Source organism: Zootoca vivipara, chromosome 11 (assembly GCF_965207765.1).
Source record: "Zootoca vivipara chromosome 11, rZooViv2.hap1.1, whole genome shotgun sequence".
Taxonomy (NCBI): Eukaryota; Metazoa; Chordata; class Lepidosauria; order Squamata; family Lacertidae; genus Zootoca; species Zootoca vivipara.
The window spans coordinates 47,629,410-48,687,644 of NC_142594.1; the positions used below are offsets into that span (position 1 = coordinate 47,629,410).

Below are 1,058,235 nucleotides of genomic sequence, written 5' to 3' on the forward strand. Positions count from 1 at the left end.
GGTGCTGCTTGCCAGGGCTTCTCGCCGCCTGCCTTCCCCGGGCCAAGGGGAAGGCAGGCGGCAACAGCCCCCGCACCATTGCGCTTTGGCTCCGGGGGATGGAGGGCGAGCGCAGCGGGGGGGGAGCAGGAGAAAGTGCGTGGCGGCTGCTGCGCTGAGGGGGCTGATCCAGGCCGGCCGGAGGGCGAGCGCCGCACGCTTTCTCCTGCTCGCCCCATGCGCTGCGCTCACCCTTGGGGCGGCCCGGGATTGGCTGCCTCAGCGTCACCGCCACCAAGGCGAGTGGGAGAAAGCCCATAGTAACGCATTAAGTTTCAATGCATTCCCATGGGAAACCGCAATTCGCAAGATGATTTTTTTGTAAAACGAATTGACCCGTGGAACGAATTAAATTCGCCTTGTGAGGTACCACTATATATAATGGTTCCATAAATTGGTTTTATATGTACAATGGTTTTAAATTTTTATTTATGCAACTGTTCTATATAAGTTTTTATTGTAAATGGCTTTGGGATGCCTCATGGGAAGCGATTCATAAATGAAAATAAATAAGATGTTTAGTATTATTTGTGTCTCTTTTCCCTCTGTAACAAGGCCAACTGGCTTAAAGTATGAGAAAGCCAAAGAGTGGAGGATACCATGTGTTAATGCACAATGGCTCTGTGATATATTACTTGGAAATTTTGAAGCACTGCGGCAAATACAGCACAATCGATACACAGTATTCAATCTTCAAGAACCACTTGCTCCTAATCAACATTTGGTTTTAAACCTTCTTGGTAAGAAGAGTTTCCAGACATACAGCATAGCAAATGTTAGTCTTCTGCAGTAAAGAAATAAATGAATAAATAAATAAAACTTGTTGCTCAGACTTACGAACTTTGCATGGCTTGGGACATGTCAGTATGGCTGTTGCTTGGGTTTCTGATTTACTGTTCTAAGCAAGCAAGGTTTACTCAAAAGGAAGCCCCATAGGAAATGACATTCATTCCTTTTAAAGTCTTTTAGGATTGCACCGCTAGAACATTTGTGCAAAACTGGAAGCAACACATCCCACTTTGAGGGGATGTTCCATGCACACTGTCAGACTGTGTGTGTAATTAGTGTGGTGGAGTGTGAAGAAAATATATGTCCTCATGTCAAAACTTGTTCTTTCCTGTTCACTGTTCCCAGAGGCTTGGAGAGTTCCACTAAAAGTATCATCAGAACTTCTAATGGTATGTGGACTTGGTAATAATTTATTTACTTTAACTGCTATTTCAGTGGGAACATCATAAATCTGTTTGGAGAAAGGAATATAAATCCTTAAAAGATTCATTTGTTTAAGATACACTTATGCTGTCCTTTGTTTAAAATTGATTCCAGGGCAGTTAACATAAGAGTAAAGAATCCAATTTTAAAAATAAATATGATTTGCTATTTAAATGTTCTTTGAACATGTTTGGATTTTTGCAGAAGTGTATTAGCAATACAAGTTTGACAAGAGTGACAAGTGAAAACTTCAGAAGTTCTTATGGCTGCATTGGGGTGGTGGGAGTACATACATTTGGGGCTGTGGCTTTTCTCATGCTAAACTATATGTGACGTTGACACCAGGCCGTATCTTGAACAACCTTCAGTTTTGATACTGCTTTCTGTTGACAATTTCTATTATAATTATTTGATGACTGGTGAAGCATATAAGGTTGTGTAGTGTGCACACACAAAAACTAATTAAAATATTATCTGAACCCTCCCCCAAAATAGACCTTTTAAACTGCATCTAGGGTTCTATGCTGAGGCATTAAGTGTGCTAAATCTGCTTTTATTTTAATTACTATGGCTAAAAAGATTTTGCTGTGAAATAGTAAATAATTATTAGAGGGAAAGTGTGTGTGTGTGTGTGTGTGTGTGTGCTTATATATTTCTATATTATTTGTTGTAGGGTTTGAGATTACCATTAAAACCAAAGCAAAATGAATCAGTAATTCAACCGTCAAGCAAGCGGCCAAGGTGAGAGAGTGGCCATTCTCCAATGTGTCACATTCTTAGTCTATTAAATAACATTATTAAAACTACTGCTAAAACTTCTGGAAATCTCCGTCTGGAGTGGCAAACTGCAATCCTAAGGGACAAATGCAGCCTTTTGGGCCCCCCTGTCTCAGGACTCTCTCAGCGCTTCTCAAACTTGTGTTCCCAGCTGTTGTTGGACTACAACATAGTTTGAGAAATACTGACTAGTCTATATTGCCTTCCTAGTTCTCCACCTTGCTTTGCACCTTCCTTGTGTTCTTTTGCCTGGGTGGAATGCACTCTTAAACTATGATGAGGTCTTTTGCTTACATTGATGGAAGATCAAGAAATTTGTACTGTATGTGTGTAGAAACCTTTGGGCTGGACCTTTGTGTGTACTTTGCAAAGGTAAGAGTTGTACCTGTGGCTCCACCCACTTTTGCCTCTGGCCCATTCAACACGAGCATGTTGATCTCTGAAGGTGAGAGAATGCCCTTCGTGGCCTGAAAAAGGTTCCCTGGCCCCACTATATTATGGTATCATTCTGCTGATGATTATTTAGAGAGACACTTGTGCTGTGGGAAGTGAACAGTTTGGAGGGAGGAGGGAGGGTGCAAACTAAGTCAAAGTATAAAAATTCCTTCCAGCACCGTAGAGACCAACTAAGTTTGTTATTGTTATGAGCTTTTGTGTGCATTCACACTTCTTCAGATACACTGAAACAGAAGTCACCAGACCCTTATATATAGACAAAGTATGTAAGAAAACATGAACCTTGAAATAATGCCATACATAGGCACTTAAGAGATAAAATATTCTACAAAAGATTGCTGCACCAGCTAAATCCAAACAAAAGTTGTATATGGTGTGTTTCTACACACTTCATGGACCTTCTCTACATTTAGATATTAATTAGGAAAACAGTATATCAAAATTGTGTTGAATTTTAAATCCAAAAATACTCTGTTTTGTATTAACAGTATTTTGTATTTGTAGAATTGAAGACTTGCCAACTCCTACTAAAAACGTGACACCAGAATTGACACCAGTAGTGCTCTTCACGGGATTTGAGCCTTCCCAGGTGCATCAGTACATCAAGGTGACTTTCCTCAGTCTTAACAGAACAAACACTTTTGTAACATTTTTCTCTACTGAAAGCCCTGCAAAATATTATAAAATGTTTGTCTTGTGATTCTATACCTCTGGTGGCCCATTCATGCAAGCAAGTTATCAGTTGCTGCAACAAAACATACATGTATGAAACTCTCTTAGATCTACTATATAGTCTTGTAGAGAAACCTAAATCATCATAAGAGCCTGCAGGATCAGACCAAAGGCCTATCTTGGGGGTTGCTAGTGAGGGGTACATGTGTCTAGAGACCTCTTCTGGCACCCACAGGGTTTCCTCCCCTCACCCCCTCATTCTGAAATTAGGCTTGAACGTAGTGTTCTGTTGTAACTCATAGAACAGGTTGTGGTGTGTGTTTAGTCTTGGTGTTTGTATGGTGCCCATGGCAATTTATTTAGTTTGCAAATCTATCAAGAGGCCCCCCAAATTTGACAATTCTTTAGCCTATCTGATCTAGTATTCTGTTCTTTGGTCTAATTTAACAGGACTCTTCTTTGGCTTCTGGTTGCTAGACTATATGGTATATCTGGGGGTAGTTTCGCACAATTACGTTTGCTGCTAATGTAATAGCATAAAAGACATCAGAGGTGTGGCATCACAGACATAGGCTTTATCACCTTACAGCAGCCTTTCTCAACCTGGGGTCCCCAGATGTTCTTGAACTACAGCTGCCACCATCCCTGACCAGTGGCCATGCTGGCTAGGTATGATGGGAGTTGTAGTCTGACAATACACAAGGTTGAGAAAGGCTGCCTTACATTCTTTTTCAGTGGAGCTGGTTCATGTGCTTGGTTACTGGTCATCAAATGTACATTAATTATGTGTATGCTTGTGTGAACTAGGCTTAGTTTATCTTGCTTTTAGTTTGATTGAACTATTATGATGTGGCTGGAGGCTATAACCCTTTTTGATTACAATTTTCAGAAACTCTACATTCTTGGAGGTGAAGTAGCAGAATCTGCCCAGAAATGCACTCACTTAATAGCGAGTAAAGTGACACGTACTGTAAAATTCCTTACAGCTATTTCAGTTGTAAAGCATATAGTAACCCCAGAATGGTTGGAAGAGTGTTTCAAGGGCCAGAAGTTTATAGGTAAGTAATTCTTAAAGTTTGTCAGTATAAGTGATATAAAGTCTCTCCTTTAAAACACAAAAATGAAGCATGCGCAAAATAGTGCCCTTCTTGCTGTTAAGCAGGGGAACAACACTGAAACAATCAAATAATTTTTTTTGAAATAGAAGTTTCCCCTGTGACCAGGGGAGTGAGCCAAATAAGAGGGTTAATGCCCTCCTAGTTCTGTGTATTTTACTTGTAGGTACAGTTTACAATAAGCAGTGCTTATTATTTTACAAAAAAATATTATTGTTAATTTATTACGCCACCCATCTGACTGGGTTGCCCCATCCACTCTGGGCAGCTCCCAATATCCATCTTTATGGCTATGCATGTAGAACTTTAACATCTCTCGTTGCATTTTTTATGAGTGATTTCTTTTTCTACATTTTCAGTGGTTTTAAAAGTAGTTCCCCTTCACTCAGCAATTTTCAAGTGTTAAATTTTTAAATATAAAATCAAAGCAAGTACTTAACTCCAGCTTCTTATATTGAGTTGTGCTGCTTAATTTAAGGGACCCAAGCAATTCTTAAAATTAAGCTATTGATTTTTAAAAGAAGACAATCACTAGCTGCCCCATTGGCATCTTCCTTATTGATGAAACTTATGGTGGGGCAACTGAATCTAAATGCCCAAACTAAAGTAGTAGTATCTGATATGATAGTCTATAAATTCATAAATTATTTTTTTCTGATAACAGATTATTTTCTCAGGAGTAGATGCTTGCATCTTTTTGTATTATGAATAGTGACAGTTACATATTTTTTCTCTATTTTAGAAGAGCAAAACTACATACTCAGGGATGCAGAAGCTGAAGTTCTTTTCTGTTTCAGCTTAGAAGAATCTCTAAAGAAAGCACAGGAGACACCGCTCTTCAAGGTACATAGTTTTTTAAAAGTGAACCAAGTGTTTAAACATGAGTGTTATCATCGTGTGGCGCTGTGGGTTAAACCACAGAGCCTAGGGCTTGCTGATCAGAAGGTCGGCGGTTCGAATCCCTGCAATGGGGTGAGCTCCCCTTGCTCAGTCCCAGCTCCTGCCCGCCTAGCAGTTCGAAAGCACATCAAAATGCAAGTTGATAAATAGGGACCGCTCCGGCGGGAAGGTAAACTGCGTTTCCGTGCGGTGCTGTGGTTCGCCAGAAGCAGCTTTGTCATGCTGGCCACATGACCCAGAAGCTGTCTGCGGACAAACGCTGGCTCCCTCAGCCTATAGAGCGAGATGAACGCTGCAACCCCAGAGTTGGACATGACTGGACCTGATGGTCAGGGGCCCCTTTACCTTCACCTATGCTAGTATTTCCAACTACTTTTAGCTTTTATTTTGAAATATAAGTAATTCAGTATAACTAAATATTGTAGACTGGATTCCACTGAGGCATCACACCAAAAGCTTGGTTGTGTCTTCCAGACAAAATCATAATTTAGAATCATGCATGTGCTTTCATTTCCCATCTGCTTTGTAAGTTGGCTTATAGCAGTGTCTGCAAACAGAATGATCACTTTTAACTGCCACCATGATTTGCAAATGCAATTCAAATCATGACATGGGAATATGGTTTGCTAGCCAATTACAAACTGGTTTATCAGTGCAAAAGTCAGCATAATTCTTCCTTCACCATAATTTGGCAGGTTTTCTGAATTGACTGTCTTTGAGAAGTACTTCGCCTGTAAATGACTTGTTATATTATTATTTATTTAGAGCCTTAGTACCCCTCTATTCAGCCAAAAAGTCTCCCAGAGTAGCTTACATACAATGAATTAAAACAAGACAGTCCCTGCCTGGAGGCTTACAGTCTAAAAAATGATAGTCAAGGGAAAAGGCACAGGGAGGGAAGAAGAAGAAAAACAAACAAACTCTGGGATCAGTTCTTAAACAGTTGTGGAGCTAGTTCTTGGATTTGTAGAAGCAAGAGTAAAACTTTATGTAATTTATAAAACTCCCAGCACATGTGGTATCTACACCAGCATCCTTTGTTATATTTGTCACTTCAGCTAGTTCCTCACTGTCCTGGAACGTAACAATTTTTTTTTATTATTGGCTTTGGTAGGGGAAGAAATGGGAGCTTATCCATGTCGCCTCCATCCCTTTCTGTAGTTCCCAAGGACATTGTTCTCTCCTGTTATCTATCTTTCCTCTTTATGTGATTCTTTGCAATCTGGTTTTGACTCTGTGTCCTTTTGGAACTGACTTAATCTTTGATATTGGCAACCATCCGCATCTCTTTTCTTCTTTTAGTTTTCTCAAATCTCCAAAACCTTTGGTTTTATTCCTGCTTCTCAGTCCTTTTCAAGATCACTATTTCTTGCTACATAGTTGTTGGTTATTTTTCTCCTCTAGTTCAGAATCTTGACAGTTCTTTTAGCTTTTTCTATTTTCCTATGTCCAGGTGATTATCAAGCCTCTTGTATTCAGCTAATAAATCTATAATTTTGTAATTATGGTCTAAAGCTCAGCTCTTTGTTACCCAGTGAAACATCATTTTGAGAATGGCAACTAAGGTTTGACATTCATAATTTAAAAGTAATATTTCAAATTATGAAATTGCCAAAACATCATACCATCATGCATTAACTCTTTGCAGATAATGGAGAGTATTTATGCCTGACCATTTTAATGCTTTTCCTTCTGTAATTTAAAAACATTCCATTTAATGAATGACTGTCCTTGTAGAACAGAAATAATCTGTCAACCATGTTGTTTTATACTGCAGTTTGTGCAGGGAACCTAGAGACAGGCTGATTCTCTTCCTTTGTTAAAAATTATAACTGAAAGATCCACTGAAACTTGGTTGTTATTCTGTTTATTGATGCCTCTTTTTACATTACTGATGACATAGCTATGTACTTTCTATTTTAAGCAAACATTTGGAAGCAGATGGTAAAGTAAGAACTTGCTATAGGTTCCTCTGTAAACATAGTCTGATTTATTCATAATTCAAATGTGCTTTTCTTATATAGACAATACCAAAATTTAATTCCATTATATTATCTCCCCTATATTAATTATTGCAACATTCTTGTCCCCTCACCCACCCACTTCTGCTTCTAAGTGTTCTTCTACTTGAGTACAGTGTATAAAAACTATGGGGTGGGGCTGCCTTGAGATTTTGTAGAAATAGCAAGTCAGAACCTTCTTCCTCCCTTGTAGAAGAAATTAGCAAGGTATCCATGGCGAACATCAGCTTAAGGGGGAAAAATGATAACATTAGAGAAGAGGCAGGACAGGGTGAGAAGTTAATATACCACAAAATGGAATGCTAATTGACAGGAAGTGAACAGCCCACACTGGTACCTGCTCAGTGACATAGTGGTCAGTGTCACAGATGCAGACATACAGATAGATGTGTTTTGTGTTTCATAAATGTTTTGATTTTAGGGAAAGTACTTCTATATTACACCTGGAATTTGCCCTAGCCTTTCCACTATGAAATCTATTGTGGAATGTGCAGGAGGAAAGGTATTGACCAAACAACCTTCTTTCCGAAAGCTCATGGAACACAAGCAAAACAAAGTGAGTGTGATCTTGATTGATTTTCTAACATCTTTCTGCTTAGAAAATGTGTCCATTTGAGCTGACTCAATTTCACTATTTTTAATACAGAGCTTATCAGAGATTATTCTGATTTCTTGCGAAAATGATCTTCACTTATGTCGAGAATATTTTGCCAGAGGCATAGGTATGTGTTCTTTATACTTGTAACAATGTTTAACAATGCAACATGGCACCAACACTTTAAGGAAAGAAATGTATCACAATCTAATAGTTTCGTTATACAGTGGTACCTCGACATCTGAATGACTCGACTTCCGAAGTCGGCAAACCCAGAAGTCTTTGACAACCAAAGACTTCGACTTACGAAGAGCGCCGTGGAACGGACCGTCTTCGTAAGTCGAGGTACCACTGTAGTTGAAATATATATCAAATCCTGGATGTATGGGCTTGTGGGAGATTTTATACACAATGGGCTTTTGCATAGTTTTAGGAAAAAAACACCTTTTGCTAGGGGTGGGTATCAGGTTCAGATAAATCCCAATGCAAAATGTTGGAGGTGAAACAGGATTTGTCAAACAGAATCAGCAGGAATCAAAATCAAGACCCCTGAAAGTTTCATTCCATTGTGATTCATTATTTGAATCGGTGCTGTTAAATCTAGTGCTCTGTTTTGTCCCCATTAACTATAATAGAGAATCTAAAAAGGGGCTATATTTCCCCCCCTTTTCACTTGCTGATGAAATTTGCAGGGAAAGGAAACCTACCAGAGAGTATTAAGACTGTGAACTTCAAGGAAGATCCATTCAGGGTTCTTTGTGCACAGGACTTTTAAATTTTATTTTATTTTTTAGAAGCAGGCGCCCCAAGGGTTGGAGCCTGAGGGGTCTTCAGCCTCACCCCCATTTTTCAAGGAGGGGGGCTGGGCTCCCCCCAAATCCTGTAGCCCACTCTGCCTCCTCCCTGCCGCTGTCACACTGTGGTGAGGAGGCTGAGCACGGCTGTCCCTGCCCCCTCCACGGCCTGCGGCAGGATGTTGGGGGGTGAGGAGCAGTTCGAAATCTGGCTGTGCCTGCTCCTTCCGCGGCCCCTGCCAGTGGCAGGAGGTGGGAGGCAAGGAGCAGACCGAAATCGGGCTGTTCCCGCCACCTCCACGGTCTCCGCCAGCTTCTCTGCCTGCACATGCGGGAGGCAGCCGCAGGGCGATTGGCAAGAAAGAAGCCCTTTCTTGCTGCTCGTCCCTCCCGCTTGCAAGAGCAGGCAGAGGAGCTGTCATTGGGAGAGGCACAGCGCAGCTCCTCTCCCTGCCTGTGCGAGAGGCGGCGGGACCAGCAGGTCTCCTCTCTCTCTCCCCCCCCCCCCAAAATGAGTGCGTCTTATGGAGCGAAAAATGCAGTACTCAAAGGGATTGAAATCCAAACCTCTCTGTCAGAATAAAAGATACCCCGTTCACCTGCAAGCTTCCCATTGAGCTTAGTTTCACTTCTGAGAAAATAAAAGTGGTGTCTGTGTGACATAACAGTTAACTTAATGGAATGACTGGGACCACAGTGATATTTGGAAGGCTGGCAACTTGCTGCTCCACCTCAGCCTGCCTTGTTAACAACACAGTCCAACTCAACATGAAAGACAACCTTGAATCACCTCAAATCACATTGTTATTCAGGCTGCACACAGAACCAATGTACACCTGTGGTGTATTTATAGCTTTACATTGAAGATGTCAAACTTGGCACTAGCTCAGCTTAGGAGTGGCCACTTCCATGACTTGTCCAGCTCACCGGCTGCAAATGTGCCCCACTCTGACACAGCTTGCACAGGTCTGTTTCTGGCACCCAACTGCCAAGTATCCCTTGTGCACACTGCCTCTTAATCAGAATGTCAGTCTCCTTGAACATTAATGTTTTAAGAACACACACAAAGCCAGCTTCATGGTTACCTTGAATAAGCGCTGCCTCCGTCTTTCTTAGTTTCAATTGGCAGCTCCTCAATCCAAGTCCTTTCAGTCAAAACATAAACATTAAAAGATCAGTAGCTGCAATTAATTTACTATGGATGTATTGATTAAGTTTTATGTTTCCCCTCCCCTGTATTTGCAGATGTTCACAATGCAGAGTTTGTTTTGACCGGCGTTCTTACTCAGACACTGGATTATGAATCATATCCTTCATATGCTATATAAAATATGATTGTGTTTTCTGTAGTCTATCCTCCCTTAGAGGGAGCAGCTGACAGAGTTCACATAGAAACTCTATATATGGTTAATAAACTAATTCAGGTAAGCTGGTATCACCTTTTACCACGGCATATTTTATTCCCTCTTTGCTCTCACAGGCTCATTTAAGTACAGGTTAATAGTTTTCACCTGTGTTTGCAAATATATTTACAGTGGAACCTCATGTTATGGACAGGATCCGTTCCGGAGGCCTGTCCATAACACGGAACTGACGCAAGCCGAAGTGATACGTCTGCGCACGCATGTGGCGTGATTTAGTGCACGCACGAGCGGCGAAACCCAGAAGTAACCTGTTTCAGTACTTCCTGGTTGCCACGGGACGCAACTTGAAGTATGACTACTGGTTTTTACAGGAAGTTAGAATTGTTTGCTAGGATTCCCTGAAATTAAGGACACATGCTTTTAATATTTTGTTGTGACTGTCCCTTTAATAATGTCTTAATTTATTCTAAAATATGTTGTCTCTTAAAAAAAAGGAATTAACATTTGGATTAAATGTTAAAACACATATATTCTAATCAAAGTATAGCCTGAAAAAATACACATCACAGTGTTCTGTTGTTGAGTGCATATTTACCTAAGAAAGTTGTAAAACCATGTTGATGCGTTAGTCTTAACAGATTCTCTCTCCCCTTATGCTATCATTTTCTTGTAGAAAAAAAATGATTATGGCAATCTGGACATTTCAGCATAGCTTTTTCCTTAACCCAAATATACATATAAATTCACTTGACTGGAAGTAAAAATGCCTTATTGCTGTAGACTCCTTGAATCCTTCCTTCCTTCCAGCTTTTTCAGCCTGTGGATCAGTTGGCACTTCTGGAGTTCTTGTCCCCTTCTTCCCTTGTTTTGCTGAAGGCCAATGAGCAGTTTGAGGCAAGAGAGCAAACGTTAATTGCATCTGTTTAAGATGTGCAGCATTTTATTATTAAAACATAATTAACTATGTTCTTTGTATTATACTAGAGAGAGCTTACTTTTTATATCACAAATTAGTTTTCCTATTTTTTTTAGTTTTCACAACTGTTGGTACTTAACCACACAAAATTGGAATGTAAAGAGAAAGGGCTTGTGGTATGTAAATTATGGAAATAAAATATTTTGTATTTTATTTTATTAAGCTCTGTTTCTTTTATATTACTAATATCCTGGTTTTTGTATAAACATGCTTTTAAATGATGTTTCTTTAAGATTTTGTAGTGGCTCCTTTTCTTTTAAATATTGTGTAATTATGGCACTATGGTAAGAGTAAATTACTCTAAATCATTCTTTCACATGCTGTAAGATAATCTTCCCTTTATTTTACAAGGTATGTTTTAATATTAAAAACCAAGTATTTTAAGCAGAATTTATTGTTAATATTTTGTGTATTTCTACTGAAGTTAGCTTGAACTCATATCTGCTTTGACAATTTTTCTTGAAATACTTTTTAATGAAATAAATATGCAAAAAATGAATTCACAGAACTAAACTCACTCCAAGTGAATTACATTTGCAAAATTATATTGTACTTAATGGAACTAATTATAAATGTTATTTAAAAACTAGCATCAAACTACTGTTTCAGCAAGAACAATGTCTGGTAAGGTGCAGCCAGTTCCAAAGATTCTTTTAAAAAGTGCAACTCCTTCCAGGGATTATCTATGGATCCAATAGCAAATTTCCATTCAGTAATTTTGAGCATTTCAATAATTTGGGTTTGGCAGTTACTGCAGAATTCTTTAATTTATATAGTTTGAAATAGCATTTGTCTTACCTGACAGCATGCCATGTTTTGTGCATTTGTTTCTGAAAATGAAGGGCCATATATGACAAAAAAAAGAACACATGATTCATGTGGAGCAGCTGCAGGTACAAATTCTGGTGGTTTAATGTTTAAACATGGCAGGTGGACACTGAACACTACTGACAGACTTGCAATGCACTTTGAAGACACTGCACTAAATGTTAGCGGAAGTTAGTTGATCTTTTCTCACACACTACATTTTTGCAAGGTACGGAAAATACATACTTTAGCCAACATCTCTTTGTCCGTAACTGCTTTTTAAAGAAACCTCTTCACTGCTGAAACTTGGCAACTAGATCAATGTACCTTTTTTAGACGTCATTGGCACCATAACTTTTGAAGGTGTTTGTACTTGTGTGCTCACACTGGAAAATAGCACAGCCAGAACAGAAAGTACAACAGGTCCACCATCAAGGCATTGGAAATGATTTATAGGAAAAGCATATGGAAATACCTGCTGTCCTTAAAATGAACATGCTTTTCATGTGGCTTTCAGTGATGGTTGCCTCTTCTGCAGCATCTGTGTGTCATATTTCTTGCCTGTAAAACATTTTCCACATTTATGTTCTGTATAATTGCTACACTGAATAGTTTATGTATGTTTATTCTTATAAAAGAGTTTTGGAACACAGCATAAAACCATGTCATTTTTCAGATTCATAAAACATGTGAACCCATTCAGTGCTAAACATCTGGTAGGAACCCACCCTTCTCTCTCTGTTTAAGAAATAGTAAAATGACCACTGTAAAATGGTCATCAGGTAGGTGAAATGTATACAGAACGCAGGCCTTTAAATTTCAGAAATCGGGGTGGGGAAGCAGGGAGTCAAAATGTTCACCACTTGGATTTCCTAAACATGTTGCTGTAACCTCTGTTTCTAGGGGAGGCCCGATGCACTGGACTTGCTTTGTCACACAATTCAGTAAGAGCCACTTAGAACCTAAGAGCCTTTATCTCTTCCCCATCTTTAATCTAATCCACATGGCCCTGTGCCTCGAAGCTACCAGCATGAGTCTGACCAAACTGTGGGAGGCAGTGGAAGACAGGAGTGCCTGGTGTGCTCTGGTCCATGGGGTCATGAAGAGTCGGACACAATTAAACGACTAAACAACTACAATGAGAAAATGTGAACCACAGTTGAATGACCAAATTAACATAATAGAGAACTAATAATGTATTGCCAATTGCTTTGCTTGCACAAATAAAGGTTCCTTATCAGAACTTAAGAAGATCCTGCTGGATCAGGCCAATGGCCCATCTAGTCCAGCATCCTGCTGTCACAGTGGCCAACCAGATGCCTGTAGAAAACCCACAAACACTGCCTGAGCTCAAGAACATTCTCCCTTCCCTTGGTTTTCAGCAGTTGGTATTCAGAAGATTTACTGCCTCCAGCTGTTGGAGGTAGAGCAGAGTCAGTGGCTAGTAACCACCAATAGCTATGAATTTGTCTAATCTTTTAAAGCTGTGCAGTCCTTAATCTCAGGGCTGTGGGTTCAAGCCCCATGTTGAGTGAAAGATTCCTGCACAGCAGAGGGTTGGACAAGAACACTGGATGATCCTCGTGGTCCCTTCTAATTCTATTTATTAAGTTTGACTATGTGCTCCATGAATAAGTACTTCCTTTTATCTGTCCTTGGTTTTGCATCTAGTAGATCTTAAGCACGAAAGCAGCCTTCCATGAGGAAACCCATGAAACATATTTTCCTTTTTAAAGAGCAAATTACATATAAAATTACCTGATACTTGCATTGCCACCATAATAATTTGCATGCTATTTTGCCCAGAGCCTGCTCACAAAATGCTTCAGGGAGGCTAACTTTGCCCTTGCAGCCAGGTTTTCTTAAGAATGTAGATTAAAAATGCATAATTAGTTGCTCATGAAATCCACTTGAATTAATTGATGTAGGTAAAAGTGTGATATTTAATAAATTGCAAATGGATTTAGGCTCTCTATTTCAGTGGTAGAGCTCATCCTCCGCATACAGGTCTCTGCTTCAGTTCCCAACTTCTCCAGGTTAGAGAGAGAATGGCTGCAGTAGTTTTAGTTAATACAACTGGACTTCCAATTCTCACCATTCCCAGCCAGCATGGCCAGTGGTCAGGTGCTAGGTGAGTTTTGGCCCAATATCTGAAGGGCCAAACGTTCCCAACCTCTGGCCAAGGCATTACAGAGCTAGATGTACAAATGGTCTGACTCTGTATGCATAAAACCTTACATAGAAAAGAGCAACAGAAATATGAACAGTCTTTCAAGTTGTGGCTGTTAAGATGGCTTCAGTTTTGAACAGAGTAGCCTAACAGCGTTGATAGGCGCACAAAGTCAGCACCACCAGCCTTCACCACCTGATGTGGCTTAACTGTGACATGCAAAACAGTTCACAAGGGACAAAAATGCAGGAAACAGAGACTATGCACTTAATACTGCTCAATCAACACCATGCCGGGTTTGCTGGTGCAACTATTTCCTTTCAGCAGGAGAGTAAACAGTTCAAAGAAAAGCAACAAATGATCAGTCTTTCCCACTCAGAATGCCAGTTCTCTATATTTTCCAATTTCTCCAAGTGCCCTTATTATGCAGCTAAGAAGAGCAGCAGACACACACAAAGGAGAGGAATCAGCAGACTTGACACCAAGGTTTGCGGAAGGACAAAGTAGTCTTTAAAGGAGCGGGGACTCCAAGAGGGGACCTGAAAACAGCTCAACGAGAACTGAGCCTAGTTTGCATTCTGTGCATGCTGAGCAATGCTGCCGAGGGAAGGGGGGGGGAAGCGATGTGAGCTTTCTAGAGAACCAGATGAAATGCAAGACTTGCCTGGGGGGGTGGGGGGGCTACTAAATAATAAATACAGTAAATAAATAAATAAATAATATTATTATTTCCCCTGCCACTCTGGGCGGCTTCCAACAAACATTAAAATACATCAAATATCACAGATTAAAAACTTCCCTAAACAGGGCTGCCTTTAGGTATTTTCTAAATGTAAGGTAGTTGTTTATCTCTCTGACCTCTGATGGGAGGATGTTCCACAGGGTGGGTGCCACTACTGAGAAGGCCCTCTGCCTGGTTCCCTGTAGCTTTGCTTCTCGCAGTGATGGAACCGCCAGAAGGCCCTCGGCACTGGACCTCAGTGTCCGGGCAGAGCGATGGGGTGGAGACGCTCCTTCAGGTATACTGGACCGAGGCCGTTTAGGGCTTCAAAGGTCAGCACCAACACTTTGAATTGTGCTCGGAAACGTACTGGGAGCCAATGTAGGTCTTTCAAGACCAGTGTTATGTGGTCTTGGCGCCCGCTCCCAGTCACCAGTCTAGCTGCTGCATTCTGGATTAGTTGTAGTTTCCGGGTCACCTTCAAAGGTGGCCAGCCCCACATAGAGCGCATTGCAGTAATCCAAGCGAGAGATAACCAGAGCATGCACCACTCTGGTGAGGCAGTCCGCAGGCAGGTAGGGTCTCAGCCTGCATACCAGATGGAGCTGATAGACAGCTGCCCTGGACACAGAATTGACCTGCGCCTCCATGGACAGCTGTGAGTCCAAAATGACTCCCAGGCCGCGCACCTGGTCTTTCAGGGGCACAGTTACCCCATTTAGGACAAGGGAGTCCTCCACACCTGCCCGCCTCCTGTCCCCCACAAACAGTACTTCTGTCTTGTCAAGATTCAATCTCAATCTGTTAGCCGCCATCCATCCTCCAACCGCCTCCAGGCACTCACACAGGACATTCACTGCCTTCACTGGTTCTGATTTAAAAGAGAGAGAGAGCTGTGTATCATCTGCATACTGATGAACACCCAGCCCAAACCCCCTGATGATCTCTCCCAGCGGCCGCATGTAGATGTTAAAAAGTGAGTGCCCAGGGGTCTGAACACTCATCCCCCACCACCACTTTCTGAACACGGCCCAGGAGGAAGGAGCGGAACCACTGCATGACAGTGCCCCCAGCTCCCAAGCCCTCTAGACGGTCCAGAAGGATGTTATGGTCGATGGTGTCAAAAGCCGCTGAGAGATCCAGCAGAACTAGGAAACAGCTCTCACCTTTGTCCCTAGCCCGTCGGAGATCATCAACCAGTGCGACCAAGGCAGTTTAATTGGAACCAAATGGTACGGAACAAAATAAAAAAATTCCTTCCAGGAGCACCTTAGAGACCAACTAAGTTTGTCATTGGTATGAGCTTTTGTGTGCATGCACACTTCTTCAGATACGGGTTGACAGACTATTTTCTGCAGGTTCCAAGTAGTCTAGGAGGAGATGAATACCTGAATGACAGTTGCAAATGCCAAATCTGAGGTGCAAAGTTTTCTTATTGCTAGGTGGAATTGATGAAAAGGTCTCCAAGCTATTGCAGAAAACACTGGGTAGCTCGGTTAAAGTGTGCTGCTGATAACGCCAGGTTCACAGGTTCAATCAGCTACATGTCTTATTCCTGCATTGCAGGGTGTAACGGACTGGGCTGGCTTGCGACAGAAACCCCAGAGTGGAAAGTGTTAAACCCAACCTCCTTGTTGAGTGACGCATTCCATTCCTGAGGGGCGGGACTGCCACGAGTTTAAAAGGAATGGGGAGCAGTTATTTCGGTTGATAGAGTTGAGAAGAGTTTGGGAGCGGGAGCGTGTGGGTAGTAGTAGGAGATATTAGAGTGTTTTTGTAGAAGTTTATTAGAACTATATTATTCAGCCAATGTTATCTGTAACAAAGAACATGATCTAAGAACTTATACGCATGAAACCATTATGCATTTTACATGTCCTCTAGTTTAATAAAGCTTTCTTAAATGTTACTTTAAAAACGGATGTGCCTTGTTATTCCAGTGAAGTATCCTAACTCAAAAGGGTGGTGACTGTAGGGAGGAGGTTAGACTAAACCTGAGGAGCAGGAAAATAGTTTAAAACCTCAAGGTCAAGCCCAGGGAAGACAAGTGCCAGGAAGAAGGTGCCACAAAGTAGCAACAGGTAAAAAGGGAATCCTGACTGTGAGCACAAGGTGGTTCCTGATACACTTGCTGGGAGTTAAAAGGGATACTGAGCCACGTTATTGGGAGAACTGGACCTGCACTTCGATTACTAGCAGACCCCAATCCTAAACAGGCAGTTTATTTGGGAGGAAGAAGGATCAGTGGGTTCTTTGTGAAATAACCAATTTCCTTCAACACTCTGCTAGCGGTAAAAAGGGAGGCACATCGCATTGGTGGGATCCGCACATATTAGGTGGGATCATCTCAAGTTTAGTGACAACGCCGGGATTGCCGTATTAATTTTTTTACAACGCCCTGGGTTCGTCGCATTTAATTGGTGGCAGCGGTGGGACGATCGTCGCACAGGGGGATAGACTAGATGGTTCTCAGGGTCCCCTTCTAACTATGATTCTATGAAACTTGCCCATGATAGAGGAAAGTGTACTAAAGCTTGTGAAACAGTGGCCAGAATGCGCATCCATCTGCATCTCTCTTTTGCCTCAGGATCACAGGAGCAGCCATCTATTTTGGTCCCAGGTGAGCTTGTTGTTGATGATGATGATATTATGCTCATCTGACTGGGTTGCCCCAGCCACTTTGGGCAGCTCCCAACAAATTAAAACATCAAATCAAAATAAAATCTGCCTACAATACTTGCAATGAGTAACAAAAACACACAAATTTGTCCTTTGCTGCCATCTTGTGTTGGGCTATTGAATAACTCCCAATTATTTGAAGTTATTCATCAACCTAGGTGGAATCTACACACGTGTTTAAAACTTTTGCTTGTTGTGAAAATGGTTTAATTCAAATCGCTTTGAAAAATGCATTGAATTTGCTATAGCTCCAAGTCGCCAGCTAGTACCACAATTGTATATTGCACTTTACGACACGTTCAAAACGTTTTATTTGCAGCTGTATAGCCGAGTCTCTAGTTTGAATATTTCCTAACTTCACTGACTGTTTTATATTAATATTTGATTTTGACATTAGAGATGACAGTGTACTTTTTGTTATAGAGAAATGGCTCATAATTTCATATACAATTAAAGGGTAAATATTTTAGACCTTTTAGATAACATTTAGTGAACTCTGACTTTTTTTGATATCTGATCTTCATTGGTATTTTGCTTTGGTTTTTGATAGTTTGCATAAGCAGGGTAAATATTATGGTGTCATCCATCACAAAGCAATAAGTACTGGACATCATAGCATGTCAAGTACCAAACATATGAAGTACAGTGGTACCTCTACTTACAAATAACTCTACTTACAATTTTTTCTACTTACAAATGGAGCTCCGTTCGCCATCTTGGATGCGGTTTAGCTAGGATTTTTTCTACTTATGAATTTTTAGATAGGGTTGCTTCAACTTACAAATTTTTTCTCCCAATGCATTCCTATGGGATTCGACTTACAAATTTTTTCGACTTACAAATGTGTGTTCGGAACGCATTAAATTCGTAAGTAGAGGTACCACTGTAATATTCAGAATTTAGTACTATTTGATCACTGTTGCATCATAATACTTTCTGTATTGACAATATTTGAGAGACTGAACACAGTATTGTTCAGTAGGCAATGATACTGAAAGCTAGCATTCAATAGTGTCTAGCGACTTACCAACAACATGAATTGTTGTTGTTGAAGTAAAATATCATGTTCAAATTTCCAGTGCAATACAATAACTATCTATTAGTTGTGGCCATAAAACTTGAGAAAATAGACTTGCCATTTAAGATAAGAACAGAAATGATTAAAGCATATTGAAATATCGCTTAATTTCCGCTTACTCAAATTTCAAATTTAACAGTTTCCAACAGGTATCTGGTTGGCCACTGTGAAATTCAGAATTTCACAAAATTTGAAATTTTGTCACATTTCAAAATTTTGCAATTTATTTTATTTTATTGGTTCCAGGTGTAGTTTGTTTATTCCCTGACACAAATATGAAATGTACCAAAAAAGAGGTACAATGATTACTATCACATCTCAAACACCTCCTTGTTTTAAGTATGGCTGATGTATCACTGTTTTTCAAAGAAATGTTCTTCATTGCTAGGGCTGTTTAAAAATATCAAAGTCCTTCTGTGTTATAATTGCTGTGCCAGACGCAGTCTTGCGGTGGTTTTACTATTTTCCTGTTTCTTTCTGTGGTCCTGCATTAACATTGACCGTTTTGTCAGGCTCACACCAGTAAAACCACCGCAACCTTAACACCAGATTTCTTAGAGAGTCGTCTTTTAAAATTCCTCTTGTCATTCCATATTTTTGTCATTCAGTCAACAGCTTTGTGCAACGCTAGTGGCTTAAGCTGGCTGCTTCCCAAGAAATCAAGACAGAGGACATTGATAAAACAAAACACACCCCCATGCCCTACTTCTTAAAACCATTCATATGACAGGGAGGGTTTTGATTGGAAAATTTGATTCCATTAATAATAATAAAAAGAAACTGGCCAAGTTTAACTTGTTTGCCAACTTTAAAGAGAAACTCCAAACTATATATACCTTTCTCTTCAGATATTTGCCATCCAAATATTTTTTGGGGGTGGGAGTTTATATTGAATGATAACTCAATATCTTAGAAATATAATTATTCCTAGGATATTTCCAAATAAAAGTCTGTGTGAAGCCAGGACGATTCTTTCACTGTTTTTCAAAGGCACCCTCCTCCCAGGATGAGAAGTCACCTCCTGCACAGTAGGGAAATATAAAGCACCATTTCATTTGCCGAAAGGTCATGTATCAGGGTATGCATAGCCATCCTTTCTAAGCTAGTCATTGATGACCTCCCACCAAGGGGTGAAGGAGCTCTCCTTGCACTTTTGCATTTGATCTAGGATTTAGGGGTGTGTGATCAGGGTGCATGCACTGGGGCGCTGAGCCAAGAGGGCACCGTATTAAAGCCTGGTAAGTGAGACACCAGGCTTGGGGAACGAGGCATGGGGGTCTGACAGGGTCCTAGAGTCCTCCCGCCTCCTTCCCAAAACCTAAGGAGGATCTACACTCATGTTTTAACGCTAAAAAGAGTGGAGGAGTAGTAGTTTGGATTTGATATCCCGTTTTATCAGTACCCTAAGGAGTCTCAAAGCGGCTAACATTCTCCTTTCTGTTCCTCCCCCACAACAAACACTCTGTGAGGTGAGTGAGGCTGAGAGACTTCAAAGAAGTGTGACTAGCCCAAGGTCAGCCAGCAGCTGCATGTGGAGGAGCGGTGAAGCGAACCCGGCCCGGTTCACCAGATTACGAGTCTACCGCTCTTAACCACTACACCACACTTTCTGATAACCATATAGCCATGTGACGTTAATTTTTTAATGTTAATAGTTATTAAAGTGTGATGCCAGAGGGCGCTGCAGAGCATCACACACACCCCTTCCAAAAACCAGGTAGACCTTGTGGAAAGGGACTTTTTCTGTCTCGATGTTCCGGAATGGTATTTTTAATATTGTTCTAATAAAAGGTCGAGTGTAGATTCAGCCCTCATTAGCACTTTTCCATCTTTGGGAAGGAGGAAGGAGGGCTCCAGGACCTTGCCAGAGCCTCACACCTTTTTACCAAAGCTAGGTACCTCCTTCTCTGCCCTTTTGAAGTGTGTGGGGGAAAGGGGGTTTATTGGGCTATTTTTGTTTGTTTTTATTTTTTATGTGTGTTATAATCGCCTGAAGACTTGTGGGTGTAGGGCAGTATACTAACTAGCTAGCTAAATAATTTGGAAAAGGGCTGGGGAGGGCACCACATTTTGGCTTCACACAGGATGCCATGGTATCCAAGTCCGCCCCTGATTGCCCACTAGGTTAATATCAATTTACCATTTTGTGCACTTTCTCTTTGATTTTCTTTGCTACTTCGGGAGAACTTCAAACAGAGCTTGTTCCCCTTTGGTGTGGGGTGAGTTACAGCAGAAGAGTTTTTGGAACTAAATCTTAAATGTATTTGGGAAAGAGGATTTATTGTTTTTTTTTAAAAAATGATCATGGCCCACATTTTCCGCCAGGGGGAGTGATGCCTGCATTCAGAGAGACACAATAAAACATCAAAACTGGGACTGCAGCAACACTCGGTGAATTGATAGCATTACAAATTGCTCCTCGGTTTAAGAAGCTTCCAGTTTGCCTTTGCAGTTGTTTTTTTTTTTTACAAGGCACATCTTGCATCTAAAATGGAGCTGAAGAGAGACCCTGTGTGTACAAGACTGAAGGAATAAAGCTTTGTGATGGGACTGAAAGCCTCCTTATCTCAGCTGGAGTTGGCACTAGTCATTATATCCATAAAAGTCACCCTTGAGCACCCGACGTCTTGATGAAGTGCTCTCTGCCCGCCCTGCTGGAGCTGACACAGAGCTTGGAAGCTGCAGGGCCACAGAGAGCGGAAGCAAAGGTGGCCATGTGCAAACAGTGGCAAACATGCAGACAGAGCCCCAGTTATTTTTTAATTAGGATTGTAGCGATGTCATCATTAGAAGCCAGACTGTCAGATGTTCAGGAGAAGCAACAATGCCTTTCTGTGTAGGCCAGGGGAAGCAGAGAGGAGGAATGAGCGTCCTAGGTAGTATGGTGTAGTGGTTAAAGTGCAGGCCTTAGAGCAGGGAGATCTGGGTATAAATCCTTGATCAGCCACAATACACACTCTCTCAGTCTAACTCACTTTGAAAAGCTACTTTGAGCTCCTTGGACACAGGATGAGATAAAAACGCAAATAACAATTAAGTCTCTGACCTGGCATATTTCCCCCCTTTAGTATGCAAAGGTTGTGCAAAAGTGGATCTTGATTAGCTGTACTAAACTAATTACAGGTAGGTAGCCGTGTTGGTCTGACGTAGTCGAAACAAAAAATAAAAAACATTCCTTCCAGTAGCACCTCAGATATCTGAAGAAGTGTGCATGCACACGAAAGCTCATACCTATGACAAACTTAGTTGGTCTCTAAGGTGCTACTGGAAGGAATTTTTTTTAATGTTTTGTTTGTACTAAACTAAGTGATACTCCATCCTTTCCTAGGAAGCTGCCTTGTTCCAGGTCAGACCATTTGTCCATCCTGCCCAGAACTGCCTACTCTTGACGTAGCAGAGAGGCCTCTCCCACCATCACCTGCTACCCGAGCCATACAATTTTATTTCACAGAATTGTAGAGTGATCCCCAGGGTCATCTAGTCCAACCTCCTGCAATTATATCCCACTTCTCCTCCAAGGAACTCAAAGTGACATGCATGATTCTTCCCTTCCCAGTTGTTGTTGTTGTTGTTGTTGTTGTTGTTGTTGTTGTTGTTGTTGTTGTTGTTGTTGTTATCATCATCATCACTGGAAGGACAGATCCTGAAGCTGAGGCTCCAATACTTTGGCCACCTCATGAGAAGAGAAGACTCCCTGGAAAAGACCCTGATGTTGGGAAAGATGGAGGGCTCAAGGAGAAGGGGACGACAGAGGACGAAGGGCACTAGGAGAAGGGGACGACAGAGGACGAGATGGCTGGACAGTGTTCTCAAAGCTACGAACATGAGTTTGACCAAACTGCAGGAGGCAGTGGAAGACAGGAGTGCCTGGCGTGCTATGGTCCATGGGGTCACAAAGAGTCGGACACGACTAAACAACAACAACATTATTATTATGTACAGTGGTACCTCGAGTTACAAATGCCTCACATTACAAATGCTTCAGGTTACAAACTCCACTAACCTGGAAGAGTTACCTCGAGAACTTTGCCCCAGGATGAGAATGGAAATCGTGTGCCAGTGGGGCAGCGGCAGCAAGAGGCCCCATTAGCGAAAGCACGCCTCTAGTTAAGAACAGTTTCAGGTTAAGAATGGACCTCCGGAACAAATTAAGTTCATAACTAAATTTACTGTACCACTGTATTGCTATTAGTATTAACTGAATTTATATACCTGCAGGTCTCAGGGCGGTTCACAAAGTAACAACCCTGTGAGGTAGGTTAGGCTGAATGACTGTGGCTTTCCCAAGGTCACCCACTGAGCAGCATGGCTGAGCAAGGATTTGAGCCCTGGTCTGAGGTCCTGGGGTCCTGCTGGCCTGAAGGATCTCCTGCTCTGACCCAGCTGGGCTGGTTTTCTATAAAGCCGAATGTCCCTTTGCTTGCAGTACCTGGGAAGAGAGTCTTCCCTTTTCCACCTGCCTCGATTGTTGTGTTAACTGTCATGCTGTGTTAATGAGCTCGTTTGTTACATATTTTAATTATGGGTGTTTTAATGTAGGTGTTCTCCTCTGTATATTAATTAAAGGTCTATGAGAACCTCAGAAACTGGATATGAACAGAAAATGAAAACCATACGAGTTTTTTGTTTTCAAGTTTGGTAGAAAAAGAGTCTGGACAACTTTTTGAGAGTTTGTGGGATTTCTGTCCATGCAGTCTTCTTTCCAAGAAGAGTGGCACAGTTCCAGGGGCCGATTCTTGTATGTTGCCAGCACAGACTCAGGTTGTGATGACTACCTGCACAGTGGAGTTCTCTTTGCTTCACAATCTGACCCCTTCCATCATGCTCTTCCATGTCCAGCTATAGGTGATGCTTGTAAGTGGTGGGGGGTATATCATTTACTCCTCACTGCGGGACTTCGTTTCAGACAGTTGCTTATGCGACTTCACCAGCTGGAGACACAGAGCTGTGGTTTCTTTGGTCAGTCCCTTCGGTGCAGAAAATTTAGAGGCCACCTCAACCCCCCCCCCCGTGGTTAGAAACCTAACCACACTTCTAGCCTTGTGGTTTAGGGTCTTCTCTGGAGTAGGTCTAATATAATTCTGCCATGACTTTCTCTGCTCAAATGCCGTGAAACACGACTCTTGGTCTTCGATCACCGGTGCAACATCCGCGTGTCAGAGATAATTCAAGCAACTGTGGATCTGCATTGCTGCTTAGATAATATATGCAAGTGGGCAATTTCGTTAGCTAGCTGTGAGTGCACTGGATAATTTCATTACCTTGATATGTGTGGTTACTTCTTCATTTCATTCATGTGGTAATTGTTGCCTTGGATAGTTTCCTTCGCAGTTTTATCATTGACGTTGGTTCCAGTTATTCTGAAGGAATGTTCCCCTCCCTCCTGCAACTTTTTATGATGTGATGCATTTTACTTCCTACCGTCTTCTGAATAAAATTAGTGCCATTCAGCTGTTTAGCTGAATCCATTTTCTGGACCTGAATCACTGTGCAGACCACAAAGTGTCAAGTGGCCATAACACTTTTGCTAGATATACAGACTTTGATTCACAGCCAAGATAATCAAAGTATTTGTAGACACAAGCAGATGCAACTAATTTTGGACTAGCCAACGGTTTATGTGTCTGGACTAATAGGCCAGCTCATGTTGGCATCTAGATTGATCCCTCTAATATTTTCTAAATATAAATAAACTGCAAATTCTTTCATTCTAAACTCTCACCTGTTACGTTTCTGCTAATTCCTCCTTCTCTAGGCACAATTTGCCCTGTGGTGTACCTTGACTCTTAGCTAAAGACCGAAGCACATATTCCTCCAATATGCGTGTTAGCACAGCGAAATATGGATAAGAAAACAAATGGCAACCCAGCCATTGCCAGCCACTTGAAAGTCCCACACTGCTCCCAGATGACTGCAAATCTGCAAAATGTTATTTTGCGGTGGCAGGCTCAAGAAACTTGTGCCTGTTCTACCCAATCAGATTGCTACTGCATGCCTTTTGAGGAGCAATGATGAATTGGCCCAATGCACAATTCGCCTTTGCCCAGTTTAGTTGCTAAGAAATGAAATGGAACAAAGCAGTCCTTAAAAGAAAGTGCTTTGTTGGCTTTACTGCAGGCATAGACAAACTCAGTCTTCCAGATGTTTTGGGACTACAACTCCCATCATCCCTAGCTAACAGGACCAATGGTCAGGGATGATGGGAATTGTAGTCTCAAAACATCTGGAGGGCCGAGTTTGCCTATGCCTGCTTTACTGCAATGTGACTATTCTTTCTTTGGTGTTAAAGCATGTTGCCTTACGGTGATTGAGTTCATCTCTAAGAAAAAGAGACAGTGGCAATTTACGGCACAAGAAGAAAAAGTGTTATGGGAAATGGAGGGTGGATTTTTTGAAGGCAAAAAGGACAGGGGCTCATCATTGCTATGCTTAAGCAATCCCCCCTTTTGGACCCAAGGACCTCAGACCAGGTTGACTCTTAGTGTCATAGACTATTTTAGGTAGTCTATGATTAGTCTATACCAAGGGGGGCTTAGATTTTTGACTCAGGGTTGGTTTTTTTAATATTCTACAGTAATTGGTATGAGAGCTGGACCATAAAGAAGGCTGATCACCGAAGAATTGATGTTTTTGAATTATGGTGCTGGAGGAGACTCTTGAGAGTCCCATGGACTGCAAGAAGATCACATCTATCCATTCTGGAGGATATCAGCCCTGAGTGCTCACTGGAAGGACAAATCCTGAAGCTGAGGCTCCAATACTTTGGCCACCTCATGAGAAGAGAAGAATCCCCAGAAAAGACCCTGATGCTGGGAAAGATGGAGGGCACAAGGAGAAGGGGATGGCAGAGGACGAGATGGTTGGACAGTGTTCTCGAAGCTACCAAAATGAGTCTGACCAAACTGCGGGAGGCAGTGGAAGACAGGAGTGCTTGGTGTGCTCTGGTCCATGGGGTCACGAAGAGCCAGACATGATTAAATGACTAAACAACACCACCACCACCACAGTAATTGGTAATTACAGAATTCTTAAATATTATTAGCATATTCTATAGTGATGGGCTTACCTAACTACCCCCTATTTTCCTAGAGCCTAGTGGTCCCCTTAAGTGTCCCACACTGGTCTCTTCCTGGATCCCTATAGGCTTAACAGCCCAGAAATGCTCTCTTGCCTCAGATTCTACTTGCAGCCAAGCCAGTTTCTTCCTTCCTTCACTGACTTTTTTTTCTATCTGCAAGGTTCTCTGAAACTGAAACGCATGGATTTTGTTTGTCTGTGGGACAATGGCCTTTGTGAAACATGGGAAACGCCAAGGTTCTCTGTCTTGTCCCTTTGACTCCTTCTGCTTCTCTTCCCTTTCGCTCTTAGTTTTCTTGGTGACTTCCCCCTCATCGCTCCTGTGTCCTGATTTTTATGGCCACTATCAGCATGTGAGCAATGCTCCTCAACTGTGGCCACCCTGCCACCTCCTGTATTTTATTTGGAGCGAGCTGGGAGATGAATGCCTAGAAGGCTGTGAGAACAGCAGCTCCAGCCTCCTCCTCCTCCTTGCATCCTACCTCCCAAGCTCCAGGAAAGAAAGCCCTTGATCCATGCAAAGCAAACTAAAGTTTTACTAGTGTAGGAGATGGGAATGGTTGCTGGACCACTAAATAGCTGCAGGCTGTGTGTTTCTGGAGTCGCTGGGTCCTCCAGTTCCTTACTGCACAAAATTTTAAAGGTGAATCAGAAACTGCCTTATATTTCAGGATTCCCTCACTTCCCACCCCCAATACTGAGGGTGTGTGGACAAACAGTTGATGCCCCATTCAGAAGCTGACAAACAACATATGGACTAAATACAGCTACCGGTAGTGAATGAAGCCATTGGAGGAAGAACTCAGTTTGCAAGAAAACCAAACCAGCTCATCCTTATTGAATCTCTGCAATTGTGCATGAAAATCATGGATGTGTAAATTCAGACCTATAAAAGTGCCCCGTTGTCATGTCTCCTGATCGCCTAGCAGGATATTAAGAGGCTCAGCGATGTGATGGTTGCCCTCAGCCACCCCTAGAAGCATCACTGGGCGAACAGGGGGCTGGTTGCTCAGAAATATTCCCAGACAAATCCCCCATGGCTGGCCTGAGCCGTATTGCATCATGAAGATAAGAATTAGCCTGAGGAGTCAATCATCTTGGCTAACCCGCTTGGGCATCTTGTGAAAGGGTAGTTAGGAATGCAGAGGAAGATTGAACAACTGGCTCAATTCGTTGTTATTCTAACCTGGTCTCCCCCTGACACATTTTAGTTCTGCACAACTGAAAACAGCCTCCTAAATGTCACAAACAGACATTATACTGCCAAGGGGAGGGGATTCCTTTTTAAAATGGTTATTCTTTCTTTCTCTCTTTGCAAGAAGGTGTCGCGGACCTGCAGTTTAAATCCTGCCAGGTCCCAGGAGCGGGAGCTGAAACCTTCCGGCAAGGTTGATTAAGTCCAGCAATAGAGACCCATCACCCCTGCAACGCAGTAGGGGTAAAATTAAATGAATGGCAGCTTGTCGTGGCCAGAACTCCAATATTAATAAGTGTCACGCTGCGCTCAATGCACCGGCCAATGCATAATTTATCTGGCTTCATAAATATCAAAACATGCCACAGCTGCTAGGACTTTCGGCGCAAACCCCACAAATATTGCTTTAATTATTCAGCGGCTCGGCTTTGCAGAAGCCAGTCAACCAACCACTTCAAAGGTAGAGTTTAATAAAGTATCACTTGCAAGAGACCATTCAGAATGGGACGACGGCACTGCCCTTAAGGGGTGCAGTGCAATGGGCTAAAAACCTTATCAGAGGGCAAAAATCCCACAGAAAGAGGCTCAGGGAGACCCACTCAATGGGCTAAGTAAAACATCTGATCAGTGCCTTCGCTAGGGACTGAGACGCACCAAAAAATAATAACAAAAATCACAAATAGGTCTATTTTCTCAGAAGGAAAATGACTAACATTATATAGATTTGCAGGAGACTGGTGGTATAAGAGGTATAAGAGGGAGGGAAGCCTTCATGATTTAAACATATGCAACACAGGTTAACTAAATACATGTATAAATCTAATATAGAACAAGTATTTACATACCCACCCAGCCAACTGAACAAAGTTGTTTACTTCTTAGACTGTCTGTAAACAATGCTCTCATTTGGAACTATAAACAGCCGCACTGTTGGAATCAGCTAAGTTTACAATTCTACTGTTATTATAGCTCACCTTTTCTTCAAGGCGCTCAAGGTGGCGTACATAGTTCTTCACTTCCCATTATTCTCTCCATCGTGCATCTACAATCCTCCCAAACTCTCCTTCCCTGTTAAGGTCATATGCATTTAAAGTACACTCGCATCGCTTAAAAAGCTATGATTTCCCCCAAAGAATCGTGGGACCCAGAATTCATTAAGGGTCTCCTAACAACTCGCAGCACCTGCAACAAACTCCAGTCCCCAGAGTTCTTTGGAGAGGGTTGAGCCATGACTTTTAAAACGGCATAAGAGTGCTTTAAATGTTTGATGTGGAAGTCATTACAAATCATTTAACCTCACCCATTCTCCTGATCTGTCCTTCACCTGAGTCTGTTCCATGGCTATACCTAGCACAGAGTCTGCAGGCCTCCAGATAATCCTGACCATTGGCCCTGCTGGCTGGGGCCGATGGGTTTTCTCGTCCAACAACACCTGGAAGGCCATGGGCTAGCAGGGCAGCTGTGTCTTCTAAGGTCTCTCACCCTGAATGGCAGCTGGAGGGAACTGACCAGAACACTGGCCAAACTGCAAGCTCCTAGGTGAATTTCCTTACAAGCTCATTCACCCTGAGCAAAGCCCCAGCGTGGTCTTCACTGAGTCTGAATGAGACACAGGTGTGTTTGGAAACAGGTGTGCCATATTGGTTCACTAATCAGAGAGCTCCCTGTAAACTGGCCTCTCCAAGGGAAACACAAGTTCACTACCTTGTTTTCCTATGCTGAGCTTAGCTGAAAGGCAAGAGGATGTCCTTTTTGATTAAGAAATTCCATTACTCCATATATATTCGATATTCAGGTCTAGAAGGCTTTTAGTTCCTGTTTGTGGCATGCGAAAGGTCCCAGGTTTAATCCTCAGTATCTTCAAGGCAGGGATGAAATGGTTCCTGATCTAAAACCCTGGAGAGCCTCTGGCAGTCAGTGTAGATTATACTGAGCTAGGAGGACCAATGCTGTGATATAATAATAATAATAATAATAATAATAATAATAATAATAATATAATATAATATGTCCCAGAAAAAGAAGAATGGCAACAAAATTATATAATTACTATAAAATGGCATCAAAGTATGAACAAATTAAAGGGATTAAATCAGAAGATTCAAATAATAATTGGAAACTCTTTTTAAATTATATAAAAGACAAAATTGAAAAACCAACTCTCATTTCAGATATTTAAAAGCTCTACAATTAACTAAAGATTTTGATAAATTATAGTTTTATTATATGTAAAGTATGAAATACAATAGAAAGTTATGGTATATATAATTATAAATGTTGGTAACCTAGAAAAACAGTATGTAGAGACTATGTATGGAATAATAAGGGGAAAACTCAGCAACGGCTGGGAAGTCGTTGGGGAAGGGAGGGAGGGCTCAGGGTGGGGATGGGAGGAGGGAGGATAGGGTTGATTCTACGAATAAGACATTTGTAACACAAAGTTATAGATGTACTTTATTTTATTGATTTTTTATTGAAGCTGTTAAATTGCTGTACAGTTTGAATGAATCAAATAAAGTTATTTTTTTTAAAAAAAACCATAATAATAATAATAATAATAATAATAATAATAATAATAATAATACCCCACCCACCTGACTGGGTTTCCCCAGTTTAAGGCAGCTCCCTATAGTCCTTCATTCCTTTGCCCAACATCATTTGAAATCCTAGGAAAAAAAATGTGTGGGTGTGTTCATGCCACGTCCCTGCTGCAGGAAGCAGGTAACGACAATATTCAGTGCCACACGTTTCCTGTACAACTGTGTGTCAGTTCAAATACCCAGAGCAGATTGCATTTCAATTGTGTGGCTGACAGATGCTACAATTGCAAGGAACAGGTTGGGCTGTTGGTGAACGCGCGTGCACGAGAGAGCAGGAATTGGAGCCCGAAGCAAGTGAATGATGCTCCTTGCATCTAGACAGACAAGAGGCAGGAACAGCTTGCTGTATCTCACATGAGTGTTTCATTGGGGAGGTGAGGGTGGGTGGAAACAAGCCAGGGCTGCGTTTCATTCCGTTGCCGTCTGCCCTTTCTGCAGCACACTGGCTTCTTCCATTCACACTACTCTTGAATGAACAAGAAACTTTGCTAACCCATTGAGGCCAACTGATCTTGACAGGGTGTTTAATGGCACACGCACACACGCACACACGCGCACACACGCGCACACACACACACACACACCATAGCTGTCAAGTTCTCCCTTTTATAAGGGAAATTCCCTTATGCTGAATAGGCTTCCTCGCGAGAAAAGGGAAAACTTGACAGCTATGAAACACACACACACACACAAGTGCTTTGATTGCACCAAACAGTGATATCCAGTCACTGTATCCAACACACACTAATTGCCAGAGAAGTTATTAAATGATAATACAATGGGTACAATTAATAATGTATTACTAATTAGAACTATTATAGCCAATTACTATTTTTGCATGGTTCAGTCTGAAGGGAATAGCTAGTTATTCAACAGACTGGAAAATCACAAATTTACAGATCTCACAAAGCTCTCTGATATTGAATCAGACCCCAGATTCATTTAGCCCCAATACTATTTACTCTGCTTTTCAAAACTCTTCATTACGGTACATATTTTTAGCTGCCAGGCAAAAATGTCTCTCTGTAACCAGGCCTTTGGCTGATTAAGCAACCGATAGTCTTTTAAATGTGTTTGTGGGAAGAGGGGTTATTGGTTTGCTTTTGCTTTTTTGTTATGTATTTTGTGTTCCAATTTTGTATTTTTATATTGTAAACCACCCTGTGATCTTCCGGTGAAGAGCAGTATACCAATTTAATAAACGATAGTAATAATAATATAATGCACTTTTGTACTTTATTTTCACTAATCTATGCTTCTATATGTACCACAGTCAGTGCATTTTTATATACTTTACTCGGCTTGGAGAACTGCGTTGCAGAATTGGGAGAAGTTTGAATTTTGCAGGGTAGCTGTATTTCAGTTGGCCTATTGTTTCTGAGAATGCATTTGGCCAAGTTTGCTGTTAAAAGCAAACTGAATCCCAATGGGATACTGGCTGGGGGTCCTGGGAGTTGTAGTCTAAAACAGCTGGAGGGCACCACGTTGACTATCCCTGGTGTAGAAGGTATGTGACGAAGTGAAAGCGGAAGATGGATCAAAGCACCTTGATGTCAATGGCACTCAGTGTGGGGAAAATGTGAGTGAGAGTTGGGGCCTGTAATGAAGCCCCCATCACCATAAGCAGCAAAGGAGGAGCGGGGAAGCATGGTGTAGTGGTTAAGAGCAGTGGACTGTAATATGGTGAACCGGGTTCACTTCCCCGCTCCTCCACATGGAGCTGCTGGGTGACCTTGGTCTAGTCACACTTCTCTGAAGTCTCTCAGCCTCACTCACCTCACAGAGTGTTTGTTGTGGGGGAGGAAGGGAAGTGGAGATTGTTAGCCGCTTTGAGACTCCTTAAGGGGAGTGAAAGGCAGGATATCAAGTCCAAACTCCTCCTCCTCCTCCTCCTTCCACTTTTGGCTTGCAGGGAAAATATTGAGGCGTATAGCACAGTGCAGATGGTCAAGGTTGGTTTCAGTGCCTTCTACGAACAGCCACGTATTATTGAACAAAAAGAGCACAGCAACCTGGTGGTAAAATAATGCTTTATTTTATGGATGAACAAACACTACTATGGCACACCTGGGCTTTCCCTCTACAAAAGGTTACGAACAGAGCAGTCAGTGAGCTCCTCTGTTCAAATTCAGTTCAGGCATACCAGCCACAAAAAGATTATTGAAACCTGGACATCTGTAGCATTCACGTGGTCTATTTGGAATTTGGCCGGAGGAAGCAGCATTATTCTGCAATCCCTGTTCATGTGAATTCTGATGAACGATAAATTATGAGAGAGAGAAAGGAAGGAAGGAAGGAAGGAAGGAAGGAAAGAGAAATGTCCTCACTCCCCACTGGAATTATCTCCCATGATGATCTAATTACTACCAACAGCCAACAGACTGAACCTAAAAGGAAACAGAGGAAAAACGAGGAACGCTGCGAAAGTGATCTGCATCGCACTGCTGTCTGGGATGGGCATTTTACCAACAGCCACAATGTAAAAATGTAGAAATTGGCATTGACATTCAAGCTGTCCAAACAATAATAATAATAATAATAATAATAATAATAATAAAGGATCACACAATTGCTATAGTTCGAATGAATACCTCTAAGGGGTCTTAATAAGCAAACAAGTGTTATTGCATGCATGCTGAACACAAGACGTAATAATACTGGATTGCAGCAGGGCCACAGGGAGGGAGACTCGACAAATCAAAGACTTACATTCCTGTTATATACAACAAAATGAACTATACAGTATTCATACTAGCTGTACATTTGGTCAGAATAATTTACATTAGCCAAAACAGACAAAGGAAGAAGAAAAGGTGTGAGGGGGTTCAAAATGGTTTGAAATATTTTTGTCTCTCCCAGGACTCTAGTGAGCAGGGTTGGGGGCGTGGGAATAGGAGGGATCTGTAGAGAGGAAGAGGGTTGTGTTTAGAAGCCAATGAGGAAAACAGAAATGCAAACTTGCAATCTCAAAACCTAGGTTTCATCATCACAAGAGATAAGACAAAAGAATAAAGGGAAAAAAAGAAGCACTTTTGTTAGCACTGATTAAAATGCATACGTTATTGTGATGGTAATATCTGCAGATTTAGGACGATTACACAGGTTGGAGCTGTGGAAGAGTTAGGAGAGAAGAAATTGCCGCACAACTGAGTAGGCAACCTATGCTTTGATCTAGCCAGGCAGCTGCAGGAAATCTTAGCCTCTAAACATTGTCAAGATCTGACCTTTTAGGTCAGGGGTTGGCAACTGGGGGTCGTTTAACTTGCCCCCGAGCCGCCCCCAAACCAAGCCGCCCACTCGGCAAGTCCCCACACACTGCACTAAACCAGCGTTGTGTGGGGGCTTGCTTTCGCGGTGCCGAAAATTGCATCTGCACAGACGCTGAAAATTGTGGGCCCACGCCCGATCCAGCCCACAAAGGGATCTCTGCTGGAGTGAACTGGCCCAGGCAAGGTAAACCTTGCTGACCCCTGCTCTAGGTCCCAAAGGGATGCCCCACATTTGCTCCGCCCATTCTCCACAACAATGAGGACCAGAAGCTTGCTGTTTTGCATGACAGCTGCAGTTATTGACCTTGCATTGGTAGGCCTTTAAACTATGTCGCGTGACAGCTGTCAGGCAAATTTCATTGCCCCCCCTGCCCCATTACGACTTCAGGTTGTTGGACAGATTACTTAAAAGCCTGTTTCATGTTAACAAGACCCATAAAGCTAAGTTGTAATCAGTGCATTAAAGAAATCTCCAGGACGTGCTCCTGCATGTTTTAGGAAGAAAGGGGACCCTACACCATGTAGTCTACTGTATTTAAGCAATTTCTCCCCTTACCCAGAATACATTGCGGAGCTAAAGGATTAGTACAAGGTCAAAGGAAAAGGAAGTGGCAGATAAATGCTATATACAGAAAGACCTATACAGTGCATGAACTTTAATTAAAAGTTAGTGTGACTACAGCAGGGCTTGCTACAAAGGAAACCTCTGCTCAGAGGAGCAGTTCTGTAGCAACGATCAATTCCCCGAAATGCAGAGGACAATGGGCAAACAACACATAAATTGGTACCTTGGAAAAATAATTGTGCTATAATCTTTATTCCATGGTTGGTAGTCTTATCTGAGACAATGAGGCGCTAACTAAGGGAACCCTAACACAGACGGATGGTGAGTTTTTCATTCCTACCGCTTGAATACTTCCAATGCAAAGGGGTTTGTTTAATAGTCATCTTGGGGGAATCTCCTTCTAAGTCCAGTTTCCTGATTTGAGCATCTTACTCCAGAAGTCACTTTGTGGCAAGAGAAGAGAAGATTCTTTCTTTTCTTTTCCTCATTTTGAACAGCAGTTTCTGCTGAGTTCCTCATGCTTAAATGTTCTCCCGTTCAGGAAAGCGTCATGATCTAGTACAACAAGCAGGCGGGCTGCTTCTCCTTTTCAGTTTTTGTTAAATACATGCTCATGTAATGCTTCTTTCTCCGGGGGGGAAACAGAGAGATTCAGTTGCATATTATTATTATTATTATTTATTATAAACTGCCTTGTGCTCATGAGCACAAGCCTGAAGGGTTAATCCTCATCCTCTTCCTCTTTCGTTGAAACTACGGGGGGTTTGTCCTGGGGTATGAAACACTCTGCGAAGAAATTGACCACAGACTTGTACAGGTGCTGCTCCAGGGCTGGGTTGTTGAAGTAATGACCTTCATCGGGGTATATCTGAAAAGAAAGGAAGGCCGCCATGAGCAGGTGGACAGGTAAAGATGCGCCACAGCTGGAGTTGAAATCCATCTTGAGAAACATCAAAGCTCATCCTCTCAAATCCAGAGCAGCCTTGCTATTCCCTGGGCTAAACGCAGAGGTGGTGAGGGAATATCTCTAGAGGCATTTGACCCTTAAATGATGTGAAGAAAGCGGCAATGATTCATTGGGCAAGAGATGTGGGACATAATATAGAAATGTCTTCATGGGAGAAGTTGTGGAAGAGTAACCTAAGATTTACTGCTTGTAACACTTTAAGAGAAAACTATATGAAGATTATTTATAGACCGCATTTAACACCAAAAAAGTTAGCCAAAATGTACACAACTAAGTCAAGTATGTGCTAGAAGTGTAAAAGCATAGAAGGAACTTTTTTTCCCCATATGTGGTGGTCTTGTAAAAAAAAAAAAAGCCAAGGGCTATTGGGAAATGATATATAATGTGATTAAAAAGATCTTCAAGTTGATGATTCCCAAGAAATCTGAAGCTTTTCTTTTAGGAATTATAGATAACGATGTACCCAAAGAGTTGGTTAACATTTTAATGTATATAACAACAGCAGCACAAATACTGCATGACCAAAGATGGAAAGGAGGAGAGGTTCCAACAAAGGAAGAATGGCTTTTGATAATTATGGAGTATGTGGAACTGGCAAGATGAACAGTGAATATTAGAGACCAAAATGATGAAAAATTCACTGAGAATGGAAGCCTTTTATTGAGTATCTAAAGAACTACTATAGTGAGATGAAAATGCAAGCAGGGTTTGAAATATGAGCAACAGCATTAATTATTAAGATAAATAGGTTAAAATTGATGTATTGAATAGTGTAAGTGAAATATGCAACATTCAATGGTAAATATGGAAACCATGGAAGGGGAGGACAAGAAGTCAATGCATAAAGTAATTTATAGCCTTATTTACAAAGAAGGAAAGAAAGAAAGAGAAAGAAAGAAAGAGAGAGAGAGAGAAAGAAAGAAAGAAAGAAAGAAAGAAAGATGAAATAATTGGCAACTGGACAGCCACCTCTTTGTCTCAGCTTCCTTTGGCCTAACTGAGCACCTGTAGCAGGAAGGCAAATAAAGTTTAGACGAGGACTTACCTTTGGGTCTGGCTAAAGGGAAACTGCTGGTGGGAGGGGCTGCTCCCAGTGGGAGAGTGTGTTTTCCCACCAGGCACAGGAGTGGGGCTGGCTGGTTAATGACCCTGTTTGCGACCATTCCTATGAGGGATAAAGGCCCTCTCCTGTGGGGCAAGCCCTGTTGTCTTTCTTCCAGGGATTCTGGGACTGGAAAAATACTCTATGTTGGGGCTCTATACCTGCTGATGCCACTGCTGCTTCCCATTTTTCTGGACCCAACAGTGGTCTTTTGGGGCTGGGGAAGTGGGAAGCAGAGGGGGGCATCAATGAGAGGACCACAGAGGTCTTTTTTAATACAGTGGTACCTCGGTTTACAAACACAATTGGTTCCGGAAGTCTGTACTTAACCTGAAGCGAACTTTCCCATTGAAAGTAATGGAAAGTGGATTAATCCGTTCCAGACGGGTCCGCGGAGTACTTAAACTGAAAGTACTGAAACCGAAGCGTACTTAAACCGAGGTATGACTGTACATTGAACGTTCACAAAAACCTCCACCCTTTTTGAGTCTTATTATGGGATGCTTGTGCACCCCTAACAGCTATCTCTTATGGCTTGCTCCTCCCCCTTTTGCTACTTCATTGGTATAGCTGTGGAGTTGTTTTGAGCTGTTTTGAGGCTTTAAAGCTGCATCCTTCAATAGGCAAACCACAGAACAGAACATGCCTATTGATCCTCCTCCTTATAGCAACCAGTTTCTATGGCATGTTTGCAATGTGGGGTTATCAATCTCCAGCAGCCACTAAGACCCATGATTGTGTGGTCAAAAAGTACACCCACTGCAATTTCATTATAAAGCACTGCACTGACTATGCAAAGTTGCCTGTGCAGATAATGTGTATTAATGAAAAGAACGTGAACACATAACAATACTTTACCTGCAAGCTGTAATTAGCCTTTGCCCTAATTAGGTGTGTGATGAGGTCAGCGGTGTGCTGGAAGTGGATTTTCTCTGTAAAATCAGATTAGGATCATTAAGTGCAAGAATAATTTAAAAAACTGAATAATAATAATAATAATAATAATAATAACAACAATTTTTTAAACATGCAAAATGTGCTGCTAACAGATTGTGTTCGCAGAAGCCTTACCATCAGCAGTTGCATGAATGATCAAAAACTTCTGATCTTTCATGGACATCGCTTTATGTGCCAGTTTAGTAGTCTGAGATTAAAACAGAGGTGAGGTTCAGCATTTTATGTCCTTGCACTAATAGTTCTTTAAGAACTTCACTGAGCATGAAAATTAACCAGTGGACTTAACAACAGAGGCAGCACCTGCTGGGCTTTGGAACTGTCTTCCTATTGACATGCGACAGGCATCCTCCCTCAGCTGTTTTAGACGCCTGCTAAAAACTGTTATTGTTTCTGCAAGCCTACCCAGACCTAGAATTTGGACTCATAAAGGCCCTCAGGAGAGGCAGCGCCACTCTCCAACCAAATTCACTTGGCACTATTTTAGTTTATGTTCTGTGACTGCTTGCATTTTAAGGAAAGGCAATGCAGATGTTTTATACTGCCCTAGTACCCTTTTAATTGTTTAATGGCTTCACCGTTTTTGAGATCCTGTATTATCCAACGCTAAAATTTTTGGAAGCCATCCAGCGATTTATTTATTTTGCTGCTTTGGAAAGCAAGATTTAACCCCCCTAAACGGATGAGCACACCTATGATAACACATGAAACACACACAGTCTCTGCCACCAGCGGATTCTCCTGTGATCCAAATTATGTGCCCGCAAGCAGCACCGAGAGGGCAGGGCTAAAAATCAAAGCTGTGTGTTTTTGCATTTGTGCTAAAAATAGAGGCTCCTTCTGCCAGCTCCGTTATCCATGCCATTACCTCATATGCTTTATTGTCAATCCCTTGTAATCCCAAGTATCTTTCTGAAAAGGCCGAAGCTGAAACAAACAAAGGGAAATCAGTGAGGCATTACCATGCTCAGACCAATATTTCAAACAGCAAAAAAATAAAACCAACTGTGCTTTGTTTCGCCTGGATTCTTCTATGAGGTGCTTGCAAGCTTTTTAATTTTGGAGGATTTTTTTTTCATCCAGGCAAATAAAGATTTTAAAACAAAGATACCATTCTATCCTTTTGGGCATGTCGCTGGCCAAAGCTCAAAGGAATTATCTGTCCCAGACACCATTCAGGTGCTGAGATTATAACTGGAGTTTGTCCCCACTGAGAAGACAGCCTTCTTAATTGTGGGCTCCTGATCAGGGAGGCTTGCCTGGACGACTTATTTATTTTTCTGAGGCCTTCAACTTTATTGCTGCTAACGGTAGTTTTATCTGCTGTCTTAATCCTTATACTGTTTTGCTGATGCCTACGCTTATGGATGCAAGCAACATCGAGAATATTTGTATGGAAGGGTGCCATCCAAACCCAATGCGGTGTAGCAGTTCAGGTGCCAGAATAGGACCTAGGAGACCCAGGTTCAAATCTCCCCGCCCTCAGCTATGAAGCTCACTTAGATTCTCAAAGCCCATGAGCACTTGCACAGTGCGATTGCTGAGCCAATGAACACATGTCCCTGCGTCTGTCAGTAAAGGTAAAGGTACCCCCGACCATTCGGTCCAGTTGCAGACAACTCTGGGGTTGTGGCACTCATCTTGCTCTATAGGCCGAGGAGCCGGCATTTGTCCGCAGACAGCTTCCGGGTCATGTGGCCAGCAGGACTAAGCTGCTACTGGCAAACCAGAGCAGCACACGGAAACACCATTTACCTTCCCGCTGTACCTATTTATCTACTTGCACTTTGACATGCTTTCCAACTGCTAGGTTGGCAGGAGCAGGGACTGAGCAATGGGAGCTCACCCTGCCATGGGGATTCGAACCGCCGACCTTCTGATCAGCAAGCCCTAGGCTCTGTTGTTTAGACCACAGCGCCACCCGCATCCCACATCTGTCAGTATTTACCATATAATCTGAAGTCTGTCAGTGGGGAAAGAGCAGCGCCACAGGAGAAGACGGGGTCCTTATTCTCTTCTCCAGAAAGGAGGATATAAGAGCTCAAATAGCCTCCATAATCCTGAGAGGAAAAGGGAAGAAACAAGAAGATGAGAGCTGGAATGTAAAAACAATCCTTCTCAGATGCCTGCATATTTATATTATATCCATATCACAATGCTGCCCATATTTTAATAGCTTGGGAAATGGAAATCCATCAGGGAGAAGCTTCCAAATAAGTGGGAGATGCAAATAAAAGGCTCTTCTGTGGTATGCTCTATGTATTAAGATATGCTGCTTATTCACGGGGGGCGGGGGACCTTAACCCTTCAGGTGCCATTGGACCACAATGCCTATCATCCCTAACCATTGGCCATGCTGGCTGGAGCAGATGAGAGTTGGGAGTCCAACAGCCTCTGGAGGGCCACAGTCATTTTTGTTGTTTGCTTGCTTGAAATTACATCTAGAGGTTTAATGTTTTAGGGATTTAAAGTTTTTTTTGTGTGTGTGCATTTTACTGACTATCAATGTGGCACCCCCTTTGAAATGTACACCAGCAAACCTCATGTAGGTTTGAATCAATTCCACTTACAATTGAACAGGCCTCGAGAGAGGGGGGGGGAAATGAATATTATCCAGGAATTAATGTGCAAAAATAAAGGTGAGAGGGCAAGGGAAAGCAAAGCCTTCACAACACAGTATTTTCTCCCAAATACTTGGCATCCTTCTCTTGCAAGGCAGGATTTACAAGAAAACACAGATTGATGACTTGATTAAAAACCCAAGGCTCTCTCCCTCTCAAGCAACGTGCCACTGTTAAAAAGACCACAATAATAAACCACAGGCATGCTCACTTAATCAAGATGCAGATCTAAACTCTTAAGCTGAAGGTGAAGGCTGAAAAGGCACTCACCTTTCCAAACACACCGACCCTCGACTTATCGATATATGTGTTTTGCAGCATTGTGCTGAAAAAAAGAAAGAAAGAAAAGCAGGACAATTAGATTATCTTAAAGTAAGAAGGTGCCTTGAATATTGCAGCCAGGATGCATTAACAGCAGCACAGGCAGAATTCCAAGTTGATATGCAGAAGCATCATCTGCCAAAAGGCAGAGGCTATGCTTGCTGTCCTGAGCAGACACCATGTTCTTTTGCAGCACCACCACATTTAAAAAACCAGAACAGTACAAATCATTGAAAAGCAACAACAGCAATTTCCAGGATGCAGTTACAAACAAAACAAATCCCCCAAAGGATTCTTTCATTCACCAGACAGCTTCCGTCTGGTCCTTTTCCTCGAAAACACCCAACCGCCTCTTCACGTCGTGGAGCAGCTTGGTCCCTTGGAAACCACTTCCACGCCCATCAAACTTCATCACAATGGCGCCATGCGAGCTGACCATAACGCTTTCCCAGTTCACCTCAAACTTTTCCGTCACGCTCTGTGTGCCTGGAGTCCCGTCGCTATAAAACAGAAACAAAGCAAGTGGTATTTCGTTATGATGCACAGTGACAACGAATGGTTTAGGGAAGCAACAGGAAAGGAAGGAACCACAGCTCAGGGTTTACATCAAGTGCTTTAAAAGCAGAAGGCTCCAGCTGCAACCTCTGGGGTCTCCAGTTCAAAGAGTCAAGGCAGCAGGCGATGGGAGAGACATCTGCTTGGGAGCCACTGCCAGTCAGAACAGATCAGCCTTTCTCAACCTGGGTCTCCCAGATGTTAGACTACCATTCCCATCATCCGTGAATGGCTAGGGCTGATGGGAGTGGTAGTCCAACAACATCTGGGAAACCAAGTCTGAGAAAGGCTGCAGCAGATCCACTTAGTACCCTCCATCAGCGCGGCCAGTGGTCCAGGATTTTGGAAGCTGCAGTCCAAACATCTGGAGGGTAACAGGCCGAGGAAGGCTGGAGTAGAAACTATGGAGGCAGATGGACAAATAGTCTGATGTAGGGGTGGGTGAATCTGTCAATTTCAGGCTCTCATTTTTTTCCAACCCTAAATTCATTTCTCCAAGTTTTTATATCAGCTTGCAATTATTCTTTTTAAAAAAGTCCTCATGAAAATTGACCAGCACCTTAGTGCATTTCCCCCTCCTAATATGCATGTCTATATGCAATTTTGTCAAATATGCACATTTTTGCAGTGCAATCTTCTCCCGTATAATGCATTTTCATATACTGCTTTCACTAATACTACATGGGCATTACCCCACAACATGCATTTTTGTACACAAAATGTTTCCACAAAATGCAGCTGGAGGGGCTGCATTTCAGAATTTGGAGAATTGTGAATTTTTGAAGGATGGTTGTGTTTCAGTTCTTGCTCTGTTTTGGAAAATGCAAATTGGGCAATATTCACCTTTGAACAGAACTTCTCCACTCCTGATGGTCTGACCTGCTTCCATTGCTCCTTCCTCAGTGCAAGTGAATGCAAAACCCCAATTTCTCACATTTCTGGCTAACAGCTGAAACAGTGGATTGCACATTCATAAAACCTGCATATGCTCCCCTTACCTGGAGCTCATGAATCTCCTTGTACAAGGCCAGCAGCATGTTTTTGTGGGCCAGCAGGCAACAAGGTGTCTCCTTTCACACATACTGTGAGCCTCCACCCTGCCTCCCCCACCCCCAAATACAAGTCCTGTCCAGGTTTCATTCTGCTGGGGAATGTGGGAGATTGTCCCAGAGGCCCCATAATGACAGCTGCACCTTGCATTTTATGCTGCTTTCAGACACCCCTACTATAGGAAATCGGTAGGAGACAGCAGCATTGGCTGGATAGCTCAGTTGGTTAGGGCATGGTGCTGATAATGCAGAGGTTGCAGTTTCAATCCCCACATGGGACAGCTGTGTATTCCTGCCTTGCAGGAGGTTTGACGAGATGATCCTCAGGGTCCTTTCCAACTCCATGATCTCCAGGCCAACTCTATGATCTTCCAACTCTATGATCTGCTTGGTCATGGGTCTCAATGGATACCTCAGCATGTTGCTGACTAGTCCTGGAACTACCACTCTGGCTGAGATGCAAAAGCCCCTCCTCCAGAGGTGACACACAAGCACAAGAAGTCGTGGGCTTCCTGTTGCCCTACTTGTTTAATGGCTGAAAGTAACGGAGCTTATTTTTTCTTTCTTTTTCAGGGTTGCAGCCAAACAGATAAGTTAACAGCAATGTGAAGTGTGATATATCACAATGCATTTTCCTTGCCAAGCCAAGACGTCAGATTTTCTTTTCTTTGGGCAACAGCACATTTAACTTCTCGTGGCAGCAGCCTATCCACTTCAGAATTCAAAAGGCGATGGTGGGTCTTTGGCAAAGCAGTGTGAACGCAGCAGCAATTTCATTTCATCTTGAAATAAATTATTTTCATATCACCTTTCGCCACGAGACAAAAAAGGTCGTCAACTAGGTGTGTGACTGCCACTTACAACAACTCCTCAAAATTAAAAAAATAAATAAATTCTATCTACATTAGGCCAGGCCTGCATGTTCTCACAGTGCACCAACTGCAACTTCCTCCCCCCCCCCAAAAAAAACCCTTGCAAAAAGCAAAAAAGTTTAGGCCCCACTTCTGAAAATGCCCAGGTTGTTAGCTTTGTAGACATGCTGGGGAATGTGCTGGGGAAAGAATTTGGTGGGAATGGTGCCACACTATAAGAGGAAGAACAGCAGTCTAGCCCCCAGTGGAAGAAGCACCCAGAACAGAATCTGAAAATGTATTAGGGGGCAGGAGGAGGCCCACTCTTGAAATTTCCTGGGCTCAGTCTAGCTAGGGCAGCAACAGCAAACCTGTTGCATTGTTGAATTACAACTCCCTTCACCATCCTTGACCACTCACCATGATGGCTAGGACTGATGGGAATTAATTAAGAGGGCTGCCAGTTCCCTGAGCCTAACTTAGGGCTTTAAAAGTTAAATTAGCACAATGAATTGAACTCAGAAGCTCAGTTGGTAGAGCATGAGACTCTTAATCTTAGGGTCATGGGTTTGAGCCCCACACTGGGGAAAAAGATTCCTGCATTGCAAAGGGTTGGGCCCTTCCAACTCTATAATTTTATGGTGCTATGTATCTCAAATGTATCTTCCACCAGGAAAATTCTGCAGGAAAGGATGCAGATGTTTGCTGGATTAGTTTGCTGGATTAGGCAGCACTTAGTGATACAGGAAAATCCTTTCCAGGTTGGTTGGATGCTATGAGTGGGTTTCTCTCCCCCCCCCCACCCAATCTTTCCTCATTTGCATTTATTCAACACACAGCCCAGCAGTGCATCCTCATTCTGAGGCAGTCTAATCAAGTGTCGTTAGCTTGATGAGTACCAATCTTCCTCAAGCACTTGTATAATGAAGCACATTTCCCCAGAGATAATTTTTGACGTGGGACGGCAGGCTTCATGACAGAGCTTTTGTCCTCCCTTCAAGCCCGCTTCGGGGTGACATTTTGGAACACACGGGCAATGTCATGCCCTCTTTTCGCTTGCAAAGGAAAAAATAATTGTTTGACTGTATTTATTTACTTTTCATCCTGCCAGCTCCACAATGGCTCAAGGTCACATTCCAGGAAGGATTATGTGAGACCAGCCAGGAAAGTATTCAGACTCTGACCAGGACCGTACATGCGGGAGAATTAGGCTGCCATAGAATGAAGTGTGTTACTCGTTTGTTGATGGCTAGCCCACTTTCGAAGGCTCCTTCACATTCGTAACAGCACCTCCCTACAAATGGAAAGCAAGGACTGAAAAAGGAGAATATGTTCTATCCCAGCCCGCAGCTGCTCTGGTTTTCTATCTGCTGGGGAGTTTTTTAACATTGGTGAGCATTTAATAATGTGACTCTTCACCCCAACTTTATATGCTGCATTTGCCTAAGTTCTGATGAATGGGAAGATCGTGCTTTCGTGCCACTGCTGTTTTTAATTAGCAAATATTTTTCAAGACCCAGCCAGCATGAGCAGACTCAGCCCTGCCAATGAGGCAGTTGCTTCAGGTGGTGAATTTGTTTTTAAGGCTGGGAGAGAGAGATACATCTCGTCTATCATAAATGAATGGGAGTTGAATAAGAGCAATGGCGTTTGGTTGGAAAATTCCCACTGGGTTGTGTTGTATATCTGCGGTGATGCTTTTTGGAGAATATATATATTTGGCTTAAATTAACCAGAAGATCCAGTAAACTTCTCTGTCTGCCACTGTCTGCCCTGACTCACATAGGGAGGGACCACAGTGCACTGGCAGGAAGGGGTGGAGGAGAAATTCTATCCAGTTTGCATTGAGAGGCAAACTGTCCAAATCCTCGCTTTCGGAAAGAAGCAAACTGAAAAGCAGCCACCCTTCAAAATCCCAACTTTTCTGAATTTTGCAAATGCAGTCTTCCAGCCAAGCAGCATGCAGAAAAATGCATCCACTAGGGCAAAGCATGCAGATATAAATGTATATTTTGTTGTTGTTGTTGTTGTTGTTGTTTAGTCGTGTCTGACTTTTCGTGACCCCATGGACCAGAGCACGCCAGGCACTCCTGTCTTCCACTGCCTCCCGCAGTTTGGTCAGACTCATGTTCGTAGCTTCGAGAACACTGTCCAACCATCTCGTCCTCTGTTGTCCCCTTCTCCTAGTGCCCTCCATCTTTCCCAATGTATATTTTAGGGGAAGCAATATTCCACAATGTATAGTGTTGGCCGAAATTGCTTGCAAAAATGTGAACATTTTCCACGCAGAAGGCCCCAGGTTCAGTTGCTGGCATCTCTAGCTAGAAGGATCAGCCAGCAGGCAATTGGGGGGCGGGGGGAAGAGAAGAGTCCTCCTCTTGCCTGGGAGGCTGGAGGGCTACTATTGGTCAGAGTAGACAATACTGGGCCAGATGGGGAAACTGTCTGGAAGGCAGGAAGATGGAGTGGTTGCCCTATGCTGAGTCAGGCCATTGGTGCACCCTGTGTCTGGCTGGCAGGGCAGAACACAGAGATGCCCACGGGAGGCGGAACAGGAGCCGATGGCAGGTAGAGTCAACTAACTCTTCTTTTTTCCTGCTTCCTGCTACATTCTATAAGGGCAACACTGAGATAAGGATGGGGAGGAAGCTGACAGGCAGTGCTACGCTCTGGACTGGCTGCAAGTAGGCAGATAGGAGCTCGTTGAAAACAGAGGTTGGTGCGCAGTGCCCCTTTCATCCTGGTGGGGCAGCCTGCAGTCTAGCTCAGCATTGCCTACAGCGACTGGAAGAGGCTCTCCAGGGATTCAGACAGGGGAACGTTCTCAGCTCCACCTGCGATTGAACCTGGGACCTGTTCTGCGTGCAGAACAGATGCTCTGCCCCTGAGCTATGGCCCCGATCCAGAATGCCAGTTTCCTGTTTGCTGCAACGGCACCGTGCTCCTCACCTGCTCTATTCTGTCCTCAGCTAGTCAGCTTTTGCCTGGCTTTGCCAAGCACCGCTCCACTCCCTAACCTTGTATGGCCAAAACCCCATGTTTCTTCTACTGATAAGCAAAGCGCAGCCTAGGCTGGGTTCCTGGATGTCCCCTGAAAACGACACAATTCATAATGTTACTCACACAACAAGAAGCAAGGGGTAGTGCATGTTTTCGGTGAAGACGGCCGGCTTTGAAATCTGCATCGGCAATTCTAGATAAGAGACACAACAAAGCACTTAAGTTTGAGGAGGTTGTCATTATGATGAATGATATTTTTCTTTTGCTGGTAACATGGCAGCGCTTCTCAGTGGGAACAAAACGGTGTTCCATAGACTAGCTTGGCAAATAACACCTTAACAGAATATCTACGCCTTCAAAGAGGAAACCTGCCCAGCATTATCGAAGAGGACAAGGAATCTGGAGCTAAGGTGCGGAGCGTCGCCTGGTCATTCACCAAACATGCAATTAGTGGCCACTGATATGTATTATTTCCCCCTGTAGGCATGTGGACAAGCTGCAGAACCACAAAGCAGTATTTTGGAAGCACTAGGGGAGGGAAAGAGAGATACTTCATGAAATAAAAATATCCCACGGCGAGGAGGAGAAAGCTGCTTTCCTCTTTTCCTGCTTTCAGGGTTTTTGAAGACAAAGGGTTCTTCTTGTGCATTTTAAACACCAGGGGTTTGATTGCAACTTGCCCTGGTAGAATAAAACGAAGCAGAAAAGACTTAATTGGATGAACTAAATTAAGAAGGAGCATTTGCAGGAACAGCACACTGGTTGAAGGAATGTGTCTTAGAAGAACAAATAATTGTGCTTCATGTTTTTTACCCCCTTGGGTGCATATTGGTGCAGGCATAAAGAGGCTGCTGCAGGAGATTCTTGCTGCCTTGGTTCATTTTCAAAATGCTAACTACAGTGCGCATGGACAACGGCCTGGCAATCAGTAGCCAGATTAGCCAATAGGTTTAAGCGGTTTGCTTTGCAATCTTCGCATGACACTCTTGCCTAATTAATTTATTCCATCAGACTTGCTAATAGATAGCTGATTTGTATCATTAGCCGCAGGACCGCCAACAACACGTGGCTTTAAATATATTTAAACCAAGGCAGAGATAATTCAGCATGTCAGACTGGTTTTGAACATACAGCTAGGTCCCGAGGAAACAGTTGTGCAATTACTGTCAGTATATATTTACGGCTCTGTCCATCAGCACAAGGCTCAAAGCAGATGATACATTTATATGTCCAACCACATTTAATGTGTCAAGTTTTTTTCTTTTAAATAAGGAGTTTGGGAGCCCTGTGCATTCTACTGCAGTTCCTGCAAAAACCACCCTTCAGCCATAAAGCATTATTCCTGGGCCAAATAGAAGCTTCAGGGGAGCCACCTTTGTCAAGTCCATGCTGGGAGGGCAGGTAAGGGTTAACCCCCTTCCTCCCCACAGAACATGCTCTTAAACCTGATAGAGCCTCCATGAGTTGATTTTTAATTTGGGGGGTTTAAATTAAAGAGCAGAGACAAAAATACCTAAGACATAAAGAAAAGAAAAACCTTACTGTAATCATGAATCTTGATTTCTGTGTATTCCACTTTGGGCATCTGTCTTTCTGCTACTGCCTTCTGCACCTTTTCATTTACCTCTAGGTCAAAGAGTTCTGGAAGAACAGGGAGAAAATAATAATCCAAGATGTCATACAATGCATTTGTTAATTCTATACTGATAAAGCGCAACCAATTTTTTTTTCATTATGCAAAACTGGAGGGCGGGAGTAGTGGAGAAACAGAAGCAGAGGATTTTCAAAATGGGCAATAACTAGTTGGAATATAAATAAAAAAATTCCTTCAGTAGCACCTTAAAGACCAACTAAGTTTTTATTTCGGTATGAGCTTTCGTGTGCATGCACACTTCGTCAGACGAAAGCTCATACCAAAATAAAAACTTAGTTGGTCTTTAAGGTGCTACTGAAGGAATTTTTTTATTTTGCTTCGACTCAGACCAACACGGCTACCTACCTGTAACTAGTTGGAATATGATGGCCATTGGGAAGCTGACAGCGTAGGTATGTTTTATGAGAGAAGTTCCTGGTATAGCTCAGTTGGCAGAACATGAGACCCCTAATCTCAAGGTTGTAGGTCTGAGCATAGACCTACAACCCCTGGATTTTAATCCATTTCCCGCTGTTATCCCGAATAGAAAAAAAATCCTGGAAATCCCCTGGATTTCCTACCTCCCAGGGAGGCTCCATTTCGGGGGCCACTCTGCCCATGCCTGGGCACCGGAAATCGGGCAGTGCCGGCACCGAAAGTTGCTTCTACGCATGTCCAGACATGCATAGAAGCGACTTCTGGTGCTGCGCTGCTGCAGATCCCGCATTTTTCAGCAGGAGACTTGGCAGCTATGGGTCTGAGCCCCACTGAATGATCCCTGCATTGTAGGGGGTTGGCCTAGATGATCCCTGTGGGCCCTTCTAGTATTCTGTGATTTTGTAATTTCAGAACTTTTTTTTAGCACAAAGCAAAAGTTTGCTGAGTCTGCAGAAGACTGTTCTCTTCTAATAACCCTTCTAAGAAGAGATTTTTTTAAAAAAAAAAACATCCCAGAGATACCTGTATTAGATCTGAAATAGTTTTTATACAGTACATGTAATCGTTTTAACTATTTTTACACATGTAATGGTTTTTATTGTTATTATGCAATTGTTTTATATCTGCTTTTATGGCATTGTGGAATTTCTTCAAGGTGCTTCATAGGAAGTGATCTATAAATGAAGAGAAATGAATGAATAACCACCATTCTGAAGCTCCAGCCCAACATTGCCCATTCAGAAAACCAGCCAACTTATACTGATCCGCTGTTCGACATTTACAGTACCATCTTAATTATGTTCAGGAACATTTCTCCTGCTACCATTGATCGATACTGGATGCTCCAGTTTTTAGCTGCCACTAACTGCAGGTTTTCATTGTGACTTTACTGTGTGGTGCTGTTTCTTTTTCAATTCCTTCAGTCGATCAATAGATAACTCAAGAGAGAGGGAGGGAGGGAGTCGTTAAATCCAGCCCTCCTCACCCCTTTCCTTAGCAGCTGATCAGCATTACTGATGCCTCCTCCTCCTAATGCATGGATTTACCCAGATCGGGGCATTGGCACATCTATACCTCTGACAGGGAATTGCACTCAGGAATCAACAAACACAGAATCCACGTGGTGCAAAGGAAAGGTCTACATTTGGCGTTCTTGAGAAGAAGCACCAGTGTTACCTATCCTCATATTAACCTCAAGCTAAATTCTACTTCGTTGGTAACTCTTTAAAAAAAATCATGTGCATATTTGCAAGGTATTGATGATGCATCCTAGAGATTGATGCACATATTTGACAGGGAAGCCAGTGATCTAACAGGCTGGGAATTTGGGGAGGAAAGATTTTCATTTGTGCATGAATTATGATAATCTATGCTTGGACCACCCTAAAAACGGGGGCGGGGGGACAGGGCTTCTTTCTCCCCTCCACCCAAGTGTATCGTTTTTGCAACTCCTAATCATATTCTGGGCTCAAGTGTTTGTCTCCAATGAATTAAAAAGGAGAAGAAGCATCACAAAAGCCTGCCAATTCCAATCAATGTGTGCCCCCCCTCCCCTCTGCTATTTCAGCAGGTGGGTTTAATGGTTCAATGAGTATTCAGACTTGTTCCTGAAAAGCCTGCTCTCATCTTTATTGAAATCATAACCCCAGCGAAAGCTCCAAAGCAGCAGACTATTAAGTTTGGTTAAATGTTAGGATCCTCATTTAATTATGGCTCGCACAATTAGCTTTATCAGCAGAAAGAGGCTGGCCACGCCGGGGCTCCAGAAAAGCCATTCTATTTGCTCACATAATTGCATCAAGAGGAAGGCGGGAGCTGAGCGGGAGAAACAAGGGGAGACTGACATATCTCCCAGAGAATTCTCAATTTATTTCCCTGCCTTGGGACCGCTGGGAACTCTTGTCTGCGCAGTACAAATAGCCGGCTCTTAATTAAATGTAAGCACACCATAATATTTGGTGGGATTTACAGTTATCTGATTGCTGCAGAATAGTCCCTTAATGTGGCCTCGTATTATGAAGTAAATAGAACTTTGCTAACAGGAGGCCATCACAATGGCTGTCTTTATTCAATATGGCAAGAGAGCACCGTATAAGAACCAGGCATATGATAATCAAATCCAAAACGAGGCAATTTGGCAAAGTTTGTGCTTGCCTATATTTATTTATATCACACTTATCTGGGAGTAAGGCTGCGTATGCAGCATACATTTAGAGCACATGACTTCCCCCAAAGAATCCTGGGAACTGTAGTTCGTTAAGGGTATTGGGAACTGTAGCCCTGTGAAGGGGGTAAACTACGATTCCCATTTTGCTTTGGGGGAAGCCATGTAGTTTAAATGGATTGTGTGTATGCAGCCCAAGTCCCAATGAACTTCAGAACAGACACGGCTAGGATTGCAATGGCTATAATGTTATTTTGCTTTTCCTTAGCCTTGGCTTCCTTTATCCCATCTCCAACTTCAGCTGCCTCATCTCTAGCCTTGCTTGAATGCATTTTCTCGAAGGTAGTTCTGTGCTGAACTTTTGAAAGGTTTTGGTTTTGCTGTGGAAGTCAGCCATCTGTGGTGAGTGAAAAATCCTTACTTTCTAATCTTTTGTACAATTGATTCTGCATCTGTTTGTAGACCTTATTCTCCTGATCTGGTGCTACTTGAGTGGGGCGGAAGAGGACATTTGTAATCTCCACTGTAATCTCCTAAACTCAGCACTTCCCAAACTTGTTGGACCACTTGGAAATGAGGATCATTATTATTTAATGCATCTATAAACCACCTTTCTCCCAAGTTGGGATTCAAGGCAGCTTTCAACATGTAAAAACAACATAATAAAACCTATTTACAAACAACACAATGAAATAAAAAGTAAAAAAACAAACAAACTAGTAATTAAAAAACACCAGAACACATTTAGAGCCAGCAATTAAAACACAGTTTGCCCAGTGATCAGCACCATTGGCAACTAACTTTCTGAATAGGAAGGTCTTAGCCTTCTGGTGAAGAAAGAGGGAGCCAATCTAACCTCCCTTGGGAAAGAATTCCAGAGTATGGGAGCAGCTGCAGAAAAGGCTCTGTTTGCTGGGGATATCAGCTGATCACTTAATAACTCCCCCCACTTAGTGCCACTATCATCATCAACAAAACCAGCCCTGTATTATGAAAATATTGGGCCCTTAGGTCAGGCTGCTGTCCTCTAGCCTGTCTTTCCCCTCTTCTTTCAACTGACATAATTGCTAGCCAGCACCCCAACTATTATTCCACACTTCTAATCTAAGCAACCTCTTTCCCCTCTTCTTCCAATCCAAACCCAAAACATGGTTAATTATATTGTCTTTCTGCAGGCCTTTGACCTCTGGTGGGAACCTTGCCTTTCTTTCCAATTTTTTCCCCTCTCCCCAATTACCGAAGTCTGAAATGCCTTCTCCTCCCATGTGATGATCACTTACTTTGTGCATCTGAAGTATTGTGGACTGTTACCACTGGAACTCTTGGACCTTGAAAACAGGGAGAAAGAAATGCATCAAATTAAAAAAAAAACAGGGAGAGAGAGAGAGAAGGATGCATCTAAAAATTATATTTAAGAGCCTGATTCCGAATCCCTTGGAGCCGGCCAAGGATTACATTTCATGGAAGGCTGATCTAAGCAGCAAATCACCCAGGGATAATTAGCAACCACCAAACAGAAAGACATGTAAGACAGACAGCCTTTCCCGATGGAGTGCTCAGTGTGTCTTCTCTAATTTGTCAATATTTTAATTAGCGCAAACACAATTAAAATCATTTGCTTTTTTAAGATGATTCCAACATTGTGCAATTTATGCCGCACAAAGCATTTCTATCTTTATGAACCCGACGGATGGGGTTCAAGGGAAATAAAAGCTTTAAAGATGCAAAAATTTCTGGATAGTTTACTGCTAACAACAGCAAGCTGTCATGGCCCCCTGGCTTCAGAAATCACTGCAGGACAGGATGTGGCAAGGTAGATTAATGCAATGTGCTGGAGGTGGAGAAGAGAAAGCAGAGACCACTGCTGTCAAAGAAAGCATGCAGACAGATCTAGACCATTTGATCAGTGGTTTAAGTAAACCTCATTGCATTTTGCTTAGGTATACAGTTTTCGTTCCCAGCTTCACCTCAATGGAAACCAGAACACAGTTGTGCACAGCACTGATTGGCTGGAAAGAAACCAGTGATGTCACTAACACACCCACACACCCACCTACCCCCGAAGCTGTCTTTCAAGAAATTGATTCTCAAAAAAGTTCAGAATGGAAAGAACTGCATTTTGCATTTTTAAATCACATGTGGTCCTTAAAAAAAGAAGAAGCAGTGAGCTGCCTGGAATGGAGGAAGGGCAAGACAGACTACCAAACCAGCAGTTATTCTGGTGACATGTCAGTCAAATGTGTTGCAATGAGCCTTAATGGCAGGAGGAAGGAAGAAAGAAAAAACAACAACGCAGGCTTGTTTGCATGTGCATCTGTCCCCACTCAGAGTGTGACAAATACTCAAGTGTCCCTGCTTTCCTTCTGTGAAACACTGGCGCATATGAATTAAATTATCCTGCCCACGCATTCAAAATACATGCAGGAAATGTAAATGATAAGCTCTTTGATGACTAAACACATTATGTGGAACGTGAAATATTCTGTTGGAAATCAGCTTTCGCAGTTTGCTCTCTTTCATTCTATTGAGAGGAGACAGGCCAGACAGAAAATATGAGAATTTTGGAAGCACACAGTCAATTGCAGCTCCTACTTTGCTTGTGCAGCAGCCCAGTGAAGTGACTCTTGTTCTAGACCAGTGTTTCCCAAACCTGGGTCTCCTGCTGTTTTCCAACTACAATTCCCATCATCCATGGCCATGGGTCCTGCTAGCTAGGGATGGTGGGAGTTGTAGTCCAAAAAAAACCAAGTTTGGAGAACCAAGTTTGGGAAATACTGTCCTAGACTGTTACATACCTGCACCAGCTTCAGTGGCAGGTGTTTGGCCAACACAATTGTTTTTGTTGCTGGGCAGCACAAGAATCTGATCCAAGAGTGAGTCGTAGTCTGTGCATTTCAGCAAGTGAGCAGTTTCTCCTCACCCATTCCAGTACATCACAAACTCTTACTCATACCTCCCCTTTTTTACACAACCTGGACTGGGAGCTCACGGCCTAGACTGACTCCAGCTGCAAAAGCTGAGGCTGCTGAACAGACTCTTAGGTATTGGGTTTTTTTGGGGGGGGGTGTTGAGTATTTTTGCTGCTGTTACTGATACACATTTCTTGTATCTTTATTTTTAGATCTTATTATGGTTTATGCGAAAATTGTTTCAGATTTGTTGTGTACATGTTGATGTATTTTGTATATTATTTATGACTACTGTATATTTATGACTAATGTATATTATTTATGACTACTTTTGGTATTGTGGTTACAGGTAGGTAGCAGTGTTGGTCTGCCGTAGTCGAAACAAAATTTAAAAGATTCCTTCCAGTAGCACCTTAGATATGTATCTGAAGAAGTGTTCATGCCAATGACAAACTTAGTTGGTCTCTAAGGTGCTACTGGAAGGAATTTTTTTTATTTTGTTTTGACTTTGGTATTGTGGACATCTCTTCATGTTGTAAGCATGACTTTAACTACAGAAAGATGGCATACAAATAAAATGATGATGATGATTCAACTGCAGAGGCAAACTTGGGTTTTGCCACTATGTTAACTCAAGAGCGAGTGGCAGCCAACCCCTGCCTAGTATATCAGAATATATACAAGTCTTCAAACACTTTACCTTTTAAGAAGTATACCTGAAGCCTCTGAAGTGTACATTGCAGTGTGTGAAGCACAATCCCCCAGGGCTCCATTAATAATGGTATAGAAGTACGAACTTTTGGGTGGTACACCTTTTTCAAACCCTTACAGCACTGTGGTAGAACCAGTTGGCCGCAGTCAATCTTTGAGGGCTCCAGAAGTCTTTCCTCCACATTGGAAGCCAGTAGCCTCTGGCGTGTCCAAGATAACTCTGACACCCAGCTACTAGGGGATGCAAAGAGAGCTGCACAACCAGCCTTTTCTGCGGCTACTACTGCCACATGGTAGGCACGATTATATGTTCTTAAGAGTTCAGTTGGCTTCAGAGTAAGACCTCTGCCACCTGAGCTCCAGTCCTCATCCAACCTCTTTCATAGTTTGGAACTCCTCAGAGTACTTGGACTTCAAAACTGCAGAGCTGATCCTCAGGAGCAATTGTGTCAGTCACCCATTTCATCTCTCCATCCCATAGTGAGACAAAGGCTTCAACAGAACCACAAGCTTTCTCCAGTGGATAATCCCCTAGAGCAGTGATGGCCAAACTCGGCCCTCCGGCTGTTTTGGGACTACAGTTCCCATCACCCCTGAGCACTGGTCCTGTTGGCTAGGGATGATGGGATTTGTAGTCCCCAAACAGCTGGAGGGCCGAGTTTGGCCATCACTGCCCTAGAGCATTCAGGAACATGCCAGATTCCATCAGTCTCCACTGGTGGGCCATCCAAATGGGGCCACCACCCTTACAAGAGGGAATTGCCATTGTCAGTCCAATGTTAACTGACTATGACAAGGAAGTGCATTGCACTCCCCCTCTCTTCAGTCCTCATGGCATTTGGGGCAATGATCCCATTGAGAGTGTGCCCTGCCTGGTGTGCTGGACCGATGAGATACCCATGGTTGTCATGGAGGCCATGAAATTTTGAGTTGGTCCAACAGCAGCCTCCATGTGGATAATGAGGTCCTCCAACAATACCCTACTTTATGCCACTGCACTGGGTGAAGTCTCTTTCTGGTACTTGCACAAGCATTCCCAGGGCAACAGTTCACAGTTTCTCCTTTGGCTCAGTTCCTCCCCCAGTCCAGGCTAGGTAATATACCTCTGTGTTAGGAATGCATGAATACTATGTATGTTGCTTCTGGGTGGAGCTCACGGATATATTGAAACCTGCAAACAATAGAAGATTTCCCCCCTCTTTGGTGGCTTATGATATCCTAAGCAACTCATTTCCTTCTCACTACCCCAGTTTAGTGTGAGCATGAAAACCAGCAACGATGATATTATCCCGGATATGTGATCAAAAGGCATGTAAAGCGACTGTTTGCCACGTCCAGGCACTGCAGTCACAGGAGGAGGAAGGCTTTGATTAATTTAAATGCATCACATGGAAGGCTATGATGATCCTGCAAAAACGGGCACACTTTATTAGCTATGAGCAACATTAAATTATATCATTGGTGAGACAGAGCCATGCTAACATACAACTAATGCCCGGACAATAAACACAGTGAACTGTAGCCAGGACCCAAAGCTTTGCACACAAACACAGCAGCTTTAATCTGACTCATTCAGCAGCAGTCTCATCCATCCACGAAAAGCCCCCTCCCCTCAGGGTGAGAGGACCCCAGAGCAACGTGCCATGCAATGAAAGGGCTGGCAGTGTTAGGGAAAAAAATGTTATCTCCCTTTGCCTATGTGGAAGACCCAGCCTAAGTCATCTAAAAGCCAACGAAAACAGTGCATCTGGGAGCATTAGGTTCAGGCTCTATTTTTGTCACAAATATCAATGGGGAAACACTGTTTTAAAACTGTGACACTCTCTAGATAGTTGCTTAATTAATAAACATTAATCAGCATGTCCAATCCCGCTAGCCAATTTAAAAAAGAAGTTAAAACATTTGCCAAGCGCCTTTGGAGAAACCCGTGGTTTTATTTACAAAGAGCGTCCAATGCTTTCCCCCTTTTTTTAAATCTTGTGGAAATCATGTCAGCGAACTAATCTGTATTCAGTGACAGCTACCAAAACACAGAAACTGTACACGGGAGATGAGTGGAACAAAACAAAACACAATGTTAAAGGAAAACCTGCCCTCTTTTGCTCAGCTGCAGTTATGTGCAGCCCATAATTTCAAACCACAAGTGAAACTCCCACTATGTAAACAATGAAAATTGAAATTGTCTCTGCCAGGCTCCAGCAGAGTATCTTTTAAGCAGCAATGAATGATTTAAAAGGGCAGCTGCAAGCGGGAAGAACTCAAAGGGCCTGGGTGCTGCGAGAGTGTGATAATTGGCAACGGCCATCGTGCCCCAGCGTACAGCTTCCAATATCTCTTTATTTGCTAAGCCATGCATTATGTATCGCTTAATGCACCCCAGTTCATACATGGATACCATATTATCATACTAATAAACAAAGGTGCCAGGAGCGTTTGGGAGCCACCGGCTGTAATTAAAAGATCTGTCCTGTCAGTGGCGTGTTCAGATTCAACACCAGAGAGAGATGTTTGTGGCATGTGCTGGCAATCACCGATATAAAAAAAAGTATCTTGAACTGCTTTCCTAAGCCTCCAAGGCATTTATGTCATTTTACATCCTGAGGCTTCTCCCCCTCTTTTTGAGTCCCCCCCCCACAATAGATTCTTGAGTGCTTGTCTTTAACATTCCTGCAGCGCTCACAAAAAGTTAAACAGGTCTCTTGAAATCAGAAAACAATAAACCTAATAAAGACTCCAGCTGGCACAGAGGGTGAAAGATGCAGCTCTTCTCCAAGCTCTAAATCTTGAGGGATGGGAACATCTGCACTTAGACTCTCAAGAATAATGAGTTCAGCCAAGGTCATTCATCAAGCTGGAAATAAACGCACACCCCTCCTGTTCTCAGTACGCGTGATGACACCTCCATTTCTTCAGCTTTGTTACTGAGGGCACTATAGGGATTTAGCTGCTATTATCATTGATTGCTTGAAAGGGGAATTGGACCATTTAGGGCAAATCTGTGCTACTGAATTAAACTGGTTTCGCTGTCGATTTCCTCTGCCCAGAGAACCTGGGGGCTATCTGGGAGGGAAAGGAACTAGGGATCTCTAACAGAGAATTATCAGCACCCTCTCCATCAACTATTCCTGCCAGGATTCTTTGGCAGAGGCCAGTGTGATTAGAGCTCAGGATTTGACCCGGGCTGAACCATCTTCAAATCTCCACTCAGCCACCAAGTTGGCGCCAAGGGTACTAGCCAGGCGGTCACTATTTTTGGGTGAGATTTGGGCCACATTCACACCATACACTAAAAGCACTCTTATACCACTTGAGCAGTCATGGGGAATCCTGGGAACTGAAGTTTAAGGGTGTTGGGAATTGTAGCTCTGGGTGAGGTCAGCATCCTTAACAAATTACAATTCCCAGGGTACTTTGGAAGAAGTCCCAACTGTCAAAGTGGTATAAGAGTGCTTTAAAAGTATGGTGTGGGTGTGACCTCGATCATAAACCAGGAAATCCAGGCAGCACAACTAAAGTTGCTTTGCAGCTGTTGCGCAACAAACCTGCTTCCCCATAAAATTAGATTATTATTTTTTTACAACACAGGCCTTGACCATTTTAGGCTGGTCCAATAGGTCCATGACCGCATGCATCGCTGCAATCCGGAAGGTGGTGAAGCAGGGCCTAATGGGCTCATGTGCACTTTGCCAACACAATCAGGGGTCAGGAATGTAACCCCCATGCAAAACAGCCATTGCCTGTATACAGAAAGTGATGTGGAAATGCACTGGAAAATGTGGGATAATGACTGATACGTCATCTAACCTCCCCACAAACAGATCAGAATTAATCTCAGTACATAGCCACCATCATCTAACCTCCTTATAAACCTTGTGCAAACAAAATAGGCCGAATGCTTAATAAACAAGCTGTCTGGAAGCAACCTAACTTGCCTCTCAGAGTAGTTATTACCATGTTATGTAATTCAGCTCTAGCTAGCTGGAGAACTCCGTGGTGAATTATTTGCCTCCAGATGAATTGCACAGCTCAGTGCTTGTGTGCTCTGCCATACCCCTTTCCTAAATATTTGCAAGTACAGTAAGGAGGCAAAACTGCTGCGCTGCAGAATCATCTGTTCTGGTCAATTACATAGAGGCACAATGGCCAACCTTCACTCTGTGTAAAAGTCACCGTTAAACTAGAAGCCGCCAATCGCTTTTCTCCATTTCCTTTTATTTATTTGTCTTTCACGCCAGTGAACAATTAAGGGTAATTTATGTTAAATTAATGGTGCTTCACACTACAATGAAGTATTTTATAACATACAAATGATTGGTCTGCTCAGAGGAAGCAGAAACGTAATGCCGACATCCGCACAAGTGACAATTTAAATTAATCACAGCCTACTTTAATAACTATGTTGTTAAAGGGTGACAGAACAGATGTTCTCTTAAGAAAAAAATTAAGTGCGGTAATAGTATCCTACATTTCATCTGCAGGAGCTGCGCTTGTGAAGCCTTGGGTTTGGGGCAGGAGACCTCCAATCTGCCCTGTGTTTTAAAGTACTGCTTTAATGAAAGGGAACAAATTACTTTTCCCTCTCAAAGAGTTAACATGAGCCATGCACAGCGGAGGCTCATGACATGACCATCACTCAGAATTAAGGGTACTAGTCCTCTGGAAAGAGGGACCAGCAAATAAATGCAAAAGATGGCTATGTACAAAAGACTGGTTTAGTCTGGCTGTGGTCTAAAACATCAGAAACTAATTTACACTTCCCGAGCCACAGGAAAAGTGGCAAAAGGTCACAACTTGCCCCCCAGCACTAATTACATTCCTGTGCTGGAGGGGTACACAAAGAAGGAGGTTGGGGGGGGGAGGACATCTTCATAATCAGCCTTCTGGAAGGAAATAATCTTGGCCAGAACAGTTAACACATTCAGTGACTTAATGTGTAAACAGCAAGCTACAATCCCTCCCAGGGAAGCATGTTAATGCACTGCTCAGTTCTCAACAGGATGGGCAGAGGGGGAATTCTGACACACAGAGGTTTCTGAGTTGCTTATCACTGCATCAACACACTGGCCTGCCGATACTTTATTTTATACTGGTACTTTGCAATTAGCTCTGGCTCATTTGCACTTTCCAACGTGCGGCTGTAGGTACAGACATGAACGATATTTACCAGTAACAAGACCATTGGGAAATGTCAGAAACTTATGACATTTACCAAAATCAGGTTAACATTTGGGTCTTTGAGAACTATATTCACCGTATCTGAAAAGCAATGCCTTTATTATAGCCGGTCCATATTAATAAAGCTAGATGCAAGACATGTGAGTTACACAGAACACTTCCTCAGGTAGGCTATTCAAGAACGTTTTAAAAAGGGGGAACATTAGGCGTATCTGCTCATAGCCAGGTGGTGTGAAGCCTTGCTTATGTCTCCCTGCAGCTAGATCCTGTAAAAAAAATTATTCTAAAGGGCCGGCACAGCTATCCAGTTTTGCTCTGCTTTGGAGAAAGCATGTAAATAACTGTGAACCAGCTCTTAATAACTTGCATGCCTCATGTTCCTGCTTTATTATTATTAAATATTATTCTTAAAGACACATGTACTATATCTATCAGGCATATCCAACAGGGTAAAAAGAGAATAAACGAACTCTGCAGGAAATACTTTAAAGAGCTTTAGATCTGTAGCTGCAGGGCAGAGTCTATAAATGCTAAGCTTGCGGCAAGATTTAATTCTAACAAGTTCAGTGGCGATATTTAATTCTAACAAGTTCGACAGTGACAGGGGTGAGAAACAAGGAATCAAAACAACACATTCACATTGCCTTGAGCAAACATCCAAGAGCTTTTAGCTCCCCTCCTTTACAGTGCCGCGCGTTGCAGAGACCCTGCCGCAACCTGAACGTTTACAACCCTAAACCATGCATGTTTAAACAGAAATAAGTCCCACTGAATTCAACAGGATATACTCTCAAGTAAAATTGTAACCTTTGCTCCAAGCCCTACAGCATCCGGCAAAGTGTCTCGATTTTGCTTTCTAAAATGGTGATAAACCCGAAAGCCTGTCCAAGCCAGGTTGTCTTGAAAGCGGGCAAATGATTATCGTGGCTTTCCTCGTTTCTTATGGCAGCAAATTCCAGAAGCTGAGAGCTCCACAAGCAGCTGTTCTACAATGGAAGGGTTGGCAGGGGCCTTGTTGCCATCTGGCTTAATGCTTGGTGGAGTTGCAGGGTGGGGAGAGGAAGGGGAGGAGAAATGGCTGCTTAGCCCAGATCTCATCACCAGTGTCTTACATCATATATCCTGGAAGCAGCTGGCTGCCTAGTCCAGCCTTCCTCAACCAGGTACCCTTCAGATACCCAGACTTTGGCTCCCATCAGGCCCAGCCAGCAAGGTCACCCAGTGGCAGGGACTGGCTGAATGACGAGAAATGGTGGGAAGCACCAGCTGGGGAACCCCCAAGGGACACCCCAGAGGAGGAAGGCTCAAGGCCAAGGGATTGGTGGTGGGGCACTGAGGAGATGTCAGAGGGAAAAGAGCGGGGTGGTGGTGGTTTTTGGATGCGGAAGAGGCAACGGGGTTTAGCGAGCAAGGAGAGTCTGTGACAGGGAGCAGCTCAGACTTAGAGGCTGAAGCAGAGAATACAGGGGGCCTGCCTCTCCTACTGTGACCAGCTTCCCTCCCCCCTTGTCTCCAAAGGCATGTGCAGAGCAGAACAGAGATTACAGGTACCCAGACACAGTTTGAGACTGCTTGGGAAACATCTGGCAGGAGAGGAGCCTTAGAGGGGGTTGAAGGCGGGGGCCGTCAGTCCTGGCAACTGCTCTATAAGGGCAGGACCTGTGGAGAGTGTTGTGTGCCATTTTCTTGAATACAGAATTTACTGCACCGAAAGACTCTGCTTCTTGTGTGCTGACCTGCATCTCGACACCCACCCTGGGATGGTGGGAGTTGTATTCCAGCCACACCTGGAGACCACCAGGTTGGGGGTATCTGGTGCAGTCAGCCATGCTTGGCTGCTTTTAAAGCCTTGTACAGCTGTAGAGTGATTCCTTATCGGCACTATTAATAAGGTGGCCTGTTTTGCCACACGGTTTTATAACAATATGAGAATCCTACCTTCGCAAGTCAGGATGAAATAGGCCATGTTGTGGCTGAAGGATGCACTGAAGTATGTGCAGTTGTTTATCAGGTCACAAGAGAGGCACTGCCTGTTGAAGTTCCCGTTAGTGCTGGCACTGAGAAAGAGGAGAAAACAACACGTGGGATTATTCAGCTGGCACTGCTTGGAACAGGCATGTGCATTTGTGATGGCAGGACCTTGGACAGAGTTGGGTATTCTCTCAACCATGTGCTTGGGGTTTGGAGCAGCCCTAGGCATGGTGTGATGGTCTGGTCCGCAGCAGCTTTGGTTTTTAGAACTGGGAAATTGCCATGGCTCAGTGGTAAGGAGAATTCCCTTCCCATGCAGAAGGTCCCAGGTTAAATCCTTGTAGCTCCAGGTAGACCTAGAAGAGACCCCTGCCTGAAACCCTGGTAAGCTGCTGCTGCTGCCAGCCAATGCAGGCAACACTGAGCAAGATGGCATAAGGCGGCTTCCTATGTTCCTATGAAAATAAATCATACCTGTATAAATGTCGTGTCCTTGGTAACTCTTCTGTGCTGAGGAAATAGCTAGAATAAAATAGACATAGATTATAACCAGATTTTTGAGAGCAGTATTTCACCTGGGTTGTCTGCATAGGCACAAACTATTCAGAAGAAAGGTGGAAAAGATATGCCCCATAGACTCTTTGCACCCTAGAAACATTATTCTGATGCCTTTAAGTTCTAATTCCAGCTCTTGTTTTGTTTAAAAGAAAGTCTCTATTCCTGTGGCTGCAAGCTTGAAATGGGAAAATGAACAGAAAAAAGAGGCAAAATTATAGGGGGGGAAACTTTCCTTTGTCCCCCCCTAAAGCTCATGATTTTCATGGTGTTGCCTGCTTGGCAGGGGGTTGGACTGGATGGCCCTTATGGTCTCTTCCAACTCTATGATTTTATGATTCTATGATTCTATGTCTACATGATTGGACCTGCCTGTCATGGAACTGCACAGCTTGGTGAAAACCTAGGTGCAAATTTGTTTTGCTAAAAAAAATGTCGTCCTGGCAGCAGTGCACCAATGGTCTCATGCGGATGTTTCACATTTGGAAAGAACTTTAAAAGAAAATGCAATATGTTCACCAAATGCAGCTGAACACACATTTGTCAAAATCGTTAGCTGAATGCAATTAAATATACAAAACTAGCCCAGCCTTCCAGTTGTCAGATGAAAATTTCTAAAGAACTTTTATTATTCAGCAGTTATACAAAGCAATAGAAAAAGAGCTGTCCATTGTACTGATTTTAATCGGATGTTCTATATATATATAAAGGCTGGATTAAAAGGCACTCAAATGCTTCAGAGATTCCATGTTTGCAATATGACAGCTCCCACCCCCAAGAAGCAGCATTGAATACTCTTTGAATACTCTGTTACATTGGGAAAACTAGAAATTCATATAAATTTTGTTTAGCACTAGTTTATCCAAAATGCTCCTTAAGCCACAGTCCTGAAGTTACTTACTCCACAGTAGTATGAATCATTTTAGTTGGTAAAACATTGGACAGGAGCATCCTCACAATAGTAGTCTGATTCTCATGCTTATACCCATTTCACAGAGGAGACTTTCATACTTACCAAAGTAATGCAAGCTTCTGTATTTAGAAGAAGAAGAGTTTGGATTTGATATCCCGCTTTATCACTACCCGAAGGAGTCTCAAAGTGGCTAACATTCTCCTTTCCCTTCCTCCCCCACAACAAACACTCTGTGAGGTGAGTGGGGCTGAGAGACTTCAGAGAAGTGTGACTAGCCCAAGGTCACCCAGCAGCTGCATGTGGAGGAGCGGAGACGCAAACCCAGTTCCCCAGATTACAAGTCTACCGCTCTTAACCACTACACCACACCACATATCACAGGTTTCAACCCAGAGCAATGCCCACTGGGTCACACATAAGCGCTCCACTAATCCAGTTACCCTTGCAGTGCTGTCACTGAACCTTCTAAGACATGGAAGCTGACTTGACATGGTTTGGTGATCCTTACATTTTATGGTGCCTTTCCTCATATCCCAAAATCCTGGTCACATCCCAGTCACCCGATGTGATTGACTGTAAATTATCGTTGCTGCTGTTGGGCTGCCGAGAAAGGAGGAAGAGATGAATTTCAAAACATATAGCAAGGTGTTCTAACGATGATCAAACATACATCTGCATTATCTTCTTCAGAGCAAGTTTTCCTGGTGTCCCTTTTCCTGATGCGTTTTTTAAAAGACACTCATGCATCTACTTATTGCCCTTCTGTCTCACTCTTTCTCAAAAGAGCTCAAGGTGGCCACAACCCTGTGAGGCAGGCTCTATTGAAAGACAGTGGCTGGGCCTGAGGTTACCAGTGAGTTTCAGTGGGAATTTGAGCCCTCTCTCCCTAGTTTAAGTCCAGCACTTTGGCTACAAATGGATGCTCACTTTTCAGGGTCACAGAAGTTGCATCTGAAAAACATACAGAAATCCTTTCTTCTAAGGGATCTAACCCACCCTGCACCCTAAGTTCTCAGTGCTCACACCCGAACGAGCCTCCTCTCCACTCTTTGGTAGTCGCCCATCAATCCCTCTTTCTTTGGTCTGCAAATTATGTTTTCCATTTAAGCCCCCTTTGTATCAGTGTCAGCAGATTCCACTGATAGCAAGCCAGCCACAGGATTTCTTGCAAAACACTCTTTGTGTATCAGCCCACTACAGTACTCAGAAGTTGATGTCTTCAACAGATGCACATTTTCTTGGAAATACTTTGCATGTGATATGTCTAGGTGTTGACTTGTTATATTGTCAAAACTACCAATGTAAATGTATTACAGGGGTGGGGATTCTGTGGTCTTCCAGATGTTGTTGGACTACAACTCCCATCATCCAGGACCACCAGCTATGCTGCCAGAGGCTGATGAGAGCTTGAATCTAACAACATCCAGAGAGCCAATATTCTTGGTATATTACTTTTCACCCACACCCAAAAAAGCGTTCAGCAGCAGCAGCGGAGCTTTGTCTCACCTGCGATGAAGACATGGCAATGTGGTAAAACTCGCCTCTCCCTCCCTGAGGGATGGCTCGGACAAAGAAGAACCTCCTGCCATCTCTGGAGAAGACGGGCTCTTCATTCTGCAAATACCAAGCAGTTGCAAATGAATGCACAGATAAATATTCATGAATCTTGAAATAAACCACTCAAGACAGCAACCATGCCAGTCCCATCCTTCTGCCAGGCTCCTTCAGCTACATGTGGATTCAAACCATGTATCTTTTAGGATTGCGGCTGAAATCCAGCTCAGTGAAAATTAGGCTGTCCTTGTGCAAAACACTGTGGACATAAGTTGTAGCTTATTTCCCTCACAGAGCTGCAATTCCCAGCATGGCCCAACAACCCATCCCTCTTCCGAGGGAACTCTGGAAACCGTAGCCCCATGAGGGAAACAGGGGTTTCCAAATAACCCTCAGCATCCTTAAGAAACTACAGTGTTTGTTACACCTGAGCACATCAGTCCCACTAAACTATACCTTACCATTCACAGGTCATACCATGGAGCCCCTGACAAGAGCAGTAGTAAGGTAGCAGAGAGCTCCTTCCAGGTTCTAGGGCTATATCTTGTAAACAACATACAACTGAGCTGGCTGATCCTTAGAATCTTGAAGCCCTGCAATTCCAAAGGCTTCTGCTGTTGCTGTTCAATGAGAAGCGGCTCTGTGACTCTGATCAAGAGAAATAACCCTCAGGAGATTTTGGGCATCGCAGCACTTTGATGTTCAAATATATTATCCCTTTGCACAGTTAAAACACAAAATCACAGGCGCATACAATGGCCTACAGAGAAACAGCTAGAAGGCACTAATCGTATAGATTTCTGTTAAAAGAGTTTACAGCTTAATACTTTGTTTCTGCCAAAGGCTACCAACTAAGCTGGAACAGCTGCTCCAGACTTTGCTATCTGTCTACATGCCTTCCCCTCGCAAAACGCTGCCATTCTGAATGACTCAATGTAAACACCAATCATAATTACTCTGAACCATGGCTTTTTGCTAACCATGGTTCAGAACCAAAAGCTGTTTGACTAAGGAAACTTCTGCCCTGTTAGCCCTACCATTTTCAGGCAGGGCAGTCTATCTTCCAGTTTGAACATCTCCCTACCAGTGCCCCACATGACTTAGTGGTCTGGGGACAAGAAAGAGTTGTGCCGCACCTTAAGGGAAAAAAACAACCTTTATTATGGCATAAGCTTCATGGACTAGAGTCTACTTTCTTCTGGGCCCCCCCATGCCTGCAGCAGCCCACTCTCAAGCAGGCCTCTGCTGAAGCGTAAGCTGGCAGTCAACACTTTTTCCTACCAACTCTTGCATCTCTGTTGCTGCATCTAACACAAGCGCACAGAGTTAGCATCCCTAGGCAAAGAGTAGCTTTATTATAAAAAGGTAGGTTCCTATGTCACTATGGATCTGTGTGTTTGCATCTCTCCATTTGCCCCTTTGTGGTTCTGCTCTGTTGCTTTTTCCTGTGTGTGGAACCTTTTATTAAGGAGATGGAAAGACCACTATTACCTGTCTGTGCAGCCAGGCTACGCTCTCATCTTCATGTTTCTGAAACAAAGCAACATAATTAAAATATTATACAGTACTGTAGTTTGCATCTATTATACTTTGCTCATCAGGGCAGAAAGCTATTTGACTCAATTCCAACAGTGGCTGAGCAAGCACAGAGGAGCCCACCTGAGTATGATTTATGAGCAGACAACGTGAAAGGCCTTTGCTCTTGATTAAACAAGTGAGTGTGTTTAAAGCATGGCAGTAATCTATGTGAATAACAGTGAGAGGATAATTATTCACATTGTTCGTAAGCAACCCAGGGTTTTGCTTGGTGGAGGAACACTGAAATCCGCCCCCTTCTACCACACACATGGGCCAAGCTATGCCCCAGGCCACATATGAACACCTGTTTGAGTGCTGATCCTGTGTGTCAAATTTCACCCTGTCCCAACTTTTGTGTGGGAGATGAATAATGATGAGTAACATGGCCTACATCAGGTGGAGCTTTTGCATGGAGGTCTAAGTTGGCTCCTATATTACATCACTGCATGGGGGAGGGGGTGGTCGTATGCCACCCCTACACAACCACCCGAAAGACCTAAGTCTTCAACTGGTGGGTCTGGACCTAATAGCAGGTTGCTGGCTGATCTAAGGTAGGCTGAAACAGGAGCACTACCACCATACAAATGCATAATGAAAAATTTAAGAAATGAGTTCCAAAATGCATGTTTGAATTGAAGCTGGGCCCCGAGTCTCAGTCTCAAAAGACTGAAGAGTACTGGCTGATGGGCACACTTTTAAAAAGGGGTCCAGGGGGAATCCTGGAAATTACAGGCCAGTTAGCTTCACATCTGTCCCTGGGAAACTAGGGATTTTCCTATTCCAATTCCAACTGCATGCATCTTTTCCTTTCAATGCACACAAAATGTACCCTGGGTCACACCTTTTCAGGCTTCAAAAAATTGGTACAGACTACAAACGCCAAACGAAAAGCTACGGGTGTTCAGCTGCCTGGCATCGAAACACTGATACTACTATTGAATGTTCAATTTGTTTTAAGCTGCCCTGAGAACTTTATGTTGCATGTGGACTATACATGCTGCAGGTAAATAAAAATGAATACCTTTGTGCAGACTCCAGTTGTTGCATCACAGAGAGTTAGGATAGAAACATTCTGTGCCCTGTTCAGCCAATTTACTGCAACTTTGGTACTGGTTGCCCACTTCACCATGGTTATATAGTACTCCCTAAAAACAAATGAAGGCATGTGAGTGCTACTCTTACATGTCCTTAGGAACACAATTTCCCTTCACTGTACAGACCCAAATATTTGTTTTTGGAATGTGGACTATTAATAAACTTGATGCAGAATGAGACTACAATATGTCATGATTGTAACAAGTCAAGGATTCATTTTTGTGTTCCTCTCTTTGAACTTCGTCTGAATCCCCATACTACCTACATCATAATCAGGCCCTTGCCTGCTTATTGCTTTTTTATGTTCTCGAGGCATGCAGCGTGCCACTTCTCCCCCTTGAGCTAAGAAAGGGGTAAATGACTTGATAATGAATGAGTGTCGCAGTTGTAAGACCGACAAATCATGCAACATTATCATATTCAAGTGGAATGCACAGGTCAAAGTCATCTTTAAATTATAACACAATGACTTTTCACAGTGTGTACAGTCCATAAAATTTTTATGAGTTCATTTGTTTGCCATAAAATATGTATAAAGGAGTTGTTGCTCTCGTTGGGATTAATGTGCTGCATCGCCGGAGAAATTGCTTGCATTCTGGAAAGGATTTGCTGTGCATACAGAGAAGGAAGGACTCTGAAGGATGAAGACGATCTGATTATCCAGCAAAATAAGAAGACAGAGCACAAGCTTTCTGCTGCAGGGCAGAACAAGTGAGTTGCTCATGCCCAACATTTGGAGTTTGGGGAATATAATGGTGCACTAGAAATTAAGTATCATAAACATGTTTTCTCTCCCTCTCTTTCACATGACAGCTTGGCACCAGCATATTCTCTAGGGCACTGGTTCCCAACTGGTGGTCTGCGCACCCAGGGGGGTCTGTGGCACCATTCACATAACAAAAACTATCACAGAGGTATCAACGTTTTCAAAAGCTTGGCTTTTGAATGAGCAAAACTTAGCTAATTGAGAACCACTGCTCTAGGAAAACAGCTTGTTTTCCTTTTGTTAATAAAACTAAAATAAGCAGAGAATGGAAAACTCATTTCAACAGCGTTAAGAACATAATATAAGAACATAAGGAGAACCTGCTGGTTCAGGCAAGTGGGCCATGTAGTTCAGTATCATGTTCTCACAGGAACCACCCAGATGTCTGTGGGAAACCTGTAAGCAGGGCCTGAGCACAACAGAACTCTCCTCTCTTGCAGTTCCACCAACTAAAAACATGCTGCTTCCAACTATGGAAGTGGCCACTGATAGCAAGCTTGCACAATTTAAGAATAAATGTGAAAGTAAGACCAATTGTTGTCTCCTACACCTTCTAGTAATCCAAAGCAGCTGGAATCAGGAGGTTTTCCAACATGGTGTGATGGCTATATTTATGTCTTTTCTTGAACTTGGTGGTGATTTTTTTTTTTAAATCGAAATAGAGAGAGGCATTCAGACAATCCAAAACTGGGTCACTAAACTAAGGGTTTGATGACGTCTGCTGAGAGCCAGGGATTCCAAATCTTGCATGAGGAATATGTTGGACCAGATCGTATGGTTTGTGTAATTAGGATGGTGATGATATATTACTTTCTGGTTCAATATGATTTATTTTCAGTTGGATTAATGGTTACAGTGGATGAGACCCAGATGGCAGAGGAGTGGTTCAGAACATAGGAGAGTCCTGCTGGATCAGACCAAAGGCTTATCTAGTCTAGCATTCTGTTATCATAGTTGTTGTTGTTGTTTAGTTGTTTAGTCGTGTCCGACTCTTCATGACCCCATAGTACCAGATGCCTATAGGAAGCCCATGAGCACAATTGTGTTTCCCAGTAATTGTTATTCAAAGGCTCATGCTCCCCAATAACTGGTTGCAAATTTCAGAATTATATATTGTTCTCAGCTCAAACTGAGATTAGAGCTCATTTCAGCATATATTCTGGACCATTCTGAGGACTATGCATTTTATAAATAGTTCTAAGTCATGTCTAAATAGTTAACCTTTGAATGCCTAGGTCATCTGAGCAGACTTTAAGGTGAGCTTTGAATGTGCTAAATTAAATCTGAGACCTATAATATACTCCACAGAGTACAGATAATTAACCTTAGCAATATACTGGACACAGTAAACAGCACAAGCTCATTGATTCAACTACCCTGGAGGGTATCCAAAGCTTTTAGTTAATCAGAGGTTTTGAAGAAGATAAGCATCGTTTCCATAAGGTTACACTGACATGAAATCCCACTGCTTTCAAAAGAATGCATTTTCAAGCTAAAACTATTTAGAATCACGGCGCAAAACATTTAATCTTAAATTTCACTGTTTTAAAGTTTTTGCTGTTTGCTGCCCTAGGCTCCTTTGGAAGGGGTGGATACAAATTTAATAAATGATAACAGTAATAAAAAATAAAGGTCAGATATGGAGGTCAGAATGGAGCAAGCATTTGACGTTATGGCACAGGTGACATTAGGTATGTTAACCACCCTGGAAACGGCAATTGGACAGACATATTTTACATTTGGGGTAAGTAGGTGTGTACAGCTATACTTGCTTAATTGTATTGTGGGTCAGTATGATCCAATTCATGTTCTACTCAAAAGAGTTCAGTAGGATTTATTTCCAAGCCAAGCATGCAAAGGATTCCAACCTTTAAAAGGTAAAGGTACCCCTGACCGGACAACTCTGGGGTTGCGGTGCTCATCTCGCTTTACTGGCTGAGGGAGCTGGCATTTGTCCGCAGACAGTTTTTCTGGGTCATGTGGCCAGCATGACTAAGCCACTTCTGGTGAAACCAGAGCAGCGCATGGAAACTCTGTTTACCTTCCCACCGGAGCGGTACCTATTTATCTACTTGCACTTTGACATGCTTTCGAACCTTAGCATGGCATTATTGTGGCATAGCCTTTCCAGTTCTGGTGTAATGAGCAAAGTGATAGACTTAGCAAGGAGTTGCTGGTTCAAATCATTGCTGAGCCATAAAGCTGGCTAGCCCGCTGCAGCCTAGTCTACCTCAACAGGGTTGTTGTGAGGATCAAATGGGAAAGCCTATTCTTTGCCGAAGAGCAGGATTCAAACTGAGTATCAAATAATATTTTTTTAACAGATGCATTAAGTAGACTTAAGCTGTTTTGTCTTTAATTTACAGCCACAGTACAATCCATAGGCATGGAGTGTTATCAGCTGGATTTTCATTTTAAAATAACCCTTCTGAGACCCCTGGACTGATCTGTGCCAACAAGCAGATGTTTTAATGGCCTCAGCAGGCTAGTAATTTCTTTTCAGTCTAGCAATTTTTGCAATGGTAGCTAGAGGGGCCATGAAAAATCTGCATAGCCCAAGCCTCTCTGTCATCAAAGCAGATAAGAGCTTGAGTCTTGAGCTCTTAAGACAAGGAGAGAGGAGGGGAATGACAGCGGAATTAGAAACAATAATAACGGACAAAGGAGGTTTAATCGAAGGAGTGGTAGGTAACAACTCAAGGCCTTTGCCACAAGTAGCTAGTACAGCACAAACCTCATTCTTGGATCATCAGGAGGAGTCATTTCCAAATCATGAGTGGGCCCATTCAAACCAATGACATGTAAGGAAATGCTCGGATTTTCTGTTCCAACCTAGAAGACAAAAGAAGATAGAATGATAAAAAAGTGTTTAATAAATGACTTATTCTGTTTATAAGTAAGAAGGTAAATGAGGATTTTGGTTCTGGATTTGGCAAACTTCAGAACCTGACTAAGGATTAGAAAAATAGAGAGAATGCAGATGTAGCTCAGAAATGTCACGCTACCTATAGCTCTGAAATTGTTCCCCGGTGATTATTATATTTTTAAAATACAAAGCCATTATGGTTGCTTCAGAAGGGAAAAATCCCCATGCAAAGTAGCCAGAGTGGAAAAAAAACAGCTGACAAATAAAAGGTGAAACAGCCCTCTCACCACCCCAGCCCCTCTACCCCTTCTGCTCAACTGAAAGCCACAGAATGGCTTTGCAGGGAAAACAATCTATGAACTATATATGGTCATGCAATTGGATCTCGAGGTGATTAGGACAGTGGTTAAAGATGCCTTGTATTTAATCACTAGGCAAGTAGTCATTGGTGAGCAGGAACAAGGGGCTGGTGAGAGCATGGAATCCCATGCAGGCAAGTGAGCAGGCATATAAAGAGGCATAGCTGCCAAGTCTCCCGTTTTCCCCGGGAAACCCCCGTTTTTACTTACCTTTCCCCGGTGGTCCCCCGTATCACTTCGTCTCCCATTTTTCTCCGTTATTTTCTCCTGCCGGCGGCCATTTTTTTTCTTTCTGATTTGCCCTTCTATGGGCACAAAAAATGGCTACCGGCGGCTTCAAAAGTTGCATCTACGCATGACCGGAAGTGCGTAGATGCGACTTCCGGTGTCGGCAGCGGCCATTTTGGTGCCCATAGATGGGCGGGGCGACACCAGAAGTTGCGTCAACGCACTTCCGGTCATGCGTAGAAGCTACTTTTGAAGCCGGCGGTGGCCATTTTGGGTGCCCATAGAAGGGCAAAGCGACACCGGAAGTTACGTCGATGCAACGTCCGGTGTCACACGGCTGCCGGTCCCGGATTCTGCAATCCGGGACTTGGACGGTAAGTCATGTGCCATAAATATGGGGTGTGGATATGAGCTCAACACAGAAATATAGTGCTTTAACCTTTCTCTGGCAGCTCTCAGCAGGCTAGTAATTTCTTTTCAGGCTAGTAATTTTTGAAACTTGTTTACTAGGATGAATTAAAGTATTCCATGTAAAGCTAATGGGCTTTTCTGGTTACGTTCCTACATGTTCTTGTATTTTAACCGGGTGGAAGTAAAAAGATACAGGTGTTAAGAGAGATCAAATCCATCTTACCTTTGGGTAATGATAGGTTTCCACTTTAGGGTAGAGGCTGCCTGTGAACATAGGTATTTCCATAATGGGGACTCTGGAGTCATTGATAGTTGCATAGGCTAATCTCGTGCCATCGGGGGACCACCAGTGTGCAATATGGGTCTTCAGGATCTCCTCTACGTAAATAAAAAAAGGAGGAAAGAAGACCATGAGATCCAAAAAATTTGTTAGCGTGGGAACTTAAGGGCGGAGAGCTCTATGTGCACCACATCACAGAGAGGAAAATTGTTTTGGAAGAGGTCCTTTCTAATGCTGTGATCCAATGGTCACTTATCTGACAGTAAGCCCCATTGAACATAGTAGAAGTAAATATTAGGGCTGTGCACTGGATCCAGATGTATCCTGGCTCAGTTTGGCCTGGGATTTGGTCAAATTGGGTTAAGGTTGCCCCAGATCATTCTGGGAAGGATTGGGTCCACCTGAAGGGAGGGGGAGCCTGGCAGTAAGAAGAAGGCACAGAAGGAGACTCATAGGAAGTCTGCATGCATCTCCTTCTTCCCCCTTCACAACCGCATGTTTAAACATTAATATTAGAGTTTAAAATCCCATGTGGTTGGCAGTGGGGAAAGGAGAGGCACAACTTCTCTCAGTCCCTAGATCAGATTGGGGGAGGGGGGCTCATGCAAAACCCTACTAAATAAGCAATTTTGATATAACCAGTCCTCCATCCTGGGATAATGCCTACATAGTGTTAGCTTCTATTCTGCAAGAAAAACATTGGGCACGGAATATATCATTGGCTCGTTTTCATTTTATTCTTTGACTTTCTCTTTTAATTCATTTGTTAAAGCTTTTTATAATCAGGCACGGCTCAGCAATTAAATGCCTGATAGGAATACAACGAGAGGGCTGGCAAGTCCTTGACACTTCAGCATTAATCAGGAATTACTTTATTCTGCAAACATCTTTCTCAGATCTCTCAAGCTTAATGAAGCACTTCAAGAGACGATCATGTGAGATCCCAATGCAGGCTTCTGGAGGACATTTTCACATGAGAATTTTACTGCTTAGATTTTTGTGGACACTGAAGCGTGGTGGATCTTTATGAAAAGGGGACGCCTCGCGTGAGCAATTTCAGACGAGTCATGCCACCTTGCAGAAATTACAAACATAAAAAGGACCTGCCAAAATAGCAATATTGTGGAAGCATCTTTGTGACTGTATATATGTATGATCAGGACCAAACCAATACATTTCAGCACCTTAGGCAAACCACAAAATGGCAGCCTCCCCCTCCCCACCAGGGAAGAAAGGGTGAGTGAAGATCTACATAAGGAACAAGGAGGGGACTAAAGAGCTACATCAGGATCTGTTGCCGCTGTGGATCCTGCCGCCCGAGGCAACTGCCTCACCTTGCCTCATGGGTGTGCTGGCTCTGTGTATGATGAACTTTGCAGGCAACAGCCTGCTTAATCAAATGCATAAAGCATGCTCAGAAAATTGTGAATGGGTGTGTGTGTCTGCAGTACAGTGCAATATAAATCAAGTCAACAAGACCATGGGAACAGCCACTTGCCCATTTTGCAGTATTCAGAATGACCACATAATTTTATACCAGGGAAGGACTGTAGCTCAATGGTGCAGCATCTGCTTTGCGTGCAGAAGGTCTCAGGTACAATCCCCAGCATCTCCAGGTGAGTCAGAACATTTGGTCCATTTACTCTAGTATTTTTCTGGTAGTGTGGGTGGAGGAGGACTAGACCCGTGACCTTATGAATTCAAAGCATCACCTCTACCATGGGCCTGTGGACTGTCCAAGACTGTGCAGCACAGACCTAGATGCTATGCTGGTTTCAGTGGGGGACCTGCATGCAGAACTAGAATGTGGCTTCTTTCTCTCTGCTCCATGGCAGACCCAGTGGTTTGCAATGGTCCAGTCTTGAAGTTACCAGAGCATGGAGTACAGTGGCTATGTCAGCTCTGTACCAAAGGAGCAGGAGCAGGAGAAGCAACTGGAACTAGAAATAGGCATATCTACTCACTACTGAACCTTTGGTGATAATGCTAAATCCAAGCTACAGACCTGCTCTTACCAAGGGAGCACAACTTTGTCCAGAGCAAGTTGCCTGCCAGCCTCTTAGACCCAAGAGCTCAGAGCACACAACAGCTCTGTCTTGTTCAAACTCATTTTATTCTGTCACTGTCTGCCTCCAAAAGTCCTACCTGCTTTGATGACTTACCAGCCTAATGGCACATTCTGAGCTCCGCTACCAATTTACAGACTGCCTATCCCTTTTGTTAGTATTTTCCAGCTATTTGTTTTCCTCGGAACACAGCACAAAAACTTTATGCAGAATGCCCTACTGTATAAAACAAACCTGCAGCACAAAGATAAACTCCAAGGCACTCACAACATTCAATGAATCAACGAAAAATGCATTTCAGCTAAGAAAAAGGTTGTGGATGGATCCTATCATTCAACCTGTAGGCTTGCCTTTACAAGGAGGACATACTTTTCCAGTAAAAAGAAGAGAAGCAATTAGCTTTTGAAACATCAAGGACATGCCTCTGAAGAACAGGGGCAATTGCAAAGTGACTGCAGAGAGTAAGAATAAGGAGACTGTTAAGTGCTCCACACTTTCAGGAAGTGGGGAAAGTTTAGGCTCATCCCTATAGTGTTTCATTTCCATTGTATGAAAGAAAGAGTACTGAAGATGGATGGTGCTTTTGTAATATCTGCTCTACCTACGAACATGTCAGCAGAGGGCAGTGCAAGAAATAAAAGGCAGGCGGGAAACCACAGGCCTGCATCAGGTTACAAAACAGCAGGGTGGACTCCTGCAGGCAGGCATCTCCCAGGCTGCTTCCAGTCCAGCTGATTCCAGCTTAAACCCTCTCAGCACTCTCTGCCTCTGTCAGTGTCCAAATTAAAAACTGGAACAACTAATAGCTGTCTATCACATTCACAAGGCTAGAGAGAAAGAGGCCAGGAGGCTGACGACAACGTTGCACCCAAAATCATTTAGTTACAGGTCCATTTATATTAATGGAGAAAGCCGAGCTCATAACATCGTACTTGAGTCCTGAAACGTTACATCTTTCCTGTTTGTGTCACTCTACTATAGGTCCTATACAAAAACAAACAAACAAACAAACAAAAACAGCCCAAAAGCAACGCTGCAGTGTCTGGGCGTGTCAGGCTATTGGCATATCACACTGGTCTACATTGATTTTGCATGTGATCATTCATATGTTATATGTTTATATCAAACCGATTTTTTTTTAAAAACAAGCAAACAGAAATGTTTTATATATTTAAAAATGCATTTTATCACAAATAGCATATTTAAAATATACATTTCAGCTTCATGCACACATTTATCCTAACAAAGAAATTCCGCAATGCATTTTGGCACATCTTTGAGTCAAATTCTGCATTCTAAAATCCGGAAGAAATCTGAAGGAGAATTACATTCTAATGAAGATATTATTCCAGGAAATGCGAATTCACTTAAAACTGGAGATAGAATGACATTATTCTCCAATCCTAGTCTGCATCGCTCTCTGTTCTGCCCTGTGTTTGTCTCATGCAACGCTGTTTCCATTTGGCTGCAACTTGTCTACTGCCCCAAAACTACATTATTTGTCCCATTGTTTGCTGCGGCAAAACAATGGAGCTTATGTAATTAATTACACAAATTACATTGCCATTACATTTCCCCTCCCCCATTCACTTCAGTGCAAATGGAAGAAAACGTAATCAATTATGTATCATTTGCAGACTGAAAGCAGCAGCAGCAGCAGCAGCAGCAACAACAACAACAACAGGAAATGCAAATATTGATTGTCTTGACTTCCATTTTGGACAGAGGACAAATAAGCAAACGCCAGCAATTTCTGCTCCTGTTTTCATTGGAATCCTCCAACATCCCTAGCTGAATAAGGTTTTGTTGTACTGCTACAGAACCAGGCAGGACTGCTTGAGAGGGACCACTGTCTCTAGTATCGGGTTGCTTGTCTTTGGTTGCCTAGCATCAAAATGCCTTAAGGCGAGCTCAGAGCTTGACCATTTCATTAAATCAGCAAGAATGCAAGGCAATAGAATCCATAGAGGCAGATCCCAAGGGTTAAACCACTTTGTGTTGAGTACAGGATGAAATTCCATTTTCTATTGACAAGTCCAGTTGATTTCAATTTGTTGCCATTACAACAAAATTAGCTTCCCTTCCACATCAACACTGCTATTGGAGCGTCTCTCATTACTATTGCTGCTACATGCCAACTAATCGAACAAAGTGTTGTTGCTGTTGTTTGCCTGGCTCTGTTATGTTGTGAGAGGAGTGAAACAGGGAAGGATCATTCCTCACCACTCAAGACTAAAAGTCAGGACAAAAACTCTGCAGATTCTACTGAAAATATCCTTATATACAAATGTAGCAACAAAATAAAGCAACTTCTGAAGACAATGAGAAGCTATTACAATAAACCAGCTTCTAAACAACATAATAATGTACAGTGGCACCTCGGGTTACAGGCGCTTCAGGTTACAGACTCCATTAACCCAGAATGAATATTGTACAATGGTACCTCGGGTTAAGAACTTTGCTTCAGGATGAGAACAGAAATTGTGTGGTGGCGGCAGCGGGAGGCCCCATTAGCTAAAGTGGTACCTCAGGTTAAGAACAGTTTCAGGTTAAGAACGGACCTCCGGAACCAATTAAGTTCTTAACCTGAGGTACCACTGTACAATTTTCATTGTAAGATGGAGGAAAATGACATAGCAGGCCATAAATAAATAAATAAATAAATAAATAAATAAATAAATAAATAAATGCAAATAAATAAATAGCCTGTTAGAAACAATACTATCAGTTGCCAAACATGTAGTAGCGCATCTTTAACGGCAAAGTAACTACTTCAGAGGGGAGCCAGAGTTCCAGGATTGTTCACATAACAACAACATCAATTTTATTATTTGTACCCTGTCCATCTGACTGGGCTGCCCCAATCACTCTGGGCAGCTTCCAACAGAAAACATAATAAAACATCAAACATTTAAAATTCCCCTACACAGGGCTGCCTTCAGATGTTTTCTAAAAGTTGTATAGTTGTTTTTCTGTTTGACATCTGGTGGGAGGGTGTTCCAGGGGAAGGGAGCCACCACCGAAAAGGCCCTCTGCCTGGTCCCTGTAACCTCATTTCTCGCAATGAGAGAACTGCTAGGCGGCCTTGGAGCTGGACCTCAGTGTCCAGGGGGAATGATGGGGGTGAAGACACTCCTTCAGGTATACAGGGCAGTTCAGGACATCTGTAACAGACTATATACGGCAACTGAGAACACTGTATTTGCAATAGGCTATGCCATTTTTTACAGTGAAGGTTGCTCCTAGAGTGAAAATGGGGCACTACTGCACCAAACTCAGTCTGCCCTCTGCCAGCCAGAACCAGCCTGCCTTACAACCAGACCTAGAGGTAGCAATGCCTATCAGTTTCCATCTCACCGTTGCCCCTTGCTCAGCAGTGAGGAAGATGAGGCTGGGCACAAAACTAGAATTATTTGGCTCTGTCTGTCCTTGCCTCTGGTGCTATTGTTGGTCTCCCTGCCTTCCATCCTACCAATCCCACCAGCCACTGCTGGTGTCTTACAATGTCTCTTGAAATGTTGTGATGTTTAGAAGCTAGTTCATCTTGATTTTTTTGCAACTGAAAGCATTGCTTGAGCAATCTCATCAATTAATTGGTTAAACTTTGAAGCCTTTGTGCTTATCAAGTCAAAATGGGTTGGGCAATAGCTTTTCTATGCCTCTGATTCTGAGACAGAATAGGAGGAGCCAGGATTGCCCTTATACTTGCATGCTGCAGAATAAGTAGCATGCTCTAAACTGGAGCAGGAGAGAACCAGAAGACAGATGGAACAGAAAATGACTCTAAGGTCTGGTAATGAAACAGCACAACTGTGACAAGGTTAGCTTGACATTTGCAGCCCACTCTTTCCTTCTGCTCGAGTAAATAAAGAGTTGTGCAGTCTATGATGCTATGTTTGTCATGTTTTCAATTCGGGGGGGGGGGCAGGACATAATGGCTTCTGCAAAAGGAAACCCTGAGCCACTGTCTTTCAAAACCATTAGCAAGGATGTGGACAATCTAATGGCTATTATGCATGGACTTCCAAAGAATGTTTGACCATTAGTCCCTCTCTAATCTTAATAGTTGCTGGAGAATACACCAGCACTCCATGGAGATTAGCAACTGGTTAAACATCAGGGAAGAAGTAAACATGGTTCTCATAATGGAGGGAAGTAAGCAGTGAGCCCCCTCCCCACCCAATGAATAATCTGGAGGTAATGCCTGCAGATGAGACCAAAATAATTAGGATGGCAAAAACCCAGATGGACTGCAGCCTGCTTGGAATTTATTTCCCCCAGCATCCTTAGTAATGTAGCATCATCCACAAACATGGACTCACCACTGCTGGAAAATTGTGGAAATGGGCAACGAAATGGCACTTGAGATTATTTTGGTCTGTCTGGCCACTGTTGTAGCCAGAAAAGCTGGACTTGATGGATCCTTGGACTGATATAGCTGGGCTCTTATCAAGCACTCCTATATTTTGCAAGCAAAAGAACTTGGGTTCAGTCCCTGGTACCTCAAGTTAAAAGGATATCCAGCAGCAGGCTAAGGAAAGACCTTGGAGAACCATGGTTACGAAAGGGGATTAGAGCAATTTGTGGAGGATTAGGCTATCAATGGCTGCTACTCATAGTAGCTACATATTACCAGCAGGATCATAGGCACCATGCCTCTGGATATCACTTCCTGGAGAACAGCAGCAGGATAATACTGCTGTGCTCATGTCCAGCCTGTGGGCTTGCCAAAGACATCAGGTTGGCCTAGAATGGCTGGACTAGATTGGCTTGATCCAGCAGGTCTCATCTTATGTTCACAGCCAAACATCTGGTCAAGCATAAGGCAACTTCAAAAGTTTGTTGAACAGCTGATATGCAATGCCATGGTGTGTCACTCAAGACTTGCAGATAAATCTGCAACCAGCACAAACGCTTGTAAGTATTTGCATACTTTGCATTGCTGATTTTTAAAACAATGCTTAATTTCCTCTGAGGGTACAAATATTTTTGTTGATGGCTTTTCTTTAACAGCCGACTATCTCACCACCAAGTGGTAGCAATCAGAAAACTTGAAATGAGAGAGCTTAATTGGATGGTGAAGTAAATGCCAAATGAGTTTTAAGGCTGCATGCTGGCAAAATAAAAAAAGACCATTCAGGGTTCTACACATTTGGACTGATGTAAAGTTTTCCATTTCCCTGGTTGCTCCTTTAGAACTGCAGGGTGGGATTGCTGTGTTTGGTAACATGGTTCAATTGAGAAATACATGCTCTATATAGGAACATAAAGAGCATGCTAATATATTTACTTATACATAAAGACAGCAGTGGCAAAGTATTGGAAGAGCGAGCATATTCCATCAAGAGAGGAATAGCAACTAAAACTCTGCGAGTACTTGGAACTCACAAAAATGACAGAATCAATAAGAAATAAGTCAGCAGATAATGTTAAAAAAGAGTGCTTCAGTAATTACTTGATGAAACAAGGTTCTACCTCTAAGATGTGGTTGTGTTTGGAATAATTCTGTTCATAGAGATACATCGCTCTCTCATACCAAGATGAGGAGAAAATATTAAATACAGGGGAGAAAATTAAATCAAAATGAACTGTTATGAGGTAGATGGAAGTCCACAACAATTAAAACATGCAAAGAGATTCAATATCCATATGGAAAGGTATCATATATGAGAAATATTACTATAGGGCTAAATCACATTGAATAGTACTGAATGGAAGAATCTTATATTGTTTTTGTCATTGTTTTTGTTTTGTCTTTTTTCTGTTTGTTTCTTTTTTCTCTTTTATATGTAGAGATGTGGTCTAAACCACAGAGCCTAGGGCTTGCTGATCAGAAGGTCGGTGGTTCGAATCCCCGCGACGGGGTGAGCTCCCATTGCTCAGTCCCTGCTCCTGCCTACCTAGCAGTTTGAAAGCATGTCAAAGTGCAAGTAGATAAATAGGTACCGCTCTGGCGGGAATGTAAACGGCATTTCCGTGACCTGCTCTGGTTCTCCAGAAGTGGCTTAGTCATGCTGGCCACATGAGCCAGAAGCTGTACGCTGGCTCCCACGGCCAGTAAACTGAGATGAGCGCCGCAACCCCAGAGTTGTCCACAACTGGACTTAACAGTCAGGGGTCCCTTTTCCTTCACCTTTAAGGTTATTAAGTCTGATATTATTTGATTTATGTAGTGGTTATTAATGCATGTGTCTGTTACCTATGTATTTATTTGTATATTTGAAATAAAAAATATTGCAAAAAAAGCTGTCAAGTGCTTTAAAAATGTGAAAGGTGAGAGAATCTGTGTGCCTGTTCGTAATGTACATCTGTACCGTAGGGGATGGCTGTAAGGTTTAGAGAAGGCAGTCATCTTCTGTTTCAACTTTTAAATCCCTTTTGAAAACTTTTCTATTCTGCCAGGCCTGTTCCAGCAATTAAGATTTTAACTTTTTTCTAATTTTTAACTGATTTTAACTTTTCAATGCCTGATTTTAACTTTTCAATGCCTGATTTTAACTTTTCAATGCCTGATTTTAACTTTTTAATATGTTCTTTACTATTTGGTTTTATGTTCTTTTGTTGTAAACCACTTTGCTATTTTTTTAATGAAATAGCGGTGTATGAATATTTTAATTTTTTTAAATAAATGATATGTGTGAAGCAATTATAAAAGTGCAATATGAATGCTCATTATAGTTACTGTATTGTTTTGTAACTCATGGCAACAGTTGTTTTTTTTTTTTTTTTTTTTTTTTTTTTTATTATAGAAAACTTTATTATATACAGTCAATACCATAAAATGAGTAATACATCTAATAGTTACATTGTTCTTATTCCGTTCTCACCCGATTATATCCCCTCAAATCCCTCCCCCCCCCTAACCCACCCGTTGACTTCACAACCGTTTCTAAACTCATCCCACTATTCCTTTTGGTTGTTCTGCATACCTTACTTTACGGTTTTGTGATGTTACATAATTTCATTTAAATTTTCTTTATATCCTTGTTTGCTAGCTTTATTTATTAAAGAGCCCTTTAAATATCCAAAAAAATTTGTGGAATTTCTAACTTTTTTTGCAAATAATTTAGAAATGGTTTCCAATTACTTTTGGATTCTTTGTTTTTTTTACTACTGATTTCATCGTGTTTTATCGCCAAATTATAATAGTTAAGAAGTTTTCCTTGCCATTCTTCTTTGCTGGGGGCGCTTGTGGTTTTCCAGTTTTTTGCAATTAGTATTCTCGCAGCGGCTACCGCATAGCTGACACAGCATCTATCACTGGGTTTGATATCATTGGGCATCATCCCCAAAAGGAATAGTTTCGGGCATTTCTTAAATGAGTACTTCAACATTTTCTTTAATTCCTTATAAATCGAATCCCAATAACAGTTGTTATTATTATCATCTCACTTTATAGATAAAGCCATGCAGTGTTTGCAAGAAACCCAGGATCTGAACCCAGATCCAAGTCTAAGATTATAATCCAGGGCCACCCTAGCAATCACTGCTGGTTTGCAACAGCCAAGGACCTGTGAATTATTCCAGGGGATTATATATTTGGAATCTCAGCTTTGAATTGGTTATGCACCACTTGTCTTCAACTTCCATGTCTTTTCTTCTTAATATCATTTGATGCGAGGCTTTCATTAACCTCCTTGCAGCAAGATCATGCTATCAGACTCCCCACTCCCCATCTGCCATTGAAAAGGATCAATAGTGTTCTCTTACAAAGAGAAGAAAAACAACCATGTTTCCCTTCAACCTGCACAGTTTCTAGTCTCACTGCAATTTTCTTCCAGCGTGAACTGCCACTCAGATTTGATGTAGTGTATGATATATTTATTACAGATAATCTTTGGGTTCTGTAATGGCTAGGTCATGCATTTCAACAGTGCTGAATGGCAGCTCACATGGAGAGGCAATAGACATTTATTAACTCTACATTTCAATACACGGGTGAATGCAGACCAGTAGTTTTTCTGCAATCTAGTTCTGACACCTACAGGAGTACAGTTCAGGATATTCTTGTTTCTTTTCTGCATTATTATTAATAATATTGAAACACCTGTATGTCATAAAATGGTATAAGCTTTTTTATTTTATTTAGCAAATATAACTAAAAGGGAGGGAAGGGGGGGAAGAGACAAAATCTTTGCTAGCTGATACTAACAATACAAATATTCTATCAACCCCAATTTAAAGGTATGGATAAATATATGCAGTCTCTATGTCCAAACAGGTATCTAAGCAAGGTTGACAATGATAGGCCATGCATTCAAACATACCAAAGGGCAATGGGATCTTCAGAGTAGTGGATAGAGTTGGTATTTATCCTTCCAGCCTCACAGTATGTCTCTCAACCACCATAAGGGCTCAAGGTACAAGCTTTTCTGCAGTTTCTCTGCACCAAAGAGGTAAGTAGTTTCTGTCTTCTTTGCCATTGTTCTGCACTCCAACAACAAGAGCCTTTTCACTTTAAGAAATAGACTGGGTCAAAGGGTTGTTTTCATGGCCCAATTCCTTCAATCAGAAGGTAAAACCTGGCTATTTCAGAACCCCAGCCAAGTGAGGCGTATAGGGTTGGCTCGTGGGGCTGAAGGCAAGAAACTGGCTGCTTGGGCTGCCACCTGACAGCACAAAAGAGGAGCCCAATGGGGTGGTTTCTTTTAGCCCAGATGACTTGCTCTGCCATGATGCCTTCAACTCTCTTAAAAATTCTGCCTGACACCAGCCCATATCCCATAGATTACTCCTAGCAAAGCGGGCCGTAGGTTAATTCCAGAAGGCACAGTGACAAAGTCTTTGTTTTGCGTGCAAAAGGCCCAAAGTTCAATCCCTGGCATCTCCAGACAGACTGTGCTGGGACTGTCCTCTTGCTTGAATCCCTGAGGAGCTGCTGCCGGTCAGTGCAGACAAAGCTGATCTGGATGGCCACAATGGTCTGACTCAGCATACAGCAGCTTCCTATCTTCCCACTGTGGAAATAACAAGAGGCTGGAAATCCAGAATGTGTTCAAGCTCACTGGTGCTCTGTTTATTTCACTGGGGCTTAAGCATATTTAGCAATTCACTGAATAGCCGCTGCAGCTGCTTACAAGCAACCTGTATCCCTTTCTACCCTAGGGAGAGGGCGCGCACATGCATATATACAAACCATTCTTTGCTGGTTTGCTATTATGTTAAAAAACAACTGCAGGAAAGGAATCAACTTGCTAGTTTCATTTTATTTTGGGGGGGGTCCCTTTGCAATAATATCCAAATCTGTTTGTTGTTGCAAAAATCTGTTTTCAAAATTCCTGTTTATGAAATGATTATGTGCAACGAAGCACATAAAACCTTGTTAAATCTTATTAAACCGAGAAAGCAAAGTTGCCTGGCTCAGATGTAATGGAAACCTGCAGGGACTCACACAGGAGGTTAGTTTGCTGAAGCTACACCTGTAGAGAAAGGGACCCTGATATTATTTGTTCACATTAGCGGTACTTTTCCAAGGGAATCTGCTTCCAGAGTGGTCAATCCCTCTTCCCAGAGTACTCTGGGAATTGTAGCTCTGTGAGAGGAGTAGGGGTCCCCGGCCCCAACAACTCTCAGCACCCTTAACAAACTATGTAGGGTTCCCAGGATTCTTGGGGGCAAACCAGAACAATTAAAGCTATTTAAGGTGTGGGTGTGAGTATTGCAGCAGGACTAATAGTAGCCAAATCAAAGTATGCTGTAAAAAAGTGATCTTGCACCTTTTTACTCCCCCTTTTAAATATCTTTCCCATCCTAATTAAAAACAAAAACAAAGCTCGTGTATAGAAAAAAAAATTGGAAAAAAGAGAGAACGGATAAACTCCTAACAGCTTCATTCCAACCCTCAAAAGAGTCCCAAAGCAAAAAAAAATCTAAGGCTGCTTCTGAAAGCTTCTTTAGTTTGGTATGTCCCCAGGGAAAGGAGTAATCTGTATGTTCATGGATGGAATAATCAAGAGCATTTCTCCATTGATCTTAGAGGTTGTGATTGCACAGAGGGGATGGCACTCAGGAAGAATGGCAGTCCTTTGGAAAGCCCAGAGTTAGCATTGCACAGTGGGTAGGAAACAGGGCTGCAATATGGTGTGGTGGTTAGAGTGTTGGACTAGGACATGGGAGACCAGGGTTCAAATCCTTGCTCAGCCATGATGCTTGCTGGGTGACCTTGGGCCAGCCACAGTTTTTCAGTCTAACCTACTTCACAGGGTTGTTGTGAGGATAAAATGGAGAGGCAGAACCACGTACGCCACCTTGACCTTGAACAAACCAGGGAATCCCTGCTTTGCGTCTTGCCTCTGCCATGAATGGACTAGTGGCTGTAAGGGGAAAATATTGACTGACAATAATGTTGGTATGATATGATATGATATGATATGATATGATCATATATCATATATGTCATATCATATCATATCAATAGGAGTATAGCATCTAGATCAAGGGATGTATTCTGCTCTGGTCAGACCTCACCTGGAGTACTGTGTCCAGTTCTGGGCACCACAGTTCAAGAAGGATATTAACAAGCTGGAACGTGTCCAGAAGAGGGCAACCAAAATGGTCAAAGGCCTGGAAACGATGCCTTATGAGGAACAGCTTAGGGAGCTGGGTATGTTTAGCCTGGAGAAGAGAAGGTTAAGGGGTGATATGATAGCCATATTCAAATATATGAAAGGATGTCATATGGAGGAGGGAGAAAGATTGTTTTCTGCTGCTCCAGAGAAGCAGACACGGAGCAATGGATTCAAACTACAAGAAAGAAGATTCCACCTAAACATTAGGAAGAACTTCCTGACAGTAAGAGCTGTTCGGCAGTGGAATTTGCTGCCAAGAAGTGTGGTGGAGTCTCCTTCTTTGGAGGTCTTTAAGCAGAGGCTTGACAGCCATATGTCAAGAATGCTTTGATGGTGTTTCCTGCTCTGCAGTGGGTTGGACTGGATGGCCCTTGTGGTCTCTTCCAATTCTACGATTCTACGATTCTATATATTACGTTAAAAGAGAGAGAAACATTTCATATGAAGTTGTCATACTGAGAGAGTCTACCCACCCAGGCTCAGTTGTATTGCTGCAAGGACAACAAATAATAATGTGCATGATGAAGCCTTTTGAACTCGTGAAAGCACTATGCAAATGCTAGGTATTATTACTAGATAAGTTGGGCTGAAAGTTGGGCTTATATCCAAATTCTAGCATGTTGAACAGTCCATGGAATAGCCAATTAGTGATGTGATAAGCGCTACTACCAGTATAATAGGCAGACGACAGGTCATAGGTGAACTTTTCATCAGCTAAGTTGAGAAGATCAGAGGCAGTGAACTTACATCTCAATTGTGCCACAGGTCTGGAGATAGAGACCTGTCACATGATGGAATGCTCTGATGCTACGTGCACTGAAAAGATATCTGCACAGGGAAAACCAGCATGTCAGGAAGAAGGCCAGGAGAAGCAGGGAATCTTCTGCTTGACATCTTGTTTCCTATGTGTAGGATTTTATTTCATTTTATTTTTGAGAGAGGGGAGCAGACAATCAAAATAATTGCCTGCAACCTGAAGTGATGTGGTCAATACTGGGGGGGGGGAGTGAAAACGAGGGTAGGGCTCCTGCACTTTTAATACGGTAATTGTAAAGAAGAGGGGGTTTCAGTGGGTGCCGTGGTTTAAAACTGGGCCACAAATACATCACCAACAACCACCAAAACCATGCCATAGCCACAATAAATTATTTTTCAAAACAGAGAAACCTGAAGTTAATCACAACAAAAATATCAGGAGAAATAATATAAAATGCTTTGGGTGATTAGGAGAACTCTATGGTTGTTGTTTTTCCTTATTCTGCTCAGCTTTTGAATGAAATAAAACTGAATGAAACTGTCAATACTATTTTTAGCTGTGGCTGTCATTACACTTTTTGATGTGCTTTTTACACCATAATTTTAAGTATCTTTTTTTTGTATCTCAGCATGTGGTGAGTTGCTTCGAAAGGAGTAATCCTAAAGAGGCATTCTATAAATAAAGAAGTAAAAATAGGTTAAAGAAATAACCTCCCCCCATAAAAACAAAAATAAAGCCTGTGTTTCTTGCTCACCTTGCTTCTCTCCAATGAATTGTTTAATTCAAGAGAAGAAATGGTTTGAAATTAAAATTAGATTTCCCAATCCCCCTGCCATCTCCTGCAAACAGGGCTGCCTCAAATACAGATCAGAAACAAACCTTGGAACTTGGCTTGCAGTGACAATGATTTTTAAATTAGAGCCATGTTATTTGGATTTACATTGTTCTCACATAATTAGAGAATATTATTCTCACCTGGAACCTTTTTGAAAGAAAAGCACGGTATGGAAATTATCTTACCACAAGATGGTGCTGTGATTTTTAGAATGATCTGGATAAAAGTAGGAAATAAGAGTTGTATATATTGTGGTTGATCATTTACTGACAGAAATTGCTCAAATTACCAGCAGAATTGTGTGGGATCTCCACCTTCCTTAATATCTGTTACAGACAACCAAATACATGAGTGTTGAACGTATGGGCATGTTTAGACTCACATAATTTGAGCAGCAAACCCAATGCAGAAATGAATTCACTGCACTAAGTTCAGGTATTCCTTCTCTCCTGGATTGGTTTGCAGTAGGGCAAGGAGGCCATACAACTGTGTCCCACCTTTCTTTCACCTAAACAAATTTTAAGCTCTCAAAGCAACTGAATAAACTATAAAAATAGTTATACAGTGGAATCTCGGTTTATGAACACCTCGGTTTACGAATTTTCGGTTTACGAACACCACGGACTTAATTCACTTTCCATTACTTTCAATGGGGAAGTTCGCTTCAGTTTATGAACGCTTCAGTTTATGAACAGACTTCCAGAACCAATTACACCCATGCTTCGGGTTAAGTACGCTTCAGGTTGAGTACTCTGCAGACCCGTCTGGAACGGATTAATCCACTTTCCATTCCTTTCAATGGGAAAGTTCGCTTCAGTTTATGAACGCTTCAGTTTAAGTACTCCGCGGACCATCTGGAACAGATTAATCCACCTTCCATTACTTTCAATGGGAAAGTTCACTTCAGTTTATGAACGCTTCAGTTTATGAACAGACTTCCGGAACCAATTGTGTTCATAAACCGAGGTACCACTGTACAGATACAAAGCCAGCAGGAGTGTGGGGGCTTTCTAGTTTATAGAACTGTATGTCACAAGCATGACTAAGATACAACTTGGCTTAGTGTTATGTTTGTATTTGGCTTGCTGGAAAGAAATCATGGGTGTGTCTTTGGTACAATGAACTCCTAACTTCAGGGAACAGGTTTGTTCCTCTGAGGCCATGGTGGCTGACTAGATAAACTGAGAGGCAGAGAGATTAGTGGACGAGGACTTCAGCAATGTGCTGCTCCTAGGATGATAGCTCCTAGGAAGGCTTCACACTGAGGAAAAGGGAAACGATCCCTTAGAAAGGACTCATTCCTTGGCGGATGAGCAGTTATCCTCTCATGCTGATGATTCTTCGACACGGGGTTGAGGGATCCTCGTAGTGGGTTATCCGATCATTAGGAACATAGAGAGCTGGGCTTGTATAAAAGGGACAGGCTGCCCTCGGATGGGGATGGATCTGTACTCTTAAAACTTAATAAACATATAAATAAACAAGGTGGCAGAGCAGCTTTTAAATTGAATGTGGGGGAAAGCCAACAGGAGCTGAAGAGGCTTCCATTCAGAACAATGTCCTCCCACCCAGGAGATGAAAAAGTAGCTGGGGGAGGCAGAGAATTAGGCAGTTTGAGTGTGAGAGCACACAATAGCAATTGAGGAAGTGTTCCATAGACACTTGAAGAGGGACTGATGTCACAGAGGCCAAGGAGCTGTGTATGAGAAGCCTGCAAGTGCAACAGCACTCTCCCAACTTCTGGTTTCCAGCAACTGGTAGACAGAGGCATATTGCCTGTGACAGTGGAGGATACAAATCAGGCATAGGCAAACTCGGCCCTCCAGATGTTTTGGGACTACAACACCCATCATCCCTGACCACTGGTCCTGTTAGCTAGGGATGATGGGAGTTGTAGTCTCAAAACATCTGGAGGGCCGAGTTTGCCTATGCCCAATACAGATCATAGCCATCATGGCTAGTACCCAATGATAGCCTGATCCTCCACTAATTTCTCCAGTTCTCATTTAAGGCCACCCAAGTCGGCAATCCTCACTGTATCTTGTGGGAGTAATTTCTATTGTAATTATGCACCGGCTCAATTCACATACAACACTTTGCCAAACCATTGCTTAGCATGAATGTGCAAACATGCAGGCTTCTGGAGAAGAGGTCTTTTTTACCAGTGTGCAGGATGATGGCAAAGGAAGCTCTTGTATATCTGTTCATTTTGATCATCCTATCAAATGGTAAAATGCCTGCATATTTTTTTCTTTTTATTAATTTCATTCAAGTTGAAGTCATGCAAAATTCTACAATGATTTGGGGATAGAGGAAGGAAACCCGCCAACATATATACAAAGGGCTGCCATATGTCTGGATTTCCCCGGACATTACTGGGATTTCAAAGGTGGAATTCTCGTCTGGGCGTGGGGGGGGGGGGATTTCCAAAAGGCAGCACTTTGTCTTGGATCTTAGGCAAATCAATCAAAAATTTGCTTTTTTGAGGGAGGGGGGTTTGTAAAAAGAAGCTCAACAACTTTGGAGTGTCCTGGTTTTTACTTTTTGAAATATGGCAACCCTCATATACACCACTCATTGTGTCAACACGTTACAGAACACAGAAAACCCAGGAGGGAGATTTGTCTCTAGGAGAAAGCAAACCCTAACTTTCTCTCCAAACAAACAAACAAAAATATTTTGCTTTGAAACCCAAAGGCAGTCTGTGGAGCTTGTAAAATGAGTTAAGACTAGATTGCTGATTGGTTTTGCTCATTGTATGCCCTCCCCCGCTTTCTTACAGGCTTCTAAATATGGTATCATTGAACTTATTTTGAAAGGGTGGGTGGAAAAAGAGGAAAAAGCTCTAGTCATACCACAAGGTGGCATGTAACATTCAGAAACCTGTGCTCAAGAATGATACAGCCTTCAGAACATAGCCCATGAAACCATGGTGATGGAGAGGAGAGCTCTGTCATTGCTACTCCAGAAGAAAATTCTCTCTGCAAAAAATAGGGTATGAGACTCCGGGGCATCTCAATTCATTTGCTGGACGGCATATTGAGCATTGGTTTCCAACCTGCATATAACATTTGTTCCAAAGTAGCTCAACAGGGAATAAACAGTTCCAGGGCTGTATCTAATGGTGCATACTCAAAATCACTTAATGCAGATTAGTTACCCTTTAATACTTTCCAATCACTTGGTCATACTCTCAGCAAAGGCAGGAAAAGGGTGAATTTGTGTCCACTTTTTCAGTGCATGCTTCTGGGCCGAGGAACCACTTAATTGCATTAGTGATTGTGAATATTGAATCTGGATGTAGGTACCTGTTTCAGATTGATTAATGCAGAGCACACAGATTACGTCCTGTGCAAGTGAAGTCAAACCGCAATGACAGGAACATTATTTATTATTATTATTAGTCATAATAAAAAGAGTGCCTCTGAGTGTGCACAAAATGTTTTCGCTCTCATCACTGAACAGCACCTATTCAGACAGAGGGAAGTTGGACAGAAGGCACAAATTGAGCTCTGCACCTCTCAATTTGGTAATGTAGCAATGCCACCTGCTTGCCCCAACTTATGCATGTAGACAAGCTCATATGTTCTCAAATGCCCCCTTAAACCTCTTGTTCTCATTATTGCTAATCACCATAGATTTGCCAGCATTTTCTAATGAGCAAAGCCCTCAATATTTCAAATGACAAGTGAAGGACTATTGAGCCTTTAAGAGTAGACTGTTCTGGCTTTCAGTAATATGAAACATCAGCTGCTATAAACTTAATGAAGGCTGTGTGTTCAATGACTACTGTTTTTCATGCAGTTGAATGGTGCTTAAAAACCCAGCAGGGACAGATTGTAGCTGCAATATTACTTAAAATTCTCCGAGCAAATGATGCATGCTTGCCACCATAGGGAATAATGGGAAGTGTCTGTTTGTTGCCTGCCTGACCTGCCATCATGACTCTTGAAAGGAATGAGCACTGAAGATGGTAGACTGAACCTTTGCAAATGCAGATTGACAGGACTGACTTCATTAGTGACACGGCCTGACTCTGCACCTGAGTCCCATTGATATCGATGGGATGTAAACGTCTAACATTTCTTGGATTATGCTAAGCAGGCGCTATGGCTGCTAGGGCAGGAGCAGAGGGATCTGTTTCTCTACTGGTATCTTGCTTTTAGTTCTATGTTGAAATGCCAAGGGCGGCGTTGGGGAATGCACTCAATGAATCTGGTGGCCAAATTTGGCTTGTGGGACGTGACTGCAATCCAAAGTACACAGTATATGCTGTTCTGATTCGAGTGTTGGACTGGGAATAGCTGAGTTTGAATCCCATCCGGGTCAGTTGCCATCTCTCACCTACATCTAATCGTAGGACTGTAGAGTTGGAAGAGACCCACAGGGCATAGCTGCCAAGTTTTCCCTTTTTTTAAGGGATTTTCCCTTATGCTGAATAGACTTCCTCGCGAGAAAAGGGAAAACTTGGCAGCTATGCCACAGGGTCATCTAGTCCAACCCCCTGCAATGCAGGAATCACAGGGTTGTTGTGAAGATGAAGGCAGAAGAAGGGCCACTGTGGAAAGTTACAGTGCGGCTTAAATTCGCGACCTTACAAAAATTGGCTTTTACAATATCACTGTTGAAACAGACATACGGTAAAACGGAACGGGTGTGAGTGCCTGTGGAATTTTAAGGGAGCGGCTTATATTTGGGTATTCTTCCCCCTCCCCGAATTAAATAAATAAGTACAGATTACAGGGTTCCATGGTGTAATGGTTAGCACTCTGGACTCTGAATCCAGCGATCCGAGTTCAAATCTCGGTGGAACCTGCGGATCTCCTAGTTTTTGGGACACAGGTGGCGCTGTGGGTTAAACCACAGAGCCTAGGGCTTGCTGATCAGAAGGTCAGTGGTTTGAATCCCTGCAACGGGGTGAGCTCCCGTTGCTCGGTCCCAGCTCCTGCCAACCTAGCAGTTCGAAAGCACGTCAAAGTGCAAATAGATAAATACCAGTAGGTACCGCTACTGCGGGAAGGTAAACGGCGTTTCCGTGTGCTGCTCTGGTTCGCCAGAAGCGGCTTAGTCATGCTGGCCACATGACCTGGAAGCTGTATGCCGGCTCCCTTGGCCAATAATGCGAGATGAGCGCCGCAACTCCAGAGTCGGTCACGACTGGACCTAACGGTCAGGGGTCCCTTTACCTTTACAGGACATTAGGTTTCATCAGATTTAAAAATGGTAGTGCTGGAGCTGGCTTAATCAAGAATTTAACCACTTCCTTTGGAGCATGCGGCACAGAAAGGAGTGGGGCATGAACTGGGCATCAGAAGATGCGCTCAGCTTTTGGGGGCGACAAAATTCTTCTTGGACTAAACCACTTCAGACTGTCAATGGGCAATTATATCACAGAATGCTTTTCCATATATAAACTCCCACCTGCATGCCAACATCTAGAATCTAGATGTCAGGGAGAAGGGGTCAGCCACAGCCTTCTCTCTGAAAAGCTCAGTTCCTATGCACGCTGTATGTGCTTTTCAGGGGTGCCTTTGAACCCCACCTTAAAGGTCTGCAGCTGAAGTGGTACCCACCAGAAAACAGTTTTGCCATCATCTAGCTGTTTGTGTTGATCAGGTCTCAATCAGATGTGGAGCTCTTTGATGTGTGTGTGTGTGCGTGTGTGCGTGCGCGCGCGCACACAAACACACCTACCTAGCATTTTAAAATTTACAATGGAAGCTGGCATTTGGAATGATTGAAATCAAAGGAAGCTTAGCTCTTTACTTCAGTGGGATGTGCATTAATCTCCAAAGACACAGGAAGGAAAAAAAGACCATCAAAAGTCTTGGCTGTCCCCAAATTTAAAATTGCACACTTTTTCCCAGGCTGCTGTATGAATACTTCATATAACAGTACACTAAATATACAGTAGATAGTAAAAAAAAAAGGTATCTCATCTGTTTCCTTTGCAGGAACTGCTAAAATACATAAAAGATGCTGCTTGAAACTAAAGCTATTTGACTTCACAAACCTGACAAAAGATAAGGCAACTAACAGGGCAGTGGGAGATTCTAAATATGCACTTTAATATTTCACATTAAGCAGGCTTGATTATTAGCATGGAGACCACATGCAATGTGGGACAAGCCCCCCGAATCTTTAAGAACAGATGTGCAGAAAAGCAAACTTCAGAAGGCACAAGCTTGTTTTGCAGAGGTGAGAAAACCACCAGGTGCTTGAATTCTGTGTGCTGACATTGCTGGACTACAACTCCCAGCATCCCTCACCATTGGCTGATAGGAGCTGGAATCAAAGGATGTTTGGAGGGTAACAAGTCCCCCAGCCATGGATGGGTGGGTTAAGAACACTGTTGCCCTTTGCATCTTGTCAACCCGATTACGAATTTCCTTGTATTATTTTCTAACAATTCAGGAAAAGAAGCGGCCTTATGTGGCCATAATTCTGCACAGTTCTGACACATTCAACCAGAACAGTGAGATTCTGGCCTCTTCCACCAGATGTCACTGCGAAGTTGCAATATCAAATAATGATAATGCGAAGCACAGAAACAGATAAGGATTAAGAGGTTACGGAAAAGCCATAGCTTTGCTACGGTAATCTCTCTTTGTTCCTTCCCTCTGGTTCCATACCCTAAGAGCAAAAATGACACAGTAATGATGCTTGAGACACAACCTGGTGCTAAGGGCTGCAAAGGACAAAGAAATGATTGCACACTGTTGGTACAAACACCTGTTTTGTGTAAGATATTTAAATAATAGATACTCAGGTGCTTATGCAGCCTCAAGCAGTGGGGCATTCTGTGCTGTCTGTTGGGCATCATTTCAGCATTTGAGCCTGCATTTTCATTCAGCCAAGCTATAACTGATGCTGCTACTGATTTTATGATATTTGCATTCCAATGCCACATCCTAAGTAAGTCACAAGGTCTCTTGAACTAGCTCTATTATTTTTAACTGAGCAACAGGTTACAAAGAGAATAATGAAAATTCATCTCTTTATGTTTTGGCTCTTGGGCAGGTTTCCATAGGCGAGTTCCTACCTCGATTTATCGGGAGGGCTTGTTAGCTTTCTGAAGTAAAGAGTTTTCAGCTGTTGGAACCCCTATGCTAAAGACTTATAATATTAAACATTGTTTATGGAAGCACACTAAAGGTACGGGCCTCAACACTGGAAACATCTCAGTCATTCACATTATTGGGTTTTTTTAGGTCGTCCAGTGAATGCAATTAATGGCTTTTGGGGCCCTTGTTTCCTTTGCATTGAAATGAACTCAAGTTACATACATTACTTAAATAGTTACTTTAAACAACAGACAGTCAGACGGGTAACATAGCATTTGGTAGAAACTGAACTGCAGCAGAATGGAAACAGCATGACTGTGAAGAACACATGCTGGAACGGAAATTGCTGCTTTCTTACATCCCCACTCAAAGAATTGGCACATCTATGAAAGTCACATCTTGCCAACAACTAGGTATGACTGGCTATTGGGAGATGGAAAGTTAGAGTAAAATTTGTGCTGACAACAGGATTTTTTTAGGCCAGGTACAAAATCTGTACCCACACTTTTTAAAAATAAGGACGCGCAAGGAACATTGCACAAAGATTACCTGGGTGGTTGATCATTAGACCCCCAACCTTTATTCCCTTTGCATCTGAGTGGGCCTAGGTTCTACTGCCAAATTCAGTGCAGAATGAGTTTTCTGTGCTTTTTATTCTTGAACAGAGTATTTTTTTGGGGGGGGGGACGACTTCCCATATTGCAGCCATGATCTCCCCCAGCTCTATCTGTTCTGCAGCTGATACTTCGTATTTCCACATGGGTACTTACACACTGGCAAAAAAGGAGGGGAATGCAATCACCAAGAAAAGAAAAAAAGGATGAAAGAGGATACAGATTTGTATAAAATTTACATGGATCTGGAACCCCTTGAATCTCACACTGCTCAGAGATTGGGGTGATGTGCAAAAATCTATAGCCACCCTCTGCACACCTTGCAGTCTGCATTACTACCACAAAACCTCTCTTGAAGGTCAGCAAACCTTTGTCTCTCTCCCTTGCACCAATACCAAGCTGGAGGCCTGAAGTATCTGCCAACCAGCTTGTGCTTCTAATTTAAATGATTTCTACAGTGCATTGCAAACAAACAAACATCTGGAGCTGACTCCGCAGGTGGTTATAGACCTTTGCTCTCTCCTCTTTGGAAGTTGCTTTGTTTTTGTGCTAAAAACTCAAAGGATGCTGCTGTGAAAACAGAAGTTAGATCAGACTGTACAGATGCAATACTAATGTTTATTTTAGCTTCAAAAACCAGGCTTAATCTATCCTTTCATGTTATGTCTCAGCTTGCAACCTTCCAGCTAAATTCACTAAGTAGATTATGCTACTACATCAGTGCTGATTGATTTGAATATATTTTTGTTCCTCCATACCATCAGGAGTCAACAGTTCAGCATAATACCTTGAAGAAAGTTTACCCAATGGCAGATTTACAAAAGCAAAAAAAGATTAGTCTGAATACCAACGAACTCCTGCATTTTAAACAGAAAAACTCCTTAAATCCGCTTCCGGATTTACGAAAGAAATGGGAGGTGGGTGGGTGGAAGGGAGATAGTCTGATTAATACCAGAACGTGTTTTCTTTACTGTGACAAAAGCACTCATGCTCCAAGAAAGATGAAAAACCAACTTCCGTCTGTTTGGGGTTTGCCATCTGTCTCAATGCCTTACTGTGTCACCAAGGTGGCACTGCTGGGACCATAATCTGCAAATTCTAATATGCATATGCAAAGCAACCTTACCCAGAAAAGAAACTGGGACCTTGCAAGCATATATTTACCACCTGCCCCTGCAAAAAAGGAAGGAGCTTGACTTTGCTTTTGAAGGGGGAAGCTTGAAAAATAATCTTTGCATACTACGTGGGAGAAAAGCATAAAGCGGATCACGAACCACGGCAAACAGCCAGGTTTGGCTGGTTGCAAGCACTTGGTCTGCTAGCATAAGGTGATGCAAACTCCAGGAACAACAAGAACACAAAGGGGACAGGAAGGGCACCTCTGATGGTGCTGTTACTGCTGTCTACTTCATCTCAGGATAGTCACTGATGATATGGCACTTGCAATGCTGGCACAGATGGGGAGAAGGTTGAACATATGTTCGCAACCCACCTCGCCACAGCCACTTGCTAAAGCGATAGCAGGGTAAAAGAGTAAAAACACAAGAGTGCAAATTCACAGGGACTGCCAGATCGAGAGGGCAAAAGTAAGCAAGGCCACAGCAGGCCCTGCAACCTCCCAACAATATGACCCCCAAAGGTGCACTCCTCCATTGTCTCCTGAGGCAGATGGATGATAAAAACAACTCAGCTAAATACAACCCATTATTCTACATAGTGCAACAGGACGAGAAACCTTTCCCCGAGGCAACCAGGTGATGAACTGTGACTTTTGGAGATGTGAGGAACGATTGAACTGTCCATGCACTGGAAGGTAGGGACCATTTTCTGGTTGCCTCGGCAACACAGTTGTGTCTTCCTTTCCTCTTGGCCCTATGTTTCCCCACCACTTTGTATGCTCTGAAAGATTGCCGAAAAGTGGCTTCTTTTGTGGTGGTGGTGGTGGGGGGGGGGAGTTTTTCTAAAAAGCCCCCTCGCCCTGTTGATTCAGCCCTAGGGAAGACCAGGGTGAAAAACCTTTACGACTAGATTACTCTAGATCAGGCATGTCCAACTGGTCAATTCCGATCTACTGGTTGATTGTGGGTCATAGAATCATAGAGTTGGAAGAGACCACAAGGGCCATCCAGTCCAACCCCCTGCCAAGCAGGAAACACCATCAAAGCATTCTTGACATATGGCTGTCAAGCCTTCGCTTAAAGACCTCCAAAGAAGGAGAGCCCACCACACTTCTTGGCAGCAAATTCCACTGCCAAACAGCTCTTTCTGTCAGGAAGTTCTTCCTAATGTTTAGGTGGAATCTTCTTTCTTGTAGTTTGAATCCATTGCTCCGTGTCTGCTTCTCTGGAGCAGCAGAAAACAATCTTTCTCCCTCCTCCATATGACATCCTTTCATATATTTGAACATGGCTATCATATCACCCCTTAACCTTCTCTTCTCCAGGCTAAACATACCCAGCTCCCTAAGCCGTTCCTCATAAGGCATCGTTTCCAAGCCTTTGACCATGGTCGTCCTTGGTCGTCCCTGGTCAATCGTATGAGTGGGAGTAGATCACAGTCTCTTGGGAGTTGGACATGTCTGCTCTAGATATACAAACCGGGCCTGAAGCTAGCTAGCTGGATGGATGGATGGATGGATAGACGGGGAACAATATAGCTGGAAGGGTGAAATGACCTTGTGTTTGGGTAATTCAAGGAGATTTGAAAGCCCTGTCTGCAGCGCTTGCTCTGCAGTTGCCTTTTCCCAAATTCAAGACCTCTGCTGATGCTGCAGTCATCATTTAATGAAAGCACACGTCCACATTCACTCTAAATGTCACAGGGGTTCCAAAAGGAAGAGAAGAGAGGTAGCCTGAAGACTTGAGTGATGCCTTGCTTTAATTAAACATGGATCACTTCTGAAAAGAAAAGGGACCTGTTTCTCCAACTTTCATTTAAGCAGCATTAAAAATGGGATGGTGACCTTTCCCACAGCTAACTTTTAGTGACATCCCCACTTCAGATCAGGATCTGCAAGCTGCATTGCAACCTTCCCCAACCTGGTGCTCTCCAGATATCATTGGCCCACAACTCCATTAATCTGTGATCGCTGCCCATGGCTGATGGGAGTTGCAGTCCAATGACATCTGAAGGCAAGTGGGTTAGGGAAGGAGACTGCATTGGAACTCAGTGCCATTTTGCTATCTCAGCAGATGAATGTGGCTTCGCTATGCCAATTCCTCATAAAGGACTGGCTTGAAAGTCAATGACAGTTAAAAGAACATTTTGAGCATTCCAGTAATGGAATAAAAATAGGTGTCAGCAACGCTGTCCTCTTAGCCTCTGCCCTCTAAGCTTGCTATCACTATAATTTCTCTCAATCAGCAGTTTTCCAGGGGCAGGATACAGTCTCAGAGGACACTTAGTTATCCAGCAAGTAAACTTTCTGACGCAGATAACTGTAGGGACAGGTTTGTAAAGCTAGCATGCTGCAGTGGGCAGGAACATGGAGCAAGGAATCCTTGCTTATTTGCGAAGCTCACTGCAGGATGCTGGGCCAATGATCCTATCTCAGGTTAACCTACCAAACAGTGATGCAGTGAGGATAAAGTGGAATAACCCCATGAGCACTTTAGAGTAAGGGTAGGGTATAAATCGGATATAACATAATATGTGTATTTGCCATCTTTCCCCCATCCTTTTCTCCTTTCATCCACTTACTCTCATTTTTTTTCAGGCTTTGAGGGGAATGATTGCATCATTCCAAATGAAGTACTGTGTTACTTCAAAGCCCATGAGAGAAAGAGCGGTGTCTGAGAGAGGCATGCATCTAAATAAAAAAGCAATTAGCTATTAAATAGTGGCTGCCAAAACTGTATTCCCAACTAACATCTTGCAGCACCTCATCAGTCACACTGGCCAACTGTAGTACCCAAAAGCTTACCAGGAAAAGGTCAGTTTATTATTATATTCTTCACACATTTTTCAATATAAATGTCAAAATCTATTCGACATCAAAGTAAGTGTCACTTAGCAGCACCCTTTGCCACTGGAGGTTTATGGACAAGATCCAAATACTCTAAGGAAGTACACCATGCGTACACAGTGCTAATCAGACAGAAGCGGCACAGAATATTCAGAATTGTAATGAGGGACCAGAGTGGAATGGCACTTCTAGACTGATGTGTCATGAAGCCCCTAAGGAGAATCCAAGGTTGTCCAGGAAGCTCTGCCTTTCATAGAAAACTACAGCTTTTGCTTGGGATCGTTTATTAAATACCCCCCACTCTCTCTGTGTGCATGTAGTCAACACACAGGCCCATTGGAAACACTCAAGGGCCAGCAGTGCTTTTAAAACTTCCCATCCTACCTTCATACAGCCAGTCGCTGAGTCCATTGAAAATAACCTTGTCTTTCCCAGTGGAGACCACGCGGATGGCTTGCTTCCCCACATGGGCACAGTAGTAGATGTTGTTCTCAAAGATAAATATCTACACAGAAACATAAGAGAGAACCAATAGGTTATTATGATCCAACAAATGAGACTCAACAGCAAAGAGCTCTGTGATCACTCATGGAAATAAGGGGAGCCACGTTTTGTGTTGCTAAGAGGAGGTCTCTCCCTGTCCCTGTCCGAGTTCCATAGTAGAGGAAGTTCTGCTTTGCAAGGCTTCCAACCGTCACTGGCTGCCCCACTGTGATGGAGAAGGCAGAGAAAATCTGCTCTCTGAGCAACTCTTTGAAGCAAAGTGTTATCCACATTTATAAAGCACTCTTTTCTAAATCAAAACTAGAGATGATGTTTGAGAAGGGGTTTTTGCTTAGTGGCAGAAAATGTACTTTCCATGCAGAAGTTCGAGATTCAATTCTGGCACCTCCGATTTAGCGGCAATGACAATCATTTAGTAAGCAATGGGAAACACTGGGGGAAAGGCAAAAGCTTGTGTGCTTTTCATGCAGAACTTTCCAGGATAAGTCCCCAGCATCTTCAATAGAATGGATCTCAGGCTGCAAAAAAACTCCACTTCACAAGCAGTGCTGGATTTATGTATAAGCTAAAGAAGCTATAGCTTAGGGCCATTCTCTTGGCCCCCCCCCCCCAAAAATGTAAAGACTACATAAAGTAACAGTGTTTTGTGTTGTGTAGGCTCCTATGATTTAAGTCATGGGTTCCACCTGCTAGCCTGCTCCCTGAAATATCACTGGTTTGCTCATTTCTATATACAGTGGTACCTTGGTTCTCAAACTTAATCCGTTCCAGAAGTCCATCCCAAAACCAAAGCGTTCCAAAACCAAGGCACGCTTTCCCATTGAAAGTAATTTGTTGTTGACAAAGGACAGCTGGACATATAAAGGGACCCATTATCTTCAGTAGCTTAGGGTCTCATCAAACCTAAATCTGGCCCTGTTCACAAGCATCTTGCAGGATCAGACCAAGGCCCACCTACAGAAGAATGAGGTCCAGCTCCGAGGGCCTTCTGGCGGTTCCCTCACTGCGAGAAGTGAGGTTACAGGGAACCAGGCAGAGGGCCTTCTCAGTGGTAGCGCCCATCCTGTGGAACACCCTCCCATCAGATGTCAAGGAAATAAACAACTACCTGATGTTTAGAAGACATCTGAAGGCAGCCCTGTTTAGGGAAGTTTTTAATGATTGATGTTTTAATGTATTTTTAATCTTTTGTTGGAAGCCGCCCAGAGTGGCTGGGGAAACCAAGCCAGATGGGAGGGATATAAATAATAAATAAATAAATAAATATTTAAAATATAACTTAAAATGGAAGCGATGATACGGCTTAGCATAACATCTGGACCAGTCCAACATCTTGCAGGCAACCCATAAGGGAAATAAAGCAGCAATCAAGATGCAATGGGAAGCCATAGCTGGAACATGTTTTAAAGCATTTAAACTTTTGATGTCTATCAATATGAATGGGTTTATATTCTTCAGGGTACCCATGACAAATACATTTCGAGATGTTTCATGAAATATGCTCCTAACATTTTAACTGCTTTGATCATTTTGACATCAAAAAGGGGACAGACGTATCCCAAAATAGCTTTAATTCTTGCAACTGGCCAATATATCGTATGAATTACAGGCAATATAACTTTTAAGAGGCATTTGGTTCTCATTATGTTATGCATGCTGAATAATAGTCCATTACTTCCTCTATTCCCCTCTAAAGAAAGATATGTTTTATGTGAAAACCCATGTCATCACCCAACACAGATGAGTCATTCAGATGCAGGCCTTGGCTGATTGAGGTCTAATCACAGATAATAAGAGGATCTCCCATGGCTGGGATAAAGTTTAAAGGGTACCACTGCTCTCTCCATCAAATGTTCAGGGTTGATGGAGTTGCAGACCAGAATGTTGCCAGCCCCCCCCCCCCCATGAGGGGGAGCCCTCCGGGCTGCAGCAGAGTTTCAGTAGGAAGCAGACTGTTCAGATATGTAGCTAGCATTCCAAATTTCTTTATTTCTTTACAGTAAATTAAAACAACAAAGCATAGCTAGTGTGAGCTGGGTGCTTCACACATGTCTCCTCTGTGTGAGAGCAGAGCAGAGCGGAAGTTACAGAAGTTTACTTCCGTTCTCGTACAGAACAGTACACAACAGTACAGGAATGTAAACATGGATATCATGTTACATGATGGGGAATGGGGAATGAAATTACTGGCACAGCATCACCTGGATGGACCAAGGTTAGCCATCCCCAACAGGTACCTCTATTGTGGTGGTCTCTAGTAGGTGCTAATAGACCAGGAAAATAGAAGGAGAGGGAAGTGTTACTGCACCTTCTCCAGAGCTGTGATCCCAGTCACTTTATCAGCTCCCCCCACCACTTGGCCTCCACTGAAAAACAGTGGTACCTCAGGTTACAAACACCTCGGGTTACATACACTTCAGGTTACAGACTCCGCTAACCCGGAAGTAGTACCTCGGGTTAAGAACTTTACCTCAGGATGAGAACAGAAGTCGTGTGGTGGCGGCGCAGGAGGCCCCATTAGCTAAAATGGTACCTCAGGTTAAGAACGGTTTCAGGTTAAGAACGGGCCTCCGAAACGAATTAAATTCGTAACCAGAGGTACCACTGTAAAAGCAAGCTAAAGGAGAGACTGCAGAAGAGGCAGTTGGAACTTATTTGCAATTCCTGAATCTTCAAGACGGACACAAATAAAGCCATACGTTTATGACAGAAATTATAGCCCTTGCTGTGACAAACAGCTTCAGGGAGTTACCAGACCCCTGTTGCCATGTGAGGAATTCAGTGTTAAGTCCCATTGAAATGAATGGACGTGACTAGCTCAAGGCTATTAATTTAAAAACTGAGTAAAAATTAGTTGACCAGAACCCAAAGTGTTGGAGTGTGTATCCATACACACATATCAGCAAAGAGATGTGTACCACTGTATCAATAATTTTTTAATCTCATACAGCAACTAGATATAGCACAATATAATTGTTGGAAGATCTGGAGAGTGGATGGCATATTCACAGACACATATTCAGTGTCAATGCCAAAGAATGGGCATGTGCATAAGCTCTAAATAGGCTCACGCCATGAAAGGACAAAGCCTGGCATAAGGATTTCCAGTTGGAGGACATCAGTTTTAATACAGTGGTACCTCGGTTTACGAACACCTCGGTTTACAAACTTTCGGTTTACGAACTATCCTAACCCGGAAGTTAGTAAACTGAGGTGCCGGAGGTCTACTGAGCGTCCGATGCCTTCGGGGAGGCCGGGCCTTCGCTCCGATGCCTCCTGGAGGCCCGCAGCGAAGGCCCGGCCTCCCCGAAGGCATCGGAGCAAAGGCCAAACCTCCCCAAAGGCATCGGAGCGTCGGATACCTTCGGGGAGGCTGGGCTTCGCTCCGATGCCTTTGCGGAGCCCGGGGAGCATTTCCGTGACTGGGCTGCAGTCACGAAAGTGCTCCCCGGCCTCCGCAAAGGCATCGGAGCGAAGCCCCAGCCTCCGGAAGGCATCGGAGCCGGGACTTCGCTCCGATGCCTTTGCGGAGGCCGGGGACCGCTTTCGCGGCTGCAGCCCAGTCGCGGAAACGCTCCCCGGCCTCCGCGAAGGCATCGGAGCAAAGCGGTTAATCCGTTCTAGGGGGTGTTTTTCCTCGTCTAGAACGGATTAATCAACTTCCCATTACTTTCAATGGGAAAGTTCACTTCGGTTTACGAACACTTCGGTTTATGAGCAGACTTCTGGAACCAATTGTGTTCGTAAACCGAGGTTCCACTGTACACAGCAACAGACAGGAGATTCACGTATGTGGGTATCTGCCCTAGATGAAAGGGAGTCATCAAAGTTTGCAGTTCTAATAACACTTACATAGGAGTAAAAGCCTAGCAAGAAAACAGTGCAAGGTACTCTATATATGTACTACACACATATACGCATATTTAAAATTAGATTATATCTGGAAAAGTAAAACAGAAGTCCAATTTCCCTATTATGGTGGCCATGTGCTATTCTTAAAAAAGAGATCTTCATGTCTGACTCTGCTTCCGGAAACTAGCAAATCAGGTTAGTGCAATTATTAGTTTCAAGTATTTCAAAACAAGCTCTGCAAGGTCACCAGAATTGTGAAATGCTCCATAATTTGTATCAGGCAAAGTGGGTGCAGCCTGTGTCTTGTTCTGCACCGTGTTTAGACAATCTTCCTTTTCAGGGTTTCCCTATAGATTTCACATATAAAAACCAATGCCATACAGTGGTACCCCCGGTTATGAACTTAATTCATTCTGGAGGTCCGTTTGTAACCCAAAACTGTTCTTAACGTGAGGTGCGCTTTCACTAATGGGGACCCCCACTGCTGCCGTGCTGCCAGCGCACAACTTCTGCTCTCTTTCCGGGGCAAAGTTCACAACAAGGAGCATCTACTTCCGGGTTAGCGGAGCTCATTACCCAAAGCATTCGTAAGGAGGACGGTACGTAACCCGAGGTTTCACTGTATTTGAAAGGACTAATGGCACATTTGCAGGCTTCCCATCACCAGAAACTCTCAAAGCATATATGAGTGGCAAATCAGGAAGAACGCTAAATGAGAAACCTCCAGTTGCAGATGGTCACTCAAATATACAGCCCTTTCTCACATCCCTTAAGTGGTACAGTCCCATCAGAGCTACTCCACAGACCTTTCTGAAGGTGTAACTTACACAGAATCTTGCCACTGGACCCATCTATGCCTGGACTGGAAAAAAGCAAGAAATATTTCCCAGCAACACAACCTGAGGCTGGAGACACCCCCCCCCCCGGCAATCCCAAAGCTGAAGGCAAGCAGAATGAAAATTCATCTCCTTTTCGCATCTGGTAAACAGGTGCTGCTACTTTGTATATTATTTACCCGAAACATCAGGGAGATATGTCCATTCCCCTGCCATGGAAAGGGTAGTCCTACTGAAACCACTTTGAATTCTTTAAAGAATTATTGCCTGCTCTCAGCTTCTTTACTGGAGATGGAAGGGTCTGAGATTGAAACCTTAATATCTGCAGAAGAAATGCTTTGGTCCAGTAGTTTTCAACCACTGTGCCGTGGCACCCTGGGGTGCCTTGAATGATGGTCAGGGGTGTCGTGGGCAACACTGGCCCCTGTCCCTCTTTCCTCCCCTCCCTCCTCTGATGCCCTTTCACGTCTTGGCCTCCCAAAGGCTTACCCAGCTGTTTGTTGCAGCAGCCCTGGTTACAAGCTCTCCAGGCGAATGGTGCCTCTGGGGCTGGCCAGCGGATGCTTCTCAGGCCCCTGTCTGACAGTGTTAGGAGGCACCTCTCTTTGGGGCAGGGAGGGGCAGCTCAGAGGCCAGGGGTGGCAGCAGTGGCTGCCCAGAGAACTTCCAAGGAGAGGAGGCTGAGGAGACACACCACAAGGGAGGGTGTTCAAAAAAGGGGGAGAGGCTGCCAGCTCTGCAGGCAAGGGGGTGACACAACCAGGCTCCTGGGCCCCACAGGGGTGCTGCAGAAAGAATGCAGTTGTGGTCAAGGGAGCGGTGGACTCAAAAAGGTTGAAAACCTCTGCTTTAGCCACTAAGCTATGGCTTCTTCCTATACTTATTAAGGCTGGCATCACTTCCTGAGGATGTGTCTGCTATTCCAACCAGTTCTAACAGCTTGCCTTAATTGAGCTTACGCTGTAATGTTGGTGAGTTATGGAAAAGGTGTTTGTTTGAGAGAGTAACTCATATCCTCTTTAAAACTAGAACGATCTCTTGCATATGATTTCAAGCTTATTCTGTGAAAATTGTAAGCCGCCAAACTCAACATATACAAAGGAGATGTGGCAGGAAGAATTTTATGCTGCTCTAATTCAAAAATTCCTCCTTTCAGAGTAGACACTGAAGAAAATATGTTTCATTCTTGTATTCTCCATCTACTTTTCAGACGTCATTGTAACACTGATTGTGAGGCCTCCTTTGCACGGCTCAGTCATTCGAGCATTATAAATACATCCTAGAGCACATTTATATTTTGAAAGCGGCCCCCTGCTCCTCTCCCCAGCAAATGTACACACACTCTCTCTTCAGAACTATAACTTGTGCTTTGCAACCAAACAGCTGCAATAATTTAGACACTTTTAAATAAATCTCCGCAGCTCGTTTCAGCTGCCTTGCAGAACTAAAAAGAGCCTTTCAATGCATCCGAATAGAATATTGGCTGGATACAATTTTGCATCCCAGGCTTCTAAAGTAGTCATTTTAAATGATAACTGCTTTGTTATATTACTTAAAGTATGTATCAGCAAATGTGTCCTTTATTATGAACCCTGAATTGTGCTTTTAAATTCTGCAGGATGGATTATCTTGTATTCTGTAACCTAATATCACTGATGCTTATGTAGGGCACCACTGTAAATTAGATCTCTTCATGTGAAATGAAACATGCTGCTTCATTGATAATATTTTATTACATTAACGGGACATTAGAATAAGGAGAGAAGATGGCTTCGTGGTTAGCATAAATAATGAAGCCCTGGGAGTCCTGCTAGGCAACCTCTGGTGGGATGACTCAACGAGTTCAAGCCAAGGTTTTGAAACTAGGGAGAGATGGAGAACCCATAACAGCATTGCTATGAGGTCTGGGTTCAGAATAATGGCTTGCTATCAAAGTCTCACCCTTTTGTTAAGCAAAACAGGATGGCCAGTTTCCTGTCCTTTTCTCACCAGGATGGGCAAGGTGAGAAATGGGCAGGAACTCTGAGGCAAAGACAGAAATTGCTCATCTCAAATCCCTTCCTACTAAGGAGGCATTAGCCAAGAACATTATTAAAACTCCAGATTTTCCAGTACTGTAGTTAGCTACCTCTTCTAGTTCCAACAGCATTTACCCCGAAGCTTCACTTTAAGGACAGGTTTACTTTCCTCTTTGTCCCTCTTTCCACTCCTAGTGTAGGGTTACCAGACATCCCCGTTTCCAGGGATTTGCAAATCTGTCCCCGGACAAATTCCGTCCCCGGAATCTCCCCGGATTTCATTAAATGTCCCTGGGAAACGTGGCAGCGGCAGCAGAGGCGGAGCAAGGCAAGTGCAGTGTGCTCTGGATGCCATCCTGATGAGGGTGACATTTGCCGTGCTGCATGTGCCGTTGCCTCCGTGCTCCCAGCTGGAGGAGGGAGGCAGGCAGGCAGGGGAGAGAACGAGCTGTGCGGGGCTTTGCCGGCACCGCTAGGAAAGCGGAGCTCACCCCCCTTCCCCCAGGCTCGGGGTACGATTGGGAGTTGCGGGGACGGCGGTTGCCGGTGCTCCAGGCTGATGATCCCACCAAGCAGGTCTACAAAAGCCAACTCAAGCTGAAATTGTTGTACTGGTGGAAGCAGTGCCATAACTACAGGTAGTGGGGGAGAGGGGCTAGGTGGTTTTCTTTGCCCCAGATGAAGCCCTAAAGTGAAGCTTCAGGGGTAAATGCTGTCCAGTTGGAACTAGAAGAGGTAGCCTTCTTTAATTATGGATAATAAAGCATGAAGAAAAGGGGGGGGGGTTCCCCAGATTAATTGAAAAAAATCAGGTAACCGTATACCTATTGTTGGTTTATGGCAAAATTGTCATGCTCACATTCTGTAGGCCTTTTAGAATAAGTTTGGGGATCTTTTACTCTTTAATCAAGGTGTGAATGTAGTGCAGGATTTGTTACCTGCTTAGATTGTAGCTTTGTGGTCTGAAGCAGCATTTATATATCATCAGTCTGATTTCATATAACAAACCAAGCTTTCTTTATTCCTTTGTGTGAGAGCTTCTTGCGGGCATAAGGTTAACACACATCCATAACAAGCAGACGTCATAATGCCAGCAAAATATCCTAAACCTCTCAGCAGTGTATATATGGACATACACAAGTGCTGGCGAGTCCAGGTAAAGGTAAAGGGACCCCTGACCATTAGGTCCAGTCGTGACCGACTCTGGGGTTGCGCGCTCATCTCGCATTATTGGCTGAGGGAGCCGGCGTATAGCTTCCAGGTCATGTGGCCAGCATGACATAGCCGTTTCTGGTGAACCAAAGCAGCACATGGAAACGCCGTTTACCTTCCCGCTGTAGCGGTTCCTATTTATCTACTTGCATTTTGACGTGCTTTCGAACTGCTAGGTTGGCAGGAGCTGGGACCAAGCAACAGGAGCTCACCTCGTCACAGGGATTCGAACCGCCGACCTTCTGATCAGCAAGCCCTAGGCTCAGTGGTTTAACCACAGCGCCACCTGGGTCCAGGTACACACTTGCAATGCTTTCTCTGCTTTCTTGGTGGTGCAATAGTGGATGCTGGGGAGGGGAATACGAGGATCAACACCCCAGTGTCTGGGTGAGACGCTGACAAAAGCTTCTCTTGGGGGAGAATAGCATGGGCATTTTCATCAGACCACAGTGTGGGAGAAGGAAGGTTTATGTGCCCTGATTCCCCCCTCCTCCTCTATCCCAATGCTGCTATTTAAAAGTGGGCATTTTAATTATATTCCTGAAACTAAGACTGTGTCTAGCTTGGCACTCAATCCATGCCGAGTGACAGCCAAGTTTCCTTAGCCTTGCCTTAGGACTTGCATGAATTCAGAGTGCACTCTGGAGTGCAAACAACACTCCCATTGTACGGGGAAGATGGCGATGATGGAAACACTACATTTGCAGCCGTGCTGAGCTTGGCTCGCTTCAGCTAGATTCAGAACTGGGTCAGCAATTATGAGCATCACTGGACAGTTCCAGGACTAAATTATGATTTATTTCTGTGAGTTCCAAATTGACCTGTAATGCTGCCGGCACCTTATTATGCTGCTGGAGCCTCAATATCCCTGATTCCTAGAGGTTTAGAAACAATCCTTTTGGGCTCACTTGCTTTGAGCTCAGGTTAGTGAGGTGGGCTGGGTTGGGAGGAAAAGGACACTTAAAACCACATCTGTTCTCCATTTGTAATTGCAAACTTTTCAAGTACATGATGTTATATTATTAACACATGCGAGCACCATGGCCTAGTAAATTCATAATCTGAACCAAGAAATGAGAACTTTGTAAGGACTTTTGTAAGAACTCGGTCGTTTAGTGTGGCAGGGTGTAAACTTTGGAACTCCCTGCCTATTGAGCTCAAGCAGGCAGTTTCACTTTACACTTTTTGGTGCCTGCTAAAAACATTCCTGTTCAGACAAGCCTACCTTAGGTGCTTAGAAAGCCGAGGCAATTTTATTCTTTTTTAGTATATTAACTTTTGTATGTTTTAAAGTAACATTTTATTTTTTTTTGATTTTACTGTCTTATCTTTTTGTAACCCACTTTGAAGTGGTTTTTTCTTACAATCAAGTGGTGCATAAATTTTATGAAACAAATAAATAAAAATAAATGAATTTTGGCAGTTAACAGTACAGCTGTCAGGAAGCTTGCCTGCCATTTCTGATCTTTTCACCAAAGAAAAGCTTCTGAGGAACCCCAGCATTCCCTAGAACAGGTGGGGGAGCCTGCGGCCTCTAGATGGTGCTAGACCTCAAATCTCAGCCCCAGTCAGCATGGCCAATAGTCAAGGATGATGGGAGTTGTAGTTCAGCATCTTCTGGAGAGCCATAGGCTGCCCACCCTAGCACAGAGTCTGAAAACTACCATTTTAGGTGTTGTGCAAAATTCCAGGCTCCTCACATCTTCCTCAAGCTAAAAGTAGCCATAATGAGATTCCTCCTTTACCCTGACAGACTGCCCTTTCCCAAATGCTTAATGGATTATTTCCCTTGAGGCTATCTATCCCTTTGATGTCTCCTCCAAATGAACAGATAGGTATGGCTATTAATGATTATGATATTCTCCATTCCTGGCTTCCTGCTCGCCTCCTACAAGTCACCTAAAATCAACCTAATGACACATGGCGGACTGCAGCTTAATTTTGACTCAGATGTCACCGCCAATGAAATGATATGAGAGAATCTAATTGTGGAAATTTAATGGTGTGGGCTCCGTGAAACCTGGCTCAAAAACAAACACACCTGCCAGGTTTACGTTCATGCACAAATCGAAAGAGCTGGCTGGATTGAGATCGGCAACCAAAGAGCCTTTCATGAGGCTCTTCCCCGCTTCCAAAAAGTGCCCTGCACAACTTCCTCAGACTCAATGAGACCCACAGGCCTGAGTTCAAGTCAGTGAAAAATATAATGAATGAGAAGTGTCAGAAGTGCGGCTGCCGCCTTGCAGTTCAGACGTAAGAGTCCGTGCCTCTAGCAGTTCAGTGGCAGAGCACATGCTTTGTGTGTAGATGGTGCCGCGAGCTATCACATAAATTTTCACTTTAAAGGACAGCAGCACCATGGAAGAGATCTCTGTCTCTGTCTTTGGAATGCTGATGCCCATAAAAATAGGCAGGGGTTGGATGTACCTGGGGGGAAGGCAGCTGCTGTGACTTGGTTGAGAACGCAGCTCTTTAGCCCTTAGCAGGTGTTCATTCAGCAACAATTAGGGATGACCAAATCTGTCATTGTTGGTAACTCTCAGTTTCTCATTCCTCTAATCTTAAATTCAGTTGTCTACATATCCACAGAAGTTTTCAATCGGTCTTTAAAATAAAAGTCCTCATGAAAATGCACAAACATTTTAGAGCATCCTAAACTTGGGTCTCCAGCTGTTTTTTTGGACTAAACTCCCTTCATCCCTAGGATGATGGGAACTGTAGTTCCAAAACTGCTGGAGACCCAAGTTTGGGAAACCCTGCTTTAGAACAAATTTCTCCAATGTATACATGTCTGTATGCAATTTTGCCCAATATACAGTTTTTGCATAGCAAAGTATCTCTTGATATAACACCCTTTTGTATATTGTTTTAAATAACATTATACATTGTACATTGTTATGCAAACTACACATTGCCTGGGTGGAGAAATATACCGCAAATTCTTAGAAGTGTGAATGTCAATTGTTGTCACACCCTCCTTCCGCGTTCTCCACATGGCTTGACTTGAGAGCTGCACTGCAAACTGAGTGCAAATTTCAAAGGATGTCTGTGTTTCAATTGGTGTATTGTTTTGAAAAAAAGATGAATTTGGTAGGTTCACTTTTATTTGCAAACTTAATTGAATCCCTACCATGCCTAATTAGGGATTTGTCTATGAGAATCATAGAATCATAGAGTTGAAAAAGACCACAAGGGCCATCCAGTCCAACCCCCTGCCAAGCAGGAAACACCATCAAAGCATTCCTGACAGATGGCTGTCAAGCCTTCGCTTAAAGACCTCCAAAGAAGGAGACTCCACCACACTCCTTGGCAGCAAATTCCACGGTCGAACAGCTCTTACTGTTAGGAATGTTTAGGTGGAATCTTCTTTCTTGTAGCTTGAATCCATTGCTCTGTGTCCGCTTCTCTGTAGCAGCAGCAAACACCCTCTTCTATATGACATCCTTTTATATATTTGAACATGGCTATCATATCACCCCTTAACCTTCTCTTCTCCAGGCTAAACATACCCAGCTCCCTAAGCTGTTCCTCAAAAGCCATCCTTTCCAGGCCTTTGACCATTTTGGTTGCCCTCCTCTGGACACGTTCCAGCTTGTCAGTATCCTTCTTGAACTGTGGTGCCCAGAACTGGACACAGTATTCCAGGTGAGGTCTGAAGCTCAGCTACAGGAAATAAACTTTCCTGGAAGTAGACTTGTTCACAACTACCAATGGTGCAATATGCGAGCATGATCACAGAATCACAGAAGAAGAGAAGAAGAAGAGTTTGGATTTGATATCCCACTTTATCACTACCCGAAGGAGTCTCAAAGCGGCTAACAATCTCCTTTTCCCTTCCTCCCCCACAACAAACACTCTGTGAGGTGAGTGGGGCTGAGAGACTTCAAAGAAGTGTGACTAGCCCAAGGTCACCCAGCAGCTGCATGTGGAGGAACGGGGACGCGAACCCAGTTCCCCAGATTATAAGTCTACCGCTCTTAACCACTACACCATGCTGGCTTCCAGAAGAGTTGGAAGGGACCCTGTGAGAGTTATCTAGTCCAACTTCCAGGAATCTCAAAAGGTGGTTCCCCATCCAATCCGAAACCATACCAGACCCTGCTTAGCTTTGCAAATGTGCTAGCAGTTTTATTGCTGCACCACTAGGATGGGTTCCTTGTGTGCAATATGGAGCCACAAGTGAGCATTGGCTGTGTTACAGGGTACATTCTCAAAAGGCCTGGACAATGAGTAATATCTCAGAATCTTCTAGAACACCCACTGTTTCCATGGCAGGCAAGGAAAGATTGAAAATTTTCACTGAACGCAAACTATTTGTATGTCAGTGCCTTAGGTAAACACTGGCAGCACCTGCTACTTTCACAGCAATCAGTTAGGACAGAAGGGGATACATGCAACATTGGTTGATGAGCTGTCTACATCCAAGATGTTTCATGCTATTGCCTGCCCTAAGCACCAAATTGAAAATTGAGGCTTATTCCTCCCCAAAGCAGGTACAGTACTGTGCCAAATAAAAGGAGAACACTCTCCCTACAGAGCTTATTGCAGCTTATAGCCTGTACAGTTGTTTCCATCTGAACTGCTGGTGGAGGAGGGACCCAGATAGGACTTACTGCATGCCCAACTAATGCACAAGACTGAAAACAGAAATGTACATAATTTAATCGCCCAGCCTCAACCGCAGATGCACTCTGTTCGTAGAAAGCAAAAACAAACCAACAAATTAAAGTACCGAATAATAGTAGTAAATCATTTTCTCCCTCCTAACTCCTTCAAGAGCTCCCGAAGGCAGTCTCTAGTTATTGCAGGAGTGCTTTATTTTATGCACAGCTGCGTCACGTGGCACGGTGTTAATCCAATGATCTTGAAGAGCAAAAGAAAACTGACAAGAGCGGTGGGGAAACTCAATGCACTAGACTGTCAGCATCATGGAGCACCCTCAAATGATCAGACTGAGCCATCAGCATTTCCTTCTCTCTCTCTCTCCCTTCCATCCCCGCCTCCTGTGCAAGACAGAGACTTCCCCACCCCATGGTTCTATCAGTGGTGAAACTGCTTGCTTGGTCTGAAGGAAGAGGGTCTGTTTCGAAATTTTTCAAGGCAGGTAACAAGATGAGGAAGCCATGCCACTCCACGAGAAAGCCCCTGAAATTCAGAGTTGTGCAATACCTACTTTGGGGACGGGATATAGCTTAATGGGAGAGCATGTGCTTCACATGCAGAAGGACCCAAATTCAGTTCCCGGCATCTCCAGGTACGGCTGGGAGAGAAGCCAGCCTGAAACCCTGGAGAGCCTCTGCCAGTCAGTGCAGACAATACTGAGCTAGGCGGAGGGATGGTCCTGCCTCAGTCTGAAGCAGGTTCCTTTTATTAGAACAAACCACAAATGGCACAAAATAGCGAGCAACAGTGAACTAAAAACCTTGCTCACTTTTCTGATATTTTGGTTGCCCCATATTAAGGTATTGTCCCGCTGTGGACTCTGGAATGCATAGAAATAGTATGTGCTTTAATTTGTTTACTGTAATGCAAAATACTGTATGTCATTTTCATTATCCCTGAACCTCTAGTTTCAGAGGCACTCTACCTCTGAATACTCGTTACTGGAGGACAAGCAACAGAGAAGGCTCTTGCCTTTGTGGGCTTATTTGTCGGGCTTCGCAGAAGCATTTGGCTGGCTGCTGCTGGGACTATGCAGACCTCTGATTTTATCTAGCAGAGCAATTTTTATATGCGTGCATTATTTTTCATCATGTAAATGCTCCTGCAGCCCAAAAGGTTTGTTTGCCCCACCCTGTTCTTGATAAACTTCACAAACAGCTCCATGACTCCCATTTTATAACTGGAGAAGCAGGGCCAGGTTTAGCCTAATCCACACCTCAGTGCTGCTTCTCATTTTACATGATGTACTGTGTGCAGATACCCAGCTACCTGCTTGACAGCTGCAGTTCACATTGGTGCAAATGAATTTGTAACGAAACAGCCACTTGCAAAAGGTTTCCTTACCAGCTGTTGGCCTTTGGGTCCCCATCCTGCATATTGAAGCTTTGTATTGCTAACTTCGGGAGGATACAAATTTTGAGGTTCCCTGTAGATAAAAAGAAAAGGGAGAAGTAATAATTTCAGTTGCATTGATATCTCGGATCAAATTTTACAAGAGCCAGTATCCAAAATATTACTTTACGGTTTATTTCCAAGGGGTTTTGTGTGCCCAAAGAGCCCTTTTGACCACTCCACTTTTAGCAGCGGACAACCCCTTACCTGCATTATCGCCACAAACTTACAAACACTTTTCCTTCTGGCTTCCATGATGCTGATTACAATGCAGCAAGGTATGTTGTGTTAGGAGTAGGGATGGGAGGGTGTGTAGGTTTTGGTTCTCTCGATTTCACACTATTCGAGTCATAGATTCATTTCTCCACATTTGTGCAGTAATTTGTGATATCCCCCTCCCCCCAAGAAAAATTCCCAGCATTTTAGTGTGAATTTGTTGTCTAACCCCCTGCAATGCAGGAATATGCAGCTATCCCATACGGGAATCAAACCTGCAACCCTGGTATTATCAACACCATGCTGCAACCATCTGAGCTATCCATGTGGCAGGCATAATGTTTTTGCATTGAAAGGTACTACACCTGGGCAAAATAAAAATAAAAATGAAAGGCACAAATACAGGATGGGTGACACCTGGCTTGAGAGCAGTACATGTGAAAAGGATCTAGGAGTCTTGGTAGACCACAAACTTGACATGAGTCAGCAGTGTGATGCAGCAGCTAAAAAAGCCAATGCTGCATCAATAGGAGTATAGCATCTAGATCAAGGGAAGTAATAGTACCACTGTATTCTGCTCTGGTCAGACCTCACCTGGAGTACTGTGTCCAGTTCTGGGCACCACAGTTCAAGAAGGATACTAACAAGCTGGAATGTGTCCAGAAGAGGGCAACCCAAATGGTCAAAGGCCTGGAAACGATGCCTTATGTGAAACGGCTTAGGGAGTTGGGTATGTTTAGCCTGGAGAAGAGAAGGTTAAGGGGTGATATGATAGCCATGTTCAAATATATGAAAGGATGTCATATAGAGGAGGGAGAAAGGTTGTTGTCTGCTGCTCCAGAGAAGCGGACACGGAGCAATGGATTCAAACTTCAAGAAAGAAGATTCCACCTAAACATTAGGAAGAACTTCCTGACAGTAAGAGCTGTTCGGCAGTGGAATTTGCTACCAAGGAGTGTGGTAGAGTCTCCTTCTTTGGAGGTCTTTAAGGAGAGGCTTGACAGGCATATGTCAAGAATGCTTTGATGGTGTTTCCTGCTTGGCAGGGGGTTGGACTGGATGGCCCTTGTGGTCTCTTCCAACTCTATGATTCTATGATTCTATTCTATGATTCTATGAAAGTGCAAACTATGCTGTTTCAAAAGGCTTGCAGATTATACGGATGGGACAGTGAAATTATATGCATGCCTATGAGAAGTGAGTCCCACTGCATTCAATGAGGTTTAGCCCCAGGTACGTGGGTACCAGTCTTAAATCTGCCATGGTTCGTCTGTCACATGCAGCAACAGCTTTGTGGTAGCACAGTCACTTGGGTGGCAGGTTGGGTGAGACGGAGGTGAAACCGTATGCCACTTTCTTCCTGTACACTTAGCCCATTTTCTCAATATGTCAACTCGGTTGAAAGGGATAAAACAGAGATAGTAAGTAATGCACCGTGACAGCCCACTCTGTAGCAACTGATGCTAACAATCTCAAGCCATGTGTTCACCCCCTAAACGGTGTTAATGCAGAACAAGCTGTGATTATAACTGTGCTTAGGAGAAGGGAAGGAACACACACACACACACACACCCCTCCACCCAAGGTTGCTATTTTTTTTGCTGCCAGCAACAGCCTAACACATAGAAATTCAGGCAAGCTTTTCCTACCAAGAAGGTGAAGCAATGGGGGTAATTTAAGGCACAAAAAAAGGGACAGTAAAATTATACCCTGCTTCTACTTCACTGTCCCTTTTTTAGAGGCTGCTCTCATTTGAATCAGTCACTTCATCCACAGAGGGGGAATTGAGGCTTTATTCCTGGAAAAGCTTTCATTACAACTGCACTAGATGCTCATATTGCCAGTTCTATTGCAGGCAAGCAGGAGGTTTCCCTGTAAGCAGCAAGAGACTGCACATGACACCAGTTTACCAATTAAATTAAAAACTATTTAAACAAATCTAAATGAAGATAGTGCTGTGGAGAAAGAATGAAATGGTTGTGTCGGAAAAAGCTGCCTTGTAGACATGAAAGAGAGTTAGACCCACTTCCCTTAGGTCAGTGTTTCCCAACCAGTGTGCCTCCAGATGTTTTGGGACTACAAATCCCATCATCCCTAGCTAGCAAGACCAGTGGTCAGGAATGATGGGAGTTGTAGTCCCAAAACATCTGGAGGCACACTGGTTGGGAAACACTGCCTTAGGTACCCACACAGACCTCATGAATTCACAAATTCCGAGCACAGACTTCCTTCTACATTTCCATGCTTTAGTCAGCATAAAGCTTGCGAATATGCAGCTCTCTATATATTTTCATTAAAATTGGCTAAGAAATATCTACCTAGCATTATGGGAGACACGCACATTTGTTCTGCTGCCGTTTAGAATCAGCTACCGTAGAAGGAATTGTTCGTCCTTTCTAACACATTTGAGAAAAGTATGTGTAGAAATACCACACATATTCTGCTGACTTTTGAAGCTGTGATCTTTTTATGGTTCTTTACCTTCAAAGCAGACTTGGACTGGACAGAGGACACCTTCAGACAGACGGCTGTCCTTTGACTGTCTTCCAAGAAAAGAGGACTGTAAAGTAGGACACATGGTAGTGACCCTAGTAGAGGGCAGAAAACAACAACCCGCCCCAAAATCTTCAACAGGCTTTCTGAACACGTGACCTTCTCTTGCCTAATGAAAATATTTGGGCAAGCATTTCCCCTCTTGCTCAGAAAATGTTACAAGGAACAATACCGTTACACCAGGGTCCCCAAACTAAGGCCCGGGGGCCGGATGCGGCCCAATCGCCTTCTAAATCCGGCCCGTGGACGGTCCGGGAATCAGCATGTTTTCACATGAGTAGAATGTGTCCTTTTATTTCAAATGCATCTCTGGATTATTTGTGGGGCCTGCCTGGTGTTTTTACATGAGTAGAATGTGTCCTTTTGTTTAAAATGCATCTCTGGGTTATTTGTGGGGCATAGAAATTTGTTCATATATTTTAAAAAATATAGTCCGCCCCCCCCCAAGGTCTGAGGGACAGTGGACCAGCCCCCTGCTGAAAAAGTTTGCTGATCCCTGCGTTACACCTTCTATCCCCCATTTGCTGCCATTTTTCCAAATCAACAGATTGTACACTTTACTTAAGGCTTGTAACTAAAGCTTCAGGGAACAAATGTAGCATCAAGAAGCCACAGTCCCAATTATAAGCAATCAGCCAGAACACATAACAGACAGACCTTGTCAGTTCCATTCACTGCATCATCTTTCAGAAGAGTGAGATTCTATTACTAGGAGAATCTGCAGTGCAAACCTGCTTTGATAACGGATATGGGTAACATAACACAGATGAATGAAGGCTCCCCTCTTTTGTAACTACCATATACAAGTTCTGCTGCTATTAAAAGCTTTGTTTTCCTTCCCTCCCTCTCCTCCCCGTCACTCTCTGTAATCTATTTTTAAAGATGAGAAATAATTCTAGTTATTGATCTACCTTCTGGTTAATTTTCTGATGCCTGTGGATGAAGCAAGTCCGCAAAACATTTCTGGCTTGCTTCCAAAATCTACAGTGACTTTGCAAACAACAATAGATGAGGGAGAAATATAATATTGCAGCATTCAGGTGAATAATACATTGCCAAGTGATGCCTGGCTCAGTATCACTGCAGGTAACAATGGTTTATTGGTCTCATTTTTTTAACCGGAGCGATTCCTTTTCAACTTATGATTAGACAAGCTGGAAAGGCTAGAGGCAGAAAAAGTTTTCAACAGAGTTGAAAGTTCATGGGAGAAGAACTATTGTTACTCTTGATGTACACAGCAATTCATTGTGCCTCTGTTCAACCTCAGTAAGGGAATCTTATTTTTTAAGCATTAGAAAAACCTGCAGAAACAATGTGACCAGGCTGACGTCAGGGTAAGCCTGTACAGCAATGAATATTTTGCTCTATTGTACCAATTTCAACACCTGAAAAATGGCTATTCTTTCTTAATGCATGGTTAGGGAACCTATAGCCATGCTGGCTGGGACTGATGGGAGTTGCAAAGTCCAGCTGCACCTGCAAAACCATAGGTTCCCTGTCCCTGGGCTAATGAGATACCATCTACAATGCTTTCTATCCTGCTTCTTCTTCTTTCATTCAATAAGGCTTGAGTCTAAGCCTTTAGCCATGAAGTAACTTAAGAGATCTGAGTTACTGTCAAGCCCCAGCTCCTTCCTCAGTGCAGCTTCCCCTTGTGCTGCTCTTTCAAAATATCTATTCATCTGAGAGGTGACTCAGAGGTTGAACTGAACCCAGTCAACAATCCTTGGCGAGATCAGGGCTTGCTCTAAGTCAGGGGTAGGCAACCTAAGGCCCAATCGCCTTCTCAATCCGGCTTGCGGACGGTCCGGGAATCAGCGTGTTTTTACATAAGTAGAATGTGTGCTTTTATTTAAAATGCATCTCTGGGTTATTTGAGGGGCATAGGAATTCGTTCGCCCCCACCCCCCCAATAAAAAATAGTCTGGCCCACCACATGGTCTGAGGGACGGTGGACCAGCCCATGGCTGAAAAAGGTTGCTGACCCCTGCCCTAAGTCATGGAAGTCATGAAATGTATTGTCATGTATTGTGGAGGAGTCTCTCCAACCTTGCTCTGCCCTCCAGCTGTTGTTGGGGTCTACAGCTCTCACCATTCCTGACCAGTTACAGGTAGGTAGCCGTGTTGATCTGAGTCGAAGCAAAATAAAAAAATTCCTTCAGTAGCACCTTAAAGACCAACTAAGTTTTTATTTTGGTATGAGCTTTCGTGTGCATGCACACTTCTTCTTCATTCCCATGGCTTCCGTAAGAGCTTTCGTATCTGAAGAAGTGTGCATGCACACGAAAGCTCATACCAAAATAAAAACTTAGTTGGTCTTTAAGGTGCTACATCCCTGACCACTTGGACATACTGGGTGGGGCTGATGAGAGCTGGAGTCCAACAGAATGTGGAGGCTACCACTTGCTGAACCTTCTGTCTCTTCTCTTGGTTCTGACCTTAGTATTAAGTACAGCATATTCTCTAAAAATTCATTTTAACTCAATAAACATTCTTCTATTGTTTCTCTGAGTCTTCCATTGTGCTCTGATTTGTAGAACATAGGCACATAAACAAGCATTTGGAAGGTGGTCTTGAAATGCCACTGTATCATGGAATGCAGATCCACGTTTCCAATGATCTCATTCATTTTCTCTCACGTTCCAGATCATTTATTATTTCCAGTATTTAACTACTCAGCCAGGGTTCAGTTAATTAATTTGCCTTCCATTCACTTCATTTCTGCCATGATATTTTGAGTATAATTACTCTTGTTACTGTGCAAAAGGTGTGAGCTTCACGTATAATCTTCACCCAGAAAATGTGCTGTCTTCTCTATGGAAGTCAGCATGCACGAAGATCAGCCAAGGGTTTATTTACCTTCTTTCTTAATTTTTGCAAATGATAACAGTTAACAGGGAAGGAGAGAGTTACAGTGTTCTGTTTGAGATAACAAGTTGTTTGAGTGGTTAAGTATACAGTATTGTTGTTTTGTTGTTGTTTGTTGTTTAGTCGTTTAGTCGTGTCCGACTCTTCATGACCCATGGACCATAGCACGCCGGTCACTCCTGTCTTGCACTGCCTCCTACAGTTTGGTCAAACTCATGTTGGTAGCTTCAAGAACACTGTCCAACCATCTCATCCTCTGTCGTCCCCTTCTCCTTGTGCCCTCAATCTTTCCCAACATCAGGGTCTTTAATGGTCCATAATGGTTGATAAGAGCTAATGGTTAGGAGATAGTTGGAAACGTCTCTGTGGTTGAATTAGGGTGATCATTGCTCCCTTCTCAAAACAAACAAACAAACAAAAACAAAACCAACCCTGCTGTGACTGGGGATCCCTCTGCTCATTCTGCTGAGTGGTGCCCTGGACCTCTGCCTCAAAATCCTGCCCTGACAGCAATCCTTGCAATGGACTGTCCAGGAAGACAGCATTGCTGACTGGCACCCTGTACAGGAGCACCCAACACTCTAATCTGCTGTTGCAGTCCTGAAGCACCACAAAGTCTTACACTTATTCGTTTGAGAGTAAGTCTCACTGGACACATTTATGCCTTACCTCTGAGCAAATATGCTTAGAATTGGGTTGCATCAGGTCTATGCACTGATTTGATGAATGGTTTATCAGTTGTGTGACGAGGACAGCAAAGTATATGGATGCATATGTAACATTTTGCAAAATCAAAATCAAAAGATGAACAAATATAACTGAAACCCCAAATCCCATATGTGAGTCAACCAGTTAATGAAATTCATTCAGTAGGGATTGGGTGTACATCAAGTTGGCATCCTGAACTCTAGCAGGCTGGTGCTCAGTTTTCTGCTCATTGGGATACTGCATGTGATATAATCACTGTTTGTAGTGCCTTAGGCAATATGGGTTGGTTCAGTTCCCCACCATCCTGCAAAAAAATATGTCAAATATGCCAAACTGGCTCACTGCTGTTCCATTAATTCCTTGTGCATCCAACTGCCCTTTATCAGAAGTTGGAAGGTATGGAACATGGAGTCTCTATCCTATGCACTTGGAGGAGTCCATTGTGCAAGTACCTCTGAAGCCTGATGTCATGAACTGGTTGGATGCAAAGGAATGGTGGGAGGAACCAGCTGGGGAACCACCAAGCGAAGAAGGCTCAGAGCCATGGGAATGAAGGTGAAGAAGCCACAAGAAGCCCTACTATCAACCTTGTGCTTGCCAGTTGTTGTTGGACTACAAATCTCATCATCCCTGACCACTGGCCATGCTGGCTAGACCTGATGGGCATTGTAGTCCAAAACATATGATGGGCCATAGCTGCCAAGTTATCCCTTTTTTACAGGGATTTTCCCTTATGCTGAATAGGCTTCCTCGTGAGAAAAGGGAAAACTTGGCAGCTATGATGATGGGCACCAGATTGGGGCAGGCTGTCCTAGTGTGAAACCACAGTCTTTCTCACCCTGTTAGAAGTCAAGGACCACTAAAGAAGTCTGGGCTCTTTTCATGGAAGTCTGGGCTCTTCTCATGGAAGGTGAGGCTTACTATAGAGATAGAGCTGCAACTCCTAGTTAAGGCTCAGTTTAAGGACTGTTGCTGAAACAACACCAAAGCTCTGCTCTTGAGGAGCCTCCAGCTTGAGCTCTGCACAGAGCTGTCCAGGGTACTACCAGAACGTCCTCTTGGTACTGTGCCAGGGTTATTGCTCAAAACAGAACAAGTGTAAAGCTAAATGGGGGTGGGGAAGAACAATGTACATCACCTTGATCTCCTTGGAGGAAGGGTAAGATATAAATGCCATTTTAGATCAATTTTCAAAAGAGCAGTGGTGAACTCTGTGCAAAGCAGAGGCAGTAATTTGCACTAAAGCCAAGGCTGACATCTTATGCACAATTACCTGGGAGTAAGCCACATTGGAGCTTACTTCTGAATAAGCATGCAATGAATTGAACTGCAAAACTTGATATATCCTCACATTGCTCAGCCCTGTTGAAGAAAATATCCCTCTCTCAGGGCTGCTTTGAACTCTAAAACATTGCAAGATGGCATAGAAATGCAAAAGTGGCTACCATTGCCAAGATTGGCTTCTTGGGTTTTTAAGCAGCCATATCAAGCTTTTAACCCATAGGAGTCTTGAACTAATCTGAAATATGCCAGGTGGGAGTTTGCAGGGAAACATTTCACATGAGCCTAGGACAGGTCAGGTGACACTCCTTGGCCTCTTTAAAACCTTCCAGTTCTGAGCCCTGAGGAGTCTTAAGCTTGCTGTATAAAGACAACTGCCTCTGCTTTGCAGTCTCTCCATTTAAACTGGGGATGAAATGAAATGTCCCAATATAATGGCCAAAAGAAGGAGGGCAGTATAGAAACAAATCAATGTTAGTAGCAGGCTGATGAGTGTTGAGAAAAAACATAAGCTTCCAGAAGGCACCAAGACACTTTGACAGAAAGAAAAGGCCTTGTTAAAAATAAAAAAAATAAATACATGATTTGTTTACTTCAACACTTGCAAATGAGGAAAGGAGAGAAATGACAGGATGAGAAACACTTCCTAGCACACACACAGAAGTACAAGGAGAAAGAAAAAACACAGGAAACTGTAGAGCTTACCTGAATGGATAATAAAAAAAAAACCCACACTCTGTGGCTCAGAGAATGAATGGCATTCTGAATTCTAACAGAGGGTTTCATAACTGGGAGAAAATCTCCCTGACAGGATGATATGCTCCCTGTATAACTTGAACTTTGATACAAAACGTGCAACTATTAGTATGCAAAAAAGGTAAAATTCCCTCTGTGTTTGTTTAGGCAAGACATGGGTTCCTAAGAATGTAAGGAGAGCCCTGCTGCCTCAGCCCAAAGGCCTATGTAACCCAGCATCCTGTTCTTGCAATGTCCAACCAGATGCCTACAGGAAACCCACAAGCAACACCTGAGGAGAGCAGTGCTCTTTCCTGGCTCCTTTTTGGACAGAGATGACTTGGCCGTGGTTCTAAAGCAGCTGCATTGACTGCCCATTTATTTCCAGGTCCAATTCAAGGTGCTCATGTTAGTGTTTAAAGCCCAAGTTGACTTAGGTCCCAAATATGTGAAAGATCTCCTCCTTCCCTACAGACCCTACCGGGTGTTAAGATCAGTACTTGGTAGTTCTTCCATCCCCAGAAAATTGGGGCGGGGTGGGATAACAGGAATGGGTGTTCCCTGTGGCAACCCTTAAGTTCCCTCCCCACGAGTTGTGTCTAGCTCAGGCTTTTTCAACCTCAGCCCTCCAGATGTTTTTGGCTTACAACTCCCATGATCCCCAGCTAGCAGGTACAGTAATCAGGGATGGTGGGAACTGTAGTCTCAAAACATCTGGAGGGCCAAGGTTGAGGAAGCCTGGTCTAGCTTCTTCATTATACTGCTTTCCATGAATGCTGAAGATGCACCTCTTAACGACAACAACAACTTGATGAAGATAATGAAATAAGCCAGTGTCAGTCACAGAACAGCTGCAGTGGAACAGTCTTCCAGAGGTAAAAGAGAATTTTAGACCACAGCAATGTTTTCATAATGCAAGTTCACTCAGGATCATAGAGGGTTTGTGGCCATTTTTGCTTCTTTCATGATGGTATTGATGCGTCGGTCAAGGTGTCCTCAAACAGTATGCTGCCTGGTGTCCTAAAGCATGTACAAGCTTGCTATGTAACTTGCAAGGCTCAGATCACAGCAGGAGCCAGTGTTTGTCCACTGGGGATACTATGCTGGCAGCCTTCTATTCCTTGAAAAATTCTGGAAGCAATTTAAAAATCTGGCAAGGGCTGGTGAACAATAGGGAGTTACAGTAATCCAGTCTGGATGACACAGAATCATTGATCAAGGCTGCAAGTTTTGCAGCGTGGACAACTTTGGCATCCCAAAAATGTTCCGTAGACAAGAGATAAGATTCCCTTTCCTATAAGAGATGGTGGCATCATATTCCTCATTTGGCTTCTCTAAATCAGCTTCTGACTCAGCTGCTATAAGCTATGCCTTATCCACCAAAGGGAAGGCAAGAAGCTGAAAGCACCCAAATGATAAAATGAACCATTTAGAAGGAAAGTGCTCTAAGAGGCATTAAATATTGTACAGATTTTGCAGGCCACTTGGTTTTCTGGGCTTCATAGCCACATGCAGAGAGGGATCACTGTTATCTCCAGCAGCATGCTCTAACATTCAATTGCTGCAGGAATAACTGGAAATCCATGGGTGGGTGGGTGGGTGGGTGGGGTTGCTTATTGAGTTTAGATGGGCTTTGTCAACAATGCCAGATTTGTGAGATACAGATGAATTTTGGCTACTACTGAGAGGAAGTGGCCTCTCTGACACTTTTGTGTTCTGTGGAACACAAAAGATATCCGGACCAAACTGGTATAAAAGGATTGTCTTGCAAAGAACTATTGCCAATAAATTTCTGCACAAACCTTAACTAGCATGGAGCTGGAGATTCCGAATCTAAGCTTTACTACTTCGAATTTAATCGTCCGGAAGCATAGCAGCAAATCAAACATTCAAAAGGCAGCAGAGAAAATGCATCGCTGGGTAACTCCAATAGGGTGCAGCCAGATGAACGTAAAAAAGATGTGTGGGTTTTTGTGCAAGACTGAAGATGGAGGTGGCTGAGTCGGCACCATATTCCTTGATCTGTCACTGTTTGTGCTCCAGTTTCTTTCTTTCTTTCTAGTACTGAAGATTGCGCCTCATTAAATAAATGATGGCTCTGCATAATTAGCCTGGAGTGCCTCTTCCTAATTATTCTTACCTTCCTTCTTCATTAACAAAGTAATTTAAAAAGGAAAGGAAAGATTGGGTTAAAACGGTGCATAGAAAGCTGCCTTCTACAGCTAGTAACATCTAGTAATAGTGTCTGCCTACACTGACCGGCAGCAGCTCTTCAGAGTTTCAGAAAAGGAGACTATCCCAGATGTACCTGGAGTTGAATAAAGCTGGAAGCTTTTGTATGTGAAGAACATAAGTGCATTATTTGTTTCTTTATTCACCTTCATGTTATTATTCTGTCATCCACATTTAGTTGTTGGCATCCGTCTGTCTCGGGAGACAATGGAGGAATGTGCCTTCAGGGGTGAAGTCCAAGCACTGGAGAGTTACAGTGCCTGCTGTGGCTGTAGAGACCAATATGGGAGAGACATGTTTTGTTGCAGCTGGGGCACATTTCGCAGTGCTCTGATAGAAATACATTGTCTGGAGGCCCCGTATAATCCTGTCCTTTCGGCTCTGCTGAAATATAATGGATTCAGCAATGAACGAATGCAAAGAAGTCTGATAGACTTTGTGTCTACTGTGGTCTTTCTGTGCACCTTTAATTCACCACATTATAAAGATCATTTGTTAAATATAAAACCATGGCAAAGGAAGCGAGAGTGCCTGACAACTTTCCTAAATCTTCCGGGCTCCATTTGCACTCTGGATACATCTGTAGCCACCTCTCTGGTTTGCCTCGCCTGCTTCTGTCATCCAGAGTTCTCTGCTTTGCATTCAATTCCTTATTGATTACTTTGGTGCTTTTATTCTGCATTGTGGAGTTGCGTTATTTTGTTAAACTGGCTGTTTTGCCCCATTTACAGTATTATTGAATGCTGTTGCCTCTCCATAAGACTACTGAAGTTGAGGGGTATTCATCACAGAAACCATTGGAGCCAACTTTGGGGTCCCTTTGGCCCCTCCAATAAAATATTTGAGGGGTCTGCCCCCAAAGTTGATGGGCATTGCTATTCAAATGGTATGGATGAGCCCCAGCACACAACTGATTATGTGGGGTGGGGCTTACCTGCCCCCTCAATATTTTATTTGGCATCCCTGACAAAAATGATGAATGCTGATTTGTTTGCAAGCAGGCTAGTTATCTTTTGCTCCAGAGAGCAAGACTAGAACCATTTGTAGGGAAGTACAAACTATTGATTGCATGGGAAGTGATGAGCTTTCTTCGGCAGGAGGTATTTAACTGGCACAATGGACAGGGGTTCGATTGAAGGGCCTCTAAGGTCCCTTTCAACTCTACGATTCTATAGCAACAATGATCATTCTTCTTCTTCTTCTTCTTCTTCTTCTTCTTCTTCTTCTTCTTCTTCTTCTTCTTCTTCTTCTTCTTCTTCTTCTTCCTGCTGTATTCACATGGCACAGCGTAACCACTCCACCAGAAAAGAATGTATTGGAAAGGAGGTGGGTTTTCATCCGGTTATGTGCCAGTCTGTTAATTGGCACTGAGTCACTTGGCCTTCAGGATGCTTGCAAGAGGCTGGATGGGAAATGGGGAAGTGATCAGGGCTTTCTACCCTCTTCAGTACCAATTTTATAATGCCAGCTGAAGAACACCATGATAACCTGCCACATTAAAAAGAAAATGAACCACAGGATTCTGCACAACACCATTATGACGGAGTAAAGCTGCATGCATTTTGTAATGCTCTCAGTGGAAAGACTGTTTGCATATGAAATAATGCATATTAAATAAAATAAAATAAATAAATAAATAAATAAATAAATAAATAATAATAAGGTATGCAGTCTGTCATGCAGTCAAACAGTGAGTTACACAAGGATTCTTGTCCTAAAATGTAGATTCTCATAACTCAGAAGCAGAGCACAGGGTAGCACAATTGGAACCTGGCTTTAAGAAGAACACCACATTAACCATTTTGTATGAATTACTTTGTAGAGCAGCAAGACAGGAGCCCAAGTTACAGAAATAAGAGAACCCACTAGATGGCAGCCTACTGCAGCATGAACTTGATCTACAATATTATGGACTGAAAGGGGGGAAAGCAAATGAGAAGATGGACACGGGCATCTGGAGGTTTTTTTTGTTTTTGGCTGTGCGAATAAGCCCTGAATTTGAACACCCACCGCTGAAAACAAGGACATTAATGGACTATCCCTTTGGAAAATAAGAATAATAAGAGGTGTTCTTCTGGATAATGGTGGCTCGAACCTTAAAGTTCCACTCAAATGGCTGGAAAGCTCTCAGAGATAATATAAATGATAGGGTTTGCAGATAGAGGCACAGCCAGCAAAAAGGCATCAGAGCTCTATGATGTGTGATAGGGAAGACAGTTAAAATCGTGTTTATGGAAGACAATCTTACTCGGCTACGAGTGATCGCCAAAGACGAAGAAGAGGAGTGGATATTTGGTTCTCTAGCAACATAAATAAACTGCATAATGGCTTAAATTAACATACCTTAACCATTTATCAAAATTAATTTTAATAAAATGAAACAAGCTAAACTGATTCTAGAAATGTGAAAGGCAGTTTGCAGCACACAGCATTTTCTTCAGATTTTTTAAAATCCCTATATCTTCAAGCGAGGGACTGTAGCTCAGTGGCAAAAGACATGATTTGAGTGCTGAAGCTTCCAGGCATCAACGATTTAAAAGATCAGTTTGGAAGTGATGGGAAAGACCTCTGCAAAAGTTTACAGAGCAGGGATAGCCAACACGGTGCCCTCCAGGTAGTGTTGGACTCCATCTCCCATCAGCACCAACCAGTATGGTCAATGGTTGAACAATGCAGGAGATGGAGTCCAAGAATGCCTGGACTTTAGACTGGCCAGCCCTGGCACAGAGACTCACTGCAACACTGAACTAGACAGACAGACAGTCTGACCTGGAATAAGGCAGTTTTCTATGGGTGATATTCAACATTAGTTACATGTAGAGTAGTTCCATTGGAACTAATAGGTTTAAGCCATTTCGACCCATTGGTATCAACACTGGCGGAGCAAGCCTAGATGGTACCTGGGGCAGAATTTTTTTTGTCCCCCCCCCCCCGGGACCAGGGGTGGTGCCCGTGTGACACCCCTGTATGGACTGTGCATGTGTGGCATCCCGTGCGTGCGCAGTGCATATGGGCTACCACACATGCACAGTCCATACAGGCTGCTGCTCGCATGCGGCGGCCGGCCTTACAGGGGCAGCCGCACGTGAATGGCTTGGGAGTCATGGTGGTGCGTGCGCCGAGTGTCACCCCCCTCCAGGGTGGCACCCTGGGCGGACACCCCCCTCCAGGGGCGGGCACCCTCCAGGGAGTGTCACCTCCCTCCAGGGTGGCACCCGGGGCAGACACCCCCCTCCAGGGCGGCACCCAACACACCCCCTTGCTACGCCCCTGGGTGTCAATAGGTCTACTGTGAGGATGACTTAGCAGGATGACATCCTATGTTCCTAAGCGCAAATTATAAACTAACAATGGTAGGTGAGATGAACCAACTCAAGCAACACAACTGGGAACATCTAAATATGAAGCAAGTTAAGCTCTGAATTGTTTTTTTATATATATATAAAAACCCCAGCTTCTTTCAACCTTCTTCCTCCCTCATTCCCACCACCACCGTGCAGGGAGGTTTGGAAGGAAACCTGCAACATATAGTTCTTGCAGCCTACGCCCGCAAGGTACATGAGCATATTTATTTATTATTTTAACATAATGGCCGTTGCTAACAACACAAACAGAAGAATGGGTTTATCACATGATTCTGCTGATTGTGTCAACCAGCCCTTGAGATGGACAGCAGAGTGAGAAGGGAATGGAGAGGCTGTAATGGCAGGTGAGGTTGAGTCAAATTGTGGCGAATGATGATGTTATTATTTGTACCCCGTCCACTCTGGGCAGGCTGAAAAAGCAGGTTTTCCTCTCAAGGAGAGCCTGGGTTGCAGGAGGGTTAACAAGACAGCTCCCGGGTTGTAGGCGGATCTGTTGGGTTGGCCACAAGAGTGATAGGGGGATTTGCAGTTGCTGGGGTAATTGGGATGTTGCAATTTGTTGATTGACAGCCATAGCCAGTTAATATTGGTGCATGCAGCTTTCGGTTTCACCTTGCTCCTTGCAACGGATCTCCCTCCCTCCCTCCCTATATTTAGGGGTTCTTCGTCCTTGACATTGCTATGCCTGTCATGGGGTCGCCTGTTTTGGAGCAGGGGCCTGGTAGGAATTTTGCCCACTTGGCTGATTGGCTGGTGCCTTGTGGTTTTTGCCTACTGTGTAGCAAATAGTCACAACTTGTAAGGTTGCAGTTAGGCATTGGTTCAACTTGGATGGTGGAGGGGTAAGGATTTGGTTGAGCCTGCCCCTCAAAATTGCTGCTGCTTATAGGGGTATTCCGTTAAAGGAATCCTGGGGCTCCACATGTTTGTCCGTATCCCCAGTGGGGGCCAGGGCCGCGCATGAGCCTTGGGAAGCATCCAAGGGAGAGAGGTGAAGGGCATGACTCCCAGCTCAGACCTCTCTCAGGGCGTGCTCACCTATTCTGACTCCCCTAGTACGCTAGCGGGAGTCTGATCTGTCCCAGGCGGGCGACAGAATGCAGGAACCAATGCCTAAGCAACCACTCACATTAATGTATTTAAATAAAGTTGTGGCCAAATTAATGCCCCAAACCTTGAACTTAAATTCCTGTGTGAAGTGTGAGGTTTCTTTTGGGATGCCTTGGTGCCTCAACACGCAATCCAGATTACCGTATATAGACTTCTAACCATATCAGCCTGCAGCAAAATAATTGTAAGGATCCACTGGAATGTGAAGGATCAAACTATGGCTTGGCAAAACCCTCTTCAAAGCAGCAGATGCAAACAACACAACTAGACATAATGTCGCTTCCAAACTTTCGTTTTGCTGTTTTGACTCTTAGCCGTTGAAAGAGCTATCCTAACCTTGCAGAAGTGAATATTTTTACCCTTCCCTATATTAAAAGGTCTCGGGGGCAGGTTACAATACCTCAAATAGCAACAACACTCCATTTTTAAAAATGAAAGGAAAGGAAAGGAAAATGCAAATTTAATATGAAACCCACCTACCAGTGGGTTAACTTTTCATAAATGTCTGGGCAGAAAGTCTTAGCTTTGTGCAAGAATGTAAAATAAAGTTGGCACCTAGCATATTTCCAGGGAAAGCATTCCATAATTTGGGTGTATTGCCTGAAGAACAGCAAAACTTTCCTGATCGATCAACTTCACTCCATCTACAGACCAACCCATGCTTACAAAACGTCTTTTGATGAAGAATACAATAGAAATCCAGGGAACACAGATCTGATCTAACAACAGATCAGTGAGTTGCAGTGTGCAGTGAACTACAGCTCTGATATAAAAAGCCCTCACAGCAGGGAAGAATAGGCTGCTGTTTGAAATGTTGAATCTAATTTACTGTATGTCAGTCACAAAGAATTAGATTTCTCCTTTTTAAAAAACAACAACAACAACTGCTACTACTGAAATCTCTCTCTCTCTCTCTCTCTCTCTCTCTCTCTCTCTCTCTCTCTCTCTCTCTCTCTCTCTCTCTCTCTCTCTCTGGACAAGGATTCCCATTTGCTGAACTTTGCAATCAGTAACCAACAAGTAATCATTGTGCCGCCATATAACAGGGAAACCAACAAGTAAGTCTTAACTGCACTGGTTATTTGCTTGTGGATCCTGACTTCTATTGGTGCTGACCTTTAAAGCCCTAAACAGCCTCAACCCAGTATACCTGAAGGAGTGTCTGCACCCCCATCGTTCAACCCGGACACTGAGGTCCAACGCCGAGGGCCTTCTGCAGTTCTCTCACTGTGAGAAGCGAAGTTACAGGGAACCAGGCAGAGGGTCTTCTCGGTAGTGGAGCCCTCCCTGTGGAACGTCCTCTCATTAGATGTCAAAGAAATTAACAACGTCTGAGGTTTAGAAGACATCTAAAGGGAGCCCTGTTTAGGGAAGTTTTTAATAACTGATGTTTTAATGTATTTTTAATCTTTTGTTGGAAGCCGCCCAGTATGTATGTATGTATGTATGTATGTATGTATGTATGTATGTATGAATATATTATTATTATTATTATTATTATTATTATTATTATTATTATTATTATTAGCTTTGAAGACCTAAACAGCTTGGAACCATATAGTTGGTAGAGCACCAATGTGCTAAAAATCTGCTAGGGAGGTTTTTCTACAAGTCAATGAGAGATAGAGAGTGCCTTCTCCGATATAGCGTCAAAACTGTGGATCACCTTACCCTTTGTTATCATAGGCTATTTTAGTTGTTTAGCCATTCCTGTTGTGATTTACTGCCTTTTAAAGATGCTCTGATTATATTTTATGGTGATAATGACTTTTTTTGTTGTATTTTGTATACCACCCTGATGTTTTAAATATTTATTTACAGTCATACCTCGGTTTAAGTACGCCTCAGTTTGAGTATTTTCAGTTTAAGTACTCCGCGGACCTGTCTGGAACGGATTAATCCACTTTCCATTACTTTCAATGGGAAAGTTCGCTTCAGGTTAAGTACGCTTCAGGTTAAGTACGGACTTCTGGAACCAATTACACTCATACCTCGGGTTAAGTACGCTTCAGGTTGTGTACTCCGCGGACCCGTCTGGAACGGATTAATCCATTACTTTCAATGGGAAAGTTTGCTTCAGGTTAAGTACGCTTCAGTTTAAGTACTCCAAGGACCGTCTGGAATGGATTAATCCACTTTCCATTACTTTCAATGGGAAAGTTCGCTTCAGGTTAAGTACGCTTCAGGTTAAGTACAGACTTCCAGAACCAATTGTGTTTGTAAACCGAGGTACCACTGTATATGCATTTATAGCTCATCCTTTGCTATGCTGTCTCAGGGCTGGTGATGTACGGCTAAAAACAAGTAAGCCAAGTAGTGCACAAGAACACTAATCCATCAATTAGGTCAAATCAACCACACAGCAAGTAAGACGCACGAGCAACAATGCAGAGGGATTGATGCTCTAAACCAGGCACCCCCAAACTTCAGCCCTCCAGATGTTTTGGACTACAATTCCCATCATCCCTGACCACTGGTCTCTGTTAGCTAGGGATCATGGGAGTTGTAGACCAAAATATCTGGAGGGCCGCAGTTTGGGGATGCCTGCTCTAAACCCATCCTTCAACCAAAAGCCCAATTCAAAAAGGTGCATCGTGGCCCACCAACAAAATGTTTGCAATGGTGGGGCCAACACAGAAAAGGTCCTTCCATGCCGCATTGCATGGTACCTTTTAGGTGTTTTGGGGGGAAAGCCAACAAAGGGTGGTTTAGAAATATTTTAATAAAGTAGATAATAAGTAAAACTAAAACTATAGTTTCAAGGTTGATGCTCACGCAAACAGAAGGATTGCATCAGATGCGCAAATGATTCAGTGTGTGTCCACGCTGCAAGCTAATTGTTCTAAATTCATACCATTTTGAAAGGCTTTTCTGGGATGTGATAAGCCTCTGGACATCTGTTTTCAGCAAGAAATCTCTTTCCACTAGCTGCACCCGCCCCAAATCATATTACTATGTGATCCTGTTGTTATAGCCCCTGTGCAAATCAAAAACAGGTCAGTAACCAATGCACGAGGTGGCATTTCACCTAATATGTTATTCTGTGGCAACACATCAGCTAGTGGAATTGTGTAGCTGCATCGTGAGACACACTCTTAGCAAAGCAGGCATGTGCAGAGAGGAAGTGCAGAAGATCAGGCCCAACAAACGACTGGACATTAAGTTCAAAAGGATATGAATCATTCTTTTACCAATTGAATGCTGCAACATGAGAATGACCCAGACCTTTGTTCCAAAACTTCAGAACAGCCAAAAGGAAGCGTTTCTTCAGAAAACACATAATTAATTTGTGGAATTTGCTTCCAAAAGATGTGATAATGGCCTTTAGCTTGGATAGCTTTGAAAGGGTAATAGACAAATTCACGGAGGATAAGGCTATTCACAACAGTTGGTCACGATGGCTATATGCAACCGCTGGAATTGGAGGCACTGAATACAGTTGCTGGGAATAACATCAGGAGAGAGTTATTGTGCCTGGGTCTTGCATGTGGGCTTCCAACAGGAGGGCAGGAGGTTGGAGTAGACCTTTGGTCTGATCCAGTAGGGTTCTCTCTCACTATTCTAAAATGAAGGATGAAGGAGGGGACGTGGGTGGAGCTGGCACCAGTGCAACACTTTGCTGCTCACTACTGAATCATGCTGTTCAACGTTAAGATTCACTGTGTTCCCTTTTCAAGTAAAGGCCCTTATTCCATTATAGGCTCTGCCAGTGTGGAATGGTTAAAGCACTGGGACACAAGCCCACACTGCTTAGGACAGTTTGCTTCCCAGCAGCTTTCCTAATCTGCAGAAACCCCAGGTAACACATCGTATCACTTACCCATCAGGCAGTTTTCGGAGGACATAAAAAGCTGTATACGAATGCTGATACGTCTGCAGAATGAAATTAAAGTGAGAGAGAAAAGGGGATTAGTAATGTGAAGTGTCAAGATTCTGTTATCCCTTCAGGTCTAGCATGAGGAAATACCTGGTATTTGTTTTGTGCTTAATTGCATTTGCAAAGGGGGGGGGAGGGGAGATATAAAAACCAATTTCGTTCTGTCATAGAGAGGGAGAGTCAATTAATTCACCTAGTGCGGCTGTGTATTCTTTCCACCTCACACCTTATTAGAACGTTTGGCAAGTCCCATCACTCCAGATGCTCTCTGTCATCGCTGTGGATACAGGGCCTTTGATTATGCTAGGGGCACATGCTCCCAGCAATAGCTAAATTTGGAACAAGCTTTAATGAGGACACCTTGGTCCACCAGAGGCAGGGTGCACAGCAATGACAGGCAAACAGTCCATCACTCTCTCCTATTCCACTGTAAATATGCCCAGGCATTACATCTGCTAGCACAGAAGAGAAAGCCACGGTGCCCTTTTCCAGCTGTGATGTGAGAGTTTATTGGCTTAAGCCTTGCTTCTGAACTGGAGACTTGATCTCACTGTTTATTATCAGGGCTACCAACTTGGCAGCAAGTCAAAAAAGCAAAAACCCTTGACCCCAGGAACTGAATTCTGGGAGTCCTGCAAGGATGAAATAAAAATGAAAGGAAGCTGGGAAGGGGGGGGAGTGTAAACCAGCAATGACAACCAAGTTGCTCATTCTTACTGAGTTATTGAGATGAAAGACAGGCCCTTCTAAGAGGCTTATTACTTTAAAAGACCATTTGCTCTGTTGCTGTTTCTGCTGTTTCTTTTGTTTTTTAAGTACGGTATCTCTCTCGCCCTTCCTCCCAAGGGAGCCCAGGCAGCAAAGAACAACAGAGTAAAAGCAATACAATTAAAAACTGAACAAAACATATCTAAACCATTTTAAAAAACAATTAAGAAAATCTACGAACATTAAGAACATCTACAAACATTTTTAGATTACCAACAACCAAATCTATTGTGGGTTTGATATTAGAGCATGTGTTACATTTTCAATATTGCTGTTCACTCAAAGAGCAAAAGGTTGTAATAGTCATGGTCATTTCCTCTCCCTGGGAATCTTAAGAACTGTAGTTTTGTTTAGAGGGGAATTCTCACCATCTTCCTTGATGGAAGCCATGGCTGTTAAAGGAAAGTCACACAGACATCAACTTCTTCCCCAGGCTCACCTGAAGATGTTGGGGATTGAACTTTTTGCATGCAAAGCAAATGTATCCATTGCTAAATGTCCTCTAATGGACATTGTTGCCCTGAGCAGACTTCCCACCCAGCTTCACTTCCTGGCTTGTAACTCTGGGCCATACATACAGTAATTAGGGCATATATCAGGGATTACCAACAGGGTGTCGTCTAGGCCACGGAATCATAGAATTGTAGAGTTGGAAGGGACTGTGAGAATCATCAGCTATCTCTGGCACATGATTGTAGCTGATAGAATTCTATATGTAACACATTGGGAACAAGAAAATATAGCAATGGTTTGAACAGGAATGTCTAAAATTTACAAATTTGTAAGATGGAAGGCAGAATTCAAAAATGTTTGATTTATATGGTTTCCTTCTCTACTTATTGATTTTATCACTTAAAGTTGAATATTTGTAACATTAGAAGACCTGTATCTCAATATATTGTGCTTAAACAGTTTGTAGTGAATGTAATAGTGTTGCTTCTGCAAGGTTTATAACAATTTAAAACCCAAGAGGGCAAAGCACAAAGATGCTTGGGGAACAATTTATAATAGACTTTGCCTGCCTCTGGCTCAAGGCTGAGAGTTCTGCAGTTAAAGGTTGCTTCTCCTCAAATGTCCCAGTAAAATAATTTCGGCCAAGGGTACTCTCTGCTCTGCTAGTCCCAGAGGACAGAGTCCCTATATTAACAAATATAGACCTAAATGCCTGTGGCCTCCCTCCCAATCCCTGAGCCAGGATGAAAAGCTAGTTTCATTTCACCTTCCTTCCCCTCCTCATTCCCCAGCCTGTCCTGAGAATGCACATTGAATTGGATTTGGAATAACAGGGAGCTAATTGCTTCCCTGTAAACGACTTCTCTGTAGGACATGCTAACGTACTTGCGGTGTGCACTAGTGAGAGCCTGTGGTAATGAAATACTCCTGCTTCTAATTGGCATGATGCATTTTCAATAGTCATTAACAACATTACTGAGCCATCTAAATTGTGGTGCTCAAAATGAGCCAGTTATATGTAGGCCTAACTGGGCAATCGAAACCAAATCTGTCCATATCTCCTCTTTCAAAGCCATCATTTAGAGAAGAACAAACCCTTCTGATGTATAAACAAAATTGTGATGTACAGTTATAATATTTCTCTTCGCATTTGTATCCTGTCCTTGACAAAGGACCTCAGGCAGCCTAATTGTATCCTCACGAAAACCTCTATGAAAAAGGGTTGGGTGATTGCATCTTGCCAAAAGCCACCCACAGGGTTTAATGGCTGAGGGATTTAAACCAGAGATGGGGAATAGGGTGATGACTTTTTCATTTTTTTCCCTCAAAAATTATTTCCTGTAGCACAAATGGATGAACTTTTTCCTATTAATGACTAAAATGAGGTATATTTCATTGAAATATTAAAAAAGGTTACGCACAAACCGTTTAAAATTTTTTGTATGCCGCTTTACCATTTCATAAAATTGTATTAACAATTTTATATATATTTCGTATCAACTTTGGACACAACACCACATTCTACAATGGGGAGTGTTCTTAGCAACATAGGGTATACAAATGTCACACCTGCGCAAGTTAAAAGCCCCTTTTTGGGACCTCAAAACTCAGGCAGCAGACCCTGCCGGACATGCTGGGAAAAGAACCTACAGGAGAGGTAGCAAAACATCATCCTCTAGTGGCGTCTATACTGTTACTTCCTTTCACCAGGGAATGTTCACCAGGGAATGTTCTGACCACAGAAAAAACGAATCAAGAAAAAAAAATCCCCCATTTGAGAATCACCATCCTCATGCTCAGACCCAAAGTGTGGACAAGTCTATGGTTGCCATTAAAGCGACGAAGTATTGAGACACCCATGGCAAGGCAGTCCTAGAATGATTGTTGAGATTCTCCAGAACCATAAACCTAGAGGTCCTTGGTAACATATCCAAGACCATCTCCGTCAGCTCAGGTAGGGGAACTTATTGGAAAGTGGGGTGGTCAAGATGCCCACAGAATCCACTGTCTGGTCAATGCATCCAACACCACGTACACTCACAGATAACCAGATCTTATCTTGACAGAGGCACTGGAAATGGAGACAGAGCTCTGCTACCCCCCCCCGGCCCTCAATTTTGTTTTGTGCTGCATCAAGAAACGGGGGCAAACTTGGGAAAACTCAGCTCCTCCAGATCATCTAACTCAGCTAACAGCGATAGAAACCAAGTCAGTCATTTAATGCAGGATGAAGTCCTGTATAAGATTTGTTTTTGTTTAATCTGGACTGATCTGGCATGTAACAGCAGTAACACCAGGACTGCGGGCAAATTGGCAGAGCAACTCTGGTCTCCTGTACTGGGACAAGGACTGGGAAATGACAGGGCACTTGGAGATATACACCTGCCCCCCCACCCCATTTCCCTTAGCTAAGGTTATCGTACCTCCACTGCCATACCCACTTCATCCCAAAACTACCTGAATCTGAACAAAAAAAACCTTACCCATATATTATCACAGTTGACCACCAACGTGCCGAATGTCCAGCCAGGTTGAAAAGGGGAAAGCAGTAAATAGATTCAACTAGGTAAAGCTAACAGATTGATCACAGTAGCAGCAGAATTGCAAAGTTGCAGCGGATGGTAAAATGCAATATATGGAATAGGAAAATAAATCAGTGCAGCAATAAGAGCGGAAGGCAAAGAGAATCCAAGAGCCTCTTAAATATAAAAATCTTCAGAGCAGCTCCCCCCAAAATAAAAAAATATCAAGGTATAAAGTGCTCAACACCAAAAGTAGACAGGGCACAAGCGCTGAACCCAGGGGCATAGGGAGAGGGGGTGATAAGGGCGCTCCGCCCCGGGCAACGCAACCCCAAGGGCGCCATCATGGCTGCCCCCCACCCGTGCTGGGCGCCCTGCCTCCGCAGGCGGTGGCCCCCGCCCCCAGAATGCATACCACGCCCCTACGGGCGGCGTGCCATGCCCCAGAACACGCGCCAGCCCCGCCCCTGCCTGCTCTCTGCCCCCGGTGCCGGAGCATGAAGCTCTGCCACTGGGTGAACCTGAGCGGACAAACATTTGGCAGGGGGCAGGAAAAATGACCACCAGGACTCACACGAGGGCTGCTGCTTGCTGGTTAATGGGATAATTTTTTTGCAATAAATAAAAATGCATGCTGGTTGCATAATAATGTGTCTTAAGTATTATGTAATGGTTCCTGATTTGTAGCAGTATCAATATTGATTTCAGATATGTTCATATTTGCGTCTCTCTCTCTCTCTCTCTCTCTCTCTCTCTCTCTCTCTCTCTCTCTCTCTCTCTCTCTCTCCTCTCCCCCCCTCTCTCTGATGTGTAGCTACTCATTATGGTTCAACCTCAAGGTATTTATCTACATGCCTGGTAGGTTCTGGCACCATTTATTATGAACATTTTTATAACACGTTTCATTTATAGGAAAATACACCGCTGGTTTCCAACATATTAAAATAATACAAAAGTAATTATAACCAATGAATATAGTAGAAGAGCAACAAAAGCAATTCCATTGGGCACTGGCACAATATAGCTCGCTAAGGGAAGTATAGGCCTATTGTAATTATTAATGCAAATATACCAACACATTATTTTTTGCTAGCAGTAATATTCATTCCAGTTCAATCAAAAGATTAAACATCTGACCATTTTAACAGCTCAGTTTCTGCAGGTAACTTTATTTAGCATTTCACTCCATCACCCTGCCTCTTTCCCTTGGAGATCCATGTTGCGGGTGGCCAGCCTCTGAGTAACACTGGTGTAGCCTTCTCAGGGAACCTGTTTCCTGCTACTATGGTGATAAGAACCCTACTTGGTTCCTCATTTGTTATGAACTTGATTGTTCAGTGTCTACTTTGGAACTCCCTGCCTATTGAGATCAAGCCATGGCGCCTTCGCTGTGCTCTTTTTGGCGCCTGCTAAAAACATTCTTTTTTTTTAAACAAGTCTACCCACACACTTAGACAGTTGAGGCAACTTTAATCTGTTCTGCTATTTTATCCTTTGAATGTTTTAATGCATGGTTGTGAATTTTTATTGATTTTCTTGTTTAATTTTTATGAACTGCTTTGAGGCTCCCCCCCTTTTACAATCAATTGGGGTATACATTTTATGGAATAAATAATAAATAAGTAGGTTTACTAGACAGCTGGTAGGGGCAGATGGCTGACAGCATGCAGACATCTCTGCTAAAACACCTGCACTTTCTACCCATATACTGCTGGGCAAGGTTCAAAACCCCGAGCAGCTTGAGACCAGGAAACACCTGAGCTTTTATATCCCAGCTTCATCACTGACATCACTTGCAAGAGTGCAGTTAATTATCCCCTGGGTTTCAGAAGCCTGACCAGCTTCAACTTAGAAGTCAGTTATCTAGTGTCTCTGGTAACATACTGTGGAGTACTCTCCAAGCACAGATTCTACTGCTAACCTTCAAGCATCTTTTGAATAACTTTTGTTTCAACAGCTTAAATCTTCTTAAGATTGCCAGTCATTTTAATATACATTTTTGGTATTTTTTAATGGTATCTTATGTTCTGCTGTATTTCTTCGTATAGTCTTGCACACAGCCTTGATATTTTTAACATGAGATGGTAGCATATAGATTTTTTTTAAAAAAAATATGAATACATTGGCTGGCGGGCAAATTAGACTTTGGCAGGGAAAAGTTTTTCCTCCACTTATTAGGCTACAAAAAGCATTTGTGACAGCCACCCAAGTATTGAAAGGGAATAGTCTTCCTTAAATATATATCCGGTCGTTCTGGCGCCAGACAGAACTGACTTTAAATGTAAGACATTATCTTAAATGACTTTCTTCACCTCACTTGTTTCCACCTGTCGCCTCAGAGATATTTCACAGGTTATGTTTTTTATGGGACACATATTTTAAAATGTTTTAAAACCATACCACAGGCACCAGAAAAAATAATAGCTCAGTTGCTTATAGCATAGTGCAGAAACCGCCAATGCTGCAGGTTCAATCAGATGATCAATCAGATGGCTCCAGGAAGCCCCCAACCACTCTAAATCTTGTAACCCCGCCCCCTGTGATTTGTATTCAGAAGCATGTTGCCTCTGATCCTGGTAGTAGAATATTGCCATTGTGACACGTCTGCCTTCATGGTAGGCAAGCAGGCAGAACATATGCATTATAGGTTGTGTCCCTCAATAGCCTTACCCTCCATGATTTTGACTAATCCTCTTTTAAAGAGGATCCCACTGTTGACTATCACCACACTTTGTGCTAGCAAAGCAAATTCCAGAGTTTAACTATGTACGTGCTGTGCGAAGAGGTCCTTTTGCCTGTCCCAAATCTTCCAACATTCAGTTTCCTTGGATGGCCTAAATAATAATAATAAAAATAATAATAATAATTACACACACACACACCGCCCATCTGTTGGGGTTCCCCAGCCACTCTGGGTTTTAGTATATTGAGAAAGGGAGAAAAGCTTCTCGCTTCCTTCATTTCATGTATAATTTTATACACATCTATCATGTCCACACTTACACATCAATTCCCCCCCCCCGACTAAAAACCTCTAGGCATTCTAACCGTTTCCCATCGGGTAGTTCCTCCAGCTTGCCTTTTTCTTCCTCTTTTCCCATTCTGCAATATCCTTTTTGAGATGCAGCAGCCAGAACAATGTATAACAAGTGTGCCCTAAGCTAAACCTGCTTTGGAACAAGTTTTTTTTTTAAAGGAATCACATATCTTTTAAAATTTTGCTTCTTTTCATACTTCATGGGGTCAGGTCGCAGATGCATGCTCATCACCCACACAAATCAGCTGAAGATTAATCAACACAGACAAAACTTCCCCTTCATCCAGGGTTCAAAGTAATGAAACACCTTTCAACAAAGATGGGTCACATATTCAGCTTGGGTCATACTTGCCATGCTCTCGCCTACAGAAGTGGAAGGAAGGAAGGAAGCAGCGGGATATCGGCAAGCATGAACAGAGCTCTGCAGTCATCCAACAGCATGTGGTTGTGCTCCCCATATGCACAGTTGGGGGACTTTAGGGTCCAGAGATCCCTTTCACGTCAAAGAGCCTATGCGCATACAGTTCTAGACATATAGAGCTTTGCTCACACCTAACATTGACCAAGCACAAGTGAAGCCAGCAGGTGAGGTCCCCCTTCACTTTCAGAGAAAATGTTTTGGAGTGAAGCGAGTTGAAGCATTGGCTAATCAAGTGATGAAGGGAGTTGCATGCTAGCCACACAAATTGTGGACTCCATCTTGCGGAAATGGCAGAGGTATGCCCTCTCTGTCTCAAAGGATCTCGTGACACTATTTGGAATAGCAGCTAGAGTGGCCGTGTGTCCTTTATTTGTCAGGAGGCTTGTCCTCTTTTGGACTGCGTCCTCTATCTGGAGGGCTGAGTCTGGTTTAAAGATGAATAACCCATCAGAAGGGAGCTTGCAGGGGCCTCGAAGTTGTCTCACCAGATCACTGTGTGACCAGTTGTCTGCCACACAATGATAGCTCAGTTGGTTAGAGCATGGTGCTGATAACGCCAAGGTTGCAGGTTCGATCCTCATAAAGAACAGCTGCATATTCCTGCTTTGCAGGGGGTTGGACCAAATGAGCCTCAGGGTCCCTTCCAACTCTACAATTCTGTGATTCATTTTCAGCACCTGGACAGCAGACTAAGGAGCAGAAATGTCACCTGACCTCAGTCTTCTGCACCATAGTAAAATGGATTGTATTTCTATTTAAAGTGGTTATTTCTAAACGTGTGTCTATACATATAAAGCCCTAGATGGCTTAAACCCCAAATATCCAAGAGACTGCCTTCTTCCCTACAGAACCTTTTGGCTGTTACGGGGGGGGGGGAGGGGGCTGGTAGTTCTGCTGCCCTAAGAGGTTCAGTAGTGGTGGCAGCCTTCTTAGTGGCAGCCCCTAAGCCACGGAACTCCTTCCCCACAGAGATGTGTCTGGAACCATCACTGCACAGCTTCCAACTGATGCTGAAGACACACCTCTTTGTCCTGGCTTTTGATACCGGAGCTTTGCATTTTTAGGATGCATCCTATTACTGGGACTGTTATGTGTTTTAACTTCTTTTAATACTGACTTTTAAATGGTTGTAACTTGCCCTGGGCCCTGCTGGTAAAGGGTGCAGTAATAAGTATCATCACCACCACTTTTCAAATGCAAATGTGCATAATCTTTTGTCTCCTTTTGTGGTGAAGGCTTTGCTTTTTGCTTTTTTCTGGCAACGCATAAGCAGCCACTCCAACACCATCCCTTGTAACGGGGTTTAGCTTGCACTTTTTAATGTTTGTAGAGGCGATTTGGAGTGCAGGTATTAAGCATCCCCAAGCCAACCCTTTGGAGGACTTTAATCCAATCTGCCAACTGGTGCCTATGTTCCCGAGCACAGAGCTGACATGCCAAGCAATTACAAAAGCTTTCTTTTTTCCTGCTCGGCCACCTGTCCCTCACAGCACCAAGTTAGCTCCACTGGAGTCAAACTATTGGCAGTGACAGAGTGACTAAAAGGTGAAGCGCTTTCTTTCTTTTATTACTCCTTTTCTTTTTCTTCGAATAAATTAGAGCAGCTGCAAAGAAAGTAACAACACCATAAGGGTCCTTAACAGAGTTTGCTGTGCCTGCTTGCTTCACAGCAGGTTAATTATGAAGGCTGCTTGATCTGGCCCACTTCAGGCGACTGAAGACACTTACTTGGGTCACAGGTGGGAGTGTTCAGGGGCCATACTGATCGGGGTGCCCAAACTTTTTTCAAAGAGGGCCAGATTTGATGAAGTGAACATGCATGAGAGCTACCCAAAGTTGTTGACTTTTTTTTAGGATTGACATTGTTGAGCTTTTTTTTTCCTTTCGATTTTACCCCAAAGTTATTGAGCTTTTTTTTTAGGATTGAAGTTTTTTGGGATTTTACCCCAGGAAATAAACTGCCACAGGGCCCAGATTAAACTGACTGGCAGGCTGGATTAGGCCCCCGAAATGGACTTTGGACATGCCTGATCTAGATTCTCCATGGTGGGTTATCCACACACGGCTGTGGCAAGTGTGCAAATCACAGTGGTCCACGTGCCTAGGAGACATTGTCTGATAAAACAAATAGGTTATATATAATGAAATGAAGAAAACGTTTAAATGGGCTATTCCTATAAATTCTGAAGGAAATCAGCCCATCAGCCCTGAGTGCTCACTGGAAGGACAGATCGTGAAGCTGAGGCTCCAATACTTTGGCCACCTCATGGGAAGAGAAGAATCCTTGGAAAAGACCCTGATGTTGGGAAAGATTGAGGGCACAAGGAGAAGGGGATGGCAGAGGACGAGATGGTTGGACAGTGTTCTCGAAGCTACGAACATGAGTTTAACCAAACTGCAGGAGGCAGTGGAAGACAGGAGTGCCTGGCGTGCTATGGTCCATGGGGTCACAAAGAGTCGGACACGACTAAGCGACTAAACAACAACAACATTCCTATAAAAGGCCAGAAGCTTTTCTTATAGGAATACAGCGGTACCTTGGGTTACAAACGCTTCAGGTTAAAACTCAGCTAACCCAGAAGTAGCACCCATGAATTTTGAGGAATGGCCAGAAGGTAGATCAGGAACTACTGCTAGATCTCTGAGTGATTTGCTGTAGAAAGGGTTTCCCCCACTCCCTGACAGTGCCAATATACTGAGAACTGAACAAAAATTTGCTCCAAAACTACCTGTTTTAAAACACAGAACAATAAAATAAGGTGATGTTGATGTATTGTTCCTCCCCTTTCAAAGGCAAGCAGCACCTTCAGTGAATAAAGGCATAGAATGCTCTACTCTCCTTTATATCTGGTCACTTAAACAAGGAACTGTAATTTAATCACAGGGTGTGGCATAGCTTAGCTGTAGTTCCTAAATCAATCCTTCCCCAGCCAATAATCGGGCTAGTTCTAATTACAGCAACAATTAATTCCTCCATGTTTTTCAGCAATATGCAGTCACATTGCATTAACCACAAAACAGATAACTTCTATTGTAGCAGCCCTAAACGTCTCAGTGCATTATGTGTGTTCCCACAGAAATCTTGAATTTCTTAAGTTATTTAATTGTACTTTCGCCAGCTAACAACACCATAATGGACTGCTAAATTAGAAACAAAGAACAAATAGCTTTACGGAAGATCCAGGCAATTCTTTATCTCTGTCACACCATTACAGCTTTAGCCATTCATAATAAAAGCAATTAAGTATTCTCTGTTTAATATCTCACTGTGTCACTCAGCAAAGCCACTTTCCCCTTCATTTAGTTTCTGGTGTTCCTTTTATTACCAATTACACAAACTGCAGTGGTTAATTTAGATTACCATAAGGCCTTGCACAGCACTATACAGTGCTTACAAGTTATTAAGATCTAGCCACTCAACAAGCCCAGGGATCTTTGTACATGGCACTGTTTGCCCAGACAGTTTAAAATTCAATCTGCAATCTATATATTATCCAGTTAGAAGTCTAAGCACAAAACCTGGCTCAAAACAAAACAAACCCTTCTTACTGTACACAAACATTGGAGAGTCCTTTGGCAAGAGGTGCTGCAGTCATACAACTTATCACAATTAGGTGGGCTGAGTGTGCCCACCAAGACACAGAAGTCTTAGTTCAGGAAACACTAAAACACTGTCTCCGGAGAATCCATCTTTGTAATAGAGAGTGCCAAAAATCTGGGAATGGCTCTGAATAGTGCAGGAATTGACTGTGCTCTTACTAGCTGCCAAGTCTCCACAAAAGACAATGTTGTTGGATTAAATTCTAAACACTTCACATTCCCATTACCTACTTGCCTGAATCGACAGCCAAAACAGGAGACTGGGGTAGAACATTACTTCTTTCAAACTTTCTTCTAGTGCACAATGATGGGTGCATGCGTCACCCTCATTACTGACTTTCAGGAGGAATTTAGAAACATTCTTTTTTGCCCAGACATTTGCTGGCTGAAACACAGTGTTCCTGGAAACCTTAAAATCCTTGCCTGAGAGAATGCGATTGTTTTAAGCAGTGCAGTTTTTGGAATGCTTCTAATGATATTGTTATTGAAGTTGTTTGCTGCTTGGGGCTCCTTTGGAAGGGAGGGAGGAATATAAATGGAAATGATGACGAGGGCAACAATGAAGCTAAGTTAGAGCAATATTTATCATTCCAAAAACCGACACCTGAAGGATAGGAATCTTCACCTTTCCTTCTTCAAAATATTCACTTCTTTAAGAAATAGGATTCTATTCAGATAGAAGGGGACTATGAGCATTAAATATGAATGCAGATGTGGGAGAAATGCAGTGAAAGAGTCCTAAGGCACCAAATAGTAATTGTTTTATTGCAGCATCTGCTTCGAGGGCATCAAGTGGCCTTATCAAGTGGGAAGACAATGAAAGTAATATGGGATAACGTGGTGGAGAGAAACAGGGAATATATTATGGAAGAGAATCAAGGGCAAAAATCCACTCCACCCCCAAGTCAGTTCCCCAAATAAAATAACCAGAGCTCTCACTCCTTAGTGCTTGGTTTTGTTTATTTGTTTATTTATTTATTATGGTCCAGTCATTCCATTGACCAATTAAATTAGCAAATGAGCAAATCAATACAGTAGTTGTGTGCAAGGGTGAGTATCATCTAAGAAAGGGCATTCCTTTTTTTAAAAAATGGGGCTTGCCACCTGCCATGCTCACAAACACCTCCATTAAAAAAAATTCTTTTAACCCTCTTGCAAAATTAAACAAAGCCTCTTTTAGTCAACCCAAATTTTAACTGATTCATCTATTAAATCACCTACAAAAATAACCACTAACACATAAAGAATATTTATAAGGATTATTTTTTAAAAAACTGCAAAAATTAAAATGATCAGGTAGAACTTAAATCGTTTTCAGGAACTGACAGGTGTAAAATCTCTGAGCATGAAAAGGATGCCCTTTAAAAAAACAAAAACAAAACTGTGAGTAGGCAACCATTTGAGATAAGGGGGAAAAGCTTCCACATCAAAGCAGGTGATTCCAGGTAGATTTTCACCACCTCATCTCTTCAGTTACCAATTAATTCCTGGCTGGTTCCTGCATGTCCAAAAGATTGGGACATTTTAAATGAAAGATAGTGAATGGAATATATATATATATATATCCATGCCTGTCTGTCAGAGCAGCCAAAGAGAAACTGACTTGAAGAATTATACTTGGGCTTCTATATCCCACTGAGATGATGAGGTGGCCCTCGATCAAAACCCTCATACCGGCAGTTTCATCTTTATAAACCCAGCATTTGTCTGTCTGTCACAAAAATATGGGAAAGAATGGCACTGCTTGATGCCAACCTACTTGAGAAGTTCTCCCCCAGGTTAGATTAAATAAAATTAAAATGTGTGTTGATTGCCCTTTTTAGCTATTCTAAAAGCAGACAACAAGCATGCATTATGCACTCATTAGAATAAACACACAGGTGCTCCCTAATGCACATTTTAATAGAATAAGATCAATGTGCATATACAGGCCTCCCCCTACTTGTGCACGATTGACTCTGCATTCGTGGCTGGTACCCAATGGGGCTGGAATGACAGAAGGCAAGCAGCCCAACAGCAGGTGGACCCGGAACCAAAAATAACCAGGTACAAGTCATTCTAATTTTCTCCCTGTGGAGTTCTACAAGGAAAACACTGAGACTAATGAGGGAGAAGCTGACAGACAAGGCCACGAGTCCCTTAGACTAGTAGCTGTAAGTAAGGCAGGAAGGGAGATAGTGGGGCTGACTCAGGGGAGACCAACATTGTTTATTATTTATTAAACTTACTGGCCGCTTGCTGGATGTGAGGGACAGGGACTACAGACAGCCCCCTCCCATCCTGAGAAGCAGTTCCTCCCCGAGTACCAGCTGCAGCGGAGAGGGAGAAGAGTCCAGCGGGGAAGCAGGGAGAAGAGGACATGGCTCTGGCAGGGTCGCAGAGCCCCTGCTCCGCTTGGGAGAGGAAGAAAGGGAGAGGGAAAAGGGGAGGAGGGAAAGCACGGAAAGAAGACCTTTCCCCCCTGTTCCGGAATTGCGCAGAAAGAAACGGGGGAGGAGATTTGGGATTCCCAGACTTCTATGTTGGAAGAAAACGCGGGAATCCCCATTCCAGGGTTCTGACCCAGACTGAGAACATGTATCCTATACAGCTCTAGCACTGAAAATAGTTTGCACACAATAAAAGCATGAAAAGGCAACGGTTTGGAGAGTCGTTACTCTAGAGTAGCCGCAACGTGCCCTCTGTGACACCACCCAAGCGACTTCCATTGAAAAAATATGCACAAATACACTAAGAACATAAAAGGAGCCTTCTGGATCAGGCTGGTGGCCCATCCAGTCCAGCATCCTGTTCTCACAGAGGCCAACCAGATGCCTATAGGAAAGCCACAATCAGGATTCAAACACAAGAGCCACTCTCCCCTCCTCTTGTTTCCAGCAACTGGTATTCAGAAGCACTTACTGCCTCCAATTGTGGAGGCAGAGCCTAGACATCTTGGCTAGTTGCCACTGGTAGCTCTCTCCTCCTCTGTATATCATAAAAGGTGTGTGTGTGTTTGTGTGTACTTATATAACACATCAATATTCCATATGGCACATTGGGAAAACAAAACCAAAACAACAGCCTCCCCCCATAACAGTGACGGAAAACATTAGCGGCATGCAAGCAACACACAAAACAACAGTCCCACCTACAAACTAGAAGATAAAACTATAAAACTCAACACAGACAACACCCTCACTAGCCCTAAAATAATTCGCAATTTGGTGAAGCTGCACCCTATTTGCCCTAACAGGAACACCTCTGCTGCTGTATCTGATGCACTGAGGCGCTGGTATAAGACACTTTGGGGAGGTTTTGCCCTGAAAGGTGGAATATACATTTTTGAAATAAATATAAATAAATAAAAAGATACCACCTCTGCTTTCTTTTTTCTTCTTCTTTTCTGGTCTCTGTGACTCAGAAGGCAACAACTGTCTACACCAAAGGCAGCCTATTCTAAGCTGCTCTCACCTAGTTTCCATTCCTTTCCTCTTACATGAATCTTTTAATATTATCTGAGACATTTTTTTAAAAAAATGAGATCTGAGGGAGAGGCTTTGCTTGCATATGCCAGCAGAGAACTAGGCTTATTAAAACTACTTTGGGGTGGCGGGAGGAATGGAAAAACCAACAGCTCCAAAACATTTATTTCAAAGATGCTGCCTACTTTCACTCAGAGGTGGGGTAATCTTTTTGGCTAATGCACACTGTTAAGAAAGATTGTAAAGGTGCTCATCTTGCACAGTGGATCCTGCACAGAAGGCTCTGTCGCAGTAGGAGCCCTCCAGCATTAAACGACATCACATTAGAAGTTTCCATTTACAACATCACCTGACTTAATGGGCAGATTAAGGTATCCTTAGCATTGCACAAGGGCATCGTGCACAAAACAGCTCCTATGAATGGATTTTTAGGACTTCGGAATTTGTATAAAAAATTTAAAAAGGAATTGTAGCAGTAGAAGGGGTGGGGGTAGATTTCTGTTTTAAATGAAAGAAGTGACAACAAGAAGAAGGGTTCTTAACTCTTCACACTCCTTCACTAAATTACCATATTTTTCCGTCTATAAGACGCCCCCATGTATAAGACACCCCCTATTTGGGGAGAATCTTGATTTAAGAAAATGGGGGGAGATGTATCTATGTATAAGACGCCCCCAAATTTTCAACATTATTTTTAAGGGGAAAAAACCCAGTCTTATACACGGAAAAATGTGGTACCTTTCTCAGCTGCTTTTGTCCAGCTGGTATGTATATCTATATCTATATCTATATCTATATCTATATCTATATCTATATCTATATCTATATCTATATCTATATCTATATCTATCTATCTATATTTATCTATATCTATCTCTCTATCTCTCTATCTATCTATCATCTATCTATCTATCATCTATCTAAATTCCCAGAGGGATTTAACAATCACTCCTTCTTCCTTGGGAACTCAGGGAATTGTATCTCTCTGAGGGGAATAGGGGATCTCCGTTCAACTCTCCGTATCCTTAACAAACTACAGCTCTCTGGATTTTTTGTGACTGCTTAAAGTAGTATGATACTGTTTTGAATGTATAGTGCCAATGGGACTACAATCTTAGTGACCAAATGGGTCTGTAGGGAGGAGAAGGCAATTTCTTAGGCATTCTGAGCTCAAGATGTTGAGGACTTCATACAATAGTAACAAAACCATAACCTTGGTATGGTAACCAGTGCAATGTAGTGGCTAGTATGGACTAAGGGCTTGGGAAACCAAGGCTTGGGAAACAAGTGGAGATTTGATATCCACTCAGCCATGAAGCTCACTCTGGGTGACTTTGAGACAGTCACAGTCTCTTAGCCTAACCTACCTTAGAGGGTTGTTGTAGGGATAAAAAAAGGAAATGGTGGCAGCTTGTATCCCTTGGAGGAAAGCTGGGATATAAATATAATAAAAAATAAATTAAATTAAAGAATATTGGCAGCCAATGCAGTTCTTTTATGCTCTGGTGGGATGATGCTCTACTTAGTACCCTTGTTACTAAATTCTGAATCATTGTACAATCCTGATAATTTAGAATTCCAGCTGGGTTTTTTTTTAATGCATGTTTAACATTGCTGGGAAACAAATACCTTGGGAACAGAAGTGTGGGGAAATGTGAATGTGGGAAGGGTTAAGCAGCCCCCCCCTTCTGCTACTTTCCTGTTCCAGCTAATACTCTGCTTTGCCACTTTTTAGATATTCAGCAGAGCTGCGTGTTTCTAGACCTGGAACTCCACTGAAGTCTCTTTTGCTCTGCAAGTAAGAGAAAACATTGTGCCGAATGCACTTGTGATAAGGTGAGAGAATATACTGGCCTTTTAGGTTATTCTACAGATCGATTCTATGCACGTTCGCTTAGAAGCAGATCACCCTGACTTCAAAGAGACTTATGCATGAGTAGGAATCCACAGCATTGCAGCTGTATTCTGTATTCTGGCTTTTCTACAAAATGTGCCAAAAAAGAAAAAGGATTTATAAGGATTTATTTGTCCAGAAGTTTACTCTGCTGATTGCTTGCTATTTTGGTGCTAATGTGAAATCTCCTCAAAAGAAGGATAGCCATATTCCAGTTGCAAAACATGTTTTATTTCACACGGGACAGGGTGGGGATAACAAAGCTTGCACCAAGTAACTTCAAACCTAAACAAATTATGCAACCCATATCAATTATACAAGCTGAGGACAATTTTTCACAAGCTATTTTGCTTTGGCTGTACTTAGAGATGAATAAAGGACTAAAGTCCTATCCCTGGCCCTCAGAATTTCACTTAGCCCTACTGCCAAATATTTTACCAGGCACTTTCAAGCATCTCTATGCCTAGGTGGTTTGTTTGTTTTTAATTTTAACCCCCCCCCATCTTGAATCTAAGTCGCTTATGTTGTTGGGGGAGGCAATGGGCAGAAGAATATTGTTATCTGGACCCAATTTGTATGTCCGAAATCTTCTGACATCTGAGGAACCGAATCCAGTAGTAATAAACATTAATAGTTCATCCTTAACTCTAGCACTGGGAACAGAAGGATTAGAATTAATGTGTTATTTCAGCTCTGAGAGACATTGACATTTATCTTCTGTTTAAATTTATAGAGTGATTTAGGAAGGAGGTTTAGAAGGCAAATTATAGAAAATTTCACAAAGGGGGAGACTGGAAATCGCTGCAGCAAAGACTTGTCTGTACAACTACAGGACCAGCAACCTCCCTGTCTACTGAAGTTTGGTTTATGCCCTTCGCATCTGCTAGATGGCAGTGTGAGCCACTTGGGAAAATACAGATTTCTTGGGACAAACATAAAAACCCCATTGCAGATTCACCTGCTTAATACCACCCATTTCTGCTATGTGTAGTTTATTCAACCAGATGTCCAGGTCCTGATGCACTTGGCTGGACTTCTAGCTTTCTTGGCTTGTTATGAGATTTCTTGGCATTGATGGCCTATAATGAGTTTAAAAAGTCAGACTCTATAGCAGCTGGGAGCTTACTGGAATCACATGAACTGTCCAGAGAGCAGGTGTCCTTGTTCCACAGAGCTTTGCCCCCTAGGGGCAGGGAAGACTGGAGGCAAAAATGGGAGGCGGAAGGCCGCACTGCTCTGCCATAGCTGCTGCCCGCCCCCCTTACCTGGATTGCTTCTTCGGCAGTGGTGGGGCAACTTCTTCTTGCATTTACACTGCCTGAGATCCGAAGTGGTGCAGCAGCAGAAAGAGGATTTGTACGCTGCCGCACCGGCTTAAATGTAGTCAAACCCCGCCCTCCAGCCGGCCCTATTGGCCAGCTGAGAGGCTTGGCGCGGCAGCAGGGATAGGCTAGACCAGGGGGCCAAAAACACGCCCCCCTGCTTAGCGCAGGAAGCGGCTCCCACTCGCAAAGTCTCCCCTCTTCAAGGAGGAGAGATGTTCTTGTATTTACATTGCCTGAGGTGGCTGCTTCATGCTACCAAATGGGTGGGCTCTGATAAAGACGTATTTCATCTTGTCTGTCCAAAACCTTCCAACATTCAGCTTCTCTGAATGATCCCAGGCTCCAGTATTTTGCAGCAAAAAATGTCTCTCTTCAAATCCTGAATAATTTCATGAGCAATTTTAAATCAAGTCCCTCCTTGCACACCTTTTTCCTAGCTCCAAACTGTAACTTTTCTTCATGGGGTGTGTGTGTGGATTCTTCCTCCCTTTTCAGTTGCCCCTTTCCATAGCTTTTCCAGAACTGCCGCAACCTTTTCATGATGAAGTTTTTCTGTAGTGAACTCCTTCTCTCAGAACTTTTCATTTGACCAATTGGGAGTACACTATAATCTTCCATTTCCGTATCTACATTCCAGTGATGCAAAGAGGAGAAAAGGTCCCTGAGGTAACAGTGTAATTATTAAAAGGTATTGCTTCCCCTTTTCTAAGCCCATTGACTATGAGCCAGGATTTCATTGCATTTTAAAACACTTATATTCGTGCTGTGTTATACTGTGGCTGGTGACAGTACTCAAGTCTCCTTCTCTATATTGGCAAATGCAATTTTTTATATCAAACTTCAAAAAAAAATCCTTCAATTGTTTAAAAAGAAGAGGAAATATCTGACCTTTTTGTGTGTGACATTGGAAGTTGTACAGAAACAAAAGTGAAAGAAGCCCGGGTCTATATGGAGATCCAACATCTGGGATCTCAAGACCCCTTCTCATGTGCCCCACTGATTCCACAACAGATATAAAGACAATTGTGGCCTTTGCAGCGCTGGCTGTTATGCTCATTCATGCAGATAAAATCAGCAGCACTACACTGGTCAAATGGAGGAACCATCAACTAACATTCATAATGTGTGCTAGTAAGTAATGACCATTACTTTACTCTAAACGGTGACTGCTTGCTGGGATATGTGCCAAATCATCCCATCAATGCCAACCAGCATGTCCAATGTCTGACAACATCTGAAGGGTCAAAGGTTGCCTCTCCCTGCATTGAGCATATCCCACTTAGAAAGAAGAATGCAGTGTCATTTTAGCTAATACCCCATCCCTCCTTTTCTCATAGCTTTTGCTAGCTATTCCCTCTTGCTCTCCATTTCACAGTATTCAATTTGTAAGATATAATTGAGCTGATATTTTTATTGTCTAAAAGTGGACCATTTGTGCAGGAATATCTGGGTAAAATGTAGACTGGAGCTATGGCCATCATGTCAAAGGAGGGAAATGCAGTTAATTATTTGCCTGTAACACAGTCTGTCTACTTACCGGTACAATTTCATAGGCAAAAAGTCCGTATTTTTTGTCTGGTGAAACTTCATATCGAATAGCTTTTATGGACACCTAAACAGAAAAACACACACAAATAAATTCATTTGAATGCACATGCATGAATTTGAAATCCAAGAACATGACCATGATACATTTGCTTGCTTCTTTTAAGAAGAATATGAGATAAAATTGCCTTTGTGTTTCATAATGGAACTTGGCATTATCACTGAATGCTCTGAAGGAAGGGCAGGACCCAAAAGCTAGGCTTGGCTCACATTTCTCATATGGCACACAGACCATTAAACAGTTAGAAATGGAAAGATCAAAATGCTACAGCTATCTGTCAAGCCAAGTCTAGAATCTGAGCTCCAGGTATGTTAAAAGATCTGTGTTTTGCATTTTCTGCTGCTGCCAAGGCCAAGATATTTAATAAGTGTACTACTTATTCAAGGTGGTACAAGAAGTAAACTAAAGCCATTTTATTGGTCTGAAAACCAGACAACTGTGAAATAAACCCGCCCATTAAATGTGGTACTTACAATTATTTTGTTGTCTATTAACACCGTTGAGTTGTTTGTTTCAACATTGTGCAGTATCACGGAGCCGTTCCGGTTTCTATAAATGAATTCTGTATCTAAAGACGAGAGGAGAGAACAGAACAACAGTGTGAAGGATGATTTGGGTAGAAACCAGGCTTAGGTAGAAGGTGATCCTGGAAGAAAGACCCTATAGAGCAAGAATGGGCAAATCTGTTTGGCTCTTCACATTTACATATCTTCTATTATTATTATTATTATTAATTATGCTCCTCCTCTTCCTTCTCCTGAAAATTCATCAGTGTTTTCTCCTAGTACACATTTTTGCATGCAGTTAAACTACAGAGCCTAGGGCTTGCTGGTCAGAAGGTCGGCGGTTTGAATCCCCACAGCGGGGGTGAGCTCCCGTTGCTCAGTCCCAGCTCCTGCCAACCTAGCAGTTTGAAAGCACGTCAAAGTGCAAGTAGATAAATAGGTACCGCTACAGCGGGAAGGTAAACGGCATTTCCGTGCACTGCTCTGGTTCGCCAGAAGGGGCTTTGTCATGCTGGCCACATGACCTGGAAGCTGTACACCAGCTCCTTTAGCCAGTAAAGCGAGATGAGCGCTGCAACCCCAGAGTTAGTCACGACTGGACCTAATGGTCAGGGGTCCCTTTACCTTTTTAATGTGGGTTTTATGTTATTTTCATCAAAACATGCATTTATATGAACACTTAATTCTATTATATGCATTTTTGTAGATATAACTTGGCCAAATTTTGCACTGCAAAATTCATAGAAGTGCTAAATTTGAAGGAGGGCTGTGTTACAGTTTGCCTATTGCTTTGGAAAGTGCAAACCAGGCAAGTCCACCTTTAAATGCGAACTGAATCCAATTTCTTGCCACTTCCCTGCTGGAGAACCTCTGTCAATAAGAACTGGCATGTTGTGCTTGATGTGCAAATAGTCTGGCCTTATATAGGCAGACTTCCTGGGTTCCTAATAGGCCCAGCCAGTGTTTGTCATGGATGTGAACTAACTTGGAACCTCTAGGTTCCTAGAATTTCGTGCAGCATTTGGGGCCTTGGCAGATGCACATAAGTCAGTGTTGAAAGAGTTTAATGAAAATGGCATGTATGAACTTCTATTGCCTTGAAATACACAACAATACTGTTTCCAGGCAATTTAACTCAAAGTAACTGGTACAGACTGAAAATATAGCACTGCAGCAAATGTAATAAATAACTGTCCACTTTTTTAAAAAAAAGTTTGCAAACTACTGCCTTATATACTAGTAATAGCTGAATTCCTATGATCAAAACCAGAGATTTTAAACATATTTCTTTCCGCTTCCACCCTGCCTGGATTTTAGTTGACCATTCTTTTGTTGGCAGTTAAAGTGCATTAGGATTTGTTTTCATAATCTCTAATGTAGATTCAGATTCCCAAGGGGAGCCTTAAAATGTTCTCTGAATTTGTCCCTCTTCAGCCAGCCCTGCTTGTGTAATAAAATGGCTTTGTGTGTTAAGAGGTAACTAAATCCATGTTACTGCAGATGAGTAACAAATCCCCAAGGGCCACAAATCTTTTTTGAATCTCAAGTGATTCTTTTGTGAATGCATGTAACACTATCTGCCATACTTTCCTGGTTAGAGATTCATGAAGTGGAGATATATTGCCGAAATTTTTATTGCATAGCTCCACATACAATATTTGACTTGTTACCTCTATATCTCAGGAGCTCAAAGTGACATACTGTAACACTGGACCATATGCTCAAGCTTGCATGTTATAAGGCTGGGATGGGGAAACTCTGCTTCTCCAGATGTTGCTGTCTGAGAACTGTAATTCCGTGAGACAGAACAGAACACCTCTCAAAGAGTTCTCAGGGCTTCACCAAGCTACAATGATCAGATTGTATTGTTTATTTTTTTTGTAAAATCCACAACAACCAAAGGGCCTTTAAACTTATACAGGTTTGTCGTACAAAAAGCACAACAAGAGAAGTCTGTGAGAGCACAAACTTAATATTTAGTAGTGTATAAAAGGAAATCATGTCAGAAACTGACCATCTGAAATGCAGCCCCCAATAGCAGAAAAACAAGCATGCTAGAGCAGGGATGGGCACCATCTGTGGCCCTCCAGATTGTTGGTGAAAATTCCTGGATACCAAGATGCAAGTTTAGGGGAAGAACACTTTGGTGACAGAATCCCAGCAGAGATTTAAAGTCACAGAATACGCAGCAAAGTGTAGACATATAGGCTGTTAGACTTTTAAAATATGCCCTTTAAAGTGACTTCCAAAATCCCCTCTTAAAAACTCTACAGAGGTCAGATTCACGTGCTTCAGAAAAGGTTGCACAGGAAGTAAATTTTAGCTTTCACAAACTGGTGAAAAGTTACTAAATTATTGCTTTAGGACCTCAAGAATGGCTGGTGAGAGCCATGCGGTCTGAGCTGTAGCGGTCTGAGCTGTAGCAACCAACTGGTCTGAGCTGTAGCAACCAACTGAAACTTCTTCAGATGCTGAGCTTCTCGGGAGGACAGGGGGAGAACAAAGACTTGATTACAACAACAACAACAACAACAACAACAACAACAACTTTATATCCCGCCCATCTGGCTGGGTTTCCCCAGCCACACTGGGCGGCTTCCAACAAAGATTAAAAATACATTAAAACATCAGTCATTAAAAACTTCCCTAAACAGTGAAGTTCCTAGTTCTTCCCAAAGTGAAGGGAAATGGACATTGCTAAGCCTGGCAGGACAGCTTACTCTATGGCATTAACCCCTTCATGTATTAATTGGACTTAGGCATGTTGATCATATGAGACTGGTTATCCCACCCAGATGTCCCATCACTTTGAGACAGCATAGCCAACGATCAAGGATGATGGGCATTGCAGTCCAACAGCACCTGGAGGTCCACATGTTCCCACTCTCTGTTCTAGAGCTACATGAGAAATCAAGCCACATGGTTATCCCCATGGCAATTGAGACAATGTGTTTATGCATGTTATACTCTGAACAATTAAACCATCTTTGAAGGATTTCACTTCTTTTTGGAAATTCGGACCCTACTGAAAAGAAGAGAAAAAAGAAAAAAGTGAACCATCATTGATCTGCTGGGGCTGTAGATCTTGCTGCTACAGTCAATATGCGCCATCAGCAAAGGGTCGAAATTTAATGAAGAGCAAATTGGCTTGCTTTAAAGAAGCAGAAATTGATCGGCTTTGTGACCCAAAGCAAAACACAATAAGGCTTCCATAGTCTCCAAGTCCTGTAATCATCGTCGTCCTAAGAATCAATGAGTAATAGGCCTCCTTTTGTGTTTTGAAATGTGTGATTCATATTATTGAAGCTGAATTCATTTTAATAGGGCGTCCCTCAATCAAAGACAGAAAATAACACAGCAATCTTGGTCTGTAATGAATTCTGTCCAGCAAGCTGATGAGAATTTCAGCCTGATTTATAGCTGTCATCAGAGCTGATAAAGGTCACCACTGAATTTCATTTTTTTTAAAAAAATGTTTCAAATTTTTATAGGGGGCTATTTTCAGCCAAAACAATGTTGAAAAGAACAACAATATCAGAATCAGCAAAATTAATATAACAAACATCATTTATACACCCAACAATACAAATAATTATGAAACTTGTAAAGAAAAAAATTAAAAATGACTTCCTATTAGTCTCACTGTACTTTGTCTATTGATTACCTTATACCGCACAGTTACATATTTCTTATATAGTTTCTTTATACATCCCTACGAACTTGTATTTATACAATACAAGGGTCAGTCTACCGGTAGTTCTGCCAAAAGATTTCCTTTTATACCATAATTTTTAAAGTATTCTTTAAAAATTCTTTAAATTTTTAAAGTATTCTTTAAAAATTCTCCATCCCTTATAGACTATTTGTTTTGTTTGTCCTCTTATCCTCCGCATCGCCTTTGCTAGCTGCAGGTATTCTACAATTAGGATTTGCCAATCTGCCGTATTAGGTATTGCTGTATTTTTCCAGTTCCTAGCTACTAAGATTCTGGCCGCCGTTGTCCCATACATGAACAGTGTTCTTTTCGATTTCCCTGTTTCTTTTGGCAATATGCTTAGTAGAAATATTTCTGGCCTTTTTTTAATGTAAATTTAAATAACTTTTAAAGTTCTTCATATATATTGTTCCAAAATACACAGATGTCTATACAATTCCACAACATATGCAAGTAAGACCCAATTTCTCTATTACATCTCCAACATATAGATGATCTATTTTTATACATTTTAGCAAGTTTTTCTGGGGTTTGGTGCCATCTGTACATCATCTTCATTGTGTTTTCCCTGACATTTTATGTCTACCACCATAATTTTTCTCATTGTTCCATGTAAATATTATAACCCAGGTCTTGTGCCCATCTCACCATTAACGCTTTCACTTGTTCTTCCTTTACCTCCCATTCTAATAGGAGATCATATACCCACGAGATATATCTTCCTTTACTTTGTATCAATTCTTTTTCAAATTTTGATGTTTCTTTTGCAAGACCTGCTTTCTTATCAATGATTAATCTTTGATGTATTTGAAAATATTGCAGCCAGTCTGTCAAGTGCCCTTTAATTTCTTCATATTTTTTCAGCGCGGGCTCCTCCTATTGTCCTTCTAATAATGATTGGTATGTGGCCCATTCCCCTTCCATATTCTTTTTCTTTATTGCCAGTGCTTCTGCAGGTGAGGGCCACAGGGGAATCTTGGGTTCGAATATTCCTTTGTACTTCATCCAGATCTTATATAATGATTTTCTTATTAAGTGATTCAAGAAGCCCCTGTGGACCTTTACCTTCTCATATATTAAATAGGCATGCCACCCACACTGATTATCATATCCCTCCAAGTCTAGTACATCAGAGTCCCTTAATGTTATCCAATCTTTAAGCCATAGTAGTCCTGCAGCTGCATGATATAACTCTAGGCCGGGGAGCATGAAGCCTCCTCTCTCTTTTATATCTATTAACAGTTGGTGTTTTATTCTCGGGTTTTTTCCTGTTCCATATGAATTTCGCTATGTCTTTCTTTCACTCTTGGAAGCATTTCATCCCCACCCCCCAATATAAAAACACAAAATGATTAATAATAATCAACAAACTGATAAATCCCTTCCCCCACCCCAGTCCTATACAGTAATAGTAAAAGTGTACATAAGAAATGTAGATCAATAAATCTGACAGCAGCTTGGGACCCTCTTTAGGGATGTTGCTATGGGGGCTGTCATGCTGAGCTCCTGCACGTCAAAAACTTGCATTACACAGCATTTGAATTAACTTTCCCAACTGTCTGGAAAGGCTCGTTCTCTGGCCACAGAGAAGCAGTCTGCTGACACATATCCCAAGGAAGTGTGGTCAACACATTGCCACAAGTCTACTCAGCCCCAGCATGAAGCTCATGTGCTGCTCTATGGAGCTTGATGATGGAAGTATCCCATGGCTGTTACACAAGAGCTCAGTTCTAGGAGACTGGGTTCAAAAATGAATTAACTACTGATCCCACAGTACTAAAACACAGTCAGGACCATAAAAAACCTGCAAGTGTTACTTATGATAAAGTATGATGGTACCTTGGGGCCTGTAGCATCTAAAATTAGGCTAGGGGCTGCATGTGACCCACGGGCCACCAATTGCCTGTCAGTGAGCTAAAACATGGCTGAGCTGCACAATACCCTATTGGCTAAACAATGCATGTATTTGGTCCATGCACAAATTGCATGGTGACGCAAGGAAGGGGCATAGCTCAATGGTAGAGCAATTCTGTTGCCTGCAGAAAGTCCTAGGTTCACTCCCTGGTGTTCCCCATTAGGGCTGGGAAATATCCCTTGTCTGAAACTGTGGAAAGTCAACAACACTGAGGTAGAGAGGCCAAGGGTGTGATTTAGTATACAGGAGCTTCCTGTGTTTGATTAAACCAGCGTTTTATGGCATCTCTCTTCAACATCTCCCAATATTTCCTATGAAATGAGAAATGGAAGCTAACGTTCAGGTGGCAAAAGGGACCCAAGGAAGAAAGATGCCAGATTGTCAGTGGCACATCCAAATCGTCACCCCATCACAGCCGTATGTTCCATGTGGCTCTTGCCTAGCAATTTGTATTCACAACATACCATTTTTTCACATAAAAGGCATTTGGCCGAAGTGTTGGAACAGGCTGCAATGGCTGAATGTGTAGCAGGTTTACAGATTAAGAACAAATAAGCAATTTGTCTGCAAGTTCTTGAAGTCCCATATGTAATATGAACGGTGAAGGAAATGGAGGCAATTCCAGTTAAGAGAGGCCTTTGTTGAGTGATAGAAGAGAAGCCCACGACAGGTGGATGAGAACTATCTGGTTTTATTTCCAAATTGCACCAGCAATTAATGCCAAGCAAAAGCCCTAAACTGAGCTAGCACAACTCCCACTGACAGACGCTGATGGAATGGCTTAGCAAGAGCAAGTGCTGGTAGAGACCCAAGAAAATGAGAGCCAAAAGCATCACAGTGGACAGAGAAAGACCAAACTCATGTTGGTACCCAAGGCAGAAAATGCAACTGATACCCCCATGGTGGGGAAAAAAATATAATAAGGAACTAAATAATGACAGTGACGATGGTGGTTTACAGAACACTATTGGTGTTCATGGCACTTGAAGAGGAGAAGTACGGTATAAGAGTTCAAGCCTCTGCCCGGAAGAGCTTACAATCTAAAATTCTTCACAGGGGAAGCAATAGAGCAGGAAGGAAAACAAATGGGAGGCAGGGGTAAACCAGGAAGCAGTGTGCAGTTGTTTTGGTTGCACATGCTTGGGCTTAGTTGCAGACTGAGCTACAGTAGGATATGCAAACTATGGAATTGTGCCAAAGGCTTCATGATCAAGGTGAGTTTTGAGGAGGGATTTGAAGGAAATAAGAGAGGTATGGAAGTGAGAGCTGGACCATAAAGAAGGCTGATCGCCGAAGAATTGATGCTTTTGAATTATGGTGCTGGAGGAGACTCTTGAGAGTCCCATGGACTGCAAGAAGATCAAACCTATGCATTCTTAAGGAAATCAGCCCTGAGTGCTCACTGGAAGGACAGATCGTGAAACTGAGGCTCCAATACTTTGGCCACCTCATGAGAAGAGAAGAATCCTTGGAAAAGACCCTGATGTTGGGAAAGATGGAGGGCACTAGGAGAAGGGGACGACAGAGGACAAGATGGTTGGACAGTGTTCTCGAAGCTACGAACATGAGTTTGACCAAACTGCGGGAGGCAGTGCAAGACAGGAGTGCCTGGCATGCTATGGTCCATGGGGTCACGAAGAGTCGGACACGACTAAACGACTAAACAACAACAACAAGAGAGGTAGCAACAGGGCATGGGTGCCAAGAATATGGGGGTAGCAAGGAAGGGAAGGTGGAGTGCTTTGAGAGAGCAGCCTGATGGTAGGGAAAGGTCTGGTAGCAAAAGGACAAAACTACAGCAGAGGAGGGAAATCCAAGACAGATGTACACAGAAAAGAATAGATGAATCAAAGGTGAGTATACACTTCAGTGTAGGAAGGTGGGATAGGAATTTCTGGGAGTAAGTAAGTAAGAGGGGAAAAGAAAGGACAAAGCAATACAGTCAAGTTTAGATAATCATGCTAGGTTCAGTTTGCATGCAAAGCGTTCCACCTCCTTATTTATAAAACTGATGATTTGATTCTGCCTTAGGCCATGTCTATACCAATGCTTTCTCCAGACAAACCTGCCCTGTGGCAAGGTAGCACACAGGGCAAAGGGCTCCCAAAACTGCCAAGGGGAAGCTGCACACAATAAATAATTCCTCTCCATTGTGGTTTCCATTCTCTTCCAGTGTCCAAGCATACTTTGGCTTCCCTCCACCAAACGTAGGATGGCAGCTTTCCCCAAAGGGATTGTGCTTCTGTCCATTCAAGAGCTTTGAGCACAGCAACAACCAAAGTTCCACAGGTGTAAGCTTCTCCCATTAAATGACATCTGCTACAGAACTCCCAAACAATCTCTCCCGCTCAGAAGATGATCACTATTCAGAGTCTTACTTCTCAATGCTAGTGCTGCTGAGGAATTAGCTGCAAAGAAAGACAGGAATGGATCCTGTAGCTTTAACAGTAAGCCACTATTCTAGTAAAATAAAGGGTAAACAGAGACTTGTCAGCAAGTTTGGAAAACTCAGCAGTGGCCAGAGGATTGGAGATCAGTCTACATCCCAATCCCAAAGAAGGGCAGTGCCAAAGAATGCTCCAACTACTGCACAATTGCACTCATTTCACACGCTAGCAAGGTTATGCTCAAAATTCTACAAGGCAGGCTTAGGCAGTACGTGGACCGAGAACTCCCAGAAGTGCAAGCTGGATTTCAAAGGGGCAGAGGAACCAGAGACCAAATTGCAAACATGCGCTGGATTATGGAGAAAGCTAGAGAGTTCCAGAAAAACATCTACTTCTGTTTCATTGACTATGCAAAAGCCTTTGATTGTGTCGACCACAGCAAACTATGGCAAGTTCTTAAAAGAATGGGAGTGCCTGATCACCTCATCTGTCTCCTGAGAAATCTATGTGGGACAAGAAGCTAGTTAGAACTGGATAAGGAATAACTGATTGGTTCAAAATTGGGAAAGGAGTATGACAAGGCTGTATATTGTCTCCCTGCTTATTTAACTTATATGCAGAATTCATCATGCAAAAGGCTGGACTGGATAAATCCCAAGCCGGAATTAAGATTGCCGGAAAAAATATCAACAACCTCAGATATGCAGATGACACAACCTTGATGGCAGAAAGTGAGGAGGAATTAAAAAACCTTTTAGTGAGAGTGAAAGAGGAGAGCGCAAAATATGGTCTGAAGCTCTACATCAAAAAAACAAAGATCATGGCCATTGGTCCCATCACCTCCTGGCAAGTAGAAGGGGAAGAAATGGAGGCAGTGAGAGATTTTACTTTCTTGGGCTCCATGATCACTGCAGATGGTGACAGCAGTCACGAAATTAAAAGACGCCTGCTTCTTGGGAGAAAAGCAATGACAAACCTAGACAGCATCTTAAAAAGCAGAGACATCACCTTGCCGGCAAAGGTCCGTATAGTTAAAGCTATGGTTTCCCCAGTAGTGATGTATGGAAGTGAGAGCTGGACCATAAAGAAAGCTGATCACCAAAGAATTGATGCTTTTGAATTATGGTGCTGGAGGAGACTCTTGAGAGTCCCATGGACTGCAAGAAGATCAAACCTATCCATTCTGAAGGAAATCAGCCCTGAGTGCTCACTGGAAGGACAGATCGTGAAGCTGAGGCTCCAATACTTTGGCCACCTCATGAGAAGAGAAGACTCCCTGGAAAAGACCCTGATCTTGGGAAAGATGGAGGGCACAAGGAGAAGGGGATGACAGAGGATGAGATGGATGGACAGTGTTCTCAAAGCTACGAACGTGAGTCTGACCAAACTGCGGGAGGCAGTGGAAGACAGGAGTGCCTGGCATGCTCTGGTCCATGGGGTCACGAAGAGTCGGACATGACTAAACGACTAAACAACAAAAACAAACAGAGACATGGGTGATGCTGTGGTTTAAACAACTGAGCCTTCTGGGCTTGCTGAATGGAAGGTTGGCAGTTCGAATCTGTGTGATGGGGTGAGCTCTAGTTGCTATGTCCCAGCTTCTGCCAACCTAGCAGTTCGAAAGCATACCAGTGCAAGTAGATAAATAGGTACAGCTACAGCGGGAAAGCAAATGGCGTTTCCATGCACTCCAGCACTCGTCACGGTCCTCCGTGCGTCAGTAGCGGTTTAATCATGCTGGCCACATGACAAAAAAAGCTGTCTGTGGACAAACACTGGCTCCCTAGGCCTGAGAAGCAGATGAGCATCACACGCCATACAGTTGCCTTTGCCTTTACCTCACCTTTACCTATTCAACAGGGTCCACTTGCTAAGTCATAATGCAGCAAAAGTAGGAAACACTCCCTTTCCTACAGCACATATTGCAGAAAGAGGAGTCTCATGCAAAATAGCAATCTAGCTAGGAAGGGAGCAGATTGCAATATATGTCAGGTGTGTGGCAATTTTATGGAGTTTCCTTTCTGGCATCAATGGGGTGTTGCTCGCATATAAAAAGCCCCTGGTCTTGTGTGTTGTGCCTGTACCTGGGGCTGGGCCTGGTGGGAGGGAGGCTTGTGCAGCCCAGACTACTGCAATGCAGAAATAAACTCCAGTTACTTACAGTTCCATTTTATTAGTATGAGGAAGCAGATTGTTAGAGGGAACAGCTTGCTTGTAACATTATGAACAGAGCCCTTAATTCCTGGAGACACGTGAAATCTTTTTTTATCTCACTGACATTATGGGCCATTGTCTTTTAGTGTTTCTTCTTTTCCCTTTGGTAGAGCTCCTCCTCCTCCTCCTCCTTCCTTTTTAATATGAATGGGGGTGGAGACCCCCTCTCAACAGTCGATTTGCTGTAATTTACCTAAACAATGAACATCTCATCACATTGGTACATTAAGCCAGCATAACATGGCTTAGTGTGCTTTATTATGCAAGAAGTAGCTTTAATCACTCTTCATTTTAATGGAGCGTGGACCCTTGCATTTAGTATGTTTTGTGCCAAGAACATTCAAGAGAAACACACATTTACTCCAAACAGGCCTTTCCAGAACCAAGCTCCTTCTCCCACAATGAAGAAATACAGGATGCAAATTCACCAGGACGGTAAGAAGACTGATTGCGCTTCAGAAACAACAACAATCCAGGATACAATTTGATAGTGGCTATAATATGCTAGGTCTGACTGCAATAGTGTCTTTACAACTAATTTTGTGAACAGATAGGGAGATTTCAAAGGCTATGGCCTCTTGAAATGTTACTAGAAAGCAGCTGGAGGCAGTGCACAAACCCTTGACAATATATATTGCTCTGCCTTACAGTGGTAGTCTTGGATTTGATATCCCGCTTTATCATTACCCGAAGGAATCTCAAACCGGTTAACATTCTCCTTTCCCTTCCTCTCCCACAACAAACACTCTGTGAGGAGAGTGGGGCTGAGAGACTTCAAAAAAGTGTGACTAGCCCAAGGTGACCCAGCAGCTGCATTTGGAGGAGCAGAGACGCGAACCCGAAAGTTCTTAACCCGAGGTACTATTTCTGGGTTAGCGGAGTCTGTAACCTGAAGCGTCTGTAACCTGAAGCATCTGTAACCCGAGGTACCACTGTAGTTTTAAATGGACACTTCCTTAGTGTAGCGAGTTATGCATTACCAAAAAGGAGAATTTATATTACCAAAGAAGAAGCCAGAAGAGGGCATGTGGTAATGCCATAAGTTTAAGGTGTGCTTGTTCCCTTTCCACAGGGTTTGCCTGGTAGGTACCTATCACTGGCTCATCAATGGATTTTTGGGGTTGGGAGGTTTCTTTGCAGTTCATACACTACTCTGGTTTGCTGCCGAGATTATTGCCCATAAACCTGCCTTGCAAGTGCAACCCCCCCCCCAGGTTCTTTTCTGTCCTTTCAACCTTCTCCCATTCTCTAGTAAGAAACTTCTAGTTCAATTTTCCCGGCCCCCTCATGCACCTGTGCATATCACCAGTTGATTACAGGTAGGTAGCCGTGTTGGTCTGATGTAGTCGAAACAAAATAAAAAAATTCCTTACAGTAGCACCTTAGAGACCAACTAAGTTTGTCATTGGTATGAGCTTTCGTGTGCATGCACACTTCTTGCATGCACATGAAAGCTCATACCAATGGCAAACTTAGTTGGTCTCTAAGGTGCTACTGTAAGGAATTTTTTTATTTTGTTTCACCAATTGATTGATTGATTGATTAAATGTTGCAACCCTAAAATCAGCCCTCTTATGATTCCGTATCTTGTTCCTTGTGTTCTTCAGAGCCAGCCAAAGAAGAATTAAGAAGCTATTAAGAGGAAGGTGGATTGGCTAATATCAAAGCTTTCAGGGAGCAAAGACAACAGCATCCTAGCCTAACATTTCTACCATCAGCTTGCTCCTCTCTATGTCACCTCCATTACATATTTGCCAGTTATTGACATCTCTCCTGTAACCTCTTCTTCATCTATTGTAGAATTTAAACTGCCTGTGGAAGGACCATGTTGCCTCTTTTCTGTACAGCACACTCTTGGAAGTTGTAGCTATAGAAAATGTTAAATGGCACTCTTGGGATGTCAATGTCATGCAGCTCATGACCCAGAATTTGCACACTTCTGACTTCTCTTCCACTCCCTACAAGGCTAAAGTAATAAAACAAAATAAATTGTAAAGGTTGGGATTCAATGTTGTGCTGTGATTAACATTCTTTCTGCACATTCCAGCTTCCCTCTCTTCACCCTGAGTGCTGTTCTGGGGGGCACAAAGAAGGAAGATGGAAGGGGGAAGCCTCGTTGTGCAAGCAGGAATCCTTGTTAGGTGAACTGTCTGTTTAGAATTAAACACACCATGCTATCTGTTTTCAAGTGTAATAATAGTTGATTTACAAGGTGTGTGGTTGTGATTGCTGTTTTGTAAAAAAATAAAATAAAAATTACACTTTGCACAGTTTCTTAAGAGCATGCACATATTGCTTATTACTTAAAGATAAATGTAAAAGGTAAAGGTAAAGCCTGCATTTGTCTGCAGACAGCTTCCAGGTCATGTGGCCAGCATGACTAAGCCGCTTCTGGTGAACCAGAGCAGTGCACAGAAACGCCGTTTACCTTCCTGCCAGAGCGGTACCTATTTATCTACTTGCACTTTGACGTGCTTTCGAACTGCTAGGTGGGCAGGAGCTGGGACCGAACAACGGGAGCTCACCCCGTCGCGGAATTCGAACTGCTGACCTTCTGATTGGCGAGCCCTAAGCTCAGTGGTTTAGTGCCACAGTGCCACCAAAGATAAATGTAGACAACTCCAATAACCAAAGCATGAGCTAGAGTTTTAGCTATGGGGATAGACTTTTTTTTCCAGTGGTGTGCAGGAAGAAGCAACATGACTTGACAACTGATTGAATGTGAGAAACAAGGAAGGAAGATGAGCTAAAATAATCCCTAAAGCCAAGGCTATCTGTCTGGTCAACAGAAGTCCCAAACCTTTTGGTACTATAGGGAATGCTGCACAGGCGAGGCTTCAACTGCTTGCCTCTCCCCACTCTTTTTAGAGCCTCCAGCTCCTCAGCTCCTCCTTTAAGATGAGAGAGAAATGCAAAAGCAAACAGGTGGACAGGCTCCCTCTCTTTCTCACAACAAGCAAGGGGTAGGGGTAGGGGGAGTTTCACAACACGTGAGAAAAGAGGTCTTGCGTCTCTCCGTAGGCAAGGTCTACCCGTTTCAATGAATGTGGGTGAGATGACAGCGAGCAAAAGGGACGGAGGAAGGGAGGGAAAAGGCGGCGGTGTATTCCTAGCGCCGTCACAGCCAGAGCCGGGGCTGCTTCTTCCTGGCGGCCACCTCCTCTCCCTGCCCGAATGATCATAAACGTGTCGCTCCTCTTGCTTGTCCACCAGGCAGCTACCCCCAGACGGGCAGCCATGCGGCTCTACTGGGGTTGGGGCACCGCCTCTGCTCAGTGTTTCACACTCACCCCCTTCTCTTCTCATCCAACCCTCAAGGAGTCTTTTTGAAGCAAGCAGGTGGGGAGGCGGAGGCGGGACTCAGGCGGCGCTGAGGCCAGAAAAGAAAAGCTCCGCTTCTCACAGACCGGCTCAGACGCAAAGGAAACAACCAAAAATCTTGCCTGGGTTGCGTGTAAGCAGTTCACACATGGGTGCAATGCGACTTGTGAATGGGGAGTTTCGAACACTGATTCTGACCAGCCCAACAGTGAGGCTGGAAGAAAAAATTGCACATGAGAGTGCTCAGTATCTCCCTCTTGTCATCACCCCAGATTACCTCCAAGGTCTACCTGATGCAGAGTGCCTGCTCTAGAGTAGCAGCGCAGCAGACGGATGAAAACACAACTAGCATAAAATCTGGGCAGTCAGCTGCAACAACACTGCAGTTAACTACCTGAATTCCATGCTGGAGCTGTTATTTATTCAGCTGCAGCACTGACTTGTTTACATGTCCAGTCAGTCATATGCTTTGATCACCTGCTTCTTAAGCAGTTGTTTACGGCCACATTTCATTGTTTAAACGCTGATACTTTCTTCCTCAGCTCTTAGATGAAGCTGTAAGAGCTTCCCTCCATGCTCATTTCCACCACAAAACTGATGGGAGATCAGTTTTATTCATTGACTCCACTTGGTTGTCTCAATTCCGCCCGGACGCAGTCCAAGCTCTGCAAGACATTACTGTAAAACGAGCCCTTTCAAATTAATTTGAATGCAATTATTGCAGGTGCTTAAAATGCATGCAGCTATCATAAAGTAGGAGTAATGGTATCATTAATAATGTTTATTCCTTATTTAGTGCCTAAACATTACTAGGTGGTTAAAAAAAATATTCCCTGCCTTATCTGCAGGTTTACAATCTGTAAAAGAAGCACAGAAGGGGAGGGAGAGAGGAAAGGGAAACAGCAGTAATAGGAGAGGAAAGGTCAAGTAGAACCAATCAAGGTTTCCTGCAGGGGAACAAAAGGTCAACAGGGACCACAGCTTCCAGGGAATGAATTTTGAGGGTTTTTCAGAGAATGAACTTCTTCCAGTGGAGTCAAAGAAGCTTGAGAAAGATGAGGGAGATAAGGATTGTTTGATGTTAGGGGGAAGAAAGGCATCAGAAGAGTATAGGAAACCAGATGAGGAATAAAGTAACTATTTTGCAAAAGAAGAATTTTCCAGATCAAGCTAATGGCCACCTGGTCCAGCATTCTGGTGACTAGGTTTTGCATACAATAACATTTCAGGTCAAATCTTGAGACTTCTGCTTGGGCAAGATATCCAAATAATGTCAAGGTAAGCAAGTCTTTTGATAAGACTCACAGGAAGCTTCCCTATCCATCTTTAAAATTCACAGCAGGAAAATGGAAGCAATTAGGTGCAGGTGAGACATACATGGTATATATATACACTATAGATCGCTGTTCTGTATAGTGTACTTTTGCTGGAGCTGACAGAAGTTAGTTTATTTCAAATGTGTGCACACCCACAAAGCAAGCTAGGGGGAAAAAGTGAGGCTTAAGAAGAAATAAAAACTTGATTCCCTTTGTTGAACTCCAAGACTCAGTGTGTGTTTCTATAGCAGACAGAAGATGTGTGTGAGCTACATCTTTCAAGTGTCTACATCAAACACTATTTCCACTCCTACTGTCATCCTTTATAAAAAGAGGCTCCCTTTGAAAACACAAAGCAATGGCAACGATTCCATCTTGTCTGACACAAGGAAATGATCGTATCAAATGTGATGCTGTTTCACCAAGGCTCCTACCCCATAATGATATTGTTGGGGTCTCTTCAGCAGGGTTGAAGAAGACCACACAAAGGTGAGGGACAGAGTTTGAAAAACACGACTTCGTGGCAAAAGGTTGAAAGATAAGCAAAACTTGTGCAACCCTGGGATGGCAGATCTAGAGAATGTAATGAATCTTTCCCTCCGACTCCAAAATAAACCATATACAGATCCCAACCTCACCAGTATTCTAAAAAGCGGTGGCTCATGCAAGTTGAGGAAGCTAGTGGGAAAGTCATGGAGGCCAACAGTAGGTGGAGACAGAGCCGTTGATAGGCAGAGCCAACTAATTCTGGTCCTCTTCCCTGCTGAGTTCTACAAAGGCAACAATGAGGCAGAGGAGGAAGCTTGGACTGGCTGTGAGAAAGCAGTGGCTGGCTGAGGGCATTGCTTTTATTATGTATTGTCCTGTCCTATTTGCTTTCAGGACAGTAGCTGTGGGTTTTACACAACAGCGTCGGCTAGCATGGTGATAGTGTTAGTGGATCTCTATGTACAAAAAACCAAAGTGCTGCACCAACAAGTACAAAATAACCCCTCTGCAGCGCCACAAATCCAACTCAGTGGTGTAACACTGGAAAATGTTGATCACTTCTTCTACCTTTCCACAAGAGCCAACATTGATGCCGAAATCCAGCATCGCCTGAGTTCCGCGAGTGCGGCTTTCTCCCGATTGAAGTGCAGAGTGTTCGAGGACCGGGACATTCACAGGGAAACAAAAATGCTTGTTTACAAAGCTATTGTGCTACCAACCTTACTACAGTGGTACCTCGACTTGCGAACGACTCAACAACCGAATATTTTGACTTACGAATGGGGCAAATGGCCGCGTGCTTACGAATTACTCGACATCCGAACAGAAACCGTGGTGGTTTTAGATAGGGGTTTTTTGACTTACGAATTTCTAGATGGGGTTGCTTCGACTTACGAATTTTTCCATTTCCAATGCATCCCTATGGAAAATAGCATCCCTATGGGAAATAGCGTTTCCAATGGCACTTTTCGACTTACGAATTTTTCGACCTATGAAGGTGCCTTCGGAACAGATTAAATTCGTAAGTCGAGGCACCACTGTATATGCTTGTGAAACATGGACCACTTACAAACACCATCTCCAACTGCTCGAAAGAGTCCATCAACGGTGTCTCCGAAAATTTTTACACATCACTTGGGAAGACAGGCGAACTAATACTGGAAGAAGCAAAGATCACCAGTGTTGAAGCAATGATTCTTCAACATCAACTTCGTTGGACTGGTCATGTTGTGCAGATGCCAGATGATCGTCTTCCAAAGCAACTACTCTATTCCGAACTTAAAAATGGAAAGCGTAATGCTGGTGGCCAACAAAAGAGGTTTAAAGACTGTCTCTTTAAAAATGTAGTATAAACACCGACAACTGGGAAACACTGGCCTGCGAGCACTCCAGTTGGAGAACAGCCTTTACCAAAGGTATGATACTCGATCTCAGGACACAAGGGAGAAACATGCTAAGAGGAAGGCATGCTTGGCAAGTCCACACCATGATCAACTCCTTCCGGGAAACCAATGTCCCCACTGTGGAAGGACGTGCGGATCCAGAATTGGCCTCCACAGTCGCTTACGGACTCATTGTTAAAACTGTGTTTATAGAAGACAATCTGACTTGGCTATGAGTGATCACCAAAGAAGAAGAAGACATATGGAGATTTACTTCTAAGACCAGAAGAACTGTAGATAGTAGTGTTTCGCTTTGTCTTGTGTTTAGAGACAATAAACACTTTGTTACTTGTGGGAGAGGAGTTTCCCCCTTAAATTCTATAAGACGTTGTTCTGCTGGGAGCAGGAAATCTCTGAAGACTCTGCTGGGGCTCCAAATACTCTGGTGATACATCACACTGGCTGAAGTATGGTGAGCTACCATCTGATTTCCAAATGTCACCAACACCCCATTCACTGTAATGGACCCGTCTCTACTAATTCATTTCTTTCTTTCTTTTTTACTTGATGATGCTATCACAGCTCAAGACAGGAGTGCCTGGCGTGCTATGGTCCATGGGGTCACGAAGAGTCGGACACGACTAAACGACTAAACAACAAAGCTATCACAGCTTAGGTGCCACTACAGGGAAAAGAAACAAGGACATGGTATCAAAAAGATGAAAGGGAAAGGAAGTCCTTTGTATGAAGCTGATTGCTATAAAGCTTAGAGCTGCTCTGTTTAATCTCAGGAGGAGCATGGCACCGGAAAAGAATCAATCTAAGGTTGTGTTCCATCACACTGTGAAGAAACACATGTAGCATCCTGCTGTTGCTGAAATAAACAAGGCTTCTGATGGACAGTGTATCTTTCATACAATTTTTAATGGAGGGACCATTTCAATCAGGATGCTATTTGGATAATGAGGAATAAATTGCATAAAGAGACTTGCGGGGAAGGTTTGAGGAGTGGGGAGTTAGTCTGGAGCTTCATTACTGTCTTATGTGACACGCAGGCACAGGTTATTTGTTTAATTTGTGAGTCACTTCCCAGGAGGAGTCTTAAAGCTATTTACAATGTGACAAGTAAAAAAGTTACATATATAAAAACAGATGAAGACGATGGCATGTAAAAGTGATTAGAAACAACCACAACAATAGATATATAAAAGGTTTAAAACCAATAGATATATAAAAGGTTGGGACTACATCATCCCTAGCTAGCAGGACCAGTGGTCAGAGATGATGGGAATTGTAGTCTCAAAACATCTGGAGGGCTGAGTTTGCCTATGCCTGGTTTAAAACAACAACAACATGTACATAAAATCAGCTGAGATTTAGGACAGATACCAACTGGAAATAAATATTTTAGAAAGAGGAACATATTTTGCAGGCGACAAAATGCCAACAAAATGCCGTTTTGAAATGCAACGGGAGGGAGTTCAAAAGGGCAGGTCCCACCGAACTAAAGGCCCGATTCCAACATTGTGCAGAATGGTTTTGCTGCTGGGTGCCTTCTCCTGCAGAATGCAGTAACTGGTTAAGTATGTAGCGGGTGAGGCAATGTTTTAGTTGCAAGCTGCATAGGAGTTTGTACACCAACACCAGTATCTTGAAGCTAACCCAGTAGGTTCAAGTACAACCCAAAGAACTTTCATATCACCCAACCTTAAGCCAAAACACAATGAATCTCCATGGTGTTAACTTGGGAAACCTCAGGCATGAACTGTTGTCAAACTCAACAGGCACTAAACAAGGAAGCCAGCTGAGGAGTTCTGTCCTATCAAATTTGGAACCTCATGACCCAGCTCACCAACTTCTGTGCATCCACCTGCTTTCCTCTTTGTCAGGTCACATCTTTTTCTGCTAATGACTTTGCTACCAGTTGATGTCCCTCTGCTATAAAACCATCCTCATCAGTGACCACATTCACCCGGCCTTTCAAAACTGACCTTCACTTCACCACCCTTGCCCTTTGGCTGCCCTTTGCTCACTCAAAAGTGATCTATGCTGCGGCTATTTTTAAGCATTAAACGTTTTCAACTAAAGTGTTTTGGAACACACAAGAAACATATGGCCCAATTCATAAGCCACTGAGACTGTGTGATAGTTTCTGGAAAAGGGTGTGCACATTGTCTCAATTAATGTATGGAAGCTACGATCCTATTGGGGACCATGCGATCTTCCCCATCTCTTCTCTCTGTCTAGCTGCAGACACTGGTCTGAGTATGGACAACATAATTAGTATGTTTCCATACTGAGGCAACATGGGAACTGGCCATTGGGAAGCCACCGTGGCAACGCATGACAATCGGCTAAATCTCAGACCCAATGCAAAGGTTGGATTAATGATGATACACAGCATCACCATTAACAATTGGCACAATGTTTAGCAGGACTCTCAAAACAGGCCTGGTACAGAAATTCTGGATTATGAGACTAACTTTATAAAAGCTGCACAAACTTGGCCAGGGTACCTGTGAATTGCTACAGTGATCTCCTTGTATCAGGGAGATTTGTAGATAGGTCCCCAGGATGAGAGCAACGAGTGTTAAGTCTAAAATAAAGACAAAATCCCCAGGAAGGACCCTCTTAAGGCATTTATACATCAAGGATTTTTAGGAGTTGTAATGGAGGGGTCGGGCAGAAGCCGACCACCTCCCTTACAGCAAGGTGCCTGGAAGGAGGGAGGCTCCAGTGAGATAGAGGAGGACAGAGAAGCTGGGAAGCAGAGGGCGCCGGGGCTCTGACAGCATCAGAGAGTCAGTCCTGCTGCCAAGGCCAGCAGGCAGGGAGGGGAAAGAGAGTTCAGGCGACTCCAGCGGAGGGCAAGCCAAGGGGCGTCCCTTCAAGTTCCTACCAGAACTCAGGAGGTTTGCATCACGCAAGCGCAGAGAAAGGAGAGGTGGAGCTCCAAGACTGTTATGCTGGCAAAGATCCCGGAAACAGGCATTGGGTGAATCTGGAGACAGTAGCTAGACGTGATGATATGAGGCTCTGCAGCACTGTAAATAATATGCACAATAAAAATCCAAAAGACACGGAGGTCTGAGGTGTCGTTACTCTGGAGTAGCCAGTAAACCCCCCGTGACAGGAGTGCTTGTAGATAAATAGGTACCGCTACAGCAGGAAGGTAAACGGCGTTTCTGTGTGCTGCTGTGGTTCGCCAGAAGCGGCTTTGTCATGCTGGCCACATGACCTGGAAGCTGTACGCCGGCTCCCTCGGCCAATAAAGCAAGATGAGCACCGCAACCCCAGAGTCGGTCACGAATGAACCATAGCTGCCAATCTCCCGTTTTTCACGTATTTTAAACCGTTTCCCGCTGGCATCCCGGATTGGAAAAAATCCCGTAAATCCCCCGGATTTCTTACCTGGCAGGGAGGCGCCATTTGGGGTCCTGGCACCGCCTGATTTCCAGTGCCCATACATGGGTAGCGCGGCACTGGAAGTCACTTCTACGCATGTCTGGACATCCATAGAAGCAACTTCTGGTGCCGCTCTGCCCATGCCTTGGCACCAAAAATCGGGCAGAGCGGCACCGGAAGTTGCTTCTATGCATGTCCAGACATGCGTAGAAGCGACTTCCGGTGCTGCGCCGCTGCTGATCCCGCATTTTTCAGCGGGAGACTTGGCAGCTATGAACCACAGATCTAAGCCAATCTGTGGGGAAGTATGGATGGATGGCTCTGCCATGCTTGATATGGTAGAGAAAAAGAAGGGAAGAGTTGAACTTGACAATCCTTTTGGTACCCTCCAGATTTACAATTCTGTGAACTTGTCAACTGAGAGTGAGTCCAATGCTTTCTGCATCAGTCGTACAGACATTCCCCTCCCATGGGGGGGGGGGAGAAAAGTGTGCTGCTTGTCGATAAAGATGTCACAGGCGGTATCCAAGAACTGCCTGAATTTGTCTGTTGCACTGATGGGAGCTTTGCCCAAGTACAGCTTGAAGTGTGGCAAACACCAGCTTAACCAGAAACTACCTCCAAATCTCTGAATCCCTCCCACCCAACACATAGGCTAATGCAGTTCTGTCTCAACTCCTGTTAAAGGGTGCATGGCACAACCAACTTGCTAAAGCTAAACTGGCCTGGGCCTGGTCAGTTCCAGCTTGGGAAACTGTATGGAAGTCCCACAAGCAATGCATTGAGTTCCATGACAGAAGGAAGATCTACATTTGCTAAATACAGCATGTCAACAAGTATTCTTTGCTAACTAGAAGACACAGAGAACTGAATTCCAGCCTACATATAAAGTCTGTATTTCAGCATGGAGTGACATCCCCAATGAAAAACAAGCTGGCTATGTGCCACTTTAATTTGGGCTCCTTTAAAAATAAAAAAATCTTGAAAGTATTTGTGCATTTTATAAAGGCTCTTAAGTATTATGCAGAGTAAGCCATAAATAATTCATGGCCTGCCCATGCCTCTGAGCATCATTTGAGAAGCCTCTGTGGCTTTATCAGTAGAGTGCAATAAATTCACAATGCATGCTGTCAGTCTGAGGGCACTTACATAAAGAAATGGAAAATAAATAACCTCATTTATTGTGGAATAACTGATGGACTCCTCCAAACCAGTGAGCACACATACCATATTTGTCAAATAAACCTGTCCCTGACCCCAGCGGCCCACTAATTAAGAATCAAAACTGCTTTTAATTGTATAGCTTCACAGTGACATCATATGAAGAAAGAAGTTGCCTTATACTAGGTCAGACTAGTATAAAGTCTAGGCTAAAGTTGTCTACCATGGCCTTCATTCAGTGTTCTATGTCAGATAGTTCTTGCACTAGCAGATGGGCGAGTTATAATGTTGCACAACAGAGGAATCCAATGCAACAATCCGTTGTGCAACAGAGCTACCAGAAACCCACTTCTGGATTCTCTTGGGCATGACTGTTCTGCTGGCGCAAATTTTTTCGCCAGTGGAAAGAGTATACTGCTAAGTAACTTCAATTTAGCGCTGCACTGGATACAATCCCATTTGACTGGCTCATCACTCTAAGATCCCAGGCAAAGGGTCTTTCCTAACAAGTGCTATAAGATACACTTCAGACTAGAGATGACAGGAATTGAACCTGGGACTTTGTGCATGCAAAGATGTGCTCCAGTGCTGAGCTATGGCGCCTCCCATCCTGGGCTCAGGTTCTTGGTCACACAATATAATGTGTAATATCATGTTGGGAACTGATTAACAGCAAGAGAAGAAGAGGCTTCTGGTCCATTAAGCTCAACATTAATCTGCAAAAGAGCCCCCAGGGTCTTCTTCATAATTTCATTAGTAAGCAATGCACTAAAAAGACAGAGAGTGCTTGTTTACTGCCTGGGATGTTATCTTTGGACATAGAAGCTCCAGATTAAAATTATTGCTCATCCTCATCAAACCACCATCTCACAGTTTAGCCTATGTCACAACAGCTCTTGTGAATGGACTATCCCAAAGGCTCTTGGGATCGGGCAGAAAAGCAATCTGCATAAATAAAAGAAGCAATTACTTGCAGCTCATTACTGAACTGCTGTTGTCGTTTGCTTGTTTGTTACTGTAACTCTTCAGGTAGGGGTTGATCATGTGGAAGAGAGTAAGCAAAGCCTAGTAGTGACATGACTAGACATAGAATAATCTTGCTGGGGGGGGGCACAGAGAACACTAAAACTGTAATAGTTTGCTTTCCCTTTTTATTTCTAGGGGCATTGGAGGGGAGGGAGAAAGGGCAAATGAAACACCTGTATAAATATTTTTTGTAGTTGCATTTTATCCAAGCCTTCTCCAAGGCTGGATCTAGACCAGGCATCCCCAAACTTTGGCCCTCCAGATGTTTTGGACTACAATTCCCATCTTCCCCGACCACTATTCCTGTTACCTAGGGATCATGGGAGTGGTAGGCCAAAACATCTGGAGGGCCGCAGTTTGGGGATGCCTGATCTAGACACATCAAAGAAGTGATTCAGTTAAACGTGTTGTAAACTCATTCAGGGAAATCTGGTAGGGAAAGACAGGCCTCCACAACACCATCTGGTGTCACTGTTATATTGCATATAAGGTAAAGGTAATGGGACCCCTGACCATTAGGTCCAGTCACGGACAACTCTGGGGTTGCAGTGCTCATTTCGCTTTATTGGCCGAGGGAGCTGGCGTACAGCTTCCGGGTCATGTGGCCAGCATGACTAAGCTGCTTCTGGCGAACCAGAGCAATGCAGGGAAACGCCGTTTACCTTCCTGCCGGAGCACCACCTATTTATCTACTTGCACTTTGAAGTGCTTTCGAACTGTTGGCAGGAGCAGGGACCGAGCAATGGGAGCTCACTCCGCTGCGGGGATTCGAACTGTCGACCTTCTGATCGGCAAGCCCTAGGCTCTGTGGTTTAACCCACAGCGCCACCCGCATCCCTTATATTGCATATACAATGCATTATATATTGCATATACAATGCATATAAAACACTTTTTCTTTACCAATCTAGCTGAGCCCCAAGTTACTTGTCTTTTGCCATTTGTACCTTGCCTGTGCATTGTGATACGGTAACAACCATCAGAAGCCCCAGTACTTCCTGGTCTTCTGAAGCTAGGTTTTGTAAAGTTTCAAACATCTTCTCAGGGAATTTTTTGATATAACCTCTGCCAAGGACCATTTCAAATTGTTTTCTTGCATTTGCAAATAAAACAGTTTTATAATTCATGCATAAATGCACATTTTTTCTGCACAGTCTCCAACATTGTTTTCTGCTACGTTAGGCTACCACATAACAGTTTCTCTGGAGAGCCTGCAAGATGAATCCAAGAGACTGGAAAACGCTGTTAGTAAGGAGCTGAAGCCTGTTGGAGACAGAGCAGTGTACCAGCTTATGTCTGGTGCACCATATTGTATTCCCACCTCATCTGCTGTCTTGCTGATGACCTTAAAGATTCATCACTCTGTTTTTGTTGTTTACCCAGCTGTAAAATGAGTGCAATAATAAAACTTGCCTGTCCCACAGGGGTGATGCAATAACTAATTAAGGCTGCAAAATTGTTCCAGTGACCTCTGATGAAAAGGATGGCATTTTAATATTTTTCTGCAAGACGCCCATCCCTGTAATACAGCCCTCATAAATCGGAAAGAATGCTGTGCTATGCCACAGAGACCCTCTGAGCTTTTGTGCCAAAAGTAACTGAAGTCAGAATTTGACACGTCATAATATAAAGCAGTAACAATGAAAGGCCAAGCCATTCAGTTCAAAAACCTGCTTGACATTTATATAATGGCTTTCCCAGTGACAGTCCGCTATAGATCTTTTTCAGTGCTTGACCAACCTTTGGTCTTTTCAACCTGAATGGAAACTCAGTCAATGAATCCCATTCTGCTAAAACCGCCATACACATGACTCCATTCTCCTCAGCCAGACACAAGAGCCATAGCTATGTGTAACTTTCCTCACCATTTCTTAATAAAAGGAACCCACATTAGAATGCAGTGAAATGCAGAGAAAGGACAGGTGGGATTTGAGGACCTATTCCTGTTAGGTCTATTTGGATTATTTCATATTTTGCAAGATGCCGAGCCTGTGCTGGACAGCACAAGACATTATATGGATATTTTCGATGTAAAGTTGATGTTGTGAAGAAAGTTCTGCAAGTAAAACTTTGAATAATATTTTTATGGGTCTGGTAAATTTCTTCCAAAAAGGATTCAGTTTTTATTCTTCAAAAACTGTGCAATATTAATATGTGCAATAATAAATAGCGAGAGGGGGAATAGCTCAGTGACAGACCATGTGCATTGCATGCAGAAGGTCCCAGGTCTTGTTTCTGCCACCTCCGGTTCAAAAGTCCTAGGAACGGCCTCTTCTTCAGATCTTGGATAGCTGTTGCCAGTTCCTAGAGGAACCAAATCCCCAACTCAGCTCAAAGCAGCCTCATATGTTCAGTATTAAAATATTATCTGCCTGTGCAGTCAGGTTCTAACTATCTGTCTAGGGCACTGTGGGTGGCGCTGTGGTCTAAACCACTGAGCCTCTTGGGCTTGCTGATCAGAAGGTCGGCGGTTTGAATCTGATCAACAGTGGTGAGCCAACGTTGCTCTGTCTCGGCTTCTGCTAACCTAGCAGTTCAAAAGCACACCAGTGCAAGTAGATAAATAGGTACCACTGCAGCAGAAAGGTAAACGGTGTTTCTGTGCACTCTGGCTTCTTTCATGGTGCTCCATGCACCAGTAGCGGTTTAGTCATGCTGGCCACATGACCCAGAAAGCTGTCTGTGAACAAACACTGGCTCCCTTGGCCTGAAGCGAGATGAGCGCCACAACCCCACAGTCGCCTTTGACTGGACTTAACCTTCCAGGGGTCCTTCACCTGCTCTCATCCTACGGCAGCAGCAGGGGCCAGATTCCAAAGTGCCTCTGCCGAAGGGCAAAGGATCAGGAGGGAGCGGGTCTCCCGGCCCCCTAAACCGGGAGGAAGAGGAGCAAATATTGCAACATTGCACACATCACAATATCAGCTTAGCGGCGACTGCCTCCTTCCCAAGCGTCTCAAGGTCCTTTACCTTTTTTGTAAACCTGCCTTCACCTTGCTATCATCTTCCCACGTGTTTCCGGCAAGTTTTCTTTTTTTAAAAAAATAAATAAATTAAAAATCCTTTGGAAATTACAAATAGTTCCCGTTTTCTATGGCATGAAAATAATATATCCTCCCACTCCCCGCTCTGATCTGCCAGCTATTCAGATGAGTCACTTTGTGAAACCTTGCTCAGATAGCGGGGAAGTGAAACAAAAGGGTTGGTGGGAAAGGTATTTGAAACAGAAGTGGTGCAAGAGGTAACAGAAGTTATTTTCATATATGGTTATAAGACTCACCACTTATCCATTTAGCCTCTGGGTCATGAATTTTGAAATCTTCGCTGAACAGATCTTCCACTGTAATCTTCTTCTTTTGAGACTGGCTATTATCTTCGACTGTAAAACACCCAGAAGGGGGAGAAGAAGAAAAATGCCCATCCATTACTGCTAAGTTGCAATTTTATCTGCACATTCAGCAAATGAGACCAGTTATCTCTTTTCATTTTGAACTGACTGATATTTGGGAATATGTGCCTGAGAAGTAGGGTAGACTTCTGCGCCGGAGTAGAAGTTGGTCCTGTGGATTGTGGTCCTTTCTGCTGTGCACTGGGCAGGACCAGATACTCATCTCCCCAGTTCAAGTTGGAAATGGCCTCAGTATGCATGGAAGCGAAAGCTCCTCTTGCACTGATCCAGCACAGCAGACTGCATGTGAAGCAATTGTGGAAACAGTGCAAGTATTGTGCCCCATGTCTCTCCTGTCCACAGATGCAGCTGCCCATTTGTTTAATATGGGGTGGAGAGAGAATCTATAAAGTAGAATCATGGAGTTGGAAAAGACCCTGAGGATCACCTCGTCCAACTTCCTACAATGCAGGAATATGCAACTGTCCCTTACAGGGATCGAACCTGCAACTTTGGCATCATGCTCCAACTGGGCTATCCAGCAGGTTTTAAACCATAAATCATAGTAGCAATAATTCATTCTTGGAAACCATCTTGCAAAGTTATCCTGAACTAGCCCTCTTCAGTTACAGGTAGGTAGCCATGTTGGTCTGAGTCGAAACAAAATAAAAAAATTCCTTCAGTAGCACCTTAAAGACCAACTAAGTTTTTATTTTGGTATGAGCTTTCGTGTGCATGCACACTTCTTCAGATACACTGAAACAGAATCCACCAGACTCTTATGTATATTCAGACCCCCCTCACCCTCTGAATATACATAAGGGTCTGGTGGATTCTGTTTCAGTGTATCTGACGAAGTGTGCATGCACACGAAAGCTCATACCAAAATAAAAACTTAGTTGGTCTTTAAGGTGCTACTGAAGGAATTTTTTTATTTAGCCTTCTTCAGCTTGGTGTCTTCCAGATGTTTTATGCAACCAATATCATCTGCCCCAGCCAGAGAGGCTGATGGGAGTTGTGATCCAAAACATCTGGAAGGCACCAGGTTGGGGAAGGATATCCTACGCCAAATAGATTTGAGACAAGTGAACACCAGGGCAGCTTCTGGTATGGGATAATCCATTTTAGGGGAGAGGGTTGCATTAAACTGTGGCTTGGGGCTTTTAAGTAGCTTAACAAGCCACATTGAACAAATGAAGTGTTGAAGAGCCAGAGGTTTCTTTGAGGTTGTTGCCATATGGTGAAGAGGTCCCCATTCATTTCAAACATCAGCCATGCAGCTGATTTCACTTATGAACAGGGATACGATGAGTTATAAATATTAATAATCAGTTTTATTTTGGGCTAATGGTTCAAGGGGTAGCTCAGGGGGTAGCTATCTCATAATGTGATAGCATTACAATTTTCCTCCCCCAGTTGCATGTTTTCTGATTAAATATACATTAGCTACAGCCATGGCAATTATCCTTTTTTATGTTAACACTGTGCAACTATATATTTTGAATTCCTGCATTTTTATTGCAAAGGGACTCATTTTTGAAAATAAAAAAATGGCACAACACATGATTTCTACCAAATGATTTCTAATGAATGTTCACATTCATTAAGGACAGGTCAACAGAAGAGGGGGGGAAATCAATTAACACTTTGACTGTCAAACCACAAATTACGTGCCCAGAATTCTGAAATGTACAGATGCTGTCACAGCAAGATGGTAGGGAGGATGACCTCAGCATAGTTTATATGATTAATCCCTGAAGCTTCCAGTTTGTTTGCCACTACTTAATAATTCGTCCAGCACAAACTCTGATGATTTCCCTCTTGTGGTTGCATAGCACATTTACGCAATAGGCCACTGTAGATTTCTAATGAACAACAACAAAAAGCATTACTCCCCATCCCAAGGATGGGAACTTTCCAGAAAACTTAGGCCAAAGAGCAAGATAGTAAGTGGTGCAGGCAGATGGGCACAGTTATCTTATGTGAATAAACATAAGCTGGAAGTTTATAAGTGTCCCAGAATGGAAAAATACAGCAGATCCAGGAGCTTTGCAGTGGGAAGTCACGCAATATATGCTTCCTAGCATCCTGCACCACCAGAGTTCCTTTCCGTGTTGTCCTAGTCACATGAGAACATTCTTTCCATTAGCATCTTCTCTGTGGCTAATGGGATTGCCATACGTCAGGAATTTCCTGGACTGCAGTCGAAAGCAGCGTCCGGGCGGAAATCGGCTAAATGTCTGGGAAAATCTGGATATAGGGCAACTGATGTCAGTAGTATCGTTTTTGCCAATGTTCCTCAAAAATAGCTCAAAAACATCCAATTTCTTTGCTTAACAACTTTGGGCAAAACTAACAACAACAACAACAACAACAACAACAACAACAACAACAACAACTCAACAACTTTTCTGTCTGGATATTCACTTTTTGAAATATGGCAATAATTATTATTAATATAGTGCCCTATAGCCAGGAGTCTGAGGGAGGTTCACAGAAAAAAACCCACAAAATATTACCCAAGTCTGCCACTGTACACACCCTAATACTGACATTTTCTTGTCTGGGAGCTTCATTAAAATTAAACCTAAGCTGAAATGTCTCAAAATACATTTTTTTAAAGAAAATTTATGAGAATTGTTTTCCTGCCTCAGCAAATAAGACTGCAACTTTACAGAATTCTCTCCAGTTATTTACCACTTTTTTAAAAGCAGGGACCATTTTTGCCCCACAATGTTCTAGGACAATGCCATGTCTAGGTCTAGGGCACTGTCAAAGATGGAAAATGGTGATCATGGTGCCAACAGTTTTTTAACATTTCTTTTCAATATATTTTAATGTTTTTATATTAAGTTATCTTTTGCAAACTGTATTTAATGAATGGGGGGTGGGGAGAGGCCTAAGCTGGGGCAGAGTAGCTATGTATGCTCTTGCCATTGCAAATCAGGCGAGCACAACATTGAGAAAAATGTTGGAGAATTACTCAAACCCTATTTAGCAAATTGGTTCCCCCATCCACAAGTTCTCTGTACTAAAACAGAGTGTGAAATTTTGAGAGGACATTTGCACACAGCTGTAAATTGGAACCAATGGGACAGATTCCAAGCCAATGCATTTAGAATCAGGGTGTTTATATCTAAGCACCAGAGAAGCCTTGCAGCACTAAACATCTTCCCCATTGTTTAGTGTTAACTTGTTATGCAGGCTAAACACATCCCTGTTTAGAGATGCCATAAACAGACTCCATTGAGCCAATTAATGGAGGAGAAAATGGCTTTTTACTTCACTGGTCCCAGGGTACTTCAGCCACTTAAGATCTAGCCATGAAGCATGCATTATTTCGGTAACAGGCACACAAACCACCACTTGCAATATGATAATGGTTTAGTCCTAAGACTTAGTGTGCCAGTGCACAAATGCTTGGGAGAGAATGTACCAAGGGGCATGAAATAGAATCACAGAATTGCAGGGTTGGAAGGGACCCCGATGAACAGCGTGATGCCATAACATCATGAGATTGAAATAAAAGGGCACTGTGTCTAAGATTGTGCTTGTGAGGCAAGGGGACCTCAGTTCAACACTGCCAGAGAACAATGTTGAGGGTTACAACCCAACTTCAGGAATGGGGAACCTGTGGCCCTGAAGATGTTAATGGGACACAAGTTCCCTGCCTGGAATGTTTTTGTAGTTAGGGCAGAAAGAACCAGGCCCGGCTCTAGGGGTAGTCTCGGTGGCGGGGGCGCCGGAGCAATCTCTGCGCCATGGCGCCATGGCGCCCGACCGGCTTGAGACGGCCCTGGACAGTACTTTTGCATGGGACAATTCTGAAGACATGTCATCAGATTAGATCGTTCTTCATTCTATTTCCCCTTCCTTTTTTCCACTCCTTGAATATTAGAACAAGGAATATTCTCTTTGCACTCTCCCATGAAATCTCTATGTTATTTTTCTGCCTTGTTCTGCTTTAGGTTTAAAATGGTGTTTTTCTAGCATTAAAGAAAATTATTTGTTGGCAAATGGTTATCTCCACAGCCTTTCTCTTACGTACAGCAGAAAACTGATCTCATGGGATCACCCAGCCTAACCTTCTTGCCTTTTCACTTGACTTTCCAGGGAAGAACATCTTTCCTAGGGACTTACTTGAGCTGAACGAGTTAATTTAATTTATCAATGTAGCTAAAGTCTGATAAGGGAGTCACTCTTTTCTTTTCCTGACAAAGCACCTATGCCACCAACCTAGGGATGAGGGACAACTTTCAACCTGAGGCCTACATACTATTCTTGGCAACCTTTTGGGGGCTGTATGCCAGTGGTTGGCAGGGTCAACATCAAAAGTTGGCAGCTAATGAATGTGCATTTTACCTTTGTACAATATGCTTGTTTGTACACACCCACCCACCCACCTCTCTCTAGCCTCTATTCAGACAAGAAAGAGGCATTATCAGGGTTCAAAGACACATTCCAACCAGGCAAAAATACTCAAGGAGGGCTCATGAGAGATGTGACCTGGGGAAAGGGTAAGGGTCTGTGTAATGCCCAAACAAGCAGACAGAGAGGTACAGAAGGTTGCATTTGATCCCTGGGTCTGAGGTTCCTCAACTAACAGCTGCTTGAGAGACAGCAACTCAAGGAGAAAACTTCATCCCTTTATTTTCCCTCTGCTATGCAGCTGTTGGGTAGCTGCCTTTTTTCTGGGCAGTGCATAATACGTTGTCTTAGAGAAATAATTGAGCAAGAAAGCCCCTAAACACATCAGCTCTTTCTTACCATCTAGAGGGCCCTCCCGCCCCAGTAAGACCATTAAATCGTAGTCTAAAATTACCTAACTGCATCACTGTTCCACGTTCGGTATCCTTTAAAAACACAGCGAAGCACACTCGTGCTTTCAAGATTAAAAGAGCGGGGGAGAGATTTTCTCCATCTGATTGATCTATCCGTCAAGTTCAGTTTAATCAGGCCCCTGCCTTTTTAAAATGCATTTCCAAAGACACTGAAATTACAACAACAGCAGCAACTAAAACTAAAGGTTATATAAATACCTGGTGTCAGCAAGATAACTGAAGTGACAATCAAGGAGCAGATAACCAGAATAACAAGTAAGGCAATTGCAATTCCTTTCCAGTTCCTTTGTGGAGGGTTGCTCCCCACCAGCTCCTGCAAAGAGCAAAAGAAGAAAAGGAATGGTTAAGAAGAGGCCACGAGTCACAAACTCATCCAAATACCATATAAGGTGAGTCTAGTCAATTACCAATTAGGTTCAGTAGCCACAGGGGCAGCTGTAAGCTTGCTTGTTGCACATGCAAATATATATTTGCCTAGGAGAGCAAGGCAGCATGGGACAAACCGAATTGCAATAATAAGAGATTTGGTGATTGCAATATGTAATAAGAGATCTGCTGATTTTAACCATTGGTGGTTCAAATCTGCTGTACAAGGACCAGCAAGCAGCGGCTTTGGACCATCTGTCTGCCATTGACTGAGCTGCTCTGATGTCACCATGAGACTTTAGTGTTATGGATAATAGTTTAGGATCCACTTACAAAGTGCCTTATCCCTCAGCCTTGGAGAACCCTTTATTGCAGGGGTGAGGATCCTGTGGTCCTCCAGAGGTTGTTGAACTACAGTTCCCATCAACCCCAGTCAGTGTGGCAAGTGGTCAATGATAGGAGATGAAGTTCGACAACATTTAGAGGACCAAAAGCACCACAATCTTCTTGCTTAGCTCCATTCCAGCATGTTGGATAGCCAGCATAATAGAGGCCCCCATTAGTTATACCATCTCCTGCTCTGTTGCTTTGGTTTGGGTGGCAGGCAGCAGAGGAAGATTTTGAAAAAAGCAAGTAAGTAAAAGGAAAATAAGAGGAAGAATGAGTTGGGAAATTTCATACTTTTTTAAAGCAACAAAATTAAGGGGAAAGGATCAGCAACATGCATTTATATATGCAAATTCTATGCACTGTGGTAAAGGCATTTTGAAAATTGTAATAGATTCACCCTTCCCCTACCCTTGAGAGGCAAAGAACAACCACTATCTTAATCTCGCAGCAAAGGGCATGGAGATTTAGTGATTTCCCTAATGCGTGCCAATGTTAGCCAAAGAGTCAGGAAAACAATGTGGGTTTTGTTATCTCTGTTCACAGCCAACCCTTCCTTTCACATTAAAAAAACAACAACCCAATAGAGGTCAAAAAGGAGAGGGGGAATCAGAGAGGCAGCTGGTGCCAAAGTGAGTAGGCTGCCAAAGCCTAAATCAACTTCTCAAATAATCAAAAACCCTTAGACCCAAATGCATGCATGCTGTTGTTTTTGGTACTTTAAAACTAGCATAAAACCTAAAAGAGAATGGCAGAAACTATTAGATGCAGCGACTCCTCCCAGCCCGGGACAAGGGCAATGTTGCAGCCCCGTGATCAATAGAGGGCAATGCTTAATCAGCTGTGAGTTGGCTCACCTGCATTAATGGTTGCCTATTACTGAGACATCAAAGAGGGTGGTTAGGGTGACTTTCAGGACAAACTGAAGAAAAATAGGCAATCCAAGTGAGATATGAACAGAACAATCCTTTTAACTGCTACACAATGAGACAGCAACCCCAGTTCTAACACAGCTTCCTTAACGTGCAATCCTGAAATTCTGGATCCCCTCCAAACAGATGCCAAAGTTTTGTGCTAGTTTTGTGCCGTGAACCCTGTGTTTTGTGCTGCCCCCTGAGTTATTGATACAGCAAACGGTGGTCACAAGTTAATGCCCCAAAGTCCAATCCTGTCTGATAGACTCCAGACTGTTGCCAAAGTTTTGCGCTACTTTTGTGCCCCAAAGCTCACATTTTCTGCCACCCCCCAAACTGAGTAATTGACAAACAGGGAGCCATAGGTATACCCTCAAACCCAACATTGCCCAATTGACTCCAAACTGGTGCCAGGGTTTTGTGCTAGTTTTATCCCTATTTGGTTTTTATTGAATCAGAGGCGAACCAACACATTTTAGTGCCATGAAAATAAAATAATAATAATATCCGGAGGGCAATGGCACCATCTCCCCAGTGGTAATAAAAATACAGCAATCAACTAAATAATTGTAATTTTTCTACATTTAGGGGAAAAACTTTCAACATGCAGAATGGTAGGCCTTATTTTATGTGAGGTAATTGACAAAGATAAACATAAGGTAGAATATCTAGCATTTTTGTTACAAGGCCATGAAATAAATACAAAAAAGTTCTGGACTCAGGAGCGCTTCATTTTATGTACTCAGAGGAAGAAGGAACAGTAAACACACTTGGGCCCAAGTAGGTAACAAGCATTTGCAAACCTGACTTTGGGAGCTAGAGGACTAATAGTCTGTTTTACACAGCCACATTCCTTCTAAGGAGAGAATTGCCCATGGTGCATCATTTGTAGTCATGTGCAAGGTTTCCAAAACAGTGGTGAGTAGGGCCCATTGGGACTGATATGGCAGAAGGCAAGGAGCCCAACAGCAGGGGGCACTAGAGGCAAGTACTTATAGTTTTGTCCCCCTCCTCCTCCCCTCTGCTGAGCTCTACAAGGACAACACTGAGACAGATGAGGGGGAAGCTGTCAGGCAGGGCCATCACCCCCTTGGCCTGTATGAAAGAAGGCAGTTGGGGGCTGGCTGAAGGCAAACTCAGCTTCGTGGGCCAGTGCCCCATTCACCCCAATGAACCACCATCCACTGAAATTGAAAGGGGGAAGAAGCTGGCGGATCAGGACCATCAAATGGAGGCAGTGGAGTTCAACCCTTTTCTACCCACTGTGACTGAGAAGAAAATATCCCAAAGAGGGAAGCTCCACTTAGCACTAGTGGAAGTTTTCCTGCCCGGGGCTAAGAGCATCTGAAGGGTATATATATATATATATATATATATATATATATATATATATATATATAATCTAAATGCCATTTGTGTAGGAAAGGGTTAAAACCCACCACCTGTAACATGCTGCGGACCTTATCCCATCCTTAACTGATATTTATCATTTTCAAAGCAGGCACTCAACTACAGGTGATAGCATCTAGCTTCACAGGTAGTTTCTTCCTGATATTCCACTTGAGTTAAGAAATTCATCTGGCTATTTCAGAGTAGCGTAGATCATCACAATAGCAGTAGTAGAAACAGAAATAGTGATACTATACTAAGCACCTAAAGCTATAATTCAGTGCTTAAAACCAGCCTTGATAGATGCTCAGACATTATTATTACTATTATTATTATCTTAAAGGGGGGTGGGACCTCACATGGTGAATGAAGTAATCTTAAATGTACATCTAGTTTACATATAAATCTAGAAATGCATGCTGTAAGTCTTGCAGAAGCCAGATCAATGCTCAGTAATACAGTCAAACCTCGGTTTATGCCTACCTCGGCGAGCGACCGCTTTGGCAAGCGACCGCTGTGGACCCGGAAGTGTTTACATCCAGGTTCCGCGGCGTCGGATGCGCAGACGCGATCTGTGCAGCATGTGCATGCGCAGAAGCGCTCTATCGCGCTTTGCGCACGCGCAGAAGTGTGCCTTCGGGGAGTGACTGCTTCGGCGAGCAACCGCCTCCGCGGAACGGATTGCGGTCGCAAACCGAGGTACCACTGTATATTTGTTGGGGGGGGGGAAGTCTTGGGGAGAAGATTATAATCAACCTCTGCTAAGAAATATTTGGCCAAGCTGCTTTAAACTGCACAGTTCAGATTATTTCCCCATCTGCCCTATGTGAATGCTGAAAAGATACACCATAAATCCCCCTTTTTATGTTCTATGGGCCATTTGCCATGGGTGGAGATGGTAACAGCACATTATAAAACCAACAGTGCATATACAGTATTTGGAGCTGGAGTCTAATCATTTCTGCTTCCTGTAGAAACATCCTAGAAGGCAGGTAAGGATGCTTAAAATAATTTCCATGACTCAAGAATTATTTCCAAGATTTATGGCTTCCATCTCAATTTCATGATTACCACTGGTTAATTCATTATATCATGCCCTCATCCACTCTCCAACTTTTTGAAAACTGATGTGCCCCTCCCTCATTAGGGATTCTTTGATCTAGGTTAAATAAGTCCAGCAATAATTCAATTCTGGCCTCCTGCTAAACATCCAGGGGAGCAGGGTTATACATTGATGGTTCCATCATGGAGTGCATAGGAGGGAACTGTTTCTTTGGAAAGCCTGACCACCTCAGTTTACATAGAATCACAGAATTGTAAAAAGTTCCCATCATAAACATCTCTAAGAATTTCTAGCATTGCCTCCCTCCCAATCTGTAAAATGTCCATGTTTGTGGAAACTCATGGAAGATAAGGGTATCCACAGTTACTCATCATGATGGCTACATTGCCTCCAGGCTCAGTTGCAGGGAATCATGAACAGGAGACAGGCACTGCAATGTGTCTCTGAGTACCAATCCCTGAGGAACATGAATAGCGAGAGAGCCGTTGTACCCATGTGCAACGCAAGCCACGAACTGCATGCCCAGTGAGCGCAAGGTTGGTATGGTATGGTGGAGATGATTTATATACTGCTTTTTAGCCCAAAGTGACAAATGACACTGCTCCCCTTGTAAATCTCTCCTTGACAGATGCTGCTTTGAATATAGCCTCAGGCTCACACACCCATTTTCAAGGCCTGCTGCATCAGAGCACCTTCAAAGTGGGCATCACCCAAGAAGAAATAATCAGGAGTCTGGTCCATCTCCCCCAGGTTCCCCCCACTGGCCCTAAGGTGGGCTTTTGATCTGATCTGGAAGGAGGCTTTGTAGTAGCAGTCAATGGGACGGGGTGAGGTTTTGCTGCTTACTTGGTTTCCCAGTGATTGCCACTCAGAGACACATTGCAGTGCCTGTCTCCTGGTTACTGAGAGGGAGAGTGGCAGGGAAGGAGAGAGGCTCAGTGGGGGCAGTTTAAGTACAGTGGTGCAGCCACGCCAACATTTCCCCTCACCCCACCGACCTCCCCTCCACCTCCACCCTCTTGACAGCCATCTGTCGGGAATGCTTTGGTGGTGTTTCCTGCTTGGCAGGGGGGTTGGACTGGATGGCCCTGGTGGTCTCTTCCAACTCTATGATTCTATGATTCCTCTTGGTAACCAGCAGCTAATCTGGTATTGGGAAGACACACCAGCCCATCCCAACATCGCTGCTGCCTACTACTGTTCCTTTGTAACATTTGGAGCACACAATACTCCCCTTACATGCATTCTGAGGAGGCACAATCAGAAGTACTACCTCCCTAACCTGAACAATAATTTTCATCAGAATGGGGAAATGAGGTACGTTAGATGCTCTTTGGGGAAAGCAAGCGAAAGAACCAAACATCAGCATTCAGATAGATTTTTGCTAGTAATTTCTACAGTACATCTCAGTGCATTTTAAAGGACTTGTTAATACTTCTTTATGGTACTTTATTTTTTGGTAAGAAAAGTGAGTTGCTGGTACTCATATCTTGCTGGGAGTGCCGTGAGTGCCAGCACAAAATGGCTGCCATCGGTAGCAAACAAAGAAGAGGGGCCAGCTTTTTTTTCATCTTCTCCTGACCTCAGGCCCATGGGGTGGCTCTGTTTTGCTTGATTTCCAAGGTCACGCCATGTACATTGTGGATGGCAGGGGTATGAATCTGGGTTTCTCGCATCCAAGCTGAACATTACAACACCCCCTACAACATACGACGACCCTTAAAATAAAGGTTACAAGTTAATAAATTTCTCTGCCACAGCTGCACTAAGGGGAACTGAGAACCTGAGGGTAATTGGGTTCACGGCCGCGGATACAGTATTTATAGGTGGCCTGATTTAAAGGCATTCAAAGTCAGTGGAAGTTTCCTGGGCACTGTGACAAGCTGTGAGATTTTATAAAATAGATTAAAACGGACGATTCCAAGGCCCGGCATTCTTACAAATCTGTAGTGCCTAGGGCACTTTTAATGTATTTGTCTGAGAGCTGATCTGGATCTCGGGCTTCATTTGTAAAGAAGTTTCTAGTCCTCACATATACCGGGGGGGGGAGGGGTTATGGAAAATAGTGGTAGCAAGCAGGGAAATGCAAATGTTTAGGCCCAGGAATGAGAAAGACAAAAAAAGGGACCCACTGTTATTTTTATTTACAGTGGACTTCATGGCTCACCAATGCGGCACCCATAGGTGCACATGCATATCTTAAACCCCACTTGCACTGCCCCCTCCATGCTGAAGTGGGGTTTTAACGAAGCCTTCTCTTGTAGGGTTTGTGTCTGCCATTTGCAGAAGTGCCCAGGACCTCAAAAGCTTGGAAACCCTTGATGTGGGCAGTTACACTCTGCTCCTGGTTGATCTAACTCTGACTGACCTGGCCCAGCCTTCTGCAGGGACTCACCTGGCCAGACCAGAGCAGAGTGTTATAATCCGGAAAAGAATTTAAGAAAGGGTCTTTCCAGCCCATGTCCCCACATAAAAAAAAATCTGTTTGTGAGACCAAGCATGATATAATTTCCAACGTTGCTGTCATGTTCAGTTGTCACTTTGCTGTCACTTCTAACAACTCACTAGGAAGAAATTTGTCACACTTGTTAGTTATGCAGATTTATCACCACTTCAAAACAGCTGGCAAGCAAAAGTTTTGTAGCTGCCTAAATGCTTCAAGAACTCAGCCCTCCCCAACCTTGGGTGAAGGTCATAAAAAAAAAACCTGTGCCAAAGATCACTGAGTTCATGGTGGATAGCTCAATGAAAACATCGACCCAGTATGCAGCAGCTGTGAAAAAGCTGGATTCCATGATAGGGATCATTAGGAAAGGAATAAAAAATTGACAATATTTGCAATGCCTTTATACAAATCTAAAATGTGACCACATGTGGATTAGAGAATAATTCTAGTTGCAGAAAAGGGTAATCAGAACTATTAAGAGGCTAGAAAAGCACCCCTAAGAGGAAAGGTTGCTAAGTCTGGGACTTTAAGTTGGGGGGGGGAATACGTAAGTGGGGTGGACATCAAAGAAATGCAAAAAAACAAAACAACAAAAACAAAAACCCCACCCATGTGTGGAGAAAGTGGAAAGGGAAAAGCTTTGGAATAACCAGCCTCATATTACCAACATGCTTAAGTCTAATTAACGCCCGAAGGAGTTAATACCATAAAATAAGCTGTCCTGCCAGACTTAGCTATGCCCACTTCCCTTACCACGGGAGGTAATGTCTACATGAGAAGCTCACTATGTGAAGAGGTTTGAGCTGGTTGCTCAAGCTCAGACTGCATGGCTCTCACAAGCCACACTTGAGTTCCTATTCCAATAATTTAGGAACTTTCACCAATGTAACTAAGCCAAGAATTACTGCCTGTGTAACTATTTCTGAATGCCGTATGGATAAGCACCATAGCTGCCAAGTTCTCCCTTTTTAAAAAAAGGGAAATTCCATTATGCTGAATAGGCTTCCTCACAAGAAAAGGGAAAACTTGGCAGCTATGATAAGCACATGAACCTGGCCTTTTGAGAGTTTGCAAGTAAACCATTTTTAACTTATCAAACGTGTGGGGAAGATGAAAACGTTAGAACTCACTTTAAAGAGCATATTTTAAAGGTCTATCAGCCTATTTTTCCATGCTTCACTTGTGCTGCATATTATTGACTTTAAATCTCTGCTGGGGTTCTCTATTGGCATCCAGGAATTCTCCTTTATGTACCTATATTTTTCCTTGAACCAACAGAAGTTCACCCCTACACGCTGCATAGTTAAACTGGAATCTGTTGTCGCAGGATGTGATGATGGCCAGCAATTTAAGGGATTAAACAACTTCATGGAGACTAAGGATAATAATGGCTACTAGCTACGATGACTATATTTGCACAGAATCATAGAATTGCAGAATTGGAAGGGACCACAAGAAACATCTAGTCTAACCCCTGTAATGAAAGGAATCTTTTGCCCAACATGGGGCTGAAACCCATCACCCTGAGTCTCATGCTCTAGCAACTGAGCTAGACTAGTTTCTACAAAATATACTCAGCATGCCCCTGAATGCTAGTTGCTGGGGAGTAAGAGGGGGCTTTGGTCCTCATGTCCTGCTTGTGAGCTTCCCAGAGGTATCTTGTCTGTTCACTGCAAAAAAGAAAGTTGTGGAACTGGACAGAACTTGGGTCTGATTTAGCCAGACTCTTGATAGATAGGCTTTCTGGGGAGTGGGGCTCAAATAATGAGACTTAACTATGAGGAAGAGCTGTCATCCTTTACTGACTGCATCTAATTATACAAAACCTAAAGAAAGAAGGGCTAATTCTCCACCTTCTAATCTCAAGAAACCTACTTAGCTTTTACTATTAACGACACTGGAGTCCACACTGTTACTAATCCGAGGGAAAAAAGCCCCTGCACAAATTGGGTGTGCAGAGTTTCAGCTCTTAACAAAGCATCAGCAACACATATATAAGGAGCAAGTGATCCTCTTAGACACTTGCTTTGTACTTTGTGTAATGCTGAATAATTAAAGCAAGGCCTAAATGGCCTTTGCGTATTAATCGAAACTGCGTTAAATCTTGCTGCACAGCTTCTCCACTTTCTTTGTTGTTTAACTCATTTTCTCCTGCTTACATAATAGCTTCAAATTGGCCAAGAATTTGATGTGTAAAACAACCAGTTTCAAAGCTTGAGCTCAGCTCTGTTACATCCATATGTAGCACCTTTTGAAAAAGAAGAGAAAGTCAAATTTGTAGCTATTAGTGTCTGCTTACAAAACACCATATTACCCAACCTGCTCAGGTGTTAACTCCCTTCTGTCTGCATCACTTTCTAATACGGAGCCAGAAGCCTGTATTTTAATGTGATAGTGCCTGTTATCCGGATCCAAGATGGCACAGTTTCTGAATGTGAAAAGGATGATCGGATGGATGGAGTCTGGAACCCTTCCAGTGCAGGAGGCTGTCAGTGAAATCATTACTGGCATGTTTATCTCCAACCAGCCAAAAATCTGTCACCTAGATGACCATAGGATATATCTCCAGCCAACTTCAGACAAATGCTCTCCAATCACTGCTTCAATTTGCCCTTTAAATCATCTTGAAAATAAACAAATCAAAGGAGAAACATGCAGCTAAAACACACCTATTACCTATGACTAACCTCTCTCATTCCTTTTTAAACTTTTATTTTTTAAAAGAATCATATTTATATGCATATTAGTATCTCATTACTGTTTGTTATGGCGTTTGGTTGCTGCTCTGCGAAGCATAAGATTGGGCCACAAATCAGTGATTCTCAACGTCTTTGAGGGGCTCAGGGGAGATATGTGTGTTGCTCACTGAAAGCAAAACCTCTGAAATAACAGCTAGATAAGTTTAACTCCTGTTTCTGCAAATTATTTATTTGTTAAATTTCAACTTAAACAACTATCGAGTTCTCAAAACAGTTAGCAACATATGATGATGATGATTAATAATAATAATAAAAATAAATTTCCCCCATAGTATAACAAACAACAAATATATATTTTTGTATGCAGTTTGATATTAACCCCCCCCCCCAAAAAAAACCCAACAACAACTGAGCACGCACAACAGAAAATTTGGAGAAAAACTAAATCCAAACTACACATCCATCCAGGATATTTTAGTTTGACATTAGATTTTTTTTACCGATTTTAAAAATCTTTTCCTGTATTTTATTCCTTGTACACTGCTTAGAGACGCTTGTAGCTAAACAGTATCTAAACTGGTTAAAGAAATAAGTGGGTCAGGTCAGTTTTTATCAGAATTTGCAAAGAACAAAGCCCTCAGGCTTCTTGCTAGGAAGTCAACTTAGCACAGAGCATTAACAAACCTCTGATGTATTCAAAGGATTTATGTAGGGGAAATATTTAATGAACATAATTTACATATGAAAACCAGTTAAAAAAGCTAGCAATCCCATGGAAAGAAACAAGATTAAAAAACAGAGGGTCTACCTTTAGCACATCTGAGTGCTACTTCGGCTGCAGGTGAACTTGGCTGCACTGTTGTATCACTTGGCTCTCATATAAACAGATACCGTATTTTTCAGTCTATAAGACGCCCCCATGTATAAGACGCCCCCTATTTCGGGGGGCTGCAATTTAAGAAAATGGGGGGGGGAGATGGGCCCCGTGTATAAGACACCCCCAAATTTTGGACATTATTTTTAAGGGAAAAAACCTAGTCTTATACAGGGAAAAATACTGTAAGCACCTGTAACATTCCTTGCATTTGTCCCATTGAGGAGCAGCTACAGGTAATGCTGCAAATGGTAAGAAAAGATCTAAAATGGAGGGTTTTCAAACACTATCACAGCAAAACCCTTAATTCAGACAAAGCAGCTGGACCTCCGCAATGATAACTAACAACCTGGCCCTTATCTCTGCGGTGCACCACTTGCAGAACATATAGATCAGAGCTCTAGATTCCACACATGCTTTAGCATAGCTGTGATGCATGCAAACCTCCCCACACCCCAGCACTGGTGCACATTTGCACTGGTAAAGTTCTTCTGCCCAGAATCGGACACTATTTTTGCACTTTCCTTCACTGCAACCAGCTCAACAGCAGGCATAGGACACAGGGCTGTAAATGACTGACTGGTAAATGGCCGCCTCTTGGTTTTCTGACCTAGATTTGGGCACATCGAAGGAAGTGAGGAAGATCAGTGCTCCCTGGAGCCACAGGTGGTCTGAAAAATTATAAATAATAAACAATCAAACGGGACCTGCAACAGAATGTTGCAGTGCAGAGTGCTCCTGCTCACTGTCAGCCACACTCTTTTTCAGGATACACTACACGGGAGTAGCCTGCGCATGAAGTGAGGCGCATGAATTTGCCTCAGGCAGCGGATCCTGCCCTCTACCGGCCTCACTGCCACTTGCGCCACACCCTTGCTCCTGCCGCGGTGTTGTGAGGGTAAAAAGAGGTAAAGGACCCCCGGACGATTAAGTCCAGTCAAAGGCAACTATGGGATTGCGGCGCTCATCTCGCTTTCAGGCCGAGGGAGCTGGCGTTTGTCCTCAGGCAGCTTTCTGGGTCATGTGGCCAGCAGGACTAAACCGCTTCTGGTGCAACAGAACACCGTGACAGAAGCCAGAGCGCATGGAAACATCGTTTATCTACTTGCACTTTGTGCTTTTGAACTGCTAGGTTGACAGGAGCTGGGACAGAGCAATGGGAGCTCACCCCGTTGCAGGGATTCGAACCGCCAACCTTCTGATCGGCAAGCCCAAGAGGCTCAGTGGTTTAGACCACAGCGCCACCCGCATCTTGCTGTTGTGAGGGTACAGTTGTTGTGATGGAGCTGGCGGCAGCATGGGCACGATGGTGGGGATAGGGTGGGGACCCATATCTGTGGATTGTGTGTGTCTGGGTGTCAAAATGCACTGACACCTGTCAGTTTGTCCTATCACCCAATTTCACATTCCCTCTCTTGCCACCTTCAACTATTAGTTAGGATTCTGTAGCCACTGAGTCTTTATTGGTCTGCTTTCGGAGTTCTTTTCTTAACATTTCTTTTAGGGGTTTCTCCAAGCCTGCTGATGCCTCCTGCTTGTGGATGGCTGGCGCTGTTATGGCTGTAAAAGCGGCGGCACTCCTGCCTGAAGCCCAGAAATAGAGGGGACGACAAGATTCTCCCCAACCTCACAATGAACCAGTGCAGTAAATGGATGACACCATGACTTAAGCTCATGACTGAATAGTGGAAGGGGATTGGTTGGCACATGCAGCCCAATCAGGGCTCACAGACACAAGGCTGAGACTCCCTTAGAAAGGTCTGTATGCAAGAGATCAAAATGATGAACTTCTTATAGACGGAGGCCTTTTGTGGACTATTAATAAAAAAAATACTCTCATCAAATGAAATCACAGGCAGGAGTTGAGATAAAAGCAGTGGAAGAAAAATGATAAAATAACAGTAACAGAGAAACTTTTTGCAATAGGTAAAGCTATAATTCAGCAGAAAAGGTTTCAGTCAAGGTGGGGGTGGATAGTCAACTTGTGAAACAATGTAATTATTTGTTACGAAGATTATTGTGAAAATGTTTGAAAAAATTAATATATAGCAAAGAAAAAAAGGAAAATAGAGTTTATACCTTCCTGTTCACTTGTTGCGAATTCTAAGGGGGATTATCTGCATTTTAGAAACTATGTACCGTATATTAATAGCCCATTTCCCCCCCCCCTCAAATCTAGAGCTCCCTCTTCATTTTATCTGCAAATAAATTGTTTTCACAGCTACCTTTCAGACAGAAATCTGCAGAGCCAGAAGCAACAGTGTGCTGATGCTAGGTAAGAGCTTATTGCGATGCATAGTGAAGATGGGATGCATAATGGGCCTCCGTTTTATTTCTGCAGGTTCGAAAAGTGCCTGTCAAAATCAAGGCAGGAATATTAAGAAGAGAGTCAGTGTTATTTTTTGCTATTTGCTTGCAACCATCATTACGCTGGTAGGCAGGTGGATAATGAATGCTGAAGAGGCCTGCCAGGGTCTGTGCACCTTAGCCCCAATCCGGCAAGGAAATGTCAAAAGTGCGAAGCTGTGTTCTGCACCTGCAATTGCTTAGAGATGCAGACCTGCAGCTGATGACAAATGAGCATTTGTTCAGAGGTGACAGTGGTTTGGGAGGGGCCTTTGTGGCCCATGGCCAACTCACCATGCTCTCCTGGAAGGCAGGTGTGGTGGCTAGAGTGTTGGACTAAGACCTGGAAGACCCGGGTTCAAATAAAACTAACTGCTGCTCCAGGTATATTGTGTTCGTGGGTACAATCTTGAGACACACCAAAAAAACTTGCCATGTGTAAACTATGCCTGCATATGTAGTGGTTAGGGTGTTGGGCTAGGACTCAGGGTACCAGGGTTCAAATCTGAATTCAGCCATGAAGCTTGCTTGGTGCCATTGACCCAGTCACCGTTTCTCAGGCTAACCTACCCACAGGGTTTTTGTGAGGACAAAATGGAGAGAGAGAGAGAGAGAGAGAAAGAAAGAGAAAGAAAGAGAGAAAGAGACCCATGTACACCACTTTGAGTTCCTTTGAGGAAAAGTGGAATATAAATGTAATGTAATGTAAATGTAAATAAAACATTTGTTCATAGGTTTTGTAGGTCTACCTAGTGCTCCAAAATCTGTTTGATCCAAGAAGACAGTGCGGCAAAATATTAGAGCATGTGCAGTGACACATTTTCCACCCTAAGAAACAACCCCCCCTAGAGCTAATAGACTACCTTTATCTAGCTCCAATCCCCATGCAGATCTGCAACAGGATGAGCTGGAAATGTTTTTGATATGGATAGAGATGCTCTTCCTTATCCAAAGCATTAGCTGCTTTGCTACACTAGAGATAGATCGAAGCTCTCGTGCCTTCTTCTGTGTCATGGACTCGCTTGGATGCAGATGCGGGGGGTGGTGGTGGTGGTGGTGGTGCCAGCTGGGGAATCTCCAAGCGATGAAGGCTCAGAGCCAGGGTACTGGTGGTGGGAGGAGAGAGGGAGAAGAGGGAGCAGGCGGGGAGGTGGGGCTGATGGTAGTTATGAATGCTCAGTTACTGGACAGCCACAGTTCCTCATCCCTAAACTGAACTAAGTGCCTGACCAGGGACAGAAAAATCTGTCAATAATGGTTCCCCTCCATTTTTCCACTTGTTAGTTTGCCATGTTTCAAACTCGGTGTGTGTGTGTGTGTGTGTGTGTGTGTGTGTGTGTGTGTGTGTGTTTTAAATCTTCATGAAAATTCATCAGTATGTTTCTGTGCAATTTAGCCTAATACATACATTTTTGAAAGCAATTTTCTTTAAAGACAATGCATTTTGTATGTGTGTGTTTTCACCCCTTTAAGCAATTTTATGCACATTTTGCCCCATAATATGCATTTCTGTATACTGTAGAATTCTTTTTCTTGTCAGCCTTCATCCAGAAAATCTGCAAGGGGGTACCTGCAGACTAAACTTATCAAAACGCAAGTCACTTGATTGTCACTGAGGGGTCAGGGCACAAGCATTTGCTGAATCAGAAAATGAATCATACTGTTTAAGAAAGGACTCATAAAGAGCAAAGGAGTTTTAGTTTAGAAAATGATGGCTTGATGAACGATCTTTCAAGATGTAAATACTCAGAGACTTCCAGTGACAAGTTTGACAGGTTTAAGCCAAGAGAAAGTCGCTAATTTATTGCTGCAGAATGTTGTGACAGCACAAGTAGCTTTAGAAAAGGACAGAGAAATCCATGGAAGAGTATGATCTGTCTACTGCTACTAGATACTTGTATGGGGCGACTGCATATTCCTGCATTGCAGGGGTTTGGACTAGATGACCCCCAGCGCCCCTTCCAACTCCACACTTCTATGATTCTATGTAGAAGCAGGATTTTGGCACAACAATGCAGGGTGTTCCCTATAAAACCCTTGACAAATTTTCTAGAGTGTTACACTACGGACAGCAAAACCTACCACACATCCTGATGGGGAATTTAAAGCCTTCCAGCTTGCAGCACAACCGTTTGCAGAAAGTGCTTAAACAGCCATGAAAGATGGTAACTGAGCCACAGAAAAGATGCCTCAAGTGCACACTGACCTATATTCTGCCGGCTTTATGGCACAGTCCCCCACTCCCCACATTGCATCACAAGCAATACATGATTCACATGTATTTGGGAAGACTGCGTTGAGTCATGGAATACTATTGTTCTGAAATGACAAAAGACACTGCCAAAGGGGGGGCAGGGCGACTCCACTCAACGTTTTGCCAGGCAACCTAACCTCATATGAAGCTGAGAAGGAATGGCTTGCTCAGAACCACCTAGTGAGCTCAAGGTGTGAAATCAGACTTGTGTCATGCAAGGACCAGGACCCAGCGACCCCACTGCCATTTCTGTGCCACTGTTGAGCACTAAACAATATATTGTTGCAACAATAACAGCAAAAAGCCAAAATACATTGCAAGAATCCATGGATTTCTCACAAGTGAGGGGTCAAGGAAAGCAACACAAGCCTTTTCCCTTTCACGGCATTTGGTTTTTCACCCTTTGGGCCAGTAGACTTTTCAAGGTCAGAACACCACATTACTGTAATTTTCTGCCCCTCTCTTGCTGCATCTAATCTGTACCAGAGAACAAAACTCTGCTATTACTTCCAATCTCTGTAGCAGCCCAATTAAGTGGAAGTATTAGGCTGGATTGACTTAATCCCAGCAATTCCTAATGGATTAAACAATCTTAAATCTAAGGACTTCAGTTGAAGTATTTTGTGGACTGGAAATTTAGGTTTGGCAGATCACACAAGAGCAGAAGCAAACAACACATTTCAGATTCAGATCAGGCCCAGAAGCAATATCCTAGGGCTGTGATTTATTTATTTAATTTAATGAATTCCACACATCTCCTCTGAAGCCAGATTATATTTTAGCTACACAGAGATAATCTGCCAAATGTTATTCATGCCTTCATTGCAGTCAGACTAGATTACTGCAATATATGAGACCACCTTCAGTAGTACAAGTAGCCTAGACACAGCATGGATAGTGGCATAAAATTGGAAACGTCAATGGCTGCCTCATTTCAAAATGCCAGAATGGCCACCTAGTCGTTAGCTTCGCCTGAGCAAACACAGGCAGTAATTTCATATATTACATGAGAGTTCAGTTGCAAGAGTTATATGCATATATAAAAATCACTTATAGTCAGACTGCCCCATGGCTAGTGGGTGAGCAGAGGGCAGGGAGAGAGCGAATCCCTAGCACACCCAGAACCTTTGCACCAAGTGGGCATCACTCAGAGTATATTATTATTGTCCATTAAATTAATATCCTACTTTTGCACCCAGAAGAGCCCAGATTGACAAAAAGATACACAATTTGAAAACAAAAACAAAACAAAAATGTTCCGAAACAGTTAAAACATTCCAAAAACAATTGCAATTAAAACCATCTAAAAGCAGTTACAGTTGAAAACATTCTTCCATCCAATGATCTGGGGGCTGCCAGGAACAGATAACAAATGCCTGGCTATAATAGAATTGTGAAATATAAATCTACTAAAAAAAAAAAAGCAAACACATTAATGGACACCTGCCCAAAACTTTCGCCTCTTTCCTTCCCTGGTCCAATCACAGTGAAGGCAGACGGGTAACATTTTAGGACAGCCTGCCTCTTGAATCGCATCCTGTTGGTATCATCCTATCTGCTGGACCACTATCTTCCTTTTCCCAGGGCAGAATCATTAGATGCAATGTGCATGAGTCAGATGGTGAAGAAAGGCTACCGATCAAAATCTTTCACTTGCAACTGCTATCGGCTTACCTGATCCAAGGGTAGCAAAATCAGCACTATTTTTTCCTGACAGACCAGTTGTCTGGCATTGCTATCTTTGAGAATTTGCTAGTTCTCCCCACCCCCACCCCCTGGAGTAGATAAGGTAAATGCAGTGTGTTGACTCGCCATGAATGCAATTCTTGACTTGTCAAGGATGGTTGCTTCTCTAGTCCAACACTCTAGCTCAGGGTTGGCTACCCCCCCCCCCCAGTTTTCAAGGGCTATGTGGCCCTGTTACAACCATCTTAGCCATAGAGGCTAGTGGCGCGGGGAACCACAGTGCCAAGTTCTGGAGGGCGCTGGAGGACGCCATGAAAGAGGTGGAGGCTGGACGTGGCACCTCCCCGCATCAGCTCGCCGCCCTCACCCGTCTCCGCCATGCCGAGTGACACCCGGAGCCTCCATCCCATCGGAGCGCTGCCTGCCTGGAGGGCGGCCTCTTGCCTTTCCCATTTCCCCCTCGACGAAGGGGCCCTCAGGGCATGGCGGTGGGAGCTGCCAAAGTGCCAAGGCCCACCACGATGTGCACACTTCGCCAAACCCTTGCAGCCCGTGAGGGCTGCCAGGAGGCGGCCACCCGCCGAGGGCGAGCCCTGGAGCCTCCGCCTCTTCCCCGCTGTAAAAAGGTGAAAGGGGAGGGCGCCGGAGGGATCTTTGAACCACGGCGTCGGATATCCTTGAGACGGCCCTGGTTACAACCTCTCTGAGGACTATATGCTGGCAGTGGGTGGGCCCCAAAAGTGGGACCAGCCACCCCACATTCTCACATATACATGACAACAACACGTATATACACCAGAGCACACTCTCACACACATCACAGTAGGGTTGCCAGGTTAGGAGCATCCCATAATATTCCAGTTCCCAAACCTGAGACCGAGGAGCAGTACCTGGTGATGTCACAGGGGGAATCTTGGAGATGGAGGTTAATTGGGAGAGGGGAACAGAGAAGATCTGACCCCCCCTCTCCCAGAGAGCATATGCTATAATTTGCACTGCCTGGATGAAGCTTGCAAGCAGCAGCAGCAACAACAACAACAGCTAATAATAATAATAATAATAATAATAATAATAATAATAATAATAATAATAATAATAATGGCACTCTTGTCCATCTGGAGATTCAAGCTCTCCACCTGGAAGTCTGGCAACCCTACATCACACCCACAGACAGGCACAGATTTTTCAGCTTGCTGACTGATCCATGCTGCTCAGCAGAGGAAGAGGGTGAATATTTTTTATCCTGGCCTGGACAGAGATGTTTAAAGTTCTCCACCGAGCCCATCATTGCACCATTGAGAAACACTAAGGGAAGTCTCTCCTCTCCTTTACCAAGCACTCTGATCACTGCCAGCACTTGGGAAACTCTGGAGAACACTGAAAAAACTCAATAGACAGAAAGAAGTGCTCCACTCTGCTAAGATGTTTCTCAAGCACAGGTAATGCCTTAGCACTTCTTCCTATTTCTGGAACTCTCAGCAAAGAAGAGGAGAGGCGTTTCACTGTAGTCTTTCTGTACCACCACCAATGAAGCCCCTTCAAGCAGAGGCTGGATAAAATCTGTTGAGGATGCTCTAGCAGTTTAGCTCTTGACTATCTGCACTGAGGAGGAGGAGGTTGGATTAGGTGCCCCTCCTCCACCCTCCAGCTATATAGTATGAAATCTCGGGAGAAATGAGGCAAATTGTAAGAGAAAACAGACCATAAAATAAACCAGAAGCTGTTTCATTTTGCAGTGCAATGAAGAAATAGTTGGTGCTCATATTCTGGGCACAAACCCCTCTCTGGAAATACTGAAGAGGCATTATTTCCTCTTTTCTCTAAAATAAAAGTAAACTGCTACTGGAAGATGGTTAGAGAAGGTGATCACTGTATACTCTTCTGTAGTAACCCCAAAACACTCTCTAGTTGTTCAGCATCTGGAAGCTGATTGGGATGCCCAATCAGCAGACAGGTTTCTTCTCATATTGTGATTTTGACTGCAGAAGAGACTTGAGGGGGCATTCATCGGAAGAGACCTGACCATCTGAAACAGTGGCCCACCATTCACAGACTTGAACCGTTTCCTCCAAGCTCTCATTAAGACGTAAGGGTGGTCCCAAGCTACCATTCACACATACACAAACACACACAGAGATTATTTCTTTAATTTCAGCTGATCCAAGGTATTTTGGGATAAGAAATGAAAAGATTTAAAGATGCAAATGGCTCTTCTTCTAGTGGCAACCTCTCCTACCCCACCAAAAAACAAAAAGACCCCAACCTCCCCCATACCATGTAATAAATAGCTGGAAATTTGATGGCAATTAAAAGATGCTAAATGAAGCAGTCTAATGGTAGGGCCAGTTCTGACCATTGCATCTGATTCATTTGCGGATTTTAAAACAATTTATAGTCAAGCAGCATATCTCTCACATAATATTTAAATGGAAGCTGTGCACCTACAGCCTCTCATAAAAAAAATTTTCTACGCAATTTGTGAGCAGAGAAATTTGGGAGAACTGTTTCTCTGAATTCCTCTAGGTAGAGGAGAAATTCGCCAACACTTGCACAGGAATGGTGCTCATTGTGAGCAGGGGCAATAGCACAGCTTCTTCCCTTTTCTGTGTTTACAAATATATATTAATTGTTGCAGCTGCTTTAAAAAAATGGCAATGACAGCAGTTAAATGGGCAGCCTGGCACACAATTTGTATCCCCCTGAATCCCCTGGAGCTAACAAAATTCCAGAGCAGTGTGTATGTGTATGGGTGTCGGGTGTGTGTGTGTGTCCGTGTGTGGATTATGGCAAAGAATGGCAGAGAATGGCTTTTGGGGAAGAAGAAAAGACTTTTACTTGGGAATAATGTTTTCTAAGTATTCACTGTTCAGGACAAGTTCAGATACCCTTTTAAAAGCACACCTATAAAAATTTTGTTTTGTTTTGAACGAATTCTGTGAGTTTTCTATTACTTTCTCTAGGGAGGAAGTAGAGGGAAAAGCTGATAGGAATTGAGACTGACCACATCCCCATTTCCAATCTCCTTTCCCATCAGCTTTCAAACAACAGTGGCGGCAGCAATGTTCTCTTGTGGGAAATAAACACCGTTCAGCATTTCTCATAGCATAATCCCTCTGATGCTGTGGGTCCAGATGCAAGTTTCATGAGCTGAACACATTCAGTCAGTCGCAAAGCAAAGACCATTTCAGAACTGAAGATACAAAGTGGAAAATAACCAACCTTCCAAGGTCTTAGAAAGAGTCCACATTATTGACTGCACTGCTTGGGCGAATGGCAGCAGAAAGAGGCACCAAATGCTGAGCTCAAATACAAAACCACAGATTAAAATCCAAGTCCTCCTTTGCCTTTGTTAAAGGAAACATAACCTGTGCCTAATCAGCACTTCTTTTACCAGGCGAGAATCATGCATTATATCAGGCAAAAAGTTTGGGGATTTTGTGGGGTGGGGAAGCAGCTGTTACCTATGGAAGGAAAGCTTTCTTTCTCACCAGAGACCTGCTCTTAAAACCTCCAGGAGCCACTGATATAAATGGCCGTGCTGTAAATGTAAGACCTTAAAAGGATCCAAACATTAAAAGGGGGATTCATGATGTAAGCATGCTGCTGTCATATAAGGTTGCCATTCAAACATTAGCAACAGTGACAGCATTCTCATATCAGCTGCATTTTTCTTGCTCTTTTTGAAGGCTGGCCTTTCCAGACTCCTAACGTCCTCTCCTCTGTTTTCCTTTCATTTCCCCCTTCTTTACTGTTTATTTATGGTTACTGATATTCTGGATTGTAATATTAATCATTTAAAGTTGACTCATAATTTGAGGCTTAGCTATCAACCTATATGAACCTGGGAGTGCATATTAAATGGATGGGCAGATTTCAGACTTGATGGGTCTGGTTTTATCCCCTTTTTATTTTTTCCTAGTATTGCACATTCCACTAACCAGTAAGGTAAAGGTAAAGGGACCCCTGACCATTAGGTCCAGTCGTGACCGACTCTGGGGTTGCGTGCTCATCTCGCATTATTGGCCGAGGGAGCCGGCGTATAGCTTCCAGGTCATGTGGCCAGCATGACAAAGCCACTTCTGGCAAACCAGAGCAGCACATGGAAACGCCATTTACCTTCCCGCTGTAGCGGTTCCTATTTATCTACTTGCATTTTGACGTGCTTTCGAACTGCTAGGTTGGCAGGAGCTGGGACCAAACAACGGGAGCTCACCCCGTCACAGGGATCCAAACCGCCGACCTTCTGATCAGCAAGTCCTAGGCTCAGTGGTTTAACCCACAGCGCCACCTGGGTCCCCCCCACTAACCAGAGACGGTTGCAAAAGACATAGAGTTCTGAGCCTAGGAAATTGCTTTCAGTTCCAGAACTGAACTGAACTCGCTGTCCTTTCACACAAAACTCAGCATCCTTAGCAGACTAATTTAACTCTCATTTTGTTATTGCCTGTTCCAACACAAGATCACTTACCCTACTTTAAAAGATATATTGCAAGGGGAAGAGCTACACTGGGGCCATCCTCAAGCTGCTGAAGAAACTCCCATTTGCTGCCCTTGTCCTATAAAATAACTGATATGACATGGGATATTTTGATATGGAAATGTTTGTGTGGAATATCCTTGATGGAAAAATTCATATTCCGCTCTGAACTCAAGGAACTCAAGAGTCTTTCTTTCTGCTAACCTCAAGAAGCCAGTACTTTCAGACAACCCCAAAGGAGGACAACATGCCAATGTGCAGAAATAATATTTCAAAATATACCGGTAAATGAATTTCCAAATGGTTTCCTATCATAAACACACACACACACACACACACACACACAATGTGCATAGTAGTAATTCCAGAATGGCCAAACACTAGGCAAAAGATAATAATCAGCCAAAGGCCTTTTCTTTTAGACAATAGTCTTGTCTTTATCTGTTGCCCAGAACCACATAGTGACGGGACCTGACACACTTAACAGACAAGGTGGTTTTGTACATTACTTGGGAGGCAGGGAGTTATAGCAGTTCTTACAAGCTAGAGATTCCAGGGCAATTTCAGCTTCCTTCCTTCCATTATTAAGCTCCTCCAGAGGAAGGATCAATTCATGCATCACCACCACCAGCAGAAAACGTAGTGGCAAGCGACTTCAAAGTACCAGCACTAGGGCTGTGTGGGCTGCATTGGGCTCACCAAGCTGGCATCATCCATAATGAGTTTCAGGTGCCAATTTAAGACTTGATTATTTTAGCGAGCTTTCGTATGCAAATGATTCGGTGTCCTTATAACCTTCTTGCCCGTTTTGTACACGTGCTTCTTTTGATGCATTTTGCTTTGATTTGGTTTTAATCGATTTTTTTGTACACTGCATGGATATTTTTTTATATGAGCTGGTGGTACAGAAATGAATAAAATAATAACCAGGACTTACTCCTGAATAAGTTAGTCCCTATTTTTGCTTTTGGGGTTGTTGTCATTCTTCAGGGTTTAGTCTTTTCCCTGGGGTGGGTGCATTTTTTTTCTCTATTGTACACATGTGTTAATGCAAACACATACCAAGGGTGATTTCTAGCTGACTTATACACAGAGCAGACTGGAATCAATTGACTTCAGTTTCTTAAGTAGTTTCAGTGGGTCTACTCTGGGTAGGACAAACTCTGGATGCTGAAGCCACAGTACAGTGCACAGCCAGTCATTCTACCCAGGTATGCAAATGAAGTACAATTACTGTAATCTACTCTCCCCAGAATACCTTTAACTAAAACAATCACTACCACCCCCCTTGGCTTACAGGACAGGCAATTGCACCACAAATGGTTACAATAGACAGGAGACAGGGATGAGCATTCAATGAGCATGCCAGATTCAATACTTTAGAGAGAGAGAGACTTGCACAGTGATCCTTAGTATGAGACCAGAAGTGATAGCAAGCACATCCCATTTATGAATTACTAGGGGCAATGTTAGGCTTAGGATCATGCTACAAGCCATCTAAAGAACAAAAGCAACTACAGTAATAATTTCCTGATCTCGATTATTATTGAGTAATGAGCCAATCTCCTTCTTTCTGTACCAACATATCAATTTCTGCAACAAGCACAAACATTAAAAATTGCTAGATTTTGAGGCGTCAGAAACTCTATTGCATTTTGTTGGAATTTGCATGTGCGTGTGTGTTCCATAAATGTGTGATACCCATTACTTTATAGCTAGTATCTAAATTCTGGCAGGATTCTCACTTCACTTAGCTTGGTTACATTTTCCAGGTAATTCTTGGTGGTGGTGATCAGAAGCGCTGCTTTGTAAAGGGCCATGCTGAGTAATTGCCTGCAGCAGTTTTACATGTTCAGCTTATCAAGTAACAAATACAATTATCTCATGGATAATAAAAAGTTCTGCAACATGCCCTCTCTTTTTTTTAGGCAGTAGCCTACTTAATGAGATACTTAAGGTGGACAGAGTGCAATCGGTATATTCTGAAATCAGGTAGCATGGATAATAAACGTTTAAGTTTAAAAGGTAAAAGCAAAAATAAACAAATCCCCCTTCAAACAATCAGGTGCATACTATAATGCAGTGTTTCTCAACCAGTGTGCCTCCAGATGTTTTGGGACTACAACTCCCATCATTCCTGACCACTGGTCTTGCTAGCTAGGGATGATGGGAGTTGTAGTCCCAAAACATCTGGAGGCACACTGGTTGAGAAACACTGCTATAATGTGAAGGGCATAAGCTTTCAGGAGACCTACTTTTCCAGGAATGTGGGGAAATTATTGCATCAAGAAGAAGGGTTTTATTCTAGCTGAGCCTCCCTGACATGCTAATTTTCTGTGTGCATGGATTTCTTTTGTAGAAATGACATGCGACCCTATGAACTCTGGCATTCTGACTGAGAGGTACAGCTCTCTCAGGTTTTTCATCTCAGTAGGAACTAGGCTTTCATCAGCAAATACAGTGGTACCTCGCTAGACGAATGCCTCACAAGACGAATTTTTCGCAAGACGAATGCATTTGGTGATTTCAATGGAGACTCGCAAGACAAAGTTTCCTATGGCATGCTTCACAAGACGAATTTTTTTCGTCCCATAGTGTGCCTCGCAGGACGAAATTTTTTTATTCGTCTTGCGAGGCACCCTATGGGAAACCTCACTTCAATGCGGTTGAACCCACTTCAACCCTATGGGAGCCGCTTCACAAAACAATTTTTTTGCTCTACGAAGCGACTCACGGGACGAATTAAATTCATCTTGCGAGGCACCACTGTACTTAGAGGCTTCCTCCTTTCAGTTTGGATGAAGAGCTTGCATATATCCAAAGATCAGGTTGGTACTAGATAGATGACTACATTCTCTTGCTCACAGCCCAGATATTTTCCTTGACATCTGATGGGAAGGGGTTCCACAGGGTGGGCGCAACTGCTGAGAAGGCCCTCTGCCTGGCTCCCTATAACCCCACTTCTCGCCAGAAGACCCTTGGAGCTGGACCTCAGTGTCCAGGCTGAACGATGGGGGTGGAGACACTCCTTCAAGGATACAGGGCCAAAGGCGTTAGGGCTTTAAAGGTCAGGTGTCACACTGAGTGTGTGGTTGTTGTAGGCTGGGGCTAGCATTGTGAGACTGACCTTTGACGCCTATCTTGAACACATAGCTTGACGTTCTGTGCCATTAGTCTGTTACATTGTATATATGAACTCTAATAGATTTATTTCTACTTGTTGAATGATATCATTATTCTATTATATATGCTCTAACAATTATTAGCCTACGTGTTGTGTCTATATTCCTGTGATTGAACAACAATAGGGGCAAGGCCAGCCTAGTGTGTAGCCCCTCTCCTCACTCCATGGAGGTGACTGTGCATGAGAACAGACCTCTTGCCTACTCAATGCAAAGCAATCAAGAGAAACACTCGGATGCAATTCACTTTTGTTATCACCAACTGTTAAAGGGTACAAGAAGTCAAGCTGGTATCAAATTAAATGCAACTGAGCAAAGGGTGCCCTTGCAATAAACAAGAAAAACTGTGTAATATTCGGTTACATGCTCCAAAGCTGTTTGACCCAAGAGGCACCCTTTGGAATACAAAGGAAAGATAGAAAGCAGTCCTTAACATGTCTTGTTTCTGCATCCATACTCAGTTACAGTTCATCTAAAGTGATGGCTGGATGAAGAAACTAAAGGCATAGTTTCGAATAATGTGAGATGGCAGTTCCTCTTAACCATCTGTCACTACTGCAGATAATCAGGGCTTTTTCACTAGCTTTGCCAAGAGGGGATGGAACATTCGAACTCCACTTGAAGAATACTATCGGGTATTACTGTTTCTTCCCTATTGTCTTACAGAGGTAGATCCAACCCTTTCCTATTTTATTATCTCCTTTTGTGCTGCATAAAGGAATAACATGTTTGCTTTCAGTTTAATACCTTTGCTATCAGTTATGAAACACATTTGTTGCAGGGGGAAGCTGGCTTCAGGGCGTTGGTGCCGCAGGGATCCAGTGGAATGGAAAATCAAATGGCTTCTGTAGGAATTCTGACCCACAGATGTTCCAGCGCATACTCTAGCTTTGTTCAGGTTCTGGTGCTTAGTTCCATAAAGGCCCCTGAGTTATGGGGAGGTGAGATGTTGGAAATGGGATTACAGTCATACCTCGGGTTGCGTCTGCTGCGAGTTGCGTTTTTTCGTGATATGAACGCAGTGGACCTGGTTCCACCACATGCGCATACGCAGAAGCGTTCTGTGCACTTCGTGCATGCGCAGAAGTGCTCTATCACACTTTTTCACATGCGTGAAAGCGACGCTTAGGTTGCGGACTTTTCGGGGTGCGGATGGCAACCCGAGGTATCACTGTAAAGCAAATGCATCACGCATACATACATACCCGTATTTTTCGCTTCATAAGACGCACCTGACCATAAGACGCACCTAGTTTTTAGAGGAGAAAAGGGGGAAAGCCCCATTTTTGGGGGGGACCAGCTCACACTTGTGCAGCTTCTTTTGTGAAGGGGGAAAGCCCCATATTTGAGAATCAGCTCAAAGTTCTGCAGAACATTCAACAATGGAGGCCTGGGCAAGGAGGCAGGGTCAGAAAGGGAGCCAGCAATCGACCACACATTCGCTCCATAAGACGCACAGAGATTTCCTCTTACTTTTTAGGAGGAAAAAAGTGTGTCTTATGGAGCAAAAAATACGGTATATATATATATATATAGAGAGAGAGAGAGAGAGAGAGAGAGGGGGGGAGAGAGAGAGTTGCAGTTAGCATGCCTCCCCAGTCTTTGCCAATTACCACAAGGTGCTTTGGGAAGTAGCAGTGCCTATTCCTTGCATTTTGACTGATGCAAAATTTATTTCCCAGCCAGGAAGCAGCCCCACCCCTTATAGACCTTTCAATATATGTGAGGAAGCCAGAATTGATAGGTGGTGCACTTCTTGCCCTGGGCTCCGACCCTCCTCAGTGTTTATGCCAGCATATCCAGGTTAGCAAGAGAAGAGACCATCAGAGAAAATTCAGATTAGCCATGGGAGCAGGGGCTCAATCGGAACCAGAGACTATGTTCCCACATCCAGAGGACATTAAATGATATAGATATAAGGCTGTATTCAACAAAGTTCTACTCAGATTATACCCACTACAATTAATAGGTCTAGGTTTAGTTATGTCTTTGAATTTCAATTGGTCTACTCTGAGTAGGACTAGCACTGGATACAAGCCATAATCTGGATCCTGTGTATTGTTTCCTGTGGACTTGGCAGAAGAGTGTAAACAAATGAGATTTTAATATCTTTGCCTGCTTTGCGTCTGCTTGGCTCTAATGAGGAGCTATAAATAGTTAAACGTCTACATCAAACCCTTCATCTTATTACAAGGGGGAGGAGGAATTAAACTTCGGTATTGCAGCCCATGCTGTAATGTCTTATCAATCAGCAGATAATCAACCTTGATATTAACTGCATACCCTTGTGGTATATGATTGATTATATGAGCCACCATACTAATTTGTTCTAAAGAAATTACACCATCATGAATGTACAACATAACAATGCTTTTAAAGTGAACCCCCCCCCCAAAAAAAACCCAGGTGCCACACTTCTTAAAAGACATTATCATTCCTGGAAAGAAAATAATATTCTTTTTATATCAACTGATGAAACTCCATTTCCTCTTTCTTAATGGGTTTTGCTGGTGCTTTAAAATTATTACTTCCACCCTTTTCAAGGCTAGTCTGAAAATCATATAACAGCAGCTCAGTAGTTCATTCTATACACAGGAAACAGATCTGCCATTCCAGTCTATGTGCCATTAGAACTATAGCCCCTGAGCCAATATATCTACCCGCCACCCCATTTCTCCAAGAAAACCAACACACAAAATTCCTGGCATTTTCGCAGAAAGCTGCTATGACATTCCAAGGCACTCCAATCTCCTTCCCAATTATTGCCAGCTGACCCCATCTCCTACTTTAAACGGGTGCTAAGAGTGCCTCCCTCCCTCCCTCCATGAAATCCATCTAATTCAGAGTTTCCCAGTGTCAGTTGACACTGACCCTGCTGGGATTGATGGAACTGTGAAGTGGGTGGATAAAGACCTATGAGTCAAAAGAGGAGTCAAGAGGGGTCTAGGGGTGAAAAAGAAGTTTACAAGGTATAGTGTGACAAAATTAACTCTTTAGGAACTATGAGCATACTGTATAGAGTGTACTTTCCTTGCCAATGAGGAGTGCCTTCAAGCTGAAGATGTACCACTTTAGCATTTGACACATGAGATACATGTGATTGTAAGTTGATACAAGTTGTGATTGTAATGTGTTTATAACAGTTTCTAATGCTGTGTTTTATATTACTGTAATCTGCCTTGGGAACTCCTGTTGAGGGGCGGCTAATACAATATAATAAATACAGTAACGATAATTTCTACATTTTGTGATTCCAAGTAATTGTGATTACTAAATGTTGATTAAATATTGACATTTCTCGACTTTGTTTCATGTGCATCCCTAAGGTTTTGGGTTGGGGAGGATGGCAGCTCTGTAAGCTCATCAAGGGGTCAATGAACTCACAAAGTCTGGGAAACTTTGACCTAATTGAGTGCTTGTCACTCATAGCCTACCAGGACTAAACCTATTCCGCTGTCACCCTCCTCAACCATCCAAAGATGTCTTACCCAGAGGTGGTCCTGTGTTGGGTTTGCTATTAGTATTGCTATAGATGTGGGGTAACAGAGTTGGGAGGTGCAAGGGCACCCATAACTGCTACAGTTAGTGAACGTTAGAAATTTACGAATGGTAGAATTGATTGTTGAACAGAAGATACCAAGCCAGTGAGAAATACAAGCTAATCTTCTTTTCCAGGCCAGGGTCTCGCCTGGGATAGAAGTGGTTCGGAATGAAAAAAGGTGCTGGAAGCAAGTCATTAACCATCAATGGAAACCATCAACCAGGCAAAAGTCTCTGCCTATGAGTAGAGGAGGTTGCCAAGGTGCTGGGAGAAGTGTGATGTCACACAGGAAAAATGAGTCCTTTTTAAAATTGAGAGGTTGGGAAAGAAGGGGGATAACTTGATGAGCTTGGCAGGAGGGCTGAAGGCAGGCCGGGAGAGAGCCAGGAGAGAGGCCTGGGAATCCAGTGCTTGGCTGCTGTGAAAAACAGGCTCCTCTGTGAACTCTATCTCTCCATTGAAACCTTCTGATGTAAATATGAGTAAATAAATCCTATTTAAGAGACACTGAAGACTCCACTTGTGCCCCCAAAGGAACACAGATCCTAGCTGAAAGCCGAGACCCCTTGGAATGTCATGCCTTGGCATCTTGCATCGGGGTGGCTAATAATACAGTATACTATAATACAGTATACTACAACAGCAGGTCAGTCAATCACACACATTTGAGCTTATGCCTTAGTCCCCTTAAACGCAGTCTGAAGTTCCAAAAAAAAATGCTACTTATGAGACATTCCATGCTTGAGCAGTGCCCATTGTGAGGCAGAGCTGGCAAAGAGAATTCACAGGAGGGTATGCAGCTATTCACTTGAAGCTTTCATATTTTCTCCCATGTACAGCGGTTCAGTAGAGAAGGAAAGGAAATGAAACCCGGATAGTATATTTATCATTTTATCTGCCAGCCTGAGGCCACGTTCACATTACCACTTACTACACACCCAGGGTGCTACTACCGCTCATTTTCGAAGCCATATTGACATGACATTGATTCTGCAGTTTGTTTGTATGTTGTTGTTTTTTTACAAAACCTGCTGCTGTTCAATGCAACCCCTCCCCCCTGCAAAAAAGCCAGCTTCAATCTGATAAGAATACTGGGTGCAGAGTAATATACCCTAACAACTATCATGTATGCACAGATTCTGTAAGCACAAGTGACAGTGCTTACAGTAGTTTGGGAGTGTGTATGTGTTGCGGGGGGAACTCAAAAGACCGTGAGCATTGGGTGAAGACATCTCTATCTCCTCTATGAGAAACAAGTTTGCTAATACTGTGTTGTCTGGAAGGACAGATCGTGAAGCTGAGGCTCCAATACTTTAGCCACCTCATGAGAAGAGAAGACTCCCTGGAAAAGACCCTGATGTTGGGAAAGATGGGGGGCACAAGGAGAAGGGGACGACAAGAGGATGAGATGGTTGGACAGTGTTCTCGAAGCCACCAACATGAGTCTGACCAAACTGCGGGAGGCAGTGGAAGACAGGAGTGCCTGGCGTGCTCTGGTCCATGGGGTCATGAAGAGTCGGACACGACTAAACGACTAAACAACAATACTGTGTATTGGTGCATATCCTCCAACATTTCTCCAATGAAAATAGGGATGTAATAATAATAATAATAATAATAATAATAATAATAATAATAATACCCTACCCATCTGGCAAGGCAGTGGCTTGCAACATAAATAAAAACATTTTTAAAAAACCATTAAACTTAAAAAAGACTCCCCTGTACAGGGCTGCCTTCAGATGTCTTCTAAAGGTTTTTAGTTACTTATATTCTTGGCCCTCCAACACTTCTCAGATGAAAATAGGGATGTCCTAAGGAAAAGCCCTGGAAAAGGGTCACTGGAAAAGACCCTGAACTCCCTGGTAAAGACCCTGATGCTGGGAAAGATGGAGGGCACAAGGAGAAGGGGACAACAGAGGACGAGATGGCTGGACATTGTTCTCGAAGCTATGAACATGAGATTGACCAAGCTGCGGGAGGCAGTGGAAGACAGGAGTGCCTGGCATGCTCTGGTCCATGGGGTCACGAAGAGTCGGACACGACTAAACGACTAAACAACAACAACAAGGAAAAGCAGGACATTTCCAAGATCAAATCAGAAACTGGGATGGCTTCTGTAAATCCAGGACTGTCCCTGGAAAATGGGGACACTTGGAAGGTCTATTAGCGAGGTGTGTGTGTTTGTCACATTTCGAGCCACTAGTGTGAGCATACCTACCGTAAATCTCTGGTGCTATGTAGGAATCACAGCAGGTTTCTCCAGAGCCATTTTGAGCCTTAAAAGCCAGATAGACTGACAAAAAGTGCTGCTGTTGAGGTTGGACTTTGGAGTAGAGGCACAGACATCCCCCAAATACACAGCTGAATATGAAGGAGCAAGTTCCCCAAACACAGAAGGGCTGGCTTAACATATTTTGAAATAGGTGCAATAATACAGATTTCCATTGGGAAAAGGATGGATAATTAATTCGAGAGTTTAAAATTACCTAACAACACCCAAATACTTGGCACTGGTAAGAGACCTGCTCACACTGGTTTTCTTGATAGGTTTCTTTCAAAGAGCTTCTGGGTTAAGCAAGGGCACAGAGAAGGCATTTAAATTGCTCTGTCTAAATGAGACTGAAGCCTTTACAAGCCATGTGCTTTCCATTCATCTGCTACAGCCACAGCAGGGGTGGGGGAAATAACTAGGTAAGAAAGAAGACAGATGCATGTAAAATGATGCCATTAGAGAATGCTTTGCACTGCCATTTAGTCAAGAATTAGGGCAAATTACGTTAATCTAGCCTGTCTTAATCATTACCATGTTACACTTCAGAGCTTAAAAGATTTAATCCCTTTTTATGAAATTCAATTAGGCTTTACGAAAATTAATCATAAATGTTTTATATAAATGGATCGTGGGTAAAAATAAACTTGCATAACCATTTCAGCAGATTTTCTGTCTGCAAAGTGGCATTTTTTTAAATAAAAAAATCAATGTCTCATGCCATATTCCTTTGCAGTATTATTTACCACACAGATTGCTCTATCATTTGAATGAGGATATGTCACTGAAGACCAATTTAAAAACCTGAGATCAGACAGCAAGTTAAGGAAGAACAGCACTATTCCTTTTATATTTTCTTAAAGGGCAGTGCTTTTTGAACTCCATTCGGCAGGAGGGACTTGACACTTTTACCTGTTGCAAAGTTGGCCCCTATGCTTGCACACTCACAGGTAAGCAATTGTGCCCTAGGGACTTGGCATCAAGCGCTGGACAAAGAAGCCCAGAGGGCCATATTGTCTGAAGTTCCCCACCCCTCAACTAAATAAACTCCTCCCAAACACAAGGTAAGCAAGATTTTGACACTGTGGGGAAAATGCAGTGGCATGTATGACCCCCCTGGTCTCTTCCAGTTCTACAATTCTATAATCCTACCGGTATGTACTTAAAGTCTTATTTCAGTTGAGGATGAAAAATTATCTGGTTAACCCAAAGACTTGACTGGAAGGTTTGGTTTAAGGAGCTATTTGAAGGAAGATGTAGCAACTCATAACTGAGCTGGAAGCAAATTCCAGGAAACAGCAAGAGAGGATGGGTGAAATTATTTTACTGAGCAGGAGAATTAAAAACATTACATTAGAATTTGTTTTCCATGCATTTTTGGAGGAGAAGTCACAAGCAGTGTGGGATCTGTTCTGCAAATATGACCCCTAATGTAGCTTTTCTACAGGTGTGTTCTTGATTTGTGGGTCCCATGTGATCGCCAGACCTCACAGCAGAATTACTGCAGTACTGTTTCGTGAGATTTTAAAGCAAAACAAAACCCCAGGCCTCAAACAATTCTTCATGCACATTATCCTTCATGTGCAGATATTACCTTGCAGAGGTGCCAGTATAATGCCAGGAAATAGCAATACTGGGATATCTCCTTACACTCTTGCACTTTTAACAGTAAGTGTCTCTTAAGAAGTGCTGAATATCAGCCAAGATTTCCAATGATTCTCAAAGTCGCTCCAGAACTGCTGACACCAGCAGGAATAGTGTTCTAAATAATTTATTGACATTTCTACATAAATTAGATACTTGGGGTGAAGAAGCCATGAACCTTATGAAAGGCTGAGTGCTTGCTACACAGACTACAATCTGTCAGCACGACAAACAAGATTCCAAAGCTGCTTCACCACCAGCTATGCTTCCAGCTGGGAGACAGTTCAAAGTGCTCTGGAGACTGCATTATTTTGGCCACAAGGTCAGCCACAGGAAAGCAGGAAGGGAAAATGACAGGCAATGTTAAATGTAAGTTAAAGTGATGCACAAGGGGGCAAGCAATGATAACTGTATACACTGATGGGGTTTGAGTTGGTGACTGCGACGCCCGCTTCTTGGGAGAAAAGCAATGACAAACCTAGACAGCATCTTAAAAAGCAGAGACATCACCTTGCCGACAAAGGTCCGTATAGTTAAAGCTATAGTTAAGAGAGGCATTCATCCAGTGCTGAACAAGGCTGGTCATGGCCAGCATGGTGAAGTGGACTAGAACCTGAGTGACCAGAGTTCGAATCCCAACTCAGCCAAATCTCCCAGCCTAACCCTACTTCACAGGGTTGTTGTTAGGATAAAATGGGAGGCGGGGAACCATGGATGCCACTTTCAACTCTTTCAAGAGAAGGTGGGGTACAAATGTAATAAATAAAATAAGTATTTTATATAACCAACTATTTATATCTCTATGCTGCCAATTATTCTAATTATTTTAATTAATGAGGCAATTTTAATCAGTTATTCCAACTGATGAATTGATTGGATCTCCCTAAAAATAGGTCATTAAAATTTCTTCCTCTTAAGTCTTAAGTCACATACACTCCCTGGAAGGACAGATCGTGAAGCTGAGGCTCCAATACTTTGGCCACCTCATGAGAAGAGAAGAATCCTTGGAAAAGACCCTGATGTTGGGAAAGATGGAGGGCACTAGGAGAAGGGGATGACAGAGGACGAGATGGTTGGACAGTGTTCTCGAAGCTATGAACATGAGTCTGACCAAACTGCAGGAGGCAGTGGAAGACAGGAGTGCCTGGCGTGCTCTGGTCCATGGGGTCACGAAGAGTCGGACACGACTAAACGACTAAATAACAACAACTGGGACAGAGATCTGGGGTCATGGTGGGAAGCTCAGCATGTATACTCAGTGTGTAGCAGCAGAGGAAAAAGGCAAGCTTGCTATTAATAAGAGAATAGAAAATAAAACGGCCTGCACCATGCCTTTATAGCAGAACCTTGGGTCCCCAGATGCTTTTGGGACTGCAACTCCCATCATCCTCAGACAGTGCAGCCAATCACCAGGGATGATGGGAGTTGTAGTCCAGCAAAATCTGCGGACCCAAGGTTGAAGAACACTGCTATATTGACATCTGTAGAACAACTGTATTTGGAATAATGGTCTGGACAACCTCTATATTGTTGCATGGGAAAAGGGCATCTGAAATGATCAAGGGATTGGGAAGTCTTCAATATGGGGGGCGGGGTGGGACTAAGGCATTTGGGCCTTTTTAGTTTAAGGGAGGAGTGGTGAGGCAACTGAGAGGGAGATGTTAAGAGAATATTTTAAGACAACGAACAGTATGAACACAGTGGATAAAAAAAGATTTTCATAATACTAGAACTTGGGGTCACCCAAGGAAATTGTGGGACAGTAGGTTCAGAACTGTGAAAAGGAAGTGCGTAAGTCACCTATGGAATTAACTGCCAAGCATATATATTAGATCAGTGGTCCGGGGAAGTGCAAGTAATTAACTGAAAAAACCACTGCCATCAACACCACAAGTCCTGCCTTCCAAGCTCCATTTTGTATCTCCTTATCTTGTTCATTTGCTGTTTAATGCAGCTTTCATTACTGCTGCTTGTTCCTATAAAAGTACAAATAAATAAGCACCCTCGTGTGCTCCAGCTGAGCATCTTCATAAAACAAAAAGTATGGTTTCCTACTTTTAAAAAAAGTTTTAAAATATTGATGCAATTAAAATTAATGTATTGCAACCGTGGCCATTTGCTTGCAATATTTCCTACAGTGCTTAATCAGTTATTCTATGCTCACTCGCTCTTTTTCATTTTATAAACAGCCATGCGAAACAATCAATCCCAGGACTTCCTTTACCACTGGAGCCATCTGCTCACAGTCCGTCTTCACTACAAAGCTTCACGTGTCTAGCTAATTACCAATTACCAGCTGATTCTCAGAAGTGCCACAAGAACAATATGAACACCTCACATATTTACTACAGATAAATGCTAATGCCTCCACAAATGCCAGTCCATTTAACTAAACAGCCGGCTTATCTCCACTACAGCAGTAGTTTCATTTGAGACACATCACAATTCCTCACCATTAGCAGCCAAAATATATTTTAAAAAATGGCAAGAAAAATTGGTGTGCTCCTGTAAATGCGTTCAGATTTTAAACAAATGTTCAGCAGAAGAACCGCTAAATTATTCATACTTAGATGCTTTGATTGTACAGTCATCTGCCTACTTCCCTTGCACAGTGGTGAATTGCTTTTGTGCAAGAAACATTTTCGAAGCCATCTCAAAAATTGCTCATTTCTCAGTCATTGGCCTCAGAAAAACAACAACAGCTAAGTAAGCTGTGTTTAGCTCTAAACAACCAAATCCTATATTAAAAAAAGTACCTGCAAAGCCTGGCTTGCAAGCTGCATGAGGCAACTGGGGCAGAACTGCATGTTGAATTACTCTGATGTCAACTCTATGCTTAGAAATGCATTGCACATCTCCAGTCTATAATCCATTGCACATGAAGAGGAGTTTGGATTTGATATCCCGCTTTATCACTACCCTAAGGAGTTTCAAAGCGGCTAACATTCTCCTTTCCCTTCCTCCCCCAAAAGAAACACTCTGTGAGGTGAGTGAGGCTGAGAGACTTCAGAGAAGTGTAACTAGTCCAAGGTCACCCAGCAGCTGCATGTGGAGGAGCAGGGACCCACCCACCCTGCCATGCTAATTTCTGCAGCAAGCCCATTTGTGAACTGCTTGGCATATTGGTACTTAGGACACACTGCACCAAGGGTGACTATTGTCAGGATAGTAGAACTGACCCACACTGTATTTCCCACGTCAGTTCATTGTTTTGAAGTAGCAAATCCCACATAGACCTGCATATCAACTAAGACCTTCTCCAAGAGCTATTTCTTTCTGAAATTGGACAGGTGGTTAGCACCCTTTTTACTGGTGACACCCAAATTGTGGAACTCTATTCCTAGGCATGTTCAGCTGCTGCCTTCATTGCTATCTTTTAGGTGGCAGGACAAGGTGTAATGACCCCAAGTCTAGCAGTGACCAGAACACTGAATATGAGACTACCATGTCCATGGCCAGGTTCTTGGCTCTGACCCTGTTGCTGGTGACCATCGCTCCTGAGGCAAAAAGCAAGATATTGCTAAATAAGATCTCACACTATCAGTGCCTGTACAACCAGAGTCAGGACCCTCCCAGGTGTCTTCCCTTGGAGCCAAGGAACTGAACGCTTCCCACAGAATCATAGAGTAGAAAGTAACCCCAAGGGTCATCAACCCCTTGCAATGCAGGAATCTCAATGAAAGCATCCATGACAGATGACCATCCTACCTTTGCTAAAACACAACAACAACAAAGGGGAGTCCACCACTTTCTGAGGAAGTCCATTCTGTTGAACAGCTTCTACTGTCAAACGCCTCCATTGATGAACATTTCGGTTTTCGAATGCTGTAAACCCGGAAGTAAATGCTTCGGTTTTGGAACACGTCTTGGAAGTCGAACTTGCCACGTGGCTTCCGCTGAGTGCAAGATCATGAGGCCAAGCTGTCAGCTATTGAGTTTTCGGTTTTTGGTCTTCTGGAATGGATTACGTTCGAAAACCGAGGTACCACCGTATTTAGCTGAAATCTCCTTTCTTGTAACTTGCAGCCCTATAGATTTGTAAAGGTGGCTATCATCTCTCTTCTCGGCCTCTTCTTTTCCAGGCTAAACATACCCAACTCCCTCAATGATTCCTCATAAAGTTTGGCTTCCAGACCCTGGATCATCTTGGCTGCCCTTCTCTGCACCCGTTCCAGATTATCAATATCCTTCTTAAATTGTAGTGCCCAGAACTGAGACAGTACTCCAGGGGTAGTCTGACTAAGGCAGAATAGAGAGGTACTATTACTTCCTTTGATCTGGACACCGTATTTATGTTGTTGCAACAAACCAATACACAGGGACAGCAGCATGAAATGCTAAATAACTGTTTGTCATCAGGCCACAGCATTGACCCAATAAGAGACTCTAGTTCTCCAATAGACTTGAAGCCTGGGAAGGGTGGAGGCAGAAGCTCAAGACTTCATTTCACTTCAAGGCCTTACAAGGAGTTCTTCATGGTGCTGACACAAAGAACCTGCTTTTCTCAATGGACTCCTCTGTGAAAACAGAACTGGTGGTATTCATGGTATCTGATTGCTTTTTATCATATCTGGTTCCCATTTTAAACATACTTTTGTTTTAAATATAATTGTCTCACTAGCTTGTAGATATTATTGTTATCTGTTTCTAATCTTCTGCCTTTGTTTCCCATTTGTATTTTGCCTGAGTTATTTTTAATTAAAAAAAAACCCAGTTGACTTTTTATGCAGCAAATACATCTCTAAATGAAAAAAGAAATCAAGTCCTTGCATTTCATCTAACACATTATTTGTCAAGGACATATACGTAAAAACTAAAAAAATTCAACATGGAAAAAATATTGTCTTGAGCAAATATATATGAATTAGGAGAAAATCCAAAGTGTTTCTGTATTTTATTGTACTGTACTTTTGTTCAAGTCTCAGATTAGCAGTTGGGAAAATATTGAGGGAGTTTTCTGAAAGCATTCAGAGCTAATCCAAGACATTTTGCTGCCTGACGCAGAACAGCAAATTGAGTACCCCGTCCTGGTCCAAGTTAAGATGCAGAGTGCCCAAGACCTGCCAAGGTACTTTGGGACCCGCGGCAGAAAAATCTACAAATACCTTTCCACCACCTCCCATGAAGTAAAAATACTTTTTTAAAAATAGCAAAAACAAAACAGGAACTAAGTGCAACACAGAACAACTGCTAAACTATATAAAAACAATTTGGCCCCCAAGGCAGAAAACTGTTCTCAACCAGTGTGACCTGTGATTCAGTTAGATAAATATAGACTCTGGATTTAATGGTCTTAAAGGGGACCAATATTTAGATTGTGATGTGTGTTATTACTTTGAAATGTGGCAAAGCAGCCCAGCAGTCTTTTGTGGCCCCCCTGTTCCTTCTTTTGAGTGGGGCCCAGGGCCTCTGGCCCAAAGTCCTGCTCTGATGGCACGACTCGGTGTGACCAGAAATGAAACAGTGGGTTTTACCTGAGAGTAAGTTCCAGTGGCGTGGCCTGACGTGCTATGGTCCATGGGGTCATGAAGAGTCGGACACGACTAAACGACTAAACAACAACAAGTTCCACTGAGCACAGTGGGACATACTTCCACATAAAAGATTGCAAGGCATATGAAACACTCATGCTTTTGTTTGCCCATTATCCTACATACAAATGCTACTATTCCCCTCTTTACCATGGCCTTTGAAAACTGAAGAATTTATTTTGGTTTCCTCCCTGTAATGCGTTGCACAGATGACTGATTTTTTTGGGGGGGGGATTTGGTTGGTTTGGATTTTTTGAAAAAGCATTTTAATTGTTTTCATATGTGGTAACTCATCCTAGGACCTCCTGGTGAAGGGCAAGTAAGACATACAATGATTAATATACCAATAATGATACTGGCAGTTGTGAAGTGTAGCAAGCCTGACATCTTCCACAGTTCCCTACCACTAAGGAAGGCAAAAGTTGCACCAAACTGGATTTCTCCAGCATGGATTCTTTGAGACGAAGGTGGTGGCAGGCAGGAACTGGTAGATCATATGCTTCCCCCTCTTTCCTCTATATAACATCAATTTCTTCAAATGACTTCTGGAATTTGACAAGGTAGGCACAAACTTCAGGGCAATGTCTGCTTCAATCCTCTAGTTTTGATCTGTGGCTTCTAATTTCAGCAGCCTCCCTAGTCCTTCAAAGTACTGCGTCTACTCTGTGAAGCTTGGCAGTGAGCAGATGGGCCTGCTAACACTCATTTTATTTAAAAGTTTAAAAGGAGACGGTGGTTTTAGTCTCTCCTACACATTTTTACAGTGCCCTCAGATGCTCTGCTGAGCTCAGCAATGCAGGAGATGGAATTTAAACACGAGCACAGAAAACTTCTTATTAATGCTTCAGTTTATTGCAATGCTATGTAAATATTGATGCTGTTTTACACCTCAGTCAGTTGCTAATTAACAACTATACTTACCTCATGTATACAGTGATAAAGGCTCCAAAGTGCTCCACGAGCATCTATTCCAGGAATGGTGAACCTGTGGCCCTCAATATAATGTTGGACTACAACTCCCATTATTCCTGATCATTGGCCATTCTGGCTGGGAGCTGATGGGAGCTGGAGTACAACATCTGGAGACCCACAGGTTCTTCACCCCGGACTACTCAGCAATGAGAATAAGGGGCTTGTTTTACACTGTTATGCTCTTCATATTCAACAGTATTACACAATGCCCATTTTGCAGAACGACCCAGTCTAAGAGATCTACTATCCAGTGAATAATGAAAGGACTGTCGTAAGACACAGACAGAAAAGGGCTAATGTACCCAATATAACCATGAGCCAAAAATACACCATCAAGGGTTCCGATATTTGCTGCTTTTGAAGGACTGCAAAAGGCAGTAGGTGCGGGGTGGGTTGTCAAGCACTAGGCAGGTCACAATGCAATGCTGGTGTGCTGCCCTTGATATCTGGCTGGCACAAAGTATGAAGACCTGATCTAACTGTTCAGTGGAAATAATTGCTGTTCTAAAGTCGTTCCACTATGAAATGCACACACAAACCCCAACACCACACATTTATGTGACACCAATTAAGAATAACCATGAAGGATAGCTGGGCGTCAATTGCAGTTTCCAAATGTTTGGCAGATTTCTAATTGCCACATCAATGGAAATGGCAGCCTCTCTTTTGAATTCATTTTTCCTAATGAGATTGGGGGTGGGGGTTGAATTATATTATTGCTACTGCTCTTATCAGGAGAAATGAAAGGCTATTTCAGTTTAATTACACACTGCAGTTGCAGAGTGTCTGATTATTGTTATTACCATTATCAAATTGCCTTGGGGGGGGGGAGGGAGCTGGGTGGCAATATACTACTAATATCGACAGTCTGGGATATTTCACCTATCAGTCGTCCAACTCCATAGACCCAGCCAAGCAAGCTGTCAGAAAGAGGGCAACAGTTGCGCTTTTACGTGACCCCTTAACTTTTAAGTGGTCTACACCCACATTCCATTTATATCTAAAAGAGGATCCAGAAATTTGTTGGCTACAAATCATCCAAAGTCAACACAGCGACTACATATATACATGCATAAAATCTGTAGGTACAATGAAATGATGATGCCCCACCTCAAAACAGATAGGCCATAGAATCAGCATGAAAATAAGTGATTGATTGATTAAAGCATTTTTATCCCCACTGTTTAGTCAAAAGAGGTTCCTGGAGTGGTTTATAAATGCCAGTGATAAGACAGTCCTATCCTCAGGATCCTTGATCCATTGTGCAGCCCTAAAAACATGGAGGTAACAGAAGACCCTGCTGCAGTCGTGGTGTACAATACAGTAATGTGAGAGTAGCACAACTGCACACCCACCCTCAGGATGTTCAATGGAACCACCTGAGCTTCAGCAAGAACCACTTTGAAGATCACTGATCATCCAGCTTACATTAGCAACATATGTGATTTGTCAAATTCCGTTGAAGACTTTGTTGCAACATGGAGGAATTTCAGAAGTTTAAAGATTATTTTACCCATCCTGTTCCCGGGAAAGTGTTTCTGGATTTTGTGAGGTTGGGGGGTTAAAAAAATGAAAGCAAGACAAAGGGTTTATTCTGATCTCAGCATCTAAACACTCAGTTGTCCCCAGAAAGAATTTTGCCCTGGGAGAACAAACTCGCTGTCATTACTGCTCAGCATGTAGAACCCTAGAGATACAAAAGCAGCATGAGCCAAATACTAGTTTACAGGCTAGCAAAGCCATTGTTATTGTACCTGACTGCTGTGCTAAACACCGTGACAGAAATGCTATGAAATCTTTTTTTTTCCTGATGTGGAAATATGCACCTCTTCTCCTAGTTCTCTCCAGGAGAAATCTCTCTTGCAGGATTTGCAATTCACACTGGGCTGGGTGCAATGCTAATTCGTAGTGTTACAAGCCATCAGTATTTCCACAACAGTGAGAGATTTCATGGGTTCCAGGCGTTTATCCAGGGCCTGTGTTTCCTTTGGAAATGAGGCACAGCAAGACACCATGGCGCCTTTATGATATATGGTCTTATGTAAACATATATACAACCTTAGTCTAGATTGAGGGAGTGCAGAACATTCATGTCCCAAGAGGGTCCTATTCCTGCCATTGCTGCAGCCTCAGATTCCAGGAACCCCAAACATCATGCCTGGATCTCTCTACAGTCATAAAACAGATGACCCACCTGGGGCTCTGCACTCCCTCCAGCTTGCAAAAGGGACACTTTTTCCTGTTCGTTACATCGCCACCCACTGCAATTCTGGAAACTTCCCCCTCCCAACTTTGGGATTGTTTTTCACTAATTCCTCCTCTGTGTCTGGAAGAGTCTTTTGCCTCATTGATGGCTTTCACTGATGGGTTAATAATTGGCCATCTTCATTTGTCTTCCTAAGAAGCCACACGCAGGGAGAAACAGCTGATTTTGAAACTATAATAACATTCTTGCCCCAGATGTGAAAGAAACAAAGGTTTGATTCAGGACTGGGGAGGCTGAGGCTGGGGTGGGCAGTGGGCAAATGGGATTCCCCCAGACCTCTCTATCTGGTCCTCAGAACAGTCCCCAGGCTACACTGGCCCTGGTTGCGTGGAACTCTGGAAATGCTTTTGCTTGTCTGGGTGGAGGATAGAATGTGAAACTACTGACATGTACAAAGGTAAAAATTATATTTGTTGCTCTACCCACTTTGGGTTCTGGCCCCACCCACTATTGGCGTGTGGTCCTTGAGAAGTTGACCAGAATGGAATGTGGCACTTGGGCTGAAACAGGTTTCTTCGCATCTAGGATTTGCATATACCGGTACCTTCTGCAAGGTAAGCCAGGCTATCTTGGAGAGACAATATTCTATTTTCCTTCTGAGAAAAGGATGCAGTGGCTTGGAAATTGTGTAAGCTTATTTGGACAGCACAGGTATTTTTTAAATTTAGTGTACCAAAATTTGGCTTTTTGGGAAGGGTTGCTTACTTTCCACGGCCTTGTAGATACAGAGTATTTTTCTGAAAGCCATGGCCCATCAGGAGGGCTACCCGAGGCACAAGGACAAATTACACCTCACTCCCCCGGTCAATATTGTTGTTGTTGTTTAGTCATTTAGTCCACTGTCCACTGAACACTGTCCAACCATCTCGTCCTCTGTCGTCCCCTTCTCCTAGTGCCCTCAATCTTTCCCAGCATCAGGGTATTTTCCAAGGAGTCTTCTCTTCTCATGAGGTGGCCAAAGTATTGGAGCCTCAGCTTCACGATCTGTCCTTCCAGGGCTGATTTCCTTCAGAATGGATAGGTTTGATCTTCTTGCAGTCCATGGGACTCTCAAGAGTCTCCTCCAGCACCGGTCAATATGCATAATGTCTAAAGTTATTTTTGCACATAAGAAAAAAAAATCCCACAAGCACCTCTCTCCATCCATGGCAGTAAAAACACAACTACAAATTAAATTACTAACAATGTGCTACCTTTTTTTTACCTTCCCAAAATCAGATGCCTGAGGCTACTACGTCTCTGCCTAATGATAGGGCCAGCTCTGCCCATTAACAATTAACATGTACTATAGAGAAAATAAAATGGGAACTCATATGCTCTGTTTTCACTGAGTGTGATCCTAGGACTGAGAGTGATTGTTGTATGAGGCCAAGGAGATAGCAATGGTAAAACGGTGCCCAGTGGTGGGGGCAATCTTACCAGAAAAACAAATACTGAGTGCTCTTACACTTCGTAGGTGCTTGCATTCCACACAGAACACGGCCAATTGGGTTCCCTTCTCCCGCCTTTAAAAATCCTTGGTCTGTTGAAATATGTGTGCTCAGAAGATTTCATTATGTGCATATTTCAAGACCTATTTGTCAGACCTTTCCACAGGGGTCAATTCACTGTGAAGGCTGGTTGCCTTCCTTCTGACAGCTGAACGAATTAGAAGGAGCAAGGAAAACTATTGCCAGTAATAGGAAAACAAAGCTATTTCTATGCTAATACGTTGGGAAATATTATGTTTGTCTGACAGTATCATACTGTTGGAGTCTACAAAATGCCTGAACACTATTTGTTTCCTTGCTGTAATAAACAAACAAACGTTCATTATTCTAATTTTGTCCTTCAGCCTCAGTAACCTTTGAATAAGGGAAATGAAACTTTCACAAAACAGTACCAGCAACAAATTAGCAAGCCGAGGCTACAGAGATTTGTGTACCAGCAGTGCCCAAGAACAAAAATCATCAGTAATTACTGTGGTTAAATTTAGTTTTCTCACTAATCAGATATTACAGGTAATTAGCAGCCATCCAAGATTAATTATGGTTCATTGCATGCTCATATTGTGGCTTCTCAGGGAGGGTTTTAACAGTGTGAATTCTTCTGTTGCTCCTCACATATACACACCCAGTGTTGGCCGTGTTATAATATGGGATACTTTTTTAAAAAAGTTATTGTTCTTAACTACACAAAGAAAGTATGTTTTCCCCCCATTGGCAAGAAAAATCCAGTTCAGATTCAGTCATGAAAGCTAGTATAGAGAGCCCTCGAATAGCATTGACCTTGGACATGCAATACTGACACTTGAGTAACAATAGCCATGGCCTCAGGTTGGCCTCAGCTAATCATCAGCTCCAGGTCACCTGTGGAAACAGGGATGAGAGCAACAAGGCTTCTTTAAGGAAGATGCCTGTGAAACACAGCACAGCAGTATAAATAATGCTAACACAGAGAACAGGCTGAAGGCACAAGCTGGTGCTCTGTTGTTTAAAACGACAGTTTCCATCAACTGCATGACCAATGGCTAGGGGTGATGGAGGTTGTAGTTCATGAACTTCTGCAGGGCCAAAAAAGGTTCTCCACACCTGGTTGAAATCAAGCAGGTAAAGCCATGTAAGTTTCTTGAATGGGAGACTACCTGGGAACTATACACAATCTGTTCTAAGGCAGGGGTCACTCAGAGAAGATTGGGAGTAGCATTCCTACTACTGAGTGATGCTAAACTAATACAGTATATACGAGACATAGACTGAACAAGATCCAGTGTTCTACCAGTGTAGGTGACAATATTCTCTTTCCTTCTCCCTGCACCCCAACTAGCTCCCCCAATGTTCTGTAGCAGACCAGGAGTTGTGGTAGAAGTGTAAGTCTCATTTCAAGCAGAGACACCACAACTAGATATCACCCTCCGAATGCTGGAATGATGGATCATTTAGCTTGGAAATGTGTCAGAAATTTCTACTAACTTTTGCACTTATGGCAATTTGGCCCAATGGTTCACAAACTTCCCACTGACCCTTGTGCACCTTAATACAGTGGTACCTCGGTTTCCAAACACAATTGATTCCGGAAGTCTGTACTTAACCTGAAGTGTCCTTAACCTGAAGCGAACTTTCCCATTGAAAGTAATGGAAAGTGGATTAATCTGTCCCAGATGGGTCCGCGGAGCACTCAACCTGAAGCGTACTTAACCCGAGGTATGAGTGTAATTGGTTCCGGAAGTCTGTACTTAACCTGAAGTGAACTTTCCCATTGAAAGTAATGGAAAGTGGATTAATCCGTTCCAGACGGGTCTGTGGAATACTTAAACGGAAAATACTCAAACCGAGGCGTACTTAAACTGAGGTATGACTTAATAAAGTGGGCTTAGTTTATGAAACTGAAAGCTTGTCACACAGTAAGTTTAGACTCCTGATAGTTCTCAAACAAAAAGTAAGTCACAAGCTAGCTGCACTTACTCATGGCTTACTCAAACATGTGTGGTAGCTATAATTAGTTATAATGGACATTGCCTCATGGGAAATTACCCAGCAATGCAATCCAAGCAAAGAGGTAATAAGCCTTTAACATGTTCCCTAGATGTGGAGATTCACAGCACTCTCAAAATTATTACAGCTGGTGTTTCAAAAAAGAGAAGAGAAATAATCCATTTCCCAATTTCCTGCTTCCAACACAAACTTTCTCAGTCACATTATTCCATACATAATAATACTGATGTTAGCAATTTAATCAACTCGCACAAAGATAAATGGGAAAATAGCTGTTTCCTTGAGTAGCACATTATTCACAGTAAGTCAAATCCTAAAACAGAAGCCCAGGGATTTCCAACTCTTGAGTGAGTTTCCACATGCACCTATGCAGGGCCGTCTTTACCTGGGGGTGCAAGGGGTGTGGGGCACCCAGGCACCCGCTGCTAAAGCCACCTAAGCTCTTAACTATCTACCTGCTATGAAATAATAATGTTGATCAAGCTAGAAAAACAAAATAGACTTCTGAATGGAGTCTATGTAAGTGCAGTTGTATTTCTGCAATAAACAGGATTCTCAGAAATGTGTACTGTTGCATTTATGTAGCTTCTATTCAGATGTTTCCCTGAACATGCAGTGGTTTGAATTAGCGGATGAGAGATCTCTGACAGATGGCCATCCAACTTCTGCTTTTAAAAGGACAGTTCGCCACCTTCCAAGGTAGTCTAAGGTAGTCTAATCCACTGTTGAACAGCTCTTACTGTCAGAAAGTTCTTTCTAATGTTCATCTGAAATCTTCTTTTTCTGTAATTTGAATCCATTGGTTCAGGTCCTATGCTCTGGAGCAGCAGAAAATGAATTTGCTCCATCTTCCACATGACAGCCCTTGAGATATTTGAAGATGGCTATCATATCTCATCTCAGTCTCTTTTTTCCCCAGGCTAAACATACCCAACTCCCTCAACGGTTCCCCATTAAGCTTGGCTTCCAGACCCTTGATTATACTCCTCTGCCCATATTCCAGCTTGTCAACATCCTTAAACTGTGGTCTCCAGAACTAGACACAGGACTGTATGTGGGATCTGACCAAGGCAGAGTAGAGTAGTGCTATTACTTATGTCTGTTGGCTGATGCATGGAGGGAAGTGACAGGAAAGCCTTGCACCCAGACTGCAGTATGTCGAAGTGTAAGGGGTGCCATAGACTCTTGGCTGTGTACATTCTACCTTTCATCCTATTATATATACCAGGGTTCTTTCCACAAATCTATATCTATGATTTCCAGAGTAAAACTGTATTTTCTTTTAAGAAGGGACAGCTAACCTACCACTGCTACTGCATCAAACGATTTAAAAAATTTTATTAGATACCCTATAATAAAATGATTTTTTAAAATAAAAAAAATCTTCATTTTTGCCTAATAAGACCTTCCAAGGCAGCATTCTCCACATGTTGATTAAGCATTGTGCCTAAAAGCCTAGTTCTGCAGTAGTCCTAATTTTATATATCTATATATATAATTGCTCTGCTGGATAAATGCTTCCGAATGCTCCTAATTTCTAATGAAAAGTGCTCCGTTTGTGTCAGCTCAGTGGGGTGGTTCTGCAGTGCCAGAAATGCCCATTATGCGCAGGAGCTCACGCCACGCTCATTGCTGCAAGGACCACACACCTTCTCCAGTTATTAATCAGCAGGGAGACCAAGGGCTTTTGAGTGACATTTCTGCTTCTCTGAACCTTCAAAAAGAGGGGCAGGATCAGCAACTCTTCTCCCTTCCCCTGCACCTCCCCCCCCCAAGGTCATTTCATATCCATTTTCTTTAATTTCATCAGGACCTCTTTTGTTTTCAGCAAATGGATGACATGGAGGAGGACATCACACCTTTGTCACAGATCTTGTAACTGATCATCCAGGAGAATATTTCAAATGATGTTGGAGGAAAAGAGCCTGATTAACAGGAACCCCGCAGGGATAAGGTATGCTATCTGGGTTGGGGGGAGGCTGCATTTGGAGCAGCAGCTACGGCAGAGAACACCCCTGCAGAGAAAAGAAGGAAACTTTCCAGCCTGAAATGCATGGGGGGGGGGAAAGGGGGAGATCTTAAAACAAATCCTTAACACAAGAAGATGCAAACCAGGACTCAGTCTTGTCACCTAACCGCATCCAATTCTCCCCTGCCAGTTTAGCTCAGTGTGTACCCCGAGGCCAACAGCTGCTGCCTCTTTCAGCAGATCCATCTCTCCCACATCGACAACCCGGCTCCCTGGAATCAAAACACACAGTGTGTGATTTAAAGATCCTTCAGCAGCCTCCAGGAATAAATGGCATACATGGTAAATAACCTGCAAATGATATTGTGGAACTACTGACCAAGGAGAAAGAACAAACAACTATTGTGGGGGGGGGGGGAGGAACACAGCCATCAAGGTTTTAAGAAGCAGAAACAAGAATCCTATGAAGACAACAGCCGGAAATATCACATGCAATAATCCCATGCAGACAAAAAGCAAAGGGAAAACAACAACAACCCCGTAATACATATGCAATTGCAGATTTGTTTAAGCAAACATCCTCTTTTATAGAATCATAGAATGAAACACAAAGTAGTAGCATGAAGCACAACCTTGCAATCAATTAAAATATTCTAAGATTATAGGATCTAAACAACAGCAATATCAAATGACACATCATATGAAACTCTTTAAAAAAAAGCCACCAAAATAACACTGCGTAGAGATTTAAGCAAGTGCTTGGCAGCCCTCCTAAAATCAAGGGGCCCTTCCAACTCGACTAACCACTTATTAAAATAGCAACAATCCCAATCCAAGCAAGGAGACCTATGCCTCATATATCACTTGCTGGATCAGGAACAGCAGGCAAAAACCAGAGGGACATCATATTTACATCTGAATGTGGATGTTATCCATCCACAATACGTCATGACTTTCTATGGGATGTGTGTTAAAATGCACATTTGGAATATACACCCCTAGCCACATTCTGACACAAGGAGGCCTTTATTTGGGTTGCCATATGTCTGGAATTTCCCAGACATAGCCGCGATTCAGTTGTCGGCAACAGCATCCGGGCAGAAATTGCTGAAATGTCCAGAAAACTCCGCAGCTCATGTTGGAATCATACAGCACCCCTAGCCTGTATAAATACCTTTTTTACTTACAATTACAGTTGTTCGCGACTGGACTTAACTGTCAGGGGTCCTTTACCTTTACCTTTTTATAGTTATACTGGGGTGCGAACTCATGTGTTCAGGTTGCGGATATTCATTAATTGATAAATGTATTCAGATCCAATGGAAACTTTAAAATTTTACAATACAGGTGAGGGATTTGCAACAAAATTTTGCTGCACATCCACGGTTCCCCCCTATGTCTTATTTGGGGATTCTCAATTCCACTACACTTCCCCGTTTTCTGTTTCTCCCACTCCTAAAACATTTAGCATTCTGCAGCTACAGAGCATGCTCAGTAGTAACTTTAGCTCTTTTTGGCTCTCACTCTTTAGCTCTTTTTGGCTCTCACTCCATTGTAGGTTGAATGAACCAATCTATGCAAGAAATGAACCAAGAAATGAACCAATCTATGCAATCTATACAATGAACCAATCTATGCAAGAAATACATTTTTTGGACACTACTATAAAAATACAGGATGGACGTATAGACACCACCTTATACAGAAAACCAACTGACCGACAAACATATCTACATGCTTCTAGCTACCATCCCAAACATACCAAACAATCCATCGTATACAGCCAGGCCTTACGTTACAACCGCATCTGTTCCAACTCTACAGACAGAGAATCTCACCTAAGAGATCTACAGCAAACCTTTTTAGAACTAAAATATCCACCTGATGAAGTTAAACAACAGATCAACAGAGCCAGACAGATACCTAGAGAGAACCTGCTGCAAGACAGACCCAAAAAAGAAAATAACAGAACACCACTAGTCATCACATACAGCTCCCAAGCTAAAACAGTACAACGCATCATCAGAGATCTACAGCCTCTCCTGGACAATGACCGCTCCCTTTCTCAAGCTCTGGGAGGAAGACCTTTCATTGCCTACAGACAGCCACCCAATCTTAAACAACTCCTCACCCACAATAATACAACCACCAGACTTAACATGGACACTGGTACCAGAGCCTGCAATAAACCCAGATGCCAACTTTGCTGCCACATACACCCAGACAACACCATTACTGGCCCCAACAACATCCAACATACCATCTCAGGACTATTTAATTGCTCATCCTCTAACATTGTGTATGCCATCAAATGCCAACAGTGCCCTTCAGCTCTCTATATTGGACAAACAGGCCAAACCCTACGCCAAAGGATAAATGGACATAAATCTGACATCAGGAACCAGAAGACAGAAAAACCAGTAGGAGAACACTTCAATCTCCCAGGACATTCTATACAAGATCTCAAAGTAGCTGTCTTACTACAAAAGAATTTCAGAAATAGACTGGAAAGAGAAGTTGCTGAATTGCAACTTATCACCAAGCTCAAAACCATGGAGGGACCTGGTTTGAACAGAGATATCGGGTTCTTATCTCATTATACATGATAAGCGATCTTCAGCCATCTCAACCCTTGCTTTTTCATGCAAAACCATTTGCAGTCGTTTGCGGTCATCAACAGCTATCAGTCAGTCAATCACCCATTTCCACCACCCTTCTGAGTGATCCCCCCTCCCCATCCCCACCCCTCCCCACCCCTTCTCTACATAAGTGCCTGGAAACTTCCATTTCACTGTATCTGAAGAAGTGTGCATGCACACGAAAGCTCATACCAAAATAAAAACTTAGTTGGTCTTTAAGGTGCTACTGAAGGAATTTTTTTATTTTACTTCGATCCAGACCAACACGGCTACCTACCTGCCCAGCAGACAGTGAGAAAAATATGCACATATTGTCATGTTCAGGTGATATTCTCTGAAGCCACTTTATTTTATTTTATTGAAAATAATAAATTTACAGCATCTCCCATAGTTCCTGCTTGGTGCTAGAGAACCAAAAGATGATACCTAAAACCTAACCTAAAAGCCAGTGTGGTGTAGTGGTTAAGAGCGGTAGACTCATAATCTGGGGAACTGGGTTCACGTCTCCGCTCCTCCACATGCAGTTGCTGGGTGACCTTGGGCTAGTCACACTTCTCTGAAGTCTCTCAGCCCCACTCACCTCACAGAGTGTTTGTTGTGGGGGAGGAAGGGAAAGGAGAATGTTAGCCACTTTGAAACGACTTAGGGTAGTGATAAAGTGGGATATCAAATCCAAACTCCTCCTCCTCCTCCTCCTCCTCCTCCTCCTCCTCCTCCTCCTCCTCCTCCTCCTCCTCCTCCTCCTCCTCCTCTTCATTCTTACATGCCATCATGTCTGAAGACCTGTTCTATGCACAGAACAACAATTGGCCTGTCTAAATATTAGTCCATATTCTCCTATACTATATGTTTTACAAGGATAATAATAATAATAATAATAATTTATTATTTATACCCCGCCCATCTGGCCGGGTTCCCCCAGCCACTCTGGGCGGCTTCCAAAAAAAACAGAAATTCTAAAATACAGAAATCCATCAAACATTAAAAGCTTCCCTAAACAGGGCTGCCTTGAGATGCCTTCTAAAGGTCTGGTAATTGTTCTCTTTGACCTCTAGTGGGAGGGCATTCCACAGGGTGGGTGCCACTACCGAGAAGGCCCTCTGCCTGGTTCCCTGTAACGGTTCCCTGTAAGGATGTAAGACGCGGGTGGCGCTGTGGGTTAAACCACAGAGCCTAGGGCTTGCCGATTGGAAAGTTGGCGGTTTGAATCCCTGCAACGGGGTGAGTTCCCGTTGCTCAGTCCCTACTCCTGCAAACCTAGCAGTTCAAAAGCACATCAAAGTGCAAGTAGATAAATAGGTACCGCTCCGGCAGGAAGGTAAACAGTGTTTCTGTGCGCTGCTCTGGTTTGCCAGAAGTGGCTTAGTCATGCTGGCCACATGACCCGGAAGCTGTACGCTGGCTCCCTCGGCCAATAAAGCAAGATGAGCGCTGCAACCCCAGAGTCGTCCGTGACTGGACCTAATGGTCAGGGGTCCCTTTACCTTTTAAGACCCCAATTTACATCCCCAGTACTTTCTCTACACTTGGTGAACTTGAATTCCTTGTTTCAGTTTAATGGAAAACTGCAACTCTGAGATTTCAAGAAAATATAGCCAAATTCCTCACATGTAGTCATCAAAACTAGGCCACAGTTATTAAAGTGAAAATGAGTTATCAGAGTCAATATTGTGTGTATTTTTAAAAAACTAATTCTGAATTTTCATGTATTCTGTTGCACTCTTATTTTAAAAGGCACTATATCTGTGCATGCATATTATTCTGCTGTTGCTGTTTCTGCTTCGGTTTTTGATAACCCAGTATTGTAGTTATTGTTTGTAGATTGCATAAATTCATATTGACTGATGGCTGATTGATAATATAGGGTGGCATGCTGATTCAATCACTTTGCAGCTGACCTCTGGATTTGCAGTACTACAGGAATTGCATTAGGGCCAAGATATTTCTTTCTCCCTCCCCACTCTCTTCTTCAACTTCTAATACAAACAACCTGTATTGGGCTAGCTGGTGGAAGAAGGGTCGGGGAGATGCCCAGCGCAATGATGTTACATCTCATATCACTTGGGTATTTTTAGATGTCACAAGGAGGAATAGATAATAATAGCAACAAGAGACAGGAACTGGTAGTAGCACTGTCTCTCTGATAATACCTACTCGGTCCTTTGCAGCAGCAAAGTAAGCTATAACTTGAATGGATATGCCACTTAAATTTGAGTATCTCCATGGATACCAAATCTCCATGAGTTGCAAATATAATGTATAGTAGAAGATTATAACAGATTGCTGAAAGGACTTTGCAAAGTTATATCCTTTTTCTGTTCCTACATTCATCTTTGGCTCTTCAGACATGTAAAACAGAATGTGAACATTTCTTAAATCAGTTGCAATGGTCAAATTAGGAATATTATTAATCCCTAAAACTAATTGTAGCCATATTTACATATTTTCGCTGGGAGAGATCATCAGGGGGTTTGGGCTGGGTGTTCATCAGTATGCGGATGATACCCAGCTCTACCTTACTTTCAAATCAGAACCAGTGAAGGCGGTGAATGTCCTGTGTGAGTGCCTGGAGGCGGTTGGAGGATGGATGGCGGCTAACAGATTGAGGTTGAATCCTGACAAGACAGAAGTACTGTTTGTGGGGGACAGGAGGTGGACAGGTGTGGAGGACTCCCTGGTCCTGAATGGGGTAACTGTGCCCCCGAAGAACCAGGCGCGCAGCCTGGGAGTCATTCTGGACTCACAACTGTCCATGGAGGTGCAGGTCAATTCTGTGTCCAGGGCAGCTATCTATCAGCTCCATCTGGTATGCAGGCTGAGACCCTACCTGCCTGCAGACTGTCTCGCCAGAGTGGTACATGCTCTAGTTATCTCTCGCTTGGACTACTGCAATGCGCTCTATGTGGGGCCACCTTTGAAGGTGACCCAGAAATTACAACTAATCCAGAATGTGGCAGCTAGACTGGTGACTGGGTGCGGCCGCCGAGACCACATAACACCGGTCTTGAAAGATCTACATTGGCTCCCAGTACGTTTCTGAGCACAGTTCAAAGTGTTGGTGCTGACCTTTAAAGCCCTAAATGGCCTCAGTCCAGTATACCTGAAGGAGCGTCTCCACCTCCATCATTCTGCCCGGACACTGAGGTCCAGCACCGAGGGCCTTCTGGCGGTTCTCTCGTTGCGAGAAGCCAAGTTGCAGGGAACCAGGCAGAGGGCTTTCTCGGTAGTGGCGCCCGCCCTGTGGAACACCCTCCCATCAGATGTCAAAGAGAAAAACAACTACCAGACTTTTAGAAGACATCTGAAGGTAGCCCTGTTTAGGGAGGCTTTTAATGTTTAATAGATTACTGTGTTTTATTTTTCTGTTGGAAGCTGCCCAGAGTGGCTGGGGAAACCCAGACAGATGGGCGGGGTATAAATAATTTATTATTATTATTATTATTATTATTATTATTATTATTATTCAATCCTATTTTTGGCAGGGGTATTAAAATGTAAAGATATTGACCAGGAACTCTCAAAGTAATCAAAAATAATTAAATATAGGTGTCGTTTATTGTTAATTTAGCAGTCAGGCACTTTAAAAAATGGTATACTTTGGACAAAATGTTCAGCAGCAACATAAACACTGCAAGGTCACCCACATGTATTCTATCAAGTAGCTTTGGTAGGAAGCAAATAACAGAAAAGTTGAAAGTCATCAGGGCAGGGAATGGAGAAAACCACTCACAGGTTTGCTAGCACACTTGGAACAAATTTATTCCTTTCCTCCACCAAAATTTCTATAAGCAAACATTTTTATTTTTATTTTAAAAAATCAGTATGAGAAAATGCCACAAATATGCAAACATTTATTTTTTTAAAAAAATCAGTATGAGAAAATGCCACAAATATGAGCTGAAAGAAACAAGCATGTCCTCTTGCAGCAAAAGCCAAAATGTTCAGGATTCAGCATGGCAGGCATGTCACTCCACAGTCCCACATTGCCCTTGTCCCACATTGTATGAAATATTTACAATTCCAGTTTGTCTGAGCTGGTAAGCAGAAGGGCAACCTAACTCTCTGGTGTGTAACCCATCCAGCTGCCACTTCCACCCGACAGCAGCTTGTGCTGCACATTGCCCTACGCACATACATTGCTTTCCCCTACATTATTAAACACCAAAACTCTTCCACACCATCTGATACATTACAGTCACACATGATGAGCATCTGCAGGGGGACACAACCAATGGCCCATCCAGACTGATAGCTTCTCTCTAACACTGGCCAGGACCAGGTGTGACATTTAAGGTACACTCTGGCAGGGCACTAAGGGATGTGACTCTAATATTTGCAAAACAATTGCCCTTTTCTTCTTCTTTGATAGTCTAGCATTTAGGGATATTTTGGGCAAAATGTTGAGGAAATCAGCGCCAGCCTCTATGTGTGTATGAGACATGCACACTGAAACATTCAGCCAAATATTTGGATATTATTTTAGTAGGTCCCTAATGGCTTCCCTGCTTTATGAATCTTCAAGAGGCAGCAGGATAACCAGCCACGCCTCTGAGTTATTCAGGTCAGAGATAGTAATTCATATTGCACTAGATTCTTAGTAGAAGAAGCCTGTTCACAGAAGGTGTTTTAACACACACACACCCCTTCCACCTTGTGTCGTGAAAGTTCTAACTAAAAATACAGTATTCTGGAACTTACCATTGTTAGTTTTCTGCCACCAAGTATAAGCATATTTCTGCTCTTAAGCAGAACTTTTACAGAAAGATTTCTAAATATACCCTGGGTTCAGGTCTACCCCCTACCTTCGCAATGTCTGTGGCGTGTTTCTATCCTCATCTGGTATCATTTCTAGATGGGTGAAATTACTTGGTGTTATTATTGATCTTACAGAACTACACCAGTTTCAAGCATTTAGACAAAGAAGGTTTTGTGGTGTTTTTTTGTTGTTGTAAATTTGATAAAAGTAAATAAAGCCAGGTTGGAAAAGACACCAAGCAGTCAACAAGATTCTGGTTCTTATGCTCCATAGTGATAGGAATGTGCTGAACTGGAATATAAGAACTATGACACACAGTTTCTTGCTCCTGTCTGTTTAACAGATAAGAACATAAGAAGGGCCTGCTGGATCAGGCCAATGGCCTATCTAGTCAAGCATCCTGTTCTCATGGTGGCCAAGCAGATGTCTGTGGGAAACCTGCAAGCGGAATTTGAGCACAAAAGCACTCTCCCCTCCTGTGGTTTCCAGAAACTAATCTTCAGAAGAATTACTGCCTCCAACTGTGGAGGCAGAACACAGCTATTATGACTACCAGCCATTGATAGCCCTCTCCTCCATGAATTTGTCTAATCCTCTTTTAAAGCCATCCAGGTCGGTGGCCATCATTGTCTCATGTGGAAGCAAGTTCCACAGTTCAACTGTGTGCTGCATGGAGAAGTGCTTTCTTTTCCTGTCCTAAATCTTCCAACATTCAACTTCATTGGATCTCCAAGGGTCCTAGAGTTACGAGAGAGGGGGAAGATAACACTTCTGTTCTGAAACATTTCATATTTTCAGCCCTGCGGCTTTATGAATAAAGACAATGAGTGTGCAACTACCAGTGATAAAAATAAAGTGTTTGCAGTTCACACCTATAGATCCATCCACCAATGAAATTGTAAAACCACAGTTAAGACACATTAAATTGTGTCATACTTGTTTTCACTTCTATGGCTACTTAAAAGCACAGAGACAGCGTGCATTTACCCCAAATCCATCTTTGGATTTCTCAAAGTACATGTACTAAATCATTTTCACCATTAGAATAAAAACTGAGTTTGCTTTGGTATTTGAAAATGTAGAATGGATTTCCCCAACCTGGTGTCTTCCAGATATTTTAGGCAACTCTCCTAAGTCCCAGTTAACACGGCTGTACTGACTAGGGCTGCTGGAAGTTTTAGCCCCAAATATCTGGAAGCCAGCAGGTTGGAGAAAGCTTTGTTTCTAGCTGGCCCAAGGATATATGACTTGGTTCAGAGGTATGCAAGGTCTCATCTACTTCAGTTGTTCACGATCCTTATCTTCCAGGAACACTCTCTGGCTGACAATTGGAAATGGTGGGCAAATTGTCTCTGAGGGTGCCTTGCCTGCTATTTTTGGTTTTCTGATTCCTCAATCAATACAAACCCAAGATTGCAGTCTGTATTCAAACATATTGGGAAGTAATATCCACAGTGGGACTTGTTTATGAGTGAACGAACATGCACAGAATTGTTCAGCAGAATTTTAAGAACACAAAACAACTGATCTCCTTCAACATAGTTGTCTGATCATAGATAGCAGACTAAATTTTGAGCAGCAACTACCTCTGAAAGACTTTCCCCTCTTACCCGGAAACAGATATGATCAGAACTAACGAATGCATCAGTCTTTATTCTAGATATTTCCTTCCTGCCTGCAAACACTTTTATCCAGTATTTGATTCATGGGCCCATAAAACAAGCACCACTAAGCATGCTGACTACGTACTTATTTACTGCCTTTAAATGACACTGAAGTAAAGATACATATTTGCCAATATAAGATGGTTAAATAAATACTGTACTTTTTAAATGACAACCAGTGTTTCTGAGAGGCTGTTGAGTGTTCAAACAACAATGGTGCGCTGAGAAATGCTCGACCTTTCCTACAGTGAAAGTCAGGAAAAGTCTGTTAATCAATAAACATTTTACTAATGGACAAGCCTTATGTGCTAAATACTTTCAGAGGATATTTCAGTCAATTTCTCCTTGGATTTTATTCCCTGCAAATTCATGACTTGTTTTTTCTTCCCCCTCCCATCTTGCTGCCACTGTGCACATGGCACAATAAAACTTGCCACTATAAAGAAATGTAACCCTAAAGGCTGGCTGTGCAAAACCTTGCATTACACCTCAAGAGGAAAAGACCACAGGAAAGAAACAGACGTAATTCTCCTGAATCTTGTACTGATTAAGCTTTGTCAAGATTAATCTCTAAGCCTTTACTTTCAGAAGATCATCATTCTAAGAAATGACAGCATGTTGAACTTTTTCATTAACCGCACTCGAGTGAAAAAGAAGACCTGATTTTCTAATAGCGTAATAGTTTTTTCTGAAGGGGACTGCAATGTGAATTCCAGTAATATGGGCAGGTCTGGCCCTACTGTAAGGCAGAATGAGGTAACTGCCTCAGGCAGTGGATGGTGGGAGGCAGAGTGGTGGTGGAGGTATGGGAGGACAGAGCTATGGGTGTGCCATGTGACCTGCTCTTTAGCCCCACCCCTGCCCTCAGGTGCGGTGAGCAATGCTGCCCCATCACTAATGTTGAAGTAGGATTCAACTGCTACTCCAGTTGGCTTCTATATGTCTAATGCAGAGGAGGTGGGGCCAATTAGTTTTTCATCTCAGGCAGCGAAATGTCTTGTTCCAGCGCTACAGGGCTTGATAAAGAAATAAAACTGAAACAACAAAAGCTGTTTTACGTATTTATCAATAGGTTTACCACTATGGTGTACCACATCTACTGAAAGGCTAGGAAAGCAGCAGTTGGGCATTTCAGTCATATATGTATACAATACATTGCTGGATGTTGCCTGTTATTGAGGTAGCTTGCTAATATATAAATATATTTAAATTGAATTGTTAATTATAAACAAACCTTGGCTTTTTATCTCACTAATAAATCACTGTCTGATATTCAGAAAAAGTACTCCTATCTACTATTAGCAGTTTTCTTTTTCCAATAAATGTTTTGTTGGTTAACCATGCATTTTTATCAATTAAATACATAGTTTGCATATTAATAAACATTGATTCTGAAGCAAAATATTACTGGAAGAGATGAGAGATAGTTACAAGTCAGGGATTATGCAAAATTAAAGCTATGCTATGGGCTGTGTGTAATAAGCACAGCATGCATTCACAGTCAACTCTACATTCGTTATGGTATTTCTGCAGAACTATATCAACAATAAATCATCCGATAAACTGCATATTCCCTTTTGTCATGTAATAGAGTGGAATAACTCTAAGCATGCGGGCTGAACTTGTGGTGAGGAAGCTCAGTCGAGTCCTATCTTGGTGAGTTCACATGGTGAAAGAGAACAGAGGAGGAAACTTAACTTCCTTCCTTTCAGGGGGTGAGGGGCGGTGACTTGTAGCTGAGTCTAGGAATACAGATCTGTGATCTTAACCCCTTCATGCATTAACTAGCCCTAAGATTGCTAGTCGTGTTTGAATAGAATTTCCCACAAAGTCAAGGGATGAATGTAAATAAGTGCAGTTGTTGTGTCCTTAGATTTCATCTAAGAGGAGGAATAAGGGTGTAAGCACACATTACAAAGGAAACACAGTGCTAGCTTTGGCCCATTAATTTCACTTGGTCTGCTCTGAATAGCTGGGATACAATGTATTGCTCCCAGCCCTGTGTTTTCCTTATGATGCTCATGTTAGCATAGGAAGCCACTTGCAGTGAGAATCACAGGTGATATGAGATCATTATCTCTTTGTCTTCCCACCTGTTCTCCACTACAACCTCTTCCCATCAAGACTAAAGGTTTCACAGAAGAAGTGGGCTTACTTCTGAGCTGAGGAAGAGAGATGTTGTGGGAGAAAGTGTGAGGCACAAAGAGCAGCAGTTGAAAAAGAGTGGAGTTATAAAAAAGGAGAAGGTCAAAGTGAGAGACGATTGAAGCTGGTGGGCAGTGATATGTCAGGCCACGAGAGCAGAAAGATAAGATATTTTCAAAGGAAATCTGAGTTCTGGTGCAGCATCACTATTTATGGCCTTACACTGGCCTATCCTTAATTTCACACACCCCTGTGTAGGAATAGGAAAAATAGAATGAGTGTCTTATCCTTGTCAGTTCTCACTGAACTACATAAACTTGAGTAGTCAATAGTAGTCTAATTATTGCTGTATCATAAAAAATATGACAGCAATATGAAAACATAAAACCATGCGGCAAAACCATAAAAAGTTAAAAGCAAGTTAAAACCAAATGAATTAAAAACAAGGATCAGTAGGCCATTTGTGGATGATGCACTCTTAATTGCCTGCATAGGTGCATAGGCCTGGCAGAAAAGTTTCCAGCAAGCATTTAAATGTTGGCACTGAAGGCGCCTGCTGGATCTCTAATGGCAGGATGTTCCACAGGACTGGCCCGTGACCCTAAAGGCTTCATTGTCAAAGGAGCTCCATCAATTCAGGGAATGGCGAGAAATGTTTCTTGACCAAGTGGCAAAGTCAAGAGAGCACCAAAAACTAAGGAATATGCAACCCTCCCACCACTAAAAATCACATTTAGACTCTGCTTTCTGCAACACTTATTTTATATATTTTTGTACATATTATGGGCAGTTTGCAATGTTGCCTCCCCCTCCTCCTTGCTTTCTGAATGTCAGCATCTCCAGAAGGACATCCAAATCTATGTTCCATAACTACATTAAAACAGAGCCAAAAGTGGGATGTGGGTTTGGCAAAGAAACTTGGTACTCACAAGAAAGGACTCACCTCTGGGAGAGGACAGCCTCGGATTCAAGGCAATATTCAATAGGATCCCTGAGATCATAAGCTGCCAGGAGTGGAGACACTGACTTAGCAATCCTTCTGGGCCACCTACGTCACCTGACTCTAAATCAGATTCTCCTTGGTCTCTCGGCCACATGATTCAGCAAAAACGATGCTAAATTCCTTGGTGTACCACTTGAAACTGCCGGGAGGGGAGTCACAATTTTCGCTGCCTCCTTCCATAAAACTCAGGTCATGTACAAAAACAACATGCACTGTTTATAGGGACTTTTTTGTGTGTGTGGCCATCCCAAAATGCAACCCATCTCATTGGATACATTATTGTACTGAATGGATTGCAACATGTTTTTGCTAGATGCATAGCCGCTGCAGTTTTCCAGGGAACAAATGAATAAATTGATAATTGTAACCCACTGCAATATATGCTCCGAGGTCCTCTGGCTTTTCTAGGGCTGCCATACATCCAGAATGTCCCGGACACAGCCAGGATTCATCCATCAAAAATGGCGTCCGGGCGGATATTTCAAAAATCGGCTGAAATGTCTAGGAAAACTCAGATGTATGGCAGTCCATATCAGAAGTGTTGATTTTTTTTTGGCAATTTCCCTTCAAAAATAGCTTTAAAACATTTCTCTTGTACGGGATTTTGCAGAAAAAGCTAAACAAATTTGCAAAAAAACAAAACAAAAACTCAATAACTTTCGTGTCCGAATTTTCACTTTTTGAAATATGGCAACCCTACTTTCGGCACGCAGCCTTGCCACTTCACGTGGCTTTGTTCTGTTACCACAAAGACAAGAAATGTTCTTTGTTAAGAAGGATAGTAATTTAAATCTCACTTTTTCCACCATACTGGGGAAGAGGGAGAGATGTGTAGCTGCCTTCCATTCCTCTGTTTGTTTAACCTGAACTGTAATATGGGCAATTAGAAGGTAGGAATGAAAACCAACAACCACCAATTTTGCATAGCCTTCTACTAAGACTTTCATTCAGTTCAGTTAGCCTTGCTGGAAAAAGGGGACATGCGTATATTGCTGCCTTAGAACCAGGCCCAGCTGGCAGAAGCAACCCAAGGAATTGCTTGGGACGGCAATATGTTTAAAGGTGCCAACAAAGCACAAAGTGACCAAAAAGTTCATCCTTGGCATTGCAAATATATGTAACAAGCCGTACAGCTACTCAGGGTAGCAAAATGACTTTGGCTGCCCCCTGCTTAGAGCATATGGGATGAAGCTACCAGTTTTTTATTTATTCCACATAAACAGTGCTAATCTTCGCAGGACATTGCTTTTAGTTTTCTTTTTAAAAAAGAAGGGTACTACTAGCTAAACTCCTAAGGGTATACAAAGTTAACAGCTGCCTCCCTGCTTGCTCAAACGCAAGGATGCTCTCAAGCTGTCGAAGACAAATAGGAAATGTGCCCCAGTAAGCATCATCTGTGACAGTGCAAGGGATTAAAATTAAGTGATCAGCCAATAATTACTGCAAGCAACACAGTTTACAGAAAGGGCATACAGTGGCCTCAGCTTCCTGAAAACCATGAGACATGGTACCTGCTAGCTACTTTCAACTGCAGTTTGGTTTGACCAGCAGGAGACACCCCCCAAAATCCATTTCACAATTTAACTTCTTGGTAGGTTCACTGTATTCACAGCAAGGTTCACAGGTTCACAGCAAGATTCTCTCCCTTCACAGTCATTCAACTAAAGAGCCCCAAAGAGGCCTACCGGTAGACAGACACAACGCTGGGCCAGAACTTTCCAGACCCTCCAAGTGTCCCTATTTTCCAGGGGCATCCCTGATTTGGAGAAGCCATCCCAGTTTCTGATTTGATCATGGAATGTCCCACTTTTCCTTAGGATGTCCCTTTTTTCATTGGAGAAATATTGGAGGGTATGGAGTTATCTGACCCATGAGCCGTCTGAAGGCAATTCTGTAAAGGTAAGGGTGTGTTGTTGTTTTTAACATTTAATGTTTTATTATGTCTTTATATATGCTGGAAGTGGAGAGTGGCTGGGGGAACCCAGTAAGATGCGTGAGTTATAAATAGTAAAATTATCATCATTATGTAATGGGACATCCCTATTTTCATCAGAGAAATGTTGGAGGGCATGCCTTCAGTGAGAAGGACTTGTTATGACTGTGTAGATTTTAGGGATGTGTTGAATGTCCCCCATTTCCACAATTGTCAGAGGGACTTGCAATGAATTTCGGCTTCCTTTGGACTAGAGAGCACTGGAGACCTAAGGCATTTTTTAAAAAACATTTGCAAATAAATGTCCAAACAGTGGAAGGGAAGACACACATCAGACACTCCTGCCAGGCAGCAGATGTATGACTTTATATCAGGTCTCCCAGAGAGATGTGTCCCAAAGATGTTTCCGGATTACTCATAGCTCTCTATCTCTCTGTGCTTGCTTCTTCCAAACTGCTCTTCCTTCCTTCTGCACACCCTGATAGCAATCTCCTTGTATCAAGACTCTCCTAATTAGTTCCCATCAGCTAATTATTCTAGGCAATTAGCAACCAATGTTCCTAAGAAAGGCATGATCAGTATGTAGTCTTTACAGGTGTCACTATGGTTTGTGGAAATTGAAAATTCAACACACTAAATGAAAATACATGTCACTATGGTTTGTAGAAATTGAAAATGTCACCAAGGCTTCCTTCCTTCCTTTTTTTAAAGTCAGGGCCTGTGGATTTAGGGTGCCCACAATTCTGCTTTACAATCCTCGATTTGATGGTCTGTCTGGGCCAACTTAAATTTAGGGATAAAGAACTGTAAGGGAGAGCTACAAGTTCCTTGAAGTTGCCCATCAACAGTCACCTGGAGTAAGCAGGCACACATGTCACCTGGTCACAGTATTTTTCATTTTGGTAAGATGTATAGCAATGATGTCTAAATTTGCATCTATATGTATAAATTGAAATATGCAAATGTTATGCAAACATGTGCCCTCTTTTGGTTTCTGCTTTTCGGAATGTGGGTTTTTAACTTGCTGGCCTGGTTTGTACATAATACTAAACTATAGTTAGTCATTGTCATTGACCATGCCTCGCAGTGTGTGTGGCAGAGGCAGGGGATCAGGGAGCTGACCCAGAAGAGGGGATCAGTGATTAAGTGGTATTATGCCTCCCACAAAGCAAGAGCCAGGGAAGGAGGCAGAGTCAGGGCAGACCAAGGCTGAGCAAGGTGTGCAGGATGTGGTGGATGAAGAAGGGATGGGTCAGGTCGGGGATGGGTTAGCAGATTCTGAAACTTCCAACACCTGACTATCTCCTAGAACCAGGAGGGACTTGAAAATGGAAGAGCAGCAATGACTTCCATGCAGGAGAAGTCAGAGGAGGGTACATAAGCCGGAGGAGGGGAGCCCCCCCCCATTGATGCAACTGCTCCATAGGGATCCATAGGGCTCAGACCTGTGGACCGATGCCTAGAGGCTAGAAGCGCATGTATCCAGAGCATTGTGGAAGCTGCTGTGTTTCTCTTGCCAACAAAGAGTTAACTAGACGTGTGCCTTCCTTATCTTGGACATGCTATGACAGTCGTGTGCATGAGACCTCTGCACTCCCTCCCCCTCTCCAGCACAGTCATAAGGAGATCAGAAGCTTTTGCTTTCACCTTCAGCTAACCATGGTTACACATTATGTCTTAACCAAGTTGACATTCACCACCGGCCAACCCGTGGAGTCCAGGGAACATACACTGACAACTGACATACATTTTCTTTTATGGACAGCAGGTCTGGGTATTTCATGGGTTGTGCAAAAGATCAATTCTATGGGTTAGTGAAAAATGGAGTGGAAAAGGCCATCCCATCCCATCAAAAGTCCTGAGGAAAGAAACTCTGCCTTCAGTGTGTTCCTCATATTTTTCCAGCAATGCAATCTGCTTTGCATGCAGCATGATGAGACATTCACCTCTAAATTCTGAGGTCACTTACACTTGTGTAAGCCCTACTGATTTCACTTGGATGACTGTTGTATAGAGAGGGCTTTGCGTGACCAGACAATGGGGTTATGGGGCTCTTAATGTTCTGCCTGAGTTAAGAACAAGAAAACTGCAGATCAGCAAAGGTTTAAACTATCAGGCATGTTTAATTAAACTAGTGGCCTGAGTCATCTGGAGCTGAAACTCCAGATCTTTACATTTCAATGCATAACCTCATGTTTAACTACTAAGACAGATCAAGGGTTTTTATGCAAAAGCATTTGGAGAATTAAGAAGGACAATATAATCACACCACCCCCTTGGCGCTACTTACCGCCCATTTTTAGTTTCCTTTTTGTATTGCAGAAAACCCAATTATACTTTAGCTAACTGTAATGCCTTAGTCCAAAAGTAATGCCATGATGGGGAATGCAAAAAGGGAAATGCTCACAATGTCTTATAGCAGAGGCTTCTAATATAGGCGTAATCTTCAGCACAGTTACAGAAGTGCTTCCATTGCATGACAGCCAATTTCTTCTCAATTAATTTCTAAGGGGAGTGCCATTAGTCTAATACCAGATCTACCCTCCTCCCGATCACAAGCACAAATCCACCTGAAAACATTGAACTGTAGAGCACCACAAATGACTTCTAAAGTATAATACCATTCAAAGTATTTTTTTAGAAAAAAATCTTTGCTTTTTTCATGAAGGGGGGAATATCCCAGAAGGAAGATATGTGAATACTGTACTGGGAAATGGGGCTCTCAACTCTTACTAAGGGCTAATGCTTAGTTTATTTATGTTTGACATAATTATGTGAAAGTAACATCATAGCTGAGAGAGTATAACTATCGGTACTTTTACTTGGAACATTACAGCACAATTTCTCAATTGCTCAGTAAATAATTTTTGTTTAAGAATCTCAACAGCACCTCTCTTTTGCATCCAAATCCCATCCATGTTTACTTGGAAGTAAATCTCAACAATTTCAATAGGACTTCCAAGTAAAGTAGTAGTAGTAGTAGTAGTAATAATAATTTATTAATATTTTAATTGTTTATACCCCACCCATTTGGCTGGGTTTCCCCAGCCACTCTGGACGGCCTCCAGCAAAAATATAAAAAATAATAATAAATGTGAGACATTAAAATAATGCACAGGGTTGCAGTCTGAGTCTGGGAGTGAGTCGTTGCCAGATCCGCCCTTACAGAAATACAGTTTTTGGTTTGTTTAGAAATATAGAGAGACCAGCTTCCTTTATATAAGAGCAGCAACTTACATAAAGGAGTGGGGGTTGGCTGCCTATTTCTTAAACCAGGACTCTTACAAGAAGGCCTACACACCATTTCACTGCCATGGAAACAGGATGAGCTATCTCAAGGATTGGACCAACTCCTGCTTCCTGTTAGCATATGGAAGCTTTGCACAGACACAGAATTCTTCAGCGTGTATAACAGAAATGAGGCATTTAAATCTAAAGTGAAGGGCACACAGGCAAAGTCCATGAATGATGCAAATGTTATTTCATTTCAGTCACTTTAGGTGGCAGCTTATTCACAAAGCTTTTAGCAGTAGGAGAGAGGGCCCATTAACCAGCAGGAGGTTAAAGAAATGTTGCAAAACAAAAACAAAAACAAAACCTCACAGCCCAAGGCCTTTTGTTGACAAAAAATAAATAAATCTTAATTTCAAGATTTTCAGCATGCTTGATCTAACAGCAAGCCTGATGTAAAAAAGAAACAATATTTTAAAAGAGAGCAAAAAAAGTCAATGGAAGTTTTGTTTGTTTGTTTAAATGAAAAGTGGAGTTTCAGAGAAACAAAAGTGTGGCAGGGATGGTGGAGGAGGAGGATTGCTTCCCACTTAAGCAGAAAAGCTGATAAAGCTTCTTGCTTCAATAAAATGTCACCCTGAAAAGGCAGGTCCTTGTGTGCTATTTCTGATTGCACTGCACCTAATGAGGATCCAACCATCTGCCTTTCCTGCCTACCTTCAAATACAGACACATACCGGTACATTTGAGGGAGAAATAGATAGATAGATAGATAGATAGATAGAGAGAGAGAGAGAGAGAGAGAGAGAGAGAGAGAGAGAAATAAAAGATTGCAACTCTCAGCATATCACCAGAAGAAAACTATGTTAAGAATTAATATGTGTCTGGGGAGATCTATTTTAATTAGTCCCCTTTGCTATCCTTCTCAATGACTAAAGCAGCATTGTAATCTCAGTGACAAACTGCTGGTTCAGACGTAACACTAAACTATGTTTTAGCATTACAAGAGTGAGCTGCAATGAGCCTGGGGCTTATGTGCCTCCCCCCCCCCCGCACGCCTCTCAAGGAAGAGTTTGTAAACTTAGACATCCGTTTTAAATTAACTGCAATTTGTGAACCCAGACAAAGAAAGCATGGCTTAATCTTAATGCTGATTAATTGAAGCAAGCCAACTTCAAGCCATAGCTTCTGAAGCTGGCTTATTTCAACAAACCGTAGTTAAAGGTAACCACAGTTCAGACTTTGGATGACATGTCAAACTGGTTAACCTAAAATGGAAATGGATGCTTCTGATCCCTTTGCAGCTGCACAGGAGAGGGGAGGGGGAGCATGCAAAACCATGGGACTAGGCTTCAGGTTCCACCATCTTGGTGCTAAACCATGGTTTATGCTTTACATCTGAACATGGTCAGTGAAAATGTAAGAATGTGAAACCTGGAACAGATGGGTTAATCCTTCAGTTTCCAAGTGGAGAATCTGCCAAATGTGAACACAGGGAGGGGCGGCAGGGCTTTTGTTGGGGGAGGAGAGGAAACACTACTCTGTTTTGCTGCTGTATTGAAGGCCCCTCTGAAATGTTTGCAACATTCAGCTGCATCTCAGGTGTCTTCGCAATCTTTTCCTATATGTCAGCTATCCTTACCCTTGCCTATTACTCAGGACCAATGAAGTGGCTGTTGCTTTACCAGCAGTGAAAGTTGTTTCAATTGAGTCAAGAAGTCAAGCTGAGAAATATTCATTTCATGAACTGGACCAGAAAAAAACAATCATCCATCTGCTGGTACAGGTATATGGAGGTGATTCTTAGGTCTGACGACTTCTTCTTCTTTAACTGGCCTTTCTCCTGTGCATTTAACAATGACCCAGGCACACACAAATTAAGCAGCTGGCATGAAGCTAAATAGCAAAGGGGAGGGAGGAGAAGCTTCACCTGCTAAATTCCAGTGTGTCAGGGTTGCTGTATATATACATGAGGAGCCAGGGAGTGGGGATGTGGCAACCCTGCTAAGTGTATGAAGGCAAATACAGAATGTAGGGAGGTGTTCAGGATGGCTTAAACATTCTGTGATTTCCCATTAAGAAAAGTTGAATTAAATTTGGACCATGACTGGAACAGGGCATCTCTATAGCTGCTCACACTTCATTCTTGAACAAAAACAACAATGCTAGGTGGTGGTTTTACAGGTGCAAGGAATGTATGGGAAACCGGCTTTCGTTAGTCCAGGCACAACTTGGAGGAAAGGAGAAATAAAGTAATTAGGACGTCTACCCTTGTTAGCAAGCTGCAGATGCAGAACTGGGTTGATTCTAACAGGAAGAGACCCTCTCCCCACCCTTTGTCCCGCCTGGCAGTGTACAGTTAAACACAAAACACCCAGTAAGGTCCTGCACAAAATGCTCCTGCTCTACACATAACATGGGGCTAGAGGCATCATATTAACACACACAAACACACGAAAGCTCATACCAAAATAAAAACTTAGTTGGTCTTTAAGGTGCTACTGAAGGAATTGTTTTATTTTACACACACACACACACATTTATAGAGAATAGGCACATAAAAGAATAAGTAGAAAACAGCACTGGCTTGGTGACTTGTATAGAAACATTAGTCACCCACTGCCATAAATGAAAAGCTAGCAAGCAAGCAATGCAAGAGGCATACAAATCTCTACGCTGCTCAAAAGAAAGTCAACAGCATTACCTGTTCTTGTTGCTGGACTGATTTCCCTGAAGCACTTTGCTCCTTAGCTGTTGTCATGTTCACCTACTTGTGCCCACTGCAGTGGCAAACAGGATTTCACAGGTCTGTGTGTATGTGGTTGCTTGAGTGTGTGTGCATGAGAAAGAGAGAAAGAGAGAATGTGTGTGCGTGTGTGCGTTCAACTGTGCAAGTGTTTCGAGTCACAAAAGCTAAAGGAATACAGATGAGTAACTAGCCCATCACTTAATCACCAGCTGAGAGAGCGGCTCTCCTCTCCTTCCCAATTAAAAATTTAATACCACCAAAATATATACCACCCTTAATCTCAACCCCCTTCTCTCTTTCTCTGTTCTTTCTGCCTCTAAAATTTAAATGAGGAGAGCGAAAGAGGAGAAAGGAGGATGCTGAGAAGGCTTCTTCAATTAGCAACAGCCTCCGCAATCGTCACAGAAACAATAACTGCTTGGCAACCAGGAACTGGCAGCTCGGAGCTAGAAGACCGCGATGTGGTACTCCTCTCTCTCTCTCCCCCCCCCCCCTCCACAGCCAGTTGAGGACTGGAGCTGCGCATGCTCCCGGTTAGCATTGTAGCAGAAATGTGCAGGGGATAGCTCCAGCAGCCAATTTAAACTCCCAGCATTTGCAATAAGGAATCAATAGGGACAAATGCTGAGCAGGCACCTCAGATAAGCTGCCCCATTATTACGCTCATTCACTCACTCTCAAGCCTGATCACACAGAACAAGCAGCTGTGCTGTGGCTCCTTTTTAAGAAGCCACATGGAGTGTACTCCGTGGAGTGATCCGTTTGTGTGCACCCAGCTGTTTTCACCTTGCCACTAGTCAGAGCACATGTTACAGTTCCCCACAGGGGTCACTCACACAGTAGCAATGCCATTTTCAATGACCTCCTTGTGGTAAGCATTACATGCGCTGTGGACCACTGTGTGAACTACCATGCACAGCACAGGATGATTAATCAGAAAAGCAACAAGGGGGAAAAAAAACCCTATCTAACTTCTTAAAGATTTTTGTAAAAATAGCAACAGAACAAGTCCTCCCTTTCAAAACAGTCATGTGCATAAAGTTAAGCCAATTTACTTTGGATTAATAAACACAGAACTGCTATGTACTATTTTGTATTCGTGACAATTAGTAGAGAGAAGAATCTCCATGAAACCAATAAGCATGCATTGGAAGTGCCCAAATAATACCCACACTTCTATTTCATTGCTATTGCAAAAAAAGGAGATGGATAAAGGACGTCTCCAAGAACTTAATATAAGCCAAGGTCCAGGACCAGAATCAATGACAAATAACAAGGGGGGAAAGAGTTACACATCTCCTTTCCCCTTACTTATCTTCTGGTTCTCAAACACTTTTCTTTTATTAAACAGATAATGTAAATAATCACACAACTGAGTGTCATATGCAGCTTGAACCTGAATACAGTAGCTATATTATTATGTTTGGCAAATTCCACCCTGTCCTCCTCAGCTAGAACTGTAAATTTGCTGGTGAGGGCAATTCATTTCCAGGAAAGATGCACATTCTTGCAACACCGCTTTGGAATTATAGTTCAAGGAAAGGGAACACTGCACCCTGTCTAAGGTAACCATCTGACACTCCCTTTTCTGCCACGTACAACATGGCCACTTCCGGGGGCAGAGCATCAGCAGTAGTGTCCCTCGTCAGACAAGTGGTGTTAGCTGCCTAAAGGAGACACCAGCAATTTCTGTGGATTTTTTCCAGGTAAAAGACAGTGTGAGTTACAGTGTGAGGGATGGAAGTGGAGATTGAATTGTGAAGACTATGCTGTGGTTGTTGGACTGGCATGGTGTTTGAGTGCACAAAAGAAATTGTGGGTGGCATCATAGGGTTGCCACAAACCACTGTTTTGTAGTCAGTCAGTACCTGCATCTCTAGCTGTCATGGCCCTGGCCTTAAGCTCAGAGTTGTTGCAGGAGGTACTGGCCTCCGGGGCTTCTGTACTACCAGCTGGAGAATTGAAACTGAGCCCAAGATGGATGGTTTAAAGCCAGGGGGAACCTTTGCTCCTCCAGATGCTGTTGGACTCAGCCCCAACCAGCATGAAAGAAAACTCCCAGCTAGAAGAAAATCTCCTAAACCTCCGCTGCCTTCTGAGATATATTCGGGAGAAGAAAAATCGAAGGAGCAAACCCTACACAAATCAGGAGTGGGGTCCCGAAGACAATTGGATGGCACTTTATACACCTCCTTCCAGCATCTCCCATAGCCAAGCTGGTGCCAAACATATTGGTCTGCTTTCCTTTGGACCATATAAGCGAGGCTGAGAGGGGGATCTTGTCATCTGAGCAGCTCAAGACATCCATACTTGCACCCCACAGAGGTCACTTTAGTGCTGCTAACTCAGTGGTTTCACTTTGCCACCGGGAGGCGCACTCCGTTGTCTCTCGAGACAGATGGATGCCAACAATGATACTTTTCTGCACCCATTGCCTATGCTTCTTTGTTTTTAATTTTGAGTATGCATCAAACTCTATGCAGCCTATATGCCAACTGATAATGTCCTTCTCACCTCTAATGCTACTGGATGTCCATGCACTGGGTGCAATGCTTTAACAAAGTTGTCATGAACAGTTTGTGCTGGTTACTCTGCTCAGTGCTATGTTGGCTTAAATAAAGTACTGGTCTTCCTTTACTCCAGAATCTCACTTTTGTGTAGATGCAAATAAATTCTAGAAAGTGGACAAGGGCACTAGGTTTAGGAGGTCCTTTGCCGTCATCTTCTCCTCACTAGTAGTGCCTGCTTGCTTGGCAGGAAGGAAGCTGGCAAGTGAGTAGGGAGCAGTTGTTTCTGCTTTTTCTGCTATTGAGCTTTCCAGAAACCAAGGGAAAGGATGGGAGGGCAGGGGAGTGAGCAAGTGGCAATGGATCTATAGGGGACCCTTGGCAGTGAACCGCCTGCGAAGGTGTGAGTCTCAGTAGGTTGTCCAATTATGCCAACTCCTGGCACCAGCCCCATGGCTAAGCATTTCTTTGAAGTATTAACCAACTCTATTAGTCTTGCATTCAAAATTATATTGGGGGGGGGAGATGGAGTATTTACATGATATCAACTAAATCTCATTCTAATAAGAATAAATCCCAAACAGCTTGGTTCTTAACCCACTCTGGGATGCCTTCTGGGCAATGAAGAGTGGGCTATACATATTTTTAATAAATAACCCAAACACCATTCCAGAAACGGCAATGTGGTTGGGGTCTATATATATTTAGGGATTAATACATGCACACATTGTATTCATCAGAAAGACATGTGACAGACCTGCCACCATTAACGCTTGACTAAAACAGCCCTTAGCTTATACATGTGTGTGCATGTGTGAAATTATATTTAGTGGGTTCCACATAGCCAACTCCCAATAACACTGAGGGGTAAATAAGGAATTTAAGAAGTGTGCATGCACACGAAAGCTCATACCTATGACAAACTTAGTTGGTCTCTAAGGTGCTGCTGGAAGGAATTTTTTTATTTTGTTTCGACTACGTCAGACCAACACCTACCTGTAGGTAGGTTACCTACCTGTAACTACCTCATAGTGTGACCTACACAGTGAGATCTGAATGGAGGGTTCAAGTGGTAATAGGTAGAAAGGTGTTTGCAAAGCTTAGCCTGTATCTAATATCCCCAGGAGGGTGGAGCTTAAACAGAAAAGCAGGAGGTACTGCTTTATACAGTAGGAACATGGGAAGCTGCCTTATACCAAAAGCCAGATTGCTCCAGTATGGTTGACAAACATTGGCTCTCCAGGGTTTCAGGCAGGTGACTCTCTTAGCCCTACCTAGAAATGCCAGAGGTTGAACCAGGGACATTCTGCTGCATACAAAGCAGTACTTTTTTAAAAAAAGTATGACCAATTTGATTCTTTTGAAGGTAAGATACCATGTGACTATTAAAACACACGTTTGAAATTCCGAAATGCAGAGCAAAGCATTTGATCCTGTTCATTTACCTTACTGCCATTCACCAACCTAGAAATCTCTGCTAGTTCTAGAAAGTGTTACTTCCGCGCAAGAAAGTGGATTCTCCTGCCTGTTCCATGTACCACATACCACAATTGGAAATGTGAGTATGGAGGCCAGAAACCATACTCTGGGGAGCTAGCTGCTTTCATGGACCTACTGTATTTGTAAAGCCGAACGAAGCCATAGAAAACTTTTGAAACAAAAGGCCGTTCCTTAACTGGCACTGTGATTTGGGACTTACAAGTCCCATGAGGTGCTTTATACTGTAACAGTGAGGCTCCTATTGTAAGTTAGGTCTTACAGTTACCGCTATTCAGTGCTCAAAATGGTTTCTGCGTCATGGTGGAAGTAGGAGAGAGGCAAACAATTCCATGATTGTTTCCCCGTATATTCTTTTAGCTTTCCATTTGTTCCACAGCAACATTTTCATTTAGCTCCTTCTCTGAAGAAAACAATAATAAGGGGGGGGATCGTTCTGCCTTTGAAAACATACAATGCTATCCCTGCACTTTTCTAAGACTGGAATGGCATTCTTGCAGTACTTCTCAAAGGCTCGTGAATAAACTGAGAATACATGGGATAAGAGGACAGATATTCTCATGGATCAGTAAACTGTTAAAGAGCAGGAAGCATAAACGAACACGTCTCACAATGGACAGACATAATAGGTTCTATATATCAGGGCTGCAGCTTTTTAACTTATTCATAAATGAACTGGAGTTAGGGGTGAGCAACAAGCAGTCAAGTTTGCTGATGACACTTCAGTAAAAACAAAAAAGGGCCATCAGGAGCTCCAAAAGGATATGTCTCCAAAGTAAAAAGGCGTTGAAATACCAAATGGGATTCAATGGGATTCAAATGGAGAGTGAAGCACAAGAACAAGACATAAATAAATCATAAATCCACATATACAACGATTGGAGCTGAAGTGGTGATGAGAGACCAGGAAAGAGATGCTGGGATCATGGTGGATAGCTCAATGAAAATGTTGACCCAGTCTGCAGAAGCTGCGAAAAGGCAAATTTCATTAGGAAAGGGATGAAAAATAAAACATCTCAATTCATACTACCTTTGTTCAATCTCTCGTGAGGCCATACTTTGAATACCATGTTCTGGTCCTCAGTTCTGGTTAGTGGTCCTCAGAAAAGATATTGTGGAGCTGGAAAAGATGCTGAAAGGTTCAGCAAAAATTACCAAGAGGCTAGAGCAAAGGTTGCAATGTTTGAGGTTTCGTGGTGTATTAAACGGGTGAATAAGAGGGGACATAACCGAGGTGTATAAAATTATTCATGCTGTGGTTGGGGAAGGTTTTCTTCCTCTCTCTTAATGCTAGAACATGCAGCCATCCAATGAAGCTGAATTTTGGAAGAATCAGTACAGACAGAAGTACCGTACTTCTTGATATAGCACATAAACTATGGAAGTCATCACTACATCAGCAACTGGTGGATTATTGATTGATTGATTGATTTCTGTATTGCTTAATATATTAAAAATATCTCTAAAGGGTGTGCAAAAAACTTAAGCGGTGTACAAACAACTTTACAAAATATTACAAAATACACATTTACATATAAAAATGTTGCATTTATACAAAGTTACACACCCATACACACCAGGTTTTTTCCTTTGACACACCCTCAATCTCAGTCTCCTGGTTTTCACTCAAGGTCCAAACAAACTCTCAGCTCATCCACAAAAGTCTCACAATGGGAAGAGGTCCCAGGAGCAGTAGACATCACGCTAGTCTCTCACTCGAGATCTGTCTTTTATGGGTGAACCCAGGTAGATGGTACTTCCTCAGGCAGCCCACAGCTGGGTCCCATTCAGCTGCACTCTCCACACTCAGTTCCAGGTACAGCACATTTGAGTTTCCCAGGGGGTCCAAAGAATGGGGAAAAGGGCCCCCTTCCACTCACAACTATTTATTCACCTCTCCTCCTCCAACTGCTTTACTGCCCCTTGGCAAGGTTTGCTTTTTAGATAAATTCATGTGACTACTAGTTATGATAGTCATAAAGCACCTCCAGAATTGAAGGCACTATATCTCTGAATACAAGTGGCTGGGAGGGGGCTATTGCAATCATGCCCTGCTTGCAAGCTTTCCCTAGAGACATCTGATTGGCCACAGTGAAAACAGGATAATGGACTAGAGGGGCCTTTGGCCTGATCCAGCAGGTCTCCGCCGAGGGCCTTCTGGTGGTTCCCTCACTGCGAGAAGCCAAGTTACTGGCACCCGCCCTGTGGAACACCCTCCCACCAGATGTCAAAGAGAAAAAAACATCTACCAGACGTTTAGAAGACATCTGAAGGCAGCCCTGTTTAGGGAAGCTTTTAATATTTAACAGACCATTGTATTTTAATATTTTGTTGGAAGCCGCCCAGAGTGGCTGGGAAAACCCAGCCACATGTGCCCATCTGGTGTAAATATTATTATTATTATTATTATTATTATTATTATTATTATTATTATTATTGCCTGTGGTTCAGTGCATGCAGCTTGGTTTACAGATCTGTGGACTGGGCCATGAATCCAACAATGGAATTAGAAAAATGACATAACAGAACATTGATGATGCCAACTAAAACAACATACAGGAATGTATCGTTGTATAAAGGAACCCTCCTGAAAATCAGATCGGGATGACAGGACAAGTCTCACCATTGCAAGTCCAGTGTGAATCAATGAGAATCTGCTGCTAGGGGACAGTCATTGGTTGCTGAGAGGAGGGAGCCTTCATCCATTTGCTTCAAGATCCTATCTTTCTTTGAATGTTTGTATCCTCCCTGCCAAATAACTTCATGTATTACTCACCCCCAATGGTGACCCACTGCACCATTTGAGAAATAATACCTTACAGATAAAAAAAATATTACAGTAATAACATGTGGAGGCAACAGAAAGCCTGGAATACTTTTGTGTTAAACTTAGTGCACACACATCTTCACGCCTGAGAAAGGCAGCAAGTATTTATAGTGATTACCTAGCTGCTACCTCCTACTCAGCTTGCCAGCCTATAAATCTTACTCATGCTGGTGGAGCAGACATCTAATAAACATTTATCCAGACTCACAAAGTCATACCCATCCTTTAACACGTGTGGCTATTTTTAAGGGCTTTTGTTTCCATTAAGTAAGTATATTGTGCTCTAAAGGAGGGGAAATGCAGCACAATTTAATGAAGTGTGTTAATGAGGTTTATCTTGCTTCTTCATATGCATTCATTATTCTGCCTGGTTCTGCTTCTGAAATACCTTGATTCAGAATAATAGAACAGGGGAAGAAATCGAGCCCTCTCTGGTTTGGAGATTAAATCTGATAACACCTTTGTTTACTTCTTACATTCCTGACTCCTTGCTTTCTTCAGTGCTCTTCACTCCAGTGCATAGAACAGTATTTACATCCCTGTTCCTTTAAGCCTTTCAACATCCACTGCTTTTTGCAAAGCGTTTCCCACACCATGATTAATTCACTCATTCCAGTGCTCTCTGCTACAGCTCCTCCACCTGTTTCTCCCTCCCCCTTTATCTCTCTTAGTCCTCTCCATTCCCTGCCCCCCCCCCAACGTGACCACATTTGCAACTCCAATGGGCAGGGACCATATGCAAATGGGAGTGTTCTGCAAAGCACCTTGGCAAGAAGTTGGCACTAAATAAATGATGTGTTAATACATGGTCTCATTAATATTCCATTAAGTTCATTACAGCACATATAAATGTTCACGCAAAACTTGACCTCGGGGATTTTGATTAGCTGGACCACTAGCACAGCCAAGATCCACTGAGTCACAACAATTCCACTTCCTTGAGGAAGAAGCCTCTGCAAATGCACAATGTAGAAGACAGGTAGCCATTTATTTCTCACATTTCTCTCTCTCCGAGAAGCCCCCCAGCTTTATGACCCACCTGAAGTCTCACTCACTCTGGTGTCTAGGGCTTACTGGAACCTTCGCTTGGGAAAGATTAATACCATATGAAATCTCCACACATCCACACATCTTTATTTAGAATTCGTGTCTTAAACACTATCCTTTTCAGCACTTCAGTGTAAGATGCACAGATGCCCCCATACAGAACTATCATATGCACTTGGCATGCACTATTTCCAATGCTGGTAGCTTAGACCAAGCTGGCGGCTTCCTCTCGGCTTCCTGTGTCTGTTGCAGCTGGTATGAACTTGACAGCTGTAACACAACAGGGGTCTAGTTGTGGCTTGCATATTTATGCTAGGGCGACTTCTGAGGCATCTTACAAATTCACTGGCAGCCATAGAAACTGCAGGGGGGGAGAATTCCAAGGGTAATTGTCATATAATGCCTTTATTATGACCCAAAGGTAGTGATGCTTCAGGAATACGATTTCTGTGAATTCTGGTGCAAGCTGACCTTCACATCCTGGATCAACATGTGAGGATGTTGTTACGACCTTCTTCTGATAACTTCTCCAAATTTTCAATCCGGTTTTTTGACTCCTGAACCATATCAAAATTCATTTATTTGGGATGGAATTTTAAGAAATGTGTATTTTGAGCGAATTTTATATTTTATTTTTGAATACACAATTTTCTTTTTAAAAAAAACACCCAATAACCCTGCAGATTAATACTGAAATGGGGTGGAATGGATTTATTAGTTGACACATAGAAAAACTGCACAGACTAGAAATGGGTGAATCCCACCTTTCAAGTTCCTCACCTGTCTTTTCGGGATACATGTTGCATTTAAAAAATGGTGAGGGAATATTATATTTCTGGCCATGACAAAGCTCTGCAGCCTGCAACTTATAACAAGGAGGCCTAACGTAGACTTTTTAAGGTTATAACCTGCCACCTGCAAAGCCAGTTCCGGATTGTACCAAAGGCTCTTGGGATAAAGACAGAATGACAGTTGTCCCTTTGGAAATAATATAAAAGCCAACACTGAGTATTAGCTGGCTCTAATAAAGGTGTTATACTACTGCTGATTACTGAACCGTGCACTGGAGTTAGAATGTTTCCACTCTACCACAGAACATGAATGACACATGTTTTTCATGGATAGCTCCATCGTATGCCTGGCTTTGGGGCATGTTCATGGGAGCAGGGGTGTAACAAAAATGGGGAAAGAGAAAAACTGGCATGGAAAAACACTCTGGGGCTTTTGGGGAATCGGTGAGGAAGCACTCTTTGTCTCAATTTTTGCCCTTCCTGACACTCAAATGAAGGGATGTACAAGTCCCCTCCCCACTTTAGGGTTACAAACCCCCCTACCTTTGCAGCCCATTAAAGGGTGTGATCAGTGGTTGCTGCTGATCAATGGTATTCTTTAATACTAACTTGATTTTGGCACTAGGTACCACTAGCTGAGCAAAGGAACAAAACTAAAACACCATAGTGACACCTAGTGGCAACGTACAAGCATTGTAAGCACTATTTCACTATTTAAAGGGCCAGTGAAAGGGGGAAAGTGACCTACTTAAAGAGAATGGATTCAAACTTATAACCTATTTATAATGATGAGGTTCTATTTTTTTGCATGGATTCTGGCAATGCACATACACACCACATCTTCACTTTCAGAGATTCATCTTCACTTTCAGAGCAACTCAGAAGTAGACTTACTATATTCAGTGAGTGTTACTCCCTAGCCGGTGCATTTATGATTGCAGTCTCAAATGCCTGGAGACCATGAACAAAGAGACACTTCGCCCCCCCCCCTGCTTTTTAAGGGAAGGCTCTTTTTTACCCCACATCTTGAAATAAAAAATCCAGTCAAACCATATTTTTTTCAAAATAAAAAATCCCTTGTTTTTTCTTAAAAAAACAAGGGATTATGTCAAACTCTATTCTAGGGACAAGGTTCCAAAATATTGTTGAGCAAGAAATAGCTAAATAAAACATTTCACAATTGAACAAGTTCTATTCATTGGGTTAGACTAGAGACAATGGTTACCCTTCCCAGCCTGATGCTGGTGTGAGTAAACCACTGAACTGAAGGCTGGAAGGCAGACACTCTCTGAACCACATACCACAGCACCAAGGAGCATAGAGTGGGAGCCAAGACCCCCCCCCCCACAAATGCCTTCCCCTGAGCCTGAGGAACCAAATGTCTTGCATATCAGCAGTGGTGCTATGTATCACATTGCACAACTGACATGACTTGTGCAACCGACATGCTTGTGCAACAGGAATTTCCCTCTTTCCTGCCCCCCATACAGATTTAGGAGGTACATAGGGGGAAAGTTGGGGAGAGAACCATGATGTGCTCTGAAATTTTGTGTGTGTATGTGTGTGTGCAAATTTGTGGCAGACTGATGGATACATGGACCTAACAGCAATTTTTAACTGAGAAGGGGGGGGGGACTTTGATAAAGTTTAGCTGACTCCAAGCCTCTGATTCTACAATGAAAATACCATGATGAAAATGTTAAAGCACATAATTGAAACCCATATCTATTTCGGGCAGTGAAAGGGCTGAGATAAAAATATTAACAGCATCGTTTACTAACAACAAGAACTTTGGTTTCACACTTATCTGGGCATTTCAGTCCGATTTCATTGCAGACATCCATTAGCGTTATTAGTTGTGAAATATAAACTCATCTGTGCTCAATCTGATACTCTTTTGATGTGATGTCTTATCACATTCAATATGTTCTAGGAAGAGTAATCCAGCTGCTAGTTATTAATTCCCATTCTAAACAAGCCTCGGCTTTAGCGTACTGTACATGGAAATTAAAACTTTTTCCTCCCTTGAGAAATTCAGTATCTTAAATCTGAGTTTATTGCATTTATTGAACCATTCTGTGCTCTTGCCAGTTAAGAATCACCGATGACAGCATTCATGGAATAAATGTAAAAATAAAATAATAAAAAGACCCTATGCAACAGAGTTTGAATTAGTTCGGGACTATTGTCAACATAATTATTCTTCTAGTGCACTGTGTAAATACTCATCATGTTGTAGACCTTGGGAGTCTGTATTATAACCTAAATATAATTCTTTAATTCCATTCTAACGGGGGGGGGGGCTGTCCTTCCCGTCCCCACTTTTCTCTGCCTACCCTACAACCTGTAAAATTGTGTCTCAAATCTGATGGTTGTGGGGAGTGACGGTATCCAATCTACTTCCCTGCCAATAAAGGATCATGCTTCTTATTAACCTCTAGCTCAACACAGCCAGAATATATGGCATGGGAAACTAGGTCTTAACAAGAGAAATTACATATAGTGCATATGCGATTGCATAAACAAGATCAGAAATTGCAAGGCACTTTACAATGCAGGGGGCGGAAATGGTAAGTGCTGCAGCAATGATTTTCTTTTCTTCCCTTGATTGGTATTTTCTGCTACGGATCAGGTGCTTGGCAATTGTGCCAGATGTTTGTATTGGCCTTGGTGTTCCTACTGCAGTGGAATCCCCTGATGTCAATGTGGAATTTACTAATCTAAGCCTCAAGGTTCAGGAAATAATCCCTTCTCCTTCCCCTCCTGTTAAAGTTGTTCTTCTAAGAAAGCCACAATTAGCACACAAAAAGAATGAGAAGCCCACTTTCTTCACTGAGTTATTCTGTGCATTTGGGCCTACGCTAGTGTAACAGAATGTCATACAGTTGATGAATACGACACAAAAGGTTCCGGAATGTCAACTAGCAGAAGGAGAAAGGGTGGGTACAGCGGGAGGGACCCACAGTTAGAGTTTTATAATGGTATTACCCAGCTGTTGTGATATTTTGAAAGTAGGCAAGTTTAAATGCCAGCTTCTCCTTTGCAGGCCTTTTAAAGTTTTCAGCAGCTCCTAACTGCTAACTGCTGTTTCTCTTCTCCCTGTAACTGGCTCTGGTCAGCAACTTTTCAAAGGCAGCCCCACATAGAGCATGTTACAGTAATCCAAGGGGGATGCAACTCATTGTATCAGCATGGCCAGATCAGACACCTTCAGGAACTGGGCACATTGAAATCAAGCATGCCAGGGATTAGAATAGCACGTCTTCAGACTAGCTTTCTGTGGACAGGGGTATTTTGACATGGGGAAAGATTAAAACATGCGACATGCACACCCTACACATACACATCTCTGAGTGCTCTACCACATGACCCTCCTAAGAGTCCAGAGAACCTTTCAATCAAAGAATCACAGAATGGTAAAGTTGGAAGGAACCATGTGGTTCATCTAGTCCGACCTCCTGCAATGCAGGATTCTTTTGCCCAACGTGAGGCTCAAACCCACGACCCTGAGATTAAGAGCCTCATGCTGTACCCACTGAGCTACCCTTCTTCGCTAGAAGCTGGGCAGGAAATTGCAAGTGTAGCTTTGTGTTATGTGCAACTCTGCCTCAGAACTGGAATAGCACACAAATATTTCATGTGGGATATTTTTGTCCACTTTTCAGTTTTAAAGGTACAAGGGAGAAAGCAGTTTGAGTCATAGCATCTCCAGTTAGAAGGGAAGAAACAGCATGAAATGCAATGAAATGTAGTTTAATAGAATTAAGCACATTTTTCCTGTGGTTCACAGAAGACACCTGGCCAAGACAACAGTTTTAAGCTCCCCACCCCATAAGCATTTTCCTTTTTACAGTTTAAAGGTGCCTTTTTGTTTCCTGTCTTTAAAAAAAACCAACTTTTAAAGGGTTCAGGTAAAGGCAGCAGTGTTAGGTTCTATGGATGTGGCAACGAAGCTACCTGCACCATGTTGATGCCAGTGCAAAGGCATCTGACACAAATGAAAAACTATACATAACCAGTAGAGCGTAAGTGGGGCTGCTGTCAGTCAGTGCAGCTAATGCAGTACTGTACTGAACTAGATGCAAAAAAAAAAATCTGACTTTGTATAAGGCAACTTCCTATGGTTCCACACCTCTCATAGTGAGAGGTTGGAAACATTAGGTCCCTAGGTGTACATGAAAATGAATGCATGTACATCAACACTAAGAAACAACACAGTGAACAGACTGACATTTCACACACTACAGCTGCTGAATTAAATATTATGATAATATATTGTAGGACAATTACTGATGATAGCTGTGGGAGCTCTAAGCATATGAAGAGGAGGTTGGTTGTACTTCCTACACCGTTGCCATGCCCTCCACCCTTCGTCGCTGCCCTGTGTTTCTCAGTTTACCTTTCGGTCAGTGTTTTGCTAGGATGTGGGTGGCACTGTGGCCTAAACCACTGAGCCTCTTGGACTTGCCAATCAGAAGGTCGGTGGTTCGAATCCCCGCGACAGAGTGAGCTCCCGTTGCTCGGTCCCAGGTCCTGCCAACCCAGCAGTTTGAAAGCATGCCAAAAAGTGCACGTAGATAAATAGCAGGAAGGTAAACAGTGCTTCTGTGCCCTCTGGTTTCTGTCATGGTGTTCCATTGTGCCAGAAGCAGCTTAGTCATGCTGGCCACATGACCAGGAAAAATTGTCTGTGGACAAATGCCGGCTCCCTCGGCCTGTAAAGCGAACGCCACAACCCCAGAGTTGTCTGTGACTGGACTTAACTGTCAGGGGTACCTTTTTACAGTGTTTTGCAGAGAGTCACCTCTCCATATAGAAGCCATCACATGGCAAGCTTTCCAGTGGCAACTGCACAGTAGTTTGAGTTATTCGGAGTATTCCCATCATTACTGACTTTCTAAACCTTGATCATGTATGTGTTCACTGCTTCCCTCGTCAACTAAACAAAAATGAACAATTCATTAAGCCTTGTTTCAGTAAGGATGGAAAGTTAAGGCTAGGAGGCATAGGTTGCCACACTTTAGCCAGGACCAGATTAGGGTTAGTGGGGACTGCTTTTTATTTCACACAGAAGAGACTATATTCTGGAAATCATTGCCACTCTTTCCTTTGCATTTCAAGCATCTATTCAACCTTAATCCCAAAGCCTGCTGCAGAATCTTATCAGCTCTTGGACCTTCAAGCAACTTCTGACAGCTCTAAAGGAATCAGCTTGAAACAAAGCACAAGAGGTGGGAGATCTGCAGCAAAATGCTAAATGACACAGATTGTGGGGCACGGAGCAGCTTCTAGCCAGCTCAGCTGTGAGCCTCTATTTCCAGCACTCACTCCTTCCACATCATCTGACATAGAACCTGAAAGTGGCCAGCGTCACACCAAATTGAAGCTGCACTAAAACTCAAAAGCAGGATAGGTTTGCCTGTAGTTAGCAAATAAAAATATAAAAGAAACTGCCAACACCACAGATAGGCTAGGATTGACCAGTGGAACAGATTAGCTAGGGACTGCTTTAAGGCAGTTTGGATCAAGATAAACATTGTCTTGCATAAAAGCATCCCTAAAAACTAGTTTATTTTCATCACAACAACATTTATTGCTTTATGCTCAACTTATTAGCAACTTATACTCATTGTTTATTTGGTTAATATACCACATGCTGTTTTGCTAGTGTTGTATCAAGCGGCAAAATGCCACCTGTACCGAAACAGGTTACTTCTGGGTTTCGGTGCGTGCTAAATCACGCTTTGCGCATGCTCAGAAGCACCGAATCACAACCCGTGCAGACGCAGGTTGCGAACGCTGCGGGTTGCGAACGTGCCTCCCGCAAGGATCACGTTTGCAACCCGTGTGTCCACTGTTGTATTCTTATTATGTATAACATACCCAATTAGATCTCTTGTCGTTTTAGTAGTTACTATTCATAAGAGATCTTGACATCCCATCCTGAGAGCTATAGTTTCTGTTTTATGATGCCAATAATGCAGGGGAATACAGAGAGGTGTGTGGGGAAGCCAGCACAATGCATGTCATACACGGTGATGGAGTGCCTTGTCATTTTTCAAGATGCTCTTCACCACAGTTAGCTTCCTGACCTGACAAGATGGATTCCTTTATGCGGATAATTTCAATGAGGTTACCCTACCTCATCACTTTTCATATTTCTCATGCCGCTAATTTCAGTGGCAAATTGATTCAGTGCAAGTTACAGTAAACGAAAGTTCTGGAACAAGGAGCCTGTTATCAACTCTTGTCCACACGCAGCCTTCAGCACCTCCCAGCCATTCCTGACCTACACAGCACTCCTCTGCAAGGCTTAGCCTTCACTTCATGTAGTATTTTTAAAGCGTAGGTTCTTTTTTGACAGCCCGACAAAAGAAAAAAAACACTAACTGTTGTTGTTGCCTGCAAAAATAAAAAGGCCATGTGTCATGAAATAACCTCCTGTCACCAGAGGGTATCACAAGGACAATATTCCAGTTGTACTTCAGAGAAGGAGATTTACTGCTTCGATGTCCTGCATTGCAGGTTTCATATAAAGAACAGAAGCCAAGGGTGTGTGTGGATATATGGGGCAGGGTAATCCAACCCCCTCACACACTATACTGTGGGTGGTGGTGGATTAGCCAGAGGAGACTCTCAGCTCAGCTTCTCTGGCTGGGCTCTGCTGGCCACTGAATGTGTGGGCAGGACACCCACTGGCACCTATCTCTGCCAGCAGAGGTCAGCGGAAAGCCTTGAAACAGAATATTCCAAGGGTTGGGAGAGGCAAGGCTGAGCCAACCCAGGATAGGCTGGATCCTGAGCCAGTCTCATAGCTGTTGATACACTGGGCTTGAGTCAAGCCCTATCATCTTTCTTATATGGCCACCATGAGTAGCAAAGCTCCAGATATGCTTGTCACCTTGTCTCGCCACCACGCCTCACAAGCAAGGAGGAGGGAGTTAGGGTTGCACCAAAAGAGTGTTTTATCTTTCACTTATGTGAGGCTTTTTATGAGGTAGCATCAACACATAACATATTTGGGCTGCTCCTGTGAGGGCCCCACTGCTAATGCCTGCTGAACTATTTCAAGCCTGCTGCTCATCCTGACCTTCAAAGTCCAGCGGTGTCCAAGGCACCATGTCAGATTGTTCAGGAACTGAGACACATCCATGGCTCTGAACTTACTGCTGGTGAACTCAAGGCTGGCTGGCAAAAGCCTACTGAACAACAGTAGGCACATTGAACCACAGCCAGAACTTTTTCAGGCATCTTTCCCCACACTCAAGGTGTCTTCTACACCTCCCCAGTTCAGCAATGTAGGGAGCAAACCAGGTGGGTGGCTGTGGAGTGCAGAAGATTTGCTCATCTTTAGGCCCAAGAGCTGGCCTCTAATGATCCAGCAAAGGAGGCAGAACATAACAGATGTGTACTGGAGGTAGCCTTGGTTCACCTTCACCTTCATCACAGTGAGTTGCTCATTAGGAGCTGTCCTTGGTGCTGTGACAGCCAACCTTGCTTGCCTTGCCCCACACTCCTGTTCCTCGGCACCAGAACATAATATAGCATTAGCTGTAACATTAGCTGCTAGCAAGGGGCAAATTGGAGCCCCAGGGCACATCCAGAACATGCACCAAATCTATTGTGGCCACCACAGCCCCATCAAGAGCAGGTTGACTCCTCTTCCCAAGAACTTCCAGCTAACCCTGCAGCATAATCTCTGGCTTGTCTAGATTCAACCTTGGCTCCTTGTCCTTCATTCATTTAAGCACTGTTTCCAGGCATTGCTTCAGAAAGGTAAGCACGGTTTTCCCAATAATGGAAGATGGAGCAGACTGGGTGTCGTCAACACAGTGGTTTCACTTAGTGGTTTCATGGATATGTTGGCTGGCCAATGTTGCTTCAAGATGCACATATGTATGGTACTTTTAAAAAGAGGATAGAGAGAAGACCCATTGGAGCATACAAACAAGGAGTGATGGTGATTGGGGCCAAGAAGTGAGAAATGGAACGAAAGCATGATAAAGCAGGGAGCACTGTGAAGTTGGGTGAGTCTGCAGCAAAGCTAAGCACACTTACTGTGAATCAGGAATCCATTAAAATAGAACAGGGTAAAACTCTATTATCTTAATACAGTGGTGCCTCACTAGACGAATTTAATTCGTTCCACGGGTCTTTTCTTATAACGAAAATTTTGTCTAGCGAATCCCATAGGAATGCATTGAATTTTTTTAAAAAAAAACTTCCCCATAGGAACGCATTAATTGAATTTCAATGCATTCCTATGGGAAACCGCGATTCGCTAGACGCATTTTTCGTAAAACGAATTTGTCTAGCGAGGCAACCTCCGCTAGAAAAATCCTTTCTTTAAGCGAAAATTTTGTCTTACGGGGCGTTTGTTAAGCGAGGCACCACTGTACAGTGGTACCTTGGGTTACAGACACTTCGGGTTACAGACGCTTCAGGTTACAGACTCCGCTAACCCAGATATAGTACCTCAGGTTAAGAACTTTGCTTCAGGGTGAGAACAGAAATCATGCTCTGACGGCGCAGCAGAAGCGGAAGGCCCCATTAGCTAAAGTGGTACCTCAGGTTAAGAACAGTTTCAGGTTAAGAATGGACCTCCAGAATGAATTAAGTTCTTAACCCGAGGTACCATTGTAATCATTATCATCAGATGAACGTGGCATGAATCATGACCAATTATTTCTGAACTGTTGCCTCCAGTTGATCAGTCAGGCGTTCAAGGCCTAGAATTTACTGTATCTTGTATCTTAAGTAATTATTGGGACTACGTTTATCCTATTTCTTCCCCAGCCACTTCTCCTCCCAATGCTCCTGAGCAACCTTGTACTTGGAGAGTGATTAGAAAATTCTGCCAGTGGATTTCAGTTTCACTTGCTGCTTTCTAACCATCACTTCTTGAGATGTAATTCATCTGGACCTGCTGCCTTGTCGACTTCGAACAGTTCTAATTGCTTGACTATCTGCTGCGGCATAATCGGCAAACCTTTTAACATTCTCCATTGCCCAGAGGAAAATGTATTCTGGGCTGGCAGATGTGACCTTCAGTTTTTCTGCAAATGCTGAAGGGGGGGCATTCACCAGATCTTTCAGCTGCCCTGGCCCCTTTGCCCTCCTGGCTGATGGGCTGCCAGTATGTCTCTGGGGTGTTTCCTGACAAGAGTTTTTTTTTCCGAGCAGTAGGCATGGTGAATCAGCACGCCTGACACTTGCAAATCACATTGGGAACTGCACCAATCGCTGTTAACCTAAAGCAGGATTAGCATGGATGACAGAGTAAAGGGGAAAAAATGACTTTAAGCTATCACTCTAGCTGATATCTCTTTCTCAGTGTGCCTTTCCTCCTACTTGTGCTTTAGTACTGCCATCACTAAATCAGCCACAGGGAAGCTGCATTCTACACATAGCCTTAGGCAACTCATCCCACTACTGTTATCAAAGTTAGGTTGTTGTTGTTTTTAATTAGGAGCCAAAATGTTAGAAATATCCTCCCCAATGTGTGTGGATATGCTTGTATTTGAGATATTCATTTGTAGATTTTTCTACACATATTGATACTGGTCAGTTGAGTATAATTGAGGCAAATTGTTCTGTGCAGTTTATTAATTTCCTAAGAATGCACACACAGCGGTTAATTAGGTATGGGCACAGATGAGCATTCTAGTTATGGTAGCAGTGGATGGTTTCCCATTCACCCAGTGCACGGAGCAAGGGCTCTTTGTAGATGCTGAAAGGAAGGAGAGAGGGAGAGACCCATAGCTGCCAAGTTTTCCCTTTTCTCATGAGGAAGCCTATTCAGCATAAGGGAAAATCCCTGTAAAAAAGGGATAACTAGGCAGCTATGGAGAGACCTCCAGATGCAGGGAAGTTTTTTTTATTATTAAGTCCAATGTATGTCAAACTGAATTCACCTTCAGGGTGAACCACTTTCTGTCCTTTCTCTCCAAACTCTGTTGCAAATAGTTTGGGGTGTTCCTCCTTTCGTTCCTAATCTTTAAACATTACTACAACACTGAGATAGGATAGCTCTCATTTCAATGATGCAGGAGCCCACACAGGAACGCCAGGTGATTGAATGATATAGTGTACACACTTCTCATGAGACTTACCATACTTACAGATGTACACCATGGGTCAAGAAACTCTGGCCCACTGGCCAAATTTTGACCTATGAGACCTCTCCCATTTAAATCCCTGAGTCTGTTTTATCTAAACCATACCCTCCTGACATTATACCCTCCTGACATCATATGTGATATGCGGTGTGGTACAGTTACTGACGTGGCTACAGAGGAACATCAGGAGCTTAAAGTGAGCTCCTATTTGTTCCTTTTCTGGAACAACACAAGCCTTGCTCTAGTGGCACCAAGCAGTTTGCATTGTGACTACTGCTAAAATGAAGACAGAACCTACCAGAAGCAAGCAACTAATTATGTTTGATAATTATTTTGCAATCAGTTCTTGCACACATATACGTAGGCAAGCTATCATCCACATATGAAGACTCATACCAGCAACCACAACTGAAAAAGAAGGCTTCTGTTTTACCTGATACAGGGGTCAGTTCTGGGGCTGGCAACGGCGACGGCTACCCTGCTTGGCTGGAGAGGTCGGGAGGGTCGGGCAGGCAAGAGGGGGTGACAGGGTGGGCGAGGGCAAGGCAAGGCACGGCCGCAGTCACGACGGCTCCGAGGCGTTGCTGCATATCAGCATAATATTTCAACCATGTTGTGGGTTCAAGCCCCACCTTAGGAAAAAATTCCTGCATTGCAGGGGGTTGGACTTGATGACCCTTGTGGTCCCTTCCGACTACAATTCTATGATTCTATTGATATATTGCCATAGCATATGCATCATTCTGCTTTCTTGAATTGTCCTACTCCTAGGCATAGCAGCCAAATCCTAGAGGCCTAGGTGCCTCCCCCCCCCCCAATTACTGGTAAATACCGTATTTGAAAGAGTCACCCCCCCATTTTGATGGGCTTTCTACGTGGGGCTTATCTGCCCCCCCCCCAGTATTTTATTAAGGATGGAAGAGGGAGGGAAGGAAGAAATAATAGAGAGAGGGATAACTCATATTTGTGGGTGCCTCTGGGTGATGCTGTGAAGCTGGAACTCTGCAGCAAGAGGATGGGAGGGTCGGGCAGGGGAGAGGGGGTGGCAGGGCAGGCGAGGGCGAGGCAAGACAGGGCCGCAGTCTCGATGGCTCCGAGGCGTTGCTGCATATCAGCATAATATTTCAACCATGTTGTGGGTTCAAGCCCCACATTGGGGAAAAATTCCTGCATTGCAGGGGGTTGGACTAGATGACCCTTGTGGTCCCTTCCGACTACAATTCCATGATTCTATTGATATATTACCATAGCATATGCATGATTCTGCTTTCTTGAATTGTCCTAGGCATAGCAGCCAACTCCTAGAGGCCTAGGTGCCTCCCCCCCAAAAGAAATTACTGGTAAATACTGTATTTTAAAGAGTCCTCCCCCCCCCATGTTGATGGGCTTTCTATGTGGGGCTTATCTGCCCCCCCCCCAGTATTTTATTAAGGATGGAAGAGGGAGGGAAGGAAGAAATAATAGAGAGAGGGATAACTCATATTTGTGGGTGCCTCTGGGTGATGCTGTGAAGCTGGAACTCTGCAGCAAGAGGATGGGAGGGTCGGGCAGGGGAGAGGGGGTGGCAGGGCAGGCGAGGGCGAGGCAAGACAGGGCCGCAGTCTCGATGGCTCCGAGGCGTTGCTGCATATCAGCATAATATTTCAACCATGTTGTGGGTTCAAGCCCCACATTGGGGAAAAATTCCTGCATTGCAGGGGGTTGGACTAGATGACCCTTGTGGTCCCTTCCGACTACAATTCCATGATTCTATTGATATATTACCATAGCATATGCATGATTCTGCTTTCTTGAATTGTCCTAGGCATAGCAGCCAACTCCTAGAGGCCTAGGTGCCTCCCCCCCAAAAGAAATTACTGGTAAATACTGTATTTTAAAGAGTCCTCCCCCCCCCATGTTGATGGGCTTTCTATGTGGGGCTTATCTGCCCCCCCCCCAGTATTTTATTGAGGATGGAAGAGGGAGGAAAGGAAGGAAGAAATAGAGAGAGGGATAACTCACATTTGTGGGTGCCTCTGGGTGACGCTGTGATGCTAGAACTCTGCAGCAAGAGGAAGATACCGGTACACCTGTACAGGAGCCTTGTAAGCAGCTTTCTCTCTGCTTGATTTACAGCAGGCACGTCCAACAGGTAGATTGTGATCTACCAGTAGATCACTGGATGTCTGTGGTAGATCACTGCTAGATCACTGGCACCCCTAAAAAAAGCTCACCCAAATTTTTCCTCCTCCCTAAAAAAAGCTGAACTATGACCTGAAGCCCTAAACAAAAATGGGCCTCCCTCCCTCCTAAAAGAAGCTCAACAAGTTTGACCTAAACCCCCCAAAACAGGGCTTCCCTTCCTTAAAAAACTCAACAGCTTTGACCTGAACCCCCCAAAAGGGGGTAGATCACTCCCAGTTTTTAACTCTGTGAGTAGATCAGAGTCTCTTGGGAGGTGGCCACCCCTGATTTACAGTATACAGATGCAGGAGGAGGGGCAGACTGGAACACCAATGCTTTTTATAAACATCACTGTGTCTATCAAAGCTACAGCCCCCCCCCTTCTTATTCACTTCCTTTTAGCCTTGCAGGGCCACCTTAGTCAAATTGAATCCTCTGCACCCTCATTAAATCGCCAATAGAACTGTTAATGCGATCCCTGAATGCCCATTAACAACTCCCACTGAATAACAATAGGGTGAATAGGGTGGACCTTGCCTGAAGGGATATTCTGCTCCATTGTCTTAACTGCTTAAGTACTGGTAGCCACTTTGCTTTATTTATTTGATGTGTTTTTGTTACAGCTGTGTTCCCGCCCCCAGCAAGTGGAGAGCTGCTCTTGCTAAAGCAAAGCCCTTTCCACTTCAGTTTTTGGAGGGGCAAAGTATTGGTTATGGTCTGTAAAATACAATAATTTTTTGCTTCTAGGGGGGGGCAGCTGCCCCCTCCTGCCCCCCCCTGTCTACACCCATGCATTCTCTGCTGCTCTCGGATTACTATTGCTCATATTACTGCAGCATCCCTTATGCGGTAGCTGCCGTGCCACTTTTAAAAAAGATTATCCATATCCTCGGAGCTTATTTAATGGGCAAAAAATGGCAAAAACATGCCTCTCTGCGATAAGAATATCCCCAGAGAAAGGATTATTCCTAAGCACAGGGCACTTGGATTTCTCATGTTCTTTCACTGATGAAATAATCTAAGCATCAAACAGAAGTGCATGTGATGAAGATACTACAACAGTTTTTAATGAAAATCAGCCTGCATGGACTGCACTTTTGAGAGAAGCACCAGCAAAGGGGCTTAGTCCTTGCCTCATAGGCCATTTCCACACAAAAGCCACCTCTCGCCAGTCAATTTTCTATCTACTGAAATTCCAGATGCATATTCACAATAGCAAACAAACACCTGGAACACCACAGGGAGGGGGGGCAGTTTAGGGGGTGATTTGGATCTGAAAACAACCAATCTGGGAAAGTATCAAGCACCTCTACTTTCTACCACTCCTCTGCTCAATTTTTTTTCATTTAAAAGAAAAAAAAACCACCCCCAGGGCTTCATTACATATAGTTGCACATATAGTTTGGCTTGCTTCTTAATGGAGAGTTAATGCAGTTTATTGGCTAGAGAGCTAGGTTTGGATTTCAGAAACCCAGAACAATCTCATGCTCAGTTAGGAAATTTTCCGGGTAGGCATGGGACAATTGCTACGTTAGTAGCTTTGGGGGGGGGCAACTCACCTTGAAAGAAGGGGAAATCACATAAAAATCCATACCACAGGGGGGGGGCGGAAAGCAGATGGGGCTAGAGAAGCAATGGTGGTTAAAAAAGGATTCCTGTTCTGACAGGACTCTTAAGGGCAGACTACACATGACTGGAAAACATGTGCTACAAAGCCCCCAATGCTTTCTTCTAAAAAAGAAAATTGGTTCCGACCGGGAATTCATAGAATAATAGAGTTGGAAGGGACCCTGAGGATCATCTAGTGATCATCCAATCTCCTGCAATGCAGGAATATGCAGTTGTCCCACATGGGGAACGAACCTGCAGCCTTGGCGTTATCATCACCATGCTCTAACCACCTGAGCCGGGAGTTGTGTTCCATAAAGAGAGTAATTTAGAACACAGAAGCTGAGTGGGTGGTAAGAATAATGATGCAACTGCCTTCTTGTTCTCCTGAGCCCTGCCCATCCTGGCTGGTGAAAGCCAGCTGGGAGGGGTTGATGGGATGGGCCCACAGTGTGGTGGATGGTCTTTATGTAATGGAGTGGTGCCTGCTGCCTTTAAACAGGAGGTACTGTACCATCTTCTAAAGAAACCACCCTGTATCCTATGATTTATTAAAAAAAACACCTGCCACCTGGATGCAAATACTGTACCCCATTTTGGGGTAAGGTGGTTGAGAGGGTGGTGGCCAAGCAGTTGCAGGAATTCCTGGAGGATTCAAATTACTTGAACCCATCTCAGTCTGGGTTCAGGTGCAGATCTGGAATTCGATCAGTCTCAGTCACCTTGATGGATAGATCAGTGTTTCCCAGATGTTTTGGGACTACAACTCCCATGATCCCTAGCTAGCAAGACCAGTGGTCGGGGAAGATGGGAATTGTAGTCCAAAACATCTGGAGGGCTGAAGTTTGGGGGTGCCTGATCTAAAGCCTGTATCTAAAGCTCTGCTTCTGTTTCTCAATCTCATTGTGGCTTTTGATACCATAGATACAGCATGATATTCTCCTGGACCAGCTCAGTCGGATAGCTATTTGGGGCACTGTTTTACAGTGGTTCTACTTATAGAGAGTTGCACTCCATCTGAAGGAACAGGTTTAAGTGTTTGGGGATGTTCCTGGATTTGTCTTTCCCAGTGGAAGCTCAAGCAGCCACAGCGACTAGGAGTGGCTTTTACCAGCTATGGCTGGCACATCAACCATGCCCATTTGGGGGCAGGGATAGACTCAACCCCATACACCTTGTCTTCTGTGGCTGCCGTGTGGCTTATCCCTACAGCCTATAAAAAGCTGCCTCCTCCCAAGTCAGAACACTGGTCCATTTAGTTCAATATCGTCTCACTGGCTGGCAGCAGCACTCCAGCATTTCAGGCAGGAGTCTCTCCCAGTCCTACCTTGAGATGCTGGGGGTTGAACCTGGGATCGTCTGTATGCAAAGCAGATTATCCACCACTGAGCTGTGGCCAGTCACTGTTGGATTTTGCTCCAGGAATTCTAGACACCAGAGTCAAGATTAAAGAAGACCTTAGGTGTTCTATTGTCTGCTGAACGTTGCCTAGATAATTCAGGATCCACAGGCGTTTACTGAGAGGGGTTTTACAGCTCCCTGGCAGAGCATGGTTTCTCCTAGGCCAAGGGGATAGGGGGGAGGGTGGGGGGAGGCTGGGGAATCTGGAGGATGAGTTCTGCTTAAGTAATGAGTACAGTATACTGGGCCAGAACAGAACAAGAGGGGTACTGGGCTCATAACCTGTAAGAATCTATCCTGTTTTCAGTCAGTTGCAAATGCACAGTCACCACCACCAACACACCCCTGATCCAGTATCTATCACAACAGAGCTTGATGGCCAGTTTTTTCTTTAAATGATACGAATAGCTGATCCAGGTTCACTGTAGAGCCAGAAAAGGGAAAGAGAGCTGAGAGTAGTATATCTGTACGATCATTATAAATGATTTAAAATCTATCCCATTCTGTTAGCAACCAAATACAGTAATTGGAAATCCATTTATTTGACTTCGCGTTTCCACCAATGCTGCATTATGACAGTGAAAAATATCTTCAGTGGGAGAAGAATAAAAAAAAAGTCCAAAGGCAAGCAAGCCAGTGCTGTTGTGTTCACGGTGTCTGCTACTTCCTTGTGAAATCAATTTTCAAAGCCCATCAGGGATGAGGAATGGAATCATAAAGGATTATTTTTATCACCATCATTGGCTGTTTTTTATAAATGCCTTTTCAAGAAAGATGTTTTATGACAACAACTGAGAATCTATTAAAGTATAATACTTACAAGCTACAATACCTTCAATTTGCATACAAAATGGAACAGCTGAAGACTAATATACTTTGGGGAGGCTTTTTTCTTTAGGTCATTCCATTCTAATTTGTAAAACTCAAAACTTTATCTTGATTTACTCAACCAAAAAAAGGGGGGAAATTAAAGTGCAATAAAAAAGAAAGAGCAAAAACCATGATGTAGCACAGCAGGGGGGAAATAAATGAGGAAATATTGACAGAACACTTAATTAGCTCAATTACCCCCCCCCAAAAGAAACACCCTGCTTCAGCCTCCAATAGCACAACAGATACAACAATGTGGTTTTTCCACATTTATTTATTTTTTAGAGTCAAGGGTATCTCTTGACAGATTGGAATTTAAAACCCGGCTGAGATATATCTTTGTTAGGCATGATTCAGCTTTAATAGCTAAGATTTAAATAGCACCCTCTTTATTTATCCGAAGATAAAATTTGAATTTCATCAAGGACAGGAGTATTATTTCACTGATTTATCCAGATTTGTGTGCAAGCAATTTCTCTGGTGTTTAGTGGATTATATAGTAATGCGTCTTCCAACCTATTAACTGCATCAGAAGTGAGGAATATAGAAACAATATTGTGTGCTATAGATGGCATCCAATGCTAGTCCTACTCAGAGCAAACACATTGAAATGAACCATCTTCATTAATGTGAATGGGTCTACTCTGAATTAGGACCAACATTAGATGCAACCTTATCTGTTTGGATGCATCTATCTATCTATCTATCTATCTATCTATCTATCTATCTATCTATCTATCTATCATCTATCCACCCACCCTCCCATCTGTCTAGTTTAAGAATGCATACCCTGCCTTATCTTGTAAAGCAGCTCATGTAGCTAAAAACATATCCTTAAATCCATAGCATCCATTGGAACAAGATGCAAAACCCACAGAAACAACACCCACAAAAACCACAAGGCAGCCATCAAGGACAAATCCAGAACACTAACAGGAACAATATTATCCACAGCAGCCAGACCAAACAGAAAATCAAACCAAAATGCACGAACAAAATTCCAATCCACCCCAAAGGCTATTTTGCAGAAACAAGGATTGAGCCTAGTGTTAGTGTCTGGGCCTAGCAGGCTTCTTTGGAAAAAGCAGTCCGGGGAAGTCGGCACCACTATCGAAAAGGCCCTGCTTCTGGTAGTCATGCAGCAAAGCTTCCTCAATAAAGACCTGGTCATATCAACAGTGAACTTCCTTCTTACTGACAATAATGAAGATATTTATTGAATGCTCTAGCTGCTGCATTATGACAATGAAAACACACTGACACAAATGTAAATTGTGTAAGGCATGCGTTTAGTTAATGGTTTTACTTTTCTGCAGATAGCTTTTAGTGGCATCTGTCACATGCTGACAGTTTCTAGGAGCCATAGGTGAGAGCTGAGTGCAGGGTGGGACCAAAGGTGGACAGATTACCCCAGAAGGAGCACAATGTGTCCCTCACCAGAAGTACTACCCCTCCACTAAGACAAGAACAACCCAATAAACCCCCCAACACATTTTAAAAGGGCACTGAATGTCATCATGGCACCACATAGTTTTCAAATGCAACACCCCAAAAGAACACACAGTGGCCCCGCATTGAAAGTGCTCCACACTTGCTAAAGGTGTTAGTTCCCTGCTTCGCCATGGGGTCAACAGGACTCCCTTCTCTGCAAAACTGAGCAAATGGGATGACTCCCAATAGATCATGATACAAATATTTGTATGTAACTACGGTATTATACTTATTATGGGACACGGGTGACACTGTGGGCTAAACCACAGAGCCTACGGCTTGCTGATCAGAAGGTCGGCAGTTCGAATCCCCACAACGGGCTGAGCTCCTGTTGCTCGGTCCCTGCTCCTGCCCACCTAGCAGTTCGAAAGCACGTCAAAGTGCAAGTAGATAAATAGGTACCGCTCTGGCGGGAAGGTAAACGGTGTTTCCGTGCGCTGCTCTGGTTCGCCAGAAGCGGCTTAGTTAATCTGGCCACATGACCCGGAAGCTGTACACCGGCCCTCGACCAGTAAAGCCAGATGAGCGCCACGACCCCAGAGTCGTCTGCAACTGGACCTAATGGTCAGGGGTCCCTTTATCTATTCTACTTATTTATCTAAATGCAACTGCTAGGGTACCCAAATGACAGCAGTGGGGTGCTGGTTTCTGGAATTCTGGCTCCATATATACCCGGTAAAACAAAGGACATGAACACTTATTATATTATTCTGAGAAGCTGATAAATGGTGGGCTGCATGAGATTACTGTTGGGTGGATTTATAGCTGACTGAACCCAAATAGTGCTCACAAATGGTTCCTCACCACCCTGGAAAAAGTGACATGTGGGGTGCCTCTGGGTTCTGTCCTGGGTCCATTGTTGTTCAATGTCTCATCCAATCTGACACCAAACTGGGAGGGTTAGCCAACGACACAGAAGACAGAAACGGAATTCAACATGACATTAACAGATTGGAGAACTGGGGCAAAACTAACAAAACTTCTTTCGATAGGGGGAAATGCAAGGTTCTGTGCTGAGCATAGCTGCCAAGTTATCCCTTTTTTTAAGGGATTTTCCCTTATGCTGAATAGGCTTCCTCGCGAGAAAAGGGAAAACTTGGCAGCTATGGCAGTGCTGAGGCAGGAATAACCAGCTGCACAAATATAAGATGGGGGACACCTGGCTTTCCAGCAGTACATGTGAAAAGGATACTGTATGGGGGTCATAGTAGACCACAAGCTTAACATGAGTGAGATAAAGTAGCCAAAAAAAGTGAATGCTACTCTAGGCTGCATCAACAGAAGTCTAGGAGATCAAGGGAAGTCACAGTTCTGCTCTATTCTGCCTTGGTCAGACGGTGAGACCACATCTGGAATACTGTGTCCAGTTCTGGGTACCACAAATTAAGAAGGATATTGACAAACTGGAATGCGTGCAGAGGAGGGAAACCAAGATGATCAAGGGTCTTGAAACCAAGCCCTATGAGTAACAGTTGAAGGAGCTGGGTAAGTTTAGCCTGGTATAGAGGAGACTGAGATAAAACACAATAGCCATCCTCAAATATTTAAAGGGATGTCACATGGAAGGTGCAACAAGCTTTTTTTTCTCCTGCTCTGGAGAGGAGGACTCAAACCAATGGATTCAAGTTACAAGAAAGGAGATTCTAACTAAACAGGAAGAACTTTCTGAAAGTAAGAGCTGTTTGACAGTGGAACGGACTCTCCTGGAAGGTGGTATACTCTCCTTCCTTGAAGGTTCTTAAGCAGAGGGTGGGTGGCTATCTGTCATGTATGCTTTAGTTGAGATTCCAGCATTGCAGGGGGTTGGATTAGATGACCTTCATTGTCCCTTCCAACTCTACAATTCTATGATCCTATGATTCTACAATTCCAACACAGCAATGAAAAATGTTAGTTATAATCCTAAATATCATACCATTCCCCTAAGTGGCAAGATCAATATTGCACTTTTGGCATGCGCTCCAGTGACAGATGGTGTTATTAAAAAAAATTCAAGCAACATACATTTTATGCAAGGTGGGGGGAAATATCAAATTTGCATCTGAGCTCCTGTGGGAGAAAAGCAGTGGAGGGAAATGAAGTTAACACAGCAATGAGCTTGGCTATAATCTCTCTCTTTTGGAGGAACTGAATGTTGCCTATTACTTGCAACAGTTTCAAGATTGTTATAATTTAGAGGGGTTTATTTATATCATCTTCTCAGCTGTCTCTTCCATTACAGCATTTTTGTACGAATTTGCCTGCTACTCCTCCTTCATATAGAATTTTGAAGGCTGTTCAGGTTAGTTTAGCTGTTTCTTTAAGTACGGTATCTGGTGAGCAGCTAGTACTGCAATGGGTGAAAGGGTTTGGGCTCCCTCACTGCGAGAAGTGAAGTTATATGGAACCAGGCAGAGGGAGTTCTCGGCAGTGGCACCCTCCCTGTGGAACACCCTCCCATCAGATGTCAAGGAGATAAAGAACTATACAACTTTTAGAAGACATCTGAAGGCAGTCCTGTATTGGGAAGTTTTTAATGTTTGACATTTTATTATGTTTTTATAGAGTGGCTGGGACAACCCAACCAGATGGGCAGGGAATAATAATAATAATAATAATAATAATAATAAATTTCAATTTCTTGCTTTAACCACTACACTGCACTGGTTTCAAATACCTAGAAAAATCCGTATCATCATCAAGATGCCTCTTATATGACCAGATGAGAGCAGAGGTGCCATTGGGCATCTATTAGATAAAGTGCCATTCATGGTGGCAAACAACATGTCCCTTGCCCATCGCAGCTTTAAAATTTATTTATTTTTTCAGTGAATGATACATGCATTATCTATTTATATCTACCTAAGCGTTTACGTTGTGGCTTAAAAATGCAACAACAGTGCAAAGCTATCTGCTTCTCTCAAATGCAGTGCTCCAATCTTTTCAAGAACTTTAAATAAGACATTGATCTACTTTTGAACAATGCACTCTCCCCTTCTCCAGGCATTCAAGAATGTTTTGGGGTTCTTTTTCTTGGAACTGAAATTGACTAGATTAGCAGCTGCATGCACATTTCACTTCTATGGAACAATAGTGAAATGGCCGCAGAATGTGAAGAATGGAGCAAGCAGATCATTTCCATCTGACTGAATTTCCTCCCTTCTTTCTGTTATGTTTCCACTGTTATCAGTGTCTACTCATGTACAATCGGGTCTAATGCCACCACAGCTGATACTACAGTGGTACCTCGGTTTATGAACACAATTGGTTCCGCACATCTGTTCATAAACTGAAGCATTCATAAACTGAAGCAAACTTTCCCATTGAAAGTAATGGAAAGTGGATTAATCGGTTCCAGACAGGTCCGCGGAGTACTCAACCTGAAGCATACTTAACCCGAAGCATGGGTGTAATTGGTTCCGGAAGTCTGTTCATAAACTGAAGCAAACTTTCCCATTGAAAGTAATCAAAAGTGAATTAATCCGTTCCAGATGGGTCCGCAGCGTTCGTAAACCGAAAATTTGTAAACCGAGGTGTTAATAAACTGAGGTTCCACTGTATACAGAAATGTGCATAGCAAAGAATACCTGTTTGTGGCAGACTAGCTGAGCTGATGGGTCACATATGGGGGTACTTTATGTGACTTCTGATGTCAGTTTTCAGGTACCAGCTTTTTAAAATTAAGGCATCACAGAGCTTTTAAGGGTTCATCCACACTTCTGCTTGTCTCATGTCTAGAAAGCATAGGTCAAAGTGGTTTTCGACTTGCCCTGCTCCTTTCCAAGGGAAAACCCACTCTTTAGCTCTAAACTGTAGCAAGCGACAATCCAGAGAAAACCCAAATTGCCGTTTGCTCTGAATGAGTGCTAAAGAGTGGTTTTCCCCAAGGGAAAGCAGTGGGACAAGAGGAAGTATGGCTAAGCCCTAAGTCAAGGTGCTCCAACAAGAGGTTGCTTTGCTAAACTTTTGTCCTTTAATGATGGTTTAAATCTTTGCAGTTCACCGTGCATGTATTAATTGCATTGTCTTTAAAGAAGCACTGATAAGGGCAGAGATAGACAGCAGCATTAGCTTTACAAGGCACTGGGGGAATCTTTCAGAGACAAACCTATAAAAGATAGAACAATCTCTCCTTAAAGCAATAGAGAGGCAGACTCTTGGCAATGAAAATTAGTTACATACTTTAGACCTAATTTTTAATGTGACAGTTAAAGGAAAGCAGCAGATGTTTTAGGAAAATCAGGGTTAACTGTCCCCTTTATGCTGGAAACTGCATGCATTTAAAAGAATTAGATAGAAGTTGATGCATATAACTGCTGTCTGAAGGGCTGCTGCAAGTCAGAGTAGACAATACCAGACTAATGGACCTGGCTTAAGGGACATCCATTGTTCCTATAGGTCTATGCTGATAGTTCAGGCTGGTACATCTCTTCTACTGGCCAGGGCTGCCATGCCATGCTAGAGTTTCACAGGCCACTTCCCTGAGAGATTACTGGCTGACAGGCATACCTAGGGATACAGTTATGTAAACACCATTTGGCCAGTTCAGTTAATAGCAGTCATTTATCCAGATTGCCATGGACCAAGGATTGTTTGTTTTCAATGTTCAGTTTCCTAGAATTTTGTAACAGTGTCCTAAATTATCTTAAGTGCAGGTCCTGGCCAAGAGCTAAGGTAAAGGTACCCCTGACCGTTAGGTCTAGTCGTGGACGACTCTGAGGTTGCGGTGCTCATCTCGCTTTACTGGCCAAGGGAGCCAACGTTTGTCTGCAGACAGTTTTTCCAGGTAATGTGGCCAGCATGACTAAGCCACTTCTGGTGAAACCAGAGCAGCGCATGGAAACACCATTTACCTTCCTGCTGGAGCAGTACCTATTTATCTACAGTACTTGCACTTTGATGTGCTTTTGAATTGCTAGGTGGGCAGGAGCTGGGACAGAACAACGGGAGCTCACCCCATTGTGGGGATTCGAACCGCCGACTTTCTGATCGGCAAGTCATAGGCTCTGTAGTTTAGACCACAGTGCCATCCGCGTCCCATGGCCAAGAACTGGTCCTGTCCATTAAGCCTCGTCTCAATAGAGAAAAAAATTGCAACCCTCCCATTGCTCATTCACTCTGCATGTTTTATTGATTTCATTACACACACACACACACACACACACACACACACACACACACACACCTCTTCTGCATCCCCATCAGCCAAGAAAGATTCTAAACTTTAAAAGTAAAAGACTCTCCTTGTGTTTTTGCACAACCCTTCCATTCACCAAGCAATAGTACGCTGTTGTAAGTACCTGCCTTCCTGTCATTTCCCCCCCAAGTCTGAATACTGATTAGTTGCCACTGTGTGTGTCTCCTTGCCTGACATCTCAATTCCAACATCTACATTACAAACTCCTGCTAACTTTGGCCTTTGCCTTATTTCATCCTCTCTCAATTTCTCAGCACCTGTTCCTTGACATTCTCTATCTCTCTGTAACACAGATCCTAGCCTGGTTCCTTCTGTCTCTGCTGCCTTTACACTTTTCTAAGTGAAATGATTGTATCCTACTGGCTCTTCCGAGCTAGGTAATTGGCAATTACTTATTTTTGGACATATGCGGGAAATCTAGTAAAATATGATTCAAATTCTGTTACTGGCAGTGACAAACCCCTCCTGCAGGTTGAACGGGGCTCATCTTGGATCACAATAACCCTAGCTCATTCTGTTGCAATAAATTGTTAAAAAGATTCACTATGTTGCTTCTTATCACTTCCTTCCATGTTCTACAAAGTGTGCAGATTTTTGCTGCTTTCTCGCCTTCTTTTTTTAAAAAAGTTGGTTTTGCTACCCGTCTACTTCATTTGTTTGGGTTTTTTTAATGTATACTTTTCCCACTTATAATCAGCCTGGAAAATAGCAAATGACCTTTCTCTGATATTGATCAGTATGAATAAAAGCAAATGAAATTTTGCCTTAAAAACACAACAATAGAATATTCAAGGGGAGGTTAGATGCTTTAGGTTGGGGCTGGGAAACCTGAGGCCCTCCAGATATTGTTTGACTCTAACTCCCATCAGCCCCAACCAGCATGACCAATGGTCAGGGGTGATGTGAACCCAACATCTGGAGAACCAGATCTCCCTCCCTATCCTCTAAGGAAGAGCCACCTTAAATTCTGTGTGTGTGATTAGTGGTGACAGAACACGACTCTTAGTATCAAGTCCATTGCATAGAGACTATGAGATTTTCATTCCTATTCTGCCTATGATTTCAGCAAATGAATTATTTCAATGCTGTGACATAAGACTGCTTCTGGCTATCACCAGGCAGACAAGTTGATCCAGTTCTTTCCTAATGATGGAGAGCATTGTTATGCTCAGGTCCTGCTTGGAGGCTTCACATAGGCCATGTGAGAACAGGAAGCTAGACTAGATGGGCCTTTGGCCTGAACCAGCAGGGCTTTTATTGTTTGCATGGCTAATGGAACTATTTTGTGAGAGTTGGAAATGGTTTGAGAGAGGCATCCCTTTTTATCTCTGAGCAAGGTTTTGAAATGCAGAAATCTGTTTCGATTTCGCTTTTTTGTATATGTCTATTTTTGTATATGTCTATTATATTTAAATGCAATATAAAGAATGTTTAAAAAGAAACATATTTATTAAGGATGAAAGTGGGATGATCCCTTTTCCTTTAACACTTCCCGCTCTCTGAAAAAGTTGTCTCTACCTTAAGCTGCTTTGATGAGCAGTTTGGTTGAAAGGTGGCGTCTAAAAGTAATATTGATAGGTTCTCACACACATGTTATTTGTTTCAATCCAATTGACTTCTAAAAAGAGATGCTTGTCAGTCATCACACCCTCTTTTTCAGAGGTCATTTAACCTTAAGCCTTGTGTTAAGTCCTGAGCTAAGGTTATTATGTGGTACAAACCCATGGGGTGGTCTTCAGCAACCTGGTGCCCTCCAGTTGTTTTGGACTACAACTCCCACCCACATAGCCACACTGCCTGAGGTTGATGGGAGCTTTAGTCCAAACCATGTGGGATCTCAATCACCAGGTTGATGAAAGCTGGCACAGTCCTTTGCCACAGTTTCGATCTTCCTGCTAAAACTAAACCAAAATATTTGTAACTGAAGTAACAGCACAATCTGTTTGCTCCAGCCTCCATTTCCTTCCCTTGCTCTGTTGTTGCTGAATTTTAGGTGGTAAACTAGCAGCAGGGACTTGTACTCTGCAAAACACCAAACATGTGATGATACAATCAATCAAAGTACAGTAATGGACAGGGCCTAACATGTGGCTGGAAAATACCCTCTCTGGCCACTTCCATATTTCTGAGAACCCCAGCAAGGATATCATGGAGTGGTTAACTGAGAAGCAATAAGCTTTCAGTCATTGCTAGGGAATAGTAACACAGCAGCAGCAGCAGCTGCATATCAAGTTTATTCTGGTGGTACACTGCTTATGCAGAGCCACTGGGGGAGAGAGTGCTGTCATTCATCTTCACTACAAGAACTCTCTGATTGATGGTACTCTGAAAGGTTGTCTCTGACCTCTCTATAGTCAACTTTATCCATAGCTGTAAACCAAATTTTTAGTTAACCCTATATCCCGCTCCCCCCAAAATAAGCAGGCAAGTAAAAATACACATTCCCCTTTTTATATACAGTAAAGCCCAATTCCTTCACATAGACCAATGGTCTTATTTGCTATAACATATTCTTATGCTACCATAGACGTGCTTCAGACCACTACCATGCCTGCTTACTTCAGACTCTACCATTCCTCTGCTGGGATAGCTAAGTCAGTAAAGCACGAAACGCTTAATCTCAGGGTCATGAGTTCGAGCACCACGTTGGAGAAAAGATTCCTGCACTGGAGTGGGTTGGAAGAGAAGACCCTCATAGTCCCTCCCAACTCTACAATTATAAGATTCTATCTAATTATTGTCACTGGACTGGCCACTAGAGGAGAATCATCTTCTATCTTTCTGCCTCCCTGCATGTGACCACATGGAGATACAAACACAGAGAGGTAACACAGGATGTGGCCAGAAGCCACAAAAGAAGGACTCGGCTATTCAAATTACAAGATGCAGAAAGAAGGGGCCATAGGATACAACAATGATTTAATGCCAATCTGACGTCTGGCACTTATTGAACTTATAGTTCTTCCTCGAGGAAAACCGTCAAACAGTTGAACTGATAGGAAAACATCATTCTGTTCAAATTATTATATTTGCTGTTCAAAAAAAAAAAGCTGCTCTCTCCAAGTCTGAATGAGGAACGCACAGCATGTAAGATGATAACATTTTATTAAGCAAACAGGCTTCGATCTAAACAAGAGCTGGTGGAAGGAGAAAATGTATCAGTGGGTTTTCAATGAACATCTGCACACACTAGTGGAAGGAGAAGCACCACATGTGATCACAGACTTCATATCCTGGATGGAAGGTGTTACCTAATAGTGAGTCACATTAAAAAATGAGTTACATCACAATATCTTCTGATGGGAAGTGGATCTCATAGGACCATAGGAAGCTGTCTTATAGGAGTCAAACCATTGGTTCATCCAGCTCAGTACTGTCTACGCTGACTGGCAGCAGTTGCCCATGATTTCAGGAAGGGTTCTCTCCTAGGCCTACCTGGAGGTGTCAAAGATGAACCTGGGACCTTCTGCATGCAAAGCAGATATTCCGCCACTGAGCTATGGTCTTTCCTTTGAACTCAGGGCTCACTCACACTACAATTTGCCCTGCAATCTCTAGTCATGGGTTCTACTGCTTTTCTCAGGAAAACCTGCTGTTTATTGCTGAATCAGAACAAACACAAATCTACATAAAACCCGATTGATTTTTGTTCCAATTCAGCAGTAAAGAGCAGGTTTTCCTTGGGGAAGCAGTGGGACAAAAACAGAAACCCAATTGGACCCAAGACTAGAAATCATGATACAAATGAAAGCATGGGTGGGCCATTAGTTCTCAAAATAAGATATATCATAGGATTTTACTCTGTGACTAATACGCCTTTTTAAAATAAAAGTAATGCATTTTGTCAGCTGCAGCAAATATGATGTAGTGGCTGGAATGTTGAACTAAGGCTGGGGAAATGTGGGTTCAAATCCCCAATGGGCCATAATGGTTGTTGGATAATCTGGGACCAGACGGTATATTTTAGCCTGAACTACATCACAAGGTTGTTGCTGTGAAGATAAACTTGGGGCAGGGTAATTGCGTATGAAACCTTGAGTTCCTTGGAAGGGTAGGGTGTGATATGCATGCATACAATGAATAAACATATTAAAAACCATATATATAAATTACATAAATGTATGCTACCATTGCTGGAGGAAATGCTGGTGCTACAGGAAATGCAACAAGGATAGCAGTCTCACATGTGCACCAAACAGTATTTGCTATAGAAATCATTGGTGCTTCTTGCAATTTAACATGTAGCACTGCCCTATGATTTGCCTTGCTCAGGGAACTCATATTATCCAGTCCCACCTAAGACTGAGACAACACAGTTAATTTATAAATGTCTATACATCACTCAGTGTCTCATCACACAATGACTTGCAACTGAATGCATTAATTCAATTCTTTTACTGAAAACTGTTGTGTTAGAGATGACACTGCTGGGATATTCCATTCCACCTTTAGGAGCAGTCGTGTGAGATTGTTACATGTCACATGTCTGTTTACGTTCCAGCACAGTCTGCTGGGAACTTCCCTTGTGTACAGCTTTTGTTTTTGATACTCTCTCTGAGGAGACGAAGGAGAGACGACATGCTTTTCTTTGCCCTGATTTATGCTTAATAAATCTACTTGTAATTATGCTTTCACAAGCCTCTCCACGCCACTTCTGTTTGCGCAGCACACTCTGCTAATTTAGTGTGCTCAGACTTCTGAAGTCTGAGTCGCTGGCTATGTCGCTCCAGAGATTGGGGAATCGTCCACCATGTCGTCTAGCCCCCAGCTGGCCTCTTGACCCCCTCTGGATGGCGACAACAGACACAAGGGTGATATAGCAACATGTTTGCTTGCATTTTTCCTGGCAAGGTTCAGGAGCCATTATTAGCTTCACAATGGGCAGAAATTCAAAATGTGAAGTCCTTTCCATCAGTGCATGTCCACCATGGGGAAATTAACCTACTGAAAACCTGCTGCAGCTATTAAGAAGAGAGACAGCTTCCTAGAGCAAGCAGGGGGGTGGTAACCAATATTATGGGGTGCCACAGGGGATGGTTCTGTTCCCAATGCTATATAACATTTGTTTGTTCAAGGTTATGGTGCTAATATATAGCTCAGGACCAGTCCCAATTGAAATCAGAGACCACCTAATCCCTTATGTACCCAATAGGTCACTGCATTCTCCAGTATTTTCTCCTTCAAGTCACAAAAATATTTAAAGTCCACTCCACAGTAATTCAGAGCAGGGGTTTCACTGTGGATGCCCCTGTTCTGTGGAACAGCACTCCTGTTGAGATCTGACAACATGCCCTCCAACATAGGGACGTCCTATTCAATTATCATCATCATCATCATCATCATCATACCCCACCCATCCGACTAGGTTGCCCCAGCCGCTCTAGGAGGCTTCCAGTGTGTGTGTGTGTGTGTGTGTGTGTGTGTGTGTGTGTGTGTGATGTAATTAAACATTTTTTTAAAAAAAACTTCCCTATACAGAGCTGCCTTCAGATGACTTCTAAAGGTGTATAGTAGTTACTTATCTCCTTGACTTGGGGGTTGCATAACTCCATACCCTCTAACATTTCTCCAATGAAAATAGGGATGTCCTAAGGAGAAGTGGGACATTGCGGGAGGAAATCAGAAACCGGGACGGCTTCTGTAAATCCAGGAGTGTCCTTGGAAAATAAAGACACTTGGAGGGTGTGTGACAAGCACCTACTAACTCTACTTTCTGGAAACAACTGAAGACATATTCATTTTGACAACAGAAAAAGTATGCCAATCTCAGTTTTTAAAAGAAATACTCTGAGCATGTGCAGTGCTGTTAAATTCAGATTATAGCACCACTACTACAGAAATAAGGTAAAAAAGTAAGGTAAAGGGCCCTTGGACGGTTAAGTCCAGTCAGAGGCAACTATGGGCTTGTGGCACTCATCTCACTTCAGACCGAGGGACCCAAGACATTTGCTTCAAGAAGATCCAGCATTGTCACACCCAGATAAATTGCACCAACCTTGGCAGTCATGAGGTGATCTGATGTATTATTATTATTTTTACAGTGTGGAGTTATGTGTGGATTTGTAAATAGGAATGTAGAATGATGAATAATATCCTCCTTAATGCAGAACTTCAAAATGTATAATTTAGCATTTATATTACTGCTGGCACCACCTATATATATATATGCTTTAGTGCACAAAGCAGTCCATCAAGTACATTAGCAAACAAAATCTATATGGAGAACTCCTGGAAAATCAGAAAGCAACTTATGAATAATTCAGGATTCCATGCATTAAGAAATGTCTCGCTAAAAAGGCATAAAGTGCACTTAACTTGTCCTGCAGAAGAAGAAGAAACCCTGACAAATTACCAGAATAATTGTATACAATATCAACATATTATTTCAGTTACTCTGAAGGATAAAAGTTGCTTTCCCTGGATGACTCTGAAGGCAATTTGCAAGCTTGCTCAATTTCCGCTGACAGTAATTTGTGTACAGCTGGTTTGAATTGGATCGGTGTCAGGAGTGGTGGGAGAGAGTCTGCAGCAGAGTGGAGTCTGGTAGGACATGGTGTTCAAAGTTGGAATCAAGGCAGAAGATGGTAGTCTGCTTACTTCTGACCTGTCTCTTGGACTTCCTGCCCTTCCTGCCAACCCTGCAGAAATGAAAGCAGGCTGTGCGAGAGCTAATCTGTGTGTCAATTGAAATTAATTGCCTAAACAACTGTAGGCATTCACATTTAGATATGGCTGGCTATTCTTGGCATGAAGACCCATCAAACACCGCACCATTCAATAAGTACAGGACACAGTTCACGAAGCACTTGTTTTCTGGACTCTGTACTATTGCCAAAAAACTGTCATTGTCCAAACAAGAAGTTACCAGCTCAAGCAAGAAACAGCAAATTATCAGAATGGACACCAGAGTCCTTTTGCTTTAGTAGTGTAATAGATTGTTGTTGGGTTTTTTTTCCATTCCAGAATATTGAGGATCCATAACACATTCTACAAAGAGGCTCAATACTGTGGACAGACCCTAGGAGTAGAGGGGCAATGCATTTCTGCATGCTGCTCTGCACAATCTATGTTGGTGATCCTATTCCTGTTAGTGGTGGGAAGCAAGATGGCACATTATCACAAGCATTTACTTTTTCCATAGGTTTTCCATAGGAGAGAACACAGAATTTATCTGTCAAATGTACAGTGGGGGGAAAGTATTTGATCCCCTGCTAAATTTGCCCATTTGCCCTCTGACGAAGAAATGACCAGTCCATAATTTTAATGGTAGGTTTATTGTAGCTGTGAGAGACAGAATAACAACAGGAAAAACCCCAGAAACCCATTCTGACCTCTGTAATTGCCAACAAGGGTTTTGCCACCAAGTACTAAGTCATCTTTTGCAAATGGATCAAATACTTATTTCACTCTTTATAATGCACACCAATCTCTGACCTTTGTCTTCTGGATTTCTGGGGTTTTTCCTGTTGTTATTCTGTCTCTCACAGCTACAATAACCCTACCATTAAAATTATGGACTGATCATTTCATCGTCAGAGGGCAAATGGGCAAATTAAGCAGGGGATCAAATACTTCCCCCCCCCCACTGTATCTGTATGGGAGAAAATAAAAGGGTCTCTTTGGAATGACCAAGGCACAACTAAATCTTCCCAGTGTCTTGGTTGAAGGGTAGATTTGGACCCTTCAGTTGTGTTCCGGATGACTTTGTTCCATAGAACTGAATGGGGATCCACTTTTGTTGGAGGGAGGTCACTCACGACTGACACATATACAGTAGCTCACATCTGATTGATATTCTGGAGAGCTGCACTGGGCATTCTTTCAGGGACTCAGATAGATTGGTAAAGAAAAGGTGGTTTATATGCATTGCATGTGTGATATAACATTGTGCCACCAGATGGCAAAGTGGAGTCCTGTTTTTCTCTACCTGTTTTCCCTGTTTAAATTTACAATGCTTAAAACTGAAACGTCTATTTGATGTGTCTAGATCCAGCCCAGGACTTAATAGTCAGCATGGGCACCAATTAACTGGCAGGCTGGGGTTGCATCTAAGAATCACCATTCAGGAGTCTACATAAGCATATAAAATGGAAAGCCCACAGCTGACGTTTTTGCTTATTTCCCTAAAATGTTTTGGGTCATCAATGAAGGTGAGGTTTGGTAACTATGAACTTCATATTCAGGATATGCTCATTATTCTCAGACACGTTCTTCCCTCAAAGCCGTAGCTGGCTAATTATTGCAAAAATAGAATCTTGGATCAATTAAACCATACCAGACTGCTTTCAATCAAATGCCAAGCAGAGCACTTGACAGAGTAACGGGGAATGGCTGGATCTACTGCAGAAATTAATTGGAAGAATGCTTAATTGTCATCACATCTTGCTCCAAATAAAGAAACATTATGCTGAATTTGGTGACACCAGATCCCTGAAGGTCATAAACGTAAAAGGCCAACTGGTACACTCCTCTACTCTCCAAAAAATCCACTAGGCTAAAGATTACACAAATCATATAACATAGTGAAGCTTCCTGTGTCAATCTCTATGTTTTTAAAAGAAGTCATTGTATCATAAAACAAATACAAGAGACATAGAGAAAACTTCAAATGCATTCCATTTGTTAACATGGGATGCAAGTAAATAAAACAAGCTACAAATTCAACATATTTTTCACCATAAATATTTCTGAATCCTATCTATCCATCCACCCAATGATCCCACTTACATGATTTTGAACCCCTACAGAAAAGATCTTCAAGATCTTATATTATCAAGTGGGTGGCTTCGAAGGCTTTTTATGTTATACAACTTGACTGCAATTGGTATGACCTTTGCCCCTGGAAACACTTTTCTTTCTCTTGAAGTGCTTAATTTTAATCTCACACAGTATGTGAACTAAATTTGTCCAATATGTCCCCATAGACTTAAAACAGAGGGAAACATATGATTAAATAGTTTGGGTCTCTCCCAGCACCCAGTCCTGCCTATTGACCCCTGTGGAATGCCCTCCCATCAGATGTCAAAAAGATAAACAACTACACAACCTTCTGAAGGCGTCTGAAGTAGGATTGCCATATTTCAAAAATTAAACACCAGGGCACCCTGAAGGTTGTTGAGCTTTTGAAAGATCCCAAAGAATGTTGAGCGATTTTTCAATTGACTTGCCGTGAGCTTTCCCTCAGACATCAATTCCTCTGGGAATCAAGGCATGTGGCAGCTGTGTTTTTATTACGTTGGAAACTGCCCAAGGGGCTAGGGCAACCCAGTCAATAGGTGGATATAAGGAAGATGAAGATGAAGATGAAGATGAAGAAGAAGAAGAAGAAGAAGAAGAAGAAGAAGAAGACGCCAAGTGAAAAATTAGCAGTAGGTATAAATTGCAATGTAACCTATTCTCAAGAAAATTCCCTTCCTTAAACTGAACCTAGCTCAACAAGTGAACAAGATGGGTTACAATACTTTTTCCTGATAGACAGGGGAGATTGAAGCATCAAGGCTGTTACCACAAATCAGTCTCTAAACCAGTGGTGTAGTGTTAAGCTCTTAGTAACAGAATAGTAAGCTGGACACATTCTCTGATTTACCGTCAGTGCCATCCAAACCCCATTTGCATTGATATTTTGTGTGTGTGTGTGTGTGTGTGTGTGTGTGTGTAGGAGCTTCTTCCCCTTCCACTATACCATGGCTCTCAATCCTGATTTCTGTGCATGCAAGAATTTCTAATTAAATAAGATAAATCAGTGTTCCGTAATTCATGTTACTCAACCTGTTTTGTTTATCAAGTTTGGCTTGGAAGCGAATAGCCTTTTTGATAAGGAAACCGTGTGCATGTGTTTTAATGAAAAAGAGCAGCTGTTGATGCTACAGAATGATTTTATACATATGCTGTCTAATTTCATATCCCTTCTCTTTTTAATTAAAAGGTTTCTTCTCAAAAACCTTCCCGTTGAAGAGATGTATCAATTCAAATCAGGTACTGGCAGATAACACTGAGCAAAAACACCATGAATCTTTAATGATTAAATATGTCCACCAGGCTGCTGCCTTTCATTAAAAGAAGGGGGGGAAAGCACACAAGAAAGAACCCAGCTATCTACTAGGGCATTGCAAAAACAATCAATGTCCAGGTTTTCTACTGCAGATGCCTCAGCAACACTGACGCTTCTGCTGAATGTCAGAAAGCTTTCATCCTGCCTGCCCTTCAATCATGATTTACTGATCGTTGCCAGCATCTTTCCATCATATCCATCAGGAAGGAGAGCTACACACAGGCCAGCGTACCCATGTAATAATTCTTCTTTTGCAGGATGGAATTGTGACACATGTTCCAAAACAGGTACTCAGTACCTTGGCCAACAACCTTTTGTGAGAGTACGTCAGAATCTTATCCTCTCTAATCCTTCAGGGAAGAGGACACTGCTGGCCTGTTCAGTTTTTAATTATGTAGCTTGTTTATTCAGTTGTCCCAGCCTTGTGCTTCATGGAGGCCGGCTGGTGTTTGCATTTTGTCGTGCTTTGAAGTGTCACATGTAAACTGCCTCAGTGAATAACACAATTTAACAAATGCCTCCAGGTGCAGCATGCTCCATGACAACCCTTTTATGGGGGCCATGCTAATCTTCTCTGACCCATTCCAATTTTTGGTTCTAGTGTATAAAATTTAATTTGGCTGTTTTTTATCTGCTTAGTTGTGTTTGTATGTTTGTACTTTGTACACAAATCACAGAGGCTGGCAGCTTATCTAGCTAGCTCAGTGAGAAGAACCAGGGCCGTCTTAAGCGCCCCTGGCGCCGTGGAGCGACGGATCCCTCTGGCGCCCCCCGCCCCGTTTCCCAGCGCGGTCGGCGCATCGAACCGGCGGACCGCAGCTGCGCGTCGAACCGGCGGACCGGCCAGCCAGCGGGCGGGCGCAGCTCACGGTGCCCTCCTGGCGGGCCGGCGCCGTGGTGCCCTGCGGCACCGGGGGGCTACCTAGAGCCAGCCCTGAGAAGAACTATTGTATTCTGTGTTATGTATTGGTCTAATCTGTGTTCATGAGTTTCTCTGCTAGTCCTGTAACTACCTTTCCCGCTCCTGGGCGATTCAAATGGGTGCGGGGACAGTTGCTATTGGTTAACTTGTTAGCACAATTTGGATCCTCACTCTGATAGGTTCCCGCCAAAATCTAAATGTATCCTTTCCCCAACCCCTGCTCCTGAGAGTATAAAAGGAGCTCACCCTTTCCCTCCAGTCAGTCAAGATTCCTACTGCAATAAAGAAGACTGTTCTTGTTATACTTGACTCCTAGCAGTTCCTTGCTAGTATGCTGAATCACTTCTGAGCTGACTTCACGAAGAGCTGAAATCACACTCACAACATAACAACTGGCGACGAGGATGGGATCGGAATTCTGAGGCTGCAAGGAGACATTCCCTTGGCCCAGGTTCCGAGTTCGAGGGTTGAGTAACGAAAACTGCTGTTCACGCTCAAGCCCTCACTGACCAGCATCAGTCAGCCTGACCAGCCGCGGAATGGAGGCCGGCAGAGTGTTGGAACCCTTCCAGCTCAGCTCTCCACACAAATGGGAAGATTATGCAGAGCGGTTCGAGTTCTATGCAACAGCAAGGGGTATTACAGACGCCGCCAAGAAGAGGGCCACATTCCTCAGTTGTTGTGGCCCAGAGACCTTCGAGCTAGCAAAGGCACTGCTGGCACCAGTTAAACTACAGGATGCCTCTTTGAGAGACATCATAGCCAAAATGACTAGTCATTTGGCTCCGACTGCAACCAAGATGTCCAGGCGGGTCGATTTCTACAAACGGCAGCAGCAAGCAGGGGAGCCTGCGGCAACGTTTCTAGCTGAGCTCCGGAAGCTTGCACAGCATTGTGGGTTCTCCAACCTCGAGGAAAGCCTGAGAGACCGTTTTGTCTGTGGCCTCAGTAGCAGCAAGGCCCGCCGCCGCATCATCGCGAAAGAAGAGGTCACCCTTGCCTCCGCTCTGCAGGAAGCCATTGCCACGGAAGCCACAGAGAAGGAAGAGTCCGCTGACGTAATCAAGCCAGCGAAAGCACCATTGAACACCACCCATTTCACAGGAGACCCTGTAGCCAGTCCAGACCAGAGCCCCGTGCAAGGGGTTGAGTTGGTCCGCCAGAGTACCACTGCATCCAATAACCATCGCCCCGCTTGTGCCGGCTGTGGGGGACGTCACGTGCCGGGCATGTGGCCGGTTGGGCCACCTTGCAAGGGTCTGTCGTTCTGCCACCTCTGATTCTGCAGTGTCCCCGAGATCTTCGCACCGCAGATCTGCATCCAGCACTCACCTCGTTGATGACTGCAACTACCTCACCGTAATAAATGGGAAGACCGTACCCTTCCCCGCACAGGAGAAGACAACCATCCGGGTCCAGATTGAAGGGCATCCCTGCGACATGGAAGTTGACTCTGGGTCAGGATTTTCCATGGTCTCCGACCGAACTGCCCGCTCCTTCTTTTCGGGGGGTAAGTTTCCCTCATTGGAGACCTTTCCAGTCACACTGCAGTCATACACAGCAGGCCGCATTTCAATTTTGGGAATGTGCTCCGTCAAGGTACAGTTCAGAGCCAGGACAGCCGTACTGAAGCTTGTGATTGCTAAGGGTAACCGTCCCAGTCTGTTGGGCACGGACTGGTTTCCAGCATTGGGACTGGGGATTTCGGGGCTTAATTCTGTTACAGTGACTAATGAAAAATTTGATGTCTTGTACCAGGAGTTTGCAATGCTTTTTGATGGATCCCTGGGGTGTTACAAGGGGGCTTGTAAGGATTTTGCCCTTGATCCAAGTATTGCTCCCATCCGGCTTAAGCCCAGGCGAGTTCCTTTCGCCCTTAAGCCAAAAATTGATGCTGAATTAGATAAACTTGTAGCCCAAGGGGTATTAGAACCTGTTGAATCCGCCAGATGGGAGACCCCGATTGTCACGCCCTTGAAGGCAAATGGGGAAGTGCGCATATGCGCAGATTACAAGTGTACAATTAACAAAGCGTTACGGGGCAATTCATACCCTATTCCAGTAGTTTCTCAGTTGTTGGCCACGTTATCTGGGGGCACGGTATTTGCAAAGCTTGACTTGGCTCAGGCATACCAACAACTGCCAGTGTCAGAGCACTCTGCTGAGGCTCAGACCATTGTCACCCACAAGGGTGCATTTAGCGTAAAAAGGCTCCAGTTTGGGGTCAGTGTGGCACCGGGAATCTTTCAGGGGCTTATGGAGCGCCTCTTACGAGGGCTTCCGGGGGTCTTGCCCTATTTTGATGATGTTCTTATCGCTGGGAAAAATGCTCAGGACCTGCTTGAGCGTGTCCGTGCTGTTTTAATCAGATTGCAGGATGCGGGGCTTAAGCTTAAAAAGGAGAAGTGTGTTTTTGGGGTGCCCAAAGTCGATTTTTTAGGGTACGAGATTGATGCAGCTGGCATCCACCCCACAGCAGCCAAAACAAGGGCCATTGCGGAGGCCCCTCGGCCAGGGAACAAAACAGAACTTCAGGCCTTCTTAGGCCTTCTCAACTTTTACCACACCTTTCTCCCTCATAAGGCGACCATTGCGGAGCCCCTCCACAGATTGTTAGAAAAAAAAAGTAGTTGGTGTTGGACCCAGGTCCATCAGAGAGCTTTTGATGCGCTTAGGGGTATGCTTTCGAACCGGAGTGTTCTCACCCATTTTGACGAGTCCAAGCCACTGGTGTTGGCATGTGACGCATCACAGTATGGTCTGGGGGCCGTCCTTAGTCACAGGGACCCTGACGGGAGTGAGAGGCCAATTTCGTTTTACTCACGGACTCTGTCCGATACAGAGCGCAACTATGCTCAAATAGACAAGGAGGCTCTGGCCATTGTGGCAGGTGTTAAAAAATTCCATGATTATGTCTATGGTCGGCCTTTTACCATTCAGACTGATCACAAGCCCCTGCTAGGGTTGTTCGTCCCTCACAAACAGACTCCTCAGATGCTCTCTCCTCGCATGCTACGTTGGTCCATATTTTTAAATGGGTATCAGTATGAGTTGTGTCATGTAAAGGGTACACATCTATGCCATGCGGATGCCCTAAGCCGTTTGCCCTTGCCCCATATTTCCGACAGGGACCCTGCACCTGCTGAGTGTGTCATGATGCTAGAGGCGCTGCCGGGCCCTCCGGTCAAGGCCCCCGAAATTGCCACCCGAACAATGAGAGACCCCGTCCTTGCCCGTGTCCTTGCTTGGGTGGGGAGGGGATGGCCAGAGGGTCCCCAGCCAGAGTGTTTCAGGGCATTCAAAACCAGGCAGCATGAGCTCTCCCTGCACCGGGGGTGTCTGCTGTGGGGGGACAGAGTGATTATTCCAGAACCCCTCAGGAACAGGGTGCTGGGCACGCTCCACATGGGGCACCCAGGTATGGTCCGAATGAAATCCTTGGCTAGGTGCTATGTGTGGTGGCCTGGAATGGACCAGGACATTGAGAAATGGGTACGAACATGCACCTCATGTCAGGAGGTGAGACCTGATGTACCAAGGGCACCAGTCCACTGGTGGGAGCAGGCACGGACTCCCTGGAGCCGTCTGCACATTGACTTTGCGGGACCCCACCAAGGGAAAGTATTCCTGGTAGTAGTGGATGCCTACTCAAAGTGGTTGGAAGTGGCAGTAGTTCCCAGCATGACCTCCGCTGCGGTCATTCGGGTGTTGAGGCAGCTGTTCGCAACCCACGGTCTGCCTGAGACTATCGTGTCGGATAATGGAATGGCCTTTGTATCTCAGGAGTTTAAGGCATTCCTGGCAGACAACTTCATTAGGGGGGCAACGTCGGCCCCGTTCCACCCATCGTCTAATGGACAGGCAGAGCGGATGGTACGGACGGCAAAAGAGGCTATCGCTCGCCTGCTGGAGGGGGACTGGGCAGCCCGAATTGCCCGGATGCTATTTTTGCAGCATGCCACGCCCTGCACTGTCACGGGCAAGTCACCCGCTGAACTATTGATGGGCCGTCGGTTGGTCACCATCATGGACTTTGTACACCCGGACAAAAACCCGTCCCGTCCTGCTCGAGCTCAGCCAGAGCCCGAAAGGGACACCACACGCTACCTCACCCCAGAAGAGCTAGTCTGGGTACGAAACTACGCCAGAGGTCCGGCATGGGTGCCAGGTGTTGTCACCCGTGCCAGTGGTCCAGTCTCGTATTTCGTTACGCTGGACGACGGTCGAGTGATGCGACGCCATATAGACCAGCTGCGTCGGCGTGCCCCCAACAGTACCCAAAGTGATGGGAACTCGGCCGACCTAGAGGAAACACTGCCTGACACCGAATCCCTGCAGCCTCCTACCCAGGCCAGTTCCAGCGATTTGGAAATGCCTCCACCAGAAGGTAGCAGCATCCCCGCTTCCTCAGAGATGCTGCCCCCAGCCAGGGATGTGTCTCCACCGCCCATCCTGCCTGCAACACCACCGTCACCCCAAGTTCCGGTGCAGCAGACTCCAGCCACTCCTGTTCCTAGGAGGCCCCAGCGGAACCGCCGTCCACCTAATTACTTGAGGGACTTTGAGTGCTTCGCGCACTAGGAGGGAAGGGGTGTTATGTATTGGTTTAATCTGTGTTCATGAGTTTCTCTGCTAGTCCTGTAACTACCTTTCCCGCTCCTGGGCGATTCAAATGGGTGCGGGGACAGTTGCTATTGGTTAACTTGTTAGCACAATTTGGATCCTCACTCTGATAGGTTCCCGCCAAAATCTAAATGTATCCTTTCCCCAACCCCTGCTCCTGAGAGTATAAAAGGAGCTCACCCTTTCCCTCCAGTCAGTCAAGATTCCTACTGCAATAAAGAAGACTGTTCTTGTTATACTTGACTCCTAGCAGTTCCTTGCTAGTATGCTGAATCACTTCTGAGCTGACTTCACGAAGAGCTGAAATCACACTCACAACATAACATTCTGTAACAGAATATTCTTTCCATTAAGACTTCTTTCTTTCTTTCTTTCTTTCTTTCTTTCTTTCTTTCTTTCTTTCTTTCTTTCTTTTTTTCACTCACTCTCGGACTTCTTCCATGCTTCTGTCTCTTATCATTTATCTTCTTGCTATTCACATTCTCTCTGCTAGGAAAGCTCTTTCTAGTACAGAGCCCCATTGGGACACTCCTCTCCTGTCTATATCCATAACCCACCTACAGCAAACAGTACTCAGAGCACTTCCATTATCTAAACAGGTTTTGGGCTTGTTCTCCACTTGGCCTTTAAACAGAAAATAAATAGTTCCAATTTGACATGGGCTCTGTGACTGAAAACCTAGCAAAGGGCCATCAGATCTTTTTCTTTCTACCCGCCCCTTCCATTTCCAGATTAGCACAGACACCCAGTGTTCTCATATAGGCACAGAAGTCCCTGGGGATCTTAAGGACACAGAAAGGTTGGTAAGATTCTGCACAAGGGTAAAAGCGACAACACCCTCTTCCTGAATCCAAGAGGCCCCACATGATTGTGAATAGACATGAGTGTTGTACTGGTCTATTAAAATCAGCAGGCAGCACAACTCCAAAAGCTCCTTTGCCTGGCTGGTCTGGGAAAACAGAGATGCGGCAATGGGAGTGGGGGTGGGTTAGTGGTACAGCATCTCCTTTGCATGCAAAAGCTCCCAGGTTCAATCCCCAGGAACTCCTGTCTGAAATCGTGGGACTACAGAGAACCACAGACTTACTTGGTATAAGGCAGTTCCCTTTGTGTTCCACTGTTTGTGATCAATCAGATTTAAACTTAAAAGCTGAGCATAACCTACTAGAATTCACAACTTGTTCTTAGAACTGGGGTATACCTTCCTGCAATTATTTGTTTGCTTCTCCTGCTAAGGTAATAAGATGCCCACCACACAGCTTATCAAACTGCAGTTTTCTTATGGACGGGCTCTATAAATAGATGCAACAATCAACCAGGTGACAGGACAGTGCACAAGAACCGCTGGAACCACACCATGGTACAATTTGCAGTTGTTGCACAAGCGTCATAACTTTTAAACTAAAACAACATTTTAAATGTTTTAAACAAACTTATTATGAACTATTTTCCACTCTCCAGACTTGGTTTTTTTAAAAAGCTTTACTGAAAGATTTGAAAACAGGCATTTTATTTCCTTTGTATTTTCACTTTTATCTGACCATCACAAACTGTAATTAGATCAGGTTTTCTTGTACAGATTCAGAGAGTCTGAGGCATGGAAGGTTGGCAGTTATTAAGGTTGTTCAAAGATATACATGAAAAAGACTCCTGATTTATGGAAGCCTGATTCTGATTATCGGATTCTGGAGCAACTAACCACTAACTGTAATTTATATGCCATTGAAGATGACCACAAAGATGAAGCATATTTGAAATTGCTATTCACCATGTACATTGGTGATTACAGTTATTACTCACTGTCTTGCAATAAGAATATTATACTGCAAGGAGAGCTCAGAAATTGTATTTTGAAGTATCATTTTTTTATTACAGATTTTATATCTAAATGGTAGTAAGCTATCACTATTATATTGTAATATTTTGTTGTTCTTGAGTTTTACGTAGTTTTAGCAAAAAAAAAAATTCTTTTTAGTCTTGGGCCTTGGCATAACCTCAAGAGCAAGGAATCAAGGAAGAAAGAGGGAAAAATTTCATGTTAGAATTAGGTTTGCCCCTGCAGTAACTCCTGTATCAAACTCCCTTAAACATTGTTTAAAACAAAACACATGCATTACTTTCATTAAACATTATACGAGGAAAAGAACTTAATGCAACTTATCAAAGAAGTAATGGCGTCTATGAAACTATCTTCTTCTGTGTTAGCAGACTGAGCCTGGAGTGTATCTTACTCCACATACTGTAGCTACCTATGAGCACAAGGGCAGTTTTTCCTTGGCTCTCCGGAACTATCCTTCCCTTTACTACCAAGGAAGGTGGTTCTTTGTCAATTCTGCTGAGGACACAAATGGGACTTTCTGGCCTGTGGATCATGACAACATCAGGTGACCGACAGATGGGCAACCCCACCCACCTATCAAGGATGGCCCACAGAGGGGAAAACCAGTTATTGATCTGAACCTTAGGCTGAAAAAGGTTCAGGAGAAGGTGAGCTGCAATATAACAAGAATTGAATCGAACATTACAGATACCCGCCCTCAAAAAGAAACGGCCTACAGAACCATGAACAAGCAGGGAATTATGCACAAACCTCCACGATACTAATGCTTATCCTTTTCCAGCCTTCGAACATCTACAGTGGAGTTCACACTTCAAAGACTTCCTTTTACTATTTAAGTTTCTACTTCAAAGGGCTCCTCACTCTTCAGGGAGGTTTTTGTAGCCCACAGAGAGTTCATGTCTCTTGAGACTGCTCTTCCTCCAGAGTTCATACAACTAGAGCATAACTGCCCCTTTAACATACTTGCACTATCCAAAACTACCTTGTTTCAGGGTAAACAGGTCCTTCCTCCATGGAAACAACTTGGATTGTTTAAAATATATCTCTCCCTCAAAATAAGCTTATCCATATTGGTAGTTTTCTGTGCCCACATCTCATGTTGAAGTAGCCCACAAGCACCATCTGACTTGCACTGAAAATCAGGACAAACCAGACATGGCAAACTGGCTACATATATTTTCTCCACTTGTTTCCACTGTTCATTTACAGAGCACAATGAAGGTGCAGAGTCTTTACGTGAAAATAGCGAGCAGAGGAGGAAACCCCTGACCACCCTTCTCACATTGGAGTGATTACGGGGGCAGCTCAGGTAGGATCTGGTAGAGAACAATTGGGAATACTCCAAGGAACCTGGTTATGACTAATTTCCCAAAGACTCAAGCATTTAAGGACAACAAACAATGCATTATGACTTGCATCCACTTCTTCCTATATTAGCCTTGCATCAGCATCCCTTGAAGGATACAGGACAGATTAGGTCACACTCACAAGCACTTTGCGCTTTGCATTGCATCATCTCCTGAAAGACAACATAGAACATAAATGGCCCAAGATAGCAATGGCTGTCTAGGAAAGCTCAGAGAATACAGTGGTACCTCGGTTTATGAACAGTCCTGTTTACGATTTGCTTAACGAAAAAATGCCTATCGTTCTCAAGAGTCAGGGGATAATAGAATAGGTAAAGCAGGAAGGAGCGGCTTCAATTAAAGAAAAGACACAATGCCACTCTGTGTTTCACAGATTGGAAAAGAAGTACAGCAAGTGGCCATGTGAAACGGGCTTGCTGTGTATATGCTAATAACAGTGTTCGCAATGGAGATGTCATGCACCGGTGGACAGCGGGGCTTTTTTTTTTTTTTGCCAAAGTGGCATAGTGTATTGGATGGGTGAGCTGGCTGTGTATGTTGTTGTTGTTTAGTCGTTTAGTCGTGTCCGACTCTTCGTGACCTCATGGACCAGAGCATGCCAGGCACTCCTATCTTCCACTGCCTCCCGCAGTTTGGTCAAACTCATGTTGGTGGCTTCAAGAACGCTGTCTTCCGGCAATCTTAATTCCGGCTTGGGATTCATCCAGTCCAGCCTTTCGCATGATGAATTCTGCATATAAGTTAAATAAGCAAGGAGACAATATACAGCCTTGTCGTACTCCTTTCCCAATTTTGAACCAATTAGTTATTCCATATCCAGTTCTAACTGTAGCTTCTTGTCCCACATAGAGATTTCTCAGGAGACAGATGAGGTGATCAGGCACTCCCATTTCTTTAAGAACTTGCCATAGTTTGCTGTGGTCGACACAGTCAAATGCTTTTGCGTACTCAATGAAGCAGAAGTAGACCTTTTTCTGGAACGCTCTAGCTTTCTCCATAATCCAGCGCATCTTTGCAATTTGGTCTCTGGTTCCTCTGCCCCTTCGAAATCCAGCTTGCACTTCTGGGAGTTCTTGGTCCACATACTGCTTAAGTATGTGTATACAGTGGAACCTCGGTTTATGAATTTTCGGTTTATGAACATCGCGGACCCATCTGGAAAGGATTAATTCACTTTCCATTACTTTCAATGGGAAAGTTCGCTTCAGTTTATGAACGCTTCAGTTTATGAACAGACTTCCGGAACCAATTACACCCATGCTTGGGGTTAAGTACGCTTCAGGTTGAGTACTCCGCGGACCCGTCTGGAACGGATTAATCCACTTTCCATTACTTTCAATGGGAAAGTTCGCTTCAGTTTATGAACGCTTCAGTTTAAGTACTCCGCGGACCGTCTGGAACAGATTAATCCACTTTCCATTACTTTCAATGGGAAAGTTCGCTTCAGTTTATGAACGCTTCAGTTTATGAACAGACTTCCGGAACCAATTGTGTTCATAAACCGAGGTACCACTGTATCTTAATTGTGTATATCTGCGTCTAAAATCAAATTGTGAATTTATGCTAGTGTAGACACTTTGGCCAAACCTGCCAAACAATTGTGGGATTCCTCACCCACGCACCCTGGGCTATGGGAACCCCTTCTGCGACCCTTTTTGCAAACTCCCCACCCTTGCTACAGAATCACCAGGCAGATTTCTAAAGCTCCTTACAACATGCCAAAGATCCCCATTATATAAGATATATTGTGAAGTGTACAGTAACCAGCAAAGATAACTCAAATTCAAACAAAACCTCAAATATGTTTATTAGGGACAAGCTGCCAGTGAAATAAAACTTGAAGCTATAAAGAATTTATGAGTAACCACAAGCTGGACTGCAGAAGAAACAGCTGAAAAGCCTTTGAAACAAACCTCAACCGCTTCAAAAAATATTATTTAAGATGTTGTAAAATAAATAAATATTATTATACTGAATAATGCATAACATTAGCCTCAGGTTTTTGATGCAACATGTGACAGTGGCTGAAATGACAGGAAATGTGACTGATGGGGACAGCAAAGTGCCTATCATTCTCAGGGGATAATAGAATAGATTGGGGGTGGTGGTGTCAATGAATCAATGCAGTACGGTATGAGGAGTCTAGTCTCAAGCCAACAAGCAAACTATCACCTTTTCCAAAGTACAAAGAGGGTGTATACACACCATATATTTAATGCACACTTAAAGCACACTACTTTGCCCGCAGAATCCTAGGAACCACAGTTTTCAAAGGGTGCAGGGAACTGTAGTTCTGTGTGGGTAAACTATGATTCCCAGGATTCTTGGGGGAGGGAGAGTTGTGTGCTTTAAATCTATGGTATGTACACAGCCGATTTGTACACACGGCCGATTTGTCTTTTAATGTGTCTGTGCCAGACAAGCACAGACTATAATTCCCTCAAGCTTGGCTCATTTCTGGTTTTGGAGCCAGGCAAAGACAGGGATGACGGTACAGAGGAATCTGGACCATGTATAAGGAAGGGGAGCATTTTCCATCCCATACCAGAATGTGCCTTTTCATGTTAAACTCAGACCAGGGGTGCTTTTGCACAGGAACAGGGCAGGCATGTCAACAACAAATACAAATGCCAACTTCCCAGTGACTTCGGCCTCAAGTATCTCAAGCTGGGAGAGTGAAGTTGCAGGTGGCAAGAAGCCCAGAGAACAAAGGAGAAACGCAGGCAGGGCACAGTGGCTGCATCTCAAAAGGTTGCCATTCCTGTGGTTCTCGGATGCAGCAGCATGCAAGTTGTCTGGATGAGCCAGGAAATGTAATAGGAAGCAAGAGCAGAAGGCAACACATTGCAGACAGGAGTAGCAGAAATAGAGTCTAGAAATGAAAATGGGTAAACTAATAGTTTTGCACATTACTGGTGCCTGGGGAGAAAATATGCTGCCTGTCCTTAAAAACAAAACAAAAAAACCCTATTGGTAATAAAGGAACTGAAGGTCTATTTCTGGTGCCCAGATTTGGCTGCTGAGAATCTAGGGTGGTATTTTTTCCTCCTGCATATACCTCTTTGGCCTATCATTTGGTTCATCCCAGGGCTCATGCTGTTGCACTTGAGAGCCAAAGTCTGTGATAAGAGAGAAAAATAACAAGCATGCTAGCAGAAACCCTGGCTGAATCAAGTGACATAAGAGGAGGGTGGAGAGGGAGACAGAGAACACCATTCAAAGCAGCTGCTTCCCTCCCTTAGGTAAGTCCAAGGAGGCATGAAGCAGAGGCTGAACGGCTATATGTTTAACAGAAGGACATGGAGGCAACAGTTTCCCCCTCTGTCCCCAGCACCTGGTAATTAGAAACTTACTACCTATGAGTTTAACAGGTTCAAATGATGTCATATAATGGATTTTGCTAACCATTTAGATAGCAAGTTTCAGTATGTTTGCTATGGGCCATTGGGTAAGAGAAATCAGTGGGCTCCCTGTCTTGAAGAAAGAGCACCAGTACCTCTTTCTCTTTCTCTCTCTCTCTCTCTCTCTCTCTCTCTCTCTCTCTCTCTCTCTCTCTCTCCAAAGAACACAATAGATAGAGCATGACACCCTTAATCTCAGGGTCGTGGGTTCGAACCCCACATTGGGCAAAATATTCCTGTATTGCGGTTGGTTGGATTAGATCCTTGTGGTCTCTTCCAATTCTGTGATTCTATGAAGAAGAGCCATGCAGCCAATGGCCCATCTAGTCTGGCATCCTGATCTTGCAGGGCTTGTACTCACACAGTTTGCCTTTGCTACTGACAGTCACATTGTAGAGGCAAGAAGGAGGTAATGGGCAACCCCTTTCCTTTCTTCCTCATCCACATCACTCCTTCATCCTCTACTCAAGCAAACACATGGAATCTGGGTCATCCCCATAAGTATACTTTTTGAGGTTGATCTCCCAATTCTGAGCTAGCTTGCACTTTAAGACATCAACTATCCGTGCCAGAAAGAGAGTAGAGATGCACATTTTAATATTAAAATTCACACCCCACTGGAAAAGAAAATGAATATATGGCACCCATGCTCAAATGCGCATTTCAATGAAACTTCTCAAGGTTTATCTGGTTTACGCCTATGGCCTCTGATTGGAGCAGTGATTAGTTAGATCAAGGAAGGTATCTGAGAAGGACTGGAGGCCGAAGTGGCAACCCCAAAATCTGAATGCGCTTTACAAGGCTGCCACTTGCTCTAATTCCTGGCTACTGGTGGACAATGGACCTCATTAGGTAGTTCCAGTGATTTGTCGTAACATCAGAACATACCCCACATATGAGGCGCAGAATCAAGTTCAAGTAGTCTGAACACTGAGAACATCGGCAGAGAACAAAATAGCAGCTTTTGGAGGGACCTAGCAAAGAGATTGTTTGCATTTTAAGGACAGAACTCTTATGCTGGGATTAACACTGTCTACCTGTGCCATTATGTCTGTAACCGCATATTAGCCACACAGCTTGTACATTTGCAAATCAGCAGATACCAGCAAAGGGACCGAAAATCTTCAATGCTTTCTTTTCCAAAGGAAATTTACTTTAAGAGCTGCCCTGGACTAACAATTGCACAGGGAAGAAAACATGAAACAATAGATTAGTTTTGGCTTACTTGCTCTAAGCTACCTTGAGTGCCTCATTAGGGTAAATCAGTTTTAAAATAAACGAATTTGAAAATACTTTAGTTGGAAAAGGTCTGTGCCTTGCAGTTATAATTCCCAAGCAAGTTAAGTCTCAGAGTTTAAATGGTTGAAGAAGCTGTATGGTACAGACATTCAAGCTACTACTGCAGATTATGCCCAATTGCTCCTCTACTACATTTCATGGTGATGACAATATATTTTATTCTAACACCAGCTCTTAAAATCATTTTCGGTTGAGCTTCTTTCCCTTTAAGGGAGAAAAAGTGAAATATATATTGCCATCTTTCAGAAGTTAACCTATTTAACGTAAGCATGGCATATGACAAGGGCAATGAACAGAATATAACCTCTTTAGAAAACCATGCAGGGAAAAGCATGAAATAAAGCACTCTCAACTATTCAGCATTTGCTTTTTACAAAGGAAATTTTTGCATTCAGTGCTGAAAAGGCAAAGCATTCAACTGCAGAACACCTTAAGAAAGCCAGACAGAAATAAAACATTTTTACTCTGTGCAAGAAAACTTGAGAACCTACCGTAATTGCTCCCTTAGCCTATTTAAGAGAGATTCTTTGGCAAGCAGTAATTATCTTTTGTCACTTGATATGATATAGTATCTACTTATGGGAAATGGATATGTCTTAATTTCTGTGTAAACTACTTTTTGTTTTACACAACTAAGGTCTGGCATAATTATTAAAACAATATTTGCAGAAGCCATAACAGACTTCTTTTTACAACAAAAAACAAATCGAAGCCAAGCAATCTTTCTAATTCGTACAACAAAATGGGAACACTTGCTTTCATATTTTTAAACTGCAATTAGCTATGAAGTCAAATAAAACAGCTGCATTCATGCTACTGGTGACACCTCAGAATACTCAACACCCTCATTTTTCTAGGAATGCAAGGCTATAATAGGAGCACATTCCACTTTCCAGTACCACACCTTACCAAATAATGTCAACATATAGCATTAAGCCATCTTGGAGCCATGCTACATAAAAACTGGGGTCTCATGCATGCAACTACACACATTCTACATTGTCACATCACAAATTTAAATGTCAGGCTGAACAATGCATGGTGAGGTGGAGGGGTGGGGTCTGAAAAGTTCTCAGCTGAATTCCACTCTATTTAAGCATATATATTTATATACCCTTAATATTTCGAACAAGTGCACCTGGTCCAACCCATTAGTGTCCTTTAAGTTGCATCTCTCATGCTATGAGTCATTTTCATTTAAGCTAGGAGTTTGGAGTAGATCGCTCTTTGGGTACCGATTGCTCATTGGTGTCGGAACATATACAGTGATGGCTTTGCTCCAGTATTTTGGCGATAATTTCTAGCGATACTGCGTGGAGTATCAGGTTAAAAACTTCCCAGTTCCAGATTGAAAAAGAAAGAGAAAGAAATCACGGGACAGAGAAAGAACAGGACAGAGACCCAGCAATTTCACTTGTTGCTTGCATCATATAAAATGTTCTTCTGTCACAAAAATGGCCGGCATGCTTCATTCATTGTAGTCTAATGGTGGTTCGCATGCAAAAGGTTCCTGTTCATTCTCTGGCATCTACCAAGTAGGGCTGTTAGGACTCCGGAACCTTTGAGATCCACTCCTAGTCATTGCTGACAGTGTGGACCCAGATGGACCCGTAAATTGACTCAACATGATAAAGCTTTATAGGTTCCAATGCAGAAGCCATAAAAAAGAGCTGCTAGGATTAAAATTCTCATCATATTAGTCTAATAAACTTCTGAATGCAGTGAAGAAGAATATAAGCCTACCTAGAGAAAGAGTGTCTTCCTAGGTCACTTGATACTTCAAGAGTAACTACCTTTCTACAATACTCCAGACCTTCGGAGTTTTCCTTCCATTAGTTATATTTCAGCCCACGAGATAAGAAAAGAAATGCAACTACACATAAGGTTTATCTGTTTTTTAGCAGCCTTTCCCTTAATAAATATATAGCAGCTGGCAAGGAGAATGAGATTGCCTGTAGGATTTTTAGTTGACTGTTGCTTTAAAAAACAACAACAAATCATTTTGTAGTTGATTTTTTTTAAAAAAGCACACACAAAACTGAATAATGTGCTTCTCTTGCAAACTCTATAAATGATTCTCTGTGGTAGATAAGAATATGGACACAGATAACACCTAAAGTGCTAAACACTGAGTTGTTGTTTTTTTGCCATTTTTGCAAATTAAAAAAAATGAAACTAGTTTGCAAAGCTGTAGGCATCTGTATAAAATAATAGGAAACCCATGTAAGTTGGGTTTTGATAACAATTCCCCCTCACACCAAAAACAAACAAAAAACAAAAAACACGCTCGATTGTAATTTATTACCTATTTCATTACAACTATTTTGGTAAAAGAAAAACATTATAATTTAACTCACCCTCCAAATTTGTTTAATTCTGCTAGCTCTGGACAATTTTGCTCTGTTCATCCCAAACGTCTTCAGTTCCAATATATATCCTATGCAGGTGGAAGTTTGTTCTACAGTCAAGACTGTTTGGAAAATAGGCACAGCAGTAGAGTGATAGGTATATTCTTAAAAACAAAAGGCATTCCTTAGCTTTTACTGCTCCTTCCAATAGCCATGCAGTTCACAGCTCAGCATAAAATAGCCAATAACTGAACTTGGCATTAAGGGGAGGGGAAACGAAAGTCCTCCACGGAGAGCATGGGGCAGCAGGCTTCATCCGACCAATGCTAGGATTGAGTTAGAAGTAAGATAAAGTTGTCCCTGTGCCAGACATCCAGCCTTAAGAAGAGGCATGAACTGAAATGATGTAGCTTTCAGACACTGTCAGCCTGAGCTCTTACTTAGGGGCTGTTTTAATCCTGCTTTTTTCTCTCTCTTTTTAAAAAAATGCAAATCTGCTTCAAGTCATACGGAAATGAAGAGAAGTTATTACAGAAACACTGGAAATAATCTGCAATGAAATAAAGTAATGATAAGGATATATTCCTCATGCGGTAGCTTCTAGGGTTTTATATGTTGCTAATGTTCCTTGCCCTAATTTCAGCAAATGGCAAATGAAGGGATTAAGAGCATTATAAATTGATTTTTTAAAATCAGCAGCAACAACAACATAGCTATTTCTATTTCACCAGCCATTTCCTGCATAGAAAATTAAACAGCCTGACCATCCACTTTAGCCAGCAAAGGGTGACCCTGCAACAGTGTTCCATCAGATTGGGGAGGGGCTGTGTGTGATCTGCCCTGGTTACGAATGCTGGATTGTGACAAGGAGGGCAGCACAGAACGGAGCTGTTCCTTCTTTCTTCCAGTTCCTTGAAACCAACTGGAACCACTATAGAGCGTCTGTTTTATGAATGCATGCCTCTCCCCACTGTAAGTGTTAGTTCCTACCCTCCATCTGCTAAAGGCCTGCTTACCTTCACCCTGAACACATTTACCAGCATTACTGGAAACACAGAGGTGGTGGGGAAGCCCATCAGTTCTGCATTGGGGTGAGATGCAACCATGTGGAGACAGGAATCCACCCACTGTATTACATAATGGGGGCTGCTGGCCTTGCTCACCAACACCCCCTACCCCCACCCCCTGCCAACCCTCTCCCCTTATACCTCACCCTAAGCCCCTCCCCACCCCCACAGCTCCTTCAATGGTATACTTGACACCCCTACTCTGATGTCAATTCCCATCCCCTTAAAGATCACCCAAAATTCCCCCCTCCCAATAGATCGTCATGCTAACTGCAGCATGACAACTTTCTTCTTACATAAATACTGTATGGAAATATACTCAGCTAGATACTCAGCTATATGTCACGCCATCATAAACAATTGGACTTGGTTTTGTTCACATGTGAGAACTGGGACAGTAACACCAATTAGGATGATTGTGTGCACACTTATTGCCTACAACTATTTTGGGTGTTTTAAGGGAACGGTAATACCAGGAACAGCTTCAATTGGCAGGCTAAACCAGGGGAGGGTAGCCGATGGGTCACAAACCCTTGGTGAGTTAGGGGCTTCCCCTGCATGTGAAGGCAGGCTCTAGCAGGTGCAGCAGTCAAGAAGGGAGTTTCTGTACATGCTGTAGAGGGAAGAGGGGCTTGTTGACCTGGGAAGGTAACCAATCTATGAGAAAGAAAACCTCCACTCCCTTGCAGGATATCTTCAAAAGACGAAAAGGTTAAGGAGCAAACACTACACAAATGCGGAGCCAAGTCCCTAAGATGGTTGGGTGGTGCCTTGTATGCCTGCAGCCAAGCTGGTGCCAAACATATTGCTCTGCTTTCCTTTGGACCATAGCAGTGAGGCTGAGAGGGAGGTCTTGTTGTCTGGGCAGCCCAGAACCTCCATACACACTGTCCAGGCTTGCATCCCAAGGTCACTTTGGTGCTGATAACACAGTGTTTTGACTTCACCCCCGGAGGCACATTCCATTCTTTCTCAAGACAGAGGAATGCCAAGAAACTTGGGCCCAGAAATGCCATGTGAAAGTCTTGTGGAAGAGGGTGTGATGTGGGACATGTTCATCTCTAGCTACCTTAAGCAGTTTCAGAAGCCTAGAAAATCTGATGGAGGCTATCTATGAGATTAGTTGGAAACATTTACAAACGTTTTACATTCCCACCTTTACAGTGTCCAGCTCAAACAATTAAAAATGAAACCAAGAAATGACAGAAAAATATAAAGACTATGAGTAAAACAGTCTGTGTGTGGAATGTTGACAGAACTAAAAATTAATAGTTTAATATTTTACAGTAGAAGGCAAAGTGTTTAGGCAACCAGTGAGGTTATAAGCCAAAGGTTACCACTCTGCAACTCTTTTACCACTCTGCAGCCAGACACTCTTACATATACAAAAGAGATCTTTATCCATGCAAGTAAGCATAGTGGCTTGGCAGCGGACACAGAGTTTTGAGAGTCATGGTCCTGGCATCATGCAAGACATTCAAAACTGGATGGAAGCAATGAATATATCCCCATTGGTTGCCTTGCCTTGCCTTGCCTACCTGCCAAGCTTTTAAAGATGAGGCATGACATGCTCACTCGTTCACTTTGTGAAAATGCCGGGATTGCAAATGTCCACTCTCTTCTGCAACTAAGGTTGGCAGACCCCAAAACAGGAGGAAAAAGAGACAGAGGACATGGGCTGATTGGCAGGAACCTGAGTGGGGGCAGACGGCTCTACCCTGTGTGCTTTGGATTCTGGATTTAGCTGCTTCAGAAGGGGGAGCAGGGATGCTGGCTCCCCCCCCCCCTGACTTCCTGACTGGGAAAAGTGTCTCACTGGAGGTAGGGGAGGGCTGTGGGCATCTGATAGGGTTGGCAACTCAGGAAGAGGTGGCATTTTATCAGTAGCCTTAACAGGAGGGTAAAATATTGTTTCCTGGAACCAGCATGCCATACTTTAAAAGAACATTTAAACCACACATATACCCCAAGAACTGTAGCTTGTTTAGAGTTCTGGTAATTGTAGTTATGTGAGGGGAAACCAAAGTTCCCAGGACTCTTGGGAGTATTTGCATGGTGTGTATGCAACCTAGGTCATTTAGAACAATATCTGTCATTAAGCTGGCAAGTACAGAGAAAGGAAAATTTAATACAAATAACACTCACTTTCCCATGATCGTTTTTTTACTAATTTAATTTGATTATTAGTGGAAATAATAAGGCAGGAATGTGCAGCTAGAACGATAATCTAGTCTGCTTTCTCATTTAAATGAAGCACATTATGAGATATTACATTCTGATCTGCAACATTTCCAACAAACGTTAGCTCAAATTTACTTTGAAGAAGAGTTTGGATTTGATATCCCACTTTATCACTACCCAAAGGAGTCTCAAAGTGGCTAACAATCTCCTTTCCCTTCCTCCCCCACAACAAACACTCTGTGAGTGAGGCTGAGAGACTTCAGAGAAGTGTGACTAGCCCAAGGTCACTGGAGGAGCGGGGAAGCGAACCTGGTTCACCGGATTACGAGTCCACCGCTCTTAACCACTATACCACATTGGCTCTCACCCTTTGCTTATGTTCCCCACCCAACTCCACCAGGCAACTCTTGTTTCAATACTTCCGACTGCCAAAAAGGATCAAATATTTTATTTGGCTGCTCTCCCCCACACCGCACCTTCTTGGCAGAGTTTTCTGTAGGGTGAGTTGTTTTAATAACTTAACCTACTGATCAGAGTCAAGTAGAATGTTACTTATCTGATGTCCTTCAGTTTCCTACCTGTCTATTGCACTTTGTAGGCATGGCTTGCTATGAATGTTAATAGGCTTCAAGCTGAGGCATTATTATTTCAGAGTTGTTTGAGCTTTGATCAAGTTTAAGAATCCTAGGAGTAAATTAGCCTCCCACTACAGGCAAGCAAAATGTATTAAATACCTATCAACACGAGAGCATGGAATGAGCAAGTGGGGCTAATTGTTTATCCAGGAAAACAAATCAGTGCTTCAGTTAGAAGTGTTTTTTATTTTATTTTTTAAAAAAGGTTGTATGTAGAATACTAAGTGCTTTCCCATTCTTATATTGTGTATCCTTAGGGCCCATTCAAATATTACTTCCCACACAAAGACTGTCACAGCATATGGCCACGTGAAGATCCTCAGCTTGTGGGCTTTAATGTTTGCAAGTGATTACATATACTGGTACGTCGCAGTTCTTTATGCACTTACTTGGGAGAAAACCCCACTGAACTCAATGGTACTTACTTCTGAGTTAGCCTGTAAAGGCAAAGGCAAAGGGACCCCTGACCATTAGGTCCAGTCGTGACCGACTCTGGGGTTGTGGCGCTCATCTCGCATTCTTGGCCAAGGGAGCCGGCGTACAGCTTCCAGGTCATGTGGCCAGCATGACAAAGCCGCTTCTGGCAAACCAGAGCAGCACACAGAAACACTGTTTACCTTCCTGCCGGAGCGGTCCCTATTTATCTACTTGCACTTCGTGCTTTCGAACTGTTAGGTTGGCAGGAGCTGGGACCGAGCAACGGGAGCTCACCCCGTCACGGGGATTTGAACCGCCAACCTTTTGATCGGCAAGCCCTAGGCTCTGTGGTTTAACCCACAGCGCCACCCGCTGTACAGTTAGCCTGTACAGGATCTCTAAACCACAGATGGAGAGTGTGGAATGTTGTTGAACTCCCAACTCCTAGCAGCCCCAGCCAGCATGGGCATTGGGCAATGGTCAGGAATGACAGGAGTTATGATGCAGTCACACACCCACACTCGTGCTTTAAAGCAGGAGCTGCTCTGTTTTGGCCAGGCTGAATATCCACTACACAAGGGATGGGGAACATGTGAGTGGGAATTGTAGTCCAACTTCTGCAGTGCCACTGGTTCCTCAATCCCTATTTTACCCCAACTGGTTTCAGGACCTTGAAGAATGCCCAGGAACATCAGGAGATGTTCTCACCAACCCAGCTGAATCCTTGTCTATGAACAGAGCCTGATGCCTGTCAAGAGTCATTGGATCATAGAATGATAGTGTTGGAAGAGACCCTAAGCATCATTGAGCCCAACCCCCTGTGATGCAGGAATCTTAACTAAATCCTACATGGCAGATGGTCATCCAACCACTGCTTTAAAATATCCAAGGAAGGAGAGGCAACAACCTCCCTAGAAAGTCTGTTCCACTGTCAAACAGCTCTTCACAGAATCATAAAATTGTAGAGTTGGAAGGGACCCTGAGGGTCATATAGTTCACTGTCTTACTGTTAGAAAGTTCTTCCTGATGTTTAGTTGGAATCTCCTTTCTCGTAACCATTGAATCCATTGGCTCAGGTCCTAGCTTCCGAAGCAGGAGAAAACAAGCTTGCTCTCTGAGTGAAGTTGCAGAGATCGGACTTTTTTCTGAGCAATGAAGCATTGTTCGATAACTTGTTGCCTTTTTAAAAGGGAATATCTAGGGCAGCAAGCAGTCTTGAATGACTGCTGGTCTGATTCAGACTATTGACCCAAAAGGCCAGAGCTGCCAGTCCCTGGAAATTTAACCTTCTTGTATATTTAGTCATGGCTTAAGGTAATCACCAAAGCAGAGGGCCAGGTAACAACAATGCAAGGAATATGCATGTGGAGACTTTCCATATGATTGATGGTATCAAGCTGGTGAGTCATTTGCAAATGTTACAGCCCACTATGAAGCACTGCAAAGATGAAGCAGTTTTCAACAGACGCCCACATGGTTGTCAAACTATTTGTATCAGCCCTCAGCACAGCTATATAGAGATGGGATTTCTAATTTTTATTTGATATCTAGGGAACAAATGCTGAGAACAAAATCAAGCAATAGCTGCATAATGAGCCCAGAAGGGAAGTCAGAAGTTTTTTATTAAAAAAATCCATTTTTTTCAATAAATGTGTGCTTTTGAATGACGGTCAGCTTTCCAAATGAACTGTCTTTGGACTCAATCAAACAATCATGGAAGGGATGCTGTCCACTTCCTTAAGTCTAGACAGGGCACTTTGGAACACCTGATCTTCTTAACCATAGTTTGTTTGTTTGTTTTGCTTGTTTGTTTTAAAGCGGTTGAATTCCAATATCAATTCCATTTTGATTCCACCATGAACTGGAGGCTCCATGGGTTCACTTTCTCATAGCCTGACTAGAATACAGTAGTACCTCTGGTTAAGAACTTAATTCATTCTGGAGGTCCGTTCTTAACCTGAAACTGTTCTTAACCTGGGGTATCACTTTAGCTAATGGGGCCTGTCGCTGCTGCTGCCGCACGATTTCTGAGGTAAAGTTCTTAACCCGAGGTACTACTTCCGGGTTAGCGGAGTCTGTAACCTGAAGTGTTTATAACCCGAGGTACCACTGTACACTATTTATCTATGTTTTTTTTTAAAAAAAAATTTACCTGCGCATTCAATAAAATGTCAAGGGTGGCTTACGAAACACTTTCAAAGAAATTAGTATACACAAATATACTAATAGGAGCAGCATAGAACATCAACCAGGCAAGATAAAACAGATCAAACAAAATTAAAAGGTATGAAAAAATAAAGGTCTGCACCTGTGCTGACATGACATCAAAATAGTCATTTTCATCATTTGTCAGGTATATATATATATATATATATATATATATATATATATATATATATATATACTATTTGCATATGTGGAGCAGAAGGCCCTTGGGCTCAATCCCTGGCATTTCCAGGTAGGGCTAGGTATACCAGTGTTTCCCAACCTTGTGCCTCCAGATGTTTTGGGACTACAACTCCCATCATCCCTAGCTAGCAAGACCAGTGGTCAGGAATGATGGGAATTGTAGTCCAAAAACATCTGGAGGCACAAGGTTGGGAAACACTGAGATATACCCATGTCAGCATAAGGCAGCTTCTCGCTTGCCTATCAAATCCAGTAGACATATAATTACTGGTCTTTGACATTGACAGCTTTACAAGGCTTACAAACTATTGCTACTTTGACATTTGGGGGCAGTTCAAACCATTGTTTAGCATTTCTATGCCTGAGCCACAGCCTCCTTTGTTCCTCTTGCATGCAACAGAGGAGATTAGGAGCATCTGCTTTCCATTTAAAATGCTGACCTTCAAACTTGGGAAGCTCTGATAATTTTAAACTCCAGTTATGATGAGGCCAGGATCATAAACCCATGGATTTGATTTTGGCTTGTTTGAACTAACAAATGTTTAAACCAACCAGAGTTACTCCAGCTCAGAGGCACCTGCAAACTCTGGTTAATTTTAAAAGCAAAAGAGGAGGACAGTGTGTGTGTTTGCTATGTCTTGTGCATGCAATGCTACAGTTACATTTTGGAATTCTTTCTGAGCCAGTCCTATGTGGGTATTGGCCAACATCTTGATTTGGTTTTTAAAAAGCCGCTTGCGCCTTTTTTCATTTTATTTCTGCGGGGACAGAGGTATGGTAGGAAACAACAGCACTGAGGTATATATATATATGGCTTTTATTCTCAAGCTGCCCTGGACACAAATAGATGCTTAAGGCCTTTTCCACAAGGTCAGCTGATATGTGGGGTAATTACACCCCCTATACCTGAAAATGTTTTCTCCTTGGTACTTATCTGTCACAATTACGTCAACTGGGTATAGTATCAATACTAATGGCTCAATAAAATACAGATAAATCTGTACAAGGAGGTAATTTACTGTCCTGCTTTAGCTTAAAAAATAGTTGACAAAGTGAGGAAGGCATATAGAAGCTAATAACATTATGAACAATGTGGGGAAATTGAGAATTCCCTTCCTTTTATGAAGTATTTTAAGTTTCGGGCCACTCAGTGAAACTGACTGGTAGTAGTATGTGCAGATTGGCAAGGAGAAGCACTTCTTCCTTCACACAATGTGGAATTAAATTATGGAACCCATTTGTAATGACCACAGGGTGGTTTTTAATAATATTGAATGACAGCTAAATTGTTGTGGGTTGTGCAGGAGGTATACTTAGTGTAACTGTATCCTAAGACCACAACCTGTTCAGCACAATGGTTTCGCTTGTGGAAAACAGTGGGTTTAAAGAACTTGTCAATATTTCAATATTTCAGTCATGCTGCAGAATAACCTCAGTTTATTCTGTGATAAATTCTGAAAGTGAAGGAGCTCACTCTGACAACCCCCATAGATATGCTCCTAAGGACAACCCACAGTCTTACCTCCAAGGAAAATCACAAAATCCAGCAAGCTGTTAGTCAGTTGTATCAGTGTTTCCCAAACTTGGGTCTCCAGCTGTTTTTGGACTACAATTCCCATCATCCCTAGCTAGCAAGAACAGTGGTCAGGGATGATGAGAATTGTAGTTCAAAAGCAGCTGGAGGCCCAAGTTTGGGAAACAATGAGTTATACTGCACAGTCATAAAGTGTTACAATTTAAACTGCTAGCATTAAATAGGAACCACGTCAAAAAAGAAGCCTCTGCTTGAGTATTTCATTCATTCTCTGATTCACTCTCTGTGAATCTGCCACAAACAATAATAAAACTTGAAAGCCTTGCTAAAACTTCATTCACTTGTCAGCTATCTTGGGGCTCCTGCAGATAATGCCATCATTCCTGCTCTTGGGGGGGGGGGGAATCCCAGAGTGCTACCCCACTGAATGCCTCCTTCACTATGCTACTGATATCATGACAACTGCGGGTTTATTAAATTGGTAGATGAGGGATTGGTTAAGTAGCAATACTCTATAGTTTCTTCATTCCTCACAAACAGATGGCACCTGCAAGAAACTGAATTATCAGTCAAAATCTATGGTGTATACGGTATTAAATTCTGCCTCTTTTTGTGTCAATTGGGATAACATTCTGAGACAAATGCAGGCTGAAAAATCAAAGCTGCAGCTTAAAAAAAATGTAAGGAATGTTTTCTTTCTCCTTATGCAAGGTTTTTTTTTTAAAGTAATCAATTGGATGATTACAAGTCTGTACTCAAAAATGTAAACAGTGGATCATATTGTATGCATAAACAACAACAACTCTACAGCTAGCGTAGGCTGCAGAAGGAAGCAGATTCAGCAATACAGGAATAAGGAGTTTGCTTCATGGGTTGTCAGTTGGGTCTGACAACTCACCCAGAGGCTGGTTGCACAGAAAATGGAAATATCCAACATTGCTTGACAATCCGGTGCTGTAATTCCACGGCCTGTAATCATGGAGAGCAGGCTGATTTGAAGCAGATATTCCACTGCAGCTGATAATAGGTTCCCGCTCAGGAAAGATACAGGGTTGTGCAATGGCAATGCCTATGTTTCCTGACAACCAACAGCAACATGTTGAAAATGCAGAAGCTGAAAGAAGCTCTGCACCTGACACACTCAGAACCCCGGGCGAGTGAGTATAAAATACACCAGCTTAATAATCCCTGAAAACAGCAGAGGGAGATGGTAGGCAGGTGTTTTTCTCTCCGCAAAGGGGAGATTAATGAGCTGCAGTTCTGTAACCTTTGCAGAACACTGTTGCATAATATTATCACAGAGTACTGGGCGATACACTGCCTGACCTTCCCTGTCCCAGATACGGGATGTGTGTGGTATTTCACACCTCTTGATCTCACATGTCAGATGGTCCAGTGTTGCACTAAGCAGGACCTGATCAAAGGGCAGTCACATATGGTCCTGTATCCTAACTACAACCCATTCTATTGGCTGGCTGCACTGTCTCAGGCAGGCTCAATCTATTGTGTCGCCCACTGAAAATTTGGTGGCCCACGGAGCTCTTCATTCTCCCATCGGGTCAATGTGCATGGTAGTGTCATCAGGTTCCAGCTTAATCACTGGAAGCCTCTCCCCTAGTTTCAATGCCCCTGAAAATCCAAAGGCAACTCCAACATGTACTGAAGTAATTAGTTTCCCCACCCCAATTGCTGATTCATGAAGTGCTGAAACCATTATGAGATGTCAAAAGCACAATACCAGTAAGACAGGGGTTTAAAAGCAAACAGCAGTTCTAGAGCATAATATTTATGTTGTGTATGTATTTAAAGCATTCATACCAAAGCCTTTCAACATGTCTGCTCCCACGGCAGCTAACAGCAGAAAGTAAAATAAAATAAAATGGGACCTCCAAACAATGAATAAAAGTATATAAAAATAGCAGATGCAGTTAAAATGTTTTCAGGGTCTCTCGTTATGTAGGCTCCAACCCATTTCTAAATTTGGTTGCTTGCAAATGTAGCTTTAGGGCTTCAAAGGTGAGCACCAGCCAGGGCTGGATGTAGGTTTGATGAGGCCCTAAGCTACTGAAGGTAATGGGGCCCTTTATATGTTCAGCTGTCCTTTGTCAACAACAAATTGTCACTATTTTTTCTGTTGAATGTATGCTATATGGTTATTTATGGACCTAATAGGTATCTAAAGCCATTTGCACATAACAAAATATGTATTTTATCAAAGCAATTGTTGAACTTATATTTTGGAGATGTATATCCAGGTGGTTTTTTTTCCTTTAAATTTTTGTGGGGGCCCCAAGAGAGTGGGGCCCTAAGCTAGTTTTTTTTTAGCTTATACGTAAATCCAGCACTGGCTCCAGCACCTGAACTGTGTTCAAAACGGCCCTGCAGCCCATTGTAGCCATTTTTAAATGTACAATATGTCTTTTCGTGTGACATTTCCAGTAGAACTAGCTGGTGTATCTTGGACTAGTTGAAGTTTCCAAGTACTTCTTGCATGCCACAGCCTGGGCCCTAGGTGCTTCAGGCAATGTTGTGATCTTCACAACATGGATGGGAACTTTCTCAGGTGAAACCCCCAAATGTCTAGATGTGTACCTATACAGCAGTGTCTAGAACTTTTGTCTTCAGCCTGGAAGATGAACGGCATGTGAATGGAGCCTTCCCTGACTTCCCACTTCCAATAAACCATGCTCTCGTCTTCTCTGGTTTCTATGTTAACTTTCCAGACATCAAGGGGGAATAGGAATATTCTGCATTCGTCTTGAAGTGGATTATAAGGACATTGTCCATCTCTACAAGAGACTGACAAGTCATGGAAATTATTTGACTCAACAAAGTGAACCACAGCCTCCCACGTTATTTGAAACCATAAATTCAGAATATACATTTCCCAGAATGTAACACTTGATATTTGGATGTCACAAACATGCATGTTTGACTGAGGCAGCACATCTTACTTTCTACAAATTAAAACACTATAGGACTTCACAATTATAAGGTACCAGCAATAAGTACCTAACATTACTTTGGGGTGGTGGTGGTGGGGTTATTGTTTTGTTTGTCACTCTGTTATATATTTGTGTGTTTTTATACTGTAACCCTCCCTGGGATCCTCGGATGAAGGGCAGTATCGAAATCGAATAAAGAAAATAATTAATAAATAAAAATAAACATCACAATCCTACACATAGAATTACAGAATCATGCCTACTCCAAATTAGGTTCTGTTGAGTTCAGCTGGGCTTATGCCCAGGTGAGTAAGTTTCAGATTGCAGTCCAACAGAACAGTCCAAACCTCTCATCCGATGTACTGGAGGGTTTTTTCTTTATGAGGCCAAGGTGTCTTGCTGTGTGTGGTTCTACCAGTGGCGGAGGGGCTCCCCACTTGTGAAGCTCCTTGACCAAACCGTGGATGGATGGAAGCAACCCCCAGTGGTATTCCTCATGGCAGTAAAAGGACGTACCCCAGATATGGGATATTTGGGGATGAGAAGAGTGCAGAACTACAATGCCCAAGTTTCCACTGAATCTTGAGCAGGTGAAGCTATAGGCAAATGTGCCTTTCTGTTGCATCATCAGGAGCTTGCTTTGTAAAAACATGATTTTTTTCCATGTCCCAAGCCTCCTTCTACCCTGGGAAGCAGGACTTTGGATTGCTCCGCCCTCTCTGGAAAAGAAGAAGGAAGAGAAATCTCCGATACACACCAGCAACCTATATACTTATTAAGAGTGTAAGTAGGTAGGTAGTTAGAAGGCAGATCACTTTTCAGTGTCTGTGTTTAATAAACCCAATCATCATTACACAGCTCAGATTAGAGAAAGCATAAAGTATCATTTTAGACAAATCTTGGGCAGGCAGGCAGACTACAGCAACATGTATTATGCAAAAGCCTACATAGCTTTAGCATTTTTGACAAATCCTGTGCAGAGGGTAATCCGGAATTTACTAAATTCTATGTGATTCTCAGTAAAAGTACTTCGACAGTCTGATTCAAAGCTTTTCTTTTCTAGCTCGGGTGGATTTTATAAGTAAGGCTCTGCTAACATGTGGAGTGCACTTAGAAGTGCCTAGCAGAAATCACTTGTGCGTCATGACACTCCTCTTAAAATACACCCTTTTCCCTCTCTGAGGTGAACAAAAAATACTTAGAAAAAGTGTTGGGTGGGGGGTAGAAATTAAAATGCATTTGCCAATTATTGCTTTTAACGATGCATGTTACTTTATTCCTGGAATCTTGTAAACTGCACTGAGCACTGGAGTATTACTGCAGAATAAACTGTAAGAAAAAAAATTCCATCTGTTTATCAGTAAAATTCTGCTATGATGGCATCAATAAATGAATGGAGCCAAGAGCATCTATGGCATTCATGAAAAGCTTTGCAGACACTATTATGGGCTGAATGAGAGAAAAATTTAAAAGCTTAATCCATGTCTCCCTTGAGAGGGCATTTTCTGGTTTCACCCTAGATACACATGTTCTGGTCAAAGCCTAAAGCAGCCTTCACGGGTCTGGTGCCATCCAGATGTTCTGCACTACAACTCCCAACAGCCCCAGCAAGCACACTTGTGGACTACAGATCACACACACACACACACACACAAACACACAAACACTCCTTCCTGAAGGATTAGGCTGCTGCTAGAATAATACATACCCCCATCTCAGCTGCAAAACTTGAAGACTATTTGGGAATTGCAGCTGGGACATCAATAGCTGAATTGATTTTGGCCAATACAAGTAATATGCTCTATTTTGACTACTGAAGACTTAACTGGCTTGCATTCTGCATGTGTTCAGGAGCAGTTTCTCCCGTGTGAGCCCTCAGCCCCCCCCCCCTACAGGGCTTGCAAAGCTTGGGTGGTCAGCCTTGGAAACTTCTAAATTATAATATTAAGACAAAGAAAATGAAGTGTTTCTTCACACAGCACTTAATTAACTCACATAATTGCCACTGAATGTTACGATGGTTCCTAACATTAATGGCTTCAGGCTGCAGTGCTATCCACACATAACTGGGAGTAATGGATTTATTTATTCAATGAAATACATTGGATTTGATTCTATGTAAACATTCATACAATCACACTATTAGAAAAGGATCAGACAAATACACATGAATGGGTCTTATGGGTGGCTATTCTGTTCAGTCTTCCCCAGCTGCCTTGCAGGATATATTTGGGAGAAGAAAAGGTTAAGGAGTAAACTCTACACAAATCCGGAATGTCCCAAAAGTGGTTGAGTGGTGCATTGGACACCTCTTTCCAGCAACTCCTGCGGCCAAGCTGGTGCCAAAGGTATTGCTCTGCTTTCTTTTGGACCACACCAGCAAGGCCAAGATGGGGGTCGTCATATGAGGAGCCCAGGACATGGAAAGGGTGGGAGCTTCATCATTGTTACACTGGTCCCAAAATCCTTTTGCCAAGCAGGCAGGCAGGCAAGTGGTGGCAACAACAGCAGAAAATTAAGCTGCTGGACCACAAGAGAACCTCCCAGAAAATCAGCACAGAGACACAAAGGCCAGTATTTATGAGAAATCATCCAGAAAGCCCAGCAGTGCCCCATCCGCAAGTAAAACTGCAAAAGCAAGGGAGATGGTGAGAGAACTGGACATCTTCATATTTGTTCTCCCCACCACAGGGCTGTCTTTTCTAGCCTCTCCTCTTCTTACTGATAAAAGCAACACAATGCTAAGGAAGCTCCACTAGAGAGGCAGCAAATGGTTATCAGCACCAGCTGTGCTACTGAACATTTTTAAAAGCATCTCTAGGGCCACCCCTCCAGTGTGGCTCTCTGCTGCCCACCATCCAAGCCCAATGCCCCTGACACATAGGAAGCTGCTTTTTACTGAATCTCACTATTGGCCCATCTTGATCAATGCTACCTGCCCTACTGTAACTGCCAGCGGCTGTGCAGGGTTTCAGATGGGCTCCTCCCTCTGTCATACCTGGGTTCATTTTGCATACAAAGCAGATGATTTACCACTGAGTCATGGCTCTTCCTCTGTAGATGCCTTGCATTTCAATGGTACTAAGTTTCTGGGTCTGTGCCCAGCTTTAGTTTGAGATTACTGCCGTTGTATTGGGAAATGATTGGGGGAGATACTTCCTTGTTGATGCTGATATATCTCTTGGTTGCTTTTTATAAATGACAATATATTGTTGATTTGAATGTGGAACTTGTGCCCCCCCTTTTTTTGCAGCTATGTGTGTGGGTTGCCTGGGACTGCCTTTGCTCCTACCTGTCAGGTATGATTCTTAGTGGTACAGGAAGTACCTGAAGACATTAGGGGAGTCCCATTTCCTAGTCTGGCTGTGATGCCTGGATTCAGCCACTCTGACATCTGCAGCCTGCTTCCATTTCCCAAGCTTCCATGTCTACTACTAATAAATTCTCATTGTGAATACAGTTAATTGCCTGTTAAATTTTTATTTTTCCTTCTGGGAATAATTGGGACTGTGCATTTTCAAAATTAATTAGATTGCAAGCTCACTTCTAAACACCTTGGTGCTACAGCATTCAGTGACAAAATACTTTGAATGGAGACGCGTAAAAATGCCTCGTAAAAATGAATGAAGTGAAACTTAATGGGGAACATTGGTTAGCTTTACTGGTGCCTCTAGTATTTTTAAACAATGGTCTCAAGCAACTACCAGAAGTACAAAGTGAGAGAACGTTCTTTAAGGGGAATCAAGCATGGGTTGGTTAAAGTCAGGCTTGAACATGAAGTCCCTTACCAGCTAATTCCCAACCATCAGAATGGCTTGGCATAGCCTGTGAAGTTGGGCTTGTTACATACCTGACTCAAGTGTCACATTGGACTAATGAGTTAAGAAATGAGCTTGTTAATAGCTTTCAGTCACTGAAAATAGCTTTTGCACATTGCAGCTATTGGTGTTCAGTGAATATAATAGCTTTAACCATTTAAAAAGGGCACTTTACTTAAATTACTGCATTATATGGTGTAGAAAGAAGACTGTTTACATTATCTAATGCCTTCGCACAAAAGGTCAGAGAATCTTTCCTAACTAAAAAACAAGAGAGGAAAACACTTAGATACCATCTGCCTTTTCCAAGACTCCCTTTTTAGTGAATGAAAGCTTCAGTTAGAATGTGAGAACAACTGGACCAGCCCTACCATTAGCTGAAGTTACCACCTTGTCTCAGGTAGGAAATTGGGAGGAACATCAGATCAGCACCCCAGCCCACCTAATGCTGTCTCTTGCCACCCACTGCTGATGTTTTGCTCATTCATTTGCATGTTACTGCCGCTGCCTCCAGACAAACACACCCACGTTTGTATATACTTGGTCCATGGCGAAGTGGGTGTCAGTGATTGCCTAGGAATCCACAAGCACCCAAACTGATTTGCTACTCCAGCAAAGTAGCTAGCTGCACTCCTACACAGTCCTCAGCATCACAAAGGCCTCACTCTGAGGAAGGACCATTGCAGCTGCCACAGGGTTTAAAACCCTGAAGCATGGCTGCCAGCCAGTGTGGTTAACACTGAGCTAAATGAACCAATGATCTGACTCAATCTAAGGCAGCTTCTTATGGTGCCCTTTCACTCAAAAATTGAATTGGCAATGCTAGGGATATTACAGGAGTTTATATGTCTACCCTTGGGCACCATACAATGATCCACTGCCCTTTAATTAAACTGAGTTCAGGACATATTGCTTTGTTTTCACTTGAGTCAGCATGGTGTTGTTGTTGTTTTAAAAAAGTGTCTTGAGAAAATACAGGAGGAGGATCATGCTGTCATTGCCATACCCTTGAGCTTCCCGTATTACTAAAAACCATGGTATAAAAACAAAATCATCATCATAGCTTTCATCACATGCTGAAGTGTTAGAGTGAGAAAGAACCATTTATTTCCAGAAACTGTGAGAAGGTTCTTGAAGCATCGAGGGGCAAGATTGTTTAGTCTACAGCAGCTATGAGTAGCTGAGGAGCACTTATCTATGGGCATGCACCACTCCTGCAAGGGAGAGACTGCTGAGCTGTGTGCAGGCAGCATGTGGGACTGAACTGTGCCTGACTATCTGTGTGGTTTTGAAGTTGTAAATACCAATAAGATTGTTAATGCCTTTCAAGTAAGCAATGCTGGACTGAGCTTGACTGCTTTCATGAGTGTTTTATTGCCACCAGCCCTGCACAACTTGATCCTCTCAACGTTTAAGCTGTGCGCCGGCCACTCTGCTATGCAAAGGAGCTAGCATACACGCAAGGAAGTGGTTGCTGGACCACCCTCAAGATATACCGTACCGTTGGAGATCGTAAAATCTTCTTCATGCGCTGTGTTACCCTGGACTTTGACACCTGAGGTGTGTATTTTGAGGATCCAACCTGTTGTTCTGGTTGCAAATTGTGTAAGCGGATTCTCATATTGTATTGTTATATTGTTGTAACCCATCATGGAACCTTGTGGTGAACAGTAGGTAAGAAATCCAGCAAGTTGCTGCATTTTGCTATGTTTTGTTATAGGCAAGAATAAATCTATTCAAAATTTTCAAATGTATGGAACATTAATAGAAAAAATGTATCATGTGAAAGCACTTCTTCACAGCAATAAAGAATTACTTCTGGTTGACAAATGTTTTTCTGCCCTATCAACAGGAAATAGAGTGGGCAATGGAAAATATTGCATTTCATTTTTAGCTTCAAAGACACATTTATTTCCTTTTCCTTTTATTTCTTTGATTGAATTCATTTTCATGGGTAGCCTTTCAACTCAAGAAACTGAAAGGAATGGTAACATAATGGAACAGTCATAGCTGATCAACACATGTCAGCATTTATAAAAGTGCATATGTCTTGCTATTATTTATTAAATTTCTAGTTTAGGTTTAAAATAATTTTTATTCAAATTTTTAAAAGTAGCGAGAATTACATATCTTACATTTCATGAAAAAAGGATACTCAAAAAAGTCAAAAAGGTATAACAAAACAAGAAAAGAAAAAGAAGAAAAGAAAAAAGTCGGAAAAAATAAGAAAAACGTTTAAAAATTCACTTCTGATCAATTGTATATCACTTCCCTTCATATAGTCTCGTTAACTTTATTAAATTTCTATACTGCCCTACCTCCATAGACCTCACAGCATAAAATTACAGTATATATATATAAAACCAAAATACATAATAAAAATAAGAACAAAAAACCCCTCCCACAACACATTTAAAAAGGGCCTTATCTTGATACTATATAGATTAGGACTAAGCCAAAGCTACTTGCTGTATTTGTGGCTTATGAATGTCGAAAATATTCTGTTGTTTCAGAGATTTGCAACTTAGAAGCCACATTTGTCCTCAACTCCATCAACCATCAAATTCCTCGCTTATCCTGGATTCATTTTCATTTTACCTCTGTTCCCCTCCCCCGGTGCTTTCAAGGAACATCCACCCTGTCCTTCTACTGCCTGTAACTTTGGTATTTTCTGCATAGCATGCTATTTGCATACTTTGTACTGCTCCTTTGAGGCATTATATATACTGTATCAGATATCAAAGTCAACAAAGGGTGCACATTGTGGAAGCAGTTTTAAAAAGAGTGCCACCCTAAAAGCTTTCTGTTACATTCAGTAAAGACCCACCACCCAGTTTTCTACTGCTTCTAATTTTGATATCCCCCCCCCCCCAAATTTGTGAACATTGCAGAATTTCCCCTCAGGGCACTAGTCCTGCCAAATTTCAAGACTGGACAAAACCAATGTGCAACAAAACATTTATTTTGCAGATTTTTTAAAAAAAATTCTGTTATTGCTATACATTAAAACAAACATAAAATGATTGCATGGTGGGAGGGAGAGGACACCTGCTTCATTTTCATTTTTAAATGAATGCACACAGCAGTTTATAAGAGAACTGGTTTGGTCCGACCATTGTTGTGGCATAAATGATTAGCACTGCTATATGTATGCTAGTACAACTCTTACATTTTGTAGACATGCTGAGAAGGATGGGTCAATTCTGTGTGTGGCTTTCCTTTTGCCACGCCCACACCCTCTCTACATCCACTTTTCAGCCACAGACTCACATAGTACATACAGAATCTCATACAAAGTCAAAGGATCTGGGTTATTAGGTGTTAGGATGTCAGAATCATTGACCATGCCTCTTGGGCCTCAGCGTTTATCTGGTATTCATGAGTTAAGACTTAGAAAACATCCAATACTTTCCTTTGTGTGACTGCATATTTCAGAGGAAGTTGATATTTGTGGGCTAGCTACCTTCTGCAGAAGCATTCATGGAATTACAGACCTCCTCACTGAATAATCCCAATAAACTTTCATGAAATTCCAGGATACCCCTAACAACATTTGAAAACCACCATGTGCATGACTAAATGTGACCTGGTATGTATCCCCATAGTATACTTTGAGTTTGTGGCTTATCAAAGAGGAGTTTATTCTGTCCAAGGTCACTCCAGAGAAGTCCAGGGGGAAAATGGTCTTTTGCTTTCTCCTAACAATTTTACAGTTTAAAAAATATTACACATCCCACTAGCTTGTTAATAAATTTAAAAAAACACATTATTTTCTTTCAGTTTAATTAAATGTCTGTCTAGCTCCAAGTGCAATAGTTCCTACTAAGGGAATACATTTACCAGCAGCATGTACAACTAGGGGGCTGTATCTCATAAAGAGTTATGTTTGATCCTCGTGGTCCCCTCTCAAAGATGTTAAATATTGGGAAAGCTGAGACATCTTTTTCCTCCTTTAGACACAAAGGCAGCTCAAAAAGGAGAATGTAAATCATATGGGAACCACCAGTTCTGAAAGGAAACTCATTAAATAATACAAGACCTTTTATATAACCAATGCAAACATCACCATTCTCCATTGTTTCGTTATTATATCCAGGACTGGGAAAATTGCCCGACTAGTTCAGTAATGGAATCTTCCATTAGACTTTTAACCCTTGCTGGATCTAGGATGCCAGGTTTTCTAGAAAGGACTCAGGCACCATGCAGACTTCTGCCTAATGAGGATAACATCCCACACGTCTGATAAAGTGCGCTCTTGTCCATGAAATTTTACTTATGGGGAGAAATACACTAGCAATATATTTGACATCATTTATGCAAGCTCTTTACCATTGAGCAGAGGAGATGTCTATGATCACAGAGAGTATTCAATATATCTATGCCATGTTTCTAAAATGCAATTAAACTTTTCATGCACCCACCTGCACATTTGCCAAGCCTTTCCTAAGTTAGACCACAGTGAGCCAAAGCCACAGAGAAAGCATTAAAGGAGCTACCTTTAAGGAGCACATTTGAATACCATTTTTATAACAATGATACGACCGATGATGTACTTACATCTAAATGTCAAATATATAGCATTTAGTGGAGATATAAAACAGAAAGGGGCAACTAAGTCGTTAAAAGCAGGTCTTGAGTTGAAGCTACCGCAGCCACACTAAAAACGTATACACCAGCAACAAACCCAACACTGTATTTTTTCCCATTTGCCAAGAGACTTAACTTTTTTCCTCACACTGTTCATTTAGACTGCTTGCTGCAGAGATGGAAGCTGGTTGTACCTTGTGATATTGTTGTCCCAGCTGTGCTTTATGACTTGCTAAGAGCACCTGCAGAATGGTGTAGTAATGGGGAGCTGGGAACACACAACCGCCCTGAAGAAAAAAACGCTTCTTCACCATGGTTGGAATGGCTATAAGAACAGACGTTCGAGATATAATTCTGCACTGAATTGGCAGAGAAACATTTCCACCATGAAGGAGGCAGTGCAGATTCAGAAGGTGCCCTGTTGTCTTATTGCACCGCAGCCTACCATAAGGCCTGCTGGTAAGGATGGAAGTGGGAAACCTTTTACAGCCAGAGGGCCAAATGCCTTTGTAGGCAAGCTTCTGAGGGCCACATGCAAGTGGTGGGCGGGACCAAAGGCAAAAGTGGGCGGAGCAAAGAATATAAATTTTACCTTTGTATAGTAGTACAGTACAATTATGGTGCTGGAGGAGACTCTTGAGAGTCCCGTGGACTGCAAGAAGATCAAACCTATCCATTTTGAAGGAAATCAGCCCTGAGTGCTCACTGGAAGGACAGATCGTGAAGCTGAGGCTCCAATACTTTGGCCACCTCATGAGAAGAGAAGACTCTCTGGAAAAGACCCTGATGTTGGGAAAGATTGAGGGCACTAGGAGAAGGGGACAACAGAGGACGAGATGGTTGGACAGTGTTCTCGAAGCTACGAACATGAGTTTGCCCAAACTGCGGGAGGCAGTGGAAGACAGGAGTGCCTGGCGTGCTATGGTCCATGGGGTCACGAAGAGTCGGACACGACTAAATGACTAAACAACAACAACAACAGTACACACATAACTGCATCACTCCTTTGGAAAGATGAGCAGGATATCCAATCATACCTCGGTTTAAGTACAGTAAGCTTTGTTTTGCGTACTTTCAGTTTAAGTACTCCACAGACCCGTCTGGAACGGATTAATCCACTTTCCATTACTTTCAATGGGAAAGTTCGCTTCAGGTTAAGTACAGACTTCCGGAACCAACTGTGTACTTAAACTGAAGTACCACTGTAAATAGGAAGGATGATGATGGTGATGATATCCTCCATCCAGACAAGCAAGAGACATTATTGCAGTTCAAGGATGCACTTCAACAAGGTGAAAACACTCAAGGATAGTGCAAAGTTGGGTGAGGGGTGTGGTCTGGGTAGACTCTCAAGGCACGATTAAGAGGGAGATGTTTGGGCCTAGGTTCCCCTATCCTTGGGATAAAAGATGGGAAACTTATACCTAGCAAACTTAGGGCTAGTTAATGCATGAAGGACATTAGATCTGTATTCCTAGACTCAGATAGTTAATGCCCCTCCACCTCCTGGAAGGAAGGAATTTAATTTTCCCGCTTTATTCATTCTCTTTCACCATGTGAATTTATCAAGATAGGACACGCATGGGCTTGCTCACTACAAGCTCAGACCATATGCTTAAAGCTATTTCAACAATATTTGTATCCCAGTATTTCTGTCCATGTTTGTTTGCTAGAACAGAATCTTTAAAAGGTCTATTATTCCCATGCCACACAGTGCTGCATGATTCTGTGTTTTTAAGCTCAGCTAAGGGGCTTTCTCTAGCTGGAGAGTGGGTTCAGCCCCGTGCTTTGGATGTAAGGCATAGCTGTCAACTTTCGGATTTGAAAATAAGGGATCAGCAGCCTCATCCATCCCGGGGACAGTCTACAGTATATCTAACAATCCAGGATAGCAGCGGGAAATGGCACTGGAATAAGGGAATTTCCAGCAAAAAAAAGGGGAAGCTGTGGCTTGGAATAAGGGAGTTTCCCACAGAAAAGGGGGAGGGTTGACAGCTATGATGTAAGGATCCAGCCAAGGATGTAAGGATCCAGTCTTTTATTAATCACCCTACACCGGGGGGGGGGTGTCTATATCCCCCCCCACACAGCACACACTCATCTCCCAGGTGCTGGAGAGCTTTCATTCGTAATAAATAATAATAATAATAATAATAATAATAATAATAATAGTAATAATATATTTATACCCCACCCATCTGGCTGGCTGGGTTTTCCTCAGCCACTCTGGGCGGCTTCCAACAAAAGATTAAAAATACATTAAAACATCTGTCATTAAAAAGTTCCCTAAACAGGGCTGCCTTCAGATGTCTTTTAAAAGTCAGATAGTTGTTTATTTCCTTGACATCTGATGGGAGGGCATTCCACAGGGCAGCTGCCACTACCAAGAAGGCCCTCTGCCTGGTTCCCTGTGACTTCGCTTCTCGCAGTGAGGGAACCGCCAGAAGGCCATCGTCGCTGGAATCAAATTTATGTATGTCGTAAGTTATAAGTTCAGTGGGCACTGAGAACAAATGTTTTAGTGTTTTTGTACCAAGTGAAATACTATTCAAGAACATTTTCGATGCACTGTGTTTATGTGTAAGCACTTACACCAGGCATAGAGCCTAAGGGAACTGGAGTCTCAAGAAAGGGGATAGGATAGAGTAGCCACAGCTGCTTCAAGCCAAAGGCAGGGGAGCAAAACAGAAGACTGGGGTGGAAGAGAGGAAGAGATTATTATTTAATCCATGTAATTATTTGATGTAGCGCCAATATAATAGACTTTAAGGAGAATTATTAAAGGCAATTCAGCCTAGTGGAGTTCAGTTCCCAAGTAATGCTCCATTTCCCCCGAGGTTCCAATTCAATTGTGTTATTCATAACTCAAGAGCCTGATACTCAGTAAGAATCTCTCAGGGGATTTCAGCCTATTTGATTGTTTTAATGGAAGAAAGCTATATGACACCTCTCTCACATTTTGACTCTTTGTAAGAGCTGCGCTACTTCACTACAATTCCAGTTTCACACTTGGCAAGTCAGTTTTCTTATTTTTATATTCAAGGGATAGCTCTTGCAGAACCCTGGCCTGGATTCTCCACTGCACAGCAGAGAAAAGGTGAAATGTCACGGAGCAGCATGATTGAAGTTCCCTGTATAAATTAAACCAGGATGTTCTTGCCAGACCTGCTAGCACTTGTAATTTTGAGAAGGTGCTACAGAAGACAGGCTTAAGCACATAAAAGGATCTGTTCCCCAAATAACTTGCAAACTAATGCTTGTCACTGGGGAAAAGAGAGCACAGGGAGGGGTGTCAATGGCAAAAGGCAAATGAATGAGGGGTGAGGGGAAGAAAATATAGTTACACATGCTTTTAAGATTTCATTGATGGTGGGACAATAAAATATTTAAGAAGCTGGACTCACTCCACCGTCAATTTAGTAATATGATATAATACTTATATGCTTGTGGTCATTCCTGTAACCAAAGCTTACGTTTTCTACTTACTTTAGCAGCTCTCAATGAAAGAGCTAAGGGGTTGGATCCGGACCAGAAACAGTCAGGTGCAACAAGGTGTTCAGCATTAGTGGCCGTAGACAAAATATGGTGGTGAACGTCAACACACACACCCCAGTGCAGCGCAGTGGGAAAGTACAGCCCCACCCACCACTCACAGTACAGATGAGAGCTGCCTTTGATGTCTTGAGTGCACATGCAAACATGGCGTTCCTGAGACTGCAAAGAATATGGCTGTGCAGATGCTCCCAATGTGTACATCTATCTATCCCCTTGCTAGACTGAGATGACTAACCTTTATTTCAGTTAGAAGTACAACTGGTATGGCCTTTAAAAATTGCACTCCTTGCCATGTTCTTGCCAGATGCGGCTTTTACAACTCAGTCTGAACTGAAGATGAGAAAAAGCTGAAAGCAATAATCTGCCATACATTTTTATATGTTCCCCATCTTTTATAAATATGCTGTTGTTTCATTAAAACATGGTCTAAAAGCATCTCATCACCTGAATATGCAGACGGGTTTCTTTATTTCACTCTTAGCCTTTCCATGTTGGATCTTGTACCTAAACTATCCATCTATCTATCTATCTATCTATCTATCTATCTATCTATCTATCTATCTATTTTCCCCCCACGTAAAAGCATTTTATACTTCAGATGAAGTGGGGTTAGGATTGCAGGCTACCTTATTTAGTCCTATGCTTGTTGCAGATTTAATAGTTTTAGTATAATGGGAGGTATAAGGCTCGTGAAAATCTATTTTGTGTGTGTGTCTCCTTCCATGTTTGGTTTTTTTTTATTTGATTAGGTTGCTGTATCTTCACAATCCCAGAGCAGGATAGGAAAAATTTCTTACCCTACAATCTCTATTAAGTGGGGGGGGGGACTCAAGTAATGATTTCTTGTACAGACCTAGGAGCAAAAATTATGGATTACATTTCCCACCAGAACTGTTATCTGGAAGCCTAATGGAATTTTTCCTCATGTGCATTTATTAAATTCTAGTTTGGCAGTCAGGATATACAAAACAAGCTTAAAATCACACCCTTTGCTAAGCTTGTATAAAGCCAAGAACCTTCTGTATCAAATTAAAAGAAAAGCCATAAATACTGAATTCACTGCCACCTACTTAGGCAACAGATTCACCAGCACCTAACTTAACCAACAGAAAAACAGATTATATAGCAATTATGAAGGCAAAGGTCTAATTTTCACACTCTTCATTGTGCACATATATAAGCATAGAATTGGAAAGGACCCTGAGGATCACCTGGTTCAACCCAGTGCAGGAATATGCTGCTGGGGATTGAACCTGAAACTTTGGTGTTATCACCACTATGCTCTAACCAGCTGACACCTTCCAACCATACTTTAATTTACTTAATTAAGCATTTAACATGATAAACACCTATTTCTCAATATGTGTGTCAGTGTATCTCAACACTCCAGTTCTGAACAATGCATTAATTGCTGCTTGAAACAAAATAAAATAAAAATCCTTCCAGCAGCACCTTAGAGACCAACTAAGTTTGTCATTGGTATGAGCTTTCGTGTGCATGCACACTTCTTCAGATACCAAAGCTCATACCAATGACAAACTTAGTTGGTATCTAAGGTGCTGCTGGAAGGAATTTTTAAATTTTGTTTCGACTATGTCAGACCAACACAGCTACCTACCTGTAACTAATTGCTGCTTGGTTATCACTGATGTGTAGAATTGTCTTTTGTTTTGTTTTGTTTTGTTTAGAGTTCAGGTGCTTGAAGTGGACAGACAGAAGAGGCAAAGCTGGGAAGGAAAGGAGAAAATATTTTCCCACCCATTTCTAGTGCACAAAGTAGCACTTTAGTGCGATCCCTGAAAACAAGAATTACACTTGATTAGAATATCCTATAATTCCCCACCATTAAAGCAGTTTTACAAAGTCACCCACATGTTACCCAAATCAGTCAAGTGGGTCAAGTAATTATTTTTGATAGATGAGTAAATGGTCACAACTTATCCCCCCAACACACACACACACACACACACACACACTGCAGCTTCATTCAAAACCGAGAGATTAGGCTCTCACGACTAATTTCCATGGCACAACGACAGAGCTGAATTAAATCTTTTAAAAAGGAAAGGAGCTTTATTAGGTTTCAAACCTGTGCACAGAATATGTCATGAGATGTTAAGACCTGTCACTCTTCCTTAAAAAAGGGAGTCTTGCATGATCAGAAAATGGACAGCTGAAGATTACATGCAATAACTAAAAAGGTTTCCATAGAGCTTGGATTGGCTAACTTCTGTGCAGGGGGCAGGAATAAAATTATTCTTTATCTGCCTTTGATCTAAAGCAAGCACTGGTGGAAGGAGAAAGTGTATCAGTGGTTTTTCAATGAACTCCTGCACATACAAGGAGAAGCACCACATGTGGTCACAGACTGTTCAAATCCTGGAAGGTGGAAGGTGTTACCTAATAGTGAGTCACATTTAAAAAATGAGTTGTTGTTTTTTATGTGACTCACTATTAGGTAAAAAAATGAGTTGAAGAGAAGTAATGGGCTGGGGTGGGACTTCTGGGGGAGGATGGCGTGGGTCTCTGCTGAGCAAGTAGGAGCTCTATTTACCAAATTACTCTGATAAAAAGGCTCAACTTTTTGATAAGGGATAAGTGCCAACCCTTATCAGAAAAGGACTCCAGGAGTTGCCGGGCAGATATTCAAATCTCCCCCTCCTTTTGAAGCTACTGAAAACAACTTGAACTCCTCCCAAGCAAAGCCCTCAAAATTGTGGGCTGGATAAAATAGCTTCAAATTATTTTTGAGTCCGAGCATGGTACTCACAAGACAGTGTTACAAAGAACTGGGAATTTCTCCCACAAAATCTGCAACAACTCCCCCAATGAAAAAACAGGCCAAAATTCCAACCTTCTTTCAGCCTAAGGCAGAGGAAGCAAGTAACCCAGGAAACCTCCAATCTCACGAGTGGTCTGTTGCCCACACCTGGATTGGGAGGGAAGCAAAAACTAACTACGTAGGGGATGGGGTAGACCTGGCAACTGAATTAAAACAAGCCATGTTAGCTAAAGAAGGCCCTGAAGTAAGAGTGGAACAGGAGCCAGCCCGGGAACACTCAGAAACCAGGTTAAAGGAGCCTTCCCTACCCTTCCTATCAGGGGAGAAATTAAGGCGGTCTTCCCCGGCTGAGCCAACTGAGACAGACAAATGGCCAAACACCCCAAGATTACAGTACCTGGACAACTTTATTTTATGCCTGTCAGGGATGTATGAAGAGCTGCTCAAAAGTTATTCTATACAGATAAGTAAAGATCTGGAGCCAATTAAAAATTTCCTCTCGGAAAGTTTGAGCCTGCTTACCACCCTAACTGAATTAATTAAGAGACAAGAAGCCACTTTCCTTCACATAACAACTAGGAATTTCACTAATGGAAATGGAAACCCAGCTGGGCCTCGATTACAAAAAAACAAACAGAACCAATTCAGCTCAGGAGGGAGGGCCCCCTGTTTGCAAGAAACCAGTCTTAAAGAGAAAATGCCCAATGCAAAAAAAGAAAAAGTCTAAAAACATCAAATTGGGAGGCCGAAAGGGAAATCCATCCTGTGGGACTAAAAAGGTGAATTTCCAAAAGCTTTTTAAGCTCTTGGAGAATCCAACAACAAAGAACTTGGTTTCTACAATGCAAAAGAAAATCACAAATTCATTTGTTGTTTAGTCATGTCCAACATGGACCAGAGCATGGCAGGCACTCCTGTCTTGCACTGCCTCCCACAGTTTGGTCAGACTCATGTTCGTAGCTTCGAGAATACTATCCAACCATCTCATCCTCTGTCGTCCCCTTCTCCTAGTGCCCTCAATCTTTCCCAACATCAGTGCCTTTTCCAGGGAGTCTTCTCTTCTCATGAGGTGGCCTAAGTATTGGAGCCTCAGCTTCAGGATCTGTCCTTCCAGTGAGCACTCAGGGCTGATTTCCTCCAGAATGGATAGGTTTGATCTTCTTGCAGTCCATGGGACTCTCAAGAGTCTCCTCCAGCACCATAATTCAAAAGCATCCATTCTTTGGCGATCAGCCTTATGGTCCAGCTCTCACTTCCATACATCACTACTGGGGAAACTAGTGGAAAACTCCTTCATGGATCATGAAGGGGCTTGAATAACTCAGAGAAGCTATGAGCTATGCTGTGCAGGGCCACCCAAGATGGACAGGTCATAGTGGAGAGTTTTGACTAAACGTGATCCACCTGGAGCAGGAACTGGCAAGCCACTCCAGTATCCCTGACAAGAAAATTCCATGGACAAAGACAACAGACCTTCTTAATGGACTGTAGTAATTCTACATCTCATCCACTGGAGATGAAAAACAACTGCAAATGATCTTATTCCTTTTGGCTAACGCTTAGAGGATCCCTTGCAGCATGCATCTGTGCAGAAACTTTCAGGCTTCCTCTAACAGCGACAAACCTTTGTTTTGAAAGGAAGCAATGATATTGCATACTTTTTACTAATGAGAAGAATGTACAAGCAAATATATCATCCTGCATAGAATACAGGAATATATTGAATATTTATGAAGGCTGCCCCCTCTCAGTATCCTTAGTGAGTATAATCATTTTAAAATCAGACTTCACTTATTAATCACTGGAGCACATCCGACCCAAGTTACTGATGCAGGGACTGGCTTATGGGCAGTGTACCAGACTTTGACAAAGCACTAAAGAAAGATATCATTAGTCTCCCAGAACTATAAATCTAAGGTGTCCAATTTTCAAACCACTGACAAAATATCTCCATAAAAATGACTAAATTTATCACACGGGAAATCCTCCAAAGGTCCAAGACTGGGGGGAAAGATGGCAAGATTCATAATGGATCCCTGCTTTTTCAAATACCAGTTTGCTTTGTGAGTTACTGTGAAATCTTAAGCAAAATTGTTATCTCCTGGACTAAAATGATTGTTTCAGTCTAAACTGGACTGCAGGTTTATGGAGTGAGCAACCAAAATGCATTTCTCTCTTCTGGAGACCAGAATTCCTGGAAGATGGTTATTTCAGTTTTCTTACCTGGCTGATCCATGTTTCTAAGGACGCTGCTAATGACCTGAAATGCCACCCACCTTATGCCCATAGTAGCCAGAAGCCATGTTCCTACTCTTGGTTCCCGAATGCAAAAGCAGTGAACGGAAGACTGGTGAGCCAAACTTCAACAAGATTAATTTCCAATATGTTCTACAAGGGGCTAGGAGGAGCATGAAGAAACTTGGTGGGTGGCATGTATGGATGAATGAAATGGATGGTTGCAGGATCTGTTAATTTTTTTATTTCTTAGGGTTTTTTGTGGGGGTGTTTTCTGCCCTGCCTATTTCCCACCCACCCACTGCTGGAATATAGACCAATGAGTTGTTGTTGTTTTTTAGTCATTTAGTTGTGTTCAACTCTTCATGACCCCATGGACCAGAGCACGCCAGGCACTCCTGTCTTCAGACCAAGGAAGGTGGGCCCTAAAACTGAAGGCAGCTCCCCAATGCTGCCTCATTTAATCACTCGCCCCAATGGCTGTTTCTATTTAATAAATAAAGTTTCTATTTAATATCCTGTATGACTTGTCATTTATTTGTTTTTTATTTACGAACAGTGTTTACAGGCAGCCCAATGATCCAAGTTCTCTGGCGGCTTACAACAGCAATAATTATAAACAATAGGAGGAATATAAAATACAGTATAAAAACTCCAGCAGCAGATTGTAGAGTTGGAAGGGACCCTGAGGATCATCTAGTCCAGGCATCCCCAAACTTCGGCCCTCCAGATGTTTTGGACTACAATTCCCATCATCCCTGACCACTGTTCCTGTTAGCTAGGGATCATGGGAGTTGTAGGCCAAAACATCTGGAGGGCCGCAGTTTGGGGATGCCTGATCTAGTCCAACTCCCTGCAGTGGAATATGCAGTGGAATATACAGCTGTCCTGTTTGGGGATCGAACCTGTGACCTTGACATTATCAGCACCACACTCTAACCAAGTGAGCTATCCAGTAATAACAAAAACAACAGCCCCAAACTCTTGAACAAAAGCACCAATATTTTAAACAGACTGGAAACAGACTGGAATCTTGGCCCCTATACGTAAGAAAGAAGGGGAGAGAGTTCCCAGGCTGTATTTCAAGAGAAGAGCTATAAAATGTACCCACAGATTTCCTTCCTACCTCCTCTATTTCTCAAGTAACCAGTTTATTGCACTTATATATCAGCTTCTGACAGAGCAAAGGAGAGATAAGCAGAGCTATGGCTAATTCCTTCCTCAATGGCAGTCTGAGCCCTAACGTAAGAAGTGAGCAATTCTTCAAAGCGGCTATACTTTTGCAAGTTCAAAACCCTGTCCTCCTGATATACACCTCCATCAAAGTGAAGCCTTGTCCTGCTTAGCACCTACCATAAGCACACACACGTGAACGCAGCTGAAAAATGAGCCAAGAAACATTTGATTGCCCTAGTGGTGAGAATTACAAGATTATCTAAATCACTTAAATAAATCTGCTTAAAGACATTTGCAGTTCATTACCAATCTGTGTGATCTGATGTTTTCCTAGAGAAGCAGAGCAAAGTAGCTCATTCTCCTTTCAGATACTCAGGGCCCTCCAAGGCAGCAGAAAAGCTATCAAGAATTGCCATTTTGGACAAGCAGTTGCACAAACATGCTAGCCCAGCCTGAGCTAGTTTGCATTCCAATTCCCCATTCATATACAACAGGGCTATTCTTTCTGCATGGAGAAATATTCCTGCTACTAGAGATGGGAAGAGGTGTTGCCTCTCTACTCTCTATTCCTTTACTGCTTTATTGGATGGCTCTGAAAGAGGATTAGACAAATTCATGGAGGATAAGGCTATCGTAGAATTGTAGAGTTGAAAGGGAATGTGAGGCTCATCCAGTCCAACCCCTTGCAATGCTGGAATAGTTTGCCCAACTTTGGGCTCCGACCCACAACCCTGAGATTAAGATCTCATGGTGTACCGACTGCGCTATCACAGACCTTAGGTAAAGGTAAAGGGACCCCGGTGCTCATCTCGCATTATTGGCCGAGGGAGCCGGCGTATAGCTTCCAGGTCATGTGGCCAGCATGACAAAGCTGCTTCTGGCAAACCAGAGCAGCACATGGAAATGCCGTTTACCTTCCCGCTGTAGCGGTTCCTATTTATCTACTTGCATTTTGACGTGCTTTCGAACTGCTAGGTTGGCAGAAGCTGGGACCAAGCAACGGGAGCTCACCCCGTCACAGGGATTAGAACCGCCGACCTTCTGATCAGCAAGCCCTAGGCTCAGTGATTTAACCCACAGTGCCACCTGGGTCCCATCACAGACCTTAATAGCTACTATTTTATAGTAGCTATGCTCTGCCTCCATGGTCAGAGGCAGCAATGCTTCTGAATTCCAGTTGCTGGAAACCAAAGGTGGGACAAATGCTCTTGTGCTCAGGTCCTTCTTATGGGCTTCTCATGGTGGCATCTGGCTATGGGAATAGGATGCTGGACTAGATGGGCCACTGGCCTGATCCAGCAGGGCTATTCTTATGTTATTACATTCCTTTTTAAACATAAAACAATGCACATATAATGAGGGAATGCACAGACATTAACTAAATGGCAAGAGGGGGATTAAGGAAGAGACCATTCCTGTTAAGGCAAAGCTGCAGGCAGGAATGCTTGAGGAGATTTGAGTTTTGCGAATTCCAGTTTGAACTGACCTGATCTGCATCTGCCAGACTAATGTGTGGATTGACTCCTAGTGATCTACCAGCTTTCCTACTTCCCAAATGTTCATAGCTGCCAAGTATCCCGTATCCGCCGGGAAAACCCCTTTTTTCTTACCGTTTCCCGGCGGTCTCCCGTTTAGCGGAAAATCCCGGTATTGTCCCTTAAATCGGGACACTTGGCAGCTATGAATGGAGGAGAATTACCCGGCCATTTTTGTGGTGCCGCTTGCCCTTCTATGGGCACCAGAAAATGGCGGCGCCGGAAGTCACTTCCGCGCATGACCGGAAGTTGCGTGACGCGACTTCCGGTGGCGCTTTGCCCTTCTATGGGCATCAGAAAATGGCGGCGCCGGCGCCGGAAGTCGCTTTTACATGTTTCCGGTCATGCGCGGAAGCGACTGCCGGCGCCGCCATTTTCTGATGCCCATAGAAGGGCGAAGCGCCACCGGAAGTTGCGTCACGCAACTTCCGGTCATGCGCGCACTGCCGATCCCGGATCTTTACGACCCGGACTTGGCAGCTATGAATGTTACAACACAGCATTTGGATCAAAAGTATTTTAAAAAATCACATGTTTCGAGAGAAAATACATTTAGAAATATACATTTCAAGACAGGATACATTTGAAAATGTGTATTAGAAAAACAACAACAACCCACAGAAATGGCATGGAATGGACTTATAAGTGAGTACATGCCAAAGTGACACAAACCTGATATGTGGGATGCTATTTTTATACCCTCCAACATCCCTCAGATGAAAACAGAGGCGTTTCTCACTCCCCGCCCCCTTCACTGACCCTCCTCAACACACACACCCCATTTTTGTCTCCCCTACCCCACAAAGCATTTGTTATCAGAAGAAGGGTGAGTGCCACCCCCACGCCAAGGGGACACAACACACGTGACCTCCACTGTCCTGAGAAAACTCCTTAAGCCTGAATTTATTTTATTCTTTGGTAGATTTACAAAAAGAAAAACACACACCAATAAATATATTTATTGGGCAAGATTGTGTAAGGCTAGATCAACCCCCTGCTGCCTATACAGTATACTATACATACATACATATATATACACACACACACACACACACACACACACACACACACACATATACACACACACACACACACACACACACACACACACACATATATATATATATATATATATATATATATATATATATATATATATATATATGCTACAGCCAAGAGCTGCAATGCAGGGATGGAAAATCTAGGGTTTTTTCCTAATTCTCTAAGGCATTTCTAAAAGTCTCAAATTCACTTATACAGGTTAAACCATCGGCATTGCTTTGTTTTAACTCTATGCACATACATATCTGTTGCGGAGTTCAGTAATGCGATTTCAGCCATTCCTGCTTTGATAGCATGAGTGGGCAGGAACCACCAAGGAAGGAGGGTGGGCGACAATCTCTCTGTGAGCTAATGCTTTCAAGGGCTATTCAAGCATCAACAAAGCCCTGTATACATTACCAGTACAGTAGAACAGAATCCCTAATGTGTTTATAAAAAAATACATCCATTATTTAAATTGAAGGCTATACATTATTAATATTGCTCCCATTACTTTCCAAACACAACTCCTTGGAAATATCAATACTCTTTTTAAGCATCCTGTCAAAGCCCATTGTTGCAAGCTTTCCCTAGTATTGCACGGCCTATAAGTAACAGGGCAAAATAGTTCAGTCCAAAATACTGAGTAGCTCTGAGAGTAAGGAAAGGTAAAGATTCTCTCTGTTCTAAGTGTACCAATAGCTTCCATTGATGTATTATGCTTGCACTCAATCTTTTGCATTGTATGGAATGTAGTGAGGGTCACTGAATAATGGAAGCATGAGGAAAAAGTAGCTAACTCAAACAGTGGACATCAAGAAGGCTCTCCAATTTATATTGTGATATGTTTTTCACTCACTGAGCTCCACTACACCCTTGTACCACCCCCTGCACACATATTCTAAATTCTCTCTTTGCAATTCACTGAATACTTGACTGAACTTCTCCCTCACCCCTCCCTTCTTGAATCTTCTTGCTCTTCTGTGACTGTTGGTCTCTATGTGGCAACAATTTTGTTTTACCCTATGACATAGCATAGTAATGCACTGTAGTGATTTACAGAGACCTACGCCAGTTGATCATACTGCTTCATCAGCTGCTCAACACTGCAACAAAAATCAGAGTTCAGTGCAAGGGGGATGTTGACAAACTGGAAAGCTAAAATGATGGTTTACTTACTTATATTTATTTTATAGGCCTACGTGTCATTATGAAAAAAACAAGAGAGTGGTTTACAGAATGAAAGTAATGCATTAAAGTAACACTAAAACATAATATGAAGAATTCAGTAATGCAGGTACCTAAGGACCAGTGAAAAAAACCTGAGCCCTCGGCATCTGTCGTATGCCTAAGGGGAGACTATTCGAGAATGTGGTGGCAACTGCAGAGAAGGCCCTTCGAGTCACCAAATGTGACTTGGTCATTAGCAGCCCAGTATCTTACAAGTCAACAACAAAATATTTAACTCAGCTTCGTAAAGAGTACATAGTTCCCTCTGCACCGGTGCAATATGTGCATGATAGTGTGTTTCGGTATGCATCCTAAACACTGCATTTTGCACTAGATACAGATTCCAAACTAACCCTAAGGAAAGCCCCACATAGAATGCATTGCAAAATCCAGTATAAACTTTAGGTATGAAAAAACTACTGTCCCCAAGCTGGTGAAAGGCGCTTCAAGTCTCTGAGGGACACATCAGCCTTCCGTCAGAAATATGTATCATGGAGCACCCCAAAGTTTTACACATGCTCCTTCAAGAGGAGTCCAAGACCCTCCAGAATAGGGGAAACTACCAAGATAAAGGGCCTAAGGTGGCAAAAAAGGCAACATTTTATGAATTAGTATAAAAGAAGGATGCTGTGAATGAAAGAAAAAGCCCCGCTGAATCACAGCAGCATGCTATACTGTAAATGACCAAACAGAAATGCTTCCTAGCTATTCTTACCTTGGCTTACTTGCTTTAGGTTCCTCAGCTGTGCTAAAGACCCAGGATGTGCTACCTACCTGGTAAGTAACAGGAACTATTGCTTCCACAAAGAACTCCATAGCCAAAGGGACCAGAAAAGCTGGTGAAACTCTGCTGCAGCAATTCAGTGGCAGAACAGCCAGCATCTTCAAACTAACAGGACATACGTGGAAATTATGTAATATTTATTTAAATTAATTACATGAGAGGCAACAACATCCCAAAACAAGCCAGAAATTTTCTGATTGGTTTTTTTGGGTTTTTTTAATGCTCATTACCCTCCAACTCTGTGAAGGGTTTCAAAGGTTTCTTTGCTCAAAGACTCTTTTCACTCCCTGGGCAACAACGGCGGCAACAACTTTGAAGAAAGAAAAACAACTTCTCTCTGGTATCAAGATTTGTAGATACAAGATTCAGGATGCACCAAAAGCAGGAGAAAGAAGCTGAAGTCATATTGAGACTGAGAGGAGCACTGAGAAAGTCACTTTATAATGTCTGACCTTGGAATGTCCAAAACAGCTCAAGAGAGAAGAAAGTGCAAAGCCATCTCTCAAAGGTGGATCTTAATCCTTGTCACAAACAGAAAGGGGTGGACCCTCCCAGCTCTCACCTGGGAGCTTCCCTTTCTTTTCCCAGGCTCCCACCCTGGGAGATCAGGATCCTTCACCAACAATCCATCTCACCATGTTCAGTTCCTACAGATACTGCACACATCCTGGAAGATGTGGCCATGATGAGTAACTAATATCTTTGAAACATTAAGGCATGCATAGATAGTGACAAGCATTTCCAGGATAGCAAAATTCTCCTCAGGCATGAGCCTCCTTGTCTTAGATAGCCCTTTGAAAGCACAATCCTGCCACCCAGAATGCAGACGTATAGCAAACAAGTTTGCGTTCTACACTGACGTGACAATCACCTTCCACCAGCAGAATTCTACCTCATCATCTAAACTTTGCAGAAGTGGCCTACTGTTATTTTAGCCCATGTGGGCAGTGTTGCGTTCCTGGGTTTCATTATTCTTCAGAAGACTGCTTAAAGAAAGGCTCATTTCAATATACAGAGAAAAATATGCAGAGAAAAATGCAGAGAGCAAAACCAACCCCTGTATTGACCTGACTAAGGCTTTTGACACTGTAAATTGTAATGCCCTGTGGACTGTCCTTCTGAAAATTGGCTGCCCAGATAAATTTCTAAACATCATTCGGCTCCTCCATGATAATATGACAGCAACAATCTCAGATAACAATGGCTCTCAAAGTGAACCATTCACAGTGGGATCAGGTATTTAACAGGGTTGTGTTATTGCCCCAACTCTATTCATTATTTTCATTGCCATGATCCTACACTTTGTCGAAGGGAAACTCCCCACCGGAGTAGAAATCATATAACAAACAGATGGAAAACTCTTCAAATCTGAGCAGGCTGAAAGCAAAGAGTAAGGTTACTGTAACCTTGTCTTCCAAAGCAACTACTCTATTCCAAACTTTAAAATGGAAAGCGTAATGCTGGTGGTCAACAAAATAGGTTTAAAGACTGTCTCAAGGCAAATCTTTAAAAATGTAGTATAAACACTGACAACTGGGAAACACTGGCCTGCGAGCGCTCCAGTTGGAGAACAGCCTTTACCAAAGGTGTCATGAGCTTCAGTATGCTGATGACATTGTAGTGTGCACACGCTCAGAGGATGACCTCCAAACCATCCTAAAGATCTTTGCAGAAGCTTACGAAAAGCTTGGCCTATCACTCAACATCCAAAAAACCAAAGTGCTGCACCAACAAGTACAAATTAACCCCTCTGCAGCACCACAAATCCAACTCAGTGGTGTAACACTGGAAAATATTGATCACTTCTCCTACCTAGGCAGTTACATTTCCACAAGGGCCAACATTGATGCCGAAATCCAGCATCGCCTGAGCTCTGCGAGTGCAGCTTTCTACCGATTGAAGTGCAGGGTGTTTGAGGACCGGGACATTCACAGGGAAACCAAAGTGCTTGTTTAGAAAGCTATTGTACTACCAACCTTACTATATGCTTGTGAAACATGGACAACTTATAAATGCATCTCCAACTCCTCAAAAGATTCCATCAACGATGTCTCCGAAAAATTTTACACACCACTTGGGAAGACAGGCGAACTAATATCAGTGTACTGGACGAAGCAAAGATCACCAGTGTTGAAGCAACGATTCTTCAACATCAGCTTCGTTGGACTGGTCATGTTGTGCGGATGCCTGATGATTGTCTTCCAAAGCAACTACTCTATTCCAAACTTTAAAATGGAAAGCGTAATGCTGGTGGTCAACAAAATAGGTTTAAAGACTGTCTCAAGGCAAATCTTTAAAAATGTAGTATAAACACTGACAACTGGGAAACACTGGCCTGCGAGCGCTCCAGTTGGAGAACAGCCTTTACCAAAGGTGTCATGAACTTTGAAGACACTCAAACTCGGGACGCAAGGTAGAAACGTGCTAAGAGGAAGGCACGCTTGGCAAATCCACACCGTGATCAACTCCTGCCCGGAAACCAATGTCCCCACTGTGGAAGGACGTGTGGATCCGGAATTGGCCTCCACAGTCACTTACGGACTCATTGTTAAATCTTACTCGGCTATGAGTGATCGCCAAAGAGAAGAAGAAGATTTCAATATATCCAATTAAGTAACCCTTGTCTTCTTTTATGAAAGGCTTCAGGTATTTTGAGGACAGGGAAGCAGGTGATGGTAAAAGTATCTCGATGTTTGAAAAAATATCACGGGGAATGAGTAGCTGAACAATATGAGCCATATGAAGGCTTGTGGAAAGAGAGAAACTAATGCAAGTTCCTTTTTGTCCTGGTGTGAAATTATTTACTGGAATATATGTATAATAATAATAATAATAATAATAATAATAATAATAATAATAATAATAGAATTTCACAATTCACATGACTAGGGTGCACTTGTTGGGTAGAAAATAGTTTCACTCACAAATTAATAGATACATTTTCTATTATCCAGAGGGGTTATTTGTAATGACCTTAAGAATCTCTTATTATTATTATACTGTATGTAAAGGTAAAGGGACCCCTGACCATTAGGTCCAGTCGTGACCAACTCTGGGGTTGCGCGCTCATCTCGCATTATTGGCCGAGGGAGCCGGCGTATAGCTTCCAGGTCATGTGGCCAGCATGACAAAGCCGCTTCTGGCAAACCAGAGCAGCACATGGAAATGCCGTTTACCTTCCCGCTGTAGCGGTTCCTATTTATCTACTTGCATTTTGACGTGCTTTCGAACTGCTAGGTTGGCAGGAGCTGGGACCAAGCAACGGGAGCTCACCCCGTCACAGGGATTTGAACCGCCGACCTTCTGATCAGCAAGCCCTAGGCTCAGTGGTTTAACCACAGCGCCACCTGGGTCCCACATACTACTGTATGTAGTATGCACCAAATTGCCCCGAGGGAAATAGCATGTTACTTTATTTGTTAACCTCAGGAGTTGTCATTTTCTGCAAAAACCTGGGGCGACAGAAAAACACATTCCCACTAATAATTAGCATTTGGCATTAAGCGACATTTCTCAAGTAGGCTGGCATGGCCTTAAATAGCACATTGAGAAGGATTGGACAATTTTAATAAGAGGCTAGAGCATGGCTTGGCCTCACCTATTAATTTTGCTTTTGTGAGTTTTAAAGTCAGATCCTCATGGGTGCTTTTTTTTGTTTTAAATATTTAATAGCTTCTGCGATTGATGACAGGCTTTGCAGATAGAATAGAAAGAATGTAGGGAAGTTTCTTGGTTTAAGAAACAGTCATAGAGGAAAACTCTGGCTTGGCAGGTCGCCATTGCTCAGTTTTGAAAATGAGAACTGCTGGGATTTAAGTCTGCATTTTTTGTTCTTTTTTTAAAAACACATTAGCATCCCACACTTCCTGCAAGCAGATCAGTATGCTGTACAGAGAATTTTCTTCATTTTACCTCTCTCTCAGAAAACCCCCAAAAACCTGTAAGTGTGACCAGAAAAAGGGTTAGCTGGTGATATTCACTGCTTAACAAGATTTAAACCCAGGACTCTCATTGTATGTCCACAATCATTCTATCTATAGCACCATATTAGCTGACTAATGTTTGGGTTGCAAGTCAAGCTATCCACCCAGGAATCCTTTTCAGCCATCACGCATTTGCAAAGATATAGTTGTAGTCAAGCTCTTCGTGATCCATGAATCCTTTTCAGTCCTCACATATTTACAGGAAATTAGCTAGCAATAGCCTGTGAGAATTATATCAATTCTTGTACATAATTCAATCCTTGAAAATGTCAGATGATTATACTCATGAAACTGTTCCAGGGGCATGCACACAGAAACATTTCAAGAATCTATTTGCAAGTGCCAACTGATAAGTGTCAGAACTGGCCTTCATGGTCCAGAGATGTGGAACTGCAGAGAGTGATTCAGCACAGAACATACCATGTCCTTTCATTCGGCCTCATCTGCTCTGAGCTCCTGGGAAGAAGGCTTAGGTGGAATGTTGTTGTTTAGTCATTTAGTCGTGTCCGACTCTTCCTGACCCCATGGACCAGAGCACGCCAGGCACTCCTGTCTTGCACTGCCTCCTGCAGTTTGGTCAGACTCATGTTGGTAGCTTTGAGAACACTGTCCAACCATCTCGTCCTCTGTCGTCCACTTCTCCTAGTGCCCTCAATCTTTCCCAACATCAGGGTCTTTTCCAGGGAGTCTTCTCTTCTCATGAGGTGGCCAAAGTATTGGAGCCTCAGCTTCACGATCTGTCCTTCCAGTGAGCACTCAGGGCTGATTTCCTCCAGAATGGATAGGTTTGATCTTCTTGCAGTCCATGGGACTCTCAAGAGTCTCCTCCAGCACCATAATTCAAAAGCATCAAATCTTCGGCGATCAGCCTTCTTTATGGTCCAGCTCTCACTTCCATACATCACTACTGGGAAAACCATAGCTTTAACTATACGGACCTTTGTAGGCAAGGTGATGTCTCTGCTTTTTAAGATGCTGTCTAGGTTTGTCATTGCTTTTCTCCCAAGAAGCAGCTGTCTTTTAATTTCGTGACTGCTGTCACCATCTCCAGTGATCATGGAACCCAAGAAAGTAAAATCTCTCACTGCCTCCATTTCTTCCCCTTCTATTTGCCAGGAGGTGATGGGACCAGTGGCCATGATCTTGGTTTTTTTGATGTTGAGCTTCAGACCATATTTTGCGCTCTCCTCTTTCACCCTCATTAAAAGGTTCTTTAATACCTCCTCACTTTCTGCCATCAAGGTGGAAGACAAATATATAAAAAGGTGGAATACAAATATTAAAAAAAACCTTAAAATAAATTTTCATATGTGTTGCTGGACCAGATTTCCAGAACCAGTTTTATAACTTCACATTTCAGTTTCCACACAACCCTTGTCAGATTTACTTTTCTAGTAAGTATATTTTCTCCCTTATTGCCCTCCCCCCGCCCCACTCCATAACCCATTCAGTGTCATTAAGATTCAACTGAGAACATTTTCTTCCCTGAATAAAATGGTCTGGATCAAAATATCTATAACAGCGATGCTAGGGAATGGCAATCTATCTGGTCTCCTCCCCCCGCTCTCTCTTGCACATTACATGCCACTCTGGGCACAGGTCAGACTCTTGATATAAACTCAGTTCCAGTAGCAGCTGGTGTTGTGGGGCAGAGCCATGGAGCTGCCATCTCAACCCTGGCATTGCTGCAGCTTACTCTGATAGGGATAGGGCAGGGTATTGGCAAGGTTGGGGCAGTGTGGATCTACCACCAGGACTAATCTGGCACCTGCTGATGCAGGGATGCCCCCTAGCCTCATTGCACTCCAGTCCCATCCAGGTAAACTGCAGTGACTCTGGAGCCTGGAAGGCAGCTACGTGGCTCTGCCCCACCACACCAGACGTTCCTGTCCAGCTCAGGGAATAAGGGAGGTTGTGCCTTTTAAAACTCAGTATTAAATGCTCAGTGTTATATATAATACATGCTTTGTGTGCAGAAGATCTCTTGTTCAGTTTCCAGCTGAAAGGACCCCAGATTGGGAAAGATCCTTGCCTGAGATGTGGGAGGGCTGCTGCCAGTCAAGGATAATAGAATTAGGCGAGAGACCTATAGATATAGCCAGTCTGCACTTGGAGAAAACCATGAATTTCAGTAAGCTACTCGACAAATGTAAGTCTAACTTTGAAAATCTCCAACCAATATAAGCAGGCATTAATAACATCTATCTATATCCATATTCATAGTTATAACTACAGTACACAGTGTTTGGTATAATAATAGGCAGCATACAGATGTTTGCCAACACCACAGGAATGATGTGACGTTCTGCTTATATTTGGAGCTCAAAGAATTGAGTACAGTAGCAACAATGACTGGCTGAATTGGGTCTGCTTTGGTTCTGTGTACAAACCATTATTAAAAAAACAAGTCCTTATCTTTCTTTGCCATTTTGCTGTACAGTCTCAGAACCCCCCGTTGTCCCCTTTCAAAAGAAAATTATTGTTTATGCCAACAAGCATAATTTAGTTTTGATATTTTTCTTGCTGAATGGTTTGGGGGTGAGTAGGCTAGCTATCCTGTGGAAGAAAAAAATCTAAATAAGATGAAGTTTGATACCTTCTTTGATACGATTTTCTCTTTATGTGTGTGCAGTATGTGAGCACCCTATGAGAAGGAGGTTGCCATGGCAATTACTCATTATTTTCCCTTGGTAAGCTAGATACTTTTTTACCCAAAAAAAATAAGAGAAAAATCAGCCAATGTACCTTTTTAGTCCCTAGAGATACCTAATTTATATTGCACACAGAGCTTTACTTTTTGACACTTCTCTAAATATTTAGCAGACTGCAGAATACCATAATCCTGATGACTCTTAACAAAATGGCCAATGTACTTCTTGAAAGCAGTTCCCAGCACACTGTTTGAGTCAAATATACTCGCTAATGTGCATCTCTCAATCCCTTCTATTAGAAAGGCTTTATTGCCATAATGCCTCAGGCAAATCTAAAATGGAATGCGGGGTGGGGAACACAGCTAAAATATTTTGATTAAGGCAGATGCAAAGAATCTCAGGTAGCTCAGAAATGGAGGTCATTTGCAACTGTTATATGTATATTAAAAACCAGGCATTTCCCTGCCACTGTTCATCATTGCTATCTATAGACTAATAAATACTGATCTGAGTCATCCTGTACATGTGCTTATGTACGAGAAACCTACCCAACACACCCACAACCACACCCATACTGCAGGTCAGGGGTTGAGCAGAATCTGAGTGACTAGCTTAGAGCCCCTGCACAATTCACAGTTATACCCTTATTGCAGGTTGAAAGGCTATGCTTGGGCAAGGTGATTGAACGAGTGGTTGCTGAACAACTCCAAGCACACCTGGAAGAAGCGGACCATTTGGATCCCTTCCAATCGGGATTCAGGCCTCATCATGGGACTGAAACTGCCCTGGTCGCGCTGGTTGATGATCTCCGGCGGGCTAGGGACAAAGGTGAGAGCTGTTTCCTAGTTCTGCTGGATCTCTCAGCGGCTTTTGATACAATCGAGAATAACATCCTTCTGGACCGTCTAGAGGGGTTGGGAGCTAGAGGGGTTGTCATACAGTGGTTCCGCTCCTTCCTCCTGGGCCGTGTTCAGAAAGTGGTGGTGGGGAATGAGTGTTCAGACCCCTGGGCTCTCACTTGTGGGGTGCCTCAGGGTTCCGTCCTCTCCCCCATGCTTTTTAACATCTACATGTAGATGCAGCCGCTGGGAGAGATCATCAGGGGGTTTGGGCTGGGTGTTCATCAGTATGCGGATGACACCCAGCTCTATCTCTCTTTTAAATCAGAACCAGTGAAGGCAGTGAATGTCCTGTGTGAGTGACTGGAGGCGGTTGGAGGGTGGATGGCGGCTAACAGATTGAGGTTGAATCCTGACAAGACAGAAGTACTGTTTTGGGGGGACAGGGGCTGGGCGGGGGTGGGGGACTCCCTGGTCCTGAATGGGATAACTGTGCCCTTGAAGGACCAGGTGCGCAACCTGGGAATCATTTTGGACTCACTGCTGTCCATGGAGGCACATGTTAATTCTGTGTCCAGGGCGGCTGTCTACCAGCTCCAACTGCTACGCAGGCTGAGACCCTACCTGCCCGCAGACTGCCTCACCAGAGTGGTGCATGCTCTAGTTATCTCTCGCTTGGACTACTGCAATGCGCTCTACATGGGGCTACCTTTGAAGGTGACCCGTAAACTGCAATTAATCCAGAATGCGGCAGCTAGACTGGGGACTGGGAGCGGCCGCCGGGACCACATAACACCGGTCCTAAAAGACCTACATTGGCTCCCAGTACATTTCCGAGAACAATTCAAAGTGTTGGTGCTGACCTTTAAAGCCCTAAATGGCCTTGGTCCTGTATACCTGAAGGAGCGTCTCCATCCCCATTGTTCAGACCGGACATTGAGATCCAGAGCCGAGGGCCTTCTGGCGGTCCCTCACTGCGAGAAGCAAAGCTACAGGGAACCAGGCAGAGGGCCTTCTCGGTAGTGGCGCCCGCCCTGTGGAACGCCCTCCCATCGGAGGTCAAGGAGATAAGCAACTACCTGACATTTAGAAAACACCTAAAGGCAGCCCTGTTTAGGGAAGTTTTTAATCTGTGATATTTTAATGTATTTTTTGTATTTGATGGAAGCCGCCCAGAGTGGCGGGGGAAACCCAGCCAGATGGGCGGGGTATACATAAAGAAATAAATAAATAAATAAATAAATAAATAAATAAATAAATAATATGCTGAGAAAGAATGTAGATTACAGTAGCCTTCAATGTAATCCACTGTTCAATTTCAGGCTGTAGGTGTTTATTTTTAAAAAATAAACATCACCTTAAGACAGACACAAAATAATAATAATAATAATAATAATAATAATAATAATATGCTGCCTACCTGACTGGGTTGCCACAGCTACCCTGGGCAGCTCCCAACAGGGACCCCTGTGTTTGATGTTGATCTTTATTTTTCATCCCCCTCTGTCACATTCTCAAGTAACACACGCACACACCAGCTCCATGAAAAACTTAACATGCTCGGTTGCAAGAGAATGAGGACTGAAAGTTGAAGGAGGAATAGAAATTTGGTAGGAGGGGAAATGGAATGGAGTATCCTGCACAGGAGAAAGTCGCACTCCAAAATTTGCTGCAGTTCCCCACCACTTTGTTCTCCATCTCTCCCAACTCCCCCTGCTTCATATCCAAATTTCTCTTTTTAGCAAAACAAATGTTCTCAGGGTCATGCCAAGCCAATCTGCTGCCAGAGACAGAAGCAGGAGCCCCTGCTACCACCCTCTCTTAGCGCTGCCAGCAGTCTGTCCTTACTTCCCAGTACCACAGAGAAACACCCTCAGGTCCTGCGAGACTTTACTGAGCCTGTAGCAATGTCTCATGAGCCAGTGAAGGAGGCCTACACAAAGCCTCTCTCCATGTGGCCCAGCTTCAGCTTGCGGGTGGCTGCAACCTGCCCTGGCACTCTAGCCACCAGCTGGCTTAGCTAGATACTGGCAGCTATGGATTGCCTGGCCAGACAGCAGCCACTGCTTGCTTTATCTTCCTTTGAAGTGTGGTGGCTCTTGCACCAAGAGGAAGTGCACGTAAGAGGAAGCAAACAGGTCCTAGCCATAGAGACTAGTGGCGCGGATAATCACGGTGCCGGGCGCTGGAGGGCGCTGGAAGGGCGCCAAGTGAGCGCAGGGTTCCGGCGATCTGGCCAGGACTGTGCTCCACTAGCTGAGAGGCTGTGCCGCGTCTCTCTCCTTCTCCGAGGACTCCGCGCTGTGCCTCCTTCTCGTTTCCCCAGCGCTGGGTTCCGCTCAGTGGAGCTTCGCCACCAGCGCGTGCACAGCGCCCAAGCAGCTCTTGCTGGTCCCGCCGGTGCGTGCGCTGGTGGCGAAGCTTGACTGAGTGGCACCCAGCTCTGGGAAAACGAGAAGGAGGCGCAGCGCAGAGTCCTCGGAGGTGTTCTCCCGCTGCTGCCGCAGTCCACTTGGCACTCCCGGGCCCTTGGAGAGGCTCTGGAGGGGGGCGCTGGAGGGACCTAGCGCCAGGGCACTGGATGGGCTTAAGACGGCCCTGAGAGGAAGTGACCCACCCACAGGAAGAAGCTGTGTGGTGGGGTACCTAGCCATGGAGCTACTGGTTGAGCAGCAGTGCTCGGGCCAGTAGAGATTCATTCCAGTGGTGAAACAGGGGTTCAACTGTTGCTGCAGCAGGTGGTAGCAGGGGTATATGCTTGTTCCACTGCCTTTCCCAATCCACTGTCTGAGGCAAGTGGCTCAGCACAGCTCATGATAGGTGCACTCAAAGCCACTTCTGATGACTAATGGGTGCAGGGATGAAAAGCATTAAGAGGAGATGATGCAGAATATATGGAAGCAGGAGGTAAATGGAAAGGCCTGGGTGCTTCTGTGCTTGTTTAGTGGGCTCACACTTACAGAATTCCTAATAACTCCGTTTGAATCCCACTCTTGCAGCCTTTAAGCTCTGCTATATTCTTCTAAGCCTTCTGTTTATTTTATTACTAGCTCCTTGCATATGATTTTATCTGTTGATTTTTATTACATTATGTATTCTCCATTGTTACACTGCTTCAAACTTTTTTTCTTTCCCTCAGCTCCTGCACCCCACCCTCCAGAATTGTCATTTAAGTGTTTTAAATCTTTTGTTATACAGCGGTACCTCGAGTTACAAACGCCTCAGGTTACAAATGCTTCAGGTTACAAACTCCGCTAACCTGGGAGAGTTGCCTCAAGTTGAGAACTTTGCCCCAGGATGAGAATGGAAATAGCGAAAGCACGCCTCTAGTTAAGAACAGTTTCAGGTTAAGAACGGACCTCTGGAACGAATTAAGTTCGTAACTAGAGGTACCACGGTAAATCTCTAGAGCCTTGGCCGAACTCTTATTTTCTTGATCACAATCCTTTTACATTTAAACAGGCTTTAAATTGTTCCCCTTCCATATATCTGGTATGTGAAAATGAGACTGCCACTCTAGTTTGCATTTGATAGTTTTAGCTAACAGAGAAAAACACATCAAAAAGTGAACCACTAAAGATCAGGGGGGCAGAGGGAGTGAACAGTGAGCAGGAAAAGGAACAGCAACAGGGCTGGGGGGGCTCTCTGATGGTCAGCTGGCATAGGGGCCTCAGCAGTGATTCTAGACCTGATAGCTAGCGTTTTTGGAGGAGGAAGGGCAAGCCATGTGTCTCATATAGCGCATTTTCATACACCTTTTACTGTCTTCTAAATGAGCATTCAAACATCAAATTTGCACCTTTAAAACATCAAGGCTTCTATGAAAAATCCTTCATATATATATATATATTACACACACAGTTCACATTTCTAAGCTTCTGGTACTCCATAAAAACAAGGATGGCTCCCTCTGGCTTTCACCAAGTGTCTTCCTCAGCTTCTTCCCAGTACCATTTCATTATTGCTGGATATGTAATACGAACCACTTTCTTAAAAGAGCAAGCCAAACAGAAACATAGAGTGCAATCCGGACAAGTTAGGCACTTGCAAGACCTATTGATTTCAATTAGAGAGTTAAAATCATTTCAGCTTAACTTTGGCTGTACTCTGCTCATAAAGCCAGCTGCATTAACTTTCTAATCATGCATTGCTTATCTGTTTTAGGCACCCCACCCACCACAAATAAATGTAATCATTCCACTAAAGGCAATGGCAATAATTTAATATGTTTATGTTAGTGGCACTTCTAAGTGAGGACAGAGACTCTTTGCAAATGCAATGCAATGCTGATAATTATATGTGCATTAGGCACATATAGAGTTACATTTGAACAGAATGTCGACAATAACTATTAGGTGGTTGTCTCGCCGTACCTTGTCCAGCCCTGAGTCTTCTAGAGCAGCCTTCAATGATGTGGTTCCCTCCAGATGTTTTGAACAACAACTCCCGCCATCCTCAAGCAGCAGACGGGAGTTGTGGTTTAAAAAACATCTGGAGAGCACAAATTAGTTCAAGGGCACAAGCTCTCTCTTCTATATTTTGGGCAGGGTCAATTCCCCCTACAGTGTGAGGGTCAATCACTGACACCTCAAATTAAAAGAAGTCTGGGAAATGTGGGAATTAAACTCTAGTTCCCATTTAGCAGAGTTTTGTGTAAGTCAGCGCAAAGGGTCGTTTGACCCTTTAATTAGTTCTCTCTTTCCCTCCTATAAAAATTGCGCTGGACACTCTCTTTTAGAGTATAAGTATCCACTAACTTTTACTTACTATACTTGCGCTTGTAGATTAAATATACAATGCAGGTAGGTGAGACCTCAGTTACTAAAACATCTTACATAGATTTGTATCTAAGACTAACAAACCTTTACAGACCGACTGATACTCCGATTCTGAGGCAGACAGCTGCTCTAACTGTTAAGACTGTTGTACTAACTGTCATAACTGTACCAACTGTTGTAACTGCCAGTTTACATATGTGCATTTTGGATGCTAACCTCCCTGAGGAAAAGACCTTTTGATTGCTGCCTACATGGGTAGGCAAACTAAGACTCAGGGGCCGAATCCGGCCCAACCGCCTTCTAAATCCAGCCTGCGGACAGTCAGTGTGTTTTTACATGAGTAGAATGTGTCCTTTTATTTAAAATGCATCTTTGGGTTATTTGTGGGGCAATACGAATTTGTTCGGGTTTTTTTCTTCAAAACATAGTCCGGCCCTCCACAAGGTCTGAGGGACAGTGGACTGGCCCCATTTGCTGACCCCTTTTGGGGGGGAAATCAGCACATAGCAGGGGAGGGGACTGGTCTGACTGTTTCTGCAACCCTTTACTTAATTAACTACATAGGTAAAGGTAAAGGGACCCCTGACCATTAGGTCCAGTCGTGACCGACTCTGGGGTTGCGCGCTCATCTCGCATTATTGGCCGAGGGAGCCGGAGTATAGCTTCCAGGTCATGTGGCCAGCATGACAAAACCACTTCTGGAAAACCAGAGCAGCACATGGAAACACCGTTTACCTTCCCGCTCTAGTGGTTCCTATTTATCTACTTGCATTTTGATGTGCTTTCGAACTGCTAGGTTGGCAGGAGCTGGGACCAAGCAACGGGAGCTCACCCTGTCACAGGGATTCGAACCGCCACCCTTCTGATCAGCAAGCCCTAGGCTCTGTGGTTTAACCCACAGCTCCACCTGGGTCCCCAAATTAACTACATACTGTATAGCTAATATTTCTATTAAAGCGGGTTCAGTAATCCTTGGCCCTCCCGGTGTTGTTGGACTCCAACTCCCATTAGCCACAGCCGGCATGGGAAATGGTCTGGGATGATAGGAGCTGTAGTCCAGCAATATCCCCACCCCTGCGATGTAGGATTACATTGGGAGCCCTCGTGTATATATAATCTGCAGCAAAAGCACATCTCTCCCACTGCTTTCATGGTAATGTATTTCTAATTCAACATGTAATGAATTACAGATGAGGAATATATTTCACCTAAAATGCAGGAAATGACATGGCATGATGATGATGATGATGGAGGAGGAGGAGGAGGAGGAGGTGGGGGAGGATTTGCTTATTGCCCATAGCAATTCCTTCTTCACACGCTGCTATTTTCTAAGACTTTATTCCTCCCTCCATTACTGATTTCTGCACAGCAAACCCTGCCCTCTGCTGGCTAAATAAAATCAAAGCTGCATCTTTTTAAATTCTATGGTTTTGGACCCTATATTTGCATTTAGATTGCAATGAAAACACTGGCGCTATTTAGAATGCTTTCGTGGGAACTTTGTACGGTACACTCCGCGGGGCCTTAATCAGGCATAATAAATAAGATCGTGCTTTTTTCAATCAATTTTTCAGTTTCATTATACGGTACAAAAGTGATGACTATGGCACTGAGATGTTCATATGCAAATTATGCATTTCATATTCATACATCTTATCCTACCGCCTCCAAAAAAGAGAGATCCCTGTGCCCTTGATTTGCTCAAAAAGTATGGATAAACACGAAATGCTTTTTAAAACTTTGCTGAAGTAGGAAAAAAATAGTTCAATGGAAACAAAACAAGAGCAAAAGAAGCTTAGTACTTCCAACTTTCTACAGATCTGCTTAAAAAAGCAATTGTATTTATTTATTAAGAATGAAACAGCTTTTGTATAGAACTATGTCCAAAATAGATTACCAAAAAAATAGACTTCTGATTATAATGTTCAGGTGCTCAAAAGGTTGAGGATGTCCTTACTGGTGAATGAGGGACTGTGGAAATGATTTAAAATAATATTTGATATTAATGTGGATTCATTATAGAGCTTCAACTGTTAGAATGAACTGTTTATTCCATGTCTCTTTGATTTTTATAGAAAACCTCTTAATCAAATGTGAAGTACCTATAATGTAAAAGTATCCTTGAGGACTACTCACTTGGGGAGGAGAGGAAGAATCTGTGTGCACATTATTTTATCTAAGGAAATGATGGGAATGTTATAGGAAACTGAGAGAATGGGCAGTCTATAATGCATTGTCATGTTTTTTTCATCTAGTCTGGGGGACAACTGCATTATTACTCAAATGCATCCATATCGGACACCTTGACAGCACAATAAAGTATATTTATTATGATGCAACCCCATTGAGTTTAGTAGGGCAAAGGGCTGTATCCAATACTGAGCTATGTGGATATTCCATCAGCACAAAGATTCCTGCTGGTCCAATAGAACGTCCCCCCTCTCTCGCCCTGCCACATGTTCCCTAGATGTGTTCTAAGGGTTCCCCCAACTCTCTTGAGCAAACTTGGGCTCCACAGGGGGAGGAGGTGGGGGAACACTCCCATTGCACAAGTGGAAATCCTTGCCCTAAACAGTAAACATGTAGTGTTTTAAGGATATCTCCAGACAGCAACTTTCTTAAGTCTAATTGCAATGCTTGGGTACTAACCAAAAGAGTGGGAAGCCAGTACTTATGAAGTGCAAGTAGCTCTAGGGAAGCATTATCATAAGAGTTATGCCAACCATGCTGGTTGTAGGAATGGGTGGAATTGCTCAGCTCTGCTATTTAAAGTCCAGAATGACTCCCTAAATCATGAACCCTGACCCTGGAGTCTCACAGGAATGGAGGAAAACTCAGGTGAGGTTTGTTTGTTTATTTGCTACATTTATAATTTATACCCTACCCTTCCTCCCAAAGGAGTCCAGGGCAATAAACACTTCTGTGTTACAAAATACAATTAAAAATGAAAGCAAAACATATTTGAAACATTTTTAATTCCGTTAAAAGCATCTATATAGAATAGAACAATAAAACAAAAACAAATTTGAGAACAAACGTAACCAAATCACATGTCTGGATGAGCCTGCCTAAAGATAAAAGTTCTCAGCAGCTGTCTAAAAGATGGTGATGGTGCCGGACTTATGTCAGAAAGCACTGGGTTTGGGTGCGTTATGGAAATGCTTCTGCCTGCACCCGAAAATATGGTTCTAACCTGGATTCTGGTGGGAATGTTACTTCACACATCCTTAACCAGTTGTGGTGCTGGGCCTGTTATGGAAGGCTATGGAAGACACACTAATCCAAGAAGACGGCAAGAGCATTAGCATCTCTCTCAAATAAGAATGGAACAGTAACAGAAAAGTCCTGGCTCCACACAGATGCAAGTAAATCCAGTGCCACCCATATAATGCCACTATCCACATAGGGTCTGTTCATAAATGTCTGCATTTTGGGCAAACAAATGGACCCTAATTGGATTTTTATTCTCAACACCAACAATAGGTGCCCCTGGACTTCATAGATTTCAGCAATAGCAATGTAAGATCTAATAAGAAGGGAAAGGTCAACAGTTCACTTCCATTCCCAGCCGCACACAAGGCATTTCAGAGCACCTGAGACGACAACAGAACCTGCAGGTGAGGTCCTAATATTCACAGCTTACACTACACATGTATCCCTCACTTGCACGAGTGCAGGAAGGTACGAGTATCACCCAATGTAATGTTTGAACCACTTTTGCTGCTACTGCAGCTTTGCATTGCAGACAGGAATGGTGAAACCAGGCTCTTTTGGGTTTCGTGATTATATGCCTGTTTAAAATCAAGGGTAAAAGAAGACTGAAATGTGATGAGTTTGCAAACTGGTGGGGGGGTTGGCAGAAGGTGTGGGATATTATGACTGGAGAAACATTTTAAAAGCAAAGAATGCAGTGAACAGGAAGAAGTGTTAGGATCAAAAGAAACAAGAAAGAATGGCATCAGAGACAAATGCACAAATTGTCCTTGGTAAACATGCAAGAAACAGGAGCACAATTAGCATTGTGTAATCATTACTGGCAATCTAATTTGGACCATTTCAGGGAGAAAGGATGGAAATTATGGTAACAGATGCACAACTTTATGCATGTGCTGTTTTTAAGTTTATTTTAGCTGCAGGCCGAACCAGCTGCAAGTTGTGTGGTATTAGCCACAAGTTAGCCTTTGGCACGCATCTCTTCCCATGCATTTCAAGCACTTATTTTTATGGAAGGCCTACTAAGTTTTTTAAAAAACCAACTCTCTAGTAAATATATGGAGGAAAGCAGCCTTAAGCGCATATTCGGACATCAGCTTTTCAGAAAGTCTTGATTTATGCCTGGGTATTAACTGAAAATATAGGAAGCCAACAAAGTGGGCACTTATACACCGAATCATAGAATTATAATATTGGAAGGTACATTTGTAGAAGGCTCCCACTGTTCCATTACTGTTACGCCAAACATACTCAAAGATCAGTGCCATGACCTGGAGACCTTGCAGTGCACAGTAGAGGACTCTGATGAGGGTGAGGTTCAAACTATTCCCACAGATGGAGAGCCAATAGTACCTTAATGAAGGGCCTCCTCGCCAGAGGACACAGCTCTGCTACCATCCTATGATTGAGAGGATTAATCTCTTGCAGTATCTCCCAGCTCCCGAGCAGCACAGAAACTAAAGACTGAAGAAGCCATGCACCTAGCTTCTCCAGGGATGCAGAGCCTACCACACTCCAGGCCTGCTCAGCCTACATCAGGGCTTCAAATGGATTCAGCTCTCTGCAGAGAGCGCACCTATGGCTAGCTCACTTAGGAGAATGCTTCAGCCTGCAGAACCCCTTTAGAGCTGCCCATGGTCCTGTTGTTGTATGTTCTTGGCCAGGCATCCCCAGACTTCAGCCCTCCAGATGTTTTGGACTACAATTCCCTGGCCACTGGTCCTGTTAGCTAGGGATCATGGGAGTTGTAGGCCAAAACATATGGAGGGCCGCAGTTTGGGGATGCCTGTTCTTGGCTTTGCTTTGACTTGGAGCCCATCACTAATCTAGGTCAGGGGTAGGCAACCTAAGGCCCGTGGGCCGGATGCGCCCCAATCGTCTTCTCAATCTGGCATGCGGATGGTCCAGGAATCAGCGTGTTCTTACATGAGTAGAATGTGTGTTTTTGTTTAAAATGCATCTCTGGGTTATTTGTGGGGCAAAGGAATTTGTTCATTATTATTTTCAAAATATAGTCTGGCCCACCACATGGTCTGAGGGACGGTGGACCGGCCCACGGCTGAAAAAGGTTGCTGACCCCTGATCTAGGTGATGGCTTGGCTTCTGGCAGCAAGGCAGCAGTTTAGCTTTGTGTCCACCTTCAAGACATAGTTTCGTTTACTGTGGTTTAAGGTCATGTGCCACTGTATTTATTTAAAAGAAAGCTGAATGAGCCATGAAATGGGAATCCCTTCATTCAGAAATAAATGTGTGTGTGTGTGTGTGTGTGTGTGTGTGCGCGCGCGCAACTCACACCTGTCCATTCAGCTAGCATGATTTTTGCTAGCATCCCATTCAGTGTGGCCTTCAGCACAAGCCCATCAAACCCATTTGCACGTTCTGGAAGGTCTTGATGACACATGTGCCCATGAAGCACTCCAGAAATATAGCCAGATGAAAAGCTGGGTAACTTCCAGCCTCTGGAGAAATGAAAATGAATTATGACACAGTCAGAACTGGCAGAGCTTCTGACATCTCCACCTGCTCCAGTTTCCAGCAGCCAATCAAGGCATCATGGCTGGTGCACAATGAACCAGGTGTGGCTCTCCCTGCACTTTGTTTCCAAAATGACAATGCAAGAACTCGTGGCCAAATCATTACAGGCCAATTAACACCCCCCCCCAAAAAACATTTGCAGCTTGTAATTAGCAGCCCAAACAAGATGTGAAAGTGGGGGGGTGGAGGATGTTCACACATTGCTAGCATATTTTCTATGTGTGCCTCTTATGAAGATGGGATTCTTTTGGTACAAGGAATAGGGTATGAGAGTAATGCTGCTGCTGAAGCCTATCAGCATTTAAAAATTATTCTCTTCTACATCTCTATGATTCTTCAGTGCCTGGCAAAGCTTTGAGTCTGTTTCTCCCCGTTCCCAAGCCATTCCCGTCTTTATCTGAGTGTTCCTGTTTCCCCAAGTACATAAATTGTCACCAAGCAGACACTAGAACAGAGCGTTTCCCAGCAGTCATCGTAAAGAGCAACTATCAAAATAAGTACTTTGCCAAGATGGCTCTCTCTGTCAGTTTAAGGGACACTTTGCTGATGTACACACTGAAGGTGGGAAATTTATTACTGACTATTGGGTAAAATGTTCTTACACTATCCAGGAGGTAGCTTCTTGCTCTGACCAGATCCAACAGAGTTCATGTTACACTACTAAAGGATGAATTTGCTCATTTCCCATATTCCCAAGCAGCTGCATTACAAATTAGTCATTTGGCACATCTGGCATGTTTTCATCCTACTCTCCCACCTCTCTGCAAAGCCTTGCTGCGATATTGAACTAAACACCATCTTGGCTGTGATTCCTGGAAGACCTGCTCCCTGCCTTGCAGGCCTTTCCCCACCTGTCCTGGGAGGACATGGCTGATTCCAGCTCCAAAAGCTAATGCTGCTGAAAAGGCCAGAGACCATCTTGGCTTGGTGCAGACCCAGGCCATTGAACCTGAGCTTCAGCAGCCACTGCCTGCCATGAATCACAGTTCCTATCAGGGAAATAGGCATGGTATAAATAAAAGTGATGGTGATTATGTTGAACATCCTGAATACATTCTTATGCCTGGTTCATCATAAAAGCATAACACTCAGACACTTAGCACATCATGACTTGTGGCTGAATGGCACATTGCAACTAAAATAACTGTGACTGGGCCGCATGGAAGTCTGTCTGTAATATCTTTTTCACACATGCAACCCACATATTGATTCGACAAATCAATGAGTACTGAACATGCATGTGTGCACTGATGCATGCTCGCTAGGCGATACCTTTATTTGCATGTTTTAAAAGCATGGGGTGGATATGGAAACCTTTGACTTCTGCTTGGTTGGAATGCATCCTGCTTTAGAAAATTAAGAGTCTTGTTCATTGCTCAACCCACTCTTACCTCTAAGCCCTGTACACTGCTGGCATGTGGATCTCAGAAGATTGTCTATGAGGGAATGTGGTCCTCAGACTAAATAAGTTCCTCCAATTTTATTATTTTTAATGGTGTGTTCTACATCAGCTTAAAGCATCATGTGCTGCCTGTAGGCTGGCATTTAAATTGCAAGCTTATTATTAGAAATAGGGTAGACTCAATGCAGGAAATATAATAATAATAATAATAATAATAATAATAATAATAATAATAATAATAATAATTTATTTGTACCTCACCCATCTGGCTGAGTCACCCCAGCCACTCTGGGAAAATGTATTTTGGGTTTCTGCATTTGCATTCTGATGCCGCAGGACACAATTCTGGACAGGAGTACAGAAGCACAACTTTAAAATGAAAACTTAACAAGAGTGCCCAGCACTGAGTCACCTAAGCCCAGCTATAATTAACAGAGGGCTGGATTGCCAGAGAGCTTTGGAAGCAGATAGAATAAGAAAGGTTAACACATAACTGAAAGCAAGAGAAGGGTCTCTAGGTAAAAGCAAACATCCCACAGGCATATAAAGTACACTCAGTCCTCTTAACACACTGGAGGGATAAATGAAGGGAATGTCCAGAGATCAAAATTCTGCTCATAGAGAACTACGGAAAGACAAGGCATGGAAAACATGCAAAACATCTTTGTGATCAAGATTTCTTTCACCATACTGAAGAACATGCCTGACAAGAGCAGCATTTGTCTCAGAGGAAAAGACCACACAGAGAAATTTCTGAGAAATATTGTCAACCTGCTGGTAAATCTGACAAAGCATGATTAATAGTCTAGACTCTAGAGCCTACTGCATGGTGATTAAGTGGGGGACGGACGGACATGGCTACAGAGACAAAAAATGTTCAAGAAAACAACACTCACTGTGATTTGAACCAAAATATTGCTGTGTTTTCACTTCACCTTACCCAAAAAACAACAAAACAACAACAACCCACCCTTCATTTGTTTCTTCAATTACATCTGGAAATTCCGTGAGTTTAGGACTGCTTGAAGAGGCAACAGTTTCAGAAATGTCTACCTTCCAGTAGTTTAGCATGAAATCTCAGAATGTCTTGATTTTGTTTGACAGAGAGTCAAGCTTGTATGTTGTTTTTAATTTAGTATCCACATTTACATGTGTGTTATTTTTACCTTTATAACAAAATCATTTTAGTCATTTCTCAGGCAACAAGTGAAATGGCCCTGATGATCACAAACTAAATAAATCTGAAAGGGGGAATGGAAGTGCAGCAGAGGCTGTTTAAATTCGTGGCTCTGGATTCAGGCATGTAAATTGACCATAAATCCACTGATAGAAGGCTTAGAATTCTCCCTGCACCACACAAATGTTACTTTCAAGCTTTGGATTTTGATAACTGTCACCTTCCCTTACAAACCCTTAGCAATCTCTAACTCAACCCATGGCTATATAACCTCATATAATATTACAGAAAGCCTGGTGAATGAGATTTCCTCCGCCCCCTCCTTCAGAATACTCTCTGATAATATACACTTGGAGTGTTTTTAATCAATCCCTTTATGAAGTTACCGAAATTGTCTCCTATTGAACTCCAGCAGAGCAAAGAGAAATTTTACGGTTTGCCAGTAGGCAGATCAAATGAAAGAAATGCAAAATAACGACTTTCAAATTAAATTAGGGCTTTCTCGGGTTGGAAAGGCACACTGTGCTTTTTAACAAGAGAAGAATCCTTTGGGGAATATTGAGAGCAAACTCCAGATGCACAATGCAGCACTATCTAATTTACAATAAATCACATGATAAGGAGCTGGCAGTGAAGTCCCTCTTACAGCTCTGGGCCTTCTTGAATATTGTATTCCTCCTGAAAGTTCAGATCACCAGGTAAACAGGGGGTTCTTGTAACATGGATTAATGCAACAGGAGCACATAGTCATCGTCGTCGTCCTCCTCCCTTCAATGGATATATTTCAGGTATAAAAGTTAGGGTATATCCAGGTAGCAGGGGATACGAAAGAGAAGACTCAGTAGGATCATCTGAATTTTCCACATGGAAAGAAAGGGAGAATGGCCAGCATATAGAGAACTATTGGTAGAACAGGAAGGGAAACTTAAATTGAAAGAATATGAAGAAATTAAAGAACATCTTCAAAGCTGGTTGCACCATAGACAGCTAAATGATGTTTTTAAAGAAGACAATAAAAAAGGGTTTTCATACTTTGTTTCCAAATTCCAAAAGAAAGTGATAGAAGGAAATTCAAAGTTGTTAAAAAAGACATAAAATATTCTTTTGGAGTGGGAAATGAAGGATGAAGAAGTAAAGTCAGTGATGATAAAATGGGCACACGATATAGGTCATAATATACAATTTGAAGATTGGATAATATTATGGAAAATAAATTTGAAATGCAACTTGGATGGGCATTGTCAGGAACATAGTAGGGAGAAAAAAGAGTTTAAACTTCCCCTTCCCACCCACCTGCACCTCCTATGGGTCTAGACCAAGCATTCCCAAACTGCGGCCCTCCAGATGTTTTGGCCTACAACTCCCTAGCTAACAGGACCAGTTATCAGGGAAGATGGGAATTGTAGTCCAAAACATCTGGAGGGCTGAAGTTTGGGGATGCCTGGTCTAGACTCTAAAACTCCACCCCATTGCTGTTATTTAGATAACAAAAGCCTGGACATTGATTGAGTTGTCTAGTTTGTCATTAATTGTATGGTAATTTCAAGCACACACTATTTTGTGCACAGTGAAAATCACTGATAATTTCAAATTCATGTCCATTCCATATACTGGGGTTTGTTTGGTTTTGGCACATTTCCATTGCTTTGGAAAGATCCATGAGCATACAAAGTTGAGAATTGAGGAAACAGAACTTGTTTCCTGGGAACCAGGGAGCTACCAGGTGACCCAAGATGAGCAATGACAATAAGGTGACACCACAACTCCAAATTTATCATTTATAACTTGAAGAAAGGACATGTATGCTGCCAGAGATATCTTCTTAATCTTTTGCAATTTCATTCCTCCTTGACTTTTTCTAACCCTATAAATATCCGACTTGCAGCCCAGGCAACCCTCCATCCATCAAGTGCCTGAAAAGTACAGCCTGCATGTTCCCCCAAGACTAACCTTGTCACTTCATCACATTAGCTCTTGTTTCCATCTCTGACAATCTCTGGCCCTGTGCTGAAGAGCCAGAAAGCCACTTGCTTCTGTAACAGAACACTTTTACAAGGGGGTGGGGGTAGGGGGAAAGCAGCAGCATGCAGATATCCTTGCTATCTGCTATATTATCCTTATCTAATTGCATGCACTTTGGCTCTATCTGACATTTTCCAAACAGCAGATGCTTATTAGCTCTTGTTAGATAAAAGAACGCTTGTATTTAGAGTGATTATCAGTTCCCAGACCTGACTTTCTGTAACAGATGGGGAAACCTTTCGCCCACCTAGTGTGGAAGGCAAAAAAAAACTAGCTGGTTTTTGTTGCATTCCTAACAATGAAGTAAGTTTTACTGAATTCAATGAAGCTTACTCCCAGAAAAGTCAGGTTAGGGTTGCAGGGTTGTATTAATACTGAAGCTTATTTCATCTAGGGAAGGGGCGCATTATCGGGGATCCTGTTATCAACACAGTATTAATCAATTATTCCTAGAGTGGTTTTAACAATTAATCTCTCTCCCCAGGGGACTCTAGGAAATGGAGCACTGTGAGGAGGATAAGGGTTTCCTGACGACTCTCAGCACCCTAAACAAACTACAGTTCCCAGGATTCTTTGAAGGGGAGCCATGGCTGCAGTGCACCATGGCGGGGGGCTGGTAAGGAGGGCGCCGCGTGGCAAAGCCGCGCAGAAACCAATTGCGCCCTGCGAGGGTGGGGCGGGCGGCGGAGCGATCTCCGCCCATCAGCACCAGGGCGCGCGATCTGCTCAAGACGGCCCTGATGGCTGTTAAAGTGGCATAATAGTTCTTTAAACGTATGGCATGGATGTGGGCTTATAATTAAAAAATTTAAAGATCAGGAATATGTTTTGAGCTCACAGCCCTTCCACACAAAAATCCACTCCGAGGATTGTATCCAATGCAAATTCTACTCAGAGTACACCCATTGAAATTAATGGACAGGACTAACTCAATTCCGCTCATTTCAATGGGTCTACTCTTCAGCTATGCTTGGTTACCCCCACCCCCACCGCTTTCCTTCTCTTTAGCACTATAGTTTTGCAGGAGTAATAGCATTGTTGCCATTGTTAGACAAGTGAGAAACTCTTGGCCATCTATGCTCAGAGATCAACCACTTTATCCTAATCTATCTTCTGAGCACCCCTGAACTACATAGCATGCAGGGAAGGGAAGAGAAAGACTAGCATCATCTGCAATATTTATAAACAATATACAATTGTATCTCAGATTAAGGATTGGGGAAAGCTTCTTAACCCGTATTAAAAAGAAGTTACATCAGGGGTACATCAGTTCTGAAGGTTAAGAGAAGTGCTATTTCTCTCCAGTGTGCATTGTCTTTTAATATGTAATTTTATTCCATAATGTGTGTTATAACTGATTTTATTTCTATTATGATTTTTTTTTAGGTCAACTTGTTTCTAGCATCTGATCTTATCACTATTTTTAATGTCTATTTTATGTAAACCATTTAGAGGTTAAGATGATTCTGCAGTATAAAAATCCTGTTATATAACAAACAAACAAACAAAATCTCTATAATACTAACTGTAACTAGTTTTCTATCACTCTCGTTTTTCTGGGCACTGAAGAATAATGCTGTGTTGCATTTCACTACTAGTGACAGTTAGTATCTTAGATTACTTTTTAAATAGGGATTAGACAAATTCACTTCAAGTAGGTCTGTCAATAGCTATTAGCCTTGAAGACTAAACGGAATCTCCATGAATGGAAGAAGATGGGAACAGAATGTGGGGCTTCTTAGACTAAATGGACCTTGGCCTCATTCCCAAAGGCAAGTCTTAATTAATTTGGCCTAATAGACCCACCATGGTTTGACTCAGCATGTCATCCAAACCTAGGCTCATGGTTTAGCTCTCCCAGACAAACCATGAGCTTTAAACCATAGGATAAACCTCTAGCGAGAGCTAAAACAGAAGCCTAAGTTTGGATAACATAGAATCATAGAATCGTAGAGTTGGAAGAGACCACAAGGGCCATCCAGTCCAACCCTCTGCCGTGCAGGAAACACCATCAAAGCATTCTTGACATATGCCTGTCAAGCCTCTGCTTAAAGACCTCCAAAGAAGGAGACTCCAACACACTCCTTGGTAGCAAATTCCATGCTAAGCCAAAACCAGCAGAGGAGCAAAGCAGCTGCAATCTTCTCTCTGGGAGCCCGTATGTTTGCTTGATCATGTTAAGCCATGGTTTGCCTTAGTGTGACATGCAAACCAGGGTGTTGTTTCTCTAAATTATCAATAAATCAAATCTACTCTGCAGCCATACAAATGTCGATGCCATACAAATGCCAGCATGGGTTTCTTAAAAATAAGTCATGCCAGACCAATCTGATTTCTTTTTTTAATGGAATTACCAACCTGGTGGATCAGGGAAATGCTGTGGACATAATGTATCTTAATTTCAGTAAGGCTTTTGACAAAGTCCCCCATGGTATTCTCATGAGGAAACTAGTAAAATGTGTGTTGAACAAGGTGACTATTATGTGGATTTGTAGCTGGTTGACTGACCAAACCCAAAGAGTACTCATTAATGGTTCCTCGTCATTCTGGGGAAAAGTGACTAGTGGGGTGCTGCAGGGTTCTGTCCTGGGCCCATTGTTATTCAGTGTCTTTATAAATGACTTGGATTAAGGAATTGAGTGGATGCTCATCAAATTTGCAGATGACACTAAACTGGGAGGAGTAGCTAATGCTGCAAAAGACAGAATCAGAACTCTAAATGACCTTAACAGATTGGAGAACTGGGCGTAAGCTAACAAAATGAATTTCAGTAAGAACAAATGTAAGGTTCTGCACTTAGGCAGAAAGAACCAGATGTACAAATATAGGGTGGGGGACACCTGGCATACTAGCAGTGCAGGTGAAAAGGATCTAGGGGTCTTGGTGGACCACAAGCTACAGTCTTGTGCAGCAATAACAACAAAAAATCAAATTCTATTCTAGGCTGCATCAACAGAAGTATAGTGTCCCAATCAAGGAAGGTAATACCCCACTCTAGTCTGCCTTGGTCAGACCACACCTGGAATACTATGTCCAATTCTGGACACCACAATTTAAGAAGGATGTTGACAAGCTGGAACATGTGCAGAGGAAGGCAACCAAGATGATCAAGGGTCTGGAAATTAAGCCTTATGAGGAGTGCTTGAAGGAGCTCGGTATGTTTAGGCTGCAAAAAATGAGCCTGAGAGGAGATCATTTGATAGCCATCTTCAAATATTTTAAGGGCTGTCCCATGGAAGAGGGAACATGCTTGTTTTCTCCTGCTCTGGAGGGTAGGACTCAAACCAATGGCTTCAAGTTGCAAGAAAGGAGACACTGACTAAACATTTGGAAAAACTTTCTGATAGTAAGAGCGGTGGAATAGACTTCCACAAGAGGTGGTGGACTCTCCTCCCTTGGAGGTTTTAAAACAGAGGTTGGCTGGCCATCTGTCATGAATGCTTTAGCTGATATTCCTACATTGCAGGGGGTCAGGCTAGATTTTTCTCCTTAATACTAACATAGTTGCTGAGCCATCTAGTAAATATACAAATAATGAGGTTATGGTGCCATTTGCAAGGATGCTACATCAGTGCTACAGAGAGATGTGCCAATGCAAATGTTTCATATCCTTTGTGTATTTTTTTATATTCTTGATTGTTTACTGAAAATATAGATGCTTACTGCAGCAGACTGCTAGCCTGAGGGAAGTATTTTTTATTGTCCTTCATAAAACCTGCATCTTCCTTGCAATTTCCCCAACAATCACTCTCAGAACTTTGAATGCCAGGTTGCTAACACTTTCACTTCGTCCATAATCATTCCTTCAATCTGCTGAAAAATGAATTTTGAAGAACTTTCCAATTTGCTTCTGCCTGGGGCTGACCATATTTCCTTCCTATGTTCTCCTTCCAGTACAAGGTAAAGTCTGCATATTGCATTTTATTTAACTTGGGGACCCATTGCTAGGATGTGCTGTGCAACCACTGCATAGACAAGTTAGCTTCTGACAGGGTGTGTGTGGGGTGTATGCATGCTTAAAATAAGAGTTGCAAAAAGACATTTTTTAAAGAGATTGCAAATAATAATCAAAGATCTTATTACTATTACTGAACAAAGATTTGCATGAACAGGTGTGCTAATTTTAAACCAACAAAGAAACATGAACATGAAATTGATTTTGAGTGGCGGAATGACTTGACTTCATCCAGTGTTGACTACAGTTTGCTTGCTGATCTCTACTGCTATGCCACTGAGTTTTACCACTACAGAGAGGAATGTCTGGTGATTATTGGTGAAGTCAGTAACATTACAGTATGTTGTCCTAGAAGGCTAGTTAACCTGAGCACCATATCTGAGCTAATCAGGCAGAAGAGGGCAGATTCCAGGGTCAAAATAAGGCTGGATAAGGCAAGGTGAGGATGATTTTAAGCTGAAACAGTGAAGGAAGTTAAATGAAGATCGGATAACAACACAGTTGGAAAGTAAAGTGCAGAAAGAGGCTGCATGAAGGAAAAGGAAGCTATTCAGAGGGCCTTGGAAGCAGAGGTGATACCAGTGACTGCAATCTTATAACCTTTACTTGAAAGCTTAAGTACATTAAGCACAGTTGGACTTTCACAATGCCAGGCATAATTTGGTTATTATATTAAACCAGTTATCCTAGCTTTAAGACTACTATAGTAAGTGTTGATCAGGAACTTGCTTCAAACACTTTTTAAAAAATAATTATTTCAGTAAATGAATGGCCTACTTAGGTTGCTCCTATGTCCAGGCCAAAACTTTAAAAAATAAATCATGCCTGGGGTTAGGCATATGCCCCACTAGAGAACCCACTAATGCACTAAAGGTAAAGGTAAAGGGACCCCGGATCCTTAGGTCCAGTTGTGACCGACTCTGGGGTTGCGGCGCTCATCTCGCATTATTGGCCAAGGGAGCCAGCGTACAGCTTCCAGGTCATGTGGCCAGCATGACAAAGCCGCTTCTGGCGAACCAGAGCAGTACACGGAAATGCCATTTACCTCCCTGCCACAGTGGTGCCTATTTATCTACTTGCCCTTTGATGTGCTTTCGAACTGCTAGGTTGGCAGGAGCTGGGACAGAACAATGGGAGCTCACCCCGTTGAAGGGATTCGAACCGCCGACCTTCTGATCGGCAAACCCTAGGCTCTGTGGTTTAACGCACCTTGCCACTAATGGCCTCTAAATCACCATCATATATAACTTACATTTTCTTGCCACCGTAGTGCAGCTGAATTGAAGACGAGAGGAGTTGGCCACTGCCTGAGTGTTATACAGGCTCAGAACCATGCAGCTCTAGAACTGGCTTGCTTCCTCTCCTGGCTGGTTGTTGGTTCAGGGCTCTTTTACTCTGCAGGTTCTTTGGTTCACCTAACTCTCTCCTGACACTGGGCGGGAAGGTGGCTATGTGCGAGAGGATCTGGTGGGCACTGCAGTCTCTCGTATGGAACCCGATAAAACCCAGCACTGTAGAACAATGCTTAACTCCAAAGCAGCGAGCAGTATTTTTTTTCTCTTGGCATCATAATTGTTTCACATCACACATTTTTAGGACCTACACAGACTACACAACTTTGACTTTAAGTGTTAGTTTAAAGTCTGCTTTAAAACACCCCCAATCAACAGCCTGAGCTATTGGCAGCTATTTCTTTGATTCATAACCTGCCCATCTCTTTAAGCCTCAAAACAAGAAACCGCTTTTATAAGCGAGTGTAAAATATCCTGTTAAAGGGACAACTCATGCACAACGCGAGGTGAAGCCATTTGCCTCAGGTGGCGGATCTAAGCCCTTCCCTTGCCGTTGCTCCACTGCCAGCCCTGCTGGGGCTGACCACACCACAGACACAGAGCTGTTGCCCTCACTGCTGCTGGATCTGTGGGTGGTGGTGGTGGCGGCACGGAGGACATTTTGCCCACAGTGGCAAAAGGTCTCGGGATGGCCCTGCTAAACAGGGAACGGAAGTGTTCTGCCAATCAGTTATTATCAGCGTTTAGCAAAAGTGGCCCCACTTTCCTTAGTGAAATTTAATATCCATTACAATTAGGAACCTAGGGAGGTATCTTGGGCCAATGAAGACCGCTGGCCCATCTGGCTCAGTATTGCTGACAGTGACTATCTGTGGTTCCCCAGCAGAGGCGGTTTTAGGATAACATGACCAGTTCGGCTGCACTGTGCTGTAGAACGGAGCAGGGAGTGGGGGTGGCTGAATTTTAGCGCCACACAGGATGCCACTGGAATTTGAAAGCCCAAAGTCCACCACTGTCCCCAGGGTTTCAGCAGATCTCCCTAGAAACAACAGTGATTGAACCTGGAATCTTCTACATGCAGAGCATGTGCTCTGCCACCGAGCTATGACCTTTCCCACTCATCAGTAGTTTTCATCAACTGGTAGAATGGCCCTTCAGTGGCATCTTGGATTGGGACCTCATTCCATGTGCTATATTGCAATCTCACTAGCCGTTTGGGGCCATATGGATTCATGTTATCATACACTGTTATGCAATATTGAATTAACTCCAAGCTCATTAGCACTTGGCATCCGAGTTCATTATTAGAAGGAGCGGAAGCGCTATTAGAGTGGCTACTTAGTTTCACATTATTACAGCTTTTGATAGCTATTGCCAACTATGTATACAAAGTTACAGAAGTTACAGGTAGGTAGCCGTGTTGGTCTGAGTTGAAGCAAAATAAAAAAATTCCTTCAGTAGCACCTTAAAGACCAACTAAGTTTTTATTTTGGTATAATAAAAATTTAGTTGGTCTTTAAGGTGCTACTGAAGGATTTTTTTTTTATGTATACAAAGGTAAGGGCCAAACTGGACAGGACATTAGCATACATTAAATGTAACTAGCGTCGGATTCAGAGGTGTGATGCAATATAAGGAGCCTCTGCTGGGGAAGTTTATAATTCCTGGTAAGCCAGCAGACCTAGCAGGGATGTAAACATTTCCACTCCTGCTACAGTCCCATGGGAAATCTCATTTGCTTTGGAAGGGGGGGGGGGGTAAATTTCCACTCCATACTGTCTGGGATCCCAATATTTATAAATACATACATGCAACTGATGCAGCATTTTTAGAAGAAAAAACCTATATGTTCAGTGCATAGCTATGCATAATATTCCATCCAAGTGGCCCTAAAAGAGTGCAGAAAAAAATGCCAATCTTATCCAGATCATCATCAGCTTCTTATCTTCTGTGGCCCTATGCCAATCAGCAGTCCCCCAGTTTTAGAAGAGGCCACAAAAATACTGCATTTTTGGACCATATTTTACTCAGGTAAAATCCCCACTGCAGTAAAAGAGCAGATTATACCAAATGATGAATAAGAGAAAGCTGAAGTATTTGGCTTTATAGACCTGATCTCTGACATTCAATCCCCTTTAACAGAAATAACTTATCATTGTGAATTTAATTTTAAAGGATTACTGTGATTATCATTTTTATTCTCAATGTTTTATGAAATTAATCAATATTTTGCATTAGAGAGAAGTGCTGAATTTCTTGTGCACTTGATTAATGCATTATTATCATCCCAGTAATTAAAAGTAACAGGGTTATACACAATCAGCATGTACATCTTACTCAGCACCTTTGGCAGTTGCCTGCAGAAATTAAGCTCATTAATCACCCTGACCACAAAGAAAAGTACTGGTAAGCCGGGGAAAGCAACAGAAAAAAGCTCTGTTTCATTGGGGAGGAGATGTTCAAAGCCAATATCGAGAAAACCATTAGACTAGATTCCAATATGGAAAACATTAATCTCAAAAGGAAAAAAGTATGAGTGTGCTGCCAAAATTATAAATTAATGTTCTCCTGTTACACTGTTATGCAGTTACTTCACATTCTTCACCAGATACTGTATCAAATCCATATCAATTAATCTGGGCAGGCAAATCTGCAACTAAGGGAGAATGTTTTGCACATACAGTATGTGTATTTGCAGTCTCCCAAAGTTTTGAAATGAATGTGCCATGCCATACAAAGCTTCATGCTACTTACCATTTATATAACTTTTTAGAATTTTAGAATCACAGGCATTGCCTCAATAAAAAAAAATCCTTCCAGTAGCACCTTAGAGACCAACCAAGTTTGTTATTGGTATCCTGACAACAATTTTGTCAAATAGACTAGCATTATTCTCTCAGGTGGGGCGGGGAGGTAAGACCATACTGAGATAATGATGGCTTTGCCTAAAGGCTGCCTAGTTAGCCTGGGCTTCCCATATCACAAAGGCGCACCTTTCTTTTTCCTTTCTCTCATGTCGGCGGCTATCACCTTTGCAGGCCATACTTCAGACTCCAGTATCTCACAAAGTAAGAACTGCTGGAGCCTTTACATCAATTATCTCCCCAAGACTGTGAAATGAACGCCTGTGATGCTGTATTATTTTCTCTATCAATTTTCGGGGGGGGGGAGAGAAGAGTGCAAAACACACCTCTAACATCTGGCCTTTGTTCAGTGCCCACCACTGAATCTGTTTTAGCTACTGTTATAAGCTTCCTTGCATAGCTAGCCATTAAAAAAAAAAAAAAATTCTTACAAGCCACTGTGGTGCAGACTATGAATGAGATGGGGTGGGCAGCTAAGTTCAATGTCCAATTAGCTATGAAGCTCACCTTCAGCCAGTCACTCCCTCTCAACCTAACCTACTTCACAGATGAGTTATGAGGATAAAATTTGGGGAGTGGGAGCAACATAAAAAGATTGCTGTGAAGATAAAGGAGGATAGTCATGTAGAAATCATTGGAGTGTGAAGAAGAAGAAGAAGAAGAAGAAGAAGAAGAAGAAGAAGAAGAAGAAGAAGAAGAAGAAGAAGAAGAAGAAGAGTAGTAGTAGTAGTTTGGGTTTGATATCCTGCTTTATCACTACCCTAAAGAGTCTCAAATTGGGACGCAGGTGGCACTGTGATCTAAACCAGTGGTCCTCAACCTTGGGCCTCCAGATGTTTTGAGACTACAATTCCCATCATCCCTGACCACTGGTCCTGCTAGCTAGGGACCATGGGAGTTGTAGGCCAAAAACATCTGGAGGCCCAAGGTTGAGGACCACTGGTCTAAACCACTGAGCCTAGGGCTTGCTGATCAGAAGGTTGGTAGTTTGAATCCCCGTGATGGGGTGAGATCCCATTGCTCGGTCCCAGCTCCTGCCAACCTAGCAGTTCGAAAGCACATCAAAGTGCAAGTAGATAAATAGGTACCACTCCGGCGGGAAGGTAAACGGCATTTCCGTGCACTGCTCTGGTTCACCAGAAGCGGCTTAGTCATGCTGGCCACATGACCCAGAAGCCATACGCCTGCTTCCTTGGCCAATAAAGTGAGATGAGCGCCGCAACCCCAGAGTCGTTCGCAACTGGACCTAATGGTCAGGGGACCCTTTTCCTTTAAGGAGTCTCAAAGCGGCTCAACATTCTCCTTTCCCTTCCTCCCCCACAACAAACACTCTGTGAGGTGAGTGAGGCTGAGAGACTTCAGAGAAGTGTGACTAGCCCAAGGTCACCCAGCAGCTGCATGTGGAGGAGCGGGGAATTGAACCCAGTTCTCCAGATTATGAGTCCATGGCTCTTAACCACTACACCACAGAATAAACAGAATAAAATAAAGTAACTGGGAACGTCCTAGCTCACACTCAGCAATTATGCTAACTTGCTCTCCAGGTGCGCCATGTGAGAAAGGCTAGCTAGCAGGCACTGTTAGAGTGCTAGACTGGGATCTGGTGGGCCAGGTTTCAAATCCCCCCTCAGCCTTGAAGCTCATTGGGTGACCTTGGGCCAGTCCTTGCCTCTCAGCCTAACCTACCTTGCAGGGTTGTCATGGGGATTAAAAAAAGAAGTGGGGCAATAATGTATGTCACCTTGAAAACCCTGGAGAAAAAGGTGGGATATAAATGCATTCAATAAATAAATAAATGGGTTCCCACGTCTCTCTCACACTGCTAGGGGTACTTTTTATGCCATCATAGAATGGGATTATAATCAAAAAGATAGTGTGTAGCTGCTACAAGGAGGAGTTGCTGCATGCTGGATGGGGATGTCCCTAGAGCATGACCCAATACTTATTGCAGACGGGCTTCATTTTTAAATGTCTTAATTAATGGGGGGGGTATTAAAAAAAACAACCCCTCAATGAATTGAACAAATACTGAGCTAGTGAACAGGGCATTTTGTGGAACAATTTACTCTTAAAGTATTCCCTGCTTATATGAATTAGAACCTGTATATTCAAACTTAAATATCAGTCCCGATATATTTTTAATTGGGCTGAACCTGTGTGCCAGACGCTCAACCACTTTTATGGGAATGCTCTCATTAAAAACAAGAGCTCAGTTTTAGCCTTTAATATGAAATTTATATTAGAAGTCTAATCCTTCTAGAAAGGTGTTCATAATGCAATCACCAACAGAACAGCCAGTTATCAAGCATCATTGCATACAGTATTAGCAGGATTTAGCAGGATTTCCAGCAGCCAGGATTTCCAGCTACTGTGCAAAGCAGATTCTGCAGAAACCTACCAAAAATCACATATCTCAGCACCTCATTTAGCTGCTTTTATTGTTGCACACCACCTTTCCTTCCCTCTTAATGCTGAAATTGACACTAATTTACATTAAATCTACGTTTGAAAGTCCTTGCTAGCATCACTGTTCTGAGCACTGCTTTTGCAAGGCAGAACTTTTATTTCTGTGCTTTGCCATTTTTTTTTTTTTAACCAGTTACCAAGGTCAGAAATCCTGCCTTGGCTCATAAGCTGAACACTCCTCACTAGCTGACAGCAAGCCACTGAAGGCCAATAAAGCCACCAGTTCCCTTTAAATGACCCAATGCAAAGTCTGCCAGCAAGCAAGATCTCCGAGTGGTAGAGCCGGAAAGGTTTCAGTACATGAGACAGCTCCCCAAGAGAAGCACTTTTCTGAATGATTGGAGACAGGAAGAAAAACACAGGATTTCCACATTGCAGTCACTTATGGTAGCACTTGCACACTTAAGCAGCTCTTTTTTAAAAAACAAAACAAAACGAATTTATCCTAACCCTGCCAGATTAATACATGTTGTAACTTTAAATAGCTCCCACTTTATCTAAACTTCTTATAAGCTTATATGTTGGAGTGTTCTATTTTCAAAAGCCTGGCTCTACACTTTCTATACCCCTCTACCCACAATTCGAGTGTCAATACAACCTATTCTGAAGACATGTAGGTCTCAGGGCAGCTAACACCAAAAATAAATTACAAAAAAGTAATAGAAAACAACAACAACAAACAGTTAATTAAAATATGGCTTAAAATACAGCTTAAAATTAATTCCCCCATATTGTTTTTTAGCCTTCAGGGAAATTGTGTTTCAAGCTCTGATTCCTTTTCTTTCTACAGTTCAGTAGACTATTAGGAAATGGAAGGAATGGACCAGGTGAGAGGTGTGTGTGTGTGTCTACCCAACAGGTCTTACTCCCTAGTAAATGTGTTCAAAATCTCAGCCTTAATAAAGCTAACTTGTCAGGATAAGTACAGTAGTGCCAACAAAAGTGTCATACATACGATAAATTGACTATTTGTGCTACAGTTTTTGATTATCAGAGACAGCTCCAGACACCTGTCCTATTCAGAACTGGGGCTGGGGTGGGGGGAAAACATACGCTCCAAGCAAAGTATTACACAGAGAGAAAGAAACAGAGAGAAACAGTCAGTGGAGGAATATACCTTTCCTGTCTTTCCTTTTAAAAAAGTCATTTCTTTGCTTTATCAGGCCGCCATCTAGTGGTTAAAGCCTGAGACAAACACAAAAACATTTTCATTGTTTTGTTTCAAAAGGATTACCCCTAGGATTCCGAGTTAATTAAATTTAGATCTTTCTGTACCCCCCACTAAATATTACAGTGCAGTGATACTAAATAGGATTTAGTTTTAGGATCCTTTTTTTAAAGGTACTGGAAGTTAACTCCTCTTTTCCATCTATTGGTTCTTAGGAAACAGACCGTCCCCCGTGGGCCCTTTTCGTGAATTTTTGTGCTTATCTCCTTGCTGGGAGGAGGGGGAAAAGAGAAGCCCATCCCTCGAGCTACCTCCCACAAATCACGTTCTCAGTCAGGAAATAAACAGACACAAAAGAAAATCCTACGACTTTCCTTGGCAATCTCTCTCTCCACAGGGATCTTAAGTGAGTGAAGCCGAAAGGAATTGTTTTTCTCCTGCCCCCACCAAGTTCCAGGCAATCACCAGTTTGTGATAATTACTAGTGACTTCTATAATTAAAGGCTGAGCACAGCTGCAGCTCTAATGGAAACTTCAGATGAAACAATGCTTAGAAATACGTATTCTTCTCGGATGGAGAGAAACAACCTCGGATGCTAGAGTCATTATGGTGCGCCGCCGCCCACCCCCTAAAAAACTTTTAAGTTACACATTTATTTAACATGCACAAACACACACACACACTACCATGGAGCTGCACCTGAATAGGAGAAACCTAAGAGCGTTACTTAAAGGCCCTTACAGGTGGCGATGATGCACAGCCAGTCTAATTCTCTTCTTCACATGAAATAAATATCAATCCAAAACGATTTTAACTTTTTTTTTCCCTCCCCGTTCGCGCCATCATCAACCCCAAGCAGCCAAGCAAGTGCCCTGGATGAGTCACTCGTTACTAAGGCAATATGCAAATACAAACTCTTTGAAATCTCTGCTCCCATCAGCAGGAAAGAGGGGATGGTGGTGCGGAGGGTGGGGGGGGGGAGAGAGGAAGAGGAAGGGAAACGTGTTTGCTCCAATTTACACTTCCGCACCTCCTTGGAGCTTAATATAGCCTTCCAGTTGCCTGCTTTGTTTCTTGGCAGTTGCTGCTTTTAAAGCAGAAAAGGGCGGAGGACGAGAACCTGGAGGCTTCGACAAGGGGCTAGAAAAAGTTATCACCGGAAGAACTGAAGAATTTCCTAACAACCTACAAGAGTCTGGGCAGTTGGTTAGGAAACAGCCCGAGCCGTCTGCATTTTGACTGTGCTGCTGCTGAGTGCAGTGGGACTGCCTTCCCCCTCTCCCCGCCCCCCATGGAAGTTTACGGCCAATTCAAATCAATGGGGCGATGTGTCTCCACCATATCTTTACTCCCGAAAGAGAGCGGAGTTCCCTTTCTGAGGTGCACAACGTAATCAAAACCCACAGGGTTTCTTTCTTTTCTTTTCTTTTTTAGACAAAAGAAGCGCAGGAGTGGTGGCTGGCAGCAGAAAGTAGGTTCAGAAGACGGGGAAAGATCGCCCTCCCCCTCTCTCGCACACACGTCCATCGAGGCAACTAAGGACTCCTCTGCTAAAGACCCACAAGCTCCCGCGCTACTTGTGGCGGGTGCTGGAATGCGCCCCCCGCGCACGGCCACTCGGGCAGCCCCAGAGGCTGCGCGCACATCACCTCCGTGGCTAGAATCCCATATGGAGGGGATGAGCCAAAACAAAACACCCGGGTGGGGGGGAAGCAGGCATCACAACGCGACCCAGACACCGGCAAACCCAGACAAAAGGAAAATTGGACACCATTCCAAAAAAGGAAAAGGATGGGGAGCAGCAGCAGCAACCCCGAACCCACATCCACCGAGCGTCACCCAACCCAGGTAGGCAGGGGCTGGCTTACATCTTCTTCATCGCAGTCACTCCTCCTCGTCTGGTATTGGAAGCGGGGTCGAGAGTTGTCTTGTTGCAATGGACGCGACGCTTTTCCTTCTCCGCCAGCTGCCTTGGCAGCGGCCGCCGCCGCCGCGGAACTGTCCTCTTCCGCGCATTGGGGACCCAGCAGGTGACTCGCCTCGGGAGTCACCGGGAAAGATCTGGAGGTGTTGATCTTCCCGCCGAATCTCTGGTACAAGGAAGCCATTCAGTCAATCCAGGACGGAGAGGGGGAGGTATTTTCTCTCTCTCTTTAATTACTATTATTACTATCCATACATATAAGGAGAGGCTGTTTGTAATCGGCTCGCCGGCAAATTTGGAGCCTGCGCCGCCTCGCTCTCTTTTCCCCTAGCCTCGGATCTCCTTCTACCACGTCGAGTCAAGCCCTCCTCAATAACAGATCAGTGGAGCTGGCGAAGCGCGCGCTCCCTCCCTCGCGCTCCCTCTTCCTTCAACAGCATTAGGAGAAAACCCAGGCGGGGTGGGTGGGGGGCGAGAGAAGAGTTGATGGAATAACCCAAAACACACATATACACACGCCGGGGAGCCCCCGCTTGAGGAAAGCTGTACAATCCGGAAGAGATCCTGCTTTCACACCCCCTCCTCTAAAAGGAAGAGAGAGAGAGTGAGAAGGAAAAAAAGATGTCCCCAGATGGCGGAGCCGGAGCGGAATTAGACGGGGGTGTGGAGGGAAAGGGGGCTTGGCTGGCTCGCCCGGAGGCGACGCAGCAGCCGCCTGCGAGGTCTCATGCCGGCCGCGTCCGAGAGGCGAAAGTGGCGGCGGGTGGGGAGGGGTGGCGAGGGTGTTGTGCGCGCGATCAGAGGCCGGGCGGGGGGCAATGGAAACACCAGGAGGGGAAGAGACCTCCTTGCGAGCACGCTGCTCGCCCTGGAGATGGAAGAGGAATCCGAGGCGCACACCAGGAGGGAGGGGATCGCTGCTGCTTTCTTTGTAAGGCTTTCTTGGAAAGGGGGGCTTGAGTCTCCTTCTCCTCGGATAACTTGAAAAGGGAACCAGAAGCAAGGGGGTAAGGTGAGGAGCTTGAAGGGATTCAAGCAGGGCTTGAAGGGGGTTGGTCGGGAGGCAGAGCCACAACCCAACGCCCGCAGCTTCTTTTCGGTGTCTATTGCCTGTCTTTTGAATGATATCCGGCAAGAGGGAATTAACCGGGACCCTTCCCGACCAAGACGCGGAACTGGTCCTTGGGGTATCAGGAATTTTCCAGAGCGGCTTTCCTCCTCATCCTCTCTTGTCCCCCAATTTTCCTCTCTTCTCCCCCCCCCCAACTCGCTTGTTTAATCAACCAAAGTGTCTCGTAATATTTCGCTCTTAATTCATTTTGCTGCATTAAAACGTGCTTCAGCGCCCCTCTGTGGAAACACAAGCAAACTGTTTCTCCAGGAGTAATCCTCTGGAATAAACAAAATGCGAGACTGAGGAACCTCCAGCCCAGAGCCCGCCGCTGGGGATACTGGGACCCACGAGGGTGCTGGCAGCAGCGGCAGGTAAAACAGATTAAGAGGCTCTGCCCTCTTTTCCCGCGCGGCTGCAGTTTAGCCGCTGAGGAGAGAGACTCTGGCTTTGTGCAGCAGCAAGCAGGGCACCCAGTACTTAACGGATGGTCTCTCGGGGCTAATGAAGCGGGGGACGCGCAGGGCACTGGGGGCGCGACTGGTCCTGCGATGGGTAGCCAACGAGGTTACTTGGAGAGGAAAAGGGCGCCCTTCCCCCGGTCTGGCTGCTGGGTTTCCATAGCAACAGATGGTTATGATCTTTATTTTATTGTTTTAAGAGTCAGGAGCCACGGAGAGAAGGGAAACAGCCCGAGATATCAGTTACACACACAAGCTTCGACCTTCATTCTGCTTGGCGCCTCCTGCATACGTTGTTGTTTGTAAGGAACGCGAAAATTAAGTTCGCAAGTTGGCCCCTTGGATACGTCTTTCCTGTTTACAGAGTGCGCAAGTTTACAGACTAGATTTTTTTTTGTCTTAGAATAAAATCTGACCGATAGAATAAAAAATGGTCTTTCCCCCCTTGAACTTTGTCTTCCTTTGCAAATAAAAAGAACGCCCAGCTCTACGATTCTATGGTTCTGTGTCAATAATATCAGTTGTTGTAAGTCTCTTGCATTTTATTTGCTCGTCACTGCAAAATTCCTTCCTCAAAAAAAGCTGCTTAATGACGGAATGTTTTCCCTCTTTGCACCCCAACGATCCCCCCCTCCCCGCAAACTGCTGGTTTTGCTGCGCCCTTCAAAGCTGGTGATGGAAGCCATAACATTTAGATGAAAACGGAGTACCAGCCCCTCAGGAGGGGCCCCTGCAGTCCTGCTTTCTGAAGTTGAAAGAAAGGAACGATCATTTTGATCTTCAGAGCTCAGGTCTTGACATTTAATTAAAAGAAAGCTAGAAAGTCAACTTGTGACTCTCAGAAGTATGAAGTCAGACATCCCATCACAAGGTGCACAGATTGTCACCTAAACATAAACCACTGCAAGTTTCCACAGTCCAATGGCCCATGAGATTGATTCATGGCTGTGCCTTGAACAGACTACACACTGGTGAGGAATTCTTGTCATACCCTTCATTTTTTAAAAAAACGCATTTTGGCTGAAGAGGGCCAGCAGCTTACTTTTAACAAGCAATGTGAAATTTGCAAGGGGCAGCAGATTGAAGTCCACAAAGATATATTTAAAAAGCAAACACTATAAAGAAAATGTGTACCATTATGAAGCCAAATTTTCCAGTGAAATGGGAAAGCCCTGTTCATGGGGTCACCTATGAATGCAAGTCAGCCCTACACTCAAAGAACTCTTGACTTAAAGGCCATATTAAGTCAATAATCTGAGAATTAAAGCTTGCAGCTCTCCTTATTTTAGCCGCAACTCAAATTAGCCTCTACATGTGCCTTTGAATGCAACAATCTTTTTAGTAAAACAAATGAAGCGGAAGGCAGAGCCATGGCTACAACTGCAGTCTTCCTTATTTTCTCCTGCACCTAAATCCAAGAGGTTCTTTCTTATTCTACAGTTCTATGCCTCATTCCACACTGTACTGAAAATGCAAGGCTCATCTGGAGCTGGAAGCCTCTTAATCATTTAATTAGGGAAAGGGACCTGCCATGGTAATTCAGACCAATGGCCCATCTACCTCAGATTTCCTTTCCCAGACAGTGCCAAGGACTGAATTGCTCGATGCAGCTAGAGGCAATTATAGAATTATAACCCTTGGCTGTCACTCATTTTCTGCTTCCAAGAGTCAGAGGTGGAAGGGGGCAGATTTTCAGAGCTAAGATCTCACGTTTAACTGTGGAGCCTTTGATTTCCCAAGTAACTCAGGTGTTGCTTTGCACACACAGTTCTAGTCAGCTAGATCTACTCCCAACTGAAGGACAAGTGGGAACTTTTGCAAGTAACTCCACCACACCACCCCTTGCAAAAAAAACCCCCAGCAACAACCCAACAATATTTCTCCAGGTGAACAGGAATACAGGAGGGGAATCCAGCGACTCTCCCTAGTGCATAGCATAGCTTATTTGCTGAGGTCATCTGTCACTACTTGATGTGCAGGTATCTTCCTGCACAGTAGCAGACCCCTCTGGTTGTGCACAGTATGGCCTTGAGTTGCATAGGATAACTGATGGCAGTAGTGGTCAGAGTATCAGACTAGCACTTGGGAAACCAGGGTTCAGATCCCCGCTCAGCAATGAGCCTCACTGGATGACCAGGGGTCAGTTGCTGCCTCTCAGCCTAAGCTACATCACAGGGTAGTTGAGGGGATTAAATGAGGAAGGATAGAACTATGAACCTCACCTCGATCTCCTTGGCAAAAAGCTGGGATTAAAAAGTCAAATAAATAAAGGGATATGGATGGTCCTGGCTCTGTGCATTGAAAAGGGACTTGAAATGACCTTTGGCACCTTCTATGCCATAACTTGCTATTTTCACCCAAAGGGGACAATGCCAATCATACTTCCCCGAGGGAGGCATTTCAAAGTCATGGTGGCATCAGAGCAAAGGCCACAGCAAACTTCCTCTAGGAAATAACATGCAGAGAAAGGTGTCAGCCAATAAGCTTAAGGCAGGGCAAGGCGGACTCATCTGAGAAGATGTGCTGCTTCAGGTAATTGAATTCCAAGCCTTTTAGAGCTTTAAAGATAAGTACCAATGTGTTGAAGTTTGCTCAAATAGGCATCCCATGCAGTTCTTTCAAAACTGAATACTTATTTAATTCATTTTTGTTGTACTCTTACAGAGCACTTCTAACCATGTCTACTCAGAAGTAAGCCCTGTTGAATTCAGTGGGACTTACTCCCAGGTAAGCAAGGTTAATATTTCAGGCTAAGTCTGCTATTCTTTGTATACAATCAAACACTGGCAAAGTTATAAACCAATGAAAAGTTTAGAATACATTAAGACAAGGATCAATATTAGCGCTGCCAAAAAGGAAGAGAGGAAGAATGAGCTGCAGGCATAAATGGTTTACTAGTGAAGTTTTATGGGAGTTTCGACAGTGACTTTCACAGAGGAAGGGAAATCATTGACATGCAAAATCTAAATCATTTAAAAGATATGCAAATGGAACCAAATTCTGAAAGGTAAGTCAAAACAGCAGTAAGTAAGAGATTGATGTAACTCTGGCTTTGCTACAAAGAAAGTGGAAACTAGTGGGGCAATCCTAAATGTAATTACTCAGAAGTAAGTCTCAATGGAGTCAACAAGTCTTACTTCCTGGTAAGGTATGCTTCAGTTCAGACTGCAATTTTGTGTTAGCTTGTCATCATTCTCAAATTTAGAAGTCAAATTTGCAGGCTCCAACAACACAAGTACAGAGGTACCTCTGGTTACAAACGCTTCAGGTTAAAAACGCTTCAGGTTACAAACTCCACTAACCCAGAAATAGTACCTCAGGTTAAGAACTTTGCTTCAGGATGAGAACAGAAATCGTGCTCTGGCGGTGCGGTGGCAGCAGGAGGCCCCATTAGCTAAAGTGGTGCTTCAGGCTAAGAACAGTTTCAGGTTAAGAACGGGCCTCCGGAATGAATTAAGTCAGGCATCCCCAAACTTCGGCCCTCCAGATGTTTTGGACTACAATTCCCATCATCCCTGACCACTGGTCCTGTTAGCTAGGGATCATGGGAGTTGTAGGCCAAAACATCTGGAGGGCCGCAGTTTGGGGATGCCTGAATTAAGTTCTTAACCAGAGGTACCACTGTACTTCAAATCAGCATTACTGAATAATTATATTTGACTCTAAACGTATTATATCATATTTGTTTCAGCTAACATCTTTCAAATATGAATTAAGAAGATCAAACAATCCCCAAAAGGAAATAAATATTTCTAAAGCTTTATTTAAACTATGCCTACATGAATAGTCCCCTGCATGGACAACAACAACAACAACAACAACAACAACAACAACAACAATTTATTATTTGTACCCCACCCATCTGGCTGGGTTTCCCCAGCCACTCTGGGTGGCTTCTAACAAAAATTTAAAATACATTAAAACGTCACACATTAAAAACTTCCCTGAACAGGGCTGCCTTCAGATGTCTTCTAAATGTCAGGTAGTTATTTATCTCTTTGACATCTGATCACTGCCTTGTCATGGCAAAGGGGCTTGAATAACTCAAAGAAGCTATGAGCTATGCTGTGAGGTGCCACCCAAGACGGACAGGTCATAGCCGAGAGTTTAGACTAAATGTGATCCACCTGGAGAAGGAACTGGAAAACCACTCCAGTATTTTGCCAAGAAAACTCCATGGACATTAAAAAAAGGAAAAGTTTTGAGAAGAAAGTGATAGTTTCCAAGGCATGTTCTGGTTCATGGGGTCACAGAGAGTCGAACATGACTAAGACGATGAAACAACAACAACATGAATACTGTAGTTTTGTCCATATGAGGGCTGAATCCAGACCTAGTCAAGCTTAGAATAGACCCACTGAAATCAAAGGAAATAAATTAGTCAGACTTAGAGTAGACCAACTGAGATCAATGGGATGCAACTTGATTTATTTATTTTATTCATTTAAATTAACCACATCCCTACATGTACTCATTAAAAACTGCAGCAGCTACTGGGTGGGGCAGAGAATGTAGGTCTGGGCCGCATGCAATTCCAACATATTTTCCAGAGTCTTTCCAGAAAAGGTGTATGGATCTGCTTCCAACAAGCCCAGGAAAGCTGGGGTGGGTGATTTGAGGGCATAATACAGGCAGCAAAGTAGGACTTACTTCTTCACTGCTCTTATTGCCACATGGTATGCTCTCTAATCAGTGCTCAGTTGGCCTTGGACAAAGATCTATAACACCAGTGCTCTAGCCATCCTATCTATTTCATTGCCCATCGCTCTCTAGAATAGAAGGGAGCATTGCATGCTCCATGGCACTGGAGAGTGCACTCAGGAGCAATCGTGTCACCAACCCTCCACATTAGCCATTCCATAAGATCCTTCACAGAATCATCTGCTTTGTCCCCAGAGCACTCAGGAATCCCCCAGGATCCACAAATCTCCAGCATGGACCATCTTAATCAGTTCCTCACCCTCGCAGAGGGTACAACTGCTGTAAATCCAAACTCCACAAGGATCTTCTTATGAAGTTCCTTATTTTAAGCACAATAAAGTCTGGATCAGAATTAATAAGATTTGGGGATTTTCAGTTGCATAAAGAAATGGAGGCAGTGAGAGATTTTACTTTCTTGGGTTCCATGATCACTGCAGATGGTGGCAGCAGTCATGATCAGATCAGATCAAATTTATTACAGCTATAAGCTCATACAAGTCATGAAATTAAAAGATGCCTGTTTCTCGGGAGAAAAGCAATGAGAAACCTAGACAGCATCTTAAAAAGCAGAGACATCACCTTGCCGACAAAGGTCCGTATAGTTAAAGCTATGGTTTTCCCAGTAGTGATGTATGGAAGTGAGAGCTGGACCAAAAAGAAGGCTGATCGCCAAAGAATTGATGCTTTTGAATTGTGGTGCTGGAGGAGACTCTTGAGAGTCCCATGGACTGCAAGAAGATCAAACCTATCCATTCTGGAGGAAATCAGCCCTGAGTGCTCACTGGAAGGACAGATCCTGAAGCTGAGGCTCCAATACTTTGGCCACCTCATGAGAAGAGAAGACTCCCTGGAAAAGACCCTGATGTTGGGAAAGATTGAGGGCACAAGGAGAAGGGGACGACAGAGGATAAGATGGTTGGACAGTGTTCTCAAAGCTACCAACATGAGTCTGACCAAACTGCGGGAGGCAGTGAAAGACAGGAGTGCCTGGAGTGCTGTGGTCCATGGGGTCATGATGAGTTGGACACAACTAAACGACTAAACAACAAGAAGTTGCATAAAAGCAAACATTCTGGTATATGTACTAGTTTCTTCCATTTGTTTCCTGCAGGGCTGGGCCAAGATATTTTGGTCCTTGACATGCAAAATCTAAATTTTCGAAAGGACATATTTAATGCAGGGCACAATCCATAAAATGATTTTCATCCAAGATCCTGATTGTGGTCAGAAAGAATTGCACACGAACTTCTTCTCCTTCTCCCAACTTCTCCTTGCATTTTTACCCCATAAATGTCTGTCTCTCACTCTGTCTTTCTCAATGGTCCCCCAATCCATCACCTACTTAACAATCCCTCCTTCTTTGGATTCCTTCTGTAAAAGTAATTTACAGTGCAATCCTATGCATGTTTATTCTTAAATGAGTTCCAATAGGGTCAAAACAGGCTTACACACTAATGCAAAGGTAAGGAACCATTTTAATCCCGAGGGCCAGATTCAAGCCTGGCCAGTCTTCAGGGGACCAAATGGGTGGGGCCAGTAGCAAGGGGGGAAAAGCCAGAGGAAGGCAAAAATGATTTTAAAAAAATCTCTCTCTCTCTCTCTCTCTCTCTCTCTCTCTCTCTCTCTCTCTCTCTCTCTCACACACACACACACACACACACACACACACACACACACACACCATCCCTTCCCCCTATGGTACCTTACTAAACATTCATTCCATTATTACTTCCCTAGTTTAGTATTACTTTGCACCAATTTCTCCCATTGCACCTTATTTAAATTGTTAAATTCAAGCCTGGCCAGTCTTCAGGGGACCAAATGGGTGGGGCCAGTAGCAAGGGGGGAAAAGCCAGAGGAAGGCAAAAATGATTTTTAAAAAATCTCTCTCTCTCTCTCTCTCTCTCTCTCTCTCTCTCTCTCTCTCTCACACACACACACACACACACACACACACACACACACACACACACACCATCCCTTACCCATATGGCACCTTACTAAACATTCATTCCATTATTACTTCCCCAGTTTAGTATTACTTTGCACCAATTTCTCCCATTGCACCTTATTTAAATTGTTCTTTTATTATTTCCCATTCCTTATTAGAGACTAACAAATCTGGGATGCCATCTAACTGACATGGGAGCAGGGCCATAGCTAGGGGATGGTGAAGTGGGCCACCTCCAGGGGCGCAGGTGAGGGTTTTTTTTTGCAAAATCGACTAAAAACATGTCCATAAATATGTCTATAAATATTTATGCTGTAGGTTGGAGGAGAGGCGGAAAGAAGAGCTAATTTGTCTGTGGCTAGGGGGCGCAATCTGGACGGTTCTGCCAGGGGCACAAGATCACCTAGCTATGGCTCTGCATGGGAGCAGGGGGATGATACATCCTACCCATACAGACTGACTGCAAGATTAAATGCAAACTCACCCCTCACTTTTGTACAGGGCTTGCCAAAAATAACAGATAGGAAAATAAAACCCACCAGAATTCCCTCTCCAATTTCCATGATTATTTTACACAGTGACTAACTACAAGCATAGAAAACAGAATAGAAAGCTTTGTGTGTTCTCTTTCTGGGCAATTTATGCCTCTATCTAATTCTGAACTTGGCAATGAGGTGTCGCCTTGTTTATTGCATAAAAATTAATATCAGAGGGAACAGATTGAATTCATCTAGCTAAGCAGCTGGATGGATCCAAATGTGCTTCCTGTTTTCATCGTTCTGATTTAGTAAATAGCTTTCTTTTTTTCCCCTTCTTTTTTTGCAGGGGAAACACATGTACTAAATTCACAATCTAATAAAATTAATATGCCTCAGTATTGATGGCATAACTCTATCATGCACAAAATTGGGGCAACAGAAATGTACTCCCAAATGGCCCACAAGCTGCTCCAAATTGCCCTTTTAAATACTAGCAAGCCTTTCCAGCCATCAGGAAAACAATTTTAAAGCCTTCACCTTTCATCCATTAGCCCATTTGTCAATACTACTATCGTAGTCCTGCTGAACATGGTACCATTGGTGCAGTAGAGTCAAAACCATTTGACTAAGGGTGTGGAGGCTGTTAGTTACTTCTTAGAATTCTTTCTGAAACAAACAAACAAACAAACAACCCTAATGGAAGGGCCAATGTGCTAAGAGTAAGTCATTCCCCACCCACTCAGCCCTGCTATGTGGAAATGGGATACGGCAGAATCAAAAGTATAGATCACAGGATAACTGATAGGGAAGATGGGTCACTCAGTCCAATCAGTTGTCCAAAGGCTGCATTTCTTTCTCTGTCTCTGCCTCTCTCTCTCCTGGCACCTATCATTCCTGCTTTTGAAGTGTTCACTACTGATGTGTCCTTTTTTTCCTATATAGGAACATCTTTAAAACTTCAGTTCATAGACTACCAACACCTGCACATCCCAGCAAGCTAGGATAACAGAATATTGCAGCAATGCCTTGTTAGGATGCCTCAGACTTTGACTAGGGACTTTAAGATCTGAACCTAGCCTTCTAAGCTACTCTAATGCATACCCTCTGGGTCTACAGTCTTCAGCACAGTAGGACATTGGGTATAAGTATGCAACAATGGATGCTGTGATTGGCAGGCAGCATGGTACTTCTAGAGTGGAAAGGTTTAGCTCATAAGAGCCTGATAGTCTGTTTCCACCGCATCCACAAAGAAAAAACTTCTGCCTTCTTCACACACTAAGTACTGACTGTGAGACCTTGTGTTAGAAAACGTGCACTCTGGATTCACTTCCAGATACCCCCAGCATGTGGGCTGATATGATTCAGCTCAATATAGATTGAATGCTACATACATGTCTTCTTGGAATAGCTAGTAAAGGTAAAGGGACCCCTGACCATTAGGTCCAGTCGTGACCGACTCTGGGGTTGCGCGCTCATCTCGCATTATTGGCCGAGGGAGCCGGCGTATAGCTGCCAGGTCATGTGGCCAGCATGACAAAGCCGCTTCTGGCAAACCAGAGCAGCACATGGAAACGCCGTTTACCTTCCCGCTGTAGTGGTTCCTATTTATCTACTTGCATTTTGACGTGCTTTCGAACTGCTAGGTTGGCAGGAGCTGGGACCGAGCAACGGGAGCTCACCCCGTCACAGGGATTCGAACCGCCGACCTTCTGATCAGCAAGCCCTAGGCTCAGTGGTTTAACCATAGCGCCACCTGGGTCCCTTCTTGGAATAGCTACTGTTGTGGAAATCTAACCACAATACAACTTTTGTTTCATGCCTGAGGCTCCTCTTTATTCCAAGTAGAGTCGTACCTTGGATCTTGAACGCCTTGACTCCTGAACAAATCGGCTCCCAAATGATTGAAACCTGGAAGTGAGTGTTCTGGTTTTTGAACAATTTTTGGAAGCCGAATGTCTGACAGGGTTTCTGCAGCTTCCGACTGGTTGCAGGAGCTTCCTGAAGTCAATCAGAAGCTGTGCTTTGGTTTTCGAACGTTTTGGAAGTTGAATGGACTTCCAGAATGGATTCCGTTTGACTTCCAAGGTAAGACTATACCTGGGAGAGGCCTCTAACATATGAGAGTCCTCTGAACACATTACAAAATGCATAATATTTATATAGCAATTGTCACACAAAGCTCAGAGTCTAACTTCCTCGAAGATATTGGAATACTACAGAAAGGTTCAAAGCAATATTCACGTTGCTGAAATAGTTGTTTACCCTTTAGATTCAGCTTGTGTAGCAGTTATTTTGCTTTACTGGCCATCTGAGATTACACATGTTAGAACATTTTTGCACGGCTTTGTTCTTTGTGGCCAAAGCAGTACATGAATTATCAAATGTCACCCTCGCCCATATCCCATGTCACCTTCACTTTTATTGTTGCTCACAGCAAAGTTCATTATCCTTAATCCTGTAGCCAAACATCATTGATTCATCTAACACTGCAAAACCCTCAATGTCTTTAAAAAAATGTACAGTAGCTTTCTCCAACCTGATGCCCTCAAGGTATTGTTGAACTACAACTCTAAACATCACTGACCATAGGGCTGGTGGAAGCTGTAATCCAAAACATCTGGAGGGCACTAGGTTGGGGAGGCATGTTATATGCCTTAGACACTGCCTCCCCACTTATGTTCTGAAAACAATTTCTCAAAGCTGCCAAGAACACTTTCTTAATTATTCTTTCTATATGTTAAATCCCTACAGTGCAGACAGGAATTCTTAATAAGTGCCCTGAGAAGCTCTCTGAAGTCTGAGTTTGAGCATTTTCTGGAAGTGATCTAAGGACCATTTCAATGTAGTGGTATATCCAGGACCATGGATTTGCACTGTAATTCGAACTGGACTCTCAACTTCTAGGAAGAAGTCTTTTATTTTATTTTATTTTATTTTTTCTTTTCTTTTCTTTTCTTTTCTTTTTTTAGAGACAGAGAGAACTTGACACATCTAATGAGAGAATTTCAAAATACCTGAAAATGTCAGGTAATGTGGATAAAAAGCTCTTCCTAAACTTTGAATTTATTATACTAGTGGCTATGCAAAGATATATTTGCTGTCATAAGCAGTGATTTACAAAAAGAAGTGTCTTCAGCTGAGGATGTCAGGACCAAATGTCCATACCTTGGCATTCTGGGAGGGTGGCAGAAAAACTAGCCCTTCATAGTAGCAAACATCAGTTAGCCCTCACAACACAGCTTAAGCATCAGTACCACTGCAGTGAAGAGAAACCAAGGAGGGAGAAGTAACCAAAGCCTACACAAACATATTTTCCATCACACTGCTTTCATTCATTAAATGATTTAACTTTCCCAGCACATTGTATCTACCCTGTTGTTCACATAATTGGAGTGATAAACGGGGAAATGAGCATCATTTTACTTTTGCAAGATGTTTATGGTTATAGACCAGCAGAGTGATTCTACTCTGGGTGTTGGGCAGAAAAGTAGACAGTGATGTTTATTATACATTGATTAATTGATACTAAAAGAGTATGTCCTTCAGAATGTAGTCTAGAATTTATGTGTCACTGACTACAAATTTTCTGTCCTTGAAGGCGCAGCAGAAAACATTAGGTGGATCATGGCAGGTATGGAGAGAACGGAAGTTCTCTTTGCTGTTTATGAAGTAGAACATGAGGTCTTTTTAAGAAAACCAGAATTAGAGTTTTGCATAAGTAAAGGGAGTAAACCATTTAAGGCTTCCGTCTTTCTATCATTTGCTTTGGGTACCCTTGAAGTCTGTTACCTAAACAATTTTTGAATTATTTTCTTTTGAACTCACCACAGCATCACAACATGGTGCAGCACTGCTGAAGTTTGATGGAAGAGCTAACTGAAAAGAACAAAAATTGCAGATCTGTTTCACTAAAGGCACAGTCACAGCTCTGTGCTGTTCTTCCCTCTTGCCTTGTCCCACTTAAAACTCACCCACGAGGGAACCTAGATTCCGCAGCAAGAAACAGCTGAATTCTGCAACACACAAATTATGCAAATTAACCAAGTCTGCTTACTCTATTCTGTTTTTGCTAGTTATCCAGGGGGTGAAGATATTCAGGGCACCCCACCCATCAGGCCAATATAAAGTCTAATCCAGCCACCAGTTTGTAATAATAATAATAATAATAATTTATTATTTATACCCCGCCCATCTGGCCGGGTTCCCCCAGCCACTCTGGGCGGCTTCCAAAAAAAACAGAAATTCTAAAATACAGAAATCCATCAAACATTAAAAGCTTCCCTAAACAGGGCTGCCTTGAGATGCCTTCTAAAGGTCTGGTAGTTGTTCTCTTTGACCTCTAGTGGGAGGGCATTCCACAGGGTGGGTGCTACTACCGAGAAGGCCCTCTGCCTGGTTCCCTGTAACTTGGCTTCTCGTAATGAGGGAACCGCCAGAAGGCCCTCGGAGCTGGACCTCAGTGTCCGGGCAGAACGATGGGGGTGGAGACGCTCCTTCAGGTATACCGGACCGAGGCCGTTTGGTTTCTGAGATCCTGCCCATACACAGTGAAACCTATCTTCAAACTCATTAGGGTTAGATAACTTGCTTTTAAAAAAAGAAGAAACACATTTCTAGCTTGACTTCTCATAGGAACCAGTACTGTAGTCAGTACCACATTTCATCCTTGCACAGAAGTGGGGGGATGCATACTCTCCTGCATTGCACCTGCAGTGAAATCCTATGCATCCTATTCAAGGAGTCCCAGGTTCAATCCCCAGCATCTCCAGATAGGGATGTCTGTAATGCTGAAGAGCTGTTGCCTGTCATCATAGACTGTGCATAGCTAGATGGACCAATGGACCAACAACGCTCCTAAGTCTGTTGAGGATTTCAGCCTTAGGTCTACAACCCCACAACCAACAATTTCTAATTACAGGCTTTACGTGAAAAATGCCCCAGGCTCCACAACAGCTACTTTCATGGGAAGTTGCCTTAACACACTGTTGTTTCATCTTGGGTGGTTTTGCCAGCTTTGCCTGCTCTCCAAAGTCTCAAGCAGAAATAGCTCCCATCACCTGCTACTTGAGATCCTTTTAATTAGAAATTCTAGGGGACTGAAGCTGGGTGTAAAGCTTAAATTCTTGCATGTAAAGCATCTATTTTACCACTGAGCTTTGGTCCCTCTCTTTCAAATAAACATTTTTAAAAAAAGAAAGTAAGAAGAAGAAGACAAGTATTTAAGGTCAGTATGCATAAATTTAAAAAATCTTACTTTCACCCCTCTAAAACGTACTACTGAAACCTGTACATACAGATTAGCATCACCACTGGAGGGTGCTCCTGTAGTTCCTAAATTTGAACGCAAAGATGTTCTTTTCTCCCTTTCTTTCCATGCAGCATTGCACTGCAGTAGTTAATTAAATCAATTTAGGCCCCTAACATTTAGAATGAAAAATGCTCTCAGCAAACAAATGTTCTGAACGAGGCAGGTTCAGGTAAGAAGAATTTAAATCAGGAGGCATTTCTTGCTAGCTGGGCTGTCCATGCGTTGTCATTTTGAGTAAAAGGGGGATTTTCAGGATTCTCCCAAAAACGGAGGGATATTGTCGCAAGATCTGCAGTAGCTGATCACAAATTCAAACTCAGCCTGCATGCAAGCATTTCCTCTGAATCCCCACAAAGCAAAATGTTTGCTATTGCAGTCTCTTTTTTTGCTGGCAGCAATTCTGTGGCAATGGGATATCTGAATAGTGTCTGCCAGAAGCAAGAAAAAGCCACAGCATGAGTCCCTATGGATAGGCATAAATAAATGGCACAAAGTATGAAGTACAAGCACACAAGGCAACAGTTTTGCAGAAGCTATGGTGACAGGGTAAGCGGACACTGCTTATATTGTCTCGGTTATCTTCCAAACTGCTTAGTGCATCTATCTTTGCAAGGACTCATTGGTCATGCTCAAAGGTGAGAATCACGCTTTGTTGCTTTGCTCACCACAGCAGATAAAGTCATGCCTCACCTTTTGGCTTCTTCAAATTCATGAGCTCGTTCAGCCCTTGCTTAGGACTTGTTTGAAAGAGGATGGAATTCGGGAAAGAAGAAGGGCAGGAGGAAAGTGAGCAGCTCCAACATCAACCTTCTCAATTGAGTTATTCCCGTTGCTAAGCCACTAGCCCTCTCTGCCCTTTTTTGCTTTCAAAAGAACATTCAATGTTCTCTCAGGGTGAACACTCTGCAAGCATCAGGGAAACAGATCATCTCCATCCTCAGAATGCATAGCAAGACACACACCAGAGCACAGGACTGGGCCAAATATTAACCTGCATTTCCTGAAGCACAATGAAGTATAATAAACCATCTAACATTGCGCTCTCAAGAAATACAGAATGTTAAAGAGGACAAGATGGGAAAACAAGAGGAGTTTGCCTGCAGCAGTGACAGGTAACGTGACTGAAAGGTGAAGGTAAGGGTTTAAAATAACACTGTTTTCTCAGTGTTCTTCCACCTTTACTTCATTGTCCTCAGCTAGGTGTTTTGCATCTGTCTTTAATCAGTTGCACACTGCTGCTGCTGTTGTTATTATCTTGCGTCCTACTTCTCCCCTAGAAAAACAAATGGATGGGAAGAGAGTCTAGCGACATTACCTGAGACCTATTTCAATGAATCAAGATTTAACACAATACATCCAGATAAAACTTTAAGAATCACACAGGTGACACAATTAACAAACGATCCCAAGCAATGTCGTAAACAGAACTGGTTACATAAAAGGTCATTATAATAAAACATGATGCATCCTCTGCTATTAAGCCAACTCACACAGCTGATTAATTTGCTTTGGCTATTTATCCTTGTAATTACGGTTATGTTTTATTGCATCTCACATAGGAAAGACAATGGGTTTAACAAAAAAAAAAACCCACAGTAGCTTTTATTAACTGTTTTATTTTCACTCAAGCTACTCTCCTCGTCTATTAAGGCCTTTTGATGACTCTTACTTATTGCCTCCAATGTCCATTTTATCTGTCTGCTGGTATCTTATTTTCTTATTGGTTTGCTCCTTTTGTGAATTACTTCAATAGATTTTATTAAAAAGGCAGCCTAGAAATATTTTAAAGACACAAGAGTGTACACGAAAAAGTGAGGGGTGGGGGAGAACTCTGGTTCAAAATTTGAAGGGTTATTTTCAAAAACTCTTCACTATTCATGCCATCTCAATGCCAGAAACATATAGTTTAAATTGCAAAAGGTACTATAAAAATAAATGGACACTCACACATGGATGATCAGTTAAGTAGTGGAAGGCATTAGTGATAGGCATTTTTAGCATTTGTTAGCTCTTAAAGTTTCAGTGCTCCTATCGTTTAAAAAGCAAATGGCATCATTATTCTGGTCTCCTAATGCAGCCAAGATCAATCTAATGTCAGCACATTAAATAGCTTGCCCACTGATGATGCACTTGTGCTGAAAAGTATTCTTGCCTTCCTTATGGTGACTGACATTTAAGGATTTGATCACTTCTTTTGATCTTAATTGTTGTCTGGAGAAACGAAATGCATATTCACACTACAGATTCCATACCAGTCACTCTAAGCAGATAACTCTTTGAACTGTGCATCTGCAAGGAAGGCTAGTTCCCCAACAGAGAATTCTCAGCACCCTCACCAAATTATAATTCCTGAGATTCTCTGTGGGGATCCATGCCAGCACACTTGAAGAGGAATAAAACTAGTAAAAATTTGTTGTGTAGATATATTTCTGCAGATCACTGAAGGCTACATCAACTAGCTTGCAGCTTTCTGTGGAACCCTCTGTGCATGCAGTAGACACCAGAGCAGGGTTTTACTCTACATGACTACGAGTATTTATTTATTTTTTCAGTGCGTGTATTTATTTTATCACACTCTGCCAAGATCACACAATGAGTTTAATGGCTAAGTAGGAATTTGAATCTATGGAGCTATACATTACTAGCTGCCCTTGACTGCACATTTATTGTTAGTTGCCAAGCTATTTTAGAAATCAAAATGCAGAAGGCCAAATTAGTAGATAAATTCACTGCACATTTTCAGCACAGTGCATGGCATAACTTCTACTTAAGCCACTGTGAATTTGAAAGAACAGAGAGCACCAAATCTCGCTTAAGACAACCGATGTGGTTAGCTAACACAGCTATAAACATGAATCTGAAGTGTTGTATTGCTCTTTGCTCTTCTTATTTGTAGAAAAGAGGCCTCCTCTATTCCTGGAGTGCGAAGTCATAACGCTATAAAAGCGTAAAAATGTATTTATTCTTCTATTCTTCTTCTAATGCCAGGATGGGGAACTTGTGACCCTCTAGAGGTTGCTGGAGTCCAACTCCCATCATCCCCAGCGGCGATGGGGGCTGGTCCTGATGGGAGTTGAAGTCCAAAAATGTCTGGCAGCCCACAGGTTCCCCATCCTTGTTATGTTTCGTTATCCCTTCCCTCTATTGGCTGCAGAGGTTGCCCAAGTGTTCCAGTATCACTCCTCATGGTCAGCTCTTCAGCATGAAATGTACAATTCTGTGATGATGCCAGGCGTTTGTCAGGTACACATTCCTTAACTTAAAACATGGTAAGTTTCAGTTATTCCTAAAATATTTTAGTGAGTCGTGCACTCTACATCTTTTCCCATTTTACAGATTTGTGAACTGAAGCAAAGTGAAGTGAAGCCCTGTCAAAGAGCACCAGATGACTCCAGAGGAGAGTTGGCATTTGAACCCAAACTGAAATGTGTTTATTTGATGGTGGAAACAGGTACTTGAAACCAGACTTAAAAACAGGGACATTTCTCAAGCAGTACCACTCAGGGGGTGGGGAGAAAAAAAAATTACATGAGCTAATCTTAGAAAGGAAATAATATTTTTTCCCTTTTTATTACTTATCAGCATTTTCATTGCTTTCAGGCTCTAATTTATAAGACATTTATAATTCATAAACATGATAGGCTGCCCTTTGCTAATCCCCTAACTTCCCCATCCATAATTAATGCTCAGATATGAAGTTTAATTATATTTTTAACAACTCATTTAAAGGAAAAGAAGCATGATCATCATCAACAACAACAAAATCCAGACCTCCCACATGGGCCTAAAGTATTAAATCACCAATGGTGGGAATAATAACACTGTAGTCATAGTTTATCTTTAAAACTTTGGTATTAATCTATTTTTCATCCAATGTCTCAGTATACTACACAGAACCATTTATCTAGCAAGGCAAAAATGAAGCAAGAGAGGAACCAAGGGAAACAACAATTCTCAAGCCACCATGGTGGTCAAAGATCTGAGAGGACATTGCTAATGATACCATCTTAATGTCAAGTTAGGTCATGTAGAGAATGGATGAATGGCTGAAGGGAAAGGGAAGTTAGGGGTGGCAGTGCCTAACTGTCCTTCCTTTGTTCCCTCCTGCCTGTGCCATGTAGTTAGCCATGTACAACAGACTCCCCTTCGCATGCAGCTAGACCCAAGGTCTAAACTAGACCAAGGGGGTCACCAATCCTTTCAGGCCAAAGGGCACATCTGAACTGTTGAGCATGTTGTCTGTGCTCCGCCTCCCCTCTGTTCATTTCTCTTTCTCCTCCCACAGTCCAAGGGGCAAAAAGGGCGAATATGGGAACTTTGCTTTTCCAAGGGATCAGGGTAAAAGGTGGGTCCATAGAATTTAGCTGAGCATTGAAAAGCACACCAAGGTGAGAGAGGGAGTGGGAAAGAACATGGGAAAGAGGAGCACTCTTCCAGTTTCTTCCTTCAGCTCTATGCACTTTTCAAGAGAGAGAAAAGCAACCCCCGCCCCACTTCATTACCAAATGGGCAGTGGAGGTGCTCAGGCTTTGTGGGTGCTAGCGGAAGACCTCATGGGTGCCACCCCTAGACTATATTCTAGTCAAAAACCCATTGAATGGGGTGTATGCACTGCACGGAACAAGGAAGTGGAGAAGCTGACCTGCAGCGCATTTATTTATTTTTTTAAAAAAATGGATCCAATGGTAATCTGTTGTAGCTTCCACAGCTGGGCAACTATGGAATTTTCTCACCCTTAATTCACAAGCCCTACATTTTAGCATCTTCTGCAGCCATGTTAGTTTTATTTTGATTTCAGGTCAGCAAGACTGACTTTCTAGGAGGTGCCTTTTTTACTTCAGCTAATTATAAATAGACCTTGAGCTATAGCAATGTATTTTTGCACATGCTATCACCTGCACAAAGGCAAAGCCACAGCTTGACCAAAAGAACACAGGGGATTTGCTGAGAACATTTGTTTTATGCCAGTACAGTTAAATATCTGAGCAAAACTAAAGCAAGGACTAAAGTGTGCTATGTGCTGTCCAGGGTCCTGAAGGGAAATGGTAATTGCTTAACTGATAAACTGTCATATACCGTGTTTCCCCTTTTTTAAGACGTAGTCATTATATAAGCCATAGCAGGATTTCTAAGCAATTGCGCGATACAAGCCATACCCCGAAAATAAGACATACTGATAGACCCTTCACCCAGTAGCAATAACCCCCCTCCCGCCAGCCAACCCCCCCTTAAAAATATCTCCATTTTGCTGTCGCTCCACAGACACGTATTTCCTTTAAAAGCTTGTAAAAATGCACTGAAGAGCCGTAGCTGCTGGCTGCCGAAGCCTCGTGACCTCCGTGAGCGCGTCTGTCTCTCTCTCTCCCCCCGCCCCCTGCGTCTCTCTCTCTCTCTCTCTCTCTCACTCACACACACACACACACACACACACACACACACAGAGAGAGAGAGAGAGCACCCACCTCTCGCTTCCCCCCACCTTTCCCTTCCATTCTATGCGCCCACCCCTGAGTTGCCTGTTGATTTCCTCTTGACGGGAGAGGGGCGATTGAATGCAAAGGCTGTTTTCCCTTTAAGGGAGAGATCTCCGTGTGCGCGTCTGTGTCCTCTGTCTCTCTATCTCTCTGTCTCTCTGTCTCTCTCTCTCTCTCACACACAGAACCCACCTCTCGCTTCCCTCCACCTTTCCCTTCCATTCTATGCGTCCACCCATGAGTTGCCTGTTGATTTCCTCTTGACGGGAGAGGAGCGATTGAATGCAAAGGCTGTTTTCCCTTTAAGGGAGAGATCTCCGTGTGCGCGTCTGTGTCTCTCTGTCTCTCTGTCTCTCTGTCTCTCTCTCTCACACACACACAGAACCCACCTCTCGCTTCCCTCCACCTTTCCCTTCCATTCTATGCGTCCACCCATGAGTTGCCTGTTGATTTCCTCTTGACGGCAGTCTCCTGTGTCTGATTGTTGTCTCCTTGCAGCCTTCCTTTCTACCTTATGCTTGCTTGTCTGTGGAGCTGCCCCTTTAAGGATTTGTAAGTAGTCTGGATCGCAGTCCTTGCCTTGGGGACTTTTTTAAAAAAATTAAGGACTTTTTCCTTCTTGCTGTTTGTGAGCACAAAAGTTAAACTGCCGGTCCTAGCTTCCTTTACCCACAAAATTTTACCTTGCTAGCTCAATTGCTTCTTAATTGCTACCATTTACCAAGTCAGCAATCTTAATTGCTGTTTAGCTGGCTTCTTTGTTCTCAGCAGGTAGCTTCTTTGCTATCAGTGATAGCACTACAAAGTTCTGGTTACAGGTAGGTAGCCGTGTTGGTCTGGGTCGAAGTAAAATAAAAAAATTCCTTCAGTAGCACCTTAAAGACTCATACCAAAATAAAACTTAGTTGGTCTTTAAGGTGCTACTGAAGGATTTTTTTTATTTTAGCACTACAAAGTGTTACATTGTTGGAACTTAAGTCTTGGGCAGCTGGCTAGTAGAGATCCTTATTTGCTTTACTATAGGCTACTGCTAGGACTGTATCACACAGATAGATTCCATTATACTGGTTTAGATTTAAGAAGCTCCAGTGTAGCAGATTGCTATTAAGTGAGTCCCCACCTTGGAAGAGAGAGAGAGCAGCCCTTCGTGAACATCCCAGGGCCGGGGAGAGAGGGCTGCACCAGGGACGCACACACCTCCCTTCCCTCAGACTCATAATAAAAATACGAGTAAGACATCCCACCAAAAATAAGCCACCCTGTGGTTTTTTGAGAAAAAAAAGTAATAAGACGGTGTCTTAAAAAAGGGGAAACACGGTACTGTACTGGTAATTGCTCCAAGCAAAGACATATCAGTTTGCAGAACTCAGGGGGTGAAATTCTGAAATCCACTGATTTCAATAGGTCTGCACTGAGCACGACTAACAGTGGCACTGTATCACTCACCTTAGAGCATGTGAGGGTGGGACAAATCAAGGAAGCGATTCAGAACAAAGTCTACTTTAAGGTGTTAAATTTGTTGAATGAGCAATCCTGAACTAGAGCCGTGTGATCTAAGAAACTATATATTCTTTAGTCTTTTAACAGCAAGATAAAAGGGAAAGTGTTTTACCCTACTTACAATGGTGGAACTCTGCACCTTTTATATTTCTGCTAAAAGACGAAGGAATTATGGTCACATGACATTTCATCCTAGAATCAATATATACTGAGTATATGTCTTTTCCACATAGTCCACACACAATCTAGGTCTACTGCTCCATATTATTTTGCCCCTGAAAAGAGCTTATTGAGAAACTTGTTTCATTCCAAAAATAAACAATAATTGCAGATTGATTCTGCATAACTCTGAAGTGTGTCTATTTGAAAACAGGTGTAGGTGGTTCTGGCTGTAGGTGTGGGTGTTTGTGTATACACACCTGCCCAGTGACATTCTATATATGTGTGTATACCAATATCACAATCACCACTTGTTTCTTCATTCACCTGGGGCATGTGCAGGGAGTAAAAGGTGTGGATAACTAATCAAGGAGAGAGTTTTCAAGTAACCACACCCACGCTTGTCATGGCAGGCTCTAGATCAGGCATCTCCAAACTTCAGCCCTCCAGATGTTTTGGGCTACAATTCCCATCTTCCCCGACCACTGGTCCTGTTAGCTAGGGATCATGGGAGTTGTAGGCCAAAACATCTGGAGGGCCGCAGTTTGGGGATGTCTGCTCTAGAACATAAATGATTCTGGATTGTAGAAAAACCAAGTTTTTGTGCTACAGACAGGTTAGTATGTATGCTGCCAATGTTAGGGAGAAAGAGTTAGCTTCTCAATGTTTTTTTTTTTTAATGTGACCATCAGGAACACTAGGTTTAATAGAGTTCCATATTTTGTTGGCCACAGATGGGTTTATGAGAAAAGAACTGCAATAAGCAGAGATGGTTTAATTTCTTTGCAGACTGTGGCTAGATCAATATCAAATATTGCCCACAGAGGTTTTGAAGAATAGCACAGTAAGTCTTCTGTATGCCAACCTCCTTGGTAATCTATAGTAAAACTTTCAGCCTGAAGTTGTAAAAATCCCAAACATTTTATGGCAGTAAAAAATTTGTTGTAGTGTATGTCTCCATTGACTTAAGAGTATTGTATGAATGGTCAATATTTAATCACAGGACACATGCAGGAGAAGGGGTAAGGTTTTCTCTGTAGCCCCCCTTTTGGGATGATGGAATTCTGCTTTCCAAATTAATTGACCCCTCTTATGCACACTTAGCTGCTTTCTGTTTTTATTAAAAACAAGTTAGCTTTGAGCCAGTTCAACCAGATAGAAAAACACTCTGTCTTCTGACGGAATGGTGTCAAGTCTCCACTGAGAAGCAATTCTCCTACCACAACATTTGAGCTAAATTCCTCAAACCATCCATGTATCTGAATGGCTTAATTCTTAACACTAAGCAGCAGTCCATGCTTGTGTTAAAGAGACATGACCTGAGCAACTGTGGTTACAGTGAATTCTGGGTATAAGCTATCTGAAGAAGTGTGCATGCACATGAAAGCTTATACACAGAACTAACTTAGTTGATCTCTAAGGTGCTGCTGCACAATTTTAAATTTTTATTTATTTCATCTGCGTCAGACCAACCCGGCTATTTACTTGAATCTGTGGTTACAGTGAATAGGGGTCAGAGGCTTCTTCAGAAACAGGTGGAACTAAGGATGTGTATCAGCTCCTGGCTGTGGTCGGCAATTCAAGGCTATAGATTGCCCAGGCCTTATACAAACACCAGGGAACTGGTCTTCTGCCCTTCTGCCTGATCAACACAACATAATCTTCTGCCTACTGTAGTTTAGACTGTTGCTCAGGAGCAGCCAATTTGGTGCTTTCCAGATCTTGTGGGATTATGACTCCAACCACCCTTGACCACTGACCATGCTGGCCAGGGATTATGGGAATTGGCTATCCTTGCTCTAGGTCAAGCCTTGAGCAACAGGCACAATGAATCCTGAATTTCCAGGTCTGGTTTGAAGATGCAATACAGCTCACAGAGATTAGGAGGTAAGAAAAAGGCACTGCCTCTGCAATCTGCTGCCCAAGGAGGCTGCTTCCTCAACTTCTGGCAATGTTCAACAGCAAGAGTGCACAGGAGACTTTGTATCTATCTAGATGGAAGCACAGTACAATCTCCTCACCCCTCATATTCATAAGTTGCAGACACATTTAATGTTCCCTAATAAATACTGAAAATAAATACATACAGTTGTGACATGCACCTCGAATCCAAATGGAGACTGAAGCACAGCAGTAGTGTTCCGCTCCATTTTTAGTTGGGCATGCCGTATACATTCTATTTTGTGTGCATAGGCAAAACAAACCACTTTGGAAACCAAACTCATCATTTCATTTTCTGGCTCTCTTTTCACAGAGATGCAGCTTCCTTACAGCCTAAATTCATATTCTCATCATGAATTTCTTCCTGCAGCACTGTATTTGATGGTCTTGAGTTCACCTTGATTTTGCCTGCAGATAATAGTATTATGGAAGGTGTAGCGGGGGGAGTTGTGTTTTCTCTTCCCCACCTCCAGTTTGCCTGGAGCTTGAGAGATATTTATAAAATACCTTTCCATGGAAAGCTTAGACCTACTGGGGTTTTTCCCCCCACTGTCACACATTATCTGCTGTGTATTAACAAGATGGTTTGGGAATGACACAATCTAGATTGTTTATTTAGAAAATGCAACCAATGCAGCTGCATTCTATGAAGTGTGAAGCATTCTTACCTCCTACTGACAAATGTGGTTAATTTGGGCATTTAAAGATAATGTACACCCATGTCTCTTAAAATGGGAAGGGGGGTAAAATCATGTTTTCAAATAGATACTCTGGGCCATCTCTACTGCCATTTCACCCTGATTTGCCCTGGATATAATCTGATAGAGAAAAGTGGGACCCAGTACTCTTGATGCATCTGTAGATGAAGTAGTTCTCCTAGTACATCCAAGTATTAGAAGTTACAAGTCCTGTGAAGGTGGAATTAAAGGGATGTTTCTATCCTTCACTGATATTAGTAATTTCTCTGACTCTAGTGCACAGGCAGAGCTGTTAATACTGTCATAACATCTTGCTTGGTTTATTGCAGGGGTGAGGAACTTTTGGACCCCCAGCTGCCATTGGACTACAACTCCAATCATCCCCAGTCATTGGCTATACTTGCTGAGAGGCCATTTGGAAAGCTGCAGTCTCCCTATCTCTGGTTAACTGTAATGTGCTCTACAGGGCCATTTTGGGAAAACATTCAGAAGCTTCAGATGACCCATAATGCTGAAGCCAGTTTGTTGACTCCCCCCCCCTAAAAGGTAAAGGGGCCCCTGACCATCAGGTCCAGTCATGTCCAACTCTGGGGTTGCGGCACTCATCTCGCTCTATAGGCCGAGGGAGCCAGCGTTTGTTCACAGACAGCTTCCAGGTCATGTGGCCAGCATGACAAAGCTGCTTCTGGTGAACCAGAGCAGCGCATGGAAACGCCGTTTACCTTCCCACCCTGTTTATCTACTTGCACTTTGATGTGCTTTCGAACTGCTAGGTGGGCAGGAGCTGGGACCGAACAACAGTAGCTCATCCCGTTGCAGGGATTCGAACTGCCGACCTTCTGATCAGCAAGCCCTAGACTCTGTGATTTACCCCACAGTGCCACCTGGGTCCCTATTATTCTTCTGTTGCAAAAAGTTTAAGATTAGTTTCCAAGCATGCTTCCATGTGCTGCTTGTGACATTTAAGGCCCTTATAGCTTGGGCACCATTTCATGCAAACTGAAAGGGACATGCAGAAAAATTGAGAGAATGAGCAAGATAATTCCTCATTTCATACTCAGTTTCTCTACAAATCCCCTCCTTAGAACAGCTAAAATGGCTATATCCTGACCTGTGAGGTGCAATCTCACAGTGACTGTTAAGTGTGGGTAGTGGAGGGAAAACTCTTGTTCTCACTATTGAGGGTGCTTCTGTCATTGACCACATAAAGGGGTAGGCAGACCCTGCTACATCCTCACCAACCATGGTGGCCTGGAAAGGAGACATGCAAAGAATGAATAAAAGCCGTCCACCTCGACCCATCATATTGAAGTTGGCATATGTGCAGTTCAGTAAGTCTCCCACAGGAGAAGCTGAAAAATACTCTCTCCACACCCAATAGATTTCAAGACCCAAGCTCCTTTCATTGACCATGGCTTTACCACTTTCTAGGGCACCCTCTTCCAGTCAGGAGATACCACTTACAGTAGTAATGGAGGCTAATGGCCACAGCTGTCACCTGGGCATATCAAATTCAGTGACCTGTCCTTGAAGATCTTTATATAAGCTCCTATTCAATCAGATCCTGCATCTATTTATTTTCTTTGTGCTTTTGCATATTTTTGATGCACATTGTTTATTAGCATAAATACAGAATTATATTAAGCATAAGTGCAATCTATCTGTATTATGCAAACAGGATGCCAATTTTGTCATTTGACATACTGACAATCAGTTTGCTGATGCCCTCTAGGTTTCAAGAATAAGTGTTGATAAACAGCTTTTTTTAAAGGCCTCTGATGAGAGCAGCACACATACACTTCCCTGGCAATTGATGTTATTCCTGACACCATTTCAAAAGACTGATCAACTGCAGCACAACTCTGTGGACACAGATGGAACAGTTTGAAAAAACTACTCCTGCAGCATTTACTTAAGTGCAAGTAAATAAAGTACAATTCAGCACACTTTTCAATGAAGCAGGCCTTTGTTTTGTATTAAATCTGTTTTTTTTAAAAAAAGTTTGTAGTCACAACATGATCACACTTGGGGGGCTTACTGTTATGATAGTGCACACAAGCATACAAAGAGAATCCAAGATACAATTTCAGTCCTCGGCACTAGGGACTGGGTGGGGTTGAAGTGATGTGTGCATTTATTCTAGATGTGTTATATGGCAGCATGTTACTAACCAGTAGATAGTGTCACTTGTGAGTACTATATACTGGGAAAAGCACCAATTAAACACACACGAAAACCCTGCAAAAATTAATAGAAACGAACACCTAAGTCTGCCCTAAGTCTGCTCCTATCAATGAATGTATCAAGTTCATTTTTGTGATTTATTGAAAGGTTCTTCCCCCCCCCCCAAAAAATCCTCTCTTGTTAATTTAATTATGGAACTACACTGTCAGAAGAGAAAATGTCGGAGAAAATATCTGCATTAATTATGCAACCATAATTATGCACAGCTTCTCCCTTAAAAAATAAATAAAAAAATCTTGATATTTCAATATACCCTAAAGGTCAAGTGCAGGTTGGGAGAGCTTAAAAACTAATGCACACTTTTGAAACTGCTTTCAGAACTTGGGAGCACTGACCACTTTGTGATTGTTGATGTAACAGCTAAATGTGGTTAGCCACTGGGGTGAAGGAGACTCATGTTCCAGAAAGGAAGAAACATGAAATCTTGTAACTCTCTTCCAATTGCTTAAACTTGGTTAAGTGGGCATGACAGCAGCAGCTGTTCCTGAACTGGAATAAGCTGACCACAGCAGTCCAGATATTGGTAATTACCAAATTGAATTACTGCAGGGCACTCTATGTGGACCTCCCTGTGCGGTTGGTGTGGAAAGTTCAGTTGGTGCAGACAGCAGACAGGCATGAGATTCTAGCAGCATGTTTGTATTTGTTTGACTCACACCCTACACCAGGCATCCCCAAACTGCGGCCCTCCAGATGTTTTGCCCTACAACTCCCATGATCCCTAGCTAACAGGACCAGTGGTCGGGGAAGATGGGAATTGTAGTCCAAAACATCTGAAGGGCCGAAGTTTGGGGATGCCTGCCCTACACCTTCCACCTAAGTTGTCAAGGGCAGAATATAATACCCTCTGCACTAGCTGTTGATTTCTTACTGGGCCACATTCAAGGTTTTGCCATCCTTCTTGAAAGAAATGTCTTGTTGCATACATGCTTTGATCTGCAAAACCTAAACTTCTTCAAGTGCCAGATAATCTTTTTTAGGAGTCAATATTTCAGTGTGGCAGCACCTATACTATAGAACTCCCTGGCGATTAACATTAGGAAAATGCCCTCACCATACTGTTTTAGATGCTTGCGGAAACTTTTCTTTTTAGTTCAGCAAGCCTACCCAGAGCCATAATTTAGTAATGTATACTTGATCTTACTATTTTCTGATGCCCTGCCCCCGGTGTATTATTGATAATTTTTAAAGCTTTATGTACACTGATTATATATGTTTATCTTTTAAAAAAATTAATTAAGCAGCATCTGTAATGATTTCCAGTGGGATAACCAATTTTGTGGCAGCAAAATCCACCAAGGTGCTTGAGGACCCTTAAAGTCTAAGAAATGTTAGAGTCAGAGAAAAAAAATCTATGTAATATAATTAGTGATCATTCAAAAAACCACTGGTGATAGTAACACAAACCGCTTGGCATTGGTGAACTTTATCTTATAATTCAGCAGTTTCATGCTAAAGTCTCCCTCTGAAGGTCTTCTGTTCAAGAATGATCAAGTGTCCTATGTGCTTGAAATATTCTCCCACTCTTTCTGAACCTGTGGTAAACTTACTATTATTGCTTATTTCCAAAATATGCTTCTATGCCTGATGTAAATCACTACATTGTGATTCTCTGTCTGGCAGCGTTAGGACTTTCATCTAACAAATATTAGGGAACACTTAGCTTGAATAGAAAGGTGACTAACAGATTCACAGTGCAGTCCTAAGCGTAAGTCCAATTCAGTTCAGTGGGATTTATTCCCCAAACTACACCCTTGGATCTGCTTAGATCCAAGATCCCACTAAGTAACTAGGAGATTCTTCCACTCATATGTGACATGTGTACATGTGTTATTTTCCCCTACCTGCAGTCCTGTGCTGGCAGTTCCCTCAACTCTTATTTGGAGACAAACAGAGAAGGAAGTCTGCAAACCCCCAGCTTATGTCTGACTCCCCATTTGCACAGCAGGATATTTGGAGCCAAGCCTCAGTTTTCTACTCTATATATTATGTGTGTGTTTTTAAGGCAAATTGTTCTGTTTTGCAACTGATAACAGACATTAAAGGCCTGAATCCAGGAAACTGACACATATGCAGCTGGTTTGGGTAATGTGTGCAGGAAAAAAATGTTATGGAAACAGTAAACACAGTTATGGTTGCTCTTCTATTTTGAAGCCTGACATGCTTGCTTGTGGGTGAGTGATATAGTGGGGAGTGTGCTGTCTCCCCAAACTAGATCTCTCCCATCTCTATCTCCAAAGAAAGCTTCCATTTATAAATTTATGGAATGACCCTTTCTTCATGCAGCCCCTCATCTCCCAATCTATTTAACAGCTTCTTCCCCCACACATTTTTTTTCCAGATGGCAGGCATTAAATATTTCCTAACCAAGCAAGGGAGAGGAGGGAGTGATGGAGAAAGAAATTGGAACCAATTCCATGCTACTCATTAGTGCCTTGGTTGCTGGATGAATGAGATATGCCCTGTGGTTCTTCATTTCCTTCCTAGCAATCTGAACTAGCATGAAAATCAGACTGGAAAAAGACCAAAAAGAATGGGCTGCAGGATAATTCTGCTTCCAGATATACCGGTACGTGCTTAAGACCTAACTGAACTCATTAAACTTGATGCTTATATAACTGTTTGAAGGGCTGAAACCTAAGCTTCAATAAAATTCAAAATTCCCAGACTGGCTTTAAATCAAAGGTCCATCCAGCCAGAATTCTGTCTCTAATAAGTGTCCAGTCAGATACCACAGAGAAAACTCACAAGCAGTTCAGGAAGGAACATTATTGTTTGCAGTGATTTCACAATAATTAAGAATTAAACTTCTACTAAATATGGATCCATAACTAAGATGGGTCAATGACTACTGGCATACACGCTTGTTCTCCTTCCACCATCCCACCCATTGAGCCTAATCTTCTTCTTCTTTTCTCAGTTATGCTAACCACCATTGCAAGTCTCTGTGGATATAGAAATATAAATATTTGATAGAAGATGCATGCTTAAGGAGTTGCATGCAGATATCTGGTGTGAACTCTTGGGGAAAGAGCTGCTCTGTCCATTTAACTACCAAGTGAAGACTTTCAAGTTCCTTTTAAGAGGAATATCTTCATATCTTTCGCACTCCCTCCCCCCAAAAACCTCATTATTATTGGGAGTAGGAGGTGTGTGTGTGTATGTGTCCATCTTCCTCTAGATGCTATTGGGCTGCAACACCCATCAGCACCAGCAAGCACATCTCATAGCCAGAGACTATTGAATTCAACATCACCTGAAAGAACAGAGGTTCCCCAACCCTAGTCTATTCCCATATGACTTTTCCAAATGCCTTCTGTGTGGTTGTATGTATCTCCTCCCACAGGCTTGTGCAACAGTTTGCATATCCAGTCATCAGTCATAAAAAGTCCAGCATTTAATGCATTTAATAATCTCTAGCTAAAAAGGGGAGCTGTGAAATGGAAGCACTTTTAGCATGGAAATGTGAATCGCTCCACTGAGAAATCAGGCAAGCTACCCCCCACTCTAGGTGGACAGCAAACCTTGAAAGGTCCGTTTCAGTTCTACAGAGAAGGGCGGGCAATTTTAAAGCATCTTGTCAACATCACCCCTATAAGGAAAGATCATAGGTAGGCTGTGGCCAGAAGAATGAGTATTAAAAGCTGGAGACCACTTGCAGGGAACAGTTTTATAAAGCATTAATGTTGTCTACAGCTACCCATCTTCCCTTACCCAATATATCCCATGATGTGCCACTCCAGGAAGCCGAGAGCATGCAAGACAATCAATACAAACGGCTTTTTAACTACAGTATTTCCTACACTAGGTAACTTTGGGAGGTTGCCAAATACAGTTATGGTTTCCCCCCAGCTTTCTGACCATCTCAGGGATCCAACTCCAACCAGCTGTCCAGCCCCCTATCACCAGATGACAGGCTTTCGTTCTCATGCTGACAGATGGCAGAGCTTCCTTACCTTGTTTGTTAGAGGAATTATGAGCACCAAAAACCTCCTTCCCTAATTGTAAGGAAGGTGTTGCTATATACATGCTAAGAGGTACTGCTAATTTCAGGACCCATTTGGGTTTGTTTGTTTGTTTGTTTGTTTGTTTGTTTTAAACAAAATCCTTTATTTTATGTGTTTTATTATTCAGTCAAAATTACTTTGCCTTTTAATCTTTAGTGAGTGTGAATCCAAGAGATTTAATACTAGTCTATCTTAGTTTGAGAACTACATTGGAAGCTACATATGGCAACGTGACAAGGTTGGGAACTCTTGGGAAACACATTTTTCAAATTACATCAGGTGTAACTAAACAGAACATTAAAGCCACACAGACATTGGCTACACTTTCACCACTTATCTCTCCTTGTGACAACTTGGTACACAAAGACTTTGATTTTAAACATTTCTAGTTGCCACCAAGAGGGAATTTGAGAAATTTTGGAAGGATGCCAAAGGGCTGGCAATTTGGGAATGGCCTGAAAGAATATGGCACATAGCTTAGGCAGAAAAGCTTACACACATACAACAGCAGCAACAACAACAACCGTCTGAGGAAATAATATTTATTCATATCAGAAGAAGAAGAAGAAGAAGAAGAAGAAGAAGAAGAAGAAGAAGAAGAAGAAGAAGAAGAAGAAGAAGAATTTGGATTTGATATCCCGCTTTATCACTACCCAAAGGAGTCTCAAAGCGGCTAACAATCTCCTTTCCCTTCCTCCCCCACAACAGACACCCTGTGAAGTGAGTGGGGCTGAGAGACTTCAGAGAAGTGTGACTAGCCCAAAGTCACCCAGCAGCTGCATGTGGAGGAGCGGAGACGCGAACCCGGTTCCCCAGATTATGAGTCTACTGCTCTTAACCACTATACCACACTGGATCAGTGTGGTTTATAAGCTACTCACTATATGTACATATGAACCTATCATGAAGATGCTTAATCAGATAAAATGAACAATCCCTAGGGTTGCCTGACTCAGTAGAGGACAGGACTTCTGTACCTTTAATTGCCCTGCTCTCTTTTGAGTCTGGAAACCTTAAAGAGAAATCAGCAGGCCCTTTGCTTGGAAATTAAACAAAGGGTCTGCTGGTTTCTCTTTAAGGTTTCCAGACTCAAAAGAGAGCAGGGCAATTAAAGGCGCAGAAGTCCTGTCCTCTATTGAGTCTGGCAACCCTAACAATCCCTATTCTGGCAAACCACACATGTGTCCTATCAATGCATGAGCAGGGCTCCTCTGTCAAATCCCACCCACTGGCATCACACATTCTTGATTAGCTCAACCCCCTGCCATCTGCATGCATGTCACAGACATCTCAGGAAGGGAATCACTGAGTGTGTACCTGTATGCACAAATATCCCTGCAGGCGTTTATGTTGTACAGGCAATTCTCAACTTATGCACATCCCAGGGATAGCACACATACTCAAAACACACTCTCTCCCTGTACCTCCAAATGTTCTTCCATGGGCAGTGCAGCTGCCCCCCGGGTGCTCATCCCCTTTTATTTTTTGGCCAGACATCTAAAGTTGAATTCATGCAAGTTAAAAATGGCTAAGTTGCAAGTTGACTGTATATGTGGCCGCCGGGGCAGAGGCAGTCAGTGCAGTTTGGCCGGCCCAAGGCAACAGGCAGGCTGCCACATTAGTGGCTCCAGAATGATAAAGAAACCAGGAAAGGAGAAGTTTAACCAATTTGTGCTTGGGGGTTTTATTTTGTGGTGGGAGGTGGGGTTAGTCTAATTTGTAGCACAATTCGGCAACAAACTAGCAGCACTTAAAACCGATTGAAATTAAATATCATTTATGTAGCATATATACAAACTTTATTTTGCACATTTTCCTTATAAATGTAGTGTGTGCATAGCTACAAAAAAGCAGGCACTTAATAATTAAACATCTCTATGTTATTTTTCTTATATTGCCTTAACAGCCTCTTTTTCATAACCTATCACTAAATTACAAAAAATTAAATATTCAAAACTGAGATACGAGAATGTGAGGTCAACAAAGAGGTCTTCTACAATGTCTAATAATAATTGGTGCGTCCATGTAATCATTCTTAATATCCCTTATGTTTCTTTGTTTTGCATGATCAAATATTCATTTGAAAAGATAAGCACTCAAAAAAACAACAAAAGCAGACTCTTTGTGGGCACCATAATGGGCTTTCTAAATGCCACAGAACTGCTATATATTTTTATGCATTAGGAATGTTTGTTTTGTATAATTAAACATTTCATTTTTAAAAAGCTAAGAAACAGAAATAAAAAAATTGATGTTTAAAGTAGGGCTAAAAGCCCCCTTTCCATAAATAAAACATGACTGCATATTTACCGTATGCATTCTTTAAAAAAATTGTTCCATAACAGTTAATGACAACCATTGTACAAAGTTTGGAACATCGGTGCTTGATTACAAGAAATATACTTTATTAAAACATTTTTTTAAAAAAGAATTGTCCTCCCTCCAAACCAGTTAACAATTACAGTGGTACCTTGGTTCTCAAACGTAATCCGTTCCGGGAGTCTGTTCAACTCCCAAAACCATTTGAAAACCAAGGCGCGGCTTCTGATTGTCTATAGTAGCTTCCTGCAGTCAAGCAGAAGCCGTGTCGGATGTTCGGCTTCCGAAAAAACATTCACAAACCAGAACACTTAGTTCGGCAACTAAGCTGTTCAAGAACCAAGGTATGACTGTACTGGTGTCATAAGGCTCATCAATGAGAGACTGCTGAAATATTGGAACATTTGTTCACAAAAATTATAATATAATCATGAAATGCTATTAAGCAACTATATTTTCCTGACCTGTTCCTGGAACAGAAGCAACTTTTATGCAGAAGGTAGTAGGGCAATCTGGATTATACCACACCACTCCATTATCAGCTGCACTGACTTTCAGGCTGTGTACACTCCATACAGTTATGGCACATTTTCCCCACACCAAAATAATTCTGAGAACTGCAGCTTCTTAAGGGTGCTTAGAACTGCAGCTCTGTGAGCAGTAAACTACAGCTCCCAGATTCTTGTAAGAGATGTGTTTTTAAAGTCCTTTGCATGGTGCATATGCAGCCTCAGTGTGTTGGATGACTCAATTTAAAGTGCTTTAAAGTCCTTAACTCAGAAATAGGGAGTTCTCCGACTTCCAACAGGCCATGATGTCATTTTTCCTTTGCAGAGCAACATGTGAAAAGTACATGTGAAAAGGATCTAGGAGTCCTGGTAGACCACAAACTTGACATGAGTCAGCAGTGTGATGCAGCAGCTAAAAAAGCCAATGCAATTCTGGGCTGCATCAATAGGAGTATAGCGTCTAGATCAAGGGAAGTAATAGTACCACTGTATTCTGCTCTGGTCAGACCTCACCTGGAGTACTGTGTCCAGTTCTGGGCACCACAGTTCAAGAAGGATACTGACAAGCTGGAACGTGTCCAGAAGAGGGAAACCAAAATGGTCAAAGGCTTGGAAACAATACCTTATGAGGAACGGCTTAGGGAGCTGGGTATGTTTAGCCTGGAGAAGAGAAGGTTAAGGGGTGATATGATAGCCATGTTCAAATATATAAAAGGATGTCATATAAAGGAGGGTGAAAGATTGTTTTCTGCTGCTCCAGAGAAGCGGACACAGAGCAATGGATTCAAATTACAAGAAAGAAGATTCCACCTAAACATTAGGAAGAACTTCCTGACAGTAAGAGCTGTTCGGCAGTGGAACTTGCTACCAAGGAGTGTGGTGGAGTCTCCTTCTTTGGAGGTCTTTAAGCAGAGGCTTGACAGGCATATGTCAAGAATGCTTTGATGGTGTTCCCTGCTTGGCAGGGGGTTGGACTGGATGGCCCTTGTGGTCTCTTCCAACTCTATGATTCTATGATTCTATGAGTTCTAGCTATGCTGCAAAGAAAGATCCAACCCAACCCAACCCAGAGCTGAAGTCACTGCCAAGTAACTGATCACCACTATCTTCAAACAGTGCTTTTGACAGGAACTGGCTACACAGCTGAGTCCTTTTAACTTTGGCCCAATATCCCTGAAAGATCTTCTCCTTCCCACAAACATAAAGATCCTTTTCATAAACTCTGCTCCATGGCCTCTGCTAAGTAAAGTGAGATGGGTAGTTACAAGGGAGAGGGCCTTCTTAGTGGTTTCACCCCAGCTATAGAATCACCTCTCTGGAAAGGCTCTTCTGGGTACCTTCTCTATGGTCATATCAGCACCTTCCCATTCACCCAGGCCTTTCAAAAGCTTTTTGAACATATTTCAAGGTTGAGTTTATTTCAAGATTGAGTTTTCCTTCATTTTAGATCATGGGTTTTATCACTGTTTTTAATTTTCTGGTTCCAGATAGAAAAAGTTTTAGACTGAATTTTATTTTATTGCTGTATTTTACTTATTTTTTTGGTTCTGTACGCCTCCCAGAGAACATATGTTAACGGATAGCCATACAATTATTCTAAATAAAATAATAAAGGAATAGATGCCATGATTGGGGACAGGTGTTCAAAGCTTTTTGGTGGGCTTGGTTGGACCAGGAAGTATGGAGGTGCATTTTTTAATCATTGAATGAATAATAATAATAATAATAATAATAATAATAATAATAATAATTTATTATTTATACCCCACCCATCTGACTGGGTTTCCCCAGCCACAATGGGCGGCTTCCAACAGAAGAATAAAATAATCGATTAAAGATTAAAAGCCTCCCTAAACAGGGCTGCCTTCAGATGTCTTCTAAAAATCTGGTAGCTGTTTTTCTCTTTGACATCTGATGGGAGGGCATTCCACAGGGTGGGTGCCACTACTGAGAAGGCCCTCTGCCTGGTTCCCTGCAACTTGGCTTCTCGCAACAAGGGAACCACCAGAAGGCCCTCGGCACTGGACCTCAGTGTCCGGGCTGAACGATGGAGGTGGAGACGCTCCTTCAGGTATACTGGACCGAGGCCAGATGCCAATTCCATCTTATCTGTCTGAGGTGCACAATCACAGGTATTCACTGAAGGTTTCTCTTCTTCATTTGGTAAATTGGAGTAGCCATAATGGAGGTCTGTTGCCAAAGCAGGCAGGCTGATAGCTTTCTAGCAGCAAGCTTGGTTCCTTTTGTCTTCTTCCAGCTGTCTGTCATATTGCTCCATCACTAATCTTTGATGGCCTATAAGAGGAGTGCAGAACCCCAAGCCACACCTGCCAACAGTCAAGATTTAATCCAGTCCTCTGGGTCCCATCAGCTGCTCAGCAGAGACTAAAGGTTTTGATGTGCAAAAAGTGTAATTGTCGCTTCTTTCTCTGTGAAAACTTTAGGCAGAGGGGGATATGCTTCAACAGGCTTGTGTTTCTTGCAGGAGGTAGTCTACACAGCTTGTAATTGTATGATGCATTTTTTAGAATACAATTGCATTCTGACGTTTGAGGATTTCCATAGCCACAAGGATAAGACTTGCAGTTCTGCTGTACATTGACCTTATTCATGCTCTTCTACTGGGATTACTGATACTTCCCTGCTTTTTACTCATTAAGGACAGATAAAGATGTTGGAGCATATATATGTGTGCCTTTTTAAAAAGTCTATGAAGGGAATGGAAGGTAAAAGTAAAGTGGGGTTACTAAGAATTAAATATATGCCTCTCTTTTTATGGTAAATAGCTTTCTGCATGAGTGTGTATGAGTGTGTGTGGCTGTGTGTGTGAATCTGAACACACCCACTACTGGAATGTGGCCCTCAACAGCTTTCCACTGGAGTAATGTGGCCCTTCACTCCAAAAAGGTTTATCACCCTTGGCTTATAGCCTTTGCATGGTCACAACCAGGTTTACCTCCTCTCCATCTGCACAGCAACAATTATTCAGTTGGTCTGTGCTTTGGATCCACGATCAGCTACAGTATGCATCCTGAAAAGAATTTTGCAATGCACCCTGATCATTTGTGATTTTAAAAATTGTAGAAGGAAGACCTGGTGGCTGTCACAAAAGACCTGGGACTCACTCCCCCCCCCCCAAAAAAAACACAACCCACAACATTTCTGCAGTCTGGACTGGGCAGACATGCAATGCTGAGGAATTGGCAAATATTACAGGCTTGGGGTGGGATTTCTAGGGCGGATGCAGAGTATTCATATCCTTGATGAAACAGCAGCTGACTAACTTTCAGAAGAACCCACATACATACACAATTTCCCTGCAAGCCTGTGCCATGGTAGAGAAAGTTATGCCTTGCTGAGAATTGTGGGTGTGCAATACACACACACATTATATGTCTCCAGTCCTTGATCTTTATAAGACATGAAAAGAGATACAGTATGTAGGCAATATTTCAGTTATGCACATCAAGAAGGAAACCTCATGCCTTCAAGTGCTCCAGCCAATAGTTGCAAAAGAAATGAATGGCTGCAGCTTTTTAATTCTTAGCATTTTATATTTATTGCATGGTAATGTGTTGCTGGTAGTAATATCACTTGGGGTTTCATGATGGTTCTGTGCTTAGCCTGCATACTTTTAAAATGGATAGCAAGAATCCTTGAGGTGTGAGTAGATAAGCAAGATTTCACACACACAATGTTTTCATATCATTTTTGACTGAATAAGTGCTATATTCACTGTTTGCGCTTCTCCAGTACACGGAGATCTCTCTGCCTCATTATGCACAGCACTGCAGAAACAAGGAGGGGAACCCATGTACTTCAAGCACCTCAATCAAAAGCCTTAATATAGTTCAGAAACACTGACTTCTGTGATTTCATTCCAATTTCCATTGCACAAACGCCACATTAAGAATTCCACAGGAAATCGGGTGTAGTAAGGACTGGGAAGGAGAGCAAAGTGCCACATTTTAGAACACCTTTATGCAGAAACAGAATTTCAACAGGAAAGCAGAGAACAGGTTTGGATTCTCATTGGATTATCCCACCACCGTGGCACTATCTTTCTAACCAATCTAGACCCTTGTTGTTGTTGTTTAGCCGTTTAGTCGTGTCCGACTCTTCGTAACCCCATGGACCAGAGCACGCCAGGCACTCCTGTCTTCCATTGCCTCCCGCAGTTTGGTCAGTCTCCTACTTAAATGTGCACATAGGTGCATGCACACATGTTCAGCTGGAGAAATATACTGCATAATCCAGAGGTAGTGTAATGTGGTGGCAAAGAGAGTGAGCCATTCATCAAAAAGTCTCTGGGTAAGAGATTCCCTGTGCTAAGGACTTCGTAAACCAGGCATAGGGAAATTCGCCCCCTCCAGATGTTTTGGGACTACAATTCCCATCAACCCTGACCACTGGCCCTGTTAGCTAGGGGTGATGGGAGTTGTAGTCCCAAAACATCTGGAGGGCCGAGTTTGCCTATTTTGCCTGTCGTAAACCAGTATCACTAAGCTTGTGAATATGGAGAAAACAACAGTGTCCCACGCAGAGGGGGTGGAATTAAGGATCAGTGAGATAAACATCTGTACTGTACATGTAAAACACACAGCATATGAATGCTGAAGTATTATTATAATCATTCACTTATCGATCAATCAATCAATCAGTCATTTTATTTGTATGCTGCCTTTCCAAAGCTAAATCATGTTCAAGGTACCTTACAACTTATTTAAAAAATTACATAATTACAAACATATCAAAAGTGGAAATAAACAATAAACATCAAAAAGTACACAACCAAACTGAACAGTTTCCACATAAATCATAAGAATATCATAAGAAAATAACAACAATAACAACAACAACAATGTCTGCAAAACAACACCCCCTAAACATTATCCCAGCTCAAGCCCAGCACCCTCAGCTTTTTGTAGTTGGAGTCAGGCAGCAGGTCTTCCAGAACTCACAGCCAAGATGGTCTCTAGACTCTTCAGCAGCCTCAGCTTCTGCTGCTGGAGTCAGGGCCTAGTCTTAGGCTTAGTCAAAGGGAAACTTGGATATGAATTTGAAACCAGTGTGACATTCAGTTAATGAGCATAATCTGTGTCCCTTCTAGACAAAAAGTATGGTTTTGGATGTAAAACAGGATAATTCAAGACTGTGCAGCCACAATTTTAATAGGAGCTGTACATCATTTGTCAAGCTGTACCTCATTTGCAAGTACTGAAACCTTTTGCCTCAGAAAACACAATTTCATGTTTTCTACAGAAGTATCTCACACAAGTGATTCACAATTGCTTTCCATTTTTATTGCTTATGAATTGTACTGTCCAAATTTTATATTCTTCCTCCTCTGTAAATGAACTGTTGGAAAGGTATAGTCAATGAGACCCTGTAATGGCAGCCAAACTAGTTTCCACTGCACTTCACTAGGCGGACAGAGCCAAGTTGAAAACTGATTCTAACTATGCCCACAATATAAAACTTTTTACAATGCAGCCAGAAGCCACACAAGCTGTTTGATCCTTGCTTTGTGGGGAGAAGGATAAAAATGCAAGCCACAGTCATATCCCCCAACTTCATGCTTTGGGGGGAAATGTTGTTGAGCTAGTAAAAAGGCCTGAGGAAACCCTTGGGAGCGTACTCTGTATGCTTTAAGGAACAAAACTGGTGGGGAGGGGGCTGACTAAACATGGAAGAGAAAATCACGCATTCATAAAGCTAAAACCTTGTTCTCAGAAGTGTTGCTGAAATGTGTACACCATCCTTCCCGATCAACAAGAACATCAGTCTTAAAAAGAGCACAATTGCAGTGAAACAACAAAATATCTACGGTAAGAACAATCACACACTCTCAGAGCTAATAATTTCTGTTCCAGGGACAGAAACTTTCAGCCATCAGATGCCTGGGTAAACAGGGAGGGCATTAAAAAACAACAACTGGGGACCCACCACTGAAAAGACCCTGTCACCAACCAGGTAGCAGCAATTGTCCCCCCTTTTGCTTATGCTAGAAGGTATTCAATGTCAACCCAAGATATTTAGCTGCTTGAAGCATTATTCAGATGGTGCTAATTCTGCCTTAGGAAGAGCCTAAATGAACCTCCTTCCCTGCTGCAAAAACCAATACTAGTCTTGCTGCATCACCCAGAAGCCAATTCCTACCTTCAGCTATTGTTCCCTTCATGGTGCCAGAGAGAACAAGATGTCGCATGGCAAGGGCAGCCCTGAAAGCATTATTGGTGCAGAAACCACAGCTTCCCCCACCAGCCTTACACAGATACACATGTGTAGGACGAGGGTGCAATGCAACAAATCTAAACACACACATCTGGAAGCTGCACTAAAAGAACTTATAGCTCATGCTTGGCATGAATGAAGCACAGGGCTCAGTCCTTGGAAATTCCTTGAATAACAGGCCGAGAAAGACCTATTGGAGAGTTGTCAATCAGAACAAGCTACGGCTTCCAGCCCTGCCTGCCTTAATGGAGGCAGCCCCCATAATAGCGGGGGATCATCGGCAAATGAAAAAAAAGGATAGCAGAGGGTAAATCATCCTTGCAAATTTCCCCCAGGGATGGGGGGAATGGGCTTCACTCGCAGTCCATCTCTGTACCTGGCTCTCGCTCGGAATGGAATGTGGAAGAAAGGGAGGCGCCGAGTGCACTTCACCTGGCGAAAACCGTCCTATGCCGCCATTAAGAAGCATAGGCTCTCTGTTTAGTTGGATATTTAATTGGCTTTAAAATACCAGCATGTGATGGGAAAGGGTTGCAACAACATACTGCCGAATATACCAGCTACATGGATCAAAGGTTTGAACTGAGATAAGATTTTCTTTGGCGTGAGAGTCGGTTGGGGAGAGGGAAGCCCATGGTTTGTTTATTCTAACCTTCTTTTAAGATTAAAAAAAAATACAAGTGAAGAAGGGACATTGGAGTAATACTGCTATTAGCAAGCAAAAATGGAAACTTTGTGTGATCTCAAATAAAGAAAGGAGGGGGGGGGAAGCTCAAGTATGACTGTGTTGGAAAGAGAGAGTAATTCCCCACAGTTCAAGGAGGATACTGATAAACTGGAACGTGTCCAGAGGAGGGCTACCAAAATGGTCAAAGGCCTGGAAACAATGCCTTATGAGGAACGGTTTAGGGAGCTGGGTATGTTTAGCACGGAGAAGAGAAGGTTAGGGGGTGATATGATAGCCATGTTCAAATATATAAAAGGATGTCATATAGAGGAGGGAGAAAGGTTGTTTTCTGCTGCTCCAGAGAAACAGACACGGAGCAATGGATTCAAGCTACAAGAAAGAAGATTCCACCTAAACATTAGGAAGAACTTCCTGACAGTAAGAGCTGTTCGACAGTGGAATTTACTGCCAAGGAGTGTGGTGGACTCTCCTTCTTTGGAGGTCTTTAAGCAGAGGCTTGACAGCCATATGTCAAGAATGCATTGATGGTGTTTCCTGCTTGGCATGGGGTTGGACTGGATGCCCCTTGTGGTCTCTTCCAACTCTATGATACTATGATATTTTAATCAACAAATAATTTGTCGGGGAAGTACATAATATTCTAAGAACTGAACATCTATTCTCAATACACATGATTTCTCAAAACATACTGAATGAAACCAGCTACACACACACACACACACACACACACAGTGATTTATCACCCTACTCCATTACATCCAGAAGCAAGTCTTATAAAAGGCAAGCAAACAACATGATTTTGTCTCTCATATTCACTGTGACCAACGTGACAATTACTAATGATAAATAACATCCAATAGTTGTCCACAGCTGTGCAATAGATAATACTTTGACAGGTCTTGTATCACCATCAAAATAATTAAATGTGCCATCAAATATTATTAAAAAGCATTTCTACACATTACCCATGCATGGCTTAATGCATATAATGTCAACTGAATATCTCATGAGGTGAAATATTTGTTTCTTTTCTTAAGAAGTGCCTGCCTACTAGCTTGTCTTTAGGTCACACTTCATCCTGGCGCAGTGTCCCTCCTCCACTGTAGGGAGCATAAACACAGAAGTTCTGTGTGACAAGGGCTGAGAGACACAATTCTTCTCTGTGTTGCCCTCCACCTTTTGTACAGAGCCCTGCACAGTTCTTACTGCCTCCTTTTCCAACAGAGATCAGCCTCTCATTGACTTCCCTATGAGAAATTTACATAAATGCAGCAGGAAAAAACAATTGTGGCAAAAGCAAAGCATGTGTCTCTGAATTCACTGGCTCTAGTGAGGATGGCAGTCAATTTTGTCCTTCCTTCATGTGCATCCACCTTTACTTTCTCATACAAAAGTGAAATACTTAATTTGCATTTGCAAATATGCAGCAATGATGCCTTTACTGAAACATTACACAAGTACTCTGTATGCATCCAGAAGTTATTCTTTGGAAGTCTGTAACCTACCACTCCAGCAAACTCACAAACTGGTCTTAGACAAGGTGATCTCTCTCAGAGAAATCTGAAGTCTCTCACCCCTTCCCAGCAATCCACAATAATGGAGTTAATGCTTACAGGACTGTTGCAAGACTTCCTGAGAACATATGCAAGTTGCTTTGAACAATCTAAGGCACTGCACACATGTTATGCATTATTATTTTGTGGCTTGACTTTCTAACAGTTAGAACAGGCATCCCCAAACTTCGGTCCTCCAGATGTTTTGGACTACAATTCCCATCATGCCTGACCATTGGTCCTGTTAGCTAGGGATCATGGGAGTTGTAGGCCAAAACATCTGGAGGACCGCAGTTTGGGGATGCCTGAGTTAGAACATGGATAGGCAAACTAGGGCCTGGGGGCTGGATCTGGCCCAGTCACCTTCTAAATTTGGCCCGTGGATGGTCTGAGAATCAGCATGTTTTTACATAAGTAGAATGTGTCCTTTTATTTAAAATGCACCTCTGGGTTATTTGTGGGGCATAGGAATTCGTTCATTTATATATATATTTTTCAAAATATAGTCTGGCCCCCCACAAGGTCTGAGGGACAATGGACCAGCCCTCTGCTGAAAAAGTTTGCTGACCCCTGAGTTAGAACCACAGCTGTCAAGTTCTTCTTCTTCTTTTTTTTTTTTAAGGGAAATTCCCTTATGCTGAATAGGCTTCCTTGCGAGAAAAGGGAAAACTTGAAAGCTATGGTTAGAACCTGCTTCACATTTCCACATACTGTGGAACATCATAAAGGGGATATAATCAACAATGGGGAAAATCTTTCTCCTACCCTCAGCATGAATGACCACAGTTATCTAGCGCAGTAATTTGCCTCCAGTTGACTGTGTTCCTGTATACACTCAATTTAGTTCCTACAACAGATCAGATAGCTCCCATTGATTTCTTTGACAGAACTGAAATATGCAGTCTGTTGTCATGAATCCGTCCATCAAGTGAGAGCACCACCAGAGGCTCTTCTCTGTGTCCTCACCTCACCTCTGTGTCCTCACCTTTAGGCTCAGAGGTAATTACAAAACGTAGTGCCTTTTTTGTGTTGGCACCTAAGCTGTGTCTCTTTAGCCTATTCACCTGGTTTCATCTCTTTTAGGTGCCAGGTAAAAGTCCATCCAGGTCTCTCATGCTGTAAATGGTACTCAATATCATGTGTGTTTGGTTTTTAAGCTGCTCCTATTCTGTTTTTCCTGATGTTCAATGTTGAAATGGTATGTTAATGTTTTGTATGACTGCCTGTTTGGAAACCATCCTAACTATGAAAGGATGGGAATAAATCCAATCTATAAATCATGGGGTCACGAAGAGTCGGACACGACTAAACAACAACAAATAAATCAATACAAAAGCCCCCTTTGCTAATATTCATGAATAGCTGTGGTTTAAGGTGGTTTGCTTGCAAAAGTGCAGCTCACATTGTTTGGTAGCAAATAAAATATATACCTTCCTTAAAAACAAAGTCAGTGTTTTTTTACAAACCTTTGCTTTCTTGGGCTGAATGCTAAAACACGCCTCATTGATTTTTAAACTTTCCACTTGCAGATACATTCTGTCATAAGGTTACATTTCCAACAAGCAAGTTGTCATATGCATTCCAAAACTACAGTCATGTGAGGAATGAACCATGTGCCCACAGGAAATAATTTTGAATCAGCTCTGTGTACAAGGGAGAAATTAACTTGAAAAATGCTCTGCACCCCCACTCTACTTTTGCCTCTGACAAAGCTTTCACTTGGGAATCATTTTTAAATCCAATGATTTGGTTTGGTTTGTTCGTTTGTTTTGCAATTAGAACTGCAGGTGACAATTTCTGCCCTCCCTTCCCCACAGGTGGGCGGGGTTTGCGGCACCAAGCGGGCTTACCTGGGCGGGTGCCTCCCACTGGCTTAGGTTGGCCTTTGACCCGCCCTCGGCCAGGTAGGACAATGGACAGCCAGCTGGGGGTGGGGCTAAGGCCAAAGAAAAGAGGCTGAACCCTTTGGCCAGGCCTCACTTGGTTCTTCTCTCCAGGATCATCCAGGTAGCAATGTTCCGGTGAGCATCACCTGAGATAAGTCCTTTTTGAGTTAAATAAATTCCTTCCAGCAGCACCTTAGAGACCAACTAAGTTTGTCATAGGTATGAGCTTTCGTGTGAATGCACACTTCTTCAGATACACTGAAGCAGAAGTCCCCAGACGCTTATATATAGAGTCAGATAGTGGGGGAAGGTATTACTCAAAAGGGTGGAGGGAGGGAGTGATTGACAGACTGATAGCTGTTGAGGACCGTTAACGACTGCAAATGGTCTACAGGAAAAAGCAGGGGGTGAGAATTCCTTGCAGCTTTATCATGTATAAAGAGATAAGAATCCAGTGTCTTTATTCAATCCAGGTATCTCCGTGGTTTTTGAGTTGTTTGTTTATAGGCTGCTCACCAGCCTTCTTTGTTGTTTCAGCGGCAGTGGCGCTGAGGAGGGGGGCGTAAGGCACCTCCGCGGTCACTGCTTGTGTGGGGTTGCCTCACTGGGTCCAAGAGGGTTTCGCCGGCAGTGCGGGGGGAGGGGTGCAAGGCCCCTCCGCTGCCGCTGTTGGTGACAAATGCAACTTCTGGTAGTAAAGAACTTTCAGATCTATACCAGGTAGCAGGAGAGTGACCTGGGAAAGAAATCCCTCCTCTCCCCCTTCAATAGAAATATATTTTATTAGCTGCAAGAGTAATAAAGCAAACCTGCTGATAGCAGGGGATATTACTAGAGTAAAGAGAGACAATAACCACGTTTTAGGCTGCACTGCAGCGACACAAATACACTGGCAATGATTTTTGTCAAATCATCTATCTGCCTACCTCAGTGTAATTTCAAATTATTGGCTGTGAACTACTTTGCCAAGGGAAGCTTTTAAAAAAAAAAATGCCCCTGGGGGTTCATCTCGCAGAAACAGCAGGTAAGGAAAGGATTAATATATCCCTGCAGCAAATGCAGCTCTGGAGAGTTCCTTTGTACTGGCCTCCAGCTTAGCCTGCTGCAAAGAGAGATGGGAATTATGTGTCCAAATGTAAAGGGGAAGCACATGGGGAGGGTGCATAGAGGGGTGACCTTTCAGTTTAAAGGCAAAGGCTGTGCTCCCCTAGCCTGATCCAAAGGAGCAATCAATATTAATTAAGTGGCAGTGCACTCAATAAAGGTGCTGGGCTTGAGGTTTAGGGGAGTGGTGTTTGGTGAAGTGATTTAGGACTTGGCCAAAGGACTACTCACCGCAGTGCTGGCTTCTGATGGATTGGACAGACCTTGGGTGCTGCTTTCCTGCTATATGACCCTGGGCCCTCCTGTCCTGAGTGCACCTCACATCTTTTCCTAGCAGCCTTCCTGCTTCCAGACTGGAGGCTAGGGCTGGTGTCTCAAACAAATAGGTATGGGTTGATTTATCAGGTGAGAAAGGAAGACTGTAATTGACTTCAGAAACCCAGGAGCTAAATTGCTGGCAGAGCTCTTAGAGAAGACAGCAGAGGTTTCAAAGAAAAGCTATATATGCCTCTCTTCCTTCCGTATGTTGCATGAGGAGAGGAGCCCCAAATCAATGATGTGTGTGCTTGCATACATGTGCATGTGTGTGTGTGTGTAGATGTTCCTGTATCACAAAGGATGAAAAGCCCCCTCTCTGTGGTTTTATTTCCAGGGTGTGTGCATGTTTAAATGGCATGATTTCCCCACCCGCCAAAGCAGCAGCAGCCTTGTGGAAGTACAGAGCAAAATTGCTGATCCAGAGCTTTACAACAAAAAGAAGGCTGTTGCTGTTGTTAGTTTAAATGAATTGAGTAATTCATCTCTCCCTGCTCTCCCCACCTCCCCTCTCCAGTTGCTCAGCGCACCTCTATACATCATGCACTAAATTTCAGCTGACTCCTCGTTTTAAAACCTTGGGTGGAGAGAGAAAAAGAGAATGGGGAAGGAAAGGAAAGGGGGAGGGGGAAAATGAATTTCCATAGTAATTTGTAGCTGAGCTGAAACAGAACAACTGCAGCCTAGAAATTAATTTATTCCTTCATTCCATGACGTTCTTGCGAGCTCCTCGCTCTTACTCTGTCCTCCACCTTATTAGCATGCACTTAAACACAAATTGAATTTTGAATAATTCCTGTGCCTTTAGCAAAGTTCCTTTCCCCTGGCTTTTTTCTCTCACGCCCACCACACCCACTCCCCCCCCCGCCACCCATCCCAAACGGCTGCTGTATTTTCCCGTGCAACACTACAGACATCAGCAAATGCAAAAAAAAATGCAAAGGCAAAACCCCACACAAGTTTAACAAAAAAAGAGAAAAGTTTTAACTCTGTGTAACGTGCACTCAGTTACTACTACTCTAGGCAGACCAAAGGAAACACCCATGCATTCAGGATACATTATGTATTCTTAAGACTTCAGAGAACATAGAATTCATTTTGCAAAAATTATTTGTTTGTTTCAACAGGGACATTTCTGGTTGTAGTGCCTTGGAAACATGCAAACCAATGGAGGAACAGTTACCTACCAGTTTACTGATGGCGGAGGCTGCTGAAGAAAAGGTGGTGCTGGTAGTAGTGGTCACTTTTTGGTGCGCTGATATCATCATTGACATGGTGGCAAAAATGACAAGAGATTCCCCTTTTACTCTTAAATCAGATCAAAGCCATGCTCTGCCTTTCCACCACACAAAAAGCTTCTGGATCCTCTTTTGCACTCAGCATACCTTCTCCTTTACATTAGGAAATCATGCCCAAATAATCCAACATATTTCTCATATGTGGTTTGCTCCTCTTCCTCCAGGGCTTTATAACACCAAGATAAAGTAACCTCTCTCCCACTCCTTCCCAATAGCAACTGTCCACAGCAAATTTTTGTGAATGGCTTGCACAAAGATGAAATCAAGCCACTTGCAGGCACAACTGCTCGCTTCACCCCAACTTTGCTCTGCAAATTCTCTCTGTGATATCTAGCTAGCTAGATATTTTACAACCCACCCACCGTCTCTCCCCCTTCTCTCTTTTCTCCTCTTCCCCAAGCCCACCGGCTCCAAATGCGGCTTATAGTCTTTGGTTGTGATAAACCCCCAACAATATTTATGCTGTTGCCTTAGCCTGTCGTAAATTATTTCAGCTCCCAGGAAGAGATAGCCCCTCTGGCTCTGCTGGGTATGCCATTTTATTTATGTTGCACTTACATACCTGAATACTGAACTCTGTATTTAAATAAGACAACAAATCAATGCTCCAAGGAAGGAGAAAGGGGGAGGGAGAGAGACTAGCAAGTCACTAGGTCTTTCCTTTTCAAAGTGCTGAAATAACAAATAGATTTAAATAAACTGTTGAGCAGGTGTTGCAATATAGGGATGTGCCTCTTCTATAACAGGGGGAGTGGGCAGGAGACTCGCTGTTAACATTTCAGTTAAGTCTCTGCTATGGGTAGTGCATTATCCATGGGGATAACCAAATAGGATATTGCTGCAGTCAGTATTCTGATCAGTCAGCGTGGGTGGTGCTGTGGTCTAAACCACTGAGCCTAGAGCTTGCTGATCAGAAGGTCGGCGGTTCGAATCCCTGCGACAGGGTGAGCGCCCGTGTTCGGTCCCAGCTCCTGCCCACCTAGCAGTTTGAAAGCACGTCAAAGTGCAAGTAGATAAATAGGTACCGCTCTGGTGGGAAGGTAAACGGCGTTTCCATGCGCTGCTCTAGTTCGCCAGAAGCGGCTTAGTCATGCTGGCGACATGACCTGGAAGCTGTCTGCGGATAAACGCCGGCTCCTTTGGCCTATAGAGTGAGATGAGCGCCGCAACCCCAGAGTCGTCCGTGACTGGACCTAATGGTCAGGGGTACCTTTACCTTTACAGTCAGTATATCTTTTTCAGCTTGAGCTTCTCAGAAAAGTTGGAGGGTTACCAGTTGGTTCCATATTATGATGGGTTTGAAGGTGTACTCAGGTGGCAATTTAGACCAACTTCCTAACTGCCTCCGAACGCACTCAAGACACCTCTGAAAGCAGCTTCATGCAAGAACGTTTCCAGAAAGGTAGCTGTGTTTGCTGGTTTTGCTGCAACAGACTAAAAGCCTTGTAGGACCATGCACGCTAGCAAATTTATTATGGCATAAAGTTTTCATGAAATAGAGTCCACGTCTCCAGATGTATGAGGCACTATCCTGCACTGGCAAGCAGATATATATGTTACTCTACCTTGCAGAGTCCACAGCTATGTGCATATACCGTGTTTCCCACATTATAAGACACCGTCTTACATTTATTTCACTCAAGAAAATAAGCCTATGGCTTATTTTCGGGGGGTGTCTTTTTTTATTGTTACTGTAAGTACGGTACCTCCTTACTGGGTCCTGCTGGCTCAGGGCTCGGGACGCGCAGCAAGCCACCTCCTGCTGCTGCCGGATCCCGGAGGCGGCCTGCTGGGTCTGGTTGGCCTGCATGGCCCAAAGCTGAGTGGCGGCAGGAGGTCCGCGGGTCCTTCCCTGCCGCCAGGGTGATGGCGGAAGCGCTGCTGGCTCCTTCCGCGCTGCCGGAGCGTTGTGGGCTGCATGGCCCGAAGCTGAGCGGTGGTGGGAGGTGCTAAGGCTGTGCTTAGCCCCTGTGCTAAGGCTGAGTGGCGGCGGGAGGCCCGTGGGTCCTTCCACACCGCCGGGGCGACGGACGCTGGCGAGAGCACTGCTGGCTCCTTCCGCGCCGCCGGAGTGTCATGGGCTGCATGGCCCAAAGCTGAGCGGTGGTGGGAGATCCGCGGGTCCTTTCGCGCCGCCGAGATGACGGGCGGCGGGAGCACTGCTGGCCCCTTCCGCCGGATCAAGGAAGCGGCCTGCCGGGACGTTGCCCAGCAGTGCCGCGCAGAGCACCAGATCGAGTAAGCAGCCTGCAGAGTCAGCACCCAGCAGCGCCGCACGGAGCACCGCCTCCTCAATCCAGCACGGGGCTGCTGGGCGCTGACTCTGCAGGCTGCTTACTCGATCTGGTGCTCTGCGCGGCGCTGCTGGGCAACGTCCTGGCAGGCCGCATCCTTGATCCGGCGGAAGGGGCCAGCAGTGCTCCCGCCGCCCGTCATCCCGGCGGCGCGAAAGGACCCGCGGACCTCCCACCACCGCTCAGCTTTGGGCCATGCAGCCCACAACACTCCGGCGGCGCAGAAGGAGTCAGCAGTGCTTTTGCCGGCGTCCGTCGCCCCGGCGGTGCGGAAGGACCCACGGGCCTCCCGTCGCCACTCAGCCTCAGGCCATGGAAACTGGCAGGGATGGGGAAGGGGGGAGTGCCTTCCCTCCTCCGCATCCCTCTGTGTAACTCTACCCTGCCCGGCGAGCGCTTGCACAATGCAGCCACCGCTTCACCCGGGCCAAGTGCTGCTCGGCTCACACACAATAGCGCTCTCCTTTTCCCGCCATGCCGGCCTGTGCAGCTGCAAAGCGGCACAAGTTGCTCCCAGCGCCGCTCGCCTGGTGACATGCTCAATTCATGCACCCCCTCCCACCTGGTCTCAAGCCTCTCCGAGGCTCTAAAGGAACGCAACAAGGTATGGCTTATTTTCAGGGGGTGTATTATATTTCACAACTGCTTAAAAATCCTGCCCTGGCTTACTTAATGACTACGTATTAAAAAGGGGGAAACACGGTACACCTGTCAACTTGAGAAAATGCTCCATGTATCTGATGAAGTGGGCTTTGTCCTATGAAAGGTTGTGCCACAACAATTTGCTAGTCCTTATGAAGTACCACAAAAGTGACTGCTGTTTTCATAGGAAGATTTCCTACATAGGTTACCACACTTTTGTAGCATGCAATGCAGACACTTCTCTGTTCTCACTTGGGTACAGGCAGCAGGGAGCCACAACTGGCAATGAATTCCCATCAAGTTTACCATGCCGCCCAAATGTTTTGCCATGCATGTTTCCTAAATAATATGTGTTCTTCAAATAGCAAGAATTCAAGAAGCGCCTGCTGGCCCACCTAATCCAGCATCTTGCTCTCAGGGTGGTTATCCTGTGGGAAACTCTAAAGCAGAACTCAGGCACAAGAGCATTCTCTACTCCTGTGGTTTTCAGCAACCAATAATAGCAATGTGTATAGGAAAATAGTCTTGTGGGAAGCAGCCCTCAGAGGTAAGCTTATTTCTAGTTTTGCTCTTTCCTACTTTTAATTCTTAAATCTTGAAAACCACATATTTGTCGCTGGTAAAGGAAGGGGAGCTATGAGAAGGGAAGCTTGTTGGATGTTCGGAGGTGGGCAGAAGGTGGGGCTTAATTACTCCTTAATAGCTGTACTTTGTCTCATTTGCAAAATAAAAACTTAACAATAAAAGTACAGTTCATTGTTTTCAGCTGAAATGAGTACCGGTAGATACCACAGTGTTTTCCTTTGATCTCAAGAAACGTCACAGCTATTCTTTCTATAGTGAGTTGTGGTGCTGTAATGAAGGGTGGGGTGAAAGCCCTACTCTAGAAAGATTTTGTAAAACTGTACAAGGACCAAGGTAAATTCCTCTTGATTTATCTATTTCAGTAACAGAACAGGTGTGACTGCAAATTAAAGAACTGTCATATAGAAATAACCATGTGAACCGCTAAAAGAAATATCTGAGTGAAGGAAGACCCAATGTATATACTCCTCTTTAAAGAACATTGTAAGAACATGTAAAGAGCCCTGCTGGATTGGACCAAAGACTCATCTAGCTAGTCCAGCAGCTTGTTCCCACAGTGGCCAATCAGATGCCTATGAGAAGCCAGCATCCAGGACCCAAGCAGGTTTGTCCTTAGTTCAATACTGCCCTCTTGCTTGAATGATGCCAGGCTATCATGGCTAGAGAGAACTCGCACTGCACAATACATTACTTGGGTCATACACACCCAAGCACACTAAAATCAGAAAGGAATTACTTTCACTTCTTTTCCAAAATAATAGGTGCACTAGGATCAGGATTTGTTCTTTTTGATCTCTATTTTTCAATAAGAAGAATCGGGTCTGGATGCAAATTAAGGAATTTGTCAGATAGCTAGGGATAGATCAGTGGGAAGGGCCATAGCTCAGTGAGGAGAGACTTCTCTCTGAAATCCTGAAAACCTGCTGCCAGTCAGTGTAAGCAATACAGAAATAGATGGAACAACTGTCTGACTCAGTATAAGGCAGCTTCCTGTGTTCCTAAAAGGTTTTCAACCCCAGGGATTCAAAACCCTATCTCAAAACGTGTGGCTTAGTCAGACTGACCACAGTAATATATTTTGTGGTAAGCTGGCATCTGTCTCGGGAGACAATGGAAGAGTGTGCCTTTGGGAGTGAAGTCAAACCATTGGAGAATTACAGCACCTGCTATGGCTTTAGAGAGAGATGCGGGAGAGACATGTTTTGTTGCAGCTGGGGCAGATGAAGACGCCTGGTTCTGCAGATGCAGATGCACTATGCCATTTCTTCTCTCTGCACTCCTCCTCTGGCCACTGCTGTGGATCCAGGACCTGACCGTCTGTCTCCAGGCACTGTGCTTGTCTGCAAGGGATTTTCACACAGTGGGGTTGATGCTGCCAGGCTTCTCATTTGCAAGCATCTTTGTAACACAGAGTTGGTCTGTCAATGGACCTGGGGATCCTGCCATCTTCCATTCTGTGGCCATGATCAAGCCAGCGTAGATGTCACTGAGACAGGATTGTGAACATGCTGGAAATGTAAGCTTGGAAGAGCTTGTTTGAGACTCTGTTCTACCATGCAAAATCTTCCACTCCCAAAATTTGCAATGGCTACTTTCAAAACACAATACCAATTGTTACTTTTCTGAAGAGTATGTGCTTTCTCTTATATATAACATTTCTGTAAGGGGGAGGGCTTATAGGGAACAGCCCCCCCCCCCTCATCAGGAGCAGCCCATCTCCCAGCAGTAATGAAAGCGAAGGGTCGGAAGGGGAAAGCCAGGAGACGGAGAGGGAGTGCCAGAGCTCTGGCAACATCCAAGAGCCACTGCTCCTCATACAGGAAGAGAGGGAGGGGGAAAGAGAGGATGGGACTCAGATGGGCCGGATACCTTCCCCCCCCCCCGACACCGGAATTAAGGAGGAGGAGGAGAAAGGGGAGGAGGTTCGCTGTCCCACGACTCTTATGTTGGTCAAGGTCATGAAAGGGGGCAGTGCCGGATTCTGAATCAGACTGATGAGACATGAAACCAGCAGCTCACTTCACTGTAAATAATGTGCACCAATAAAAGTTCCTGAAAGACAAGCATGTGGAGGGTCGTTACTCAAGAGTAGTCGCAAAAACCCTGACAATTTCCAATTTTTTTTTACAAGGATTATAAAATTTGTGCCACTGTATGTGGTTGACAGAAATACAGGTTCAGGGTATAGCACAAAGGGACATGGTGTTGCAAGCTTGGTGAAGCTAACCTGGTCTAGGTCTGGTCAGTAACTCTGTATGTGAGACCACCTGGGAAACTGATATACAGCTCTGTGAGTTCCATCATAGAATAAAAACAATATATAAATGCAATAAAATAAATCATATTCCTTAATATGAAATAAAACTGAACGTCAAGAGCAACATTTGCAGAAGGTGCAATCTATCAAAGTAATCTCATGTGTAACATTTGAATGAAACATTGCAAAACATAAAACCACAGCCCTTTCACAAAATCCTATCCCCCTCCAAACAAACAACCAACACATTCCAGATGAGGCACAAATGCAGCATGGAAAAAAATATATCTCTGACAGAATAAAACTCATCATCAGTTTTATGAGCTATTCCACCCAAAGAGAAATAGCTTTATTTTAATACCCAGTTATCCTATGCTTTTTATGCATATAAGCTGCCCATTAAACGAAGCCGTATTAAATGGGAAAAGGGTAATCATAGTTATAAACTTGATTTTTCCAGTTTTGTATTACTTATTTGGCATGCTGAATTGCTATGGTATTTGACTGCCTTATATTTCAAATGGCTCTGCTCACTTAGTCTCACACAGGACAGGGGCCTCACACAGTTCATTCATCAGAACAAATTGACACATTTGCAGCTTGGTGCATAACAAATTGACTGGCCATTCCCAATTATCTCTACCCTCACAGTTGTGCTATTCTGAAGAAGGAAAGGATGCCCATTATGAACATACGAAGCTGCCGTAGACTAAGTTCCTTGGTGCATCTAGCCCAGTGCTGTTTACAGGTGTGGGAAACCTGTGGCCACCCAGATGTTCTCCAATTCCAGCTCTCATCAGCTGCAGCTAGCATAGCCAAAGATAAATACGATGCGAGTTGGAATCAAGCAAGATATGGAGGACCACAGTTTCCCCACCCCTAGTCTACAGTGACTAGCAGCTGCTCGCCAAGATCACAATCAGACTTTATCCCTGCATCTGAAAGTACCTGGTTTTGAACCCATAAACTTCTGCGTACAAAGTGCTTTACCCCCGAGATTCCTCTCCAGACTAATAGCCCCATCGTGTCTAAATAACCACTTTCAGGTAATGTTGTTGTTGTTGTCGTCGTTTAGTCATTTAGTCGTGTCCAACTCTTCGTGACCCCATGGACATGCCAGGCATGCCAGGCACTCCTGTCTTCCACTGCCTCCCACAGTTTGGTCAAACTCATGTTCATAGCTTTGAGAACACTGTCCAACCATCTCATCCTCCGTCGTCCCCTTCTCCTTGTGCCCTCCATCTTTCCTAGCATCAGGGTCTTTTCCAGGGAGTCTTCTCTTCTCATGAGGTGGCCAAAGTATTGGAGCCTCAGCTTCAGGGTCTGTCCTTCCAGTGAGCACTCAGGGCTGATTTCCTTCAGAATGGATAGGTTTGATCTTCTTGCAGTCCATGGGACTCTCAAGAGTCTCCTCCAGCACAACTCGTTTAAAAGGAAATATACTAGCTTGCATAGTTTTAGACTGCACAATCGTTGTTCCCCTGGACTGTAAAAACTGTTTTTGCTTATTGGTTTTGTCAATTGTGGGAGGTCTGTAGCTCTGTGATTTGCATGCAAGAGATCATTGGTTCAGTTTGTTGTGCTTCCAGGTGGAGCTGTGGGAAAGCTTCACCTTCATTTGGTCCTTCCTGAATCCCTGCAGAGCCACTGCCAGTCAGTATTGACAATACTGAACTAGATGGACCACAGGCCAGACTTGAAGCTGAACTGAAGTTTTCTTATTACCTGGATTTTCTTGAGTTCTGTTCTCTGTTCTGATGGTTGTTTTGATTATTATGCTGTTTTAATATTGGTCTAAAGGATTGGAACTATTCTATTGCTTCACTCAGTGAATGGTGGTTCAGACTATGATCAAATAAATAAGACCAAGCATTCTTCTGGCTTACTTGGTTTGTGAATCACATTTGTAGACATCAACATTTTTTTTAAAAAAAATAAAAATTAAAGGTCCCTAAATAACCTTGGTGCTTCAGCCATCTCTAGATCCAAAAGGATTCCTACCTGTGGTGATGTCTGCGGGGTGCTCTTGTCAATCACTGCCAAAGTAATCTTTAATATCTTGATCTCGCAGCCTTGTCTTCCTAAGAGACTTTTTCTAAAGTGCAGAAGGAATTGCCGTCAGAGCTGCCATTTGAACTGTTATCAACCCCTTGGCTTTTCTACTGGACTTCTGCTATGTCTTCCAGCATCTCTTTAAAAATGCAAGGCGCAGAGTGGCAGGGTAGCATGTGGCATTCTGAATGCCAGACTGATATTTTAAAAATGCATTCTCCCTTTGCCTGCCCAGCCCCCAAATATTTATAAATCACAGGAGTTTCAGGTAGCCACTGCAATCATTAAAAATGGTCCTAGTGACCAAGGCCATGTAGGGCCAAAGGAACGGAGCAGCCTTCCATATTTTGGGCAAATCCTGCTTGTTGTTATTTTATCTTCTTCTGCCTTTTTTACTCAGAGGCAAAACAAAAGCTGGTGGTCTTGCAGAGAAGAGAGATTCTCCTTCCCATGATCACCCTTGTACCTCCTGAACCTCTGATATTTTGACTGATTTTTATCCTTAGCTGTGCAGAGTTGCTTGTACACTAGGTTAGAGATGTCCACAATTTAGCGGTATATATGAATTGTTGAGATTAAATAACTGTAATTCAAATAGAACCGAATATATTGTGCCATAGTGTGGAAGACTGTGATCTGCTGACCTTTGTGTCTGCTATCTGAGATGCTAAATGTTAACTGGCCAATTTCAAGGCCCTGGCTCTCTCCCATTACGGTTCTTTTTCTTTCAAGTGGACTTAGGAAATAATAGAGAGAAGTGATGCCCTCTGACAGAGAGATAAATTCTTTTGAAAGTAGGACACACGGCATAGCTGCCAAGTTTTCCCTTTTCTCACGAGGAAGCCTATTCAGCATAATAGAATTTCCCTGAAAATAAGGGATAACTTGGCAGCTATGACACACGGCTACCCTACAGAGATCTGGCTTTGGGGACGGGAAGGCAGGCGGAGACAGGCAAGTGAGCTGCCCACCTCAGGAAAAGGCCATGTGTGGAAAGCAACTGTGACTAAAAGAAGTAGCTTAGTTCCACTCTAAGCTTTAGCAGTAAAATACTTCATTCCTACACTCAAACTGAAAATGGCTTTTTAAATACAGGTAAGTTTGCACACAGATACAATAAGCTTCATGGCAACTAACAGTACTTGGGAGTTGAGTGATCAGATACATTTGGCTTAGCCTCTCTGGGAGATGCGTAGCAGCAACTGCAATTTTTCAGTTTAGATTTTTCCTATTTTAGCTGCCTTTTCCATGTCTCTTTTCACCTCTTGGATGCTCAGGAGTAAGCAATGAAATAGATGACTCCTGCTTTAATTGATACTGCTACGTAAATTCCCATCTGCTTTGTCCGTCCACAGGCTGAGAAGAAAAAAAGGAGCAGCAACCTTTGCATTGAGTAAGGGACTGCACGGCAGCCTTTTGAAAAAAAGGAGATGTCACCTAATTGTTTCTGCCCAAGGGAACAGAACTAGTTACACCTTTCTCCTGAACAGTTTGAGCTGTCTCCTTCAATCAACCCAGGAGAACTAGCAATAAGCTACTGTTAGATATACCAAGAGCAATTTGAAGCAGCAAATCAGCATCTAGAAATGTACAAAGCCTCTAAGCAGGAGTGCATTCAGGAGAGGATACAGCAGTAAAGTGCCCGTGTGAGAACAGCCCCCGCAAAAGAAGTGGGGATAAAACCTAACTACAAAATTCCATCCTCTGTACTAAAAAGACTTGCCCCTAATTCCAGGTGTATTATGGGAGATTACTTCAGTCCTGATTTGTTCACAAGTAAGTACCTCTCCACTTGCTGAAATTAATGTAGTCTCCTTATTATCATAATCATTTCACGGGTCCAGAGCCTGCATTTTGATATTGTGCATTCTCAAAGAAGTGCCAAAGTTAAGCCTTGACAAAACCTTAAAAAATGACAGAGCTGACTGCTGGTAATGACCTTGAGTAACTCAGTTTTTGAGTTAGAAAGGTGGGGGATAAAAAAAATACTTCACAGATACAACTCAAAATAGGTTTATAGGACATTGTTTCCAATGAATTCCCCACTCCAGATAATTCAGTAAATTTCTTTATGAACTTGAAACGGTAGGGATGCAGAGTGGCACTGGAGATGGCAGGTAAAGGTAAAGGGACCCCTGACCATTAGGTCTAGTCGAAACCGACTCTGGGGTTGCAGCACTTATCTTGCGTTATTGGCCGAGGGAGCCGGCGTACAGCTTCCAGGTCATGTGGCCAGCATGACAAAGCCGCTTCTGGCAAACTAGAGCAGCACACAGAAATGCTGTTTACCTTCCCGCTGTAGCGGTACCTATTCATCTACTTGCACTTTTATGTGCTTTCGAACTGCTAGGTTGGCAGGAGCTGGGACCGAGCAACGGGAGCTCACCCCGTCACGGGGATTTGAACCGCCAACCTTCTGATCGGCAAGCCCTAGGCTCTGTGGTTTAACCCACAGTGCCACCTGCATGGGTCCATAAGTAACTGGACCCCTCACATTGCTGGCTGTGGTGTTCTGATTAGTTTTTGTGTTGAACCTTGGACTCATTAGATGACAGAGGTCAGACTTCAGCACCTGTGCCACTTCTGTGGTTAGATTTATACATGTACTGTTTAGAGAGGCCATATGTCTTATTTTACAATTGGCACTCCTATATTCCAAGTCTAGTTTAAATAATCATGAAGGCGCAGGGGGCCTTGAAATTGACCGTTAACCAGACAACAGGTTAATGAAACATACAAAGCACCTGATCACAGTTCGGTCACACAGAGCGTGCTCACGTATGGTTTGTGTGTGTGGTACGGAAGCTGTACTTCTCAGGATAGGACAGGGCTGTGCAGAATTATTAAAACAGCAGAGAGCATTATACTCAGACGGGGGTCCGCACAGCGGAGCGGACCTCGGCGCTTCAGAGGTGGAGGGAATCGTTCCAGCGAAACGAAACCTCCTTAAAAGCCCCAAATCGAGCTTTTTGGGGACAGATTTTGCCTGGCGGCGCCAAAAGCGGGCTCTCTCCTCCCCGGATCGGCTTTGTTTAAGCCCCCGAGAGCGAGGAGGTGAACCGCGGCGGACAGGCTGACATTGCTGCTCTGAGAGTGCGAAGCTGCGAGTCTGGGAAGTGGAGGTGGCCAATTCTTCAAAGAACATTCAGCAAATGAATAGACTGTGAGTAATTTGGATTCTTTGGAATGTAAATTAAGGCAACAATTTGGACCTGGGAGAGAGGGGAAAAGAGGAAGCCACCCCCCCCCCACGGTAACATAAGAGACAGTAAACAGAAACCCGAAGCCGTAAACAGAAGATTTTAACTTAAAAGGATTCCTCAAAGGCATCAAAGAGAATCTCCCCTAAATGCAGGGTAAAAGGGGAGAGAGACTGTTGTGATTGCCCTGCAGAATGAAGTTAAGACTAAGAAAGACCTTTCTTTTTCTCGGGAGCCGGCAGCCCAGAAAACCCAGTGAGCTGACCAGGATTTATAGTTAAATTTTATTTCTATCTTTATCTCTGGACTTTTTGGAAATTCTTTTTTGGTTTATATGCTTTTGAAATGTGAGTTCGAACTTTATTTTTAAGAATGCAGCCAGCTTGTTAAAATGGAGTCGAGAAAATAGACTGCGATCATATTCCACCCCATGTGACAAGTTTTGACCTTGACAGGACTGAACTATGTCAACAAAAAGGTACCCGCCTGAGTTTCAGCGGACTGTTTTGACCTTAATGTGGGAAGCAAGAATAGAACTATGTCAAGAGGAGACACAACGGCTAGTGTTACAGCAACAATTCCAGATTGTGATGACAGAATATGATTTCCTAGAAGATGAAGCTTTTGAAACTGAAGAAGATGAATGTGAGAATGACAATGATGAGGACTGTGATGATTTAACACAAAATGAAGCCCATCACGAAAAAAATGATGATTTTACTCTACAAAAAGTTGGATGGAGTGCCTCCCCTTCGAGGGGGGCACGACTGGACTTACTGGAACTCCAGAATGACCACAGGGAAGAAGGAAAAATTAAGCAGAGAAGAGAAGAAGCTCAGGGGTCTGATATGGAGGCCTGGATGGCAAAAGACTGCAAACAGGGGGTGGGGTGAAGGGAAAGTGAAGTGGTGATTGTAAGGATGGGTTAATAGGACTATAACTGGACTGCTGACTATGGAACTTGCTGGATTGGTGGGGTGGAGCCGGTACTCGGGGGGTGTAAGGTTAGTTTGGGAATAGTTATAGGTTTAAAAAGTGAATTGATTCTGGAAAAAGGTGAAAATATGGAGGCCTATAGAGGGGTAAAAATTAGGCACGGGAAGAAAAAATGGGAGTTTGATTTCTCAGTGATTGGACAATAGGCGAAAATGATAATAGTTTAAAAGTGGTACAAGATATAAAGGTGTATGTTATAAAATATGAACTATGAAACTGTTGAAGATGATAAATAAGGGAGGAAAACCGGGGAAGGGTGGGAGGGTGGGGAAGCCCACAAAATATGGTTTAACAATTATGAATTTAACAATTATGATGAATTTTTTTTTGTCTTTTTTCCTTTTTGTCTTTTTTTTTTCTTCTTCTCTTTTTTCTCTTTTTCTCTTTTTGTATTTTTTTTTTTTGGTATGACAATAGATGGTTGGATGGATGAACTCCTGCGTACTGCCCTGGTTCACTGGAGCTCCCTGGTGGCAGGGGGGGGCTTGGGGGGCAGGGGAGGGGGAGGAGGACAGAAACCCAATCATAAAATGGACCACTTCTGACTGATCACCTGCGTGGGATACTTCTGTGGCAGGGGAGGACCCATGGAGGGGGGTGGGAAGAAGGTGGAAAAGGTGTTTATGTATGTACCATCTTTTGTAATTTGTAAAAATCAATAAAAATTATGTTTAAAAAAAAAAACAGCAGAGAGCATTATTGGCTGCTCACTCTCCACCTTAGAACAAATCTATACCACCAGGTGCCACAGAAAAGCACTAGACATATCAAGAGATCCAACGCACCCTGGTCACCGTTTCTTCGAGCTCCTGCCATCAGGATGGAGATATAGAACGATGCAGGCAAGAATGCATTGTTTTTAATTAGTGCTTTGTAGTAATTTTGGATTATGTGGAATATCTGAGCTTTATCTGAGTGGATGTGGTAACCGAGTAATTTCGTCGTTCCCGCAAGGGGACAATGACAATAAAGATTATCTTATCTTATCTCAGCCATCTCCCATTTAGGTGAAATGTGTTTCTATTTGACTGTAGCAACTATTTCTAAATTTGCACATACTGTATACATATAAACTAGCATATTCAAACATGAAGCAAATCCATGTCCTCTCTTTGCTAACACATTCTGTTTTTGGAGACACTTGTGTACTTAGCCAGCCTATCTACAATGGAGTTATTGCAAAACACATACAGTCATACCACAGTTTAAGTACGCCTCAGTTTGAGTATTTTCAGTTTAAGTATTCCCGGACCTGTCTGGAATGGATTAATCCACTTTCCATTACATTCAATGAGAAAGTTTGCTTCAGGTTAAGTACGCTTCAGGTTAAGTACGGTCTTCCAGAACCAATTACACTCATACCTCGGGTTAAGTACGCTTCAGATTGAGTACTCCCCGGACCCGTCTGGAACAGATTAATCCACTTTCCATTACTTTCAATGGGAAAGTTTGCTTCAGGTCAAGTACAGACTTCCGGAACCAATTGTGTTTGTAAACCGAGGTACCACTGTATGTGAATTCCATGATGGCTTTGTTAAAGTGAATAGAGAGGGAAGCGATGAGACAAATATATATAATTTAGCCACTGGTGGCATTATCAGGTGGCCATGAGCATGAAGAGAAGTACTGGAGGACATCGTCTATGAGGAAGTGGAATGGAAAATTACTAGAGGGTAGAAGTGGCTTAAGATCTATATATAACTGTGGCAACAGGACATGTTGCCGAATTTTTGTCAACCCGTTGATTAGGATTCAAACATTGTTCTTCTACACTCATTGCATTGGTTTTCTGGTATTATTATTATTATCTATTATTATCTGGTATTATTATCTATTATTGCAGGATAGCACAGCGAGTAGCTTGACTCTACTGGTTTTGCTGAAAATAGCATGAAAGAACAGCTGGCAGAAAGGGGACTTCTAAGCGAGAACTATCTATGGCAATTAGCCTCAGTTTTATTGATTGAAGACAAAGTGACAATGTTTAAAAAAATAATTGGGGGGTGGGTTGAATTCAAGGATGCTCTGCCTGTCCCATCAGCGAAGCCTCACTTTGGGCTGACCAGGAGAGGTCTAGATCTTGTTTCCACCTGAGGACGAGAAACACGGGTCATCCTCCTTTGTTACAGCTGTCCAGAAGGTGCAATGGATCATTGTTGTTTGGGAGTTATCAGCTACGGTGGTTGAATTCTTATGAGCAAATTTACAGCAGTGTGGGATGCCTAAGTTCTTTCTTTGAAACTTCATCCCATTACCTTTAGGATAGCTGCTGTCTCTATTATCTCTTGGGTGCCTCCATTGGACTTAACTAATAGCCTTTATTGCACTTGTAGTTGCTGCATCATGGAACAAAACTAGTTGTGTGTTTCCCTTTCCGTGGTCCGGATTTTTGTTTCCCAGCCTGTTTAACCCTTATACTACCTGTGCCAGTGTTTACAGTGCTGAAATGAATGTGTGAGCTAGAAAAATGGTCAGGGAGTCTTTAATCAATAGTGGGGACCAGGGGAGCCTTAATACATTACATCTTGGTGTAACATTATTTGAACAAAATTGGAAGGGAACAAAACACTTTGGAGAACAGGATGAAAATGCATGACGGGTTTGACAAATTAGAGCACTCAGTTGGAAGGAACAACGTCAAATTTGTATGTGACCTAACTAAAATATGGTAAGAAAAGCTGAAATGTTTGAATTCAGAGAGTGTGGGGAAATCTAACAAGACTTCCGACATTTCTACTAATGTAGAGTCAGCAATACAATCCTGTTAGAAAAAGGAAATTCTATTTTTAGTTGTACGTATTAAGAATAAACTGAATGCAATGCACCAGAAGCTCAGCTCTGGCCTCTCCAGTCCTGGAAGGATCCTTAAAAAAAAGTCCCATATGCTCAGAGAATTTGCACCTGTTCATTGGGGGAGATAGGAAGCCCAGAGCACTTATTTTTTAGATGTCCCTTTTATGAAGAGGCACATAGAGAGACCATTGATCCCCTGCTGGTGAGGCTCACGGACCTCCCGGAAAAGCAAAAATTCGATCATCTCCTGTTAGGCAAAGATCAAAAGACGACCCAGATGGTTGCCAGATTCTGTGTACAGATCTGTAGGCGCAGACGACCCTCCAATCCAAACTAGTTCGTTAATAAAATCCCCAAACTCGGTTCCTCGGATGATTATGGGTCATTTCTCTGTAGTAGCTTATCTCAAAGTTTTTAAGTGTCTATACGCTTATTGCATTTATAAATTTTAAATTTATTGTACAATGTTTTAAATGTTTGTTTTCCTTCTGGGATTGTACCCCCAAGTGTGTTTTATAAGTTGGTCTCCGACCGTAATAAATTATCTATCTATCTAACTGAATGCAATGCCTGAGACATAATGGCATCAATGTTCTCAGCATATGCTGCATGTCAGCTAGAAACTATTTGGTCACAGATGGAAGTCGATTTACATTTGTTGTTGTTTTTGTCAGTGGCTGTCATGCAGAAGCCCTGCGTTTTTGCTTAGCAGCAAAAAAATGCCTGCATCATGCAAGTCACTTCACATGGGTGTATGATCTGCACACCTGTTAGCACTGTTCATAGCTGGCGGGGGAAAGTGACACATAAATGCCACATGCATTTATATGCGCCAACATGGAAGAATATATGCTGAACTTATTATTGCACAGGTGGTATTAAGCTCCAATTTTCTCATATGAAGTACGTGCAAGGACAGCCAACCAAACATGTAATAAATATTTATTATTTCAGAAGAGAAAGTCAACAATGCTTGGATCACCACTGCCTCTTATTAAAACTAAAATAGAAACAGAAACAGAAGCACCTACTGTTTGTGGTCCCCGCTTCTCTCCACAGGAATGTTTGCCTATATTAATGGGCACAGGCTTGATTTTTAAAAGGCTGTATTTATTTATAACTTTGTTTATTACCTGGCATATATACTGCTGTACACCACATTTTAGGGCACAATTGGCAAAGGCAGTTTCGTAAAATATAATAAACTAACCATCCAATTAAAATCACATTGTACCCCCTTAAAACTGAACAATAGCAGCTAAAACGTTGGCTGCACTTAATAAAAGCAGCAGAAATTAAAAAAAAACAGGTTTTTAAAAAAGTGTTTTACAGTACTTAAAAAAAACAACCCTAAATCTTTCTAGGGGAGAGAGCTCCATAAATGTGGGACCTCTGCCAAAAAAGTTGTGCAATAAATCACAGTTTTTGCATGAATAGCACACAACCATCCAAATTAAGCAAGCCTATGTGAAGTTCATGTAGGCTTGGATCACTATGACTCTCCTTATTGCTCATAGTGGCAGGGGATAACTGAAGTTCAGAAAACATGTTAAGCCAAACCTTAGCAGTAGCACGATTATGATGAGATAGCATGGTAGGGAGGCACCACACAACAGGAAAAGCAGCAACTGCAATGTACGGTATTCAACATACATTACTTCTGCGAGAGTGGCTTTGTATTTTGATTTCACACAGGTGGTGAGTGTACCTTTACCGCTCATTGCACATAGCTGCTTATACCAGGGAAATTTTGATAGGGAAAACAGGATGTTTAGTGGATTTCCTTTTAATAAGATTAAATTATATGATGCATGTAGGAGAGATTAACGTGTTTAGCCTTTAAAACACAATTCACACTCCCCGAAAAGTCTTAAGAGTTTTGAATTAGAAGGATTTGCAAAGCTGAAGTGAGCTTGTGCATCTGCAGCCTCTTGTTGATTGTGTGATTTAATTAGCCCACTCTGGGTCCTGATTGTGTATGGAAGGGAGGGGGAAATGTATTTTGCTAATTCACTAGCTGTTTTGTGAGGTTTGTCTACCTCTCTCTCTCTCTCTCTCTCTCTCTCTCTCGAACATGACTGACAGCCTGTTTACAACACACCCCTGATGTCATTCTCCTGATGCCACATCAGTTACAGGATAAACCTCCTTCAGTGGAATCTTTTTTTTCCAAGTGCAAAAATGAGAGTTTTAAAGAAGAATTGAAAAACAAGGTTTCTCCATCTGTGAAATCAATATGCCCAGTTTTGTTGGTGTGTAACTGCCTGTTTGCTTTCTTTTGCTCAACACAGACAACAGAGATCCTTAGATCAATAGCTTCCCTACCTTCTACTAAAGATATGTTTATGTTTGTGTGTGTAGTTTATTTTACAACACATACACACTCATAAAACTAAACATAAAAGTAATAATACACAATCAAAAACAAAAAACAAAGAAATAGAAATAAAACATAGTAACATATGGAAACTTACACACATCAAATAGTCAACAATATATATAATATTTCAATTCTTTTTTCCCAATTGACTTCCTTCAACCTCAACACGGTTCTCTTTTCGTTTTTCGTAAACTGTCTCCTTCTTAGTTCATTATTATCCCATTTTCTTTCTGTTTTTAACTTTTATACCATAATTTATTTTGCAGAAGTTAATGGAAACAAGTCCAAGTATTAATTAGAGGGCACTGCTTTTTAAGGTATTCTCTATATTTTCCCCATTCCCCATTTTCTTATTAACTCTGGCTATATATGTGTCTAATATCCCCAATAAAAAAGCTTTTTCTTCTTCTTTTTTGTTGCAAATACATACAAATCAAAACTTACGAACTTGAAAAAGAAAAAAGAAATTAAGAAAGATTACAAAAAAGAAAAGAAGAAAAGAAAAAGAAAAACAGAAACATAAATATCATACACCAATGCAATTAAATTTTAAGAAAAAAGAAAATCATAAATAAAATGACATTAAGTCATTTGTTATTAAACTAATACTTTACAGATCAAAAACATATGTTTAAAACAATTACCTCTTCTGTGTCATCCATTTTCCTAATAAACTGACACTTCATAATATTTTATTTTTGTGTGTTTTTGTTCTTTCGTTATTTGGGCTTCTGTCAGTCTCACAACAGATCATTATTCCTAATTGAAACTAACTTATCTGTATTTCAGTGTTTTCTTAACAAAGTTTTGTTTAAACATTTTCTTTAGCTCTTCATACACCATATCCCAGAAGCCTTTATCACCTGTCCACCACATATGTACGAGTGTCCCCTCTACTTGGCTACACCTGCAACACAGATCTGATTTTGTTTTATACATTTTACATATTTTGGTTAATAAAGATATTAGATTTTCCTTTGTCACTTCACAAGCCGTAAATTTCCAACTTTCCACCCATAATTTCCCCCATGTTAAAAATTCAATAGTTCTACCTATGTCCATGGGACCCAGGTGGCGCTGTGGTTAAACCACTGAGCCTAGGGCTTGCTGATCAGAAGGTCGGCGGTTTGAATCCCTGTGACGGGGTGAGCTACCGTTGCTTGGTCCCAGCTCCTGCCAACCTAGCAGTTCGAAAGCATGTCAAAATGCAAGTAGATAAATAGGAACCGCTACAGCGGGAAGGTAAACGGCGTTTCCATGTGCTGCTCTGGTTCGCCAGAAGCGGCTTTGTCATGCTGGCCACATGACCTGGAAGCTATACGCCGGCTCCCACGGCCAATAATGCGAGATGAGCGCGCAACCCCAGAGTCGGTCACGACTGGACCTAATGGTCAGGGGTCCCTTTACCTTTACCTATGTCCATAGCCCATCTAATCATTTCCTCTTTTACTTGTTCGTCCTTAACCTCCCATTCCAGTAATGTTCCAACATAACACGTGTGTGTTTTGCCTGTGCATCAAATTTAAACTGCCCTTCCCTCCTCTCCCCAGAATGTTTGCATTTGCTTTGTGAATGACTCAAGAATGGTCCAAAACCCATGGCAAGTTCTCCAGCTATATAGCATGCTGTGTGGGAACCACAGGGAGGCAGCTTTGAGTTTCCCATTGGAAGAATTATTGGGTGCTAGAAATGCAAGGATGTCAGAAGGTGTCCATTGCACAGTAGAGCGCATCAATTTACACATGCACTGAGAACAAGAAGTGAGGCTGTCCTGTGAGTGCACCTGCCTTATGAGGCAAGATGGTTTGTACGCGGAGAAAGGGCCTTTTCAATTATGACTCATCTGTGAAATTCTCTCTGCAGAGAAGATTACCGTACTTGGCGCCTACATTGCTGCCTTGTTGGTGCCAAGCAATACATTTTTATTCTCTGAGGCTTATTGAGTTTTAATTGTTCTAATCTGCTGTCCTAATTGCAGGTTTTTATCATTTCTTTTATAGACGATCTGTGGCACCAAGCTGATTTTGATTTGATTTTGTCTTGTTGTTTACTGTTTGGGGAACCATTCCATTGGAGAGCTGTATATAGATATATAAAATAATTGTTTATTGTAAGCCACCCAGAGAACTTTGTGTTACGGAGTGGCACGCAAGTGTTATTAATAACCAACCAAATAAATACTTCACTTCTGCCACATTCAATGGAACATTTCAGGCAACAAAACCGGTAGAGTAACATTTCCGGGGGGGGGGGGGATACTAAAAACTGGAATTGACAGACATTTCCAGTTCTGTAATTTTTCAGCAGCAAACATCTATCTGAGAATGTCATTTCAACAATTGACACTTGCAGAGACCTCTAGGGGCAACATTTAACAGCAGTTAACCAAGACCCAGCCATGACACAGTGTCATTATTTTTCTCCCTTTGCCTATCTGTACATTTTATTTTCAGTAGGATTTTATTTCATTTTTTTTAAAAAAAAAAGGTTTATTTTGTGTCTTGGGAAATCAGCCTTCACGGACATTTATCACTGGAAATATAATCCTCGTAAGCCAATCTCCATCCACATATCTACAGCAATCAGATAGGCTGGCCTGCCTGGCTCTGTGTTCCACTCTTTCCATTTGGCTTTGTTCAGCACACCATACCAAGATTTTATGCAAGAGTCAATATTTAGAGATTATCACTAGCTTTCTAGCTCAAAGGGGATTTTTCAAAGGAAGATGTGGGAGCTAGCTTCCCCATTCCCTGGGCTGCCTTATAAGTCAATGGGAGTTAGATTTTAATGCCTCCCCACCAACACCAAAAATAAAATCAGCCAGGTTTTAATTTTGCTTTCGTCACTGGGTGATTTTCAATACTCAGAGGCACACAAATAATAATAATAATAATAATAATAATAATAATAATAATAATAATAATATATTATTTATACCCCGCCCATCTGGCTGGGTATCCCCAGCCACCCTGGGCGGCTTCCAACAGAAAAATAAAATACAATAATCTGTTAAACATTAAAAGCCTCCCTAAACAGAGCTGCCTTCAGATGTCTTCTAAAAATCTGGTAGTTGTTTTTCTCTTTGACATCTGAAGGGAGGGCCCTCTGCCCAGGTTTCCTGTAACTTGGCTTCTCGCAACGAGGGAACCGCCAGAAGGCCCTCAGTGTCCGGGCAGAATGACGGAAAGAGACTTTCCAAGTTTGCTACATTCAACACAGAGTCACACCCAGTCACAACTCCCTAAAAGGAACCTGTCTGCAAAAGCAGGTTTGTTGCTTTCACAATTTACACTTGCCTCTAGGCATATACCATTAAAAATGTGTTAAGAGTAGGGATGGGCAAATCGGTTGATATTGGGTTCACATTTTTTCCAATCTTAAGTTCAGTTTTCCGTATATCCACATCAGTTTGCAATGGTCCTCCTCGGCTATTCCAAATGTCTCTGTCCAAGACTTCTTACACCATGAACCGATGCTAAGAGAAAAGCTGTAGCTGGACAAGAGCCACGAATGCACAGGATTCTACCATAACCTGTGCAGGTGTGCCCTCCCCTGTCTTACTATCTACCGCAGTTAAAAAACCCACATTATGTGTGGGCAGGAAGTGTCCTGGGGATGCAATCTCTTCCTGACTCAACCAGACCCTCTGCCATTCTGTCGCTCAGTACTTAGCAGAATCCCTCAGATCAGGAAGACACCGTGAAAAGCCATTTCTATTTTAATTCTGAACACAGGCACACAATCACAGTGTGCCAAAAGGAAGAGACCACAGCTGGTACGGAAATTAAATTTACTTGCATGCTTCCAATAATGTATTAGACACAGTGCAAATGATAGAGGGATAACAATAAAGAAACACATTGGAAATTTAGGCCTAGCAGGGGACTTAAGAAGTTTAGGGCATTCTAATGAATACATTTTGTGACTCTTCCTAAAAACACACACCCCAAAATGCATTTATTTCTGCTCTTTGTGTAAGCATATGGAAAATAATGATAAACAGGTTTTCTAATGGTCACATTTTATGTCCTCGTTTAAAAATCAGAACAAATTGATAGGAAAGGAACTCTAACCCCAATGGTTAGAATTTTTTTTCTCTCTTCACAGTTGCGCTTTTTCAAATACCAAGACATTTTCAGACATTTCACTTTTAAAGATAATTCTAAAACTTTATTTGTTCATTTAAATGTGTGTTTTTTGTTGCCTGCCATAAAATCCCAAGATGGTATACGGCAATAGCATTCAAAACACAACAATAAACCCCACACACAGAACCAGCAGTGGGTAGCAAGGTGGGGTTCTACCAGTCATCTGATCTTTGTCCAGATGAGTCACTGAAGAAAAAACTGGATGGAGAAGGGTGCTTAGCAGTGAGGTTGACACAGAAAGGTCAAGTACTTTAAGAGGCACAGCCCCACCACACCAGCCACTGAAGTACAAAACAGCAAAATGTCCCACCTGACAAAAAATCAAACCAAATGGTACTAAAAGCCAGATGTGGTCTGGGGCAAAGGATCTGTTTGCAGGAGTTGCCTAAACCAACAGTTCCTGCCGCAACTAAGAAGGGAGATGATTTCATAGGGAGGAAGCCACCGGGGGGGGGGGGGAGCCCTTCTCCTTGTCTCCACAAAATAGACTTCAGCAGGCTGTGCCACACCTGGACAGCCCTCATTAGCTGACATCAGTGGCTCGGCAGCTCAGTATGGGGGAAGATGCTCCCTCAGGTAGCCAGATCCCAAGTTGTTTAGGGCTTTGTAAGTCAATAGACGACCCAGGTGGCGCTGTGGTTAAACCACTGAGCCTAGGGCTTGCTGATCAGAAGGTTGGCGGTTCGAATCCCTGTGACGGGGTGAGCTCCCGTTGCTCGGTCCCTGATCCTGCCAACCTAGCAGTTCGAAAGCACGTCAAAGTGCAAGTAGATAAATAGGTACTGCTCTGGCAGGAAGGTAAACGGCGTTTCCATGCACTGCTCTGGTTCACCAGAAGTGGATTAGTCATGCTGGTCACATGACCCGGAAGCTCCCTCGGCCAGTAAAACGAGATGAGCACTGCAACCCCAGAGTCGTCCGTGACTGGACCTAATGGTCAGGGGGTCCCTTTACCTTTACCTTTAAGTCAATAGAAGAACCTTAAATATGGCCTGGTAGCATAATGGCAGCCAGTGAAGTTCTTTCATGAATGGCATTGTATGGGGGCGTAGGAGGGTGCTCTGGTCAGCATCTGCAATAACTGCAGTTCCTGGAAGCTGCTACTGCATGTACACAATGGAGGGCTCTCTCCACCCAATGAGAAACATTGGAAAAGGAGGATCCATCACAGGGAGAGAGGGCTCTCTCCATGCACAGCTGCATGTGTGTAGACTTTCCAAAGACATTCTAAATGAATGTATATAAGCTGGGAATTTATACACTGTCACTGTAATACTACATTCTCCCATAAACAATTGCTGTGCACACAAATGAAGTCTGTATCTTACTTGTGGGATTCATGTCACCTTCCAGCTCTCAAGAAGTAGTTTATAAAAACTGGCTAAAACTGTTGTTGAAAACAACAACAACAATCCAATTCCAAACTAAAAACAGCAAGCTAAAAAAAGGTGTGAATGAATACCTCAATAATGCATAAGAGGTTTTAAGGTCCATTTAAAATGGATATAAGTGGGGCCTGTGAAACATGGACCACTTATAAACGCCATCTCCAACTCCTCGAAAGATTCCATCAATGGTGTCTCAAAAAAAATTTACACATCACTTGGGAAGACAGGTGAACTAATATCAGTGTACTGGAAGAAGCAAAGATCACCAGTGTTGAAGCAATGATTCTTCAACATCAACTTGGTTAAACTGGTCATGTTGTGCGGATGCCTGATGATCGTCGTCCAAAGCAACTACTCTATTCCGAACTTAAAAGTGGTGGTCAACAAAAGAGGTTTAAAGACTGTCTCCAGGCAAATATAAAAAAATGTAGTATAAACACTGACAACTGGGAAACACTGGTCTGTGAGCGCTCCAGTTGGAGAACAGCTTTTACCAAAGGTGTCATGGGCTTTGAAGACACTCGAAATCAGGACGCAAGGGAGAAACATGCTAAGAGGAAGGCATGCTTGGCAAATCCACACTGTGATCGACTCCCACCTGGAAACCAATGTCCTCACTGTGGAAGGATGTGCAGATCCAGAATTGGCCTCCAGTCACTTATGGACTCATTGTTAAAACCGTGTTTATGGAAGGCAATCTTACTCGGCTATAATTGATCGCCAAGGAAGAAGAAGAAGAGGAAGAGGAAGAGGAAGAGGAAGAGGAAGAGGAAGAGGAAGAGGAAGAGGAAGAAGAAGAAGAAGAAGAAGAAGAAGAAGAAGAAGAAGAAGACCTCTTTCACAACAGAGTTCCAAAAGATGAGGGGGCTAACACTGAAAAAGTCCTGCCTCTAGTGTTCTATATTTGTCTGACAGTGAGACAGCATGCAGTCTCTAAAGCATGTAGCCTAAGAAGATGAGGTTAATATCTTAGTTAAGTCATGTACTCACTAAATAGCCTTAAGCAAGTCACTGTTGCTTTGCTGCTCCACTAGCAAAACATGGATAATACAAAAATTTTAAAAAAATTCCTCCCAGTTGCACCTCAGAGATCAACTAAGTTTGTCATTGGTGTGAGCTTTTGTGTGCATGCATACTTCTTCAGATACACTGAAACAGAAGTCACCAGACCCTTATGAGGGTCAGAGGGTGGGGAGGGGTATTACTTAGAAGGGTGGTGGGAATGGGTGATTGGCTGATAGGAGTGGTAAACCTGTTGACGACTGTTAACGACTGCAATTGGTGTTGCAGACCTATTGCACAACTGTAAGAATTACTGAGATAATATACATGAAGTGATTGAAACACACTCCTACGTCATTACTCAAACCACCTATACAAAAATCCAACCATGGATAACGAATGCATCATTAGCACAATATGAAAACATGTAAAATGCATTTCTGCATGCTAATAATTAAAAATGAGGGAGAAAGCAATGTATACAAGCACAAGACACTCAATTTGAAATGAAGACTTTGAACAACCTGATTATTACAGGTTGCCAGTTACCCTGTGGTCATTTACTGCTTTATAGGAAAAAAAGATACATACACTCTACTTTTCCAGCATGTGTTCTATCTCGAAACACTACAATAATAAAACCAACTTCAAAAATTAAAAAGCCAATAACTAACTACAAAATGTACCACCTTGTTGTGAAAATTGCTCTAGGGAGAAACCTCAAAAGCCAAATGAAAAAAGGAAGGTTTCACATTGCTTTTACGATGAAAGTGGAGAAGAACAATTCCAGAGGCACATAATTCCACATTTGGTATGTTCATCCACATACTGTACTGAAGAATGCTTTCACCAGACCCCCTCCTCCTACTAAATATAAATGTCATTTTAATACCCCCGTTTGTCACCATACTTCACCTGTCTAATAACAATTAATGAGGCTTGCAAAACAACAATTCCTGAGTGTTGGCTAAGTCAATGTTCAGTCTGAAAATCAATCTTTAGATCGGCCGGGGTGGGCAGACTTCAGGCTTGTGAGATCTACTTTGTTCTTTTGCTAGACCCCCACAGTCCACCAACCAGAGTCAAGTACTCGCAGTCCACCAACCAGAATCACACAGTCATAATTAGAGAACTGTGTGTTTTTCAGCACATCTTGAGCCTAGATGTTTGTTTTCAGTACCAGAAATTAAATGGAGTTAAAGTCAGTCAGTGTCTGTCTGTTTGTCTGTCTGTCTCTCTCCATCTCTCTCTCTCTGTTTGTGTATATTTAGCTTTCTTCATTTCAACAGCCCAAATTATGCAGATAAATAGGAATTTTGTTGCTGCTATGGTTTGAAGTCAGAAATCCTTGTCCATCTGTGGCAATTCACCCAGTCTACCTTCTACACACACTTGTTCTAGTTCATAAAAAGAGGATCGGATGCTAAAGGACTCAGGGGCATACCTTTGTTCCCAGTGATTCCTGACCCCAACTTACACAGCCCTATTCTGCCATCATGTGGCAAATCACCTAGAGGTCAAATTCAGGAAGAAAAGCTTCAGTAGGCTGGAGGCTGGTTATTATGAACTATAAACAGCAGAGATCAGCATCATGATACACTGAAACCAGTTTATACCATCCATTTCCTAATGTTGCATAATGTTAGATATTGGTTATTATAGGAGCTAGAAAATGACACAAGGATAATATATGCCAATTTCTGTGCTCCTACGATAACTGCAAATCAAATCAGCAATATCCCAACCACAGTGAGATAACTGACTCAGCTTTTTCTCCTCTTCTCCCCATAAATTTCCTCCAACTTTAATAGCCAGGCTGAAACGCAAATATGCTTTATGTATTTTCTACTGAATATTGGGTCTTTGTGGAAGAAAATAATTGAGATACTAAAAATCTACAAACCGATTGTTTAGACTTTGCTCTTCAGGGTATCTCCATAAAAATGTTTGTAAAACCAATTGAAATGCATTGCTCGGAGCTATAATAAATGTTCAGGAACAGCATATTAGAAAGTTCCAATTTATATGGGAGAAAAATACAGCTGTGAAGTATTTATGCGTGCAGGATACAATATTAAACTGTGGAGCGAAGCTCCTTGCACTTATAGCCACTGAGAGCCTCAGTTACAAATGACAGGATAATTATTTTAAACAGCACTCCACAAGAATACAGTAACAAAAAGGGTAAAGTAATTCATGTTTTGAGGTAAGTGCTAAGCAATGCACCTATACATCAAATGAAATACAGTACAATTTCAAAGTTACAAATACTTTGGGGATGAAGGGCCACTGGAGGGAGACAGTCAGTATATTTGCACCTCTCTCTCCTGAGGAATGCCAGCTTCCCCAAAAGTGATCTGCCACATCCTTCAGAAGCCAAACTCTTTCCCCAGGTATCTGATGTTCTTGTCTGTACCTGTTATGAATTCCAGTCACCAGTAGTCCATCCTCTATAAAGTGTGTTGACAATTTCTATCAGGAAATTAACCCTAAACCCAGACAAAAAAAATTGTTCAGAGAGGTTTTTTTCCCCTCCCCAAGCAATTCAGCTGTAAAGTGGAATTTAAAATCTCTCAGCTGCCTTAAATCCAAGCTAAACCCTTAACACCTACAAAAACCCAACAACCAATTATCTGAATCAGAACCTTGAAGTTTCAATCAGCAGAACCGAAAGCACCAAAAAGTCCCAAACAACATTTGAGGATGCTTACAAAGATCTGCTCAATTTCTCCAAAGATTCTGGCATTCCTCTAGGGATATTTCCAGAGTGCCCTCAGGCAATCAGTGTGTGAGAGAGTGACTGTGTGTGCGTGTAAAATTTCAGAGCAAAAGCAATTATTATTTTCTATTCAAGATATTTTCTATTCAAGATTTGCTGTTTTACATTTTACTTTATGGTCCAGACCTCGGAAAAGGCAACAACAACAAAAAGTCTCTCTCTTTCTTGGGCTCTCAACTATTTATACATCAAAAGAATGAACACAACATCTTTTATAGGTTTACCATCAACATTCCAAAATTCTACTTTCTTGCTGTATGGAAATCAGAGCAGAACCAAAGAACTATGAAATAATGTAGCAGAACTAAAGGAATCTACTCATCCTTGGGTTGATGTACTTCTCTGCCGCATGTATTCAATGTTTGTGGAAAGAGAAAGGCTGTATGTATGAATGTAGCAAACACACATTTGACATCTATGCAATGGCCTCACATTTCTAGCTTTGCCCTGAGGCCAGATAGCTCAGTCGGTAAAGCATGAGACTCTGAATCCCAGGGCCGTGGGTTCAAGCCCCATGGTGGTTCCTGCATTGCAGGGGGTTGGACTAGATGACCCTTGTGACCCCTTCCAACAATTTTATGATTCTATGATATGCTAAGTGTTTGATGAAAAGGGCTCGCACTCAATCAAGTTGGCTACATGGTGTTAACTGAGGGTTTTATCTCCTTTATCTCCTATAGAAAGTAGAATTAAGAGATTGCATTAGTTACATAATTATTAACATATGTATCTTGTGGGCCTTTTATTTTGTAACTCCTCTTCTACTGACTTTACAAAAAAAATACAATTATCCATGATAATCCAAGGCATTAAACGGAGGAAAACCTACAACCTTCATTGATGGTTTCCAATGTGACTTGTATATACAAGTTGCTACAGTGTTTTGTTTTGTTTTGTTACATGCTTCTAGCCTTCCTACAGTCCATTCATGCCCCAAGCATCAGCTGGAAATGAAAGCATAGCTCATACCTTTTCCCTTTTTTGCAGCATCCGTAGGAAGTGAGCTAGCTAAAACGTATCTGCTGTTACTACAATAACAGTTTGAATTCAAGGTCAGGAAACCAATTCCTTGCATGTGGAAGTAGTAAATATTGAATTGATAATTCAAAGCTCCTTCTTTTTGGGTGGAGGGCACCAGTTTGGGGGAAGGCTGCCCTACATGACAGAATGACTCTCCCCACCTGCAAAAACTAAGGTATCTGAAGGAGATGTTTGATGTGACAAAGTGTCATGAATCCCCTAGGATGGCAGGAGGACACTTTTGAATCATTACTTCCATGGAAAATCATCACTGTTGGTTGCAGTGAAATACATTAATAGCCTTTTTTTGCTTCCTGGGGATAATAGCACTATTAATGCATGTCAGCCCCCCAGCCTCCTCCATGATGAAGGCTTCCTTTATTTATAGCTATTTGTATGTAAGCAAATTTTTAATAATAAAAAACACTACTGGAAAGGCTGCCTATTGCATGCTAGCAGCAGATTAAAGATGGCCTTAATGAATAAGCAATAAACAGCTTTAATTAAAAAAAATAGTGGGTCACTTCAAAATCCTCCCACAGCCTGCAATAAAGCAGTGATCGGTAAGTAATCTGCTTTCTGCAATATACTAAGGACTCAGTTCAGCAGAAATACTGTACAGTATCATCTCTACTCTGATGTATAATTTCGGGGGGGGGTGTGGAACTGAGATATTGTATTAGTGAGCAAGAGTGCTCATGACCCCTTTTCTTTAAATTACATGTCCTGAGCCTACCTGGATGGTTTGGGGGGGGGGGGTATAGACTAGCAAACTATAGTCCTAATTCTGGAAAGTGTCTTAAACCAATAATTCTAGTTACAGGTAGGTAGCCGTGTTGGTCTGCCATAGTCGAAACAAAATAAAAAAAATCCTTCCAGGAGCACCTTAGAGACCAACTAAGTTTGTTATTGGTATGAGCTTTCGTCTGCGTGTACACTTCTGCAGATAGACATTTAAACCAATAATTTTCACTGAATTTCATGGCTTATGCCAATTTTCAAAAACCTGCGAACTTTTAAATGTTATGGAACTACAACTCCCATCATCCTTGGCAACTGGGTATGCTAGCTAGACTGAGCTGAAGTTTCCCTCACTCTGGTTGGAGCTAAGTTAAGGCCTCTGGTCTAAACAGTCCATTCAGCATTCCATTTCTTTATTCCTCTCTTGGACAGTGACATTGCAGAATGGTTGCTCACTGAGTTCCAAGGGGGTGGCATTTGCAGTCTGGCCCAGCTTTTCTCCTTCGGGCATGGAGGAAACCATTTCCCCTTGCAGTTGGCCATTGGAATCGCCTTGGCCAGCCACAGGGGCTTGCATTTAAACTGGCCAATTAAGGCTGTTAAGTAGTCCGGGCAAGAGCGGTGGACCAAAGTGCAGACGTCTTCACCTGGCCCCACCTGCCTGCCCACTCTATAATCTGTTCTCTATGTTCTGTGGCTCTTAGACTTTGCGGTGGTTCAGAATGTTCACAGTATTTGGGACCAGGACAGAATTTGCCTCCAAACAAACTGGACCCGTTTTGAGGGTTTTGCCTTCCTCATAACAATCATCATAACCTTCAATGGGCGTTGTGTAGAATCCTTAGTCCAATTTCAGGTGTGGTGGGTGACTTGGTGAATCACTCCTCCAACCCCATGGGGTCTGGGTGGAAGTTCTGTCCTGAAGTCAAGTGGAGGGCAGATGGGCCATAGGACTTCCAATAGTAGCCTGGAGGGGTCCATCTTAGTTGGCCTGCATGTTGAAATGGTCCTTAACCCAACTACAACCCTGATAAAAATTCCTACTTTCAGGACAAGGGCCAATTCAGGATATACGCCCAATGCCTTAGACAAAGCCTACCTCTCCATCTCTTATCAATAAAGTTGTGGCCAATTTTTAATCCCATAAAGTTTCTGTTTCAATCTGTTTTCCTGTGAATACACTAATCTTCTGTCCAGGGGGATGGGGCGGCACTTTGTGCCTGGATTCTCAATGAGATTTGGTACTTACGGTACATGTAGGACACAGTTCTATGCTTCAAGTCTGAATACCACACACATTTAAAAAGTGTGTGGGGGGGTTCAGCGCACAGTTTAATACAGCATGCGCTTGGAACACTGATGGAATAAAAATTTATGATGCACATTCAAGGGACTACTTTAAGCACAAAGCCCAGATTGATATTCCCTGCCACACACACACACACCAGTTTTCAAAGAGGGGAGTTGTAAAACACATTATGATATATTATGTTGAATTATGTTTTTATTGTGATGTTTTCCTATTGGATCAGTTTGTTATTAGCTGTATTATCTTTGCTGTTTATTTTGTTGCTTCTTCAGGTTGTAAACCGCCTTGTGTATAGTATACAAATTGAAAGTGAAATGAAATATCTGAAGTGGCTGGCCGTAGACCAGTTATTTATTTTGTATATAATGTGGGCAGCGACCAGGGCGCTTTTACAGAGTAAGTTTAGAACAAAGCAGAACTCTGCCCTGATATTTTTTTGATCTGAATGTTGTCAGCAGAGAGGGATAGCGGAGCAAATAAATGAAACTGCCAGGAGAGGAATATACACACATTTCTTACATTTATATACTGACTTTCTTCTGTCATGGAACTCAACGTTGCATAAGTAGGGCTTCTAGGAAGTATTCCATCCAGGTAGTAATAGTAATAGTAATAGTAATAGTAATAGTAATAGTCTGGGTTGCCAGACATGGACCTCCAGCACTGAAGTGGTGGTGCAGTCCTCTGGAAAGGAAACAAAACTATTTTTCTCTTTTGTTGAACCTAGTATACATAGACAGACAATCTCAAAAGGACTGTGGTTTGTTGCTTTGCTTCTGCCCATTGTGGTCCACGACCTCCATTCAGCTAGTCTGTGGAAATGCTGTTGAGCAATCAATAGTTATTGTACCTTGCCCCGCACTTGATTTCTTCCCTCCCCTCCTTACAGCAGATATTGAGGCCATTCTGGCAGGACCTGAATAGCCAAGCAGGTTAACAAGGCTCTGGTGGCGGTGGTTTTGACAATGATGCTGGCATGGAAGGGAAAACATGTTATGAAAGTGTGAGTTATGCGCTTCAATCTTCAGAACAACAACAACAAAAAAGTTTATTGAGGAGCCCATCAAGACACCCACCAATTTCCAGGTGGCCTGCAGTGGTGGGAAATTTGAGAAGTGCTGCAATACAGCATCCACTAGACCACATTGCCCCTTGGTTTATTGATGTTGGCATTCTTTATTTGTTGAGAAATGTAAACTAATGCTCAGTAGAATGTATTTAAGCAGGCCAATGTGTTGAATTTAAATATGAAGCCTAATGCATTCTGAAAACCAGAAAAGGTCACAGTTTTCCAAAGTGGGGAGTAGTCTTTCCTACAGGCTGTATTGACTGTCCTGTTTCCTAGATTGGTCAGCAAATTCCTGTTGTTTAATAAAACTTTCGCCCTGCATAACCCGCAACTGTTTTTGTTCTACTTCCATACAGTCCCACCACTATCACAGTCTCTCTCTCTCTCTCTCTCTCTCTCTCTCTCTCTCTCTCTCTCTCACTCTCACTCTCACTCTCTCTCTCTCTCTCTCTCTCTCTCTCTCCAACTGCTTTGCTAATTCATAGCTAAAACGGGATAATTAAATGGAACAGGAATTTGAGAAGAGTAATCATTTGCATTTATACAGCATCTTTCATAAAAAAAAATTCCATGTATTCTCCAAAGGACCAATTCATTAAATGTCTCACACAACAAATGGATAAACAAAGAACATTTTAAAAAGTTAATTCCCATAATGGGAATTTTTGGTATTGTTTTTGTATTATATGTATGTGGCTGATGTGGTTCATTTCAGAAACAAACAGAAGCTGGATGCTTACCAGCTGCCTTGCACACTGAAGTTCCCTGCTTCAGTTTAATTGGCTTGCTTAGGGTGGTGCTTCAGGGAGGCAGCACCAGGTGACTACACAAATTCATGGGAAACTCTGTTGAGTGGCAAATAAAAATTTGGGTAGGGAACAGTGCCCATGAACATAGTGCTCCTCCAGACTTCCTTTTGCAACATGCTTTCCAGGTCCAAGCAGTTTCTTCTTTGTCCCACTGCTTCCCCCAGGAAAACCCACTGTTTGCCACTGAATTGGAACAAATGCTAATCCACAGAAAACCCAGTTGCTGTTTGTTTCAATTCAGCGGTATAACCAGCGGGTTTTCTTGGGGAAAGCGACAGGATGAAAAATACTCACACAGACAGACATGGAAAGTGTGGGCCTTCGCCTGGAAAGTGTGGCACAAAAGAAAGTCTGGGTGAGCCCTTAATCTGTATTGCTTCTAAATCCATACATGTAATAGTACTATATTCCATATTAATGGGATAAAGCCCATGCTCCGCAACGCAGCAAGTTTTCCAAACAGCTGCAAAACTTGTTCAGAAAAAAGCTAAGATAAGAACCGTTGCAAATGCCAAATCTGCCCAGAACAAAATACAAATTAAAAGTCAATACGGAGCATGCGCTGAAGCATTTGTGTTTCCAGATAGTTAATGATTTTAGCCTTTGGGTCTAATGCGAGCAGACGCTTCCCTGCATAGGTCAGAGTTCAGAAAAACTATTAAATCAATAGTGAAATTCTTACCAGAGCAGGCTGAAGCAACTTCCACTGCAGGCTCTAGCAAAACTTTTCCACCTACACTTTCAGCTGCTTGAACAGTTCAGCCCAATGTTGTTTACACAGAGACCATCAAATGGGTTCAAAATCAGACTGAGCATCCTTTGCACAAATATTTGCTTGACAAGTGCCTTGTTTATTTCAAGCAAATTCCAACTCAGTTTTCTGCCCTTGCCTCGTAAGATTTTCTTACTGAGATGCTCTGCCTCTGTCTTCAATATCAGCATTCAGTACTAATACATTTAACACACCATGTAGTTATTAATCTAAAGCATCATTAACCTATATAGTTTTAACCTATAGTTTGAGCTAATCTTGATAAACTATTCAAAATTAACCTAATGGGTAGGGGAAATGACTATTCAATCACTTCACCTTTACCATTGCCAGCTAACCTTGCTCTAACCTAGTAGTCTTCAAACTTTTCAGGCCTAAGACCCATCTTCATCCATTTGGTGACCTGATTCTTAATTTTTCAAAACCATTGTATTTATTTTTAGAACATTTATTCACTGCCCAGTCAACAAAGTCTGGTTCACACAGAGTTAAAGACAACACACAATTAAAACTCGTTCAACGAGAAGCAAAACAGTATCCAGCAGAAATAATCTGTTCCAAGACCATATAACATACCTTTAAAAGGCCTGGGAACCCCACGCTGTTATGACCCACCTTAGGCTGGGTTGCAGTGCAATACATGCCAGCCCACCAGTTGGACAATGCTTTAACCAAGAGATGAACCTTCCAGATGTTGTTGGACTACAACTCCCATCATCCGTGAGCATTCACCATCCTGGCTGAGGATGATGGAAGCTGTAGTCCAACAGCATCTGGAGATCCATGGATTCCCACCCCTGCTCTAACTACCCCCTTAATCCTCGCAGATCTTCCACTTCCGACTCATTCAGCCGCTTTGCCCAGTATCATTTGCAAATTGTAAATTCCCTAGGCAGGAACTGTGTTGCTTCTTGTGCTCCCCTCAGTGCCTATTGGCACTGAATGCCTGTTAAATAACTGCAGTAGTCAGTTTGTGAATTAAGACAATTTTCTACAAGGCATTTCACACACATGCGTTTCTGTGCATTACTGGATGCACAAAACGCCTCCATTTCATAGTATTGTGTCACAAGGCCAAAGGTGCATTGGAGACTTTGGTCTGCAAGCAGCTGTTTTATACAGACAATTTGATGTCTCAGTCAATCAAAAGGAAAACTGATTTGAAATAAACACATAGAAATTCCAGGCAGAATTTCATCACTAGACATAACAGTGGAGAAGGAGAGTAGTCTTCTTGATGAAGGTTGTTAATGAAAGCACTACCACAAACAATTCCAATTAGAAAGAAAAATGGGAGGTGTCTTTACGAAAACTCAGTGGCTGCACAGAAGAGGAGGAGGAGGAGGAGGAGGAGGAGGAGGAGGAGGAGGAGGAGGAGGAGGAGGAGTTTGGATTTGATATCCCGCTTTATCACTACCTGAAGGAGTCTCAAAGCAGCTAACATTCTCCTTTCCCTTCCTCCCCCACAACAAACACTCTGTGAGGTGAGTGGGGCTGAGAGACTTCAGAGAAGTGTGACTAGCCCAAGGTCACCCAGCAGCTGCATGTGGAGGAGCGGGGTTCCCCAGATTACGAGTCTACCACTCTTAACCACTACACCACACTGGCTCTCAGAAAGCTTTGCAATGAGCTGTTTGGGTTTGTTTTTGTTTTTTTAAGACATGTATAACAAATGTAAGGAAGGGACAGGCCACCAATGACAAATACAGACAAATAGCCTTGACTTGTAGGGACAAGGTCAGGAGAACTAAATCTCAGGATGCCAAGGGATACCAAGAATGACAATAAGGGATTTTTCCAGGTATGTTGAAAGCAGAGGAAGACTAAGGAAATGGTAGGCCTGCTGCTCAGTAAGGATGGTGAAATGTTAATGGCTGGCAAAGGGAAGTTGGAACTGCTCAACTCCTGCTTTGCTTCCTCTTCTCCCAAAGAAGGAAACTTCAACCTCTCATAAGCAGCATGGCTGCCGAGAGGTCAGGACTGCAGTTAAAGAGCTGGTCAGAAAATGCCTAGCTATCCTAAAAGTGAGCTCAGGGCTAGACGAACTGCACCTTAGGGATACCAAGCAACTCTGTCTACCTGTACAAATCCTGGAAAATGGAATAGATGCCAAAGGACTAGAGACATACCCTGCTCACCGCTCCCCCAAGGCAAGGAGTAAACTATAGCAGGTTGCATAAGATTAAAGTGTATAATAATCAGTTATCAAGATAATTAGTACAAACCATTCTGGATTTTCAAGAATAACTACTGCCAGATTGATCTCTCTCAGTTTAGTGGACTGTGGGAATGCTATGGACATAGTTCAAGCTTGCTTTCAGCAAAGCATTTGGCAAAATCCCCCATGATATTTTGGTTAGCAAACTGGTTAAATGCAAGGTAGATTATGGCAGCGCCAGCTGGGTTCGCAGGTGGCTGGAAAATAGTACTCAGTATCTTTCATTAATCAAACTGGACAGAGGTTTTGAGTGGGGTTCACAATCATTTTTATCAATGACTCATGGAGTGGAGGGAACCCTCATTAAATCTGCAGATGACACAAATTGGGAGGGATAGCCAACACCTCGGAAGACTGGAAGAAAATCCAAATAACCTTGATAGAACAGAAAACAGGGATGAAACTAACAGAGTTACATTCAGCAGAAACAGTTACAAGTTATGAAACTTGTTAATCATTTGTTATGCAAAGGTCTCCAAGCATGTTACAATACATTTTAAAAAAACATAAAACACAAATATATTTTACTGCTAACAGAATCCATACATTTAGGCAAAGTATGCACAGCTACACACTGGGGATACCAGTCTGTGCAGTAGCATACATGAAAAAGATCTCAGGGCTGTGGTCTAACACATGTTTAATATGAGCCTCGGGGTTCATCCATACTTCACTTTGTCTCATGATTTCTAGGCACAGGTCTGAGAGGTTTTAGTTCTGTCCTGCAGTTTTCCCAGGTAAAACCCACTGTTTCGTACTGAATCGGAACAAAATGTCAATGGACTTTTCTGTGGCTTGACTTCCGGTGCAATTCTGCAGTAAACAGTGGGTTTTCCTCCAGAAAGTGGCAGGTCAAAACTAAAACCTTTCAGACCCATAACTAGGAATCGTGGGACAAATGGAAATGTGGGTGAGCCCTCAGTTGTGATGTGACCTTGAAGAAAAGCAGCAAGCTGGAGAGCAGCATTTGAGGGCAATGTTTGGGTTTTTTGTTTGAATTCAAGGCTGGCGCTATGGGGAGAAGCAAGACCCCTTTGGAATGTTGATGCTCTGAACCCAGATTCAGATTGTGTATGTGTGTAAATAAACCACAGATCGCAAAGGCACCACAGTCTCCTCTGTGCCTCATTTCCAAAAGGAATCATGGACCCTGGGTAAATGCCTGGAACCCCTGGAATCTTGCACCGTTTGGAGAATGGGGTGGCGTGCAAAAACCCAGCCAAAATAGGCAACATCCTCCCAAATTTAGTGTGCGATGTTCGCGATTCACTCTGGTTGTTGACACCATTAACACCGTTCTCTTTTCATACAAATGCTTATTTAGAACTAGTAACCCAAGAACTGTTTTTAGGGTGCTCTTCCGATTCAGGTTCAACAGAGGGTTCTGAACAATAGATCAGCTTTGGGGGTGAGGGTAGGGAGAATTAAAGCTTTGGGTTTTAGTTCAGGTTTCGGTTCCCATTTAAATAGGAATTGATGAATGTCCAGAGCATCATTTATATAAATCTCCCCCTGCTTCATGTCATCAGCATGAATCACTTTTGCTTCCAGATAAGTGTCTTACAATGTCCACTGAAACTAATTTGATATACTTCACACCATCTCTTCTTCCCGCCTACAAGGACATGCTGGCTCAGTCTAATTACTCTCCCTGAAAAGTGTTTAACCAGGCTGTCTCATTAATATTAGTACAGTCTCCTTAACATTAGTACTATTAAATTCTTTTTTAAAAAGAGAGAGAGAGAGAAAGGCCACAGTGTATTAGAACTATGGTGAATAAGATCCCTGCAAAATGGGGCTTATAGACAAAAAATGAAGCAAGATATTAAAGTTTAGTGAAAATCATTATAATGAACGGTGAGGGAAGCTGCATTTATCCAAGGCAGATGGGGCAAAAACCAACGCTTTGAAGAGGATAAATGCAAACTTAAACAATCCATCAGAATATTTGACACCACAAATTTAGCAGTGGATGCTCTTTAGAAAACTCTAAATACAGAAGGGCAGATTAGCATTAGACTATTGTGTCAATAGTGCATTTTCTTTTTAAGTTACAATTTCAGCTAACTAGAAATTCATGCAGTCTGATCCTATGAGCGACAGCCCAGCAATGCTCTCTCAGTTAAGGTGCAAGATGGCCTGAACTCTTCTAAGGATGCAAAGTGATTCCCTCCTGTAATACAGCAACTGGGTTGTACAAGGACGACTACGTGGCACCAGCAAGGGTTAGTCAGTCCACAATTCACCTCGACATAGTTCCATCCTTATTTCAGACATCATGATATATTGATATATTGCAATATTTAGCTGGTGATATGTCACAATGCTGAAAACCAGATATCGCCCACCCCTAGTCCATGCACATGGCTGCAAGAAGAAACAAGGGTTCATCCACACTTTCATTTGTCATGTGATCTCTTCTGCTTCTCACATGATTTCCTGCCACAGGCCCAATAGGTGCTTTTGGTTTTTGTTTGTTTTGCCCCTCTACTTCCCCAAGGAAAACCCACTGTTTACTGCTGAATTGGAATGAACATCAACCTGCAAACAACAACAACAACACGCAATCAATGTTTGTTCCAATTCAGCAGTAACCATTGGTTATTCCTGGGGAAAGTGGGACTACAGAAGAAAATCATGGGACAAATGGCAGTGCGGATGACATATCCTGGCCACTTGGAAAGGACTCTTACTCACTAAAATGTGGGTGGCTATTTATAGTCTTGCACTGAATTTTTTCCCCTAGTATATTTTGCAAACTTTCCAAGATCGAGTCTTTGGTGTTTTTATTTTATTTTATTTTATTTTTCCCCGAATTGTGAATAATTATTCTTGCCAAACTTCCTGCAAAATGTTATTTTAACAGCATGGGTATATACAGTTCATTAAAAGAAACAGTTCTTCCATCCAAATACTTATTCTACCTACCAAATCCTCCCAAAAATAATTTCCAGCCCCCAGAGTATATTATAAGAAGGCATTAGCAAAAGCATTTTTCACGCTCTCATAATTAGGTTTTCATTGCTGGAGGAGGAGGAGGAGGGAAAAGCAGTACAAACCCACTCACGGGATGTTGTGGTTGCTTTATCTCTTATAGGAAGCTTATTCAATAAACATTTAGTAAAGAAATAGTGATGAAGTGCCATTTCAAAAAAAAAAATCCCCTTCCATTTTCATGTAGGCATCAACCCTTCACCCAGATTTGAAGGGTGTTCTGCATATTGTTCTCAGGTGCACACCAAAAATGAAATCTTAAGGAATGACCACTGGGAGGAGCACAGAGAGGAGAAACTCCTTGGTGCATCTGCAGCAGCACAACCAGATGCCTTCACCTGCCCCAGCTGCTGCAACAACAACAAAATGTCTCTCCCATATCAGCCTCTACAGCCACAGCAGGCACTGCAACCAACCAACAGTTTGACTTCACCCCCAAAAGTCATACTCTTCCACCGTCTTCTGAAACAGGTGGATGCCAATACTCCAAAAATATAAATCATGAATACAGAAAACAGGCATTGTGAACTTCCTGACAGTAAGAGCTGTTCGGCAGTGGAATTTGCTACCAATGAGTGTGGTGGAGTCTCCTTCTTTGGAGGTCTTTAAGCAGAGGCTTGACAGGCATATGTCAAGAATGCTTTGATGGTGTTTCCTGCTCGGCAGAGGGTTGGACTGGATGGCCCTTGTGGTCTCTTCCAACTCTACGATTCTATGATTCTATGTGAGAGGGGCAATAGCCAAGCGTAAAGGTAAAGGGACCCCTGACCATTAGGTCCAGTTGTGGATGACTCTGGGGTTGTGGCGCTCATCTCGCATTATTGGCCAAGGGAGCCGGCGTACAGCTTCCAGGTCATGTGGCCAGCATGACAAAGCCACTTCTGGTGAACCAGAACAGCGCATGGAAATGCCGTTTACCTTCCCGCTGTAGCGGTACCTATTTATCTACTTGCACTTTGACGTGCTTTCAAACTGCTAGGTTGGCAGGAGCTGGGACCAAGCAACGGGAGCTCACCCCATCGCAGGGATTCGAACCACTGACCTTCTGATTGGCAAGCTCTAGGCTCTGTGGTTTAACCCATAGCGCCACCTGCATCACTGGGTTTTTTGTTTTTTTTACAAGATCTTATTTATTTTATTGTAGAGTCCATTGATTATTGGTTTCATTTCGGGGATCAATATTCTCGATAGAGAGCAAAACTCACGTTCAAATGGCTGTTTTTAAAAGTTCGTAACGAATCAATCAGGTCAGTGCAGGTGAGGAAAAAAATTAATTTCGGTTTCTATCATCTACAAGATCTTATTTATTTCATAGTACAGTCCATGGATTATTGGTTTCAGTTTCAGGGGATCAATGATCTCGTTAGAGAGCAAAATTCATGTTAAATTGATGTTTTTAAAAGTCCGGATTAATCCGGTTTCATTCCTTTCTATGGGAAAGCGTGACTCGCACTTGGAACGCTTTGGACTGAAGATTGAGTATCCTTGTCCTGTCTCAGTATTTATTTCATCACACAGTCCACTGATTTGTTGATGTGTTATTTGTAAACAACCCAAGGGGTATGTTCTGCATATTCTGGGGACTACATACAGGTGGTGGGGGCAGGGCCAAAGGCAAAAATGGATGTGTCTCTTACCTTTGCACAGATATTTCTACACACACACACACCTCCACATCCAAGTAAGCAAGAGGAATTACCAATCAATCATTTTATTTGTATGCCACCTTTCCAAAGTTAAAACCATGCTCAAGGCAGCTTACAACATATAAAAAATTACATCATTACAAATGTAAGCAAAAACACTCAAGTAGGGTTCAGAGCAAGACCAGTGTGGGAAGGAGAGTTTGTCTTAAGGGCCATTCCATGGGTTGGATAAAGATCTCTGGATGGCCACATTCAGTCCCTGAGCCTTAGGTTCCTCACCACAGTGCAATGCGACTGCCCTTCGTTTTCCGCACTGATGCATTACCCAACTGAATATTGGAATCATGTCAAAGGGAGGGAAATGTCCTCATTTCCACAGCCTGTGCAAACATATGTACAACTCGAAATGCCACAAAAACCACAGTGGACAGACCTCTTGTGCAGTTTTCAGATGTTATCGCCCACGTGTTCTTTTGCATAGCTGAAACAATTAGCGTAATTGCAAGGAACTGTTCTCATACGAGCTATTTGGGTGGAAAGAAAGTGGCCAATATGCTAAGCTCAAACCTACCTAATGTAACTCCATGGAACAGCCAAGCACGATGCAGAGTGCAAAAGGAGCAAAGGGGAAGCAATAAGAGATGTTACAAAAAGCAAGTGTACAACTAGCAAATGTACAACTAGCAGAGTCACCGTGTACAAGTATTTCCAAGAAGTCTTAACTAGTGAGATATATTGGGGGGGGGGGTCATATGAGAAATGCACCTCTCAGTCATCAAATAATCCCAAAAATATTTTGCAATGATTGTATTCAGTTTATATCCAACATATGATGATTGTATTTAGTGTTTTCTAATGGTGTAAGAAATGCACACTGTCATGTCTTACTCAGTGCTATTTTTCTAGAAAAAGAGGTGCCGGAACTCACCACGAACACCTCCCTTGTTCTCTTATAATGGCAATGGCACCCACAATGAGAGGTGCTGGAACTGAGATCCTGTGAGTTCCGGTTGAAACAAAGCCCTGGCTTACTATATGACTTGTCTTAATTCTGGAATTTGCAGAGTCCTATTAAAGGTAACAGGGCACAGCTAATTGATTTTTTCGTGTTCTGGAGTAAGATTCCATGTGATTAGGAAATAGAATGGGATGTGGTAATGTTTCTTCTTGCACAATGAAAGAAAAACCAGCCCCATATTTCCCCTGCTATTCAATCACCATTAGCCATTAAAGCCACAAGATAATGAATTCAAACATTTTATACAATCTTTGGAGAATAATGGAACTTTTTAAAAAGGCCATTATAAAGATTATTTATCCTGAATTATTATTTATAAGTTCTCACAGGTCATAAACACAGAATCAACTACACTATTCAGTGTGTAATCTTGCTGGAATCTGAGCCCAGTATCACCAATACAATCAAGATCTGAAGCAATCATTATGTAGCCACATAGCCTTTGCCATTAATCCCTGAGTTGCCTACAAAAAATGTTGCCTGCACCCAGAGGGCAACTCTGGTACTGTTTTATTGATACTGGAATCAAAACAGACAAACGAGAACACATACATACAGACATACATACATAGGCTTGCAAGGGAAAGAATGGAAAGAATGAGTTAACAAAATTCAGGATTTGGCAAAAAAAAAACCCCATCTTATCTGAGAATGAGAATTATAAGTGAACATGTAAATCAATTCTGGGAATCCTGGTTGCCTTTTATACAATAATGTCAAGAAAACAATTACCTCCCACAAAAGGAAACTCAAGTGGGTCTTGAATTCAAGTAGATTGGAACCTTGTGGAAATTAGCAAGGGGCTGTTAATCCAAGATACTGTAACCAATTATGCAGCTAGAATTCCTATGCTACCATCACTAAGATATGGCTTGAGTTGGTCTATTTGCTTTACTTTTATCATAATGCAATGTTTATTTAAGTGCTGGCATCCTAAGCATCATATAAAAAATAAAATGATAGGACCTCATGAAACGGACTTAATATTTACATTAGAAAAGGTAAGGTAAGAAGGAGGGGGAAAGGCTCCCAAATTAAGCTAAAAGAAGACAAATGACCCATCATGTTCGTGCACAGCTCCCTTAAATTCTACAGGATTTCTGCCTATTTAATATTTATTTAGCAACCGCAATAGGAGATGCAACCGTAAGTTGGACAGAAGCCCTAGAAAATGAGAACTCACAAGAACTAGAATGCTGTCCCTTTTTGTCCTTTAAAAGGTAAAGGGACCCCTGACCATTAGGTCCAGTCGTGACCGACTCTGGGGTTGCGCGCTCATCTCGCATTATTGGCCGAGGGAGCCGGCGTACAGCTTCCAGGTCATGTGGCCAGCATGACAAAGCCGCTTCTGGCAAACCAGAGCAGCACATGGAAACGCCATTTACCTTCCCGCTGTAGCAGTTCCTATTTATCTACCTGCATTTTGACGTGCTTTCGAACTGCTAAATAGTAAGATTCAGGAACCAAAGAACAAGTACAGTTTCGTGTGTTACTAGAAGCAGGATTGATGGAATGGCTACACAAAATTTTTTACTTGAAAACATTGGGAATGAATGCACTCCCTGTAGTAACTGCCATTCTACCAGCTCACAGTTTGAAGAGATGCCTTTAACTGAAAGAGAGACAGGCCATTAGGCTAAATTCTGACCTCAATTAAGTCTGTTTCACTTCAGTAAAAGCATTCCCTCTTTGTGTGCCAAATTCATAACTCATTACAAGTGGATACAACTGCATAAATTCCAGTACAATTGTCCCTTTTTGGAAGTGTGGCTCATTGATTTGCAAAAAAATGTCAGAAAGGATAGCATTTAGTCAAATGGGGTTTATTGCCATCGTAATACTCAACTCACCGCACAAATCGTAACTGGCTCCTTCTTGTGTGCATGCAAGAGAATATGTATGCAAGTGGAGATGTTCATTGTCAACATGAAGGTCTTCCAGTTACCAAGCACAAAAAGTTGCCTACTACCGGTAAAGGTGGCCTGAGAGGTAGTTAAGCCCCTAGTAAAAGCAGCTAATAAGGGCACTGTGGCGATCAGCCTAAAGTTAAGCCAGGTTACTAAGGGTTAATCCAAATAGAACTGTTAGAACCCAAGGGGGTGGGCTCTGGCAGAGTATAAAAACCCCACCCCTGGAGTCAGTTAGTCAGAGTTCGTGAGGTGGTTTGTGAGGTAGTTAGTGAGTTGTTAGTCAGTTGGAGAAGTAGTCAGTTGGTTGTTAGAAGAGATAGAGCTGGTTTAATATTGAGGTGAGGCATAGATGGTGTGGGTTATTAATCAGTCAGGATAAAGAGTTTGTGTGTTTATTTACAAATACATTTAGCTGTCTTTAGCGGTAATAGGCCGGTAATAGTTATATTTAGAGGTAATAGGCTGGTATAGGAAACATCTGTTATTTGTAACAATCTTAAGACAAATACTGAAACCATTACGCTTATGTACCAACAATAAAACAACAATATTTTTACTTCCACAATAGCGTGGTCTGAAGTGCTTTTAAGTGACAGCAGTTATTTATTTTGTCGTTGGCGCATCATCAATAGACCGTAAAACGTCCGGGGGTGCTGCGCAGGTCAGGGTGACCGCGACAGGCACCAAGTGAGTAAAGCACATATTGAATGAAATGGGTTTACTCCTGATGGAAACAATTATTATACCCTACAACCCAACAGCTTTCCTGAATTGAATTTACCCACAGTCAATTCTGAACCACTCAGGAAGATGATCACGTTGACAAAAAAGAGTGCATCTAAAATGCAAGAGCTGAACAGGGAGCATTTAAGTTATACCAAAGGATCGTCTGAAGTGGAGGAACAACGGCAACCGTTTTAAATGTTTGAAAGAATATGAAAATGAAGTAAGTGAGCAATTGTTCACTAGTTCTCCCGAGATTAGTAGTTATATGTTACTGGGATATTCAGCCACAAATCAACTCAGGGAAGTCAGGGAAGTCATCCTTACCTTAGGCAAGAGGTAGGCACAAGATGCTCTGCAGATGTTGCTGCACTATGGCTCCCAGTAGTCATCTCGGACCATGCTGGTTGGGGAGGATGAGAGCTGAAGCCCAGCAACATCTGGTGGGCATCATGTTGGGTACCTCTGGCAGTAGTGAAGCTTCAAGGGAGACGACGGCATGGAAAACACCCCAGCCCGGGCGGGGAGCCTCTGGCCCACCATATGTTGCTTGACTACAACTCCCATCATCCCTGACCATTCACAATGCTGCCTGGGGCTGATGGGAGTTGGAGCCCAATGACATCAGGAGGGACATAGGTTCTGCGCCCCATTATATGCAGAAAAAAACAAACAAAATCCTCACACCCCGATAATTTCCCACAACATGAAGGATCCAAGTGCAAGCTCCTCTTGTTCTTGACTACTCTGATTTAAAAAAAAAAAAAGAGTCAGTACTACTCTATATAAATGTATTCAGTGGCCATCTATTATTATTATTTTACAAGTATTCGCTCCCTCATTACTAACAATTCCATGGATTGAACTATGAGCATAACTATAGAGATAGGGAAGGAACCACACCCTAATCTAGGAACTGAGGTTATATGAGCCTGCTGGATCAGACCAATGGCCCATCTAGTCCAGCACCCTGTTCTTGCAATAGCCAACCAGATGTCCGTAGGCAACACATAAGGAGGCGCCAAGCACAAGAGCACTCTCCACCCCTAGCCCTATGGTGTTCGGCAACTAGTATTCAGAAGCATGGGTGCCTCTGAACATGGGGACAGAGCATAGGCAATGTGGCTTGTGGCAGCTTTATATCTGCCTCCCTGCATTTCTCAAAATCCACAGTTGCCAGGCCCACTAAGAGTAAAAATGAAAACAGTGACAGTGGCCACTGTTGTCTAGCACAACCGATTAAAGGAAACACACATGCTTACTCGAGAGCAATCAAACACTTCTTAAATTTCACTATTCAAATCACTTTGGCATGTCTGGGATCTCTTGCGCTGTAAGGTGGGGCGAAGCTTCTGCATTTCTCCTTCTTTTAGGGTGGGGTTTTTATGCACATAATTCTCCTACCCAACATTTGTGCTACGTACTCAAAACACATTTGCATGTCATTGCACACATCAGGACATTTGTATGTACATCCTTCATGGGAGGTTGTTAAACAGAAGTTGAATGCCCATCTGGTTGGTGATTCTTTAGCTGTGATTCCTGCATTGCAGGGGGTTGGACTAGATGGCCCTTGGGGTCCCTTCCAACTATACCATTCTATGGTTTTATTATTTCCAAGTTGCCCGTCTGTCTGTCTGTCTGTCTACACCAGTGGGTGGAGAAGGAGCACAGGCATATAGTTACATTTTCAAATTGAATAGAAAGTGTTTTGGCAGAAGGGGGAACTTATCAAAACACAGTATTTCTCAAGGAACTGCAAGATATGTGTGGATTGTGGCTAGCATCGTGTGTACACCGTTTCACAAACCAGCCATGGGAGTGCACTGAATGCAGAATAAACAGGAGTGTGTACACAGCCTTAGTCCCAAGTAGCACCAATGGCAGTTCAATCCTATAAACACACACAGAGAAGTAAGAGGCCATGTCTACTCAGGAGTAAGCTAGATTGAGTTCAATTAGACTTAGTCCCAGGTATGTGGTGTATCAGGTTGCAACCTGACCTATGCAGTAGAATAGTCTCTACCACAACACAGCAATTATTGAGCTATTTATGTTCTCGATTTGAAGAGAAATATGCAAATTTATTTTAAGAAATAAGTGATTATATGGAAGTAAACCTATGCCACTTACCAAAGCATTCAACTGAAATAATGAATTGACATACTGAGAGTGCCTAGGAGCTTTGCCTCCTTCATGATATTCCCTCTGCTAGTCTGATGAATGAGGAATGCAATAGAGTAAAAATAGAAGCTTTTCCAGGCTGCACAATATGTGTGTAAGGGGGGAAGGGGTAACCAAAAATAAATGCAACTTTTATCCGTGTGTCTAGTTTTTACAAAAGCTGGTTTAATTAAAAACTTAAGACATCAAAAAGGTGTAGGGGCACTGAAATATAGTTACAGGATTTTCATAACAAAACAACAGGCTGTGTTACAGAGTTTTCACAGGTTGTCTTTCACACATGAATGAAATAGTTCAATTTAACAAGAACCTTTCAATGAGAGGGAAAGAGAGATCAATAAATACTCAGCAAGTTGTCAGAAAACCCACAATCAAATTGCTCATAGGAATACCGCCCGAAAGCTGTTTGATTACTTTCCACAATCAAGCAGGTAAGCAGTGTGTTTATGAATGAAAGATAGATACACACTTTAGAATTTGGAGAGATCCCCACCCCTGAGAAAATCAGTTCGTCACCTGCCACCAAACAGTACACAGAGTAACTGGAGCATTGCTGGTAGGCAAAATTACAGCAGAGATTTGGTCTATCAACTGTTTTCAGGATAAATGTACTATGACATATATCTATAAGAAAAATCATGAAAGGGCACAATGATTGGTCAGTGTGGTGTTGTTGTTGTTGTTTTAAAAAAGGAAGAAAAAAGTTTTGTTAAGTGGGCAACAGGAATAAGAAAAGTTTAGAACGGATTAGAACGGGAACACAATGGCCCAGGGCATGTGTTGGAAACCTTTGGCCTGAAGACCAAATTTGATGTCTCTCCCTGGGACTAATCTCTGGCCATGTCTCCTTACTGGTTCTGTCTCACCCTCAAGTGCTTTTCCCTAACTGGAATGTGGCCTTGAACATCCACTGCTTCCCTGGATGCAGAGATTGCTCGTGTGTGTGTGTGTGTGTGTGTGTGTAGGGAACATAGAAGTGTATAGCTTTGCCATGGCTGAAATGTAGGCTACTGTACAAAAGTAAGAGACACATCTATTGCTCTGCCCACTTTGGGGTCTAGTGCCACTGGCATGTGTCCCCTTGAAGGTTGCCCAGCATTTAATGTGGCCCTTAGGCTGGTAAGAAAGACTCCCTCCTCCTAGTCTAGCCACTTTGGAAATGTCAACCTTAACAAAGAATAGATCCCATGGCAAAATGCCCTTTCAAAATTAAACCAGCAGCACAGTCCCTTGAAAACATCATTGAGCAGAGCTATTATGTCTTATGTTTTCCAACTGTCCATTAGTAGTGCTCTTTTTAAATGGAAATGCATTAGGACAGATGACACGTGTTGCTATAAACCAGATTACAGGTTGCAATGGCCAAACACCAACTTCCTTTACAACTAATACAATTCTTACTAACGAAGACAAACTGTAACAGACAAATCAGGGGTAATATTTAAAGCTAAGTGTCAGTACTCCAGACCTGTGACTCAACCATTTTGGCTGAACAGATCTCCACTAAAGTCGAGACATCTGCACACACTCAGAACAGCCCCACAAGACTTCTGAACAGCCCCACAAGACTTCAGAACAGACAGCTGTGGAATTAATGGAGTCTGTGGATCACAGCCAGTTTTAGCACTGATTTCAATGAAAGAAATCGATCCGGTAGTGCTTACCTTTTGCTCTACAGCTATGTTCCTAGTTCATTCACTATGTGACCTAGAATTAAGTGTGTCGATCTGTTCCACTCTAGCACCTAGCAGAACTTATGGCAACTAATAGGAAAAGAGGAAACCCCTGCCAAAAATAATACAGGTCAGGTTTCTTTAGCAGGAGCAGGGAAACCTATTCCTTCCCTTTAAAGAGGTCATTAAAATATAATGAGCAATAGGTTTCTCATTATTAATACTGCAACATTGTACATGCAAATCAGGCTAAGGCTGCAGCATAATCAGCTGGAAAGCATGTCAAGCAGGCTAGCTGTTCTTTAAGTCACACAGCCAAGTCAAAAGAAGCTATAGTGACCTTTAGAGAGGGAAAGGGTAGGTGGGAGAAATCCTAAGCTGAAAAACCCGTTTCAAGTATTTTGCGAAGGAATGACAAACAGAGATGGCAACAGTCATGTTTAATGCAATGTTCCATTTTGAAAACTGATTCCATAACTTCCTGTCCAGTCCCCTTCGTTGGATTCACAGGTCACATAGTACTGCACCTTCCTGTTGAAAGAAAGGGGGGTAGGCAGAGAGCACGATTGTGCTAGAAAGAGCATTTCCTTTCAACAACAAAAAGAAGAGGATCGTGAGTCACTAACACGGGCTTCTGTGAAAGGACGCAAGATACTTGAATTGCTGTATTTAAGTACCTCGGAAGAGGCAGAGGCCGACCTCCAAGCAGGCACGCACACCTTTCACTTAAGCATTAGCCATTTCCTAAGTAATGAGCGTGCAAGATAGTTTACCGAAAAAAAGCAGCTACTAACAGGTAATTTTTAAGTGTTTATATAAAAGCATCAATAGTTGTTTTTTATTAAGTTAAAAGAAGAAACATATCACCTATGAAGACATCACGTGCCACCAAACAAGCCAGACAGCCACAAGGGCAGGCACACACGAAAATCCCATCAGCATAGCCACAGCCAGTACAGCCCATAAAGCCCCCCCCCCGGTAACGAACCACTAAACAAACCAAACCCTCCCTCGATCGAAGGAGGGCAAAACAAACGCGTTTCCATCAGCGCCAAGATGGCATCCGGCGCTTCCCCGGGAGAACTCAGCAAATTTTATTGCTAAAAAAAAAGTACCCAAGAATAAATAGATGGGATGGAGGGGGGTAGGGAGGGAAGGAAGGAAGGAAGGAAGGAAGAATTGCTGCTTAAAATAAAGACAGACAACGGGAGGTGGGGAGGAAGACCCCCCCACACACACACACACACTCCGGTGCTCAAGTTGTCAAAGTTGTCAACGAGGCGCTGCTGCTGATCTTGGTTTCAATTCCCCCAAAATTCAACACCTCCAGACATCTTGTAATCCCCGGGGAAGAGTTCGGCGCTGCCACCTGAGACCAGGCACTGAACCCTTCGCTTTGTATCTTCCGCCAAATCCGAGAGAGAGAGAGGAAGGGAAGAAAAAAAAACAGGAACAGCCAGAGCGCTTATCAAACTGGAAACAATGGACTGGGAGGAGGAGTAAGCAGGTGGGGGCGAGGAAGAAGCAAGATCTTTCAATTCCTGAGGTTCAAGTTCAACCTCCGCGCACTCTGCTTCTCCCATATTCCCCGTTACAATAGCTAGCTAGATAGAATATTTATATATTCCATCAATCTTGATATAAATATATATTTAGAATGGGTTTCCAAGCCCACAATAAAAGCATCTACACAGACAAAGATCATCGCCATCCGGTTTGTGTGTGGGGGGGGGGGGAATCCACCTTAGGCAGACCCATCTAGTATTTAAGGAGGTGGGCTCCAAATGCAAAAGGCGTGGGGGAGATCCTGTGGACTGCCCAGATCACGCTTCCCCTAAGAAGAGGCATTGCATATATAGTATCAAACAAACGCCGAGAAAAGACGCCCTGGAGTTACGGAGGCGCAGGCGGCGGCGGCGGGAGTCGTTGTCACTTACCATCATGTTGCCTTGCATTTTAGCGGTTTTAATCATTGCTTTCTCCTTCATTTTGCCTTTGGATGGGGAGACGGTGCTGATGGAAAGCGCGTGCCTGCCAGTCTCCTTACAATACAGCCTTACTACTTAATAATCCATCGGCTTGGTCACTTTAGTCAGGAAGCTCGGCTTTTTACACTTGCGAGGAGATGTTTATTCGTGGGGAGGGGGGAAGGAAACGGGAGCGGGGAGGAGGGAAAAGAGTTCTGATTTCCAACCCCTTTCCCCCCCTCATTTAAGCTCAACGCCCTTTAAAAAAAAACATTCACATGGGAATTTTTTTGGTGGGGTTGTAGTGGTACCGGCCGTCCTCATCATTCTTCCGATCTCCCCATTCCCCTTGCAACAACGACTCCAGAAATATTTAAGGGGAAGAAAAAGAGATGCCCAGCTTTGAATCACGTCCTGCGAGAACTCTGAGTAAACATTGGCCGGGGGGGGGGGGGGGAGAGAAGGAGAGAGGAAGCTCGTCCCCTCTCACACACTCGCCGCCACATCACAAACACACACCGCTGTCGCGAGGAAGGACAGCGTCGCTGTCGTGATAATATGGTGACGAGGCTTGCCTCGGTGCACGCGCTAAACGCTTTCTTCTTTCTCTCTCTCGCAGACCACAGACACCAGCAGAAAGAAAAGAGAGCCGCTGCTTTTTATTTATTTTTTTAATCAAGGTTAAGCAGATTTTTCGGATGGAAAGAATAAAAAGGGTGATGTAGGTATGGGTTGACTCTTCTCCAAATGCATTTTTATTTATGCATTTGCACCCTAAGTGTGAGGAGTGTCATGCCAGGGAAGAAGATACAAACCCCCTTTTTCTGCACATGAAGCTGACACTAGGACACTAGGTGCAGGAGCGCCCCCCTCCACCGTGGTTTCCTCCTCTGTCTCGCCCTGATCAGTCTGGGAGCGACTAGCCAGGAGCTAGCGGGGCCACGTCTGCTGCAAGCGAGGAGAGAGGGAAGGACTGGTATCAATAACGTTGTTGTTGCAGGTTACTATGGGACACCCGCTACGTTTCCATGGTTGCACTCGTTTGGGTCTGCATCTGAATCAGCTGCTGCTGTTCCCACCGCCCGGGAGGGAAAGAGGCGTGGCACTTTCCCCGCAGCACCCTTCCCGAGGTGCCCGTGTGCCGCCTGCCCTCCATAGAAACTCCCCGGGTAAGACGCTGTTCCAGTTCCTCCTGAGCCACATCTTTGCTACGCTGCCTCTCCGCCCCACTTTGCTCTCCCGCAGCATCCATGACTGATTCCTCCCTTCATTCTAACAAGAATTAGTTCGGATCCCTTTGGAGCTGCTTGCCACGCCCACTTCCAGGATCCCTCTTTGTTGTTGCATTTCCGGGACACACACACCACACACACACACACACACGGTGCTCACCGGCCTTTCCCAGCCGCTCCGGAGACACACCCAAACCCCTGTCTCTAGACCCACTTCACCTTTGCGCGCGCGCACACACACACACAAGCACAAGCTGCTGCTACAGCTTGCACTGTTCAGTCTTCCCTCCCCATCTTCCCAGGATGCCCTGCTGCTTCTGTAATCCCCTCCATTCATCAGCCACCACCGTGGTGCGGGTGTCTTGCGGTCGCTCTTTGCGTTCTTCCATTCCCCTACCCTCCACCCCAGCTAGGAAGTCATCTATAGGGCTGGAGAGCGCGCGTATCGCATTGCTCCTGCCCTTATTCCTCCCCTGCCCACACTTTCTGAGCGTCCAGCCATTCAAAAGCGCGCTTTGTTCTCCTTAAAAACAAAGCGGAGTTCATTTTATAGTCTAGTCACGCCAACAGCTAGAAAATGCTGCGAGGAGAAGACGTTTCGACTGCAGTTTTCTTTTTCCCTTCAGGCGCCGCCAGCAAATGGGAGAACACGCGACTTACAGCTCCCCTGTTGCAGCGCGCACGCACACAATTCACTTACCCTTGAAAGAGTATTTGGGTCCTTTAGCTGTTCTAGAGAAATGTAACTGAGCCAAGCGGTTGATTTGCAAGAAATAATTGCGGGACCACACTTAGCCTCGCTGAGGAGGGTTTTAGTTTTTTTTTCTTTTCAAAACTATATTCTCTGCTAGAAGCTTGGGAAAGAAAGGTTGGCCGAGAGTTTAAAATTGGTATTAACATTTTTTCCACAAAAAAGCTTGCAAACTTGCCACCTAAAACGGAGATGGGAAACCCCTAAACTAGTCCTCAGGAGGATGTTGGACTCAAGTTCAGTCAAAACATGACTCCTATTCCCATCAGCTGCAACCAGCACAGCCAATGCTCACACACTAGGGGAGTTTTTATCAACAAGAGCTGAAGGGCCACAGGTCCCCCTGCCTTAAGCTAAGTTTTCAGTGAACCTTCCAGATGAAAGGAACACCTGATCATCTTTAACCGTAAAACCATTTTCCAACCTTCACAAAATCCTGAGCAGCAGCAGCAGCAATCAAGTGGTCCTGCTGAAATCAGAAAATTTGGGGGGATGGGGTTGATTGAATCAACAGAGTAACCAAAGTGCATTTTTGACCCAAATCTGTGTGCATAAAACCACAGCAAATGGTCTGCCCTTCTGATGTGATAGAACAGTGGTTCCCAACAGGTGGTCCGCGGACCCCCAGGGGTCCGCGAGCTATGCCAGAGGGGTCCGCAAGATGCTTAAAAATATATTAAATATATTTCGTATGATAACAGATTTTTTGTTTTGGCCGCTTCCTGCATGAGCAGAGTCTAGCGCAAAACTAGAATTAGATAGAGGCAGTAGTTCTGCTGTATGCTGTTAGGTGGCGCTTGACAAACAGTACTGTTTTGCAAAGAGGCAGCGCGCGCATTCTACTAACGCTCACCTCCCCCAGATGCTTGGCGCGCGTCGGCTTCATTTGTGCGCTACTGCGCAGGTACCCTGTCTTCTCCATTCCCCTCCCTCCTCCCTGGCACGCGCTGCCTCTTTGCAAAGAAGCTACAGTTCGCGTAGTTAAAAATGGACCGTTGGTTAAAAAGTGGTTCGTTAAAACGACAAAGGCCTACAGATGAAGAGGAAGATAATGCATTTGATGTTCAAGCAAGTCAGTCAGTGACTCTCGAACCGATCTTGTCAGTGTCCTTGTCACAATAGTGGCTCGATGAGGGGTCCTCGAGAAAATTTTGTTGGGAACCCCTGAGATAGAACATATGAACTTACCACTTAGAAGATGAATGTTCTCTCTTTTTCACTTCCTTATTAGAGCTAGCAATGTCACGATATACATAGACCCACTCCCTTCAAGAAGTGCCAAATTCAGATAAACTTTGTTGAAACCAATCAACATGAAACTACAGTAATTTTGATTCACTGTCTTCTTTTGAAAGTGGAAGAGTTTTTCTTCTCTCACAATTCCCCAGTGGAGTCATCCAATGAAGTTTTTGGCAGACCATTCAGGACAGACAAAAGGAAGCACTTCTTCACACAGCACATGGTTGAATTATGGAATTCAGTACCAAAATATGTGGTGGTGGCCACTAGGGCTGCGTGATATCTGGTTTTCTATATCACCAGCTAAATATCACAACATCTCGATATATCACAATATATATAGGCAGTGACATAGGGTCTTGCTAGGCCTCCCCACAGCAGCAGAGGGTCCTGCCATACCCTTTTGTTCACAGGTATATTGCCAACATGAGTCTGACCAAACTGCGGAAGGCAGTGGAAGACAGGAGTGCCTGGCGTGCTCTGGTCCATAGGGTCACGAAGAGTCGGACACGACTAAATGACTAAACAACAACAATATTGCCTTGCTGAAACACTCATCACAATGTTCAATACCAGTATTCAATGATGTGGCAATTTATTGCACAGCCCTAGACTGGCCACCAACTTGGACTTGGGGATTAGGCAAATATAGCTATGATGGGTATGTTCTACCTCAAACACCAGTTGCTGGGACTAAGAGACCTGTAAGTCACTGTGAGCTCCTTGACAGAAAGGTGGGATAAAAATATAATGAAACACCCAACAATGGGCGCATAAGAGCGAACACAGCTACACACTATATAGTGAATGCACCAATGTAAATACTACTGTAAGAAAGGTAAAGGTAAAGGTAAAGGAACCCCTGACCATTATGTCCAGTTGTGACCAACTCTTGGGTTACGGTGCTCATCTCGCATTATTGGCCGAGGGAGCCAGCGTATAGCTTCCAGGTCATGTGGCCAGCATGACAAAGCCGCTTCTGGCGAACCAGAGCAGCGCACGGAAATGCTGTTTACCTTCCCGCTATTTATCTACTTGCACTTTGACGTGGTTTCACTTGCACTTTGACATGGTTTTGAGCTGCTAGGTTGGCAGGAGGTACGAAAGGTAGTCTCCTAATAACCTCAAGCACATAAAACTATTTAGCACACAGCAAATTTGTATTCTTTTGCTCCCTGAATGCTTTTGCGTACCACATGCCGTAGGTCTTCTACCTCTTCTCCCTACCCCACCCCCACCCTGGTTTATTTCTAATGGAGTCATTGGTTGTATCTTATTTCACTTAATTTAATGTGGTTTTGGCACTGCAGTAGCAATTGCTATGATTAAAAAGAATTTTGTTCTAATCTCCAGGCTGCTGGCAAGTACTTGCTATCACTTTTAATCCCATCTATCAATCTATCTATCTAGATGTTTGTAATTGTGTTTAAGATTATTTTTTTCTGTTTGGGCCAAAGCACTCTCTCTCTACAAATGGCTCTTCCACTTTTCACAACTGGGTGTTCTACCCATTGCATTCCACAACACAATGTATGGCGTTTGCAACTAAAGCCTGAGATAATTCTTAGGCATCAATAACTTGTCATCACAATTTTTATTTTCCTTTTTTATGTTCTTACAATAACACAGCAAGACTTAACTAGTCCAGAATTATCCCTACATTACTATCCTTCTACATTGAATCAAGAACTTCATAGATCATACCCTAAAGCAGGGGAGGGGGGAGACCTATGTCTTGAGAGGAAGACAAACCAAATACCCTATGTGCAAGATCCACATAAAGCAGTTATTATACCACTTTCAGCAATTATAACTCCTCCCCCCCACCAAAGAATCCTGGGAGGTATAGTTTGTTAAGGGTGACAAGAGTTGTTAAAAGACCCCTATTGCCCTCACAGAGCTACAATTCACAGAGCTACAATCCATTCATTTTGCCAGGGGAATCTGGGAATTGTAGCCATCTTTTTGGGGGGGGGTGGAATAGGGCTTTCCTAACAACTCTACAGTTCCTGGGATTTTGGAGTGTGCTATGACTGTTTAAAGTACAGTAGTATTTAGTTATAATACTATTTTAAATGTATAGTGCAGATGAGACTTAAGGCAGGGGGGGAAAGTTTAGAATTTTGTACTACAAATGTCCACCCATGATTTCAACAGGTGGTGTAACGTACCCACTAAAATCCCATCCATGCGACACATTTTGAGTTTCATGAATGTGTAAAATTTCACTGATTGGCCTCCCTCCACTTCCTGCCCATCCAGACAAGCCTATGGACAAAAGAATCGACATGCTCAGATTCTGTTCATGGTGCATTCCAGATGTTGTCCAACTGTCTTTGGGCGTGCAAGCTGGGACTGGTGGAAAGCGGAGCCTAACAACTTCTGGAGGCCATTCTGTTGGCTAGCATGTTTGGAGGATGGGGCTATTAGCCATCATCCTGTGTCCCCCCCCCCCCACACACACCTGTGTATTCTTAGCAGAATAGGGCCATTTGGGATATTAAATCAATAATGTCGCTTTTCAAGACATCAGTTGTCTTCCACCAACAACTGATGTCTTGAAAAGTGACATTATTGATGTACTACCCCAAATGGCCCTATTCTGCTTTGTCACTTCCCCCAATCCATTATTTCATTTGTTCTTAAGAAAAGAAAAGGGGGAAAACTTGGAGCATACTAGAAATGAGTCAACACCTTCACCATCAATGACAGCTTAAGAGCCAAAATATTCAAACTCACTGCCCAATTCTTGCAAGAACTGCATCAGCAATCAACTTTTATTGGTCTCTGAGCCTTCCAGAAGGCTACTTAGTAAATTCAAGCAAGGGGTAGACAAATGAGAGATGGCCACAATATTAACTTTTAAGTGTACAGCAAACAATGTGTAATACACTCAAAAGGAGAAAAGCCTTCATTTATTACATTTTTCTCTAATATTTCCTCCCCAAAGTCCATAGTAGCATACATGGTCTCTTCCCTATTCCTTTTATCCTTGCAAACCACCCTTTGAGGTAGGTTAGGCTGAGGAACTGTGGTACACCGTGTGGCCGGGCAGGGATTTGAAGCCAGCCCTCTCTGAACTAAAGACCAGGGAAGGCCAGTGTGTCACACTGTGGGTGTCAGATATACCACTATACAAAATTTAACTTAACTTGAAGGAATGCCTTTCCCCTGGTGTTGCTCCTCATGCTTCCTTTGTCCAACTTCTGATGGTCCTCCCTTCCAAGAGTCCATGGTCCGCTACTCAGCGGCTTCACTTTCCCCATGGCTTTACCAAGTTAGAGAAATTCAACACTTCTAGAAAACTGACAAAAATCCTCTTCATGCAGGCAAGTACTGATATTTTAAAGCAGCTCTCCCCAACCTGACATCTTCCAGATACAATGGTACCTTGGGTACAGCTTAGTTTATGAACAACTTGGATTAAGAATGCTGCAAACCCGGAAGTAGGTGTTTTGGTTTGTGAACTTTGCCTCGGAAGCAGAACATGTTTCGCTTCCTGTAAATTGAGTCCCCCGCTGCTGTGGGAAAGGACACCTTGGTTTAAGAACGCCTTGGTTTAAGAACGGACTTCCGGAACAGATTAAGTTCATAAACCAAGGTACCAGTGTATTTTGGAGCATGACTCCCATAAGTCCCAGCCGGAGTGGCAGACTGTCAAGGATGCTCGGAATTGTATTCCAAAACATCTGGAGAGTACCAGGTTGAGAAAGGCATTAGAGGGTGGTTTCTGAGCAGTCATGGTTATGCTTTGCCATTAACAAATTTTAAGTTCATTTTATGATAGCATCTTAGATATTGTTTTTAATTAATTGTGAGCCACGAGAATTTAATTGTGAACACAACAGACACTGGATAGTGAGATACAACTTTAAGAAATAAAAATAATGAAAGGAAAAGGGATCAGATTTGCTGGCAATAGTGATCTCTCCTGCAGTTATGTCCTGAATACAATTCTTAATAGATGCTACAGCTTCAGATCGTTTATTTAAATCTGGATTGAATGGCAACGATGATTATAGGTACTAGCTGAATACACAATTGAGTGCCATTTCCTTTAATATGGATTCTATTGGGGGGGGGAGTAAACATCTCCCATGCTCTTTTCGAAGGTGAGGCATACCCAATTCTTAATCATCAAGAGCCTGCAATGTGGATAAAATAGCAATGAATTGCCTGCCGATGCACAGAAATAATGATAGCAATTCTGGAAGTCCATTATGCTGTTCTAAGATCCTAGACATCAGACGACACTCCTGAGGGTTATAATTGTCTGGCTGAGCTAACATGCACAGCGGAGGCTGAAGGGATGCACAGGAAAGTGGCCTCATCCTATAGAAATTCCAGGTATAAAGAGAGCACAAATGTGTGAGAGCATTCAACTGTTAGGAGCTTTTAGCAGCAAATAATACATAATTGTGTTTTTATACTATGTTGGAAGTCGCCCAGAGTGGTTGGGGCAACCCAGTCAGATGGATGGGGTATAAATAATGAATTATTATTTATCATTATCATCATTATATTATTATTATTATCATCATCATTATCATCATCATGATGCAAATCCACAAATGCTTAGGGCAGGGAGTCTCTGTCGTAATATTTTGTAGAGTTTAAAGGGCGTTTCTCCAAAGTGATTCTTTGAACAGCCAGATACACCCTCCTGCTCCCTCACAAAAAAGAAGCAATCCATTTAACTGTGTGAAAGAGCTTACTTGAAAAGGTATGTTTGCAGGGGTTCCGAATTAGGGCACCAGGCACATTTTGTGCCTAAAGAGTCTCCATTTGAGCGCACCTCAAAAAGTCCAGGTGCCCGGTGTCTGGCTGACACTCAAGGATTACTGAAATGCATGTGTTTTGAAGCCTCGAAGTATATATTAAGGATAGACAACATGTTAAGGAGTTTAACAATAAAGAGTAGAGTGTTTTGAAAACTGAAGTGTGGTACCAGTATTTTTATTGGAAACACCAAATTAAACATGTATTAACAATTTCTGATAAAAATGTGATATTAACAATGCGTCTCTTATGTGAATTGTATATTAGTTCATGCTTTAATAAATAAAAAGTATTGCCAACGCCCACCCACCCCTAAAAGGCAACTAGACATTCTGATATGGCGCCCAGAACCCAGGTGCCATTTGGCTACTAGCTTTTCTATCCCAGTTTCTAACACTGTTTAGCAAATGATCTGTATGCAGTTTGTACAACAATGGAAAGGTCCCCTCTTCTTCAGCTCAGGCGGAGAAATATCTCGGTTGCAAACCATACAACCAAAAATCTCAACTTAGTCATAACTGCTGAGTCACAAAAAGCGACTTGACAACTGGTTAATTTTGAACACTGATGGGAAGGCTTTTATGGAATGTCCCATAACATCTGGAGGGCCAAGTTTGCCTATGCCTGTGCTAGACAAAGAGGGAAAGGCTAGCCAGTGTAACAATTTCTGCATAGCAACTGCAGCTTACTGCTTGTTGTGTGCACTCAATGCCATGATTTCAGAGCATACCACTAATAATAATAATAATAATAATAATAATAATAATAATAATAATTTATTTGTACCCCGCCCATCTGGCTGGGTTTCCCCAGCCACTCTGGGCGGCTTCCAACAGAGATTAAAACTACATTAAAATACATTTAATACATAGATTAAAAATACATTAAACCATGGTAAAGCTAACCTGGTTCCATTTGTTTATCTTTCTGAACCTTGTATCAGCAATAAACAAGGTTTAGAGCAGGCATCCCCAAACTTCGGCCCTCCAGATTTCCTGGACCACAACTCCCAACTTCCCCGACCACTGGTCCTGTTAGCTAGGGATCATGGGAGTTGTAGGCCAAAACATCCGGAGGGCCGCAGCCTGGGGATGCCTGGTTTAGAGTGCCCATGGCCAGCCAAGTTAGTTGGGCACCTGAGAGAGAAAGCTCTATGGTTTCTCTCTCCCTGCAAAAGTACAATAATAATTAACTAAACAACAGTTTGATGACCACTGCTAACCTATTGCAGCTGTTTCCTACAGCTCTGCCCTCAGACTACTATTTGAAGAACAACTGTTTCATCTTCCTACCCTAAGAGATGGATGATTTAGCAAACAAAGAAATAAGGGTGCTTTAGTACTCCAGATATGCTGGTCTACTGTGACCTTCAAAGTATCCTAAAGACATTATTTACTATTAGCACAAATTGATATCTCATCAAGGGATGCTCATTAACATCAGCAGCACATCATTAAAAATCATTTCAGGAGAGGCTGGTGAATGCAGCACACTTTGCTCCCGGACAGCACCATCTGAAGTCTGCAGAATTCAGTACAGTTTTTGCTTTGCTATACTGTAGATATTATGCAGTATATCTGCAGACGATTTCAATGCCTGCCAATTCCCATCCATTCACAGCCAAGCTCTGGTCCAGAAGGAACAGTTTCTGCCTTATGTTTAGAACATTTTTCTGTCAAATTGCAGGGGATTTGTTTAAGTTTCCATTAAAACATCACAATTCCCCTGTCACATTTTGCTGGTTAAAAATATTTATGTAATGCTTCATTCAAGACAATTCCCTTGCCAAAAAAGGCCACTAAACAATTGCGTAAGAATAAACTTAATATAGGATGCAACATCTGCATGAGTTAATGGTGAGTTCTTTCTTCCAAACCTTTCCTGCCCTGCCTCTTTTGGTTTTGCAGACACCCGCCTGTATAAATTGCCCATTACAACTATTCCTGTAACCATACTTGGACAGCAGGTAGGATTTTGCTAACCAGAACAAACAGGGTATCAAGACCAATTCATAACAGGTGGTAAGTGCCAAACAAAGCACAGTGTCAAAAGACTGAAGGCCATGGGACCAGGGAAATTAAACCATTTTCTTGATTAAAACCCCATCGAAAAGCTGCTGTTTGCTCAGAGCATACCATTACAGGTGCCATGGAGTTATCTGTCTGTTTTGTCCCATAGGATAAGTAGCAATTTCCATGCCCGTCCCCCGACTCCCAGCCCCATGACACCAATCCAAAAACTGTACCCCCCATTTACATTTGTTATTAGAAAAAAATCTTGAGATCTTCCAACTTCGGCCTTCAGGCTAGAGCATTACTGCCCAAATAGACAGACACAACATTTGTGACTGATCTCATACTGGAGCATTTTTTAAATGATAGATGTTTGCATCTTCCAGAAAGTAATTCAAATGGTATGGTGAATGAATGTGCAGAGGAGCATAGCGGCTGATCCCTGTACTCAAAGGTAACACAAGGTATATAGATCACAACCAACCACACCGGAGATCATAGCAATAGGTTTCCTGGAACTTCATCCCACTGGGATTGCAAGAGGAAGGATGCAAGTGCTGGAGTCATGCCAGAACAGGTGCAGCAATGTACGACACAGTGGGGCTACACCACTTACCTGGCTCCCAACCATGAAAGGGAGCGGGTGGCAACAACAATGTTGGTGTGATGTAAATGTGCTGGCAGGAACACTGTATTGGCTCCACTTGTGTGTTTGCACTGCCTTGTTTTCTCCAACATTGTATACAACAGGCAACTCAGCCAGAGGGAGACCAGGTTAAGTGGTCACAGCCTCACTGTGCCATCCACAACTGAACAGGAGAAATGACCACTGCTGGAGAAGAGGCAGAAACTATGCAGGCTCACATATACACACATCACAGTGTTAATGAGCAGGTCATGTGGCAGAGGTATGATTACAGCAGAGGCTGGGGTACCTGTTGCCATCTAGCTATTTTTGGACTCCAACTCACATCAGCCCCAGACACCATAGTTAATAGTCAAGGATGTTGGATATTGGAGTCCAATGACAGCCATAGGTTCCTTGACCCCACATTAGAGGGTTTGCTTCTGTGGGCATAGATTTCCCTGTACTAAAATGTAGTAAGTGTCTTATTTCAAAGAACATGCTTTAACAATGTTTAAAGATTGGTGTGATGACATCATGCAAATATGGGGAAATGGAACAGATACCCAAAAAAAAGCACAACCTCTTAGAATAAGCAATTAGGAGGAGTTACAAAGACAGAAGAGCTAGTTTCGTTCCAAGTTTATGAATCACAAATTTACATTTATGCTTCCAGGATAAATCTGTTTCTAAATCTGTTTCTAAAGCAAAAGCCCTATATGTTTGGATAACATGTACATTATTCACACATGTGGGATTATTTGGTTACTTTTTAAAATATATTTGAAAACAATGTGCAATTAAAAAAGCAAATGACTGCACCACAGTAGGCTGTTGCTTTTCCAAAGAGAGAAACTGCAAATTGCTGCAGTGCGACTTAGCGCCACCTGATCGGGGGGGGGGGGGTTAGTCTAAACTAGCAATAGTGTATAATCTACTAGTTCTCATGCTGCATGCTAAAGAATTTTGGTTTTCCCTTGGAAGCCTATCTGGAGCTTCTCCATGAGAGCATTAATGGTGGCAGATAACGTTCTTCATCATCATCATCATCATTATTTATTTATTTATTTATACCCCGCCCTCCCCAGTCAAAACCAGGCTCAGGGCAGCTAACACCAATAAAATCACAATCATGTTAAATTGCTCTCTACTATTATCCAATAAGGAATGCGGGTGGCACTGTGGGTTAAACCACTGTGCCGCTTGGGCTTGCCAATCGAAAGGTCGGCGGTTCGAATCCCTGCGATGGGGTGAGCTCCCATTGCTTGGTCCCAGCTCCTGCCAACCTAGCAGTTCGAAAGCATGTCAAAGTGCAAGTAGATAAATAGGTACCGCTCTGACAGGAAGGTAAATGGCGTTTCCATGCACTGCTCTCGGCTTAGTCATGCTGGCCACATGGCCCGGAAAAACTGTCTGCGGAAGCGGACAAACGCCAGCTCCCTCGGCCAGTAAAGTGAAATGAGTGCCGCAACCCCAGAGTTGTTCATGACTGGACTTAACTGTCAGGGGTCCCTTACCTTTACCTTGATTATTCAATAGTAATTCACTGGGAATGCTCAGTTCATGTGGGGTGGCAAGGTCAAACACTCTCTAGAAAAGCCTTTCACAATCTTTGGTTCCTGGATCTTGTGGGACTACATCTCCCATCATAACTGGCCATTGGTCACATGGGCTGAGGAGATGATGATGAGGGTCCAAGGTCTGGAGGGTCACAGGCTCCCCACTGCTGCCCTTTCACTCAACACAGAACTGTCCACTTCTGGTCTTACTATTTGTGTCCCTAGATTGCAATTGACTCTTTCAGAACAAATGCTCAGTCCATTGCATTTTCCAGCTGGCAACCTGGAATTTGTGTGTAATGAAAAAAATTAGATATGAAGGAAGACTATGACCAAAGGAGGAGACATTTATTCCCTCCTGTGCATTTCCTGTGTACTCATTTCATGGCTACCCTAATGCAATAAGGGATATGAATGTATTTTTCTTACATTTGATAGGAAGCATGGCAAAAATAAAATTAAGCACTGCTTTCTAAACAATGTGCGTAATTCGGGGGATAATAACGGCTCTCAAGACAAAAACTAGGCAGGCATGGGGAAGTGGTTTTGTACTTCAATTCCCCCTCTGTAATGTGAGGACAGAATGCATGCATGGTGTCCATGCTTTAGAAATTTGCTGCAGACCAAGGTTCTAGGAACAGAATTATTGGCTGATATTTGTCCAAGCACCTTCACTGAAAAAAGGGGTTCTAGTGCACAATTCATTGACCAAGTATAACTATCCTTCAACTGCACAGCTGTCATTCTACATCCAACAGCAAACTGCCATTTTTACTAAAAGTTTTTGTGCAGGGGTTGCATTCAGGGTCATCGCATGTGATGGCGGAGCATGCAGTATTCACAATGCGCTAGGCGCCAGGCGCATTTTGCTACTGGTGCAGGTCCAATTGCAACTATTTGGAGATTTCTTGGAACCAGGCTGGCAACCACAGTTGTAAAACCTCTGCCTTAGTCCACCGTTATACCATTTCCATTTCCACCTTGTGTGTTTCTCCTTCTTACACTGGGACAAGTGAAGTGTAGCAAGCTACAGTCAAGCAATGTAGTTGAGATCATAGAATTGTAGAATTGCAGCACTGGAAGAGATCCCAAGGGTCATTTAGTCCAACCCCCTGGTGAACAGACATTCTGCTGTGGTGAATACAACCTAGATTCAAGGTACTATTTGACACCTAGGTTATATACCCGAGTTTCTAACACTGAGAACACGCATAAGCCTGTTACACCACCACTTCCGGGTCACCAGGCATACATCAATTGGGCACACGTAAATCAGTCATTGCCTGTAATTCAGTGTGTTTTAGTGCCTTTAGTGTTTTAAGGAACATTTGAATTGTTAAACCTTGGGGATGTGATTCGATTTATTTTTATACAATGTGGGCTGCAATTTATTTATTTCTCTCTCTCTCTCTCTCTCTCTCTCTCTCTCTCTCTCTCTCTCTCACACACACACACACACACACACACACACAAATATATATAATGGTGCCATTTCCATTATTAAATGCAGGAAGAAGTTGTATGTGCCTAGTGCACAAGTTTATTGTCTTTGCATATGCCAAGTAGCAGGTTTAGCTAAAAACTGGTGCAATATAAGCTATCTTTCAGATGATACCAGGGCCCTTGATATGGTAAAAAGACTGTTCTCTTTAAATATCTATTTATTTGCACTTCTGGTTCACCTCCTGCACCTCAAAGTTATTTTAACAATAAAAAATGCCAACAGAAATGTTGTCAGAACAATTTTATATGTAAATTTTTATATGTAAATTTTTATATGTAAATGGAATTTCAAATCAAGTAGAGACATACAATATTAATAAAATTAAGTCATGTGCCATACTGCATTTTTATGAGCAACCAAAATCTAAGAAATACCTACATTATCCTCCTCTTAGCAAGTATATTGATCCTAGGTTTTGTTGGCGGTTTTATTTTATTTTTAAAATGGTCATTATTCCAAGATATTAACTTAGCAAACCAGCAGAGGGCAAACTCAGTCTGCATAGTCTCTCTGTGTGTGTTCATCCTCCGAAGTCAGAACAAGCAACTGTTTTGCATATTTATCTTTTATCCAATAGCCAATACAGACACCTGGCAAATATACTGCATCTTATCTTACAGCAAAATGTATTGGCATTAATCACAACTGTCAGGAAACCCAGTTAAAATTTATTACAGCCTACAAATCTGAAGGGTGATGATGGCAAGGAAACTCGATGCAAAGTAATTTTGTTTCATTAAAAACAATATGTTTTATTTCACCATGGTCTTTATACTACTATATTAGATTTGAATTATCTAAATACACATGAATATGCATACAATGAAAACATATAATATTGCTTATTTTATAATCTATTATGTTTTATAATTAAAGGTATCAGTTTATATAATTGACAATGTCATCTTAGGAACACAGAATCAGACCATTGGTCCATCTAACTCAGGCATCCCCAACCTGCGGCCCTCCAGATGTTTTGGCCTACAACTCCCATGATCCCTAGCTAACAGGACCAGTGGTCAAGGATGATGGGAATTGTAGTCCAAAACATCTGGAGGGCCAAAGGTTGGTGGTGCCTGATCGAACTCAATACTGTCCACTCTGACTAGAAGCAGCTCTCTAGGGTTTAAGGCAGGACCCAGCCCATAGTTTCAGCATTCCTAGTCCTGCCTGAAGATTCTGGGGATTGAACCTGGGACATTCTGGATGCAAAGCAGATGTTCCACCTCTGAGCTACTACCTTCCACATTTCGCTTAGCCCACCTGTTAGATCTCAGAGCAGCTAACTGTATCCTGAATAACGATACGTTAAAAAAACCTAAAGGATCTCACAGGTAATCTCCAAGTGGTCCACTGATAGTGAGATGGAGTTACAAGGTATGGCATATTTCCTTACAAATATGGGCAGCTCTCAGCTGCTGGGTTTCTGTCTAGCAGCTCACGAAGCTGTCATTTCCCTCCTTAGTTTAAGGCAGAGGTGTGGTCTTCATCAACCTCTCATATCACCAACAGCCCCCTATTGAAGGCATCAAGCTGTCTGTCCAAATTTCTTATCTGATCCATCATTTCCTGAGTGACACCACTTAACACAGCAAACATTCTGTCATCTCCAACAAACTAATCAGAAGTGTTTTACATTAATCTCTGAGTATGTATTGCATTAAAAAAATGTTGACATGGCTGAGACAAAGATTATAGAAGGAAAATTCTATTTCCTCTCTTCCCATCTGTACTTCCTGTGCGGTGGGAAAATTTGTGCCGAAAGTCCAAAATCTATTACTACTTAACTGTACTACTGAATGGATTTGGTGCAATTTGGGAAAGTTTAAGAGTTGAGTTGATTTAATATCTTTTTATCCTGCTTTTCCAACAAGAAATGTTGAGCTCAAAGCAGCTCATGATAATCACAACAGCATTTAAAGAAACAACACCTCTGCAATCGCTATAATATCAAACACAACAGCATATAAAGCAAACAACAGCAAATTCATCAAAACAATTAATGCAGTTCCATAAAATCACCCATGAGCCTTCCTCAGATCTGGAAGTGCTGGTAGCTAGGAATTTTTTGGAGTAAATGTTTCCTGGAAAGAAATGCACATGGAACCAAGCTCAAGCGACCCAAGAATGAGGCAGAAAAATGGAACACCCTTTCAAAGAAAACTTTTAAGAAACCAGGAAGACAGATTGTTCCCACAGCACTATTTGCAGCCCTGTGAACTGGATCCCAATTAGGTTTTGTATATCCCCTGAACCTGATTAGAGACGTGCCCAATATTATTTTAAACTCAAGGAAAAGAAATTGAACATACGTACCAGTAAGTTAACTGACCTAGAAAAAAAGGAGAAGTTCTGAGATCTGAGTATCTGAGAATTAAAGGCTTTTTGCCCTCCTTCTTAAAAAGCTTTTTGTTCTCTAGGAAGCTTCAGTTATTTTATATGCCATCAGTTTCTTTCATGTATTTGACCTTGCTTAGAGCAAATGAAAGTTATCCCTTGAAATGTTTCAAGTCTCGAGTGAACTTTTCTTTTAGGCTAGTTACTTCTACCTTGCCTTCACTTATTCTCCCTTCAAAACACTTCTTTAAAAAAGGGAGGGGGGAGTCGAGTTCTCTCTTTTCAAATTTCATCTACATCCAGGAGTGACACAAATGTTGCTACCTTATCCACTCAGAGCACACACACTTAATTATCTTGAGGACGCAGGGGGTGGACTAGATGACCCTCGGGGTCCCTTCCAACTCTGCCATTCTAGGATTTTATTTGTATGCTGCTTTTCCACAAAAAGAATCACGCTGAAAGCAACTTACAACAAAGAAAACAGGAATTCATTTCAAAATCAAACAATGCAATAACTGTTTCATATTAACAACAACAACAACACAACAGCAGTGCATTTGCATCAGAGACCAAATTCCCCATCCAGCTTCCCTAGCAAAACCTTGCGTGCACCATGCCAAGTGTGTCTCTATTCCACACCCCAAAGCCAATGGCTAAAATACATCTTAGCTTTTACAGCAAATTGTAATTGCAAATGCACAAAAGCAATCCTGAAAGATGCCACCACCAATGTATGGGGAAATATAACCAAAGGCTTTGCTGGTAACTGTCGTCGTCCCCCCCCCCCCCCCGGTCCCCCATAAATGAAAGCTTCCATGCTTCGTGTTCAAGAAAACACCATCTGAAAGTATGCATCCATCCTTTCTCCACTTGCCAATGGAGGTTATATCGTTTGATTGCTCTCTCTCTCTCTCTCTCTCTCTCTCTCTCTCTCTCTCTCTCTCTCTCTCTCTCTGTGTGTGTGTGTGTGTGTATCATACACCAATCATCAGTTACCTGATCAGTTACCTGCTGCAGAAAACCCACTAGAATAAGCCCCTTTTGTATGTTTGCTAGCATGAATCCTCCTTGGGGTGAGATCTCCCAACCAGGTGAAGTTGTAGTTATCAAGCATTAAGCTTATCACATCCCAGCATTCCTCTCAGCATTCCTACTGCATTCACAAGATAAGAAACCTCCTCTATGGTGGCTGTATTGAACTAGCTATTGCTTGTATCCAAGGTATCAAGTTATGATGACAACCCTAATGTGAGAAGCATCTCTCTCTCTCTCTCTCTCTCTCTCTCACACACACACACACACACACCCTAAGATTGCCAGATGTCGGGATTTAACCACGGTGCTTTGAATATGGCAATGAGAAGTCTCTGAGCTAATTCAGTCATGATTTGGGTCTAGGGCCTTCTAACACCTTGGGCTTTACCAGCTGCTGCAAGACAAAAATAAAACCTGTTTTAAGCTGATGCAGCCGCAGCAGTGCCTTAAACATGGAAATTACTAAGCATGTCATTATCCGTAACGCTCCTCTAGGTTCCGGTGAGATCCATCAGCATAGAACACCTATGCTCAGAGAGCTCCACAGGCTGCCAATTTGCTACCTGGCCAAGTTAAAGGTGTTCAGCTTGGGCTCAGTTTGCCAGTGAGAGCCCCTTGCCCCATACGCCCACTCAACTGCTTCATTCTGCACTTGTAAGAAATCAATCTTACAGTTGGCAACACACTTTGGAACTCCTTGCTTATTAGCATCCTACAGATGCCTTCCGGGTACTCCTTTTGGCACCTTTTTGTTTAAGGCAAGCCTATACGGACATATAGAACCTTGACAGGTGTTTGAATCTGGTTTTTAGCTTTGATTTTAATTGCCCCCCCCCGATGTTTCAAATAGTTGTTGTAATGGGGTTCTGGGTTTTCTTTTACTGATAATTTCATTGTTCCATCCCAGGCATCCCCAAACTGTGGCCCTCCAGATGTTTTGGCCTACAACTAGATCAAGGGAAGTAATAGTAATAGCATCTAGATCAAGGGAGGTAATAGTACCACTGTATTCTGCTCTGGTCAGACCTCACCTGGAGTACTGTGTCCAGTTCTGGGCACCACAGTTCAAGAAGGATACTGACAAGCTGGACCGTGTCCAGAAGAGGGCAACCAAAATGGTCAAAGGCCTGGAAAGGATGCCTTATGAGGAACGGCTTAGGGAGCTGGGTATGTTTAGCCTGGAAAAGAGAAGGTTAAGGGGTGATATGATAGCCATGTTCAAATACATAAAAGGATGTCATATAGAGGAGGGAGAAAGGTTGTTTTCTGCTGCTCCAGAGAAGCGCACACGAAGCAATGGATTCAAACTACAAGAAAGAAGATTCCACCTAAACATTAGGAAGAATTTCCAGACAGTAAGAGCTGTTCGGCAGTGGAATTTGCTACCAAGGAGTGTGGTGGAGTCTCCTTCTTTGGAGGTCTTTAAGCAAAGGCTTGACAGGCATATGTCAAGAATGCTTTGATGGTGTTTCCTGCTTGGCAGGGGGTTGGACTGGATGGCCCTTGTGGAATACAAGTGGAATACAAGTTTTGTGAAATGGATAAAAATTCATTAGCACCTAGACTTGTTGACCTAGACTGAAGGATGCCCATACCCACCAACCACATTCCAAGATCTGCAGCTTGAGTTGGGAGAAAATGAAGCCAGGCATGCATATAGTCAGCTTTCTAGTATTTACACCAGGCATGATCAAACAAGAGGTTTCCCCATCCACTGCCAGCTGCAGGGGCCAGAGTTTTCTTGTTGTCATTCTCATTCTCTTTTTTTATTTGTAATTGAAAGAGAGAGAAAACAAACAAGCAGTAATTTTAATTAAGATAATGATCATTTGTAAAAAATAATAATATTTGTACCACACCCATCTGACTGGGTTGTCCCAGCCACACAATGGGCAGCTTACAACAAAATATAAAAGCACAGTGAGACATGAAACATGAAAAACTGCCCTATGTACAGAGATTCAAAAACAAAAACAAAAAACTATTGCCAGCTGAGCAGTGGCAATAAAAAATATTCCCTCAATCTTGTTTCAAACATATGAATTAATATAGGCAGGCCAAAGAGGTGTCTAAATGAAACTGCTGTGCGTTCAAACTAAAAAAGGGCACTGAGAACATGAAACCATTAGATGGTAAATGGTGGGTGTTCATCCTCCCAGCTTTGCAGTATAAGTCATTTAGCTACCATAAGGGTTCACAAATTTTACTTTTGTTGTCTCCATACCACAGCAATATAATTGGAGAGTGCCTAAGCATTCACAAATATCAAGGATTTCTCCAAGTCAAAGCTGAAATGAACAATCATTTCCAACCAAAAAAGAAAACCTCACAGGACATGCCATAGCCATGCCGCAAAGAAGTGTTTTCAGCATTCCACACGAACATCTATCAAATCTAACCAGCGTTGGGCAGTGCTGTTTCCTTCTGTGCCTCTGAGGTTTTGAGTGTGTAAACAATCCCCGTAAGCTCACTAGGTCAAGTTCCAGACCCAGGACCCAAGACTCTCAAGGCAAGACGCCCAGGACAACTTCTCATGGCACAACCCCCCGCCCAAACCCCAGACACAGCAGTGCAGCTGTATTAGAACCAAATACAAAAACAAAAAACAAAACTGACAAGCGACAAATAAGTTGTATGAATGAATGAATTGATGTGACAGTGTAGCGATGTTAGAACCAAACGTAAGTCAAGTGAAGTTTCGCAAACTCTTCTTTGCAAGATGTTAAAGGGATAGAAATGGTGCTGGGAGAGAAAGAGAGAAAATGATATTCCTGGTACAGTGATGAGCCCTACCTGCAGTAGCCTAAGCAGGGGGTCACTACTGCATGTGTAACAAGTTCTCAATTTGCTGGGCAACATGCACAGTATACCAAGGTTCACTATGTCCAGAATCATGTAACACCAATTCTGAAGGATTTATACAGGCTGCCTCCATACTTCTAAGGGAAATTTAAGGTGATAGTATTGACCACGCATCCCCAAACTTGGCACTTCAGCTGTTTTGGGACTACAATTCCCATCACCCCTGACCAATGGTCCTTTAAGCTAGGGATGATGGGGGTTGTAGTCCCAAAACATCTAGAGGGCCAAGTTTGGGGGTGCTTGGTATTGACTAATAAAGGCCTACACAACTGTCAGGGGGACTCCTTACAGAGACCCTCCCCCAGTCATCCTGACCAGCACTTTGCCCAATGACAGCACTAGCAGCGGGTCAGGAGGAGGGAATGAGGAATGGAGCGGGGTGGAGAGAGGGCTCTCAGACGTGTCAGAGCCTAGGCACAGACCCAGCTGGTCAGAGGAGGAAGGACAGCGCAGCGAGGTGCCGGAGCTTCTGCAACGCTCCAGCTGAAGGACGGGAGAAGGAACGCAGCCCCTTACGGCACCAGAATTGAGGCGCGCGCCCACACGCAGGGCTAGGGAGAGGCGCTTTGGGGTGTCCAGGCCTTTATGCTGGCCAAAAAAGCCAGAAGCAGCCATTGCCAGGTTCTGAATCGGACTAGGCAGTCATGTTTTCTGACATCTATGCACTGTAAATAATATGCACAATAAAACTCTGAAAGACAGAGCGGACTGGAGCGTCTTTACTGGAGAGTAGCCGCAACAATCCCCTGACAACAACTTACGACCTAAATACCTGATGGAGAAACTTTCCCTTTACCGGCCTGGCTGTGTATTGAGATGTGCAGAGGAAGCCCCCCCCCCCCCGGGTTATGTGATGATGCAAGAATTTGTCTTTTCTTAGTTGTTTATTTTGTTCCCAGAAGTATAAAGCCCACTCTGTATTTTAAATACTGGTGGTTTGCATTATGGTGCTTTTCCTGCTTTTTTGTTTAGTATAATTGGTATGGAGTTTTATTGATAATGTCCTAATTGGAATGTTTGTTTATACTGTACACACACACCCTTGATGTCAGCTGATTAAGGTACGGCATATCTTAAATAAATGCAATACAGAGAACTGTGGTGCAAAATATTAAGTCAAGGACCAACGCACCCTCACTCCTAGCAAGGTGTATGACAAACTGCTTTTGACACTGAGTAAGAGTTTAAAAAGCACTTTGTGTTATGGCAGCTTTTCAATGGATCAGGGAAAACGCAGCGTTCTGCTAAGCTAATGTGAGCCCATGCATAAGCCAAGGCAATGCTTTGGATTCTAGCCCATAATTACTATTTATAAGAAATCTGATATTAAAGAAAAACACACATAAATGGGCCATAAATGTATGTGAGATAAATGTTTTATAAATAGGAAGTCAAACAAAAAAAAAATCAATTAGAGAGTTTCTGCCACCTCCAGATGGCTCTGTTACCTTAAGAGCTGTCTGATTTCAGAACAGAGCACTGTGCTATAGATAAATATAGGATGAAAGCGTAATAAATGAAAGTCTCAACACAGAAGATAAGTGTACTTCACATTTGTTTACATTAGAGAGTGAAATGCACAATTAATTTCTTCAAAGGATTTGCAACAGAAGAGAAGCTTTTATTTAGAACAGATTGGAGGAAGTTTGTTAGAGGGTCATACAGCAGGAGAATTTTGGTTGTTTTCTCATGTTGTATTTGTCTTACTGCAACTAAACGTAAACACATCTAACTAAAACAACCATATATTTTCTCTCTTCTTTTGTGCCGGCCCCTACCTTTCCCTTTCTCTACCCTTTTGGAATCCTAGGTTTTATGGACCTCAGTGCATTACCTGTTTTCTGCACACAGAGATGGCACCATACAACCCCATCATTAGCTTCTGGATAGGCTTAGGCAATACTTCTGTTAAATTCCCAGGGCCTTGAAGTACATGCCAGTCAAGTAAGGAGGGGAAGAAAACATCACTCATTTATTAATTAAACTCTTAGCTCTCTTTTTTTTATGCTGTACTACATGGCTTGCTGGTGGAGATTCTATTTCTATTTTACTGTGATTACTTGTTTTAAAAAATATGTATTATGGCTTGTAGGTTTTACTGTTCACTGCTCAGAGAACATTAAGTTATTGGGCAGTATGCAGTTGTAAATAATTACAGTATACTGGTTGGTATCCAACCATAGCTGTTAAGTGCTCCCTTTTTTTAAGGGAAATTCCCTAATGCTGAATAGGCTTCCTCGCACGAAAAGGGAAAACTTGACAGCTATGTATCCAACTGTTTGTTCTTCCAATATTGGAGGGCATCCATCTGCAAAATGGAAAGGGGAGGCAGTTTTCAGCTATGTGTCCTTCCCCACCCCCTCTAAACACCTCTCATATGCTCTGGGCAGATTTCTTTGGGGGGGAGGGGATGTCTGCAAATCTGAAGGATGGACAGAGAATCATAAAAATTGCCTTCCTTCCACATTCTGCCCTGTGGACGCTAGGATGGGGGATTATGCCAATCCCCAAAGTCTCTGCACTAGTACTTAATGCATCATTTCACTTAGTGTAAATGTACTTAGTAATTTGTTTGCTGCCTAAGCAGCCTGCCCAGTAGTATTTGCTACATGACTGGATTGTTACCCATTATCTCACAGAACTTTTAACAGAGAGGATGAAAATATAAGTTACATTCATTCTTACATTTAGCTTGATATAGACAACCATTTGTTTCTGCCATTTTTAACCTGGTTTATTCAGCTATTTGCTATCAGTTTCCGCTTGATATTTGTTGTATTCCTGTTTCCCAAAAAGCGTAAAGACAGACATTAAGTGGAAGGAACTTGGTTCAGCTGGTATTGTTGTTGCTTCCTCCCTCCTCAATCTTTTTGTTTTCTTAGCTAGTAACTGTTGGCATTCTTGCTAACATTACAAGATGAACACATAGTGGGGATATTTTAGGAGCTTCAAAGAAGTTACCATATTTTTCCGAGTACAGGACGAGAGTTTTTTATTATTAAATATTGTTAAAAATTAGGGATCGTCTTATACACAGGTAGTGCATAGGGGTTGAGGGCGATTGTTGGCAGCTATGAGTAGGAAATACACAGCGGGGACTGGGCGGGTGATTGGTGTATGTGCCAAGGGCTGTTTGGGGTTGGGTGTTGTTGCAGCAATTGGACGGGCAATTTGTGGCCGCTGGCAGCGATCGGGCAGATGATTCTTTTCTTATGCGAGGTGTGCGATTGGCAGCTATGGTCAGGCATGTGAGTGATTGCCAACAATCCCTCCCCCCAAAAAATAAGATCAACAGGTCTGAGCATTCCCCCCCCCAAAAAAAACCTCAACAACCCTGGGCAATCTCCCCCATTTTCTTAATTCGGAGTCCTCAGAAATACGAGGGGTGTTATACATGGGATGGGGGGGTGTTATACATGGAAAAATACAGTATATTGAGGGTCACTCAAACCTGACCTAAAGTAAAGTATTTACTTTGAACCTTAGGTGTTTAGGAAATGCTGACATGTAAGTGATAAAATTGAATTTAAAAAATTCATTATTTAAGAATAGAACTAACAAATATTATCTATATGTGTAGCTAAAGACATTACAGAAACCGGAATACGTAGAACAAAATTCTGATAGATAAGCTAAATTCTCCAGAGAAGCATACTCTAAACTTCCCCACAAACTTTTCTCTTTAAAATTGCTGCTCTAAAGGCAAAGCAGGCCACCCTATAAAAGTGTAGGGTAACCTGTCCCATTAAAAAGTTAATCAGATACCGATATTGATCTCTCAACTGGGAGATTTAAATCTCTGACCAAGGCTGCTCTTAAATCCTCGTAGATTGGGCAAACCAGTAAGCAGTGGAGTAAACCTTCAAAGTACATTACATCCATGCATGGGCATACTCTCTCTTCATACAGAATGCAGCAACAGCATTCTTCAACTATAGCGGAGTGCATAGCCTGGAATCGCATGGCTGTAAAGGATTTTCTCCATTTGACATTCATGATGCTGGTTACATAGCGAGGGCGAGGAGTCTGAATGTAGTTTGGCATACCAAGAGACACATTTGAGCAGACAGGCAGAAGTGTGATTGGCACAAAACTCATGCTTTAAAATGTAAGATTGCATGTTGTGAAATGCTATCTCAAAGTCTAATGAGCTTAGAATGCCAGAAAGGAGGCCATACCTGTCAGCAACTTGTAGTATTTCCTGTAATGGCTTTAGCTACAAAAATAAGCAATATCTTCTCATATTTAAGAATGGTGACCCACAACATTTGTAAAAATTTTTAGAGGTTATTACTAATTTATATGAGTTTAAGGAAATGAATACTGGGGCCAGTATAGAGAAAATTTTCAGAGGCTTTTGAAATCTTTGACCCTCCTTCATTAGGGATACGTTCAGAAAGACCACTTGGTTAAATCTTTTTAAAGAAAGGCTGCATTCTTAAGTAACATTAGAAAGCCTTTGAAGTTGTTTATGGCAGCCACCGTAACCCTAACCAAGATCACAAGTTGAGATATAGTAAGAGTACTTGTGAGGACATGTGAGAGGGTGATGGGAGGAGCACATTTCATGGCATCATTAACTATGATTCATGAAACCTCAAACAGTCATCCCAACAGGGCCAAGTTGGCAAACTGTGTGGGAATAATATTCCATACCCATGTCCCAGATTATCTGAAATTTTGTTTGGATGTTTATGGCACAGTGCTTAAGAAGAATATCAAATCCCAAGAATTTAAGTCAGGAGAGGCTCAAAGGACACATCTTGCCCTAATTTTGTGTGCATGGCAAACTGGGGGGGGGGGGAGAGAGAGAGAGAGAGAGAGAGAGAGAGAGAGAGAGAGAGAGAGAGAGAGAGAGAGAGAGACTAGAAGAGAAGTGAGTAGCAAGGAAGGAGAACGAGTTGGGCCAGAGAGAAATAAGGAGTGATTCAACCATTTTTGCTCCAGCCACAAGAACCACCAGTATGCAGCCTCCCAGCTCAATATCCCCAAGAGAACAGAAAGGGGGAGGTTCCCTATCCTCAGTTTGAGGACACACGTCAGAAGTTTTATATTCCTGTTTACACCAGTCTATTTTAGGCTGCCTACTACAGATTTGTGATCAAGCTGGATTCAAGATGCATATTCATACTCTGACAAGTTCATTGCCATGCCTTGAAAAGAAGAATGACAACTAATTTGTAGGGAGGAGTGGTGGGAGATTGGGGGGGGGGGCTGCTGCCAGTTATTTTCTTGTAATTAAGAGTCAGAAATTGCCAATGTCTCTTTTTTTGCTACAACAGGAGCACATCATAAATGTATTGAACGTAAGTCCTAGAGCCAACTGGCTGATCAGTGTGATAAAGGCATCCATGGAGAGTTTAAATAGCCCCCAAAGAAATTAATGCAGGGGAGAGAATAGGAGCCGAATAAAATATTCTCTTGGAATCACAGAATGAAACTTTAGATTCAGATCACACTGTGCTTTGTGAGGACCATTTTCATTTGAGTTAGAAAAAGGTCGGTACATGCTTACCTCTTAATGGCCTTGGATCAGGAGCCACCTTCAAAGGATTGGAGGTTCAGACTCTCCACAGTTTAGCCTGCAAGACAGGCTAAAACCACACTCATTGCCCCACAACTGACATCAGAAAAACTGTTGCTTCCTCCATGAGCCTTGCCTATCAGTTTGCAGACAACTTTGGAAGCCCTGCTTCACATTCCACTGCCAAGAGGGGTGTAAACTGGACAGTAATTTTTTGGTGGCAGCACTTCATTTACAAAATTCCTTCCCAAGACAGGTGAGACTAGCGCCTTTTCAGTGTTATATTTTAGGACCTGACTCTTTATCATATTAAGTAGCAAGTCCACACCTGAGTCCATTCATTTTTTTTCTAGTTTATGGATTAAAGGTTGTTGTTTTCTTTTGTCTTTTGATCCCATCTCTAACCTGTGCAGTGGAAAACTTCTCAACCACAAAACTCCATCTTCAGTTTCCATTTGGTAACACACTGAATTATTAAGTCTAGATAATTTATTGAACAAAGTCACCACATAATTTCTGTCACACTGAAGAGCTACATTAATGGAAGAAAAAATAATCATTCATTGCTTTAAGGATGCACAGTTCCCTGAAGGCATGTTAAAAACCAATACAACATCCCCTCTGGGTTCTGAAATATGAATTTTGATTTCAAGGCTTGCTCAAAGTTATTTGGGCACGAGAGGAAAGCACACATAGGCAAGTATTTCCCTAAAGGCTCTGCATTCAAGGAAGCTCCTCTGAATTCCCTTGTTACTGCTGGTAAAAAGGGGAAAATAATAATATTACAAGCATAAAATATCCACCAGAATTACAGTAATTCTAGGACTACTATGTGAAAGTATTGGACAAGGCTAAGCATGAGTGGCTATGGTCAAGACTTTGATATTATCAACTGTGGTAAATCAGATCTAACTTTCCAGATTTTTTGAAGAAGCCCAGTTGTTAGGAACTTAAGAACAGCCCTGCAGGATCAAGCCAAAAGTTCATCTAGTCCAGCCAACTGGACTCACAGTGGCCAACCAGATGCCTAGGAGAAGCCCACAAAAGCACAACTGTAGTACAACAGCCCTCTCCCCACTTGTGATTTCCAGCCACTGGTATTCAGAGTGGGCTGGGTGTACTAATGGATTTGTCTCCAGGACAATGTTTTCTTGTCTTAAGGAGAAGAGAGCACAAAGGGTATTCAGCTTGAGTAGAACGTAGTGTCAGGAACTGGCTAGGAGAAGAGGAATGATGGGAGGCACCTGCCGGGGAACCCCTAATGGAAACTGCAGAGGATGAAGGCCAGGGGATTGGTGGTGGGAGAAGTCAGAGGGAGAAGACTGGGAGGAGGTGCCAGATGCTGAAGCGGCAGTAGGGATTAGTGAGCAGGAAGAGCCTGTGACAGGGAGCAGTACAAACTTCAAGTCTGAATCAGAGGAGGGGGAGGTCAAGAGACTGCAGAAGAATCCAGGGAGTCTCCCTCTCCTGCACACGGAAGTGGGGCAGGGGAATGTCTGCTTGGAGTTTGTTTCACAAAACAAGGAACAGTGTATGCAGCATGCCAAACACCTCTGCTAAGTGCATTTCACAGTGCTTGGATTCCAGGTGCAGGCATTGAGCAGGATAGCTAACAGCAGCTGCCACAACGTATAAAAAGCATGCACAACAACAGAGGTAGAATTTAAAATAACAGACCCTGGACTAAGAAACTTTTGTGCGTACGAGAAGCTGCTGATTGCCCCTTCCTATGGTAAAACAGAACAGCAACAGTTGTTTCACTGCAGAGACTATGGATTCCTGACTTTTAGGAAACCGTGTTCCTGATCTTAGTTTTTAATGAGGGAAAAACTCATTGAGAAGGGAAACTGCAATGTAGTTTGTTTCCTTCAAGCAATGTGCTATTAAATGCATACATCTTAAGATACATTTTTAACATTCAAATGTCTAGGCTTCCTGCATTTACCTTAGTCAGCCAGTTGGGGTTCATAGTCTAAAATGGCAATTTCTCTTGCTCACCATTGAATGCATAACACTTTAAAAATGACTGAAAGGTAAATTGCAGAAGCAAGGGAAGCATAAATAGCGGTCTCAAAAAAAGAACCAATTACTAACCACCTATCACAGTTGTGATACCTGTTTCACAGCTGAAATCCAGCTGTGACATCTGTTGAAATTACCAAATCAAACATTACTTTGTTCAAATTATTATTATTAATTACTACTACTACTATTATTATTTAGCAGGTCTGCAAATTCCAAGTCAGTACTTGAAACCCAGTACAGTAAAGCATATTCAGTTTTTTAAAGCCCCACCCCATATCCCAGTTGCTATATATATAGCACATGACATGGTAGAGCCTATTTTCCACAGCCTGCAAACTGAATGACTGTCAGCAAAACTGTGTGATGATCAACAGTGATCAAGGCTGCCTCGTTGACAGAGCAAATGAATAGATGCATGGAAGTTATGGATCTGTTACAGGTAAAAACAGCAACACCCCAAATCCTTTCTTCCTCTTTTTTTTCCAAAAGGTTAAATCACAACATTTGTTTGCCAATGCAGTATTTTATCAATAGCTGTGATCAGAAGTTTCAACATGTAAGATGAAATTAGTTCAACAGCAAGAAGTTGCACAAAGTGGGCTTTATGTGCGCTGCCAAATTGTGCCTCCAGACTGTCAGCATTTTGTGGGAGGGATTCAATTTGCAGAAAATAAAGTGCTCTATCACCTTACTGCAACAAATCCATATTTTTTAAAAAAAGAAACAGATTTTTTGAGGTTAGGCAAGTGACAGGGAGATGCATTGAGCAGTGTGGAATGCAGAAACAGTAAACTGAAAGACAAACACCTCACAAGCAAACCAGGATGAATTGCTCATTGTCATAAAATATTCCCACAAACAAATAAGAATGGAGTCTCATAACAACCACATCTGAAGAAGACCGCACAATTACAGCCCAACCCGGAATTAAACCACAGGCCTTCCATATCTAAATATGGGACAGACTGTTCACTGGTTCTAAATATTTTTTGGATGGGTCCATGATTTCAGGATAAATTTATCCTGGAGAGATTGCTAACCTGTGAATAGGGACAGCCTTTTCTTAATAGACTGTACATTAGAAGCTCTAGAATCTTTTTTTGGTCAAGTGGTTAAAAACCACTCCATAAATAAACAAATAAACGAACAAACAAAATTTCAGGAAGTTTCAAGTCTCAAACCTTCACCTTAATGTTATTTATGTATCCACTAGTAGGAATTTAGGAGATATTTCCAGGGAAAGAAAGGCAGGGTTTGAAAATGAGAACCCCAGAAGCATGGGCTGTAAATGGAAACATTCCAAGGCTGCAATCCTATGGCAACTTGGCTGTCCGGATATTGACTCCCAACTCCTGTTAGCTCCAGCAAGCATGGCCAATGTTCATGGTTTATGGGAGTTGTAATCCAGCAACATCTGGATGGCCACAGGTTCCCCCAGCCCCTTTGTAAAGCCTTCTCAGTCAATTAAAAAAAAATATTATACTGAGTGTTCTACAATCTAAATAGTGCATAGAGTAATTACAACAAAACAAATAGAGATCTCTTGCAATTTGTTCCATAAATATATATGACAAAAATACCGGTAATGAATGTGAACAAAGATGGGATCACATTATTTTTTCACACCTCTCCTGCATTTGCATGTAAGGGTGGGTTGTTTTGGACCCACAGATGAGCAACAGATAAAATGTGAGAAATGGAAGCCATAAATGCATCAGGTTTAGACCGACCCTTGACTTATCTGACATAATGGGTTAGTTTTTCCATTGAGGCTAATCTCCAAACATCTTCATACCAGTTACTTCAAGAAAATTCAATGGAAGTTTTCCATCCTCCTACTAATGAAAGGAATACTGAGATTTTTATGGAGCAATTTGGGACAAGTGAAAAGGGAGAGTAAGGCTAATGAGAGAGATTTGTGAACAGCCTTATAACCTGCAGCCACAGTGCAGGCAACAAAGACTCCTCATTCTGCTGTGGGCCATGCTTGTGCAGATCAGCATATGACATTTCCCCATCCCACACGTAAGCAATTCCCATCTTTTGGCACAGAAGGAGCTTCTACACCATTCAGTGATTCCCGGAGTGGTTTAAAATTCAGCTCACACACCACAACAATACTGAGCAAACACTTATATAGAGTAAGCACACTGTCTACAAAATCACCAAGCGCTAGGCTTTTATCAACAGACATTTCTACATCAAGGAAAAGCACAGCAGTTGCAAATTTGTGGACGGGAGGGAGGGGGATGCACACTTGGTAACAGCAACACACTCTGGTCAAAGACAACACAGGGAAATCATCATTGATACCAAATTTTCTGCAGTATCAGCTACAATGTGCAAATTATTTAACCTGCAAATCACTCCCATAACATAAATCATAACATGTTAAGGATGAAAACCAGTGTCCACTTGCAGGTTTGCTGTGCAAATGCTGAATATGCAGTTTAGCTCAGCATACCCAGCGGCAATATAAATCCTTCCCTTGTTATGCTCATCATAGGGGCAACAGAAGCACTCTTGCAAATTAATGTAATGAGAACTTGACCTTCCTGAGATCTAACGTGGAAGGGTGGAAGATAGTTTCTGTCCACACTAATATAATAGTAAGTCTAGTCCTTTGATTCACAAAAAAAATATTTAGATTCCATAGACTCACTCTTAGGAAATAATCATGGAAGACACCAGTATGATGTCAGCAAAATTAGCCAATATCGGAATACAACACTTGAAATCCTAAAGACCCTGTAAAGCTCCAGGTGTTGCTCGTGTACAACTCCCATCATCTTTGTTTACTGGCCATGCTGGTGGGGCTTATGGGAGGAGCTGGAAGTCTAACAACATATAGAGACACACAAGTTTCCTACAACTGACATAAGTTTATGGTTAGAAGACTGCCTGCAACTTATAACAATTAAAGTACAGTAATATCCAATAAGCCATTAAAATATAATAGTACAAAATAAAGTAAAATATCTGCAAATAATTAAACAGAAATTCACCAATTACAATAATTAATTACTAAGCTATAGTAAATAAAAATAACAGCATCACAATGCATAAAATACCGCAATACATACAAAATAATGGAAAAGGATTAAATTGAGAAACAAAAGACACACAACTTATAAAAAAAAATTTGTTAAAAAAACAAACAAACTCTGAGCTCCTCTTCTCTCTTCCCAACCACTTCTGCTGTTCTTAAAAACAAGCTACTGGGGCTGGACAGTGGGGCAAGGCCAGTGGAAAAAGCCATTGCCTGATGGCCAGCACAAAGTCTCTCCCCCCTCATTTAGGGCAGGAACCCCTTGTAAAATATTGGCATGTGGGAGAAGGCTTTTGCATGCTAAGGAAGCAGCATTTAAAAAGCACATGGGCAATATTAGAGTACTCTTGTTTCTTGGCATGATTTTCAAGAGTCTAAAGTTTAGAGAAGAGCTCTGACTATTTGGTTTACAGCTACTGATATTGATTGTTCATGAGTTTGTCAGGCCATTTAAAAACTAGAAAAGCCAGTCTCTATACTCAAGGGTCACTCTTTGTACACACACACACACACACCACACCCCAATCTGCAATGCTAAACTATATGACTTCCTTAGATGGGTCAAGCTCTTTAATCCAATCTAGCTTCATCAAACAATAAGGTTCTCATGAGGATAAAGAGCACATGATTGGATGCTAGGATGGCATTGATGGCATTGCAATGAGTGGAAAATCCACAACCATCCAGAAAAGTATCACTAGACACATCCTCAGAGGTCATTTGCCTTTCTAAAATGTGTGAAAGACCACAATACTGTGGCATTTACATTCTTCTTTCCCTTGTCAAAGCAATTAATAAACCTTGGTTAAAATGAATGAACGGTATTGCTTCCAAAGCAGATTATAGTCCATGGGCTGCAAGTTGGTGATCCCTGATCTTGACCCCCAGGTTTATAACCCTACCCAAAGCAGAGGCTTCTGCAGTTTAAGTATATAATACGTATTTGTTGGGGGTAGATCAAAAAAAGGTACAAGTAGCATTTGATCTGTAGCAAGTACTCTACAGCCTTCAGCAAATACTCTACAGCCAAAATTCAAGTCACGGCTCATTTCAGAAGCTAGTTTTCAATTACTTTGCAGCACTGACCATAGGGTTGTATCCAAAGCAGCAACAAGGTGCAGCAGCAATTTTGTTTCTTCTCCTTCCACTGTGCACAGCCAGAATCTTCTCTGGAGGGTCCCCTAACTCTCGAGAGGATTTTGAGGGTGGGAGGCTGCAGGGGGCAGGAAGGGGGAATCTCCATTCCACTGACTAGAGGATGTCCCTTGTGCTCACAGAGCAGGAGCATTGGATACTGCCCATGGAATATTGCTCACTCAGTTCTGAGTAGCCACTTGCATACCCTCCAACATTTCTCCGATGAAAATAAGGAAAACTGAAAAGCAGGACATTCTGGGACTAATTAGAAAATGAGACAGCTTCTGTAAATCCAGGACTTTCCAGTTTACGCAAATATCGTAAGCATGACATCTGGTTTCACTGAAGTCAAAGGGCCAGTTTCTTAGAGGACATAAACTAGGACTCAGGAGTTCATGTAGTTCAGGATTTTGTCATGTGAATCAATTTTGTGAGATGTCATGTTAGATAGGGACTTCAAGTCCCTAATGTTGACTGCCTGGGGCACTGGCAAGCATCAAAGCTGCTTCAGAACTGGAAGAGGCCCTAGGACATGGTTAGGCAAACTAAGGCCCAGGGGCCTGATCCAGTCCCATCACTTTCTAAATCCAGCCCGCAGTCGGTCCGGGAATCAGCGTGTTTTTACATGAGTAGAATGTGTCCTTTTCTTTGAAATGCATCTCTGGGTTATTTGTAGGGCATAGGAATTTGTTCATTTTTTATTTTTATTTTTCAAAATATAACATACAGCCCTTAATTCTGGCCTTTCCCTTAGCCAAGGGCTGAAGATTAAAGCAACCTCTGTCAACCACAGCAGCGCTTGAAGTAGCCTTAACCTAACCTTGTTGATCCATACTATCCATAGTGACCCTTATTTGAGAAATGAGAGGTCTGATCTGATGCCCCAATGTGTAGTTAAGACCGCAACAGTGTTCTGATTACAGTTTCAGCACCTTGGACACCTCCATCACAAGGAGGCCTGCAAACCCATTAAAGACTATTAGGTTAGCGATATCCACTTAAAAGCTAATAGTTGACTGAATTTTGATGTTCATGATCACCAAAACAATACAGATGCCTTTCTGACATACTGTACTGAAATGGAGGCCTTAAGGGCTGCAGGCACTTACCACTCCCCTCCCCTTGCAGAGAAAGCATGTGGCAGGAAGAGTGAAAGTCTTAATCCTAGACACAGTTGCATATGTGTAAATCCTCTAGAACTCATGGGAACTTGCTTTCAAGTAAGCTTTCATAAGAATGGCCTTTAACCAAGTATCTGTCCCATGTCTGGCTCTTTTCTCCACTCATCTCCTTTTAGACCAGGCATCCCCAAACTGCGGCCCTCCAGATGTTTTGGCCTACAACTCCCATGATCCCTAGCTAACAGGACCAGTGGTCAGGGATGATGGGAATTGTAGTCCAAAACATCTGGAGGGCCGAAGTTTGGGGATGCCTGTTTTAGACTAATGCACACATTATTAGTGGGGAAGCTTCTCTACCACAAATGCAATTGAATTTTCTCAAAAGCTATTTTGAGTTTTCTCTTTATTGTTAGAAGGCATTCTTAAACTTATCTTTATTGATGTAAAGAAGAAGGCATGTGCTCTTAATACCTGAACCCCCCATTAAGTTGATTGTTTGAGTAATACCTAACTTTGAACTTTTAGTTGACTTATCCAAGTTAAAACTTGGAGCCCTGATTATAAGGCAGCAGAAATGGGCATGTGAAGCAGCTGCTGTTCTGGATTATACCAACTCAGGCTTTGCCGAGTCTTGCCACCTCTAACTGGAAGCAGCTCACAGCAGAAGTCTTTCCCGTCTTCTGCTACCTGACTACTTATCTGGGAATGGCTTAAAATGCATCTTCCATTATCTGCAGGTCCTGACCAACTGCACCTTCATTTCAACGGCTTGCCTTCAAAACTGCACCCTTGCCTGAGGAAGCTCTTCAGTTTAGTTTGCTCTGTAAACTTTAACACACATTTTCTGAGTCGTGTTTGCATATGTCAGTTTCCAGCTCCTTCCTATTTTAACAACAACAAAAATCCTCTGCTGTTGGCAAGGACAGAAATCAGATCAGATCAAGTATTTATTATTAGTGAAGGAGACTCCACACACATTCTCTGAAAAGAGAACCAGTGTGAGCATTAAACTCACTTCCACTTCCACTCGTGGGATTTTAATATCCCCTCCAATCCTTTATACTAGGCCAGGGACACAGTTTCTATGCCTCTTCTTTAATGGTGCAGTGTGAAAATATTTGAAGTCCATCTTTTTCACCATAAACAAGGTGAATTCTGTATTGTTTCTAGCAGTTACCCTAAAGGACATGGCACACAATAAAGACAACTAAAGAATATGGTGGTACCTTAAAGTCAAACAAATTTATTATGGTATGGGCTTTCATGGACCAGAGTCCATTCATCTGTTGAAGGGGACTCTGGCCCATGAAAGCTTATGCTTTTTTCTCTCTTTTTTAAGCATTTAAGGTGTTATTTCTTTGCTGCAATAGACTTTAACACAGCTACCTTTCTGGAACGGGTACAATATGTCTCTTTCCTGGAATCTCCCATCTGCTGCATACGGCCAGCAGCTCCTCTTCTCCTGAGCAGCGTATGCATAAGAATCCGGAAAATAGCTTTCCTGCATATTTAACCATTCTGCCTTCAGGTTTCAGTATTATCCAATAATGACAGTGCTTATGCTAAACACAGGACTTGTGTGCAGCTAATTACTAGCCGTGGCCAGGATCCAAGAAGCTACTTTAGGTTCACCCAAGAGCTTGTACTTGGCCTTGTGGGATTAAAAAAAAACTTTTATTCACTTGAACAGCAGGCTCTCTACCACTGTGCTGTAATACAAAATACTTTCTGAAATTCTACTCCATTTTTCTTTCTTTTTCTTAAAGTTTCCAACATAGCTTGGGAACTATTATTTAAAATAACACAAGTCCAAAAAAAATCTCCCGAGTACACAGAGTAGTTTGGCAGATCCTTAGATCTTGGCCTATTTATATGTGCAGCATATTTTATAATCCTGTTAATATTCCTCCTTTTCACAACCAGCCCATGATGCAAGCCATTTATTATTCATGTTCTACAAGTGGGAAAGTTTGACTTAGAGGAACTGACTTGTCCAAAACAGCCCCATTTCTTTATAGAGACGTTCACTGTGTAGCTGTGTCTTTAGCAGTCTTTTCAGTACTGGGGGGGGGCATGGATTTGGATGTCAGCTCATCCTTAATTACTGGGGCACATTTGGACAAATATTAATACCTTACTGTATTAGTCAACTGAACAAAATAAGCTGTCAGACCACAGGTTCATCCAGCCTACTCTGGCAGGTAGTAGCAATGCTATCTCCTGCTATGTTTTCTGGGGAGTTAATTCAAAATAATACTAATTGGGTTTTTAAAATATGAGTTGAAAGCAACATTGTAATAGTATGGACAAAAGACAAGGTCAATATATTTAATACTCCTTGCCATACAAGGAAATGCCGCTGCCATCATCAATAAATCTATTAACCTTCTCCTTCTAATTCTCTCCACCACAGCAGCCAGCCATTGCCCCTTCATTCATGTTTTAATCCCTTTATGTTCTTCTTTTGAATACTCAGTTTATCGATGTCCATAGTTCAAATAAAAGAATATTGGTTTCCTTGTCACATGTTTTTAAAAAATAACTGCTGAGTTCTCACCTTAGCATTTACTAAGTTTCTACAAGCTAAAGCTTTGAAGATTTTAATTAATTGCTACCCCATTCATTTAATAATCCTCACTTTTAAGATATCAAAGCAATCTTTTTCACCCACTTTTTAAATTTTGAAGCAAGCTCCACCACACACTGGGAATGATAATGCAGTTATTCGTGACCAGTTGCTGGTTTTCTATCGTGTCTTGGGTTCAGATTTCAAAGCCAGAATGAAAAGTTATGAAAAGTTTTAATGTCTCTAAAAGCTATAATTTAAAGGTGGTGCCGGCTATTGAGGTTTTTCTACAATCACTAAAGCTTAAGCACAAAGAACACGGCTCTTCATTACTGGGTCCTTCCATAAACTTCACGATTCCTACTTTTTGGGGAAAAGAGGGAAATTGTCCATGCTCATTAGCACACAAGATGTTACGCTTACTACCATTAACTTTTACTGGAATTGAGCATGTAATTCCTGTGCAAAAAAAAACAGAAATACCATTTCCTAGCAAACTACGAATACAAATCACAATTCAGCCTTATTCCAAGGGAAACTTGTTGCCAGGGACTGGCATGGCTCCAAAGAGTGTGGGGTGGAGGCAGGGGACCAGGAGAGTGATCCAGGAGATAGGGTCAGTGATATATGGGGACTGACACCATCTGCTAGATGAGAGCCAAGACAGAGGGGAGAGTCAGGGCAGTGAGCAATGGAGGTACACCAGATGTGGCAGAAGAAGAAGAGGCTGTTCAGTCAACAGACAGGTCAATAGATTCCATACTTCCCCGCTTTCTCCTAGAACCTATCTCCTAGCAGCTTCTGTGCAGCAGAAGTCTAAGGCTATGGGTGTCTAACCCATCAGGAGTGGGTACATAAGCTGTTTCTGCAGCTGTACTGCAGGGCCTCAATCTGTGGACTACTGCTGCCTGGAGGATAGTAGCATGCATGTCTATCCAGAGCACTGTGGAAACTGCTGTAAAAGTGCTTTTCTTGTCAATAAAGAGTTAACTATCAGACATATGCCTTCCTTGGCTGGGGAGTTCCAAGGTACTTGTCTATATTGACTGATGGGCCAAAGTACTCCTGAACATGTGCCTTGACATGGGACACCGACCACGTCTGATGAGCCTCCCTAACAGCTTCCAAGTACTGAGAGTCACCTTAGAATGCACCTTAGAATGCAAGTGACTCACCTTAGAATGCAAGTGACTTGGCCCTGTGGGCATATGTACATTGCCAGGAAAGATTAGTAGCGAAACATAAGCTATCTTTCAGAGAGGGTATCCGCTGTTGCTGATCAACTGAGCTCATGCATGGTAAATTTCTGAGAAAATCCAGGCTTCCCTGGAACATGTTCTGAAACTATTTCACTACACAGAAAACACAACTATAGCAAGAAGATACTGAATGTAAGGAGGCCAATATCTATGTCCTCTGGTGCTGAAAACAAGATATATTTTTATATAAGGAGATAAAATGAGAAGTTCATAAATTCTACTTGATTCCAAGGCTGCAATGAAGCAGTAAATTCTGGTGCAAATGTAAGAAATAGCTCACTTCATATATTATCGCAAATGAATTCTGTGGCAATTTTATCAATTGCAACCTTTAAGGAACTCCTTGGAAAAGACCCTGATGTTGGGAAAGATAGAGGGCACTAGGAGAAGGGGACGACAGAGGATGAGATGGTTGGACAGTGTTGTCGAAGCTACCAACATGAGTTTGACCAAGCTGCGGGAGGCAATGGAAGACAGGAATGCCTGGCGTGCTCTGGTCCATGGGGTCACAAAGAGGCGGACACGACTAAACGACTAAACAACAACAAGGAACTCTCCTCACAGGCTTAAACTAAAAAATCTTATCTGTAAAAAAATGTATGTAAGTATCTGGGCAGGCTTATGAAGTGAGCACCCTTACCTTTGATGAGGAGACCCATGCAAAGGTAAACCTTCAGAAACAGAACCAAGTCATAGGGATGCCTCTGTCCAATGAAGGACCAGCCCTGTTTGCACATTAGTCTTCCAGTTACAGTTCCATTCATAGGTAGGCAAGCATGGATACCAAGAGGACGAGTCCACAAAACGTTAGCCTTGCTTATTAGCTAACCATTTATTTGCAGCTGCCAACCCTCTCCAGTACAGATAGAGGGCTTGAAAGAAAGGCAGAGCCTTCTCTCATTTGCACTGTTGCATGCAGAACTTAACAATGGGAGAGACTCCTGCTGTTTTTTACATTCAAAGCACAATGTAAATGAGACTTCATGGTGGGAACATGAATCCTACTTGTTGCCAGCTAGCAATCAGATGTAAAGGTAGTATGTAAAGTTGGCATGTGTTTTAATCTATAATTGAAGCCTCCAATGCAGGGGTCAGCAAACTTTTTCAGCAGGGGGCCGGTCCACTGTCCCTCAGACCTTGTGGGGGGCCGGACTATATTTTGAAGGGGAAAAAAATGAATGAATTCCTATGCCCCACAAATAACCCAGAGATGCATTTTAAATAAAAGGACACATTTTACTCATGTAAAAACATGCTGATTCCCGGACCGTCCGCGGGCCGGATTTAGAAGGTGATTGGGCCGCATTCAGCCCCCGGGCCTTAGTTTGGGGACCCTGCTCCAATGTATATTTTTAAAGGTTGGTTTTATTCATTTGGGGAGGTTAAACTGTTTCTAGTGTTGCTTTTTATTGACAATTTTAATTATTGGTTTTATTCTTGACAAACTACTTATAGGTTTTATTTACAATTTAGCAGAACATAATTTTGATTTTTTAAAATGTGTTTAAAAGAAATATGAAAATAGCCCTAAATTTAGATTAGACTAGCATAGGTTCTGATTAAAATTATCTAGCTATAAGCAAGGATAAATTATTAAGCTGCTTCCTTCTCTCCTATATAACACAGATATATTGTTGCTGGCACCCATATGTCTTAAGAAGCAATGGACCTCACCTCCAGGGATGAAGTAAAACCACTGCATTAGAAGTGCCAAAGTGATCTCCCTGGGGTGCAAGCCTGGGCAATGTGTATGGAGGTTCTGGGCTGCCCAGACGACAAGACCCCCCCCCCTCTCAGCTTCGCTGATGTGGTCCAAAGGAAAGCAGAGAAATAAGTTTGGCACCAGCTTGGCTGCAGGAGTTGCTGGAAGGAAGCATATAAAGGTGCCATCCAACCATCTTAGGGACTCCACTCTGGATTTGTGTAGGGTTTACTTCTGAGACCCATTGACTGCCCTCGTCTGGTTTAGCCAGCCAGTTGAAGCCGTTTCCCAGGGTTTGACTGTTGTCACATGAACACCTTCTAGGAGCCACAGGTGAGAGCCAAGTGCAGGATGGGGACCAAAGGTGGTGTCAGAGGATTGTTGCAGCTACTCCCGAATAAAGACACTCTGGGCCGCTCTGTCTTTAAGAGTTTTATTGTTTATTTACAGTGCAGAGACATCAGAAAACATGACTGCCTAGTCTGGCAATACCACCTTCCAGTTTCTGGTCCAACATAAGAGCTTGGGGACCCCAAAACGCCTCCCCTTCGCCCTACGTGACGGCGAAGAGGACCTTCTTCACCGTTTCTATCGCATCTGCAGAAAACAGCAGCAGGAGACTGTTTCAGGTGGTTCACAATCTATCTGAACAACTGTCGTCATCGGGGCCTGGTAGGGACCCCAATATCTCCTGCAACGCTTTTGCAAAGTTTTTTGCAGATAAAGTCGCTCAGATTCGGAGGGAGATAGACTCCACCGTGGGAGCAGGGCTGGGGTGGGAGAGCCCTGGAGCCCTGTCTAGTCATGTTTCATGGGATCAATTCCAATCTGTTACCTCCGAGGATGTGGACAGGCTGCTTGGACGAGTGAAACCGACCACCTGTCTCCTTGACCCTTGCCCATCCTGGCTAATAAAAGTGAGCCGGGAAGGGCTGGGCGATGGGCTCCGCGGGGTGGTAAATGCTTCCCTCTATGAGGGAGTATTCCCAGACCCGCTGAAAGAGGCGGTCATTAAACCGCTTCTTAAAAAAACACCTTTAGACCCAGCAAATGTGGCAATTTATTGCCCAGTCTCAAATCTACCATTCTTGGGCAAGGTGATTGAGCGAGTGGTTGCTGAACAACTCCAAGCACACCTAGAGGATGCGGACCATTTGGATCCCTTCCAATCGGGATTCAAGCCTCATCATGGGACTGAAACTGCCTTGGTCGTGCTGGTTGATGATCTCCGGCAGGCTAGGGACAAAGGTGAGAGCTTTTTCCTAGTTCTGCTGGATCTCTCAGCAGCCTTTGATACAATCGACCATAACATCCTTCTGGACCGTCTAGAGGGGTTGGGAGCCGGGGGGGGACTGTCATACAGTAGTTCTGCTCCTTCCTCCTGGGCCGTGTTCAGAAAGTGGGGGGGGGATGATTGTTCAGACCCCTGGGCTCTCACTTGTGGGGTGCCTCAGGGTTCCGTCCTCTCCCCCGTGCTTTTTAACATCTATATGAAGCCGCTGGGAGAGATCATCAGGGGGTTTGGGCTGGGTGTTCATCAGTATGCGGATGACACCCAACTCTATCTCTCTTTTAAATCAGAACCAGTGAAGGCAGTGAAGGTCCTGTGTGAGTGCCTGGAGGCGGTTGGAGGATGGATGGCGGCTAACAGATTGAGGTTGAAACCTGACAAGACAGAAGTACTGTTTTGGGGGGACAGGGGGCAAGTGGGTGTGGGGGACTCCCTGGTCCTGAATGGGGTCACTGTGCCCCTGAAGGAACAGGTGCGCAGCCTGGGAGTCATTTTGGACTCACAGCTGTCCATGGAGCCACAGGTTTATTCTGTGTCCAGGACGGCTGTCTATCAGCTCCAACTGCTACGCAGGCTGAGACCCTACCTGCCCGCAGACTGCCTCACCAGAGTGGTGCATGCTCTAGTTATCTCCCGCTTGGACTACTGCAATGCTCTCTACGTGGGGCTACCTTTGAAGGTGACCCGGAAACTGCAATTAATCCAATATGCGGCAGCTAGACTGGTGACTGGGAGTGGCTGCCCAGACCACATAACACCGTTCCTAAGAAACCTACATTGGCTCCCAGTACGTTTCCGAGCACAATTCAAAGTGTTGGTGCTGACCTTTAAAGCTCTAAATGGCCTCGGTCCAGTATACCTGAAGGAGCATCTCCACCCCCATCGTTTAGCCCGGACACTGAGATCCAGCACTGAGGGCCTTCTGGCGGTTCATTCACTGCGAGAAGCAAAGCTACAGGGAACCAGGCAGAGGGCCTTTTCGGTAGTGGCGCCTGCCCTGTGGAACGCCCTCCCATCGGAGGTCAAGGAGATAAACAACTACCTTACATTTAGAAAACACCTAAAGCCAGCCCTGTTTAGGGAAGTTTTTAATCTGTGATTAAATGTATTTTGGTATTTGTTGGAAGCCACCCAGAGTGGTGGGGGAGGCCCGGCCAGATGGGCGGGGTATAAATAATAATTGCTGTGACTCTGCTGCATTGCTGAGCCTTCCTTCCTCTACTGGCCGTCTGAGTCGGTGCAAGGGCTCAGTAGCATCTTGTAGCCCTCCCTCCATACCGTTGCCTCCTGACCCGCTGCTGACGCTATTGCTGGGTGAAGTGCTGGTTAGGATGACTGGGGGAGGCTCCCTGTAAGGAGTCCCCCTGACAGGTGGGCATACTACCTCAGGAGGAGCATGATGTGTTCCCCCACCAGAGTTACTACCCCCTCCCCAAACATCCGATAATGCTTAACATTAACACTGCTATTCCTCTTTTGCAACTCTACACACACTCAAGATTTTGTCCAGCACGAATGTAACCAGTACAAGGGTATCACAACTAAATTCCATATAAAAGTTGAAAGACCCAGATCAGAATGCCTTTGCATGGCTGGTTTTGATTCCAAGCTAGTTAATGCAGTGCTGAGCTCTTACAATGCAGAGCCACATTTCACAATTCAATCATGGGAGATTAGGGATCAGAATAAAGTCATGTGGCAACCAAATTAACTGTTCTGCTAACGCTAACAGAGAAAAAGTAAGGCTTTTCTTAACTTTGCTGTCACACATCCTAGAGTACAGCAACATTGATATTCAGATAATGCACTGTTCACTTCTAAATTGCTGTTTTGAGGTCAAACATCATTAGAGGGCAACTACATTATACCCTGTGCGGGTTTTTTTTAAAGTTTTATAATATGTGCTAGAGAAGCACTATTCAGTGATTCTGCCTGGTTTTTAAAGCACCAAATTTAACTTAATTTTGTAAGTGGAAACATCCAATAAAAATTTACTATGTGTTTAGCTCTCATTAAAGATGAAAACCAGCAGTAAAGATCACTACCCAAAAATAAAAGTCAGAACACAACCAAACTTTGGACTTACGTCTTTTTATAGACCTCATCCTTATCTCCAATATCAAATAGATATGATCTGGATATGTACAATAAGGGGAACAGTCTGTTCACAGGCAAAATTACAGTTCACTGAACACTGTTTTTAAGTACTATTTGAATGACTGAAAACCAACATAATAGTTGCATTTGTGTGCTTTGACAGTTAGCTTCCCTGGAACGAACAGGCACCAACTGGAACGCACCTGAAACCTCAAGGGCCACCAATTTCTGCTATCTGTTACTACAAAAAAAGAATGTGAGAGCGGAAAGAAGAGTTGGCAATGGGAAAGATAGTTGGAGAGGCTGAATGCAAGTTTTACCAAGCAGGCTGTGTTGAAGTCGCACAGGAAACACAGGATGACATTGCTAGAAATCATTTCCCTTAAAACAATCTGAACTCCAGGTTCTGGCGCACATTCAACAAGTACCACATATTGTATAAATTACATCATTATGGGGGTCATAATTTTCCTGCATATTTTCCTTCGGATATCCTTTTACTTAAAATACAGAACACGGACTATGGTATTGAGTTCGTTTCCTTCTGTTGACTTCAATAGAACTGATGGCATTGCTAGTCAAGAGATGTCAGTAACAGCACAAGAAGGTCTGCTTAGGATGCTTCTACTGAAAAACTATGTAACCTTGCAAATAATTCTCAGAATCATGATCAGACCACGAACGGCTTAAGATACCTGTACATATTGATGACAGTCATCTTCAACACATCAATGGTTTGGGGGGGGAAAGAATCACACCAAAGCCTCTCCTCCTTCATGAGGGGAGGAGTTGTGAGCGGGAGCCAGTTCCCGCGTCGGCAAGGGGGCGTATCGGCCCCTTGCCTTAGCCTCCCAGCTGCTGTGCCGCGCCTACCGCAGCCAGCCAATAGGGCTGGCTCGGGGGCGGGTTTTAGCTGCATTTAAGCAGCCGCGGCAGCCCTGAGTCCTCACTGCACGCTGGATTTTCATCGGATCTCCTGCCCACCCTCCCTTTAGGCCATTCCTATGCTCTTGACATTGCTATGGACTTCGGTTGGTTGCCTTGGTTGCCCAAGGGGCCTGGTAGGAATTTTTATCCATTTGGCAAATTGGCTCCAGCCTCTTGGTTTTTCACCTAAAGGTAAAGGGGCCCCTGACCATCAGGTCCAGTCGTGTCCGACTCTGGGGTTGCGGTGCTCATCTCGCTCTATAGGCCGAGGGAGCCGGCGTTTGTCCGCAGACAGCTTCCGGGTCATGTGGCCAGCATGACAAAGCTGCTTCTGGCGAACCAGAGCACCGCACGGAAACGCCGTTTACCTTCCCGTCGGAGCGGTCCCTATTTATCTACTTGCACTTTGATGTGCTTTCGAACTGCTAGGTTGGCAGGAGCTGGGACCGAGCAACGGGAGCTCACCCCGTTGCAGGGAATCGAACCACCGACCTTCTGATCAGCAAGCCCTAGACTCTACCTCGTAGCAAATCATCACAACTTTTTGGTATTGGTGGTTAGGCATTGGAAAATGTGTGGTGTATTGGAGGGCAAAGTTCAGGCCATTGCCTACCCCTCCATCTTTTGGGTATTCCATTAAAGGAATCCGGCAGTCGTGGATCCTGTCCAACACCCTGCTGGTGGCTAGGGTCATGGCATGACACCCCCCCCCCTGTAGCATCAGGGGGAGCTTTCAGTTGTATTTGAATCAACATGCTCCACCTCCTGGTTGTTAACCCTTGAATGACTCCACGCTGAGCGGGGGGGGGGGAGTCATGTATAGCTTGTTTGATCCAATGTCTAAGCCAATACCGCTCACGTGCTGTAACCAGTAAAGTTGTGGCCTTTTTCCGCCCATTAACCTAAATACATGGTGTCAAATGCCACCCTGTTATTGCGCAATCCTTCTCTTATTTCCCATCCTGTGCTGCAATTTACAGCACAGTGCAGGAAGGGAGAACATAATCCCCTAGCTGCTTGGGCAGTATAGCAAAGCCATGAACTTCCTTTCCCCGAATCCAGAAAAAGGAGCAAGTAACTAAGGAAAGCAGTTATCAGGTTAATTCTATTGTGAGGAAAGGAGCTGCCTTATTCCCAGTATGTACCTGGCTGAATCTGGTGACTTCCTTATTAGTGTTACTGAGCATGGTTAGCCATATAACTTTGTGTATAAAAGGACTCAGATTTCAGCACTGGTTGTAAGTTGTTGGAGATGGGCCACTGGTCATTATCAGGAAAAAAGGGGTTGTAGCAGAACTGTGGAGTTATCTGAACACTTTGAGCAGAGCTCATCTGAGAAGAAGACTTGAAGAGTTGCCAGACTTCAAGACTCTAAGTTGTTGCAGAACTCTGTGTAAATTGTCTTAGAACTCACAAGAGGACATTGCAGTACAGAAACCCCTCTTGGACCAGAAGGAGAAAAGTCTTCATGTAACCTGTATACAGTAGGTACTCGCTACTGTATTGGCTCCCAAACAAATTGGCTCCTGAACGAAACTGCTGGCTTATCCCTGACACCGGTATGCAAACGTCTTTCGGAAGCCGAACATCCGATGCAGCTTCCACTTGAGTGCAGGAACAGGGCCGGCCCTACGACCAGGCTGGGTGGTGCAGGGCGCCAGCCCTCCCACTGCGCTGTGCGCTGCGCCTGCCCGCGCAGCTCCGGCCGCCCGCCGCACTGGGAAACGGGGCAGGGCAGGGGCGCCGGAGGGATCCGTCGCACCACGGCGCCAAATATACTTAAGACGGCCCTTGCAGCCAATCGAAAGCCATGCCTTGGTTTTCAAACAGTTTCAGGAGTCGAACGGACTCCCAGAACGGATTAAGTTTGAGAACCAAGGTGCTACTATATAGTGTGTAACTATGAAGTTGTGTTTTATGTGTGCCAAGTAGAATAACTCTGATTAAAACAAGTGTTTTGTGTTAGTGGGCTTAACAGCTTTACTGAATCTTCCATGCTGCATGCACAGAGAGCAAGATTTATGGGTTGAAGACAACCTTCACTCATTTTCAAGCAATCCCTCCAAGCATCAACTCTCTTTAAAGAAGATGAATAAGTGAGGCTGTGAAAGTAGCATTTTTTAAGGTTCAGCCTTATGTTACTGAGGAGACGAAGTCTGTATCAAGTGTCCATTAGAAAGAGGGCAACTTCATATCAGATTAGATTATGAGCCTTTTAGATTTACAGCTGTCAGATGCTAGTACTTTCTTTTCTTTTAAAAACTTTCTTTAAAAAAAAGAAGAAGCAAACTGCCAGGTAACAGAGTTCAGTTTTTCTTTTTCAGGGGGTGGGAAAAAAGTGCCCAGCATGCTGTTAGATTGTGGTTACCTGCCCCCAAGCATTTGGGTTAGAATGGGCTAGAATTTTAAAGAGAACCATGCACTGCTCTCCTACAAGGTAATGGGAGGTCTGGCAGCAGAACAGAGAATTGCTGGAACGCAATCATAAAGTGTGAAATAAAATGAGCTTGCAAGAACCACTCACAAAAGTCATTAGTATTAGTCACAGTTGTCAGAAGGAGCGAAGGAAACTCTGTAGCAAGCCCGAGTGACAGGTCTGTTATTTTGCTCTCATGGTAGGGATTCCCTCCTTGCCAATTCAAAACATTTCATGTGAACTAGGATGGAACCTGACAGAGAGAGAGACAGAGAGAGAGAGAGAGAGAGAGAGACAGAGAGAGAGAGAGAGAGAGAGAGAGAGAGAGAGAGAGAGAGAGAGAGAGAGAGAGATGGTAGAGAGCAGCTTTTAAACCAATCATTCTGAGAAAGCTGATAGGCACTGACGAGCATTTAGTTCTGGACAAAACCATCCCTAAAAGACAAGGATGAAAATGTTTATGACTGTACAAATAGGAGAGAGGTATCAGAGGGCAATAAAAGTAAAGTAGGATATGATAGTGATTCAAAAGAGGCCAAAGTGCAGTAGGGAAAGACACATGTGTCAGACACATTTGGAGAGAGATGCTGTGTATAGGTGCTTTTATGCAAATACTAGAAGCCCACAAACCAAGACAGGAAAGCTGGAGAGCACAGATATAGTTGCCACAATGGTAGCCTGTTGGAATGGAGGGGACCAATGAGACACAGTTATCTCTGGAGGAATGATAGGAAGGAGTGTACCGGGGGTGGTGTTACTTTAGAAATAATAATGATAATAATAATGATAATAATAAGTGGTGCTATTGTTTTCACATGTCACAGCAGTATTATTTTTATATTGTAAACCACCTGTGATCCTTAGTTTTAAGGGCAGTATAGACATTTAATAAATAATAAATACCAATAATGCCATCAAGCAACTCCTTAAGAGTCCAGCAAAGTAGAAATCTCAGAAGGGACATTGTGAGTAGCAATATCAGACCCCAAATATAAGACATCACCAGTGCTCTCAGAGAAATCAAGGGATGCCTCAAATGAACATTCAGCCCTGGGTCTTTAAAAAAAGGTTATAAGCCCAGTTCTTAAGAAAATGCCAAATCTGCCACTTGCTCTTCAAAGCTTGGGAAGCAGGATGACACGGAGCTGGAGGTGGAGTGAGAGATGGGCACAGCATCTACCACACACCCTTCACAGTGCTGATCCAGACCCTTCTCACTCACAAATCCATTTCCCCAAGGTTGCCTACAATATATCGTCTCTGTGCCCCCCCCCCATTTTATTGTGCATTTTTTCATTGTAATGCAGAAGAATTGTCCCCGCCGGGAGACAAGAAATAAATATAATCATGCCTTTCTTTGCTCTGCTGTGCTCCGGAAGTAGACACCCTGAATGCCTTACTGGGCTTGCAAGAGTACACTACTCTGTCAAGAGAGACCTATTGCTCCTTAAGACCTGTGTAAAAGTGGGAGGGTGGTCCACTAGGGCAAGTTGTGCACCATTCCGCCAAGTTCAGCCTGGCTTCATTGAGCCCCCACCTGTCTACTGCCTTAGTTACAACCAGTCTAGGAGGCGGCACTGGCTGTCAGTATCCTCCTCCATAGTCTTGTGGTTGCCCCTTGTAGAACAGCAGGGAGGGGAATGGAGACAAAACTAGAATGAGTTGGCTCCGTCTGTCATTGACTTTAGCCTCCACAGGTAATACATTATGGTTGTGCTTGCAGTTAATATAAAAAAAGCATGGGTGATATACTGCAGTGCACGTCAATAAATAGAGGTTGTCTTGACTGGATGCCGAGGGCCACATGCCTACTCAAGGAGACTTCACAAGTAAACGAAAAATTACAAGAACTCGGGCCAGAAAGGATAATTTCAAAAAATCTTCACAAAGTTTTATTCAGGATAACTTCCAGTAAATATCAACAGTATTTCGAGACAACCATCAACTCCTCAAAGTACGTGTCTTTCATAAACCTACAGACCGCAACTCCATGCTTCATGCATTCTCTTTCCATCCACCCCATTTAATTAAGAACCTTCCGTACGGCCAATATTTACGACTAAAAAGAAACTCGTCATTACACCAAGACTTTGACTTCTCTGCTAGGAAGATGACTGCTTCCCTTGTCCAACGTGGATACTCACAGAAAAGACTGAGTGAAGCGTTAAGAAGAACGGAAAAGATAAACAGGCAAGATTTATTCAAATCACGTCCAGACATGATGAATAATAGTCGCATCACTTCCACTTTACAGTACACATATCGCACACCGGAGATTAAAGCCATCATCTACAAACACTGGCATTTACTGTCCAACATTCCTGGATGTCAAAAACCACCTCTTTTCGGACTTAAAAAAACACAATCGTTTAAAGATCTTTTGGTGAAATCAGATATACTCCCAAAAACTACGAGAGAAGATTTTCCCCTAGGTCACTTCAAATGTGGTAGATGCAATGTATGCAAATATGCCTTACAGGTAAAGGAGTTCTTTGACCAACACTCCAAGTTTAAGTTCACCATCAAACATTTTAGCAACTGTAACACAAAAAACTGCATATATGCATGGATCTGCCCTTGCCAAAAAATGTACATTGGAAAATGCTCTAGACCCATCAAACTTAGAATAAGTGAACACCGCTCCAGAATCCGTAACCACATTTTGGAGGCGCCACTAGTTGAACACTATACTCAACACAAACATACAGAAGATGACTTCTCATTCTTTGTAATCTGGACATTGCCGCAAACCCGCTTTCAACGTATGAACATTGACAGACTCCTTCTCCAACAGGAGTCCAAATTTATTCATCTCTTCAACACTTTACATCCAGGGGGCTTGAACAATAGTCTAGACTTCACATCATTCCTATAATCGAATTTGTACTTTGTAACAACTTTGAACCTAGTTATGTCCATATGCCTTTAAATTATCTCAACATTTTTAGTACGCCTAAATGCAATACTGTCTCTTTAATTTTGCTGCAACCTCGTTTCCACTATCATTTAAGTGCTGCAAACAATTTGAGTTAGCAAAGCAAACATACTTGGTACACTTAGACCTAAGAAACCTCCGTAAGCCACCTTTGTTTTTACAAATATTAGAACTCTGTTTGTAGAAAACTACAAGTATTCCTGTAACAAGGATTATTATATTTTGTAAGAGGATTTCTTATTTAAGTTTAGACAAGCCTTTTGTACGCTACAAGCAGTTTAAATCCTTATTTAGAAAGCAGACTATAAGGTTGAAGTTAGGTTGGTCACTCAAAGATATATCAGTAATGTTTATTTGAATACAGTCTCTGTCCTTTTTATTTGTTAAAACTTTATATCTAAAGAGTTAAATAATTTCTCATTACAAAGATTTATGTTAACTTTTACATTCCAGCTGATGAAGAATCATCGAAACAGGGCCTTGTCCTGATGTTGATATTTACTGGAAGTTATCCTGAATAAAACTTTGTGAAGATTTTTTGAAATTATCCTTTCTGGCCCGAGTTCTTGTAATTTTTCGTTTACTTGTGGACTTTACCAAGAACTCCAATTTCTACTATACTCAAGGAGACTTGCCCAGCCAATTATTAAGGGTCCATAACAGAGCTGGTACTGTACTTTAAAAAAAAGAGAGAGAGAGAGTTGCCTGCAGCTTTTCAAATAGAGGTTGCAGTGACACTCATATCCCAGCTGCCCAGAGTGACTGGGGCGGTCCACCAGATGGGCAGGGTATAAATAATAATAATAAATATTTTATTATTATTATTATTATTATTATTATTATTATTATTATTATTCACTTTCCTCATGGCACAGCCTTGCTGCTTTGCCGTGTTGTTGTTCTAGTACCGTGTTTCCCCTTTTTTAATACGTAGTCATAAAGTAAGCCATGGCAGGGTTTTTATGCATTCGGGAAATATAAGACATACCCCCAAAATAAGACGTACCTTCTTGCTTTCCTTTAGAGCCTCAAGAGGCTTGAAACCAGTTGGGAGGGGGTGCATGAATTGAGCGCGTCACCAGGCGAGCCGCGCTGGGAGCCTCCCCGCTCTTCCCAGGACTTTTTTCCACTTGGGCCGAGCGCCCGGACGGGAAAACCCCTCGATGTCGGGAGCCCTGCTGGCCCCTTCCGCGCTGCCGGAATGTTGTGGGGCCACATGGCCCGAAGCAGAGCGGCGGCGGATGACAGGCAGCGGCAGGAGCCGCGCCGCCGAAACGTTCTGGGGCCGCATGGCCCGAGGCAGAGCGGCGGCGGGTGACAGGCGGCGGCAGGAGCTGCGCCGCCGGAATGTTCTGGGGCCGCATGGCCTGAAGCAGAGCAGGGGCGGATGACAGGCGGCGGCAGGAGCCGTGCCGCCGAAACGTTCTGGGGCAGCATGGCCCGAAGCAGAGCGGCGGCGGATGACAGGCGGCGGCAGGAGCCGCGCCGCCGAAACGTTCTCGGGCCGCATGGCCCAAGGCAGAGCGGTGGCGGGTGACAGGCGGCGGCAGGAGCCGCGCCGCCGAAATGTTCTGGGGCCGCATGGCCCGAAGCAGAGCAGGGGCGGATGACAGGCGGCGGCAGGAGCCGCGCCGCCGAAACGTTCTGGGGCAGCATGGCCCGAAGCAGAGCGGCGGCAGATGACAGGCGGCGGCAGGAGCCGCGCCACCAAAACGTTCTAGGGCCGCATGGCCCAAGGCAGAGCGGAGGCGGGAGGCAGCGAGAAGTAAAGGGCAGAACCGGGCAAAAGAGCTCGACACTTGTGTGTTGGTTCGCCCTGGTTCCCGCAGACCCCTTTCCGGCAGAAAAATGGCAGGGGCAACCGTGGTGGTGGCAGCGTTAACGGCGCCAGGAGGAGGCGGTGGATGCAGTCTGAGGCAAGGCGCTGCTCCGCTCGCCGCCTGGCTCAGCTCGTTGAAAGGGAAGGAGGGGAGCCAAGGAGGGAGAAAGCAGGGCGGGAGAAAAGCCTTTCCTCTTCGCTAAGTCCTGCCATCTCTGCCAGAACTCGGGCAGCGGGGGAAGCGGAGCGCTCGCGGGAGGCGAGTCGTCTGGGGCGTGTGAACGCGACGCTGTGGCGGAGTGGAGCGCTGTTTTATCGGTGCTGTTGGGTGCTGGCGGGGAATTCCAGGTCTCCCTGAATTCCGCTCACAGCCCCTCCCTGCTCTCTCTCCGGTAAAAGGAAGAATGGGTGGGGGTGAGCTAACGTATGTGTCATGATGGTGGCGGGTGTACGTGTGAATCACTTTGCTGAAGAGCCCAGGGCGGAACAGAGACCAAGGAAGAGCAGGTCTCTCCCCCCCTCCTGGCACTCCGCCCTTTGGGTCTTTAGGTTTAGCTCTGCACAGATAATAATAAGGGTAACCCAGGCAAGAGGGGAAATCGCTGCGTCTCTTTCCTCTCTGCTGGTGCCGGGTAAAGCACCCAAGACCTAGTGTTGTTGCCATTGTTTGGCTTTGGGTTTCCTGCCTTCATTTGTAGCGCTGCTTTCTTAAAGCAGTGTACAGTTCTTACTAGCTGTAAGGAGGTACTTACAGTAATAATAATAAAAAGACACCCCCCGAAAATAAGCCATAGGCTTATTTTCTTGAGTAAAATTAATATAAGGCGGTGTCTTAAAATGTGGGAAACACGGTATGTATGCTTTGATCCCAATTTTATTGTTATTCACATCCAAGGGTTCCTATGATGGATCCATTTGGTGGGATGGGAATTTCAGTATTCTAATTGTTGAATTTATATCCTGACCCTCCTCCTGAAGGTGTCCAGGATAACAGCAAACTCATCCACATTTTTTTTCTTAAGAAAAAAAAACATTCTAAAAACAGTTAATTAAAAATATTCTAAAAGCAGTTACAACTATAAACAATATTCTTTAGCCACCAATTGTCTGGGCAAACTAGAATGTGTTCAGATTCTTCCTGGGAGTTAATAAGTATAGAGATAGATGCACCTCACTAGGGAGATCTTTGCCCAAATAGGGAATCAACACTTAAAAGCTTCTGTCATGGGCCAATGCCAACTGGGAAGGCCCAAAGGTGACGAGGCCTTCCTTGCAGATCACACAGTCCAAGATGTCTGATACTGGGGAAGACATTTGTAGGTATTTGAGTCCCAAGTCATTTAGGGCTTTTTGTGCTAGTGCTAACACCTTGAATTGGGTTCACTAGCAGCCAGGGCATGAGGACGCTGGTGGCGCTGTGGGTTAAACCACTGAGCCTAGGGCTTGCCGATCAGAAGGTCGGCGGTTCGAATCCCCGCGACGAGGTGAGCTCCTGTTGCTCGGTCCCAGCTCCTGCCAACCTAGCAGTTCGAAAGCATGTCGAAGTGCAAGTAGATAAATAGGTACCACTACAGCAGGAAGGTAAACGGCGTTTCCGTGTGCTGCTCTGGTTCGCCAGAAGCGGCTTTGTCATGCTGGCCACATGACCTGGAAGCTGTAGGCCGGCTCCCTCGGCCAATAACGCGAGATGAGCGCCGCAACCCTGGAGTCGGTCACGACTGGACCTAATGGTCAGGGGTCCTTTTACCTTTACCTTTAGCAGCCAGGGCAGTGCATTCAGGACCGGTGATGCATGATCCTATCATGTTGCCTCCATTCACCAACCCAGCATCTGCATTCAGCACAAGCTACAGCCTCTGGACAGTCTCCAAGGGCAGAACTAGTCTAAGCTGGATATTAACACTTCTAGCCAAGAACCTACTTGAGATTCCAGTGATAGGTTGGAACAAATGGAGAATAAGGACAGTAGGTGTACAGATGTGCTCAATCCATTATGAAAGCAGTGTGGGCTGGTTGGGAAATAGCTGTTTTCTGTTCTGTGGTGCAGAACCACCCAACAATGATATCTATTCATTCTCTTACTCATTCTGGATCATCTCTTTTTGTTTTCAGTCCTTCAGCATGGTATTATATCTGAACTTTGGCAGGCTTCTTTGCAGCAAATTCAGTCATACAGAAAGCTTTTGTCTTCAATTAAATATCTTAAATTATAAAAGGGGGAGGAAGTAAACCACTTTTCCAATAGAAATTGTAACTAGCTAGGACAGTAATGGCGAACCTATGACACGCGTGTCAGACGTGACACGCAGAGCCCTCACTGCTGGCACACGCCCCATCGGCCCATTCACGTTCGAATTTTAACCAGCTCGAATTGTAACAGCGTTCGTTTTTTAACCCGTTCTGTGCTGGGGTTTTTTGCGCTTTGGCAGACTATGTCGGTGCTGTGTGTTAGTTCCAGCGAATGTATTATTCGTCATTTATTCTGTTCTCTTTCCCCCCCCAAAAGCACAGCAGCTTTGGGGCATCCCCCCCCCAAAAAAAGCAAAGCAACTTTTGCACACACACCCCCAAAAAAACCTCCAAAACTTTGGTCAGCAGCTCCCCCAAAAAAGCTCAACAACTCTGGGCACTTTGTGATAAATAATGGGTTTTTGGTTTGGTTTGGTTAAATAATTAGTTTTTGGTTTATTAAATACAGTTATATATTACAATTATACATTTTTGTTATTTAAACTATAAATATCGTGAAATTATGGTTTTTTCTCTCGAAGTGACACACCACTCAAGTTATGCTCAGTTTTTTGGTGAATTTTGACACACCAAGCTCAAAAGGTTGCCCATCACTGAACTAGGGTGTTTGAAGAAGCAGCCGTTGTAGGGATTTAATCATTCAATTGGAATGCTGACATTTAAGCCACAGCTACTATGACTCTTCTCAAACAGTCTTTCATTGAACTTTAAGTTGCTACACTGCATAGCAAATTGGGATGCTTCACTGTGTCCTCACTGTTATTATTATAAACAGACTCAAGGTCCCAGACAGAAGTCATCCCCACCCCAGCCATCTATGACACTAGAAACTGGACCTGGGGACTTCTACAAACACACACAAAAGTATGCAACATAGTGCTTAGCTGCTGCAGCTTCCCAGTGAGTGGCAAGCAAGGTTTTGCCTATCTTATTTCTGCAAAAGAATTAAATCACACAGATGGGGGGAAATAAGGCAGGAGGGGACTGGGAAAGGCAGAAAGCTAGCAACTTCACTTGTAGAGCACTGAAGCCTACTTCAGTAAGCCAACCCCAATTTTCACACAACATGAAGTTTGATGCTGGTGGAAAGCACACACAAAACAGCTTCATCTCAAACACCAGTTATATATTAGGTCAGGGTCCCCAAACTAAGGCCCGGGGGCCGGATGCGGCCCAATCGCCTTCTAAATCCGGCCCACGGACGGTCCGGGAATCAGCATGTTTTGACATGAGTAGAATGTGTCCTTTTATTTAAAATGCATCTCTCTGTTATTTGTGGGGCATAGGAATTTGTTCATATTTTTTTCCAAAATATAGTCCGGCCCCCCGCAAGGTCTGAGGGACAGTGGACCGGCCCCCTGCTGAAAAAGTTTGCTGACTCCTGTATCAGGTCATTGTTGTTTTATTCTGTTTGTAAAACACTCTGAGAGGTTTGTTTGTTTTTTTTACAATCAAGCAGTGTATAAATTATATGAAATGAAATATGTATCTGTAATTCCTATTTTTGCCTTTTGAAGGAACCTGTCTTTATAAATTTCATAAACATACCAAACAGTACCGTTTTATGCCCCAAGCTATGCATAATACATTTAACGTTCTTAATGTAGCAGAGTTAAGTTTAGGTTTGCTAAGTACTGCAAACTTAACTATTTTAATAGTTCTGTTTTTCTCTTGAAAAACTGAGGGGTTAATGGGGGGGAGGGAGTTCATGAGTTTTACTCACATCAAGAGTTACCGATCAAATTATTATTTAAGTTTGTATATTTGCATATTTAAACATACCATGATCATCAAAAAGTACCCAAAGCCCTAAACTGTCAACTGCATGACAACTGCTTTCCTAAACTGCAAAACTCGGAATGCTCCCCTATGTACCAAAACGAGCTTCTTCAATAAAGTTACACAATATTTCTTCTCAACATCTAGTTTCTATTTGTAGGAAGTTTAAAAATAAACAATGGGTCCACACTTGAAGTAATAAATGTTACAGTGTCACTGCAGCTAAATGTTTTTCCACAGAGCAACGAAGGAATACCATAAGTGTGTATGTGTATGTATGCGATAGCTAGGAATATGACGTACTGAACAGCGCCTGCCTTTGGCCCATTTTCTGTGGTGGTGGTGGCAAGTAGTGTTCTGGGCTGACAAAATGAGAGGCACATAATGCGCTCTCTCTTTGTTTCTATCCTTTGACTATCAAAATTGTTCAAGAGTTGCAAGCTTTCAAGCCTCATAAACCTCTCTTCAGGCACTCAGATCTAATCTAAAGATAGTGAAATGCCCTTACACATCCAACAACTGCCTGGTAGCCAGGAATAGCAACAAAAAGGGGCATGTTGTGTTCCATTTGAAGAGGCACTGCCACTTTCCCAGCATTCCAAGGCAAATGTTGTGTACCAATGAAATTGCAGCTCGTTTCCCCCGATCTCGCAACAAATACGCCTATCTTGCAACAAATACACCAATCTTGTGGCGTGCTAATGTGAATAACATCAAGCTCCTATTTCTTATTTTGGATAAATATATCCATGCTGTATGCATGACGTGTGATAAGAATGGTGGCAGGTAATTTAACTGCACCATTTCAGTCTCTCTTTAGCTTTTTTATATACAGTTATTAAATGCTTTAGAATAGCCTTCCCCAACCTTGTGCTTTCCTGAAGTTTTGGACTACAACTCCCATCAGCCCCAGCTGATGTCTGATGGGAGTTGTAGTCCAAAACCTCTGGAGGGCACCAGGCTGGGGGAGGCTGCTTTAGAAGCCACAGACCTGCCCCTTGCAGTGAGGTTCTGCTTGTATCATCTTTGCATTTCTATTTGTTTATTTTATTTTATATGCCACTTTTCAAAGCAGACTTCTTTCAACATGTCTTAAGGTTAGCATAACAATAACATTTAAAGCAAACATCCAAAATGCATTTAACTTTAGGCCACCAGCAAAGCCTAACTTTTAAAAGGTGACCACCAAAGCTACCTTGTTGAGGTTTTTTTTGAAGGCTGTGTCATCCTCTCAACAGCAGTGGGTTGCATGTGCATATTTGGGGGGGGGGGACACAAGTGCACAACTATTGGCTAGCACCACCTTTGGCTGAGGACTATTATACACAGTGCTTAATACATACAGAAAAACAGATGCCAGTGTCACCTTCAGTTTGGAAGCCCCTTCCCTAATCCCAGTTTATGGGAGCTCTCAGTTTCCTCAATGACGGGAGATGTACACTTTCATATGTTCATCATTATTCCAGGGTTAGGCCTTGGCTTTCAAAAACAGATGGTGGGGCACAAAAATAAAATGACAATCCTAGCTGTGCCTACTCAGAAGTAAGTACTACAGAATTCAATAGGGTTTGTTCTTAGGTAAATGGGGTTAGGACTGTAGCCTAAGAGTTAACTGCGGGTATGACATGGCTTCAGGTAGGGATATGTGGCTTTGGGATTCAAACCTTAACCCCACTTCTTGCTTGAGCAGGAAGTGCAACAATAACTTTTGAGTTGGACAGGAATAGCTTTGCTTCCACTCCCTCGCAAGCCTGGAAGCATTAATGCCCCCGGCCCAAGATTTAAAAAGGTGTAAATTAATACAATGCAGTTCTTCCCTCCTTTAACAGGGCTAAAGATTCCGCTGACCTCTGAGATTTACAGCAGAGGAAAAGTGAAGAGGATTACACTCAGAGGAGCAGAACTAACAGAGTGTGAATAAGGATTCTGTCCAGTCATGGGACTTGGACGGTGAGAAGGCTAGATGAAGCTTGACAACAATTCATTACATGGTGTAGTATATGTGCACGAACGCAGAGAGCGCTCCACTGCAAACCAGGACGCTGAACTTCCAGAAGTTAACTAGGGAACCAGAAACGGGCGCTTGCAATCGTGCCGTGCAACAAAGCCCCGATTACAAGATGAAACACACCTCTAATTGCATATATATTGCGCATCTTGGACCGTCTTGCGCTCACACTCAAGCAGAAAACCCTAAGGGGCGTTTTCTTTGAGCTTCTACTATTACATGTGTTCTCATCTGGGCGATGTATCGATTGCAAGGTCCGTCCGTCCCCTTGAGTCGGCTGGTTTAGCAAATGATCGCAAACAGATTGGTGGAAGGCCAGCGTGCTCTGCACAAAGTGGAGGGTGTGTGTGTGTGTCCAGTCATAAAAGGCAAGGAACCCCACCCCTAGCAACAACAAAAACACCCTCAGACGCTTCCGAATTCGGGTCGCCCACTTATATTGGGGGGTTGCCTAGTCTGCTCTTCCAAACTCTCCACGAGAAATCGATTCTAAGCAACACCCACAGGACAACCCCCCCCCCCCCGGACACTGCTGCTTTACGCGTGGGACGAAGCAGAAGAATCCCGACCTGCGCGGTAGCTGAACACGTTCTGGCAAAGGCAAGCTCAAACTGCAGGCACAACAGCAGGGCGGCGGCGTAGAAGCCCTGCGCCGTCCCGCAAAGAAGGCGGCAGCAGCCAAGAAGACCATTACGCGCCGGGCGCCGGCCCTCCTTCCTCCCCCCCCCCTTGCACCACAACTTTCCCAAGGCAACGCTGGCCCTACCTTGGCTCCTTTGCCGCTGGGGCAGCGGACGCTGTTGGAGACTCCGGCCGTCTGGTTCATCTCGGCAAGTTCGCTTGGGGGGGGGGGGAGGTGCGCGCGCTGTTCCAAAGTTTTCCCGGCGCGCTTTCTCCTCGCGGGAGGGCGGCAAGGAGAGCTGCTCGCTCTCAGCCCTTCCTTCTCTCGTCGTCTAATGACCACCCCGTGGAGGAATCTGCAGTCGCAACCGGCGCAGCCGCCGAGCTGCCTCCTCGTCGAGCCCGGAGGGAGAGCCGCACGCTTTCAGCGGGAGGAGGAAGCCCCGCGAATGGAAAACCTGGAGGCTCTCTCGCACGAGGGAGCAACTCGTCCCTCAGAACTGCAGGGAAATGGGGCTCTTTCGCCCAGCGAAACGGCTTGCCTGCTCTTTGGCTTGTGGGGTGGACTGGTGGGGAGATTAACCTCCACAGGGGCCAATGGCAGAAGTTTTGGAGAGGAACGAGGGGGAAAGAGGCGGGGAGACGAGCTGCTGCTTTCGTCTCCTCTGGAAGCCGAGCTGAGGCCCAGAAACGGGCGCCTCAGGAACGCGCCGCTCTTCAAGAAAATGGGTCCATTTCCCACCCTCGGGGCAGCGCCATTCCCTTAAAAAAATTACGCCCCAGACAGGAGTCTTTATGTCGCGGAAGCTCTGAGGGTTAAACAAGTGTGCCCCCCGGCGGGCGGTTCTCTCAGCCTGGGGCGCTGCCTCTCACTCGCTCGCTCTCTCACTCCCTCCGCTGCCTCTGAGGCGAGGCTGCTTCCCCGGGACTGTCAGGAGGAGGCGGCACGCGCGTGAGGCTCCCTCCTTGCCAGGCGGCGGCGCCTCTACCAAAGGCGCGCGCGGGTGGGAGAGGGAGACCGGCTGAGGCGATATTAGTGGGAACATCTGCAGCTGCTACTGTAGCCAGACCTTTCCTAAGCTATCTACAGTACTTTGATGCGTGCGTGCGTGTGTGCGCGCGCACTCTCTCCCGAACTCTCCCGCCCTTTTCTCTGTGGGTTTCCAGCCCTCCCCGCGGGAGGAATTCCTCAGTGAGCGGATCGCGCGCGACCGACCTAGCGCTGGCCAGAGTCAAGCGAGACGGCGACAAGGAGCAGAGATAATCATAACCGGGTTTAGGAAGAAATTTCCTCTGGCTATTGACCACCTGTCCTGAGAACTAGAGCCCGCGCGCGCACTCAGCCCTCCGACGCTGGCCCATGCAAATCTTATTTATTAATATTTTCCAGCACAGTTTTCACAGACTTGCAGCGTGTTGTTGTTGTTGTTTTAATGCAGGGTTACATTAGCATAAATGCTGCTGGACTCAGTGGGATTTAGTATTCCCAGATACATGTGCGCTGGACAAGTGGCAACAGGTTTTTGAAAACCTGCAAGCATGCACAGAGCTGGATTTTGGGAAGAGCTCTAGCTAAGGGGTAGGACACCTGCTTTGTATGAAGAAGGTCCTAGAGGTTCGATCCCTGGCATCTCCCATACCTGAAACTCTGGAGAGTCACTGCCAGCCAGTGAAGACAAGACTAGATGGACCAATGGTTTGACTCTGTAAAAGGCAGCTTTCTATGTATATTGTTCCAGAAGGTCCCTTTCATTTAAAAATTGAGGGTGGTGGGAATACCAATATTGCACCCAAATAGGGGGTCCGGTGCTCTTAACAGCTGTATGGCAGTTATCAAGATTGGCAGGTTCTCCACTCAGTACTGCCCAGAGGCTCCTTTGCATCTCCTCACTGACTTCCTATGTCCACGCAGGTGCATCCTTCAAGCCCAGGTGATGGTACTGCAGGGTGATCAGTTGCGAAAGAGAGAGAAGGCTCCCGTCACAAGCATTATGCAGAATATGAGATGTAGGTAGGCACATCCTGTCACGAGCAAGAGTCTCCCCCCCCCCCCCGTTGCCAGGTTTAGCAGCGCTTCGTAAAGTACGTCACATTTTTTGCCTGCACACTTATTTAGGAGTAATCCTGATTAATGGGGTGGGTCTTATTTCCGAGTATGCGTGCATAATATCGTATTGCTAAATACCCTTGTGACCCCTAATAAACACACACAAACACACACCAGGTCACACTGTGCCCCATTCCAGCCAGTGCCCACATTTCTACCTTGTCATGATTTTGTTAACTCAGTCTGCCCCTTGATGTATATGGCATACTCTGTGGATGATTCTTGAGGGACAGCTGCATCTTCTGTGCAACCACTGAAAGAACAGAAATCCTCTTTTCCCAGATGGTTGCCCTAATGGTAGCAGATTTTCTAAACCCTAGATGACAAACTGCATCTGCTGAAATGCCCTGTTCAGCACACCTGCATGGGAATCCCATTCTCCTTTGGGTTCCCTCACCATGAGAGCATAGAACCCTTTCCAACCCCCCCCCCAACACCACAAAGCATTGAACCTTTTACTTTTTTTGAGAGTAAGCCAGGGGTTGTCAATCTTTCGGGGCCCATAGGCAAATTTGTGAGGCATAAAAACTGTTGTGTCACATACCCACCACAACCAAGCACATACCACAACCTATTCTACTAGTTGCAGTAGAATGCTTCTTTTAAGCATGATTTTTGCAAGGGGAAGGGAGAGGGCCTTTGCAGCAAATACTGTATATGCATCTATGGACACCAGGTTGGTAACGCCTGCTCTGAACTGCCCACAAAATGCTTTTTTTTTTCCAGAAGAGAAGAATAGGTGTAAATTTGCAGAGTTGAGTTGAAAAGTTGAGTTGAAAAGAATACCTTCCAAAAGCCCATATTTGGCCTTGACTTCCCATAACTAAAACATTCAAGTTGCCATTGTCCACCAAGACAGACAGATGCCAGCTCAACTCATCAGTTGCCTGACTCAAATGTCCCTTGATAGCTTGGGGACATGGGCAGAAAGTGTTTTTCCAGTTCGAAAGTTCTCTCTAGACTGCACTAAGCACACTTACTAGTGAACAAAATTGCATCCAGCTTGGTGAAATTCACTTCTAAATAAATAAGCTCAACTTGAAATTATCTCTTAGTAAGGTAAAACCACTGGGTATGGCATGAAAGGCTGGAAACATTTAGCCATGCCTGGATAGCTCAGTTGGAGCATGGTGCTGGTAATGTCAAGGTTTGATCCCCATATGGGACAGCTGCATATTACTGCATTGCAGCGGCTTGGACAAGATGATCCTCAGGGTCCCTTCCAACTCTACAATTCTATGTTTCTATGCCTGCTATAACTTGTTAAAAGAAAGCAGATAAATTTCACTTCACACCACTGGGGCTTGATTCTCCATCCAAACAGAATCTGCACCACCTCATTTATTCACCATAGCTTGAGTGATGGGCCTGTGATGAGCTGTCCTGTTTTTTGTGCACAGTCTATTACACACTTACCGGTAAATATATATATATTAAAATTACTATATCTTCACAACATCCACCACTTCATATTCTCAAACATCTCTGGAAACAATAGTGATTATGAGAATATGCAACAGAGGAACTATTCATAAACAAGGGGGCTTTGTCAAAGCCTGCCAAGACTGTCAATCTTCTCTGGGAAAGTATTATTAGTCTCAGTAATACCCTAGCAACTACACTTTGACCAATAAATCCAGTGGTGGGATACACAAACTGAAAGACTGTGCCATAAATTTGGCAGTTCCTCCCTTCTTTGTACACAGTGTTGTCGGATCTTAGTTATCTCCCATCAGCCAAGATTTAAAGTATGCTGCTCTGAACTCATAGTTTAGTGGTTTGGTACCCACACTTTACTGAGCAAGGTGGTTACGTGGCAGTAAATCAAGCCACAGGACTTTGTGAGCAGCACGTCTTTTAAAAAAAATTGTTTGGTTGAGGCTGTTGACCATGAAGAAGCAAATACAATATGCCTTCAAGGGTGGGCAGGATAGCCATTAGGGCTGAGAGAACGAATTCACACTTAGCTCTCTGTGGCTTACTCTCAACTAAATGAGGTTTGCTTCTGCGTAGGTATTTATGGAATCAGGCTGTACATCAGTGGTAGAGAATCCCTGGGCCCTCCTGGTGTCATTGGACAGCAACACCCATCAGATCCAGCCAGAATGGCCAACAGCCAGGGATGATTAGAGTTGTAGTCCAGTGTTTTCTGGACAGCGAAAGGTCCTCCATGCCTGTTGTGCACACTGGGTTAGGTCATAAGGCCACAACAATCACAACAGGAAATGAGAAGCTGGACAAGTCCCTGCCCTTGACGTTTAGAATAGTAGCCTTAACTCTGCAATGTGATATGGAACCTCAGTGGCCAAATGTGTTTCTTAGGACTGGCTCTACCCTGGGCCTTTCTTTTGCTAGACAGGAATGTGTCCGTGAACTGTGACAATGGCTCTTTCTTAAATTGATGGAGGGGCTTGTGTCCAGAAACTTCTGGCTTTTCTGTGACTGGATAGCCTGCTGTACGAGTTAAGAGCTGTATCCATTGTTCTGCCTACTTTCCCCACTAGCTCTTCCTGTCACCGGTATGCAGTCTCTGGAAGGCTTCCCATGAGAGAATTAAGGCTCAGAAGGGTCCCCCACACCCCTTGCTGAAAGGAATATACATTAATTAGCTGGTGTCATACTTAAGGCTCAGGCATAATTAAATATATCCATGCCTTGAGAGTATATATAACGGTTCTCCAATCCTCCCAAATAGTCATAATATTGATCACAATATAAGCTGGAGACAGAAAATGCTTTTAAAAGAGCTGGAAATAGCATGAGAGGCATTTTTAACCTTGGTGCATGCCGAGAAACACAAACACTGGGTAAAAGAAGCCTGCTGCGAGTTCTGGTCAGACAGGTGTTTTTGAAACACTTCGAAACCCTACTATCAAAATAATAAACTACAAGTAGTGATGCTTTTATTGTGCCACCTCCAATACTCGGGGGGGGGGATATCTCTCCCATATTTATCATGGACACCTGCTTTTTAAAATCATCCATTTTCTTTATCTATACTGTAGTTAAAGGTAAAGGGACCCCTGACCATTAGGTCCAGTCGTGACCGACTCTGGGGTTGCGCGCTCATCTCGCATTATTGGCCGAGGGAGCCGGCGTATAGCTTCCAGGTCATGTGGCCAGCATGACAAAGCTGCTTCTGGAGAACCAGAGCAGCACATGGAAACGCCGTTTACCTTCCCGCCGGAGCGGTACCTATTTATCTACTTGCATTTTGACGTGCTTTCGAACTGCTAGGTTGGCAGGAGCTGGGACCAAGCAACGGGAGCTCACCCCGTCACAGGGATTCGAACCGCCGACCTTCTGATCAGCAAGCCCTAGGCTCAGTGGTTTAACCACAGCGCCAACTGTAGTTAACAACTCCTATAAAAAAAAGGCAGATGCAACCAGGGATCATGTTATCCTCCTGTCTACAGGCTCCCTTGCTTACACAAGCACATCCTTTTACACTTTTACAGGTTTGTATTTGACTTTGATTTTCTGACAAGGTTCTTTAGCTTTGACTTTGTATTTAGAAAACTAGGGAGCTTTGGAAACTAGAGAGTTGCCTTTTATTAGGAAACCCAATGATGCTAGACTGCAGGGAATCATGACATTCAAACCATGTGCTTGTGCACACGGCAGAAGTCTGCCCAGATTGCTGTTTAAGTTAGGCACAGGCCTTTTCACACTTTTCATCACAAAGTTCAAAGGCAAATCTTGGGTCACATGAGGCTTCAGGCTAGACAATGTCCAAAAGTCTTGCAGTGTAAGTCTCAATGCCACCTCTCCTCTCCTAACTGCCCCCTTTCTCCCCACAGGCTTAATGATGGCAGCAGCTAATTATTTTATAGGGGGAAACTCCTGCTTTTAACAAGACATGGTGTGCATGGGATTCAAACATACCATTGCCCAACAGGCAAAACCCCGTTGGCAACGGCAATGTTCCCTCATGGCTAATCCTACCGTTCTGACACCAGTGGCTCCAGGAAGACAAATACAATCTAGCAATACCTTCAAATAATACTCAATGAGTAATGACTTTAATCCTATACACAATTTCCTGGGAACAGGCCTCACTCAATGCACGGGGGTCTAATTCTGAATAATCATGTATAGCAGGCCTGTCCAACTGGACAATCGCAATCTACTGGGATCTTCCTTGATCAACATAAAAAATAAAAAAGCTCAACAACTCTGGCCTCTCTCCCTAAAAAAGGCTCAACAACTTTGGTCAATCATTTACCGTATAGTGGGGGTAGATGGCAGTCTCTTGGAAGTTTGGCACCCCTGATGTATAGGATTGCTGTTAAAATATATATGCAGATTAAGGGTATAAAGCAAGCGCTACAAGCCATTATATAACTTTAGGAGGTGTCAGACATCTTCAGACCAGTATGAGAAGGTTTTTGTTCAGGTCAGTCTTCCAAGCTTGTCCCTCTTCAACAAGGATCAATATTTTCAGGGTAAGGAATTTAAGGAGGTGAGGCAGATCCCAAAATGACTGAGCTTTCTCCTGAGCTTTTTAGCTCAGTGGCAGAGCAACAGCTTCACATGTAGAAAGAACTCCCTTCAGCCAGGCACATTCTCTATTGCTTTTTGGGTGCCTGTGCTGAAAACATTTCTCTTTCAACAAGTCTTGTAAATGGCAATCTTTATTCCAGTTGGTTTCTGGATTGAATATGAATTGATTTTATGTCTGCACTGTTGTTGTTTTAGTGTGTGTGTGTGTGTGTGTGTGTGTGTGTGTGTGTGTGTGGTTTTTAAAAATGGTTTTATATATGCAATTGTTTTAACTGTAACTGTTTTGTATATTGTGAAATGCTTTGATATGTCTTGTGGGAAGCAATTCATAAATGGAATTACAGTATTATCATTATCATTACTATTGCTATTACTATTAGGAAGAAGAAGAAGAAGAAGAAGAAGAAGAAGAAGAAGAAGAAGAAGAAGAAGAAGAAGAAGAAGAAGTTGCAGCTGTAATTCCCAGCTTTTCTAGGTAGGGCTGGGGGGAAAACTCCTCTCTGAACACTTGGGAGAACTGCTGCCAATCATGGCAGACAATATTGATTTAGATGGGCAAATGGTCTTCCTTAGTTCCTATCACATAAATATCACTCACAGGTAGCTTGAAAAGCTGGCTGTTGTTTGGATCAGCCCATACAGGCAGAAGGAAAAGAAGTAGAATAATTTATCAATTATCACAGACTGGCTGAACAGCAAAGTGCAAAAGAGCAGAGCATAAAAGTGCTCTCTAAAATACCTTGTCTTGCAAACATCCTAAGGCATTATATTTTGTGAAAAGGGTTTTACATCGGCTCAGCTAAAAGCAATATTAAAGCAGAGGCAAGGAACATTTTACAAGAGAGAGTTCAAGGATCAGCTAGAATTATATATAACAGCCCCAAGAAAACTCAGAACTTATATAAAAGCAGAGCTGCCTCTTTCATGGGATGCTGGTGAGCTGTAACTACCGGTATGGTGTGAACACGCATGGACACTGGTGGGTATTTGGTGATTTTGGTATCATTTATGGTTTGGATTGATTGATTATGTATGTCCCATTCTTAATGCATCGTTCTTTTGTTTGAATATACTGCTCACCACTTTGGGGGCCTGGGGGCCAAAGGAGGAGCATATAAATAAATCATATCATAAAAGAGCACATATTCCAAAACCTTGAAAGATTTCTGGAGGGAGAAAATGCCCAATTCTTTAAATATTTTAGAAAATAACATGTTAGCTGTTAGTGTAGTTTCTAGCTCTTAAGTCATTTGAGTGTGGGTTTGTGTTTTTTTAGTATAATTTTACAAGTGATGAGGGCCTAGCACTATATAATTTAAAAGGAGGAAATAATAGCATAAATTATTACACAATCATAAAACTTTAAAGGAAAAGCAAATCTGTTCCATGGTTTGTGTTAAGATGGAAAAGTCATATTATTTATCTTTCAAGTTCCAGTTTAGTTTGATCACTTCCAGAACCTCATGGAACAAGATGGCTTCCAGAATCCTTAGGGAAATAAAATGAATGAACTTTCTGAGCGAACTTTCTCAATAGTCTATAGCTGTTGTGGTACTGTCAGGGACTGGACTTGACATCAGGTGTTGTTGTTGTTATTGTTGTTGTTGTTTTTTCCTTTATACCCCACCCATCTGGCTGGGTTTCCCCAGCCATTCTTGGCAGCTCCCAACAGACTATTAAAAGCACGAGAAAATATCAAACATTAAAAACTTTCCTAAACAGGGCTGCTTTCAGATGTCTTCTAAAAGTCAGTTGTTTATTTCCTTGACATCTGATGGGACGGTGTTCCACAGGGCGGGCACCACTACCAAGAAGGCCCTCTGCCTGGAGGGAACCACCAGAAGGTCCTCAGAGCTGGACCTCAGCACCCAGGCTGAACAATGGCGGAGATGCTCCTTCAGGTATACTGAACCGAGGCTGTTTAGGGCTTTAAAGGTCAGCACCACACCTGTAATTGTGTTTGGAAATGTACTGTCCCTTGGTGGTGGGTATAATAGCGCCAAAGCTTCATCTCCCACCAGTAAGGAAATGCATACCCCACTGGGACCCAACAAGAATGATGCAACAGGATCAATGGCTACAGCACAAGTTAAACTCAGCCTATATGAAAGCTTTAAAAATCACACACAGATTTGTTTAAATTAATGCTAGATTTCACCTCTGCTGCTGCTGGAACTGTCCCAGGTGCTGAACAGCCTGCTAAATGTCAGCTGCTATCTTTATATTTTTTAAGAGAAATATGATCCCTAATCAAGGGTTTAGAAACTGAGTGTGAAAACATGCCAGCAGCCCTCAGTATCCCCACCACAGCTTTACCTCTGACCTTTGATCATTCTTTGGGAGGAGCAGGGCGAAAATCAATTGCGCTTTTAGCTAAACACATTGAGAACCCTGACTATGGGGAGGATCCCAAGAATGCTCATCTGAATGCGCAAATAATTCCCCCTCCAATTGAAAGTGAGGGAATGGAGGCAATGGGAACATTGAGAGCAAGGCTGGTGTGTGCTCCACATGTTCCCTCTACACCAGGTGTGGGAAGCCTCTGATCCTCCAGATGTTGTTAGCTTACAACTCCCATTTCCCCAGTGAGCATGACCAGGGGTGATGGGAGTTGTCATTTAGCAACATCTGGAGTGGCAAAGGTTCTCCACACCTGCCCTAAGCATTATTCCTATCCCCATTCTTTGAATGTCCGAATACCTGTATACCTGTGTAACTGGGGTGGCATTTCCATCCCAAACCAAAACTTTTAGCTTGCCAGTTGAATACAAGTCACAGAGGACTTCAGCCATTTCCTGTTTTTATAACTTAGTTCCCATTTATATTGCCCATAGTTGGAAGGAATCCCAGGTACATAACATCAGATGCTGCCTGAATCCATTGTCATCCTGCTTTCTGAGGACAATCAGGGAGAGAGAGAATATTTGGCTGATGGCCTCAAGTTTGTGACTTCCAGCCATAGCCAAACAGTCTAAAATTTGTTGGTAATTGTCATGCCAGCTAGCCCCCAAAGTCCCACATCTCTTTTGGGGGGGGTACATTTTTACGCGTTGCAGATTAATGTGCCCCCGGACATGTTAAATTCCTGTACAACTGGTCTAGTCGAATCCTGTTTTATTGTTGCTTTTGTGCTGCTTTGGGTGATTTTTTTAAAAAAACAGCAGGTATGATCTATAAATCAAGAATTTCTGAGCAACTAGTAACTCAGGCTTGAGCTATGGCATAGTTGAGCTGGATCTGGGGTTTTTTTTATTCCTGAGGGCTTAGTAACTTTGAGGGTATTGTAGAATTATGTTGTGTTTATATATCATGTATTATAGATATTGTATTGAATTATTATTATTTGAACTGGCTTCTATGAGATGTATCTATAAAGTATAGGCACCTATAAAGTCAGCCTATAAATATTTTATTTAAAAAATACCTATGGAGAAGTTTTAGGTGTTGGCCTTGGTATTTGTTCAGGATTTGTTCAGGAATGCCATCAGAACACATTTCATAGAATCATGTCCATAGCCTTAACACAGCTCAGAGATGTGTTAAGAAATTATGGCTAGTACTGTTTAAGACCTACCTACCATAAACTGCATTCTTGTTAGATGCTGTTCCAATATATTTGGTGAGCTGTGACCAAATAATGATGGCTTTTACTAAGAGTGGACACAGGCCCCAATATTTTTCTTGTATCTGTGAGGTCCAATTTGCTTCTGAATCACCCTCTGCTTTCTCCACTTCAGTCTGTATTCCCATTCACCATAACAGGGAATCTAAAAACGGTTGTAACCCACCCACCCACCCCGTTGCCCAAAGTGTATGAAATTTGCAGGCATGAGAGCTCATCTAGAATTTCAGATAAGTAGGTACAGGGGATTTTGCAGGAGATTCACTTTCCTCCATTAACCATCATTGTTTCATATTTTTGAGGAAGAGGGGGTTTATCCCCTCCTCTTTCTTACCTTAAAATAATTATTAAGCGGCCAAGTCATGTAAATTCTTGCTTGTGCGTTAAAAAAAAACTTTTCTGTTTCACACCTAGGCCTTACAGGCTTCCAATAGAGTTTACAATGTGAGACTGTCTAGAACACAACTTTCCAAACTGTGTGTCACGACACAGTGTGTTGGCTGCAGTGTGTAGATGTATTGCACAAATGCTCCCTGCGCTCCTCCTGGGGTTGGAAAGGGTTGGTTTAGCCTCCAGTTAGTTCAACCTCCAATAAAACTGAATTACTGTGTCTTGAAATGAGGCATGACCAAAAAAAATGTGTCACCAACTTGAAAAGTTTGGGAAGGTCTGGTCTAGAATGTTTCCTACAGAGAGCTGGAAAGCTCATGGGGATTTATTTTAATTTATTGTACAGGTGGTGATCATTTTAGGATCATCCAACTGATGCATGATGAATGACATACAGGTCCTTTTGGAGTTGGAAGGGACCATGCAGGTCATCTAGTCCAACCCCATGCAATGCAGGAAATTTTCACTCAAGGTGGGGCTCAAACCCACGACCTAAGATTAAAAGTCTCATGAGCTATCCCAGCTGCTATAGCACTATAAGGTACAAAGCATACAGGGGGAAAACCCCAAGCAACTGAAAGACAAGGCTTTGGAGGAGTCCTGATCTGGCTGGTGGTGGAGCATTGATATTGCACAAGGTGGATAAGACCCCTGAATTATCCTGACTAACCTAATTATTTGGCCCACACACAGAGCTGATGCACACCCCTGTCATAGACATGGATATTCTCATTCGTTCCTCAGTGGTTTTGAAACCATTTTCCCCAGAAGATTCACTAAGGTCTGAGCATTTTCTGGAAGCTAAGAAAGGCCTTTTCCATCTATTGTTTACACAGAGAATTGAATGCAGCAAGATGATTTCATTTTTGAATATTTGATGTCTAACCTTTTTAAAATGTAGTAATTCATCCTGAGCCCCAGTGATAGGGCGAGTAATAAATCTAAATACTATACACAGATAAATAAAGCACCAGGGTTCCAAAGCAATGCCCTTATAAAGAATTATTTAAAGGCTTTGATGAAAACATTACTGTTATTCAAAAATATGGAGCAGGTTTCAGATTCTTTTCTTTTTATCATTATCCAAAATGTTATTTTGGACTCACAGCTGTCCATGGAGGCGCAGGTTAATTCTGTATCCAGGGCAGCTGTTTATCAGTTCCATCTGGTACACAGGCTGAGACCCTACCTGCCTGCAGACTTTCTCACCAGAGTGGTGCATGCTCTGGTTATCTCTCGCTTGGACTACTGCAATGCACTCTATGTGGGGCTACCTTTGAAGGTGACCCGGAAACTACAATTAATCCAGAATGCGGCAGCTAGACTGGTGACTGGGAGCAGCCGCCGAGACCACATAACACCAGTCTTGAAAGACCTGCATTGGCTCCCAGTACATTTCTGAGCACATTTCAAAGTGTTGGTGCTGACCTTTAAAGCCCTAAATGGCCTCGGTCCATACCTGAAGGAGCATCTCCACCCCATCGCTCTGCCTGGACACTGAGGTCCAGTACCGAGGGCCCTCTGGCGGTTCTCTCACTGCGAGAAGCCAAGTTGCAGGGAACCAGGCAGAGGGCCTTCTCGGTAGTGGCACCTGCCCTGTGGAATGCCCTCCCATCAGATGTCAAAGAGAAAAACAACTACCAGACTTTTAGAGGACATCTGAAGGCAGCCCTGTTTGGGGAAGCTTTTTACCTTTAAGAACTTAGTGTATTCTAATGTTTCTGTTGGAAGCCGCCCAGAGTGGCTGGGGTATAAATAAATTATTATTATTATTATTATTATTATTATTAATGTGTTATTTTTCTTCTTCTTTTCAGTTAAGGGATGCATTTCTGCAAGGGCAATCTGTTGGGGGCTGCATGCCATAGGTGGGTGTGTCTGGCGCCAAGAGTGAGCAGGCCACACCTGCCCTTTGTTCTCACAGTGATTAGTAGGTCTCTGTTAGCTGAAGTGGTATATAGCCATCCAGGACCAGCCCAAGATATTTTGCCACCTGATGTGAACCACAAAATGGCACCCTCCATCCATGCCAGGTAAGAAGGGGTGAGTGAAGATCTACTGTGAAAAAAACTATCACAAGGGGGGAAAGAAAGATCTACGTTGGTATCTGCTGCCCCTGTGGATCCTGATGCCTAATGCCGTCACCTCCCCTTGCCTTGTGAGCTGGCCTTGTAGCCATCATGATGAGCAGCCACATCTTCTATGAATTTGTCAATTTTTTTTGCTTAAAGCCAGTTGGTGGCCAACACCACATCCTGTGAGAGCAACTTCCATAGTTTAATCATGTGCCGTGTAGTGCAAGAGCACAAGCTTTTGCATGTATAAAGTTGCTGGTTGGTACTTTCACTTAAAGGCTCCTATAGAGATGGCTATGGAAAAGTTAGAGATGCCCCACAGTGCCCCACGGTAAAATCTTGGGTCTATTTTTAATATCTTGTATTGAGCCAACCTGAATCAATTTAAATAGAGACAACTGGATAATGGTGATTTTTTATTTTATTTTATTGTACTTATGAGTTCGGATGTTATTTGAACCTAGATATTATTTGAGGATTATTGGATCTATGTATATAATCATATAGAATTAAGGGAGAGCAGTATTAGAGAATATTAATTAAAGAACCTGAGATAGAGATAAGTGGAAGTCTTCTACGGGAGGAGGAGATAGAGAGGAATGATTAAAGTAAAGGCGTATGATATAAATAATATTGGGAATATAGCTGGAATGATGATGATTATTATTTGGAGCTGAAGCTATTTGAAATTATTCTTTATGTTATATTATTATTATCAGTTATATATGATTTTGTATATTATTATTTTTATATTATTTCTATGTTATTGTTTGTTTTGTATGTTTGTTTTTTGAGTGTGTTTGTGAATGTATTTTAATTCAAATTCTAATAAAGTCAAATTTGAATTGAAAAGTCAAAACAAAAAAAAGGAAAAGTTAGAGATGACAGCATTGAACTACACAGACCAATGATCTCAGGCGCCACCTGGAATTTATCTTGAGCAAGCCCCATTGAATTGCAATAATGTTATTGCTCAGCTTTGATTTACTTTAGTAGGGTTTGCACAAGAAACACTCCCAGCGGTTTGTACTAAATTTAGCTGATGTTCATAGTGTAATATATTTTGCTAATAAAATACCCTTCAGTTTATAAACCCTTTCCTGGGGATTAATGCTCAGTCGCCTCAATCCCAAGACACATACAAATTTACTGACATGTAATCGTAAAAGATCTACCAACTAGCTTAACTAGCCCATGGGACAAATTAGACCAACCCCAGCAACCAATAGGGACCATGTGATCGTTTTCTGATGACCAGTGCTTTTCTTTTAAAGAAAACAAGGTTCCGGTACTCACCATAATGTTGTTACAGTAAGTGCCACGCTTTTAACATTGAGGGGGGGAGAGGTGCCGGTACTGTGAACCCTTGAGTACCCCCAGAAAAAGCAATGCTGATGACCAAACTCTGTCCCTCACCTGATAGCACATGCAGGGCACATAAAACCTCTCCTGGTTAGTCACAGCTGGCAAGGAACGATTGGAGGCACATAAAGGAACATTAGAGTTTCGGTCCAAAAGAACGCATAAATAGCCCTTTGAAAAAAGACTGGAGTCCTTTTGATCAGTTGTCAGACAGGGAGCAGGAAGATCTGGATGCAATCTCCTCTTCCTCCCAAACACCTGATCTCTGGTATTATTCAGCCTCTTTGAAAGGGCTCCATATGCACAGCTCCAGCTGCTGTATCAGACAGGATCCATTTGCACGGTATTTGTGTGCATGCAGGGCCCTCCGCTGGGTTTGGGGCACATGCACAGAAAACACATATAGTGTTTCTAGCTGGATTGGGGTATTTATGAAGTGGGATTCTCAGCTTCCGAGACTAGAAATCTTCATCTCTAATGGAAAGTAAAAAAGCTGAAGTTCTAATGTAGTTGGGGACTCTGGATCCTGTGTGTGTGTCATGAATATGATAGAAGAAGATATGAAAAAGTCGGTCATAAAATTTGATAGTCCTAATCCTGCCATCTGCTGGAGACTGTATTTTATCATTGTGGATGCTGTCTTTTTTAAAAGCAAAAAAAAAAAAAACACCCCACAATTATATCATTTGTTGCCTAGAAAGATCAAAATGCAATTCAGAAGCTAGGGCATGTCACTATAGAAATATCAACTTGATCACAAATACAAGAGGATAAATAGCTGGGATCACCCATACTACTTACCTAACCACACCATGCCACACACATACACATCTTGTGGAATTACCTTTATTGTAAGCTGCTCCAGGAGCTAATCTTGGCTGAAAAGTGGAGTATAAATATACTTAGCTGGTCAACTTAAATAGGGAATAGTTGGGTGTGTCCAGAGTGCCAAAGCAAGGTACCTGTTAGCATCCTAGGCGGAGAGGTGTGCGCAATGCATTCAGTTTCCTTTGTTGCTATTCTGTGCAGAATGTATTTTGTATATTTGCTCGATTGCTTGCTTTTAAAAAAAACTTATCACCAAAATGCAACCTTGTGAAGAGAGGTATTGTGCAGTATCCAGCTAACATATGTATCCCATTAGCACAAGGATTTTCATTTGTACAACAGGACTTTCCCCCTCTCCTACCCACCCATGCTCTGCACTCTCCTAAAAAATGTCCCAGGGGGTCTGGGGACCCCTAGAACAGATTTAGGGGTAAGTCCTGTTGCACACGTGGAAAACCTTGTGCCGACAGGACCATGACTTCATGCTGGTTTGGGTATAACCCATAGTCTCATGTAGCACAGACTATCATATTGAGTTGTGGCAGTGTGCACCGTGATTGAATGCTGGCAATGTGGGCAGGACAGCCTTTTAAAAAGTTAATGGGAGAGACTTCTTTTTGCATCAGGTTTCAAGCTACCATTGACAGGGGCACGGCCATGGATTGAAGAGGTGCAACTGTCTTCTTCCTTTATGCTGCCCACATCCCCATGACCACACCCGGTTTTATCTGTTTTGCTAACATATATTTGCCAGCATCTCTTGAGTCCTGTCTTGGAGGGATGGTCAGAGAATCTTGGACACCTTGAGGACCCTGTGGAGGGTCACAGCAAGATGGGGGTAGCAGATTCTGAGCCCCAAGACATGCTTTATCCCGGGCAGGTCCCAGCAGGTTAAAATACAGGGATCCACTCTGCAAAGGAGACTCAGGCTCTCGCCTCCCTTTACCTCCTTTCCATACATGCCTGACTCAGCTTCTCTAGCCAAGGAGGCCTACTTCTATCTTCATCCTTTAAATGCAGTGCAGCACTTTTGCTGCTAAGCAACTGAGCATGCTCAGTCTTCACTGGACTGTTGAGGTGGGGGCTCCTATAGCTCCCCCCAAAATAGGTTTGTACTTCTGAAAATCTGGGGGCTCCCCCAAGCCTGATCCCTCATCTGGTCAATGGGTGGCACCATTTTGGTTCCATAAGCAATTGCACTCACTCAGGAATGGATTCCCAATACAAATCTGTTGGGCTATAATTAATCCTCTTTTTTCATATACTGGGTAGGAGCAATAACCTTTGGCCTTTACAATTCCCTTCTAGCTGTAATATCCTATATGCTACCACATAATGCATGCAATAATTGCAGAGAAATACATTGCCTTCCGTGTATCTTAAGTATTTTACTCTGCAGAGTGTGGTACAAATTGCAATGGGTTGTACATAATTTATTTCATAATTATCTTAAGAGATACTATTGACTTTTTTCTGCTGTAGTGCAGAAAGCAACAAGAAGTGTGGCTTACCACTGAGGCTTTTTAAAAGATGACAGAAGACAAGATTTTGACATTAAGAATTGTAACTAACCCCAAAACCCAGTGCCTTTAAAAAAAACACCTGCAAACCGGTGCATTTATCATTTATTTTTTAGATAGCCTTTGTAAACACAACAGAAAATCTGCCGTTCAACCTTAGTTGGGAAGCTTTCAAAGTTCTTCACATTCCAAATTTCTCCCTGGATGTTGGATTCCTGAATGGTCTCATTTCTGAAATGGAAGAAAATAATAATGATACACTAAGAATTGTTCTGGCTTTTATCTCATTTGTTTATAACGTTGTGCATGTGGAATTTGCTTCAGCTTTTAGTTGCTCCACTTCCTAATCCCTCCTCCAATTCTGTAGGTATGCATTTGCAATTATCATTTCTAATATTCATAGGTATGTATGCATACTCTGCAGGTATGCATGCAAATGTTTATCTACAAATTATTTAAGACCTATGGAGGTATTATTATGTGAATGAATTCTGTCATAGGCTTGGTTCTTTATTGTGCTTGTGTTTATTATATATGCATTGTAACACTTTACAATTCACTAAACCCATTTTGCAAAAGCTCACAAAGTTCAGAATTGCAGCAATTCAGAAACAACATTTCTTGACTAATTCAAAGGCGCCTGGAAGACGGAGCCTTTCTATGGATTGTGCGAGGGTTAAGGGTATTTTATAAAGGTGTTCAGCATTAAGTTGCAAAGAACTAGAACAGAGAATAGAAGCTATTATAAGAAATGCAGACAGTGTCTCCCCTCCTCAGTGAGTTAAATGTAAAGATCATCTCTGAAAAGTCCATCAGTGGAATTAATCAAGTGTCGCATTGTTACTTGCTATTTCGAAATGAAAAGAAGAGATTCATTTGCACTTTCTCTCTCATTTGTTCATCTACTCCTGTGTATTAAAGGAAAGAAACTCTTTGCAGATGAATTCTGTAGAAGATCAGGTTTGGTTCATCTGCATCCTTATCCATAACACTTGCTGATTTCAGAGTATCAGTTCTCTAAACAACAGCTGCTTTACACAAAATTCAATCTTGATTTCTTCCCAGGCACCAGAGATCAATAAAGACTAATTTGCATTAAGATGTATAAAGCATTCAGGGGAACCCATCCAAATTGTGGTGTGGGAAAGGAGCAGATAGTATCTAATTCTAATTAATATTAAAAAGGAAATGGCCCCAGCTTCCAGCCTAAAAATTTTCATATAACATTTTCCATAGCTAAAATTGTCATTGTCAATTCGAGACAACAAAGAAAGCTGAGGTAGAGTTCCAGCAACAGACTAATTGCTTTATTCGGAAACGTATTTTTCATAAGCTGCTTTAGACTATGCATGGAATGGGCACGAGTGTTCTCAATTAGCACTCTGCACCGAGACGCCCACAATGAAGAGACGGGACAACAGTTGGGGATTTAAGCTGAGCAACAAATTTGATTAAATACAAAGCAAAGGCTATGCAATAGGTAATGAGAGCTAACTACTAACTTCCCCCCCCCTCCCGTGCAAGTTCCTATTAATATGAAGCTTTGGACCATTTCCCTTTTAGCTCAAATTCTTCCGTTATCCCCACCCCCCACCCCAGCCCTTTTCTGAGGGTTTTGAAATAGTTGCCTCCTTACTTAGAGTATGTTCACACTTATATTTAATGTGCATTCATCATGTTTCTAGTGCTGCATTTTAAAGCCGTGTTCAGACAGTGTTCTTAGTAATGTGTGTGCACATCCTGTTTCTGCCCCCTGCCCTTTCAAACCAACTTTACAGCAACTGGAAAACCACAAGCCCATGCAATTTAGGGTTGCCATGTGTCCTTTTTTTTCCTGGACACATTCTCTTTTTCATGGGTAGAGTCATCAGAGCGACCCATAGTTAAAAGTAGTAGTCGGCAAATGTGTCCTCTTTTTTGCTCTTCAAAATATTGCAATCCTACACCTTTAAGTATATGTCTTTAAGTATACGTAAGTATACGTAAGGAGTGTCTCCCCCCCCCCCATTGTTCAACCCGGACACTGAGGTCCAGCACTGAGGACCTCACTGTGAGAAGCGAAGTCACAGGGAACCAGGCAGAGGGCCTTCTCGGTAGTGGCACCTGCCCTGTGGAACGCCCTCCCATCAGATGTCAAGGAGATAAACAACTATCTGACGTTTAGAAGACATCTGAAGGCAGCCCTGTTTAGGGAAGTTTTTTATTACTCATATTTTAATGCAACACCAGATTTATGTAGGCTAAACAAGCTATAGCTTAGGGCAGGCATCCCCAAACTTTGGCCCTCCAGATGCTTTGGACTACAATCCCCATCATCCCTGACCACTGGTCCTGTTAGCTAGGGATCATGGGAGCTGTTGGCCAAAACATCTGGAGGGCCGCAGTTTGGGGATGCCTAGCTTAGGGCCCCACTCTCTTGCCCCCCCCCAAAAAAAAATTAAAGGAAAAAAAACCTGGATGTACATTTCCAAAATATAAGATAAAAAAACAAATAAAATAAAACCTACATACAGTAACAGTGTTTTGTGTTGTGTAGGCTCCTATTTGTTATGTGCAAATGGCTTTAGATACCTATTAGGTCCATAAATTACCATATAACATATATTCAACACAAAAAAACAGTGACAATTTGTTGTTGACAAAGGACAGCTGAACATATAAAGGGCCCCATTACCTTCAGTAGCTTAGGGCCTCATCAAACCTAAATCCAGCCCTGTTTTAATGTATTTTTAATCTTGTTGGATGCTGCCCAGAGTGGCTGGGGAAACCCAGCCAGATGGGCGGGGTATAAATAATAAATTATTATTATTATTATTATTATTATTATTATTATTATTATTATTATTAGCAAGCCTTGTGAGCCTCTTTTCCAAAGCCACCTATTTTGCTGTAGGGGGTCCTGCAGTGATGATGTCATTGTGGGAGTGAAAGGACCAAATTCAAAAAGCCTCTCCAGAGTGAAGGCACAAGAAGAGAGGTCAGAATGTGCATGCTCAGATATGTACCTGATGCCCACTAGTTTTTCCCTGCAATGTCGTATCCAGGTAACCATTGTTACTGTTGAACGATTAAGTGCACACAGTTGCGTTCAATGGTACAAGCACTCATCAGCTACGGATAAGTTAAAAACAAGCACCACTCTGTTATCATCATATGAAAGGCAGTATAGGTATTTAATAAAATAAACAAATGCCCCCTGCATTGGGGAACCTGTGGTGATTTTGGGGGAGGAGGGAGCATTTTGTAGCACAATGAGGAAATCAGACTTATTGCTTTCTAAGCTGAAACTGTGAACATTCTCTTCTCGGGGTTTTTTTCCTTTCCTTCATTGCCTACTTTGCCCAAGGCAAAATATCAGCATTTCCTCAAAATGTTGCATTAGGCATAATTAGATGATAGCTCTAAAGATTTTATTTTTAAAAAACCTAGCAGGGGACCCAACAAGTCATATGTTTTATATGCAGTATGGAAACTGTGCATCTTTGCTTTTCTCTAACCCAGTGACAGAAGGATGGGATCCTGAGTCTCGCTGTGAAGGCAACATGTAGGAATGGAGGACCATCCTTCTTCATTAATGAAAGGTAAGTCTGACAATGGTTGCTAATCTTGAATGGCTACATGCAATATGAAACTAGGATACAATTCGCAGGGAGATAACAGTGGGGAAACTCCTAGAAAGACCTTTGGCCTCATCCAACAGAGTTATTTCTGTGTTCTCATGTAATTTGCTGAAATGTTACATTTCTTAGCCAACAAACGTGGCCTTCACACAATGGCCACCAACTTGGATCATTTAAAAAGGGTATTTGACAGATGAATGGAGAATAAGGCGTTCAGTAGCCACTAGCCACGAGAGCTATGCTCTCCTTCTGAAGGTCAATTTCTGGGTGTAACAAATAGGGAGGATGCTGTGATCAGTTCCTTCTTGCAGGCTCCCAATGTGAGAACAGGGTAATGAACTAGAGAAGCATTTGGCCTTCCCCACCAAGTCTCTCCTTGTTTCTTAGTTTTGTCATACATGAGTCTTTGTCCTCTATCTCCATATTTTGAAAAGTGACATCAGAATTCCAGCCTGTGTGTCGAGTGGAGTTTAGTCACATAGGGCTAAAAAGGTGGTTCACTTATTTTATTTTACTTTATTTTTTAAAAGATTGATGATACTGTAATTGCAATTCTGTGTAAGAGTTCAATGCACTAAAAAATTGTCACTGTAACCGTTACAACTACAATAGTACTTTTGAATTGTTTATGCCTCCAATTACTGTAGTTTCGCTGCTTAATTAATCAAATTTATTCCTACTCTGCCTATCCTTTTCTGCATGGAGTCCTTGAGGGGTTTAGACAAATTAATAACACTTTCCGTATTTATGAATATCATATTGCTGAACTTTCAAAAATCGTGCCTCTGTAATTCATTAGTCCTTCAGTGACTTGGCCCTATTCTGCAAAGGCTGAAACCTACAGTATCTTGATTTTAGGTGCTGCGTGATGTAGACAGCTGCCCTTTTGATTTGCAGCTTCATTTGCGAATGCTTTGTAGAATAACTGGGGGCAAAAAATACTTGACATCTATAAAATATGTTCAGAGCATTTACAGCACTTCACATAGGTCAGTCCCATTTATGTGGAGCTGCTGTTGTGCCTGGTCTGGAAACTCCAGCTGGTGCAGAATTCATAGAATCATAGAGTTGGAAGAGACCACAAGGGCCATCCAGTCCAACCCCCTGCCAAGCAGGAAACACCATCAAAGCATTCTTGACATATGCCTGTCAAGCCTCTGCTTAAAGACCTTCAAAGAAGGAGACTCCAAAGAAGGAGACTCCACCACACATTTAGTAGCTAGACCAGAGCTTTCCAAACTGTGTGTCGCAACATGTTAATGTGTCAGCTGCAAACACTCCCCGTGCTCCTCCTGCGGCTGGAAAGGGGTTAGTTTAACCTCTGGTTTGCTAGCAAAACTGAATGAGTGTGTCGTGAAATGATGCATGTCTAAAAAGTGTGTCACTAACATGCAAAGTTTGGAAAGCTCTGGGCTAGACTGCTGTTGGGAGCAAACAGCTGGCAGCATGGGACACCTCTGCTAAAGCATTTGCATATGCTACCAGGCCAAGTTCAATGTCTTTGCGTTGATATACAAAGCCCTGAGCAACTTAGTACTAACATATCTTAAGGACCACCTGAACCCTTATAATATAACACAACCATCCAGAGGAGTGCTGTCAGTTGTTCCCCACATTGCAGGACCTCAATTAGAAGTTGGACATTCAGTGTTACAGTACTGGTCCCTTCTGTGGGACGCACTCTTCCAGCAAAGATTTGGCAGGCATCCTTGCTGTGGACTTTCAGGCATCTCTTAACTACCTTTTTACCCCAATAGGCTTTTTTAGCTGTTAATTTTCAATTTGATTAGCCAGTCACCTTAAACAGTTTATGTATTTTTATTTTATAATTTTATATTTTTTATTGTGTTCTGTTTTTAACACTATACACTGTCCTGATATTTTATGATATGTCAGCATAGCAAAAAATAATAATGATGCAGATGCAAAGGGGTTTCGGACGGTATATAAATTGAAATTAATGATGATGATGATGATGATCATAATAATACTTTGAGTTAGTCCTTGCCATTATGCTACTAAAACTAAACCTTGTTGTGTTTTAAGCTTTATAATGCTATTTTAAAAATTCTATCTTAAACAGGCAAGAAGTTGTTAATTTTTAAAATGCTTCGGGGACTTAATAATAAACATTTACAGCAGCCACATGCAGAGTTGGTCTTGCAAGACTATGTGAGGTTGCTAGTTAGTTGAAACCTTGTTTCTCTGTGTGTTTATTTGGAAGTACTAGCCACAATATTCCTTGGTAACAAAGCAACCAATCACCCAACTGATACTTAAAAATTGATACGTAATGTATGTATGGTTGCATTAGTGGCAATGGAAATTGTTGCCTGCTAAAATGGTTATCTGCCATATACCTGCCACAAGCAAATGACATGTACCTGCTCTGTAGAAGTTCTCCGGGGGGGTTCTTGTCAGAGGGAACAGCTCCCAGGATTCTTACAGATCCTGAAACCTTCTACATCTCCCACAGCCATGTCAGAACTTCCAGTAACCCCTTGTTACCAACAGTTTGGCACCCCAGAAACTGAGAAAGAGCAAGACAGTCTACCATTCTGTTTCTATGCCTCTGGAAGCTCATGAGTGAATTATGGTGATGGGCCTCCCCTGCTATTTCTTTGCAGCATCTGCCCTTCATGAATCTACCATGTCTGTGTATGTGGGGTCTGTGGAACAACAAATACTGTTGATCAAGACAGGAGGCAGAATGCAGTGGTAGGCTCAGGCAGAAGAGTCCTGGACTTAGATACCATTTAAATCTATAGGGGGGAGGATCATGTGAATGTTCCGTCATGTTGTTTTTAATTTTAATTTTAATTTTAATTATTTTAATTTTAATTTGTGGCCTGCCCATCTGGCTGGGTTTCCCCAGCCACTCTGGGTGGCTTTCAACAATGATTTAAAATACATTAAAATGTCACACATTTAAAACTTCCCTGTTAGAAATGACCCCAGAATTGGTCTTACTAAGCATTTTCCAAGAAAATAATGCCCAATTACACTATAAAGAACTCATAACCCACTTACTCACTGCAACCAGAAGCACCATAACCAGACACTGGAAAGACCTGCCAGGAGTAAGCGTGGACCAATGGCACCAAATAGTATGGGAAACAGCCTTACTAGAAAAACTAACCAATAAGCTGAAGCTGACACGGGGACAAATAGAAGACGGCGACTTCACCCCCAGTATGGCTCCCCTTTATCACATACAGGGCCCAACAAGATAATGATGAAAATACACCAACAGCATACAAATCAATATGGCTAACCTGATCCAAAACACACACACACACACACCCCAACCCCACTCACACACGAAACAAAGACCACTACAGGCAACCATGAATGAACAATCATACCATTGCTGCCAAGTTTTCTCTTTTCTCGCGAGTAAGCCTATTCAGCATAAGGGAATTTCCCTTAAAAAAGGGAGAACTTGGCAGCTATGAATCATACCCTAGGCCAACCCCAACCTCTATCACCACCAAAGGACATAGCTGCCAAGTTATCCCTTGGCAGCTATGTCAGGCAGTTATTTATCTCTTTGACATCCGATGGGAGGCCTTCCTGGCAGGGACGGAGCTAGCTGATCTGGCACCCGGAGTGGCAGGGGTGGGGCGATCCGCCTAGGGGGACACCGCGTCACTCCCAGGAGTGGAGGGCAGGCCCCGGGGTAAGTGCCACTCCGCACAGTGTGCCATTTTCTCACCCCCTCAGGGATGACACCAGGGGCAGACCACACCCTCCGCACCCCCTTCCTATGCCCCTGCTTCCTGGCATGCAGAAAACTAGCACATCCCTTAGAATCCCAACGCTTCTGTCCTAACTTCACTACCTGGAAGCCAGGGGAGGGGAGCAAGATACCCTAAAATGGGGCATTTGGAACAGGGTGCCAGTGGCTTGGGGTACAAAGCTCTTTGAATCCAAGCTGGTGTGAAAACGGGGTGGTGTGGCACACACCCAACTTTTGCCTTGGTTGGCACAAACCAGCAGGGCTTGGGGTATGTCAGTAGATCTGCCTACCCCCACCCCCACCCCCGTTGCCCCTTCTTGACCCCCTTGATGTTAGTAACGCTGAGCAAAATTGCACAGTCTCCTTGGGTAAAAAAAAAAAAGGAAAACAGACAGAATAAATTGAGCCAAATGGGACTGGAATGCCTTTAAGTGGTTTTGGAATGCTAAGAAAACTGTAGGAAGTGGCAATCCATTCCCTTTATTATAATGTGAAATGTAGTCTTTAAATTAAAGAAATAGAAAATATATATTTGGAAGTCACATTTGTAGTTGGTTTTACAAGCGTTCACAGATGGAATTAGAATTAAGTTGCTGGTGTCCTGAGTATGATATGCAAACTATAGCATTTTACGTTTAGTGTATTATAGGTATATATTAATGCTGTCTAAAAAGCATCTGTGTTTTTAATGGTACTATGTTTTAATATTTAAGAGAAGTCTTAACATTTTATGCCCTGGAAATTGTTCCTTACCTCAGATTTATATTTCTAATAAGTGTAAGTTTTCCAGGACAAAGTGGTAGGAATTAATGTGTTGTAGTTACAATTTATGTATAATTATGTACAATAATCATGATTAATTATGTATGATTATGTATAATAATTATGATTAAATAAACATTTTAATAAATATAGCACATATGTGTGGTAAAAGGATGGGGAAAGTTAATGTAATCCTCTCGCAGAGGTGCTAGGTTGGTTTTTTTTACACAGAGGGAGCTTTTTTATGTGAGGGAACATGAAAAACCACACCACACACCACACACACACAACCACAGGTCTCATCTGCACTCTACCTTAAAAGCAGTATCATCCCAAAGAATTATGGGAACTTTGATTTGTCCAGAAAGATAATGGCTGTTGATCCTTGCCAGTCTACAATACAACCAGCTGAGGTGTATCAAATCCTGACAACTTCAAACCTGAAAATATTCTACAGCCTTGTACATTTATGTAATTAATTTAAAGAGGTCAAGTTATTTCCCTAGAGATGGAGCTGCTTGTGTGTGCATGGACGCATTAGTGTTATAATTTAATGGCCACAGTGCCCAGAATCAAAAGGTTAATTATTACCAGTGCATGGTCCGAGATCTTCAAGCCCTCCTGGAGAGACGAGGGCACAATCCTTTCTGGAAAGGAACCCATAGCGAGAGGAACAGAAAGTGAAATTGGGACCACTTCCCTGGATGGAGAAACCAGGGCTTCCTGGCCCTTCCTGTCGAAACCTTCATGACAAAGTTGCAGGGAACTAGGCAGAGGGCCTTTCTCGGTGGTGGCGCCCGCCCTGTGGAACGCCCTCCCAACAGATGTCAAAGAGGAAAACAACTACCAGACTTTTAGAAGACATCTGAAGGCAGCCCTGTTCAGGGAGGCTTTTAATGTTTAATAGATTACTGTGTTTTATTTTTCTGTTGGAAGCCGCCCAGAGTGGCTGGGGAAGCCCAGCCAGATGGTCGGGGTATAAATAATATATTATTATTATTATTATTATTAATTATTATTATTATTATTACATATAAAGCACCCCTATTTTCCAGGGAGGTCCCTGATTTAGATAAGCTATCCCACTTTCTGATTCGGTTCTGGAATGTCCCGCTTTTCCTTAGGATGTTTTCATTGGAGAAACATTGGAGAATATGTAGTTATCCGACTCCCGAGCCGTCTGAAGGCAATCCTGTATAGAGAAGTTTTTAAAGTGTTTAGTGTTTTATTATGTTTTTGTATATGTTGGAAGTTGCCCAGAATGGCTGGGGCAGCCCGGTAAGGTGTGTGGGGTATAAATAGTAAAATTATCATTATGGAATGGGACGTCCCTATTTTCATCGGAGAAATGTTGTAAGGTATGATAAAGATCACCACCAATCAAGGCCACCCCCTCCTTAAATTTCTCCAAAAGGGAAAGAGTACACATTAGAAACTTCCACTGAACACTGCTGCCTTGAGCTCATTGGTGGGAAGGCGGGATGAGAAATTCTCCTGCTGTGGAGGATACAAGATATCTAAACTCTTTCTTACCTTTCCCTAATTGGTCACAATATATAATAATTGACAGAATATCATCCTTGAGAGGCTCTCTTGTGCATCTACAAGGCCTTGATAAAGCCATAAGTATTCAAGAAGAAGCTACAGAGATAGGGTTGCCAGACTCAGTAGTGGACAGGACTTCTGTGCCTTTAATTGCCCTGCTCTCTTTTGAGTCTGGAAACCTTAAAGAGAAACCAGCAGACCCTTTGCTTGGAAATTTCCAAGCAAAGGGTCTGCTGGTTTCTCTTTAAGGTTTCCAGACTCAAAAGAGAGCACGGCAATTAAAGGCACAGAAGTCCTGTCCATAATTGAGTCTGGCAACCCTACACAGAAAACGAACAACCAAGAGAGATTGGAGCAGGGAAATAGAGAGGAGAATAAACCCTTTTAAAATAAGAACAATATACCAGGGGAGAAATTGTTGGCATTCATCTGCATTAGCAGCACCTAAGTGACATTCCTGGGGCACAAGCTTGGGCAGGGTGTCTGGAGGTCGTGGGCTGTGACCCTCCAGCCATGAAAAGTCTGTCCCTGAGCTTGTTTAGAGGTTTTAGCAGGGGAGTGCAGCTATCATATACCCTTGACCGAAGAACGGTACACTCCTTCTATCTGGGATGGTCGTCCTCTTCCACCGAGCGCATAGCTTGGGGAGGGACACACATGGAGAGAGGGAGGGGACACCCGCCTAGCCAGCCAGATCAGCCGAATCAACCCTGGCGATCAATGGGGTGACAGATGTCACAGCCAGATCGCCCTCACATCCATACCATATGTGGTGGGGGTGTAAGGTGATTAAACAATTTTGGGCTAGGATTCATGAAGAGCTGAAAAGAATATTTATGAGTACAATTCTCAAAAAGCCAGAAGTATATCTGTTAGGCTTAATAACCAACGATATCCCCCAAAATAAAAGGAATATATTCCTCTATGTGACAGCAGCGGCTTGATTACTAGTGGCAAAAAAACTGGAAAACAGGAAAAATACCAGAATTATCAGAATGGAGAATTAAGATCTGTGAATTTATGAAGATGGCAAAATTAGCAGCATCCCGAAGCAAAAAAACGAATAGAGAGTGGGAGTGTGTAGAGATATATATGAAAAAATATGGATATGGAAATTAATTTTAATATATACGTAAAAGGAAAGACTCGCAAGGACACAAGATGATAATATAAGGGATATGATTTTTAAGTATAAATTACTGCTAACACAACAAGAAATATAATATAAATGCCAATAAGATCACACACGGGTGAGGGGAAGTCGGGGGAGGGAAGTAGAGGGTGGTATTTGGATCATTAAGATTGTGATATAAATGTAAATTGGTTGACAACAATTGTGCTTATACTGTAATTTGAATTATTTTGAATGATTGCAGTTGTAAGATTTTTTTCTTGGTTTTTTTGTTTTTTTGTTTCTTTTTCTGCCATAAATAAATAAATTGAAAAAAAAGAAAAGTCTGTCCCCAGTTCAGAGGTTGGTCTACTGGGGATGCCAGTGGCCTCCCATGAAACAGGCCACCAGCACAAGCGAGTGGTGGATATACACCAGCTGTGTCTGGAGAATTGCTCCCTTTATTAACATACTCTTCATACTACAAAGGAAAATCAGTGACAGGTTATATTCCACATTCTGGCAAAAGATGTTCCGTATGAATAGAAGCAGGAGGGAGGCCCTGTGCAAAAGATGTTTCTTCCCAGGTAATGACAAATAACTTATTTATCCTTGCATTGTGAAAGGGGAGGGGGGAGTTTTCTGACTGAGCAAGTCACAGCACTGTTTACCTTCTCTCCTTCCCGCTCTCTAGCACATCCCTCCCCCTTATCTGCAGAGAGAGAGAGAGAGAGGGAGAGGGAGAGGGAGAGGGAGAGGGAGAGGGAGAGAGAGAGAAATGAAAAGCTGGAGAGTAAGAGAGGCAACAAAATGTTTTCACCCAAGTGATGCACAGGTACCCACAAAGCAGCATTGCAATGCTGTTTACATGAATGTGCGGGGGGGGGGTGTTAATTGCTCACATGCGTGCACACACACACACACACTCCCTGCTCTGAGAAACACACTTGACAATTTGTTTCTGATTACTGTTGATACCTGATCACTTATTCAGCTCCGCCATCAAAAGAAGACAGAAGCAAAAGGAGCAAAGATATTTAAGGACAGAAACGATAAGCCAGAGACAGCTTGTTGCATATTCATTCCTTTCAAATAAGCAGGACTTAAAGAGAGCTGATGCACATGTCTAGGAAGACGTTCAGTGGCCCAGTTTGCAATGATTCCTGCTGGATTTTGCCAGACCAAATAAACAAGTGTTTGGGTTACATTTGTTCTTAAACTTGCTTTAGATTTTCTACTGTGTTTTTAAATATGTTTTTAACGGCTTTTAAAATGCTATAATTGTTTTTATTTTAGTTTTAACTGTATTTTTTAAAAAAAATTACAGATATGTCTGCTGTCCTGGAGACTTGTGAAGAGGGGTGGGATACAAATTCAATGAAACAAATATAATAAAGTTCAGCAAGGCTCAGGGAGGCCTCTGTGCCTGGTAATGAAGATCCAGAGCAAATTTGCCTCTTTTAATTTTGTAAAGCATTTTTCTTGTTGCAGATGTGCATGGTCTGCCTAAAGGCCTTTCACCACCACATGTTTTCTCCCAGATTTCTGCAAAGTCCACCTTAGGTAACTTATTCCACATGCCACCCTGTTGCTTATATGGGAGAGTCTGGTCCTCCCCTCTTCCATACAATCCTTTCTAACATGCTTGTTACCGTACATGGCATGTGGGAAATTTAGGGTCTATTTTTTTCTTTTAGAAAGAGAGAACAGCATCAGGCACTGAATGGAAGAAAACTGGTCTAGGAAGTAAAAGAAAAGCAGGGTGATGCACGGGTCATGTTGCCAAAATAGATAGATAGCAGATGGAGGCAGATAATCTTGGATCTGATACAGAGCAAAAAAATAAATAAACCCAAACAAACATGCAGTGGAGCAGCTGACGTGTCAATACATGCCATGGAACAGCATCCTGCTCCTGCCACAAAAGAGAAACAGGCAACAATTCTAGGGAAAGAATGCAGGGGGAAAAACATCATTAATGCTGTAGCCTTCCTGTATAGTCAAAGAGATATGCAAAAATTCCTGAAAAATTCCATTAATTTTAGTGGAATGCCCCAAACCCTGCAAATCCTGGGGTATTTTTCCTTAAGCAGGTGTATCTAAATTTGCTTCCAAATTCCCCTTTCGGTGCTAGCAGCATCTCTAGATCCAGCAGGGCACGCCAGCTGTTCACACGATATGGATAATTTCTTCACCAGCAGCGGACTCTCAAATATAAACCCAGTGGTGGTAGGAAGGAGGAAGGGGATGCTAAGAGCGTGGCCCTGACTATGAAAAGAACCTGCATGTTTTCATTGGGTCCCAGATTGGTATATGTGGATAACTCCACCTTCCCTGCTGAGATATTTTGCTAGCCTTACTTGGGGAAATTTAGTTCAGTTTGCTGCCATCTTCTCTCTTTCGATTTAAGCGTTTGAGCCTCTTCACAGACTATTTAATGCCTGTTTCAGACCATTGATGTCCTCCCCTCCCACTGCATGCACAGTGCTCAGGGGAGCTTACAGCAATATTTTAAGGAGCAATATAAAATAATGAAAAACATGGCATGTAATGCCCATCTTAAAAGGCAAAAATTGAAATTTATTTATATGTTTATAAAACTAGTTAGTTGCTTGTTACGCAAATGACTTGCAGCATATTTTAAAAGAAGAAGAAGAAGCAAATATTAGATTATAACATGGACACTTTCACATAAACATATATGGAATTTAGAAAAATGCACAAAAGTCTCCCCTCCACTCCAAGAACAGCAGAAGGAAGCTTATGCAGCACACAGACAGCAAAACAACATGTGTGATGTGTGAACAGCCCCCACACAGGCAAATCAGGATAAATGCAGCCTCATAGTCAAATAACCACATCATCAAAGTTTATCAAAAGTCCTGAACAATAGGTGTTGGTGGGGGAAGATCCTGACAAAGCGCATATTATGTGTAATTATTTAATTGACACGGAAAGGGGAATAGCTATGTGTATTGCTGAAAGGTTTGGCATTGGAAAATACCATTGAAACTAAAGAAAAGCAAGAAGTGGTCTCTGAGTTCCTTAATGGGTTGATAACCAAGTGTTGTTGTTCTCTGGTAGCTAACATGTGAGTGTTTAACGTTAGATCAGGGGACAAAGGTATTTGGTTGCAAATCTCCAGTTGCCTTTAGTCTTCGTTCTCAGCCTCTGTGAGAATAAGATGTGATAACAGAACTCACTCCAAGAGCATGCAACTTCAGGCAAAATGGAGGCTGTAAGGAGAGACACCTTTGCTTATAGGTCTGCTTGGAATTCCTATTTTATTTTTAAGATGCTGAGCCTGTGCTGGACAGCACAAGACATTGTATAGAATTATTTGGATGCATCTTTGATGTTTGTGATCTGTTTTGAAGAAAGTTCTGCAAGTAAAGTTCTGAATAATATCTAATGGGTCTGGACAATGCTTCGGTCCAAAAGCAGCCAGTTTTTATGCATCCAGTTGCTTCAAGCTGTGGGATATTAATATTTGCAATAGTGCACACCAGAGCTCTCAGTTTGTACGTTTAAAGTGGATTAAGGTGCTCTGTTGTCCTAGCACAACAAATCTACATTTTAAAAAGCTGGACTTTTTGCAGTTTGGAAAGTGATAGGGAAATGCATTGAAAAGTGTAGGGGTACGAATGACTAACAGGAAGATGTGTGAACAGCCCCTCCACAGGCAAATCAGGATAAATGCAGCCTCATAGTCAAATAACCACCATGCAAACAAATCAGAATGAATAATCAAGAAGAAGAACAAAAGGTCAGATGTAATCACACCTTTCCATAAGCACTACTGAGAAGGCAGAGGGCCTTCTCGGTAGTGGCACCTGCCCTGTGGAATACCCTCCCACCAGATGTCAAAGACAAAAACAACTCCCAGACTTTTAGGAGACATCTGAAGGCAGCCCTGTTTAGGGAAGCTTTTAATGTTTAATAGATTATTGTATTTTAATGTTTTATTTGAAGCCGCCCAGATTGGCTGGGGAAACCCAGCGAGACGGGCGGCAAATAAATAATAACTTATCTTTATTATGATTTATTATTTGTAAGCAAATCAGGATGAATGCTTAATGAATAGATCACCTGCAAGGGTCTATAGATAAACATAGACTGTGTACACACTGTACAGTACATTCAAAGCACATAACCATGCAAACAGTCCTGGGAACTGTAGTTTTCCTCCCACAGTGTACAGTTCCCAGCACCAGTTTACAAACTACAGTTCCCAGGATTGAAGGAGGGTCTTTCTGTGCTTTAAATACGCAATACATGTATGATGTAGGGACCCAGGTGGCACTGTGGTTAAACCACTGAGCCTAGGACTTGCTGATCAGACGGTTGGCGGTTCGAATCCCTGCGGCGGGGTGAGCTCCCGTTGCTTGGTCCCAGCTCCTGCCAACCTAGCAGTTCGAAAGCACGTCAAAATGCAAGTAGATAAATAGGAACCGCTACAGCGGGAAGGTAAACGGCGTTTCCATGTGCTGCTCTGGTTTGCCAGAAGCGGCTTTGTCATGCTGGCCACATGACCTGGAAGCTATACGCCGGCTCCCTCGGCCAATAATGCGAGATGAGCGCGCAACCCCAGAGTCGGTCACGACTGGACCTAATGGTCAGGGGTCCCTTTACCTTTTACATGTATGATGTACATGCAGCCACATATATGAACACAGTTGTTATGAAACTAGGATTGGCTGACTGTGGCAGACCCGGGTTTGCACTGTGCAAAGTGTGAAATGACCCTGTAAGAGTCAGATCAGAAAAGAGGGAGGGGGAGAATCCAACATTCCCTTCTATTTCAATCATGGCAGTTTGTAGAAACATTGCAGGAAAAGTGAATCATTGCCGCTTCTTTTCTCCTTCATTTGATTAAATATATTCCACAAGAGATGTAGGATTTCCTCTGCCGCTCTGATCTCCCTACTTATCCAGAGCATTGCGTCATATCAATGCAACTCAACCTCCCTGTTTAGGGATTAGAGTACATTAGGGACTCGGATGAGGCTGCTAAGACTCAATTCCCTTTGGACATCTCACGGATAGTCGGTAATGATTTTCGCTCGCTTGGTTTAGAAGGGAATATGAAGCAGGGTCAACATCTAATCTTGCAAATCAGTGGATCCCTTTTGTATGGGGATATATTGTAAATACAGCACATGTGGGCTATTATAATAACAAAGTAGTTTCCCGACATCTGCATCTAGAAAAGAATAAGGCAGACGTGTAAGGAAAAGAAACTCTCAGGAGTGAAATAAATATCTATGGGAATTATATGCACATGGTTTCACAGGACAAGCCTAATACGATGCATTTAATGATTTGAAACTATTTCCAGGAGGGTTGCCCTGGTGCAGCAAATCTGGCAAGAGTCTTGTGACATCTTATGACTAACAAATATATTGGGGGGGGTCTTTCTCAGCTCAAGGGCCGCATTCCAACATAGGCTAGCTTCCAGGGACCACATACCTAGATGGCCAGAGCCAAGAAGTGGCTGGAGCAACAGGTGCAATTCTTCCCTTTGTACGTAAACTACATTTGACCCATGCTCAATCCAGAGGTTTCTGTACACACGTCTCTCCATCTGGCAAGTAAGAGGCGTGATCACATTTCAAGGACACAGTCCAGCCAGGCAAGACAAGCAGGTGGAGCCAGGCCCATGAAGGGTGTGGCGTGGCCTGGGGAGAGTCCCAAGGGGCAGGCAGAGAAATATATCAGAGCGTAAGGTTTCAGCATAAACTACTGAATTGTGATTCATCAAGTGGTTCAGTATTGCAATGTGGTGGGTGTTGTGGGTCCCCCCCCCCACATTATTATATTTGCTATTGTTTTGCTATGCTGTTATGAAGTTGTTTTTGCAATGTTTGTTTGAAATGCTTTCCTGTTTCCTTTGAGCACGATTTGGTTTTGTGGGAAAGCGGCCTTGCAAATATTATCAAGGGACGGATGTGGCTTGAATTGGGATAAAGCATTGTGTGCTCGAGTGTCACTTGGTTGACAGTAAGACTTCAATCAGTGGAGTGGAGAGGGAAGTGGTTTTCAGTGATTCTTCCCCCCTGGAGCCCCTCTCCCCTAAAACTTCTCCAGAGGGATAACCAAGGATACTACTTCATGCATCTGATAATGGTTTGTGCATCTGATAATACTTCATGCATCTGATGCGCCATAATAATTGTGTTCTTGCTTCTGCTGCAACAGACATAACACAACTCCCTTTCTGGAAGGGGTGCAATAAGTCTCTTTCCTGAAATCTCTTACCACCCACACAGAGCCAGGGGCTCCTCTTTTCCAGAACATTACCTTCTGTTAGTGGTTACATGTTGTAAATTTGTCTGTGTTGTGTTTTTGTCTTTACATTTTGGAAGCGAAAAGTAAAAAAAGAAGGCTCTTGTTTATATCTGTTGAAATACATTCCTTAGTCACCTTGTGCAAGAGGCAGAGAAGGGAGGAACTCCCAGGGCATTCAGAAACATTCTGTAGTCAACACAGGACATATCAGGTAGAAGCTTACAGGTGGAACTGGCTCTGAGGACTTTTGTTCACTTGGTGCAAAGAGGATTCCCAGCAAAGAGGAAAGGGTTCTGCATTGCTTCGGAGGTTGATAATGGATCAAAGAGGTACCAACAATTTAGCCTGCATTTTATATAATGGGCACTCATTAATTTTTTTGTGGTGGACAGGATCTGATGAATCGGGGCTGAGATGTCCACACTTGCTCAGCATAAATGATCAGCATTAGGACTGGCTTGAGCTAGAAGAGCTTGGGAAATCAGAAGTATAAGGAAAATACAAAATCCAATAACAAACTATTATTAGAAGAAGTGGGAGCCAATGGGAGCCTTGGAGATGATGAAGCAATAGATGATACCTTTGCTTTTGGGAATGACCAAAGGCCCAGCTTCAGCTGCTACTGGGCTTAAATGACTCAAGGATCTTGTTTCCAGTGAGGATGCAACAGTTGGATCCTAGCAACCAAGATCATTTTTCAGTACCTCTAGTACTTATGGCTACAAAAAGGGCCTTTCAATTATGTGTTTTTCTAAAATGCCCACCATGTTCCAGTTCCTAATCGGTGGGGGTCGGGACACCCCCTGTCATCAACGTTACATTCCATTAGTCTTGCCTACAGAATAATGAAATGGACGATGCACATCCCAAGAAACAGCATTATCTGAAAATGATGCAACAAACTCAGGCATGTGCCTGTGAAACAGACATGTTGTTATGGTAGGTATGCCATATAAAGGTAAGGTAAAGGGACCCCTGACCATTAGGTCCAGTTGTGACCGACTCTGGGGTTGCGCGCTCATCTCGCATTATTGGCCGAGGGAGCCGGCGTATAGTTTCCAGGTCATGTGGCCAGCATGACAAAGCCACTTCTGGCAAACCAGAGCAGCACATGGAAACGCCGTTTACCTTCCCGCTGTAGCAGTTCCTATTTATCTACTTGCACTTTGACGTGCTTTCGAACTGCTAGGTTGGCAGGAGCTGGGACCAAGCAACGGAAGCTCACCCCGTCACAGGGTTTTCGAACCGCCGACCTTCTGATCAGCAAGCCCTAGGCTCAGTGGTTTAACCCACAGAGCCACCTGGGTTAAACCTACCTACTGGGTTAATACCTACCATGAAATGCACACATACCTATGGGACTAGCTCTTAGGAGTTCTCAAAAGCACATAGCAATTCAAAGCTATCAGGCTGTCCACTTCAGTACTGAGTGCTTGAATGGCCCCTGTAGAAAGTCAAGGCTAATGCATAATTGAAACTGCCCAACAATACTTTGATGCTCTAAATAAGTCTAAATCTGCCTTTTCACTAGGTATGGAAGGTCGAATTCTGGCAGAGCCAGTATTTATCACTAGCAGAAATTGTGGCTATTCTCTACTGTGTTTTTTTTTAACCTTCACTGCTTCAATCACTTTGCCCTCACTTACACCTGCTTTCAATGACCATCACTTGCTCTCAGTGACACATTGAGTGGTGCAAGTGAAATCTCCATAGCGTTGCAATTAATACCCCATTCACTATGTGAGTCCTGTTTGGGTGGGAACACTCATTTGATTAATGCAGGGAAAGCAGGGGCAGCAGCCAGGAAAAGCAGTTGTGCTCAATGCAATTTTTGAAATGTAAATATTTGTACAGAGTTGTCTTTGAGGAGGGGGGAATATCTGACCAGCTCAAATGGCGAATATCTGCTCTGAAGTGGAGCCCATTCACTACAGCTGTATCTCAAAAATTACATCCGAAAAAGCATGTTCAGAATCTTCTGCAAATCACATGGAACATAAAGGATGTTGGTTTTTGTTGGTTGAAGAATTGCAACTATCAAATACCTGTTCACTCGGTAAGGTGGCTGGTTTTGCATTGCCTCAAAAAAAGAAAAAGAAAAAAGGATTAGTACCACCAAAAGAAAAGGAGACAAAAGATGGCACCAATTTGCATGAAATCTGCAAACTAAAAATTACCAGGGCTGTTTTCCAGCCGGAACTCACAGGAACTCAGTTCCGGCACATCTCAGGTGGGTGCCATTATAAGAGAACAAGGGAGGTGTTTGTGGTGAGTTCTGGCACCCCTTTCCTCAAAAAATAGCACTGGAATTAATAACTCACATTTGAATAGAAATACAGTATATCTCTCACCGGATGGCACCCACCCGGTGGAATGCCCTCCCACCAGAGGTCAAAGAGAACAACAATTACCAGACCTTTAGAAGGCATCTCAAGGCAGCCCTGTTTAGGGAAGCTTTTAATGTTTGATGGATTTCTGTATTTTAGTGTTTTGTTGGAAGCCACCCAGAGTGGCTGGGGGAGCCCGGCCAGATGGGCGGGGTATAAATAATATATTATTATTATTTTATTATACTGATGGGCAATTTCCAGGCTCCTGCTCTCACATTTCCTCTGCAAAGTAGGACAGATGTCCACCATCCTACTCATAAGTAAATCCCATTTGTTCATCTAGGGGCATACTACTCACTATGGATGTGAGAAGTCCTGGATTCAATTTCCAGACAAACCCAGGCACTAGGGGAAAAGAAGGACCCCACGTTAGAGGAAGCATCCAACACTCAGTAGTAGAGCACATCCTTTGCATACAGAAATTTAAGCCCTGGCATCTCTAGTTAAAAGAGTCAGGGAGCAGGTGCTGGGAAAGACTATTCTCTAATGGAGCCTCTGGGTAGCTGCTGACGCCAGCCAAGATAGACAATATTGGGCAAAAGGACCAAGAGCCTGAGCTGGTATAAGGGATGCAAGTGGATCTGACTTTCCCATCAGTGTGTTTAGGATTGCAGCCTTAGGCTCTAATCCATGCCCAGCAATTAAACTTTGTGGGTGGCCTTGTGACTGTCGTTCCTGGTTTAATGCACCACACAGAGATTTTTATGGAGCTGCAGCGGAATTGCACTGTACCAGTGCTATAGAAATGAGAAATTGGTTGTAACCCAGAGCACAGTCTGACTGCTTAAATCTCAGGAACTTTGCTGGGATTTAGGAAGCCTTAATGTAGGCAGGATTGCAGCTGGATAACGTGAAAATATGCAAATCTCATTCACATCTTCAGCACTGCTTAGTTCTTTCAGAAAATTGAAAGTTAAGAGGCCTATTTTGTTGCACTTTAAGAGACTATTAAATTGGAGTGTGTGTACACATACACATACACACGCATATATATACACATAGGCACACCAGCATGCCCCTACGATTAACGGGGCTTGCGCCATGCGACTTGCTCACATCATGTGCACACGCCACACAACATGTTTGCGTGTTGTGTGCAAACAGTGTGGCTTGTGCAGTGTGTGCGAGCGAAGTGAGCATGTTGGGTGGTGACACACAGCGTGTACATGTTGCCATGAGATATTGAGGGGCCCTGGGGCCCTCACTGAAAATTTTGGGGAGGCCCAAGGCATCTCTAGGTAAGGCTGGGAAAGATCCCTGCCTGGAAGTTCTGAAGAGCTGCTGCCGGTCAGTATAGACAATACTATGGTAGATGGACCAGTGGTCTGACTCAGTAAAAGGCAGCTTCCTAGGTTCATTTCAGGAATACTGTTTTTATCCATATGCAAATGGATGGGAACGGTGTGCTAGATTCACCAGCTAAAACTCACATGAATATTCAGTTCATTGAGTTGCAGCCCTATAAATTATGCAGATCAATATACCGCAACCTTTACATACTGTCAGTTTACCTGCTTCCTTCTGGTTCAGACATAAAATCTGAGCTCTAGACCTGAGCTTTCTACCCCTCCCCTATGGGAATGTTAGGGATGTGGATTAGGATATATTATTAGATAGATCCTATCCAAGCTTGTGTTAGCAAGCTTCCAATATTAGCAGAGTGACATTCCCCTTTTGTGCGCAGCAAAGCATGTGCGTTAGATTCGCTAGAATCTCTATAACAATATTACACTTTATAGTTCAATATTACACTTCCTGGCAAAGGTCCCCTTTGTCCCTCTTAAAAGAAATACACAACACAGTGTTTATAAAATAAGATAGAGTTTACTTACAGTTTCATCCTGAGTTACAGCATAATCTCAGAAAGGCAGGCTTGCTTAGAAAAGTTACAAGTATATATACATCTAGAGACTACTTAGTAAAGTAAGACTCCATTTGGTCTCACTCTTGGCTGCAGGCCTAGAGTGAGAACCATGCTAACTAGAGATTCTCTTGAGATGTGTTCCCATCGAAGGAGGAAGTAGCTAAGAGAGAGAGAGTGATTGCAGGCTAGGGCTTTTGTCTAATCCAACTCATTTGCATGTCTGCGGGAACAGGAACTGACCTGTAGTCAGGTGTCCCTCCAGGTGAGTTCCTGTTAGTGGACACTCTAGGAACTGTTGTGACTTGTCTGCCCCAGTGTTCCATCCCACATCCCCATCCTCCCTTTCTTCGCCGGCTTTGGCACTCCAGTCCTGGTCTTTTAAAGCCACGTTTTCACCTTATATCTGAAATGGGGAGCTGTGACTTAATGTCACTCTGCTAACCAAAATCTGAAACAACATTTGAACAGCAGTCTGGTTTAGAAAAGGGGGGGGGGAGAAGCAGCCTGGTATTACTAATTTACTTTCAGGTTTTCTATAGGCATCTGGTTGGCCACTGTGAGAACAGGTCTAGAGGGGCCGTAGGACTGATCCAACAGGTTCTTGGGCTTCTCTCTCTCTCTCTCTCTCTCTCTCTCTCTCTCTCTCCCCTCACTCTTTCTTTCTTTCTTCTTTCAGCATTTATACCCTGACCCTTCAGCCAAAAAGGCTTTCGGTGAAAGCCAAAAATGGGTACTGTAGTAAGTACTTAAAATATCGAGACAAGAAAGCCTTGATAATCTGCTCCAAATAACTCAGGAGATCAAAGTATACATTTTTGCCTTGGTATACCCAGTAACCACTTTAATCCTATAAATGAATAACCTGCAATATTATGCAAGAACACTGCAAAAAAAACCACAACAACCACAAAATAGTTCAGTTTTTTAAAAAATAGAATTACCGGAAAATAGAATGCAGAGTAATTAGAGCAAAGAATAAAGTGGGAGAGGAAAAAGACCGAATGCTGCCAAAACACTCAAATATAAGTCTTGTTGTTGTTGTTGTAGTAGTAGTAGTAGTAGTTGTTTAGTCGTGTCTGACTTAGCAGGTAGGAATGGACAAATGTGCCAGTCGTGTTTGTCTCAGTTTCTCATTTCTCCAGTCTTAATTCCATCGGCCACATTTCCTCACTAGTTTGTGATTGTTTATTTTTTTTAATGTCCTCACAAATTTTCATCAGGATTTTAGTGGTCATATCCCCTACAACAGAGATTTTTGCAAGCAATTCCGCCTAATGTTGGGCTGCCATATGTCTGAGATCTTCCAGGCATATCCGAAATTTGTTTCCGGATTTTCACTTTTTGAAATATGGCAACCGTACCCTAATGCAATGCTTTTTTCTGTGCCCCACCACCACCACACAAATATAATCTTTTTAAATGCTCTCTTTTGCCTTATATACATATTTGCACTCAAAAAAATTTTTGGCCAGAAAGCTGCATTGCAAAAGCCAAGAAAGTTCATGTTTCGGAGGATAGCTGTGTTTTTGGCTCATGCCTCATTTCAGGAAGTGAGGAGGTTCAAAATAAAATCAAAACCAAACTGAATTCGTCTCCGATCCCCAAGTACAGCGCATGGAAGTTTGGTTGCCATGTGCACATTAGCCCTGGCAAGGAGGACCTGAGATTTAGTACATTTAATAGCATTTGTGTTACAGAACCAATTTTTTTTCCCCATAAAGCAAGCAGGCCCAGCAGAAAACGCAATTTTCAGCGCACTCTGTGCTGAATTAACATTTACGCAAGATAATCAAGCCTTGCAACTTTTCTGCACAGGGGCCGCAATAAAGGGATTTTACATTTATCATCCCAGTTAATTGTAATGAGCCTAAAACTAATGAGCCGTACCTCTAAACTCCATTTAAGACAATAGCTAATTGCTTCATTTTAATAAGTGTTGACAGAAAAGAGGGCAGAACAATAACTGAACGCTCAATTACTACACAGGCCAGAAAACGAAGATACAGAATATTAGTGATGTATGCACACAATCTGAAACACAATTAGAACCCAGAAAGTAAGAATGGGGAATACTTTGGGAATGAGCCCGCAAATAGACTCGTCTGCTTTCTGAACATATCGCTGGGATATGAGGGGAGGAGTCAGGTCCCTTAATGAGGGAGTGCGCAACAGGGTTTTGGCTCAGCAACACAGTGCAAGCTCAGTTCCTGGCATCTCCAGTTAGGGATGCAAAAGAAACCTCTTTAAAACCCCAGAGAGCTACTGCCAGTTCCTGAAGTCAGTACTGTACTGAGCTAGATGGACCAAGGAGCCGAGTAGACATGAGGCAATTTACTATGCTACTGTGCCAAGCTCAAGGGGTTACAATCAATATATAAAGCCCTTAACAGCTTGGGACCAGCTGACCTGCAAGATTGCCTTTGCAGGTTGGCACGGTTGCAGGTGACACAGAACACTCGTACTAGATTCATAAGAAACTGATATTGTAGTGTGGCTGCACCAACTGGAACCCACCGCCCGCTGACGTCAGGCAGCCTCCTTCACTGTACTCTTTTGCGACCAGCTAAAAGTATTTTCCAAACATGAAGAATGTTTGGAATGTCATATGTTTTCATATATTCAATGTAGAATCATACAACTGTAGAGTTGGATGGGACCACGGGGGTCATCTAATCCAACCCCCTGTAATGCAGGAATCTTCTGTCCAATGTGGGGCTTGAACCCAAGACCCTGAGATAAAAAGTCTCGTGCTCTACTGGCTGAACTACCCCAGTTTTTAACTTATTGTTTTTATTTTTGACTGCTTTGAATAGTTTTTTTTCCAATTTTTTTTACTGGTAGTTTATTGAGGGTTTTTTTTGTAAACTGCTTTGGGTGGTGTATAAACTTTTGTGAAATAAATAAACAAAAAATGTTCTTAAAAGAGGGGGGGGGGAATCATGGCATGGAATGAGCAGTGTGGTTGCTGATTCTGATGCATTTCCACTTCATACGGCTCCTGTAATGTGAAGCCTAATTTATTCATGGCAAATGCTCCACTGTGACTTTTTTATGTCAATGGAGTTTTCTTGGCAAAATACTGGTGTGGTTTGCCGGTTCCTTCTCCAGGTGGATCACATTTAGTCTAAACTCTTGGCTACGACCTGTCTGTCTTGGGTAGCCCTGCAGGGCATAGCTCATAGCTTCTTGGAGTTATTCAAGCCCCTTCACCACGACAAGGCAGTGATCCATCAAGGGGAGATAGTTAAGTATTTACTGTCAAAAACAACACAGCCGCTTCTACAGCTCTGGATATCTACACGCATCAATCTAACAGCTAGGCCGCTATTTCCAGGTCCACGCTCTATGGAGCAGTTGCAGCAACAGCGGACCATTCCCCACCTCCCACCAGTTTACTCGATGGGCAGCTAGAGACTACATCTGCGTGGAAACTTCCTCTGCTCCTCTCTTTTCAATTCCCTCCTAGATCTGGGATACAGTGATGAAGGAAAGGATAGGGGCCTGGCCCTTCACTTGCCCGACCTGCCTCTCCCTCCTCTTCTTCCAACCCATCCTGTGCTCCACCCTCTAGCTCTGACCTTCCTCTGTCTCCAACTCTTGCTTCTTGGCTGGTACAGGCCCCTACAAACCACTGCCACCCTTTCTCTGAGTCCAACTCCAGCCCCCCTTTCCCCAGTGCACATTCCTCAGCATCCTGCCAGCCCCTGACATCAAAGGGGAAGGCCAATGATGCCTCTCCCATGGGATTTCACCCATTCTGAGATGGGATGGAGCCATGGGGACAAGGCAACCATTGGACTCTGGTAACAGAAGGCTTCAGGGCACCCTGGATAAAATAGTAAAACACGACCCCTATGCCTGCCTGCCCACAGACCCTGGCTCCTGGCTCTGGGGTCTCCAACACTGCTTATCTCCCTCATGCAGTGGTTTGTGAAACCTCCTCCACGTGTGTGCATTTCACAATTGCATGACTGCTAGCTGTCCCCTGTTGGGAGCCTCCAGCTGCACACTTCTCCTACATGCAACATGCAGAACCGATGCATCTTTTTTGCAGTGATTTCACCCTCTTCTCCTCCTGCAATGCAGGCTTCTCTTTGAATTAGAGCTTACTGAACGGAATGTGTTTTTCCCGTCTGTTATTGAGCCTACAGGGACTGTTGGTTTCAAGGTGTTTCATCAATACTGATTGAGGAGAGAGCCCTTCAGCTTTATTAACCATGCAGCCTTGGGGCAATTAAGATATAATAATAATAACAAAAAACACCTACACACAACTCCCTTTCAATTGTTTTGTTCATCATTCACAAGTGTTTCAGGTGCCTGCTTCCTACTTGTGCCAAACTGTGAACTATATTCTTTCCAAGGTGTTGCAAAGCGAGAGTTTTTCTAGGTGACCTAGAACTGGTGCCTTTAGACAACAGTGCTGCTTATTATCATCTCCTTTGATTTAGTGTATATTAGGTGTGCTCAGTGGTGTGCTTTCGTTAATAAAGCTTCAGAAACCTCTCTTCAGCACTAGACAGGATTTGATTTCGTTGCCTCCTCCCAAACACTCCCAATTCTCTTTTCTTGGCAATCAGCACCTGTGCATATTTGTTCTGCGACTCCTGTTTTCAATACTTCGTTCCAGGACCAATTGCACTGTGTTTATGCATCCTTAATTATATTTGCCATATAAGATATGACTTTGGAGTCCCATTTTGAAGCTCATCATCATCTGCTGGGCCCCAGCATAATTTACAAACCTGGAAGAACCTGGAATCCAGCATCATTGTACATGACGCTGGCACGAACAATGGCAACAAAGGTGTCTGTCCCGTGTTGATTCCTTGTAAACATTTATCAACCAGTCTTTTACAAGAAGGCACAGAAGGGATTTTCTGTTTCAAGCTCTAGCTAATTTTTTAAGATCTCTGCTAATTCGTTTCAGCTCCATGACTGTGTCTTCTTATTATTTTAATTAGCAACTGAAGAATTGTGTTGGGAGCTTAATGGATATCTGAGTACTTTGTAGTTTCCCATTTCATTACAGCAGCATTTGAAATTAGGGCTGTGTAGAATATTCTCCCCTTTCGAGTTGAAAATACACTGCTGAGGAGGTAAAATGTTCACAAAAATTCCTTCCCTGATGGTTGTGAGATCTGCCTGTTTGTTTTTGCCTGTTTTCCACTGTTTGTTTTTCCTCCTTAAAGGATAGGGTTGCCATATGTCCTCTTTTTCTATAGAGATCTATAGTTAAAAGTAGAAGTCGGCAAATGTGTCCTCTTTTTTGCTCTCCAAAATATGGCAACCCCACCTCTAGTTAGGTTGCTTTCTTGATGTGATCCCAGGCAATCAGGGATCACAGAGGAAGCGATGATATCACAGCACAGCATAGCAGATTGGGCTGTGTAAAAACTTTACTGAGGGACAACAAAACTGACGGAGAGTGTCCTGGTCAAATGAAGGATCCCAACTAATCAGACCACTGAGCGTCCTCGTCACATTTCGCAATCTTTCACAAGACACCATTCCCCCAAAACAACAACAACAACAACAACACTGGGGTGCATTTTAATGCTACAGAAAACATTTATAAAAAGCATCCCATTTTGACTAGGCCTGAGGGTAGTGATGCCTGATCTTCTTACAAACCATACCTCCCACTCTGCAGAGGTAGCACTGGGTTTTGCAGATCCTAGTCAAAGTGGAGGGAGCTACCCAGGGGAGCAAGGTTTTTAATGCTGTGAGCCTCTCCATCATAGGATCAGGTTGTGTATACAGTCATACCTTGAAAGTCAAATGGAATCCATTCCAGAAGTCAAACGGAACCTCCAAAACATTCGGAAACCAAAGCACGGCTTCTGATTGGCTACAGGAAGCTCCTTGAAGACGTTCGGCTTCCAAAAATAGTTCGCAAACCAGAACAGTCACTTCTGGGTTTGCGGCATTCGGGAGCCAAAGCACAGCTCCTGCAGCCAATCGGAAGCCGCAGAAGCCCCGTCAGACGTTCGGCTTCGAAAAATAGTTCGCAAACCAGAACAGTCACTTCTGGGTTTGCGGCATTCGGGAGCCAAAACATTCGACTTCCAAGGTACGACTGTATATGTAAATAAAAGACATCACAGCCTCCATTGTGTCTCATTCTGAAGGAAACATGGTAAGCGCCTGGAACCCATGGAATCTCGCAATGCTCAGAGATTGAGGTGGCATGCAACAATATAGAGAAATATAGAGATTGTCCAGACATTTGTGGTGTCCATTTTCTTTTTTTAAAAAAAGCATTAGTGCCCCCCCCCCCCCAAAATGTATGGTCAAATGGCCAAACATTTCATTTCTGGAGATTAATGATCTTCTTATCTTCAGAGAGTTCATCCTTAATGATCCTATAATCTGCTTTAGGCTGCAGTCGTATGCAGACTTAACAGGAAGTTAGCCCTAATGAACTCAGTGGGATTTACAGCTCATGGTAGTCCTCTCTGGGGTAGCTTCATGGTAGTCCTGGCAACCCCACCAGCATGGCCAATGGCCATGGATGGTGGTGGTGGGGTTGGTTGAAGTTCAACAACATCTGGAGAAAGCCCTATTGGCTAGCCCTGATAACAACTTCACGGTTGGTGTCTCTGCAAGTGTGAGTTGTTTCCTTACTCCCCAGAACCTAGCTTGTGATATGAAAGTAGCAGAAGAGAAACGGATAAGATAGGGAGTGTAATTACAACTGCTTGCGGTGGTAAGCTGTTTTCTGAAGCATTCAATCAGTAAAATTCTAGAAAAAGCAAAATAAATTTGGAAGTAAACTATAAAGTGCCATGGAGTTCCCACCCTGAGTTTTGTAACATGATTAGCCAGGAGGTACAACCAAGTTGGGATAAAGTACTGACCCCAGCCTTTTCTAATTATCACACACACACACACACACACACACACACACACACACACGGAGTGGAGAATCAGTGGTCTGTCAGACTCAATCCCCTTTCATTCTTGACAACTGGACATGCTGGCTGGAAGTTCAATGACATCTGGAGAGTCCCTATCCTGGCCCTAAAGTAAAAGATTGCATTTTTCTTTTTCTAGGTAGAAAACAATGAACAACTTCAGAGCTTAGCATCCCATAAATGAAAACACCCACAGGAGCCTTCCACATTTTTCCTTGCAGGCTTTGTTTATACAGATGAATCAAACATAACATTTACGTTCAATAAACTATGCTGATTCTAACACCTGCATTTCTTTTCTATTTTGAAACACAGAAATCTGCGGTGGAGGATTGGATTAAAAACGTGGGGAGAACTTAACTAAAAATGAAGCCGACTCTCTAGCATATGCTGTGGTGATGCACAGAGAAGAATGTGGTGATATTTCAATAATAACATTGACAGGTGGAACGGAGTTCTCTAGGTGTGACACAAAGAATTCATTATTGGTACCAGTGGGATAAAGGGTGATTGTGACTATTTGTATAGACATGTTGCCATGTCCCCAGAGTTCCATTCTGCATCCAGCGCCACATTCTGTGATTTTTCTGTGCTTGCACAGGATTGTGACAGTCATGCACAACTTTCATGACAAATGTCTAGGTGAGCTCTGTGTCAAGAAGACCGGGAGCGCAGTTGGTGAAGAAAGGAATACACTAAGAACATTAATTTCTGAGGGCTTCCAGGATTAACTCAGAATCCACCTTACCAGCAGAAATTGATTTTTTTTTTATAATCCAAACAAACAACAGCAACCGTCAAGTATATTTACTTAAGATGAAATAACCCAAGCTCATAAATAAATAAATAGGTAATTCTACGGAGATAATCATAACTCTGTCATTGCAGAGAATCGCTCGTGAACTTTGCTTCAACTGTGACATTAGACAAGATTCTCAGTAGGGTTAGTCACAACAACAAGGACACTTATTTTCATGCAAATGGGTCTATCTTTCACTAGAACAACCTACTCAGAACAGATGGAAGTAATTTTCTTCCCAAGGAAATATTTGAGGAGGCTTAGGGGACAAAGTATCCATTTGTTTATTTATTACTGTACCTCCCAAAGCCAAGACAGGCTTTTTCACACACAAAGGAATTGAAATGCATCGCCAGAAGCACTGGCCTGCCCTTGGTTTTTATGGGTTAGGAAAAAAACAACTTAGTGGCTAAGGGTGGGGACACCCAGAAATGTTAAAATGCTTTTGCTGCCTTCCGCAGACGCATTGTGGTCAGGGCCCTACATTACCACAATCACAAACAGAGATGGGGAACCATGTCAGCTTGAGGGCCATATGCCTTCATGGCTATGATTCCAAGGGTCAGGTAGTGGTGCTGGTTGCAAAAAGCAATCAGGACAACATCAACTCTCTCTCTCTCTCTCTCTCTCTCTCTCTCTCACACACACACACACACACACACACACACACACCCATACATATGTACACATCACACTTACTTACTTTCTATTATCAAATGCACCTTGGAATAATACATTCAAGTCTTTGTTATGTGTTTGCTATCTTACTGGCAGTATCAGTCTTACAGTTTCTTTCTGGCCTTCCAAGAACCCATAGGGTTCATATAGACAAATGTCATTAATGTCCTCCCCACTGCTTCATTCATCACAATTGTTTTACTTCCTTGGTAAATCAGAGAAGTGATAACTCTACCTGGTGCACACTACTAAGTTTCATCAATAGTCTACCCCGGGAGAATCATTGATTGATGACATGTCTATTACCCACCCATGGTCATTGATTGTGACTAATTTTGGGAGAGTTTGCAGCAGGCTGGTAAAAAATAATAATCAGAGTTTCTGCATGGTGAGTGATGGCTTAGATTAATGGCTTGTCATGCAAAGCATCTTTCTCCCATGCCTTTAGCCAAATTTAAAGCAGCTATAAAACAATTGGCAGCATATCTGGAGTTCTTACACAACTTTATCATTCAATGCTAATGTAAAGGAAGCACAACACAAACTCTCAGTAGGCTGTCCATTATCCCGCTGCAAGGCTTCATCTAATACTCCCAAACAATAGTCAGAATTTGGGAAAGGGGTGTGTTCATATTATTCAACTTTGATGGGAATGTCAAACATTGCAGAGATTTTGGAACATGGGGTTGGATCCAAGCTAAGCTAAGATTTTACTGAAATCAATGGGGCACGTTAGTCATGACTAAATGAAGTCCCATTGATTTCAATGGAAGTTAACTTTGCTAAACTTAGTCTGAAGAATAAATAAATAAATATGTGAACTTCTTCCACCCTTGAGAGATCACTAGATGAGCAGCAACCAACAGATATAGAAATAATTGTTGAGAAGTAAGGTCAACATTGGCACCATCAAAAATGTATAAGAGACAAAGCTTAACATCAAAGGTCATCAGTTTGCCAACAATAATGTCAATCTCCATTGCAATCTCCATTACAACCCACTTCCAAGAACTTGCATACATAATTACACACCCATCACCTATATACTGATGTGCTCCTTGTCCCTTACAATCCCATTAGCATAAAAACCAAAGTTTTAATTAATTCTGTTTCCTGGTGGATCTCTAGCATAGGCTTTTAAGTATTGCTTTGTTTGTACTGTGTTGTGTATTTTGGGGTTTTTAATATCGTAAACCACACTCTGATCTTCGGGTGAAGGACAGTATAGAAGTTTAATAAATAAATAAAATAACTTATGTCCATTTATTTCAGTGGGTCTTTATAAAAACCTAATTGTATACAAGATAAGCACAATGACAATTCAGAAGAGTAGTCACGTTAGGAGGAGTCAATTACTATAGCACGACTAGGATGATTGTTGCTTCAACTGATGACCAGCATAGCTGCCAAGTTTTCCCTTTTCTCGCGAGGAAGCCTATTCAGCATAATGGAATTTCCCTTAAAAAAGGGATAACTTGGCAGCTATGGTGACCAGTTGCTTCAACTGAGAATGGTCACCATGCTTATCTGACTCCAGACTGCAGTCATGCTGTCCCTGCAAGTTGTTGTGTTGCAAGCTTCCTTTCATCGATAGTTTTATCCATATCTGTAGTGATACATCCACAGTAAAGTGAGAGATTGTTTCAAAGAGAAACAAATCTCACCTGCACTACAAGATCAACAAATCTCAGTCCTGTACCAGAGATGGTTAAAGGCACTTTTGAGTGACACTGAGCTGTGCTTGAGAAATCCCAACTAAGCCATTTGCATCCTTCCCTGTTTGCCTGGCTTCACTCGTAATGCTAATCCTTGGAAGGATTCAGAGACAGCAATGGGGGAAATAGAGGATGAGCCATTGTAAGCAAAGCTCGCTTAGATCCTAAAGACAAGCAACTTATATTGAATCTTACCTGCCTGGCTGACCCATTCATTTCGATGCCAGCTTTGCCTTTTGCCTTCTGCGTGCACAGAAAGAGAAAGTGTCTTCAGCAAAAGGGATTTACCAAGCAGGTCATTTCCATAAAGACAAATACAGGAAGTATTTTGCTGCCTGAAGTGGAGCAGCAAATGACCCTTCAGCCTGCCCACCCCACTCAAGGTTATAGTAGCTAAACTGGTCAAGTTATTTTTGCACCTGAGGCAGAAGGGCTCTTCCCCTCTCTGGCAGTAAAAATAAATAAATAAAATAAAGTACTCTTTTGTGGCAATGCTGGGTCTTTTGTGACACTGCTGGGTGAATCAGCAGCTTGCCACAGCTTCCTTCCTCTGTCCAACAGTAGGGCTGGCCCTCTGAGACTGACTAAGCCAGGCATAGGCAAACCTGGCCCTCCAGATGTTTTGAGACTACAATTCCCATCATCCCTGACCACTGGTCCTGTTAGCTATAACAACAACAACAACAACAACAACAACAACAACAACAACAACAACAACAACAACAATTTATTATTTGTACCCCGCCCATCTGGCTGGGTTTCCCCAGACACCCTGGGCGGCTTCCAACAAAAATTTAGAATACATTAAAATGTCACACATTAAAAACTTCCCTGGTTCCCTGTAGCTTTGCCTGGTTCCTTGTAGCTTTGCTTCTTGCAGTGAGGGAACCGCCAGAAGGCCCTCGGCACTGGACCTCAGTGTCTGGGCAGAACGATGGGGGTGGAGACGCTCCTTCAGGTATACTGGGATGATGGGAGTTGTAGTCCCAAAACATCTGGAAGGCCGAGTTTGCCTATGTATGGACTAAGCTTTGGGGAACTGACTGCTTTTAATTAAAGGAGTGGTGTCATACTGATTTTATTGCAAATACTTGTATGTTTTTAAGTAACATGTTATATATGTATTTAGTTTTAAATATATCAGTAGAATAATAATGACAATGACGATGATGGTGGTGGTGATGATGATGATAGTCTCAAGCCCTGAAAGCTTTATATCTCCTGGGTGGATTCCATGTTCATTCTGTACTTTCCTGAATGATCAGCATCTGGCTACCATGAGACCACAATTGTCCATCATATGCTATGTGATCTGAAAGCACATGAGTCTATCACCTTGCTGACTCTGGTCAGTGCCTAGATCAGAAACCACATCTCCCAAATTTGCTGAGCTCAAACTGTTCTTAAAGGCATGGAGAAAAGGTGGCAGCCTTAACCCTCTGCCTGTTGTTGCATAGGGGCTGCTCTACAAATCATAGAATCATAGAGTTGGAAGAGACCACAAGGGCCATCCAGTCCAACCCCCTGCCAAGCAGGAAACACCATCAAAGCATTCTTGACATATGGCTGTCAAGCCTCTGCTTAAAGACCTCCAAAGAAGGAGACTCCACCACACTCCTTGGTAGCAAATTCCACTGTCGAACAGCTCTTACTGTCAGGAAGTTCTTCCTAATGTTTAGGTGGAATCTTCTTTCTTGAAGTTTGAATCCATTGCTCCGTGTCTGCTTCTCTGGAACAGCAGAAAACAATCTTTCTCCCTCCTCCATATGACATCCTTTCATATATTTGAACATGGCTATCATATCACCCCTTAACCTTCTCTTCTCCCCTCTTGTTTTGCCCTGTTCCCCTTTTGAGGTTCTTTTAGCCTAAGTAGCCCAAATCAAGGAGGTCTCCTAGGAAGCAGCTGCAACTGGGGGCAGGTAATCAGGAGCCCTTAGAGGGCTGGGTCATCCTGTACCAGACTGTAACAGATGGGAAAGATGACTTTCAGTTTTTCCCGGAGAGCTTGAGGAGGATTTATAGTATCAAAGCGCATAAACATTATTTCACTCGGCTCATGCTCTCCTGCACAGCTGGCTTTAGCAGAAGTGCAATGACATTGGTGGGCTTTTCTTCTCTGGCTTCAGTTTGATTCATTGTTGCATTATTCTTGGATAGTCCGTTAATCTGTGGGAAATAATCTTCAGAAACTGGGAGAGATTCAGAAACCGTGATTTAAAACTCTGTATGCATGTGCGATCCCAGATAGTTAATAGGAGGGTTTTACATCTGACTCGAATGAATGCTGAGCTGAACTGGGAGTTTTGTCAATGGCAAAGCAGGATGTCCCCACCGTGGAAGGACGTGTGGATCCAGAATTGGGCTCCACTGTCACCTACGGACTGTGTTTATGGAATACAATCTTACTTGACTACGAGTGACCGAAGAAGAAGAAGAAGAAGAAGAAGAAGAAGAAGAAGAAGAAGAAGAAGAAGAAGCTGCTGTATGAGGTGGCAGAAGTCAAACTGGGGGCCCCTAAACAATTTTGTAGTGCCTTGGGGTTCTAGATGTGCCCATAAATCTGCAGAAGTATCTCCTGAAAGTACGGTACAGTTGTACCTCGGTTTATGAATGCAATTAGTTCCGGAAGTCTGTGCATAAACTGAAGCGTACATAAACTGAAGCGAACTTTCCCATTGAAAGTAATGGAAAGTGAATTAATCTGTTCCAGATGGTCTGCGGAGTACTTAAACTGAAGCGTTCATAAACTGAAGCGAACTTTCCCATTGAAAGTAATGGAAAGTGAATTAATCTGTTCCAGATGGGTCTGCGGCGTTCATAAACCGAGGTGTTCATAAACCGAGGTTCCACTGTAGAACTAAATTTATCAGAATTTACACCAGAGTGGAAGGGATGGGGGAGGAAGAAAAAATACAGTACCAAGGTGGGGAGAGGGCGGCGGGGGGGGGGACATCTTACAAATTCCTTTTGAGGCTCCCCCACCCTGCCAAATCAACTTTAAAGATGCCTGGCACAAAAGTCCCTGGACCTACTTGTCTGCAATCTTTGCAGGTTTCTTACCCAAAGGCCTGCAGCTTTCTGACCATTTGCCCACAAAACACGAGCTTCCTTTTTCATCTATGCCAAAACTGTAATGACTGCCTTTGTGGAATTATCATGGCCACTATCCTGCTGGTTTTTTGTTTTTTTTTAAAAGGATTTGTATGCTCAGAAGAGGTGACCCTTCCTGCGAATTTCATCCGATTCTGCCCCTAACCCAATCCTTTTAAAAAAACAACAACAGTACAATGGTTCAATGCAGCTTCAACAACAACCAGTACAGTAATATTTGTTCAGGTACTGTGCTTGCAGAATATCGCTGCAATGGTGTTCCCTAGCTGCGTTTACATGGCTCTTGTTTTGATTTAGGAGAGCAGAATAGTTATATGCTGAAAATAACCAGTGACCTCCCAATTCTTTTTTATCCTTTTTTTTTAGGGTGGGGGGAGCTATTACATCTGCCTTCATTCCCTACAGCAAAATCAGCCACATGTAAAACAGCAAGGCAAAGAGGAAAGGTAACCTCTAGCTACCAGAATGTTGCTTACGATATGAAGACGCTGCTTACCTAGGGGCGAGGGTTTATGAGGAGCTTCTGAGTGGGCAACATGCCAGGCTGGCATATGGTGATAGAAAAATGCAAGAGGCGATGTGTATGAATCTAAAGTGAAGGTGTCAAGGGCAAGAACATTTAAGCTTATTTATCTGCATGGAAGAAGCAGGGGTGTGCTTTGGGGTATGGGACAGATTGTGCTCTGGGCTAGTTCATCATTATTTACTATCATTTTGTTACCCATTTACTTGGGCACAGAGAGTTGCAGAGCGGCCTTCATGGGGTCTAGGCAGCCCAGGAACTCGTGCCTTTGAAAAGAAACATGGAATCTGCTTGCTTAACATATATCTGCCCGCCCTTTCACCAAGGAGCTAGGATAACTGTTTTAGTCCCTCGAGAACCCTGTCAGGTAGGGTAGGATGAAAGACGATGCCTTGGCCAAGGCAATTTCATAGCTCCGACGGGTTTTGAAGCTCGCAGACCCAACACCCGCATGTTTGCATCACACGGCCTTTTCCACAGATATGTTATGGCAAGATCAGGAATGGCAGAGGAGCAACAGGCAGTACAGAAAATGTTGGTCTGCAGATGTTTTGCTCAAATTCATGCAACCTTGTTGTTGTTGTTTAGTCGTTTAGTCGTGTCCGACTCTTCGTGACCCCATGGACCATAGCACGCCAGGCATTCCTGTCTTCCACTGCCTCCCGCAGTTTGGTCAAACTCATGTTCGTAGCTTCGAGAACACTGTCCAACCATCTCGTCCTCTGTCGTCCCCTTCTCCTAGTGCCCTCCATCTTTCCCAACATCAGGGTCTTTTCCAGGGAGTCTTCTCTTCTCATGAGGTGGCCAAAGTATTGGAGCCTCAGCTTCACGATCTGTCCTTCCAGTGAGCGCTCGGGGCTGATTTCCTTCAGAATTGATAAGTTTGATCTTCTTGCAGTCCATGGGACTCTCAAGAGTCTCCTCCAGCACCAGCAACCTTAATCATCTCAAAATGAGAGCAGGCTGCCCTTCAAGTCTTCCTCAATGGTGTCTGGTTAGGCATTGCAAAAAAGAAGAAGGTTTACATTACCAAAAACATTAGGACAAAATGGGACACCAAGTTGCATAAAATTTAAATATATGACCATTTATATGTATAGATGCAAATGTAGAAAAAAGGACTATAATTCAAGTAGAAATGAAAGAAATTCCACCACCGTGGGGAAGGCATGAGCTATGTGGCTCTTCAGTCTGAGGATCTGGTGCTGCAAAATAATGGTTGAGGGATAGCTTCAAGGCTCCTGCTCTGCCTTCTTGTAGTTCCTTACCTTTAATCTAGACTTGGACTGGATAGTTCTCCAACAGAGGGCACCTTCAGAACAGAAGACTGTCCTCTATGGTTACTGTATAAACCACTCCAAAGGATGAATCCATCATCACTTTAAGCTATAATTGATCTTTGCAGCCTTGCAGTCTTTCAAATGGTCGTTTGCAAAATAATCAAAACAGCTTTCCGACCAGTAAATTGTAAAAATATTTAATGTGCACCTTGATAAGAGGGAGGGAACTTTGGCTAATAAGTTTCGACCAGGGTTGTCATGGACACAAAAATTCATTATGGACCAATGAAATGACTCTTCAAATCCTGCCTGTTTTACAACCCGTTTACAACCCGTTGATAATATATTTCCCTGAAATTCAAGTACAAAAATAAAATTTGATTTACCGCTGCACTAAAAATATTGAAATTTTATACAAATCATTAACAGTATTTCACATTGGAGATTCATTGTATTAGAAAGCTATAAAGATGAGACTCACCGAGTAGCTATTCCTTTATGCAGAATACCAAGATGTAATTAAATTTGTATGTAAAAGGGACATTTGTTAAAAGACCAGTTCTCTATGCTGTGCTGTACTTTGGAACTTGATTCAACTAGCAGTTTGTTTGTTTTTGTCTATTTCATAATATTTTGTGCTCCGGAATTACACACAGGAACTGAAGTTAATCCATGATGTTATAATTCTGAGATTTATGGCCATGGTGGCTGTGAGAGCTGCACAAATTCTATATCAAGGTAAAGGGGTGCAAGCTTTCTTTGCAGAAAGCCTATAGCAAGGAAGAGAATCTATGTAGATATGGAGGGTCTATCTATAATCTATCTATCATCTATATCTATCATCTATCTATCTATCTATCTATCACTAATCTGAGGAACATTTCATGATGATATATGTATTTGAGTAGTTACATTAACTCATCACTGCACAGTTTTTACAGAGATAAATTCCTTCCCGATATAGTCAGTTAGGTGTGAACATGAAAGGAATATTTAAAACTTTTGAAGCTGTGATAGCCACTTCATAGAAGATTCTGCACAACAGGGAAACATGCATTTTCCTTCTCCTTCTCCTACCAAGAAATTGTAAAGTGCTTACAATAGAGCAGACTCTGCCCCCACCCAGAGCTAATCATGAGTAGCCCCAACTCTTACAGATTTGCATTAATGAATCAGGGAACAACAGAGACACAGGGACAGAAATGCTGAACTACCACCAACCCACCAGCAAGGCCCACTAGCAAAAGAATATTCACTTTTAAAAATACCTTGCCAAATTTCCATTTTCAAAATTTAATGTAATTTTTAACTTCAAAACCTAAGCAATTAGACTTGCTGGCATCTCCTGACCGTTTTGATTTTGGTGGGCAATATAAGCAGGTAATCTCAGCAACTTCTAGTTGTCAAATACTATATACCACTGCATGTCATCTTTCAGATCCTGTCAGGTAATGAATACTAATAAATTTACATGCCGACTGTCAATTGCTATTGAAAACGAAATACAATTCTAAGCCAGCTATTGAAAATAATCAGATACTGAATAATGATAGGCTTCATATTTCACAGAGCACTGATAAGTTCCAACAACAACCTTTAAGGGTTCAAGCTGCGATTTTAAACACACTTACCTGCAAGTAAGTCCTATTCAACTGAATTGAGAAGATGTGTACTGTATAGAATTGTTTTTGAATGAAACAGCACTGGAGATTTATGGTAATATTATAAATCTTTGTAATATTTTTTTTATTTGCAAATATTCAAGCAGAGCCAAGTGGAAGCAGGCAGATGTGAAACTCCTATTTACAAATACTCAGCAAATAATCAGAGACCATGCAATTAATATTCAATATAAAAAACCTGATGCTCATATATGCCTAAAGATTGATGCGACTTTCTTGTGCTCAAAATAACCTTATGACAAACTGTGACCGTTTGTAAATGAAAACTTTTAAAATTTAGACTGTTGCCACACACAATTTTTTAAAGCCAGTATTTTAAAGAAAAAATTGCATAATAATAATAATAATAATAATAATTTTAAAAAAACTATAGGGTCCAAGGTTGCTTGTCCCTGGCACTGGCTAATAGTGCTGCTTTTTAATTTCATTTTTCATTCATGGGAGCCAAGATATACAGCTCATTTTTCTTTTCTGCACTGGCAATAGTACAGCGACAAGATTAAATACTTCTCAAAATAAATTAATATGCTGTCTGCTTGTTGATCCATTGATTTTTAAGTAAGCCTGGCTGGCTTGGTAAGACTGATGTTTAAGTCAAAATTTTCAGAATTAGTGAAATATCACTCCATTTGGGTAGCAGCAGATGCACTGATTAGACAAGGAGCTCTGTTCAATAACTGTCAGAACCATGTGCAACTGTAGTAATCTAGTTATAGACAGGAAAGTAATGGAGCTAAGGGATCGTACTGCTTGAGGTCAGAGAATTACATTGTTAATCCATTTAAGTCAAAATTTCCAGAAGGCAGAATTAGCCTCAAATTCCCATCACTCAGCACAGATTCTAAAGTTACTGAGTCCCGCTTATGACAAATCATCACAAGTAAAGTCTATCTAGCTTGGTAGTCACTGGTTGACAATGGATCTCCAGGTTCTCAGACAGAGTTCCCTCCCAGCCCTACCTGGAGATGCCAGGGATTGAACCTGGGATATTCTGCTTGGAAGACAGGTGCTCTAACCCTGATCCATGGCCCTTTCCTAGTGATAAATGTGGGTGGAATAGTTCTGATATTCTGTAACATTTTTTTCTGTTATGCTATAACCACTACACTCACTGCTTAAGGGTTTGTGATTACAGTAATGTCCTTATCCAGTTAGGGCAGGCGTCAGCAAGGTTATCTGGCCATGGGCCAGATCGTTCCCACAGACGTCGTCCGTGGGCCGGACAGGCGCAGCGCGATGCCGGAAATGGCGTCTGTGCATGTCTGCAGCTCCAGAAATCGCTTCTGTGGCTGCGCAGATGCCGGAAATCGCGCCTGCGCAGAAGCAATTTTTGGCGTCTGGGCATGCACAGACGCGATTTCCAGCATCTGCGCAGGTGCAGGCACCATTTCCAGCACAGCTCGGCGAGTCCCCATGGTGCGCTGCGCTGGTTTAGCATAGCACGCAGGGGACTCACCGAGCGGGCGGCTCGGTTCACGGGCAGCCCGTGGGCTGGATAAACGTCCTTCATGGGCCACATCCGGCCCATGGGCCAGAGGTTGCCGACCTCTGAGTCATTGTGAAGGTGGGAGTCCCAGTGCTACTGCAGAAGGTGGCAAAGCTGAAGTTTAGTGTCCAGGGAACCGAGAGTCCCACTCTATTATTCCTTGGTCAGACCACACCATAGCTGCCAAGTTTTCCCTTTTCTCGCGAGGAAGCCTATTCAGCATAAGGGAAAATCCCTTAAAAAAAGGGATAACTTGGCAGCTATGGACCACACCTGGAATACTGTGTCCAATTCTGGGCACCACAATTTAAGAAAGATGTTGACAAGCTGGCATGGGTGCAGAGGAGGGCAACCAAAATGATCAAGGGTCTGGAAACCAAGCTTTATGAGGAATGTTTGAAGGAGCTGGATATGTTTAGCCTGGAAAAGAGGAGGCTGAGGGGAGATATGATAGACATCTTCAAATATCTCAAGGGCTTTTATAGGAGGAGGCAGCATGTTTGTTATCTCCTGCCCTGGAGGGTAGGACTCAAACCAATGGCTTCAAGTTACAAGAAAGGAGATTCTGACTAAACATGGAAAAAACTTTCAGGTAGTAAGAGCTGTTCAGCCACCTGTGGAGGTTGTGGACTCTCCTTCATTGGAGGTTTCTAAGTAGAGGTTGACTGTCCTGTATGATCTAACTGAGATTTCTGCATTGCAGGGGGTTGAACTCGATGACCCTTGGGGTCCCTTCAACTCTTCAACTCTATGATTTTGTGAAGACAAATTCCACATAATATCACACCCTTCAAACTGGAACAAATTAGCATGAAAAGGAAAAAAACACACCATTATTTACACCATTTATTCAGATTGGGGAATTTGAGGTGATCCACCTGCAAGACTGGGAGTGTATTAGCCTAGGATTTTTGCTGCCTGAGCCATAGGACACTCTTTGAGTTCCCTCCAGGCACTGACTAGACCCACACTGCTTAGTTTCAGAAACGCTGCCATAGATTTCCATGCCAATGAAGGCTGCTAAATAATGTTGCATTTTCTTGGTACTTCATCATGGCGTTTGCCTTCTTCACAGCAAGGTGGAGTGTAGGGGAGTTAATTGCACTAAGAAAAATGGAGATTTGTGTTTGTACAATCTATCTAAGCGCCATCTGACCCTTGACATTGCAGACTAATAGGATTTCAATAGTATAATGGTGCCCAACCTCTTTTAAAAGATTGGATCTAAATTATGGGACAAAGGATTCAAGGACATCACTTTTGTCCTTGTGTGTATATATAATGGAACAAGCCTTTCAGGTACAGGACAATTGTTCTGTCTAGTTGCAGAGATTATCCCAAAACAATAGTTTTAGGTTATCATAGAGAGGATTGTGCTGTGTGGCTTATTAAGAGTGAGTAATACAGAAAATGATTTTCTTTTTCAGCAATTGATGGAAAGAATTTGCACCAAGGTCAGATTCGTACATCATGTTTTCATACATGCAGGCACACAACCTTGCACGGGAATATGTAAAGCATTGTGATTATTTTATTATTACAGTCATACCTCAGTTTAAGTATGCCTCGGTTTGAGTATTTTCAGTTTAAGTACTCCGCGGACCTGTCTGGAACGGATTAATCCACTTTCCATTACTTTCAATGGGAAAGTTCGCTTCAGGTTAAGTACGCTTCAGGTTAAGTACGGACTTCCACAACCCAATTACGCTCATACCTCGGGTTAAGTACGCTTCAGGTTGAGTACTCCGCGGACCCATCCACGGATTAATCCACTTTCCATTACTTTCAGTGGGAAAGTTCGCTTCAGGTTAAGTACGCTTCAGGTTAAGTACAGACTTCCGGAACCAATTGTGTTTGTAAACCGAGGTACCACTGTAATCACCTTCTATACAATTGTCTCAGGCAAATGTACTATAAAAACTGCTAAACACAAACACACACAGCCGAAACTTAACTTGCCCATGGGCAAGGACCAATTTATCCCACTGGGAAAGCCTGTTGGAAGAAAAATGTCTTCAACTGTTTCCATAAGAAGAACCTGCTGGATCAGGCCGGTAGCCCATCGAGGCCAGCATCGTTTTTTCGCAGTGGCCAACCAGATACCTGTAGGAAACTCACAAGTCGGACCTGAACATAAGCGCACTTTCCCCTGTTGCAGCTTCCAGCAACTGATATTCAGAAGCATTGCTGCCTCCTGCTATGGAAGCAGAGCATAGGGATCATGGCTAATAGCCTTGGAGGGCCCTCTCTCCTCCATGAATTTGACTAATCCTCTTCTAAAGTCATCCAAGTTGGTGGACATTGCTGCCTCATGTGGGAGCTAGTTCTACAGTTTAACTAAGCTACTAAGCTCTGTGTGAAGAACAGGGCCGTCTTTAACCGGGGGTGCAAGGGGTGCGGGTGGAAACAGTGGGTGCCTGTTGCATCTCAACAGGAATGCTGTTCTACTGAACAGGAGCAGCCACACTGAAAGCCCTGCTCTGACTTATGGCAGAGCAGGCTTCTGAGGTTTTTGAAACCTGCAGGAGAAACTTCCTCGCAGACCAGCATAATCTGCAGGATATAGAGAGAGATGCATAAACCAGAGGCGGACTTGGGTAGTCTTTCGTAACATGTCGCACTGTGCAAGGCCAAAATTTGGCGCCTCCAAATGGATCTTTTCCATTATGGATCTTCTCAATCTTGCGCCTCCTCAGCTCGGTACCCTGTGCAGCAGAACCGACTACACTGCCCTAAATCCAGTGCTGCATAGAGCTGTATATTTCTCCTCTCTCTGACCTGAATAATGTGCTGGAAATTTGATTCCTGCATAGATCAGGAACTGCCAGGGAAGGAGTGGGAAATCAGTGAGATTAGAAGGAGAAACATAAACAGCAGGAGGAACCCACCAGGACACTGGGGCTGTAGCTCAAAGAGAGGCATTGGCTACAAAAACTAAGGCTCTAAGCCAAGGATGATGAACCTGTGGCCCTCTAGATGGGCTAATGGGGGCTGCAGCTCAGGGGTAGAGTAGGACTTCTCCAGGTAGGGCTGGAAGGAAGCCCTGTTGAAATGCTGTAGAGCTATTGCCAGTCAGTGTAGTAGACAATGGTGAACTACATGGACAAAAAAGATGAAAGATGAAGAACCACTAGAATCCAATAGACTAGATTCTCTAGTGATCAAAGGTGACAATTCCAGACTCAACTTCTCGTGTGGAGGAAAACCTTCCTTCCTTCCTATGTCATCCTGTCCTGCAAAAATATCTGATTGTTAGAATAATTTTGAAAGATTTCTAGACTTTGGCATCAGCCCTCAGGAAGTCTTTGATGTGAGCCATAGATGATTTGGTTTAGCATACCGAAGGTACTTTGGGTCTTTATGGTGTGAAGCAAAGGCCTCACTCATTCTATGATGTGATTTGTGCATGAGAAATTGGGCCGTGCTGCTATTAAGAAAGGTTAACAGGTTTGATAGTAAAGCTACTGATGGATGAGAACAGTCAAATCTCAGAGGTTCATTTTATGGTGCCACTAAAACTTTAAAATGACCCAGCTCCTCTTTCTGAACCTTCCAATAAATGCAACAAAAAGTTTATATTTCATCGTTGTAGAAAGATTTGTTTGCCCCCCCCCCAAGGAACAGTCATCATTGTCAATAAATAATTTCTGAAGCTCTGGTTACCTTTAATAATAGTACTATTGTGCTTAGATCTGCCTGCTAACTGATCTATTTTTACTGGGTTGCTTAGTGATGCAATAGAAAATGCTACCGTGTGAAAGAAGGGCTGCCCTTATGGAGAGCAAAAGTGGCTTATGTATAATGACCGATCCCATTACAGTATATCATTAGCTGAATTATTCCAAGCAATTATAGCTTTTCACATTTACAGATGGTGCTAGTTATCAATTGCAACACGTCGCTCGTAAATCCCCCCCTCCACATTTTACATTGATAGATATCCTTCATCCATTTTATCCAGTTCTATTTGTGATTTAGTGGCAGGGGGGGAAAAGGCTCACAGACAGGGAGGGGCAGACTATTTCTATAGCTCCAAGCCTCTGCCCCGAAGCAAGTTATCCTGTACCCAAAACCTTCGGAACAGGTGCCTGCCCAATTTAAAAAACCCAAAGTCTAATAAAAGAGATTCCGCAACCATCTTAGCTGGTTTATTGTTGAAATGCTGACCAGCTGCAATAAGGAACTTTAGCTAATGCTCAGCCTATACCTCTGTGAGGTTTAAAGCCATTGTTCCTGGGCTGATCCTTTGGAGACTGAGGGAACAATCGCCATCCGTCTCTGCTTACTGCTGAGCTGACTCTTGAGTTCACCTTCATTATTTGGCTGGCTTGGCCAGTTAGTAGCCACTCTGCACCTTTAAGCAATCCTGTTCAGCTTGGCTTCATCAATGCTCAAGGCCAGCCCAACCACATGAGAATCCCAAGTATATATTTTAAGACGCACTATTGAAGTACTATGTGACCTGATAATTGCTATGACCCAGAGGATGCTGGGGGCACGATACTCACATGACCACCAGCCGCATACTTGACCCAAGAGCTGCACCTCCACTACATCTGTGACATTGCAAGGATTCCTAGGAAGCACCCCTGGGATTATGGGGTGCCTTGGGTCTGCCTTATGGGTGCTTATTAAATGATTAATAAATAAAACAGGAAAGCCTACACTGAGGTGTAACCTTTATTACATATATTTGCAATTTTATGATGAGTTTTATGACCACTTGTTTTTTAAAACTGTATTTTATAATGAATATTTTTGTAGTGCTGTTTTAAATGTATTTTGTTGTTTCGTATGTTTTTAGTTATCTTATACGGAAATTGCCTTTAGGAAGGTAATTAATAAATCAAGGCCGACAATAATGATACTGCTTTATGTAAACCACTTTGAGTTTTTTTTTAAAAAAATATTATTAAATGGCATACAAATCTTGTTAAACAAACAAACAAATGGCCTCCCTCGGGAGGTTGGGCACTCTCCCTCCTTGGAGGTTTTTGAGCAGAGGCTGGGCAGCCATCTGTAATGAATGCTTTAGCTGAGATTCCTGCATTTCAGCAGGAGCAGTTGGACCAGTTGACCCTTCAGGTCCCTTCCAACTCTACAATTCTACGATTCCATGAAAATTATCAGACAGAGAGTCTTAGGCATCTGAGTCTCATTTACATTCTCACTGCTGGATCAGTCAAGTGCTCTCAGCCTGGACTAGGAAGGAGGAACCTGTGACATTCCATATGTTGCTGAGCTCCAGCACCTATCAGTCCCAGACAGCAGAGCTGATGCTCCAGGGATACAGATTATTACCGGTTTCCCTTGCTCCAGCTAGCATTCCTATCAACAAAGAGCAACAGTATATTCCTGGCTACTGGTGACTCATTAGTTCATCCATCACTTGCCTCTAAATTTTTCATATGTCCTGTAGATGTTGTCTACCTCTTTGCTGGCTGAGGAGATGCGCATTGTAGCCCAAGACCTCCAGAGGGTGCCAAGTTGACAAAGTCTGGAAATATCCGGGATAGAACCTAGGACCTTACGCGGGCAAACCATGTGCTCATCTTACCTGCAATTTAGCCACAGGACTTTCCCTTTAAAAGGGAGGCTGATTCTAAGGCACAGGCTCTCGATAGTGGAACTACCGGCTGATAAACAGGAACACAGGACAAAGCTGTCAATCTTTTTCCTCTTCAGCAAGTCATTCTTTTGCCACCTCTGTCAACATCCCTACCGCACAGGACCTCCCAGCAACACACAGTGACTGCGTTTCAAAGAGAAGTTGCTGAATTGCAACTTATCACCAAGCTCAAAACCATGGAGGGACCTGGTTTGAACAGAGATATCGGATTCTTATCTCATTATACATGATAAGCGATCTTCAGCCATCTCAACCCTTGCTTTTTCATGCAAAACCATTTGCAGTCGTTTGCGGTCATCAACAGCTATCAGTCAGTCAATCACCCATTTCCACCACCCTTCTGAGTGATCCCCCCTCCCCATCCCCACCCCTCCCCACCCCTTCTCTACATAAGTGCCTGGAAAGTTCCATTTCACTGTATCTGAAGAAGTGTGCATGCACACGAAAGCTCATACCAAAATAAAAACTTAGTTGGTCTTTAAGGTGCTACTGAAGGAATTTTTTTTATTTTACTGCGTTTCATGAATGCAACTCTTTAATGCTTAACAACCCCTCCAGTTTCTATTGCCACATATACCAGCCTGATAACGCTGATTAAAGATGATCACTATCCTGGATTTTTTGACAGCTGTGTAAGGAAATGCTGATTAACTATGCAGTCAACCTTGCACAAAGGAATTACAGAGCAGGCAAGGGAGAGAAATTGGAACAATCTGAAAGCAAAAATAACAGTTTCCATCCGTCAAGCAGCAACATTTGAAGTAGCAATGATGGTGGATTTCTAGAGTACGGCAAACAAAAATACAGGTGCGCATAAGGATTAGAGCAGGGCTTCCAAAATAAGCCAGAGAGCATAGAGGCCTTTCTCCCCCCTGAACAAAAATGGGAGGCACAACTTACTTTTAAATCCTGGAAAATTGCTTTTTTATAGTGTGAAAAGGTAAGAACTACCTCTTTTTGCCTATTTCACACTTCTCTTAATTTGGCCTAGTTGGCATTTTGTCCAGGCAGGTGACAGGCTTTCAGAATACCTGAGTCATTTAGAATCAAGGATTCTCCTTAATCACCTACCATTGGCCAATGCCTTTGTGGGTCCTGGACATGCCCTTTAGGCCTGGCATGCACACTGGGGTGAACACTGGCTGGGGGGGGGGTGCATGGAGGGCATGTCAGGCTCACACCCCCAGGATGTATGCAGCAGGGAGAGAGGATTCTTCCTAAGCCTGTCTTTAGCATCTAGTTGTAAACCTGTGCAGGATATGGGAGGGACAGAATCCGCTACCATTTACCGGTATTACAATTCACCTGCCCAAACCAAGTTAACGGGCTAATCTGGTTAATTTGGCTGATTGCAGGTCCTCTAATTTGTTACGTTTAATAAACACAACCTGTTCCCCCGTGAGTTTGTCTCTAGTCTTCTTTCTGGTGCGATGGCAATCAAAGATAAAAAGTGTTCCAGCTAAAGCTGGTTGCCCTTCTGGAAGAGAAGGTGCAGCAGCTTCAGGGGCGTGTATCTACGCTCCAGAGAATTAAAGAGCTGGAGCTTTTCTTGGATGCAGCAGAGCACACTATCTGCACCAAGGAGGAGACAGGGGAGCTCCCTGAGGAGGAGGTCAGTTCCCCAACACAGCAGCCAGATGTATGGAGGGACGTGACTCATAGAAGTAGAAGGCCCAGGGATCGCTCTGAGTGCTCAGAATTACACAACCGTTTTGAAGTGCTCATGGAAGACGAGAAACAGACTCCACCTGAGGATCTCTCCCTCATCACAGTTGATGAGGAATATGAAGACGAGCAACCAAGTCAGTCCTCTGGGAATATGCAGGTAACCTTGGAAGGGACAGCACATGGAAGAATCCCAACCAAGCCTATGAAGAGGCGTGTAGTGGTGATTGCGGATTCCCTACTGAGGGGTACAGAAGCAGTAATCTGTGGGCCTGACAAGATGTCTCGAGAGGTGTGCTGTCTACCTGGGGCCAAGATCAAAGATGTAACAGAACGGCTGCAAGGAATCATAAAACCCACCGACAAATACCCCTTCCTTTTGGTGCATGTGGGAACCAATGACACTGCAAGCCATAGCTTACAGAAGATCAAAAATGATTATGAGGCTCTGGGCAGGAAGTTGAAGCAATTAGATGCACAAATTGTCATCTCTTCTGTCCTCCCAGTTGAACGACATGGCCCAGGGAGAGAGGGAAAAATAGGGGAAGTGAACAACTGGCTTCGCAAATGGTGCAAACAGGAACGGTTTGGATTCCTAGATCACGGTCTGCAGTTTCTTGAAGATGGACTTCTGGCAAGTGATGGACTGCACCTCACAAAAGTTGGGAGGAATGTTTTTGCCACGAAACTCAAAAACCTCATCAGGAGGGCTTTAAACTGACTTATGTGGGGGAGGGAGACAGTGGTCCTGAAGGTAGGAGTCTATCAAATGCTGAAGATGATCATCCGAATGTCAAGGACCAAATGGAGCAAGCAGCATGCAGACCTAGTGGTGGGACGAAAATATCCTTAAATAAGAGACATGGGGGAATGATCAACGGTCTTCAATGTCTGTATACTAATGCACAGAGCATGGGAAATAAACAAGATGAACTTGAGCTCTTGGTACAGCAAACTAAATATGACATAATAGGCATCACTGAAACCTGGTGGGATGAGTCTCATGACTGGAATGTAGTAATAGAGGGATACAATCTATTTAAGAGAAATAGACCAAACAGGAAAGGAGGAGGAGTAGCTTTATATGTTAGGGATATGTATACCTGTGAAGAGATCCAGGATTTAAAACTTCAAAGCCAAATTGAGAGTATCTGGGTCAAAATTAAGGGAGAGAAAAACAACAGTGATCTCATTGTGGGAGTTTACTATAGATCCCCAAGCCAAACTGAGGACACAGATGATGCCTTCCTGGAACAGATGGCCAAGCATTCCAAAGGAAGTGAGATAGTAGTAATGGGGGATTTCAACTATCCTGATATTTGCTGGATGTCAAACTCAGCCAAGAGCATAAGGTCGAACAGATTCCTCACTGGCCTTGCAGACAACTTCATTGTCCAGAAAGTGGGAGAAGCAACAAGAGGATCAGCCATTTTAGATCTGGTCCTAACCAATAGTGATGACTTGGTTAGTGGGGTAGAAGTGGCAGGATCATTAGGTGGGAGTGACCATGCTCTTCTGGATTTTATTATCCAGCGGAAAGGAGCAACCAAGCATACTAAGGTCCAAATTCTAGACTTTAAGAAAGCCGACTTCAGAAAACTTAGGGAAACGCTGGGTGAAATCCCATGGACAGTAATACTAAAAGGGAAGGGAGTTCATGATGGTTGGGAGTTTGTTAAAAGGGAGATATTAAAAGCACAACTTCAGGCAATACCAATGAGACGGAAACATGGAAGGTGCCTAAAGAAGCCAGGCTGGCTATCTAAAGAACTTTTGACTGAGTTAAGATTTAAAAGGGATATGTACAAAAAATGGAAAAGGGGGGAAATCTCCAGAGAGGAATTCAAACATATAGCCAGCACGTGTAGAGACAAAGTCAGAAAAGCTAAAGCACAGAATGAACTCAGGCTCGCCAGAGAGGTTAAAAGCAACAAAAAGGGCTTTTATGGGTATGTCCGTAGCAAAAGGAAAAACAAGGAAACAGTGGGGTCACTCAGAGGAGAAGATGGTGAAATGCAAACAGGGGACAGAGAAAGGGCAGAACTCCTCAATGCCTTCTTTGCCTCAGTCTTCTCCAAGAAAGAAAAAAACGCCCGACCTGAAGAATATGGAGCAGATGATTCAGCAGGGGAAACACAGCCCAGAATAAGTAAGGAGGTAGTACAAGAATACTTGGCTAGTTTAGATGTATTCAAGTCTCCAGGGCCAGATGAACTACATCCAAGAGTATTAAAAGAACTGGCAGAGGTGATTTCAGAACCACTGGCAATAATCTTTGAAAATTCCTGGAGAACAGGCGAAGTTCCAGCAGACTGGAGGAGGGCAAATGTTGTCCCTATTTTCAAAAAGGGGAAAAGAGAGGACCCAAACAATTACCGCCCAGTCAGCCTGACATCAATACCAGGAAAGATTCTAGAGCAGATCATTAAGCAAACAGTCTGTGAGCACCTAGAAAGAAACTCTGTGATCACTAAAAGTCAGCATGGGTTCCTGAAAAATAAGTCATGTCAGACTAATCTGATCTCATTTTTTGACAGAATTACAAGCCTGGTAGATGAAGGGAACGCTGTGGATGTAGCCTATCTTGATTTCAGCAAGGCCTTTGACAAGGTGCCCCATGATATTCTTGTAAAGAAGCTGGTAAAATGTGGGCTAGACAATGCTACCATTCAGTGGATTTGTAGCTGGCTTACTGACCGAACCCAAAGGGTGCTCATCAATGGCTCCTCCTCATCCTGGAGAGTAGTGACTAGTGGGGTCCCACAGGGTTCTGTCTTGGGCCCAGTCTTGTTCAACATCTTTATCAATGACTTGGATGATGGGCTTGAGGGAATCCTGAGCAAGTTTGCAGATGACACCAAATTGGGAGGGGTGGCTAACACCCCAGAGGACAGGATCACACTTCAGAATGACCTTAACAGATTAGACAACTGGGCCAAAGCAAACAAGATGAATTTTAACAAGGAGAAATGTAAAGTACTACACTTGGGCAAAAAAAATGAAAGGCACAAATACAGGATGGGAGACACCTGGCTTGAGAGCAGTACATGTGAAAAGGATCTAGGAGTTTTGGTTGACCACAAACTTGACATGAGTCAGCAGTGTGATGCAGCAGCTAAAAAAGCCAATGCAATTCTGGGCTGCATCAATAGGAGTATAGCATCTAGATCAAGGGAAGTAATAGTACCACTGTATTCTGCTCTGGTCAGACCTCACCTGGAGTATTGTGTCCAGTTCTGGGCACCACAGTTCAAGAAGGATACTGATAAGCTGGAACGTGTCCAGAAGAGGGCAACCAAAATGGTCAAAGGCCTGGAAACGATGCCTTATGAGGAACGGCTTAGGGAGCTGGGTATGTTTAGCCTGGAGAAGAGAAGGTTAAGGGGTGATATGATATCCATGTTCAAATATATAAAAGGATGTCATATAAAGGAGGGAGAAAGGTTGTTTTCTGCTGCTCCAGAGAAGCGGACACGGAGCAACGGATTCAAACTACAAGAAAGAAAATTCCACCTAAACATTAGGAAGAACTTCCTGACAGTAAGAGCTGTTCGGCAGTGGAATTTGCTGCCAAGGAGTGTGGTGGAGTCTCCTTCTTTGGAGGTCTTTAAGCAGAGGCTTGACAGCCATCTGTCAGGAATGCTTTGATGGTGTTTCCTGCTTGGCAGGGGGTTGGACTGGATGGCCCTTGTGGTCTCTTCCAACTCTATGATTCTATGATTCTAAAGGGATTGAGTACAGTACTGAAACTCACAGAAATGCTGCAAAACAAAATGGGGAAAAATTGATAAAAAATGAGAGGAAAGAGAAATGAGGATTGGAAATGCACTATAATAAGAGAACAAATAACTCCGGAGTGATAAGAAGAGACCAAAAATAGGGTGGGAGCAGATGAATAAAAAGCAGAAGGCGATGGAGGAGAGAAAAAGGGTTTTGACAACCACAATGTAAACTTTTCTGCAAGTGGGCAGGGGGATAAGTACTCCACAACGCTACAAATGATAGAGGAAGATGTTCTACTGCAGAAAATGCACACAGAGGAAAACTGAATTGCAGAGATAAAGAGCAACCACGTGAAAGCCGAAGCATATGAGGCAGGAGGGGGGGACCATCCCTAAAGAATTGGGCCTTGAGATGAGCACAAAGCTAAGCTAAGAGGGGTGTGGGGAGAGAGGAGGCTTCCGCTAAACAAAACAATTCGAGGCAGATGTCGAAAACAATGTAGATGAAACAATGCTCGCAATGAAAGATTGCTTTAAAATAAAGAAGGCTTCTTATTTGCTGACAGTGGGGCAGAGAAGCAAAGCCGAAGGAAATGAGTCACAAAAGAGATGGGAAATGTGGTAAGAAACGAAGAGAAAATATTCCTGATGAGGCAGAGCTGGGGAAGAAACTGGAAGAAATGTTAAATGACAGTCAAAGGTTTTCCAGCCTATCTGTGTAAAGGAGCTATGAGAACACGTGTGTGTGTGTGTGTGTGTGTGTGTGTGTGTGTGTGTGTGTGTGACTAAGGAAGCCAACTTGCCTAGTCCAGTTTTCAAACCTTGTTCTGCTTTCAGGGGACACTTTCTGCACTGCCAGTGAGCCCCTTCCAGCTCATCTGTGGCGTGTTGCCAGGGGTGAGGTTCTGGAGGACGTATTTCTTCAGCGCACAATCAGTTTGCTCAGGGCACCAGACTTGCTCTGTATGAATTATAAATCTACCCTGCAGCACAGCCAGCGGTCCTCTGCACCTGTGTATTGCAGCAGTTCAGTAATAAACAGGTGGCCAGTCTTTCACAGGAGCATACCTGTCGCTACTGCCTTCTCATTGAGGAGCTGCAGGCTCTGATCAGCTTCCCCCTGGCAGGCACCCCCTGGGTGTCACCTGAACACAGTTTGACAACCACAGGCCCGTTATTCCAGGTTTTCTCACCTCTCTGCCTCTCTTCAGCAGGGTGACTGACTAGCGGGGCATCTCAAGACATTTTGCTGCGGGAGGCTGAGTAGCAAATGGTGCCCTCCTCCAAGGCCAGCCACCTTTATTTGGACATCTGAAGCAGAAAGCACACAGCCACCTCTCCTCCCTATCAGCAGAAATATGCACTAACTTCACATTGCAAACCGTGATACCCCAAATCAGATGCCTGGGGTGGTGTCTTCTCTCTGCCTTGTGATAGGACCAGGGGTAGTAGGGCAGGGAAGGGAACTTCTGTGGGTGATGCCCTTTTTTAAAAAAACCTCTGCTGTAAGTAGCTTCTTTGCAACTATTCCTCCAAGGAGCTTGAGGTGGTATAGATGGTTCTCCCTTTGCATTTTATCATTGCAACTACCCTGTGAGCAAAGTTAGAATGACATGGAGTGAGTGGCATGAGGGTAGCTAGTGAGCTTGATGGCTGAGCAGTGATTTGAACCTAGAGCTCCCCATTCCTAGAGTCTGGTATCCCATCCAGTATATCGCACTGGCTCTCGTGCTTTACAGTAAGAGGGCCCCAGTCCTCCTGTTGGAATTGGCTAGATATTTTTAACTGTCAAACCAACTTTATGTCCACATGAGGAATGGTTGCATTTTTTTGATCCCGTGGATGGGACCCGCCTTGTGGCAGGATTTGGGCCAGGAGGTTCTGTCACTCCTTCCTAACTTTGGTTCTGAAATTGTGTGTCCAGTAAATTGATACTACTACACCCCCTAATTCAAAGCCAGGCATTTTGGCATGTGATTGTGGTATCCCCCAGCATAGATGGCTTTCTATAGTTAATATACAACAACAACCTATCTCTATTACGTGCTAAATGGAGTTTCCATACTTGGAACCAGTCTATATTTATTCCCTTAAGGTTTCCTGGAACCACTAGACTTGGCTAATATCCTCAACTGCCAATTGGCTGCTCTTTCCTGGATTTAATCACCATGTGCCCATAACTTCCACTGATCCCCAAAATATGATGTGGATGCATGCTGGAAAAGCACCCCTGCGATATTCAACTCACTTGATGTGACCTCCTGCAAAAGACTAAGCTAGGTAGCCACCTGTCAGGTGGCAGTAAGCAACTCCCACGGCCAGTTGCTAGGAACATACAAGACAAGGAAAAGTTCTTACCATCTGCTTTTTATTCAGTATTTACGGAGAGAGGCTTGGAACACAGCCTCTTGGGATAATGGGTGTTGTTCCAAGTGATTCTCCACCCCTCTTTTCTCCCACTTCCTCATTCATCATTGTCATCATCTCCCCTAAGGGTGCCACTGAGGTCCCTTTGCTTCTGAGCTCTTTGCTCTCCTACTTTCAAGGCTCGCCGGGTTCGGGGGGGGGGGGTCTGGAATGCTTTCTAAAGACACTGTGTCCATCAGCTGTTGCCCTCCTGATGCTTCCTTTTCCTCCTCCTCTCCCATTATTTCCCAGCTTTCCCCCTCATCTGGCTCTGAGAGGTGACCTCCCTCAAACCCCTGTCTTCCTCTTCTCTGGAAGGGTCAGACTGGGGAGGCGGTCTCCACCATTCCTCCTCTGCCCAGTCTCTGACACCACCTATGTGTACCTAGTGGTAGGATTAGCTCTGAAGGCATCTATTGGTTTCTCATGTCAACCTTTTTTAATATGTCCCTCTATTCTAATGGTTCAACAATGTGCTTTCTAAAGCAGGTCAGCCTTCTTGTCTCATCTCCAAACCACAAAACCCTGGCTATAGTTTTTATGCATAAATGGATCAGTAAGCATTATGTATCTAGAAATGACACACCTTGGGTTTGAACATTCCCAAACAGGAGATCTCGTCGTCAATTACCAAACCGCAGTGGTTAAAAATAAAACCCTCCCAGGCTTCATTTAAGATCTTCTAGAGAGACACAATCAGAAGACGATACCATCTGATGGAGCTGTTGCCAGCATGTATATTTGGGAGACTGCAGGGGGCAGGGAGAATGCTTCTTTAAAAGACACAAATTGCCTTGACATATAAGCCTAGTGTGCACAAAATGGTAAGCCAAACTGTGGTTTACAAAGACTGTGCTAATGTGTGGACTCCCAGAGAGAAACTTGCAGGCCCTTTGCAGGCATGTATGCTGGAAATACTGCAGCTAGAGGGGAATTGAGTGTTTGAATGTTCTCCTGTACAACTACCTCTTTACAATGACACACACACAAAATGCAAACTACCCTGATAGATAGACCTGGTATATACAACAGGATTCATCCAAACCATGGTTTTCTGGGACAGCACAAAGACATGGGCTCGCAAAGAGATGCTTGCAGCTGCTTTGCTCCTCATGAGTCCCTTTTGTTTGGCTTTGCACATCATCCATACATAGGCTCATGACTCAGCACCCTGCTCACTAATCACAAGGTCAAACCTTGGCTATAGTTTGCGGTTGATGAGGACAGATCAAAACCACAAGCCCCAGTTTGGGAGACATGTTGCATGTGACACAGGAGTGGCTAAGGACCAGGGAGGAACAAAGCAGCTGCATGCTCCTCTCTGGGATCCTGCACGTATGCACAGACCAAGCAAACCATAGTTTACTGTGTCACACAAACCGGCTTATTATTTTGGTAAGAACAAATTGCTGTGCCATGTGCCTTAAGACTAAAACTGTGTACTCACCATACATTTATTAGAATCATGGAATTGTAGAGTTGGAAGAGACCCCCAAGGGCCATCTAGTTGAAGCATTCCTCCCCCTCAAAAAAGAATTGTGGGAACTGTAGTTAGTAGCTTTGTGGGGGGCAAACTACACTTCCAGGTACTATTTGTTGGGGTGTACTGTATGTGTGCTTTACACATGTTCTTTGTTGAAGCAACTTGCTGGTTTAGATCTGCATCAATGACTATTTACTGGGCATGAGCTAATATTCACCAAGCCAACACCAACTGACAGATGACCACAGAGCAGGCAATCGTATTTGCTTTTATCAGGCCTGACAAGGCACAAAAGCATGCACTGCTAGTGAGAAGAGCAGATTATTATTATTATTATTATTATTATTATTATTATTTTAGTGACCCAAGCAGAGGGGCGGGGGGGGAGGGGGGAGCTGATCAAATGCACAGGGCAGTGCCCAGGCAAGATAACTATCCAAAAAGCGCCATTTCCTCTGTTTGTTGTCTGCCCGTTGTCTGTCTGTATTGCTTTTCCTCCTAGTGCTTTTATCTTCATAATACAATCTGCCCTGGGCAAAAAAATAAATCTCTTAGTGGAGAACAAAGAGGAACACAAGTTAAAAGCTCTATAGTCACACCATTGTCAATTATTTTTATCAATATTTTAAGAAGGGACTTTTTGCTCCTAAGTGCAGAGTGTTCATTTTCTCTTTCTTCTCTTAAAAACAAAAGATTATTTCATTTCTGCTCTGCTCTTTCCAAAATCCAATTGTGTGCCTTAAATAACTTTGCACAAGTGAAAAGCTGTTTCTGTGCTTTGCGAGAAATATCTCACAAAGCTACAACTCTTCTGTGGGTGCGTAATTCCATCAGCCCCCTGCTATTTCCTGCAGCAGAGAACGAAATGGTCGAGCAGAGATCCTAAGAAGAGGGAAAGGGTTTCTTGGGGGGGGGGGTTGGGCAATTGTCTTAAATGCAGAAGGTCCCAGGATAAATCCCTGGCTTCTCCAAGCAGGGTTGCCTCAAACCCTGTACAGCTGCTGCCAGTCAGTGTAGACAATGCTCAGATACATAGACCACTGGGCCTGACTTGGTATGAGGCAGCTTCCTGTGTCCTGTGCATCCCTGTTGCTCTGTTTGAAAGGCAGCTGTCAGAGAGGCTGTTAAGCAGGGTTTACAGGTAGCATTTCAGGGACCAGGTCCTGACAGGTAGCATTTTAGGGAATGCTTTTAATATTTTTAGGGAATATGTTTAGGGAAGCTTTTAATATTTGATGAATTATTGTATTTTAGTATTTTACTGGAAGCCGCCCAGAGTGGCTGGCTGGGGAAACCCAGCCAGATGGGTGGGGTATAAAGTTGTGCCTTTGTCATCTTAACTTGCTTGACACCTGGTGTCAGGTGTGGAGAAGGTGAGCATGGTTTGGGGAAAACTGCCTTTGGACCAAATTAAGATCCCTGCTGGGATTAATTTGGTCGTAATCTGACTTTGCTTGTGGATCTCATCTAGGATGGGGGAAAGTCAGTGATTCCCCCCTCCCCCCACAAGCTGGGTGGAACAGGTGATTTCTGTATAAGGTGATCATTTTGCCTAAATGTGCAGTGAGCCGCTTAGGTGCTTGTTGAGCTTGATCTAATACTGAACTGTTTGCCGAGCTGATCAGATGCTGTGAGGGTGCAAATCAGTTTGGGGGAGCTCTTACTCAAAATGGCCTTGAGTGCACTTGCAGAAAGATGGTAGATAAATTCATGTTACAATAATCTGATGTTTGAATCCATGGTAGCAGAATTCATTTCATTAGCAATCAAGGTGCTGCAGGAACAAAAGCAATAATAAGTAATGAAGTTGTTTCCATTTACATCGGAATAATTGAGAAAAGAGCCTGGAACTATGCTATTAAAGTCTGTGACAGAAAGCCAATGACAAGCTCGGATTCTAGTAAATGGCAATATAAAGCTTAACTTTTATCCCTTGACTTCACTTGGCCTCTGAACGGCACATATTTATGTGAGGTGTGCGGGTGCAAAAATGCCATTTCACAATACAAATTGAAATAATAATTTAGACTTCAATTTAAAAAGAGAGAAGGAAGCACTATTAGACATGGGATTTATTGGCAGTACATAACCATCTCAGCATATCTGATGAAGCCTTGTCTTTTGAAGTCAGGTGTAATGGGATTTTCTGAGGGAAATGGAGCATCAATAATTATTTCAGCATGTATTGTGCGACAGTTTATCACGGCATTCAAATAAAAGTCACCATGCTCTGAAAACTATGATGGCGGCACTAAAAGCACGCAGCCTTCTGCTGAAAGAACATGGAAGGGAGGTTTTTGTCAAGACCCCAGATTAGATTTTAAGAACCCTGTTTAAAATTTAGCAGAATTTAAAGCCCTCTACCTAGGAGATGGGCATGTAAATTCTCTTGTAAAAAGGAAAATGCAGATTAATCAGCTATATTCAATCAGGCTGTTATCAAATGGTTACAAAGGACAAATAATGTTCATATATCTGGAACCAACACCTAGAGATTTCTCAGTGTGGGCCATTTTGGTGCTGCATGATAGATAGCTCAGTCAGTAGATCACGAGACACTTAATCTCAGGGTCATGTGTTTGAGCCCCACATTGGGCAAAAGATTTCTGCGTTGCCAGGGGTTGGACTAGATGACCCTTGTGTCCCCTTCCAACTCTACAATTATATATGATTCATTGCATCCATACCATGGATATGGGGACAAATAGCTTCACTCTGGTTCCCCACCCACCATGTGCATATTTGTTCTACAGCTACTGAAAGGATGCACAACCTTCAAAGAACTAAATTAAAATTTAAAGAGCAACATTCAGATTTAAAGCTTCACGAAGTGGAATTTCTGTAGGGAAAGGGATAGCCTAGCCAGTATTTTCTAAAGGGTATCAGCTGTTCTCATAATAACTGTAAGCCCCCTTAAGAGCACACCATTTTGAAAGGGACGCTGTAAAGTGCTAAAATAAATACATATATAAATAGCCTGTTCATCATGTGTAGGGGAAGTCATGTTTACCTTAAAATAGGTATGTGAGCATGTTTGGCTGCAGCCTTGCATCAGGCAAAACAGCACCTTCCTGGTTGTCAAACAGTCGTTTTCATTGAAGCTTGTCTGAGTCAGCAGCATAACTCCTCCTCCTATTTATCTCCATGATTATTTTGGAGGTTAAAATGACCTCCTACTGATTGATAGCCTCCACAGTGGCAGTCATTGTGGAGGCTATCAATCAGTAGGAGGCCATTTTGGCCTACTGGCAGTCATTGTGGAGGGACCTAAGGTGATTGCAAATTTCAAAAAGGGGAGGGGATTCGCATTGGCTTCAAATGCATTGGCTATGACTGTACAAACAAAGCTCAGAGAAGTATGTGTGCATGTAGATTGATTATCATTACATAGTGAGCACCTCAAATGACCTTTTTTATTGCTGCATTCTAAGGCAAAGGATTTAAACCTGCTGGACCTTTCGGCGCTTACATAAGAATTCAGACAGGATTTCTGTGTGACTTCATATTGCAGATTTGGAAGCAATAGAATAAATAAAAACGGACTCTTCTTGAAATAAAAATTGCCCAGCCCAAAAATATGGTTTAAAAGCTTTACTAACTGAACTTGCTTCAAAACAAACATATAACAAATAATGGTACATCCAGATAATTGCATAATATCATGTGCTGATCCCAGCACAGGTGAAACATCTTAGAAATATGAAATAACTTCATCCAGAGCTGAAATCAAAGCCCTGCTTCTCCAACACAGACTCTGTTAGCCTGAGGCTGTGTTCTCCTGGAGAATCATTTGCACATCCTTACTTCTCTAGTGCTTCAGAACAAAAACCTAGCTGACACCCTCAAATTGGAGACTTGCAACTGAATACTTTTATGTGATCTACGTTAAACACCTCATGACAGATCTAGCAGAGATACATTCACACTAATCATGAACTTGTTAGGCACTCTGCTGTTCTAGTGTTTAGATTCAGTGCAAGTTTCCATACCATGCTTTCAGCAGTACACATACGGAGTTATTTTCCATTTCAATGTACAATTATACTTAACATTGCAGTCTTTCATTGGTGCCTTTTTTGCACAAGTTATACACATTTCTCACACATCGCTTTTTTTTGCATGCCTTGGCTTGATTCTGCAGGTCTTGGAGAGGGCCCACAGCTTAGGGGCGGAGCATCTGCTTTGTCTGCCCAGGGGGGTCCCAAGGTTTAATCTCAGATCTCTAGTTAGAAGGTCTCCGGGATCAGGTATGGGAAAGCCTTTACTCTGCCTGGGATCTTGGATAACTTCCCGAAGCCAGGGAACAGTAGAGAGCTGAATGGAACAATGATCTGATAGTATAAGGCAGCTTAATATGTTCACATTCTGCAAGAGTATTGTGTCCTTTCCTTGCAAAGTACACGATCAATCAAGTTTACACAGTGTACAATAACTTGCCTGCGCACCCCTGGCTGAAGACTTAACCATATATCCCCAGCCAGAGTGAGGATCTATTGTTAGGAAGCCATCTTTCATACCCAGGAGGCAAATGAATGAAAGGAGCTGTGTGCTTTTTATTACACCTGCAGAGGCTGGAAGTGCAGCCAGGAGACAACTGTCCAGAATGTTCACGATTGCCAGTTTAAGCAGCCTTGGAGGTGTAATACGCTTTTATGCTCACCCAACTAGAAAGGATGCATTTTCTGCACGATGGAGAAGTTTCAATGTTATTACAAGCCCTGTGAGCAAAAAAAAAGGAGTTAAGGTTATACAGTTTCAGAATCTGAACTGATCGAGCGATACTCCAGGTATTCAGGGTTGAAATGCAAGCTGCGCCCACCTGTGTTGTCAAAGATCAAGGTATGCTCAAGCAAGCATGTTGAGATCCGTCTCCTTCTCCTTAAAGAAGCTGGCCTTTGCAGAAGATACTTTGAATTAGCTGGAGATTTTGTAGAAGCAAACAGCCCCCCTCCCAAACTCACACACAACCCTACTCTTTTCAATGAATAAGTTTGTTCTGTTTTGTATTGATCAAAGTCTAAATAGAAAAACAACAAATAATCTCATGGGATGTTAGCCTAACACATTTCTGGAGAGACATGGGCTTGAGTCCTCTTTATCTGATGCTTGAAGTCTTAAATGCTAGCATGTATGAGATGATAGATAGATGGATAGATAGATGATAGATAGATAGATAGATAGATAGATAGATAGATAGATAGATAGATGATAGATAGATGATAGATGATAGATAGATAGATAGATAGATAGATTAGATGATAGTAGATAGATAGGTGATTATATATATATATATATATATATATATAGAGAGAGAGAGAGAGAGAGAGAGAGAGAGAGAGAGAGAGAGAGAGAGTTACAGGTAGGTAGCTGTGTTGGTCTGACGTACTTTAGTCAAAACAAAAAATAAAAAAATTACTTCCAGTAGCACCTTAGAGACCAACTAAGTTTGTCATAGGTATGAGCTTTCGTGTGCAAGATAGATGATAGATAGATAGATAGATAGATAGATAGATAGATAGATAGATAGATAGATCATACATACATACATACATACATACATACATACAGTGTGTTTGTTGACAGTGCTCACCAGCACCTGTCCTTTTGCTGTCCATGTCAGCAGGCACAAACAGCACTTTTCACAATATGAGTAAAGTACTGGCACCTCTCTTCTTTTTACCAAAAAGCAGCAACACACACACACACACACATCACACAGATAACAAACAGTTATCTATAGGGAACTGGTGCTGTAGACACTGGTGAAAAGGTAAGGCCTCTAGCCCTTTTCACTAAACACCAACCTTTCCTAAGCTGGTCAAATCAGAAGCCAGGACAGCTTTTGTAATTTCGAGACTGTCCCTGGTAAATTGGGACACTTGGAAGGTATGCATTAAACACTTTATACTCTAAACTAAACTGAGTAGGAAAGAAGTTTTCTTAACCTGAAACTCTGGAAAAGCAAGACCCTCCAAGAGTCACTATTTTCCAGGGATAGTCCCGGATTTACAGAAGCCGTCCTGCTTTCTGAATTGATCCTGGAATGTCCCATTTTCCCTTAGGACACCCCTGTTTCCATCAAAGAAATGTTGAAGGGTATGGGTGTTATGCAACCCCTGAGCCAAGGAATTCAACCTTTGGAAAACATCTGAAGGCAGCCCTGTATGGGGGAGGTTTTTTAATGTTTAATGTTTTATTATGTTTTTATATATGTTGGAAGCCACGCAGAGTGGCTGAGGCAACCCAGTCAGATGATGATGATGATGATGATGATGAAATAGGACATCCCTATTTTCACCAAAAAAAATATTGTTGGCTATGGAAAAGGCTGACCACTGGAAAGCAGGAAAACTGATGATCTGCTGGAAGACTCTGCTGGAGCTGCGCATACTTTGCTAATCACACTGGTCCATGTGTAGTGTAGTGTCAACAACAGATGGAGGGCCCAAGTCTAACAGGTTATAGGCCAAATGACTTCTACAAATCATAACATGGTGGTCTTTAGAAATCGGTTCCTCTGCATTTTATCTAAATCCCATTTTATTGATGAGAAAGTGGCACAAGGATGATATAAAAATAAGACAGTGCTAATCTATTTAATAAGTAGATAAAAGAGGCCAATTATTAGCTCCCCAAGAATCGTTCATTTCATCACTGTGGTGAGAGCAGCTGCTTTGATGTTTCTCTGGCTTGTACCTTAATTGCCAGGCTGTGAGAGAACCAATTTAGGTAGCCGAGCTCTTGTTTCCTAATGACCTTTGCAAAGATTCTTTACTCTGATTAATGTGTCCATCTTTCAAGATATTTCACTACTGTAAAAAAGGGGGGAGGAAAGGAAAGAGGGGGGGAAGGAAAGATTACTGTGAAGCATGATAGTGGATATAACTCAACAGTCACCCGCTGCAGGCAAATTGGATGGAAAGATAAGCACATTCTCAAGGATCACAAGAGGGTTTTAAAACAAAAAACGAAAATAAATGGAAGAAAACTGTGTAGCTGGGAGGTGAGTTGTCAACACACATAGTGCCCCTTGCCTGTGAAATAACAGAAAAACAATGGGAAAATAAGTCCAGGGGCATAAAAGATGTCTTTGAAAGACTGGAAGGAATATTAATATGCCATGGATTGAGTTTCTCTTTTCTATGGAACTGGTGGGAAATCTCAGGCACAGCAGAAGGCAGCTCTCCAGTTCTCTTCCCAGTCCATCCCCTCTCCATACTTCATGTGCTGCTTGAATGGTTGTATTGAGTTGGAAATGTCCTTAAATTGTGAGATTGCCTCTTACATCCCTTGATGGTGGAATATGTTGTGTGTGCATGTAGAAACCACTTGTTGGTTGTTGAAGACTGGAAAATAACTTGCTGCACAAAGGTAAGAGTCCCACCTGTTTCTCTGCCAACTTATTGGGCTTTTTGCCTCCAGCCAAATCCACACTTGACTTTGGCCCTGCCCTCCCTAGCATGTGACCCCAGGAAGGTTTCACCTTGAGGTAAAATGAGTTCCCTACCAACTCCCTGTTCTACACCAGTCATTTGCTCCTGGAAAGATGAGCTTGGAACTTGGGCCGCATCACCAACTCCCAGAGAACAGAAATGGATGAAAAAGGAACTGAAGAGCTGGAGCCGATGGGAGTTGTAGTTCAAAACCTCTGGATGGCCCCTGATTGCTGAAGGCTGTCCCACACTATCTTGGTGAATAATGGACAGGTGGCAGCAATCCTATGTGCAAGGGAAGTACCTACTGTGCGCTTCAGTAGCAATATATAGGTTGCTACTGGTTGTAAGAGTACAGGTTGTAAGATAAACTGAACACACCTGGTTGTGAGAGTAACTGAACACACCTGAAAAATGGGGCATGCAAGGCTGTGTACATTTTTAGTACCAAAATTATGATGATGATGATAAATAATCTTGAACTTTGAAAACCACAGTACTAAACTCCATAGAGAGACTGGGATGTGTCTTGCAATGGATGGAGTAAAGAAATTCTAAACTAAATATGCTCCTCTCAGCATCTGTATGACATCTGTTCAAATCTGTGATGGTATCTTTTCTCCTATTGTGCTCTCTATTCAAGACCAATGCTTTTAAGCAAGGCATGATATTATACTCATTGACTAGTGTCAATATTATCATATATGTTTCATAGAAGAGGAGCTGTCAGTAGGTATGGACTCTCCTGTGGTTTTTTTACAGGATTGCTTGTTCAACCGGCAAAAGAAAGAGCAGAATGGGGGTGTATATAATAGGCAGAGAGAGTCAAAGACTTTAATGACATTTGAATCCTGTCTTGAAAACAACAGGGAGTTAGGAAGCCAAGAGACAGGAAGATGATCCTTACAGGAGAGGAAAGATTACTAAGGGCAAAAGGAGTGAGCTGGTTCCAGATTGGGGATAATAATAATAATGGCCAGTTGAAGCTAACTTTTCACATTTTTTTTTAAAAAAAAATCTCTTGGCATACGATTTGTCTCTTAGGTGGTCTTTGAAAACCTACCAATTCAAAGAGGACCTTAATGTTTACTAGTTTGCTGTTTTTAGAGTTGTTTTTATCTAATGCTGCTGGTTTATAGTTTTAATTGTAGTATTGTGAATTGGATGCTGTTTATCACATTTACACAGTTTTAATTAGTAGACTGATAGTGTTTTATAGGTACCTGTATTCACATTTTATGAAAAGCAGGACATATACTGAAAGCAAAACATAATACAAATTGAAATAATGATAATGATGATAAAAAGCCATATTATTATATAACACAATACACGTACATTGAGAGAGTCTGGATATATTTTTTAATATTCAGAGTGCTATGAGTTTGAAGTGTCACAGGGGCATTTGCCCAAAACTTAAGTTTTGTTAGCTCAGCTTTCAAGCTGAAGTCAACGCTTGGATAAACTTTTAATGACTGAACAGATTCAAATTCAAATGCTGCTATCATTAAAAACCAATAATCTAACAAACTAACATTATACTGCAAATTTGTGACAGCTGGTCATTAGGTATTTAATTACTGTTCATTGAATTAGTGCATCCAGTTCCTAGTGAATATTAGATCTTATTAAATAATCTACTTTTTTTAAAAAAAAAAAGCAAAACTAAAATAAGTGTTGATCAAACAGTTCCGTCCCCTTGCAAAATATGCTTATGAACCAAACATAAGCTTTCAGGGAAATGCAAGCAACCCATTGAAAAAATAAATGTTAGCTTTGAAAAGAAAGGGGGTATGTAGTTCAAGCATTTTGCATCTAAAACTATAAATGTGGTTTAGCTGCCATGGTGACAAAGTATGCATTAGGTCAAACTGTGCATTAGATTAGGATGGCTAGGGAAGCATGAATGTAATGCCATCTCTTTAAAGGTTTTGCATATAGAAGCCTCTGGGGGTCTCTGTTCCGGATCAGGACCACAGTGTGGAGAGAGGGCTTCATTCTTTCCCCAATTGATACCCCAACCCTGGAATTTGCTGTTTGCCCCTTTGATAAAAATATATGGACACAGAGACTCACTTAGCTTAGGCAGGCATGACCTCAGGCACACCTGCTTTCTCTCACACCTAACCAAGCTGAAGAGAGAAGGTTCTACCTTCTCTGCTTTCTCCTCTCCTCTCCCATTCCATCTGCTGCAACAAAAAACACAAAACAACCCACAACAACTCCAAGCTCTTCCATTCCGTTCAAGCTTTCCAGTGTCATTGTCAAAGGAGTGATGCACAGCCCACAATCCACTTAGTGAAACAAAGATGGACCAGAATATTGCATGGCCTTTTGGCAACCTGTAGGGTGACTAGGGACGCGGGTGGCGCTGTGGGTTAAACCACAGAACCTAGGGCTTGCTGATCAGAAGGTCGGCGGTTCGAATCCCTGCGACGGGGTGAGCTCCCGTTGCTTGGTCCCAGCTCCTGCCAACCTAGCAGTTCGAAAGCACGTCAAAGTGCAAGTAGATGAATAGGTGGGAAGGTAAACGGCGTTTCCGCGTGCTGCTCTGTTTGCCAGAAGTGGCTTTGTCATGCTGGCCACATAACCTGGAAGCTGTACGCTGGCTCCCTCGGCCAATAACGCAAGATGAGCACCGCAACCCCAGAGTCGGTCACGACTGGACCTAATGGTCAGGGCTCCCTTTACCTCCCTTTACCTAGGGTGACTTAGCCATACAGAGTGAAGGAGCCTTAAGGAAAGCCATAAGGTGTCAGGGACACGCCCAGCAGAGATGAATCTCCAGAGGAGGAGGAATTGGCTGCAGCTGAGTCGCCAAGAAGTAGGAGGTGGAGCAAGCGATTAGAGCTGAGGCGGGCCAGCAGGAGGTGGGGGAGGACATGGCATATATCTTGCCTTGGGAGGGGTCAGAAGCCAGTCAAGTCAATTGATATCAATGGTGAAGGATGAGTTGTGGAAGCTTGGACTGATATAAGCCTGTTACTGAGAAAAGAACCTCAGCTACTTAAACTGTCAGCATTCTGTGTCTTGTGTGGGAGAAGTGCTAAACCTGACATAAGGTTACCCCATCTTCCCCCCCCCCCTGCCTCTGAGGAGGCAGTAAAACCTGTCAGCCAGGTCAGGGAGGTGTGAACTGATGGGGCTAGTTCAGCCTTCTTGGGAAAGTGCTAGGTTGTTTGCCTAGTCTAAGGATCAGAACCATTTGCCATGTTAAGTTGTGCCCACCCTTCCCCCTTATAACAGGGTTGCAGGGTGTGTGTTGCTGTTGCATCAATGTCTGTGCTTGTGTAGCCATGGGCAGCACCTGCTGTGCCTTTGAGCATCATAGAATTGTGGAGCTGGAAGGGACCCTGAAGATCATCTCATCCAACTCCCTGCAATGCAGGAATATGTAGCTGTCCCATATGTGGATGTAATCCACTGAGAGCAGTCAAGTACAACATTCCTTGTTTTCCTAGAGTGGACATGCAAGGAAATGTTTGGTCCAGCTAGTCAAAACTTCCTGTTCCTCCTGGCCTGGAGCATCCTTCCTTGCATGTGACTAGTGGGTGGGCGTGACCTTTCCAGACCTGGTAAAAGGACAAGGCATGCTGCCACTCTCTCTCTTTTCCATTTTCTTTTCATCCTGTGAACTTCCTGGAATGAACTGCTGGCTGCCAGCCAAGCAGTCCCCCAGGTCACCTGCCTTATGGTCATAACCTGTTAGTATAAGTTTGTAACTTTAAGCCTAAAGCCTGCCTTGAGGGATCACACTGTGCTCTGCCTGATCGCAAGTAAACTTTCTTTTTGTTGCTTATGAATAAGACTGTGGTGTCTTTATTCTTTTAGGAGGGATTCAAGGGGTCTTGCCAGGAACATACAATTCAATCTGAGGGAGATTGAATTGCATAATAGTAAGAGGTTCTAACGAGCCTGCAACCAGATTTCTGCTGTGTGTAAGAAGGAGAATGTAAACTCCGCTAAGTAAAGGAACTTGCTAGCACAGGTTAGGAAGGATAAACAATATATCCTCTCCTGCCACCCTGAACATTCCCACACCATACAGGGATTTAACCTGCAACTTTGGCATTATCAGCACCACACTCTAACCAACTGAGCTATGCAACTATCCTGTGCTTCACTTTGAGCAATAGAGATTTCGGTAGAAACCTCACCCTGAGTTTGAGTTCTTCATGGAGCGGGAGCCAGGACACGGACACTTGGAGTCAACATGGAGAGAGCCTGTGTCCTCCAGCCTTTGACATACCCATACGCCTCCTGCTTTATTTCCTTCCTCTCATCCTCATCTACCTGGGACTGCCAGACCACACCAGATCCTGACAAAACAAAGAGGTCCATGACACCATCAGCGCAATGGGGTGGTGCCTGATGCCACCTTCCAGAAACTGGTGTCACCACTGCTTACCAGGACAGTGCAGGGTTGACATTTTGCAAGTGCAGCCAATCTAGGGCTCCATCCAGTGTTTCCCATGCTGCCCCAACTTTGCCACTACCCTGCCTGCCCCTGCATTGTCTCAATTTGTGGCAGCGATGCCAGTATTGTATGGGTGTGACCCCCACAGCACCACCCCACTGTGATGGCCATGCCTGTTAACAATTCTTATGAGCAGCAGTATAATACTGGACTTTTTTCTTGCATGTCTGTTAGCTGCCAAGGTAACATATCAGTGTTGAAGGTGTGGGGTATAAATAGTGCAAATAAATTAAATTCATATGTGGCGGGGGGGGGGCTAAAGAGGGAATGGGAACAGATGTGCTTTGAAAGGTTATTGGTGTGTTTTGGTTTTCCCTGGGAGTGGGGACTGGCCTTGCCTGTAGGACTAGGGAGAATTACATGGAGGAAATGACTATTTCATTTGCCAACAAAATAAAATGAAATCCGCCATCACTAGAGAAAGCAGAACTTTAATCAATGGACAAAGGAGAGGTACTTTGGCTCATGGAATCAGGTGGCTTTCAGAAAGAATGCAGTCCTTCAGTACCCCTATTCATAAATGTCACACATTCCTTCTAGGAGAGCTAAGATGCTACTGAGCCTTGAAATGATGTTATTGACTGTGGTGTATTTCTAATGCAATGCTTCACAAATCAGGATGGTGCGTTTGAACAAAAGCTTCTGGACCAATTTCTTGACTCTCACTTCCAACCATTTCACACTTTGCTCCCATGCTCTGAACTCCAACACTTGCACATACTGTTGTGGTTCAGTGGCTAAGAGGGCTTCCAAGGTTAGGCTGAACCTCAGTCCTCCCTCTGTAATACGGCAAAAAATAACATACAGTTGTTGTAGGGATAACTGAGAACACTCAACGTGGAAAATGCCATGGAAATGTGAAATAAATGTTTTTAATCATTATTCATTCTACATGCTGGTGGCAGGAGAGGTGAGAAAGAGGTGACAAAATGTAACTATTTCTGGATATTAAAATAACATTTGGCATTTCAATGGAATTTCTCCTAAGTGCTCAGAGTGTGATATGCTATTTCAGTAATTGTTAACAACCATGTAACAAGATAGAAATACCAGCGTAGGTTACCTCTCCTTCTACCAGTATATAGAATTAATAATCTCAGTTTGGCAATGAGCTCACTTGAATGGCTGTAAGACAGCCTTCCCCAGCTGCTGCCCACCAGATCTCATTGGACGTCTATCTGACTGTTGACCGTTGTAGCTGGGGCTGATGAGAGTGGTTGTCCCAGAAATCTGGAAGGTACCAGGTTTGGGGAGACTGTTGTAGTGTAGGCTCTATTAGAGGTGTAAGAACAAGGCCAGGAGAAAGTGTCTACACTGCAGCAGCCTTTATCAATCTGGTGTTTTCAGATGATTTGGGCTACAATTCTCATCAGCCCCAGCTAGCACAGCCAATGATAATCATCATCATCATGGTAATTTATTATTTTTACCCCACCCATCTGGCTGGGTTTTCCCAGCCACTCTGGGCGGCTTCCAACAGAAGAATAAAATAATCGATTAAAGATTAAAAGCCTTCCTAAACAGGGCTGTCTTCAGATGTCTTCTAAAAATCTGGTAGCTGTTTTTCTCTTTGACATCTGATGGGAGGGCGTTCCACAGGGCGGGCGCCACCACCGAGAAGGCCCTCTACCTGGTTCCCTGCAACTTGGCTTCTCGCAACGAGGGAACCACCAGAAGGCCCTTAGCACTGGACCTCAGTGTCCGGGCAGAACAATGGGGGTGGAGACGCTCTTTCAGGTATACTGGACCGAGGCCATTTAGGGCTTTAAAGGTCAGCACCAACAATTTGAATTGTGCTCGGAAACGTACTGGGAGCCAATGTAGATCTTTTAAGACCGGTGTTATGTGGTCTCGGCGGCCGCTCCCAGTCACCACTCTAGCTGCCGCATTCTGGATTAGTTGTAGTTTCCGGGTCATCTTCAAAGGTAGCCCCACGTGGAGCACATTGCAGTAGTCCAAGCGGGAGATAACTAGAGCATGCACCACTCTGGCGAGACAGTCCACGGGCAGGTAGGGTCTCAGTCTGCGTACCAGATGGAGCTGGTAGACAGCAGCCCTGGACACAGAATTGACCTGTGCCTCCATGGACAGCTGTGAGTCCAAAATGATTCCCAGGATGCACACCTGGTCCTTCAGGGACACAGTTACCCCATTCAGGACCAGGGAGTCCTCCACACCTGCCCGCCTCCTGTCCCCCACAAACAGTACTTCTGTCTTGTCAGGATTCATCCTCAATCTGTTAGCCGCCATCCATCCTCCAACCGCCTCCCGGCGGTTCAGGGATGATGGGAGCTGTAGTCTTTAACATAGGTGAAGGTGAAAAGGGGCCTTAGCATGAGAGAAGAAAGAGAAGGTTTAGGGTCTTACAGGGGCAGAGATGAATGGTGGAAGGCTGGCTAACAGAGTGAGCAACAAGGAGAAGCCCCATAGATATACACACATGTAAAAGCATCTGTATTTAGTATATAATATCCAGTTTATTGGCACCTGCATGACAGCAATCCCAGGCACAGTTACCTGGGAGTAAGCGCCATTGAGCTCAGTGATACTTCTGACTGCAAAGCTTTTAAGTTGCAAAACACACTGAGCTTTAATAAAAGATTTTCAGCCAGATGAAAGTTAGCCTTTAATTAGTTAGCAAAGCAACTTGCATAGAAGTTTTATAATTGCAAGCATGAAGCAGGAACCCCATAAAAGAAAAGGAGTATCCAGCCTCAGCTTGATGAATTTCCTCCTTTTCTGACTTCCTCTGTGCTAATACATCAGAAACACGGGTGCAGCTGGCTTGATGGGGCATTGCTGCAGAGCCACTCTCCCAACAGCAGTGCCACTGCCAGTTACCTTGATGGTGCAGGGGTGGGGCTGTGATGAGTTTGGGCTGCATGGATTCACCAATGGGAGTGCCTGATAGGCTCCACTGGTGCACCTGTGCAACCCTGAGCTCACCAGAACAGTATCCTGCTCACACGCCATCCAGATAAGTGGCAATGATGTGACTGTCAGAAGAAAATGGCTCTGTGGCACTAGCTGCTCCTGCACAAATCTTATCATCTCATTCATTTGCCAGAGCAATCCTATCCTCTTGCTCCAATAGATGATATCATTGCTCCTAATTTGGAAAAAAACAAAAAGTCTCAGAGCTGTGCATTCCCCCTCCACTACACTAGTGGAGGTTTGCTTGAGAGATCACTAAACATTGGAGTAATTGAAGAAAATAGACTTATGGGCAAGGATGTACCAAGAAGCATATTGCTTAGAAAGATCATGGAGATCCTTAAAGTTGCCAAGGAACTCATGAGCAGGCAAGGAAGTAAACGAAGACTGGTGAGAGATCAGGCATGATCAAAGCATCAGGCAGCTTAAGGGATTTAACATAATAGAGAACCTTTTCATGCTTATAAATAGCTATGTAATTGGCATGCTCCAAGCTGGAGTAAAAGACTCTGAAACCAGGACTCAAATAAATCCCATCTTGGTTGTGCACTAACTGAATGGCCTTGGGCAAGCTGCTATCTCCCACATACAGTGCTCCATTTGTAAAATGTGATTAAGAGCACCAGATTTCCTACATCATAAAGATGTTGGGAGGTTAAATGGTGCCATACTGGAGGGCATTTGGGAAGCCGCTCCATGGTACTTGGTTGCAGTCTGAATTTGGGAGGGGAGAATCAGATGAAAACATTGGAATTTAGTTGGCATTAACTGAATCCTCAGTGCAAGAGCACACAGAGGTTCATTTCTGGGAATCCCATGCAGGTTTAAGCCCTTGGGCTGCCTGCTTCAATGGTCTGCTTGCTTCCAAACTGCCCTGCCTATATTTTTCTAAATAAGGAGATGTTAAAGGACACCAGCAGTCTGCAAAAGTTGCAAGAAGCAGAATCCAGCTAAGTATCAGAAATAACTTTATGGCAGTAAGAGCTGTTTGACATTGACTGCCTTAAGAGGATGTGGATCCTCCTTCCTTGGAGGTTTTGAAGCAAAGGTTGAGATTCCTGCATTGCAGGGCGTGGGATTAGATGACCCTCAAGGTTGCTTCCAACTCTATGATTCTATGATTTATGAGGGCAACCCTGAAATTCCCTATGGGAATGCAATGCAGCACCCTTTTTGTAATACAGTGGTACCTCTAGTTACGGACTTAATTCATTCCGGAGGTCCGTTCTTAACCTGAAACTGTTCTTAACTAGAGGCGTGCTTTCGCTAATGGGGCCTCTTGCTGCTGCTGTGCCGCCGGCACACAATTTCCATTCTCATCCTGGGGCAAAGTTCTCAACTTGAGGTAACTCTTCCAGGTTAGCAGAGCGGAGTTTGTAATCTGAAGTGTTTGTAACCTGAGGCGTTTGTAACTCGAGGTACCACTGTAGTAGGAAGTGACTCAAAGCCAGTGTTTCCAGAAGGAGAAAAAGTGGCTTGTCTCTATTCACCCCAAGACGATAGTTAGCCAGGACAGAATGGCCAAAGCAGAGGTAAAGTATGCAGTATGTTGAAGCCTGTGGAAATTCCGCTTACATTGGCAAAGGGATTGTAGCTCAGTGATGGAGCATGTGCTTGGCATGCGGAAGGTCCCAGGTTTAATCCCCAGCATCTCCAGGTAAGACTGGGAGAGCTGCTGCCAGTTAGGGTAGCACAGGGCTTCCCCAGATATGGGTCTTTAGCTGTTTTTGCACTACAGTTCCCATCATCCCTGACCACTGGTCCTACTAGCTAGGGATGATGTAGTCCAGAAACAGCTGGCGACCCAAGTGTGGGAAACCCCGGAATACTGAGAAAGATGGGACAATGGCGTAAGAAACATTCCGAGAGTTTAATCCCCCCCTCCGCCAAGTTTTTTTAGTTTTAAAAAACTTAGTATTGTTCATTTTTAAAAAAGTTTGAAAACCATTTAGCTGTAAGCATTGTGGGCTACACTCACAAAACTGCTTGCTATTCTACTTTCTATAAAAGATGCTGAGAACTCCATAATATGCTACAGCAACTTTTCCACCCTCGCAATCACTAAGCAAAAAAGTTAGTTAAAAAGGCATGAAATTGCTCTGTTAATACTTGGGAAAAGGAAAGACATCACACACACACACACACACTGAATAGAGAATTAATATGGTCGTTGATTTTCTCTGCTAAATAATTAATTGCAGAAAACTGGAAGTGTGCAGAAAAGTTTTCCACTGATGAATGGTTAAGAAGTAATTGGGATTCAATCATAATGGGAAAACCAAGCTTCTATATTAAATTGCATTAGGGGATTTTGTGTAAAAGCTTCTTTGCAGATAATTGGTTACCTTCCGTTCAATTTTAGAATTAGGCGGTATAATACGAATTGCATATCAGAACCTGTTCTTTCTTTATTCTGCATTTTTATTTTAATGCTTTCCTTTCATTTAAATTTAAGACAATGACATTCTTTTATTTATTTAGCTAGTTAGGTGGATAAAATATACAACAGCAAATAATCCATAATAAAGGCATAAGTAATGTACATAAAATAAGTAGGAGTTTTGCAGAATGTAGTGCTGCTCTTCAAGTTTCCGATTACACCATCCCATCCTCTTCCTTCCCCTTTTCTTCCCACAAGAGTCAATCAGCCTTCCATTGCCATTGTGCCTACTCAATCTTCATTGGGCTATTTGGTGGGCTTTTTTGATTTCAATGTTTTATTGTATTTCTCCCATCATTTGGCAGCACTGGGCTTGAGCTGAGCCTGATTGCCCTCCACCTTCGTTCCCAGCCAACAAGAACAATGGGGCCAACAAAACAGCCATGGTTCCACCATTCTCTTCCAATCCAGCTCTGCTTAGCCAGGGTTTGCATTTCTCGAACACACAGCTAACCCACTGGAATTACATCAAGTTGTACCCAACGTATGTCCATACACTGAGACCAGTGCCACCCTTTCTTGCACATCTGTCCCAAACATTTAAAGCACTATTGTACTACTTTAAACAGGAATGGTTCCCCCCAGAGAATCCTGGGAACTTCCCCTCGTAGAGCGCTACAATTTCCAGAGTGGTTTAACAATAAATCGCAGGCCCTTTAAGTGCCCCTGCTTTCCAGGGACAGCCCCGGATTTACAGAATCCATCCTGGCTTCTGATTTGATCCCAGAATGTCTCATTTTCCCTTAGGACATGGACACCCCAATTTTCATTGGAGAAATGTTGGGTGGCATGGAGTTACTGCTGATACCAGTGTTACTGGTGAAGGGGGGAGCTTCAGAATGGGCAGCTCTGACATGACCTAGTCATTTAATTAGTGGTGCCACTATCAGAAAGGCAATGTAATGAATGGCGCCTGTGTTTTTCATAATTATATTCCATTTCTTTTCAGGCCCAGGATTAAAAACTTGGTTTGGCATTGTGCCAGTAGAACCCAGCACTTATGCAGACAAAACTTTTTATTTAGCACAATTGGCCGTATTTTATCATAATGATTATTGTTGCTCTTTGTTAGCTTCACAGCCCCTGCAGCATTCCAAGATCCCAGAGTGGTGTGGGTTTCATTAAAAATGATAGATTTACATCAAAAAGAGCATTCAATTCAACAATATGAGTTAGGGACCACATTAAACAATGGCAGGTCATTTCTCAGCTCTTAGTTATTTTTTCTCCAATAAGGTTCCCTCGGTCATAATTTTTAATATGCTGCCTTTATTTATTTGGCTTCTGATGCATGTCGGCATCTCCTGAGATTTATTTTCAATTCAGGTGGGCATAGGGTGAAAAACACTTTTACAATTAGGGCTTTTCGAAAGCTAAAATATTAAAGCCAAGTTCCAAGAAGAATGGGAAAATGATGTTCACAAATAAACACTCCTTGTTTTCTCAAGAACTCATCTGGAAAATGCAAGAATGTTGAAAACGTTCCAAAGCCATAGCTAAAATGTTGCAATCTAGGTTTTATGGCCAATAAGTCATTCAGTTCACAAGAGTCATAGTGCAGCAGTTGGACAGTTCTCTATTCCCAGCTCCAAAGTCCTGACTTGGTATCCATTCCCATATGCACCCACCCCCATCGTTCTGCCCGGACACTGAGGTCCAGCGCCGAGGGTCTTCTGGCAGTTCTCTCGCTATGAGAAGCTAAGTTACAGGGAACCAGGCAGAGGGCCTTCTCAGTAGTGGCACCCACCCTGTGGAATGCCCTCCCACCAGAGGTCAAAGAGAACAACAATGACCAGACCTTTAGAAGGCATCTCAAGGCAGCCCTGTTTAGGGAAGCTTTTAATGTTTGATTTCTGTATTTTAATGTTTTGTTGGAAGCTGCCCAGAGTGGCTGGGGGAACCTGGCCAGATGGGCGGGGTATAAATAATATATTATTATTATTATTATTATTATTATTATTATTATTATTATGCATGTTGCATCATTCTCATATATGTTGGCATAGAGATGGCTTTAATGTGTGACAGGACTTTAACAACAGATAGCAGGTCTTTAACAAAGCACACCCACTTTTATTATCACTTCAAATGCAATGGCTTGTTGTTTTAATCACTTGGTGATAAATGGAATGCCTACTTACATAAAAATATGTAAGTAGACACTTTAATGTTATAAAAACCTGGCACATGGATTAGTAATACTAATAATTAATTAAATTTGTATACCACCCTTCATCTGAAGATCCCAGGATACCTTTCAACAGAAAAACACAATAATACGGAATACAAAAAAACCCCAATAACCCCCCTCCCATAAACACGTTTATAAAGCCATTGAATGTTAATTGGCTGTATTTTTTTTTACCACTGCAATGAATGACCACTACTATCATACATTAAGAGTTTCCACACCTCTGTTTCACATACCTGATGGCCGCTAAGTTGGAGAATGGCAATACATGATGTAATACATAATGCAGTGATCCATATGGAAAGTCATTCTACACATTATGGCTGGAACAGGGATCACTGACTGTGAGAATGATTTATTTGGTGACATCCCTGTTAGACCTCTGCTCTAGCTCTGAAAAACCAAGAGAACTAGAAAACTTACCAGGCTACAAGGCAGGGACATTTATTCATGTAAGGTTCTATTTTCTGGACCACTAAAACCAACCCAATCCAATTTTATTCAGACTTCCACACTTTCTAAATCCAGTTGCAGCCCTTTATTACACAAGCACACCCAACCAAGACCAATTCTAACAGCTCCCTTTCCAGCAAGAAAATCCTTATGTAGCATTTTTTTAGTTCCTTGAATCTAGAAAGCTTCACTTTCTTCCATCCTGTGTACTACTAAACTGTTAGATATACTGAACTTGTCTTGATCTTATGTTCAGAATCAGAGGAGTATGAAGGTTTGCTTAATGAAATTACACACACACACACTGAATTCCAACCCAACCTGGTTCCGGTTTCCGCCGGCAGGAATGGCGGACCTGTTTTCCATCCCTCTGACCTTCGTAAGGAATTTGGCGGTTGCTAGGGGAGTAAATGGCAACCCCCTACCCTCTCCGGGGGTTACGGAGAGGGGCCGCTGGCCCGCGATGCCCCCAGACCCACTCCGACTGTTTATGGAGTGGGGGGAGCTTGGGCTGAAAAGCACTTACGAGGGCCAGGACTCCCGGACGCTAATCTGCATGGCGGGGATTTCCATGGTTAAAGAAGATAATTAGGCTTAAATCTATGGACATACTTCAGAAGGAGGGGAAGAAGCGCTGTTTACTGCTGAGAAATTTATGCTGCTGAGGGAGAGGAGTCAAAGGCTGTATTTCATCTGGAAGAAGGATTGATGGGGACGGAGCGATAAGGGAAGTGAGTTTTTTTTTTCTTCATATGAGTTACTTCGTACCTTCCCAGACGCGATGTCCTGGCTTGTTTGGAGTGAAAGAGAAGCAAAAGACTGTGTGAGTTGAACTTTATAAACTGTTGTTACTGAGCATATTTTTTAAAGATGTGGAGTTGCCGATGAGAAAAGCCCCCCCCCCCCTAGTCGGACGGAAGGAGTGCCTAGACGTGTTCGGAGGATTTATGAGCTGTGACGCATTTTGAATTGGAGCAGCGACCTGAAGCTAAGTTCAGCTATAGGGCAAGGAGATCCATTAATTTACCAAGAGTTTATGGTTTGATGTTTGGGTCTTCTGCCTGGAAAAGCTGTAAATTTTATAAAGATCGTTAATCTACATGGCTATGAGAGAAAACGAAAGTGATTTGAGCTTTTTAAGATGGCGCTGCTTCGACGCAACAGGGAGCTCCAGACTAAGAAGATTTATGGGGAGGCTGGACTGATTAACCCACACAGGAGAAAGAACATCTGTGAAACCTTGTTTGATATTTATCTCAGCAGCTGGGAAACAATCGGTTGAAAGTGGAAAACATCTATGTGACTGTAAGGGGAAGATCTGGATTATTATGAACTTGGAGAGACGATTTGAACTTTAGAAAAAAGACGGCAGTGGACGGTTGCGAGGAATCCCCAATTTCTTGAAGCATGGGAACCCAAAAAAAAATTCTCTAGATGATTTGGCATAACATTCGGTTTGATTGATATATATATGTGTATAATTTGAAATAATGAATGTGATATAATTGGTTTTAATTGGAAAATTAATAAAAATATATTTTAAAAAAAAACAGAATCAGAGGAGTATGAAGGTTTGCTTAATGAAGTTACACACACACACACACACACACACACACACACACCACACACACACCAAACAAGCACACAGGAGATATACCAATTCCCTGCTAACTGTGGCTAAACCATTAGGATCACACAGTCCCTTTCAAGGAGTCCAGACTAACCTTTTTAGAGTTGTTCAATCTTACAGGCAGTGGTGCAAAGTTTCACCACCAAAATGGGTCTTACAAAGGAAATCTCGACACAAGATGCAAGCAGCAGGTAGGCCAGGGCTGTCCCAATACATTTTGGCACCTGAGGCAAACCACAAAATGTTGCCCCACCTCCCTGCCAAAAAAAGAAAGAACAAGAGAGGAATAAAGATCTACATCAGATCTGCTGCCCAAGTGGATCCTGCTACCTGAGGTGGTCACCTCACCTTGCATCATGGGTGGGCTAGCTCTGAAGTAGACAGACTGAAAAAACAAATAAATATCCGAGAAAACACAGTGGTATTCAAGTATATAAGCACAACACAAACTTGGCAAGACTGAAAAATTATGCAAGGCTGTGTATTGGTGAAGTTAGTTTTCTGTGAGAAAAATGTAAGCCCCTCCTGTTTGTTGCCCTATAACACTCCAGACAAGAACATGGTCTAATGCAGAATATGTCCCCGTGGTGGATCAACTTCTAACCATAAAATAACCCTATGTTCAGTCCTATATTTGCCAAAATCTAATACAAAACAGTGAATGGCAGTTGTGCTGTTGAAGCCAATGGTTGTTTTAATGGACTTTCGTTTTGTAGTTACTTACACATGCAATGCTAAGTTCCCTCATTTGGAAGCTGTCACTCTAGGAATTTAATTAGAATGACATCCATGAGTACAAGAACACTGAACAACAACAAAAATGACTGGGAACAACTCAGCAAAGTCAACATAATTTCATTTATTTTCCTAAGGACCCAAATCAAGGTTAACCTCATTTGCTGTGTATATCCATTGCAAATGCAAAAGATCAGAGCCATAATGTTCATGGTGCCCTTGTGGTTGCATTAAAATTCTTAGCAAGGGGTTGATCAATAAATTCTGAACTTCCAGGGTTGCCAAACCCTGTGCGAATAAGAGTGGGGGGGATGTGGGTGTTCATTCCTCTAAAGATTAAAATTAGGTACAGAAAAGAATTGCTATGTTAATAAAGAAAACCGTAATCAAGTTTAAGCAATTTAAGGATTAACAGTGACCTACATTAAGCACTGAATGCTTAAATGCACAAGATAACAGTCAAGGAAGATAAAAACTCTGTAAGTTCAGCATCACAGTTCATGAATAACAGTTAGTTTGACACTTGTTTTGAAGAACTGTTAAGTATACACAGCTTCTCAAGAATATAGCCTTTGAGAGATCAGGCAGTGTAGAACTAGGGGTGATATAATTACTAGCCATGTTTGCCACTGATTACTTTAAAATAAAAATAGGCCTAGAGTCAATCAAATGGGTTGCAGGCCAGTCCTCTTCAACCATCCTGTATCCGCAGTGCTGAGCCCCTCGGGTTATCCTAGTGGCAGGAGGGGACTCGGGGGGGGAGCAGCATGAAGAAGGAGGAGGATTAAGTTATTATGATAAGAATAAAATTTTGAATTAGAATAGAAAACCCGCCATAATTAATTAAAGAAGTCAGGGAAACCAGGAGGAAGAGAATCGAGGAAGCCACAAATAAATTGTTAAGAAAATAAGATTTGGGAATTTATATTTTTTCTTTTTTTTCTTTTTTTGTGTTTTTTTCTTTTTTTTCCTTTTCTTGTTTTATTGTTAAGTAGATTGTTATGTTGAAGAATTAGCTGGGGGGGGGGGAAACCAAACCTCAGAGATCCTCCGCCTCTGTCCTTTCAGTGGCAGGGGGGGGGATGAGGGGGAGGGGGAGGGGGGAGGTCAAACCCAGCTTAAAATGGACCCCTTTGTTTCTCAATGCCCATGGGTATCACTGGTGGCAGAAGTGGTCTTGTGGGTGGAGGGAAAATGAAGGGACAGAGTTTATTTTGTATGCTTTGTCTGTCTTGTTTCTATAAAAACTAATAAAAATTATTATAAAAAAGACCTTCTCATAGGATCTAGCCAATATTTACAATTCAGCTGTACAGCTGCAAATAGAACATTTAAAATGTGTTGTAAAGTGCAATGTACAAATGTGGTGATAGAAAATTCAATGCATTTTTCAAAACTTTTTTTTAAAAAAAAGCATTTTCACAGTGTTTTATATGTGTGTAGATTCCACCTTAGTCAGACTCATTCCCAGTTTTCCTTCATTTGCTTTTTTGCTTTCTCCCTAACTTGTTGCATTATCCCTAAAGTCCCCCCCCCCAAAAAAATAATAATAATCAGGGAGCCTATTGCACCTGAGTGAGCATTTCAATTGGCAGAGTCTACTTTGATGTATTTACTTATTTATGTAATAGATTTATATCCCACTTTTATCACAGAGCAGCAAAATTCACAAATTAAGTGATAAAAAAGCAGTTTTAAAAAACCCTTTGATTCCTTCGAAACCCTTAAGACAGCCAGCACATAAACAATAATTAGCTGACCATAAACATAAAACACAAAATAACCTAGGTAAGAACAGCAACACAAGCTCCATGGTCTAATTATCATAATCAGATGCTATTTTAAAAATGTGTTGTGGGAGGAGGATTATTGGTTTGTTATTGTTCTTATCTTTATTATGTATTTTGTGTTTTTTATATTGTAATTTTATGTTGTGAGGAGCCCTTAGATCTACTAGATAGTGGTAGCAGTAGCAGTAATAATATGAGTGAGAGTAACTCCAATAATAATAATAATAATAATAATAATAATAATAAATTTTATTTATACCTCGCCCTCACCAGCCAGGACTGGGCTCAGGGCGACTAACATCAAAGTATGATTCATTAAAAACATAAATAAAACAATAGATTAAAATACAGCTTAAAATCAAATTTGGAGCAGAATAAAATAAAATAAAACCCAACTGGTTAGTAGAGCATGAGACTCTCAATCTCAGGGTTGTGGGTTTGAGCCCCACATTGGGCAAAAGATTCCTGCACTGCAATGAGCTGGACAAGATTACTCTCGCCGTCCCTTCCAACTCTACAATTCTATGGTTCTAGGAATTCCATTATGGGAAGGGGAAAGACATAGGTCTTCAGAACCCACTTAAAAATGTATGGAGATGGGAAATTGTCTAAATTCCCATGGGATCATATTCCAAAAATGTTGGCCAGCTCAGAGATGGATTTCCTCCATGCGCTTGCCAAATAGATAGTTCTCATATAGGCAGGCACCTAAGCAGGGCATGATCTGAAGCAGGTTGTAAAGTGTGCCCAGTTCCCATCCACAGAGTCTGTTCTAAAGCCTCACGAGGCACCTCCTTGCTGAAGCTAAGCAGGTCTGCATCTCATCAGTGCCTGGATGAGTAAGCACCTGCACATCAGGTTCCATGGCAGAAGAAAGACAACGCCTGAATTTTAAGAAAATAAATAAAACTAATATATAAACCAGGCTGCAGGCGGGATTAACCATGTTGTTGACAGGAACACCAGCCACCACCAGAAAATTATCCCAGAGCAATCTGAAATCCGGATTGATGTGTTGAGCAGTGGGGGCAGCTGGCTCAAAAAATTAGGAGACAGTATCAGACAATGATCCATCCTGACATTACAGAAATCTCTCCCACACATCATCATATTGTCCGGACCAGATGAAGAGCAACATGGTCAGCAACTTATGTAGACTAAACTCAAGGTTGTCTGAGATAGACCCATAGATGTCATGGTGGCCAAGAAACCCTATGATCCTCCAGTCAAGGGGTTTTGCATATATACGGCCTTGGTCCTGTATACCTGAAGGAGCGTCTCCACACCCATCATTCAGCCCAGACACTGAGATCCAGCACTGAGGGCCTTCTGGCGGTTCCCTCGTTGCGAGAAGCCAAGTTGCAGGGAACCAGACAGAGGGCCTTCTCGGTAGTGGCACCCGCCCTATGGAACGCCCTCCCAGCAGATGTCAAGGCAATAAGTAAATATTTTACTTTTAGAGGACAACTGAAGGCGGCCCTGTTTAGGAAAGTTTTTAATGTTTGATGCTGTACTGTTTTTGATATTCGGTTGGAAGCCGCCCAGAGTGGCTGGGGAAACCCAGCCAGATGGGCAGGGTATAAATAATAAATTATTATTATTATTATTATTATTATTATTATTATTATTATTATTAATGTATTATTATTTATGTTTAGGTCCTCTGAGATGAGCAGCTTTGTCCAGCATATAAGGCACATGAAGGAAAGACCCCTATGAAGAATAAACCTATGGGAACAAGTCTATTTCATTAACCTTCATTAGCACATGTGAAGAAGCAAGGAGTCCACATGACTACTGAATCATGTAGATCAGTTTCCCCCAACCTGGTGCCCTCCAGATGTTTTGGCCTAGCATCCTCATCAACTCTAGCCAGCATGGTCAATGGTCAGGGATAGTGGGAACTGTACTCCAAAATATCTGGAGAACATAAGGTTAGCAGGAGGCTGATGTAGATTAATCACTCTACATCACTCTACACTCCCTGTTTCAAAACACCTTCACTACTGCTGGCACACAACTGTGCTGGTATAATAATCTAAATCTGCTTTGGATACTCATCTAATGCCACAGGCTGGTACTACAATTATAGCACTAGATCCTAAATATCTGTCTGTACAGTGAATCACATAATCAGGATTTAAAGACAATGCAATTAAAAATTAAGACTATAATCCGTTCTGCGCTATGATGGGATTAAAAATTCTGATTTCTACACCTAATTGGAGGGATAAATGTGAGTTATCTCCCCAAATGCAGGTATTTTTCTCATTATCTAGTCAGTGAGAGATAGCGGTTAGCTGAGCTCATATTATTTCTCTTATTTACAGCAAGGAGTAGGAGAGATTGTTATTACAAACAGTAAATAATACTTCTCAGGTTTTATTGTTAACATAAACTAGCCCAGGTAGCTGAATGGCACAATGCACATCAGTTAAAAATATTCACTATAAAAAAACACAGTGGAGTAATTTATCAATTGTTAATGACTGATTTTATTCTGTCAATCAACGTAGATGATATGGTCTGTTGGTTTTCTAATTAACAGTTTAATTTAGAGAATGAGCATAGTATTCTGCTTGTCTGAGAGCATTAATATTTCTAATAAGAGGCATGGTGTGAATTACGTTGTTATTTTTCAGCCTAGAAGAAAGAAGTGCCTCATCAGGCAAACATTTTAGTGTCATATCTGGTCCCGTGAAACCACATTTCCAAGAGGAATTCAATGTGCATGTGCAGTGTAAACAGGAGAATGTTGCTTATGTGATGCAGAAATTTATTTGGGCTGCTCAGCACCATCCTTAACCAACCAACCGAATGACAAGCACAGTAGTGTTGCATGAAAATTCCTAATGACAGATGAACTTTGGCAGGTAAGTTCTCATCAGTGAGTAGGCTTCCCACCTCTCAATGCCTACGAGAAGAATTCCATGTCCTGTGTGTTTATAATTGGAGTTTGGTTTTGATTTAAAACGTCTTGATCTTGCCATTTTAATTTATTTTTAATAACATTAATCCTCCAGAGAACTGAGCTCTGGATGGCTGGTATAGAAATGAAATGAAATGAAATGAAATAAATAAATGTCTCATAGAATTGTGAATATCATCTTGGGCCTCATGTTTTTCAAGGTCAAGAACAGGCATCCCCAAACTTCGGCCCTCCAGATGTTTTGGACTACAATTCCCATCCACTAGTCTTGTTAGCTAGGGATCCATGGGAGTTGTAGGCCAAAACATCTGGAGGGCCGCAGTTTGGGGATGCTTGGTCAAGAAAAAACCACTTGGCATGTTATCATAACTGTCAAACCGAATGTGAATCTTCAATGAATATTATTATTCACCAGACATAGCTATGGTCTTGAAATGTTTCAGTTCTATGTTTCATACGTGAGTATAGAATGCAGATTTTGATACATAAACAGACACTATTTTGCATATGGATATCTGTGAATATTTGTAGTTTCAATGCCTCCTTGATACCCACACCCATTTCTCACATATACACATTCTTATGCTACTCAACCCCTCAGATGTACTCATAAAAACCCTCAAACATACTCCAGGAAGTGTTGGAGTGTCTCAGACAGAAGAGGCAGTCTGGCAGTATATTTGAGGGCATTTCCATACATTATTCTAAAAGCACCCTTTGCATTCCCAGGGCACGTGCAGATCAGGTTGGTTCATGCTGAAATTCATAAAGACTGAATTCATCAAGCATGTCTGTGTCAACTTTGCGCAGTTATGCTTGTATCCAGCCTAAATATTTAGTCCACAAAAAGCTCTGTTGGTCTCCTAGCACAATGTCATTCACCCATAGGAAATATTAATTCCATCCTCACCCGATCCTGCCACCACCCCAATCCCAGGCTGGACAAATTAAGAAGCATCGTAACAGGGGAAGGTGATAATTATATACTGTGTATGAGCTAGTAAATTACACTTTGTAAAGCTCCTTTAGAGAAGAGGGGAGATGTAAAAGCTGAGCTAAAGCTCATTCAGAATGTAATTCTGAAATACCAAGGTGGAATTTTACTTACTGCATGACTGCACACAGTTTTCGTGTAAAAACAACAATTATGTTAGCGCATCATGTGCAATTATATCAGCAAGGCTGCTGTGCTCAGTCTCACTTAAGGCCTCATGCTTAACAGCTTTCTGTATTAACAACAACAACAACAATGTATTTGTCTAAACAACTGTCACCATAGTATTCGGCACAGAGGGCTGCTTTAAAAGTGACATTTTCCCGCACTTGGCATGCAATGTTTGATCCAAAGCTCATGCCATGTTGGAAGTACAGGGTAAGAGAGTTTATATTGCCACTAGACCATGGAAACGGCTGCATGAAAGGGCTGCCTCGGATGTGTGTGCAGTGCTTGTGAAGAGTCTAAATTAAGAGCTGGAAGTCCCTGGTTTCACATTTCAGTCCATCCACAACTTATACAATGGCATTAGACAATCTGCTATCTCTAAGACTTAGGTGGCATATGTAATTGTATGTATAAAGAAAGGCCTTGGATGCTGATTGATTGACAGGAATATACCAGCATTGCGATGGCACTTCTCTACAAGCTATTAACCTGAAATGTTCTCCCTTCCTTACAGTAGGAGAATCTGGGGTCACCCAATGAACACAAAGTGCTTTTTCACTCCACACATAGTTAGACATTTGGAATTTGCTATCATAAGATGTGATAACCACCAACTTACGCAACTTTTAAAGGGGATTGGACCTTCCATAGATATCAGAAGGCAGCCCTGCATTGGGAAGTTTTTAATGTGTGATGTTCTGTTATGTTTTTGTATATTGTGTTGGAAGCTGCCAGAAGTTGCTGGGGCAAATCAGCAGATGGGTGGGGTACAACAACAACAACAACAACAACAACAACAACAACAACAACTATTATTATTATTATTATTATTATTATTATTATTATTATTATTAGGAGACCCCCCCTATTCCTCTTATGGAACTACAGTTCCGAGAGCTCCCTGGGAAGAGGGATTTATTGTTTGAGAATTGTAACTGTGTAAAAGGAATAGGGCAGGCATCCCCAAACTGTGGCCCTCCAGATGTTTTGGCCTACAACTCCCATGATCCCTAGCTAAGAGGACCACTGGTCAGGGATGATGGGAATTGTAGTCCAAAACATCTGGAGGGCCAAAGTTTGGGGATGCCTGGAATAGGGTCTCCTAACAACAAACTACAGTTCCCATGATTCTTTGAGGGGAAGCCATGATTGCTTAAAGCAGTAGAATACAGTAGTACTTCAAATGTGTGGTGCCAATGTGGCTTAAGTCCATGGAGCTCAGTATTGTCTATACAAGGGCTGGGAAACCTTTGGCCATCTATATGTTGCTGCACTGCAATGTTCATCATGCCTATTGGCCATACAGGTTTGAGCGGATGAGAACTGAAATCCAAAAACAGCTGCAGGGCCAAATGTTCTGAGCCACACTAACTGGGTTCAGGCATAACCCTTCCCCAGCCCTTCCTGGGATTGAGCTTTGGACCTTCTGCATGCAAAGCAAGGGTCCTGCCATTATGTTGTGCCCTGCTCATCCGGGCATCCAGATTGCAAGCTAAATTTATTAGGGTATAATATAAATGCTGGCCTATGTCACAGGGTTATTTCAAAGTTTACTGCTTTTAGAGGTTATGATATGACCTACTTCGAACACTTAAATATTCATAAGGCACATTGGTTCCACATACGTTAGTATAATAGTCTTTTGTCCACAAGAGCAATACTTTAAAAGAAAAATGTAAATTAAACATGGATTGCAAGAAGGAACAGAGATTTCCTTTGCCAAGGAACGTATCACCGAGAGTCTAAAATAATTTTACATTTGTTGCTTTGTTGTTCTAGAAATTAATAAATGTTTCCTTAAAACTGTTACACTTTTGCCTGGCTCAAACATAATTTGATAATTTAGCTGCAGTTGCATATTCATTTTTCCATTGCTCAGTGTTATTTTTCTGGAAGAAAAAGTGCCAGAACTCAGCACATTCTCTTATAATGGCAATGGTGCCCACCTGAGAGGTGCCGGAACTGAGTTCCAGCTGTGGGGGGGGGGAAGCTCTGGTATTCCTACATATTTAGCATTCAGAATTCTTGTAATCATATAAAATACAGTTGGTTGTGTCTATTATTTATTGATTCCACATGTGTTGCCAAAAAAAAAAACACCAAAGGTTTCAAAGATACATGCATTCCAGTAATTCTGTCAATTATAGGAACAATATACCAGGTGCTTAATTAATTTATATTTCATTTATTTTTCAATTAAACTATACATGTTCAGACACAACAAAGAGTCTAGTAGCACCCATACACAGAAGTAGCTCCCATGGGGTTTAATGGGGCTTACTCCCGGGTAAATAGGGTTAGGATTGCAACCTTTATTAGGGATCAGGTGTATGGAATGTAAACCATGAAAATTTATGCTGAAATAATATTTGTTAGTCCTTATGGTGACACAAGATACTTTGTTGTTTTTGTGGCAACAAACGGACATGGATACTCCATTCACAGAAAATATACAGACACATAGCCATAGTAGGAGTTATGCCACTACACAAAATGGAATACATGCAACATGTTTTTTTTTTAATTATTTAAAAAAATCCTACAAACCCCAGTTAATGGGGAAAAAAACATAATTCAAGCACAGGAAATACGATTCCAGGATTATAAATATTAAACAATCCTAATACCGCAAAACTACACTGTGGCCACATTCACTCCAGACATTTAAAGCACTATGATACATCTTTTAACATTCCTCAAATATCTCTGGGAGTTGTAGTTCATTAAGGGTTCACAGTGTTGTTCAGAGACCCCTATTCCCAAAGCTACAGGGCTTTAAAGAAACAATCCTTCACAGGGAACTCTGGAAAATGTAGCTCTGGTGGTTTCACTTCCAGCACCCTTAACAAAGGACAGCTCCCAGAATTCTTTGGGGAAGCCCCAGCTGTTTAAAGTACCATCATAGTGTGTTACACTCATTACAGTCATACCTTGGTTTAAGTACGCCTCGGTTTGAGTACTTTCAGTTTAAGTACTCCGCGGACCCATCTGGAATGGATTAATCCACTTTCTATTACTTTCAATGGGAAAGTTCGCTTCAGGTTATGTACGCTTCAGGTTAAGGACGGACTTCCAGAACCAATTACACTCATACTTTGGGTTAAGTATGCTTCAGGTTGAGTACTCCGCGGACCCGTCTGGAACAGATTAATCCACTTTCCATTACTATCAATGGGAAAGTTCGCTTCAGGTTAAGTACGGTTCAGGTTAAGTACAGACTTCCGGAACCAATTGTGTACTAAAACAGAGGTACCACTGTACTAGTATTCATTATGTCTGTCCAGCAACAACACTGCGAGGTAGACCCTTAAAATGATTGCTAATTTCCAAGTGGGAAACTGAGGCTAAGAGATGCCCACAGAAAATTAGATCACAGTCACTTTGTGTTTTATGCTCGATCTATATATTAACTCTAATGGGCTGTAGTACATAGATTTTGATACACAGTTATATGGATATGTTCTGGAATAACAGAAGAATGTTTGCGGAGGGGGCGGTGAGGGTTGATTACTGAAGCCCTGGGTATGCATAGTTTAAACTCCGTTCAGACCGAAGAGGGGGAAAATTACTAGAATATTTTACATAATGTCTGTTTCAAACAGGAAGGCAGAAATGAACACTCAAATGGCAAACTGTGCACACCAGCAGATTTTATGTCTCCTCCTCCAAGCTATGCAGAATTGTTGCTCTCTCAAGAACTGCTGGCAATCATTTAAATAGATTCTGAAGCATCCCCTTTCAGTTTGGCACATTGATTATTTATCACCATCCAGCCTTATATTAGCATAAGACAATGCAATTTGGCATATAACTTAAATGGGATATATTTCAGTGCTGTGTCTTTTGTAAAAAATGAGGGTTTATAAAGATAACTTCCTTCACGCGGCAAGTGATAAGAGTTCCTTGAATGAGTAGGATGAGATAGCTTGGCTTTAGATAAAGAGCTATGAACCAGGAAGCTCCATGGGATAAGATGGTGAAAACAATCTGCTTAAATGATACAGCATTTTACAAAGGAAGCAAATCAACGTTTGCAGCAGAAGGAGGGGGAAAATATTAAGCATGCGGACCTGTGTTCTTGGATAGTCACTTAGCTATAATGAGCTTGAGAAAAGTAACCCATTGCTTTTTTTTTTTTTTTTGCTGGGGTTGGGAGTGAGATTTGACATCCCATAGCCAAAGTGTACGCCATTGATTAAATGAATTAGCTTGCATTTATCTCCATAAATCAAAATGAAAAGCCGATTCAGCCGTTCCACTGAGAAACACTGTTATGAGCTGACACTAGAAAAACATTGGTTCTATTTACAACAGGGGGAGCATTTCACCCTGGTGTATACATGACCAGAACATAACCAGATAAATTATTTGAAGACAAGTATCTCTATTTCCAAGATTCAGAGGTGAGCAATTGCCACTCCTTTTGTACTCAAAATCTTATCGTGCATAACAATGAGATTTCAGCAGGCATGGAGGAACTGGAACGTTTGCAAAAATGCACATTTAATAGATTGTTATGCTATCCTTCTTTCAAAAGGAGCCCAGGGCGGAAAACACACCAGCCTTAAAACAATACAAGAAAAGTAAAGTAACATGTCTAAAAACAACAAAAAGCAATCACATACTCTCACAGCTAATACTTTCAAGGTTTCCAGGAATGGAAATTTTCAGTCATCAAATGCTTGGGTAAACAGGATTGTTTTAAAATTCCTCCTTATAGTTAATAAAGTGGGGGACAGGTGCAATTCACATGGGGATCATTCCGCAAATGGGGAACCACCACCAAGAAGGCCCTGTGCCAACCCTAAAGCAGAGGGGATGATCCCAAATCAGCTCACTGAGGATTGAGTATGATCAGGGGCCATGGAATTCTGCCTGACTGTTTGGAGGAAAAGTGGGACACTAGCTGAGAGGGGTGATGGGATGGAACATCCTGAAAGAAAAAAATGGCTCATGGGAATGCTTTGTAGCAATACGCTGTACTGCAATGCCTTGTTGTCATTGCAATTCAAACCCTAAACATGGAACATTCTTCTTATATCCATGCCAAATATAATCTAAGCCAATTTTGTCTCCCATTCTCATTTATTACTGTTGTGCACTGATTAAATGGCCAGTAGAATAAGGGTTGCTATGTGTCACAGTAGCCTGGGTGGGCTACTTCAGAGTAACGACTCCACACGACTCTACATTTTATCTTTTTATTGGTGCTGCGTATTTACAGTGCTAAAGGCAGTACTATTTACAGAGACACATCTTATCCGCTTGAGTCAGAACCTCCGAATGGCATTTGGCACGTTTTTCTCCAACATAACAACTTGGGGAGACCCAGCCTCTTCCCCCTACGTTTTCTGCTCAATTCTGGAGTTGGGGGAATGGGTCTGCCCCCCTTGCTTCCCTCTTCCTGTCCCACCTGGGACGATGGCTCCACTACCCTGCCTGAGCCTCGGACACCACTTCCTGCTTCCCCACTTGAGTCGGAACTCTCCCTGCTTTCCCCCGCGCTCGGGGATGGGCTGGAACTCAGGAAGGGAGGGACTTCGCGATATCCCCTGTCCCTCACATCCACCCCCCTCCCAAGCCCTCCTTCTCCCCTCCCGAGGGGCTCCAAGGGTGTCGGTGACGACTGAAAGCCTAAAAACTCTGTGCTGTCCGAGCCGGTTGGTGTGAACACCTCCCCCCAATCCCGCGAGCTCCCTCCTTCCGCCTGAGAGGACTGAAATCCCAAAAAGTCCGTGGCATCGGAGCTGGTGGGGGTAAAAATACGCTGCCAGTCCGCCCCTTCCTCTGACAGGGTGGACCTCGGAGACGCCCATCCCTCTTCCTCCTGGTCCTCAAACTCCGCTTCCCATCTCCACGGTGAACTGCTCTCTGCCACCTGTTCCCCCTCTCCCTCTCCCTCCCTTTCCATGTGCCAGGGCTTGGGCCTGTGTGGGAAGAGGGCGTGGAATTCTTCTACCAAGAATTCCTCCTGTATCTGAGTGGCTGGGACCCATTCATTCTGGGACGGCGGGGCATCCTCCCATGCCATGAGGTACTCCAGGCCCCCCACCCCTCTCCATGAATCAAGGATGGCCATGGCTTCATTGAGTTGCTCCCTGCCTCCCCTCTCCCCCCCTCCCTCGGGGGTCTGTTCGCTGCCTCGGAGCCTGCTGCTTTCCCTGTACGGTGACAGCAGCGATCTATGAAAGACTGGGTGCACCCTCATGTCTTCTGGCAGTGCCAGCCTGAAGGCAACCGGGTTGACCTGTTGCGTGACCGTGAAGGGGCCCAACCTTCTGGGTGCCAGCTTTTTGCACCGCCCTCTTGTGGGAAGGCCCTCCGAGGACAACCAGACCTTGTCCCCCACCCTGATGACCTCCCCCGGTCGCCTGTGGCGATCTGCCCCCTTCTTGTACGCTTCCTTGGCCCTCTCCAAGTGTTCTCTGAGCTGCTGGTGCACCGTCTCCAGTTCCTCTGCCCAATCCTCTGCCTGTGGGCCCTCCTCCTCCTCCTCCCTCTCCCTCTCTGGGAAAGATCTGAGGTCGCGCCCGTAGTTGGCCTTAAAGGGCGACACCCCTGTGGAGACGTGCACCGCATTGTTGTAGGCAAATTCTGCCAGTGGCAGGCGATCCACCCAGTCCGTTTGCCTCTGGCTGACGTAGCATCTCAGGTACTGCTGCAAAATGGCGTTGACCCTCTCCGCCTGTCCATTGGTCTGCGGGTGCCGGGCCGCCGACAAGCTGACCTCCACCTGCAGGAGGTTCATGAGCCGCCGCCAGAACCTGGAAACAAATTGGCGGCCTCGATCCGAAATAACCCTTAAGGGTAATCCATGCAGTCTGAATATGTGGTCAACAAAGAAGTTTGGCTGTCTCTTCTGCCGAGACTGCCCTGGCACACGGTATAAAATGGCACATTTTGGACATAAGGTCCACCACCACCAACACTGCGGTCTTGCCCCTGGACGAAGGCAGGTCTGTGATGAAGTCCATGGACACTACTTCCCATGGCCTGTGCGGTGTGGCTAATGGCTCCAGCAACCCTGCTGGTGCTGCTCTGACTACCTTTGCTCGCTGGCAGGTGTCACAGCCCCTTACATAGTCCTGAACATCCTCCCGCACCCCTGGCCACCAGAAGTGTCTCATGACTAGGTGAGTGGTTTTGTCCCTTCCAAAATGACCCGCCGTTGGGTTGTCGTGCATCTGCTTGAGGACCTTACCTCTGAGCTGGTTGGTGGGCAGGTACAGCGCTCTCCTGTAAAAAAGCAGTCCCCTCCTTTCCTCAAAGTCTTTTGCCTGCTCCCTCCCCCCTCGCAGCTCTCTGAAGATGCGGGTGGCAAACTCATCTGCTGCCGTCAGTGCTGTGAGTTCTGCCTCGCTCACCACTGCTGCTCCGCAAGACCATGCCGATGGGGGAAACACGTGTCGGGGTGCTGGTGGTAACTCCTCCTCCATGTACTCTGGTTTGTGGGAGAGGGCATCCGCCCTGACATTCTGCTCCCCCGGTATGTAGTGGATGGAGAAGTTGAAGTGCGAGAAGAACTCTGCCCACCTTATCTGCCGCTGGTTGAGCACCCTGGCCGTTCTCCAGAACTCCAGGTTCTTGTGGTCCGTGCACACCTGAATGGGGTGCTTGGCGCCCACCAGGAAGTGTCTCCAGTGCTGGAACGCAGAATGGATCGCTAAAAGCTCTTTATCAAACACCGTGTAGTTGCGCTCTGGCTGTGTCAGCTTTCTGGAGAAAAAGGCACAGGGTCTCCACTCTCTATTGGCATCCAATTGCAGTAAGATCGCGCCCACCGCTCGGTCCGAAGCGTCTGTCTCGACGCATAGGGGCGCGTGCTGTACCACGTGGAACAGGTTCTGGTCTGAGGCGAACACCCTCTTGAGGTCCTCGAATGCTGCTTGCGCCTCCGGTGTCCACCTGAACTTCTGCTTGCCCCTCAGGCAATCCGTGATGGGAGCCGTAACACGCGAGAAGTTCTTGATGAACTTCCTGTAGAAGTTGGCGAAGCCTAGTAGGCGTTGGGCATCTTTGCGCGTCCTGGGGCTGTGCCAGTCCAGGATGGCCTGCACCTTGTCCTTGTCCATCGCTAGCCCCTTGTCTGACAGCTTGTAGCCCAGGAAGTCCACCTCCTTGGTGTGAAACTTGCACTTTTCCAGCTTCACATACAGGTGGTGCTCCTTCAGGCGCTGCAACACCTCCCTGACATCCTTCACATGCTGCTCGGGGTCATTGGAGTAAATAAGGATGTCATCTAGGAAGACCAAGCAGTTCTTGAAGAGGAGGGACCCCAGGACGTGGTGCATGAAGGCCTGGAAGCATGCAGAGCCCCCTTGCAAACCGAAGGGCATCACCAGATATTCAAAAGAGCCCAGAGGCGTGAACATCGTGGTCTTCCACTCATCGGCTTCCCGGATCCTGATTAAGTTGTACGCCCCCCTCAGGTCGAGCTTGGTGAAGATCTTGCCCCTGCGTGCCGCTGTCAGCAGATCGTCCACTCTGGGCATTGGGAAAGCCACTGGTTCCGTCATGCTGTTGAGCCGTCTGAAATCCACCACCAGGCAGCGCTGTTGCGTGTCTTTCTTGTCCACCCAGAAGACCGGGCTGCCCCCTGCTGCCTTGCTTTCTCTGATGAACCCCCGCTTGAGGTTCTTGTCGATGAACGCCCGCAGATCCTCTAGTTCCTGGTCTGACATGGAGTACAGCTTGGCTGGGGGTAGCGTTGCCCCTGGTATCAGGTTGATCTGGCAGTCAAAGGACCTGTGGGGAGGTAGGTGGTCGGATTCCGCTTCGCTGAAGACCTCCTGCAGGTCCCAGTACGGTTTGGGTATCGCCTCACCCCCCTTGACGTGCATGGTGGCCACCGTGGCTATCGGTGGCCCCTCCCCTGGTTGGTGCTGCATGCAATGTTCCAGACAAAAGTCCGATCCAAACGTGATGCATCTCTGGTGCCAACTGATGGAGGGGTCATGGCGCGCCAGCCAGCTCATGCCCAAGACGATGGGGGGGGGGTCTGAGATGGTGGTGACGTTGAATGCCAGTCTCTCTGAGTGTCGTCCCACCGTCATTCTCATGGGGGGGGTCTGGTGGGTGATGGCCCCTCCCAGCAACTCCCTGCCGTCAATGGTGGAGACGTGCAGGGGAAAATCCAGCTGCAGAAGTTGGATCTGGTGCGCTTCTGCAAAGTTTCTCGAGAAGAAGTTCGCCGAAGCCCCCGAGTCGATTAAAGCTAAGACCGTCAGGGGATACCCATTAGGGAGTGTTAGAGTCACTTCTAGAACCACCCCTGCTCTGGGGGGGGTGGGCTGGTGCTGCTCCTCGCTGTGCGGGTGGGTGGGTTGGGGCTGTTGTCTGCTGATTGCGCCTGGCTGCTGCCCCTTGTCTCCTGCAGCCAGGCTGTCTCGTTTCCCTGCTGTTGCGTTGAGTCTGTGGGGGCGGGCAGAACAGTTCCCGCCCTTCCCTGCCATTCCCTGCGATGCGGGCAATTCTTGACGAGGTGACTGGGGGAGTGGCACAAAAAGCAGTTTCCTCCCCTCCTTGCGTTTTTGTGGCGCCGGGGTTTGAAAAGCCCGTGCGCGCTCCTCCGATCTCCATCGGTTCCAGCTCTGGGCTTGGTCTGGGCGAGGCTTGGGGCGGGCCCTGGGGTGGGGTTTGGTGATGAGGTCTGTCCTGGGAGCGTGGGAACCAAGGTTTTACGGCGCGCGCCGTTTGTTTGTCGTTCCATCTGGATTCCTGTCTCACCCCCACCGCTAGCGCTGCTTTGCTCAACTCATCCATAGTTCGCGGTTTCGGACCTCTCGCAAGCTCATCCTTAACGTCTGGGTGCAAGCCCAGATAGAAAGCTGATTTCACTGGATCACTGTGCAGATCCCACCCCAGTTTGTGCACCAGCATGGTGAATCTCGCCCAGTATTCTCTGACTGTCAATTTCCCTTGTGTCAAGTTATGAAGTTCCTCTTTTGTGGCTTCCATTTCACTGTCACTAGCGTACATTATTTTTAAAGCTTCTAGAAATAGTTTTACGTTCTTCATGCAATCATTTTTTTGCGCGATTAGCGGTCTGACCCATTCGCGGGTGGCCCCAGTCAAATGCTCTATAATAAAGGAGACTCTGTGCGCGTCATCTGGGAATTCCACCTCATGCAATTCCAGTGCATAGTTTATCTCCGTCTCAAATCCCAGGTACTCTCTAGGATCGCCGCTAAACTTGGTGACTAGGGTCTGTCCCCTTCTCACTTGGACTAGCTGTTGTTGGGGCGCCCCCCCCCCCACCTCTTGTGGCTCTTTCCTCATCCAGCTTTTTCTGTAGCTCCAACACCATTACCCTTAGCTGCTTCTCAGTCTCATCTTTCGTCCTCACCTGCTCCACCAGCTTGTTCAGCTCCTCCCGCGTTCCGCGCGCTTCCTCCTGAGCGGCATGCAATTGCTGCTGGGCCTGCGCTGTCAGGTTCCGTAGCTCCTGTTTCACTGCTTCGGCCTCCAGCCTCCAACGCTCAGCCTCTTGCGCGCTCATCGCGGCAACTCCAAAGTAGCCAGAAAGATTCGGAGGTTGCTGTCACAGTGGCCTAGGTGGGCTACTTCAGAGTAACGACTCCACACGGCTCTACGTTTTATCTTTTTATTGGTGCTGCGTATTTACAGTGCTAAAGGCAGTACTATATACAGAGACACATCCCGCTTGAGTCAGAACCTCCGAATGGCGTTTGGTGCGTTTTTCTCCAACATAACAACTTGGGGAGACCCAGCCTCTTCCCCCTACGTTTTCTGCTCAATTCCGGAGTTGGGGGAATGGGTCTGCCCCCCTTGCTTCCCTCTTCCTGTCCCACCTGGGACGATGGCTCCGCTACCCTGCCTGAGCCTCGGACACCACTTCCTGCTTCCCCACTTGAGTCGGAACTCTCCCTGCTTTCCCCTGCGCTCGGGGATGGGCTGGAACTCAGGAGGGGAGGGACTTCGCGATATCCCCTGTCCCTCACACTATGCTTAAAGCTGTGTTAGGAAAAAATTATTGCCTAGGGTTGCCATACGTCCAGAATTTCCTGGACCTACTCAGAATACCACAGTCAAAAGCCATGTGGGCAGAAATCGGCTAAATGTCCAGTGTCGTTTTTGCCAATTTTCCTTTTGTGGTTTGGCCAAAAAAATCTAACAACTTTTCTGTCTGGATTTTCACTATGGATGTTTTATGGTGTTTTACTATACTTGTAATGCCTAATAAAAGTTTGGTGAAGAAGAAAGAAGGAAGAAGAAAGAAGGGAGAAGAAGAAAGAAGGAGAAGGAAGAAGAAGAAGAAGAAGAAGAAGAAGAAGAAGAAGAAGAAGAAGAAGAAGAAGAAGAAGAAGAAGAAGAAGAAGAAGAAGGAGGAGGAGGAGGAGGAGGAGGAGGAGGAGGAGGAGGAGGAGGAGGAGGAGGAGGAGGAGAAGAAGAAGAAGAAGAAGAAGAAGAAGAAGAAGAAGAAGAAGAAGAAGAAGAAGAAGAAGGAAGAAGAAGAAGGAAGAAGAGAAGAAGAAGAAGAAGAAGAAGAAGAAGAAGAAGAAGAAGAAGAACAACAACAACAACAACAACAACAACAACAACAACAACAACTTTTTGAAATATGGCAACCTGTATTATTGCCCTCCAGGGTCTTTTGCTCATGCTATGCACTACGTGGTGGTTTGCTGCCCATGCCAATGCATTTACTTACATGTACACTAGAGCCTAGGGACGTGGGTGGCACTGTGGTCTAAACCACAGAGCCTAGGGTTTGCTGATCAGAAGGTTGGCGGTTCAAATTCCCGCAACGGGATGATCTCCCGTTGTTAGGTCCCAGCTCCTGCCCACCTAGCAGTTCGAAAGCACGTCAAAGTGCAAGTAGATAAATAGGTAAATGATGGGAAGGTAAACGGCATTTCTGTGCGCTGCTCCAGTTTGCCAGAAGTGGCTTAGTCATGCTGGGCACATGAACTGGAAGCTGTCTGCGGACAAACGCCAGCTCCCTCAGCCTATAGAGCAAGATGAGTGCCACTATCCCAGAGTTGTCTGCGACTGGACCTAACGGTCAGGGGTACCTTTACCTTTACCTTTTACACTAGAGACTAGATGACTCAGAATAATGATAACTGTAGCAACTGACATCAAATATGAACAAGGTTTCCCCATGAAGAAAAGCAGGGGCATCAGAAAGGCAACAGTTAATCAGGAACAAGGTCCAGAATGTGGGATGGATTTCAATGGGCAGTAGAGGATATATTAATTGGAATTCATCCCTCCAGGTGCACATGTGTGTGGTTTCAACAGAGTTTCAAAATCCCATCCTTGGCAGCAAAAAATTATAAGCATAGGAATTAGGCTGGAAAGCCTTGTTTTGAGCAAGTCCAGCTATGGAGTAAGCTGTCTCCCGTTTCCTACCCTGCTTAACCAGGAATCCGGCACAGCGGCGTAGCTAGCTGCTCGGGCGTCTGGGGTGACGCACGTGCCCTGCGCCCAGGGGTGGAATGAGCTGCCTCGGGGCAAGTCACGTATTGGATGGGGCAAGCCGGGGCAGGGTGCACTGCACAGAGCCATGCCACTGCCTCCCCCTCAGCCTGAGAGGGAGGCAGTCGGGCAGATGCAAGTGTCCGGTCTAAGGAAGAGAGAGAGAGAGAGGAACATACATCACACAGAGTCCTCTCTACCAATTGTATTTTTATGGTCTGAGTATTTGCCTCTCAGCAATACAGCTCTGTAGTTTTAGCCCCTTATCATGCTAACTAGCAAGAATATGCATTAGTTAGGTTTGGCTGCTAATCTGCCAGCCATGTCTGTTGCCAGTAAATAAGGACATCTGGAGCATGTAACATCCTTAAGAGAAATGATGCTTAAATGCATGCAGCTCCAACTGGTTCACATTCTGCCTCAATCATTTCACCTTCTTTCCTTGCTTCCTTCCACCCCTCCATTGTATTTACTGCCTCTCCAGTGGGGCAGCATGCCTCAATTTGTCTTGCTTATAGAACTCTGCAAATATTTTTTTTTAAAAAAAATAGTGTGATACACACACACACACACACCAAGCATTGCATTTTAATCAGACCATTGCCCTAGTGTGTGTATGTGTCATTTGTAGCTATATCTATCTGTTAGAGGGGACTATCCAATGATAAGCAATGCAAATGAATAGGACTGCAGAAGAAAATGGCAATTCTCATCTGCACTTGCACTCATTTTCCCATTAAGTTTTGTTTAACAAACAGAGATCCCTTGAGGGATATTAGCTGCCGGGCCACTAAGCTTCTCTCCATTTATTCTTTTTTTTAATTCTTTTTAAAGCAAAGCCCTCTAAACAGTACTAAAACCTAATCTTTATTTTTAGCCCAGTTTCCTAAGTGATCTTGAATGCGTTATTTTTACCCTTGCGGTCTGGATTACGTTTAGTGTTATATTGATTGGGAAGGGTTTGATGAAAGGCACTTGTGGGCTGCGGGTATTCTTTACCTCTTTGTCATTGGTACATCATTATTGCCAACACTTCCAGCAGCTTTCTCCTTTGCTTTGGTTCCCAGAAAAGCCCTAAAATCAAGGTTTCTATCCTTCCACTTAAAGAAAAACGCAGCTCTTCTCGCATACTAAAGAAACACCAGCTGTAGATCGCGGCATTATAACATTAAGGATAATTAGATGTGGCCTGTACGAATCAAGTGCAGTCAAGCAGGTTCTCCTCAAAGAGGTAATGAATTTGCACTACACAAATTAATTGCAAGGCCATCGTGGTTTGCTCATATGTGGCTCCAAAATGATCCATCCTACTTATGAAAAAAGGGCAGTTTCAGACACATGAGCAATCTCCAGCAAAAACATAAATAAATTATGGTACAGCATATCTGATCTGGTGGGAAACCTTGGAGAGTGTCATTTGGATTTCAAATAGCAAGGCTAGGCAAAGCCATTGACTGAGACTGCTATCGTTTAGTGGTAGAACATCGGCTTTGTATGCAAAATGTCCAGGTTCCTTCCCTGGTGTCTCCCAGTTGAAATACTCCATGTCTAAAACCCTTGCTCAATGGGACAGGGCAGTTTGAGCATGTTACACTGATCCTGGCCCAACTGCACTGGCAGCCAATTTGTTTCTGGGCCCATTTCAAAGTGCTGGTTTTGACCTATAAAGCCTTAAGTGGCTCAGGATCGCAATACCTCAAGGACTGCCTCTCTCTCCATATAAACTGCCCTGGACTCTGTGTTTGTCATCTGAGGCCCTTCTTCATGTGCCTCCTCTACGTGAGGTCTGGAGGGTGGCAACACGAGAATGGGCCTTCTCTGTAGTGGCTCCCCATTTGTGCAATGCTCTCCCCAGAAAGGCTTGCCTGGCACCTTCATTACATATATTAAGGCACCAGGCAAAGAAAAAAAACCCATTCCTCTTCAACTAGGCCTTTGGCTTATTAATATTCTACAGTCTTTAAATGTGTCTGTGGGAAGGGGGTGTTATTGTATTGCTCTTTTGTTTTAATTATTTACTTGTTTTTATCCTGTATTTTATTCTGTGAACTGCCTTGAGATCTTATGATGAAGGGCGGCATATAAATCAAGTAAATAAATAAATAAAATAACAAAAACCCTGGAGAACTACTGCTAGTCAGGCAATACTAGGCAGATGAACCATAGCTGTCAACTTTTCCATTTTCTCACAAGGAATCCTATTCGGAATAAGGGAATTTCCCTTTAAAAGGGGGAAAAGTTGACAGGTATGCAATGATCTGGCTCTGTAGAAGTCACCTAGCTTCTTGTGTTGCTAAGATCTGTTCCGGCCTATGGGAGGCATGAATTTACCTCTTAAAGGCCAGCAGTGCCATGAATTAAGAAAAGTTCTGCACTTATTATAACGTTGTCTAGGAACGGAATCAAAAACTTTCATCTTGCTCGTCTCTCAGATGCTTAAGGGAGACAGTAGAAATTGTCAATCAGCAAGTCAAAGACGGATGGTAAGTGGTGAAGAGTAATCACCTGATAGAATGCAATATTTCTGCACTTGCTGTTCAAAATTAAGCTGCGTTTTGTTCTGACAGAACAAAGTTTCTCAGTGGGGTGTTTCAGGGCCTCGGATAAAATCTGGGATTTATTAACCTCATTGTCTTGCACCTTCATCCAGTTCTTAGTTTTTAAAGAAGCAAATAAATTATGTATATGGTAGTCAATGCTGCCAGTGCTCCAAATGGATGCTTAATAATTCATGTTTTTAAATTAATATTTTTCAATCTGTCGTTTAGGTACTTGGGTGTGCCTCATTTATTTCTTTTTTAAATGTGCATGCGCACCCCCACCCCATATATCTGTCCATAACCATGAGTACAAAAGTAGGGCTGAACTGTGGAATCCTATGTGCTCCTAAACAGAAGTGCCATTTAGTTCAATGGGGCTTTATTCCCTGTAGTAAGTGAATGTAGGTTTGCAGCCTGGAAAGATGCAAATATGTAAAGAAGGGTTATAGTTTAGGAAAATAGGTTTCGCAAAGAGAAACTATATGGCATTATATCATAATAGGAAAAATGAAATTTCAGAGTCAGATTGAAAAGCTACTAGCCCTCATTATTTTAAAATACATGGTTCTTCAAAAGAAGAATCAATGACAGCAGCAAACTCAAATTGCATCTGAATCTGATGTCCAACTTTCCTCTAATAATAATAATAATAATAATAAATAAATAATTTATATCCTGCCCATCTGGCTGGGTTTCCCCAGCCTCTCTGGGTGGCTCCCAACAGAATATTAAAAACACAATAAAACATCAAACATTAAAAACTTCCCTAAACAGGGCTGCCTTCAGATGTCTTCTAAAAGTCAGATAGTTGTTTATTTACTTGACAACTGATGGGAAGGCGTTCCACAGGGCAGGCGCCACCACTGAGAAGGCCCTCTGCCTGGTTCCCTCTAACCTCACTTCTCACAGTGAGGGAACTGCCAGAAGGTCCTCGGAGCTGGACCTCAGTGTCTGGGCTGAACGATGGGGGTGGAGACGCTCCTTCAGAACAAGCATCCCACCTTTTAAAAAGGAAAATCTTTGTGACCAGCAAAAATGTGCTCACCCTCGTGGTTCTATGAATGAATGACTGTTGTACAAAGGGCAAGATGCAGGGGCCCGTGAGAAGACTATCTTAGCTAGAAAGGGGTAACGTGATGTCATGCAGATTCAGCTAAGCAATCACATTCTCTGCTGAGTAAACCAGGCCAATGAATGCTTCAGTTGGATAAACAAGGGATCAAGCAGACTGACACAGTACGCAGCCGCATTCTGGAACACCATGCTCAGGGGAAAAGACCAACACAGAATACCTATAAGCCAGGACAGCTTTGCTGACTCCCCAGAATGGAATGGGAGGCTTGTTAAAACTGGAAACCAGCATGCCAATCTGAGACTAGGCCAACATGTGCAATGCAGGCTGGTTAAGCTTTTCTATCATCCACCCAGCAAAGATGCTTAATTTGTGCATGATAGGGGTCTACTTCCCCTGAGAAATAAGAAGCAAGGCATTAGCCTTTATCATTACTGGACACAATACTGATCTTATTGTCTATAATAGCCTGCCAGAAACATCCCATCTAGCTTTCGTGCCATTATCATCATAACTTTTCACAGCTTACAAAAGACTGGAAGTCATAATTTCTCGGGATTATAGTTGAACAGAAGGAGTGGGATGAAGGACTATAGGAAACACCTTAGAAATGATACTAAAGTTGCAATCCAGTACACACGTACCTGTGAACAAGCCTCATTGAACACAGTAAGATTATTCCTACATGTGTTGGATTCAGCAACCTGTGAAAAACTATCCTTCCTTATCTTCTGAAGCTCTCTAAGCTAATTGCTTTCACAATTCTCAACTTTTTTTCCCCCTTAGCAACCAATGAGGACATGGAACTTGACTCTTAATGAAGTTAGTGAAAAACTGAGATTCCCCCCAAAGTCCACTGTATTAGAGGCCACGTTCTGCTAACAGCAATGTGTCAAGGTTCTGGACACTTTGCAGTTTGGGAATAAAATCAAATTATCAACACCTTTGGTCTCTTGGTTGAACTCCCATAATAAATCAAATCACCATATTGCTTGATCTCTTGAACTAAACTTTGCTAGCAAATTAAAGTATCAGATTTCCGGGACAATTTAGGAAAGTTTGCAGTTTTTCAAAGTCCACATTTAAATGATTAAACGAAATCACCTAATTCTGCTGTGCAGTGTTAACTGAAAAGCCCTGCCACTGGGAACTCATAAAATCCTTGCAGAAGACTTCAAAAGATGTGAAACTTTCAATTCTGGCCTCAGGGGAAGAAGTACTGCCAAGTGGATTAACCTTTCCAAATACAGTATGCATTTCCTAAAGCAGTTATTGACATGGACCTTCCAGCTCCTTTCTTTTCTCAGAGCCCAGAATGTGGGAGGAAGTGACCTTCCTCTCAGGCTTTGGAGGAAGCAGAGCAACTAACATGGCAAGATAAAAGTTAGTAAAATCCTTGCGAACTTAATGAAGGTGAATTAAATATCATCAACACCAAGAAGTTGGCGCCTTAAACGTTCCAACTACAAACTGACACACATTGAATGAACTATTTCTAACGTACATCTTGGCCTGATTAAAAACATAATAATAGGAACCCCTCTCTGAAACTTTTGTGCATCAAGGAAGCTGCCTTTGAGAAGCACATCACAAAGTTACATCAAAAGAAAACCTGTCACACTTTTTGACCCTGCTCTTCGCACAAATTGCTCAGAGCAGCTTGCCTGCAGTTACAGGTAAGTCTTCCTGCTAGGCAGCTTTGAGAGACACTGTCCTGCTTAGACATAGGGGGGAGTTACAATATGAAACATGGAGAACAAGTAAAGTCGGAGTGATGAGATGAAGTGGCAGCTACACTGACTTCTGCTGCATCGGCCCACAACTTGACCACAGTCATAACAGTTTGAAAAGAATAGGTCATTTCCCTCTGTTTCCCACCTTCTGTGGGAGAGTGCTGTTGCTTATGTAACAGTACCACTCATGCTCGAAAGCAAGGTATTTGCACGCTTGGGGAAATCCTGTGTTTTGGAGAAATACAGAAAGCTTCCTATGTTCCTGTGCCCTCAAGAAAGATCTTATTTTTGCAGAGGATTTTACTTTCAGATCTAAGAATTCAAAATCTCAGTACAGATCAAATTACATTGCTGTCTAAAAAGTGGATTACTTCGTTTTTAGAAAAAGAAAAAGAGAAGGGGTTGGTGATGTTCAAAAGAGGCAAAAGGTTTGGATGGTGGCTCTTCAAAGGGCCACTAAGCAAAATATGTGTATATGGGGGGGGTGAGAAAGAGGAAAGAGAGAGAGAGCTCTCTTGTTAACTGGAACACCACTTCCATCAATTAAAAAAACCCCAGGAGAGTCAGGTATCAGATTAGCACAACACTCCTAGCTTGCCTATAGGGGGCACTGTGCCCCCAGTCTCCTGTAATCTCTCTCTGTGTGAAAATCATTGCATTTTCCCTAGAAATTCTCGATTCATTGGCCAGAAACATCCTAGTCTAGCTTGTTGGGGTTTTATTTGTTTTTGCTTTTTAAATTATACACATTGTGGTCTGTTCTCAAAACATGCCTTCCTGGCTCTTTCTTTCCTGTGGGTCTGGGAGTGCTCATCCTTACAGCATTTCCTGTTCATATGGCCAGGTTTGCCTGGAGAAAGGGACTGCTTTCTCCAACAATCCAAAGACATCCCTGTAAGGGATGGAGGCTCAACAAGACAAGGGAGCAAGGAGTTTGTATTACTATTTTTCTCAAAAAAAAAAAAGAGCTGTGGTTATCCTTTAAAATTCAAGGGGCAGAGATATTACAGAAATCACTTATGAATACTGTGCATAAACAGCCTTGGGGAAGAACAGAGCCATTAGATTCCTCCAGGGGAGTGAAAAAGGTATCCAATGGACTGCTTATACCCATATGTACCTCACCATAACTTAAGATCAACATTGGAGGTCTTCTGGTACACCAGGAGGAGTTATTAGGTTAGTATCACATGCAGGGCCTTCTCTGTGGTGGCCCTGCTATCTTTGGAATACCTTCCCTAGGTGACATACAGATGGGCTGCCATTAGATTGGTGTTTTTTTGGATGGTTTTATGTATCAGCATTTTAAGAATGATTTTCTCTCCTGCTGTTATAGTAATATTATTCAATGCAGCTTTGCATTTTATTTTATACTTTAAAAAAACAAACACAGCGTTCCCCAAACTGGTGACTTTCAAACTTCTTGGACTACAACTTGCATCAGCCTGAGCCTACACTGGACAATGATGACGGGAGTTGGAGTCCGCTGGCACCTGCGAGGAATCAGACTGCGCACCTGAGGATGAGCAGTTAGCAAATTAATGATACTGCTTCATCTCCAGGGGTCAGCAAAGATTTTTTTGGCTTGGGCTGGTTCACGGTCCCGCAGACGCCAAGGTGGGCCAGAGTGCGCGTGCACACATGCACAAACACTATTTCTGGCGCTCCTTCCAGCGCAGAGGAGGCTTGCGCAGCTTCCCATTGGCTGCAGGAGCTTCCTGCAGCCAATGGGAAGCTGGCCAGTGTCACAGAAGGCGGTCCTAGCTCTACTCCGTGTGGGAGCCGACCGAGCGGGCTGCGGGGGTCCCCAAGCGGGTCGCAGGGGCCTTAGGTTGCCGACCCCTGCTCTAGTCATTGTTTGTGTAACCAGGATGTTCTTGATCGTGGGAAGACTTCGAAGATGCTGATCTCTGATGCTGATTTCTCTTTGTCCTGCCCAGAGTGCCCTAGGTCTGGGTACAGTCCTGTAAATGACCGATGTTCTGATCATAGCTCAACCCAATGCACATTGGCTCAAGCAGCAAGAATATCAAGAACAGCAAGCAGCACCTGTCTACATGTCACACTCTCACCTGTGTTAATGCTTTTAGCTTTATGGAAGTAGATGGCACAACTTCCTTGCTTGTCAGCTAGAATGCAAGGCTGCTTTTAATATAGTGTGCTCTGGCTGTCGTGGATCAGAGCCGGGTAAAGAGCTTCTTCAGGGCATGAATACAGAACAGTTTGTGCTGGAAGATTATAAGGAAGGTTTAATGGACATAAAAGAGCAGGCATGGCGTCCAGCGTTGCTGACGCAGGCATCTCCCCCAGGCACCTCTTTTTTTATTATTATTATTAAATTTTCATTTCAAAATATACAAATAACGCATAGATAACAAATACATACATTGATAACTTCTATATGAATCAACTAATAATTGTCAATTCAAATAATATCAAACTCATACTGTATATTCAAGAAAAAAGATAACACTTAAAAATGACAAGAACACACACTTTCTAAAAAGAAAAAGAAAACAAAAAACATAAAAAACACACACACATGTATCTTTTGTTAGATACTATTCAATACAATTCAATCCTGTATTAGTATTTCTCGTAAATAATACCTTTCATATGTATTGAATCTCTTTCCGTATTTACTTGTTGTAGACTTCCATCTGCCTCGAAACGGTTCATTTTTTCTTACTAAAATCTTTCCTGTATTTAATGTTTTCTCCTCCTATCACCACTTATGATTGCCTATGCTGATCAGTTTCTTTCCACCCCAAGATGTGGTTTTATAACTGCGTCCAGAGATCTCTGAATGATTGACAATATTCAAACAAGTGAAAGGTTTTTGGGTTGGCTTATGTTCCCATCTCCTGGGAACTGTAAGACAGACAGACAGACAGACAGACAGACAGACAGACAGACAGACAGACAGGGATTCCACAGTTTTCAGCTCAACATTAATGACTCAGTAAACATTATTTGTTTTTTCTTTCCAAAGGGGTCTCCCCAAGGGAAGCTGCAGGTTTGCAAATAATTGAAAACTACAGAAGAAAACTTGGGGGGGGGGGACAAACAAAACTGATTTCCTGTCTTTAAGCAGCTAAGCTCCCCGAGTCTCTGGAGGAGGTAGCAATTCAGAAAACATGCAAAGTCATCAGGAAAAGTTGGTATGCTCTTCAGGTACCTGCGGAAGATTCATTAGCACAACACAATTCAAACTGCAACTATTCAAGAGGGACCTTGCTGCCTAAAAGGGTCTTTTGCTATCTTATTAGCTGCCCTGAGCTCTGCTTGCTAGTGTAGTGGAGCCGAAAGGGTGGGGGAGACTTTTTCAGAGCAGAATCCACTAGACAGCCAGGTTAGCTGTTGGTTCTGGCAAGTGAATGGACCTGCAGATTTTACTATTGTTTGTGACACATCAGCATAGAGCCTGGCATGCTCTGGTCCATGGGGTCACGAAGAGTCGGACATGACTAAACGACTAAACAACAACAAGCATGGAGAAATTAGCATAGAGAATGAGGGAAATAATCAAACAAAGTCTGGATACTACTTTTCTTTTCTTTGATAGAGTTCCTACTCCATGCTATCAGTTTACATGGTAACACGCCTTGGTAAAATTGTCTGAATTTCTAAATAAAAGCTAAATTGAGAGAAATTGAAATTGACAGATTTGCACATCCTTTGTGCCAACTGATGTTAAACAAATAAACAAGGTGATGCAGTTAGTCTATATATATTTTGGGGGGGGGGTATAGAGCCAGATACACGAGTCAACACTGCAATCTACAATCTCCCAAAAATGGGAGTGAGTTTAAATATTGTGAATGGCACATACTTGTTTATAACAGCTAGATTTTCCCCAGAATAAACAGGGGACTGGTGAATGGGAAGGACCAGCTTCATGCTTTTATATTTATAGCTAGAGAGACGCATGTAAAAGTACATGCATCACTTAAGGCAATAAATGTGTTGCTTGCTTTATTTATTTACTTAAATATTTCTACCTACTTTTCTTCTCACAAATGAGAACCCCCCAAAGGCAGCTAAAAACCAAAGGCTAAGAACAATAAAATTGCAATAAAAAATACAGCACATCCCATAAAACAGCAGTAGAGAAGTTACCCTAAAACATAAAAAGAGGGAGAACAGTATGCTAGAAGCACACATAGTTTTGCTACTGAAATTCACATGCTTTTTCTACAGAGATTTAAAAAGTAAAGTATAAATTGGCCCTTAAGGCTGCCCACGCTGATTAGATTGCTGGAGATGTTTTTTGTAACCTTTAACATCTATCGGCGCAATCATTCTCAGCTCTGACTGGTGCTTTTGCAATCACTGCAGAAACATATGTAACTAGTACATCAAACAGCAAATTTCTAATCAAAGGTGACTTTTGTCAAACAGCAATTGTATAAACATGTAGCTTAAAATCTTAACATTTGTGTCAGTCAAATTCAACTATATGTCATCTGGGACAACTTCCTTCTGTTTTGAAGTCTGTCCTTTTATCTATTTATCTGTCTACTAGCTGGTCCTGCCACACGTTGCTGTGGGTTATTTGTATGATTTCCCCTACCCTGTGCCGATCCATGACGTATCCCTGTGATTCCCCCCACTCCTCCCCCCACCCCCCGGCTTATCCCTGTGATTCCCCCCTCATCCCCCTCCCTCATCCCTGTGAATCCCCCAACTCTGTCATGATCCATGACCTATTATGCCCCCTCTTCCCCCCACTCCCGGCTTATCCCTGTGATTTCCCCCCTCTCCTCCCCCTAACCCCCCCTTACCCCTGTGATTTCCCTCCTCTCCTCCGTCCAACCCCCCCCCCCCCGGGTTATCCCTGTGACCGTTCATTTTGCACACAATCATTCCCCAATGTGCATGTTCTATAAAATTTTGCCCTGTCCCAACCCTGACTCTCCTACCCACGTGTGTTATGTGAAATAACATTTATTCTACCAAAAGGCACAGCCCTGTAAAAGGCCCATATTCAGTTGATTCTATGCTGTGGCCTATTCCCCCCCCCCATCCCCCCCGGCAGACCCCTAAATCCACTCAGCCTAGTCTGCAAAGCCGAGGCGAGATACTGTGGAGAGGGCAGGTTTCATCCCTATGTCTCCCCCCACCCTGTTCTGACCCATTACCTATCCCTGCCCCCTATTCGCCCCACCCCCACCCCCGATAGGCCCCTACCTCCACTTGGCAATGTTGGGCCTTGTTGCTGCAAAAGGCCTGTTTTTAGTTGGTTGCTGTGGAATTTTGTGATATCATCTGGTGGTGCGGCTTTCGAGGCAGCACTAGGTGATCTGCCTTTCTATTGGATGCTGCTGGAGTCTTCAGAGCTTCTGCTGGTGATGTCTAATTTGGGCGCCACTTTTTGTGTTTAATCATTCTTTTAGGTATGAAAGGTTTACTGGGGGGGGGATTATGCCAGATCCCTCACTGATGGGCATGGAATGTTGTGGCCAAATTTGTTACATTACAGTTCAGCGGTTACGGAGAAAGGCTGTTACATCTGCGTGCGCAATGCCTACATATATATATTTCATCTGTTTGTTTACCATATTTGTATGGTACCTAATGGCAGAGGCTATCTACTCCAGGAGACTTGCAGCAGCAAGATGAGCATTAAAATCCAGTTATAAACATGAGGACGAGGGGATCTAATGCTGCTATAAATAAAACCCTCCAGGATTAAAATTAAAACCAATAATTTAAATATATGTCAGGAGCCAGGGAAATTAAAAAGAGGTGTTTAACCTGGCACTGAAACAACAACCCCAGCACCACCAAAGAAAAGGCACCAGGCAAGTCTTTGTGGGGGCAGCAAGCCACTGCCAGGGTACCACTTCCCAAAATGCCACCTGATGCATCTTACCTGCCAGGTAATGCATGTGAGGGATGATGGTGATGGATTGATTATCTGCCTTTCACCAAAAAGTCCCAGGGTGGGTCACAACAATGTTAAAGCACAATGTTAAAACAGTTTTAACTTTGAGGAGTAGGTTAGTTTCAGAGCCGGCCCACTCATGAGACGGGGTGAAGCAGCTGCCTCAGGCAGTGGAAGTGCCCAAGGCGGTGGCCCATGGGCTATCACTTCTGCCACTAGAAGGTGGGAGGGAAATCCTTATACCCCTTCTCCATACAAAGCCAATCTGATGACGATGCTCTCATAGTCATCTTAATCTGTGCCATGCACAGCACAGGGGTCAGCCCAGTCCTACTCAACTGACATTCTGTTTCCTGGCAATCAGCAGTGAATGCAGGTGCACAAAGACGCCAGCTAAGCACAATGCCAGGATTTCAGCAGTCAGACTGAAAGGTAGTGGGATCAGCCCTGACAGCAGGGAGAACGAATAAAACCCTTTCATTCTTTAAAAAAAAAGATCTCTAGCAATGGAGTGCTATCCAGCTCAGCTCCTACAGTGTGACCAGATGTTCCCATGGCTCATATGGGGGAGATGAGCAGAGCACACACCTGTGACGTGTAGGAAAAGCCACAGGAAAGGTTTACCTGCTCTGCTTCAAAGAGCCATAAAATCCAACTGTGTAGGAAGGTACTGACGGATTAGATTAGAGACCTGAGAGGAAGCCACAGAGTATCAGAAATTGAATTGGTTCAAAAGGATAGGGAAGGGGGCAATTTTGGGAAAAGGCATGGGAAATTGTGATGACTTGATAGGCACAGATGCTGTAACAGTGAGGCCCAAATCAGATCAGATCTATTAGTTCAGGAAAGGCCTGGAAATTAGATTAGGTTCCTCAATCCTTTCTCCTTCCTTCCAGCATGAAATTGGAATTCTGCATTTGCATTGCCATGAAATTCACATTTACCTTCTCAGCTTGGGGGTCACAGAGACTTATAATTAAACTTTGAAAGTGACGGGCCTTGGAGACAAATGAGGGTATGGGGACAAATATGCAAGTCCCTTGAACTGCAGAATCCAAACTGTAAAGGGAAGCCAGGCTTGCCATATACCCAGGGAGGGATGCAGCAAATTTCACTTTGGAACACTGTAGCCAAGGCTGTTATCTTACCTGATTCAGCATCTGTAGCCTGTTCCCGTGCAAAATCTGGTGAGGAATTCCTGACCATGGATTCCTGACAATCTCAGATTCTGCTGCTACCATTTTCATGAGCATTTCCCTCCCCAATAAGTCTCACCACTCCCTGCCCATCTGCCATGAGTGCCTTATCCTGGTGGCCTGGTCCTGAACACACCCCTGCTGCCCAACTTGGAGTCGGTGGTGCTGTTGTGGTGGTTAGCAAGTCTTGCATGTTGCCTATCCTAATGACTATCTTTTTCTGTAGGACTTTGGTGATGATCGTGTAAAGTAGGCAGCCTCGCCATACCTGATGCAGCCCTCCAGATGTGATTGCACTACAGTTCCCATCAGCCCTAGCCAAAGTGGTCAATGGAAGGGGTGATGGGAGTTGTAGTACCTCCCCAAAATTTTTTTGGAGAGCACCAAATTGGGGAAGGCTGAATTGCATGTTAACCATTTGATATTTTCTGGCTAGTGTCAGTCCTGCCTTCCTAGCCAATGTTTTACATATACAGTAGCTAATTTTGTTGACATGTCATGCAACAGGCTATGACTGGGGTGGAGAATCTGTGGCCTTCCAGATGTTGATTGATCCCAGTTCCAGTTAGCCTCAGACTGCATGGACAATAGTCAGGGATGATGGGACTTGTCGTCCTGCAACATCTGTGTGTTAGCATTTAAGCCTGCCCTGGGGGCCAGTTGTTGGACTGGACCCACAGAGCATATTGCGATTGCTCTCACAAACGTGAAGAACAACACACAAGTCAGTAAATAAGGCTAAACTGCTTTATTTACATATAGACTAGCGGGAGCTCTACATCACGGCTCCCTCTCTCTAGCTTCACAGCCAGTAAAGAGAAAGGACAAAGGAACAACAATCCCACTTCAGGAACAACAGTAAGACAAACATCCTGTCTACATCACATCCACTCTGTGGGAACAAAACACATACAGTCATATGATAATCCTATAACTGCAGACGGGGAATGAATCTCCTAACACTGTGGAGCCATAGGTTAATCACCCCTTGCAAATGAAGGCACAGTGATATCACAAATGCCTTCCTCCAAGGAACTCAGAATGCCTTGGCATACTGAGAGAGTATGGTCAGAGAGAGATAGAGAGAGAGAGAGTTTCATAACTGAGTTCTAGTTACAGGTAGGTAGCCGTCTGAGTTCTAGTTACAGGTAGGTAGCCGTGTTGGTCTGAAGTAGTCTAAACAAAATTTAAAAAATTCCTTCCAGTAGCACCTTATAGACCAACTAAGTTTGTCATTGGTATGAGCTTTCGTGTGCATGCACACGTATCTGAAGAAGTGTGCATGCACATGAAACCTCATACCAATGACAAACCTAGTTGGTCTCTAAGGTGTTACTGGAAGGATTTTTTTTATTTTGTTTCATAACTGAGTGTGAGCTTAAATGTGAGTCTCTTCAACCCTCCTCTAGGACTCTGACCAATGTACAAACATTGTCTGGAGAGTATCCTACATGACTGGTCCAAAGGTCAACCAAGGTTGTGAAAACTGACCTCTATTCTCCAATGTCAAGCCAATGCCTCACCAGACAACACTTTCCCCTCCTTATGATCGCCTCTACAAGCACCCTTGGTCTTTTGTGAAGCCAGAAATAGGATGTTTGAAAATAACTGCAGACATCGGATCACATCCTGCAGATTAGCAGAGGGTGGAGACGCCTTGGTGTCTACGCCTTGAAGCGTATTTATAGACCTACTAAAGGTGGGTCTAATTTATGTGTTACTTCCTTATAAATATCACTGTGGTAAAGGTAGGCTTGCTAGCTTCCGGTAGCTTCTCTGAGATGGATGCTTCCAGGAGAGCTGAGATATTAAGCCGAGGGAGAGGGAGCTGTCTCATTTGCAGGTATCCATTGAGGCAGTCATATGGGAAATGTTAAATTATGCTTGCAGAGTCTTCTGTATGTGCTTTGATTTCCTCAGGAAAGTAACAAATGGGCGAGACACCCTTCTCCCCTGCCACCCGGTTTTGGTGCTACACCCTTAATACTGAGTTGTTAGGGGAATCAGACGTGTCCCGCCCCAACAATTATGGCTTTTTCTCGAAGGAGCTCAAGGTGACATACACGGTTCTCGCCCTCCACAACAACCCTGTGAGGTAGGTTAGGCTGAGAGGCAGTGACTGGCCCAATGCCATCCAAGTGGAGATTTGAACCCTGGTCTCCCAGGTCCTAGTCCAACACTCCAACCACACACTACACTAGTTCTTTACAGGGAGCGAAGAGAAGGCAACCCATTGTTGGCACCGCACTGGTATTTCCTGCAGCAGAAACAGTAAAATGTGGATGGCCACACATTTCTCTTCTAACACTTGTGAACACATGTCTGTAAAGTCCAGGGGTGGGCAACTCGAGTTCCTTCAGATGCTGTTGGACTACAACTGCCATCATCCCTGAGCATTTGAAGTGCTGAAGGGAATTGTAGTCTTGGGAGTGGTGGCATGAATGCTACTGAAAATAGCAATGCACAATGCAGGGAGTGGGGGGGGCATCTCTGTGCCCCATTTGTGTGGACTGCCTGCACTCTGTCCTCTCTGGGGTTTGTGTTACTTTAGCTAAACACACAAGTAAATAGTCAAGGCGTCTTTCATAGTGAATGAAGACTGGGCAGTTCAATACAGCTGATGGAGAATGAGATCATTAAGAAGGTAAAGGACCCCGACAGTTAAGTCCAGTCGTGAACGACTCTGGGGTTGCGGTGCTCATCTCGCTTTAAAGGCCAAGGGAGCCGTCGTTTGTCCACTTCTTCATACAGTTTTTCCGGCTCATGTGGCCAGCATGACTAAGCCGCTTCTGGTGAAACCAGAGCAGCGCACAGAAACACCGTTTACCTTCTCCACATCTCCTGCCAGTGTATGTTGCAACCTCTCCAACTGCAACTCCCAAACGTGACAAAAAGAGAACAGCATTAGAGTCCCATCAGAAGCAACTGTGGAGCAACTGTGGGGCAAGAGAGTCAGAAGATGGGCAGGTGATGCTATCAGTGGAGGGAGGGGACACCAATATTTATCCCTTTTGTTTTAATTTAGCATACAGTACTGACATTTGCCCTTTCAGGAGGAAGCCCTACAACTCGCAGCACTCTTAATGGAATGTAGGTTTGAGCAAATAAGGTCTTAAGGTCTGTTTTTTTATTTAAAAAAAACTAATGAAAACGGGGCCGTATGTGCTTCATTGTGGAGAGAGTTCCAAAGATACAGGGCCACTACTTAGAAGGACCTGTCGCAAATGTCCACAGGGGGGAAGAACAAGAAGAAGAGGAGGAGGAGGAGGAGGAGGAAGAAGAAGAAGAAGAAGAAGAAGAAGAAGAAGAAGAAGAAGAAGAAGAAGAAGAAGAAGAAGAAGAAAGAAAGAAAGAAAGAAAGAAAGAAAGAAAGAAAGAAAGAAAGAAAGAAAGAAAGAAAGAAAGAAAGAAAGAAAGAAAGAATAGGAAGAGTTTGGATTTGTTATCCCGCTTTATCACTACCCGAAGGAGTCTCAAAGCAGCTAACATTCTCCTTTCCCCTCCTCCCCCACAACAGAAACCCTGTGAGGTGAGTAGGGCTGAGAGACTTCAGAGAAGTGTGACTAGCCCAAGGTGACCCAGCAGCTGCATGTGGAGGAGCGGAGACGCGAACCCGGTTCCCCAGATTACGAGTCTACCGCTCTTAACCACTACACCACACTGGCTCTGGAAGGCAGGCCTGTGAACAGGACCTTAGAGACCCATCTTAAGGCTTGGGCAGGTTCATTTGGGTACAGAACATCCTTCAAATAACTTGTTGTAGCCTCACTTGGGGGTCTGGGTTTAAAAATGAAGGCACAAGCTAAGGACCTGTCAGCCCTGTTTGCACAGCCATTAGATTAATAGGACCAAGTTAGCTTTAAGACTTTGTACATGCTCACTTTGAAGTCCCAGTGGGACTTATTTTCAATAAAAACAATGCATAGCTTATGTATGGAAACATTAATTGTCCAGCATTGGTGCCTCTGTCTGCATTTTCACTGTTACCCCCACACCTATCAAGCAACACAAGTTTAGCATCATGCTTTGTGCCATTGTTCTCAGTCTGACATAGCGGGCAACAAACATCTCAGCAAATAGATTCAATTTTTGCTGCAACAAATTTTATGATCGGGCCATAAGTCACTGAAATGGAATTCAGAATGAAAACTGTATTGATTCATAGAACACCAAAAGATAAAAACTTCTGTGTTTTGCGTGTCCTGGAAAAATGATTAGATTTGTGTATGTGCAGCAAGAAATATTAAGAGGCAAAGAGTAATTTTGCACAAATGCCTGATTACATGAATACTTAATTATCTGTCACTTAATTAAAAAAAAGAACAAAGTATTAGAATTGAAAGTGGGGTGGTTTTTTTTTTAAAAAAAGAAACACAGCATATTAAATTTCGTATATTTCTGCTGGGCTTTTTATACATCCACATTACTTACCTCAAGACAGCTTCATGCCAATTTTAATAGCTTTTGCTAAAACTCTGGATGAGAGGGAGAGTGCCTTGAGGGGGGGAAAGGCAAGTATTAAAAATGGGATTGCGCTGCAGAGATGATAATTCCTTATAAGATATTTCCCCACAAATCATCTTAACGTTTGTAGTTAAACAAATGCTCTGAAAATGAAACACTAAAGCTATCACAAGGATGACTGCCTGGGTCTCTGTACCCTTTAGCTCTTGACAAAAATAAATGAACGGGGGAGTTAAAAGGATACAACCATCTTATAGTATTCTGTGGTGGTACTTGTTGATCCCACTCACTGACCACCACTCCCATGCCATATTCCCTTTTATGTTTTCCATATTTTCTAGAGAAGCCATCTTGGTTTCTGATTTGATCCTGGAATGTCCTGCTTTTCCTTAGGATGTCCCTTTTTCCACTGGAAAAATGTTGGAGGGTATGGAGTTATCCCCCTTCATGGATCACTGCCTTGTCGTGGCGAAGGGGCTTAAATAACTTAGTGAAGTTATGTTATGTGGGACAAGAAGCTGTAGTTAGAACTGGATATGGAACAACTGATTGGTTCAAAATTGGGAAAGGAGTATGACAAGGTTGTATATTGTCTCCCTGCTTATTTAACTTATATGCAGAATTCACTATGCGAAAGGCTGGACTAGAGGAATCCCAAGCCAGAATTAAGATTGCCGGAAGAAATATCAACAACCTCAGATATGCAGATGACACAACCTTGATGGCAGAAAGTGAGGAGGAATTAAATAACCTTTTAATGAGGGTGAAAGAGGAGAGCGCAAAATATGGTCTGAAGCTCAACATCAAAACAACCAAGATCATGGCCACTGGTCCCATCACCTCCTGCCAAATAGAAGGGGAAGAAATGGAGGCAGTGAGAGATTTTACTTTCTTGGGCTCCTTGATCACTGCAGATGGTGACAGCAGTCACGAAATTAAAAGACGCCTGCTTCTTGGGAGAAAAGCAATGACAAACCTAGACAGCATCTTAAAAAGCAGAGACATCACCTTGCCTACAAAGGTCCGTATAGTTAAAGCTATGGTTTTCCCAGTAGTGATGTATGGAAGTGAGAGCTGGACCATAAAGAAGGCTGATCGCCGAATAATTGATGCTTTTGAATTATGGTGCTGGAGGAGACTCTTGAGAGTCCTATGGACTGCAAGAAGATCAAACCTATCCATTCTGAAGGAAATCAGCCCCGAGTGCTCACTGGAAGGACAGATTCTGAAGCTGAGGCTCCAATACTTTGGCCACCTCATGAAAAGAGAAGGCTCCTTGGAAAAGACCCTGATGTTGGGAAAGATGGAGGGCACTAGGAGAAGGGGACAACAGAGGACGAGATGGTTGGACAGTGTTCTCGAAGCTACGAACATGAGTTTGACCAAACTGCGGGAGGCAGTGCAAGACAGGAGTGCCTGGCGTGCTATGGTCCCTGGGGTCAAGAAGAGTCAGACATGACTAAACGACTAAACAACAACAATGGAATTCTCCAACCCCCAAGCCATCTGAAGGCAATCCTGTATAGGGAAGGTTTTTGAAAAAAATCTTTAATGTTTTATTATGTTTTTATATATGCTGGAAGCTGCCCAGAGTGACTGGGGCAACCCAATAAGATGTGTGGGGTATAAATAGTAAAATAATCATTATGGAATGGGACGTCCCTATTTTCATTGGAGAAATGTTGGAGGGTATGGTTTTCTTCATACACTGTCCAGTCTAGAGCCTAGAAAGTTGTCCACTGTCATTAACATATCACACACACACACACACACACACACACACACACACACACACACGCCATACATTTAAAGCACATGGCTTTCCCCCAAATCTTGGGAAATGTAGCAGACCCCTCACAGAGCTACAATTCTGTGAGCAATTAACAAACCAGAGTTCCCAGGACTCTCTGGGGGAAGCAAGGTGCTTTCAATATATGGTATGGATGTGGCCATAGATGAAGTTCAAGAAAACCATGTTAATGCCTTTCACACCTTCCCTTCACACTGAAGGGAGGAGGAGGAGAGCAGGGTTATGTCTCTAAGCTCTAGCCTGTTCTCCCTACATTCAAAACAAGGTATGAAAGGATCAGTTCTGTGTCAACCTGCTGGTACACAAGTTCTGATGGCTCGGGATTCCTATGCATTCTGTTTTGGCCATGCTGCATATTGTTCAACATTAGACAATGGGTCCATATAGTTCAATACTGTCCACACTGACTGGCAGCAGCTCTTCAGAATTTCAGGTAGGGATCTTTGCTAGCACTACCCAGATGCCAAGGTTTGAACTTGGGACCTTTTGTGTATACAGCTGGAATTGTACACTGAGCCCATTGTTTTTATTTTATTTTAATTATTTATTAAAAAAAGAATTACGCTGCTTGATACAATAAAAAATCTCTGAACAGTTTACAGGCATGTGGGTTTTAAATTAAGTGAGCAAGTGGTCCGTTGTGCAACTCGCACCAAGACAGAAGGCCCACGATGTTCCCAGTGAGTCCTCTTCTTGTACATTCCGAGGACATTAATTTCGAAACATATATTTCTTAACCATTCTCAAAAGCACATTTTTTAGCATTTACAAGTCGTAAACGTATAGATGTTTAATGTTCAGTGCATCACTGTGAGAATATTAATATCTCCTCGAGGAGCTGGAGCTGGTTTGAAATGGCAGCAATCATTTCAAAGTTCTTTCATTCCCATTAAAATGGTTTGCTTCAGTTCATCAATTTTTGGCGAAAACCATTTTGATGTAACTGAAACAGCTTCAGAACGATCATTGTCGTACCCAGCCAGCCCTAATTTACTGGGAAGCTATTAATATGTCTTGCAACCTCACCCACCCCCAAGATGCTGTAGTTGAAAGCCAACCCTCCTATATTGTTTTCCAGGCTGGTGGGCAGGGGGATAAGAGATTGACGGTATAATCAATAGTGGTCAGCATGGTGGGGGGGGGGCAGATGTAACAGATGTAACAGATTATCCCCAAATTCAGGTGGGGACTGCAGCTTGAAAGGACATATTAGCTATTTTTTCTTAAATAAGATTTTAAAACTCAAGGGTGAATGGGCTGGGATATGCTTTGCCAAATGGGCCTCTGTGTTCTTCTCTGCTGCTGTTTTTGTTTTGTCTTCAGGGTCACGTTACTTTGAAATGCAACTTGTGGTAAAAAAAATCAGAAACCAGATGACTGGGGTGGGAGTGGGAGACTTTGACAGGCTGTGGTCATATGGGACGGGCCTCCTGTCTGATAGGATAAGGCAGGTGTAGCTATTGTTGCCTCTCTCTGCAGACTGCCCAGTGTCCTTAATCGACGGTGGTGACGCGTGCATAATTGGCAATGTTTGACTGATGCAAACAGTGCACATGCTGGGCTTCCGATTCGTCGCGCTGGTGAAGTTGGACGCAGGGACTTCGTGCTCTGAAGTCCCTGGCTTCGTGGAGGGGGGGGGAAGTCCGCAGAGCGAGCGGACTCCCCGAAAAAACACCGAGTAGAGAGTCTCGGTGACATAGTGCCCAGCTGTTTGTTCCGAACGCGAATCCTCTGCTGCCCGAGAGCTCAGTAGAGCAATCGAGAGCCAGCGGAGTGGAGTCGCGGGAGCCATTTTTGGGTTTCATCTTACCTCCTTGAAGTGAAGCTCCGAGTCCTCAGCCTGCAAGCGGCGGATTCTTCCAAGGCAATAAAAGGCAATAAAAGAAGGCAATAAAAGACTTCTTCAAAGTAAGTTAAATCTCTATGCGGACCTTAAAAATTTTAAATTTGAAGATAGGAAGAGATTCTAAAGTAACGGAAGCCGATCTCTTCCAAATGGACAATCGGGAGGCGCATTAAATATTCCCAAGCCGAAAAGGGAAAACTTCTTTCAAGATTGCGGACCCGAGAGAAAGAAAGACTTTTCCAAACCTCCCCAGCCCCCCGGTGTCGTTGCCCCTTGAGGTTCAGCAGCAACAAGGGGGAGGACTGTCAAATTGTTAAAGGGCTAAGAAAGACGATTTTATTCCTGTGAATTGGAAAAATTGATTCAAAAGGTTTTAAAAGGATTTAAGCGGACTGTAAATTTGAAATCTGATGAGGTTAAAGACAAAGGATAAGAACAGCCAAGATGGAGCCGAAAACGTTGTAGAGAGGAATTTTCCAGTACCCTTCTGCCCTTATCTCTGGTCTGCCTGTGGTCAAGTGAGCTATGAAAACAAAATTCTCTCGAGCTTTCCAGGAAGCTGTGCTGGGTTATCTACAAACATGGGAAGATATCTACAAGGAAAGGCAATGTTTCAATCCAACAGAAAAGGAGAATGAGGTGCAAGAGCAAGATTTAGAGGGCAATTTTGATTATGAGATTGTGTGTGAGGAGCAACAATTTGAGGACAATTTGGAGACTGATTCAGACTATAAAAAATATGTGTTGGATGATGAAAAACAAAGATCAGAACAAAGAGATGAGGCCGACAAGGAGAAGCAAAGTGAAGAGAAGATTGATGGAAGTGAAAATCCTGGAGAGACTGAAATGTTGAATGGTGTTAGTGAAGGGAGGGAAAGGCAGAAAGAGGGAGGAGCAGAGGTCTGGAAGTGGATGTGGGAAAGAATTGGTGTGGGGTAAAAATTTTAGTTTAAGGTACTGTTTTTGGTCTATGAATAACGGTGTCGGAATCTTGGCCTGTTAAAAGGATATGCTGATCCAATTGGGAGGAGGGACATTGGGGGGGGGAGGAGAGATTTTTATAGTTTAAGGTTAAGAGCTTTCTGGAGGGAGTAAAAAGAATGGCTGAGGAAATATGCTTAGAGTCTGTTTTTGAATAATTTTGGTGACCAGGTGTTTGGGTGGAAAACTGCCTGTCTCCCCCTTCTTACTCTTGGTACCCAGTGGCAGGGGGTGCCTTGAGGGGAGAGGGAAGGGTGGAGGGAAACCCAGACACAAAAATGGAACCTTTTGACTGCTGGACTTCTCGGGCTACCCCAGTGGCAGGGGGGGGGCTCAGAGGGGGACAGCATGAAGAAGGAGGAGGATTGTGTTAATATTATAAGAATAAGATTCTGAATTGGATTAGAAAACCCGCCATAACTATGTAAAGAGGTTGGGAAATCCAGGAGGAGGAGAGTCGTGGAAACCATTAATATTTTTCCTTTTTCCTTTTTTTTTCTTCCCTTTTTTTCCCCTCCTCATATTTTTGCTTTTTTTTCTCTCTCTCTCTCCTTTTTTCTTTGTTTTTCTTTTTTCCAGTACAGTGAAGAAATAGCTGGGGGATAAGCCAATCCCCAGAGATCCTCCGCCTTTGTCCTCTCAGTGGCAGGGGGGGGATGAGGGGGGAGGAAGGAGGGGGGAGGTCAAACCCAGCTTAAAATGGACCCCTTTGTTCCCCAATACCCATGGGGCTCACTGGTGGCAGAGGTGGGCTGGTGGGTGGAGGGAAAATGAAGGGACAGAGTTTATGTTGTATACTTTGTATGTGTTTTTTTTTCTTTCTAAAAATTAATAAAAATTATTCAAAAAAACAAAAACAAACAGTGCACATGCTGGGGCGGTCCAGAAATATGTCTGTGCAGGCATGCAGATTCTGAATACAATTGGATAATGCATGCAGGCCTGACTACTTCTGCATGGTCTTAAAGCATCCCTAAGGGAATTCAGCCCATGCCACAGGGAGAGACAAGGGGCAAGGCTCATGATTCTAAACACCCATGATCTTTGGGAGTTGGCAAGATCCATTCCGAGCCACATTAATTGAACTCATTAATGACAAGATAGATGGATACATAAATAAAGTGTCTGTCGAGTTCCTCATTTGCAAATCTTGCAATGAAATTATTACCCAGTTCAAACATTCATTTAAGGTAATTCATTTCTCAGACTGCTTCAGAGTGTTATATTCTCCTTGATTAACATTTCCCTGATTACTTCCATTATTGCAGCAGCAGCATGACGTTAATTTGTTTTAGGTAGATGGAAAGCACAGAAAGGCATAAATCTTCTCATTACAGCAGTGGCTTTTCAAGTTCCTTGCTTTGGAAGATGGACAACCACAGATGTATTTGCCATTCTCCAAATGTGCCCTGGTGGTATTTATCAATTAGGAGGCGTCGGCTGTTGGCTGGATTTGAAACACTCCAAATAGCTTGCTGATTGGCACCTTTATAATTTTCCTTTTCATATGAACAAGTTCCCAACAATTTCCTGGTGTTCTTCGCGTAAAATAGAATATAGATATTCTAAGCCTCATTGGTCTCTGCTTACATCTAATTTAATATTCTACTTTTTCTTTTTTTAGGATTAATTTTGATTGGCCACTGAGAGATTCTTCAGACCTTTTTAGCAGTTGCAGTCAAGCTGGAGATCTTCCAATCTAGAGAGGCTCACAGGGCCAAACTAGACAGAACATTTTTCATGCTTTTAGCCCTCTTTTTTCTGAAAAAAAAAGTGCAAGTTCTCTAGCCATTAAACCACACTGTCCTCCTTCAGGGTACTCCATCGCCTGCTCTGCCCTCCATTAGGAATTTTTTTTAGAGCCAGTGTGGTGTAGTGGTTAAGAGCGGCAGACTCGTAATCTGGGGAACCGGGTTCGCGTCTCCGCTCCTCCACATGCAGCTGCTGGGTGACCTTGGGCTAGTCACACTTCTTTGAAGTCTCTCAGCCCCACCCACCTCACAGGGTGTCTGTTGTGGGGGAGGAGGGGAAAGGAGATTGTTAGCCGCTTTGAGACTCCTTCGGGTAGTGATAAAGCGGGATATCAAATCCAAACTCTTCTTCTTCTTCTTCTTCTTCTTCTTCTTCTTCTTCTTCTTCTTCTTCTTCTTCTTCTTCTTCTTCTTCTTCTTCTTTTATCTCCTCCTTCCTTAGGTTCCACCCCCACCCCCGCGGCCACCACTGCTTCATGATTTTTGGTTTCTTTGTACTTCTGCAGACTTTGGACTTCCCCTGAGACCTCCCTCATACATAGGTGGGAGAAGCCCACTGTTAAAGAAGATCCCTCAGACTAGCTACAGACCTTGTAGGAGCAGAATGCCTTGCCCCGTAGTACATGGCTTCCTTACGCTGCTTGTTTCCCCAACATAATGCATTTTTCATGCTATCTTCATTGAAAGGCGTATTTATACACATACTTCCCCCCTAGTATAAGTACTTTTGTATGCAGTACTATACTTGGCTGGACAACTGATTGCAAAATTCAGATAAATGCAAAGTTCAAACTGTGTCTGTGTTTTGGTTTGCATATTGTTTCATAAAGAGGGGGTTGACTTGTTTTGCTTTTAAATGCAAACTCAGTAGAATTTCTCCCCCATCTTTCACCTGTAGTTTAGAGAGTGTGGGTTGGCCGATTGATTGGGGAATAAACCGATGAATGAATTGCCCTGCCATTGGGTTTGAGATTAATTTTCCTCCTAACTAAGTCAGAAATTCTATTGCGAGATCTTCCCTTTACCACTTGTTGATGGGAACAAGAATTTAAATCAAACATTGTACATTTCCCTGCACATAAAGGGTAAACACGACGCTCGGGTGCATCACATTCTCAGCTCTGGATCCGAGCAGATTATATCTTTGACTGCCTGGAACTGTTTAGAAATACACATCATGCTGGTAAATGCTTGCACAGCACTTCAGAGGCATGTTATTTCATTGATCAGAATTTAAAAATTTAGAGTCCTTCTGCTCTGGGAAAAAAATATGGCAAAACAAAAGCGGAGAAAATTGGCAGCCCGGCTATAAACAGTTCATCCAATGAAAGCTTTATTTGGGCAAAAGTTTCATAAATTGTGGGGAATGAGTCCATATTGATCAATCCTGCAGTAGTTGCCAACATTTAACAAAGGAAAATCACAGGATCTCCCATTTAAAAGGAGGAGTTTTGTCCTATAACCACAAACCGGTGCTTTGTCAGAACATAATAGCCAATTATATAGATATGAATGTAGCAGACTGGGTTTGAGTCATGCTGATTGAGGTTTGAGCACCTTGACATGACTGGATTCCATTTTAAAAGGGGGTGGGAAAGTCATATATTGAGTCAGAAACATATGGATATGTACACATGCCTGGCATTTACTTTGTTTAATCTTGACTGCAAGCAAATCTGTATTGTGTGTCTGCCTGCCTTTATGAGCTTCCCAGTTCAAATGCCACCAAGTTTGTTTCCAGCAGAGGTGTGCAATGGCATGCATGACTTGTCCTCCTTTTGAGGTGTGATTATGTTACTACAAACGGCCTCGGTCCAGTATACCTGAAGGAGCGTCTCCACCCCCATCATTCAGCCTGGACACTGAGGTCCAGCACCAAGGGCCTTCTGGTGGTTCCCTCATTGTGAGAAGCCAGGTAGAGAAGCCAAGGAAGCCAGGGAACCAGGTAGAGGGCCTTCTCGTAGTGGCACCCACCCTGTGGAATGCCCTCCCATCAGATGTTAAAGAGAAAAACAACTACCAGACTTTTAGAAGACATCTGAAGGCAGCCCTGTTTAGGGAATCTGAAATATACTCGGAGTCAAGAGTGAATTTCATGCTCTTTATTCAGCTCATAGTCATCAAGGAGGAGAAGAGAAGACGAATCGCTCTTTTCCCCAAACCGTCTGCTTATATACATTATTTACACAATGGGCCTTGCGTGATTGGCTACTTCAGGGCTACACCTGTGGGCCAATTATATTGTGGATTGACTTCTGCCTGCAGCCTGATTGGCTGCTCCTACAGGCCAATCAGGTAGCAGATTCACTTCTGCCAGCCGCCTGATTGGCTGCTCCAGCAGGCCAATCAGGTTGAGGATTCACTTCCACCTGGAGTTGGATTGGGTAGCTCCCGCTGATTCTGAATCCTATTGTTCTAGGATTCAGCTCAGTACATAACACCCCTCCCCTCTAAGTTCCAGTCCTGCCCGGGAAGTTGCATTCGTAGTCCCCAAGGTCTGCTGGCCGCCTCCGTGTGCGTTGTGGCCTGGGGTGTTCCTTGGTCAGGGGTTCTGGTTCTGGCTCGTGTTCCGAGGCTGCTGGCTGTGCCAGGGCTGTCTGGTCTGGCGCCACTGAACCACTAGGTTGTAGCTCTGGTTCCGGTGTCCTTCCAGCCTCGGGGTGCCCCTCTGTGCCTACTGCTTCTGCTTCCCCTGCCCACCCCTCTCGCTCTACAGGCCTCACTGCCCTGCTGTCCCCTTGGGACCCCTCTGTCCCGCTCTCCTCCCGGGTTCCTCCTGGGAATCGTCGCCGTAGCTGGTCGCAGTGGCGGCGCCAACATTGCCCCCCTTCCGTTAGTACCTCGTACAACACGGGACCGGTCACCTTGGTGACTGTGGCGGGTACCCATGCTGGGCCTGCCCCAAAATTCTTTGCATACACTGGGTCCTGGGCCACAAATGTCCGGGGGTTCCTGCCTTTCCCCACCACTACCTCATCCTGAGCTCTGTCGGGGTGAAGTCGGTCCCGTCTAGTTGCAAGGCGCCGGCCCATTAGTAATTCAGCTGGGCTCCGGCCCGTCGTTGTGCTTGGGGTGCTGTGCTGTGCTAGAAGAAATGCGGCAAGGCGGTATTCCCAGTCCCCTTGTGTCATGCGGCGGAGGCTGTCCTTGGTGGTCCGCACCATGCGCTCCGCTTGGCCATTGGTGGCAGGGTGGAATGGTGCTGAGCGGATGTGGCGGATGGCGTTCTGCGCTGTGAAGGTCTGGAACTCCTCTGACGTGAATGCGGTTCCATTGTCCGAGACGAGGGTGTCAGGGAGCCCGTGGGTCGCAAACAGCTTACGTAGTACCCGGATGGCCGCCGCCGTAGAAGTGGATGGTACCAGTGCGACCTCCAGCCATTTGGTGTAGGAATCCACCACTATGAAGAATGTTTTTCCCTGGAAGGGGCCAGCGAAGTCCACGTGCAAGCGTGACCATGGATGTCGGGCGGACTCCCAGGGCTGGACTGGGGCCCTTGGGGGATCTGGGCGGGATTCTTGGCAGGTCTGGCAGTGTTGGACCCAGGCCTCTATCTCTCTGTCAATCCCCGGCCACCACACATAACTCCTGGCAAGGGCCTTCATCCTCACTACCCCTGGGTGTGTCTCGTGTAGGGCTGTGAGGACCCTTTTGCGGAGGGGCTGGGGAACAACAACCCTGCTTCCCCATAACAGGCACCCCTTGTGGGCCGACAGTTCATGTTTGCGGTTTGTGTAGCCAGCGAATTCTGGCCCGGGGCTGCTGCTGGGCCATCCTCGCCACACCCAGTCCAGGACCCGGGAGATGACCCTATCTTTTGTGGAATGGTGCGCAACTTCTTGTGCCTGAATGGGTCGGTCGGGAAGCAGCTCCAGGGTCATAACCTCTTGCGCAGGCGCTGGGTCGGGGCCTGTTTCTGGTAGTGGTAGCCTGCTGAGGGCGTCTGCGTGGCCCATCGCCTTCCCAGGGCGGTGGATTAGTGCATACTGGTAGCCGGCAAGGAAAATTGACCACCTGAGGACACGTGGAGACAACACTTGGGGGGTCTGCTTCTCAGGAGCAAACAGGCCAAGCAACGGCTTGTGGTCAGTCACTATGGTAAAGGGCCGCCCGTACAAGAAATCATGGAATTTTTTTACGCCCTTCACGATTGCCAGACCCTCCTTGTCAATCTGTGAGTAGTTTCGTTCGGCTGCAGCAAGCGTCTGGGAGAAGTATGCCACCGGCACCTCTCTTCCATCCGGGAGTTGGTGTCCCAGGACAGCGCCGATGCCATAGGGAGAGGCGTCGCATGCCAGCACCACTGGCAGCCTCTCGTCGAAGTGTGCTAAGACCGAGTTCGAGACGAGCAAGTCCTTGACTGCCTGGAATGCGGCCCTTTGTCGCTGGCCCCACACCCAAGGGGCCCTTTTATCTAGGAGTCTGTGTAGGGGCTCCGCTACCGCTGCCTTATGGGGAAGGAAGGCATGGTAAAAGTTCAATAGTCCCAAGAATGACTGAAGTTCGGGCTTGCTCTTGGGCGCTGGGGCCTCACAAATGGCCCGTACCTTGTCACCGGTTGGATGGACCCCTTCTGCGTCCACCTTAAATCCCAGAAAGTCCACCTGCGGCACTCCCAGTAAACACTTTTCCCGCTTCACCTTGAGGCCCGCCGTCTGGAAACGGTGCAGGACGGAGCGGAGGCGGTCCTCAAATTCCTCTGCTGTGGGCCCGGCGATCAGTACATCATCGAAGAAGGGGGTGACGCCAGGAATCCCTTTAAGGAGAGAGTCCATTAGATTCTGGAATATGCCTGGTGCCACGCTAACGCCAAATTGCAGCCGCTTAACTCTGAATGCCCCTCTGTGTGTCACAATCGTCTGAGCCTCTGCTGTGGCTTCGTCCACAGGCAACTGTTGATACGCTTGGGCCAAGTCCAGTTTGCCAAAGATTTTTGACCCAGCCAGGGTGGCGAGGACATGGCTGACCACTGGCACTGGGTATGCATGGGCCGTGAGAGCCTTGTTTATGGTGCATTTGTAGTCTGCACAGATGCGGACCGAACCGTTAGGCTTGACGGGTGTGACAATTGGAGTTTCCCAGGGGGCGTTGGGCACCGGCTCCAGCACTCCTTGCTCCACGAGCCGGTCCAATTCCTCGTCTATGCGGGGTTTCAGGGCGAACGGGACCCGGCGGGCCTTGTGCCTGATGGGTTGTACAGCGGGGTCTAGCTGTAGGGCAATGGGGGGTCCTGTATATCGTCCCAATGCCCCATCGAAAACCCCTGGAAACTCTTTGCATATGGCGTCCACGTCCACTTGTAAGCTAGTGCGGTTCACCCCGGTAACGGCTAGCCCCAGAGGTCCAAACCATGCCAGTCCCAGTAAGCTAACGTAGGGGCCCTTAACTACCAGCAAGTCCAATTGTTGCTTTCGCCCTCGATATTGCACCCTGAAGGTCCCCACCCCCATAGTAGGGACCTTACGTTTCTGGAAGTCCCGGAGGGTGAATGGGGCCGGCCTTAGTTTGGGACCCCCATTAGGGCACAGTTCCCTTAATGTTCGGGCCGAGATTATGGATAGAGTTGAACCCGTGTCCAGCTCCATGCGGCATGGGGCTCCCTCTATCTGTACCTCTATATAAATTTTCTCTGTGCTGGGATGGGGCAACTGGAATACCTGGTAGTCCGTGATCTCCGTCGAGTTGCCTTGGTGCATGGTGCCGTGTGACCTGGGGCTCCTGGGTCGGTCATCTGATGCTTGTCGACGGGTGAGTCGAGCCCGACACACCCGGGCGATGTGTCCCAATTTTCTGCACTGCCTGCACTCTGCGTTGCGGAAACGACAGGTCCTCCTCTCGTGGTTCTCCCCGCAGCTTGCACAGTTCCCTCCTTCTCGTCGAGGCTGCTGTGGTGTGTGTGCTGCTTGAGTGCGCCGCTGTACTCGGTGTACTTCCTCCCTGTCAGATTCGGATTCGTCGGTGAGGTCTTCGTGGTAGACCCTCGGTTGGGATGGCGGGGCCGGTCGTGCCTCTTGCGTTGACCTCTCGGCGGCTTCGGTTGCCAGGGCTTCCTCCAGAGCAATCTGGAACGTGAGGTCTTTTTTGGCGTAGAGGCGTCGTTGCAACATCTCGTCCCTCAGGCCACCGACGAGGCGGTCACGAAGCATGTTCTCCAATTCTGAGAAGTTGCATAACCGGGCGGCTTGGCGGAGGGAGGTCACAAACCCAGTTATGGTTTCCCCCGGGGCTTGCCGCTTTGCGTAGAAGGCATTTCGGCAAGCTACCACCGAGGGCTGTGGTGAGAAGTGCTCCTTCAGCCGTTCCATTATTGTTTTGTAAGAGACGGTAGCGACATCTCTAGGTGCAAGGAGAGCCCGGGCGATTTCAAACGTCTCCTCTCCACAGACGCTGAAGAATGTTGCCCTCTTCATGGCATCGTTGGTGACTTCTTTCGCTTGCAGGAGGAAGTTGAAACGGGCGGCGTACCCTTCCCAGTCTCCTGATGCTGGTTTGAATGGCGAGAAGCTGCTGTCGGTTGCCATTCTGGGTTCCTTGGGTCCTGGAGCTGAAGCCTGGATGCACGGTGCGATGCAGCGGTGCAGCAGGTGGCGGTGCTGCGGTGCAGTGCGTGGTGGCGGTCAGCTCAGCAGGATCCCATCCTCGTCGCCAGTGAAATATACTCGGAGTCAAGAGTGAATTTCATGCTCTTTATTCAGCTCATAGTCATCAAGGAGGAGAAGAGAAGACGAATCGCTCTTTTCCCCAAACCGTCTGCTTATATACATTATTTACACAATGGGCCTTGCGTGATTGGCTACTTCAGGGCTACACCTGTGGGCCAATTATATTGTGGATTGACTTCTGCCTGCAGCCTGATTGGCTGCTCCTACAGGCCAATCAGGTTGAGGATTCACTTCCACCTGGAGTTGGATTGGGTAGCTCCCGCTGATTCTGAATCCTATTTTCTAGGATTCAGCTCAGTACATAACAGAATCTTTTAATGTTTAATAGAATATTGTATTTTAATCTTCTGTTGGAAGCTGCCCAGAGTGGCTGGGGAAACCCAGCCAGATGGGTAGGGTATAAATAATATATTATTATTATTATTACTACTACTACTACTACTACTACTATTACCTAGTCCGGGGTGCTTCTGGACTCAGCATTCTCTTCTTTTTTAAAATCAATTTTTATTAAAAGTTTTCAACATAAAATACAATAAAAGCCAAAGTAATCTGCGGGGGGGGGGGGATAAGAAAAAAGCAAGAATAATAAACAGAAGAAAATAAAGAAGAAAAAGGAGAGAAAAGGAGAACACAAGGTCCCCTTATTTCACACACAGAAGAAAAACCCTCCCAGCTCTCGGAGCTTCCGCCTCTTTCGCCAGCCTTCCACCCTGGGAAATCCTCTCTGTCCTGCCTCTTCCACCTTCATGTTTGTATCTTCGCTAATCTAAGATAGGGAACTCCAAAAAAAAACCAAAGCATAAATGTACATAGGATTAACAGAAAGAAATCAAGAATTAGAGATCATAGAAAGGTAAATTGGTAAAAAGAAGAAAAGAAATAAGAAGGACTTCCGTTTTTCTGCCTGCCAATTATGTATATGATAATTATTCAAAATAGTCAAAGTATGTACTCAAGGATAACCTCTGGCTGCATTAATGCCCAGGTGTTCTCTCAATCTGCCTGGCGCTGTTTTCTCAATCTTCAATCCCAGGCATCTCAAATTCACCTTTTTCCACCCAAAAAGCTGGACTCAGCATTCTCAAAGGAGGTGCAGGTGGATTCAATGGCTAATTCAGCTTTTCACCAGTTTTGACCAGTTTGCCAGCTGTCACTCTACCTGGAGAAACTGAGCCCAGCTCATGTTCTTCAGTCATATGCAGGTTGGGTTATTGTAATGCATTCTATGGCGGACCGCCTTTAAAGATGGCTGGAAATCAGTGTAGAATGTGGCAGCAAGAACGCCGGTAGGGGATTGAGCATTCGGAACACATTACACCGATTTTGTACCAATTATGTTGGCTGCCTGTTTGTTTCAAGGCCCAGTTTAAATGTGGAGGGCTGCCTGCACCCACATGAGTGGCGCGAGCAGATTGTACCTCCAGCAGTTTATTTAATTCAAGAGGTGCAGTGTTAAATACTACTCCAAAAGAAAGGGCAGCGATTGAAGTAGGATTGTTAAAAAGTAATAGCCTGCCATTCAACGCAACCCTATTTTTAAGCCTGAAATGCTACAATATGTTTGGATTTCTTTTATTTAAAGAAATAAGTAAAATGTTCTGCAAAAATCCCAATGTGCTTTATTTAAAAGCAGATACAAACGTTTTAAAATGGGTTCCATGCCGTCGGAGCGATCTCCGTGCCTCAGCGCCAGGGCGCCCAACCTGCGCGAGACTGCCCTGGTTCCATGCCACCTTTTGGGGGGGGGTCAGAAGTAAACCCCCCTGGACTTACTCCCAAGTAAACATCCTGACAAATGGGTGAAATGATTCAGTAACACAAAACTGTTTCTCCTCTAATTACCGGGTCCATTTCACAAATTTGAATTACTTTCTTCACAGCCCTAGACTTCTTGCCCTGTGTCAAAACCTCTGAACTGGGTTCCTCTGTCAGTCTTTACCAAAATTTCCTCCTTCCTAGTTGATCAACAATGCTCTTACCGGTGAGTCCTTCTCTTCATTCTTCTTTGTAGACAAAAATATAATAGAACTGTTTGTGCTCTCTAGAGTAAACGCTGCAAAAGCTAAAATGCAGTTGCAGTCTCAGAGCAATTATATTCTCTTTTATGTGGGAAGCCTAAAACCACTGATCTTCCATCAGTATGACTCTGTTTGTGTTGTTTGCTGTATATTGTTAATAGATGAAAACCAGCAATGACCTAATAACCATACAAAAGTCACCAAACAGCTGCTTGGGGCTCCCTTCACACATGTGCACTTTTAATGGCTTCGACAACGGACTCCTCTTTAAAAATGAAGTCAGCTTTAATCCCTGTTTGAAGCTGAGTTAATATATTTCTCCATCTTCTAAAGCACGAGTCACCAAGCTTTTTTGGAGACAGTGGGCACATTTTGAATTTCCCCAATGAAAATAGGAGAACATCCAGCATTTCTCCAATGAAAATAGGGACCTTTTACTCCATCATCATCATCATCATTTTATTATTTATATCCCAGAGCTTCCCTATAGAGGGCTGCCTTCAGATGTCTTCTAAAGGTTGTTTAGTTACTTATCTCCTTGGCTTGGTGGGTCACATAATTCCATACCCCCCCCCAACATTTCTCTGATGAAAATAGGGATGTCCTAAGGGAAAACGGGACATTTTTGGATCAAATTAGAAACTGGAACAGCTTCTGTAAATCTGGGACTGTCTCTGGAAAATAGGTACACCTGGAAACTCTGAGAGTGTGCTGTGAGAGCCAGCCACAAACTGGTTGTTGTGAGGTCATGACATAACAAGAAGAAATGTAACCCAAGAGCTAGAGACTTATTTTTATAAAAAAAGATAAAAGAAAGAAAGAAAATGCTACAGTCTGGGGCACCTTCCCAGGTTGGGGACCATGGCAAGGCCTCTCTAAAACTGACTGTGGGGTGGCAGAGATGGGTGCACCTGCCAATTTCAGCTTTTCTCTAGTTTTAAAATGAGTTTTCTTAAGTTCTTCTTAGGTTCTTACAGTCAGCTGAATCCCAGAATCTTTTCGGGCCTTGTGCTCGTATGGAGTCCAAATTATGGAGCCAATGGTATGTTTATTGATAAAAAACAACAAAAAGTTATAGCATGCAAGTCTGGAAAGGGGAAGATGTCTATGCCTAGGTAAATGTGCAGCTATTATTTCAGGTCGGCAAAGGGTTACATCAAAACTTTATCTTCACAGTGATTTCCATTGCGATCAAAAGAATGTTTCAGAAGACTCTGGGTCATCACAGAACCCCTTGAAACAGATGAAGGTTTCCTGAAAGAAACCAAGTCTCAGGCCTTTCCCGAAGCCAGTCACAGCTAGTCTTGCCCAGCCCTTCAGAGCAGTTTCCCAGCAGCTCCTGACTCCCGATCGCAGTCAGCATCTCTTCAAGGGTTACATCTCCCTTTGAAATCATGAAGGTGCTCTACTTTGAAAATAAAGTTTCCTACAAGAGAGGCAAATCTCCCTCTGATCAATATTTCATGCTGCCTTTCCTCTATTCTCAAACCCTGCTGGGATTTGATGGCGATTTTCAGCTGATGGTGACCTAGTGGAGTCAGCAGCACACATTTTATTTTCTGCTGAACTGTCATTAGGAAGAACGTTTATTCTTCCAGACAAATTGTGCACTCCTTTTAGGCAAAGCTTTGTTTCGGTGTGTCTGTGTGTGTGTAATGTCTCACCACCCCCTTTCCTTGGCTCAGCATGCAACTGTTCTTCCTGCCGGTTGCAGGCTAGAGCATACAAACCCATCAGGGGACAGACGGACAGGGACACAGGTCTAAATTTGGCTACGGCTCGCTGCTCCAGCCTTAAACAAAGCCAGCAACGAGCAATGCCAAGCTATTCAAGTAACCTGCAGGGGTTCATAAAATCTGAATAATGTTAATCAAAAATCGGAACATTATTCTGCTTATTGTAGTGTGTTTCAATATTTAATTGCTTGTTTCTCAGTTCTTTAAAGACTCCCAGCCTCAATTCATTTTTTCAGTTCTTCCTCGTTTAACTTAGAAGGCCTAAATAGCTTATTCCTTGAGCATGTCAGTACTTACGCTCTCTCCATTCACTGAAGGTCTGGGCATAGAAGACAAAGAAATATGCAACAGTTTCCGCCCCACCTTCTCTTGGCTTTAGATAAAATCTTCTCTTCAGCCCGAATTTTGGGGTCAGGAAAAACCAGGACGGTACAATCTGCATTTACCCACATTCTCACTTCTATGATACATCCCAGATACACCCCACCCCACCCATATGTTAGGTTGCCATATATACCCAGAGTGCCTGGGGCAACTCTGTCAGATGGGTGGGGTACTACTACTACTACTACTAATAATAATAATAATAATAATAATAATACCTTCAGTAGCACCTTAAAGACCAACTAAGTTTATATTTTGGTATGAGCTTTCGTGTGCATGCACACTTCTTCAGATACACTAGAAATAGAAGTGTCAGACCCTATATATATACAGAGGGTGGTGGGGGTGGGTGGGAATGGCTGATGGGAGTGGTAAACCTGTAGATGGCTGTTAATGGCTGCTGATGGCTGCAATTAGTCCGGGGGGGGGAGCAAGGGCTGAGGTGCTAAAGAAAGCTTGATCATGCATAATGAGATAAGAATCTGATGTCTCTATTCATCCCAGGTGCTTCCATGGTTTTAATCTTGGTAATGATTTCCAATTCAGCAACTTCTCTTTCCAGTCTGTTCCTGAAATTTCTCTGTAATAAAACAGCTGCTTTGAGATCTTGTATAGAATGTCCTGGGAGATTGAAGTGTTCTCCTACTGGGTTTTCAGTCTTATGGTTCCTGATGTCAGATTTATGTCCATTTATCCTTTGGCGTAGGGTTTGGCCTGTTTGTCCAATATAGAGAGCTGAAGGGCACCGTTGGCATTTGATGGCATACACAATGTTAGAAGATGAGCAATTAAATAGTCCTGAGATGGTATGTTGGATGTTGTTGGGGCCAGTAATGATGTTGTCCGGGTGTATGTGGCAGCAAAGTTGGCATCTGGGTTTATTGCAGGCTCTGGTACCAGTGTCCATGTTAAGTCTGGTGGTTGTATTATTGTGGGTGAGGAGTTGTTTAAGATTGGGTGGCTGTCTGTAGGCAATGAAAGGTCTTCCTCCCAGAGCTTGAGAAAGGGAGCTGTCTTCATGGCAGATTTAGAACATCGTTTCCTAGACTCCTACCCACTCAACTGCTGTTTGCTAAGGGTGTTGGGAACTGTAGCTCTGTGAGGCAAACACCCTTAACAAACTACAGTTCCCAAGTGCTATAGGATTGCTTTTAATGTTTGGCATTGCTGTGACCCATATCTACTAGGATCAATGTACTGAAGGCAATGATTTGATCTGCCTAGGTACCCATTTTTATTAGTGGTTTTGTTTTAATTTTAGATTCTGCACAGCAGATCAATAAAATGGAATAACACGCACCTCATGACGTTATTGACAGTTTCATTAATATTAACGGTCTTGCGACAGACACCACTTGCCAGCGCTGTCACGATTTAGACAAAAACGCTGCATGAAAAGATGCAAATGTTGACAGTAAACTGCCACCAAGTGAGGTGATGATTATTTATATAAACAGCAGAGAGTTCTAAAATTTCCCTGGGATAATGGGAGCAGATGTTACAACAATGCATTATTTAAGGATAAATGTCAATGCAAATCTTATTTATAAGAGAACATTGCTTAATTTTCAATTAAATACGCAGCGTTTTCTTGAATCTCCATAAATACAATGGCGCACATTCAGCATTTGTTAAGCATTCGTGGAGGTCTACAGTTTAGGGCTTATGAAAGCTGTAGATCATGTCTCCCTCCGTGGTATACAAGGATGTTTACTGCTGAAGGCTGGGGTGCTGTGGAGCCTGTAAATCGTCTGCCAAAACTCCTCTCTTTCACATCTGCAGAGGAGATATGGGAGACGGGGAGAGAAAATAATTATCTCCTCTTGGACCATTACACTCTCAGTAGCAAAACAATTTTCCAAAATGAGTCGGTTAGAACACAATGACGGTGATAGAAGCCAACCACTCTCCTGTTTTGGAATAGTGTAATAACAGAGTTCTATATGCAGGTTTTATCTGGGGCAGAAAGGGGTTATATAAAAAATCTTGCTCTCTCTTTTCCAGCTATAAATTCCTCCAACCCACATCAACATATTTCATATCATTGCCACTGCTGTCCTTTGTTTTAGTATATGTCTCAGAAAAGGAGGGAAAAACTGAAATGTACAGAGATGAAACCTAAAATGTAAACATGCCCAGTAAGGCCATCTATAAATCAGGTATTCAATCAATCAATGTTGAAGTATCTTGGCTATGGATCTCTTCCCGTGCTTCCCACCTCCCTTTAATTCCTAGTTATATAAACTAGATTGGTGGTAACCAACATTGTATCATCTGGATGAACTACAAATCCCTTCACATTTGAGAACTAATGTGGTGTGGTGGGTAGAGTGCTAGATTTTGACCTGAGCAATCCAAGTACATATCCCTACTCAGCAAAAAAAAAAACCTTTGTGACCATGGGCCAATCATTCTCTCTCAGCCTGGCCTACCTCTCAGGGTTATTGTGAGAATAAAAGGGAGGAAATCTGGGCTTTCTGGAGGAAAGGTGGAATAAAAATGCAATGATGAAAATATTAGGGTTCAGAGTGGCTTAGAAAGAAAAGAAATGTTTTATCTTACAGAAACGTCCTAATGTAGAAAGAGAAAAACTTCACAGCAGAACCAAGGACAGCTCTTGATCTCCTTCCCATGCCTGCAAAAATAGGGGAGACCCAACAGGGAGGATAGTTACTGTGGAGAAAACCCAAGTTATTCCCCCATGGATGTACTGCGAAGACATGGCATATAGACCTTCACTATGCCCACCAACAAATCCAGCAAAAACCGCCATATTTCAGGTTCCGGTGGGAGGGATAGTATTGTTATGGGTTAGTGGGGAAAAGGGACCCCCAGATTCCTGGGTGCCAGGTTTTCTCCTCTAGATTCTTGGGTGCTGGTTTAATCGACAGGCAAGAGGGGCAGAGGGAAATGGCAGTCCTGCCATTAAACCATCGCAAAAGCCATCTACAAGACAAAGACCCTACAGTAACTAAGGGGGAAGTTGCCGTGGCAACGTGGGCATGATGTCACACCGGGAAAAGTTGTCCTTCTACATGGAGGGTTGTGTTTTTTGGAAGGCTGTTCTGGGAACAAGAAGGAAGGGAGAACTCCATGCAGGACTGGCTGGAAGAGGCTGCAACAGTAGACCAGGGGCCATGACTGGCTGCTGCTATGGACCCAAGCTTGCTGAGCTAGATGGATTGATGCAGTATAAGACAATTTCTTAATGTTCCTAATGTGGCTTGAAATCAAGATACAGACTTTTGTGTGTGTCACCAGCTCTGCCATTTTTACTGGAGATGGAGATGCTCTGAGATTTTATGGGGGGGGGGGGGGGACCCGTGGAAAAAATATGCAATTTCTAGGGGATCCATTGTATTCACCGTGTGTGTGTGTGTGTGTGTGTGTGTGTGTGTGTGTGTGCCCGCCCACCCCTCTCTCTGGCAGATTTAGGGCAGTGTGAGGTGTGATGGCTCTGACAGGGTCCCAGAGTCTCCTTTCTCCTTCCCAAAGCTGGACAAGTGTTTAAGGCATGGGTAGGCAAACTAAGGCCCAGGGACTGGATCCGGCCCAAACGCCTTCTAAATCCAGCCCACGGATCGTCCGGGAACCAGTGTGTTTTTACATAAGTAGAATGTGTCCTTTTATTTAAAATACATCTCTGGGTTATTTGTGGGACATAGGAATTCATTCTCCCCCCCCTTCAAAATATAGTCTGGCCCCCCACAAGGTCTGAGGGACAGTGGACCAGCCCCCTGCTAAAAAGTTTGCTGACCCCTGGCATAAGGGATTTAGGGAGGACGTAGAAGGGCTCTAGGACTCTGCCAGAGCCTTGCATCTCCTTCCCAAAGCCTGGCTTAAGCCAGCGCTGCAAGGGCTGGGAGAAAGGTGTCAAATGGCCTTGCACAGGGTAGCATCTTACCAAGGTCTGCACTTGTCTCTCTAACTTTCTGTCTCACACACCTTTCCCCCTCTCTCAGGTGCCAAACTGAAAAGCACACAGAGCTGAAGGAAGTGAGAAGGAATGTTGCTCTTCTAATTTCCTCCTTCAGCTCTGTGTATTTTTCAGAGGAGAGAAGGTAAATCCACCCACCCATCTCTTGACAAAGGTGGCCATCATATTAGAGGCACCAAGGGGAGACCTCAAGGGCACCATTGCACTCACAGATGCTGCATTAGTGAATCCCACACCAGCCATAAGATAAAGTCATTGACATTTTATATCCATACCTCTTTACATATGAATTCTCTCTCTCTCCCTCCCCCCCCCCCTCTCTCACACACACACATCTGAATTATGCAGCCAACTGCTGGAAAAACAAACCACCAGCTTCCATCTGTTTTATTTTTCTTCCGTCAGACAAATCCAAACAGCAGAGAAGCACAGTTTAACATCTGCCAGCTGTATAATAGCTTCTCAGTGGATGGCACTCACTGGCAACTAGCTTCAAGCCCACCAAGTCTGTGGTAGAACAAACATTGGAGTTGCCAAACGTTGTGGTGAAAGAAGCAGAAAGCAAATCAACAACCCCCAGATGGCCCAGTGGTCTGGCTTAGTATAACATAGCTTCTTCCCGTGTTGCGAAGCATGATGGAACTGTGGGAGAACTTTGGGAGAAAAGCAGTTTTGCATGTATGAAACTTCATGTAGACCACTTATGGAAGGGCTTATATCCCTTTAGGATGGTATAAGCTTCGCCCTACAAACAAAATAGAGAATGGAAATAGGAGTGCTAAATTCTGCACCCCCACTAGCAGCAGGAGAGGACCAGTAGCCAGGTCAACTGCAAAGCAGGCAAAACTTTTGTTACCTTCCTGCTTTGCTTTGCTTTGCTACTGCTCCTCACTGAAGTGGAAGGAGAGATGTTGGACAATCCCTGGAGGAAACAGAACCCACCTACCCCTGATTTTCAGCAGCTGGTCCAGACTTGGGATGGGAGGGGGTTAAAGGGAGGGAATTATTGGTTTGATGCGAATGATTTTTGGACTAAGGGGAGGTTGTGGTTTTGTTTAGTTTTGTTTATTTGTTACTTAGTGGGACCAAGTATTGCTTCGCTTATTATTTGTGTATGGTTTTTAATGGATGTTATGAAATATTAATATGTTATATGATTCCCTCCCCTCCCCTCACTATGGTAATATGTATTGCATATCTTTTCTTGCTGTAAGTCACTTGGAGACCTTTGGGATCACACGCGACTAATAAGTCTAATAAATGAATGAATAAATAAACTGGGGTGGAGAGAAAGATGGCAGATCATGGGGCGTTCTGAAAAGATACCTCAGCTTCCAATTGGTTCAGTTACTAGAAGTCACCAGGGCCAAGTAGGAGGGGCAGGGAGCCAGAGCCCCTCCAACATTCTAAATGAAGGGCCCCCCCAAAAAAGTTTTGTGGTGGCGAGACATGCCAGTATGCCCCACAGCGTGTGCAAGTAACGTCAGCACACGGTGGTGCATGCTGATGTCATGCGTACATGCCACAGGGCCTGAGAGCAGGGTATGTTGGTGTCATGCAGCCCTGGGCCATAGCTGCCAAGACTCCTGCCAAAAAATGTGGGATCAGCAGCGGTCGCTTCTATGTAAGTCTGGACATGCGTAGAAGCGACTTCCAGTGCCACGCTACCCATGTATGGGCACCAGAAATCGGGCAGCGCCAGGACCCAAAATGGAGCCTCCCTGGCAGGTAGGAAATCCGGGGGATTTACGGGATTTTTTTTCAATCCGGGCTGCCAGCGGGAAACGCTTTAAAATACAGGGGTTTCCCCGCGAAAAACGGGACTTAGCAGCTATGCCCTGGGCCCCCTCAATCTTGGGGACAAGGCCAGATGACAGGATTGGCAATGGCACACTTTGGGCTCTCACATGTCAGTGGTGACCCTGTGAGGTGCTAAAATTCGGCATTGTTGTGGCACCCCCTGCAGTGTGGCAGAATTGTTCACACTACCCTAAAACTGCCTCTGGGATTGGTCTGGTTTTGTACCAGGGTTTTGTTGCTTAGACAAAACGGCAAAAGTAAGGTGCGGGGAGGAGGGTCAGAGCAAGCACTGTTGATCCCTGGCTAATAGTAAACACCCTGCTGCTGTTTGCACACAAGACTTGAGCCGTGGTTACTAAATGGATGCTTTGCTAACAGTAACAGGAAACAAATGTGAAAATAATAGGTAACAGCTATTTAAAAGTGAATGATTCCAAGTGTCTTCCATTATGGCAGCAGAAGTTTCTAAGTGCTGTGGCAGTTGTGTAACCAGAATACGCCAGCTTTCCTTCCTAGCTCTTTCTCCTCACAAGAAAGGAAATGGATCAGGTGAAAGACAGAAAATCTATAGCAATTTTGTCCTAAATGGCCTATTACATCAAAATAACAGCTCCATATCATATTAGCAATTTTATCCCCTTTTCCTATTAGCATTGCATCAAGAGACAGATTGATTGGTATTACTTATAGTGCAGCTGCAGTGATGGGAAGAGCTGAGCCTGCTGGTTGTTGGCCTGCTAGGAAGAGCTCTTAAAGAGGCAGGAGTCCTGCTGGAACCTTCTCAGTCTGCATCCTGGGCTACTGCAGCTGTTCCAGGTAAGATTGGGTGTGTACACATACAGCTTGACTAGTCATATTTACCAGTATTTCAAAGGCAGGGGAGTGGGTGATAGATTTGTAGAGCTGGAAAGGACCCTGAGGCTCATCTAGTCCAACCCCCTGCAACTAAAGCACCCATGACAAATGGCCACCCAACCTCTGCTTAAAAACCTCCAAGGACAGAGAGTCCACCACTTTACAGGGGAGTCCATTCCACTGTTGAACAGCTCTTACTGTCAGAAAGTTCTTCCTGAGGTGTAGTCAGAACCTCCTTTCTTGTAACTTGAATCCATTGGTTCGGGTCCTACCCTTCAGGGCAGAAGAAAACAAGCTTGCTCCATCTTCCATGTGACAACCATTCAGATGTCTATCACATCTCAACTCAGTCTCCTCTTTTCCAGGCTAAACAGACCCAGCTCCTTCAACCGTTCCTCATAAGGCTTGGTTTCCAGAAGGTCTCAGTTTCAATGCTCAGCCTCTCCAGGTTTTATTGTTTCCAGGTATAAAATTTATACACTGCTTGATTGTTGTTGTTGTTGTTTAAAGGACCATCAAAGAGGTTTACGAAGAGAGTTGGGAGTGTCTGCTATCTAAAACTCTGAAGAGCCGTTGGCCAGTAGTAAGCCAGAGAGACCAATGGTCTGATTCAATAGAAAGTCACTCCTTGGGATCCTGTGGCTCTTCCCCTGTGGTCTTTAATTTGTTCCTTGTCCCAGCAAGATCACAGTTGCTGTTCTGTCTGTACTGCCGTTTTTGGCTATACTGGGTGTTTTTTAGTAGGTAAGTTGCTATTGTTGTTTATCAAGCAGGGTTTAGATCCCTTCCCAGGGATGTCAGATCTCTGAGTGAGTGGGCGGGTCAATAAACCTGATCTCTTTTACGCATCAAGGTAAATGCACACTTAGGAACATCAAAGCACTCCACAGTGCACAGCCCGCCATTCCATTTGTTCCAGTTGCTTGGATAAATACAGTCATACCTCGGTTTAAGTATGCTTCAGTTTGAGTACTTTCAGTTTAAGTACTCCACGGACCCGTCTGGAACGAATTAATCCACTTTCCATTACTTTCAATGGGAAAGTTCGCTTCAGGTTAAGTACGCTTCAGGTTAAGTACAGACTTTCGGAACCAATTACAGTCATACCTCGGGTTAAGTACACTTCATGTTGAGTACTCCGTGGACCCATCTGGAACGGATTAATCCACTTTCCATTACTTTCAATGGGAAAGTTCGCTTCAGGTTAAGTACAGACTTCTGGAACCAATTGTGTACTTAAATCGAGGTACCACTGTACTGGATAACAAATTGTGGGACCATTATCTTTTTTCCTAACATTTTGAACCAAAAGAACCATTCACCCCCTTGGCCTTTAAATCCATACAGGTCAGGCTTTGTGTGTAAATGGAGACACTGGAGAGGGTGTGTTGTATAACAATAGGAGAATCATTAGGACAGACATAATTTCACCTATAGAATGTTGGTGGGTGTGTTATTGGTAAACAAGAATCTAAGCAGGATTGAGTAAAGCTACTTCATTGCATAAGTCTGGTTACAGGTAGGTAGCCGTGTTGGTCTGGATCGAAGTAAAATAAAAAAATTCCTTCAGTAGCACCTTAAAGACCAACTAAGTTTTTATTTTGGTATGAGCTTTCGTGTGCATGCACACTTCTTCAGATACAGTGAAATGGAAGTTTCCAGGCACTAGAACACATTGCATAAGTGTTCACCAGGCTCAGAAACTTATTGTTGCATATTGAGCAGGTGGAATGGCTACAGGAGTGAAACCAAATGTTAGCCTTTCCTATCTAAGCCAGCGGAGGGGACCTTGCTATGTCCCCTTTTCATAAGCTACAATCCGGTGAGATGGCTTCTGATGGAGCTAATAGCAGGAGAGGAACCTAATAGCAGTTGGTTGCTGCTGGGTACATGGACAGGCACCGTGCTGTTGCTATGAAAGTCACTAAAATAATGCAGATGGAGTCCAGAGAGAAAATAAATCCTGACGACACTTTACTGAGGAGACTAAACAAAAAAAACAGTGTATAATTTGAGGAGGAAGGAACAGAGAGGCTTTGCTCTCCTTACACCAGACCTTGTACATAGCAAGGAGACAAACACACAGCAACAAAACAAGAAGAGGGAAACTTCCTCAGAACTACACAACCGATCAGAGCACCCATCCCCCTCTTGGCTAGTTGACTGTAACACTAACAGAATCAACACTTAAGTTGCGCACAGATTTTTTAAAATAAATATCTCCGTAGTTGCATTTCCAACAGTTGCACCATCCCTTCTTCAGATGCAATTGTATTTCTCTCCCTCACAGACCAACAGCTCTCTTGGTTCCCTCCTTTGCTTGCCCTCAGATCTCTAATAGAGTTTCTCTCCCTTAAAAAACAAAAACAAAAATAATTCCCTCCATTTACTCTGACAACCCCTCAGGCCCCATACTGTGGCTCCCTTCGGTCTGTGTTGTGCTGTCTTCTCTGATTTTGGGAGCTGCCATTTGGGAACAGGCCTCATCAGAGAGAGATGTGACTGGCGCATGTTTGCTGATGTTCTACTGGTGTCTATTGAAACTGATTGCTCCAGGGGTATCCCCCAGGGTGCCTGGCTGTCTGTCATATCTTCACAGTTGGGTAAGCAGCAGAGAAGGGGAAAACAAACACAATCCCTGGGATCCAAGTCGTTCTCAAGTCCCTGACATTTCGATCCGAGTTTGGAGGTTGCTTCTCTTCTCTTTCGAAGGCGTTTGATTTCCCCGCCATCTCTAAGCCACTGAGAAACAAAAGGCTTTGTGGCACAAGTATGCTTTTGAATTCTTTTGTGCAAGGATTTCTATTCATTCAAAACATGTTTCTAGAAATAAAATGGTAAGAGGCAGCCAGTGGCGTAGCAAGGGGGGCGATGGGAGCGGGCCACCCTGGAGGGGGGTGACACTCAGCGCCCCCCCCCCAACTGGGGAACTTTTTTTTCTGTTGCATGAGATTTTTCAACTGTTCTTATGCTGATTTCATATCTGAAGTCGGTTTTGCTCTGTAAGCTCTAGTTTATTTTTGCAATTCGTGTTTTTCACTTTTCACCAGAGCCACGTGGGGGGGGGGGGTTGACAAAAAAAAATTCCACACCGGGTACCACCTAGGCTTGCTACGCCTCTGGAGGCAGCAGTTATTCATGAACAGAATTCCACAAGGTGCTTCCAAAAGCAATGACCAGAGGTCAAGGTTGAACCCATGCTTTGCAAACAGGATGTCTCAGAGTTAATCCATGACATTTCCTGTTTAAAAGAATCTGGATTCCCATATACGAAGGATCTGTGGGTTGCTTCCATGGAAAGAACATTGTATGCCATATTGCTAACGTATAATTTTCTAATATCTTTTCCTTACTTGATTCAAATGCTGAATACTGTAAAAATGAACATCTCTAGGTGCGCTGTGATTAAGTTTTGACATGTTTGTCCTCTGTCTGTTGCATAGTAGATTCTTGCAAGCACAACACATTTTTTATTTTAAAAAAATGACGTACGCATGCACACACACACACACACACACACACACACCTTTTGCTCGTGCTGCAATACGGTTTTCTTGCTGCATCCATACTATACCTATAACAGTACTGAAATAGCTGGTTGCTGGTCTGCTTCCTAGTTTAACTGTTGCTAGTACTGTATGCTCAATTCAAAGTGCTGGTTTTAAACTTCAGGGCCCTAAATGAAGATCCACTTTCTACCCTATGAACCTGCCTGCCATTTAAGCCTCTGGCACAGTGGGTGACCACTGAAGAAATAACCTTTTCAGTGGTGGCACCCATTTATGGAATTCCCTTCACAAGGGTCTTTTGGGTGCCAGCCAAAGTCAGTCCTGTTCTCATATGCCTTTAATGCCTTTTAAGTACACTGGAGCCTCAGTTATCTGCTGGTTATGTTGTGGTTTCAACTGTTGCCTTTATAATCTCATGTTTTATTGTTTCATCTGCTTCTTTACTGCTGTGCCTGCCATGATATCTTATTACATATTTTATAGTTCTAAGCTGTCAGGGGGCTATTTTGCAAATGCTTTTAATAATAATAATAATAATAATAATAATAATAATAATAATAATAATGTCTTGCCCAGGGTTCTGTGCCAGGACAACTGATAGTGATGACATATACGTAGACCTGCGCAGTCAGGTAAATTGATTGTGGATGGATTGCCACATAAATTAAGCTTAGGTATGTAAACACACAGCAATTTATTCCCAAGGCAATGCTCCTTTATAAAGACCTCAGCAGATAGGATATGAGCTTTATTGATCTCAGACTGATCAAATATTTATCATATAGCAGCTTACGGAGATACACTGGGAATGTTAATGTAAACTTTACTTACATTTCACAGATCCCAGAACATCTTTATGCACTGTGGACCAGCAGAGCACATGACTGTCACTTACAATCCCAGAAGCCAGTCACCAGATAAAAGGTCTAGGATTTTACAAGCAGGTGAACAAGCATGTGCACACACAGATACATGGAATTTCATTCTGACTTATCACCCAATAAATCTTCATGATTTCCTGTGACTATAAGCCCCTTTCCTTACTTTGCAATCAAGGGGCTCTAGAAAAAATAAATCAGAATTGACTGAAAAGGGGGGGGTGTTCTAATCCCAACTGGCCACTATTGAAATCCCTAATTAAACTACATCAGCCATGAAGTATCCTTCAGAAATAAATCCTACTTAGTTGAACAGCTAATGAAATATTTCCCTCTGTGACTATCTCAGGCTCTCAGTGAACATCCCTGAGTGCTTGTTCACCTGATAGAACATTTGATACTGTGCGCTGCAGAAACAGAGTTACAGAAACGAGATCCCCAGGAAATGGTATTACACACAAAACATGCCTGCCATTCTGAGGTTTGCCTTGTGTCCTCTTTTTGTTGTGTCCCTCTGCACAACAGTAAGCAAACACACAGCCGGGTCAGCTGCTTTTTCAATAGGGAGCTTGTTTGGGAAGGGAAAGGGATGAAGCCTGCTGTCCTCCAAGGAGCCAGCCCCACAGACTGGGAGCTGAATCTGAAGCAGCTCCAGTAGTTGAGGGTGTGGTGAGTCACCACAACTCACGTGACAGTGAGATCAATGCAGTGCAAATATCCAGCACTTCTGCCTCCCCAGCAGCCTCCCCCACCTCCTCATCCTTCCCAACTCTGCTTCCCGGTGAGCAGCAGCAACATGGCCAACCACAGCTCAGGCAAAGGGTGGCACCCAACCACATCACCCACTACTGATCAGCGGCTAGGGTGCTTCCAGACCTCCTCTTTTGGGGCATTTATCTTGATTTGCTTGCAGCAAGAGTAGATTATGTCGGCCATGCAATCAGCATTCCTTCTGACTTCTTCGTGGGACATTAAATGGCATTGCATGAAAGCAAGTCTGCCCCACATTTCCCACCACAATTCGCCGTCATGTTTCTTATTGCAAGAAGTCTGGTGTTTTGAGGGGGAATGAGTTCGTTGCAGAAGACTTCCAAATCACCTTTAATGGTGAATTTTCCGGTACGTGACTGCTTCGGGGCCCCAAATAGTGACAGCGTGGAAGCGCCCCCTTCCATCACAGTTGCCATCACAGATGAGCAAGCGAGGTGGAGAATGGCTATGGGGCTCTATCTGTTCTACCCTTTTAACAGGTGGTGAGCAGAAATTCAACAGGTGACGCTTTCCCTGGATTTCAGTTTAAGGGCAGGCTGAAAGCTGAAGAAGCAGGTGTGTGTGTGTGTGTGTGTGTGTGTGTGTGTGTTCTATTAAAAACAGCACAGTTTCCCTCCACAATAAAAATTACATTCTCAGGAGAAATATGTGAACTTTTGTTCAAGATGGTAAGGCAAACAACTTCACGCTGAATGGTTGCCTATAGTTTTTCAGGTATCTATTTATTACATCAAGTGCTTTTCACCAAGCTTCCTTAACATGCTGGCTGGGGGCATTAAGACTAACAGATATTTCTGGTAAACCTAAATAGAATGCGCTGGTTCTAACCCCAATGTGAACCAACATAGACCATCTTGTCATCTTAACTCAAATCAAGGGAGTTGCTCCCAGTGCCATATCGGCAATGTTTGTGACAGGGGGCTAAAGTCTGCATTGCTTCTCCCTAAAGGGGGCAAAGAATCATCGGGGGGGTGGGAGATTTAAAATTATGGGATGCTCTGTAACAAAATACTATAAATGTGTATATATACTGTGTGTGTGTGTGTGTGTGTGTGTGTGTGTGTGTGTGTGTGTGTGTGTGTAAAACATATGGAGGATCAGGTGGAGCAGGAAATGTTTTTAAATGAGCCCTAGGTCATCTCATAAAGTCTCAGTTTTTCCTAGAAAAAAGTGGAACAAAGATAAGCATGAAGTTAATAGAGGAGAAACTGGGATTGAAGCAAAACTGTAAAGGGGAGTCTCAGATTGTTAGTCATTTTTCACATACAAAAACTAAGTGGTTTAAAAATGCTTATTACTCGAGGCATACTGAACAACCAGAGAGACTTGCATCCAAATTCCCACTTAGTAAGAAGCTCACTGTGTGTCCTTGGGCCTGCCCCCCCTCTCAACCCTGCCTACCTTACAAGGTTGCCATGACAGGGGAAGAACCCTGAGGTCCTTGAAGGATGTTGGAAAACATGCAATTAACAATAGAATAGTTGCACTACAGGCTGAAACTGGTTTAATCGTCTTCCCTCAGAAAACCCTGGATTTTTAGATCTGTGCAAGGGAAGGGAAGAGATTTTCAGCACCCTAAAGCAAAGGACAGCTACTAGGAGCTCTTGGGGAAATCTGCAATGGCTAAAGTGGTGTAGAACCACTTTGCAATATCCATACTTTAAATGCTTGCTGCTGAAATTTCTTGAACTGCACCTTGCTCAGCTTCTACACTGAAGATACTCTCATCACAATAATAAAATGCAGGAAAACAATATGGCACAAAAGGCAGGTGCTTGCAAGAATACAGGTGGTTGATTGCATGCTGCATTTTAAAAGCATGCTACTCAGATGCTGCTATGCTTACTTAGGCATGAAACAGAGCATCTTCCACCCCGCCCCACACCTGGGAAGTTGAAGGAGGTTGATGATATACAGATTGTTGCCCATAGAAAGCACACACCATTTTTCATTTCCACTATATCCTCTGGGTTTAACAGGTTTTTTTGGGGGGGGGGTGTTTGTTGTGCTGTAAAACCAGGGAGATAATATCAGGACAACAGGAATGTGGGATGAGACATGCCACTCTCTCTTCCAGCTCTGTTGAAAACTATGGCCTGTCTCCAGCCTTAGGGCCAAACTGCATGAGACATAGAGTTACAGTTTTTCTTTGAAGTTCTCTGTGTGTGATAAATGAAATGCAGATGTAGAGGCTGCAGTCCAAAGTGGAAGACCCACAGGGAGAGCAAGGGGGAGGGCTTCCTAGTCCTTTCCTCCATGGTGTGTTTTGTTATGAAAAACACACATTTCTTTTTCTTCCCATGAGTGTGATAGCCTGGGGGGGGGGGTGATTTTTCAACCACAAACTGCAGGAGGAGAAAAGGTTGAAAAGTTCCTTTGAGCAGAATGTCTATTTAGTTGAGGACTCAGGTACCATTGCCTCCAGGTAGCAATTGGAAGCCACTCTGAGAAACACCAATTTATGACCTACATGGAATTGATTTCCTCCAATAACTTCCCTACAGCCCATAACAGTCTCCTTTTCTCTACCTGTTTCTCTCTGAACAGGTTTATGTTGAATCCTCACTTTTAAGAAATTAATTGTTCGTCAACCCTGAAACCATTAAGATATTCATCTAAGCATCACTACCTGTGGACTTTGCCAACGAGAGGGCTCAGGAATAGAGCTGGAAGGCAACTTGAAGCCTGCTCTGAAGATGGCATGAAATTGTAAGTAGCAAAGGAGCGAGCCAGCCATGAATTAAAGGGCTTACCTTTTGCAGTAAAAATAAAGGTCATGGAGATGGCAGTGTAGTGCTGTGCTTGGGAGGGGAAACCGCTGCAGTCAATCAAGTGTGCAACTCTTTCATCTTCAAATTACACACTCAGTTACACCTACAGAAGAATCGTATAATCTCTGACTAGGAAAGCCTTTATTACTGGTTATGCAGCATAGCAAAGAAATAATTTGAAGCTGGCTCCCTGGATCAATGCTTGAAAAGTTTGAGGCTGGTACTTAGAGCCACCTCAGTTGTTTGCCATGTAAACATGGGACCTTCGGGTGCTGCTACAATACAGGGCTGGCATCAAGAGATCTGCCAAGTGCCAACAGGGATCCTGTAGACAAGAGCCTTCAGAGTTTCAGCAGCAGAGGAGCCCCTGGCGCCAGTGCCTTTCTCCAGATCAGAAGCCATCATGGAACCCTGGCCTCCTTTGTGCCACCAGAATCAGTGCCTCCTACAACAGGCTGGACGCCTTTAAGAGTAGAAGCGCCACTCATCAGAGATGGACCTTGCTGCTCAAAGGAAGCTACAGTTCTATTTAAGGCTCAGGCCTGGTTTCCACATCATGCATTTTCAGAAGACAATTGGCAGGCAGTCTTCTGAATGCTTCTGCATGTCAGCCAGTTCTTCCCTCTAATGCCTTTCACATGGAACTGGTTGGGGTGTGGTGGGGTAATGGACTCAGGAGAACAGTTGCAGAGAAAACCAGTAAGTTTGGGAGAGATAGGCTTCCCTCATCTAGGCCAATCCTCTCCTTTAAGTGCTCCCCTTTTTCTCCATGAGCTCAGAAAACATGAGGCTGAGGAAAGAGAACAGCTAGGTTGGCCCATAAGAAGCATTAGGGAAATTCAAGGAAGATTTACTATTTGCCATGACAAACAAAATTCCCTCCTCTACACAGCAATTAGATGCACAGAAACAAACCTTCCTTATCTGCATAACTTCTTTTATTTTCTCTTCTCTTCTTTCCTGTAGATTTCCCTCCAGCCTAATAAGGATATTTTTGTCCACAGTGATGTATCTTTCAACAGATGGAAAACTACACAATTTGCCAGGATCACAATCTCCAAAAGTCAATTTTTTGTTTGGTTTTTTTTTAAAATGCATCAAACAGACCTGTTCTTGGCAAACTACCAATGAATCATTTTATAAACCTAGAAGATGGAAGAAAGTGATTTTTAAGACACTTCACAACATACAAGACAGACAGGTTATAGGATGCCCATGTGATGGGGGGGGGGTGTTGAGGGAAAACAAGAAGTTGAAAGAGAATAGGAGAATACAGAAGCAACATCCTGAATAATAGAATAGGATCTCCATTAACAAAACATTTTGAAAAGCATAAACACGATGGGAAAAATACATACAGGGATTGAGAAACAAATACTAAGGAGAAGGGTAAATTGGGTTATTAAACTGTCCAGAATTAAACCCAAGGGATGAGATGGATGGAACAAGGGGTAGGAGATACATCTGGCAGCTCAAAGGCTGATCTTTGCTCCCAGCATATTCCCATGTGTAGTCCAGTGATAGCTCCAGACACCCAAACCTGTTGTCATTTCCTGCAACCACTTTGTTCTGCTCAGCTGAGACACAGGCAAATGGCTCTTTAACCCTGTTTCTCCCAGTGTGAACAGCAGCAGGGGTTTCATGGAGCCCTTTGCCCTTTTAAGTGCTTTGGCCATTTTTTCTCAAGTAGCAGCTGCTGTGGTGTAGCAGCGCCACCCTCCCAACATGGGTGTCACTACATTTTAGGGTGGGGCAGGCCACAGTAGTGAAGTGGAAAATGTGCACTTGCTGAAAGGCTGGATTGGGACATATTCACACAACCATCTGGATGTTTGTGTAGTAACCACAGAGAAAGCTGACACACGTTGACCCCGAGTGCTTTTGGAATCTGTTTGTGTCTGCTAGCAGCAGCAAGATTCAGCTTTTGGCACAGTGATGCAAATACCATTTATTGGGTGTTTGAGGTGGCATGGCAAAGCTGAAGGCAGCGCATGGTCCCAAATGCATGTGGCAAGCCTCACCAAGCTGTGAGTCAACAAGTGCATCCTTTTCTGGTGTTTTTGGTGCCCCTGGTTGTATGACTAGGAGCTAAATAGCACTAAAGCTTTGATGGACTGGGAGGCAGTGGAAGACAGGAGTGCCTGGTGTACTCTGGTCCATGGGGTCACAAAGAGTCAGACACAACTAAACAACAACAACCCTTTGCAAAATTAACTGGGTCAAATTGTGACTGTTTATGGGAGGCACAGAGGGCAATTGTCCCGCAGAGATGTAGGGTTAGCATGGCTTTCCCAGCTGCTTTGTAATCCTAGCACCATTCACTTAGAAGGAGGAAGTGAGGGCTGGGTGTTACTCTTGTCTATCTCTATGATTTCTATTGCCCATTCAAGGCTGGTCTACAATACAGAATCACAGAACTGTAGAGTTGGAAGGGACCCCAAGGGTCTTGTCCAACATCCTGCAATGCAGGAGTATCAACTAAAGCATTATTAAGAGCTCAAATTCATCTTGCTTGTTTCCCATACTCTATGCATTAGTATGGAGACTATTGAAACCACAAGTCATTTCCTCCCTTCTTGTAGTTTCCTGCCCTTTAGCAGGTTTCTGGAGCACCACCTCAGTTTCCTGTGCATCAATGATTATCCCCAGTACCAGCTGTTCTTCTGATTCCAGGAAGATCGTCAGTGGAATTAGTATTTCAGCCAACTTCTTGGTAGACCTTCTGTGTCTGCCAAACCTTTTATGGCAATTGCCAAACCTTTTTTGGCAAGGCAAAGATCAAGGTCTGGATTAAGTAACTATAGTTTAGGAAAGAACATATCCCCTGGTGAATTTATCTTAATGGTAAAAATTAAAGCCTGTTTTGTTATGAGAATCAAAGCATTATTTATCTCCTTAACAGCCCCTTTCTTTTACCAAATTAGGCCTAATAGGCCTATTAAGAATTAGATCACGTCTAACAGCAGTGGATTCCCAAGGGCAGAGTCATTAAATTTTCCAAAATACTTACCATAATTGTGTTTTGTTCAGAGATTGGTTCTGTTTTACTCTTGGGATCAATTACAGCTCAAGTTAGAGCTGGAAGGAAAAGGTTTCCTTCCTTCCTTTTTCTTTAACCAAATCGTGCTGGAAAACATGCCAACTACTCAGCAGAGAGAGCCAATTTAATGTAGTGAAGTCACTTATCTTTCTCTGTCATTTTGGACCTATCTGTTTAGATGTGCATCCCATCTCAATATTCTCTGCAACTTACTAGCTTGGCTGGGCCATCTAAGGCTGTTTACATACAATACATTTAAAGCACATCCTCCTTCCACTAAGAATCCTGGGAATTGTGGTTTGTTGAGAGTGTTGGGAACTGGAGCTCTGTGAAGGGTAAACAATCATGGAAATTATTTCCAAGGGGTGCTCGGGGATTTTTGAAGCACCGGTGAGAGATGATGGTGACCCTGAATTCTGGTGCTTTGTGAGAAAGCTTAATTCACCCCTAAATGCCAGAACAGGCATAGGCAAACTTGGCCCTCCAGATGTTTTGGGACTACAACTCCCATCATCCTTGACCACTGGTCCTGTTAGCTAGGGATGATGGGAGTTGTAGTCCCAAAACATCTGGAGGGCTGAGTTTGCCTATGCCTGATCTAGGGTCATCAAGTGAAATTAGCTGGCTGAGATATGGGTTCACAAGCTGCTCCATGTTGATCAGCAGCAGCCGTCAAAGGCAGAAGCTCAAAAGAAGACTGGAAAAGAGAACTTTCCAGAGGCAATTCTCTCAACTCAGCTTTTACTGACCTCTCCCTTAAATTCGGGATTATTTTTCATTGTTTCCCCTTTAACAGAATCTCTTATCTCTTTTCTTGGAAACAAGGAAAGGAAAGAGGGCTCCAGAGAGAGCAACCAAAATATTTTTGCTTTTGCAAGCTAAAGTTGTAACAGCCTTTCAGCAGCAGCAGCAGTGAGTGTGACAAGGCTACTTATTTCCTTGAGCAGAATCCCCCACTGCAAAGAAAAGAACATAGTTCTTCTGCCAGACTCCCTGTGCTAAGAAATGGCTGCATCTCTTCAGCATTCCTAAAAAATAAAATAAAAAACCCACCACTAGTCCACCAACAGTAAAGGAAACTCAGTGGCACAAGCCAAGTAGATCAGTAACAAAAGGAGCTATTTAATTTGTTTTATTTCGCTTTATTTTTCCATGAGCAGCCAGCAAGTAGCATGGCATCAATAAGTCTCCCAGGCTATGCTGACCTATGTCATAATGAGATATAATTGAGAGTAATTACAAAAATTAGATTTCATAGTGTACAGAGGCACGAGCAAAGCACCGATGGCTTGCTCGGGTAACAAAACAATTTGTCAAACCACCAAAGGAGCAAGCACAAACCCAACAAGGAAAAACCTGTTGCCTCTTCAGTTATTGTATGTTCATGCTAGGAGGGATTTATGGAGCAAACTGCTTAGTGTAGCAGAGCATGGCTGGGCCAACTTTCCACTTGCTGTAGCATTCAAAGTCAGCATGAGGTCCTAAGCTAAGAGATGGAGAGCCATTGCTTTCTCCTCCATCGACCTGATCTCCTTTTAAGGTCAGGAGAGTCAGCAGGCACAGCCATAATGAGCTGATTTGATTTAATTGAATGTATTTCTGCGCCACTTTCCATTCAAATGAATCCCAAAGCGGCTTGCAAACAATGAACCACGGCAACATAACGGAGCATTATCATTACAGCACCGTGACAGTGTCTGGGCAAATAAATAAAAAAACTGACCCAACCAAGTTATGTAATATAATTAGCAATATAATATAAAGCTGCCATTCTCTGGCATGGGGAGATCAATGCAAACTAGAGTGCAGTGGATTTTCTTACTGTTATCTACATATTTATTTGACTCCTTTATACTGCCTTTAATTACAACACTGGCAAGGCAGCTCAGAAGAAGATAAAAACAATCCAATAAAACCCAATAAAATATAAATGCTGTCTGGGGCTAAAGGGACTTGGAGTCTGAAAGATCTGGAAGGCACTGGGTAGGGAAGGCAGCTTCATATTGAGTAATGAACTTTCAAAAGAGCAGATACAGCAATAGCTTTCATAGGCTATTTGTCCTAACCTCTTCCACCCATTTCAATGGAGCTTCCCCAGCAGCATTTATGAGTGGATTGTTCCATGTCATTTTCATCTTAAGCCTTGATGGTGCCATTCTACCCTCCGTCTCCACCTCTAGTATGTAAGAGTTCTCACATCAGCTGGAAATGAAAACAATATGATCATACATCAACAGTGCAATCCTAGGAATGTCTACTACTCAGAGAGAAGACTGGTTGAATTCAGAGGGGTTTGCTCCCAGGTACATGTGCATAGGAAGACTCCATTGGGAAATAATAATAATAATAATAATAATAATAATAATAATAATAATAATAATAATAGAATAGTTTGGATTTGATATCCTGCTTTATCACTACCCGAAGGAGTCTCAAAGCAGCTAACATTCTCCTTTCCCTTCCTCCCCCACAACAAACACTCTGTGAGGTGAGTGAGGCTGAGAGGACTGCCTCTCCCCATATGAACAAACCTGGACACTGCAATCATCATCTAAGGCCCTTCTTCATGTGCCTCCTTCATGAGAGGTCCAGAGAGTGGCAGCACAAGAACTGGCCTTTTCTGTAGTGGCTCCCCACTTGTAGAATGCTCTCTCCAGGGAGACTCGCCTAGCACCTTTGTTACACATTGTTAGGTACCAGGCAAAAATTGTTCCTCTTCTCCCGGGCCTTTTTCTGATTAACAGCTGTGGGGCAGTGTTGTTTTTGTCTGTTACTCTGTTATGTATTTTTGTTTTTTTATATTGTAAACCGTCCTGTGATCCGTAGATGAAGAGTGGTATATAAAATATAATAATTAATACCATGGTGGTCCTTGCCTGCCTATAAGGAAGATCTTAATAACTGGGCTGGTTCATAAGGGGAACGGTGGTCCTTCAGGTTGCCTTCAGGTTCCACATTTAAGAGTTTAAATGTTAAGAACTTAAATTAAGCCAGGAAACAGACCAAGAGATAATACAGTTGTTTTAAGACTTTCAAGCTGCGTAATGTATGCCTGATTCCAGTTAGTAGCGCAGAAGATGGATTTTGTACCACCTGCAGTTTCTAAACTTCCTGCGAGGGAACACCTATAGTCAGGGTGAAGTACAGGGGTCCAACTTATTGTAGGTTAACAGACATAAAATAGACTTTCATAGAATCATGTGAGTGTAGAATTGGAAGGTGCCACAAGGATAATCTAGTCCAACCCCCTGCAATGCAGGAATCTTTTTGCCCAATGTGGGGCTCAAACCCACGACCCTGAGATTAAGAGTCTCATGCTTTACTAACTGAGCTAAATTGTAGTGTCCAACAGAGGCTGGAACTGGTGCATCTTCCTTCCCTGTGTACTTTTCCTGCTCCTCTCTGAAAGCTTAACAAGGGATTTAAAAAAATACGTAGGCTGATTGAGCAACTTAACCTCAATCAACCCCACCGAAGCCAACTTTTTAGGGACTTGAAGAGGCAGGTGGAGGGCAGGAAACACAGCAGACTTCGGTAACTCTCGCGACGATCATTGCTGACTGCTTTGAACTGTGTAATTTGATTTGAGTGGAGCAGGATTGGAATCTGAGTAAACTTTTCCTCCATTGATCCCATCAACACCCCTGGGATGGAAAACCTTAGCTCTGTCCCAAAATGCCCACATGGCATGGCCACAGCCAAGTCTCACCATCTTCCTTAACTTCACTAAGCAGAAGGTTGAAGGCTCTGCCATCTCAAGTTTTGAAATCGCGGCGCCTAGGTGAGACCGGAGTCAGTTTCACCTGGGCTCCATAGCCCCGCCCACATTCCTACTTTGTGGCCCCTCCCCTCCCATGCCTTGGCCCTGCCCCTTGGCCCCCCCCCCAGTTTTGATCCTGGGTACACCCCTGGTACTATTACTTCCCTTGATCTAGATGCTATACTCCTATTGATGCAGCCCAGAATTGCATTGGCTTTTTTAGCTGCTGCATCACACTGTTGACTCATGTCAAGTTTGTGGTCTACCAAGACTCCTAGATCCTTTTCACATGTACTGCTCTCAAGCCGGGTGTCTCCCATCCTGTATTTGTGCCTTTCAAAAAATTTTGCCCAAGTGTAGTACTTTACATTTCTCCCTGTTAAAATTCATCTTATTTGCTTTGGCCCAGTTGTCTAATCTGTTAAGGTCATTTTGAAGTGTGATCCTGTCCTCTGAGGTATTAGCCACCCCTCCCAATTTGGTGTCGTCTGCAATCTTGCATGAGAATAAGTGAGGGACAACAACCTGGCTTCTTGGAGATATCCAAGCAATGAGACAGGTCTGTGACACAGAGAGATTGAAAGACAATCTTCATGGAAGACAGAGAGGCCAATTAACTGTGCCCCAAAGAACACTGCCATTATAACAAAATTTGGTTTTAACGACCCCTACTTAGAGTCATCATATGGTCTTAATGAACAATTTGTCCTTGCCAAAAACAGCTCACACAATAATGGTAGCCACCCTATTTGATGCCCTTTTAATGGTCCATGAGTTTCATTTGTAACGATCCAATTAAGAGCAAGGGCTCGGGTGCCTCTAATCATCGACTCCTAATATTGTTTCTGTAGCATCACATTATTATTTCACACTCTGTTAGAGTGCCTTCTGAACAATGGAGGCTTTGCCTCACCAACATAAAAAAAATCAAAGAGTTTAGCAGCTTGTTAAGCCTGGGCTTTGGAATGGGGTATTGGGAAAAGATGAGGAGAATACAGATCCAATGTGAACAATAGAAGTAGCCTACTGCTACAGGGTTTCTTTCTCTCTCTCTCTCTCTCTCTCTCTCTCTGTGTATGTGTGTGTCTGTTAAAGGGCATATTATGTAAACACTTTGAGAAAGACAAGGGCAAAGGAAGCCTGTGATTTTATTAGAGACATTCGCAGAAAGGCATAAAGAAAAGCAATGAAATCGTTCAGCAGAGTGGTGTTAAAAAAAAGGCTCTCTAGCAAACCGCCCTTGCTCTTCTTGGCAATGCTTTGGGCTACTTCATCTGCAACTTTTTTCACTTACATGTGCAGAATGGGAAGCCTGTTTAGTGATAAAGCCTCAGCATTTCATGTTGAAGGTCCCAGCTTTAATTCTCAGCATCTCCAGGTAAAGCTGGGAAACTCTCCCTTGTCTGAAACCATGAAGAGCTTCTGCCGGTCAGTGTAGACAATTCTGAGCTACATGAAGCAATGGTCTGGCTCAGTATAAGGGAGGGAGATAGCTGGAGCTAAGCAGGTCCGTGTCTGATCAATGCCTGAATGTGTGACTGCCTTGGAACCACATATTGGCTGCCTTGAGTTCCAAGACAGTATGGACATGCCAGAACCCAGCTTTCTTATTTTAGAAAAAGCATTTCATAGTCAAGGGGTGATTTCCAGGAATGTACCGTATGTAAAATAAAAAAATTCCTTCAGTAGCACCTTAAAGACCAACTAAGTTTATATTTTGGTATGAGCTTTCGTGTGCATGCACACTTCTTCAGATACACTAGAAACAGAAGTGTCAGACCCTATATATATACAGAGGGTGGTGGGGGTGGGTGGGAATGGGTGATGGGCTGATGGGAGTGGTAAACCTGTAGATGGCTGTTAATGGCTGCTGATGGCTGCAATTAGTCCTGGGCTGAGGTGCTAAAGAAAGCTTGATCATGCATAATGAGATAAGAATCCGATGTCTCTATTCATCCCAGGTGCTTCCATGGTTTTAAGCTTGGTAATGATTTCCAATTCAGCAACTTCTCTTTCCAGTCTGTTCCTGAAATTTCTCTGTAATAAAACAGCTGCTTTGAGATCTTGTATAGAATGTCCTGGGAGATTGAAGTGTTCTCCTACTGGTTTTTCAGTCTTATGGTTCCTGATGTCAGATTTATGTCCATTTATCCTTTGGCGTAGGGTTTGGCCTGTTTGTCCAATATAGAGAGCTGAAGGGCACCGTTGGCATTTGATGGCATACACAATGTTAGAAGATGAGCAATTAAATAAACATACCTGAGATGGTATGTTTGATGTTGTTGGGGCCAGTAATGATGTTGTCCGGGTGTATGTGGCAGCAAAGTTGGCATCTGGGTTTATTGCAGGCTCTGGTACCAGTGTCCATGTTAAGTCTGGTGGTTGTATTATTGTGGGTGAGGAGTTGTTTAAGATTGGGTGGCTGTCTGTAGGCAATGAAAGGTCTTCCTCCCAGAGCTTGAGAAAGGGAGCTGTCATTGTCCAGGAGAGGCTGTAGATCTACCGTATGTAGTTAAGGATGCTCATTTCACATCTAAAGTTACACACACAATCTAAAGGCCTTTCTCCCATAGGACCATTAATACAGGGTCTAAAATTGACTGGCCTGATGAAGAGGAAAGGCATATATGCTAGGAAAGACCTGCAGGGATTGATACCACTCTCTCCCAGCAAGAAGATTTTGACTGGATCTCTTAATTATCTTCTAGGGTATTTCAGACACTTCAGTGAGATCTCTCTAAATTCTGGTCTCTGTCTCATCCCAGCCAGTTCCTTCCTATCACACAGAAGTCTATGTTTCCCCTGCATATTTTACTTAAATCAGTCCATCTTGGGGGGGGGGATTCTGCTGTCTATTGGTGGGCTGAGCACAATCTCCTCCCCCACTCTCCCTGAGGTATCCAAGCATTGCTCATGCAAAAATGTAGCAATAGAATGAGAACATGTGACCACTTGCTCCTTCACTTCCTCAAGAATCAACAAGGGAATGTACAAGCCAAGCTGCCTTGGCTTACCACTGTGGCTAAAGGTTGCTATCCTTGGGGCGAACCAATGTATTGGAGTGCCGAACTCTATTTTGTTCTGAAGCGAAGGGCTCAGCTTCTTGTAGGTCTCAGATTCTTGTGCATTCTGCTCAAATGTTACAAGACTGTCAACCAGGGAAGCATATCACATGGTGACAATTCATTTCATTCTATCTTCTAATGACCACCACAGAGACTGTAGGAGGTTTTATTTCCAGCTGATAGCCAGTGTAGCAGCTCATTTTGTTTACCCAGCAGTGATTTTTATGGCTGGTGCTGAAGTTTTAGGTGGGTGATTATTTGCACCTTTGATTTGTAACACAAGTTCCTATCCATCTCCCAGCACCCCCAGTCAATAAAAGATCAACTTGGCTGTGCATCCTGGAGGACCTGATCCCTGTGTTGCAGGCCTTTTCCACCTGGCCTAGGAGGGCAGGGCCTGGACTGACTCCAGCTACAAAGGCTGAGGCTGCTAACGTATGTGTTTTAAGATCTGGCAGTTTTGTTGTTTTTCAGATTAAGAGATGTAAGATGTGCCTGGGGAAAGAGGAGCTGGGGAGAGGAGGGGTGACACCGATTTCAGTGTTCTGGGCATGGGGGGGGGGGTATGGTGGGGGGAGGGCTGGGCAGGCCAGAAAGGGGCACATGGCACAGGCAGTTGGTGACTGCATTGTGTGCCAACCACTCCTCCAACCCTAGGAATTGCAGTTCTCATATCAACCAGCCATCGGGTCTGTGGCTGCTGTTGCTGAATGCCAAGTCAGGTTTGAGGAAGATAGGGTTGCCAGACTCAACAGAGGACAGGACTTCTGTGCTTTCAATTGCCCTACTCTCTGTTGAGTCTGGAAACCTTAAAGAGAAGCCAGCAGACCCTTTGTTTAATTTCCAAGCAAAGGGTCTGCTGGTTTCTCTTTAAGGTTTCCAGACTCAAAAGAGAGCAGGGCAATTAAAGGCACAGAAGTCCTGTCCTCTATTGAGTCTGGCAACCCTAGAGGAAGACCTCCCACATCTGTTGTTGTTGTTGTTTGTTTGTTGTTAGTACCCCGCTCATTTGACTGGATTTGTCCCAGCCACACTGGATGAGGAGGCCAATGTGGTCTGTATCACTGAGGCCTGGGTAGTGAACAGGGTGGTGTTGGTCTCACACAGCTGTGCCCATGTGTGAACTTGGGACAGCATCAGGGTAGATTTGAGGGTTGGGGAAAGGAAGTTGCTCTAGTTCATAGAGACTCTCCGTCTCTCTCTCTCCAGGCTCTCTGTCCAATTGAGGGTGATTTAAAGTGTGTGTTCCTGGCAGTGGGCAATCAGTACTCTGGACATCATTTGCAACTACACAGAAGGTCTTCTCCTGTATCTAAGTGAACCCTCTATTTGCTTGTTCATCCCCCCCACCTTCCCCATAGGAAGGTTTTTTTTTCATCTTCGGGGAAAGTTAAGGGACCAGCTCAGAAATTAAACACTTCTGTTGAAGGCTCACAACACCCCCTCAAAGCCTAACAGATTTGAGGGATGATCTAGAGTGTACTTGCACCTTGTGGTTCAAATGTCTTCTCCATGGGCCTTTGTGGCAGTGTCCAGAATTTTGAAACCTTAAAAGCAACACATTCAAACCCTAAGAGCAGTGAACCTAAGAATGTGCAAAGCTGTTGACTGCAGGATCACTGGTGAGATTAACTGTTTGCAACGGAGGGGGGATGCAGCTCTGTGAGTTTTTTCAGAGCAGGAGCCATGACAGTATGTCTACATCTGGGGCACCCACTTTATCCTTTTAAGAATAACCCTATGAAGTAGACACAATAGCTAGCTCAAGGTCACACAGGGAACTCAGTGACTGACAGAAATGTGTGCCCAGGTGTGTCCAGCTATCCTTTGCTTGCTTACTGTGTTCTGGCTATAAACTGATCCCTATAAATTGGGGTGTGGGTGTGTGTAATAGATCAACACAGCTATCTGTGTTTTTAGACTTTCCGCAGAGACATGGTTACAAAGGCTGCCAGAACAAATTCCTGCACTCCAAAATGTACCACCATACTACAGCATTGGGGGGGGGGCAGGTGGGCTGATGGCGGCTACAGAGCTTAATAGTGTGTGTGAAAATTTTGGGGGGGGGGTGGAATAGGCTGCCAGACCTTTGGACACAACTGTTTTGTACATTTCATACTTGGCACTTAAATAAATGAGGACCTTGGACAGCGTACATAAAAAGTGGAAGTTAAAAGAAGCTAGGAGGGCACAGCAACATTGCATCCAAGCTCCTTGCTTGTTCAACTTTAAACATGCAAATAAGAAATGTTTTCATTGACTACCATGCATTAGATAACAGAATAAAGGAGTGGCTAAAAACAACCCAAAAAAAACCCATTTGCCGTCAACCTACTATCTGGGAATAAAATGTTTTTAATTAGTACCATTTAAATTATTTATGAACAAGTGAGTTTGTTCATAAAAATTGTACTGATTTTATGACTAGAGAGTGGGATACAGATTTAGCCCTTAATTTCTTTCTCCCTCTGTTTAAAGAGTGCCCCAGGATCCATCTTTCTTGTTGCAAAGAAGCAGATCAAATAAGAAATCCCATAATCAAAGCACAGCAATGAACTATGCAGGGTATAAAGGCTTCCACAACACAAGAAAATAAATTGTTGTTTAATTATCTAGCTGAAATAAAAGCAAGCCGCACCACTGTTATTAACATTTACATTAATACAACCGGCATTTTTAATTTGTGCTACTTCATTATTATTTCTGTTTCTACTCTAAGGACCTGTGATTAGACACTGACTATATTAAGAAGCCCAAATCAAACCCCTCACATAACTACTCTGGAGAAAGGCAACATATATATTCTGAGTCATTATAACAAGGCTTCTCAGGATACATGGTTTTCTTGTGTGTGTTGAACAAATAAAGAAGAATGACAATTTTCCCTGACAGTTGTCCTAAGAAACAGAAGGGATTGTGATGGGTGATGGACTGAGCTTGTAGGGAGCCTCTTACCAATATCTCAACATAAAAGTGTAGGTGGAAGAGGACACCTGACCTAGTTAAATGACGGAACTCAGTTCTATAAGAGTTGACCAGACTCAAGCTCCATTTTGAACAATAGAATCATGGAATTTTGTTCCAATAATAATAATAATAATAATAATAATAATAATTTTATTTATATCTCTGCCTCCCCGGCCAGAACCGGGGTCAGGGTGGCTAACACCAATAAAATAACAATAAAACGTAATAGAAAAAGGAAAAAAGTTAATTAAAATACGGGTTAAAATACAATTTAAAATGCAGCCTTGTTTTAGTAGTAGCCCATAAATCAAAACCATAAGGGGAGGGAAACATAAGGGTCAGACTGAGTCCAAACCAAAGGCCAGGTGGAACAGCTCCATCTTGCAGGCCCTGCGGAAAGATGTCAAATCCCATAGGGCCCTGGTCTTTTGTGACAGAGCGTTCCACCAAGTCGGAGTCAGTACTGAAAAGGCCCTGGCCCTAGTTGAGACCAATGTAACCACCTTGCGGCTCAGGACCTCCAAAGTGTTGCTATTTGTGGACCTTAAGGTCCTCCATGGGGCATACCAGGAGAGGCAATTCCGTAGGTATGAGGGTCCCAGGCCGCATAGGGCTTTAAAGGTCAAAACCAGCACCTTAAACCTGACCCTGTACTCCACCGGGAGTTAGTGCAGCTGGTAAAGCACTGGATGAATGTGGTCCCACAGCAAAGACCCCGAAAGGAGCTACGCTGTGGCATTCTGCACCCACTGGAGTTTCTGGGTCAGCTTCAAGGGCAGCCCCGCATAGAGCGAGTTACAATAATCAAGCCTAGAGGTGACCGTCGCATAGATCACTGTGGCCAGATCAGAGCGAGAAAGGTAAGGGACCAAGTGCTTGATATGGCAGAGATGGAAAAATGCCACCTTTGCTGTGGCTGCAACCTGCGCCTCCCTGGAAAGGGAGGCGTCGAAAGTTATACCCAAACTCTTGACAGAAGGCGCTGGCACTAACTGATTTCCTGCAAGAGATGGGAGTTGGCCCCCCAACCCCATGTCATCCCGACCTAGCCAGAGGACCTCTGTCTTCGAAGGATTTAACTTCAACCAAGTTAAATCCCACACAGTCATCCAGCCACAGCTTCCAAGCAACTGGTCAGTGTGTCTGGGGCTGAGTCAGGGTGGCCGTCCATCAACAGATAAAGCTGGGTGACATCAGCATATTGATGACAACCCAGCCCAAAACTCCAGACAATCTGGAAAAGGGGGTGCATAAAGATATTGAAAAGCATCGGGGAAAGGATTGTGCCCTGCAGGACTCCACACACCAAGGAGTGTCACGGCGACAACTCCTTCCCTAGTGCCACTCTCTGTCCCCGACCTGATATAAAGGAGCGCACCCGTTGTCGGACTGTGCCCTGAATCCCCACGTCGGCAAGGCAGTGGTCCAAAAGTTTATGATCGACCATATTGAAGGCTGCTGACAAATCTAAAAGAATCAGCAGTCCCAACCCGCCTCGATCCAGGTGTCTACAGATATCATCTGCTAGGGCGACCAAAGCCGTCTCGGTCCCATAACCAGGGCAAAAGCCAGACTGAAATGGATCCAGAGCCGATGTTTCATCCAGAAACCTACCAAGCTGTTTGGCAACCGCTCTCTCAATTACCTTACCTTGTCAATTATGACATTGACAAGTTGGAAAGGAGAACTGTGATGATAATACCATGTTAAATCATGTGTGGAATGTACAGAGAAAATGAGTAAAGAGATACTGGGGTGGGGGAGAAATATCTTTACATACAGATGCCACACCCATGTGTGACAGAAGAAGGGGAAAGTCTGCAGCTCTTGGCAATATTTCACAAAAATGCCTCTTCATTGCTTCCTAGTAATTGCAATATTCACCTTTTGCACCCGGAAGCAGGCAGCTTGAGATGTGCTGTTTGCATTATTCTCTAGAGAAGAAAGTCTCTGGACAATTTCCTATCCTCCAAGTGCACATTTTGCTAGAAGGGTAATCAAGCAGCAGCAATGCCCAGTTTGGGGTCAGTTTCAACCTTACATTTTAGTACTTGCAGTAACTGCATTAAGAGAAGAGCCATGGCTCAGGGGCACAGAGCATCTGCTTGGCACGCAGAAGGCCTCAAGTTCACTTCCACAGCATCTCCATTTAAAAGGGTCAGGTTGGAGATGATGGGAAGAAGCCCTGAGTGAGGCCTTGAAGAACACCTGTTAGGCAAAAGAGACTGGATGGACCAGACGAAGGCATCTTTCCTAGGCTAAAGCTGACCGATATGGCAAGGGGGGGTGGTCTTTGTGAGCCTGACACGCAGCTCTTCTGGAGCCTCCCCTCTGGGCTTTCCATTGCAACGAAGGTTCATTAATTTGCCTACTTTTCACTCAGTTCTCCAGCGGAGCTTTTAAGTGGCAGGCAGAGGGATGTAGCACTGAAATCTGCCCAAAGCAGGAAGGAGCCATTTAAAAGCATTTGAAGAATGTATAGCATTGGACACATTATACTGGGCCACAGCTATGTCTTCAAAGCAGAGGCATAGGAAGGGGGGCCATGGGGGAGGACTGCCCCAGGTGCCCTCACTAAGGGGGGGGTGACATTTAGCGCACCGCCTGCCCACGACTCCCAAGCCTACCCCGAGCCGTTGGGGTATGGGGGGGAGCTATGCCGCTTTGCCGGCGGCATTCTCCCCTTCCCCTTTCGTTTTGACAGCGGGGGAGGCTTGGGAGTCACAGGCAGGTAGCACACTGAATGTCTGCCATGGGTGGCTCACTCCGCCTCTGACTGCAGGGTGCGCACGCCGCTCCAGGCACCTGAGCGGCTATCCTGAGCCTGGGAGGGCACCCTCTGCACCACGCCCCCCTCAGGAGCGTGCCCACCCTGAGCAGCATGGGCATATGCTCTGCCGCTGTTTCCAAGAGGCTTCTAGAAGAGTAGTCATGTTGGCCTCTTGAAGCAAAACTGAAAAGAGTCTTGTCACGCATTAAAAATTAGTAAGTTTACTAAAGAGCAAGCATTTGTGTCCAGCGTCCACTTCATCAGGTGCATGGAGGATTACAGTAAATTTGCAGAGTTATGTGTACACAGTATGTGTGTGTTTATGTACACACACAGGTGTAGAGGGGGCAAATGTAAAAAATGGGGGTCAAATGGCAACAAAAAGCCTCCCCAAAAAGTACCATCTGTGACAGTAGGCACAAAAAGTAAGCACAGTGGCCATTCGTGACAGCAATAACTGATGATCATGTACAGGCTGAGGGGGAAGGGGGTTGGTGGCTTCTAGAATGTTCTCTGGTATGCTAAAGTGGTGACAAGCATTAAGAAATCAAGACCTGCACATGGAAATGCAACCACCAGACAACTTCACAGCGTGCACAAAATCAGCGCATCTTCAGCTTGCATAGCATTCTTTCGCGGTGAATAAAACTATCAACAGGTGACCAGTTCCATTGGTTTTCATCAGGTGTGTTGTGACCCCACTACCTGAACTAAGTTGGAAGATTGCAACAGCAGCACTTCCACCAATATATATTGTAAAACATTAAGTACTGGTTCCTAAAACCATCTGTTTGGATCATCGCTGAAAAGGCTGGAGGCTACTAGCCATTGTAAAGACAAAAACGTATCTGTGTCTTGCAATCTAGGGTCCCTTTTTTATGCAGAACATTCATCAATGGATTGCTGCATAGCTTTCAGAAGCACCCACAATGGTCCCCAGACGTTCTTTCCTTCTATGGTAATATGTCACCCCCCCCCAACCATAAAATATCTCAATGGTGATGAGTTGGAAGCGTGAAGGACACTAGGAAGATCACAAAACGGACTTCTGGGAGACCATAGAAGGGATCTGTAGTCACGCTTTCCTTGTATTCTGCTGATGGCCAGGGCAGTGCAATTCCCCTCTTGTTGAAAAGCAGAAAATCACATGCATTTTTATTCTTCCAACAATTGATACCTCTTGAAATATCTATGCAGAGAAACTCTGCACCAGCAAATTCACCAGAACTGATGGGCTGTAGTACATATTTGCTGGGTTCATGTTCTGATTTAAAAGAGAAGGTTCTTCCTCCACCCCCACCTACACGTAGGGGGGAAAGTGCAGTAGATAAATGCATATCCACTATAAATCGCTGTGTCTCTCCCCCCACCATTTTGCTATCTTTGTAGCTCATCTGCCACCTTGTGGCTACTCAAGAAACTGGGGGGGGGGGAGGACAAAAATACAGAACAGAATACCTGTGATAATAGCACCAACCTAAGAAAAGAAGCTGTATTATATATTTTATTATTACAGCCCCATACTGCTTCTAATAAGAAACATCACTACCATCTGGTTAGTGAAGGCTTACCATACTCAGTATCCAACAATGAACCCATTTAATGTATTTGTAAGTACCAAGGCTGTGTGTGCGTTTTAAGTGACATGATGTACATATTCATTCCTCCCAAGTTCTTCTGTTTGGACACTACATATAATTGGCCTCTTGTGACTAACTTTGATTTCTATACAGCTGCTGGGGGGATTTCATAGAAAAATGTACACCACGGAAATACCTTTCTATCTCAAAACACCGAAAAAACATATTTTGCTTGAGAAAGCAAATGTGTCCTTCTGCAGTAATCAATAAAATGACTCACTTTGCCATAAATTATCTTGCTTGCTGCCTTTTCTTCTATGGTGCTTAAACGAACCACTTCCTTGCATATATTAGCAGTGCTGCTGTTATCGTTCATGACAGCAACTCCTTGCATAGGGTTTAAGTCACAAACATATTCTTTTGTGCAGAATTTCAAAAAAAATCACTAACATTTAAATGGATATGGGTCAGGGTGGTGATGGTTTCTGCTTGTTTCTGGCTGTTTCTATTAGCCTAATTTGTGGAAAGCAGTTACTTGGGAAGATTCCAATATGGCTTCATGACCTGCATCTACAGCAATTCCTGCACTTCTTATGATCTATCAAGCTGAATATATCAGCCATGCACTACACCCTACTTAGGGGGATGACTATCTCCCTGCATTAACTGTTGCCAGCTCAGATCAGAAAAACAACCAGGTGGGCTTTTTTTCTGAGCCCCAATACATTCCTGATGCAGAATACTAGGAAAGAACCTTCCCACACTATGCAGTGGCTTCCAAACTCTGTACTACAAGTCTGTACAACTTCTGACCCACCAAGTCAAATGCAATTCTCGAAGCCCAAGTATGATGTCTTCCCTCTAAGAGCTCAATAAAGCTATTGATTTTGTTGCTGGGCCAGAACTGCAGACGACAGCTGCAGCAACAACCAGTGGCAGCAAAACTGGATGTGTGATTTTTTTTTTGGCCACAAACCATGGTCCAAATTTGTTAGGAACTCCTGACTGGACCATTCTCTCTATGTCTGGATCAGGGCATATTTTTCACAGCACATCAGAAAGCCAGTCACTCAAGTTGCTGAGTCCCCCTTCCCTTTGTGTCACAAATCTATACAGAAGCAGCCGGAATGTTGCCATGTGTAATGTAAATTTGGGGGATAGTGTGAGCGAAATGAGGAAATGGCACTAGTCATTGTGCACACCCAAAGGCTTTGGGAAAAGTTATGTGTCTATTAGTAGCATGAACAGGGAACTGGGCGCATTGTCCAATCAATCTGCACCATCGCTAAGTGGTGATGGAGAATGTAAATATTTCACAGGCCGATCAACAAATGTGGGTAGGGTCCAAGAAAAAAATGCACAGAGAGTGGGAAATGTATGAAATTGTCTGTCTAATGCTGTCAAGTTGTACATGTTCCACAAAATCATTTAGAGACTGCACACCGACCAGACAGTACATACCGATATACAAAATCCTGGGCAAGCCCGAGCGCTTCCTTTTATTGACAGGCATTTTGACAGTTAATGATTATCCTGTTAGTGTAACTTTCCACCAATGACAGCAATCTGACTCCATACAAGGCAATGCTTCCTGTGCACGTCACTTTCGGCAACACCCCAAAACTTTCCCACGTGGTCTCCATTGCATACGTGCTGTTTCTCACACACTCTGCCCATACTCCTGTCACATGCCTACTCTCCAAATACCCCTCCTTGACCAGCTCACGACCCTCTCAGTAGTTTTCCAGCACCCCATTGTTCTCTCCCAACTTGCTTCTCCTTGTCCAGTCCCGACCTGTCAAATCCTGCTTCGTCTTGTCCTGCCTTGCTCTGCCCTGTTCCACCTCGCTCTGCCATGAACTGCTGCCCTGTAATGTCCTATTGATCCCTCCTGTTGATACGTGTTTCCTATCTTGACATTTAGCGTGGCTTGCCGGCACTACACTATTATGGTTTATTCCTGCGCTTTGACAGGTTGACGCGGCATGCCGACATCACCCTGAAATCGCTGCTACACAAATCCTCCATCATGTCTGGTCAACATGTCCAATGGCTAGCATTTATACCCATTCTCCATTTAACACATCCTTGTTATCTGCAGCAATATTTTAAAACAAAGCAATTCTGCAGGGTCTATCTAAAGCTAAGTTTCAGATCTTGTTATAGCAAAGGGTCTCTGTGTGACTTCCATTTTTTTATTTAAAAAAAAAAGTTACTCGTTTTGCTCTGTGGGGCAGATGCCCAGGGCCTCAGCCAGCAGAATGAGCAGGAGTGGAATGGGCAAACAAATAAGGATGATGCTTATCACATTTTGAAGTGAAACAATCCACATTATCTTCTAAAGAGCACCACACACACACACACACACACTCCAGAGACAAAAAAGTTACTTAACTGAACCGCTGCAGAAGAAACTCCTGGTTCATGTGTTGTTACTGTAACATGCACAATGCCCCACCCACCCCACTGAGCTGGACGCCAATATGTGTCCATGCCTTGCTTATTCCATCTAAGAGGCAGAATCAGTCATGCCCATTTGCCATGAGGCAAGCAAGGAACCCCAAAACAATAGGTTATGGTGGAAGGAAGGAAGGAAGGAAGGAAGGAAGGAAGGAAGGAAGGAAGGAAGGAAGGAAGGAAGGAAGATCACTTTAGAAAGGTGGCAAAAGGCATCAAAAATAAATTTAATAATATAACCAATTTTCATTATGCTCTCATTATCCATTGGCATATTAGAATTTCTAATGGGGTTTAGCCATTGCAACATACAAAAAATGAGCACATTTCACATTACACGTGTAATGAGACAAGCAAGTAAATATTCTGTTTTCACTTGCAGAGACAAGCAGCTCACAACAGTCAAAATCTCAGTTAATTAATTGTTCTATCACTTTCATAAACAGGAAGGCTAAACAAATAATGGAGGAACTTGACCCTTATCATTTACAATTAAGATCAATACAGTGTTTCTGTATAGGTGATCATATGAGGTTGTTTGCAAAGTACATTGAAGTAATCAACCAAATAAAAAAAATCAATTGTTCAGAAAATTATCTTTAAGACATCTTCTGGATCGATGCAATAAAAATAAGAAAATGAAAAGTTCAGACTTTGCAATTCCAATTAAAATTTGACTTAAATCAACATATTTTAACCTGCCAACACTGAAGTCGTTAATCACAGAAGTTAATCAATTTCTGTGATTGATTAACCCTAACCCTAACCCTAACCCAAAAAATCTACTCAAATATACTGATTGAGGATATTGTATTAATATAGATAGAATCACAGATTCACAGAGGTCAATAGATATCAAATTCAACCACCTGAAGCAAAGCTAAGCCATTCATGCCATAAACCTCCCCATCACACACATTCATGGAATCATAGAGTTGGAAGAGACCACAAGGGCCATCCAGTCCAACCCCCTGCCAAGCAGGAAACACCATCAAAGCATTCCTGACATATGGCCATCAAGCCTCCACTTTAAGACCTCCAAAGAAGGAGATTCCACCACACTCCTTGGCAGCAAATTCCACTGATGCCACACATCATATTTACAATATGTTTACTATATACTCCAGCTAGAACCACCAAGCCAGACCCATGTATCCTGTACTTGACAATCCTCCTGTTTTGCAGTCCCAAGTAACATAATCAGGTGGTTTATTGGTCCTTTTGTGAACTAAATAAATAAATAAATCTTGTGCCACTAGGAGCCTCGAACCTGGCATTGCTTGGGAACTCTATGAAACAAAAAGAATCTGAGCAGTTTTGAAAGATTCAGTCCACCATCTTGATTCAAAATGGTTTCCAATTGAATTGTATCTAAACATAGAAGAAAGCCTGCTCCTTGATCTTGGGAGCCATCATGCAAAAAAAAATACCTTAAGAGGGGTCCACAGACAAACAACATTCTGAAAGACAGAGCAGATTTACTTATCTTCTCTTTACCAGCCTAAATATTCCCAGCTCCCTCAATGGTTCCTCATAAGGCTTGGTTTCCAGACTGTTGAACATCTTGGTTGCCCTCCTCTGACCACATTTCACGTGTGTGCTGGCACTTGTTCACATTCAAGCCTTGCTATTATTATCAAGTGTGTTTTTACCTGTCATTCCAGGGAATAATCCAGGGCCCTATGCACAACCCCACCTTCCTTTTATCCTTACAACAGCTTTATGAAGTAGATAATAGAATCATAGAATTGTAAAGTCGGAAGGGACTCGAGGACCATCTAGTTCAACCCTCTACGACCCCATACAGGGATCAAACTTGCAACCTTGGCGTTATCAACACCACACTCTAGGCCAGGGGTAGGCAACCTAAGGCCCAGGGGCCGGATGTGGCTGAATCGCCTTCTCAATCCAGCCCGCAGACGGTCCGGGAATCAGCGTGTTTATACATGAGTAGAATGTGTCCTTTTATTTAAAATGCATCTCTGGGTTTTTTGTGGGGCCTGCCTGGTGTTTTTACATGAGTAGAATGTGTGCTTTTATTTAAAATGCATCTCTGGGTTATTTATGGGGCATAGGAATTCGTTCATTTTTTCCCTCCAAAATATAGTCCGGCCCACCACATGGTCTGAGAGATGGTGGACCAGCCCACTGCTGAAAAAGGTTGCTAACTCCTGCTCTAGGCAACTCAGTTAGAGGTGGTGACTGGCCCGAGGTGGCTCAAGAAGCTCCATGGCTGAGAGGACGTTTGAACCCTGCTCCACCCTCCCCGACCCCGGTCTGAATCCAACATTACGACACCTCACGGCTGTCCTTCCTCTTCCTTCCCTTCCCCTTTCTCCACTGTCTTCCCCATGGTCAAAACATAGATTTCAGTTTGTCTCTTGTCTTCTGCTTATAAATCTTTAGTAAAGCACCCAAGCATGTTGATGGAGCTCTGTAAATAATGCAATGACCACAATAGATCAACGACTCCACGTATCCATAAGCAGAACAGAAGAAGCCAGAGGAACCTTTCAATCCACACCCCTTTGTACATTCCTCACACACAAACAAGGGCTAGAAGAAAGCACAGGAGGATCAGAGGGACACAGTGTCTTCTGCAGGTGGATAAGCTGCGCTCATTGTCCATAGGCTCTCATCGTTTCCTGAATGCAAGTCCTGGTGGTGCTGTGATAGGGCTCCATTGCACCATGTACCCATTCAGTAGGTGGAAAGATTTGTTTTGTCTGATGAGAACGTACTTATCTCTAATTATAGCAGCAGAACCCTGGCAAGGCACACAAAGGTAAGTGATAGCACAGTGTTTTGTGAGCTCTCCCTGAGCCTGTGCTATATCCTTTACAAAACTAGCCAAATGCAAGTGGGGAGGGGGTAGAGTGGGGGACATGAAGCAGGATGATGTGTTGCAGCTTGTATTGTGTTTCATCCAGTGGCAGAATGTACCAGTTTGCAAACATTGAGCGTCATTAATGATTTCTCATGGCTAAGATGCATCTTCATATTCAGGGCAATGGTCTATAATCCATTACTAGTGTTGTGGGTGTAAAGAAACTATTAGTGCCATTCTTTCCGCGATAAACTGAATGGTTGATCTGACCTTTAAGACTATATTGCACATACTCAGCCGTAACAATTTCTTAATCATTAAAGAGAGAAAGTGATAATGGAAAGAGAGATGAGCATAAGGCTCCCTTGTCTTTCTTCAGGAGAGGGCAAGGTGGGGATATATATTCCAGATCATCGCTCTGGCTCTCAGTGATAAAATCAGATATGTGTTTGTTTTCCCAGGTAAAACATCCACCTCCTACACCTAATTCAATTCTAATAAGCCTGCATGGATATTGGACACCCACAGTTCTTGGGTATTGATCTCCACAAGTTCAAATTAAAGTCTTTAAAACACTTTAGTTGCCTCCGCTGGAGAAATAAGCATGTGACTGGCAGCACTCTTACCTGGAAAGATACAACTAAATCAAATGCAAGCACAGGATCCCAAACTGAAGATCAATTTAAAGGCAGTTTTCAAAACTGTATTGAAGATACGTGGAAGATGGCAAATCAAATAATTGACTTTAGCTTGCAAAATACTGTACACAACTTTCCCTACTAGGTTAAGGTCATTAATGATTTCTTATTCAGAATGGAGTCTTTTATTTAGCAGTTTGAATTTGACCACAATACTCTGCTTGTTACATTGGGTGCCACACCTTATTTACACCAGTACACCATGTAACAATGGTAATCAGGCTTCAAAATGAATTCCTTAACGTCATATTTCTAATGATCCACAGAGCGTAGCACCACTTAATCTACACCGTTCCTTATTTCTAATAACTTTAATTCTCAAAGTTGGTGTAACCATCTCAGCATATTCCATCATCTTCATAAGCCATTCTTCTTTCGTTGGGACTTCCTCTTCTTTCCATTTTTGTGGGTAGACTATTTTTGCCACCTTCGTAGCATACATAAACAAATTAAACAATTTCTTCGGAAGCTCTGGCCCAATTATACGTAACAGAAGGGCCTCAGGTTTCTTGGGAATCTCACTTTAAACATTTTCAAACTCATTATAAATCATTTCCCAATAGCCTTCAGGGCCGTCTTAAGCATGCCCGGCGCCCTGGCGCCGTGGTGCGACAGATCCCTCCGGCCCCCCGCCCCCCCGCCCTGTTTCCCAGCGCTGCGGGTGGGCGGATGGGCGCAGCTGCACTGCGCCACCCAGCCTGTCGTAGGGCTGGCCCTGGGCCAGGGGGCGCTGCCCACCCCCTGTTGCGACGCCCCTGCGCGCGGTGGATGCGGCCCCAGGCCCGCGCGCCTCCGGAGAGCGGCCTGAAGCCGCTGAACAGCGGAGGCGCGCCTGGGGCAGCCTCAGTCATGCCTCTCAGCGGGCGCAGCGGCACCCCTGGTGGCCTGGCGCCCCGTGCCACCGGGGGCGGGCCGAGAGCCGGCCCTGATAGCCTTTCACCTTTGTGTGTCTTCCTACTATCAACAAGGCCTGCTATAAACAAATAAATAGAGAGATTTTGTCTTTCTTTATTAGTTCTCCTCGCATTATGTACTGTTTTTGTTCAGTTTACCCAGTAAAATATTAACAGTTTCTTTTCTCTCTAGACTCCAACTGCGTCTAAATGACTCTGCTAACACTGCTTGCATTCAAAAACCACAAAATGGATGTGCTGCTGCTGAGGACTGAGGACTCCTGAGATTAAGGGACACCTTTGAATGAGGCCGAATTGACCATAAATTACGTAGATTTCCCAAGCCACGCTTTTGGGGCTCAAGAATGATACTGAGCCTTTGCACCAACCTTATAAAGGCACGCAAGGGCAAAACCTGCCCTGTAATGGAATTTCCAAAGCCATTAACTACTCTTTTAATACAGGAGGGGGGAATACGATCAACAGAAAATAAAGGAGCACTTTTTAATTAACAAGGGCAATTACTTCTAATTGCAAAGCTCATACATTTTTCAAAAGGGAAGATATTTTCTCCTTAATTGCAATAGGTGCATTTGAATAGGCAATTAAAAACACATTAAAATGGGGGACTATAGATAACAAGGCTTGGATTTCTGCACCAGGCAGATTAAGGATGAATACTGTGGCAGTACCTCAGTTTCCACTTTACCAGTAACAAGGACCTCGCTTATTCTTTGTTTCTCTGTTCCAGGCAATGCAAATAGAATGGATATTGTTCTCTGTTACAAGGGCTTGTTGCGAGTTATGGAGTGGTTCTTCCAGACCACCTGTACACTTACTCTTGGAAAAAAATAGATGGCGATATGATTCAGCCTGCAAAACGTTGCTGTTTTTGGCGATTTGTTTTAATGCTCACTTGTTAACAAGAGGTTAAAAAGCTGGGGGTGGCATGGTGGGACTTGCAACCCTAAACCCTGACCAGCAATGCTAAGACTTCATGGAGCAATGCAGCCACCACCATAGCACCACTGCCAGGGTGGAAGGTAGAGGCAGGACAAACATACCGCTTCGCTGCACCAGCTCCCCGGTTGGCTGAGCAAAGAGGCCTGGATCAGGCATGTTGCCATCATAGGATAGCAGCAGCAGCAGTTCAGTATGCAATCGATACAGTCCCAGCCCAGCCCAGCCCCTGAAATGCACTGCTAGTTACCAGTGGGGCTGCCAGTGGCAGGGACATCCATGTGATCACTGTATGAGTACTTTGGGGCACTCCTTGCCAGCCAATTTGGTGGAGTCAGGCTGGGCTGAGGAGTGCTCCACTCATACCCCTCCAATAGGGTAGACTGCCGTTTTGATTGCTCTGTGAATATTTGTCAAATGAGCTGATAGATCAGGCTTCCTCAACCTCAGCCCTCCAGATGTTTTTGGCCTACAACTCCCATGATCCCTAGCTAGCAGGGCCAGTAGTCAGGGATGATGGGAATTGTAGTCTCAAAACATCTGGAGGGCCGAGGTTGAGGAAGCCTGTGATAGATAGATAGATAGATACACACGGGTTTTTATTAGGAGTAGCAGAAATTATATTGGAAAAATACTGAATACAAATCATAGTATCAACTGGGGGAAAATGGCTGCCTAGACACTGGTTGCTGACTAATTTTCATAAGTTTAAAATGATTTTGTGTTGGATTTTATTATTGAGATATGTCTCTGTGTTGCAAATACTAATTTTAGTATAATGTGCTCTCTTTTTTCTCTTTTTTCATTTTGTAAAACTAGTTTTATAATCATTGTATATTTCAGTTATGAGGTTCCTATTTTCAGCAATATGCAAGAAACCTGAGCATCATTTAATAGCTCAATAAGTCTAGTTTTACCTGGCTTTGGTGTTCATTGATTTCTTGTTGATCTGATTTATGGCCACACTGACATAACTTTATGCAGAGATTCTTGCAGAATTAATAGTTGAAGGTAAAGTGATTAGAAAGGCCACTTGTCCTACAAGCAGTAACAGATGAGGTGTGTGGCTGCAGTTTCTCCCTACCTACCTGAAATTTAAGATACTGCAAGGTGATTGTTAAGGAGTCTGTATCCATCCTTAGCTTAAGCATTCCTAAATTCAATGATACAGCTCCACTGCTTTTATATTGAAATAAATATAGCATGCTTGGAGCAGTCATAGCAGTTCCTACACTCATGGTGTAAGAAACTGGACAGAATGGCATTTAAACTTTCAAATAAAGTATGTTTGGGGGGGGGTAGACATTCTTCTATTTAAATAAAAATCCAAACATTAAAAATAGGGTGGCATGGATTGGCACACTCTGACTTTATGTTTTAAACAAGCCTTCTTCAATGCTTTAGCTCTTGAGAGTGGAGAATGAAAGTCCACAAACACATTCTAATTCAATATTGTCCATTGCAATGGCAGCTCCCAATGGTTAGCAAAAGAGGGAGCCAGTTTAATTGTGAAGATCATCTTGAACTTTCCAAAATTCAAAAAGCATCTCAGAATTGGGTGTGTTTGTGGAGCAGGCATGGAGATTGCTCTGGTTCTCTTCCCACCACAGCATGGATTCACCTAAACCCTGGAAATTTACTGAAACAATGTCAGGGTGGGCGAAACAGCTGATTAATGGTCCTTATTCATTTGGTCCAGCCCTAATGTACACCCACCTTTGCAGCTTGTGTGAGAGATGTATGATAGTCACCAACTTGGATGGGTTTCAGAGAGGATTAGAGAAATTCACAGAGGATAAGGTTATCAGTAGCTACTGGCCATGGCAGCTATGTCCGACCTCTACTGTTGATCTGGAGGGGTGATGCTGTTACACTCCGGTTCTCTTTGCAAGCCTCCCATTGAGTGTCAGGCTTCGGGGAATCAGATCCCTCCCACGGTGGCAACCCAGAATCAGAGAAACAATAAAAGTTCTTACCAAGCATTTTATTCAATAATTCACAGAGAACGACGAAGGAATGCAGCCTTCCCTAGTAATGGCGTTGCTCCAAGTAAAGTCCCACCTCCCTACGTCTCCCCTATTCGACGTCACCTCTGCATCAGTTAATCTGAGCTTTCTGCCTCTCTGCTAATACCCTCAATGCCCGCCTGGTCCTGGGAGAGGGAGGTTCAGGAATGCTTTCCGAGGACACTGAGTCTGTCAGCTGTCTCCCCCCTGGTGCTTCTCCTTCCTCCTGCTGTTCCTCTTCCAATATTTCCCGGCTTCTGTTGTCTGCAGCCTCTGAACTATGCCCTTCTGCAAACCACTGTTCCAAATCTATACTGTCCTCCTGTTCTCAGGAAGGTTCAGGAGAAGGGGGGGTGGACCCCACCATTCCTCCTCAGCCCAGCCCTTGACATTGGGACATTTAGTTGGCCACTGTGATAACAGATCAAAGGATAAGGCAGCCCTGTGGCCTGAACCAACAGGGATGTTCTTATGTTCTGATTAATATAAAAGCAAGCCAACCGATGAGCTGACACATTGCATCCCACGCCCAGAAATGATGTCAGCCCTCATTCTTGCCAGACGGTTCATGCCTCAGACAGGTTGTCCAAGTACACCAACTCAGGCAGGCTGAGCCCAGAAACCCAGGCTCCCACCTGTCCAAGGGGACAGACCTCCACATGAAAACAAATGCTACTTCTAAATTATGATTTGTGTTCCTATGCTCCTGAGTTGCAGACTGCTATATGTCTCCAAAAGAAAAAAAAAAAGTTCTGCTGACAATCGCTTTGGTTTGCAAGCCGTCTCATTTAGGAACCATACGTTCAAAACCCCATTGTTAAAACTCTTGATTAATTTGCAATTTACTGCACAGTGTGAGATTGCCCACGCACTTATGTACTATTGCTTAACTGGAGAATATGGGAAGATTAATCAAGCGCAATATTTTTTCATTATGCGAATACTGAGATGACAACTGCATAACTTATGGCACATAAACATTTTTAATAAGAGATGAATGACCATCAAATTTAATTTTAAAAAAGACAAGTGTAGAATAATCGCCCCCACAAGTAAAATCTATGGGCAATAAACAAGCATGCAAACAAATGTTTTACTAGTTGCCCCTAAAATTATTCATATGTACGGTATAATCCAGTTATAATAATGAATACTCTCAGACTCCTTAGCTTTACAATTATTGCTCTCTCAAGAGTAGGATGCTATACACCTTTATGGCAAGTTTGTTCTTGCTTTACGACATATATAAATCATCCTTAAGACAGCTGATGCAGTTTTAGGATAATCCTCTTTCTTTCACTGCACAAACTGAAGATAGACATTGAGGAGTCACCCTTCGCAGAAGCAGGGATGGTTGCCTTCAGTCAAAATATTTCCTCCCTGTTGTTCCATTGCAATATGAGGGAACTGGGACAGGCCAAGTCCCACGTTCTTACAATGGGGAGGAAGACCAAAAAGGGCAGTTTTTCTCCTCCTTTCTGCCCAGCCCAGAGTGCCAACGGGGAGGAGACTCACCCTTGCCATACTTCACATTATCAATCCGAAAGGCAGGAAGGATGAGCTGCCCTTGGACCTGATCCAGAAACTCAAGGGGCGCAGAATGCAGCAGCTAGACGGCTGATGTGCAGAAGATGACTGATAACATGTGACATCTGCACTGGCTACCCATATGCTACCAAGCCATGTTCAAAGCTCTCGTATTAGTATAAAGAAGGCCCTGAACAACTTGGGTGCAGGGTATCTTGAGGACCACCTAACTCAATCAGTGAGACCATCTAAAGGAGTGCTGTTGGTTGTGCCCCATGTTGCAAAGGCCCAAACAGCCTCAACTAAATCTCAGCCATTTAGTGTTGCTGGTCCCATGCTGCAGAGCTCTCTCTTCCAGCAGAGATTCGAGCTATTCTGTTTACATTATTTTAAGACTTCCCATTCATTTTAATGATTGTTCTGTACTGTTTTGCAAGGTATGATAAGTCTTGGTTTGTCTTTATATAGTTTTATACACCACCTTGATCTTTTATATGACATGATGATTGATTATGTAAGTAAGTTACTTTTATAAATAAATGACTAAAATGGAACACTGGCACTGAATAAGGTATTCCAACATGTTGCATTTTACTTCCAGTCACAAAATAGCAGACATTGGCACAAGATCCCCATCAAAAGCATTATTTGTGATGCTTAATGTGCATATGAGGGATTTTCAGTCCTTCCATTTCTGGAGGTGGCAATCAGCACACCCTAAAAAGCAGCCTTAAATGTATGTGGACCATCCAAAATGGAACCCAATAATGGAGAACACTCTACTCCTCCAAAGGCCCCTCACAGGCCCCTCAAGAATACCCTCCCCCCTACTTGTGCATCTTTAGGGAGGGATGTTATTGGATGACTGCATTACAATATTACCTTGCTGCGCTTATTAATATTATTTACTGTCCTCTTAGTGTTGTGTGATGAAACACTTTATAATGGAGAACCTCCTTTTACTCGTTCCACAATATATTTTGCTTGCCACAACTGAACGTGAAAGGAATCTATGCTCCATTGCCTTATTTTGTTTTGTTTTGTTTCATGATGTTCCTTTATGCTTTATGATTATTTTCCTTACTAAGATTAATTTATCTTGTCACTGATGGCATGTGGCCATATATACTACCGGTACTTCTTTTTGTATCGAAAAAAATCCAATAAATACCGGGTTGTTGTTGTTGTTGTTGTTGTTTTAAAAAAAGAGCACATTTCAGCTGTGCATGCACAGAAGTGTATTGTGTAATAGAGAGATACCTTGGGTAATAGAGAGCTACCTATTTGTCTATCTACCCCAGTAATGTCTACTCTGATGGGCAGCTGCTCTCCTGCAATCTGAGATCCTTCTAACTGGAGGTGGTAGGAATATGCTAGCCTACCCCAAAGTTGTGTCTTTCCCCTTTGCACATGGGCTGCGCTGGATCCCAGACGTTGCAGTCAAAGTCAACCCCTTGAAAAGCCCTTCATTAAGGACCAGGATACAGGGATTTAGTTTTACCAGAAGGGTGCTGGTGACAATATGGATGGGCTCCACATGATGAGTGAGCTGTACATCCTGGCTGTAACATGAATATATGCTTGCCATGTGGAGCCCTATCATGTCATAATGAACCTTCACACCTCCAGTCTATTTACCTGGGAGCCTCTGAAGGTTGGGGCATGGACAGGGAGAATGGAAACTGCAATATAATGGTAGTGTTTCATATGTTAACTGCTCTATGCATAATGACCAGGTGTCAGGCTTCAGGGACCCAGCTGCCTCCCCCCATTTGGCTGTAAATAAGCAGGACAAAGCGAAAAGAGTTGCTTATCATTTAAAGAGTCTTTAATGATCACAGGAAAAGAACAAAGCAGCCATTGTTGGAATGAAGGTATTCCCAATTAAGGTTTCCACCCACTTCCCCCCTACTCACTTCCACGACTTGCAATCTGATCTCACAACCACCGTGCTTTCTGTGTAGCCACCTTATCTGTCCTACATGACCTTGGACTGGTAGGCTGGACACTTTCCAGCAAGAGAGAGAGTCTGTTCGCTCTCTCTCTCTCTCTCTCTCTCTCTCTCTCTCTCTCTCTCTCTCTCTCTCTCTCTCTCTCTCTCTTCCGGCTTTTCCTCACTTTTCTATTCACCCCCCAGTTCGTCCCAACTTTTGTCTTCACAACTATGCCCCTCTGCAAACCACTGTTCCAAATCTATACTGCTCCACTGCTCCTGGGCAGCTTCAGGATCCTGGTCAGGAGCAGGGGGAGGGGGAGGCTCCCACCATTCCTCATCAGAGCAGTACTCCTCACCCTGGTCTCTGACACCAGGAGTGGTGGGAGGCACCAGCCAGTGAACCCCAAGGGAAACCCCAGAGAAGGAAGGCTCAGAGCCAGGGGATTGGTGGTGGGACACTAAGGAGAGGGCAGAGGGAGAAGCTTGAGAGGAAGGGCTGGATGCTAAAGAGGCAACAGGGTTTAGTGAGCAGGAAGAGCCTATTACAGGAAGCAGTTCAGACTCTGAGGCTGAAGCAGTGGAGGGGGGGGTCAAGAGACTGCTGAAAAATCCAGGGAGTCTCCCTCTCCTGCTGTGACAATCTCCCCTCCATCCTGGTCTCCAAAAACATGCAGAATAACGAGGAAGGCAGAACAGAGACCAGAGGTGCACAGATGCAATTTGAGACTGCTTGGGAAACATCTGGGAGAGGAGGAGCCTTAGAAAGGGTGAACGGCAAGGACTTTCAGTCCTGGCAACTGCTTCCTAAGGGCAAGACCTGCTGGGAAGTGTTGCTGTGTTGTATGTCACTTCCTTGAATAAAGAGAGTTCACTTCACTGACAACAGAGCCTCATGTCTTTCACACTGACTCCTGTCAGCTTTCAGGAGTGCTGTGGGGAGCACTCGCCACAGCAAGGACATTTTTTAAGAATTGTTTTGGAATTATTTTATTTCCTTGCTCTGGCTTGATTAAACTTTAAAAAGAAAATCTCGTAACATGCCTGGAGCTTAAGTATAATAAATGCATTTTGACATTTGTATGCTGGTGCTGAAATAAGTAAAATAAATAAATGATCAGGCAAGGTGTGCTATCATGGTCCTCAAAGGTTTGGCATGGCTTAAATAAAACATAGCTTCTTAACAGTCTGCATGATTTCTCATTCCAAATCAAATCAAACCACTGTTGGCATACTTATTTCTTTCTTTCTTTTTTAAAAAATTGTTTATTCCTAACACTTCCTACAGCTGCATTTATGAACTTCTTTTTCCCTAAGGGATGTGGTTTCTTTAACACACATTTCATGGAGAAAATTTAGTCTGCTCGGTACCAGATCTGGTTACAGTGCAAAGGACTTGATAGAATGCAAAGCAATTTCTCTGTGCGTTCAGCATTTTGAAGTAGTGCACTGGTTTTTCCACAACTGCCACCATGCTTGTTTCCTTTCTAGCCTGCCCCCCACATTCCAAGGGCTTGGGGTGGATGAATAAGAATTAGGGAAGAGGTGGAATCCGGTTCATGTCTTGTTTGAAGCTGAAACTATCAAATTTGCACCTTCTGACAGGGCCATAGCTGGGGGGTGGTGAGGTGGGCCCCTGCCAGGAGCACAGGCGAGAGGGGGAAACAAAATCAGCTAAAAATATGTCCATAAATAAAAATATTGATTATTGCCTCATAAGAAAGGGTTTTAAATAGAGGGTGAATTGAAAAATATATATATATTAGGGGAAAGTGTGAATAAAAATGATTTTGTTGGTGATATTAACAAACAAAAGTACATTGCATTGGGGGGAAATGCTTGCAAAAATGTGATCATCGGTCAAAACGGCATACAAAAGGTGGTTTGTTAAGAGAAATTCACGCTAAATTGCTGGTGAATTTTCGTACGGTTAAATAAAAGATCTGAAAATTGCTGCGAAATGTGAAGAACTGGATTTAAGATTGGAAAAATGAGAAACAGAGAGAAGTGAAAATGACAGGTCCCCCTATCCCTAATAATAATATGTCGAAATTATAAAACCCATCACAGTTACTAATCCCATCCTGTCCGTTACTATCAAATACAGTGGAACCTCTGCTTACGAATTTAATGCGTTCCAAACGCACATTCGTAAGTCAAAAAAAATTGTATGTCAAATCCCATAGGAATGCATTGGGAGAAAAAAATTGTAAGTCGAAGCAACCCTATCTAAAAATTCATAAGCAGAAGAAATCCTATCTAAACCGCATCCAAGATGGTGGATGGAGCTCCATTCGTAAGTAGAAACATTCATAAGTAGAGTTATTCGTAAGTAGAGGTTCCACTGTACCAAGTAAAATAATCACCATCATCATCACTTCTAAAAGTTACCACAAAAGCCATGACTTCTGTCAATCCCATGGGGACATTCAGTCATGCTGTTATGAGCTAAAATGGCTATGTGCCAAGCAGCCACATTTCTGTGCCCCAGGTTTTGCATTCCAGTGCAAACCCCACAAAACTGAGGGGCATTTGAGTGCCAAAAGCCAATCTATCTATATGTTTTCACCTGCCAGTGTTCCCCCCCCCCATATGAACATTCCTGCTTATGTGCAACGATTTCCGCAGCTGTGACATCTTTTTAAAAAATGCTTCCCCAAAGCAGAAATGAATCTGAATCACACAAAATACAGTGGTACCTCGGTTTATGAACACAATTGGTTCTGGAAGTCTGTTCATAAACTGAAGCGTTCATAAACTGAAGTGAACATTCCCATTGAAAGTAATGGAAAGTGGATTAATCCATTCCAGACGGGTCCGCGGAGTACTCAACCTGAAGCGTACTTAACCCGAAGCATGGGTGTAATTGGTTCCGGAAGTATGTTCATAAACTGAAGCGAACTTTCCCATTGAAAGTAAACCGAAAATTCGTAAACCGAGGTGTTCGTAAACCGAGGTTCCACTGTATGCTATAGCCATGTTATCATGTTACTTTCTCCACGCCTAAGTCTGAGAAGGACCATGCATCCCCAAATAACTGTGAACCTGCTCAGAAACAAATGCAATACAGTGGTACCTTGGCTTACAAATGCTGTAACCTTGGGTTACAGATGCTTCAGGTTACAGACTCGGCTAACCCAGAAATAGTACCTCAGGTTAAGAACTTTGCTTCAGGATGAGAACAGAAATCGTGCTCCGGCGGCGCAGCTAAAGTGGTGCTTCAGGTTAAGAACAGTTTTAGGTTAAGAACAGACCTCTGGAACGAATTAAGTTCTTAACCAGAGGTACCACTGTATACCAAAGGCCAGAGTCGGCCCACCCATGAAGTAACCACCTCAGGCAGCAGGATCCACAGGGCAGAAGATCTGGCCTTGCCTGCTGCTGCTATATACTCATTGTAGGCTGGAACTGCGGCCTCCTTGGCAGCCCCTTCTAATTCTGCCGCTATGGCAACCTCTTGGTGAATTGGGGGTGCTCCTGGTCTCCCTCTGTCTCTAGGGAGAAAATGGCAGGGGCTGCCCTCTGGGGTCTCCTGGGCTGAGCATCCACCCAGTGTGGGTGGCCATTTTGTGGGTTTGCCTCAGGTGCCGAAATGTCTTGGGCCAGCCCCACCGAAGGCAAATCTTCCCCTTGTTGGGATAATAATGTATAAATCAGCTGTAGTTTCTGTGTGGTTCCTATAAAAGTGAGTTATAACCTAATACCCAGCTAATTAAGAAGCATTAATATGATCGATTTAAGCAGAAGCCCTTATTACTTCTTGGTTGTATCAGCAGCTTAACTGTTGTTTCCTTGACCTACGCACAGTCTTGGCAAACCAGATGAAGGTCTTAGATCCTGGGCACCCCACCATCATATCACCAGCTCCTAGATGCTTAAAGAGTAGTTCCATCAAAACATTTCCATGCCCTTTCCCAACCCCATTCAGACTGTTACACTTTCATCACCCCAATCTGCAACGTTTAATTACTTCTGTACTCGACTGCTAATTCTTCATGCACAGACCGTCCCTTATTCATGGGATGTTGTGGTTTAATATTAGTAGATCATAGGGCTACCTCACTCAACAATATAAATGAGGCAGAACTGAGAGTTTATTGGGCACTGTGAACTGACTGGTATGAATAACTGCACTGAATCTCAGATATATATCTCACAAATCAAGGTATGCACAATGTTTTTTCCCATAGTGGGGCTGTAAAACTGCTTTAACATTGCTGGGGGCGGGGAGAGATTTTGCAGATATAACCCTCACTCTCAGCATGTGTATACCCAAACTTAGGAATCCCCAAACTGCGGCCCTCCAGATGTTTTGGCCTACAACTCACATGATCCCTAGCTAACAGGAGCAGTGGTCAGGGATGATGGGAATTGTAGTTCAAAACATCTGGAGGGCCGAAGTTTGGGGGTGCCTGCCCAAACTCACACATGCGCGCGTGCACACACACACACACGTAGTCTCTCTTGTGCAAACCCCAAAGAGGGAAATAAGCTGATTTGCACAAACATTTTAAAGAAGATGATATCAAAAATACCACCTAACTGAATCCAGCTGAAACTGGGCGTAAGGTGACAGGAAAGAGAGAGCCTTTAGCAAGGTGTGTCGGGGAGAAGAAAGACTGGGATCCATCCTGGGCAGGCTGGCTGAAGGCTGACTGGGAAGTATGCCTTTGACTCCAGGGCTGCACTGCTGTGGGGAACAAGCCCCTCTTGAAATGACTATGCTGTTAGATCTGGATTCCATGCAGATGGATGGTGTAAATAGGCAAATAAACCTAATTTCTTAAAGCTATAAACCAAATTTCTTAAAGCCCCATCGGATGTTTGGCTTGCAAAAGAATGTTTGAGAACCAGAACAGTCACTTCTGGGTTTCGCTCGTTCGGGAGCCAAAACATCCGAGTTCCAGGGCGTTCAACAACCAAGGTACAACTGTATTTAAAAGCATGCTTACACTGGCCACTTATATTTTTAAGGAAAAGCAGCAGTGATGCCTCAAATCTGGGACGTGCTTCTTATTTGAGTCATAAAATAGTTTCCTGCAGAAAATCATCACCTCCTGGGTTGCTATTTGTCCCCAGAGGTAACGTTTGCAGTAATCCCAGCATGCAGTCGAGTGTTGGCAACTAAATGTTAAGTTCTCTTGCACTTTCCAGAAACTATCCTCTTTTTTCCAGGATCCTAAAAATGGCACCTTTGCTGAAGGGTTGCATTCATTAAAGGATCATGGAAAAGCTAGATACATCCCAAGTGATTCAAATTCAGGTCCTCTGGCAGTGTGACTGGGAAAGCTGGACTGAATTTGGCCCTCCAAGACTTTTTATTTGGCCCCTCAGGCTCTACACAACCTACCAACCCGCTGTGTCTTGCAGCTTAAACTCTGCTGTTGCTCACGAGGTCACTTGCCTAAATGGACTGATGATTTGAATCAATCAATGGGACCTTTATATATCCCCAGTTGATACAGGAAAAAGAGTTTAGCTGGAGCCATAAAAAAGTATGTAAGAGGGAAGTCACTTACTTGCAGGAAGCACACCAAGTGAGTAACATATATACCCTCTCAGAAACAATGACTTTTGACTTGTTCTAGTGTGTGTCCTGTTTTTCAGGATTGCTGAGAGCTTTAAAAAGAGAGTGAAAAAACGAAGGCACATCAGCAAAGAGGCACTTGAAAGTTTTGAAATAAAATAATCCTGTACTCTTTGTTGCAGAGAGAGAAATAAGTTGTTTTGATTGCTACTTTTTTAGTTGCGCATTCCCAGCGATCCCTTTCTATCTAAGAAGGAACATCAAACAACAGCGAAGAAGATGGGAAGAAAAAGGAGGCAGCGCTGTGATCTTCCCTATTGTGCTCCCATCCAAGAAGAGTGGCCTAGCTTCATTTTGTTTAGAAAAAATGTCATCAAAAGCTCACAAAAGAATAACACTTGAGTGGAGATGTCCTTGTGGCATCGTCTGTGATGCTGCAATACTTTGTGGAGAGGCTCCTCTTAGCAACCCACAGAGAAACCTATGAAGCTGGGCTGAGGCGAACCCATTTTTATGGCCTTCCTGTTTTCAGGTGCTGGTGCAATTAAAAGTAAGTAGCCGTGGGCATGTCAGCCAACACAGAGAATGGTTCTGGCCTGTTTCTTTAGGTTGGGGTGGGGTGGGGGCATAAACAGCATTGGTTGTCCTTGTGGATGACAAAAGCGGCTTAAGCACAGTCACAGCAGTAGCTTCCCTGCAGGTGGGTCACTGTCTCTTACTGGGAGTGGAGAGGCAGCAGGGCAATTAGGATGGTTGCAAATGCACTCTGCTTAAAAAGCAAAGACATCACCTCGCCAACAAAGGTCCGTATAGTTAAAGCTCTGGTTTCCCCAGTAGTGATGTATGGAAGTGAGAGCTGGGCCATAAAGAAGGCTGGTCGCCGAAGAATTGATGCTTTTGAATGATGGTGCTGGAGGAGACTCTTGAGAGTCCCATGGACTGCAAGAAAGATCAAACCTATCAATTCTGAAGGAAATCAGCCCTGAGTGCTCACTGGAAGGACAGATCCTGAAGCTGAGGCTCCAATACTTTGGCCACCTCATGAGAAGAGAAGACTCCTTGGAAAAGACCCTGATGTTGGGAAAGATGGAGGGCACAAGGAGAAGGGATGACAGAGGACGAGATGGTTGGATAATGTTCTCGAAGCCACCAACATGAGTCTGACCAAACTGCGGGAGGCAGTGCAAGACAGGAGTGCCTGGCGTGCTCTGGTCCATGGGGTCACGAAGAGTCGGACACGACTGAATGACTAAACAACAACAAATGCACCAGTGGAGCCAATTCATGCATTTGCACCATGCCAGAATCCCCACTGTCTCCTCCTTTCCACACTGCAGGTCACCCAGAAAGATACTGAAAACCCACCTTTTCTCCATCGATTTCTCTTAAACAATAGTTTCCCAACAATAGCTATCGTAAGCCAATTGGAGAAGCAGGCAGAAATTGTGCTTCTTTTTTGTCTTCCAGACAGAAACAGCTCCTTCGGACTTCTTTTTTTCAGGAAGCAGACGCGCCTTGAAACACAAAGGGCAGCTATATATATGTATAACTACCTTCTAATGACAATGAGGTCCATTTGGTAATGAATTACTCTCAATGTTCTCTGACTTCTGTTTCCAAGAATTCAGCCAGCAGCAATCCCTCAGCAGCTATATGTATTGCCGTTTCCTGGATTTCCTCTACATCAGCAACACATGCATAATTCTTTCTCAATGATCTTATTATATAAAGCCATCACAATTGACCAGGGCTCGGTGTTAACGAGATTTTGGAAGCCATACAAAGATGTGGGAGGGTTCTAATTGGACTCTATTGGATTCATTTCAGATGATGAGAGCCTTTAAAAAAGAAAAAAGAAAACAGGCACACACTATGAATCTTTAATCCATTTGGTATTTCGTTCTCCCAACTGCTTCCCTGCGTCACCACACTGCAGAATTACTGCTGCAGAATTCCGCAGAATTCAGGCAGAAATCTGTCTGAAAGGGCCTTTCAGAAGCCAGGCTGAACAAGGAAGTGAGTTGGGAAAGAGTTAGGAGCCAGCCAGTGACATACAAAGGGGGGGGGTGAGAGGGGCGGTTCGCCCTGGGTGCCAGCCGGCGGGGGGTGACAAGATGCCTTCCCCCCAGCTGTAGAGCGGCCAAGGGCATGTGCAGCATTCGTATGGGCAACCTTGTGGGCAGATCGCCCCACCCCCTGGGTGGATCACTCCGCCTCTGTGGGCGGATCTCCCCGTCCCCAGGTGCTCGTCATATTTGCTGCTCCGGGTACGCCAGCAGCTTCCTCCACCACAGCCAGCAGCAGTTCTGTTTTGCTAGTTGAAGCCTCTGGAAGCTCATGACCAGGACTTGAAAACAGGGGCATTTGTGAGGGTGTTTTGAGGGAGAAGCCCAAGTGCTGTCTCACATGTACGTAGGACCAAGAGACATGGGTGGTGAGGCAGCTGCTGTAGTGACCTGCTTGATTTATAACACAGAACGCAGCTACTTTATGAATATGATCATGGGGCACCCTGAAAGAATCTAACAATGCAGCTACAGAGGGACAAGAATCATTCCCAAAAGTGTAATATTGGTTGTCCTTGAATCTTCCCGCCGTACTTGCCATCCTCTCCTGCCACTCCCTTTGAGAACCACTGATCTCGGGGGAAACCACATTGTGAAACTGGAAGCAGTGACACAGGATGGATTCACGCGCTAATGGCCTGACTGCAGAATCAAACCAGTGCAAATCAAACACCACAAATGGTGGGGGGGGGACAATGCTTTCGGTATTTTCCTTCTTCCCTCTCCCTATAGTTTTGTGTCGTGTTTTAGATTGCAAGCCCATTTTTATGTAAGGTGCTCTGAGTGGTGGGGGCAGGGGGGCTGGGCTGAAGAGCGAGCCCAAAACTGCCCTGGAATATAAATAAATAAATCCGCACTCAAAGACCAAGCGTCAAGGAGGGAGCACATCACGTGAATACAGGTATGACCAAGCAGAGAGGTGGCTGTTGCTCTTCCTTCCCAAAGACTGGAGTAGAAGGTGATATTGATTAATTTAATTCTTCTTTTTTTAAAGCAACAAACCCTTAAGAGCATGAAGGTGTGCAGCTTTTGAAAACGTTTGTTTTCCTTCTCCCCAATTACCTTTTATTATTGCATTTTGCTACAGCTGGCACTAATTGTGTAGGAAAAAGAGGGGCGGCTGCTTGATTGATTTGATGCAGCTGCTGCTGATTGCTGTTAATTGTCTTTCATTTTAAGTTGCTGCCTTCTCACCCTGTTTGATGTGCCTTTTAAAAAAAAAACCGGCACTGAGCTGTACTTTAATTAAAACACCATCAGCAAAGGGAACTACACCTTGGTGTGTTCAGAGGTATGTAAGGGAAAAAAAGATTCAGGGCAGCCCTGTGTTGTGTACCCTGTCTGTGGATCCAAATAATTTCCACCATAATATTTTACTGCCTCATATCCATGCCAGCATGTTATAATAAACATCTATGCTGGGGTGGGGAAGCTCAAATGCAGCCCTCCAAGCATCTATCTGACTCTCAGGACTCTTTCCAGTGTTAGCAAAGTCATTTAAATAATGCAGGTGGAGTCCAGAGACAAAAGCTCTGATAACACTTTACTGAGGAAAACAGAGCAAAAACAGTATATAATTTGTGGGAAAATAAACAGAGAGGTCAGACCTTCTGTATAGCAGGGAGACATGCAACCTCCTCTGCTGCATGTCCAACACCCAATCTCCAGTCACCCCCTACTTGAGTGTCTTTGGATGGCTGGATTGTGTCCCAGAGCTCTAATAATGCCTCCTGCTTATCTGGACAAAGGATAGATGGAAGGCGGTTGTAAAAACGAGCCTACTGTACAAAGGTAAAGTTCACATCCATTGCTCTGCCCACTTCTGCCCCTGTCCCACCAACACCACTGATAAAGGCCCTCTGAAAGGGAATGTAACCCTTGGCCTTAAAGAGGTTCCCTGCCCTGATCCCCATACACCAGGTTTTACCTGCCTGGGCTGGTCAAATCCTGCGGAGATCTCTCCGTGGGCACGATTTCCAACATCTGGGCATGCGCAGATGCAATTTTCGGCACTGCGGAAGCGAATCCCCATGCTGCACTGCACCAGTTTAGCACAACATGCAGGGACTCGCCGAGCAGGCAACTCAGTTCGGGGGCAGCTCGTGGGCCAGTTAAACTGCCCCTGTGAGCCACTTGCAGCCCATGGGCCAAAGGTTGCCCACCCCTGCCATACACACTACTCAACAGAACTTACTCATACCGTAGTCTATGAAGAACTTCAGCACTTTGGACAGCTCAGTGGTCAAGGATGCATGTGGGCTGAAGGAAGTGTTTGAGCAAGGAAAGCCACCACTCTATTTATTTGTTTTCAAAGTCACATTTAATGCTTCATTTTTCATTTTCTGTTATAACAAATCCAAAGTATAATTAGTTGCAAAAAAAATTAGCCAGTCTTACCTTAACTCTGGGCTTTACTGATTAAATTGATCCCTCACCGCTCTCTAAATACCACAGCAAGGGTGGGCTGTTGTTCCTTCACAGATGGCTGTGGGGTTACTCAGAAGCATCTGGTTGGCCAGTGCTCGACACAGGAACGGATGGATGGATAAATATTTGGTCTGATTCCACAGTAGCCAAGCACTTCTATGGAAGGACCATAGCTCAGTGGTAGAGCATCTGCCTTGCATTCAGAAAGCCCAAGGCTTAATCCCCAACATCTCCAGGAAGGGCAGGGAGAGAACTCTGTCTGAAACCCGAAGAGCTGCAGGTAGTCAGGGTAGTCCTGGCGTGGGGAACATTTGGCCCGCCAGCTCTTGCTGAACTTCAACACCCATCTGCCCCAGCAAGTGTGGCCAATGGCCAAGGATGATGGGAGTTGTAGTTCAGCAGCATCTGGAGGGCCAAAGGGTCCCCCCACCTGGAGCAGGAAATACCGAGCTAGATGGGGCCAATGGTCTAACTGTGACTTCCTGTGTTTTGGACTACCTGTCTCCAAATCAGTTTAGATTGTGTGTGTCAGCTTAAAACCATACAAAGCAATACAGGCTGCCAGCTATAAAGTGGTAAAAGAGATCCAGCTGTTGGAGCTGGATCCATTTTGCCACTTTAAAGCTGGCATCCCCTATTGCACGGTTTGTTTTCAAGCTCCTTTTGCTATCAGTTCCATTTTCTGTAGCTACAGCACTTGGGAGCTGGCCACACCCCTCAGGCTGCCCTTATCTCAAAAATAAAAATTCAAGCATATAGGTAGCCAACGGCAATGAAAATCTGTGCAGCACATGTTTTGACGATGAAGAAAATGTGGGCCTTGGTTCTTTGGGCATGGTGACCTATTAACAGCCCAATGCCAGAGGCAAAGCATAATTCACACTCATGGCAATTCTCCTACTGAACCTTTGTAAACGCCTCAGCACTAAATCAACCGCCCGTCCTCAGGAGTATTGGAGGACGAGTGAAAATCCTGAGCAAATGAAGGCAAAATCTGCTGAGCTTTTATACTGCACTGTAACTGACTGCATTGAATTCCTAGGCACCAAAGCAGGGAGCTCATTCTGACATTGTGACCAAGATATGGACAGTTCATACACAATCCTGCTATTGTGTATGAATATCTGTGTATCTGAAGAAGTGTGCATGCACACGAAAGCTCATACCAAAATAAAAACTTAGTTGGTCTTTAAGGTGCTACTGAAGGAATTTTTTTATTTTGTTTCGACTCAGACCAACACGGCTGCCTACCTGTAATCCTGCTATGTACATGGTTCATACCCAGTGCTAGTTTTGCTGAAGGGCAGTTTTATGGGGAGACCCCAAGCTGATAACATGGCAGGGGTTGTTATGGCCTTTTGACCCTCTTTCCCCACCTTCGTCCTCAATGTGGGACTCCAGGAACGCTGACTGGTGGGATGGAGGTGAGGTAAGTGACATCATGTCAAGATAAAATCCTTTACTTTTAATCAAGAAGTCCTTTTAATCGCAACCCCTTTTGTCTGACAACTCACTGAGCAACTTATTTTAATATCCAGCAGAGGCTATCAATGCAGTCCCACGTCTCACCGCTCAGAGTAAGTCTCACGGAATTCAATAGGACTTTTCCCTGCCAAGTGTGTGCAGAAGTGCAGTCTATATAAATTGCTAATTCCTTCTTTTATGAACCTCCTGCTCAGCTGCCTAATCTTCCCCAGCCTTTCACCTGTTTGCCTGATGGACTGCATACCTAGGCAACACAATGTATGTGAAATGCAATTAGGCCTGGGTTGCAATGCCATATTTCAAAAGGCACCTTCATGAGGGCAGAAGGACAGTGGCGCGATTTGCAAAAGATGCGGAATAAATCTGCTGTAACCAAAAGGATGCCTTGGTTAGCAAGCAAAGTAAGTGGAGCTCTAATGTACTTGACAAGCAGAAATATCAAAGCTAATCAGGTGCAGCTGTGTGAGGTTGAGTCAGCTACCTTAGCTTCTGAATCATTTATTACAAACCCATTTCTGTGGCCTGTCAAAATATTAGCATATTTAAGGAGACTTAATCCAGTTTCATCACTGTGATTAAAACAGCTGACAAGGATGGAAACTTCCAATAAGCAGCAAAGAATGCAGAAGCAGTGAGAATATAAATAGTAAGCGCCATGGATTGTTTTAGAAAAACAGGCTGGAAGAAGAATACCATAGGAAGAGGATATGTACTGAGTCAGACTATTGCAGTGATGACGAACCTGTGACACGCAGAGCCCTCACTGCTGGCATGCGCCCCATCGGCCCATTCACGCTGTTGTTGTCGGTTTTCCCCCCTATTTGTTCTCCCGCTCCTCCTACAGCTTGTCTCCGCTGTTAAAACCTGGATCATTGTTGTTGTTGTTGTTGTTGTTGCTAGTAGCCAGAGATTGGTTTTTTAACCCCCTCTGTGCTGTTTTTTCTGGCGCCTTGGCAGACTATGATTGGGTGTAACAACGTTCGTTTTTTAACCCGTTCTGTGCTGGTTTTTTTGGCGCTTTGGCAGAGTATGTCGGTGCTGCATGTTAGTTCCAGCGCGAAGGTATTATTCATCATTTATTTCTGTTCTCTTTCCCCCCAAAAAAGCACAGCAGCTTTGGGGAATCCCCCCCAAAAGCAAAGCAACCTTTGCACACACCCCAAAAAACCTCCAAAACTTTGGTCTGCAGCTCCCCCCAAAAAGCTCAACAACTCTATGCACATTGTGATAAATAAAGGGGTTTTTGGTTTGGTAATATATAATAATTAGTTTTTGATTTATTAAATACAGTTATATATTACAATTATAAATTTTTGTTATTTAAACCATAAATATCGTGAAATTATGGTCTTTTTCTTAAAGTGACACACCATCCAAGTTATGCTTGGTTTTTTGGCGAATTTTGACACACCAAGCTCAAAAGGTTGCCCATCACTGGACTATTGGTTCATCTAATCCAGTATTATCTACATTGGCCTGCAGCAGGATCTCCTCGGTTTCAGGCAAGGAATATTTCCCAGCCCTACTGTGACTCTTCCCTCTTAATCCTATCCACCCCAAAATATTCCATAATTATAGGAGTCAATAAGGTGATTTCGGCATGTGCTCTAGAGGGAAGTGAGGGGTAGATGAGGCTTGTCAACCTGGGAAGGTAACCCAGGTAGGAGAAGGAAAACTGATCCTAAACTTCCACTGCCTTGTGGGATATCTTTGGGAGAAGAAAAGACTAAAGGTTAACCCTCCACAAATCTGGAGAGGGGTCCATAAAATGGTTGGATGGCATCTTGTACACCTTCTTCTGGCAAACCCTGCAGCCAAGCTGGTACCCAATGTATCGCTCTGCTTTCTTTTGGACCACTTTGCTATATCCACAACAAAATAAGCAAAACACAACAAAATAAGCAAAAATAAGTATTCCTTTGTGTTGTGGTTTCAGCAAGACCGAGGGGGTGGGTTCTTGTTGTCTTGGCAGCCCACAACCTCCACTGCCCAGCTTCCACCCCAGGGAGGTCACTTCAGTGCTGCTAATGCAGAGGTTTGACTCCACCCCCAGAGGTATACTCCATTGTTTCTCAAGACAGACAGATGCATTGTTTCCCCATAAAAGTTCTTATCAAGACCGGAATGAAAAATGAGATTCTGTGTATGCAGAGTCAGCAGACCCAAGGCCAGCTGTTTTGCAGGCTAAATCCATGGAAGCTCATTTGTGTTAATAATGTTCCTGATAAAACTCTCACTTTAATTGCACATCTAGCTCAGGACCAATAGCGGGGAGGAGAGAAGTGGAGGAGGCTTGGAAGAAGCTGGTGACTAGGATTCTTTCTGCACATCTAGAGGGACATGTTGGAAGGAAAAGCTCCTAACCCATATTTTTTTCCTAAGAACTTTTTCTAAGAAAGAAAAATATTTTTAGAAAAAGAATCGACCATGGGCCACGGTGCTCCCCCTATATATAAACTTTTAAAACACTTTCCCTTTGCAGGTCTTACAGTAAAAAAATGGAAAATCAATGCTATTGAGTACACGGAATGTGGCAATTTTCAGGAATACATTTATATTTTTACTAGAATTGCACCTGTGCATTCTCACCCTGCTCCCATCTTTAGAAGGGGGGGGACTTTCATTAGAGCCTGAATTATTACAATAAAACATAATACAATAGAAGACTATATAAAATTTATGGAGCACTTTTTATGAGAACATTGCAAAGGGGCCCGATGTAATGGCTATAAAACAGTCAAACACATTCTGTGTGGCACGGATTTAATTTTTAGAGTAGCAGATAGCACAACATGCGCATGATTTACTCTCAGTACTGTTCACTGGGAGTTTTTATGAATGCAAAGCTAATCTACTGAAAGCTGCCTTGCATTTCAATAATACAACAACCCCATAGTCCACATTTACCTTCTCTGTGTTGGAAGTAGTAATGCCTCCACTGGAACAGACAAAGCTGCCTTGCACCAACTCAGGCAATTGGTCCATCTAGTTGTCTACATTGACTAGCAGCAACTCCTAGAGGTTGGGGGTGGATTTGATTCCACACTTAAAGGTGAACCTACCTAATTTGCACTTTCTGGAACAATATGTGAAAATAAACAATGGTTTCTGAGCTAAAAGTGCTAGCAGTATCATCAGGAAAATGAATGCAACCACCCCCATGTCTGAATGCACCCCAAGTATGTCTTCTTGCTGTATTTTGGATGCAACTGCATTGCGGGCTGGCCACTTGGTCTCCATGCTTTCCAATGCAGCAACCACACAGGAAAGCTTCCTGACCGATGGGGTACCAAAACAGCCCTCCCCATTGATCAGGGAGCGGATTGTAAATCTGCCAGCTGAGTTGGCCAATGGCCACCAGCCTAAGAGGTAGACACTTGCCGGGGGCAGTCCCAACCGAGCTTCACTTGGGTCCATGTCCAAAACATTTAAGGAAGCTTGCCTCTCCCCTTCTGTGCAGTTCCTCATCGGATGCCCTGCCCATTCTCCCTTGCATTTTCTGTGTTCTTTTACCTGATCTTGCTATGGACATTGATGGTCACCATATTCAGGGCCAGGCAGGAATTTTCCTCCAGACTAAATTGGCCCAGTCTGGGTTTTTTGCCAACCTCATAGCAATTGTCACAACTTTGGCGGTTTGGCATTGTGTTGTCTTGGTTGGAGGGGAGATTGTAGAGGACGGGAAAGGAGATTGTTAGCCGCTTTGAGACTCCTTCGTGTAGTGATAAAGCGGGATATCAAATCCAAACTCTTCTTCAGGTACTGCCAGCAGGTTGACTAGTGGTTTAATGGTTAGACCCAATGCCTATGCCAAACCACTGACTTCTGTAATCAATAAAGTTGTGGCCTTATTCAACCCAATCTATGGTGCCTGTCTGGTTCTTAAATGTTAAAGTCGGGGCGCTGGAGGGCAGTGGTGCCTGGGCATGCAATTTGCTGTTTTGGATTCTGCCTTCTATGCCCAAGCAGAAGCTTGGCTAGAATACTTTTGCCAACATGACTGCATGGATGGAGACAGAGAAAGGTTACTCTCCAAACAACCTCACATACCACACAGCCTTGGAATAATAAGTAGCCATTGGCCATGGAACCAAAGAGAGACACACAGCTCCCATGGGTTATTTGCTACGGAGGTATTTTTCTGCTGAATCTTCCTCCAAGCATTTTTAAATTAGAGCCAGCACCAGAAAGTTTAATAGCAGGCTTTGACTGCAGCTACTGCAAATGAGTTGTTTGAAGGGAGATAAGCCAAGCATGATACAACACAAAATTAATAGGCTGCATGAATTATAAACTGACCTCAGGGAATAAAAAGAATACGGGATGAATGGGTTTTAGTGCTTTGATTTTTATTTATTTTTTTTAGAAGAACTGAGGAAGGGGAGAGGATGAACTTGTAGTCAAAAGCCAAGGGACCTAAAGCAGAAGAAAGATAATACCACAGGAAATAGGAAAAGTTACACGTGTTAGTCATAGCGACATTTCAGCAGTGAATAGGAGTGCAAAGGAAGGTCTTGACACGCATCTAATTATATGCAAATTTATGCATGGAGGGGCGGGTCAGGATGCACGGTGCCCACTAGACACACCCCAACCACTTTTGAGGATCGTGTTGCTAGTTATAATATTTATTGATAGCTGGCGACGCACTGGAAAATTTTGTCACAGCTGACTGGGGTTTTAATAGAAATTATATCAATTGAGATTTTAATGACCCAGGGACCCAGGTGGCGCTGTGGGCTAAACCACTGAGCCTAGGGCTTGCTGATCAGAAGGTCGGCGGTTCGAATCCCTGTGACGGGGTGAGCTCCCGTTGCTTAACCTGAAGCGTACTTAACCTGAAGCGAACTTTTCCATTGAAAGTAATGGAAAGTGGATTAATCCGTTCCAGACAGTCCGTGGAGTACTTAAACTGAAAATACTCAAACCAAAGTGTACTTAAACCGAGGTATGACTGTATGCACATAAGTGGTGGTTAAGGGACGCAGGTGGCGCTGTGGGTTAAACCACAGAGCCTAGGGCTTGCTGATCAGAAGGTCGGCGGTACGAATCCCTGCGACAGGGTGAGCTCCCGTTGCTCAGTCCCAACTCCTGCCAACCTAGCAGTTCGAAAGCACATCAAAATGCAAGTAGATAAATAGGAACCGCTATAGCGGGAAGGTAAACGGCGTTTCCATGTGCTGCCCTGGTTTGCCAGAAGTGGCTTTGTCATGCTGGCCACATGCCCTGGAAGCTATACGCTGGCTCCCTCGGCCAATAATGCGAGATGAGCACGCAACCCCAGAGTCGGTCACGACTGGACCTAATGGTCAGGGGTCCCTTTACCTTTACCTTAATGATTTATATTGCCTGTTTTAAAATTAATGTACAAAACAGGATTATGTTTCTTTGGACTGTGAGGTTACTTTGTGAAATTTTTTGTTATTAGGCTTTTCAATACAATCACGTCTTGATAGGTTTTTTTGCTGTTGTATTGGTATCACTGTTGTGTACACAATAGCTGACCTGATCATTCTTTCACACACATGTACAGAGGCAGCTGGCACCTGAGTTCAGTGAAGCATGTGAACAAGTCTAGGATTCCAAACATGGTCTCACCATGTGATCAGTTGTTTGTCTAAGGCAGGCATCCCCAAAATGCGACCCTCCAGATATTTTGGCCTACAACTCCCATGATCCCTAGCTAACAGGACCAGTGGTCGGGGAAGATGGGAATTGTAGTCCAAAACATCTGGAGGGCCAAAGTTTGGGGATGCGTGGTCTAAGAGCCTGTCAAACTTCCAATCTGTAAAGTGGGATTAAGAGTGATGCACCTCATAGGATTGTTGTGAAAATTAATTAAACGTAGAAATATTGTTAGGAACCTTGAACCTCTGAGGTGGGGTGGGGTGGGGAATCAAATCCACCCTTAGCCTTCCAGCAGCTGCTGCTTTGGAAATCACAGAGGTGCTGAAAATGAATTGAAGCAAAATGCAAGAATGTTGGAAAATTCCCTTCACCCAAACTGGCATATCCCTTGCCATCTTCCCATAAGCAATGCACCCACAATTACATTGCCCAATTATTGACTAAATGGGCACCTCAGCGGTTTCCACTGGAAATAAACAAGTCAGGTAAGGTTTGGTCTTTGATCTCACCAAGACGTCACGGTTAATGCTCCAGATGAGTAAAATTGTCAGATAATTATATCACCCAGCAGGCTAAATAATCCCGGCTGATCTGAAAGCTGCAAATGAATGAATAAAATTGGCATGTTTTACAACAATGAGTGTGTAATCAATGTCCTGCAGCACAGAACTGATAAACTCTGGGACACACCAGAGATGAAAGCTCCTTATTGCTTAAATCCCCAGCTCTTGAACAAGACAGATCTAAAATCCTTTAATCAAACCTAGTAACCTGGGCTAATCTTCCAAATAATGACTGCAAAAGGAATATCCAGCAACTATTTCCAATTACCCGCACAGGTTCCTGGGGTTTAGAAAATTGATTCCCGCCCTCGCTCACTTGCTCTGTAGCCGCTGACTTCAATTTATTGAAATGTTGTCTGATGCATAAACATTAACTAACTCCAGGTAAATGCAGTAATATGAAAATGTTATTGTGTATACATATATACTGAATTGAAGGCATTGCAAGTAATAAAGGAAATGCTATTTGCTGGATAAGAATGTATTAATTCATTAAATTATTTGTATACCACCATTCTCATCTGGAATGTCCATAGAAATAAATAAGTAAATTTCATCCATGTGGCTGAAAATATAGTTCTGGTGTACTCACCATTCATGACTCGGGCTCCTTGAAGCTAGGCAGCTTATCTTACTATTTGGGGGAGTGACAGCTTTTTAATACCACTACAGTGGTACCTCGCTTAACGAATGCCCTGCTTAACGAAATTTCCGCTTAACGAAAGGTTTTTTCCAGCGGAGGTTGCCTCGCTAGACGAATGCGTTTTACGAAAAAATCGTCTAGCAAATCGCGGTTTCCCATAGGAATGCATTGAAATTCAATTAATGCGTTCCTATGGGCAAAAGAAAATTTTAAAAAATGCAATGCATTCCTATGGGATTCGCTAGATGAATTTTTCGTTATAAGAAAAGACCTGTGGAACGAATTAAATTCGTCTAGCGAGGCACCACTGTATAACATTTTTTTAAAAAAAATAGCATTCAATTGTTATAGCCTATATAAGCCAAATCTTTCATCCGCCAAAATAAAATCACAATAATACTTGGAGCTCACTTTAAGTCATTAAAAATGAAAAACAAACCTCACATAGCAAGATTTTGTGTGCCTTTTTCACTGTCACTGAAAAGAAGAGGAGGAGGAGGAGGAGTTTGAACTTGTGATCCCCCCTTTCACTCCTCCCCTTAAGGAGTCTCAAAGTGGCTATCAATCTCCTTTCCCCTTTGTCATACACAACATACACTCTGTGAGGTGAGTGAGGCTGAGAGACTGCAAAGAAGTGTGACTAGCCCAAGGTCACCCAGCAGCTGCATGTGGAGGAGCAGGGAAGCGAACCCGGTTCACCAGATTACGAGTCCACTGCTCTTAACCACTACACCGCGCAGGCTCTCATATTAATGTATTGTTATGAGTTTTTTGAGGAGCAGACCCCTCCCCCAGGATGGATGGAGGGTGGATGGTGGCTAACAGATTGAGGTTGAATCTGACAAGACAGAAGTACTGTTTGTGGGGGACAGGAGGCGGGCAGGTGTGGAGGACTCCCTGGTCCTGAATGGGGTAACTGTGCCCCTGAAAGACCAGGTTTTGCAGCCTGGGAGTCATTTTGGATTTACAGCTGTCCATGGAGGTGCAGGTCAGTTCTGTATCCAGGGCAGCTGGCGGTTCCCTCGCTGTGAGAGGCCAAGTTACAGGGGACCAGGCAGAGGGCCTTCTCGGTAGTGGCGCCCGCCCTGTGGAACGCCCCCCCACCAGATGTCAAAGAGAAAAACAACTACCAGACTTTTAGAAGGCATCTGAAGGCTTTTAATGTTTGATGGATTACTGTATTTTAATATTTTGTTGGAAGCCGCCCAGAGTGGCTGGGGAAGCCCAACCAGATGGGCGGGGTATAAATAATAAATTATTATTATATTCAGTGAAGGGTTAGATTTTGAGCAAACTCATAAATTCATGAATTTAGCAAAGGCTGGAAATAATACTGGCTAGCTTCCTCATGAGGCCAGCCTGGCCATATGCACAAGCTCCTAGGGGCTGAGGCAGTTTCAGGCCCCGCAGTGGTTTTTTTGAGGCGGTCAGACCCCCTCAATGTTCAGAGGGCATTCAGCTGCGGCCCCTGACTCCTGTGCATGTGATGTCAGGATGGCGCATCAGGTCCCCCTAAAGATGGAGCTTCTGTCACTAAGGGTGGGTCACTGAAGAAACAATAGGCTGATAATGGCCTGGTTTGTTTGTTTGTTGGCAAAAGAAAAGGTCTTCTGCCCAGTAGCTTTGGGGATAGGATTTCCAGAGGGCTGCATTTGGTTCAGTCAGGTCACGCTGAGTTTCCCCCTGGAGTGGCTAGATTGAAGGGCCATTTGGCTTTTGTGAGTAACAAGCTGCGAATCCCGTTTTCAAGCACTGCGTACATTGCAAACAGCTGCTGGAGGAACTTTTGTCTTCCGGTGGTAGGCTGTGGGGCTGTGGGGAGAAAGATGTTATTGACAATAGGAAAATAAAGAGAGACTCAAAGAACAATGTAACAGCATGGAGGCGTAAATAGATTTAATGACTTGTGAAATTATCATAAATTGGGAATAGGATAATGAGCTCCCTCCAGGCCTGCATTGTGCTTCTCAGGTGCCATTATCTACTAAAATCACTTTCTGTGGGGAGTGGGGGTGGGTGGGACATAGATTAAACTGAAATCATGTGACCTAAAACTAACGTAAACCTCACTGTAATTAACAAAATATTTCAAGGTAGCAATAAGCAGCAGCATTAGTTGGGTAGCTGATGTGGAACATGCGGCTACAGAGGAGAATTGTGTTCTGTAATTAATGGGCTGCGTTGGTATAATGAGTGTGGTTTTCCTCTGCTTGGTATGAATCAGGCTTCGCCAACCCGGTGCCCTCCAGATGTTTAGGACTGCAACTCCTATCAACCCCAATCAATATGGAGAGTGCCAGGGTGCTTAAAGCTAGTACTGTCTCTTTCTGGTTTTTGCTGGAAGACCTACTTTCTGGGGTTGGGGAAACTAAGACGACCCCTCTATGCACAGGGGGGGGTGAACGAATTGTGTGGGGTCCATGGGGACAGATCCATCTTCTGCAAGCATCCATCTCAGCCAAAATTGCAGAGAGTGGGGACATGGCTGCTGTGCATGTCAGCAAAGGGGGCAGCCCACACAGCCCTGTTACCCCCCACACACACACACACACTTTCTTGCAATGTGTGGGTGAATGTTGGAACCTCCACTTAGAAGTCTTCCACCATCTAACATCAAAAAGAGACACAGCCACAGGAATTTTTATTTGGTTGGTTGGTTATGTGTTGCTGCCCAGCAGGGCTGCCTTCCTTAGAAGCAGACTCCAGGTCCCTCAGGTAAACATTGGCATGTACTGTACAATTAACACAGAAATGAAAGCTAAATTTCAGGATTTCCAGAACTAGTTTATTCATAGAATAGAATCATAGAACTGTAGAGCTGGAAGGGACCCTGCGGGTCATCAGGAATCTCAACTAAAGCATCCACGACAGATGGCCATCTAACCACTTTATTCTCAATAGCCTCTAAGACAGAGTTATGCAATAACCTCCAGGCCTTTGGGCCTCCTTTGATCAGGTGCTTTTCTTTCTTTTTCTTTAAAAAAAAATGATGTTTTTATCCATTTCCAATATGGTTCCAATAGCAGCCTCATTATAACATTTATCCAGTTAATACAACTATTAATGCCAATTATTCCAATGTCAAATTATACAATTTAATCAAACTGGCCTCCCCGTGTGCTAGATTTGATGGCTTCGTTCTTCTACATCTTTTCTGAATCCCAAAATCTTAATAATTTCCATTATATTCTATTCAGATATAATAATCCCTTATATAACAGTTACATTTGTGTTGGTGTATTATAAAGTTTCAAGTGAGGAACTCTAACTGTAATCCTTATTCTTTCCTGTGTGTGAGAGTTTAGTTTTTTCCATGATGTTTTCCCAACCATATATGGTGTTATATCCTTCATTCCTTCAACTGCTGATGGTTCCCATCATGCCTCAGGAGAAGCGGTTATCTCACAGTTTCCAAAAGTCACGGCAGCACTTCGCCCCTTAATTTGGCTTCCAGTAAACAAGCCGTCTTCACCATTTTTCCAGACTAGGAAGAACAGTCTGAATCCAGACTGCAAATAGTTAGTCCAACAGCTTCTATTCCCTCAGCTAGTAGACTCCTTTCCTCCCTGCTGCTGATTTATGGCCAATTGTCTTTATCTCAAACATATTTCTTTGTGGAAAACGGAGGTTAGGGAGAACTTTGCTCCAAACAAAGGCTCGGGAAGCATAAAGTTGTGTGGATGTGGCTCTAGGGACCAAGAAAGGACCCCCCAAAATGGCACCAGCTGAGGATCCCTTGGAAAACTGTTCCAGGACCAAAGAAGGCCCTCTTCCTGCTGGAAATTCAACATTGGTTTTAAGTGATTGCATTTCTTTTGTCTCCATCCCAGTTTTCACCATAGGAGGGAAGGCAGGAATACAGAGAGAGAGCGGGAGAGAGAGGGAGAGGGAGAGGGAGAGAGAGAAAGAGCGCAATTGCAGTAGAATTGTCACCTCCGGATGCAATTTCCTCATAAAAACAGACAGCAGATCAATTCATTCTTAGCAGCAAGCAAATTCAGAATGTCTGCTTCACCTCTTCCCTCCGAATTCAGCTAGGCTTGGTACACTTCAGCAAAAGATGCCGCCTGTCCTGATACGAGGCCCTTGTCTCTTATACAAAAGAGACTCTTATGTTGTTATGGATCATTAGAGTATAATGGATTTTCTGAAGATGCTATTTCCCAACTCAGAATCTCAAATACAGTCGCCTGAACCTTTTCATGAAATACCTGCCAGCCTGGTATTTCTTTGTTTAGTTCATTTTCCCTTTCTTCTGAAAGCAAATTTTCGGGAGGCTCAGACTCCAGTTGCAACAATAAGATTCGACATTGAGAGAGCAGAGTCTCTTTATTGTCCGAGGTACAATGAAATGCCAATCGTGCCCTAATTTACTCACCTCCAATTCTTGCTGAAGTAGTTTGTCACAGAAGCATAGAGAGCCATCTTTATATTGAGCCAGGCCATTGGTCCATCTAACCCTGTATTTGTCAATACTGACTGGCAGCAGACCAACATTTAAACGGCCTTGGTCCAGTATACCTGAAGGAGCGTCTCCTCCCCCATCATTCTGCCCGGACACTGAGGTCCAGTGCCGAGGGCCTTCTGGCGGTTCCCTCACTATGAGAAGCTAAGTTACAGGGAACCAGGCAAAGGGCCTTCTCGGTAGTGGCACCCACCCTGTGGAATGCCCTCCCACCAGAGGTCAAAGAGAACAACAATTACCAGACCTTTAGAAGGCATCTTAAGGCAGCCCTGTTTAGGCAAGCTTTTAATGTTTGATGGATTTCTGTATTTTACTGTTTTGTTGGAAGCCGCCCAGAGTGGCTGGGGGAACCCGGCCAGATGGGTGAGGTATAAATAAATTATTATTATTATTATTATTATTATTATTATTATTATTATTAAGACAGGGAATCTTTCCTAGACATTTCTGGAGATGCTAGCATTTTAACCCGGATCCTTTGGTAATCAAAGGGTATGCTCTACTCCTCTTCCATGGTGTCAGTTATGCCAACGGGATGGATATGCCCCAATCTGGTGGAACGCTCTGTCACAAGAGACTAGGACCCTGTGGGACTTGACATCTTTCCGCAGGGCCTGCAAGACAGAGTTGTTCCGCCAGGCCTTTGGCCAAGGCACAGTCTGACCCCCTCTCTCCTTCTGTAATCCTCATAGAACTCTAACTCAATGGTTGCCATTAATTTGATTCTGAATTGATTTTAGAATGTATTTTAATTGACTGTGTGATTTTATGTACACTGTGCTATTTTTACTTGTCATTAGTCCCTCTGAGCCTGGCTTTGGCTGGGGAGGGCGGGATACAAATAAAAATGTATTATTTTTATATTATTGTTATTGTTATTGTTAAATGTATGTCAGGGTTTACACCATGTTAACTGTCACTGTTTCCCACAAAGAAGTCTGGGAACTGCAGCCTAGCAGCATATTTCAAAACTTATTTTTGTTAATAATTTGTACTCTGGGTTTTTTTATAAAAAAAATCTACAAGGCAGCATAAAAATGCAGCAATAAAACCATTAAAAACCCACAATAACAATAATTCACGTTTTAAAAAGCACAGTTTAGAAGAAATAAAACAAGTCAGCATACAACAGAAATTAATCATTAAAAGGCTCCTGGAATAAACATGTTCTGAGAGTCTGTTCCCCATGACTGCTTTCTATGCACAAACTGGTGCATGCATGAAAGAAGTGGACTATTTTATCACCTTGTTCTTGGCACTTAAATAAATCCAGTGCACTGGGAAACAGCCGTGCTACCTGTCATTAGCAGGATTCGCATGCCCTTGTTCTGAGTTTCCAACTGAATTTTGAAACCTTTGAGGAACCAGAAATCTCAAGGGATGAATGTAGCAGCAGCAATAATTCAATCATCCAGTGAGAGCCAATGATCATATGTCCATTATGTCTGGAAGCGAGGATGGCATCCCACACATTTGGAGCATAAAGCAAAAGCAATGCCATTTAGTACTCAGTGTAAATTAAAAGTCAGATAATTCCGTGATCATTCCATGGTCATTATTTTGCCTGTACGGGAAAACTTGCATTAGAATACCCTATTACTAGATAATGGGTAATATATACTGTGTTTATATATATATATATATATATATATATATATATATATATATATATATATGAAATTCAGATCAATAGGTTGCCACTCACACACACACACAAACTTATTGATTTGAATTTCACAATTAATTCAATCTTAACTAGGGGGAAAAACTGGCCAATGTGTGTTTTGTATTCATGCTCTCTTTTATTCTTTATTACTGCCCTTTACCGGCCTTCATTCTAATTAATGTAATGGGAAGCATTCTGTATTAGAGAGGCAATCAGGAAGCCTGATTGGGTGAGAAAGAGTTTCCCTTTAAAGGAAGGAAATGTTGAAGAAATTGGGGGGTGTTTTAACATCATAACAAGACAGCCAAACAGAAGAAGCCATACAAAAGATTGAGGTTTTTTCAAAGGTAAACAAGATGGCAGCCAATGTTTCTCAACCACACACAGGAATGGCCCTGATCTGTCCAATGTCTGCTCTAAAGTGCATATCTCCCCGTTCTCTTCCATAATGGATGGGGCAGCAGATTGAGGACTGTGCAACCATTCCTTTGCATAAGCAAAGGTGCTCAAAACACTGAAAGCCCATCAGCAGATGAGTTCTACGTCAGCATTGCCGCACCCATGAGGACTTGATAGATTCTTTTTAAAGATTGGGCTGTCACATGCAACAGGCTTGTTTTCTCCTGCTCATGACAGCAGGACTTGCACCAATGGCTTCAAGCTACAAGAAAGGAGATTCTGACTATGTGGGATGTGATACATAAGTAGCAGTCAAGTACAACATTCCTTGTTTTCCTAGAGTGGACATGTGGGGGAATGTTTGGTCCAGCCAGTCGAAAACTATTGAAGTGTAGCAGAGAATTTAGCAGGCAGCGCAATAGTGTGGTGGTGTAATCCAGGACTCAGGAAACAGAACTTGATGAACAGTAGCTTTTATTATAAGCTGCTTTGTACAAGTTACTATATACACAGACTCTCAGAACTCTCCTCACAAACTCCTTCTCTAAACAGCTCCATTTTACCTCAGCATAGAACTGCTAGTGCCAAGCTGCCTATAGGGGGACATTAAACCAATCAGCAGCCTGTCACCATGCTTCTCTGTCTCCCTATAGGGGAAGTTTAAACCAATCAGCAGCCTGTCAACATACTTCCCTGTCTCCAGGCAAAAACTCCCTTGTTTAACTTAGCTTCTGGCTAACTCACTAATTGTCTACTTTAAAGCTGCAGTTTATCACAAAAACTTCAACACCCCCTCACAGCTTACAAAAGTGCAATTAGTCTTTGAGCATAGACAAAGTATTATCTCCAACTTTGATCTCCAAACCCATGCTCTGACAAAGCATATTCCAATTTACAAATGATAACGGCTTTGTCATGATGTCAGCAACATTTTCAGAACTTTGCACATATTCACACACAATGGTATTATTTTGTACATTGAACCTGACGTTTTGGTATTTCAAATGAATATGTTTACTTTTGCTTTTGAACTGTTCTGTCCCACTCAGAGTTATACATGCTTGATTGTCTACAAACACTTTAACAGGACAAACATTTTCAAAACCCAAATCCAGCAAAAACTGTTTATAAAACACAATCTCATTACACAACTCACTTAACGCAGCGTATTCGGCTTCTGTTGAAGACATACTGACCAAACTTTGCTTTCTGGATTTCCAGCCAACAAGCGACTTCCCAAACATGATGACAATACCAGTTACAGATTTCCTGTCAGGTAGATTTCCCCAGTCGCTATCTGTATAACACTGTAAAACCTCTTCCCCTGTTGAACTCATCCTTAGAGTGCTGTCAACAGTGTGTTTCAGATAACGCAAAACTCTTTTGACCGCTTTCCAAGCATTAATTGTTGGCTTTGCTACCTGCCTGCTCAGGATGCCTACAGCATAACTGATGTCAGGTCTTGACCATTGTGCTAGGTACATCAGACTACCTATAGCAGATTGATATAGTTCAGGACTTTCGAACTCTTGGCTTTGCTCTGTATTTAAGTCTTTAACAAAACCTGTTTCCATTGGTGTTTTGGCTCCTTTGCAATCCTGCATGCCAAATTTTACCAACAACTGCTTGATTTTGTTACTTTGACAGAGCAAATAGCTTCCATCAACCGCCTGGCACATTTCCACTCCTAAATAATTTTTTACTGTGCCGAGGTTTTTAACCTTGAACCTCTTTGCTAACTGAGTATAGAACTCATTGACCAGTTTGTTACTCTTGGCCACATATAAGAGGTCATCCACAAAAATTAAACAGAACTCTATATTATTTCCAGACCCTCTTATATATAAACAATTGTCAGCCACACAATGTTTAAAACCAAGCTTAACCAGTGTGTCATCCAGACAACGGTTCCAGTTACGTGCAGACTGTTTTAAACCGTATAAAGCTTTGTGCAGCTTGTAAACATTCCCAGGCCTAGTCTCAAAACCTTGTGGCTCAGCTAAATACAGCTCCTCTGTGAGACCAGCATTTAAATAAGCTGTTTGAATGTCGAAATGACTGGCCACCAATTTATGCTTTGCAGCGATAGCAAGCAACAGCCTCATGCTTTCACTTCTCGCTGTAGGAGCAAACACCTCATCAAAATCCACTCCAGGTCTTTGGGAAAAACCCTGTGCTACTAACCGTGCCTTATACTTGAAACCTCCAGTAGCTAAGGGCTTCAGTTTATAGACCCATCTACTGCCTACCACCTTGGCACCCTTGGGTAGAGGCATAGAAGTAAACACCTCGTGCTCTTGCAGAGAATTCATTTCTTCTTGCATTGCTTCTTTCCAGCACAAAACCTGTTCTTCTGGTAACTTAAACACCTCATTATAGCTTTGTGGCTCTACAGCTACATGGCAAACATGAGATACACCTGGTGAATAACGGTCTGATGGAACTCCTTTGTTTCTCCTCTCTGACCTTCTGGGAGTTAAATCACTTTTCTCTGCACTGTCATCCCCCTCAGACACTTGCTCCCTTTCAGAAGAAACACCTTTTGAAGTAGACGAAAACTGTCTGGCTTCAGAGTTTGGAAACATTTCAGGCTTTTCATCGTCCCCCTCAGAGCTGACAATTTCTGGCTGCTCTTTATTGCCAGAAAAACTCTTGGAAGATTGCAACCAAACCTCTGTGTTTGCATGGATTTTCTCCCAACCAGAGTGCTCACAAAAATTTGCATTACGTGATACTATTATCCCGTTGTTACCAACTGCAAACCGCCACCCTTTTCCTTGATCTTGATAACCAACAAAAATAAGTTGTTGTGCCTTGGCATCCCCTTTTCTGCGTTGTGCCTTTGGCACATGTACCCAAGCTTGTACCCCAAACACACGCAAATGATCCACTTTGGGCTTCTTCCCAAACAACTTGAAATAGGGTGTAGTTCTTATTGAACTATGAAATAAGCGATTTTGAATATAACACGCATTCAGAATGGCTTCTCCCCAATAACCAAAAGATAAACCAGAATCTGCTAGCATAGATTGCATCATTTCTTGCAACGCTCTATTCTTCCTCTCAGCAATCCCGTTCTCTTCCGGAGAATGAGGATTAGTTTTTCTATGTCCAATTCCACGTCTTGCCAACCAAGACTGAAACGCATTAGACAAAAACTCCCCTCCGCGATCAGACTGAAGTTTCTGGACTTTGCAAGAGAACTGCCTTTCTACATAGGCAACCCAGCTTTTAAACTTAGAAAAAACTTCCCCCTTGTGCTTTAACATATAAACCCAGCAAAATCTGGTAGCATCGTCAATAATTGCCAGTGCATAGCAAGAATTACCCCTGCTAGGCTTGAAAGGACCGCATACATCGGCATGTACCAGCTGAAATGGCTTTTCACTTACTCTTTGGCTGCTAGGATACGGACCTCTGTTACACTTAACCTGCTTGCACACATTGCAGTCTAAAAACTTGTCACAACTTTGCAGCTCACAGCCATCACTCAGCTTGGGCATTTTAATTACACTTCGCCAATTAGAATGACCTAGGCGTCGGTGCCATAAATGTAAACAATGCTGGTGTAACGCCTTGTTTTTACAATTCTGCTGTAAAACACCACTAGCTAGGACAGAATCCTCAACCCTGTCATTGTCTTTTAGCACAAACACACCACCCTCTGGCAAAGCCCTTCCCAATGTCTTACCGTCTTTCTGTATCTCACAGCAATTGTCATTAAACTGCACACAAAAACCAGACTGCATTAGACATGATATAGACATTAGATTGCTTTGCAATGAAGGTACACAGAGAACATTGTCCAACTGTGTGCGCAGACTTGGGACAAAGACAGATCCAGCAGACTTCACTTCAGACTTTCTCCCATCTGCAAGCACGACCTGCTTGCGTGGATTAGGCAACTTCTTGGAAAACAAAGCCTCTGATGTAACCAGATGCCTTGAACTGCCAGAATCGACCACCCACTCGATGCTTTTTTCATCTTCTGGACACTTGACCACTGCGGCGACGTACTGCACTGTCTGCTTTGACTTGCCGCGTTTCTCCTGCTGACGACTTCTCTGATCCTCGGAACCTGCCACTTCTGGACACGCTTTACGCAGATGTTTTGAAGATCCACATCTATAGCAGCGACGCACAGCAAATGCAGACTCCTCGCTGACAGCTTCTGAAGAACGCTGAGACACCAGCTTCACTTCAGAACTGCTGGCGTTTTTGACAGACCGACTCCCTGTCAAAACACTAGAAGTTTTCGACTGTCTGCACACCCGCTTCTGCCACTCCTCAAGCAACCTGCCAGTGACGTAGTCCAGTGTCAAATCCCGTTCTCGCATTGACTCCAGCGATAGAACAAGATTGTCCCAACTGTCAGGAAGTGAACTTAAAATAATGCAGACTTTCTCTTCCTCTGCTAAATTACAACCCCTCTCCAGGAGAGCCACAAACTTCATCTGCAGTTCGTGGAGATGGTCCTGCATTGACACTCCCGGCTGAAGCAGCGATTTGTATAGAGATTTACGTATAGACAGCTTTGAACCTGCCGTCTCCCGCACATGGAGATTCCGGAGAGCAACCCACACAGCTTTTGCAGAACTGCACTCACGCACATGGGGTAGCTGCATATCATCTATGGCCAACACAATAGTAGCTCTTGCCCTCTCATCCCGCTCCAAATGATCAGCATCAGGCTTTGAAGGAGGTTTAGACACAGCATTCCAAAGACCTTCTCTCTGCAGCGTAGCTTGAATCCTCTGGGACCACAACAAATAGTTATGATTGTTCAGACGCTCAAACGATAATGCAGCTGGATGCTGCATGTCTGTGTCTATTGTCTGTGTCTATTGTCTGTGTCCAGTCGTCCTCTAGACTTGGATCTGCCACCAATCAGCTCTTGGCATCAATACCACGACACTCTACAACTGATCACCTCAGGCACGTCCTCACCATCTCCTTTGCTAGGAATCTGGGAGACTTCACAACCCCTGCGTCCACGACTTGACTGGCACACCACTAACCTGGAAACCACAGCCTGGGCCCATAACCTATTGAAGTGTAGCAGAGAATTTAGCAGGCAGCGCAATAGTGTGGTGGTGTAATCCAGGACTCAGGAAACAGAACTTGATGAACAGTAGCTTTTATTATAAGCTGCTTTGTACAAGTTACTATATACACAGACTCTCAGAACTCTCCTCACAAACTCCTTCTCTAAACAGCTCCATTTTACCTCAGCATAGAACTGCTAGTGCCAAGCTGCCTATAGGGGGACATTAAACCAATCAGCAGCCTGTCACCATGCTTCTCTGTCTCCCTATAGGGGAAGTTTAAACCAATCAGCAGCCTGTCAACATACTTCCCTGTCTCCAGGCAAAAACTCCCTTGTTTAACTTAGCTTCTGGCTAACTCACTAATTGTCTACTTTAAAGCTGCAGTTTATCACAAAAACTTCAACAAAAACTTCCTGTTTCCTCCTGGCTGGGACATACTTCCTTTGCATGTGACTAGAGGCGGACGTGACCTTACCTGTCTAGGTAACAAAAGGACAAGGCTTGCTGCCACCCTCTCTCTTTTTGACTTCCTCCGTCGTTGGAGCAGCTTTTTAGCTAGAGATGCTCTGTTGACCTCCAGCCAACAGAGGACACTGGGGTTATCCTCATATGAGATTCCTCATATGGGAATCTCCTGCAGCCAATCAGAAGCTGTGGGCCTTCCTTCCCGCTGAGCAGCGGCGGCCTCAGAGGAGGATCGCCTCCCGCATCGTCCTCCTTCCCCAGCCCGGGCCCAGAGACGGCCCTGCAGGCGGCACCGGGCGGCGGTGGGCGGGCTGGCCAGTGCTGCTCAGCGGGAAGGAAGGGGCGGCGCCCAGCAGCGCCCGCAGCTTCTGATTGGATGCAGGAATCTCCCTTCCTTCCAGCTGAGCAGCGGCAGCCTCAGAGGAGGATCGCCTCCCGCATCATCCTCCTTCCCCAGCCCGGGCCCAGAGACGGCCCTGCAGGCGGCACCAGGCGGGCTGTTCAGCGCCCCCTCCATTTCAGCGCTCTAGGCAAAGGCCTAGTTTGCCTAAATGGAGGCACCGGCCCTGGCTACACGGGCCACATGACGAGGTCCCGCGGGCCTTGTGTTTGACACCCGTGCCCTAGTGGGAAGTCTGTAAGCAGGATGTGAGCACAACAGTACATTCTGCACTTGTGACTCACAGCAACTGCCATACAAAGGCATACTGCCTCATAGAGTGGAGGCAGAACACAGCCATCGTGGCGAACAGCCGTGGACGGCTTTCTCCTCCATGAATTTGTCCAGTCCTCTTTTAAAGCCATCCAAATTGGCGACCGTCATGTTCTAGCACATCCCACAGTCTAATTGTGCTCTGTGTGAAGAAGTCCTTCTTTTTGTCTGTTCTGAATCCTCCAATGTTCAGCTTGCACACAGGATTGGTCCCTGGTGTTTGTGTGTGCAAATATATTGTGCAGATAATATTTAATTGCAGCTGAATGTTCTCTGCCAGGATTGAGTTGGGAAAGCCAACCTTAGAAACATGTGTTTTGTTTTGTTTTGTTTTGTTTATTTGTTTTTGAAGCAGCAACAGTAGATGTTGTTTTTTAAAAAGTGCTAAAACAGCCTGGAAGTTTAGAAATATAACTTATAGGTAGATGGAATGTCAGCACTTAAATAATTCTGGCTGCTTACCAGCTTATGATGCAACCATTAAAGTGAAAATGAAAATAATATAGCTGTAATTCTATGGTTAAATCACATCTGCTCGCATTTCACTTAATAGCCACCCAGCACTCTCTTTTTGAAACTACTACTTTGGGCCATATGCTGGATGAGAAAACTGCAAAATAGCATTGGTAGCCACTTATTTAAAGCAATTTTATGCCCAAGCAATGAGCAAATGTTTCTTGCAATAGAAAGTGCCTGACATTCCTGAGGTCAATGTGACTTACTCTTTATTAAGTCTACCTAAGGCCTGGGGGCCAGATGCGGCCCAATCACCTTCTCAATCCGGCCTGCAGATGGTCCGGGAATCAGCCTGTTTTTACATGAGTAGAATGTGTCATTTTATTTAAAATGCATCTCTAGGTTTTTTGTGGGGCCTGCCTGGTGTTTTTACATGAGTAGAATGTGTGCTTTTATTTAAAATGCATCTCTGGGTTATTTGTGGGGTATAGGAATTCGTTCATTTTTTTTTCAAAATATAGTCCAGCCCCCCACAAGGTCTGAGGGACAGTGGACCGGCACCCTGCTAAAAAAGTTTCCTGACTCCTGACCTAGGATCATAGTTTTGGTTTCTGGGTCATTTTAGGTCTGCAAGTTTCAGGATAAATGAATTATGGGCTGCCTTCATACATTTATTCACATTTTCCCCCAACAAGTAAAAAGAGATGCTGTTCATGTGAATATCTATTCCTTGAAGAAGGTGAGGGAAGAAGAGAGCAGGCAGCAGAAAAGCAAGACAGCCTGAAAGTATCCACACATCAACCTATACCCATGCACTAGTATCTAGTAGTGCAGGGATAGAATCATAGAACATAGAATTGTAGAGGTTGGAAGGGATCCTGAGGGTCATCTAGTCCAACCCCCTGTAATGCAGGAATCTCTGCAACCTTCAAGGAAGGAGAGTCCACAACCTCCCGAGGGAGACTGTTCCACGGTCAAACTGCTCTTACTGCTAGAAAGTTTTTCCTGATGTTTAGTCAGAATCTCCTTTCTTGTAACCTGAAGCCGGTTAGAGCACCTGCCGCCATTCTTGTGTTCCACAATAAAGAATCCCGCATCTTGTTCAGAATCCTGAGCATTTTTTTTTTTAGAAAAATCAGTAACCCTCATAGTTTGCAGGAAAGCTTGCTTTCAGACTCTGCTTTCTTTCTCCAAGCCAGTCATTGCATACATTTTGTTTACAATCAGCTGCCTGATTGTAAAAAGAGAACAAATCTAATGTAAATAAGGGAGGATAGAGGAGTGGCAAAATAAATTAAAAGCATGGAAGGGGAGAGAATAAGTATTCATTCAATGATTTTAAAGGAGACGATCGCGGCTCACCATTCCTTGAGAACTACCATGTGTAAGGACATGAATTACGAGCAATCTTCTGAAAATTGGGGATAGACGTATGGAGTATTTCAAATGCCTTCAACTGCACTTGCCTTATTACTGTACTTGTGTGACTTTGACGCATGAGGTTATATAATGTACCATAAAAATTAATTAAACCACATTAATGTGAACATTACAGGGGCAAGATGCCATTTTTAATGCTTCACCTTCTTCGAAGGTCCGCGGTGAATGCTGCGCACAAACCCTGAGCCACAAATTCAGTTGCGAGGCCCATTCTTCCACTACCTGCAGCCATCAAGCTGGGAATGGTCTCACTCTGGCTCCTTAGAGCCTGATTCCAAATAGACATGACCCCTACTATTGACTGTACATGGATGATGGGAGCTGGAGTCCATTGGAGAATGCAGCCCTAGGCAGGGGGGGGGGACCTCCTTACCCCGGCACTAGATCACCCTAAACCTTGAGATGGTAATTGTTTTCGGGGGGAAAGGAAAGCAGTTGAGTCAAGCAAAGCAAACAGATCTTACTTGCATAAGCAATACACTATATTCCAATGGTGAATAAAAATCAGCTCCAAATAAGCTAATGAAGTACAGTGGAACCTTGGTTCTCAAACTTAATCTGTTCCGGAAGTCCGTTTGACTCCCAAAACCATTCGAAAACCAAGGCACGGCTTCTGATTGGTTGCAGGAGCTTCCTGCACTCAAGCAGAAGCCATGTCGGACGTTCAACTTCCAAAAAACGTTCGCAAACTGGAACACTTACTTCTGGGTTTTCGGCGTTCGGGAGCTGATTTATTCATCATCAAAGCCATTCGAGAATCAAGGTTCCTCTGTTAAGCTAAAAAATCACCTACTGTTATATACAGCTAAGGTCCCCAACATGGTGCTCTTGGTGCCCACCAAGACACCCCCCCCCCAAGCCACCATTTTTTAAATTTTAATTTAGGGGTTTGTGACTTTTTATATTGTTTGGTTGAGGGGTTGCCTGTTTGTGGGGGCAGGGTACCTGAGGTTTTTTGGGAGGGTGCCTGTGTTTGTTTTGGCATAGGGTGCAGGTGTTTTGCCTGATTCAGGAAGGTGCTGAGCCCTGTCAGTTTTTCTTCCGAGAAATGGACATGTTGTGGTACCCATAACAGTTATCCAATCTTTGATCTAGTATTCCTGCTCATGCTATTCAAAGGTAGCTTGTCCTTACATCAGCAATTAGCTCTTCTCTCAGCAATATCAGATAAAAACATGCTTCATTTTCTGACATATCTAGGTAATAGATTGTCTAGCTTATTGCGGGTGTACAAACTGATCCAGTCTATGCACATGTTTTGAATGACTGATGTTTTAATGTATTTTTAACCTTCTGTTGGAAGCCACCCAGAGTGGCTGGGGAAACCCAGCCAAGATGGGCAGGGTAGAAATAATAAACTGTTGTTGTTGTTGTTGTTGTTGTTGTTGTTGTTGTTATATAACACAACTTTTCAGTCATGAAAGTTCACAAGCATAAGCTTGCTTAAAACAGCACCTTCTTAGAATTGTGCAATCACAAAATTGTAGAATTGGAAGGGGGTTCCTAGGGTCATCTAGTCCAACCTCCTGCAATGCAGGAATCTCAATGAAAGCATACATGACAGATGACGTCCAACTTCTGCTTAAAAACCTCCATAGAATCTTCATCAGATTGCTCACTTGCACTATGTGCTTAATTACTTCAACAAATAAGAAATTATGTATCCGCAAAAATTCTTGCCTCCTTGCAAAACTTTTTTTAAAGAACAAACTAATTCTGGCCCAGCTCCCTGGTGTACCTTGATGCAATATTTAGTTTTGCACAATAGTTAAGTAGCCCTGTTAAAGGGAGAGCTGACACTTAATGATAATAAAATATTTATACCAGCAAACATTCCATAAACACTCTTAGCTTATCCTTATGCAAATCGCCTCTACAGTTGGTATAAACTTTCAAAAAGCAAAGCAAACAAAAGCAGCAGAAAACTCAATAATGTAGATGAGGCCAATCTGAATGCACTTGAGAGGTGATTCAGAATGCATAGATTTTCAAGATTGTTGGTAATACAGTAAGGGTGAATACTCAGTAGCACTGCATACAAAAACTTCTGGGGGAAATTGCTTTAAGAGAAAGTAAGGCAGTGGTAGACTATGTGACTGTCTTCCAGATGTTGTAGACTGCAACTTGCATCAGTCAGTACGGCCAACGATCAGGATTTATGGGATTTGCAGTCCACGACAGGTGGAGGGTACCACACTGGAGGAAACATTGAAAAACACCCGACCAGAGAATGAAAGGAATCACCTTAACATTTACATCTTCAGTGCGAAGCAGAAGGAAGTCTATTTAGCAACCTGCTGCCACTATGCCCGGTTTACTAGAGATGTAATCAAGTATCTTTCCTAATGGACATAAATATTTTTGACAGGTGTCTGATGGGCCACTTAAGGAAAGAGCGTTTTCCAAAACTGATTTTTCTAGAGAAGACCTGAAACAAACAAGACTAGCCTATAAATCTGACTTTATGAACTGCTAAAAGAAATGCTAACCGTGCCAATATTGTTATTTGTAGTACTTAATGTTTCACATTTGTTGTTTAACCAGTCTAATGATAATACACATTTCAGAAATTTAAAATGCAAGGTCTTTTGGTTTTTCTTAAATCTACAAATCTCATTGGGTTCACTTCAGGATCAGGTAATTCATCTGCACAGAGAATGGTGTATAACATCTTGTGCAATTCCTGAAAATTAGCTGGGAATAAAACCGCATTGTGTGACACTCCATTGGCTTTGCATCAGTTCCTCTCATGATAACAATTTGCCGTTTATATGCATACTATTCATCTGAAACCAGGGGCTTGGAATATACATTTGAAATGCTGTCAAACCGAGGCACTCTGTGAGAATTGCAGGTCAGAAGTAAGCCCCACTGGAAAAACAACAGCATCCTCTAAAATGTGAGGTGCTCAATGGAACTGAGCCAACAGTCTACAATTGCTGGCAAGACAAGTTGGTAAACAGCCAGGTCCAGGTACAACTGCTCTCCTGATCCTTTTTCAGGGGTAGCTGCTACTCTCCTGATCAGGGCTGGGTTGGGTGGGGACACACACAGCTGCACTAGCAGAACCACCACTGCTTATCCAGAGCTCCCACCGGAGCATCCACTTGGCCTGGACATCACCACTCTGCCCCATCCAGGTAAGCAGCTCACAGGTGCCGATTTCAGGAGGGTGAATCCTCAGCTCCACCACAACACAGGTGCTGCTACTGGCTAGTTACTCACCCAGTTTACCTGTGAGAAGTAAGAAAGGCACTTAGCTGACCATGTAAAGAAGGTTTCAAACACAGGAACAGGACTGAAAGAGGAGCCCACCACCATAGGAAGGGGGTCGCCAAAGGCCACTTGGCCAGAACCCCACTAAACATGGGACCATCCCTTTGTGGCTATGTGTAGGAATCTAGGATAGACTGTTTTGGTTTTTGTAAGCGTATTCTGAGAGGATCAAGCCAAATGCATCTACAGTGGAACCTCGGTTTATGAACACCTCGGTTTATGAATTTTCGGTTTATGAACACTGCGGACCCATCTGGAACGGATTAATTCTTTTTTCATTACTTTCAATGGGAAAGTTCGCTTCAGTTTATGAACGCTTCAGTTTATGAACAGACTTCCGGAACCAATTACACCCATGCTTCAGTTTATGAACGCTTCAGTTTAAGTACTCCGCGGACCCATCTGGAACGGATTAATCCACTTTGCATTACTTTCAATGGGAAAGTTCGCTTCAGTTTATGAACACCGCGGACCGTCTGGAACGGATTAATTCATTTTCAATTACTTTCAATGGGAAAGTTCGCTTCAGTTTATGAACGCTTCAGTTTATGAACAGACAGCCGGAACCAATTGTGTTCATAAACCGAGGTACCACTGTATTTAATAAAATGTTTGCTACCTCCACCTTTCAGTTTTACACTTCCCAAAATGTATAGCCCAGAATTAAAATCCATTATTTTTTAAAAAATGAAAATGCAAAGGAGCAGCAGGCAGATTTTCAAAAGAGCAGCAGCAGAGGTCTAGCATGCGTTAAAATCCCTGGTGAATAAAAGTGCAACAAAATGAGAGAAGGCATGCTTGCAGGTTAACCTCCCTGGAAAGAGAGGAGGCTTTTTCCAAGTTTATTCATTTTAGTATTATTCTTGGTGGTAGTATTAATCTCATTTATGAATTGCTTCCCAGGAGGCACCTCAAAGCAATCAGAAATATACGTACTGCTTACATTTAAATAAAACCTCTAAATGGTTTATAAATATTATAAAATACACAACAAGACTGGAAAGCCCCACATAGGTAAGGCACCCCCAGTTAGGTAAGTTTGCCTTTCAATGAGAACTGAATGAACATTATATCCCCCATCCCTAGCCTGGTGAGACATGCCATCATTGCAAAGGTAATCTGTGGAACAAACTGTTTAGGGAAGTTGCAGGATGGGAAAATCTGCGGCCTGTGGCCCTCTAGGTGTTGTGGGACTAAAAATTCTATCGGCCCCATCCAGCATGGCCAATGGTCAGGATTGATAGGCATTGTAGTCCCTCAATAACTGGAAGACCCTCTGGCCCCCATCCATGTGCAGTTCCATGTGCCACACATTTAGGTGAGTGCCATACCAAGGGCCCACTATTTTCCAGGGACAGTCCCGGATTTACAGAAGCCATCCCGGTTTTTGATTTGATCCCAGAATGTCCCACTCTTCCTTAGGACGTCCCTGTTTTCATTGGAGAAATGTTGGAGGGAATGGAGTCATGTGACGCCCGAGCCAAGGAGTAACTATACAACCTTTAGAAGACATTAAACTGTTTTTTATGTATGTAGGAAGCCGCCCAGAGTGGCTGGGGCAGCCCAGTCAGATGGGCAGGGTATAAATAATAAATTGTTGTTGTTGTTTAGTCGTCTTAGTTGTGTTCGACTCTCAACGACCCCATGAACCAGAGCATGCCTTGGAAACTCTCACTTTCTTCTCAAAACTTCTCCTTTTTGTATGTCCATGGAGTTTTCTTGGCAAAATATTGAGTGGTTTGCCAGTTCCTTCTCCAGGTGGATCACATTTAGTCTAAACTCTCGGCTATGACCTGTCCGTCTTGGGTGGCCTTGCATGGCATCGCTCATAGCTTCTTGGAGTTATTCAAGCCCCTTTGCCACGACAAGGCAGTGATCCATGAAGGGGATTGTGGAATAGGACGTCCCTATATTCATAGGAGAAATGTTGGAGGGTCTGGCCATACCTGCTTGTTTCACTTTGTCTAGCAGACACTGCTATTCAAGACTTAAATCACTGGTTAATGGTTTTCTAAAACTTCCCCACTTTCTTTTCTTTTTTGCAAGCCAAGTAATGGAAGGATCTGCCTTGCAATCCTCACACATGGCGCCTTTTCACCTCTGCCTCTGCCTCTGGGCTTTTCCCCTTCCAAAGCAATCTTGTAGCTGTAATTTGGGGAGCAGCCGCTTCAGGTTTCCAATTCTTTTCCTGACAGACTCCTTTTGGAGTCCAGGTCATTCGCTTTAATGGCGATTCACCTTTTGTCACCCGGCAGAATAAGGTTTACCGCTTTCATAAATCCAGAGCCAGCTCAGGATGACACCTTCTGTTCCTGGTGTTTCCCGGCGATGTGGAAGTTACATCAAAACAAGGCAGGCTACTGAACTTTAGTCTGGGAACTTCTCTTCTCACTGACTGGGGCCTTTCATTTGTGAGGGAAGTTGTGTAAGCACAGTTGTCCATCTTTCACATGTCCTCACGTGTTCATCGAGTTACTCTGGAAGAAATTACTCTGCAAGCTGTTACTCTAGAAGAAATTGAACCCCTCGGACATTGCAGGATGAGCCTGCTGGTGTCCACTGCTGGAAGGCCAAAGGTAGATCTTACGGCAAGAGAAAGGATAAAGATCCTTAGTGAAGAGGACTTGTACTGTATATGCTCCTATTATCTCAGTTTCTCCTTTTGCTTTGGTTATCTGCCCCTGGTGAACCAGTCCTTATTTTGCCTTTGGGTGGAGAAGCTGGGGATATCCTCAGATTGTTTTGCTTTGAGCTGGGATTATTATTATTATTATTATTATTATTATTATTATTATTATTATTATATATGTACCGCCCTATACCAGGAGGTCTCAGGGCGATTCGCATAAAAAGATCACAGTGTATAAAATAAAAATAAAAGCAATAACCCAATAACACCCCCCCCAAAAAAAGAGCAACATTTTAAAAGGATATGGGATGTTGATCAGTGCAACCAAAGGCCTGGTTAAAAAGGCCTGGGGAGAGCATTCCATGGACCGAGAGCCACTGCAGAGAAGACCCATTCTTGTGTTGCCACCCTCCAGACCTCTTGAGGAGGCGGCACACGAAGGAGGGCCTCAGAAGATGATCTCAGGGTCCAGGTAGGTTCCTATGGAAAGAGGCGGTCCTTGAGGTATTGCGGTCCTGAGCAGTTCAGCCAACATGACACTCTCCTGATGAGACTAGAAGGGGCCTCGGGGTAGGGAATCATTTAGGAATAGAGAAGCTACAGCTTCCTTTAACAGAGACTCTTCCTTCTGTACTTAACAAAGTTGATCTTATGTTTATGGACATCATGGACCCTGAAAGTTATTAATACAAGAACAACATAACCATCATCCCCAATCATTAGCCAGAGAGCACCACATTCGCTACCCCTCTGCCAGTGTTACAAATCTTCAGTCCCATCTCATTTTTGAAGCGGAATATCAGGGAGCAGAGGGACCAGAGGAGCATATGTTTGGCTGTAAAGGGAAGATGGCAAAATTCATTTTTTAAAAAAATAATAATAATAAAGCAGGGAGGTGAAGGGTGAAACCTGCCCCTCCCCACCCCTTAACTCTCCTCATTCTGCTGTCAATAAGACTCCCTACCGACCCCAGATGTCACTTCGTGTTCCTTAACATTATCTCGAACATCCCCACCACAATAACTGGGCTCCACAGTGGCTCATAAGAGGTCGCAAAGGCTATAACATTACCAATACCACCCCAACCCTTTTAAATTACAGAATAGGCTTTATAGTTCGGTAATGATGACAATAGCGTCTAAGTATCCCATATGGTGCCAAGCAAGTGCATATCCATTCTTTGGGAATACAGTGGTACCTCGGTTTATGAACACAATTGGTTCCGGAAGTCTGTTCATAAACTGATGCATTCATAAACTGAAACAAACTTTCCCATTGAAAGTACTGTAATGGAAAGTGGATTAATCTGTTCCAGACGGTCCGCGGAGTACTTAAACTGAAGCGTTCATAAACTGAAGCGAACTTTCCCATTGAAAGTAATGGAAAGTGGATTAATCTATTCCAGACGGGTCCACGGAGTACTCAACCTGAAGCGTACTTAACCCGAAGCATGGGTGTAATTGGTTCCGGAAGTCTGTTCATAGCATTCATAAACTGAAGCGAACTTTCCCATTGAAAGTAATGGAAAGTGAATTAATCCGTTCCAGATGGGTCCGCGGCGTTCGTAAACTGAAAATTCATAAACTGAGGTGTTCGTAAACCGAGGTTCTACTGTGTATGCCCTTGCAAAAGCGAAACTGGCTCTAGCTAAATTGAAACTGAAAGGGGCTTTAATGTCATAGTCTGTGTTTCAGCTCCTGTGTAAAGTACCCAATACAGTAGCACGGACGGTTTTCCCACATTGTTCTCTAAATGCAAACTCTCCCATTCAGAAGCTGCGGTCATCTTTCCCTACAGGTGTAAACCATAGCTGTCAAGTTTTCCATTTTCTTGCGAGGAAGCCTATTCAGCATAAGGGAATTTCCCTTTAAAAAAGGGTGAACTTGTCAGCTATGGTGTAAACCTGCGAAGGAAATCTGTGAACATAGCTGCATGTTTCATTTTACTGTATGACATGCAAAGGCTGCAAGAAGTGGTGTGGGAGAGAAAGGAAGAGGGAGAGGGAGAGATGTTTGTAAATGGTACCCAGATTTGCAACACAAATTCTCCGACAGCTCTATGATACTCATGGCAAACAAGTGCTCCTAAGTACTGCCCATGTTAACAGGTATTGCTCACCTGAGCTTGGAGCGAAGCAATTCTGTGGGAGCTAAGCTTGCCCTTTCACGCTCACTTGATTGGCTACCCTATCAGTTATTCAGTTGGGTGGTAAGTGACCATAAGCAGCGCAATGGATGTGGAAATAGTGGCAAAAAGTTGTAGAGCTGCTGAAAGCGGCTGGAACTGGCAGCCAGTATGGTGTGGGAAGATCTTGGTTCAGCTCTGTCACTCAGCCACAAGACTTGCTGGGTGACCTTGACCTAGCCATCACCTGCCAGCCTAATTTGCTGCCCAGGTTGCTGCAAAGGTAAAGGGGGGTGCCATATTGCCTTGAATTCCTTTGGACAGGAATGAATAAATCTGAGATCTCAATATCTGCCACTGCATTAAGTATGGTTTACTATGATAAGCAAATGAGCCCAGTACCTGAGGTTGGGTATTTATAAAGCCAGTGGGAGAGAGCAATGAGTCAAGGTGAAAAGTATGAAGCTCCGAGCCTTTTTTGAGAAGAGTTTTGAGGCTTCAAATCCAAGATGAAAATTGTAGGATATATCCAACTTTATATAACCAACACCACTAACTGTAATTAATGCATGTAAGGGTTAAGACCACAGAGTAAGCTGCCTACAAGGCTTAGCTAGCTCACACCCTCTCACTTTGAAGTAACCAACGTCTTTGTTTTCCCTTTTTTTTCTTCAACCATGTGAACCGACCTGTAAAGATGTCTTCAACAAGACCTTTGACTGATTGACATCCAATGCCCTTTTAAATGTGCTGTAGGGGGAGGAGGGTATTGGTTTGTTGTTGTTGTTTTGAATATGGGTTTTGTTGTTCTTGTATTGTACTTTTATGGTGTTAACCACTATGAGATCTGTGAATGAAGGACAGTATACAAAATTAATTTAACAATAATAGTAATAATAAATTCCTGGGCTGGTTGCTCCAAGCCCAGACCACATGACTTTAGCAAGCCATCTTTGTGCTTGTATATAAATAATTTAGAAACATCACCATTTTTTGAAACTAAGTTGTGCTGCCTGTCTTTTCTTGTTGCTGTATGGAAAAGCACATGAATTTGACCTTTGAAGAATTTGTAAGTAAACCATTTTTAACTTACCAAATGTGTGGTCTCTTTCTGTGCTAAGGGGAAGTGAGAAATTTTGGAAATAATTTAGAAGGGGATATTTTAATGGTTTAACACCCTATGTTGCCATGCTTTACATTGTTGCATTTTGTTTCTGTTTTTGTTTTAAATATCTTCTGGGACTCTTTCATCAAAAAGTACTTGTCCCAAACCTGGATCTAGGCATCCAGGAAAGTCTCATTTTATTCTTTAACCAAATTATCAAAACACCAACAAAAAAATAGCTGGGGGCTTACCCACACTTACCTTTTGCCCTGTTCTTTCCAAGCAGAGATCCACACTTAAAAAGCTCTGTTTCCAAATGTTTGGGGTTTTTTTCACCATATAAACCTGCTCTTTAGCCCTCAATCAGAGCAAACATCAATTTGGGTTTCCTGCAGATTGCCATTTGCTCTGATCGAGCAAAAGAAAGTGTGCTTTAAACACAGAGCTTTAAAGCTCAGACTGTGCCTGGAAAAAGTGGTGGGAAGGCAAGCTCTCCCAAATAAGAGCTGTCTTCTTTTTGATCGAAAAACAGGCAAAATTAAGACACCTGCAACTTGAAAAGAGTTTGTTAAAAGCTTTGCTGCCGGCCTTGCAACTAGCTGTAGATGCCCTTTTCATAACCACCCACATTTACATTCCCCCAGCGAAAGGCACAGCCTCTTTGAGTGAATTCTGTGATTTTCTGTCTGATGGGCTTTCATTTCACACTCCTTTGTTTTAATTACATTTTAAGATTAAGTGTGTGGATTGCAGTTAGTTATATCCAGCGGATATTGTACTGATTAGAAGGGTCATCGGAAAGAGGACTGGAGGAGAAGAGAAAAAGGCCAATTTTGATGTAATTGTTGGAAACAGCCACTGGAGCATGAGCAGTCAAGCATAGAGAGGGATTTAATAGAAATCTGGTTTGATTGTGATGAAGGGGAGAATTCGCTGAATGAATTCCTCAGCTCAGAAGTTTGGCTTCCTTTCCCATCACTTTAAAAGTATGGTGTTGAACCAAAGAAAAGCTGAATCTGCAAAGCTTCCCCTGACCTTCCTGATTTCAATAACAAAAGGCTGACATTGCAATGTTGCAGCAAGTCCCTGTATAAGAAGTTGTAACCAAGGCTGCAAGTGTGCAGATGTGTACATTATGCAGCACTGCATTTTTAAAAATGTGTAAATTAGGAGACAGTCACACTAAAATGCTGGCAAATTTTCACAAGCACTTCTTTTGGGTGGGGAAAAAAATCACAGGCTGGTATTGAACAGATGTCATACTAATGCTAATCAAGTACTGGGAGTCCAGTTCAGGTGATTTGATGTTAGATTGGTACCAGCAATTGTGGTTTGTCACATTGATGGAGAAACTGAATAATAAAATTAAAGCACACAGAATCAATAAGCAATCGGGTGACTTTTATGATATGTGGAATGGCTTTATTTTATGTGCAAGAGCTAAGGAACAGAGTTATCAACTTCCCCCCACGCACATACTCCTGCAGAGAGGCACTCTTGGATAATGGCACACAAACCGGTAACTAATGTGAGAGCTCTGCATTGTGTTGTATTGAATCTCTTTTGCACAGAAGAAAGATATCCAAACAGTTGTGTTTGGCGCTTCTGTTTTCTGTGTTGACTTTTCTCATAGACTTTTTTTAAAAGTACAAAGAAATGGCATAGAGAAAAAGAAGTAGAAGAAGAAGCCAACATCAGGAGTGAATACTGAGGAACTTAGGAGGTTTCAACCGTCTTGTATAGGTGTGTCCCCTCCTCTGTGCTGCATCGCCACACTGCCCAGAGAGAGAAGAAAGGTGTGTTTGACGCTTCTGCTGCCCAGAGAGAGAAGATGGGTGCACAAGCAAGTACCCCTTGCAGCTGGGGCAGGGAGAAGGACAGGGACACCCCAAAACCTGGGAGAAAGGATGTGGGGTGCATTGGTTGCAAATGAGGCCAGATGGTTGAGTCTGCTGAAAGAAAGTGGGATGGTTTTAGGCCTTGCTAAAAAGGCCTAGGATGTCATCCTACCTTGTCCCATCCCACACTGAGCACCATCGGTCCCAGGCATTGAAGACTCTCATGTCCTCATATCCTAGTGACCAAATTTCCAGTCTATCACCAACTCTATTATATAATGTTGATCCAGCAAAATCAACCAACCAGGCCCTTGTCAAGTATTTCTTCTTTGAGGCAAGTCCATGCATAACCCCATGATGTCAAAATAGAAAGAGTCTGAGGAATAGTGTTGATCAAGGCTGCACAAATTCCATTGCAATGGGAAGTATAATGAGCATGGTAAAAGGCCAGTTATTTGCAGGAGTTAATTATTAATTGCGTGCCAGAGCCATGAAATTAGCTTGTAACAGATGGGCGAATAAAAGACCGAGTAGCTCAGATCTGCGTAAGATTTGTCAGTGATGATCAATTGGATACTTTTATATTTGAAATAAATGTAAAAAGGGAGGGCGTGCCAATGCTCGAGAACAATCCCTGGGAATCGCTGGCTATGTGCCCTTGCAGTTTGAACCCAGGTGCACAGAAGGTAGTGTTTTGAGCATCCCCTCGATCTATCTCACATGATCCAACATGGCGGGAATAAGTGGAATGGGACTGTGAAAATGCGGAGCCCAACCAGTAATTTGGATTATAGCCAGAAGACTATAGAGAACTACTTCCAAAGGTCCAAATGGTTCTGTTAACATGAGTTGAATGGAGGACATGGATATGCATATCAACAGCCACACCCACCCATGAACATTGTGCATAAACTGGCAGCATAAGAAGATGAATAGTATATTGCCCTTTCAATGCAACTCTGTAAACGCAGGGATGGGGAATCTGCTGTCCTCCAGGTCTTGTTGGACTACAATTCTCAACATACCTGGCCATAGACCAGGCTGGCTGGGGCTGACATGAGTTGGAATCCAACAACATTTAGAGCAGGGGTCCCCAGACTACGGTCCCCGGGCCGGATGCGGCCCAATTGGCCTCCCAATCCGGCCCGCGACGACCCCCGCCGCCCGCTCTTACGGCCCGCAGCGCGGCGGCGATCTTCAAAATCGGCAAAAAATCGCCGAAAATCCTTTGTGCGCATGCGTATGGGCCTCTCCCGACCCAGAAGAGGTCATTTCCAATGCACTTCCGGGTCGGGGGAGGCCCATACGCATGCGCACAAGCGATTTTCGGCAATTTTTTTCCGACCGTGTGCGTGTGCGCATGCGCACGGGCGGGCGCTCCCCCGCCCTCCGGCCCGCTGCGCGCGCACTCCCCTGCCCTCCGGCCTGAAGCCTGGTAAGTCTGGGGACCCCTGATTTAGAGGGTCGCAGGTTCCCCATCCCTGCTGCAAGGCAGTTGTAAAGAACTTAGAACTTGTGGTTTTGTGGCGGGCTACATCCTCTGTAGTCAGATGGAACAGAACATCTTGTCTGTTGTGGTTATGCTAGGTGTTAGACTAAGGCAGAATGGAACATAGCTAGCTTCCTCTTGAAGCTTTGTGGTTACAGAGAAAGGTACAAACAGATAAGGGAGGGGGTACAAAGGAGTGTTGAATACACAGAAAACAGTTTTAACTTTTAAACTGCATGGTTTGCTGGCTTGGAGTTTGCCCCTATGGCTACTTAGGACCTGTGTGGCCTGACCAGAATTATTCTGGCCCCGGTCATTGTCACCCTATAATTTAAACTAGGCGCTTTTTGAGCTGTCGTCTCTTACTTAGGAAGCTGCCTTGTACCAAATCAAACCATCCAGCTCGGCATGGTCTGCTGAGTTTCAGACAAGGAATATTTCCTAGCCCTACCTGAAGATGTTGGGGGTGGTGGGGTAGAACCTGGGACCTTCTGCAAGCAAACACAGAGCTACATCCCTTCCTTTTTACATGGCAACTCTGCGTTTGCCTACTCAAAAGTAAGCCTTATTGACTTCAGTAAGACTTACTCACAGGTAAGTGTAGATAGGATTGCAATCTCAGGCTTCATAGCTGGGGTTCTAAATTGCATGGATCCTACAATAGTACGGCACGCTCCTCACTGGAAAAGTTCATCCTGCAACATGGGTTCATCCCCGCATTCTTGATGCATGCATTCTTTTGCCCTGTTTCCTAAATAACTGAACAGAGCTTAGCCATCAGGCTGTAGCAAGCACAGTATTGCCATAAGACTGGAAGGTTGGACTGGACCAGGCTAGTGGGTCAAAAGTGCTGCTTACCTTTGTTCCAGCCTGCTGGCCAGACACACCCTGAAACTAAATAGTTGCACAATTGCTTCTTGATCCAGAGACATTTGAGAAATGGTTCAGCATAGGAAAAACTCATCAAAGAAGAGGGAAGACCTTCTCTCCCCAGCTAAGCGTGAGATTATGCAGGTGTCTGTGCATGAAGAGAAACTGAGGGTTTTGAGACAAAGACTAAGAAGGATGCAAGCAGAGAGCTGTGTTTGGCTTCTGGAACCACCTTAAGGTGTTGCCCCTAGAGACCTGGACTTTGGCTGCCTGCTGAGAATGTTTAAGCTGGCCTCCACCTATGCTTACCCTGCTGGCTTGCAAATAAATTCTGATGTTGCAAAATGGCAGTAAGCCTCTAGTGACCTTCCAAATCCAGAAAGCTGGGTCAGCGAGCGCTGCAATTGTGGAGCTTCTCACTGGTTAGAAAAGTGTGATGAACGAACAGTATTCTGGTGTCTGCTGCAACAAGATCATTTTATTTAAAAGTAACGACAACAGTGGGTTGGTGAGCATAATAAAAAGCAGTGGGGGCTGCTTGAAAACAGGGGGCTGAGTGCAAAGCCTACCAAGAAGACCACTCCTGCCTGGCCCCAGCCATGCCAACTTGTGCAGGCTCACTTTTTTGGAAGTTCTACTTTTTGCATTTGAAGCACCACGGCTGGTGATAAAAAACAAATAGATTTGCTCTAATTAAATCAATAGCCCAAGCAAATGAGTTTTTCAAGTGGAAGTTTTATTAAGCCTTATTTTATTTTAGTGGGAGTCTATTACAAGAATAAGGGGCGAGGTGTGGGTTGCTGCCGACCCCGTGTTATTAGGCTTCTCACCCAATTAAGGGTTTTATAAAGTATGAGCACCTAGTTAGACACCAAAGGAAAAGCAACAATGTTTTAAAGCGAGAGAGAGAGAGACTATTGAGGTTGTCAGCATGGTGTCCCAGCAACATCCACAGCAGCCACTTTCAACAGGAGGAAACTGATGTGGCATTGAAAGTGAATGAATGGGTCCAGCGCAGCCAAACATAGGGCAGCCATTTCCCACATTTCCCCCTGTTTGGGGGGGGGGGCGGGTTTGCGACAACCAGTGCCATAGACCTTACCCATTGAGCCACTCCCTGTTTGTTTGTTTGTTTGTTTGTTTCATTTATATCCCACTTTTGTCTCCAAGGAGCGCAAGGTGGTGAACATAGTTCTTCTCCTAATTTAATCCCCACAACAGAACATATGCGAACAGAAGGAGGAATGCGGAGAACTGAATTTAAGATTGGGAAAAAGAAAAACCGAGAGAAACTAGAATCGGCAGATCCATCCTTCCTGCACCTTCAAGTGGGGCTGGTTTAAAGGCCTGGTGTCATGAGGTATTGGAGGGAGAGCTTTTGCTACTGTGGTGCAGCATAACTTCCCCCCCCCCCTGGCCACCGCCCTCAAAATGGGAGGGAGGTGTCCGTTTTGTAAGGCAGATGAGAGAATCAACTGTCTCTCCAAGGTATTGGCCCCTCAGCCATCACAAGGTCGCCTTTGTCGCTTTATATTACGTTTAATAAAAGCCCTCCATTTCCCAGGAAGGTTTTTACGACAGAGGCTAATACTACTTCAGAAAATCACCTGCTTGTGTTTTATCTGTTTAAATTTAGCAGCCACAAATTCCTGCTCAGAAGATAAAGCAAGGAAAATAGACCCCTTTAAAAAGGCAATTGCTTTTTGGACATAATAGATGGCGAAAGAGCGACCAAGTGCTTTGTCACCCAACTTTTGACATCCCTCTGCCCAGTTCTTAAAGTCCTTGTTTGTACTGTAATTCAGCTTGGGTGGCGTGGGTTATGTCTCGTGGTTCCTATTTTGCTTGTCCCTTGGTGATACAGTGGCTTTTAGATTTGCAAAAGTAAATCAGAGACCCCGCTGAGTTGCCCACTTCGGGGGGGGGGTGCAAAATGTGTCCTGTCCTGATACATGCTGACCTCCAAATCTGTGGAAGTTTCACAGTCCTGGGAAATTTCACACACATTTTGATAGAATATGCACCCCAGCCTGCATGGGATTGTGATCCCTTCATAACTAAAGCTCTTGTGAAGGCTGTTATCTATCCATTCATTCCACTTTCAGCCCACTCTTCCTCTAAAAAACTAGCATATGTGAATCTGTCTCCCACTGTTTTCTCTCTCAAAACAATCCTGTAAGGTCGCTCAGGCTGAGAGAGGGCAATTGGTCCACAGCCACCCAGTATGCTTTGTGACTGAGAATTCGAACCCAAGACTCCCAGGGTTGGCCAGCATGTTAACCATCAAACCACACCCCTACAACGGTCCTCCTTCAAATATTTCACTTCTGTCGTGTCTACCTTCTAGAGTGCTTGAGAATACCTTCTCTACTAAATCATCATCACCTTTCCCTCATAAACATCAGGAATTAATTTGAGCCAAATTTCAGCCTTGAATTCTTTCTCCAGCATCAAAGATCAGCCCAGTCATAACTAATGATGTGTCATTGAGCATGCGCAAAGGGTGTTTTCCTCATTAGCGAGTTTCTAGCAGTCAGCCTTGCATATCTGGAATCAGAAGAAAGGGGTCTCGTGTGAAAGGGTGTGATCTGAGCCACTTCCCCCTTGCAAATGTACAAAAGTGGAACCCTTCCAGCTCAGCCAAAATGTCCATTTACTCCAAGCTATTGCCTCCTAAACATCCTGGTCGATGATCTCCGGTGTGCTAGGGACAGAGGTGAAATCTGTTTCCTGGTCCTGCTGGATCTTTCAGCAGCCTTTGATACCATCGACCATGACATCCTTCTGGACCATGTAAAAGAGTTGGAAGCTGGGAACACAATTATGCAGTGTTGGGGGATGAGTGTTCAGACCTCTGGGCTCTCACTTGTGGGGTGCCTCAGGGCTCCATCCTCCCCCCAATGCTTTTCAACATCTACATGAAGCCACTGGGGGAGATCATCAGGGGGTTTGGGCTGGGTGTTCACTAGTATGCAGATGATACCCAGCTCTACCTCTCCTTCAAATCGGAGTGTCTGGAGGCGGTTGGAGGATGGATGGAGGCTAACAGATTGAGGTTGAATCCTGACAAAACAGAATTACTGTTTTTTTGAGGGGGGACAAGGGACGGGCAGGTGTGGAGGACTCCCTGGTCCTGAATGATGTAACTGTACCCCTGAAGGCCAGGTGTGCAGCCTGGGAGTCATTTTGGACTCACAATTGTCCATGGAGACACAGGTCAATTCTGTGTCCAGAGCAGCTGTATACCAACTCCACCCTACCTGCCCGCATACTGTCTCGCCAGAGTGGTGCATGCTCTAATTATCTCCCACTTGGACTACTGCAATGCGCTCTATGTGGGGCTACCTTTGACGGCGATTAAGAAACTACAATTAATCCAGAATGTGGCAGCTAGACTGGTGACTGGGAGTGGCTGCCGGCACCATTTAACACCAGTCTTAAAGAATCTTCATTGGCTCCCAGTGTGTTTCTGAGCACAGTTCAGAGTGTTGGTGCTGACCTTTAAAGTAGGCTTATCAGGCGTCCCCGGTTCCGGGAACAGTCCCCAAATTCACCAATCTGTCCCTGGACAAAATTCCTCCCCGGAATGTCCCGGGATTTTAATTAATGTCCCCGGATTTATGCCTGTGGACTTCCAGCGAGGAAACATGATTGTCTCTTTAAATTTTGTGTTTTCTGCTGGGCCGTCTGGGGTCTCAAGTAGGTGATCTTCCCTTTGTTAAGCCAAGACAGGGATTTAGGCAGCATTTGCTGAGGTTGGAGCTCCGGCTCCGGCTCCGGCTCCGGCTCCAGGTGGTGTTTGGGCGGCTGCAGCAGTTGCTCAGCTTTGCCATTGTGCTCCTCGACTTGCAAGCGGTGGCTCAGCTTGTCAGCCAGCTCATCGGTGGCCATCATGGCCGATAGGCAAGCAGGAGACAAGCTCCCACTTGCTCACCACCAGCTCCTCCCCAGACCCGCTGACTGGGCGCACCGCAGGGCGGATGGGCGGCCGCTGGACAATGCCTGCGCAGGAGACGCCCAGACAGGTGGGCAGGGAAGCAGCAGGATGAGGGGGTTTCTGCTAATGCTTACTCCCAAGTAAGCCTGTAGTGGATTGCAGCGCAAGGGGGGGAGCACAGCTAGCGCACCAAGAAAGGCAGGACCCAGAGGAAGGCTGTGCAACAGAGGAGACCACAGAAGAGAAGATATTACTTATTTTTTTAATAACCTTTGTCCTCCTTTTTTAAATTCTATATATACTACACACACATACACAGCGTGTGTATATATATATATACACACATTCTGTATCTGTATGTTTGTTTGTTTGTTTGTTTGACATGTCCCCAAATTCATTGAAAAAAATCTGGTAACCTTACTTTAAAAGCCCTAAACAGCCTCGGTCCAGTATATCTGAAGGAGCGTCTCCACCCCATCGCTCAGCCTGGGCACTGAGGTCAACTTCTGAGAGTCTTCTGCTGGTTCCCTCACTGCGAGAAGCAGAGTTACAGGAACCAGGCAGAGGACCTTCTCAGTAGTGGCACCCTCCTTGTGGGACACCCTCCCATCAGATGTCAAGGAGAAAAAGAACCACACAACTTTTAGAAGGCATCTGAAGGCAGCCCTGTATTGAGACGTTTTAATGTTTGATGCTTTATTATGTTTTATATATTCTGTAAGCCGCCCAGAGTGGCTACAGAAATTCAGCCAGATGGGTAGGGTGTAAATAGTAATGATGATGATGATGATGTTGTTGTTGTTGTTTGAACCCTTAGATTCAGCTATTGTGAACTGCTACTAGATGAATATCGACACACATTTCCTAACTGAATCCAACTTCCTTTAGACCTGAGCTGGCTAGCTTTGTCAACTCAACATCTGCAATATACCTCAGCTGCTCCCTGGACAGCTAAAATACAATATATTGACTGGATCTAACAAATGCAGCGACTTAATCAGATTAGCTAAGAAGACTGTGGTGAGTTCCTCCAGAGTAGCTCCATTGGCTTTGGCAGGATTGCTTCCAGATAATGAAGTCGCTTGATGGCATCGGCCTAAACATTTCAACTCAAGTTAAGGCATGCTTTCTGACAGCAAATCCAGTCAAAAGAGAGATAGAGTCGTTCATTTTTGCATCAGTTCAACAGACTGACTTGGAGGTAAAGCTGCCATTAAGGAAGATATTTTCTGGTTCGGATGGCAATGTCTCCAAAGAGGCCTTCTCTGAGAGGGCTTCAGGCATAGGTGAAAACCCAGATTCCAGCGTGCCAGGGGAGGAGGGGGCTTAGGCAAGGCAGAGGTGCGCCATTGCCATGGATCATTGAATATTCCTGTAGAATATTCTGTAGAAAACCGACACAAACTGTGATTATTTACACAGCAAAGCACATTCAACTGTTGAAAAGGGGATGAGAAAATTTCTCCCTCTCTCTCTCTCTCTCACACACACACACACACACAAAATTAAAATACTTAAAATGTAGCATTTTAAAGATAATATATGAACACTGCTGGGAGCCTGCCTCAGATGTGCCCTGTTTTGCCCAAATTTGGAATCAGGTTTTGTTATATGTGAGCAAACTAAGGACCAAACTACTCACTAAAGCCCCCATCTGCACTATACATTTAAAGCAGTATCGTACTACGTTAAACAGTCATGCCTTCCCCTCACCCCCAGGAATCCTGAAAACCATCATTTGTTAGAGGGGCTAAGAGTTGTCAAGAGACCCCTGTTCCCCTCACAGAGCTATAATTTCCAGAGGTACCTGCAAAGAGGAATCAACGGTTAAACCACTCTGGAAATTGTATCTCTGTGAGGACAATAGTGGTCTCTTTAGCATCCCTAACAAACTGCATTTTCCCAGATTTTTTGGGGAGAAGTCAAGGTTGTTTAAAGTGGTTTGATGCTGCTTTAAATGTATAATGCAGGCGGGGCCTAGGTTAGGTGTGTGGTTTGTTGGTGGCAAGAAAAAATAGGTTAAGAAAATGAGAATTCCTGGATGCCAAGATCCAAGTTTGGGGCAAGTACTCTTTGATGAGAGAACCCCAGAAGAGATTTAAAATCATAAGATATGCAGCAAAGTAAAGCATGGAACTATAGGCTGTTAGAACATTAAAATATACCCTTGTGAGTTCCAAAACTTCCTTCTTCCCTTAGCATAGAGAAGACCACAAATTTGGTAAGTTTAAAACGGTTCACTTACAAACTGTGCAAAGGTCAGGTTCATGTGCTTTTCCATACATCAGTCAGATATCATAGGCAGTGTTAGCTTAGTTACAGTGGTGAAAGTTTCTAAATGATTGGTATAGTAACACAAGAGTGGCTTGTAAGAGCCATGCAGTTTGAGGTTGGAACAACCAGATCAGATCTCTTTACTCGCTGAGCTTCTCAGGTAGACTGGGGGTAGAACAATAGGGTTGATTACCCATTTCCTCTCAGAGTAAGGGGAAATGACCTTGCTAAGCCTGGCAGGACAGCTTACTCTATCGTATCAACCCCTTTGTGCATTAATTAGACTTAAGCACATTAGTTACATGAGGCTGGTTGTCCCACATGGTTTGGCATTGCTAGTTAACATGGGATGGAAGCTGCTGTTGGCTAGCAGCAGTAACAGCTATTCTCCCATGCTGAACAGAAGAACCAGAGACCACAGTCTGCAAAGAAAGGGTTAAGCCCTGCTCCTGGCATGCCATTTCCCCCACCCACCCCCACCTAGTGATTGGGGATCTTGCAGCTGCTCCTTACATTAAAAAAAAACCACATCATAACACAGTAAAATTATTTATCATAATGCTGTGTCTGTTTGGAAGTCCAAATTAGGAGAAAGAGGATAAAAAATTAGGCAGTGTGTTATTTTCCACTCAAATAACACTAAAATTTGCAGGGTGTTGTTTATTGTGAGCCATAAGGTGGCTAGATTGGCCTCAACTAGGGCCAGGGCCTTTTCAGTATTGGCCCCAACTTGGTGGAACGCTCTTTCACAGGAGAACAGGGACCTGTGGGATTTGTCATCTTTCCGCAGGGCCTGCAAGACAGAGCTGTTCCGCCTGGCCTTTGGGTTGGATACAGTCTGACCCCTGCATTTTCCTCCCTCATGGTTTGGATTTATGGACTACTTAAAATGAGGCTGCATTTTAAATTTTAATATTGTATTTTAATCTGTATTTTAATTAATTGTTTTCTTTTGTTTTCTTTTATGTCTTATTGTAATTTTGTTGGTGTTAGCCGCCCTGAGCCTGGTTTTGACTGGGGAGGGCGGGGTATAAATAAAAATTTATTATTATTATTATTATTATTATTAAGTTTGCAATTGCACAAAAGTGCTAGCAAGAACAGAGTATGTTCACCCTCTCCTGTAATGTAATCTCTGCTTTTACCTGCTGTCAACAAGAGCTGCCGTACTCCCCTCAGGCCCAGCCAACATAGAAAACAATCAGGGATCCTAGTCCAGCAATGTCTGGAGGGCCACCACCACCAGTATCCTGCCCCTGTTGCAATGTGTCATCTTAAAGCAAAGGAAGCCAATCTGGCAGCCTCCGAGTGCTGTTTGACTACAGCTCCCATCTTTCCTGACTGTGAGCCATGCTGGCTGAGGTTGATGGGAATTGTTGCCCAAAATATCTAGAGGGCATCAGGTCAGGGAAAGCCTGCCCTAGAGGGAAAGCCAATAGTTCAGACGGGAGATATGCCATTACAAAGATCTGAATGGATGGCATTCTTTGGATCTCCTGATGGGCAAATCCTTTCCCAGAGGCAGCTGTTGAGCCACCGTGAGAATGGGATGCTGGACTAGATGAATGAATGAATATTTATTTGCGTCAGCCATCGGCCATAGCAATAAAACAACAATATGATATACAAAGAATAGAAACAAAAAGTCAATTATATAAGATATATTTTAGGGTTTTGTATCAATAGTCAAATAGTTGATCTTATTCCGATTGCCCCAGCTAAAAACCTTGCAGCCTTTGCTGTCACCTGCTCATCTTGATCTGCCAAGAGAAAGGTCGCTGTGGCAGTGGTTGGGCGACCCGGAATAGACGATACAAGAGGGGTGATAATCTCATTCCTCAAGTTTTTATAAAGAGTGCAAGCCAGAAGGGCATGCGCCACCGATTCGGGACTGCCATCTCCACAGACATAATCTGTTGGAATCGTCCCTCCAAGTAAAGCCGAGGGCAATACATTCAATCTTCTGAGAGTAAAAGCGTGTCTATATTTTACATGCTGAACTAGATGGGCCACTGGCCTGATCCAGCAGGCTCTTCTTGCGCTCTTTACAGTCTGTCTTTTCCTGAGAGGGGGTTCTGCCCCAGACATTAAGAGCACAGAACTGGACGCACACCGTTACTTTTATGGAGAAGCCACGAGGATCCTGATGCCTGCCGCTCAGTAATTAACATGCAGCATAAGGAAACAGCAGGGAAATTAGAACTTCTTGGTGCATTCAATCATGCTGCCAGGAGATTATTCTCTGGGTTTTTTTTTTTTTCTTGTTGAAGACTCAGCACATTAGAGGTAGAGGCTCGATCACATGAGAGAGAGAGAGAGAGAGAGAGAGAGAGAGAGAGAGAGAGAGAGAGAGAGCTGCAGCGCTCAAAAGAATATGTGCAGACATTAGAAAGTTTGTATGAGAAGGAATTACTTTTACATCTGCTTTGGTTCTTTGGAGGCTTCTGCTGCAAAGCCCCTCTCCAGGCACAGTCAATGGCACTCGTTCATTTAAGCCAGGGATCGCCAGCACCACTGCCATCCTACGATTCCCATCAGCCAAAGGCAGCATGGCAAGTGGTTGAGTATTATGGGAGTTGTGGTCCAACCATATCTGGAAAGGTTACAGGTTTCCCTTCTCTTGACCTATGCAGAAGGAAGTCAAGAAAGAAAGAAAGAAAGAAAGAAAGAAAGAAAGAAAGAAAGAAAGAAAGAAAGAAAGAAAGAAAGAAAGAAAGAAAGAAAGAGAAAGAAAGAAAGAAAGAAAGAAGCAAACATATAATTCACCAGCGATTAACCAGACAAAGCAATGCAATTGCTTGAAAATGGAAAATAATTTTCAGACCCCAAAGAACAGTGAGGCTTGGCGCATCCTCAGTCAGATGCTACAAAATACTGTGTGGCTCTTGGGAACTTGGGAGGGTGCATGAAAACTTGGGGAAGGGAGACTGGAATGGAATATCTGGCTAGAACCCAGAACAGGAGCCCGCCATGCTACATTTTTTAGCCCCCCCCCCCAAGAAGAGCAAGCGCTGTAGAATGATTAAAGTGCTAGGGTGGCCTCAGCGTTAAATTCCAACTCTGCCAGGAAGCTTACTAGGTGACGTTGCTTCGGACACCATTTCTCAACTACCTTACAGGGTTATAGTGAAGATAAAATTGGGTGCGCATGTACACCACCCTCGAGGGAAGAGGAAGGATGAGATAAAAATATGAATTCCAAACAGGATTTGGTTGTGAGTACAAAAGTATATTCATGTTTTTACCTTCTTTACCATATGCGTGTTTATTAAACAAGTATAAATCAGGCATACATTTATTGATGGCCCTTTGATCTGATCTGCAAGGACATTCTTATTTACAAGTCTTTAGTATAAATTAAAGTTACATGGATGCACCTGTTTGCCCTTAGCTTTGACAGTTGAAATGACACTTCAGGAGACACATGTGACCAGATTACATAGAAGAATTTTACAAAACAGAAAATTGGGAGAGGAATTTATTACAGCTGATAAGGTGAAAAAACGTGGTGTCGTAATTTATGTTAAAGAAAAATATAAGCCAAAAGAAATTTTTAAGGACGAGGAGGGAAGATATATTGCGGTGGAAATAACAACACAAGGCGGGAAATTCTTAATAGTTGGAATCTATGCACCAAATGAAGGTAAAGCGGATTTCTACAAAAAGCTACATTGTAGCCTGATGGATTATATGGACTATAAGATGATTCTGATGGGAGATTTGAATGGGGCAGTCTCCACAATGATGGACAGATCTCAAAGAGATAAAATATCAAATGAGGGACGATTACCTAAATCTTTCTTTGAGATGATTGACGAGATGGACTTAATAGATACGTGGAGACTCAAGAATCCAATGGAAAAAGAGCAAACTTTTTTCTCCCAATCTAATTATTCCTGGAGTAGATTAGATTATATTTGGATCACAAAAGAATTGGCGCCAAGAATTCATAAAGCGGAAATCTGCCCAAAGACTTGCTCTGATCATAATGCCGTATTTCTGGACTTAAAATTGGTCGAACAGGGTTCTTTCAGATGGAGGATGAATGATTCGTTGATGAGAAATGAACAGATTTTAAAGAATGCCCAGAAGTCGTTGAAAGACTATTTTGAGATAAATTTGAATACCTCTTTGGAAAAAAGAATAGTTTGGGATGCAAGTAAAGCAGTTATGAGAGGCTTTTTGATTCAGCAGAACGCAAAGAGGAAGAAGGAACAAAATGAGAAAAAGAATAGCATACTGGATCAGCTAAAAGAGAAAGAGAAGAAATTGAGAGCCAAACCTAAAAGTGAACGAATACAGAAGGAAATTAAAGCATTGCAGGCCCAGTATGCAATTTTGATAAATCAGGAAATAGAATGGAAAATTAAATGGATGAAACAGAGGACTTTTGAATCTGCAAATAAATGTGGTAAATTACTTGCCTGGCAATTAAAAAAGAGACAGAAACAAAATACAATAACAAATTTAATTCAAGATGAGAGAAATATAGAGAACCCTGTAGAGATTAGAAAATGTTTCCAGAAGTATTATAAACAGTTATATAAGAAAGAAAAAGAGAATTTGGAAAAGATGGAGCAGTTTTTGGATAGAAATGGACTGCAAAAAATTCCAGAGGATAAAACCACCCTACTTAACCACCAGATAACGATACAAGAAGTGGAAAATGCAATAAACCAGATGCAACTTGGGAAAGCTCCGGGACCGGATGGACTAACAGCTAAATATTATAAAACCTTAAAGGAATGGCTGATACGACCATTGACAGATTTGTGCAATGAGATTCTGAGGGGAGGGGGGGCACCGGACTCCTGGAAAGAAGCATTTATTACTCTGATACCAAAATCAGAAATGGATAAAACACAACTTAAGAACTACCGCCCCGTCTCTTTACTAAATGTGGATTATAAAATCTTCGCAAATATATTGGCTTCAAGATTAAAAATGGTGCTAGGAGAGCTAATACATCATGATCAGGCCGGCTTTCTGCTGGGCAGACATATGAAGGACAATATTAGAAATGTAATTGATATTTTGGAGTATTTACAAGAGAAAATTAACAAAAAAGCCATGTTAATTTTCATCAATGCGGAGAAAGCATTCGATAATATTTCTTGGGCCTTCATGAAGAAGAAATTGGAAAGGATGGGGGTGGGAAGAGGATATATGAATGCGATAAATGCAATTTATACAGAGCAGAAAGCTAAAATTATTGTAAATAGTGTGGTATCAGAAGAAATAAGAATTGAAAAAGGAACCAGACAGGGGTGCCCCCTATCACCCCTCTTGTTTATATCGGTCCTGGAAGTGCTCTTGTCAATGATAAGAAAGGAAGAAACGATTAAAGGAGTGGGAGTGGGGAGGAAACAATTTAAGTTAAAAGCCTTTGCGGACGATCTAGTTTTAACCTTGCAAGACCCAGAAACCAGTGCGCACTGAATTTAATTCAAGAGTATGGCAGTGTTGCAGGCTTTAAACTGAATAAGAGTAAAACCAAAGTATTAGATAAGAATCTGACACCGGATGAGAAAAAGAATTTGGAGGAGGCCACTGGCCTAAAGTTTGTGAAAAAGGTGAAATACCTAGGGGTGAATCTAACTGCGAAAAATTTGGATTTGTATAAAAATAATTATGTTAAAGTTTGGAATGAGATTAAGAGAGATCTAGAAAGATGGTCTGATTTAAAATTGTCCTTGTCAGGAAGAATTTCAGTGGTGAAAATGAATGTATTGCCAAGAATGTTATTTTTGTTTCAAACGTTGCCAATTATAGATAAGGGGGAATGTTTTAAAGAGTGGCAAAAGGTTTTATCTAAGTTTATATGGCAAGGGGAAAAACCGAGAATTAAATACAAATTGCTGACAGATAGTAAGGAGAGAGGAGGCTTTTCCCTGCCAGATCTTGGGATCTACTATGAAGCTGCCGCTTTTTGTTGGTTGAAAGATTGGTGTTTATTAGAGAATACAGATGTTTTAGATTTGGAAGGATACAATAATGCTTATGGATGGCATGCTTACTTATGGTATGACAAGGTCAGGAATCATAAAGGTTTTAAAAATCATGTAATTAGGAAATCATTGTTAAAGGTCTGGATCAAATACAAAGATCTATTAGAGAGGAGGACACCCCTGTGGATTTCACCGTTGGAAGCTAAGGCTCATAAAAAACTGACTACGGAGGCCAGATGGCCCAAGTATAGAGATATCTTGGTGGCGGAAGGAGACCAGCTAAAGTTAAAAACATATGATCAGTTAAGAAGTAAGGTAGATGACTGGCTCCAATACCACCAGATAAATGAGATGTATAAGATAGATAAGAAAAATGGTTTTTCACAGGAAAAATCCAAGCTGGAGACAGAACTGCTAGACCCAAAGACAAAGAATCTTTCCAGAATGTACAATTTATTGTTGCAGTGGCATACGAAAGATGAGCAGACAAAAAAGGTAATGATAGATTGGGCAAAAGATGTGGGACATAATATTATGATGGAAGATTGGGAAAGGTTATGGAAAAAGAACATGAAATTCACTGCATGCACGGTTTTAAGAGAAAATATGATGAAAATGATGTATAGATGGTACTTGACCCCAGTAAAACTTGCTAAGATGTACCATAACCAGGATAATAAATGCTGGAAATGTAAAGAGGCAATAGGAACATTTTATCATATGTGGTGGACGTGCCCATTAGTAAAGGACTTCTGGGAAAAGATTTATAATGAACTGAAAAGAGTTTTTAAGAATACGTTTCTTAAGAAACCAGAGTCCTTTCTTCTGGGCATAATGGGAAGAGAATTACCTAATAAAGATTGGAATTTGTTTCTGTATGCCACAACTGCTGCGAGAGTATTACTAGCAAAGTACTGGAAGACATCTGAGTTACCTACAGTGGAGGAATGGCAGATGAAAATGTTGGACTATATGGAACTTGCTGACCTGACCGGGAAACTACGCGACCGGGGAGAAGAGAAGATGCAAGAAGATTGGAAGAAATTTAGAACATATTACAAGAAGTATTGTAGAATTGATATTTGAGGGAGATTTTAAGCAATTATATAGGCTGTGGATTATGAAATAAGAGACTTAAAAAGTGGTACCTGTAAAGTGGGAGTGGTATTGGAACCGTTAAAAAGGGCACTCGAGGAGGTCCACTAAGGAACTATGAAATATACAAATATGATGTTTTAATTTGATATTTTTCTTTTTTTCTTTTTCTGTGTTCGTGGTATTTCTTTTTTGCTGTTTTTTATGTTATATACTGGATGTGGTTATATATAATTGGAAGTATGATTGCCATGATTGTTTTTTTTTCTATTACTATTCTATTACTTGGAAAATTTAATAAAAAATAATTTAAAAAAGAAAAAGAAATGTATTTATTCAGAACACACCTTATTCTTATGACTGTGATTTGAGCTGTTTTTAATGTTGTATTTTAATTTTTTGGGACCTGCCTTGGGAACTTAGGGTGAAGAGTGAGTAATAAATCAAATTAGTAGTAGTAGTAGCAATTTCAAGACAAAACACCCACCCATACCCACATCTTTTTACACTTACTGAGAGTTTACACCTTCTTTCAACCTACCTCAGAATCGCTCATCTTCTGAAACCCCTTTTCCCCCTGTGTTGACAATGCAAAAACAGAAGGAAAGAATGTGAATGCTGTTCTGTGTGGGCTGTTGTTTAATTCAGATAACAGATTGGGAAAGGCATCTGTTCGTGGCCTCTCTCTCTTTTATTAATGTTACATAACTTTTCTATCTCCCAGCGTTATTTACACTAGAGTGTATGCGGTGTGTCTTGTAGATAAAGTGCAGGCATTCAGCTTTTAACTTTTCCCTATATATCATTCCCTCAAGCCTGTTATTAAGAGTGACTTCACTTCATCCAATTTTTAGTACCTCCCACAGGATGTCATAATATCCCAGCCCAAGGGATGCCGTGGCACCGTTTAAGCACTCTGTCCTCTTGATATAAGAAAGACACTTTGATCTCCTGGCTTAAGGAGATGTAAACTTTGGCTCAGCTCAGGGAGAGTCACTCTTCCATCTGGAAACACAGGTGAAAAGGATAATTAGGTGTGGCAACCACATCAAAGAAATCAGGAGTGTTTCCACCATCACTCTCCCAACCCGTCTAGTAATATCACTCATTGCCTTACACTTGTATGGAAACAGCTAATTTCATATCACGTTCTTAAAAGCAAGCTTGCATTCTATGTCCATTGATCTATGAAGCAACTGCACTTGGAATACGATGTACAACTTCATAGGTGCCAAGTTCTGGATTGAAAGATCCAGGATCAGCAGCGCCGCGGCACCAGAAGTCGCTTCTACGCACTTCCAGACATGCGTAGAAGCGACTTCCGATGCCGCTGTGCCCATTTCCAAAATGTCCGCAGCGCCAGAAGTCGCTTCTACACACTTCCGGACATGCGTAGAAGTGTCTTCCGATGCCACTGTGCCCATTTCCAAAATGTCCACAGCGCCGGAAGTCACTTCTACGCATGTCCGGAAGTGCGTAGAAGCGACTTCCGGTGCCGGCGCGGCACCAGAAGAACATGGCCACTGGGAGGAGCTCCGTAATTCGGGGGGAATACGGGGTCTTTTGCCATTCGGGACACCTGCGGGAAACTGTAAGAAAATACGGGGGGTTCCCGGGGAAAACGGGGTACTTGGCAGCTATGGATCTTACAGAGCTGAAAAGGACATAGGTAAACTCTGGAAGTCACTGCCACAAGATGTAATCATGGCCACCAACTTGGACAGATTTAAAACGAGGTTAGACAAATCTGTTGGCAGTTACTAGCTATGGTGTATACGTTCTCGCTCCATCATTGGAGGCAATATGTTTCAGAGTACCAGCTGCTACGCTCAGATCCTGCTTGCAAACGCCACTGTGAGAATAGGATGCTAGAATAGATGGGCTTTCTGTCTGTTCTAGTTGGGCTAATATCCTAAATGTAAAACTCACTACTGTTTATTGATCTATAACAGGCACGTCCAATTCCCAAGAGACTGTGATCTACTCTCAGTATTAAAAAAAACTGGCAGTGATCTACCCATTGTCATTGGAGGGAGAAGGAGCGTGCATGCGTGCGTGCGTGCGTGGGGTGGGTGGGTGGCAGGAAGGGGGAGAATTGCCCAGCAGAGTTGTAAGAAGCAGATGTAAGAATCTTGCATACCATAGAAGTCCATCCTAAAGCAAGGTCAACTGGTAACTGGTATGTGTATGTGCTTAACTCAGAGGAACTGGAGAGTCATTTGCTCACTCCCAACCCAGGCACTGCAAACCATACCTCCTTTCAGCCCATCTGAGGGCTTGGATTCAGTCCCTTCACCCAGCCCTGCTGGCCTCCACCTGCTGAACATTCTGCTGGACCCCAGCTGGCCAGCCTCTTTGCTGTGTCACGTGACGGCATCAGGCTGAATTGGGGCCCCAGCATGAGTGTCGGTGCTGTGAGTGTTGTGAGTGACACCACAGCTCAGTTAATGACTGCCAAGTAGCAACCGAGGTTTGGACGGCACCCGAAGTTCCTTTGTTCCAGGATGAAATGGAATGTAATATTTGGATAAATTGATTAATTATTGGTGGAGAATAGATGATATTTTTAAAATAGAATATTCGAGTGTTAACGATAAAATGTGTTAGACTAATTTAAGACCTGAGATGAAAACTGCTCAATTGGAATTTTAAACTGGACCCAGTGAGGGGGGAATTGAGGAAGTCAACAATGTTAAGCAAATAATATAAGAGAGAAATATACTTTATTCGACCGATAGTCAGAACAAAAACATTTCTCAATACAAAGATAAACATATAAAACTGAAGGCATCGGGGGGATACATAAAAATATAAAAAATATAAAACTGAAGACATCAGCGGGATACATAAAAATATAAAAATATAAAACTGAGGGCATCAGCAGGATACATAAATGGGGTATGACCGCACTACTAAACCTCCTACAGGTAACCCACATCAAATAATATAAGATTTGAGATGTTTCTTTTTAATGGTTTTTTTGGTGTTTTTTCTTGTTTTGAGTTTTTTTGTGATTTTGTATTTGGAAAATGAATAAAAATTATTTGGGGGGGGGGAAATGGAATGGAATGGAATAACCTTTCACTGAAGAAAGGTTGGGTACAAACGTATGTCCATAGCTATCAATAGACATTTCCTTACATGCAGAGTAGGAGAGTAGGGAAGCAGGGTTATTCCATTGCTGGAATGAGCAGCCAGCTGCCTTTGCTTCTGCCCCCTCATCTGTCAGCTAGCAGTAGCAATTACATCAGATCTGTTTCCATCCCTGTCGATGATGATAAGAACTGTACATTTAGGAAAGGTGCCTGAATTTGCTTTTTTCCCTCCTTCCTCCCCTTCTCCTTGGTTTAATTCCTTTTCAAATACAGTTGTACCTTGGATCCTGCAGGAATTGTGTTGGTCTGTAAGCTGCTCTGAGAGCCTTCTTAGCTAACAAGCAGGGTAAAAGTGCTTCAAATAAAAAAAATAAATCCAGTGCGCTTTTTTTCTTAAAAAATGTTTAGGGGTACTCTCATTTTGACTCAAGAAAATCGGGAAAAATAAATACAGTAAATGAACAAAAGTACAAAGATTCACAAAATGTTTAACAGTATGCGTACCCCTGCATCCCCCCCCCATAAAAAAAGCACTGGGTGTGTCCTTTCACATCACATCAGTAAGGAGTTGTGGGGAGAATGCCACAGCTTTCCCCCTCCCAAAACCTCTACATGGAACTAAGCAGAACAATTTTATGTTAACTCCCAAATCCATTTCACATTGCTAGGCTGTTTTTACAAAGTAGGGGCTTCTTGAATTACTAGGCCACCCGGGGAGGGGGGGAGTTATTTATTATTTTAACATTTGCATCAAAAACCAAGCTGTACTTAACATTCACCAATCCACCCAAGCTAATGCGAGAGAGCCCAGGGAATGATGAGATTCTCGCCTGGGTTGCAATTTATCCCCTTAAATCACATCAGTGGCACAATTTATAACCGGTTTTATTGTATTTACTGTTTTAATATGGCTAAGGTCAAGCATAATGGGGAGGGGGGAGTTTACTTTGGGCTTTAAATCAGCAATGAAGCAAAGATCGAGCTGTCACTGACCAAAATTTTCCTCCGCTTGGAGCAGTTCAGATTTATTGTGGCTGAGGAATTTGTAAATGTATGAAGAACCGGCAACTTTGTGCATGATTTAATGTGCATCAGTTTCATTATCAAGGAAAAAGCAAGCAAGCTATCAGGTTGCAAGGTCTGTGTCTCCTTGCTGCTAGCGGAGCAATCCGTAGAGGCCAGGTTCTCTTTATATTCAAGGAAACGCTACGCCATTGAACTTTAATTAGTGGTGAAATATAATCCTGGCTAAGTCAAACAGGACTCCTGTTTATTCTTGTAGAATTCAAATCAATAACTCCCAACTCCCCATGTGCCTGTAATTCCTATTTAGTGTTTAATTGTATCTATTTAATTTTAACTGCTGAAGGCCTCCCAAGTGGAAGGCAGCCATGACTCCTGCTGTTGCTAGGAAGCAGCTCATAGACCACAGTGGCACATGTGTAAATGGGACAAACGTCTCTGGTGCCGTTTCTGCCACTGTGAAAAAATCTGCAAGCCAGCCTCCATGTCACGGTCCGGTCGGCGGGCGTCAGGACCAGAGGCAAGATGGTGGTGAAGAAGCAGGGTCGAAGGCAGAGGCGAAGGTCCACGGGGCACGAAGCAAGGCGAAGGCAAAGCGAGGGTCCAGGAACAAGAAGCAAGGCGAAGGTCCACGGGGCAAGAGCAAGGCGAAGGCGAAGCAAAGGTCCAAGGAGCAAGGAGCAAGGTGAAGGATCCAGGAACAAGAAGCAAGGCGAAGGTCCACGGGGCAAGAGCAAGGCGAAGGCGAGGCAGGGGTCCAAGAAGCACGGCAGCAACAAGGCAAGGGTCCAAGGAACAGGAGGCCAGATGCAACCAGGCAGGGATAGCGTTGCTGTGGCAAAGAGCTGAAGGGAAATGCTGGGCTTTTATCCCTCCCAGCTCCTGCCACCAGGTGCAGTGAGATCTCAAGTGGCCTCACCTGGGTGATTACTCCTTGCCTCTCCAGCACAAGCTGAGGACTTCACCTGTGTGGCCACGCCTTGCTTCTCCAGCACAAGTTGAGGCATGCCCCAGTCCTGCAAAGCACTACAGGCCCCAGAGCCTGACTCCTGCCCATACTCCTGACACTCCAGAAGCAACGTCAAAGGACCAATTTGCACTGTGTTGTGTTTTCAGCATCAAGTCCTGATTAAGATTCCAGATCCTCCAAGTGTCCCTCTTTTCCAGGGGCAGTCCCAGAATTACAGAAGTCATCCCAGTTTCTGAATTAATACAGGAATGTCTCGCTTTTCCTTAGGAACGTCCCTATTTTCATCAGAGGAATGTTGGAGGGGAGGGAGTTGCGCAGTCAGGCGGAGTCCCCCAAAACCCCAGGCAGCCCCTGAGAGGAATAATTCTATGGGATTAAAATTGGCCACAGCTTTATTAAGATTCAGGTGTAGGGAGACCTTGGGCTCAGGCATTGGGCGTTTATCCTTCCCAGCCCCCAGCCGGGGGTCTGGGTAATTTCCGGGTTATCCAGCATATGTGGGGGTTGGGCTAGCTCTGGAGAACATATGTTCAAGCAGTTAGCCCGCCCCCAGGGGAGGGCAATGACGACCTCTGGGCATATGGTCAATGCCTCCCCCCTAGACCCCGGTATAGCCACCGCAATGGGGGCAGGGGGTCACCTCCCCCACGCCCCCCCCCCATTCTGGTAAATGACTAAAGGATTCCGCCCAAGGCCTGCACCCGCCAAAGTTGTGACGAATTGCTACAGGAAAGGCGAAACCTGCCAATGCAGCAAAAGTCATTTCCGGCCTTTCAACAGCGGCCTTGTCGTAGCAGCGCCTGCATGCATGTTTGCCTGCGGAAGAGAAAAGTGGGTTAACCTGTAATGTAAGCATTAATTTTGGGAGTGGAGGGTGGGAAAGCTCTGGAGTCGTCGGCTGCTCCCCAGGTATGTCTCACCTTCTGCTGTGTGCACTGGATGGTTACCTCCTCCTACCTGGCCAATCCCCCCTGGCAACACCTTCCCCAGCTGGATTGGACAGCTGGCTGTGTGGGCGGAGACCACAGGTATCCAGCCCAGGAAGGTGGTGCCAGCCTCCGAACTGCTAAGGACTGTCCAGGGGTTCCCAGGGGCTGCGCGCGGCCATGCAAAATGTGCACCCCTTTTTATATGGGGAACGGTCATTATGTGACCCCGAAGCCAAGGAGATAAGTAACTGGACTTTAGAAGACATCTGAAGGCAGCCCTGTATGGGGTTTTTTTTTTAATGTTTAGTGTTTTATTATGTTTTTATATATTGGAAGCCACCCAGAGTGGTTGAGGCAACTCAGTCAGAAGAATAGGGAAGAAATGTTGGAGGATATGAGATTCCACCTAGCTGTTTGTGATGCCATTGGGTTATCTATAGCCTGGTGGGAGAGCTCTTAACACAGGTCTGGAATAGGGTTTCTCCAAGGGATACGGGTGGCACTGTGGTCTAAACCACTGAGCCTCTTGGGCTTGCCGATTGGAAGGTTGGCGGTTCAAATCTCCACGATGGGGTGAACTCCCATTGCTCTGTCCCTGCTCCTGCGGTTAGATAAATACCGGTAGATAAATACCGGTAGGGAAGGTATTACCTGTGGCGGGAAGGTAATCAGCACTCTGATTTCCATCACGGTGTTCCATTGCACCAGTAGTGGTTTAGTCATGCTGGCCACATGATCTGGAAAACTCTCTGTGGACAAACGCTGGCTCCCTCAGCCTGAAAGCGAGATGAGTGCTGCAACCCCATAGTCGTCTTTGACTGGACTTAACCGTCCAGGGGTCCTTTACCTTTTATCTCTCCAAGTACAAAGGAAGTCTTAAATAGATACACCAAACCAAGATGATTATTATTATTATTATTATCATTTATTTTATTTTATTTATACCCCACCTGTCAGGAGCCTAAGTAAAGAGTCAGACTCTTATTATGTTCTTATGACTCTTTGTCTGGGGAGGGCCCAGCTTCTGACACCTCCTCTTCCCAGTCTGCTCTCTCTTCTCCCTCTGACCACTCTTTAGCCTCCTTCTCCTGGGGGTTCCCCAGCTGGTGCCTCCCCCACTCCTCTGCATCCAGCCAATCCATGACACCGCCTTTCTCCCAGAACTGGGACATAAGGCAGCTTACAAAACTTAAGATAAACATGGATGAAACACAGAAAGCTAAAAACATAGAAAAGATAATACAGTCGTACCTTGGAAGTTGAACGGAATCCGTTGCGGAGTTCCGTTCGACTTCCAAAACGTTCAGAAACAGTGCGGCTTCTGATTGGCTGCAGGAAGCTTCTGCAGCCAATCGGAAGCCGCGGAAGCCCCGTCGGACGTTTGCGTTCCAAAGAACGTTCACAAACCGAAACACTCACTTCCGGGTTTGCTGCGTTTGGGAGCTAAAACATCCGAGTACCAAGGTGTTCGGTATCCAAGGTATGACTGTATTTGAAAAGGAATTAAACCATGGTGGAATTAAAACTATGATGGAATAAAAATTAAAATTAAAACCATGATAGAAATAAAAAGGAAAAAAACAGCACAGCACTATTAAAAGCCCTTTCCTTAAAAGCAGCCAGTCCCCCAAAGCCTGCTGGGAATAAAACAGTCTTCACCTGCCAGTTGAAAGACAACAAGGTGGGAACTAGTCTAGTTCTCTTTCATTACATGGAAAATGTTCTCTGTGCATTGCAGAATTTGGCATTATCCTGGGGTTCAAAAGTTTTGTCAGTGCTAGAGCCCAGCAACAGAGCATTGTGAAATAATAAAGAGGGGGATAACCATATGTTTATGTTTGCTTTGGTATTCTTGTTAGCCGCCCTGAGCCCAGTCTTGACTGGGAAGGGCAGGGTATAAATAAAATTATTATTATTATTATTACCCCTCAAGCATGTAAAGAGTGCCTTCTCACCACTGAGTAAAATCTGCCAGCTTCTGTGCATCCGAGAGAAGAGTTTCTGAGGCAGAGCCCATGGTTTCCAGGAGAAAACCAAACTTCCATTTTATAAAAATGTAAAATAAGCAAGGTTAGGAATGACATTTTCATCTTCAGCTACTAAAAAGAAGATGCAGAGAGAGAGAGAGAGAGAGTGCTGAAGTGAAGGGTACCTCAGCAAGAAACGATGCTTCGGTCTCAAGAAGATATTGCCAAGGAGGATCCTAAACTTCCACCTCTTAAAGAATAATAAACTGCCATCTTCTGACTTTATTGGATATCTCCTCCTGCCTCAGATTCTTTAGTGGTAGATAATAACTTCTGATAAAACTTCCTGTTTCGCTGAGAAAATTGCATTCATCTCTGTACTTTATATTTTATTTCTTGTCTATCAAGGCACTTCAAGCTACTCGGTCCCTTTTCACTGACTTTTTATTTCTCTAATGGTTTTGTTATGTATCCAACCTATCTGCCCGGGAACTCTCTTATATTCTACCTTTTTTTTTTCCTCTTCAGTTATGAAAAGGTCATGTTCTCCCTTCATAAAGAACACAATAGCCAAAATAAGTGTGCATGTACTGCCCTCTTTGCATTATTCATGCCTCTTCTAACATGCAGAATCTGGATTTTTCAGGGACCAGGAACTGGGGTCTCAAAAGGCAAGTGGCAAAAGAGGGGGGGAGCAGCATGGGAAGTAGCGTTAAGAGATCAGTAAGATCAGGGGTGTGGTGCAGGTAATATAAAAAGGAAAGTTTTTAAGACACTGAGGGCGTATCAGCAGTACAAACACTGCATGACAGGTTGATTGGCATGGCTTCTCCAAAGGAATCCTGGAAAATTGTTGCTGAACGTGTTAAATAGTCCTAGCCCCACTCCTCACAGAACTACAGTTTCCACAGTTCCTGGGAAGAGGCTAGAAGTTTATTATAGAATGGTAGAGTTGGAAGGGACTAGGAGGGGAGGGTCTTACCCTCTGCAATGCAGAAATCTTTTGCCCAATGTGGGGCTCGAACCCATGACCCTGAGATCGAGAGTCTCATGGTCTACCGACTGAGCTATCCCAACAAGAAAGCAAGAACGTTGCCCTTTTCTGCTCTGTTTTCTAAACCTTCACCCAACACTGTCTAGATGCGACGAAAGTCCTTTACTTTCTGTCTTTTAACTTTGACCTCTCAATTATTACAAGCCCTAACAGGGATTTCTGAGGTAACCCAAACCTCCCACTTATCCCTCTAGCCTTTCTTTAAATCCTCTAGCACTCGTGGGTTTTCAAAAATAAAAGAGAGTCCTCTTCCAGCCTAAACGTGACCAGGTACCTATATAGACTTGGGGCTATAAGAAAGACTGTTCCTATGTGTACTCAGATAAGGGTTTTCACTTCACTAGAAACTCCCTCACTGTAAAGCTAGCCTCCTTCCTGAGGTAACTTTATTATCATTCAGAACCTGTCTCCTCCTTTAGCCCCCCTCCTTTTCTTGGTGCACTCTCGGCCACAAACTAACCTTCCTCCTCTAAAAGGCAGTTTTGACAGTTTAAAAGAGTTCCCCACCAACTGGGTTCCTGGATACCTTAGCTGGAAAATGAAATAGACGATTACTGGTATGACACTTTAAAGATGGATATTTATTGGCTTGAATCTTAATGGTTGCTTTCTGGTAACATTGGTACAAACTTAATTTCACAGGTAACGTTCTTGGTAATCAAATAACAGAATACCTATCCACTACTTCATCTACTCTAAATCTACCTTCTCCACAACCACCCAAGCTCCCACACAAAACCCCCAACCAACAACTGACATAACTGTTCCCCTTTCCATTTTAAACCCCATGCAGGCCACGCCTCCCATGGAATGTTGCTGCCAGTTAACCAGGAGTCTGGGTTAACCCTTCGATAGGTTGGTTGTGAAACAAAAACATGACATAACAGTTTCAAATCCGCCACACTAGACATCCCCCATCGTTTTTTGTGGAGAACGATAACATGATCTAGAACAGGCATCCCCAAACTGTGGGCCTACAACTCCCATGATCCCTAGCTAAAAGGACCAGTGGTCGGGGAAGATGGGAATTGTAGTCCAAAACATCTGGAGGGCCAAAGTTTGGGGATGCATGATCTAGAAACTTGCTTTTTGTCTTTTAAACAAATACTTTCTCACAAGGTTATCATTTGTTTTTCTGGGTCTGTTATTCTGCCATGCAGTTGGAGAAGCACTTATCAAAAAGAGAAAGGCTTGCTTTTGCTCTTGAGCGTTTGGGGGTTTGTTTTTGTTGTAAAAATAGTTATTCGTTCAGGTTCTTAGTTCACAAGGAAAAAACAAAAACTTCACAGAATAGAACTGCAGGGCAAAACACAGACATAAGTAAAGTTGGGATTAGTACAATGGTACCTCGGTTTACAAACACAATTGGTTCCAGAAGTCTGTACTTAACCTGAAGCGTACTTAACCTGAAGCGAACTTTTCCATTGAAAGTAATGGAAAGTGGATTAATCCGTTCCAGACAGTCCGTGGAGTACTTAAACTGAAAATACTCAAACCGAAGCGTACTTAAACCAAGGTATGACTGTATGCACATAAGTGGTGGATAAGGGACGCAGGTGGCGCTGTGGGTTAAACCACAGAGCCTAGGGCTTGCTGATCAGAAGGTCGGCGGTTCGAATCCCTGCGACGGGGTGAGCTCCCGTTGCTCAGTCCCAACTCCTGCCAACCTAGCAGTTCGAAAGCACATCAAAGTGCAAGTAGTTAAATGGGGACCGCTCCAAGAGGGAAGGTAAACAGCGTTTCCATGTGCTGCTCTGGTTCGCCAGAAGCTGCTTTGACATGCTGGCCACATGACCTGGAAGCTGTATGCTGGCTCCCTTGGCCAATAATGTGAGATGAGCGCCGCAACCCCAGAGTCGGTCACAATTGGACCTAATGGTCCAGGGTCCCTTTACCTTTAAGTGGTGGTTATGATTTCCATTATCCTTGAGCATTTGTTTTAGTGTTCTGTATTGTTTCTAGAGTTGCAAAACAGATGCCCCTCTGAAACCCATTCATAGACGCCAGGCCTCTGCAGGCGACAGTCCTCAGACCTCTTTTCAATGTCAGGGCTTATCCCAAGGAAACATGAAATTCTGATCCAGGACATAGCGTCTCTGAGCAAAGGCACAAACTATGCATGATCAAGCATATTTACATCCTATTGATCTTAATTGAATTAATGCTAAGAATGCTGGACTTTGGCTGGGTCATTTAATACTTTGTTTATCTTAGGGTTTTTAAGATCTTAATTTTTGCCTACACTGAAACAACCAGGCTATCACAAGGTTATTCAAAATTACTATTGTATTTGATAAAGACAAAGATTGTTGTATTACTTATTATTGCAATTTAAAATAAATTCGGCAATGTCAAGTTTTGTGCTTTTTGTTTTTTCTACAAGACATCTGTTTTTGAAATGTGAAGTTAGCAGGGGGGGGTTGGAGGGGGGGCTTCATGCACGACATAGAAAATAAGCTCCATCATGAAAACAGACACAACTTATTAAAATGCATAGTGCTGCCTGCTAGAGATGCAATGCCTTTAAAACAAATATTGTACAGTCCTGGAGGCTTCAGAGATGTACTGCATGATTATTCATTCCTTGGCTTAAATTTAATTGGGTGAAAGAGAAAATGTTACATTGCAGAATGAGCCTCTACTGCCAGAAAGGGGGTTCCGATCAGCACAGCGACTTGGCCTTGTTTTCTTGTTGTTCATATTCAGCCTGCCAGATGGAATGTTCCTCAGCCTTTTATGGCTTCTATATCCATTTTATTAGCCATATGTTTTGATTGATCTTGTTATTCCTGACAAGAAATCAATTGAAGGGGGGGGGGAGGCGGAATACTGTGCCGGAATAGATCTCTTCCTTGATGGAACAGACCAGACTTACAAAAAACAAAAACAAAAAAAAGTACAGTTACAACAGGCAATGCTTTCTAGGACTTACCAAGACACATCTAGTGACACAGGCCGCATTCATCCCAAACATTTAAAGCACTATGATACCACTTTAAATGCTCACAGCTTCCCCCAATTCTTTATGGGAGCTGTAGTGCTTTAAGAGTGCTGAGAGTTGATAGGAAACCCCTATTTGACGGGCCGGCTAAACCAGGGAGGGTAGCCAATGGGTCTCAAACCCTCAGTGAGTTCCCCTACATGTGAAGACAGGTTCTAGAGGATTGAATGGATGAGACCAAGGACTCAGCTAGATTGGTAAAGAAAACACATTGTATATGCATAATAACACTGTAACACCAGATGGCACTGTGGAGTTCCATTTTTGCCAACCTGATTTGTCATACAGTTCACAGCACGTTTTCCTGAAATGTTTTCTTGATGTGTCTCATAGGAGCCTACTCCAGGGGGCTATGGGTGCCTGGGCACCCACAATAATATAATTGTGGGAGCAGGGCGCCCACAAAGTCAATGAGAAAAGCCGGGGCTTCCGGCGAGCTGCGGACATCAAAGGAAGTGCGAGATAGCCCCTCGGGGAATCTCGAGTTTAACAGAGCGCTTTGAAGTCACGCAAAGGCTCTGCGGACTTCTAAAACCTCAGGGGGGGTTACCCTGAGGGTCGTGGCACCCAGCAGTGCCCAGCGTGCTCTCCTACGCCTGGTTTTTCTAGGTTTTTCTAGCCTGGGAACCGGGCGTGGGATTGAGCTGCGGGCGCGAAAGGGGAGAGACCACTGGCTCCGTTAAGCGCAGTCTCTGGCTTCCGATGGTAAGCAGCAAGTTCTCTTAAATTATAAATAATCCGTGTCAAAAGACGGAGGAGAAAATTGGCTATTGATTAGAAATCGGATTTGTGAAGCTGTGGGGCGCAAAAACGGGGCCTGTCCCAGCAGCGGGAGAAAATGGCGCAGTAAGAAAATCGGAGGAGCTGAGCTATGGAAAGTGAAACTGTCTGCCTGCGGAGTGAGTTTTGCAGAAGCCCTTGTTTATTTTGTAACAAGGCAAGTTTTGAGGGGTGAAAAGAATTACCTAAAGACTCTATATTGATACTTTGTCTCTATCTTGGTGGTGGATCTGCAAGTGATCTAGATACTGTGTATTATCTGCGCTCTAGCCCAGAAAATACGAAAGCTGCCTGAAAGCTGTTTTAACATTGCTACAGCACTGAAGGAGGGGGAGGAGAAGGCTGACTTTTAAAACAATTACGAGTAGAGTATTTCCACACTAACTTTGAGCTCTGAAGGGGGGGCCGATCTTGGATTGAGCCATCAAGAGGCTGAAGAGGGGGATTTACAGCTTTAGAAATGCAGATCTGGGGTCTTTACTCTCCCTAATTAGATACTGTGTATTATCTGTGCTCTAGCCCAGAAGATACGATTGGCTTTGAGTTGCCTGAAAGCTGTTTTAATATCGCTACAGCACTGAAGGAGGGGGAGGAGAAGGCTGACTTTTAAAACAATTATGAGTAGAGTATTTCCACACTAACTTTGAGCTCTGAAGGGGGGGCCGATCTTGGATTGAGCCACCAAGAGGCTGAAGAGTGGGATTTACAGCTTTAGAAATGCAGATCTGGGGTCTTTACTCTCCCTAATTAGATACTGTGTATTATCTGTGCTCTAGCCCAGAAGTCACGATTGGCTTTGAGTTGCTTGAAAGCTGCTTTAACATCGCTACAGCACTGAAGGAGGGGGAGGAGAAGGCTGACTTTTAAAACAATTATGAGTAGAGTATTTCTACACTAACTTTGAGCTCTGAAGGGGGGGGCCGATCTTGGATTGAGCCATCAAGAGGCTGAAGAGGGGGATTTACAGTTTTGGAAATGCAGATCTGGGGTCTTTACTCTCCCTAATTGGATTAAGCCTGCAAGTGGCTGAAGCTTTTAACTTGTTTTGGGTCGCATTGGATTCTATATGTGGATTAAGCCTGCAAGTGGCTGAAGAGTTGCGGGACTTGGCTTCTTTGTTTTAGGTCTTTGAAATTAAAGGTGAACTCAATTGAGTAAGAAGCGGAAGGGAGCTTATTAAGGAGGGACTGAGTTAAGGGGAATTGCAATCTGTAATCCTTCTATGTACTGAGAGTGGAAAAGTACTGAAAGAGGACTGAGAATTGAGAGTATACCACCCAGTGGTGTAGAAGGGAATATACATACTCAGGAGTTGGGACAAAGTATAGTGCCATCTGGGGGTAAATTGGGTATTGCAGGAACTTGGGATTTTGAGCAGTACCCTTTAGTGGTGAGAAGGGGGATTTTCTTTGTCTTTTTTTTGTTGTTTTTGTTTCCCTCCTGAATAAAAATGGCAGGTAAAGAGGAAAAGAAGCCGGCAAGCACACCGAAAGACAGAAGAGGCTCTAAACAAGAAGAAGTTAAAGATCTAGAAGCTTTATGGCAAAAAAATCAAAGATGAATTTAAACATAGTGAACAGCGAATGGATAAGAAATTGGGAGAGATTGACAAGAAGATTGAAGGAGCGGTGGGAGAGCTTTCGACTCAGATAAAAGATCTGTCAGTGAGATCCAAAACAATGGAAGATTCAATTAAGAAGACACAAAAAGAAGTAAAAGAGGTTAAAAAGGAAACGGATAAAGTGAAAGACAAAGTGAAAAAACTGGATAAGGCACATGAACAAATGCTTGATAATTTAGCATTGATAGAAATGAAACAAAGACAGTTGAATTTGAAATTGAGGGGTATTCCTGAAGAAACGGGAGAAGACATCAAATCGAGAATAATTGCTGAATTGGCAAAATGGATGGGAAAAACAGATGAAGAAGTGAGTCAGACAATTGTAAATGTGTTTAGAATCAAGGTGAAATCAGCAAAGGCCAAAGCAAGGAAAGCACCTGGTGATTGTGTGGTGATATTCAATACAATGGAGATGAAAAATGAGATTTTAAGACTGAGTTTCACCAACAAGCTAATCATCAGTGGCAAGCCTATAATTGTGTTTAAAGAAATACCAGGAAGATTTTTGAAAAAACGCGATAATTATAAAGCAATGGTGGCCTTGCTCAAGAAAAATGGAATTCAACATAGATGGGAATACCCCGAGGGAATGATGTTCTATTATAAGGAGAAGAGACATGTGCTGACAAGTATACAGGATATCGGAAAATTCTTGAGGAAGTACGAAAATTTTTTGGGAGAATTGGACCCAGAACTGGCTGTCCTAGCAGAAGTAACAGCGGAAGAGGAAGAAGACCCAAGACCACAAAGAAGGAGGAGAAAGAGAAGAGAGGAAGAAGAAGAAAAAGCAGAGGAAGAAGACCAAGATCAAGAGAAAGAAGAGGAATCAGAGGGAGAGGAAGAAGAAGAAGAAGATAAGGATTTAAATAAAGAACCCGACCAAGTTTAGCAAAATAATTTTTTGTTCTTCCTGATAGTAGGAAGTAAAATGGCATTGAAGATACATTCCTGGAACGTGAATGGCTTGAATAATAAGATTAAAAGGAATAAAATTGATCATGTTTTGAAGAAGAAGAATTTGGATATAATTTGTCTTCAGGAAACACATGTGGCAAAAAAACATAGTTATATTCTTAAAAATAAAAGGTTGGGTAAAGAGTTTATAAATTCGATGGAAAAGAAAAAGAGAGGAGTGGTCTTGTATATAAAGGAGAAATTAGATCCGAAATTGATTTTTAAAGATGAAGAAGGAAGAATAATCGCGGCTCAAATATCGATTGAGGGAGAAAAAATGTTAGTGGTGGGAATCTATGCACCGAATGAAAATAAAGCTGAATTCTACAAGAATCTGGAGGAAAGGCTGACTGAATATATGGATCAAAAGATAATGCTTATGGGCGATTTTAATGGAGTGACAGTGCCAGAATTGGATAGGACCAAGAAAAGGAAGAATGAAGGTAAATTACCAAAATCCTTTTTTGAACTAGTAGAAAACCTGGGTCTAGTTGACATTTGGAGACTGAGGCACCCTACAATTAAACAATTTACATTCTTCTCAGAACCAAATCAGAGTTCGGGAAGGATAGATAACATGTGGATCTCCAAGGAACTAGTGCCCAGGGTGAGTAAAACAGAGATAATACCACGTACACTGTCAGACCATAATTCTATATTCATGGAATTGAAAAGCAAAGACCAAAAGTCCTTCAGGTGGAGAATGAACAAAGACCTATTTGATGATAAAGAGGTGGTCTCGAAAGCTAAGAAGACCCAGAAAGACTACTTTCATTGGAATTTACACAAAGATACCGGACTGGATATGGTATGGGATGCAAGTAAAGCAGTGATGAGAGGCTTTCTAATACAGCAAAACAGTTTTCTGAAACGAAAGAAAGAAAGGAAGAAAGAAGAAATTTTGAAATGTCTCATGGAAAATGAGAAGAACCTGATTGATAAACCCGAGAATCAGCAAATAAAGAATAATATAAAGATGTTACAGAAACAATTCTCCATGTTGATCAATCAGGAGATTGAGTGGAAAATAAAACAAATGAGACAAAGAAATTTCGAATCGGCGAATAAAACAGGAAAACTGTTGGCTTGGCAGTTAAGGAAACGTCAAAATCAGAACATAATAACTAAGATTAAAACAGAGGGAGGAGTGACGGAAGATCCAAAGGAGATTAAGAAAACCTTTCAAAAATTCTATAAGGATTTGTATTGCAAAAAGAAAGAAGAGGAGAAGAAGATCAGTGAGTATCTAGGAAAATATGGCTTGAAACCAATTCCAGAAGAAGAGAGGAAGAAGCTAAATAACAGGATAACGATACAAGAATTACAACAAGCAATAGGGAGAATGAAACAAGGTAAAGCTCCAGGACCAGATGGTTTAACGGCGAAATATTATAAAGTACTGAATGAACTGTTGGTTCCAGTTTTAGAGGAAATGATGAATGATATTCTGTTGGGGGGAAAGATCCCAAATACATGGAAAGAGGCATATATAACATTGATACCAAAGCCGGATACGGATGGCTTAGAAGTCAAAAATTATAGACCAATCTCATTATTGAATAATGATTATAAACTTTTCGCAGATATAATGTCCAAGAGATTGAAAGAAGTTTTAAATCAAATAATACATAAGGATCAGGCTGGTTTTCTTCCTGGTAGACAGTTAAAGGATAATGTAAGACACATAATAGATGTAATAGAATATCTGGAGACCAAGATAGATAAACCAGCTGTTTTGATGTTTGTAGATGCTGAGAAAGCTTTTGACAATATATCTTGGCAATTTATGAAGAGGAATTTGGAATCAATGGTTGGGAAGAATACATTTGTGAATGGGATCGAGGCGATTTATTCAGAGCAAAAGGCAAGATTGATAATCAATAACACCCTAACAGAATATTTTGAAATCACAAAAGGAACTAGACAAGGCTGCCCTCTATCACCGTTATTGTTCATCATGGTCCTGGAAATATTATTGATCAGATTAAGAGACCTATCTACAATTAGAGGTATTAAGGTAGGTGCAAAGCAATTTAAAGTGAAAGCCTTCGCAGATGATTTAGTTTTAACATTGGAAAATCCAAAGGAAAGTGTTGCAGAAGCTATAGAAGTAATGGAGAAATTTGGCCAATTGGCAGGATTTAAATTAAATAGACAAAAAACCAAGGTTATGGCAATGAATATGACGAAAGAAGAAAAACAGGAATTACAGTTAAAACATGGCCTCGACGTGGCTAAAAAGGTAAAATATCTGGGAATATGGATGACAGCAAAGAATATTAATCTTTATAGTGATAATTACGAACAAGTATGGAAGGAAATAAAGAAAGACCTGGAAAGATGGACTAATATGAAAATGTCATTCTTAGGAAGAATTGCAACAATAAAGATGAATGTATTACCTAAGATGTTATTCCTATTTCAAACTATACCTGTGGTTAAAGGTACAAGGCAATTCCAAGAGTGGCAAAAGATTTTATCAAGATTTGTCTGGCAGGGGAAAAAACCTAGAATAAAACATAAAATTTTGGTAGATAAGAAAGAAAGAGGTGGATTCGCCCTGCCAGACTTGAGACTTTATTATGAAGCGTCTTGTATCTGTTGGATAAAAGAATGGATAACTCTAGAGAATACGGACTTGTTAGATTTGGAAGGTTTTAACAATAGATTTGGATGGCATGCATATTTATGTTATGACAAAAAGAAATCACATACCGGGTTTACGAATCATGTGATAAGAAGATCTCTATACGAGGTGTGGGAAAGAAATAAAAGGCTGTTAGAGACTAAAACACCCTGGTGGGTTTCACCAGCAGAGGTATTAACAGTTAAGAAAGTAAATATGGAGAAGAGGCGGGCCACGTATGAGGAAATCTTGACGAAAACTGAAAAAGGATGGAGTTTAAAACCTTTTGAGGACATTAAAGGAGTATTAACAGGATGGATAGAATACCATCAAATAAATGATGTGCTTAAAGAAGATAGAAAAATAGGTTTTGAGGATAAAAGATCCAAATTTCAAATAGAAGTGCTAGAAGGCAAAACAAAGCTTTTGGCAAAGATGTATGATTTGTTGTTGGAGTGGTATACAAAAGATGAGTTGACAAAAGAAGTGATGATTAAATGGGCAAAAGATTTGGGGCATAATATTGAATATGATGCGTGGTTGAAATTATGGAATCAAACTTTAAGATTTACAGCATGTACTGCCTTGAAAGAAAATGTATATAAGATGATGTACAGATGGTATTTAACTCCAGTTAAATTAGCTAAAATGTATAGAATGAGTGACAAAAGTTGCTGGAAATGTAAAGAGAAAGATGGTGAATTTTATCATATGTGGTGGACATGCGAAAAAGTTAAAAGATTTTGGGAAAGTTTATATAACGAATTGAAAAGGATGTTTAGATATACTTTTCCAAAAAAACCAGAAGCATTTTTGTTAGGAATAATGGGAGGAGAGATTAGAAAAGAAGATCAAACACTGTTTATGTATGCAACAACCGCGGCTAGGACTTTGTTAGCCCAAAAATGGAAATTACAGGAATTACCTACAATTGTGGAGTGGCAGACAAAAATGATGGACTATGCTGAACTTGCTAGATTGACATGCAAGATTCGTGACCAGGGGGAGACAAGGTTTCAAAAGGACTGGAGTAAATATGTGGACTATATGGAGAAAAACTGTAGATCATTAAAAACTCTCGCAGGATTAAAATAAACCTTACGAATTGACCAATATGTCAAAAAAGGAACTGCAAAAAAGGGAATTAACAAGAAACCCGCATGAAGGGAGGGGGGGAAGTCATAGCTTGGCGGAGCAAGGTAAAAGATGTGAATATAAGATTTTGTATAAAAGATTGGTTTTGTTAATTTGTTGAATTTGGAAAACTGGAATAAAATGTATTTTAAAAAAAAACAATGAGAAAAGCCAGCAGGTGTCAGTACTGCCTCCAAGAGAGAAGCAGTTCAGCTCCACAGCCAGCCAATGAGGCACCTTTTTCCAGGGGAAGGGCGAACGTGGAGGCAGAGTCTTTCTGTAAAAAAGGGTGTCTCGCTGGCTGCGGAGAGGAGAAGGAAGAGGAGCCTCTAAGGAGTACCATGAGTATTTGCAGGGGCCAGGCCCTGAACGCAGTGAGGAGTTGCAGAACCAGGCCCTTGCTGTGTTTGTCTTGAGGGAGTCAGGTGTGGCCTGGCAGATGTGGCCAGATCAGGAAATGTTCCGTACCTGGAGACAAGCCCAATATGAGGCTATAAGGCCAGCATTTCGCCCTGGTTCTGTACCATAGCACTGTGGTTTATTCCCTGCTGTGGCCAGTTCCTCCTCCTTCCTTCTGTTCTTTCATTGAGTTTCCTAGGTTAGAATGTGCATATAATGTGACTATATTTATGACAATTGCATGCAAAAAATGCATAGTAATTGGGGAAAGTGCTTTGCAAAAATGCGCAAATTAGACAAAATTCGCACTAAAGTGCTTATGAACTTTCAGGAGGGCTTTTTTGAAAAATTGCAGGTTCATGTGGAAATGTGGAGAACTGAATTTATGATTTGAAAAATGAGGAACTGAGGGAAATCACCATGGACAGTTTCGCACATTCCCTACTAGTAAGCCACCTAGAGATGAATCCTGAAAGGCAATATGTAAATTGTTGTTTAGAAAATTGTTGTTTACTGTTGTCAGGATAATCTTATCTGACCCTACTTTCACTGCCTTGAGCTCCTTGGAGCAAAGTAGAATAGAAATCTGATGCACAACGAAAGCTGAGAATTAGAATTCAGGTCCACTGGTGGAAGTCCAGAGCATCCAATCACTTTCAAGAAATGGTAGCCTATGATGGATTCATTGAACAACATACTTGGTTCAGCAAGCAGTAATTTGAGTTACAGCCATGAATTTGGGCCAACAGACAATCAATGTTCCTTTCTCCATGTATTTATTTGTAAGGGAATGATTTATGTACTTGAGGGGAGAGTGGATTCAATCCCTTTGTACTCAGTATCCCTTGCAGTGTGTCAGAATTGCCTTCTGCTTAATATATAGCACCTCTCAATTTTGGGACTTACTGACATCCTGTAAAATGGCACTTCATTAAGAATCAAACAGGACTAATCCATCCAGAACTATTTTTTTATCGATAAAATTTGAGCGGAGAAATATCAGGGTCACTTATCACTTTCCACATAGGGAAGGGACAATGAAATCTTTATTGGAAAACCCTAGCTGGCAGGAATGCGTTCAATCTTGTCAGGGATAGCACAGCCACCGAAATATATTGCCTGAGCTTTACAGCGGTTACTCTAACCAAACATGCCATGTCAGCAAAATTACAAAGCTTAAAATGACTTTCATGTCAAAGTATCGCCACTGGGGTTTTCATTTCTCCATATTTTTGCCAGCAAAAAAATAAAATAAATTTTCAATGAAGCACTTTGTATATGCACTTTGAAAAGTTGCCCTGATGCATCGCAGACCTTGTCATGCAATGTAGGCCAAGATCAAGATTAATGAATCACCAAGACCTCAAGATTTTACACACACACCACACACACACAATGTAAAGAATTCATCTTTCAAATTTCATATCACATTAGCCACTCAGAACCTGACTATGAGCCAAACAAGACCCATTCAGTTTCATTCTCTCTCTCTCTCTCTCATACATACTCCTCCATGTCATAGCTGCCAAGTTATCCCTTTTTTTCAGGGATTTTCCATTATGCTGAATAGGCTTCCTCACGAGAAAAGGGAAAACTTGGCAGCTATGCTCCATGTATACATGTGGATCTGCCCAGAGTATAACAGTATCTGTTCCATTTATACTTTGGGCACATCTACACAATACATTTAAAGCACATTCACCGCACATTTAAAACATTATTAAATGTTAAAACAATATGACTTCCCTCAAAGAATCCCAGGAACTGTATTTCCCCAAAGTGCTACAATTCCCAGCACCCTTAACAAATACAGTTCCCAGGATTCTTCGGGGGAAGTAACATGCTTTAAATGTATGGTGTGGATCCACCTCTCTTTTTTTCCTTTTTAGAATACCACTGAAAATGTTATATGTAGGGTAGGTAGCAGGTAGCCTCCCATCCCAGCACTCTGGATTAATGTCATGTGCCCAATAAATGCTCCACAGCATATATGCATCACATGCTCATGAACACAATATGTTGATTTGTCCATCAAGCCCAGAACTGTATACTCCTGACTGGCACAGCTCTCCAACATCTCAGGCAGAGGTATTTTCTACCATCTGCTATCTGGTCTTCTTTTAACTGGAGATGCCCGAGATTAAACCTTGGACATGCTTCATGGAAAACATGTGCTCCACGACTGAGCTCCACTCCCATTTCTGATACGGTCATTCCATTTTCTCCAGAGATCCTTGGGATCTATAGTTCTACTCCGGAGCTGAGGAATGCTTCATGGAAAACGTCTTGGCACTCTCAACAAACTACAAATCCTAAAGTTACAAAAATGCATCCCTTAGGGGGGGAAATGTGCAGAACAACAATGAATAGAGGGGGACACACCAGAAATGTGTTATACGAAGAGAAATTCACATCAAAATGCAGAATTTTCATAAGTAAATAAATCACAAATTACTGTGGAAATGTGGAGAACTGAATTTAATATTGAAAAACTTAGAAACTGAGAGAATAAAAATTGACAGATTTTAAAAACATCCTTAGTGAACACCATGAAAATAAAACCTCCAGACAGCCGCACAGTAGATTCCACAACAATCTCCCATAAACATGCATGTGATTTTGCTGCAGTTTTGCAAGCAAGCAATGTTACAGATGCTATTTGAGTCTTCTCTCGCCTCCCCCGCCCTACTTTTTTTTAACAGTGTTAGACTCAATATGTCTTTTGCACAATGAAAGAGCTCCCTCTAAAGTGCTTTCTGTTAAATAAAGATCCATCGTACACCAACCCAAATATAACGCTTCGCAGGGCCATTGAGCCTCAAAGTTTAATTTGAAACTCTGCTCATTAAGGCTGCAGCTCAGAGCCTATGAAATATACTCGCTGACAGCTCAGCAGGATCCCATCCTTATCACCAGTGAAATATACTCAGAATTCTGTAGTGACTTCATTCTCTTTATTGCAGCTTGTAAAACAGTGAATGAAAATGCCCGCCAAACCTCAGGCTTTTATTTTTTTATTTTTTCCACAGATTAAAGTATTTTTATTAAAGATTTCTTGATTTACAAAGGAACCTCAGGCTTTTATATACATTATTTACACAATGAGTCCCATCTGATTGGCTGATTCTGCTTCCCTCCTGGAGCCTGATTGGTCTTTTCCTGCAGGCCAATCAGTTGTTGCATTCTATGATCCTACCAGCCTAAGAGGCTGATTAACTTCTTCCTGGAGCCTGATTGGTCTTCTCCTGCAAGCCAATCAGTTGTTGCATTCTAGGATCCTACTTGCCTATTGTTCTAGGATCCAAGCTTAGTGCATAACAGCCTGTTTTCCAGACAAAGCCCCACTGTTCGTTAGTAAAGCATTGCAACCAGTATCTCCTGCCAGGACCTTTTGCAGGAGCTATTAGTCCTGGAAGAATAAACTAAAATAAGACTGGAGACCCACACAAATTTTAAATGACTTTTCATTTGTAATAACTCTCTTGTCCATCTCCTATTCACTTCTCACCCAAATATTGTTCTCATTCACACACCCCATTCACACACAAACACTCACTCACCCCTGTCTCTGCCTATTTGTCTCTCTTGCACACACAAACACACATGAATAAGCCAGCAACGATCACTAGGACAGTGCTGTTTCCTTCCTTATCACCACTGAATTCATCCAAACCCCAGCTCTAAAGGGCTGACAGTCTAACTTTTCAGCCGTTGAAATCCTTATCATTCTGTAACACCTCAGCTGAGGAAGGTATCTTTTCAAAGAATTATAAAATCAGAAAACTGCAGAGTTGGAAAAGTCTCCCGTGGGTCATCTAAGTTCAACCCCCCTGCAATGCAGGAATCTCAATTAAAGCATCTATGACAGATGGCCACCCAACCTCTGCTTAAAACTTCCAGCGAAGTTGGGGTCCCTTCCCGCTCTACAAGTCTATATGATTCTATGAAAGCAGCTGGGAAGTTCATCCATAAGACATCAATTCACACAGGGCTTAGAATTTTTATACACCTCTTCTCTAAAAGCCAAGCCCCACAGAAAAGCTCGCTGATGCCGAAAGAGAGGCTTCAAAGATTTGTTGCATCACAGTGCAGTTGGATTTTGGAGATTAATTGCAAAGACGTCTACATTCATCTACATTTTAATTAATGTGCATTGTTATCAGGATCTAAGGCTTGCTGGGGAATCATATGCACAGCGCAAAAAGCATTTTTTGAAGACCATAATGGCCTAGCATCCCCTTCGTGCTTGGGAAGATAAAAGCTTCACTTTCATATAGGCTTCCTAATAGTCTCATCAACTGCAACTAACCGATTTTCTATTAAGGCCAAAAGGCAGCCATTAATACAGAAAATCATCTTCTATCACTTTTACCCTCTATAAGAAGTAATGTATAGATGCAATAAGGAAGTTAATTGGTTTCCTGTGGCTTGGGATGTACACAAACGCAGGAGAAGAAAGACCCCCATTTCTATTTCTAATTAAAATTTATGAATAGGGCCATTGTGGAAATGGATTTCTGGCTTCCTGGGGCCGTGCCTGCTCATTCTGCTCAAACAGGCATGTGCCCGCTGCCATCGCTCTTCTTTTATCACCATGAAACTGTAGGTTTGCGTGTTATTTTGCACATCTACCCAACAGAGAATAATGGATGTGGAGGGAGCTTTTTTTGGAAGAAAGTTCTCAGGGACATGTTGTCGTGCACAACACACCCAGCCAAGGAAGGCAAACAGCTGATAGTTAATTCTTCATTGACAAAAGCACACACATACAGCAGCTCCTCAGATGCACAGGGTATACACACACACACACTTTTCTAGCATCTACATGCATTCAACCTGAGACGTCTCCTGCACGGAAGTCGCCATTGCACTTCCCTCTTCAAACCCCTCCTGGATCTTGGAGGGCAGGGGACAGTGTGGATTCAACTGACCTGAAAAGCCTGTTCCTCCACTTTCGTCGCATCCTGCGCCTCCTCCTCCATCTCGGACTGCTCAGACCCTTCCCCTCACCCTGGCTACTGCCTCGTGGGGGGGCACCAAACCCCATTAAAGCACTAGCCTCCTTCTCTTCTGGGTCGGCCTCCATCAGTCACAGGCTAATAGCAGCAGCAGGCAGATTTTAATTGGGATCACAGTGCAGGAAAGGATTAAACTGCCCATCCCCACAGGCCACAGTCCCACTCCTGCAGCTCCTGCAGCTCTTATTTAGAAACGGCAGGGGGAAGGGGGTGGATTTGACATGGTACAGGCAATTCTATCTACATGTTACACCTTGTTGTTTAGTTGTGTCCGACTCTTCGTGACCCCATGGACCAGAGCACGCCAGACACTCCTGTCTCCCACTGCCTCCCACAGCTTGGTCAGTCTCATGTTAGTGGCTTCGAGAACACTGTCCAACCATCTCGTCCTCTGTCGTCTCCTTCTCCTTGTGCCCGCCATCTTTCACAGCCTCGGGGTCTTTTCCAGGAAGCCTTCTCTTCTCATGAGGTGGCCAAAGTATTGGAGCCTCAGCTTCAGGATCTGTCCTTCCAGTGAGCACTCGGGGCTGATTTCCTTCAGAATGGATAGGTTTGATCTTCTTGCAGTCCATGAGACTCTCAAGAGTCTCCTTCAGCACCATAATTCAAAAGCATCCATTCTTCACCTAGGCTACATTTAAAGCACTACAATACCACTTCCCCCAAGAATTCTGTGAGCTGTAGTTTCTTACTGATGCAGAGAGCTATTAGGAAACTATTTGCCTCCACGAGCTACAATTCCCGAATGTGCCCTGGGGAGAGGGATTTATTGTTGAACCACTCTGAGAACTGTAGCTCTGTGAGGGGAACAGGGGTCTCCAGGCAGCTAGCAGCGCCCTGAACAAACTACAGTTCCCAGAATTCTTTGAAGGAAGCCAGGGCTATTTAAAGTGGCATCATAGTACTTTACATATATGGGGTGAACAGGGTCATAGTGTGGGCCTTCTTGACGGGGATCATGCTGAGACCGCTGGCTAAGAAGACACCCACCTTTCCAAAGCTGTTCAACGAAGTTCACTGGGCAATTAGTAGCATGAATAAGTCAGCTTGATCTCAAGTGACACTTTGCTAACCAAGAGGCGATTTTGTTTGAAATTAAAATAAACATGGGGATTTGGGGGAAGAAATGTAGAGTACCGTGTTGCATCTCCAAAGGTGTACATAAAACAATTTCACGCAAAGACAGCCAAGCACAACAGAATTGGGCACAGCTAAGGGAAACTGGGTTAATAAGATGTACTAAAGGGACAGCTACAGCCTCTCAATCTAGCCTAGGTGGCAGCTCCTTCACACATATTTGCCCTAGTTTCCCATTCCTGCAACAGGCTTCTCAGATCTAATGCCAGTATAAAGTTTAATCAATTAGGATTTGTTATGCATCAGTTATCAAAAACTGTACAATCTTATTGTGGGAGATTAGCGGCCAAACCGAACAAGTACGTATTCTTGCTAGTTATCACGAGAAGGGGCCAATACCACAAAGCTGTATTGCTGAGAGGCAAATAGACTATCATAGACATGCCATTGGTAGAGAGGGCTCTGTATGATGTCACTTCCCCTCCTCTCCTGGAGAGGAAGAAGTATATCATATGTTCCTCTCTTTCCTTTCCTGTGACCAGGGTTGGATACAGACCTGACTCTGCTTGCTCCAGCTTTGGGCACATGCTTGAAGCTGGTTATACTGTAAATGTAAGTATATTGCCTGCATGGTTTTTGTGCTGCCATTGCTATGAACTAGTGCAATATAATAAGTAAATTATATTTTTAAACTTACTTCCCAAGCTGGTGCCAAGCAGAGTATGAAAGGGAGAGCCAGCTTACTGCATAGCTGGACTTGCTCAAAACAAGTCTAATTCCCATGCTTTAAATTTTGCTGCCAAGGATGGGATTTTGAAACTTTGTTCTACCCACACATGTGGGCGTCTGGAGGAATAAATTGCAATTAATATATCCTCTCCTACCCATTAAATCCATCACACACTTATTGTTGTTGTTTAGTCATTCAGTCGTGTCCGACTCTTCGTGACCCCATGGACCAGAGCACACCAGGCACTCCTGTCTTCCACTGCCTCCCGCAGTTTGGTCAGACTCATGTTGGTAGCTTCGAGAACACTGTCCAACCATCTCATCCTCTGTCATCCCCTTCTCCTTGTGCCCTCAGTCCTTCCCAGCCTCAGGGTCTTTTCCAGGGAGTCTTCTCTTCTCATGAGGTGGCCAAAGTATTGGAGCCTCAGCTTCACGATCTGTCCTTCCAGTGAGCACTCAGGGCTGATTTCCTTCAGAACGGATAGGTTTGATCTTCTTGCAGTCCATGGGACTCTCAAGAGTCTCCTCCAGCACCATAATTCAAAGGCATCAATTCTTCGGCGATCAGCTTTCTTTATGGTCCAGCTCTCACTTCCATACATCACTACTGGGAAAACCATAGCTTTAACTATACGGACCTTTGTCGGCAAGGTGATGTCTCTGCTTTTTAAGATGCTGTCTAGGTTTGTCATTGCTTTTCTCCCAAGAAGCAGGCGTCTTTTAATTTCGTGGCTGCTGTCACCATCTGCAGTGATCATGGAACCCAAGAAAGTAAAATCTCTCACTGCCTCCATTTCTTCCCCATCTATTTGCCAGGAGGTGATGGGACCAGTGGCCATGATCTTGGTTACACACTTATTACACACATACAAAATCTAAGGAAATTGGGTTTTTTAAACTGCAATTAAAAGTTTTCACCTGTTTTATCATATCACTGCCCGTTTGTAGCTACTGTAAAATATCTCAGCAGACCTGTGTCTGGAGCTTAAGTTGACATTAATTCATTAATTCATTTGGTGAATGAATAGGTACCGTATGTACTGTGAAATTTGGACAGGGATGTAGGATCTACCTCTATTTTTAACAGAACTCTTTAACTGCTTCACACCAGTCAACTAACAGAAACCCAGCAGCGCTACACAACCTTACGCAGCTGTTCATAATGGAAGTTCCCTGCACCGTTGAGACAGTAATGGCACTGCTGGCTCCATTGTAACATCTTTCAGCAGGGAAATTCAGCTGAGGTGAGGCAGCTCCTCTCTTCCACCTGGAGCTCCCTGTCCGTGCATTGTCAGAACAGATGGTGCTGGACCGATGTGGATAGTAAGACACATACAAAAACCCCCCAAACCTCTCCTCTAAAACCTCCAACAAGAAGGCACAGCTCAGTCACGGAACATATGTGCTCGAGGCATACAATCCCAAGTTAAGAAGAGAAACCACCTATAAAAGGCATTTTTAAAGAAGTGTATTGGGTTAACAAAATTCATTTCTCTGGAGAGCAGCCGCTCTTCAAAGTAGACCATTGTATTCGGTCAGACAGGCCAATGGTCTGAGAAGGCAGCTTCCTCTATGTTCAGTCTGCATGGTGGCAAAAGACTAGTCAAAATATTGCAATTAGCATAATGACTAGTATCAGTGTCGATGCAGTCTTAAGAAGCCTTTAAAAGATCAAAGCACAGAATATTTTTAAAAGGAGGCTTTAGTGGGTCATACTTTTATAACGTATTATGATTTGAATCTGACTCCGCTGTGCTAATATAGATGAGAGGCAGCTCGGCACTGTGGGCAGCCTGGGTCAACCTAATGTCCTTCTAATTAAAAGCCACCTTTCTTGGGAAGCAGCATAGGGAGTCTCCTTATCGCCACTGAAACGCAAATTGTTTAGCGGTGAACTGCGTGTTCAACGCGGACCATTTGCAAGCCCCACACAATTAATCCCAGCTCATTTTGGGCACGGGCAGAATAATTACAGTATAGGCAGCACCAAACCCTTTTAAGAACTTTATTCCACAGGGCTGTAATTATAGCCTGTCCCTAATCCTTTAATTGCCATTAGCATTTGATGTGTTGCGGGCGATATCACAGGATAAATGGGGGTGGAGGGGACTCAGCATAGTCCAAGGCACCAAGCGGAGCAGGCAGCAAAGGCAAGTAGTTGCCTGGTAAAAAGAACATATGACAGCCAAACTAGACAAAATGTGTATTTGCATATAACACGGGTGCTGGTGGTCTCTTTCTATAAAATGCAAACAGCAACCACTGGGGGTGGCAGTCAATAATTAGCAGGGGGTTAACCCTATCCTCCCTGATACAGTCCTGATTAAAATTGCTCCTCTGTAGCTGCCATTTGCAATAGGAGGGAAATCCCCCCTCCTACTGCTATCAATAGGAATTTGCATGGCAATATATCTTTCTCTGATCCCCTCTTACACGCTGCAGCCCTTTGTGCAATAGCCCAAATGGTCCCCAACATTCAATAGTTTTTGGGTGGTGGGCATGGGAAGCTGCAGTGGGTGGGACATGCTTTGTGCTGGTGCAAAGCTGGCGTTGGGAATGGACGCTTTCCCCCTCTTGCAATATTGTTATTTCTGCAGGTATGGCTAGCGTGGTACTGCTTGTAAGATGCATTGGAAAGGGGCTTCCATAGCCAGAGGCACCATATGCCTCTTCATACACGTACAAATAGGGTATGAAAGCAAAAGCCCTTCTCCATGGTATGTCCCCGGGGACATACCATGGAGAAGGGCTTTTGCTTTCATACCCTATTTGTACGCGTATGAAGAGGCATTTTTTCTGACTGTAGCTGGAAACAGGATACTGGGCTACTGGGCTTTGTCTGGCACAACAGGGGAGCACGTATATATTCAAAAGCGGAAGACGGCAACTGGAGCACAAACAGTACCATGTTTCTCCAAAAAAAATAAGCCATACCCAAAAAATAAGACATCCCCTGAAAATAAGCCACCATGTGGTTTTTTTGAGGAAAAATAAATATAAGATGGTGTCTTATTTTTGGAGAAACACGGTATGTGTACAGTATTTCAGTGTCTATCTTTATCCTCCCTTTTCTGCCTCAGAAGGATAATATTCTCAATGGATACTTAAAGTCCAGCACACCTTCATACATTTTGCCTTATGATTGTCCAGGTATCGTTAGGTGATTTCCCATAAATGCTGACTAAAAGAGACTGCAGGGCAACTTCTATGTTCTCTTCAGATTCCTGCCAATTCCCCATCCAGTCACAATAGACTCCACAAGCAATTTCCACAGAAATACACCTTTTATGGAGGGGGAAAGAAACTGTGTTATATATATATATATATATTATATATATATATATATATATATATATATATATATATATATATTCTGTTACACCCTTGGGACTCAGCTATACAGCTACAAATAAAATGTTTTAAGTGCAATATACAATGTGGCACTAAATGGCAATGGCAAGCCTTATGGAAAAGTCAATGTATTTTTTGAAAAAGCATTTTCAGAATGGTTTTTATATGTGTGTAGATTCCACCTTGCTTAAGTACTGAAGAGCAGAACTGAAAGTTTGCACAAATTTGAAATCTGAAGAAGAAAAAATCAAGAGTGCTGAATTTTGGATTTTGAAGCTGTGTTAAATGATACTACTTTCTAACTTGGCAATAATGCTACAGTGTTAATACAACTGAAAAACAGTGCTGGTCTTTGTGTCATATACCTAGTATCCTTTTAGAATGACTTTCTTGCCTGTTATCCCCACATCCTGTATTTTTCATTTGGTTTTTTTCACAGCTGTGCTTTTTTAGGTATTCTACTGGAGATTATTTTAGGCTATCCTCTAAAATGTTTGCAATCTTCCTCAGTTTTGTGTCACCAGCTAATTTGCTAAGTGTTATATCCCCCCCCCCAGCAGGCTCACTAATGAAGATACTTAAGAACTCCACCCTAACCAGACTATTGCTGATTACTTCTTTCCAGTTTGGTGTCAAGCTTTTACTATTGAAAATACTGTATATTTTCAATCAAATGTACATTTAGATTGTTGTTTTTATGTAATCCACCTTTCTCAAACTGTGCTACAAGAGTATCAAAGTGTGTGTTTTTTGAAGTTTTTGACTGCTTCACTTTGCTCCCACAAAACTCCTCTTAACTTCCCTTGCCCTCCACGAAGCCCTTAACAAAAATGTGTTAAAACAAATTCTGTTCAAAAAGGAAAATCGACATCACTGGTCACAGCCATACCAGACTGTATTACTTCATTTCACAGCAACTCCGACATTATGTAATGCTTTTCAATTAAGCAGAAGATTATACATTCCTGCTTCCATCCCTTTCCCTAGTGGTTTTGAGTAAGCTTTTCGCTCTGGCATCTTCAGACACTCGTTTGGCAGAACTGCGTTTTTTTCCAGATGAGAGAGAACAGCATGATCATAAAGAATGAATTATTTACAGGAAGATCAGCACTTCAAGTCACGTCAAGGCTTTGCTAATTGTATTTAATTGAAAGTTCCATGGCAAGACATATGCACAATGTTCTTCAGATTTATAACAAGGAAACCCAATACTTATTAAACATTTACTAGTGAGACAACCCAATGGATAGGCTGGTGGGATGGAAAGCCAGCCACCTCTAATTAACAATTTTAAATTTTTTAAAAAAATCCAGCTCAAATTTGTTGACAATAAACTATTTGGTGTTTGGGAGTTTGCATTCTTTTAGGATTGTACATTAGACACAATGGGTTAGATCCTGTCCAACTTGGTTGCACTTAGTGCCTACTGAAATCAATGCAACTTTCTACATTGATTTCCATGGGAACTAAGTGCAATGAAGTCAGGATCTCATCAAGAATATATGTGTTGGATGTGTTAACCAAGGACACCAATTCACCTGAGATTTGATGGGCAAATGCAGGTAATCTCTTCTAACATGGGACAGGATTTCAAAGCTCCAAGAACTTGGACTTTGTAACTTTTCCTGAATTCTTATGGTTGTCACTGAATGTCTTCAGCCCATGACAACCTTTGTTATGGGAATTATACAAGTATTATTCCCCTGCTTCTTGTATATGACCAGAGAAAGACCCAAGGAGGAGCTCTGGAGGTTTACCACCTTTCGCATAATTCCCACATTTGTGCATAAATTATACAATAAAAGGCAGCGGGGATAGCAGGCTTATTTACAGTCATTTGCACTCAGTGGTTCCTTCTGCCCACACAACCCAATTTTCCTTGATCCCTGTACCTACTGCAGACCTTTTTGCCATATCCAGAACTATTCTAGAGGGTCCCCTAACCCTCAGGATCAACTTTTTGGGGGTGGTGATTAAGTGGGTAGGAGGGATCAGCAAAAATGGAGGGGGCATCTTGCATGAGTGGAATATGCTTTCCGCTACTGATTACAACCCACCATGTCAAGGTGCCAACCTGAGGTTATGTACTTCAATATAGCAGCGCCAACCAACTAAAGCTTCTACATTCTTCTACTGCTACTGCTGGTACACGAGAGATTATTAGTGGGACTGATTTATTTATAGTCATAAAGCTTATATCTGCAACCCCTGGGCATGCTCTTTCCTACATATATAGGGACAAACTAGCCCATTCTTGAGCAAATGTGGAACTTCCCAGAAACGGAACCTTCAAGAAGAAGCAATTTAACCACAAGAACAGTTATCTGTGTGAACATGTTCACAGCTTTTATTTGATCAGTAGCCAACTACTACTCACTAGGCCCAAATTAAAAAAGAAAACACGAATTAAATAAATAGCAGTAATAAATCTCATACATTACTTTCAGAGGCTTAAAATTCATCTCACTCACATAAAAAGCAGTACCATTTTCAAAAACACACTTACATACTCAAAGAGAGCCCCACTGGGTTGCCTTCTTGCTTCACCAAGGCAACCAGAAAATTGCACCACTCCCACAATCCTCATGCATCGCTAGTTCTTTGTGCTCACTCAGAAAACCCACCTGTTAATTGTCATAAAATACAAAATTCTCCAAAAAAACACATTTGTATTGCAAGGTTACAGTACTTTTAATTTTTCCACAAACTAAGGCCTCGTTTTACAATCAGGGAAGACCAGAACCCACTGAAATCGAAGCGGTAATTTTCAAGCATAAAATCTCCTCCTTACATATTGGGCTGCAGGGCTGAGATCAATGCAGGAAACTGTTGAGCACTCTTCCCTGTTCCAGAAGTTTTACAGAAATTTTGGCGCTTTTTTTCTTGGCCTCTGTTTATCCCTGCAATTCCTGTTTCCACCATCTTCCAAACAGGAGCTGCCCCATACGTCTAGAAGCTAATGCTGAGGAGAGTCTCAAAGCGTCAGCATATGTGTGACTTTTGTTCAAAAGGCTCTGGGTTGTCCATTTCATTGCAACGCATGATTCCACTGCACAAGGTAGGACTGAAGTCTTCCTCCCCAAGGCAAGCGAACACCCACACTTGTGTTCTGATATTTACACAAAGTGCTTTCTCCTCCTCGCCAGCAAAAGGATCTCCATTAGACACAAGAGCAGGCACCACCACACGACGAGAATTAAGACATAACTCCAAAGACAGGATTGTGGCGGCAAATTCCAGGACCGTATTCCTCATAATCTTTCTTGGTGTGACATACTTCAAAGAACTCTGACTGAGAAAACAAACGGAGAAAAGGAGCTGGATATGAAGAAGCAAACAAACCAAGATTAATAACAAAGCAAGTATGAAACAGGTGTGGTAAGTACAAAATAAGATCAATCAATGTACAGTGGAACCTCAGTTTTGGAGCATCTCAGAAGTCGGATGGTTTGGAACCCGAACACTGAAAACTCGGAAGTGAATGCTTCTGTTTCCAAATATGCCTTGGAAGTCAAACGGCTTCCGAGGCACATTTCTCCATTTTCTCCATTGAAATTGTCGACCGCCCATTGCACCTTGGTTGTCAAACGTTTCGGAAGTCGAACTGTCTTCCAGAACGGATTACGTTCAACAACCAAGGTTCCACTGTACTCTAATTCCCCTCTTGCGTGTTGGATTGGAAGCAGTGATAGTAGCAGAGAGAGTGGACTTCGGAAACAACAGTGGCCAATTGTCTTGGTTTCAGGCATACATATACACACACACACTCCAAAATGCATTGCTACCCTCAACAGCCCACATTACTTAATAATACAATACAATTCAAGAGAGATCGAGGCATACCTTCCTACAATTCACCACAAATTATTCCAGAATGAGTAAATATGAATATAAAATTGAACAAAACAGAAAATAAAAAGTGGTGGCCTCCCGACGTTTTTGGAGTAAAACTCCCACAACCCTTGACTATTGGTCATGCTGGCTAGAGCTGATGGGAGTCGAAGTCAGACAACATCTGGAGGAAACCATGTTGGCTCCCCTAAAACAGAAGACAGAAGAACTCCATGTGATAATGCAAAATAAAACAATACCCAGCAATGGAAAGAACACCAAACGAAAGCTAGTCTTCTAATAATTCTCCTTTATCTAAGGAGAATTATGCCACCGTGTATGGGATTGGAGGAGATGGCCTCCAATTATTTTCCAGTAATGTTATTCTATAACAAAGTGTTTTCATAAGAGACATACTGTTGATGCAAGCATTGATCCTCCGAACCAGACTGCATAGCGCTGCATATGGTGACTTATCACTTGAACTTCAACAGGTTTGGGCTGCAAAAGCAAACACAACCAGCAGTTCAGTATATCATCAAAACACAGCATGACCTTATGTGAACCTGGTCAGAGCAGCAAATGTACCTTAATCCCAGATGGTTGCTATGAGAGAAAGGAAGGAGAATTCTGAATGTCCAGCTATGCAGAGACAAACAGATGTACTGAGGCCGGTACAGATTACTTATCCAGCATTCATGCAGCTTGCCCTGTCTGGGTCCCACACCCTGTTGCAAGTCCCTACTGCTTCAAACAGCTTCTACCTCCTATCCTGCATAGTTCCAAGTTCCATAGTTCCAAGCACCTCAAAACTACATTCTCAGCTCCCCACCCACGCATCCCACCTTCTTGCAAAAGGATGCTAGAATCACAGCATTGTCATCTGCAGTCCAGAGGGGAATGGACAAGGAAATGCAGAAGTATCCCTGCTTCTATCATTTCTATACTGAGGGTGGTGGCTCCATTTTGCAGGTCTAAATTTTCACAACAGCACCTCCAACTGCTGAAGAGACCGAGTTCAGTTATGAACCAGCAACACCTTGACTGCGGTTGTGGCAAAAAGGAAACTCTAGAGAACAGATATTGGAGGGATGAGTTAAAATGCTTGGGGGGAAACAAAGAAGCAAAGCTATATCTGGCACTGCTGAATGTATATGATGGTCAGAAACAAGATCCTCCATATAAAAAAATATTTATGTTTATCCTGGTGATGGCGAATGATTGGTGGTATAAGGGAGGAAGTATAATGGAATGGGATAGTTATATGAGGCATGTTGATTTCTTAGAGAAATTAACAAAGAACAAACACTAAGGAGGATGACTTTACAGGTAACTGCTATGGCTTTTTGCAGCAGGCTAGAAATTCTTCGAATATAGCACTTGTTTTGGTCACCCATGGCACACTGGCACACCCACGAGGATAAGTGGACTATTAGTTATTGGATATGGGGACTATTTTTTGTATTATTGTATTTATCATGTTATTGTTTTGTTTTGTTGTTCAAACAATAAAAATGTTTCAAAGAAAGAAAGAAAGAAAGAAAGAAAGAAAGAAAGAAAGAAAGAAAGAAAGAAAGAAAGAAAGAAAGAAAGAAAAATTCCAGAGGCCTTCTGAATGCTGTGATTCCTTTGGATTGGGAAAAATCCAGAAACAGTCAGAAGCAATGCTCATCACATCACCTCAAGTGCTAGAGCCAGTTAAAGCCATTTCCCCTTTGCTGCAGCATCTCAGGTCTGGGGTTTGGCATCACGAGATGCTTTTAGTACACTAGTAAAAATGTCATCTGATTTAAAGGGCTCATTAACAGAGCTACATGTGCACTTGCTTTGCTCGTTCAGGCATTTAATAGATAGTAAAACCCGTTTACCTTTATCCGACCACCACTGAGCTCTTCGCTTGTTTTCAGTCGAGCATCTACGACCCTCTTCAAGTCTCTCTGCAGCCGGCGCCCAAAATCCCTGAACATCGTGGATCCTCCTGAAAGAACCACATTCTATAGGGCAAAGAAATGGAACAGTTTTTGCCCTTTAGGCTATGACCCAGGAGCAGCACTGAGCACATGGCAATTCTGAGATAAAGTGCCATGTGCACTGCCACTGGAGGAAGAACAGGACACAAATATGCTAAAGCCACATTACATTTGGTCATTTGGAAAACTGGTCATGCCAGTGGCCTTTCCTGTAGCCATAAGCAGACAACCAGCTTACCAAGCTAGCAACTATAAAATACTGCAAGTTTACAACGTGCTCAAGGCTGTTTTGGGGTTATGTAAATCTGCCTTTAGCCTTAACAATACACAAACACACACACATACACTTTGAAAACAAACATGGAGTTGCTTGAGGAAAGGGATTGCAATCCTGAAAGACCTAAGACAGACCTGCCTTGCCTCAATAGACACAGAAACACATGCAGGGTCAACTAAAAGCAACAACATTAATGCAACAGCATAGGTGGCTTTTAAAGGTATATATAGCAGGACTGAGCCAGTGCTTCACACTAGTCCATCTAGTCCAGCATCCTGTGCTCACGTTGACTAACCCACAAGCAGGACTGAAGCACAAGAGCAATCTCCCCTCCTGAAGTTTCCAGCAACTGGTATACAAAAGCATACCAGCTCCAAGCTCCGTGGAGGCAGAGCATATCCTCCATCATGGCTTGTAGTCATTGACAGAATTACCCTCAAGTAATTGATCTAATCCTTTTTTTAAAAAGCCTTCGCAAGTCGGTGGCCATCACTGCCTCCTGTTGGCTTATCTCATACATGGGGTGATTTGTGCTCATGAAGAAAATTAACCTCACCCTCCATGCCCAGTTCTTCCAACACTTTATTGTTTGTCTATCTTCAAGTATTGTGTCTTCTGCATGTTTTCCTTATTCTTAAAATACACATGGCTGGGGGAGAGAGGAAGGCACTTGGGTCTCCCATAGCAACAGCCTATATCTTCTTGGACAGACCCTGACTTTTGAGTGCCATGAGTCTTAGTGGCATTTTTTTTTAAGTGCTCTAAAAAGTACAGAATGTATATGTATTGTGACCTAATGATGAGAGTCTGTCTGCACCCTAATCTTCATTATTCCTCGCTCTCCCCCTTGTGCTGACCCACTTTCATATCAGCAAAAGAAGTTGAGCTACCCTGCCATCATTTCAGCACTTTGCATGCTGCAATCTATATTCTGCAGTTTTCACTGTGCTGCACAAGAACCTTCAAGTATAGTCCTACCATGAACCAAGAGCAGCTTCTTAAAATAAACACCAGTTGTAGTGAAAAGAAATACCATATTTAATTATTAGGCAGTGCAACTAGGTGTGTCATGTTGATCAGACAGTGCCACCTATCTATCACGGTCAGTTTTTAAGCTAACATCTTTAAACAGCCTTAATGGTTTGAAGGCATTTCTTTAATCAGTCTTCACAGTTTAGGACTTTTGTTTTTATCCAGCAGACAGCAGGGTTGTGTGAGAAATCGCCATATCACTGAACTAACATCATGGTAAGTGTTTCAATATGGCAATATACCAGTGACTAGTAAATCACTTAAACTACTCTTAAAATTAGTTGAAAGTATATTAAATATATTATATGGAAGTTTATTTGATGTTTTTATTAAATCTACTACTTCCTTGCATTTTAAGGCCTTCCATTGCCTCAGGGAGCCTCGTCAAGGTCCTAGGCTGCTGAGGGGAAGCGCAGCACACCCTCCACTGCTGTGGGGAGGTATGGTGGGACCCTCTGCTGCCACTGGGAGACTCAGCAAGGCCCTCCACTGCCACAGATATATATCACAATATTGATATCGTGATATTTAGCTGGTGAGATATCATAATGATGGCAACCAGGTATCACCTAGCAGACTGCCTTTTGTCCAGCAAGCCAATAGAGCTATTTAAGTCAAATATGTTGATTTCCATCACATTTGGACTTCAAAAAAGGAAAACTTCCCAAAACAGAGGAGCTTGGTAAAAAAAAAGGGAAGTTGGCAAAAAGAATGGGAATAAGATCCAATCTCTCCAGAATGGTGCTGGGTGAGTGAGTGTCAAAACAACAATAGAAGCTCAGCTAGAATGCCTACTGCAGCTCAAGCAAAGTACCGCTGAGAGCAAGAGGATGCCAGCATGGCTAATGGGCAGAGTGAAGAAAGCTAGTTAAGGGGAAGAGGCTTCTATCTTCTGAATGAAGAGAACAAAAAGGAACATAAAACTCTGGCAAAAGAAAAGGAAGCAGACAATAAGGCATTCAAATTAGAAGAGCACACCACTACAAAGGTGGGGAGGCACCACTAACAAAATGTTTTAATACATTATGAGAAGCTTTGATTCTGCTAGGGAGGTGGCTGGACCTTTGGACAAAAATGGAATCAAAAGCATGCAAAAGGAGGAAAAGGAGATTGCAGAGAAGCTGAATTCTTCCAATCTGTCTTCACAAAGGAAGATGTATGACAGATCCCTGTGCCTGAACTAACTTTCTCAGGAAGGGAATCTGAGGAACTGAGGCAAACAGTTATGACAAGGGACAAAGTTCCAGGCCTTACCTGACAAATTGAAATTTGAAACATTACTGCATCCAAATGGCATCCACTTGAGAGTTTTTAAGGAACTCAAAAGTGAAAATTGCTAATCTTTTAACAAAAAAAACCAGACACCACCGCTGAGCAGGCATCTGCTGTATATCAAGCATGGTGTTTTTCAAAATCACATCAGTCACCAACTATAATAGTATTTGATCACTTAAAATTTCTTTTTTAGAAAGAAACAATTGATTTTCATCCATATGTTTCCTTTAATGTTCAACCTCCCTTGTTCTATTACAATCAACTACAATTCCAAAATACTATTTAAATTGTGCAATTTTAATTTTATTTTTAAAAGATAAGGAAGTACCCAAAATGAGGGGGATTAGAACCCTGTACGATTGGGGAGAGCTGGTACACTCTCAGATGCAGAATGCAGGTGATCATCTTTGATTACTGCCTCACATGGCCAGCCATGTTGAAAAGAGCACAATTTTGTCAGCTGAGTGCAAGAGAACATTGACTGATGCTCAGAAAGCAGCATAACAGGGAAAAATATGGAGCACTCCGGGGAAGATCTAAGTAATTTAATCCCAGTTGGAAAAGATTTAAGAAAGAGAAACCAACGGGAAGACAGAAATTAATAAAAGCAGACTTCAGCTAGGCTCCCTGCTATGGAGAGTGCAGTGGGACTCCCAAATACAGTGTTTAGCATTTAAATTACTAACATACCCTAGAAATACAAAAAGGAAGAGCCCAGCAGGGAAGGAGCAGCACTCTTTGTTATTACCAGAGTGCTAACAATCAATTTCTTCTCAGAGAATCCACATGGCAATAAGGCTCCCATTTTCCTTCAGTTCTTTTCTCTCAGGGTTGCCTCCCAGCTTATTTTCCTTCAATTCTTTAGACACATCTAGGGAAGTAGCCAAATAATACCCAGAAACTGGCGTCATTAATGCATGAATAGCCAGACAAGCTAAGGGCTGTATCTTCAACCTACACATAATTAACTTATACAATTCACAAACATCAATGGGGTTAGGTACAGGAGAGAATTCACAAACAAAAGCTAGCCACCAGATTAGGTGGCTTTCAAAACCTATTACAGAAAAATTCATGAAGGGAAGAGAGATCCACCTACAGTCATTACTGAAGCAGAATATCCACAGACAGTGTATGTCTGAAGAGTCTGCTATTTACTAAGTTTCTGGAAAGGTATGTTGACATGGCAAGTGCCAGATCTTGCCACACTAAGGACATTCTGATGAAAGTGAGATGACTATATATATATATATATATATATATATATATATATATATAGTCTCATCTAGTATTATCATGCTAATGAATAGCTTGAGAACCAGCCTGTGGAAGTCAAACCTATCAAAAGCACTCATCTCACTTTATGTCTACACAAACCTTCAGGAACTTTTCACCTATTTTAAAGGAAATTTCACCTACCTATTTTAAAGGAAATAAATGTAGGAAGTGCCTCTCAAAGTTCAAGTTTTCCCCAAATCCCACCACTGGACCATTTGGATGGTCATATCACAGCTTAATAAGCCCAAATATGGATTCCCTGCTCTCCTCTTCCTGCAGAGCACATCAACAGAGTGAGTTCTCCAAGGAACCATAATTTTCTGTTTTGTCCAAACAGAAAACTATGGTTATCACCTTCGGAATAAGTCAGGATCTTGTTCTGCAAGATTATTTCTCCTGCCGTGTGATCTTTAGATGATGGGCGGTATACAAATGTGAATGATAATAATAATAATAATAATACAATCAACATCTAGGAATTGAAGTTGGTTAAAACTACTTGTACTGGCAATCTATCACACCAGCAAGACAAAATCACTACTCTTAGATATTAAAGGATTAAGGGCTTCTGTCACTTATAAAACCAACTGCTTTCACTCTTTGTTCATTTGCTTTGGGATTTGTACACACAATACGGCCACTTTACAGAGGCTCCTCTGAATCTACATCAGAGGTGGCTCACCCGTGGTCCTCCAGATGGTGCTGGACTAGAGTTCCCTCCCATCATTCATGATCACTGGCCATGCTGGATGGGGCTGATGGCGTTCAACAATATCTGGGGGACCAAATGAATATGCAATAGTTATCCCCACCCCAAAAAAGACAAAACACACCCCCAAACTGTACCTTATATAAAGGGCGCCGAACATCAATGGGGCAGTTCTGTACCACGTCATCAACGACATTTGAAATGGATTCCACGAAGTCTGGATTGGCAAACTAAAAGAAATGTAGGTAGAAACACAGGTGATGGGTTCATTATATGCCCGCACAAGCAAGGCTGCAGTGAAAAGGCTAAAGAGACATGGTTTAGAGGACTACGTTAGCCCACTGCAACAAGAAACGTCTCAGAGTGCTGTGCCACACTGAAGACTGACAAGGTGCTTTTGCAGATCCACCCAAAAGATAGACCAAGTTGACATTGGCAATAGCACCTCCTTACTACTTAAACCTCACACATGCAGCCACAGTAGTAATTAATACTGTTTGTCTACCACCAGTTTGTCCCACAGATAATCAGTGGATGTTTTCTTCTTCTTTTTTCATTTTCATTCACTTTGTTTGTACTGTAGGACATTTTCCACACATGAAAATATCATGCTCAAATAAGCTTTCAACAAAGAAAGCAGGAATGCGTTTAAAAAAAACCTCAGTACAAAAACAATTTTGTAATAACACAGGGGAGCAATAAGTAACTTCTGTAATACATTGGCATCAGTGCAGCCACCACAAACTTATCTGCAACAGTTCTAAATCAACATGGTATGTTAATATCATATCACGGAAGAAGTGCTTCTTCCATGGCTTATACGACACTTAATACCCATTCCTAGTTGTTCTCAGTATAGAGACTGCAGGAGGTTAATGGCTAATTCCCTTGTAAATTCTACAGTGTTGCATGGAAAGCTCCCCTAAACTAGAAAGCATAGAGAAGTGTTAATAACAGTTGTGTGTGTACATTTAATTCTGATACATCTTACTATTATTCAGCCACAAGGTGGTGCTCTCTCACAAGAAGTGCCATTACACTCCTTCCTAATTTGACTAGTACAATTGTTACTTTTAATATTATTGTTGTATAGAGTGTTAGAGGAGGGGCAGTACCTCTGGTGGGGGATACATCGTGCTCCTTCTAGGGTAGCCTGTCCACCTGTGGCTCTTAGAAGCTGTCAGCATGTGACAGCGGACACACACTGGAAACAGCTTCGGCTGGCCGCTTAAACAAGGTGAGGGTAGCTGATGGGTCTCAAACCCTCAGTGAGTTAGGGGCCTCCCCTGCATGCAAAGACACGCTCCGGTGGATTGAGCGGACAAGACCAATAGTGGGTCTAACAGTCAAGAAGGCAGGTTTCTGAACATACTGTAGAGGGAAGTGAGGGGCAGATGGCGCTCGTCAACCTGGGGAGGGAGTCCATCTAGGAGAAGGAAAACTCTGATCATAAACCTCTAATGCCTTGCAGGGTATCTTCAGGAGAAGAAAAGGATAAGGAGTTAACCCTACACAAATCTGGAGTGGAGCCCCTAAGGTGGTTGGATGGCGCCTTGTATGCCTCCTTCCAGCAACTCCTGCAGCCAAGATGGTGCCAAATGCATTGCTTTCTCTGAGAGGAGGGTCTTGTCATCTGGGCAGCCCAGGACCTCCATACACACTGCCCTGGCTTGTGTCCCAGAGAGCTCGCCTCAGTGCCACAGTGGTTTGTTTTCAACCGCCCGCACCCCCAGAGGCAGACTCCATTGTCTCTCGAGAAAGATGCCAACAACATGCACTAGTACAGCAGACTCTTACCTCTGGATGAAAGAAGATTTCTGGCCCAAGAAACCTTTCATAACCAACATCTATGATAAATTTATTTTTGTTGATTGAATTGATGCCTGTATATTGCTTTATCCACTTGCGTGGATCTGTATCATACTTGGCAAATTCCTTCACTATGTCTGGACATATATAACAGTACTTTTCCTATGAAGAAATACAAAGATGAAGAAACACAAATATTTTATTGAATTAAAGGGATAGGCCACCTGAATGCAGTAAGGTCTCACTCCCAATAAAGTGTACATCTATGGCCTTAGACATGCAATTGAGAAGAGACACGGCAGCATCCAAATCAGCCAGAAGTAGGAATCGGTTGCCATGTCTTAAGAATGCTACAATCAACTGCTTGTGAGCCAATGACACTCTGTGCTTGTAAAGAAGCACTCTCCTCCCTGGCTGATCTGCAGTCGAAGAGAGAGAATATCCCTTGCAGCACAGCTATATGGGAAACACCAGTGGGAGGGTCTGCCATTTGAACCAAAATTCAGGGTCTCAACCTCTTGAAGCCCATAATACCGGTAAGCACAAGTAAAAAAAGTGGAACTGTAGCATATCTGACTGTCTGTTTACGCAAAATATGATCTTTCTATGTCGCCAGTAACATTAGCTCCTGCAGGCAATTATGGCCAGAACAATTCCCATGCGTGGCCAGTGCAGAGAAAAACATAGCTCACACGAATTGCTTGCAATCGCCTCATGTGACTGCACAGAGGAAGAGATGCTTGCCAAAGAAAAAGTTTGGGGCTTTTGAAATCAGTTTAATCAAAGTCTCAACTCTGCACCAGTTTTGAGTTTCACCTCTTCTTGCTTTCTCAGTCACTGCTGCCTTAGTTTCCCTTTCACTACTTATTTTTCCCATCAACGCCTTCCCTTATGGGACACAAAGGGACAAGAGTGTGTGCAAGATGACAGGAGATTATCCTGCTCACTTCCTTCCCCCAAGTCCCAAAAACTCTAACTAGCTGTCTATGCATGGCACCGTTGTGCTGCAATAATCACAGAACACAGCCACTGGTAATAAACAATTGAGAAAAAATGGGGCAGGGGGAATATATTACTACAAAGTTGTTATATTTCAATGATTCACTGGCAATCTATTTCTCGACAGGCTGGTTAGTTTCACGAAAGTGTTTACCTTTATGGCTTTAGCTGTCTCCAATGATTGTTCGGGTGGAATTCCCACCTCCCTCTCCCTTAGGAGCTGTTGAATGAAATATGTAATATCTCTACCTGCAATGGGGATGTGTTTGATGCAACTGCCAATTACATAACCTTCTGCCTATAGAAAAAGGAGAAAAAAGGGGTTATGAGTAGTAGATCCATAGCAACATGTTCAAACATTTGCTGCTACTTACTGTTTATAGTTCAAGAGAAGCCATACCTATAGGACAATCCTATACATACGTCTATTAGACAAAAGCCCCATTTAGTTCATTGGGACTGTACTCCCAGGTAAGTTGCTATCAAGCATTACAGGAAAGCCAGTTCCTACAACCTCTCTTGCAGGTGACCAACTTTTTTCTCCCGTAACTTGGATTGCACTGGGCCCACAGCAAACCAGTCCCTGAGATGCCACCTGCTACAAGAAGCCACCATTTGGCACTGCTGTCGCCTAAAGCATTATTAGTCAGGCATGCAAAATATGTACTCATGAGAAATATCAAGACAACCCATATGCCAAGCCATAGTATAAACTGGGATGGAAATAAGAAGGGCCCTGGTTCAAGCAAAATAGTTGTGTGAACCAGTTCTTACTTTCATGCTCTAAATGGAAGTTTAGCTTCTTCAGGGTCCCAGAAGAATTAAGCTGGTGACAGAAGCACAGTTGAAAGCATGCCCTAAGGGAGAAGCCGCTATTTTAATCAACCTGGGCAGGGATCCAAAAAGCTAACTTTTCATGCACCCAAAGGTTTGCATGGGCCCAGTGGGGATTTTGCAATTTTCTTTCCTCCACGTCACCACCTTGCCATACTGCACTAGAAATTACTGCAATGCACTCTTCTTCATGAAGCTGCCTTTGAAAAGCATTCAGAAACTATAGCTGGGGCAAAATGAGATGCCCTTTTGGGGCTTCCACAGATGGAGCCCTCTTTGAAGAGCACATTAGTCAAGCTTTGCATAATCTCCTGTTCATTTCCAGCTGCAATTCAAAATGCCAGTTATTACCTATGAAGCCCTGAACAGTTTGGGACTAGGATACTTGAAGGATCACATCCTACCACATGAATCTGTCCTGCCACTGCGTTCAACATTCAAGGCCCTTCTCCATGCTTGACCCCTTCAGAGGCATGTGGGGGACACAGGACAAGGCTTTTTTGGTTGCAATACCCAGACAATGAAACCCCCATCCTAAAGAGAGGGTTTTATTTCTCCAGGCATTTAGCATGTGTTGAATTTTTTTTCCAGCTTTCTGTGTTGGTTTCGGTTTAATGTGTTGTCTTCTGCTTTATTTGTCATTTTTATTGTATCTTAGATTTTATTGTATGTGCTATTTAATTTTAAGTGGAAGCTAAACTGAGGAGTCTTCCAAAGCAGGATATAAATATTTTAAATGCAAAAAAAACCGCATACTACTGGTAAATCTGAATGGACTTTCAAAGTGGTTTACAATAAAACAAAAGAGACTTTTGTTCAAGAAACAGGAATCAAAATTTCATTAGGGTTCTTTGACTTAATGTATAGATTGTGAGATCCTGGACAACTTAATTTTTCCTACACAATACCATTTTATATGTCCTTATTTTCAAAAGGCAAGCAAGACCTTCACATGTTTCACTTAAAAGCATGGTCTTATTTGAGATCAAATGAGTGTGTGTCTACCACATTCTGATACTAAATGTTAAACGCGTTGGTTCAATAAATTCCCTTCCTTATTATTTCAAAAATTCACATAATAAGCATAATAAGCTTTGGTAAGCAAAGCACATAATGTTGAATATACATGATGCAGAACACATATACCACTTACCACTGGAATGACATGCGTCACACCATCACCACTGTCAACAACAGTTCCAGTTAAAGTACGTTCCCCAACTTGCCGTGAAGTCCAAGACGCAGCTAAAGCCAACACAGCCTGCACAGGGTAAAAGATTACAACCACAACCATTCAGCAGCCATAAAACCACCACCCAAATTTCCAGCCAAATTGAGAATTAACAGATTAAAAACTAGAAACCTACGGTAAGAGCTGCTAGGAACTTGAGCTATGAAACAGGAAGCCCTCCAGTCAAATCCAGTTTAAGCCAAGAGTTAGCCTGAAGGTCAAACCAGACACCATGATAATTGCATGAATGCAATTCACATGTGCTTTTTTGTTATGTAAATAGAGTGAAAGCCTGAACAGCTAAAACTACTACCTGTATTTGCAGTTCAAGGAAAGCTTGTATAGGCGGTAGCAGTGGCTTCATTCAAGATGCAAGTAGCAACTTTCAAGAAGCCAGTTTTTTTTCACTGTGATGGGGTGGGAAGAGAAGTGGCATAATAAAGAGATGATAAAATGATAGAACCATAGAGTTAGAAAAGACCCTGTGGATTTAAGCAGAGGCATGACAGGCATATGTCAAGAATGCTTTGATGGTGTTTCCTGCTTGGCAGGGGGTTGGACTGGATGGCCCTTGTGGTCTCTTCCAACTCTATGATTCTATGAAACAAGAACATCTTTCTAGATTGAGTTGTAGCAAAATCAGAGGTAAATAGCAGGAACATAGCAGGCATTAAAATCTACATAAAAGGGTAGTTCACGTACAAAACAAATACAGGAATTCTCTATGGGTCCTGTTCACCTTCAGTTTAAGAAATGATCCATTTGCTTCCTCCTCTACCTCATTAGCTATCCTTTAGCTGGCACTCTACCTAGCCACAGGACCCACTCCACTGGTTCAGCTGAGAGACCCATCAACGCACATTTGGCTCCTCCTCACCCCTCAAGTGTTTCCATTTAAGTTGATCATTATAAAAACATCATAACGTTAAGAACTGGTGCTTGAGCTTGCTTGCTTTCATCACATCTAGCAAAAGTTTTTGCCTCCAAATTAAAGCAACCTTCACACTCTAAAAACCCTTAATTTAGGTAATACATGCAGAGATGCCCATACTTTATTCCGTGAAGATATTGTTCACTGTTAGAGAGATTCACTGTTTACCTGAACCGCAATGTAAAGTCCTGGCACGTTAAAAGATTCAAACATGATTTCTGCGAGGTATTCTCTGTTCTCAGGGGTATTCAGTGGTGGCTCAGTCTGTTTTTAAAAGATATTATTAAATTATAAAAGCATAAAACACATTTTATTAAACTTGGCATTGACTCTCTCTCTCTCTCTCTCTCTGTGTGTGTGTGTGTGTGTGTGTGTGTGTTTGTGTGTGTGTAGCAGTCCTGTTTTTATAAATATATGTGAATCTAAGACAGACTTCCCCAACCTGATGCCTTCTAGATGTTTGTACTGCAATGCTATTCAGCCCCATCAGGGACAATGCAGTCCAAAACATGCACAGGGGAGAAGATGAGGAATACTGACCTAAGAGAACATGGAACTAACTATTCCCCAGTTTTTTAAAAAGCTATAAAATGTACATTTAAGAATGGCATTAAGAATACATTTAAGAATGGCAAACCTTTGGCCTGTTCCTCTTACCATCAAGAAGTAGTGATCTTCTGGTTCAGCTCGAAGATATTTAAAAATAACCTGCTCCATGAATCTTTCCATAAGATCCCAGTCTTCCACCATACCATGTCGTATAGGCCACTGAAGCAAAGATAAATGGGAAAATATCACACTACTGAACAAGCATATCACTTTTGCATAATATGAGTATTTACCATATTCTGTTGTCTCAATCCAGCAGACACGCTGCACACAAGAAGCTCATCATGAGCAGGGCCTGCCCCAATTGGCTTCCAAATAAGAAAAACAAGTCATACCTGACACTGAAATGCTGAAGGGAAAGAGTCCCTTTGCATGCCATGTTCTGTGTACACATCAGAATTCAATGGCTTTCAGTTGGCAAATAATATGAAATGGTCAAGACAGAGTGTGCTCTGACCTTGCCAGGCCCTACATACACCAAGTGAGAGTGCTCTGGAAGTCCTTTGCAACACCTTAACTTAGGCAGCAGTCAGAAAGGCAACAATACCAGGACAGGAGACAGGAGATGGAGCATGGGAAGGGAAGAACCCTGGTACTGCTTGGCCTCTGCCTAATCAGGAGGAAGCCAACATAAACCTGAACAAAACATGCAGACACAGTGCCATGCTTTATGGAGTCACATATGCAAGGAGCTTGCAGTCTAGGTTACAACAGCAGGACAGAGAAGAGAGAAGTATAGAGAAAAGCAAGGGTAACAGGGGACAAATACATATGTACACATAACCTTGACTGAAATGAAAAAGAAGGACTAAGAGTTGAGCTAAAGACTTCACAGGTTTTAAAGAGAGATTTGAAGGAAAGTGGCACCGAGTACTGGGAAGTGCTTCAAGCATATGGGGCAGCAAAAGAGGAAGAGTGGAGGTGTTTAAAGGAGCAAGATACTTTGGCATGGTAGAGGAGCGTTTCTCAACCGCTGTTCCGCGGCACACGCTGGCTGGTGTTCCGCGACGTGCGGCGACAAGAAGGGCGATTTGCATTGTCACGTGCCTGGTGGCCGCCAATAGGCAGCGCTGACCCGCCAGAAAGCATTATTTCTCCTCCTCTTTCCCAAAGCTCAGTGCAAACGAGCCTGGCGGCCGCCAATACACAACACTAACCCGCCGGAAAGCAATATTTGGCAAGTGTTTCTTACAGTCATAATTATAATATAGGGCGGCACAGAGTTAAATTTTTTAACTTTTTTTATGGTGGTGTGCCTCGTGATTTTTTTCACGGAACAAGTGTGCCGTGGCCCAAAAAAGGTTGAGAAACACTGTGGTAGAGGATAATCAAGTCAGAACTCCCAAATATACCCAGCTCTCCTCTGTGCATTGGTCATACCCACTCTAAGCTTGCTACATCTTAACAACACATCCATAAAAGAAGTAGTATTGTGGAATCAGATTGGTTAAAAACACAATGTGTCCTCACTAAACTGCACTGCGCTACATCTTGCAACAGCATGCAGAGCTACAGTTTGCAAGAGCAAAGATCAGCCTGCCCTACAGCTTCTTTCTTCCTTTCTTTTCTTTGAAGGGTGCTTCAACTTTTACTCCAGCCTTACCTTCGTAGCATAGGTAGGTTTATCTACAGCTTCATCTCCAATGAAAAAGTCTAGATCATCAATTCCTTGAGTAAGCCTCCTCTGTGCTTGGTCACCAACTTTTGCCGATTCTCTTATTGCAATACCTACATTAAAAGAATTACAAGAAGTCGTCCCATTAACACCAGCCCTTTCTTAACTCTAAAATCCTACAATTTCACAGCCAGGTGGTATCTGCAATTCAGTATATAAATTGACTGGAAGACTCGCACAAGATTATTCAAGTTGTATCCATGGTGTCAGGTAAAGAGGAAGTCCCTTGTCTGCTAAGGCAGATCCCTGGCAGCAACACAATGGAGATAGGCAGGAAACAGGACTTGTCATAGCAACCAGAAACTGGTCTAATGGGGGACGGACCTGGCAAAGAAGGAAAGCAAGCTTTTCTCTTCAGTTATCCACTAGCCAAGCACAGTAGTGTAGTCAATACCATTTCCCAAAAAATAGCAAAATGTACCCGACCCAAAAAAAGCTGAGCTAGAGAGCTGAAAAGCAGTCTCCTCTCTTCATCAATCAGCACATATTTTATAACAAAGAGTAAAAATTACTTACATGATGGGATAATGAATTGTGGTTCTGTATTCCCTGCATAACCCAGTTTTGTATACCTAAAACAAGAAAGTGAACCAGTCTTCAAATGTGTGTTGTGGAACAACAAAGCTGCTGTTATACAAATGTGCTACACAAAATATAATTAGTGACTCACACAACACTTGGTGTTTTGACTAATGGTCAATTGCGTTTTAACAATTCACTTGATAGCCAAAGGCAATGAGGTATATTCCCTGAAAGTCTGTAAGTTGACTGGCAAAGCAAGGATAGGTCCCTTCAACCAGGTAAGAACCAGTAACCATTTCACCAGGCTACAGTTTAACCCTGTTCTTCAAGAGGCAACCTGAGGACCTCATCAAGGACTGCTATGCCTCCTATAAGATGCTAGTAAAACTGAATTACTGTGTCATGAAATGATGCATGTCTAAAAAGTGTGTCACCAACATGAAAAGTTTGGAAACCTCTGGTCTATGGTGTACTCGGGGCAGCATCAGGGCCAACTTGAGGGCCAGGAAAGGGGAGCTACTGTTGTCTATAGAAACTCTCTCTCTCTCCAGGGTCTCTGTCAAGTTGTGGGGGGATCTAGACTGTGTGCTCCTGACACTGGGCAATCAGGACAGATTAGGGATTCTGCTGGTTTACCACCCACTTCGCTGCCCAGCAATCTCCCAACCTGAGCTGACAGAGCTGGTCTCGGAGGCAGTACTGAGGACTCACAGACTGCTGGTTTGGGGGGACTTCAACATCCATGTTGAAGCAACTGGTTCTGGGGTGGCTTAGGACTTCATGGCTTCCATGATAACCATGGGGCTGTCCTGACATGTCTCTTGTTCAATGCAAGGCACACTCAGGACCTTGCTTTCTCAACAGGGCAGGAAGAGGGTGATCTAAAAGTAGGGGAATCATGCCACTCCTGGCCCAAACGCACTGGCTGCCAATTCATTTCCAGGCCCAAATTAAAGTGCTGCTTTTGACTTATAAAGCCTTAAATGGCTCAGGAACACAACACATCAAGGGCTGCCTCTCCTCATACGAACCGACTCAGACCTTGCCATCATCAACTGAGTCTCTCCTTCACATGCCTCCTCCATGAGAGGTCCGGAGGGTGACAACATAAGAATGGGTCTTTTCTGCAGTGGCTCCTCGCTTGTGGAATTCTCTCCAAAGGGTGCCCGGCTATCGTTCCTCTTCTCCCAGGCCTTTGGTTAATTAAACAATTACGTGGGGCGGGCATTATTTTTTCTTTTTATACTGTAAACCACCTTGTGGTCTTCAGGTGAAAGGCAGCATAGAAAATGAACAAATAACAATAATAATATACCTCCACTTTTGATAAGTTGTATTAATTTACAGCAGAGTCCTGAGCATGCTTTCCTAGAAATAAGTCCCACCAATTTCAGTGGAACTTTCCCCAGGTATATATGTTTAGGGGAATAAACTTAATCCAAATGCATCAAGGCCGCAACACTACCAAGTTATAAGGCTCCCAATGAGACCTTGCACAGCTGAAACTAACAGTCAATATGAAATGCAGTTTGACTTCAACATCAAGGCACATGTCATTCCAAACAATCTTAATATAGATCACTCTGACCATGTGAAATCAGGGGCATGTAAACTGATAGCTAGGGAAACTTGTCAGAGAGAGAGATGATTTATACAACTGAAAGAGGAGCAGAACCTGGCAGACAGTGCCTTTAGGTAGATATTAAAAGTTGTACAGTATAATAATTGTTGAGAAAGGTAAAAAGAAATGCAGTAAAATAAAAAAATTCAATCATGGCCTGGGAATGAGATACAGGATAAGTGATTATTAATCAAAGGATCAAGCAGTTGCTAAAACCATTTTGGGTTCTACTAATGAAACACATGCATGTGCTATTAGCATACACCCACGCCTGCAATCTAAAGGGCTCACATCTGAAGAGTGCTTAGTGTTGCCACCACTATAATAATGGGGTGTCTAAAGGGCACTATCTTATCTCCAGTACTAGCTACTATGTGTATGAAGCTACTGGGAGTGGCCATTAGGAATTTTTGGGCCAGGGCCCATCCGTATGCTGATAACACTCAGCTTTATTTCTCCATAACATCTTGAGTCGGGAGAGGCTATGAAGTCCCTGGACAGGTGCCTGGAAGCATTGGCGAGATAGATTTGGGGAAACAAGCTGAGCTTGAATCCTGGCAAAATGGAGCACTATGAGTGAGTGGTTTCTATGTCTGAGACATTGGTCAACTCTCTACCCTGGGTGGGACTACACTCCCCCTGAAGGGCCAGGTTTGCACTCTGGGTGTGCTTCTGGATCGATCTTTGTCACTGGAGGCCCAAGAAGCCTCAGTGGCTAGAAACACCTTTTACCAACTGTGCCTGGTACAACTATAGCCGCTCCTGGACCAGGAAAGCTTGGCTAGAGTAGTTCATGCACTGGCTACTGCAAGTCCAGATTACTGCAATGTTCTCTATGTGGGGCATCCCTTGCGCTTGATCCGGAAGCTTCAATTAGTGCTGCAACACAATTGCTGGCAAGAGTGAAACCCTTTCAGCAAGTAATATCTCTGCTCAGAGACCAGAAACTGGTTGCTGATTTGCTACCAGGCCAAGTACAAGGTGTTACTATATTTATTTATTTGCTTGTTTTGTTTATTTAATAAAATTTATACTCCACTTGATTTTTGTAATAAATAAAAAAACTTCCTAGTGATTTACAAGAGATAAAACAGTAAAATCAAGCCCTTAACAGCTTGGGGCCAGTTTACTTGTGAGACCACCTTACCTCATATGTGCCTATTTGACCACTTTAATCTATGGAACTGGCACTGCTATAGGTGCCACATAATACTTGTTCTATATATATAAGAAATCAATGATTTAGTGTGGCAGCACTCAAAGTCAACATACAAATGCATACAATAATGATATGCTTATTTCCAGAACTAGAAAAATTTCAGACACATAGTTTTGTGCACAATTTGACATTTTTTATGACATTTTTCAAACTAAACTCATTTAGCCAAGTGCTCTATGAGCACACCCAAGCCCCGAGGGGGCACTAAAAATAGGACAGATCCAAGCCTTTTTCTCCTAGACTTTTACAGTCTGGTTAGAGTCGTTTATTGGTCATGTTACTTAAAAAGGAAAGTCTAAAAATAAATGCAACGGGCCGTGAGGGAGGGGGCATTGGAAGAGGCATTGCTGTTAAGAAGCATGGTGCTGCATTTCCAGAGGGGCAGTTGTGTTAGCTTGCTATAACACGAAACAGCAGAGAGTCCTGCAGCACCTTTAAGTCTAACAAATTTATTGCGGCATAAGTTTCAATGGACTACAGTCCACTTCATCAGATGCACGATGTGCTACCTAGAGTTGCGGGTATAGTGGTTGTAGACAATAAGGTCAGAAGGAAATTAAATGCAGAAAAACAACGATTCTATTAACAGTGGTCATCATAAAAACAGTTGTTGTTGATAACACAGGCATCCTGGCATTGGAAATCCAATTTGCACTTAAATGATTTTTATTACACTTTTTCTCGATTCCATATGGATACTGAAGATACAGTCAAAATCGTTCTGTGGGTATCATACTCTCCTGGCAACAGATGGAGACTGACACAGACTCCAGCCTTACTTGCTCAACTAGGACTTGGTTATCTGTGACTGTGAGGTCAATCAAATGTCTTGGCAAGAAAGCACTGGTCAATTGCTATACAATTCCTAGCATATGGCACATGCGCACTTCCTAAGAGAGTTCTATCCAGTGTTACTCAAATTCAGAACAGACCAACTAAAATTAATAGATATGTTTAACTTACATCCATTAATTATCAAGGATCTACTCCAAGTAGAAATTAGTTGGCTACAACCAAGAATCCTGCAATCCAGGAACTCTAGGTGATCAGCCAGCACATGCCAGAAAGCCTTGAAAGTGGCAGATCTCCAGCATGCCAGCCAGACTTAAGAGCTGGTGGGTGGGGTTTGCCTTCTTCGCAAAGCTTAGCCAATCATACACTTGCAAAATGTGAAGTGTGTGTGGAGTAAGTTGGGCAGGGCTTTCAGGAGGGTATTGGCAGAATTTGTAGCTGTAGGATTTGGGGATGTGTGTGCAAGAGAGGACATCAAAAAGAAGGGTTGTAACTTGGGTAAATATTACTCCAAAGATAGGAAGAACTACATTCTTGTCCATTTGGTGACCATATACAAAAAAAAACTTTTAACAGTTGTACAGAGAGGTGGTAATTTAAGAAGATCATCATCTGCAGTGAAAGTGACAAGCTGCACGTCCAAGTGCTACAAATAAGAACCATACAAAGTCAAAAATTCCTCTACCCAGTGACTACTAGAATTATCACCCCTCCACCTGTTGCTTCAATGGGTCAGATCCAGACTAATGTAGCTCCAGTGAGTTCACCTTCACCTTAATATCAATGTAACAACTGATTCATGATCAATTTAAGTACAGTACCATTTATTTTAATTAGAACTAAGTGTGACTAAAAAAGATCCAACCCTATGGTTTTAACCTTCCCCCAGCATTACTTTTCTTTTAAACCAATATGGGTTTAAAAACTTGATTTTTCCCCTTTTACAAGAAAGCTGCAAGAGTTATTATAAATCTAAGATTTATACAACCTGTAGCACACAACTGCAGGTATGCATACATTTCAAAACGTATTCAAGGAATAGATAATTGCAGGCTTGTAACACTGATACATTTCAAGGTTATATAGACCAAACCACAATGTGAGAATCAAATACTTTAGCATGTTTGATCAAAAGCTTCTGTAGTCACCAAACCTTTCTTCTACAGGAGGTTAAGCAAGAAAACAGAGGATGGGGGACTGGGTGGGGTACAAGGGCTTTACATTCTGGCTTAAGAGATGGATTTTGAAATGAACTTGTGATTTAACCCTGTCATTTGCACAAGGGAGCAGGTGAGGAGAGAGGGAAGTATAGCATCATCACAGTGTACATATAAAACACTTTCAGCTTCCTACAAGGAACTCCTTCTCCATCTACATTCGATCATTACAAGCCTGATTCACAGATGGTGCAGAACTGAACAAATTCCAGAAACTGACAAATGTGGTGGTTAAGGAGCCTCAACATGCCAGCATATCCTCAACATCTTCTGAATATACAATCAATCATATCAAAATATATGAAATATGAGGTTGGAGGGAAAGTTTAAGAGCTAGGAAAGCTGGCAAAATAATATAACTGGGAGAAAATCCACAAGGGACCAGAAGAACAAAAGGGATGACACTAGTTTGAAACCCAACAGAGGAAAACATTTTAAATATGCTAAATTGTGGGTATGGCAGGCAGAGAATCCGTGGACTGGATGCTGAGCTAAGGGTGCCTCAGAAGCATGGTGAAGGTCAATCCGGGTAATACACCATTAAAAGAGAGCATAAAATGAAAGGTGGTTGGTTCCTTTGGGGATAGCCCTGGTTCAGGGGAGGGTGTGCTGTTTGTGTAAAAGGAGGATGGCACAAAGTAGCGAGGCAGGGGTGGGGAGAAGTATTATGAGTTCATTTTGGACACTTTGAAAGCACTGGCAATGGAGGACAAGAGAGCAGAAAGGGCAGAACAGAGAACAGATTACTACTACTCCTCCTTAGGATTTCAGACTCCTGGCATCTCTGTTCCTAAGAGGTGAACCTAGATAGAGGCTTGTTTCTTAAAGCTGTGGAGATGAAGGGGCATTTCTAGAGGAGATAAAGCAAGGCAGCTATTATTATTTATTAATTTATATACTGCTTATGTTCTGAAATGGCTTCTTATTAATAGAGGCCACCAAGGGCATCAAGGATAGAAGGGAGAGCGGACGGACCCCGGGGTGCAACCCTTCACTAATCTCTTTTGGCTAACTGTTTTCGAGGAATAAATAGGCCATTAAAATCTGACAGGGAGGAAGCAGCAGGAAAGGGAGAAGAGGTACCAAGAGAAATCTCACATCCTTTGGGGAAGGGAACATGCTGGAGGAGGTTAGCCTAAGAGCAAGCACCCTTGGGTGGGTGGAAGGGAAAGACGAAAGACGAAAAGGCAAAACTGGTGGTGGCAAGTATGGGATTTGGGGTGGGGGGTTGACAATGAGAACATGTACCCCCACCCTGAGAAGGGGGTCAAATACAAAGCCGTATCAGTACAGTATTTGGGGTAGGGTGGGGTGGGAAGATGCTGGCAGGGAGAGATTTCGAGACCAAAAGAGGAGATCAAGAGGAGAGGCAGCGAGTCTTTTTAGGGGTGAAAGAGAACGTGATAAGGAAAGGGGGCTATAAATGGAAGGGTCTTAGTGATGGGAGGAGGGGGCTGGCTCCTTCTCCGAGAGAAGATGCCCATTCTGGGGCGAAGGAGAGGAGGGTTTTGGGGCGGGGGCCGCCGCGCAACGCCAGAGGCCGGCGCCCGCCTTCACTCACCCGGTGCCGCCGTCCACGACGCACGGCGGCAGGTGGCTCGCCATTTTCGGGGAGGCGGAGGGGCCTGGGAAAGCCCACCAGCACCAGCACCAGCAGCAGCAGCCGCCACCACAGCAACGCTCCGCAGCCGACGAGCCTGACAGCTGCGGCCGCAACAGCACGCTTGCGCCAAGCCCCACGCTTCTCCCGCCGCCACCCCCCACCCCGCTCCTCCGCACCCGCCGCGGCGGTTTTAAGGGAGGCGACGCAAAAGCCACCCGCCAGCGGCTGCGCCTCCCCTGGCGGCCATTTTGGGATGTGGCCCGGGTTAGGCCTTTGCCCTTGGTGTCAGCGGTCGCCTAGCAACAGGCGCGGCTGAGGCTGGAGAGGGCCGGCCTGCCCGGGGAGAAGCCCAGGGGCGAACAGCGGGAAATGTGTCTGGTGTTGTGGTTTCCTTGTTTATAAATAAAGTGACATTTAAAAACGAGAGTGTATGGCATGACCCGTAATACTGGCTGTTCCCATCTATCTGGGCAACCAAACCAACTGCCATCTTCATGCTTTTCTCCCTCCACCAAAGCCTTTCTCGTCATGTGTCATGACATTTAGATTGCAAGCCTGAAAGCAGGGTCTACCTTGTTATAAGAAATTCTAAGGTCTCACATATATAATAAATATTCATAAAGGCAGATATGTAAATATATAAACCATGTGTCTGAAGCAGTACAGGAGAGCAATCCTGAGGCCATTTTGACTCTCCCAATGACCTCAAATATTCCTCTGCAGTGAGGGAGGCATTATCTTTTTGCTTACAAATCCTGTCTTAAGGGAGTATTTGTGTATGAATAGGGTGAGCCTGTGATGTGGATTCAGGAACCATCACAAGGTAATGCAATCAGCAACCATTATAAGGTATCCGGGCAGACAGGATTTCTGCTGGAGATCGCCTCCTATGATGTATGTGTGTGTGTGTATGTATGTATGTATGTATGATGATGATGATTTTGGGGTGGTCTTTGGCTAAGGGGGTTGGGCAATGTCAAAAGTCTTTAAAGGTTCCCGCAGTGGTTTTTTTCTGGGGGGACCCAGGGGTACACATACCCCTAAACCATTTGTGAATCTAAGTTTGGCCTCATTGAGGGGCAGTATTTCAATATTTTGGCCCTTTGAGCCACCACCACAATATGAGTAGGAAAATGAGAGTACCCCTAAATATTTTGGGGGGGGGAAGCACTGGGTTTCTGTACACTTTTGTTCAGGGTCTCTCCTTCCTTGCAAGGAGGTGAGGGAACTCTGTTGCAAGAGAAAAATATCTGCCTTGCTTTCCACTGGATCCTGCCTCCATCCATTCGCCAAACCCCAATTTTTACATAAATATTCTTTCTTTTTGTAAGCTGCCCTAAGAGCTTGGGGGTGGGGTGGAGGCTGGATATGCTTATTTTAAGAAATACAGTAAACAGAAGCAGGGAAGGGGAGTTGGGATCTGGAGGCTTTGGGGCTTTTCCCTCAGAGTTCATTCTCACACAGTCCTAACACTTGCAGTAAGAAAATGCTATAGGCTGCAACATGCATCTTCTTCACAGGCACGCAGCAATGCCTTCCAGCAACCGTCTAAATGCCCACGAAAGACTCAGGGACATAAACCAGCTTTAAGATGCAGCAAGCCTGTTATTTCAATGGCTGCTGTTGTGGTGTTTTTCAGAGTCCTAAATGTTGAACAACACATTTTGAAAACATTGATACACATAGTAGCACTCCAATACTGCAGCACATGAAAATACTATAACAATAGATTGCCAGTTTTTATAGATGTTATGTCCAGCGCAATGTTGTACATTTCTAGGAAACCTTTCTAATATGGAAAGAGTTCTCTTGAGAACATTTTGGCAGCAGTGAGATGCCATGGGGCAGGGCAGGGATATAGATATACCGTGTTTCTCATATTTTAAGACACGTCTTATATTAATTTTAACTCAAGAAAATAAGCCTATGGCTTATTTTCGGGAGTGTCTTATTTTTTTGCCGAGCCCCGACTGAGCGGGAACCAGCAAAGGCAGCAGCCCGCTGGGCTGGGGTTTGCCTTCCTTGTGAGTCTGTTCTTTTACCTCTTGGCGTCGCTATCACTCACTCACGTCAGTCTCTCTTTCTCCTCTCTCTCTCTCCTCCCGCTTTGCGTTGGAGATCTAGGCTTCAGGGGCTTCTCCTCCAGCCGCGCTGCAGGCTATTGTTTCGCCCTGGTTCACCCCAGGGCTTTTAGGGGGTCGCTTAGCCTCGCGTTGCCCCTAGACCCCTTAGGCAGCAGCTTTGTGCACGGAGCTTTTCTCGGAGCTCCCGCAGAGCACGTCCGATGCGAGCGCGAGGAAACCGGAAGTCGGCTCCCGCGCGCTTTGCCGAGCTCCAACGGAGCGGGAACCAGCGAAGGCAGCAGCCCGCCGCCGGCTTGGAGCTCGGCAAAGCGCGCGCTGCTGCCTTTGCCGGCTCGAGCTCCAAGCCGGCGGCGGGCTGCTGCCTTTGCTGGTTCCCGCTCAGTCCCGCTCAGTCGGGGCTCGGCAAAGGCAGCAGCACGCGCTTTGCTGAGCCCCGACTTAGCGGGAACCAGCAAAAGCACAGCCCGCCGCCGACTTGGAGCTCGGCAAAGCGCGCGCTGCTGCCTTTGCTGGCTCGAGCTCCAAGCCGGCGGCGGGCTGCTGCCTTTGCTGGTTCCCGCTCAGTCGGGGCTCGGCAAAGGCAGCAGCACGCGCTTTGCTGAGCCCCGACTTAGCGGGAACCAGCAAAAGCACAGCCCGCCGCCGGCTTGGAGCTCGGCAAAGCGCACGCTGCTGCCCTTGCCGGGTCCAGCATGTCTTATTTTTGGGGGATGCCTTATATTTTTTAGGCTTCAGAAAATCGTGCCATGGCTTATTTTATAGGCACGTCTTAAAATATGAGAAACACAGTAGATATAGATATATAGATATAGATATAGATATAGATATAGATACAGTATAAGATGAGGCTTCCATGGCTTCCGGTTGCCTGCAGAGCTGGAGTTACTGGAGGTGACAGTAATTCAAGGGAGTGTGACTCGTTCTTCTTGAGTTTGACCATACTTGACCCTATTACACGAGAGTTACCTTCTGAGGCACCACATGTGCAAGTGAAACCATATATACCAGTACTTGAAGCACAATTGGAAAAGACTGCAAACACTCTGTTCCGCCCCCACCCCATCTTTATGATGTTTTTGAGTCATTTCCATGTTTGGCGCAATGCACGTGTGCGTGGTTGCACACATATTTAACGTGCACAAATGAGGATTTCCTGTAAATTCTTTCCTAAGTAAAGTGGTTCATTTTCTAATGAACCTCCAATTCGAAACACACTATCACTTCAAATTCAAATTCTGTCTGATAAGGAATTACCTGGGGCAAATTCCCATGAAAGGTGGTATAAATGCAATTTAATTTTACCTAATCTATCCATCTTTCAGTGTTGTGAAACAAGGTGGAAGTAATTATATAAGAGAGAAATTATATAAAATTATATAAAAGAAATTATGAAGAAAACACAATGAGGATTCAGAGAAATGAAGTCCTTAGGCAGGTAACAAAGGTACATAATGTTGCCAGATTAAAAGTCTGGCAGCTATTGTTAAGATTTATCAGGAGCATCTCCATGATGCAGCTCTTTAACATCACTTTCCATGATGTTCTTGTTAAGACCTGAAAAGTCTGAAAAAGTGTTGGTGTAGATTTGTGCATGAATACATTCAAATCCCTGTGGCGGGATGAGCTCCCATTGCTCAGTCCCAGCTTCTGCCTACCTAGCAGTTCAAAGGACATCAAAGTGCAAGTAGATAAATAGGTACCGCTCCGGCGAGAAGGTAAACGGTGTTTCCGCGCGCTGCTCTGGTTTCACCAGAAGCGGCTTTGTCATGCTGGCCACATGACCTGGAAGCTGTACACCAGCTCCCTCGGCCAGTAAAGCAAGATGAGCGGCGCAACCCCAGTCTCATCCGCAACTAGACCTAATGGTCAGGGGTCCCTTTACCTTACATCCTGCAAGCAGCAGCGTCAAATCCTACCATCAGAATAAACAATGCCCTGGAATTATCTTTCTTAAATCATTTTATTTGTGAAAACTGTGCTGTTATTATTGGAAATTTAATAAAAATGATTTTTTAAAAAAGGAGTAGGAATGTTTGGAAAAGATGGAGAAGGGATATTAAGGCAACAGTAAGATGTGTGTGGAGAAAATGGCCACAATAACTTTAAAGAGACCAGCAAATTTCTGTTCTCCAGAGCCAAGCTGCAAACTGAACTATGGGAGCTCATAAAGCTTACCTGCTTCCCCAATCTTTTCAATACCCCTGGGGGCACACTTTTTAGACATGCATCATTTCGCGACACAGTAATTCAGTTTTACTAGCAAACCGGAGGTTAAACTAGCCCCTTTCCAGTCCCAGGAGGAGTGCGGGGAGTGTTTGCGCAACACAGCTACACATTGCAGCGGACACACTAACGTGTCATGACACAGTTTGAAAAGCTCTGCCCTAAGAGATTCCTGCAAACACCCACACAGACTGCAAACTAACCTTGGGGAAACTTATCTGTCGTTTCCCACACTCCAGCTTACTCTTAGACTGCATAATTGAGTGATAGAGGTTGAAGAGGGGGGAATATTTTCTTCTCTTATTGCTTACCTTTGCTGATGCTCCTTTGTTGCCGGTCTCCAATTTAAGAGAAGAAGGGGGGCATGTTTGGAGATGTGGAGGTTGGCAGGAAAACTGTAGTTTCCCCACTATTTTGCAAAATTCCCAAGTGAATCTTCTAAGAAGAGCTTTAGATAGCTCACCCATCTCTGGCAGTCAGTTTGTGCCAAGAAGCTAGTGTTCTGGGGTGCTCATTAACATCTGCATCACACATCCAGAAAATTCAGTGGGGAACAGATTAATAATAAATAATAATTTATAACATCACAAATATACATGCACATCCAGATGTGCATCAACTGCACATCTGGAACTACCTTACTAGATGGACACAAATGCACGCAACCCAATCCAAGTAATGCCACAATCTTGGCATTCATAATTTTCCTTAAATATCATGCAGAGCTATTTACACACTGCTCTTTGAATCGTTCATAATGCAGTTAGTAAGAGAGCTAGTGGGTGGCTACATTTGATCCATAGGTATGTCCAGCGCTAGTGACAGTATTTGCTCTATTTTTCTCTGAATTTATAAAATAAACGTAGGGCAGTCAAGTATACTTTTTCTTACCAGTGGACGAAAATAAGAAAGTTCATCTCTCCCCCCCCCCCTTTTAAGGAAATGCAGTGAGCTCTGGAATCTTGGGGAAGATGGAGGAATTCTCCCCTTTACACAAATTTAGCATTAAAGTTTCTAGAGTTTTGTAATCCCAGTGGACTATATGCCACAATATAATATACATTTGATTATTTTCTTTTTGATCTTAACATTTGTAAGCCATAAATAATAGATTGCAAATGGAATTCTGGGAGTGAATTCATTTTAAGCTGAGCACTAAACTATTTGCAAATGTACTTAGGCAACAGTCCAAGAGAAACATTAAAAAATGTCAATCGGCTATTGGGAAGCAAAGTGTCACCATATGTTAGATTAGGAAATATAAATTATAAGTAATATCTGTCAGATCTACTAAGAGTAAAAGTAAGGGAAGATGTTATTAGGGGCTTAGGAAAACCTCTGTTCAAACAAGACCAGACTTTCACCTGAGGATGGCTTCACATGCTGTGTTTCATACACAGAAAGCACTTCTGTGTAGGATAATAAATCATGAAATATGAATGGGGATTGTGTGATGAATGTGACAGATAAACCCCAAAGCAACAAGCCAGCAGTGTTTGTAGAAAACAGACGCCCAAGCTCTTGAAAGGTAATGAGTAAACTGCATTATTTCAAGAGCTCATCAGAATAGCTAAATCAGACTCTTGACCTGGAAATCCCAGCTGAGAGGATGGGTATAGCATAGTGTCTCAAGGATTCTGGCAACCCTGTAACTCTGGTTGTGAAAAGAGGCTGCTACCGGTAAATAGGTTAAGCTTGGCCTGCTAGATTCCCTTTTCCTGGGAGGACTGTCTTTTGCATCATTAAATATATGGTCACATACAGGTGGCTTGTTGCTGGTGGTCAGGTGGCGCCTTCCAGATGTTGGTGCTGTTTGACTTCAGCTCCCATCATTCCTGACCACTGACCATTCTCCCACAGGAGTAATGATGGCCAGCGACTAAAATGGCTTTCAGAGGATTAGACAAATTAGCAGATACTAGCCACAATGGCCCTGTTCTTTCTGCACTGTCGGAGACAATAGGCCTCTGAATACTGCAGGTGGGGAAGAGTGTTGCTGCACTCTGGTCCTACTTGCCGGCTTGCCATAGGCACCTGGCTGGCCACTGTGAGAACGAGATGCTGGACAAAGTGGCCCTTCGGCCTGATCCAGTGTTGTTCTCATGTTTACTATCTGGAGTTCACCATGTTGGCTATTCCTGCAACAGAAGCTAATGGTCAGAGAACCTTCTGAAAGGGGACTAGTCTTTCTTTCTCCCTCCCCAGGCTGGAGGTGGCGTGATCAAGGATCTCTGTGTGTGAAAGAGGACAACAGACTGGTAGATCTGGAAATTAGTCTGAAAGAGACACAGGGGCGGGAGTCTACTGATGTGGTTCAGGAAGGGCCATAGCTCAGTGGCAGAACATATGCCTTATGCCCAGGTAGGACTGGGAGAGTGTCCTGCCTGCAATCCTGGACAGCTCCTTCCTGTCAGTGTCCTGTACACAATACTGAGCTACATGAAGCAATGGTCTGGCTCTGTATAAGGCAGCTTCCTATGTATTAGCAGCCCCCTGGAAAGCTAAATGGGGAGCAGGATCTGCTGCAGTATTCACACTGTGAACCCCATTCTTATGTTCAGCCTGTATATACGTATGTGTAAATGAAACTTGGCATCCCATAAATGCCTCAAGTCTCCAATGACCTCTTTCCAGGAAAACCAACCCAGAGTGCATGCTGTAACCCCTGAAACTTCTCAACGTAATGTGTGACATTATGTAGGATATGGTTATGGTTGTATTCCATGCAAAGGAAGCAGAACAATCCAAAAAGACGACACCATGCAATAAATATTAGCTCAGCCCAACAAGTTCACAAATATTTTTGACGATTGCAATAAGCCAAACTCTCTTAGTTTTTGCAAACAAGGGAAGTAGAATTTTCACCTTCACATCTTGCTTCACATACAAAAGAGTTTCCCACAGCAGTTGATTTCTCATTAATTGGTGACACCTGTTATAAGAAAAGAGATCAAACAGAGCTCACATAGAGATGATGAAGCAGAAGCAACCATAAAGTCCAGTGCAATTGATTTTCTGCCTTATGTAAATCTAGGGAGGAAAGTGTTGTCGGATCTAACTGTCATCTTTGAGCTACTATCGTCCATTATAAAATGAAGGGTTGCTTTTTCTGAACGGAGAACTGCTGAGTTTAATGTGGCGTTTTATCTTTTGTTTGTTTTGATCCATCAATATATTAATGGGCTTTGAACACCGAATGCATTTTAACACATTAGCCATTACAAAGCTAAGCCTTCTTCCATAAGTTATACAGAAACTCGCAGGTAAACTTTTGAAATTATGAAATCAAAGGAGAGTCTACAACACCAAGTTGTAGTGCAAGTTCTTCTTGTTGTTGTTCTTGCAGTTTGATTCTTTTTAGAGCTTTTACAAACGCTATCTTGTTTAGTCTCTTAACAGGCTCTGTTATCCTTCTCACAGTACACAAAGCTAAGAAGAACTTTGGGAGCAAACAGATGAAGGGGAGAAAAAATTACCAGCCAATTGAGAAAAAATGTTTCAGGATGCACCATAAGGCTGGGGGAGGGACATTTACTCATCTCAGATTCCAGCTATAATATAGTGTTCAGAATTTAAAATACCGGTATGTATTTACAGTGTAATCCTAATTGTGTGCACTCAAAAGTAAGCCCTATTAAATTCAGTGAGGCATACTCTCAGGCAGGTGGGGCTAGGCAGCCTCATTAAGATATTGTTGCACACCACCCCAGCCTATTTATTATTATTATTATTATTATTATTATTATTATTATTATTATTATTATCCTCAGCCATTCTGGGCAGCTTCCAGCATATATAAAAACATAATAAACATTAAACATTGAAAAGCTTCCCTACACAAGTCTGCCTTCAGATGTCTTCTAAAGATTCCAGCTTACCCAAAGTTCATGTTTCCTTCTGGAACATGAGGTGCAGTGGAGACTGTAGTGTTTTATGATACGTATATGGTTTATTTACATGTACAGTGGAACCTCCACTTACGTATCCCTCCGGTTACGAAAACTTTGGGATGCGTAAGCGGCAAACCCAGAAGTATTTTTCTGGTTTTTTGCTGCGCACACATGCGCAGAAGCGGTCTCTCCAGTTGCGAAAACCTTGGGATCCAGCTGGACCGCCGGAACACATCCCATCCGCAACCAGAGGTCCCACTGTATATACAACCTGAGCTTACCGTCTTTCTCCGAAAATAGGCCATACCCCGAAAATAAGCCATAGTGATAGGCAGTTTAACCTTGTAGGTTAAACTGTACCATACTTAATATATATATATATATATATATATATATATATATATATATATATATATATATGTGTGTGTGTGTGTGTGTGTGTGTGTGTGTGTGTGTGTGTGTGTATATATATATATATATATATATATATATATATATATATATATATATAATAAGACATCCCCTGAAAATAAGCCACCGTGTTGTTGTTTTTTAAGGAAAAATAAATATAAGACGGTGTCTTATTTTTGGAGAAACACGGTACAATGGAGGGGCTCATAGCATTGACACCACAAGAGGTTCATACTTCTCCCATAGCCGCAGCAGACTTGGATTCAAAAAAGATACCAGCCATGGTTCAGCCTCTCTCCAGCTTGCCGTGTATATGGACTGCCCCTATTTTCCTCCAGCCCACATCATCCCCAACTGCAATCTTAGTCTGCTATCTCAGAGCTCATGGAAGGTCTCCACCCATTTGCTGGCTGGCACAGAGTCGTTGCCCATCTCCCTGTGTTTGTTCTTTGTTAATGGCTCTCAGGTGATCTGCTGAACACGAGAATCTATTAAGAGTCTGAATTCCAGTTGAATTCTCCATATGTTGATTAAATTCTAACACATACGAAATCCAGGAATTATGGGTGCCTGGCACCCACAAAGTCATTTAAAAAATTGTATTACTTACATCCTGCTTTTCAGTCAAACCTCACAAAGCAGTTTATGAAGAAATATTTAAAAAACTCACATTGATTAAAACTATATAATAAAACAGCCAAGACAACCTAGGTGGGGGAATGGACTACACTGTAGGCATGTCAGACCTGCGGCCCTCCAGATGTTTTGGACTACAATTCCCATCTTCCCCAACCACTGGTCCTGCTAGCTAGGGATCATGGGAGTTGTAGGCCAAAACATCTGGAGGGCCGCAGGTTTGACATGCCTGGACTACAGTATTTGAAACTTGGGCTGTGTGTAAATACTATGCCTTTAAAGTTCCTTCCTGCAAAGAATTCTGGGCAGTACATACCCCTCACAGAGTTACAATTCCCAGCAACCCTTAACAAACTACAGTGCCCAGAAATCTTTGAGGGAAGGAATGTGTTTTTAAAGGTATAGTGTGTACACACCCTAGATTTCTCATCTGGACAACATGTTCCTTAGGTGGTGGCAATTGTGAGAGGGTGAAGCCATCTCACCTGGAACTTTTGGAAGTAGGTAATGGGCAGCTCTCTGTGCTGTCATTCCCATCTTTCTCTCTTTCCGTTCAAGGCAAAAATGGTTCTCAGAAAGCCCTACACTGGCAGTTGCAGGATGGAGAGGCCATCTACCTCATGTTGACAGGTTCCCTAGAACATTGTATTAAGCGGCAAACACATTCCAATCTTAATATGTCCCAGAGGGTCTGGGGCAACCCAGTCAGATGGGCAGGGTACTGTACAAATAAAATAATATTAAAGTTAATAAGCATGTAAACATGGGCCACTTCCTCCATGATGCAGAGGTAAAAATATATATGAAAGGGTAGATCATACATCATGTATTCACACCAGGGTTTGGTGGAGAAAAATAGGCATGCCTGTGCATAGGACTGCAGCAATAATGTAAAAGAACTAAGCCACACTCGACACAGTGAATGTAGATACACACAGGTCCATACAACAAGGCTATTCATACTAGGGCAGTGAGCATGTGAAAATAAATGCCCATTGGTTCGTATGGGAGCATTTGTTCCCTTTCTCCCCAGCTCCTACAGGTATCGCCAGCTGGCTTCCACTTTGGATTTGCCGCACTGAAGGTAGGCTAAACAGATCAGAAGGTGGAGTGAATTAAATGGCCGATACCTCAGGGAGCTAGAACAGTCTCATGCCATATAAATCAGGGGTGGGCAGATGTGTCGAACCAAAGATGAATGTTCCAGAAGCTTTGCGAACGCCATCTTGGCAGTCAAGATAACCACACAATTAATTGGTAGTTCTTGTAGCAATGAGCTCATATGTGCTTATATTCACTTGCTTTGATATAAGCTAATTGGCATGCTTTGATGTTATCCTTATCTGTGGGCTTGGGGTGCTGGGATCTGAGCCCAGAAAGGGGAGCTATCTGTAAGGTTTGGGTATTTGCCACCTGTGCCCTCAACTAGTCAGGTGGAATGACAGGTGCTGCTTTGTGTATAAAGAATGGACGCACGTTTGCTTGGGCATGGACAAGTCATCTCCTTGCTGCTTGCTCCTTGCTCCTTGCTGCCCATCCCTTGTCAGCAAAGACTAGGCGACCTGGCAGGCTTCTTTAATATGTCTTTAATAAAACACTAGAACTAGCCATTCCGCTGTTTTTGGCATCCTTCTTTGGTATCCCTGCACCCAACCATTCCCACATGCCCTCCTTTGGGTCTACGGTTTGGAACAGCAGACTTCAGACTTGTCAGATGTGCTTTGTTTAGTTTTTTACTAGAACCGCAGAGCCAGGTGCAAAAGCCATATCATTGAGAATTAAAGAATAGGGTGTATCTGAGCACACTAGAAGCCTAGGAATTTGTTTGCAATAGCAGAACTGAAGTGCTTTCACAGAAAAGTCCAAACACATGACTTCCCTCAAAAAAACCTGGGCACTGTTGTAGCTTATTAAAGGTGCTGGGAATTGTAGTTCTGTAAAGGGTAAACTACTGTTCCCAGGCTTCTTTGTGGGGCATTCATGTGCTCTCAACAACCTCATTTCACTGAAATGATTTCAGTAGCCTGAAAAGTCATTTCTGCCATTAAAGGACTGTGAGTCATACATTTACAGTATCTCATGCTATGAAAGGCATACTTACCCAGAAGTGTTAAAGGAGCTCCCTTGTTGCTGCCTGTAGTGCAAAGCTTAACTTTCATCAGGCTTCGCATCACAAATGACCCACATTTGCTGTGTGTGACTCATGGAAACAAGTGTCCCTCTTGGCCCTAGCTTGCGGGGAATGACATGTAATCTTAGTTAGAAAATGAGCAGGGGAAGAATTCACAGGCAGCTCCTTCTGCCCTCAGGCTGCTATTCAACTTTAAACATTCCCTTCTTAAAGCACAGGCCACATATATGCCTTCCTTATGCAGCACAAACTGGCCTGCGGGGTGCTGACTTGAGCTAACTAAACACACTACCCATTTCCTAGTATGAAGGACAACATGACGTGTGGGGGGGGGAGAGATGGAAACACCTATCAAGGATGCGGGGGGCATTATTACGGTTTCAGTTGTACTGAGTGCATCCTGCAGGAGCTGTTATAACACAGGCAGCACTGACAGTCAGGTTGTGTATCCACAGCAGTGACCAGAAGAGGAATGACAGCTGGGAGGAGCACAGACAGAAGAAACTCCATGGTGCATCTGCAGCAGTACAGCAGTTCATCTGCCCCAGCTGCAACAAAACATGTCTCCCGAGACAGATGGATGTCAACATGCCGAGAGCTGTGGGGACCACCCTAGACTTTGCACATAGGAGTGTACCAATCTGAACTTTTCTGGAAATTACTGTAGATCATGGCATGAGTAAAAAGATTGGCATAACTTAATATGACAGGAGAGACCTTTCATTATGAACTTCCTTGAACCCTGGTACCTGCTGTAAAACCAGGCCTGAGATCCGCTATCAGGGATTGTCTAACCTCTTCAAAAAGCATTCATTTCCCAGGGTGGTGAAGGCCAGGGCAAGCTGATTGTGCTTTATTTATTTATTCAAAGCATTTGCTCCCGTTCTTTGGCCAAAAAAGGTTCCCAGAGGAGCTTACATACAATCAAAACAAGGCAGTCCCTACCCGCAGGCTCACAATCTAAAAAAACAACAACACACACACACACACAAGGGGGAAAGGATAATAAAAATAAAAAATCAGGCACCAGTCTCTAAACAGTTATTCCTGTAATGAGCAGCTGGCACAGTTTAGGGGCAGGAAGTGCCTGATGGAGCTGGGCCTCCAGCAAAGCTAATGAAATGTACCTTCTACTTCCTATCTCTCCCACTAAGAAGATAGGCAGCCAGATGGAATGGCTGGCCCCAAATGTCAGTTCAGGGAAGAGCAGGCCTAATGGAGAGACGTACTTTCCCACTGGTGAAGTCAAAATCTCTGCGTCGATACATATAGCTGCAAACAGGCTCTGCATATTTTCATTGGGATAACATGAATATAATATACCTGTGTTTGGGGGGATATGGAGGTTCTCCACATGCAAGAACCAACCCAGGTTTAAGTAATGAATGGCTTAGGACTCATGACTGTCTAATGTTGGATGTTTTTCATCCTCTTGCATATGCCCCATGAGAAAGGCTGCTGTCTATAGTTAAAGAAGTGCTCTTTTTCTTTCTCTTTTTCTCACATGGTTTAAAGAGCAATAGACATTTAAAATGCCAGTTAATTATAACTGGCATCTGGGTGAGCAGCCATAGAAATAGGATATTGCTACTCTTCTCGCCTTTTCCTCTATCTGCACTAAGAGATCTTATGCAAACAAGCTGCTTCAATTTGCCATCTTTCTTTTACGCTTTATGGTTGATTAGTCTGAGCCGTTTTGGCTGGTTTCCACTATGCCATTCTTCATGCATTATGTTTTGACTGCGGCTTGTAGTTTTATCTTTCTAGCAATCCAGTCTCATCTCAGTCGCATCATAGTGCAGATGGACAGCATAACACGGCCTTACATTGATTCAGACTCTTGTCCATCTAGTCTTTCCTGTTCCTGATGTTTGAAATCCTTTTACTGGAGGTGCACTCTGGGGCATGGGGGAAGTTTGAAACTGGAACATTTCTGCGCATGTACTGTACTCTACCTACTGCTTTATAACATCTCCAGAGGAGCTGCAGTACTGCACAGAATGGAGGGGAAATCCCAAATTGTACAAACACTTCACATTACATGGAGAGAACTTGCCTAAATTAGATTAAATATACACTTCTGCCCTTTCCTTTCCAAATTTTCCATTTAGTAATGATGGCTAGAAACTTCTTCTTTAAAGAATGGGAACTTGTGGTTTTACAGATTCAGCTACATGCCAGTTTCCATATTATTCACAGCTGGGAAAGAGCTCTAGCTCAATGCTAGAGAACATGTTTCACACATGGAGGCTGCCATGTTCAATCTGGCTTCTCTGGTAGGGCTAGGACTCGTCTTGGACACCATGGACAGCCCCTGCCAGGCAGTTTTAAAAATACTGAGCTAGGCAGACCCACTACAATACAGTAGTTTCCTGTGTTTCTAGCTTTCTACCCCACCATCCTCATGCACCTTGCTCTCTCTTCTTTAGAGAAGAACTGTAGCTCAGTGGTAGAGCATTTGCCCTGCATGCAGAAAGTCCAAGTTTCTATCCCCTGCATCTCCAGGTACCAGCCACCTAGCAGAGGATATGAATGCTACAGATACAGTAGTTCTGTTTGTCAAATCTGTCTGCTTTGAGCACCTCCCATCTGAACAACAGCAGGGATCATTATTCCATATGGGTTACCTCTGATAGTGTTAGGGGTCATCTAACCAAGGTGGGGAATGGAAATGTTGCTTAGCAACTAGGCAGAGTGGCATGATGTTCAATCATGAAGGTAACATGCACTCTGACTGGCTGTGTAGTTCTGAGGGAATCTTCTCCTCTGTATGTTTGGTTGAATGTCTCCCTGATATGTACAAGGCCTTAAGCAAGAATGACCAAAAAAAGTTCTCCTTAAATTACAGTTTTCATTCTGTTTCAGCAGTGTTTTCAGGATTTTCTTTCCTCTCTGGATTCTGTCTGCTTTATTTAAGAAACTTTGCTAATTGAGGGGTGGGGCTGAAGATGCAGAACCTGAGGTAAAGCTATTCCCATCACTGTCCCAGGAATGGCTACTCCTGATCAATTTGTCTTCTATCAATGGCATAGGAGCAGGCTCACACCTAGGATTCCCTCTCAAAAATAAAATCTTATACAGTATATGCCTAATGCCCCATGTTAAAAATTGCAGCTGGAAATCTGATTGTACAGGTGCTGTTCATTTCAGGGGAAATCGCACAAACTGTCAGAGAGAAAATGGAAATACAGTATCTCCTTCCCTGTACAATAGTCCATGGAATGATTGCTTTGGTTCTTGCAGTTCCTCTGCTAGACAAAGGTAATTGTATCTTTGTTCAATTACCTTAGTAATTTAATGTATGCTCTCTCTTGGGATATTAAGAGGATTAATTCACTCTTATTTGCAAAGTGCTTAAGGATCCTGCCATGGAATGCACCATGAATGCACTTGAAAATAAGCGGCAAGAGAAATACGAAATATGATTGATTCCCGCCCCCCAAGTTATGATCAGGCTCTTGCCTTGCTGCTATTCAAAATTTCAGGGGTTTTACTTGTTCACGCTAAGTCTCCCCTTGTAACAAGTTTTAATTCTAAACATTTGAATACAGTATGCCCACAACTAACATGGGAATTATGTTCTGGGGCTCACGCCTAAACCAAGTCTCAACCCATTGGGTTCAATGGTGAGTGAGATTGCCAGAAGTAATTTTTCCAGTGGCAGCGGCTTTTTCTTTCTTTCTGCCACACACCTAAAACGGAATGCACAAAAAATTAATGTGCATAAATCGCGGGGTTACCGTATGCACCTAAAATTGAAATCTTACACGTATTTACTCACTTATCCCATTATGTTCAACAGGTTTTACACCCCACGTAGGTTTGCTTAAAATGGTTTTTGGCCGAAATCCTAACGTGTAATCAGAAGTACAGTAAATCCTACTGAATCCAGTGGATCTTACTCCAGGGTAAATAAGTGGAGGCTAAGACTTGTTCGTATAGTAAGCCCCACCGAACACAGAGTGATTTCCGAAGGAAACACGCAAAGTATTTCACTGTCAGGCTACTGAATTCAGCTTACTCGTGAGTAAGTGCGCCTGGAAATGCGGGGCACGAGCAACCAGCGTGCCTGTCTTGCAGGGCAAGAGGTTGCGCACCAAGCAAGACTCCCGCTTGAAATGTAAAACATGAAATCGAAACTCCTCGCTCGCACTGAAGAAAGAAAGAAAGAAAGAAAGAAAGAAAGAAAGAGAGAGAGAGAGAGAGAGAGAGAGAGAGAGAGAGAGAGAGAGAGAGAGAGAGAGAGAGAGAGAGAGAGAGCGCAAGCAACCCTTCACTCAGGAGCGCTTCCATACATGCAGCAGGGGATGCTCCAAACTGGAAAACGTCGGAATATTAAGCGGTGAGTCAGAGACGCGCCCCAACTGCGCATGCGCAAGGCAGAACAGCAGCTAGGGAGGCCCGGACGACCGGTAATGAAGTTTGCTTCCTTCCCCCACCTCCAGATCCGAGAAGAGCGCGTGCGTGGCAGTTCCAGCGGCGCCTGCGCGCCTAAGTGTGAGGTCGTTGGCGCCTTCCTCCTTTTACGGTTATGAACTGCCGTTGCTGCGGATTTCCCTCCGCGAGCGATGACTGACGGGCTCGGAAAGGCGGAGTCGGGCGCCCAGGTGAGGCAGAGAATGACGCACGCACGCGCACGCCGCCCCCCCAGCCCCTCTCTCGCGCTAAGGGGAACGGGAGGGGGGTCTCTCCCATCACCTCTCGCGGGTGGGGAGACTTGACACAACCCAGCATCCTGTTTCCAGCAGGGGTCAGCTACAGACGCTGTCGGGAAGTCCTCAAGCTGGGCTTCTGCCTCTTTCCAGCCACACACACACACAGTGGTACACAGACTATGAACGTGAAAAATAGAAAACAGAAAAAAGCAGCCAACGATATATTTTTAAAACCTTCAGGAACCTTCTCCACAGGATGGTTGATGGTAGGTTACCTTGTGGAGGTGTGCAGCTGGAATAGGCCTTGACACTTGGAAATTTTCTGACCCATCTTTCAGCTCTCACAAGGCGGTTTATATGAGACTCTGGCCCCTCACACGGTTTTTGTTTCTTACTTGTTTCTCCACCTGCATTTCAATGACACCTTCCTTTCTAAACCGAAGGGCGGTGTAAAAAGACTTTAAATAAACTGAGGATAAAGCAGCAAACCAAAGTTCGTACATGTTCACCCAGCAGCTGCCTTTGGACTGCCATGCCTCTGCTTTATAAACTGAGACGTGGGCCTGTTTCTCTTGGCCACACTTTTTTCCTCGCCTGCATGAGCCAGGAAGCAAGACTTCAGTGAAGTGTTATTTCCCACTATGTCTGAAAAGGAAAGCTCTGGTTAACAGCTTCCAAACAACCCTGGATATAAAGCCCTAGTTTAGTGATCCTTGTTTGGAAGTCATTAACCAGGAGTAACGGGAAACCATAGTTAACTGAAGACCTGTTTCCCTGTCAATGAGTCGCAGCAGGTAGGAGCAGAGCACCTGCCTTGCAGGCCATGGAGTTCATTCATATCTTGGCTTGTTAAGCTTATTAAGGCTTATTAAGCTGATTTACAGCCATCCAAACACAGCCAGAATCTGCTAAAGACTGCCTCCAGCCAACCTCACAATCAACAGCAAGCTGGCCTGGTGGACTTCTCTGCATAGCTGCCAAGTTTTCCCTTTTCTCGCGAGAAAGCCTATTCAGCATAAGGGAAAATCCCTTTAAAAAGGGATAACTTGGCAGCTATGCTTCTCTGGGAAGTGGTTCCATAAGTGAAGGTCCTGGATATAATGTCTTGCCACATCTTTTCCTATCTTTGTGTATTATGTCATAGCAGCATGACAAACAGATTTTGAGGCCAGGAAAAGCTCCACTAGCCTAATTTAAGTAGTCAGGGGAAAGCATCGTAATGACAGGTGAATACGGAAAATGTGAAGCATTTGCCCTGTCAATCCAGTAATGGGTAAATTTATGCCAGTCATTTATATTCTACATCGCTGCCAAGGGGTGGGGAGGAAGATGGCAGAGCCAGGTTTACAAGATGCTTGTGAGTCAGTGACAGCACTATGCAAACCTAACTTGACACACACCCTGCTTTCAGGATGGCAGTTGTGAGCTCTGGTCCCTGGTGGCCGTACCAAAACTTGGGGAGCCATGACTTAGTGGTAGAACATTTGCTTTGTATGCAGAAGGTCCCAGGTTCAATCCTTGGCATCTCCAGGCAGGGCTGTCTGCAGTCCTGGATAGCTGCTGCCAGTCATTTTAGGCAGTACACAGCTAGACAGACCAGTAGTCTGATCTAGTGTGAGGCGGTTCCCTGTGTTTACAAATGTTAAAGAGATTTGACTCTTCTTCTTTTTACTTATAGAACTCTACAATTCTATTGTTTGTAGATTTAATATATGTCTGAAGTGCATTTGCTCCATAAATGTGAAGCTGTTATTAATTTATTTAGAGTATTCCATATCCCACTTGAAAGCCCCAAGAGGTTCTTAGAGTGGCGGAGAAAAAGTTTGTACAGTACAACTACACCCAAAAAGATTAGCACATATAATAAGAAATAACATGGCACCAGGTTTATTCAGACTTTTTTGCCCTCATTCTTGGACTTCCCACTGAGGAACTCTAAGGCGAATAGGTTAAGCCGCTAGACTTCACTGTCCACAATGGAGCCAAGTCCTGCTTTGGCCATTGGCAATTCCCAAACAGTTCCCAGCAAAGACCTCTGAGGCAAGGGAATGGAGCTGAACAGCTGGACATCGCTCAGTCCAAGATGGAGCCAAGTCTTACTGATAGATGCCAGCTTCAGAATAAAGCCAGCCCCACTCTGAGTCTTGGGAACTGCTGTCTTCAGTACAGAGTGGCTCCTGGGGTTACAAAAATTGGCAATCTCTGTTTTCCAAAAGTTTGTACAGTATAACCATTGAATGATTATTAAGAAGAGTACTTTCATTTCCATTACATCAGAGTTCCATTTTGACCATTTGTCCATGTCTCTAGTGTGCTGTAGTAGAGGTTAGGCATGTTGGACTACAAAAGCCTTTCTTTGGTCCAGTTGCCATCTCTTAGCCTATCTTACAGGGCTGCTGTGAAAATACAATGAAGGAGGGGAGAGAGAATGCTGTGAAGTCCTTGCAGCAACAATGGGATTAAATAAAAACTGGGGATGTTCTTACAGTGGAATTTGTTAGGTTGGTAAAAATTTCAGAATCTCTTTGGAATGTATTAAAAAATACAGTATTTAATAGTCCATTTGTAGGGATTAATATTTAATATCTTAACAGTTTGGCTTAAGACGGTTAGCACAGAGGCTGGCTTTTGTTGGGTTTTTCTTTCTGTAAAACTGTTAGCTGACTCCCCTGGGATGTTGCCCATCGTACACAGCATGATGCTAAATGGCTGCAGTTGTTTTGGTTTAAAACCTAGAAAGTAAACATACATCAGAAGCACAGGTGCATTAGTACTTAAATTATCATAATAATTTGCATACGCTGTTTTCCAGATAAGCACCTGCTGTTATATGAGAAAAATATGTGAGCCTTTATTATAACATACAGGTAATCGTATTTAGCCTGTAACAAACAGTGAGTGGGTTACTTATTGAGAGTGGCTAGCAAAGGAGAAGGAGGTGGAACAGCAGCCATGGAGTTGCATAGGAAGCTGCCTTGCACTAGATCAGACAAGCTAAGTATTATCTACTCTGACTGGTGGTGGCTCCCCAGGGCCTCCTTCACATTACCTGCTTCCAGATCCTTTTCATTGGAGATTCCAGGGACTGAACCAGGGACCTTCTACATGCCAAGTGTCTGCTCTGTCACTAACTAAAGCCCCTCCTTCAGATAGTCTGTGCAGAATGTATCGGCTGTGAACTCGGATGTAATGGTTTCCATATACAGTAGGTATGTAGTTTACAGGTGCTCCTGGATCCATTACTGTCGCTTGTGACCTTGGTGGCACAGAGTGCCTTCTATCAGCTTCAGCTGGTGGCCTAGCTACACCCATAGCTGCCAAGTTTTCCCTTTTCTCGCGAGGAAGCCTATTCAGTATAAGGGGAAATCCCTTTTAAAAAGGGATAACTTGGCAGCTATGGCTACACCCCTATCTGGTCAGGGATAGCCTAACCTCTGTGGCCCATGCTCTGGTAACCTCTAGGTTGGATTACTGCAATATATTATACGTGGGGCTGCCTCTGAAGACCGTTCGGAAACTTCAGCTGGTGCAAAATTTGATGGCCAGATTGCTCACCAGAACAAGATGGTTTGAGCATATAACTCCAGTCCTGGCCCAACTGCACTGGCTGCCAATTGGTTTTCAGGCTCAATTCAAAGTGCTTAGGACCCGAGGGCCTGACCCCATACGAACCAAGCCAGACCAGGTGCTTGCCATCCGAGGCCCTTCTCTGTGCGCTCCCCCTGAAAGGTTCAGAGGGTGACAACACGAGAATGGGCCTTTTCTAAGGTGACTTTCCATCTCTGGAATGCTCTTCTCAGAGAGGCTCGCATGGTGCCATCATTAGATGCCTTTAGGCACCAGGCAAAAACGTTCCTCTTTACCCAGGCCTTTGGCCATTAAATAATCTATAGCTTCTTAAATATTTTGGAGGGGACTGTTATCATGATTACTTTATCATTATGCTCTGTATTATGTTTTTAATGTTGTGCAATACACCACCCTGGGATCTTTGGATAAATAATAATAAATAACAATACTGTAAATAATAATAAATAAAAATGTAGTGCCTGTAACCTTTGTCCCTTAAATCTCTTAGACAGTCACTGTGAGGACCCCCTCACACATACTGTACATCTCCAAATATATAGAATACAGATGAAAAGAAGAATGAGTTGGTCTTCCAATAGTCTCTTACACAGACCATATGAGTGTGCTGTTTTTTAAAACAAAATTAATTCTGTTAAAATCATAATTGTAATTAAAAGTAGTAAAAAGGTAAAAGGACCCCTGACCATTAGGTCCAGTCATGACCGACTCTGGGGTTGCTGCGCTCATCTCGCGTTATTGGCCGAGGGAGCCGACATATAGCTTCCAGGTCATGTGGCCAGCATGACAAAGCCACTTCTGACGAACCAGAGCAGCACACATAAACGCCATTTACCTTACCTATTTATCTACTTGCACTTTGATGTGCTTTCGAACTGATAGGTTGGCAGGAGCTGGGACCAAGCAACGGGAGCTCACCCCGTCACAGGGATTCGAACCGCCAACCTTCTGATCAGCAAGCCCTAGGCTCAGTGGTTTAACCACAGCGCCACCTGGGTCCCCAAGGACTCATTATACGAATGCTTGTTTAACAAATGATTTTCAGGGAATGCATTTTGTTCAGTATGCAGCATGTATATGGCTTTCCCGCCCCCCTACTCCTATCAAGAAAGTGGCTGCCACATTCTGCACCAGCTGTTAGCTTCCAGGCATTTTGACAACAAATGTCTTACATAAAAGGCATTATTACACATTGGACCTTCAGTGTAACAAAGGCATGCATGGTGGTTGCTAGATTCCCCCAGTCCAAAAAATGTTAGTCTACATATTAAACAAAGCTGGCAAAACAATGGCTCAATCCACTGCCACCAACAGATTTTCTAAAAAGAGTATCAGGCAATGCTCCTAAGCACTGAACCAAATTTATCAAGGCTGAAGATGCAGATAAATACTGGACAACTTTCTTTCCTAAACACCCAGGATCCCTAAACAACCCCATTACTTCCTGCCTGGATTTAGTTGCTGCTTGTTTGTCCTCATCCAACTGGGGCAAAAATATTTGAGGGTCCTCAGTGTGCCAACACCTCCAGATGATCTCTATGTAACTTCAGACAGATAAACTTAACAGCAAGGTAAAGGGGCCCCTGACCATCAGGTCCAGTCGTGTCCGACTCTGGGGTTGTGGCGCTCATCTCGCTCTATAGGCCGAGGGAGCCAGCATTTGTCCGCAGACAGCTTCCGGGTCATGTGGCCAGCATGACAAAGCTGCTTCTGGCGAACCAGAGCAGCGCACGGAAACACCGTTTACCTTCCCACCGGAGTGGTCCCTATTTATCTACTGCACTTTGATGTGCTTTTGAACTGCTAGGTGGGCAGGAGCTGGGACCGAGCAACGGGAGCTCACCCCATTGCAGGTTTAACCCACAGCGCCACCTGGGACCCTAACAGCAAGGTAGAGGAACTGTTAACCTGACGACTTCCATAAAACATCTTCCTCCATTACTACACCCCAACAGAAAAGATCGTGGTCTCACCTTATCTGGTTGCTGGCTATGCCTAAATTTGAGTGATATAGAAAGACTAAGAAAACTGTGCTGTCCAGTCCTTTTCGGTCAAGCGAAATGATAATCCAATTGGGGCAACTAAAGCAGCTTTGGCTCCAAGTGCAGGCCAGATCGAAACACATGCATGTAGGCAGCCAAGAAAAGGTCAAACTATCTTTCTTCTTTATTTGCCCATTTGTCTTATGCTGAGGCTTTCTAGATACAAACAGGCCATTTATTTTGGTCTGCAAGCTTCATGACATTTACCAAGAAATTCATGGACAGCACAGCCAGGGAGCCTAATGCAATATGGATTTTTGTGTTAGATGGACAAGTCTCTCAATTTAATGGTGTGTTTTGTATCAATACCACAAATGTCCTGGGGTACAAGGAGAAAGGCACACACAAAACATAGTCACCATGACTAGGCACTATATACAGGGGAATAGTCTGCCCTAATAGTCTTGCATCCAAAGTGATTTCACTCTTTAATTTGCATTAATTTTGATAGTCAATCTGCAATTTTTTTATATAAGTTCTACTCCTCATGCCATCTTCTGCACAAGAAGGTGGGTACTGAAGACCTTTAAAGCAGTTTAAAGCAGCAATATTGCAAATAATTACAGTATGACATATTCCAGTGTATATCTCACACACAGAATCATAGAATCATAGAATCATAGAGTTGGAAGAGACCACGAGGGCCATCCAGTCCAACCCCCTGCCAAGCAGGAATCTAGATTAACAATAAGAGAATCTAGATTAACAATATAGAATACTTAACCAAAGTTAAAATGCACAAGCAAATATACTTGATATGAGACACAAAGACAAGTGTGGAAGTGGAACATCACATACCAGAACGTTACACAGGAACTGCAAAAATTACACTTTGATTTTGGAGGATGATGTACAGGGGCCAGTGTCTGAATATGAGAAACCTCTTGATAAATGGATTCAATCCAAGCTGTATCTGTTTGTGTATTAGCCAGCACATAGGTAGTGGATGACATTTTATTTAGTGTAATAGTTTTTTTTTAATTCAAGATTCCATTTTTTCAATATTTCAAAATGCCTTTGAGGTGGGGCTGGATTAATTTCCCCTAAATTGTGACATACTTTGCTGGTTTTATGATGTGGTACTACTTTTAATTACCACGTGGGTAATTAAATTAATTACCTTTACCTTTATAATGAGTCCACATTTCCATGGATTCCTATGGGAGTATTTCTAATATGTAATTTGTATGATCTCTCATGCTCCCTGATTTCTCCAAACTCTCTCCCCGCTCCCTACATGCATGGTTTCTGCCCAAAAATGACTACCGCTGACCAGCAAAGCACAAACAAGGAAGTAGGAAAACTTGGATATCTATAGCAAGGTTTGAACATCATACTTTTCATTTGGATAACTGAATTTTTGCATAATGAGCGAGCAGATAGCAGGCCCTGTGTGTACATGTTGGTCTGTGCTCCGCTGACTTTCAGATTCAATTCAAGGTGCTGGCTTTAAACTATGTAGCCTGGCTGGGCCCAATCTGCATTTGACAGGCCCACTCCCTATATGAGGCTTTCCATCTTCTGTAATCAAGAGAATCCTGGCAATAGCCATCTTTAATCAGGAAGCTAAGATCAGTGGGGAAATGCAGCAGGGCTTTCTTAGTGACCTCAACACTACGGCCCTCACTGTTGCAACTCAAGAGTCCTACCTCAGCACTAGCCTGCAAACTTTTAAAAATCACTGTGGTCATATTTGGGAGGAATTTGCAATTCCATATTTATTTTATGTCTGGTTTAATATCTCTCATATTCTAACACTTATAATTGATATGTTATATGCTAATACAATATAATAGAATGTTGCTTTTGGAGCATTAAGATTTTATTGCTGGATTTTAGATTGTAACAGAGTTTCTTTTATAAGCTACTTTAAATAATTTTACTGAAAGTACATAGAAATCAACCAAAATAGCAAGTTTTATTGAAATGGCTTCACTGAGGATACTGTACAATGTACAGTATTCTGTTTATGCCATGCATGCTTTTCTGTCCACAGGTTTTTATTTGGATTCTATAGGTGGTGCCATGTCTAGAAATTTAAAAGTAATTGAGATATACTTTTAATTGCACATGCAGCAGTGCAGTTAAAACCAGCTGCTGGGAAGCCATTGAACTCATACTAAGTTTTGTGCACAATCAATACATTTAGCTTGTTGACTCATTAATTTCAGTAAAGTTGTCTTTCTCTTTCTTTCAAAGCTGCTTGCACGACTTGAGGGCAGAGGTTCTCTGAAGACACTTGAACCTTGTCTGTTTGCTGATGAAGGATATCCTATTCATGGTAAATACATACACATCCTTTAAAATATTCACAGTAATAATTGTCTGGCATATTGGAAGATACATGGTAAACAAACAAACAAATTAAAATTTATGCTCCCCATTTACTTTTTATCTTTGGAAGGGAAAGTTTTTTTCTCTTGCTGCCTGAGAACAAATTGGTTGGCATGATGTTACACACACCAAGAATAGAAAATATATTCACTTGCTTTCCAGAAGTGTAGCTGTATTTGTTTGTTGTATTAAAATAAAATAATCGAATCCAGTGGGGCTTGCTTCTAAATAGACCTGCATAGGATTGTGAATTTGATTGTACTGAAAAGTTGCACATGATTTCAGGTAGGGGTGGGTGGGTGTGTTACAGCTGAAAGGTGAGCCATTTGAAAGGTGCCTTCCTAGCTTAAACATTTGCTTCTTCATTATTAAACAGGAGATATTGTTGAATTCCATGGTCCAGAAGGAACAGGAAAAACAGAAATGCTCTATCATCTTATTGCCCGCTGCATTCTTCCAAAATCTGGTGGTGGCTTGGATGTTGGTGTGCTTTTTATTGATACAGACTTCCATTTTGACCTGTTGCGTTTAGTGACTATTCTGGAGCACAGATTGCCCCAAGGCACAGAAGAGATGATAAAGCAGTGTCTGGGGAGGTTTTTCCTTGTTAATTGTAGCAGCAGCCCTCAGCTGCTTCTTACTCTTTTCTCTTTGGAAAACATGTTTTGTTCTCACCCTTCCCTGTGCCTCTTGATTATTGACAGTATATCAGCCTTTTATTGGATTGACAGAGTCAATGGAGGGGAGAACCTTAGCCAGCAGGAAGCAAACCTAAAGAGATGTGCGCAGTTCCTGGAGAAGCTTGTAAGAGAGCACCACTTAGTTTTGTTTGCAACGACTCAAACAATTATGCAGAAATCATTGAACACATCTGAAAGCTCAGGAAAACACCACAGTGATGCAGATATGGACTACCGGCCTTACCTCTGTCAGTCGTGGCAACGGCTGATAACTCATCGAATCTTTTTCTCCAAACAGTGCCATTCAGGCAGCACAAAAGGATTTTCAATTACTGCTTGCCATTTAAGAAATAACAGTGTTGTAAAACGCCCATTTAGCATTACAGAATGTGGGATCCAGTTTTGACAGTGGACTGTTTTTTAAAAGTAGACTACAATTTGACACTACAGTCAAGTTAGTTTTTTAAAAACTTGTGCCAATTTTTTATTAAAAAAGGTTTAATTATTTTATGCCAATATTTTCTAAAATGTAAATAATAAAGGTTCAGGATTGTCAGACTTTGTTGCCATGCAGTATTGAAGCCTTAAAAAAGAGACCTGTCATTCCAAAAAAGATCATTTATTCATAATGTCTATTAGCTGCTTTTGATGCTCATCCCGTAGAAATGGAAGCTTTTTTTGAAACTGAGCACTGCATAGTTGAGCTTGATTCTTTGTTATATAAGTGCATTAGCTGACACTCGGCACTGCACACATTTGAACTTAATAGGAAGAACATAAGACAAGCTTGTTGGATCAGGCCAGTGGCCCATCTAGTCCAGCATTCTGTTCTCACAGCAGCCAACCAGATGCTCATGGCAAGCTCAACATAAGCACAACAGCACTCTGGACACCTGTGATTCTCAGCAACTGGCATTTAGAGGCATACTGCTGCCAACGGTGGAGGTAAAACAGCCATCAAAGGATACACACTAAGGTCCCACTCACCAACTTGCTTTTGTCCACATTTACCCTTTCAAATGGGATAGTATTGGGGTTAAATTGGGTTGCTTACTTTTGGCCTGTAACTTGAGTTGCAGTTCCCAAGAGTACTGAAAAACTGCATGCAATGGTAGAACAAATAAAGGCACTGTCCTGCATAAGATCCAAGTAGAACATTTGTGTTTGGAATGCAGCATTCAACTCATCAAAATTCTGGCAGTCCAGTTTCACCTAATGAGAAATGATCCGCAGCTCTGGCAAGAAGAAAACCATATTGAATCAGTAAAGCAAATGCTAGTTGTATTGGCTTTGGAAAGCTTCAAATCCTTTGCGAAATAAACTGTCTTCTGCATTATTTACAAATCCAGCACATACATTGGCTCCAAAAAGAGGATCTCAACAAACGTGGGCAGTAGTTCAGATGACCTTCCATTAATTGATGGTGGAAATGTATATTTTTGACTGCTCAGTGTGTATCATGTACGTTAATATACTGCAACCCTAGATAGGTCAGTTCTGTAATCTACATATTTGGATGGAGTGGTTGAGGTCCCCTCTTGATAACTGGCTGAACAGGAAGGTGCTGCGGAGTGATTTTGAACAGGAATTCATAGATTTCCCTACGAAATTTCTATTATGGACTAAAAAGAAAAGCCAGCCACTAGATTTTCTTTTAATAATGATTCTTGATTCCATACTCAGACTTGGGGATAAAGTTAAGGAACTATTAAACCCTGGATTTTCTCAATAAGCTACTTAAATTATTGATCATAAAGTATTACTACCTTGGTCGTGTTGTAAGATGATTCATGAAGAGACTGTCAGAAGCTTGAATGAAAGGGACTCTCTCATTTCTTTTAAGATTTGATCTTACTTGACTCATGAGTTGAAAGTTCATCATATGGAGTGTTCTGCTAGATCAGACCAAAGACCTATCGTGTCCAGCACCCTGTTCCCCAGATGCCTGCAAGAAGTCCACAAACAGGAAGTGGTCATGGTCCTTAGATGAGTCCACCCACCCATGTGTATGCTTGACCCTTTTGGCAAAAATACTGGAAGAGAAAGAAGATTGAGTTTTCTTCCCTAGAACATCAAAATTAATCCCCAGCTTTGCTAAATCAAAGACTGCCATGTTTCTCCTTCCCGTCTGTTTTCCCCAGAAACCTGTGTGTTTCATTTAAGGGCCAGGACAGGTCTGGGCTATAAGCCAGTCTCCAGTTTCTTAGATTTGGGGAGCACCTTGCCTGCTAAAGAGTTCTGGAAAATTCAAATGTCTGTCCCTTTAAATTTCCTTTTTCCTAGTGGTCCAGAGAGCCATGCTGAAAGACTGTATCATCCTATTTCAGTGTTTCTCAACCTTTTTTGGGCCACGGCACACTTGTTCCGTGAAAAAAATCACGCGGCACACCACCATTAAAAAAGTTAAAAAAATTAACTCTGTGCCGCCCTATATTGACTATAATTATGACTGTAAGAAACACTTGCCAATTGCTGTGTTGGTTGCAATCTCCTGTAATAAGGCTTCACAAGCCGCTGATTTCTCTGCCAGCACGTGCTCCTCGCCGAAGAGGCCGCTCACTCCCTGACAGAGTGACAGTTTGGATGCTGGCTGGACAAAAGAGGTTCTTCTCTTTGCACCTATGGAGTCCGTGTGTGATTTTTATGCGTTACAAAATGCATCGTTTCATTTCCACGTGGCTCCGCTCCTCCCGTCGAACCCGGCTGGGCTGTCCTGAGGTTGCGGTGCATGTTGGGATACTGGGGGTTCTGCTGCTTTTTCCTCTCTGGGGGGTCTGGGCTGAGGTTGCGGCTGCAGAGATGGTGAGTAGGGGAGGGGGAGCGCTCGGCGGCTTTCGATTAGGTGCGGAAGACCATAGACAACTAAGTCAAAGGGATGCTCGAGGAGGAACCATAGAGATAAAAGAGAGAGTGGTGGTGGTGTGGGTGGGGCAGGCAGGCGGGTTATGACAGGAATCGCCGCCATCTTGTGAAGGGCGCGCTCAAACGCAGCCATGCTGAGAAGGTTCTCCGCACATAGGTACGGTAGTTCTGCAAATCGCCCTTCTCGTCGCCGCACATCGCGGCACACCAGCCAGCGTCTCGCGGCACAGTAGTGTGCCGCGGAACAGCGGTTGAGAAACGCTGTCCTATTTTACTAGGTTTTTTTTTTTTTACCAAACACCTTCTATCATTGGTTCTGGCCTTGGGAAAGCATTTGCCTACATGGCTCCAGAGCCCTATCAAAAAAAAAGTTATCATTTTATACCCTATAAATTATATTCACTGTGTGTTTGGGAGTCGTAAACATGATTTATTTTTTAAATGATGAAGAAGAAGAAACCAGAAATTTGGTTATATTCATTAAAATGGTAATTAGCAAACCTATTATACTGGAGCTCTTGGACTGAAAGAGGCATTACCATGGCAGGGATTCTTCACTGTATGCCAGCTGAACAGGTTTGTGTCTTAGGCTGCTCTGTCTGTGTCAGCCCCCCCCCCAAATACTTTAACCCCCTCTTCCACTGCTGGGAGGTTTGCTTGAATATTTTATAATTGTGACTTCTGCTGCTAAAAGAATGAGTTAATCTCAACTGCATTTTTGAGCTGGGTGTGTGTGCAGATACTGGTGCATATTTGGTGCAAACTAGAGGAGTGTAACTCTTTTCCCAGGTGGAAATACCACACCAATTCATCTCTGAGTTAAGTGGTGACTGAACTGCAACTATTTTAGGTCTCGAATGAGCCGGCATTGCTCATCTGGAAGCTCTAATGCACCTCTCCAATGGATGCCATTCACATGTTGGTATTTAATTAATTAACAGCTCCGCCAAGGGAAGCCAATAATGAGTCCATTAAAGCTCCCCCCCCTCCTTCCTTCCCCCCACTTTCCCCTAGAAGGTAACTAAATAACTTGTATGGTAGGAACATATGTTGCACTCTTTTCCTCCTTCCAGAGCACTTTTTATATTTTGAACTATTTTATTTTATTTTAAATCCACCTAACTCAAGCTGCCTCTGCTCCCATTTGGAATGCTTTCGGCAGAAAGCTGGTGTGAGGCCTTGCTCTCTAGAAATAGCAAAGTAGCCTTTGCTTGGTTCAAGTGCCAAGCCCCTTGAAAGAGCCTGGCAGTCTCAACACAGTTCCATCATGCCATATGCAAGACTGGTGCCTATTACTACACTGAGGAGGAAAGAAGAGAGCTCCTTGCAGTAAGTAAAATACTTGTGTGTGCAAATACCAGTGTCTTGCCAACAGCTCGAGGGAGTTGGTTGGCCCAGACCACCAACACAAATGAGAGCTCAGATACATGGTGGGGAGAATTGAGGGACCTCAGTCTTACAGAAGTGGTCTGAAAGAAGCACCTTTTGCTCACATAATGGCAGCACTGCATTGATCACAATCAAACCCCCAACACCTTGTGGCATGCAGTCCTTCAGTATCTTAGGGTGGCTCACCATGTGCTAGACTGCTTTTGCAGTTTCAGACAGGCAACAACAAAGGTCTGCCATGCAAAGCTAGTGGGCTTCATTACACTTGGCAAGCCACAAGTTGAATCCCTGCTGTGATTTATCCCTGTCCTTTGTTGCCCCATACGTATAAACTTTCTCTTTATGTTAAGATACAGCATTTCCCTTTGTGCAACAGATCTATGTGTGACTCTCAGCCTCCGTTCCTCACTCTGCCTTTGCCTGCTATTGCTTTCCTTTCTGGCTGTGCAAGTTTTCCTGGTTCCTTGGTTCCACCACTCTGGTTACCTGCTTTCATGCATGCAGGCCTTTTGAATCTGAGCTCCACCTGCTCCCATGCTATGGAATGACCTCCCTCTAGAGTTATAGTGGACATTTCTGGTGCTGATGATCTGTTAGTGGGAGCACTCCTATTTGCAAGGGCATTTCCAATTACTTTTTTTTTTAGTACTCAATTGAAATTTGTAGACATCAGATTATTATTATTATTTATTATTATTTATACCCTGCCCATCTGGCTGGGCCTCCCCCGCCACTCTGGGCGGCTTCCAACAAACACCAAAATACATTAAAATAGCACAGATTAAAAACTTCCCTAAACAGGGCTGCATTTAGGTGTTTTCTAAATGTCAGGTAGTTGTTCATCTCCCTGACCTCCGATGGAAGGGCGTTCCACAGGGCGGGCGCCACTACCGAAAGGGCCCTCTGCCTGGTTCCCTGTAGCTTTGCTTCTCTCAGTGAGGGAACCGCCAGAAGGCCCTCGGCGCTGGACCTCAGTGTCCAGGCTGAACGATGGGGGTGGAGACGCTCCTTCAGGTATACAGGACCGAGGCCGTTTAGGGCTTTAAAGGTCAGCACCAACACTTTGAATTGTGCTTAGGACCGGTGTTATGTGGTCTCGGCGGCCACTCCCAGTCACCAGTCTAGCTGCTGCATTCTGGATTAATTGCAGTTTCCGGTCACCTTCAAAGGTAGCCCCACGTAGAGCGCATTGCAGTAGTCCAAGTGGGAGATAACTAGAGCATGCACCACTCTGGTGAGACAGTCTGCAGGCAGGTAGGGTCTCAGCCTGCGTACCAGATAGAGCTGATAGACAGCCACCCTGGACACAGAATTAACCTGTGGCTCCATGGACAGCTGTGAGTCCAAAATGACTCCCAGGCTGCGCACCTGGTCCTTCAGGGGCACAGTGACCCCATTCAGGACCAGGGAGTCCCCCTGTCCCCCAAAAACAGTACTTCTGTCTTGTCAGGATTCAACCTCAATCTGTTAGCCGCCATCCATCCTCCAACCGCCTCCAGGCACTCACACAGGACATTCACTGCCTTCACTGGTTCTGATTTAAAAGGGAGATAGAGCTGGGTGTCATCCGCATACTGATGAACACCCAGCCCAAACCCCCTGATGATCTCTCCCAGCGGCTTCATATAGATGTTAAAAAGCATGGGGGAGAGGACGGAACCCTGAGGCACCCCACAAGTGAGATTCCAGGGGTCTGAGCACTCATTCCCACCACCACCACTTTCTGAAAACAGCCCAGGAGGAAGGAGCGGAACCACTGTATGACAGTGCCCCCAGCTCCCAACCCCTCTAGACGGTCCAGAAGGATGTTATGGTTGATTGTATCAAAGGCCACTGAGAGATCCAGCAGAACTAGGAAACAGCTCTCACCTTTGTCCCTAGCACGCCAGAGATCATCAACCAGCGCGACCAAGGCAGTTTCAGTCCCATGATGAGGCCTGAATCCCGATTGGAAGGGATCCAAATGGTCCACATTTGGATCCAAACCTACGGAGTCAAATTGCAAGTCAGGAGATTCCAACTAAACATTAGGAGGAACTTTCTGGTGGCAAAATCTGTTTGAAAGTGGAATAGACGACTGTTTGTTTGCTTGCTTGCTTTGTATACTACCCTTCATCTGAAGATCACAGCGTGGTTTACAGCATAAAAATACAAATGAGAGCACCTCAGAAGGTGATGGACGATCAGTCACTGGAGGTTTAATACAGCGGTCTGATTGCTATCTGTCAGGGATTTTTTTAGTTGTGACTAAATTTTGCATTGCACGGGGTTGGACTAGATGACCCTCGTGGCACTGTGGGTTAAACCACAGAGCCTAGGGCTTGCTGATCAGAAGGTCGGCGGTTCGAATCCCTGCAACGGGGTGAGCTCCCGTTGCTCGGTCCCAGCTCCTGCCCACCTAGCAGTTCGAAAGCACATCAAAGTGCAAGTAGATAAATAGGGACGGGAAGGTAAACGGCGTTTCCATGCGCTGCTCTGGTTCGCCAGAAGCAGCTTTGTCATGCTGGCCACATGACCCGGAAGCTGTCTGCAGACAAACGCCGGCTTCCTCGGCCTATAGAGCGAGATGAGCGCCGCAACCCCAGAGTCGGACACGACTGGACCTGATGGTCAAGGGCCCCTTTACCTTTACCTAAATTTTGCATTGCAGGGGGTTGGACTGGATGACCCTCACGATCCCTTCCAACCCTACAGTTCTGTGGTTCTATGAACTGCCTCCCTAATTTACAATGAAGGGTGTTCTATAAACATTGTAATAAAATAATAATAAAAAGGTAAACCGGGACATTTTCTGTGTAACTGCCATGCCTCCCATCCCCACCCAGCCAAATGAGCCTGGCAAAGAGACAGCTAATCGCAGTGCCATCTGTGGCAGTTCCACAAACAACTGGCACCGCAGTCAGTATTTGCACACCACTAAACGAAATTTCCTTTGTGACCTGGTCTGCGTTCAGACTTCCACCCCCAGAGACCAGCGAGGAGGCCCTCTTGGTTTCCGACGGTTACTTCTAGGCATGAGAATCCAACTTGTTTATTAACTTGTCAATTTAGAAATGTGCAGTTTGGTGCTTTCTTTCCTGGCTTGTTTTTCCCACTTAGGTGTCCAAGCTGGGGCTGTGTAGCGACTTTGTGTTCCACGCCGCCCCCTCCCCATTCTCCCCCCCAACTTCACCTCCCCTCCCAGCACAGGCAAAAAAAAAAAAAGGTACTGTGCTGTTTTTCTAAACGTCTCTCAGGCTTTGCCAGGGCACTGGCAGCAAAGCAGGCTGGCAAGAGACAGGCCCTGTCTCTGTTCTGCATCACGGAAGTCGAAGCAGATCCCAAAGGCCTCAGGCCAGCGCCTCCCTTCTAGGGGAAGGCGACCAATCAACTCCCCGATGATATCATTACATGGCAAAGGCGCTTCCCTCTTCTAGCACTTACCACTATGCCAACTCCAACGCTCAGTGTGTTTCGCCTCAGCCTGGTCCATGCACTGTAATAATTAAGTCAACTGGAAAAAATATTGAAGAAAAGAACTGAGGGAAAACAGCATGTAGAGGCAGCTGGAGGCAGCAAAGAAGGCCCACAGAGAGCTATAAAGGGCCATTGTGTAGAAGCTACTCCTTACTTCAGTATATTTAGTTCCTCACAGGAGCTGGAGAAGATGGGTTATAAGCTGCCCTTTATTTCCAGAGGTGTCCTTCGCAGTCACAGCTGCGTCAAGATCAGCCTTGGGGATATGTGGGAACAGTGCTAGCACTCTATCTCTTCCTCTCTTGGCGCTTCCCACTCGATTGAATGGCCTTGGTCCAAGAAAACAAAATAGCCTCTGTGCAGAAAATGGCCATTGAGCTAGGAAAGAGATGAAGTGGCAATGAAAACAGCTTGGGAGGAAATGATGACTCCCTGTGTGAAAGTGCCTTTTGCCAAAACCACGAGCACCATTGAGAAGAAAAGCCCTCTTGGGTTCACTGATAAGGAGGGATGGAGCAAGCAAAGCGGGTTATCGAGTTCTTTTGCCAGTTCACACACCCCATCATGCACAGCAATGGGACCTGTTGTTAGCAAAGCAGCCTGCGGACTGGGGTGTGGGCGGCAGTGGGTTGTTTCGCAAATGGAAAAGGAAGTGCTTTCCATGCCCTGATTCCAGGTGTGTGAGAGTCGGATGAATTTGCTGGTTGTGCATGTTCAGTGGGACCATAGCACAGGGCTACAGCCCTTGGTAGGCATGCAGAAGACCCCCAAGTTAATATTTAAACTTTAAAAGGGGATTGTCCAGGGGGAGAATGTCATTGGCCGAGACCCTGAAGAGCCACTGTCAGGTCGTAAGTAGAACTAGATGGATGATGAGGAGACATGGAAAATTTGGTTCATACTGAAAATTCTGAAAAACCAGTTTTGTTCATTTAGCTAGGATTCTTGCATTGCAAGAGGCTGAGCTAGATGAGCCCGGGGTCCCTTCCAGCTCTACAGTTCTATGAGTCTAAATATGACATCTAATAAAAGAGCTTCCAATGTCTCTAGGAACTGTAGCCAGCCTCCATGTGTTGTTGTTGTTTAGTCGTTTAGTCGTGTCCGACTCTTCGTGACCCCATGGACCAGAGCACGCCAGGCACTCCTGTCTCCCACTGCCTCCCACAGCTTGGTCAGTCTCATGTTAGTGGCTTCAAGAACACTGTCCAACCATCTCGTCCTCTGTCGTCTCCTTCTCCTTGTGCCCGCCATCTTTCCCAACATCAGGGTCTTTTCCAGGGAGTCTTCTCTTCTCATGAGGTGGCCAAAGTATTGGAGCCTCAGCTTCACAATCCGTCCTTCCAGTGAGCGCTCAGGGCTGATTTCCTTCAGAATGGATAGGTTTGATCTTCTTGCAGTCCATGGGACTCTCAAGAGTCTCCTCCAGCACCATAATTCAAAAGCATCAATTCTTCGGCGATCAGCCTTCTTTATGGTCCAGCTCTCACTTCCATACATCACTACTGGGAAAACCATAGCTTTAACTATACGGACCTTTGTCGGCAAGGTGATGTCTCTGCTTTTTAAGGTAGCAGGCACCAATATGTGCAGGTTTTGCTGTCTTGGGCAACACCACACTTTTCAAGAGAAGAAGTTCACATACTCAGTTTAGAGTCATTGAATGATGTACGGTATATGTGAACATTCCTCCAGCTTTTGGCCTATTCAGGCTAGCCATCAAATGGTGTCCTGCCCTGACTGCATTTCATTATCCTTCAAGTGATAATCCTGCAACCCCCAGCAGACCCTCCAACGTTCAAGGGATCCAAATTGGGATGCTCGTTTTTGGTCAGCCGCTCCGGCACAAGCCAACTGACTCCCACAAGAGCACCCAGCCAAAAAATGAGTGCTTTGTGGTCAGCTGCTCTGGTGTGAGTCAGAGCACCAGTCCAAAATGCAGGACATTCCAGGATCCAAACAGAAACCAGGGTGGCTTCTGTAATTCCAGGATATCCCACTTAAATCAGGGCAGTTGAGCGGTATGCCCTAGATGAAAGGCAATATTCAGTCTGCAAGTAATGGATGAGATGTTGCCTTGCTGAAGGTAATGCATATACCCATAATCCATTGGTTCCCAGTTGGTGGTTTGCGGACCCCAGGTGGTCCATGTAACCCACCCAGGGGGTCTGCAGCACCATTCACATAACAAAAATACCGTAGAAATACAATTTTCAAAAGTAGAGTGTCCATGGCTTAGTAGGGAGTCCACCTTACTTAGCTAATTGGGAACCATTGCCATAATCCATTATATGAGACTCATTTCCTTTGTTGGAGAGCAAGAGCATACATCTTTGAATTTTTTATTTTTTTAAATCAGGAGAGGCAGAACAAACCAAATTAGTTCTACAAACAAGCAGAGCATTGCAGTGGAAGGAGGGAGAGGATAACCTTACTAATGTTCATCCACATTATTACTGTTTAAACGAGAGCAGCATGAATGATGCAGCATCTAAGTGGTACAACAGGAAAGCATTCTACTGTTAAAGAATGAATCACCATCAAAATAATGTTAAAAGTTAAACATTATGAAATGAAATGTCACTTTATGGCAGTTCTGAACAATTTGTGACCCAGGGAGCTGAGCATAGCCACCAGTGTGCCTCAGACATCAAAAGCCAGAGATTTGTTAAGGAACAGCTGGGCCGAAAGCAACGTCTAGTGGGCTGGTTGTAGCTCTAAATAATGGGCTCTAAATAAGAAAGTATGTGACTCGTTATAAGCCATGTGATCTGCACTAGCCAGTAAGGGGACCCCAACACAGTTCTAGTTGCCTCACCCCCAAAAGGATATTGTAGAGTTAGAAAAATGTTCAGAAAAGGGTAACCCAAATACCACGGTGATGGTGTGGCTCTCCTATGAGGAAAGATTGCAGCATTTTGGACTTTTTAGTTTAAAGAGGCATCATGATAAAAGTTTTACAAAATTAGATATGGCCATAGGTGGCAATTCTGTGGGGCTCCCCCCACGTATGCAGGGACAGGGTCAAGCCCCCCCACCTTTGAAGGGCCAGGCCCTGCTGAGCCTCCCCGCAGCAACGGAGGGCTCTGACAGGCCTCCCTGTGGTGGCAGAGGACTCTCCAAACCTAACATCACACACGTGTTGCACATGTGATATCATGCAATGAGCCCCCGCAATGTTGTGCAGAACTCAGCACCTCTGGATTTGGCCCAACATGGATTGAGGGGGGGGGGAATCTCTCATAACACTAGAACTTGCGGACATCCAGTTGAATGTTGGCAGATTCAGAACAGTGCATATTTAAAGCATAGAACTCACTCCCAAAGCAGGCAGTGATGTCTAACAACTTGAATGGCTTTAAGAGAAGAACAAATTCATGGAGGATAAGGCTATCAATGAATCATAGAACCGTGGAAGGGACCCAAGGGTCATGTAGTCCAGCCCCCTGCAATGTAGGAATCTCAGCTAAAGCATCCATGACAGGTGGCCATCCAACCCCTGCTTAAAAAACCTCCAAGGAAAGAGATTCCACAACCTCCTGAGGTTACACTGTAGGAATCTCCTTTCTTGTAACTTGAAGCCATTAGTTAGAGTCCTACCGTCCAGGGCAGGAGAAAACAAGCTTGCTCCATCTTCCGTGTGTCAGCCCTTGAGATATTTGAAGATGGCTATCTTTTCTCATCTCAGTGACTACTAGCCATGATATGGCTATGAGTTGAAGGAAGTAATACTTCTGAGTACCAGTTTCTAGAAAAGTGTTCTTGTGCTTGGGTCCTGTTTGCAGCTCACTATGAGAATAGGGTGCTGGGCCATTAGCCTGATCAAGCATGCACTTCTTATGCTTTTGTTGGTTGGTTGGTTTATTATTGCATTTACCGGTATACCCCACATTTTACCCCAAAGAGCTCAAGGCAACATATATGGTTCTACCACTTTTCATTTAATTCACACAACAACAGTAGTATGGTAGTAATTTGCAGGCTGCTGGGGAAACGCAATGTCGGCCCTGCAGAAGAAGCACTACTTTAAGAAAAGATTTCTTGCAACAAATGCGTAACAGCTGCACATTTCTTGCTCTACAAACCTAATCATCTGCGAAAGGGTCCTTTGAGACCCATGAAAATAAAATATACCCAGTTAGTGTCCTGTTCTTCTAACTGAACCTCACCAGTATACACTAATGAATACTCCTGTAACAACCAGAATTCACTAGAAGAGCGACAAATTCCCATTACACCTCGTTGGCTTCTTCTATTTAAGTTATTTCCAAGTCCATCAGTTTTGCTACAAATGTTCATGGAATGGGATCTACCTGGCCAGCCTTTCCAAGGATTTGTCTGCCTGTGATAAATGCAGTTCATCTAAATCCAGATTATCTCAGCCTTTGGACAAGGCCCAGTTGAACAGGTGGCTGGCCTCTGTCTCTCGAGATGCAGCCACATACTTTTTTGTAAGGATGAAATAGTTTTATATGCCATTAGGGGCTGCTATAGTTCAGATATTTGTTTGCTCTTTTTTCAACCCCAATAAATTATTATGATAAAAGAGAACCAGAAAACTGTAGGAAAACAGAATATGTGGCTGCGTGTCACAGTTTTGCACCCAAAACAACTTTGTTTAACACAGTGTTTCTCAACCAGTGTGCCTCCAGATGTTTTGGGACTACAACTCCCATCATTCCTGACCACTGGTCTTGCTAGCTAGGGATGATGGGAGTTGTAGTCCCAAAACATCTGGAGGCACACTGGTTGAGAAACACTGGTTTAACATATCATCATCATCACCATCAATTTATTATTTATACTCCGTCCATCTGGCTGGGTTTCCCCAGCCACTCTGGGCAGCTTCCAACAGAAAAATAAAATAAAATAATTGATTAAACATTAAAAGCATCCCTAAATGTCTTCTAAAAATCTTCATCTATCTGATGAAGTAGACGACAACAAAAGCTTATGCTATAATGATTCTTTAAGGCGCCACAAAATTTTTGACGAGTTTCTCTAGTTAGCTTATTGTCTGGTTTCTGGTGACACACATGATTTTCTATACAGTACATATATTAACTTCAGTTTAAATCAGCATGTTTTTGGTGATGGTGTCCCCACCTCCGCCAAATTCTGCATTGTTTCTGCAATCTCTTTGTGGATAAGCATTGACACCAGAGAAAACTACATTTTCTGCTTGTCAGTGTAGACAGCATTAATCTAGATGGACCAATGGTATGACTTGGTTTCCTGTCCCTACCTAAGATTTCAGCAATTGCCTTGGCATATTATGTACAAGAATTACTAATGAGATTATACAGCTTCCCCAATGGTAGAGATGTAAGAAGGCTGCGATTTCCATTCCATCCTGACTTAATCACAATCGGCACTGTTTCCATTCCGCTGCAATTCAGTTTCCATCAAGTACTACATTATTCATCTCACTGTCTGTTATTCAATGTTAATATAATATACATAAGTTATGAATTTCACCTAATTAATGATGTAATTAGTTGTACACTATTCATTTCAATGCAAAGAAAACACCATTTTTTAAAAGTAAGATTTTATTGGGGTTTTACATAAGATAATACAATAAGAAAACAAAGCTAACCTAAAAGAAAAAGAAAAATGCATGGTCCTCTCTCAAAGGTAGATCTTAACCCTTGTCTCACACAGAAAGAGGTGGACTCTTCCAGCTCTCATCTGGAAGCTTCCCTTTCTTCTCCCAGCCTTCCAAACTGGGAGATCTTCCCTTCCCTGCCTCTCACACAGGGTCCTTCACTAGCCCTCCATCACCTTCCTCTGCATATAAATGGGCCAGAGGGTAGAGATGTTTGCTGCTTCTGTTTTCATTTTTTGTTGGAATTCTCTGACATCTCCACCAACAGGAACTTTCCTATTTTCTGCACCTCTCCCTCCCCTGATCTCACACAGTGGATTTGAGAATGGTAATCCAAACAGTATATATTTTATAAATGTACCACATTTTCAGTAGCACCCTCCAAACAAATGCCATGCACAGTGATTCTTGATTTTGCTGTGTCTCTTTACACCGAAGCAGTGCCGTCAGGTTGTCAAAACAACACTGAGATGGCTAAAGTCAAATTGCCAGAGGCTGCAAAATCAGCCAAGCCTAAATTGAATTAACTTGCTTGCTAGAAAGATGACTGCCTCCCAGCCTCTCCACCTAATTACCCATATCCCAGTCATCATTAGCATACAGGTAAAATACCCAAGCCACGAAAGTAACAAAATAATTTGTAGAGATGGGAAAGGGTTTGTCTTCATCTGTAACTACCGGTATGCAAGTGTCTTGGTGGGAAAGAGGCACAAAATCATTGTTTCATAACCTCATCACTGGTAAGAAACTCCTTAATAAATGCTTGGGCATTTTTTTGGGGGGGGGGAGAGAGAATGTTTCCAATTTGGCAAATACCACCACCATCACCTGTAACATGCAGGCAATATACAGCATATTCACAATCAAGAGTGTGCCTGGCCTATTCTTAAGAGTTCATAGTAGTCCAGCATCTCACCTGAAGGACCACAAGTTATCCATCTGTGGGCACTGCTTGATTAAGGATTGTGTGAATACCTATTTGATTTTGTTGTTTTATCTGGATGGTCTGGGTATGCTGTCTGGGTATGCTGGCTTCCCTGGGCTTCACTCACCATTGTCCACTCCCACCTTGCCTTATTCATTCTTCCAGAAAAGTACCTTCTTAAAGCGTTGAGTTCTGCTTTCAGCCTTAACCTAGTTCAAGTTATGAACTCTTATCAGACTCACCCAGCGCACAACTCCAGATCACAGCCACTATCTGCCAGGTTCTTGCCTTTGAACATTTGGAAACCCTAAGCTTTGGGTGTTTTGAAAAAAACAAACAACACCCAACCTTAAACAAGCAGGGTGCAGATGATCCAGCTACCCAGTGGGGCCTAGTTTATAATCTAGCTCACAGATGCAAATTGTAATCGGCAGGTACTTCCTAAATAGGTGGCTTGGTAGGTTTGGCTGCCTCTGTTTAGAGCTGGCCAGGATTTCTTCAGTTCACACACACTTCCTTTTACTAAACTTTGCACAAAAGCTTGTAAAGGGAAGTTAAGTAGGATATGATAAAGACAGTATTTAATCCTTTTGGAGTGACTGTGCCACAGTGAAAAGTGTAGTATCTGAATGTTTCCTTGCTGTGCATAAGGGGATTAGCATGAAATATGAAGATTCCAGAACAAAAATGGTCATTATATCTCAGCGATTCAAGAGATTACAGCTATGAGTCTATTTGCACATCCTTGGGAAAACCCAATGCTCAAAAGGCTGTGTTGTGCTTGAGATGCCTGAAAAATGATTTGGGCTGTGGCAAGCTCCCAGCTTCTTTTCATTACACGTCTTACGGCTGTGAACTGGCCCTTCATCTTGCACCAGTCCTATAAAGACGACCAGAAGTGACTGTAAATGTGTCCCTTGTAGCATATTATGGAGGACATTACAGGGAGGCTGGTCTGGTGCCAGCTTTTTCCTAGCTTAATGAATTTCTTTCAGGAATTGTGAACACTGCACTGAGACCACCAGTGAATATCCTCCTAAACCTCCTTGGTTAATCTTTGTGAGGAGCCTCTCATGCAATTGAATTCTGATTCTTCCCCCTTCTTGAAGAGGCGAAGCAATTGAAAACACGGACACTCAGACATTTTTCGTGGTGAAAACAAGTCCCAGCGAGGCCCATGAAGAGCCGGGATATGGATGATTCTGTGAAAGTTGCACCACATCATCGTAACTATCAGCATAAAGGTAGAGAATTCTCTTGGCTGCTGCACCAGAGAGCAAGAAAACAGTCTCTGTAATTTATCACAGCCACAGAGAGCAGCTTTATGGGCTCAGAAGCCCAGCCTAACAATTGTGACAGCATGTTTCAGAGATATTTATTTACAAGTTTCACAACTGTAGACTGTCATAGACACAGGGTAAAAGTAGCACTGGATACAACTCGTTAGTTTTCTTATCTTATTTATTTATTGGTTCCACCACTTCAGTTACAGCTGGACAAGTGATAAGACTGAAAACATCTCTGCTGATTTTAATAAGACCAGTTGGAGGTTTTATTTACAACTAAGTGGTATATAAATGTTATTAAATCAACCAAGCAAGCGATTTCAAACACGCTTCCGTGCAAAGTTCAACAAGCAAGAGCAAGCCCAGAATTCTCCCTTGAGCCCTGTCCTCATAGAGCCAAAGGGTAACATTGACCCTTGCCAGGACATTTTTGGAGGACTTATACAAATCCGTGTTATGGAAGGGAATTAGACATGCTTTGCTCAGGCCGAACAGTTATTCCCTTTATGCATACACCCATTCTTGTAATCCCACAATCAACAAGGTATTAGTCATAAAGGAGATACAAGCACTGAAAACTCTTTACATATGTTGCTTTCTGCAGCAAGGGTGGCATTCAGCTAAGTTTTACTCATCGAGTAAATCCGCTGAAATTAAAAGAACATGACTGAGTTAGGTCCACCCATTATAATGGGTCAGCTCGGAGCAAAACTTAGTTGAATACCATCCCCATATGTTGTTAAACTGAGACTAGCTGAGAAGGTAAGAGAATGAGGGAATGGAATACAGAAGTTAAGAATACAGAAGAACTCAGGTGGAAAGCATTTTTTCCACTTTTAAGCTTCTGAGTTTCATTGGTTTGAGTTGCCTTGGGCAAGATAAATCAGACTAACAAATTTAATGAATAATAGTATACAGGAGCCTCCATCCATACAACCAAGCCTGCATACAGGGGTGCCAACTTGAATAAAATAGGGGGGGACAGGTAAGCCCCATGAAATACACTACAGCAGGGATCAGCAAACTGAGGCCTACGGGGCTGGATCAGACCCAATTGCCTTCAGGATCCGGCCCGCAGATCGACGTTGGGTTTTTGTTTGTTCAGGCTGCCATTTTTTTCCTGCGCCATTCCATTCCGCCCCCCCCACACTGCAGCGGCACCTCCTCCCTCCTCCTGCTTCCCCCCCCACCTAGAGGAGGAAGGGGGCTGGGCTTAGCTGGCTGGGTGCCATTTTAAGCAGCCCCTCTCCAGAGCCAGCCCTTTCGAGCCACTCATCATCCCTCCGCTGCCACCCTGGTGCTCCTGTGGGCCAGAGAGCGGAGCGAATGAACTCGCTCTGCTTACCCACGAGAAGCAGTGGTGGTGATGGCAGCCCCTGGGAAGGCAAGCGCAGCGGCTGGGGCGTGGGGAGGACTACTTGCCCCCCTCGCCTCTTCTTCCAGCTGCCCCCACCCTGGTGTTGCTTCTCCAGCCTGCCACAAGGTCTGAGGGACAGTGGACCAGCCCGCGGCTAAAAAAAATTTGCCGACTCCTGCACTACAGTGTGTGTGGGTGAACCCTGGAGGAAGTAGTAATGTACAGTGGTACCTCTGGTTGTGAATGGGATCCGTTCCAAAGCCCCATTCGCAACATGAGCAGTACGCACCCCGTGTCTGCACTTCTGCACATGCGTTGGTTGCGATTCGGTGCTTATGCGCATGACGTCATCCAACACTTCTGCACATGCACGAACCGCCGAACCCAGAAGTAACCCGTTCCGTTACTTCCAGGTTTGTTGCATTCGTATCCCGTGTTGTACACAACCCGCAGCATTCGTATCCAGAGATATGACTGTATATGTATATGTATATGACTGTATATGTATTACAAAAGAGCAGAGACCCTGGTCCCCAATATGCCATATATAATTTTATAATAATAATTTATTATTTATACCCCGCCCAGTGTTATACCCCAGTGTTCTCGAAGCTACGAACATGAGTTTGACCAAACTGCGGGAGGCAGTGCAAGACAGGAGTGCCTGGCGTGCTATGGTCCATGGGGTCACGAAGAGTCGGACACGACTAAACGACTAAACAACAACAACCCCGCCCATCTGGCTGGGCTTCCCCAGCCACTCTGGGCGGCTTCCAACTGAATATTAAAAACATAGAAATGTTGCTAGGGAAAGCGGAACCTGCTTTAGTCCCTAACAGTGCATGGCATTCTGGAGGAAGACATGGCTGGCTGGGAAGCTAGTTAGAACCCAGAACAGGAGCACTTCTCTTACTGAGTGATGATATGCTGCAACATTGTGTTGCAGATCTCATTTGTATGTATAACATTCAAACTATTCACTTACTGTTTGCAGCACATTTCCCCTCTGTGCTGTGCACACAAAACATGGGAACAGTTGCTTTAATATATAGCGTAAAAGAAATCTCAAATAATGCTCAGGAAAATTGTACCCATTTTCTTCACTGGGGATATCTGACACATTTGTATTCGGTGCCAAAATATATTTTCTCTTACACACGAAAACCATTTGTGGCTTAGCGATAGTTTGTGCAAATATACAATTGGACTCTTCTATAAATAATTTTATAAGGATATATGGACTGTTCAGCAGCAGATTGGGTTCTTGCTTAAGCAGTGCACAAAAACCACCCAACTAGATGACAAACAGCTGTCAAACACCATCAACAGGGTCATTTCCTTTCTCTTTCGGGGCTTCCTTGCAACTAATACGATGTCGCGGGCCGAAAGTGCATTTGCAAGAGACCAGAAAGGACGCCGTCACATCCTCCCCAGCCCTTGCCTTCTCTTATAGCAGAAGGGGCTTATAAATATACACACGTGTACACAGAGGTTGCACAGTCATCGCACGGGAGGTTTCCCAACTCACGCTACAATATTAAAAAAAGAGGAGTAACCCGCCTCGCTGCCTGCAAGTCGCATCATCCTCGCAGTTAGTATCCTTCCGCAGAAAATAGTGCCTCTGCCTTTCTTCAATTTCCCCTGCGAATAACGGATCGCAGGCGGGGGAGGGAACTTCTTGGAGCACTGAAAGTACGCGGGGTGGGGTGGGGTGGGGCTAAAAGAGGCGGAAGTGAAGAAGGGAAGGGATTTTGCTTTCCGCCACAGCTGGGATCAGAAAATTGCAATGGGAGGAACAGCAGCCTTGCTCCCTTCAGCAGCCAGGATCCGGAGCAGTGCAGGAGGGGAGAGTAGCAACATGTCCCTGATTTGCATTTAAAAAACAAACAAAACATCTCTTATCTCCTAACGCCAACTTTGCGAGGCCAAACAAACCCACCCGGGGGAGCCTCGGCAAGCCGTGACGCAGCAGCAGCAGCAGCAAGCAGAAACAACAGCTCTCTTTTGCAAAACAGCCTCGGCGGCAGCAGAAAATCACCACGCCTTGAGCACCGCCAGCCAGCCAGCGAGCTGGGCCCGCCTAAGCGAATTGGGAAAGCGGCAGGCTGGCAGCTCCTCCCCGTTTGCAAGCCGGGAGGGGACCAGGCCTCTCCTCCTTCTCCTCCCCTTTGGAGCTGCCTTGCCTTCCGCGATGCACATAGCAGGGGGGAGGGCGCCGGAGGAGAGGCTTGCAGGGGAGGCCAAGGAAAGGGAGGGAGGAGGGCGCCTTGCTTGGGGAGCGCTGCCTTTTTCAGATCCAGAGGAGGCGAGCAAGGATGCAGAGCCCGACCTTCCTCCTTTCTCTTTCTCTCTCTTTTCTGTACGCTTCCCCTCCCAGCTCCCCGCCTGGCTGCATGTCAGGGCTCTGCCTCCTCCTGGGCCTGCCCAGTGCCCCGCGGGGGAGGGGAACCCCTGGCTGGCTTGACCTACTTTGTCCTAAAGTGGATTTGACAGGTTGGTCGCTGGCCCAGCTCCCCCTGCCTGGTACCTCTCGCTAAGCAGCGAGCTTGCCAGCCAGCCACAGCTCTCTCCTCCTCTCTCGGCTTCACTCTCAGCCAACCCACGCCCTGCGTGCTTTCCCCGTTCCCAGGGAAAAGCCTCGTGCCCAGGCTCCAGAAAAACGCCTTGTGGTGCCATCCGGCTAAGCGATTATATATATACATTATACTTTCCTTTTTAGAAAAGGTGTGTCTGCACGCTCCCATCTCAGGCACGTTATCTCTCGAAGGAAGCCCTATTGATCCCGGTGGAGATGCTGGAAGGATCGCAGCCTTATTTTCATTGCCAGTCGAGGGGCCTTTTAAAAGTATACAGATGCTTGCATGTGCACCATACATTTAGAGTACATCTCCCACCCACCCCCCAAACCCTGGGAATTGTGGTGTGTTGTCCTCCCCCGCAGAGCTACACTTCCCAGCACCCTTAACAAGTGACATTTACTAGGATTTTTTTCGGGGGGGGGAGGGGGAAGCCATGTATGGTGGGTGTGTATGTATGTGCTGCTCTGACTAGGGAATATTAATGGGGTTTTGTTTTATTATTATTATTAGGAAGCTTTTAATGTTTGATGGATTTCTGTGTTTTAATGTTTTGTTGGTAGCAGCCCAGAGTGGCTGGAGGAACCCAGCCAGATGGGCAGGGTATAAATAAATTATTATTATTTATTATTTGCCTTGCAGAAATTAATCTCTGAGTAGTGGGGTAGGAGATGAGCTGCTGGTTTGGAGGCACCGTCACCCCACTCTGACATCTTACTGCCACAGTTGTATATGACTGACCACAGGTAAAAACAAAGCCACAAAGAAGTCTGCCTCCCCCTTCAGAAAGCACATTTGCCTAAGTATTATAATAGTCATGTTCACTCCACTGTCATTAAAGCTGCTACCAGGTATGTAATCATCACACACCTGATCTTAAGTCAGAAGGATAATGAGTAGAACAAGGACATTCAGCATTTGTGGCTGAGAGGGACTCCCTACCGTATGCTAAGGCTAAAGCATCTCCCTCCCTGGGGCACAGCCAGATGGCAATAACTGGTGACTTGGGTGGGTGTTGAACCAGTGCATCAGAAGACACCCAATAATAGTGAGTGTCCATCTGCATTTGTCTTCCAGTGGCCTTCCAGAGGCACCAGCTTAGGTTTGCAATCTACAAATCTGGCCTCCTAAGTGCGCTCTTGTCTGGAAAGTGCAAGTCATTTTTTATTGAGCTTTTGTTCTGATTTGTTTGCGAGGATGGTATGCAATGTTTCATCAGACAAGTGTTATCCCGCACTTTCTGGTGCATTTTTCTGTCACTTTCCTTATTGTGAGAAGTCTGGGTTTGGGGGAGAGGGGTGTTGGCTTTGTAGTGCAAGAACATCGTCAGATTTAATTGTGCAACCTGAACCTGCTGGTATATGATTGTATCCTGCCCCCAAACCGTGACAGCCTGGAATAACCCTAACTTTGTTATATGTAATCATTGCATGGAAGCAAAGTACTGTAACTAACAGGGCATAAAGATCCAAATTGTGACTGGAACTTGGAAATAAATGCCACAGTGCTCCAAAGGTACCGTAGCATCTTTATTATTATTTATTGTATTTGTATTTCACCCTTCATCTGAAGAGCTTGGGGCATTTCACAGCATAAAAATACAAAATAAAAACACAAAATACATAATAAGAACAAGGGAAAAAACCTATGCGAATTTGCCATATATTCCATACATATACATATTTATCAGTAAGCTATATAATCTTATCTGAAAGGTTGAATAAAGTGGTGGTGGAGGAGCGTAAGTCCTGCAATATCAGGTGAGAAATTTGCAGTAGACTTGACCTCATGCAACTCAAAACCTGCTGTAGCACTGCAGGTCCAGGCCTGCATCATACTCCATACTGTACCGCCCGTACAGGAAAGCAACAGCTCTGGAGCACTGGTCCTGCTCTTGGTTGCACTTATTGGTTACGATGGTCTGTCCTTTATTCTTTCCCAAGTGCTATTCCTCCTAGAGGTGCATTCAAACTATAAGAGAGTTGTTCAACATTATATAGACAACTTTTTAAAAAAGCTTTCATTGTACTCCAGCAATTTCACAACCAATAAGTATACCGTATGTTCAAATTATGTGAACTTGCCTGGGGAAGGGATGGTATCTGGTGGCCCTAAAAGATTTTAATGCAAACTATATACCCCTTACAGGTAGGTAGCCGTGTTGGTCTGACGTAGTCGAAACAAAAAATAAAAAAATATCCTTCCAGTAGCACCTTAGAGACCAACTAATATACCCCTTGCGATGGTTGGACAGTGTTCTCAAAGCTACCAACATGAGTTTGACCAAACTGCGGGATGCAGTGGAAGACAGGAATGCCTGGCGTGCTATGGTCCATGGGGTCACGAAGAGTCGGACACGACTAAACAGCAACATATACCCCTTGCTGATCCTAACAATGTTCATTTGGAAGCAAGTGAGATAGTCCCAAGTATGCAGCTCAACCCTATACAAATTTACTAAAAAGTTAAATCCCACAAGGTTTATTGAGGTTTAGTCTGAAGTAAATGTGCAACCTCAGTCGTCTCCCAACATCCAAGGCAAGCCTCCAGAGGGTGTCCATTATATAAACACTCGTATCCTGCAATAAATGATTGTGCAATTGTTACCCCATGGCTCTTCTGTGAAATCTCTCTACTGTTATCACACAATCACAGTGTATGCCATTGTGCAACATTTCATTGTGTGGAAGCCTCATAAAAGCTAGCATGACATACTCTGTGTAAAGGACTTTGTTGATTTGTCATAGACTTCTTATATTTTATATATAAGAAAATGCACCAGTTTAGAAGCAGCAGTGACAAGGATAGCCTTCCATATGTTGCTGGACTACAGCTCCCATCATCCCAGCCAACTGGTCATGCTGCTTAGGGCTGATGAGAGATGTCGTCCACATGTGCAGAGCCACAGGGTCCCCACTCCCGAGATATACAATACTTTGGAAAATGGACATGGATGTTACATTTCTATCCATTTTTCTTTTCATTTAATCTTGCTCCCTGTATGCTGCTAAAGCTATACCCAGCCATAAACTCACAAAGCAGCCACACTCTCAGCCTCTGCAGCTCCATGCACAGTATGGGGAAAATAATGCTGTCTATCTTTCAAGGTTAATGTAAAGCTTACTGAGATAATGCATGTAAAATACTGATATAATGCACACTCAAAACAAATGTTAAATACTATTATTATGCACAAACCAATAGCAACCCTTTTAAACAAAGCTCTACATTCACTTTGGATTAATGAAACTTTTATAATGACCACCAACTGTTTAAAAATGTTGGCTAACATGAGGTCACTGTGTTGTTGTTGTTGTTTTTAAAAAAATCCAAATTCTGCATCCAGGGTCATGCAAATTATGCAATCACAGTCATCTAACTGCAATTTTTATTATGGCTACACAGAATTCCTACTGATTTCAATGGGGCTTATTCCCAAGTAAATGGGGTTAGGATTGCAGCCTTAATTTACCCAGGAGTAAGTCCTGTTGAATTCCGTAGCACTGTTATTTTCTGCCTCCGAAATCCTATGGCTCATTCAAAAGGTTCAAGGGTTAATTCTTTTATTGCCCATAGCTCTGGTTGCATGACTCGGCAGTTGTGATGTGGTAACTCACACAATAGTTAAACCCAAATCTAGTGTCAGGAGAAGGGGAGAAAGATTCTAAAAGGCCATAAAAAAGTAAAATTAGCTTACTTGGCGCTAGGTCAGGTGAGAATGATATGCACCCCAACTTCGAGGCAGATTGTTGCCCATTTCAGGCTCCACCCAACTCCATTGTCGCCCCATGTCCTGATATCAGGAGGACACCACGGAGCGAGCGTCTCCTCCTCCGAGCCAGTCTCGGGCTGTACTCTGGGACAAGTTAAATCCCATGTAATGAGGCTTAACCCCCGAGCCGAGCCTCAGAGAATCTGGGCAGGTAGCCAGCCAGCCAGCTAGGCCCCTATCCCAGGGGGAGTGGGGAGCAGGATTAGCGCCATCGCCAGCCCCCTCCACCTCCGAGCAGCAGCAGCAGCTGCAACCAGAGATGCTGGAAACCATCCCTCTCCCCAGGCGATCTCCCTTGCTGGTGCCGCGCTTCCCTCACGCGCAGCCCCTTGCCAATTGCGGCTGGCTCCCCACCCTTCAGGCTTCAGTGAAAGCTGACCTGGGCGGGTCTGTAGTGTTGTTGGACCGAGCAACTACAACCGACCTGTGTGCGTGTGTGTACACAGCCGTCAAATCGACGGTGTCTTCTCTGTGCCCAGGTGAAATGGCACGCCCACGGCCGACCAGCGCTTTCTCCGCGCACACCCTGCCTCCCTCCCTTCCCCTACACGTCTGCAGAGCTATTCCCGTATTCCCTGCTCAACCTCCGCTGACCTCGCAGGGGCTGGAACAATTGCACGGCCGAAGCACCTCCCACTTCGCGCCTGGGATGAGTGCGAGAGGTCTGGGCAGGAAAGCGCAGCAGCGCAGCTGTTGTCAGGCGCTTCCACGTGTGCATATTTTGCCGAGCGCGCGGCAAGAGGCCCGCCCGCCCACACACCCCAAAAGTCAGTCGCGCGTAGACTGCGTGTGAGAACGGTCAGGGAAGCCTCAGGGGGTGTGGTCGTGTGAGGGTGGAGAAGTCGCAGCCAAGCCCGTGCCCAGTATTCTTATCCCCATTGGGATGAGGTCGTAGGTGGGGTTAGGTATCCTTTTCACATCCAGATGGGGGACCATAGGAGCCAAGACCTACCTTAGGAGCCGAGTTCACTCGCCGGTCCAGCGCGAGATATATACTGTATGTACACACACACACACACACACACACACACACACACACAGCCAATTTGAATAAAATATGCGGGGGGCAGATAAGCCCCGCCCCACATAATCGAACACAAGAGAGATGCACACGCACTGTCCATCAACTTTGGGGTGGGCCTGGCTCCTCAAATATTTTATTGGGGGCCCCTCGAAGGGATCTCGGCCCCTAGATGTTGGCTCCTATGCGCGCGCACACATAGAGGCGCAAAATTCGCTTGCAACACATATACGAGGCAGCCACACCAGGACAAGTCCTCCTAGCTGCTTCCTTTCAGTTGAGAGAGACTCTCATCTCATCCCGTCCCTTGATTCCGCGCTCCACATTTTCGCCACAGCCGCCACCAAATTCACCGCTGCCAACAGCAGCAGCAGCAGCAGCGCCGCCCGTGAGGTCGGCGGCGGCGGCGGCGCGTCGAATGAGAAGTCTGCGCTGAGAGGGAAAGGGCTGGTCAGTGGGCGGGCGACTTGGGCAGGCGCAGTGGGGGGCCCTGCCTAGGGCAGGGGGAGGGGGAGGGCGGGGAGAGGCCGAGCGATTGTCGCCGCCGCCTTTCCCTCCCTCCCTCTTCTCGGAAGGTGGCGGTGGTGGCTGCGCCTGTGGGGAAAGGGAGGGCGGAAAACAACAACACGGCGTTTTGAGAGGGCCGCTGTCCCTGCTGTTGCTGCTAACTGGGCTGCTGGCGCGCCTCAGCGGCTGTAACGAGGCGACCACCGTCGTCACCTCAAGGAGGGGGGTGTTGCGCCCGTCAGTCGCGCGACACCCTCCCTCCGTCTCAAGAACTGTCTCCTTCGCCCCTCCCCCCGGCCTCGGGTTCTTCTCTCTCTCTCTCTCTCTCCTGTGTACGTGAATAAGTGTGCACGCACCCGAAAGCTCATACCAATGACAAACTTAGTTGGTCTCTAAGGTGCTACTGGAAGGATTTTTTTAATATTTTGTTTCGACTACGGCAGACCAACACGGCTACCTACCTGTAACTATCTTTCTCTCCTCAAGTAAAACTTCCTGGCTGGCGGCGTCGCGGGCCCGCCTGAAAGGAAAAGGAAATAAAGGAGCGAGGGAAGGCGGAGGAGAGGAGTCGCCCTGTAATAAGCCAGCGCACACCCTAGAGCGACCCACCTCCCTTCCCGACACCGAACACACAACACCACCACCACCACCTCCACACGGGCGCTTTCCAGTTGTACGTTCCCTTCCCTCAACAGCAGCTGGAGGAGCTGTCAAAACTTCCTCTCAGCTGCCCTCCCCCCCCAGCCCAGCGTCGGCCTCCGCCTCCTCCCCTTCCCCCGGGGGCGGGGGAAGGGCACAGGGCCAACGTCCGATGAAGCGGCGGCGGCGGCTGCCTCCTCCTCGGCAGCAGCAGCAGGAGAGGAGTCGTTGCCTGCGGCCGCCACCCTCACCGGGGCCTTGTGTGAGGAGAGAGCGGGCGTCGTCGCGTGAGGGAGAGATTCTCCTCAGCTGAGGCGGCGGGAGAAGCCGACCTGCCCTGCGCGCGCCGGCGGTTGGTGGCGGTTGGTGTCGTCGTCGTCGTGGGTCGCTTATCCCCTCCTGCGCCGACCTCGCCGGCCCTCCCCTCTGCCCCGCGAGGAAAGGGGTCTCGTTGCTTGTGGGCTGAGGCGGGCCCTCCTCCCTTCGCCCTCCCCATGCCGCTACCTGCGCGCTGGTCCGCGGCGGCTGAGGCCAGCAATGCGAGGCGGAGGTAGGAGAGAGGAGGCGGAGGCGGAGAAGAAGCAGCAGCAGGAGAAGACGACGACGACGACGAAGGGGAACGGCGGCGGCGGCGGCGGGAGCAGGAGGAGCGTCGGGATCGCCGCCCTCCTCCTCCTCACCCCCGTCCCCCAAGCTCCCTCCTCGCCCTCCATGTGCCTCCTCTCCCGTCCTGCTGACTAGAATGTCAACGGAGGAGCAGAGCCCGGCGCCGGCGGCCGAGCAGCCGCGAGAGCCCCCTCCACCGCCGCCGCCGCCACAACTCCCCGAGCCGGGAGCTCTCCCCACGGCGGCGGCGGCCGCCACAGACAAAAGACCTAGGGGCCGGCCTCGCAAAGATGGCGCTTCCCCTTTCCAGAGAGTCAGGAAGAAGTAAGTTCAGTGCGTGTGGGGATGGTGGAGAGGGGGAGAGAGAGAAAGGGAAGGCAGGGCAGGGCAGGAGCGCTGTCAGCTCCAGGAAGGGGCTTCCTTCCCCCCCCCCTCTTTCCTGACCCAGTTGTCATGTCGAGAAGGGCCACCTCTGGCTTCTTTTCCTCCTCCATCCTCTCCCCTTTGCACTTTGCCTCCCCTCCCCTTCCTCGCCTGCTTCTGCCTTTCCTTTTGTTTATACTTTTTTCACTCCTCCCTGCCCCAGTGCCATATTGAGAAAGGCCTTGGCTTACCTTCCTCTCATACCGTACTTCCTTCTTTCTTTTTCTTCCCCAGCCCCCTGTTTTGTCACCCTCCTGCCATTCCCATTATTTTCCTTACTTTTAACTTCTTTTTGTTCTCCTGCCCCAGGCTTGATGCTTAGAATTGCTCTCTTTTTCTTTTCTCTCTCTTCTTTATTATCCTACTCTTTCTGTTTTTAATTTTGTCCTTCCTCTCTTCTTTTGAGAATAGTTGCTCTCACCGGGTCTTTTCTCTTCTAGCTTACTAGACCAACGCTTCTCTTGCCCCCCCCTCTCTCTCACACACAGAGAGAGAGAGAGAGAGAGAGAGAGAGAGAGAGAGAGAGAGCGCAATATAGTGGGATTTGTTTTTCCTTTTGTTTTGCTTTTTAAAACCTGTTTTTAAAAGTCTGGCTTTGCCATAACAGGATTACTTTGGAAAACAAATTTCTTCTTCTCACTCTCGCTGCATACAAGCAGCACTTCTATCAATCTTAGGATGGTGATTGTGTAATGGGAAGCTCCTCCCTAGGAGCTGTCAAAAGCCACAGCCAGGGGTATGTATGCACAACAACAGGAGAGTGGCTGGGGGAAGATTGTGGTGTTTTGGCTTTGTCTCTTGCTACTGCCATCTTTCTGTTTGTTAGCATCCTGTCAGTTAATGTGAAGAAATTAAATTAGTGTCTTGTTTTATGGCTCTGAGTACTTGAGTATTAATGAAAACAAGGAGCATTATGTTGTCCTTTGCTGAATCTGACATTGGAGATGCAGGTAGTTTTGGCTTTCTTTTACATAGAAAGCATCATTCAAAAATTAACATACTTAATTTTGTACTGAGGTTTGGGAGTACTTTGATACTAAGCATCTATGCTCTGTGTAATAATTAATATGGACTCAGATAATGTATATGCTATAATTCTATACTGGTCTTTGAAGCACACAGTTCTTCTGCCTCCAGTTAAATGGAAAAGAAAGTGGGTTATGGGTAGTAGCTAACTTTTAGAATATTACTTTCCATCTCAAAACAAAACAGACACTATGCTTGGCTTTCAACAATTCAGACACTTGATTTAAAATAAAAATCAAAGGGATATGGGAAACCCCACTCATCTGGGCCTTGGCTGGATAATGTATAGCTAAAGTTGACACTGCTGTTTTTATTGCATTTGCTTTATGCTGATACCAACTCGTTCCTCCTTTTTATTTGATTGTTCAATAAAAGCAATCCTTTAAATTTTCAGGCAAAACTCAGAAATGTGATATTTTCATGTGCAGTTGGGAGAGAAAAAATTAAGGAAGTGAGGAGAAACAACTCACCAATTTTTTTTCATCCATGGTGTATCCAGGAGGCATAGTACCACCAGTTATTGAAGACACCTCTATTACCTATTAGCTATACTTAGTATTGTGTAAAAACTAGCATGAAGGCCTTGCCATTAGATGGCTTTCAGAAGTAATAGTGTGCAGCTACAGATAGGTACTTGATCTGTTCTTAATGTTTTTTAAAAAACTAAATTTAAGGTTGTTGTTTTTTTATTGGCCAGGAAGTAAGGTTGAACTGACTAGGTTAACAGAGGCAACATCACGCTAGACAAGACTTTCAAAAAGCATGGGGGAAATGCAGAGAATATTTCACAAAACATACCTGGACTTGTTTTGATTAATGTCTGCAGCTATTTAAGTTATAATTAGAAAAATCTTAATAATTATTCATAAAGGGAACAGTTTATAAGAAGTAAATAAGGAGGCCAGATACAGGATAAAGGAAGTATTTTATTTGGTTGTTTGTATTGTTGTATGTTATGTTCACGTTTAATGAGGGTGGATTTGTGTATTGGGGATGGGGGGTTTGTGTTATGTTGTAAATAAAGGTAAACGTAAAGGGACCCCTGACCATTAGGTCCAGTCGTGACCGACTCTGGGGTTGCGCGCTCATCTCGCATTATTGGCCGAGGGAGCCGGCGTATAGCTTCCAGGTCATGTGGCCAGCATGACAAAGCCGCTTCTGGCAAACCAGAGCAGCACATGGAAACGCCGTTTACCTTCCCGCTGTAGCGGTTCCTATTTATCTACTTGCATTTTGACGTGCTTTCGAACTGCTAGGTTGGCAGGAGCTGGGACCAAGCAACGGGAGCTCACCCCGTCACAGGGATTCGAACCGCCGACCTTCTGATCAGCAAGCCCTAGGCTCAGTGGTTTAACCACAGCGCCACTTGGGTCCTATGTTGTAAATAAAATTCCATAAATATAAAAAATAAAATAGGAAGTAAGGTTGTGATGCAAAAGGGATTTCTATATTTTTCTGTGGTTGCAAAATTGTCTGCGCGTACACTGTGTATAGAAGAGAACATGGGAAGGTGCTGTACTGGGGAATTCTTTTGGCAGGTTTCTGTTTTTGGAGTGCTGCTTTACATTAAAATGTGTATGAAATACACATAAACAAATGGATAACAAGACAAATCCCTGCTTATTTGTGGCTACCATACATTTGTCTGAATTGCATTGCCTTGGGGGAAATTGTGAGCAAGGAGGTTTGGCAGTTTTCAAAGAGAAGTTGTACAGTTGTTCCCCAACCTTAGATATATTTGTTTACTTTTGTTTATTGTACATCTCACACAGAACATACTATGGGGATTCTGTTTGTGGCATACTGCAACACTGAGGGAAGGAGATGGAGTTTAAAGTATGTAGGCACCAAACTATTTTGTGCCATATTGGTCAAACCCAGTATCATGGATTGTTTCTGTAATGGTATGTACAGGTAAATACATCTCATATGGTGGAACACGGATGGAATGTGTTCCTCTCATTTTATAGACAGGCTTCCTTGCTATGCACCAACTGCAGCCACCAGAACACATAAATGACATGGTCCCTACACAATGAACTTAAAATTAAATTTAAAATTATGGAACTCTAGTCTTGATATTCAGGAATGACAGCAGACCAGTCTGAATCTGACAACAAGCCTAGCAGCCTTCTTTCCAGAAGAGGCTGGTGGAAAAAGCTCCTGGTCACTGCTACCAGTTCCAGATGCAGTAGTTGAAGAGAATCCCTAGGCTATAGTGATGATGGGAGGATAAACCCCATCAGTAGCTGGTAAGCATATCCCTCCAGGTTACAAGACTGAGGCAATGATGGTTGGCAGGTCTTGACTGGATTCAACTTCAAAGGCTTTGCCTGCATCCCATTATTGACTAACATGAGATATGAAAAAATAGAGAGTGTGTACATTATGCTTAGGTTATCTCTACTTAGATGTGATTTCCATCATGAATGGGAATCAAATGGAATATATATATTGTAGGAGGATTTCTGAAAACCCCATTCCAAAACCAGTCCCATGTGCTACCTGATAAGCTACTCCACAAATCAGGAACTTCTCAAGAAGCTATGAAATGGCAGTATAAATAAATGTTTAAAAAGGAAAAGTATTGGTAGATGCTTGTACATGGAGCTTGCCGGATCCCCGCCCATGGCTTGTGAAAGCCACATGGGAGAAGCAAGCTGCTTTAATGATCTGTGATCATCAGAGCTTCTAACAGGGACCATACAACAGACCAAAATCCACTATCTTTGGAACCAAGTTAAAGCTTTATTACTGATTTGTAGAAAGTTATTGCCTAGTTTGCAGCCTCTTTCTTTTTAAGAACAATTAATTAGGCCAATTTATAAAGCTATTTTGTTTCTTTACCCATTCCAGTATGCTTTCCAACCTGCTTTGAGAAAATGCTTGTGATCCAAATTTTACAGAGGAAATTGTTGTTGTTGTTTAGTCGTTTAGTCGTGTCCGACTCTTTGTGACCCCATGGACCATAGCACGCCAGGCACTCCTGTCTTGCACTGCCTCCCGCAGTTTGGTCAAACTCATGTTCGTAGCTTCGAGAACACTGTCCAACCATCTTGTCCTCTGTCGTCCCCTTCTCCTAGTGCCCTCAATCTTTCCCAACATCAGGGTCTTTTCCAAGGATTCTTCTCTTCTCATGAGGTGGCCAAAGTATTGGAGCCTCAGCTTCACGATCTGTCCTTCCAGGGAGCACTCAGGGCTGATTTCCTTAAGAATGGATAGGTTTGATCTTCTTGCAGTCCATGGGACTCTCAAGAGTCTCCTCCAGCACCATAATTCAAAAGCATCAATTCTTCGGCAATCAGCCTTCTTTATGGTCCAGCTCTCACTTCCATACATCACTACTGGGAAAACCATAGCTTTAACTATACGGACCTTTGTCGGCAAGGTGATGTCTCTGCTTTTTAAGATGCTGTCTAGGTTTATCATTGCTTTTCTCCCAAGAAGCAGGCGTCTTCTTGGGAGGAAATTATATTCCATAAATCAATTTACATAGCTGTTGTCAGTCATGAGGCACAGGTGATGCAAATGCCAAATGGGATATTGGTGTACAGTACTTCAGTGTTTCTAAAAAATTGTGATACAGTTGCCTATGTGTTGGTAAGCTAATGGTTAAAGGTAAAGGGACCCCTGACCATTAGGTCCAGTCGTGACCGACTCTGGGGTTGCGCGCTCATCTCGCATTATTGGCCAAGGGAGCCGGCGTATAGCTTCCAGGTCATGTGGCCAGCATGACAAAGCCGCTTCTGGCAAACCAGAGCAGCACATGGAAACGCCGTTTACCTTCCCGCTGTAGCGGTTCCTATTTATCTACTTGCATTTTGACGTGCTTTCGAACTGCTAGGTTGGCAGGAGCTGGGACCAAGCAACGGGAGCTCACCCCGTCACAGGGATTCGAACCGTCGACCTTCTGATCAGCAAGCCCTAGGCTCAGTGGTTTAACCACAGCGCCACCTGGGTCCCTAAGCTGATGGTTAGAACACTGCAATGCAGTCAGTGTGGGGCTAACCTTGGGGTTGGTCTGGAAGCTGCAGCTGGTGCAGAGCATGATGGCTAGGTTTCTTGTGGGGGCAAACCATCACACTAGCATGTAACACTCTGCTTACAGAATTTGCACAGGCTGCCAGGCTGCTACTAGGCCAAGTTCAAGGTGTTGGTGCTAATATATAAGGCTGTGTATAACTCAGGACTAGCTTATTTGAGAGACTGCCTTTTCCTTTATAGACCCAGTAGATCTCTGCAGTATGCAGGAAAGTTTTTCCTGCAAGTTACAAAGATGTCAGAAGTCTGCTCTGCAGTAAAGAAGCAGAGCTTTCAGTGTGGATGCCCCTGTTTTGCATTATTGTTGAGATATGGCAGGTGTCCACTATCTGCACTTTCCATAAACAATTGAATACTTTTTTGTTCAGACAGGCTTTCCCAGTTAGATAATTTGGTCTTCGCTTGTGACTGCCTATTTTGTAGGTTTTTTGGTGTGTTTTTTACGTTTTTGTTGTACATTGCCTTGAGACAATTGTATCAAAAGCAATTTATAAATTGATGGTTATGGTAATATGCTCTCAGTAGAATTAGGATAGGAGTTTTAGTTTCAATTGTAATAAAACATTTAAAAAACAACAACATAGACTTAACATCATCATATTTTTGAATGACAGCTCTCAAAGTGAAGCTAACCAGCAAAGCTGAAATGTTAGTATTATACAGTACCTTTTTATTTTGGCTGTGTGACAAAAATGCAGAATAAGTAACATAACCACTTAAATGATGTTTCTATTACCAAAGTTTTAATATTACTACAGTCATACCTTGGTTTAAGTGCGCTTCAGTTTGAGTACTTTCAGTTTAAGTACTCCGCTTACCCATCTGGAACGGATTAATCCACTTTCCATTACTTTCAATGGGAAGGTTCGCTTCAGGTTAAGTACGCTTCAGGTTAAGTACAGACTTCTGGAACCAATTGTGTACTTAAACTGAGGTGCCACTGTGTCCTGAAATGAATTTAGAAAAGTGATCCTTGCAAGCATGTTCTGGGTACTTCTGAAATACCTACAAGACTTTATACTAATATTTTATAGTAACCAATATAAGCAATAATTATGATTATTAATTCAAAGTGTCATAGGTCACATGAAGGCAAGAACATTTAAAATAATTAAGTGGGGTAGCATGTTGTTTGGTGCTTAAAAAATAATGGTAGCTAGATCTTCTTACTATAAATGTTGTGTCATACAGTATTTGCATCATATTCAAGTTCCAGAAGGTACAGGAAAAACTCACTGTAAGGATATTTCCCTTTCAAAACAGATTTCTACATAAAGTATCATTTTCCTTTTTTCTAGTGGAATTATGCTTAATGCAGATGTCTAGCATGTCAATAAGATTGCTTTGTGTATTCTGTTATAGAGAGTAGTCAGTCATAGTGGTAATATAAACAAAACCATTATTGTAATAGCTGAACATACCCTGTTTCTCCTATTTTAAGACGTAGTCATAAAATAAGCCATAGCAGGATTTTAAAGCATTCAAGGAATATAAGCCATACCCGAAAATAAGACATAGTGATAGGTGCAGCAGCAATGTCGGCCGCAGCAGGAGGAAGGAAAAAAATAAGACATCCCCTGAAAATAAGCCATAGTGTTTTTTTTGAGGAAAAATAAATATAAGACGGTGTCTTATTTTCGGAGAAACACGGTATGTGTGTGCAACTAAGGTCTCAGCAAGCCTGCCTTTTGAATGTTGGCTGGTATGTCATTGAGAATGCATATGCAACACCTTTTTAGCCTGTTACCAATATAGCTATTCACATTTCTCATATTGTGAAGTGAATGTAAAAATGGACCTCTTGTAGGATGAAAGCAGTTGCTTTAATTTATCCAGAGAGTCTAGAAGTAGTTGAAGTGTCTTGTGAATGAAATGTGGTGCCTTTAACTGGCATGGCATTGCCCTTTATCAGCAGAAGACATTCTATCAAAAGAAACTGTTAATAGCTGCAATCCAACCAAGAGTTAGGCATATAACTAAATAGCTTCTTTCAATAAACCAAAAATTGTATACTCATTTGGATTAATTTTGTTTCGGGGGTGGGGACAACATGCATTTTTCTATTAACTGCAAATCTTATACATGTTTGCCCAGAAATGTCACTGATTCAATTGGCCTTGCTCTATAGTAAGTGTGTTTAGGTATGTAACCTAAGAATCTCAACATGATTATTAGTAATAATGATGCTGTGATTGTTAATAATTATTTATGCATTTCCCATTCTTACTGAAACTTAACCCGAATGGGAGTACAATTTCCAATCAACTGAAAGAAAAACTCTGACACATGAGCCCTTATTAAGATTAGTATAAATATTTGCTATTAAAGAATGATGGGATAAACTATTCTGCTATTACATAATAACAATTAGAAATTTCCATATCAAGTCATGAAAATGCACCCTTTTATTAGAATAAGTTGAAATGCTGCTTGCATCCCCCCACTTGAAATTATAGAGGTAAAATCACATAGACTTTATTTTATGAATACAATATATAGTGTTGGTATATACACCAATCCTCTCCTTAAAGTTTAACTTGTTATCATTAAAAAATTTACTTGCTCATTCACCCCAAAGCCATAAACAAGTCTATCAGATACCCTACACTACCGTGTTTCCCCCTTTTTAAGGCGTAGTCATAAAATAAGCCATAGCAGCATTTCTAAGCATTTGAGAAATATAAACCGTACCCCGAAAATAAGCCATAGTGATAGGCGCTGTGTGGAAGAGAGCACTGAGCTCCCCGAGTCAGCAGCAGCAACGCCGGCCGCAGCAGTGTTTGCTGAGTCCTTTCTTGCTTTTGGGACTTGGTTACTGTGCTGGCTTGGGATGGTGTGTGTGCAATTGCTGTTGCTGCTTCGTGTTTTTCAGCTGGATTCTCTGGGTTCTAAGCACTTTCCCCCGTTTGTTTGCGAAGCAGCACTCGGCTGCAGCCCCTGCCTCTCCCGGCGGCTGCATCGATCCCCAGGAGGCTGCATTTGATCGCTATCTCCTTTTCTATTTCTTTTGTCTTTGAGCACCCGGCCCCGCCCCCTCTCCCCTTCGTGGAATGAAGAACGGAGTTTTAGCAGCATTTCCTCATTATAAAAAAAAGGTCAGGAACTTTTACTTTAACCTCAAAAATGGGATATTTCCTCTCTCTAAAAACAACTCTGACCTGAACACCAATAAAACGGGGGTAGATCACCTCCAGTTTATAAATCCGCAAGTAGATCGCAGTCTCCTGGAAGTTGGGCTCTATACTTTGGCTGATTGCAAGCCTTTGCATCTTTAAAAAACAAAAACCATGCGCTTCTCAGTCTTAATTTTCCTTTAATTCATCCCCCTATACCCTCCTCCAACCATTGCCTCCTTCCATTCCTTACCCCCCTCCCTCTCTCCCCACTTCCCTCACTCCTGTGCGATCTCATTTAGTCATATACTTGCTTTTTCTGTTGTGTTGTCTATTTTATATTTAATATTATTACCCTTTATGATGTTTTTTTTTCCTTGCGATAATTATTTATTTTTTATCTTTAACTAACTTTCCTTTCCATATTTTTCCATATATAACTCAACACTTTCCCATTCCTTCTTAACTCTTTGGATAGAGTGCCCCCCCCCATTATTGTTGTTAATTTTACAATTCCTGGATTTTTTATGGAACCGAACAGCTTGGGTGCTTCAGAATGTGCCTTCTGTTGCTACAGGGCTATGGGGCTTCACTATTTGACCCCCCCCCCCAGGTTGGGATTTTTAAAGTAGTTCTGTGGGTCCCAGGGTGCAGAATCACCCCCGATCCTTTCCTTTGTCTAAACAGACCTCTTCCCCCCTGACTTTGGAAGGCTGTGCTTCAAGGGTGATACCAGGGGTTTTTTAAGACCTGCGCCTCTTAAGGATTGTTACGGTCCATAACTTCCATTGCTTTCTACAGGGTTGGGGGTTTAAAGCACTGCCACCCCCACCCCACCCTGCAGGCGCTCGGAACTGGCAGCGCCAACAACGCGCCCAGCAGCGCGCAGAAGAGAGCACCGAGCGTCCTGAGCCAGTGGGTCCCAGTTGTACCAGCACTTTTTTTAAAAAAAGACACCCCCTGAAAATAAGCCACTGTGTGTTTTTTTGAGGGAAAAAAGTTATAAGACGGTGTCTTAAAAAAGGGGAAACACGGTAGGATAGAACCCCCTTATGTTAACATCTGCATCTCACAATGGCAAGGTGTATTCTACCCGAAGAAGCTTCTAAGTTTAGAATGAAGGCAGCAGATGGTGATGAGATGGGTGTAGCAAAACTAACAATGAGACAGCTGTGAACAGTACAATGAGTTACTGGGCATAGCATGTCAGGTGCTTAAGCATTAGTTCTTTTGTAGGCATTGCATCTTGGATTCTTAACAAGATATTTCTTGAGTGGTTGTGTAGTTGAATAGTTGTGTAGATTTCCTCTCTCCCTCTAGAAATGTATTCAATGCTTAGGAAAGGCTTGAGTCTAGAAATATGGTCCATGTAGCATAGGGACCATGTAGCATGGTCCATAGGGAGAAAAACCTAAAGGAATTAGTAGATGATGAGGTGAAGATGTTATCCTTTCTCCTAGGCTTTTAAGTGTATTTAATATCTATCTATCATCTATCTATCTTTTAATATGCTCTTTCTGTTTTTGCAAATAACCCAGGAAGCACGGCTGAAAGGCAGCATGTAAATCTTTAAAATTAATAAGGCTTTAAAGCTTTGTTTTTTCTTTAATGCAATGCTCCTGTTGCCCATTTCTGGGCCACACTGAGCTAAACCAGTAGCAAAGCACAAAATTTTAATTATTGTAAAAATATTTATAGGGCGCCTTTCGTTCTGTCCCTAAGACTTATTAATCTTTCTGACCTTAAAGGCAGGACAAAAAAGCAGCACCCACAATATCAGTTTCAAAACACAGGACATCCTTCAAATAACCAGACATCAAACCATTTATGGCTTTAATAAGCATGCCCAGGTATTTAAACAAGGCCCAGAAATGCACCAGCAGCCAGTAAAACTAGCACAGAATTGGTGTGATATAGTCATATCACCTAACCCCAAAGAACACTCAAATGGCCATGTTTTATACTAGCTGAATTTGCTGGGTCATTTTCTAAGGCAGCTCTGTGGTAGAGCACATTGCATTCTAGTCCAGTCCGGGAGCGAGTGGCGCTGTGGTCTAAACCACTGAGCCTCTTGGGGCTACTGATTGGAAGGTCGGCGGTTCGAATCCGCACAACAGGGTGAGCTCCCGTTGCTATGTCCCAGCTTCTGCCAACCTAGCAGTTCAAAAGCACACCAGCACAAGTAGATAAATAGGTATCGCTGTGGCTGAAAGGTAAATGGCGTTTCCGTGCACTCTGGTTTCTGTCGCAGTGTTCCACTGCACCAGAAGCAGTTTAGTCATGACCTGGAAAGCTGTCTGTGGACAAATGCCGGCTCCCTTGGCCTGAAGCGAGATGAGCACTGCAACCCCATAGTTGCCTTTGACTGGACTTAATCATCCAGGAGTTCTTTACCTTTACCTTTTTAAAAATTCTAGTCCAGATACAAACACATACATAACTCTACATTGACCCACTTTCTTTAGGTAAGTCAGATCCACAGTAGACTAACAGCCTAAATTCACAAAAGGCAGGGCTGGCTACCATTAGCACCTCTACTTATGTAGATAGTGCTGAGTCCAGAAGAACCCCCAAAACCTCGAAACTGTTCCTTTGGCGGAAATGCAACTCAATTCAAAATTTGCTGTACCCATAGCATATCTGGATTATGTTTCAGCTTGTTCACCTTCATCTATCCCCAAATTGCCTCCAAAATTCAAGAATTCCACAACAACCCTGGGATTTATAGGTGGAAAACAAATAGCTGTATTTTATCAGCATACTGATGACATTGACGCCCCAACATCTGGATGACTTCCCCAGCAGTTTCATGTAGATATTAAACTATGTGGACAAGGTGGAACCCAGTAGCACCCCGTATGCCAAAGGCTCTGGGGCAGAAATCCCCCAGCACCGCCTTCTGAGACCAACCCTTCATGGAAAAACTGGAGTCACTGCAGTGCTATGCTTCCTCAGGAGGGATGGTGGACAAATTAATTTGCTCCATATCTGGGAACAAATTGATTTGCTATGAACCTTTTAGACCGTTGTGCACATTAGAAATCATTTAGTTTGTACCTCTTCAATCTGCTACCTACAGTTCAATAAAGTGGTCTGAGGGCAGCTCTTAAACTTTACCCCTTTCTTAATACCTTGTTCTCTAGCAGCACATTGATATTAGAGTAGAAGGAAACAGACTTGGGGGGGGGGGGAAGCAAATGCCAAAAGGGAACGGAAGATAAATATTCATCCAACCATTCCAACTCCGAAAGTGGGTGATGGTACTGAAAGCAGTTGAGAAATCCAGGAAAACGAATAGGATTGCACTACTCCATCCATTCTCTGAAGTATGCCAGAGCAATAAAGGTTGTTTCCATCCCAAAATTTTCATTCTAAAACAGGATTGGAATGAATTCAAATAATCAGTTTCCTTGAAGCTACAATGATTTTTTTAAAGCAATCAGTCATGAATCAGACTTGTTTATGTTTTGTAACTTCTTTTAAGGTATTACCTTCTACAACCAATCATGTAAAATATTAATATATATAATTTTGATACAATACTAAATGAATAATGAAAAAACAATGGAAGTTCTCCATAAAAGTGGAATTTCCCCCTCTCCTCTTTAACCGTTCCAGTACATTTTTGTGTACTTCTGCTTTCTTAGAGGTGTCCTTTGTTGGCTTTTCTGCAATCCACCCAACCACTTTTTATTTGATTTTTATATGTGTAATTTGGATTGCAATTTCTCAGTAAAATACAGTGTTTTCTGCACTAAAAAGCATGCAGTGACCATATATAATCCAGATACTAGGTGATGTGAAAACACTAAGCCAGGTATAAATAACTTGGTGGTGGGGTTAATGACTTTTCATAAGGAAAAGAGAAAGTGAGAGCAACACTGGTCGATGAGGATGTCACTAAAAGGTTTACCGGTAATTACATGGAATCCAGAAGACTGGATCTAGAAGACATCTAGGAAGAAGAGGCAATATAATTATACATTACATAATTGTGTGGGATCAAAACACAATTTACATAAGCTTTGGGCCCTGATTTAAAGGACTCGATAAACTTGGTAATGCTTCTGTAGCCGCCCCCCGCCTTACAAACTACCTTCAAAACTTTGGGCATCTTAGGAAGCATCTTCACATGCTGTGAGAAAAGTTGGTTTGTGAGGTGGAAAAATTAAAAGTTCCATTGTATGTATACAAAACCTTATATATGCCTGAAGGGATTCATGAACCTGGTTGTGAATGTGGTATTTTTCCAATGAGGTGTAGAAGCATGGAAGTCTGCTTCTATATGTACTTCCTTTAGCTGGGTCAAGGGATCTATGTGTTTCACTGTACACTGAAAAGAGGTTGGTTTGGCATATCTTTAACATAGATTCTGACTTGTTTGCCTTTAGTTCAGATTTCTTATTTTTGCCTGTAACTTTGGAGGTTGGTATATTTCTGAGTATCTGCTATGATGGGTTTATTATTTTTTGTGTTACTATAGAAGAGAACTGGCTAACTTCCAAGTTGTAATTATGAAAATAACATATTATGTTACTTCTGAATATTATAAACTTGTTTTCCTGGGACTTTCATAGTAAAGGGAAGCACATTTTGGTCTCTGTCACTGACCAGAGGATCAGGGGCTACTGGAATGTTGCATCCCATGCCTCCTAGTAACAGCTTCATGACGGAGAAAGACTAGCCTGGTCTCATTCATTAGCCAGAGAAGCAGCTGCTGCAGGTAATTTGCTTCCCTTCCCATGTCAGAAAGAACACTCTTCTCGAACAGTTGCCCTGGGGTCACAGAAGCATAGAGGGAGAACATTCTGACCCCATCCTTGGCCAAGGAGCAACAGCCACTAGTTCACATGAGAACAACAGCAAGGGAAGATCAGCTTGGCCTGAACTGGATATAAACGCCTGCTTATACCTCAGTAACATCATCTGGCTGTAAACTGATCACCCCTTTCCTTCCACTACCCTTCCTTTGCCCACCTTGTCTTCTTAGATCTTCCCATCATGCTTACAAACTGACTCTCATTTTTTAAACTTGATATGAGCGACTTTGGGGGATAATAATTGACTGAAAAACATGATAAAAGAATAGCTTGACACACACCCTGAGCTCTCCTTTTAAAGTGCAGAGTAGGCACAGTCATTTGTGCAGGTCCTGTCCAAAGTTATGGGACTGAGCAAGCAAGTGGGCACTCCTGTAAGTAGGCTGAGTCTGCTCATATTGCCACAACTGATGTCACATCCTTGAGGCTGGAGGTCAGGGTGATAGTGCCAGCTCACTGTTGTACCTAGACTCAAGGTGCCTCCCCATGGCAGGGATCACTCTGCTAGTTGGAGGTGGGACACTTACCACTCCATCTGAACTTGGGATGTCCACTGTTGCTGAGGCAGGCCTTTTTCCTGACAATTCACTTGGTCACTCCCTAGCAACTAGATCAGTACCCCCCAATCCACAGGATCCTTCTCCAGGATTGGTTTCCAGACTCACATCACGTTCCTCTTCCCCCCTCTGCCAAGAAGTCTTTGTGGGGCTCATGACAATTGTTTCTTTATGAGAGTGAGCAAACTACACCACCTTGAAAGTGAGCCTGTTCTATATTAAAGTCCTTGGACTCCAAGAAATGTTTATTATCTATCAGCTGATGGCAGATATTCACCTCCTTTGACAGGATAGTTGAGTGGGTGAACCCTGTGCATTTAATCTTGGATGAAACTGATTATCTTGGCCCATTTCATTCTAGTTTCAGCCTGATCTTGGCATGGAAATGGGTTTCATTGCCCTGATGGATTACCATGACGGATGGGAGATTTAGAATGAGATGTCAGTGTACTTTATGCTGATGCCATCCAGAGCTGCTGCTTTTCAACCCCTAACCATTGCTTGGAATCATGAATTGTCGTCTTCTTCTTCTTCTTCTTCTTCTTCTTCTTCTTCTTCTTCTTCTTCTTCTTCTTCTTCTTCTTCTTCTGCGATCACTTGTAGCCGAGTAAGAATGTCTTCCATAAACACGGTTTTAACAATGAGTCCGTAAGTGACTGTGGAGGCCAATTCTTGATCCACACGTCCTTCCACAGTGGGGACATTGGTTTCCAGGAGGGAGTTGATCACAGTGTGGATTTGCCAAGCATGCCTTCCTCTTAGCACGTTTCTCCCTTGCGTCCTGAGTTCCAGTGTCTTCAAAGCCCATGACACCTTTGGTAAAAGCTGTTCTCCAACTGGAGCGCTCGCAGGCCAGTGTTTCCCAGTTGTCAGTGTTTATACTACAATTTTTTAGATTTGCCTTGAGACAGTCTTTAAACCTCTTTTGTTGGCCATCAGCATGATGCTTTCCATTTTTAAGGTTACTGTAACTTCCGTCATAGAGCTTCAGTATGCTGATGACAAGGTAGTGTGTGCACACTCAGAGGATGATCTCCAAACCATCCTAAATATCTTTGCAAAAGCTTACGAACAGCTTGGCCTATCACTCAACATCCAAAAAAACCATACTGCACCAACAAGTACAAAATAACCCATCTACAGCGCCACAAATCCAACTCAATGGTATAACATTGGAAAATGTTGATCACTTCTCCCACCTAGGCAGTTATCTTTCCACAAGGGCTAACATTGTTGCCGAAATCCAGCATCGCCTGAGCTCTGTGAGTGCGGCTTTCTCCAGATTGAAGTGCAGAGTGTTTGAGGACCGGGACATTCGCAGGGAAACCAAAATGCTTGTTTACAAAGCTATTGTATTACCAACCTTACTGTATGCTTGTGAAACATGGACCACTTATAAACGCCATCTCCAACTCCTCGAAAGATTCCATCAATGGTGTCTCCCAAAATTTTTACACATCACTTGGGAAGACAGGCAAACTAATATCAGTGTACTGGAAGAAGCAAAGATCACCAGTGTTGAAGCAATGATTCTTCAACATCAACTTCTTTCTACTGGTCATGTTGTGCAGATGCCTGATGATCGTCTTTCAAAGCAACTACTCATGAATGGATGAGGGCCGATACAATAATATTCAATCCAGATAAGATGGAGGTTTTGTTGGTAGATGGCTCATCTACCAACTCATCTCCTCCTCGCTGCCAGGGACCTCCCCACAGCCTACTCATTCAAAGCTGAAATCCTAAACCTGGCCTTTGCTTCTGCCTACTTTCACCCTGCACAGAAGGGCCCCCTCTCACCCTTGCTTGGCAGTCTTGCCCCCTGATGGTTTCCTTGATGGGCCATCACTGGCCTTTGTTCTCTGCTAGTGGCCCATCCAGCTGGCTCTGTGGAGCTCCCTGGTCATATTAGCATAACTGGGGCTGGCAAAGTTTAATAATACCTTGACTAACTTTAATTTTTACTAAATCCAGGAATCATGGGCAATCTGCCCCTCCCCCAACATCTAACATTATGCTATTTTTTCCTTATGAGAAAGGTGGCATACATAGGAAATGTTTTCCTATTCAGCATATTTTGTTCAAAACTAATATAGATTTCATTCTATAAATATTCTGTAATATAGAAGAAGCAATTTAAACTACAATTTATTTTTTTAAAGTAAACTGACATGAAGTATCCCATTAAAAATCTACAGTGTACATAGTAATACCTCTGAAAAGATGACAGATACTCAACACATTTGTACTTCTGGGGTAAGGTACCCCAGCCTCTTTATCTCATAGCTATTGTGAGTTATATATGTGTTTAAACTCCAGCTGACCAGCAAGCTCTTTCCCTAAGGAGTGCCATGATGTCATATTTTATGACATCATGACATGTTAGAAGGAGCTTGGAAAAAATATTGTCCTGTTAATCAAAGACTTAGGTTTTTACACACAATGCATTTTTTTTAATCCTTCGCCCCAACATTCCTGATCTTCATACCTTTTTATATGTGAACTACCTGGCCCGGCCACATGTTGCTGTGGGTTTTTGTGTTAAGTGGACCTTTTTTCTGTTAAATGGACCTTCAGAGTCCCCTCACCTGCCCTGTCCCTACCCTGACTCCCCCACTGTAAGTTTCAAAACCTTAAGTTTCAAAAACTCCCCCACCCACGTGTGTTCCTGAAAATGTCCCCACCGCCCACTGCGTTGGCTGACTCAGGGTCCTACCTCCCCCCCCATGGCTATGGGGTTTTCCCCTCCCTTTGTTGTGCCTCATCCCTGTGACCCCCCCCCCATTGTGAAAGCCCCATATTCTGTTTGTTTTTGCCTGTGGCCTACTGGATGGTGCGGCCTACTCAGTTTTCACTGCTTGGCAATGCTGCGGCCTATTGAAAAAGATGGGCCTTGTTGCTGCCAAAGGACTGTTTTCAGGACTGTGGAATTTTGTGATGCCATCTGGCGGCGCACCCTCGGAGGCGGCAGGGTGCAATCTGCCTTTCTATTGGATGCTGCTGGAGTTTTCAGAGCTTCTGGTGGTGACGTCTAATTTGGGCGCCACTTTTTTGTGTTTAATCATTATAGCATCAGATGAAATATGCATGCACACAAAAGCTCATACCAAAATAAAAACTTAGTTGGTCTTTAAGGTTAAAATAAAAACTTAGTTGGTCTTCAAGGTGCTACTGAAGGAATTTTTTAAGTTGGTATATCAATTACATATGCATTCTGATTCTAAGTACAGTACAGTATTCCTGTTTCTTTCAAAGTAAGGCCCACAGGTTTTTGAGTTTTAAAATTACAATCATAAGAGTTCCAAATCGATGAGCATAAGATTACAGCCTTGTCTTTTTAACCAAACAGAAAATTTTGCATTATTGGGGAAAGTCTGAAGTAGCTTAAGTTTAATAAAAACTATTCTTGTTTTAAAAACCATGTGAATTTTAGCCTAAAAATAGGTTTCAATTTAATTTTGACATGAAGATAACTGTGGATTTTATAATAAACTAAATAGTAATATCAAGCTTATTTAATTTTGCACAAGTAAACATTGCTTGAAACATACTCCAGTCCAGAAAGACTGGAGTCCAGTGTCCTCCTTGGTTTAAGACCTTGTTGACGGATAGGTTAGTTTTGAAGGATAACTGGGTGAGTTTGTGATATTTTTAGAGGACAAGCTCAGGAATAAAAGCTCAAGTGAAATAAAAGTTACATAACACTTCCTTTGTTTCTGTTCACTTGAACTGTATTTTTGGCAGAAGCTAGTTGAGGGACTGGAAAGGGGACAGAGAAGGAAATGGTACCAGTGTGTTGAGAGTAAGTTGAATGAAAACTCTAGTTTAAAATCGTACTGTAAGGTTAACACACATACATTGGAGGTTCTTTAGCAAGAGAAAACAAGGCCTCTGTTTCCCTGATTATGGAACTATTCACAGGGGAGGCAGTCTGAAGCCCCTAACAGCCTGAGATGACAGGTTTCCTCCCTGCTTTCAGACTATCCACAGGCTTTTGGATATGCAACTCTTAATGCAAATATGAATGTGAGTTCCGTCAGACCATGAAACCTTCACCTTGATTTTGTCCAACATTTCTCCCCTGTTGTGCCGGCAGAGAGCTTATTGGAGACTGAGGGTTATTGTGCTTGAGTAAATATAAGTTTGTCAGTACATTGTTAGCTGGTCAGGAAAGAGTTAAGTCAGAGGCTGCTTTCCTAGTGAGTGTGTCCGGGGCTTGTCGTTCCGGATCCTTTGTGAGAGAAATCCAGTCCGCACATTTGTGGCGCTCGGAATAGTCGGATCTACTTTCTCCAGCCCTGCTTTTTCTTCTTCATTCCTCCCCTCCCCTTCTCCTCCTCCTCCTCTTCCTCCGGCGGCTCTAGTGTTGGATGGGGGACTCCTTAAGGGGTGAAGTTCCGCGGCGTTTTGGGGGGTTCGGATTATAACATTTGTGAGCAGTGCCCGCAGTGGGGGTGAGGGCAGGACTCGCCTTGGGGAGCGCCTGCCAGTTGTCTTCGCCAAGGCTGCTAGGGAAGCAGCTTGGGAAGTGAAGTGCTGTTTGATTTGGGAGAGTAATATGGCTGATCTAAGGGAGTGCTGAACAATTTGTCTCTTTCCACGCGACACTGGGCTTGGATTCTAACATGTAAATAACTTCTTCCTTCGGGTAATCGGCTTGGGGCACCGATGCCTGCTCCTTCATCCTTCCTACGGGTTTTGTGAAAGGTTACGCGGTTGTGGATGACGTTGTGCAGAAAAAATTGAACGGTGGTAAGTACCCTGCCGTCAACTTCTTTGTATTAAAGGGCAAAATATGACAGGAGCCCTGGAGGTATATATGGCAGACAGGCTATTTTACAGTTCTGTGAAGATGGATGGTGGGTTGCAATAACGATGGATAGTAGTACCCGAGGCTACCGTGCAGGAAAGTTATCCGAAATGGCTTAAGTTGACACTTGAGATATTTAGGAACAGTTTGTTATCTTTGCTTGTCAGGAAAACGTTTATATCCATGTGTGTTGAATATTCATAATAACAAGCACAACACTCTACAATCAAGTGAAAAATCCAGCTCTGACGTAGCAACTAATTTATAGCTAAAATGCATTTGTTCAGATATCATAAATATACTTATTTCAAATGACATATGTGACTTTTGTCTCTACTTGAATGCTTCATTTTTCTTTGCTTGAATAGCATATAGTAGAGAATATGATTTATAGGTTTAGTAACGTCGCTAGAGAATCTCTTTATTTTTGCAGATAATTTAAAGAATCAATGTAAATACAGAACTTCAATAGAATGTTTAATATAACAATTCCTGCCTCTAATGAAATATCTTTAAAGAGTGTTTTCTGGAACATTGTAAATTAAACATAGTATCCAAACATTTTCAAATTATGTTTGGTTTTCTACAAGGAAGAGGTCATAAGTGAAAGAATAGGTTATGTAACTAGGTTTTTTTTCAGTGAACTTGATACACAGTATAAGGAGTTCTCTACATATAAGGCCTATAGGGTTATTTCCTTAGTATCTCTGAATATCTATAAAGTTTTTTAAAAGTATCAAGTGCTAGATATACATTATGACACACCTATCCTATCATAAAATTGGAGTGTTTAATTTTATTTGATTTCTGAATTTTTAACAATAGCAGAATTGCATTATACTTCAAAATATGAGCACTTTATACACGTTATTAGACTTTTGCCTGCTTGAAAATATAATGAGGCAGGCAGGTCTGTCTTGGTTTCACAAAACTATTGCTACTATCATAGAATTGTATGAAAAGTTCTAGTTAATTTTTTTTTAATGCCTAAACAAAAATCCTAACTATAACTATCCTAATAGTATGCTGAGAGTATACAAGCACTGCTGGTACTATTTTAATGCACAATAGGAGAATCCCTGTAGTACAATGCCTTGTAGTTGAAAATATTTTTAGCTGTGATACTTTCAAGACAAATACAGGGTAAGGACAAGCTACTGTTCTGTCAGCAGTGCAATGCAGCTGCATTCATGCTAAGCCATTCATTAATGTCTCTTTAAAGAGCACTATACAATAATTTCTTAATGTTATGAAAGCAGTTGCTCCATACCCCTTGAATACAGCTGCCTCAGACACTACTTGTGCTGATGTATCACAGAGCAGGGACTCTTTACTATACTGGATTTTTTATACATATGAATAATACTTAGTTTCAAAATACTTTTTTGTTTTAAACCTATTATGCTTAGATGTGCTAGTTTCATCATTTCAGATTGTAGTGACTGACCAATTTTTTTGATTCTGCATCTGGACAATGTAATCTCAAATCCTAGAATAAAGAAAAATGTAGTTTATGTGTAGTTTCTTTTTGTTTTGTTTCTTTGGCATGTTATATTACACTAGTTTAATCATTTTTATTTTCTTTTTTTTCTCATTTCAACCTGGAAACGGGCATAGTTATTCTTGTTGTTCACCACATTTAGCACAAGCAACAATGTATTTAAAAGTAAAGTACATTACCATATATAGAATATATTTCATTCCTTTCCCTGCCCTCCCCCAATGAGTAATGTTTCTAATCAGACTCTGTAGGGACTGAGTAAAACAGCTCTTTACCAGCACTGTTCTATTCATATTTATTTGGAAGTAAGTCCCACTGTGCTTACTTCCTGGTAAGTTGGTAATGCTTCTGTTTAGTTCAATGGTACAGTACTTGCTTTTGAGTAGATATGGCTTGGCTTGTGCTGTAAGATATCCTGTGATTGTGAAAGCTAGCCAGCTCTAAAACAAATGAGCTTGAAGTGATATTTCTGCTCTCTCTTTTCCTTTCCCTTGTCAGTTTTTTGTTCTGTTAAAAGCAGTGCTTTTTTTCTTTAAAAATGTTTAGGGCCACTCTCATTTTCCTACTCATTGAAATACTACCCCTCAATGAGGCCAAACTTAGATTCACAAAATGTTTAGGGGTATGCGTACCCCTGTGTCCCCCCCCAGGAAAAAAAGCACTGGTTGGAAGTATGATTTGTCTTGTTACTCTGAGGAATTCCCATATCTGTGGGTGGGTGATGCTTACAACTTGAACTAGAAGCAAACTACAGTAATGACTTACTGTAGTTTGTTTCTAGTTCAAGTTGTAAACATCACCCACCCACAGACGAGTCTCTCAGGGCTACTTCCAACCACTTCCACTTTTGAGGCCACTAGCCATAATGAAACGAAAGATGCAGCACCCAAAAACAAAATAAGGCATAAAAAGTAGACTGAGACATAATTTGAATTTTGAAACTTATCTAACAAACACTTTCTAGCCATTTCAAGCTGAAAGTGTGAGGCCTCAAGCCAAATGGTCCCCCTGGCCCCCCTCTGATTGATTCTGCACACACGTGTGTTAATAAGAACATAACGAGCCTTACTGGATCAGGCTAATGGCACAAAAACAATGCAACATAGATAGATAGATAGATAGATAGATAGATAGATAGATAGATAGATAGATAGACAGACAGGAATTCAGAAGTAGCAGGTTCAGACCTTATGGATCAGGGAAAGCCAGGGCAAAAATATGTATCTTCACAAGATGCCTGATGCTAATAGATGGTGCTTTACATATGGGAAGCAGAAGGGCATTTTTTGTATTGCAGGGAAACCATCCAGTTATATTCTATAGGGTATGGTACCACAAATAAAATTTCCCTAAAGATCTAAGTGACTGTTCATAATGTAGCTTATCTGCAGCCTCATACTTGGCATTGCTTGGGATTTCTAAAACCAAAAAATCAGTGCAGTCTTGAAAGGTTCAACTCCCCCTCTTGAATCAATATCACGTCCAGTTGTATCCAAATATAGTCTAAAGCCTCTTATTTGATCTCAGGAACCACCATGCAAAATTTGGTTACAATATCTTAAGAACTTTCCAAATGCATAATAAACAAACAGTTTTCTAAAATATAGAAAGAAATACATTTGTAGCAGGCTGTATACAGCACAGCAGACAAGGCCTTTTTAATGTGAACTCAATTGGAGATGGGTGCAGGTTTACAGATGATTGTTGAGGCATCAAACAAGGAAGGGGGAAGGGAATGGAAAGACTTGCATCCAAAGGGCTGGGCAGGCTTCAGAGTTTTCCAGGTAGAAGACTGGGCTGAAAGCCCATTTCCCCTAGGTATCAGGATTGTGGCACCACAGTTGTGGAGGTGTGAGTAAAGAGACCTCTCTTTCTCTGTGGAAAAAGGGTTTGCACCACATGTGGGGTTGGGGAGTGCATTCAGCCCTCATAAAGTGTAACTCTGTTGTAGCCCCTCTTTGCAATGAGTCTCAGAGGATGTTGATCCAGAAGTCCCTACCTGTCCTATTTCTTATGAGTCTTCTCCAGTTCCAATATATGCAGTAGGGAAGAGGCACTGCCTGACTGCCCCAAGAGCCAAAGCCTCAGGAGGAGGTAGCTAGCGATAGGATTTTTCTGGTTGAGGATTCCCATTCTACCACCAGCTGGTTCTGCTGTTCTGTGTGCACTTCCACAGCTGTATAAAGTATGCATTGAACAAAATGCTTTAGTGGCAGAGGGCAATCAATCTGAGAACTGTTGCCAAGCATGGAGTGGGCTAAGGCTTTTAAAAACTCGCTCTTGCAGCCAACTGGAAAGTGAATGGCCACCGTTCCTTTGCACGTCTGCAGAGCAACTTAGAGGTGCCCACTGGTTCTCCACCTCCAATTCTCAAGGGCCGCACTCTGCTTTCCCCCCTCCAATTCTCAATGGCAGCAGCAGGGGGCGGGGCGGAATAAGCAGTAAAAAGAAGGGGGAAAGGGGACATTCCAGCAGCACATGGAGGTCTGAGCCTTGTGGATACAATGTGGTTGAGGGAAGTACCAGTAGTCCTCTTGGATTGCTTCATAAGCCATTCACTGTAATGTTCTTTGAGAGCAGCCTAGCCTTGGAGACATGGGACACTCAGAATAATATTAAGGGAATGAATAATTAGTTCTACCTTACCTTACCAGTGGTGCCCATGTATCAAGCTACATCTGAGACAGCCTGAGAAAGGTAGATGACTATATCTGACAGACAGTTGGGAAATAGAGAAGATTGTTTTACTCCAATACGAACTTTAAGAAGAGGATAGGAGGGGAAAAAACAAGAAAAACTTTGGTAATGTTTTATATGAGATCCTACTAGGTAGTAAGGTTGAAAATTTCAGGTGTGTTGTAACTGAATTGTGAGGCAAAAGATACTACCAACCACACCACTTGTGATGGAGTGCAGGGAAACAAAGTAGCTGCCATTCAATTATCTGTGTGGTCACATTTCATTATTGCCTATGGAAGTTTTTAAAAAAGTTCATACCCAAGAAAAATAGTTCATACCCATTCATGCTTAGGATTTCTGAGGGTAATATAGTCTCTAAACCATGATAAGTTTGGGGGGGGGTTGGGTGTAGGTGGGTATCTTTTCTATCATGTAAAAAGTGACACCTGAGGAAGTGCAAGCAAAGAATTGATATAGACAAGTGTTGTCATGTTTTTAAAATACTGTGAGGAAATGTGCATATTTAAATGTATGAGCCTTATCAGTGCAATTTTATTCCTAAACATGAAATATTAGCTGTACTTTACTGACTCACTTTACTGCATGCAGTGGCATTGTTTCAGTATATACTGCTTTTATATTGTAAGATTTTGTAAAATGTAAATAACTCCAAGAAATCTAAAAACACGATTTGAGTGTCATGGGGGAGGGGAATCACTAAGCACTGGATGAGACATTGTGTTCTGTCACTATTATGGTGCCTTGTATGGTATGAGAAATAAGATATTATCTCTAGGGAACAGCTTCTTTTCTAACTTGAAAGGAATAACAGTATGTTAAATTAATTATTTCAGTCATTCTGAAAGAAGAATTTTTCTTACAGTAAGAATTTTCTTACAATATTTTAATGATCAAGTGCATCTGTTTCCCATGACACCAACTGGTATACTAAGAGCAAAAGGGGTGATTCCATATTGTCTAGAAATGTAAGACACCTGAATGCTGGCTGACCTTTCTGCAGAGGACTATAGGCTTGAACCTTTAGCATTTTTCAGTCTAGTCATGATAGCTTTTACTACTCCTGTAGTATGTAGTTCACTTGTGAAGATGAAGGCTGTCTGGAATACATTTGCAACCTGAACAGTAAAGTTAATCTGATATTAGTGGTGCTGTTTACAACTGAAACAAAACCGAAATATGCTGGAGCCTACATTATGTTTCAATACTGGAGACATGAATGGAATCTAGCACTCACACAACTTAATAAACGACAAGCCAGGGCATATCTTAAATTGCCTTGCACTCCCTATTCTTTCTGGGAAATTCTAGATATTTTCTCATTAATTTAAGGTACAGTATGAAATTCTGTAACAACCAGTAAATAAAATAAAGATTCTTCTTTGGTACAGTTAGTATCTTATCTTAAGGGAATTGTTTGCACCATCGGATCCTTTCATATTCCTCATCTGTATATAAGTTTGGGTCCACTCTTGTAACAATTATATATAATCCATCACCTTTTAAACTTGCACATCTTCAAAGATCCTGCATATTAGGGTATTACGTTGGGGAAGGGCCATATCTGAGCAGTAGTGCACATGCTTTGCAAGCAGAAAGTCCCATGTTCCGTCTACCTAGTGGCATCTAAAAAAGGCTGGGAAAGACTTCTGCCTGAAACCATGGAGAAGTTTAGATGGACCAGAGGTCTGACTTGGTATAAGGCATTAAAGCAACTTCCCATGGGTTGTATCACGCTAAGTTCTACTTGGAGTAGACCCATAAAAACCAACAGCCCTAAGTTAATAATGCCCATTAATTCCAGTGGGTCTATTCTGAATAGAACTGTTTCAAGGACTTGGACAATACTTCACCAAACAAGAGGAGATCCGTCTGAGCAGATGTATGAACTGACAGCTGGGAAAAGTTCTTTTCTCTAGTTTGAACTAAACCATAACAAATGGCACTTACCAAATAGGAGGGTTTTGACTCTCATTGGTTTAGCTAGATCTGTAGAACAAATTTAACTTTTTGTTAAAAGCAATTAAATTTTGTTGAGAAGTATGGCCTTCTATGGATCAGCCTTTCTTTGCTCTATGATTAGGAATGGATTATTAAGGCTGCAGTCCTATAAAGTTAGCTGTTCCTGAGAACCCTGCAGAAAAACAACCATTATAAATATGATAAAAGTTGTACAGTGGTACCTCGATTTACAAATGCCTTGACTTCTGAAGTCCGCTAACCCAGAAGTATTTTCGCCACGTGTGTGTGTTCTGCGCATGCGCAAAGAGCAAAATCGCGCTTTGTGCATGCGCAAAATGGACGCTTTGACTTATGAAGGATTCGACTTCCGAAGAGTGCCGTGGAACAGATCGCCTTCGTAAGTCGAGGTACCACTGTATGTTGAATTAATCTCCTTCCTTTACATTTTTCCTTCCTCCTCCCTTTCCTCATATGAGCAATCTTTTAGATTGTAATCCTGAGAGCAGAGCTATGTTTTATATTTATTTTATGTACAACACATAGTTGTTTGAGGCACTTTAAAAGAAAGATGAAAAGCCCTACCTAGCCTTTCCAGTGAGATCTGTTACTGGTTACAGATAGCAAGGTAGAGTTTTCAAGGTAGCCATGTTTTGAGATTAGCAATCATAGTTTTGAGTTTTTGAGAGTCCCAAATTATATACAGCATACTGCTGCATTATTTTCTATAAACGCACAGCATAAACACAGTCTTTGTCCCAAATAACTTGTAGCTTTGAGAAAAAAAGTGCAGCAGGTGGGTGGGATAGATGTATAGCATAAGAACATGAAACATTCTGGCCAACATGATTAGCATATGCTCTTGCACACCAGCTGCTTTGTCTCGTATCAAATTGTGCCATTCTTTTCTATTCGCATCTGTATACTGCAGAAACACCTTCGTGTTAGTTTACAGTACTTTATTGTTTTGAAATTGTTCTTTTAGGAGTGACACCAAATAATTTTCTGTGGCTGTTTGAAATTAACATTCTTCATGGAATTATTTAAATATGAATGAGACTTATGGATTTAAATGATATAATGACATTCCCTGCTAGTATCTTTTAGCAGCATCATATTCCATTTGGAATTGGCAGTGACTTTAAAAAATGGGCTTTAAAATTCAAAATTTAACTTTAAAAAATACAGTTGCAGCAAAGGTTTCTTTTTTTAAAAAAAGCTTGATTTACAAAGAGAGTGAATTTATCATGAATGTAACACTTCCCATTAAAATTATAATCTACACTTACAGTGTCCTAAAACTGAATAATGGCATTCTGTTAAAGACTTTCTGAGTTAAAGGCTCCTTTTCAGTGTGTGGTAGGGGGAGAGAACCATGGGAGGGGGGCAACTAAAACCTGAACTTAAGCTTTTTAAACAACACAATTACAAATGTGTCACACCAGGATTCCAAAGGCTCAAGACTATATTGGATAGTTACTTGAAAATGCAACAATAACAGAGAGGTTAGCCTACAGTGATGCAGGTGGCTCTGTGGTCTAAACTACTGAGCCTCTTTGGGCTTGGTGATCGGAAGGTCAGTGATTTGAATCCGTGTGACGGAGTGAGCTCCTGTTGCTTTGCCCCAGCTTCTGCCAGCCTAGCAGTTCGAAAGTACACCAGTGCAAGTAAATAAATAGGTACTGCTATGGTGGGAAGGTAAATGGCATTTCTGTGCACTCTGGCACTCTCCACAGTGTCCTGTTATGCCAGAAGCAGTTTAGTCATGCTGCCCACATGACTCGGAAAGCTGTCTGTGGACAAATGGAGGCTTCCTCGGGCTGAAAAATGGGATGAGCACTGCACCTCATATTTGCCTTTGACTGGACTTAACTGCCCAGGTTTCCTTTACCTTATATTTACTTTGTCATCACTACCACCACATATTAGATGCAACAATATATAACGTGTATTTTGTTGTATTCAGTATAAGATTTACACCACCTAGCCCTCAGAGCATTCCTGTAAACAACAGGGCATCTGTAGCTTACTCTGATGGATTTAGAAAGGACCACGTCTATCGCCCTTTTCATGTTGCTGATCCACATTGAGACCAAGATTTTGATAGGGGTGCCAGCCATATCATCTGGAAAATCTCACAGAGGGTTTAGGAATTTATCAGTCTCCATGGGCAAATCATCTTAATGGGGGAAGTGTTGCTGCCAATCCAAACCTTACTGGGAAATGTTGCTCCCATGACAGTGCAGGGATTACCACTCTGTCTCCTACTGAACAGTTGTGTAGCTGAGGGGGGGGGGGAGGCATTGAGGGCATGCCACACTTTGTATATCAGGATAGAGATGTGCTGAGACAGCCACATGATTGTTATGGTGGCCGTGAAGTCTGGAGTTCTTCCAATCAAGGCAGCTTCCACATGGAAGTTGATAACTCTTCATATCAAATGTCTTGGGGTTTTCCAACATCACACTATACAAGAGACTTTCTTTGTCAGTTTAGGTGGGGAGACTGCTGGGCATCAGGGTACTAGCAGAATATCCATTCTGTCTATCTGGCCCAACCTCCTAGTACAGATCCTGTTCCTAGGCATCCTTGGAAGGGAAACAGAAGCCTTACGAATGACAGCACTCTGTGCCCTAGTCTGGAGTGGTGTTGCTCTGAGTATTTGGGCAGTCATAAATGAGTAAGGTGTTTCTTTCAAAATGCCCCCCCCCTCTGTTCACGTTGCAGTGATGTAACCAGTTTAATATGAATGCAAGCTGAGGAAATACATGAAGTTCAAAGTGGACATTTTTCTTTAAATCAATCTACTTTGTAACAGGAGCTCACTCTGTCGCACGGATACTTTGCATTCTGGCCCATGGGGTCACGAAGAGTCGGACACGACTAAATGACTAAACAACATCAACAACTTTGCATAAAACACATTAATTATTTGTACAGTAGTAATATTCTAACATGTCAGCCTGCTATCTCCATGCATTTATGGTAGGCATGACATGAAACTTCAGCTATATACAGTTTGGTGCAACCATTATGAATGCTTTGTTCTGCAGGCTTAAAATATCATAGTGGCTTGACTCCTAATCTGGCAAGGAAAATGTATTGTTAATTTGCTGTTATCTCTCTAGTAGTTCTGGGTGGCTCCCCTATCCTTTTTGAAGGACATGGTCATCTGCCCTAATAAAGTATACAGTTCTATTAGCTTTTTGGAGGGAAAGAAAAGAAAAGGGCACCTTAAACTATTATTTTAAAAAATAGAATCTTAAGGGCTTCCGGTTTCGCTCGTGGGGGGAAATGGCTGACCCCTGTTCCACCTCTCCGACCTTCATGGGGAATTTGGCAGCTGCTTGGGGAGTAAAGCAGTCTCCCCACCCCCCGGGTTTGGACAGGGGGGCGCTGGCCCGCGGATGCCCTCTAACCCACCCCGACTCTTTGAGGGGTGGGGTGGGGCCTGGGCCGAGCACCCATGGGGGCCGGAACTCCTGGAGGCCACCCTATGTGAGCGCGATCTCCATGATTAAAGAGAATGATTGGATTTAAATTCATGGACATGCTTCAAAAGAAGGGGGAGAAGATACTGCCAGGACTTTATCAGCTTCTGAGCGAGAAGAGAATCGAGGGAGTATTTCATCAAGAAGAAAGAATGCTTGGGCTGGAACGAAAAGGGAAGTGAACTTTTTATTTTTATACTTTAAGATGTGCCTACCACCTTCCCGGACGGACTGTCTGATTATTTGGGACAAATGAGAAATGGAAACGAACTGTTTGGCATCAGAATTCATATAAATAGAGGATTGTCATCTGGTATGATTTTAGAAGTTGCTTTGTTAAACTGTTAGAGTAAAAAACCTCCCCAGTCAGTATGCTTATTGGAATGGCCTGGAAGCCGCCGGTGAGTTGGATTTACGAGCTGTGGCGTATTTGGAATTTGAGAGATAATAGCAGCCTAATTGGAGTCTCGCAACGCAGAGGGCAGCTAAAAGGCGAGGAAAGCCATAAATCAGCTATAAGAGATTGTGCACAATGTGAACCGGCTGTTCCTCGCCAAAAAGCTGTACTCTTGCGATCGATGGGCAGAAGAAGATGGAATACGATCTGAGGCGTTCAAGATGGCGCTGGCTTGTGTCGGACTGTTGACGCGGTAAGAAAGGCACTCCAGATCAAGAGAGATTTATGGGGAGGTTGGACTGGATAAAAAAACCCACACAGGAAGAATGGATATGTGTTAAATCTTGTTTGATGCCTATCTCAGAAGCTGCGACAAAAGACAAAAGAGAGGAGAAAACATCTAGAGGGACTGTTGGAAAAAATTGGGACTATTGTGGACTACAGCAAGATTTTGATATCAGGATTAGGATGGCAGTGCGAATAGTTATCTAGAATCCCCAGACATTGAAGCATGGGAAGCCTAATTTTTTTATGATTTGGCATAATATTTGGCTTAATTGATATGTATGTGTATAATTGGATATAATTGAAATAATTGAATTGTGTTTTAATTGGAAAATTTAATAAAAAGTATTTTTTTAAAAATAGAATCTTAAAAACTTAATCCTTATGTCTAGAAGATAAATAACATAATGATATCTAAGATGCTGTAAGGAGATGAGATAAAAGAACTTTTATGGTGTACAGTGGAACCTCGGTTTATGAACACCTCGGTTTACGAATTTTTGGTTTACGAATGCCGCGGACCCATCTGGAACGGATTAATTCACTTTCCATTACTTTCAATGGGAAAGTTCACTTCAGTTTATGAACACTTCAGTTTATGAACAGACTTCCAGAACCAATTACACCCATGCTTCGGGTTAAGTACGCTTCAGGTTGAGTACTCCGCGGACCCGTCTGGAACAGATTAATCCACTTTCCATTACTTTCAATGGGAAAGTTCACTTCAGTTTATGAACGCTTCAGGTTAAGTACTCCGCGGACTGTCTGGAACAGATTAATCCACTTTCCATTACTTTCAATGGGAAAGTTCGCTTCAGTTTATGAACGCTTCAGTTTATGAACAGACTTCCGGAACCAATTGTGTTCATAAACCGAGGTACCATTGTACATACAAAATACAGTCTGTATGTTGCAATAACAAAGCATGTACCAGTTATAGACGTTAATTATCTGGTTAAATTCTTTCTTGGAAGAAACAAGAAGTGTTGTTTTTCTGAAGATTGTTAGATGAATTTTGACTCTCTCAGTGTTGGGTTAAAAGTGCTACCGGTAACTGTTGATGTGTATAAAACCATTGTTTCTGGTTTTTATTTTACAAATTGGTTGTACCTAATTTCTTTATGGCAAGTGTTCATGCAACTAAAGTTTCTGCTGTCATGGACTAAGTTTTTACTGTGAGGCTGTGAGTATATAGAACCTATTCTGTGTCAGAAACCTGCCTTTCCATTTCCCATTGAAGGAATCATATCAAAGCAGCAGGGTATTTTCCTGTGGCCATCTGTACTGCATCTGATCGGTAGAGATGAAATAGTGAATATTTCTCACTCAACCTTTTTCAAGCTCTAATTCACATAGATAAACACAATAAAAATAAGTTGGGGCTGTGTGAATTGCCTGTGAGCAGTAGTTTTTCTGAGAGGTTTTATATTGTCTAATTTGTAATTGTCTACTTCTGTACAAGAAACAGAAGTATACAGTACTGGTAATTTTATAATTTTCTAAAATTCATAAGTCGAGCACTGTCGAGGCACCACTGTAATCCACTTTCCATTACTTTCAAAGGGAAAGCTCGCTTCAGGTTAAGTACGCTTCAGTTTAAGTACCCTACGGACCGCCTGGAACGGATTAATCCACTTTCCATTACTTTCAATGGGAAAGTTCACTTCAGGTTAAGTACGCTACAGGTTGAGTACTCTGCGGACCCATCTGGAACAGATTAATCCACTTTTCATTACTTTCAAAGGGAAAGCTCGCTTCAGGTTATGTACGCTTCATTTTAAGTACTCTATGGACCGTCTGGAACGGATTAATTCACTTTCCATTACTTTCAATGGGAAAGTTCGCTTCAGGTTAAGTACACTTCAGGTTAAGTACAGACTTCTGGAACCAATTGTGTTTGTAAACCGAGGTACCACTGTACCAGTAATATGTGCAATTACTGATAAATCTGTCTAGGTATGAATGGTATCACTGTTGCTTATGACCTCCAATGTTACAGTGGTGCATATGATATGATAGAATAGGAAAGTAGCCAGTGTGCTGCGTGCTAGGTGCAACTGTCACCATCCATGACCATTGACCTGGATTACTAGGGCTGATGGGAACTGAAATCTAGCAACATATGGAGGGCACTTCGTTGGGTTTCTCTGCTCTAAGAATTTCATCCATTACCTAACCCCTCTATCCTACTGGTTTTCTGGCTGCACAGAAAGGAACTAGTTCCTTTTGGCCAGTGGAGATGTATTGGCATTTTTTCAAGGTCCGTAGAGGGCAATATGTGTATTTAGGATAATGCCAGTGAGAAAGTCCCAATGCCTTTTTTTCTGTGACTAAAATTGTAATTGCTCAATACAGTAATATGAAATAGGATTTGTCAGTATTTGGGCAAATATAGTCAAATATTTTGCGTACACAAAAAAAAACTATTTAAAAAATCCTGATTTGGTAAGTGCTTAGTGTTTGCAGAATCATGTGCCCACCAGGGACTTCTTTATGTGTCTTTGTTATCTGATTGGAGTGCACTGAACTAAAAACATATTCAGGGAGCTCACTCTCCATCATCTGTTGTGGCACTAAGGGATGTTCCTCCCACAATTCACTCAGCCCTTTCCCAGGATCCTGATCTCCATTCCCCAAACCACTGCACCCCTCCCCAGAATCAGATGTTGCTTGAGGCTGCAATTCCACTCCCCTCATCCCACTTGGATCCTCCCACAGGTCCCCTAGCTCCAACTCTCTGATCTCTTCCCACTCCTCCAGATCTCATGACCTCCTCCACGACACCTCAATGGGACTCACATGGTAGGACTTCTTGGTATATCTACTACAATTTAACTGTAGTAAATCTGGACTAAACTTGGTCTTCATGAGCAATGCTGCACCTCAACCCTTAGGTATTAATCCTTCTTCATGTATCTTGGATGATGATGTGAGGAAGAGAGATGAAGACTGGATTGTATATACACAAAGATTTTCCTTTTTGAAGATGAATGGGTAATCAGTGCGCCCCTCTTCTGGCCAGTGTCCCGACCGCAGTCTCTCCCTTGTAGAACAGGTGGCCCAAAAAGGGAGATTGAGAGTGGGAAGGATCTCTGTCAGACTAGTAGAGCTAGAGGCAAAACAAGCACCAAATGGTATTGACTGGTGGAAAGCAGCTTGTATTCAAAACAAGTTACTCAAAATAAGGAATCAGGTGAGAGGCCAGAAGATAACTTACATCTCCCCTTTTTATCACCTGACAATTCTAGAACTAGAATATGCAATACAGTTTTCTAGCCTGCTGCACTGGTGGCATTTAAGCCTTGTAGATTGCTCTTATACATAAAATATTTTATTTTTTATTTACCGCAGTTCTTTCCTTGTCCCCTTAAGCTATTATTACATGCTGTGATCACTTTGGAAATAGAGAGACAGAAACTGGGAAAATAATTCCCAACATGCAGAATGTGGCTGCTAGTTTATTAACTGGGGCAGTGAGATAGGATCAACGAATATCACTTCTAAAAACTGTACTGGCTTCTTCTGTGCTACCAGGCTCTTTTCAATGTATTAGTAATGATTTACAAAGCCCAAGATGGCTCGGGCCCAAACATTTGCAGGCACACCTCCTTCAATACCAGCTAAGTTTGGCAGGTGGGCTCTGCTCACATTCTCTGCTAGGATTCAGGGTGAGGGGAAATGTAGAAGGACCTTCGCTTTGATGGGTGCCTGACTCTGGTATGATTTCCCTTAGAGTTACATAGGGAAATAGTAAAATGAACTTAGTGAATGATTCTTTTGATGGCTTAAAAATAAGTGTAAAAGGGAATAATATGAAACTGTATTTCACTGGAGTTTTGAGCATTTGTCAGTGGTTATAAAACAGCTCCAAACCGTGACGTTAACACATTTTTGAAAATCTTGCAGGGAAGTTTTTAGACTTATTTATTAAAATGCATAAATTAAAAACCCAGTCTTTAATATATGTAGATCTACTACTGGATATTACAAGAGTGTGAAAAGAGAAGTAAATTATGTGTCCATGTTGTACCTATGTAAACAGAACTTTTAAATCAATTGAACATTCATTAAAATGTCATCAGAAATCTTAAAATGTGAAACTATCAGCATTAAATGAAGTACAAATTATTTAATCAAATTTATTGAATTTTAAAATGAAAGTGCAGTGGTAATGTATGCTTCTGTGGAAAGTTATTTAACATTAGGTGAAATCTCCACATCAAAAAAGTACCGTAGTTTGCTTAACTGGCCTAAAAGAAATGTCAGCTACAAAGGAGTCAGACATTGACTAGCCACATTTGCCAGCTGTGTGTAAAAGCTACTTTGGACATAAAGGGATTTCACATTTATTATGTGGGTGGGATGATGTCAGTTTGGTTGATTATGCCCCTTTCAAGCTGCTGTGATAATTACCTGCTTGTTACTAGAAGTGTCGAGCCCATTTTCAGTACTTGTTTGCTTTTGCTGTCGTGCCCTAATTGCTATATAATTTTGTCCCTGCCAATTACTGCCTTAGAATAAAATTTGGTATAAAAAAGTTGCAAAAAACGATACCCATGTAGCCTTCATGATTTTGACAGATTTTTTCTCCAGTTATATGCCTTTATTTGTAATCTTTGAAGTCCAAAACCTAATTTTAAGCCTACAGAGGTTTCCCACACTTTATTTGGGTGTACACCAACAGTATACTTTCTCCTCCTTTTTTCTTTTCATATGGCTGTGAATTAGGGTTAACTAAGTGTAAATACCCAGTTTATTGGTTGTTGCTACTGTTTTCCCGAAAATAAGACATACCCATAAAATAAGCCATGGCAGGATTTCTAAGCATTTGCGCAATATAAGCCATACCCCAAAAATAAGACATAGTGATAGGCGCAGTTATGGAGGGTGCCAAGCAAGAGGCGAGGCTGGACGCGTAATAAAAATAAGACATCCCCTGAAAATAAGCCATAGTGTGTCTTCTTGAGGAAAAATAAATATAAGACAATGGTAGTAACAAAGTATACTTGCTGAAATCATAAGCATACTAGGGCTTGGCAAACTAACTTTATGCTCCTGGTCAACCAATTACCAAAAAGAAAAAAATTCCTTCCAGTAGCATGCACACGAAAGCTCATACCAATAACAAACTTAGTTGGTCTCTAAGGTGCTACTGGAAGAAATTTTTTTCTTTTGTTTCGACTACGGCAGACCAACACGGCTACCTACCTGTAACATTCAGTTACCAGTTTGCCTTGACCAAGCCTCTACCTCTCAGCTGGTTTCTATTATTATTATTATTATTATTATTATTATTATTATTATTATTATTAAAGGAGATAAAATTGTTATGTTACATTTGGTGTGAGACTGAATGCATGAAGGATTACAAAGCACGTTGCATATTAAAGTTGCACGCTTTCCTGGGAGTAAGCCTAATTGAAGATGGTGCAGCTTCTAAGTAAACGGGTATTGGATTACATTGTAAAAGTGTTTCAAGGGCATAAAGCCACACAACCTTTTTCTGTCCTAGAGGTATAAAAGCCCGGGGTGGGGGTGGGGAACCCTCTCTCCATCCTATACTTTCCCCTAGTTCTTTTAAATGGAAGATTTGGAAACTTGGAGGAATTTGGGGCTGGGGAACTCCTATGAAATATTCTCTCTTGGAATGTCTAGTGTGAATATTTTTATGAAATAGAATCTACAGTAGTAGGAACCAGTGAAGGCCCTGTGTGAGTGCCTGGAGGCGGTTGGAGGATGGATGGCGGCTAATGGGTTGAGGTTGAATCCTGACAAGACAGAAGTACTGTTCATGGGGGACAGGGGGCAGGCTGGTGTGGAGGACTCCCTGGTCCTGAACAGGGTAACTGTGCCCCTGAAGGACCAGGTGCGCAGCCTGGGAATCATTTTGGACTCACAGCTGTACATGGAGGTGCAGGACAGTTCTGTATCCAGGGCAGCTGTCTACCAGTTCCATCTGGTACGCAGGCTGAGACCCTACCTGCCCGTGGACTGTCTCGCCAGAGTGGTGCATGCTCTAGTTATCTCCCGCTTGGACTACTGCAATGCGCTCTACATGGGGCTACCTTTGAAGGTGACCTGGAGACTACAACTAATCCAGAATGCGGCAGCTAGACTGGTGACTGGGAGCGGCCGCCAAGACCATATAACACTGGTCCTATAAGACCTATATTGGCTCCCAGTACGTTTCTGGGCACAATTCAAAGTGTTGGTGCTGACCTTTAAAGCCCTAAACGGCCTCTGCCCAGTATACCTGAAGGAGTGTCTCCACCCCCATCGTTCTGCCCAGACACTGAGGTCCAGCGCCGAGGGCCTTCTGACGGTTCCCTCACTGCGAGAAGCAAAGCTACAGGGAACCAGGCAGAGGACCTTCTTGGTAGTGGCACCTACCCTGTGGAATGCCCTCCCACCAGATGTCAAAGAGATAAACAACTACCTGACATTTAGAAAACATCTGAAGGCAGCCCTGTTTAGGGAAGTTTTTAATGTGTGACATTTCAATGTATTTTAATCTTTGTTGGAAGCCGCCCAGAGTGGCTGGGGAAACCCAGCTAGATGGACGGGGTACAAATGATAAATTATTACCATATTATTATTATTATTATTAAATTATTATTATTATTATTATATAATAATTATAGTGAATAATTCCTTTAAGATAAAAATGAAGGCTTATATTCAGAACCAGAGATTATTTCAGAAAAGAATGTTGAAAATAGACTGTTTCATGTTAAGCTGTTTGGAGTACAGTGCTGCTAAATGAACTGTTCTGGCTTTGCCTTAGTTACATTTAGTTTTAATTCATTCAGTCATTCAGCCAAATAACTTCTGGCAAATTTAAAAATCCTTGCTTTAAATTTGTAACTGCTACCACCTTTTCTGCACCTGCCATATGACTGGCCTCTTAATTGCTTAGATCTGTGAATATGTATAATAAAAATGGTAAGTCTTTTAATTGCTACCGTAGTACTAAGAGTGTACTTCAGGCAGTGATGATATGGTGTGGAATAAAATCCCATAATCTGGATAGCTCAGTTGGTTAGATAGTGGTTCTGAGCATGCCGAGGTTGCAGGTTTGATCTCCTTATGGGGCAGGTACATATTCCTGCATTGCAGGGGATTGGACTAGATCAGGTATCCCCAAACTTCGGCCCTTCAGATGTTTTGGACTACAATTCCCTTCTTTCCCGACCACTAGTCCTGTTAGCTAGGGATAATGGGAGTTGTAGGCCAAAACATCTGGAGGGCCGCAGTTAGCTTCTTAGAGTACCATAGCTGAGGTAAACATTTGCACCTGCTTTCTATTGTTGCAAATGAGGGACAACTCAGCAACCTCTTGAACACTGTCTCAAGATTTTCCTTAATACCTTTCAGATAATTAAAAAGTTTTAGTTCCCCAGATAATTTCACTGTTGTAATGATTTTGTTTTCTACATATAAAGAATAGTAGATAGAGATGCCTGCAGGCACTACAGATTTTTTAAATTTTCTTTTCCCCAGTTATTACTGAAGAAAATTCATATACCTCAGGCATATGCTAGGGAAGACTTTTAGAGCAGCTGGCTGTACGGTCTGGAGCAGAGAACCTTTGCTTTAATAAATGGAATAGGATTTCATTTTTGGAGCAGTGTGATATGTGAATGGTTTAAATTTATGGGCTGTTTCCCAAGCTCTGGGCAAGTATTAAAACTCAAAGAACTTGCATGTTTTGCATCTGTCTCTGCTTACCATTCCTGCATTGTGAGTGTATGGGGCATTAGCAGAGGGGCAGTATCTCTGGTGGGGGACACATTGGACTCCTTCTGGAGTAGTTTGTCTGCCTTTGGTCCCTACCTTGCTCTCACCTCTAACATGTGGCCCCTAGAAGCTGACAGCAGCTACACACCCTGGGAAACGGGTTTGAGGGGCTGGCTAAACCAATTGAGGGTAGCTGATGGGTCTTAAACCCTTGGTGAGTCAGGTGAGTGAGGGATTTGTCTGTCCCCTGCATGTAAAGACAGGCTCTGGGGGATTGAGCAAATGACCAATAGCAAGTTCAATGATCAAGAAAGTGGTTTCTGCATGTGCTGTTGTGGGAAATGAGGGGCAGATGGGGCTTGTCAACCTGGGAAGCTAGCCCATCTAGGAGAAGGAAAACTCTGATCCTAACCTCCACAGCCTTGTGGGGTATGTTCAGAAGAAGAAATGACTAAGGACTAAACCCAGGGTTGTGTTCCCTTCGGCATGAAGGACAGTGGAGGCAGTGGTGTCTTTGTGATATATCATTTATTTACATACATATACAGTCTGAGCCTACAATTCAGGGGTTCCCAGCATTAACACCCCAATAGGGTCTTCCTTCTCCCATAGCAACAGCCTTGAATTCAAGCAGATATCAGGCATGGTTTTGTCTTGCAGGCTTTAGCCTGCACCTTGTGTCTGGCACAGAACAATCCTTGTTAACCTTTGTTTTTCTAACTGCTTAGAACGACAAAGGATACTTAGAGGGTCATTACCTCATCAGGAAGGCAGCCTGGCAATTCCAGGAATTGAATCCATGCTGGATCCAGGAATTAGAAGGGGGCTCAGACATACAGTAGAGCCTATCCTCCCTTCCAAACTCATAACAATATGTTCATAGCAAATTTGTAGACATATGCTGTGGTTGAGTGCCACAAGATTTCAAAAGCACCAAACTCCTTTGCCCTCAAGGAGTTGCTTATGTACTTCAATGGAAAGGGCAGGCTTACTTTACAATTTTAACAGGACCATTTACCAAGCTAATTTTTTTCCCCTTCCTATGCCAAATTTGTTAATGAAAGAAAATAATGCAAGCTTGAAAGCTCCAAAGAGCTGTTGGTCTTAGAAGGAAGCTTCAAGAGACTATAGTTTAATATTATGAGCTACAAGCAGCTTCTGTGTGGTTTAATAAATATAATAGTTCAGAGGCAATTTAAGGAAATTAATGAAGATGGTCTTATTAGTCATGTGCTTTAGGAGCAAGCCCAGTAGACATACCTTTAACTCATTCTATCCCTGACAGAGGAAGCTTAGCAAGAGAATACAAATGGTGGGATATTAATTGCCTTTTTCCTTCATTCAAGAGGAAACTCATATTTATTTACTGCTTTTAAAATCTAGTTGGGTTCAGGAGTTCATTATCAAGTCCTCCCAACAGCCCTGAGGGACAGATTAAGCTGACTTGCCTAGGACCATCCAACAGGCTTCATGGCTGAGTGGGGAGATCTGAACCTCGGTCTCTCCAGTCCATCACTCTTATCATCATCATTCTTTATTCAACCATCAGTCAGAAAAGATACAATTCTCAGAACAAAGTTAAAACATCTAAGGCATCTGAAAACTAAAACCATCACTCTTATCAACTGCACTACTCTGTGTAAGCTTTTTATTTTTATTCCATTTTTTCCTCATGGTCAATACATATACAATCTTTGTAATCCTTGCAGTGACCCTGTAAGGCTGCCTAGTTTTGGCCTTCTTGTGTGGTTACCATGAAAGGGTTGCCTTGAACCATTGGCTTTCCGGACAATACAGTAATTTAAGCTGATAACTATTATATTAAGCAGGCAGATTCATGTAACTAGAGAAGTAGTTCTTACCCTTTAACCCTCTACCCCCTACTAAGTATGCAGCATTATAATCAAATACCTCACAAGTCACAGGTTTAAAAAATGCATGTAAAAACAACACACCAGAGGCGTTTTTATATAGCTACAGATAAATTTGCTATATGCATTGCTACATACTGGTAGTTTTCAGATGGAATATGAGGTGATGGATTCTGGAAGCAAGTTCTCAAAAGTGCCAATTTTTGCTTGAGTCTGGTTAGCTTTTTTTTTTTTAAGAACCTGTTTCTCCCTTTTCTTTGTTACTATGACAGTGCCCTGGCTCCCTATGGAATGTTTTTCAGGATTTTGTATATCACCTCCTGAGGGGCTGTATGGCTTGGTTAAATGTCGTTGACCTAATATCTGCTGAACTATGTCTGCATTTTCAAATGACCTAATGTTCTCTGTCAAACCTAGACAGCATCTTAAAAAGCAGAGACATCACCTTGCCTACAAAGGTCCGTATAGTTAAAGCTATGGTTTTCCCAGTAGTGATGTATGGAAGTGAGAGCTGGACCATAAAGAAGGCTGATCGCCGAAGAATTGATGCTTTTGAATTATGGTGCTGGAGGAGACTCTTGAGAGTCCCATGGACTGCAAGAAGATCAAACCTATCCATTCTTAAGGAAATCAGCCCTGAGTGCTCCCTGGAAGGACAGATCGTGAAGCTGAGGCTCCAATACTTTGGCCACCTCATGAGAAGAGAAGAATCCTTGGAAAAGACCCTGATGTTGGGAAAGATTGAGGGCACTAGGAGAAGGGGACGTCAGAGGACAAGATGGTTGGACAGTGTTCTCGAAGCTACCAACATGAGTTTGACCAAACTGCGGGAGGCAGTGGAAGACAGGAGTGCCTGGCGTGCTATGGTCCATGGGGTCACGAAGAGTCGGACACGACTAAACGACTAAACAACAATGTTCTCTGTGTTTTCTTTCTTTCAGGTGCACTCTAGTTATTTCAGTAGCAGGGATAGTCCTGTCATTAGACAGTGTGAAGTAGATTTTGGAATTTATGAAAGGGTAGCATATTGACAGATATGTAAAGTAAATTTAGGCTTTCAGGGGGGGTGGCGGTACTTGTAGTATTTGTGTGTGTGCCTCAGGTGCCGAGGTAACTTGATCAGCCTCAGATCAGTGTATCTTCACGTCATCCAACAATCTCAAGGCCCAAGTAGGCTGGTATCAGCAGAGGTGTCTTCTCAGGTACCTAGGTCCCAAGTCATATGGGCCTTTAGATGTCAACATATGCCAACCTTAAATTGGTCACGGTCACATATAAATGTATAGCAATACAAGAATTGGCATTAATTCTCCGAGCAACATAAAATGTTAAGTATATTCAAAAAGTAAATCTATTCATATTAGCACCCCCCCTCATAATATTTGGAGTTGAGGTGGAGCACAAATTCAGAAGTTGGTATTAGGTGCAGCATGCAGCATTCTGAGTCTCAATGCCTTATGGCAATGGCAATAAGCTTAAAACCATGTGCAATGCCTAGTGAAATAACAAATGATAGAGAATGGTTTGTGTAGGCTATCTAGGGCTGGGAACAAGATACAACTCCTTGCCTATTTCCATGATTAGCAGGAACAGAATGAATTGCAGTACAGTGATACCTCGCAAGACAAAATTAATTTGTTCCGCAAGTCGTTTCGTATTGTGAAAATTTCGTCTTGCGAAGCGTGGTTTCCCATAGGAATGCATTGAAATTTAATTAATGTGTTCCTATGGGCAAAAAAGTCAGAACAAAGTCAAATTTGGTTTACAAAGTGTTTATTAAGTGCTCTTTAAAAGCATACATAATGTACAGAGGATTTCAAAAAATTTCAAGCATAAACCTCAACTTTTTAAACATGACAGAAAAACATTTAAAAATCAGCAAACATGAGGCAGGACCATCTGACTTGAGGCTCAACATTGAAACTGAACAGATACAGTCACGAACAGTCCTTGGACTGTGCAAAACTCTTCAGAAAGTACATTTTTAAGGCATGTAAACAGGGACATCATACAGAAACCAATACAGAAACTTTTTAAAATCGCCAAAGGACTGTCTAAGGCAGGGGTCACCAAACTAAGGCCCGGGGGCCGGATGCGACCCAATTGCCTTCTAAATCCGGCCCACGGACGGTCTGGGAATCAGCATGTTTTTACATGAGTAGAATGTGTCATTTTATTTAAAATGCATCTCTAGGTTATTTCTGGGGCCTGCCTGGTTTTTTTTTTTACAAGAGTAGAATACCGGTATGTCCTTTTATTTAAAATGTATCTCTGAGTTATTTGTGGGGGATAGGAATTCGTTCATATATTTTTTTCAAAATATAGTCCGGCCCCCCACAAGGTCTAAGGGACAGTGGACCGGCCCCCTGCTGGAAAAGTTTGCTGACCCCTGCTTTTACACAAACATTTTAAGGGGACCAAGTGAGGATGAAGTGTCTCAACCTACAGGACCAGTCTTTTAAGTCAGGAAACTGGAGGCAGACGGAACTGTCTCCACATCACAGCAGCAGTCTTTTACGTTCCCAGAGCTGTGGAGGGTCTCTCTGGGGATGGCACGAACGCTGGTCAACTGGGAGAAGGCGCAGTAGAGTAGGCAGGGACACTGTCAAACGTGGAGGAGGTGCATGCAGGAACAGTCTCAGGCTGGCTAGCTAGGACAGAAGCAGTTTACAGTTAGCCAAAGCCAACCTGGAGACAGACCCCTCTGTCCCCCAAGTCTCAGCATCACTGCTCTAAGTTACCAGACAACTTGGACAACACTGGACAACTTGGAGAAGGCTTCAAGGCTTGACTTCAAGGCTTCTAGGAGGACGAGGAGGAGGAAGAAGGCAACTCGGCACCACTGGTAGAAGCAGCAGGTTCCTCTTCCACTCTTTGCTTCCTCATTATGAACCTCTCCATGGTCTGCTGCTTCAGCCGCCTTTTCAGCAGCCCTCTGAAAGAGGACATGATCCTTGTATCAAACGTGTTCGCAAGGTCACGTGCCAGAGCCTTGTCTGGGTGGTGCTGCTGTGCACAAGCCTGGACGTTTTTCCACTGTTGGCAGATGTCCTTCAGTTCCGTGGAGGACAGCTGTTCCTCACTTGTCGCTTCTTCCTCTTCCAAAGAGGCCTGTTCCTGTGTAGCCTCTGCCTGCAGTTCGACCAGCTCCTGGGTGGACAGCTCCTGGTCGTGGTCACCAGCTCGCAGACGTCCTCCTCTGTGACCTTGAGGCCCATGGTGCTCCCCAAGGAAACAATGTCCTCCAGCACTGTTGACTCTGGTGCAGGCGCAGAAGCATCAGAGTCACTTATTGCCACACAGTCTGGCCACAGGTTGCGCCAAGCATCCTCTTCCAAAACAGCCCGGTCTCATCGCAGTTGAAGACCTCCTGTGGAAGGTAGCCCTGTGTAGTCACAACCTCCAGGAGCTCCGTGGCAAAGTCCTCAGCCGCAGGAACATCGGAACTGGCAGCCTCTCCATGCCTGACCACGCTGTGGATTCCAGATCTGGTTTTGAATCTTTCAAACCAGCCTCTGCTTGCTTGAAGACTTCTGGCTCGGCTGAGGTTCCTGGCTCTTGCTGTACAAGGTCTGCGTGCAATACCTTGGCCTTCTCACAAATGACAGCCTCAGTCTGCTTCTCTTCTATCCAGATGAGCAGCAACTTCTCCACCTCCTTCAGAACAGCTGGCCGGTTCTTCTTAATGAGCTCCTTAATGAGTTCCACAGAAGCAAATGTGGGGAAGATGCTCAAAAAAGTTCTGAAAACCTTCCAAAAAGCTTCCAAAAAGGCTTGCTAGGAGTTGGTGAACTGCTCAGAACAGTTGACCAAAGGTGGGGGTCGCCCACAGCACAGATCACAGTTGCTCCTCAAAGTCAACCCTGGAACTGCATGTGGAGAAGTGAACCCAGGCTGCATTGGGGAGGCTTTTTAAACCTCCAGGCACAATGCATCCTGGGTATTAACGGTTGTGCGATTTAAAACAAACCAGAACAAAAAAAAACTGCAAAAAATTTCGTCTTGCGAGGTACCACTTTATTTGCTTCGTTTCTAATAATGTATGCAAGTTGTTAAATCCAGTTTTCTTGAGGAATTTGGCCTATTGTTTATATTTGATGAATAGTGATATTATAAGCCCGGTTTAACTACCAGATTTTTGTGGTATGTTCCTTAACATTGTAGTGAACAATCCTGTAAGGTGCTCTCTCTTTTTATAGCCCCTACTGAGGTCATTATAGGCTGGGGAAGATGTGGTGGGTATGGATGTGTCATTTAAATGAGTGTTGGTCAAATATTTAGTGGTTGTTCCTCTTTCTGGTTTCTCCTCCATCCTTTGTGACCATAGTTGCCATGTTAACAAGCCGTCAGCCCATGTGGTACTGTTGCTGAATGAAAGGTTGGTTCATAATATAACACAAATCAAAAGGAGCCACCTGGCCTGAATTGCTGGAAGGTGTCTATTTGCCTTGGTTGCGTCCGCCTGAATTCTTAATGCAGCACAGCACTGGCAGTCTCCTTTCCAGACTTCCTGCCTGGGAGCCAATTTTGAATGTTTCTACTTGGTATTGGACAGTAAGACAGATTAGGAACTCTTGTTGATTTACCACTCACCACACTCTTCAGCAGTCTTCCTGCCTGGAGCTGACAGACGTTATCTCTGGGCTAGTGTTGAGGACCCCCAGGATGTTGCCAAGGCTGCTTTGTCAGGATTTTATGGTGACCAGGACAAATGACAACAATTTGCTCCAGCATAACCTTGGCCTTTTTTGAAGAGTGAGGAACTTCATTCATGGAGGCCAAATGCAGCCTCCAGGCTTCTGTGACTGTCCTGGGGTGAGATGGGGTGGGACTTAGACTGGTAATAGGGTTATAAGAATGTAAAGCTCTGATGTTGCTTCAGCAAGAAACAAACAGGGTGAGCTGTGTGTAGTAGCAGCATCTTAAGAACTCTTCAGAGAGGCTTTCCTGACAGTACCATATCTCTCACTTAAGTGACAGGTAAAAACTGTTTTTATCTGCCCAGGCCTTCAAAGCTTAAGAGATTTGGATTTTTAGCATGAAATCTTCGGCATCTCCTTTTTATACTAGTTTTAACTGCCTCCTGTTATTTTCCTGATTTTGGTATATTTTATGCTTTTATTTATAAACTGCTCTGAGAGCACAGCAGAAGAACAGCCAAAGTGTGCTTATAACAAATAAACAGTATTTCTACATGTTGAACATAATTCTGATTCCAGCTTTCAGAGCAACTTTTTAATGCCTCCTCACCCTTTCAAAAAAACAAAAAAAACCCACCTGTATTGCTTTATATTGTAGAACTGTATACTATTTATTCAGATTGCTTTATATACTAAAACCCAATTAAATTAAAGTATAAATATATTCTTCCAACTTCTATTTTGTAATTTCCCCCCAATGGAGCTATTTTAAACCTGTGCAGTAGTTGGAAGGTCTTTTGTAGTACAGTAAATGCAAAAGAAGAAAATTACATGAAAACACCAGATGTGGGTATGTTCTCTATTGAAAAGAAGTAATTATATTCAATTAGTTCAAACCTGTGATTTTGCTAATGTTAAATGCATTGCTTGAAATGTGCTTGGGGGAGGGGGACACAGTTGAGAAATCATCAGTGTGGCACATTTAAAAGGTCTGTGTGTGTGCCGTTCTTTGCATACTAATATATGCACTGTAGGATGTAAATACAAAAGTTTACATAACCTGTGAAATAAACAGAAGGAAAATATTTTAATCTAATTGCCTAAAGGTTTTCTATAGGAGGTGAGAATTTGAAGTAATTTGGTATTAGATGTGCTTTAAAAGTACCATTTTAATTGTTGTGCCTCCTTACTCTAGTAAAACCTGCATAGATGCAGGTGCTGTGATTAGAAGCAATATGTAACCTCTCCTCTACATTACTTTTTGAAGATTTTAGCTATTAGACCACACTCGACTACCCTTCCCATACAATAAGAGCAAAACAGGCTTTCATAAATGTTGCTATTTCTAGGGTGTACTCCTTGTTCAAGTGGGATGAGCATGAAATACTTTTTCACCTGCTTAAATTAATTTTCTTTTGTCTTTGTCCATGTAGAATTATACCCTCAGAAATAAAATATGACCCAAAAGTTTATTTGAGTAGAAACACAATATAATATTGATACTAAAAGAAGAGAAAGCAATCATGTATGCAAATGCAAGGACAGAAGCTTACATGTGCAAAGAAAAGAAACTCGCAGTGTATATGTAATACGGTATAATTAGATTCGATTTCTCAAGTGTGCTCCTTCCATGGGTTGATTGTGTACATTCTCTTGAGCATAATTATGGCAATTACAAAGATTTCATTGAGTTCAGTTTTATTCTTTTTATTACTTTTACATACTGTGTAGTGTGTTGTAAATCTGAAAAGTTGTGAACCTGATCTGGCAGCATTTTGAACTTCAGCTCCTGTTAGTATATGATCCAATAAAATAAAACTGACATGTTTCCAACTCCTTTTCTTGTCTCTCACATCACCCTCCTTTCTTAATTCCAACAGTTACTTTTATACTCCTTTTAAAACTTCTTTTTCACTGTGGCTAGCACCACCCTTCTGCTATCTTTTGTTTAGCGTACCGTAGTTCTTTTGACAGCCATATTACAATAATTTTGGAAATTCTGTCATCCTAGATTATATCTGAAAAATCTGGGTAATTTGTGGGGAGATTTAGCTGCACAGTTTTTAAATTCTCATGTAATGTTAATCCAATTTCCTATTGTGTGCTGCAAAACCAGTATCTCGTCAGATTTTTCTGTTGTGATGATATATATATATAGGGTTACATTTTCAAAGATGATGGCGTGCTTTGTCAGAACCCATTATTTGTGGTGTGGTGTTTGATTTAGATTATTTCCATATACAGTGTGTGTGTGTGTGTGTGTGTGTGTGTGTGTGTGTGTGTGTGTGTGTGTATATATATATATATATATATATATATATATATATATATATATATATGTGAATGAGTGTGGTATTGTTTTATGAAGAAATTGGGTTATTGAATGTTACACTGAAATATTTTATTGTGGCCAGTTAGTTGGGTAAGAGTGCTATCACCTCTGCCCACTTGCTGAGTAGTTTTTTATTGACTATAAATTTTGAATTTTAATATGTCTGAGGAAAGGTGAAGTGATGTGTATGTTGTATTATAACAGGCATAATTTTGCATCAGGCAATCCTCCTGTATATGAGAGAGAAGGGGGAATGGAATCACTTTTTAAAATAATATAATTACGGTAATTGTATTTAAAATATTTTTCAAAATACTGCTGCTCAACTAATCTCAGCACATTTTTAGTCAATTGAAAAGTTGTGTAATCTATTTATTGATTTAAATTTTGCAGTTCTTCTGTAATCTTCCAAATAATATTATCTGAAGAACTGCACTGCTAGTTAGTTGCTTGCAAGTGTGCTTTGGACGTAATGTTTCATGAGCAACTGCTTCCTTCTCTCTCAGATGCAAACTGCTTTTGAAACAAAGCAGACTTTCAAAAACAGTATTTGATAAAAAGGGATGTGACTACAGTTTAAACAGAGAGAGAAAGAAAGAATATTGACTCTATGAACCAAACACTTTCAGCATTCCTAAAGTAGCTCTTTGGACCCAGCCTATGTATTTTTGATCTGAAACTTTCAATTGTAATAGAAAATGCAATGACCAGGTATGAGCAGATGGATTGAATGGTACAGTCTTTCTCCTAGAAGCATATTCCATCTATGAGTACCATTAAAAATAGATATTTGACTTTTAAAGTTTATAAATACCTGCTAATTTAATATTTAACCATTCAGGTGATTTTCTTTGTTTATAATATAGAATAAAAAATAATACAAAACTACAATCTCTTATATTTCACAGGCCTCGAAGCAGAGGAAAACCTGCAGTGGAGGATGAAGACAGCATGGATGGTTTGGAGGCAGCAGAAACAGAAAACACTGTGGAAAAAGGTAAAGGCACATGTAGTAGCAATGCTTTCATAAATTTTGGGAATATGGGCTGTTTTCCTAGCATATATCCATATATAAGGGGGGGGGAATATAAAAAATGCAAGTAGAAAAGGTATCTTTTTAAAATGTTTTTTTAAAGAAAAGTGTGCTTTGAGAAGCATGAGTTTATTGAAGGGTAAAATTCAGTGGGCTAGCAGTTGTTGAAAGTAATAGTAAACGCATATTCAATACACTTATCTCTATGGAAAAAGAACACAAAAGATTGAAGAAAACAGACATGGAATGTTTTTAAATGGCTTAAAACCAAAGGGGAAAATTAGAAAATCAAAGAAAGACAGGTTATTAAGACTACATTTGTACCTCACTACAAATGTAAATCAATTTTCAGTCTCCACCTCTGGCATCCTGGGTACTGAAATTATTATTAATATTTTTGGTCCTTCAGTGTAATCCTACATTTGACAGTGTGCTTATGCAGAACAGAATACAGGAAGATACTTCAATATAGGCAAAAGCCAAGGCAACTGTCTCTTTGCGTCTAAATGATTATATATCAGAGGAACCTGAGTGCCCTTCAGATAATGTTGGATTCCATACCCTTGTTATACCTTATGGAATAGTGAGATGTAGAGGGCCATTGTTAGGATCACTCCTAAGCATTTTCTTCAGTCATGGAGAGTCCAAGAGGCAATGCACCCTACATGGAGTTAACTGAAGGTGACCCAGGAACTTCAGTTAATCCAGAATGCGGCAACTAGACTGGTGACTGGGAGCAGCCACCGGGACAATATAACTCCAGTCCCAAAGGATCTATATTGGCTTCCAGTACATTTCTGAGCACAAGTTAAAGTGTTGGTACCAACTTTTAAAGCCCTAAATGGCCTCAGCCTATATACCTGAAGGAGCGTCTCCACCACCATCACCACCATCCAGCCCGGACACTGAGGCTCTTGAGGGCCTTCTGGTGGTTCCCTCACTGTGAGAAGTGAAGTTACAGGGAACCAGGCAGAGGCCCATCTCAGTAGTGGTGCTCACCTTGTGGAATGCCTTCCCGTCAGTTGTCAAACAGATAAAGAACCATATGACTTTCAGAAGACATATGAAGGCAGCCCTGTATAGTGAAGTTTTAATTGTTTGATGTTTGATAGCTGGATGTTGGCTAGAGTGCAACTCCCAGTTAGAGTAGGGCATTGAGTTAGCTTCTCTTCCTGAACAAAAAATTATTTAATGGGCCAGATTTAGGCCTGGTGCAGGCATAATATGACTGTTTTTTTTAATGGCATAGAATGGGTAGAAGGTTGCAGGAGTGTGACACTCTCAGGCACAAATTCATTTTTCAAATTGACTTAGTTATTGTTAAAAGGTACGTTGGTACCACTGTTAACTGTGCTTGATCTATGTGCTAGGAAAGTTCAGTTTCGAAAGGAGCTAGTTCCAGTTAAAAAGAACATTCAGAATTTTCCAAGCTGCTGTAATGAAATTTAAGGTCCAAAACTAAAGCGGGAAATATACACAATTAATAAGATGTGTGACAGGCAGAATTTCAATAGGTGAAGCTTTCCCCATAATTGAATGTTCATCATAGAATAGGTTTATTCTGTTTCATTTGTGCCAGAGACAAAGCTATTAAAGGCACAAGGCATCGTTAACTTTGTCCTTGTCCCTGTACTATTCACTGCAAGCTGGTTCTGTAGGAAGAGAGTAAATCTCAGGAACGAAATTATGGGAAGATACAGGAAATGCCTCACTTAGCAACAGTGATTAAGTAAGTAAGTAAGTAAGTAAGTGACCTTAGCAACAACAGCTCCTCCATGTCTGCTTAATAAGTCTTAGAATGTTGCTTCCGTGGTTTTTTTTTATAGATGTCTGATTGACTTGCTTTTCTAATGAGGTAGCTTGTGGAACCTCCCAAGGCAATGACTTCCAATTCTAGGCACTGCTGCAGAAAGATCCTGTTCCAACTTCCTCTTTCTTATTAGGAAGCATGTCTAAGAGTAGTTCAGTAACAACCTTTAGAAGTAGGCTGTTCCATTCTCTTTTTGGTTTTCAAAATAAAGTTAGATTTTTTTCCTAGGAAATATCAGTCTGGTGCAACACAGTAGTTAAAATTGATTGCTCATAAAGATCCTTCCAATTAAAAGCTTTTGAAGTTATTTAAGGCTTTGTTCTCTTGAGACTACATTAAAATGCTTATGCTAGCTATTTGAAGCAGTTTACAAAACAGAGGCAAGAAAAAGTAAAGTAGTTTTTACTTTTAAAGTTTATCTAATTTTAACAAAATTCTATTTGAAGAATTGGCTGTTGCAAATTCAATAGAAATTGAATTTCATAATTTAATCCTTTAATCCTTGCCTTTCTCTTCAAATCCTCATAAACCACTTAACTCTTCTTTATGGTCATTAATCCTTCCTGTTGGTCTCCTCTATACTTTTTGAGATTGTTATAACTAACAAGATCTGTAAATTGAGAACATCTTATGCATCAGATTAGTGTTGCCTTTGAATGTTATGGGAAAGCACCTTATGATAAATCCATCAAGATTAAAGTAATTCCATTTACAGCATCCATCTGTATTCTTCACTACAATGAATGGTCTATTTTGTCAACCAAAATCACTTAATCACCCACCTACAGCATATAAATACCCAATTTCAGTGTCTGAATACAGATGATATAACATTAGTTGAAAGAGGTAAAATCATATATCTGATAATTATATGACAAAGGCCAAGACAATATTGTCTTAACCAGTTGTATTCTTATTATACTCAACTATAAAATAAACCAGTGGTGACTGTCAGCTGACAGAGGGAATCCACTGGTAGAATGGGGAGGGAGGTAATTTTTAGTGATCCCTGCTTCCTACATTGCCATGAAGACTTTCTTTATCTGCTCTTGAGGAGGGTAGGTCCTCTGGAGCAGATTTAGGTGGTTGCAGAAAGTTAGAGTTTAGGTAGATGCAGAGTGGAGAAAAAGAGAGCAAAAACTTTTCTTCCTCTCAATAGGTTTATGAGGTAGGAAATATTGTTGACTGGATGTGTTCAATACAACTATAGTAGCCTTCATGCTGATCAGATAAAAAAAAATCAATCTTTTAAAAACTAAACTTAAGACTTGAACATCATGTCAGTCGCAGATGGACATCTGGTGTTATCATTGAGCCATTCAAGGGGTTGTCATTTTTTTTTCCATGGAATATCTCAATGGAATTTCATTGAGTTTCCTGTGGTTGTACTTCAACCATATTGTATGGAGCTGGACTGCAGTTTCTAGTATTATATTTATGTCTTAAGTGGAGATCTTCAGCCTCATTCCTGGGTTGACTTTGAATTGATTGCTCATGAGTCTCAGACTGCTTTCATCCTCCTAAGACACATAATATTCAGGTCAATCCACAAAACTGAACCAGAATTATTTAGATCGCATCATAGGAAGATGTTTTCTTACTATAGAATTTGCATATTTCCTTTGCTTACTTGAGGACTAGTAAATATATTACACTTTATTTTTGTTAACTTGCTCCTCTGGTTTATTTACTTGAATGCAGAAGACCTAATCTGAAACCTTTTCTGGAAAGGTGCTATTGCAATCACACAAGACATAAATTTATTTTAATTAACTGCCATCAAATAAATGGTTTAACTCCAAAGGTTTCATACAGTGAGGGGGGAAAGTATTTGATCCCCTGCTAAATTTTCAACCAGCCAGATGTCAGGCTACCTGGTACAGTATCTTAACTGTATGTAACGAGCTGCTGTAAGGGAGAGGTCTTACCTGTAATCCCAGCTCATTACAGTACCTGTACAAAAGACACCTGTCGACAGAAGCAATCAATCCAGCAGATTCCAAAGTAGCCACCATGACCATGACCAAGGAGCTGTCCAAGGATGTCAGGGACAAGATTGTAGACCTGCACAAGGCTGGACTAGGCTACAAGACTATTGCCAAGCAGCTTGGTGAGAAGGTGACAACAGTTGGTGCAATAATTCGCAAATGGAAGAAACACAAAATAACTGTCAACCTCCCTCAGTCTGGGGCTCCATGCACGATCTCATCTCGTGGAGTTGCAATGATCATGAGAACGGTGATGAAGCAGCCCAGAACTACACGGGGGGAACTTGTCAATGATCTCAGGGCAGTTGGGACCATAGTCACCATGAAAACAGTTGGCAACACACTACGCCGTGAAGGACTGAGATCTTGCAGAGCCCGCAAGGTCCCCTTGCTCAAGACAGCACATGTACAGGCCCGTCTGCAGTTTGCCAGTGCACATCTGAATGACCTAGAGAAGCACTGGGTGAAAGTGTTGTGGTCAGATGAGACCAAAATTGAGCTCTTTGGCATCAACTCAGGTCACTGTGTTTGGAGGAGGAGGAATGCTGCCTACGACCCCAAGAACACCATCCCCACCGTCAAACATGGAGGGTGACATATTATGCTTTTGGGGGTGTTTTTCTGCTAAGGGGAAAGGACACCTTCACCACATCAAAGGGACGATGGATGGGACCATGTATCTCCAAATCTTGGGTGAGCACCTCCTTCCCTCAGCCAGGGCATTGAAAATGGGTCGAGGATGGGTATCCCAGCATGACAATGACTCAAAACACACCTCCAAGGCAACAAAGGAGTGGCTCAAGAAGAAGCACATTAAGGTCCTCCAGTCCTTAATCCCATCGGAAATCTGTGGAGGGAGATGAAGTTTCGAGTAGCTACACATCAGCCTTGAAATTTTACTGACTTGGAGAAGATCTGCAAAGAGGAGTGGGACAAAATACCTCCTGAGATGTGTGCAAACCTGGTGGCCACCTACAAGAAACTTCTGATCTCTGTAATTGCCAACAAGGGTTTTGCCACCACTAAGTCATCTTTTGCAAAGGGATCAAATACTTATTTCACTCACTATAATGCACACCAATCTCTGACTTTTGTCTTCTGGGTTTCTGGGGATTTTCCTGTTGTTTTTCTGTCTCTCACAGCTACAATAAACCTGCCATTAAAATTATGGACTGGTCATTTCTTCATCAGAGGGCAAACCGGCAAATTTAGCAGGGGATCAAATACTCCCCCCCCCCAGCGTATACCTAGTAATGTTATGCCTTTCGACAGTTTGAAACATGTTTTTGGATCAGTTTAAACTAACCATTTTCCTCTATGCTTTAATGCAATTGTTAGCAGTAATATGGCAGTTGGTTCCCTCCCCCCTCCTCTGAAATGTCATATTCTATCCTATGCTTTATAACATGTGTATGTTGAATTTTAAATTATGCCATGTTATTAGCTGCAGTTGTTGTCGTTTAGTCGTGTCCAACTCTTCGTGCCCCATGGACCAGGGCACGCCAGACACTCCTGTCTCCCACTCCCTTCCACAGCTTGGTCAGTCTCATGTTGGTGGCTTCGAGAACACTGTCCAACCATCTCGTCCTCTGTCGTCTCCTTCTCCTTGTGCCCACCATCTTTCCCAGCCTCATGGTCTGTTCCAGGAAGTCTTCTCTTCTCATGAGGTGGCCAAAGTATTGAAGCCTCAGCATCAGCATCTGTCCTTCCAGTGAGCACTCAGGGTTGATTTCCTTCAGAATGGATAGATTTGATCTTCTTGCAGTCCATGGGACTCTCAAGAGTCTCCTCCAGCACCATAATTCAAATGCATCAATTTTTCGGCAATCAGCCTACTTTATGGTCCAGCTCTCACTTCCATACGTCACTACTGGGAAAACCATAGCTTTAACTATATGGACCTTTGTCGGCAAGGTGATGTCTCTGCTTTTTAAGATGCAGTCTAGGTTTGTCATTGCTTTTCTCCCAAGAAGCAGGCGTCTTTTAATTTCGTGACTGCTGTCACCATCTGCAGTGATCATGGAACCCAAGAAAGTTAAATCTCTCACTGCCTCCATTTCTTCCCCTTCTATTTGCCAGGAGGTGATGGGACCAGTGGCCATGATCTTAGTTTTTTTGATGTTGAGCTTCAGACCATATTTTGTGCTCTCCTCTTTCACCCTCATTAAAAGGTTCTTTAATTCCTCCTCACTTTCTGCCAACAAGGTTGTGTCATCAGCATATCTGAGGTTGTTGATATTTCTTCCGGCAACCTTAATTCCGGTTTGGGATTCATCCAGTCCAGACTTTCGCATGATGAATTCTGCATATAAGTTAAATAAGCAGGGAGACAATATACAACCTTGTCGTACTCCTTTCCCAATTTTGAACCAATCAGTTATTCCAAGTCCAGTTCTAACTGTAGCTTCTTGTCCCACATAGAGATTTCTCAGGAGACAGATGAGATGATCAGGCACTCCCATTTCTTTAAGAACTTGCCATAGTTGCTGTGTACTGTATTCCAATTTGATTTTGCTTTTCACTAATTAGACTTGATCCTGCAATGAGCCTAGGCTTGCTGTTGTTGCAGACAGCAGAAATCCTATGGAGGGAAAGACCTGAATGCTGTGGTTTATTGCGTGTTATTCAGTCTGTTAATTATTTCCTCACTTCATTTGCATATGCCCAATAGTGGAAAAAAAGATGATGTAATGAAAGATGGAACTATAATAGTCCCTGTGCAAAACATCTCTTATCACTGCAATTGAAATAATTTGATATGTAAAATTTAAAACATCACAAAAACTGTGGTGTGAAACTTTAAGATGAAGCCCTTCAACCTGTAGTTCAGCAGCAAATTTGGGATATTGATGAAATAAGGATAATGAAATTAAAAGTATCTTTATCATTATTTGTGTTTCAGTACCAAAACTAACTTTAGAAGAATTTATGGACATAGAAATGTTAAATCTGAACTTAGCTTAGTTGCAGGCAAAATTATTTTGAAGTAGTTTTTTATGCTTTTGAAACAGTATCTCTATGTGTCTAGTTTATTAATTTTGTTATAGGCATAGAATTAAAGAACAGTGGTACCACCACTTACGAACGCGATCCATTTTGGGGTGCCATTCACACCCCGAAAAGTCCATAAGTAGAGTGGCACTACTGCGTGTGCGCAAAGCGTGATAGAGTGCTTTTGCACATGCCACGTTTGTAACATGAAAAGCCGTAACATGAAGCACATGTAACACAAGGTATGCCTGTTTCAATAAATACGGAAGGTGGCATATGCTTCCACCTAGATGTCGTAACTGCAATGTTTTTGAGTATAAACAGAAAAACTGATTATGTGTATGCTGTGCCAGATTCTCCTAACACTTAAAAGTATGATCTTTAATCAACTTACTTTCTTTTGTCAAACAGAAATCAAGGAACAATCTGCAGAGGAGGATGCCCAAACTGAAGTGCATGGTGACAAGAAGCTAACGCCAGTTCTTCAGCGCTCAGTTTCTGTGGAATCTGCAAGCTCCGTTGCCTCTGTTGGTGTTGAAGCAAAAACCAGGTTAGAAAGAGAAATAGGCAGATGCTGAGTCATGGGGGAAGGGCTGGGATCTGAACAAACAACACAGAAAATGCTAGGACTTCTTCTTTGGCGATCACTCGTAGCCAAGTAAGATTGTCTTCCATGAACACAGTCTTAACAGTGAGTCCGTAAGTGACTGTGGAGGCCAATTCTGGATCCACACATCCTTCCACAGTGAGGACATAGGTTTATGGGCAGGAGTGTTATCAATGTTGTACCATACGAGAAACAGGGTAAGATATTGATGCAGCAGATTAAAATACTCCTGGAAATTTGTGTGTGGATTTAATAAAACAAAATGCAAATTCTATATTTTAATAATATTGGAAGCTGCCTTATATCAGAGCCAATTTTCTTTCCCTCTAGCCCAGAATTGTCTACTCTGACTAGCAGCAGCATTTCCTTCTTGTTGCAAGCCTAAACCTGCTTCATTGCAAACATATAAATTAATCCTGAATATTAAAACACACACACTCTATTTGCCATTAATCTGTTTACACTACGGTTGCAACTATGCCAGTAATTGAGTGAGTTGTCCTGAAAAGTGCATACACATATTTAGGAAATGTAAATATCTGAGGGTGTTTGATGCATTTAAATACAATAACTGCACTTGGACGAAGATTAATTGGACATTTTTCAAGTGTGGACATTTGTCCCTTTATCTTCCTGTGTGGCCACATGAGAATAGGAAATTTGAGAATTTGAGTTACGTTATGTGATAGAGTGGTGCAAGTAGGCAATACTGATTATTCAGTGGGTTTTCAACACTGTATTAAGAGGAGCAAAGATGTTTCTTATTTTTATTATATGTTTTGTGGTTTTAATAATCTAATTTTATGTTGTGAACCACCATGAGATCTACGGATGAAAGGCAGTATACAAATTTTAATAACAAAACAATAAATTACTGTACTGCAGTGCCTTTTGATCAAGCTCCATTTCCTGAGGCTACTAATGTTGGTTTTTATCTTATTAAAATACAGCCATACCTTGGTGCTCGTACGCCTTGGTACTTGTACGTTTTGGCTCCCAAATGCTGCAAACCCGAAAGTGAGTGTTCCGGTTTGCAAACATTTTTTGGAAGCCGAACTTCTGTGGCTTCCAGCTGAATGCAGGAAGTTCCTGCAGCCAATTGAAAGCCATGCCTTGGTTTTCAAAAGTCGAACGGACTCCCGGAACGGATTACGTTCGAGAACCAAGGTACGACTGTACTGTATATAAAATAAACATTAAAGGAACTATATAATGCAATCAGAATAATAGACTCCCAAAGTTTGTTTCCCAAATTACCAAATTACCAAAGTTTATCCAGCAGTAGTGCATTCACTGGAGTTGTTACTATACTATCTATTTATCACTGCCTAAAGCTTTAAAGACTACTAAAATGTAGTAATAATAGCCCCATCATTCTTATTTCAGTAAAATGCAAAATGATGAACAGATGACATTATTAAGGTGGTACTTAAAGGCTAAGGCTATGTTCTTTTACAAAATTACTAGGGAGTAAGTTTTATTGAAATCAATAAGAGTAGCAACATGAGAATGGGACTTTTCAGTGGTGACTCCCCACTTGTGAAATGCTTTACTGAGGGAGACTAGCCTGGCGCCATCCTTATCTATTTTTAGGTGCAGGTAAAAGCTTTCCAGTTTACCAGGACTTTGTGTCCTTAATTTCAAAACAGCTTTTGACATCTCTATTTTTTTGCTTTCTGACTCTCTAGCAGTGAACAGCTCTGCGCCTTTTGTTACTGTGGGGAACGAAGCTCACTGGGACAAGGAGAACTTAAGCAGTTTAGTCCAACACCAGGGTTTATCGCTCCATGGAGCAACCAGTCTTTAAATAAGAGTGAAACTGGTGACAGCAATGATGGCATTTGTGAGAGTACTCCAAGGCAGAATTCAGTCCTACACAAAAAGAAGTAAGTTTTTTTATGCTTACCAAAATATATACCATTTCATTTCATGTTCTAGTCATCTGACTTGTAAGTAAATGTGCAGTAAGACAACATGCAGTTAGGGTTGCCATACGTCCGTTTTTGTTATTTTGTTTTGAGCTTTGCCTAGAGTTAGGGCTGCTCAACAACTTTGCGATTTTTCTGTTTAAAAAATCAGTAACTTTCGGGGTGTCTTGGCAACCCTAGCCTAAGTAGGTGCTGAAATTTTTAAAAAACATATTAATGACATAAAATATAAGGGGCCTTTGTCAATAGAAAGTGTTTCAGGAAGCTGTAGCAGCAAAATACATGGACAATTCTATTTAAACAAGGTCAGTTAGATACTAAGGTGACAAAGGCTAGTGTGAAACAGTGGCTAACCCAGGGTAGGCTACCATGTAACTCCAGATGTTACTATACTCTAACTCCCATTGGCTCCAGCCAGCATGGATAATGGTCAGGGATGATGGGGTCCACAGATTAGCCAACCCTGGCCTATGGTGTTAGATTTTGATGAAGGAATCCAGGTTCAGTTCCTTGGTCAGCTATTAAATTTCTGTCCTGCCCCTCCTCCCAAGGATACACAGGGCAGCTAACAGGGTTTCAAAAAGTACAATCACATTACAATCATAATTAAAATACTAACTAATGTATACCGTATATCAAAATACAGACGTGAAAACATAATGCAGTTGACAGCAATAAGACCTAAGCAGATAACTTCCTCACTATGTGCCAAAACTCAAGTGAACAGATATGTCCTTGATTGATGTTTTGAAGCAATATGAGATTGGGGGGGGGGGTAACCAAACTTCTCCAGAGTGGAAACTTCATATATACATGGCTCTGCTTCATGTCACAACCCAGTGGGCAAATATTAGTAACTGGATCATGAGCAAGGCCTCCCCTTCAGATCTTAAAGTAAGGGTCTGCAGATGCAGGAAGTGCTTGGGCCTCAAGCCATTTAGAACTTTGCATACTAGTACCAGCACCTTGAATTGGTAGCCCCCCTGTCTTTTCCATCTGCTCTCTGCCAACACTGCTAGTGCTGTAGTTCATAGCATTCAGGATCTGTCTTTGGTTTGTGAGTTGGAGGGGGGGAAACTTGTCTTGTGCCCTCATTATCAATTTTTAGGTTCCAAGCTATAAGACCTTTTTATTCACTGAGGCCTTTGGTAGCTAAGCTGACCTCTGTGGCGGTGCTCATCTTTTTAGGATGGGTAGGATTGGTCATTATTATTTTCCAGGTTGGGCATTTTTGGTATTTTGTATCTTATGTTGCTTTAAATATTCTGGTTTGAAATGTTATTTTATCTTGTTATGTTGCTTTGATACCTTTCGTATAAAGCAACTCACAAATATTATAGCTAATCATCATCATCATACTGGGTCAGACCAGCAATTCTTCAGCATTTCGGACCAGAGATATGCTGGTCTAGCTCTACCGGAGATATCGGAGGTCAGTCTAGGGTCCTTCTGCATTCACAGCAGATGCTCTGTAACTAAGCTATGAGTCTTCAGTACTATATGCTGATGAAATATAGCTTTTCATCAGTATGTAGTACTGCAGATTTTACAAATATAGTTAGGAGTTCCAATTTATTTCACTTTTATCCACAGCAAGCTGTTCCCTAAGGGGCTGCTTTGCTGCTCTTTGGATTCTGTGGTGCTGGCTGATTAGTAGTTGCTTTTGTAGCCTATGGGAAAGTTCAAAATTAATTTAGCTTGGAACAACTAGCCAGCTCTGTCCCCTGAAGATGGTGATGTAATCATACCCAAGTGCCATGCTGGCTGCTATCCAAGTTTAGGTACTAAAGCGATTGTTGTGTTGGAGTTCTCTGATTGGTGGCTAACCCTGGACTGCTGCCAATAGAATGAAGCAGTAAAGTGGGAAATGAAACAATAACAAAATGAAGCAGCCTTTTAAAGGGACTTAAGGTGGACCATTTTAATGAGAATTTGGATGGCCAAAACTTACAAGTGTATTAACTTACAGTGGTACCTCGACTTACAAACGACTCGACAACCAGATTTTTCGACTTACGAATGGGGGTAATGGCCGTGCACTTACGAACGTCTCGACATCCGGAAAAAAACCGTGACGGTTTTAGATGGGGATTTTTTGACTTACGAATTTTTAGATAGGGTTGCTTCGACTTACGAATTTTTCCGTTTCCAATGCATTCCTATGGGAAATTGCATTTCCAATGGCATTTTTCGACTTACGAATTTTTCGACTTACGAAGGTGCCTTCGGAACGGATTAAATTCGTAAGTCAAGGCACCACTGTATTTTTATTTGCATGGCTATGCTTTCTTTTACTTTCACCTCTGGGTATCAGCTTTAGCTCTGCCAGTCTGAATGCTTGTTCTTCTATATAAATAAATTACTTAGTTGTCCACACATTAATCATTTTCTGTTTGACATCAGTGAAACACAAATGCACATTTAACATATATGAAGCTGGTATGCTGAGTCAGACCACTGGTCAGACCTACCCAGCATTGTATACTCTGGCAGTAGATTTCTAAAGTATTGTATAACTTCTTCCCCCAACTCATGCCACCCCAGTAACAGTGTCTTTTCATTGTGCTTTAGATTCCGAATAACATACTATTTCATTAGATAGTAGAGATTATTTGCTCAAGATAATAAAAGTATAAACTGATCCAATAAAAAATTGAAGCAGGATTTACTATGAGCTGTGAGTTACGGTAGCGACATGAGCCCAATGCAAAATAAAGAAGCAAGTTAATCTAGAGTATACTCATTTCCTAGGTTGATACATTTGTGTCAGATACCTGAAAACCTGCAAATATGTATATTTCCATAGAGTTTATTTTTCTATATACTGTAGTTTAAATGTAATTTGTATCTAGTATGTAAATCCATGTTACGTTAATTGCAATCATTTAACCAAATCTTGTATTCCACACAGAGAGAAGTCTCATCAGAGCATAACATCTTGTAGAAGTATAAGCACTCAAACTACTCCTGATGATCAGGTAGACAAATTCTGGGATGAACTCAAAATGGTTGGCTTACCAGATGACATTGATGTCCAAGCCTTATTTGAGCCAGCAGGTAGTGTACTACCCAAATGTAACTCCTTTCAATATATTGTATATTTTACTTATCGTTCGATTTGAATGAAGTTGTTTCTTTGAAAAGATCTCCTTCCCGCTCCTTTTAAAAGGAGAAAATATAGGGGAAATTTTATTACTACCACTGCAGAAATACAACCTTTCAGATTTACTGGTAAATGTAATTCCCATTCTATCATAACATCAATAGCGAATTAGCTGAACAAATACTAAATTATTTCAGTGGGTGTATATTTCATAGAATCATAGGATTGTAGAGTTGGGACCCCAGGGTCATCTAGTCCAACCCCCTGCAATGCAGGAATCAATGTCTATCTTTAAGTTCTAATGTTCTTTAAAAAAATAAAAGAACATTCAGTCTAAGGATAAAATTATGTCCTTAGAGAGAGAGAGAATACTTATTTCCCTATTTTGCTATAAGTGGTTGTGGATCAAACTTAAAGTTATTTGAAAGACCTGGAGTTCTTTTTTTAAATAAATTTTTATTGATTTTACATAATAAGGAAAAACATACACAACATATTATCCGCCTTCTTCTAACCCCCCCTCCACGAGCCCCCTCCTGCTATGAGAGAGTCCCATGAAAAGTGGCCAGTCGAAGGTGGTCCATTTTATAATTGGGTTTGTCCCCTCCCCTTCCCCCCAGAACCCCCTCCTGCCACCAGGAAGCTCTAGGAGGACAAGGAGAAATGCAGGAGAGTGTCCACCCAGCTATCTATCTTAACATACATTATCAATTTTACATAATAAAAAAAACATAACAACAAGCATAAAAAGATAAAAAATAAAATACAAAACAACCACAACACAACACTTATTATAACTATTCATTTTTCCTAAACATTATTTTAATGGCTTCCCCAACCTCCCCCCTTTTCCGATTTTCATTTTTAAATCTCATTTAACAGTTTTCTTATCATTATCCCCATTCTATTTGCAAATTTCCCAACCTCATATTTCGCATACTAACCCTTTTTTCCTGTTAATTTCTCCTTCATTATCATTACACCCCTTTCCTACCCCCCGTCTCCCAGGACTCCCCCTGCCACAAGAAGTCCTGGATGGAAAAGGGAAGGAGGAGGTGATCCCTCTTCCGATTGAATCCTCCCCCCTCCCCGTCTCCCCAGCCGCAGAAGCCCCCCCTGCCACCAAGGGCTCCCAACACGCCGGAAACTGACAGGAGGGGGGGAGGCACCCAACCGTTCCCTTTTAACAATTCATCTTACAAAATTATAATTTTAGTATTCTCATTTCCAAATCTTATCTTATTTCTAGCCTATTCAAAACTTCTTTTCTTACCTTGCCTAAAAATTTTACTCCAAGAACATCCCTACATTTTAAACCATTTCTACATTCCCGATTTTAATTTATTATATATCTATCCACTAAAATACCTCCTCCTCCCCTGATCCCAGCTAATCCCTTTCAGTCCAATGAGTTCCATAGTCATCAGTCCAGTTTTCAGTCCTTTTAATCCATCCATATAAACGAAATGACCATTCTCCCTTCATCCCACCCCCTTTCTCTGATGTTTTACAACCCAGACGTCCTTATACCCCTCCTGACTTTCCCCACTTCTTTGAACATTCATCTCCTTGTGGGTGTTCTGATCTCCAAAAAATTGATGTCTTTCCCTCAGCATAAGAAGGGTAATCCCAAACCATTCTTGTTGGACATTTTCCTCTTTTCCTTCGTAATGAACTTCCTCTTGTTTAAAGATATCACTATCCTTCAGTTCGTTTTCCTTAATGTCTTCCTCTAATAATTCATTATTAATGTCCTGATCCGTCTGTAGATATTGCCTCATTTCTCACAGTTGCAATTCATCGCCAGACATTCCAATTTTCAGTTCCCACAGGCGTCTCAAAACATTTTTCTGGAATCCAGATTTTCAGATCCTTTCAAGGTCGGAGCTTGTCTTGGGAGAAAGGAAATGGTTGCTACTTATTTCTCCAACAACATTTTCACGAAACTGGCTGCAATATTTCTTCTCAAAGTCCTGTTGCATTGAATTCTATACCAATGTTTAACATACCGGTAGTAACTCCAAAAAGTCAATACGTTCTTTTCCTTCTTTTCCTTTATAACAACGCAATAGACTCGCTGATCTGTCAGGGCTGCTGTCTCCAGGAAAGGAAGAGGTTTTTCCAAATTTTAGTTTCTCCCTTTGCAGGGGGTTTAAACCACAAATATCCTTCTCCCCTTTTACCCTGCTTCCAGGGGAGAATCTTTTTTTAAAATCCTTGGAGATATTTAATAAAAAAATAAACTTATTTTCCCGGCTTCAGGTATTTTTAAACTGCTTCTTAAGTCAATCAGTGGGAGGAGATGGCTTCTGTTTTCTCTCTCTCTCTCTCCTGTTTCCAAATTGTAATCCAATAAGGCAAAATTTTCCAATCTTTTACTCACGGTTTCCAATTCTCCCGATCAAATACTTTGGAGGAATCTGGTAAAATGGAAGAATCTACCACTCACCACCTCTGGCTCGAAGCTTCACTCCGCTAGGGTAACACTGGCACTCAAAATCGCCCCCGCGACTACAACCCTTCTTGCTCCGGAGCTCTTATTAGAGCTTACCGGAGAGTCGGGGAATCGCAAAAAATGGGGCGCCGCTGAGCTCTTCGTCCCCAGAACGCACTATCTGGGGCTCTTTTGGGGCGCTGTGTCGCTTTCGCAGCCCTCCCCCCCAGCAAAGTCGGGCTGCCTCGGAGCGCGAGGCAAACCCCGCCGGACAGCTCGGGTGGTAAACCGGAAGCCGAAAGACCTGGAGTTCTTAACAAATTAAAAATGATAATTTTCTTCTCCAGTCATTCTGTTGGTTTAGCATAGGGGTCAGCAAGCTTTTTCAGCAGGGGGCTGGTCCACTGTCCCTCAGACCTTGTGGGGGGCCGGACTATATTTTGAAAAAAGAATTAAAATGAACAAATTCCTATGCCCCACAAATAACCCAGAGATGCATTTTAAATAAACACACACATTCTGGTCATGTAAAAACACGCTGATTCCTGGACCGTCCGCAGGCCGGATTTAGAAGGAGATTGGGGCGGATCCGGCCCCCGGGCCTTAGTTTGCCTACCCATGGTTTATCAGATGCTATCTATACATTTTCCGTTTTGCTATTCTGCAGCAAAAAGCTATAAAACTAATCCATTCATTTGCTGATGATAATATGTTAGGTTACTGCTGGGCTCATCACCGCTGTGCGGAATGGTCACTTGGAATTTGCCAGACTGAAGAGCATCTACCAGTGAGTGTGGACAAAGCTGTTGTCTCAGGGAGCACAAAAGTGAGTTCAAAGTAATTAAGGTTCCATCTCTCTTAAATCATTTAAAATAATCATTCTAGTATAAAATGTTACAATTGCAGAAAAAGCATCCCTAATGAAGTACTGATTATTTGATTATTTGATCATTCAATTATTTGATCATTTGATTATTTGAAAATATGTTTTCCTATTTATGAAATGTGTCACTTTCAAATATTAATTTGTGTGGTAGATCCAATGAAGAGAGAAAAGGAGTATTGTGTTTGTTCTACTAGCAAACCCAGCTGGCAAGTTCGTCTGTGGACTAAATATTCAAAAAAGAGCTGGAGTTAGCTGGTGCTTGATTCAATTCTACTGCTGATCTAATTGTCACTATTTCTGTTCCCAGTAAATGCAACTATATCACTCTGTTCGTATATCAGTATCAAACATGGTTTATTGTCACAAGAATGAGCCTGTGCAAGCCTTGACATCAAATGCTTTCTCCTCACTTTTATTCTTCTGGCATGGTCACAGGGAAGAATTTGAAGCTTTTGCTATGATTGTTTTTATTAACCATGGTTCGTTTTTAATTTTGAACTCTAAACTGTGGTTGATCTTAACTATTGTTTGTTGAAACAAGCCCATTTCATGACCCATGACTTGAAGCTGGCATGCTTGATCCTGATTAGTGGAGGAACCTCTATGCTCACAGCTGATGCAGTTCCTCTCAACAAATGTTACTGGAGTGGTGTAGGGCTTGGGGTTGTTGTTGTTTGTTTAGTTGTTTAGTCGTGTCCGACTCTTCGTGACCCCATGGACCATAGCACGCCAGGCACTCCTGTCTTGCACTGCCTCCCGCAGTTTGGTCAAACTCATGTTCGTAGCTTTGAGAACACTGTCCAACCATCTCGTCCTCTGTTGTCCCCTTCTCCTAGTGCCCTCCATCTTTCCCAACATCAGGGTCTTTTCCAAGGATTCTTCTCTTCTCATGAGGTGGCCAAAGTATTGGAGCCTCAGCTTCACGATCTGTCCTTCTAGTGAGCACTCAGGGCTGATTTCCTTAAGAATGGATAGGTTTGATCTTCTTGCAGTCCATGGGGTCTCAAGAGTCTCCTCCAGCACCATAATTCAAAAGCATCAATTCTTCGGTGAAGGGCTTGGGGTAGGGCTTGACTATTTGTGGAAGAATGGAAGCCCTTTGGGGAGTATGTGAAAAACATCATAATCAGATGAAATCACAAGCAGGATTTGAAACATGAGCAGAGTAAGAAAAATGATAATATTTGAAATAAAAAATATGTTTTAGATGGAATGTCTATTAGAATGCGGTATGTAGATTGGATGGGATTCAGAACAGCATGGAAGAAAATGCGGGAAGTCGAAGTTTAAAGTGAAGTATAAAAAACTTGAAAGCTGGAATTTAAAGATTATAAAGTTTGATACTAAAAAAGTTTAATAAAAATCAGGTTCCATAGTCTAGTAAAGTATGAGTTGAGGAATATAGTCCTACTTCAAAAAGACATATTGTTTAGTAGTTAACATGATATGATTTTTTTAAAATCTAGTTGAAGCCAGAGTAGTTCACTGTAGTATTCCACTTTCCCAAGGGACATACTTTGCTACTCTTTCTAATCAAAATGATTGGCCAACCCACAGTGCTCTGTTCCAGGAAAGTTTATGATAACTAAAGATATTGCTGTTTTCCGTTTAGTGTTAAAATGTTAATGAATAGTGTGTGTTTTCCCTCTGAGCAAGTCTGTTAAACGACTTCTGAGACTGGTAAGGTCCTTTACTTCTATGCTTTTTACCAACTGATGCCAATAATTTAGCACATGGCCTGTCGTTTGAAAATGCTTGGTGAAACATCATGTGCATACAGTAAATGAGACTTAATAAGAAAAATTGCATTTCATTTAGTTTAATCGGTTTAGTTTTTAGAGAAAGTATCAGACAGTCAAAATGATTGCCTATCCTATTACTTACTCTGGAGTAATTCCATTGAGAATGCATTGACAGCACTAGCCATCTGTTTAGTACTGCGTGTACAGACCCAATGCATCATTGGGAATTCAACACAGCATTATTCTGCACATAGAGGTTCCATTTCAATAGTATCCTGATAGCTCTATTGCTGAAAGATGTCTGCCATTGTCATCATCTTCATCATCCATTTTTTGTAACATACCTACTTTTCATTCTACAAATTCAGTTGAATATTAAAAACACAAATCTTGCACATTAACAACTGTTCACAGTTGCTACTGCTCATTCAGATATGCTTGAACAATGAAGTACCATTGTAGATTCATTGCCCTGACAGGCGTGCCATTGTAGTCTACAAAATATTTTTAGTTATTCCAGGTTGAATTCAAGCCATGTTCTTGCTTGCTTCTTTTACAGGTGCTAGCAGTATGGGGTCATTTCATTCTAAGATATTTTGGCAGCGTCTACCAATAAGAAAAAATAGCTTTATTTCCTCCACTGAAGTGCTGCTTCTGATTTCTTAGTAAAGTGCCAAGAGAATGTCCTGTAGGAAATATTCTGTGTGAATGCACTCTTGACAATGAAGTAGGAAAGCAGAGGCAGTCTTGTAAGAGTATTCACTTGCTTTTCTTAACTTCAGTACTATGGAAAAGCGCCCTTTCTTGAACTCTACATTTTGTATGTCGGGGTACTAGAATGAAGGAAGAGAGGTTGTTGCTACAAAGAAATTTCAAAGAAAGTTTGATGCTGAATAAGATCAGAAGTACAATGAAAGCTTGGAAGCTTAACTGCTTTGGAAAAAGACAGAATAGACAAGGGCATCCAGAGAGAAACTGACAGAGAAACCACAAAAATACAAATCAAAAAGCTTGAAAGACCCCATCAGAGATGCATAAAAGGACTTATGTTCCTGAAGGGATTTCCACTGTACACTTCTTTTATGCACTAGCACTTAGCAAAGCTGTTTTCTGTGCACCCTGAATTAACATATTATCATTGGGTTTTAAGCATTTTTATTTCTTCTTGCATAAATTGAGTAGGAAGCACTTTAAAAAAATAATGGCCAAAATAAAGTACTACTTTTTCTTTTCTTTTCAGACACTTCCTTTAAAATTGCTAGAGGTCATGACCCTGAAATAGGGGATTGAGATTGCTCTTCCTCACCTGGTTTTATGGTCTTTTAGTTTGTTTACTTTTCAGCACAGGTGTTGCATGTACCTACCAATTTTCTTTTAAGCAAGCCCAAGATATGCTTCTGAATACCAGTTGTTGGAAACTACGGGAGGGGAGTATGCACTTGTGCTCATGTTCTTCTCTCTCGTTTCCCACAAGCATCTGATTGGCCACTGTGAGAACAGAATGCTGGGCAAGATGGGCCATTGGCCAGGGTGGTGAATTTGGATGGGAGTGCTGGTTCACTCAGAAGTTAATTGATTTGAGCATCTTTAGTGGATTTCAAGTTCATTAAGGATTAGTATACTACTTTTCAATGTTGTAGTGAGGACTTACATTTCAACAGGAGTGTTAGGCGTCTTTTTGACATGATCTACTTAGGTTGTGAATATCTGGTGATCATATGTGACTTGAATATAGAAAACGTAATATGCCTTCTAGAATATGTTCTTTTAATATTTACATTTATTGTGTCTTCTGTGCTCACTGATCTTGTTCAGTGATGCATTTTACTATTATTAGAAAATGTTCTTTTGTTACATTCCAAATGGGAATCAACAGCTGGGAAAACTGATTATTAATGATAAGCAATAAAACTAGCTGTGCATGAAGTTGTGCTGTATGCACAAATAAATACTGAGAAACTAATTTTATCTTAATTACTAAATAAAAAACAGTTCTTAATGTTATAACAATAGTAGATTTGTAAGTATTTAGAAGTAGGCAGTGTGTCACTTCTCAATCAGTAGTAAACAGTTGAAGGAAATGGGTTCAAAGAATATTTCCAGCACCTTACAGATTTATCTACAGTAGGAGGAAAGGATATATAGGTGTGGTGTTGTAAAGTGATTTGAATATAATATGAGAGATGAGTTTTTAAAAACCCACCTTGGCTGAACTGAGCAACCACAGATAAGCTTTTTTATTCCACTTTGGTACTACCTCTTCTGTACAATATTGGTGCAATCAAAGTTGCTATATTGGGTTGTTTCAAGCATGGGACTGCTTTTGAATGCATAGGAAAAGCCCTATATAAATACTGACCCTTAACTATAATAATGAAGAAGAAGGTGTGGTATGTTAAGGGAATTGCACATAAACCTGCACTGTATATTTCTGATTATTCATAAACTGCTTCCAGTGACTTCTGTGTGTTTATTTGCCTTTCAAAGGCATTGAGGCACAAATGGTATACAGACAGTATTGTTCTAGTATAGGGGTGATTGGCATGGTATCCTCTAGATGTTTTGATCTGCAGCTCCCATCATTCCTGATGATTCACATGAAGCTGGGACTGATGGGATTTGTAGTCCAAAATATCTTGTGGGCACCATATTGGCTACCTTGTTTGAGTAAGATAAACCTGCGAATCTGCACCCATATTCATGTATATTGTTTTGTTTTTCTACATACATCCAATAGTGGCATCCAATGGAAGCCTACAGAAAGAACACAGACCTTTGGATCTGTTCTCTTTTTTAGTTACAGCAGCATTCACTGCAGATTTGTGAGCACTGAACAGTTCTTCTGTATGCTCGGAACTCATGTCATGTGAGCAAATCAGTTACTGAGTTGTTAGAATATTAAAATGCACTTATTAGGTGGGTTGTGGTAAGAGATGCATTTTTATAATTTTAAGAAAAATAATTGCTCGGAGTGGATTCATGCATCTATTATGTCAGACTGCCTTGGCATCTTGAAAATGTTTGCTCCCTGTCAGATCTGGACTCCTATGATGGATACGTTTTCTGGTAAAGGTCGGCCATGGCAGCAGTGTTCACTCAAGTGAAAAACAAAAAGGTCAAAGTATTTGGGTGGCAGGTAAAGTAAAGCTAGAGGGCGGGCATTGCATACTAGTATAAGGGCCTCATAATCACATTCTCTTAATTTTATTTGGACCTGTTTCGTGCATTAACATTGGCAGTTCATTTATTTTGTCCGCTGCAAAAATGTCAACCTTATTAAGCACTATGTGGTTATTTGGTATTCTATCCACTTCATTTCACTTTTTTAATTGGACGAAATCAAGGTTGTAGTATTGCTACCTCCTTTCATCACGGGTCCTAGCATTAAATTGCTGACCACTGCTGAAGTATCTGGAATCTGACATATGCCTAAAATAATTAAGCAGCATAGCCTTTCGAAAATAGAAGGCAAGTGGTTTTGTTTTGCTCACATCAGTGTTAGCCACTAGAAAATAATTGAACCTACCTTATCTTGGTTATTTTATGTTAAACTGTATTAATTGTTACTACAAAGTGGCAATAATCTTTTATACAATCATATAATATTTTTCATAGATTTAAAAAATACCAAATAACTCGCATAACAAAAAATGTAACACTCTATAGTTGGTTCTATTATTTCAAGCAAAAAACCTGGTTAAATCAACACAGGCATATCTAACATAATAAGCTTTCCACGTTCCTGATTTATTGCATGTATTGAATGTATTGAATGTATTTATTGAATGTATTGCACAGCCAAAAGAAAGAAAAGGATGCCTTAAAAATTCGGGGGGAAAGGGTGTTGTGCCCATGTTGTTGGTTTTGGTGCTGACTACACCTCTCAGTAGTTTCTAGTATTATTTGATATGAGATTCTTCTGAAATCACCAGTAAAGGGTAGGTCTTGGGGACACTGTGCTCCAGTGGTTCTTTTCTGCCTAGTGAGTTGATTCCAGAAGGTGTTGCAAGGGAACCTGCCTGGCCCATAGCATTTGTGCATTGGGGTTCTGCAAGATTCCATATCCCATGCTATCTAATGCTAAAAGATGTGCTAGGAAAAAATGTAGATGATGCCCAGCTCTGCTTACCTAAACCAGGTAAGGTAGTGAAAGTTCTGAACAGGTACCTTGATTCAGTAATGGGCTGACCGAGAGCCAATAACCTGAAGCTAGACTAGATGAGGACTATCTTGGTGGGTTGCAAAAATTATTGTATTAATTAATATTCAGCCTGTTTCTGTGGGATTGGAGCCTTCCAGAAAGATCAGGTCTGCAGTTTGGGTGTGCTTTTTAGATCCACATATGCAGTTGCATGTTCAAGTGGCATCTGTAGCCTAAAAGCACCTTTCATTGGTTAGCTAGCAGGAGCTCTTATGAATTAACTTGATCTTGCCATAATTACTCTGCTTTGATAACATCAAGGTTTATTGATAATAATTTTTATTTTTCAATTACAATCCAGTAATCACCTCATTATAACAATACCAATTTATAATACAATTATTAATACCAATCGTTCAAATACCGAATTTTATAATTTAGATAAAGAGGGGGCCCCACGTGCTAGATTTAATGAATTGATTATTTGGTTAATTTCTGCATTCCAAAATCTTATTGATTTCCATTCCATTTCGGTCATAATAATAATCCCTTATACAACAACTACAATATGAATAACTTCTATTCGTGTTGCTACATTAAATCATTTCCAAAGATACAAGTGAGGAACTCAAACTGTATCCTTGTTCTTCCTGTGTGTGGCAATTATTCTGTCCGTGGTGTTTCTTCCTGTCCTTGTAAAATGTTATATCTTTCATTCCCCCAGTTGTTGCTGTTATCCATCATGCCTTGGGTGGAGCTGATATCCCATTGTTCCAGAAATTTCTCCATAGCTCCGTCCTATGCTTCATTGTTTTGCAACTTTAACATTAGCTGCAAAAGTCACTCTGTCCCAATAAATAACCTGTTTTCACCATTTTCCCTCTCAGTCTGGGAAGAAGAGGGGCCTGCAGATGACTCAATAAAGAACCTTATCAGTTCATTGGCCGTTAACAAACTCCTTTCATCCTTCCTTCCAACTGAAGATATATGAGCAATTATACTTCCAATTAAATTAAATTCCAAGTCCTCTTAGCATTATTCAGTTCGCTCCATAAATAATAAAGGATGGGGAAGAGTCAGCTCTAAGTTTCCATTGTAAACCTTTTACAAAATAGAGCTTCCCTCCCTTTTTCCTTTTTTTACACACAGTTCCAGTTGATGTTATATTCCATATTTATAATCCAATTTCTTTCATCCTCGCTTGTACAAATATAATTTGAACGAACATTGAGAGGAGGGTTGCCAAATCATAAATGTAGAGAAGAAAACTTTAAATAAAGAAATCATAGGCTGCCCTCCCCCCTGTGTCTTTGCACCGAAGTCTTGTCTCAAGTTCAAACCTTAAAGTCCTTGCAGTTGGTTTTGTTCTGCAGTTTGTGATCTCATCTCTACTAGCACATGCCTCTACTTTAGTCCAATTAAGCTCTAATTAACAGGAGAACCTTTGTTTCTTAATGGCGGCGTTGGAGGCTTTTCGCCAGGTGAAGTGCTTTCGCACTCAGGACATCCCTGCCCCCTGCATTCCATGCCGGAGCGAGAGCCAGGTACCAGGATGAACTGCAAGTGAAGCCCATTCCCCACCCCACCCCCACCCCTGGGGGGAATTTGCAAGGATAATTACCTCCAATCATCCTTGTTTTTCCTTCGCCAACAATCTCCCACTATTGTGGGGTCTGTCTCTATTAAGGCAAAGCAGAACCGGAAGCCAATTACATCAAAGTTTAAAGTACTGCAGTCTTATGTCCAGGACTGCCTCTGAAGACTGTCCAGAAATTTTCCACTCGTACAGAACACAGCCACCAGGTTATTATGTAGGGCTCTTAGGTCTGAGTCTATCTCTCCAATGCTTAAGGACTTGCACTACCTGCCAGTTTGTCTCTAGGCACAATTCAAACAGCTGTTTTTAACCTTTAAAGCTAGCCACGGACTAGGGTATGTTAAGGACTGCCTGTTCCCGTACAACTCTGCCTGTGTGTGTGTGTGTGTGTGTGTGTGTGTGTGTGTGTGTATGCTCACGTGCTGTTCCATCTGCTTACACTTTTTGCTGCTAAGTTAGGTAGCCAGGCAGGCAGACCCTTTTCTGGGATTGCAACTAGACTGTGAAATCACCTCCCCAGTTTCATTTGGCAGCCACTCACTGTATTATTTAGGTGCCAGTTAAAAAAGAAAACCTTTTATTTACCAAGGCCTTTGGCAGCATTTGGAATTACCTCTCCCTCTATGGATTTTGGTATTTTCCATGATTGTATAGTTTTGTTCATTCTGTTTCAGTTACACTGTGGAGCTTTAGTACACATACACTTACACACCCCTTCAGGCACACTAGGTGCTTTATGTTTAGTCAGAAAAGTGAGATAAAGCTGTATTGGGATAATATGTGAGCTTGCAGGTCTTGATGTATTTAATCAGTGTAACTTTCTTAAAAACACATCTTTGTGAATATGCTTCAAAAGTTCCAATATTCCCCATACCTTTTAAATGCAATTGTATGATACTGGGGGGCAGAACTGGGAGAGAGTACAAATGACCTTCTTGCTATAATGGGCACTGGTTCTTGGAGTAGAATAAACATGGGTCTTCCATATGGTAGCTTTAATAGCACTTAAATTAAGAGCAATGGAAACATTACAGATATAAGCCCTTAAAAATTAACATCTATAATTTCTACCAATTGAACAATGTGTGTTACGAAATAAGTGATTTTTAGTTTGGAATGCAAAGTTAACTGAATGCAAAATTAAGAAACAGATGGTGAAGAATTATTATGGTTTGTTTTACTCTTGGGTGAGGGCATCACGTGTGGTTGTAAAAATGTCATTACACTTCAGAAACCAGGAAGCAAATAGAATTTGCAGTTGTGCACATCTGTTTTGGGACATAGTTAAAGGATTGAAGAATCAATGTTTTCAAATATTTATCAAAACTATACAATTTACTTAACAGTTAATTGCTTCAGCTAAGAATCATGCTTAATGTACTGTGGAATTCAATACAGAAAGTTGGCAAATGTGTTTAGTCCCCCCAGGGAATGCTGAATAAGGCTAGTCTTAATACATGTTGAAAGCTCATACAGCAATTAAGTTATATAAATTTTTGAGTTGTAAAATAAAGAAATGGAAAATAATAGAAAAATAATAGAGTGTGTGGAAAGTAGTCCTAGTGTGTCCTCTCCTTCTTTTTCCATTTGTAGATCTAAAATACAACAAAATGCTTGAGAAAAATAATATACAGGCATACCTTGTTTCATTCCACTTCATATTATTGTGCTTTGTGGATATTGTTCCTTATGAGGATGCTGGTGCAGCCTGGCCCCCCACTGCCCCTCTTCTGGCCATGGGAGTGGAGCTGGCTAGGATTGGAGCTGGGTTTTTCCCCCTGCTACCCCTGCAGCCAGCAGGGCTGGCTTAATATAATAGAGTATAGAATAGTATAGTGTGAACTTCATTTTTATCGCTGGGAAACAAAAAATGTGTGACTTGCTTTATTGTGATATTCACTTTATTACGGTGATCTGGCACTGAACCTGCAATATCTCTGAGGTATGCCTATACTGTGGAAGAATTTGTTTGACTAATGTGGTCAAGCTGAGCAGCAGACAGATTAAAATTTACATAGCTTTTAATAGGTTAGAAATTACAATAATGTTTTAACATTTGCTGTCTAATTGGTTTATATGGGTGCAATATAGACAAATTAGCTGTAAGAGTGGCTTATGGAAAATCAGTACTGTCTGGAGAGAACCCAATTTAGCATTAAGGTCCTGACTGGGAGAATAGGAAAAAGGTATGCAAAAGGCAGCTATAATAGAGAATAAGGGAAGTCACCACAAAGGGATAGATAAGGGATTTTTTCCTCTCTAGAATACGCCTGCTATGTATTAGTTATATCCAGCAGCCAGAATCTCTCTTTGTAATTAAGAACTTCTTTTGGGATCACTCAACCCCTTTTCCCTTTCACTATGGACTTCCATGACATCAGATGAATAAGTTTTGCATTGTGAAGAATCATATGACATCCTGAGTTCCTATCACATTCCACTTAAGCACTTTCCTTCATTCTAGCTGGAATAAAAAGAAAGAAACATCTCTGCCTCTGTTTCATCTTCACTCAGGTGCACCCCCCCCCCATGTTTTCCTTCATGACAGAAATTGAAGCGCCAGCTCCTCCATCTTGGGGGAAATGGCGAAGCTAGGGAAAAAGGGAAAGAGTGATCAAGCTAGAATTGCTCTCTTTTTGGTTCTCTTGACTGATCTATGGAAACTTATTTAATTAAGCAATGGCAGAATTGTATCTACTTATTCCTATGGGTTACCCTGAGTCAACAGTCTGATGTTACAGTAAAAAAGGTAATGCTATTCTAGGCTGTATCAACAAAGGTATAGTTCAAGGGAATTAATAGTCCCTACTCTATTCTGCCTTGATCAGACCACACCTGGAGTACTGTGTCCAGTTCTGTGCCACACAGTTTGGGAAGGATATTGACAAGCTGAAATGGCAACCAAGATGATAAAGGGTATGGAAACCAAGCCTTATGAGGAATGGTTGAGGGAGTTCGGTCTGTTTAACCTGGATAAGAGCAGACTGGGAGGAGATATGATAGCCATCATCAAATATCTAAAGGGCTGTCGCATGGAAGATGGAGCATGCTTGTTTTCCCCTGCTCCAGAGGGTAAGACCCAAGTCAATGTATTCAAGTTACAAGGAAGGAGATTTCAATTAAACCTCAGGAAGAGCATTCTGACAGTAAGAGCTGTTAGACAGTAGAATGGACTCCTGTCTTAGGGTTGTTGTTTTTAAAGCAGAGGCTGGATGGCCATCTGTCACATATGATCTAGTTGAGATTCCTGCACTGCAGGGGGTTGGACCAAATGACTCTTGGGGTCACCTTCAACTCAACAATTATATGATTCTAAGTAGAAGGGAAGATAGAATGCATGGCTGGAACAAAATGTGTGAAACAGCCAGGAAACCAGGAGGAAACTGAAAGAAAGATATGGGAGAAAATAGGCCATTGTTAGTTATATGGAAGATATGGGTGCTGGGTTTCTGGTCTTAATTTTCTAGTTAGTTCAGTAGCACTAAGCAAAATATTTATCCAAGACAAATAACATGTCAAAACTGTTAGTTCTGTACAAACCATGGAAAAATGCTTGTTCGGATAGCGTGTTTTCTTGAGCATGCAAAACAAAGTTTTGTTCTGCAAAAAAAGGTGTCTGCTAAGAGGCATCTTTAGCGAATCTCAAATGCCCTACCTGCTGCTGCTTTAAATTTCATTCAGTCAGTTGTGCAGTGTGCTTTGACATTTTCTGAATTTTTAAAAAAATGTCCTTATGAAATATTTCTGTGCTTCAGAATTGCAGTGGTAGCTTTTATGTAACACACCTTTAAAAACATTTTAATCATGTGCTGTTTGAACTCTTCTTTGTTAAAGGTCAGGCAGAGTTACAATAACAACATACTTGAGCTCTTTGGATCATAACTTCTAGTCTAGCAAAACAGTGCTTCTGCTGCAGGAGAAAAAAAAAGCCTTCCAGTCAGCAGCTGTTGTAAAACTTCCCTGTGGGGATTTAGTACTTCTTACTGCTTTATCACTTGTGTATGGTTTAAACAAATGCTGATTTCCTTAGGGTTTTTTTTCTTATTCAGATTTCATAAACCACATTGTTTATAAAGTGGTTTTCTTGCTAAGTTTCCAAATGCTTCTAATTGTCGACATGGTCTTACCATGTGTTGTAAGGGTTTAGTTCAATGCCTTTCATTTCCCACCCTCCACAATTTCTCTACATAATATTGTAAATCAACAATATTTTTCACCATTTCTCAAGTTTATCCAGATTGTTCTCATTTCTGAAAATCTAATTTTATGCAATCCCCTTGCATAAAATTGATGACAAGGAAACTTGGCTGATAACTTGAGGAGGAAACAATGAAGTTGAGGGGTCAGTGCTGCTAACTTGATTGCCCAATGGAGTTAAAAAAACTGTCAAACAAATAAGAAAGTAGGTTAGAAAAGCCATGATTATTGTACTTTTTAAAAACAGGAACTCCTTTTAAAGTGGTTGTGTGTGTTTTAAAAAATAATAATGGAAACCATATACACTGGAGGTTTGGTGTAAAAAATTCAAATATCCACAGTGCAGTTGTGTTTGAATGTGATGGATATTGAATATGGCCACCTACAGCATTTTAAATGGAAATGTAACAAATAATATCAATAATATCAATTTTATTTTCACTGGAATATTTTCAGTGACTGTACTTTGGAATTCCCTGCCCAGAGTGATCTGTCTTGCTCCTGTCTTGTTGGTCTTCTATCACAGTGTGAAAACCTTCCTTTTAGGAAAATATTTAGTTATTAGTGAACTTTAGCCGAAGGGCTTTTGATACAGTACTTAAGATTTTTTTCCTGGCTTATGTTTCTCTTTTATAGTAATGATTTTATGTGTTTTGTTCTATCTTGAGAGTGTTTTGTTGTATTTTAATTAATGGTATATATTTTTTTATTAGCCGCTTTGAACCCTTTTTTAAAAAAGCTGTGATGTAAACATTTTTTAAAATCAATATATTGCTACGCAGTTTAACTGCACTCTAACATACTAGGCAAATTGTTGCTATGTACAGGTTGGATGTCAGTGGCTGAACATAGTAAAGCTTGATACATTATAGTGATTATATGAAGAATTCAGCAAAACGGCAAGGTATTTTAATTGAGTTATGAAGTAGTGATTTCCAGACTGAAGTTGACTTTCCTAAGGAGACATGCTAATTTGCTATGGAAGACATGTTCTCAACTCAGAGTATATGAGTAACTTAAAAAGTGGCACCATTTCAGTCTTCAATTGTGGAGAGAATTCTGCTTATGGCAGATTAGGGTATAAGCTTTTCAGAAGCCATTGACACATTGAGAGACAATGGTCTGCCATTAAAGCAGGAAGCCTTGAACTGAGGTTAATAGAGAGGTACAGGAAGTGGTAGCACCTCCCTGAAGGTTACTTCCTGCTTTTGCCTTATGTGTGAATGCAACCAGGGTTGCAAGGATTTGTTCTTCCTCCTCTCCCAACTATCCTTATCCATTGTGAGACCCAGGGCTTCAGGATTGGCCAGGATCTAAGGCAAGGTCAGGACCCTGGACAAGGATCAAGGTGCTAATTCAGAATTCAGTAGGTTCAGGACCACGGTTAGCACTCCTGCAGCTGAGGCAAATGGAGGAAGCTGTCTTGACACTGACCTAAGGAAATGCCAAAGCTTCATGTGTGTGTTGAATTTTAAATTCTGCCATGTTGTTAGCTGCAGTACTTTATAGCAATCTGTAATGTGTGTTGCTCAATTTATCTGTGTACTGTATTCCAATTTGCTTTTGCTTTTCACTAATTAGACTTGGTCCTGCAGTGTGCCCAGGCATGCTGTTGTTGCAGACAGTAGAAATCCTATGGAGGAAAAGACCTGAATTCTGCAGTCTATTGTATATTATTCAGTCTGTTAATTATTTCCTCACTTCATTTGCCTATGCCCAATAGTGAAAAAAAGATGATTTAATGGAAGATGGAAATATAATAGTCCCTATGCAAAACATCTCTTCACTACAATTGAAATAATTGGAAATGTAAAATTTAAAATGTCTGGTCTAGATAGTAAAGTTTAATGCCCCCACACTGAGTGCTGTATCTGAACAGTTAATGGGTCAGTGCCTTTTTATGCAGCTGTTGACTTCTTCTAGGCAACAAGGTTTCAACCTATGGGGATTTATTTGGTCTTTACTAATACAGTGGTACCTTGGGTTAAGAACATAATTCGTTCTGGAGGTCCATTCTTAACCTGAAACTGTTCTTAACTTGAGGTACCACTTTAGCTAATGGGGCCTCCCACTGCCGCCGTGCCACCGCCGTATGATTTCTGTTCTCATCCTGAAGCAACGTTCTTAACCTGAGGTACTATTTCTGGGTTTGCGGAGTCTGTAACCTGAAGCATCTGTAACCTGAAGCGTCTGTAACCCGAGGTACCACTGTACTCCAAGGAGTCAATGGTCCAGTTATTTGGAGCTACCTGACAAAGGGTACCTCCTTGGAGTGTACTGTATAGAGGATGAAGTGCTGATTGTGGAATCTGTATATGAGAATTTCTGGTCTGGGGCCACAACACCAGTTAATGGACTGCTTATTTTTAAAGGCTGCTATTCTTGTTGATTGTTGTGACTGACAATGTCTATCCTCAATTCCTAAGGAATAATTTTACAGCAGTAGAAATTCAATGCTAGATTATCCTTCTGTGCTAGGTTTAATTTAAATCCCCATATCCCTGCATACCTGAAGAAGTACCTTCTGCGTATTCCACACCAGCCACTGAAGCTGGATAGGAAGACTTTGTTTTGGATCCTGTATTTTCAGCAGTGAAGGCTTAGAGCAAGGCGTTCTTTATCGTTGCATTGATGTTGTGAAATTCCCTGATAAGGGAGAACAGTTTGGCATTTCCTTTTATTTTTATTTTTTTCAGGGCAAGTGAAGACCTGGGCTATGGTGGCAGTTACATGTAATATCTGTAATTTGAATTACTTGCTATGAGTATCTTTAAAACATTTACCGTGTTCATTATTTATGACTGATTTGTGTGTGTTTAGATTGTTGTACAGTAATTGGGATACTATTAAAGGTATTGTGTAAATAATTTTAATTTTTAAAAACCCCTGTTTGCTTCAAAGAATTAAAAGCATTGATTTATCTCGCTTTTAAGTGTTGAAAACTCCAGACACCATAAATTGGTGCATATAACACAAAGTTAATAAATATATAATCAATGACAAAATGCAAATCTAGAAACAGAAGCTATATATGCTCCTTTTACTGACATGATACCCTTCAATCCTGTTACAATGAAAAATGAAATGATTGATACTATTTGTATCTGTGATATTTTATGAGATGGATGATGCAGTATTTTTTTTAGTCTTGGACTAAGTCACTATCTGTTTTCCTAACCTCACTCACACGAAGATTGTGAGGATAAACCTAGGAAGAATTGCAAAACTTACAGCACACAGAAAAATGCTACATTCCTGTGAATCTTCTGCCTAGTGGGATTGATTTTAAATACTAAATAGGTGCATGCTTTGTTTTTCAGCGATGTGCATATTGCAAGCACCTTGGAGCCACTATCAAATGCTGTGAAGAGAAATGCACCCAGATGTACCATTATCCATGTGCTGCTGGAGCAGGCACTTTTCAGGACTTTAATCATTTTTCCCTTCTTTGCCCAGACCACATTGACCAGGCTCCACAAAGATGTAAGTAGCAGTAGTGAGCTAAAGCTGCAGTTCATACCTGTTGATGATCAGTACAAAATTTCTATTTTTGTTACTGGATCCAGATCAATTCTTTATTGCTTACCTTTTATTCAATCATAATAAAAGGGAATTGGGAGAGAGAGTTATGTCCTAGCCTTTCCCAACTTCCAGCATTTAATTCTAGCTGCTCTGAGTAAGGTGAAGGGTTACAGCCAGGAAAGTGGCAGGAAATCCATTTCCCTCCTTTCCCAATCTGTAGCTCTTCAAATAAACTCATGAGAAACAAGGGAAGGAAGCCAGGCTGCCTACCATTAGCTTACATGTGGCCGCTCACCCACCCACTTGTAATTGTCGCTCTTAATATATTAGTAAATAATTGTTCTCACTATGCTGCTTGTCTTTTAAAAGTATTGGAGGAGAAATTTTCCAATACAAGTTTCATTTTTAAAGGATATAACCTGTGTGAACCAGGGACCCAGGTGGCGCTGTGGTTAAACCACTGAGCCTAGGGCTTGCTGATCAGAAGGTCAGCGGTTCGAATCCCTGTGACGGGGTGAGCTCCCGTTGCTTGGTCCCAGCTCCTGCCAACCTAGCAGTTCGAAAGCACGTCAAAATGCAAGTAGATAAATAGGAACCGCTACAGCGGGAAGGTAAACGGCGTTTCCATGTGCTGCTCTGGTTTGCCAGAAGCGGCTTTGTCATGCTGGCCACATGACCTGGAAGCTATACGCCGGCTCCCTTGGCCAATAATGCGAGATGAGCGCGCAACCCCAGAGTCGGTCACGACTGGACCTAATGGTCAGGGGTCCCTTTACCTTTACCTTTAACCTGTGTGAAGCAGTTTGCTATGCAAAGTGTCATTATGCACAGTCTGCTTTCATATGCAGTTAAACGTCTGATTTCTTATATATTCTTCAGTTGTATTTTGCCAGCTTACATAATCCTTGTATACCGTTGGAATAACAGGATAAAAATATTTATATAATGTAAAGCTTTATGACGACTCCTTCTAAAATGATGCAAAATTCATCTGTTAATTTATAGCAAAGGAAGAAGCAAACTGTGCAGTGTGTGATAGCCCTGGCGACCTCTTAGATCAGCTTTTTTGTACTACCTGTGGCCAGCATTACCATGGAATGTGCCTGGATATACAAGTGACACCTATAAAACGGGCAGGTTGGCAGTGTCCCGATTGCAAAGTGTGCCAGAACTGCAAGTAAGCAAAAGTAGACTGTGGTTTAATTGTGTTTAGAACTGCAGTGAGTTGTGAAACCCAATCCTGTCCTGTTACAGTTCCGCACTCACCAGAGCCTGATAATGGAGACAAGATGCTTTGGTAGTTGGAAGAGGAAGTTCTCATAAAATTGTATTATTTAAAATGGGAGAGGGTGCTCTCTGAGGCAGAAATTGAGAGGTGAGGCAGACTTGGAAATCTGTTTTAATGTATTGACCATGGTTATAAAAGGTGTAAGAGAATTTAACTAAAGGCTGTGACCCCCTCCTTTTCTTCCTCTGTGGAACTTGACGATAAGCACTTGGACAGGTTTATGGGAATGGTCCCTCATTTCCACTTTGCATAACCAAACCTGATTTGCTTACCAAAATGTTGGATATGGCTTCTTCACTCTTGAGTGAAGAGTGGAGAAAACATTTGATTAGGAATATTTGCTCTTGGTGCTGGAGGCCCACAATGGATTGTGGATTCTGTTTGTTTACTGGCCCAAAGCACAGCACAACAGAGTTGGTTTAAAGGAGGGTGTTTAGACTAGTGCAAAGAAAATACCTCTCCCACGTACTCACTACCCCTATATCATTCACTTCTCACATTATCTGCAGCAACTTTAGCATATATGGCAAGGCTCTGATTTTTATTTCATTACTTCCATAACAATTAAGAGAGTTGTTAGACTTTTTAATTCTCCCTTTCTACCATTTGTTATTAATATTTGTGAGTGCATAATTATGATTTGAAGTGTTGCACTGGTGGAGTAGCACGACATTTAATAGAGTCAAGTAGTGAAACTGAAGTATTGGCTCTATATTATTAGATGTGACTTCAAGCTTCAGCATTGGATCATCTAACATATTTTATAGTTGGTGCTTTACTGTTTTGTGTTTAGCTACCTTGCTGCAAAGTGCTGTTTTGTTTTTTTTAAGTATTTTCCTTCCTATCCAGCAAGCTTAACCTGTTAACCTCTTTCCTAGGCATTCTGGAGAAGACAACAAGATGCTTGTGTGTGATACATGTGACAAAGGGTATCATACTTTTTGTTTACAACCAATTATGGACTCTGTACCAACAAATGGCTGGAAATGCAAAGTGAGTTTACATTTTGAAATTGGAAGTTGATTACATAAGAAGCCTGTTTTTATGTTCTTTTAGCCCATTCAACTCACTTCATCTAATGAATAGCAACACAGAGAATCTCTGGTTAATCTCACGTTGATTTTCAAGTGACCTTTACTTCTGTCAATCACAATCTTTTGAAATAAGTGCAAAAAAGAGAGATAAGTATGCCAAATATACAACTATTATGAGACTTTTCAGCTGAGACATATTCTTAAATTACTTCATAGTAAAGAGGAAAACCAGTGGATTAATACTGAAACAAAGGGGTTGACCAAGTATAGGGTTCAAAGTTTACCTTTTATACCAATTAAAAATATCAAAAAGCTATAGATTATCCCTTCCTTAATTGCACACTTATAGTGTGGAGAAAATGGCAGTGTAAACTCTCTGCATGTTTCTCTCTGCTTACTCCCTTTTTAATACACCTATGGTTTGTCCATAGGGACAAAATTCAATATTTTAACCAGTGGAAAAATGGGTATAGTTTCCATATGTGATCTGTTTGCAGTAGTGACTCCCAAATCAGGTCTTCATCTGAAAAAAGAGTTGGGCATGGTATTAATAAACTGGTTCTAATAACACCCAAGTTCTTTTCTATAATTAAAATAAATATATCAGGAATGAGGTTACTAGTAGTTGAGTTGTTCATGCTTGTTATGCTCTGATTCCATTATAAAAGGGATGAAATTTTTATTATTATTTTTACAAAATTTTGATAGTTGGGTCATTCCAAAGTTTAAATGAAATATGAGAATGAGATTTTAAAGAAATAATTGAGGATTGAAATAGTAATTGGCTTGCATAGCCATTATATTCAATCTTCGCAAAAATACAGGAAAATCCTCTGAATTTTTTTCTCAGCTGGTATATGACCCCAACTATCCTTAGTCATATTTATGGTTCTACACCACCTGATTGATGGGATGGAAGGCATGAGGAACATATTTTCATACTGTTGGATGTACCAATATGTGCATGGATTTTGGAAGGTATCTTGAAAGTAGGAAATACAGATGTATCCAAAGGCATCAATCTTTAGTGGCCAAAATGTCAAAATTGCATGTAAGAAAATATTTATTGTGTTTGTTTGTAGCATCACATTTATTAGTTAATAAATGGTTAATAATAGTTATGTAATGCTGGAAGAATTCTTAATAATAATAATAATAATAATAATAATAATAATAATAATAATAATAATTTATTATTTATACCCCGCCCATCTGGCCGGGTTCCCCCAGCCACTCTGGGCGGCTTCCAACAAAACAGAAATTCTAAAATACAGAAATCCATGAAACATTAAAATACAGAAATCCATCAAACATTAAAAGCTTCCCTAAACAGGGCTGCCTTGAGATGCCTTCTAAAGGTCTGGGGTCTGGTAATTGTTGTTCTCTTTGACCTCTAGTGGGAGGGCATTCCACAGGGTGGGTGCCACTACCGAGAAGGCCCTCTGCCTGGTTCCCTGTAACTTGGCTTCTCGTAGTGAGGGAACCGCCAGAAGGCCCTCGGAGCTGGACCTCAGTGTCCGGGCAGAACGATGGGGGTGGAGACGCTCCTTCAGGTATACCGGACCGAGGCCGTTTAGGGCTTTAAAGGTCAACACCAACACTTTGAATTGTGCTCGGAAACGTACTGGGAGCCAATGTAGGTCTTTCAGGACCGGTGTTATGTGGTCTCGGCAGCCGCTCCTAGTCACCAGTCTAGCTGCCGCATTCTGGATTAGTTGTAGTTTCCGGGTCACCTTCAAAGGTAGCCCCACGTAGAGCGCATTGCAGTAGTCCAAGCGAGAGATACCCAGAGCATGCACCACTCTGGAGAGACAGTCAGTGGGCAGGTAGGGACTCAGCCTGCGTACCAGATGGAGCTGATAAACAGCTGCCTTGGACACAGAATTGACCTGCGCCTCCATGGACAGCTGTGAGTCTAAAATGACTCCCAGGCTGTGCACCTGGTCTTTCAGGGGCACAGTTACCCCATTCAGGACCAGGGAGTCCTCCACACCCGCTCGCCTCCTGTCCCCCACAATCAGTACTTCTGTCTTGTCAGGATTCAACCTCAATCTGTTAGCCGCCATCCATCCTCCAACCGCCTCCAAGCACTCACACAGGACCTTCACCGCCTTCACTGGTTCTGATTTAAAAGAGAGGTAGAGCTGGGTATCATCAGCATACTGATGGACACCCAGCCCAAACCCCCTGATGATCTCTCCCACCGGCTGCATATAGATGTTAAAAAGCATGGGGGAGAGGACAGAACCCTGAGGCACCCCACAAGTGAGAGCCCAGGGGTCTGAACACTCATCCCCCACCACCACTTTCTGAACACGGCCCAGGAGGAAGGAGCGGAACCACTGCATAACAGTGCCCCCAGCTCCCAAGCCCTCTAGACGGTCCAGAAGGATGTTATGGTCGATGGTGTCAAAAGCCGCTGAGAGATCCAGCAGAACAAGGAAACAGCTCTTACCCTTGTCCCTAGCCCGCCGGAGATCATCGACCAGTGCAACCAAGGCAGTTTCAGTCCCATGATGAGGCCTGAATGCTGACTGGAAGGGATCCAAATGGTCCGCTTCTTCCAGGCGTGCCTGAAGTTGTTCAGCAACCACTCGCTCAATCACCTTGCCCAAGAATGGAAGATTTGAGACTGGGCGATAGTTGGCCATATTGGCCGGATCTAAAGATGGTTTTTTAAGAAGCGGTTTAATAATCGCCTCTTTCAGTGGGTCTGGGAAGGCTCCCTCATGGAGAGAAGCATTTACCAACCCGCGAAGCCCATCGCCCAGCCCTTCCCGGCTAGCTTTTATAAGCCAGGATGGGAAAGGATCAAGGAGACAGGTGGTTGGTTTCACTCGTCCAAGCAGCCTGTCCACATCCTCGGAGGTAACAGATTGAAATTGATCCCACAAAACTTGACTAGACAGGACTCTAGCACTCCCCCGCCCCGGCCCTGCTCCCACGGTGGAGTCTACCTCTTCCCGAATCTGAGCGACTTCATCTGCAAAAAACTTTGCAAAATCATTGCAGGAGATCATGTGGCCCGTACTGGGCCCGGATGGAGCAGGTGGTTCCGCTAAATTGCGAACCACCTGGAAGAGTCTCCTGCTGCTGTTTTCTGCAGATGCGATGGAGACGGTGAAGAAGGTCCTCTTCGCCGTCGCCATTGCCACTTGGTAGGCTCGAAGTTGAGCTCTAGCCCGTGTCCGGACTGATTCAAAATGAGTTTTCTGCCACCGGCGCTCTAGCCGTCTCAACGACTGTTTCATCGCCCTCAGCGCCGGGGAAAACCACGGGGCTGTCCGGGCTCCATGCAATCTGAGAGGGCGCTTTGGAGCCAGACAGTCAATAGCGCTGGTTAACTCCGCATTCCAGCGGGCCACCAGGGAATCAGCTGAAAGGCCATCGACATGGGATAAAACATCCCCTACCACTCTCTGGAAGCCAATTGGATCCATTAAGTAGCGGGGGCGGACCATCCGAATCGGTCCCACCTCCCTGCAGAGGGGAAGGGTTGCGGAGAAGTCCAGTTGCACCAGAAAGTGATCTGACCATGGCACTTCTTTTGTCTCGTTTTTACTTAATGTCAGATCACCAACATCCATAGAGGTAAACACCAAGTCCAAGGCATGTCCGCGGCTATGAGTTGGGCCAGACTTATTCAGGGACAGCCCCATGGTGGCCATGCTTTCCACGAAGTCCCGAGCGGCTCCTTGTAAGGTCGTGTCGGCATGGATGTTAAAATCCCCTAAGACAACCAAGCTAGGTGTCTCCAGGAGCACATCCGACACGACCTGAAGCAGCTCGGGCAGGGAATCCTTGGTGCAGCGGGGAGGTCGGTACACCAAAAGGAATCCTGTACTGCCCCTATTGCCCAACTTCCAGAACATGCACTCAGAAAACTCAGTCTTACCAATAGGACGCCTGGTGCAAACTAATGACTTCCTAAAAATCACTGCAACCCCCCCTCCCCGCCCAGATGGCCTGGGTTGCTGTGCATAAGAGAAACCTGGTGGACAAGCAGCGCCAAGAACGGGCCCATCGGCTTCATCCAACCAGGTCTCTGTCACACATGCCAGGTCAAATCCTCCATCCACAATCAGGTCGTGAATGGCAGTGGTCTTATTCATCATCAACCTGGCATTGCACAGCAGCACCTTCAGGTCATGTGGGTATCCCTTGCTGATTCCAATATCCGTCCGGTCAGGACCAGACCCGGAGGCAGGAATAGTCCTCAGACAACGACTAAGTCTGCCTCCTCAGTAATGACATGGTCTGGTCTTAGCGTAACTCCTCCTCCTACCCGTGACCACTGAGATCGGTTGTCCCAGTGCATCACCCCCTGTGGAATCTGCCCCAGCCATTTTGCTTGCTGGGACCCCCTCCCGGGCAGCCCTGACCCCTCCCCTTAAAAACAAAATAAAACCTCTGTAAAAAACAGCAAAGAACAGAACAAAAGAAAAACACAAAAACACAATAAAACAATAAAACCAAAAACAATGAAAATTACAAATACACTAAAATTTAACAGATTCCCACACCCAACTAAAAATCCCTCCCTAAAACCTATGTAAATCAAAAAATACAATAAAACAATACAAAGACAGAAAATTACAAACTAAAATTGACCCCTCCCCTTAAAATCAAATTTAAAACTAATACAGAAAACAAACTAATACAATAAACCAATACAAACAAAGACAGAGAATTACAAACTAAAATTAACCCCTCCCCTTAAAATCGAATTTTAAACCAATACAAAAAACAAACTAACAAACTAGACGATAAACAACAAAAACCAAAAACAATAAAAGTTACAAACACATCAGAATTACAAGAAGAGCAGCAGCGGCACTGTTTCAGGCCTCCTAGGAGCCTTAAAGCTGTGGTAGAGTGGGGGACCCGCCCCAAGCCCCAGGTGGAAGTGGGCTTCAGGGGAGCAGTCCTCCCAAACACTCCCTGGCAGAGCAGCAGCAGCAGTGTTCCAGGCCTCTCAGGAGCCTTAAAAGCTGTGGTGGAGTGGGGGACCCGCCCCAATCCCAAGGTGGAAGTGGGCTTCGGAGGGAGCAGTCCTTCCAGTACTCACAGCAGCAGTGATGTTCCAGGCCTCCCAGGAGCCTCAAAAGCTGTGGAGGAGTGGGGGACCCGCCCCAAGCCCCAGGTAGAAGTGGGCTTACGGGGGAGCAGTCCTCCCAAACACTCCCTGGCAGAGCAGCAGCAGCCAGGGAGATCTGTCATTAGAAGCATGGTATAACCAAGTATGGACAATTGTTATATTGGTGGGGAAAAAACAACTAGACAAGTTTGGGCAAAAAGAGAACAAAGGAAATTGATTAATTTTATGCAACTTGGTCTGCTTTTATTGATTTTATTAATAAACAGGGTGAGAAGGAACCTACCAAAAACTTATGAAGAATTGTACAAGGAGATGTTTTAATAATATATTAACAGCATGGATTCAATAATATTCAATAATATAAACAATTGTCAAATCTTTTATTAATATATTTTGGTTGAGTATTTTATTGTTACTACCATCTGTGATCCCCTTTGATGTATTTTAAAATGTTTTTAAAGAAAGACATGTAGAAAAAAGTGTAGGAATATAAATAGATCATAGATCACTATTCGGCATGTTCGATCATGAACTTTTAGACCACTGGCTTGGCAATGTGGGGATTCAGGGCACAGTCTGCCAATGGCTGCGCTCCTTTATCTCCGGTCGGGGACAGAGGGTGGCACTAGGGAAGGATATAAGGATATGTCGCCGTGGCACTCCTTGGTGTGTGGAGTTCCGCAGGGCGCAATCCTTTCCCCAATGCTTTTAGATATCCTTATGCCAGATTGTCTGGAGTTTTGGGCTGGGTTGTCATCAATATGCTGATGACACCCAGCTTTATCTGTTGATGGATGGCCGTCCTGATTCGGCCCCAGACACGCTGACCAGTTGCTTGGAAGCTGTGGCTGGATGACTGCGTGGGAGCCGGTTGAAGTTAAATCCTTCGAAGACAGAGGTCCTCTGGCTGGGTCGGGATGACATGGGGTTGGGGGGGGGCAACTCCCATCTCTTGCGGGGGCTCAATTAGTGCCAGCAACTTCGACTCCTCCATTTCTATGGAGGCGCAGGTTGCAGCCACAGCAAAGGTGGCATTTTTCCATCTCCGCCGTATCAAGCAGTTGGTCCCTTACCTTTCACGCCCTGATTTGGCCACAGTGATCCATGCGACAGTCACCTCCAGGCTTGATTATTGTAACTCGCTCTATGCGGGGCTGCCCTTAAAGCTGACTCAGAAACTCCAGCGGGTGCAGAATGCCGTGGCGTAGCTCCTTTCGGGGTCTTCACCGCGGAACCACATTCATCCAGTGCTTTACCAGCTGCACTGGCTCCCGGTGGATTACAGGGTCAGGTTTAAGGTGCTGGTTTTGATCTTTAAAGCCCTACGTGGCCTAGGACCCTCATACCGCCTCTCCTGGTATGTCCCGCGGAGGACCTTAAGGTCCACAAATAACAACACTTTGGAGGTCCTGAGCCGCAAGATGGTTAGATTGGTCTCAACTAGGGACAGGGCCTTTTCAGTACTGGCCCCAACTTGGTGGAACGCTCTGTCACAAGAGACCAGGGCCCTGTGGGATTTGACACCTTTCCGCAGGGCCTGCAAGATGGAGCTGTTCTGCCTCACCTTGGTTTGGACTCAGTCTGACCCTTATATTTCCCTCCCCTTATGGTTTTGATTTATGGGCTACTACTAAATGAGGCTGCATTTTAAATTGTATTTTAACCCGTTTTTTAATTACCCTTTTTTTCTTTTTTCTTTACGTTTTATTGAAATTTTATTGGTGTTGGCTGCCCTGAGCCCAGTTCTGACCGGGGAGGGTGGGTAAAAATAAAAATGTATTATTATTAATGATCAATCCAAACTAGACTGTTGTCAAAATAGGAACATATAATTATAAAATTTGAACAATGTGTATTTTCTGAGATTTAACACCTATGGCTGATTAAAATAGACTGATACTTAAGGCTGTTGATTGCACAAACAGATGTAAGCTTTATTTTTAAAAAAATGCTTCTTGTTTTTGTATAAATGACATTTCTCTGAGATGCATTAGTTATTTCCTTCCCAAATATTCTGTAATTTTTATTTGCCTTCTGGATGGGGAATTTATTGCACTCCAGCCAGATGCTTGTGATGTTATAGAATTTCTGTCTGCCAGATTCCTGGAGTTTCATAGCTTGTAATAACTACATTCCCATTTAAATAATAATAATTAGAAGGTAGCTATACTTAACTGTCAATAAAAATATACAGTACTTATTACATTTCCAAACTGGTTTACCTTGAGAGGCTACATTTACAATTGCATAATACTTTTAACATAAATTTACGTATTCAGTGTGGAATCTTTTTAACTTGTGTAAAGGAGAATCTTCTAAGGATGAAAACAACTGGGGCTTGATTCATATGCAATGTAGTACAGTGAGGAGAGGGAAGGACAAGAAGAGAAGCCGAACTTGTTCTCCTTTTGCTCTCCTAGCATAAGCATATTGTCATGTTAAGAGGCAGTGGCAACCAGGCAATTATGTCAAGGTGGATTAATTTAAATCAGGGTAGTTAACCTGTGGCTCTTCAAATGTTGTTAGGCTACAGTTCTCATAATCCTGACTGTTGACTATGTTGGTTTGGGACAGCTGGGAGATGGGAGTCCAGCAGCACCTCCGTTCTTTCTCAATTGCCATGGATAGTAGCAGTACTTGGAATATAGGAAACTGCCTTATACTGAGTCACACCACTGATCTATCAAGCTCAGTATTGTTAACAGTGACTGGCAACAGCTCTTCAGGATTTCAGACAGGATTCTCTTTCAGCTGGGGTTAACCTGTTACCCTTGTCATAGAAAGCAAATGCTCTGCCACTGAGCTGTGGTTCCTCCCACATAAATTAAATATATGACACAATATTCTTCCTTATGTCACATACTTCATTTACTAACTGTTTAATACAGGTTTAGAAATCATGAGATCAGTTTCTCACCCCTTTGCAATTGACATTTACAGTACAAGGAAAAAGAAGTCCCAACTTACAACAGTGGATAACTCTCTGTGCAGAGGAGCAGATATTTATTCAGATTATATTTACATTGTCAAGAGTTAGTATATACCATAATTCAATTTTCAGGAGGAAGAAAGGATGCTTTTCATTTTATTTTCTGTCCCTCAAAGGTTAATAATCCTTTTGATGGTGTCTGCATGGAGACTTAAGTTTCTACTGGCAAGAGAACTATGTCCCATAAAAGACATCCTTGTCAAAGACTTTCTTGTCTAGTGGAAGTGCAGTGTGAAAATTTACCATCAGGAATAGATTATAGACTCATAGTTTTGCTCGTTAAACTTCCAAATAAATGAAATTAAAGTCCTCTTTCCGTCAATGTAGAACATGTTTGCCAGTGATTGTTTTGATGCAATAGCATAGTATCGTAAACACGTATGATTTCCTTTTCTCATATTTTCAGAACTGCAGGGTATGTGCAGAATGTGGCACACGGAACAGTAGTCAGTGGCATCACAACTGTCTTATGTGTGATAGTTGTTACCGTCAGCAAGACAACATGCCTTGTCCTTTCTGTGAAAAATCCTCTAATCCAGACTTGCAAAAAGACAAGTTGCATTGTCATATGTGCAAAAGGTAGGATACCTAACTCATTTTAAACGATTGGATAACTCTGCTACTTCTTAATGGCTCCCAGACCTTTTTGTTAAGGTGGCCCCATGTTGCATCCAACTTTGATCTATTGAAGACACTTCATTTCCTGCAATATAATATGCGTATCAACTACTGTTCATCCATCATGAGACTTGCCACAAGGTTCTCAGAATCTTCTGAAAAATTCTGTCCCCATATAGGGTTAACTGTTCAGTGTATGGTTGGCTTCTTCAAGTTTTAAATAGATATGGAACTAAGTCTTATAGGGTTATTGTAGTTATGTTTATGTACATGAAACAATTACTCATTAGTGAATGTAGCACATTGGATCAGTTCTGCAAGTAAAGTGGATTCAGATGCTTTTATGAATCCCTTTTAGGTATTGGTTTGATTCGAGGTGCCCCCAAATCCAGATGTTTTTTATAAAAAAATTTACAATGAAGATAGGATTTCAGTGGGAAATTTTTAATAAATTAATTAATGTGAATTTTTGACAAATGATTCCCTTAGGTGGATTCACATAGAATGTGACAAACTTCCTGATAACGAACTGGATACCCACTTAAAAGAATACACCTGCAGTCTTTGCAAATACTTAGAAGCAGAAGAGGAACATGCACAGGCATGTGATGTGATGGATACTGCCCAACTTCTTCCTGCAACTGGTACAGGTAAAAGACTCTCTTTCTCATTTCAATGCCCACTGTTTGTCTTTCATTTAATATTTGAGGAGCACTTCCTATATAATATTATTGCTGCCAACATTGTAGCCAAAAAGCACTGTGGGGGGATATAATAATCTTTTAAAAATCTTCACACTACTGTACGTCATTGAGATTCCAGCTCCAAAGGCTCTCAGGACAAAACAAGAAAACCTTTAACTCTACAACATCTTCCAGATATTTAAATTAGCTATTGTCTCTGCCAATATCTAATTCTATAGCACCATTCTCATCTTTTTTAAAAAGGGGAACATGCTGTCAAGCAGAAGAATATTTTATTAAACAGGTTTTGCCATGGTTTGTACTTGAAGAGAAATTGTGGAATATATTCTTGTCTCACAGCAAGAGTGGCAATGCCATTTTAACAACAAAGAAAAATATGAAGCTATTATAGGAGATGGGTTGTTTCATTCCATACTCCCAAGAGATTACTTTTCTACAATAATTTCAGATTTGAAACCAATGTAAATGATCATTTCCTCATACTGAAGTTTTCACTTTAATGTCAGTCTCCAAGACGAACAAATTAGTTACTGAATTCAGCAGCACTCCAAATTGTTCTGCCATTTTGAACTTTGCTAGGCTTTTTCACATAAAAAGACATAATCATATGCCTTTTAACAGTAATATTCTCTGTGGATCTCCTTGTTAGGAGCTAAGAGTTTAATATTCTTGTAGAGGTCGTCTCCATGCTCCTGCTTGCTTTTGTGCATTTTAATGAGTTTTACTAGTATGAAAGCATGTTACTGTTCTGGCTTTTTAAAAGTAGACTTCAGGTTAGGATATACTACAGAGAGTTTGTGACCAAAAGAGATATTATTAATTTGAAATGTTGGGATTTTACAGCTTTTACAAGTTTTACAATCCAAGTTCAGCATTTCTTCTTTGTTTTCATTGAATCATGGGCATAGAATAAAAGTTTCCTATTTTACACTTTGATAAGTTTAATATGGAGGGACGCAGGTGGCGCTGTGAGTTAAACCACTGAGCCTAGGGCTTGCTGATCAAAAGGTCGGTGGTTCAAATCCCTGGGACAGGGTGAGCTCCCGTTGCTCAGTCCCAGCTCTTGCCAACCTAGCAGAAAGCAAAGTGCAAGTAGATAAATAGGTACCGCTACAGTGGGAAGGTAAACGGCGTTTCCGTGTGCTGCTCTGGTTCGCCAGAAGCGGCTTTGTCATGCTGGCCACATGACATGGAAGCTGTCCGCCGGCTCCCTCGGCCAAGATGAGCACCACAACCCCAGAGTCGGTCACAAGTGGACCTAATGGTCAGTGGTCCCTTTACCTTTAAGTGTAATATATCTATTAGTAATTTTAGATATTTGGTCTTTAGTGTTTAGATTTTAGCTCTACCTATTTTATCGTAATTTAAGTTTTTATCATGCCATGTCTCATAGTTAATGGTTTACTGTGTATGAACTTTTCACACTTGCTTCACTCTTCCTGTCTACTACTGGGATGAAACATACCATAATTCTTGGCATAGCATTATGCCTGAACCAAGGAGTGTGACTTGTTTTGTCAAAACAAACCATGATTAGTAAAAAAAAAAAAGCACAAACTGGCTACAGATCATTGTTTGAGTGAAGCATGTACTGCTAAACCAGGAATTATGGTTTGTTTCTCCCCAGTGCTGGTGTGGAGGAGTATTATGGGTGCATTAGCTTGTGCATAGTAAACCATTAACTGTGTGTGTTCACTGTTAAAATATCATTTTGTGGAAGCAAAATGGTCAAGCTCCAAGATAAGTTAATGATGGTGAGTAATACAATAAATACTGCATGAAGATTTTTAAAAGTGTTTGCTGCTTAAGTTTGTGCAGATGAAATGGAAACAGAAGGAGGAGAAGATGTGGCCAACAAGGACCAACTAGTAATGGATAGCAGCCTTGTTCAAGAATCAGTGATTAACTGTGGCACAGATGGTAAGAGCATTTTTCTTTTGATGTGACACAATACACTCATATACAATAAATACTGTATGTGGAATTTATTTTCAAAAATCTAAATCTAAAATCAGTTGGAGAATTAAGATGTTCCTTTTTTCTTTTTCTTTTTTGAGGATGTGCCATGGGAACAGTACAAAGTATTGTTAAGGTCTTAAAAACAAATGCACAATATAAAAGTACGAAATAATTTCTATAATAGGCAGTGGAGTTAATAGTTGATTACTGGACTTTTATTGCCAAGGCTGGGATGCCTCTATGCATCCTGCTCACTTGAGCAGTAGAATGGGGGAAGTCTATTATTCATTCCCAATGGTAGGGAAGAATTGAAAGATTTTTGTGAATGCCAATTTGGAAGGCGGTGAAAATGCAGTAGAATTCCACTGGGGGGTGAAAGTCAGCATATGGAGAAAATGCCAGTTGGAAAAGTCATAGGGGGGGAACTAAGTTAAGGCTCACAGAGGTTAAAAAAATGAACATGAGGGTCTCACGTGCAGCTATTGCCTAAAGCCAAAAATAAAAATAAATATTGCATCTTTCAATCTTACTATACTTAACTACAGGGCCGTCTTAAGTGTACCGGGCGCCGTGGTGCGATGATCCCTCCGGTGTCCCTCGCACTCCGTCAGGCATGACCAGGCGCAGCGGGCAGCCGGAGGCACAGCGCGACAGGCAGGGACGTTGCCAGCTGTGCTCTGCCTGCTCGGGTGAAGCGAGACGGCAGCAGCGGCAGCAAAGCTGCCTCCATTGGGGGAACCTGGATCTGGACCTGGGCTACCTTCCGCCCACACTCCTTCAAGTCACAGCGAGCACAGACAGCGCTGCCCCACAATGCATGCAAATGAGGTCCCATGGAGCATTGTGGGGCAGTGCTGTCTGTGCTCACTGTGACTTGAAGGAGTGTGGGCGGAAGGTAGCCCAGGTCCAGGATTCCCCCGACAGAGATAGCTGCCACCGCTGCCGGGAAAGGAACGGGCGAGGCGGAGGCGGCTCCGTGTCCCTCTTTGATGCGCCCCCTGCTGGGTGGGCGCCCTGGTGCGCCGTGCCAGTCAGCCCAATATGAAGGACGGCCCTGCTTAACTATAAGCTTCAGTGATCCAGAGATCAGGGTATAGATTTGGTTTAATAGTTCTGTATGACATTCATATGATGATGATGATGATGATGATATGATGATGATTGATTAGATTTATATAGCCATTAATCAATAAACATTTTCTCGGTGGCCTACAACAAAATATTAAAAATGAAATATACAGTGGTCCCTCGACTTACGAATTACTCAACATCCGTAGGTTTCGACTTACGACTTACGAATGGGACAAACGCTTACGAATTTTTCTACATCCGAATGGAAACCGTTGGCAGTTTTAAATGTGGTTTCCTCGACTTACAAATTTTTACCTGCGGTTTCCTCGACTTACGAATCTTTCCGATTTTTTTTCCCCTATGGGAAACCGCGTTTCGACTTACAAACTTTTCGACCTACGAATGTGCATTTGGAATGGATTAAGTTCGTAAGTCGAGGGACCACAAAAAGAATAGAGCAATAAAATTAGCAGTGAATAAAACCAAGTATTCGAAACATTAAAAAAAATTAAAATCAACGATTAGCTAAAAACCAGAATAAAATACATGACAGTGTCTACATTTCTGGATAGGCTTTCCAAAACAAAAATGTTTTTAGCAGGCACCCACCTCATATCCATAGATAGGGGAGTTCCAATGTGCTGCCACACTAAAAGATTGATTTCCTTCAAGTGAAGAATGAGTACCTCGGGTTACGTACGCTTCGGGTTGTGTACTTTTCGGGTTACGTACTGCACAAACCCGGAAGTGTTTACTTCCGGGTTTGCCACATGTGCAGAAGCACGTTTTTGTGATTTTACGGGTTACGTACTTTTCGGGTTACGTACCACACCCCGGAACAAATTAGGTACATAACCCAAGGTACCATTGTATTATGTGGCTTGTGCATATGCAGTACTTCACTATGCAGGAGATATTCTGATGTTTAAGGTGAAGAAAATGATAGGGGATTATTTAGTGATGTTGAAATTGGTACTGGATAATAGATATTCTAGACTTCATTGCATTTTAATGGTGGATAGTTCAATGAAAACAAAAACTCAGTGTGTAGCTCTCTGGCTTAGCCATCTTGTCAGTTGAAAACAAAGTAGCGAAAGGAATTGATTTTGATGATGTGATTTCAAAATTTGCAGAGAACAAAGTTAGGAAAAAAGTTTTTAAGTGCTTATGCTCACAACGTTAAGTAAATAAACCAGAAAATAACACTTGCAACTGAAAGTATCTTATTTTTCCTTCTTTTAATAATTTCAATGGAGGGTGGGGGGTGACAAATTTTCCGCACCGGCTACCACCTGACCTTGCTATACCACTGACACTGGGTAGAGTGTTGGTCACTGTACATAAAGAAGGAAATTGTAGAGCTGGGAAATGAACTGAAAAGGGCAGTCAGCATGACTGTGCATCTTCCCTGTAAGGAAAGGCTAAGGCAGGGGTCCCCAGACTTACCGGGCTTCGGGCCGGTGCCCGCCGCACCGGCAGCGCGGCGGGCCGGAGGGCAGGGGAGTGCGCACGCAGCGGGCCGGAGGGCGGGGGAGTGCGCGCCCATGCGCACACGCACACGGTCGGAAAAAAATCGCCGAAAATCGCTTGTGCACATGCGTATGGGCCTCCCCCGACCCGGAAGTGCATCGGAAATGACCTCTTCTGGGTCGGGAGAGGCCCATACGCATGCGCACAAAGGATTTTTGGCGATTTTTTGCCGATTTTGAAGATCGCCGCCGCGCCGCGTGCCGTAAGAGCGGGCGGCGGCAGCGGGCGGCGGGGGTCGTCGCGGGCCGGATTGGGAGGCCAATTGGGCCGCATCCGGCCCGGGGGCCGTAGTTTGGGGACCCCTGGGCTAAGGTGTTCTATGGATTAAGTTTCAAACTGTGGGTCACCTGATTGAATTGATTGACAGTTGAATCAAGACAAACAAGCAGGAACTATTTTTTCATACTTTATTTGCACAAGAGCTAGACAAACCATGGAAGATGGTTCTGCCGGTGGCTATTAGCTATGATTGCTAAATGGAACCCATATGGTTTGATCATATGATACAGAATGATAATAGAATATCTTCAGAATTTCAAGATGTGGGACTAGCAGTACAGGCAACACACTCTTGTACTGTTCACATATTTTTCACATATTTCACAAATGTTCACATATTTTTTAAAAGATACTTTGGACTCAACATACTCTAATTTCAGACTCACATGAAATGCTCTAATTTATTTCAGGCTTCTCATTAAATGAAAATAATGGTGAACTGGAAACAGAGGCTCCTGACCATTTTGGTAAAAGTGAAATAGAAACATCTCCTAAAAAGGCTCCTGCATCTGATCTTAATCATGCTGATAAAAAGATGGAAATGACAGAAAATATTTCAAATACAATGCAGCAAGTCTTAGACAAGCAAACTGAGGAAACAAAACCATCACAGGAAACCACTGAAGTATTTGAAATGTCCACAGAGGAATCTCAGCTTTCACCAGAGACACCTGAGGATGTAGCAAAGATATCTGAAGCCTTCAGTTTGGTCAATAGCGAGAGCAGCTCCTGTAAGAAGGAAGAGCAACTAGAAACAACGATGGTGTCAGAAGCTGCAGAAGGAGATGACACTCCTGAAAATGATGAAACGTCATCTCTTCCTGCAAATGAAAGTTGTGCAACTGACAGTTCACCATTGGATAAATCTTTAAAGTCACCAGCTGAAACACAGTCTTTATTTTCATCTTCTGTTGAATTAAACAAGTCCAGTGTGTCTTCCTCACCAGCAGCCTCACTAGAGTTAGGCTCTTCACATGACATGATGCGTAGTCAGATGTCACCACTAGAATCCTCTATAACTCTTCCAACAACATACGTATCGCTCACTCCAAAAATTGGAATGGGAAAACCAGCTATCACCAAAAGAAAGTTTTCTCCTGGGAGACCAAGGTCAAGACAGGTGAGCATGTTTTACTGAAATCAGTTACAAAAAACATTTTAGTTGTATTGTTTACCGGAATCATTACTTTGGCTATGACATCAAGAGAGGTATTTGTTTTGCCTTCTGTCTGAAACTGAGACTACAGAGTTTGTTGTTAGCTTATTAGTACACTTCTTTACCAACAATTTACTGTGGAGAACTGATTTCATGAGTAAATGTTTGTACAGATTTTGTCAGAAAGAAAGAAAAAGAAGTAATTATGTTTCCTGTGGTTTTTCTGAAAGGTTTGTATTCTGGAATTAATTCAGGGTAAAGCATATTTTCCAATATTACTAATTTAGCTAGGGTGTACAGATGTCCAGACCAAACATTTATTACTTGTAGGTGGTGAATAACAATGCTGTTCAAAGATTTGCTGTGCAAGTCTCATTTAATTCTCTTTAGAACCCACACATTACTTAGATAATTTATTTCACTGCTGATTTCATGAACTTCTTTATAGTTCCCCCTCTATTCTTAGTCTACATATATATTCTAAATGAAATAATATTAATTGGTAAAAAAAAGAATAAAATGTCCTGATAAAATGGCTGATTTAGATTTCTAATTATTATAAATTATTCCTAGGTGCAGGAACCTTAAAAAACAAATGGATTTTCCTATGAAAGTTGTTTTTCATTTATTTATTTATTTTATATTTTATTTTATTTAAGACCATCTTTATTTAACTTCTTTAAAATATAACAAACACAAGCAGAAAAAAAGATATTACAAACATAAACAGAGAATTAGAAATTCAATTCCTCCTTCCAAAAGATATATAACATAATATAACATAGATTAAAAATATACAATTCATGAAAAAATTAAAAAGAACAATAAACAGAAAAAGAAAAGAAAAAGAAAAATTATTTAAAACTTAAAAACTACTTCCAATTGTTTGTGTATCACTTCCTTCACCAATTTCCATTCGCTCGCTTTTCTTAATTCATTCATACAACAACACCCCCTAAAGAGTTTTGGCTTGCACAACCTTTCAAGTTGTTTTTCATTTAGACAGGTTCCACCCCACCCCCCGAAGAGTAAAATAATTAATGTTTTTATTTTATCACAATTTATTTAATGTTCATGCTATGCTTAATACTGAATACATAATTAGCCACGTCTGCTTTAGCCCACACAATTTTCAGTACAGTAATGGGTTTCACTGACTTGTACCAAATTATAATCCATTTTATATTTTCTTTGCAACTTCTCTTTAACAATAATGCATATACAGTGGAACCTCGGAAGCTCGATGCCTTTGAACTCAAACCTTTCGGCTCACAAGCGATTGAAACCCGGAAGTGATTGTTCTAGTTTTCGGAAGCCGAATGTCCAGTGCGGCTTCTGTGGCTTCCGATTGGCTGCAGGACCTTCCTGCAACCAATCAGAAGCCACACTTTGGGAGTCGAATGCTTTGGATGTTGAACGGACTTCTGGAACGGATTCCGTTTGACTTCCGAGGTACGACTGTATAGTTAATGGGTGCAGTCCTATGTTCATTGGAGGATCTGCCCTCAGAAGACTCTTGCTTAGCAAGGAAGGTGGACTGCCGTCACACCTCTGATTTTACTGATGCTCTAATGGTGGAAAAGGCAAAAAGGAGGCATGTAAGGGACTGATTGGGGGAGGACTTTCAGTCTCCTGAAATACCAACAATATTCAAAAGATAATTAAAATCAACAATAACTAACAAACAAACAAAAGAGTAAAACACACCAACATCTATGTGTCCAGATAGGCTTGCATAAACAAAGCTGCTTTAAGAGGTGCCAAAATGAGAGCAACAAAGGCACCTGCCTGAAGTCAATAGGCAGGGAGTTCCAGAAACAAATTGTGTTATAAGCAAATGTCTTATGCTTTTGAATGCTATCAGTTCAGTCTTTTGTTTTCATTTCTCTGGTTACTAGATTGGTGCTAGAATGTAACCTTTTAGGTTGTATTTTTAATCTTTTGTTATCCTTGCCCCTGAATCATGTGCTAGACATATATAGGATTTGGTGTATTTCATCTGGCAAAGGACAATTAGCTTTCATAGTACTAATTAGGAATTAGTTTGTGGGGAAATGGGTCTCTTGCCTTTGCGTTTTTAAATCTTGCCTGTTAGAAACATTGCCTGACTGCAAAAAGGTAAGTAATGGGAGTACTTACCCCCACTAATTTGTATGGCTTTTGGATGGTATACTTGTGCAGGCCTTAATGTTTTTGTAGACAGGTAGCTGGCAGAATAAGAAATTCTCTTCCAGAAAGATGACAATGGTAGGAAATGAAGAGATTCAGGACCACTGGTCTGTTTTTCAAAGCCTGTGTTAGCCGTGCAACTTAGCTATTAAAAAGTTGGTAAAAGTGTACCAGTGCCAGGCAGCACTTCCTGCTCTGCCTAAATAAATGTACTGTGAGAGTGCCTCTTCTTACCACCTATGTTCCAGGAGTCCGAAACTTTCCATAAGCACATCTGAGATTTGAGAAGATGTTGTGGGCACCATCATAAAATGGCTGCCATGGACACATGATCCATTACAGAAAGGCTGCTGTTGAGTGGACACTGCCTGTTAAAAAATGTTGGGAGCCACAGAAGAAATTCAAGACGTATTTGCCTCCCCTGCAACCTCCCTGCATCTTTAAACACAATTTTGATTTGTCCAATGCATGCTTATCTCCAGAAAATATGGCATGCTGCCTAAGATATTTGAGGAATTACATGAATACTATTTCAGTTTACATGAATATCCTAACACAGATCATGGAAAGTTCTGATGATTTACAACAGAAGTTGATGTAGGGACATAATTATAAAAATTCTGACCACACTAGGTTTAACTTATAGGTTTCATTTAAGAGAATGTTGGGGGTTTAGATGGAGAGAAAGCAAGCATGCTGCCTTTTTAAAGGCAGTTGTGGCAAAGCAATATTATGCACATTTACCAGCCAGCATGCCTTAAGTCTCAATAAAAACCACTATTGACACTGACCAATATATGCAAAGGCTCACTGCATAGATGCAGCTTAGTTTTTAGTTTTAATGGTGCTGCTTTGGAGCCCTTTGAAAAAAGAAGCTGCACTACTACGAAGACACAGAATTTGATAGTTCTAGCAGGACCCTGGAGTTTCCAGTGGTGGATATAATAGGCATATCCTGCTTCTTCTTCATTCTGATTGGTTAGAGTTGTGCAGGAGTTGGTTTCTGTCGGGGTCACACTCCCTGATAGCACAGCTGAAGAGGTTATGCACTCCTGCATGATCAACCAGAAAAAATAGAGGTAGGACACATCTGTAATATCAGACTAGAACTTGTTTGCTGTTGAACTGCTGCCTCTTCCTGCTACTTGCTGGCTGTGCCCCACCTCTACTTTGTTTGTGTTCATTAGAGGCAAGTAGGAATGGACTTTACATTGGGCAGTGTAGTTGTTATTAACTTTTTTCTTAAACTTTTGATCTATGTTGTTGATGCTGTGTGTTTCTTTATTAATATCAATTCTAGAGAAATGGCAGTTTGCTTCAAAGTACACACCAATTACTACTTTTTGTTTTATTTTTGTTTTAAGTGAATGAGCTTTCTCCTGAGTTGTGCTTTCATGGACATTAATCAAAAGCCTGAATGTTCTTCCTGTTTTTGAGAATCTCTTTTGAAGATTATGGTCTTATTTAGACATGGCACCAGATTATGATTTGGGTAGTTAGCGAATTAATCTTCTGACGATGCACTCACTCACATCTGCTAATTGCTTTCATTATTTCCTGATTCTTGACAAACCATATTTTGTATGCATAACACTGGTGTGTCAGCTGCCCCCTTCAAGAAGCTAGGTGCACACACAAATGTAGAAATATTATGTTTAGTATATTTAGGATAAAATTTCGTAGAATCATATTTTAGTACTTTTATTAAGTATGAAAGTGGAGTTTTAGTGCTGTAGTACTTCTTCGCTAGAGTAGCCTAAAAGATTTTGTTGTACAAGTGTCTTGTTTGATAAAACTTCTGTATTTCTGAGGGTACTTAAAGTTTAGAGACTTCTTCTAATTGAGAGAGGGAAGAGGAAGCTGTGATCCTCCAGAGACATTGTGGGACTCCATCAGTACTAGCCAGCATGGGATGACAGAAGCTGCAGTTCAATCACATTTGGAGGGCCACAGTATCTCCAATCCTGAAATTTGAGGAACCCTATTCCTAAATATTTTTTGTGTGGAAACTGAGAGCATTACTGATACTGTTCAAAGAAACAGCCACCTGTTACACTTACTGTAGATGCATAGCAAATGTTAGCAAGGATTGGGGGTGAAGAGTATTGCAAATGCAGTTTTGGGATCCTTACAGATAACGTCTGATACCCAGTCTCCATCTAGGGATTGTTTTCCTATATATAAAGAATTATGTACAAGTATAGAAAAAGAATTATGTACAAGTATAGAAAATATGGAAATTGCCTTGGTGAATTCAATCTTAGCCCATTTTTGGACTCTACAGAATACAATATATTAGGCACTTATAGACATGATTGCTTGCTAAAAAAATTTATATAAAAATTTCAGTTGTTTTTTTAATAGTGCTTGGGTGGTATAGCTTCAGCTCATGGATATTTTAACTGTTCGTTTATTTTTCATTTTCATATTATACCTTTTACTTTAATCCATTTTTTCTGCTATGCTTCTTAGCTTTTCTGGTTTGTAATTTTTAAAAATTTCTTTTAACAGTCACACAACATAGCCCAAGTCAGTTGCCTTCTCCAAGATGCAGACTTAAATATAGAAATAATATTGCCATAAAAATAAAGCCATGATCCCAATAGGTGTATCTTGGTTTAGTATTGTAGTAATAAAAGTTAAAAATGAGTCACAGTCACTCTTCATCTGTTCCTCATGCCAAGCAATCTTTTGTTTTCTGGCAGTGCTTCTCTTTTATATTTATTATTTAATCAAATTTTATTCACACTTGAAGTCTGATGCTCATCCTGTGAGTGATAGGTTGAAATTTATCCCAGTAAGTCCATGTGTTTGTTAAACCAAGTATTTGTGTGCCTGCATGTGCTTTGCTTTCAGAAAATTTTATTTGCGTTCTTTATTTTTATTTTATTTGGCTGAGTTTTATACATCTATTTTCTCACCTGGCATATCCTAGGGGGCTTGGAGTAGCCATAATACAGTGAGCCCACCTTCCTGGTCCCCAGACATTTCAGAAGGTCGGGAAATTTTTAAGTCCAGACCGCTACCTGGCAGTGCCATATGGAGCATCAAAGTGGTAATTAATTTGTATTTATATTCTTGTTATCCTTTGCTATCTCTCTGCTGTTCTCCATTATAAAAAGATACTAATGAAAACTCTTCTGAAGCATAGCTAAATTAATATGCTACTTAAACCCAATCCTTAAACAGCTGTATAACTTGCTTTTTAAAAATCCCTACATTCTCTCTCAGTGCATGCAGAATGAACATTGAGCCAATTTCTAATTCCGCTGTATGTGGTGCTTAATGCCTACAGGGTGTATTCTATACATGGTAACTGCGCCATGTTGTATGTTACGAGTTACTGCTATCATCTGGATGGAGTTTGAAATACAATAGATGGGAGACCAATGTATATCGTGTCTGAAACCTCCAATGGCCAGTGCATACTTTAGAGGTTGCTGTAAAACTAATTTTCTCTGCTCCTCCTCCAGAAGGTCTCACACAAAGGGCTGCAGATTATTATTTCCATACAAAGAGCTTTATGGCAGCTTGTTATTATCATAAAAAGTAAAGGTAGCTATGTGGCTCCACAAAGTCAAAATCCATATTAGGTCAGTGCCTTTATTAGGTCAACCAAAACATCACAAAATAGTATGCAAGGTTCTGAATTTTCCAGAATTCTTCACCAGAATCTAGCCTAATGAAGAATTTTTTAAATCTCAAAAGCTGAAATACTATATATGTCCTGAAAGATTATCAGCATAATATAGATACAGTACAGATAAAATAAATATTTTTATTTTTGCAGTATTTTTGCAATGGTTATTGTATTACCTCTTGTTGACTAGGTGCTGCTGCTTTTTGTTGTGCTTCCTGTTTCAAGATAGTGTTTAATTGTATACATTATTAGAAGGGATGAACTCTGTATCTAGAGTAACCAGCCTAAGACCTGAACAAGCTGAAAAGAATGTTTCTTCTCATGAGACTTAGATTTCTTCATTTGCATTCTCATTTTCAGCACGCCCACGTTTGATTAATATGTTTGTATCAGTAATTGTACTATTAATTTAATATTAAGCTTCATGAAAATGTGTCCTTCCAATATCATTTACAAATTTTATAAACAATGAAAGTTAATGGTGTGTTGGTACTTTCAGGACTATCTGTGGAGCTAGAGTGAACATTGTTGTGAATATTCTCTTAGCAAGCAATATTTTTACTCCCCCTTCCCATTTTCTCAAGTCATCAATGCCTAGTACATACCTTGTGAATAGCGTGTACAGTGTTAGGCATGCCTTTGATGAGATTGATGGGAAGCTACTCTTAAGCCAATGCAGGATATAAACATAGAGTGGAATCCAGTTGGTGCTTCTTGCAGTGCTGCATCAGCAGAGGTGCCTGCTAATCAGAGAGAAGGGAAAACATTATTTGCCAGGTGACCTTTCAGGACAGATTATTGGGTAGCAAAACTTCCTCTCCTCCTCTTCTGCTAGCAAATGATTCCCACTAAATCAAAAACCCCACCTGGATCAAAATTCATAATAAGGTACTTGACAAAGGTTCATAGGCCGCAACTCTCACAGTACAGTAGTACCTCGGTTTGCGACCACAATTGGTTCAGGGGAGCCGGTCGCTCCCCGAGTTCGTCGCTCCCTGAGGCACGCTTCTGCGTTTGCGCGAAGCGCCGATAGATCACTTCTGCACACACACACACACACACACACTGCGCAGATCGCTTCTGCGCATCCGAGCACCACAGAACCCAGATGTAAACACTTCCAGGTTCGCTGTGGTCAGAAACCGAAGCGGTCGCTCCCTGAGGCGGTCGCAAACCGAGGTACCACTGCTGTGTATCAAGATCTTTTCATATCTGCAAGCCCTGCTGGGGGACATGCTCATGTGAAAAATACTGTTGTATTGCAAAATGCAAAATCCTGTTGTATTCTTACAAATTCTGCTTTATAAGGAACATTTATATGAAGCACTGCTTAGTTCAATCTAAATGTTTTAATTTGCTTTAAATAGGGTCGTGGCTCAGGGTTTCCTGGGAAGCGGAGACCACGTGGTGCAGGCCTTTCTGGAAGAGGTGGACGGGGGAGATCAAAACTTAAAAATGGAATTGGATCTTTTCTTTCTCCAGGGGTAAGAATCTATAGCATATCATTTGAGCAGGCAGAAGTGTTGATTTGTGTCTCTGCTGACAATGATCTGCTTTTACTGCCAGAAAACTGTTTAAGTTTTTGTTTTCTTTTATTTGTAGGTCACAGATAAGGACCTTTCATGTAACAAAGACGAGGAAGAAAACTCAATGCACAATACTGTTGTCCTGTTTTCAAGCAGTGACAAGTTTACTTTGCATCAGGTTGCAATATTAATTCATATTTCATTATTTTCTAATGTCATTGGTTATTTCCCAATTTCTAAGCCTCAGATGAAAAGTGTAGGCAATATTTAAAGGTATTATTTATTCTAGCTGTCCACTTCTGGTGACATCCAACCTCTTCCTAGCAAGACATTTGACGATAGTTAATTTATCTGGCGTGCTCTGGTCCATGGGGACACGACTAAACGACTAAACAACAACAATTTATCTATAGGTGAAACAAAATAAAAAAAAGCTCATACCAATGACAAACATGAAAGCTCATACCAATGACAAACTTAGTTGGTCTCTAAGGTGCTGCTGGAATGAATTTTTTTAATTTTGTTTCGACTACGTCAGACCAACATGGCTACCTACCTGTAATTATCTATAGGTGTTTAATCTAGATAATTTATAACTTATTACTTGGTGGTCCATAAAACAAGTAATAAGCCTGTTAGAGTTTTGTTAAACTTAGGAATTAACTATTCTGTATATGGGCTACTATAGTAGAGGCTGCAGTTATTGCATTGTGTGGCTACTGTCCTCTTAGGGTTTGAGGGCAGGTAATTGCTTCATCAGTTGTTATTACACTGGCTGCTATGTAGCTTCTGGCCACAATTCTAGTGGTCTTTAAAGCTAGAAGTGAGTTAGATCTAAAGCTGAGCGGATATTTTTGGTCCATCTCTCTTTGGACATTTGCAGTGAGCTTGTAATAAATTATGGAAATTCTTGTAGATTTTTAAAATTGTTTTAAGACTTTAACTACCTGTCCTTACAAAAATGCTCAAGCTAGTTTTACTAGTATTATTGATTTTTGCTATAAACATAGGGTATATTAATGATAATAATAAGGAGACTATATACATCTGAATTTTTGAAAGAGTGCAAGGTTTGCTAAAAAACAAACAAGGTTTGTTTAAAGGTGTATATTTCTTCTATGTTTTAATTACCTAGTACTGGTTGTTTACCTGAAAATGTTTCTTTGATATTCTAGGATATGTGTGTAGTTTGTGGGAGTTTTGGCCAAGGTGCAGAAGGACGATTGCTTGCCTGCTCTCAGTGTGGTCAGTGTTACCATCCATACTGTGTCAGTATTAAGGTGAGCACTTTGAAATTATTGTCAGCACATTGTCCCTGCATATACCACATTGATTCCAGTTTTTACATTATTAAGGAGTGTTTTTAGCTTGTAAAATATTCCTCTGGAAATGTGACCATTATTTGTATGCAACTGACAAAGCACTTTAATTAAATGACATTTTATAAATGCAAGAAAAGTTAACCTTTGTGTAATTTTTCTGCTATAAATAGCACCATTTATCTTGCTGATGGTTAAAAGAAAGTATTGAGCTAGATATAACCTAAGTATTAAGATATGAAGCAATATAGTGTGTTTTGTTTTGTTTAAGGCTGGTTTCCTAAAAAAATAATTCACTTTGTCTGTTGACTATCACAATTTTCAGAAACTGGAGTAATTAATTTCTTACATTCATTAAGCTAGGAGAGAATGTGCAAAAAGTTAAATTTGGATAGTTATGGGAAGACATGCACAGATAATAAACGATTTGCTTCAGCATATAAACAATGAATTGTCTTTAAGTGCAGTTATTTAAAAAGGGAATATTCTTTTAATGTATTAAATCACATGCACTTTTATGAAAGGGTTGTACTGAAGCTATAACACACTCTAGACAGCTTTTGTTCTTACAGAATGATTAGTGTAGTAGATGGGGTAAACTTTTGAACACTCCGTAAAAAGTAGCCATTTTAATCCTCATAAATAGCATGTTTTGAAGCAGTTTAAAATGCATTTCAAACCCTGATTATGAAGGGAATTGGATAACTATTTCCAAGCCTATCTCCTTTTATTTACATATGTCTTGCACCACTGTGTTGTAGTGAATGAAAAAAGAAAACATTCAGGAGTGGTAGAGCTGGTTCACACATAACACTCTTAATGATCACAGCAAAACCAACTCTGATTTGATTGCTTAAAATCCTGAACCTACAAACACCTTTCCTTACCAATGTTTGCCTGCCCCTTGACTTTTCCTGTACTGTTGTGAGGGAGACCATTCCAGCCCTCTCATACTTAGCATGTCAGGAGCAGCTCTCTTTTGTTTTCTGCCCCACTCCCCCAAGAAAGATGGAAGATTCAACTGTTTAAGAAATAACTATCTAGCCAGTACCAACCTCTTACCTCTTGCAAGGAATTGCTCCTTTTGAGGGTGTGTGACAAAACTGGAGCACACTCGCTCTTTTCACAGAACATGAACACTTCATATTTCCCCAACCATCTCTGCTAGTGGGAGAGAAGTTCTAGGGTTCTAAATAAGTAATGTGAGGTTGGTATTCACATGATCACTTTGCAACAGAGTGATATGTAAACTGGCTTTTGCACTGTGACATATGCTGGTAAAGACTGATTCAGAGGTTTGGAACATTGCACCTTGCTTCTGTCAGGTACCGTGATGGACCTTTTCGAAAAACTTCTTTTTTCAAGTTTCGATGTATGTTTCTAAACTATAGCCATAGTTAAGATTAGGAATGTAGTATTTGGCACTATTGTACTTTTGTTTAAATGTCATAATGGGGAGGAGATGCCAAATAGATTTGTAAATAAAGAGCAAACTGTATTTCTCCAGATTTTGGAACTATGTTGTCTTTTAATTTCAGTAAATGTGAATCTTGATTTTGATATTTGCAATAACTGGCAGTATGCTGAAGCCTTACACTTGGGCTATTTTATTTTTTAAAAAAATCTAAAACAATTTTTCATCCATAATCTTGGAGAGCACAATGTACATTGCTATTGAATACCATATGTAAAGATATTTTTGACTTCTCAAAAAATCAGGACTTCCCTCTAAAACAAAAAGGAGAGCATAAACATTAAAAAAATACTATTTCCAAATGATAGAAGCAAATTTATTGAGAATATAAGCCTGTAAATCTACTGAGGTTGTATGGCTTCCATAAATAATTACCTGCTGTCTTCCACTATGCAGATAACAAAAGTGGTGCTCCACAAAGGTTGGAGATGTCTGGAATGCACTGTGTGTGAAGCCTGTGGGAAGGCTACAGATCCGGGAAGGCTGCTCCTTTGTGATGATTGTGATATCAGCTATCACACTTACTGCCTAGATCCGCCACTGCAGACAGTTCCTAAAGGAAGTTGGAAATGCAAATGGTATGTCTAACTTTGTTTTTTTCACTTTTAATGTTTTCTTTTAATCTGACTAATGTTTTCTTTTAATCTTTTAATTAATATAATATGGCAAGGCTGATTTGGCAAATTACTTTTTGCTGTCATTTAAAGATAATACAATTTAAAGGTGAAAATAAGTATTTTAATAAAGTTAAGCAGTGAATCTTGCCATGAGCCCATGTTAAGGAAGATATTGTTTTGTGTTTTACAGGTGTGTTTGGTGCAGACATTGTGGTGCTACATCTCCTGGTCTTAGATGTGAATGGCAAAATAATTACACACAGTGTGCTCCCTGTGCAAGTTTATCTACCTGCCCAGTCTGCTGTTGCAATTACAGAGAAGAAGAGCTTATTCTGCAATGCAGACAGTGCGACAGGTCAGAGTTTCTGCTACACAGTGAATTATGTATTTTCATACGTCAATTATTTGCTCATAGTGTAATGTTGACTGAAGATTGTTTTAATTTATCATATGGAATTTACTATCCCTCCCTTATCAGAATCACTTTCCAATAAGAGATAGCCTCTTCCAAAGAAAAAGCTGTAGCTAATACAGTGGTATCTCCATTTACGACCTCAATTGGTTTCGGGGAGCTGGTTGCTCCCCGAGCAGGTCGTAAACGGAGCGCCTCTTCTGCACGTGCGCGAAGCACCGATAGAGTGCTTCTGCGTGAGCTGCGCAGATTGCTTCTGCGTGAGCTGCGCAGATTGCTTCTGCGCATCCGCACGCTGCGGAACCTGGATGTAAGCACTTCCGGGTCCGCGGCAGTCGCAAACTGATCGATCACAAACCACAGCAATTGTAAACCAAGGTATGACTGTATCAGAAAAAAAGAAAACCACCATGTGTTGTTGTTGTTTTTAAAAAAGAAAGTTATCTCTTCCTCTTGAGTTGATAAATGGTACTCTGACTTGGTTCATACATCACGTTATACTATAGTTTAAAACCAACTATATTTGAATGTGGACATGCAAGTCACTGGTGTCCAGTGCTTAAACATTCTTGCTCTGTTTCTCCCCTGTTACTGCTGGGAAACAAGCCATAGTCTGGTTCGACATAATGTCTGAACCCAGGCTCATGATTTGTTTTTGTCCAAATAAAACATGGATGGCAATCAAGGTTTGTTCTTGGCTTATTGCTCATGGTTTGTTTGAGGAAAACCACAAGCCTGGCTTGTTACATTGCAGCACGGCAGCAATAGAAGCAGGGGTGGAGCAGAGAGTGAGAAATGTTGGGCAGCATGAACCAGCACGATGCTTGTTCAGAGTTTGTTTTTAACTATGATGTAATACGACATTCAAGCCAGGCTTCTGATGCAACGTTTAGAGGTGCAAGTTGCTTCTATATTGCAAAGAGCACTCCCAAAGTGCAGCCTGTTGCTTGGGGAGAGTATAATCCCATCTAGCACAGAGTGAACACTGCTCCCCTGGGTGGACAAACCATCTACCCAAAGTACCCCTGTCTTATCTGACAATTTTAACAACTGTCTTCTGGGACTAAAGCAGACTTCCTCTGGGGTCTTCATATCATTGCCTCTTTACAGGGAAGCTTTTAAAGCAGTAGACTTGTTCTGTGCTTCTTTCAATCTAAAGAGAGTCTGAATGGTATTCTGGCATAAAATGGTATACGTTTCATCATTTCCTCCTTTTTAACTTAACTTCCAGATGGATGCACACAATCTGTCAAAACTTAAACACAGACGAGGAAGTGGAAAGCACGGCTGACAGTGGCTTTGACTGCACCATGTGTCAGCCATACATACCACCAGCAAATGGTAAGGAATTTCTTAATTGGGTATCTAGCAGCATAGCACTAGCTTTGGAAACAACTTCTTTTGGTCTGTCTCCTGATTGGCAGATGCTGAATTGATTTCAGAGGCAGTACTTGAGGGAAATAATTTCTTATGTCTAGCTTTTAGCACTGCAAGATTATTAATGAGGAAAAAAACAATTTAGAGTAGAAAGCTGGGTAAATCTCTTCCCAGAGGATTTGTAAGTCTGCTTAAAATTATAATAGCAGCAAGAGTGTGTGTGTGTGGGCCCACAAGTGAGAGAAAGACTGCACTCAGAGCACCATGATTTTGAGCAGATGAAATTCATTATTTAACAGTAACATTATCTTGAATATTTTCTCCCAGTGTCAGATAGACTTCTCTTAACGCAGTGTCAGATATACTTCTCTTATCTTTTGTCATCATATCACCTCTTTTTTCGTAAGTTGCATTAATAATGGTAAAGGTAAAGGGACACCTGACCATTAGGTCCAGTCGTGACCGACTCTGGGGTTGCGCGCTCATCTCGCATTATTGGCCGAGGGAGCCGGCGTATAGCTTCCAGGTCATGTGGCCAGCATGACAAAGCCGCTTCTGGCAAACCAGAGCAGCACATGGAAACGCCGTTTACCTTCCCGCTGTAGCGGTTCCTATTTATCTACTTGCATTTTGACGTGCTTTCGAACTGCTAGGTTGGCAGGAAGTTGCATTAATAACAGCAGACAAATATGTGTTTTTACTCTAAGTCAGTAGTTCCCAATTAGTTAATTACTGAAGACCCCCTATTTTTCAAAATCCAAGCCACGGACCCTCTACTTTTGAAAATTTTGATAAGCCTATGGTAGTTACTGGGTACCTCTGCAAAGCAATTTTTTGAACAAAATGTGGGGTAGCCCCTAATAAGCAAAGGATTTTAAGTATATTAAAAACACATTGTCCATGGAGTTTTCTTGGCTTGCCAGTTCCTTCTCCAGGTGGAAGGCACTGCTAATAACAAGGCCAGTGGAAGTGATGGTATTCCAGCTGAACTATTTAAAATTTTAAAAGATGATGCTGTTAAGGTGCTACACTCAATATGCCAGCAAGTTTGGAAAACTCAGCAGTGGCCAGAGGTTTGGAGAAGATCAGTCTACATCCCAATCCCAAAGAAGGGCAGTGCCAAAGAATGCTCCTACTACCGCACAATTGCGCTCATTTCACACTCTAGCAAGGATATACTTAAAATTCTACAAGGCAGACTTAAGCAATATGTGGGCTGAGAACTCCCAGAAGCGCAAGCCGGATTTCGAAGGGGCAGAGGAACCAGAGACCAAATTGCAAACAAGCGCTGGATTATGGAGAAAGCTAGAGAGTTCCAGAAAAACATCTACTTCTGCTTCATTGACTACGCAAAAGCATTTGACTGTGTCGACCACAGCAAACTATGCAAGGGTTCTGTCTTGGGCCCAGCCTTATTCAACATCTTTATCAATGACTTGGATGATGGGCTTGAGGGCATCCTGAGCAAGTTTGCAGACAACACCAAATTGGGAGGGGTGGCTAATACCCCAGAGGACAGGATCACACTTCAAAATGACCTTAACAGATTAGACAACTGGGCCAAAGCAAACAAGATGAATTTTAACAAGGAGAAATGTAAAGTACTACACTTGGGTAAAAAAAATGAAAGGCACAATTACAGGATGGGAGACACCTGGCTCGAGAGCAGTACATGTGAAAAGGATCTAGGAGTCTTGGTAGACCACAAACTTGACATGAGTCAACAGCATGATGCAGTAGCTAAAAAAGCCAATGCAATTCTGGGCTGCATCAATAGGAGTATAGCATCTAGATCAAGGGAAGTAACAGTACCCCTGTATTCTGCTCTGGTCAGACCTCACCTGGAGTACTGTGTCCAGTTCTGGGCACCACAGTTCAAGAAGGATTCTGACAAGCTGGAACGTGTCCAGAAGAGGGCAACCAAAATGGTCAAAGGCCTGGAAACGATGCCTTATGAGGAACGGCTTGGGGAAGCTGGGTATGTTTAGCCTGGAGAAGAGAAGGTTAAGGGGTGATATGATAGCCATGTTCAAATATATAAAAGGATGTCATATAGAGGAGGGAGAAAGGTTGTTTTCTGCTGCTCCAGAGAAGCGGACACGGAGCAATGGATTCAAACTACAAGAAAGAAGATTCCACCTGAACATTAGGAAGAACTTCCTGACAGTAAGAGCTGTTCGGCAGTGGAATTTGCTACCAAGGAGTGTGGTGGAGTCTCCTTCTTTGGAGGTCGTTAAGCAGAGGCTTGGCAGGCATATGTCAAGAATGCTTTGATGGTGTTTTCTGCTTGGCAAGGGGTTGGACTGGATGGCCCTTGTGGTCTCTTCCAACTCTATGATTTTATTATTCTAAATTCTTAAAGAAATGGGAGTGCCTGATCACCTCATCTGTCTCCTGAGAAATCTCTATGTGGGACAAGAAGCTACATTTAGAACTGGATATGGAACAACTGATTGGTTCAAAATTGGGAAAGGAGTAGGACAAGGCTGTATATTGTCTCCCTGCTTACTTAACTTATATGCAGAATTCATCATGCGAAAGGCTGGACTGGATGAATACCAAACCGGAATTAAGATTGCCGGAAGAAATATCAACAACCTCAGATATGCTGATGACACAACCTTGATGGCAGAAAGTGAGGAGGAATTAAAGAACCTTTTAATGAGGGTGAAAGAGGAGAGTGCAAAATATGGTCTGAAGATCAACATCAAAAAAACCAAGATCATGGCCACTGGTCCCATCACCTCCTGGCAAATAGAAGGGGAAGAAATGGAGGCAGTGAGAGATTTTACTTTCTTGGGCTCCTTGATCACTGCAGATGGTGACAGCAGTCACGAAATTAAAAGACGCCTGCTTCTTGGGAGAAAAGCAATGGCAAACCTAGACTGCATCTTAAAAAGCAGAGACATCACCTTGCCAACAAAGGTCCGTATAGTTAAAGCTATGGTTTTCCTAGTAGTGATGTATGGAAATGAGAGCTGGACCATAAAGAAGGCTGATCACTGAAGAATTGATGCTTTTGAATTATGGTGCTGGAGGAGACTCTTGAGAGTCCCATGAACTGCAAGAAGATCAAACCTATCCATTCTGAAGGAAATCAGCCCTGAGTGCTCACTGGAAAGACAGATCCTGAAGCTGAGGCTCCAATACTTTGGCCACCTCATGAGAAGAGAAGACTCCCTGGAAAAGACCCTGATGTTGGGAAAGATTGAGGGCACAAGGAGAAGGGGACAACATAGGACGAGATGGTTGGACAGTGTTCTCGAAGCTACGAACATGAGTTTGACCAAACTGCGGGAGGCAGTGCAAGACAGGAGTGCCTGGTGTGCTCTGGTCCATGGGGTCACGAAGAGTCGGACACGACTAAACAACAACAAACAACAATAACACTGTCCTGCTTTCCTTCGCGTGAGGAGCGATATATGGCTTTTTATTGCCGGGTCAAAATCGTCATTGAGGTGTGATTTCAAAACTAATTTTGGCCAATATATTGAAAAACCGCACAGCGCTAAAACAGACCATAAAATTTGTGATTTTACCATGCAAAAATGACAAAATTTTAGCTGGGGGGAAGCAAGGGGTGGGGGCGTGTATTCCCTGGATGTGTTCCGTGGACCCCCAGGGGTCCTTGGACCCCTAATTAGGAACCACTGCTCTAAGTAATGTTGATGACAGTCAGAGTTACTGTACCATCTCTCCCTGTCAAATCTCAACTCTTTCCCTAACTGACAGCCACATAGACCAATTAGAATAAATTTACCTGATCCAGGCCCTATATAATTAATTCTCAAGGTGATTGATTCTCTCCTACCGTACCTCTCACTAAGCTGCTGATGCCAGACAGGCTTTTGACATAATAACAAAACAAGGCCATGACCTTTGACAGTCAAAGAGGACACAGATTAACACCCCCCCATAAAACACACAGAGAAAACCTTCTAGGCAAACAAGCATATATACCACATTTCTCTACATCGTATCAAACACATGATGGCTATTCCTATCAATAGTTTATATTAACAATATCCTATAATAATTTCGTTTTTCATTGTTTCTTAATAACAGAAACACATTTCCAGATTTTTCTCTTTTCTTACACCCATATATATATATATATATATATAGAGAGAGAGAGAGAGAGAGAGAGAGAGAGAGAGAGAGAGAGAGAGACATTGTCACAAGATTTATCCTCAGTTCAGTCATTATTGTTCCATATATTATGGAAGCTGAGGTGCTATCCACAAATGAAGCAGAATTGCTACTCTGACTTCATTTCTCTCTCTTTCTTTTGTGTCATATCATGTTCAGAGGTGACCAGTTTCTTGTTGCTTCCCACCATTAAAGAATTCCAAGTAGCAAAATTAATCATAATTCAGAACACTATAAAACCATGATTTATATTAGATTGCATCCAATTTTTCTTACTATATTCGATAAAGGAAATGCCATTCATCATAAAATTATCTTGTTATTGTCTCCCCCACTATGAATCTGATGTATCATATTAATTCAGCCATTGAAGCAAACTTCCATATTTTACCAATCCATTCTTCAATAGGTGGTGTCATTGATAATCTCCACTCCCACCTTCCTGCATATAAAATTCCAGCAGCTATAAAATTCTAGTGGTGGTTACTGTATTAGAAACCATGAAGTAAATTAATTCCTTTTTGATCTTCACTGTGTCTTCCACATAATTCAGGAAAAGGGTAAAAACAACGACACTGGATCTAAAAGAATTTCATATCCTAAAACCCTTCTTAGTGGGCTGCTAATGGTTTTCCAATAACCTTTTGATACCTAGGAGGTTTGGGGAAATGACTGTGATAGCAGAATGGCAGACTTCCATCTATTTCAAAGGGTCTTGCACCAGAGTCCGTCATGGAGGTTGCCCAGCAGGAACACTTGGCAGATTGTGTCATTGATCTTTAAACTAACTTATATTTCTTGTTTTCTTCATATGTTAATCTGCCAGCTGCTACATCCAAATCACTGTCTGTCCATACTATTTCTTTCTAGTTAATTCTGAAATTATCATGGTTTGTCTTAATTAGCTATTTCTAAGTCAAATGGGACTGCTGCCTCTTTGGCTTCCCAAATGTGCTTATGCCTTTCCATCCCCCCGTCTCTCAAATTATCCAGGCTTTAACCTCTATGGAATGTTGTTTCCCACACCATTAAAAAATAAACTTGCTCAGGTTTACATCAAATTAGATTTTCATTTTATTTTAAAGGCATTGTTTACATTTTAAAAAAATTAATTGATACCTGCCTAGATTTTTCAAGATGGAGCAGGCTGTGCATACAAAGAAATGAAATAAATGAATGCTATTGTTGAAAGGGACAAATGGTACATTGTGCTTTCTCTCACGACCCGGAGAAAGGCTTGATTTAAGGGAGCAATCTTAAAACCAGCCAAAGGCCAACTGAGGGTCCCTTGGAAGTTGTGTAAGTGCCACTCTACCAGCAGAGAGGAAGACCCACCAGAGAGTCAGCAGTCATGTTGCCAGAGATCCTTGAGTATATTAGTAAGAAATTGCGGGCATAGGGGCCTTGGCAGAGTGTTCTGGTGCTGTGGGTAAAAACAGGTCAGGAAAAAATAACTTGCAGGTATGCATGCATGGAATTAGGCTGTAAGCTTTACTGCTTTCAGTGAGAGCTGTTATGGAATTAATGTTCTTTAGATTGTGCCTAGTGCTTCCAGAAATATAAGTATTTCTTCAACACACTATTAGCACATAGTTGTTTTTAATTTGTATATTCAGCCTTCCATTGTATTCCTGGTAACAGTGAATGTCAACTGAAATTTATTAGCCAAAAAAAATTCAATTGTTCAAAAATTTAAAAATGCACTTCTGACATGCCTGAAGTAATGAGCACAAGAGACTTGCAGATGATTAGAAATGACACCAACATCAAAAACTATAGTTATAGAGGATTACTGTATATATTTTAATACAAGCAACATCATCATCATTATTCATTTCATTTCTATACCGCTTTATTTTAAGGGGAAAAATCTTAAAGTGGTTTAAAGGTAAAGGTATCCTTGACCATTAGGTCCAGTAGCGAACAACTCTGGGGTTGCGCGCTCATCTCGCTCTATAGGCCGAGGGAGCTGGCGTTTGTCCGCAGACAACTTCCAGGTCATGTAGCCAGCATGACTAAGCCGCTTCTGGCGAAACCAGAGCAGCACACAGAAACACTGTTTACCTTCCCGCCGCAGCGGTGCCTATTTATCTACTTGCACTTTGACGTGTTTTCGAACTGCTAGGTTGGCAGGAGCTGGGACCGAGCAACAGGAGCTCACCCTGTCGTGGGGATTCGAACTGCTGACCTTCCTATCAGCAAGCTCCTAGGCTCTGTGGTTTAGACCATAGTGCCACCTGCAGTTTACACTACATTAAAACATCAAATAAAGCAATCTATAATAAAATATTACTGAAGAAAGTCAAATATAGGGTAAGGTTACCAGACGTCCCCGTTTCCCGGGGACAGTCCCCTGATTTACAAATCAGTCCCCATACAGAATCCATTGGAGTTGAAAAGTTTCCCCAGATTAATTGAAAAAAATCTGGTAACCTTAATATAGGGTGCACAGCCAAAGCAATATAATTAACAGGAAACTACAATATTATATTAAAAGATTTCAAACTAAAACATTACTAACATAAAACATTACTAAAGGAAGTCCAATATAAAATGCACATTTTAAGTAGCATAGTTTACAAGAGAATAAAATACTATTATAAGCATAGAACATATCTGGTGTTGTTGTTGCCAGTTCTGCCAATGGTGGTTTATGGCGGGTGGTGGCAGCTGTGGAAGCTCAGACTTGATGACCTGGGTCTGCACTGAGACAGACAAGATGATATCTGGCTTCTTCAGCAACCTCAGCTTTTGTAGCTGGAGTCAATTAGGGGACTGCCATGTGGAAAAGGCCTGCAAGGCAGGGAGCAGGTATTCCAGGACTCAAAGCCAATTTCAATTTTTGTCTTTCAGTGCCTTCCTCTGAATGCTGTGAACCATCAGTTGCCACTCAAATTATAACAAAAGCAAAGGAATTTGGTAACTTTTAAAATTCTTTATTTCTTCCCCCTAACATGGTTATTGCTTAACCTAGAAATAAGTTCTACATTGTGTCAATATGTTTCTTAGTTCTTTTTATCTTTTGTCATCATATTGCCTCTTACTAAAAGTGTGTGCTTATAAATGTTATTTTTTTTGAACATGCAACTGCTCTTCAAAATTTATGGAACAGGCAGATTTTTTGTTTAAGTAAATCCCTAAAGTGAGCCAAAAACAGGGCTGAAATGGGACATTTTAGTGGGTGGGTTTTTTCTGGATTTCATTTATTTGTTACCTTTTCTCCATTAACATGAGCACTGCTATAAATTGCTTATGGAACAGCCTTTATGGGGTTTTCCTTGGACTCAGTTTGAGTAGAACTTTTGCAGGGTCAATGTAGCTATGCTATGGTGATACCATGAATAAATATCTGCAGGAAGCTATCAAGAAAACTGTAAAGAAACAATAGTCTGGTTTGCATTTCATGCTAATCCAAATTTAGGCTTAGCAGGACCATGTAGGCTTCCAGGGAGGAGCTCATTGCTGTTTCATCCCTGGTAATTCACTCGCCACACTTGAGTGAAGCCATAGTTTGGCTTAGTGTGCTATCTGAACCCAGGCTGTCCTGGAAAAAAAACAATAAACCACAGGACAGACCTTGGTTAGAGCTCATGGTTAGTCTGGAAAAAGCAAAACTTGAAGCCCAGATCCAGATGTCACGGCTTAGTTCAGCATGGTGCAGCAGTAAAACAATCAGGGAGGATTGTTCCCAGACTCTGGGAACCCACACACTTTTGCTAAACCATGGTTGAGTTTAGCATGACATGTGAACCACTCATTTGGAATAAATAATATATCAATGGAAAAAACTGTATTATTCTGAACCAGTGTTGATTTACCTCAGAAATAGTTCTGCTCATTTATTTATTTATTTATTTATTTGTTCTGATGTTACAATGGATGTAATTGTTAGCAGTATGTTAATTGCAAGTTCCTTAAAGTTTTTTTGGGGGGGTACAGCTATACAATGCTTGTAAGCTAAGGTTATTAAAGTTGTGTATTCCTGTTATGGTTCATGCAAATTTCATAGACCCACCGAAGACATACACTCAGGATGGAGTCTGTCTGACAGAAACAGGGATGTCTCAGTTACAGAGCCTCAGTGCTGTTGTACCAAGAAGAAAACGGACAAAGCCAAAGCTCAAGTTGAAGATTATAAACCAGAATAGTGTGGCTGTACTCCAGACCCTGCCTGACATCCAATCAGAACACTCAAGGGATGGCGAGATGGATGACAGTAGAGGTAATTGTTGCTTTGTGCTGTATGTCACTGTTAACAATAGAAGCAGTTTACAGAAGGACATGGGTTGTAGGAGGATATTGAGGCAGTTGGGGTTTTCAGTATTTCAGGTCTTCCAGAATAGAACTAGAAATTTTGCCCTTCAGTAGACAGAATGTTATAGATCTACATGTAGCAGAGGTGTGGACTAGATTATCTCCAAGAAACCTTCCAACTACTGTATATATAACTCTTTGGTTGCCTGCTCTGCCTATCTGTGGCTTTAGCAACCTTTTGCATGTAAAACATGTACTCCACCACTGCATCTGGAGCCCTTCCATGTTGGTGTAAGTGCTATGACATAAGTAATTAATTCCCAGTACCTTTATTAGCAAAGGGATGTTAGACTTTCACGATGGTGATGTTATATAAGGAGATACATAGGTCATGAATGGATTTTAACTTTCGTGAGAAATACCTGACTAATACAATACTTAGTGACACATAGTAGAAAGAAGACTTGCATAATGAAACCCACGTAATCAAATACCCAGCAATATTGCTATTCATTAGTATGATAAGTGCCTGCTTATGAGTACAGGTGTATTAGGTGCTGTTTAATTAATAATACAGTGGAACCCCGGTTTACGAACACCCCGGTTTACAAATTTTCGGTTTACGAACGATTATAAACCGGAAATAAGTAAACTGAGGTTTCCGAGGTTTCCGATGGCCTTCGTGGAGCCATGGGAGCGCTTCCGCGACTGGGGCGCAGCCACAGAAGCGCTCCCATGGCTCTGGGAAGAGAGATGATTGACAATGAGCTGCCGCTTCTCCATGGAGCGGGAAGGAAGGGGAGCCGCTGAAGCGTTGGGGGGATTTTGCTGAGGGGAGGAGGAAGGGGAAAGCAAAGAGTACTTGGCTGTGGGTGAAGGCGCTGAGTCTCTTGGGCCCGAGAGACTCAGCGCCTTCACCCACAGCCGAGTCCTCTTTGCTTTCCCCTTCCTCCTCCCCTCAGCAAAATCCCCCCAACGCTTCAGCGGCTCCCCTTCCTTCCCACTCCATGGAGAGGCAGCAGCTCATCGTGAATCATCTCTCTTCCCGGAGCCATGTGGTGCTTCCGTGGCTGCGCCCCAGTCGCAGATCCCATGATGGCTCTGTGAGTTCAAGTAAGAAAGAAAAAATATTTGATTTTTTTTTTACAATACTGTACCATCTTATTTATTTTACATTACAGTACATTAATTATTGCCTTCATTTTATGGATCAATGGTCTTATTAGACAGTAAAATTCATGTAAAATTGCTGCTTTAGGGGGGTGTTTTTCATCGTCTGGAACGGATTAATCCACTTTCCATTACTTTCAATAGGAAAGTTCGCTTCGGTTTATGAACGCTTCGGTTTATGAACAGACTTCCGGAACCAATTGTGTTCATAAACCGAGGTACCACTGTAATAATAATACCCCACCCATCTGGCTGGGTTTCCCCAGCCACTCTGGGCGGCTCCCAGCAGAATAAAAACATGATAAAACATCAAACATTAAAAACTTCCCTAAACTGGATGCCCAGCTGTCTTCCATAACTTTAGTACCCTTTAGCAACTTTTACTGACTGCCAGCTGCTACTCAGGTTGAAGAAATGGGACCTGGGCACAAGTACACATGTCCTAATGACATTCAAACTGGATGAACCTTAGATGACCCAGTCCCCGCAGACTTAGAATAACTACTTGACCTTGGAAGCTCTGCTCAGTGCACCCCCTAACCCACCTTCAGAGGTGCATTGGGTGGCAAACAGGGCCTTTTCAGTTATGGCATCCTGCCTCTGAAATTCCACACCTTTCTCTGCGTGTCAGTCACCATCCCTAGTAGCATTTATACCTTCTGTCTTTTCCCAGCATTTGATTTTAGCAGAGTCCGTTTTTGCTACTACTACTACTACTACTACTACTTCAGTGTGCTGTCATTTAAAATTGTGTGTGATTTTATTATGCTCATTATTTTATATATGCCATTACATACCTTAGGAAGCATTTTCCTGAGAGGTGAGGCAGAATTCTGTAAGAGAAAATGATAACTTCCTATGAATTTTACTTTATAATTGTTTTATGTGTGTGTGTGTTTTTAAATTCAGAAGGAGATCTCATGGACTGTGAGGGAAAATCTGATACAAGCCCTGAACGGGAGCCTGCAGATGATGATCCTAAGGCAGTAGAAGGAACAGAGGGGATTAAAAAGAGAAAGAGAAAACCATACAGACCTGGTAGAGTACATGCTCCAGATGTTTGCATATTCATTAGGTTTATATTTATTATCTATATGTAAAAAATCTTTTAACTTACAAACTTGATTGACTAAATAAGATTTTGCTGAGAATTAACACTTCCCTGTTTGTTGTATATTACAGCTTCCTTTCCTTTCCCAATTTATTTCCTTTCTGATTCTAAAGAATGGTGTTCCATTGTTGCCAAACAGGAGAACTACCCTTATCATTCTCTTAAGTACGAATTTTGTATTGAAACTTGCCATTGGATCATTAAACCTGATAGGTGGCCTGCTGTTCTGAGTGGATTGCCTCCACTGTATAAGACAGGAAAATGTATATGTGCGCACACACTATCTCCCCATAACACTATCTTGGCGGTGCTGTTAGAGCACCTTTCATTAAAGCAAATAACTACCATAGCAGTTAAAAGAAATTTATTTTCTGCCCCAGTGCATGTGCAAAGTCTAATAACTCTAGACAGTTTGTATCAGGAAGGGGGACACTAGTTTTGACAGTGAAGTTGGAATTCAAGGGATGGAATGACTATTAGAGGGTTCCTTTCCTCCATCTGCTCCTCCCTGTTAGGGAGCACTTCTATGCTTATTCTGTACAATTAATTTTATTCTGCCCATTTACAGGTCTTATTTCTTGTTACTCCCTTTTTCTTGTTGTTTTTTCACTTCTCTTTTCATTATAGATAGGTGAGTAGGGATGTCCTTGTTTCACTGCAGCATCCCACCTACGGTGCACTGCCTGAGACATGAGAGCATTCTCTCCCTGACACAGGGAAGTTGCTTTCATGTTCGCCAACTCCTAGGGGCTGAGGCAGTTTTGCCTCCCCCAAAAAAGTATTTTTGAGAGGGTTGAGCCCCCTCAATATTCAGGGGGCATTTGGCTCCGCCTCCTAGTTCCTCGCAGGGTCGCACAGATGACACCCATGGCATCGTGCACACACCTCCTCAATCCTCCTAAGAAGATAGTGCCTCTGCTTACTCTAGTGCAACTTTGAAGAGGAGGGTCAACTGATCACTCCACACCATGGCATGTGTAGTTCAAATAACTTGTGTGACCTGACCTGAAAGATAGCAAGTAGAAAATGCAGTATTCCTCCACAGGTGAACCATCTTTCCACTTAACAGCTGCAGATCCACAAAAATCTTGTTTCTTGCTATAGAGTCTCTGCATTTTTTTTGGATCCCTGTTGTTCAGAACTGGGTTGAACATGAGTGTTCATACTTTAAATATCTATCAGCCCCATGTTATGTTGCTTCTGAGACAGAATCTCTTGTTCAGAAGGGGGAGAGACAATGAATATATGCTTTTTCCGTGACTATATTGAGAGATAATTTGTTCTTCATACTCTGCAGCTCAAGATTCCCAAAGGTGAGCAGCCTTAGTTCTTCCCTACCAGAGTAGCCTTCCTTAATTCATCATAATTATTTATTATATTTGTATATTGCCTTTCATCTGAAGATTACAGGGCAGTTCACAACATAAATTCATCTCTTCAACAAATTCCCCATTTCAGTTGGTTTAGGAAGGGTTAACTGGGTTGGGTTATGATCATGCGGTATGATGAAGGCAGGAGAGCAGAATTGTGGGAGGTGGAGTGAATCTTCATCAGTTTTCTCTCTCCTGCCTGGTGAAAGCAATTAGTTCTTCCTGGCTCTCTCTGTTCTTTGGCAGTTGAGTGTTTTTTTCTTCTTAATTCTTTCACTATTTTCCTTCTGATGTTGATGCGTGACCTTCAAACAGGTTGTGAAATGTCATCCTGTGGAAACAGTCATATCCATCTGACTTGCAGTTTTTATTAATCTTATAGAGACATACTTCCATGTTGTGATTCTTCCAGGGCACAGGAATTGTCTCCACTTCATTTATGATTCACATCACTATCCATTTCCTTCTTATCTAACTTCAGCTCCAAGGGTGTGAAGTTCCTTGGCAGCTTACCTTTGCCTCCAGAGTGTAAGCAGGTGGGACAATGCACCTCCAGGGCATTGTTTCTAAATGTGAAACCGCAACCTTGTCATACAAGATATCCTCTTTAAACTTTTGTCAGACAGTACCCTAAGAGTTGGCTGTACACCGGCTCCCTTGGCCAATAAAGCGAGATGAGCGCCCCAACCCCAGAGTTGGTCATGACTGGACCTAAAGGTCAGGGGTCCCTTTACCTTTCCCTTTACCCTAAGAGAGCTTTCCTGGAATATTGTTTTCCTTGTCACAACAACATAATCCAAACGTTTCAAATTAGACTCTCTAATGAGGGAATTTTGCATGTTCCACAAGGAATCAGTAGGTCTAAACATGGTTGTGAAATCAGTTTGGTCCTAACTCTCCCATCTGTACTTCTACCTAATGTCTTACACAGTAAATTATCTTTCTCAGCAAGAATGAAAGGACATTCTATTTCACCCTTCCATATTCCATATGGTTAAATTTCCTAGATAGACATCATATTCTTCCTGTGTTGGTCTATAGTCATTGGGTTTTTGGCAGATGCTTTTCTGATGGGGAACTCTGTAGCAGTTAGTTGATTCTTGAAAGCTTATTGTCACTGCTGATTAGCACTGACAGCAAGCCTCCCTTGCCAAAGAATAATTGGAAACACTTTAAGACTCTCACTTGTTTTCACATATGACATCAGGTGTGGGGCAGTTGGCCATGGCTTGCTGCCCATGGATCAAGGGTTCACTATCCCTGCTATAGTAAGTGAGGCACTGGTGCATCATTTTCATTACATATACATCTCAGGACCATCTGGATTACTCAAAGCTCCTGGACACCTGTTCTGGTAGTGTAAAACAAATTGCATGACCACCTCTTGTATTATGTTGTAGAGCCAGATGCTTACTAAATATGTACTGTGTATCCACTTCCAATTTTATACTTAAGTGGACTTTAGTGTTTGTGAATCTACAAAAAGGTGAAATCCAAGTATGTTTTCCTAATTCGAATAAATTCAAGGTGTATTATGTGTGTGTTTTTTACAGGCATTGGTGGATTTATGGTACGTCAGCGGAGTCGTACAGGACAAGGAAAAACAAAACGATCTCTTTCAAGGAAGGACTCCTCTGGCTCTGTATCTGAGCAGATACCCAGCAGAGATGAAAGTGGGTACTAATTATGTGAATCAACCACTTAAATGTGACACTGATAGTTATGTTAAATTATCTGTCACTATAGCAACATGTACTCCAATATAGGAGCATTATATTGTTAAGATTCATTATAATGCATTTTTTTAATTAACTACTGTTTTTCTCCACATCTGTATTTTCAGCACTTCCCATAGCACCTACTTATTCCTGAAGCATCATTTTAAAAGTGCCTGTCCTGAGCAGGTCATATTAATTTTGCATGTGTTTATTCTTAAGCCTGTTCCATACCATTTGTGCATTAATCTGTGGATTTAAAAAAAAAACTATGATTTTTTTTCATTTAATTTTTATTTAAATAATTTTTGCAGTATTTTACTGCAAAATACATATTGAAATAAACATTTTATTTCAATGTATGCATTTCTATAAATATTTTATCCTAAATTACATACTTCAGTATGTTTTTAAGCAAAAAAACCTGTATTGTGAAATTCAGAGGAAGGATAACTGCATTCTGATCTGTGTGAATTAGGTCAGTTTACTTAAATTGTGGGCCAAATAAAACTCTTCTCCACCTACCTACAACTGCTTGCTCACCCACCCATCTCACCTTGTTTCTGCCATCTGTTCACACTGTCTCATGTTGCCCATTTATACTCAAAATTGCCTGTCAGGAGGTGGCTACAGGTAATGTAGTAGTGTTGAGGGAAAACCGACAAATGGGTTTCTTGCAGTTCAACCTTTTAAAAAATTGTAGTGATCGCATCTGCTCTTGATAAATTAGTTTAACCTGGTTAAATGCCTCCTTACATAACATGTACACAAACTCCAGTGCTTTTTATGCTCTGTTTAGAACCGGGGATTTTACCTTAATCAATAATTTGGAGTTTGGGTCTTGTCTCAATAGGTTGCATCATTATGAAGGCAATGTTAATGAAATGCTATCTTACCATAGCTTTGTTTAGGAATGGACAGTAACTGCAGAGTGGATGATATTGCAGTTGGATTGATTATATTGATTTACCTATAACTGACTTGTTCAATTACCTAATAATGCTCATCAAAAGTAGGAATTCCCCTCAATCTTTTAGAAATCTCTCCTGATGCTTTTCATAACGTAGGTGGTAATGTGTAGGTTCCATATCTTGACACACTGCAGACATTTCCTTAACACTTGAAAAGATGCTAAATGTATTTAAGTGTCACTTCAGTAGCTGAATAACTTTGTGCACAGTATCATTTGGTTGACAAGAGAAAAATAACAATCCTGCTAATATAAAATGATAATATAATGAGAATTAATGAAAGCACCTAAATGAAACATCCTTTTAAGAGGTTTAATTCAGTAACAAATTTTATTTGTTTAAAAATAGCACTTGTCACTTGTGAGACTTTGTTACTAAAATATATACAAATACAGATATGCAATCTACAGTATATAGCAGGGATATCCAACAGGTTTTTGTAGATCACAGACTCTTGGGAGTTGGACGTCCCTGGTATACAGTATTCAGTATTCATTTTCTGTTGAAGAAAAACCATTCCCTATCTTCCTCGAATGCAGTTATTTCACAGTTATCTCAATTCAGCCCAGTAATAATTTTGTAGATTTTGTTTCGTTTCACTTAGCATCTCTGAATACCTTAAGAAAACATTACGCATCATTCGCTAATTCGTCCATCTCTGCAGTTCTGCATTATTGTAATTTTTATAATATTGCTGTTTAAACTAAGGAGATGTACAGATGCTAAACAGGGTGGGGCAGTACCTCAAGAGTGGGCAAGAGTTATAAGTAAATTTGTTATTATGCATGATTGTTATTGTTAGGTTGGAGTGAACAGCTACTAGATACACCCGTTGATGAAACTACTCCTGTTTCAGAGAATACAGAAAAAATTAAAAAGCGTTACAGGAAGAAGAAAAACAAGCTTGAAGAAATCTTCCCAGCATACCTGCAGGTATAGTCATTGCTATGCATAGTGTGCTGCTTAAGATTAGCATTTGCATATATTGAATAAACTCTTAATCGGTGTAAAACACAAACATTTGCTTTCCAGTTGTGTAATTCATTATCACTCTAAGTTGATTTTGCATAAAGAGATCGTTTCAACAGCCTCCTTTTGCTATTAAGCATTAAAACATAAATTACACATTTCCTTCTAATTTTCCTGTTTCGTTTTTTTTCAACAAAAACAATAGAATGTTATTCAGACATTACCCAAATGTCTGTATTAATGTTGATATAGATGCTTCAGTTGAAAATAGTTTGCCCTTGCTAGGAGGATTTAATTTTGTATACTGATATAAACAGAGGCTATTTTTTCAGCAGTATGGAGCAATATTTGTTGTTGTTGTTTAGTCGTTTAGTCGTGTCCGACTCTTCGTGACCCCATGGACCATAGCACGCCAGGCACTCCTGTCTTGCACTGCAATATGGAGCAATATGGAGAACTTAATTCTTTTCACCATATATTACCTAGCTTGTATGCTAAGATAGGTGAATTGAACCAAGTTCACAGAAGAAAAATTCCCAATCTACTTTTCTCTCTAGCAGCTATCTCTGTACTCCAAAAGGCTTATCCAAGGGGTGAGAAGGCTTCCTGAACAACCTTGGATGGGTATGGGGAACTGTTGAGTGAGGGGAGAATTGCCCCAAATTGGAAATGTTTCTTCTTTTTACATAGGATACAAGTATTTGAATAGGAAGTAAAGGGCGATGAATTAACTTCCAAGAACTTTACAGAAAAAATTAGTCATTTGTGTTGAGTTTAATTTTACTATGTTCTAGCCACAAAGTTAACATTAGAATGAACTAAATTGGGTGAACAATAGTTTTGTATGTAAAGAAATCAGTTTTTGGTTTTGTGTTCCAATGCTCAAATGTGAGGAATGTGTTTGTTTTTAATTGTAGGAAGCCTTCTTTGGAAAAGACCTCCTAGATACCAGTAGACAAAGGAAACCAAGTTTAGATAATTTATGTGAAGAGAGCCTTAACATTTCTTGCAAAGCAAATTTGAACACAAATTTCCTAGATCCATCTTCAGATCCACTTCTTAGCTCAACTTCCACTCCAGCTCCATCAAAATCTGGAATACAAGGTACACCATCTTGTATGTTTTTGTTTCTTTTGGTAAGGGCTACTTGAAGAGCAGAGTTCTTAAAGGCAGGAATTTTGGGTGGATTGGTAGAAGAACAGTGGTTAGGGAAAGTATTTTGAATAATTTCCTTAGCTATCTTATTAATTAGTATTCTCAGTAAATGTGTTCTCTACTGCTGAACTATGGCCCTTCTGGCAGTTTACAGTTCCTATAGGTTTCCAACACTGTTGGAAGGGGTGAAATTGTACTTAAATCTGATAGCTACATTGTCTTGTCAGCAAGCAGATGGCAGCAATTGGACAGTGGCTCTTGAGTATACGCTCTCATTATAGTGACAAGAATCCCCATGATTTACCAAAGAGCTCATGTTTCTGAAGCAGTTCAGAAAATTGCTGGAGTGCAGATGGTATAAAACCAAACATAGGACCCCATTATGAAGCCTGGGCCAGGACACCAGTGGTTGACATTACAGTCTATGTTTATTATATGGGGAAGGTGTTATATGGATCCAAGCTGTTTCAACACCAGGGGTGAGGACATTTTTCAGCCACAGGCCACTTTCCGGCATCTACATGCCAGTGGTGAGTAAGGCCAAAACAAAAGTGCATGGGCCTAAAGTACTGCAGGAGCTGGTGTGCCCACATAAATGTACTGCACACACCACATAATTATGCTGCGCACACATACATATATGCAGGATCTCACTCTTTTTCACACATACACACAAATAGGCCTTATCAGTTTTAATTGCCAAAGAGGGTGATCCTCACAGAGATTGCATGGTTAACCCTTCCCTTCCTAGCTGCCCCCTTTGTGAAATCCATCCCCGCACCCATAGCAATTAGGCTTGAGTAAAGCCTTCCACTGGTAAGGCTGTTTTCAAGCCTAATTACAGTGGAGGTTGTTTCCAGAAGAGGATCACAGCTGTGATTCCCTCCCCTCCCCCATGGCCCCCTGCACTGTAATTTAGCTTGGAAAAGGGATTCTATGGGCTCCAAATAGGAGGCTTTTTTTCAAGCCTAAAATCTGTAGGGATAGCGGGGGATGAGGGGGGTGCTGTGGGTGGGCTGTATCCTACCCATGACCTGCCAATTTCTTGCCCTGGTTTAAGTCATTGTAGGCCATTTGCCAAAGTGTTAAATGGTGTTTCAACTGTTTACTTAAATTGGAGCTTTCTGTTTAAAAGGAACATTCAAGCCTCCTTTTCATAAAGAGAAAATAGGTATCTGATTGGAGAAACAGATACTCAAAATAATACTTTTTTAAAAACCCTTGAGCTCAGAACAAATGGATAAATAACTGGGGGGGGGAATCACAGTTGTTATGATTTAAGGGCTTTTCCACACTGACCTTGCTTTCACTCTTTCTAGGCAAGGACTGTGATATAAAGTGCTGTGTTCAAGTGTCCTCCATTTTTTATTGCTCCACAGCTTTCCCCCGGGGTCAAAAACCCACTCTTTAAAAGTCCCAGGGCCGTCTTGAGCAGATCGCGCGCCCTGGTGCTGAGGGGCGGAGATCGCTCCGCCGCCCGCCCCGCCCTCGCAGGGTGCAATTGGTTTCTGCACGGCTTTGCCGCGCAGCGCCCTCCTTGCCAGGCTGGCGCCCAGCTTACCAGCCCCCCGCCGTGGTGCACTGCGCCACTGGGGGTCTATGTAGAGCCGGCCCTGAAAAGTCCAATCAAAACAAATGTCAATCCACTGAAAACCCAAATTGACATTTGCTCCAATTTGGCTTTAAAGAAGGGTTATTGCAGGGAAAGCTCAGGGCAAAAAGACCAACCAAAACACACTCAGGCACGGAGCTTTAAAGCGCAGACCTCTGCCTTGAAAGAGCAGGGTAAAAGGTAAATGTGGATAAGCTCAATGTGTAAAGTACCTGTTTTCTGTAGGTACCTCGGATGACCCATTAGCTGCCCTTGTGCTGAGCACTGATGATGACATACTTGGAATTCTTTCTGATGATTTAGTGAAATCTGGGGATCATTCAGGTACATGTATAAGTTCTTGTTGGTTTTGTGAAATCTGACTGATTTATAAAATCATGCTGTTCATGGTATTATGCAACTATTTATATATGTACTTGTTATACCATAAGTATGCTTCAGCAAACAAAGGACTCTTTCATACTTCTTGCTTTGATCAGTAAATCTGCACTTTATTTTACTTTGCACTTTATTGATGTGGGGATAACTTTTAAAAATCTTGTTGGTGTCTGGCATTCCCATGTACTATTTTAGCATGCAGCTGTATATACTTTTGGTTTATATTCTTTCTTGCTTTTTCAGCCTCTCTTTTTCTTTCTTTCTTGTTATAATCATCCATTTTATCTGGTTTGGATCTTGTAGGTCTTGATTTATGCACTTTCCAGGTTGAGAGCTCATCCTCCCCTTTTGGTAAGGAAACAAACAGTGGGTGATTCATGGTTAGAAGTAGTCATCTTTCCTAGTGGTTTCGGCTGATTTTTTTTATTTTTGCATGTGTAAATATATTCCATGTCACTAAAAATGCTTTCATGTTTCACTATCTCTGTGTGCAGAGTCTTGTGCAATGTTAAATACCTGCCTGTGCAGTGCACCTAGTAGTGTTTCAGAATTTTGTTTTAAAATGTTGTGAATAACTGGATATGTGTGTGTGCCTTTCACAGTACAAAGTAACACGTTTTCTTCCTTTTGAACTATTTAAGTATGCTTAATAGAGCACCACAGTGATAGACTTGTTTTTAATTTAGTTTGTCATATTATGAAAAGCATGAATAAAAAGTTAATATCAGATTTTAATTTGGCCCTGGATGGACACTGCAACTTTGTCAAGCATAAAACATAAGGTTGGAGTCATTATTTTTAAAGATTATATAAACTATTATCTTTTTAAGTATTATTACTAAGTGGTGAGTGCTATAAGTTAAGTGTGTTTATGATACTAACCCATATTAAGTAACATTTGTATGTAGAATTCCAAGAATTCTATCATTCTTAGACTGGAAATTCTCAGTCACCTCATTCTAATGTCCTACACAACACCACTCCCAATGCCTATATCACCCATCAGGAGTAACCCACAAGAAGACAGAGCGGTCATAAATAACCTAGATAGCCTGGGCTTTAGATCCCCTTGAGACAAGTTGACTAAAACTCACTCAGTTGAGCTTCAGCAACCATTACCATGTGCTACTGAACAATATACTGTTCTCTGTGTTCACTAACCAATCCAACATGAGGAAATACTTAATTCCACCTCTCATTGGTGTGTGTGATAACAGGAACAAGTCTAGTATAATTATTCATCATTCAACAGAGCTTCTCCAAGTGGTTCAGGCCTTCTGCAGTTTGGCACAGTAGGACATGTGAACAAATCCTCAAAAGCATGCCTTGACATGTTTGCAAGGCTCTTCTAAGATAAGAGCCGCTCACAACTGCCATGATTTGGATGCCACAGTTAATGCAGATTAGCCAAGGGTCGTGTCCAGCACACCCATTTGGTCCAGAGATAGCCTTGCTTTTTTCATTGGGGAGGAAGGAGGACCTGTGCCAGGGGCAAATCATGTGGAAGGAGAAGAAGGTGGGAAACCCACTCTAATCTATCTCCTCTCTCACACAACTTTGGGAGGCTTCAGTGGTCAGGGGTGTGTGGACTCTTTGGAACTCTTTGGGGTGTACTGAGTAATATAAATGATTTCACAGTGCTTAATCCTGTTCACTGGCTCATAGTCCTTTCCAGGCTTAATTCAAGATGACAATTTTGAACTTTAAGACCCTTCATAACTTAAAACCAGGGCTCCTGAATAATTCTCCATCTAGACCTTACTCAAGTGCCCCTTACAAGTGAGATGGGCAAGTGGCTAAGGGAGAGAGGGGCCTTTACAGTAGTAGCACCCCAGCTATGGATGGACCTCCCTAGGGTGCTCACCTACACTTGCCTTGGTGTCATTTTGGTGCCAGGCAAATATCTTTTTTTATTTTCCTATACTTTTTATTCTCTTTCAGCTTTCAGCTGTTTCTATTCTCAGCAACTGTTTTATGCTGTATTTGTACTTTCATAGTATCATTGTTACTGAATGTTAAATTGCTTTATTTCCTCTTGTGAGCTACCCTGAGAATATTACTACAAGGTGACCTATATAAATACTGTGAATAAATAATGCAAGTCAAAAAACAGACAGAATCCAGATTTAGATCAGTTATAGAATAGATGAAGTACTTGTTGCTGTTGTTTAGTCGTTTAGTCGTGTCCGACTCTTCGTGACCCCATGGACCAGAGCACGCCAGGCACTCCTCTCTTGCACTGCCTCCCGCAGTTTGGTCAAACTCATGTTCGTAGCTTCGAGACCACTGTCCAACCATCTCGTCCTCTGTCGTCCCCTTCTCCTTGTGCCCTCAATCTTTCCCAACATCAGGGTCTTTTGCAGGAAGTCTTCTCTTCTCATGAGGTGACCAAAGTATTGGAGCCTCAGCTTCACGATCTGCCCTTCCAGTGAGCACACTGGAGTACTACAGGTTCTAATATAGGGAAAGCAGTTCAGAGAGGAGATGGAGATGTACTTGGAAGAAAAGCCTGGAGGGAGGTCTCGCTTTTACTGTAATTGATGACAGACGCCATTCCAGGAAGTTCAGAACCAGGAAGTGAATTGTGACAAAAAACTACTACTGTAATGTATGGGAGAAAATGCCAAGTAGAATGTTGCTTTTTGCTGAGCACCCCCAGAGCCAAAGGTGGAAAGAGACACAATAATGGTTCTGTCAAACCACACCTAACATCTAGGATAGTGCCTTGGGCAGAAGCCCCCAGTGTATTCTTGGCTCTCATTGGCAAATGTTGTTCTTCACTAGAAAATTGCAATAAATTGCAGAATCTTACAAAGAGGGTAGAGTCATCCATTTCTGCAGGCTATTTTTGTGTCACCAGATTTAAACACCATATTAAGTTCTGTGTAAATGTATCTATATGAGTTCTAAAGAAAATATTTGCTCTTTAACTATTGCTGAGACGGTTTTGTAGTTTCCATAGAATAACTCTTACCTGCTGATGAATATTTGCAAAGAAGCCTCTAATCCTATATAATAATGTGCAAGTTGTCCCTGCGTCCAAGCTGTCCCGTGTGTCCCTGGGGTACTGCGCATGTGCCCCAGGGATACAGGGATTGGACAGCAGAGACTGCGCGCGCGCACTCTCCCCCCCTCTGCCTCCTCCAACCGCCGCTCCCGCCGGACACCGCCTCACTGCAGGGCACGTCAGCGAGGGTGGAGGCCGGCGAAGGCCTCCTCACAACCCTCCCTGGCCGTGAGGTGCGGCGGTTGGAGGCGGCAGGGGGGAGAGAGTGCGTGCGTCCTTCCTGTCGGCGGCTGCGGGAGAGGAACGGAGGAGGAGAATGCAGCGCTTTCTCCTCCTCCGTTCCTGTCCCCCTGCCGCCGACAGCAAGGACAGGTCCCAGGGTTCGGAGAAGCGCTGCGCAAGCGCTTCTCCGAACCCTGGGATGTCTTCTTCCTGTCGGCGGCTGCGGGAGAGGAACGGAGGAGGAGAATGCAGCGCTTTCTCCTCCTCCGTTCCTGTCCCCCTGCCGCCGACAGCAAGGACAGGTCCCAGGGTGCACAAGCGCTTCTCCGAACCCCAGGATGTTCTAGCGCCCGTTATTAAACAGGCTGAAATACACTAGTGTTAAAATAATCCAATCACTTTTTGAGATATATTAAACCTTAGTTATTTTGTTGGAATTCTTAAGTTCTTAATCTCAGGAGAGGCTTATGATTCAAGATAATATTCAGTCAGGTTTGCAAAACATCTGTGTCTTAGACCAGTGTTTCTCAACCAGTGTGCCTCCAGATGTTTTGGGACTACAACTCCCATCATTTCTGACCACTGGTCTTGCTAGCTAGGGATGATGGGAGTTGTAGTCCCAAAACATCTGGAGGCACACTGGTTGAGAAACACTGTCTTAGACCAACCAAACAAGTTTGCTAGTTGGGTGTGTTATAGAAAAATATGCTTCAAATATGTTTTCCAAGCCGTTGTTAAACTAGGCACCTCAGCTTATTGCTGGTCTATTAGTTAAAACCATGCTTTTCCTTCCATCAGCTGGACTAGATATTGGACCCATATCTGATGATCCATCCTCTATACATCCACAAAGTGTCAGTCAGAGTTCACGGCCACTGAGTGAAGAACAGTTAGATAGAATCCTGAGCCCTGAACTGGACAAGATGGTCACAGATGGTAAATGTTTCTCTTATATCATTGCCTCATGAAGGAACTTCTTTTTAGTTTTACTTCGTGCTTAGTTTTAATTAGTTGCAATTACCACAGCTCACTGTATGTATATGTTTGCTAATGTTTCTGTTCCTTTTACTTTGTTCAGGTGCAATTCTTGGCAAACTGTACAAGATTCCAGGTATGTTCTCCTGCTTTTTAATACCATTTTATGAAACTTACTAAATGCAATCATACCTTATATACTCACATGCAGTGTTTTGCAGAGCTGGGAGGAAAGGATGTTGAAGACCTGTTTACTGCTGTACTGAGCCCTTCAGCTACTCAATCAACTCCTTTGCCACAACCCCCACCACCGCCACCTCCTCAACTAATGCATTTGCATAATCAAGGTTTGTTTATGATCTTTTTTGTAAAATAAAAAATAAAAATGCAACTGCTAGCAATTCATGTGCAGTTCAGCCATTGTCACTCAGTCTTGTGAAAACTGGAAGCTAGAGTATTGTTTTTGTATTTTTTTTATCAATAAAATTATCCTATAAGGGTGGATATGTTTCTTTTGATACAGCCTATCTCCTATCTACCTAGGACAGTAGTGAGCAACCTGTGGCCTGGCGGCTGCATCCAACCCTCTGGTTAGTGCAGGCCCACTCTTTCTTTCTCTTCCAAGTTGTATGTGTATGTGTGAGAGAGAATTAGAAAGAGGAAGATAAGGTGCCAGAGAGAACATTCTGCAGTGCTGCAAATTCCATCCACTTTTGTCTCTTCTCTTCCTTGCCCCACAGTCCCTCAGCTCCTGGCAAATTCTCCCTGAAGAAAGGCAGCCTTTGACAGATTCCCTGCCCCTACTACTTCATTGGTTCCCACCCCTGTACCCAAGGATGCTTGGCCAGCATCTTTTCAGCTCCTCCTATCTCCAGCCAAGGAATATAGATTATTATATGTTCCTGAAACCAAACATTGTCTTCTGTACAGCATCCCAGAACCCAGAAAACAATGCCAAAACAAGGCTTTAGTCTGCAAAATAGCATGATGTGAGAGGCAGAGTTATTTGAGTTTAGTCCCTGCATGTTATCTTCTTTCAAAGTCTTCAAAACAGAGTAATATTTTTGAAACAAAATAAAAAAAACTTCCAGCAGCACTTTAGAGACCAACTAAGTTTGTCATTGGTATGAGCTTTCGTGTGCATGCACACTTCTTCAGATACACTGAAACAGAAGTCACCAGATGCTTATATATAGTGAGAGGGAGGGAAGGGGTATTACTCAGAAGGGTGGTGGGAAAGGGTGATAACTGACTGTTAACGACTGCAATTTGTCTTACAGGAAAAAGCAAGGGGTGAGATGGCTAAAGATAGCTTTATCATGTATAATGAGATAAGAATCCAATGTCTTTATTCAGACCAGGTCTCTCCATGTTTTTAAGCTTGGTAATAAGTTGCAGTTCAGCAACTTCTCCTTCCAGTCTATTTCTGAAATTCTTTTGTAATAAAACAGCTACTTTGAGATCTTGTGGGATCACATTCGGGATCACATTCATCCAGTGCTTTACCAGCTGCACTGGCTCCCGGTGGAGTACAGGATCAGGTTTAAGGTGCTGGTTTTGACCTTTAAAGCCCTATGCGACTTGGGACCCTCGTACCTACGGGACCGCCTCTCCTGGTATGCCCCGCGGAGGACCTTAAGGTCCACAAATAATAATATTCTGGAGATCCCGAGTCATAAGATGGCTAGATTGGCCTCTACTAGAGCCAGGGCCTTTTCAGTACTGGCCCCAACCTGGTGGAACGCTCTTTCCCAGGAGACCAGGGCCCTGCGGGATTTGTCATCTTTCCGCAGGGCCTGCAAGACAGAGCTGTTCCGCCTGGCCTTTGGGTTAGACTCAGCCTGACCCCTGTGTTTTTCTCCCTCATGGCTTGGATTTATGGCCTACTTGAAATGAGGCTGCACTTTAAATTTTAATACTGTATTTTAATCTGTATTTTAATTAATTGTTTTTATGATTTATTGTGGTTCTGTTGGTGTCAGCCACTTATGGCCTACTTGAAATGAGGCTGCACTTTAAATTTTAATACTGTATTTTAATCTGTATTTTAATTAATTGTTTTTATGTTTTATTGTGGTTCTGTTGGTGTCAGCCGCCCTGAGCCCGGTTTTTGACTGGGGAGGGCGGGGTATAAATAAAAATTTATTATTATTATTATTATTATTATTATTATTATTATTATTATTATTGTAGGAAGCAACTTCTTCCAGTCTATTTCTGAAATTTTTTGTAATAAGACAGCTACTTTGAGATCTTGTATAGAATGTCCTGGGAGATTGAAGTGTTCTCCTACTGGTTTCTCTGTCTTGTGATCCCTGATGTCAGATTTATGTCCATTTATCCTTTGGCGTAGAGTTTGGCCTGTTTGTCCAATATAGAGAGCTGAAGGGCACTGTTGGCATTTGATGGCATACACAATGTTAGAAGATGAGCAATTAAATAGTCCTGAGATGGTATGTTGGATGTTGTTGGGGCCAGTGATGGTGTTGTCTGGGTGTATGTGGCAGCAAAGTTGGCATCTGGGTTTATTGCAGGCTCTGGTACCAGTGTCCATGTTATGTCTGGTGGTTGTATTATTGTGGGTGAGAAGTTGTTTAAGATTGGGTGGCTGTCTGTAGGCAATGAAAGGTCTTCCTCCCAGAGCTTAAGAAAGACAGCTGTCATTGTCTAGGAGAGGTTGTAGATCTCTGATGATGCGTTGTACTGTTTTAACTTGGGAGCTGTATGTGATTACTAGTGGTGTTCTGTTATTTTCTTTTTTGGGTCTGTCTTGCAGCAAGTTCTCTCTGGGTATCAGTCTGGCTCTGTTGATCTGTTGTTTAACTTCATCGGCTGGATATTTTAGTTCTAAAAAGGTTTGCTGTAGATCTCTTAGTTGAGAGTCTCTGTCTGTAGAGTTGGAACAGATGTGGTTGTAACGTGCATGCACACAAAAGCTCAAACCAATGACAAACTTAGTTGGTCTCTAAGGTGCTGCTGGAAGGAATTTTTGTGTGTGTGTTTCAACTACGTCAGACCAATATGGCTACCTACCTGTAACTAATATTTTTGAATGTTTAATATTTGGTGTATGCAGAAAATGTCCCTTCAAATGTTTTGTACAAATAGTTTTGTACTGTGAAATAGTGAAGCAGAGTTTTAGTGTATGCAGAAAATGTCCCTTCAAATGTTTTGTACAAATAGTTTTGTACTGTGAAATAGTGAAGCAGAGTTTTAGTTTGCTTTTCATATGCAAAGTACTACTATTACATTTATTTTTCCTGACATAGAGTATTGGCTTTTGGATAGTAATCAGTTTTTTAATTATGATATTTTAGATTGTTAAAGTTTTTGTGCTTTATGGTATTATGAGCCACCTTGGATGGGCTATGCTAGGCATGTCAGACCTGCGGCCCTCCAGATGTTTTGGACTACAATTCCCATCTTCCCCAACCACTGGTCCTGCTAGCTAGGGATCATGGGAGTTGTAGGCCAAAACATCTGGAGGGCCGCAGGTTTGACATGCCTGGGCTATGCCCTAAAAGCCTGTATGTAAATAAATTACTATAAATAAATATTATTTGTGTTCTCAACTTTTCTTTAAAGGAGAGAATGCATTTTCAAGAGCTCCACTTATAAATGGCCTGATTGGACCAAGCCCCCATCTCCCTCATACAACTTTGGTTCCGGGAGGAGGAATAGGCTCCTTTTCTACAATAGCACAGCCACCATACACAGACACAAGGTGAGTCAAATTGAGTAATTTGATATCTCCCCTACTTCAGCATAGCTATAATGATTGAACCTATCATGTTGCTAATGAGTTGGGCTCTCTGATTTCTCTTCTTCCGGGGTTTTAGAGTAACCAAAATTATTAATAATTTTGAGGTGTTGCTATTTGTGTGTGTTTTTGGAATAATGTATTTCCTATATTGAAATGAACAAATCCCTATTTTGCTTTGCTTTGCCAGGGATAAGAATGCAGCATTTAATGCGGTGATGAATGATCCCACCAGTTCTTGGGTTCCGTCTGCTACACCACTGGATGGTGAAGGTGATACCATGTCTAACGCGCAGAGAAGCACTCTTAAGTGGGAAAAGGAAGAAGCACTTGGTGAAATGGCAACGGTAGCACCTGTTTTGTACACAAATATCAATTTTCCAAATCTAAAGGAGGAGTTCCCAGGTATGTTATAAATTGTAGAATCATAAAATTGGAAGGAACCTTAAAAGTAATCTTACCTAATCCAACCTTTTGCCAGTACAGGAAATCCACTGAGTTAAACCTTGCATTACAAATCTGTTAGACACCAATCTTATTTCGTAAAGTTCAGCTTTTCTGAATTCTGAAAAAGGCAACAGTTTCATGTTTACTGTTTACTGATGCATTGATGATATTCCTAATCAAAGCAAAATAACAAAATCTTACTCCTTTTTCTCCTATGCATTCTCAGATTGGACTACAAGAGTGAAGCAAATTGCTAAATTGTGGAGGAAAGCAAGCTCACAAGAAAGAGCTCCATATGTGGTAATAAGTATTTTCCATTTTTGTTGAAACAGAAAAAAAGGTTATGTCTCTGATTTCCATTAATTAGTCCACAGTATAAGTATTTTAAGTTTTAAAACTGCTATAAAGCACACTGCTTCTGCAACATGCATTTTACATACATGAATTTCAGTTAGTTTTGTAAATTTACTTTTTATGGATTTGGAGCCATGCCTGCTTTCTTCTGACTGCTCTTTTGCATCTCTAAAAACCTAGTGTTGAATTTGCATACTAAACTTTTAAAAAACTGACATGATTTGATCCTCTGGAAAAGTAAATATCATGAACATCACCTGGAAATTAATTCCTATAGCTGTTTTTAAATGGTTAAACTGATTATATTATTAACTGAAGTGATGTCTGTTGGGGTTTTTTAATTTCCCATTTGCTCTGTTTAGTGCTTACAGTGGTTAGCTTGATTTCGGATATTGTCCCAATTCACTTTATATGTTTCATGAAATAATGAAGCTGCTGTTGGTGCAAAACACATGGATAGGACTCTTTTTCTTGTACTGTTTTCAATGTGTGTGTTGTGTTGTTTGTTTTGTTTGTTTGTTTGTTTGTTTTGCTACCGTAACTGTACCTTTGATATGACATAGGTGCATGAACCTTATTTTGTGTGTCCAGGAAGATTAGTAGTTCACAGGTACCATAAGACTCTTTGTTTTTGCTACAACAAACAAACATGGCTACCTTTCTGGAAATGTAACCGGGGGTGTCCTAGTTTCTTATTTCCTATGTGAAATTTATTCAAACCCTGTAAAGCATTTGTGGGTTTTGTGTTGATAATAAAGAATGGCATTACTTTCAATATCAGTCTAAAACAAGTCTAAAAAATTACATGTGTGCTTGTTTTGCAGCAAAAAGCCCGAGATAATAGAGCTGCCTTACGGATCAACAAAGTGCAGATGTCTAATGATTCCATGAAAAGGCAGCAGCAGCAGGATAGCATTGATCCAAGCTCTCGTATCGACACTGAACTCTTTAAGGACCCATTAAAGCAGAGGGAATCAGAACATGAGCAAGAGTGGAAATTTAGACAGGTGTGTTGCATTTGGTCTTTGATTCTCCCTTTTGTCTAGTACAGCTGTAGAAAGAGCTGCCCTTAATTAACATCAGATGCTAGGAAAGGAAATAGTAGTTAATCATATACTTTGTGTACAGCAAGTACAGGTAACCTTTGAAGTGACATCTACATAATCCTAACACCTTAACTGAGAATTTTCAATTTAAAGTGACAAAAAGTGGGGCTTAAATTAAACTTTCCTCCATCTGCTACCGTTTTGTGACTAGCTCCATCCCTGTACCTTCTCTCTGTAGACTGGTAGGCCTCAGTAAGTTTTAGGCCCCTCAAATTGGCCCTGTGGTTAGAAAGTTTAAGACAGGCACCCCCAAACTCTGGCCCTCCAGATGTTTTGGCCTACAACTCCCATGATCCCTAGCTAGCAGGACCAGTGGTCAGGGATGATGGGAATTGTACTCCAAAACATCTGGAGGGCCAAAGTTTGGGGATGCCTGGTTTAAGAAGTCCCACCATACTGCAAATGCTTGGAGAACTCAAAGCCATTTCATAGTTCAGCTTCTCGGTGAGGCACCACATGTGTAGAAGGTAATTCTCAAGTCATGAGCATTTGTAGAGGCTACTCATAGCTATTACAAATGCCTGGAGGATTATTTCCACATGGTGTTTCACAAGAAAGTTAGCAGGTTTTTCTCCACTAGTGAAATAAAATGTCATTTTGATAGTCAGTGCATTCAGCATATGTAGACCAGTGTATTGTGAGCTGCATGCTATGTTACCTCATGTGCCAAGCCACCATAGGGATAATTTTGTTTTACATAAGAAACTCAGAATAGGACCTTTAAAAATAAAGTTCAGGAGCCTCTGGTACTTTCACCTTGGATGGAATGTCCAAGAAAGTTATACAGTGCCCCTGTATCTTTTAATAGATGTTGTTTTCTTCTTCAAATTTAAGTATATATTCTGAGAGATCTGCATGTTTGCTATTAGTCATCTGGAAGCCTGCATAAATAATATACATATTAGAAATAATTGGCCCCATATTATTGATTTGTTGGAACTTTTCAAATGACCTTACAATGTGCTTATAAGTTTTTTTACTATTGTTTAATTTCCTGATAGTTATAATGCAACCTGGTTTTTTTCCTTTCCTAAAACAGCAAATGCGTCAGAAAAGTAAACAGCAAGCTAAAATTGAAGCAACTCAGAAACTTGAGCAAGTGAAAAATGAGCAGCAGCAGCAGCAGCAACTGCAACAACAACTTGGGTCACAGCAGCTTTTGAACCAGTCAGGTTCAGACACACCTAGTAGTGGGATTCAAAGTCCTTTAACCCCTCAGACTGGCAATGAAAGTATGTCTCCTGCACAACAGACATTATATACAAAACAGCTTCCTGGTACCCCTACTTCTACACCTTCTGATGTTTTTTTAAAACCACAGGCCCCACCTCCACCTGCAACACCAAATAGAATGCCTGTTCAAGATGCACATTGCCAGGCACCACCACAACAGATATTTTCTCCTTGCTCCTCTACCAGACCACCTTCTCCTGTTGACCCTTATGCAAAAATGGTGGGAACTCCTAGGCCACCACCTGTTAACCAAATTCAAAACTTTGGCAGAATAAATTCTGTTACATCAGTAGATATCTGTCCACCCCCTTCACCCATATCCAGGCCAGCTCAGGCATCTGAATCAGCAGGGAGCAGACCATCACCTGTCAGAGATTCATGTTCTTTGTCTCCAGTCAACAGTGACCCTTATGCAAAAGCTCCAGATACACCCAGGCCTACAATGGGAACAGAACCTTTCTCCAAACCTTTGGGGATATCAAGATCACCTTTAATTGCAGAACAACCAGGGAAAGCATCTTTATCAGTGGCAAACAGTGACCCCTTTGCTAAACCACCTCCAAGGACAGATGCATTTCAAAGGCCCCGGATGTCTCCTGCTGACTCATATGCACGTCCACCATTGACTCCCATTCCTGTTGAGGGAAGTCCTGGCCCATTTAAAACTCCAATGCGCCCAACTCAGTCCCCACAAGATCTGTATGCTTCAATGCCACCAACCCCACGGCGCATGTCTGTGGACCCCTATGAACGGCCTGTTTTGACACCAAGGCCAGTAGATAGCTTTTCACACAATCCATCTAATGATCCATATAGTCAGCCTCCTCTGACTCCGCATCCAGCAATAAAAGAGACTTTTGCCCACCCACAAAGAGTAGTGCGAAACCAGGGTGATTCTTTTTCTCAATCTGGAACTATTTCAAGGGCAGTTGCTCAGGACCCTTACGCCCAGCCTCCGGGTACTCCTCGGCCTGTCGCAGACCCCTACGCCCAGCCTCCAGGTACTCCTCGGCCTGTCGCAGACCCCTATGCCCAGCCTCCGGGTACTCCTCGGCCTGTCGCAGACCCCTACGCCCAGCCTCCGGGTACTCCTCGGCCTGTCGCAGACCCCTACGCCCAGCCTCCGGGTACTCCTCGGCCTGTCGCAGACCCCTACGCCCAGCCTCCGGGTACTCCTCGACCTGTCGCAGACCCCTACGCCCAGCCTCCGGGTACTCCTCGGCCACTTGCAGACCCCTACGCCCAGCCTCCAGGTACTCCTCGGCCTGTCACAGACCCCTACGCCCAGCCTCCGGGTACTCCTCGCCCCACTGCTGTTGACCCATACATGCATCAGCCACTCACACCAAGACCTGCACAGACTGGAGACTTATTTGCTCAGGTTTCAGCTAATCAAAGGCATTCTGATCCATATGCCCAACCTCCAGGTACACCAAGGCCGGTTAGTAGTGATCCATATTCTCAACCACCAGCAACACCAAGGCCTGGAATTCCAGAACCTTACAGTAGACCAGCCCTAATGTCAAATCGTGATCCTTATCTGCAGGCATCACAGAACAGGACCTTACCTGGGACATTTGTAAGGCCATCAGATCCGTGTTCTCAGCCTCCAAAGCTGTTGGGACCTGCTGTGACAGATTCTTTTAGCCATGCTTCAACAGCACCACCTTGTGATCCTTATGATCAACCTCCAATGACTCCAAGACCTCAGCCAGAAACTTTTGGAACTGCTCAGCTTCCCCACGATGTTTCAGATCAGCCAAGATCTGGATCAGAGGGGAACTTGGGCTCATCTGTAAACTCTTCCATGAGCTTGCAGGGAAAACAGTTCCCCCAAGCTTCTCCTGGCCCAGTACCAACAGCTGGAGCAACAAATACGCAGACAACAATGTCTCAGGCAGATGCAGAAAAAATAAGACAAGTGAGTTTACTGTTGTTGAATAACATGCTTGTGAAAACTATGAGATGCCAGAGTTGATAGAACCTATCAATAGCTTCTAGAAACATTGTGGTTGTGTTGTATCAATAAATCATTTCTTTTCTACTATAAGATGCAGGTATTTTGTATTCTGTGGCAGTAGTCTTATCATCAGTATCAGGCCTTTAACACTGTCTGTATCCTAGTGAAACCACTTCAGGGGTTTAGTGGTGACTACAAAGCCCTGAACAACATAGAACCCAGATACCTGAAGGAACATGTATTCCTTTATTTTCCTTCCTCAGCTTTAAGAACTTCCAGGGAGGCCCTTCTGCTTGTCCCATCTCTTGAGGGGTACTCAGTTACATGAAATAGGATCTTTTCAGTAGTGACACCCCAATTGTAGAATAATCTCCACCTTGAGATAATGGATGGTGCATACATTGTTTAGTGTTTTTAGCACCAGCTAAAATCTCATCTCTTCCTTCAGGCTTCTGATGCGGAGAGGGGAACTGATTTTGTGGTATTAATACTGAAAGGAGATGTGTGTTACTTAGGTGCTTTTTCTATTTTCTTCTAATGTTTTATTTACTGTTTGATCTGTTTTGATGTTTCATTATGTATATAACCTGTCCTGGGATCACTTGCTGATGAAGGGTGGTATAAGAATGAAATAAATAAATGATCTGAATTGTTTTTGTTCCCTGTCAGCGCCAGAAATTACGTGAGATTATTCTGCATCAGCAGCAACAAAAGAAGAATGCAATCCGTCAAGAGAAAATGTCACAAGAGCCTACCACAGCACCTCATGCAGGATCTACTCAACCATGGCAGCAGCAAGAAAATCTGAACCAGATTTTTAACAGGCCTCCTCCTCCGTATCCTGGGAATGTTAGGTCAGCCATTGTCCCTCCCAGCGGACTAAGGTTCACAGGTTTTCCCATCGATGGGCAGTTTAATAGACCCCAATTTCCAGGAGATATGGGTGGAATGGCAATGAGACCTCATGGAATTAGGTATACTTCTTGATTACTTCATCATAAAATACAGTATATGTCATTGTTTAATAAATTTGTGGGTTCTTTGTATGTTTTAAGTGTTGGTTATATTAGGTAAAGGGACCCCTGACCATTAGGTCTAGTCGTGGACGACTCTCGGGTTGCGGTGCTCATCTCACTTCACTGGCCGAGGGAGCCGGCGTACAGCTTCCAGGTCATGTGGCCAACATGACTAAGCTGCTTCTGGCGAACCAGAGCAGCGCACGGAAACACCGTTTACCTTCCTGCCAGAGCGGTACCTATTTATCTACTTGCACTTTGATGTGCTTTCGAACTGCTAGGTTGGCAGGAGCAGGGACCAAGCAATGGGAAATCACCCCGTCTCGGGGATTCGCACCACCAACCTTCTGATCGGCAAGCCCTAGGCTCTGTGGTTTAACCCACAGCGCCACCTGCATCCCAGCTGGTTATATTAAGTGACCCTTTAAAAATGTTCCGGTTTAAAATTATATCTGAATGTGATGCTGCAAACACATTAAATGCTACACTCATGTTATTTTATTGAACCTGCTGAACATTTGCTTTTCTGTGAGAAACACTGAAGCAGGGGCAAAAATATGTGACCTCTTCAAGTAAGTGATCTTGCTTAGTATCCTTAATTTCAAAATTGTTCTACAAGTAGGTTTAAATTCTTTAGTGCAAAAGATATGACGGAACAAAGTTATGTTCTGGGCAATAAAGAGGCTCTATTGAGACTGTAGGTTTAAGGGCAGACTATAAATAATATATTGCAAACTTGTATTTTTTATCATAGTAAATAAAAAGAATGCTTGTTTAGCCCAGATAATACATGGATTAGCCTGAAATATGATTTTTTCACTTGTTTTTCCTGATTATTTCAATAGTTATGTAAATTGCCTTAATTTAAACCAGTCCACTCTGTTTTGACACCTGTTCTGGATTTCATCATAATATGAAGATAAGCATGTATTGCTACTTTAGACGTAATGACCATCTAGTCCAATAATTTGTTTCAGTAACAGCCAGTCAGAATCTAAATTGGCTAGCAAAGGTGTCACTTCAATTGATTCAACAGATATAACATCCCACAAAATTGGTTTGTTGTGTAAACTTTCTACAATCTAAGTCAACCAATTTTTTTTCCAGATTTGGTTTTTCTGGAGGTGGTCATGGTCCTCCACCATGTCAAGAACGTTTCCTTGGGCCTCCCCAGCAAATGCAACGTGCTGGAGTTCCACCACAACTCAGAAGATCAATTGACATGCCTAGACTCCCTAACAAGCCACAAATGGGCAACCCTATTGGACTCTCACAGCATTTCCCACCACAAGGTATTCAGGTTCAACAGCACAACATCATGGGGCAGGCATTTATCGAGCTCTGTCACAGAGCACCTGAAGGCAGGCCAAGACTTCCTTTTAATTCCTCATCAGCTGTTACAAACACAGTCCCCCAGCATCAACAACATACAGGATTTGTACCTAGACAGGACTGTCAAGGCCCAAGACACCTAGAGCCCACAAGACATAATTCTCAAAGCCTAAACAATCCATTGCATGTGGCAATGGGTTTGGAGCATTTACCGCCAGGTCAGCAAGCTATAGTGAATCCCAACCAACCACCTGTATTAGTCATGTGTTCTTTAGGTCATCCACCAGTTAATGATGCTTTTTCAGGAGGTTCTTTGCCAACAACACCACCTATTGAGGCAGCAAGTGACTTACAGATTCCCAACCAACCCACTGATGGTTTAGAAGAGAAGCTTGATCCTGATGACTCCTCTGTAAAAGATTTAGATGTCAAGGACCTTGATGGTGTTGAGGTTAAAGATTTAGTTGACGAGGACCTTGAAAATCTAAATCTAGACCCAGAAGACGGCAAAGGAGATGAACTGGACACATTAGATAATCTTGAAACTAATGATCGTCACCTTGATTACCTTCTAAGATCAGGCGAATTTGACATAATTGCCTACACTGATCCAGACCTCGATTTGGGTGACAAAAAAGGTATGTTTAATGAGGAGCTAGATCTTAATGTCCCCATAGATGAAATACAATGCAAGGGAGAAGATACTCAGCAAAAGCATCAGGATGAGAAAGCTGCCACTCCTGCAGCATTGTCTCCTCAGAAAAAAACTGCTGAAGTTAGTGAAATTAAAACAGAAGTTATGTCTCCAAACACATTAGAAGAAACTAAATCTGAAAGTGAAAAAAGAGATGTAAGTGTGGCATCCTCCAGCACTCAGTTTATTGCTGAAACAGAGTTACATGATGGAGAAGCAACATCTGTGATGCCCCATAATGTGGAATTAGCTGGCAAAACAAATATGAATGAGGAAATCACTGTGCCCAGCCCAGATACTGTTCCGGGCCCTGCTCCAACATCAACTCAAGGTTCTTGCAATATCTCTGGATCCACTCCTGTTCTTACAAGTTTGTTAGCTAATGAGAATTCAGAAAACCCTGATGTCAGGCCTCTGGGCTCTCCACCTAATCCACAGCCAGCAGCACAAATCAACCCTGTTTCAAGTATGCCACAAACTTTAATGACATCTGCTGGTCAAAGCATGGAAAATACTGTACCTAATGTGAACATGGTTCCACAAATAAGCCATAACTTCTCACAAGGGACAGCGGTAAATCCAGCCTTTATTCCTGGTCAGACAGCTAATAGCTTTGGGACAGTGCAGCCTGGTAATCAAACTGTGCCTGTTGTAAATCGACCCGGCCCCAGTGGTATGCCTGGGCCACAGCCAATGATGATTCCACAAACATTAGCCCAGCAGCAAAATCGAGAGAGGCCTCTTCTGCTAGAAGAACAGCCTCTTCTGCTGCAAGATCTTTTGGATCAAGAAAGGCAAGAGCAGCAGCAGCAGCGACAGATGCAAGCCATGATTCGCCAGCGTTCAGAGCCATTTTTCCCCAACATTGGTATGTTATTGTTTTTTCTATGATAATGCTAAGTGCGATAGAAACCAACAACCATATATTAATACTTGGAATGTCCACCATTCAGTAACATTTATTATCTCTATTGTGTTTTCTGATTTGTTTAATCTGTATGTAGAAAAAAAGAAAATAGAAATTGGAATGGGCCCAAGAGGTTTTCTGTTCTTGCAGGGAGAGTGTGTATTTGGAATCCAATTGACATAGCTTGCTGAGCAGCTGAAAGCGTGTATTATAGAAGCTGAAATCTTCATCTGGTGTCTAGCCTGAAACAATGTTGTCAACTTCATTTGAATTGGGGGGGGGGGGCTGCCATTCCATTTTTACTGGCCCTCTTAGTTTAGGAAGGAGGAATTTGAGTGAGAATTTGAGTGAGAAGTAAAGGTGAAGGGAATAATTTGGAACAAGGTGCAGCATATTAGGTGTCTTCCACAAGGGGAAGAGCAAATATGCTTCTTCATTCTGCCAAACTCTGTTCATGTTCTGTATTTGAATATGCATTCGTGTGTGTGTGTGTGTGTGTTTCTGTTTAAGTGGATTGGGCAAGCAGGTGCAGGTCAGTTACTCTGCCACTCCTTGCAACCACATCCCCCACTGGTATATTCTGTTTCCAAACTCCAGTTAATATGTTAATATTCTTATTGTCATTGTATATTATTTGTTTTGGATCCAGAGCAGGGTATAACATGCTCTGGAGGTGTGAGAATGGCAAAAAAAATACCTTTGCTATTCTCATAAGGCCAAGAATGTCACGTTAGCAAGTAAGTAAGGGAGAGATCACTATTCCAGCTCTCACTTCAATTTATTGAAATTTGTATAAATTGTGAGCTTACTCAGTTGAAGCAAGCCAGTAAGAGGAAATCCTTGAGGATAGAAGTAAAATAAAAAAATTCCTTCAGTAGCACCTTAAAGACCAACTAAGTTTTTGTTTTGGTATGAGCTTTCGTGTGCATGCACACTTCTTCAGATACAGTGAAATAGAAGTCCCCAGGCACTTATGTAGAGAAGGGGTGGGGATGGGGAGGGGAGGGGGGATCACTCAGAAGGGTGGTGGAAGTGGGTGATTGACTGACTGATAGCTGTTGATGACCGAAAATGACTGCAAATGGTCATCATTTTCGGTCATCAACAGCTATCAGTCAGTCAATCACCCACTTCCACCACCCTTCTGAGTGATCCCCCCTCCCCTCCCCATCCCCACCCCTTCTCTACATAAGTGCCTGGGGACTTCTAGTTCACTGTATCTGAAGAAGTGTGCATGCACACGAAAGCTCATACCAAAACAAAAACTTAGTTGGTCTTTAAGGTGCTACTGAAGGAATTTTTTTATTTTACTTCGACCCAGACCAACACGGCTACCTACCTGTAACCAGAACTTGAGGATAGACTCTGTCATGAAGGTGACAAGTAGAGTAAAAACCTCAAAGCAAATACAGTACATGAGTGGGCAATCTACACAGTCCAGTCCCAGGCATCCCTCCCTCTCTCCCTCCAGCAATATGGTTACTTCTCTTGCAAACAAGGGATTATGCTGCTGGCACTAGCTCAGGGCTAGTATAAAGAGGGGAAATGGCACCTAAGAGAACTGCTTCTGTCTGAAACATTCCCTATGATGCCCATCAGCATTCTAGCATCAATCTATCAGAGTCACCCTGTCTTAATGTAGTTTGAACCAATTATTAAGTGTGAATTTCTAAAACACTTATAGTAACCACAGTAAATTGTCTTTAATAATAATTAAAACATCAATGGACCAAGTTTTTCTGTCATAATTATGAAACTTTTAAAAATAGGCCTAAACAGGTTAGCAGTGGTGAACAAATGATATGCTTATTCACACTGGCTGTTTTATATAATAAATACTTATTCTTCTTAATTTCTGGTTTCATAGATTTTGATGCAATCACTGATCCTATAATGAAAGCGAAAATGGTGGCTCTGAAAGGGATCAATAAAGTAATGGCACAGAACAATATGGGCATGCCACAAATGGTCATGAACAGGTAGGCAAAGATTGTGAATATTTTGGCTTCTCTTAGATATCAGCATGAGTTTCTGCTCACTGAAATTTCAGGTTATTCTGATAGCTGTTACCTTTCTTGGGAGATTAGCAAAGTAAATTTTAGCATTAATTTTACCATTAATCATTAATTTCCTACTTTGTGATTCATGTCATGCACACAAACAGCTGTATTCCTCTGCACATAGCAATAACTCTGTGGTATGCAGAAAAGGGCAGGGGCTGGGAATGTGAAGCAGCAGACTGTGCATGCCCAGGAGCACACTGTTTCCCTTCTGAGATTAGTTTATATCACAATCTCATATTATTAACACTTCATTAATTTTAGCTGTAAAACAAATCCAAAATGTGATTTTATTTACCCATTACTAGATTTGCCTTTATGGGTCAAGCAGTGCCAGGAGTACCAAGCGGTGAAAGCCAGAATCTTGTTCAGCAAGCAATCACACAGGTAATGTTTCCTGAAATTTGAAATAAAGCAGATTTTCGTAAGTGGAATTGTGGTCTAAAAGCTGATGTGCTATAATGGATAGAGCATTTAGACAAACCTGCATCCATATCCACAGCCACTAATGTTTTCATGAGTTAAGTAAGTCTCTGGCCTGAAACCCTAGACATTTGAATTGTTGTCCTTACCTGAGATGAGCAGGTGAGTTGCACTGTTACACCTTATTGCAATGATCATCTCTTTGTCAGAGGAGCTCATCATCCCACAAGGGAAGCAGGATGTTTTCTGGACTGGATCCATAACTATGCCACAACCTATAACCCAAACCCAGTAGCAGCAGCCTCTTGACCACGTGTTGAATGTAGCCTGAGTGCAGAAATCTGTTTCTTGTGCACAGATCCCCATTCCTCACAGCATAAGAGCAACTGTAAAACAGAATTTTGTTTAACACACTCTGTTTCTCCACCCCCCTCCCTTTCAAGGATGGAAACCTAACACCGCAGATGTCTAGGCCTAACCCTCCAAATTTTGGTCCTGGTTTTGTAAGTAAGTATATAACTCTCATAAACGGATATTAGACTTTGAAGCCAACTCCATGGGCACATACTATATTTCAGAATACACACAGCTTATTTACAAGCCCATTCAAAGACAATAATTGAATTATGACATAATTAACTGAAATATTCTGACCCAGTGCATAATAAGCTTTTGAAATGTGACAATCTACCTGTCAGGGGATTGTTGCGGCTACTCTCGAGTAAAGACGCTCCAGTCCGATCTGTCTTTTAAGGTTTTATTGTGCATACTATTTACAGTGCAGAGATAGCAGAAAACATGACCTCCTAGTCACTCGCAGAATCCGGCAATGGCACCCTTCTGCTTTGGGGCCAGCATAATAGCTTGGGGATCCCGAAACGCCGGCCCCTAAACCTGTGTTTGGGTGCGCGCCTCAATTTGGGTGCCGGAAGCGGCTGCGCTCCCTCTTCCACCTGTTGGCTAGGGCAGTGCAGGGGCTCTGATACATCGCTGAGCCTCCCTTCCTCCACTAGCTGGCTTGGGCGGTGCAAGGGCTCTGATGCCTCACTGAGCCTTCCCTCCATTCCACTCTCCTCCTCATTCCCCCGCCTGACCTGCTGCTACCTCTTTCGCTGGGTGAAGTGCTGGTCAGGATGACGGTGGGGAGGCTCCCTGTAGGGAGTCCCCCTGACACTACCGAACTTATAAAATGTGGAAAAACCAGTTGCAGAAACATCTCAGAATAATTAGCATTGCTTAGATCAGGCATCCCCAAACTGCAGCCCTCCAGATGTTTTGGCCTACAACTCCCATGATCCCTAGCTAACAGGACCAGTGGTCGGGGAAGATGGGAATTGTAGTCCAAAACATCTGGAGGGCCGAAGTTTGGAGATGTCTGGCTTAGATGATAATAATATTTGGGTAATAATGACTAACCTGACATTCATTTTTTTAAAGGGGGGATTTTGTAGCCCCATTGTCAGTTCAATTCCTTGGTTAGTGTAAAAAAAGATTGGCCTCAAATTCTGCCTTGAAAGATGTTAGTGCATGCTTGCATGCTCCAGATTTTGTTGATGCTTTGCTCTATTACAAAAAGAGAAAGGTGTTAAAACTTGGCGGGGGGTTGATATGAACGGAAATCCCTTCTTTTTGAAATCAGTTTGAAAATGAGATTTGTGAAAGTTTGCAAAACCCATGGTAAGAAAATTGATTTGTTGTGTTTTATCCTTAGATGATTCACACAGAAAGCAATATGAAGAATGGCTACAAGAAACACAGCAGCTTCTTCAGATGCAACAGAAATTCCTTGAAGAACAAATTGGAGCACACAGAAAATCAAAAAAGGCACTATCTGCAAAACAGCGCACTGCAAAGAAAGCTGGTCGAGAATTCCCAGAGGAAGATGCAGAGCAGCTTAAGCATGTTACTGAACAGCAGAGTATGGTTCAAAAACAGCTTGAACAGGTGAGAGTTTATCAATAACTAAATTGCAATTGTTCCAATAGCAACAATTTTAAAAATGGCAAGAGGTGGTAGCAATTTTTTATAAAGAAACAAAAGTATACGATTCAGAGCCACATAAGTATTTTTAGATTTTCACATACTCCTGAATTATGGTCCCCTGTCAAAGCTATCATTTGAACAGGTTAGAGCAGGTTGTGGTATTCCCAAAATTTAAATTTGGTCCAGTCTAACCTTTGACTTGATTTTGGGACAAAAATGGTATTGACTGCCCAGGTGCATGACCTGTGCCACAGAGAAGACAGAACAAATGCAACCATTTGGAGAGACGGATCCAGCAGGTGCTGCTGAAAGACTTCTGTTTCCCTGTGCTTTTTTAACATTCACATGGAGTCAGTGAGTGAGGTTATCCAGAGATTTGGGATGAGTGTAAATAGGTAAATATGAATACATGGGTATAGAGAAAAGCATAGCACACAGCTTTACCTTGCATTCCCATTTACTACCAGGGAGGTGGTAGAAATCCTGAACAGGTGTCTGCAGGAAGTTCTGGAATGGGAAACAAGCTGAAACATAATCCAGCTAAGATGGTACTGTTGACAAATAATAACATTGATCTGGATGGTGGTTTTTAACTGGCTTTGAATGGAGTTGCACTCTTTCTGAAGAGTCAGGTCTGCAGTTCAGGGGTTTTCTTGAACCCACTTTAGGTGTTCATAATGGGGCTTAAATAACCACACACAATAGGGAGAGCATGAATAAGCATAATAACTCTGTTCCCCATCTCCATTGCCCTCCACATGTTCAAGGGTAACTATCTTTAGCAGTGAAGCCTCCTTTACTTGTGGAGACTCCTACTCATTTTGGGACCCTGATTTTCTAGTTGCCCATGAGCAGGGGGCAGGGGGAGTGGAGCTACATTAATGTAATATAGTATAATACATACCAAATTAACAGAGTTAAAGACAATCAAATTTATTGTTGCATAAGGTTTCATGGACTAGAGTTCACTTTATCACGGGCATGAAGCATTAGCCTCAATTGATAGTAAGTAAAGGCGAATACATGGGTATAGAGAAAAGCATATTAATCTGTATTTCCCCTTAGCTAGCAGGGATTGTATGTCGGGTGACGGCTCCACCTGACACATCATCCCTGCTAAACCACAGGAAATCTACCCTTCAGGTGGGTCAGTTGTTCTGTTTCCCTTCAGCTAGCAGGGATGGTATGTTAGGTGGAGCCATAACCCAACATACCAGCCCTGCTAAGCTGAAAGAAATCTACCCTTCAGGTGGGCCAGTCATTCTTTTCTTTGCAGCTCAAATGTAGACAATATAAGGAAAAAGAGTGAATTTATATATCACAGAAATGAATATCAGTTAACTAATTTTTTAAAAAAGTAAAGAAAGTTTGTAAAATGTTGTGCCCAGTATTTTATTAAATATTTTTTCATTGCTTATATGTATTAAGGTTTGTTTTTTCACAGAGGTCTCCAGCTTAAGAAACAGAAAATGTGCTTTTATGGGTCATCAGTTAATAACATGTTTACATTGTAGATACGAAAGCAACAGAAAGAGCATGCGGAACTCATTGAAGAATATCGGATTAAACAGCAACAATGTGGAATGGGACCCCATGCAATGATGCCAGGTATGCCTGCTCAGCCTGCAATGGTCACAGGAGGATCTCCACCAGCAGTGGGTCAGCAGAGTTTCCCAATGGTATCTCAACAGCTTCAGCATCAACAGCATGCCATAGTTGTTCCTGGACAACCCAATCCACCCAGAATGCCAGGTTTGCCTGGCTGGCAACCGCCCAGTGCTGCTTCAGCACACATCCCACACAATGTACCAAGGATGCAGCCACCAATGGCACAGTTGCCAGTGAATCCTGTTACTCCCACTTCTGTGTCAGCTCCTAGCTCAAATGTGCAATCAGGGCCACCACCACGTGTAGAGTTCGATGACAACAACCCATTTAGTGAAAGCTTTCAAGAGCGTGAGCGGAAGGAGCGTTTGCGAGAGCAGCAGGAAAGGCAACGAATTCAGCTTATGCAGGAGGTGGATCGACAGAGAGCTCTGCAGCAGAAAATTGAAATGGAGCAGCACAGTACAATGGGATCAGAATTAAATGCCAGAACTTCTTTGCCTCAAATACCGTTCTTCAATTCAGACCTACCTTGTGATTTCATGCGGTCTCCACAGCCTCAACAGCAGCAGCAGATGGGACCCATTATGCAGCAAGGACCTCTAAACTCCCCACCTCCTTCCAGCTTTCCGCAGTGTAGTGAGCGGCAGCCAGTGGGATCTTCTTCCTTTGTATCCGATCCACCCCCAATTCCAGATGGAAGTCCCCCTTTCCATTCTGTAAAGCGTGGAAGCTTTTCACAGTACCAGGTTCGGCCTCAGTTTGCCACTGGTCTGCCTGGAGTTTCTCCTGGAACTGGCAGTGGTCCCCCCTGTGGTCAGGATGCCACGCCCAATGGAACAAACTTTCCTGGAACAAGTCAGTCTCTCATCCAGTTGTATTCTGATATCATTCCAGAGGAGAAGGGCAAAAAGAAAAGAACCAGAAAGAAGAAGAAAGAGGACGATGCTGAGTCAGTAAATACCCCATCAACCCCACATTCAGATATAACTGCACCCCCAACTCCAGTTGTTTCAGATGCTGTCTCCACCCCAACAGTTAGCACGCCTGGTGAACTTCCACAGCATCCAGGAGAATCCGAGGCAGAGGAGCTGCCAGGCTCATCACCTCCAAATGCTGCAGAGAGTCAGTCTTCATTAGAATTGAAAAGTCAGCTCTCCAGTACTGATTTGCCACAAAACATATTGCCTGAGCAGCCAGGCATGAACCAGGAGACAGACAAGGACAAGACAGAGGCTTCTATGAGCATTCAGGAAATTAATCAGGAAAAGACAAGCGCTGATCAATGCCCTAGTGAATCTGAGCCTAAGATGGAGAATGAAAATGGCATTAAAGTGGAAGAGGAGAAAGCTACTGTGCAGCCTTCCCCTTCTTTGCAGAATCAGGCACAACCTGACAGCATTCCAGCAGCAAAAGGAGAATCAGGGAATGAACTCCTCAAACACTTGCTTAAGAACAAAAAATCTGCCTCTCTTTTCAAGCACAAAGCAGAAAGCAGCTTACAGTCAGAAGAGAGTGCTGAGGAGAGCAAATTCGTGGGGAAACGGGATCTGATGGAAGGCAGCATGGTAACCAATTTTTATTATTAACATCCAAACTTAGAGGGTATTGGAAATGATGCAGCATTGGTTTTTTATTGTAAATTTATTTGTGTTTTTATTATAAAATAGCCCAGCCGCTAAGGATATGCCCTTAAAAAAACCAAAAGCAGTATTGGTTGAACATGTTCCTCCTTCACAATGTTCTGTACTGTATATGGGCTTTCACCCCCTCTAGAGGTCATCAAGTAAAGCAGGAAATGGAGAAACATGATTCAAAGGCAAACTCCACAGCAGGGGGAGGCAACCTAAGGCCCGTGGGCCGGATGCGGCCCAATTGCCTTCTCAATCTGGCCTGTGGACGGTTCGGGAACCAGCATGTTTTTACATGAGTAGAATGTGTGCTTTTATTTAAAATGCATCTCTGGGTTATTTGTGGGGCATAGGCATTCGTTCATTTCCCCCACACACACACCACCAAAAATATATATATAGTCCAGCCCACCACATGGTCTGAGAGACGGTGAACCAGCCTACGGCTGAAAAAGGTTGCTAACCCCTGCTCCACAGCCTTTGAATACATAGTTGCAGCATCCCAGCCTTTAAGCATGACAAATATACAGGGCTACTCGCAAGCAACTGTTTTAGTGAATATCCAGTTTAGATGTGAGGATAAGTTTAAGATTGTATGGGAAATTATAAACCTCAGTTTTCCTTTGACGTGCTGGATTATGGTCCCTGAACAGATACTATAATAAAGCAGTCATTTGTTTATATTAGATAAGGAACAGCAAAAGTTATTGTATTTTGGACTTTAAAGTTTTTTTTAGCACTTGAGTCACACACTTACTCAAAATAAGTTAGTTTGAGCACAGTAATAAACTAGTGATATTCATTGATGAAGATATTCTGCACCTTAGAAAAAATACCTATAGTCATGCTGAACACTGAATAATATATTCTGTCAGCCAATTTAGTAATTCATAGCTAACATATCTTCCAGGGATATGTTGGTATCTGAAGAAGTGTGCATGCACACGAAAGCTCATACCAAAATATAAACTTAGTTGGTCTTTAAGGTGCTACTGAAGGAATTTTTTTATTTTGCTTCGACTCAGACCAACACGGCTACCTACCTGTAACTATATCTTCCAGGGAGTCACTCTTGTACATTCATAAACTCTTGCGCCTCCCAGAGGTAAACCTGCTGTTGTGAACTGATAATTGCTCAATATTCTTGAAAACTGGATAAAGCCAGTGCTTGGAAGGTTTTGCTGTCATTAGCACTCTGCTTGTATGTAAATAATTTATAAAGAGTAAAGGTAAAGGGACCCCTGACCATTAGGTCCAGTCGTGACCGAATCTGGGGTTGCGCGCTCATCTCGCATTATTGGCCGAGGGAGCCGGCGTATAGCTTCCAGGTCATGTGGCCACCATGACAAAGCCGCTTCTGGCAAACCAGAGCAGCACATGGAAACGCCGTTTACCTTCCCGCTGTAGCGGTTCCTATTTATCTACTTGCATTTTGACGTGCTTTCGAACTGCTAGGTTGGCAGGAGCTGGGACCGAGCAACGGGAGCTCACCCCGTCACAGGGATTCGAACCGCCGACCTTCTGATCAGCAAGCCCTAGGCTCAGTGGTTAAACCACAGCGCCACCTGGATCCCAATAAATTATACTGATAATTTAAAAATGGCTTTTGTATTAGAACTTAAAAGCTATAATTTTTAATAACAGTGATTCTTGGTTTGACATTATTGGAATCTAAGATCAGAGAGCTTATTTGTGTCTGTGAAATATTACTGTAGAATGCTGGAGTTCTGATTTCATTAGGTGTGTATGCTTTGTCATTATTGTAGCCTGTCAAGAGACTCTGGGCATTGTTAAGCAAAACGTTAGCAAAAATACTAGGGCAGGAAGGAATCACATAGAAAGGGTGGCACTTCTCTAGCATGGGTGCAATTATATACTTCTAAACTTCTGATTCTCTTCACCCTCCTAAAATCATTAATGTCACTGGTAATTGTACTGCTTCCTTTTTTATTTTTGTTTAGCTTGTTTAGTGAGGGGGGCATCTGTACCTCAAAGAGTTATGATTTCGGCATGCTTTCCATATATTTATCATATAAAGTTGGGCAGTAACAAAAAAGCATTCAAACCTATACATAAAATAAGAAAGAAAAATATCTGCAACATTTGTGAGTCTCTGTCCACCTTCTCCTTCAGTACATGTACTGCTATTTTAAGAGCCAGGGTAGGATGGGTATTGACAAAAGGAAAGGGAGATCTGGAATTGATAAGCTATGTTTCAGGAGCCTGTAACCTTGCACCTGGGACGAAGACCCCCACCAGTATTCCTACTAGGAACTTCTGTAAGCAGAGCTACAGCAAGGCTATATGAGTACTGTATGCAGATTTAAGTGATTGTGCGACACTGGCATCCAATAGATCAGTCCTCTCCCTTTCCTCATATCAGACCCCTTTTTGAAGGCTGAAGGGAAGCAGGCTGGGTACCTGATTAAAGAGTGCTGAGGAGATAGCAAAGATATATGGAGGCAGAAAAATACAGGTGGTTTGGAAAGTCACTTTAGAGTAAGCAGGAGCTAAAGTAATGAAAGGTGTAGCAATATCAGCTTGGGGCCCAGGAGATGAGGAAGGAAGGCAGTGTTTAAAGGGAGTAACTGAGGTGACAAAGCATAAGGGAAGGGGGCAGGTGAGGCAGCAGACAGTGTTAAAGATATGGTGAAAGCTTGGGATTTTAGAGACAAGGCTGAGCAAAACCTCCTTGGAATAGGGGAGAAAAGACGCGCTTGCCTCCATGCTCATCTTCATAGTCGTGTTCTTACCATTTGGTGGGTGTTTTGCTTGTTATAGGTAATAAATTAATAAAGTAATGCCAAATGTATAGTAGCATTATATGTTGCTTTATACGAATACAAAACAAAATGTTAAACTAAGTGATTTGAACTGATATATCTTTATCATTTCCCTCCCGCCCCCCCATAAGCAATCATTAGGGAATCCATTGCAGGGTACATTTGGATGTGGTAACAGCCAGCTTCAGAGAGCAGATTTAGGACATGAAATGAAAAAACAACAACGAAACAAACGAACTCAGAAGGCGGGTGAGAAGGCAGCACCTCGATCTAAGAAGAGGAAAAAAGAGGAAGAGGAAAAGCATGCTATTTATCCTAACACTGAAACATTTATGCAGTTAAAACAGGTGAGCACTGAAGGGGTAAAGAACTTAAAAACTGAAAATATATTATACTGAGCAAGGTGGTCACATCCAGCACTATAATGTTTAGCATGCTTGTTTATTCACAGTAGTTGATAACCTAGAAATACATGTATTTTCATTTTTAAGTGCACTTAACATTTGCCTACAATCCACATCTACATTTATTGTGATGCATGATGGTGCTGACATATTTGACTTGTTGCCCCCTGCAACATAATGTCAGTGTTTTAGGGATTGCCTATGCATAGGGTCTCCATGTGTACTTTCATGTCATATTTCAGAATGATGTCTAGAAGCCCCAGAAGCATAAAAGACTCTGAGGGAATGTGAGAGCATATATTTTTATTGTCTCTAAATGAGTGAGTCAGCACAGCTTTGATGCCACCATGCCCACATAGGTGTCTCTTCCTCAAAAAGAACCCCCCCCCCAAAGGGGGCTTCATGTATCAAAAACCAGGCAGCTCATGTTAGTTGATTTCAGATAACTCATCCAACTGAGCAGAGTTAGGGTGAATTTTCACAGTTGTTGGGAGTGTTGATTAAAGAATGCAGCCAGGATCATGGAGAAGAAAGCAAAGAGACTGAGAAATGGCAAAGTGAAAGACACTTGGTAAAGGCATAGGGCTAATGCATAAAAGACGAAGAAAGTGTATGTTGGAAGGTAGGTAAAAATAATAAGGCTTGGAGGTGAGACAGAAGAGGCAGAACTATTGCAACTTTCCAAATCATCATGAAAACATCTTTTTTTAATTGTACGCAATAAGCTTTTAAAACAGTGTGTGTGTGTTGTTCATTTATCATTAAGATAGAAGGTTGGGAAACAGTTGCACTGCTCCATGGTTAGAGAACCACTGTCCTGATGGTGTTAGTTTATTTTATTTGAGAGCAAAGTCTGTGAGTAAAAATGTATTGGTAAAGCCTGCTTACCTTACAGGAAGAGTGCATGTGCATAAAAGGATGTAATTCCATACTTTAACATGAGTCAGCAGTGTGATGCAGCAGCAAAAAAGCTAAAGCAATTCAGAAGTATAGTGTCCAGATCAAGGGAGGTCGTAGCATCACTCTATTCTGCCATGGTCAGCCCCCCCCCCCAGTTCTGGGCGCCACAATTTAAGGAGCATATTGACAATCTGGAATGTGTGCAGAAGAGGACAACCAAAATTATCAAGGATCTGGGAACCAAGCCCTATGATGAACAGTTGAAGGAGTTGGGTGCTGTAATGGTGTTGTTGCGGCTACTGTTGAGTAAAGACGCCCAAGTCCGCTCTGTCTTTAAGAGTTTTATTGTGCATAGTATTTACAGTGCAGAGATAGCAGAAAACATGACCTCTCAGTCACTCGCAGAATCCAGGAGTGGACATTTCCTGTTGTGTGACCAGCATAAGAGTTTGGGCACCCTGAAATGCCTCCTCCCGACCTCACGTTTAGTGGCGCGCCTTAATTCGGGTGCCGGAAGGGGCTGCCTGTTCCCCTCCACCTCTTGGTCAAGGCGGTGCAAGGGCTCTCCAACATCACTGAGCCCCAACACCTCCATTCCGCTAACTTCCTGATGCCCCTCACCTGACCCGCTGCTGCTGCTCTCACTGGGCGAAGTGCTGGTCAGCAAGAGGGGGGGGGAGGTTCCCTGTAGGAAGGTCCCCTGACAGGTATATTTAGCTTGGGGGAATTTAAAAGGAGATATCAGAAGGGCTGTCACAGGGAAGATGGAGCAAGCTTCTTTTCTTCTCCTTTGAAGGGTAGGAGACAAATCAATTCTTGGACTACATGGTGCTACCTTTGAAGGTGACTCGGAAACTGCAATTAATCCGGAATGCGGCAGCCATACTGGTGACTGGGAATGGCCGCCGAGACCATATAACACCAGTCCTGAGAGATCAGCATTGGCTCCCAGTACATTTCTGAGCACAATTCAAAGTGTTGGTGCTGACCTTTAAAGCCCTAAACTGCCTTGGTCCTATATACCTGAAGGAGCGTCTCCACCCCCATTGTTTAACTCGGACACTAAGGTCCAGCAGTGAGAGCCTTCTGGCAGTTCCCTCGCTGCAAGAAGTGAGGTTGCAGGGAACCAGGCAGAGGGTCTTCTCAGTAGTAGCGCCTGCCCTGTGAAACACCCTCCCATCAGATGTCAAGGCAATAAGCAACTGCAGTATCTGAAGGCAGCCCTGTTTAGGGAAGTTTTTAATGTTTAATGCTCTACTGTGTTTTTAATATTCGGTTGGGAGCCTCCCAGAGTGGCTGGGGAAACCCAGCCAGATGGGTGGGGTATGTATGTATGTATGTATGTATGTATGTATAAATAAATAAATAAATAAATAAATAAATATTATTAATATTCAAATTACAAGAAAAGAGGTTCTGACTAAGCATTAGGAAGAACTCTGTTCAACCATGGAACGGAAGGTGGTGGACTCTCCTTCATCGGAGGCTTTTTAAATAGAGGTTGGATGGCAGTCTAGCAGGGCAGGGATTCTTTTAGCTGTGATTCCTGTATTGCAGGAGATTGGACTAGGAGACCTTTGAGTTCCTTCCAACTCTACATTTCTGTGATTCTGTCTGAAGTCCTTTATGTAAAGTACTTGAAGGACTAACCTCAAGGCTAGTGTTCAATAAATGAGTTTTTAAAAACCTTGGGCTTCTAATGGTTACAGTCATCTTAGTGTAATTGAGTGGAAATTTACAGTTCATTATTGCATATTGCCATTGAGAAATAATTGCAACTCATCTTTTCCTACAGCAACTCTCTTTGCTGCCTCTAATGGAGCCGATAATTGGAGTGAGTTTTGCCCACTTTCTTCCTTATGGCAGTGGCCATATGAATAGTGGAAATCGCCTTTTGGGAAGCTTTGGTAGTGCAACGCTTGACGGGGTATCAGATTACTATTCTCAGCTAATCTACAAGGTGTATTTTTTTTCTACATAGATTCTCCAAATGTTCTATATGAAACAAAACATTGGGATCCAGCAGTAGTTATACCATGGTGTTTCATGAAACATGCTGGATTTAAAAGATTTAGTTTTTCTTACACTCTCATTGCCAACCTAATTTTTGTTCTTCTTCACTGGAAAGTGGTGAGGCATATCAAAATCAGAATTCTGCTTGTGCAACTGGATTTCCCCTCCCATACTGGCAGCCGTGGGGGTGAGGTGGGGCATACCTCTGATGCACAAGTGGAAGTCTGCTGCCGCATTGGATATGACCCATTACTCACACTGTAAATATTTTTTATTCTATAACTATCTTTCCAAACTGATGCAGTTGTGAAAGTTGTAATCCTAACCTTTAAAGTTACTTTTTTAACAAAATTCCCAGTGCAATGCAAACACAAAATAATTTGAAGTCATAAAGGACTGCTTAATTTGAAGGATAGTGACTGTCCTTCCTTTCTCGTATGCATCACTCCATTTACTAGAGACAGAAAACTGCCTTATGCTGAGTCAGACCATTGGTCCATCTAGCTCAGCATTGTACACTGAGTGGCAATGGTGCTCCACGATTTCAGACAGGTGGCATTCCCAGAGAGGAGATGCCAGAAATTGAAATGTAAAGCAGATACTCTACCACAGGCTTCCTCAAATTCGGCCCTCCAGATGTTTTTGGCCTACAACTCCTATGATCCCTAGCTAGCAGGACCAGTGGTCAGGGATGATGAGAATTGTAGTCTCAAAACATCTGGAGGGCCAAGTTTGAGGAAGCCTGCTCTACCACTAAGCTACAGCTTTAAATAGTGTTCCACCTTTTGGAGTTAGATAGGTGGTGACTGATGAGACGATCTCCTTGGCTATGGTGCATCAGCTTAGCACAAACATATGAGCATGTGGGCTCCCATAGAGGGGATTGTGGCTGCTTTGCTCCCCACTGGTTGTTCTGCTGCCCTGCACTGAACTAAGGCCTGGTTTTACTTAGTGTGTCATCCAAACCCAGGCTTATGGATAAGCTCTCCTGAACAAACCATGAGCCATAAACCATGGAGCAAATCTTGGTTACTGCTTGTAGTTAGTCTGGAGAGAGATAAACTACAAGTCCAGCTGCAGATGACAGGCTAAGGCCAAGCCATGGCTTAGCTCATTGCAGTGCTGCAGCAGAATTGTGTTTTTTTGCGTTTTTTTTTTGTTCCTCCCCAGCCAATCTTCTTGTCCAGAACCCACACACGTGTGTTTATGCTAAGCTTTGGTTCAGCTTAGTGTAATGTGTGAACCAAGCCAGTCACCTCAGTTCAGGCATAACTCCAAACGCGACCTGCAAATTATGGCTTGCATTTGCCATGCAAAATCGAAGTTGATCAAAGCTTGCAGTCTTGGTTTGCAGGTCAAATGCTTAGATATAATAGTAAGCTATGGTTTACCCCCTAACTTCTTATTCTGAGTATATTATCCTTCCAGGCTCATTCTCATAGCACCAAACCAGGCTTTGTGTTGCATCTGAATCAAGCCAGTGTGACTGGTAGATAAATAGTTGCATTATGTATGTGCAGTTGTAAAATAAAAAATATGTGCATTCTGTTGGACCTTTTGTACATAAGATATATAACTTGTCATGTACCAGATAAGCTTGCTGAAAGCTAACGTTAAATTCTTTCCTCTTATGCAGCAGAATAACTTGAGTAACCCTCCCACTCCTCCAGCCTCCCTCCCTCCTACACCTCCACCTGTGACTTGCCAAAAAATGGTAAATGGATTTGCAACCACTGAAGAACTTGCTACAAAGGCTGGAATGCTTGGGGGGCATGATGGTGAGTTTTCACATGTATGCCAGAGTATGCATTTTCAGTTTTCAGATGGTCTATAATGAAATATGGTGCTTAATTTTTTCAGATTTGAAATCCACTTTACAGCAGAATGTTTTGACTTTTTGTTATCATTCCATGTGCTTGCATAATGTATACATGGCCAGTATAGATAACTATATTGTTGACCCTGGAATGCTGTACATCTAAACATTTTTGAAGATTTTGGAAGTTGTTGCATTGGCTCCCAGTATGTTTCCGAGCACAATTCAAAGTGTTGGTGCTGACCTTTAAAGCCCTAAATGGCCTCGGTCCAGTATACCTGAATGAGCATCTCCATCCCCATCATTCTGCCCGGACACTGAGGTCCAGCACCGAGGGCCTTCTGGCGATTCCCTCGTTGCAATCAGACAGAGGGCCTTCTCGGTAGTGGGCCCCACCCTGTGGAACGCCCTCCCACCAGATGTCAAAGAGAAAAACAGCTACCCGGTTTTTAGAAGACATCTGAAGGCAGCCCTGTTTAGGGAGGCTTTTAATGTTTAACAGATTACTGTATTTTATTTTTCTGTTGGAAGCCGCCCAGTGTGGCTGGGGAAACCCAGCCAGATGGGTGGGGCATAAATATTATTATTATTATTATTATTATTATTATTATTATTATTATTATTATTATTGCAGGAAGCTTATACACCATTTATGTACAAGAAAGAACAGCTTTAAGTTAAAGGGCTTGTTTGGGTGCTAGCTAACCTGTATGTTGCCTCATTGCCAGCATCTAGCCCCCCTGCCATTGATGTGGCTTACCCTGTTGCTTCCATCCTACTCAGATCCTCATAAAGTGGACATGAGCTTCTCTCATCCTTTCATTTGTATTAGATTGCTGCAGATTTTCACAACTTTGGCTACTGACTGAAAGTCTAATTAAATGTAAAACAAAAGAAGTATAGGTTGAAGTTAGGATCCATTTTTTTATTTTCTCTCCCCCTCCCCCCCCCCTTTATATGTCACTGAATAGTTGGGTCATTTGTTTTGTCTGTTCTTGCTGCATTTCAGTTACCAAAGCTCTGGGACCGAAGCAGTTTCAGCTGCCTTTCAGACCACAGGATGATCTGTTAGCCAGAGCCATGGCTCAGGGTCCTAAAAGTGTGGATGTTCCTGCTTCTCTTCCAACCCCACCTCATAACAATCATGAAGAGCTGAGGTAGATATTTTCTCTAATTTTTTGTTTTGTGTTGGGTATCTGTTATCTTAGGTGCTCCATGATGCTGCTAAACTCTAAATAACCATGTTACTCAGAAGTAAGTCCTATTGAATTCAGGTAAATTGAAACATACATGGCAGATGGTCATCCAACCTCTGCTTAAAAACCTCAAATGATGGAGAGTCCTCCGCCTTCCAAGGGAGTCCATTCCACTGTCAAACAGCTCTTAACTATCAGAACGTTCTTACTGAGGTTTAGTCGGAATATCTTTCCTTGTAACTTTTGGATCCATTGGATGGGTGCAGGAGAAAACAAGAAGCTTGCTCCACCCTCCATGTGACAGTCCTTGAAATATTTGAAGATGGCTATCATATCTCCTCTCAGTCTCCTCTTTACCAGCTAAACATACCCATTTCCATTTTACACATCTATAGTTGAAAAACATTTCCAATTCTTTTCCCTCTCAGGGTTCAGGATCCTTGTGATGATAGAGACACTCCTGACAGCTTTGTTCCTTCTTCCTCTCCCGAGAGTGTAATGGGCATGGAAATAAGTAGGTACCCTGATCTGTCAGCAGTAAAGGAAGAGATGCCCGAACCTGTTCCATCCCCCATCATTCCAATTCTACCTGCCAGTACTGGAAAAGGTATTGCCAAAATATTTTCTAGATGTTTGTTCTAATTTTCCCACCAGCATGTTCATGTGCCTCAATTCCATGCATATTTAATTTTGTATCTCTCCCTTTAACCGAAGGTTCAGAAGAAAAAAGAAATTATATCAAAACAGAGCCTGGTTCTGGCTTCTTTGGCTCTCAGCTTGGTCCTTCTCAAAATGGTCCAAAATCTGGCCTTGTGTCCATAGCAATTACTTTACATCCCACAGCTACAGAGGTAAGGAAATTTCAAGTGAGCTGCATGTATCTGTGACAATGTTGTGCCCCATGTCCTGCAGATGTTATGGCTATTTTATTTGTGTTGCAGTACAACAGTTGTTGTAAACTCTGGTTATTAGTTTCAGTGCCATTTCTTTAAATTGTAAATCTGCACCAAAATACTTTCCAGAAACATTTTTTTGAAGAAAAAGACACTTATTTAGATTGCGGAGGGCTGGGTTCACAAATTCCCAATTTCCTTGTTTTATCACATGCTCTTTGAAACAGCTGCTTTCCTTGAATAATAATAATAATAATAATAATAATAATAGCTTAGATGCCTTCTTTAAAAAAAAAGAAAACAAGGGCTTCTTACTAATGTAATCCCGGCCAATCAGGGATCACGTAGCTAGTGTGTTGATGTCACGTCATCAGGCAATGAGTCAAATTTACTGTCATTAGGCTGAACAGAAAGTGAGCCCAGGAAGCATTGCCCTCAGTCTGCCATTTGGAGTGTGTGGAAATGTGTGACGTGTTTTACATCCCTCCCACCTCAAAACTGGGTGAGAGCATTCAGGGGAGGGGGGAGGTGTTCTGCAAAACATGCCCTGCTCTATTTCAGCACAGTCCTCTTTTAATTATGTGATGAAGAAAAAAAGATGGTATGCACTTGTCCTTTTTTCTTTTCCCACTCTAGAATATTGGCAGTGTGGTAGCTGCATTTTCCAATCTTCTGCATGTCAGAATTCCAAACAGTTATGAAGTGAGCAGTGCACCAGATGTTCCATCCACTCTGGGAATTATGAACTCTCACAGAGCAAATGTAGCCTTTGAGTACAGGCAGCACTTGTTACTTCATGGTCCTCAGGCAGGCACCGTAGGGCCTCCTGGACTAACAGGGCCTTACGGACTCAAACAACATAATATGCCATTTCCCCCCAGTGGTAACGGTGAGTAAGGATATATCTTTTGGGGGTTTTGTTAATTGTAGGGTTTTTTTTTAGAAAACGTGGCAATGAAGAATTTAATCCAAGGTGAGGAAATGACTTTGTGCTTCATTTTTCTGTCTCCTCGGTAATACGAATCGTGTTTTGGTGAGAGTGACTAGGCAAAAGCCATACTTGTGGAAGATTGTCCAGGGGCAGATATTTTGTCACATTAAACTGCAATGTAAAAATGTGTAAACAGAAGCACTGTAAAAAGAATAGGGTGGTATGAAGGGGAAGGGCAAAGTAGGTCCGCAGTGGTGGAAGGTGTGTTGCTGTGCAACCTTTGTAGGGAAATTGTGCTTTAAAAATGAAAGCAGGATTAATTATTTGGGGGAGCATGCACACCCATGTTAATACTTACACTGAAGTAATGCATATGCTCTATTCAAAATGGCACCTTATAACTTGTTGGTGTTCTTGTTAAGTCTTGGCAGGCTATAAGGCACACAGTCCACATGTTGCAGATCGTTCAGTGTTGAGGACACAGTGGTGCTCTCATTGTAAAGTCGTAGTTCTGGGTAGTGGAGTACGGAAATCCTTCAATGATCTACCTTTCCTGAAACAGGTACTACTGTGATACCCATTTGTCTATTATTGTTTTTTGCTTTATAAGGTTAAACTACAAAAAGGGGAGGCCAGGTTGTTTTCTACAGTTCATATACTTCACATTGTACAACCATTTAATTATTACTGTTCTGCATTTTGGAGGTTGGTAGAATTCAGTAGAGATTTCTCTTTCATTAACAACTAGTCTCTGGCAAGTTAGAAATAACTAAAAAACCCATTGCAGAGTAATAATGTTTTATCAGTTGCAGGAGAAGAGAGTTCATAATTTTTAAAAAAATCTTGCTCTCATTTTATTTCTGCTGTTTCAACAGTTCTATAAAAATAAAGATCCCTAGGGATTCTCTAGCCTTTCAATAAATACCAGAGTGCTTCAAAGTATAAATTTCAGAAGTCTGCATGCATCCATACTAGCACCACCAGCCAATTTATCTTTCCTTGAAATTATTTTCACTACCAAGTAGTTTCGTACAATCAAAATCATATGTAAAATAATGGTAGTTTTAGTATGTAACTACAAGCCAACATGCCAGCATTTCTTGCTACAAATAGTGCATAGTGAAAAGGCTGTGTGTCTTAAATTAACATTCTGAGGTACAGTGTGAACTATTTTTTACATCAAGAAACAAATGTACCGTATTTTTCTGTGTATAAGATTATGTTTTTACCTTATTTTTTTCCAGTCAAAATTTGGGTGTTGTCTTCTAAACGGAATGTGAATTGGGAGGGGAGGAGCTTGGCTGGTGTCCGGTGACATGGTGGAAAAAGAAAGGCGCTTTGCTCATGCTCAAATGCACTCTTTCCCCCTCTGCCGGGAGTGAGCCTGATGCATGTTGCCTAAGCTTCATGAGGCATCCTGTAGAAGCTCCTCTAGTGCAATGCTGAAGAGGACGCCTCGTCACCCTGCTCGGAAGGCTCTGCTCTGCTGCCCCTCCCGCCTTCCAAAACTTTCGCCCAACATTTTCTACCAAAGTTCCAAAGTTGGGTGACGTCAGCAGTGCACTGAAGGTGTTATTTGGGGAGGGGAGCAGGCGGCTCCTCCAGTTCTGGCACCCACCTGCTTCACCTTGCCTAGTCCACCGAGAGGTGACTGGCATGCGAGAGCCCCTGGATCCACTCCCAGCTCCAGCGGCTCTGATCCTGGAACCTGGGCATTGCTGCTGCTGCTGCTGCTGCTGCTGCTGCTGCTGCTGTTGCTGCTGCTGCTGCTGCTGCTGCTGCCACAATCTCCAGGCACAGCAGGATTGGGCAGCTTGTGGCTTAGGCCGCAAAGAGCTTGAGAACAACAGACTGGCCCCCTCTCTTCTACGTGTCAGGTCATTTGGATCCTGCACACTTTCTGCCTGGGCTAGAAGGTGATCTCCCCCCCCCCCCAAAAGCTCCCCCTGTCACTCTAACTGAAAGAAAGTATCTGAAGAAGTGTGCATGCACACAAAAGCATTGTTTTGTTTGATGTTTAAAATACTAATTTTTTAAATTTTGGGTTTAAAAAAATAGGGGCCGTCTTATTCATGGGGGTGTCTTATACAAAGAAAAATATGGTATTTCATCAACTCACATTTATGTAATTAGCAACATCTTGAGTAATAAACACATTGACATTACAAGCAACATAAGTGACTCCTTTTCCTAGTTCATTCTGAATAGGATTTGTTCTCCAATATTTTGTATTAATATAAGAAAAGTTTTCTATAAGTAATGGGCAGCTTGGTTTTTCTAATTTACTAAATGTACTAAAAATGAAATTCCCTGAAGTTCATGTTTACGCTCTTTGGCTTATTATTTACAGGATTCTAGAGAGAAGTCTGAAAGAATTGAGAAAGACATTGTATTCTGTAGCAACAACTGCTTTGTTCTTTATTCAGCATCCATGCAAGCAAAAAGCTCAGAAAGCAAGGTAATTCCCAGCGCTGCTGCATTAATAAAATACACAATAAATATTAATTGAAATATATACAGATTCAGTTTCTTTCAAAATTCTGACGCTAATGTTTGCAAGATCAATCTCTAGTGTAAACGAAGAGTAGCTTTCATGTCAGTTAACTCTAGAAGATTAAATCAGTACCTGTCCCAAAAATTTCAGTTTTGTTGCAATAGAGGGTACAATCTATTAAGTGTTTTTCCTGTGCTGGCATCATTTGAAGCAGCAGGTAACACACACAGCAGATATTCCCAGTGCATTCTAGCCATGATTCAGTGACATACATATGCATGATACGTCCCATGATACATTCAGAATATTTGGTGCCATCAGAATCTTATCTTGGGTGGTGTTTTATGATTTCATTTTCAGGTTGTCTCCCTGTTGTTCTGTCTCCTTTGTTCTGTTAAAACTTTCTGCTTAAAATTGCAATCTGACATGCCTGCCCATGAATACATTTTCTTATAAGTGGAGAAGTATATCATTGCAACCATCAAGCCGGCATACTTACCTGCAAGTAAATCAGCCTCAAGCTTATAAATTCCTAGCACATGTCTTCTAAGCATTTACTGTTATTATTAGTGTACCACACTGCCTGGGAAGACACAGTACCAGGAAGATTCCTCTGCAAGTAAAATAGGATGCTGCTGGTTCATGCATTCATAACTATCATAATACATTCATAGTAATTATAGGCATCTGACTTTGAAATAATATTGATCAAACATGTTTTCCTTGATTCCATATTTAATTGCTTTATTATTTCTCAGGAATCAATTCCTACCTTGCCACAGTTTCCATTGAAGGAGGCAGCCCCAAAAGTGTTCCATCAGTATAACAACAACATCTCTACGTTAGATGTGCACTGCCTCCCTCAGCTACAGGAAAAGATTTCTCCGCCTTCCTCGCCCCTCATCACCTTCCCTCCTGCTTTTGAAGCAGCCAGAGTCGAGCCAAAACCAGATGAGCTTAAGGTAACAGTGAAGCTAAAACCCCGCCTGAGAACTATACCGAATGGTCTGGATGACTGTCGACCAGTAAGTAAGAAATGGAAAGGAATGAAGTGGAAAAAGTGGAACATACAGATTGTGATTCCTAAAGGAACATTTAAACCTCCTTGTGATGAGGAGATAGATGAATTCCTCAAAAAGCTGGGCACAACCATTAAACCTGATCCAGTGCCGAAGGACTACCGAAAGTGTTGTTTCTGTCATGAGGAGGGTGATGGGCTAACAGATGGACCAGCAAGACTTCTAAACCTTGACTTAGATGTTTGGGTCCACTTGAACTGTGCTCTTTGGTCTACTGAGGTCTATGAGACACAAGCTGGTGCCTTAATCAACGTGGAGCTCGCCCTGCGAAGGGGCTTGCAAATGAAATGCATGTTCTGTCACAAAATGGGCGCCACCAGCGGCTGTCACAGGTTAAGGTGCACCAATATTTATCACTTTACCTGCGCCATTAAAGCACAATGCATGTTTTTTAAAGACAAAACTATGCTTTGCCCTATGCACAAACCAAAGGGCGCTCACGAGCAAGAACTCAGCTATTTTGCAGTCTTCAGGCGGGTATACGTCCAGCGGGATGAAGTCCGACAAATTGCCAGCATAGTCCAACGGGGGGATCGTGAGCACACCTTCCGGGTGGGGAGCCTCATCTTCCACACGATTGGCCAGCTGCTGCCACACCAGATGCAGGCCTTCCATTCTTCAAAGGTGCTCTACCCTGTGGGTTATGAGGCCAGCCGGTTCTATTGGAGCACACGCTATGCCAACCGCAGATGTCGTTACCTATGTTCCATTGAAGAGAAGGATGGTCTTCCCCTCTTTGTGATCAGGATCATTGAGCAAGGCCATGAAGACCTGGTTCTTACTGACTCAACCCCTAAAGGTAACACGGCGTCTTGTGGAAGTCTTTGGCCCAAGTGCTAGATGTGCATTTCATTGTTGACATTCATTTGATATTTCTAACTGGTTACTGGAAGCCTTTAGGCCTATTGCATGTAAGTCCACTTCACACGAGCTAACTCGTCAATGCACAAAAGACTTCTTTGTAGCAAATGGCGAGTACCCATGTCAGTATTGTATGTGATGATCTCCGTGTTATTTTGCCATGTGTGCATGCTGTGTTCATCATATAGGACAGTCAATATATAAAGTATACATGGTTTTCCATGCAGAAGTGAAATTGATGTAAAGAATTCATCTTGGGAGCAGTACAATCCTAAAAACACAATCGGCCCCTTAGTATTTTAGAGCAATCCTAGTGCTACATCCAAAGTAGATATGACTTTAAACAAGTTTATTGTGGTGATTTGTTTTTTCTCTTGCATTTATTTTGTGATTCAATGTAATTTTTATCCTATGCAGGTGTTTGGGATAAAATCCTAGAGCCTGTTGCTTCAGTAAGGAGGAGTTCTGAAATGCTGCAGCTATTCCCTGCATATCTAAAGGGCGAAGACCTTTTTGGTTTGACTGTCTCTGCAGTGGCTAGGATTGCTGAATCGGTAAGAGGTCATGCGGCTGTACTAGGCCGGCTCTTGGCTTGTTACTCTTTAGTAGTAAATCATTGTCTGTCTTAGACATGGCAGTTTTTTGTGCAATGTGTGTAACATGTGTCCAGGCTCTTACCTATTGAAAACTTGTCATAGAATCCGAAGGAAGAAATGGTTCTGGTATATAATGCTGTGCCATAACGTAGCATTAAAATTTAGTCAGTGGAAAGCCCTGAAGCAGTCCTTTTGGCCAGGGTTATAGGCTCACTTTCAGAGGTTTAGAAACAGGAAACAATGGTTTGGTGTGGGATATTGTAATTACCTGCCTGCCCACCCACCCCACCTCTTTCTCTTCAACACTTATGGCAGCAGGTTTTGCAGGTAGAAGCATGCATTAGTAGATACTATGTGAGTGGGCAAAGCACCCAAGGGCTTATTGAGTATTGCAGGCTAGGATAGAAAATGCAGGGTTGGGTTTGTATAATCTGTTTGAGGATCTGTGCTCTTAAAGAAAAGCAAGAAGGAAAAAGAAGGCAGTTTTGTAAAGCACTTCACTGAGCGCTTTCTCTCTGTGCTATTCTAATTCCTAAACCTATTCCTGAATCAGAGAACATTTCTTAGGCTGTTCTGCAACTGCATTGACATGTGAATCCTTTGTGTGTTTACAGCTTCCTGGGGTTGAGGCTTGTGAACATTACACCTTCCGGTATGGCCGAAATCCCCTCATGGAACTTCCTCTTGCCATCAACCCCACAGGCTGCGCCCGCTCTGAGCCAAAAATGAGCAGCCATGTCAAGAGGTTGGTGTTAAGGTATTTTCTTTTAAATTCACATAGTACAGCCCAGGGTTTATAGGCTGCGTAGGATACCTGTGCTTCTGTGTGCTGCTTACAAACCCTGTTGTTGTTGGCTGTGTATGTGCATGTCTGAGCCAGGGGAGCTGCTTTGTTGTCTCTGCTAGCTGGCTTTGAATGTCTGTCTGTCTTTGAGTTTGTTTGTTTTTTAAAAACAACCTCTAAATGTCATAAAATTCAGAGAGATCTTCAGTTTTCCTTCTTTGTCTCTTCTGTTATATGACCCACTACTGCAGGCCTCATACCTTAAATAGCACCAGCACTTCAAAGTCATTTCAGAGCACAGTTACAGGAGAACTGAATGCACCTTACAGTAAACAGTTTGTTCATTCAAAGTCCTCTCAGTATCGAAAAATGAAGACTGAATGGAAATCCAACGTCTATTTGGCACGCTCACGTATTCAGGTCAGTTGCAACAACTTTGCTGTTCAATGCATTCATTCTTTTAAAAATCTGCCACTGTCTCTTCCAATCAACCATGAAAACAATATGAAGCCATGGTACAGTTCAGATTAAAATCAGGCTCAATGCAAGTGGTATAGCATACTTTGGTGTTCTGTACTGGGCTAGGAGGAAATTCTCTGTGGGTGGGAGCAGCTAGCAATGGCTTCATTGTCATGAACTGATCATTACCTGATCAAATTTGACCTTCAGGCTTCTTGTAAACTTCACAGTGGTGGAGGGTTAACATTAATGGTCTGCTTCCACAGGATGATGAATCCAGACGATTTTCTAGTATCTTTGGGGAAAATGTGTGCTGCTTGGAATAAAAAGTTAGCCATCTTGGCCTCAAGGGAACAAACGTCTGCCCAGTATGCAGATAAGCTGTACATGTGACGGTCTATAAAATACACTATCACCACCACTACTGGCTTTCTATCTACATATCTGCTGTTGATGTGTTAGTTAATTTGGAAGTTTGGGGTTTGTTAAGTCACAAAGTGGGTGGACAGCGTAGTCTGCCCTGCCCATCTTCGCCTGCTGCTAAACTTGCTTGGCCGGTAGATGATTGGCTCCACAAGAGAGGAGCCCCAATTATGTAGACAGAGTGGACCTGACTTCTTTTATTCATGAGCCAATGGCATCCCGACTTTGCTATTGCATATAGGGCTGCCTTTGAAGATGGCTAGAACATTTCCGTTGGTGAAAAATGTGTCTATCAGTGTGGGCCAGATGGCTGGTAAAATATATAACATCAATAAATTTAATATACTGGTGTTGATCTTTAAAGGAGAAAGGAGCCCTTCATACTTGCCTGGGCCCAGAGATCAACTGTGGAGACCCTGCTGTAAGGCCTGCCTGTAGGATCAATCAGATTGGTGGGCATAAAGAATAGGGCCTTTATAGTGCTAGCCCTGCACTCGTGGAACTTCATCCCAATGGCTCCTTCCCAACTGCAGACCTTCAAAAGGGCTTTAAAAGCCCATTAATTTCAAGCCCTTACTCTTAATGATGTTATGGTCCCACTGATTTGAAATTGTTTAAATGTTTTAGCTGATATTAATCATTTGATGCTCACCTGTTGCTGAACATGCAGCTGTTTTTCAGGACTGTTTTATATATGTGATATATTTGTGATCCTGTATTTTATTAATATATTGTATTGTGGCTTATGTAATCCACTTGTGAGGTTTCTTGCCTAAAAGATTACATGCAATTTACATTAAGGTCTGAATAGCACTTGTATACTGGTGGGCTGTGTGTTATTTTTCCCCTTGCTGATTTGAGCTGCACTCTAAACACCCTTAAGTAGGAGTAAACTCCATTGAACACAGAGGGGCAAACTTCTAAGTAAACATGTATAGGATTGACTGTAAGTTTGCTAAAAAGCATCAGTTCTTTCGTGCAAGTTCTTGTACCCTAATGCTAAACCACACCAACATAGTGTTCAGGTTGTGTACTCTGGTACTGAGATATTCCTAAAGCATCTACTATTCTTTGTAGGGCCTGGGCTTATATGCTGCTAGAGACATTGAAAAGCACACCATGGTCATTGAATATATTGGAACCATCATCCGCAATGAGGTAGCCAACAGGAAAGAGAAGCTTTATGAATCTCAGGTATTACATAAGGCAACTTAACCTGTTTCAAGAACTCATGTAACATAATCAAAAATGTGTGAGCTCTTCTCCAGAGCAAACAGCTATAGCGTTGTGAATGCTGACATGTATTACAGCTTGGAAGTGAAGCACTCAGAATTGTGTCTTCAGATAACAGGAGCACCTGGTGTTTCTGGAGAATTTAAAAAAATGGCTCAAAGTATTAACAGATGTTCATTCTGCTTCATAAACATTGTTTGTGAAAAATGTGTGTTCGTGTCCATATGAACTGAGATCTGGGCCCATATATGTAGAGAGAGCTGTGCAACAGAGAGACTACATACACACCAATCATTCAGAGCAACAGCCATGTGCCCTCTACCATCCAGTGACTATAGGTACAGATTGTGTGAGACTGTGAATTCATTTAGAGCAGCCATGTCCAACAGGTCGATTGCAATCTACCGGTCGATCACTTTGGCTTTCCTAAAAAAAGTTCAACAACTTTGGCAAATCCAATGGGTAGATCCCTGCCAGTTTTTTTATAGTGGGAGTAGATTGCAGTCTCTTGGAAGTTGGACATGTCTGATTTAGAGGGACTGAGACTATTAGTTTGTGGCCATGTCTGAGCCTGTCTCTAAAGGATCTTCTAGGTTGCCTTTCTATTCAATACATCTAGTCACAAATACTAGTAAGCATGCTCTACTTTTTGTGTTGGGTATAAATATACACAAGTCTCCCACTTCCATAGTATGCCAATGGGTTGTCTCATTATGAATATGAAAAACACTTTAAACTGTGTGTCACTCTTTTTGTTTGAATGATTGACTCTTCTTGTACAGATCTGACAGCATTTTCTCTGCTTCCCTCCTTGCAGAATCGCGGAGTGTACATGTTCCGCATTGACAATGACCATGTCATTGATGCCACATTGACAGGAGGTCCTGCAAGGTGGGTGGCTCTTGAGAGGAATGGTGATCTCATTTTGGATGCCAGCCATGTTCTCTTTGCTGGCTCTTTCCTGATTTGTTCTACTGGAAGTGTTCTTCCGCAATTGCCTTTATTCTGTAAGTTGGCCCATTCAACGGTCATACTCCCAGTAAACTCTAAAGCTGCCTTATTAATTTACTGTAGCCTTGATTTGTGCTCTCAAAGCAGATGTCCAGCAATAGAGCACTTTTGAACTTTGTTTTTTTCCTGGACAAAGGTCAGAGGTTGTATATATATATTTTACAGTTAAATCAGTTTGCTTCCTCAACACTTTAAAACATGTGCCTGGATTTCTCCTGTTTCCCTCACCCCTTGTAGGTATATTAACCATTCCTGTGCACCAAACTGTGTGGCTGAGGTGGTAACCTTTGAAAGGGGACATAAGATCATCATTAGCTCTAGCAGGAGAATCCAGAAGGGAGAAGAGGTAGGATTTGTATAGCTTCTAGTAGCTTAAACCTTTATTTGTAGAATATGCTCAATTTCTTCTTTCTAAAACTCCTAGTTACAAAAATGTTTCAGCACTTGCTTCTTTTTTAAGTACCATGATTTATTTATTTTCTGTTGGCTCATCAACTGGACAGTCTCACCCCTTGTATTTTCCCCCATGCACTGCTTAGCATTTTAGGTGATCTATTAGAAGCCACTCTGAAGAATGCCTTGTCAAAGTTTGTTTATACTGTAAAGCTGTTTAACAGTTACCACTTTCCTGTACCCACATACCTGGGAGTAACTTTCATTGAACTCAATGGGGCTTACTTCTGCAAGTACACATATAGAAGTGTGCTGTCAATGTAAAATATTGCTTTGTATGCTGAAACACCACACTAAAGAGGATATTGGGAAACTACTTCTTAAAAAAATATTTAATTCTGATGTAACTGTTTTGGAGTCCATTCAAATGCACACAGTGTTGTAGAGTTCTCGGGCAGCATGCAGACCGTTTCATGTGGAGATGTATTTGCCCCCAATGTGGAAAGTTACTTTGATAGCAACAGATAAAGGTTTTCAGGTGTATGCTTCCAAACACCTCGGGGAACATTCTTGCACATTTGATGCTGCACTATATTTTCAGCCACAATGAGCTGGTTACAGAAATGGGGTATCACCTAAACCAACCCTTAATCTGCAACACCAATTCAGGGTAATAATAATACAGTGGTGCCTCGACTTATGAATTTAATCCGTTCCGAAGGCACCTCTGTAGGTCGAAAAATTCGTAAGTCGAAGCAACCCCATCTAAAACCGCCGCGGTTTCCGTTTGGATGTCGAGAAATTCGTAAGCGTGCGGCCATTTGCAAGTCGAATAATTCAGTTGTCAAGTCGTTCGTAAGTCAAGGTACAACTGTATAAGAAGAATTTATTATTTATACCCCACCCATCCGAAGTGGCTGCCCCAGCCATTCTGGGTGGCTACTCAGCCCATCATCACATTACAGATGAATTTGGCATTTACCACTATATTGATTCAACAAGGCTAGGCACAGTTCACCTTGCAAGAAGCTGCTTCTTCCATCCATAATCAATGTTGGCAACTTAATATCCAACAACATATGATAAAATTGAGAATGTGTCCATTAATATATATGTGTATGAAGGTGAGTAGGAGTTCTTGATTTTGCCAACACCAAACCTAACTGGCAGTCCCTTTCTTTCAGCTCTGTTATGACTATAAGTTTGATTTTGAAGATGACCAGCACAAGATTCCATGTCACTGTGGAGCTGTAAACTGCCGAAAATGGATGAACTAGATGCATTCCTTGCTGTCTCCAGGGGTTGCTTGTCCCAAGGAAGAAGTGATTTTTTTATTTTTTATTTTTATGGGGTGGGTGTGGGTGGGTGTGAAAGCAATCACTTCTGAAAGTTGTATTCTACACCAGTGTGAAGCAAGCTGGCAGAATATGGAGTTGTTGTCTGATGTCCAAGGCACACAGAGGTGAAACTGATCTCCAAACCAGTCCAGCACTTTTGATTTTATGAACTCATAAGGAGAAATCGTTGAACTTGGGCAGAGAAGCTATGGCTGAACTGCAAAAGGGCAGTGGGGCATCAATGAATGTAGACTGAAATCACCAGCGAAAGGGAGACGTCCAAAGTGCTGGCCACAGCCTTACTTATTAAAGGGGCAGGCCCTCTAAATACAGAAAAATAAATAAATAAAAGTAGACACCACTGAACAAGGAATGTACTGAAATGACTTCCTTAGGGATAGAGCTAAGGGAAATAACTTGCACTAAAATACATTTAAAATACTTGATTCCATGAGTCAGTTTATTGTAGTTTTTGATTTCTGTAAAATAAGAGACTTTTTGTATTTATTATTGAAATAAGTGAATGAAGCTATTTTTAAAAGGAAAAGTTAGAAGCCAAGCTGCTGCTGTTACCTGCAGAACTAACAAACCCTGTTACTTTGTACAAAAGTGTAAATATTTTGAGGAATAAAGTACAGTATAAAAAAATAGTAATTGACCAAATGCTACCAGACTTTGCAGCAGTTCGGGTGCTTATTATAAAACTTTGATAGGGATGTTACAATATGATCTCATGTATTAAAAATGCCATTTACAGTTGTTATGGAATAACCAAAATCTCGATTTAAAGAGAGGTTTTACTTTATTTTTTTAATCTTTAAAGCAGGCTCAACTGTGCTCTATTAATAACTTTTTTAAGTAACAGTTAAGACTGGTAGAGAGCATGTATATTACAACTATGACTTTTGTAGGTGTCTGAGAAAATTTAGACCGATTTATTTTATTTGTATTATATTGTTACATCCCTATTTCTTAAATCAGGTTTTTTGTGCTTAGAATTTGTGATAACTGTGAATAACTGCTAAAACTACCCAAAATAGAAGCTGAACATTGATTTTCTTTTCCAGAAAAAAGTAGTGGGAATTACATGAACTGTTCAGCTTACACTAAATCATGTAAGGAAAATAGAAATGTGTAGTGAGAGCGTAAGTCTAATACAATAGCTGCCTTCTTTAAGAGTAGAAACAAAGAAAAAATTAGGTGTAATTGTGCTTTCAGCTGCAGGACTCTGGCAATAGGGGTTTGGAAAATGTAATTTAAAAAATGTGTTTGTATGGATTGTTTTGTTTACATTTCTTTAAAAAAATAAAACACTGTTTGTGTTTGCTTGTAGAAACCTAATCAACATTTTGAAGCAGGTTAGTTTTTTTATTTTGTACTTTAAATTCTGGTACTGACACTTCACAGTCTAAATATTAAAAAAATGAAGTTTTTTGTGTGCACAGCGAAAGTGGACTGTAAAACTGTTGATATATTCAGTGCTACAGTTCTGAACTTGTAATGTATATGGCATGATGTATTTTTATCTTACAGAATAAATCAATTGTATATATTTTTCTCTTGATAAATAGCTGTATGAAATTTGTTTCTCAAATATTTTTCTTCTCTTGTACAATATTCCAACATCCTACCAGTATTTGTCCTACAGGTTTTTTCTGTTCTGTATAATAGTTATCTAATGTTGGCAAAAAATGAATTTTTGAAGTATACAGAGTGTTATGGGCTTTGAAATTTGTGGAAACAGATTTAGAAGATCAGCATTTACAAATAAAATATTTTACATCTATAAATATTACCTCCGTATTTTCATTTGGAATTTTTTTTTTTACCAGAATGTTCCTAATGGTTTTCTTAGGAGCCTCAAGATTTGGTACAGCACTGGACTGCCATGCAGAGAGAAGCAGCCATAATAATATAAAAATAAATCCATCACCTTTACTCCAGACTAAAATACCAAAAGCAATGATTTATTTGCTGAGAGGCACATAGCCTAGAGCAGATAAAGCTGGAAGAAAGCCACAGTGCTGGTTCATATAAGCTGAATGCTTCCCAGACCATTATAGTATATGGCTTTTGAATGATCTGTGGAGTTAAAACACTACCCACCTCAGGAACTCCACCCAATTTTTTTAAAATAATATTTATTGAATTTTACATGAAGAAAAAAGAAAAAGAAAAAAAATTAAAAAGAATACAGAAATAAAAAAGGCAAAAGTGACAATATTATCACATCTTATCTCTTCAAACTACTTCACTTCCCCTTCTTACAATCCTTGTTAATAATTAATTCATACCATTTCCAGATCTTGGTTAAACATCATAAAATTACATCCTATCTCCCAATTTGTAACCTTAAATAATTCTTATTCAATTTTATATAGAGAAGTGGAAGAGAAATAGAAAGAAAAAACCAAAATAAAAATATAAAAGACATACTTATATTTTCCAATTTCTAATCTAAACATTTCGGACTTCCTCATTTCCCCTTCTTGAGTTCCTTATTAATAACTAATTATTGCAGTTTCCAAATCTAAAATAACATTCTTTCTCCCAACTTATAACTTCTTATTGATCAATTACCCTTCATACTTCTCTTTACTTTTATTACCCATTATTCTCTACCCAAAAAAATCATAATTAATTTTCAAAATCTTTTCCCCCTTTTTATTCCCACCCTCAAAACTCCCCTTTCCTTGGAATCGATGTCTCCAGAGATTTCAGCCAGCTCCTTAATACTTTCCGAGTTCAGATCGTGTTTTGTCCACCTATAAAAATCACCCCGGTTCCTCCTCATCCCACTCCTGCTCTGTCCCAATCCAAACTTTGCTCAGCCCTTCCCCCCCCCCTGCTGTATTCCCAACATATTATCTTCAATCACATTCTCTTTCTCCCCCCCCCCCAACATGCTTCCTTCTCCCCCTCTCTCACTGGGGTAACAACCTTTTTGTTTTTCCCTTTTTTGGGGGACTTTTGAGTCAAGTCCCTTCCCTGTTCCACCCCTCCCACCGGTGAAACAGTGGTTTCTTCTTCTTCCTCTTCAATCTCAAAATTCAGTTCTGTTGATTCAGCAGTCTTCTTTCCTGTAGTTGTTGCATTTCCTTCAGGGTTGCGGTTCTCCTCTGTCATTTACAGAATTTCCCCTATAATCAAGTCACAGCATGTGTCTTTTAGTCCTTCCCCTGATTCTTCTTCCTCTTCTTCCTCCCTGTATTCATATGGATCGTCCACTTCAAAATTCAGTTCTATTAATTCATCAATCCTCTCATCCATGCTTGTTGCAACACCTTTAGGATTGCGAATTTCCTCTGTCATTTCCAGAATTGTTGTCAAAATCAAGTCCCACTGTGTACCATTCTTCTCACAGTCCAGACCCTTCTCTTCCTTCCTGTTGATGCTTTCCACCTCCATAATTGTGGCAGAGCAGGAAGTGGTATTGTTGTTGTCCTTGTTTTATATTTTCCAAGTATAAAAAGAATAAAGTCCCATCTGAACTGGATCCAACCTCTATTTCTTTACTTTTTCTCTTATTATTCAGCCTCAAATTCAACACTGAGTAGCCTTAAAATTTTATTTCTAAAGCTTCCTCTTTCGCTTGTTTAAAGCTCTCAGTCTCGGACTCATACAGACAGTCACATTCCTTTCTATTTACAGGTAGGTAGCCGTGTTGGTCTGGATCGAAGTAAAATAAAAAAATTCCTTCAGTAGCACCTTAAAGACCAACTAAGTTTTTATTTTGGTATGAGCTTTCGTGTGCATGCACACTTCTTCAGATACAGTGAAATGGAAGTTTCCAGGCACTTATGTAGAGAAGGGGTGGGGAGGGGTGGGGATGGGGAGGGGGGATCACCCAGAAGGGTGGTGGAAATGGGTGATTGACTGACTGATAGCTGTTGATGACCGCAAACGACTGCAAATGGTTTTGCATGAAAAAGCAAGGGTTGAGATGGCTGAAGATCGCTTATCATGTATAATGATATATACATTATCATTATACATGATAAGCGATCTTCAGCCATCTCAACCCTTGCTTTTTCATGCAAAACCATTTGCAGTCGTTTGCGGTCATCAACAGCTATCAGTCAGTCAATCACCCATTTCCACCACCCTTCTGGGTGATCCCCCCTCCCCATCCCCACCCCTCCCCACCCCTTCTCTACATAAGTGCCTGGAAACTTCCATTTCACTGTATCTGAAGAAGTGTGCATGCACACGAAAGCTCATACCAAAATAAAAACTTAGTTGGTCTTTAAGGTGCTACTGAAGGAATTTTTTTATTTTATTCCTTTCTATTGTGACGCCATAAAATCAGCTAGCCGGTCCTTCCTTTGACCCGACTCCAAGTTCACGGGGGGTTTCCCCTTGTCAAATCAGTCTTTTTCAGAGATCTATGCACAATTTATCTTTTTCCCTTACTCTGCATCAGGAAAAAAGTTCTTAAAAAAAATTTCTGAGCTTTCCGCAGCTCTACTGCATCGTCCATTGCTCAAGTGGGGGGGCTGACTTCCCTTTTAAGCCTCCTCCCAGCGCCAATTATCCAGTCCAATTCACAAAATTTTGACTTACTTGATCCAAATCTCTTCTTTTTGAAGGGAAGAATCCGCCGCTTGAAGGCTGTAGGCTTGGAGCTTTGCTTCGTGGAGGCAACGTTGGTGCTCAAAATGGCTCCCGCGACTACAACTCCGCTGGCTCTCGGGGCTCTTACGAGCTTACCGGGCAGCGGAGGAGTCGCTCCTGGAGCTCTGCCGAGCTATTTTGCCCCCGGGACACTCTACCCGGGGTTCTATGGGGGTCCGCATCGCCCCCACGGAATTCCCCCCCCCCTCCACTGAGCCAGAAACCTTGGAGCTCGAGGTTTCTGCGTCTCTCCGCCAGCGCGGCAAACCGGAAGTCCTCCACCCAATTTTCTATTCTGGATGTCATAGCCTTCCACATCTGGATATAATCTGCTCAATTCTTTGAAAATAAGGTACAGTAAATATTAGGACAGATTCAAATTCCTTGAATTGACACTATAACTTCCATCACAGCTTTCTTGTTGTATGAACACAGTGGAGCTGATAGCCAATGTTTTGTTGGATGAGGGCTGCCCTCCACTGTTTCCTAACAAGGGCTTTCTCCCCCATACTTACAGAGGAGCTAGCTTCACTGAAATGAAAGTGCAGTCTATGCTCAGAAGTGTTCATAGTGTGCTGTGTTATGTGCTGGGGACACAGGCCTAACTAGACGACCTGTTTAAG

At 42.9% G+C, this 1,058,235-nt stretch overlaps 5 protein-coding genes, 1 long non-coding RNA gene, 1 other non-coding gene and 1 pseudogene across 22 annotated transcripts in view; 5 read left to right on the plus strand and 3 right to left on the minus strand.

Moving 5' to 3' along the window:
• The window catches only part of PAXIP1 (PAX interacting protein 1), a 26,047-nt gene extending 13,667 nt beyond the window's left edge, over window positions 1-12,380 (plus strand). Inside the window, exons 12-21 of the mRNA XM_060280913.2 lie at window positions 595-779; window positions 1,174-1,217; window positions 1,925-1,992; window positions 2,989-3,091; window positions 4,046-4,214; window positions 5,014-5,114; window positions 7,614-7,748; window positions 7,839-7,914; window positions 9,827-9,886; window positions 10,680-12,380. Coding sequence (XP_060136896.1) covers window positions 595-779; window positions 1,174-1,217; window positions 1,925-1,992; window positions 2,989-3,091; window positions 4,046-4,214; window positions 5,014-5,114; window positions 7,614-7,748; window positions 7,839-7,914; window positions 9,827-9,886; window positions 10,680-10,696 — 958 coding nt within the window. The 3' untranslated portion in view covers window positions 10,697-12,380. The remainder of the gene's footprint in view (window positions 1-594; window positions 780-1,173; window positions 1,218-1,924; window positions 1,993-2,988; window positions 3,092-4,045; window positions 4,215-5,013; window positions 5,115-7,613; window positions 7,749-7,838; window positions 7,915-9,826; window positions 9,887-10,679) is intronic.
• An 18,881-nt stretch (window positions 12,381-31,261) lies between these two features.
• DPP6 (dipeptidyl peptidase like 6) lies at window positions 31,262-524,352 on the minus strand. 2 transcript variants are annotated; one of them, XM_060280914.2, is made up of 26 exons: window positions 524,091-524,352; window positions 179,752-179,866; window positions 174,605-174,703; window positions 148,961-149,055; window positions 148,419-148,493; window positions 129,341-129,393; window positions 110,405-110,486; window positions 96,361-96,481; window positions 70,052-70,206; window positions 68,699-68,796; window positions 65,125-65,248; window positions 64,017-64,055; window positions 62,478-62,585; window positions 61,480-61,571; window positions 59,978-60,025; window positions 59,471-59,589; window positions 50,018-50,065; window positions 46,045-46,143; window positions 44,626-44,695; window positions 39,353-39,547; window positions 38,997-39,051; window positions 38,054-38,165; window positions 36,974-37,032; window positions 36,223-36,295; window positions 36,010-36,083; window positions 31,262-33,950 (listed from the first exon to the last, which is right to left on the minus strand). In XM_060280914.2, the coding sequence occupies exons 1-26, from the start codon at window positions 524,148-524,150 to the stop codon at window positions 33,804-33,806; spliced, it is 2,415 nt and encodes an 804-aa protein (XP_060136897.1). In that variant the 5' UTR covers window positions 524,151-524,352; the 3' UTR covers window positions 31,262-33,803. The 2 variants fall into 2 exon arrangements, with proteins under 2 accessions (XP_060136897.1, XP_034985354.1); XM_035129463.3 differs by lacking the exon at window positions 524,091-524,352 and adding an exon at window positions 245,380-245,907.
• On the plus strand, window positions 89,078-89,149 carry TRNAQ-CUG (transfer RNA glutamine (anticodon CUG)). The gene has a single exon. It is a non-coding gene; the product is annotated as a tRNA-Gln (tRNA).
• Window positions 524,353-680,408: 156,056 nt separating the features above from the next.
• Window positions 680,409-685,098, plus strand: LOC148684302 (uncharacterized). Its single transcript, XR_015946380.1, has 3 exons — window positions 680,409-680,513; window positions 683,766-683,927; window positions 684,956-685,098. It is a non-coding gene; the product is annotated as an uncharacterized LOC148684302 (long non-coding RNA).
• Window positions 685,099-806,090: 120,992 nt separating this feature from the next.
• ACTR3B (actin related protein 3B) lies at window positions 806,091-829,570 on the minus strand. 3 transcript variants are annotated; one of them, XM_035129562.3, is made up of 12 exons: window positions 829,168-829,570; window positions 822,752-822,807; window positions 822,164-822,288; window positions 820,609-820,719; window positions 820,120-820,215; window positions 818,943-819,050; window positions 817,110-817,253; window positions 815,945-816,118; window positions 814,285-814,377; window positions 809,475-809,600; window positions 808,024-808,107; window positions 806,091-807,067 (listed from the first exon to the last, which is right to left on the minus strand). In XM_035129562.3, the coding sequence occupies exons 1-12, from the start codon at window positions 829,209-829,211 to the stop codon at window positions 806,972-806,974; spliced, it is 1,257 nt and encodes a 418-aa protein (XP_034985453.1). In that variant the 5' UTR covers window positions 829,212-829,570; the 3' UTR covers window positions 806,091-806,971. The 3 variants fall into 3 exon arrangements, with proteins under 3 accessions (XP_034985453.1, XP_034985454.1, XP_034985458.1); XM_035129563.3 differs by having other exon boundaries at window positions 806,091-807,814; window positions 829,168-829,490; XM_035129567.3 differs by having other exon boundaries at window positions 806,091-807,063; window positions 829,168-829,483.
• Window positions 829,571-844,936: 15,366 nt separating this feature from the next.
• XRCC2 (X-ray repair cross complementing 2) lies at window positions 844,937-854,439 on the plus strand. 2 transcript variants are annotated; one of them, XM_035130114.3, is made up of 3 exons: window positions 844,937-845,191; window positions 853,069-853,150; window positions 853,580-854,439. In XM_035130114.3, the coding sequence occupies exons 1-3, from the start codon at window positions 845,153-845,155 to the stop codon at window positions 854,287-854,289; spliced, it is 831 nt and encodes a 276-aa protein (XP_034986005.1). In that variant the 5' UTR covers window positions 844,937-845,152; the 3' UTR covers window positions 854,290-854,439. The 2 variants fall into 2 exon arrangements, with proteins under 2 accessions (XP_034986005.1, XP_088509575.1); XM_088653449.1 differs by having other exon boundaries at window positions 845,082-845,505.
• A 24,828-nt stretch (window positions 854,440-879,267) lies between these two features.
• Window positions 879,268-1,054,788, plus strand: KMT2C (lysine methyltransferase 2C). Of its 12 annotated transcripts, XM_088653453.1 has the most exons (61): window positions 879,268-880,208; window positions 926,493-926,581; window positions 933,818-933,956; window positions 935,702-935,899; window positions 938,853-938,998; window positions 942,195-942,304; window positions 957,362-957,524; window positions 958,569-958,740; window positions 959,730-959,844; window positions 968,379-968,551; window positions 969,080-969,240; window positions 971,104-971,214; window positions 974,544-975,253; window positions 980,394-980,513; window positions 982,466-982,582; window positions 982,701-982,802; window positions 983,800-983,904; window positions 985,814-985,995; window positions 986,225-986,389; window positions 987,678-987,787; window positions 994,826-994,891; window positions 995,982-996,194; window positions 998,306-998,434; window positions 1,001,431-1,001,550; window positions 1,003,366-1,003,496; window positions 1,004,450-1,004,636; window positions 1,006,525-1,006,623; window positions 1,006,981-1,007,028; window positions 1,010,705-1,010,842; window positions 1,010,985-1,011,017; window positions 1,011,103-1,011,228; window positions 1,014,467-1,014,605; window positions 1,014,832-1,015,046; window positions 1,015,315-1,015,388; window positions 1,016,267-1,016,449; window positions 1,017,588-1,017,780; window positions 1,019,209-1,019,702; window positions 1,020,411-1,020,715; window positions 1,021,865-1,023,651; window positions 1,025,558-1,025,669; window positions 1,026,059-1,026,137; window positions 1,026,617-1,026,680; window positions 1,027,885-1,028,117; window positions 1,029,671-1,031,329; window positions 1,034,307-1,034,522; window positions 1,037,275-1,037,439; window positions 1,039,129-1,039,270; window positions 1,040,318-1,040,465; window positions 1,040,933-1,041,111; window positions 1,041,219-1,041,355; window positions 1,042,034-1,042,286; window positions 1,042,751-1,042,890; window positions 1,044,679-1,044,786; window positions 1,045,581-1,046,700; window positions 1,047,180-1,047,316; window positions 1,047,973-1,048,115; window positions 1,048,394-1,048,562; window positions 1,050,102-1,050,218; window positions 1,051,075-1,051,148; window positions 1,051,506-1,051,614; window positions 1,052,846-1,054,788. In XM_088653453.1, the coding sequence occupies exons 1-61, from the start codon at window positions 880,021-880,023 to the stop codon at window positions 1,052,936-1,052,938; spliced, it is 13,653 nt and encodes a 4,550-aa protein (XP_088509579.1). In that variant the 5' UTR covers window positions 879,268-880,020; the 3' UTR covers window positions 1,052,939-1,054,788. The 12 variants fall into 12 exon arrangements, with proteins under 12 accessions (XP_088509579.1, XP_034985250.3, XP_034985263.3 ...); XM_035129359.3 differs by having other exon boundaries at window positions 1,017,588-1,019,702; XM_035129372.3 differs by having other exon boundaries at window positions 1,017,588-1,019,702; window positions 1,047,973-1,048,103.
• On the minus strand, window positions 921,406-923,385 carry LOC148684303 (uncharacterized; annotated as a pseudogene).
• Window positions 1,054,789-1,058,235: the final 3,447 nt, after the last annotated feature.

Coding starts and splice junctions, on each gene's coding strand:
- XRCC2 (XM_088653449.1), top strand. CDS start 845,419: ATGAACGTGAAAAATAGAAAACAGAAAAAAGCAGCCAACGATATATTT. Junction 845,506..853,068: donor TCTCCACAGGATGGTTGATG/GTAGGTTACCTT, acceptor TTTCTTTCAAAG/CTGCTTGCACGACTTGAGGG. Junction 853,151..853,579: donor TGAAGGATATCCTATTCATG/GTAAATACATAC, acceptor ATTATTAAACAG/GAGATATTGTTGAATTCCAT.
- DPP6 (XM_060280914.2), bottom strand. CDS start 524,150: ATGAACCAGACGGCCGGAGTCTCCAACAGCGTCCGCTGCCCCAGCGGC. Junction 39,052..39,352: donor GACCAGACGGAAGCTGTCTG/GTGAATGAAAGA, acceptor TCTTTTTTTCAG/CACAATGCTGCAAAACACAT. Junction 37,033..38,053: donor GACAGACTTCAGATTATATG/GTAAATACTGAC, acceptor TGTTTGTTTCAG/CTTCGGCCTTTTCAGAAAGA.
- ACTR3B (XM_035129567.3), bottom strand. CDS start 829,211: ATGGCGAGCCACCTGCCGCCGTGCGTCGTGGACGGCGGCACCGG. Junction 814,378..815,944: donor AAATCTTCTTTCATCCAGAG/GTAAGAGTCTGC, acceptor CATTTCTTTTAG/TTTGCCAATCCAGACTTCGT. Junction 807,064..808,023: donor GATCAATGCTTGCATCAACA/GTATGTCTCTTA, acceptor TTTCTCAGTCAG/AGTTCTTTGAAGTATGTCAC.
- KMT2C (XM_035129359.3), top strand. CDS start 880,021: ATGTCAACGGAGGAGCAGAGCCCGGCGCCGGCGGCCGAGCAGCCGCGA. Junction 1,041,112..1,041,218: donor ACCTGCCAGTACTGGAAAAG/GTATTGCCAAAA, acceptor CTTTAACCGAAG/GTTCAGAAGAAAAAAGAAAT. Junction 1,051,615..1,052,845: donor GAATCCAGAAGGGAGAAGAG/GTAGGATTTGTA, acceptor CCTTTCTTTCAG/CTCTGTTATGACTATAAGTT.